The 1153433-nt window shown below is 40.2% G+C and overlaps 2 protein-coding genes, 10 long non-coding RNA genes and 4 pseudogenes across 49 annotated transcripts, besides 42 other annotated features; 6 read left to right on the plus strand and 10 right to left on the minus strand.

Annotated features, from left to right (window-relative positions):
- Positions 7261 to 74146, minus strand: TAPT1 (transmembrane anterior posterior transformation 1). 10 transcript variants are annotated; one of them, XM_047449754.1, is made up of 14 exons: positions 74065 to 74146; positions 60524 to 60654; positions 49218 to 49336; positions 38117 to 38279; positions 34976 to 35111; positions 33537 to 33634; positions 33291 to 33360; positions 26333 to 26413; positions 22875 to 22984; positions 21426 to 21485; positions 20960 to 21028; positions 17409 to 17485; positions 13389 to 13549; positions 7261 to 10293 (listed from the first exon to the last, which is right to left on the minus strand). In XM_047449754.1, the coding sequence occupies exons 3-14, from the start codon at positions 49331 to 49333 to the stop codon at positions 10064 to 10066; spliced, it is 1371 nt and encodes a 456-aa protein (XP_047305710.1). In that variant the 5' UTR covers positions 49334 to 49336; positions 60524 to 60654; positions 74065 to 74146; the 3' UTR covers positions 7261 to 10063. The 10 variants fall into 10 exon arrangements, with proteins under 10 accessions (XP_047305710.1, NP_699196.2, XP_011512118.1 ...); NM_153365.3 differs by lacking the exon at positions 74065 to 74146 and adding an exon at positions 73015 to 73227; XM_011513816.4 differs by lacking the exons at positions 60524 to 60654; positions 74065 to 74146 and adding an exon at positions 73015 to 73227.
- LOC107986187 (uncharacterized) lies at positions 23440 to 26325 on the minus strand. Its single transcript, XR_001741394.1, has 2 exons — positions 25736 to 26325; positions 23440 to 23710 (listed from the first exon to the last, which is right to left on the minus strand). It is a non-coding gene; the product is annotated as an uncharacterized LOC107986187 (long non-coding RNA).
- Positions 52562 to 52611: a silencer, noted in NCBI's record as "silent region_15303". NCBI's record gives its function as "represses an Ori minimal core promoter by ATAC-STARR-seq in GM12878 lymphoblastoid cells {active_cell/tissue: GM12878}" and the evidence as "EXISTENCE:reporter gene assay evidence [ECO:0000049][PMID:35858748]".
- Positions 72780 to 73159: a silencer, noted in NCBI's record as "silent region_15304". NCBI's record gives its function as "represses an Ori minimal core promoter by ATAC-STARR-seq in GM12878 lymphoblastoid cells {active_cell/tissue: GM12878}" and the evidence as "EXISTENCE:reporter gene assay evidence [ECO:0000049][PMID:35858748]".
- Positions 73270 to 73319: a silencer, noted in NCBI's record as "silent region_15305". NCBI's record gives its function as "represses an Ori minimal core promoter by ATAC-STARR-seq in GM12878 lymphoblastoid cells {active_cell/tissue: GM12878}" and the evidence as "EXISTENCE:reporter gene assay evidence [ECO:0000049][PMID:35858748]".
- Positions 73330 to 73429: a silencer, noted in NCBI's record as "silent region_15306". NCBI's record gives its function as "represses an Ori minimal core promoter by ATAC-STARR-seq in GM12878 lymphoblastoid cells {active_cell/tissue: GM12878}" and the evidence as "EXISTENCE:reporter gene assay evidence [ECO:0000049][PMID:35858748]".
- On the plus strand, positions 73419 to 104943 carry TAPT1-AS1 (TAPT1 antisense RNA 1). Of its 2 annotated transcripts, none has more exons than NR_027696.1 (3): positions 73419 to 73933; positions 85527 to 85627; positions 103013 to 104943. It is a non-coding gene; the product is annotated as a TAPT1 antisense RNA 1 (long non-coding RNA). The 2 variants fall into 2 exon arrangements; NR_027697.1 differs by having other exon boundaries at positions 103064 to 104943.
- Positions 73440 to 73509: a silencer, noted in NCBI's record as "silent region_15307". NCBI's record gives its function as "represses an Ori minimal core promoter by ATAC-STARR-seq in GM12878 lymphoblastoid cells {active_cell/tissue: GM12878}" and the evidence as "EXISTENCE:reporter gene assay evidence [ECO:0000049][PMID:35858748]".
- Positions 73570 to 73769: a silencer, noted in NCBI's record as "silent region_15308". NCBI's record gives its function as "represses an Ori minimal core promoter by ATAC-STARR-seq in GM12878 lymphoblastoid cells {active_cell/tissue: GM12878}" and the evidence as "EXISTENCE:reporter gene assay evidence [ECO:0000049][PMID:35858748]".
- Positions 74280 to 74339: an enhancer, noted in NCBI's record as "active region_21347". NCBI's record gives its function as "activates an Ori minimal core promoter by ATAC-STARR-seq in GM12878 lymphoblastoid cells {active_cell/tissue: GM12878}" and the evidence as "EXISTENCE:reporter gene assay evidence [ECO:0000049][PMID:35858748]".
- On the minus strand, positions 103010 to 103357 carry RPS21P4 (ribosomal protein S21 pseudogene 4; annotated as a pseudogene).
- Positions 104944 to 133827: 28884 nt separating the features above from the next.
- LOC124900674 (uncharacterized) lies at positions 133828 to 205044 on the plus strand. Of its 3 annotated transcripts, XR_007058065.1 has the most exons (6): positions 133828 to 134610; positions 135640 to 135801; positions 146186 to 146263; positions 166821 to 166902; positions 169619 to 169792; positions 172471 to 178271. It is a non-coding gene; the product is annotated as an uncharacterized LOC124900674 (long non-coding RNA). The 3 variants fall into 3 exon arrangements; XR_007058064.1 differs by lacking the exons at positions 146186 to 146263; positions 172471 to 178271 and adding an exon at positions 202376 to 205044 and having other exon boundaries at positions 133842 to 134610; XR_007058066.1 differs by lacking the exons at positions 133828 to 134610; positions 135640 to 135801 and adding an exon at positions 163186 to 163238 and having other exon boundaries at positions 146249 to 146263.
- On the plus strand, positions 154213 to 154819 carry LOC100421364 (fibroblast growth factor binding protein 1 pseudogene; annotated as a pseudogene).
- Positions 207167 to 208366: an enhancer, noted in NCBI's record as "MED14-independent group 3 enhancer chr4:16362034-16363233 (GRCh37/hg19 assembly coordinates)". NCBI's record gives its function as "activates an origin of replication core promoter dependent on BRD2, BRD4, P300/CBP and CDK7 cofactors, and independent of MED14, by STARR-seq in HCT116 cells {active_cell/tissue: HCT116}" and the evidence as "EXISTENCE:reporter gene assay evidence [ECO:0000049][PMID:35650434]".
- Positions 207247 to 208583, minus strand: ZEB2P1 (zinc finger E-box binding homeobox 2 pseudogene 1; annotated as a pseudogene).
- LOC105374505 (uncharacterized) lies at positions 207621 to 398002 on the plus strand. 3 transcript variants are annotated; one of them, XR_007058068.1, is made up of 5 exons: positions 207621 to 207752; positions 273121 to 273196; positions 383386 to 383446; positions 385640 to 385694; positions 388742 to 398002. It is a non-coding gene; the product is annotated as an uncharacterized LOC105374505 (long non-coding RNA). The 3 variants fall into 3 exon arrangements; XR_007058069.1 differs by lacking the exon at positions 383386 to 383446; XR_007058067.1 differs by lacking the exons at positions 207621 to 207752; positions 273121 to 273196 and having other exon boundaries at positions 366461 to 385694.
- Positions 239223 to 239941: an enhancer, noted in NCBI's record as "NANOG-H3K27ac hESC enhancer chr4:16394090-16394808 (GRCh37/hg19 assembly coordinates)". NCBI's record gives its function as "activates a minimal SCP1, AML or CMV promoter by ChIP-STARR-seq in primed H9 embryonic stem cells {active_cell/tissue: H9 hESC(primed)}" and the evidence as "EXISTENCE:reporter gene assay evidence [ECO:0000049][PMID:30033119]".
- Positions 296315 to 296822: an enhancer, noted in NCBI's record as "OCT4-NANOG hESC enhancer chr4:16451182-16451689 (GRCh37/hg19 assembly coordinates)". NCBI's record gives its function as "activates a minimal SCP1, AML or CMV promoter by ChIP-STARR-seq in naive H9 embryonic stem cells {active_cell/tissue: H9 hESC(naive)}" and the evidence as "EXISTENCE:reporter gene assay evidence [ECO:0000049][PMID:30033119]".
- Positions 296823 to 297329: an enhancer, noted in NCBI's record as "OCT4-NANOG hESC enhancer chr4:16451690-16452196 (GRCh37/hg19 assembly coordinates)". NCBI's record gives its function as "activates a minimal SCP1, AML or CMV promoter by ChIP-STARR-seq in naive H9 embryonic stem cells {active_cell/tissue: H9 hESC(naive)}" and the evidence as "EXISTENCE:reporter gene assay evidence [ECO:0000049][PMID:30033119]".
- LOC124900675 (uncharacterized) lies at positions 327987 to 334745 on the minus strand. Its single transcript, XR_007058071.1, has 2 exons — positions 334108 to 334745; positions 327987 to 328288 (listed from the first exon to the last, which is right to left on the minus strand). It is a non-coding gene; the product is annotated as an uncharacterized LOC124900675 (long non-coding RNA).
- Positions 348297 to 745401, minus strand: LDB2 (LIM domain binding 2). 23 transcript variants are annotated; one of them, XM_017008812.3, is made up of 10 exons: positions 745110 to 745401; positions 739827 to 739855; positions 735430 to 735514; positions 605914 to 606016; positions 442459 to 442631; positions 435466 to 435588; positions 432678 to 432761; positions 358737 to 358860; positions 355297 to 355439; positions 348297 to 349629 (listed from the first exon to the last, which is right to left on the minus strand). In XM_017008812.3, exons 1-10 carry the CDS (start codon positions 745239 to 745241, stop codon positions 349399 to 349401), a joined length of 1227 nt encoding a protein of 408 aa, XP_016864301.1. In that variant the 5' UTR covers positions 745242 to 745401; the 3' UTR covers positions 348297 to 349398. The 23 variants fall into 23 exon arrangements, 22 of the variants coding, with proteins under 22 accessions (XP_016864301.1, XP_016864305.1, XP_006714039.1 ...); XM_017008816.3 differs by having other exon boundaries at positions 348297 to 349887; XM_006713976.5 differs by having other exon boundaries at positions 355291 to 355439.
- Positions 376431 to 376600: an enhancer, noted in NCBI's record as "experimental_75724 CRE fragment used in MPRA reporter constructs". NCBI's record gives its function as "activates a minimal promoter by MPRAs in K562 erythroleukemia cells, with activity observed for the non-introgressed 4:16531383 variant allele {active_cell/tissue: K562}" and the evidence as "EXISTENCE:reporter gene assay evidence [ECO:0000049][PMID:34662402]".
- Positions 437385 to 438154: an enhancer, noted in NCBI's record as "OCT4-NANOG hESC enhancer chr4:16592252-16593021 (GRCh37/hg19 assembly coordinates)". NCBI's record gives its function as "activates a minimal SCP1, AML or CMV promoter by ChIP-STARR-seq in naive H9 embryonic stem cells {active_cell/tissue: H9 hESC(naive)}" and the evidence as "EXISTENCE:reporter gene assay evidence [ECO:0000049][PMID:30033119]".
- Positions 441845 to 445331, plus strand: LOC124900604 (uncharacterized). 2 transcript variants are annotated; one of them, XR_001741395.2, is made up of 3 exons: positions 441845 to 441939; positions 443137 to 443233; positions 445026 to 445331. It is a non-coding gene; the product is annotated as an uncharacterized LOC124900604 (long non-coding RNA). The 2 variants fall into 2 exon arrangements; XR_007058070.1 differs by having other exon boundaries at positions 443137 to 443229; positions 445026 to 445156.
- Positions 455974 to 456494: an enhancer, noted in NCBI's record as "H3K27ac-H3K4me1 hESC enhancer chr4:16610841-16611361 (GRCh37/hg19 assembly coordinates)". NCBI's record gives its function as "activates a minimal SCP1, AML or CMV promoter by ChIP-STARR-seq in naive H9 embryonic stem cells {active_cell/tissue: H9 hESC(naive)}" and the evidence as "EXISTENCE:reporter gene assay evidence [ECO:0000049][PMID:30033119]".
- Positions 539186 to 540385: an enhancer, noted in NCBI's record as "BRD4-independent group 4 enhancer chr4:16694053-16695252 (GRCh37/hg19 assembly coordinates)". NCBI's record gives its function as "activates an origin of replication core promoter dependent on BRD2, P300/CBP, MED14 and CDK7 cofactors, and independent of BRD4, by STARR-seq in HCT116 cells {active_cell/tissue: HCT116}" and the evidence as "EXISTENCE:reporter gene assay evidence [ECO:0000049][PMID:35650434]".
- Positions 603902 to 604196: a silencer, noted in NCBI's record as "tiled region #15531; HepG2 Repressive non-DNase unmatched - State 21:Repr, and K562 Repressive non-DNase unmatched - State 24:Quies". NCBI's record gives its function as "represses a minimal TATA promoter and a strong SV40 promoter by Sharpr-MPRA in HepG2 and K562 cells {active_cell/tissue: HepG2 | K562}" and the evidence as "EXISTENCE:reporter gene assay evidence [ECO:0000049][PMID:27701403]".
- Positions 622459 to 623026: an enhancer, noted in NCBI's record as "OCT4-NANOG hESC enhancer chr4:16777326-16777893 (GRCh37/hg19 assembly coordinates)". NCBI's record gives its function as "activates a minimal SCP1, AML or CMV promoter by ChIP-STARR-seq in primed H9 embryonic stem cells {active_cell/tissue: H9 hESC(primed)}" and the evidence as "EXISTENCE:reporter gene assay evidence [ECO:0000049][PMID:30033119]".
- Positions 664764 to 665315: an enhancer, noted in NCBI's record as "NANOG hESC enhancer chr4:16819631-16820182 (GRCh37/hg19 assembly coordinates)". NCBI's record gives its function as "activates a minimal SCP1, AML or CMV promoter by ChIP-STARR-seq in naive H9 embryonic stem cells {active_cell/tissue: H9 hESC(naive)}" and the evidence as "EXISTENCE:reporter gene assay evidence [ECO:0000049][PMID:30033119]".
- Positions 668026 to 668251: a silencer, noted in NCBI's record as "fragment chr4:16822893-16823118 (GRCh37/hg19 assembly coordinates)". NCBI's record gives its function as "represses an EF-1alpha promoter that drives an FKBP-Casp9 reporter gene in an ReSE screen in K562 erythroleukemia cells {active_cell/tissue: K562}" and the evidence as "EXISTENCE:reporter gene assay evidence [ECO:0000049][PMID:32094911]".
- Positions 715200 to 715759: an enhancer, noted in NCBI's record as "OCT4-NANOG hESC enhancer chr4:16870067-16870626 (GRCh37/hg19 assembly coordinates)". NCBI's record gives its function as "activates a minimal SCP1, AML or CMV promoter by ChIP-STARR-seq in naive H9 embryonic stem cells {active_cell/tissue: H9 hESC(naive)}" and the evidence as "EXISTENCE:reporter gene assay evidence [ECO:0000049][PMID:30033119]".
- Positions 740046 to 741876, minus strand: LOC107986188 (uncharacterized). The gene is made up of 2 exons (XR_001741396.2): positions 741702 to 741876; positions 740046 to 740490 (listed from the first exon to the last, which is right to left on the minus strand). It is a non-coding gene; the product is annotated as an uncharacterized LOC107986188 (long non-coding RNA).
- Positions 754958 to 755499: an enhancer, noted in NCBI's record as "OCT4-NANOG-H3K27ac hESC enhancer chr4:16909825-16910366 (GRCh37/hg19 assembly coordinates)". NCBI's record gives its function as "activates a minimal SCP1, AML or CMV promoter by ChIP-STARR-seq in primed H9 embryonic stem cells {active_cell/tissue: H9 hESC(primed)}" and the evidence as "EXISTENCE:reporter gene assay evidence [ECO:0000049][PMID:30033119]".
- Positions 755500 to 756041: an enhancer, noted in NCBI's record as "OCT4-NANOG-H3K27ac-H3K4me1 hESC enhancer chr4:16910367-16910908 (GRCh37/hg19 assembly coordinates)". NCBI's record gives its function as "activates a minimal SCP1, AML or CMV promoter by ChIP-STARR-seq in primed H9 embryonic stem cells {active_cell/tissue: H9 hESC(primed)}" and the evidence as "EXISTENCE:reporter gene assay evidence [ECO:0000049][PMID:30033119]".
- Positions 763534 to 763613: a silencer, noted in NCBI's record as "silent region_15309". NCBI's record gives its function as "represses an Ori minimal core promoter by ATAC-STARR-seq in GM12878 lymphoblastoid cells {active_cell/tissue: GM12878}" and the evidence as "EXISTENCE:reporter gene assay evidence [ECO:0000049][PMID:35858748]".
- Positions 765164 to 765981: an enhancer, noted in NCBI's record as "OCT4-NANOG-H3K27ac hESC enhancer chr4:16920031-16920848 (GRCh37/hg19 assembly coordinates)". NCBI's record gives its function as "activates a minimal SCP1, AML or CMV promoter by ChIP-STARR-seq in naive H9 embryonic stem cells {active_cell/tissue: H9 hESC(naive)}" and the evidence as "EXISTENCE:reporter gene assay evidence [ECO:0000049][PMID:30033119]".
- Positions 788143 to 788643: an enhancer, noted in NCBI's record as "H3K27ac hESC enhancer chr4:16943010-16943510 (GRCh37/hg19 assembly coordinates)". NCBI's record gives its function as "activates a minimal SCP1, AML or CMV promoter by ChIP-STARR-seq in primed H9 embryonic stem cells {active_cell/tissue: H9 hESC(primed)}" and the evidence as "EXISTENCE:reporter gene assay evidence [ECO:0000049][PMID:30033119]".
- Positions 788962 to 789256: a silencer, noted in NCBI's record as "tiled region #8789; HepG2 Repressive non-DNase unmatched - State 24:Quies". NCBI's record gives its function as "represses a minimal TATA promoter and a strong SV40 promoter by Sharpr-MPRA in HepG2 cells {active_cell/tissue: HepG2}" and the evidence as "EXISTENCE:reporter gene assay evidence [ECO:0000049][PMID:27701403]".
- Positions 824521 to 825022: an enhancer, noted in NCBI's record as "NANOG hESC enhancer chr4:16979388-16979889 (GRCh37/hg19 assembly coordinates)". NCBI's record gives its function as "activates a minimal SCP1, AML or CMV promoter by ChIP-STARR-seq in primed H9 embryonic stem cells {active_cell/tissue: H9 hESC(primed)}" and the evidence as "EXISTENCE:reporter gene assay evidence [ECO:0000049][PMID:30033119]".
- Positions 841186 to 841931: an enhancer, noted in NCBI's record as "OCT4-NANOG-H3K27ac-H3K4me1 hESC enhancer chr4:16996053-16996798 (GRCh37/hg19 assembly coordinates)". NCBI's record gives its function as "activates a minimal SCP1, AML or CMV promoter by ChIP-STARR-seq in naive and primed H9 embryonic stem cells {active_cell/tissue: H9 hESC(naive and primed)}" and the evidence as "EXISTENCE:reporter gene assay evidence [ECO:0000049][PMID:30033119]".
- Positions 841932 to 842677: an enhancer, noted in NCBI's record as "OCT4-NANOG-H3K27ac hESC enhancer chr4:16996799-16997544 (GRCh37/hg19 assembly coordinates)". NCBI's record gives its function as "activates a minimal SCP1, AML or CMV promoter by ChIP-STARR-seq in primed H9 embryonic stem cells {active_cell/tissue: H9 hESC(primed)}" and the evidence as "EXISTENCE:reporter gene assay evidence [ECO:0000049][PMID:30033119]".
- Positions 843728 to 844549: an enhancer, noted in NCBI's record as "OCT4-NANOG-H3K27ac hESC enhancer chr4:16998595-16999416 (GRCh37/hg19 assembly coordinates)". NCBI's record gives its function as "activates a minimal SCP1, AML or CMV promoter by ChIP-STARR-seq in primed H9 embryonic stem cells {active_cell/tissue: H9 hESC(primed)}" and the evidence as "EXISTENCE:reporter gene assay evidence [ECO:0000049][PMID:30033119]".
- Positions 844550 to 845369: an enhancer, noted in NCBI's record as "OCT4-NANOG-H3K27ac hESC enhancer chr4:16999417-17000236 (GRCh37/hg19 assembly coordinates)". NCBI's record gives its function as "activates a minimal SCP1, AML or CMV promoter by ChIP-STARR-seq in naive and primed H9 embryonic stem cells {active_cell/tissue: H9 hESC(naive and primed)}" and the evidence as "EXISTENCE:reporter gene assay evidence [ECO:0000049][PMID:30033119]".
- Positions 847213 to 848124: an enhancer, noted in NCBI's record as "H3K27ac hESC enhancer chr4:17002080-17002991 (GRCh37/hg19 assembly coordinates)". NCBI's record gives its function as "activates a minimal SCP1, AML or CMV promoter by ChIP-STARR-seq in naive and primed H9 embryonic stem cells {active_cell/tissue: H9 hESC(naive and primed)}" and the evidence as "EXISTENCE:reporter gene assay evidence [ECO:0000049][PMID:30033119]".
- Positions 849646 to 850167: an enhancer, noted in NCBI's record as "OCT4-NANOG-H3K27ac hESC enhancer chr4:17004513-17005034 (GRCh37/hg19 assembly coordinates)". NCBI's record gives its function as "activates a minimal SCP1, AML or CMV promoter by ChIP-STARR-seq in naive H9 embryonic stem cells {active_cell/tissue: H9 hESC(naive)}" and the evidence as "EXISTENCE:reporter gene assay evidence [ECO:0000049][PMID:30033119]".
- Positions 850168 to 850689: an enhancer, noted in NCBI's record as "OCT4-NANOG-H3K27ac hESC enhancer chr4:17005035-17005556 (GRCh37/hg19 assembly coordinates)". NCBI's record gives its function as "activates a minimal SCP1, AML or CMV promoter by ChIP-STARR-seq in naive and primed H9 embryonic stem cells {active_cell/tissue: H9 hESC(naive and primed)}" and the evidence as "EXISTENCE:reporter gene assay evidence [ECO:0000049][PMID:30033119]".
- Positions 853208 to 853748: an enhancer, noted in NCBI's record as "NANOG hESC enhancer chr4:17008075-17008615 (GRCh37/hg19 assembly coordinates)". NCBI's record gives its function as "activates a minimal SCP1, AML or CMV promoter by ChIP-STARR-seq in naive H9 embryonic stem cells {active_cell/tissue: H9 hESC(naive)}" and the evidence as "EXISTENCE:reporter gene assay evidence [ECO:0000049][PMID:30033119]".
- Positions 873829 to 875028: an enhancer, noted in NCBI's record as "P300/CBP strongly-dependent group 1 enhancer chr4:17028696-17029895 (GRCh37/hg19 assembly coordinates)". NCBI's record gives its function as "activates an origin of replication core promoter dependent on BRD2, BRD4, P300/CBP, MED14 and CDK7 cofactors, with strong dependence on P300/CBP, by STARR-seq in HCT116 cells {active_cell/tissue: HCT116}" and the evidence as "EXISTENCE:reporter gene assay evidence [ECO:0000049][PMID:35650434]".
- Positions 878079 to 878621: an enhancer, noted in NCBI's record as "H3K4me1 hESC enhancer chr4:17032946-17033488 (GRCh37/hg19 assembly coordinates)". NCBI's record gives its function as "activates a minimal SCP1, AML or CMV promoter by ChIP-STARR-seq in primed H9 embryonic stem cells {active_cell/tissue: H9 hESC(primed)}" and the evidence as "EXISTENCE:reporter gene assay evidence [ECO:0000049][PMID:30033119]".
- Positions 908634 to 908921, plus strand: MTND5P4 (MT-ND5 pseudogene 4; annotated as a pseudogene).
- Positions 920605 to 929385, minus strand: LOC105374507 (uncharacterized). The gene is made up of 4 exons (XR_925441.3): positions 929194 to 929385; positions 924435 to 924524; positions 924030 to 924244; positions 920605 to 920729 (listed from the first exon to the last, which is right to left on the minus strand). It is a non-coding gene; the product is annotated as an uncharacterized LOC105374507 (long non-coding RNA).
- Positions 934332 to 934518: a silencer, noted in NCBI's record as "fragment chr4:17089199-17089385 (GRCh37/hg19 assembly coordinates)". NCBI's record gives its function as "represses an EF-1alpha promoter that drives an FKBP-Casp9 reporter gene in an ReSE screen in HepG2 liver carcinoma cells {active_cell/tissue: HepG2}" and the evidence as "EXISTENCE:reporter gene assay evidence [ECO:0000049][PMID:32094911]".
- Positions 939930 to 940019: an enhancer, noted in NCBI's record as "active region_21348". NCBI's record gives its function as "activates an Ori minimal core promoter by ATAC-STARR-seq in GM12878 lymphoblastoid cells {active_cell/tissue: GM12878}" and the evidence as "EXISTENCE:reporter gene assay evidence [ECO:0000049][PMID:35858748]".
- Positions 1009866 to 1010367: an enhancer, noted in NCBI's record as "H3K27ac hESC enhancer chr4:17164733-17165234 (GRCh37/hg19 assembly coordinates)". NCBI's record gives its function as "activates a minimal SCP1, AML or CMV promoter by ChIP-STARR-seq in primed H9 embryonic stem cells {active_cell/tissue: H9 hESC(primed)}" and the evidence as "EXISTENCE:reporter gene assay evidence [ECO:0000049][PMID:30033119]".
- Positions 1018513 to 1032813, minus strand: LINC02493 (long intergenic non-protein coding RNA 2493). The gene is made up of 6 exons (NR_125919.1): positions 1032607 to 1032813; positions 1028608 to 1028652; positions 1022248 to 1023341; positions 1021672 to 1021844; positions 1018889 to 1019024; positions 1018513 to 1018559 (listed from the first exon to the last, which is right to left on the minus strand). It is a non-coding gene; the product is annotated as a long intergenic non-protein coding RNA 2493 (long non-coding RNA).
- An 87763-nt stretch (positions 1032814 to 1120576) lies between these two features.
- LOC107986219 (uncharacterized) lies at positions 1120577 to 1123737 on the minus strand. The gene is made up of 3 exons (XR_001741498.1): positions 1123077 to 1123737; positions 1122831 to 1122931; positions 1120577 to 1120619 (listed from the first exon to the last, which is right to left on the minus strand). It is a non-coding gene; the product is annotated as an uncharacterized LOC107986219 (long non-coding RNA).
- Positions 1131269 to 1131769: an enhancer, noted in NCBI's record as "H3K4me1 hESC enhancer chr4:17286136-17286636 (GRCh37/hg19 assembly coordinates)". NCBI's record gives its function as "activates a minimal SCP1, AML or CMV promoter by ChIP-STARR-seq in naive H9 embryonic stem cells {active_cell/tissue: H9 hESC(naive)}" and the evidence as "EXISTENCE:reporter gene assay evidence [ECO:0000049][PMID:30033119]".
- Positions 1131770 to 1132270: an enhancer, noted in NCBI's record as "H3K4me1 hESC enhancer chr4:17286637-17287137 (GRCh37/hg19 assembly coordinates)". NCBI's record gives its function as "activates a minimal SCP1, AML or CMV promoter by ChIP-STARR-seq in naive H9 embryonic stem cells {active_cell/tissue: H9 hESC(naive)}" and the evidence as "EXISTENCE:reporter gene assay evidence [ECO:0000049][PMID:30033119]".

The raw sequence follows: 1153433 nt of genomic DNA on the forward strand, positions 1-1153433 counted from the left end.
ATATTTCATTACATTCTTAAAACTGGGTACCTTTTTTAAAACATCTGTAAGCTTGGCAAGCCTTAGGAGGCCACTCATTCAACCCAGGGCTGGTGAAAGTGTGGAGACTTCAGGCACGCTTCTACACTTGGTGCCTCTGGAAAGCAATTTGGCAACAGACATCAAGACTTTGTCCAACTAATTCCGCTCTCAGAATGCATCCTAAGGAAATAATCAGAGAATTTGTCCAGCACAAAGGAAGCGATTAAACAAATGAGGACTTGGCCATACATGGGAAGTCTACATAGCCTTTGAAAACATTTTAAATTATTGACATGGAAAAATGCCCACTACATGTAAAGGGAATGAAGCATGTCACAAGCCAACATATATGGTAGAGTCTCACTGAGGTATACTTACATGTAGAAACCTATATCTATTATATATTATCAGAAGGAGTTGAAGAAGTATGCACCAAATTAGATGGTGAAATTATAGGTATGCTGGGGTACACGTGCAGGTTTGTTATATAGGTAAACTAGTGTCACGGGCGTTTTTCTTGTACGGATTATTTCATCACCCAGGTATTAAGCCTAGTGCCCAGCAGTTATTTGTTCTGCTCCTCTCCCTCCTCCCACCCTCCACCCTTAAGTAGGTCCCAATGTCTGTTGTTCCCCTCTTTGTGTTCGTGAGTTCTCATCATTTAGCTCCCATTTATAAGTGAGAACATGTGGTATTTGGTTTTCTGTTCCTGCATTAGTTTGCTAAGGACAGTGGCCACTTATTACTTACAGAATGAAACAATAAAAGCTCTAAAAATGTGTGTTAATCGCCATTGCTTAAGCCAGGAAGCAGGCTACTCTCCCCACTGTCCCCTCCTCAGGGCAGAACAGCAGTGCTGGAAGCCCTGTGCTGGCCTACGGTGTGAAGTCCCACTTCCCAGCCCAGGCACTGCATCTGGACTCTCGGAAAACCAGGGCCTTGGTTTCCTGGTTGGCACATGGATATCCCCATTCATACTATGCCCACCTTGCAGGGTGGAATCAGAAGTCAAGGAGAGAAAAGAATTATCTGTACATGGTGGCACATGCCTGTAGTCCCTGATACTTGGGAGGCTGAGGTGGGAGGATCCCTTGAGACCAGGAGTTCAAGGCTGCAGTGGAGCTATTGTTGAGCCACAGAACTCCAGCCTGGGTGACAGTGAGACCACATCTCTGAAAAACAAAAGAAAAAAAAGTGCCAGGCATCACATAAATACACCTCACGCTGTCACAATTCCTTAGTGAGAAAATAGGTGATTCAACAATATAAAATATAAACAGGATAACCAGAACAATCTATTCATAATCCAAATGCTAAAAATAACACTCAGCAAAGCCAATCTATGGAGAATTAGAATCACATGAAAGTCTGGAAAATGTGAACTAAAAGGAGGGCAGGAGGAATGGAAATTCTGTTAAGTATGCATGCTTTTGTTAGAAAATGATTTAAGAAAAAGAATTTTGCAAGAGCTCTTGTGGAAGGCTGTCCTGAGGCCTATAGGCTGCATGATGGTTACGGGCCGGCACTCTGGGATCAGAAGGACCAGGCTTGAAATCCTGGCCCTGTTCCTCCCTAGCTGGGTGACTTTGTTGAGAAAAGAGCCTCCCGAGCCTCAGTTTCCACATGTGTAAAATGAGGACTTTTCAGGGACATTGTGCAAATTAAATAAGGTAATGAATTAAAAGGGTCTTGTATGATGATTTGTAGTAGATATTTAATAAGTATTGGTTTTAGGCTGGGTGCAGTGGCTCACGCCTGTAATCCCAGCACGTTCGGATGCTGAGGAGGTGGATCACTTGAGGTCAGGCGTTCAAGACAAGCCTGGCCAACATGGTGAAATCCCGTCTCTACTAAAAACACAAAAATTAGCCAGGTGTGGTGGCATGTGCCTGTAGTCCCAGCTACTTGATAGGCTGAGGAAGGAGAATTGCTTGAACGCGGGAGGCAGAGGTTGCAGTGAGCCGAGATTGCGCCACTGTACTCCAGCCTGGGCGACAGAGTGAGACTTCTCCAAAAAAAAAAAAAAAAAAGGATTGGTTTTAAAATTATTATTAATACTACAGCACTTATTTCAAGACAAAATTATTTGATAACTTCTCAGGAGTACAGGACAACAGCAGCCCTGGAATAGGGGTCAGATGCTTTGTCAGAGCTGCTTTAATGCTGAGATCCCATCATCCTAGGACCTAAGTCATCTTCGAACTCATCTTTGAAAGAGAAATGAACAGTGCATTTATATCCATAATAATTGCAAGGGAAAGTCATCTTATTTTCTATTGTGTTTTGGATAGAATCTGAACTTCAAAAAAATTTCATCTTGTCAACTGGAAAAAACATTTCCAGTTCTCAGCACAATTCCCTCACTGGGAGAGTGGAACTGTTTCCTGCTGCTCGGTGGGGAGCTTACAGATGCTCGGTGGGGAGCTTACAGATGCTTCCCTCTTGTTTCCCCCGGGCATCATTTCAGAGAGTAGCAGAACTGGAGGCCATTCATCACCATGATCATCCAATGAGAAACACAATTAGATAGAAGTTGACTTTGCCTACTAGGTGGTGTCAGCATTGAAGAAACAAATGGGTAAAGCTAGGTTCAGAATCCTCTGTCCTGCGTCTGTGTTGCCAAAGGAAGTGTTAAGGTTCCTGCAAGAGGCTACTGCTGCTTTGCCCTTCTGAGGTGGAGACAGAGCCAGGCCAGGCTGGGGGTTCCTGGCCCTGCCCTGGCATGAGTCCAGGCCTGCCTGAGCCTGGTTTATATCACAGAAACAGCCCTTCGCTAGCCTCTCTGATTTTATGCTACTTGCCCTGCAACCCGTTTTTCGGAGAGCAGAAGACAGTAATATCCTAACTCTTTATCTCGTCCTTGGACCAGTAGTAACCTAACTCCTCCGGTCCTGGGGCTTGGATGACCTGGACTTCCACTCCCATACCAATTAAAGCTGCAACCCATTCCCACCCCCATGTCCTCATTTCCCAGCCCTAATGAACTTCTTTCTGCTCCTAGGATACACTCTGTTCCCTCTCAATTCAGTAGCTTTGAACTTGAGGGCCTCTGCCACATGACATTCCCTTAGTTCAGGTCTCTGCTTGTATGTCACCTTTAGAGGCTTTCCCTGACCATGTGGTTTCAAGAAAGCATCATGTCCCTATCACCTTACCTTGTTACCTCTGTAGCACAGGTCGCCTTCTGAAATGCCCCGTTCACATTTTTATGATGTTTTCTCTACTGGAATATAAGCTTCTAAAGAGAGGGGATGTGCCTGCCTTGCTGGCTGCACCAGCAACTCCTAGATGGGTGGAGATGCTCAGTGAAAACAGACTGAATCCCCTACAAGGTGCTTTGGTGCTGAATCACGCCACTTAGTGGATTGTATATCCTTTCTCCCTTCCCCAACTCTTGGTGATTAAAGCTTTGGTATCATGAGTGCTCTATGATTTCTGCAGGACTCGTCTGAAAGGTACTATTGCCAGAGGATGGGGTGGAGCCCTGAGGATGCGGTAGAAGCAGCGCGGGGGTTTCAGGAAGATCTAGAAACCCCTGGTCCTAGCCTGCTCTGCCTCTGTCTAGCTGCCTGGCCTTGAGTGAGTGACAGCAATCATGGATTTTAAACAGAATGTAGTCATATGCTAGAGAACTTCTGGCCCCCAAATCGTGTTTTAGTCTCTCCAATCTTTACTTTGGAAAAAGTAGAGGTGAGTTTTTGGACCCATCACCCTGAAATCTAGATCCTAGAGGATGATGACTTTCCACGGTTCTCACACTTTAGTGGGGAGACTCGCCCAGGGGCCTGTTAAAACAGATTGTCCTGGCCGGGCGCAGTGGCTCACACTTGTAAGCCCACCACTCTGAGAGGCCGAAGTGGGTGGATCACTTGAGGTCAGGAGTTCGAGACCAGCCTGGCCAACATGGTGAAACCCTATCTCTACTAAAAATACAAAAATTAGCCTGGCGTGGTGGCGCACGCCTGTAATCCCAGCTACTCAGGAGGCTGAGGCAGGAGAATTGCTTGAACCCGGGAGGCGGAGGTTGCAGTGAGCTGAGATCGCACCACTGCACTCTAGCCTGGGCGACAGAGCGAGACTCCGTCTCAAAAAACAAAGGCTCTGTCTAAACAAACAAACATTGTCCAGCTCCACCCCTGAAGTTTCTGATTCAGCACATCTGGGCAGGGCCCAGGGATCTGCATTTCTGGTCTGTTCCCAGGTGATGTGATGCCACTGGCCCAGGGACCACACTGTGGGGATCACTGATGTGGGCTGCGTCATCATAGCTTAGACATGTGTGTTGCCTTCACAAACAGTTTCAGATGCATTATCTGATTTGCTCTTCACAACCCTGAGAAGTGGATATTCTCAACCCTGATTTGCAGATGAGGAGACTGAGGTTTGCTGTGTTGCACAGAGCAAGGGTCTTGACTGCAACATCACACGGCAGGCTAGCCCTCCAGAGTATCTTAGAGGGGTAAATATCCCAGAGCTCAGTACACCCTACATCCCTGAAGTCCTCGCACTCTGCTGTGAGTGGCTGCAGGCACTTCCCTCAAGGGGTTTCCTTATCTGGCTTCTCCCTTCTCCGTAAATAGCAGAAGGCAGAGAGCTTGAGAGCTCCAGTTTTCCAGTTCAGGAAGGCGGTTTAACTTTCTGCTGTGCTCCTTGCTCCTTGTGTGACCCTGAACAAGTTACTTAACCTTTCTAAGCCACAGTTTTCTACTTATAAAATGGGGTAAGTGTCTGCTTTAGAGAGACATAAAGGTTCAATGAGAAGAATGTAGAAAATGAGCTTAGCCCTGCTTTCACACGAACACAAAAGCGATTACACAATAATCCTTTACAAGGACACCACCCTGACTTTTCTAAAACATTGATCTGTTCATAGCACTTCAGAGTTTACCAAGTAGTTTTTTTTTTCATTTCTCATTTGATAATTACAACAACTTAAAATTCCACTTAAGCTCCTCCACCCTTTGTCTATAGGATTAACCGTCTAAGATTCTTAGCAAGGCATTAAGAGCGCTCTTGAGATCTAGCCCCTGCCTCCATCCTCCATCTCGTTTCCCCAGGGATGGGACGGAAGCTTCCCTCCTCATCTTCCCAGCAAGACAGCTGGCACTTAATGGGGAGTGAAGGAAACCTGCGCTGCAGCTTCCGCTGTGCTCTTTCCTCTTTTGTTCATTCGTGCCTTGCCCTTCCTCTCCCTTCTTATCCATCTAATTCCTACTTGTTTCAAGGCGGCCCAAGTGCACACCTTCTGCAATGGCCCCTATGTTTTCTTCATCCAATAAATGTTTATTGCCTGCCTGTGTGTGCCAGGAACGAGGTGCAAGGGCTACAGCAGTGAATGTGGTTGAATGTTTTGCTGCAGCCAGAGGCGTGGTTTATGGTGGTACTCATCACACAGGGCTGTAATTGCCGGGTCAGCCCCCCAGTCTTTAGTGCCTTGCTAAGAATCTTGGACTTTTCACTGTCAGATTACAGTTAAGCCCCATGGGCAGAAAGCACAGCTCCTTCATTTCTGTGCTCTGCTCAGTGAGTGCAATTAATATCTGTGAAAGTAAGTCCAACAAGCTTTTTATGCCTTTTCCTTGTTATACATTTCACTTATCTGGTTAAACCTGACATTATGGCGATTTCTAATCTTCCCAGTATTTACATTCTTATGTTGACATATTAAAAATGGAATGAGAATGTGCTTATTGAAAATAATTGCAGTTTCAAAATTAACCATCCACTTCGAAGATTATTCACACTGCAAGAGCTCATTCATTCTGTAGTCCCTGAGCTAATACCTCTAAAAAGAGGCCAAAGGGGCCTTCAAGACCTCCCTTGGTTTCCTTATAAGCCAAAAACAAAAAACAAACAAGAAAACCCAAGAAACAAAACATATAAATAAGCAAAACATATTGTATTGATACCTACCTTGTCATTAAATATCAAAAACCTCAAATACAACTTTACTACACTATGCATAACTGTGCCTTTTGCCAACTTGCTGATACATTTACTCTCTTAATAAAATTTAGAACAGCAATGCCTTGTTTGCTCAGCACTGCTAAGCAATAGTTCCTCCCTATAAGCAAACTTTTCAGATAACTCAAGGTCCCTGAGAACGCCATTTTTTTCTGAACAACTTCCCCTCAATTGTACGAACCTTAATTTGTATCAAACACAATCCTTAATAGTATGTAATGAACACAATCTAAATCATCCTAGATCTCACTTACTGCATACCACACATCACATTGACCTGTAACACAGTTTATTGGCAATCACAGGCATGGCATCACTGACGTCAGGTATATTTTTACTGCTCTCTTGATTAACTCCTCTTGCTTCTACTTCTCCTTGCTGTTAAGCTCTACTTACACTTTACTCTTTTACTATACACACTTTTCTGAGATAAAGGGCAAGAAATGTCTATTTGATAGAGTATATGGACAAATAGAACTTTGCCACTTATGGGCAAGTTTAATGTTCAGTTCAAGACAGCCAAGGGTGCTGAGAGTCTGACCTCTGAAAAAGTGGGGTGGAGTAATCTTTATCTTTTTCCATATAAATAATAAATAATGAGTATCCAGAGAGAATTTTCAGAAGAATGTGTTTTAGCAAGATAGGTCTAACTCCTTGCTCCTTTTATGTAAAGATCTCTAAATAGTCCCTCTCAGATTTCCTAATGTACTAATGTGGGCTAAACTTCATGAACAGAACACAGAACCTCCAGGTTCAGTGGCTTAGAAACAATGGCATTTCAAAAGTTTCTCTCTTATGTATAGTCAAGCGGAATTTTCCAAGCTGACCAGCAACTCTGCTCCACAGCGGCATTCAGGGACCCAGGTTCCTTCTCTCTCATGGCTCTGCCATGATGGGCACCTACTGGGACAAGGTCACTACCTTCTCTGGGTTCCACCTGTGGGAAGGGGACAGAGGAGGTGAGGGGGACTCACCCATGGTCTTAAGGGTCCTGGCCCAATAGCGGAATACACCCTTCAACTTACATCCCCTGGGAGAATGAGTCAGCTGGCTACAGGTAACAGCAAGAGGGGCTGAGAAATGCAGTCCCCAGCAAGCAGCACATGCCCAGCTACAACTCTACACAATGGAACAGGAGAATGGATTCTGCTGGACAACTAGCAGTCTTCAGGGAGAAAGTCTTTTCTTATTTCTATTTTATAGAAGCACTGTAAAATTGCTATACAATTATCTTATTTCAAGCTAATCCAATAGGAAAAAAATCAGACTTACACAAACGTTTTAAAGAACTATATTTTAGAGCTGAAATAAGCCTGAGAGATCATTTGGTCAGTGGACACTCTGTGACCAGCAGACATTATTTCATCGACTTGTTCCTATCAGTCTTCCACAGACGAACAGGGACTTATCTTGCTCATTGCTGATCCCACCACTTAGAACAGTTTCTGACACATAGGAAGTGATTAACAAATCTTTGTTGATAAAAAATAGTTGAAAACATGTAACAATGTAGAGATATTACATTATTTTGTAAATTTATCTCCTCCTCTGCTGAGTTACCAGGAGTGGCAGGATATATTTTGATGGCCTAATTATAGCAAGTTTCTTTCACTTTATGTAACATGAATATAAACTCTAAATACTGGCCAAAGTCCACAAGAAAATCTGGACAAGCGTATCAGTGACACTTGGTCTTTACACTTATTCTAAAGGAAAACCTAATAAGGGTCTGGCCTATCCTGTGCCTTCATTAGATTTTTTTAAAACCAAAGCACTGTCTTGAACTTGACTCCCAGATGTGAAAAATATTTTGTGTGACATTCAAAACACTTGTAAAATGCAAATACCTTCATTTGCTGAGAAATATTAAATGGTCTATAATCAAGGCCGAGCCTATTTTTTCCAAAGACAAAATTAAACATTTTGCCACCATTAAGACCAAAGCAATAATTCAAATTAAGATAGCTCTATCACTTGTGAATTACAAATAAATACTTATTATACAGTGGGAAATTCACTCTACCAAATACAATAGTAAATATTAAAATAAATTCAGTGACCTTTTTAAAAAAGATTACAAAACTGAATTTATTGAGATTCACACAAGATGCACTTATAAAATTAGTACTGAATGCCATTAAAACAGAAGAAATGAACATAATCCCGAACTCCCAACAGCATCTGCAAAGGAATGGAAATCTTCTGAAAATGACAGCGCAGTAACAGAATAATTCAAGCGGAACTGAAGATCTATCCAAACCATGTTCCTGCTCTGAAATCAGGGTTGTGTTTGGCAAAGCTTTCCCCAAACTATTCCATTCACGGTGGCATTGTTCCTTTTGTTGGTAAAGGGAGATGGAAAAAATAATTCTAAAATGGGGCTCCATTAAAACACACACAAAGCAATTAAAACCTTTTTCATTTTTAACTTAAAATACTTCCTGGTTTCACAAAGGCATGTCCATACAATTTCCTCAACATTAATCTTCAGATTTCTTTAGTTAATGCAAAACATTAAAATTCACTTACTTTTTTGTATTTCAAATGAACAAGTCAGAACATTAAAGCTTGCTTTATATTTCATCCAAGAAACAGACAAATCACCTAAAAATTGCTTTCTGCCTATGTATGTACGCCTGAAACATTTGCATGAGAGCTAAACTTCAAAATCAAAACATCAAAGGAAATAACAGTTAACAGTACCATCTTCTGGACAGTTCTGACACCAGAAGTTGTAGAAGTTTTACAGAAATGCAAACACGGTTGTCAAGATAAAATGGGGTGGGAAATAACTTCTATGATATAGACCACAAACTAGTAATTAAGCGGAAACACAATCTTCATCTCAAATAAAACCAAAAAGCACCTTTTGGTTGCTGTTCCCAACAGCCATACACAGATGCCTCCCCACACCAACAGCCACCCATACGCCTCAAACACCCCATTTACTTTCACACAAAATCCTCTCCAGACCCAGGCCTGCCCCATCCCCAGCACAGGCCCACCCTGATAGTCACATCCCCACAGACACCCTCCCACAGAACACACACCCTGCCCCAGCACAGGCACACTCGCTGTCGACCCAAACACAAAGACTAATGCATTTGGTAAGCCCAAGCAAGATGATGCTGTCTAACACACTTGGAGCATTTACTTTACAGTTAAAGTTGACAGTTTTGAATTTTGTACATTGACAATTTTTCAGCCTGTTCAACATCGAATCCTTTTAGCTGTAATAATTTATGAAGTAATTAGTTTTAAAGCAAAATCAGTTAAGTATACCTTAAAGTTAACACTGCTCTGCTTCCTTGGTGTAAAAAGTGCCCTTTTGTAAGGAAATTTGTTTTATCCACCAATTAAATGACATACAGCTCACATTTTGCTTTAAAGAGTAAACTGAAAAATTATGAAGGATTTTTCCCAGTAATGCATAGCCTTCATTAATTATTTTTTTAATAAATAAACTAGTTTAGCATTTTTTTTTAACCCTACAAAATGCTACTATTCATCATGTCTTATTTAAGGTAGCCTTTTATTCTGATTAATTAAGATACATCTTTAAGGGTTATTCTGGTGGTAAGAACATTTATCTTGACTTATGTTTAATTTTTTTAATGCTTTGGCAGATGAAGTAACGTTTGAAAACTGTTTGTGAAAATAGTATGAGACTGGAAAGATTACGTCGTGGTAAAAGTTTCACAGTTTTCCAGGTATTTCCTTATACTGAAGAGGCCTTGAGGCAAATTCAACATTCTGGAAGCCCAGACTGACAAAGCAAAACAGATTTTGATGTTGCCTTTGTTGGGTCCTGGAAATGATGCTGCTGCTTGGCCAGGCAGGAGGAAGTTTTATAATCCATCAAGCTTCCCAGACAGTCAAGGCCGGAGGTCGCTCCTGTCCTGTGGTCTGACCCTCAGCCAGGCCATATTACTGGAAGAAAGATACTAAGATTTGCTTGCCAATAATAATTTAAGTTTTTAAATAAATATTTAAGTGCCATGTTTAGCATCTATTTGTCCTGGCAACACAGCACTTGTTGCCCCAGGACCCAGCTTCTTCAGCGCATGAAGCCACAGATTCAGTCAATTCGGTTTCCACAAATTGTGAACCTGTCTATCTCTAACAAATCTTTCTTTGAGGATCTGTGTTTTAATTCAGAATTGTCCTGCGTTATGTCCTTCTCGTCACCATCTGGAGTTGTCAAAAACTGATCAGAATTGCTTGTCACAAGTAATGGTATGATATTTTCCTTTTGATGAATAGGTTGTTTGGTGATGGAGGCAGACAGGTTTTCTTCTGTGGAAAGGCCTGTGATAAAATAGATCCATTAAATTAGAGAAAGACTTTTCTCCAATTATTAATAAATACAAACTTACCAATACAGTGGTGCTGAAAAAAGTGCCCATTATCCATGCTTTCCGATAAAGCAAATGATAACCAAATAGCATGTTGTATAAGCAGCCATCATTTATAATAAAACTTAGAGGCTAATCATCTGTTTGTTCAACTTTATGGAAGGGTACATTACATTGCTCGTATCACACAAACAATGCCATCACCCAACTGCAGAAAGATCACAACTCCTACATTACGGCTCCTCTCTATATAATCAAGACCTAACATGACTGTTGGCAGTCCTGAAACATTAACACTTGCTCCAATACAGAACATCAGGGAGTGGGCCAAGAAGACTTTACTACATTCCACCTGTCATCTGTAGTCACTTCAGCTACAGATGGTTTAGCATCATCATCTCTGGGAAGTCCAAACCAGAGGTTAAAAACAAACAAACAAATAAACAAAACCCCCAATGTTCATTTTAGGCCACAGAGATCCTGGAGCCTGGCTTTGGGGACAGCTGGGCTGGGGCCTGGAGAGACTCATCTGAATCATACATTCAATCCATGTAAGAACAGCTTCTTTGAGGCAAAAAAGACACACCATCAGCTGTACACATTTAAAATGTATAATCTGATGAGTTCTGACATGTGCATACACCTGGTCACACTACTGCCATGATGGAGGTAATGACACATCCAGCTCTCTTGTAGTAATCCCTCTCTCCTGCCCTCACCCCCAGAACCGCTGTCTTTTGTCTCTTTTACAACGTGATGAATCTGATGCAGCTTTGAGAGACAGCCCCCTCCCTCTCTTTAGCTTGACTTCAACACCCTCCTGCATGTTCTCCAGTCTGTGTTCTCCTGACCTCCAAGACATTCTGAGCAAACACTCAGGTCGTCATCCTGAATGTACTTCTCATAACATGACCCCTGAGTCAATGGCCCTGCCCTGCAGTACGTGCTTAAAGCTTTTATCCCCATTAGACTGGATCCTCCTTGAAAGCAAGAGTGACGCTTACTAACTTTTTGTTTTTATATTTTTTGTAGAGATGGGACTCACTAGGTTGCCCAGGCTGGTCTCGAACTCCTGGGCTCAAGCGCTGCTTCTGCCTTAGCCTCCCAAAGTGCTGGGATTATTAAAGGCATGTGCCACTATGCCTAGCCTAACTTCTTAACTAATATGCGTAACAAGAGAACACGTACAGGCCCCACTATGAATTACCTAGTTGGTTGAAAAAAATGCAATCCTTATTACTAATAGTGTTCTTATAATGAAAAAAATAATTTCCCAGTGATTATACACATTGTTATTTTACTTTATTTTCGCTTCCGGTTAAGTACAGATGATGAGCACAGACCCACTTTCAGGTAGGACTCCAGTCCAGCCCAACTCTCCTCTCCTCCCTCTTTCTGAAGCACACTCCACACTTGCCATATTGAGCTGCTAGTTCTCCAGACGCTTTTCCAGGTCTCCATGATCTAACTCATGCTGGCCCTTCTGGAGTGCCCTTTCCACCAGTCTGCCCTGGGCCAGTTTCATCCTTCAAGCTTTTAGTTTAGAAGAACCCCCCTCTCCTGTCCCTCCAAACCCTCTGCTCACCTATTTGGACCCCTGTAGTTACATGAGGCCTTGAAGGACATCCTTTATTTTTCTCTCTTCAGCATCTCCTCTATGACCTTGCACACAGTTATTCCACACATTTAAAAACACATCATTTAGGCCAGGCATGGTGGCTCATGCCTGTAATCCCAGCACTTTGGGAGGCCGAGGCAGGCGGATCACGAGGTCAGGAGATCGAGACCATCCTGGCTAACATGGTGAAACCCCGTCTCTACTAAAAATACAAAAAATTAGCTGGGCGTGGTGGTGGGCGCCTGTAGTCCCAGCTACTCGAGAGGCCGAGGCAGGAGAATGCCGTGAACCTGGGAGGCGAAGCTTGCAGTGAGCCGAGATCACGCCACTGCACTCCAGCCTGGGCGACGGAGCAAAACTCCGTCTCAAAAAAAAAAAAAAAAATACATCATTTAAACTAAAAGTTATATGAACAAATACCTCTGTGAACAGGGAACTGCCACCTAACAACAAAAATTAAGTCAACGTCCCAGTTCTTCCTCCAAATCTTCCAACCCAGAAACCCTGGAATCATCCTGAACTCACCTATTCTTCTCACACTGCATAACTTCCTCACCAGCAAATACTTCACGCAAACCTCCCAGGTCTATCCAGAACCTGGCCAGGTCTCCCTGCTCACACCACCTACCCTGCTCCTGGCCAGATAGCTGCCTCTCTGGTCCCTACCTCTGGGCCCACCCCTCTGGAGTTTATTTTCCACAAAGCTTGAGAATGATCCTTTTAAAATGTCAGCTGCACCATGCCACTGCTCCGCTCAAAGCCCCGCAACAGCCCCCTTCCACCTGGAAGGTTCTCATAACAGCCTGCAGCTCTCCATGGTCCCCAAGACCCCCTCTCCAGTCCTTTTCCCTGGGATGGGCCACTGCAGCCATCTGGCTTTTAATGTCCTTTGATGCGCCAAGCATCTTCCTGCCTTGGTGCCTTTGCTGGGCCTGCCGGGCCTCTGCCTGGGAGCTGCTCCTGGAAGGCTGGATGTGCTGTCTCGGGCTCCAGGACTCTGTGCAGTGCCATCTCCTCACACTTGGGGGAGGGCCCAACTCCCTGTTGTACTTCCCTTTCCCCGTCCTGCTTTTGTTTTCTCTGCAGTTCCCCGTCACTTGACATAGTGCATATTTATTTCTCTCTACCCCTCTTCCCGACAATCTAGAACAAGCTCCATGGGAGCAGAGAATTGCCTTTCCACCCCACTGCTGTATCCACTGGAGCTGATGTGTCGCAGATGCTCAATGTTGAACAGCGAATGAGTAAATGGAAAAACTCAGAACACTGGGCCAGGTATATATGGGATGAAATCTAAAACACAACCATTAAAAGACCCAAAAATCTATGCAAAGGGAAACCAATCTTTAAAGCGTTGCTTAACATTGATCAAACTGTGATTTAACTCTTTGAAAATGATCCAGGGAAGTGAAGAAAGGGACCAAACCTACCTTGAGAGGGTTTACATTTGTTCTGTGATTTACTGGACGGCTTGCCTGGAGTGCAGGTTGCGGGAGGATTCGACAGCTTCTCTTCCATTTTGGCTTCCTTCACATACTGGCACGATTTCCCCAACAGCACGATGCTATTAAGTACTTTCAGGGATATCAACCTAAAAACAGAAACAAAACAAACCACATCCGTTGGAATTCATCTAAATCCCTGTGAATGCCATCTACTACCATGGCTAAGGAGAAGGTGGGGGGGCATGGGACGGTGACAGATTAGGGATTTAGAGGAACTTACACAAATCTTGAGTTTTCTGAGGCCTCCTTGTCACAAAGAAAAACTTCGGAATTCCTTAGTTCTCTTTTTTTTTTTTTTTTTTTTTGAGACAGAGTCTCACTCTGTCACCCAGGCTGGAGTGCAGTGGCACAATCTTGGCTCACTGCAACCTCCGCCTCCTGGGTTCATGCAATTCTTGGCCTCAGCCTCCCAAGTAGCTGGGATTACAGGCATCCGCCACCACCCCCGGCTATTTTTGTATTTTTAGTAGAGACAGGGTTTCACCATGTTGGCCAGGATGGTCTCAAACTCCTGACCTTGTGATCCACCTGCCTCGGCCTCCCAAAGTGCTGGGATTACAGGTGTGAGCCACCATGCCTGGCCTCCTTAGTTCTCTTGTAAGAAATTATACCATTTAGAAATTTTTCCTGGTATTAAATATTATAACATTTATTCTTTTATTACACAACAAATACATTTAGCACATGCAGTTGAACAAAAAAGAACATAATAAAATTACATGATTCCACACCCTTATGATAATCACTGTGACATTTAGTATGTTATCTTTCCGTCGCTTTCTCTGAGTACACCTCTATTTGTACTTTCTTGCTGTATAGAAATGGTCTATTTTACAAGGCAGTAGGCGAGTGGAGTCAGGAGGCAGAGCATGGACTCTGGGGTGAAGTGTGTCTGTGTGGAGTCCTGAGTCCACTGCTTAGAACCTGTGTGCACCTGGGCAAGCTACTTAATCAGCTAATCTGGAAAGGAGAGCAACAGGTAAGGTGCTTAGAGCAGTGCTTGGCACACAGAAATGGCAAGCAATTTTGTTATTATTGTTGTTATTTATATAACACTGTATCATGAATTTGTTCCATATCAGTTAATGTTCCTCAGTGACATTATTTTAAATGGCCTTATAACATCACTATATGGGTTATCAAATAACAAAGCCCCAAACAACTCCTATTTCTGGATATTTAGATTATTTTCAATATTTTGCTTCTACTAAAAAGTTTCTGATTAAGAAAACACATTAAATCTGTATTTCCTTAGGATACCTAGATACCTATGACTACAGAAATAAAATTTCTGGGTCAAAGAATATGAATATTTTAAGGCATTCAATACAAATCTGGAAAAAAGTATGGGAAGAAAAAAGTCTCACATTAACCTCAATGCCAGTTTTATAACCAGTGAAGAAGTTGGTTTTCTTTTTTTTTTTAAGAAGCAGTCTTGCATTGTCGCCCAGGCTGTGGTGCAGTGGCATGATCATCGCTCACTGCAGCCTTGAACTCCTGGGCTTAAGCAATCTCCCACCTCAGCCTCCTGCACAGCTGGGACCACAGGCGTATGCCACCACGCCCAGCTAATTTTCTTTTTTGTAGAGATGGGGTCTTGCTATGTTGCCCAGGCTGGTCTCAAACTCTTGGGCTCAAGCAATCCTCCCACCCAGCCTGCCAAAGTCCTGGGGCTACAGGCATGAGCCACCATGCCATCTTCTGCTCAGCTCCTTTCGTAGTCTCCCGTCCCCGGGCCCTCCTCCCCCATGGCTGCTCATGGACTACTGCAGCTGCCTGGTGCCTGCTGTTCCTCCATCAGGCCTGTGTCCCCATGCCCTTCTGCTGAGCCTACGCTCTTCCCAGGTGGCTGCACAGCTCCCTTCCTTACTGAAACACCAGCTCACCAGAGAGGCCTGCCCTGGCCACCCTCTAAGGCAGCTGTATCTGCCTCTCCCATTCATCTCCTCATACTACTGTGCTTTTCTTCCTAATGATTCCTACCAACTGTCAATAGAGTGACTTGTTTTTCTAGTTGTTGTCTATTTGTTGTTGGGAATTTCTGTGACATCAAGGCAGGGCACTTGTCTGGCTTCTTTTTGGCCAAGCCCTAGACCAGCCCAGGCCCAGGCCCTGCTGCTAAGCAGCTATTCCCTGAGGGGCACTGGGCAGAGAGCAGTAACGGCAGAGGCTGGCAAGTCCTCCCACCTTAGCTGGCAAGAGTGAGTCTGGAGGGAAAGAGGAGAAACCGGGTGTGGTGGGGGAAAGTTCAGCATTGTATGTCAAAAAGCCCAACTGAATTCTGATTTTATTTTTTTAACTGAAGACACATTCCTGGGTTTGGTGTAGTTAATTGATAAAGAAGGCATGGACAAGGTAGTTTTGAGAAAGCTTCTGAAGGAGAAGAGGATAATTTAGGAATCATCCTGAGATGAGGATTAGAGTAGGTGAATAAAGTAGAAAGGTGAGTAAGCAGATCTGGCTGGCTGCACTATCCAGGTGGAGAAGTGAGGCGACATGGGAGGCTGGGGCACAGGTGCCCTGAATTCTAAGTAACTCAAGATTAAAGCACATACCCCTGGATGAACTATGCACAGGCAAGTGTAACTAAACAAAGGTTTTCAGATGTAGCATATACATGCTTCATTTCCTGATTATTATGTAAAAAACACTAGAATAATTAGATTGTCTAACAATTATTCCCATTGAGATTACAGCAACACCACTTCGTAAACACAGCACAATGTTAAAAACATTGAGGGGCGGTGTGAGAATCTACATTAGAAAAGGAAGGTCTTAATGTTTTTTAATGTCAAAAAATGAAAAGAGTTACATTAATGTAGTAAACCATTTACATACTCATTCAAACAAACAACAGGCAATGCTGTACAGTGTGATCAGAACCTCCTCCTCCTCTGTGAAACACTGAAATTAGCCACATGACCTACACACAGCTCTGCAGGACAAGGGCCTGAGCCCGCTACTGCAGGAGCTGGGAAGCAGGCTCACGACTCAGGATACTTGGTGGAGAGGTGGAAAGTGCAGACAGTAAGTGACTATTCTCATGCTACTTCAACAGAAGCTTCCTGAGCACGTGCTAGGTAGTGTGCTAAGCCCTGGGCAGGAAACAATGTGAAAAACACACTAAAAATACCATGAAACTGGAACTCTAAGCCAATCCACCGCTCAAGTTGTGACTGCTATGCTTACCCTCCAACCTTTTTCCTCTGGAGGGATTCAAGTTCGAACCCTCTCAGACCACCCCTCCCTGAGTGAAGCTCCTGATGCACACCACCTAGGCGAGGGTGGAACAGGTTTCCCGTTTCATTTTTCAGTAAGTTAATTGACTGCCAGGTCTGGGTACTTTATCATCGTTCACTTCTTGAGAAAAGTAACAATGGCAAAATCATCATTTTACATTGTTATTTTCTTCATACCATTTATTTCTATCTTAATTAGTTGTTAATTTACTGTATGTCTCCCCCAACCAAAATGTAAGATCATGAGACCAACAAACCTGCAGATGGATTCCACTGGTCACAGACAGAAAACCTAAGCTTGTGCATTACATTTGGGTTTACGTGATGCCTGCCTACAGTGTGCTGAACAATTCAATGTGGCAAACATATTGGAGGGTCAAAGATGTTTTTAAATATGAAAACATGTCTGCAATGGCAGTCTTTTATTCATCAAAAAAATGTGAGTGAAACCTAAATCTTAAGCAAAAAGGGCTTTAAGATTTTGCTAAAAATTAAAATAAAATCTAAAGTACTATTAATACTACTACCAAATAGCAGCGTAGTTAATCTAACTGAGTCACAAATAAATACACTTGGAGGTATAGCTGTTGAATGGAAACCCCTGGCATAGACTGGGAGTAGTATGATTGGGATGCTACTAACTTCCATTACATCTTGCATTTATGCTTTACTGTATAGCCAAAAACATATTCAAGAATAATCTTACCCAAAATAGAAGAGTATGACACAGGCATAAGACAGGATTCCTTGCACTTTAATTGAGCTTGTTACAACTCTGATGAGCTAGCCAGAAACAAACCAAAACAACAAAAACACACAAACAGAACACACAACCACAGAGTTATTAGTTAATACTTAAAAAGATTTCTCCATGCTGACTTTAACATTTTAGGCATATATCTATGGCCTTTGTCTAAAAATCCAAGAAGGCAGATTTGTTGATTTGTATCAAAATCTGCCTGCTTGTGAAACCTTCTGTGGTACATTTGGATTGGTTCAAGCAAATCTGGGATGCCTGTGGCTAGTGCAACAGTTTGACTCCTGTGGACTCTCTAAGTTCGGCCCTATACTTAGGTCATGAATGTCACACTTATACCTCACAGGGATGCAAAGCAGCTGATTTTTATAAAATATTATTCTGCAAAGTACAAATGATTTCATCTTGCTACACGTGTCCACACCAAAGCTAGAATTATTTGGTGGGTGTTTCCTTATTCCTGCTTTTTTTGCCCTCCGTCCTTTCTTCTTTGACTCTTTTATGAACCCCCAGTAACTCACAGGGAACACAGGAAAAATGGAACCTTAAAAGTTTTGTATTTAGAAAAACTAAACACTATTAAAAAATTAATTAAACATTGAAACAGTTCTCTCTTTTGGATACAGTTAACTATCCATTTTCTTACTTCTTTCACAGAAATAAAGGAATAAAAGCATTATCCTTGGAAGTCTGCTGAATAAATCTGGTGGAATCAGTTAAAGTAAAATGTCCACATGTTACAAGTGCTGCTATGCCCATATGTTAAAAGAGAAATAGAGAATTAGGGAGAAGTCGTCTTATCTAGTAATGTCAAGTTATCCAAAGTCTATTAGGGTATCTTAAATAAACATCATAATGGTACACATTTAAAAAGACATTTAAAAATGCTTTTAATAAAAGAACAATTGGGAAGAGCTGGGGCAATGGCTTGTCATATGTTCAATAAACTCTCACTATGAGAAAAGTGACAATGGAAGCCCTCAACCGTGTCACAGTCTCTACAGGGTAATGTCTACTGTATAGGCAATTGTGACTGAAGTTAACATGACTCCAGGATTTTATTCATTAATATGAAAGGCAAACCAATGATCACATTTAAGGCTTAAATAACTATACTTTCACCTAGCATATTATCAGTTAACTTTTACTCAGTCTAATTTCCATGAGACTTTAATACACATTTTTTCTTCCTTTTTTCGGATATAAAATCATTTTACGACCCAATGTAACGCTTAGAAGAAAAAATTGCCATCCTTGTGCCTTAATTAAAGAATTAACTTGTCACAGAGGCCTCGATGTATTTCTCAAGGCTCCTGGATGCCCGCCAAAGCTGTGGCACACGACGAAGCTCTGTGAGCAAAGTGCTATGGAAGGAAGCCCACTAGATCTCTGCCTAACTATATGACCCCCTTTCAGCACACTGCAGGTGTTCCAAAAGTGTTTTGTCAATTATTAATTATTCATAAATATTTTGGTATAACAGCCATAAAAACTCATTTAAAGAATAAAACAAGGATTGAAGAAAAATTTTTAAATACTATTTCAAAAAAAGTTCATACTATGAGTTTTCTGACAAGTTACTAGACAAATAAGTCAATTATTATTTGGCAAAGCAGGATCATATTTAAATCCAACCATCTGACCAATCCTTACAAAAAAAAAAAAATTCAGGCCTTGTAGGTTTATCCTTATATTTGTATGTTTCATATTTCTAGTTGTAGTAAACAAATGCGGAAATATTTAATATTCTATTTTATCAATCTCTTAAGCCTTTAACAAACAATTTTATTATTTAGAAGCCTCCATTTTTCCAAAATTCTAGGAGTTCCTTTTCCGAAGCAAAAGAAAGCTATATTATGATGTAATAAGCAAGCTATTAATATAATTAAAAATGTTTAGGGATGTGGTTGTCTGTAAAGGCACACTGAAATTTAAATAGCATTAAGCCTATTAATCATCTGTCATCTAAAAAAAAGTCAAGGAAGCTGGTCTAAAACATAGCTGGTATGACCTTCACTTTCTTTACACATTTCTTAGCTGATTTGCATGAGACTGCAGCTATAGAAGTCTAGATATCCTTTCGCAAAAAAGACAGTTGCATTTGTTTGTTTTGTTTTGTTTTTGTTGTTTTTTTTTTTGAGATGGAGTGTTGCTCTTGTTGCCTAGGCTGGAGGGCAGTGACGCGATCTCGGCTTACTGCAACCTTCCCTCCCAGGTTCAAGTGATTCTCCTGCCTCAGCCTCCTAAGTAGCTGAAATTACAGGCGCCTGCCACCACGCCTGACTAATTTTTGTATTTTTAGTAGAGATGGGGTTTCACCAAGTTAGCCAGGCTGGTTTCAAACTCCTGACCTCAGGTGATCCACCTGCCTTAGCTTCCCAAAGTGCTGGGATTACAGGTGTGAGCCACTGTGCCCAGCTGGTTGCATCTGTTTTGATGTTAGAATCGGTAGTCAAGAAAGAACATAATCAAATACAAGTGCAGCCAGCAAATTTTTTTTTCTTGCCTCAGCCTCCTGAGTAGCTAGGACTACAGGTGCATGCCACTAAGCCAGGCTAAACAAATCGTCTTAATTAACATTATTATAGCCTAACCTGGCTAGAAACTATTTGCAAGCCTGTTGTGGGCAATTCATTAAAATATTCAAAGTTGATGACTTGTTGAGGGTTGATTTAGTAAGTTTCAGTAGTGCTTTTGAAAAAAATACATATTTCTTTTTATTCTTTCTTTTTTGAGATGGAGTCTTGCTCTTTCGCCCAGGCTGGAGTGCAGTGGCACGATCTCGGCTCACTGCAAGCTCCACCTCCCAGGTTCACGCCATTCTCCTGCCTCAGCCTCCCGAGTAAAAAAAAAATACATACTTCTTGGGTATAAAAGCAGGAATTTTCATTGCAAAAAGTTTGGACAATTTTTAAAAAGTATTAATTACCACTGATAGAGAATATGTCTTCATTTGGGCATACCATAATTTTTTAACCTATTTCGTTTGTTTCTAACTTTTTATTATTACAAATGTCACTGAAATGCAAAGCCATGCCCATAAATCATTGTGTGTCTTTTATAACTATTTCCTTAGGATAATTCCTAGAAATGAAATGACTGAATTAAAGCATGATACTGTCACATTGCCTTGTAGAAACACTGGATTAATTTATACTTCCACCAATATGTGTTGCAGTGGCCACGTTAATGACCATGCTCAGATATTTCCATTAAAAAATGTTTTTTACTAAATGAATAAGCAAAAAAGAGTATTCTCATTGTTAGGAAAGCCATTTACATAAAACAGCTAAGCGTCACTCATCTATTGGATGGCTCAACCAATAGATATTTGGATATATAAGCTACTGCTATAATTTAAAACAAAATTTTCTTCCAAGTTATTTACCCTTAATTTTTATATCAAGTCCTTTTGAAACAATCATATTAATAATCCATTTATTAATATTCTATAATGATGGCTACTTTGTTACAAAAAACATTAAAAAGTATGCACTTACTAAAACAGCTAGTGGGAGAGGAATAAAGCCCATCCTCCGTGCTACAGAGTCACTGTAATCAGTGTATGCCTGAACAGAGAAAGAAGCAAAAGATTCAGATTTATGGGATTTAAACAGCATTTTAAAAGTACTATTCACTTATTACCAGCAAATGTTCTAAACAGGTGAGGCTATGGAGCAAGAACAGAACCTGGCACTTATAAAATGATGTGGAAATCCAAATGTTCACAAGTCTTAAATACAAAGTTGAATAACTTAAAATGCTGCAAAGAGCATATACTACTTAATGTTAAGTATTACTATTATTCTTAATTTGTAAATGTTTATTTAGTGTTGAGAATAGAGATCAGTAGGCAGTTTATGTAGCTTTCCTTTAGTTAATATTTCATGCTAAATTAATCATTATTCAGTTAATTTCAGACTATGCCTTTGTTAATTTCAGACTACGCCCTTGATAAATGCTCACATTTTTCTGTCGGCTGCTAACAAGGTCAAAAGCAAGACTGGCTCTATATTCACTGTAGACCTAAAAACAAACAAGAATGAAATATCAAGTAATACAGTAAAAATATATAATGTGGAAAGACTGCAACTTTATTAATAAAAACATTTAATAATTAACCAGGAACAAGTGCTAATAACCAAGCTGACATCTGGGCATAATTTCTTATTTGTTTTCCTACAGTAAAGGTAAAATGTAACCTCAATTCCACCGAACTGTTAACATTCATAGATCTTCTAAAGGTTTTTCTTTAAAGGGGAATAAATATCCAACGACTATGATCCTGAGAGTTTAGAATTTGGGGAAAAGTGACTATTTTAAGTAGTGTAATGTATATAAAATAATTTTGAAATTTTAAATTAAATGAATAGTTTAAAAAAATTACTGTTTGTCTAACCATAATAATGCCTTCTGAGAAAAATGAATGCTGAAAAAGACATAAAACTAAGTTAGGGAACATAGTAAATATGAAGGCACTTGTGAATGATCATTACCACTAAAAAGTGCACAAGTGTCTCAATCAAGCCTATTAATTTTGACTTCAGATGCTAAATAAATGATCCTATGAAAAGGGAATCATTCTGCATTAAGAAAGCTGAGAAAGTAAATGGTGAAATTACTTTATCAATGCTTTACAAAAAAGTACAAAACTGTATTTACTTTAAGTATATTAAAACATTCAGAAACTCATAATTGAATCACAGTTGTTGCAACTGCATTTTATTTTAAATAATTGCCTTTTGAAACAAAACAAATATTACTGTGAGACTGTTATTAAAAGTACTACCCAGTAAAATCTAGAAAACTGTGGAACTATTATTTATTTTGGGACTGAGACAGGAATGAGAACTACATTAGGAAACTTTCTTATGTTTTATATGCAATAAATCTATAGCCACATATCTATTTCTAGAAATTATCCAGAACATCTGGTTAGAACATAAAACAAATTTCTCAAAGTTTAAACACTTTCACCAGAAAAATGTAGGCTCTCGTCTTCTAAAACTTAGCAGGAACCTATTCATAATCGTGGAAAAAAATCAACTTTTAAATATAAAATATTTTAAAAACCTAGCCAGAGAGAAAAATTTTGATGGTCTAAGTTTTAAAATAGAAACAATGTGATTTTAAAGTCTTTAAACAGATTATGACAGTGTTAACTGATCAGAATGATTTTGAGTTAGTGACACTGTGACTTCGACTACTGGCTGGTCTATACTTCTACCCCAAGAATATGGAATTATCATTGCCTAATATTAAAACAGAATACTTTCAATAGTGTAATAATTTTTAGAAACTTAAAATTACAATTCTGACCTTAAAGTATTAACAAACTCCTATTATTCTACAACTTTTAAAAATTAAGCAACAGAAGTAAACTTTAAACATTGAAGTGCATATCAAAATACATACATCTGCAGTAATGTCATTGAATTTAGTAATAAAGGCATGTTTTACAATATCCACGGCAATTTCTGATGCAATTACCATACAGACATCTGGAAACAACACCCAGAGATGATCTGTAAATAGAAAAAAGAAAAACAACGAAATATCTTAATATGAACAGAATCCATATCACAGGCTACCAGAGAAATATGAAATCTCTAGAACAAAACTGTAGTATTTTCAGTAAATGATGAACTAGCATTCAATTATAACCTTTATCAAAAGAGCTATACTGTATCAAGTTAAAGGATACTTCATTCAACAAACGTTTACTCAGGCCCGGCGCAGTGGCTCACGCCTGTAATCCCAGCATTTTGGATCACCTGAGATCAGGAGTTTGAGACCAGCCTGGCCAAAATGGTGAAACCCTGTCTCTACTAAAAATACAAAAATTAGCCAGGCATAGTGGCGTGCACCTGTATTCCCGGCTACCTGGGAGGCTGAGGTAGGAGAATTGCTTGAATCCAGGAGGTGGAGGTTGCAGTGAGCTGAGATCGCGCCACTGCACTGCAGCCTGGGCGAAAGAGCAAGACTCCGTCTCAAACAACAACAACAAAAACCCAAATATTTATTCAGTACTTTCTAAGTGCCAAGAACTGCTTTACATGTGGGCTCCAGTGGTTTAGCAGAGAGCCTCTGCCTTCACGAAGCCTACGTGCTGACATGCTGATGGGATGACTAGATTAAGCAGGTTCCTTAGAAAATCCTTTAATTCCATAGCTGCCTCAATGTGACAGTAAATAGCTAGAAGAGATGTGCTGTAGTCTTTGTAGATGAGCAGTCTTCTCCTTCTTTGATCACTACAATGTAAAGATATTAATCAATCCTTTGTTTCACTGTCATACAGATGTTAGCCTGATATATTTGCTCACCATTATGACATTTAAATGTCTATTCAAATAAGACCTAGTGATAGATAGATAAGTAGGGTAACCATAGTTTACAATAATCTACTGTGTATTTCAAAATAGGTAGAAGAGAAGAATTTGACTGGTTCTAACAAAAAGACAAATATTTAAGGTAATGGATATCCCAAGTACACTGATTTGATCTTCACAAATTATATGAATACATTAAATTATCACTTGCACACCCAAACTATGCAAATTATGCATCAATAAAAAAATTTTTTTAATGCCAATTCAGTACCAGGTACCTGATGAAACACACCTACAGACAACCTCCTAAGAACTTGGAAAAGAATGTAAGAGTGGGACACAGCAAGAAAAAGATAGGGAGAAATGCTGACAAGGACCCACAGCAACTCAAGACTCAGGTAGCCGGAAGGTGGGATGGAGATGACACAGCTGGGCTATCCCGGCTGACAGTGTAGACAGCTTCTGTGAGTCTGGCATCACATCAGGTTTTGGAAATCAAGGGACCTCTTTCGCCGATAAGCTCTGCTACTAACTGCTATATGACCTTGGACAAGTTTTTTTTTTAATCCACATCACTAGCAAAGGGCAAGTTTCTTAATGAGCTAAATTCCAGCTTCCTCAACCACAAGGTTAAGGATAGTAAGTGTCTACACTTAATTATTATGAGAACTAAATGAGATAATGGTGCACAGCAATGTGCCTGGCATACAAAATGGCTAGTGCTGTTTTTATGTTCCTCATGACCCTGAGAACTTAGAGCAACCTTCCATAAATGGCACTTTGTTGGTTTTTTTTTTTAAGAAATTTTAATAAACCTAAAAAAAGAGTGAAAACCTAAAACAAGAGTGAAAATGGTGAATTCATCAATAAAAGCAAGTGCTCCATTTATCATATTATCTGCCATAGTACTAACAAAGGAGGCAAGATAATTTATTAAAAGTCACAGTATAAATGAGAATATGACTTCAAATATCCAGCTGTCTAGGAGGCATAAAGACTATTTGTCTTTTGGTTTAACCACTCAGCTTTGGGAATTGCTGATCTTACATGTACTCTACCGGAACCAGTGACACATACCCCCTCTGCCCTTCATGGACACCCTGTTAGGTGACTTAGTTATAAAGAAATATACCACCATTCACTAAAACAAATTTGGGTACACAAAGAATCTAGCTGTGTGTGTGGAGGAAGAGGCTTTTCCACCACAAGCCAGGTAGCCTGCTCGAGCTGCTGTGAGATGTCATTTAATCTTATGGTTTCTCTATGAAAAAAACTTCTGAAAATGTATCTCCAAGACCGTATCTCTCATTTTATATGTTTTTGATTTTTCACAGTTACTTGAAAATTACCAATGAATTAAAATAAATTAAGAAGTTAATAAATGCCTATAACATATATAATACTGGGAGTAATAAATGAAATCCAAAACATGGTTGCATCCTTTAAGAATGAGATTCCAACAAAAACGTCAGACATTCAAACAAAAACTCTAAATTACTTGAGATACCTGAGAAATTGATCATTTCCCACTTAGCTCACTTAGCATTATAATTACCCACTTCCCCTTAATTAGCCTGTTAAGTCCTACAAATGTCGTAGTATTTTTTACATTGCCACAGTGCCTGTCCTTGTGCCTAGAAACTAGCATATGCTCAGTGAATGTCTGCTAACTGAATGGATAATGAAAATTCATGGAGTCTTGACAATTTCCTGTCAGCCTGAATTCAGAGACGCACCTAAGTAGCAAAATTTCCACCTTACTTTATATTTAATTTATCCCTATTTAAAATGCTAATCAATGGGTAAAAGATAATGTTAGGGAAGAGCAAAGGTTCTCCTGGTTAACCCCTAAGATGAAAACAATCTTTCTGGATTTAGGTAACTAAAGTACACTACAGTTAAAAACCGAAAGGCTCAGAGCTGCCAGGCATAACAGGGCGCACTCACCTACTGAGTGTACAGCTCCAGAGACACTGAGGAGTTTATGGAAAATGACAGCATCCCACTACACCACAGAAAACATACCCAATCCATTCTACTGAAACAGGTACAGTCATGTGTCGCTCAGCAACAGGGATACATTCTGAGAAATGTGTTGCTAGCCAATTTTGTCACTGTGTTAACATCATAGAGGGTACTTACACAAACCTAGATGGTATAACCACACACCCAGACTATATGGTATAACCTATTGCTCCTAGGCTACAAAACCTGTACAGCACGTTACCATACTGAATACTGCAGGCAAACTGTGACACAATGGTAAGTGTATCTAAACATGTCTAAACACAGAAAAGGACACTAGGAGACCAGGTGACAGGAATTTTTCAGGTCCATTAGAATCTTATGGGACCACCATCGTATATGTGGTCTATTGTTGACTGAAGGTCATTAAGTGACAGATGATTGTTTCACCAATACCCAAACAGTAAAACAGCCAAAGTCTTTTGGAGTTTTCTGCAATATTCATTTTATTCCATGTAAAAGAATGATTTTGGCTTAGAAGTAAAATTATAAGACACTGTTTTGTTAAGAGTGAGTTACCTGGATTCCAAGAAAACTGTTCCATGTTTCTTAGACACACTATCAGTAAAAGCACATAATTTGTGAATCGTTCCTTAATATCTAAAAGAAAAAAAATCAACATAAGTACTGTAGTGTATATAAACAACATAATAAAGTACATATATAATTATTTTAGCCAGAACATGATGAAATTATTAGACGATGTATAAATGTCTATAAATATACAACTTTATATATATATATATGTGTGTGTGTGTGTGTGTGTGTGTATATATAGGCTGGTGCTACCATGGTAAGCCATTGACTTCTTTTGCCAACATAATTCTAGTATGGAAATTCCAGTTTTCTATAAACTTCAAAAAGTATTCAAACCATCAAACTGCTCAGATGAGGTCATTAGGTTCCTCCAATGGGCTTTGGGGACATATGACAACTGTTTCCATTTTACGGAAGAAAAAATAGAAGCAAAGAGTAAAATGAAAGACTTTGGGTAACAAAATCCTTGTATAAAATCCCAGACTATTTCCAATCTGGTAAATAGTACACAATTACTGAACTGATGAGTCCTTTAGCTGAGAGAATCCTGCTACTACAATAGCATTTCCGGGGGTGTATGTAGAACTTGAGGTAAAATAACCCCAAATTGGGCTTCATAATATTTACCATAAACTAATAACTGTGTGCTGAGATTAGGTGGAAGGAATTTAATAAAAGCAAATCACTGAATTCTTGCTAAAGGCCAGTGTACACATTTCACTTTTTAAGCTGTTAACTTTCTCATAGTCTAAGATACCGTGTAACCAAGAAATGGGACAAAATAAATTTGTCTGCAGTTAAGAGTGGCACACCCATGTATGTGTGCCGATGCAATAGTGGGGGCTGTGACTAGAAACAATCACTCATATAACAACCCATCTCAAAAGCTTTTTTACAGTCTGCTGTCATTTCCCTACTTTCCCACTGCCTCAGTAAATGCAAGCCTCACCCATATCATTCAGCCATGGCGCACCTCCTGTAAGCGCTCTGAATTTCAATTTCATCCTGATGTACTTCATGGGACTGTCTTTGCTTCTCTTTTTTTACTTCCACCTTTCCCCATTATTCTCTAGCAACATGATACAAACTTTTATTCCACAGCAAAACCTTATTCTCTGTAAGCGAGTTGGCCTTTATTCTCTGTACCTTCCCTACATCCTTAAGCTCTTCCAGTCAGTTGCTGGTACCTTCTTTTTCAGGGTAGCTCACCTCCTTATTAGTGATGGGTCTGAGCTGTGCCTTCACTCCCTCAAAGCCCAGTGGGCACTACTCACTTCCTATTTCCAAAGCTGAAGCACTATTTATTATGAGTGTGAGCTCAGGGCACAGTGAGTCTCAAGGTACCAAGCACTGAGATGCCTCTTTAGGAGGCAGGGCACCTCCGGAGCAAGGCCATGTGGATTTTCAGGTGCACCTGTTTTGATTTGTCTAGATCACATGTTTAATTTATTCTGTGACTTCAAAAGAGGATACAGGTTAAAGGAAACTAAGAAAAGTCTGCCCTAGAATAAGTTCCATCAAAGTCTGACACAAAATATATTCTTTGTTACTACAGCTAACTGTGGATCTTAATTCATGGGGTTAAATTTACCAATGTATCTTTAATTGGAATTCTGTAGAATTATTCACCAAGCTGTACCTATATGTGTGCTAAGTCCTTTCTAATTTCCATAAATGAATTTAACAATGAAATGTATTTATTTTTGATACTTCCCAAACATGTATAATATAGACTTGCTTCATTACAGAATTATCTGAAAATAAATGGCCTTGAGAAATTTAAAACACTATCTGAAATGAGCCAAAGTAACTTTTGTAAACTCTAACAAAGCAAAACTACCATCGAATTTAAATTAATTGTATTTGATTTTTGGACATATGGCAGCTGCAAGTATAGAGAAAATCTGCAATAATTTCATTTCTAAGGATACTGATGAAAGGGGGAAAAACTTATCTCATTAAAGGTGTATTTAAGGCAAAACAGATTTTATTTTTTAAGATTTTTTTATTTTTTTGAGACAAGAGTCTTGCTTTGTCTCCCAGGCTGGATGCAGCCTCCACCTCCCGGGTTCAAGCAATTCTCCTGTCTCAGCCTCCGGAGTAGCTGGGATTACAGGCATGTGCCACCATGCCCGGCTAATTTTTATATTTTTAGCAGAGACAGGGTTTCACCATGTTGGCCAAGCTGGTCTCCAACTCCTGATCTCAGGTGATCCGCCCATCTTGGCCTCCCAAAGTGTTGGGATTACAGGCGTGAGCCACTGTGCCTGGCCCAAAACAAATTTTAGAAAAGCAGACTATTTCAAAATATGATAGAGATTAATAAAAATGGATAAATTTGGTAAATGAATGCGATTTTATAAGATGAAGGATGTGAAGGATGGCAAGCTTAAAGATTAAAAAGTGACACCATAAAAATTAACTCTATCTTTATTTGATAAGATAAAGATACAAAACTATATCTAACTATAAAAATGAGGCTGTTATGTGAAGATTTTTTGGAAGTTTTATTCTTACACTTTCACAACTTTTACATTTAAATGTTTTACATAGACATTATAAAATCAAGATTTGACTTTTAAAATTTGAGTTAAAAAATACCCAAATTTTAAGTTTCTCCAAAGTAAGATATAAAAAGAAATAAAATTTTTATGAGAATAACAGAGTCTGATACTGATAATCAAACATATATTAGATAAATAATGCAATCAGCAACATATTTATACCATCTCATCTTCAGAATAGTCAGGGTTCGGATTAGAACTGAACTCTTACATTGATTAAAAATTAAAATTTCTAGGAATGTTTTCTCCTAACCTTTATTAAGAAGCTTAAAAACATTGGTATTAATGCTTTTAAAATATTTCTGACATTCAGGTTATTAAGCTTTTTCCTTGCTATATTACCACTAACAGGGATATACTTTAACATACTTGCAGTCACATTTTAAATATAAAATGAGTGACTATTTCCAACAAACATCCACATTTATTGCAGATATGCAGGCTTCTAAGAGTGCTAAGTGAGCTATAAGCTTACTCCAGACAACCTAACTCCTGAAGGACCTTTCTAAATGCACAGTTCACATTACCAATGCGTAAAAAACTACCTAAAATTCTTCATCTCAAGAATGCAAACCAGAAAGGCTGGGGTTCCACATTCAGCTAACGCTTATGTTAAAATGAAGTGAAGAAAAGGATAATTTGTTAAAAATCTGGTTTTGGTAACTAAACTACTTTTCACATGTCCTCAGGCAATTCCTCCAAAGAAAATATACAGTGAGCTACCACTGAAAGGGGTAAAGTTACTCTCAGATTTCTCCATGAAGTCTTCTATATTAAACCAGCATGAAGGACTGAACCTTACACTACGTATCTGGCAACTCAAATTCTGATGGAGAAAAAATTCATAGGAAAATTCATAAGAAAAAAATAGCCGATATGAGTATCCCTCCTGACTGGCTCTCATTAAGTAGCTACTACTGAAGCATATGAAGAAGGCAACATATTCATATAAAGAGTAAAAAGCACCTCTTGGTGACTCCTGATCTTTCCATTTTAATAGCTGAACGTTGCCTAGAATATTTTTTTTCTTACTTGAGAAGGGTCTTAAAATCTGCCTTAGGGTAAAGTTAATTTCTTATAAAACTCTTAAAGGGTACAATGCGGACCACCTTGCATTGTAACATGAGCTACTTTGCTTACAGCAAAAAGTAATTTTTTTTTTGGTGCTAAGTAGTAACCATTTTAAGCCAAAATAAAGTCCAAATTTCTTGTAGACTGATATGCATACCTGATCATTATATCATTTTTTTTCCCAGAGTTTTCTTAAAACTCAAATATTGAATACCTAATCTTTCTAAGCTAAGAGGTTGGAATTCTGGGGAACCCGTTTATAAAAATGAAAAGGGGTATTAATTACATCAACATGCTGGCCATAAGGTTAAAAACATTCACAATTTCCCCCTCATAATTTTGAAGCTTTTATACACAAGGATTGAAAACCTTTAAAACTTAAGATCTGCGTGTCTAGTTTAAGGCTCTATAAAGAGCACTTACCCAAAGGAGGTTACTAATATGAATTAATTTAAAAAAAACATGGTTTCCACAACAAACGAAATTCTTACAGTTGAATCAATTTACTCTATGGTTAACTACTGAAGCAAAGTATTCTATAATTTAGTACCTTCCCTCCTTCCTCTTTCATTTCTAATTCATGACACTTGGCAGTCTGCACTTGAAAGGTGAGCAACATTAATAAGCAGCAAGAATATGAACTGCTTCTCAGAGCCTTGAGAGTCAGGTCCAGCATGGCCTCATAGAATCATCTAGGCTTTATGTTCAAGTTTTCCATTTGTTCTTTTTGTTCCTTGCTTAGTTTTCAAATCTCCTATAACTTGTTTAACATATTCATATGCCATTATTTTCCTTGTCTAATATACAGGTAAAATTTACATACAGTGAAATGCACAGATCTTAAGTACATTATGTGATGAGTTCTGATCAATGCATAACTTGAGACACCAAGCCCTTAATACAGAAAGAAGTTCCATCATCCAGAAAGCTCCTTTGAGTCCCCTTAGTCAATCCAAATGCCCAACAAACAACCTCTTATTCCTATCATCATAAACGAATTTTGTCTGATCATAAACTTCATATAAATGAAATAATACATCATGTACACTTTTGTGTCTGGCTTTTCTGCTCAACATAATGCTTCTGAGACCTACATAGCTGACAATATTAGGAGTTCATTCTTTTATCTTTAATTGCTAAGTAGTATTCTATGGTATGGATATACAGTTTGTTTATTTTCCTACTGATAGCTATTTGGGTTGTTTCCAGTTTTTGGCTAGTATGAACAAAGCTGCCATAATAATTCTTGCAACAAGTCCTACTGAGGAAATATATTTCCTGAATTACAGGGCAGGTGAACATTTAACTGTAAAAGAAATGGCCAAAAACAGCAGTTGTAATACTTTACACTCACGCCATCGATGCCTGAGTGCCAGTTAATCCATATCCTAACTTGTGGCACTGTCAGGCTACAAGAGCAGTCACTCTGGAGGGTGTGCAGTGCTATCTCATTATGGCTTTGTCTTTCTCCAGTGACATTTTCCCTAATAATGCCGAGCAGCTTTTCATGACCTTATTGGACATTTATAGATTTTCTTTTGTGAAATGTCTGTTCAAGCCTTTTCCCCATTTTAAAACTAGATTGTCCTTTCATTATTGATTGGTATAGTTTGTTATATATTCAGAAAACAAACAAACAAAATCTATCGTCAGATATATGCATCTCAAATCTTTTCTCTTAGTACTGTGGCTGGCCTTTTCACTTTTTAAGTTTTATGATCACATATTTTAATTTTGAAGAAGTCCAGTTTCTCTCTTTTGTTTTACATTTAGTACTTTTTGTGTGGTCTCCAAAAATGTTTGCCTAGACCAAGGTTGTGAATGTTTTCTCCTATATTTTGTTCTAGAAGTTTTATAACTTTAGCATTTATGTTTAGGGTTATGAACCACTATGAATTAATTTTCTTGGGCAGGGAAGGGGCCAAAGTTCTTTTTTTTTTAACCTTTATCCAACTGTTCCAGCATTACTTGTTGAGAAACTCTTCTCACTAAATTTTGTTTTATAAAATATCTTTTTTATTGAAATGTTATTTTTGTAAGCATGTAATATTTTTATTAAAATTTCTCAGTTTTCATTTCGAATATGGTGAATAGGGAGAGACATAATCCATATAAATAAAAGTCCTTTGGAATCATCGTAATTTTTTTTTTTTTTTGAGACAGCGTTTCACTCTAGTCACCCAGGCTGGAGTGCTCTAGTACAATCTTGGCTCACTGCAACCTCCGCCTCCCAGGTTCAAGCAATTCTCCTGCCTCAGTCTCCCCAGTAGCTAGGATTACAGGTACCCGCCACCACACCCAGCTAATTTTGGTATTTTTAGTAGAGACGGGGTTTTACCATGTTGGCCGGGCTGGTCTTGAACTCCTGACCTCAGGTGATCCACCAGCCTCGGCCTCCCAACGTGCTGGGATTACAGGCGTTAGCCACTGCGCCTGGCTGATCATCATACTTTTTAAAGTGTGTAAAAGGGTTCTCAGGACCAAAAAGTCTGACAAGCGCTGCTTTGGATGAGCCATGTGTGCTCTTATCTACGACAGGACTGCAGGCCTCCCCATAACACACCCCTCCTTCCTCAAGGACATCATCAAGCCAGGTTCCTTTAGGGGTCCTCTCTATTGTACATCTGTCTGGATTCATGCTAAAACACCACCATTTCTTCATGACTTGTGCAAATGTCACCATGGCAGAAGAGATGAATAATGTCTTCATATTCTTGTGAAAACACTTTTGACTCTGAGCATACTCCCTGGCAGAGCCCCTGGGACTGTTCTTGGGGGCTCCATGATCCACCACGCAATGTGGCTCTGGCTTTCAAAAACTATGTAAGACAATGACTCCAGGCACAAAAATTTTGTGCCTTCACACTTTTTAGGATTAGAACGAAGGCAGTAAATAATAACTAAATAATAACTAAAAAAGCTAAGGACTTAGAGACAATCTGAGATTTATAGACATAGTTCTCCTAGAAGCTATGTGACTGTGGAGAAGTCAAATTATTTTCTGTGTTTCAGTTTTCACATCTATAAAATGGAAAAATACCACCCACTTCAGAGAAATTTCTAGACTATTAAGAAGCTTCTCAAAGTAGCGTATGGTGCTACACAAATGTTTCTAATTTTTTTATCTCAAACATCTTGTGATTACAGGAACCAAAAATAAGAAAACCTAGTAAAGATGTTGATAGCATAAGAGAAGGTACAGTTTAAGCTGAAGAGTGGCCCAGAGAAAATGTGCCATTAGGATTTCAGAATGAACTGCAAAATAATACTGCACAGAACTTCAAGTAGAATCTAATTGTACATACCGCTATTTGACATTTGAAAGAGATTGTTCTTTTCAAACTTCTTGAAAACACTTCCTTTAATTTCAACAAACTGAAATAGTAAACAGAAATACCATCTTTATGATTATAACAGTTTAAAAACTGGACTTGCTACTTATAAAACTTCCGGGAGAACAACATATAGAACAAAGAATTTTATCCCACCCAGAGTATTGCAGCTGAAATGCCTGTATAACTTCAAAAATGTAAGATAAATCTCATACTTACATTATTAGACATCATGATAGTAAGCAAAGACTTGTTGTGTGAGTTAAAAGCTACATTGAGAGTTGTTGCTTGAACCATTATAAGAATTGCATGCAAAACTAATAGAAGGTCAAGGAAAAAACTTAAATTTGCTTTCATATTATTACTGATAATACTATAAAATTTTGAAAGTGAATAATAAAGATGACTTTCTTTTCTAAATTGTCTTAATAAGTATTGTATTATCTTCATAATTTCCCTATTAGCTATAGTTGATATAAGTTTGACAGGATATGTGCAATCCACATGAAACGAACAAAAGTGGAAATGTACCTCTATGCATTCATTTATTTAGACCATGAATCCTTTGCAACAGGGTTGTTTTGTTCTTTCTGTATCTCTGGCACTTGGCACAGTGCTCAGGAAATAGGCCCTCAAAAAAGTTTGTTAAGTAAATGGAATAAATTATGGTAAATACTGAAAGAAGAGACTAAGAAATACACATTCTGAATTAAAATAATTTGCATTCTAAAAAAGAAAGCACAAAATATAATTCTGGAAGTGATTTTCTTCCCTGAGTCTTCAGGAAATGTGGAATGTAAGGCAGTAGGAAATATCTGATAATTAAGATTCTTCTTCATATGTCATTTTGAAGATATCCATAAACTGCAGAATTATATTTGTATTACATACAGAATAGTTAATTTATATCTAAGAGTGGTAACTGCTTTACTCCATTAAAACTGGAACAAGATTTTACCCTCACAGGTATCTTCCAACTTGGTTCTTTAACTTTCCAAGCATTAACCCAATTTCTTTCAAGTGTCACTGTTACAGAGATAGAAAAAAAAAAAAGTGACTCATTCTTGTGAATGAGTCCTGACTTCACATGGAACTTAAGAGCAGGAATGTGTGTATAAATATGTAGGGGTACACACAAACATGTACACTGCTTATACAGTAAAGCACTTACTCTCCAATAGAAAAGCTTAAAGCCAGGGAAGAATACACAAACACATAAAACCACCAAAACTCCTCCCAACCAATTTCACATTACACTTTTAGATAAATTCCATGCATTTTAAGCCCATAAAAAAGAATTCCTGGATTTAAAGATAACTTCAAGAAAAATTCTAACATAAGTACGAAAAATTATATAGATCTATATCAGGTATGTATAAAGATACACTGCCTTTTTATTATAAAAGTCTTCCTTATAATCAGTTACACTGCAAACAGAACTGTTTTCCAGCAGCTCAAAGAGTAATGCCTACATGAGGCTCTTAAATTAGTTAGTTATTATGACAATCAATTTCTCAACAGAACACAAATATTTCACATTAATCTTCAGGATACATACATTATCTATATATCTTTAAATCTATAAAATGGCTAACCAAATAAAATAAGGTAGACTATGCATTAACTGTCGGAAATTTCCAGTAGGTCTATAAGGATACAGACATAGAGAACAGCCATGAAAAAGTGAGGAATCACCCCAATGTGGGCTCTTTTTCTTTCTTTAGGCTCTGTTGCTGTCCAATAGAGAGCATCTAATATGTCTTGTCCAAAAGATGAAAACAGACGATCAGCTACCTAAAAAAAAAAATTATTTGTAAGATGTTTCTTAATATTCCATTTAAATATATAACTAAAATTGAGATATAGCTCAAATCCTGGAGATCTGTGTTTTAAATCCTAGTAGAAGGCAAGCTAAAGAGGAGTGAGGATCTTTGTTTACTTATTCACTCACATTTCTTTATTCTTTAACAAATAGTAACGGCTAAAATATGTATAGAATTTCAGTTAGACTAATTAGCTATGTTTGTAACAAAGAAAGTCTTAAATAGTGGCAAAAATAAAAGGGGTGGGCACATCTGGCCGGGCACGGTGGCTCATGCCTGTAATCCCAGCACTTTGGGAGGCCGAGGTGGGCGGATCACGAGGTCAGGAGATTGAGACCATCCTGGCTAACACAGTGAAACGCCGTCTCTACTAAAAATACAAAAAATTAGCCGGGCGTGGTGGCAGGCGCCTGTAGTCCCAGCTACTCGGGAGGCTGAGGCAGGAGAATGACGTGAACCCGAGAGGTGGAGCTTGCAGTGAGCCGAGATTGCGCCACTACACTCCAGCCTGGGTGACAGCGCGACTCTGACTCAACCAAAAAAAGAAAAAAAGGGGGTGGGCACATCAAAATCATGGTTCCTCTGGTTTTAGCACTTTAAATTCAAACTCAGGATTCAAATTTAGGACAAATATATCATTTGACCTACTCATATCTAATATTTGTAAATAATGGTAACTATTTTTTTGAGGTTTATTATATGGAATAAAATATGCAGATTTACTTCCTAACCACATTTTCAGGTATCAATCTCCTTGAATACAGTATAACAGGTAAAAATTGACACATAAAAGAGAGAAAAGGAGGGCATGATATTCAGGATTCAGTCTGAATGCCACATCCTAACAGAGGCCTTTTCCAGACCATCCAATCTCTTGTGGCTCCTATGGTCTCTACTGCCTTAGTCTGTTCTTTTTCATCATAAGATATATCATTTCCTAATGTCTCCTTGTTTATTGTCTATCTCTCACCTGTAGAATATAAGCTCCATGAGAATAGGCTGGTTCACCTGTGAGTCTTCAGGGTCTAAGATGCTTGGCATGCAGCAAGTGCCAACTAAAGATGTGCTGAATGAATAACAGCTACCATTTAGGGAGCTCCTACCATGGGCCTGATATTGTGCTAAACCCTTTCTATGTGAAGTCTATTTAATCCTCATAATCTCCCTAGTATCTCCACTTTACAGATGAGAAACTGAGGATTAGAGATATTCAGCAACAGTAACTATGTCCAGGATAACAGGTAATAAAGGAAGGACTAGGATTTGGTCAGAGGTGGTTTGCCTCTTCCAGAGCATGGACTCTCATCCACTGTGTTTAAGCCACCTCATCAATTATAGTCTGCAATGTGAATACGTATATAAATCATTTTAGTCAGCAATTCATGGATCCTTTTTCTCGGCCTATTTTCTAGTAACAATAATAATACTACCTTGAGAGGGCTTTGTAAGTCAGGGGACAGGGAGAAACCCTCGCACTTTCCAGTGTCCTAAGATGGAAAGCCTACGAAGGAGAGACTAGTAGGGCAGCAGTGAAAAGAGCAAGGCAGAGAGCAGAGGGGAACAGGGAATGAGGCCTAGGCTCTTTCTATGAGAAGGAAGGGAGAACAAGATGAGCTATTCTGTTTCACAAACTTTGTCCCCATCCACCCCTAGGCAACCTACTTGGTGGGGCAAAGTGTACGCGCAGCAAGCCTAGAATCAGGTAGCTGGGGTATGGTTTTAAAACATCTTGGTCTTGAATTTAGGAGGTACCAGGAAGGCTAGAGCTCCATGGCTTCTGTGAAGAGATGGAGAGTCCTTGTCTACCACAGCGATGCAGCTTCAGAGCAGAAAGGCCAGCAGCCCCCACCCCATCTGTCCTCTCACTAGGAAAAATCTCTTCATGGCTAATTAGAAAGATAAATAGACCTTATTGTATCCCCCCAAAAATAAAATATAAAAACGCAATTTGAATTTCTTTTTTTTTTTCCCCGAGATGGAGTCTCGCTGTGTTACCCAGGCTGGGGTGCAGTGGGACGATTTCAGCTCACTACAACCTCCACCTCTAGGGTTCATGTGATTCTCCTACCTCAGCCTCCCAAGTAGCTGGGATTACAGGCACGCGCCACCAGGCACGGCTAATTTTTGTATTTTTAGTAGAGACGGGGTTTCACCATGTTGGCCAGTCTGGTCTTGGACTCCTGACCTCAGGTCATCCGCCCCGCCTCAGCCTCCCCAAGTGCTGGGATTACAGGTGTGAGCCACCGTGCCGGCCTGCAATTTGAATTTCAAAGTTTATTATATAACTTAGGGTAGCTTACTATTTAAAAAACTTGTGAATATCTGGCTTATAAAGCGAAGCATTTTTTTGTAAAGTGAATGTATATCAGCTCAACTTATTTTTTATATAAATGCAGATTTTCATACGCTGAATGCTTTGAAGTGAGACATATTGTACTAAAAACATTACTTACAAAAATTGGGAACTTATATTTATTTACCCTATGTAAAGATCTGAATTTAAATGTGCAACTTAAAATGTGTATTTCTTACAGCAAACATATACATAATCATAACATTTACTTCATAATTTAAAGTTCTAGCATGGGTTTCTAATGAAGTTGTGAAACTAATTTCCCTAGCACTTGACAATTTGGATACTCAAGGGGGTACTGGTTCTAAAATGTCTGGGCAGCAAGAATCTTCCCAGCCTACATGAGGACATGCCATGCCTGCAGGCTTGCCACCAGAGGTGTGTCCCAGACCAGCAGCATGAGCCCCACCGCCCTGGAAATGCAGATTCTCCAGACCCAGCCTAGATCTCCTAAATCAGAATCCATGTTTAAGAAGAGCCCCCAAGTGATGACAGCACAGTAAAGGCCAGAAGCACCATAACTAGAGTCGGTAGAGCATTCTTGACTCTCAGGTACCTTCAGAACTGAAGACTTGAAGCTGAGTGCCCTGGCCAGGCCTGTGCGGGGTAAGCAAGGCCCTTACCTCCAGCATGTTGTAGATGATGTAGAGCTTGATGACGGACTGCCCCCTTATCAGGTGGTACATCATGGAGTAGTCAACATAGTGCATCATAAAATAGCAGATTACCAAAATGACACCCTTCAAAATGTCACACACCTGGGCAGGCTGAAGCAAACGTCTGTCCCTGAAACATACAAGAAGTAATAAAAATATAATTTTTACTCTGTATGTTCTCACAAAAACAATAATCTTTACTCGATATACACTGGCATACAAAGGTAAAAATAAGAATTATGTTGATCTTTTAAAAACTTCAAACAAGGGAGGTTAAACTAAATGACTACTCGACAGTGTAAAATTTTCTGTCCAAGTATAGAATATAAAGATTTTAAGTAAGAATTACTATTAGATGTTGGCAATCTTAACAAATGAACACAGAGGGCAGGTATCTACTGATAGGGTGCTTTCCAGCAACAGATTTCCACCATTATGGCATAAGCTTTTAACCTAATCATGAATCCCTGCACATAGCCTGCTGGATCAGCCCTTTTCACACAATGCTACATTCTATGCATACTGCTCTGCATTTTGTACTTTATTTAACGGCATGATATTCCATATAAGTTCATCAGGAGTTCATACTTTTTTGGCAGCATAGTGTTCCACTATGTGGATGAACCATAATTTATTTAACGTATAACTGACAGATTTCTAGTCTTTTGCAATTATGAGCCATGATGCAATCTACATGCCATGTCACATATATGAAAGTGTATCTGTAGGATAAATTCCTGAAATTGGAATTCCAAGGTTATATTCACTTGAAATTTTGATAGAAACAGCTGAACTGCCCACTGTACTGGGTACAGTTTATACCTCAACTAGCAATGTCATGAGAAAGCCTGTAGCCCAGGGCACTGATACAGTGTTTGATCAACTTTTGGATCTTTGCCAGTCTCACTGATGGAAAATCGTACACAGTGTAGTTTCACCGTTAATTTCTATCATTAGGAAACTAAACATCTTTCCACATATTTAACAGTTATTTATATTTCATATGAACACTCCCTATCTTTCTTGTACTGGTTTATAGGACAGCTTTTGTATTACAAATGTTAGACCTCTGTGACTTCAGTTGAAATATTTTTTTCATAATTAATATGAGCAGAAGAATCACTCCTTACTTCTGAGGTTAGAGTAAAAGGAGCTAAACCTAAATTGTGAAAGGAACCATCTTAACAAGACAGAGCAAAAAATACATTAGAAAAGAAGAAATTTAAGATTTCTTCCACTGGATTTAAAATTCTTGTGATAAGAATGGGAAAGATACGTTCTCTTTGCCTGTTGCAGGCTGATTCCTCAGGACAGAAAATGCTGTCTCTTGTTTTGTCAGCTTTTATGCATAGTGCAATCAATAAAACGGCCCGAGTACTTTTTTTTAGGAGCTGCAGAATCTCTTCATTTCCACCAATTGTGACAATGTTCTAAGCAACAATACAGGGGTGGGCTCATTTTCTAAATGGCCATTGGCCATCTGAGTCACCTATGTATTTGATATTCCTTGGCTACATATTCTCCAGAGCTCTTTCCTAATGCTTTTCCTCCAAAGATCTTTGTGGAGTTTAAGAAGGAATTTGTAAATCTTCCAAACTGTTACTTGAAACATTGCTTTATAAGGTCACAATGATGCTCTACCAATTCTGTGAGCAGTTGTTACAGAAACTCATTCTTGTTTTCTACAATGTGCACTGTATGATGTTTTCAGTTAGATATTAATTTGGCTGATCTATTTACAGACAGAATCTAAGATATTGCAGAAATTCTGAAAGCAGACAAATTCTGTGAAGACTGTTCACGAAGGGCTAAAGGTGGCTGGAAATACACTGGGCTGGACCAATGAGCCTAAATAAGAGAGAGGTCAGAATGTGTCTAAGTCAGATCACATGACTTAAGATGGGTATGAAAAGCCAAGTAAAACTACTCTTAGCAGTTGAAGTTAAGGCTTCAGGAAAGATTGCATCACGGCCAAAGTTGATCAATCTCTGTCATTATTTCTTTTTCACCATGACTTTCTTTTATCCAATGATGTTCCTCTTTCTCCCACAGAGAGAAAGAGAGACCTTTTTCTCCTCAGGGAACAAAGAATGTCCTTCATCTCCTGACTCCCAACCAACCAGCCCAGAGCACAGATCTCTGCCAAGGGCTACCTGAATATCAAGATAATTTCCTGCCCTTATCCCTACAAGACTGAAAATGGAAGACCTATTATATCTGCCAAGAATTGGATCTTGATCACTTAAACATATTTCTCATTCAAACACTGAGAAGAGGAGACGTTTTGAACACTTGTGAGCTCCTGGCCTTGGTGTGACTGTCTCCACTTGGGCAGCAGGGAACAAACGTGAGCCACCAGCCCCCACTCAGAAGAGTAGCACAGCTCAGCATATACTGAAAGTCACACATCATCAACAGTCATGGGCTTTTGTGTTTAAAGACTGTAAGTCATGTTTATAAATTAAAGAAAATGATACGAGCTAAAAGTAGGGTAGTATTAATTTGTGTTAATTATGAAAATAATTTTGATAACTAATTAAAGTAGAAAACTATACTTAGAGCTTTTCGTATTAGATGGCATCTACTTAGTTGAGTGATCTCAGTCAGAGCAATTTTATTTGAGACAAAGGGCTTTTAAGTATATATCCAATTGTGTTTCTTTATATACATATTTTGAATCAAAGAACAACGTGTTAGTATATCAATGAAGGAATAGTATATTTAATACAAGCCATAGTTAGAAATTAGATCTACCAAACATTGGAAACACATATCCCAAAATGATATAATACCACACTTTTTGAACCAAGCTGATAAATTAACAAAGAAAAGTTGTAGAAACACCTAATGCTACAATTCAGTTACTACGTGGCAAGCACTGTTCTAGACACTCCACATATATTCCTTTCAGTGTTCACAATAATCCTATTTATTTAATCATCTTGGTTTTACAAATGAGCCAAGGGACAGTCAGGAACATGCCTGTGGTTGTACAGTGATTAAGTTCCCACACGGTGCAGCAGGGATGGAAACTTGGCAACCTGGCTCCAGAAGGCATGCTCTTCAGAAACATCTGCACTCTAGACTTTTTAAAACAGAACTTCTAAACTTGCAGGAATCAACAACTCAGAACCTACTATCTTTCTGTAAAATTTTACACTGGATACTTTATCACTGTACCGCAATCTCATCTCAATAAATTGCTGTACAAAAAAACAAACCTATCTATCATTTGGTATTTCTAAAAATGAACGCAAAAAAAAACTGGACTATTATGATATATATACGATATACACATATTGAATTCACTGCTTTCTGTGCACCCCCTGCTCTGGTGGAAGCGTTCCATCCATTGCTAACATCATAATTGGTTGCTGCAGGAATGACTGTGATTTTCAGGAGGAATATTATTCATATAAAGAATACAAGAAGCAGAACCTTTAAAAAACAAGGGTCTTGATTTCTGTCTTCTTCTTCTTCTTCTTCTTCTTCTTCTTCTTCTTATTTTTTGTATTTTTAGTACAGACAGGGTTTCACCATGTTGGCCAGGATGGTCTTGAACTCCTGACCTCAGGTGATCCACCGGCCTCGGCCTCCCAAAGGGCTGGGATTACAGGCTTGAGCCACCGTGCCCGATAAGGGTCTTGTTTTCATATAAATGTCCTTGTTAATAAAAAAGAAAGGCTGCCAAAATAAAAAATTGTTTCTAAGGTGGCATCTTAAAAGACAGCTGTATGTACCACAGCCTCTTTCTAAGAAAAGACCTAACCTCACAAATAAGTTTACCTGGTTAAAACAACTTGAACCAATCAGTTTATTTGTTCCTTCTCTGCCAGGATATTTTTAGATGACTATCTGATAAGCACTTCAAACTCCCTAAGAAGCTTATCCAAGGCCCTGCCATTCAACCCCGAACTGGCTTTTGAAAAATACTTTCATGCTACAGTTCTTATAAATGGCTAAGTGGTGGTTACTGGCAATTCACCTTGCAAATGATGAAAACCCCATATGAAAGCATAAACAAGTGAAACATACTGTTGGGCAAAGTGAAAAACCCACTAATCTAATTTGCAGGTTTGGGTGTATGTCATCACACAAGTAATATTACATCAGGTATTTAACAAAACTTAAACATTTTTCAACATAAGACATTTAAACAGAATTCTTTTAAAAATTTCTAGTAAAACCACCCTTACAGAAACCAAATTAGCTAAATTTCCAAAATTTTACTTTTTATTCTTACAAACATTTCCATTTCCATTGTATTTCTGGTAACTGTACAATTTTACATTGTACAATTTACCAGTTAGAGCATCTCTAGTTGTTTCAAAGGGCTCATAGACTTACAGAAACTGAATTATACAGTAGAGAAAGACGATCAAGGGTAAGCTGTTTCCTTTTCCTCTTTAGGGGAAGATAATATGCTAACTATGATTAAAGTAACATCTAGTAGTGGACAGAAAGATCAAGAAGGAAGATGTGGCACCAAAAATGAGCGAGAAAAATGGGAGAATCCCTGCATAGTTATTTCAAATCAGTGTTGAAACATGCCAGAGTATTAGCATGAGTTATTTCATTACAAAATACATAGACTAGATCTCTCGCTCTCTCTCAATATTTTCAGCCATTTGTGGTATAATTGGAAGAGTGAAGAAACACAAGCACTACTGAAATAAAAATGCAAAATAATATGTTTTTATTTTTGAAAGTGAAATCCTTTTATAATTTAAGTAAACTGGAATAAAGTAGTGAAATCAAGATGTTTTCCTGAATTAGAAAATTAAGTATCTTAAATCTTCAGTTTGACTCATATGTAACAGAAAAATAAATACTTAAACGGAATGATTCAAACCATTTCTTAAACTTTAATTTCAAACTATACTGAAAAAAATAACTTATTTATAAAGCTATGTTCACAATTTTAGTAATGCAAAATAAAAACTGCTTATATGGAAGGAATTAAGCTCAGCCAATTTCTGTGGCTTTGGGGATGAAGTATTTGCTAAGTCTAAGCTAACATGTGTAAAGATGACTTTTGAGCGGATTTTCATGTTAGGTGAAATCACAGTCAAATCCTTCACAAAGAAATGTGGACAAAGCTTTAAGACCAAGTAAAGATGCTATTTTAAAAAGGACAGGGATCCACATTTTCTTCAGTATGTTTCTACCCCCTAATGGCTATGTCTGCCTATCCTGTTTACTTTTGCATTTAATGAATGTCAATTTGGCCAAGAGTATAGAAGGAAAAATCAGGGTTTACTCACCACAAGGAGTCCCTGTGCCACCACATTCCATTCTATAAAGGAAGTGAAAGTGCTCCTCCCTTCGGTCTGATTTACGAGAGAGAAAGAAAGAGAGAAGATTGTAATGTTGCTACGCTACTTAGAGCTCCATGGTGAGGAAACGGGACAATAAAACCTGGTGTTACGAAGACTTTCTAATAACAAATATATTGCTCTCAACAAATAAGCCACATAGATCAGCCCTGGTAAAAGGAAGTAAAAGGCATATTTGTTTCCCCAGAGAAAGTTACCAAGAGCTCTCCCTACTTGTGCTACAGTGGTGGCATCAATCACTTAGGCCAAAATCAAGGCTTAATTTTGTCTAAAAAGAGAAAAATCTATTATAACATATAGGTGAGGTTAATCTTGGGCAGAACTATTTCGAAAGAGGTAAGGCATACGAAGGAAACTCAAAAGGTTAGGAAACTCTCAAGCATCTGAAATTCATAATTCTGGGAGACAAGAGCTCTCCCATGGGATAAACTCTCAAAAGAAAATGATACTATTGCCTCTTCAACCAAGAAAAATAAAAGCCTGTGAAGCCTCATGTGAGAGTTATGCCTAAAGCCGGGCCAGGGGACAGAACATTTGCTCACACATATTTTAGTTGCTCTAATAGTAAAAAACAAAAACCAAAAAACACTCCGGCATTTATTACTTAAGCCTGTTCAACTCATGTATCACTTTCTAAAATGTTTCAGTAAAGTTTTTTCAACAATAACTCAATTCTTGGTACCAGGCTATATCATTTTTCTCTACAATCTTCTTTAACTTTTAACTTACGTGACTGAGAATTCTAAAGCACAAAACGAAGTCACAAATTTCAGGAGAATAGAGGGCTGACAAAAATGCCAGGTAAATCAAATGTACATAATTAGCTATTTTTCATTCAATTCTACAAGCAAATTTGGAAAAAGGATGTTTCGTACCTCTAACATAATATAGAGCAGTCTGCTTTTCTGAAAAACAAAAAATTCTATCATTCTTCCAAGGAATAGACACTTCATATAATAAATCAAAACTTAGTTCTGTTTTATATGTCATGAATCATTAAAAAGATTATCCTCGTTCAAGAAGTTTCTCAAATGATTTCTAAAATGACACTACTCTTATCTGGGAAAGAGGGAAGATATACATAAGTGAATCTGCTTTTAAAGAATTTAGATGCATTTTCTAATTTTTTTTTTAAGTCTACAACAAAATATTTGTGGGCAAAGATTTTTCAAGGTTGTTAATTCATCAGAAACTATTTCAGTGAAGTATTCTTGAGATCACTGAGGACAGACATTAACTTTTAGGGAGGGAGTGCATCCTTGGCAAACACCACACACAAATATGACTGCAGATAATTACCCTGCCAACATCTCATAATGAACAGTACTTAAACAACAGGGTCAAAGCCAGCAAAACACCCTGCTGGATGAGCCATCATGATGAAGGCTGGGTTTACTTAAGGCACTGTAGAACCACCCTTGTCCTCAGCCTTAGTGAAGGGACAGGGTCTTTATTTTACTTAAGTCAAAAACCATGGCAAGTTTGCAGAAGAACTAGAAATAGGTTCAAATATTAAGTTATGAAGCAGAGAACACGGGGGTCTATGTGCTTTAAAAAGCTTCTCACAAATGCTGTACAAGATGTAAATCTGCAAACAGATGAGGTGAGAACACTGATCTCAAATATAAAAAGAAGGCAATAATTTACATTATTGATGTGATACTGAACCAAACAGTTCTAGAGTCTGCAAAGAGTTACTGTTTTCACGTCAGCATTGTGATTAATTTGACAAATGGACTGTTTCCTCCCTTTTGTGAAAACAATTTCAAAGAACAAAGAGACTAGGAAGACAGTAAGTTTTTACAGAAAGAAGATTGAAATACAGGAGAGTGAAAAAAAAAAATTATTTAAAAAATTGCAATCAACTTCTTTGCCAGTCTATTTCACTTCTTCTTATTTCTTTGAAAAAAATAAAGTCAGACTGAAGGAAAGAGCACTTTTTGCTTGCTGAAAAGGATGGAACATGACATCACTACAGGCAAGACAAATCGAATAATCTTTAATGGAAGTAGAAAACACAGGAATAAAAGCTATCAGAAGGCAAAATCTGGCTATTTCTAAATAATCATTTGGTAAACCTAAAAAGTATTTTTATATTCCAAAATATTTGAAAGGTCTTAGACTTAATATTAACAATAGCTTTGTTTATGTAACTTTTACCTTATCAAATATTTCAAGTTTCGTGACTTTAAAAATAATGCTCAAAGAGATATTTTCTAAATTGCTCAAAGAAACAAAAATTGCAGCCTATATTACTGTAAGCACAAATTACTCAATTTTGATAAACCATACTTAAGGCACTAAGACATTAGGCAGGATTTTCATATTCTGTGTAACCTGGCCTATCCTCAAAGCATTTATAATTGCCTGAACTCCGTTTCATTTAAAATTTAAATGAAAATTTAAGTTTCATTTAAACTCCTATCATTTAAAATTGCTGAAACAGTTATATAATTTTAACTGCATTTCATGTTTTTATACATATAAGTATTTATTAGTGATAGCATGAAATTAATTTTTCAGTTAATCCAAAGCAGAAATAGTAAGAAGTGTTTGCAGGGGAAATCCTCAATGGAGTCTTAAATGTCATGTGTAACAGGCTGCCCTCTAGTGTCATTTTAGCTATAAAACTTTGAAAAAAGAAAACATCTTATTTTCAAATGATACTCAAATTAATTTAGATTCAAAGTATTTCAAACTAATGTAAGAAAGCAATCATCTTATGCACTACAAAAAATCTTAAAATATCTAAAAAAGGTTAGAGGTAGGGATCATTAACCACTAGTAAAAGTAAATACTGGCAGAGGATTTAAGATTTCCCAGTTCCCTGTAACATCTTTTAGTTTTTAGAACAAACACTTTAAGAATTTTTTTTTTTTAAAGAGACAGTCTTGCTCTGTCAACCAGGATGGAATGCAGTGGTGCAATCACAGCTTACTGCAGCCTCGAATTCCTGGGCTCAAGGAATCCTCCTACCTCAGCCTCCCAAGTAGCTGGGACTACATGTATGTGCCACCACAACTGGCTAATTTTTTATTTTTTGTAGAGACAGGGTCTCGCTATGTTGCCCAGGCTAGTCTTAACTCCTGGCCTCAAGCTACCCTCCCACCTTGGCCTCCCAAAGTTCTAAGATGACAGGTGTGTACCACCGTGCTGGTCTAGAAAAGACTCTTCTAATGCTATTTTATGTGCCCTGTACCCCCACGTAACAGGGGCTACACAGAAATGAACTTGAGTGCAACACAGTTTTAGATGCCTGTACAATATAACAAGGTGGAACTTCAAACAACTGTCCCCGAAGAGAGACCCTTGGGATCACTGGCAAATCACCACTGTTACTTAGTATACCTCATACGTGTGCTAACCAATGCCCAAGGAAGGGACCACTCCAGAAGGAATACAGTCATTAGCTTATCTATCATTTTAATGTTTTACCACATTGTGCCAACAGCCACTAAGAACATGACATGTCTTTAAAAGCCGTCCACATAAAGATGGCTAGAACATGAACTTGACGCACACTGTTGATCAAAGAATAACTAAAAAGTAATGTAGCTCATAATGTAGATGTGAAAAGCCCTACATAGTATTAGTTATTTTCTTTCTTTACTTGAGACAGGGTCTCACTCATCACCCAGGCTGGAGTGCAGTGGCATAATCATGGCTCACTGCAGCCTTGACTTCTCAGGGTCAAGTGATTTTCCAACCTCTCAGCCTCTGGTGTAGCTGGGACCACAGACATGTGCCACCATGTCTGGCTAATTTTTTAAATTTTTTGTAGAGACAAGTTCTTACTATGTTGCCCAGGCTGGTCTTGAACTCCTGGCCTCTAGCGATCCTCCTACCTTGGCCTCCCAAAGTGCTGAGATTACAGGCATGAGCCACCACATCCAGCAATATTAGTAATTTTATGTCATGTGTTTCACCTGACTTTATCTAAATTTCCATGTTTCTATTCGCTTTATCCCGTTCCAAATAAAGATGTATATTTGGTAATGTTCTATTAGATTGTATTTGGGTCTTCTGAAAATGAACTAAAATGCCATGATATCATGAAGCTCCCAGGAGTGATAAAAGAAAATAGTTTATTGTGGTTAGGTTTTGTTAGTATTAATGCACCACGCTACAAATGCCTTTAAAAAGGCTTGTTAATAATAAGGCCTTCTTAAAACTTCTCCCAAAAGAAAAAAGGATGTACTAGAAATGCCTTAAAGCAAATAACTAAATTTCTAAAACTACCTTCCCATTTGATTAACTTGTGATTAATAAAATATGTAACACTAATTCACTGTTATCCTGGAAGGCAAGTAAGTTACAGAATATAGCATATAACAATGACAGGAGCTGAATTTTTATAATTGTTTTACTCCATGTAATCTTGCAAAACAAGCATTTTAAATCCTTTTATAATGTGATCATCATAATAATTATTCCAATTTATACTGGGAGGAATTTCTATCAAAACTGATTGTCTTATTTTTAAAAAGACTGTATGTGTTACTAAATATCAAGTATACGCTCATTTACTACTTTAAAAAAGAACCTTTCATGGCTTCAGTCTTTTAAAAAAACAAACCATATAAATGTGTATATCGACCACTAATTTTTAACTCAACTGCTATGGTTAAATTATTTTATTAATTATATATTTTATACACCACGGAACAGTCACCATAGTTCAATGAAGTCTCACAAATTATTGTCCATTTTAGCATTTTAGAACTTTTCCAGCATGAAATGTATGTAGAAAAGTGATGCATGTCAGAAATGTAACCTCGACATCTATGCTAAGAACTCAATAAAAATGCTGTGAAGAGTGACTATATACAGAGTGGAGACACACCGGCATAATTGTACAAAGAAAGAAAACCGTAAAAGCCAAACTCGCTTTTAACCTCAAGACCAATAAAGCATTAAGCTTCATGTAAGCTTAACATCTTCACCTTACTATTCTGAGTTTTGGTAGAGAAGAAAAAGAAGAAAACAGATTATCTGTTCTGGTCTACTATGAGCCAGGTACTATGCTGGGTATTTTTTTTACATCTTCCAATCTTTGTGGTAAAAGATGCTGAGCTCTCAATACCCCCTTTTTGCTGATGGGGAAGCACACTTAGAGAAGTCAGGCTGTTGTGCACAGCTCACAAGCTAATCAATGTCGGGTCGGGCTCTCTGATCTTCCCCGTGGGGACAATGGTCTTCCAGAGTTTTTCCACTCTCACAAATCAGTCTCGTCCATAACCAGTAACTAAGGCTCCACAGATCATTACAATGATTCTCAAATGAAATGGAGGAGGAACACTTGCAGTAAGAGCTCCTGAGGAGATTCCTTTTCCACTCCAGCCTAGAACCCTGTCCTTTCCACAGATGATGCCTACGAGGCCCAAGGACTTTGGGGAAATAAAGGCCCAGGTGAGTTAAGAACGTGATAAGTAGGTCTTTGACTTTCAGACCCGGGTCCTTTCTACACTGCTACAAAGCCTCCAGCATTAACATTATTTTACCGGCTAAAGCAAAGTTTCGGTTCAAAACAATTCTGGAAAAAAATAAGCATATAAAAAGCTTAATATTATATAAACATATTATATAATATCCATTAAAAAGGTAAACAGTTTATGCATGAAGGGCCAAAGTGTGGATGAAACTGTATGAATTATCCTTACTCTGCAACCACTACAAGTATTAAAAATAATGAAATACTATACATTTACAATAGTTAACGATCTTAAACTTACCTTAAGCCATAGCAAGGCAAAGTGAGGAGCCTGAATAGTGCCAGGAAAACTCTTAAAGGAAGCAGGGTGAACACATACAAAAACGCATCCAGGCACAGAAAGATTCCAAAAACCATCAGCTGAATTTTAACAAGGAGAGAAGAAAAAAAAAAAGTATTTTAAAAATACTTGTAGATGAAAATTCCAAACAACCAGAATTTCTAAACATTATAAAAAATTAATTTCTTAAAACTTAGCCCTGGGAATAACAAATTAACAGTTCTTCTCTTCAAAGAGTGAGTCTGTGCTTCCTCAGAGCCTTTGGTTTACGACTCACAAAAGAAATTACTCAAAAACAAGTTGCCCTTGACCATAGTTAATGGCACATCATCTGATGCGGCTTTCTGAGTACTTCCTCAAGCTCTAGATATTATGGAAAATCTTTATTCCTCATAATTTTGCTATTCCTGTTTATTAGAATGCTTCATTGATGGGAAAGACTGGAATATATATTGAGTTACAATATTGTTTATGTTAAAAATATGCAAACTGATCACTAACTTTAACACAATTTCATGTGCACTGAAACTTGCTGCACTCAGAAGGCCTTATTCTTAATTCCAGGACCAGCCTCCTAGTGTTTATATTTCTCCTCCTTTCTTGAGTACTTGCCATACCCTTTCTTTTTGTGGTATCATTAGACACTCTTACTTGTTAAGTTTAGGACTATATTTCACAGAAAGAGGGTGAAGTCTTTCGAGGACTTGGCCAAGTAGCCACCACTAGGCTAACAAACTCAGCTACTCATTTTAAGAGTGGCAACTTTCTGTATGTCTGACACACAATTATGGTATGATACATATGCCCTCACCACAGCATCCATGTATCTTTAGTCAATAAATTGCCCTGCCTCCACAGATTAAAATTCATAGTTACAGGCTGAACTGTGTCCTCTCTATCAAGTTCCTATGTTGGAACCTCAGAATGTAACCGTGCTTGGACATAGGGTCTTTAAAGAGGTAATTTAAGTTCCTATGTTGGTACCTTAGAATGTAACCGTGCTTGGACATAGGGTCTTTAAAGAGGTAATTTAAGTTTAGGTCATTAGGGTGGGCCCTAATCCAGTGTGACTGGAGTCCTTATAAAAGAGGAAATTTGGACACAGGCACAGACAGAGGAGAGATAATATGAAGACCGAAGAGGAAGGCAGCCATCTGCAAGCCAAGAAGAGGCCTCAGAAGAAACTACCCCACTGACACTCGATTGCACACTTCCAGCTTCCAGAACTGCAAGATAATAAATGTCTGTTGTTTAAACCACCCAGTCTATGGTACTTTGTTATGGCAGCCCTAGCAAACAAATTCACATGTCTTTAAATGAAAGAATACACTTTATTAATTTTTGATAAAAATATCTCAAAAATATGCTACACATAATATTTGCCAGATTTCTTAATCTGAATATATAGGCCCTTTTTTTGTTTTTAACAATTTAGACTCATTATGAACAGCAGTGAAAATACGATGCTAGATTAGCATAGAGTCACGTGTGGTAGATTAGCGTAGAGTCCCAGTGTTGCATGTTTTCTTGTCTTACACACAAAGCAGTACAGCAGGAGGCTGAGCAAGGTCCATATAGATAGAGTTCATGGTCCTTTTCTATTACTCTCCTATCACTGAGAAGCCTTTCCGTCCTTGCGAGTGGACTGCTGGTTCAGTACTGAGGGCAGAAACTGCCAGAAACCTGATGTTCCCAGGAGCGTTTGTGATCCACTAAAAAGTTGCAACTCAGTCTGAAAATCAGGTCCCGGATAGGCAGCCAGGCTGAAATTTAGTTCCTTCCTAGGCAGCTTCCAAAGCACTGAAGACAGTTCAGCTCAAACTGACTACAGAAAGCTTTGCAGAAGAGTATACGAGTGGGAACACACTGGGAAGTTCTTTGTGCAAAACTGAATTAAAAGTACTGAGTTACAAACTGCAGACATATAATTTTAAAATATTTTCTAAAATTCATTCTCAGCAGCGATTTATCAAAATGTACATGTTTCAAAATAATCTTTTGCTTAATTAATATCTTCAGGTACTTCTTTAAAATAAAAAGAGTTATAAGTGAAAACAATAAAAGGACAGAAATGTTCACCAGGCTCTCTGTCTCTGAGAGATCTTTTCTGGAAGGACTTCAGAAGCCTTCTACAGGTTCTGGGCAACGCAACCGGGCACTGGCCAGGTGCTGGGCTTGGGCCCTGCCTGTGCATGGCCGCAGTCTAGTACCACCCACACTCTGCAGTGAGACAAGGAGTTGGCCTGGGTTCTTGAGTGGTGGAGGCAGAGCCAGGACTTCACTCAGTCTGCAGAAAACTGAAGCACTATTTCTACTAATGACACTTTCACTCATCCTTCTGGCCTCACTCACCACTGGATTTACCATTATACACATTTTAAAATAAAGTTTAACATAAGTTTTTAACATCTGAACTTTAATGCTAAGGAAATTACAAAATGAAAATTATCCTGTGACATTGTAAGTAAACAAAATATTCACTTGTGAAAATTTCTACAACCTGCTCTTATCATATTTATTTTGAACCTAATAGTACTGCACTTAGCATCTGAAAAATACCTGCCTCAAGAGAAATAAACAAGTAAAAACGCCAGCCTCTTTCTGTGGGGAATGAAGCAGGGTTTCTTCACCTTTTAAAAAATCTACGTGTCCCTTTATGACAAAAATCTCCTGCCCTTCTTTTAGCACCATTTGAAATTTCAAAATAAACAAAATGTTATGGCTAAAATGAAAGAAGCATAATGATTTTGCAATATATCTCCTTGAATTACACTAACCATCTTCTGGAAATTCTGAATACCATCTCCTCCACCACAACCACCAAATACCACCTGCTAGTCGAGGATCGCTGGTCTAGGGTGTTAGAAAGTAGGAGTAAAGAGGCTTAGTCTCACTTTTATAAAGCTTGTGCTAAAGCTCTGGGTCTACTCCTGTAAAAGCAGAGACCATATCTTGCTTAATACTGCACTGGGAGGAAAGACATCCTCTCCAGGGAATTCACAACCCAGTGAGCTTGACACAAACCGCATGCTAAGTGCCAGATGAATGATGTGCTCTGGAAACACAGGTGAAGAGCCTGGGTCTGTAAAGCGTGTGTATTTGGGGGCAGGTGAGAGTGGCATGCACACCACAGGGAAGGAGGTGCAAGAGATAGCAGAGATGTCCCACAGAGGAGAGAAGACAGGCACTAGATTTTGCCAGGCAGTAAAGAGGACCGAATTTCAAACCAAGGAAAGAGCATGCACAGGTACAATGTGAGTAGCCTCCTAGTGGTGAGGTTAGGATATAATCATTATGCAAGAGGCATAAAAATCACGTTCAGTTCATTGCTAAGGAGCTCAAATTTTCATTCTTAGGTTCCAAGGTATCCTTGTCTTTTGACTGTTTTCACTTATAGCTCTTTTATTTTAAAGAGGTACCTGAAGATGATTAGGTTATTTTGAAACATGTACATTTTGATAAATCTCTGCTGAGAATGAAGATGTTCTCAATAAACTCACATATAGGGATCAACAATCAGCAGAATGTTAAGGGGAACAGGATATCAATAAGAAAACTATAAATGACTGACTTTGAAAGCAATTACTGCAGATTCAAGGTCATCCCTACAATAAAATCATTTTAATCATCCGAATTAAAAAATTCATGCCCCAGAAAGTCTATACTCTAGGAGATGGCCAACAAAGGGATTATCATGAGCCAAGTTCTCTTACGATAGGCAAGCTATGTAAGCATATGCAGCCATGGAAAACAAGTCAATTGATTTTAATTTGTAGGACTATGCACATAGAATGATCCTGAGACTTTCTTGCTTCTCTTACTTCCAATCCATGTTGAATACTGTTATATTTTAAGCACGTGACCCACATTAACTTGATCCTCACAACAACCCACCAGGCAGGAACTATTACTTGGTATTTTGCTTGCTACAGACAGGGCTTAGACAGGGCTGTGGTGCTCCTGCTGAGAGGCTGGAATGATGCAGCAAGGCAGGAGTGCCCTCAGGGTCCCAGGGCAAGACTGAGTGTCACCTAAGGAACAGAGGTCTTAGCTGCGGCTCTAGGCTCTGATCCTACACCTTCTATCTAGGATGAGATCGACTTTCTAGGGAGTGGTCAGCACGAAGCACCACAGCAGGCTGCAGTGAGCAGAGAGGACAGTACGGAAGGAGAAGAGCCATCAGTGTGAATGATCACAGCAGCCTGACATAGGACAATGGAAAGACAGAGAAGAGAAATTTAAGACTGTTTCCAAAGCTGAAATGAGAGAAATAAGTGATTGATTCACAAAGATAAACATGGCCCCATGGTGCCAAGTTCAAAAATTATCTTTTAAATACATTAATAAATGTGCTAGAGGCCTAAAGGCTTTGCTGGCTTGTCTTAGAACTATCTGATGAGTCTCATATGCCCAACCTCCCCTGAGAAAATTAAGAATGGTAAGACAGTTGCAGAAAGAACGTGGAAGCTGTGGTCACTACCACCACAAGCAGGGTGTGACAAGCCTCGGAGAGAAGGGGAGAAGCACCAGCCAAGGCTGCTGAGATTCTGAGACATGTGGATCCCTACTGGCTTTCCTGCTTCTCAGCAGCCACACAGCAGGGGCTGGGGGACAAGGAGGGGGAACATCTGCACAAGGGTGTGTCACCAGCAAGAGCTGCATTATGAGAAGAATTTAGAGGGATGATTCTCTGAACATGTTTTTATGAAATCAGAAACTGACTAGGATGCCCAAGAAAACACTGCCATAAATATGGGTCTGAGTAAATACTCTCTATTAGTTTCACAATGAAATCCCAGGACTGTTTTACTGAAATAAAGGGGAAACAATAGTCATTACGTTTTCTTAACATATCCTCACACTGACATAAAACAAAAAGGCTTTATATGACATTTGAAGTCCGTTCGTTTGAAATGAACTTTTGGATTATTTTTTCCTAAATGTTAACCCCACCACGACCTTCAAAAAGGCAAAATTAAGTTACTCCACTAGACATTTAAATCTTTCCATCTACCCTCACCATTCCTCACAGGCAAACTCATTCAATGAATCATGCACTATTAGACCTCTTGAGATGACCTAGGTACAACCTTCTAATCATAGAAGAAAGTAAAACCCAAGAGAGATCTGATGCCTTGATCAGGCCTCAGCTATTACAAACAGACTCAAGAAGCTAAGGTTGTTGATGCTTGATTACAAATAATTCCCCTGTATGACAGTAACCCTTCCCCCTTTCAACAATAATAGTCTATGCCTAGTAATAACAATATATCAATACTTACACCTTCAATCTGACAAATTTAAGGCTTATAAAAATTTGCTACATTGGTAAGAAAACTAAGTCATTCTATTTAAGCAGTTGAATTTAATTTTTAGAAAAATGTATTAAATAGCTATAATGTACAAGGCATGGTAACAATGAAATAATGAATTGCCAAAAAGCACAGAATTACAAGGTAAAGAAAAGTCAACAGAATATTTTCATTTTAGTTTAACCAGATATGCAAGCTTACATGAACATATATAAACACGGAAAAGAATATTGCTAAAAGGCTTCATGATAATCCACAACATACATCTGACATATTTAACCCAAGAAATAAATACCATGAGAGGGGAATAAGTAAATCAAATGAAGATTTTAATTTGTAGAATTAAATTATGTAATTGTAGAATTAAATTAGAATTTTAATTGTAGAATTAAATTATATATTAACTATATTCATGGAAGGATCTTGAGCTCTCCCTGCTTGTCTCATTTCCAGTCCATGTTGAATATGACTATACTAATTTTCCAGAAAGAAAGCTCTGACGGATGGCTAACCCAATAACCATTCTCAGTTCTTTTCTGTTTGTTGGAAAAGCCTAACATTCACTGTCCTAGCCTCCTTTGCAGCTGGGAATGGCTATGTAGCTCAGTTTGGACAATAAGACAGAAGTGGAAGTATTCCAGGCCACGTCTGGGAAATCTTTCAATCTTTATAAAAGGCATAGTCAAAAAAGTGGCAATGCCCACCCCATTTCTTTGTTTATAATGCAGATGTAATGCCGAGGTTGCAGCCGTCATCTTTCTACTAGAAGACAACAAGCAAGAGGACCCAAAGCCAATTTGCCAAGGATGGCAAAATAGAAAGATGAAAAGGACTTGGGTCCGTGACAGCTTCATTAATCTGCTGCAACAACTGAGACCTCTTTTCTTCTAGATTTGTTGAAAAAAATAATTTCCTACTTGTTTAAATGACTGTTAGCCAGCTTTTCCATTCTATACAGCTAAAAGCATTCCTAAGAAATATATATTTAATAGTCTCCTTCCATAGACTCAACTCTAAACTCTCCAGCCTGACCATTCAACATAACTGGATCTAGCCTATCTCTTTTTTTGAGATAGGGTCTCACTCTGTTGCCCAGGCTGGAGTACAGTTGCATGATCTTAGCTCAGAGCAACCTCTGCCTCTGGGGCTCAAGCAATCCTTCTGCCTCAGTCTCTCGAGTAGCTAGGACTACAGGCGTGCACTACCACTCCTGGCTAATTTTTGTATTTTTTGTAGAGACAGCGTTTTGCCACATTGCCTAGGTTGGCCAGTCTATCTTTCTTTCCAGCATGTGTCGGTGGTTTCCTGTTCACACCTAACAATTTTCCACCTCTGGATCTTCCTAGCATAGCCACCCCATCCTACAAAGCATATACGACAAAATCTCTCTCTTTTTCCTTCCTGGATCCTCGTCCCAGGTCTGTTGTCTAGGCACACTTCCCCTTCTCTAAATTCTTCATATTTTATTTGTACTATTTAAAAGCACTTGTCACGTTGTATCCTGTATTATAATAACTTATGGATCTGATATCTCCTAAGCTAGGTGTGAGTCTTATCTCTGTATTTTGCACTGCAAAAGTGCCTTCTTGGAACATAGAAAGTACTCAAAATATAGATGGAGCAAATTAATAATTAAGTGTGTAAGTGATCTTTATCTTTCTAAATTTGAATTTAAACATAACAGGAAATTTTAGAAGATCCTATAATGTGTATTTCTTTACTATTTACTGTAGCTTTAGATTCACAAAGATGACAAAATTAGTCCTTAGACAAGGGACAATTTTGTACCTGATGCATGGTAAACTGTTCCTAGGGGACCTAAATGGAGAGCATATACTACTAGCACATACCTCCACCAAACAATGGTGGAAGGAGAGATCTGTCTGGAAGTCAATGAAGAACTGCCACCGTGGGGTGGACAAAGGAATTGGAGCTTTAATAGTATATATATCTTGTGAGGCTGTTGAATGGATTGAACGCAAACACATGTAAAATGCCTAGGACAGTATCTGACACCTAATCCTTACATAACAAACATTATTTATTATTCACACAGAAATGGATACAAGAGGTGGGATGTAAGTGTCCAAGTCAAGGTGGGGTATGGGACAGTGAGAACTCACTCACCAGGAATTTCCTCTTTAGGAAACTGGTGCTCCCTGCCCTTGATTTCACCAAGCCTCTGGTTAAAGCACCCTGTTTCTGTTATAACTGTAGGCTTCAGGCATGTGCCCATTGAGGCCAGACTCTATAGGGCTTGGCAGAAAATGTCAGGGTGTGTTATCATCTCTCATGGCCATTGGTTATGTTCTTCATGAAAGAGATCAGCTTTACCCCCAGACAGCCTAGGTAAAAGGAAAGAGGAAAGAAGACAGCTTTCCCTAGAGGTTTTTTCTGCCTATGGTCAGCAACCCAAGAGGGCCAAGAGCCAGAAAATCATGCCCCTTGCAGGGTTAGCAAAGTCGAATTTAGTGGCAAGCAAAGCAGGGAGATTAAAAGTATAATGTGAGATAAAACTGGGACACAGGGAAATCCTAAAAACCACACCTCTCCCAATCACCTCCTGCTGTGCACATCCCAAAGATGAAAGCTATCCCTACTGCAAAGAAAAATATTACATCCACCAGAATGTAATCGGGGACAAGCAACCTTTAAATTCCTCTCACTCTAGCAGAGTAGTGCATTCCCCCTGAGTTGCTGATGTGAAGGTTGTGAAAAATTTTACATGCTTACCATATAATTAATATATAGATGAGACAACTTAGGCAGAGAATGATTAAGTGAATTGCTCAAGGACTCACAGCCAATCAACTGTGAAGCCAAGACTCAGAGTTAGACAGTTCGGCTTTAGAGATGATCCCCTTAAACACTTTGCTATCTTGCCTCTCAATTTAGAAGGCAGAGAAAGTATAGTTTAATCTCCTTGGTTGTATAAAAAAGAAAAATAAAGTTCCCAAAGTGGACTACATAAACAGCAGAAGATCTGGTACATAGAACCCAAGGGGTTGTAGGGTCAGGGGAGGACATTTATGGTGGAAGAGAAGAAATGTCTCTCAAAAGCCAATAAAACACTCCAAAATTATATACCCTTAGCTTAAAATAAGAAGTTTAAGAGTGAAAATAATGTGCTAATAATTGGAAATACTATGTAAAATATATAAGCAATTCATTTTTACTAAATGTCAAGTATAAGGTATTTATCCAATGACAATACAACACAAAAATTGGGGTGTTTTTTTTTTCACATTAGTAAACAGGTTTGATAAGACATATTAAGTTGACCTTTATCTTAAAATATAAAAATTAATTACATGTTTTATGGTGTTTGCAACCTTTGTAGAAGCAAAGTGCGCTTTAATTTTCAAGTTTCTCTTCCTGAAAAGGTTAGGTGAAAATATCATAGCATTCATCGAAAAAAGAAAAAAAATGAGTAAGATATTATATATTAGAATAGACAATGTAAACAAAAAAAGCCAATAAAAAATTATTTAGGTTATCTTGCATGTCTAGATAGGCTCTCAACTCATAATAAAAACTTTAAGTGAAATCCTACTTATAAAAAATAAAGGCCTTAAAGATAGCAGAGTGAATTCATGCAGTTATGAGAGATATTTAAGCCTGGAATTAAACTGAAACCTAAATTGGCTTTCCTCTACATCCCACTTGGTTTTAGAAGTTAAGAAAAAATGCTCCAAACAGAAAATCATGATGTTCTTTTGTACATTTAGGCTACAAAGCTTCTTAAGTATTGTTCTAAGAGACTACATCAAATTTTCCCAAACAGGCCTAAAGCCTCTCTCAGGGAAAACAAAAATCATTAGAAAATTATTACAATTGTGTATGAGCAGTGTTGATGCAACTTTTCTGACATTATACATTTACATTCATACAAATGGAACCAAAGTTTCATGAAACAATACTTATTCTTAGTATAGGCAATGTTCTCTAATACTTCTTCTATTTTCTTAAAAAAAAAATTCTGATGGCAACTTATACTGATTACTTGACCCATTAGTGGTTCTATAGTGGACCACAATTTAGAATCACTGGTTTATACTTTAGTCTCATCAAGACATAAGTATAAGCTATTTTCTCCAGAAAACAATTTATACTCATAATTACAACCATGAAATGCTTATTAGTTTCTGTGAGAAATCTACCCCAAAACATTGCTTGCTATTTCAGTGTTGCCTTAAGAGAAAGAAAGAAGGAAGCGTGAAACCAGCCTGTCTCTGCTGAGGTAACAAAATCAGGAGTGGATGTTGCCACTGCTCATTAGTTTTGCCACAGGAGGGGTAATAAAAGGGGTGAGACAGATACCAACCCACTTTGAAGCAGTCCCCTGGTTGTGTTCATAAAGTTTGGTGGGAGTTGCAGGCAAATCCCTCTGTGTTCTCCCCAGAGAAAAATGGGAGTTCATAACTACTCAGAAAGACAGGAAACAAATTCCCCTGTAGAGGGCTGAGGCCAGGTGGGCAAAAGCTGATTGTGGCTGGCACTATCCTGTCCAAATACAGGCCCTGGCAGGCTGTCCTTCCCACTTCCCCTGCACTGTGTCCTCACACTTCCATCTCATGGCTTATTGCTGGAAGAAAGCTGCAAAGCAAGCTAACAGTCTTTTAAGACACAAGAACTGGTTTAATCTTTTATTTTTTTCCAAGTAAAAGAAACATCCGCCTACCCTACTCCTTTCCCCAAACAAAATCTTCGATAAATCTCAATGTATAAGACAGAGCTGTTGCTGCGCTGGAGAGGAGTGCTGTGGAGAGCCCTGCCCACTCCTCCTCCCTCCTTATCTGTAAGTCCCTCAGGCCCCCCCAGGGAACTCTAGTCCTCTAGAAATGCAGGAATACAGTAATAGTTGAGCATATTTAATGATCCTTGCCAAAGGCAATCAAACCACTGCCATATTTGTTCTCTAATCTTTGCTTGCTCACCAGCTCTCTAAATCCCACCCTAATACAGAACTCCCTAAAACTTCAGCAAGTGACGCTTCACCAAGAACCTACATAAAGCAACATTTCTGAAACTGTCACTCTACATTTCGCTCTTTTTCTTCTATTAAACTGATAGACTATCAGAAATAGAACATCAGCCAAACCAGCTGGGTCCTTACTCCTCATTGCCTGCAGTACCTCTTGTTACTACAATGTACCAATAAATCCAGCCAACCAAACTCTTCTGATAGCCACTCCAACAGAAAGTATGATTCTAAGAAGACGACTGGACTATTACAAGATTTACGTTACTACAGAAGTATGAAAACATGTTTCAATATAGCTGAAGCTGAATTATTTCTTCTTTTCTTTTAGCAAGAAATTTTGGAATTGCTTAGACTCACCAACTCTAGCATCGCCTAGGGGAGAAGGGGCTGCTTTCCCAGCCTATTTTATTGGTCTTGATAGGATAAGGCACAGCCAAGGAATAAGACACGTGAAGATGTAGTGCTGCTGTTACTACACTCACCCTGTAATGTGATGCTTCCTGTGATAAAGATTAAACAAACCATCTTTTTCTTTGAAGAGACTGTCCTGTATGTTTATAAACATGTGGGCTTTCTGAGAAACTGAAACCTTTAAAAAGGCTGAAATTAAATAATTTATCATGCTGAATGGGGGAAAAAAAACCTGTTTCTAGTAAAAGAGAACTGAAGGGAACTAAAAGGGTACAGAAGTAGAGATTAATTCCTTACAAAAGTTATTTTGATGTAGCACACAATGATAATGATAGGCAGAAAAGTTCAGATTTTGATAGATCTATTAATATCCTATCACTGGGTCTTACACTAAAAAATGTAACTTTAAAGCTTCTTCCTGTAAGGAAATTTCTACTCCCCCAATAACATTATTTCAATTATTTAAAAAACTCAACTCTAGCTGTTGACCATTTTTTTGCATAATTAATACTTTGACATAACTTTCAAAATGATGTCTGGTAATGAAGAAAAAATAGTACCTTTTCCAATTCTCTTGGTATTCGCAAACAAGTGTATACTCTTTCTCTTCTTTCTGTATACTTGGCCTCATTATGTTCAAGGAAGTACCCTCTTGTTAGTTCAGCACTGAGGAACCTCAACAATGAAAGCTCTACAGAAAAGAAAATGACAGAAAACAAAAAGAACAGTATTTATCAAGGAACTTCCACGCTAGCTGGGGCCACAGGTAATATACATATAAAACAAAGAGACCAAAATAAATGTTATCTATAATTCTATGCCTAGAACTGCACACAATGATCAGCAAGTATTTTTGAGAAAAGTATTCTTCTTTGTGGTATAACCTGAAAATGCCACAGGAATATGGAAAGGAATAATTATTAAGGGCTAGAATAGTCAGAAAAGTATTTTTCAAGAGCTCAGTCTTGGTTCTTACAGGTGATACAGTACCTGGACTGACAGACATGGAAGGAAAATCAGTAGGTGTCAAGAATATATAAAATAGAGCAATATATAGAGTCAAAAGGGAGCAAAGTCACACAACGGGCACCACTTTAGTCCAAGAACCATCCTGGATGAACTACATGGATACTGGTGCCCCAGCTCCCTTCTTAGTTTAGCCTCAGAGATCCTGCACAAACATCTAAATAATGCCATTTCCCTACATGAAGACTTACCAACATGATACTCACAATAGTTATTACGCGAAGTGCAACCTCAACCGGATCAGAAAAACCTCCCTTTCCTTGGATCTTTCCATTCACCCGTGTTTTTCCTCTGTTCCTCTAAAGCAAATTACTCCATAGTTATCTCATCTCAGGTGAGAAAAACAAGGTCAAAGGAAGTTATTTATATACTTTCCACTCACTACAACTGGAAGCTTGAGGTGAGAAGCGAAGGCTCTGGATGCTCGACCCCACCTCTTCCCAGTGCATTACACTTCCCTGATAGCCCATCCCCTCAATGACCCTCAGCACCCCTTACTTCATCTACAGCTTCCTACTTTTACTCTGCAGGAGGTAAACTCTCTTCCAGAACGCAGGTTACCAAAAGGTTTCCAACTGTCCACTGTTCTCTTTGCTCTGAGCTGGCCTTGTGGTCCTTTCTACCAAATGTGGTCTTAATGTTCCCTCCAAAAAATGACAAGGGAGGAAGGTTGATTTCATTTATGCAGATCTACTTAAGGAGTTGCACCTTCTAGGAGTACTATGATCTAAAGCCTACATGTGAGGGGGGAAGCGTTTATAGTAAAAAATATCCTTGGCCAGGCACGGTGGCTCACGCCTGTAATCCCAACACTTTGGGAGGCCGAGGTGGGCAGATCACGAGGTCAGGAGTTCAAGACCAGCCTGGCCAACATAGTGAAACCTATCTACTAAAAGTACAAAAAAAAATTAGCCGGGCGTGCCGGTGGGCGCCTGTAGTCCCAGCTGCTTGGGAGGCTGAGGCAAGAGAATCGCTTGAACCCAGGAGGCAGAGGTTGCAGTAAGCCGAGATCACGCCACTGCACTCCAGCGTAGGTGACACAGCAGGACTGTGTCTCAAAACAACAACAACAAAATATATATATATATCTCCTTAAAAGCCCTTGGAAAGACTTAGAAGCCAACTTGACTATGGTTTTAAACAATAGGTCTACAACAGCTTACTTCCTCCAGCATTAAAACGGATTCCTGGTTCTTTGAGTATTATGTCAAGTGGCTTGCTTATGTTAGGGTTTATTCCATATATATGTGTATGTACACACATACACATACACACTTCTTTAAATACCAGATTCATAATCTGTCTGGGGAGTCAGTGTTACCATGAGAGATACCTGGAGTTGAAACAGAAGAAGAAAGCAGACTTCTTTCCACCTTTGCCAGCCTCACGCAACAGGAGGCGGAATCTATCTACATGTGTCGTACTTTCTCTTTTCAATACATTTACAGTTGAAGTCACATGGGTTAAGTGCACGCAATATGTAAACTCTATTGTATAAATTAACAGATGTTTGGATTTAAAGGACTTAGTCTAACCAAATCCACATAGAGTAGAACTTCTGGTTAGGAACTTTCTAATATGTTCTACGCTGGCTAGAACCAGAACAAGATCTGCTCTTTCAAGGTGAGAAAAAGAAAACCTTTTGAGTTGCAAACAAAAACAGCCAAGACTAATGAAAGATAAACAAATCATACTCAGTTCAGTCAGTTTTCCAATCAGGAAAAAAAGTATGTTTTGATTAGTTAGTATCTACAAGTATCAGTTCTTTCATGTAAAAATCGAGAAGCAACAGGACTTTCAGAAAGCAGAGGAGATTCCACATATATAATTTTTCACTGACCTTAGTGAACTCTGAATTTTGAACCCCAGAGGCCACTTCACCACACTCTCCGGACAGCAGCTTCCCTGTCCCTCCATGTCACCTAAACCTGATTCAGTGGTGCTCTTCTGTCTTGAATGGCTGATTTTTCTCATCTGAGTCTCTTTGGTAGCCCTTCCTCCTGTACCCGATCCTTAAGTGTTTGCTGGTTCAGTGCTCTATTCACTACAGTAACATGTCAGCCATCCTTTAATGATGGTATTCTCCAATATGTCCTCATCATTCTTTCTTGTATTTATTCCCTATACCTACTCTGTTTCCTACACATGCTTTGTTTCCTATAGATTCCTAACTAAAATTAAAACCATCATCAAAATCCTAAAATCACATCTTCAGCTCTGGCTATTGAGTCATATTTCCAACAGCCTCCTCTACCTGGACATCCCATAGACACGGAAATTACCTAAAAAACGAAACCAGTATCTTGCCCACTGATTCAGCACCTCTCCTGGAGTCCTGACTTCAGTTCCTGGCATTACCAGTGACATACTTGCTGCCCTAGAAGCCCAGGGCCAATCTTGACAATCCCCTCTCTCTTCTTACCAAGGTCTACCAATTCTTCCTTTAAAACATTAACTTTTTTCCCCTTTTTCCTATACTCCACCCTGGTTTAGTCCTCTCCATCTCTCTCCAGGTTATTGCAAAAGCTTCTTGATTGAGTACCATTCTTCCCATCTTTCCTCCCTTCAATGCTAACTCCACCTGGCAGCCAGTCAGCAGCTCACACAGATCAGATATGGTTCTGCTGAAACCCTTCAGTGGTTCTTCATTACCTCCAGAATAAAGTCCTACCTTCTCAGTGCGGGCCATCCCAGAACCTCTACAACTGGACACAGGCCATCTCTTTAGTCATGCTTCACACCTGCCTCCCCTGAATCTCTAGGTCACAATTTTCTTTTTATACTACTTTTCATTTCTCCCAAACACGTCAATGGGTTCACACTGCTCCTTGGTCTGAGAATCCCCTACCAATTTTCCAGGAGTGAACATGCCCAGACGGTACCCTCTCTGTGAAGACTTCCCTAAGTTTCTCAGGCAGAGTCTGTCCTTTCCCCTACTCGGCTTCCACAGTACCTGCACCTGCCTATGATTTTCTGCAGTATACTACATTCATTTTCTTGTCTGGTTTTCTCATTCACCTTTGCATCACTGGGACCCAGCACATAACAGGTACTCAACAAATCTTTGCTAAAACAATATACAGGTCAGAGGAGAAGAAGAAAAATCATAGAGAACAAAAACAGAATCAGACAGTGAGAAGCTAAAAATGAAATGGAAAGGGAAGTGACTAAGAAAAGAAAGAATTAGACATAAAACGGAGTGGCCAAATTAGTCTCTTTAGGAGTCAGGCAGCAAAGAACAGAACCGACAAAGAATTGAGGAAGTGATGTGAACAGCAAACTGAGCTAAACTTTCATGTGGGTGATTTGTCCCTTCTGATATGATAATTTCTGGTATTTTCTCATTTTTCTTTACCGCTGAATTTCTCTATTGAAAGATGATCTATATGAAAACAAAACTGGAATTAATCAAAATGTTCAATAGTAATGGAATTGCTTAATAAATAACAACGTACCAATATAAAACAAAAATCAGACATGACAAAAGAAGAGCATTCCAGATACTTGAGAAAAGAACTTGTGATTGTGACAGAATTGTTCTGAGACTTGGGGAGTTAGCAGGGAAGGAGTGAAAAGCTTCACTCAAGGTAGCAGCTGCTGCTGATTCAGGAGCCTCTACTCTGTATGTGTAGCTAAGTGACTGTAAAGGTAACCCAACGGGTACCTGAACCTCAAACCCCCTGAGGGAACAGGGTACCATGATGCAGTCACAGCCAGTGAGTGCCCTGGGTTTGGGAATAAGGAGATCCTCATTGTCCACACTAAGTGCAAGGAAAGAAATTACGCAGCCCACAAGAATGCCATCTGGGTTAAAGAGATACAGAAACACATTACTGCACAATCATTTTCAATTTTAAAAAGCAAATTAAATAAAAAGGTTTATTTGGGGCCGGGCATAGTGGCTCACGCCCGTAATCCCATCAATTTTGGGAGGCCAAGGTGGGAGGATCACCTGAGGTCAGGAGTTTGAGACCAGCCTGTCCAAAATGGCGAAACCCCGTCTCTACTAAAAATACAAAAAATTAGCCAGGTGTGGTGGCAGGTGCCTGTAATCCCAGCTACTTGGGAGGCTGAGGCAGGAGAATCACTTGAAACCCAGAGGCAGAGGCTGCAGTGAGCCGAGATCGTGTACTGTACTCCAGCCTGGGTGACAAGAGTGAAACTCCATCTCAAGAAAAAGAGGTTTATTTGGAAAATTATTCTCCACAATGGTGTCTTCTCTGGTGACTGGAGATGACAGCTTTGACCATAATGAGAGTTGTGTTATGATCCACAGAAGAGCATGGGATTAGCAACCAGAGGAAGGCTGTCCTGGTACCAGCTGTCTTAAACATTAGTCCTGTGACCCTGCTCCAGTCACAGATGTCAATTTCACCGAAAAGAAAATGGAAGCTTAGAGCAGTTTTTTAATACCTGTCAGCTGTTTGCCTTATCCACAGAATCATCAAAGGACTAAGACAGTATTTGTATGAAAGTATATAAAAACTGCAAAGCATGACGCAGTGTCTTCAACTACTTCATATTAACTTCACAAGTACTGTAGTATTAATCAGTTCTGGTTTGGTGGTTATCTAATGTTTATTTCTGCAATCCTAGCTCTATCATTAAAAGGTAATATGACAAATAAGTATATTTAACAACATATATCATCTAAGTAATTTTCTGTAAACATGTTATCATACAACATAAATACTGAGTGTTTTAATTACAAGTACAAAACAATACAATGTCTGGATTCTACCTCTAGATATCCAAGAATTTTAATTATAAACACTAGTTTAGATTCTACAATGGAGAATATAAAAAGTCAAATAAAAACATAACCTATTTTGAGTGTACAGCTCTCACAACTATGAAACAGGTTCTACTGTTATGCCCATTTTGCAGATGAAGAAACCAAGGCCCAGAGAGGCTAAGGAGATCTCCAAGGTCACACAGGAAGCAAGCAGAAAAGCCAGAATTCAAAGTCAAGCAGTCTATGGCTAGAGAGTGTGCTTTTCACCATTAGATAGCTTTGCCTATTATTGCCTCAAGTGCCTTTGTAAACAGGCCACTGTGTTACTTCTGGAAAATTAGGAGCCCTCTGTCCCTCCCCTTTACCTGTGCTCCCACTGCAGCTTGGGCTGACTTCTGTGAAGCTACACTCTTTACTAGTTGCTCCCTTACAAGACCATGAACTTTCTAAGAGCAGGCCCCATGTATCCCTATATTCTCGAAGTCCAGCCCTGCCGGTGAGTTCTGAATGTAAGGGTAAACTTTGCGTACAATTAGCGCGATGCTAATAGGCTGGGGAATGGTTTTAAATGATACACTAAAGAAATACTAACCACAACAACAAAGTTTCATAAGGTAAATATCTTGAAAGCTTTGTCTTACCTCCTTCTCACCTACTCCTGCGTAAGTGGCTTTATTTTAGGGATTAGGATCCTTCTACTTTATAGTATAAGGCAGTTTACAAAGGTCTTGCACACATTACTTCATACAATTCTTGCAACAATCATGAGAGTTAAACAGAGCAATTAATGGTGTCCATATTTTGTCCATTTTCATATTATGAAAAAACTGAGGTTCACAGAAGTTGAGAGACTTGTCCAAAGTCATTGAAAAGCTAAGTGACAAATTGGGAATAGTACCTAGTCCAGCGTGCTCTCTCCCCTACATCAAAATGATCAACCATCTCTCTGACAATTATAATTTGGCTGTGATTCATGGTGAAGGAGGTAGGAGGGTACAGTGCCTCACTGCCAGAGCCATCGAGTTAGCCTCGCTGCTTCTGCTCTGCCAGGACCATTCCCACCTTTTCCTGGAGAAGGCTGCATTTCCCAGAGCGCCACTCAATCTCCAGTGCCGAGGTATACCTGCGTTTCAGTGTTTCGCTTGTTTTTATTTTGTTAAACATTGCTCTCTAGAATTCTATAGACCTATCTGAACTTATCTGTCCTATAATTTTGGCTACAGTTGACTGGTTAATTATTTAGCAAAGCCACTGTTCTTTACCTATGGGTATCACCAAGAACTCTGACAGCTAAGTACATCTTAACTTCTGTCAGACTTTTGCAGTATTTCATTCCTTCTAAGCAAAACAGTCACTCTCATTTGTTATGCCAAACATCTACCTCTACGTTTTAAAAATAAGTATTTTTCCAATAATCCAAATATTTACTTTCTGAACACTGATTTCAGTTTTTAAGATGTCAATTAATCTTAGTTCATTTATCCCAATCTTACCAGGAAGAAATATCATTCAGTAAAAGTTTTTTAAAAATAGACACTTTGGGAGGCCAAGGCGGGTGGATCCCAATGTCAAGAGATGGAGACCATCCTGGCCAACATGGTGAAACCCCGTCTCTACTAAAAATACCAAAATTTGCTGGGCATGGTGGTGCACGCCTGCAGTCCCAGCTACTTGGGAGGCTGAAGTAGGAGAATTGCTTGAACCCAGGAGGCGGAGGTTGCAGTGAGCCAAGATCGCACCACTGTACTCCAGCCTGGTGACAGAGCGAGACTCTATCTCAAAAAAAAAAAAAAAGAAACATTTTACTATTATAGCATAAACAAGTGCTTAACATTAGAAGAACTATGTTTTGACAACTGTGAATTTTCTTTTTTTTTTGAGACAGGGTCTCACTCTGTTGCCCAGGCTGCAGCCCAGTGGCACAATCTTGGCTCACTGTATTTTTTATAGAGACAGGGTTTCACTATGTTGCCTAGGCTGGTCTTGAACTCCTAGGCTCAAGCAATCCACCCGCCTTGGCCTCTCCAAGTGCTACGATTATAGGTGTGAGCTACCGTGCCCAGCCGTCAACTGTGAATATGTAATATGAGGAAAATAATACCAATCATAAATCCAAATCAATTCCTCCAGCACATACGTACATATATATATACTTTTTTTTTGGAGACACAGTCTTGCTCTGTCACCTGTTGCCCAGGCGTGAGTGCAGTGGCACGATCTCGTCTCACTGCAACCTCCACCTCCACCTCCTGGGTTCCAGCAATTCCCCTGGCTCAGCCTCCAAGTAGCTGGGATTACAGGCGCACACCTCCACGCCCAGCTAATTTTTTGTATTTTAGTAGAGACAGGGTTTCACCGTGTTGCCCATACTGGTCTCGAACTACTGAGCTCAGGCAATCCACCCGCCTCAGCCTCCCAAAGTGCTGGGATTACAGGAGTGAGCCACCGCGCCCAGCCCCTCCAGCATATTTTTACATGATATCATCTCCTACCACAGAATTGCTCTGTGATCCAGAACTTAAATTCAGAAAAAGCATAGTATAAATTGCTTTTTCTTCACCCCTAAAAGAAAAAACACAATGTTTAATTATCTTCTAAGAAAGCTTATTTTAGAAATAAGAACCAAAGATTAAAAAGTATTAATTAAAAGTAATGAGTAATCATAAATATATTTATATGTTCAGTAATATGTCTAAATATATCTTTCTTAAAATAGCATTGAGCATTTAAAAATTTGGAAAGTAATACTGGTTAACTGTTAGGAAAATATGAAACATGCATATCTCCATAGTCTTAAATAACATAAAACTTTAGTAAACTTTATTAAGGTTACACTAAAATATTAAATAAGCTTATTGAACAGAGACACACTCTTGTACCAGGCCAATTAGTAATCAGCTTTTCTGGGACTCAATCATACAACAGCAATTCTGCCTTCCTAAGTCAAACATTAAGTAAAGAACCATTTCACACAGTATATTCAAGTTTTTAAGATGTTTGAAAAAATGTTTATAGTCTCATTTAGAGGAGTAAAGAGTAGAATATTTACACATGTATAGATGGAAAACAGGTATAAACAAAGGAGTGACTTTTTCCAAGGTCATAAGGTTATAAAGCAAAGGATTACAAATGAGAATAGAATATCATTAATTTGACAGTCAATGCTATATAGGCTTTCCAGAGACTTCTTTTATGCAAGTAGTCCCCAAATTGGAGCACAAATGAGCTGCTAGGATTGAATTTCAGAGCGTAAACTAAGTTAAAGTTAAAAACTGTCAAAAGCCAAGACACTGAACTGATCAAAAACCAAAATAAGTAACTTTTCATTGTTCGTTTGGTCTATATATACTAATTAAGTAAAGCAAGTGAGAATTTTAAAAGCAAAGCAATAGTTTGTCAGAAGTAGCTAATTTTACTTTGTATCTGGTTTGTGGTTACTCCAAGTAATTTCCCGGTTTTATTATTTTTATTTTTCTTTGTGAACAAATTAATTGGCTCTAGATCATAATTTTAGAATCAGTCACCCTTTAATCATCCATTTGGTTAAGTTTGGGGCCACTGGGATAACTATGTGATATAGGTGAAGACTGGTTAAATGAAAACATATTTTAATAAAAATGTATTTGTAAGAAGAAACTGACAAATTTTCAGTTACACAAAGAATAAGACATAGGTAATATGAATAGTTAAAACCTTCGTCCCACTCGAAATCTTTTAAGGGTATTGCTAAAAATTCAGTTGACTTTTCTGGGTTTCATTCTTCCTGCCTCTGCTCAATCTCTAACAGAGGTGAAGCAAGAAGAGGTCTAACCATGGTTAAAGGGAGAGGAGAGAGGCAAAAGAGATGGATAATAAGTTGAAGTTTTAGAAGTCCAGAGTCACTGTTAAAGAAGAAAGAAATGGGTCCATGGCACTGTTACCAGTAGAAACAATATGTTCACCTATACCCGACTTCAGGCTTTCTTGTTTTACAAGCAATACCTATCCCCATGCATCTCCAACACCTGCATTACACAGGTACTGTTTCACCTGTGCTACCCTCACAGGTGCTACCCTTATTTACACCAAGCCTTCTGTTAAGTCTCCATGGTGACTAGAAGCAACCTAGATGCTTCAGATACTGAACTATCTAGTAGTGGCATTATGAAACAGAACCAAACTGATTAGGCAAGCAGTCTAAGCAAGCACAGAGTTTACAAAGCAATTCAACAACCCAACCAAGCCAAAAACACAGATTTCCTAATGCTTAGTCCAAAGTTGATTTGCTGTACTTAGATTCCTAAATAAAAATATGGCTATACAGAAACTCTCCTACCTAGGACTTCTGCAGATGAATCAAGTGGGGAACAAGCACAAAAACATAACATTGATTATTTGGTTTTATGTCAAAAGGAACAACAGAAGTTGGTAGTATTTTCAAGGACAGGAAGAAAATACAGAAGAGATCAATCTGCAGTTCTTGATAACCACTACATCCAGAGTTCAAGGCCAGTAACCACATATGCAACAAGGAAATACACAATGACCATTCTGAGAGAGCAAATAAAAACAGGAATGATGAGTGGGATTCCCAATTCTAACTATGTTAAAAGGTGTAAGTACTCGCATCTGAGACATGCGTCAGCCTATTGCCAGGCTAAATATAAGTCAGAACGGGAGTTCTGAGAACGAAGTGATGAGGAAAAGAAAGCTTAGACTTAATGGAGACACATGTTTAGTATAATACAATATAGAGCATATACAGCTATTCATACAGACAAATATACATATCTAGTTTCTAAACATATAAATCAACAAGGAGAGATATAAAACAAAAAATGAACCTCAGACACCACGTTTTATTTTATTCAGATGGAAAGAGTTTGGATAAGTACCTAATATGTACATTCATTTAGGGAATTCTAGGCTGTTGGGACTGATCAACAAATGTCTTACCTGTAGGAGCCCTAAATTCCTTGTGAGAAATGATAAAGGGAACTTTGGAACTGACTGATGGTTCAGCCACCAAGACACTAAGATTATGACTTTCAAAAAGAAAAGCCAAAGGTTGCCTTAACTTGCAGGGGGATCTAGATCTCAAGGGCAGTGGTGCTAGACTCTCAGAGGCACACAAGAATATAAAAAAATCAACAAGTAATACCTTAAGTCCGAGCATCTAGCCGTGGAGGACTAGTTTGATTCAGGGAGAAATGCTATCCAAATGACTCCAGGTGCTGCCACTCAAAGGCCCTCTGACCCAGGCCAGCTCCTAGGGAATCGTTTTTAAAAATTCTTAAAAGGAGGGGAAGGAAGGATTACAGAGCAGGGGAAGAGGGCAGCGCTAGACTTAGCAGCCTGGGCATTGAAGAAGGACTAAAATAATTGTTTCTAGTGGGGAAACCTCTAACAAATATGGTTATCGGAGCTACAGACTGGGTGCTAGCAGTGGCAGGAGCTATGTGACTAGCAGAGCAGGGACACCAGGGGAAAAGAAGGAGGGGCTTATGTGGAGGCTCAGAGAGAACACTGGCCAGTGGCTCCAGCTGAAATACTCCTGGAATTTGGAATTCTCACCTAAATCCTGATCGCCAAGGCTAGTGTGACTTGGTAAAGCAGGAGTGGCCACTGACATCTCCTCACACAAAATCAATGGAACTGGGGAAAGAACAAGGACTACCCCAACAGCTAAACCTGGAGGCATCTCCCTGATAATGACTTCCTGCAACTATGGGTTAAAAAAAATCCAGCCTTAAACATGGTGAACCATGTTGGTGAAGAATGGATACGTGGTATAATGAAGTCCATGGAAGTCCAGGTATCCAGTCCCAGAAAAAGCCAGGGAAGAAGTGTTAAGTGATACTGCAAGCTCAAGATCTGTGCTCATCAATAGGCTTCAAACAACTTCATTTCCTCTCCACGCAAACAACAAAAAAAGGCTTTTAAAATGGTGGCTTTCCTGCAACTGAGAAATGTTTTAAAGAAAGTATAGTGAAGCCTGGCTACATCTATCTCTATTTACAACAGAGTGCTTTTAATATTCAAGTCTAAGTAAGTAAACAGACAGTTGAGAGATTTGCTATTTTGTCTTACTGAGATCCTGCCAATGAAGAAAGTAAATACTCTTGAAAGCAAATGTTTAACTGAGAACTAAACCAAATAAAGTATGGTTGAGAATTTTTAAGTGGTTAATTGAAAAAGACCAAACAAGACCGTCTGTAATTTTCCAAAAATATAGACTGCTTCAAATAGAACCTACGTCCAGTTCTGGGAATCAGCAAATCAATTAGAATCGCATCTGATCAACTTTATGCCCCTTAAGTAGTTTTAAAATTTCAGTACTCAAGTACAATCAATGATGTAATCAGCCTCACAACTTAGTTATTTGCATGAACTTCAGGAAATAACGGCTAACACAGCCCCTTTTGGACAACAGAAGTAATTTTTTAGTTGGAAGAAATTTAATGGAGTTATGGTTCAGTTGCTGTTTACAGCTTGAGAATTAAAACGTTGGGTTCACTCTATATTCAAGAAGACATCCATCTCAAAACCTTTTTTCATTTAAAACTAATCTGTAACTGCAATATGAATACAAATGCAAGTTTTAAAAATTCTTTTAAAATGAGAATAAAAACCTACAGCTTATAGAAACTGTAACATTGTAACAATACGTTTAAAACTGGTCATTGAATGTAGGATTCATAAGTACACATTTTCTCATCTAGTAATTTTTTTGGCATAAGTTTCAGTTCAGGAAAAGTTCAGATGCAACATTTTATGGAGTGTTAAATATTTCTGTACTGGGCAAAACTACTGAACTTCATGGTCACTACCACACCGTCAGCTGTCTGTGAAAAATCTACTTGCAGGGCAAGTTAACAGGTTTCTATGGCTCAAGTTTGCTTAAAATACAGAACAAAAAAAGTCACCTTGGCATGAATATAATTAAGAAATCAGCCGTGTGCTTCTCACGTTTGGGCTCCGAGACGTGGGAGATGCCCGCTAACCTAAGACCTTCCGAGGGCGATGCAAGGACCCGGACAGAACTTTCCCGGCCGCAGACCCCTTCTAGGGCACACCTGGCCTGGCGCGGCCGCGGGGGCCTCGGGGCTGCGCGCGCAACCCGCCCGAGGAACTGTCAACGGCCGCGGAGCCTCGGCAGCCTCGGCGGCTCCGCGCGCCCACAGCCTGGGGAGCCCCGGGAGGCAACGGCAGCCGCGCGGCTCGGGGGCCGGGGTTCCAAGGCGCCCCCGCCGCCCTCGGTCCCCAGTCCGCCCCTCGGAGCCCGCCACGGCCTAGCGCCGCCCGCCTCACCTGTGCGGCCCCGGCGCCTCTCCCGCCGCCGGTCGCTCTCGTAGAAGCCCAGCGTCTCTGTGAGCTGAGGCGCCGGCGGGGGCCCCTGTCCGCCGCTGCCGCCCGGCTGCTCCGCCTCGCCGCGGCCGTCCCGCTGCGGGCCGTCCACGCCGCCACCGCCGCCTTCTCCCGGAGCGGCCGCGTCGCCGACGCCCGCCATGTTCCGAGCACAACAAACTGTCCCCGCCGCCTCCCTCCAGCCTCTGCCTCCGGCCGGCCCCCTCCCCGCCTCGCCCCGCCCCTCGCCGGAGCCCGAGCCGCCGCCGCCGCCGCCGCCATCCGCGGCCCGCCGACCGGCGCGAGCCATTGGCGTCAGCGACGCGTGTGAGGCCGCTGCCGCCGCCGCCGCCGCCACGGTAGCCGCCATCTTCTTCCTGCCCTCGCCGTGGCGGGCGACGGTTTCTCGCGCCGTGGCTGGCTCGGCCGGCCGGGGCACCGCGCCGGGCTCCATGCAGCCGGGCTGCGCGGTCCCGCAGAGCGGGCGCCTCCGGGGCTCGAGTCGGGGACCCGGCAGGAGCGGGCCGGGGATGGCGGCGGCGGGCGGCGGGTCGGCCGTGGAGCCCCGGAGAGGCGGCCGCCACCACCGCTGCCCGCAGTCTGCGAGGTGTCCGGCGGTCCGCTCAGGGCCTCTTTTGCAGACTCGGTGCCCGGAGTGCGCCGGCGCCGCCCGCCAGGTCTTGGCACTGCTGGCGCGGCCGCGGCGGCGGGGGCCCGGCTCCAGATCACCGACCCCCACGAGCGCCGGCCCTGCCTGCCCGCTATTTTGGTTCCATCTCTTCTGCATATTTATGCTTGCCTGTTACATTCCCTGGCCTCTGAGTGTCCTTTGGCAGTTTCCAAAGCATTTGGGCAAGAAGGAGCTTGGGCAGCTTCACAACAGGTGGGGACGCGCAGGGGAGGGGCCGCGGCCGGACCGGCAGAGTTTCAAGGGCTGGCGCGCCGGCGGACTTTCCACACTGTCTTTCGGGACTGGGGTTAGGAGACAGCCCTTGGCCACCACTGTGTCCTTACTTTGTCGCTTTACTTGGGGCTGGACCTCCCCTTTCCAGCTCTGGCGTGTGACCCCGCAACGAGCGTGGTGTCGAGACCACCACCAGCTGGGGCGGTGGGAGCGAAGGTGCCCCAGGCTCGGGGAAGGTGGAAACCTTTTCCCCGCTCCCCAAGTGATTGTTGCGCGCTCCGGTGAGGGGACAGTGGTACCTCGATTTCCCGTGTGCCAGCTTCGGGACTCAGCTGTGCTTTTGTGTCTCTTTGATTAGCAAAAGCAAAACGAATTCCTCCCCGAACACTAAGCTTCCTGGAAACTTCCCTAGACCTAAACTTGAGAACCGCATATAAATGGGCCTTGAGGGTTCTGTCGTCAGTAGCGGGTTACGTGATTGCAAACGAGCAAGTTTAAAACGGAGTGGGCTTTGGGCTGCAGAGCCGCCTGGCATTCTGACAGCTGAGCAGGAGGCAGAGGTGAGAGTCCAAGATGGACTAAAAATGTCCCAGCAGCTGGGAGCCCAACCTCGGCCCAACCTCGTTGAAAGGAGGAACATTCGGTGCAGCCGTCGGAACCTTATTATTTATGAAAGGGGACAGCTCACAGGATTACATTTTTCTAAGCCAATCCTGTGACCATCCTCCATGAAATTCTCTATTTTGGTTGCATGTGGTCAAAACTGAGCCTCACTGAAACAATTGAAAACAAATACTCCCGACAAATCTTAAGAATCGTTTTGAAAATCAAAAGGTGGGGAAAATGTTGTGGCTTCTGAGCTTTCTTCAGCCCATATTCTATTATTCTCTGATGTTTTATGGTGTAAAATCATACCCATTCCATTATGTATTGATTGTCAAGAAGGAAGTAGGCTTTTATTGCTATTTTTATGTCAGTTTCCATTTACTGTCTCACCACATTTATTGGGTTATTGCCTTTGCCTTTGACTCAACAGGAGCTGGAAGGGTAGGAATCCCAAATTCTGTTGCCTAAGGCAGCCAGTTGTCAGAATGGACTTTCCTCATTTTCTATTATGAGGCCTGAGGAAAGACATTCAGTTCCAAAGGCTGTGCCTATCCTTTTAAATAGAAGAGAGAGGGCCCGGCACGGTGGCTCACGCCTGTAATCCCAGCAGTTTGGGAGGCCGAAGGGGGCGAATCACGAGGTCAGGAGTTCCAGACCAGCCTGGCCAACATAGTGAAACCCCGTGTCTACTAAAGATACAAATATTAGCCGGGCGTAATGGCGGGCGCCTGTATTCCCAGCTACTCGGGAGGCTGAGGCAGGAGAATGGCTTGAATCCGGGAGGCGGAGGTTGCAGTGAACCGAACCGAGATCGCGTCGCTGGACTCCAGCCCGGGCGACAGAGTGAGACTCCGTCCCAAAAAAAAAAAAAAAAAAAAAAAAAAAAAAAAAAAAAAAAAAAAGAAAAGAAGAAGAGGAAGCAGCCGTGCCAAAAAAAAAAAAAAAAAGAAGAGGAAGCAGCCGTGCCGAGGCTAGGTACTGCCTAAAGAAGCGGGGGAACAAATTGGAAATGTGGGAATGCGAATGTGGGCAAGTTGAGGAACTTGTAGCTTCTCGTCGGTTGAATCTTTTCACTGAAGCTGCTTTATTATATCTGACATGTGAAACTACACAATTTCAAACAAACCCATATTGAAGTCAACATACAAAAAAGCATTTAAAAAACAACCATTAGTAAAAATAATTTTTTCAGTTAACGCTATTCTTCCCTTGTATAGGTGTTGATAATCATATAATCAAATAGCTTATTGCATATGGAGAGTTGTTTTCTTTGAGTTAATTCAACGTATTGCAACTTAGTTAGAATCCAGGAAAATAGTATTTTCAAATGTGTATTTGGAATCTTCAAAATACTAGGTTACAAATTACCTTAAGAGATATTTATGCAGCATAGAAGAACCAGCAGTTCTCAGAGGAAGATAAATAGTTAAAATATCATAATGCACTTTATATCAGTTGTAAAAAGAAAAATACAGGCTTAGATTTATGGTATTACCGTTAGAAAAACAATATGAGTATTTAAGAAACATAGCAACCCTAGCCATTAAATAGGCATCAAATAACATTCTGAATTAAGTTATAAGATAAAACCAAGATTTGGATGACAATGACAATATTGTCCATCATTGTTATCCAAATCCTGGTTTTATCTTATAACTGGTTTTAGGGGCAATTGTAGTGAATTGCCCCTAAAAGATGTTTGAAATTCGTTTCATACACTTTTCCTGAATCAACTTAAGTATTGATTTCACAAACAATAAGATGGTGTGCCGTAGCATGTCATCGCACTAGAAAGAAAAAAAGTACTCCACCAGTGGGAAATAATTTCAGCAGAGGAAAGTGATGAATATTGGATGTGTGTTTAGAAATCAGAGGTTGATAAAGTCTTAAGATTGCTATATGCACTATGAGGCTAATGTATTTTGAAAATTGCAAAACAATATTTTTTAAACAACAAAAATTTGGTGAGTAGCATACGCAGACTTCAAAAATAAATTGCGTAACTTCATATTTCAGTAATTAAAGATTTAACAATAGTGATTTTGTGGCTAAACAAAATATACTGAACCCATTATGTATAAACCATGGATTCAGAGCTCCAGAAAATTATCTTAATGAGGCATATAAACTCTTTTTGTTTAATGTCCACACCAAATCATTATGGTCTGCCATTTCATGAAATAACAAGTTTTAAAATAAGTGATGTTTTTTAGTTTGTATATCTATATTCTTTTCTACCAGGTATAGCACAGTGTAGTACAAGGGCCTACAGTTACAAGCCTTGGGAAAGATACTGTTTTGGCCACATATTTCAGCTATGTGACCCTGGAAAGAGGGTCTCAGAGGGCCACTGTGGCCCTCAGTGTCTTTTCATTGGTAAATTGGGGCAACATCTTTTGTATAATGAAAGCTGAAAAAAATAACGATTTTCCTTTTATTCTCCCTTCCTTTCATTTAGGCTGTAGTTTTCACTTTTTAACTACAAAGCAATTTATCTCTTGATAACACTTCTAGTGTATTGTCCCTAAAGTACTTTTGAAAGTAGTTCTGTACACTTTTCCTGAGTAATAAAAACATCACATATTTGCTAACTTGAAAGAATCCCGAGTCAGGAGATGGCCTGGATTCTCTCTGACCCTTCAACTAAAGTCTTTGACCAAAGGAGCACAGGTGACCCCTTTCTGCTTCATTTTCTGACCTGTAGAGTATTGGACTCAATGACCGATCCTCCCTTGTAGCTCCAAAATTCTGGGCTAAACTCCATGCACCTCCCTTCTGAGTTAAAAATAGTAGACAGGCCTGCATTATCAACATTTGTAGAAAAATATGAAATGCTTAGAGTCACTTTGTAATTGAGTCTAAGATTTGAATGCATAGAGTTCAAATGCAATACTTGTGTTGATAACACAACAAAGACATGTAAGTTTTTATGTACCTTTATGTTCTATGCATTAGTCCTTCATTCCTTGGCATGAGGAGAAGTGATGGTTTCTCAGTGACCTTCCAGAACTCTAAGGCTGTGTTTCTCACACCAGGCCTCAGGGTTTCTACATTTTGAACAAATTTCCAGTATTGTACCCATGCACACCTGAGTCTAAGAACTCTGCTGTAAGGTGACATTAAACAGCACCTGAAGTTATATTTGAGATGATTACTCAGTAATCAATGTACAGTTGATTTTCATAGTGTGGATTCAAGCACGGAATAGAGCACAGTTTTAATTAAATCTGTATTTCTCAGTTGAAACTTTATTTTAGCATTACATGACTTCTATTTCATGAATCATAAATGTCATGTTTCTTCACAAACTGTAGTTCTGAATTTAACTCATTCACCATTTTGTCGTCAAAAAGAAGAGTTGATGTTGTTGAAAGATCTAAACAGCTTTGCAGCTGATGTTCTAAAGAAATAAAATATACCACTGAACCCAGATCAAGCCTTTGCACTAAATTAATGTGAGTTTGAATTTCTGAGTTTCAGTAGTAATATTTTCTATCTTTGGCAATCATTTTTGGACTGACGCTCATTACGTTTTATTCTCTTTGGGCTTTATTCCATGGATTTGTAAAGGACACCAGTTCGCTTTATTTCTGGAAGATGTAACACAAATTAAGTAATGTGCCTTTGATTCCAATGTAACTGTTACACCTTAACTAAAACTGTCATGAGCAACATCATTTTTAAAAGCATTTCTTTGACGTGCAAATATATGACAGAAACCATTGTAAATAGGACTTTTTGAAAACAATACTTTGCTAAAAGGGGTGTTTTATGAAGGATATTATGTTCTGAAGACCTAAAGGTAGGTTCTGTTTATGTAATAAAAGTGTATGAACCTATATAATTTCATGGCTTATTGGCTTATAGGGCCTTTTATTCATGATCAGATATAAAATTTATTTTGTGCTGTACTTTAAATTTCTGGAAAATTTCAAAATACTGATGAAAGGGGCCCTGGTAATGACTCAGCAGACTTTCCATTCCAGATTTATCTCTAAGAAAAAAGAAGTGTTTCTCATTATCACGATGAAAATAAATAGAGGTTGTTTCAAACCGTATTAATCATTTAGTCGGTTAATTAACAAGAATCCTTTTGCAGAATAAATTCAGACCTTCTAGTAAATGTGTTGATAACTGTCAAAAATCCTTTTTTATAATTCTAGCTAGCAAAGGCTTTCATTTTGGAATTCAGGAAGCAGGGGAGATTTTATTTATCACCCAGTTCCTGTTGCTAGTCCTTTTGAATTTTGCCTTTCAGAGTTTTTTTTTTTTTTTCTTTTTGTTATTCCCCAGTGGCAAGTTATTTATTGCTTCGTTTGGCCACTCATCAAATAGTAGTTGGTAATCAGAAGATTTTACATGATATTCAGGATAATTTTTTGCTTTTTTCTAGTGTTTCTAGTTGAACTATGATGGATTAAGGTAACTGAGTAATTTTTCTCTTGACATCGATGCCCTTTAAGCTCTTTTGGGCTGTGATCCTGCTCTTGTAATTAGCTTTCATCCTGTTCATTAATCAGTGTTTCCATTCTGACAGTTTTTCCTTTTCTTTCTCCTCTTGTTTCTGAGATATTAAAAAGCGAAAGCAGTCTCTTACAAGGATCTATTGTTTGTTATCTTTTAGGCAAACCCAAGTATTTATCTCTCTCTTTTGCGTTCATACCAAAATTTATTGGAAATGCACGATAAATTTTCAGATTCTCAAAAATCTCAGGGTTTCTGCTTTCCAGGTTTTAGAAATTAGTTTATCTGATTTCAAGGCCTTAGATTTTCAAATTGCTCTTTTATATGCATCTATTCTATTCCGTTTTCTTTTCAGTTCTAAGCCTATGTTTATATGTAAAATGCTTCTCTTGTTTCTGACATTTTCCAATTTAGTATCAATTTCTAATAATGAACCACTGTTACCTGCTTGTCTTCCATGTGGATGCTTAATAAATACTATAACTTAGGTATACAGTTTCATGGAGGAGAATAGAAGAATGTGGTTAATTTTTTGAAATAGCAATAAAAAGAAAACATGTTGTGGCTTTAGCAAGCATTATTTTCTTGTGACAATTTTATCCTCCTAATTATACATTGCCTAAGCTGGTACTAACGTTAATTCATGTTCTCCTAAGCATATGCCCACTCTTGACAGATATACACTGGGGTTACAAATTTGGCGTGTATAATTTACACATAAATATTCAATTGCTAAGAAAACTGAGACTAAATCACATGCTGGTCATTATCATCTTTTAAATTACACTCTGACCTTTCATCCATCTACTTAGCAGTGTAATAACACAATTGTCTTAATATAAATAATTCATTTCTAGTGCTGCAACCCATTTTTAAATACTCAATTTTAATATTTATTATAGTTCTGATATTTATTATCTGACATGTTTGGCTAGATATTCTTTTTCTGAACAGTACTTAGTTTCATGTAATTTGATTTTATTTTTACTAGCTGGATAAACACACAGTTTTACACAGTAAAAATAAAATCAAATTACATGAAATTAAATTAATGTAATTAATTAATGTAATTAATGTAATGTAATTAATGCATCCAACAAAAATCAGTCTTGTATTAAGTAATTAAAGGTCCAAAAATCAGTTGGTTCCATTGACTTTGGGCAATGCAATGTCCACTCCAAATCTGTCGTTTGTTTCGCTCTGATATTTTAATAGTGTTGCACAGAGGATGCCTCATTGGTGGGATTAGCCTTCTTCACTGGTGTTTTATGGACAGTACAACTGGCTTCTCCCTTGAAAGCAAATAATTTTCTTTAATTAGGAGTATTTTTTAAAAATAGCTTATCAGCAAAGGTTTTTCTTCTGAGTGTGTGTTTTTTTAAGCTAAATCTTTTAGAAAGGCAGCAACCGTTAATCCTTCAGGGACATATATAAACACACAGGTGGATTCGCCCATGCGAGCATTTGTTTTTAACTAATGGATGGTTTTCTCAAAACAGTCTGTTCTTTTGCCTGTGTGCCAAAGTGGGTGAAATATTTGTTTGGGACTAGACCATAAAAACTAATCTTGAATGATGGCAGTAGGCTATAAAAGTTCATCACATAGAGAGTAGCAGAATGTAATGGAGAAAGCTATCAACTTGGAATCAGGAGGCTTGCCACTTACTAGTTGTGGAACGTGGATGTGCTCTGGGCCATCATTACCTAATTCATGTAGCAGAAGGTGGGTTAGATTGTCTCAAAGTCTCAGCTGTAGAGTTATGTGATTTTTTAGGTGCCTCTTGGGTTATTTAAGGCTAGCATTAAATGCTGACATTCATTTGTAATATTTTCCTTCTGGTGAGCTCAGGTACCCTGTTGTAAATGATAATGTTTATCTGAAATTGCTTACCTTCAATCAGCAGTCTTTAGTATTTCTTATTCAGCATACATTTGTTGACCAGATTTTATGTGTCCGGTACTGGTACAAAGCCTTAGAGTAACAAAGGTAAATAAGATGAATTTCCCACCCACGAGTAATTACATTGCTATACACTAAGTACCACAATGGAAGACCGAATGAAGTGCCATGGTAGTTCAGAGGAGAGATTAATTCTGCTTTGGGATGACCAGGTCAGCTTAGAAGGAAATGGCATTTGGATGGATCTGGAAAGATGTGTTTGCCAGATGGAAAACTGGGCTGAGGACGGCAACTGAAGGGCCTGACGGGTGGGTGCTGGGGCACGGGCAGAATGAGAGAGGTAGGAAGATGCGTGGTGTTTGAGTAGAACTTCAAGATAGAGTTTCTGTTTCCAAGGCTAAATAGTAGGCCATAAGTGGGGGTGGGATAGGGCATTTTGACTTGAGGAGAGTGGGGAAGAATGGCCTGGAAGTGAAATGAGGAATTAGGGCATTAATAGGTTGCCAACACTTCCGCTCGGCCATCTCCACATGTTGAAGAGTAATTCCGTTTTTTTTGTTTGTTTGTATTTTTAATCTGGTATATATTGTGATCTGCTTGCATTTCTACAAAATTTTCACAAGAACAGTTGGAATAATAATCTGTTTATTGAACATTTACTATGCATTAAGTCTTATTCTCAATGTCCAAGTCCAGTATCTAGTTAAGACATTTTACCATCTTTTTTTTTTCTGAAAAGTTGTTTCAACATAACATTTGTAGAACAAACTTTTTTTTTTAATTTGTTTTGTTTGGCTATAAGACAATAAATCATTAAGGATTAACATTTTTTGACAGCAACTCACAGAATTTTAATGATAGGCAATGTATTCTTCACATATAAAATATCATATTTAGCCTCAAAACCTCAAATCAAATTATTTCCATCTTTTGAAAGGATGAAATGGGATGTTGATGGCTTGGAAGCAGTCTTTTGTAAACTTTAAAGTTCTAGATTATTGTGAGTTAAGTATAAATATCAGGAAGAAGACATTATGTATTCAGTTTTGTGTCTGAGTCTCAGCCTAATCCCCCATAGTTATGGAGTAGGGTAAGAACTGTATGTCAATTTGGAATCAGACTCTCTGTTTTGAGCCATTTAATTTAGACACATTATTTTAATGTAAGCGCTTTTGCTTTTTCTTTGGCAGTCGGTGTGCAATTTTAATTAGCACTTGGAACCCAGTAGAATACATTGATGAGCACAAGACATGAAGAAATACGTTCATAATGGCCTGCCCGAGGTCTCTGGCAGCATCCAAGAAAGATGCTTTCAGTATAATGCTCAATGCTTCTGAGAAATCATCCTAGCTGATGATTTATACTCTTATACATTTAATCACTTTAGAGTTTCAAAATGTTGGCATTAGCAGCTTTGTCATCTATGCTACACTCAGAAGGAATATTAATTTCCTAAGCTTATTCTGATGCAGTAACTGATGTATAAGAAAACAACTTATTTTCTACATCTGCCCAGGACTCTCTTCCCAACTTTGCCAATCAAGCTCTTCCACCTCTTTTAAGCCCCAGCTCTAATATTCCACCTCACAGTCTTTTAACCTCCCATTCCCCCATGGCCATTCTTTTCAGTATACACCCATGGTTCATGCATCTACAACTGCACACCACACTGCGTTGTAACTGTTTTTTAATGCATTACTCCCCCTGTCAGCTCTCGATCCCATATTTGTAGGAACTGTGTCCCCATATCTGTATTTTGGTTGCATCCAGTTGAAAGACAGGGCATGGTAGAATAGAAATAACATGCACCTTATAAACTGATGCAGGTTAAATCCAAACTGCTCCTTACTTGCTGTGGGGACTGGGGCAAGTTACTTCTTTGAGCTTCTTTAAAACAACAATAGTAATACCTGCTATGCAGGATTGTTGTGAAGATTAAATAAGCTGCATTCATTAGTTCAACAAATATATGGAGACGTCCTATTACATGTCAGTAATTGCAAGTGTAACTGTACTTGCTATTAAGAATATAAAGGTGAATAAGTCATGACTTTATCCTAAGAACTTTATAATGTGGTAGTAGAGAAAGACTAGGAAATAGACAGTTGCAACATAATTCTTAAAGGATGAGTAAGGATTCACTAGCACAGGAGTTATCAGGTTTAGGTTGAAAGCAGCAGGATCTGAGGTAGAAGGAGAACTGTGTGCAATGCCTTTAAGCCAGGGAGAGGATGGGAAGTCTAAGGCACAGAGGGAGGTGTAATGTAGCTGTGATGTGATGGTGGGGTTAGGCTGCAAATACAAATATTACAAGGGGCCTTGCAAGCTAGGCACAGGGCAGAGGGAATGTGTGAAGAGTAGATGATTAGATTTGCACTTCAGGAAGATCTCTTTCCTTGCTGGCATGTGGAATAGTTTGGGGGAGTCAAGAGAATCACTATGACCAGTGAAGAGACTGTAGCCCAGAAGTGTTAATGGCCTTAACAGCAGGAGTTACAGTGGAAATGGGGTGGAGAGAATGCATTGAGAGATAATTAGGTGCCAGAAAAGGCAGCAAGTGATATGGTGTACAGGTGGGGGAAAAGTGCGTAAGGAAGAGAGAGGAGATTTCGGGGAAAATGTACAGAATTTTGACTTGAGGATGACGGTGCTATTCTCAGAGATAGGAAATGCAAGAGAAGCAGTTTAGGGTATAGGTAGGGAATGGAAAGTGAGTCCAGTGTGGAAATTGTGGAATTTGAAGTACCCAGAGGGAGCGCAGGACATTTTGACATCATTTTGAGCTCTTGTATGTTTTGACCCTGCTGTTTTTTTTGTTCTTGAATATAAACATTGCCGTCAAGATGATATCAACACTGATGAATTTTGTGGTAAAGATTTATTCCAGGGTTAACTTCGTTAAGCTAGTTTAATTTATTGACCTATTTCCTATATTGCAAATTTAATCTTTTCCAATTTGTTCCCTCCTGTATTGTTTTACTAGCACTGTTTCCATCAGGACAAAATCTTTCTTGTGTACATTTTACAATGAATACTTGATTTATCAACCTCTTTATCATCATCTTTTTCAAATTTTTACAGATACAACTTTTCCATGATAAATGTCGTTTTAGCTCTACTATTTTTACCATGTCAAATTTTGGACAACTACTCTTTTTGATTTTTCATTAATTTGTGAGCAATAATAACTTTTTACCATTTTCTGTTTTTGCTATTTTCAGTTGTATTTTACCTTTTTTTTTGTAACCAGCGAAATAGTTTCATGAGACAATTTTTTCAACTTTAAAAATTACCAATGATCTGTGATTCTCAAGTCAGCTTTTCATCTATAACAAATTTTGCTGTGTATCATTTTGGCCCTTGTCGGTTTCATTTTGGTCCTTAAAACCAAAACTGCCTCAGAATCTAAATGGCATTCTTCTGCCTATGGAAGAGCCAAGGATAGAAGTCCAGAACATAGGTACATGTATATAGGTATGGCGATTTGAAGAGAAGTCTAGGATGAAATGTAGATTTGTAAGCATTTGCATCTGGGTATGGGGGCAAGAGAGTGGATGACATCTCACCAGAGGGTGTATAGCGTAAGAGAAGAGCACCCCAAAAAACTAGGAGAAAGAATCCAGGAAGGAGCGGTAGAAGGTAGGGAGAAACTCACAAGACGGCATTCTTGTGGAAGTCAAGTCAAGAAAGAGGAAGTGGTCAACAATGTTGGATGCTGCAAAGAGGATGCATACTGAAATGTGTGGATTTTGCAACAATAACATCACCCTGTCGTCACTGAAGGCAACCTCATGAACGGAGAAAGATATGCAGCTGGGTATACAGAAGAGGAGCAAGAAGGAAGCGAAGATGTGGAGACAATTACAAGGACAACACTGGGCTGCAAGAAGAAAAATTTGCTTATTGATTGGCTGGTTTGTTTCCTTTTAGTACGGAGAGACTTAAGCATGGTTAGGTGCCGATGGGTTAGAGAGGAGAGGATGAATGTACAGGAGAGTTGGAACAGGATCCCCAAGAAGAAAATTAAGATCCCAGTCCTTTCCAGGGGTAGAATTTAGCATTGCTGCCTAAATCTCCATATCTAATGATTCCTCTGCAGCCGTGCCCAAGACAGAACCATCCTCAATCTGGCCCATCCATTTGGGCTTTTACTTTGGGTTCCCCATTAAACCCCTAATTCCTTCCTGGGCCCAGAACTTTCTCCAGAGCTGCTATCACTTGCTTTCATATCTCAGTCAAGGGGATCTTACTGCCCTTAACCCCACAGTACTATCACTTGCCATGACGCTTGAATATTACTGCTTTTGAGAAAGTCTTGCTACCACGTGTTGGCCACAACATCAGATAAGCTTTGATACTCTTGCTCTCCAGCTGTGAGCTGGGTCTTACCTCATCTACTAGATCTACCACTCACAGGTCAGATGAAACAAAACACTGTGTTGTGACCCTGACCATTCTCTGTTCCTCCCATTTGTCCTGAGACTGAACAAATTACAGCAAAACTTGGGTTGCCTTATGAATAATGGGGCGGTGGCCAATGCACACATCCTTATCTTCATCCACGGAGGGCTCATCTAACCACCCCTGGTGTCTTCACTGCAGGTTTATTGGGCACTTCCTAGCACCAGGCACTGCAATAAGAAATGGAGGTTAAACCATGAAGAAACATGGCTCTAGCCCTTAGGGAGCTCCCGGTCCTGCAGGTAAGTTAATCCTTGTTGCGATACTGTGTACTAGATGGGCAAAGTGAAGAACCAGTTTAGCCTAGGTAAGGAGAAACTGGTAGATTACCCTAATTTTTTTTTTGGTAGAATCTAAACAATCTCATGAGTTCAGTTGAACATGTGAAATACACTCTTCTTTTCCTCACATAATTGTTTCCCCTGCCAGTCTACACAGCTCGCAAGGGTAAGTCTGTTTTATGAGTTGGATAGGTTCCGGGACTGCGATTTATCTTAAAGAAAACTCATTTGCTTATGTAGCAGCCAAGATCAGCTACTAAATTTCCAGGACATTGAAAAAAGTGCATTCTCTTCAAATCCCTTTATATTTTTACCTAGCATCCCCTTGCACCCTGACCCCGTTCTGAACTTTTTGTTTGTTTGTTGATTGGTTGGTTGGTTTTGCCTTCAGGACAAAGTGCAGGACAATTTTGTGTCTGTTCTTGAGTCAAGTATATTTGTTTGATCTCTGTGGAACTTAGTTCTGAGCATATGAATGAAATAAAGGTGAACTGAGAGGTCATAATCTGTATCTTTCTCTGAGAAGTTCTCTAAGGCTCTGCCTTTGCTTGTTTTGCTGTTTCTTGATTCCTTGGCTGTGCCGCTGTCTCTGGGTTCCAGCACTGACACCCCATGTGGGTAGGGTCCTGTGGAGGACAGCACGGGTCTGAGAGAGAGAAAGCCTGGGGAAAGCTGGAGATGCCCTGTTCTTGCTTTCCTGCACCAGGCCTCTATACCCCTTGAGGTCAAAGCATGTCTAATTACGTTGAGAACAAGTCAGAGATATTGGACATAAGTGTCTTCCTAAAAAATAAAATGTGCAGTAAATACTACATTAAAATTATCCGTAAACCACTTTAATATTAACTTTGAACTCTGCATTATGGCAGGCTGTTGGGAAAATAAAATGTTCCCCAGCACTCTCTTTCTCTCTCTGACTTCGTGTCTACCAGTTCCTGATCTTGTCCTTTGCAAGGAATGGGTGGGACTCCACAGGTTCCTGACTGCATAGCTTTTTCAAATCCAGTGGGTCTTTCTCTGTTTCCCTCCAAGTTCCCTTGCTTGGATCACAGATGTGTGCAAGGCTGCCTATGATGCCCTCTGCATCGAGTGTTGCAGCCACTTGCCCATTCCTGGCACAAGTCTCCCCTCCCTGCAGGAATAGTGCTCAGGACCCCAGTGGCTGCTTTCTTCTTCTTTCTCCCCCACTTCCCTAGGGCAGGAAGTGAGAGGAGCAGTGAATGTTAGACAGAGGGGCTTTCATTTTGTATCCTCCACATCTGCTCCCTGAGGTAGTGAACACAGGTGCCTACTTGGTTAGACAGGAGACAGAGGAGCATGGAGCGAAAGGATGAACACGTGTGGAGACAAAATTGCACAGCTTTGTATCTTAAAATAGTGCCCTGCCACACAAACAAAAGATCCCCTAAATTACTAGGACTGTTAGAAAAAATATACTTTTAACTTATTAAAAAAGCCAATATTAGCTAATGACAAAGATCTCTGGCAAGATTGAGAGAGAAGGCTTTTCAGACAGAGGCAGTGGTCTGGAGAAGCAGTGTCTTGTCTGTGCTGCTTCTCACTTCCTGTTCTATTGTCATGTTCTCTTGGCCACACTCTTCTTGACATTGTCTCCCCTTCTCTATCCAATCCTTGTCTTTTCCCTGCTACTGTTCTCCATTCCCATTTTACACTCATCCTCAGCAGGCCATCTAGAGGACTGAGTGGGCACTAAGGTCCATAAACCATGGTTAGGCCTTGGTTTGACTTCTCCCTGTAGATTTGCTTTTGTAAAATATGTCCTCTGAATGTCTACATGAGATGGGTTTATTCCTTTTTAAAATTTCACTTTTTGAATATATATAACACATAATTCCAAAGTCAACATTATTTAGTTATAGGCAACGTTGTATAGTTATACCCAGGTGATGTGGTTTGGCTCCATGTCCCCACCCAAATCTCATCTTGTAGCTCCCATAATTCCCACATGTTGTGGAAGGGACCCAGTGGGAGATAATTGAATCATGGGTATGGGTCTTTCCTATGCTGTTCTCATGATAGCGAGTGGATCTCACGAGATCTGATGGTTTTATAAAACGGGAATTTCTCTGCACAAGCTCTTTTTTTTGCCTGCCACCATCCACGTAAGATGTGACTTGCTCCTCTTTGCCTTCTGCCATGATTGTGAGGCCTCCCCAGCCATGTGGAACTGTGAGTCCAATTAAATCTCTTTCTTTTGTAAAGAGCCCAGTCTCGGGTATGTTTTTATCAGCAGCATGAAAACGGACGAATACGCCAGGATACTCTTACTTCAAGCCACGAGCCCTGTACCCTGTTGCCTCAGTTGGCTACAGGTAACTAATTTTTGTTTCTGGTTTATTCTTCCAGTATTTCTTTTTGCAAATATAAGCATATATATATATTATATATATATATATATATATATAGTCTTGATTACATTATATTATATATATGCTTTGATATAGTAACTTTGGTTAATATTAAGTATAAGCATATATATGCTTATATTAACATATATTAACTTGGATTAATATATATGCTTATATTTGCAAAAATATGTATGCTTATATTTGCAAAAGTATGTTTGCTTATATTTGCAAAAATATGTATGCTTATATTCACAAAAAGAAATACTGGAAGAATTGCATATGCATATATATAAAAGTGGTATACTACTTACCTTGATTTGCACCTTGATTTTTGCACTAACAATTTCTCTTGGAGATCACTCCATATTAGTACATGAGGCTTTTTCTTATTTTTCTTCTTCAAAGCTGAATATACAGCATTTTGGGGACATATCATAGTTTATAGATCCCCTATCAGTAGATATTTGGATTGTTTTCAATCTTCTACTATTATAAATAATGACACAATGAATAGTCTTTTGCATCTATCAATGATACAAGTTTACTGGCACTATGATTAAAATGCTTTTGTTATCAATACCTTTATTAGGCTTTACTAACATTGATTGCAAACACTCCTTGGTGGATATTGTATAAAAAATAGCATCTATAACTAATCAGTCAGAATGCTGGATTTGTGCCCATACAATATATGAAGAACCTGATATATTTTCACAGTTGCATCCAGCCAATAAAACAGCCTGGTACCAACCTAACGGGATGTGGACACATCTCCAAAGCCTAGCTAGTCTTACCCAACTATATTCCCTATTTATCCTCAAATGAAAGAAAATTCCCTGTCTGTATTTTTAGTAATCAGACTTATTCCTCTCTAGAATATATTACTCCTCCATTTTGTGTTGAAACTGTTCAGATTAGCCTTTCCCAATGTAACCACACAAAATCCTCCTCTGCATATACCCATTCTTAATTCTATAATCCAGATAGATTTTCCTGAACTAGGTATTTCCCAATTCTATATCCAACAGCAAACTCTTCTTTTTATCTAAATTCAATAATTGGAAGTCTGCTTACCCCCTACTTCTTAAGGAAACTGGAGGGAACAGAACTGAGAGCCTCAAATTTTAGCATTACCCATGAAAGGAATGGGACTCTATTTCCAACGCACCACAATTTTGTGCAAGAATTGCCTGCAAATTGAATGACCATTTTGGATTAAAGTGGCTCCGAGTGTTCAGAGACAAAAAACCCTCTCTGCAATGAAACCATTAATCTTGGCTCATTTGTCCATAAAATATCTTCTCATAAGAGAAATTCATGCAGTGCTAAGCTTCTCACTACATGCAATTTTGGGTTTCACTCATTCGTCAGAGCATTGATTCCTTCCGTTGATACGTCTGAATTAGGAAAGGCTATTATAAATGTTCCCAGGACTTTAGAAAAAAGCTTTAATGACACTGCCACTTTTGTCTTGGCTTTACAAATGAGGTCTCTCCAACCTTGCTTCATTAGTTTTGCAAAATAGAGAAGTTCTGTATACCCTAACCACTCACTAGGGTGGTGCATGTGCTGTTAGTGTTGAAAACTGTAGCTTCTATGTTAATAAATCACGAATTGTTGCCCCAAATCTAAAAGATCTTAAAAGAAGAGATACAGGTTTTTCATCACAGAGGTGATGCTACACCTACTGATTTGTTTAGTTGACTAAATCGTGGCTCCTGGGAATCTCTGCTCTGGGAGATTTTTCAGTCCTTGGCGATTATTCTCTTTAAAGTCGTTGTATTTACCTTCCTAGTGCATGGTGTCCTATCAGGGGTTTTAAATGCTTTCCAGCAGCTACTCACATATCAAATGATTGCCATCAGGATCAGATAACTTGAGGAGCTCAACCACCTGACCAGTGATGGCTACAGAGGTGCTGATAACAGTGACACCACCACCCTTCCTTCCAGTGCAACTATGGACGATGAGAATGTCTCTATGACTCTGTCCCAGTGTCTACGTCAACTCCCTCAATGGCGATAACCAAGACGAATGCTATACCGTTTAATTACACTGTCAGTTTGCTGAGAGGATAAAGAGGATAACCAAAAAGGGGCAGTTGTAAAAACAAACTAAAATGGAGACTAGACCTGAAAAATCCCTCAGCAGACAAAGTGAGTTAGGCCTTGAAAATAACCTTAACGTTTTTTAAATTGCAAACATAAGCAAAACTTAACTTGGGCCATTACATGTAAATGCTTATATCAGAGGAAAACAAAACTTAAGCTCAATCAATCAGAAGCAGCCAACTAACTTAGGTAACTAGAGACTTTCTAGTGGGACAAACCAAATAAGGAAATTAAATATTCACTCAAACATTTTATTTTTAATTTTAAGAGACAAGGTCTCACTCTGTTGCTCAGGATGGAATGCAGTGGCGTGAGCATAGCTCAATGCAGCCTCAACTTCCTGGGCTCAGGTGATCCTTCTGCCTGAGCTCCCAAGTAGCTAGGATTAAAGTCGTGTGTTACCATACCTGGCTAATTTTTAATTTTTTTGTAGAAAAGGTGGCTGAAAGGGGGACAAAATAGGGGTCTTGCTATGTTGTGCAGGCTAGTCTCAAACTTTTGGCCTTAAGCGTTCCCCTTGTCTCGACATCTTCAGGTGCTGAGCAAATATTTTCTTTATTTCTGCATTCACTCTATAAAAGCCAGTTCCTTGTGCCTCTTTATGGAGCTCCAAACCTCTTCTGGTTTGGTGCTTCCCAACTCATGAATTGTTGTTTGCTCAGATAAACTCTAAGATTTGTATTGTGCCTCAGTTTTTCTTTTAACACTTTCTTTTAACAAAAACAAGTAGGGGTGAGGGCAGAAGGACAGAAGAGAGAGACAGAGAGAGAGGTGAGGGTGGTGGGGGGAGAAGGAAGATGACTGATTTTTAAAAAGATAATCTTTTGAACACGAACTTTCCTTTTGTTTTTTGAGACAGGGTCTCACTCTGTCACCAAGGCTGGAGTGCAGTGGCATGATCATGGCTCACTGCAGCCTTGATCTCCCATGCTTAAGTGATCCTCCCACCTCAGCCACCTGAGTAGCTGGGAACACAGACACACATCATGTCAGGCTAGTTTTTTATGTTTTGTAGAGATGGATCTCCCTACATTGCCCAGGCTGGCCTTAAACTCCTGTGTTCAAGTGATCTTTCTGCCTTGGCCTCCCAAATGAGATTACAGGTGTGAGCCACTGCACCCTGGCCAAGAACATTTTTGAAAGAAGACCTGGATACTTTAGGGAATTGGCTGACATTCCAAAGTGTTCTCTATTCCCTGTGGCTTTTGTGCCTTGTGAGAGGACTCTGAGAACTCACCAAATCCATTCCACAGCTATTGAATTAATGGGAGAACCTGATCAGGTTGAATGTCTGGTTTTGTCTTGGGAGGTGGGGCTGAGTGTCTTACACTTAGGCAGGATAGATTCTCCAGAAATGCCTCTCCATCATAGTCTGTTAATTTTTACTGATTTCGTTAACAAGAGGTAAAGCTCTCATTTAATATCAGGCCCACCTGGGAAGAGAGAATTTGCTGACATTAATGTGTGAATGGCATCTATACTGGACACTGCCTTAAGAACAGACTCTGATTGCACAAAGGAGAGAGCATATGTGATGATACCAAGTTATGGAAGATGGGCGTATCAGTCAGGGTTCTTTAGAGGGACAGAACTAATAGGAGGTATATATAGGAGCTTGTTAAGTAGTAACTAACACGATCACAAAGGTCCCACAGTAGGCTGTCTACAAGCTGAGGAGCAAGGAGAGCCAGTCCGAGTCCCAACACTGAAGAACTTGGAGTTTGATGTTCAAGGGCAGGAAGCATCCAGCAGAAAAGAAAGATGTAGGCCAGGAGGTTAAGCCAGTCTAGCCTTTTCACATTTTTTTCCTGCTTTATATTCTAGCCATGCTGGCAGCTGATTAGATGGAGCCCACCCAGGTTAAGGGTGGGTCTGCCTTTCCCAGCACATTGACTCAAATGTTAATCTCCTTTGGCAACACCCTCACAGACACAACCAGGATCAATAATTTGCATCCTTCAATCCAATCAAGTTGACAATCAGTATTAACCATCACAGTGGGAGAGGATATCTTAAGATAAGGCTGGGAGTAAGACAAACATTTCAGACACTTACCGGAATGTCTCCCAATCTCTGCAAACATAGCATGCCTCAAACCTTGGTATTCTTTTCACCCTGAAGCTGCTGCTCTATCTCTTATTAATTCTAATTCCCTTCTCCTGGGTCACTGAAACTGGAAACCTCAGTTCTTTTTATTTATCTCTTTGCCTTACCTATATTCACCCTCAAAATGTCATTTGTCCTCTGTTTTCTATTTTAGTCATTACTGCCCTAGAATAGTCCCTCAGCATTAGGGGGGCAGAAAAGTAGCCAGATCCCCCTTGGTTTAATTAATTGCCCTGTACTTACTAGCTTTGACTCTCTGGGTAACTTACTTAACCTTCTGTGCCTCAGTTTCCTCATGTCATTTGAGATGCCAAAGAGTATTTGTCACATGCAGTCAGAGTGAGGATAAAATGTGTAAAATGCTAGGGATAGTGCCTGGCTACGTAATAAATATATAATAAGCACTAGGTATCATTTCAAAAGACTACTAACTGGTTTTGCTGCCTTCTCATCTCACCAATCTATTCCCCAGAGAGTGTGCAGATTGGCCTTAACAATACATGTGAACAAAGCACTTCCTGCTGGAACAATTTCCATGATCCTCTGGACCTTCTCAAGCGGCTTTCAGGCTGTCTTCCCAGCCTTATATACTGCCACACCCTAGCAGGTAGTCTGTGCTTGCCTGGTCCCACCACTGCCATCTGCATCCACATCTCTGTGCTGTCCAGACTCTTTGCCTGGGACTTTTTTCTTCTTTTCTACATGGCCATCTACTTATCCTCTCAGGCACAGATCAGACATTCTGCACTCAGTGGAAACTTTGCTGACCTTCCCTGCCTCATCACCAAGTGGTATTGGTTGTTTCTTTTTCTGTAGTCCTGTGGCAATTTGTATATCCCTCAAATTTAGCCCACCCACCAGAATGAACCATGTAGCAGCCCGAATGGACATTAACCTTATGGCATCCACACCTCGTAGGTGGGGAAGCTATGCCCTTCCTGCCCATCTCGGGTCTCACGGACTTCCTTGTGATCACATTGCCTATACCCTCCCTCATGGCATCACAATACCCTCCTGGCAGCTCTTAGCACAATCTCTAAAGGAATTGAGGGAAACATTTTTCAGTTTGTAGATAAGAGTAGGTGAGATAGAAAGTGAGAGGAATGAGTTTGGGGAAGCATGCCTCTATGAGTTGAATTATCTGATTGTATGCCATGTGTCTCTTCCAACAGCTTTCAGAGACCATTTGTTTGTTTGTTTGTTTGTTTGTTTGTTTTTTTGGTTTTTTTGAGATGGAGTCTCGCTCTGTCACCCAGGCTGGAGTACAGTGGCGTGATCTCAGCTCACTGCAACCTCTGCTTCCCGGGTTCAAGTGATTCTCCTGCCTCAGCCTCTTGAGTAGCCGGGACTACAGGCATGCACCATCACACCCAGCTAATTTTTGTATTTTTAGTAGAGACTGGGTTTCACCATATTGGCCAGGCTGGTCTTGAACTCCTGACCTCAGGTGATCCATCCTTCTCAGCCTCCCAAAGAGCTGGGATTACAGATGTGAGCCACTGCGCCAGGCCAGCTTTCAGAAACTTTTTAATACAAGTGTCAAACTCTAGAATGTTTCTACACCAGGGATTTGCTTTCTTATTTTTGTGCTCACTTCCCTCCCTGGGAGGCAGTCAAGAGAGAGTACAGAATAAAAGCCTCTGATACATGAAAATAGAGATGATGTTCTCCACTTGGGTTACAAAACCCTGTATAGAGGAGAGAGCTGTGGACTCTGCAGTTGTTCACTCTGATGCTCCTTCTTTTAGCAATGTAGCATGGATACTCACATCTAAATTGTTACTGTTCTATGTTGAGTTATTATTGTCTTTCAGGAAAAAGCTACTGAATCCAACTGTGTCAGGAAGCGTTCCCAGGAAGTAGAGCCTGAGGCAGGGGTTGTTGTAAAAGTGACTTATTGAGGGAGTGCTCTCAGGACAAGGGGAGTGAGAGAAGAACAGGGTGGGAAAGAAGCCCAAGTGTGGATGTTGTTTTGGCTGGGGATCAAATTAGCCTAGATCCCATGGAGAGCCCTCTGGAGCATGAATTGCATGACAGAGTTGGACTCCTCTTAGGGTAAGGAGTATGGTCTTTAAACCCTTATGTCGGTCAGTCATTGGCCCCAGTCTTCTCTGAAGGAGTTGAGGTGGAAGTGTGATCTGAATGAAGCAGCTCCTTTTTGGTTGAGACAAATCTCTGATGAACGGAGCACCAGTGGCATCTACCGTACCGACCATCTTGGAGCCAAGAAGTGGGGAAAGAAGACAGATTTGAGGATATGCCGACTGCTCAAAACACAATCTTACTGAGGTACCTTCGAGATGCTGACATGGGGATGGGACAAGTGTATGTGCATGTGGTATCTGGATGTGGGAGTCTGTGATGGGAGAAGGAAGCCACAGAATTTTCCAAGATATATGGTATGAGACCCAGGCCCTCTTGGTAGAATGTTTAAGGGATGATGACTTCAGAAGACATGAGGGCCTGACAAAAGTAAGCCTTGGACATTTGATTTTTGATAATCTAGAGTCTATTTAATAAGCCGTAGCCATACTATGTCTGTACCTTGGTCTAGAAATAATTCACTGTGATGATATTATGCTTTCTATTTAATTTAATTTGTTTATTTGGAATTTGTATTTTGGCTTTTAAAATTTAACCCATCTAAACAAGGTAATTCCAAAAGGGAAGTGGATGTGTCCAACCCTTTAATTGGGGAGCTACTGCCAGGAGTTCTGAATTGAGCTCTGTGTTGCCTGAGAGTAAAGCAAAAAGGGACTAAGCATTGGGTTATAAGGTTCTTCTTCTTCTTGTTATTATTTTTAAAGGTGCTGTAATGTGAAGAAGGACCCAAAGCCTTCTTTATCTCTCCCAATAATCTCAAACCAAATAGGTGGAACTCCTCGCATAAGTTGATTTACAAGTACCTCTCTAGATAGCTTTCAACAGTGATTCTTGGGCTCTTCCAGAGGTTCTAGAGCTGCTAATGTCTTTAAAGTAGTTTCTTGTCTGCTTCAACCTGGACTTTTGAGAGTGGATGACCTCAGAAATCTGAAGGAGTTGAAAACATACGTGGAAACATATGTGGGACTGACTTTTATATTTTTACATATTTAAAGATCTTTTTAAAGATCTTTAAATCTGTAGCTTGCTAGTTGATTGTATGACTGTAGGGCCTGTAGATATTTTTATTGCTGTTAGACGGTCCAGCATTTTGCTCCTAAAGTTTTGTTCCATCTGTTCTTCAATGGAAATTCCCATCTCTGCGGTCACCATTTTCTACATGCCTGAGTAAGATCTTCCAGAGGTAGGGTTGCACATGGTGAAAGGGCTTGAATGGGCCAAGTTTGAAGACTTTGTCCTCCAGAATGTCAATAGATCCTAAGAACTGTAGGTATTTGTGTGTGTGTATTTATGAATGAAGTCTATAGATGAAGGCATTGTTTCAACAGCCTGAAAATGGTCTCTGACACATCTGTATTTATTAGCCTCTTTCTTTCTTTCTTTTAGAAGTCTGGTGTAGAAGAAATAATAATCAGTTAATTGAGAGGGTTCATTCATTTGAGTTCTGGTTAAAGTCACAGAAGGCTCTGATCTTAGTCCTATTGACCTCTATAAAACAGCAATAATATTATTAAAGGATGTTGTCAGAAAATTAATTTTCTAAGCTGAGATATAAAGCTTTAAGATATATGTATGTGTTTATAGAGAGTTGAATTTTATACACATCTAATTATATGTGTGTAACAGTGTACCTGGCGTGGTGGAATTTTTTATTTAGAGGTGAACATAGAAAGTCATGTTGGAACAGCATCCTTTAGGTGAAGAATTGGGGCATATTTTGACTTTGGAAAATGGTATACAATTAACTGTAAAAAAAAAAAAAAGTCCTGTGTCTTAGCAAAGGCTTCTCCTCAGTTTGCAGAGGTTTGGGGAGGGAGTGGATGTATTTGAATAAGGATCCTAAAACCCTTCTGAAAGAGAAGGAAGGGAGGCACCAATTCCTACTACCAAATGTTAAAATTAGGAAACCCTGCCACAGTGGATTGTGATGGTCTTGACCAAGGTGCATGAGAGAAGAGGACAGTAAGGTCCCAAAGGCCAACTCACCACAAGGGGAAGTAGAGTCTGGCAGTGATCTGAACTCCACACAACAGCATTAACTCCAGGTTAAAGAGCTCAGTCTGGTGCACTATGAGTCTGAGTGCAGAAGATTTACAGGTAGGAGTCAGGAAACTATCAAGTTTACATGTTGCAATAAGGAGGTTAGACATTCCATGATGCTTTCAGAGCCATTGATGGGTTTTAAGCAAGGCAGTGGCTTGGTTTTTGTATGAGAGAGCTCATTTTAGTGACCAATATGGAGGATATTTTTAAGAGAAACAAGAATAGAGGCTGGGAAGCTATTGCCATGATCCACGAAAGAGGAAAAGACAGCTTGAATGAGTCAGTGGTGAAGGAAAAGATTCAAGAAGTAGGAGGTAAAGTGATCATAGCTTGGTAATTGATTGGCTCAGGGGGAGCAGTCATTAATTTGTTTGCTATTTGTGCTGTTTATTATTATTACAAATGGCAGGGATTAGAATAAGTGGCCAATTATTCTCTTCCTGTCTACTTGTTTTTAGCTGCTGGTCTCTAAAATGAAAATTATGAAGATGGAACTTTGATTAGCTTCTCCTACTTTCATAATGACTGTGGTTATCATTCCCAGTTTATTGAGTGAAGTCATTGTTTAAATTTGCATAAGTGGCTTTTGGATATGCAAAGGTCCAATTACATTAAAAGCTAGATATCAATTGATATAGAAGAACAATTATCTAGATATGTCCATGACATTAAAAAGAACAAAGACTGACTGGAGAATTTGCCAACATTTCCATTGAGTTAATTCTGGCTGCCAAAGAACTATGGGAGGAGAACATGAAGAAAAGAAGAAGAAATATAGACAATCTTAGCCAAATGGTACCTCTGCAGATTAGAAGAATGGAGGGCATGCAAAAAAAAAATTAAATTTGAAAAGCAAAACATTTTTTGTTGTAAAACAACAATAATCACAACAACCTAAAACAATAAGCTTATTTATATGGTAAAAATAAAAAGGCATCCCCCACCACAACCTCCTACTGTCTAAAACCCCTGGGACAACTTCTGTTAACAGACAGGTGGGGATTCTTCCAGTCAGAAATGTCCTTAAAGAGATTCCATTCATTATACAGAATCTATCATGACACATGTTTCACCAAGGTAACCTTTGATCTGTTTTCTTATCTGTTAAAGTCTACTTGGTGATTCAGTTCATAGCTTGCTAGTTGGCTGAATGCTAGAATTGTTGCTGGCAAGGAATGCTGTTACAGGGGGCCAGTAGACAGTGGAAGTAAGAGAGACAGGACAAAATGCCAGGAGAAAAAGGTCAAGTCAAGGTGGAGTACAAAAGGCAAATGCCAGGCAGGAAAATGGGACGGGCTTGGAAAAGAATGCTTAGTAAAGTCCACCTTCCTTGTTTTCACTTTTTGTAACCTAATTACTCCAACATCTTTGCTGCTGACTTTTACCCCTGCTTTCTCCTAAATTACTCTCCCAAAGGTCACCAAAGGACCACGTGGTCATCACATTTGATGACCTTCTCTCCATTTTTACCCTCCTTAACCTCTCTGTGTTTGATATTGTCAACCACTGTCCCTTTCATGAGTCCCTGTTTCCATGGCGATGGTGACATTGTACTCTTCCAGCTCTTAAATCCTCCTGACTGTTCTTTCCCTGAGCTCCATAATGACTCCCCTTCCACTTCTCTAGTCTTCTTTTTTTTTTTTTTTTGTTTTGAGACGGAGTCTCACACTCTCACCCAGGCTGGAGTGCAGTGGCGCATTCTTGGCTCACTGCAAGCTCCGCCTCCTGGGTTCACGCCATTCTCCTGCCTCAGCTTCCCAAGTAGCTGGGACTACAGGCACCCGCCACCACACCTGGCTAATTTTTTGTATTTTTAGTAGAGACGGGGTTTCACCGTGTTAGCCAGGATGGTCTCGATCTCCTGACCTTGTGATCCGCCCGCCTCAGCCTCCCAAAGTGCTGGGATTACAGGCGTGAGGCACCGCGCCCGGCCTTCTCCAGTCTTCTAATTGTGGGGTCTGCCTACAGAACTGTTCTTTTCTTACTTCTCTTTTTTCTGCATTTTCTATTTCTTGGATATTTAATTCACTCCTATGGCTTCAATGATGATTTCTATGACAGAGGTTTTGAAATATGACAGATACAGACATAACTAGAAATATAAATCTGACCCTGACCTCCCCTGGAGTTCTAATCTCCCATTTTCTGTTACCTGCTAGGCAAGTCCCATTTGTATTTTATTTTATTTTTATAGAAAGAAATGAGATAATCATATGTATTGTAAAAATGTGAATCCATACACATATGTACTGTATATATATATGAATGCATATACATATGTAATACATATACATGTATATTGTGCATATACACACAAACACATCTTAATGAGACCAATGTCAGGTCTCTACCCCCGAACAATTATGTTGGAATATGTAGGATGGGGCTGCAGCACTTGTGCCTATTAAAAGCTCCCAGAGTGATTGGAAAAGAACAATTATTTCCATAGGTTTTGGGGAACAGGTGGTGCTTGGTTACATGAGTAAGATCTTTAGTTGTGATTTGTAAGATTTTGGTGCATCTACCACCTGAGCAGCATGCATTTGTATTTTAAACTTAGCATTTCTAAAACAAAACTTGTCTTCTTCACCTTCAGACTCCCCAGTATGGGCTAAAGAGACCTTTCTGGCCTATCCCCTGCTCACCTTTCCTGTTTCATCTCTTACCACTCTTCTACAAGCACTCTTTTTTCCAGTCATGTCAAATAACTGCAGTTTCACGAACATGTCACGTTTCAAATGCCTCTATGCTATTGAAAACTACGTTCTGTCCCCCGAAACATCCTTCTCCTTGGGCCTGAATTTTTTGTCCCAAAACATTCCTTCCTCAACCCTCCAAATTTTTCTTGTGTATCATTTTCCTTAGGAAGGCTTCCTGCATCTGATGCCCTTCTGCTGTCTCTTATAGCACCCCTTGGAAACTTCTGTTATAGATCGTATCATACTAAAGTGTAGCTGGTTGCTTACTTGTTTGTATTCCCAGGTGAACTGTGAGCCCTTGGAAGTGAAGAAGTATGTCTTTGATGTCTGTACACCCAGGCCCTAAAAAAGTGCTTAACACATAGTAAGTGGATTCACACACTTTTTCTGTGCTTAATACATACTGAATGTGAATACATACGGTATGTGAATCTGCTTCTCTCTCCTGGTTTCTCTATTTTTGATGGTGGTAAAGCCATCTCAAATTTATATCTCTAACCCTGACATTCCTCCTAACTCCATGATCACATCCTTCCTTCAAAACATCTCCACTTGAATGTCCAAGAGGTTTATTAAATCTAACAGGGGCTAAGCAAAGCCCCTGCTGTCTTTGCCCACCATACTGCATCTTGGTAAGGGCACCACCATTTACCCAGCTGTTCTAAGTACAAACTCTGGAATCATCCTTTTTCTTCTACTCTACATCAAATCTGATAAAAAAAAAATCCTACAAGCGTTGCCTGATCATAGATCTGGAATCTGGCCATTTTTCATCTCCTCCAGCAGTGCTACATCAGTTCAAGCCACCATTGTCCCTTCCCTGGGCTCCCATGGTGCCTTCTTACTGGTATCTGTTTACTCTTGCTCTCTATAAATGATTCCTCCAAACAAAAGCCAGAGGTACTTACCTTGGCTTACAAGACCATTGAGGATTAGGCCTTTGGCTATCTTTCTGGGCTCATGACCTATCACCTCCTCCTTGTTGACTCTGCTGCCTACACAGGCCCCCTTGTTACTTTCTGAACACACCAGATGGACACTCATTTCAGGGCTTTTTTCATGCTACTCTCTCTGCCCCAGATACTTCTCTCCTAGAACTTCACATGGCTCACTGCCTGGCTTTCTTCTGGTCTCTGCCCAATAGTCACTTCTGGAAAGAGGCCTTCTCTGACCATAATATCTAAAAAAGCACCCCCACAGACTCTATCCTCTTACCCTGATTTGTTTTTTCCTTTGCCATATGATGTTTTATATTTCTTTATATATCTATTGATACTCTCTTTCATTAGTACATTGGCTCCCTGAGAATAGGGTCTTCGTCTACCATGTTCTTTGCTGCAATCCTAGCATCTGGCACTTTTCCTGGCATATAGCAAAAGCTCAACAAATACTTGATGAATGAATAATTCCAGTTATTCAAGACTGTGAGTCATATTTGACTCCTCACTTGCATTCCCTCCTGTGTGCAGTCACCGAGCCCTTTAGAGTCTTATGTTTATTCATTTCACATTTATTGACTGTAAACTGTCTTATGGTCTGTTTTTCTTTGAGCTAACTTACTTTCCACAAGTGCCATATCAAATGAAGTAATTAATGCAACAAGAACTTTGTAAACTCTAAAGCACTATACAAATGTCATTTTCCTTCCAGTCCCACTGCGATGACATGAATTAATGTTACTTCCTCTTCCAATCTATACAGGAGCCTCTAACTGAACTATCTCCTTCCCAAATTCTCCTTAGATTATATATTTTGCACCCTGCTGCCCACTTAGTCTTCTTAAAGCCTTGCTATAATTATGCACCTCTCCTACTCAAAAACTTTGACTGCCTTCCAGTTCTTGACCAAATAGTATACAAAGTCCTTGACTTGTAACCAAGACCTTCCCTGATGTGGCTTCAGATTGCCCTTTCACTGTTTCTCACTCTTCTCCCACCCAAACCCTGGATTTTCAAGTAAGTTTAGCCCACTAACCTTTCCCTGAGCCCAACTGCCTTCCCCCACTTGTCTTTCACTCATGCTTCCCCTCTGAATGGAAAGCTTCCTGCATACCTTCTCCTTAAAAAAAAAACAAGCAAAAAAAATCACACCTTGCAGGCTCAGAACAAGTGAGCATCCATGGATTCTGCCATTCGTGGGTTTTTCTACTTCAAGGTGTTCTTTCTCTACTCTCTATTCTTATAGCATTTCATTCTTCCTGTTGAGGGGTACCCTTATCCTCCAACCTTCCCTTCTCTGGAACAGAAAGGAAGGAAATAGATGCAAGGATTACTTTTAGCATCTGCTTCCATTTTCATTATTCTGATTTAGAAGGCAAGGAAAGTCTTATCTGTTCTTGTCCAAGCTTCTCAGATTATTTGTCCCTCCTTTCTGTCTCTGAGATCTGCCTGCCGCAGTAAGCATGCTTTCATGACTCCCACCTCCATGTGGGAGGGTTTCAAGGACAGGCTTTCATCTTGACAAATATGGCAGCCTGCCTTTCTGAGCTGGTAGTAGAGGGAAGTAGTGGGAAACCTACGAGGTTTTTTGTTGTTGTTGTTGTTGTTGTTGTTTGAGATGGAGTTTCACTCTTGTTGCTCAGGCTGGAATGCAGTGGCACGATCTTGGCTCACTGCAACCACTGCCTCCTGGGTTCAAGCAATTCTCCTGCCTCAGCGTCCTGAGTAGCTGGGATTACAGGTATACACTACCATACCCAGCTAATTTTTTTTTTTTTTTTTTTTTAGAGACAGGGTTTTACCATGTTGGCCAGGCTGGTCTCGAACTCCTGACCTCAGGTGATCCATCCGCCTAGGCCTCCCAAAGTGCTGAGATTACGGGCATGAGCCACCGCACCTGGCCAAGCCTACGTTTTACTACAGGATAAGCTGCCTTCTCCATTCTAGCCATTCTATATTATACGGCCAATGATTTGGCTTCTCTGAATCTGACTCCATTTCTTAATTGGTTTTGAACTCTGGAGAAAAGCATCGATTAATTATCACCTTCCCTTAGACTCAAACATCACCCGGATGACTTTTTTGGCAAACTTCTGTATAATACAGATTTTTGTAAGGCCTTACTCATATTTGTAACCCAATACATAAGCATATAGAAAGGAGAGGCAGTATTATATACCATCATTTGTCTTAAATCTCTTTCGACTTCAGATTCATGTGACAGTATTTATTTGCATGGAGGCTATATGGGCTAATACATTTGATACTGAGAAAAAAATTAAAAATAAAATATATATGGTGGGAAATAGGATGTGTATTAGTCGGTTCTCACAGTGCTACAAAGAACGACCTGAGACTGGGTAACTTATGAAGAAAAGAGGTTTAATTGACTCACAGGTCCACAGGCTGTACAGGAGGCATGGCTGGGAGACCTTAGGAAACTTAAAATCATGGCAGAAGGTGAAGGGGAAGCAAGCATTCCTTACCATGGTGGAACAGGAGAGAGAGAGAACAAAGGAGAAAGTGCTACACACTTTCAAACAACCAGATCTCATGAGAACTCTATTATGAGAAGAGTAAGAGGGAAGTCTGTCCTGTAATTCAGTCACCTCCTACGAGGCCCCTCCTCCAACACTGGGAGTTACAATTTAACATGAGATTTGGGTGGGGACACAGAGCCAAACCACATCAAGATGTTTCTTGTTTCTTGGAATTGTGGCTGAAGCTCAAAGCTGATTATAATGTACAAGTTCTCTACATTATAAATAGTGACATTGGACACATTTTTAGGACTTACTGAGAAATTACAATACAGAACCTGTGGCTATCAACTCCGTCAACCCCCTTCAACTATGTAAGAGAGGGCTTGAGAAGGTGCCTTAAAGGGGATTTATAGGTGTACCAGCGTTTTGACATTTCTTGACTCCTCACTCTGTGGGATGAAAAGAGGGTTTGTCTTTTTTTTTTTTTTTTTTAGGTTTTCACTATTTATTTATGACAAATATTCCACATCCGTGATTCTCTCTAGTCAAAACTTCTTTGAGACGATGCTGTCGGCCTTGGCCAATCGGAGAATCGAATCATCTGACTCACCCATCCTATCGCCCCGCAGATAGCATAAGTTTTAAACTGGCCATTAAACCTGCCCGTGACCTTGTCAGCCTCGGCCACGTTCATCTGGATGGATGCGTGGTCCTTGGCACCGATGATGCGGTTGCTAGCGGAGCATTTCCGCGGAACTTACAGGTCCACGAACTCGCCGGCGTTGTTCTGCATTTCGAGGCTCCGCCTGCTGCCACCACACCGCGCACGCGAGAGAAAGCCGAGGGTTTGTCCTCTTATGCCAAGTTAGGGCAGCCCTCAAAGCAGATCTCGAAGGGAAGACGTCTACCGAGAGCGGATTTTGATGTATCACTCCATGAGACTGGTGCCTTTCTCTAGCCTGGAGAATTCCAAGGGTGCAAAGCTGGCTGAAGCTATTTGAGACGGCTGGTGAGGATTTGGGCCAGCAGAGGGGTAAGCGTTCAGGACTCGCAGAGTTTGAATGAGCAAGCATGTCTGAGTGGACCCCATGGAAAGCATTCAGGCTTTAGTTGTCTTAAAACGGCCATACCCAGAGCAAGTGTAAAGGCAGTTGTGGAAAATAATATAAACCAGTTACAATAGCATTCTTGGAGTGCTTACCCAGGTACTAGGGATTATTTTATTAATCCTCACAACCACCCTAAAAAAGCATTACTTTCATTCCCATTTTTCAGATGAGAAAACGGAGGAGTGAGGTCGTTATTTTCTCAAGATCATAGAATTAGCATGGTTCATAACTGGTATTTAAATAGCAGATCCTTGTATGTATTAGCTTGGTGTTGATCCCATCTATCTGTGGTTGGTTCCCAGATTTACTACCTCCAGCTTTGGTTTCATTCCCTCCTGAACTCAAGACCTGTATATCCAACTGCTTACTTGATATTTCCATTTGGGTATGTCATAGCCAGTGGAAAACACTGGGTAATTTATGAGGATAAGAGGTTTAGTTGACCCACAGGTCCACAGGCTGTACAGGAAGCATGGCTGGGAGACCTCAGGAAACTTAAAATCATGGCAGAAGGTGAAGGGGAAGCACTTGCTCTCCTCTCTGCCTAGAGGGCTAGAGGAAAGTTCCTGATTGCAACTTACCGCTACCTTGCTCTTCCCTATCTTGGTTGCTTGAGTCACGTCTCCTTTCCCTTACCTTCTCCCTTTGTCTGACATACCCAGTTGCTGTAGAACTTGAATCCATTGACTTCTCTCCATTTCCACTGTCATTTTATGAGTGCAACCCACATCACCCCACTGCTTTTATTCTTCCCTCTCAGCCCACTCTCCACAGTAGAGAGAGAATTATTTTCATCTCCCTTTACTGGCTTGTCATTTATCTGGGAATAAAATCCAAACTGCACCACGGAGCCTTGGAAGGCCTGGCTGCTCCTCCCCTCGCAGTTCTCCATGGCTCACTGGACTTTAGCAGCTCTGGCCTCCCTTCTGTTCCCTAGGAACCTTGGCCTTTGCACTTGTTCTCCTCTCTGCCTAGAGGGCTCTTTTTCTCATCTCTTTGCATAGCTGGGTCATCCTCATCCTTTAGGTCTCAACTGAAAGGTCACCTTCTCACTGCTACTCCCAGCTACTCATTCTCTTTCCCATGTTTATCTTTGTCATAGTCCTTCAAACAATTGGTAATTAATTTGCTTATTTTAAAAAACTTGTTTGTTAGATGTGTTTATCCTGTTTCCTCCTCCCAACTATGATCTAAGCTCTCTGAGAAGGGGCCTCACTTACCTTCATGTTCATCACTGTAGTGCCACAATCTAGCAAATTGCCTGGCATATGGAGGTGCTCAGCAAATACCTGTTAAATAAATGAATGAATTTTTTTGTAAGTGTTTGTTGTATAAAAGAATGAAGAGAGAACCAAGTGCCAGATGTCATACACCATATATAGTGGATTTTTAACCTGGTTGGAGTGGGCAGAATGTTGTGGGAGCTAAAACATACAGTTATCATACTTATGACAATCGTATCTCTTATAGACATTTAAAAAGCACCACCCATACTTATTCCAGCATTCAAAAAATATTTATTATTTTCTTATGTTCTAGGCACTAGGTTGGTGGCTGGAGATGCGGTGAAATAGACATAGTCCCTCTCCTCAAAGCTTATGGTCTAGCATTCCTCCCTGGACAAGAGTAGGGAAAAGTTGGGAGAGGAGACAGAATCAGGTCAAGCTTTCCCTTCTTCTCTATAATATCCCTAGCAAGATATATCAATGTAGAAATCTTAAATAAAATTTATAAGAAAAACACAGAAAGAGTCTCCAAAGGCTAGCAAAATGCCCATCCTTTAAACAGAATAATTAGCAAAGAGAAATTGGAGCAGAGCTTCGTTTAGAAAACAGTTGGTTTTTGGTATGAATTTGTCACTTTTCTAATGTGAAAAATATAAGATGCCAACGCCAAAACTGAAAGTCAGGACTCAAGATACTTGTATCCATTTAGAAATTACTATAGCCCTGTTATTCAGTACTTCTGCCAATATCAACTTCTAATGCAAGGGAACTTGGAACAATGGAGAAAACAGTGGAAAAGTTGGAATTGGATAACCTGGATCAGAGTCCTTGCCCTGTTCCTACAGCTCTTTAGCCTTAAGGATGTGTCCTAACCTTTTCCAGTCCCAGTTGACTTGTCCATCTAATGGGGATGAAAAGAGAATATATCTCAAGACATTTTTGTAGATCAAATTGGCAAATCCATGTTATGTGTTTAGCATAGTGCCTGTCATCTAGCATACAGAATAATATATAGTAATAATATAATTATAGTGATATAATTATTATATTAGTGATTATAATTATTATAACTAATAATATAGCACAGTAATAATATATGAATATAATATATAATATTGCTAATATTGTAATTTTTGGTGAAATTTATTATAGTACCACCCAAAGTTAGGGACTGTCATGAGGAATAAATGATGTGTGCATATACTTTTGTGTAAATACCTATCACAGTGATTGGAACATAGCAGGGCTAAATGAATAGTTGTTGAATAAGCTAATGTATTGGGGAAGCTACAAAGGGTAGATTGTTATACAAATGCTTGTACTTCTTATTTTTAACAAAAATAGATTGAGCAATCAGAATCTCTCTATGAGCAAACAAAGGAGGTCAAAAGATGCTCAAAAATGTCCCTATTGATCAAGTATGTTATTAGAATATTTAGCAATCAATAGGGCATGGATGCTGCCCGACTGGAATAAATGCTGGCAGTAGCTCCTGATGAGGGTCCTAAGGGCCCCAACTCTGCCATGCATTATCCCTTTAGTTAGAAATTGTGGAAAGGTCTTGGAGGGGTCCTAAGAGTGTACCAGAGAAGAGGAAGTGGTAGTATGGGGTGAAGGTGTTTGCATAGGATAGCAGCCATGTTCCAACAAGTACAAAGCAATTTCACTATCTTAATATCTGGTTTAGCTGTGCTGGTGCTTCTGATCTAAAGTAGCTCTGCCCCACAAACAAAATCCTACATAACTAGAGTTGAAAAGAGAGACAATATATCCTGTATATACTATGTTCCTCAATTCACTTCCCATCCTAAACACAGGGACAAGGATTTGTTTGCTTGAAAGTAATGATCTGTCAACAAACTGGGTCAAAGAAAAGACCCTGGCAGCTTAGCCTGAGGAGAAGGGTGCTAGTATCACATCACGCATCTATAAAATGTGGGCCGCTTTTGGAAATACGTGGGTGAGTTGCCAATTGCATCAGCCTAGCTGTTGCAGTTCTTGATAATTATTAGTCATCTTTGTTCCAGCAAAATCCTCATCATTCTCAATAGATTAGAGGCTAAATTTCAAATCCACTTTAGTAAAAATCTTTACAATTGGACTGTTAGAAACCTTGCATTATTTGAACAAAAGTGACGTATTTGAAGATCAGTGGGAAAGTTGGAAAATAAACCAATTCCTGCTCACTAATTATTTTTTTAAATGCCATGAATGGAGGCTTGGTTTCACTGAATATGCCTTTAAAGATTTTTAAATGTTTTATATCCAGTCAAGTTGAGATTTTTAAGAACATTTTTAATATGTAATAAAATTTTATAATGACTTTTTTCAAAAAAGTTAACAAACTGCAAGCACTTGTTAATAAATGTCTTAATTTAAAAAACGAACATACAACTGTGTAACTAACTCTTTTCTGATCTCTATTGATATACTAAATATCACACAAAATTTGGTGGTCTCTATGGGGTTTGGTATTTGGAAATTACTGTTAGTGAGAAGAAATGGAGGAAGGATCTTATATGTTATGTTTCCTTCTGAGTGAATGAAATCTGTATGAGCTGATTAGCAAAATGGCTTCCATGATCCACCTACTGGATAGCTTATGTGAAGGCATTTAAAAAAATAAGGTATATTAGCAAGGGTTCTCCAGAGAAATAGAAGCAACAGAATTACATATTGCTATCTTTATATGTCTATGTCTGTGTCTATGTCTATGTCTATGTCTATGTTTATATCTATCTTTGTTGCTATCTATCTATCTATCTATCTATCTATCTATCTATCTGGGTTTATTTTAAGGAATTGGCTCATGTGGTTGTGGAGGGTTAGTGAGTCCAAAACCTGTTTGTGCAGGCCAGCAGACTGGAGACCCACAGGAGAGTTGCACTTCAAGTCCAAGGTCAGTCCACCTGCAGAATTCTTTTTTCTCAGGGGGAAGATCAGTTTTTGTTCTAATAAAGCCTTCAATTGATTGAATGGGGCCCACCCACATTATGGAGGGCAGTCTGCTTTGCCCAAAGTCAGCCAATTTAAATACAAATCTCATTCAAAAACCATATTCACAGAAACATCTAGAATAAAGTTTGATGAAATATCTGGGCATTGTGGCCCAGCCAAGTTGACACATAAAGTTAACCATCACATAAAGTAATGTGAAGAATTATTAACTTTTTGTTGTAATTTATCTTTTTCCAAGAGAAAACTGCCAAGATGGCAAAATGATTGCTTTTTGAGGAATGATTGTAGGTTGAGATGTTAAGCTGGAAAGGAGAAGACTTAGGGACATTTATATTAGGTTGGTGCAAAAATAATTGCAGTTTTCGCCATTGAAAGTAACGATGAAAACCACAATTACTTTTGACCAACCTAATAGTAATACAAAGTAACACCTCCATAGTCTCACTACCCAGAGATGTGTAGTGATATATATATATATACTTCTGCATTTTCAAAATGCTCAAATGCCTGCTTGTGAAAAAAAGAACAGTCCCAAGACTCTCAGAAGAGACAATTTTGCCTGGAGACTGACTGGTGCCATCAGAAACTGAAGGCTTCTGATCAACCTGGCACTGGGCAGTGTCAGTACGGCTCTTTGGTGGTGAACTTAGTTTCCAGTTCTTCACAGTGGCTGTTGCAAACTTTTCTCATTTCCCTCAAGCCCCAACCCCACCCTATCCACTTTTTCTTCCACGATGCAGAGACAAAAGGCTGCCAATTCTGCAGCGTCCCCCTCACAACACCTCTATTTTCAGCCCTTCTTTCCTGTCTCAATGACAGGATTCCTGGATTTTTCCTAAGGCCAGTTCCCCTGCTTGTCTCTTGGCCCTGTCCTTTCCACCTCCCCTGGAGCCTTATTCATTTGGTGAAGTGTGACTCCTTAGAAATAAATATGTGATGGTCTCTGCACTTACTATTTTTTGGCAGGTAGGCTTTATTTTCCCAGTGTCTGTTATGCTGGGCTTAAGACTGGTGGGATTTTATGTAAGGCAGATGACATATATATATGTGTATATATATATATGTGTGTGTTTGTATATATATATGTGTGTGTATATATATATGTATATATATATACACACACACACACAATACTCTTCATTGCTATGTTTGGACTAGTGCAGCAGTCAGGATGACAGAAAGAAAAGCAGATGTACAAAAATGCAGAAAAATAAAGTGTGAAGTGTTTGTAGGTGGAGAGATAGAATTCTTTGCTATTTGTATTGAATCCTTAATATATTCTAGTGCAGAAAGCATGAAGCATGGCTACCGGAAGCACACGTGTCACACATCAAAGGGAAGCTGCAGAAAACAGCAGCGTTGGTGCAATTACTCTTTCTTATATTTCCCCTCCCCACACTGCTGGGCCCACTAATTTGATTATCTTTATTGTGGGATAATTTGTATACTTCCCCCCCTTCTTTTAGATGCACAGTTCGATAAGTTTCAAAATATATATATATATATTCACTTATGTAATTGCCAGCCCAATCAAGACATAAGTTTGATTCCATCACCCTAAAAAGTTACCTCATGCCCCTTTGCATTCAAAGTCCCCCATCTCCAATCTCAAGAAACCATAGATCTGCTTGCTCTTAATCTCTTAATATAGACTAGTTGTGCTTGTTCGAATGCAGAAAGCCACAATAGGGTTTTCTTTTTTTTTTTTTTTTTTTTTTTTTTTGAGACAGAGTCTCTCTCTGTCATCCAGGCTGGAGAGTGCAATGGTGCGATCTCAGCTCACTGCCACCTCTGCCTTCCGAGTTCAAGCGATTCCCCTGCCTCAGCCTCCTGAGTAATTGGGATTACAGGCGCCTGCCACCACGTCATGATGATTTTTGTATTTTCAGTAGAGATGGGTTTTCGCTATGTTGCCAGGCTGGTCTCGAACTCCTGACCTCAAGTGATCCACCCGCCTCAGCCTCCCAGAGTGCTGGGATTACAGGTGTGAGCTGCTGCGCCCAGGCGCCATATTAGTTTTGACTGTTTATATGAATAGTATCAGATAGTATACACTCTTTTGTGTCCGGACTCTTCAACAAAGCATTTTTGAGATTCATTCATGTTGTTATCAGTAATTTGTTCCTTTTTATTTCTGAGTGGTAGTCTATTTATAAATATACCACAATCTGTTTATCCAATCAAACCACACATTTGGGTTGTTTCCAATGGTTGGCTGTTATGAACAAAGCTACTATGGAGATTCATGTGCATATACATATGCTTTGATTTCTTCTGGGTATATACTGAATAGTGAGATGGTAAATATACATTTAACTTTATAAGAAATTGTCAGATGGTTTTTCACCAGCAATGTTGCTTCTTACCTTCATTAATACTAGATATTGCCAGTCTATTAAATTTTATCCATTCTAAACTATAAGTGCAGTTATATTTTATTTTGGTTTAAATTTGCATTGGTCTAAAGACTAAAGATGTTGCCTATCTTTTCATGAGTTTATTAGCCAATAAAGCATCCAAGTCTTTTGTCCATTTTTTACTGGATGTTTGTTTGTCTTCTTGTTATTGAGTTGGAAGAATTCTTTATATATTCTGAATACAAGTGTTTTCTCATATATATGGATTGTGAACATTTTCTCACAATCTGTGGCTTGTCTTTGCATTTTCTTAATAGTGCCTTTTAGAAAGGACAAGTTTTGATAAGGTCAAATCTATCAATTTTTCTTTTATGGTGTGTCCTTTCTATTCTATCTAAGAAATCTTTGCCTGTCCCCAAAGTTGTGAGGATTTTCTTTTGTGCTTTTTAATGTAAATTGTTTTCCGCCTTGTAGAAGCTTTGTAGTTATGGCTTTTTCACTTAGGTCTTACCCATTTTAAATGAATTTTAATGTGTGGTGTGAATTAAAAATTGAGTTTTTTTTTTTGCGTATGGATAGTTCGTTTTTTGCATATGGATAGTTAGTTTTTCAACACCATTTACTAAAAAGACTACTGTATTTCCATTTGTTTATTTTGGCATTTTCAGCAAAAATTAATGGGCCGTATATGTTTGCATATTTCTAAACTCTTCATTGTCTTGTCTTCCACTGATGTGTATGTCTCTCTTTGTATCTCTGTCATACTGTCTTAGTTACTGCAGCTTTCAAATAAGTTTCGAAATGAGGTAGTTTAAGTTCTTAAACTTTATTCTTTTTTTGTTTCAGAATAGTTTTGGCAATTCTATGTCATTTGGATTTGCAAATTATTGAATTAACTTGTCAATCTTTACCAAAAATACTTGCTGGAAATTTGATTGGGTAGAATTGACATCTTAATAATATTGAGTCTTCCAATCTATGAAAGTGACTCTCTATCAACTTAGCTCTTCCTTAATTTATCTCAGTTTTCTGTAAAAAAGTTCAAATTTGAATATGGACAATTCTGCATACACACACGCGCACACACACACACACACACACACACACACAGAGTTCAGGCCAGGCAAAACATGTTCATGCCCTGAATTTGTAGAATGCTACCTATGGCCTTAAATATTTCAGTTGCATTGGTATGTTTTTTTCTGCGTCAAAAATTTTGGCATTCTTTTCTAGATCACTAATTGCCAAATAAAATCCTGACCTTGAGAAAGACTTAATTGTAACTAATTGTTGGTATCTTTTAAAACTTCTTTTGGCTTAGAGGTGAGTTTTCATTTCCTTTATCTAAATATTAATGAAGAAAAGATGTCAAAGAGAATCCTAACCCCTCTAGCCATTAGTTCCATAATTTTTACTTAAAATAGAATGTGTGAATGTGTGGAGAAAAAAAGTCCTCTAAAGGACTTTAGAGTTATGCTGAAAAAGGACTAGAACTCTTTCTATTATTTTAGAATCTTTGTGAGGCTGACATTTGCTATTAAAGTAGCTTGTTACAGTTTCGTTATTTATAACCTTATAATGTCATTATTTGTTATTACATGCTGCCACCTAGTGAAATTCATAGGCTTGACGATAAAGAAGCAGGAGAGCTGTGCCTGGGATCTCAGATTTGTGCTTTTTGTTTCTGAATTTTGATAAGTATCGGGATTTTCCCAAATTATGTAGCACTTTAGGGTGAAAACACTGGTATAGGTAAGATTTCCTAGGAAAAGCTCTCTATAATATCTATATGTTTAGTCTTTTTTCCTTAGGAGAAAGTTACTTTGTTAGATTTTTGGAGGACCAAGATAAAATTCAAAGGGATATTATGTATTAAACATGTTTTAGCCGTACTTACACCTGCTTTGTTTTGAAAATTGTCATTTTCCCCAGATATGTGAAAGTTTAGGAAAAAGGGGAATTTTCTGGAAAAAAAAAGTCATCATTAGTTTGATTTTTTTTAAAGAAAGTTGCTCCTGCTCTACCAGGCTGCAATCTAATAAATATTTCCTATTATTCATGGCTTTTCCTGCCATTCCCCATCACCAAGCCTTCTTGTGCCTAATTCTGAGGATTTGTCTAATTTCTCAGTGAAGCACTTAGGATTTGAAATTCATAATATGTTAAAAACAAGATCACTTACTACAATTAGATAGATTCATAGCATTTCCCTTAGCTAGCCATGACCTCAAACATTAAAAACATGTACCTCCCTTACTTTATAGAAGAAACATACACCCAGACAGGCCAAGTAGATTTACCCGGTCTCCGAGCTTCTTCATGGCAGAGCTGAGCTTAGGCTGAAGTGTCTTGATAGCCATCGAATGTGCTAGATGCTGGGATGTGCTCCTTGTCCTCGGTGAGAGAGCGGGATAAGACTTACCTGGTGTGGAGAGGAGCTGCAGTATGGTAGGAGGAGCAGGATTAGCTGCTCAGAACAGGGCACTTCTGCTTAGCAGCATCTGCAGATGTCAGCAGCCCATGAAGAAGGGCTCATCAGCAAAGTCTTGGCTCCCCTGTCCCTGCCCAGCACATGCAGGGCAAGGAGAGACAAGACAGAGCTTACAGGGCATGCTTCTGCTTTCTCTCGCTGAGGGCTGGCCTAAGCAAAGGGGTCCTGAGCTTGCAGGCTGGCAGCCCAAGCCATGCTCACTGCCTCCAGGAAATGAGTTTTCTATGCAAGCCCTCCTCCCCAAAAAGTTGTGATAGCAATATTAAAAGTAGCATTATTATTGGCCTGGCGTGGTGGCTCACACCTGTAATCCTTTGGGAGGCCAAGGCGGGCAGATCACCTGAGGTCAGAGTTCAAGATGAGCCTGGCCAACATGGCCAAACCCCATTTCTACTAAAAATACAAAAAAAAAAAAAAAATTAGCCAGGGGTGGGGGCACACACCTGTAATCCCAGTTACTTGGGAGGCTGAGGCAGGAGACTTGTTTGAACTTGAGAGGTAAAGGTGGCAATGAGCAGAGATGGCACCACTGCACTCCAGCTTGGGTGACAGAGCCAGACTCCATGTCAAAAACCAAAAAAGTAGCATTATTATTAATATTAATTATCAATATTAGCTTGATACTACCTTTTTCATAGCAGCAAAAGCAATGTTAGGGATAAGAGAGTGACTATATAACAATAAAATAAAAACAGGAAGTTAAAATAGTCTGACCCCACCTGCGGCTAAGAACATCGTCTTTCAAAAAGCTGAAGTAAATACCTAAAGAATTTCATGGGTATATTCTTACTAAATATGGGAGAATTTATCATATGTTCTCAAAATTTGATAAAACAATTTGTTTAAGGATTTAGAAAATTTGAGCAATACAATAAGATGAACATAATAGAGCCCTGATCCCATTAGTTAGAAAATACACATATTACTGAATGACACACAAAAAAATCTGAGCCACAAAAAAGTTATATTACCTAAAAATTAATATGCTGTAGGCCCTGTTGTTTGACTGAAATGCAATTTAAACTAGCAATTGATACTAAAAACAATCCCCATAGTTTTGGAATTTAAAAAATTCATAGCTATCAATTAATAATGTATATCAAGAAGAAATTATAATAAAAATTACAAAATATTAAGAAGAGAATAACAACGAAACACTACATATAAAAGATAATGGGATTTAGCTATTGCAATACTTTAGATTTATGGCTTTAATACATTTATTAGACAAAAGAAGATATAAAATTACAAAAGAAATTATTTAGTCTGAGAAGTTAGGAAAAGAATGGCAGAGTAACCTTAAAGCAAGAGAAAAAGGGAATAATGAAAATAAAAGCAGAAATTAATTAAATGGGAGGCAAAAAAATAGACCATCAGTGAACATTAAAACACTTCTTTGAAGAGGCTAACAAAACAGACAAACTTACAGCAATGATAATTGATATTAAGCATTTATTACTGGCAAATGATTATTAACATTAGGAATGAAAAAGGAATCACAACCAGAGACAGAAGATATTACAGATATTTCCAACTTTATGCCAAAAAGTTTGCAAATAGTTCAGTAAGCTTGTAGAAAAACGTAGAGAACCAGAAATGATTTAAGAAAATATGGAAAATCTGAAAAGTCCTGTTAACACTAGAGAAATTGAATTTGTCTTCAAAAACAGACACACACACACACACACACACACACACACACGCTGTCACTCACCTGGATCAGACAACTTTCAACACTAAGCCCATCAAATTGTGAAGAAAGATTCTTCACTAGCTTATGCAGACTGTTCCAGTGACTAGAGAAAGACAAAGTTCTTAAGTTCATTTTATAAGGCTGATCTCCCCTTGAAAACAAAACAAGGACAATATGAGAAATGAAAACAGATGAATCTTCCTTAAGAATATTTATTTGTAGAATTCAAAATAAAGCATTAATACATACAGTCAGCAATTTATATATGTGAACAAGATTTGGTAGTTGAGAAAGGAGAAATTATAAAAAATTGGGTGTTAATTTGAACTAGCTTAAGTTTAGCAACATTGCTGAAGAAATGGTCACTGAGACTGCCAAGATGGTGTTAGGAGCTCGGTGTCAAAATTGTGGCAGGAGACCTATACCAACCTGTTGTCACTGAAACCCACTGGGCTCTGCCTTGTAAGTGCTGCAGGTGTCTCCATGGAGCCTCATGCTGTGGGTCACTAATCCAGAAGGGCCTTGAGAATGGGCCTCCTCTATTGTTTTCCGCCCTCATTTCAGGGACTGTTTCCCTGCACAGGTAGGGAATGACCTCCCTGGAGCCTGTGTCTTCGCAGGAGAGTCCCAACTGTAGCCGTGTTTCTGAACAGCCCTGGCTTTTATTGTAACAGGGAAACAGCAAACGAACTAACATAACTAACTCCATTTTTATTTAAGGAGCATTTACCCATTCCTGCACCTAGGCTAGGATAATTTTAGAGCACTGAGATAATATGCAAAAACAGCAGTCACGGAGTTTCTGTAACTAACTCTGGAATTAGAGGGAAAGTAGGTAAACAATTAACTGTACTTTGTTAAAGATATACGGGTACACTGTGACCTGACTGACGACAAAGAAGTTCCCAACCTCCTCCAACCCTCACTGGTGCTCAGATGTCTGCAGTCATTTGTCACCTCTTGATCACAACTCCCTCTTCTTCCCCCTGCCCTTAACATGAAAAGAACCTGAAATTTGTACCAAGTTAAGATGATACTTTAGGATGTTAGTCCACCATCTTCTTGGTTTGCTGATTCTCCAAATAAACCTGCTTTTCCTCCCACCAACCCTTGTCTCTGGAGTTTAGGCTTCCCAGCGGTGAGCAGCAGAACCACTCATCTATTCCCAAGCCTCTTCTCACTCATTGAGCTGCACTTTGTGTCCATACTGGCTTCAGAGACAATCATCTGTCTCTGTCTCTGAGGCTGTAGGAACTGAAGCAGCTTTCATCTAAGAGCCTGACTGGTTTGGCTCAGAGGCCTCCTAAGGCAGCATCACTGGTGAGCCAGTATCCCTAAAAAGTAGTTACTACTGGAGGACTGTACCACTACTTGTGTTCACCATAGGACTTGGTCACTTGGACCATCTTTTGGGATCATAACAGGATCATCAATGCCTGCTTCTACTCAAACACTGTTTCTTTGATTCACACATACATTGAAATACACCTGTGCCTTGATGATATCTACCACCACTACCCCTCAACCAAGACATCTGTCAGCACTGGGGAGTCCTGAATAAAAAGCACAGCATCAGTTGGCACTGGGATGGGAGCCCATGGGCTTTTTGATTTCCTGCTCTTATTGGCAGTTGGGAGCTAAATTTTCTCACTCTCAATTATCTTCAAATCCTGAACAGTGCAGAGGGTTAAACCTTACTTAATAAGGCATTGGTTGGACCTTCAGCTACCCCATAGATTCAGTTTGCTGGGAACTGATTCAAGTTAACATGTGTCAGGGGCTATGATGAATGGACTGACTCTGGATACCTTTGGAGAGCTTAAGAAAGCACTACAGACAGGACTGGGGAGCAACCCACCCAAGCCTTGGCAAAGGACCAAGAGGCGGTGGTGGTAGTAGCAGCACTCACTGATCAAGACCTTTAGGAGAAGTGAGATGGGACATAGAGCCAAGAAAATTTTCTGGGACTGAGGTTTCCTTGGAAGCCATCTGATACCTTGTCAAGGCAGCTAAGGAGACTTAGAGTCTTTCCAGGCAAGCACTTGGAGTTGTTCCACAGGACTTGGTTTCCCCAAGCCAGTGAGGCTCACAGGGGCAAAGATTCATAGTTCCTCACCTCTGTGGTTACCTGCAGCACAAGGCTTGGGTGACCAGAAGGAAGAATGGTCACACACTGAGCCTACATATTCTAATCATTATTTTCAATGGGATTTTGTAACTAAATCCCTTTTTTGCTGGAACAAGGGCAATCAAACCTATGTATGGCAGATTCTAAATAAAATTCTAAAGGAGAAATTCTGACAAAAAAAACAACCCTTGAATAATGGCAACATCATGAGAATATTTGTAGCCCCAGGGTGACTACTTTGGATGCTATACAATTACCTGTATACGGATGTCAGGTAAGTTTATTGAATCATTATTTTAAAAATCTTATTTGCTTACTCACAGAGCCTATTTTTTCAGAAGTCTTAATAATCACATTTTACATGCTTACAAATGCTTGCTGGTGTCAGGCTCTGCTCTATGAATTCCACATGTACAGCTCATTCATTCTTGTAGCAGTCCCAGGAGGAATGGCTTCTTGCTTTCTCCATTTCACTTTTAAGCAATTTGCCCAAGGTTATACAACTATTCAGTGGAGGAAGTGAGGTTTAAACCCGCAAGGCCTGGCTCCGGAGCTTGGTTCTTAACCACTACCTCCACTGCATCTGATTATGTCATCTACTCACAGGATATTTTCCAATTTAAAATGACCGCAAGCAATCCTTAGAAACAGCCCCAATTTGCCAGATAATCATGACTGTCTTCCCTCCTATCAGGGGAAGCCATGTGGATCTGGCTTAAATTTCTTAGGAGAGGTGTATCAGTTAGGGTTCCTCTTTGGAAAGCCACAAAAATGAACTCTGGCCAAGATCTTATAAAAGGGGAATTTGTTAGAGGGATGTATGGATTAGGTAATAAGAGGGAAACTGGAGAATCAAGCTTAAAAATAGGATGGGAGGAGCCACGAACATAAACTATGTCTACTGTGGAAGTATAAGCAACAGGAACTTCACAAAATTCAGGGCACTGCTGCTGGAGCAAAAAAACCCCAATTCTTCTGAGCCTTGGGAGCCTTGGGAGCCTTGGAAGAATGAATATAAATGGCCAAGTTGGACCATGCACTTCCTAGGGACTGTACAGAATGGTGAGAGGAAGCTTCTTGGGGAAGGAGCCTCTGGGTATTTCAGAACAGAAGTAGAAAGTATTGGGACTTTAGTAGTGGGAGGGAAGAACTTCATGTTTTTCTACTGATATTGCACAGAATGGGGAAGAGGTAAGTATGAATGGGGAAGAGGAGGGAGTGAGCAGGAAACTGACTTGAAAACTATTACAATAGACCAAGTAGGTGGTCATGTAAGATTAAAACTTGGATAATAGAAGAAAGAATGAGAGGAAAAGTAGGATTTAAGAGGATGACTTAACAGCAGTTTTCTTTTTTCTTGTTCTCCCCTATTTTCGGAGTTCTCAACCATCATCTCCTGCCCCCAGGAGGCGACTCTGGGAATTAGAGGTTGTCTATTCCCATGTCTGAATTCTTGCCTAAAGGCCTTCAATTGCTGACCTCTTTTCTCAAATTTTCAATCTCATCTCAGTATCATTTTGCTTCCCAGTATTTTCGATACAAATCATTTTACTTATGATAGAAACCGAAGCAAGTATGGTTTGTCTTTGTAATGTAAACGTAATTTCGGAAGTAGACCATTCCTCTTGATCATAAGCAAAGTCAAACCTAATATTAGTTTGGATTTATATTACTGTTAATATTATTTACTCTCTGAAAACAGACTGCCCCCAATTAACATTGTGAATTGTCTGCCCTGTAATGACCAGATATTCCATTCTATTACATTATTGAAATCATTTGCATGGTAATTATGGTTTAGCTCTATCGGTAATTGGAATTGTTTGCCTTCTGGTAATGTTGTACAATGGTGGCTCATTAATCACATAGAAAACCTTGCCACGTGGCAGAATTAAGGAAGTATAATAATACACTCCCACTAAACTCGTGGTTCTAAACCAGCGTTTCAGTTTGTTCCATTACCTTTCCTGTGATGTAGGTTTTTGTTTGTTTGTTTGTTTAGTTTCTAAGCCACTCATGACAGAAAAACAATATAAACTGCAAATGTGAAAATGTGATTGTTCTAGGAAAATTTTATTTAAAAATTCCACAGCACGAATTACCCATCTCATCTTCCTCTTCTCTTCAATATTTCTCCTTCCTCCAATCTGATAAATGAAGCAAATATCATAGGCTGCCAAGGGAATTGAGATATTTTTGTGTGTGAGTGTGTGTGTGTGTGTGTGTGTGTGTATAATTTAAGTAAACCAAATGTATAGGAAAAATCTGAGTTTGCATTAAAAACAAAACAAAGCAAACAACTGGGGACTTAACCTTTACTTTACAAAAGGATTCTTTTAAAAACGGTCTTTAAATCCCAAAGTGCCCCTGGTGCGGTGAAATTACTATTTAATCTCTAAAATTTATATTTTTTTCAGGAAGTTTAATAGAATCAAATGATCCAAAAATCCATATACACACACACATGTGCATGCAATTAAAATATGGTCATCTTCTTGTCTGATGTGCTGGATCAGTGCCTGACATGTCAAATGCACTCAGAGATGATTTCTTCAATGGTGGTGATGGGGCATTCTGGCAGGTGATCGCCCCTCAGAGCCACATGTGTAAGTGAGGCAAGTGCCGTCTTTCCTTGGCGTCCTATACCTTCTTGGATGCACCCTCCCCTTTCCCATTTTTAGGGATTTTTAGGGATGCACCCTTCCCTATTTCCCAGCCAGAGCCCAGAGAGGGGAAACAAGGACAGGCTGTCTCTTTGGCTGCTGGTCTACTCGCACTTCCACTATATCCCCTTGGGACCAGAAGTGAGGATGGGTTTCTCATTCTTGTCTTTTCCTCTCTCCCAGGACTCCTTCTGGTATCCACAGTCTAGAGGAGGCAGGGACCGGGCATCTGACACCCCTACATAACATTCTCTTTTTTCTTAATTCAGCTCCATCATTAAGTTTTAATAATGGGAAGAGTGGATTACATGTGTTTCAGTTTTTTGATATATGAAATTTGGGCTGACTAAGTACTTAATCTGAAATGACATTGTTTTAAACTGGAAGAGTGTTGCAAATTTAGATTTTTTTCTACTATCCATTGGGTGTAGACAGGTATTAGGTGGAATAGTTATTTTTTTCTGCACATCTGAGTCCAGAGAACAAATTTGCATCTGTCACTACACAGGTCTAAGGGTTCATCTTGGGCATCTGCAGAAAGACTGGGTGAGTGTTTGAATGTGGGATCAGAGATGACTGTGAACTTGGGGCCCCTTCAATGAGCCCAGCCTTTGGGGGTACAGTTTTGGGCCATACTATAGCCTAGTTACTCAAACTAGGGATGCATAATGGAAAGAGAAAAGCTTTTGGAGTCAAATACCTTCAGTTTTCTTTTTTTCTTGTTAGATAGGGACAATTATTCCTATCATAATAATTAAATGAGATAATATATGTAGGGCACACGGTATGGCACCTGGGACATGGTAAGTTCTCAATACGCATCAGCTGCTATCTTTCATGTTATTAATGGGCCTCGGGGCTTTTTGCAACATTGTCCGCATCAGAGCCATAGTCGTGTCGTCCTTGAGTAACACAACTTTTGCAGGAAGCCAACAGAAGGCTTTAGAGAGTTGCCAATTTTGGAAAGATGCATTAGTCAGCTAGGTCTGCCATAACAATATACCCCAGACTGGGTGGCTTAGACAATAGAAGTTTACTTTCTCATCGTTCTGGAGGCTGGAAGTTCAAGATTAAGGTACCAGAAGGGTTGGTTTCTGGTAAGGCCTCTCTTCCTGGCTTGCCATCTTTTCACTGTGTCTTCGCATGGTCTTTCTTCTGTGTGTGCTCATGGAGAGAGAGAGAGCACTCTGGTGTTTCTTCCTCTTCTTATGAGGACACTGGCCCTATCAGATTAGGGCAACATCCTTATGACCTCATTTAACTTTAATTACCCTATCTCGAAATACAGTCACATTGGAGGATGGGGCTTCAACATATAAATTTTGGGCAAAGGGAACACAGTTCGGTCTGGAACATAAGGCCTAATTGGACTTCCAGGTATATTTGCTTCTTGTTCAAAGCAGTGTGAGCTTGGATTTACAGTTATTTGCAGCTTAAATCCTTCTAGTAACCATAATTGTATCTAAGTGATACAACTATCACATCAAAGAGCTTTTACCTGAGGATTCATGGAACTCCCTAAAATTGTATGCAAATTTTTGTATTCACGCCCATTTTCGGAGCTACCAGCAGATTATAAAGTGGACCCCAAAAGGGTAAAAGTCCAATTATTTAAAAGCACTATTTGGGCAAACAAATGGTCATAGTGGTTAAATTTAACCTTTGAGCATCCAAATTTTAACCACTGATGTTAACATTTTTAGAAGTACTTTGGAACCAGGTAAAAACTCCTTAAATAAAAGTCACAGAATATGGCCTTATTAGTGAACCATTATAGAGTTTCTTTGTCTTAATCTTCTTATATCTTAATCTTGTATCCCACCATCTATCACAGTGTTTGACATATACTCTAGTATATGATCAATGAATAAATGAATGAAAGAGTAAATATATCAATACTCAAGAGCCAAGATATTTTGTTTATTCCCTATCCCCAGTGCTGGGTTTTTTTTGTTTTGTTTTGTTTTGTTTTTCTGAGACAGAGTCTTACTCTGTTGCCCAGGCTGGAGTGCAGTGGCACAATCTTGGCTCACTGCAACCTCCGCTTCCCAGGCTCAAGTGATTCTCATGCCTCAGCTTCCTGAGTAGCAGAATTATAAGCATGTGCTAATAATTATAGCAGAATTATAATAGTAGCAGAATTATAAGCACCTGGCTGATTTTTGTATTTTTAGTAGAGACATGGTTTTGCCATGTTTCCCAGGCTGGTCTTGAACTCCTGGCCTCAAGTGATCTGCCTGCCATGGCCTCCCAAAGTGTTGGGATTACAGGCATGAGCCACCATGGCCGGCCAGAATAAAGACTTTAAATCAACAACCCACTGCTGTTTTTTGTTTGTTTGTTAGGGATTTCACAAAATAACAACATAACAATGACAATATAACTCCTTATACTTACCTGCTACTTTACAGTTTACAAAGCACTTCTGGATAAAGTGTTTCTGTTAGGAGAGGTGGTTCCTGCAAGAAAAATTGGCAACATGATACCAGAAGAAAGGGAATAAACCATTAAGACTAAGATGTCACTGTAACCTGCAAAGTAGAGAGGTGGCAAGATTCCTGGTCTTTAATGACATCCCTGAGCCATCAAACTTTGCCTGCCCGTGGACTTCTGTGATTATTCTCTTCTTATTCAAAGCAGTTTGAAGCTGGGTCCTCAGTTTGGAGCTGCCCCTAAAGTCACCCTAAGTGATGCAACTGTGTCATAACGGAGACTTTGCCTGGGGGGAACTTTTACCTGGGGTGAGTTACTAGAATAAGCAGGGAATGGATAATGGGCAGGTGGAAAGCTAGACTATCTTCAGCACATAGTTGAGAAAGAAGTAGAAATGACACTAAAATTAATATCTTCTGACTCCAACCTGGAGTTCTTTCCACTATCACAGGAGGAGACAAATTTTTACATGAAGTTTAAGACAGTAAATATTTTTGGTTTTGTAGGTCATGGGCTTCTGTCATGACTATTCAACTCTGCTGTTTAGTGGAAGCACCCATGGTGGTATGCCAATGAATGGTGTGCTCTAATCCCCACTTATCTTAATGGTACTGGTGAGGGACATGGTACTGCTGAGGGACAGTGGTGGTGCTGGTGAGGAACAATGACCTCAAAACAAAATCAATCTCAGTCCAAATCTGACCGAAGTAGGGGCACCTCTCCACCACCAATATGTCACAAAATGTTAGTAGTTACATAAAAAGACATCCTCCATACACCACCTTCTCCAACGAGTCTCTCTCCTCTCCACTTTCCACTAACCTTAGGAGAACTAGACTCAAAAGAGGAAAGGGATGGATGTTCGTGTGTCGGGAATTACACACCTCTCCTTCTCCTTTAAGGGGTCTGAGACTGATTAGGAAAGAGTCCCCAACTTCTATCCTAATTCTTTATGCCACCAAAACAGCCTGAGGTTGGCAGTGTTGAGGAGGGAACAGAGAGAAGATGAGATTTAAATCATATTTAAGTCTCAAGTTTTAAACTGGTCTGGACTTTTAATTGCAGGATATGTCTGGAAAGTTATAGCACCTGCCCAAGATGTCCCTCAAACATGTTGATATGGTTTGGCTCTGTGTCCGCACCCAAATCTCATGTCAAATTGTAATTCCTAATGTTGAGGGAGGGACCTGATGGAAAATGATTGGATCATAGGGGCAAATTTCCCCCATGCTGTACTCATGATAGTAAGTTCTCATGAAATCTGATTGTTCGAAAATGTGTGGCATTTCTCCCCCACCTTCTGCCACCACGTGAAGAAGGTGCTTACTTCTCCTTCACCTTCTGCCATGATTTTAAGTTTCCCGAGGCCTTCTAGTCATGCTTCCTGTTAAGCCTGCAGAACTGTGAGCCAATTAAACTTCTTTTCTTCATAAATTACCCAGTCTCAGGTAGTATCTTTATGGCAGTATGAAAACAAATTAATACAGAAAATTGGTACCAGGAGTGGGGCACTGCTATAAAGATGCTTGAAAAAGTAGAAGTGACTTTGGAACTGGGTAATGGGCAGAGGTTGGGACAGTTTGGAGAGCTCAAAAGAAGACAGGAATATGTGGGAAAGTTTGTAACTTCCTAGAGACTTGTGAAATGGTTTTGACCAAAATGCTGATAGTGATATGGACAATGAAGTTGAGGCTGAGGTGGCCTCAGATGAATATGAGGAACTTTTTGGGAACTGGAGTAAAAGTCACTCTTGTTATGTTTTAGCAAAGAGACTGGCAGCATTTTGCCTCTGCCCTAGAAATCTGTGGAAATTTGAACTTGAGAGAGATGATTTAGGGTATTTGTTGGATGAAATTTCTAAGGAGCAAAGCATTCAAGAGTTGACTTGGTTTTTCTGAACATGTATGCTCATATGCATGAACAAAGAGATTATCTGAACTGGAACTTACATTTAAAAGGGGAGCAGAGCATAAAAGTTTGGAAAATTTGCGGCCCAGCCATGTGGTATAAAAGAAAAACTCATTTTCTGGGGAGAAATTCAACCTGCTGCAGACATTTGCATAAGTAAAGAGTAGCCAAATGTTAATAACCAAGACAATGGGGAAAATGTCTCCAGGGCATTTCAGAGACCTTTCTGGCAGCCCCTGCCATCACAGGCCTGGAAGCCTAGGAGAAGAAAAATGGTTTCATGGGCCAAGCCCAGGGACCTGCTGCTTTGTGGAGCCTCTGGATATGACATCCTGTGTTCCAGCCATTCCAGCCCCAGCCATGGCTAAAAAGGGCCAAGGTACAGCTCAGGCCATTGGTTCAGATGGTGCAAGCCCCAAGCCTTGTTGACTTCCACATGCTGTGGGGCCTTCAGGTGCCCAAAAGGCAAGAAGTGAAGGTTGGGAACCTCCACCTAGATTTCAGAGGATGCATGGAAAAGCCTGGATGTCCTGGCAGAAGTCTGCTGCAGGGGAAGAGCCCTCATGAAGAACCTCTACTAGGGCAGTGCAGAGGGGAAATCTGGGGTTGCCTAGTGGAACTGTGAGAAGAGGGTCACTATCCTTCAGACCCCAGAGTGGTAGATCCACTGAAAGCTTGCAGCATACACTTGGAAATGCTGCAGGCACTCAATGCCAGTCCATGAAAGCAGCCACAGAGGCCGTACTCTGCAGAACAACAGGGATGGAGCTGCTTAAGATCTTGGGAGCCCATCCTTTGTGTCAGTGGAGCTTGGATATGAGACATACAGTCAAAGGAGATTATTTTTGACCTTTAAGGTTTAATGACTGCTCTGCTGGATTTCAGGCCTGCATAGGGCCTGTAGCCCTTTGTTTTGGCCAATTTCTCCCTTTTGGAATGGGAGCATTTACCCAATGCCTGTACTCCTATTGTACCTTGGAAGTAACTAACTTGGTTTTGATTTTACAGGCACATAGGCAGCAGGGACTTAGCTTGTTTCTGATGAGACTTTGGCCTTGGATTTTTGAGTTAATGCTGGAATGAGTTAAGACTTTGGGGGACTGTTGGGAAGGCATGATTGGTTTTGAAATGTGAGGACATGCAATTTGGGAGGGTCCAGGGGAGGAATGATATGGTTTGGCTCTGTGTCCCCACCCAAATCTCATGTTGAATAATAATTCCCAATGCTGGTGGGAGGTGATTGGATCATGGGGGCAAATTTCCCAAACTTCTCATGATAGTGAGTGATTTCTCCTGAGATCTGATGGTTTAAAAGCGTATGGCACTTCCCCACAGCCGCCATCATGTAAAGAAGGTACTGGCTTCCCCTTCACCTTCTGCCATGATTGTGAGTTTCTTGAGGCTTCCCATTCATGCTTCCCATTAAGCCTGTGCAACTGTGAGTCAATTAAACCTCTTGCTTCACAAATTATCCAGTCTCAGGTAGTTCTTTATAGCAGTGTGAAAACAGCATAATACAGATATCAAAGAGTCTATATGAAGGGAATAATTGTAGAAAAGTTAATGTTTCAGGTCTTCATGTTTACATCCCACTGAAACTATATTCCTGGTGTATATTGAGTTGTTGCAAAACCATGTATCATCTGTAGGTGGAGCTGTAACCTTTTTCAGAACCATAACATTTTGAGTTGGGAGGAACCTTGGAGAAGCTGAGGGTAAATTGGGGTGCCCTCTGAGTCACCTGAAGAGACTTAAAAATTTGGATTCCTGGGCACCAGAATCTTGGAGATTCCAATTCAGGAGGCCTCCAATGAGTCCCAGTGATAGGGATGACGGGGGATGGAATCCTTCCAGCTCACCTTGGGACCACTCTGCACAACATAGACACCAACTCTGCCTGATGAATTTGCAGAGGAGCATTTATCATTTTCCTGGAGAGACAGCACTTGTTACTTGTTTCTCCTCATGAGACCAACGATCTTTCTAAAAAATTTCGTTTGCCCAATTTTACGGTCCTATAAATGGGAGTTATCTCATCTCTTTTGATAAAACCACAATATTGGTGTTTTGGATTATAACAGAAGACCCCAGAGACTGGAGACTGCTTAGGAGTTTTCTTCTCCATTTAGCTCTTTTTAAATAAAACTTCAAATTGTTGATCTGCATGATCCCTGCCTTCTACTAGGAGATGGTGTGGGAAAGTAGAGAAGATATTTTTGTATCTGTATGTATAGGGCTTTCTGAGTGAAGAAATCTGAGGCTTAGGATAAAGAACAAGCCTGAAAGTGAGATGGTGATTTAAATCCAGGAGACCTTAACAGGGATTTAAAGAGTTAGCTACGTATTTACATTTCAAATGGGGGAATAAGGCCCTTGGTTGTAAACTCCAGTTTGTCTTACTTACCCTTGGGGATGTGACATTTATTTACATTCAGAAGGGAAAGAAACCGGAAACTTCCTCTTTCCTTCCCAAAGGGCCTACATGTACAGTAAGACCAGATTTCCCTCCCTCTCTCTGGAGTGGAGAGGGCAACTTGTATATAGGCTTGCAGATTCGTGTTTTCTGGGGTTCCTCTCCCGTGATACAAGAAACTCCTTTGGGTGGGCATGTGTGGCTCTCATTGTGCCACTCCTGAAGGGAAAAGAATTGAGGCATGAGGAATGGATGCAGTTATTGCTATAAATAAGTAATAATTATTGATTTGATCCAGAAACCTCACGTTTGCATTTGGGATAATACAAAGCAACATAGATATTAAAAGCTTATCAGCTGGGAGTCTGAAGAATATTATGGCTCCAGAGATGGTATAGATGGTATGGTTCCATTGATGGGGTCAAACAGCTGAGAGCTTGCCTAGACTTATGGCTGAGCCTCTTCATTGACAATGGCGTAGTGTCTAATGTAGAAGTGAGGTGGCAGGGCACGGACATCTTCTGATTTCTTTTTCTGTTTCAATCAGGAAAGAAAGAAAGGGCCCATGGTGATATCTGTTCACTATCTTCCTTTGCTTTTTTGGCATTTAATATTTTGGTATGTTTATTTGGCATATGTACAATACAGGGGTGTGCTGATAACTTTTACAGCCAGCTCCCTAGGAAAAAAGTCCTAATTTGTAGTGTTTGCCAATATCTATGGTGTAAACACTCCCACCATAGTTGATTTTAGGCTACCAACATGATGTCAACCAGTATGCAAAGTTTCTGAAAATTTAACAATAGGCTCTTTCAAGCTATGAGCCAACTGTGCCACACCATTGATATATGGCTAAAACAAACAAAACAAAATAGAACAAGTGTATCAAAAGGTCAAGCAATATAGGAGAATTTCAAATGACATATGTAGTGGTCTCCCACTCCATTAAGAGTTGGAGTTTAATTCCCCCACTTCTTGTCATTGAGAGTGGACTACATTTAATGACTCCTTCCAAAGAATAACACAGGGACAGGGAAAAACAGTACCTTTGCAGTGGAGAAACCTGGAAAACACTGTCTTAGTCAGGTAATAAAAGTTAAGGTAGTATAGTGGTATCATGCAAATATCATGTATCACCTAATCTGATGTGATGTAATTCACATCAGTAAGGTTTTTGTAAAAAGCCAATAACCCCAGGATAATTGCAAGAAAAACATCAGACAAACTCAAATTACAGGACATTCTACAGGACATCTGGCCAGTATGCCTCAAGACTCCCAAGGTCATGACCATCAAGGATAGACTGAGAAGTAAATTCATTTTTTGAAGTACATTCTTTAAATCAAAGGAACGCTTGTCTGCTTTTGCATATTATATGGCTTTGTTTTGGGTATTTTTAGAAAGTGTTCATTTTCTATCCATTTAGAAATGTAGACATTAGGATCAAATTTTATATTTGTAAATCTCATTTTACCACCAGATTTATAAAATTACTTCAGAATTACTGCAGATAGGTTATATCATCCGTCTGTGAGATAAATCGATACAAAAGAAAATATGTACAAAATTTCTTGGAGGTTTAGCCCCTTCAAGTTCTCAAACTAACAAAAGTACAATGCACAGTGATCTTCACTCTGTGACAAGCAAATGCTATTTGATGGAATGTTAAATGTGGTGAGAACGTGGACAGAATGTGGGCTCTAGCCCCTGATTTGACAGAGGAAAATGGAAGCTCAGTGGACCTGCTCAGTGTCAAGTCAAGCCCCCAGGCATTTCGACTCTCACCCCATGATTTCTTCCATCACCTTCAGCTGGTAAAAGTGCATTAGAGCATGAGAAATGTGAACTAAAAGAAAATCCGAACTCCCCCAACTGACTGAATACACCACCTCCCCTTGGCCAAGGGTACCCCAGAGAAACTAAAAACTGAGTTCCTGGCCATGATGGGACAGTAGATCAGATACCCCTCATTATAACCTCTTCCTTTTGGGTTTAGACACGACTGATCAGCATTGATGTTAAAATAGAGATCATAAGACTGACAGAATGGACTCTGTGGCAATATGATCCCAACCTGTAAACCTAAGACCATGCCAGGCAAGACCTATGCCCCTACACTTAAAAGACTAAAATATGTTCTTTTTTTAAAAAACTGCTTAACATTTTTTGTTTCTTGTTTTTATCTATTTACTTATTTTTATTTTTAGTAGAGATGGGGTTTTGCCATGTTGTCCAGGCTTATCTTGAGCTCCTGGGCTCAAGCAATCCCCCTGCCTCGGCCTCCAAAAGTGCTGGGATTATAGGCATGAGCCATCACAGCTGGCAACAAATAAACTATGTTCTAACTGCCACAGGTTTTTATTTTTCTCTAGCAGTGAAACAAGCACTGGCTTCAAGATAAGCAATATTAAAATAATTTGCTGCTCATCTACCACAAGATACTGACTGGTTCTCCTGTTCCAAAAGCCACAGGTATAGCTTTCACTGGACAAGAGACTGATTTCAATCACTTTCTCCTGATAAGAGGCCACTGATCATGAACTGGTTTTGGTCAGTTTACAGAGACTGCACACTGGAATGCTTTTGTGTCCTGTAAAGACCTATATAATACACTTAAAGGTTAAGTCTCTATCCCATAGTGAACATAGGTTGTATGTTTATTCAGTACACTTGAGTTAGGACCACCTTCATGAATATTCATAGCTCCTCCTGTAATCTGTTGAATAAGTATACTTGGACAACCTGTTCAGCTTAAATTCCTGTCTCACGCTTCCCTCTCTCCAAGTGCCTGATTCTAGGCTTGGACTGGAGGCTACACTCTGAGCCTGTCAGAATGGTCACTTTACAAGCTGTAATCCTCTATAAGAAATAAAGTGTCCTTTCCAAACTTATAGATCTCATTAGTCTTAAGTTGACAGGAAGAACCATAACAAAGTATTAAGCAAACAATGCTGAAAAGAAAAATTAATATATCTACAGCACTTTAACAAGCATCCTCTTGTTTTCAACAATAATCCATGTCTGGAAAACAATCATTTATCAATGTACTAACTTTTCTACAGCTGCTTACTCTTTCTTGAGCAAAAATCTTTAACTTTAAAATATATTTTAAAACTTTGCTTTTAGCTTTAATTGCCTATCCATTTGCCTCCATTGTAGGAATTATAAAAACACTCATTTTTTTCTTCCCTAAATGAGAAATACCTGATAAACTAAGGGTTTTCCTGTGTACTGGTGTGCTATAAAACAACTTCAGGCAAAGGATGATTCCAACTAGATATCAAATTCACATGGACTAAGTCTCCTGCCTGTGAAAGAATTTTTTGAAATGCCACAGAAGCAAGAGAGAAGGTGGTGGATCTGAGACTGTGAATAAAAACTGTAAAAAACTCCCAGAGACAAAACAACGGTTGGGTCACAATATAGAGGAAAAATGGCAGCTTAGAATAGAAGAAGGCAGGAACTGCAGACGGTGGAAGCTCTGTCGTTGTGTTTGTTTCTCTCTCTAATGTTTTCTGCCAATATAAATCAGAAAAACAGTATCATAAGCTTAGCCCTCGCTATAGACCACAGAGAAATGATACATGCAACTGGGGTGGGAAGAAAATAAAAGCTGAGGACAAACCTCTCCATTCCTCTCTACAGAGCAAGGATTAGTTATTTAGATTATAAAATTGCAGCACCCAGGGCAGAGGTCCAGGGAGGTACTTTGAAGGCTGTTATGGATTGAATTGTGTCTTTCAAACTATATATTTTTTATAAAGGCATCAAAATTTATATGTTGAAGTCTTAAGCCCCAGTACCTGAGAATGTGACCTTATTTGGAAATAGGGTCGTCATAGATATAATTAGTTAAGATGAAATTATACTGGAATAGGGTGGGCCTTTAATCCAATATGCTGTTGTCTTTATAAAAAGGAGAAATTTGGACACAGACATACACACAGGGAGAATGCCATGTAAATATGAAGGCAGAGACTAGGGCGATATGGCTAGAAGTCTAGAAATGTCAAAGATTGCCAGGTGATATGGTTTGGCTGTGTCCCCACCCAAATCTCATCTTAAATTCCCATGTGTTATTGGAGGGAACTTGTGGGAGGTAATTGAATCATGGGGGCAGGTCCCTCCTGTGCTGTTCTCATGATAGTGAATAACTCTCAAGAGACCTGATGATTTTTGAAAAGGGGAGTTTCCCTACACAAGCTCTCTTCTCTTTTCTGCCAACATGTGAGACATGCCTTTCACCTTCCACCATGATTGTGAGGCCTCCACAGCCACTTGGAACTGTAAGTCCAATAAACCTCTTTCTTTTGTAAATTGCCCAGTCTTGGGTGTGTCTTTATCCACAGTGTGAAAACGGACTAATACGCTAAAATGGTATGAGTAGAGTGGGGTGCTGCTGAAAAGATTCCCAAAAATGTGGAAGCGACTTTGGAACTGCATAACAGGCAGAAGTTGGAACAGTTTGGAGGGCTCAGAAGAAGACAGGAAAATGTGGGAAAGTTTGGAACTTCCTAGAGATGTGTTGAATGGCTTTGATCAAAATGCTGATAGTGATATGAACTATAAGGATCAAGCTGAGGTGATCTCAGATGGAGATGATTGATATGAACTATAAGGTCCAAGCTGAGGTGATCTCAGATGGAGATATTGTTGGAAACTGGAGCAAACAACTTTGTTACAAAGAGCAAAACTCTTGTTATCTTTTAGCAAAGAAACTATTGGCATTTTGCCCCTGCCCTAGAGATTTGTGGTACTTTAAACTTGAGAGAGATGATTTAGGGTATCTTGCAGAAGAAATTTCTAAGCAGCAAAGCATTCAAAAGGAGTCTTGGGTGCTGTTAAAGGTATTCAGTATTATAAGGGAAGCAGAGCATAAAAGTTTGGAAAATTTGCAGCCTGACAACGTGATAGAGAAGAAAATCCCATTTCAAGAGAAATTCAAGCCTGCTACAAAATTTTGCATAAGTAACAAGAAGCCAAATGTTAATCCCAAAGACATTAGGGAAAATGTCTCCAGGACATGTCAGAGGTCTTCATGGCAGCCCCTCCCATCACAGGCCCGGAGGCCTAGGAGGAAAAAATGGTTTCGTGGGCTAGGCCCAGGGTCTTCGTGCTGTTTGCAGCCTAAGAACTTAGTGTCTTGCATCCCACCCACTCTAGCCATGACTAAAAGGGGGCAAGGTACAGCTCAGGCCATGGCTTCAGAGGGTGCAAGTCCCAAGATTTGTCAGATTCCATGTGGTGTGGGTACACAGAAGTGGAGAATTGAGGTTTGGGAACCTCTGCCTAGATTTCAGAGGATGTATGAAAACACCTGGATACACCAACAGCTTGCACTGTGCACCTGGAAAAGCCACAGACACTCAATGCCAGCCCGTGAAAGCAGTGAAGAGGGAGGCTGTACCCTGCAAAGCCACAGGGGTGGAACTGCCTGAGACCATGGGAACCCATCTTTTACATCAGCATGACCTGGATATCAGACATGGAGTCAAAGGAGACCATGTGGAGCTTTAAGATTTGACTGCTCTGCTGAATTTCTGACTTGCATGGGGTCTGTATCCCCTTTGTTTTGGCCAATTTCTCCCGTTTGGAACAGCTGTATTTACCCAATGCCTGTACCCCCATTGTATCTAGGAAGTAACTAACTTGATTTTGGTTTTACAGGCTCATAGGAGGAAGGGACTTGCCTTGTCTTGGATGAGATTTTGGACTACGGACTTTTGAGTTAATGCTGAAATGAGTTAAGACTTTGGAGGACTGTTGGGGAGGCATGATTGGTTTTGAAATGTGAGGACATGAAAAGGCCAGGGGAAGAATGATATGGTTTGGCTCTGTGTCCCCACACAAATCTCATCTTAAATTCCCATGTCTTATGGGAGGGACCCTGTGGGACGTAATTTAATCATGGGAGCAGGTCTTTCCTATGCTGTCTTGTGGTAGTGAATATGTCTTTTGGTAGTGAATAAGTCTCATGAGATTTGATGGTTTATAAAATAGGAGTTTTCCTGCACAAGCTCTTCTTCTCTTATCTGCTGCCATGTGAGACATGCTTTTCACCTTCTGCCATGATTGTGAGGCCTCCCCAGTCACTGTAAGTTCTTTCTTTTGTAAATTGCCTAGTCGTGGGTATGTCTTTATCAGCAGTGTGAAAATGAACTAATACACCAGCAAACCACCAGAAGCTAGGGGAGAACTGGAACCAGTTCTTCCTCACATCCCTCAGAATGAAACAAGTCTTCTGACACCTTGATCTCGGACTTCTTGCCTCCAGAACTATGGGACAATATACTGTTTAAACCATTCTGTTGGTGGTACCTTGTTAAAGCAGTGCTAGCAAAGGTCAATGTTGCTGGTAGAAGTGGCAAGTGGACAATACCAAGATAAATAAGTAATCCTAGAGGCCCAATGTCCTGAGGCAGGATCCATTCTCCTCAGACTTACAGGAGGGAAACCAGGAGCTGAACTTTTGCCTCTCCTGGTAGAGATGATATGGTGAAGCCATTCATATTTACTAGATGCAGTAGAATGAATGGAGCATATTAAAAATATCTAAATAGATATAGTAAATATCTCAAAGGAGTAGTCAAGGGAATTTGTAATAAAGGCCAGAACAAGCACTTGCAAAGAATAACCAACTTGAAAATTAGGATGTGAGAAGTCTATAATGGAAACAGTGGACTCTTATCAAACCAAAAAAAAAAAAAAAAAGGAGAAGGAATGAAGATAATTAGGGTCTTTGTACTGTTTGGAGAAACGTAGAGTTAATGCTAAGTTTTAGAGACCCATATAGAAAAATAAACACAAGTATAGGTCTTAATAGTTAAGGGTAAACACTTTGAAAGTAGAATGAATGACTTTCATGCAGAAGACAACTTGATAACAGATATATAAGCAAAAAAATCCTAACTGATGACATTTTCTTTTAGCACATGAGAAATATTAATGAAAATTAACTAGGTATCCAAATAAATGGTCTAAATAAGAATAATTGTATGATTAGTAGATTAAAATATCTGATAAAATTCAAAATATATTTATGTTAAAACCTCTTAGCAAATTCAGACTAGCAGGGAATTTCTTAAACTTGATAAAATATCCATACCTAAACCTTACTGTAGGATGATCTTTAATGGTAAAATCTTTGATCATTCTCATTAGATCAGGAAAATAGAATGCAACCTTTTATTACTGCTACTGTGAATGTGGTTTTGGCTTTGGAGGTCTTGGGTGCTACTGTCAGCCAAGAGAAATAAAATTTAAAGACTGGAAAGGATGAGAAGAGTAACATAATTGAAGATGATATGATAATCTACACAAAACTCAAACCGTCATGAACTAGAATTAATAAGACATATCAGTAATATTTGCAGAGACTGTATCAAATGATAATAGTGTTTCTCTATACCAGCAACATCAAACTAGAACATATAATGGAAAATAACATAACATTTACAACAGCAATAAATCTCTAGCATATTTAAGAATTTACTTAACAAAATATAAGAGCTTTACAGATCATAATTTAAAGCTTTATTAAAGGAAATAGACAAAGACTTGAATATATGAAAATGCCATTATGTTAATGGGTGGAATGACCTAAAATTGTAATAGAGTCAGTTCTTTAAAAATTAATTTGGCTGGGCACGGTGGCTCATGCCTGTAATCCCAGCACTTTGGGAGTCCGAGGTGGGTGGATCACGAGGTCAGGAATTCAAGACCAGCCTGGCCAACATAGTGAAACCCCGTCTCTAATAAAAATGCAAAAAAATTAGCCAGGCGTGGTGGCAGGCACCTGTAATTTCAGCTACTCAGGAGGCTGAGGCAGGAGAATCGCTTGAACCTGGGAGGTGGAGGCTGCAGTGAGCCGAAATCGCGCCAGTGCACTGCAGCCTGGGCGACGGTGCGAGACTCCGTCTCAAAAACAAAACAAAACAAAAACAAAAACCAATAATTTAGAAATTAATGCAGTTTATAAACATCAGCATTTTAAAAATAAACTTAAGACTTATCTCAAATTTGTGGTTAATACTAAAAGTCCATGAATAGCTAAGTTAATTTTTAAAAAGAAGAGAAAATGAAAGAGAATTTCTTAGCAGATATGAAGATATACTACAAAACCATGGAAACAAAAACAGTACTATCACAGGAACATTCAACTATCACAATGAAATGGAACAGGAAATTCAGAAGCAGATCCATATATATCTAGGAATTGATATATGATAGAGGTGGCAAGACAAGTCGGTGGCTCAAGGACAGATTGTTAAGAAGTTGATATTGGGAAATAGACTCATATTAAGGAGAAAAATAAAGTGAGATCTTCATCTTATTCCATAAGCAAGGAGAGGATCTTTCATTTATTTCTTTTATTTTTCAGACAGGGTTTCATTCTGTCACCCAGACTGGAGTGCAGTGGCACGATCACGGCTCACTGTAGTCTCCACCTTCAGGTTCAAGCGACCCTCTCACCTCAGCTTCCTGAGTAGCTGGGACCAAGGCATACGCCACCATGTCTGGCTAATTTTTGTATTTTTTAGTAGAGATGATGTCTCACTCTGTTTTCCAGGCTGGTCAAGGGAGGAACTTTTAGATAATTAGAGACTTCAATGTGAAACATACAGCTACAATCTAATGAAAAAAATAGGAGAATTTTTGAATGGGATTAATACCTAGAATATACAAAGTACTCCTGCAAACCAACAAGAAAAAGGTAAGAAAGCCAACTCTGTCATCAAAGGACATAAGTAGGGGAGTCATAGAATGGGAAATTTAAATAGCTTAGGAGAAAAGTTCAACATCTCTCATAACCATAGAAATTCCCAAGTTAAATGGCAACATGACCCCACAGTACATCTATCAGATTAATGAAAATCATATTGTTGGAGGATATTTAGTTCAACAAGGATGGCAGGGTTGGAGAGGGAGAAACAATAAGCTTCACCTCTCAGCCTGTGGGAGCTGTGGGAAATGTGATCTAGCCCGTTGTTAACTGGATCAACACTCTGGGGAGTGGGCTGGCAAGCAATATGGCAGAAACCGGGAAGATAATATTTTTTAAGTTGTAAACTAAACAGGTTTTAATTAAAAATATAAACTTACAAAAATAGTGTTTTTTTGCACAAAATATCATGCTGGAGGACATAAAATAATTTATATCAATAGTCATGCGCACCTCAATGAGCAGCAGAAGTCCATATTTATTCTCCAGGCTATGTGGTTTGGAGGAACAAGGGTATCCTTTGGGTCAGACCCTCTACCTCCAACTTCAGTGCTCTTTCTACTGCACCACAGACAACTTGCTGTTGCTGTGAAAACCACTAGTGCCAGGAGACCGAAACCAGCTGCAGATTGCTCTTGCTAATGGTCAGCCCAGACTGAAAAGCCAGCCACACAGGCCTAAATAAAATAATACTTAAAAAAATTACTTGGGTTGCCATCCCAATGCTGATTGAAAGGTTTCAAAGATTGGATCTATTAGAGCAAACTGCTGATTCATCTTGTTTCTCTGCTGTTAACTGAGTTTCTAACATTTAGGGACATCCTAATCACTCCTACAGAAATAAAGGACAAACTCCTTGATTTCAAAATCATGGGAATACATTTTTTGGAGAGAGTGACCTCAGCTTCTTTTCCTTTTCTGAGGGTCCTATTATTCAAGAAACATGTTTTGATCCCCAGCTGTGTGCCAGGAAACATGCAAAGTGCATTACATACCTTGACTCATTGAATCCTCCCACAGACCCCACATATAGGAACCATCGGATCCCTGTGTACAGATGAAGAACTGAGTCTTGGAAAGCTTAACTACCTTGCTCACAGTCACACGTTAAGGTCTAAAGTGAGAAATTAAACCAAGTCTTCCAATCTCAAAGACTTTAAAGGAAAAGCTACAAGCTACAAGGTAAGCCCCTCTCTTGTTATGATAGAAGCTGCAAAATGAAACCAGACATGTTTTCTTTCCTTAAGAACCTATCTACTCAGGCAATTATAAACAGTAGAAAGTCTGAAATATTTAATGTGAAAACTTAAAAAAATAGTCTAAGAGATCACAAAGGGAAAGTTTAATTCTCTCTGATTAGAGATTGACTTCCCAGAGATGGTAGTATATGAACCGGGGCTTGGAGAGTGAACAGAATTTGAACGTGCCCAGAAGTGTTTCTTGAGAGGAGATCAACATGGCTACAGCGTTAGCCATAGGGAAGGGCAGGATGTTTACATCAGAAATAGTGAGGGCGGTTGGAAACAAAGGACTGGATATAGAAAAGAACCTGGCATCTGAGATACCTCTTCATAGGTGTGATAGTTACAAGTCTAGGATTCCATAACATCACTGAAGGAAGTACTGTCAAGCAAAGGTTCTAAACATGGAACCAGGAACTTTGTGAACCCCCCTGAAATTGTTGGCTGAAATGTGTGAGCATGTATGTGAGTGTAGGTGTGTGCAAGTGTGTAAGAGTGTGTGTTCTGTTTCTATCAGAGTGTGTGTGCCAGGAGGGGCACAGTCATCTGAGTGTCTTTTTCTGGAAAGAATGTCCGTGGACCATGGGTGACCATTGGTTTTCTATGGGTTACAAAACCTGTGACAAGGTGCATAACCACTACATCTAGAAAGAGAAGGCAAAGAACATACCTTAGGAGTTACATAGATAAAGTAGATTTGGTGAAGGCTGGAAGAAAATGGCCAGAGAGAACCATGAACATCTACTATTACAGAGGGCAAAGAGAGAAGTTATTTAAAGCATGGAATGACAGGCCAACTGTGCCTAAGGAGGATGAGATATCAATAAACAGATGAGTTCCACCAGGTGTGTTCATCTATGTTCTCTTGGGTTACCTGGAAATCATTTGCAGACTTTAATGGATGCTTTACATGATTAGGAACAGTCAAACAAATGCAATCACAACTGAAAACAAAGCCCTATTTAAAAATGATCCACAAGATGGCACTGTGGGCCAATAAGAATATTCATCTGGTTTTCACAGTGAAATGTTTCTCGTTCATTCGTTTTTCTCTATCTTTTGCTAATATACTGCAGCCTGATCCCATACCTTATTTGTCTATTAAAAACCCTGGCATTTGAAAATAATATTCCTAATTTTTATGATTCCTGCTTACTCTTTATATAATCCTCAGTAGAGTTTGGAAAACCTTCATTTAAATTCTGGTTTCAATACAGGAAGTTGGATCTTATTTCTAATATACTGAAAACCCTTAGAAGGCTGTGTGTAGTCAATGCCGGAATTTATTGGTCCTTGGGGAGCTTCGAGATTGGGAAAGACAGGAGGGAAATAAAGGGAAAAGAGAGAGAAGGACTCTAAGTTTGATCAGAAAAGCAGAGAACACAAGTTTCAGCCATGATTAGCCTGGCAAGAACATAAAGCACCCAGGAAATCCACATAGGTGTAGTGTTGCTTCCAAGAAAAAGAATCTCATTCTGGGGAGTGTGTTAGCTAGGGCTTTCACTTTGAAACATGCATTATTTATTTGTTATTATTATTATTATGCAGAAAGAACAACAAATGGCTTAAATTAGGCACCAAGACACAGGAGTTAAAATGTGTCCTTTTGTCAAAGAGAATCATAATGCAATCTTACCCGTATATGGCATGTAACTATATAGTTTACAAAGAGCTTTTATACGTTCATCATCTTGCTTGATTCTCAAAACCACCCTGTGCGTGGGAAAGGTCACCAACCCCACTTCACATATCAGGACACTGAGACCTTGGATATGTTCAGAGACTTGCTCAAGGACACACAAGCAGGACAAGCTGGCAGAGGAATCTAAGTCTTCAATTTTCTTCTCTGCAAAATGGGGTTAATGGCGCTTACTGTCGCAGAAGTGTGTTAAACATAACCACATAGTAAAAGTCTAGACAGAGAATCAGTAAATGTTAGCTGGTTTCATTATTCATAAAAAGAACATTACAATGTCTATTTCCAATGATATATATTTTAAAGATATTTAGTTGCAACAATAGAAACCACTTATCTTGCTAACTTAACTTGCCAACAATCTGCTAAATTACCTTCCGTATTTCCTCCACGTGCCCATTGTTCATGGGCAATAAAAAAGGAATTTATTGGAAGGACACAGAAGAGCTTCAGAATCACAGGAAGAGCAGAATAATGTGGCTTTGGAAAATACAGGACACAGGAGAGAGGCTGGCTAACCTCAGGGTACATGTATACGCCATAGTGAGGGGAGGCAAGGATCCCTGGCTGATAGTCAGCCAGGGGGACAAGTTCCCTGAAAGGGAAATTGGGATGCTATTTTAGAAGAGAAGAAGAAATAAGTGCCTGGTAGGAAAAAAAAAAAAAAAAACATGAAATGCCACTGCACAAAGTATTTCTAGAATGAAGGAGACCTTAACGTCACTTTACGTAAAGCTAATGATAATGACCGATGTTTATTTAGCACTTATGTGTCAGGCACTGTTACATTTATTCACTCATTTAGTCCTCGTGATAACCCTATGAAGCAAGCAGTATTATTAGTCTCATTTTACATGGGAGAAAACGAAGGCACATTTGACCAGAGTAGCAGAGCTGAGTTAAAAACCCATCTAGAGCTCATAACAAAAGACAACAACAGTGTTTAGAAGATTGTTGTAAAAATCAAAAGAGTTAATCTTAGATAGAAATATGAAATTGCTGGTGTTTATCCATTTTTGGCCTAGAAAAACAGCCGCTGCATATGACTCTACCTAATACCTTTACAGCAATCAGAACAGTGCTAGAACTTAGTGCCTGATGATGTTTCTCATTGTTACTAGATTATCCTGCCTGTCTATAGGCAATGGGCTTTAAAAACTATTAAAGTGTGCAGGTCCATTGTCATTTAAACTGGACTGGGTTGGGGTAAAGCCCAGGAAGGTGTCTTTTGTCTAGTGCCACATTGCAGTTTTCTAAGGAGCTAAGGAGCAAGTTAGGCATTGTATTAGGTTTTATTATTATTATTATTATTTGTGATTTCTATGTGTCTATGCATCTCCTTCGGATCTTTCTTCTCATACATCAGCTTACAGCTTATTCTTTGGGACTGGGAGCACAGCGAGAGGTCATTGTTTCATGGCAATGCAACAAGAAGTGGAGAAGCCCTGCCTTACCATTCAAAGCTGGATCCCCTCTCCCTCCTCCGTTCACCCCATGCCCCATGCTTCTTGCCCTGATGTGTCTCTGAAAGCATCCTGAAGAAATCAATTGCATGACCAGAGCTGGAAGTGTCTCTGGGAGCTGTTTAGTTCAACCTATTTATCAAAGCTGTTTATCAATGAGGAAGTGGGCTCAGCTAGTCAAACAGCTGCAAAAAAGGTCGGGGGGCTGGTTTACATCTAGGAGGAATTGTGGAGGACCAGTACCAGCCCGGAGTCCTCTGAACCCCAGATTAGGTGGAAAAATCAGTGACTACACCGTTCACTGCAGGTCCAAGCACACAGCTCCACACGCCACCCTGAAGGAGAAAAATAAGTGCTGCAGGCACATTTCCATTCTTTTCTTTCAAACACAATCCTCTCTCCAATCTGCCTGAAGAAGAAAGGCCATGCACGAGCCACAGGTTACTTATTTTCTGGAAGGATAAATGTGGGCCTGTTTCCAGTAAAAGTGACTTCCAAGAAGCATGAGCCTTCTTGAATACTGACCCACTTCCGGATGTGATCCTGGCTGCGGCAGTTTCCAGAATATCATCAGGGTAACTTTCCCGCTGTGCGGTCTATGTTGGAACTTACATCGTCTTTAAAAGGCACAAATAGCTGAATAACATAATGTAACCTGATGTTCTGACAACCCCACTTATACTCAGGCTAAATTTAAAGGTCACCATTGCAGGGAAATAGTGGCATGAGAATAAAAGTGCCTTAAACATGGATTTCACTGATGTTTCCTCATTTCAAAATTCTTACGCTGTAAAATAGAGGCAAAATGGCCTGTGAGCTTGAAAATATATGAAGTGAAGAATCCATTTCTTGGGAACAAGGTGGTTTTAGGAAAAATTGTAAAATAGGTAGACACAAGTGTACAGTAGCCAAAGTTTATCTTAGATGTTCTCTGTAAAATCGTGCTTATTCATTCTTTTCCTTTGTATTTACCAAATGCCTACTATGTGTCAGGAATTGTGCTAAGCCCTGTGATCAAATGGCATGGGAGACAAACAATCCCTGCTTTCACAGAGCTCACAGTTTAGCAGGGAAGAAAGACATGGAAATAAATAATTATAACAAAGTGAGATGAAGGTGGCGAAAGAGGAAATGCATTTGGGAGCACACAGCAGGGGGGCCTGTAATAGTCTAAAGGTGTGGACAGCACTTTCTCCTGATGAGGTAATGCTTTACTGAAAGCTAACACATCAGTAGAAGAAAAGCATTTAAGGAAAGGGGAAAGTGTAATACAGATCAATGGGACAGCAGAGCTAGAAGCTAGGAGAGGCAGAAGAGCAGGCCACAGCTGGGACTAAAGATAACCTGGAGCAGAACTGGCAGACTACTGCCCACTGGCCACATCCTGCCTGCTGCCTATTTTTGTAAATAAAGTTTTATTGGAATACAGCCACATACATTTGTGTACTTATGGTTTATGGCAGCTGCTGCCATACAATGGCTGAGTTGATTAGCGTGTGGCAAGTATCATAGTAGGCCCTTGATAAATAGTTGTCTGTATTCTCCCCATTTTACAGGTAAGAACATTGAAGGGAAATGGCTTAAGGAAGAACAGAAAGTTCCTATCTTCTTAGGAAAGGGCTCATTGTTCTTTGGCCTTGAAACAATTGCCAGACATGGTTTTAAACTTTTCCTAATTGGTCATTAGCTATTTTGCATCAGCACAAACACTGCTGAAAGTCATCCAATCAGCAAGACTGTCACTCAGGCATACAGCTAAATATTACCCAATCTGTAAGTACCCCTACTTCTGAGAAATTCCATGAATCCCTGAACTCCATACATCCCAAATAAATATATATAGCCAGCTCTCAGCTGTGCTCAGAGAGACTGGGCTTTACAAGTTGTTTTTCTCACTGGTTATTATGGCCTCTTTTTTGGAATACCCAAAATGAGTGAAGGAACTGAACTGGGATTCAATTCCGGACTATCTTCTTTCAAATCCCATACTCTCTTGTCTACTCTTCTTCTCTTAGAGTTTTGAATGCATGCTGCTGGTGTTAGTGGAGACGATGGTAGCTGGGTAGCTGGTACACAATATTGGCATTAAATAACATCACATAGGAAGGAAGTCATTTCCTTCTCTACCTTCAATTCTGTTTTAATCCTTCTTCATATACCCAAGATAAACTCTCAGTTGAGAGATAGTACACATAGCAGTTAACAAAACAGGCTCTGGAGCCAGATTTTCTACTGCTATTTTAGTTATCTATTGTTGGATATGAAACTAGCCCCAAACTTAGAGATGGAAGACACCAATAAAAATTTATTATCTTGCACATATCATGTGGGTCAGGAATGAAGAAGTGTCTAAGCTTGGTGGTTCTGACTCAGCATCTCTCATGAGATCATAGTCATGATGTTAGCCAGAGCTGGAGTCATCTGAAGACTTGAGTGAGCAGGAGGATTCTCTTCCAAGAATGCCCCCTCCCATGGCTTGCAAGTTGGTGCTGGCTGCTGACAGAGGCCTCAGTTTCTTGCCTTTCCATAGTGCTGCATGAATGTTGTCATGACGTGGAAGCTGGCTTCCTTGAAGTAGCTGATGCCAGAGAGCAAGGCAAAAGGAACAATATCTGTTATGATCTATCCTTGAAAATCACACAATATCACTTGTGTGTGCTTTGGTCACAAATACACTATGGGAGCTGACTACACAAGGGAGTAAATACCAAGAGGCAAAGACCACTGGGGGTCAGTCACCTGGGAGGCTGCCACTACCACTTACTAGCTCTGTAATGTTGGGAAAATTATTAAACTTCACTGTGCGTCAGTCTCTCTACCTATAAAGTGAGAATAATAATATAACCTACCTCATATGCAAGGTTTTTTTTTGAGAATTAAATGAGGTAATATCAGTAGGGCCTATGAAAGAGTGCTTAGAACTGAGTGCATACTAAGAAATGTCCACCGTTAGTACTTTGATAACTGTCTAATCCTGTAATCCAGTGTTACTCAAAGAGACAGTACTTCTTGAGATCAGGAGTCTGACACAGCAATGTAAATCAATGCCTTGCTTTCTTCATTGAAGAAGTCATAAATTTGTTTTTAATGTCAGTTGTAATATTGTATATAGTGATTTAGTTAATTTACATTTGGAGCAAGCTTATTAAGTGTTTGTAAACTAAAAAAGCAGTTTGTAGGCCAATAATCTGTCCATAAACCACACTTTGAGTACTGCTTTCAACACTTGCTAATCTTTTGTTAACATAAGAGTATAAGGAATAGTCCTTAATGGCATCATTTTCTTTTCTTTTCTTATCTTCTAAATTTCTCAAAATATAGAGGGAGGTGGGTAAGAACAGATAATTTTATGCAACTGATAATGTGCTATCAAAATGCAGAAGGATGGGAAGAATGAGCTAAGAGGAATAGATATTTACAGGCAAAGAAGTTTTGGAAAGTCATGGAAGGGAAGAATTCATCTTTGTAATGGCAAATGGCTGTTTTTATCCATTTATAGACATGTTATAAATTTTTTCTTTTAAATAATCTTATATCTTAGCCTGGGTTCTCCAAAAGCAAAGCCCAAGACGAAGGTTCTCATATGGGCTAATCCTCTGGAAAATGATTTCAGGGAGCAGAAATTTGGGAGTAGATCAGGAAGCAGATACAAGAATGAGTTGTTGAACTGGCCTCTGCTGCGAGGGTGGGAGTTCGGTCTCACCAGGATGTTCTGAGGGCCTTTTGAAATCCTTATGTCCCTGGGAGATGAAAGAGAAAAACATTTATCCATCGGCTTCTTTCCTTCCATTAGTCAAAGATGGTCCCCTGGTCACCACTCTCTTTTACTTCCAGGATGCATGTTGCATGTAAGTGTTCTATGGGTTCCAAAAGGGAGTGGGCAGCAGTGTGGAATTCCAAGCTAGGCAACAAGAGGTATGTGGTCTAGCTAGAGGCCAAGAGCTCTTTGGTTATTTCTTTGCAGAGCTAGGAAAAGTCTGCTGCTTAGAACTTTCAGAGTTGGCCGGGTGTGGTGGCTCACCCCTGAATCCCAGCACTTTGGGAGGCCAAAGTGGGTGGATCACCTGAGGTCAGGAGTTCAAGACCAGCCTGACCAACAAGGTGAAACCCTGTCTCTACTAAAAATACAAAAATTAGCCAGGCATGGTGGCACATGCCTGTAATCCCAGCTACTTGGGAGGCTGAGGCAGGAGAATTGCTTGAACCCAGAAGACGGAGGTTGCAGTGAGCCAGGATTGCACCATTGCACTCCAGCCTGGGCAGCAAGAGTGAAACTCTGTCAAAAAAAAAAAGAAAAAAGTAGTTTCAGAGTCACGGCGATCACAAAATACAACAAAATAAGACTCAAGAAGATTTCTGTGGATAAGGAATGTTCAATAGAATCCATTAAAATAAAAAAGCACATTTTGAAAATATAAAACATTAAGTAGGGACTTTGAGTTTTAGCTCAAGCATGTAAACAGCTAGGAAGCCATCATTCCCGTCTTTAAAAGAAAAGCTGGACAAATTGAAAATCAGTGACTTTTCCTGGAATCATCAGGGAAGTGTGATTGCACAACAAGCTGCCAGCTTAACACGGTAGAGAGACAGGTGCATCCAGAGATTTGCTTACCTAGAGGGAAGCTACTAATGCCATACACTGGGGAATATCTAAGTGGTAATTTAAATGAATTACCAGAGATACAATGAGAGAATGGGAAACTGGTGGAGGTCTCCAAACTTTCAATGGGCCTTCCCTCTAGGAGCCACATCGAGTTCTCATGATGGGGAGACTGAGAAAAACCTCCTTGAGGCTCTGGCAGTGGAAAGGGAGAGTAACTATTGTGAAATAAGCTCAGAGCCTACTTGGTGAAGAAGGGCAGCTCTCCTAAAAATAACTTTAATGGAAACTTATTCTAGCTGGAATGAGGAAATTCCTCCCCACTCCAGATCCCATTGGCTTTCCTGTCCCTCCTGAGGAGAAGAAAACTCATAGTCATCAGAGGACAGGGCTTCAAGGAAATAGAGTTGGAATGCTGAGGCCAGAGAGGGATGCCAAGGGGCATGGCAGAAATTTATATCATGGAAGAAATACTTGTGAAGGTCATGATCCCAAGACCCAGGCACAAGAAAAGTCTGAGTTTTAATCAGAAGATGGTAAGATGCTCTCTCTCGCTGATATCTGGTGACCCCACCAACAAGGATGCAGTATCACGGTGGATTGCAGCTGAAAGAACTGCAAGGCACTCTCTCTGAGGAAGAGCATACAGGGAAGGCCAAAGTTAAGAGGGAAGACAAAAAGAATGACACTAGAGGAATCTGAATTGTCAGCAGCTACAGCTACAAGAGAATGTGGAGCAGTGACAATAGGTATAACTTCTGTGTGGTGGAAATGCAAGAAGGCAAAGAAAGGGAGAATAGAGCAGAAAATATATGTAAAGTAATCATGTCCAAGAACTTTCCAAAATTAATGACAGACATCAAACTACAGATCCAGAAAGCTCAGAAAATATCAAGCAGGATAAATATCAAAAAGTCTACACCTATGTATATCATATTCAAACTGCAGAAAAGCACAGATGTAGAGAAAATCTTGAAAGAAGTCAGGGGAAAAAAGCACCTCATCTATAGGAGAAGTGAGGATAAGATTTACATCAGACTTCTTATCAGAAAGCATGCAAGGAAGAAGAGAGTACAATGACATATTTATTTATTTATTTATTTATTTATTTATTTTTTATAGATTTTTTTTTCTTTCTTTTTTTTATTATTATACTTTAAGTTTTAGGGTACATGTGCACAATGTGCAGGTTAGTTACATATGTATACATGTGCCATGCTGGTGCGCTGCACCCACTAACTCGTCATCTAGCATTAGGTATATCTCCCAATGCTATCCCTCCCCCTCCCCCCACCCCACAACAGTCCCTAGAGTGTGATGTTCCCCTTCCTGTGTCCATGTGTTCTCATTGTTCAATTCCCACCTATGAGTGAGAATATGCGGTGTTTGGTTTTTTGTTCTTGCGATAGTTTACTGAGAATGATGATTTCCAATTTCATCCATGTCCCTACAAAGGACATGAACTCATCTTTTTTTTATGGTTGCATAGTATTCCATGGTGTATATGTGCCACATTTTCTTAATCCAGTCTATCATTGTTGGACATTTGGGTTGGTTCCAAGTCTTTGCTATTGTGAGTAGTGCCACAATAAACATACGTGTGCATGTGTCTTTATAGCAGCGTGATTTATAGTCCTTTGGGTATATACCCAGTAATGGGATGGCTGGGTCAAATGGTATTTCTAGTTCTAGATCCCTGAGGAATCGCCACACTGACTTCCACAATGGTTGAACTAGTTTACAGTCCCACCAACAGTGTAAAAGTGTTCCTATTTCTCCACATCCTCTCCAGCACCTGTTGTTTCCTGACTTTTTAATGATTGCCATTCTAACTGGTGTGAGATGATATCTCATTGTGGTTTTGATTTGCATTTCTCTGATGGCCAGTGATGGTGAGCATTTTTTCATGTGGTGTTTTTTGGCTGCATAAATGTCTTCTTTTGAGAAGTGTCTGTTCATGTCCTTTGCCCACTTTTTGATGGGGTTGTTTTTTTCTTGTAAATTTGTTTGAGTTCATTGTAGATTCTGGATATTAGCCCTTTGTCAGATGAGTAGGTTGTGAAAATTTTCTCCCATTTTGTGGGTTGTCTGTTTAAAGTGTTGAAAGAGGCCAGGCGCAGTGGCTCACGCCAGTAATCCCAGCAACTTGGGAGGCCAAGGTGGGCAGATCATGAGGTCAGGAGTTCGAGACCAGCCTGCCCAACATAGTGAAACCCCATCTCTACTAAAAATACAAAAAAATTAGCTGGGCCTGGTGGCAGTTGCCTGTAATCTCAGCTACTTGGTAGGCTGAGGCAGGAGAATCACTTGAACCCAGGAGGTGGAGGTTGCAGTGAGCCAAGATTGCACCACTGCACTCCAGCCTGGGTGACAGTGTGAATCTCCGTCTCAAGATAAATAAATAAATAAATAAAGTGTTGAAAGAAAAATCCACCAATCTAGGATTCTATATCCAATGAAATAATTCTGAAAAAAGAAAGGAGGAATAAAGAATTTCTTAAACAAAGACAGGAAATTCATTATTAGCAGAACTCTCTTGCAACAAATGTTAAAATATATTCTGCAGGGAGAAGAAAAATGATATAGTTCAGTGACTTGGATCTACATAAAGAAAGGAAGAGTGACAGAGAAGGAATAGATGAAGGTAAAATAAAATTTTTTCTATTTCCTATTCCTAATCCACCTAAAAGATAACTGTCAGTTTGAAGCAGCAATAGTATCAATGTATTGGGTGATACTAGCATATATGGATAAGTGAAATGAATGACAGCAATGTCACAAGAGACAGACAGGAAGGAATTGGTAATACTTTGTTATAAGATTATAAGATACTTGCATTACTTATGAAGTGATGTAGAGCTATAATTAATTATGAATGTGTATCACTTAACTCAGGGCAACCACTCAAAAAGAAGTTAAAATGGAATCATACTCAAAATGGATCATAGATTTAAATGTAAAATGCAAAACTATAAAATTCCTGGAAGATAACATAGGAAGAAATCAGGTTGACCTTGGGTTTGGTGATGAGATTTTCAATACAACAGCATGATCCATGAAATAAAAAATTGATAATTAGACTTCATTAAAATTAAAAACTTCTGCTCTGTGAAAGACACTAAGAGAATGAAAAGACAGATCACAGACAGAGTAAAATCCTTGTAAAAAACATATATATTAAACGGCTGGTAATAAAATTATGCAAATAACTCTTAAAACTCAACAATAAGAAAAGCAATGTAATAAAAAAAATCAGCAAAATATCTGAATAGACATCTCACCAAAGAAGATATGCAGATGGCAAATAAGCATAAACAAAGGTGCTCAACGTCACATGTCATTAGGGAATTGTTAATTAAAATGAAAATGAGACACCCCCATATGCCTCTTTGAATGGCCAAAACCCAAAACACCAACAACACTAAATGCTGACAAAGGTGTGGTACAGCAGGAACTCTCATTTATACCAAGTGGGAATGCAAAATTGTACAGTCACTTTGCAAGATGCTTTGGACGTTTCCTAAAAACTAAAGTTATTCTTATCACATGATCCTGCAATCATGCTTTGCTTTTTGGCATTTTTTGTACATGAATTGAAAACTTATGTCCATGTAAAATCTTGTACATACAGTTTTCTAGTAATTTGATTCATAATTGCCAAAATATGGAAGCAAAAAAACTGTGGTACATCCATATAATACTATTAATACTATCCAATAATAGTGGATAGTATTCATAATAGTATCTAATAATACGATCCAATAATATACTATGATTCAGTGATTTTTAAAAAATGAGCTATCGAGTCATGAAAAGATATGAAGAGTCCTTAAATGCTGAACTAGAGAAGCCAGTCCGAAAAGGCTACATATTGTATGATTCCAACTATCTCACATTCTGGAAAAGGCAAAACAGTAAAAAGAGAAATGATTGCCAGGAGTTAGGGGGAAGAAAGGAGTGAATAAGCGAACAGGGTTTTAGGGCAGTGACAGTATTCTGTTTGGTACTATCATGGTGGATACATGTCATTATACATTTCTCAAAACCCACAGAATGTTCAACACCAAGAGTTGAAACCAGGACTTTTGGTGGTCATAATGTGTTAGCGTAGGTTGATTGATGGTAACAAATATCCCATCTGGAATGGATGTTGACAGTAGGGGAGGCTGTGCCTGGGTGGGGGTATGGGACATAGGGAACAGTCTGTACTTTCTGCTCACTGTCGCTGTGAACATAAAACTGCTGCAAAAATTATAGTCCATTAATAATAAAAAGGACACTAGGTATAAACTAATACGGTGTGAATAAAGTATGGAGTTTAATAACGAGTTATCAACATTGCTTCATTAGTTGTTGTAAATGTACCACAGCAATGTAAGAGGTTAACATGGGGGACCCTGGGTGACTGTGGGGCAGGAATATTCTTTGCAATTTTTCTGAAAATGTAAAATGATTCTAAAGTTTTTTTTTTTTTTTCAAATGTAAAGAATGAAAGGGAAAGAAAGAAAAAGAGAGAGAAGTTTTTCAATGTATGGCACATTACTTCATTTTAATAAAAATAACAGAAGTGATATTTAATTCTCTAATTTCATTGTGTGTCAGACACGTGTGCTAAATACTTTGTACAGATCTCACTTAAGCATAACACAACCCTGTGAGTGGATACAGTTCTCCCCCATTTACAGGTGAGGAATCTGATTTTCAGGTCAAAGGAACTTGCCTAGCAAGCTCTTTTTACCCTCTCTGTGCTTTTGTTTCTGTATTCTCCTTTCTAAATGAAAGGAGACCATAGCTGGGTTGCTGTAAAAATGAAGTGAGACACGTTTTTACAGCAGTGCTTTGAATGGAGAAGTACCATGTTGCTGATAGTTATTATCAGTATCATCATTATCATCATTATTTAGATATATTGGAAGAAAATCACTTAATATCTTAAAGCTCAGTTTCCTTAGTGTAAAATAGGAATAACTGTCTCACCAGTCTGCTGGAAGGACAAAATGAGTTCTGTTAGGTGAATATTTCTCAGCTTCAAGCACCCTAAAAAGAGTCATAATGACATGAAGGTTCCTTCTACCCTGGATGTCCAGCCCTGTCTCTGCGCCATTGCTTCTCTTTCCATCTCCCCTGTAGGGTTGGTTGGTTGGAGACAAATCCTTTCTCAGACCAAGGGGAGACATCCAACCCTGGGACTTTAGATAGTACTGGCTCTACTTTTTCTCCAGGGTTATTAAACCTGAACAAAATGTGAAGGAAAGGAAAGCCTTCCATGGAAGTTCTACTCCTGATGCATGTTTACTTTCTTGCTTAAAGCTTGAGGATGCTGTACAGGATAAATTCGCTGACTCTTCTGTTTAAGAATGAGGATCAAAAGCTCTTCCCCCATCTACAGCAGAACCAGCAGACAGGTTGTTCTTTATGCTGGCATTCTGGAGGCTGGGGTTGAAATGGCCTCTGAGGCTGTATTCAGGCTCGTGGGAGTGCCAAGAAGCCTTCCGGGGGCACTGGAGGGGAAAGTGATCCAGGTGAATTGTCATCTTTGGCCAGTGGGACAAACTCTTCAGCTTTGCAGTTAAGACCTCTCTTCGACTTTGCAATCTTCCTTCTACTTCTCCCACCACAAACCTGCTCCTTCAGGCAACTAGATTACTTACTGATCCTCCAACAGAGTGTCTCATGAGTTTGAGATAGCTTCCTGAATTAGTTCAATGGTACCCAGCCCCAAGGAAGTCTTTCTCAATAATATAGCCAACTGGCTGATGGCTGTGAATTGTTTTTGTAGTTTATTATCTGGATTAGTTCCTATCTAATGAGTAACTCCTGAAGTGCAGGCATGCAAGTTGTATCCGTCTTTTTCTGTGGACAGTAGAAGCCCCTTTCCTGTTGAGAACTGCCCTCCTCTACTCTGTGGGTTTCTGGGCGGCTGTACACCATGTGGCCGCTGCTCCCTGTGACAGACTCAGTGATTGTACCAGGGGTGGGCAATGAGAGATCCCTTCAGAGTTCACATGAGTGCTAAGGAGATAAAGGTCAGGTTCTTTTATTTTGCAAATAGAAGGAACATGCTTGAGAATGAAACTAGATAATGGAAAGTGCCCAGCAGAGAAAGAGAGAGAGACAGGGAGAGACAAACAGAGAGATGTGGAGAGAGACAGAGCTACAGACACACACACACACACACACACACACACACACACACCCAGAGCCAGAGCTACAGACACACACACACATACACAGAGAGCTACACACACACACACACACACACACACACACAGAGCTACACACACACACACAGAGACACACACACACACAGAGCTACACACATACACAAAGAGAGAGACACACACACAGATGTGGAGAAAGATACAACTACTGACACACACACACAGAGCTACAGACACACACACACACAGATGTGGAGAAAGATAGAGCTACCGAGACACACACACACACGCACACAGAGACAGAGCTACAGACACACACACACAGAACTACACACACAGAGAGAGAGAGAGAGAGAGCTACACACACACACAGAGACACACACACACACAGAGACACACACACACAGATGTGGAGAAAGAGCTACCCACACACACACACACACACACACACACACAGAGAGACAGAGCTACAGACACATACACACACAGCTACACAGAGACAGAGAGAACTACAGAGAGAGACAGGGAGAGAGACAGAGCTACAGACACACACACACACACAGAGAGACAGAGACCAGACAGAGATTATGTAAACATTTGGATCCATGTCTATCTGAACCATCTTCACTTCTTATATACAGTGAGCCAGCACGTTTTTCTTTTCTTTTAAGCTCGTTAAAGTTGAGATTCTCAATCTATTACTGAAATAATTAGACTAAGACATCTAGTATATACCAGGAAGTGCTATGGAGAATGGAAGATGGAGGTATCTAAGACGGAGGGATTGTCTTTTCCCCAAAATCTATGGGAGGGAGAGGCTCAGATTTAAGAACCATATGACAATGCCCCAAACACTCTGCTGGGAGGTTCATTGCCCATAGACCCAGGCAAGTCCAGGCTCTGCTTTCTGAGCTCTGCAGCATTTGCCAAAGGATTCGGCCCCTGTAAGCCGCAGTTCCCATCTATCCTATGAGAACCTGGGCAGACTTTGCCCCTAGGTTAGGGTTCTTGTGGAATAAAAGCCAATGGGCCTTCACACATTCATCTCTAGGAGTTACATATCCCCTCAGTCCTGGGAGCATGGGGAGGTGGAGAGGCCTGTAGCTGCAGGAAACTTCTATGCACTGTATGGCTTCATGTCCTCTGCAGTCTCCCCAAGGGCACTGGAAAAGAACATTTCCTAAGCTCATCTAGATGTGAAGAAAACTTGGGGAAACAGCCTTTGCACATTGCCCAGCACGCCATAAGCTCTTTGGAGGAAGCATGCATTTCTCCCCGTGGACATCCATGAAGGTGTGGGGTGGTATGGTGAGCATCACGAGCCAATGGCACCAACAGAGAGGGGCTCGCATTGGAGCCTGGCCTTGAAGGATGAGGCGGTGTGTGCCAGGCAGAGAGGGAAGGGAAGGGGATCCCAAGTGCAGGGGACAGCAGAGGCAAAGGCAGGAAGTGGGTGTGGGCACAGAGCGTCTGCAAATGGTGGGACAGGGTTTCAGTGTGGCCAGATTGCAGTGTGTGTGTGTGTGTGTGTGTGTGTGTGTGTGTGTCTGTCGGTGTATGTCTCTGTCAATGTCTGTGTGTATCTGTGTATGTGTCTTTGTATGTCTGCATGTATCTTTGTGTGTGTGTGTGTCTGTCTGTGTATATGTGTGTCCCTCTGTGTGTACCTGGGGATGGATGACAGGATAGGCCAAGCAGGCAACTGCGCCACTGCAGGCTTTGATACTGTGCCACCCATTCTAGAAGGAAAAGACCAAGGCAGATGCTAGGATGGGAGTCACAGAAGGGGAAGGGTCCCAGAGAGCCAGTGGGGAGTGTGTGGTGTCACCTGGCAAATCTCAGAGAAGCACTTCCCAGAAAGACCCTGTAGTCTGTGTGTTTCCTTATAAATATGCTTTGTGTTCCCATTGCAATCTTCCTCCAGAAAGAATCTGCCTGCCTCCCGAGGATCAAGTAGAATTTCACATTTTGTAGGAGACCCACCGATTTATGTCTCCCTTGTTGAGCAAAACAGCTTTATCTCCTTATGTCCAAATAATCCTCCAAAAAAAAATACTGCAACAGAGCACCTGTTTGCAGAGGTCAGGGCCTCAGTGGAGTGTTTGCGAGGACAGTGAAGATGGACCCCTGGGTGAGCCAATTTTAGGAGAGGTACACACCTTCAGAAATGGCTGCTTCCGGTGGATTTATGCAGAGACTGAGCAGCTGAGTAAATCAGTCAACATCTGTAGCTGTGACCACAGAATTCTCAAACAGGTGGACTATACATGAAATCCAAATACAGTTACAAGTTTTAACCTGTACATCGTTAGATCAAGACACTGCTTTTCGGAAATTTGGATTACATGTCAACCAATTTCATATAAACACACCTTTATTTTGAAGCATCTCTTAAAACAATCAAAAAGTCTGACAATACTGAGCCCTATCCACACACACCGTCTTAGTCAATTGGAGCTGACTGTTGACCTTTAGAGAGGCAGAAGCTCTAGTTTGCTGCAGTCCCTACCATGATGCCTGCCCCAAAGCCAAAGGTCATTTACCATTCATCATCAAAGTTGTACTACTGCTTTTCTTATTCTTGAGTTAAGAAAGAAGTGAACAATTTTTTGTATGCCCAAATCTATGAAAAGTGAGGTGACAAGGTATACTGAAGTCCACATCTTTTTTTTTTAATGGATGTGAGTCTCTTACTATATGATGAATACATAAATATGTCTTTTTGTGAAGAACTAAGTTTCAGACCCCATTATGAACCAAATTTCTTTTGCTTCACTTTATGTTAATAACTCAGCACTGTGAGTATTGAGTATGCAACCATACATGAAGTGCTGCTTTTGTCAGGACAGGGAGGATGAGTAGATGGAAGATTAGAGAGGCTAAGTAGTTTGGCCCAGTCATCATTGAGTCATCAATCATTGAGTCAATGATTTCTTTCAAAAAACATTGATTATGGGTCTTCTTCTTCTTCTTTTTTTATTTTCTTGAGACCCAGTCTCCCTCTGTCGCCCAGGCTGGGGTGCAGTGGCACGATTTTAGCTCACTGCAACCTCTGCCTCCTGGGTTCAAGCAATTCTCATGCCTCAGTCTCCTGAGTAGCTGGGACTACAGGTGCCCACCACCACGCTGGGCTAATTTTTGTATTTTTAGTAGAGACGGGATTTCACCAAGTTGGCCAGGGTGGTCTCAAACTCCTGACCTCAAGTGATCCACCTGTGTCGGCCTCCCAAAGTACTGGGATTACAGGCATGAGCCACTGCACTTGGCCTGATTATGGGTCTTCTTTATGCCCTGGGTTCACTTTACCCAGTCAAATCAGATGACCTTCCTTCCTTCATGCCTTTCCTGAGGCTCTTACCTCTTCCCCAAATGCTCCTCCTACCCCCACAACCCCACCCACTTCAGTGTGTCAAAGCCCATGCATGTTCAACCCTCTGTCAATGTCAACATCATCTTTTTTGACACTTTCATGAGCTTTACCATGCCTTTTCTCATTTTGTGGTCATCTGTATCCATGTGAGATTGTGAGATAGAAATTTAGCACATTGGAGCTGGAAGAGAGCTTGGTTATCATTTCATCCAACACTGTGATTTCCAGATGATAAAGAAACTGAGGGCCAGGCACTGTGGCTCAAGCCTGTAATCCCAGCACTTTGGGAGGCCAAGGTGGGTGGGTCACCTGAATTCAGGAGTTCGAGACCAGCCTGGCCAATATGGTGAAACCATGTCTTTACTAAAAATACAAAAAAATTAGCCAGGTGTGTTGGTGGGTGCCTGTAATCCCAGCTACTCGGGAGGCTGATGCAGGATAATTGCTTGAACCTGGGAGGTGGAGGTTGCAGTGAGCTGAGAACATGCCATTGCACTCCAGCTTGGGTGACGGAGCAAGACTCTGTCTCAAAAAAAAGAAAAAAAGAAACTGAGACCCAGGGGAGAGTCACTTGTCTAAGATCAAGTTGAGACAGAGATGGGACAGACTCCCTTGTTAATGGTATTTAAATTTCCCAATGAGTAGCCTCTAAGGTCTTTAAAACCTGAGGCTTTCTCATTCACAGTAGTATCTTGAATACCTAGTCTAGTGCATGGCAAGTACTAATAGTAGGCACTTAATAAATGCTTGTTGAATGAGTGAATGAGAGTGAGGAGTGAGTAAATGCAGGAGTTCTTGAGTGAGTAGATGAGAAATAAGGGTTCATGAGGCTCCAAAGAATGGTAGTTTTGTGACACTCAGGACTCAAGCCAAGTGGAAATGTGAGTAGACAGGCTGCTTGTCTAGTGATTCCAGAAGGCAGAAGCGTTCTTGGTCTATTCCTAATTTAGGCAGGCACCTGTCAGGGTGGAGGAAGGCCAAGGTGCAATCCTGCACAGCGGAACTGCTGCCTGCCACTGACTCACCTGCCTTTTGTCAAACAGGTGCCACCCAGATGTAGCCATGAATACCCATAGCCTCACCCTGTTCTCCTTTCTCCTACTGGCTTCTCAGGTGCTCCTGGTGGAGGGGAAAAATGGAGTAAAGCAGACAATAGAGTAATGCCCGGGGATCAATGGGTCCCCCTGGGAAAGCCCTAGAGCTCCAGATTGTGACAAAAACCCTGCCATACAAGTTCCCAATCACAGCAGCCTTGTCACTAAAGACCAAGCCAACTGTAGATGGGCTGTGACTGAGTAGGCAGAGGGCATCACTCTCAAAGTTGAGGGTGTTTGAATGAACAGTGAGTTTTCCTGTGTCTCTGTGGGCAATCCAGACTGTGCCTACGGTTTTTGGACAACAATGTGGTCTACTGGAAATAAATTAGCTAGAACCTGTGCCACAAGAAACATGCCTATGAGAACTCCAAGGCCAACCTGGTGACCAGGGCATGTTGTCAGAAGTATCCAGAATCCAATGTCAAGCTGGTGAATTCCACTCTGATCACAAATAAGAGACCCAGCCACAATGACATGGAACTCATGCCCACGGTGTGGGATAAGGTCGAAGAGTCCACTTGTAGGGACCCAACCAAGGTCAAACCATGCTTCCCCAAGCAGAAGACCCAGATCCAAGAGTTATTCTCCACAGAGTCATTGAGGATAGAAGAGATCACCCCCACAGGGCCAATCAAGACCAAAAAGACCATCCCTACAGTGCCAATCAAGATCTCAAACACCACCCCCACAGAGCCAATCACCACCAAGATACCACCACCATAGAGCAAACTGAAGAGTCCACTCCCACTGAGACAATCAAGACAGAAAAGATCACTACCACAGAGCAGGTGGAAGTGGAAAAGACCATCCCTACAGAGCTAATGGAGGTCCCAGAGACCATTCTGAAATATCGGATAGAGATGAGAGAGTTCACAAAGCCAAACCAGGACTTAGAAAGCACCCTCACCAGCTCAACACAGACACAAATCTTGACCACTGCTAAACCAAGTTATGCAAATACACAAGGCAGCAAAACTCTGTTAAAGACAACCCAGCAGACAGATCAGCAAATGGACCAGCCAGTAGATCAGTAGTAATGTGGAAAGTCCTGGAGCTCCTTCTGCAATATCTTCCTCATGGTATTACAGACATGTAATGGTAATTAGGTTAAGAGAACAGGGCAGGTCATGTCATAAGCCCCTCTGTATGCTGTAAAGTTTCCCATAAGCTATGAACTTTTGTGGTATGAGAGTATAGTGGAATATTTAACAGATTTCATAATTTTTGTTCTTTGTGTTTTGCTTTATATTCACTTCCTTGGATATGATTTTCAGAGGCTATCTACCTCATTATATACTTCCATGGCCCACACGGCAATGTGCATATGAGCAGAGAAGACCTGTCCTTGAGCTGAATGAGGCAGAGTGATGAACTTACTGCTGAATTAGCAAAGATAATACAGCTCTGAATGATTTTCAGACATGTTTTCAACCACTGTTTGATTTCTTTGTGTCTAGTACCAAGTGAACTCATAATGTAGTCCCTATACATCAGTGGAAAAACTAAGGAACAACTTCCAGTTTTCTACCTATTTCCTAATGCAACCCATTTCAGAATCCCCCTTTATAGTTTTATCCATTGGTCTGTGGTGCTTGATGCTTATTGAAGTGTAATAATTAGGATCCCTGTTTTCAGGCAGGATACTCGGTACATGGTATGATTAAATCGCCTGTTGGGGTCTTATCGGTGGTAAGAGGGGAGGCAGGATTAGAACCCAGGAGTTCTGACAGCAGAGTTCACAGGATTGAGGAACCTCCTGTACTGACTCAGGTCAGAGCTGCCCATTCTCACCATCATCTACAGGACCCGTGTCCTTGCAGAGCTCATTTCTGGAGAAGAAAGATCTGGTTGCATAGAGTGCCCTGTGATGAGGGCTGTAATGGAAGGGGCAGAGAGTTCCATGGAAAACTGGAGAGAGGAGGCAGAAACTGCTGCAATATCTGGGCTTGAGCTTCACAGGGAAGGTAATATTGGCTCTGGATTTTGGAGAGATTATCTTTAGGAATAAAATGGCGCAAAGTAGAGGTACTTTAGGTGTTTGACAACATGAAAGAAAGATGGGAAATTCCAGATTCTGAGAGAGGTCAGGTGGCTGGGATGGGATGAGACGAGACTGCTGTTAGTCATTTACTACTATGAAGGATCTGAAAGTGTTTCACTTCGAGAGTTGGGGAAGAGGATGAACAGTCCCCAATGCCTAATCATAATTTCACAGACAGGGAAAAGTGAGGAGCAGAAGTTGGTGAAAGCACTGTTCTCTAGCATGTCTGATGGTGGCAGGGAGGAATGGAAGGTAGGGTGGAAGGATGGTCCTTTATACTCCCCAACCTACTGAGATATACACTGAGAATGTCAGAGGCCAATCCACAGTGCCACTGCCTCAGAGTGACATTTGGATGTCATTATCAACATCATCAAAACGAACACTTATCTCTCATCTGCTATGTGCCGGGCACTGTGCTAAGCTTTTCCTATGCATGATGCCTGCATTCATTTATTCACTCACTTACTCAATATATAACTTACAGAGCACTGACTCAAGCCAGGCTGTGTTCTAGGTGCCAGAGATATAGCAATGGATGTACAAGAGATGGGTGCTCTGCCCTCATGGAAATTGGCAGTGGGGAAATTGATGATGAACTCATGATTACACATGAGTTAAGAGGAAAAGCATAGCAAAGGAAGAGAATAAAAGCGGTAGAAGGTAACTATTTTTAGGTGGGGTGGTCAGGTGAGGCATCCCTGTGGAGGTGACTTTTGAGTCTAGACCCAAATGGAGGAATTTAGCCATTTAACCCTGGGCTAAAGATGTTCCAAATAGAGGAAATGGTCAGAGAAAATTCCCTGATGTTAATTAATTTATTTATTGCTTATTATGAACTCTAACTATATGCTGGGCAGTGTTCTGGGGACAAGAACTAGCAGTAAACAACAACAACAACAAAATGCTTGTCTTCACATCTTATATTCCAGTGACTAGGATCCACTCTGCCTGTTCAGGAAACATCAAAGAATGTGTATTATTGTAGGATGGGGCCAGGCCTGACTGTGAACCCTACCACGACACCAAGGGAGTTGAACAGACATTCCAGACCCTCCCCAAGCTCCTTTTAGCCACAACAAATGAGGGAATATTCCCTTGAGGTCTACACAGATTCTCACAGGTCCCCTACCTGACTTATACCACTCAACTGAGATTGGAAAAGACTGGTAAACTCTTCTACAGATTATTACATAATAACCCTGGTCTAATGTGGTTGGTGCTGTGGTTTCAATGTTTGTGTTTCCTAGAAATTTCATGTTAAAACTTAACCCCAATGCAACAGCATTAAGAGTTGGGACGTACAGGTGGTGATTAGGCCATGAAGGCAGATGAGATTAGTACCTTATAAAAGGGCTGGAGGAGGGAACTAGCTAGGCCCTTTTTGCCACTCGAGGACACGGTGTTTGACCTTTCCAAAGGACACAGCAAGGTCCCATCTTGGAAGCAGATACTGGGCCCTTGTCATACAGCTAACCTGCTGGTGTCATGATCTTTAACTTCCTAGCCTCCAAAACTGTGAGAAATAAATTTCTCTTCTTTAGAAATTACCAAGTCTCCTATATTTTATTACAGCAACAGGAATAGACAAAGACAGCTGACAATAACATTGCAGAACCCACCCAACTCAAAGCCACTGTAAGATCCTTTCCATTCCATGAGGTTGTGACTTCTTGTAGCTCACTCATGGCTTTTGGACACTGGCAGAACTGTGGGGAGTTTTGCTTTCCAACATGGTAGTGTCGCCTGGACCTGGGATAGAGGTTTGCCTCTGCTGATAGCTACCCTGTTTCTGGGCAAATTATTAACCCCATGACCACCAATCAGATCCTCTCCACATGGGGATAATAAATCTCACCTTAAGAGTTGCTGGAACACTGATGTTTGCCAATATTTCTAAAGCACCTGTAGTAACACCATTTACATAGTAGGAGTTTAACACAAATGATCATTAAAAGTATAGCACAAGACTGGATTTCTGAGGGAGGTCAAGAATTTTCTTAGTGAAAATTTTTTAAAAGTGGGAATTTTGTTTTATCCTCTAGGATGGCCAGTGGACAGGAAACATTATTATTGTTTACCTATGATGTGTCAATGGCTTTGCTCCTATTCTCTTATTTAATCCCTCCACAACCCCATCTGGTAGGAGTTCTCATCCTTACTTTCTATATGATGAAGCTGAGGAACTTGCCAAGGTTGCAAAGCCATTAAGCGACAGAGCCTGTAAAGAGAACTTCTGGTCTGCAGGTCCCCAAACCCTTTCTTCCCCTGAAGCTCATGATTTTCTTTACTTGATAAGAGAAGAGTGACATTTATGGCCTTCAGACATGGGCCAAACCTGACAGTGAACAGGATCTGTCAGTCCCTGTGTGCAACCCCAACCAAGTCCTTATGAAGAGAAAATTCTAGAAGCTAATACTTTCATTTATGCTCAACCTGGAGGGGACATTTAAAAAACACAGTAAAAAAGTCTCTACAGACTTTCCACCAGCTTCTACCCAACTTATTACTGTATATGTTCTCCATGAGGACTTTCTGGATATCAAGTAGAGGAGCGAGCTCATGTGTGTGTGTTTCTTAAGGAATGATTTGACTTGAAAGCAATAAGATGGGAAGGTTTTTCTAGGTGAGAGATACTAAAAGTTGGCTTGTCTGTATGACCCAAAGCTGTAAACAGTAGGAATGTCTCTTCTCTGTAAAATCATCGCAGCACCAGCTCTGTATAGCAACCCAAACCAGACCAATGCCAATTTGAATTGCTGGAATCCAGCACATCTCCCCTGGCCATCCATCTATCTACCTCCTTCCCCACCTTCCCTTCTAAGTTGTTATTGGCTGAACAAGCAAAGATGACCTCTCACCTAGCTTCTGGTGGCTCTAGCAATTTTTGGCCTTCCTTGGCTTACAGACGTATCTCTCCAATCCCAGCTTCTGACATTACATGGAGTTATCTTTTGCTAGTCTTTGTGCAAACCTCCATCTTTTTTTTTTTTTTTTTTTGAGACAGAGTCTTGATCTGTCCCCTAGTCTGGAGTGCAGTGCCACAATCTCGTCTCACTGCAACCTCTGCCTCCCTGGTTCAAGCGATTCTCCTGCCTCACCCTATTGAGTATATCTGGGATTACAGGCGCGTGCCACCATGCTTGGCTAATTTTTGTATTTTTAGTAGAGAAGGGGTTTCACCATGTTGGCCAGGCTGGTGTCGAACTCCTGACTTCAGGTGATCCACCTGCCTCTGCATCCCAAACTGTTGGGATTACAGGTGTGAGCCGCCTCACCCAGCCTCAAACCTTCCTCTTCTTAGAAAAACACCAGTCATCAGATTGGAGCCCATTCTCATTCATTATGAGCTAATTTTAACTTTGCTGTATCCATAAAGTCCCTATTTCCAAATTCACATTAACAAGTTCAAGGTAGACATGAATTCTGGGGGGGACACTGTTCAACCCAGCACAGCCACCCAACAGCAATAGCAAATAGCTGAAAAGAAAGAGAAGTGAACCTGAAAGTGAGCAACTCTACATAAGTCCTAATAAAGAACTTTATCCAAAATATACAAAGGTAATCAAAAACAAGAAAAGTCTGAAAAGCTGTCACAGCCAAGAGAAACCTAATGAGACAGGATGACCAAATGCCATATTCGGGATGGGATTCTGGAACAAAAAAGAGGACATTTGTTAAAATAAAAATTAAGAAAATCTGAATAAACTTACAGAGTTTAGGTGATAATAAAAATGTATCAATATTTGTTCATAAATTGTGGCAAATATACCATCCCAACATAAGATGTTAATAATATGGAAAACTTGTAGAGGCTATGTGGGAACTCTCTGTACTATCTTCACAAATTTTCCATGAATCTAAAACTCTCCTAAAATAAGCAAGTTATTATTTTATTCTATTTTATATTTCTATTTCTTATTGTATACCCTTTGCAATCCTATAGGCAAGTTATTTTTATTTTAAGTTCTGGGGTACATGTGCAGGAAGTGCAGGTTTGTTACATAGGTAAATCTGTGCCATGGTGGTTTACTGCACCTATTGGGTCATCCAAGTTATTTTAAAAATTAAGTGAAAAGTAATGCAGGCATGACTGTATAGCAAGACAGAATCACAAAACTGATGTTAAATAGCTAGAGTTTGGGGCTCCCCACTCATCACTGTGCTATGTCTTTACCTTTGAGGAGCTTAAAACATGGAGGAAGATGGGTGAGGGCCAGGAACTGTATGCCAACTAACAATGAGATATAGGGATGCAGAGGCAGGAGGTGAGGAGCAGTTAATAAGAGGCTTTGCAGAACAATCATGGAAGGGCATGGAAAGGCGTTGCAAACAAAGGGAAGAGCCTGAACAAAGACATAGAGGTGGAATCTTTGCAGTTTTGACAAGAAGACATGTTCGTTGGAAGCTTGGCAGCTGTCTTCGATGGTGTCTCTTTCTTTGCCTCCCATTTCCAGCTTTATTGCAATTTACTTATTTAGTGTGATGTCTCTTGAATTAATCCTTTTCTCTGAACCTCTTCCAAATTACTTTGGTTTAGGCCACCTTCCTCTGGCACTTGGCACACTAGTCTGGTTACTAGCTCAGGTACTGAAACCTAAACTTCAGTTCTTTGTATTTTGGTTCCCTCCTCTTTAAAATGGGGATTGTAATGCTGCCTAACATCTCAGCGTATTTGTGAGGACTAAATTAGTTAATAAGAGAAAAGAGCTTAGGATAGGGTCTGGCACATAACATGATATAAGTGTTAGCTATTATATTATTATTTTTTTGTTTTTAACACAGAGCCAAAATTACTTATAAAACTTAAATTTAAGAAGCAAAAGCACTACATATGTGTGATATTTGCTTTGGCCTCATTTCTTTCTGATTTGATAACATCCATGCAATTCAGTGGTGATAATTTGTGTGACTGCTGATGTGAAATCATTCATTCCATCAGCTTTGAGTGCCATTGGTGGCAGATGCTGGCTGTGTATCTAGAACTGTGTCTGAAAAATAAAATGAATTCAAGGTCTATCACTAACCAAAGAGGATAACCTTGGGGTTTTTCACAGTCTGTGTAGGGGATATTGCCTTTGCAAAATCGATGTCAGAAGAGACCCAGTCCATCAGCGGAACAGCTACTGGTAAGGAAGGAAGACAAAGCAGATAGTGATGGTCACACTACAGGACATCAGGGGGCCTGCAGAGAGCATTCTGAGACAGAGCAGTATAGAGGCTATGAGAGTGGACTGTGGTGTTTAGCCAGGGACTTCTCCTCTGCCACTTGCTTGCTCTGCGATCTGGGAGGGGTTAGGTAACCCCTGAGCCCTGGTTTCCTCATCTGTAAAGTAGGAAAAGATGAGAGCACCCACCTTTGATCTTAGGATTGGTGTGCAGCTTTAATGAGTTAATAACTATAAAACACTTGGAGCAGTCCTGACCCTTAAGGAGAACTTCCTAAGGAGTCAGAGACCCCAGAAAGGTGAATGATCTCATCTTGACCCCTTGATGTCTCTCCATTTTCCAGAGCTGCTCCTGTGAGGCCAGTCTGCGTCACTCTGTGATGCTGGGCCAAGACCATGCAAAGAATTAGTGTCAAGGGTTGTCAGTGGAGGCCCCCCTCTGGACATCTTCAGTGATAAGCCAATTGTGAGCTTGAGAGCTGGCTCATTCCAGCTTCAGACCATCCTAATGAGGAGAAAGAACCCCTGCTGGATGGGCTAGAAGCTTCCTCCCATTGCTTCCACCCACTGGCTATCATTTTGCCCACTGGTCATAATGGACCTTGTCCTTCTTCCTGACACTCCATCAGAGCACATGGAATTAGCCATCAAGCCACTCTGAGTCTTCCTTTTTCCAGCCTAACTGGAGATGGATAAGAGAATGTCTGGGTGTAGTAGGCTGACTTTAGATATCTAAAGTAGACACGGTCTGTTTTCTCGAAGCCATCGCATCAGAACCTGTGTGCCTCTGCAGGACTCAAGTACCAGCTCAACAAAGCGTGAAGCTGCCTGTGTTTTGGAAGAAGGGATGACTGTAAAGGCATTTTGTTCACAAGTATGCTTGCCCAAGGGCCTGCACAGTCTAATTTCCTTCAAGCCTCTCCAGAAGCTCCATTTCCTGATGATCAGTGGTAAACTCCCTGCAACAGGATAGGTGGCGTGAAATTTCAGATTTTATGCAAGTTCACGGCTAGAACCAATGCACAATTACTGCTAAGAGTTTGATTTTGTCACTGTGAAAGCCCCGCGGATTAGGCCTTTCAGAAGAAAGGGAAAAGCCGCTTCTGAATTTTTAGCCTCTGTTGGGTACTTCACCATAGAACAGTGCTCATACTGCCAGTGCATTTACAATGTAAATGTTTTCTTTCCAAGGTCAAGGTTTTAGAGCCCAAGGCCACTATTGAGACCGCAGGGGCAGAGCCATAACAATTCTGCTGGCATCCTAAAAATAAAAAGCTTTATTTTCAAATTGATGATGTGGTTTAAAAGACAGAGTCTCAATAATTTACTTTTCTGCCACTTGCATCCTTTTTCTGTTGATTGGGCCTGGGAGAAAGAGGTTGGCTTCATATCGAGGGAGTGCCAATTTCTGAGACTTGCGTAAGACTAACCCTCTTGGATTCTGGTACTAATGTCCCAATCTTCTCCTCCCTTCTCCATCCAGGTGTGAGCTGTTAGATTCACTGAATCCTTAGGCCGAATCCTAAGCATGGTCAGGCTTCTGGCAGACACACCAGCAGAGTGTGGTGACACAAATTCTGAAAAGACACCAAAGGGGCAGCAATTGACAGAACTGAAGTGCCAAAGGCTTTAGGGAAAAGCTTCCCATGGCCGCCTCAGAGGGTCAGACAAGCATAGGAGGCAGGCTAGGGTTCTCAGTTCCTCATCATCATCCCTTTCTTCTTTCCAGGTCTCATCCTCCACGGAACAGAGAATGGTTTTTAGAGTAACAATGCATCCAAGGTATTTACTAAAATGGACACAGTATTAGCACTCTTAAAATTTGTCTTGAAGTTGCTCTTCTCCAAAGGCCCTGGAAGATTCTAGTAGGAGTCATTATTGCTTTCTCTGGAGGGGTGGATCTTTGCCTTGACCATACTGGACTCAGGCAGTATGAAGTTGGGGCCCTGGGGAATAAATCTGCGGGGGGCAGAGGAGAAAGAGGAAGATCAGAGAGTATAGCAAAGAAGAGAATGCACAGGTGAAGGGCACTGACCTATGAACAAGTTCAGTCTTGAGTATGTGTGAATGGAAAACCAACCCACAGGCAACAGCAAGTTCCTGCCACTGTCTTCTCAGTTGGCCCACGGTCAGCTACCAGTTAAGAGCAGGTGTTTGCTGTTACTGGACTGCACCAGCAGGCCCATGCAGAATTTGATGTATATAATAGCAGTCTTTCACATAGTTTTCATTTATATATAAACATATATTCATTCATACATATATATATTTATACATGTGTTAATATATGAATATATCAAAATATATAAATATTATATTCATATATACTTTTATAAATTTATATATGAATATGCTATGAATACAGAATATACTTTATACATTTATATGTATATATTTTTTTCCAAGCACCATGTTATTCATAACATCTCCCTCGAAATCCAACCTGTTTTTCCCAAGATTGAAGCAACCATTTCACAGCCATCAAATGATAGCTGTTAATCTTTTTTCCATCAGTCTTTTGGGATTTTTGAAAGACACTTTTTAAAAATGAAGTATCATTTAGAATTGTTTTTATGGTGCTTGAGAATCTTGACTGACTGAGTACTTCTCTGAAGGGAAGGGTTTAATATGCGTTTGAGTGCTTTTCTCTACTCCCTCCAACCCCAGAGCTAAATCATTGTTTTCTACTTCCTTGCTAAAGTCATGTCATAGATTTCTAATACCTATGGAAGTTTAACATTTGTCTTGTAGGGGAATATAAAAGATGGTGTCAGAATAGCTGGCTAACTGGTGTTCAGGAAGGTCACCTTTAATCATGTTGCCCAAGCAAGGTAGCCTTGATAAAATTACTACCTTTTCTGAATCGCTGTTTTTATATCTGTATAACAGAAGAGTTAAGATGGCTCGATGATGATAATATTTTTTTAATATAAATTTGAAACTCCCTCTTCCATTCTTTGATTCTTTGAATCCATTTTATTATAGGATTTGCCCTTATTGGTCTTTGCTCCTAGATTATTATTTTCCTAGTTTTTCCAATATATGCTTCATTTTTATTCTTTAAAGTTCATGTATCAAAAGTTACCTCCTTAACAGGCCTTCCTGAACCACTCTGTCTAAGTCATCCTGACCTGCAAATGCCCTGTTTCTGTGTTGTCATGTATTTATTTTTCATGTCCCACAAGAGGGCTGGGATCTTGTGTTTCTTGCTCACTGGGAGCTCATAAGCTTGAAGAGTGCCTGGTTCATCATACATGTTAAGATAAATGAATAACTTGTACTTTTTTCAAAATTAATTTCATACTTTGCTATGATAGAGTTTAATTTCTTAATTGTACCAACTTTAGAGATGTGAGAGGTAGGGAGAGGATGATGGCTTTTGTTTCTTGCCAATCTGGCATGAGACCTCCTGCTGTAGGCCATGTGGGAAGCCCTGGAATTCAGAAACCAGGGTGTGAAGTGTGGGCAGCATATCCCGCTGCCTTCTAGCTGCAGTGAGTACTCGGCAGGGGGACCCAGTGACTGTTTCTGATGGAGAAGTCATTGGAAGAGTTTGATATGGTTCCTTATGCCAAATTATCATTTTAAGTGATTCAGTGTCCAGCACATCAGTGTTTGAGGGGGAAAAAGAAGCTGAGATTACCCATGTACACATCTCATGCTAATAACTTGATGACTGGGAGCAGCGGTTTTTATCGCTTTCTTTGAGACAGTTTTGTGTTCATAGAAACTACATATACATAGCAAAGCAGATCAGTCAATCAGCAAACATTTCTTGCATACTTATTTACCATGCAACATGCTGTGGAATATTTCTTGTCATAACCTCCTTCAACTTAAAAGCATCCAGGAATGCTCTTCATGAACAGGTTTTAAAATGATTAAGTATGATCCTTATCCAGGGGTTGCTGCAAGTGTTGGATTTATCTAAACCATCTACCATTCTTAGATGATATCACAAAGTTTTCGGTGTCTACTTCTCATTTTTCAAATCAACTATGTAAGGGGTTCATTCACCTCTTAAAAATTGGCTCCTAAAATGGAATCTTTTAGTGGCAGCCTTCTAAGGTCACGTGGTCGAAATAGTTTGGCAAAAATTAGAAGCAAGGCTTGTCTGAGGTAAGAATTTAGCATCTTTTGCTAAGCCTAAAAAAAAAATCCAAATGTACTGGTTTAGAAGGAGAGGGAAGCATGTGCCAACCTCAAAGAAATCTTCTACAGTTCAAATTTTATAGCAAATCCTTTCCTTTTTTTTTTTTTTGAGACAGAGTCTCGCTCTGTCGCCCAGGCTGGAGTGCAGTGGCGCCATCTCAGCTCACTGCAAGCTCTGCTTTCCGGGTTTTACATCATTCTCCTGCCTCAGCCTCCCGAGTAGCTGGGACTACAGGTGTGCACCACCTACGCCTGGCTAATTTTTTTGCATTTTTAGTAGATACGGGGTTTCACCATTTTAGCCAGGATGGTCTCGATCTCCTGAGGTCATGATCTGCCCACCTCGGCCTCCCAAAGTGCTGGGATTATAGGCATGAGCCACCGTGCTCAGCCACAAATCCTTTCTTAAAGCAAATTTTTATTTTTGAGGAAAAAGAAAATGAACACATCATTGGGTACCTTTTATTTCTGCTACATGGTATGTATTATTATTAGAAATTACAGTCATTTTCTAGCAAGATTATGAGCTTTAATCAGTGATGACCCAAACTTCTTCAGCTTTGGCAATCACTCACCCAACTTTGTGCCATTTCTACAGAGAAAAAGTGCAAAGAAAAACACTGAGCAACCTCAGAAGCACACAACAAATCGGGAGAAACACTTGCTCAATGTTTCTTGAATCCTAGACAAATGGCTCACTAGAAATGGTTAAGAGAAAGACCCATGGTCAGAAGACAAATGGCTAAAGGATGTAAACAGACAGAAAAAAATTATAAACAGAAGTATAAAACATACAAAAAGATGCTCAACTTATTCTTAAAAAGAGAAACACAAATTAAAGCTATGCAAGAATGTCATTATTGCAAATCATACCGTCAGAAACCATACTAGCAAAAATCCAAAATTTGGATGTTATTGGGGTCACAGGAAACCAGGTATTTTTATACATTTCTGGCAACAATGGAAATTTGCACAATTCTACAGAGAACAATTTGAAGGTAGCTATCAAGTTTGCTAATGTATGTATTCTTTGACCTCATACTCCTACTTCTAGAAATTTATCCAGCAGATATGCTCCCATGCATGAGAAATAATGTTTGTACAAGCAAGGTTAATTTTTGCATGATATGTAATTGTTTGTAATTGCAGAAGACTGGAAACAACCAAAATGTTAAACAGAAGGTGACTGTTAAATTTTTTTTTCATCTACAGAATAAAGAAGTTCTTCATGTATATTTATGGGAAAATTGCTAAGGTGTAGTCTCAAGTCCTAAAAAAGCAAAGTTCAGGAAGTGTAAGTATGCCATCATTGTGCAAAGAAAAATAATAAAAACTTGTATGTGTGTATTGTGTGTAGATAGATAGGTATTTGCTTGTTGTGTTGGTCAAGATTCTCCAGAGAAACAGAACTGATAGGTGTAGATAGATTAATATAGAAATGGATTTGTTACGAGAGATTGGCTCACATGTTTATGGAGTCTGAGAAGTCCCATGATCTGCTTGTCTGCAAACTGGAGGCCCCGGGAACAATAGTGGTGTAGTTCCAGTCCAAGCCTGAAGGCTTGAGAACCAGGAGAGCCAATGGTCTAAGTCCCAGTCTGAGTCCAAATACCAGAGAATCAGGAAAAGTAATGTCCAAGGGCAAGAACATTTGTATTTCCCAGTGTAAGAAGAGAGTAAATTTGCTCTACATTTGCCTTTTTGCTCTATTTGAGACCTCAACAGGGATAATGGCCACTCACATTGGTGAGGGTGATCATCTTTACTCAACCTACTGATTCAAATGCTAATGTCTTCTGGAAACACCCTCAGAGACACACCCAGAAATAATGTTTTGCCCAGCTATCTGGGCACTTCTTAGACAAGTCAAGTTGACACATAAAATTAACCATCACAGTTGTATATGCATGAAATATCTATGGAAGTAGGAACTTACTGCATAAGTAAGGAAAGAGACAGATGAGGAATGATTCTGTTACCGTGTAAAATGTGACATTACAAACAAAAGTACAAGGCCCCCACAAGGGCCTAGAGGAAAGAGTGACTCTTTGTAGGGCTTGGTAAACGAAGAGGTAAGTCTTTATCTGGAGGGGGATTCTTCAGACAAAGAGGAACGGAAGGGACACTCCAGGTCAAAAAAATGTGCAAAGGCTTGAAAGAGGCTGACGTGACATTTGATGCTCAGTAAGAAGTGCGATGTGTCCAGAATTTCAGGTGAACTGGAATGGAGTGGCAAGAGATGCGTCAGGTAAGGCTGAATTCCAAGCCAAGGGAGCAAGATGGGTGACAATGCTTGGGTGTCTCCCAAGGATATCAGGTGAATGACACCAGCCTCGCCATGGCAGAGCCATTGCTTTGAGCCATTGGGAATACAGCTGAAGTAGCCAGGGACAGCTTTGCACAAACTGAGTTAGCCTCACAACTCTAATCCTTCTCATGGATGCTCGGGTGATAACAACAGCCGGGTTTCTAGCACTGCCTCATCTAATCTACCCTCCATTTGGCTGACAATGTCATTTCTAAAGCAACATCCACCTACTGCTCTATTGTTCTCAGAATCAAGTCCAGTTTCCTTAGTGTGACACATAAGGCCTTTTGTAATCCGGTCCTGGCCTTGTCTCTCCCCAGCTTTATTTCTCTGAACTTAGTCCTCCAGCTATCCCATACTACTTGAGTCTGGCCAGAAAGTCTTATGCTATTCCATGCCTCCCTGCTTTTCTCCTGCCTAGGATGCCCCATCTCCACCTCCCCTTCCTTCTTGACTCATGGCTCAACATTTAAGACATAGCTCCCTCAGCGTTCCTCAAAGACCTATTCATTCCTACCTCTACCCTAGGCTGATTTCAGTGCCCCCTTCTCTCCTTCTAAACCATACTATATACATCTCTATTAGTCTTTTCTGATGCTGCTAATAAAGACATGCCCGAGACTGGGTAATTCATAAAGGAAAGAGGCTTCATTGACTTACAGTTCCACGTGGCTTGGGAGGCCTCAATCATGGCAGAAGGTGAATGAGGAGCAAAGTCACATCTTACATGGTGGCAGGCAAGAGAGAATGAGAGCCAAGCAAAAGGGAAAACCCCTTACAAAACCATCAGCTCTCATGAGACTTATTCACTACTACGAGAACAGTATGGGGGAAACTGCCCTCATGATTCAGTTATCTCCCACTGGGTCCCTCCCACAACATGTGAGAGTTATGGGAGCTACAATTCAAGATGAGATTTGGGTAGGGACACAGCAAAACCATATCAACATCCTTGGGAGAAGTGGGGAAAAAAATCAAGATTTTGGTGTCAGGGAGAGATTTTTCCCTCTCATTTGCTCTGCTTCTCTGTATCTTGGTGTCTTTCAGACAGCTACTTAACCTTGCTGTAGCTCCGTTTTCTTTTCTATGGAATAAGGATCATAATCTTGTTTTGCATGATTACCATGTGGATTAAATGGGGTTGTGTATCTAAAGCATGATTGACAATGTCTGCCTTGGCTGGAGTTGCCTACCACTGCAGGTATTATTGCAGGCATGTCTCTGCTGCTGTCATTATTATAGCATTTCTATTTTTTACATCAAAATTATCTGTTTATGTGCTCTGTATGTCTGCTTTTTCCCTTTGTCATGAAGGAACTACCTTCTGCAGTCTCTGCATGCCTATGCTCAGCACAGTGTGTATCTTGTACTAGGTGCCCAAATGATATTTATTGAAATCAACTATAAAATATTTAAAAATATTTCCTATGATATATATTACACATGGTTATAACAATGGTGGTGATGGCAATAAACATTTGCACAACTTTACAGTTTAACAAGGAAATTTGGCATATTTTAAAGCTATGTTCCTTGCTTCATTTTTCTTTACCAAAGAGCATCTTTATTTACCAATTCCTCCACTTAAAAAAAGAATGTGTTACTTACTGCATTCATTAATGTTCGTAAGGAATGTACCTGTGTGCTATTCTTTTGATGAATTTGACCTATAATTTGATTACATAAGAAAACATCTCTGCAGGGACTCCCTGAAGAAACAGGAAAGAGCACAGGAGATGAGGAACAAACACAGCCAATGGTGAGGCCCTCAGCAGGGAGCAAGGAGGGGGTGCTGTTGTTAATAAAAAAAGAAGAAAGAAGATTTTCATCTAAAATGAGAAAAGAGGAGAGAAAACAGCTGCATTTATGCAAGATGGTATGATTTGCTTCTATTCGTGGGCATAATGGGAAAAAATAACTTGAGCATTGGGGTTAAAATTGGGTTGAATTGAAAAGAAATCCAGCTGGATAAAACGGCAGATCTGAACGGAAATGTAAGGTATCCTTGAAATGGCATTAAAATGGTGAGGAAAACAGTCATATTTTAGGAGGGGTGATTGCTCTGTGACCCAGAGGAGCCTGGGCTATATTATTCATTTAAAGTTCTCCGGTTTCCAGCCTGTAAGAGTTCAGAGACTTGAGCTTCGCTGGGCTCAGTCTGCACTAGGTAAGTGTGGGGCTGAGCTGGCTCCACTGGCATTGTGGCAATCTATGGAAAGATACCTGTGCTTCTGATCCTAGTTGTGCAGTAGATCAGTATAAATTGAAGCCCCAGTCTACCTTCACCACCTCCTCTCTACCACTCAGCTTGTCATGACCTGCTCAGCAAATAGCTCCACAATTCCTATTTCTCCATCCTAGTTGTGCAGTAGATCAGTATAAATTGAAGCCCCAGTCTACCTTCACCACCTCCTCTCTACCACTCAGCTTGTCATGACCTGCTCAGCAAATAGCTCCACAATTCCTATTTCTCCATCCTAGTTGTGCAGTAGATCAGTATAAATTGAAGCCCCAGTCTACCTTCACCACCTCCTCTCTACCACTCAGCTTGTCATAACCTGCTCAGCAAATAGCTCCACAATTCCTAGGAGCTGTCCTTCAATGCTTTCCTCTCAACTCCCTTATCCAGTCTATCAACAAGTGCTCTCAATTCCACCTCCTAAATATGTCTCTAATCTGAATCCATTCCTCCTCTACTCTGAAGCCACTAGTCCAAGCCTTTGATATCTTTTACATTCTAATTAGTCTCTCTGCTTCTCCCCTATTGCCCTTTTCATACTCAGTCTCTTAATAGGAGCCAGAAGGTGTTCTTAAAATGGATCAGATTTTCAGTGGCTTGAAAAACCAACCCTCCCAAAATGGCTTAGCCAGCCCTGCATTATGTGGCCCATGCCTTCTGCTCCAGACCCTTTTCTTACCATTCTACAGTTCATCCACCACACTCTATACACTGGCCTTTGTTCAGGGTTTTCCCCTGGCCACGCATCTTCTATTATTCTGTGGGTAACAGGGCCCCCAAGGCTCACTTATGTCCCTCAAGCCTTATGGTTCATGTGCATACAACCCAGGTGTCTAACCTTGACCTCCAATGACCTGTCCCTTATCATATTCCCAACAGATGTGGTTACTTTGTCCAAAGCACTTGGCCTTCCCCCTTCATCTGGTCTGTGCTGGATTGGTGAAAAGAGACAAATCTAAACCATTTTTAAATCCCATTCCTTCCCCCTTTTAGAGGTTTAGCTGGCAGCTGGTACAGTGGGTCTGCTATCCTCTCTCCTGGAACAGATCCTGTATCAGGCACAGCCCAGCTTTGTCTAGGGGATAATGAGTGCTGGAAGATTGTGTATTCTGTGCTACTTCAAGACATATAACCTTCCCCCTCTGAAGCCCATTTCATATATATTGCAATGCATAGTTTCAGTGTCTTTCTGCCCCTTTTGCCAAATCACTAAGTTCATCTCATTCTCATCACTAGAAAATCAGCTCCAAGGGGGCAGGAACCCATCTGACACATTTACCTCCATATCCCCCTCCCCTCCTAACATGGTGTTCAAGAGCACCAATGCTGCACCCAATAGCCTGGGCAGAATCTTAGCCTAAAACTTTCTGCATGTTTTGAAAGAGATACATCAAATCTCTGTACCCCCTTCTTATTCTTTGTAAAATAGGAAAAGTAATAGAAATTACTTTCTACGTTTGGGTAGATTAAATGAGTTAACATACATCAAGCACTTAGAATAGTGCCAAACACTTGAAAGTTCTCACATAGGTTTGAATGATTCTTTTTATTGGTCTGTGATAGATGCTCATCAAATGTACTTTGAAAGAATGAATGAATGGACTCTGCAGGTATCAGCTTAAACATCATCTCTTTAGCGAGGTTTTCCAAGAAATCCAAGCTATAGTAGGTTCTTTTCTACAAGGGCACATTACTCCAGTTTGGCCTTCTCTTCTTTGTCTCGCTCTCAGGATCTCTCTCTCTCTCTGACTAGACATGATCACTCTGAAGGCAGCCTGTGTTTGCTTCATGGACACATTTTTCCAGCAAGTGCTTAGCACATGAAGTTGCCCAGGGTTAAGTACTGAATGAAAGAAACATAACTGGAAGACCGAAAGGTTTCTGGAGTGTCTTAGTAGTTGTGTGTGTCCAAGGAATGCAGGACATCAGAGGTCAAGGTTGGATATCCTCAGATCTTATGCACATGGACCAGAAGACTTTGGGGATCCAAGTGCAATTAGATAAGGGAGCTCTGGGGACCCAGATGCCAGTGACTAATGGGATCAAATTTGCAAATCCACACATACACACTTAAAATCAGAATGGTGCCAAATATAGCCAATATAGTCATGGTCTTTGGAGTCAAAACTGGTCATAAATTCATGGCCCTACTGGCCATGTGACCTAGGCAAATGCCTTAACATCTTTGAGTCTCAGTTTCCCTATCGATGTAATAGGGATAATTATCATTCAATTCATAGGATTATTGTGAGAATTAAATGACAGAATGTGTAAAACTTGCTTATGATTTATAGTATTGAATTATGTCTATTCAGCTCCCCACTAGATCATCACTAAAATGAAAGTAAAGGAATGAAAGAGGAGAGGTAGGAGAGGAAAAAACAATCTGTGAGAAATAACAACATATATCAGAAGCTGGAAAGTGCATGGAGTAGAGCTCAGTGACACAACAGAGCAGAAAAAGCAGAAGCAGAGAGGAATGAGCGTACAAAGCAAGTCTGAATTTACCCTGGAGAACCCCACAAAGGCTTGAAACTTGGAAACATCATGAACTGCTGGGCCAGAGGTGAGGATCCAGATGAAAATCAAAAGAATTAACTGAAAGTCTGAACTAGAACAGTAAGACTTCTGGATGTCTCCACCTCTCGCTGCCCAAAGACAGCTCCTTTCCTCTCCTCCACAGAGACCAGAGGTTTAGTCTCAAACACTGAGGGTACCAGTGAGAAGGGAGTGGAGGAGTGAGGCATCAGGTTGAAATCAGAGTGGTTAGGGGAGAGTCTAGACTGAATAGTCAGACACTGCCTACCTGCTTCAGTTCCTGACTTGTGTCTAGAACTTCATTAGCCAGGGGTATTCCATCCTTTGTCCACTAACACACACAGGAGATCAGAAAATTCTTCTATGGAGAAATGGAATTGCAGAAAACTGCTACAGATATTGGCATCCTGACCATGTACTGGCCTCCCCAATTAAAAACCCAATTTGGCTGGGCACAGTGGCTCACGCCTATAACCCCAACACTTTGGGAAGCCGAGGCAGGCGGATCACCTGAGGTCAGGAGTTTGAAACCAGCCTGGTCAACATGGTGAAACCCTGTCTCTACTAAAAATACAAAAATTAGCCAGGGGTGGTGGTGCACACCTGTAATCCTAGCTACTCGGGAGGCTGAGGCAGGAGAATCACTTGAAACTGGGAGACGGAGGTTGCAGTGAGCTGAGATCGGCCATTGCACTCCAGCCTGGGAAACAGAGTGAGACTCTTGTCTCAAAATAAATAAATAAATAAATAAATAAATAGAAAGGAAAAACCCAATTTGCCTCCAAACTACCCTGCAGTGAGGCTTTCTACTCTTATTTTAGTGACCCATTCTCAAATATGAAGTATCACTAGATACCTGAGAAATGAGTGAAAAACACCAGATAAAAAGGAACTCAGAAGAAACAAAGGCAATAGAGAAAGCAAAAAAAATTTAAACTTTTTCTGTTAATACCTTTAGATACATAAGGCAAGATCTTGAGTGTATGAAAAAGAATAAGATTACATAACAAGGAGTAATAAGGAAAAAAAACACTTTTCAATTTTAAAAATATAATAAATGAAATGAAAAATTAATGAGAAAGATTGGTAGAAATATCAAGAAAACCTTTCAGAAACTAGAGTAAAAATCAAATAGGTGAACATTAGGATAGAAAAATAAGAAAAATTAGAAAACTAATCTAGGGAGTCTAATATCTAGCTAACAGGGACTTTGGAAAGAATAAAGAGAATAATATTGAGAGAAAATTTTCAAAGAAATAATACAGAGAAATTCCTCAGAACAGTAACACATTACTTTTCAGGTTGAGAGGGCCTACCCAATCCCCAAAACAGTGAATAAAAATAGATTTACAGAAATTTTAGACTACCAGTGAAAATAAGAACCAAAGATTTCACATAAAAATACAAGTCAGTACAAGGAAACTAGATTAAGGATGGCATTAGAAAATAGAATAAATACGCTATATGCCAGAAAACAAAGAAAAATGTCTTTAAAATTTTGAGTGAAAATTATTTTCAACATATAATTCTCTAATAAGTCACCTTTCAATTAAGCCCGAGTGTAAAATAAAGCCATTTTCAGATAGAAAAGAACTTAGCATTTTTAATCTCCTACATATTCATTTTTAGGAAGCTTTTGGAAGATATATTTCAGCAAAACAAGGGAATAAGCTAAGACATAGAAGTAGAAAAATCCAGAATCCAGGGAACAGGAAAGCCAACAGAGAGGCAGTGAAGGAAAGTTCCAGATTGCGACCACAGAGCAGTCCTAGAGAGTCATCCAGTCTATGTTCGCATTTTCAGCCACAGCATGGGAAGTGGGAAGCCAGGCAGAGCTCAGTAGATTCTAGGAGCTGAAGAAACAGAGCTGGGAGGCTGGAGAAGCCAAGACAGATAATAAAATTCACAGGGTAGAGTACCAAAGAGAAACGTGTTGCAGAGAGAACTCCAGAGATTTACAGAGGATCTTTCTCAAGTATATAGATGAGTACTGATGCATCTCTGTAATACAATGCATGCCTATGAGGAAACTGTTCAAGATCAGAGGAAGAACCACCTCAAAGGATTAGAGGGAACAGTATTCAGAACTTATGCAGGGCTGGAAATAGTGTCTGTGCCCAACAGCCGAGGTGGAAAACCTTGTAATTCACAAGACATTCATGAATAATGGTCTTGCCTCAGTAGTGGAGAGCAACTAAACCTACCTAGCACCCAATCAAAAATTATCAAGCATACAAAAAAGCAAGAAAAGATTACCTTAATTAGGAAAAACATCTGTCAATTGAAACTGACCCAGAAATAACACAGATGATAGAATTAATAGACAAAACACTAAAAGTTATTACATCTGTATTCCATATATTTAATAAGTTAGCGGAAAGACTGAACACGTTAAGTAGAGACCTAGAAGAGATTTTAAAAAGACTCCAATAAAAATTCTAGAGATGAAAATTACATCTAAGATGAAAAGTACACCGAATAGGATTAACAGCACATTAAACATTGTACAAATCTTACTGAAACATTACTTTGATTATGGAGTAGCTACAAAGTATTTTTAAAGTTCTAAAGGAAGCAGTGCTCTTATCTTAATTCTCATTTATAATCAACGCTGGACTTTCCTATGGACAGTACCTGTGAGTTAATTAAGAAATCACCTGGCATTGATGTTGAGAAACCTGGCATGTCCTTCATCAAAATAGATTCTTTTCAAGCCATAGAGGGTAAGTGCTGCCTGTTTAATGATACTGAGTGGTTGACTCCTTAGCTTGTCATGACTACATCCCTTTCCCAAACACATACATGCCATGTTTTTAACCTCTTGTGCTATAAATAAGAGTCTAATGGGAAAAGCCCAGGATTTTGAGGCCTGGTTTACCATATTGTTCAATCAATCTTGAATGTGTTCTAGGCATGCTGTGAGGTGCCAGTGACTCAGTGATATATAAGACACAGCACCTGTCTTTATAATGCTCAAAATTTAATGGCAAGAGACAGATGAGGAAATGTGCAATTATGATACAGCATGATATGGTTATGATGGGAAGGAACTGGGTATTAATGAAAGCATACACAATGGTATTTAAATTTGGAAGCTAGAGAAGTTTTGGCGGAAATGAGGTCTTTTATGAACCTCAAAATATGAGCAGGAGTTTATCCAGTGAAGAGTTGGAACATAGGTCAAGCAAAGGCCCAGAGCCAAGAAAAGGTAAGGTATATTTCAGAAACTGCAAGCAACTCAGCATGGTTAGAAAGCTTGAGGACTGGTCTTGGTGAGAGAGAAGGCTGGGGAGGCTTGATTTGGATGTTGTCCCAAGGGAAAAAAAGGAATGGAAGGAATTTATAATGTTATCACATTTACTTTAAAGAATGTTGACTCAGAATAAGATGTCAGAGTTGAAGAGAAGGCAGATGCAATAATCCCAGTGAGATGAATGTTAAATGGCATGAGGCAAAGGCTGCCAGGATGGAGAGAAATGGATACTTTCAAGAGAAATGTAGGAGCTCAATTCAACAAAATGTCCTCAGTTAATGATAGGGCGCATGAAAGAACGAGAAGCCTTAGGTCATTTTTGGCTTGAGTAACTGTAAGCCCCCATCCCTGAGTCACTCTAACAAGCTTTCTTTCCTGAATGCCCACCTGACTGCTGGCTGCTACTTGTAAAGTCCCCTAGTCCCTGTGTGGGCTAGTGTCTGTTTGAATTCACATTCTTGGAGCTCACCTCAATCCCCAGTGTTACCTGGCAACAACTGTGCATTTTTTGAGTCAGCTCTCATTCTACTTCTCTGGAGTGCTTCAAACCTCCCACCCTCCTTAAAACTCCCATCCAATCACTCATCATTCCCTTTTCAGTCCACAGACTTGCCTTCTATTTCACTAAAAACAATCAAAGCCAACCAAACCAAATGATGCTTGTTACCCTCTCACCCCCTATATACTAACTTATCTTTACAGCTTTCCCTTGACATGCAGAGAAAAATGTGCCCTATGCACTGTCAGCATAATTTCTCTGCCTGTGCACTAGATCACCTCCCTTTTCATTTCTTCAGTCACCTGGCTTTGGGGCTGTATCAATTATCTCCTCCCTCTGTACTTCCCCTACTCTTCAGTTTCCTTCCCACCAACATCTAAATATTCCCAAACCTCTGCCATCTTGGAAAGTCCTCCCTTGAGTCTTTCAGGCTTGCGTGGCTCTTTCTTTTCTGTTCTAGTTTGCCTAAGACCTAGCCACCCTTTCTCTCACCATGTCTGACTTTCCCATTGATTCCTCAGCCTTCAGAGGCCACCTGTGGGCTAAACCTAGTGCATTTCTTTTTAGCTTTGATGTTACTTTTCTTATTTCAGCAGCACTTAACGTGATTGAAACCATCGGACACATTCTTCAAATTCTTTCTTCCCCTCACTGGTCCTTCCATTCCCTTTTGCCTATTCCTCTCCCTTTGCTGGAATGTAATAAATTCATATTACCTGCAGTTTTATATTCAGGTCATTTTATTTTCTACTTAAAGGATTTTAACCAATATTTGGCTTTCTATTTTTTACATAATAAATGTGTGAATATATCTCTTTATAAACCATTCATTGTTTTTGGATAAAGCCAAAGTTCCCCTAAAATACCACCCTTCATCCCTTTCTATATTGCAGAGGTAACTGTGTTTATCTTTTGGTGAAGTTCACTCCTGAGTTTGTTATCTCAGCCTTTACATACACACCTATGAGGGGTCTTCAAAATGTTCATAGAAAATGCATATTATGAACAAACTATGCATGGTTTTCACTTTTTTTTGCACCAAAATAAACTCATACTAATGTGTTATACTGTGTCTGAACAGAATCTAGTTTAAGGCACTAAGAAGGACAATATATCAGTTTGAAAAGAATCCTTATCAGAACAACATGAATTCTGCTAAAATTGAAGCAAGAACAAACATCAAATTTATGGTGAAACTAGGGTGGAAAATTGATAAAAATCATTGATGCTTTATGAAAATTTATGAGGATAATGCCCCATATTATTCAGCAGTTTACAAATGAATAATTTGTCTTAACAAGGAATAAATCCAGTGTTGAAGATGAAGCCCGCAGTAGCAGGCCATTCACATCAACTTGCAAGGAAAAAATTCACCTTGTTTGTGCTTTAATTGAAGAGGACTGATGATTAACAGCAGAAACAAGAGCCAACATCACAGACATCTCAAATGGTTCAGCTTACACAATTCTGAATGAAAAATTAAAGTTTAACAAACTTTCCACTTGTTGAGTTCCAAAACCATTGTGTCCACCAAATCATCTGCAGACAAAAAAAAGTTTTCAATGAAAATTTTAAACAAGTAGGATCAAGATCCTGAAGCATTTTTTAAGAAGAATTGTAACAGAAAATGAAACAATGCTTACCAATATTATCCTGAAGACAAGACATAATCAGAGCAATGGTTACTAAGACATAGAAGTGGCCCAGTCAAAGCAAAAGGGAACCAGCCAAGAGCAGAGGTCATGGTAACAATTTTGGGGGATTGTCAAGGCATTTTGCTTGCTGATTTTTCTGGAAGGCCAATAAATGATAACATCTGCTTATTATGAGAGTGTTGAGAAAGTTAACTAAAGCTTGAGCAGAAAAAAACAAAAAAGTCTGGGAAAGCATTACTAGAGAGTCCTATTCCACCATGACAATGCTCCTGCTCACTCCTTTCATCAAACAAGGGAAACTTTGGGAGCATTTCAGTGGGAAATTATTAGGCATTCACCTTACAGGTGTTATTTGGTGTCTTCTGACTTCTTTTTGCTGTCTAACCTTAAAAAAAATCTGTAAGGGGCACCCACTTTTCTTCAGTTACCTCATGTCAAGATCCTTAATTTAATCGACTGATCAGTCCCTTTTGCCACATGAGGTAACATATTCACATTCTCTTCCTTTCTGCAAATACTTACGGAATGCCACTATGTACTTGGCACTATACTAGACACTTGGGATATAGAAGTTAACAGTGACAATTGGTAAGAAAGACCCCTAGCACCTCTAAAGGAATATAAAACATGATATTTCATATAATTACACATAAAAATCACATAAAAACATAAATTTCACGTTCTGCTTCAGAATACTAATGTGATAGTTTATAATCTAAAAAAGGTTGCATAGACATGGCTAAATTTTCAGGACCCTCAGTTCTTTAGGGATGAACTAAATGGCTGAAATCATAGCTTACAAAATTGTCTTGACTTTGATGTGAAATAAAACTTACATATTTTATTTTTATCTTTTAGTTCCACTTTCCGTAAACTTTTTGAAGTCCTCTAGTATCTGCAATCTTTAGAGCCTTCCTCTACCCCAGAGGTCACCACTGTTTTGGTTTCATAGAAATGGTACCAGATCTTTTCCCATGCATTTATAGACCTGTATAAATCCATGGGTATTTAGTTTAGTTTTGTGGAGGTTTAAAAAAACTTACATAATTTATTTTTGCAAATTGTCTTAAAAACAATGACAATGTGTCTTGAAAAATGTTTCCCTGTTACTACTAATGGGCCAATCACATTCTTTTAACATACAACAAAGTGTTCTATGGGTACTGTATTAGCTTCCTATTGCTGTCATAACAAATTACCACAAACGTAGTGGTTTAAAGCAATACAGATTTATTTATTTATTTATTTTAAAACATTTATTTCTGGTTCAGGGGTACAAGTGAAGGTTTGTTACACAGGTAAACTCATGTCATGGGGGTTTAAAATTTATGGTTCAGAGGTCAGAAGCTGAAAATGGGTTTCACCGGGATAAAATTAAGGTATGTGCAGGGGTGCACTCCTTCTGGAGAGAGTGTTTCCCCTTTTCATGGATAAAGATCCTTGAGATTACATTCAACCCATCTGTATAATCCAGGATAATCTCTCATGTCAAGATCCTTAATTTAATCAACTGCTCAGTCCCTTTTGCCACGTGAGGTAACATAGTCACAGATTCCAGGAATTACAATGTGGACTTCTTCTGCATACCTCAGGCCCCATAGTCTGTAGCTGTTTTCCTTTTTTTTCTTTCTGCATGCTCCTTGGTGACCTTTCTCATTCTCCTGGATGATGCTACATTTCTACCTTCAACGCCAGTTACAGCTATTTATTGAGTCTATCTGCCCTCTGAGATCCCACAGGCTCTGGAACCGTGCCGTTTGTCTTCTTCAGGCCTTTGCACATTTGCTCTCTTGGTTTGAGGACTTTTCCCTCCTTTCAAGTCACATTATCTTCTTTGTCCTTCAAGACTCAAGGTGTTAGCATCCTTCCCCAGGATGTTTTCTTTCCAGATCAGTTCATACCTTCCAGAACTATGCCTATTGCAGTTTTCATCCTGTATTCTAAATGCCTGTGTTTTACCTGTCAACTTTCTGGGTTTATCTATTATTTCTTGTAACCCTAGTGCTTGGACCAAAAGTAGACATTTAATCAATGTTTGTTGAATATATGAGGTCAGAAAAAGCAGTCCTGAGGGCAACCGTTTGCTTTGAAATCTCTCTTAAAGTTGCAGCTACCTCTAGATTTCCAACCCACGAACTTCTAACATTCTCCAACTGGTACAGTTTAGGAAAAGGGGGCTGCAAGTGTGACTTCATGCCAACCCTCCAGGGGTTGTCTGAAGAGCTCAGTTTGTATCAGGTGTCTCTGCATGCAGCTACTTTAGGTCCTGGCAACCTTCCCTTCCTCTTGCCCATTCAGGAAGAAAGGTGAACTGCTCCTCTCTGTCATTAGTCCCAGGGTCCTATGCTTGTTCTCATTAGCTTTTCTATTCCTGCCCATTCCTTTGAGGTATTCCCTTTACTTTCTTCTCCGTAACTTATCCATCTTGAACATGCTCTCTGTTTCCTGCCAGATCCCTGACTAACAGGGGCAGTGGTCATATCTAATCTGTAACCAGATCCTCAATAGTTCAAACCAAGCCTGTATCTCAGCACTCAGTTGATGCTGATGGAATGAATATTGAATATTCTGTAATAAACTTACTAAATTTTGTAATGTCATAGTGTAATCGTGAAGTGTTATAACTGGACCTGACTTTTGATATTTTCCAGCCAAGACCCATCATTTTACCTAAGCGAATTTTAGTTTGGAAATTGTGATGGAAGAGAGAGTGTGCAATAATGGGTAGAGGAAAGATTTCAGAGTCATGTAGACTTGGGTTTGGATCAGAGGTGCCACTGGGCATACTCAGTTTTGTCAATTGCTAAATGAAGACAATATTACATCACTGGGTTGTTGAGAAGATTAAATGAGCTGATGCACCTGAGTTCCCTGGTATAGAACCCAGATGTCCTGGTTTCCATTCCAGGGTGCACGCCACCATTTGGCCAACCAAACTGAGCTGAATATGTGATAGTTTAGTATATAGGAAGGACTTCATGTGGCCCTACTCCTGGTGTGTACGTCCATGTTGCTAAACCAGTGATAAGAGATGAAGGAGTTCTTACAGCCGGCTCCCAGCTGACTCTTCCAGACCATATTTTGACATTTATGTTTTCTTCTCTTTCATTCTGTCGTTATACTTATTTTTGTAGCTACAAATTTTTATATTTAAATTCACAGTCTTAGAAGATAGAAAAGGTGAAAAAAAGTTGTTCAAGGGGATTCCACACTTGTTCTCCAGAACATTATTTTCTAACTCCACGTCTCTTCCTGCATAAGTTCTTCCAGGGTGGGTGCTCTATGAAACAAGCTTCCTATTTAGCTAAGCCTCAGGCAAGCTCATACTCTTTTTTTCTAAGGGATAGAATGTGTGGGTCTGCAGTCCTATTCCAGCAAGTCTCTTGATACAGCAAACATTTCCTGAAGTCCTATTTCCTTCCAAGTATTTTGAAGCTTGCAAACGCAGATATAATGAATGGAGCCTTTAGAGTGAACAATCACTCAACAGCATAAGTTATTTTAATGGGCCCATCACTTGAAACTAAACTTCCGCCATCTGTTCTACCCTTTAACTGCAAATGCAAAAAGAACACCATTCCCAGTGGCATCATAAAAAGTTAGATATAAGTGATTTAAATGCATGTTTTGGTTTTGTATTCATTGCAATATACATCTGAAGGAAGGCTCATATTGGATTTATTTTTTATGGCAAAATCAAAATTCAGAGTGGAGGAGCTTCTCTGTTAACAGTTGAGTACCTTTAGAGTTGGCATGGAATATGTTCTACCATGTTATTCATTCATTCATTCGTTCATTCATCTTTCTTTCTGCAAATACTTATGGAATGCCACCACGTACTTGGCACTGTATGGACACTTGGGATATAGAAGTTAACAGTGACAATTGGTAAGACCCCTAGCACCTCTAAACGTAAGTAAAACAGGACATTTCATATAAACACACACAAAAATCACATAAAAACATAAATTTCATGTTCTCCTTCAGAATACTAATGTGAAGGAATAAGAAAAAGTTTGCAATCAGTCAGATCTTGATTTAAAATTCCCAACTGCTCCACAACGTAACCTGAGACTGTTTCCTTATTTAACAATGATTTACATATCAAACTTTGTCTCCTCATCTGGAAAATGGGAGTAATAATATCTCCCTCTTGAGTCTGTTGCCATTGAATAGGTTGTATACACAAAGCTGTTAGCTCAGGGCTTGGCTCATAGTTGGTGCTATATGATAATTCTCCTTCTGTTTTCTAAATAGCATTTTTTATGGATTTGGGGAAATTACATCTTAGAGTAATATTTCCCCTTTACTACGTAAAATAATACACTCATAGAACAGCAGAGTAGAAAAGAATCTAAGAAATATTCAGCTTTCAGCCTGGGCAACATGGCGAGACCCTGTATCTACTAAAAATACAAAAAAAATAGCCAGGCATGGTGGTGTGCACCTGTGGTCCAAGCTACTAGGGAGGCGAGGTGGGAGGAGTGCTTGAGCCCGGGGGGCAGAGGTTGCAGTGAGCTGAGATCATGCCACTGCACTCCAGCTAATGTGACAAAGAGAGACCCTGTCTCAAAAAAAAAAAAAAAAAAAAAAGAAGGAAAATTCAGCTTTAACTTAATATTCCTTATTGTATAGATACATTTCATTCCAGAGAGAATTAGCAGCTAAAGTCTCGCAGTATGCAATGGTTTCTAAAGCATTTTGGTTGTGTACCTATAAATAAAAAAATTTTAAGCATGCACTTCATATATATATATATATATATATATATATATATATATATGTATTTAGAATCATGGATAGCTATATTAACATATTATAGGCCGGGTACAGTGGCTCACTCCTGTAATCCTAGCCCTTTGGGAGGCTGAGGCAGGCAGATCACCTGAGGTTGGGAGTTCGAGACCAGCCTGACCAACATGGAGAAACCCTGTCTCTACTAAAAATACAAAATTAGCCGGGCATGGTGGTGCATGCCTGTAATCCCAGCTATTCGGGAGGGTGAGGCAGGAGAATCGCATGAACCTGGGAGGCGGAGGTTGCGGTGAGCCGAGATCGTGCCCGGGCAGCAAGAGCAAAAGAAACTCCATCTCAAAAAAAAAAAAAAAACAAAAAACACAAAAACAAACAAACAAAAAATGACCAAAAAAACCATATTACGTACATTACTATATATAATATAAATAAAAAAGAATGAGATAATACAAACAATATTTATTGTCTCACTGGTCTTAGTGGCTTCATACTATGCTTAAGGCATGCGTATTGGTCTCTGGAGGCACACTGCATGCTTGGATGAAGTTTATTATTAACATTAATATATAATTTCACAGTCAAACACTTTTTGAAAATACATTGAAGAAATTTTTAACTGATTGCATTATTTCTATCTTGTGATGGGGCTGACCAAGAACTCATACCAGGAGGAGAAGCATCAACTCTGCCATTTTCTTGTTTTCTTCCTGTATTATGCTCAACCCACCATTTCTTTGCAGGGATATTTTCAGCCACTTCTCCATTTCGTGATGATTAGTATGATTAGAACTGGACAATAAAATGCATATCCACTTAACCAGGTGCATGTTAATATACTGACAGTGAACAGATGTGTGAGGGAGCTGCAGCTGTCCCTTCCCTTCATGGAACTTGTCCTTGAGAGCACTCTTTGCACATTATGTGGCATGTGACCCTCTCACATAACAACCAAAGGTGGGTGAGAGTATCAATATGTATGTAAAACATTAGTAAAGCTCTTATTATTTCTCAAGGATGAATAGTTAAATAGTTTTTCTTAATATTTTCTTTTCACTGTTCCCAAAATGGCCATGCTCACCTCATACTGAAGGACACTGAATTGCTGGAAATGGAAGGACTAGAGTCTATTGATTTCAGCTAATGTTTTTTCCTCAGAAAATATAATTGTAAGGAAATACAAAAAAATTTTATTTCTTTGTAGTCTAACTTGTTCAGAAAAGTGTGCATACCAAAGTGCACAACTTCATGAAGCTTCCTAAAGTGAATCCACCCCATGACCATCATGAAGATCAAAAAATAGAACCTTCCCAGCACCCACTGTGGTTGTGTGCTTCCATCTTCCCCCACATAACTCCCGTCCTGACTTCTAAATCCACAGATTAATTTGCTTGTTTTTCTAATTTTATACATAAGGAATCATACAATGGAAATTATTTTGAATCTGGATTTCTTTTGTGTAACATAGTATTTGTGAGATTTATCTGTGTTGGTAGGTGTAGTGTGGTTCTTTCATTTGTTTTGTTTTTGTTATATAGTATTTTATTGTTTGAGCATATAATTGTATATGTATCCATTCTAGGGTTGATGAATATTTGAGTTATTTTTATTGTATGGTATTATGAATAATGCTCCAGTAAGGCTCATACATTTGGGGTGTGCATGTGTGTGTATATACATATATACATGTATATATATGTATATATATACACATATATATACATATATATACATGTATATACACACACATTTTAATTGGATATATACATGTATGTCCATTTAAATATATACTTAAAATATGTTTTTATATAATTATACTTATATATAATTATAAATATGTATTATAAATATATATAAATATAATTATATATATAAACAGTGGATTTGCTGAGTCATAGATTGGATATATATTGAGGTTTACCAGGTAGAGTAGAGCACATATGAATCAACCATTGTCACAATAATGGCATGAAGTTAACCACATCAAAATGAGCAACATATAACAATGAGCATTTATTACTCACCCGTCTGTGGGCTGGCTGGGATGCTGCTGATTTAAGTTGGGCTTACTCTGGCTTTGTTTGGGTGTCTCTCATCTTTCTCGGACCAGTGGCTTCTCTGGTAGTACATTCTTTTCACAGCAAGAGGCTGGAACCAAGATGGCTTGCCTAACTGCAAAAGCATAGTTCAAGCCTCTGCTCACATGTTGTCCACCAATATCCTCAGTGCAATGCAAGTCACACCCAAGGGATGGGGAAAAATCATGCCACCCACCATGCGGTCTTTGTTAGTGTGTGAATATATAATTCTATTACAGAGAAATGAGGAAATTCGCATCAATAATTAAATTGGTCAAATAGTTATTTAAAGTGTGCCAATTTACACTGCCAGCAGTGGTTCTTAAAGTTCCCATTACTCTACATCTTCAACATTTGGCATTTTCAGTCTTTTTAAAGATAGTCATTCAATACCATGGTTTTAACTTATAGTTACCTAATGATTAATAAGGTTGAATACCTTTTCATATGTTTATTACCTTTTCTAAATGGCTTGCCCAAGATTTTTACCCATTTAAAAAATTAGGTTGCCAATCTTTTCCTTATTGATTCATGGAATATATTCTGAATAGGAATTCTTTGTCAGTTATATCTTTCCCCACTCTGTGTCTTGCGTTTTCACTGTTCTAATTGTGTTTTGGATGAATATACACTTTTTATTTTGAATGTAGCCCAATTATCAATCTTTCCCTTTATGATGAATGCCTTTTATGTCCTCTTTAAGAAGTCCTGGTCTACCCTGAAGCCATGAAGATATTTTCTCATGTTTTCCTTCAAGAGCTTTATTGTTCTTTACATATTTAGATATGCAATCTCTCTGGAATTGGTTTTTATGCATTTTATAAGGTAATGATTCAGATTCATATGGATGTCTAATTGACCCAGTATCATTTATTGAAAGATCATCTTTTCGCTACTGCAGTGCGGGGACACTCTCATATGAAATGACCATTATGTGTTACCCATCCCTGAACTCTTCTTTACATTCCATTGACCTATTTGTCTATTTTTATGTCAATATTACACTCTCTTGATTACTGTAGCTTCATGATACATCTTGACAATTGAGACCATGAACCTTCTAGCTTTGTTCTTCTTCAAGATTGTTTTCACTTTTCTTGACCCTGTATTTTCATTAAAAATGTTTAAACCCGCTTGTCAATTTTTACAGCAGTCCTTCTGGGATATTGATTAAAATTATAATGATTAACTTGTGGAGAATCGATAATTACAACTTCTTTCAGTCTATAAGCATGAAATATTCCTCCATTTTTTAAGGTATTTAAAATGTTTTACTCAATAGGTTTCTATCTCTCTCTCTCTCTCTCTCTCTCTCTATATATATATATATACACACACACATATATACTTTTTATTTTTATTTATTTTATTTATTATATATAGAGGTATATATAAATATATATTTTTATAGTTATATATATTTATAGTTATAAGTTTTTATGCTACAGTAAAAGATGTCTTTTTAAATTTCATTTTCTAGTAGTTTTTTTGTTAGTATATAGAAATAAAATTAATTTTATATTGTTTCTATCTGGTGGCTTTCCCAAATTTACTAACAAATTCTATCTTACCTGTATTTTTTCAGATTTTTCTATACATACAATAATGTTATCTGCAAATAATAACAACTTTGTTTTTTCCAATTCTTATACCTTTTAGTTCTTTATCTTGCATTATTACTTTGAATATATTAGTATATATTGAAATAAAATACTTTCTGAAGTTCTTTCTGTAGGTGCCCTTAATCAAATTTAACCCGGTCCTTTCTAGTCTTAGTTTACTCAAAGTTTTTAATAGGAAATTTTATCCATTTTTTTGCATTATTAACATGTTTGTGTAATTTTTTATGTTATTCTATTAATATGGTGGATTATAATCCATTGATGTTTGAACATTAAGTTAACCTCATGTTCCTGAAATAAGCACAATGTGGTCATAATAATTCTTTTCATGTGTTGCTTAATTTGTTTTGCAAATATTTTGTTTGGTGTTTTATTTATTTATGTTCATGTGAATTATTGGTCTCTAGTATTTTTCTTGCAATATCATTGTCAAGTTTTGATTTCAAAGATGTACTGGCCTTATGTGTAATATGACTTGAAAAGGGAACTGGCTTTGTCCATACTCTGAAAAAATTTGTGTAATATTGGTGTTATTTCTTCCTTAAAGTGTTTGGAAGAGTTCACCAGTGATGTATCTTGGTATGGAATTTTCTTTATGGAAAACTTTACTTAGTTCAGTATCTTTAATACTTATATACATATTCAAATTACTTTTTCTTGTTTAGCTTTGGTAAGTTGTTTTATAATAAATCACCTATTTAACCTACATTTCCAAATTTATGGGTATAAATTTATCATTTTATTAATTTGAGTGTCTATAGAATTTGTAGTTATGTCCTATTTTTCACTGATGGTATTACTTTTTTGCAGCTTATTTTTTTCTTGATGTGTTTTACAATGGATTTGTCAATTGTATTAACTTTTCAAGTATCAGCTTTTAGATTTATTGATTCTTTTTATTGTACATTTATGTTGTATTGCAGTAATTTAGAATTTCATCTTCATTATTTTCTTCTTGACATGTTTTTCCTGTCATCATCTTGTATCATGACTTCAAGCCTGTCTTCCTATCTGCTAGGTTTAATTGAGGCTATATGTTTAACTATGAGCGTGATTTTAACTACATCCCATATGTTTTGATATCTTGCATTTTTATTATCATTCAGTTCAAATTATTATTTAATTTCCATTTTGACTTTTTCTTTCACTTATGGGTTATTCGAGAGTGTAAAGCTTAAACTGAAGATATTTGGAGCTTTTCCAGTTAGCTTATGCCATTAATACTGTTCTTGCTTAATTTCATTGTAATCAAAGGATATATTCTCATTTAAGTCATTTAGAATTTGTTGAGACTTACTTTATGGTCCAACGTATGGCTGGTTTTGACAACTCCTATATGTCCTACGTACCCCAAAATAATATGCTTTCTGCAGGTTATGAATGCATTTTCCTATATAAGTTAATTAGATTCACTATTGCATACGTGTTCAAATCTTACATTTCCTTAGTTTTGTTTATGATGCCATATTCCACTGATTACTGATAGAAGTATCGCAAAATTTCCCACTATAATTGTGGCTTCATATGTTTCTCCTTTGAATTTGGGTCATTTTTTGCTTTATATATTGTGAAGCTGTGTTATTTTGTGCATAAAAATTTAGATTAAAAATATTTTCCTGTAGATTGACTCTCTTATAATTACAATATCCCTTTTATTAAAATTTGTTTTTATTTTTTATTTTTAGATATTGGGTCTCTTTATGTTGCCCAGGCTTGTCTCAAACTCCTGGACTCAAGCAATCCTTCTGCCATGGCCTCTCAAAGTGCTGTGATTATAGGTGTGAGCCACTGCACCCAGCCTTCCCTTTTTTTCTCTAATAATATTCCTTGCCTTAAATTCTATTTTGTTTCATATTAGTTGGATGTTATACATTTTCCATTGTTTTACTTTTCTATATTCTTCTATGTAAGGAATATCTCTTGAAAGTATCATAGAGTTGGTATTTCTATTTTTTCCCATCTGGCAATCTTTGGCTTTTAATTACTTACTTTGTTGACATTTTATGTAATTACAAATATATTTGGGTTTAAATCTATCATCTTACTACCTTTTAAAAACGTATTTCACTTTTTTCATGTTTGGTCACCCTAATTTCTTGCCTTCTTTTGGATTTTTTAAATTATTTCAATTTCTTCTACTATTTGTTTGTTACTTTTACTTTTTTCTAAGTCTGGATTCCCAAGAAATACAGCCAGAGATGAGGATCCGTGTTCAGGTTATTTACTGCAGGGATGCTCTCAGGAGAAGAAGAGTAAAGAAAGCAGAATAGGTCAGGGAAGAAACTCAAGCAAGAGTGGCTTTCTGCTACAGACTAGCTTCAATATAATCTTTTTTTAAAATTTTATTATTATTATACTTAAAGTTTTAGGGTACGTGTGCACAACGTGCAGGTTTGTTACATATGTATACATGTGCCATGCTGGTGTGCTGCACCCAGTAATTCGTCATTTAGCATTAAGTATATCTTTCAATATAATCTAAGGGGAATCTCTGGAGCACAAATTGCACCACAGAGTTAGTCCTCCTTGAAAGAAGGGGGCTTTTTGTACTCCTGTCAGTCAAACATTATTCAAGTTCTGTTGTGGTGGCTGGGGAAAGAATGAGGGTATATAGCCCGCATTTCCTTGCTTTTTTAATCAGGTTAATTTTTAAAATGTTTGCTCACCATTTGTGATTTTTCTCCTGTGAAAAGCTTGTTCATACATATTGTCCATTTATCTATTGGATTGCTGGTCTTTTTCTGTATTTCTTTATATATTCTGGATATTCATTCTTTGTCAGTATATGCTGCAAATATTTTCTCTTTCTTGTCTTTTCATCTTCTTTATTGTTTTTTGACAAATGGGAAGTCTTACAATTTTTCTTATTGTCTAAGACCCAGGGTACATGTGCAGGAAGTGCAGGTTTGTTACATAGATAAATGTGTGCCATGCTGGTTTGCTGCACCTATCATCACCTAGGTTTTAAGCCCGGCATGCATTCACTATTTTTCCTGTGCTCTCCCCACCCCGCTCATGCCCTCCCCTGACAGGCTTCACTGTGTGTTGTTCCTCAACCTGTGTCCATATGTTCTCATTGTTCAGCTCCCATTCATAAGTGAGAATAGGTGGTGTTTGGTTTTCTGTTCCCACATTAGTTTGCTGAGGATAATGGCTTCTAGCTCCATTCATGCCCCTGAAAAGGACATGAGCTCACTCCTTTTTATGGCTGTATAGTATTCCATGGTGTATATGTACCACCTTTTCCTTATCAGTCTATCATTGATGGGCATTTGGGTTGATTCCATGTCTTTGCTATTGTGAATATTGCTGCAATGAACATATGTGTGCCTGTATCTTTATAATAGAATCATTTATATTCCTTTGGGTATATACTTAGTAATGGGATTGCTGGGTCAAATGGTATTTCTGGTTCTAAATCTTTGAGGAATCGCCACATTGTCTTCCACAGTGGTTGAACTAATTTGCATTCCCACCAACAGTGTTGTTCCTTTTTCTCCACAACCTTGCCAGCATATGTTGTTTCTGGGCTTTTTATTTTTATTTTACTTTATTTTATTTTTTTGAGACAGAGTCTCGCTCTTGTCATCCAGGCTGGAGTGCAATGGCGTGATCTCGGCTCATTGCAACCTCCGCCTCCCAGGTTCAAGCGATTCTCCTGCCTCAGCTTCCTGAGTAGCTGGGATTACAGGCACCCACCACCAGGCCCGGCTAATTTTTTTGTATTTTTAGTAGAGACAGGGTTTCACCATGTTGGTCAGTCTGGCCTCAAACTTCTGAACTTAGGTGATCTGCCCACCTTCATCTCCCAAAGTGCTGGGTTTACAGGAGTGAGCCACTGTGCCTGGTTGGACTTTTGAATAATTGCCATTCTGACTGGCATGAGATGATATCTAATTGTGGTTTTGATTTGCATTTCTCTAATGATCAGTGATGTTGAGCTTTTTTCCAAGTTTGTTGGCCACATGTATGTCTTCTTTTGAGAAGTGTCTGTTCATGTCCTTTGCATAAATGGGAAGTCTTAATGAGTGTATTTGAATTTATTAGTTTCTTCTATTAGAATTTGTGCATTTCATTTCATTTTGTTCTCTTGTTTACAGAGTTAATTTCTACCTCAGTCTTATAAAATACTTTTTAGTGGTGTCTTCTAAAAGATTTTACAGTTATGCCTTTAACATTTAAGTCTTTGTTTAAGCTGGGATGGATTTATGTATGGTGTGAGGCAGGGCCTCAAATTTAATTAGGAATCTTAATTCCACTTGTAATCTTAATTCTCCCCTGCCATGTAACGTGGTATTTCACAGCTCCTACAAATTAGAACATACACATCTTTGGAGTGGAAGAAATTATTCTGCCTCCTACAATGTGCTGTTTGGCCTCAAAGTTTCATATCCAACTTACATGCAAAATATAAGTTGGATATGAAAGCATTCACAATGGTCTAATTCCTCCTAACAGCCATAAATGTGTGAACTAATTACAGCATACACAGTAAAAAAAAAAAGTCATCTAAATTTCATCAGCTTAAAAGTCTTAAGTCTCACCATCTAAATCATTTAAATCAGGTATGAATGTGGCTCTGTGTATAATCCATTCTAAGGCAAATTCTCCATCTGAAACCTACAAAACTCAAGAAATACCAAAATATATAGTGGTAGGACAGACATAAGATATCAGTTACAGAAATTCCCATTCAAAAAGGGAGAAAATTGAAGGAAACAAGCAAACAAACAAACAAAACCCAAGAGTCAGTGGTTCCAAGCAATTTTGAAATCCAGACAGGAAAACTCCATTTGATTCCAGGACCTGGGAATAATCCTCTATGACTTGAGGCACCTCCCTCTGGGCTGGAGGATTCAACCTTTAGGCTCATGGATTTATTCTCACAATCATAACTCCTTTTTCTTAAAAGATAGCATGCATTTACAGCTGAGTAGTTTTACCAGCCTGTTTTTTGCCTCTAGAATCTGGGGGAGGGGTTGACAGACTTTCATTTCATCCTCTCCCTGCACCTTTCAGTCCAAGATGGCAGTATTTCTGCTGATATGAGATTTCAAGAACTTTGTTGATCACTCGTGTATGTCATGGGGATTCATGCCATTAGACAAGAGGCTCCTCCACAGATATTTCCTGGATAAGCCCAACTCTGTTCTTGGCTTCTGCTTAGATAGCTGAAATGATCCATGAGTAACACTTCTAGTTTCTCTAGTTTCTTCAAAAACCCATCTGTGCAACTGAATACTCTGATCTTCTGATTCTTCCAAAGCACTAGCATAAGGCTGTCCACCACACCCTTGACTTTCTCTCCAGAGCATGCTTCCCTGAAACTGAGTATCCTAATTTTAATATCTTTTGTAATATGGATAAGCCAAGAATTTTCTGAATTATCAAATTCTAGTTTCTTTTTGGTTAACAGTTCTACAGTCTACCTATTTCCTCTTGCATTTTACTATAGCAGAGAGAAGAAACTAGACTTCACCTTTAATACTTTGGTTGAAATCTTTTCAGCTAAATATCCAAGCACATTGTTTACAAATTCGCTTTCCACATACCTGTACACAATTCAGCTAAACTTTCTCTCACTATGTAAAAAGGATCTCTTTTCCTCTGGTTTTCAATAATATATTCCTTATTTCCATCTGTGCCCTCACTGGCAGTGCCTTTAATGTCCATATTTCCACCAACAATCTGCTTATAATGATTTAAGCATTCTCTAAGATGTTGTAAGTTTTCCCTATCATGATCCTCACTTTCTTCTGTGTCCTCACTAACAGAGTCATTAACAGAAATATCTCTGCTAAGAGTGTTTGTGAGGCAATTTAGGTTTTCTTCTCTCATGCACTTCAAAATTCTTCCAGCCTCTTCCCATTGCACAATTCTAAAGTTAATTCTATATTTGTAGGTATTTATCTCAATAACACCACATTTACAGGTACCAAAATTTAAATTAGCTCCCTATTGCTATTATAACAAATTACCATAAACTTTATGATTTAAAACAACAAAAATTGATTATCTTACAATTATGAAGGTTAGAAGTCTAAAACAGGTCTTACTGGGCTGAAATAAAGACATTGGCAGGGCTGTGTTCCTTCTGGATCTTCTAGAGGAGAATTCATTTTCTTGACTTTTCCAGCTTTTAAAAGTCGCTCACATTTCTTGGCTCTTGTCCCCTTCTTCCATCTTCAAAGACAGTAATGGCCAGTCAAGTCCTGCTCATTTTGCCTCCTTCTTCCACAGTTAAGGACCCATGTAATTACACTGAGCCCAGATAATCTAGGATAACTCTATTATTTTAAGGTCAACTAATGAGCAACCTTAATTTCCCCTTGCCATGTAATAGAACATATTCCAGGGATGCATATCTTTTTTTTTTTATTGACACTGAGTCATAGGATGCATAATCTTTATAGGGACATCTATCTGCCTCATGACATGCTTATTATAGATTTCTGTGAATATCTTTTTTTTTTTTTTTTTTTTCTTTTGAGATGGAGTCTCGCTCTGTCACCCAGGCTGGAGTGCAGTGATGCAATCTCGGCTCACTGCATCCTGCACCTCCCAGGTTCAAGTGATTCTCCTGTCTCAGCTTCCCAGGTAGCTGGGGTTACAAGCCCATGTCACCACGCCCAGCTAATTTTTTGTATTTTAGTAGAGATGGGGTTTCACCGTGTTGCCAGGCTGGTCTCCAACTCCTGAGCTCAGGCAATCCACCCACCTTGGCCTCCCAAAGTGTTGGGATTACAGGCGTGAGCCACTGTGCCCAGCCGTGAATATCTTTTAATAAATAGTTTTAAATTAATATTTTTAAAACAAATTAAGGATGTTTCTTTTAAATTTCATGAGACACAATTACATATTCATTCACTAATTTTTTCATTTATTGTGAAAATGTTTGGAACACTAATCTTTGTTTTGGGTACTTTAATGGGAGTTGTCAAAATGGAACCATCTCTGAGAGGCAGTGGAGCATGTGGCTAAGCTCACAGATTCTAGAATTTAACTGCCTGGGGTTGAATTCATTGCCTCAGCAGCAACACTACTTATAAGCTTTCTGATCTTGGGATAGTTACTTATCCTTCCATGCCTCAGTTTCCTTATCTTAGCAAGAGGCTTAAACTAGTGCCTGACATATCAAACATCACATTAAGTGTTTGCCATTAACATCATCTTCATTTTCAGCCCTCAAGGAGCTCATGGTTTAGTTGTGGTTTCAGACAAGTAAACAAAATGTGATCATTTCCATGACTAAGGTAAATTTTAGACATAATGAAACTTAGTGCATTTTGGTTAGACTATAAAATCAGCTTATCTGAGAATAAATAAGATATTTTCTTCTCCCTGACTATCATCTCCCTTTCTCCTGTGTTCCCTCATGAAATGTTAGCATTCTGCTCAACTTATCCGTGTGAGTCTAGGTGCTCTCCTGCCCTTCCCTTCCCCATCCTTCACATCTACTCAGACAAGTCCTGTTAATTCGATCTCACTAAAATATAACTTTTCTCTTCCCTTCTTTTCATTTCTTTTCATGTCCCTTTTCCATTCTTTTATCATCATTAACTTTGAATATTTAGTAGTTTACTAATTGGGCTACCTACCTCTTTTATCTCACCCGTTTCTTCTATCCTTTACAAAGCTTCCAGGGTGATTTTTCTAGAAAACAAAGTTGATTCCTTTCTGTTAAAAACATTTTCACCCTCAGGATTAAATCCAAACCCTTTAACATGATATATGCATCAGTTAGTATGCTTTTGTCCACTGTAAATTAAATCTACCTAACTTGTGACATGAGTCCCTAGTAAATACATATTTTTCTCACATGATAAAATGTCTGCAAACAGGTGATGACTGGTATTTGTTCAGAGCCTCAGTAAAGGATGCAGGGTCTTTCTACCTTTCTACTTTGCCACTATTAACATGTTGGCAACTCTCATGCATGCTACCTCATGGTCACATGATGCTTGCTACTGCTCCAGGCACCATATTGATGTTGAAGGCAGGAAGAAGGGGAAGAGACAAAAGACTTCTCTTTACATCTTATTGGCCAGAACTGGATCACATGTCTGATTGTTGGCCAGTCATTGAGGAAGGGGAATGATATTACCTAATTGGTTTAGACCAGTCATAGTTTAATCCCTTGACTGAGAAGAGGATTGCCTTCTCAGAGATCAAGGGATCTCTATATGTGACCTGAATCAAGATTCTGATAGCAGGGAAGACATGGTGAGTGACATTGGGTAATCCACTGGCAGGGTTTGCCACAGCATCCATGCCTGATCTGGCTTTTGCTTACCTCTTCAAGCTCATTTCTCACTATTGTCCCTGTCAATCCACACACCACCCTCAACCCTAATCCATCCAATCTGGGTCTCTGTTACAGGTAATTTTCCAAGATGCTATTGTTGCCTTATGCATTTGTGCCTTTCTCTATGTTGTTGCATCTGTCTGGCAACCCTCTGTGCTGTGTCTTCCTAGCAAACATGTTCTCATCTTCCTGGATGAGAACATATCCTTATCCTGCAAGAAAACTAGAGTATCTGTCCCTCTATGAAGACTTTCCTGAGTCTGCCTGAGCTTCCACTCTAATCTGCACACAATTCCGTTCCAGTAGGTATTGTATTTGTTTGTTGTATGTTTGTTTTCCCTCCCTAAACAATAACCTCCTTGAGAGAGGACCAATGTTTTACTGTCTTTGTATTCTCAAAGTGCATTGTGGCTGGCATGAAGCTTTTCTTTGAACACTTTTGGCTGTAACATTGGAAGGGATGTATTATCTGGAGCTTGAAAGATGAGTAGGGTTGGCTAGAGAGGCCATGAAGAAGGTCATTCAAGCAAGAGAGAATGGCTTACGTTTCCTAAATGACCTTTAGGAATGTGTGAATGACCTAAGGTGTTACGTTAAAAGTCATTTCCTCCTCTGATACCCGTGCCAGCTTACATTACCCTGCTCTATTTCCACTTTCCTTATCACAACATTGATCCCCTCTTCCTTCCATCACTTCCCCACCTAGCCAATCTGAGCAAAGGGCACTACCATTCATCATTCATTCACCCAGTTGCTCAAGATAAAAACATAATGGTCATTCTTACTTCCTTTCTTTCCAACATGCCTTTTATTCATTCCAGCAGTATGCCTTGCCAGCTCCATCTCCAAGTTACCCTGTCACTACCTCTTTTCAAGTCAGTCTTGGCCATGATCATACAAGCCAGCAGCATTTCTCTCTTGCACTTCCTTAAAATTCTTCCTTCTGCTAACACTTTGGCTCTCTCTCTTTGCATTCCATTGTTCACCCAGCTGCCAAGGTAGTATTTTGCAAACTCCAAAGAGATCACACCTTTCCCCTGCTTAAAATCCCCCATCTATGGCCAGGTGCAGTGGCTCAAGCCTGTAATCCCAGCAGTTTGAGAGGCCAAGGCGGGTAGATCACGAGGTCAGAAGTTTGAGACCAGCCTGGCCAATATGGTGAAACCCTGTCTCTACTAAAAATACAAAAATTAGCCGGGTGTGATGGTGTGCACCTCCCAGCTACTCGGGAGGCTGAGGCAGAAGAATCACTTGAACCTGGGAGGTGGAGGTTGCAGTGAGCCAAGATCATGCTACTGCACTCCAGCCTGGGCAACAGAGCGAGACTCCGTCTCAAAAAACCAAACCAAACCAAACCAAAACAAAAAAAACCCCGTCTCCCTTAGAAGAAATGCTTCTTTTGGTTTCCAAGGCCCTATGTGTTCTGCCCTCTGTTTGTCTCTCAGACTTTGCTCCTGTTCCTCCCTCCCCTGATTCACTGTTCCAGACCTCTTTGCCTTCTTGCTGTTTCTTACTCCTCTGTCTGCCTGGACTACTCTTTCCCCAGTGACTCCCATGACTTGCTTCTCCTGATAATCCTCATCTCTTCTCATTCAGGCAATGTCACTTAGAATATACTGGTAAGCAATGAGGGATTTGGAGTCAGATTTCTTGGATTAAAATTCAACAATTTTCAGCAAGGGACATTAGATAAGTTTCTTAAATTACCTTTGCCTCAGTTTCCCTCAACAACTTTAAAGTTTGTAAGTACTTAGCAGGGGGCTTGTCCGTGGTAAATCATATGCAAATGTGGCTCATTATAATTTTCTTAACTTAACTCTTCAGAGAGACTTCCTCGATCACTCAGTGTAAAAAGGTAGCCCCAAGTCTCTCTATCACATCAGTCTGTTTTTAATTCTTTGTAAAACCTATAGCATTACCCTGTTTGTTCATTTATGTGTTGCTTCCTCCTCCTAGAATTGAGCTCGAGAGACCAGAAGGTGTGTTCCTGCTGTATCTTCAGCATCTGGAACAGGTCTAGCACCTGGTAGCATTTCAATTGGTAATACACACACAGGTGTGCCATTGACCTTGGAATAAAATCCAGACTCCCAGCTCCATCCTACAAGGCGGATATTGTCTCCTCTTTGTCTTTCTGACCCCATCTCTAACCTCCCTTCTCTTTCCTCGTGAGGCCTCTTCCTTAGCATGAGTTTCTTCCCACAGGATTCTTTTGAGCACCTTGCAAATAAAGTTCTCAGACTTTCCTCAAAAGACCTAATATTACTCCTAATTTTTCTGAATTTGCAGCCAGCACCCATCTTAGGTCTTTTGCTATGGATTCCACTCTTCTGGATGTTACCACTTCCTCTTTGAGTCCATGTCTGCACTTTTATTTAGTTCCCATGTTACATAGTTCCTGTCTGCTAGCCTCTCTCCTCCATTCTAGAATCCCACTTCAAGGGAGTTGAACAGCACCATGCTGTTTGGTTACAAATTGAATTTTAGGGACATTGTAAATAATGTTAACATACTGCCTGGATAGTCTTGTCTCTTTGTCCTTTATACACGGATTATGGTTGACAACTCACCATTGACACAGTCCATGATTCCAATTCTTCTTTTTAAAAACTAATTATCATTCTATTTCTGGGCAAGACCCCCAACCAGGGAGGTAAACAACTAAATCATTATGATTTTACATGTCTACAGAGAGAGATAAAATGATATAATAGGAGAATAATTAAAAAGCTATTGTGTTAGTTAATTATAACTTTAAAATAATTTATTCTTTAGAGGAAATAAAAAGAAATAAATGGAAATCCTAAAAATTATGGCACACTATGTAAACAGATCTCTTTGATGACACTTAAATGTAGATACTCCTTTTAAAAATTGGGTTCTGATTTTGAATACACTTGGAATTTCATGCCTGGTTCCAGATTAATAATGATAGAATAAAATTCTTTAGTATTTAACACGTTACTGTGACACAGCGCTTCCTTATAATTTTGGGAAGTTTAAGGCCAAACTGAAATAGTAAGAGCATTAACCCAATTCTTTGAGAAAAAAAAGAAAAAACTGGAATAAAAAATAATTAAGTCCCCTTTGCCTCCTAATGAACTGGCATGCAACTGTATCCAATTTCCCTCTGCTTTTCCTTTGATCTCTTTAAGCTCTCCCTTGGTCAAACCTCTTCTGTTTGAATTGCACTAATTTGTAACTCGGCTTCTTCCATCTGGGGATACAGATTTGTGCAGACCCATTCCACGCTGGGCTAAATGCGTTCAACACCTGGCTGAACATATTGGTTTCAGTGTATTTACCCAAATTGTTAGTAAAACATCAGAAACAGTCGGCTCCTGCTTATCAAATTGCAAACGGGGTCCCTATCACTTAACGCTAATACAATTTAGACTCGAAGTTCACAAACAGATGCACGGCATTTCCAATCATATCAGCTGCAGCCTCTGGAATCCCAGATTTGGTGTCTAAAACATCCACAGAGAGGGAGAGAAATAAGGGCAGTAATTCAGTTGGTCTCAGCCTTGTGTTTCATACATATTCTGCAGATAATCTTTTGACTCTTCCTTTTTGTCTCCTTTTAACGTCCGCAAATCCTTTGACTAGGGCTATGTCCCGAGTGCTATAGCCACTCTTATTTCCTGTGGTCTTTTCAAATCCATTCTTTTTAGCTCCCTCTGTTTGGTTGAAGGATTAGAGCTTCTTAGCCTTGAAGCCAATTTTGGAATGCAGATTGAGGGTCAATGGTGAAGAAACCGTTTCCTCCTTCCATTCTTGTCTTGAAGTATCCTTTTTGACTTACATGTCTAGAAACCAACAAAAGCCCTCTATTATTATGGTAGTTGGAAAATGGCCCAGTTCCAGCCCAATCCTTTGCAGCGAAGAGGTCCTTCCCCCCATTCTTGCCTTCTGCTTTAGCATTCATTATTGTGATGCCTTGTTTACTTACATTTCTATCTGGTGATAATAGGCTTTTCAGCCTTTGGGCTTCAAGGTCCCTGGCTGCAGAAGGAAGGCCAAGAAAAAGAGAGAAAATATGGGATGGCTGGGGAACTTGCCCTGCGACTGGCTTCTCTTTGTCGATTCTGAACACTGATGATCAACTCATTGTGTCCTACTCATCTCTCTTAAAAAATTAGAATCTGTGAATGAACCAGTTTGTTTTCGTAGTTCAGTGTCTGGGTGGGGTTTCAGAGCCATGAGCAAAGTTAGTCGCTTGTTATCCCTTCTAAGGAGTGGATGTGGTGGCCCCAGGATGGAAAGAACCTACTCTATGCTGCTGTAGGAATGGATCTATAGCTGGCCCTGCCATCTCTTATGACACAGAAGAGACCTCTCTCCTCCCACACACAGGTAGGAACAGAGTCCACCCCTTCTGCAGCCCCCCACTACCCAGTGGACACAGCAGCCTTAGGAAATCAACTCTCATGTTTCAACACAGCCAAGATTTTCCAAGGAATAGATTGCAATTGTGTCTGTGGTTATGGGTCAGGATTTGTGTGCTTTATATGTCATTTGTGTAGCCAGGGAGGTAATTTTTATAGTATCCATCAATTTATTTATCCATTTACTACTTAGCCATTCCTTCATGTGTTCATTTACCAGTCCTCACGCTGGAGCGCTCACCACCTTCTGGGTCCTGCACTGGGTCCTGACAGTAGATGCTTACTAAATAATGAGCAATAGATGAATAAGAAAGTGGAAACAAGGCTGGGGAATGTCCCACAACAATTCATAACCAGGAGACATCAGTCACAATCCTGACTAGGGTGGTGAAAGGGTAAGGGGGTGTAAAGGGTCAAATAATTCAACAATTAGCCAATAAAATATTTTGTTGAAAGCAGACTTCTGTGTACTCCATCAATGATGAGAATTGAAAGAGGTTGTCTTAGGAAAGGGGTGAGGTGATACTGGGATGGCAAAGTCAAATCCCAGATGAAAGGCTTGGCTATGGTGGCCCCTTAGATACAGTGGGCCCATTTTAGAGAGGTCCTCTGTGTATCTTAGATGTGTATCCTTTTTCTTATTTTTCCCCATCAAGGAATCCATTTCCTTTAGGAAGCCCATCCCTTAGGAGACTTGATGACAGTGGACAGAGACTTGATGACATTACAGACCCTGAAATTCAGATTCTGACTTTCCTAGCTTCCATGCAGCCAATGCTTTGGTATGTGCCTTGGACTCGGGTAATCAGATACAGGTGCCTTAGGCTGTGAATTGTGAGCTACCGATGCGAAGAAAAGCAGATAATTCATTCTGGTAGCACGTGGCAACAGCTACAACAGCAGCATCCAGCTTCTAGAGGAGCAGTGGCCATGGTGATGGTTTCACTGTCTGCATCTATCAGGCAGTACTGGTGGTGCACCCTGCCATGCCTCATCTCAGCAATGACACAGTGTTGTCCTCCCGCAAGGAAGTTGAATTTTGCCATTTTCCCTACAAGCACAGCCTCTGAAGCTGGTTTCCCAATATTCCTTCAGCTCTAAAGAATCCAGTATCCTAATGGTAGAGCAGTTTATGGTTTAAATTTGCCAGTGGTTTTCTGTTGCATAAAATAATCTATCGCCCAAGTTTATTCTCTTGAAGTGACATCCAAATTTGCATAATCCCATTCAAAATCTTACTTTTAATCTTTAATTTTGTTTTTAATTAACTTTTTATTTTGTAAAAACAACTGTAGCAAAGTTGCAAGAACCTACCCTTCATCTAGATTTACCTACTGTTAACATTTGTGCCACATGTTTGCTCTATCTTCCTCTCTACACACAAATGTGCTCACATTGTTATTCCTTTCACTATTCTTATTTTTATCTTTTGCTGAACCATTTGTGGAGATCTTACATTTCACTCCAAATATTTCAATGTCACTACCCTAAAGAAAGTGACATTTTCCAATATAATCACAATGCAATTATCAAACTCAGGAAGTTTACATTTATTAAAACTGATATCCAATATATAGTCTGCATTCAAATGTTGTTAATTGTCCCAATGCTGCCTTTTTGGCTATGATTTTTCTCCCTAATCCAGAATCCAATTCAGGATTATGCATTGCTTGTAGTCATTATGTCTATTTGGCCTTCTTTCTCTCTCTCTTTTTTTTAATGACATTGACATTTTTGTAGGGTACAGTCTGTTGTTTTGTAGAATGTCTGTTAATTTGTGTTTTTCTGGCTGTTTCCTCTCAGTTTGATTTAGGTTATGTGTTCCCAAGTCTTTCACAAATCCCTTGAATGTGCAACCTGTGTCTCAAATCTCTGACAACATTGAATCTGTAATTTCATTTGCTAAAGTAGGGCTGAGATGGTAATTCTATTCTGTTTGGTTGGATAAGTGACTTTGTAACTACAGGAAAGTACAAAATATAAGCATAGAGATGATAAAAAATAAATTTGGTGTTTAAAACTTCATGTAAATTGTGATTATACAAGTGTAATGAAAACTTTTGTATTCATTGTGTTGTTTGGATAAACTTGGTAGGATGTTTGAAACATTTAAGATATAATGACATTCTAGAGAATCTGGCTTAAGATTTTAATTTAAATTGTAAGATGGTTTTATTTAATTACATTTGCTTAAAGCTTAAGAGAACTGAAGTTACCAAATTTATATATTGCTTTTGAAGATATTGAAATGCTTACCTGTATCTGATCTACTAATTTGATAAATTCATATTTATTAAAGTTGGAAGAGTTAGCTTGAGAAAATAAAATATATTCAATTTATGATCATAGTTTGACATGTTTAAGGAAACTTAATTAAGTTTTAGATAGTATGAGAGATTTTAATTTGTTGTTTATAAGCTTTATGACTTTAATTTGATATGTCTGAAAAAATTTGTTGAAGTTTGAAAATAATGCTTAGGAAAAATTAATCTGTGAAATTTATGCTATAAATTAGCAGAAATTAAAGAATGAGAATGTTTTTAATTTTCACTCCCAATTGTTAAATTTATAAGCAAATATACTGGACTTGAAAGTTGAATTTAAAGGCTAAAGGAATGACAGATTTTAAAATTTAAAAAAGTAAGTAAATTACTATCAATAAAAACCCAAGTCATGGTAATTTTTTTTTTTCTATACACCAATCCTCCTTTGGATGTTAAAAAAACCAGTTGATAAGTTCTGGGTACACAGTTCCTGATATATTATTAAGTCATAGAAAAGATAGACAGATGGACACAAAATCGTGGTACAAAATTCTGAATGCAATGGAAGAGGCAGACCCAGCGGGTTGGAGAAGGCACCTATTGGATCTCAGGGTGGAATAGGATCAGAGAATGCTCCAGGGGTGAACAGGAGTTTATTAGCCAAAGAGGAATGGAATGGCTTTCCCAGCATGAGTTGGAGAATTGAAACAGTGCTAGGGAGAGGGAGGTATGGAAGGCGAGAGATGTTGTGCTTGACAAGATCTAATCAGGTCTCAGCATTGCATAAGGCTGTGAGAAATTTTTTCAAGTGATTTATTTATTTATTGAGTGCCCACTGTGTGCCAGCATCTGTGTTTCTCTTTCAGGGCAAAGACATGGAAGATACGGGCCCTCACTGTATAGTAGCTATATCAGTCTTCTTGGGCTGCCCCAAGTCTCTGGTCTTGGATGTTTCTGGTTGTCTGGCTGGACGGCTTAAACAACAGGAGTTAATTTTCTTACAGTTTTGGAGGCTGGAAACCCAAGATCAAGGTACCAACACGGTTGATTTTTAGATCAAGGTGCCAACAAAGGTTGGCCTCTCTCCTTGGGTTGCAGATGGCAACTGTCTCACTGTGTTCTCATATGGTCTTACCCCTGTGCACATGCAGAAAGAGAACGAGAGAGAGAGAGCACAAGCGAGCTCTGGTGCCTCCTCCTCTTCTGAAAAGTATACCAACTCTATTGATTTAAGGCCTTTCTCTAATAACCTAATTTAACATTAATTACCTCCCTAAAGGTCCTATCTCAAAATATAGAACCTATGAATTTTGAGGGCATACAGTTAAATCCATAACATTAGCATTCGTTATCTCGTACTCAAGTGAGTCAGTTTATCGATATGTCTACATGACAAGGCTGACAGTGCCGTCAGAACTGGAGCACAGACTTACGTTGTTTTTTGTATCTCCAACACTTGGCATGAAGCCTAAAACATAGGAAGCACTAGATAAAAGCCAATTATGTGAGTAAAAGAAATTACTAAATGAATAAATGATGGCAACTAAACCCAGCATGACAATTCAGTATGATATGGTTTAAACTTTTATTCAACAATATTATCTGGGGCCCATTGTGTCCCATGCTTTCTAGAACCTTTGAAATATCAGTAAACAAAACCATTAAAACTCTCTGTCATTTAGGTAAAATTCCTTAGGAGCTGCTGAAACAGGTATCTTTGTTCAAGTAATTTTTTCCAGGAAATGGTCGTAGAAGAGGGGAATGAAGGAAGCAGAATAGGGAGGGAATAAAAGCTAAGTAAGAATGGGGCCTCAACTGGAGGCTAGCCTTAGTTTGTTCCCATGGGGAAGCTCTGAAGCACAAATAACATAGCAGAGTTAGTCTTACCTTGAGTCAAGGGGTGCTTAGTCTTTTGTACACCCATGTCAGTCAGTCATTAGCTGAGGTCTTTCCTCCAGAGGATATAGGATATAGTTCCACAGGACGATGGTTGTTGTATTTGCCCATTTATAGGACGTAGAACTATCAAGATATTCTGAAAGATCACCTTCATGCCAGCAATTTTTTGGCCCCATGATTAAGGAGCAGTTCTATATCCTCATGAGGACAGTGGTCTATTATCCCCACTGTTATATAATGTCTGCTTTCTGTGACTGCTCGTCTATTTGCATTAAGATGCCCAATGACCACGTAGCACTCTCAACTGCATCCCTTGGTGGAAACACCTCCTTCTCTGGAGACTAGGACTTCTGTACCTATAGTGTATAAAGGTACAGACAAAGGACACACAAATTTCCTAAGCAGCTCATGCTACTCCCATCCCTATTTCTCTCACCATATGTTCTATCTATTGGGTACACATCACCATATAATGACCGTTGGTATACAGTATATACCCCATCATAAATTATAGCACCCCATCTTCAGAAGGATGTCATCTTCAATCTGACCCCTCAGCTGTACATTCCAAAGGTTGTTTCATCACTCTATCAGGCCAATAGCTTCTGGATGGTTTGTGTATGGCAGGACTGATGGATTCCACAGTTATATGCTCACTACCATTTTTAGGATGTCCAGACATTCACAGTCCTTTTGGATTTTAGCATGACAGAGAATGGAAAAATTAACAAAGTTCTGCAGCAACTCTGAATTTGTACCATTATTTGTGCCTCGAGAATGTAAACTGCTTCTGATCTTCCTCTCATGTAGATATGGAAAAGAACACATTCATTAGTTCGATAGCCACATATGATATATCTCAAGCTGTGTTAATCTCCTTTAGTAAAGACACCATATCTGGCACAGCAGCTACAAATGAGACTACACTTGGCTAAGTTTGTGATAGTCCATTAACATCTATCATAATGCATCCAGTTTTTGCCCTACTGAATAAATGGGATATGACAGAGTCTATTACTCCTGCATTACGTGAGTATTTGAAGGTGGCATTAATATCTGTCATATACTCCAGGATGGGATCTTGGTTTTGATTTACTATCTTGGAGCAGGGAGCAGTTTCAGGGACTTCCCCTTGGCCTTTCCTACTGCCATAGCTCTTACTCTGCATGCCAGTGTGGGAGTTCTGTCAACTCCTGAGTATGAAATTGTTGTTTATGCCTTTAGGAATCAGAGAAATAGCAATGGATGAGAATGAATCCATTGTGAGATGGACCTTGGCCAGGACTTCATTTATTATTTGACCCCCCATAGGCACTATCAGGGATAATATTGGTACTTTGGGTTCCTGGGTACTAGTGCCTACTCAATTCTATGTCCTATAGCCTTTGAAGGATTTGGGTATTCCCCTTTCTGCAGTGTACAATTATTTGAGTACATAGCCATAATTCTTTTCTTTTCGTTGTTGCTGTTATTTGCTTGTTGGGAAGAACTGGGAAAGCACTACTGTGCTCACTGGCTGTTGTGTTGTAGGATTTTTTTGTTTTCTGTGGGAATATGATCTTTCTTTAGTCGACGTGCTCTGGATCTGAGAACTCCTCAGGGCTGTAAACTGGGCAATCAAGACTTTCTAACATTTGAGACCAGCCTGGGCAACATAGCAAGACCTTGTCTCTACTAAAAATTAAAAAAAGAAATTAGGTGTTGTGTTGCTAGCCTGCAGTCCCAGCTACTTGGGAGGCTCAGACAAGAGGATCCCTTGAGCCTAGGAGTTCAAGGCTGCAGTGAGCTGTGATTAGGCCACTGCACTCCAGGTGGGAAACAGAGCAAAATCTTGTCTCAAAAAAAAAGTCTTTTTACAGAGGCAGCAGACCTTAAGTCTCTTGATCATCCATTCTCTGTGAACCCTTTTGTTTTTTGAGACAGTGTCTTGTTCTGTCGCCCAGGCTGGAGTACAATAGGGTGATCATGGCTCTCACTTCAGCCTCAAACTCCTGGGCTCAAGATCCTCCTGCTTCAGCCTCCTAGGTAGCTGGGACTACAGGCACATACCACTGCACCTGACTAATTTTTGTATTTTTTACAGAGACAGGGTTTTCACCATGTTGCCCAGGCTGGTCTGGAACTCCTGGACTCATGTGATCTGCCCGTCTCAGCCTCCCAAAGTGTTAGGATTACAGGCATGAGCCACCACACCCGACTGTCATTCTCTGAACTTTTTGGATCATGTATTTTAAGCAGTACACTTTCTGGTTGCCCATCTATTTTGCACCTAAGAATACTATGTTCTGTGAGCCATTGCCATGATCCCTATGGGACAGATGCCTCTGGCTGCCATTCCAGTCTTGCTGTCCATTACAGTAACTGGCTTTACTTTATTCTTTTTCTGACTGTTAAGGGCTGCCTCCTGGCCTCTTCTTTTCCAGAGTCTTATCCTCATTGCTGTTAGGGAGCCCACTTGTGTAACAACAACTTCTCCTATCATCACTCCTGACCTACAGAGGATAATTACTGCTCACTTTTGCACTGCCTGTGACTCTCTCACCAGAGCCCTCTATCATTTTTGTTAATAAAATGTCCTCTGAGCCATCTTTTTTTTTGTTTTTAATTTGGCTACATTTTTATTCGAGCATGGTCATTTTCAAAAGAAATTACAAATTAAAAATTCAATAATACTTTTACAAAGACAATTCAGAAAGATTTTTGCATGGTATCATACATTGTATTTAACAGTCCCTCTTTTTAGCTAAAAAACAAGATGAAGAAAGTGGAATTTTCAATAAAAAATACAGTGTTTTCACAAGATCGTATCAAAAGTTCCCAAATTTGGAATTTCCAGTAATTGGAAAAAACAAAAATAAAATAATAAAATCGAAAAATTCCATCTCACAATTAATGTTCCAAAACACAATAAATGCTCTTCTCTTTACATAAAATTTGCCCAAATGACCAATGTCATGTTCCTTTTTTACTAAAATATATCTATATATTGAAGAACTATAATACCGTACACTATAGTATGAAATAAATAAAATTAGTAAATATAAAATTAGGAAATATAAAAAATAAAAAAACATAAATAAAATGTTATTTGACCTAAAATTAAATGAATGCAAAAAAAAAATTGTTGTTGCAAAAACAGTTTGGTGTAATACTGACAAAATTAATGAACAAAAAAGTACATAAAATAATTGCACGAACATATGTAAACTAAGGAACTGCTGCCTATTCTTCTAATACTGACATGGTTGCTTCAGAGAACAGGGTGAGCTTAACACTGAAGCTGGTGCAAAGGTAACCCATGTTATCTTCTTAATACTGTACAAAGATGGCACTTGCAGAAACACAGAGTAAAAGGTTTGCATAAAAGGCTTTTAAAACCACCTTACAAAGGCTTTATTTCTCATCTTACTTTTTCTTTTACATCCAGGTCACTTTAAGACTTCGGTATCTTAAATTCACACGTGCAACACTTCAAGTTTCTTCATAGAAAAAAAAAAATTGAGGCCTAAAATTGTGTGGTTACTTAAGCTGGAAAAAAAAAGGGAAATTGATGAATAGCAAAAGGAAAGTACAGAGGAATCGTAATACTGATGCATTGTAGTGCGAGCAGATTAAATTAAAAAGGAATAACAATAATAATAATGATGTATGGTAGTGCTGGCACCTTTTAAAAATGTATTGATGTAAATTAGACATAGTTTTGTAAAGTTTGTAGTGATACGTAAGTAGAGTGCAATTTTTACAATTTTCTAGTTGTGCTTAAAGTATAAATGCTATTAAACACAGGAATTAGTCTCTGAACCACACAGTTTTTAGGCCTTAACACTGTACAAAATTTTTGCATAATGCAGTTTTTAACAATACCCAGCTCCAACTCTGTCTACATCTGTCTTGGCTGAACCACCCCTTCTGTCCCTCTCCACAGCTTTCTGGAAGCGTCAGGCATGTGCATGAACCGCTTAACACAGCAATGTTTTCAAGCAGGTAACAATACTACTGGAAAAAAAAAAAGGAAGCTTCAAATGCAGTAGTTTAGTCCATGCCACGTTCCATATTGTCTTCCTCGTGGTCTGATTTGGTTTCCATTTTCCCATCCTCCGAACTATCGTCCATGGAGTGATCTCCAGTTTCTTCTTTATCTCGTATCGTTTCGGGATCCGTATCCATACTTTTATTTTCACTTTCTTCCTCTTCCGCCTCGAACTCCTCGTCGCCATCTTGTCTGCCCAGCTTCCCGTAGCCATCCTCGCCTGCCTTCTCGCGCTGTTTCTAGCTCTCGCCATCCCTCGGCGTACTCTTCCTCTCCTCCGAGTCAGAGTACCCTGGAGGGATAATGCTCTGCAGGTAAGCCCGGTTCATCAGCAGGGTGGGTTCCAAGTGCCCTTTCTCGCGTGCCTTGCTCTCCGCGGCTTCCCGCTCCTCCGTCTCCCGCTTGCAGTAGGAATACCTGTGATTCCTGTGCTGCGAGTACGAGCCGGAGTGTGAGAAGCGCTTGCCACATTTATCACACTGATAGGGCTTCTTGCCCGAGTGAAGCCTTGAGTGCTCGTTAAGGTGATGCTCGTGTTTAAACGCTTTCTTACAAATCTGACACTGATGTGGTCTGTGTGTTCGTATTTATGTCGCAGAAGGGAACTGCTTTTCTGGAATTTCTTGTCACATAAGTCACATGCATACATACCACTCTCTGTCTTCCTGATCTTCTTGCGAGACAGACAGCAGTTGGAGTCTGTCATAACATCTAGACCTGACATGTAGTCTTGTGCTCCATAAAGCAATTCCCTGAAATCCTTGTTTCCGCAGGTACTTTCTCCTTCGCTGCGTATCAGCAAAGGTAGTTGCTCCAGTTGGGTAGGTGTAGGCTGTATGTGGCCAGCTGGGTAGGTGTAGGCTATATGTGGTAGGAAGCTTATCTGATCCAGTGTTGGGTATTGTCGTAGCCCAGGAATACTGGTCTAAACTGGTGGCATGAAAGTAGCAGGGGGAAATGCGCTTTGAGGTGGAAGAGCTGTGTATAAAGGTTTGGCACTAAAAGGGTTCGTGCCGAACACTGGGTTAGTGCTTTTGTTGTCCAGATTATTTGAATTTGAAAATTCCTTCTTGATAAAAGTCAGGTTCAGAGGTTTATCTGAGTTTTCAGATGAGGAAGAAGCACTGTTATGGTCAAAACTGATGAGCCATCTTAAGAACGCGTAGTTGGTACATTTTCTGGTCTCCTATGATAGACATATTCTAGTATCCCTACTTCTCTGAGGCTCAGGATTCCTTCCTCCAGAGTTTTCCATGGCTGCTCTGGCATCTCTCCTTTCTACAAGATGGGCCATAACGTTTCCCAAGTTCTCAAGAGTTACTCCAGGAATGTATTAGAACAATCACGTGAGGTCCTTGCCAGATGTCAAACATTGTGTTATGGAGGAATGCTTCATGTTGAAAACATGGTCCAGCGTGCTCAGGATCCACCAATCTGAGTTCCTGACAATACATGTTAGCACATGGTCCTACAGCTCCTTTGGTAAATCATTCCTTTCTTTACTTAGCAGGATTGCCACTTACCTTGTCATTTCTGGCTGAGATTTGTCTCTACTTATGGGTCTGGTGGCCAGTAGGAAAGGAGGAAAGAGATTCTGATGAAGGCAACTATTACATTGTAAAGCACCTGCTTCATTTTATTTATTTATTTATTTATTTATTTATTTATTTATTTATTATACTTTAAGTTCTAGGGTACATGTGCACAACGTGCAGGTTTGTTACATATGTATACATGTGCCATGTTGGTGTGCTGCACCCGTTAACTCGTCATTTACATTAGGTATATCTCCTAATGCTATCCCTCCCCGCTCCCCTCACCCCACAACAGGAGCCGGTGTGTGACGTTCCCCTCCCTGTGTCCAGGTGTTCTCATTATTCAATTCCCACCTATGAGTGAGAACATGCGCACCTGCTTCATTTTAGGTCTCTATATAGTTTTCAGGCAAGAGGTTCTCTACCTTCCAAAAAGAGAGTGGGACACTTCTGTAGGTTCAGAGGGTTCAAAGGAATCTGGATGTGATTCTTCAAATGTGTCTGCCTGGATATCCCTATCCCAAATCTTAGGGTTCTACACTTTGTATCAGGGCCCTGACTTTTTCACTGTATACATGCATAGGCTGATACTTCAAGATTCTCTTAAATTCCAGAATTCTTTAAAAATTCTACAATTCTTAAAATTAGGTCTGGTGCCTAATCTTAAGCAATGTCTGTCTGCTGGCTGTAGGAGATAAAAGTCTTTAAATGCTCCCAAGAATACCCTATGACTCTCTGCTTTAAGATGTTGAGTAATAGATCCAAGCCTGTCATTTTTTTTCTTTTTAATAAGACAGTGCTGCTTAGAAACAGCTACCAGTTGCAGTTCTTATCATTATTTATTCTACATCTCTCAAGTGTCAAAGATACTGCACCAGCTAGTACACCTCCTTCCAATTGTGTCTCATCTTAGTCCATCAAAAGTAGAAGTCTTAGCAATTACAATGCTTGAATATGCCAGGGACAATCTATAATCCAGCTAAGACTAGTAGTGGGATCCTTATTGCCATTCAGCCAGCAAGTGACACAACTTGAAAATCCCATACTTAGAGCCTCCTAGGACTACTCCACTTTTGGTACCAGTTGTCTTAGGCCAGGGTCCCTAAAAACAAAGTACCCATCCAGAGATGGGTATTGGTAATCAAATGGTTTATTGGGAAAATGCTTTTCAGAGCAGGTGAAGTGAGGAAAGAATGATAAAGCAGGAGAAAAGCTAAGCAGGGATGTAGCTTCAGAGGAAAACTAGTTTCAGTCTGTTCTCAAAGTGAGTTTTGGAAAACAATTTGTACTACAGAGTTAACCTGACCTCAAGACAGTGGGCTAGCTTTCGTTTGTCATTGGCTGTGGTCTGCCTCCTAAGAGAAGTGTAGTTAAGTTATTTTTATTTTTTAAGCTGAATTTAAAAGAAATAATGTTTGCTGTTGGGAATGACCTAGTAGAAAGACTACAATAAAGTTGAAAACTAAAACTAAGGGGAAAATAAAAATGAGAGACAGAGAGAATTGCTGCAGCTAAATGGGTAAGTGGATATTTAAACAATGTATGGGTTCACCTAAGACAGAAGCATGGAGTTTCATATGCAATAACAGCAAAGAAGGAGGAGCAAAGGCAGAGGCTACAGTGAAGTGTGTTCAGGTCCCAGGTAGGTGTCCCATGAGGTTACAAAGCAGAAATATCAACTATGAGCGGCGCTTGCCAGAATGGGAAGAAGTCTTCCTGACAGACATCAAATTGGATCTGCATCTTAAAGAAGAATAGGAAGCATTGTTTAGGTGGAAAAGGGGGAAGGGAAGAGTTTATACATTTGTGGTTTTTCCCTTCTGAGGAATTTATATTATTTTCCAAATTAAAGCAGCTTCTCTGAAAAATATTTCACAAATATATTTCTGAATTGAGGGAAACAGCATTTACTCAGGATCTGCTATATGCAGAATGTAGAGCTCATCCCTATTGGAAATAAAGACAAAAAAAAAAAAACCAGAAAAGCAAGAGATACAAGCTATCACCTTGCCTTTATGGCTTGAAAAGCCTTCATCAAGCTGCCTACTTGGGAACAAAATCCTCAGGATCCACTTCATGGCACTTCCTTACAATTTTACTAATTTAAATATCACAGTTCCTTCTTCTCAGCATACCCTCGCAAAGTACATTTGTCCTTGTAGACTTCATGTATTAATTGTGCATTTCTTCACTTTTGTTCAGATGACTGTATCTCCTTTACTCTGCCTTCTAGTGTCTGCCTGCCTTGGTGAGTGTGCGCCATATTGGTGATGAATACACTATCTGGGCCATGTTTTGTAGTCTTAGTCTTATGACACACCACCTAGCCACACATTACATGTACATAACCAAAGTAATTGGGATAAAATTGTTGTTGCTGTTGATGATGATTGGTGATGATGATGCTTGAGGGAGTTATCATGTGAATTCTCAGCACCTGTAACAACGCTCTGCAGAGAATAGACTTTTAATTTGCTGATTGGATGGATGGATGAAGGGTGAATATATGAGTTAATGGGTAACATAAAACTAGATTCCTCAGCTACTCTTACCCTCACCTGGATATGCTCTTTTAAATATGAAAAAACTAAACATCTATTTTTCAGTTATGAAAGTTTCTTTGTCTTTCTTTACGGATCATTATGCTGCCAAGGCTGAGTTTACTGTTTGCTGTTACAAGAAGGATTGTGCTTCAGTGAAAAGAAGATGGATTTTGAATGTGAGGACTGGTGTTAAAATCTAATTCAGTTACCGCCTAGCTGTGTTATCTTGGGCCAGTCACTTAACCTCTGTCAGTCTTTCTCCATATCTACAAAAGAATAATAATAGCACACTCCATTGTACAAGATTTTGTAAAGATCACATGAGATAATACATTAGAAAGTGGCTTGTGTGCCAAGAGCAGCACAGAAATGCGAGTTGCTATTCTTTTCTTTGATGCAGGCAATCCCAGCCATCCTTTCTTTTGAATTCACAGGAGCTTAGCTTTTCAGATATGCTATTTTTTTTATTTCTGCCTAGAAAACATAAAGATAATGTGAATGCTGCTAATCCACAGGAAAATAGTAGAATAATGACAGCCTTTCACCTCTGTAGAACTCAACAGCATACACAGTGTGTTCCCACGCACTCTCTCATTCGGTCCTTACACAGGCTCAGGCAGTGAATGTTGAAGTGTTTTTATTACTGCAGTAGGGCTGTGTTCCTGACAGCATTCCCCTCTGGAAGGAAGGCCGCCAACAGAGCAGAGTAGACCCTACAGCTGAGCTGCCTGTGCAAAACGTAGAAAAGGAGATGGGCTCCCAGTTGCCAGGGGTGGAGGCAAAGAGGGTGGAGGTCTGCTGTCTGGATTATTGTTGACTCCAACTATGATGTCTAATTTATGCTTCAACTTGACTGGGTCATGGAGTGCCCAGACATTCAGTCTGACATTATTTCTGGGTATGTCCATGAGGGTGTTTCTGGTGTATTAGTAAACTTTATTTTGTAGAAGAGGATACAGAATTTTACTAATAAACTGTATTGTTTAGAACAGTTTAAAATTTACAGAAAAATTGCAGAGACAGCACAGAGAGTTCCCATTTATGTCACACTTGGTTTTCCCTATTATTAACATTTTACATTAGTATAGCATATTTGTTACGATTGAAATGTTACAGCCAGTATTGATATACTATTATTAACTAAAGAATATAATTTATTCATCATTCATTAATTTTTGCCTAATCTCCTTCTTATGTTCCAGAATTCCTTTCAGGATCCCACATTCCACTTGGATGTTATGTTTTCTGAGGTTCTCTTGGCTATCATAATTTCTCAGACTTTCCTTATTTTTGTTGACTTTGATGCTTTTGAGAATTGCCAGTCAGGTGTTTTGTAGAATGTTCCTTAATTAGCATTTGTCTGTTGTTTTTCTCATGCTTAGATTGGGGTCAGGGCTTTTGAAAGAAAGACCACAAAGATAAAGTCGTACATTGGTATCAAGGTTAAACACTATTAACATGACTTATCATTGCTCATATTGACTTCATTACTTGGTGGGGGTAGTGTTTGTCACGTTTCTTCACTAAAGTTACTCCTTTCTTCTGTACCATATTTTTTGGAAGGAAGTCACTTTGTGTAGCTCACATTTAAGAAATAAGGAGTTATGTTTTGCCTCTTTGAAGGCAGAGTATCTTCATAGACAATTTAGAATTTTCTTTTTTTTTAATTTACATAGATTTTTTGGGGAAAGGGTGGTATTCGGTTACATGAGTAAGTTCTTTGAGGTGATTTGTGAGATTTTGGTGCTCCCATCACCTGAGCAGTATACACTGAACCCAAGTTGTAGCCTTTTATCCCTCACTCCCTTCCCACATTTTCTCCATGAGTCCCCAAAGTCCATTGTATTCTTCTTATGCCTTTGCATCCTCATAGCTTAGCTCCCACTTATGAGTGAGAATGTACAATGTTTGGTTTTCCATTCCTGAGTTACTTCACTTAGAATAATATTCTCCAATCCCATCCAAGTTGCTGTGAATGTCATTAATTCATTCCTTTTCATGGCTGAGTAGTATTTCATCATATACATATATATATCACAGTTTCTTTATCCAGTCATTGGATTGGGTATTTGGGCTGGCTCCACATTTTTGTGGGCAAAATGGGCATTTGGGCATTTGGGCAAGTAGGCATTTGGGCTGGTTCCACATTTTTCCAATTGCAAATTGTGCTGCTATAAACATGTATGTGCAAGTATCTTTTTCATATAATGATTTCTTTTTCTCTGAGTAGATACTCAGTAGTGGAATTCCTGGATCAAATGGTAGTTTTACTTTTAGTTTTTAAAGGAATCTCCACACTGGTTTTCATAGTGGTTGTACTAGTTTGCATTCCTACCAGCAGCGTAGAAGTGTTCGCTTTTCACCACATCCACCCCAACGTCTATTATGTTTTGGTTTTTTGCTTATGACCATACTTGCAGGAGTAAGGTGGTACCACATTGTGATTTTTATTTACTTTTCCCTGATCATTAGTATCTTTTTAAAATTATTTATTTATTTATTTATTGTGTGTGTGTGTGTGTGTGTGTGTGTGTGTGTGTTTTATTATTATACTTTAAGTTCTAGGGTACATGTGCACAACGTGCAGGTTTGATACATAGGTATACATGTGCCATGTTGGTTTGCTGCACCCATCAACTCGTCATTTACATTAGGTATTTCTACTAATGCTATACCTTCCCCAGCCCCCACCCCCTGACAGGCCCCAGTGTGTGATGTCTCCCACCCTGAGTCCAAGTGATCTCATTGTTCAGCTCTCACCTGTGAGTGAGAACATGTGGTGTTTGGTTTTCTGTCCTTGTGATAGTTTGCTGAGAATGATGGTTTCTAGCTTCATCCATGTCCCTGCAAAGGACATGAACTCATCCTTTTTTATGGCTGCATAGTATTCCATGGTGTATATGTGCCACATTTTCTTAGTCTAGTCTATCATTGATGGACATTTTGGTTAGTTCCAAGTCTTTGCTATTGTGAATAGTGCCACAATAAACATACGTATGCCTGTGTCTCTATAGTAGCATGATTTATAATCCCTTGGGTATATACCCAGTAATGGTATGGCTGGGTCAAATGGTATTTCTAGTTCTAGATCCTTGAGGGATTTCCACACTGTCTTCCACAATGGTTGAACTAACTTACACTCCCACCAACAGTGTAAAAGTGTTCCTATTTCTCCACATCCTGTCCAGCATCTGTTGTTTCCTGACTTTTTAATGATTGCCATTCTAACTGGAGTGAGATGGTATCTCATTGTGGTTTTGATTTGCATTTCTCTGATGACCAGTGATGATGAGCATTTTTTCATGTGTCTGTTGGCTGCATAGATGTCTTCTTTTGAGAAATGTCTGTTCATATCCTTTGCCCACTTTTTGATGGGGTTGTTTTTCTCTTGTAAATTTGTTTGAGTTCTTTGTAGATTCTGGATATTAGCCCTTTGTCAGATGGGTAGATTGCAAAAATTTTCTCCCATTCTGTAGGTTGCCTGTTCACTCTGAGGGTAGTTTCTTTTGCCATGCAGAAGTTCTTTAGTTTAATTAGATCCCATTTGCCAAGTTTGGCTTTTGTTGCCATTGCTTTTGGTGTTTTAGTCATGAAGTCCTTGCCCATGCCTATGTCCTGAATGGTATTCCCTAGGTTTTCTTCTAGGGTTTTTATGGTTTTAGGTCTAACATTTAAGTCTTTAGTCCATCTTGAATTAATTTTTGTATACGGTGTAAGGAAGGGATCCAGTTTCAGCTTTTTACATATGGTCAGCCAGTTTTCCCAGTACCATTTATTAAATAGGGAATCCTTTCCCCATTGCTTGTTTCTGTCAGGTTTGTCAAAGGTCAGATGGTTGTGGATGTGTGGTGTTACTTCTGAGGCCTCTGTTCTGTTCCATTGGTCTATATATCTGTTTTCGTATCAGTACCATGCTGTTTTGGTTACTGTAGCCTTGTAGTATAGTTTGAAGTCAGATAGTGTGATGCCTCCAGCTTTGTTCTATTTGCTTAGGATTGTCTTGGGCAATGCAGCCTCTTTTTTGGTTCCATAAGAACTTTAAAGTAGTTTTTTCCAATTCTGTGAAGAAAGTCATTGATAGCTTGATGGGGATGGCATTGAATCTATAAATTACCTCGGGCAGTGTGGCCATTTTCACAATATTGATTCTTCCTATCCATGAGCATGGAATGTTCTTCCATTTGTTTGTGTCCTCTTTTATTTCATTGAGCAGTGGTTTATGGTTCTCCTTGAAGAGGTCCTTCACATCCCTTGTAAGTTGGATTCCTAGATATTTTATTCTCTTTGTAGCAATTGTGAATGGGAGTTCACTCATGATTTGGCTCTCTGTTTGTCTGTTATTGGTGTATAGAAATGCTTGTGATTTTGTGTATCCTGAGACTTTGCTGAAATTGCTTATCAACTTAAGGAGATTTTGGGCTGAGATGATGGGGTTTTCTAAATATATAATCATGTCATCTGCAAACAGGGACAATTTGACTTCTTCTTTTCCTAATTGAATACCCTTTATTTCTTTCTCTTGCCTGATTGCCCTGGCCAGAACTTCCAACACTATGTTGAATAGGAGTGGTGAGAGAGGGCATCCCTGTCTTGTGCCAGTTTTCAAAGGGAATGCTTCCAGTTTTTGCCCATTCAGTATGATATTGGCTGTGGGTTTGTCATAAATAGCTCTTATTATTTTGAGATACATTCCATCAATACGTAGTTTGTTGAGAGTTTTTAGCATGAAGTCCTGTTGAATTTTGTCGAAGGCCTTTTCTGCATCTATTGAGATAATCATGTGGTGTTTGTCTTTGGTTCTGTTTATGTGATGGATTATGTTTATTGATTTCCGTATGTTGAACCAGGCTTGCATCCCAGGGATGAAGCTGACCTGCTTGTGGTGGATAAGCTTTTTGATGTGCTGCTGGATTCGGTTTGCCAGTATTTTATTGAGGATTTTTGCATCGATGTTCATCAGGGATATTGGTCTAAAATTCTCTTTTTTTGTTGTGTCTCTGCCAGGCTTTGGAATCAGGATGAAGTTGGCTTCATAAAATGAGTTAGGGAGGATTCCCTCTTTTTCTATGGATTGGAGTAGTTTCAGTAGGAATGGTACCAGCTCCCTTTTGTACCTCTGGTAGAATTTGGCTGTGAATCAGTCTGGTCCTGGACTTTTTTGGTTGGTAGGCTACTAATTATTGCCTCAATTTCCGAGCCTGTTATTGGTCTATTCAGAGATTCAACTTCTTCCTGGTTTAGTCTTGGGAGGGTGTATGTGTCGAGGAATTTATCCATTTCTTCTAGATTTTCTAGTTTATTTGCGTAGAGGTGTTTATAGTATTCTCTGATGGTAGTTTGTATTTCTGTGGGATCGGTGGTGATATCCCCTTTATCATTTTTTATTGTGTCTATTTGATTCTTCTCTCTTCTTTATTAGTCTTGCTAGAAGTCTATCAATTTTATCTTTTTGAAAAACCAGCTCCTGGATTCATTGATTTTTTGAGGGGTTTTTTTGTATGTCTATCTCCGACAGTTCTGCTCTGATCTTAGTTATTTCTTGCCTTCTGCTAGCTTTTGAATTTGTTTGCTCTTGCTTCTCTAGTTCTTTTAATTGTGATGTTAAGGTGTTGATTTTAGATTTTTCCTGCTTTCTCTTGTGGGTATTTAGTGCTATAAATTTCCCTCTACACAATGCTTTAAATGTGTCCCAGAGATTCTGGTGTGTTATGTCTTTTTTCTCATTGGTTTCAAAGAGCGTCTTTATTTCTGCCTTCATTTCGTTATGTACCCAGTAGTCATTCAGGAGAGGGCTGTTTGGTTTCCCTGTAGTTGTGCAGTTTTGAGTGAGTTTCTTAATCCTGAGTTCTAATTTGATTGCACTGTGATCTGAAAGACAGTCTGTTGTGATTTCTGTTCTTTTACATTTGCTGAGGAGTGTTACTTCCAATTATGTGGTCAATTTTAGAATAAGTGTGATATGGTGCTGAGAAGAATGTATATTCTGTTGATTTGGGGTGGAGAGTACTATAGATGTCTATTAGGTCTGCTTGGTGCAGAGCTGAATTCAAGTCCTGGATATCCTTGTTAACCTTCTGTCTTCTTGATCTGTCTAATATTGACAGTGGGGTGTTAAAACCTCACATTATTATTGTGTGGGAGTCTAAGTCTCTTTGTAGTTCTCTAAGGACTTGCTTTATGAATCTGGGTGCTTCTGTGTTGGGTGCATATATATTTAGGATAGTTAGCTCTTCTTGTTGAATTGATCCCTTTACCATTATGTAATGGCCTTCTTTGTCTCTTTTGATCTTTGTTGGTTTAACGTCCGTTTTATCAGAGACTAGGATTGCAAACCCTGCTTTTTTTTCTTTCCATTTGCTTGGTGGATCTTCCTCCATCCCTTTATTTTGAGCCTATGTGTGTCTTTGCACGTGAGATGTGTCACCTGAATAAAGCACACTGATGGGTCTTGAATCTTTATTCAATTTGACAGTCTGTATCTTTTAACTGGGGCATTTAGCCCATTTACATTTAAGGTTAATATTGTTACGTGTGAATTTGTTCCTGACATTATGATGTTAGCTGGTTATTTTGCCCGTTAATTGATGCAGTTTCTTCATAGCATTGATGGTCTTTACAATTTGGCATGTTTTTGAAGTACCTGGTACCGGTTGTTTCTTTCCATGTTTAGGGCTTCCTTCAGGAACTCTTGTAAGGCAGGCCTGGTGGTGACAAAATCTCTCAGCATTTGCTTATCTGTAAAGGATTTTATTTCTCCTTCACTTATGAAGCTTAGTTTGGCTGGATATGAAATTCTGGGTTGAAAATTCTTTTCTTTAAGAATGTTGAATATTGGCCCCAACTCTCTTCTGGCTTGTATGGTTTCTGCTGAGAGATCCACTGTAGTCTGATGGGCTTCCCGTAGTGGGTAACTCGACCTTTCTCTCTGGCTGCCCTTAACATTTTTTCCTTCATTTCAACCTTGGTGAATCTGACTATTATGTGTCTTGGGGTCGCTCTTCTCGAGGAGTATCTTTGTGGTGGTCTCCATATTTCCTGAATTTGAATGTTGGCCTGCCTTGCTAGGTTGGGGAATTTCTTCTGGATAATATCCTGCAGAGTGTTTTCCAACTTGGTTCCATTCTCCCCATCACTTTCAGGTGCACCAATCAAACGTAGATTTGGTCTTATCACATAGTCTCTTATTTCTTGAAGATTTGTTCATTTCTTTTTACTCTTTTTTCTCTAACCTTGTCTCCTCACTTTATTTCACTAATTTGATCTTCAATCACTGATAACCTTTCTTCCACTTGATCAAATCGGCTATTGAAACTTGTGCATATGTCATGAAGTTCTCGTGCCATGGTTTTCAGCTCCATCAGGTCGTTTATGGTCTTGTCTACACTGTTTATTCTAGTTAGCCATTCGTCTAATCTTTTTTCAAGGTTTTTAGCTTCCTTGCGATGGGTTCGAACATGCTCCTTTAGCTTGGAGAAGTTTGTTTTTACCGACCTTCTGAAGCCTACTTCTGTCAACTCATCAAAGTCATTCTGCATCCAGCTTTGTTCCGTTGCTGGCAAGAAGCTACGATCCTTTGAAGGAGAAGAGGCACTCTGATTTTTAGAATTGTCAGCTTTTCTGCTCTGGTTTCTCCCCATCTTTGTGGTTTTATCTACCTTTGGTCTTTGACGTTGGTGACCTACAGATGGGGTTTTGGTGTAGATGTCCTTTTTGTTGATGTTGATGCTATTCCTTTCTCTTTGTTAGTTTTCCTTCTAACAGTCAGGTCCCTCAGCTGCAGGTCTGTTGGAGTTTGCTGGAGGTCCACTCCAGACCCTGTTTGCCTGGGTATCACCAGCAGAGGCTGCAGAACAGCAAATATTGCTTCCTGATCCTTCCTCCGGAAGCTTTGTCCCAGAGGGGCACCTGCCTATATGAGGTGTCTGTCGGCCCCTACTGGGAGATGTCTCCCTGTTAGGCTACACGGGTGTCATGGACCCACTTGAGGAGGCAGTCTGTCCGTTCTCAGAGCTTGAATGCTGTGTTGGGAGAACCACTGCTCTTTTCAGAGATGTCAGACAGGGACGTTTAAGTCTGCAGAATAGCGGCAGCGTACATGATTTCCAAGCTAATAAAGAAGGAAGAATGGAAAGCATATGGGTAGGAGTGACAAGGGAGGAGGGTGTAGAGAGAGAGAAATTGAATCAATTCAGTAAGTGGGTAGGCAATAAAAAACAGAAAAAGACGATAAATAGTATGTATAAAACATAATAGCAGAAGGAATTTTAAAATCTTGGTAATCGAACACCACGGTGCAACTAATGCAAGTGTTGCCTAGTTATACTGCACAAGCTGGTTTCTGCAGCAATGTCTGGAGTAAAAGATAGAATTGAATAATAGGAGTCAGGGTACAATGGAGTCTAATATATCATTCACTATTAAAAAAAACCCTCAAAAACTAGCAATAGATTGGAACATTCCTAAACTAATAAAATAATCTGTAAAAACCCTACAGCAAACAATGTACTCAAAGGAAAAAAAAAGTAAGGAATTTTCTTAAGTTCAAGAACAAGACCAGGATGTCCCTTTTCCACTCCCCTAGTTGCAACTTCTATGTAACCTTCTATTGGAAGTCATAGCACATGTAATTAGATGAGAATTATAAGTTAGTTTCAAGGATTGGAAAGTAGGAAGGAAAGTTGCCATAATTCACAGATAATTCTGTTTACAAAGGATACCTAAGTGAAGGTAAAAGCAAAGCAAAAGCCTTAATAAAACTGTTTAGTAAGGCTCATGCATCTGGGATACAAAAGTTAAAGTATTTCTTTACATCAGCAACACAACACAACATAAGACAAACAAAAATCAAACAAAAAAATCAGCTTAAAAGCCAGAAAATAAAAATTTAATTATGCAGTTATAATCTTAACCAAAACCAAAGTACAACGGAACACATTTTTTGATAATGACATTACATATTTTTTTGTAATAAAAACTTTGTTGAAAGATGTCAAGAAGACTTAATACATAGACATAGCAGGTATATGTACAGAAATAATTAATACTGTAAAGAGGTTAATTCTCTCAAAATTGAACAATAGATTCAATGCTTTTTCAACCTATATCTCAACATATTTTCTTGTGGAACATGATTGAGAAGTTCAAAAGTTGTCCTTGGATTGTGCATTGGTTGTGTTCTGTAGAAACCAGATGCCATGATGGAGTTAGAGGTACAAGTGGTTTATTGGGTGAAATGCCTCAGAAAGAAAAAAGGAAGAGGGAGTAGAAGTAGACAGGGAAGGCCTTTAGACTGCCATGTTGATCTGATCCCTGTAAAAGGAAAGAGGGAGGACAGGAGGCGCGAAGAGCCTCAGTCTGCAATGCAAATGTGAGAAATTTCCGGTCGTCCACACTGGTGAGTGTTGTTAAAATAATCGCCTATATAGGTGTCTCAATCTCGCCCAACACAGCAAGCCCATCCTCAGCCACCATTGTGCTCAGTGCTGGGACTTGTCTGTGAGTGCACAGCCTCAGGTTTAAAGCTGAGGCCAATTCTGAAGACATCTCCAGCTTACTGCACTCCCCATTGGACGGTTCTCACTTTGAGGGAAGACCTAAGTAGTATACTTTATGGCTGCTACAAAGGACAAAGTGCCAAAATCAGCCAAGACACTTTTGATGATGACGTCCCTACCCAGGTGCAGTGGAGACTTGCCCTTCTGAATATCAAGGCTTATTATAATGAAGCTAAAGTAATCAAGATATTGTAATTTTGATACATACATAGATAGGCAGGGCAATGGGACAAAACAGGGAGCCAGCATCAGATCTACACATGTATGGAAACTTGCTACATAATTGAGCTGGGCCTGAAAATCAATGAAAAAGGATGGGAAATTCTATAAGTGATACTTGGACCATTATCAATCCAGATGGTAAGAAATGAAAATGAATCCTCTATCTCAGGCATAAAAATCAATTCCAGATGGATTAAGTAGCTATTGTGAATGATACAACTTTCAGACTTTTAGTAGAGAATATAAGAGATGGCTTTATGATTTTGAGATAGAATTTCTTAAAATACAAAAAGCACAAATCATAAAGAAAAATATTGACAAATTCAACTACATTAAAATTGACAACTTTTGATTATCAAGACCCATTATAAACATGGTGAAAAGGTAATCCACAAACCATGAAAAGTTGTTTTTATTTTATTTAAAAGAAGATATTTTTAATACATATAATTGACAAAATACTATTATGTATATCTTTTTTTAACTCTTGATAATCAGCAAGAAAAAAGCCAAATGATTCCCAATGGATAAATGGACTAAAGACACGAATAGGTATTTAGATTAACTTCCTTCTTTTATCTCTCCTGCATGAAAGTCTTCATGATTATCACATTGTCTAGGATGGATATTAAATACACTCTTTTAAAGTGTAAAGGAAAAGAAAACAAGCTACACAAAAAAGAAAACAAACTTAACCAATTAAATTGTTGTAACTCACAAATCATCCTTGTATAGAAAATTTTATAATCCTACTAATTTTTATTTTTGCTTTCTGCCTATAAAAACAAGACCTTAACATTTACTTTTGAAGTACTGACCCCAGTTCTCTGGAATCCAGCTTCCCAGGATGGCCATTCCCAGCTTTTAGCCTTAATAAACTATTTAAAACTGGATTTCTGATTGAACTCAGGAGGTGGAAGTTGCAGCGAGCCAAGATTATGTCACTGCGCTCCAGCCTAGGCGACAGAAATAGACTCAGTCTCAAAAAAACAGAAAAACAAACAAACAAAACAACAAAAAACCAAGTGGATTCCAATTCTTTTGATTATTTCAGGTTGGCAGATACTATACACAGATTGAATTAGCATTATCTTTATTTCTTAGGTTTGGATGAAAATATTTTAATGCATGATAAATACATGATATGATAAAAGCACTTTATCAAAAAATATATCAGCAAAATTTGATGAAAATAAATAATATTTTCTTGTCACAACTCTTTCCAAGTGCATCAGGTTAAGCAAGATGCCTCTAAGGAAAAAGTTATAGGTACAATGAATAGTTATTTGTTAAATCTTCCTGAAATTGATATATAATAAAATGTCTTTGCTATCTTTCCCATAAACTGAAAAAAATGAATAATTCAAATGACTGAAAAAGTTATTGCAAGTCAAATAGTTTCCAATTCTTTACTTTCAAACGAATTGACAAAAGACCTTATTAAATGGTTAGTTGATGGGCCCTTGAAAGTAATTTTTCAGATGCTAGTTTACTAAGTAAATTTTTGCATAAAACAGAGAATTCAAAGAATTGAGCAATTTTTATTTTTCAAAAAAATTTTTTTCACTTCCAGGTTTAATAGCAAAGGAAATGTTTCTGAGTCCTGCGACTTTCTGGAATGCCCAGAACAATGGTAGTATTGTTCCAGGCATCTCTGTTAGGTGAGGTCCATCTTCTCACCCTGATCTAGGGAGCCTGGGCTCTGTTGGCCAAAAAAGCGAAACTGTAAAATATTGGAAGAGATGTATTCTGAGCCAAATGTGAGGACTGTAACCTGTGACACAGCCTCAGGGGGTCCTGAGAACATGTGCCCAACGTGATTGGGTTGAAGTTTGGTTTTATATGTTTTAGGGCACAGAAGATATTAATCAATACATGTGAAATATACATCGGTTTGGTCCAGAAAGGCAGAACAAACTCAAAGTGGGGGCTTACAAGTCTTAGGTGTCTTCAAAGATTTTTTGATAGGCCGTTGGTTGAAAGAGTTACATTATTATCAAAAGACCTGGAATTAATATTCAGGAATGTCTAGATTAAGATAAGGGATTATGGAGACCAAGGTTGTTGTTATCTAGATGAAGTCTCATAGGTAGCTTCCCTTAGAGGCAATAGATGGCAGATGTTTCCTACTCAGACCATTAAAAGGTGCTACACTCTTAGCTAGTCTCTTTCAGGATCAGAAAAGGACCCGGAAAGAGAAGAAAATTATCTACAGAATGTAAATTTCCCTCACAATAGACAGCTTTGCAGCACCATTTCAGAATACGACAAAGAAATATATTTTGGGGTAAAATACTTTCAAGGCCTGCTATCTGTCATGTGATGCTATATTAGAGTCAGATTGGAATTTGGCATCTTATTGCTACAAAGAGTCTGTTTTGTCAGTCTTAAGATCTCTGTTTTAACGTTAATGCTGGTCAGTTTTGCCTGAGTTCCAAAGGGAGAAAGATACAATGAGTTCCAAAGGGAGAAAGGTACAATGAGTCATGGCTGACCCTCCTTTCCATAATGGCCTGAATTAATTTTTCAGGTTTCTTTGGAATCTTCTTGACTGAGAGGAGGGATCTTTTTAGTGGGTTGAGGGATTTAGAATTTTGTTTTTGGTTTACAGCCCAATGATTTCTGAAGATACAGGAACCCACTTTCCACCTTCTGTGTTGCCTGCTGTTTTCTCACCCAGCTCTATCCTCTCCTTTACCTCCACTCTCAGCCCCTGGTCCCATAGATTAAAGCTCATTTGAGAACAGAAACTGGTCGAAGAAATTTGGCAAATTACTAAAGATTTTATGTTGGAATTTGCCTTATCACCAAGTTTTACCATATTTACGGCATGACAAATATTATGGTCTTTGCAACAATGTAAACTTCTGTTGATTAATTTTAGATGTCCACTTAGAAATATTTAAAAATATTTGAGGGAATTTTCAAAAAGTTTGTAGCAGATACTCAGGGAAAACAAAAAAAAAAATTGAGAAGCTTCACCCTAGAAGTTTTTGTGCATATGCAATAGGGCCCATATACAAGAATAAAAATGCTGAAAACATTCGAATGTCACTTTACATTAGAGTTGAGAAAAAAGTTTGCTGCATTCAAACAGTGAAATACTGTACAGCAATGGAATTCAAGAAATTAGAGTTATATTTATCCTTATGGTTCTCAAAGTTGAGTTTGAAGAGCAAGTTATAAAAGAATATATTCAATATGATTTATTTTATCCAAAGTTCAAAAACTGGCAAAACTAAACATTATATTGTTTGGGAATAACCATGGCAAAATCCTCAGGACAGATAGAGAATGATTAACATAAAATTTATGATAGTAGTTTTTTTTTTTTAATGAGAGAGTTTAAGACGGTGATGTAATCCATTAGACATACACAGAGGGCTTCACCTGTGCTGACAATGTTCTATTTGTTAAACTGCACGGTGAATACTGGGCTTTTTATATTGTTTTTATTTTTAAATTATAAGTATGCATTCTATTGTTACAGTAGGTAGCTAGTCAGACGTGAGCAGGGCAGGAGAGGGCTCCCCACCACCAGGAATGTCAGGCGGAGTGTGAATCTTTTGTTTTGGAGAGAGGGGATGCCATTTGCCCTGATCACTTAACAGCCTTAGCTCCTGTCCTCCTTATTCCGCTCTCAGTTATAAAAGACTGAAGAGGCTAACCTGAGGACCTCCTGCACAGGGACACTGGGTTCCAAGGCTGATTTTTGTAATTTCCTCACAGTTCATTTTAAAGCCAAACAGTATTACAAAGGAAAACTAGTTTTTTGTTTTAAGGTTTAGGGGAATCAAACTTTTCTCAATTTTGGGGGATGCATCCATGGGGCATGTCCTGTGGTATGGAGACATGATTACCCATCTGTGAAGAGAGAATAAAGGAGAAAAAAAGAAAAAAGAAGGTGTTCCCTCTACTTTCCTGTTGTCCTGAATGAGGCGTCCCCCATCGTCCTCTGGGTCCTGGAATGAACCAGTCTTATGGTGTACCCTTGGTCCCATCTTGTCACGATTGCCCACTTGAAAGTAGAGGAGATATGCAGTGAACAGTGGGCCCCCTCTTCATCCTTGGGGTTCTGAAGTAACCAGTCGCGTCATGTGCCCCCTAACCTTTCATCTCTGTTCTAATGGTAATCTATTAGCCTGGGACCACCCTTCAATTCTGTCCTATGGATTCCTTGCACCCAAGGCCTTGGGCCAGCCTATATCCTTGTCTCCATGACCTAATAGTGTCGTTCAGAGCATTCCAGCAAAAAAAAAAAAAAAAAAAAGATTATCTCTTTTTACAGATTCCTATTTCCCATGGTCTTTTAAGTGACAAGAAGCCTGTTTTTTAGATAACTGCCACATGGGGCTGAACTTCCCTCTCCACTACCTTCAAATATAATCTTGAAGGTCTTGATGCATATTGAGAATGGTGTGGAAGTAATTGGAGAAGTGGAGGCTGTAGGAGGAAGTGGAAGGAAGTGAGAGGACTACTCATGCTCACAAAAATAGCAGCCCTTGGATTCAAGAGGGCTTTATGTGCCCTCTCGACATAAAGGAGGAACCTCTGGAGGACTTGGGACTTGGGGTGAGAACTCACAAATGGCAAATGAAGAATTTCTTTCCGCCCAAAGGGGTGCTAACTCAAAAAAAGCAAGTAGGTGGAATCCTTAAAGGGCCAGAGTGAGACCCTATGCGGGCGAAGAAACTGCTTCAAATGCCACTGGAAAACTCGGCCCTGCGGCATAACAGGAATGAAAAACATATGGTAAGTCATAAAGATCTGGCAGAGCTGGAATTCCAATTAGTGTCTGTCCCGGCAATGTGCCAGCAGACAGGGGAAGGGTTGAAGGTCATCTGAGACTTAGGGTAAAAAGAAGTACAAATCTCCCCAGAGATTTATACTTGTTACAAGGGAGCCTGTGTCTTTGCTCCCACACAAATGCAGCAAAAGCCGCAGGTGTACGAATAACAGGGAGTGTGTGTTTAAGAAGTTATGTGGCATGCTAAGTGAAAATAATGAAGAGGCAGGGTGCTTAAGGCCATTTCAGAACACACACAGAGAAAACAGGAGAATGGGCAGTGCAGGTTTTTGTGAAAGAGTCAACTGTAGTTGAAAAAGCAGAGGAAACCCCAGACATTGCATGGTTTTAGGCTTTAGCCCTACTGCTCTTGCAAGCCTCCTGTCCAGGAGGGCCATTAGTGCCTCAGTTATACTCAGTGCAGACCCTAAGGTCCTTCCTGCCCCGATGAGCCACCCATCAGGGTGAGCTGAGAAATCAACTGAGGGGAGCAGAGTCACTTATGGCCAAGAGAAATTGCTCTGGTGGTTGGTTAGTAAGCAGGAGAGAGAAAGGGGAGAAGAAAACTGCATACAGGGATTGAATGCCTCCAGCCAAAGAAGGCGAGGCATAGAGGTGTCTTAACACTAGGGGATGTATCAGAGTCACATAGCACCAAAGTATGTTATTGGTGGTGGATCCATATGGATCTGTGGCAACCTCAATTCTTGCCTCCTCAGAAGAAAGAATTAGACTGAGGGGCATAAGGCAGAAGGAGACACTGAGACAAATTTTAAGAGAAGTGAAAGCTTATTAAAAAGCTTTAGAGCACTTTATGCATGGTTACCTGCTAGTACTTGGGAGGGGAGCATGCAGTGTGTTTACTGTAGTTGTACGCATGCTCGCTTGAGGTGTTCTTCCCTTACTGGTGGAATGTTCCTGGAAGGTCATATATCAGTTAAACTCCACCATTTTGCCTCTTAGTTTGCATGCTCGAGCCCACTCACTCAACTCCTGAGATTGTACTGGGAAGCTGCTGATCACCAGTTTTAGGTTTTTTCTATCTATAGGGAGATTGCCTTTCCGTGGCGCTGGCTGTGACCAATTATTATTTTCGAGAGACAGTTGACAGCTGCCTGACCATCTTCTAATGGTTGCCTGACATTCCTGGTAGTGGGGAGCCCTCGCCTGCCTTGCTCATGTCTGACTAGTTACCTACGGTAACAATACCAATACATGTATCTATATAGATATATGCTATTCTTTAATATGACTATTTTATGACTGTTTTCAGAAGAAAAGGGGATGGAAACCCAGAGTGTCTCAATGCAGGATGAAATACTAGTGTTAAGGGATAAAATAAAAAGTGAGATAAGTGAAAGGCAGCTGAAAGCTCAACACAAGGACCCTGCCCATTGTGGTTCTGTGCTTTCTTGATGGGTGTTCTCTTCCTCTCCTCAAGAGTCCCCAAATCGTATGGAAGCAGAAGCCATGATGGTAGCAATATTCTTGCTCTGCATGGTCTTTCTGTTTTGATACCAGATTCTTTATGGCAGCTGGGGCTCAGAAGCAAATCATGGTTAGGGAAACAGTCTGGCAGGGAGAAGGCAGGTTGTCAGCCTACAATCTCAGTGAAAAACTAATGTGCTTATCAGGAGCCAAACTGGAAATGGAGGCAGATGCAATGGTGATTAGGTGTCTAGAGGTCTTGTAGGGACAAAAGGCTCACCCCAGACTTGTTGAATTGCATGACTATGATAGTGTTGAAGAAAAAGTGAGTCAGTGATTCTTGTTAAAGCGTGGTGATAAGAGTTTACTCAAGACCATCACGAGAGGTATAGAGACTGCGGTAATGGGATTTTTGCATTAAAGGAGAGAGATTGGGCTCAATGCTGAATATAGACAGCATGGGTAGATGGGAACGTATAGCCAGGGAGCAGTGTAGGGGTCAGTGGATGGAAAATGTCTAAAAGGAAACAGCAGGAGCAAGTGGGATTCTGTCTAAACTGACCTAATAGGATTCTTGCTGAAGACAGGCCAGGGTGATCAGATATCACCTGGGGATGGTGGAGGATGAAGAGCCTAACCACCTATCGATCAGTCATTGATGTCAGGAACTTCCTGACAGATTGACTCAGGAAAGTTACTTGTCAAAATTGGATTTTACAGGGAGGTACACAGATGGGCCTAGGAAGTTTTCAGGAGCATAACTAAAGTTTAGGCAAGCAAAAAATCTTTGTCAATAATAAAAGCAATTCCAGATGCCCACCAGCTTGTGAGCCTGGGCGTCCCAACAGACAGTCTGTCTTGCTTAGAACTTGTTTAGGACCTTGTCTGTCAGCATGCACCCTGGGCTTTTGAATCAGACCGACCCCCTCAGTCACTGCATCTCCCCAGTCTTATCCATGCCATGAACCCATCTTTTTTTTTGTTTCCAGAATTCCTTTTGTTCTTGTCCCTTGCTCATGTTTAATGGATATGTGGGCTTAGAACCTTTGCATTTTCTACTGTTTCTGCTCCTTGAACTCCACATCTGATGTCTGAGTAAGACACCCTAGTTTAAGCTTGGCCCTGCCTAAAGATGAGATTTAGGTAATGTCTCACTCCAGTTCTTCTTCTGCCTGGGAGTTCCACCTGGGAAAGGCTGGCATCAACCTACTGCAGTGCCTAAAGGGTCACTTCATGCTGGCTTTGAAGGTCACTGAGAAAGTCAAAGATTGGCGACACACCCACACAGTGTAACGTTCTTCTTACAATGCCTGAAGTAACTGCTGTGAGGATAGTTGCTATGGACTGAATGTTTGTGTCCACCTAAAGTTTATGTGTTGAAACCTAATCCCCAACGTGATGGCATTTGGAGATGAGGCCTTTGGAAGGTGATTAGGCCACAAGTGCAGAGCATCCTTATAACAGAGGCCCCAGAGAGCTGCCTTGCCCCATTTGCCATGTGAAGACACAGCGAAGAGATGGCATCTAAGAACAAGGAAACGGGCACTCACGAGACACTGAATCTGCTGGTACCTTGATCTTAGACTTACTGGTCTCCAGAACTGACAGAAATAAATTTATGTTGTTTATAAGCCATTCAGTTTATGGGACTTTTTTATAGCAGCCCAAACAGACTAAGACAACAATTGAAGGCTTTGCAGGAGCCTCAGCAAAGAACATTGACTTGAGTCATACTCAGAAAAAAGAAGAACCAGGGCTACAATATTTTTTCCAGTATCTTTCTGAGTGATTTTCATGGAGCCTAAGTCCTTTTAATACACCATGCGAGTAGAGCACTAAACACAGGCTTTCTAATCCTCCACTTAGAAAGTCATAATGCAGAGTTATTTGTAAAGGTTCTGAGAAGTCCTTTAATAAATATTGTTTAATTCTGTGTTTGCCTAACATAAAAGATGGTGGAATTTCTCTTTTCTCTCCCTCCCGACTTGTCCCTCTCTGCACTACCTACCTTCCTACCTTCCTTCCTTCCTTCCTTCCTTCCTTCCTTCCTTCCTTCCTTCCTTCTCCTTCCCTCCCTCCCTCCCTGCCTCTTAAGATCTCAAAGGACTAGACTTGTTTAGAATATACTTTGCATAATGTGACTTTAGTGACATGACTCAGCCCACAATAGAAAATGAGAGGTGGGTCTCACAGCCGTTGTGCACTGACCAGCCAGCTGACCTTCACCTCTTGGTGCCCTTAAGGGGACACAAATCAACAAGCTCTATGACATCACTGAAAAGAGCATGTTGGAAGGCCACCCTGCCAGATGTTCCACATTATTAGTTGAGTTGAATGAACTCATTATGCCTAATGAGAATGAATTTGTGTCATTTTATTGACATAAATTTACCAGTAAAATGTAGATCTAAGTAACAGAATGGTCCCTTTGCACATAGTTTTAGAAGCTTTCAACATGTTTCCATAATAAATTACTTAATTGGCACCTTCTGTCATTCTGGTGACATTTTGCGTACTGAACATGTAACTAGTTTTGATTGTTGATGCTTTATCATTGAATCATAAGGTAGACATTCCAAAACACTGTACCATGTTTAAGTCATTTTTATATGATCTTAGAGCATATTCATTCTTTCTACAAACATTAGGAGCATACTGTGTTAATTCAGAGAAACAGAGAATGGAACAAAACCAATTTCACTTCCCTAACAGAAATTTTAACAAGTGTGAGCCTCCTGCATGCAAAGTAGTACACTCGGCCTTCTTCCATTCTTTGGGCATCTATTCAGTAGGTATTATTATCTCCATTTTGCAAATGCAGAATCTGAGACTTAGAGACATTAAACTTTTCCAGGGTCATTCATGCTGTGAAATTAAATTTGAGAGAAAAATACAAGATACTTGACACAGGCTGCACGCTTAAGCAAGGAAATTGTATACTTCTTTAATCTGCAAACTTAAAAAATAATGGCAATGCCCAAATGGTGACTTTAAGCAAGAGCTACCAAACCTCCCTGCCAGCCAATTTATGAATCATTGACAGTTTTCTTTCTCAGTGGTGCTGTGATTTAAGAATTTTGTTATTCTGGCCAAATTCTCTTCATAGCCTAATTTGATCTTCTTTGGGCAGTCAAGTCGAGAGCAGAGGTTTTCTATCTTTTGAAAAAATAGGACTTGAACCTTGTCTTCAAATGAAGCAATGCACAGATGTCTAAGAGAGAAGTAGCTCTAGGAGGGTCCTTGGCTCCCCTTTTCTTCAGCCTCTCCTTGCCTTTGGCAGTGGTAGCTCCAGGGTGTCTTCACAGAAGGAGATTAGGGCCATTTATCTGGTTGTAAAGGGGCCAGGGGCCTGATCTTAAACTCTAATTAATTGCCAAAGTTTTATTAGATATAAATTATTTAGGCTTTTATTAGATACAGCTTATTCTTATTATAGGTTATATTACACGTAATTCATATTATACTATAGATTATAGATTATTGTTACTATAGGCTTTCATTAGATATAGGGTATTGTATAGGTTTTATTCAGTATAGGTCAGATACAGGTTTTTGTTAGATGATAGGTTATTTGGGGATCCTTGTGTCTGGGGTAACTGATGTAGAACTTAAGTGGATTAGGGCTCCCTCTACCAAGGCACTCACTTATTTGCCACTTTTGTCCCGGAGTCCCTCTGCAGAATCAGAGGTAGAGCGCAGCTGTCTGCATTTGGAGCACAAGCATCCTGTGACCTCCGCAAGCCTCTTCTCCCCACAGACAGTTTCTGCAGGCACACGAGGATGCAGCATCTTGCCCCAGGATTTCCTGAAGACTAATGAAATCAAGTCTACAAAGCCTTCTCTGCTCCTTGGGGAACGGGGGGATGAGGGGAAGAGAAGAGAAAAGATATCATTAAATTGAATTATCAGGCCTGGCCACACTGGGGCAATCCAGCCTGTTGCATTTGAGGCTTCGGTTCACTTATTTACAAAAGGGCCCAGAGCCTCCCCCTTCTTTCTCTAAATCCGGAAAGAGTTTGGAAGTGGCTGACAGCTGTGTCTTCCTTCTGGCAGCCCTTATATTTTCTCTTTACACGAAACTCAAAAGAAATCCTCTGTCAGAAGGAAAAAGTGGAGGCAGAGGAGGTGGGATAATGTGACCAACAGCTAAGCTCCCATCCTTGACACAGGCTTAGGCGGTGATCCGGGCTGAGACAAGGATTGGTGAGTTACCTTAGAGAAGCCTCTTCTAAATGCTCAGACTCACTGCCAACTGGAAGGATTTGACTTTGAATACTTCTGGAATCCTCCCCTCCTTGTTCTTGATTAACCATTGAGATGACAGTGTAGATTTGAGGGAGAGGTGGCTCTGATTCTGCTTAAACCAGAGACAACTGAAAGTGATATTGGTGTTCTCAAATATCAATCAGTTAATCGATTCGTTCATTGAGTCACTGATTCATTCATTCATGTGTCAGGCACTGTTCCAAGCAGTCGAGATGCAGAGACAAAATAGCAAAATCAGGACAGTGGATTCTTACTTGGGATTTAGTGGTCTGTGGATCCTCTGATAGGGTAAGTGAAATCCAAGTATGTGCTTTTCCAGAGAAAAGATGTGTCGCTCTGGTCAGATTCTCAGAAGTTTAGAAGCTGCTAGTTCTTGGGAAATAAAGTTCTTGCGGTTAAAATATACAATCTATTAATTCAATCAGAGTGCAGTGGGGAGGTAGTGGGATGCGCAGGTGAACATCTGAAATTCCAAAGGGGGCCAAAGATGACCAAACCTCACAGCAGCTGGACACAAGCAGCAGCAACAATTTCTCTGGGGTGTTTATGATGGCATTTTAAAAAAATGTTTGCCTGATGCCTGAGAATGGAAATGTGAATGCAAATCTTCTGGGAGACAAGAAGAGGACCAACCTATGGAGAGAGAAGTCTGAATGGAGAGGATATGCCTTAAGGCTCCTGAGGAGTCTGCAAGTATTTTGGGAAGACAATGTAAATATTCTTTTTTCCCCATCATCATCACACCTTCTTTAGCAGAGAGATTTATAGTATTCTTTGCAATCATTGTCTTGACTCCCAAGGCTGAAAATGTTACCCAACCTGTGGATGCCGGTGGCACCTAATTTAATGTTTAGTAATTATCTACTAATCCATTTCCTGTCTGGAGGACAGAAACTGTGTCTCATTCACCAATAAAAAGCGATCATAGCAATAGATACTGGGTATTTCCAGTACCCTAAACCCTGCCTGGATGTCTTAGGCCTTTCAGGATGGTCCCTACACCCCACCCCTTGGCACCTCCCTTCAGGAGATGGTACGGCATCTTATTTCTTCACTCCTTGAATATGGGCTGGCTTTGTGACTTGTTTTGACCAATAGAATGTGGCAGAAGTGACAGGGTGCATATTTTAGAGCTTAAGTCTCAAGAGGCCTTGCAATTTCTGCCTTTTTCCTCTGGAAAAAGGGAGATACCCTGCCCAGGCTATCCTGCTGTAGAGACCGCCTAGGGAGACAGAGCCTGGAGGGCGAGAGAGCATGACGGAAGAGATCCACAGCCACACAGAGGCCTTTCTGGTCACTGGAGCCGGGCCACTAGGCACATGTAGATGTGACGTGATCTTGTGTCCCCTAATTCGGGTTGGTCTGTCCCACCAACACCACGTGGAGCAGACACAAACTGTTCCCACTAAGATTTGCCAAAATTGCAGAATGGTGACCAAACAAAGGTTATGGATGCTTCAAGCCTCTAAGTTTTGAAGTCATTTGGCATAGAGCAACAGATAATTGATATGGTGGCAGGTAACTACCACTCAACAAATATGTATAGATGAATAAATGAGTGAATCAACCTGGCCTCAGCTCTGAAGAGATACAGATTATCTGCTGAGGATCTCTGGTCTATTACATGTACTTGGTAACCTCTCGTATGACCAAGAGGAGCTAATGTAAATACTTGGACCAATTTGCCCTGTGCTGATTGTCTTTATATTAGTGATCCCTGGTGGATATTTAGAAAATTCCTTTCTGCTTGACAGACAAGACAGCAAACACACAGTTTTAGGGCAGTGAAGTAAGTGCTATGGACAAAAGAGTGTGCATGGCTCCAGGGGATTGTAGTGGAGGAAGCTTATGGCTGCCTAGAGTGGTCAAGGAAGTCTTCCAAGGGGAGGAGTTGTGAGTTGAGAGGATTTTCTTCAACATCTGGAGCTGCAGAGGGAGCCTTCCAAGCAGTAGAATGAAATGTACAAAGACACATCAGCTGGGGAAGTTTTGCAGTGTACATGTACCAGGAGTGGCTTCTGGACTGTTTTTCACTAGACCTTACTGACTAGTCTGAGATATCCCATGTATGTGAGGGGTGGTGGATGGGGCAGCTGGATGGAGGTGATGCTGGGGTGGGGGTGGACAGGGACCTGAGCATAAGCATCCTTGTTGGCCCCTAAGAGTGGAACTTTTCCCTAAAGACTCAGGAAACCCTTGAAGGATTTTAAGAAGTTTGATGTGATCTTATAAGGGCAGCCCTCAGCTTTTGAGATTTCAAGGGACCAGAGCAGCTTTCCAAGTCTTGGACTTTGATCCCACATGGCTCTGCTTTCTGTTTGCTGCTGGCTGCCATGCAAAAAGGGCATTATCTTCAGGCAACAGCATGTCCTCAGTCTATCCTTTTTCCACTATGCTTAGAAATCTTCAGGGGGTAAGTGCTACGATGAGAACAACTGCTAATTCATTAAATCATTAACTTGTTCTTCAGTCATTGATATGGGTAACAGACTCCTGAAATAGCATTTTCCTTATGAAACTAGTGACAAAGATGTGTTTCTTGGCCAAACTTTAGTCAGGCTCCTGAACCTTCTCCTAGGCTCATCTATGCACTTTCTAGTAAAATCCATTTTTAGCAAATAACTGCTGAGTCACTTTGGCAAGAATTCCCCATCCTCGATACCTGATCAGCCTTGATATCTGATCAGATTCCTCACCCTCTACTGTGTCCTCTGTGATGTCTGATCACCCTGTACCATCTTCAGCAAGAATCCTCTTAGGTCAAAATTGAGCCAGAATCCTTCTTTCCCCTGATGTGTCCTCTTAGTAATTTTTCATCCACTGGCTCCCCTCCCACTTCTCCCCAGGGCTCCTTGGCTATAGATTCCCACTTGCCCATGCTGTATTTGGAGTTGAGTGCAACCTCTCTGTACTGCAAAATCCCATTGCCATAGTTGCTGTGCCTATTTGTGATGGTCTTGAATAAAGTCTTCCTCACCATGTTTCACAAGTATCATTGAAAATTTTTTTCTTTAACGCTAGACAGCCAATGTATAGTGCTTTGAGTCTCTCTGAATATCCCTTCACACTGATAATGAACATACAGAAAGTAGAGTCTCAAGTTAAAGGCGTGTTTTCAGAAATAATTGGAAAATGTTTCTGAGTTAGCAAATTGTGATTTTCTGCAGTCAGTTTCTGAGGTCACAGAACAAAATATTAGGGAACTTCTCTGAGTGCCATAGATACTATTCTGCTTCAGAAGGTATTAGACTTCAGAAGCCAGAGAAAGTTTGTGTATCCCTCCGATCCCTGGGATTTATGACATTCTTAATCAGGAAGAAGGATCTGTAAGATTTCTTCCAATTTCAAATGAAGGCAAAATTTATGAGTGGTCAGATGAATAGGCCATCTCTTTCTGGAGACAATTTCATTTCCAGCCTTCATTCAGAGTTAGGATTGATTTATCCCTTTGGTTAGGTGCCAAATGGTCAGCCCTGAGCAAAGGTAGATGTGAGATGTTTATTAGACTGGAGCATGAGCCTGATGGTGTTCTGCTCCCAGTGGGCGCCATGGTCCTGTCCACCCACCAAACCAAGGGCAGGCTGCACAGAGTTGCACTCAGAGCAATGGCAGTCCCAAACTAATAAAAAGTGTAAAGCAGTTTAATCTCAGTCTCACTCACAGCAGAAGTTTTGAATCTGCTTTTTTCATCTTTTGTACATAAATTTTACTGCCATGTGCCACCCCCAGCCTCTGCTTTCCTCTAAATTCCCCATAAAACTCTCTCTAAATGGGAGCACAACAGCCTCTCACTTTTTTCCCCCTTTCCCCATTTCTCTTTGAGTTTAGTTCTTCATTATATTAATCAAAATTATCCCCCTTCCCTCATTATCTGTACTGAGCCAAAAAAGAGGCAGGGATAAATTTGACCGGAATTCCTCCTCCTTCAACAAGAGGATATGGGGATGGTCAGGGGAATGCTGAGTTCTGAGCACTGGCCTCATGAAGCCTTGCTTCTCACATGCTCTCCGAAAATCCTGACATGGACACAAGAACTGGCCCAAACAAGCCTACAGGAGATGAAGATGGTGGGAAGCAGAAAGGAGCCATCCCGCCACGGCCATCCTTGACCAGCCAGACCAGCCTCCACGCTAGCTGGCTACCAACACAGGAGCAAGCCCAGGAAAACTTAGCCAAGCCTGGTCCAGATCAGCAGAGCCACCCAGGCTTCCTACAGAACTGTGAGAATTAATACATGTCTATTGTTTTAAGCTGCTGAGTTTGGGGCGGGTGGTTGCTACAGAGCAATATTGTGGTGATAGATAGCCAGTGCTATCTATCTACTCTCTTAAATCCATCATGATTCAGGCCAGTGTCTAACTTGAATCTCACCTCTTTCCAAGTGGATATCTTTGACTCCTCCAGGCTACCATGATTTTCCTCTCAGACAAATGTCTTCACCAAACAATCAGGTATCAATCTTAGTTTTTCTCTTATAACGTTTTCTGTTTTTTCTCTTGTGTGCCAAAGAGTCACTGTATTATCTCATCACTCTGCCCCCACCAAGATAATGTTCCACTCTAACGTCTCATTTAGCCCACAGGAAAAAATAAATTTTGAACGTCTACATAAAATTAATCATATCTATTTTGAAACCTAACTCAGACATTTTGTTCTGTCTCAGTGGAATCTGTCAAAACAAAAACCAATGAAATAATTGAGTGGTATTAAGGGGGAAAGTAGCTGGCAAGGTTAAATGGTACTAATCCACCCTCTATACATTTTAAGCCTTTTTGTCTGGGAAAATCTGCCTTTTCTACTGGACTGTAAGCTTCCTGAGGTCAGCATCCATATCCTGCATCCCTCCTAAGCCCTCACTGACCACCAACAATTGCTAGTTCTTGGTTATAGATGACTGTCAATTACATGCTTGATGGATCCTTTAAAAAAGGTAACCAGCTAACCATTTCTTCTAATTGATGGGTATTTTGCAATCCTTGCCTGCCTCGTCCTCTTCCCCTCATTTCTCCTTGATTACTGCCAGGGAAAATTCCTCCATCCCAACCCCAGGGAGTCTGTTTCATTTCCTAATTACTTTCCCTGCCGAGAACTTTCTTGTCTTGCTGTATCTAACCCAAATTCCCCCTTCTGTAGCTTCAGGCCATTGCACCTTAGTCTTAATCCTCTGGAAGGAAGAGTAATTCCCTTGATTAATTTATATTGTAATCTCAAAGCTGTTTATACATCACAATTTCTGCTTTCCCTGGAGTCTCTTGTTGCTAGATTAGAGGAATAAGATTTCTTTTTTCATTTTTCCTCTATACCTAATTTTTTTGGCTTACAGACCTCTCAGATCTTTCTAGGTGCTGCAGTTAGATATCTTTCTTTCCAGGCTGATGTATCAGAATTGCTTCTCGTTTATTGAATATTTACTCCATGTGTTAGGCACTGGGCTAAGCATTTTTACACACATTATGTTGTTTGACTCTCAGAATGAGACAAGTGTTGTTATTAACCCTATTTAATAGATGAAGAAATGGAAGCCTGGGAAGGTTGAGTCACATCCACACAGCACAATAAATTCATACAGCTGATTATTGGCAGAATTGGGGCTTGAGCATCTGTCTTTCCATTCTCAGTGTAAGTTCTTAACTATTGTTCTATACTTTCTTTAAATATATTATGTTGTCTTCTCAATGATTCTCACCAGGTTACCTAAATGACACCATGTTCTTCTCTTTGGATATCCCTTTGGTTACAGAAATAAGTGCCTTCAAACAGTTAAAGAATATGGGTTTGAGTATCAGTTTTGAGCACCTATTTTCTCTGTGACCTTGGACAGGTTATTTTCTAATCTGTGAAATGAGAGGGAAATCATGTATATTACGATTTCAAATGAGATAACTATGAAGCACTATACTATTAGAATGGATTTTATTTGTTGGAATTATTTATTTTTGTAACAATTAATTATTTATTTTTATCACTAATTTTGAGAGTGAGAAATAGGGGAGTGGGGAACTTGATAAATCCAGAAATATAAAAATAGCCAATAATTATATGGTGTGGCAGCCTAGTCTGGATTTGGAATTTGGAATTCTACCCTTGACTTTTATCTCTGGTACTTATATGAGTCTGGGTGTTATGGACTGAACTGTGTCTTTCAAAAATTCTTATGTTGAAGCCCTAGCAGTGAGTGTGATTGTATTTGGAGATAGGGCTTTTAGGAGGTAGTAAAGGATAAATGAAGCCATAAGGTAAAGTCCTAATCCTATAGGACTGGTGACTTTATAAGAAGAGGAAGAGAGAGTGATCTTCATGCGCACACACAGAGGGCCAGGCCACGTGAGGACACAGAGAGCAGGTGGCCATCTAAAACCCGAGGAGAGAGCCCTCACCAGATAGTGACCCTGCTGACACTTTGATGTGGTACTTCTGGCTTCCTGAACTGTGGGAAAATGGATTTATGTTGTTTAAGCCACACACTCCATGGTATTTGGTAATGGAAGTCTGATCAGCCTAATACACTGAGTCAGTCACTGATTGCATTATGGTCAATTCATGGTATCCCACTAGAATCTTCCCTTGTTGTCAGTGAAGGCATAAACTCCATTTGCAGAGGCGTTTTGTCTGCTTCCCGAGACTTCCTTTCCCATAAGGAATGGTGAAATGATCTTGAGTGAATCATCAAGGGAAGGACCATCTCTCAAGATGAGTCTTCGCATGTGGTGCAGCCCTGCAGGGAATCTTCAGCCTTCCTACCCCATGGGGAGATTCTCCCTTCCTTTTCAGTGTTGGGAAATCAGGGTATTTTTGTTGTTTATTTTTTTATTGATTTTAAAGGAGCCAGTGAGTTCTTTAAAAACACTTCAGTTCTCTCATCTTCAAGGTAACAATGAAGTCACTTACCTATTACTTAGGCAGGATAGTAGAAGTGAATGAGCATTGTACTAGCTGTGATTCTTTAGCCGAGATGCTTAACCCTTCTAAGCCTGTTTTCTTTTTCTGTAAGATGAGTTCTGTTAGACCAGATGACAGGTTGGAAAGAAAATGCCTATCTAGACAGGTATCAAGGGTGACTGCAGAAACTGGAGCTTACCTCCCCAAGGGGAGCCACTGCTCACCTCCTGTCAGTTGGTGACCTGTGGAATGCACACACTTGGGATTGCCAGATTTCAGATTTTTCAAAACAAAGTTAGGGATCAGATTTCTTTGTGACATTCCTTGTTTTTTAAATATGGGAAACAGAATTACATTTTATGAAGACTGTGAGCAAGATGAAGCTGGATAGTCCAAGCAGAAGACCTAGGATGTTACTGCTGGGTGAATGGGGTAAAGCAGGGCTTTAAGACGTGCACATGAATTCTCCCTTGTTGACAGGTGGGATTGTGAATGAGCTCTCAGGTGATGCAATGCTGCTACTTAGAGTAGCAAGGCAGCTAGATGATCTCTGGAGTAGGTTTCCTTCACCTCTAACAGCTGGCGATGATATTGGAATTCTTAAACTTCATAAGACTAACCTACATTGGACATGCATCTTTTTTTTTTATTTTTATTGATCATTCTTGGGTGTTTCTCACAGAGGGGGATTTGGCAGGGTCATAGGACAATAGTGGAGGGACGGTCAGCAGATAAACAAGTGAACAAAGGTCTCTGGTTTTCCTAGGCAGAGGACCCTGAGGCCTTCCGCAGTGTTTGTGTCCCTGGGTACTTGAGATTAGGGAGTGGTGATGACTCTTAACGAGCATGCTGCCTTCAAGCATCTGTTTAACAAAGCACATCTTGCACCGCCCTTAATCCATTTAACCCTGAGTGGACACAGCACATGTTTCAGAGAGCACAGGGTTGGGGGGTAAGGTCACAGATCAACAGGATCCCAAGGCAGAAGAATTTTTCTTAGTACAGAACAAAATGAAAAGTCTCCCATGTCTACTTCTTTCCACACAGACACGGCAACCATCCGATTTCTCAATCTTTTCCCTACCTTTCCCCCCTTTCTATTCCACAAAACCACCATTGTCATCATGGCCCGTTCTCAATGAGCTGTTGGGCACACCTCCCAGACGGGGTGGTGGCCGGGCAGAGGGGCTCCTTACTTCCCAGTAGGGGCGGCCGGGCAGAGGCGCCCCTCACCTCCCGGACGGGGCGGCTGGCCGAGCGGGGGGCTGACCCCCCCACCTCCCTCCCGGATGGGGCGGCTGGCCAGGCGGGGGGCTGACCCCCCCCACCTCCCTCCTGGACGGGGCGGCTGGCCGGGCGGGGGGCTGACCCCCCCACCTCCCTCCCGGACGGGGCGGCTGGCCGGGCAGAGGGGCTCCTCACTTCCCAGTAGGGGCGGCCGGGCAGAGGCGCCCCTCACCTCCCGGACGAGGCGGCTGGTGGGCTGACCCCCCCACCTCCCTCCCGGTCGGGGCGGCTGGCCGGTGGCGGGGGCTGACCCCCCCCACCTCCCTCCCGGACGGGGCGGCTGGCCGGGCGGGGGGCTGACCCCCCCACCTCCCTCCCGGATGGGGCGGCTGCCGGGCGGAGGGGCTCCTCACTTCTCAGACGGGGAGGTTGCCAGGCGGAGGGTCTCCTCCCTTCTCAGATGGGGCGGCTGGGCAGAGGCGCTCCTCACCTCCCAGACGGGGTCGTGGCCGGGCAGAGGCGCTCCTCACATCCCGGACGGGGCGGCGGGGCAAAGGCGCTCCCCACATCTCAGACGATGGGCGGCCGGGCAGAGACGCTCCTCACTTCCTAGATGGGATGGCGGCCGGGAAGAGGCGCTCCTCACTTCCTAGATGGGATGGCGGCTGGGCAGAGACGCTCCTCACTTTCCAGACTGGGCAGCCAGGCAGAGGGGCTCCTCACATCCCAGACGATGGGCGGCCAGGCAGAGACGCTCCTCACTTCCTAGATGGGGTGGCGGCCGGGCAGAGGCTGCACTCTAGGCACTTTGGGAGGCCAAGGCAGGCGGCTGGGAGGTGGAGGTTGTAGCGAGCCGAGATCACACCACTGCACTCCAGCCTGGGCACCATTGAGCACTGAGTGAACCAGACACCATCTGCAATCCCGGCACCTCCGGAGGCCAAGGCTGGCGGATCACTCGCGGTTAGGAGCTGGAGACCGGCCCGGCCAACACAACGAAACCCCATCTCCACCAAAAAAATACGAAAACCAGTCAGGCGTGGTGGCGCGCGCCTGCAATCGCAGGCACTCGGCAGGCTGAGGCAGGAGAATCAGGCAGGGAGGTTGCAGTGAGCCGAGATGGCAGCAGTACAGTCCAGCTTCGGCTCGGCATCAGAGGGAGACCGTGGAAAGAGAGGGAGAGGGAGACTGTGGGGAGAGGGAGACCATGGGGAGAGGGAGAGGGAGAGGGAGAGACATGCATCTTAAAGTCTGTTCTTCACCCACCTAGACCTGCATTCCTCTTGTCTCTGTCCCTCTGTGTCACACCTCTATCACACTAACATCCTGAATTCCATTTGACCTTAAAGTAATTATAGTCTCTTTGGGTCATTTTGGATGCTTGGCATTGCTGGATATTACAGATGACATATATGATATAGAGGCATCCCAGGTTTTTCCAGGATGATTGCATGGGAGCTATCATAGGATGATATGAGAAGAGCAGAGATTGCAAAATGGGAAAACTGAACATAGAATAAGAAATGATGGTCACAATTTCAGACTCAGGTTTTAGGTTTTTCCTGATAAGACCCTCATAAATTAGATTGTTCTGGTGATAGGGGCAGGAATTTATTCACTCAGCCACTTAATAAGAATTTATTCTTTGCGTGTGATGTGCCAGGTAGTGTTCTTCTGGGTAGGGATGTAACAGAAAGCAAGGCAAAATTCCCTTTTCTAATGGAGCTACATTCCAGTGAGAGAAACAGATAAGAAACCAGGAAACAAACAAATAAGTAATATAATGTCAGACAGTAATGAATGCTGTGAAGAAAAAAAAATATCAAGGTTAGGGGATAGAGTTTGCTGTTGGAGGAGTGGGAGCTTCTCTGAGTGGTCACGGAAGGTGTCACCAGGCAATGTGAAATTCCACTTCATGGTATCCAGATTTTTCATGGTCTGGCTCTAGCCTCACCTTCCACTATCTACCTTATAGTTCGTGACTCAGAAAAGCTGAGCCTCGATCTGTTTTTCCTTCCTGTGCTTCTTCTGTCTGGCTGTTCCTTCTATCTGAACTGTCTTCCTTCCCTCATCTGGTTAGCTCCTAATAATCCCTGTAGGCTCCACTTGGGTGTCTCTTCTGCTTAAAGCATGCCCTGAGCTGCCCATTACACCCCGTCCCTCACTGGGACTGCCAGTGGTTATCCTTTAACCTCAGCAATCCGCTAATGCCTTCTGCACTACTTTTCATTGCATTCTCAGTTTCTATTCAGTTGTCTCTATCAATTGGAACAGACCAGCTCAAAGGGGTTTAAATAATGGGCAAAAAATCTAGACTCTTGTTGCTGGGATTGCACAGGTTGATTGGGCTGCAGGGCTGACCTAATCTGGGTGCTTCTGCTGAGTTTCTCTGTGATTCTCTTGCCCTGCCATCCTCTAGGTGCTGGCTTCATCTCCAAGTTGGCTGTAATGATTTTACTACATCCAGTGGCCAGAGAAAGAGACAGCAGACTTTCCCTCTTTATCTCATTGAACTCTTAGAGGTCATGTGGCTGCTTCTGAGTCAGTCTTTTAATTGGGAAGGCTGGGTGCTGACCCTCTCAGGCCTGGGTTCCTGCACTAATCCCTGGCAAGGCTAAGGGGTTCCCCTTAGAACTGTCATGCACAATCTTCAAGCCAGGAATGGGGTCACCTTGTCCTTGGACCCATAAGTGGCAGAAGGCAGATAACTGAACAAGAGCAGGGGTCTGTTAAGAAGGAGGAAGGGGCTACAGATGCTGAGTAAGCTGTCAACGGTCTTTGCTATGTTTGAGTCCACCATTAGATGAATCTCCTTGAGGACAGTAATACTGCCTTTTTCATCTCTGTACTCCCAATACTTGGCACAGTGTCTAACATATAGCAGGCATTCAAGAAAAACCTGTTGAATGACTAAGTTATAAGGATATTAAAATATAAGTTAGTTAGAAGGAAGACAACCTTAAGAGAAAAGCCACATTTTGGCCAAATGAAGAAAATCCATGTATATTTCGCAGCACTTTATCCCTACCTCATGGCTAACCCTACCCTTTGTTATTCCAGATGATGCATGTGCTTCTAACTGTAGAAATGTCCTTGTCAATCACTAAAATTAAGTAAGTATCTAGTGGACAAAGGTTTGAAGGACAATAAGTCATTGAAAAATGTAGACTGATCGGCAAGTAGTGGACAGCATATGAAGCCGTGGCCTCCACCTCCTGGTGGGTGCTGTTGATGGCCATAGATCAAACTAAATGCTGCAGGCAGAGATTCACTGAGTTCAGATACTATCCAAATGTTCTGAAACCATTGGGTGAATGATCCCTGGAAATTTTAATCACCGTATTGAAAGTCCTTCAGGGAACAACAACATTTAGACTAAATATGACTTCTGGCACTCTGCCACATTACGCAGGTCTGCAGGATGATGGTGGGAATCTGCACTGACCTCTTCTAGTCAGTCACTTTCCTGTATGTGCAACTTTTGGTGACAAGATGCATGAACCCAACTGGAACCAGCTGAAGATTATGGAGTTGCTCTCAGCGTCCACTAAAAGCCAGAATCCAGGCTTTGGGAAGGAAAGGCAAATCCAGCACCTCGAAAACTAGACTGAGAGACCTGAACTCCACCAAGATTTACTCGCTGTCACTCTTGGCTTTTCTCTGTTTTTGGAGCGCTGATCTCTCCCAGTTTCTACAGATGATGTTGCAGCTCTTTGCTTTGCTTCTTCTGAACTTGGTCTCCAGAGGCAAACGCTCACAGGAAATATTGTGATTGGCACAAACTTGGGTGACACCCACACAATTTGGACCAATTAGTGGCCATGAGCTCAGGTCCAATTATTGGGCCAGCTTGGGTTAGAGATCTTCTCTCAGACCAGTGACACACCAGTGTTTAATATGCTAAGTTCATGCACCTCTCATTTGCAGCAAGTGTGCCCAGACCTTGGAATCTCTTAGCTGTGTGATCTTGGACAAGTTATTTAACTCTTTGTGACCAAGGTCGCTTATCTGCAAGTGAAAATAATAATATTATATGGACATTGTTGTGTATGTGTGTGTGTATATATATATATATATATATATATATATATATATATATATATATATATATAAAAAATATGTATGAATGGATAATGTTCATTAGCTCTCACAATGTCACAATGTCCATATCGTTATTATTCCCATTGTTTAGAACAGTGCCTGAGACATAGTAAGTGCTGTATAAGTTGTAGCTTACCAATTAGCTATTAACTGGGTCAGACCCGGAAAGAGTGTTTCACCAAAAGAAGCGTGGGCCTTAGGTTGCTGCTTGACCTTGCCTATTTCTCCTAATGATAATGTTGAAATTGTGGCCCAGATGAGTGGCCCTGTCTATTAGACTCAGCTGCTTGCTACTGGATTCCCCTGATGCTGGCCATATTTAAATACAGAAAGACCCAATCCTGGGTCATCTAAACCACTCTGAAAGGGCATTGCCAATCCTTCTGACCAAGGTCAAGGTTGGCATGTGGGGCCTGTGCCTGCATGGGGGGCCAAATGCCCTCTTGATTCTTCATGTCATTGCATTCATGGGCTCAAAAATGCAAGCCTTGGCTTCAGTGCAGTTCCTCATTCTCCAGAATGATGCATCAGTGTGTACTCTGAAAGGCCTTGTTGCCACCTGTCCCTGGCCTGAAGGGTCAAGATTAAGGACACCATGAAAAATATCTTGTTATGTTTAGTTTGTGTTTGACTTGGGAAATCTATAATTAGGATCACCTAGCATTATCCAGAAGAGTTATTCATGCCTTATAAACACTACCAACAGAATTAGAAGAACAAGTTTGGTCAGCAAGCACACATTAAAACATGATGTCTTTGGTTGATAGAAAAATCTGACAAATCCTATTTCTATTTTCCAAAAGAGTGAGCAGTCTTATGAGAGAGTCTTTTGGATCAGAAGCCTGTGTGTCTTTAAAAACATATATGGAACTGTGGCACCCCTGAGCTTACAAAATCTCCAGTGGTTCCCACAGCTCTTAGAATACAATTTGCAGTCCTTATCAGGGGTTATAAGACCCCTGATCTGCATTCTTTAATATGGTGGCCTCTGAACACAAGTCACTATTTAAATTAAATGCAGTTACAATTAAAAGTTTAGTTTGTTATTTTCATTGGCCTCATTTTAGGTGCTGAATAGATGCACCCATATTAGACAGCACAGATATAGAGCATCACTATAATTCCAGAAGTTTCACCATCTTTCATTTTCTCCAGCACACAAAACTTTTTCCCACCATTACACATTTCTCCCTTCTTCCCTCTTCGCCTCTGTAACTCATCCGGTTTCAGGTTAAGTGTTACCTTCTCAGAGAGGCTTTCCTTGATCTCTCCTTCTAAATTGGGTCCCCCAATTAGTCTTTCTCATAGCAGCCTGTCCTTTGCTTTCATGCTACTTAAGATTTATGGTTATGTAGGTATTTTTGTGGGGAATGCCTGACTTCCCCTCTAAGTTGTAAGCTCATGAGGACAGTCAGTGTCAGTACTTTAACCTCACTGTTCAACATATAGCAGGTGCTCAATCAATATTTGTTGAATGAATGCATGATTGCCTGGGTTCTCATATGTGCCACCCCCACATGACACATTCTTTTTGGTTTTCAGAGGAGACAGAAACCTTAATTTTCTCTTTCCACATATATTTTCTTCCTCCCCTTACTCTGCTATAGGTCACACTTAAAATTCCCTTGCAATCTGCTCTTCCAAGCTAGCCCATTAGAGCCTGTCTCTGTGCCATGTCTGTGCCATAACCATGTTAATGGGATGTACAGTTTCCCTGGAAAAAAGGAAGGTATGTTGGCAGAGGAAACTAAACTTTCTTGTTCAAAGTCTATGGTTTATTTTTCATAATACTAATTGACAGGGTAAGCTATTTTATTTTTCCTATATCTATGTAATTAATATGTCCACTTTAGAAATCAATTATCCTTGATAATTACCATTGGTGCTATGGCTATAAACTGAATGCCAGTCTTGCTAACAAACTGAATAAGACATAATTTCTTGTTGTTCAAAGAGATGATAAACTCTAATCAGCAGCAAATTCAATCAAAACTTACTGACATCAATTGAAATCACATTAGACTTTGTAAAAAATAGGATAATTATGCTCGTCTTGTAAGTTGCAGGTATTGTAACAACTCTAAAATGTGGGCCTGTTTGAATAAATGCTTATGTTTGCTGGCTCTACGCAAGCAGATGCAGAAATGTATAATCTGCATAAATAAATCAGGAGATTATTTTTCCCCCTTATAGCTCTTTAGTTCTATGAGATTCAATTAATTCAACTTTTTTTTTTTAATGGGCCCAGGGTAATGAGGTAAGCAGGTGTTAGTGTGTTGGCCACTGAAGCAGGATAGCCCCTGGTACAGATTTGTCACATGGGGTTACTTTTTAAATCTCCCTTGATTATTTAGAGATAAACTTAATAGTGATTAAGATAATGACTCCTGGAGCTATGCTGGCTGGGGTCAAGTCCCAGCTCCACTGCTCAGAACTGTGCGTCTTAGCCAAGTGTAGGGAGGATGTAGGTGCTCTGTCCCGATCCCTCTGAGTCCCTCTTAGTGGATTCACTGGGATGACCCTTACCCAATGACTGAAGAGCACAGGAATACAAAGGGCTCAGTTCTGTCATATTGTGATGTCATAAGAAATATATATTTGGTTTCTGTCCCTGGTTCCTGGCACAAAGCTCATAAAACCCTTGGAATCTCTAGAATGATGAGGGTCTTTTGTATGCTGATGAGATGACTGATGGCTGGGGGTCTCTAGGTAGCTTCAGGATGCGGGCTGGTCACACGAAAGACCCGGGCATGATTAGAGTGATGGGACTTTCAGCCCCATCCCTTTCCCAAACCTCCAGGGAAGGGAGGGGGTTTGAAGGTTCAGTTGATCACCTTTAATCGATCATGCCAATGTAATGAGGCCTCCATGAAAACCCCAAAGGCCCAGGTTCAGAGAGCTTCCTGGTTGCCGAACATGTAGACGTTCCGTGCTCCTTCCCACGTGCTTTGCCCTATCTCTTCATCCGGTTGTTCATCTGTATTGTGTGTGTGTGTGTGAGAAAGAGAAAGTGAGAGAGAGAGAGAGATGGAGGGAGACGGTCTCCCTGTGTTGTCCAGGCTAGAGTGCAGTGGTACGATCATAACTCACTGCGGCCTTGAACTCCTAGGATCAAGTGATCCTCCCACCTCAGCCTCCTGAGTAGCTGGAACTACAAGCATGCACCACCATGCCTGGAAAAGTTTTTTTTTCTCTTTTTTGTACAGATGAGGTTCTTGCTATGTTGCCTAGGCTGGTCTTGAACTTCTGGCCTCAAGAAATCCTCCTCCTGATCCTCCTACCTCAGCCTTCCAAAGTGTTGGGATTACAGGTATGAGCCACCACACCTGGCATCATCTGTATCATTTGTAATATACTTTACAATAAATAGGTAAACGTGTAAGCTATTTCTCTGAGTTCTGTGAGTCCCTCTAGGAAATTTGAGATGGATGCTCGCTCTGTTTCCCAGGCTGGAGTGCAATGGCACAATCTCAGCTCACTGCAACCTTCGCCTCCCAGGTTCAATCAATTCTGCTGCCTCAGCCTCCCGAGTAGCTGGGATCACAGGCACCCACCACCACACCTGGCTAATTTTTGTATTTTTAGCAGAGACGGGGGTTTCACCATATTGGTTAGGCTGGTCTTGAACTCCTGACCTCAGACAATCCACTCGCCTCGGCCTCCCAAAGTGTTGGAATTATAGGCGTGAGCCACCACACCCAGCCTGATATTTTTAGTACCTAGACAAATCTGAGGCAAAGGTTTCCTGAGGCAAGGCAGGGCATGAACAGAAGTGGGTATCAGAGAGCAGTGAGCCTCTGTGCATCTTATCCCTGGATCTGTTTCAACATCAAGCTTCTTGTTTTATGGATTAAAAAAATATGTATGTGACAAAGGACTTTAGGACCGATACAACAGGTATAAATTACTCTAAGTTTTGAGGGGGAGAAGGTGTCACATTTCTAGATTTGTCTAAATCACGTAAACCCTGGCTCCGGGTCTCTGCTCACCAAGGTCCCTGAGAAGCCCAATGACAGCCACATGACTGGCCTGCTTTGCAATCCCGGGGCTTCCACACACTATAATAATATAGGGAGAGAGGAGGCTGCGAGGCATCTGTCCCCACTGATCACACCACTCTGCTACAAATGCAGAGGTCAGGTCCTGTTCCTTCAATGTCCTTTCTGGCATCTCTGCTTCCAGTGACACCAGAGACATGCCTCACAACACATCTTTCCCTCACTTGGATCAGCACTGTGTCCCAAGGCCCCTCCCTTGGCCCCCTGAAGTCACTGAATTTAGTGTCCAGGCTCTCCGTAGTCGCCCCCACACAACCTCTCCAAGGTCCTGTGGTCCTGGAGTGATGTCTGAGAGTAGACTGCAGCCTCCATCCCTGCTGCAGCCTAAAGCCTTTGCCCTCGCCTTGCAGCATGGGATCCAGCCCCCTGGTAACAGGTCAGTCCTTCTCCTTTGCCCTCAGAGGACAAATGCCTCCATTCTCTTTCCCACTAAACGCGCTGTCCGATAGGGTGACCATGAGTGCCATGCGACTATTCCTGGAGCAGCTGACATGTATCTAGTTCAAATTGCAACATGCTGCAAGTGTGAGATTTACACCATATTCTGGGGACTTGGTACAAAGGAAACGTAAAATATTTCAATAATAGTTTTTATATCACAAACATGTTGAAATAATATTTTTAAACTATTGGGTTGAATAAATATATTATGAAAATTAATTTCACCTATTTCATTTTACTCTTTCAAGTGCTTACTAGAAAATTTAAAGTTCACACGTGGTTCACATTATATTTATTTTGGACAGCAGCACTCTCTGCCCAGTGCCTTTCTCCCCACCTCAGAATGAAAAGCTAGGGGAACAGGAGGGAGCATGTGCAGGGAAGCCCCCTCCCATCAGGCCTGAAGTGCAAGTAGGCCTGTCCCTGTTCCTGCCTCACTCTTCCTGGAAAGCCTGGATCTCTGCATCTGAGCACCTTGCTGCCCTGGTCTGTTGCGAGCATGTCAAGGAGGTAAACAGGGTTACTACATTGTGAGCCAATGTCTTGGTCTTATTTATTGTTAATGTTCTCTCTGGTTTTACAGATGAGGGGGCCAAAGCCCAGAGAGGACAAGCGACTTATTTCTTTTTTTTAATTTTTTTATTTTATTTTATTTTTTTATTTTATTATTATTATACTTTAAGTTTTAGGGTAATGTGCACAATGTGCAGGTTTGTTACATGTCTATACCTGTGCCATGTTGGTGTGCTGCACCCATTAACTCGTCATTTAGCATTAGGTATATCTCCTAATGCTATCCCTCCCCCCTCCCCCCTCCCCACACCCCACAACAGTCCCTGGAGTGTGATGTTCCCCTTCCTGCGTCCATGTGTTCTCATTGTTCAATTCCCACCTGTGAGTGAGAACATGCGGTGTTTGGTTTTTTCTCCTTGCGATAGTTTGCTGAGAATGATGGTTTCCAATTTCATCCATGTCCCTACAAAGGACATGAACTCTTCATTTTTTATGGCTGCATAGTATTCCATGGTGTATATGTGCCACATTTGCTTAATCCAGTCTATCATTGCTGGACATTTGGGTTGGTTCCAAGTCTTTGCTATTGTGAATAGTGCCCCAATAAACATACGTGTGCATGTGTCTTTATAGCAGCATGATTTATAATCCTTTGGGTATATACCCAGTAATGGGATGGCTGGGTCAAATGGTATTTCTAGTTCTAGATCCCTGAGTAATGGCCACACTGACTTCCACAATGGTTGAACTAGTTTACAGTCCCACCAACAGTGTAAAAGTGTTCCTATTTGTCCACATCCTCTCCAGCACCTGGTGGTTTCCTGACTTTTTAATGATTGCCATTCTAACTGATGTGAGATGGTATCTCATTGTGGTATTGATGTGCATTTCTCTGATGGCCAGTGATGATGAGCATTTTTTCATGTGTTTTTTGGCTGCATAAATGTCTTCTTTTGAGAAGTGTCTGTTCATATCCTTTGCCCACTTATTGATGGGGTTGTTTGTTTTTTTCTTGTAAATTTGTTTGAGTTCATTGTAGATTCTGGATATTAGCCCTTTGTCAGATGAGTAGGTTGCGAAAATTTTCTCCCATTCTGTAGCTTGCGTGTTAATGCTGATGGTAGTTTCTTTTGCTGTGCAGAAGCTCTTTAGTTTAATTAGATCCCATTTGTCAATATTGTCTTTTGTTGCCACTGCTTTTGGTGTTTTAGACATGAAGTCCTTGCCCATGCCTATGTCCTGAATGGTATTGCCTAGGTTTTCTTCTAGGGTTTTTATGGTTTTAGGTCTAACATGTACGTCTTTAATCCATCTTGAATTAATTTTTGTATAAGGTGTAAGGAAGGGATCCAGTTTCAGCTTTCTACATATGGCTAGCCAGTTTTCCTAGCACCATTTATTAAATAGGGAATCCTTTCCCCATTGCTTGTTTTTCTCAGGTTTGTCAAAGATCAAATGGTTGTAGATATGTGGCATTATTTCTGAGGGCTCTGTTCTGTTCCATTGATCTATATCTCTGTTTTGGTACTAGTACCATGCTGTTTTGGTTACTGTAGCCTTGCAGTATAGTTTGAAGTCAGGTAGCCTGATGCCTCCAGCTTTGTTCTTTTGGCTTAGGATTGACTTGGCGATGCAGGCTCTTTTTTGGTTCCATATGAAATTTAAAGTAGTTTTTTCCAATTCTGTGAAGAAAGTCATTGGTAGCTTGATGGGGATGGCATTGAATCTATAAATTACCTTGGGCAGTATGGCCATTTTCACGATATTGATTCTTCCTACCCATGAGCATGGAATGTTCTTCCATTTGTTTGTATCCTCTTTTATTTCATTGAGCAGTGGTTTCTGGTTCTCCTTGAAGAGGTCCTTCACATCCCTTATAAGTTGGATTCCTAGATATTTTATTCTCTTTGTAGCAATTGTGAATGGGAGTTCACTCATGATTTGGCTCTCTGTTTGTCTGTTATTGGTGTATAAGAATGCTTGTGATTTTTGTACATTGATTTTGTATCCTGAGACTTTGCTGAAGTTGCTTATCAGCTTAAGGAGATTTTAGGCTGAGACAATGGGGTTTTCTAGATATACAATCATGTCATCTGCAAACAGGGACAATTTGACTTCCTCTTTTCCTAATTGAATGCCCTTTATTTCCTTCTCCTGCCTAATTGCCCTGGCCAGAACTTCCAATACTATGTTGAATAGGAGTGGTGAGAGAGGGCATCCCTGTCTTGTGCCAGTTTTCAAAGGGAATGCTTCCAGTTTTTGCCCATTCAGTATGATATTGGCTGTGGGTTTGTCATAGATAGCTCTTATTATTTTGAGATACATCCCATCAATACCTAAGTTATTGAGAGTTTTTAGCATGAAGGGTTGTTGAATTTTGTCAAAGGCCTTTTCTGCATCTATTGAGATAATCATGTGGTTTTTGTCTTTGGTTCTGTTTATATGCTGGACTACATTTATTGATTTGCGTATATTGAACCAGCCTTGCATCCCAGGGATGAAGCCCACTTGATCATGGTGGATAAGCTTTTTGATGTGCTGCTGGATTCGGTTTGCCAGTATTTTATTGGGGATTTTTGCATCAATGTTCATCAAGGATATTGGTCTAAAATTCTCTTTTTTGGTTTTGTCTCTGCCAGGCTTTGGTATCGGGATGATGCTGGCCTCATAAAATGAGTTAGGGAGGATTCCCTCTTTTTCTATTGATTGGACTAGTTTCAGAAGGAATGGTACCAGCTCCTTTTTGTACCTCTGGTAGAATTCGGCTGTGAATCCATCTGGTCCTGGACTTTTTTTGGCTGGTAAGCTATTGATTATTGCCATAATTTCAGAGCCTGTTATAGGTCCATTCAGAGATTCAACTTCTTCCTGGTTTAGTCTTGGGAGGGTGTATGTGTCCAGGAATTTATCCATTTCTTCTAGATTTTCTAGTTTATTTGCGTAGAGGTGTTTGTAGTATTCTCTGATGGTAGTTTGTGTTTCTGTGGGATCGGTGGTGATATCCCCATTATCATTTTTTATTGCGTCTATTTGATTCTTCTCTCTTTTCTTCTTTATTAGTCTTGCTAGCAGTCTATCGATTTTCTTGATCTTTTCAAAAAACCAGCTCCTGGATTCATTAATTTTTTGAAGGGCTTTTTGTGTCTCTATCTCCTTCAGTTCTGCTCTGATTTTAGTTATTTCTTGCCTTCTGCTAGCTTTTGAATGTGTTTGTTCTTGCTTTTCTAGTTCTTTTAATTGTGACGTTAGGGTGTCAATTTTGGATCTTTCCTGCTTCCTCTTGTGGGCATTTAGTGCTATAAATTTCCCTCTACACACTGCTTTGAATGTGTCCCAGAGATTCTGGTATGTTGTGTCTTTGTTCTGGTTGGTTTCAAAGAACATCTTTATTTCTGCCTTCATTTCATTATGTACCCAGTAGTCACTCAGGAGCAGGTTGTTCAGTTTCCATGTTGTTGAGCGGTTTTGAGTGAGTTTCTTAGTCCTGAGTTCTAGTTTGATTGCACTGTGGTCTGAGAGACAGTTTGTTATAATTTCTGTTCTTTTACATTTGCTCAGGAGTGCTTTACTTCCAACTGTGTGGTCAATTTTGGAATAGGTGTGGTGTGGTGCTGAAAAAAATGTATATTCTGTTGATTTGGGGTGGAGAGTTCTGTAGATGTCTATTAGGTCCGCTTGGTGCAGAGGTGAGTTCAATTCCCGGGTATCCTTGTTAACTTTCTGTCTCGTTGATCTGTCTAATGTTGACAGTGGGGTGTTAAAATCTCCCATTATTATTGTGTGGGAGTCTAAGTCTCTTTGTAGGTCACTAAGGACTTGCTTTATGAATCTGGGTGCTCCTGTATTGGGTGCATATATATTTAGGATAGTTAGCTCTTCTTGTTGAATTGATCCCTTTACCATTATGTAATGGCCTTCTTTGTCTCTTTTGATCTTTGTTGGTTTAAAGTCTGTTTTATCTGAGACTAGGATTGCAACCCCTGCCTTTTTTTGTTTTCCATTTGCTTGGTAGATCTTCCTCCATCCCTTTATTTTGAGCCTATGTGTGTCTCTGCACATGAGATGGGTTTCCTGAATACAGCACACTGATGGGTCTTGACTCTTTATCCAATTTGCCAGTCTGTGTCTTTTAATTGGAGCATTTAGCCCATTTACATTCAAAGTTAATATTGTTATGTGTGTATTTGGTCCTGTCTTTATGATGTTAGCTGGTTATTTTGCTCGTTAGTTGATGCAGTTTCTTCCTAGCCTTGATGGTCTTTACATTTTGGCATGTTTTTGCAGTGGCTGGTACCGGTTGTTCCTTTCCATGTTTAGTGCTCCCTTCAGGAGCTCTTTTAGGGCAGGCCTGGTGGTGACAAAATCTCTCAGCGTTTGCTTGTCTGTAAAGTATTTTATTTCTCCTTCACTTATGAAGCTTAGTTTGGCTGGATATGAAATTCTGGGTTGAAAATTCTTTTCTTTAAGAATGTTGAATATTGGCCCTCACTCTCTTCTGGCTTGTAGAGTTTCTGCTGAGAGATCTGCTGTTAGTCTGATGGGCTTCCCTTTGTGGGTAACCCGACCTTTCTCTCTGGCTGCCCTTAACATTTTTTCCTTCATTTCAACTTTGGTGAATCTGACAATTATGTGTCTTGGAGTTGCTCTTGTTGAGGAGTATCTTTGTGGCGTTCTCTGTATTTCCTGAATCTGAATGTTGGCCTGCCTTGCTAGATTGGGGAAGTTCTCCTGGATAATATCCTGCAGAGTGTTTTCCAGCTTGTTTCCATTCTCCCCATCGTTTTCAGGTACACCAATCAGACGTAGATTTGGTCTTTCCACATAGTCCCATATTTCTTGGAGGCTTTGTTCATTTCTTTTTATTCTTTTTTTCTCTAAACTTCCCTTCTGACTTCATTTCATTCATTTTGTCTTCCATCACTGATACCCTTTCTTCCAGTTGATCACATCAGCTCCTGAGGCTTCTGCATTCTTCACGTAGTTCTCGAGCCTTGACTTTTGGCTCCATCAGCTCCTTTAAGGACTTCTCTGCGTTAGTTATTTTAGTTATCCATTCGTCTAATTTTTTTTCAAAGTTTAAAACTTCTTTGCCATTGGTTTGAATTTCCTCCTGTAGCTCGGAGTACTTTGATTGTCTGAAGCCTTCTTCTCTCAGCTCCTCAAAGTCATTTTCCGTCCAGCTTTGTTCTGTTGCTGGTGAGGAGCTACGTTCCTTTGGAGGAGGAGAGGCGTTCTGCTTTTTAGAGTTTCCAGTTTTTCTGCTCTGCTTTTTCCCCATCTTTGTGGTTTTATCTACTTTTGGTCTTTGATGATGGTGACGTACAGAAGGGTTTTTGGTGTGGATGTCCTTTCTCTTTGTTAGTTTTCCTTCTAACAGACAGGACCCTTAGCTGCAGGTCTGTTGGAGTTTGCTAGAGGTCCACTCCAGACCCTGTTTGCCTGGGTATCAGCAGCGGTGTCTGTAGAACAGTGGATCTTGGTGAACCACAAATGCTGCTGCCTGATCGTTCCTCTGGAAGTTTTGTCTCAGAGGAGTACCCAGCCGTGCGAGGTGTCAGTCTGCCCCTACTGGGGGATGCCTCCCAGTTAGGCTGCTTAGGTGTCAAGGATCCACTTGAGGAGGCAGTCTGCCCATTCTCAGATCTCCAGCTGCGTGCTGGGAGAACCACTGCTCTCTTCAAGGCTGTGAGACAGGGACATTTAAGTCTGCAGAGGTTACTGCTGTCTTTTTGTTTGTCTGTGCCCTGCCCCTAGAGGTGGAGCCTACAGAGGCAGGCAGGCCTCCTTGAGCTGTGGTGGGCTCCACTCAGTTCGAGCTTCCCAGCTGCTTTGTTTACCTAATCAAGCCTGGGCAATGGCAGGCGCCCCTCCTCCAGCCTCGCTGCCACCTTGCAGTGTGATCTCAGACTGCTGTGCTAGCAATCAGCGAGATTCCGCGAGCATAGGACCCTCCGAGCCAGGTGCGGGATATAATCTCCTGGCATGCTGTTTTTTTAAGCCCGTTGGAAAAGCACAGTATTAGGGTGGGAGTGACCCGATTTTCCAGGTGCCATCTGTCACCCCTTTCTTTGACTAGGAAAGGGAACTCCCTGACGCCTTGTGCTTCCCGAGTGAGGCAATGCCTCGCCCTGCTTCGGCTCGCGCACGTTGCGCTGCACCCACTGTCCTGCACCCACTGTCTGGCACTCCCTAGTGAGATAAACCCGGTACCTCAGATGGAAATGCAGAAATCACCTGTCTTCTGTGACTCTCACGCTGGGAGCTGTAGACCAGAGCTGTTCCTATTCGGCCATCTTGGCTCCACCGCGACTTACTTCAAGTCACACAGATTGAGTTACAAGAGGGTGGCACATCCATGGCTCTTGCCATCACACCACAGTATCCACTGCAGTCCCAATGGCAAGAGAAAGTGGCAGGCAGAGTCAGACAGGAAAGAAGTGCCGACGACAAGGGGCGACCACACAACCCTGATTTTTGAGAATGCTACTGGGATGACTGTAGGTATCTGTGGCCCGTGACGTGAGTACACCCCAGCTCCATCCTAATCTTGAATTCTTTGTCCTTCACTTACATTTTTCAGACCCTCAGTATTTAAGTCTTATTTCTATGAAAGATATTTTGGTGATGGTAGCATGGGTTTTTTTTGTTTATTAAATTTATTATATATATATATGTGTGTGTGAGTGTATATATGTATATACATATATTTCAAGTATATATATATACACATATATATATATCAAGTGTCTGATCCTCATGCACTTGCAAATGCTTTTTGTGAGCTGTTTTGCTGTCATTTTAACTATATATATATATAGTTGAAAACTGCTTCAAATCCCTTGTGAGACAAGGCAGAGTAAAACCAAACCAGTGCACACAAATTTCAATAATTTCTGTGCTGTCCCCTTTGGTGTTGTCTCATGAGGTGCCCCAGAAAGAAGGCTGAGGAAGGAGTGCAGTCTCTCACACAGCACACAGCAGCACACAGCCAGCGAATGGTTCTTCCCCAGGGGGTTGGATACCTGTCTTTTAATAAAATGCAGACCAGCCTCAGGGGGCAAGGTGGTGAGAGACTTTGGTGGGCCTGCAGAGATGTGGAAAGACACAGGATCAGTTCAAATCTCTGCAAGCTCCTGTTACCACTTAAGTTTCTTCCCACACTTTCTTCCTCCTTGGGGGATAACATTGCTTTTCTGCATCAGAAACTCTAGGAGAAGAGGATTGTATTTCTTGGTGGAATTTCACAAAGACTTGGGTCTACCTTTACCCTCTTTCTTATCTGCATCCAACAATAGAGATTTTGCAAACAGCCAAGGATGTCTTTTAAGACTGTAATGGAGATCCATGGAAGCTCCCGCTTGCTTCCTTCCTTCGTCACTACCACCACAGCACAGGACATGCAGGAGGCCATAGACCCCAGACCCCTCTCGTGTTCACTGGAGTAGAGAACCCCATCATGGAACAGTCCATGATGTTTGATTAGAGAGAGCTGGTTTTTGCTGTATTTGCCCTTCATTAAGAATTTTCCAGGACAATGGGTTGAATGGATGTTCATGGAAGGCAGATAAATGATCTAATGAAAACTTAGTTATCTCATCTTTTAAAAGGCCACAGAGTCATGCTCATGATGGCCATTTTTTTGAGCATCTACTTTGTGCCAGGAATTGGGCTAAGCCATTGTCTTGCATGGCAGCTTTCTTTGTTGGAGTGTGTCTTTCATGTGTGGCTTGCCTCGCTCTTCTGAGACCAGATGTCAGCCAGCCAGGGTAGACACCTCACTTGACAGGAATGAGCATCATGTTTTGTGGAACAGCTGCCCTCCAGGGAAGCCAGGTCTGCGTCTTACATAATGGGTTTGTGTGTGTGAAATTTGCCAGGTGTTGATTTTGGAAGTCAGGGATGAAAGTCAGGGATGGAGAGGGCAGGACTGCCACTCACAAGAGTGAAAGAATAATTCAAAAATCTAAATGTGGGAAGGAAGAGGGTGAGAAGGGAGAAAAAAATAGAGAAGTCAACAAGAGCCTTGGCAGGGGGTGAAGTCCGCAGTGAAAATCCCATGGTGCCAAAATGGCCAAAGGATGCTTTAAAGACAAAAATGTTCTAATGTTTAATTTCAAATGGTTTGTTTTTCCATGATGCAAACCCATTCTTCATCTCCCTCAGTCTCCCCTCCAAATATTCAATCAAGTGTCTGATCCTCATGTACTTGCAAAGGCTTTTTGTGAGCTGTTTTGCTGTCATTATCATCATGTGGGAATTGAAGAAGGGTTTGAATTCCACATCTGGATCTAGATGAGGCAGAACCCTGTTTCAGCAGAAGCAGCACCTTAGAAGTAGATTTGGCTGCAATGATGTAATTGTCCCCCAGTTTTGAAAATAATAATGGTGGAAAGCTCTGGATCTTTATAGATAGTGAAATACAGGTTCCAATCTTACCAAGATTTCAAGAGTCTGGAAGATTCCAGCAGACATTTCTGTCTACATGTTATTAATTTAGGCTTTCTTTTTCTCTCTTTCTCTTTCTCTCTCCCTTTCCCCCCCCCCTCTCATCTTAAGCTTGTATACAGGAATCCACATGTAAAGCTACAGGTAGGTTGAGAAAGATTTTATAAAAACTCTCTCCAGGGAATTTTGCCCACCAAGAGGCCAGGGAATGGGTGGCGTAAGACAGGAGTAGGTGGCGAACACACTGTCTGTTCCTTTAATAAGACAAAGGGCGAGGCTGGACACGGTGGCTCATGCCTGTAATCCCAGCACTTTGGGAGGCCAAGGTGGGCAGATCACCTGAGGTCAGGAGTTCGAGACCAGGCTGGCCAACATGGCGAAACCTTGTCTCTACAAAAATACAAAAATTAGCCGGGCGCAGTGGCGCATGTCTGTAGTCCCAGCTACTCCAGAGGCTGAGGCAGGAGAATCACTTGAACCCAGGAGGGAGAGGTTGCAGTGAGCCGAGATCGCACCACTGCATTCCAGTCTGGGCGACAGAGCAACACTCCATCTCAAAAAAACTAAAACAAAACAAATAGAACAAACAAGACAAACAGTGAGTTTTCTATTACATACTCAATTTCTGGTAGGAAGCCCCTACAGGAGATGTAGCAACAAATAAGTTAGTATGTATGCACAATGTGTATACATACTTTATCTCAAATTCACACAAAAAAAATTGTATTCAAACTTAAGTAGACCATACCAGCAAAGTAGTTGATATTAGACTTCAGCTCAGGATTAGTCATGTAAGTCTTTCAACAATTCCATCTATTACATCTCATGCCAAGGGTTATTCAGTGTCTTTTACTACTCATATAAATTGTCTTTACCAATATGTTCCTTTGCATTCAGCCCTGTTAACCCCTGGGTTCCCATCGCATTTTACTGTGTCCCAGCCTTAGAAATGCACCGTTATCTTTATGCCTGTGTTAGCATCTAATCTGGCCATATATATTTCAGGCTTTCCTGGCTATACTTGAGTGATTGGTGTGTCTACCAGAAGCTTCCTGATAAAATACTGCTTTCTCTGCTATAGCAGACTTATAGTTTACTTTTAAAATAACTCACTTGAAATTTAACAGGCAGTTTTAAAGCTACATCTGATTTAAGCCCCATAAGTTCTAGCTTTTAAGAACACGCTTGACTTGCCAACCTGGGGTTTTCTGAGCTGTTGAGTGGAAACACAGGCTTGCCATTGTATTGTGCATTGTGGCTGTGTTCACTGTGGATATAAAAACAAAACTAAAAAAGCAAACCTGGGCTGGCCTGTTAATAAACTTGGTGACGTTGGATAAACAACCAGAGAATGCCTGAAACTAGGGATGAAATCTTTCAGTTTATAGATGAGGTGTTTAAGTGGTGCTCTCAGTAAAGAAGGGGAAGAAAATGCAAATCCTTTAAGATATAAGCTTATTATAGCCAGTGATTTTTTTTTTTTTTTTTGAGACGGAGTCTTGCCCTGTTGCCTAGGCTTGTGTGCAATGGTGCAGTCTCGGCTCACTGCAACCTCTGCCTCCCAAGTTCAAGCAATTCTCCTGCCTCAGTCTCCTGAGTAGCTGGGATTACAGGCATGCGCCACCACGCCCAGCTAATTTTTTGTATCTTTAGCAGAGATGGGGTTTCACCACGTTGGCTAGGCTGGTCTTAAAGTCCTGACCCCGTGTTCTTCCCGTCTCGGCCTCCTAAAGTGCTGGGATTACAGATGTAAGCCACCATGCCTGACCTATAGTCAGTGATTTTTAAAAATCAAAGAAATAGGCTGGTGCGGTGGCTCATGCCTGTGATCCCAGTACTTTGGGAGGCCGAGGTGGGCAGGTCACAAGGTCAAGAGATCAAGACCATCCTGGCCAACACGGTGAAACCCCGTCTCTACTAAAGATACAAAAAATTAGCTGGGCGTGGTGGCGGGTGCCTGTAGTCCCAGCTACTTGGGAGACCGAGGCAGGAGAATTACTTGAACCTGGGAGGCGGAGGTTGCAGTGAGCCGCGATTGCACCATGGCATTCCAGCCTGGCGACACGGTGAGACTCTGTCTCAAAAAAAAAAAAAAATCGAAGAAATCACTGGATCAATAATATTTATTGTCTTGGCAAATCATAGCATCCTCATGGAGGGAAAGAAAAGGGGCTAGACAATCTTCAGCCTCACAAGCAAAGCCCTGAGCAAGAAACCTTCACGAATTCTTTCCCGTGTTTCATAACAAGTCTGTGCCGAAGGCATCAAGATCTCCATTTTACAGATGAGGAAACTGGGACTTAGGAGGCACAGGTGGAGTACGTTGCAATCCACCTAAATCCCTGGATCCCAAGCCCATCCTCCTGCTGTGTGGCCACTCCCCCACACTTGCCTGGTACTTACGGTTTAGTCTTTGTAGACTCCCGTGGACACCCCTTGCAAACTCAGGAAACCCCCAAGCAGTGCACACACATTCCTAAAAGTGTCTCATAATTTAGCCTTTTATCCTCATCAGGACTTGTCAAACTCCTGGTCTTAAGAAACAAAGCAAAACTGGCTTTCTGCTAGGTCATTTTTGCAGAGCAGCATTTGTTTTCTATATATCATTGGTTTTCTAGCACTTCCTGGCTGCTCACAGCATTCTTTCTGTCATTCCTCTTTAAGATTCCACTTTGATTTCTCCCATGGAGAAAAATGTTGCTTTTAAAAGTCACAGAAAAAAAAACCCTATTCTGATATGGCCTTGATTTAAAATTGAGGAATAATTTGCAAAGCTCCTGTTGGAAAGAGGTGGATGCTCTCATGCTCTCCTTGTGGTTCTGTTCCCTGATACAACTATTTTGCAGAGGAATCGTGAAAAACCTTTAAACTTTGTCATTAATTATACTTTCAGAAATCTTTCTTAAAAATGATAGTTTCAAAGGTAGAAAGAATTTCATGAGTGAAGAGACTCACTACTGTGTTGTTTTTGGTGGAGGTGAAAAAAGGGGAAGAATTTAACTGTCTAAAAGCTAGATATAATGTATCTACTAATGAATATTATGGAACTATTAAAAATGATTTTTATGGAAGTTCAACTTTCATGTGAAAAACCGAATATATATATTTACATGTTTCTTCTCCAAATCTCACTAAAATGATAGTAAAGGGATTTAAACAAGCATAAGACCATGCATTCCAAGAGAATAAAGGAAGAGACTAAAGGAGATGAGAGACGGCAGCACAGCTTAGAAAGCTGGACAGCAAGTTGACTGTTGGTAATGAGTTATGTGGCTGAGAAAGCTGAGCCCTAAGTGCCCACTGGGATGAAGATAAGAAGGAAACAGATCCAATTCAGAGAGCCCTGGAAGACCTCAGGGACTCAAGGCATCAGGCAGCATCGAGGGGAAAGAATGTGTGGAACTGAAAGGAAGGAGTGCGGGTGAGTTTTCATGGAAGCAGTAAGCCTGGATATTTTCCCCAAATAGGCAATTCTCCCGAATCACCTCTGCAGAAGATCAGAGGTTTACTCTCAGCAAAAATTAAACCAGACAAATTCCAGATTTAGGGACCTGAGACATAAAATAGGAACAGAGAGGAGCCTCGTCAGAAAGAAAAAAACAGAGACTGAGTGGGAGTTAACTAACATACTGTACTGTGAAAATCTCAGCCTCCTCTTCCCAACTGTGCGAAGAATGCTAGCAGGCCAGCTCATAGCGCCTGACAGTACGCTGAAGAATTCTCTAGGTAGCAACTAGGAAGTCCCTCTCTTCCCCCAAATCTGCAGATTTTGATGGGGGAATCGTACATAATGACCAGGTCCAAGTCCTGTCACTGTATGGTGAAGTTCACTACTTGGTAAGCCTGACCCATACGCAGAAGGCCCAAATGGTTTTTTAATGGCCCATTCTCAAATAAGAACAGATGGGTAAGGATCACCTGACATTTGCAGAAAGCATATAATATGAAAGTTAGGCGCCAAAACACGCTGTCAACAAAAAGAAATAGAAAACAAACAATGCGGCAAATGAAGAAATAAAAAACGCCCCCAAATTAATAATAGTTACTTAGGAAGGTAAAACAAGATATTATACTTATGAAAAAATTTAAAGGAATATTTATAAAATTTTACAAAGAACTTCTCAAAGTCAAAAATATGAGAGTAGAAATATTAAAAATTCAACAAAAGTGTTGGAAAGTAAAATTGAAGTAATCTCCCAGAAAGTAGAACAAAGAGAGAAAGATGTATGAGAAACACAGGCAGGTTCCAAAAAGAGGGGACAGAAAAAAAAGGAGGGATCTATGGAAATAGGGTAAGAAAATTTCCCAGGTTTTAAAGGGCACACTATGAAGGTTTTTTAAAATGACCTTTATCAAGTCATATTTGAATGAAATTTCAAAACACTGGAGATAAAGGATACTGAAATCTCCCAAAGACGAAAGCGTGCTCAGGCAGAGGATTAGGGATCAGAATGACATCAGACTTCTCAATAGCAACACTTGAAGCTAGGTGACAAAAGAGTAACTTCAAATTCAGAGTGGAAATGAATTTCATTCCAGAATTCCGTATCTAGAAAATACTTATTAAAACGTGGTGCTGGAATAAAGACATTTTCAGGTGTGCAAGTTCTCAATAATCTTACTTCTCCTACTCCCTTTCTGAGAAGAAAGTGATTCACAACAAAAAAGGAATACGACAAGAAGTTGGGGGATGTGAAATTCTGGAAAGGGTCAGTTACCCAGAGGAGCGATGATATAGTTTGGATATTTGTCCCTGCCCAAATTTCATGTTGAATGTCAACCCTGATAGGGGCCTGGTGGGAGGTGACTGGCTCATGGTGGTGGATTTCTCATGAATGGTTTAGCACCATCCTCTCAGTGCTGTCCTCTGGATAGTGAGCTCTTGTGAGATCTGGCCATCTAAAAGTACGTGGCACCTGTCCCCCTCTCTCTTGCTCCTGCTCTGGCCGTGTGACATGCCTGCTCCCCCTTCACCTTCTGCCATGGTTGTAAGCTTTCTGAGTCCTCCCTAGAAGCCGAGTAGATGCCAGCACCGTGCTTCCTGTAAAGCCTGCAGAACCATAAGCCAATTAAATCTCTTTTATTTGCATATTATCCACTCTCAGATATCTCAGATATCTCTTTATAGCAATGCAAGAATGGCCTAATACAAGCAGGGAGAGGATTCACAGGGTGATGGAGAAGAGACATTCAGGGAGGACAGTTTTGCAGCCACCTTGGCCAGCTCCCAGTCTAGACTGAGACAAAAGGTCAGAGAGCTGCAGAGGAGGGTCACCAACATAAATACAATTGACAGCTGTGTGGTATTCAGAGGGTTTGAAATAACATTTGTGTTGGGTGCATAGGGAATTAAGCAAATTAAATACAAGGTAACTATTAACTTGAAGGAGAATAAAAAGTTACAGAAAGGAGAACTAAGGAGTTACAAATAACATTTATACAGAATCAGTCAGATAAACACTAATACATAGTACAACAAGTATCTCTCTGTATCTACATTGGAGAGATGGAGGGAGGGGAGGGTGTGTGTGTGTGTGTGTGTGTGTGTTTGTGTGTGTAAAGAGAATGAGAGCTAAATTTCTAGAAGGAAGGTAAGGTCTAAACCTGCGAAATTAAGAAGTGGCAGATAAGCGTTATGAGAGGCTGCTGTTTGTCCTCCAATATCAGTTTCCCTCTGAAGATTTCTCAAATGTGCATCTGCAAAGGCCTGGAGCTCCAAACTGGTGCAGAAACTGCAGAATCTTACCTATTGTGGCCTCAGATGATGAACATATCACAAAAGATTGAAAGAAATTTTGTGAATGTCTGCATAGCTGAAGATCTCCTGTGGATTGAGGGAGAAGGTGTCCCATTGATGACTACAGTGTTGAGAAATCAACACTATGTACAGGGAATTCCAAGATATATTTTTATTTGATATGGCAAAATGAGATAATGTGATATTTCATGAATTTCAGTATTATGATGGAAATCAGACTCACTAAAAAAAGTAATCACAGCACTCCAACTGAGAGCTGTAATAGAATAAAACAAGGAGCATTGCAGAGGCAAAGAGGAAGAGCCCAGCCCATCCTTGGAGTCCAGTGATTTATACACAGTACTTTAAGCCCCAGCTTGGAAAATGCTAATCTTCACATTCCAGGGAATGCCATTGTTATGCTGTAAGGTAATGGGGTGAAAATAAATAGCCTCAAGAGAAGTTCAGATAAATGAATGGGTGGTCATGCTAGAGATGGGCATTTTGAGAGGATATTGAAGATGTTTAGAACACCTTTTGTTGGGATAGGTTCACAGAAGTTAAATTCCTAGGTATGTTCTCCTGTCTTTTAAGTTAGGCAGTCAAATGGAAACCGGTGCTTCCAACCTTCCGACAAATTAGCCCTTGTTGCTACTATGAGTTGAAAATACAGAATGTCACCCACTGTGTGCCCCAGAATTGTAGACTTAGGGTTACAAGAGGCCTTAGGTGTTCCTTCCAGACTGGCCAGGCTCCAATGAGTTGGTAGCTTCACTTTGGACTAATCTAATCATATTATTATGTGTGTGTGTGTATTAGTTTATTCTCATGCTGCTATGAAAAAATAAATGAGACTGGGTAATTTATAAAGGAAAGAGGTTTAATTGACTCACATTTCCACAGGGCTGGGGAGGCCACAGGAAACTTACAATCAGGGTGAAAGGGGAAGCAAACACTTCCTTCCTCACATGGTCGCAGGAAGGAGAAATGCAGAGCGAGGTGGGGAAAACCCCTTATAAAACAATCAGATCTCATAAGAACTCACTCACTATCATGAGAACAGCATGGGAGAACTGCCCCCATAACCTAGTCGTCTCCCACGAGGTTCATCCCACCATATGTGGGTATTATGGGAACTACAATTCAAGATGAGATTTGGGTGTGGTACAGCCAAACCATATCAGTGTGTATGTATGTATATATAATACATGATATTACACTACCTGTGTTATACTAAAATATGGCATTACATATTTACACTAGAAGTCTCTCCTGCTGGAACCCCTTGTGGGCAGGAACTTTCTTATCATCTGGTTTATTAGTTCCAGATTGTCAAGCAGAAACATGAACTGTACAAATGGGTCTTTGGTAACCTCACTCTGACATACTCTGCTGTCTCTCCTAGCCCAGACATGAGGAGTCTACGTGTTTAGAAATGCCCCTCTGGAGAATAGATGTATTGAAAGGAAAAGCTTCAGTAATGAAAATAAAGCTGAAGATGAGTAAACTATATCCTGTAAAATGGATTATCTAGATCCATATTACTTTTTGTGTGGATATCCCTTTGCCATACCCTGGCCAGTGGTGATGTCTCCTTAAGGTTTCTGTTTAGTATCAGCTGTGCTAGGGTCATCAAGAAAACTACTGAATGACTCTGATGAAACCTCTAACATTGCCAGTAAGAAAAGTAAGGCATAGAAGGATTAAGTGTTTTTCGTGGTCACCCAGAATTGACAGGAACAAAGTCTTTTTCCTGCCTGTTCAATCTTCAAATTATGAAGTTTCTTATAGTTTGAGATAAGTAGATATTTTACCATGAAGCTCTAGTGCCTCTGAAGCTATAGTCTGAGAACATTCTCCATCATAGCCAATTCATTCAGTCAGTGGTTGCCATGGTTAATACTGTAGCCTATTTGATTGTCATAATTTACATAAAATATCAAATCAACCAAAAAAACCCAGATCATTTATGTTGTGGTCTAGTCACATGCATGAACATAAAACTCAATCTCGTGACCATGAATATGAATAAAGACAATTTTCCTTTTGGAGTGGTATCCTAGCATCAGAGGATGTCCATTTGCCTGGAACACCTCCAAAAGCACCTGCTGTTAAAGTAGGGGTTAGCAAACTATGGCCCATGGACCAAATTCATCCCACTGCCTGGTTTTGTAAATAAAGTTTTATTGGAACACAACCACTCCCACCCATTCTTTTACGTATAGTTCCTTTCACAAATGACAGAGTTGAGTAGTTACGGCAGGGACTAAAATATTTATTACCTGGCCTTTAAAGAAGGTGTTTGTCAAACTCTGTATTAGAGCATGTTTTCTTGTTAGGAAGCCTGGGTGCCCCTCTAATGTTGACTGATTTTAAATTGGCTACAGTCTCTTTTCAATGTTACCTCTCTGACTACAGAAACATCAAGGGGAAAAAAACCATCATGAACAGAAGTTTTCAAGTATGACTGAGCAGAATTACCTGGGGAACATTTACAATAGAAATTTTTGGACCCATTCCCAGAGATCATGATTCAGTAGGTCTGGAGTAGGGCCTGGGAAACTTACTTTGATACAAATGATTCTGGTGCACAGCCAGGAGCAAGAAACTTGAGGAAAGCACATGGAAGCTGGAAATGAAACAAGCAGGAAGTGAATTCTGATTCAGTCTTGCTGTGTAAACTTGGGTGAATTGCTTCACTGAGCCTTAGTTACCTCATCTGTAAAGTGGAAATAACAAGTTTTCCTTCACAGGGCTGTTCTGAGGACCAAAGAAGACAATAGTTATAAAATGTCCAGCACTGTGTTTGCACAGAGTAGACACTTGGTTAATGGTCCCTTCTTTCCTCCACTGGAGAATCCAGTGCCTTGGAAAGCACACCAGTTTGATTTTCTTCATTTTGTCTTGTGTATTATGTTTCCACTTCTGTTTATGTTAATTTTGCTCTTGTCAAACTATTCCCCAATCCACAAGTCCTTCTCCATGTATATTAAAGCTAGAGGTGTTTGATTTTTTTTTTTTTTTTTTTTACAAATTTGTTTCTCTGGGAAGCACCCAGAGAGCTGAATGACCCTAAATGGCTTGTTAGCCATATGACTGCCAATGGTCTTGATTAATTCTTTAAAACATAATTAAGGCCAAGTTTTTAAGTACCTTTAGTGATTTTCTTAAAAACCTTGATATAAGATGATAGACTTTATACATTCAGAAGACAATCCATTGGACAAATTGAGATGAAGTTTTGTGAGAATCTCTTTCTTTAGAAATGGAAAGACTTGCTATTAGTTTTTCTTTCAATGTCTGGTAGAATTAAGCAGTGAATCCATCAAGTTCTGGGCTTTTCTTTGATGAGAGACTGTTTATTACACTTCAGTCTCATTGCTCATTATTAGTTTGTTGAAGTTTTCTGTTTCTTCATGTTCGATCTTGGAGTTTGTATGTGTCCAGGAATTTATCCATTTCTTCTAGGTTTTCCAACTTGTTGGTATATAGTTGTTCCTAATAGTTTCTAAGGATTCTTTGTGTTTCAGTAGTCTCAGTTGTTAGTCTCCTTATTTATTTCTAATTTCATTTAGGTCTGCGCTCTGTTTTTCTTAATCTACCTAATGGTTTGTCAATTTTATTTATCTTTTCAAAAAACCAACTTTTAATTTTGCTGATCTTCTGTATTTTTTGTCTCAATTTCATTTATTTCCGCTCTGATCCTTTTTATTTTCCTTTACTAATTTTGAGTCAGTTTGTTCTTGCTTTTCTAGTTCCTTGAGGTGCAAGATTATTCAGTTGAAGTCTTTCTACTTTTTTGGTATGAGTGTTTATTGCTATAAATTGCCCTCTTAGTGCTGCTTTTGCTGTATCCCACAGATTTTAGGATGTTACATTTAGTTGTTTCAGAAATTTAAAATTTTTCTTTTTTAATTTCTTTACTGACCCATTGATCATTCAGGAACATGTTGTTTGATTTCCATGTGTTTGTATGTTTTCTGGTGTTCCTCTTGTTATTGATTTCTAGTTTTATTCCACTGTGGTCAGAAAAGAAATTGATATGATTTTGGGATTTGTTGAGGCTCGCTTTGTGGCTTAAGATATGGTCTGTTCTGGAGAATGTTCCATGTGTGGATACAAATAATGTGTACTGTTCAGCAGTTGGGTGATTTGTTCTGTAAATGTCAGTTGGGCCTATTTAGTCTAGTGTATAGTTTAACTCCTATGTTTCTTTGTTGATTTTCTGTCTTGGTCTCTTTGTCTTAACATCCTGACTGATTGAGAGTAAGCCATCTATAAGTAACAGACACTGTCGACGTTTTGCTCACCTGTCCTCCTGCCCCCTCTGAATTAACTGGCAGTCCTAGTAGACTTCTCAGCATGCTAACATCCTCCCACTTCAAGCAGCAGATCGTTCATCTGCTTCACCTGAGACCTTTCTCAGCTCCTTAGGAGCTTTCTCTCCAGGAGCCAAACACAACCTGGCAGTATGGGGTAGTGGATAATAACCCCAAGTCACCTGTCTGCAGTGGGACAATGCTGTGGGGTGTTCTACTTGATGCCTCAGAGGGTCACCACAGGGGTTGAGTCTCAGTTGCCCAACATGTTTATCTGCTCTTTGACGTACTCTTTACTGGCTTTTCTTTCTTCCCTGTCTCAGATTTCTCACTTCCTCACAGGACGTGTGGGATCATCTCCCAGATGAACTACCAGTTCCTAAGTATTTGTCTGAAGGTACGCTCTTTTGAAAATCAAAACTAAGACCAGTTTGGACCCAGGACATAACAGAGACCATGGTCTGGCTTTAAACGGGCCGCTTTAAATGATTGTATATCTAGAAAACCCCATTGTTTCAGCCCAAAATCTCCTTAAGCTGATAAGCAACTTCAGCAAAGTCTCAGGTACAAAATCAATGTACAAAAATCACAAGCATTCTTAATACACCAATAACAGACAAACAGAGAGCCAAATCATGAGTGAATTCCCATTCACAATTGCTTCAAAGAGAATAAAATACCTAGGAATCCACCTTACAAGGGACGTGAAGGAACTCTTCAAGGAGAACTACAAACCACTGCTCAATGAAATAAAAGAGGATACAAACAAATGGAAGAACATTCCATGCTCATGTGTAGGAAGAATCAATATCGTGAAAATGGCCATACTGCCCAAGGTAATTTATAGATTCAATGCCATCCCTATCAAGCTACCAATGACTTTCTTCACAGAATTGGAAAAAACTACTTTAAAGTTCATATGGAACCAAAAAAGAGCCCGCATCACCAAGTCAATCCTAAGCCAAAAGAACAAAGCTGGAGGCATCAGGCTACCTGACTTCAAACTATACTGCAAGGCTACAGTAACCAAAACAGCATGGTACTGGTACCAAAACAGAGATATAGATCAATGGAACAGAACAGAGCCCTCAGAAATAATGCCACATATCTACAACCATCTGATCTTTGACAAACCTGAGAAAACAAGCAATGGGGAAAGGATTTCCTATTTAATAAATGGTGCTGGGAAAACTGGCTAGCCATATGTAGAAAGCTGAAACTGGATCCCTTCCTTACACCTTATACAAAAATCAATTCAACATGGATTAAAGACTTTAATGTTAGACCTAAAACCATAAAAACCCTAGAAGAAAACCTAGGCATTACCATTCAGGACATAGGCATGGGCAAGGACTTCATGTTTAAAACACCAAAAGCAATGGCAACAAAAGCCAAAATTGACAAGTGGGATCTAATTAAACTAAAGAGCTTCTGCACAGCAAAGGAAACCACCATCAGAGTGAACAGGCAACCCACAAAATGGGAGAAAATTTTCGCAAGCTACTCATCTGACAAAGGGCTAATATCCAGAATCTACAATGAACTCAAACAAATTTACAAGAAAAAAACAAACAACCCCATCAAAAAGTGGGCGAAGGACATGAACAGACACTTCTCAAAAGAAGACATTTATGCAGCCAAAAAACACATGAAAAAATGCTCACCATCACTGGCCATCAGAGAAATGCAAATCAAAACCACAATGAGATATCATCTCACACCAGTTAGAATGGCGATCATTAAAAAGTCAGGAAACAACAGGTGCTGGAGAGGATGTGGAGAAATAGGAACACTTTTACACTGTTGGTGGGACTGTAAACTAGTTCAACCATTGTGGAAGTCAGTGTGGCAATTCCTCAGGGATCTAGAACTAGAAACACCATTTGGCCCAGCCATCCCATTACTGGGTATATACCCAAAGGACTATAAATCATGCTGCTATAAAGACACATGCACACGTATGTTTATTGGGGCACTATTCACAATAGCAAAGACTTGGAACCAACCCAGATGTCCAACAATGATAGACTGGATTAAGAAAATGTGGCACATATACACCATGGAATACTATGCAGCCATCAAAAATGATGAGTTCATGTCCTTTGTAGGGACATGGATGAAATTGGAAATCATCATTCTCAGTAAACTATCACAAGAACAAAAAAACCAAACACCGCATATTCTCACTCATAGGTGGGAATTGAACAATGAGAACACATGGACACAGGAAGGGGAACATCACACTCCAGGGACTGTTGTGGGGTGGTGGGAGGGGGGAGGGATAGCATTGGGAGATATACCTAATGCTAGATGATGAGTTAGTGGGTGCAGCGCACCAGCATGTCACATGTATACATATGTAACTAACCTGCACATTGTGCACATGTACCCTAAAACTTAAAGTATAATAATAAAAATAAAAATAAAAATAAATAAATAAATTTGCTTGTGCATTTCTAGCTTTAGCTTCTTTTTTGCAAGGGGAGCTTAATTATTAGGATCACAGCTGAGGCCCAAGATATAGGAAAAATAGCCTCTGAGCTCCAAGTTATGTCTATTCTGAATCTCTTGCACTTTGTTCACAGGTGAGCATCTTTAGGCCTCTCTTAGGACCTGCTAATCTTTTTCTTTGCATTGATGTAACAAACTTGTCTAAATAATTCCCAAATTTATAAATGTTAAAAGCAGCAAATTATAGAAAATTCAGAGGTTGCTATTAGTACTGCTGCAAATATGGTTGTTACTAGCCTGCTGGTAAACAAGAAGACATAAATTGCTCACAGTAAAAAGCACAGTAGTTTATGACCATTAAGTGAAGGGGTGTGTAATCCTACATACATACAGACTCCAAGGGTTTTTTTCTATTTTAGCCTAGTACAATAACTGATTGTCATGGTTAATTTTATGTGTCAACCTGTCTGGGTCATGGTGCCCAGATACTTGGTCAAACATTATTCTAGATGTTTCTCTGATGTGTTTTTGAATTACATTTAAATCAGTAGATTTCAAGTAAAGCAGATTTCCCTCTATGATGTGAGTGGGCCTCATCCAATCAATTGAAGTCCTGAGTAGAAAAAAAAAACTGATTTCCTCTGAGCAAGAGAGAATTCTGCAGCACATGGCCTTTGGTCTTGAGCTATATTGGCTTTTTTTCTGGGTCTTCAGCCTGCTGCCCTCTCTGCAGATTTTGGACTTGCTAGCCTCTGTAATTGTGTGAGCAAATTCTTTAAAATAAGTATCTTTCTCTACATATACGTACACATTCTATTGATTCTGTTTCCCTGGAGAACCCTAATACACTGATATTTATAATAATTTACCTCTTTGTTCAACACTTATTTATTGAGCACTTATTATGTGCCAAGTACCATTCTAGGAACTTGGAATGGATTATTAAACAATACAGGGTCTTACAGATTAAGACCCGACCCTGGTGTGCTTTTATTCTAGTGGGGGAAGATAAGTGGTAAAAAGTAAACATGAAGCATTAAATTATGTTCTAACATGCTAGAAGTGATAAGTGCTATAGAAAACAAAAGTAAAAGGAAGACAGTGTGAGGAGACATTGGGTCATTAGAGAAGGTTAAAATACAATCAATATATTGGGAAAGTAGGTAACTATGAAAGACTCACAAATGTGCAAATTGCTTTAAATTAAGCTTTTAATTTTGAGGTAATTATAATAAATGTGCAGTTGTAAGAAATAATATAAAAAGATCCTATGTACCCTTTATCCAGTTCCCTACTGTGGTAACATCTTGCAAATCTATACTAAAGATCACAACTGGCTATTAACACAAATGCAGTCAAGATACACAACAGGTGCATCACTACAGGTATTTCTCCTCCTGCCTTTTTATGACCACAGAGCCCTTCATTTCTTTCTTAACCATTACTATAATTTTGTCATTTTGAGGATGTTTTATAAAAGGGCCTTATGGTGTGTAAGCTTTCAGAATTGGCTTTTTTCATTTGGCATAGATCCTTGACAATTCATTCATGTCATTGTGTATATCAATAATTCATTCCTTTTTATTGCTGAGTAGTATTCATGGTATTGATATACCACAGTTTGTCTCACCATTCACCCATTGAAGGGCATCTGAGTTGTTTCCTGTTTGGGACTATTATGAATCAATTTGCTATAATTTTCCATGTACACATTTTTATGTGAACATATGTTTTTATTACTTCATAATGAATGCCTAGCGGGTGCAGTTCCAGGGTCCTATGGTAGTTACATGTTTAGTTTTGTAAGAAACTGTCAAACTCTTCCAGAGTAGCTGTGCCATTTAAAATTCCCATCAGCAATGTATGAGTGATTCAGTTTTACTGCTTCCTCGCCAGCATTTGGTATTATAACTATTTTTAATTTCAATCATTCTGATAAGTGTGTAATGATATCTCATTGTGGTTTTCATCTGTACTTGACTAATGGCTAATGATCTTCCACATCTTTTCAGGTGCTTGTTTGCCACCTGTATATCTTCTGTAGTGAAATGTTTATTCATGTCCTTTGCCCATTTTCTAATTAGATTGTTTAGGTTTTTTTTTTTTAACTTCAGAGTTTGGAGAAATATCTACATATATATATGTGTATATATATATATATATATATATATATATATATATATATATATATATATATATATATATTAGTTCTTTACTAGCTATGTGGTTTACAAATATTCTCTCCCAGTCTGTAGCTTGTTTTTTCATCCTTTCAACAGGATCTTTTGCAGAACAAAAGCTTTTACTTTTGATGGAATTCAGTTTACCAATTTTTCCTTTTATGGTTCATGCTTTTGCTGTCAAGTGTAAGATCTCCTTGCCTAACCCTAAATCCTGAAGATTCTTATCCTCTGTTTTTTCTTATAAGTTTTGTAGCTTTATGTTTTACATTTAAGTTTATAATTTTGAATTAATATTTGTATTAGGTGTGAAGCTTAGGTCAAGTTTCATTGTTTTTCCTATGGATTCAATTGCTTCAACACCATTTGTGAAAAGTCTCCATTTCTTTTGTTGAATTGCTTTTGTATAACTTTGTCGAAGATCAGATGGGGATATATTTGTGGACCGATTTCTGGATTTTTATTCTCTTCTATTGATCTATGTGTCTATCCCTCCACCGAGACCACACAGTCTTAACTACTGTAGCTATATAATATGTCTTAAAATCAGGAGGACTGATTCCTTCCACTTTATTATTTTGCAAAATGGTTTTAGCTATTCTAGTTCCTTTGCTTTTCCATTTAAATTTTAGAATGAACCTATCTATGCCTACAAAAAATCTTGCTGGAGTTTTTATGGGAATCGCATTAAATGTGCATATCAATTTGAAGAGAATTGATGTATTTATTGTGTTGCTTTTTTCAAATCATGAACTCAGCATGTCTCTCCATTTATTTTGATCTGTAATTTATTTCATCAGTGTTTTGTAATTTTTAGCATACAAGCCCTGTGTATGTTTTGTTAGATTTAAAACTAAGCATTTTTATTTTTCAATTGCAAGTGGTATTTATTGCCTTTTAATTTTCAGTGTCTGTTGGGACAGTTTTAATTTCTTTATTTCCATTTTCACTTGCATGTCTTTTATTTCCATTGTTGTTGTTTGTTTTCACCTTACAGCACTGGCTAGAACTTCCATCCCTGTGGTGAATAAGAGTGATGAAAGTGGACACCATCGTATTATTGAATTGAAGGGGTGAGTGCCGCCTTATTACTGTCAGGTGTGGGAAGAAGTTCCACTTCCCCACTCGGCCTCCATTGACATCCAATGCTGGGAGGGTCCTCATTACTGGTGAGTAAGGTGAGAGCTCCAGATCTTTTCTGAGCTTCCACTGATACCTCCTTGGCTGGAAGAGGTAGGAATACCTTCTTACTTCTCCCCACATAACCCCCACCAACATCGTGGTGGAGAGGTGGAGGGCCAGCCCCACTACCACTGGGTTGTATTGAAAATCCTAACTTTCCACTAAGCCTCCTCGGACACCAACTTAGTGTGGAGTGGGAGGTGCACCCAGTTACTTCCATGTGGGGTGCTACTACTGCCCAGCAAAGATGAAGGTCCTATTTTTATATTCAGCCTCCTTTGATATCCTCTTTCTCCCAGTGGGGAACTGGGGAGCCTCATTACATCTCAGTTGGGATAGAAATCTAGGCTTTTTACTGGACTTTTGCAGACATGAGTGGAGCACAGAATTTTCTGCTGGGTTTGGCTGGAGATGAGCTGCTATTTTCTGGAAGTTTTCTGACTTGAAAGATGGAAGCTTGGTTCGCTTGTTGGGTTGCCCTGTTCCTGGTTCTTTGGTGGAGGAAGCAGGCTTCTGTTGGGCTTTATTTTGTCTGTGCTTGCTCACATCTACGGGCTGCTGGCTTCCTTAGGAACAGTTTGGGATATATGAGGGAAGGAGCTTGGGCCCTGAGTTCCCTAGCTGGCCTATCTTCTTCTCTCTACTTTTCATAGCCTTCTCATATTTATTTTACCTATAACATCCAAGGTTTTAAGTGTGCTTAACAGAAGGAATAGGAAAAAGCACATTCACTCCATCTTCTCCAAAGTTGAAGTCCTTCATAAGTTTTTTAAATTTTCTATAGCTAAAATGACTAAATTTTTAGTTATCTAGAAAACTTTCCTATCCAAAGTGACTCATCAAGGACAACTGTAAAATTTTGTTTTACCACCTATGTTATTAAACTAGAGATTTCCCCCAGAGAGTAACATTTACTTTGCTTGGTATTCGGTTATAACTATCAGATATTTAAGGCTGAGTCACCTATTTCTAATAACCATGGTGATTGCACCAAATAATTACATATACAACATATGAAAGGCAGTCCTCCAGCCGAGGGATCTATGGAACCACAGGTCTGTAGAACTAGAGAGAAGGAGAAAATCATTAAATCCTTCTGCACCGAGGGGTGGATATCTGAGTTGGCAGAGCAGGAGTTGAAGGTGCAGGTTTTGACATTTTGGCATGGAGTTGGCTGAGCTCAAATTTCTACCCTGTGTTTATAAGCTGGGTGACTTTAGGCAACTTATTTCATCTTATTTTTCCTCAGTTTCTATTATTTTAAAATGGAGATTATAATCATACATACTTCAGGGGACTGAGGTATGCATTCAATAAGTGAGTGTATATGAAACACTTATAACAATTATTGGCACATATGACCATTCAATGAATATTACCTACCATAATTACTCATATAGTATGATTTAGAGAGATTAGGAAGACTGCTTTCCACCTATTTTCCTGCCTATTTTTCATCAGTAGCTGGGTTTCAACCACTGAGTAATTACTTAGGTGAAGGTATGGGCCCTATTAAATGCAAATTTCACAAGGCCTAGTGTATTATTCTGAAGGCATCTATACCTTGTATTAGAGAGATCTAACTATTGCCTCAGCTGTTGATGGCAGAGGCCCAAAATGACAGTGGCTTAAAGAAAGATGGAAGCTTGGTTTGATCTCATCTAAAAGTTCAGGTGGTCTGGAAGTTCTGGTCTGCAAAATTGCCAGGGCCCAGGCAGCTTCTGTCTCGTTGCTCTGCCATCTCTAACACGTTGTCCTTGTCTACATGGTGCTAGATGGCTCATCCTGTATCCATCCACCAAGCATCAGGATGGAGCAGAGACTAAGCAGGAAAGGATCCGCCTTCCTTTTAAGCACATGTCTCCAAAGAAGCCAGCATCACTCCCACTCACATCCCATTGGCCAGATACACGTCACCTGGCCACATGTAGCTGCAAGTCAGGCTGGGCATGGATTTCTTCAATGCAGTTGACTATGAGACTATCTAAAAATGCAGTTAATATGGAAAGAGAGTTTGCCCCACACTGCAGGGTGGATTAGTGTATCTTCTACTGCCTACCTTAAAACCCGTGAAGAATCTTCCTGATTCAAGCCCTGTATCCTCACTCTGTCTTCTTATTTGCCTTGCATATAAACAGTACCTCCTTCTGCTCTCATCAAAAGCCAGCATTACCAGGGCAACAGGGAGAAAAGTCAGTTGTCTCTGTTTTAGGGCAAAAGATCACCTTCTCTGTCATTCTTGGCTAACAATACTCACGTAGGTTTTGAAAACCTAGGTTATGCTGGCTTTGTGATGTTGGAATAATAGCTAATCTCTCTAAACCAGTGGTTTTCAACGGGGGTAATTTTGCTCCCCAGGGGACATTTGGCAATGTCTATAGGCGTTTTCAGTTGTCCCAGTTGAGGGAGAGGGCTGTTTTAATGGGTAGAGGCCAGGAATGTGGCTAAATATCCTACAATGCACAGAACAGCACCAACTTATAAAACGTTATGTGGTCTGAAAATATTAATAGTGTAGTGGCAGATAAGTTCTGCTTTAAGCTTTAGTTTCTTTCCTGAAAACTGGGACGAAATAGCACCTGCTTCATAGGTTATACGTGAGGAGCCTCTGAACCAGCACTTGTAAAGGATTTAGCCGAGTGCCTGGCCCATGGTGGGTTCCAGACAACCTCTGTCCTCAGGGACTCTTAATCTTCTCCTTGTTTTATCTGACTTCTCTGCACTCATCTTCTTGCAATGTTTATTATTATTATTTTTAATTTTAGATTCAGAGGGTACATGTGCAAGTTTGCCACCTGGGTATATTGCATAATGCTGGTGTTTGGGCTTCTGATGATCTTGTCGCCCAGGTAGTGAACACAGTACTCCCAATTGGCAGTTTTTCAATCCTTTTCCACTCCCTGCCTCCCTCTCTTTGGAATCTCTAGTGCTTATTTTCCTATCTTTGTGTCTGTGTGTATCCAGAGTTTAGCTCCCACTTGTAAGTGAGAACACATGGTATTTGGTTTTGTTTCTGCATTACTTGGCTTAGTATAAATGGCCTCCCCTGCATACATGTTGCTGCAAAGGACATGATTTCATTCTTTTTATGGCTGCATAGTATTCCATGTTGTGTATGTACCACATTTTCTTTATCCAGTTGCCACTTACTAGCACCTAGATTATTCCATGTCTTTGCTATTGTGATAGTGCTGGGATGAACATGTGAGTGCATGTGTCTTTTTGGAAGAACAATTTATTTTACTTTGAGTAAATACCCAGTAGTGGAGTTGCTGGGTCAAATGGTAGTTGTATTTTTAGTTATTTGAAAAATGTCCAGACTGCTTTCCATGGTGGCCGAACTAATTTGCATTTTAACCAGCAGTGTGTAACGTCTACTTGCAATCTTTAATTAATAGTATGTATGTCTCTTGAGAAGGGGAAATGAGGGAAATTACATTTTACTGTGGAACTGGTGGATACCAGAATTTTAACATAAATTACTTTATGTAAACATCTCCAAACCATGTGAAGTTGGCATTACTCTCCCCAACTTGGAAATGGGCCAGTGAGGCTCAGGGAGATCTCCTAACACCCTGCGAAAACAGAGTTAATCAGTGGCTGAGCAGGGATTCGACGTCATGTATGTTTGACCCCAATATGTGTGTTTTGGTTGCAAATTGGCTTTTCCCAGTCCTGTAACTTGGAAATTCTACAAGGGTAAAGAGGGCCGGGTGTGGTGGCTCATGCCTATAATCCCAGCACTTTGGGAGGCTGAGGCAGGTGGATCACCTGAGGTCGGTGGATCAACTGAGGTCAGGAGTTCGAGACCAGCCTGACCAACATGGTGAAACCCCATCTCTACTAAAAATACAAAAATTAGCTAGGTGGGTGGTGGGTGCCTGTAATCTCAGCTACTCAGGAGGCTGAGTCAGGAGAATCGCTTGAACCCTGGAGGTGGAGGTTGCAGTGAGCCGAGGTCATGCCGTTGCACTCCAGCCTGGGCGACAAGAGCAAAACTCAGTCTCAAAAAATAATAAAATAAAACAAAATAAAATGGCAAAGAGAATCTGAAGCACCAGAATGCTCTGGAGGAAGTCAGAAGAGACTGTTGCAGGGAACAAGGATGCAGTCACACTTTTTCCTCAGGTTGGGCTTGTAAAAGCAGCACGTACTTCAACCTGTTTAGGAGCCTTGGCCATGTTATCTTGTTCCCACAAAATGGTAGGCAGTGTTATCTTCTTTTTTCCTTGTTGAATCCTAGGAATTGGGTTTATATTAGTATCCTAAGGATGTTGTAAGAAATTACCACAAACTGAGTGAACTAATGCAATAGAAATTTACTCTCTTACAGTTCTGGATGCCAAAATTCTGAAATCAAGGTGTCGGTGGGGCCATGTTCCCTCTAGCCGCTCTAGAGAAGAATCCTTCTTTGCCTCTTCCAGCAATTGATGATTGCTGGCAATTCTTGGCATCCCTTGGCTTGTGGCTGCATCACTCCCATCTCTGCCTTTGTCTTCACTGGCTTTCTTCCCTGTGCATCTGCATCTCTGCATCTCTGTATCTCTACGTGGACTTCTCATAAGGACAGCAGTCATTGGATTTTTGCTGATTGTAATCCAGCATGACTTCCTCTTAATTTGATTACATCTGCAAAGACTATTTGCAAATGAAGGCACATTCACTGGATTCACTGGTGCTGGGGGTTAGGACTTAATAATAGCTCTTGGAGGGACACAATTCAACCCATGATGGGTCTAAACAATGTTTTATAATTGATATAAAAGCTAAACCATGTTTTCTTAAAACAACTAGAAACTTCTAACCCAGTGGCAACTTTGGGTGTGCAAGAGAGCTCAAAGCAAACTCTCAGTTTCCTGGCAAGAGAGGAGGCCTCCACTCTGTCACCCCATGGAGACTCCTCCTTGATACTGACATTATTGCAATACATGCAAAACACACAAAAAAATCACCTTAGAGTTTGGGAAGGATGAGGATATTTAATGGCAGCAATATAAGTAATTTTTTTTGCCTCTGCATATACTCTTTTTTAATTAAAAAAATAAAAACGGAAAAACAGATTGGGGTTAAAGGTCTTTAGTTTTTAGAGGTGATATGAAAGGAGAAAACCTGTATGGCTTCTGGTCTTTATACAGTGCATTGGAACAGAAAGTCTTAATTATACCAATCAAGGTGACATCCTTTTCCACTGAACTATGTATTATATTTTCCCTTCAAGACAAAGATGAACATTTATGCAATTAAAATAGGCTGATTGAAAAAAATCCGTGTCAGGCATAAGCTCGGATTTATACTTTTGGGCTCAATTGACTGGGGAACATTAAAAAAACTGCACAACTGAGCAAAAATGGTCTCTTTTCAGCACATATTTTGAACAGGAAAGAGGAGTTTGCTTTCCCCTGCATTCAGCAACCCAGCTCCCCTCCTCATTAGTCCAGTGCAGAGTTGGGGCTGCTCCCTCAGGTCCTCATCAGCTTACTCAAACATGCTGTAAAATTGATCTGACAGCCCATGAAAGGGAGTTTAGAGGCAGGGAGGGAAGGACATGAGAGAGCTAAGATTTTGGTGACATGGAACTCTGTATTTTCAAGGCTATCATCATATTTGCCTAGTATTAAGGGCTGTGACATTAGCAAGGCCCTCTGATCTTTGGGCTACAAAATTGTTGTGACAAGGGCCCTATGTGTGTCTGTGTGTATATGTGTGTGTGTTGAGGGGTATCTTTTGAGTCCTGAGTTTGAAAATACTTATTTGTAATAATGGGAAAGAAAGTTCTCTGTGATTGAAGGCTGAATCCTTTTGACATGAAGAGCAAAGACAATTAGCATTTGTTGATCATTTGTTAAATTTCAGATGCTTTCATTTTTTTTCTTTTAATCACCATGATAATCCTTGAGGTTTGTATTATTATTACCCCATTATACAGATTAGGGCACAGAGACCAAGAAAGATATTTGACATATTTAGCAATTGGAAAAACACAGGCAGAGACGATTTGGAGGTACTCTGGCCATAGGTCCTGGAGTTCCCCAGGAGCAAGTTAGGATGGCTGGGGCCATGGGAAGGTACACCAAGGAATCTTGGGGCAACAACTATTTATAATCACAAAAATATTTCAACTGCCACCAGAGCAAACCAGGTAAATTGGCTCTGTTTGGAAGAAAAGTTTGCTTTCCCTAAGACAAGCAGTTAGTCACATGGTCTGACTTGGGGTTTGAACTCAGCTCGTTTTACTGCAAATATAATACTCTTTCCAATATGCCACACTCTCGTCTCCTCACTCTATCCTTCCTGTGAGGTCAGAGCCTGCAAATGTGTCTGGAGGAGGAACAGTGGCAGATATTATCGGGGGTGAATGAGGTCAGAGGCTTTCCTGTGAATATCTTTGTCAAGGTGATGGAAAAAGTTTCCAGGAACCTTTAGAATGTGTGTCGTGTATCATGAGGATTGGAGACTACAAAAGAGGAAAAGGTGTTCAAATTCAGAGTTGGATAATTAAAAACAAATATTGTCAACATCAATAATTTTCCCCAGAGTTGCTCCTCCTTTTATGGTATGGAAAGTTTCAAGACCTGTGACCTAGATGGTGTTCTGGGGAGACGGTAGATATACATGGAGAAAATGCCAACATATTTTATGGTTATGCTAAGCATATTTTGAAAACTTCCGTTAAGATTTTGGTTCAGCCTGGTGCAGTGGCTCATGCCTGTAATCCCAGCACTTTGGGAGGCTGAGGCGGGTGGATCATCTGAGGTCAGGAGTTTGAGACCAGCTTGGCCAACATGGTGAAATCCTGTCTCTAATAAAAATACAAAAAATTAGCCAGGCATGGTGGCGGGCGCCTGTAATCCCAGCTACTCGGGAGGCTGAAGCAGGAGAATCACTTGAACCTGGGAGGTGGAGGTTGCAGTGAGCCAAGATGGCGCCATTGCACTCCAGCCTGGGCAACAAGAGCAAAACTCCATCTCAAAAAAACAAAAACAAAAACAAAAAACAAAAGATTTTGGTTCCCCCACACACAAAAAATAGAGTTTGAAATTTAGTGAATTAATTGTATTCCATGGCTTTTTCTTTACAGATAGATTCAGGTCTCATAAAAAACTATGCCATCTGTACACATTCTGATATGTACAGCAAAATGCTGTCATTTTCTTTCAACTGGCAACCCCAAGCTACAAACAAAAACATGCTGGTGGAAATTAAAGGAAATGCCCTCTCTATCCAATTGAAACAGAGAGATGTGTAAAATCCTTTCTTTTCTTTTCAAGTAAGGGCACAAAACAACATTCCCTTCTCTAAACACAAATAGAAATTTACTCACTGGCTTGGAAAAAACAGGCCAAGAATGGACACTTTTTCCTCTCCAGAGATCAGTGCAGCTCTTATCTCTATTTAAAAACCTTTGAATCTGTGCTTCCTGCTGTTATCTTACATTTTTTAATTTCATCTATTTCACTGTGCTGTTTTCCTCAGTGAACTAGTACCACCTCTCCCTTCCTTCTTGCAGATTCAAACCTCTTCTGTGATAATCATAGAACTGTAGCATCAGAAGGCAATTCCCTAAGTGTGGTCTGCCCACATCCCTGGTGGTAAGCCAAATGATCGTAAGTGGTAGAGCGGCAATTACTTTTAAAAAATTTGACAGTCATATATCTATTTCAATGTATAGCAAATATAGAATTGGAACATCAAACTATGATTTTATAGATATTATTGCCTAGGACCATGCTAAGTTTCAGAAGTGAATCTATTTAGATCAATAAAAATATATTAAGAAAGTAGTGGCATAGGTGGTGTGTCACTCTAACAGAGCATAAACCAGTTGGGAGACAATCCTACCGAGGTCTGAAGTGGCATTCTCACACATGGACTATGTTCTCAGCAGCTGGGCAGCTAGCTTCTGCTCATGAGGAGCAGAGGTAACTGGAGTAGCATAGTCTGCATGAGGATTGAGCAGACCCAAACACAAGTTGAGAGAGGCTGGGCATTAGAAGAACAAATATCTCCTTTTAAGATTGTTCAACCTGACAGTCTGTTCTCAATGTGAACTCAAGAGGCTGCTTCCTCTACGTGCCCATGCAAAGCACAAATCTGAGATCTTACTATTCCAATTTGAGGAAGAGCCACCTGCACCTTGGAAAAACGGAAGCGCGTGCAAAAGCCTGAGAACCAGCTGGTTGCAGGCCTGTGCCAGGCCTTTGTGCACTAGGTGTGCCTGGGTCGGGGGAGAAGTCCATGGGGCTGAGCTCAGGCAGGCCAGTTCTCCGTGTATGTGGTAACAAGAAGGTAAAGGAACAAGAAAAGCTGTTGAACCAGCCATAAATTGGCTGTCTTCCGTGGTATTCAGTGTCCTGTTTATGACTGTAAATTGGGTATATCTTTATCACAACTGTGCTTTTGGGGAAAACAGGAAGTATTTCTCCTAAGGAATGGGTTTACACAGAATATTTGGTGTATTCGTTCTCACAGTGCTATAAAGAACTACCTGAGTCTGGGGAATTTATGAAGAAAAGAGGTTTAATTGACTCATAGCTCTGCAGGCTTAACAGGAAGCATGGCTGGGGAGGCCTCAGGAAACTTACAATCATGGTGGAAGGCTAAGGGGAAGCAAGCATGTCTTACCCTGACAGAATAGGAGAAGGGGTTGGGGAAGTGCCACACACTTTTAAACTATCAGATCTCATGAGAACTCACTCACTCTCACGAGAACAGCATGGAAGAAATCCACCCCCATGATCTAGTCACCTCCCACCAGGTCCCTTTCCCAAAATTGGGAATTACAATTCAACATGAGATTTGGGTGGGGACACAGAGCCAAACCATATCACTTGGTATGTTAGTGAGGGCTCTCAAGATAAACAGAACTAACAGGATATATCTATATATTTATCTAACGTAGGAGATTATAAGGTATTGGCTCACTCAATTATGAAGACTGAGAAATGTCACAATCTGCTTGTCTGCAAGCTGGAGATCCAGAAAAGCTGGTGGTGTAGTTTAATGGACTGAGAGCCAGTGCCATAGATTCAAGTCCAAGCCCGAAGGCCTGAGAACCAGGAGCTCCAAGGATAGGAAAAGATTTACTTACTAGCTCATGCAGTCAGACAACGAACAAACTCAACCTTCTTCCACCTTTTAGTTCTATTTAAGCCTTCAACAGATTGGATGATGCCCCCTCACATTGTGGAGGGCATCTGCTTTACTCAGTCTACCAATTCAAATCCTAATCTCTTCTGGAAATAACCTCACAGAAATATCCAGAACTAATGTGTAATCAGATATCTGGCCATCCTGTGGCCCAGTCAAACTGACACATAAAATTAACCATCACACTTGGTATCCTCAACATTGTGCTAATGAAGACTGAGTTATTTAGACTTTGGAAAAGATACAGTGGACTATTGTGCTCATTTGAGGATGTCCATCAAGTCAGCCTTTAGTACTAAACAAAAAACAGATAGATATGAAGAATGGATTGTTTAGGCAGATTCTGGCACAGAACATGGCTGATGTTAGAACCTCCCCTCCCCCAGGGTCATGACCTTGGGAAGAAGAGATGGATAAGTAAACCCTTAGACCCATCTCAATATTACCTCCTCAGTAAGTTCTTTCCTATAATAATTGTACCTTACCCTTCCTTGTTCTTCCATCTTCTATATCACTTTATCTGGACAACTGTTAGGGTAAGCACACTGCTAATTATATTTTTGTTTAATCCACTTTGATAACATGTTAAGTGCCCAGAGTGTACAGATCTCTTCATGATTATCTCTGCACTCTACTCAGAATCCAGTTCAGTGCTTTGTGGAGAATAATAACTCAGAACAATAAAGATGGAACTGAAGGAGGGGGTATAAGTGGGGAGATGTAGCCACGCTCAGCAAGACAGGGCCATGTGGTCACAGAACTACCCAGGAGACTTTGTGCCTGGCCAGCGCCTAGATGACATTTGCTGGACACTTGGCACTGATTGCTGCTAGCTGAGTGAGGAAGGGAAAAAAAAAAAAAAAAAAATCCCAAAACATATTCAGCTGTTCTAGATTTAAGGTTTGCCTGGCTGCTTCACGGTCACAATTGAACATGCTGGTTACTCTGGGTAAATTAAATTAGCTCTAAAGATATGCCCAATTGCACCCTAAGTTCCAGGTGTTGACAAGTCCTTGCCTCGAAACAGGATCATCGGTGACAATAAATTTCACATATTTGGCTTTTGTAAAATCTAAAAGGTTTGTTCATATGGTTATAAATGGCTAAAGAAAACAGGCAAAGCAGCAGGTGCTAAGATATGTGTTGTTCGGTGGCTTAGACAGGCAGATAAGACCCTTAAATGTTGTAGCCTTTGAACCTGGGATGGGGCAGAGTGATATCTGATGCCATGGTAAGCAGAGTAACAGGCTGGGGAAGCATTGTCGTTGCATCAACAGGTAGGGGTTTGAGTTCTACCTCTGCTGCTTAGTGCCTGTGTCACCTTGGACAAGGTTATGTAATTTCTCTGAGGTTCGGTGTTTTTCTTTGGAAAACGGATTTTAAAACACTTGGCTCAGTGCTCAATAAATAGTAACTTTTTTATTATTTTAATGTAGGACCTCATTTAATCCTTACAATAACTTCATGAGTGCTCTATCAATATCCCCATTTTATAGATGAGGAAACCAAGGCAATGGAGACTTGGAGAATGTATTACTCAGGGTTCTGTAGAGGGACAGAACTAATAGGATAGACATATATATAAAGGGGAGTTTATTAAGGAGTATTGACTCACACAATTACAAGGTAAGGTTCCACAATAGGCCATCTGCAAGCTGAGGGGCAAGAAAGCCAGTCCAAGTCCCAAAACCTCAAAAGTAGGGAAGCCTACAGTGCAGACTTCAGTCTGTGGTCGAAGGTCCAAGAGTCCCAAAGCTGAAGAACTTGGAGTCCAATGTTCGAGGGCAGGAAGTATCCAGCATGGGAGAAAGATGTAGGCCAGAATACTAAACCAGTCTAGTCTTTTGATGTTCTTCTGCCTGCTTTTATTCTGGCCTTGATGGCTGCTGATTAGATGGTGCCCACCCAGATTGAGGATGGGTCTGTCTTTCCCAGTCCACTGACTCAAATGTTAATCTCCTTTGGTAACACCCTCACAAACACACCCAGGAACAATACTTTGTATCCTTCAATCCAATCAAACTGACACTCAGTATTAACCATCACAGAGAGCATAAGCAAATTGCCCATGGCATTAGAAGTAGAGATGAATTTTGAATGTGTTACCAGACCAACAGATTTGTATGCCCACTGTGCAGTAACATACCAATACATCGAGACAGCAAGGTTTGCATCAGAGAAAGAGTTCAATTATCACAGGATGGCTGAATGAGATGAGAGGGATACTTAAATTCAGCTCCTTGAGAAGTTCTGGGCTGGAGTTTTTAAGGGGATTGTGGAGAGTGAGGGGCTGGGAAATTGAGGTCATTGGCTACTTGTATTAAGGGGGATGAAATCATTAGAATGTAGGAACAGCATTCTTCAGTGAGTCAGCCTCTTCTTAGTAGTTTCACTGGTATGCAGGATCTGAAAGAACATCTCCAAATAGAAAATTTAAGCTTCACAATGCCTAAGTTGTTATCTATAGAGCCGTTAAGGGGAATTTTAATCTTGTGACAGGGTCTGCAAGATTCTGGGGCAACAGGTACCAACAACTATGAGGAAGCAGGTCAGAGAGCCAGCTCCCCTCATAGTTAATGCTGAATGTGCTGCAAGCTGGATTTATTTTTGTTTCTTCCCCTCCTTTCTTCTTGACTTAAATTCAGTTTTCTTCTCCTTTACTTTTATAAAGTTTATAGGTATGGTTACAAATCCGTGTCTCCAGGCCAGCGACTGATCCCACTAACCCACACTGGTAACTTATAGCTATTAGTAATTTATATTCCACAACCAGCATAAACATGCTGGATGGATTCACTTGAAGTTGTCAACTCTCCTTTTCTTCCAAGATGACTCAGAGACTTGCAAACTGAATACTTGTATAAGATGCATCTCTGTCCTCTTTGGCACCTTGGCATACTGGGTCACAATGTAATAATTACTTTCATGGTCATCCAGGAACAGACAAATCCCTTCTTTCCTCATGCCTTCATTGTCTTGCCTGAGAAGCAAGAGGGCTGGAGTTTGAGAGATGATCTCCCAGCTCTCATATGCGTGGGAACGTGAAAGGCAGGCATGGTCCATTGGAAAAGAAAAAAAAAAACCTGTTTGGATCAATAAAAAGGGACAGGCACAGGAAAACAGTCAGAGCTTGATAGATGAGGGAACATGTCGTTATGTAGGTGGGGAATAAGAGGAAGACAAGGGTGTATAGAGGAAATGGGAGAGATCTGTGGTTCTTGGGGACTTTATTTAGAAAATTCTTCACAATTCTCAGAAAGCTTAAATAGTTTTTGAAGAAATAGGAGTGAAATTCTTTGGCTAGAAAGTGGACAGGAGACCACTGGGTCTGTGTGCCTGTGTTTGTGAGAGTGTGAAAGTAGATGGATAAAATTTGCAAGCAGGAATGAGTCAGACAGCCAGCTTCTGGTACCCTTGCTATAACTATCCAGAAGCATGAGTCCATTCTGGTTTTAGGAGTCAGGAATATAAATGGAATTTGTATTGCAATCCAAGGGTGGGTGTGAGAACTGGTGAGAATATAATAGATTACTTGTGTTTATGAGGTCTGATATGAGTAGTTCAAGCTGTAAAAGCAAGATATGAGTGAGTCTCATTTTCTTTGGTTCTTCCAGTTGCCCCTAGAGAGAAAAAGTGGTGACTGGGTATACTCAATCCAATAAATAAATAAACACATACACATTTTGCAATGATTGCTTTCTGCCGATGTTAAATATACCTCCCAAGTTGGGAAAATGGCTTATATGTTCTACTGTCCCTCCTGCTTTCTGTCTTCCCAGCCCCTCTCTTCCTTCAAGGCTGAAGGCTTCCATAGTCAGTTGAGACTCTGCTTCACACATTATAATGAAGGCGCTTGCTCTCTAAATGACTCTCTAGTCCTGATTGTGCTAAATAGGGTTTCTGTGGTTTCAGATGAGGACCATTTTTTGTTTAAATGCTGATGGCCTCCCAGACATTGTAGAATCAGTGGGGTGCTGAGGAGTGAGGGAGAGGAAGCTTCTTTGCCAGTCTACAAAGAATTGGGGTAGGAAGCAGTGAAAAGAACCCCCTGAGTTTCTAAAACCTCTCAACTGGAGTGGAAGAGGAGGGGTGTCCTTTGTAAATTATCCAAACACATTTCCATAAAAGTTGAGCATTTGTACTAAAATGGGATCTTGGCTTCATTTTCCCTGCAAATGGCCAGGGAGAAGGAAGCACTCTCTCATTGGGTGCAGAGAAGGAAAAATATGGCACCCTGCCTAGAATGGAGATTTTATGTTTTACAGAAATGACTTAGGGAGGACATCCTGCAAGAAGCTGTTGATCAGTGAAATGTGTATTTGCTCAAAACACACTTTCCCAGCTGAGCCCCACCCCTTCGTTCCAAGTCTTCCTGGCTGGGTCCTGCACATTTGGCTCCCCCATAACCTTGTTTAGGACTGTTTCTGTTGAGGATCACACTGTGCAGAGTTTCAAAGTCATTCTGCTAATGTGAGTGCTTCTCCTATTTTATGCATCAGAAGGCATTCAAAATCTGTCCACAGTTGAGAGCATCAGAAAAACAAAACAAAACAAAAAACAGGTGTTTATAAAAGCTAACTTACTATATGCCAGACCAATTCTAAGTGCTTTACAAATATTAACTCATTTAATACTCACAACAAACAGTTGTTGCACTTATTATTGCCCATTTAAAGAAGACTTAGGCATAAACATGTTAGTTTGCCCAAGGTCACAAAGCTCACGAGTGATGGAGCCCGTATTTCATTCCGAGCTGTCTCACAGCACAGCTCACACTTTAAAGCACAATACTGTAATAAAAATAATACCTGCTTCATGGGGTTGTTCTGAAGATCAAATGAGATTATCAATAAAGAAAAGCTGTAATTATCCAATGTGGGAGAAGCAGAAATATTTGGGCTGTGTTTCTGTTAGATGCTTCTGATAGAAAAATCACAATTGCCAGGATCCATCCTTCCTTCGTTCCTTCGTTCCTTCCTTCCTTCCTTCGTTCCTTCCTTCCTTCCTTCCTTCCTTCCTTCCCTTCCTTCCATTTCCATTTTCCATTGGCTGCCACAGGTGACTGGATACTTGATCTAACTGAGAAGAATTTTGAAATGTGGAAGGGAGGAAGGAAGGAACAAAGAAGGAAGGAAGTGAGGGAGGGAAGGAAATGGCTCTTTTCTTTCCTGTTTCACTTCCCATTCCCTCACTTCTGTGTCCTGAACTCACACTTCCAAATCACTTCCCGTCCATGAACCACTGTCACCATCTGCTTTCAGAAGGACCCAGCCTGAGATTCTCTCTCTCTTCCTCCTGCCCTTCCTTTCTTTCTTTTTTCCCTTAGCCTTTCCTTTTTTTTGAAGTGATATTAACTTTTTTCTTAGATTAGCGGATATTTTGATCTTATTTGAATCATCTGACTGGAAGACCTAGTTCAAATACAGCAGATTTGGGTAGGTAAAATGTCAGCACTTCTTACCACTCTATCCCAGTGTCCAACCCAGTTCTGGAACATGGCTAGTGTTCAGTAAATGTCTATCCAAAGATTTTGGAAAGTGTGGGTTAACCATTATTGCCCAATCTACCAAAAACACAAGTGTAAAATGTATTTTTACATTAGCAAAGTTGGAAAGTTATATTTTCTTTTTCCTTGTCTTTCCCAGAAAAATCATTAACTTAGGTCTGCTGTTTTCTGTATTTCACTTCACATGTGGAATTTCAATCGTTCAAGAAGACAGGAAGGGGTGGAGAAACACTAAATATATATGTACTTACACACACACATATATATATACACATGTATATGTGAGAGTGTGAAAGTAGATGGGTAATAGCACTGAAAAAAGGAAAAGGCTCAGGAAGGAAGGAAGGGTAGGAGGAAAAGAGAGAGAATCTTAACCTGGGTCCTTCTGAAAGGAGACTGTGACAATGGTTCATGGATGGGAAGTTTATTTGGAAGTGTGAGTTCAGGACACAGAAGTGAGGGAAGGGGAAGTGAAACAGGAAAGAAAATACACACACACACGCACACACATATGTATGTGTATATATGTATACATATATACATATGGGTGGGTCAGTCAGCTATTGCTGTGTAAAAAACCTTAAAAATATCAGTGGCATATAGCATACAAATTTATTTTTCATTTATGAGTCTTAAGTGATTGTCACACTAATGTGTATGTATATATATATATACACATATATGTGTGTATATATGTATACATACATATACTTATATACATACATATATGTACATATATACACACACACGTGTGTGTGTGTGTGTGTTTCTCCACCCTTTCCTGTCTCCTTGAACTATTGAGATGATAGGAAAAAGCTTTAGGCATGCCAAAATGGAGATATATTTGTGCCTTTCAAGTGACAGTTTTGAGGATCACTGGCCCACTGATGCTTCTATCTCTTTAAATTCTTGATTCAGACCAACTACCTAGAATGAACCTTTTCCAGGAGAGACTGTTACCCAGTGGACGAGGAGATGGTAAGGCATAAGTAGGTGCAGCTGGCATGGTCTGACAAGCGTGTACCGTAAAATGAAATCATCGCACCAGAAGATTCGAGGTGATAAAGTAAAATATGGAAATTTGAACAAAAAAGCAAAGCAACTCATTGGAGAATTAAAGGCAAGACTAAAAGTCTGGAATAAAGGGGTAATCGTGCTTCATTTTATGGCAGTGGTTTGTGGTTTTATTGATTGGTTGACTGATTTGTCATTTGTTGAATGCCTATGTGACAGATTCCCTAACAAGGGCATCTGTGTGTGTTATCTTGATGAACTGTAATTGAGAACTGTAGTCTTGATTCCTTAAGTGTATAGACTTGTCTTGTTTACTTTTAATTTTTTTCACCTCCAACATAACCAAGTAGTGATTATAAGGCATCCCTGTAAACCTTTTAAGCTGCTTTTCTATGTTTAAGGACATTCCTATCTTATGAGTTTGCTTCTTTCCAAGGTGAAAGCCAGAAACTCACCTTCCAACTTTCCTTGCTCTGGGTCAGACACAATGGTGTGAGATGTCCATGTGGAAACTAGTGTAATGGATATCCAGGTGCTAGGCAGTGACAGGCACGTGGTCCATTGCTGTGCAGAAGTAGCAGTGTTGGCAGAGGTTCTAGTGGTGCCCCCAGCATCAGAGGAACAATCCATGTTATCTCTGCCCAGAAGTGGCAGTGGTTGTGCCACTTCTGAAGCAGTCCTTTGTTGTAATTTGAAAGTTATTCCTGAATTTGTAGTCTTCAGTCTTACTTCAGTCTTTCCTTAAATTCCTAGAGCTTTTGTGATCAAACCAGTTGAAATAATCTCATAACTGATTCAATGTCATACTCACGTTTCAAATTTCAAAATGATAGCCTGAGAACTATTTGAAATATCTTCCTTCCACATCAAACACCTGAGAATGATAGAATTTTTTTAAAAAAATAATAAAATATTTATTTTAGAAACAATAAATAAATAAGAAAAAGTAGCTTTTAAAAATTAGAGAAAATGGGCTGGGCGCAGTGGCTCACACCTGTAATCTCAGCACTTTGGGAGGCTGGGGTGGGTGGATCACCTGAGGTCAGGAGTTCAAGACCAGCCTGGCCAACATGGCGAAACCCCGTCTCTACTAAAAATACAAAAATTAGCCAGTCATGGTGGCAAGTGCCTGTAATCCCAACTACTTGGGAGGCTGAGGCAGGAGAATCGCTTGAACCTAGGAGGCAGAGGTTGCAGTGAGCCAAGATTGAGCTATTGCTCTCCAGCCTGGGTGACAGAGTGAAACTCCGTCTCAAAAAAAGAGAGAGAGAGAAAACATTTCCTGGACCATAAGCTGCAAACAATTCCTAAAAGAAGGGAAGGCTGTGGGTCAGTCAGCTATTGCTGTGTAACAAACCTTAAAAATATCAGTGGCATATAGCATGCAAATTTATTTTTCATTCATGAGTCTTAAGTGATATGTGTCACACTAATGTTGAGTTTTATCAGTGAATTAATGGTCATCTCAGTAGTGACACCTGCTGGTCAGGAAGTAAACTCCATTAGTGGCTTTCCATTACACTCTGGATTAAGACCCAAATCTGTAACATTGTCTACAGGGCTCTGTGTGCACTCCCTCATCTCTCACTACTTCCGGCCTGGCTTATTCCATGGCAATTACGCTGCCTTCATTTAGCCCCTCAAATCAACTGGAATATTTCTAGACTTGAAAACTTTGCACAAGCTGTTCCTTCTATTCAGAGCACTAACATCACTCTACTTCTCCAATTTGCTTGGCAAATTCCTTTCTCTTCAGAAATCAGTTTAACCTCATCTTACCTATACCTTCCCTGTCTTTCCAAGCTAGAATAGTTTTCCTTATTATCTGCTCTTATGATGGCACCTGTTGCTTTCTGTTTGTGTCACTTAGTCACAATATAGTTTTCTATTATATGCCATACTTTGTTTAATGTCTGTTTCTCCAGTGTGGCTAGAAGATATTTGAGGGTTGGAATCATGATGTTTTTGTTCAGTGTTGTATTATGAATTATTGATCCAGTGTTGGGTTTTTGGTAGGTTTTCAAGAAATATGAATGAATGCCTGTTTAAATAAACTGATACGTCAGGGTATGCACAACTAAATTATGAATATATACCAGTGAATTTTGTGAATGTAACTTTTGTGGTTGACTGAGTAAAACATGCACCTCTGTGAAAGAAAGAACTGTAGGGAATTTGCTAGTGTTTGGTTTCACAAAAATACTGAAAGTTAGTTTGTCTATTATTCTAAGATTGGCTCTTAGGTAATCAACATGTGTCACATTAAGTTGAGCTTTACCAATGAACTAATGGTCACTCAGTAGTAACACCTGCTCTTCAGGAAGGACACTCTTCCTTCTCCCCATTAGCTATAATATTTTTATTGTCCTCCTCTTCACAGCTTCTATCAAAACTTGAAGTAGACAAGGACCTGATATGCAATGGACTGAATGTTTGTGTTACCCCAAAATTCATTCGTTAAAATCCTAACCTCTAAAGTGATGGTATTAGGAAGTGAAGACTTTGGGAGGAGAGTAGTTCCTGAAGGGAGAGCCCTCATAAATGGAATTAGTGCTCATAGAAAAGAGGCTCCTTCTACCATGTGAGGTTATAATGAGAAGACAGCTGGCTGTGAGGAAGAGAGCCCTCACCAGACACTGAATCTGCTGGAGCCTTGATCTTGGACTTCCCAGTCTCCAGAAGTATGAGAAATAAATTCCTGTTGTTTATAAGCCACCTAGTCTATAGTATTCTGTTACAGCAATCCTAATGGACCAAGATGTTTTTACAACTTGTACATATTGTTTTACAATCTTGTACATTGTACAACAATGTACAAGAAGTTTTTAGTTGCCTACCTAACCATCCTATGCTCTTTCTTGTTAATTAGAACCAATTTTGTTCAGACCTATCAACTTCAAGTCCAAGGATTTTATAAGAGATGAGTCCAGCCCTAGTCCTAGGTATGAGTCTTGATTAGTTTCAACCAACTATGATGATTATGAATAGATTTTCATTAAAGAAAATTGAGAACTCCAAAAAAGTAGAAAACATACTGATATTTCACTATGCAAATGCAACCACTTTCCATATTTTCTTGAAATTCCTTCCAGTCTTTTTTCTATGCACCAGTGAATTGTTTTAGCATATAGTATTCATAACCTCATATGCTATCATACCCTACCTATTTACATATAATACATTGTGCTCCTTTTTCTAAGTCTAATTCATTCTAATTTATTTTTATTGGCTGCATATTTCTTTAAGAAATTATTTCTCAACTAACATAAAGATGTTACTGTTTGTATTAGTTTCCTAGAGCTGTGGTAACCAATTACCACAAACTGAGTGGCTTAAAACAACAGAAATTTATTCTCTCACATTTCTGGAGGCTAAAAGTCCAAAGTCAAGATGCTAGCTGGCCATACTGTCTGTGAAGGCTCTAGGGGAGAAGCTTATCCAGGCCTCTCTCATGGCTTCTGGTGTTGCAGGCAGTCCCTTGCCATGTAGATGCGTTGCTTCAATCTGTGTCTCCATCCTCATATGGCCTATCCTTGTGTGACTCTGTATGTCTTCTCTTTTTCTTATAAGAACACTAGTCATATTGGATTAGGGTGGATCTTAACTTGAACACATCTGCAAAGACCCAATTTCCAAATAAGGTACTATTCAAAGGTGCTGGGAATTAGGACTTCAACATACCTTTTTGGAGGATATAATTCAATTCGTTATACCATTCGTCTGAAGTTGAAGAATTATTACAATTTTTTCTATTATATGTACCACAGCATTTAACATCTTCATTCAGTGTTTTCTACATCTAGAATTATTTACTTAGAATAGATTTCCCAGAGAGGAATTCCTGGGTAAAAGTATGAAAATGAGCATTTTAAAGTTCTTCTACAAATTGCTAGGCTCCTTTCCAAAATTACCAATTGCTAATTGCCATTAGCAATACACAAGGGTGTCTCTTTCACCTCATTCTTGTGAGTATTTGGATTTTTTAGTTTAAAAAATACACACACATAAAATGATCAGGAAAAAATAGTATCTCGTAATGTGCATTGAGATCAAACACTTTCCCATATTTGATTTGCTAATTGCATTTCCCTTTTTGGTGAATTTTCTGTTTCTTTCCTTTGTTGACTTACCTATAGGAGTCTTCATGCTTTTCTTTTCTTTTTTTTTGAAGCCTAGTTCATATAATGACCTACTTTTTTGATTGTCCCAGCCTAAAGAACTTGCCTTTTCTGCACTTTTTTTTATGTTTAATTTTTTTAAATTGTACTTTAAGTTCTAGGGTACGTGTGCACAATGTGCAGGTTTGCTACATATGTTTACATGTGCCATGTTGGTGTGCTGCACCCATTAACTCGTCATTTACATTAGGTGTATCTCCTAATGCTTTCCCTCCCACCTCCCCTCACCCCATGACAGGCCCCGGTGTGTGATATTCCCCTTTCTGTGTCCAAGTGTTCTCATTGTTCAATTCCCACCTATGAGTGAGAACATGCAGTGCTTGGTTTTTTGTTTTTGCGATAGTTTGCTGAAGATGATGGTTTCCAGCTTCCATGGATGAAGCTGGAAACCGTCTTCATGGTTTTCTTATCTGTTTTTCAAATGTGTTGCATTATTTTTCCTAGTCTGCTGGTTCTCATTTTTTTTTTGTTGTTTTCGTCCTGCAAAAATTCTAATTGGTATGTTCTTGCCTGCAAGAGTGATTTTGAAAATGTAAACAAGTATAGTGCAAACACAAATCCGTCAAAATGGGTGCTGTCTGTGCACTGTACTAGGATCTGTCTGCCCATCTTTCCTTTTATGAATTATTTTATTATTCTTAAAAACAGAAAGTCTTTCTCCCTTCAAAAAAGAGAATTAAATTGAATATTCTTTTAATTTTTGTTTATATACATTATATTTTTAATTAATCAGGATATCTTTTAGTATGTGGAATAAGGTAATTATTTAAATATATTGTGTTCCAAATTGTTAGCTGATTGATCCAACCTCATTTATTAAATAACTCGAGCTTTTCTGGGAATTGACTTGTGATGAATTCCTTATCATATATTAGAATATGATAGATAATAGGATCATTTTCTGGGCTGTTGTCCCTGGTGCTATTTTTGCACATATGTCACATTATTTAAATCTTTATAGCTTTATAAAATGCAGTGTACTTCCCCTTTAACATTTTCTTCAATATTCGGTTTCTTTTTATAGGTGAATCTTAGAATCATTTTGTCAAAGTCAGGTTGGGATTTTTGTTAAGATTGTAGCAAGCCACACATTAATTTAAGAAGAATTTATACTTTAGCAATATCCAGCCTCACCATATGGTATCTCTCTCTCCTTCTATGCAAGACTTCTTTTATATCTTTTCGTAAAGTCTTTCAGCTTTCTATGTAGGTCACGCAGTTTTCATTAGAATTGTCTCATGATATATTATCATTTTTGTTGTTGCTGGAAATAGGAATTTTTAAATTATTTTATACATTATTTTTGGTACTCTTTATTTGTTTATCTTGCATTCAAATTGCTAAGTTACATTAAATTTTGATACTTTATACCACATGCCTTTGGAGCTTTTAGACTGATAAGTACATGATCTATAAGGAATAATATTTTCTATTTAAAATATTTTTTGGTCAGAATTTCTCAAACAGTGTAAAATATGATGATAAAAAGAATTTGCTTTTTTGGCTCTTGATTTTGATATGAAGTGACTGCCAACTATCAGTGTGAAATACATTTTCTTTTTCTGGTAAGTAGCTCCTCTTATATTCCTACTTGAATTTTAAAAACAGACTGGTCATAAATTTTATAAAGTGCCTTTGCACCATTTTGATATAATTTTTGTTGGCTTTGACCTATTGCCGTGATATGTGATAATAATAGCTTTTTATTTGCAAACCATTATTAAAATCCTACATTATATCCTGTATGACCCTGGTCCTGGCAGACTTAAAAAATATATAGTTGAATTACACTTAATATTTCACTTTATTAATTATTAACAATGGGTTTTAAAATCATTAATTGCTAATAAAACAGCAACGATAATTTGTTTTTGTCACATAGACCTTACCTCATAAAAAGAAAAGAATTTTACAACCTAGAGACTTGGTCTAGTACCAGAACCTGGGGCTACTCCAAGATAAAGATATTGTTCATTTACTTATTCATCCATATGGGCATTGTTTGTCTTTCCACTGTAAATTCTCAAACATTTTCTGAGCAGCCCCTGTGCTGGGAAGAGGTAGAATTTCCAAGGTCAGTCCCTGCGGTCAAGAAGACTTAAGTTTATATCCTGACTCTTGTTATTTATTTACTGGCTATGTGAACTTGGGCAAGTTTTCTAACTCTGAAGTCTCAAATTTCCTCACTGGCAAAATAGGCATAGTATATAGCACCTGCTTGATAGTTTATATACAAATAGTGTCTATCAAGCTCTTAACGGCGTCTGCATGCCGATACTCAATCCATGTTATGATGTTATTACTACGTCCCGGGATATAAAGATGGATAGGTCTGTGCCCTGTGCTGGACAGCAGGGGTTATATAGTAACTGCATATCATCTGGTCCTTCTCAAGCGTCCACTAAAGGTTTGAGGGTTTTCCCGACTTGTATATTATTCAGGGTCCCTGGGATTCTAGCCCATTTCCCTTCATCGTTCTGAAATCCACACATACACTCCTCATCATCCAATCTTCATTTCTACCCCTATATAAGGGATAAGAACTGCTGGATAAGAACTAGAACAGTTCAACAATTACAGGAGAAACATAAGCCACATAACCAAGTCACCTGTGCCATAATAACTGATGAATTCTTGGTGGGGTAAGACGAGTTGAATATAGTAACGGCGGGTTTCTGTTAAAGCTAGCATCAGTCCATAACCTTGAGAACTCGGACTTCCAAGGGTGGCCTCTCTTTGCTTTGTCAGCATGAATCAGTAGCCTCAGCTGCAGAAAAGATTCAGAACATGCAGATGGCTTCACTACCCCAGTGCTGTCCTGATCTCTCCTGACACAAGCTAAGTGTCAGAGGTCTTGGCCTTGATTGCCTTTTAACAACTGGCCTCTGGATTGAACATGCTTCATCTGTATCATCAAGGTTGGCCGCCTGTTACTTTCCTGGTGATTGTGATGATTTATTTTATTTTGCAAAAATGATTTATTTTCTTGGTCTCCCCTCCTTTGAAGAAACTTAGCTAACTTGTCTTGTCTCTTTGCCCTCTGCCCCGGACTCTACAGTAAGTCTCATTTCAGAACACTGCCCCTCCTTCCCATGGGTAATGGGGTTTCTGCAAAGGAAGCCTCTTTGAACCTTTTGGGCTGCTGAATCGTGTCAGCCTGGAGACAAGAAGTTTGTTATGCTCATTGTGTCAGCTGCAGACATAATTCATGAAACCATCCCAGACACAGGATGTCACCAAGTGATGCTTCAATTTTACAGTCTCCCAGAGCTCCTGTTGGCAAACAGTGTTGGATGAAAGCTGGGAGGTTTTCAAAGGCCATGGGCCTTCTTTTCCTGCCCCTTGGTTCCCCTTTACTTTGCCTCCTCCATCTTTGCCTTTCTGTATGGGTCATGCTGTGTGCCCCTAAGATTTTTAAAGCCAATTAGCAGGTTAGAGACTGTCGAGGCATATTGACCTGTGAGATCACAGTATTTACTGTCACCGTAATTTCTCATAATATTGAAGCTTATACTGGCCCTCTCCATGGCTTTGTTCAAAGCCTGGTGGGGAGAAGGCTGTTTAGATACTGTAATCAGAATTCTTGAGCTGAACCGTTTTTTAATTACAGCTTTGATAGGGAGCTGTGCAGTTTGGGAAAGGAGTCCAGCTGGGAGTTAGCATCTCTTTGATCACAAGGCTGAACGATTCACTTTGATCACGGAGACAACAGTTCATAAAAGAGCCTGGTCTCTTTCTGAAATTTGCAGGTAAACAGAGGGATCACTTGAATGATCCCTCTGTGGAATGAGCAATTCAGATCCAAGACAATGGTCTTCTTTGAACTGGATTTAGAGGCCTATTGATTAGCATAGCAAAGGGGATTGATGGGTGAAAAAAGGTGGCTTTAGTCCCTAGACAGGTGCATCAAGAGGTCACTGGCTAGGTACTCTGTGGTTGGGCTCCCAGGTTTGGGATGAATCCCTCTTTCGGGACTGCATGTTGTTCAGGTAAATCTGTATACAAATAAACATTGCAGGTAACCTCAGAGGGAAAACCTTGATCTAAAGAAGGTGGTTCTAACAATAGGAAGCTAGCAGGCTTTGGAGTCAGGGAACCCCGAGATAAGATCCTTACCTCTCCATTTGTTTTTTTAATATGCAGGAAGAGGATCTAGATGCCTAAGCCCTTCTGTGCCTAAAGTCTTTTATCTGTACAAATTGGACATATTTAGGTTGGTGCAAAAGTCGTTGGGCTTCAAGGGTTATTTTAAAGGTTTAATGATGTGCATTTTGAGAAAGAAGGCCTGCTAGGTGCCAGACATGTTGGGAAAGAAAAAAATACCAAGGTGTCCTAAAACTACTGAAAAATTGTCCTGCCTAGGCTACTGAAAGGAAGCTATACTGGATTTTCCTGAGCAAATTGTTTTAAAGTGCTATTTGATTTATATTCTAATGGGATTTGTTTGAACATTTTGTATATAAGAAGTTCCATTTGGCTAAATTATAGTGCTTGAGTTTTGGGGGGTTATGGGGGTACTGCCACATGCCACATGGGGGAACCATATAACCACAGTTGCTGAGTTTTAGGAATATTAGTTGGGCAGGGATTATTTAGAATTTAGTTGTGAATGTGACGTGTGTGATTTGGTTGGTTCCTCTTGTATTACCCCATATCACTGATCACTTGCCATCTGGTTGGGACATACAGATAAATCACCAAGATCTGACAGTCACTGCAAAAAGACATTGGCCCTGAATAAATAAGCCAGTCGCTTTGAACAGAAAACAAAAGGCCCAGGGTTGTCGATGCCTAAGACTTGGCTCCTAGGAAGGAAACACACCATCTACAGAATGGCTCCATCAGACTTTCTTTCCCATTCCTCTCCTGTAGCTGCCTACAGCTCTGCTATTGGCTACTTGCATTTCTGTGTCATGGCCAGCACTCTTTTATGGGGAGCAAGTGGGGTTGGAGAAGGGAGGGAACGGTGGCTTTGTGTGGAGGGTCCACCTAAGAATTCCTGCTATGTCTTTTTTTTTTTTTTTTTTTTTTGAGACGGAGTCTCGCTCAGTTGCCCAGGCTGGAGTGCGGTGGTGTGTTCTTGGCTCACTGCAAGCTCCGCCTCCCAGATTCACGCCATTCTCCTGCCTCAGCCTCCCAAGTAGCTGGGACTACAGGCGCCCGCCACCACGCCCGGCTAATTTTTTTTGTATTTTTAGTAGAGACGGGGTTTCACCATGTTAGCCAGGATGGTCTCGATCTCCTGACCTCGTGATCCACCTGCCTCGGCCTCCCAAAGTGCTGGGATTACAGGCGTGAGCCACCGTGCCCGGCCAATTCCTGCTATGTCTTAATCAAGGGATGCCGGGAAAGTGAGGTATGGGACCTCCTAGTCATTAAAAAGACCAGGTCGGCAACACTACTTCATGCCATTTTAATGAGCCATTGTTGAACACCTACTGTGTTGTTTTGCTTTGGCTTCCATGACAAAGTGCCTTAAACAGGCTTAAACAACAGGGTGGCTTAAACAACAGAAATGTATTTGCTCACAGTTCTGGAGGCTAGAAATTCAAAATTTTAGGTGTCAACAGGCTTGGTTTCTTCTTCTTCTTTTTTTTTTTTTTTTGAGATGGAGTCTCACTCTGTCACCCAGGCTGAGTGCAGTGGCACGATCTCAGCCCACTGAAACCTCCATCTCCTGGGTTCAAGCGATTCTCCTACCTCAACCTCCCAACTACATGGGATTACAGGTGTGTGCCACTACACCTGGCTAATTTTTCCAGTTTTAATAGGGTTTCGCCACGTTGGCCAGGCTGGTCTCAAATTCCTGACCTCAAGTGATCCTCCCACCTCTGACTCTCAAAGTGCTGGGGTTACAGGTGTGAGCCACTGTTTTCTTCTAAGGCCTTTCTCCTTGATTTGATGATGGCCCCTTTCCTGCTGTGTCTTCATCTGGTTCTTCCTTTGTGTGTCCACAGGTCTGTGTACAAATTTCGCTTCTTATAAGGACACCAGTGATACTGAATTTGGGTCCATCCTAATGACCTCATTGTACTGTAATTATCTTTTTGAAGATTCTGTCTCCAAATACAGACACATTCTGAGGCACCAGAGGTTACGACTTCCAACATACGAACTTTGGATGAAAACGATTCAGCCCGAAGCACCTGGTCTCCATCCCCATCCCTAGGAATCCTTTTCTCTGTTTCCTAGTAACTCTGTGCCTCAGTGTCTTCATCTGTGAAATGGCATCGATAGAAATATTTTAAGGAATACATGAGTTGAGCTCACGAAGCAGTACCTGACACAGAGTAAACGTTCAGTAGGTATTAGCTATTATGGTGGCAATCATTTCAACTTTCTGACAAGTGCCCTTGAAATTTCCTTTTCGTCTCCCTACACCAGGATTGTTTTCTTTTTTCTGTCTTTTTCTTTTGAGACAGAGTCTTACTCTGTTACTCAGGCTGGAGTGCAGTACCACCTTTGCCTCCCAGGTTCAAGCGATTCTCCCGCCTCAGCCTCCCGAGTAGCTGGGATTACAGGCACCCGCCCCCATGCCCAGCTAATTTTTGTAGTTTTAGTAGAGACAGGGTTTTGCCATGTTGGCCAGGCTGGTCTCGAACTCCTGACCTCAGGTGATCTAGCTGACTTGGCCTCCCAAAGTGCTGGAATTACAGTTGTGAGCCTCTGTGCCCGGTCCCTACACCAGGATTGTTAAAGTGTGATCAGGTGACCACCAGCATGAAAATTCTCAATGGTGGGATGAATCTGAGATGGCCTCAGGTCTAAGAAGCCCAGCCCTGGGGTGGGTGCGGCAGTTTCTTAAGACAACAACCTCCTGAGAACAGGGACTATGTCTGAGACATCCGTGAATCCTGGACCTCTCCCACTTGGGGCTTGGAGCCCGTGTTCATCCAGTGCTTACTGCACCAGCTGACAGCTGGACGTTTTAGATGGGAGAGGAGGGAGACATCATCCAGGGTACGGTATGATGAAACAAAATACAAGGTACAAATGACGTTTTGGACATTTCCTAAATGAAGAAGCTGAGGAGGAGAGTGCTGTCAGCTTGACCAATTTATAGTTTTGAATTTGTGCCCAGAAGCTGTTTTCAGAGAGGATATTTTTAGAAATATGAAAATAAATACAATTAAATTAGAGAGATATGTCAAGTATTTTTTTTCTTGTTTTAAGACTGTCCTCTGACCATTACAGCTTAGGTAGTGACAACTCTTTGAATAACAGTGCCGTATTTTCTAATTAAACAATCAAGGCTCTCCAGTCATTACATTAACGAAGATAAGGGTCAAAAGGCTAGAACCTAGCAGGAAAGGAATTTTAAATGGACAGAAATGGCAATAAAAATGGAAAAATTTTTTCTGACTTTTTTCTGTATTTTATTAACACTTTGTGGCCTGAATATATTTAAATAGCTCCTTGCCACTTAATGTAAAAGTCAGCCTTTGGAGATGAGAATACACACACACACACACACACACACACACACACACACACACACACACACTTTAGAATCAGGCAGACCTAGGGTTGCACCCTGGCTTACTAGCTGTATGGCCTCAAGAAGGTTCCTTAACCTCTCAGAATCTCAGTTTGCTCTACTGCAGAATGGGGAGATTTAATACCAACACCATAGTTTGGCTGTGGGAATTAAATTAAATAATACATATAAAATGAATATGCATTTGACCCATCATAGTCAAGAGGTAGGGAATGTTGCTTAAATTATTTTTTTTCCTGTGTCCATGTGTTCTCATTGTTCAGTTCCCACCTATGAGTGAGAACATGCAGTGTTTGGTTTTTTGTCCTTGTGATAGTTTGCTGAGAATGATGGTTTCCAGCTTCATCCATGTCCGTACAAAGGACGTGAACTCATCATTTTTTATGGCTGCATAGTATTCCATGGTGTATATGTGCCACATTTTCTTAATCCAGTCTATCATTGTTGGACATGGGTGCAGCACACCAACGTGGCACATGTATACTTATGTAACAAACCTGCACGTTGTGCACATGTACCCTAAAACTTAAAGTATAATAATAATTTTAAAAAATTATTTTTTTCTCAACCAAATCAAATGTGGCTCAACTGGCAGATACTAGAGTTGGCTAAAAAAAACAAAAAAAAATTCTAACTTCTTAGTGACTCCTTCTTAGGGTTGTTACAAGAGTTGGAAGATATTTATAAGGGGTTTCCAAGGCTGAGGACACCATTCTGAGGTTTTGCCTTGCCTAGGACCACATGGTGCAGAGACCTGCTGGTAGCATCTGCTTCCCTCTTTTGGGTACACTTAGCCACACTGCTATTTGCCTCAGCTCCCAAAGATCTGGAAATAACAGCAAAATCTCAGGCAACTATGCAGGTCAGGTCAATCTGAGATTTAGATACTATTAATGACAACATCTGGAATTTGCAGGCATACTTTATAGATATTGCACGTTCAGTTTGTCTCAAACTACAATAACATGAATATCATAATAAAGTAAGTCATACAAATGTTTTATTTCCCAGTGCATATAAAAGTCATGTTTCCACTATACTGTAGTCTACTGAGTGTGAGACAGCAGTATGTTAACAGAAACAATGTACATACCTTAATTTTAAAATACTTAATAGCTAAAAAAAAATGCTGTCTTCTTCAGTGAGTCATAATCTTTTTGCTGATAGAGGATCTTGCCTCAGTGTTGGTGACTGCTGACTGATCTTAGTGGTGATTGTTAAAGGCTGGGGTAGCTGTGACAATTTCTTAAGACAACAATGATGTTTGCCACATCGATTGACTCTTCCTTTCACAAAAGATTTCTATGTAGCATATGAGACTGTTTGATAGCATTTTACCCACAATATAACTTCTTTCACAATTGGAGACAATCCTTTCAAATCTTGCTGCTGCTTTCTCAAGTAAGTTCATCTCATATTGTAAATCATTTGTTGTCATTTTAACAATGTTCACAGCGCCTTCACCAGTAGTACATTCCATTGTAGGGAACCACTGTCTTTGCTCATCCATAAGAAGCAACTCCTCATCTGTGAAAGTTTTATCACAAGATCACAGAAATTCAGCACACCTTCAGGCTCCGCTTCTCATTCTAGTTCTCGTGCTATTTTCACCACATCTGTAGTGATTTCCTCCAAGAAGTCTTGAACTCCTCAAAGTCATCCATGAGGATTGGAATAAACTTCTTCCAAATTCCTGTTAATGTTGTTATTTTGACTCTTCCCATGAATCAAAAATGTTCTTAATGATGTTTAAAATGATGAATCCTTTCCAGAAGGTTTTCAATTGACCTTGCCAAGATCCAGCAAAGGGATCACAATCTATGGCAGCTACAGCCTTACCAAAAGTATTTCCTAAGTAATAAGACTTGAAAGTTAAGATTACTCATTGATCCATGAGCTGCAGAATGGATGCTGTGTTAGCAGGCATGAAAACAACATTAATTTCCTTGTACATCTCCATCAGGGCTCTTGGGTAATGAGGCACATTGTCAATGAGTAGTAATATTTTGAAAGGAACCTATTTTTCTGAGCAGTAGGTCTCAGTAGTGGGCTTAAAATATTCAATTAACCATGATGTAAATGGATGTGCTGTCATCCAGGGTTTGTTGTTCCATTTCTGGAGCATAGGCAGAGTAGATTTAGCATCATTCTTAAGGTTGCTAGGATTTTCAGAATGGTAAATGAGCATTGGCTTCAACTTAAAGTCACCAGCTGTATCAGCCCCTAACAAGAGCGTCAACCTGTCCTTTGAAACTTTGAAGCCAGACATTGACTTCTTTCTTACTGTGAAAGACCTATATGGCATCTTCTTCCAATAGAAGGCTGTTTCACCTAGATTGAAAATATGTTGCTTAGTGTAGCTGACTTTATCAATGATCTTAGCTAGGATAACTTGCTACAACCTCTCCATCAGCACTTGCTGCTTCACCTTGCACTTTTATGTTATGAAGACGGCTTATTTTCTTAAACCTCATGATCCTCCTTCTGCAGGCTTCCAACTTTTCTTCAGCTTCCTCACTTCTCTCAGTCTTCATGGAATTGAAGAGAATTAGGGGTTCTGGATTACACTTTAACTTCAGGAAATGTTGTAGCTGGTTTGATCTTCTATCCAGACCCTTAATACTTTTTCCATATCAATATTAAGACTCTTTTGCTTTATTAGTCATGGGTTCACTGGAGTAACACTTTTAATTTCCTTCAAGAACTTTTGCTTTGCATTCACAACTTGGCTAATGGTTTGGCACAGGAGGTCTCGCTTTTGGTCTTTCTTAGCTTTTGACATGCCTTCCTCACTGAGCTAAATCATTTCCAGGTTTTGCTTTAAAGGGAGACATGTACGATTCTTCCTTTTACTTGAACACTTAAGAACCACTGAGATATTATTAATTGGCCTAACATCAATATTGTTGTGTATTAGAGAATAGGGAGGCCCCAGGAGAAGGAGAGAGACAAGGGAATGGCCAGTCCATGGATTAGTCAAAAAACACAAAATATTTATCAATTAAATTTGCTGTCTTATATGAGCACAGTTTCTGGTGACCTCAAACAATTACAATAGTAATATTAAAGGTCACTGATTACAGATCACCATACCAGAGATAATAATGAAGTTTGAAATATTGTGAAAATTAGCAAAATGTGATATAGAGACACTAACTGAGCACATGCTGTTGGAAAAATGATGTCAACAGATTTGTTCAATGCAGGGTTGTCCCAAACCTTCAATTAGTAAAAAAAAATACACTAAAGCTGCAAAGCACAATAAAGGTATGCCTGTATTAAACATACTTCAGTACAAAAGAGTGATGGTGTGTTTGTGTGTGTGTAGTTCAGCTATCATCCACATGCTACACACATTCTAATGAGGAGAGCACAATTCCAATGTGCTTCATTAACACCAAACAGGAAGCCCACATTCTGAAGGACACAGGACAAAGGTGAAGCAGACATTCATATTTGCTATCCATATTGGATCAATAACTCAGGCTTTCTTGAATAACCTAGTGAATGTCTGAAATAGTTTTTCAGTGATGAAATTGGCCTGTTAACTAGGATGATGCCAATTAGAAATGGACCCTCTGTGGATAGTGACATTAAAGGTATATGGCTGACTAGAATATTTTGGAGTCACTTTCCACAATGGCATGATTCCTGCAAGGCCTCAGGCCTGTGCTCCCAGCCATGATGCCCTAGGCTAGCATTTGCTTACTCTCTGACCTTGTTTGTGTCACCTTCTTTGCACCTCTCTTCCCTCCCTCCGTCCCTCCCTCCCTCCCTCCTTCCTTCCTCTCTCCCTCCCTCCCCTCCCCTTCTCTCCCTTCCCCTCTCCTCTCCTTCCCTCCCCTCCCCCTTCTTCCCTTCTTTGTCTTGCTCTGTCATCCAGGCTGGAGAGCAGTGGCACCATCTTTGCTCACTGCAGCCTCCACCTCCCAGGTTCAAGTGATTCTCCTGCTTAGCCTCCTGAGTATCTGGGACTACAGGTGTGTGCCACCACACCTGCCTAACTTTTTTTTTTTTTTAATGGAGATGGGGTTTCACCATGTCAGCCAAGCTGGTCTCAAACTCCTGACCTCATGTGATCCCCCAACCTTGGCTTCCCAAAGTGTCGGGATTATAGGTATGAGCCACTGCACCCAGCAAACACCTCTTTTTCTTAAGAGCTAGCTCAGATCTTCCTCAGGGAACAATCATGCTTCTGACTATTTCATTGTTCTGCCTTTGCATGCACAGCTCATGGGTATGGAATGTGTTAGACATGAGCATGTCAAGCATACAACTATTATTCTTGAAACGGGAGAGTTCCCTGAACCGCTCTCAGGACTTGTGACAGGAGTGTGGCTCATTTACTCAGCCACTGTGCACTCAAATCCCTTACGGGAAGGGGAGCATGCAGACAGGCAGGTGCAGGAGCCAAGGCAAGTGCTTTTGGGCTCTGGCCCCATGGTAGCATCTAGGAGTGTGTTACAATTAATGCCCTTTTAGCAGTTGCCATCTGTGGAGGGCTGAATGTTAAACCAGCTCAGTGGAAGGTCAGGGTGACAGCTTTTTACACTCTGCCCTCTTGGTACCTGGGTCCTTGTCCAGCATCCAGGAAGAACCAGGTCACATGGACTTGAAGGATGGTGAATTTGGGGATTTTATTGAGTGATGAAGGTGACTCTCAGTGGGATGGGGAGCTGGAGAGGAGATGGAGTGGGAAGATGATCTTCCCCTGGAGTTCAGCCATCCTGCAGCTGATCTCTCCAATTGCCCCCAACTAAACTCCTCTCCATGTTCAGATTCTTCTGTTCTCTCCTTCTTTGCCATGTTGCTCTGCCATTCTGCCACTCTGCTGCTCTTCTGCTCTTCTGTTCCTCTGCTCATCTATTCTTGAGCCTGGGATTTATATGGGTACAGGATAGTGGGGTGTGGCAGCCCAAAAGGAAACACTTGGGCACAAAAACAGGAAGGCCTGTTCCATTTAGGGCTTCAGGTCTCTAGGCTTGAGGGTGGTGCCTTTGCCAGGGAACCACCCTCTTCTATCCAGTGTTTCCCTGCCTCCTGTCCCTATCACTCTCACCTCCTTTGCCTCCTGTTGCTGGACTAACAGGTGGAGCGACTACTGGGTCTCTCTGTGTTCTTTCTCCATGGGTCTCCTTAGCTGCTGAGTAGTGTGGAGAGTTTGCTGTTCATCCCAACCGTAAGTTATGGCAGGACTGCCTCCTGTTGGCCCAGGCCATGGGGTATGGGCTCTGGTTCAACCTTTGATGTGCCCCTGTACTCTGTGAGTTCAGGGCTCATTTTTGACTCAGAATCTAGCTGGTCCATAACACTCCCTTCTTCCTCAGGATGAGATCTTTTTTCTTTGCTCATCCTACTCATTCTCTCACCTCCTCACACAGTCTGTAGGCAGGGGTTAGGAAGGATTTTTCATATGAGTTGAGTTCCTGGAAAAATACCCTTGGAGGCTCTACTTGTTTCTATTCTCTTTCTATTATCATCTATCCGTCTACCATCCACCTGTCCATAGTCATGGCAAACATTTACTGGACATCAATTGGATACCCCGTTTTTGCTAGTGAAAGGGAAGAATAATACTTTTTAAATTCAGCACTCATAGTTTCTCAGATTGAATGGACCCCTGCAACAAAAGACAGATGAACAAGAGAAAAACAGGCACAAATTAACATGGATATTTCATGTGTACATGAGAGACACCCAGGGAATGAGTAATTCTCCAAGAGGTAGCTTTGAATTCCAAGTCGTATAGCATCTTCAATTAAAAGAACAGTACATTTTTAGAGAAATGAGAAGACAAAGGAAAGGACTGTGAGTCTCTCAGGGCAGCAACTTGTAGGAAGGCAAATACATAGCAGAGAAAGGTGAGTTAGTAGAGCTTGTTCATATAGATTTCTTTGGTGCCATCTCCAGATGACAGGGTCTAAATTTATCTTCAGTGGCACTCTCTGATAGAAGGAGGGAAAGATACCTTTTGACTTTGTAAATCTGGGTCCTGCTTTTAGGTAAATAGAGGGAAGGTGGAGAGCTTTCCTGCATTTGCTTCTTCTTAATTGCCTTTACCTAAACAATGCTTCATCTTTGGGGATGGCATATTCTGATCCCCCATACTAGTAAGACAGGATTCCTGCCCTTGACGAGCACTTTTAGTGGCTTGGGTTGGAGGGAGATATCTGTGGCTGAATAAATAGTTAAAATATTTTGTTTAAGAAATAAAAACAATTAAAACACAAAAGTTTAAAATATTCATACACATGTATAAATGTGGTAAGTGTAATTGGTGGAAGAGATATGCACAAGATATTATGGGCTCTCAGAGGAGAGTCCCTAACCTACCTGTAAGTGACCTGACCTTACTGTCTTGGGTACTGCATTAAAATTCCTGGACCCCAATGTAGTCAGAATCCTGCCTGAACTTGCTATTCCTTTTGGGCACCCTTCTGAGGAGACTCACCCCCTACCCCAGCCTGCCTGTGGAGCTCAGGGACAGCTGGGGTCAGCAGTGGGGCTTCTGGAGGCAGATGGTCTGACTTTGAAACCCAACTCCACTAGCTCCCTAGCTGTAGCACATCCAAAAACCATGTAACCTACTTTATTCCTTTTTCAGTTCTTTATCTGTGGAAGGGTGGTAATAATGGCCCCTATCTTACAGACATTGCCTTTAAGGCACCTTTCACTGGGTTTATCACCTTAGAAACTTTTTATCACATTTAGTTTTTGTTGATTATTTGTATCACATCAATGCATCACCTCCTAGCCCAGCCTCCCAACCCCTCAGGCCATATTCCAGTTCCTGGGATTCCATCGAATTCTAGACCTCTTGCCCACACACTTACTTCATGTCCCAGTCACTAAATTTCTCTGTTGGCAGATCAGAAAGGGGAGGATTTTTTACCCATTTGAAACTACTTTACTAAAAAAAAGTAAGTTTATTCCCAAAGTGCTCAATTAATAGAGTTAAAATAGATTTTAATTTATAAATATTTAACTCACAAGCAATTCTTTGTCCCATTCATTCTTTGAACAAATTTTTTTTAATGAACACTTACTATGTAGTAGGTTCTGGGAAGATAGTGGTGACTCAGATACATGGTTCCAGACCTCAAAAAGCTGAGGATATTGCAGGGTATGCAGGTAAGTAAACCAACAGCACCGCTTACCAACAGCACCACTTAATTTCTTATGTGCCCCAAAGGGAAGTGGAAGGCATATGGGAATATGAGGAGGGGCTCCGGAGTCAAATAGGGGCACCTATAAATTGTACCACTAAAAAGCTCCTTCATAGTTATTTACTCAAATAGGATTGAGTCCTCCAGAGGTTCTGTAAACTTAAGTTAGGTTTAAATGTTCTGTTTCATTAACTTCAGGACAAGGTGTAGTTCTAGGTGATGTACACTGTAGGTGTTAAACAATTCATTGTTCTCAAAATGTGGCCACGTAAGTTTCATCCTATGGATAAGTATAACACAGTATTATTTTTAACCCTAAAGTTGAAATTAGCAGGAAAGAGTTTGAAATGGGACTGCCTAAAAATAATAAAAAAACCATTATTAAGACATCCTGACAACTGCAATTAAGGGTTCAAGGAAGAGTCTCCTTTCTATTGCCCTGGTTTGGAGAATCTGCAGAAGCCGCTAAAGCTTCAGAGAGGGGATGACTCAGAGGGACAAGTGCCCACAGGCATATGCCTGCTGCATTGGAACAGAAGGAGGAAATCCAAGTGTTCTAGCTGTGGTAATGGTTTTCCTGGATTTGAAAGCAGATATCAAGATATCTCAGGAGAGTGAGTGTGTTTTCTTTGAAGATAGATTAATCAATGTATCTAGTCCCTTGATTTCTTGAGGAAGGCTGTTTATGCTCCAAAGCCCCTTTCTCTGTGTTGGTGACTCAAATCTATGAGAGATTTACACTGATTTTTCTCCATGTACAAAAGAGTTCGATTTCCTCGAGTGCCTATGGGATCTTCCATGTTTCAATTTGGAAAGTGCAATGAGCAGAGCTTCAGAAGAGAGTGTTTGCTTTCTGTGAAGCTCTCTCTCATTCACTTGGCTTAGACACTGCAGGGAGGGCTCCATGATCACAGACAAATCTTATGTGGCTGGAAATGCCAGTCTTTCTAATTAATGAGTATCACCAATTTCACCCCCTAGTTGGAGTGGGTCTGCAAATGACAGACACTGGACTGGTGGGAAGCATATGAACTGCAGAGACCTGTGCACAGTGCTGCCCCTGCCTCCAGCCATCTGTGTGGTTCTTGTCAAGTTCCTTAACCTCTCTGACTTTCTGTTTCTTTATCTGTGAAATACAGATCATGTTCGCTTTCTATGGTTTATAGTAGGAATGAAATGTTAAGAAATGGAAGGCAGGCCGGGTGCAGTGGCTCACGCCTATTATCCCAGCACTTTGGGAGGTCGAGGCAGGCAGATTACCTGAGGTCAGGAGATCGAGACCAGCCTGACCAACATGGAGAAACCCCGTCTTTACTAAAAATAAAAAATTAGCCGGGCGTGGTGGTAGGCACCTGTAATCCCAGCTACTTGGGAGGCTAAGGCAGGAGAATCTCTTGGACCCGGGAGGCGGAGGTTGTGGTGAGCCAAGATCGCACCATTACACTCCAGCCTGGGCAACAAGAGCAAAACTCTGTCTAAAAAAAAAAAAAAAAAAGAAAAAAAAAGGAAAAGAAATGGAAGGCAAATGGTACATGTCAAGTACTGGAAAACTGCTAATTTCTTTCCCTCCCTCCCTTCCCCACTGAAAGTATCAATGAAAGCAGACAAGAGCTATATTTGCATGTGTATAATCAAGTTCACTAAATTGGAGAAAAATATATAGACTGAAATTAGTGAAATGGTTGAGATAGTTTTGTGAATTAACATGATACCAATATAGAAACTGGGCAGAATTTTCCACTTTCCAGACACTAGTTAGCCTACTTGGCGAACATAAATCTTAAATGAAGGATTAGGTCAATAAACCCTTCAGCAGACAGACAATGCTATTGCTCTCAGCCCTGCCTCTCACCCTACAGACTGGAGAACAATACCTTATCTTTGTCAGATCCCTACAAATTTCCACACATTATTTCATGCAGCCAGCAAAAAGGGTTTCTGAATTAGATCGGGGAGGAATTATTGTCTCCATTTTGCAGATGATGAAACCGAGACACAGACATTTGGGTACAAGAAGAGAGGCAGCAGAAAGTAGAATTCAGGTCTCAGTTTGCTGGCTTCTTGACTCTGCTGTTATCAGGCACTTTTGCTTGACTATATAATGTCCACACTCTCTGCTTTGTCCCTCTCGACATTCTACAAATTTTGTTCACTCACTCATCTTCCTATACTTATCCATGAGTCTGACAAGGTGGGTCCCACTCCCCCACATGTAAAGCCAGTTTTGGGAAACATTGAAGGAAAGGGGATGCTAAGTAAATCTGTCTAAGTAGTGGCTCTTGGAGGCATTCAGGTGTAGTGCTTCAGGCTTCCTGTGGCTGTGTCAGCAGTGGCCCTGACCAAGAACCTAGGGGGGCACATAGAAGACTTGTGTCTTGGTCTAGGGCAAGGGTTCTTAAATTTGAATGGGCATCAGAATCACCTGGAGGGTTTACTAAAACATGGATTTCTGGGCCCCACACCCAGAATTCCTGATTTCATAGGCCTGGTGCGGGCCTGAGAATTTGCATTTCTAACAAGTTTCTAGGTGATGCTGATGCTGGTGGTCTAGAAAACACACATTGAGAACCGTTGGTCCTAAGGAGGAGTGGGTCTTAACTTTGAGGATTAACTGAGGAGTTTTAAAAATTCCAAAGCATAGCCGAGTGTGGTGTGCACCTCTGTAGTCCCAGCTACTCAGGAGGCTGAGGCAGGAGGATTGCTTGATTGAGCCCAGGAGGTTGAGGCTGCAGTAAGCCATGCCAGTGTCACTGAACTCCAGCCTGGATGACAGAGTAAGACTCTGTTCCCCCGCTCAAAAAGCAAAAAAAATTCCAAAGCCAAGGCTGCACTCCAGATCAATTTCATCTGAATCTCAGAAGGGGACCCAGGCCTAGTAGTTTCTAAAGCTTCCTAGGTGATCATGGTGTATACAGAAATAACTCTAGGGAGTTTAGAAGGCCTGAGTTTAAGGCCCGCCTGTGACTGAGGGGTGGTGGTTGGTGCAGTAGATCAGTGATTCTGAAATATGTAAGGGGAAATGCTGTCACATTGTACAACTCTTTGTGAGCAGATATCAAACTTGCACTCAGTATAGTCCTACTATTTTATCCATTGTGAAATTTCAAAAACTCAATAAGCATGTGGGATATTTACATTTGTTCCAAGAAAGCATGAACGGTGGCATGCAGGAAAGAGTGTACATAGCAGGCTTGATGTGGCTGGTTCGATGGGCTTGCTTTGCAGTAGACCATTGGCTGGCCTCTGGGAACCTGGCTTTGGAGTATTCCCTATGTTATTAACTGATAAGACTGTTTTGTGTGCCTAGGGCACTGTACCAGCTTGCTAGACTTTGTATTCTGCTTTCTTTAGTGATCAGATGCCTGGGTGACCAGCCCCCCCGTGAAAACCTTGGACACTGGGTCTTAAGTGTGCTTTGTTAGGCAGAAACACTTCACATACATTGCTGCATTTCATTGCTGGAGGAAGGAGCACATTCTATATGATTGTCCCCTTGAGAGAGAGAACACATAAAGCACACTAAAGCAAGGATGCAGGTACAACTGCCTCCAAGTCCCATGAGTCCTTGCAGCCAAGTCACCAAATGGGTGGGTGTTTGTGAAATGTCCAAAATAGATGGGTGAAGTTTTTGTGTAAAATTAGAGATAACTTTTTGTATGGAATGTAGACAAAAATAAGATTTCAGGGGCCTCTAAATTTATTATGCTAAGGAAGAATTAAGCCCTGGAGATTGAGTCACAGAGCAGTTTTGCAATTCTGTGTCTTAGATGATAGATTAACTCACTTCTTCATTGTTCTTATTCTGTAACTGACTAGGGGAGACCAGAGACCAGGCCCTCCCCATTCCGGTCAGTGATCTTTGTTATAGATTAACTGCCTCCTTTATTGTCCCATTCCTAACTCCGACTAGACACTGCAAAAGACCCCATGACTGCTACACCTTCAGTGTGAAATGTTACATATACATTTCCTGAAAGAAAAAAGACTACTTAAACTAATTAGATCATTGTAACTATACATTAAGCCTTATATAGGAAGATGTTAAACTTTGTCTACATAAACAATCTCAAACTTCTACCCTTTGAAACACCGACTTCCATTTTTTGGAATTTGCCTTTCCTGGGTGGCTATCCTTAAACAATTGCGCTTGAATAAACTCTCTTTAAACTAGATTCTGACCCTTTTGATTATTTTAAGTTGATATAAACATATACTGAGGAGACTTTATATGTAGCCATGCATGTTTAAAGATCTTCTGTATGTGAAATAGAATCCAGTTAACAGAATTAGAAAGAGGATATTAAGCAAATTTGACAGTCCTAAAATCACAAGAAGAATGAAGATAGAACCTGAAAACGTTTGCGCAGACAGTGGAGAATAACATCATCTGCGGGGAGACTCAGTGATGGATAGATGGCTTTACTGAACCTGGGAACTCGTACCTCCTGCTGGCGTGGCCATGAACACAGTGGATCAACTAAAAGCTCCTGAATTCTTATTGCTATCCTATGCTGTTTCTCACCATTCCTGCATCTATATGTGATCGCAGAGCCTGCTTTATAACTCATCAGCTACCATAGCAGCTGACTTTTTCTGCCACACTCTCAAGAGTCAACAAAGAGAGGCCAAGCATTCTCCCCCACTCCCCACTGAGAGAGTAGGATTGAAGGAGAGAGTGTGAACAAAGGGTCTCAGAAGGTTGAGAACCACTGAACTAACATTCTCTAAGGATCATGATGACCCTGAGATTCTATGATTCTGAGTCCAAGCATTCTGAGTCTTGGTTCCACATCTGTAAGATGGACACACCCCTGTTGACTCACAGCATTGTTGGGAAGATTGGCAGAAAGTTCTAAAGAATAATGGTGGCCGGGCACGGTGGCTCACGCCTGTAATCCCTGCACTTTGGGAGGCTGAGGAGGGCAGATCACGAGGTCAGGAGATCGAGACCATCCTGGCTGACACGGTGAAACACCGTCTCTACTAAAAATACAAAAAATTACCTGTGCGTGGTGGCGGGCACCTGTAGTCCCAGCTACTCTGAAGGCTGAGGCAGGAGAATGGTGTGAACCTGGGAGGCAGAGCTTGCAGTGAGCTGAGATTGCACCACTGCACTCCAGCCTAGGCAACAGAGCAAGACTCCGTCTCAAAAAAAAAAAAAAAAAAAAAAAAAAAAAAGAATAACTTGTCAGAACAAGGAAGGAGGCATGGGCTCCAAATCATCCATTTTACAGAGGAGGAAAAGGAAACACAAGCCATAACTTGGCTCTTTTGTTCAGTTAAAGTCAGAGTCAGGACTAGAATGCAAGTCTCCGGACCCCTCTGTTTGGCCATTTGCATGCATGTTAAAGTTCTTTATTAACTTTTTGCTGCTAGGCAAATACAGTCAAGTGTGCTATGTTATATTGAGTGCCTACTGTGTGCTAGATGCTTTATGTATATCATCTCTTTTACTCCTTACAGAAATTAAAGATGGGAACACTCAGAGACATACAGGACTACTTAAGGTCTATATCAGTCCTGAGTTTAAAACTCAGATCTAAGTTCTCAATCATTTTCTCTCATGTAATCTTTGCTGCAGTAATAATAAAATAAATAGCATTTCCTGAGTGTTGACTATATTCCAGGCACCATAGCAAGCTCTTCATGAATTATCTTATTTAATCCCTGCAAGAATGTTAGCATGAATCGTGATCTCATCAGCTGATTTCATCCATTCCTAAGGCAGCAGAGTCTCTGTTAAATCAGTGCTGAGTGTGTGGTAAATTATTAAATCTCAGTGCCAGTCCTAGGATTCTGAGACCAAGCCAAATGCTAGTGATTAAGATTATAACTCTGATTTAGGACAGTGTTGAGGCTAAAGCCATTTGTAACTGGACAGTCAAGTCTACACTGATCAAAATCAGCCTCTGCCCCAAGTACTCTTGGAAATGATGGTTTTCATTTCATTCTCAAACTGCTAAGTTGTAAGAGTTTGGTAGTAACATTGATTTGAGTTTGAATCCTAGCATTGATTCTACCAGGATTCATGCAAGTTATTTAATCTTTCTGAGCCAGCTTCCTCATTTACGTAATGGGGATATATACAACAGAAACTGCCTTCTTAAATATTCAAAGTATTTAATAACTAGCCCAGCAAAGACACCAAGCTATTAGTGTGAAAACCCCATGGAAGTTCCCTGCTGAGCTGAATAACCAGAGCAGGGCAGTTCAGGGGGTCTCTGGGGAAGGTTCAGGGTAGTGCTGCTGGTCTAGCCTTTCCTCTCCGTTTGTCATGTTCTCCACAGATGGATGTGGCAGTGAACTTGGAGTGGGTGGGGAGGATTTTGGAGACTGAGACAAGAAAAAAAGAAAGCTAGGAAGTTGGTGAGAGGATCTGATATGGTTTGGCTCTGTCCCAACCCAAATCTCATCTTGAATTGTAGCTCCCATAATTCCCATGTGTTGTGGGAGGGACCTGGTGGGAGGTAATTGAATCCTGGGGGTGGTTGTTTCCCATGCCATTCTTGTAATAGTAAACAAATTTCATGAAATCTGATGGTTTTATAAAGAGGAGTTTTCCTGCACAAGCTCTCTTGCCTGATGCTATGTAAGACATGACTTTGCTCCTCCTTTGTCTTCCACCACGATTGTGAGGTCTCCTCAGCCATGTGGAACTGTGAGTCAATTAAACCTCTTTCCTTTATAAATTACCCAGTCTCAGGTATGTCTTTATTAGCAGTGTGAGAACAGACTAATACAGGAGCCCACGAGGCCCACAAATGTGGAAGTTCTTGCCTCAAATCACCAAGAGGAGGTTGCAGCTGAAACTAAGAAACTAGAGGTAGTGGAGGACAGTGACTCTGTTGAGTTACCACTATGTACTAAGCATGTTTTAGAGGGTAGTTCTAAAAGAGAGAGTGGTTTCTAGAGGTAGATGTCCTAAGTGTAATGTTTGTTCCATCACTTACTTGCTGTGTGGCGTAGAAAAGTTTCCTAGCCTCTATGTGACTCACTTTTTCCATCTGTAAAATGGGAATAATAATAGTACACGTCACATTTAGAAGTGAGAATTAAATGCTGAGTAAAATGCTAAGAACAGTATCTGGCAAAAACAGGGCACTTATATGTGCTGACTATTAATATTATAATTAATATTATATCTGAACATTTTATTTCTTTGATTATATCACAGATTTTATATTATGGTCTCCATTTCATAGATGAAAAACTCGAGGTTCAGAAAGATAAGGCAAGATAAGGCCTGATTCGGGGTTAGAATCCAAATCTTTCTGATTCCAAATTCAAACTCTCTCCCCAAGTCTTAGGAAAAAGTGGTAAATCATGCTACATAATATGAGATATTAATGAAAGTGTTCTGATGATGTATATGACAACCAGTTCATAGTATCTGACCACGTGCTATTAAGTAAAAACACAGAACAAAAACAAAGGCTCAGTGCAGCTTACTAATTCTTGTGTAAAGGGGGCATGGGAAGACAGGTAGACGTGTTCTGGAGGAAGTTTGTACCAGCTTGTAAGGACTGATTGTTAAATTTTCAGGATTTGTTCCGGCTAGTTGGCATACACATGGTATTTTGAAATTGACATGGTAAGGAATATTTACGCTACGGAAACAGGCAAACACTATGTTGGAAAGATAAAAACTACTACAGAATGGTAAACTACGAAAGAGGGCAGATGGGGTAGAATAAGGGGTAGAAACAAGATTTTTCTGGGTAGAACTTTCTATATAGTGCAAATGTATTACCATTAATAAAATCTAAAAATAAAAATACCTCAAGTCAAATACCAAAGTCAGATACCAAACTGTCATCAGAGTGAACAGACAATCTATAGAATGGGAGAAAATTTTTGCAATCTATCCATCTGACAAAGGTCTAATATTCAGAGTCTACCAGGAACTTAAACAAATTTACAAGAAAAAAAATAAACAACCTTATTAAACAATGGGCAAAGGACATGAACAGACACTTCTCAAAAGAAGACATTTATTCAGTCAACAAACATGAAAAAAAGCTCAACATCACTGATCATTAGAGAAATACAAATCAAAACCACAATGAGATTACATCTCATGTCAGTAAGAATGGTGATTATTAAAAAGTCCAGAAATAACAGATGCTGATGAGGTTGTGGAGAAAAAGGAACACTTTTACATTGTTGGTGGGAGTGTAAACTAGTTCAACCATTGTGAAAGACAATGTGGTGATTCCTGAAAGATCTAAAGGCAGAAATACCATTTGACCCAGCAATCCTGTTACTGGGTATATGCCCAGAGGAATATAAATCATCCTATTGCAAAGATACATGCACACATACGTTCACTGCAGCACTATTCACAATAGCAAAGAGATGGAATCAATCCAAATGCCCATCAAGGATAGACTGGATAGAGATAATGTGGTACATATACACCATGGAATACTATGCAACCATAAAAAGGAATGAGATCATGTCCTTTGCAGACACATGGATGGAGCTGGAGGCTATTATTAGCAAACTAATGCAGGAACAGAAAACTAAATATCACATATTCTTACTCATAAGTGGGAGCTGAATGATGAGAACACGTGGAATCATTGTGGGTGGGGAGGAAAAATACACACTGGAGCCTGTCAGAGGATTGGGGATGGGAGGAGGGAGAGCATCAGGAAGAACAGACAATGGATGCTAGGCTTAATACCTGGGTGATGGGATGGTCTGTGCAGCAAACCACCATTGCACACATTTACCTATGTAACAAACTGGCACATTCTGCACATGTACCCCTGAACTTAAAATAAAAGTTGGATATTTTAAAAAAGAATACATGATTAGAGAGAGAGAGAGAGACAGAGAGTTCATACACACATTCACACATGCATCCACACATGTACATGCATTGTTTATTGTAGCTCTTACCATGGAAATAGTAGCAATGAGCACCTCTAGAATCCATATTATGATCACTAATTCAATTCCACAGTGAAAGGAACTAGAGATTCCTAGAAAAATGGCAAATTTCAGGTCTGAGGCAATCACCCCCCTCCCCCCAAAAAAATGATAATACAAGATGAACTAAAGGCCTTTCATTGTGCTAAAAAGCAAAGAAACTTTCAAAGTTTACTACTGTAACATAAAAAAGACCCAGGAGCCAACTTACAAAGTGTCATGAAATGTTATGAGAATTTGAACATAAAAACAGTAATAATTGTAATAGATTTAAACATTCAGTCAATAAAAATCCACAAGTCTATAGTAATATTTAGAAAATGAAAAGAAAACCCCTATTTCTTATCATTTTAGGCAGTTTAAAACAATTGATTACAGTCTGCCCTTCATATTCATGGGTTCTGCATCTGCGGGTTCAACCAACTGCAGATTGAAACTACTTGGAAAAAAAATTCACAAAGTTTTAAAAAGCAACACATTGTTTGCTACATGATGAGTATTACATTGAATTCACGTAAATTAAGTGATGTGGCAGCATTATATCAGATATTATAATATTCTAGAGATGATTTGAAGTATATGGGAGGATGTGTGTAGGTTACATGCAAATACTATGTCGTTTTAACGGACTTGAACATCCAGTGATTTTGTTCTATCAGGGGTCTTGGAACCAGTCCCCCACAGAGAATGAGAGAGAACTGTACTTTGAAAATTGGTAATTACATGGATAGTGTTAAGCAAGTATCTTTCTTTTCCAGTAGAATCTATGCTTTGGTGTTACTAAATAGCCCTAGTTAAGATATAAATCTCCAGTGTATAAAAGAACATCAGATTAAGATATAAATATCCAATGTATAGGTAAATAGGAAAGGAGTGATTGAATTTTTAAAAACTTTAATTTATAAACCCTCTTGACAATATTGTTTGGAGCGAAAAGTTTCCATAGATGTTAAAGTCATTAGATGAACATTTGATGGACAACTGGATGTTTGAATAATGTCAATAAACACCACATAGGTTGCTTTCTGGATGCAGGTGAAAAATGACAACTAAAATTGAGTTCAGTAGTATTCAATCTTAGCTTCCATAGTGGTGTTTATTAGTTTGCTTGGGCTGCCTAACAAACTACAAACTACCACAAAATGGTTGGCTTAAACAACAGAAATTTATTTTCTCACAGTTCTGGAGGTTAGAAATCTGAGATCAAGGTGTCGGCAGTTGTTTCCTCCTGGGGCCTCTTTCCTTGGCTTCCAGATGTCCACCTTCTCATGTCCTCACATGGTCTTTACTCTATGTGTCCAGGTAACTGTGTTCGTATTTCCTCTTCTTTTAAAGACATCAGCTACATTGAATTAGGGCCTAATGACCTCATTTTAACTCAATTATTTCTGTAAAGACCTTATCTCCAAATATTCCAAGTATTCTGAAGTACTAAGGGTTAGGACTTTAACACACGAATTGTAGGGGTTCACACTTCAGCCCATAATGGTAGGTTAAACAAAGAATATGTATTTTTGAATATGATGTGATGCAACATGTAGTATACTACAATATCCATCATGTGTTCTAGTCAAAATTATCTAAATTAATTACATCAAGTTTACAGGAAATACAAAGAATAAAGGAACAAGCTAAATAATACCCCTAGGAGACAACCAAACAAATTCACCAGCTGGGACAATCTGCAGGACGACGTGTCCAGTCTTTTTAACAAGTAAGATTTTTTTAAGTAATAGGAAATGCTTACAAATAAAAGAGACTTAAAGGAATAAACAGCATGAACTGTGCTGTATTGGATTGGATATTGTTTTAAATGATTTAGATGTAAAGATTGGGGGTTAATTGAGGATATTTGAATATTGCCTGGATAGTGGAGAAAAAGGAACTTTACCAAATGGAAAGGTAATAATTATGGACCCAAAACATTAAGTACCGTATAATTTTACATTGATTTTAAAAAGGGCTCTTTGCTTCTGACCAAGACAGGAAAAAAGAGATCAAATTTACCCTGTAGCCTGAAACAACCAAAAAAACGTAACAAAATATATGAAACAATGATTTTTGGAACACTGGACATTAGAAAAATAGTGACAGTGATCTTCAAGAGACAGTAAACACAATAAAGTGAGCCCAGCTTCTCCAGCTTATTGAATTGAGGGGGTTTCCAGGCTGTAACATAGTGGGAGAGAACCCAGGTAGAGCCTGGCAAACTTCATGAGTTGAGGAGATGAATAAATGAGGTAATGAAGCTTAGAGTCTAAGAAGATCAAAGCAGGTAGAGTTCACAAGATAGCATACCAGAGAGGAGACAGCTGCACACAGAGAGAAAACCAGAGAACTGCAGAGGGACTCCCACTTAAGTATTCAACAGAATTCTGATCAATGCATATTTGTGAGGAAAGTACCTGAGGCCTCTAGGGGGGCGGGGGGGAACAAACACTGGAAAGGTTTAAGGCAGGGATGTCCAATCTTTTGGCTTCCCTAGGCCATATTGGAAGAAGAATTGTCTTGGGCCACACATAAAATATGCTAAAACAAATGAAAGCTGATGGGCTAAAAAAAAGTTGCAAAAAAAACTCATAATGTTTTAAGAAAGTTTACAAATTTATATTGGGCTGCATTAAAAGCCATCCTGGGCTGCATGTGGCCCATGGGCTGTGGGTTGAACAAGCTTGGTTTAGGGAAATCAGTGCCTGGAGCTCAGAGAGGATCAGAATACTGTATGTTCCCACAAGTCAAACTGGAAAAACCTCATGATTCATAGGCCACTGGGTGGAGTACATTGAAGGATTTTGCCTTAGTAATCGCTAATAAATAAGCCTAGACTGAGCATTGTTCTTGTCATATATTAGTAAACATTAAAAGCAATACTGGGGAAAAAAAGCAATACTGGAAAGGATCAAACTATTTTAAGTAAATTAACTGTGTCCTGCAACAAAGTTCACATATATTTATATAAATACAAAAACATCCACCACCACACAGGGTAAAATTAACAATGTCTGGCATCTAATCAAAACTTATGAGACATGCAAAGAAACAGAAAAATGTGATCCATAGTAAGGAGGAAAGACAATCAATAAAAACCAATAGAACTGACAGAGATGTCAAATTAGTAGAAAAGAACATCAAAACAGTTGTAACAGCATTCTATGGGTTCAAAAAAAATTAACTACAGACATAAAATATATAAAAAAGACCCAACATAATATTCTAGAAATAAAAACTACAATGTCTGAGATAAAAAATACACTTGACAGAATTAATGGCAAATTAGATGTTGCAGAATTAAAGATTAATGAACTTGAAGACACAGTGATAGAAACTATTTAAAAATAAAACATGGAGTAAAGGGTGAATGATAGTAATAAAAAAGATGAACAGAGCATCATTAAACCATGCTACAACTCCCCTGGCCTAATATATGTGTAATTAGTCCTGAAGAAAAGAAGAGAAAGATAAATAGATCAAATAGTTAAAGAAATAATGGCTGGAAAATGTACAAATTTGAGTGAAATCTGTAAATCCACAGATCCAAGAACCTCAATGAACCCAAAGCACAAAAATTATGAAGAAAACAGCATAAAGATGTACCATTGTCAAATTGCTCAAAGCCACAGGTAAAGGGAAAATCTTAAAAATATCCATACAAAAAAGATAATTTATATTTAGAGGAACAAAGTGAAGAGTGACAGAATTCTGAAGAAAGAATGCAAGTAAGAAGACAGTGAAGCAACAATTTGTCAATACTAACCCCTCAAAAAAAACTGTTAACCTAGAATTTTACATTCAGAAAAAATTGTAGAAAACAAAGGCAAAGTAAAGACTTTTTCAGATATTCAAATGCTAAAAGAAGTTACAACCAGCATACCTATACTATGGGAAATACTTAAAGGAAGTCCCTTAGGCAGTGGAAAAATGATAACAATTTACGAATGGGAAACTTGTTTTAAGAAAGGATGAGACAATGTTGAAGATAAAGTCCACAGCAGACAAGACAATGTTGAAGATGAACTCTACAGTGGCAGATCACCCACATCAATTTGCAAGAAAAAAATTCATCTTTTTTGTGTTCTAACTGAAGAGGACCAGAAATCAATAGCAGAAACAAGAGCCAACATCATAGACATCTCAATTGGTTCAGCTTACACTATTCTGACTGAAAAATTAAAGTTGAGTGATCTTTCCACCCAATGGGTACCAAAACCACTGTGTCCAAGTAAGCTGTAGACAACAGCAGAGCTTTCAATGGAAATTTTGGGAATTGTAAACAAGTGGGATTAAGATTCTGAAACCTTTCTTTGAAGAATTGTAAGAAGAGATGAAACAAAATTGTAACAAGAGATGAAACTTGGCTTTACCAGTACAATCCTGAAGACAAAGCACAATCAAAGCAATGGCTACCAAGAGGCAGAAGTAGCCCAGTCAATGCAAACGCTAACTGGGCAAGAGCAAAGGCCATGACAATAGTTTTTTGGAATGTTCAATGTGCTTTGCTTGTAGGCTTTCTGAAAGCCCAAAGAATGATAATATTTGCTTATTATGAGAGTGTTTTGAGAGTTAGTCAAAGCTTTAGCAGAAGCAGGGAACCTTCACCAAAGAGTTCTTCTCCACCACGACAATGTTCCTGCTCATTCCTTTCATCAAACTAGGGCAATTTTGTGAGAGTTTCAATGGAAAATCATTAGGCACTCACCTTACAGGTGAATGATTTGGGTTATTCTTTTATTTTTTCATTTCTTAATCTTAAAAAATTTTTAAAGGACACCCATTTTTCAGCTAATCATTTAAACAAAGATGGCATTGACATGGTTAAATTCCCAGGATGCTCAGTTCTTTAGGGCTATACTAAATGGCTGATATCACTGCTTACAAAAGTGTATTGAACTTGATGGATCTTATATTGAGAAATAAAGTTTATATTTTTTATTTTATCTTTTATTCAAGTTTTCCGTGAATTTTTTGAGATCCTCTCATATACATGTCTATATTACAGTGGTGATATTATACTATAGTTTTGCAAAATATTACCACTGGGGGGAACTGGGTAAAAGTATATGGAATCTCTGTATTATTTCTTGCAATCTACTATGATCTAAAAATAAAAACTTCAAGAAAACAAAATTTATTGTTCAAACAAACATAGTAACAAGTCAGTGTATAATTTCTGACACTGTGTAAAAGTAAAATGTAAAAAATCCACAGCATAAAGGTTGTCGGAAAGATAGAGGTATACTAGTGTAAGTTTCTCATGTTATAAATGAACTTTTATAATATTATTTAAAGTAGACTGTGGTAATTTAAAGATGCATACTGTAAACCCTAAGGCAATCACTATACTAACACAACAAAGAGCTATAGCTAATGAGCGAAGAAGGAGATACAATGGAATCATAAAAATGTTTAATCTAAAAGCAGGCAACAAGAAAGAAAAATGAGGCAAAGGAAAGATAGGACCAATAGACAAGGAGTAGGAGGTAGATTTAAACGTAGTCAGGTCAAGAATCATTTTAGCAGAGATTGTCAGTTTATACTGAAAAGGTAAGGTCCATCTATATTCTGAGTACAGTAAACTCACTTTAGATAAACTCACTTTAAAGACACATATAGGTTAAAAGCAAAAGCATGGAAAAATATAAAAGGCTAACACTAATTTCAAAAAAGCTGAGTGTCTACATTAACATCAGACAAAGTAGATTTTAGAGCAAAGAATCTTACCAGAGATGAAGAAGGACATTTTATACTAGCAAACAGGTAAATTCATCAAGACAAAACAATTTGGGACTTTTATGCCACTAATAGTGGAGTGTCAAAATATATAAAGAAGCACCTGACAGAATGGCTAAAGATAAAAACAATCCATAAATATAGTTGAAGATTTTAATACCCCTCTTTCTATAGTTGATAGAACAGGTAGGAAGAAAAACCGATAAGGATATAGAAGATTTTAAGAACACATAGAGGTGGCAGAGGCAGGACTCAAACCTAGGTCGTGTAGCTCCAGAACCCTTGCTCTTAACCTATAGGCATGCTGATCTGTATGTTGTAGCCATCAGGATATTTTGCTGTGTCAGTGATTACCCATTTACAATGGATGAATTCACTAAGTTCTAAGTATTAGCCTTCCCTGATTTTCAAAGATCCTTTTTATCTTTATTAGGTAGAAGACTTGAAGGAGATGCCATTTATGTGGGAGCTTGAAGGGATCCTGCAACAGGCACTGAAGTTGATTTGGTTTCAGATTTTTTCAGTGTCTGGATGAATTATTTTCTTGAATGAAACACTCTAACCTCAAAAGAGCAACTCACAGTAGTTCACAAAGCATATAGAGCCTAGGTAGTAGATCGTCTATGCCCTACCTGTAGGCCAACACGCTCAGAGGGGACCCCTTTGCATCTGATCCCACCTTTTACTTTATCTGTTTGTGCTTACAAGAATTTTCATCCTTCAGTTTCTAAGTGCAGATGTCTTTCAGTTGCATTGATATGTCTGGGCTCAGAACCACATGGTCTAATACAATGAACACTGCACTAGAAGTTCCAATCTCAAATCTGCTTTTCACTAGCCCTAGTCATTTAATGACTATGATCCTCAGCTTCATCCCCTTTCAATAGGGTCCATAATGGTCATTGTGAAAATTGAGATTATGTTTCCTACTCAATACTACTCAGTGTGGACACTCACTTGGCCCTTACCATTGTTAGCTTTCTTCCTTCCTAATGAACAAAAAATAGCAAGGAGCAAACTCAAAACCAGGGCACACAGAAGAGAAGAAGGGCCTGGCAGTCCATGGGAAAGAGTCAGTTTTCTTCATGTAAATGCCTTTTGGGGAGAAACAGCCTTGCACAGAAGTCTATCAATACAAATTATCCAGATTGTAAACTTGTTTGTATCTCACTTTCCGTTTTCTGCTGACATCTACCCTACATCAATAAAATCAGCTGAAATAATTTTAAAAGATGCAACAGAAAACTTTCTCTAAATTATAATCTTCCAGCATATTTCAGAATTCACTCCACCTGTATTCTGCGTATTTGATCTTGGAACAGAAGATTAGCAAAGTGGAATTGATAATACTTCCTATCTTTGAAAGGTGCTGAAGAGTTAATTCACTAAGCAACAATTTAAAAATAACACCTGAGTTATCTCAGAGCCATTTTCCTAAAGAGGCTGGTGGAACTACTGAAACAATGTTCTTAAAAGCTTTTTTAGTCCTTCAGTCCCCCAGAGATCATTCAAGGAGAATATAATTTTATGTGATGAAATGAGAACTGGAGGAGAATATAATAAGTGTTAAGTGATTGAATCAAATTGAGTGTTTGCTAAATGTTTCCTAAATGGGTTGACAAAAAAAAAGGCCATGAGATTCCATGTAGCCCTTCAGGACTGGTGGTCTTGACTAGGTCAGATGTCTGAGAAGTTGTGGGGACCACATTTTTTTATTCAAGCAGTGCTAAAGAAATAATATCTCTTAGAAGAACTATTGATCAGCATTTCATGATTTGATCATTATTCATTCTTAACCTCTCTATGCTGCAGTGTCTTGATCTGTACAGTGGGAACAAAAATAGCATCTACCTCAAAGGTTTGTGGTGAAGATTGAATAAAAAATTAATTAAGATATATTTTAGAATGGCATCTGGTGTACAGTAAGTGCTTGAATAAGTTAGTGATTTTCAATCATATTAATTACTTTCTTCCAGCAAACCTATAGCACCTACTCTGTACTGGGCATTGTGGTAAGACCTAGTGTATCAGTCAGGCTCATAGTTGCAAACAGCAGAATCTATTGTAGCTAATTTAGGCAGAAAATGAATTTTTCAAGAGATATTGCTAGCTGATAGAATCTCTGGTGGGACAGCTACTGGCCAATAGTGGTAGCCACAGTGCCAGTTTCTACTGCAGGATTGCTCTAATGAACCTTCTGCGGCAACCACTGATAAGAAGCTCCCTAGCCTGCGGCCATTGCTGAAAGTCAGACATCCATCTTGTTGGAAATGGATTCAGCATGGTTCCCTGCTTTGGGACACAATATCTGAACATAAGGCTCCCACGAGTTCATCTGACTGGGGGAGACCAGGTCACATGCCTAGCTATTCTAGCTGCAAGGGAACCTGGTAAAGTGAGTTTTAGGATTTTAACTTGGGATAAGACTCTTTGAAAGCCATGACAAATGTCCACTAGACCTAGCCTCTGCCATGGAAGAGCACAGTCTAGTGATGAGACAGGGGTATAAATAATTATAACATTGGGAGTAGGGAGGTTTGTATTATTATCCAGCACATACCTACTCTCACACCCCACAAAGAGGGAGCCTGCTTAACTTTAGACTTGGTGATGTGACCTGCTTTCATTTATGCAATTGTGGGTGAAAAAGATGGTTTGGTAGCTCCAAGCAAAGGTTTTAAGAGGTATTTCAAATTTTCTCTCAGATTTCTGCCCTCTACCATGAGAACTTCACATTTATGATTGCAGGTGGAAAGTAGACTCTCCTTCAGCCTTGACACTTAAATTGAGAAAAGTTGTGGGTCAGACCCCAAACTCAACCACAGTCTGGCAGGGCTATAGCATCAAATCCACAGGTATAACATGAGTGAGAAATAGTTATTTGTATTTGTACGCCTTTAAGCTCTGGAGATTGTATGTGATAAAGCATTATTATAGACAATGCTGACTTATACAAGGAGATAAAGGCAGATACAGGTATATATACCAAATGCTGGAGGAAACTTAGAGGAGGTGATAATTAACTGGAGACTTTTAGGAATGCATCACAAACGAAGTGACCTTTAGGAAGAGTTTTGCAGGCATTTAGGATTTGTCCAGGAAGAAAAGCCCAGGGAAGGAAATTTCAGGATGACATATGCATATGCAAAGGCACAGAGAATTAAAGTGGTCAGACATGTTTTCAGAAATACAATGGGTTAATCCCAGCATATCCCAAATTGTAGTGATTTAAGTATCTTGTGTTATCTTTTCAAACCAGCAGTACAATTTTACTTATTATCTTATTGAAATCAATTTACCTTCTTGCTCTGCTCCCAACCTTAATATCGTTCTAGACAAAAATATTTGTAAAATCTCAAGCCTGATATCTTAATCATTTTTTGAATACATACTAAAATACATGCTTAACTATTATAAGTATAAAAAATAGTTTTCTATGTGTCACCAATGTTATGTGCCCTGTGTTGTCTCTGACTCTGCTAGTAGACTATGAAATATGTCTTCTTCCCTGCTTTATAGTAATAGAAATACATTTTGTTTGAGGAAGCACTGTGCCCAGTTTAAAAATGCTCACCTCTCCAAACTCCTTTGCAGACATCCCTTGAGTTGCCTGTGTGACCAAATTCTGGCCAATAAAATCTAAGTTTACTGGATGGTACTGGATAAAATTTAGTTGGCAGGTGCCTTTTGCATTTTCATCATCCTATCCCTTTCTCCCTTTTCTTCTTTTCTGGAGCCTGGATTCAGTCCCTGGAAGTGTGGTAGCCACCTCTGTGAGGATGAAAGGAATATGCTGAGTGGCAGAGCAGAAAGCTAGACGAAGCCTGGTCCCTGTTGCCTTCATTTTGCAGGTACTGTAGCCCTGCCTGCAGTTGAGCCATTATAGACGAGTGTTCGTTACATGCAGCGTAATATAATCTTACCTGACACATACGTTCTGGCAAACCCTGGGCTAGAGTATAGCGTTCAAGTCTGCGAGGCCAGGAGGTAATTCTGGGAAGGCTGGCAAGGGCCACATCCCAAAGATGCTTGCAGAGCAGACAAACAAGTTTTATCTTTGTTTGTTTGTCTTTTGGCAGACAATGGAGTGAAACAATTTGGAAACCAGGGTGTCATAGATTTAGGGCCCCGTCCAATCACCCGGACTATTTTTAGTTCTTTTCCCATTATCGTGAAACTCATATGGGAGCCAGAAAATCTTATTATTTCTGGACCTAATTACATTAACTACAAGCTGGGAAAATCACAGAAGGTCTAGACTTCACTTTGTTCAACTGAAAAATGCCATAGATCCCTATATTAGTTTCCTAGAGCTCTCATAACAGAGTACCACCACCTGGGTGTCTTAAATAGAAGAAGTGTATTGTCCCACAGTTCCAGAGGCCAGAAGTCCAAAATCAAGATATTGGTTCCAAAGCAGGATTGGATCCTTCTGAGGGCTCTGAGGCGGGATCTGTTCCAGGCCTCTCCGAGCTTCTGGTAGCTGCAGGCATTCCTTGGCTCTGTCTTCACATCATTTTTCTTCTGTGTGTGCCTGGCTCTGTGCCCAAACTCCTTTTCCTAAGGATGCAGTCTTATTGTGAATGCTCTATTTTAAAATAAGGTCACATTCACAGGTAATGGGGATTAGAAGTGGAACAGCTTTATGGAGGACACCATTGAACCCATAGCAATGCCCATCTCTCAGAGTTGTGAATATCACATGGCATGCATTGGCATGGGTTGGAAAACAAGGCACTGTGGGAGGGTGGAGAATTGCGCATCATGTGTGCTGGTGCATTGATGGAACAGAACACAACAGCCTGAAGAAGTGGAATGTGAAAGAGGGACACTGGGTCCTGATTCTGTCATGGACATTGTCACCAGCTGGTGACTGGGAGCCACTTTCTCGCTTTCGTCTCAATCACTGTGAAACGATAATAACCTCAACTGGCCTCTCTCTGCCTAGTTTCTGATACTGTTGGATATTCTGGGCCAGCCATTCGAACTTTCACAGAAACTTTCCTTCCCCAAGGTTTTCTGACTTTAGGCCTTACCTTAGCCGAGTGGGCTGTTGCTGAGGTCTGAGTATCAAAATGTACAATGGTGGTAATGAAAGTAACAAGCTTATAACAATAAAGCCAATTGGACCACTTTTAGAAAGGTCTAAGATATTATTTGTCTAGCTGATGAGAGGATTAGCTTGAGCAGAGAAGGTTTCTGTGGAGCAAAGAAGTTGATTAACTTGGATGCTAGAGAATTCTCTGTAGTGTGAACTCTGTTTGTTGTGGGAAAAACCTTGAGTAAACAAGTAGTGAAAATGTAGGACAAGCAATTTTATCTTTTATTCCTAGAGAAGGGGTCCTAGTTCTTGTTCAGTTTCTTTAATTGCTTTATGAGGAAGATTGTTTCTTGAGAGTGAAATGTTTTAAATATTGCCTGGATTTAAAATTGGGTAAGGAGGTCAGCACTGCCTGACCCAGCTTAAATTTCCAAAGGGCCAATCACAAGTATATTGCACATAGACTCAGCTGGCTGCAAGGCAGAGATTTTATTTTCAAGATGACAGTTTCATTTCAGTTCATTTCACCCACACTTGGAAGGGGAGAGAGCTTCCTATGAAATTAACTGAGCACCATTTCTTATTTCATTTTTGCTTTTCTAATTAAGGATTCAGGTTTGTGGCTGCCTTTCCAGCCAGGTTCATGTTGAACTGGCAGACTCAGCTGTTTAGAAATAGAACTTGAGCTTTGAAGTTCAATATTTCTTGGTTCATTTCCAGGTTCTGCTGCTTACAAGTGCTGTGGCTTTGGGTACTTAATCTCTGGATTCAACTGTAAGATAGGAAAAATAATTACATAAAATAGCAAGTTCTAATTGACCTGTGGAGTAAGGTGCCCAGTAAATTTGTAATTTCTGTTTTTCCCATTACGGAACCTTCCTCCCAGGATTCTGTTCTTCCAGATGAAACTTGAACCTGCTAGGTTTAGCCATTTAGCTATGTATCTATCCATGTATTTATGTATCTATCTATCTATCTATCTATCTATCTATCTATCTATCTATCTATCTATCTGTCTATCTATATCATCTATGTATGTATGTATGTATGTATCTGTCTGTCTGTCTATCTATCTATCTATCTATCTATCTATCTATCTATCTATCTATCTATCTCTATTCTTCCATGCATCCATTCATATTTTGATCATTCCTTCTTCCTTTTTCCTATCACCCAAACTTATTCTTCCTGTATTGTGTCCCATTAGAGGCTCTTTGTATATCTGAAACTTACCTAATAAACTAATTCATGGGAATGTTTAAAGGCTTAGAGAATAAAACATTTTAAAGCTAGAAAGAGCTTTAGAATTTTAGTCCAAATATCTTAATTTACTTATGAAGACTGTGGAGTAATTTGGGCAATGGTTCATGGTTTAGTGGGAATATCATACTAATTTGCGTAGGTTTCCCAGACCTCAAATGCAGTGAAACTAAACAGATGAAACATTTTCCCATACTTGTATTTTACCATGAGGAAAGATGATGGTGATTATGATGATGGTGGTGATTATGTTGATAACAACAACACACATTCTTTTTAGCCTTTCTCCTGTACCTAATATTACACTCATGTAGTACCTCATTTTATCCTCCAAAAATCTTCTTTGATGCATATATTGTGATTTTATAGATGAGGAAACTGATATTTAGAGAGGTTAAGTAATTTGCCTAAGGTAATACAGCTGGGAAGTGGAGGAGCCAAGATTTGAACATTACTTTGAATTTAAAATTCAAATTTAAGCTCTTAATCTCTATCCTCTTCTGCTGGCATAATCAGGCCAGAAAGTGGTGGTGGTGATGATGATGATGATGACAATGATATCACTGAATGTTTATCGAGAATTTACTGTATACTAAGCACACAGTAAATTAACACATATGATCATGCATTAACACACTTAATCATCACACAACCCAATAAGGTCAATGCCTTTATTGTCCCATTTTTTGAATATGGATATGGAGGCAGAGAGAGGAAGTTAAGGATCTTGCCCCACAGCTAGAGATGGTAGATTTGAATTACAGCCCAGCTATTGTGTTCTCAGAGTCCTTACTCCAAACCACTGCTCAGGGCAGTTTGTTTTGCAAAGGCAGGGAGTGTGGCAGACTGGGGTATGAAGTGGGCAGCAAGGTTGTCTACATTTCAGGTTGCACACGGGAATGCACCATGAATATATCCAGCTAATGAAATTATGTACACAAAGGTATTTTGTAAAGTCTAAATCACAATCATGGTTACCATTACCTATTCTCAGCCTTGCCTAGGACATGGCCAACAACAGCTCTGTTTTACCAGTGAGGTCTGAGTCACAAGGACTTAGTGTTTGTCCCTGGGATGAGAATCCCATCCTCTGAGAGCTCATAACCAGAACAGTTTGGAACCAGGGCAATCTCTGTGGCCTGAGTGTCCATAGAGAGCCAGGGAGACAATGTGATTGGGTGAAGATTAAACTATGGGAATAATCTTGACTTCTTGCAAAAACAATATGGCCCACTTACATTATTTCTGATACACAATCAGTTCTTTTTTAACTTTTTCAATGTTTCAAAGTAAGGATAGTGGGATAATCACTTTCTTCATAATTCTACCAGAAGCCAAGGGGCAAATAACAACCCATTTGCTCTCTAGCCTCAGAACTGGGGAGTTGTGGGATCTGGCATTAAAGGGTGAGCTCTGGACACATCAGAGGAGCCAATTATTATTCAACAATTATTAGTACAAACTGTATTGATCAGGATCTATTGGGAAAACTGATACATCAATCATTTCAAAGTGGAGAATTATTACAAGGAATAATTAAACAAGTTAACGGACGGAAAGGCTTAAGGATCACACTAAGATAACACTCAGCTGGTAACTGCAGGATGCTGCTACACTGCTAGTGGCTGGAGCAACAAGAAAGAGAGAATGTGGTTCTTAGAGCCTAGTGCTGCCAATTCCAATACAGAGGCCACCAGCCCCACGTGGCCGTTGAGAACCTGAAAAGCAGCCAGCCTGAATAGGGAAGTGCTGCTATAAGTGCGAAATGCACACTGGATTTCAAAGTCCTAGTGTATAAAAAAGCAATGTAAAATATTTCATTAAAAGTTTTAAATATTAATTACATGTTGGAATAATAATATTTTGGGTGAGTTGAATTAAGTAGCATTTATGGTTGAAATTAATTTCCTCTGTTTCTTTGTGTCTTTTGAAAAGTGGCTACTAGAAAATTTAAAATTACATAGGTGATTTTAATTTGTAGCTCTCATTATACTTCTGTTGGACAGCACTAACTTAAAAGCTTGGAGCAGAGGCCCCATGTTTCAGAAACCCAGACCTCCAAGGAGGTGAGTGGGATGATGGCTGGTGCTTGAATCTCAGTGAAGGGGAGTGACCACGCTAATTTGGGGGCATGTTGAAAAACCACAAATGGGAATCACTACTCTATCAGGGTCAAGAACTTTTGCTTGGGTGACAATGATGAAGAGGAAAGACACAGGAAGGTATGTGTCCTTTCTTTCTCCTCTACATTTCAGACTGTCTCCGCAATGCTTCTTATTAGCAGAACCCAACAGGGAATCAGATGGCAAAAGAGAAATGTTTGCAGAGTTCCAGCATCTGCCTCACGACCGGTGTAAGAAAGGGTGGGCTTGGCATTAAGAGTCAGTGGTTTAATAACCAGCATGACTGGCATTGCAAAAACTACTTATTTCTCAAGAAAGCAGGAATTCTAGATTGCTTTTTAATGCGAAATTTTCCTAGTTCTAACTGATAACTAAATATTTTCTTAAAAATTATACAGTCTAAAGAAAGTACATCTGTAGGTTCCGTTTCTTGTTGGTAATGATCTGGGGACCATGGTCTGGATGTCTCAAGATCCCATGCAGCTCTGACTTCTATGTTTCTATGAGCATTTGATATGTGGGTAATAAAAAAATTGAAGTTCCCTGGGGAGAGACCACTGTGGGCTGTAGTCTAGGAAGACTTCCTGGAGGAGGAGAGGCCTGGAGTGAGTTCTTGGATATTCTTACCAGTAAGCATGCCCTTATACAATACCCTTAGTCCATCACTGGCAGCTTTTTCCTTTGCTTGCCCCCATGTGTCTGCAAATACTGGTCGGAGAGTGCCAGCATTGTTTATAATCAAGGGTGGGGTTTGCCTGGGCCAAAAGCTGAGTTTGTTTAGACCCAAATAAGGCATCCCATTGACAGCCTCTCCAGAGTAACTTGGAGGCAAGTCATGACTTTCAGATGCGGGTGGTGTTGGGGGGATCTTGAAACTGCTCAGGAAAAATGGCTCTTTGTTGAGTTATTTCTTGTTGTTCATATGAAACGGGGGTGAATCTCAAAAGTATACGTTTCCATTTCTAAATGTTGATGTTTGTTTAGTGATAAGGAAAGAATAAGATCATGTAATAAATCTTTCAGAAATTAAAATGCTAATGCCAGTCTTTAAAGTTTGATAAGGAAGAACCTTTAAGTATGCTTGTGAAAATCTAATATGGAATTATTACTGGCATTTTAAAACTCTTTAAAAAATTTCAGCCTGGATTGCAATGTATTCCAGGCCAAGCCCTTCTCTAGGGAAAAAACAATGGGTATGCAACTGTTTACAGGAGAAAGTTGGTGCAGATACACTGATGAATTCCCATCTGACTTTAGTTCTTGAGTCTTGCAGGAGCCCTTCTCTTGGCTGTTCACTCCATCCAGCCATCTCCACTGGAGCCCACTTAAGGAACTTTTCCAACTTCAGAACTTACGGTTTACAAAATCACTGCAGCCCCTAATGTCCTGGGACTTTCAAACTTCTGTTTGTGTTTTAGTTTGTGCCCTGTGGCTACATAGCTTGTTGGAGGCTACTTCTAGGAAGAGCTCACAATGGAGTCTTTACAGGCTTGACGTTCACTAGACCTTGCAGTGTTAGACACTTTGCTTTGGAATCAGGTGCTAAGACTAGTGATATGGAGATGCAGTCAGGCCTATTGCCTGAGCTCCAGCTGTGGACAGTGCATCAGCATAGGAGCCAAAGGTGACTGACCCTGAAGAGTGGCTGTGGGATGGCCAGCCACCTGCTGGGTGGCCTGGAGTGAACTCTAGCTAACAGAGGTGCTCCATGCTGAGTGGTGGCAATGTCAACCATCCAATTCCTATCTTAGCAGAAATATAAATTTATGATAAATGAAGAGAAGGTATCTCATTCCAGATTTCTTTCTGTAGCAATGATGAGTTATTTCTTTGATTTTTCTGTTGACCTACTGTGTACTCCAGTGTCAAAAGAGCTGAAACTCAATGGTATAGTTGGTTTGTTCTTTCATTCAAGTGTTTATTAAGATGCCTAATATGGGGCAATCACTTTACTGGAGTCTAGGGATACAGCTATCCACAAAACAGTCTTTGCTATCATGGAACATACTCACTAACATTGGGAAAGGAAGGTAGTAAAAACACAACTACAAGGTAGTATGTAAGTTCTGTGATGGAGATAAGTACATGGTAGGTAGTATGTAAGTTCTGTGATGGAGATAAGTACATGGTAATATGGAAGCACAGAGAAGGGGTCACTAGCTTGGTGTAAGGGTGTTAGGGAAGCTTCCAGAGGAAGTGTGGGGCAAAACAAGAATTGAGCGATGTATAGAAGTTAGCCACAGAAAGGGGGGGCTTTCTATGCTACCTAGACATCTTTGCAAGAAGCCTCCAATTCCAAAGGTCATCTATGCATGACTTTGGATCCCTGAGCAGTTTTACTCTAATTGACCAGCTCAGAGTTTGTAGCTTAGTGGCCTTAGGAGATCAGTCCTTGGTGTAAGGAAACTGATCCAGGCTTCTCACCGTATCTCCAGCCCACACGTTAGATGTGACTGAAACATGTAATGAAGCATCCAGGGGCAGTCACCATACAGAAGTCAGAAAAAAATGATGGATAACTTGGGCCCCTCACTGACCCCTGTGAATGGAAGTTCTGAGCAGAATTAGATAGTCCAATACAGAAAATAATGTGGCATGCTCTCTGAAATGTAACAGCTCTATTTCTATACTAACCCTCCCCTTAACTAGCCAACAATTTTGCTCTAAGGGACGAGATAAACCACAAACTTAATTCTATTCAATTCCTCATCTTATATCAAGAGTTAGTGTAAAACTCATCTCTTCTCCAGCCAGAAGAACTATCTCTTTCTCTCTGTGTTTCCATAGCACATGTTCTGTGTTCTTTAATATCATAGCCTTTAATCTGTGTTCTGCTTGGGAAGTGGGGAGGTGACTTATGGATGGCTTTGAAACTCTCAGTAGATTGAGTGCTTCTGGAAGGCAAGACCTATTTTTTGTCTTAAGGTCTTGCACTTAGTAGGAGTTCTAAAAATAATTTTTGAAATGAATTGCTGAGAGACTTGAAGTATAGTCACCATCTTCTGGACAGATAACTTGACTTAGGAGCACTTTTCATGCTTACTTGTTTTTGGTTGGGAATGTATCTGCAGGTGAAGAGAATACTGGAAAGAATAGAAACTTTTAAAGGGTTCAACACATATTTTTTCTCAAAACTTGTCTGGAAACCTGCATGACATCTATTGCAAAAAACATTAGGATTCTAGAGAGTTAAACTCTATGCTGTTACCTGTGTCTCGTGCTGTGATGCTGTCAAAGGGCTACTTTCCTGGGTCAGCTTCTTAGGTGACTCTTATAAGAAGAGGACAAGAGCTATTACAGTGGAGCCTGCAAAAGAGCATGCACTCAATACTCAATGTTAGTTAAGTCCTTATTCTCATATTCCAAGTCTGGAGAATTAGGCTTTTATCGGTGAACTCCCTTTACAAAATATGCACGCTTTCCAGGCTCTCTGGCTGCTGCTGTTCTCCCTTCGTCCCCAATACCACAGGCTCTGAAACTTCACCATTAATTACTGATTCCTTTGTAATTAACAGAGCCCTGTATTAAGAGACAGGTTCCCTCTCCTGCAGGGAGCAACAGTTCAGCTCCAATGAATGAATCTCAACAATCATTTTTGTTGTTGTTGTCAATATGAGGGCTTTGGCCTTAGAGGACACAGAAGGAGTATGCTGCCTTGAAATACATCATGGTATTGGAAATTCAAGTCTCAGTACAAAGAAAGTTGGCTTTCCTGGGAAGCTGATTTGTTTTTATTTTTGGGCCCTACTGTTGGTGGGCGGTGGGTAATAGAACCCACTAAGATAGTGCTTCTGACCTCACTCTACCCTCCTGGATTAGTCTGTTCTCATGCTGCTAATAAAGACATACCCAAGACTGGGTAATTTACAAAGGAAAGAGGTTTAATGGACTCACAGTTCCACATGGCTGGGGAGGCCTCACAATCATGGTGGAAGGCGAAGGAGAAGCAAAGTCATGTCTTACAAGGCAGCAGGCAAGAGAGAGCTAGTGCAGGGGCACTCTCATTTATAAAAGCATCAGATTTCTTGAGAGTTATTCATTATCATGAGAACAGCATGGGAAAAACCCTTATGATTCAATCACCTCCCACCAGGTCCCTTCCATGACAAGTGGGAATTATGGGAGCTACAATTCAAAATTTGGGTGGGGACACAGCCAAACCATGTCACTTCCTGTCTGGGCAGTGGAGTGACTTACTGGATCAATGAACTTGAGAAGGGAAAGTGAGTGCAGCCTCTTCCCAACTCATTGCTCTTATGAAGGCAGCACGGGTTCTGTTTGGTTTGCTGTCATATGGCAAAGTAGGCCTCTCTGACAAGTCTTCAGGGCTGCAGGGCCACCTCTGACTGGCTGGCTAAGTCTCTCCAATTCAGTTTAGGAAGGCTTCCTTCCTGCATACATCAGCCATATTTTCCACGTCAGCATTGTCAGTAGCACTATGATATTTGAATATTTACGTAACTCAACTCATATTCAACTTAAATTGATACAAAATTTTGTCAGGAAAGTGGCTCCTTTTATTGATTAGAATCCCTCTCACTCTAACATATAAAAATCACAATTCATGATTCACCCTTTGCCTTGATCTTCAGGAAATTTTCAACCCAAAACATAAGATGGTTAACAAGTGTAATGATACACAGCAAAATATAAACAAAATACAAAGGGACTGGTATAATTTTTCTTTTCCTTTTTTTTTTTTTTTTTTTTTTTTTTTAGATAGAGCCAGTGAAGTCCTTTGGCCAGGCATGAATAAAAGAACTGTCTTTATTTGTTCTTGTCCCAATTTCTCTTCATTTGTTGCTCAGGTTCTGCTGAGTCTCACAGGTCTGTCTCTTATTACTTTTATCCCGGGTTAGCCACCAGCATATGTGCTTTTCTTTGATGATAGACATAATATGAAATTACAGACAAAAATCTTGATTTCTGCATACTATTGTTTAAAAATGCAACTTTAAATACAGACACTCAATGAAAAGCATTTCTGAAAAGGTGTTGCTCTAGGCAAGGGTTCCCTCTGTTTTGTGATAGTACTGTTCCTCTCTGTCTCTGTGAAGGTTCTACCTCTGCCGTTCTTCCTTTTGAGTCTCGTTAACACTGTGTTTATTTTACACTCCTCCACAATAAGAGCTGAGGAGTGGGAAAGCAACCCTTCGACTGGGGTGTGATCTGAAAATGGATTCCTCCTTTGAACAGAAACTCAGAAGTGATTACAACAGCTGTAAAAATGATTAAACATGCTTTTCCCTCTCCCAAACACAGCAGCTGGAGTTTTATTGTTTAACCAATTCATGCCCATTGTTAGAGAGTTTACAGTTTCACCTCCCCAAGCCTCAGGTTTTTCCTCCATGAGGGACCAAATATAGATTCTCTGGCCTCTGAGTCCTTTATTTTTCATTGCTTCCTTTCTAAGTGAATCAGGTATCCATGGAAACAACCGAAGATTAATACTCAAAATAGACAATCATTCATTTCTCTCTGAACCATACAGCAAAAATAAAGATTGTTTTAGCCACAATTTGAATTCTTGCAACAAATTATGAAGTTCAGTTGCACAATATAGGTAGAAAGGAAGAGGCTATCCCTCTAAACATTTTTTTAAAAAAATATCTGAGTGTAAAAATCACAGAAGGCCAGAAACAGTATGTTTATCTTAGGTAGAAGCATCAGCTTTCATGAACACTGGATCTGGTCACTTAATGAAACCTTTTAAAATTAGGTGCTGTTTGACTTCAATGGAACTGAGGTGCCAACTGTATTTTTGTGCTAGTGGTGACCCAGCTTGCCAAAGCTCCCCTACTGTGACCTGGGCCCTGTACCTACAGCAGTTGTAGGTAGGTTCTAGCCTGCTATCTTGTTTGCACTCTTTGTGAACCACCTCATCATCTAATATCTCAGTTATTTATCTTCTTTTTCCCCCAACTACATTCCCTGGGACCAATATTCCGAATGGTCTATCTGGATCACAAGCTGTATTTTTGGCTACAGGAGAGCAGAACAACTGATCTCCCCAAAGGAAACAAGACTGTTGTCTAGTAGAAGAATAGGGAATGGATACTGCAAGGTTGGAAGACAATCCATGTCAGTGACCAGGTTCACATGAGATAGCATGTGCAGATGTGGAAAGACAGCACAGAGCCATGAGACAAGGAGGTACATGGTTGGCAGAAGTAGTGGGGACTGCATTAGAATTCCTCAGGCTGTAAAACTGGGAGTTTGAGCCTAGGTAGATGACTGCACCTGACATTTAAGAATTGGTAGATGACTGTTGTTAGACACTGTATTGTTTTGACTACTAGTGGGGCAGAACATTTGTTGTCTATTTATTCATGATTTACAGTTCTATAATTTTCTAATGTTCCTTGTCTACTTTCTCTTATAATTTTTTCCGATAAAGCAATGCTTTTTATTTTAATAACAATGATAACTATTTGCTTGGTAGATTTGTGATAATTCTCCCAGTTAATAATTTTCTTTTAGTTTGATGTTACAAACAAGCTTTGTATTTTTACAAAATAAAATTGTATTAGTCCGTTCTCACACTGCTAATAAAGACATACCCGAGACTGGGTAATTTATAAAGGAAAGAGGTTTAATTGACTCACAGTTTAGCATGGCTAGGGAGGCCTCAGGAAAGTTACAATCATGGCAGAAGGGGAAGCAAACACGTCCTTCTTCACATGGCAGCAAGATAGAGAAGTGCTGATTGAAGTGAGGGAAAGAACAGCATGAGGGTAACCACCTTCATGATTCAATTACCTCCCACAAGGTCCTTCCCATGACATGTGGGGATTATGGGAACTAAAATTCAAAATCAGATTTGGGTGGGGACACAGCCAAACCATATCAAAAATTAAATAATCTTTTTAATGAAATTTTAATCTATTGCTTTTATACTTGACAAGTCAGTCTACAATCACAGACAAGAAAGATAATACAACTATATTTTCTTCTTATTTTACACTTCTGTTTTACACATTTAGCTGCGTGTTCTAGCTGAAATTTATTTATTTTCTCTTCTGAGTGCTGAGAATTTACAATTATGTCCTCCTCCCATAGTTAGCTAATTGTGTAGATATCATTAATCAAATAATTCTTTCCTTTAGACTTGTGATGCCATTATATTATAAACAAAATCTTTACACATGCTAGAGTTTGTTTTTAAGCTATCTATTCTGATTCAACAATCTGTCAGTTGTCATAAGTACAATATTTTTTGAATTACTGATGCTTTATAATGCATTTAAAGAGAGAAAAACTGCTCTTCACCAATTGCTCTTATTTTTTAAAAGACTCCTTAGCAATTCTGCTTGATTGTATTTCTTAAAGAAATGTCAAATGATATTTGGGAACAAAATAATTTTGGGATTTTGATTGAATATTTATGTTAATTCAAGATAAATATACATCTTTGTAGAAACATAATCATAATAGTACTTGGTGTTTATTGAATACTTTTGATGTTTCAAAAGTGCAACATAAATAATATCTCATTTAATTTCCAAAACAACCTTATGGAATAGGTTCTTTTATGATATTCACTTAAAAAATCAGGCCAAGAGGAATAATTTCCAAAATCCACATCGCTGATTAGAGGCATAAACTCAGGTCTGACTCTACTGCTTATGTATGAGAGATCCTTCCAATTGTGTTCTTTTTCTCTATCATAGTAGATTTTTATCATTTTGCTTATATGGATTTTATACTTTTAAAATTAAAATTATTCCTGCATATTTTATATACGTTCTTGCTTTCATTCATTTTACTTCTCTGCAGTTATTTTTGACAAACATGAAAGGTGCTAATTTGTATATTGATAGTGTACCAGGCCAACTTGGGAACCTGTTGAAAATGCTCTCAGTTAACTGTCTTGGATGTTCACCAGCAAAAAAATGATGTGTTAATATTGCTAACGTGGCAAGTCTCCCCAATTTGATCTACAGATTCAATATAATCCTCATCAAAATTCTACTCTGAACACAGATGCATGAAGGAAATGAAATAATAGAAAATAAAATGTAACAGTATATCATGGAAATAATTTACCACGATCAAGTAGAGTTTAACCTAGTAAAGTTAGGAAATAAATCAACAAAATAATTCTTGTGAATAGTACAACAGGCAAAAGTATACTTGATCATCTCCTTAGTCGGAAAATGGCATTTGCTAAAATTTAACTTCTGTCAGTGATTAAATAAAAAACATTAATTAGAACATTTAATTAATTTATTTTTATTTACTTATTTAATTAGAGATGGAGGTCTTCCTTCCTTATGTTGCCCAGGCTGGTCTCAAACTCTTGCACTCAAGTGATCTCCCAGGCTAGGCCCAGCCCTGGCCTCCCAAAGTGTCGGGATTACAGGCGTGAGCCACCATGCCCAGCCAGAACTTTTTAGAAGATAGTTTTCTTTACATATGATAAGATTGACAACATCATATTAAATGAATAAACACACTAGAATCAATTTTACTAAAACCAAGAATAATACAAAGATGCCTGTTACCACTGTCAACTATTTAGCACAGTTTAACTTTTAGGCAGTGGATTAAATAAAGAAATAAAAACAAAAGATAAGTCCATTGAAAAGGGAGAGAGAAGATCCTCAGTATTTACAAATGAATTAATTATATTTTTTAAAAATTCTATAGAATGGAATGAGAATTACAGAGAAAATTAATTATTAGAATTAATAAGAAAATTCAGTAAAATTGTTCAATTAAGACATCAGTGTACAGAAATGTAGCAATTACTAGAGCATAGAATGGAAAAAAATTCCATTGGTTGGGCACCTGATTATGAGGAAACAATTGTAATGAATCTCATAGGCCCCTGCTTTTGGAATCCTTGTGATTTAATGTGGAGATGGCAAATGGAAGAAACCCCCGCTCACAAGCTCTGCTGCTTTGCCATGGCAGGCGCTGCTGAGTTCACACCTTTCTTCACTCTGAATAAGTTACTACCTCAGAAGCTTTCCCAATGCAAGTTCCCGAGAGACTACTCACCATCTTAGATGGTGAGGAAAACAAAACTTGTTTGATCCCTTATAGGGCCTACGTTTTCCCAAATTTCCTTTTTCTGCAAAATGAAAGTTTTCATTTTTGTGACAATGGATTTCAGCTATATCTCAGAAGCCCATGCTATTAAAACAATTTCATGCTCATTTGTGAATTTTTGAAGATCTCTTTTACGGCATTAATGCTTTCACTAGAACATGACAGAGGAGTTTGTAAACCCCAAAAGAGTAAACTACTTGTAACAAATAATTGAAAGAGAGAGAATGACTTTTTATTACTGGATTGACCTAAATTTGGAATCAGAGAACAGGGCTGAAGATAGAGCATGTCAGCTCTGGAAGGCATCAAAAGGAGAACCAGTTTGCTTATCTGAGGAATTTTTTTTTTTTTTTTTTTTTTTAGACAGTCTCTATCTGTCACCCATGCTGGAGTGCAGTGTCACAATCTCGGCTCACTGCAACCTCCACCTCCCGGGTTCAAGTGATTCTGCTGTCTTAGCCTCCTGAGTAGCTGGGATTACCGTACACACCACCACACCCGGCTAATTTTTGTATTTTTAGTAGAGACAGAGTTTCGCCATGTTAGCCAGGCTGGCCTCAAATTCCTGATTTCCAGTGATCTGCCTGCCTTGGCCTCCCAAAGTGTTGGGATTACAGGCGTGAGCCACTGCTCCTGGCCAGGAATGGATATTTTCAGGAGATTATTTGAAGGCTACTGGAAAGTGAGAAATGTTTCATTTGTCTAGAATGGTAAAGTTTTAGAGTGAATAGAAACTGAGAAAAAAGGTAGGGTTTGGTGGGGCTTTTGATGTTGCTTCACCAATTTCCTTAATGTATAGTTTTGTTTTTTTTTTTTCTCCCGATATGGCGTCTTCCTCTATCGCCCAGGCTAGAGTGCAGTGGCACGATCTGGGCTCACTGCAACCTTTGCCTCCTGGATTCAAGCAATTCTTCTGCCTCAGCCTCCCGAGTAGCTGGGACTACAGGCATGCACCACCACACCTGGCTAATTTTTGTACTTTTAGTAGAGATGGGGTTTCACCATATTGGCCAGGCTGGTCTCGAGCTCCTGACCTCATGATCCACCTGCCTTGGCCTCCCAAAGTGCTGGGATTGCAGCCGTGAGCCACTGTGCCTGGCCAATGTATAGTTTTAAAAACTTTTCAATGTCTTTTTCAGCTCAGTGGCTTCAAGCAAAAAACATCTTTATATAAACACCAACAGTTCAAATGCATTAGGTTTTGTTTAAAACCGAAACTTCCCAATACTCCCAATGATCAGAGACACCATCTTAACTCTTCTGATGAATAAAAGGAGGTGGCCAGAGAGGAACTTTGTGGAAACAACCAGACACCCAGCTATGTGTATGTGTATTAATGTGTTACCATCCACCATCTCTCTTAGTCTTTCCTGACAATACACAATCACAGCATTTGCCTTTTCCCCAGAAATCTGAGGCTTAACAGAGAAAAAACAGATTTTGGAGTCCTGCACTGATTCAAACTTGACCTTGCTATTTTCTGTCTGTGCTACCTTGGCAAATTATTCACCCTCTCTGAGTTTCATATACAAAACACTTGCATCCCCAGGTTGCAGTGAAGGATAAATTAAATGCAAAGTGCTACATGGTAAGTGCACAATACATTTGAGATCCATACCTCTAAACTCCTAGAGCTTTTATCTTCTGTGCTTTGTTGACACCTTGAGTTTATTCAGCCTTATGTATGTGGTTAGCATTTTATGCACTGTCCCTTATCCCAAGTCAATTGAGAGCACCTTGAAGGTGGAGGCTAGGTACAGGAATCTCTAGTAATGCTTCGCATGGTGTTAGGCATATGTCAGATACCCAATAAATGAAGTTTGATTTAACAAACTCTTTTGAACCTTCAACAAGCCTATCAATGATAAATAAATTCTAATAGGATGAAAAAAGGGAATGGACCAGTCATAAATAAGTGGGGTAATACATTACAGGATCTTCCATTAGTGGACCATTATATAGAAACTAAGATTATGTTTTTAAAGAATACTTAATGAGGTAGCTCATGATATATTATTTAATGAAAGGGGTAGAATCTGTAATTGTCTACTCTGAATATGATCAGTATTGTAATGTATGTGAGACAAGAAGACTTGCAGGATATGTATCAAAGTATTAGTATTGATCACATTAGAGCAATGAGATTACTTTCTTATTGTTCCTCTTTGTTCAAATGATGTACAATGAGCATGTATTACTGTACAATCAGAGGGAAAAAGCCTAGCAATTTTTTCTTATGGAGGATGGAGGGGATATTCCATTATAAAATGAATTTCCTAAGGTTGCTGCAAATCCTGCTTTAGGGAAATTGATCTTGATGGCCTTGTTCTCACAGCACCCCACCCCACATAGCACCAATGTGAGTTGTGTTATCCTATTGCATTAAATGTTCACCCCAAGGTTAAAGAGAAATAGAGAAAGAAAGGATTTCCTGCAGGACTGGGCCACTTATTTATAAGTCCCTTGTCAGATGCCCTTGAGATTTCAAGGTGTTAAAAAGGGGCCTCCCTGCTTGTGCCATTACCAGGTAAGCAGAGTCTTGACCTCTGATGTACTCTTTGACAACCCCACAAAATACATAGTGAATGGCAGCAGGGTGGATGTCAGGACCCCTCTCCCAGGCCAGAGGATGCTGACCTGCAGACTGTGTACCTGACATGACAGCAAGTCTAATAAAGTGGCTCAGAGTCAAGATGGCATGTTGTCATTTGTGAGTTCTGCAACTTTGAGAAAACTGTTTAATTGTTCTGTCTTATTTGCAAAATGGGGGATAATAACTTCACCTCACTGTTAAAGACTGAATGTTTATGTCCTCCCCAAATTCATATGGTAAAATCCTGATCCCCAATGTGATTATATTAAAAAGTGGGGCCTTTGGGAGGTGACTAGGTCATGAGGGTAGAGCCCTTATGAATGGGATTACTGCCCTTATAAAAGGGACCCCTGCTGCTCTCTCCTTTTGGCCATGTGAAGATACACTGAGAAGTTGACAGTTTGCAGGGAAAAGACCCTCACCAGAGCACGACTATACTGGCACCCTGATCTCAGACCTCAACCTCCAGAACTGTGAGAATAAATTTACGTTATTTATAAGCCACCCAGTCTATGGTATTTTGTTATAGTAACCCAAACTGACCAAGATACCCACCAGGACATTGCAGATTCAGTGTCATCATGCTTGTCAAGCTCCTAACTTAACCCATGGAGGATAACCATTACTGTGACTCTTATTAGACCAGTACGGTTTCATGAAAGGAGCACAGGCTTTGACCTTGAGGACCCATGTTCAAAGCTCACTTCACCACTTATTAGCTCTGTGACAAAGGGTGTCACTTAACCTGCGTAAGCATCAGTCTTCATATCTGCAAATGGGGCTTATGATACCTACTTCCAAATGTGGCTATAAGGAGTAATGACCATGCATAGAGTGAATGCAGTAGCCAACAGCAGCCAGGCGGGTAGCAAGAGTGAGTGAAACAGGCTGAATGTTACAAGCTGGAGAGCAGCCAACCAGGGCAACTGTGACTCAACACCAGGCAACTGTTACCATCCAGCAATTCAGAAGTGTGAGGCTGTTGTCTGATCCGATTTTTTAAGAAAAATAAGATACTTCAATTTTTATAGGAAATTCATCAGTTTTCAAGTGCTGGCAAATAATAAGAAACTGTTTAGGCAACATTATATAGGCCACCAGTGGTAGATTGGATTCCTAATTGTTTACTTATAGCCTTTGCCATTTGACTTTGCAAGAGGCAGAGTGTATTTCCCCGCCCTACAGATTCTGGGCTTGTCCTTTTGACTTGCTTTGGCCAATGGCAGTGTGAGCAGGTGTGTGCATGTGTGTGTGTGATTTGACATGGTCTCTATCACTTCTGCCCTGTGCCAAGAGAGGAGCATTCCATGGAGGGCCACTGTTTCTGAAAGAAACATGAGGGACAGACCCACAGCAGAGTTGCCCCAGCTGATGAACAGTTAGTTCCATGAGTGAAAAAAAAGAAAGTGTTGCTTGTCATCAGCCATTGAAATTTTGAAATTATTACAAAGCAAAATCCAAGTAATGCATTACACTTAAGTTCCCAGTTTAAGACCACCAAGGTAAAACATCTGGCAAGTGACTGGTAGATAAAATGTTCTTGACGAATGGTTATCATTACACTTATTCTGGTCCGGACAAATCTTATGGGGTTTCTATACTAAAAGGCAGGCTTGGTCCAATCCCTTGCAAAATGTTTGTTTTGTGCTGATTTGAGTTCTGAGAAACTTAAACACACTCATCTCTGTCTATCTCTTGCCACCTTATATACTTACAGGGATAAATATTACCACTAATCTTGGAATTAACCAACTTGCTTTTGATTTTACAGGCTCCTAGGCGGAAAAGACTTGTCTTGTGTCTCAGATGAGACTTTGGACTATGGACTTTTGAGTTAATGCTGAAATGAGTTAACACTTTGGGAAGTGTTGAGAAGGCATGATTGGTTTTGAACTGTGAAAAGACATGAAATTTGTATGGGGGTGGGAGGGGCAGAGTGATATGTTTTGGCTCTGTGTTGCCACACAAATCTCATCTTGAACTGTAGCTCCCATAATTACCACGTGTTGATGGCAGGACTTGGTGGGAAGTGATTGCATCATGGCGGTGGCTTCCTCCATGCTGTTCTTGTGATAGTGAGTGAGCTCTCACAAGATCTAATGGTTTTATAAGGAGCTGTTTCCCCTTTGCTCACTCACTATCTCTTGTCTGCTGCCATATAAGACATGCCTTTGTTTCTCTCTCACCTTCCGCCATGACTGTAAATTTCCTGAGGCCTCCACAGCCATGAGGAACTGTGAATCAATTAGACCTCTTTCCTTCATAAATTCCTCAGTCTTGAGTATGTCTTTATAGCAGTGTGACAATGGACTAATACAATGGCAAAAAGTGGTGTCATGATTTCTTACTTGGAATTTCTTCACTCATTCAATCCAACCATTATGTATGATAGAGGTTAGATATTAAGAATACAGATTACAATGATTAAACTTCTCAGAGCCAAAGAAGTCTAATGGGACAGTGAGGGGTATTCAGCAACAACAGAATTTGAAAGGAAATGCTGGAATGAAGCAAGAATCAGGTGCTTTTGGACCCCAGATGGGGCAGTCAAGCCTAACCAGAGGTGGGGAGATGTCTCAGAGGACAAGAGAATCAAACAGAGTTTTTAAAGACGAGTAGCTTTGGTTACATAAGAAGGTGGAGAATGGCATTTTAAGAGGATAAATATTTAAAGACACATGAGGCATAAACATTTGGTGTATTCAGAAAATAGTAATCTAGGGTAGTGAGTTAATCAGGTCTAAGTGGGGAGGGAGTGAAAATAAAACTGTAAGGTAAGCTGAGGCTGGGTTGTAAATTGCCTTGGTTGTTGTAGATGTTTTTTTCCCAAAGGTGACAGCTATCAATTTCTTCCCTCCTGGTATGCACGTGCCATTTACCCATCATAAGTGTAGTCTGTCCTTTAGTGCCTTGAACCTGGGCTGGCTTGTGGCTGCTTTGGTGGATAGCATACAGAAGAGGTGCTTCAGTGCCAGTTCTAGGCACTGGCAATTTCTATTCCCTACGTTTTGGGATGCTGTCTCTTGCAACACCCTCTCTTAGAACCCAACCATTATATTATGATAACCTCATAGAGAGGCTATCAAAATGCACTTCAGTGAACAGCACTGGTTAAGCTCCTACCCAATAGCTAGCATAGTGAGGGCACCATCTACAATGTCCAGCCTAGTCAAGGCTCTGATGACTTCTCCCCCAGCTGCCATCTGACACTCTAAGGTATAAATCACCTGGCAAAGAGCAGTGAACTCTCAGAAGGGTAACTAATAATAATCAAGTGTTCTCTTGAGTTAATAAGTTTTGGATTGTTATACTATGCAACAACAAATAACTGGAATAGGTGTTAGATAAATTGTTCTATGCATCATCTGTAATGATTGTGCAATAGTTTGAATATGTCCCCCAAATTTCATGTATTGAAAACTGAACTCCCAAGTTTATGTGTTGATGGCATCTTGAGGTGGGGACATTGGGAGGTAATTAGTGTTAAATAAGGTCATCAGGGTAGGGTCCCTATGTTGAAACTGATGGCTTTATAAGAAGAGAAAGAGTGATCTGAGCTGGCAAGCTTTTGCCCTATTGCCATGTGATGCCCTCCACCATGTCACAATGCAGCAAGAAGCCCCTCACCAAATGCTGATACCATTCAATTGGACTTCCCAGCCTCCAGAACTGTGAGCTAAATAAGCTGATTTTATTTATAAATCACTCAGTCTGTGGTATTCTGATATAACAGAAAACGGACTAAGATTGTATATATAAATGACTTTAAAGAATTGATAAAAGAAAACCTAAAATGGTGAGGTGAGGGTGAGGGATGCACTGGAAGTTATCTTAAAAGTACACAGTGGGAAAGCAATAAAGTATCTGTTTCTCTATATTTTCATTAGTTCTGTTGCTATTACAGTATACATGTGTAACAAACCCGCACATTGTGCACATGCACAATAGAACTTAAAGTATAATAAAAGAAAAAAGAAAATAAAACATTAAAACAGAAAAATAAAAATAAAAAGTAAGAATGTTCTAGGAAGGGAATGTAATATTCTAGGAACAAAACAAAACCAAACCAGGCTTTACAGTCAAGGAAGATCCAGGTTAAAATCCCAACTGTTGCATTCCTGATGTAGGAGACCAGGGACAACTTACTTAATGGAGTAAGCAAATTTGTGCCCACATAGATGTCCTTTATTAAGCCAGAACACTGGTCCCAAGATACTGTTACTGTTGCATCTAGTTGGTTTCTTCTCTGTAGAATGCCCCTCGGTTGATGAAGCCATCTTGCTGTGAAGGTCACAAATCCCTCATACATTCTGGGGATGGTTCCCAATCAATGAAGGGTTGATATTGATACAGGTGCCAAAAGGCTGGGCTGTAGCACAAGCGGGGATAACTCTTCAGTGAGGTCTACAAAGCCTTCACCTCATGGATTAGGCCCAGGAAGCTGACTGTGGAGGCCCATAGCTTTCCTTAGTTCTTTCTCCTTCCCTATCCTGCTTTTCCCACTCTCATATATATATATGATCTTATATATAATATATATATAATTTTTTTTTTCTGTAGAACATACCCTTAATAAACCTCATGTCCCTGAATCCCAGCTTTAGGCTCTGCTTCTAGAGATCCGAACCTAAGACACTTAACCTTTCTTTAGCTTCCCCTTTTCAAATCCCCTTCCCAGAATTCAGTGAGATGATAAATTGAAATTGCCTGGCACTTAATAAACAAACACCCAATAAATAATAACAGATTTCCTCTCTCATCTTTCTTTATCATTAGTGCAAAGTGAAAAATATGAGTAATGTTCTTTAAACATAAAAGATCCTCCAGTGAATTTTCCTTACTCTGTATAGAAAAATAGGCAGGTGAGACATTGATTTTTAAAATGGTAATAATCATGCTTATGCTATGGAGTTATCATGAGGATTAATTGAAATAATGAGCCTTAAGTAGAGTTCTTTAGTGCAGAGCAAGCACTCAGTGACTGGAAGCTACTGCCTTTCTACTTGACTACAACCTCCAAGAACACCATCCAGTCTGTCTTTTCATGTTGTATCCTCGGCTAGCACAGGACTCAGCACAGAGAAGGCATTTCTGTGTTTGCTCAAGAAGCTGCAGTGAACAAGGAAAGAAACAATACTTCATAAAAGATGGCACAGGTTGTAGGACAGTGCTTCTGTGGCCTCGAACTGACCCAATTCTCTCCTCTTTCTTGCTCTTAGTTCTCAAGAATAACTGTAGCATGAGCTGGGAATGAAACATCCTAAGATAAGGGGTGCCTGGCTGAAACAGCCTGAGCTCTGGTCCCAACCCATCCCCTCATAGAAACAGGATGCCCTTCAGTGCTTTAGTCCAGCGTGTCACATGACCCCAGGGTATAAAACCCAGGTCCGGCTGCTTTCCAGGTTCCCTCAGCTGTGGTGCAAATGGGGCTTGCACCATCTGCCCTGGGCAGCTTTTCTGAGTCTTGGGGACTAGGTCCCATGAATCCTAGGCTTCTGTTGTTTCTTGATGCCTGTCTGTAAGTAAGTAATAAACCTGCTCCATGTAATTTGTTGCACATAAGTAAGTAAGTGTCTTCTGGCTCACTGGACTCAGACAAGTTGGTAACCAGTGCACAGTGAACTTACTTCACACAGATTTTATGGTTCCACTTCATTTGGAGTCTGGGCCATGAATCTAAGCTCAATACTTCTGATAATTGTGAGCAGATTGCTACACACGTACTCACACAAATAGCCAGATTCACTTGCTTTGGTCATTAACACAGTTTATTATTGGCACACTTATCAGTAAAGCATACATAAAATACAGCTGTTTTTTAACACACGGAGCCACTGTGCCTTTACATGTGTGGAGGAACATATTAATATGCAAATGGAAAAATTAATTCTCTTATAAAGTTTCACATAAATACACTGGAGTTGCCCAAAAACGAAAAGTCCCCATAAAAGAACCAGGTGAGAGCTTTACAAAATATCATACAAGAAATATACTATAAAAAGAAAGGATGGTCAACTCAGGTACAATTAGAAAACACACAAAGGTTCAGGTTTATTAAACTGCCCACAAAACCAATGGATTACATGGCTTGAAAATATTTGGATCAACAGCAACTTTACAAATGCATAAATTCTTAAGGGTCCAATTGTCTTTCTTTACTTAAAAATCTGCCCTGGTGTCTTTGATGAAAAAAATGACATTTCTTGTTTCAGCACTTGGGCTAAATTGAGTCGACTCAAGACAAGAACCAATTGACATCAGCTCAACCATAAATTACCTTGCTGGGCCCTCTTAGCTGTTGCCCAATGAAAGAAAACATAAAGAAAAAAAAAATAAGGTACATTTAAATTACTTTCCAAAGCTGATTTTTTTGTCTTTTCTTTTTTTACTGAAACAAGAAACTCTCAGATGCAAGTCAAAAAGCAGAAAATATTTTACAATATTAAAAAGTCATCTGTAGTTAGGTTCGGCATATTAATGAGATCCTGAGCACTGAGCATTTATGGACAATATGGCCTTCGTTTGATGCATAAAAAGGAAATTCAACACAAACACGTTGTTAAAACCGTGCCAGAAGATGCGCTAGAGTTTTCTCTCATTTTAATTACAATCAGTGCCAGTATCTGTATTACCTGTGAAGGCCTCCAAGAAAGGGTCATGGAAGCTTACTGGGAATAATCCTCTCAATTAGAAAAAAAGAAAGAAGAAAGAAAATCAGATCATTGTGGTTTAGAAATAGATATTTGCATGGAAAAGTTTTTATCTCTTCTGTTTCCTCTCCTGTAAGTAAAGATTTGCAATTGTAATGATCACCCACGGGCCTATTGACAGTGGATTCTGGTGCCGATCATCTTATTGGGAAGCCTGGGGTGGGGGGTTTTCTGATTTGGTCTCTTGAGTGGCGGGAGGTTTACTGTTCCACGGGCTGTTGTTCCCCAGCGCGGGTGAATTGTTGAAGTCCTCCTCGTCGTCCATGCCGTTGGCCGCATCATATTGCGTGTTTTCTAATCTAGTGATTAGCCTTTCGTCCTCGTCCCCAAACTCACCTCCCATCAGAGTTGGCTCTCCTACCACCATCACATCCTGTGAACAGCAGCTGACATTATTACAGGGAAACCTTGGGAGAGAGAAGCTCAGCTTAAAATAACAGTGGGAGGAGTCGGGGAATCTAGGACAGACACACTCGTGTACTGTACAACGGGGTCAAGTCTCAATGTCGGGGGCCGAGACGCATATTTGATTTCTACAGGAAATAAACATCGCCTCCTGATGTGTAACAACCACGCGAGTTTATGTCCTTAGTGCGCAGCCTGACACTGGAGAACGAGCAATGCTAGCAATCTGCAGAAATAAAAAAATGTATTTTTCAAAATTAAAAAAATCCATGCTTTCAACTTGCCGACATTGGGGACTTTTGAGAGGGCTGTGGAACCTTCTGCTGGGTGCTTCTCAATACCTCCAAAAATCTGCCACTTTTATTTAGGGCCTGTGAGTGGCTTTGGAAACTAGCAGTGACCGGAGACACACGTAAGGTGCAATTCTGCAATATTCACACAACTCATTCCAAACGGTATTTTCTCTGTCCCAGGGATGATATACATTTTAATTGAAGACAGAATCTCTCTTTTCTCTACTCAGCCAGGCCCTTTTATGCAGCCAATATCCTTGACATTCTGCTACTTAATTATGGTAATTAATTTAGGTAAAGTTTTCGATAAAAACAATGTTCACACTGATTTGACAATTTGCATAGCTAATTAAGTCATTAGCAAAAACCTGCTGATTGCCAACAAGCCTTGAATTTACCATCTGTTATTTCATGGTGCCTGTCACCTATCACCACACAGGCAACCCTGCCACCCATCTGGGCAGTAAAGAGAACCGGTCTGTCCAGCTGGTGCCATAAAGGGAAGATGAAGAACGCTAATTATAATTACATTGATGAAGCTGGTAGTCATCAGAGATGGAAGCGTGCAAGAAGAATCCATCTAATCACTCTTTTAAGTACAAATTGTCCTTCCATGCAAATAAGTAAGCCACCTACTGTAGCTGGGAGCATGGGGAGGCCACAGCTGGAGAGGCCAGGGATGGGGAAGAAGAATGCATACACAGGGCAGAGCTCCAGCTTCTTTGTTCAAAGGGGACCATATGGGGTTGATGAGGGACCTTGGCATGGGACAGGACATCTGTCAGGTGGATTCTTCTGGGCAGGCTCTGAGCAATACTCCACTTAAAAGTGCAGTAACTTCAGGAAAGTGACCAACTGTGATCAGCCTCCACTGAGGCCAGAGAAGGTAGGGCTAGCCAGATGCTTTTGGAGATGAGAGGGTGGGGTTTCCAGTAGAAAGGCTAATTCAATAAAATATTTTGACAACTGGGCAGAAATTCATTTTACTAGAGCTTTGCCCAGAGAAGGCCTTCCTGGGACAGTAGAATGGAATACTGCCTACTGTCAGGAGAAGGACCAGTGGGATTTTGAAAGTGTCCATTGAACAAATCCCTTAGTTACCCCCTAGTCTTTTACAATGGAAAACCTTGTTTTATTTATTTCTGCTCCCCACCATTCTTGAGTTAGGGGAGATAATTAATAGGTTTCCAAACTATGTTTTCTGACTAATCATTCTTGTGAATAGATAAAAATGATTTTAAAAAGAAATGTCCCAAATGGAGTAAGTAAGTGCCTAAAATGTGAGCTTGGTAAACCCAGCAATAAAAATGCCAGGGGATATTCATCTCTGTGCTTCCAAGATTTATTTATTTATTATGCAATGAAGAACCAGAAATGACAGTGACATGGAACGAGACTCATGAAGACTGTTAAGGTGAGATGCAAAGTAGATACCGTCCTTCTGACTGGCAGAAAGGATGACAGGATTTTAGATGGAGTGTGGCCACCACAGAGGCATGAATGGTATTCAGTTAGCTGGGCAGCTGCAGTGTTACCTGTTTGGGGATGTTCAGGATAAAAGAGTGCCACTGAGTTATAGGCAATTAGGAGATGACACTTATGATCAAGAACAAAGGGAGATGGAAAGAATAGGGCTAGGTTGTACAGAGCATGACCTGAGGGTTAATCTCATTTCATGACTTGTGTCCAGCACACTTGAAGGGCTTGGAAAACACATGCGTAAGGCGTCACAGGGCAGGAGAAGGATGTTAACCAACCAAGTGGGTCTGCATTAGTATCGTGACTCCAAAGTCATTGAGAGAGGATGGGAGAGTATGAGGAAGCATAATTTGAAAGAGGAGGAGGAAAATAAAAAGCAGCCAACTTAAGCATGATATTAAAAGAAAAGCTCTCAACACTCCAAATGCATTCATTGAATTAGAAAACAACAATCATTGAAGAAAAGTACTATGAACATAGTGGTTTGAATCATTTCCAATGGAGCCAACAGGCTTGTAATCTGTTCGGTGAATCTTTGTTCTAGGAGCAGCTGGAAAAGATGTCTAGGCATAGGTGTTTTTAAATGTACTAAATTTCAAAGGGATGCCACATATGTTTTACTAATTATATAAAATATCCCTAGCTAGATACTTAGTTGTGTGTGTGTGTGAGAGAGAGAGAGCGTGTGTGTGTGTGTGTATGTGTTTGTGTGCGTGCATAATTGACAAATGGCAAGTTAAGGGCTTCATATGCACATAGACAGTTAAGGCCACTTAAAAATTTATGTGCATGTTTCTATTGGTTCTTCTAAGCCTCTAGACTAGGATAGTGATTATCTGCTCTGGCAGTCTTGATTTGTTATTCTCACACAAAATAAATAAAGCATGATGCACATTCTAGGCTGCCTCTGATTAGGGGTTGTTAGCAACATTTCCCCCCCATTTTGTTAAAAATCCCCCCAACATTGGCAGTGAGAGTACATTTCCTTCCCATCTCTATCCTGTGTGTCCACGAGAGACAACAGCGAGCCATCTGAGAGAGGTCCATATGCCCTCAGCTCCCCACAAGGCCAACTTCTGCTCCTTGCTGGAAGCCCGGAGGTGCCACCAGCTCTCACCCATTTCACATCTTCTCACTAATCCCCCGTGCAAAGACCACCAACCTCTGAGGAGGACTGGAAGTGACTCCTTTCAGGGCCCCTCAATGCTTCTCCTTAAATTGGCCAGAAGGGGTCACTGCTGTTGAATGACACAGGTCTCCATCCCTCCCAGGGTTGAGGCTGCAGTTCGGGATCGCTCCTAGCCCCTGCTCATGGAGTGAGAAGCAGAATCCAAGGATTAAACCCTAGCCCTCGCCAGACACACACATCGCTGCCGCAGCAGCTACACAGACCACAGCTGTGGTCATAGTGGCACATGCCTTTGGACCAGACAGTGGATGCCTGCAGGTAGCATCTCTAGTTAACCAGTAGAATAGTGTTGATAACTCAGTAGACAGGGTTAAAAGATATGGTCACCACAAGTCATCCAACGCTTATCATTTAATGTCCATTCAACTCCAGGACACATATGAATTTGTACATTTTCCTAATCTGGTTGTTCTTTCTGCCTCTCTGTAACATCTGACAATTTTACTTTATTAAAACATCTTTAACTGCATAGTGTGGAGATAGTGATGGAATCCAACTCTCATTTCCTAACGGTGCCTTGCTCTTAATCACACAAAATGCAAAGGGTCTCTACTTGTTACAAACCCTCTGGATACAGGTAACCTCCAGTAAAATACAGTTGTTGATTTGGAAGACAGGAGCATAACAGAGTACAGAAGCTATATCCTCTTTCAAATGAAATTGAAATGATTCTGACTAGACCATATGTGTCAAAACATATGACATGTAAGCTGCTACTCTCAACTTCTACAACCATGTCAGACATCACTAATGGATGGCCCACCAAACCCAGACTAGACCTTAGAATCCTCCTCAATACCATACTCTGAGGGCTGGCAGGAGAGAGAAAATGTCCTTGCCATCCCTAGATTAGACAGTGAGCTCTTCAATGACAGGGCTTTGTTGTTGTTGTTTTTCACCTTGGTATTGCTAGTACCTGGCACAGTGTGGGCACATAGTAGGAGCTCAGAAAACATCTGTTGAACTGATTGGGATTCTTGCAGCTACAGTGCCTTTAAGTAGCTATATCACCGTTTCAGAATCCTCTGAGATGCACTTTTTCTTATTTGCTAGAGGAAACTAACGAATGTTACTGCCTTTAACTCCAGGATTGGATAAAGAAATGGGCTCCTGTGTACACTTTTTCAGTTGATTTATCTAAATCAGGCCATTTTCTCTATTCAAAATTTCACCAGAAGTGGGCATAACTTGATACTTTTTTAATAAAGAGACTCTTTATTTCCCTCTTTTGGCTTTTTCCCCCTGATCTTCAGAGGTATTAGGTATAAAGCCTAGCTCAGAAAGTGGAGGACCACCTGGAGACTATTTTCATTATTTGAAGACTGCAATTTGTAACCTTGTAAAATGTAACATGGCACCTTCCATTTTAGGCTGGTCATTCTCCCCATGACCCCTTCTTTCTAATGCAGTGGGAATGAAAAGTATACCCCCTGTCTGTGGGAGACAGGAGAAGAGAAACAATGGCCCAAGGAATCCTCAGGGTACTGATGGGGTTGGTTTTGGCCAAAGAGAACTGACCAGTGGAAAGTAGATACAAGTAGGTGGGGGCAGATGTGAAAGACACACTTGGAAGTAAGTGGGGAATCCCTGTGCGAAGGTCCACTCGCACATGGAAGCGATGGAGCAGGATCAGAACAATAAGGGTAAGGATGAGAGCAAGAAGGGTGAGGGGGAAAAACGTGGGAAAGACGGAAAAGGTAAAATTGTACTGGTTGAGGGATGTAACAAGAAATAGGGCAACTTTGGAAAACAGAGTATCTAAAAGGTATCCATGAAGCACTAAGAAAATCTCAGGATTTGAATGATGGCCAAACACCTGGTGATAGGGTGGTATGACAGGGACAGCAGAGAAGGAACAGAAGCACTTTAAAGGAGCAAAGTACTTAAAGGAGATAGTCTAATAAGGGGCTGGGGAGTTAGGAGATGGGAGGGAATTAGGCAGAAGGGACAGAATTCAAGAAGAATGAATAAAAGATGAAGAAAGTTCCTGTGCAGTTTTCACTATATGGGATTACCCTCAGCTGTCAGCTTTGGAATTCAAAGAAGTCCCCTTCCTAATGGTCTTTGTCAAGATAAAGAAATGAAAGAAAGGGGCCAAGGGTTCGAGAGAGTTGAGACCAAACCAGAGGCTGATCCTCCCCCTTAGCTAATGCAATGGGCTAAGCGAGAGCTTCACTGAGCTACATGTTTAGTGGCTGCTGGTTAATTACCTGAGTCTTAAAATAAGAGGGGACGCCCATGTTGGGAAGGCCCAGTCAAATTACAATATGGGACTGAGCCGCTGGGAGCTAGTTTCCAGTGGAGCACAGGGTCTCCAATGATGGTGCTGAGAGGCCTTAATACGCCACCAGGCATGCTGCTAAGTGATATTTTAATTAAACCTTAAGTGACATATCTCCTGTCTGTGACTCTGATGGCTTTTTAATTCAGGTCCCATTGCAGCACGACTCTTAATATTCCTTTCTAATTCCCAGTTTGCAGGGGAAGGTTTCCATGGCAGAGTTCCTCCCTCCCATCCCAACCTCTGTCCCTGTCTTTTATCCCTCCCCCACCTCCAACCTGCCCAGGATTTTTTTTTTTTTTCTAATGAAAAGAGACTTTAATTTGGGCCCTTTGAGTAGGAAGCAGACAGTTAGGATTTCGGGCCTAAGAGGAAAGCGAGACTTACAGGTACCTGACTGGACAGACTCAGGTTTGCAGCTGTGGTCTTCTTCTTGCTGCCAGTGCTGTTTGCATTGTTCCCAGCGCTGCTGTTGGAAGTGCTGCTGGTGGAATTTTTCCTTTTTCTCCGTTTGGTTGTTGGTTGCCTTGTGGGTTCTGCTGCAATATGGAAAAGGGAAGAGGGATCAGTTCTAGGGCAAAAGCAACAAGGCAATCATCAGTATGGTTACTCTAAGGAAGCTGTCTTGGTAAACTGAAGAGTAGACTATTTAAACATTTTCCATTTCTTATAGCTTTAGAAAGAATAAAAGGAGAAAACTGTAGATGTGTTTTTAGCACAAAATATGTGACACTCTTTTCTTTGTGTGTAGATCAAATAATTTTTATTTAATCATTCTCTCTAATGGTATGTATTTAATTTTGTAAAAATATTTTTTAGGTATGTAACTACAAGTACCACTTTCATAATTGGATTTAAAATATTTTGCCATTAGAAAATTTGGGAAACTTTTTTCCTCTGGTGTATCTTCTCTTTAAAACAGAGAGAGGACTCCTGGGATCCCTAGGGTAACTAACTCCAAGGTACGAGTGAAGTATGAACTTTAAATAGCCAAATTCATGAGCCAGTGTGCAACAGCAGCATCTACTGGTGAAATGTCATATTGCAACCCACCTCTATTATACCTTTATAGAATTCTCAAGTAAAGTCAGTTCCATCAGCTGTGGATGTGGAGCTTAGGGATTCCCAAGTTCAGAAGGAATACCCATGGTTTGGGCCCTGCTGTTTAATAAATGCTACTAATTCCAAAATTGCTAGAAAAAAATATGTCTGAGTACATGGTATAGCCAGCATATTACTGAGGGGAAACTAGACCTCTTAAAGAAAGGCCTATTCAGAAACAGAGAAAAATATTTTGGACTTGAAGGATGGGGCAACCCTTTAATAGAAATATAGAGACCCAAGGTAAAGTGTGATAAGAGAAATATTCTTTATTTATTTGTTTGTTTACTTATAAGGTATAGAACATTATGTAATGCTTGTCACTATTCTTAATGTTTCCAATGCACTATTTTATATTCAAAAAATCCTATTAGTTAGGAACTATTATTGTAATCTTTGTTTCATAAATGAGAAAGTTTCAGAAGCCTTCTCCTGCCAGTTACTGAATAAGTTGGAAATGGCAAGTAAGAGCATCCTTTTTGCCAGCTCTATTTTAGACCTGACTGTGATGGAGAGAAGGCAACTCAGGGCTACACTGGAACCAAATAAGAGGGCCTTGTAGCATTTTCTTAAAACACCTATGCTGGACGGGTGCCATGGCTCATGGCAATAATCCTAGCATTTTGGGAGGACGAGGCAAGTGGATTGTTTGAGCCCAGGAATTCGAGACCAACTTGGGCAACATGGTGAACCCCATCTGTACAAAATATACACAGATTAGCCAGGTGTGGTGATACGCACCAGGGGTCCCAGATACTCTTGAGGCTGAGGTGTGAGAATCACCTGAGCCCGGAAGTCGAGGCTGCAGTAAGCTATGATTGTGCCACTGCAGTCCAGCCTGGGTGACAGAGCAAGACCATGTCTCAAAAACAAAGCAAAGCAAGACAAAATCACACCAAAAAAACACCTATGCCACTTCTGGTGGACAATGGGAAGGATCTTCCTCTAAGGCTCATTTCAAAGATCACTTAGTCCAATGAGTATCCCTGACTTCTTTTTGACTTTTCTACTCACCTACTATTTTTTTATCGTCCCTAAATATTTTGTCTCTTATGCTTAAAGATTTTCATCAAATGGTCTATCATTTCCTTCCATCGAGTTCAGGGTGCTTGCTCTGAAGGATGAGAGGAACAGGATATAGAACTGTTCCAGGTCATGGAGTTGAATAAAGGGTTGAGGAGGACATTCTAAAGTCCAGCAGATACTCAGGCCCACTCCTGACAAGTATCTTCTTTCTTTGACCTTAAGAGTATAAATTTGGTGCTCTTTTTATTTATACTTTGACCATGAAATTGGGGCAAGTGTACCTAAAATGCGTATTCTGGACTATTCCCATTACCAGTAGGTGGCTGTGGTAGTAAAATAATAGACTTTGGAGACATAAAAACCTTTTGGTGACACAGTCCTCCTTCATTTGTTAGCCATGAGACTGGCTGTGTCAAATTACTACCCTAAGTCTCAGAGTGCACTATATAAAATGGAGATAATACATTTAAAGTTATGGTAAGGATTCAATATTTTTGCATGCTTTATTCAGTTTTGTAACTCCCAGTGGCTAGAACCACGTCTGGAGCCTAATAAATCTCAATAAATAATTATTGAATGAATGAAGGAATTAATGAATAATATATCAATTATATATGCCTATGTTAGAAAATATAGCACTTGCTGAGTGGATTACGTTTTCTCCATAAAGTCTTATTAGCGTTAAAAGAAAAAATAAAGCCAATTTAAGCACATTTAATATATTTGAAAAATAATATTCCAAAAGTCTAAAATTCCCATAAGATGGGGATGTAACTATTCTACATAAAATAACACTTATTTTCTCAGCTTTCTAAATATGTACTTGATTAAATTTGCTATATTCATTTTACATAAAACCCCTGGCCACTTACCAGCCGAAGGTGACCATTATATTTTGTGATTCAGAAAGCTATGTGCCTCGTGTTAATAATTACTTTTTATAAAAATAATTTTTAGCAAATGGCTACATTTTGCTTTTATGATGAATGAGGCTCAACACACGCCTGGGAGTGAAAGTATATTAGATAGGAAGACAATTAATGATGACTTGAATCGGTGATTTCAGAACCCCAGCAGGAGACTATAGTATCTAAACTGCATTCTAGGGAAGTGAGGGAAATGGAATTGCTTATATATTCTCTTCATGATCAGAACTTTTGATACAATATATCTTTAAAAACAGAGCAAACTTCATTTTTCCTTCATCCTTTCCTCCTTCATTCATCTGTTCCTTTCTTCCTTCCTTCTTTCCATCCCTTCTTTTTTCTCCTTTCCTTCTTCCTTATCTTCCCTTTCTTCCTTCCTTTTCATAATGTCTGTCATTCTTAAAAAACAAAAACCTAAAACATTAGGCCGTGAGAAGCCAGCAGTCTGGCTCAGTGGAAGAACCACTAGATTAGAAGACAGGAACCCCTGGCTCTGATCTCAGCTTTGCCAATGACCTTCTTGATGACCTTGAACACGTTATTTTACCTCTCTGAGTTGCAGGTCCTAATCTGGTAAGTGAGGAGACTGTAGATAATTCTTAAGGATGTTTGCCTGTCACAAATTCATTGTCTTTATGTCCACAACCATGGTCAGAATATCCCTAATAAGCTACTTGTCCTGATAAATTAATGATCACTTTCTTCTTTTTCACATCACTTCATCCCTGGAAGACACCTCTGAAAACGTGTTTAGAGAGAGAGTGAAGAATGAGGGTGTACCTGGCGGAGCCACCATCCTCTGCCACTTCTGAAACAAGCAGGTCTTCAGGCAGTCTCGGGGACTGAGGTTGTAAGTTTTATGTCTCGACATCAGTTCCTGCATTGGCTCCAATATTACACACAACTGCAAGAAGTTCAAAGACATTGGCATTTCACTACTTCATAACACTAATTACAATAAATAATGCTAACAGCTGGAATCAAGTAGACAGCTTTGAGAATACTTTTATTTTCCTGGTTTTGATTTTCTTTATATAAATGTGAGGAAAAATAAATATTACAAAAACTTGATTATATCTACTTAATTATCATTTATAATATATTACAGCTGAATGTGATTCACACGGATACACACACAGACACACACAAACACACACATATACGTGTACACACACACCTGTACAGACAATGGGGTGGATATATGTAGCTCTATTCTGAATTCAAATAACTCTTTCTGGTTAAAAACAAACAAAACAAAACAAAAACAAACAAACAAAAAAAACCCCTCTTCTTTCAGCATGCTTCGATTTCTACTCTGGTTTCTGTTCTTGTTTGTATAACCACACGCTGTGAGTTACAATGCTAGTTTATGCAGATTGGTAGTGAAATCCATCTTTTAAACTGGAGAACAGAGTGGCAACTACAGGCACTTTTTGATCTTAACTCTTAGAAAGGTGGATGGTGAATACTATTTTATTTTTATTCATGTACTCATCTGTATTTTATGCATGATGATACTGTAAATAACATATGTCAACATTCATTCAATGTGGGAGGTTTTTTTGTGGTTCTGCATACAGCCACCTTGTTCCTTCCTTTGGTCAGAATTTTTTCAGCCTTACTTTGGTCTAAGACATCTGATGACAAAGATTAATGAGGAAAACAAGAAGATAAAACCATTTAGGATTGCCTTGGACTTTTCCGAATTCCTTCTCAATTGGAAGCTCATCAGAATACCACTGCATTGAGAATACTGTACTTATGAGGACAGAGACCACAATTTGGAATTGCACATTAATCACTATTGCAATTACAATGATATAAATATCGGCCATGCACCTTCTTCTGTGAAAAAGCATCACCTTTTATGAAAGACATGTGCAGTCTTCAGCGTCATCAGCCTATCTTCCTTATTAGCCCCTCCTCTTATGCAATCCCTCATCTTGAACATGTCCCTAGAGGCCACCCTGCTTTTGGTCCTCTGAGCTCTGAGCCTTGATATCTCTGAAGACTGCACATCTCTACCTGGAATTCTTCTCTCCCCTCCTCTTGGAAAATGCTCACTCATCCTTGAAGACATAGTTACTTCTTCTGTTAAGCCTTCCTCCCAGATGTGCACCTCTCCCCACACAGGCTGAGCTGCGTGCCTCTCTTCAGTTCTCCATAGCACCCAGCTCCTTCTGCTGTATGGACTCACTCATTCATGCTATGAAACCATCTGCTTCTAAGTCTGCCTTTACCACTAGGCCATGAATTCTTCCAAGGCTGAGACTACGCCTTTTATCTCTGTGTTCCTAGTTTAACTCAAACGAATAGATGCATTTAAAGAGTGATTCTTAGAAAGTCTGGAGGATCTTCCTATGCTGACGTTTCTCGAAGTGTGATCTAAGAAACACTTCCATCAGAATCAAATGGGCTGACTGTTAAAAATTCAGATTTCAGGGCTATGCCACTTCTGTTTCATTGGGTCTTGAGGTGGGGTTCCAAATCTGTATACCCCTGTTGGGGCTCAGAAAATGATACCCCCAAGTGAAGGCCTCTGTATAAAGCAAAGTTTGTCTTTTACTTTGTCCTGCCCTACTCTGCCATCCCTCATTCGCCCCCACAGCAAGCCATAGAAACTAGAATGCCTCTTCCCCAAGGAAGGTCATAGAAACCAGAACCTATCCCCGCCAAAGGTAGACATAAAATCTAAACATATTATTCTAACTTTTCCCTGCCTTTCTGTATAAGAGCTGACCATAAAGAAATTCTGTGACCTGCTTTGGAAGTAGGTCATAAGACCCACATTCCAGCAAGGATCCTGTCCCATATCCAGGAGGAAGGAATGCTGAACGGAGAGACAAAGAAGAATCTGAACAGACAGGCCTTGCTGCGTTTCCCTATTCAGTTATTCCCATTAGGTCATACTCTCTTTGTCCAATCACAGTCCAACACAGTTGTGCATTCCTCATTGAGCCTAAACATAAAAATGAATCATTTTTCCTGTATCTTTGGGTCTTCATTCTCAAGGCTCCTGTGTCATGTAAAACTTTGATTCAATAAATATGTTATACTTTTCTCTTGTTAACTTGTCTTTTGTTATAGGAGTGACCCTTATAATAGGTAAGAAAAGGAATCACACTTTTGTATCCCTATGCCCTCACATAATTCTGACAAACACGACTAGAATTTGAGGTCCACTTACCTATATATCCAGGGCTTTCGAACAGATAATAGAGACAGCAAGACTTGCACAAACCCCCAGTGGTGTCCAGTTCTAAATCCATCCTCTTCTCACTTCCACCAACTGTCTCATGTTCTCTTCCTTCCTTCTTAAGTCTAAGCATGATAATTATGTTTACCTAGAAAGGTTCTTCAGTTGTTTGTACCTATTACTGACCTAAGCTTGCTTAAACCACTCACCCCATTTAAGGGCCAGCTGCACTTTTCTTTCATTTGTAATTTCTCTGGAAGACAATAAGATTAAAGCCTGAACAACACAAGGAATATGCACATCACAGGGGCCAAGACACCAACCCTAATAAACCAGGCTGTAAAGTAATGAGACCTGGGTTAGTAATGCTGGATCTTCAATCTTGCTTACTTTGATGTCCTTTTTGAAATCTAAAGTGTTAATATGGAAAAACCTGTGAAAAAGGCAAGATTACTATAGAGTTAACTCCATATTCCAACATTATGAAGACTCTGTGTGCATTACTCTGTTAAGAATTCCTTGCTGATCCCACTACAGGGTATATCCCCAAATGAAGATAAATCCTTCTACCAAAAGGACACCTTTACTCATATGTTCATTGCAGTACCACTCACAATAGCGAAGACGTGGAATCAACCCAAGTGCCCATCAGTGGTGGATTGGATAAAGAAAATGTGGTACACATTCACCATAGAATACTACACAGCCATAAAAAAGTACAAAATCATGTTCTTTGTAGTAACATGGATGCAGCTGGAGTCCATTATCCTAAGTGACTGAACACAAAACCAGAAAACCAAATACTGCATATTCTCACTTACAAAAGAGAGCTGAACATTGGGTACATATGGGCACAAAGATGGGAACAATGACACTGGGCACTCCAAAAGCAGGAGGGAGGGTTGAAAAACTACCTATCAGGTACTATGTTCACTATTTGAGTGACGGTGTCAATAGAAGCCCAAACCTCAGCATCACATAACATGCATGTGTCACAAACCTGCACATGTACTTCCTGAATCTAAAATAAAAATTGTAAAAAAAGATGCTTTGCTACTACAAATCAAAGTGTAAGTTACAGACTACTTCATTGCCTTTCCAAGCCATCAGTGCTCACCAGACCAAAAGGAGTGAAAGATTCCACAGTCATCTGTGCAAGTAGATTTAAGAGTGGGTTATCCCTCAAAGAAGTACCACTGCATCTATTATTAAGCAAGAATGGTAAGAAAAGCTTCAGAGAAATCCTAAAGACTAGGAAACATTTTAGAGTATTTTTTTTAGTATTTAAAACAGTTAAAAATCTTTTCAACATTTTCAAATTATTTTCATTTGGTTCATTTACCACTTATTGTAAATGAGCTTATGCTGGAGATAAAATACATGGGTGGAGTGGAACAAACATGGATTTACAAGCTAAGAAGTCTAGGTATGGATTATTTATTTATTTATTTATTTTATTATTTATTTATTTATTTATTTATTTTTTTGAGACAGTCTCGCTCTGTCGCCCAGGCTGGAGTGCAGTGGTGTGATCTTGGCTCACCGCAAGCTCTGCCTCCTGGGTTCACACCATTCTCCTGCCTCAGCCTCCTGAGTAGCTGAGACTACAGGCGCCCGCCACCACGCCCAGCTAATTTTTTGTATTTTTTTTAGTAGAGACGGGATTTCACCGTGTGTCCAGGATGGTCTCAATCTCCTGACCTCATGATCTGCCCACCTCGACCTCCCAAAGTGCTGGGATTACAGGCGTGAGCCACCACGCCCAGCCTAGGTATGGATTTTGACTCTCACTAGATATGCATCCTTGGGTAAGTTATTTAAAAACACTGGGTTTCAGTTTCACCTGCAAAACAATACCCATCTTATATACTGTTGTGAGAATTTGAGTTAATATGTCTAATGCATGACTATTTAATAATCTGTAGATATTATTAATTATATATTAGCAAGCATGCATAGGTTGCAATACAAACTACATTTCTATTACTTTACATCAACAAACAAACATTTATTGAGCTTCCTCCTAAGTATCAAGCATTCTGCTCGGTGCTGGGGACACAAAAATGAGAATAACACAATCTCTGCCCTTAGAGGGAATCCTTAAAAATGCTTTAAGTATATTAACAAAACTATCCTGTCTTAGGAAATCACATTCTTCCAAAGCAAGTATTTTTCATTGTACGACAAGGTAGACGGTGGGGGTGACCTGTTTGGACCTAGAAAGGACTATCAGCATTGGGCATGCTATAAAATGGGAGAGTTACACTTATTGTGAGGACCCATGAGCTCATTGTCTTTTCCTTTTTTGCAGTGACTTTCCTCTCTGGGTTTTCAGCAACATTTCTTTTTCAGGTGCTAATCCTCAAAATTTATCCCTTTCCCTTTAATGTAAAAATATCTTCCCATCGCTGTAACCCACCCCAAAGGAGCTTGCATCTCTGAATGCTAATCGAGAATCCCCAAAGTCATTTTTCTTCCAGTGGAGAGTCCGGGGCTGGAGAGGCAGCCCTCCCCTTATTCATGTATGCAAATGAGGCTTCTTCTCTGCTGCAAAGATGCAATGGCTTTGCTGGGCTCTGTGCTGTAGGTGGCAGAACTAACTCAGATAAGAGCCTGTCTTCTTTGGCAGTAAGCCAGTGCATCTTGGCAACAGCAAAGGCCTAGGGCATTATGAAATGAAATCAGGAAGCAGGTTTGGGGAGTGGGTTCCCTTAGTTGCTAGTCAAATCCGTTGGGAGCTGCCATTCCTACCCTCCCTGAGGTCTGAGACCCTCAAGAGAATCTGGTGAAGGCTATACAGCCTGTCTTTCAAATTTTGTACAAAATTTCTGGTGGTTGTTGAATCCTCTATAGCCCCATCCATCGACTCTAGGAAGAGTCCCCTGTTTGTAATAAGTATGAGCCAGGTTACAAGATATATGCCTTTTCCTCATTACCCCACTCCACATACACATAAAAAAAACACCAGTCAAATGCACATTATAGAACTGAGCATAATAACACATGGTCCTTTGATGTTGAAAAAAACTAATCTGCACAGTCAGGACAGCTACAAAGTGCCCACTGGACTTTTTCCCTTTGCCTAAAAAGAAAGGCCAAAGACAACATGTCTGCAACATCTGCAGCAGCCTGCATGCAGGCTTGCACTTTTGTTTGGTCTCTTCCTGGGGTAGTACCGGAGTGAAGAATACCATGAGGAATCCCAGGACGCTGTGGAAAGGGAAGGGATCAGCAAGGCCCGAGATCCCTCTTTGAATATAAAACCCATAAACATGGTGTCCCTGTCAAGTCCAGATAGGATCCCTAAGAAAGCCATTGTTCATCCTGGCAAAGTTCCAAGGACACCTTTTTGCAGATTTAGTGAATGTTTTAGGTTGAGCTTGCTCTCCTATGCTTCTGACCTCTTTTTTCTGGAGATTCTGGCCCCAACACTGACCCTTTGGTATGAAATTTTGTAATCACAACAGGAACTTGATGAATGAGTGGATGGATGGATGGATGGATGGATGGATGGATGGATGGATGGATGGATAATAGATAGCTTGGCCAGATTTATAGCAAGGAGTCATTTGTTAATGACAGACAAATCAGGCATGGTCCTGTGTGCTCTGAAGTGATGAATTTGTTCATTTGATGAATAAATGATTGTCTCCTGCATGCAAAATGCTTTGCACAATGCATATGTATGTCCTGGCCAGGCAGGAAGCTCTTAGTTCAGTCCCAGGATTCCTGCCTTTTCATATTAACAGAGGACCTAACAAATGTAGACAGTGCAGTGTTTTGCTCTTGTTTTGCTTTTCATCTGACAGTTCTCCTGGAGAAATTTGATTCTTTTCACTACACACTCATACCCATTCTTCTGGGGCATCTCATTGCCCGAATCTCAGGAACAGGTGGTGCTTGTCAGAGTTGGCTGTGAACTACAAAGCAGTATTTGATTATCTCCCAATCTAGGCTCTGTCTACCATCAACATTTTAATTCCATGTTTTTTGTGTGACATCCTATGGCCTTGAACCCTCTACTCTTTGTATGTAGGTCTCTTCAGAGTTGCTAGGTCAACGCGTTGCTCAGACCTTTGCTTGTGTTGTTTTTTTTTTCGCTTTTAAAAGGCCTTCTCTCCTCTTTCTCAGTCATCTTAACTAGGATTTGGCAAACTATGACCTGTGGACTAAATATCCGTGCTTTCTTACTGTCTATAGCTGCTTTTGTGCTACAGCAAAGCTCAGTAGTTGGACAGCCCACAAATTAAAAAATACTCACTATCTTGTCCTTCACAGAAAGTTTGTTGACCCTTGAACTAAATCGGTACTATTCCAAGAAGGTGGCTGCAAATGACTTGTTACGTCTCCATAATAGGATAAAGAGCTTGAGGCAGAGCATGTTCAATTCACTGCTTACTTTATTGAGAAAGTTTTGCATTAAAAAGGTATCAGATCAACTAAACAATATGCCCAGTGAAATAGTTGAGTTATGTCCTGGAGAGAGCTCCTTTACTTGTTGCGAACCAGTCGCCCACACTAAGTCACACCATCTGAACCATTTAAGGTCCTCCAAGGTCCAGCTCAAATCCCACCTCTGTCTCCGACCATCCTATCCTGCAAGGGACTCTTTTGCTTCTATAGCACTTATCGTGAATCTTTGCACATCCCAGTGTTTATATTTGCATTAGAAATTTTCCTTTCTTGTGGCCTCGTTCACCTCTTATCTACGGCAAGCTATATTTTACTTTTCTTTTTATTTAACACGGTATTAGGTATACTCAAATATTTGTTGAGTCATAACTTAATTAATAATATCTACAGAATGCCTAGTCTATGTCTATCCCTGGAGTATGCACCTTAAATTATTATGTCATTAACCCTCACCCCCACCTTTTGGCCCACTTTTACAGGTGAGAAAACTCATACCCAAACCCATTAAATCATCCAGAACTAGTGATAAAGAATGTGGTTCCTACAGTGTATCCAAGGCAGTACAGCTATTTGAAGGGCAGAGAAGAGGTTCAGTCAAGTTTCTCTGACTTCAACCCTGTACTATTAACTCGTAACTGCTATGTTGTTTACCTCTCTGAATATCAGTGGCTTAAATGACTTCTAAGATACCAAGTTCAAAGCCTTTCACTGTTTTTGTGTTTCTCTTTGCAAATGGTATTGATCGACAGAGCTAATACATGGCAAACTTGGGGGTTTGAACCCAGATGAATCTGGTTCCAAAACCTACACAGAGAGGTAGGTGATGCAGAAGGGTGTAGGTTTTGGAACCAGATTCATCTGGGTTCAAGCCCTCCAAGTCAGCCATTATCTAGCTATGTGTTCTTGGCCAAGAATTTTAGCCTCTCTGAATCTCAGTTTCCTCATCTAGAAAATGGGGATAATACTACTTATCTCTGACAGTTTGAAACAAAGTAAGTAACCCTTAATACAAAAGCCTGGAACTAGGTCAGCACGCAAAAGATGAACACTGTTGTGATGAGAAATGCTATGGCCTTAAAGGCCAGCCCCACTGAGCCAGGCGCTCAATGTATTATGGGACTGAGAAGCTTCTTTGGGAAGTAAGTCACATGGTCTCTGGAAGTCTTAGGGTCACTAGATAACAATGAATGCCCCAAAGAGTAGTAATCAGGCCAATGGCACATGGCATTTTAGTAGCTAACGTCTCCGATAATAACCCATATTTAGAATTCAGTGATAAATACCAAATGTTCAACTCCACAGCCAGGTTTTTTCACCCTCCCCTCCCCGCCGCCCCACCGCCAGTAATTTACTCCTCTGGCTAAATCCGTACCAGAAAGACATCAGATGATGGGGGTGGGGGGAGATTAAAAAACAAACTCTTATCTAAGAGTGAAGGAGTCTCTCTAATTAAGAAACACATAATGAAAAAATATATGGAATCTAAAAGAAAAAAAAAACAAAAAAGCAAATAATCCCCACTAAGAAGCAGATAAGAATGAATAACAGGCATCCACATGACTAAACTCACTCTGCTCTGAAGAGGAAGAACAAGGGATAGAGGAAACACTTTCCCTTAGAAGCGATGCAAGTCCAAAACATCAGATTATGATTGAGGTTTATTTCCTGATAGGATTAAAGGTAGATTGGTTGTCAAATTCAAAACATACTCCTTTTTATCTGAAGATGCAACCGGGGGATGTGTTGCCTTTTCTCAGTCTGTTTGCAAATTGATTACTCATGAAAGTTATCGCGTCCAACCCTGGAGACAGGGTGTCCCTCCGTTCTCAGGCAGAGGAGAGTGGCGGCAGCTGTCACTCCAGTCTTGAAGGGACCATCCTTCTTCCAGAGTGATCTTTCCTGATTTCACTTTTGAGGCTGTTGGGAAGGAGGTCATTGACTGCTTTTCTGACCCACCCAGGGGAGAAGTGCTTGGACTGTTTTCCTACCCTGGGGCAGCCCTGTCAGACTAGCCAAGCTCACGATTTCTGCTGCATCCGTTAGGCCCATGAAGAGACCATTCAAGGCCCCTTCTGTTCTGTTCTTTACCTCTGATTCTACAGCCATAATTTCTCTGCCATATCTTCCTGCCTGGGCACCCCCTTCCACAATGCTTGGGTTATTTGCCTCTTTGCTCTTAGCCCTGTCTCTTCCTTCCAGCTCTGCATGGCAGGAGACAAGCCCCTGCACATTATTTCCCAGCTGTCTTTGCCAACTGGCTTCAGGCGAGGTTTGGCCAGTTGGAGGTACTCAGGGAGATTAGAGAGAAGCAGGTTGTGTTCATTTCTTAGGACTGCCATATCCTGGTACCACAGACTGGGTGGCTTAAAACAACAGGAATGTATGCTGTCTGTTCTGGAGGCTGGAAATCTGAAATCAAGGAGTAGGCAGGGCCGAGCTCCCTCTGAAGGCTCCCATGAAGAATCCTGCCATGTCTCATCCTAGCTGCTGGTGGCAGGCACCTGCAATCCTTGGGGCTCATTGGCTTGTAGCTGCATCACTCCAATCTCTGCCTCCATCTGCACATGGCCTTTACCCTATGTGTCTGTGTCCTCTCCTCTTCTTATAAGGACACCAGTAATTAGATTTAGGGTGCACCCTAAATCCAGAATGATTTCATGCTGAGATCTTTAACTGATAACATCTGCAAAGACTCTACTCCCAAATAAGGTCACATTCTAAGTTTCCAGGGGAATATGAATTTTGAGGGAGCCTATTCAACCTACTCTATGTTTAAGGAAATAAGGAGGGGTATTTCTTGCCTTCTCTGTAGTTCAGGTAGCCTTTTCAGCAGCTGTCATCAGACACATCCACTACAGTTCCAGCTGATACCAGGTGACCCTACACCTTCTGCCTTTGTTCTTCTAGCCCCAGGAGTGGCAATTGCTAATCTTAGTGCTTCCTCATCTTCCTGTGATTGTTTGTCCAGCTCCAACATCTTTATAAGCATATGCTATATTAAATTTCCTCTATTAAATTATGAGGTGTGGGTTTTGTTTTCCTGGGTGGACTCTGATTGACATACATAGTTTATAAGAAATTAGACAATATGTGCAAGATGAAGGACTTTGGGTGTCTGGGAGCCTCGTGTGTTGTGGCTAGGTATGCAAATTCAGCTGCGGTTCAAACTCCAGCTACTTAATAAGGGGGTGACCTTGGGCAAGTGACTTAATCTCTTGGTGTTTCAGTCTCCCCATCGGCAAGATTGGTATAACAATAGTAACTAACTAGTGGGGTAACTAGCAGAAACAAGCACATTTATTTGAGGTATTTACCTAGGTTCTGGCTTATGGAAAGTGCTCTATACATGTTTAATATGATTGGACTATTACCAAGAGGGGGGCAGGGGTTTCACAGAAGACACTTTAAAACTTGGCACGACCTACTTGTTAAAATTGTATAGATATTCCCCGCCGTGTGTGTGTGTTTGTGTGTGTGTGTGTGTGTGTATGTATGTACAGTTGGCCCTTCTTATCTGGGGGTTCCACGTCTGTGGATTCAACCAACCACAGGTCAAAAATATTGAAAAAATAATGGATGGTTGTGTCAATACTGAATATGTACAGACTTTTTTTCTTGTCATTAGTTCCTAAACAATGCAGTATAACAACTACTTATTTAGCATTTACATTGTATTAGGTATTATAAGTAATCTGGAGATGATTTAAAATATATGAGCAAAAGTACAAAGGCTATGTGCAAATACACGATTTTATATGGGGGATTATGGTGTCTGTGGGTCCTACAACCAATCCCCTATGGATGCTGAGGAACAACTCTATGTATCTCTGTATATATAGAGAGAAATGTAAATATACACACACACATAACCTGAAAATTAGATTTTGATGATACAATGGATGTCTAAAAAATATTGGTCACTCTGTCTATGGTATATATAACTTGTCCTGACCATTGGGCTATTGCCTCAAATATCCCATCTGTGGGTTCTAGCAGCATCTCTAAATTCTAAGGCACAGTAGTTAGAGGTTTACAAAAGAAAGAGGAATCATCTGCCTGGAAATACACCACAATCATTAACAAACATCTGCGGAGTGCTGTGTGTCACCTAGAGAGGTACAAGCAAATTTATGGTAAGTTTTAAAGATTCTTATTGACGAATTATTGTCCTTCAGTTCAGCCAAGGCACTAAAAATGAAGGCCAGTGGCCCAGAATTACTCTAAATGGCCTCAGACATTGACTGTCTATTGTCTGTCACTATATTAGTCAGGATTCTTTAGAGAAACAGTACCAATGGGGTATGTATATGTACGTATGCATGTATGTACATATTTATTTTAAGAAATTGGCTCATGTGATTTTATGGGTTACCAAGTCCCAAAATCCATAGTTTCCACAGGCTGGAAGCTGTCAATAGTACCAAATTCTATATATACCATTTTTTTTAACCTATATGTAGATACCTATAATAAAGTTTAAGGTACAACAGCAAAAATAGCAAGAATTTCTTTATCTTTCTTCACAATTTCACAGGTAGAAGATTCATTCTTACCGTAGATCTTAGTCACTTCAGGACTCTTTTTCTTCATTAAGTCGAGAACTTTTACCTTTCACTTACAAGAAATACTTTATGGCCTCTCTCTGACATATCTGAATGGCCAGCATCACTACTCTTACATTTTGGGACCATTATTAATTAAAGTAATGGTTACTTGAACACCTGGAATGCCATACTGCGACAGTCGATCTGATAACCAAGCAGGCTACTCAGGGACTAATGGGTGGATAGTGTAGATAGTGTGTATCCAGGCTACTCAGGGACTAATGGGTGGATAGTGTAGATAGTGTGTATCCAGGCTACTCAGGGACTAATGGGTGGATAGTGTAGATAGTGTGTATCCATTGAACAAAGGGATGATTCATGTTCCAGGCGGGACAAAGGACAGTGTGGGGTTTCATCACGCTACTCAGAATGGCAATTTGAAACTTATGAATAGTTTATTTCTAGAATTTTCTCTTTAATATTTTCTGACTGTAGTTGACCATAGGTAACCGAAACTGCAGGAAACAAAACCATAGGTAAGAAAGACCTGCAGCAACTAATATTACGCCCTAGCTAAGTTGACAATTAAAATTAACTATTAGTGTGCTCCCCACTAGACTATAAACAATTAGAGGGCTGGGCTGTATCCTGTGAGTTTATTTTATTTATCTTTCAAGTTACCAAGCAATAGGTCTGATGTTTGTGGAAGGAATGAATGCTTGAAAATAGGGATGCGGTAGGATGGAAAACAAATGGACCAGATCTTGCTTTATCCATTTCATAACTGTAGTAACCTGGGGCACATTATTCAAGCATGTATCACATAGTATTTATCAGGCACCTTCTATATGCTCAGGAAGGAGAGTGGCACTCGGGATGCAATGGTGAACACAGCAGTTGCAGCTCCCTCCCCTGAGGCTCCCTGTTGGAGGGAGAGACAGGTGATAAACAAGGATTCCAAACTGGATGCACATAATAAAGAAGGGCAAAGCGTGTCAGGAAGGGCTGCCTGAGGAATCGATATTTAAGTTGAGACATACAAAGATGAATTAGGAGTCAGCCAGGTGAAAGAGAAGATTCCTAAGATAGAGGTAGGGAGGGTATCTCAGGCAGAGGAAATATACGTGTGAATGCAAGAGAACAGGGCATTGGAAACCACCACATCGTGGAAAGAGAGTATGAGGGAGGGGCTGAGAGCCTGAGCTGCAGTGGACAGGCAGGCAGGGATCCGGTTAAATCAAAGCCTCACTTTCTGCCCCATAGAGGAGCTGAGAGGCACAGATGATGTAGGCAAAAACATTCTGTGTGTGATAAACCCTCTGCAAATGCCATTAGGGTTTACATTAAACTGAAATGTGTCAAACGCAATATTGCTCTTTCATCCGTGTTTCCTGAACATGAGAAAAGCATCAGCATTTTGATGTGTTTGGTGAAACAAAGCACCAAATATCCCAAAAGGCAAACAATGGCTGCTTGGAGACTGACCCCCAGCATAGGAACCCTTTGCAATTATCCATCCTTGCCTCACTGGAAATATACAGCTTTTATAGCATATTGGTTATTCTTCCCAGGGACCTGAGAGACTAGGTACTTACGGTAAGGTAATATTTAAACACTAACATTTATAAATGCAGCTTTATAATTGCAATACTGCAAATAAGGGAATTTGGATATGTTCCTTGAGAGCTGTCAGTGACAGTTTCCAAGGAACATGACTATCTTGTTCATGCAGTTATAATCCCTTCTGAACATTGACTGAATGGTTACACCTGCCTCCTGCCCTGGGATAAGTACCCGCAAGACTGTTAAAGACAGCTGTGTGCTGGGGTTTGGGGCTGTGTCCCTAAGGCTGCTGTTTGGGAGGATTTCGGGGCTGCTGATCAGTGTGGGGATGTGGTCTTCTCTCTCTTGGTTCTGGGCATGCCAAGTGTGGCTGCATTTAGAACAGCTGTCTTCTTGGCTGCTTTCTTGGGAGCTTCTACCAGGCAACAGCTCTCCAGCTCTGCTCTGACGCAAAGGAAAGGAAAGATTTCTCAATAATGCAGCACTCAGCTGCTCAATTGCTCCCCAGCCATTCCATCACTGTGCGCTTGTATCTGCAGCCCTCTCCCCTCCCAGGGATAGAAGGGAGTTTGGTGAAAAGTAAGATTCATGTTGATGATGCCAGCACTGTATGAAAATGGAGTTGGCAGAGGTTGTGGTTCAATTATTCATTCACTAATTCATTCATTCAACACCTACTTACTGAATGTGTACTACGTGCTCTTTATTTGTTCTAGGTGCTGGGGGTGCTATAAGCAGGAAAAAAGAAAATCACTGCTCTTAAGGGAACTGCATTTTAATGAAGGAGTCAGATAATAAATAAATTAAATAAACAAAAGATATATACTATGTCAGGTAGTGATAAGTACCAAAGAGAAAAGGTAACGTAGGGAAGAGGGATATGAAATGTTGGAGTTGGGAGGGTTGAAAATGTGGATACCTTGGCTAAAGCCACTGAGATAGAAAGAATAGTGGCTCTGCAGAGATATCCACATTCTAATGGTTCGAAATTGTGACTACAGCAGGTTCCATGGCATAGGGAATTACAGCCGCTAATCAACTGCCCTTGAGATCCAGAGAGGAGCCTGAATTGTCCAGGTGGTCCCAATATAATGACAAGGGTACTGTTATCGTTAATTTTTGGTGTCAACTTGACTGGATTAAGGGATACCTAAAATCCTGGTAAAGTGGTATTTCTGGGTATGTCCGAGAGGTTGTTTCCAGAGGAGAATGGTGTGTGAGTTAGTGGACTCAGTGGGGAAGATCTGCTGTCAATGTGAGCAGACACCACACAATCAGCTGGGGGCCCAGATAGAACAAAAAGGCAGAGAAAGGTGAATTCTCTCTCGCTTTTCTGGAGCTGGGACACCCTTCTTCTCCTGCCTTTGGACATCAGAACTTCAGGTTCTCTGGCCTTTGGATTCTAGCACTAGGCAGTGCTCCCCCGACCCCCACCTCTCAGGTTCTCAGACCTTCGGTCTGGGAGTGAGAATTACCCCCTTGGCTTCCCTGGCTCTGTAGCTTTGAGACTTGCCATGAGTCACATTACCAGCTTCCCTGGGGCTGAAGATTGCAGATATCTACTGCAGAACTCCTCAGCCTCTGTCATCACATGAGCCAATGCACCTAATGAATTCTCTCTCATCTATCTGTCTATCATCTATCATCTATATATCCATCCATCCTGTTGGTGAACCCTGACTAACATGGGTATTTATAAGTGGAAGAAGGATTCAGAAGGTAGAATCAGAAAGATGGCAGCATGAGAAGGACTTGGCCTGACATTGTGTCTTTGAAAATAAAAGGGTGCCAGGAGCCAAGGAATGTGTACACCTCTAGAAGCTGGGAAAGACAAGGAAACAGATTCTCCCTGAGAGCCTCCAGAGAGGAATATAATCCTGCCAACACCTTGACTTCAGTGCAATGAGATCTGTCTCAGACTTCTGATCTACCGCAAGATCAATTATGTTGTTCCCAGCCACTAAGTTTGTAGTAATGTGTCTTAGCAGCAATAGAAAACCAATATAAGCATCCAAACGGCAACTTCTAAGTGAAGAACTCTGATATAGTTGCCATATTTAGCAAATAAAACTACAAGATGTCCAGCTAAATCTGAATTTCAGATAATAAACAATAACTTATTAAAGTAATACATTATTAATAACTTATTTATTATTTATCTGTTCTCGAATGTAACTGGGCATCTTGTATTTTATCTGGCACCCCAAATCTCAGAGAAAGTTAGACAGCGAGATATTTGGGGAACACATTCCAGGCAGAGGGACAGCATTTCTGCTGGGGCAGAATTCTCAGGAGCAGAGGGAAGAGCAAGAGTGAAGACTTGAGTTCTTTGAGAAACTTCTAGGAGGGAAGTGCAGCTGGAGTGAAGAGAATGAGGGAAACAGCAGGAGAAGATGAGTTCAGAGAGATTGTGGGGAACTATTAGGTTAGTGCAAAAGTAATTGAGGTTTTTACAATGCGATGCCACCTTACTCCCGGAAGAATGGCCATAATCAAAAAAATAAAAAAAAAATAGATGTTGGCGTGGATGCGGTTGAAAAGGGAACACTTTTACACTGCTGGTGGGAATGTAAACTAGTAAAATCACTATGGAAGACAGTATGGAAATTCCTTAAAGAACTAAAAGTAGAACCACCATTTGATCTAGCAGTCCCATGTACCCAGAGGAAAGTAAGTCATTATATGAAAAAGACACTTGGACACGCATGTTTAGACCAGCACAATTTGCAATTGCGAAAATGTGGAACCAGCCCACATGCCCATCAATCAGAGTGGATAAAGAACTGTGGTATATAGTCAAACCCAAAAAGCAGAAATGGTGACTATATTTAATAATACTATATTGTATACTTTAAATTTACAAGAGGGTAGATCTTAAGTCTTCTTACCTCACACACACAAAATGATTAACTATGTGAGGTAATGAATATGTTAATTATCTTTATTTCAGTAATCATTTCACTATAAATATATCAAAGCATCAAGTTGTGTACTTAAACATATCCAATTTTTGTCATGTATACCTTAATAAAGCTGGGAGGAAAAGTGAAAAAAAAGAAACTGTGGTGTATATATATACATGTAATATATATATATATACACTACTTAGCCATAAAAAAGAATGAGTTAATGGCATTAGCAACAACCTGGATGGGACTGGAGGCTATTATCCTAAGTTAAGTAACTTGGGAATGGAAAACCAAATATTGTATGTTCTCACTCGTAAGTGGGAGCTAAGCTATGAGGATGCAAAGGCATAAGAATGATACAATGGACTTTGGGGACTCAGGGCGAAAGGGAGGGAAGCGGGTGAGAGGTTAAAGACTACAAACTGGGTTCAGTGTATACTGCTTAGGTGTAGGTACACCAAAATCTCACAAATCACCAGTAAAAATTTTACTCATGTAACCAAATACCACCCGTTCTTCAAAAACCTATGGAAATAAAAAATATTTTAAATAAGGTAATTGAGGTTTTTGTCATTAAAGGCAATGGCAAAAACCGCAATCATTTTTGCACCAACCTAATGGATTACAAACATCATAATGAGGATGTTGGCCTTTGGTCTGAGAGAGTTGGCTGACATTGGAGGATTTTGAATAGAGGTAGACCAGTATTTGGGGCCTCCTGAGAATGGAGAGAGGCTGACGGTAAGCAACCTGAGGGCAGGGCCTTCGGCCAGCCTTGCTGAAGAGGCGCACACAAGCTGGGAGGGCAGCAGGCCTTCAAATTGGTAGACTTGTGCAGTGCCACCTGCCACCAGAACCAGTAAGGTATAGAGAAGTGCCTGGTGGGAGAGCAGAAGATGTTAAGAGGAAAAAAGTGATTCATGAGAAGAAATCTGGTTTGTGAGCCAATCGTAAGGGACGTGGGCGAAGAACAGACGTATAGGGGCTTCATGAGGCTGAAGACATTATGTTCAAAGCCCAGTTTCATCATTCTGGAACTCAGCAAGAGAGACACGTGTCATGACACCTGTCTACTCAGTTAGTTCAGAGCAGCAGAGTCTACACCAAGATCCCAAGAAGCCACACACATTTCAATCTTCAACCGTACCTGGATTTTCTTGGAACAGTTGCCAGAAGAGAAAAAATGATGACTATAAAACTCTTTTAGAAGCTTAATAAATCACTACCTCTAATCATTACCAGTACTTGGTGTTTACAGGGTACCAGGCACTGGGCTCAGTGCCTTACCCCCGGCACCATTAACTATACAGATGAGGAAAGGGAAACCAGAGGGAATGAGTAACGGGCCCAAGGATGCAGCTTTTTGGGACTCAATAGATTTGTCCTCCTTGAACTTGGGCCCCAGACCGAATCAATTACCCCCATCTTAGTTTTTATGCCCATGCTTGGGAATGTATCTCTATCATCCTGTGGTATAATGAGCTGAATATGTGTCTGCCTCCCTAATGAGCCTGGGATCCTAGTAGGCAAGCAGAGAAACAAATTAATGTTGAATGAATGAATGAGGCAAACCACTGACAGGCCAGGTTGCAGGTGCAGCAGGGCCCATGTCCCTTCATCCTCAGCAGAAATGGGTCGGAGCTGAGGACCCTGCCTTCTGCCACCACTTCTCCAGTGTCATTTCAATGTGCATCACTTCTAATTTCATTGTGTGTTTTCCCACAGAGAGTATTCAAAACTTTGAGAGGGATCAGAGATTGAAGCTTGTTTTTATTTTTCCTCCACCTATCTGCATTTAATCACATAGGGAGCTTCTCTTCCTTGTCTTCTTCCTCGTGTCCTATCTCATTGTTTCCCTTTCATTCTTCCATGCTTTGAGAGCATCCTTGTCCCCTGGGTCCTTTACGGAAGATCTGTATATGGTGTTTGAAAATCTGTTTCTGTTCTAGCCCGTAAATTGATGCAATATATTGCGGCTTCAGCCTCCACTTTTTTTGGTTTCTGTGTGTGTATGTGTAAAGTTTCATGGTTGACATCTGTCTGATGCTGCCCATTCAGGCATTGAGTCTCTAGATGTGAGAAAGAATGTGTTCTTTATGCCCTCTGGAGCAGTGAGAAGCTTGGGGTGAGCATATTCATTGGAAATGGCTGGTCTAATTGACAGAAATAACCCAGGTGCCTTCCAGTAAGAAAGGCAAGAAAACACAATCACAAGTTCACTCTGGGCCACTACATTTGATGGAGTCTCGGTTTCCCAAATTATTTATAAACCAGCAAGCAGATATCATAAGACTCCTAATATTATAGAACTTTGAAAGTTAGCATACTCCTGGACAGTTTTACAGTAGGGACAGCTGAAGTTCATTGGGTTTAAGAGGGTCTGCCTGACCTCGCACTGCTGCCTTGGTGTCAGCCTTGAAATTGTGGCTGCTCTCCTTGTTCAAGGTCTTGTCCTTTTCACCATGCCATGACACATGGTAACACTTTCCCCTTTTCAAATAGGACATTTGCTTTCAGTTGGGTCTAGTCTCAAACTTCCTTGCTAGCTCTTGGAAAGTTCTTGAAACCCATAACTCTCCTATGACATTCAGGACTTTCTGTTTTCCAATGCTGTTATGTATGGGCAAATATCAGTTTGCCCAGCAGCAGAAAGTAAGCTGCCCAAGGGCACACTGAAAGCAAAGTCTGTCACTATGTCCCTCATGATCTGAGGCAGAACCTACTATCTGAAAAAGGATCTAGTTTATTTCTGATTCAAAATACATATTCCTTTCTTCTGAAAACATAAAATAAGGGTTAACATATACCTCCCTTCTTCTGGAATCTTTTGCACGATACAGGCTTTCTTTGAGGTACAGAACCTTCCCAAAGTGACAGTTTCCCATCTATCCTCACAGAGACTCTCCTGAAGTTTGTTCTTTCTGAAATAGATTCACCTGAGCCAACACACAGCCTCCTAAAATGCCATCTACTATTTTAGGGGGCTGGCACACAACTAGTTACTCTGTTACTCCATCTAGACAGCATCATAGCTCTACGACTTGGGTAATTTTATCCTCATTTTAGAGATAAGCAACCTAAGGCTTACAGAGATTTAAGTGACTCACCATTCATAAATGATCTCATTTTGTCCTCCCAACAAGATTAGGACTTAGAATCCTTATTTTCAGAGACCATCATTGGTGTTTTCTAGAGGGGTTAAGTGCTTTGCCCCAGACCCATAGCTAGAAAGTAGTGGAACCAGGTTTCAGTGTAACTTCTTTTGACCCATACCCAGGAAGGTGCTCAGCAAACAGCAGGTGCTCCATAAACACCTATTGAACAAATGGATGATTCTGCAGCCCAAGTTCTTCCCACTACGCTCTACTATTACAAAACTGTTATCCCTCTGTCTGGTACACAGTTCTGATACCAAGGCTGATTAAACAGCATGTTGCCAAGTCCTCTTTTCTCAGGCCACTTTGGGCTGTCCCAGTTCCTCTGGTACTTCCCTGTCACCCTTGCTCCCAGCAGTATCTTTCAGAAACAGGAAACAACAATTTCTCATTCTACCATCTCTCTTCACAATCATGTGTGAAGGTGAAGAATGACATTTCCTTCCTCTTAATTCCTCCAAAAGGCAAACAACATATTATTCAGGAGTTCTGCATCAAATCCCAACACCTGATACGCCTGATAGGCAAACCATTCACTTTCTCTATTTGTGCAGCCATAGGACCTTATCACTATTGCTGTTCTTCCTTTTGATGATGAAACACATCCTCTATCACTCTTCACCTGTGTCCCTGGCAACTCCCTCAGGTTCACATGGCTTCTCAAACCTTAATTGTCTTGTTCAAGTTCTTGTGGGTCCAAAATAAATCATGGATTTAGAGAAATTATCACTGTGTCATTCATGCTTGAGTGCTGGCATGGCTAAATAGATAGATAGACACCTTCAAACCAGGGATATGGTTTAGGAAAACCTTACAGTTAGAATAAATTTTGTCTAGGAATGTTCTGTCCAAAAGCACCCAAAGTAATATATTTTTTCCAGACATTGTGTAAGGAAATATGCCCACCCATAGTTTTTCCATGGATGCTTTGCAGTTCAAACAGATGGAGGAAGGTAGCAGAGGACCTGAGATGAGGGAACACAGTTTCATTTAAGGATAAAACCCTCTAATAAAAGGCTTTTTCTGAGGTTTCATTCTAGCTTAGCATGATCATTTTGTGTACTAAAAATAAACAGAGATTATGCATAGCTAGGATTTGGGCCGGGGGAGGGAATCAGCCTCTCTCTTCACCCTTCTCTTTCCACTTACTCCCTTTGAGTTTTTTTCTTTTAATTTTAGGTATGCCAAAAAAGTAAGGTTTTCAGGAGTGTAACAATTATGGATTTTAGGCACCACAATGTTTTCTTCGGGTCCACACAAACACACACACATATACCCTTCCATATTTCCTTACCATGGCTAAAGCACAAATGCAGTATTTTTCACAGAACTGATGCTATTTTTAGACTGAATTGTAGGAAGTCTGCAGCATTAATAAATAGACAAGAAGCACAGAGCCATTGCGCATGGTGATATGCCAATGCAAAAGCTAGCTTGGCCTTTAACCAATGAACTGTGGTTAGATGTTGCAACAACAAAAGTAAAAGCACCGCTTACAAAGGAATGATTAATAAGCTGACAAACTTCAGGCATTTATTTCCTATTCTTTCGTGCCAGCTATATTAACACTAGCATATTTTCAACTTTATTAGTAAAGTCTTAGAGTCTGGTACTCTTAGGTGTGGTCACGAAGAGCTTCTTAAATCAGCTGCAAATTATTTGGAGAGGTAAATACTTGATAAATGTTGCTTTTTTCCCCCATTACCCTAATAGACCATGTCTGTTTATTTGTCTCCATGACACCTTGCTCCGAATAATAACCATTATGGTTCCCCAAACCCAATGCTGCAGGAAATCATCTACTGTGGTATTAGCATCTTGTGGTAACTGATCCATGCCCCTTGTTGTGGGACTTCTTCGGTCATATTTGCTTCAAGGAATTTCTATCCCTCCCTGTGGCAAATGTTCTCTGTGTGCCAGTCTGACATTCCTAGCATAGGAACCACTTTCTAGAAAGGGAGCCAGTCAACAGACTCCAATATCCTGTCTATAATAAACTCAACATCTCAATCAGCTGAAAAGATGGAGTAAAATGAGGAGTTAGGGGATGGAATTAGTGTGACCAACTTGCTTCAGTTTGCTTGGGACTGTCCCAGATTTTAAAACTAGAAGTTCCAGATCCCAGGAAACCTCTCAGTCCCATTCAGTGGGTTGGCTTGTTACCCTAGATGGAAGAGTCACTGGCCTGAGCCTGAAGGAAACTAGGAAGGGACTTGGCTTTAGAGACAGACCCAGGTTCAAATCCCAGCCAGGTCCTACCAGCTGTGTGACTCTCCTCAAGCCTCGGTGCTATCAACATGTGATTAACCTCTAGTCTGAGGTTAAGGATCCCACTTCTAAAGTTAAAAAACCATTCATGTCTGCAAAAATGGAAATAATAATAGCTACCTCATGGATCTGAGGATACAAAGCAAAATCACATCTGCAAGTATCTACACATACAAGAAATCGCAAACTTCAGAGCCCTGGTTGCTGAGTTCCAAAGTGGATTAAGATGGACTTAAGTGGGTCCTAAAAAAGCAATGACAAATGACACAATGAAATTGTATCCTGGATGGTGTGTCCCTGCATTTGACTCTGAACATGGTTTTATTTTTGTCTATAAAGCTGAGACTTCTCTCAAGAAAGCAAGACTGTGACAGAGAAGGGCAGCTCCTTCACCATATCCCTAACGTTACCAGACACCTTGTCTGAGGGACGTCACCCTGGCTGAACAAATGGTTGCTTATGTAAAAGACCTGCCCTCCAGTAAAATTCCATTTTGGGGTTGCATAAAAACAACAATTCCTGGAAAGGTGAAATTTTTAATTAAATGTATTCAAAGGGAATACAGATTAATGCCTCTAAGCAAGAGAGTATTTAATGCTTCCAGGCCAGTTCATGCCTACCGAAGTAAAAATCTTCATGCCAGTGAGGCTTTTAAGTATTGATATTTCCTGCATTAATAATACTCTAAACCACATTCATAATAATATAATTAGCAATACAATTCATACCATACAGCATGTGAGGACTCTGCATTAATTACAGCAGCATAGCCTTTGTGTGGAATGCCACGATCTGATTTTAGCTCTCAAGGTAAATGATCATAAACTTGGGGGGCAGGGGTGTCCAGCAGAATGATGCACCATGCACAACTCACGTTCCTCTGATGATCACAAAATAACAACAAATATTCTGTGCACAGTGCCTGCAGGGAGGAAACCCATTTTAAAGTCCAAGCTTGAGTGAATTTGGCTGTGCTTCCAAATTTTGTATGTAGCAAAATGTGATTAATATCCTCGATGTTCTCATTTTATCTCAGCCTCCATCCTAAACCCATGGAGTATCATGATACTTTTATGTTGATGAACAAGATGGCTTAGTAGGGGTTTTAGAAACGAACTTTTACCCCAATGGGACTTGCCTCATAATTTCCATTCCCCTCCTAAACACCCCGAGCTGGCCTTGCAGGAATTCTCGTCTCCAGCACTGGGGTAAGGGAAGCGCGTGTTTTATCATTGATGATTTTGCTAAAGGCTTATGCTAGTTCTGAGTAATGAAAAAATGTATTGGAACACATAGCTGTGCTAATTTATATTTCTCAAGTAGCTTAAAAGGGCTTCTGCTTTTTCCGTATCTTTACAAACACTATGTATTATCATTTAAAAAAATAGCTTTGCCCATGTGGTAGACAAAAAGTGACATGAAATTGTTATTTTCACTTTCTAAGATGAATTAGAAGAGCAAAGCTCAGTTGAGATGCCAAGAAAGAAGAGGATATCCGACTCAGAAGTATTAGGACAGATTCAGATGAACTTCTGTAGGGTCTCCCTTGCTATCCATCTATCTGGACGCTACACTTTTTCCATCATAAAGACCTTCACAAAGCCCTCATGTACCCTGAGGTCTCTCAGCTCAGGACATCACATCAGCATGGCCACCCCATCCTAGTGTCCAGACCCAAACTACATACTAAGAAGTGTAATAAAGCCAGAAATGTAATTATGACACATCAGGGGATGAGTTTTGTGCCAGTCTCAACTCTCCCCAAAGTGATACACAGCTGTCATTTTTGACAGGTTGAAAGAAAGTAAGAAGTTCTCCAGCCTAGCAGGCTTTTCCATGCATCTGGAGCAAGGGGCTTCGGGTCAGCTGCTGTGATTGCGTGAGAGAAGGACTGAAGTAATTGCTAGTTCTCGAAAGAAAACCATTTGGATGACCGTGGAAGGGGAGCTAACCACTCTCACAGGCAGGAGAGACCCTCATCTAACATGATACAATATAAAAGGCACAGATGCGATTTAGGGGTAGGAAGACATGCGTAATGGTCCTGCCACCCCTTCTCATCACTGTGCTGCCACTGTACCCTCCGTTTCCTTTAATAGAGCCTTTGGTGCCTGATTGTTTCTTGGGTTCTTCAATATGGCGAGGACCTCAAGCTTTCCTTATAGTCATTCATTTATTCATCCAACAAATATGTTTTGAGTGTCCACATTCTGTGTGCCAGGTTCTATGTCAGATACAATAAACAAAGCAGACATAGTCCCTTCCTTCAAGCCTGGGTGATTTTCACTCTTATGGGGGAAGAACACGGGCTGCGGAATACACCAAGGAAGAATACTCAATCCAGACTAGGGTGGGAGGGCTGTGTTGGCAAAGCCTTCCTGGGAGAAAAACATATCAGAACTGGGACCAGATGGTTTAGTTAGTGACTCTAGTAAATGCTGGACAATAATAGTAAACAATAGTAGTAGCACTTACTGAATGCTTTCATTATGCTAAGCCCTATACTGGGCAATTCCACAGAGCATCTCCTCTATGAAGCAGGTTTTATTATTATCACCATATGTAAACAAAGATACCGATGTGTAGAAAGCTTAGATGCTTTTTCTATGGTCCCAAGTAAGAAGCAACAGAACTGGGAGTTGAACTTGTGTAAAAGGAATAATAAAAAACGTGCATTTCTAACCACTGCACTGTGCTGCTATCCTTTGTGACTTGGGAAAGATCCTTGCAAATAAGCCTCAAGGTGTTATTTGCCAAAGTAGATGAAGCTGCATAGCACAAAAACCCAATCCCAACTATGCTTACTTTGTAAGAAAGCTGGACGGAGCACTAGGCCACAAACGGTAAGGGGAATGCATTTGCCCCTACAGGATGGTCGGCCCTCTCCCCAGTCACTAACTTTGTTTTCTATACTGGACCAGGAGAAGAACAGCCCATATGAAGGATGCCCATGTAGCTCATTTGTGTAGGAGCAGATAGCAAGCGTCAGCCTTTTATCTCCCTGGCTGGGTGTGACTGTGGTGATAGAGCTGCCTTGGGAAGATGAGTAGCTAGGAAAGAGGTTCTCAAATCACTCCTGCTTTATCGTAAATGTCTGAGGGCTGTGGCTTTCCAAATTGATTGTGGTCCACCCCAGCCAAGTCACCTTCCTACACCTCGCTGAGTGCTCCAGCATGCTGTGCTGCTGGTCAGATGTCCAGAAGGCCTCTGCTACTGTCCAGAGAAGTTGGTGCCTCCATTGGAAGTTGATGATTTTCCTTCAGGGGAAACAGACAAAGGACCTGGCAGCTGGGTGAGAAAAGGAGCCAGCATGTGATGAACAGGCATTGTGTTAACTCAAATTGTACTATGGAATGAGCACATTTTTTTCTCACTCAACAGGAAGTCATCCCAGGGTAGAGGGAATCCCAGTTCTGCCACCGTTGGGAATCACATGACTCAGGTGGGTCAGGGGATGGAGAATGGCTCAAGCAGGGAGTGTCAGGGCTGCTGAACACCTTCCCAAAGATTGTGCAGGGCTGGGAGGAAGGCCTAGAAGGATGAGCACAGGTTAGGAGTCAAACAAGTGGGTGTTAATCCCATTTCTCTATTTTTGACTGTGTGGCCTTAGGCCAGTTACTCAGTCTCTGTGTTCAAAAATAAAGCCCATTTTAGGGCTGCTCTAAAAATGAAACAGGATGATGTAAATGAAGTGCTGGGCCCACTCCAGTGCTGGTGCTTTGTCAATCATAATGTTACTCATATTCCTAAACTCATATTTCGGTATTGCCTTTTTGAGGTTTTTACAGTTTACGTTTTTATGATTGGTATAAGCCTGTGTGTGTGGCTGAGTGTCTAGGTTTCTTTTGTGAAAGAGGGACTTCCTTTCTTTTTAGAGTTTTCCTTACTCATGTGGTGAGACTGTTGCAAGAACTAAGGCTCTTAGAAACACCAAGACTTCTAAAACCCTTTTATTCTTTGTGACAAAGCAAGCAAACTATGGGAGAGTTTGACAGGGAGAAGGAAAACACAATGTAGTTTTTACTAAGAAACCAATGATTTCCTTTATTCTCCCTTCTTCTAGAAGGAAATGTGAAGGTTTCCTTAGTTTCTTCCTTCTGGGTGAAAACCCAAGTACAGATCTACTGCTCTCTTGGAAAGAATAATTCAGGAAAAAACAAAGTATGTGTGAAACATATTTAAAACAAAAGCACTTGTAAAATCCTTAACAGTCTCATGAGTTCTCTCCATTCTTCTCTTCTTTACAGAGGAGACCTTTGTTTTGGAAAGAGAACCCAGTGGGGCATTGGGAACTAGGTACAGCACGATGTCTGAAGTCAATGCTTGCCTATCTTCTACAGTTATCTGTGGGCACAAATTACAACAGCTTACAAAGAACTTCATGGAGGGCAATTTAGTGCTCCTAATGTCCTGCTGACAATCCTGAGAGGAGGGTCAATGAGGGATCCTCTACTTCCTTTTAGAGGCATTGAAACTGAGGTGTAGAACTTATGTGCAATACCCCTGCTCCCCAGCTGGTCAATACTGGAGCAGCACTAGATCTGGTTCCTCTGCTGTCTGTCCTTAACTGCCACTGGTTTCTCAAGCTCCGGTTCCGCTTAGATGCCTAAGGTATCTAAGGTATAGGTATAAGACAGGGCACTGGCAAGAAGGTCTGCTTATTACTTACAGGAGTTGCCTCCCAGGGAAAGAAAGTGAGCCAAACTGTCAAGGGTGTTTTACATTTATATTGTACTGCTTTATCCCTTTTGGCATCAGAGCTTAAGCCAAGGTACTTGGGCATGGCTGATCTGGCATTCAGGTGCCTGAGGAGGCTGGCTTGTCAAAGTGGCTCTCAGAGTGCCCAGTGTTTGAGTCACACCCAACCCATGGACTGTTTGGCTCATGTCCTGGGACTTCTTGCCTCCCCTCTTAAAGCAGCAAAAGACAAAAGTGTAATCACTCTCCAGTGAGCCTGGACCAAAGGCCCAGAGCAGAACAACAAGCCCTGTTTTGCTTCCTCCTGGCATTAAGAATCAAGACTGACTTTGTGCGCTGTGCTGCTGAGTGTGGTGTGTGACCTGTGAAATGAAAAATCCCTGCTCTGTGCCCAGAGGCTTCCAATCCTGCTGCCCAGGCTGTTTTCTTTTTATACCTGCTGGAAAGGAATCAGAAAAGTCCAACAAGCAAAAAAACAAAAACAAAAACAAAACAAAACAAAACACAATGACCAAGATTCAGCAGAAGCTAGGAAGTGTTCTTAAGACGTTTCTACAGCTTTTCCCCTTCCCACCATGCTTGTCTTGGTTCATCAGTTCTGATGTTTATTTCACTTGCTTGCTGAGCACCTGCTAGAGGCCACCTACAGCAGCTAGAGGACAAGTTTTAGAGTCAGTCAGTATAAACTAGCTGTGTGAACTTGAGCAGATAATCTTCCCCCAAAGTCTTAGTTAGTTAGCTTATTTGTTAAGTAATACCATCATAAGACTGAGTCAATTGATCAGTCACTCATTCATTCATTTATTCCTTCATTCACCAAATATTTGTTGAGCCTCTACTATGTGTTTGGCACTATTATTAAGTAGTCTGCATGTATTTTTAATTTAATCATCATGACAACCCCAAGTAAGTACCTTTTGCTTTCCTCATGTTACAGATGAGGAAACCGTGGCAAAAACAGATGAAATAAGTCATCTGAAGCCATACAACCAGTAAGTGTTTGATTTGGGTTTGGAATTAATGCATCCTCAAGTCCTGATCCTGTACTACTGAACCAAAAGTAAGACTCAGTCCCCAATCTTAAGATGCTTGTAAGCTAATCAGGGAGACAGATGTGTGAATGGTTAAGTGATATGTAGGCAAAGTTTCACACAAGAGATATGTATGTAGGGAGGTACCCAAGCTGTCCTACAATTGGGGATCAAGGAAAACCTTTACAGATTGAGTAATCTTGGGTTAGACTTTGGGAGACACATAGGTACTTTCTGGGATTAAGCTTTGGGAGACAGGTGGGTATTATCTGGGTAAAGAGAGGAGAAAAGGAGAGAAAAGGCATTATAAGCAGAGGGAGAAGGATGTAAAAAGGTACAGGAAAGATCAGGCATGTTTGGGAAATCATCAAAAATTCAGCAAGTTTGGAGTTCATGGTACTTCAAGGAAAAAGGAGAGACATGGAACTAGAAGGATAAGCAGGGACTTTACTTCCCTCTGGTCACATACACAGACAAGGGCAGTTTCTGCCCCTTTCACTTAGGTGACCATGGTGATGATAGTGGTGATAATGATACTAGAATAGATTTTCACCACACCTAGCAGCTTATGAAACACATCCGCATACACCAGGGCAAATTGCTTGATCCCATGAAGCAGGCAAGGCACACAAAAATAGTTTAGCTTCCAAGTGATTACATAAACTTGTGCCAAATTTATTCAGTTACTCCCCCAAAAGAGGTCAAACAATGGTCTTTTCATCTAGAGTCCAAAACTCCACTGCTATTTCTCTTATCTAGTAAGACAAAATTAATCAAATTCACTGAAAGTCCACCACTACTGTGGCAGAAGTGGTGTTCACCAAATATCCATGTGTTCCCCTACATTTCCAAGCCATCCTTGCAATAAAGTTGGGGTCATGTGACTAATTCTGGACAAGGGGTGTATTAGTCCATTCTCACATTGCTATAAAGGACTACCTGAGACTGGGTAATTTATGAAGAAAAGAGGTTTAATTGATTAACAGTTCTTCAGGCTTAACAGGAAGCATGACTAGGAGGCCTCAGGAAACTTATAATCATGGCAGAAGGCGAAGGGGAAGCAAGCATATCTTATGATGGCAGAGCAGGAGTGGTGGGGGAGATGGTGCCATACACTTTTAAACAATCAGATCTCATGAGAACTCACTCACTGCCAGGAGAACAGCAAGGGGGAAATATGCCTCCATGATCCAGTCACCTTCCACCAGGCCCCTCCTCCAAATCAACATGAGATTTGGGTGGGGACACAAATCCAAACCATATCAGTGGGCTTGGGAGTGGACATGAAGTGCCAGGTTAGGGTGAAGCCTAACTGCTTTACCCTGATACTGCAACCTTGGACATCATTTTGCCATACGGTGTAGTTTCAAGATGAAAGAGGGTGGCCAACCTAAGCCTGACTTTACAAAGCAAAAATGTGTTTATTAAATTAAGCCAATGGAAATTTGCGGTCTTATCTTTACTCCAGCATCCTAACTACTATAGTTCTCAAAAGGTTGGCATTTTTTCTACCTGTCTTTGTATTTTATTTCCCAACAACTGTCCCTTTCCAATTCATTTGTAAGCCTCATTGGACCACTTAGAGTCGCTGGCTATGTCCTTTGAGAATCATTTATTGAACATCTCTTCCTCTCCTACTTGATTGCAAGTTCCTCTAGGGCAGAGCTGTGACAATCATTTTGAAAAATTATTTTCAGGAAGAGTCTGGCACAAAAGAAATATGCATAACTGGATTTTATTTTTTAAAAATCTATAAAAAATGACCATTTTGCTTGGGATACTTTGAGGACCCCAAGTCAGGTTTATTAATTTTAGAAATGATATCATTTCATGTCAGATGATTCTCTGACTTGGGCTTTCAGTCTTTGACAACTTTTTTATCTTTATCCCAAATTAAGAAAATGCAAAATTTACAGAGAAGCATCTTATCTGTGTTCAACAAGAGTTCTTCACTTTCTGTGAAATGCTGGATAAGCTATAGAATGAAAAATAGTGATGTCTACCAAATTAGTAGTATAAGGATTGATTACATAATGATTACCTGTTAAACTTTAACATTGTGCTTATTGTATAATAGAACTTGAGTGTTTTCAGAGTTATGTGGGGGCATGGAGCAGGTGAAATCCAGGTGATCACCATGTGAAATGGTTTGGATATATGTCCCCACCAAATCTCATGTTTAATTATAATCCCCAGTACTGGAGGTGGGGTGTGGTGGGAGGTGACTGAATCATGGGGGTGGGTTTCTTATGAATGGTTTAGTGCCATCCACTTGGTGCTGTCCATAGTGAGTTTTTATGAGATCTGGTTGTTGTAAAGTGTAAAGTGTGGCACCCTCCCTGCCTCCTTGCTCCTGCATTCTCCATGTGATGTTCCTGTTCTAGCTTCACCTTTTGCCACGAGTAAGAGCTCCCTGAGGCCTCCTCAGAAGCCAAGCAGATGCCAACACTATGTTTTCTCTACAGCCTGCAGAACCATGAGCTGATTGGACCTCTTTTCTTCGTAAATTACCCAGTGTCAGGTATTTCTTAATAGCGATGCAAGAATGGCCTAATAAACCATGATTGGGGTTCCTGAATCTGTGGATGACAGTCAAGTCTGTGTCTCCCTGCCTGGGGCATCCCAGGTAAGGGCTGAGCAGCATCAAGAAAATCTGTGCAACATTTGCAACTCATAACATACCACTTATCACTTCACCCCTCAGACTCACAAGAACACATAATAGAACCAATGCAAGAGAAGGATGCCACAAGGATGACCTTAAATCTCACCTCATCTATCACATAAAACATAAATGACAAAGTTTGGTAATTTGGCTACCATGCATGACAGCACTCACAACTGATGGGGTGATGCATAGGAGTTGAGAATTGCTGCTCTGGGGAATGTGTGGGGAGTCTCTATTGAAAAGGTTTTTTTTCTAGAGGAATGAAAATGCACCTAGTTAGGTTTGCTGTACATGGTTTTTTCCCAACTATTTTATGCCTCCTTCTTTTTTTACTTCCTAGAGAAATTTCTGGCAAGAACTTCTGGCAGTCTCCTGTTTCCCAGATGCCCGGCTCCTCACTGACGTGCACATAACAGCAAATCTATAACAATCCTCCTTCCAATTACATCAGGTGGTGGGGGGGGGGGCGCGAGCAGGAGGGCATAAGAAGGTCAGTACCCTAGAAGGCAGCCTCATTTACTCATCCACTAAGAAAATAATGACTGAACACCTACCAGGTTCCAGGCACTTGGGAAAAGGCAGTGAGCAAGACTGATGAAGGCCCCAGCCCGCAAAGCCTCATATTCAAAAGCTGGGACAGAGATGAGAGAAAAGTAAAGAAATAAACAAGACATCCTGGATGGCGATAAATGCCATGAAGATAATAAAACAGGGTTATGTGATAGAAAATGGCCAGAAATGAGGATAGCAGGTTTGATGGAGGTCTTTTCAAGAGGACATGCAATCAGGACCCAATCATGCAATGATGTGTGGGAAGAACCTTCCCATAGGCCGGAGGGAGGGATGGGCTTGGTTTATGTGACAAAGGCTAAGTGGCTGTAGCAGAGAGAACTAAGGGAAGAGAAGCAGAGGCTAGATGATGGTGAGCCTTATAATCGATTCAAAGACATTCCAAGTAAGTGCAAAAGGAGGCCATCAGAGGGGCCCTTGTGGACATTGCAATACAATGTTGAAGTCCAAAAACAATAGTCTATTCATTGACCTACCCTTATTTCCTAAACTCTAAATAATGCTCAATAATTTTTTTTTAACCAATTTACAAATGGTTTTTTTACTTGTGCCTTCGTTTTGTTTTTGTTTTTTGTTTTGTTTTGTTGTTATACTTCTAGCGTACAATGTGCAGGTTTGTTACATACGTATACATGTGCCATGTTGGTGTGCTGCACCCATTAACTCATGATTTATATTAGGTATATCTCCTAATGCTATCCCTCCCCCCTCCCCCCACCCCACCATAGGCCCCAGTATGTGATGTTCCCCACCCTGTGTCCAAGTGTTCTTATTTTCACTTCCCACCTGTGAGTGAGAACATGCGGTATTTGGTTTTCTGCCCTTGTGATAGTTTGCTCAGAATGATGGTTTCCAGCTTCATCCATGTCCCTACAAAGGACATGAATTCATCCTTTTTATGGCTGCATAGTATTCCATGGTGTATATGTGCCACATTTCCTTAATCCAGTCTATCATTGATGGACATTTGGGTTGGTTCCCAGTCTTTGCTATTGTGAATAGTGCCGCAATAAACATACTTGTGCATGTGTCTTTATAGCAGCATGATTTATAATCCTTTGGGTATATACCCAGTAATGGGATGGTTGGGTCAAATGGTATTTCTAGTTCTAGATCCTTGAGGAATTGCCACACTGTCTTCCACAATGGTTGAACTAGTTTACAGTCCCACCAACAGTGTAAAAGTGTTCCTATTTCTCCACATCCTCTCCAGCACCTGTTGTTTCCTGACTTTTTAACGATCGCCATTCTAACTGATGTGAGATGGTATCTCATTGTGGTTTTGATTTGCATTTCTCTGATGGCCAGTGATGATGAGCATTTTTTCATGTGTTTTTTGGCTGCATAAATGTCTTCTTTTGAGAAGTGTCTGTTCATATCCTTGTAGAAAAATTAATTCAAGATGGATTAAAGACTTAAATGTTAGACCTAAAACCATAAAAACCCTAGAAGAAAACCTAGGCAATACCATTCAGGACACAGGCATGGGCAAGGACTTCATGAGTAAAACACCAAAAGCAATGGCAACAAAAGCCAAAATTGACAAATGGATATAATTAAACTAAAGAGCTTCTGCACAGCAAAAGAAACTACCATCAGAGTGAACAGGCAACCTACAGAATGGGAGAAAATTTTTACAATCTACCCACCTGACAAAGGGCTAATATCCAGAATCTACAAAGAACTTAAACAAATTTACAAGAAAAAAATCAAATAATTGTTTTTTTCTCCCTCTCTCTTTTTTTCTTTCCTAATAATTACTCCATACCCAGTCTATTGCAGGTACTGTGCTAGACTTTGGAGACATGGCAACACACAAAAATTAAATTCCTGCTTTTATGTGGAGACAAACAATAAACAAACACATGTAGAATGTGTTTGGAAATGTTACACTTTATGAAGGAAAAACAGAGGATCATAAGCAGTGTCATGCATGTGTGTAGGCACAGTCTGGCTATTTTTGGTAGAAGGTCTTTGAGGAGCAATTGGAGAAAAGACGGGAGAGGAGAGAACCCTATGAACCCTGTGAACAACCAGGGGAAAAGCAGCCGAGGATGTGGGGACTGCAAGTCCGAAGCCAGCGGCAGGGAGCATGCTTGGTGTGTCTGAGAAAGAGCAGCTGGCTTGGGGGAGTGATGGAGACATGGGGGTGGCTGACGGTGACCAGGCCAAGTGGGCTTCATGGGTTTAGGGGAGGAGTTTGGATTTCACTGTGAGATGACAAAACCCTGGAGTTGTTGGCAGAGGTGCTAGAACATTATTCCATTTAAGCATAAAAGGCTCAATCTGCCTGCTTCACCCAGTGGTGGAGAACAACTGAGTGGAAACAGCTGGAGGAGCCATGTTCCTGGGAGAAGGGGAGAGGTTTTGGATCCGGAGCATGGTGTGAAGATGAACCAGCAGGATTTCCCAACAGGGTAGATGGGGCTGGGAGATAAGAGGGAGTGAGGGAAAACACCAGCGACATTGGCCTGAGAGTGTGCAGGAAAAGCCAGTTTGGGAAACCTTGGAGGAACCAGTTTAGTTCTGACCAAGATGAATTTGACATGTCTGTTAGACTTCCAAGTGAAAACATTGAAGAGGCAGTTGGTTGTATCAGGCTTGACTTTACAGGAGAAGTGGAGGCTGGGAATATATTAATAAATGAAGGAGTTGTCAGCTTAGAGATTGTATTAAAATGCATAGGACTCAATGAGATATTCTAGGAAACAGGTATGAAAAGAGATAAGAAGAAATGTGTGCGCCGAATCCTGAGGCAAGAGATGGAGAGAGAACAGCGAGTGAGGATAGGGAGGAGAACCAAGACAGCATGATGCCCATACACGAAGGGAAGAAGTATTTCATGGAGAAACACCAGCTGTAGCAAAGAAAAGGAAGTTTGGATCTGCCTGCTCTCCTTCCTCCCTCCCTCCCGCTCCTTTTCTCCCTCTCTCCCTCCCTGCTTCCTTCCTCCTTACTTCCCTCCCTCCCTCTTTTCTTCCCTCCCTTCCTTCTGTTTTTTCCCCCCTCCCTCCCTTCCTTCTGTCTTTCAGTTTCCCGTTAGTCTGAGATCCTGCAGGATAGATATTTCTGGTGCTCTTCACAGAATGAAGGGCCTTGGGTTTCCTCCTGATACCCCACGATGCATGCAAAGACATAGCAGATAAAGAGATAATCATAATCTAACCGCAAAATGCATCCCTTGCACTCTGTTATTATATTAACAGCGCTGCTGGTACTTTCCTTCTAACTTTTACCCGTGGAGAATTGAAAAGACACTTGGAGTGAAGGTTCAGAATCTTCAAAACGTGTACACCATCAGCATAAATGTCTCATTCTGGATAAATCCGCTTCAATTATATATTTAACTCAGCTGAGAGCTCCCCAAAGAAGGGTTATTCTGTATTCACCAGCAAAGTATTTTTGATACCCTCATGGGGACAATGATTTGCCAAAAATTCATGCAACTTTTTTTATATTAATGCAGGAAAACTTGAAGATTATTAAGTCCATGCTTCTGACAGCCCCTGCAGTTACAAATAAAATAGCTAATGAGAAGAAAAACTGCCCCTACCGGCTTATTCCCAAAGCCCCAGCCATCTTTACGCAAGAATGCTGTGACAAATGGTACTTTTCACATTTCTAACATGCCCCTTCTCCGATTATAGATGTAGATGGATAACATGACCACAAGAGTTAGGCCCCGAAGCAGATGATTGCCTCTGGCACCCGCCGTATGCAATTCGAGGTGAAATTTCCAAGAGCCAAATGAAATAATTGCAACAGGGTAAGTCTAACTCTGCCAGTGGATTTATAAAAATTAAAAGGTCTGAGAGGTAATGCTCATGAACCCATTTGTCTCATTTTTCCTCATTAAGATTTAATTGAAATGAACTCTGGTAACTGTAAGAAAAGTTACATTCTTATTTCAGGCTAGCATTTTTTAAGCACCATACTCTCCTTGGGATCAGTTTGATGCACTGCTATTTCACCATTGATATTAGTGCAAACATACTAGTGAAATAAAAAAGAAAGGCCATTTAATCCTATCAAAAGATAGCCATTTTGCATTTAAGAAGCACAGGTATCTACGTTTGAAGGCGCAATTAAAACAACTTCTGGACGAATTCTAAAATGTGAATTGGCCCCCTACCACGTAAAACTAATTTAAAGGAAATGGAAAGTCAAAATGTTGTCATTTAAAATAATTACCATATATAGATAGATATAGTCCCTCACTTACCTGCCACTTCAACATATTGTATGTAAGAAATTAATGTGAAGTGCACTTTTATGTAAGCATCAGAGAATCTGGAAACATAAAAGTATGACAGCGGTCTTCATTTGGGTTTTTCGAGGCTGCTATTGTGCATACTGCCACTTACAGCTTGCACATGGTATGACAGCACTGGCCACCAGGGTCTTCAGCTCCTTGCCACCCCCTTCCCATCCACACTGCCAAGGTGAAAAAATGGTTCTTGCCAAAGTCACTAAAAGCCCTCTCTTTGCCCACCACTGTGTATGTTCCACACTTCTCAGTGGTATTTAACCTTGCTGTCCATGTCATCCTTTTCATATATAAAACTCCTTCTTGGGTTTCTAGCTCTCTCTTCTCCTGGCGACCTCCTTCAGCTTCTGATAGCTGCTTATTGGCCTCCTCCCAGGGTTCTTTAGCTGTCTCTCCCCCAGTGTTGGTCTTGCCCCACTCTTCTGCTCTAGGTCGACTTGCCTCTTCACTCAAGACCTTCTCAGGACAAACTTGTCCATTGTGGTGGGTTGAATAATGTCCTCCCAAAAGATACACCCAAGTCCTAACTCTGGAAACTGTGAGTGAACACTATTTGAAAATAAGGCCTTTGCAGATATAATTAAGGTAGGGATCTCTAGATGATATAATACTGGATTTAGGATGGACCTTCAATCCAATGACAGATGCTCTTATAAGAAGGGGAGAGGACAAAGAGAGACACAGAGGAGAGACAGCCGTGTGAAGAGACCCGAGGCAGAAATTGGAGTTAGGCTCGCACAAGTTCAGGAGTGCCCTCAGTCATTCTGGAATGACTGGAAAACAGCAAGTTAAGAGGATTTCTTAGACCTTCAGAGGGAGCGCAGCCATTGTGACACCTTGACTTGGGACTTTTGGCCTCCAGAACTTTGCAAGGATACGTTTCTGTTGATTTAAACCATGAGGTGTGGTAATTTGTTACAGTGGCTGTAGGAAATGGATATATTCACCCAAATGAGACCTCCACTCCTACCTTTAAGCCCAAAGACTCCCAATTTTAGAGCTTCAGCCAGTATCTTGCTCCTGAGTTTCAGATGCTTGGTATCTTGACTGGGATGTCTTACAGACAGCTCCTTCTCAAGACACACATCCAGCCTAGGGCTCCTGCCTGCTCCTTATTGATTCAGCTGCCAATGCTGCAGACTGGGGATTCATACCACTACTCAAGAACTACTTACACAACCAACCTAGACCCTAATTATAGAGGCAGCAGTGGGAGGGAGGGGCCCAGCACCCAGACTCTGAAGCCTAGATGTTTGGACTTGAATCTTCATTTAGGCTTAACTTATTATTTGAACTTGGGCCAGTTTTCTGTCTTGTTACCTCAGTTTTCTCATCTGTAATACAGGCCAATAATAATACTCACAAAGGGCTGAGAATACTGCTTGGCACATAGAAAGTGTGTTTTCTTTATTTTTAAATAAATTTAAAAATTTACAAACATTCATTTGGAACTCTCCTGGTTCTTTTTTTTTGTTTGTTTTTTGTTTTTTTTTCCAGACAGAGTCTTGCTCTGTCACTCAGGCTGGAGTGCAGTGGCGTCATCTTGGCTCACTGCAACCTCTGCCTCCCAGGTTCAAGGGATTCTCCTGCCTCGGCCTCCCAAAGTGCTGGGATTACAGGTGTGAGCCACTGTGCCTGGCCTCAACTTTCCTGGTTCTTGACCCCCAACTCAAGGTTAGCGAGTCCTTGTCCTCATCTGGGGATAAAGACACAGGCATGGAGCAGGTGGCTCTGAAGAGTATCTCTGTGCCCATCTGTGCAGTACCTTAGGAGCCCATGTTCCATAGTTCACCCTTTGACTCTGATGAGGCTGCTTTCCTCCAGGTAGTCCCATAATAAGATTCGCCCAAGGCTTCTGATCCCAAATCTTTCCTTCATCTGCAATGCTCTTCCTCTTTCCACTCATTCTTTCTCCTCCTCCCACCTTTCTCCTCAAGTTGGACTTAGCTTTGATACAGCCTCTTCCAGACACTCTCCACTGCCCTGCAAGCTGAAGGGTAATGATCTGTTTATTATCTGCCTCTTCTATTAGATTGTCAGCTCTTCCAAAGCAGAAATTATGTTTTATTCCTATATGTACCTTGAAGACTTGGAATGCAGCCTGCATAAAGTAGGGGTGCAGGGAATCTTTGTGAAATAAATAACCATTTGTTTACCAGTTTCTGCATCCCTCTGGGTGATGAATGACAGGGTAAGCCGGAAAAAGAATCTGGCTACCAAATTATAGTCCTAAAGTTCTCCATTTTAACAATTAGCTGAAAGCCTTTTGGGAAATGTAATAGTCACTCACTATTTATATTCCAACAAAGCACAACACCCTACAGTCTGCTGACTGATTATATGCAGAACACATTTCACAAGGAAAACAGCAAAGTGTGCTAGTGGCAGAGATGTGATCTTAGGGAGGTAAAGGAGAAGGAATAGGATTTCTAGAAGATTAAGAGCATAGAACAAGACCCCAAGACCTATGCCTGGAAGCAAATGAAAATATAGAAGCATGGCGTCTTATATGATTAGGAGGTATTGGAGTACAAAGAAAGATTTTATGCGTTCTGAAACCTGTAGGTCAGTTATGACCTAGAATTATTGAAGGAATCTGGTGTAGGCCATTCTCCTGTTCAGAGCTTTTTCTAGATATCATAGAGCTAACAAGTACACAATTTCTAAGAGACTCTTGCAACCTTAGTGCTGTTTCAAAGTTTTTCCTGGTTTCATCTGAATGCCCAGCACACAGCTTTTAGGAGCACTCAGTGGTTTAGTGTTGATGACAGGTTGACAGAGAAAACCAAGTGTCTTCCATATAGGAGACAGTTAACATGGGAAGTTATAACTGCATTAGGGGTCTACTCTTAACAAGACCAACTTCACTGCTCTGGTTAGCAATTTTCTGAGGAATGAGTAGGAAAATAGGAAGAGACTCAATCTCTCCTTTCAAGCCCCACATTCAGTCTATCAGCAAATACTATTGATTCAATCTTTAAAATACATCCAGGAGAACCATCTCCACTGCAATTATGCTGGTCTAAGCCCTCATCATCTTCTGTCTGGATTTTTGCAATAGTCTCCTGACTGGCCTTCCTATTTCTCCCCTTATCCAGCTTCTGTCTATTCTCAACACAGCAGTGGGGCCTTCCTGCTCAAACTAGGACAGACCAAGGCGCACCTCTGTTGAAAGACCTGCAATGTTACCCAGATTAAAAACCCAAGTACTCTCAGTGTATACTATCTGCCCCTGGAAAGGATTAGAGAAGTTACTTCCTCATGAAATTGGTGCCATTAAGCTCAGATCAGAAGTACGAATATAATAGACTCCCATGAACATACCAGTTCTTCTCTGTAAGAGTTACAAAATATTTTGCTAAAGGGCAGCAAAAAATAAAGAATACAAAAATTAATAAAAATGTTAATGGCTCTAGTAGGAGGTCTGAAGGCAACCAAAAATTCAAGTGGTGTGCAAGTCACCTAGACACGTGGGTGATCACCAGTGTTAGATGTGTCCTTCTGAGCTTGCCCAATCTGTATTTACAGGACTTTGGTACCAATTGAGTCTTCAGGAATTCTTAAACAATGTGATGTCCTGGGGTGTATACTGGCTTTGGAATCAAAGATCTTACCTAAGTAAGTTAAATAAACATGTTAGGCCTCATTCTCCTTATCTGTAAGATGGGATAGTAATATCTACTTTGAAGGATTGTATTTATTCAACCCTCTTCATTCTGAATTCTGTTGGCATATCACTTTCTGTAGGAAGCCTTCTTAGGTCCTACTAGAATTAATCTCCCCATCTCTGCAGTTTCCTTCCCTATACCCAATAAATCATTGTGTTTTCTAGCCCATCTTATCTGTTTTGCATGTCTGCCTTCTCAAGACCCTGGGTTCCTGGGTAGCCAAGAGTAGGTCTTATTCATCTCTGTATTCCCAGTACCTAAAATGATGACATTTGTTAGATAAATGAAAGAATGAGCTCTCAGAAGCAAATGGAGAGTATATTTCCTGTGTGAAAGTCATAATTTTGTATTTCCAAGACATTTTCCCTTATTACATTGGTACGTTACATCAGTAAACTAGAAGAAAAAGAGTAAAGAAGGAAACCAATAATGAGAAACCATTTGATATTAAGATTGGTGAAAATTCCAATACCAAGTGTTGACAAGAATGGGCATGATGAGGACCCACATGTGCTTTTGGTGGGAGTGCAAATTGGCACAAGCCTTTTGGAAAACAAAGCTTCAGATGCACGTGGCATTTTGGCAAATAATTCTACTCCTGGATCTGTGCCTTTGAGGAATTTGGCACACATAAACAAGGAGACTTGTACAAGGGTGTTTATAGTAGCACAGTTTATAATAGCAATAAAATTGGAAACTACCTGTATGTCCACCAGTGGGAAAACAAATACATAAATGTTTGCATATTCCTATAATACAACTCCTTGCTGTACTTAAATGAATAAAAGCAACAGGGATTTATGTAAATACACCTTAAAATCATACTGCTGAAGAAAAGACGAAAGTTGGAAAAGACTTGAACTTTTTTGTACACCATTTACATTAAGTTAAAAATCAGATAATAAATAGAAATTCATATATTATTTCTGAATGTATACATGCATAATTATGCATCAAATGATGCAAGTAATGGTAATTATAAGATTCTGAATGGTGGTTACTCTGGGGAATGAGAAGAGTAAAATGGAATTTAGGAGGGTCGATTGAGGTTGTAATGTGGTTATTTCACAAATAAAAAGACTCAAGTATTCCAAAATGCTGAGATTTTTTAAAGTTGTATTATGGATACATTATTGTTCATTCTATTCATCTTAAAACATTTCATACAATTTTTTAAAAGTTAAGGAAAACTGTATCTTAACTGTGGAAACTGCATGTAAGCTAACTCTATTTTCAAGGCACCTGTGTGTTTGAGACAGATTTCATAAATTTCTTTAGTATGTAACCAAATGGACCAACTCCATGAAAAAGTCCTCTGTAAGTATTTGTTCCCTTACTTCAACTATCTATTTATTTTTATTTTTATTTTTTATTTATTTATTTTTGAGACGGAGTCTCACTCTGTTGCCCAGGCTTTAGTTCAATGGCGCGATCTCGGCTCACTGCAACCTCCACCTTCTGGGTTCAAACAATTCTCCTGCCTCAGCCTCCCAAGTAGCTGGGATTATAGGCGCCTGCCACCACGCCCAAATAATTTTTGTATTTTTAATAGAGAGGAGTTCCACCATGTTGGCCAGACTGGTCTCAAACTCCTGACCTCAGGTGATACGCCTGCCTTGGCCTCCCAAAGTGCTGGGATTACAGGTGTGAGCCGCCGCACCCGACCAACTATTTATTTTATTTTTTCATGTTTTTGCAATGGAAATATTTTGAGGGAACACAGTACATCTGAGTTTCTTAAAGATATTACAAAGTATGTGGTATGCAAATATCCTCTCTTCATTCTTTTTACATAATTTTTTTTCCTTCCGACTTTGTAAGTCTTAGGTGTATAATTCATTCATTCTTCCAACTATCCAACAAATATTTGCTGAGCCTCTACTATTTGTAGGCTGTCTTCTAGGTCCCGGGGGTAGATTGTGGAAAAATAAATCTTCCATTTGATTTGGCCTTTATCCTTGTTGGTTTGTATTATATTTTGTGTACCTGTTTTAGTTCCCTGAAGGCAAGGAAGAAGAACATTTTACTGTTGTTTGTGCCTGATACATCCTAAATGCTTACACACAAATATTAGTTGAACATATCAATGAATTAATGAATATATTTCAGATGGCGGTGACCCAGGAGTGTGTACAAAGCATTAAAAAATCCACTTTTTATTATTCCAATTTTTTTGAATTTTATCTTATTGAGAATGTTCCCATTTTTAAACTAATGCTCTGAATTATAATAAAAGTTTGCTCTTAAAAAACTAAAAATATCCAGGTTTTTCTCTTTCTAAGCATTCAACCATTGCAACTACCTAGGATTCCACCTTTTTTCTTGTTTGTAACGTGGCATACCTGTAAAACAAAGGCTACCATAGGACTGAACACAGACTCCCTCAGAGATAGTTCTAAAATGACGCTTATTACTCTTCTCTTTTTTAATCCCATCCCCTCTTGCCTAAATATCATAATTTTCTGTTTTTAAGATGATGATTTCTGAAGCACAAAGTTCCCGGAAGCTGACTGCTTTAATATCAAATCCAAGCAATAGCTCCTTTCTCAAGGAAAGCAAAGTTGTAGGCTACTGTCAACAAATACCTTTCTACCACAGATCCATAAAGATTTCTTCAAAGGTTTCTTTTTGACACTTTCTGACTTGGATGACTGAAAACAAACAAGCTAAAGTGAAAAAAATGAACAATCACAAGGACTGATGTTCGTCAGTCAGAGAAGGGACCTATCTAAGTAAACACAGCCTAGGACTCAGGATGGGCTTGGGCAGGTTGCAGCCAGAAGGTGGAAGTCAGTGACTCCACCACAGGGCAGGCCTGAAGTGTAGTCAGCCTCCAGATTACCAATCACTCTCACACATCCAGTGTAGACAACACAGCTCCAAATCTCCATGCATTCTGAGGAGCCATGTCAAAGAAAGAAATAGCCCTTCTCCATGCTAGGTAGGCAAAGAAGGATTTTCTTTGGCAGATTTAGTATCCTCAGTAACCTGGAAACAGGATTTTATTATTATTATTTTTTGAGACAGGGTACCTTGCTCTGTCGCCTAGGCTGGAGTGCAGTAGCAATCATAGCTCATTGCAGCCTTGAACTCCTAGGCCCAAGTGATCTTCCCACTTCAGCCTCCTTAGTAGCTGGAACTACAGGTACATGCCACCATGCCCAGTTAATTTTTTTTTTGAATTTTTTGTAGAGATAGATAGGATCTTGCTATGTTGCCCAGGCTTGTCTTGAACTCCTGGCCTCAAGCACTCCTCCCACCTCGGCCTTCCAAAGCACTGGGATTACAGGCATGGGCCACTGCACCTGGCCTGAAAATAGGATATTTTTATTGTCTCCATTTTACAGGTGAGAAAACTGAGGCATGGAGAGGTTTTTTTTGTTGTTGTTGTTTGTTGTTTGTTTGTTTGTTTTCTGTTTTTGTACCTCAACCAAGAATCCTTAACCCGTAGGTACTAATGGAATTGGTACTCTTGAACCTGACCAGGTAAGAAAGCTTCTTTTCCTATCAGTTACCTTAGGCTTAAGTTCTTTCTTAGGAAATGTCCTGCCCTGTCCCTGCCTCAGCAGTTCTTAACAGTGAAGAACAAACCTTTTATAAAGAGTTTTGTTCTAAGCCCTTTGTGTGAAGTAGCTTAAATATTCCTCATAACAAGATAGGTACCACTAGTATCCCCATTTTATACCTGAGCACACTGAGGCCTGTGGGATTAAGTGATTTGCCTAAGGTCACCCACATAGCTAGTGACTGGCCAAGTAGGAATTCATGCCCACACCCTCAAACTCTTAGCCACCACTCTGTCTGGATATGACACCACCACTAGAAACTAAGAATCCATCCTCTAGATCTCTCTCTCTTCCCCCTGACATCCCATTGGACGTATTCATTCAATGGCCTGAATTTTTTTTTTTTTTTTTGAGATGGAGTTTCGCTCTTCTGGCTCAGGCTGGAGTGCAATGGTGCAATCTCGGCTCACCACAACTTCCACCTCCCAGGTTCAAGCAATTCTCTTGCCTCAGCCTCACGAGTAGCTGGGATTACAGGCATGCGCCACCATGCCCGGCTAATTTTGTATTCTTAGTAGAGATGGGGTTTCTCCATGTTGGTCAGGCTGGTCTCGAACTCCCAGCCTCAGGTGATCCACCCGCCTCGGCCCCCCAAAGTGCTGGGATTACAGGTGTGAGCCACTGCGCCCGGCCAGCCGAAATGGTTTTTGAAACTCATCTTTTGTTTCCCATTGCCACTGGGTGCCGCCATTTTAAGACTTTTAATCTACTGTGGAGGTCAGGAAGACTCCTGATCTCCTTCCTGGTCCCTAAACTTTCCCATGAAGCCGGAGTGTTTTTTAAACCATTAGCTCTCAAGCTTGGCTACATGTTGGAATCACCTGGGAAGCTTTAAAATGCACTGATGCATTCAAAAAATAGAACACCATTCAGCACTGAAAAGAAATGAGTGATCAAGCCATGGAAAGACACGGAGGAACTGTAAATGCATATTGCTAAGTGAGAAAAAGCCTGAAAAGGCAACTGCATGATTACAACCATATAACATTCTAGAAAAGGCAAAACTATGGAGACAGTAAAAAGATCAGTGGTGGCCAGAGGTTAAATGGGGAGAGACGGATGAACAGGCAGAGCACACAAGATTTTTAGGGCAGTGAAATTGCTCTCTATGATACCACAATGATGGATTCATGTCATTATAAATTTGTCCAAACCTCTAGAATGTACAACACCAAGAGTGAGCCCTAATGGAAACTATGGACTTTGGGTGATTATGACATGTCAGTGTTGGTTCATTGATGTGACAAATGTGCCACATTGGTGGGGGATGCTGATAGGGAGAGAGGCCATGCATGTGATGCAGCCAGTGCTATATGAGAAATCTCTGTACCTGCACAATTTTGCTGTGAACCTAAAACTGCTCTGAAAATATGGAGTGGTTTTTTTTTTTTTTTTGAAGTTAATATGGGCAAGGCAACTAGAAAAAAAAATACTGATGTCTGGATTCCCTCACAGAGATTCTGATTCAATTGGTCTGGGATGTGGTCTGAGGACCAGGAGTTTTAAAAGCTCCCCAAGTGATTCTGATATTCAGTAGAGTTAAGACAAACGTTGTTCTAAACCAAAAATACAAGTTTATAAGAGGTGTCACATCTATTTAAAGAACTGCGTTACTATGGGAAATTCCTTAGCATGGCAGATGGTACCGCCCTGCGAATGCCTCAACCTGAATTTTCTAAATGTGTCTTTTAAGAATTTTTACCTCAACCTTCCTGCACATGTGTGTACACATACATACACATACACACACCAACAAACATGTGCTTGCATGCACATACTAAATACATGCTAATCACATGAAGTGTGTCATGCCTCCAGAATACACCATGTTCCTTGATCTTTCTAAGCCTTTGCACATTCTGTTCCCCTGGCCTGGAATACCCTTTCTCTCCTTTCTTGAATGCGAAACTTCTATTCACTGTCAAAAACCTCCTTAAATTGTTCCTTTCCTCTGCCTGGAAGCTTTCTCTGATCCTCTAAGGTGGAGGCTCTCCTCTCTGAGCACACATGACAGATGTATCTGCTCTCACTGCCTTAACTGATGCATAGGCAGGTGTTTAGATTATGTCTCCTCCTTTATTGTCAAATTGTTCTGAAGCATGGAATACATGCTCTGTGTCATCTGCCACCAACCACTCCGCCCTCACTCACCCCTGTCCAATTCAATCTCGCGTTACTCTCCCTATCACCCCATGCTCCAGCCATGGCCCTTCTTCTTCTTCTTTCTGCAATGGAACCTCTGTTGGGATTGATTCCTGAGTCAGGATTGATCCTCTAGCATGGCAGAGGAGTATTATGTTCTTCCCCTGTTTCTCCTCTAGCTAAAACCAACTCATCCTTAAAACAGTCCAACTATCACCTTCTCAGAGAAGCCTTCTGAGATTTCTCCCAGACTGGAGGCAAATTTCCTTTGTTGTATTCACTCATAGACTTATTATGTTCCTTTTCTCTAAATTTGAAATTATAAACATATTTTTGTGACATCACTTCACCCAACCATAAGCATATAAGAGCAGGAATGTATTTGTTTTTGCATATGTTTATATTTCTAGCACCTAGCACCAAGTCTGGCATCCAGTAGGCATCCTTTAAACAGTTGATATGAGAATGAATAAATGCCTGGCACATAGTAAGTACTCAATTATTTCAGTTATTATTGATAAGCTTGGTGAGAGCAAGCAATACATCTTCCTTTTTAGAACCCCCAGGCTTTGGAATATAGTGGGCACTCAGTAGGAGACTGCTTTGTGCATTATCAAAGCTAATGATATTCCTTGGACTTCATCTAATAATCAGCATGTTAAGTATGTCAAAGGTATTTTTCTCCATCTTAAAACCACAAACAATAAAGACTGTTTATTCACATAGTCATTGCTGCAGCTAGAAATTGCCTGAAGCCACTGGGAAATTAATAAGGAAGTAATGGTTTAAAGAGGGGTGAGAGACCTCTAATAAGAGAAAACCTAAGTGAACCTATGCCGTTAAAAGTTGAACTGACTCCATGTAAATAAATATAACAACAGAAAACATGGTTTTAACTACGTTTATTTAAATGAGTCAGTCTCGTTACCAGTTTGTAGTTGTACATAATGAAATCAGTCCATCATACATTTTTAAGAAGGGAAGAAATAACATAAGAACATTACTTTGGTTCAAATTTGGGGGAGGCAGATTCTAAAATTTTCCAGAAAACTCTATGGTCAGAAAACCTAAATTAATCTTTTTTCAAGTAGATTTTTAAATAGTAAATCTATGTGTTGATATTATCATATCCACAGATTATTCTAGAGAGTCATATTAAAACTGTGGCCATACTTTCCTTCCATGAAGAATTTGCAGAATTTTCATAAGAAGATAGATCTCGATATAGGAGGACAGCCAAGATGGCCGAATAGGAACAGCGCCGGTCTATAGCTCCCAGCGTGAGCGACGCAGAAGACGGGTGATTTCTGCATTTTCATCTGAGGTACCAGGTTCATCTCACTAGGGAGTGCTGGACAGTGGGTGCAGAGCACCGTGCGCAAGCCGAAGCAGGGTGAGGCATTGCCTTACTCGGGAAGCGCAAGGGGTCAGGGAGTTCCCTTTCTTAGTCAAAGTAAGGGGTGACAGATGGCACCTGGAAAATCGGGTCACTCCCACCCTAATACTGCACTTTTCCGACGGGCTTAAAAAGGCGCACCAGGAGATTATATCCCGCACCTGGCTCGGAGGGTCCTACGCCCACGGAATCTCGCTGATTGCTAGCACAGCAGTCTGAGATCAAACTGCAAGGCGGCGGCAGCGAGGCTGGGGGAGGGGCGCCTGCCATTGCCCAGGCTTGCTTAGGTAAACAAAGCAGCCGGGAAGCTCAAACTGGGTGGAGCCCACACCACAGCTCAAGGAGGGCTGCCTGCCTCTGTAGGCTCCACCTCTGGGGGCAGGGCACAGACAAACAAAAAGACAGCAGTAACCTCTGCAGACTTAAATGTCCCTGTCTCACAGCTTTGAAGAGAGCAGTGGTTCTCCCAGCACGCAGCTGGAGATCTGAGAATGGGCAGACTGCCTCCTCAAGTGGGTCCCTGACCCCTGACCCCTGAGCAGCCTAACTGGGAGGCACCCCCCAGTAGGGGCAGACTGACACCTCACACGGCCGGGTACTCCTCTGAGACAAAACTTCCAGAGGAACGATCAGACAGCAGCATTCGTGGCGCACGAAACTCCGCTGTTCTGCAGACACCGCTGCTGATACCCAGGCAAACAGGGTCTGGAGTGGACCTCTAGCAAATTCAACAGACCTGCAGCTGAGGGTCCTGTCTGTTAGAAGGAAAACTAACAAACAGAAAGGACATCCACACCAAAAACCCATCTGTACATCACCATCATCAAAGACCAAAAGTAGATAAAACCACAAAGATGGGGAAAAAACAGAGCAGAAAAACTGGAAACTCTAAAAAGCAGAGCGTCCCTCCAAAGGAACCCAGCTCCTCACCAGCAATGGAACAAAGCTGGATGGAGAATGACTTTGACGAGCTGAGAGAAGAAGGCTTCAGACCATCAAACTACTACGAGCTACAGGAGGAAATGCAAACCAAAGGCAAAGAAGTTAAAAACTTTGAAAAAAATTTAGACAAATGTGTAACTAGAATAACCAATACACAGAAGTGCCTAAAGGAGCTGATGGAGCCAAAAGCCAAGGCTCGGGAACTACGTGAAGAATGCAAAAGCTTCAGGAGCCGATGCGATCAACTGGAAGAAAGGGTATCAGTGATGGAAGACGAAATGAATGAAATGAAGCGAGAAGGGAAGTTTAGAGAAAAAAGAATAAAAAGAAATGAACAAAGCCTCCAAGAAATATGGCACTATGTGAAAAGACCAAATCTACGTCTGATTGGTGTACCTGAAAGTGACGGGGAGAATGGAACCAAGTTGGAAAACACTGTGCAGGATATTATCCAGGAGAACTTCCCCAATCTAGCAAGGCAGGCCAACATTCAGATTCAGGAAATACAGAGAACGCCACAAAGATACTCCTCGAGAAGAGCAACTCCAAGACACATAATTGTCAGATTCACCAAAGTTGAAATGAAGGAAAAAATGTTAAGGGCAGCCAGAGAGAAAGGTCGGGTTACCCACAGAGGGAAGCCCATCAGACTAACAGCAGATCTCTCGGCAGAAACTCTACAAGCCAGAAGAGAGTGGGGGCCAATATTCAACATTCTTAAAGAAAAGAATTTTCAACCCAGAATTTCATATCCAGCCAAACTAAGCTTCATAAGTAAGTGAAGGAGAACTAAAATACTTTACAGACAAGCAAATGCTGAGAGATTTTGTCACCACCAGGCCTGCCCTAAAAGAGCTCCTGAAGGAAGCACTAAACATGGAAAAGAACAACCGGTACCAGCCACTGCAAAATCATGCCAAATTGTAAAGACCATCAAGGCTAGGAAGAAACTGCATCAACTAACTAGCAAAATAACCAGCTAACATCATAATGACAGGATCAAATTCACACATAACAATATTAACTTTAAATGTAAATGGACTAAATGCTCCAATTAAAAGACACAGACTGGCAAATTGGATAAAGAGTCAAGATCCATCAGTGTGCTGTATTTAGGAAACCCATTTCACATGCAGAGACACACATGGGCTCAAAATAAAAGGATGGAGGAAGATCTACCAAGCCAATGGAAAACAAAAAAAAGGCAGGGGTTGCAATCCTAGTCTCTGACAAAACAGACTTTAAACCAACAAAGATCAAAAGAGACAAAGAAGGCCATTATATAATGGTAAAGGGATCAATTCAACAAGAAGAGCTAACTATCCTAAATATATATGCACCCAATACAGGAGCACCCAGATTCATAGAGCAAGTCCTTAGTGACCTACAAAGAGACTTCGACTCCCACACAATAATAATGGGAGACTTTAACACCCCACTGTCAACATTAGACAGATCAACGAGACAGAAAGTCAACAAGGATACCCAGGAATTGAACTCAGCTCTGCACCAAGCGGACCTAATAGACATCTACAGAACTCTCCACCCCAAATCAACAGAATATACATGTTTTTCAGCACCACACCACACCTATTCCAAAATTGACCACATAGTTGGAAGTAAAGCTCTCCTCAGCAAATGTAAAAGAACAGAAATTATAACAAACTGTCTCTCAGACCACAATGCAATCAAACTAGAACTCAGGATTAAGAAACTCACTCAAAACCGCTCAACTACATGGAAACTGAACAACCTGCTCCTGAATGACTACTGGGTACATAACAAAATGAAGGCAGAAATAAAGATGTTCTTTGAAACCAACCAGAACAAAGACACAACATACCAGAATCTCTGGGACACATTCAAAGCAGTGTGTAGAGGGAAATTTATAGCACTAAATGCCCACAAGAGAAAGCAGGAAAGATCCAAAATTGACACCCTAAAGTCACAATTAAAAGAACTAGAAAAGCAAGAGCAAACACATTCAAAAGCTAGCAGAAGGCAAGAAATAACTAAAATCAGAGCAGAACTGAAGGAAATAGTGACACCAAAAACCCTTAAAAAATTAATGAATCCCGGGGCTGGTTTTTTGAAAGGATCAACAAAATGGATAAGACTGCTAGCAAGACTAATAAAGAAAAAAAGACAGAAGAATCAAATAGACACAATAAAAAATGATAAAGGGGATATCACCACCAATCCCACAGAAATACAAACTACCATCAGAGAATAGTACAAACACCTCTACGCAAATAAACTAGAAAATCTAGAAGAAATGGATAAATTCCTGGACACATACACCCTCCCCAGACTAAACCAGAAAGAAGTTGAATCTCTGAATAGACCAATAACAGTCTCTGAAATTGTGGCAATAATCAATAGCTTACCAACCAAAAAGAGTCCAGGACCAGATGGATTCACAGCCGAATTCTACCAGAGGTACAAGGAGGAACTGGTAGCATTCCTTCTGAAACTATTCCAATCAATAGAAAAAGAGGGAATCCTCCCTGACTCATTTTATGAGGCCAGCATCATCCTGATACCAAAGCCCGGCAGAGACACAACCAAAAAAGAGAATTTTAGACCAATATCCTTGACGAACATTAATGCAAAAAGCCTCAATAAAATACTGGCAAACCGAATCCAGCAGCACATCAAAAAGCTTATCCACCATGATCAAGTGGGCTTCATCCCTGGGATGCAAGACTGGTTCAATATACACAAATCAATAAATGTAATCCAGCATATAAACAGAACCAAAGACAAAAACCACATGATTATCTCAAAAGATGCAGAAAAGACCTTTGACAAAATTCAACAACCCTTCATGCTAAAAACTCTCAATAACTTAGGTATTGATGGGACATATCTCAAAATAATAAGAGCTATCTATGACAAACCCACAGCCAATATCATACTGAATGGGCAAAAACTGGAAGCATTCCCTTTGAAAACTGGCACAAGACAGGGATGCCCTCTCTCACCACTCCTATTCAACATAGTGTTGGAAGTTCTGGCCAGGGCAATTAGGCAGGAGAAGGAAATAAAGGGCATTCAATTAGGAAAAGAGGAAGTCAAATTGTCCCTGTTTGCAGATGACGTGATTGTATATCTAGAAAACCCCATCGTCTCAGCTGAAAATCTCCTTAAGCTGATAAGCAACTTCAGCAAAGTCTCAGGATACAAAATCAATGTACAAAAATCACAAGCATTCTTATACACCCATAACACACAAACAGAGAGCCAAAACATGAGTGAACTCCCATTCACAATTGCCTCAAAGAGAATAAAATACCTAGGAATCCAACTTACAAGGGACGTGAAGGACCTCTTCAAGGAGAACTACAAACCACTGCTCAAGGCAATAAAAGAGGATACAAACAAATGGAAGAACATTCCATGCTCATGGGTAGGAAGAATCAATATCCTGAAAATGGCCATACTGCCCAAGGTAGTTTATAGATTCAATGCCATCCCCATCAAGCCACCAATGACTTTCTTCACAGAATTGGAAAAAAACTACTTTAAAGTTCACATGGAACCAAAAAAGAGCCCGCATCGCCAAGTCAATCCTAAGCCAAAAGAACAAAGCTGGAGGCATCACGCTACCTGACTTCAAACTATACTACAGGCTACAGTAACCAAAACAGCATGGTACTGGTACCAAAACAGAGATATAGACCAATGGAACAGAACAGAGCCCTCAGAAATAACGCCACATATCTACAACTATCTGACCTTTCACAAACCTGAGGAAAACAAGCAATGGGGAAAGGATTCCCTATTTAATAAATGGTGCTGGGAAAACTGGCTAGCCATATGTAGAAAGCTGAAACTGGATCCCTTCCTTACATCTTATACAAAAATTAATTCAAGATGGATTAAAGACTTAAACGTTAGATCTAAAACCATAAAAACCCTAGAAGAAAACCTAGGCATTACCATTCAGGACATAGGCATGGGCAAGGACTTCATGTCTAAAACACCAAAAGCAATGGCAACAAAAGACAAAATTGACAAATGGGATCTAATTAAACTAAAGGGCTTCTGCACAGCAAAAGAAACTACCATCAGAGTGAACAGGCAACCTACAGAATGGGAGAAAATTTTCACAACCTACTCATCTGACAAAGGGCTAATATCCAGAATCTACAATGTACTCAAACAAATTTACAAGAAAAAAACAACCCCATCAAAAAGTGGGCGAAGGACATGAACAGACACTTCTCAAAAGAAGACATTTATCCAGCCAACAGACACATGAAAAAATGCTCACCATCACTGGCCATCAGAGAAATGCAAATCAAAACCACAATGAGATACCATCTCACACCAGTTACAATGGCAGTCATTAAAAAGTCAGGAAACAACAGGTACTGGAGAGGATGTGGACAAATAGGAACACTTTTACACTGTTGGTGGGACTGTAAACTAGTTCAACCATTGTGGAAGTCAGTGTGGCCATTCCTCAGGGATCTAGAACTAGAAATACCATTTGACCCAGCCATCCCATTACTGGGTACATACCCAAAGGACTATAAATCATACTGTTATAAAGACACATGCACACGTATGTTTATTGCGGCACTATTCACAATAGCAAAGACTTGGAACCAACCCAAATGTCCAACAATGATAGACTGGATTAAGAAAATGTGGCACATATACACCATGGAACACTATGCAGCCATAAGAAATGATGAGTTCATGTCCTTTGTAGGGACATGGATGAAATTGGAAATCATCATTCTCAGTAAACTATCGCAAGGACAAAAAACCAAACACCGCATGTTCTCACTCATAGGTGGGAATTGAACAACGAGAACACATGGACACAGGAAGGGGAACATCACACTCTGGGGACTGTTGTGGGGTGGGGGGAGAGGGGAGGGATAGCATTAGGAGATATACCTAATGCTAAATGACGAGTTAATGGGTGCAGCACACCAGCATGGCACATGTATACATATGTAACTAACCTGCACATTGTGCACATGTACCCTAAAACTTAAAGTATAATAATAATAATAATAAAAAGACATTATTTAAAAAAAAGGAAGCTAGATCTCCCTCAGGATTCCAGGATCTCGTTTCTATCTGTGATTTTTTTATTTTTTATTTTTTGTATTAAAAACCTCCATGTCATGTTTGAAGAGTCTCTTTGGGTTCATGGACCAAATTACAAACCATAGTATTATCAAAAACATTCAAAACCATCTCATCAGTCATCAGATTTTTTTTTTTTTTTTTTTTTTTTTTTTTTTTTTTTTGAGATGGAGTCTCGCTCTGTCACCCAGGCTGGAGTGCAGTGGCACGATCTCGGCTCACTGCAAACTCCGCCTCCCGGGTTCACGCCATTCTCCTGCCTCAGCCTCCCGAGTAGCTGGGACTACAGGTGCCCACCACCACGCCTGGCTAATTTTTTTTTTTTTTTTGTATTTTTAGTAGAGACCGGGTTTCACCATGTTAGCCGGGATGGTCTTGATCTCCTGACCTCGTGATCTGCCCGCCTCGGCCTCCCAATGTGCTGGGATTACAGGCATGAGCCACCGTGCCCAGTCTCATCAGATATTCTAAACCAGCATAGCAGAAAGACTGGAAGGCAATCACACCATGGCGGACCTGATCATGGACACACATGGAGGCTCTGCAGTCCCCAGTTCATGGCTGTTCTTTTAGAGGATCCACAGATTATTCCACAGATCTCCAGATCAGACTCCACAGAAGCCCTGACATCAAAGATTCTCAATGGGTAGTAAAATAGAATAAATACTCAATTACAGTGATTGTCCAATGCTGAATGTTAGTTAACACCCTTGCAGGGTTACAGCTGGGTCCCAGGCTCTCTTCCCCTCCCTCATTCTCCTTTCTTTTTGAGCTTCCCCCTTCTTAATGGTCTTCAAGATTTTAATTACCAGATACTCAAAAGACTCACAGCTTATATCTAACTGCCTTTTTGACAACCCTCAGTGTCTCAAATGCCCTGAAATCCAACACATAAAAAAATAAACAGGCTGGGCGCTGTGGCTCATGCCTATAGTCCCAGCCTCAGTCCCCAGGAGGCTGAGACAGGAGAATCACTTGAACCTGGGAGGTGGAGGTTGCAGTGAGCTGAGATCTCGTCACCGCACTCCAGCCAGGGTGACAGACCGAGATTCTATCTCAGAAAAAAGAAAAAATAACAAACAATCAAAAAATACAGCTCAATGCCTCCTTCCATTTAACCACCCATGCAAAAGCCAACTGAAATATTCTTCCTGTCCGTATTCAGTGAAGGGGACCAGCATCCAGCCTGCTCTACAAGCTAAAATGCAGAAGGCATCATTGTCACCCCCATCTCTTGTGAGGTGTCCTTATTCAACTTAATCATCAAAGTGTGCTAATTTTTCTTTCCTAAAATCTTTCAAATGCATTCACTTTTCTAAGGGATCTTTCTTTCAACAGCTTCCATTGCTTTGGAATATTATGTTTTATTTATTCACTGTGTATGTTAAAATATATTAAAGGCAGCATCTTCAAATAAAAAAAATTACCAGAAAGAAACTCTCCACAAAAAAGCCCCAGGCCCAGATGGTTTCACAGGGGAATTAGGGCCATGTAAGTTCTCATAGGAGAATTCTACACAACTTTTAAAAGTGAAATAACTTCAGTGCCATCCAAATTGCTTTGGAGAAAGAAAAAAAAGAATATTACCCAAATGGTCATGAGGCTCGGATATTAGTAACACTCAACACTGACAATGACATCATATAAGAGGGAATATCAACTGAATTTCTCGTTTGAATCCAATTCTCCTTTACAATTACAAGAAATTGTAAATAAATATCAGCAGTAATTAATGTGGCCCAGTAAAAGGAGTGGATTTTTTTTTAGAAATGAAATAATGATTAATTAACAAGAAATCTATCATGACGAAATTAGTTTTACAGACAGGAAAATCAGCATGAAGTCAAATCTCAGACCTACCACTTACTGGCTATCTGGTCTTGCCCAAGTTACATAGCCTGTGAATGTGGGTTTTCTTAACTTTGGAGTGAGAACAGTAATGATACCTAGTTCTAAGCTGGGCAAAGATTAAATGAGTTGATGCATGTAAAGAAATTAAAATACTGCCTTGAGCATCAGTTGCACTGAATAAGCATCAATTATTCTTATTAATATATTTACTCATAATAATAAAAAGAGAAGAGTAAAACCGTCTCCTTGGACATCAGAGATACATTTGATAAAATTCGACATCCATTTTTTTTTTACTTTAAATAGCTCTTAATAGAATAAGAATAGATATTACCTTAACATGAGAAATATGTCTATCTCAAATCTCAGATAATCACCTTGCTTAATGAAAAAATCTAGAAGCATTCCTATTAAAGTCAGACACAAGAGAAGGATGTTAATTATCCTCACTATTATTCAACATTTTTTCTGATGGTACTAGCCAATATAATTAGACAAAAGAAAGAAATAAGATATAAAAATTTTAAAAGACTTAGTAAAATCATTGTTATTTGAAAATGATATAAAAATTTAGCTAGAACATCCAAGAGGGTAAACTAAAAAAATTATAAATATTAAGAATAGTTTAAAGGTGTCTGGGAATAAAATTAACATATAGAAGTCAATAACTTTCGTAAGTACAAACCAAATCAATTAAACTACAAAATGGAAGAAAAGGCCCAATTTGTGATCACGAAAGTTATTAAGAAATGGAAAATATGTACATATATATGTCTAAATATATGCATATGACCACACACACACATGTATCTATACATACACACATATACACACACACAAGAAACTCTCAAAATGTTACCAAGAGACACAAGAAAGATCTCAAAAAGGAGTTCATTGGAGAAGCTATCCAAGATTTTGAACAGAAAGACAAAACATCATCATAATAGCAATTTTCCCAACATAAATTTGTAAATTTAACCAGATTTCAATAAATACCAACTAATTTATGTTCAAATTAGATAATCTGATTCCAAAGTTCAAATGAAAAAAAAGTCACAAGGATTCACAAATCCTGAAAAGAAGAATGATGAGGTTATACAAATTCTAACAGATGCTAACATATATTATAAAGAAATAATAATTTAGCAAGTGTTATATTGGATTAAGAACACAAAGCCAAAAAATACAAAGAATAGAGAACAGGAATTGGAATACAGAAATGGGCTCGAATACTTAAGGTAATTTAGAAATATGCTAAAAATAATATTTCAAATCAGTGAGAAAAGGACGTATCAGTCAATGAATAGTGTTTGGGCAACTGAGTAACTAAACAGTTTCCTCTCATTTTGTAACCCCTAAAATTTCAGGTGGATCAATTATTTAAACATAAAGAAAAAAATCACCCCATTTTAAAGGTGGCATTAGAAAACATAGAAGAATATATCATTGTTAGCTCAGAGGCCTGTTACTAATTACAAAACATAAACCAGATGACATAGGGAAAATACCACATCATCTCACACAAACAAAAACAAAAATATTCAATGGAAAGCAAACTTAAAAAAAGAACTTATGAGCTTGTAATGCAATTTTAGTATATCACAGCAAAGTTGTTTCTTTAAAATATAACATCCTACATATCTGTAAGGAAAAACAACCCAGTTAAAAAATGGATTAAGTATACGAACAAACAATTCACAAGAAAGAAAATAAAGTGGCTCTTAAGTATATGAGAAGATAATAAATATCTCCTGTCATAAGAGACATACATATTAAAATGAAAATGAGATGCTATTTTTCACTGATAATAGTGAAGAAAATTTTAATAACTTCTAGTTCTTGAAAAGTGGGAAAATAGTCATTTTCATATGCTGCTGGTGTAACTGAAACTTGGTACAACCACTATGTTGAATAACTTGAAAATATCTATCAAAATTACAATGTATATATCTTTTCATCTGGCAATTCTACTTCTAGAAATTTCTCCTACATATTTAGTTTTTTAGTTGCTCCTGTGCAAAATCAAATCTGAAAAGATACTTGTACATCATTGTGAATAGTAGAAAAATATTAGAAACAACCTAAATGTCCATCAATAAAATACAGGCAAAATGAATTATGGTATATCTTTAGAGTGATAACCTTCTCTAGGATATATTTCTATTGCTTTTATAAAGAATGCCACTGCTCAACGGTTAGCACTGCAGACATAGAGTGTGTGTGTGTGTGTGCGCGTGTGTGCATGCGTGTGTGTGCATGCGTGTGTGTGTGTTTAAAGCAATATATGCTTGTATATTCATGGAATATCTCTGGAAGAAAATGCAAGAAACTGGCAATGTTAACTGCCTCTCTCTAGAGAGGGGAACTGAGTGTTTGGGAGGCCGAGGCGGGCGGATCACAAGGTCAGGAGATCGAAACCATCCTGGCTAATGTGGTGAAACCCTGTCTCTACTAGAAATACAAAAAATTAGCTGGGTGTGGTGGCGGGCGCCTGTAGTCCCAGCTACTCAGCAGGCTGAGGCAGGAGAATGGCGTGAACCCGGGAGGCGAAGCTTGCAGTGAGCCGAGATCGTGCCACTGCACTCCAGCCTGGGCGACAGAGCGAGACAACGTCTCAAGAACAAAACAAAAAAAAGTTTACATTTCAAGCATTTTTACACACTTTGGATTTTGTGCTATATGAATAAATTACAGTACAAATACTTTTTTTTAACAAAATGAGATAGTGAGGGTTAGTTAAATGGCTTGCAGTGTTTGGCACAGAGTCATCTGGCAATAAATGGCTGTTATATTCACTATTATAATACTGATTAGGAATTGGAAAGTGACGGTGAGAAATGGAAAATCATAGAACCAAGTGGTGGCCTGTTTTGGATAAAGGATCCCTGTCCCTTAAATATTAGAGTGAACCATATCAAATAGTGAATATTTAACAATCTTTGACCTGAAAAAAACAGCAATTCCATATAATTCAATCCAATATTATTTTTGTCTGTGTAAATTAGACTGTAAGGTGATGGTGACAATAATGGTGGCCGTTAGTTCAATTATTTCTCACCATCTGAACCTACTTCTAGATTTAGAGAGTAAGGAATCAGAGAATTAATTAAACTAATGGGTATACTGGGCTGTATAAATCAATTTTGTTCCTTAGTTTCAGATATCGAGTAGCTTAAACGGGAGTACAAAGGATTTATTTGAAATATTACTGAAAACTCATTGATTCCTGAAATAGGATAGAAAGAGAATGGACATTGAGGGTAAGTGAGGGATGTCTGTTTTTGCAAGAGAACCTTATGGCTTAAAAAGCATTTCAATATAAGTGGCGTCATTTATTCTTTAACCTGTGCAGGTAGGTATTAGCCCACTAACCCATCCCGAAACCCATTTTACAGAAGAGTAACTGTTCCTGTTCTTAATTGCAAGCCAGAGTTAGATGCAATGTACTCATCCCTCAGCATACTCAGGAGATTGGTTCCAGGACCCCCACGAACACCCAAATCTGTGCATACTCAGAGCCTTCCCTGCAGAACCTACAGATAAGAAAAATTGGCCCTTCATATACGTGGCTTTCACATCCTGTGATTACTGTATTTTTGAACAGTCTGTAGTTTTAAAAAATCCACATATAGGTGGACCCTCGCAGTTCAAACTGATGTTGTTCAAGGGTGAACTGTGCAATTAATGTTGAAGTAATTAATTGACAAAGGATAAGACCCACTGTCGAAGCCTGACCCCTCTTCAACAGTCAGAGGAATTTCGCAGGCAAGGTTTTATCTTTCCTGCCTTCTGTTAGTGAGATACCAAGAATTCCAAAACTTATGAAGTTACATGTAACAGGGTTCCTGCCATTTTGTGTATATGTGTAAATTCTGCTAATCAGTGTTAATCAACATCATGTAGACCTCTGTTTTTCTACTGAAGGTTTCTACTCATGGTAAAACTGTTCAAGAATTTGGTAGGTGGCCACATATTTTTTTCTTTAGGTAAAGCACAGACAGAATCCAAGGCGAAAGTTGGAAGAGGAAGGATAAAAAATAACTTCTTCAATTCCTAAGGCTACAAATACTTTCGAAAAATAAAATCCACATTGTCAGTTCTCCAGAGTTGACTTCTGCTCTTAAGTCAAAAGTTTCCATAATGATCCATGGCATGATTGAACGGAAAAGGGGTTGCTCCATCCCTACCTTCTTTCACAAAGTTTAGAAATTAGGCTTGAAGAGAAGAGAGAGGAATTAGCTGCTTCTTGAGTAGACTTTGAGTCTTATGCTATGATTGGCCAAGAACAAATTTTAAGGAGATCAGAGCAATATGTATGAGACTCTGAGGAGCATAGACATAAGTAGTATCAAATAGGGAGACCAGAGTAGACCCAGACATACAGCAGATGCTTAGTAAATGCGGGCTGAATGGAAGTGAATGAGTCCTTCAAATGGAATACCAAGAAAAGACCACCCCAAACCATCCTATACCAGTAGGCAGATAAACCTGGGTCAGCCTCCATCCCTCCATCCATCCATCCATCCGTCCATCCATCCATCCAGCTGCTTGGCGTCAGTTTCCTCATTTGCAGCATGGTATTTATTATTTTATATGTGGTAGTTGTTAATATTTCTATTCTGTATTCTTTCTTTTCATAATGCTTAAGTTGGAAAAGGGCTTAGAAGCCATGTTTAGCTGTCTTATTTTACAGATAAGGAAGGCTTATCAAATAAAGTTAATGACACCCCACACCTACCCTCACATACAGGGCTGTTTATGAATTGCAAATAAGAACATCAAGTCTCTGGAGGAAGAGTGCTGCAGGCATTCAGTCCATGATGTCAAGGACAGTTAACAGCCTTCGCAGAAGTGCTCTCAAGTATTCACCCAAAGTGTTTGCTTTTTAACACTCTGACTTTTCAAGGAGCACATCTCAAGTTGAGTAGAATTAAAATGATTGACCCTCTCTATTCACTGCATATCAGGTCCTTGTTTTAGGCATTGGGGAAAAAGAAACACAATGCCTGCTTTCAAAAAGTTTACATCGGCTGGACACAGTGACTCATGCCTGTAATCCCAGCACTTTGGGAGGCTGAGGTGGGCGGATCACGAGGTCAGGAGATCGAGACCACCCTGGCTAACACGGTGAAACCCCATCTCTACTAAAAATACAAAAAATTAGCTGGGTGTGGTGGCGGGCACCTGTAGTTCCAGCTACTGGGGAGGCTGAGGCAGGAGAATGGTGTGAACCTGGGAGGCGGAGCTTGCAGTGAGCCGAGATGGCGCCACCACACTCCAGCCTGGGAGACAGAGCAAGACTCTGTCTCAAAAAAAAAAAAAAAAAAAAAAAAAAAAAAAAAAAAAAAAAAGTTTACATCTCAGTGATAGCCACGGGAGGCAGAGAAACAACAGAAGGGTAAACTGATGATTATGTAAGATAATTCAACTGATGAAAAATACTACAAAAAACAAAACAAATGATGAGGTGTGAGAGAAAATAACTAAGGTAGAAAGGTTGCCTAAGATAAGCTAATCAGGAGAGACTTCTTGGAGGAAGTCACATTTGTCTTGCAATCTGAATAATAGGGAGCCAGTCATAAAAAAAATTTGGTTAGAGTATTCCAGGCAGTGGGATGATGATGATGACGATGATAATCATAAAATAGCAAATATTTATTGTATGCTTACTATGTGCCAGCTTTATCGTGAACACTTTTCTGGTACTATTTTATTTAATGCTCTCAATTACTCATTGAGATAAGAGGCTATTATTATCCCTGTTTTATTGGTGAGGAAATTGAGGCACAGAAATGGTAGGCAACTGCCCAAGGCTCTACAGCTAGTTAAGGATCCTGATGCAGCAAGTACAAAGTCCCTGGCATGATAAGAAACTTGGTATGTTGGAAAAGCAAAAATCAGGCCAGAAGTTGGGGGCAGGGAGCACTGGAGCTTCAAGGAGATGAAGTTGGAGAGGCTAGATCCCGTAAGGTCTTGCAGGCCAAGCTAAGTATTTTGGATTTCATTTGGAGTGCAGTGGGCTGTCACCAGATGATTTTCAGCAAATGAATGGTTTTAAGGTTCTCCTTCGAGGAGTGACACAGCTTGATCTACATTTTTTAAATATATGTGCTGACATTAGCATAGGGATAAGAGCCTGGGTGATAAAGGGTGGCCTTGAAACCTGGGATTTTGAAGTCTCAGATCAACAGGGATGGGAGTTATCGTGGAATGAGTCCAGGAGGGTTTTTGATCCCATTATGCTTAAGCCCTGAGTAGTTTTTGGTGTTCTCGATCCATTGCATCTGTGGGCAATTCGGCAAAAAAAAAAAAGCCTGGTCATCTCAGTAGAAATGACTTCAATCCAGGTCTTTGATCCAGATCTCTTAGGAGGTAACATTTTTGCAGCATGATAGTGAGGAAGGCACTAGGTCAACATGGGATGTAATCCCAGCCTGGCGGTTTACCTTCTGCATGAAGTTAGATGAGTCCCAGGACCTTTCTGAGCCTCAGTTTCTTTTTCTGTAAAACTAGGCCATTAACACCTCCCTCTCAAATGTCTATTTAGGATTAAATGAAGCCAACTTTGTGCCTTGCCCTGGTAGGACTCCAAGATACTAGTTCACTGCCCTTTCTTCTCCATTGAGAGGTATGTGGTGGACACTTTTTAAATTATATTTGTTTTCTCTTAATTATGGTAAACACTTATAGCTGTTCCCAAATTCATTATCTAGATCAAGACCAGGGACATTAGGTTCATATGCCTTCTTCTCTTTCACATATTTGTTTATTACCACCTATAGTGTGCCTTAAACTCTGCTAGGGACAGACGATGAGGCCATAGAATCTACAGTAATAGTTGCTGTCTTTAAAGAACTTGAGTTTTCTGTATTCAGCAAGATGGTACCTGGGCAAAGTGGAAGAGTGATCAGAGACCAGCCACAGAGAAGGGTGTTGACTGAGTTCACTAAGCAGTGAAGCCCGCCAGTTCCTTTTCTGATTTCAGGCTACTTCCCTGCCTATGCCTTAAATCAAAAATAAATTCAAACAACTCCCTTCATGCTTTGCCCTCCCCATTTTCCTGATATACTGTTTTTTTTGTTTTTGTTTTTTAACCATTCTAGACAATTGGGAAGACTGTTTCCTGGGAGCAACAGATCTGAGCTCCATCTGCACTTAACTTGCAATCCCTCGGCTTTCCCTTAGACTGACTGCCAATTTCCCACCTTACCGTCTGTCTTGACTTTCAGTGTCTTGTTAAACAATTTCTTTCTCTTTCTCTAGTGCCTGAGACTGGGAAATTACTTTCTTTAATCTAGGCCCTATTTGTACACTTAAGGCCAAAAATTTTGGCGGCATCTGTAGCTCTGAAATTGTTTTCAGTTAGAATTGCTCTGCTGAAATACTGTTTTTGTTTATTTTGTATATATATGTATTTGTTGTTTTGTATATATATGTGTGTGTGTGTATTTTTTTTAATGTGCTGATAGTCATTTTCTTTGGCCTGACTTCAGAAATCACTGATTTCTAGACACTGACCTGTCTGTAACTTATGGTTATTCACTTCTTTAAGAGTTAACTGCATTAATTCCCTTATCATGTAGTCATATGTACTACTTTTCTATCTCCAAATGCAATTAAAAGTGCCCTTCGGGTGTTCCAAGTTTTAATCATTCTCTGTGTGCCGCATTCCCATGGCTCCAAAGGGCTTTCTCTGCCTCCTCTCAGATGGGGCCTTTCTCCAAGAAAGAGGAGGCGGAGGGGAAAAGAAGGAGGAGGAGGAGAAGGTGAAGGAGGAGGAAGGGAAAAGTAAGACTGAGATCTGACAGCTTTGTTTCAGAGGCCGAATCCTCACCTTCTCTAAAGCACTGTCTCTCCTTTATGGGCCCATGCCAGGGTTCCAGTTCTCAACCCCACGGTGGAGTGGTGTAGCAGCTTCTAAGAACAAGCCAGGCCTGAGCCCAGGAAAACGTTGCTGCGGGATCGGCTTTGTGGCCTTAGGCATTGATGGATTTGTATGTGTAAAAATGGGGATAATGATACTTATCATTCCATTAGGTGCATATAGTTCCTAATATATATATAGAGGGAACTAATGGTATTATGATAATTGTTATTCTGGTGGGTCCTTGGGGACAACGGAGCTGGTTTCTGAATCAGACTCATGTTACAGAGCTCAATGCTGGTCCTTTCCAAACTGCCTGTGACACGTGCTCCTCCAGCCTTAGACTAGTGGCCACTTGCCATATGAGCTCGATAAACCTTGAATTGGTCTATATCCCAGTCAATGAGATGAGTCATGCACTCCCAGTCAATGAGATGAGTCCACTGGTCATGCACTATCAGTCTACCTGACAATGCCGAACAGTTATAGTAGTCTTAAAGTTCTTATTCTCATTTTCTGAACTCATGACAGATTGGTACCAGACAGTTTAAAAGCCAGCAGTGACCCATGGGCCACACTTTGAATAGCAGCTTTTATGCTTAAGTCTTTTGAGGATTTATAGTATCCTGGGCATTGAGTGAGGCATAGGAGATTTTCTGGTGTGGCTTCTGCCTCCTCAGAACGTCAGGGCTTAATGAGGGTTTCTTGCGGCTCTGTCAGAATGCATGAATGGTGAATGGTATACCTGGATTCCAGCCTACTGTGACTACCAGTAACTACGGGTCATCTCAGTCTCTGAGCAGGGATTCCTGTTTCATCCTCAGGCTTGGCTTGCCATTTAGGTGGAAAAGGGGGTTGAATTGTAATGCCTTCTCCTGTCATGTAACCAAGGGAAGTACCCTGGCTGGGAGTCAAAACCTCACAAAAATAAGAAACAAAAAACCTCGGCCGGATTCCAAATGCTGACTTCAGCCACACTCATTCTGCTGCAGGCCACTTTATGTCATTCTGATGGAGGTCATTTTCCAAAGCGAATTGCCCAATTCTTTTAGGCACTGGACTATACTCCTGTTGCTATCAGCGGAGGCTACATGCAGGGACCAATGTTCTTTAAAGTATAACAATAACAACAACGAAAATCTTCATTCACTTGGGAAATTAAAGGCACAGGATCAAAAACCACTACTGTGAAATCTAAATGCTCTCACACTCAGTTGATGATACAGCTTATTTGAAGATTTAGACTTACTTAACAATAACAACAACAAATAGCCTATAGATAGTATCAAAAATATCCCAATGATAATGATTATACATATGTGATAACACTTGTACTGGGGAGAGGTGCCAAATACAGGCACATGTTCCAGCTCCCTCAGGCCACACTTCTTGGCAGACATCATCAATCAGTCACTCCTTCTCTTCTTTCTGATCTTGCCTGCAGCATCAGAATCTCAGCATAGAATTCAAAGCCGCAACCAATGTATGGACTTGGCTTCCTGGAGTAGTAATTTACAGTTTAGGAAGTGCTTGTCACATGCATTATTATTTTCACCCTCAACCTGTAGTTACTGTGATTCAGAATGGACATAATTATTCACACATGAGAGAACTGGGGTGCTGAGAAATTAAGGCAACTTGATCAATATAATGTAAAAAATAAATGGCAGCAGTACAAGTTGAGTCCTGATCTGCTGCACTCAGAAAGTACAGGAGGAGACTGGCATTTATTATGCTTCTTCTGTTTGCCAGGCTCTTTCAAACTGTGGTCCATCTAATCTTCATGCCAAACTTTTGAGACATATTATTCTTTCCAAGTTTCAGATGAAAAAAATTGGATTCGGGGAGCTTAGGAAACTTGTTCAAGGTTATTGTCGGTAGTAAGGGGAAGCATTAGGATTTGAACCTACATTTTGCTGACTCCAAAACACATTTATTTGTCTTCTTCTTATTATTATTCCTATTATTAATGCCTCTGCCATTCAGCCTTCTACTTGCAGAAAACATTGTTAAGAGCAGGACATGACAAAGGTGTTTAGGGGAGTGGTATTAATGACACCAACAATTTGAACATGACTTCCTCGCTCAACATTAGAGAAATGATTAAACACATCATAGCACCACACAGGCATATTTGTAGCTATTTTATGGTTAATGATGACTATGCAGAAACATGCAAGTGTTTACTAAATAACATTAAGAAATTGTACGTAACCTGATTGCATTTGTGCAGAAATTATGCATCTGAATGGATAAAGAGGAAGAGAACACACAAAGAAAATATCTTTTGGCTGAGATACAGGATAAGATGTTTTAAAGTCATGTAAAACATAATGCTTAAAAAAAATAACACCCCACTTTCAGCATTGGACCACTCTTCCAGACAGAGAGTCAGTAAGGAAACATTGAACTTAATCTGCACTAGAGACCAAATGGACCTAATAGATATTTACAGACCATTCCATCCAAAGGCTGTAGAATGCACATTCTTTTCCTTGGCACATGGATGATTCTCAAGGATTGGCCATACGTTAGGTCACAAAACAAGTATTAAAACATTCAAAAAAATTGAAATAATATGAAGCACCTTTTCTGACCACAGTGGAATAAAACTGGAAATCAATCACAAGAGGAATTTTGGAAACTATACAAATACATGAAAATGAGACGATATGCTCCTGAATGACCAGTGGATCAATGAGGGAATTAAGAAGGAAATTGAAACTTTTTATTTTTTTGAGACGGAGTCTCGCTCTGTTGCCTAGGCTGGAATGCAGCGGCACAATCTCAGCTCACTGCAACCTCCGCCTCCTGGGTTCAAGCAATTCTCTGCCTCAGTCTCCCAAGTAGCTGGGATTACAGGCACCTGCCATCACGCCTGGCTATATTTTGTATTTTTTTAAATAGAGATGGGGTTTCACCATCTTGGACAGGCTGGTCTTGAACTCTTGACCTCGTGATTTCCACCTGCTTCGGCCTCCCAAAGTGCTGAGATTACAGGCGTGAGCCAGAAACATCTTTTAAAACAAATGATAATAGAAACATAACATACAAAACCTATGGATACAACAAAAGCAGTACTAAGAGGGAAGTTTATACCTGAAAGTGCCCACATCAACGAAGAACAACTTCAAATAAACAACCTAACAATGCATCTTAAAGTACTAGAAAAACGAGAGCAAACCAAATCCAAAATTTCTAGAAGAAATAACAAAGATCAGAGCAGGAATCAATGAAATTAAAATGAAGAAAACAATGCAAAAGATGAAGGAAATGAAGGTTGGTTTTTTTGAAAAGTTAAACAAATTAGAAAAACCTTGAGCCAGATTTTAAAAAAAAAAGACAGTAGAACCAAATAAATAAAATCATAGTTGAAAAAGGAGACATTACAACTAATACTACAGAAATTTAAAAGGTCCTTAATAGCTACTATGAGCAAGTATGCCAATAAATTGGAAAATCTAGAAGAAAGGGACAAATTCCCAGACACAGGCAACCTACCAAGATTGAAACATGAAGAAATCCAAAACCTGAACACCTCAACAATGAGTAACAAGATTGAAGCTATAATAAAAAGGCTTTCAGCAAAGAAAAGCCCAGGAGCTGGTGGCTTTACTGCTGAATTTTACCAAACATTTAAAGAATTAATACCAATCCTACTGAAACTATTCCAACAAATAGAGGAGGAGGGACTACTTTCAAACTCATTCTCAGAGGCCAGTATTACCCTGATCCCAAAACCAGACAAAGACACATCATAAAAAGAGAAAACTACAGGCCAATATCACTGATAAATATTGATGCAAAAATCCTCAATAAAATACTATCAAGCCAAACTCAACAGCACATTAAAAAGATCATTTGTCATGACCAAGTGGTAGTTATCTCAGGGATGCAAGAATAGTTCAACGTATGCAAATCAATCAATATGATACATCATATCAACAGAATGAAGGACGAAAGCCATACGATCATTTCAATTGATGCTGAAAAAGCATTTGATAAAACTCAACATCTCTTTATAACAAAAACCCTAAAATACTGGGTATGGAGGAACATGCTTCCACATAATAAAATCCATACATGACAGACCTACAGCTGGTATCATACTGAATGGGGAAAAGTTTTAGTCTTTTCTTTAAGATATGGAACATGACAAGGATGCCCACTATTATCACTGTTATTCAACATAGTACGGGAAGTCCTAGCTAGAGTAATCAAACAAGAGAAAGAAATAAAGGGCATCCAAACTGGAAAGAAAAAAGTCAAATTATCCTTGTTTGTCAATAACATCTTATATTTGGAAAAACTTAAAGACTCCACCAAAAAACTATTAGAACTGATAAACAAATTCAGTAAAGTTGCGCAATACAAAATCAATATAAAAGTCAGTCCCACTTTTCTATGCCAACAGTGAACAAACTGAAAAGGAAACCAAGAAAGTAATCCCAATTACAATAGCTACAAATTAAATAAAATACCTAGGAATTAACCAAGTAAGTGAAAGATCTCTAAAATGAAAACTACAATGTATTGACGAAAGAAATTGAAGAGGATATACAAAAATGGAAAGATATTCCATTTTCACTGATTGAAAGAATCAATATTGTTACAATGTCCATACTACCCAAAGCAATCTATAGATTTAATGCAATCCCTATCAAAATACCAATGACATTCTTCACAAAAACACAGAAAACAATCCTAAAATTTATATGGAACCACAAAACACCCAGAATAGCCAAAGTTATCCTGAACAAAAGGAGCAAAACAGGAGGAATCACATTATCTGACTTACACTACAGAGATATAGTAACTAAAACAGCATGGTACTGTCATAAAAACAGAGACATAAACCAGTGGAACAGAATAGAGAACATACAAATAAATCCATAGTCTACAGTAAACTCATTTTCAAAAAAAGTTCCAAGAACATACATTCAGGAAAGTACAGCCTATTCAATACATAGTACTGGGAAAACTGGATATCCATATGCAGAAGAATGAAATTAGACCCCTATTTCTCACCATATACAAAAATCAAATAAAAATGGATTATAAAATTAAATTTAAGCTCTCAAACTATGAAACTACTAAAAGAAAACAATGGGGAAACTCTCCACGACTTTGGACTGAGCAAAGACTTCTTGACCAATACCCCACAGGCACCCCAAAAATGGACAAAAGAGGTCACATCAAGTTAAAAACTTTCTGCACAGCAAAGGAAACAATCAACAAAGTGAAGAGACAATCCACAGAGTGGGAGAAAATAGTTGCAAGCTACCCATTTGACAAGGAATTAATAACCATAATACACGAGAAGATCAAAAAACTCTACAGGAAAAGATCTGATAATCTGATTAAAAATAGGCAAAAGATCTTAATAGACATTTCACAAAAAGAGACATACAAATGGCAAACAGGTATATGAAAAGGTGCTCAACATCACTGATCATCAGAGAAATGCAAATCAAAACTATAATGAAATATCATCTCATCCCAGTCAAAATGGTTTTTAGCCAAAAGACAGTCAATAACAAATGCTGGTGAGGATGTGGAGAAAGGGAACTTTTGCACACTATAGGTAGGAATGTAAATTAGTGCAACCACTATGGAGAATAGTTTGGAGGTTCTTCAAAAAACTAAATATAGTATAATCCAGCAATCCAACTCCATTCCTAAGTACCCAAAAGAAAGGAAATCAGTATGTCAAAGAGATAGCTGCACTCCTGTGTTTATTGCAGCACTATTAACAATAGCCAAGATTTTGGAGCAACTTAACTGTCAACAGACAAATGAATAAAGAAAATATGGCACATATACACAATGGAGTACTATTCAGTCATATAAAAGATGAGATTCTGTCATTTACAACAAAATGGATGGAACTGAAGGTCATTATATTAAGTGAAATAAGCCAGGCACAGAAAGACAGATATTGCATGTTCTCATTTATCTGTGGGAGCTAAAAATTAAAACAAATGAACTGGAGATAGAGAGTGGGGATGGTCACCACAGATTGGGAAGGGTCAGGGTGGCGGAAAAGGAGGATGGTTAATTGGTGCCCAAACAGAGTTAGAAAGAATTTTAAAAATCTAGCACAACAGGGTGACTACAGTAAAAAAATAATTTAATTGTTCTTTTTAAAATAATTAAAAGAATATGGATTGTTTGAAACACAAAAGATAAATGCTTGAGGTGATGGATACCGTATTTACCTTGATGTGATTATGATGCATTACATGCCTGTATCAAAATACCTCATGTAACTTATAAATATATACACCTACTATGTACCCTGAAAATTTTAAAATTTTAACAAAACACAAAAGAAGCATTTGTAACCTAGCATTAAGAAAATGTGGCCAAAGGAAATAGAAAAAGATAATCATTCATTAAAAAATCTGTTTTCAATATTTAGAAGAACGCATTTCCAGTATAATGAAAATACCATAATGACATTTAGAGTAAGGATTAAATACTGATTTAGAGCAAGTAGAAGAAATAATATTAGAATAAAAATTTAACATCGGGAGCTCTGAGTATTTAAGTGGGAATCTGCACCCTAGAGAGATGTGAGGGCCTCATACCATGTTGCCTTTTATTTTCTCAATGCATTCAACTCTTTTGTTCCTCAGATTTCATGGTGAAGTTCTAGGTAGTGATTTTAGAAATGAATCACATGTTTTTTTCTAGATGCTGTAGGGCAAATGAATTCAACTGAGTTTTATTTGTGTGGTTCTTATTGTTGTCATTTGAAATTTTGCCTTCCATTTACCAAACCATCCATCTGCCAAGCATACACTCAAGAGATATCTACTGGGTACTTACGTGTCTTCACATTGCTCAGAGTCTAGTTCAGGAGACAAACGAGTGGGGAGACAATTCTTATATGGGACCTGCCAAGAGTTAATCCTGAGACTGTGCACAGAACTCCCAGAGCACTGGGGAGAGGCTCCTACCCCAGCTGAGAGTCAGAGAGATATTCTCACAGGAGTTGATAGATGAAGGAATCCTGAAGGATGAGGAGGATTTAGCCTGGGAAAATTGGATGATGAGAGAAGGGTAGCAACAGCGTTCCAGGCAGTGGCAGTGAGTCATGCTGTGCAAAGGCATGGAGGCAAGAGAGCATGACCAATTTGGATTAACTGTAGGTGGTTCGTGTGGTCCAGGATGGAGTACTAGCTGGGGAAGGGGCATGGAATGAGGCTGGGAGGCAGCAGAGGCAGGATCACAGAGGGCTTTGTGTACAAATGAAAGAAGGTGTGGTGAAGCAGAGCAATTGATTAATACACTGAAAAATTCAGGTCAAATTTAAGTAAACAAGTAAACAAGTCAAATTTAAGCCCCCTGCTGAGACTGAGAGGATCATGATATCCTTAGGAAAATTAGGAGAGGATAAAAATTCTGGAATGACCTGAAGTCCCCAGATGAGACTGACAATATGAACTGGAAGCAGACTTACTTGTAACAGTATCTTAAATTCCTTTAAAAAAGAGAATGTGCCTTAGGCATTCTTGTAAACATCCCACTCCATCCTTTTTGTGACTAAAATATAGTAAGTAGATGCCACCAAATTCTTGGTTAGCTAATTGATGTGAAATTTATGAATGAAAGCAGACTACCCCAAATCATCAGAGATGTAGACAACTGTATAAAGCAATGCCATTCCTACTGTTTCTTGCATTCTGTTCAGTGAATGCAAGGAATGCCTACTCTATTGTTACAGGAGATAAATGAACATGAAAATGGCACATTTTACTCAATGCCAGCCTGGAAGTTTGTGGCAGCTTGCTTTAAATGTGTAAGGATATGATTTCTGCATTGTCCACCCCTCTTTTCTTTATATTGTTGGAGATAAAATAGACATCAATTACTTCTCCAATTTTAAAATCTTATTCTTTAAAGCTATTTAAAGAAAACATGGTTGTTGCATACAGTAAACATTCACATGCAAGAATTTCATATTAGAAATTTGAAATGATGGCAATTTCAAACTGAGTTAGAAGAAGCTTTCATTTTGATGAAATGAAAGCGAAGAATTAAGGGAGAAGGATCAACTCCCGTGTGTTTTGACCCATGGAGTCCTTCTCATGAGCTCTGCATACAGGGGAATTCAATGAAAGATTCTGATGTGCTCTACCCAGAAAAGAGGACCAGAAGCATTTACAAAGGTACTTTGGTGAATGAGTAATGAAAGCTCTGCGTGCATTTATCCTACTAGAACCTAGCGAGAGAGATGGCGTAGCCCATTTCACAGATGAGAAAATGAAGGCTCAGAGAGGTCAAGCAACTTGCCCAGGGTCACACAGCTAGTAAGAAGATGATGTTCTCAGATACATACTGTTTAACTTACTCCCAAGCCCATGTCACAGTGAGAGGATGCTTGTCTTGACCATGCTGTTACTGGAAAAAAAAAATCTTTTGAATTATATCACTCAGCCAGGGTGTATTGTTTTGGCTCAAAACACCTACTTTTGTTGGTACCTAAAACAAACTTGAAACTTATATTTTAACTATGTGAAACTTCCTAGAGCTCCCCAAGTCACTAACACTCTCCATCCTTCTCTGACCCCTCTCACAGTGACCCTCTCTTTGGACTGTCCTCTGCCTTGTCTGCCTGATGATCACCTACTCAACTTTTAGAATCAATCCAAGGGCCATCTTCTCTATGAAGACTTTGCAGCCTCCTTCTCCTGTCTTCTAACAACCTCTCTGTCTTTTGTGCCTGGAATCAGATCATGGGTCCAGATCCCTGAACTGCCACTTACCAGTTCTGTGACCTTGGGAAGTTACTTCTCTGTGCCTCAGTTTTCTCTCCTGCAAAATAGGACTAAAAATAGTTCTTACCCCATATGGATGCTGTGAGTATTTAAAGAAAAAAAAAAGAAAGACGAAGGAAAGAAGAAAGAAAGAAAGAAAGGAAGGGAGGGAGGGAAATAAAAGAAAGAAGGAAGGAAGGAAGGGAAGGAAGGGAAGGAAGGGAAGGAAGGAAGGAAGGAAGGAAGGAAGGAAGGAAGGAAGGAAGGAAGGAAAAGAAAGTAAGTCCCTGCAAAGCATATAGCAGCAATGCCTGGCACATAGTAAGTGCCCCAGAAATGTTAGCTAGTGCTATGTTTCTCACTGCACCTGGGAGCAATTTCTCTCCAAGAGTGTATTTGTTTTTCTTTCTTACATTCTAGGCAGTGATCACCTTGAGGGCATAAACCTGGCACAAAGAAAGTGTGTCAGAAATGCTTGTGAAATGAACAATGAATAAATGGGCAAACAGGATCTGGTGGGAACTGACAAGGCTCCACAGCCAGGTCTCATTGACCCGGATGGCCCAATGCGCACTAAACTGCACTGCCTTCTCATGGTTGCTGAATTGGATCCCTTCATAAAATGCCAGGCGGACAACAGGACTTCTGCTTCCCAACAAACAAGGCAAAGGACACATTTCCGAGTTCCTGGCTTGCTTCTCCCATTCTAGTGCTCAAGTTCCAGCACCAGAGAGTGCTGCTTACTGAAAGGTGCCATCTCCCCATGTCATGGAACAGTTTTCCCCAGAACACTGAGGACATGCTTCGTGAAACCCACCACCCGGTATCGGAATACCCAACAGCAACAAAATAATGACTTCCCCATCCTGCAGGTCCCTTCCCAGCTCTGGCTTGGATAACTGCTGCAGGGACACTCAGTCAGCAAGCCACAGCCCCCTCTAGAGGTCACAGAGGCAGCCTGTAGAGGAAGTGAGACCGCACTGTGACAGGGCGCCATCTCTGCAGGCTCAGCGGCTTCCAGCCACAGCTCCACTGGGACCACCAAGTCAGCCATCATCGTACCTCTTAGCTCGGGGCACCTCTAACCTTGTCATGCTGGGATGCGACAGGAGGGAACGACAAGAGGGAACAGCAGGTGATTTGATAACCCAAATCAAATGACAATAGTTGTTCTTGTTGTTGCTTCAAAAGCACCAGGTCACCAGAGCCCCCTCCAAAGTGCTGCTGGCCAGCGTCTGTGTTCAGCCCCATCATCTGCATTCACAATGTCCACAGCTCGGCCATCCTCAGGGTCTCGCCTGCTCCTCCCTCCAACGGTGAGAGCTGCCTTCGGTCAGCTCTGTGTATTTCCTGACTGCAGGTCTCCGTGAGAATGATTAGAATTTCATTGGAATAAATGAACTTGTTTTGACGAAGCTAGATGGCTGTAATTGCCTACTTTCTGCTCTGCTTAATTTTGTTACGTTAGACACTGCATATTGAAATTTCAATGGCTGGAGCCTTTAAAATCTCTATCCATCCTTTCCAAAACAGGACGCATCAGTTTTTAAAGTTCTTCAACTGCATAGAAGGCTTTGGATTCATATTTACCAAAGTATCCATCTGACCTCTTTTTCTGATACTGGGAGTGGCATTGAAGCTTCTTGTTACCTTATTTGCACAATACTTCAGTTGACCTTCTGGGGCTTGAGACAAAGGCCAGGCTCCTCAGATGGACGTGGAGGCTTCAGATCTTAAGGCAACTTTATACATGAATGTATTTTGTGACTGCTCCGCTGTCTTAAAAAAATTAGATGATAAGGCTACTAGAAGAATCTTAAATCCCAGTTCTAAATGGAAGAAATGACCTTTGTCTGTCATTCTCAGTGACCTACCCCATATGGATAACCACACGGAAGCCCATGTTCACTGCTTTTGGGCAATGAGTTTGAGATCCGCTCAGCCATGACCTGTCAAGCGGCCCACGTCAGCCCGAAGGATTTGTGACTAGGAGGCATGGCTTCTACACTGAGCTGCTCCTTAAGACCTGAGGATCATTCCCTGGGCTATCTCTGGCTTTGCATCTCCCTCTATTTCAGCACGCTTCGCTGGAACCACAGCTGACCACATCCCACCAGCCTGTGACTACCAACTGAGGACAGAGGCCATTGCTCCACCATGAAGCCCAGCAACTGGAAAACTGCCAGGAGTAATGAGTGAGTGAAAAAGAATGGAACGAAGGCAGGGAAGGTAAATAGCTACTGAATCACGACGCACAAGTCAGGAAATAAAGTAGCATTAGACACCCCCAGAGTGAGAGTAGAGAGTCGGCGCTGTGTTTCTCTACGTGGCTCCAGCACATCAAACAATGATGGGTACACAGAAGGTCTCAATACATGATGAGACTGAACACAAATGAGGCACTTTCTGTCCCCAGGCCCTGTGCTAAGCCCTTTACATGGATTTTCTGACCCAGTCCTGGAACTAAACCCTACAAGGAGCTGATATTATTTTTGGCAAAGTGAATGAAGGCTTACTGATAGATGCTGACTGTCTAGCAAAGGCAAGAAAGATATGACCCAATTCCTATCCATATCATCAGTCTCCCGTGCTCACTAGCAAGAGAGCAGCATTCTGCAGTGAAGCGCATGGATTCTTGGGTCAGGCTGCCTGAGTTCAAGTCCCAGTTCTGCCACTTGTGTGTAAAGCTGGGCAACTTACTCCACCTACTGAAACCCTCGGTGCCTCACTTTGCTACAGGGATGGTAATGGGGCACAGGGTCCATTATGAGACTACTTCAGTCACAAGATACATGGCAAAGAACCTGACATGCAGCAAGCACGGTGTTCGTGTGGTAACCTCGAAACACTACTCCCTACTGCCCAAACCCATACATGATTTCCTTGCTATCATTGTCAGGAGACGGGTAGTGCCTTCTTTCCCTTTTACAGGTCTGACCTCAGTCTTCATGGGCCACAGGATGTGGGGTACCTGGTGGGCCTTGACCACAAGGTGAAAGTCAACCATTTACAGATGACAATAAGAGGAGTGGGGAGAAGCAGGAAGGAAATTTGATGTTTATTAATCTGTGTTAAATGCAGCTAAAAGATGTAACTAAGAATCTGTCCAAGATCTTGCTATAGGGTGAGTGACCAAGTCTAGGATAGACTTCAAAGTCCCAGCTTCCTATGTGGGGTCAGCTGAGGACACACAGTGTGGGACTTCTTTATCTGCAGGAGGAAGAGCATCTTCCCTGTTTTAAGCGAAAACTCTCCTGTTCCCTGACAAGACGATATGCCCAGCAGTACAGAGCAGCCTTCTGGATTGTGGAGAGAACAACTTCATAGACCATCACGCCCCAGGCCACCCACCCGCACTATGTCAGTTGCTCCGCAAGAGAGCCATTCTGACTGCGGAGACCAGAGGTTTGTGAAGATGTAGCCCCAGCTACCCTGGCTGGGAGCACCCGCCGTCCACCCACACTCCTGGGCTGACTTTGGTTTCCCTCTGAGCAGAGACCAGTGGGCTCTTTAGTGGTTCAGGGCCACCACAATGGCAGGGGTGTTAGGATGGGCGGGTGGGGAGCACAGCTGATTCTGCCTCTTGTCAGGCCTGGATTTGGCTCTGGGGAATCTAAGCTGTAGAGAGGAAGAATCTCCTTCTTTTACCCACCACCAAATCTGTTACATGTTGTGCAGAGAGTGCTTATGAAGCCTTAGAAATATCTGTGTTTCAGCACGGGATTGGATTTCTTCAGGAGACTCTATGGGGCAGTATATTGATTCTCCTAAGGGGTGACCAGTGCCTGGGTGGAGGCACTGGGGTAATGAACTCACCAATAACCCATTTGAACTTGAGACAACCACAAGGGAAGCAGCCACAAAGCATTTTGCAACAATGGGACATTGCTAGCCTTTGAATAATTAATTCCAAGAGACATACAGATATAGGACTCAACCCTGACAAATTCCAGGTTTGATGCTTTGTTAATTAAACCCTGTCCTCCATTGAAAACACACACACACACACATACATCTGGTACAGAACATAGACACTGCTATATCACCAGTACCTCATTTTAACTTCTTGGTTCAGGATGCATATAAACCTCTGGAGTACTTTTCAAACTCACCAAAAAATAAAATCATTCGATTGATCTTACCCTGAGGTAGTTGAGGGTGAAGTTTGTTAGCCCCATCCTGGTGATGTTTTTGGACAGCTGATCCAGGACCTGAGGATCTTGTGCCTAAATGGAAAAAAAACCCCACATGTATTTTATCACTACAGGACGGTCCTGAGAAAATCTCAGACTGTGCTACAGCTGCTAAGAAATGCAATCTCGACATTGTTGATTTTATTTGGAGGGCAGGCTGCTGGAGGTAATTTAATTTACATTTTGAAGACACTTGCATATAACACTCAAGGACATTTTCAGATCAATTGTGCAAGACTGGGGAAAAACCAAACTGCTCAGATGTGCTTTCAGTCCTTGGGAGAAATGATGTTACTTCCTCTTGGAGAGGCCTTGGCACTCGGGTCTCCAGCCTGAGTCACAGAACTCTGCCAGGAGAGCTCCAGGTCTAACGCCCTCATTAGAGAAGCCAGTCCCCCTGGACTGGGCAGATCCATGCTTCAGGACTGGCCTTTGTTTCCTGCTGTGATAGCGGTGGTGTTTTTACAGCTTGGGGTTGAGGGCTGTATTGGAAAACTTTGCCACTGTCTTGAAATACACACACACACACACACACACACACACACACACACACAAAACACACACACACACACACACACATATATATGGAGAGACAGAATTCTCACTCTCCTCCCCATTAAGCTGAGTCTGGAAATAGATATCCCCAACAATTTTTATCCTGCAGGACTGTAAGAGTAAGTATCACATTTTCCAAAATGTCAGCCACATTTTAAGAAGGGATATAAAGTACCATGGGCCACACCAAATGTTCTGTTTGGCTAGAAGAAAATGGAAATTCTTTCTGGGATCCATTTTAAAATGACTCTCTTGGTTGATATTCTTTCTTTCTGTTTGCCTTTCCTTCTTCCTTAATTGATATAAGCAAATTGGCACTAAACAGAGGGAGATGGATGTAAACATCCCCTTGTCTCCACGTCTGCCTTCATGAGACTAGATTATACTAATGTGACTTATTCTTTTCTGTACATGCCTTTTCTCATAGTGATACTACCAATTGGATTTGTATATATAAATAAAAAATGCAGGAGAAAACAGAGCATGTCAGTTTCATGTCAATTTCCTAAAAGAGGTCTTCCCTGACATTGAGCCTATATTTATTAAACCACTCTTATGTGCTAGGAAGCGTTTGTTCTATCAAGTAGCCAGGGTCAACCTCAAGGAACTTACATTTCAGTCAAAAGACAGGAAAGATAATAATAAAGAAATGCAAAAATGTTGTTCCTGCTGCTGTGGCTACCGGTGATGATGATGAGAGCCAATCGCCAAAACCTGTAGAGGACACACTATGTGCCAGGCATTGTTCTAAGTGCTTTACAGTCATTAACTCTTAATTCGATGGTCTGAAACATGCTTTATTACTGTACCCATCTTATAGATGAGGGACTACAAGCACAGAGATGTCACATCATTTGCCCAAAGTCACACAAGAGCAAGGGTCCAACCCTATGTGGTCTCAATCCAGGGCCCAGGTTCCCAACTGTTATCCTTTGCTGCCTTTTAGTCTATTTTGAGAATAATAGAAGTGAATATTCCAGACTTCCTCAAAGAGAGTGGAGAATGTAAACTAAGCTTTAAAAACCAAGGGCTTGGAGCATAAACAGCCAGAAATCATGGAGCAGGAGAGTGGGGGTGCAACAAAAAGCATAAGGCTAATGGGAAGGGCAGAGCTTGTGTTAACTAGTCAGAAAGAGGTGGCTGACAACTAATGCGTGGAGAAATAGCCAGGAGTGGGACAGCTGGGAGACAAAGTCAGAACCACCTCGGGCAAAATCTTGATTTTGCTACTTTTGGGCTAAAAAACATGGGGCAACTTACTGATTCTCTGAACATCAGTTTCCTTGCTTTTAAAACAGGAACAATACTAACTCAACTCTCTGCCTGACTGTGAGGATTCAATATCATGAGATATACAAAATGTTTAGCTCAAGGCCTGGCAGAGTAAAAAAAAATCAGTAAATGGTAGTTACTGTTATGCTATTTTCTTTTGATTGTTCAGGGTCTTTAAAATTAGGCTTATGAAGTTTGATTTTGCTCCAAAGATTTTCATGGAAGCATCATGTATTATAGAGGAGAGACTTAAATTTAAGTTGATGCCTTTGACGACTTCTTAAGAGATTACAGCTGACTAGCTCCTACTTACATTTAAAATACATCTCTAGATCGGCATAGAACCCACCCTTGCACCTAATTTGTGCTCAATAAATTTGATGTGATTTATGGTCAAACAAAACCAAGAGAAGCCCAAATATTCCACTTCAGATTTAGCACTGTGATCAGGGAGGACCAACTTCTGACACAAATCTGAAGATAGAGGAGTCCCATGTCTCGTCAGATGGTTCTAATCAAAACTGGAAACTGTTTTTCTAACTTCTTGTTTTATTTCATTCCCCAGTTATACATAACAGGTTTATTAGCCCCAAGCAGAGCAGTACTTGATAATGACTGGATGGAATTTAAGAAAAGTACAAACTGTTTATTGAAGTAACCTCAATTTGGAGTTCAAAATAATAAAATATAAAAAATAGTCTCACAATGTACCAATCTTGGAAACAAAAAGGGGAGAAAAGGGCCTGTGGATTAAAACCGTTGAGAACAAAACTCAATATTTAGAGTTAATTACCTAAAGCGTGACAACTACTGGAATTCTTTCACAGAGAGAGGACTGGGTTTTTCCCCTTGAGTGAAATGAAGGAGGAAAAAAAAGAAAAGAAAGCAAAACAGAAATTAAATTACTTACATGCATGGCTAGGATGCTTCTCGGGACTAACTCTCGGTATTGTCTAATGGTAAAGTGCCATGTTTTGATTCTCATGAGATCATCAAAGGTGAACTCCAAGATCAGTCTGCCTTCTGTACATACCTGGAAGTGACAAACCACACAGTCATTCATTACGCACTTTGTGAAAGCCACATTTTGTAACTCACATAGCCACTCAGCGTGGTCTCCCTTTCTGTCCTTGGGCAGTGCTAGCTCTTGGTAAAGATGTGACACGAGTGATGTGTCCACTGCACACGGTACAAATGTCAGCTCTAAAATCAGTGGGTTCAAGTGACTGTACAGCTGCTTATTGGCCATGATGTGCTAGTAATTCTACTAGTTACTACTGAAACTCTATGACCCTCAGTTTCTTCATCTGTAAATATGGAGATAAAACCCATCTTATAGTGACATTGGGTCAAAAAGTTTTCCTCCACTTTCATCATCCTTCAACCATAGAGGCTTGAGCTCTTATTCTAATCTTGGTTATCCTGCTCTAGGACAAAGTACCCAATAAACTCATTCATGGTTAAGTGTGAGTTACTACAACTTGATCTGACTGGAGGAAGTTTTTATTTCCAAAACGAAATTCCGGAGGGCAATGTTTAACCCAAGGCAGTTATTATCAGTTACTGACATGTAGAAAATAGAAGCATGGTGGAGAGTATTTTCCTTGAATCTCAGCACATCAGCAATGATAAATTCTGCTTGCATAAAAGGCCAGTCTTAGGGGGATGGGACACTTTATCTTTCTAAGAATAATATATATTATTAATGAAACATAATAGAATTTTGAAGGTCTCTTCCTTGATAGAGTAATCAGTGACAGAGTAGCATTTTAATCTTTTTTTGATATTCATAGCATTTTTAGCATGTAGTTCCTATTTTATTTACCATTCCTTTCACTATTAACAACTTTGAAATGAAGGAAAGTGCTATGCAATCACGAACCGCTGAGCCTATTTCAACTATGAGCTAGGAAGTGGTGGTAGTGTATTGGTTCAATTTAAATAGTTACAACTCATTAATCAGACGATTTCTGCCTTAGGAAAGCAGTACAAAATAGCGGGCGGATACTTTGGCATCAGAGGGTACTGGATTTGAATCCCAATTCTACTTTTTACTCATTCTGGAAATTTGGGGAAAATCTAATAAATTCCCCAAATTCCAGTTTTTCTCACTGTAAAATGGAAATAGAAATATCCTTGGGTAAGAATGTTAGGAAAATTCATTAAATAAAGTTATGTACGTAGGCTACCTGGAATTGTGCCTGGCATGTAGTAGGATAGCAGTAAATGATAGCGCTACAGATAAAAAGAATGCTACCCAAGAAAACACAAAGCGCTAGACCAGTAATGGTCATCATGTGCCACCTGAGACCTAGGGCTTCACTAGCGGCGGCTTCTCAGGGGCTCTGCTGGGAGGAGCTGGGCCTCCATCTCGGCTTTGAGATCCTCATTGACTTTCTGGATTTCACTAAGCAGCTTTGATTTTTGTCTGTTTTTTACTGCATTGGGCTTCCGATCAAGCTTTTTGGAGAAAGATTTCCTAGGCTAAAAACAAACATACAACACTCCAGACACTTGAAAAAACACACTCAAAAACAAATAAATGAATAAGTAAAAATTAATTAACTGAAGAGAGAATGTAAGTATTTGTAAAACTATAGTCCACGAAGTTAGTGAACAATTTATATCAGCCTTTTACGAAATATTAATAATCACTTTCCTCTTTGGAAATGTAACACAAAACACCACCACTTACTGAATTGCAACTTGGTCCACAGCACTGGGTTGGGTGCATTCCATGCGCTCTAACTGAAGGTAACATGTTCTTTAAGCAAGTCAAATGCCAGTACAGGAGAATTACTAACAAGTGTTGATGGGACACTACTCGAGAAAGATGCTGTTAACGTGTGCCATCTTCGTCTTATCAAAGATTTCAGAAACACTGTGGGATAATTATTGATAATCTGGGTGAAGACCTTTGCCTCAGATCCAATTAGCAGGACCTGTGGGTAATTTCAGGCATGTGGGCACATTGCCTCAAAACCCCTTGGCTGTGTAGTCTTCAGTGCCTTGTTTCTGGTGTCTCAGCCATGAGAGTTGAGCGCATAGAAAAGGGAGAAGACTTCAGTTCCCCCAAACCTCTCCCCTTGAGCATCATCAACTTTGGAATTAATTTACGAAGACATTAAAAAGAGTTGCATGGAGATTAAGCCACACAATTCCCCCTGGGGTGTCGGCATGACAGAAGCCACCTGTGGTGACAGCTTTCACAAAAGAGAGGTAGCTATGGGGAGCCATCAACAGTGAAGTGTCTTGACAAAAACACGACAGGGATTTTGGATGCTATAATCCTTTTTAAAGGGGGAGATTATTGGATATTTAAACAAATATTAGCTTAGTTAAATGTCAGTGTTTAAAAAATTATCTAATATATTTGTTTTGCATTTATGAACCACAAACGCAGGGCAGGTGAAGGGTCTGGTTTACTTCTATTGGGAGAGAATTTCATAATGAGAAGGCATGTATGTAGTCCTCTGACAGATTACTCAGTTGGAGCATCTGTAAGGTCAACTTAAATTGTGTCCTTTGTTCACGGTAACAGAGCGAGCTAGTTGGGGACCTTTCTTGCAGTCAAATTGTCATGGGCCTACAAATGGAAAATTGCAGCAGGCCTTGGGCTCCTCCTAGTTTCAGTCAAAACCAAGGGTTTAACTGGGGTATACCATGTGCAAGGCAGGAATCCTTAGAATCAAATCTGAGTTGACTACGCTGGATGTTTTCTTTAAGGAAAAATAAATGACTTATTTGAATGAAAGGACAGAGGAGGATTTTGGTCACTGCTGGTCTTCCCCAAGTAATTACACCCACAGCTTCCAGGCCCTAGACAGCCACTCCACACCCTGTACCCAGCATAGAAATTAAAGGAAACCAAAGGCTTTGTGATTTGTTTTACATGCAACAGCCAGCAAATGGAATGGAGGCAAATAAGAAAAAATATATATGTATTTCCTATTCAGAAATGGTAAAAAAACAGGCATAGCCTATAAAAGGGAATTAACATCTTCTCTCTTCAGAAAAATTCTGTGCATTCCTCTTAATCAATACAATTAATGTAGCTTTTATCTGAAGTCGGCCTTTTTTTTTTTTAAAGCTGCCTTTCACTTGGAATCCAAAATCAAAAGGGTCCCCAATTAAGAAAACATTTTCTGTTGTGCTGAATTCATGTTACCGTACTGTGAGCTCTGACATTTTGTTTCTGTGGTAACCAAAATCAGCTGATTAGTTGGCATGGCAACAGAAAAGATGTAATCCCAGCAGACACACTCTAATCAATGCCCCCAGTACAGATGGTCTCCGGAGGATCAACAAGAAAGAGGCTGGCAGGCATTCAGCCGATCACGTGCTAGCTTGAGACTAGGCCAGGAACAAGAAAACTAAAAAAGAACATTTCTCAAACTAACCAGTAGCTTTTTAACCCTTTTCTTTCTTTGGCTAATTGTAACGCAATATTGACTGTGTATATAGCTGCATAATACAATGATTCTCATATAGCTTCGATGAAATCAAGTGTGCTTGTTAAGTGGGAGTGTTTATGTAATTTTCTGAGTTTGTATGCTTGGAACAGCATGCATGGAGTAGTGCTTTTAGATTAACACTTGTGCAAAGCTCATTGTATTTTCCTTAGTGGTACTGCATATGTAAACGCATTCATATGCATTATACATACATATATATATATATATATATATATATATATATATATATATACACACACACACACACAAACACACACATGATCTGATCATTGATATTATAATTTGGTTAGAGTCAGGAGAAGAGAAGAAATTCTGAAATATAATGTAGTATACAGGCTAAGGTAAGAAGGATGAACTGTCAAAGACATAAGTGAGTATTCATATAGGAAAACTGGTGGGTGCATTTCCATGGTACTTCTCTGTAGCAGTAAAAAAATTCATAGTAAACAATTGAGAACAGAGAAAACATAAACCAATCTTTATAGAGATGATAAGGGTGGCCAATAATGGCCATAACTTTGTTTCAGTGTGTAAAATCTAAAATTAACCCCAAGAATGTACCCTAGAAAGTGTTCCTCCCAGAATCCACCAGTGTTCACATCCTCAAATATAAATATTACTCAGAGTCTTTAATTCTGAAAACCTTGATGTCTGCTCTTCTGATTATTAAACCTTGTTTTCTATTTGATTAAAAAACTGAAAACATAAAAGAAAGGCTTTATAATGTGTGTTTTAAAATTCTAATTACACATTTATCCATAATCAATAATGTTCCTGGTATCAGGAAATTGCAATAATGCTCATGATACTCCTGAGGAATAGTTAATATTTCTGTTGATTAGGATTGCGACTGATTTTTGATTCACCAGTTGACCAAATTTTCATAAAAGCAACTCAGAACCACTGGGTCAAATGCTATTTGGGGAATGAGAGTTTATTGATAGCCTAAATTAGAACACTGCGATGCTGCCTGCACATAATATGCTAAGTACTAATAGCAGGCTTCCCTTTAAAAATAAGCATTGGCTTCTGGACCCTTTTTCTTTGTAAAAAGGTCTGAAAGGTCATTAGCCCACTGTTTTGTAGTAAACAGCCATGATATTTTATTACATGTAAATGAGTTATTTTTAATTAATATAAGAAAAACAACATTGGAAAGTTTTTTGAGTATTATAATAATCACCAAGGAGCAAAAAAACAAAAAACAAAAAATTGAGAGAGGAAAAAAAGAAAAAAAAAATGGATCCTTTCAAATTTCCTAAAAATAAATGTGCATAATTAGCATCTGGACTAAGTCCATGAAACTGAGCTCCATTTCCCAGAAAGTGATATTTTTCATCACGGTATGGAAATATTCATTTCAAGAGTCGGCAAATATACTTCCTTGGAGTCGCATCAGATGGGTGGTCCAAACAATTGCTGCTTGGGGCAAGGGAGCTCGGTTCAGGGGAGTGCTCAGGTGTTTCTGGTGACCACCTTAGATACCTGAACAAATCACTCAACCATCTGAGAGGAAAATTTCAGGATAAGAAAGAATGCAACACAGGAAAACCTTAGTTTCTGGATTTGAATGAAAATAACACTTTATCGATTCATCTGAAGAATGGGATTCTTTTCGATCTAAAACAAGTCCCAAATGTTCAGCACTAAACTTTCAGAGCAGCTATGTTCATTTATGAATCAGTTTTGGCCTGAGAAAGAAATTGAGTAAATATATAAAAGGACTACTACAAAATACATTTTTATTTTCAATGGCTACTGGCTTTGGAAGCAGCTCCTTAATTACAGCAAAGTTTTTAATTTAATTATCATGGATTTTTTTTTTCCCCTTACAGCATAAGGAGTTGGTATGTTTCTCTTGAATTACCTAAAAATAACATTAAGCCTAGAGGAAAAAAGAAAAAAAAAACCAATAATGAAGGAGCAGAGAAAGGCTTTCTCTGCAGTGCTAAGACTTTGTAACACTAGAAATGAATGGCTTGCAAAATGAATGGCTTACATGTCCGTCTGATCTACAAGATTATGTAAATGTTCTGCATCTCCAGAATGAAGTGAGACATGGGCAGATTAAACCATCATTCAGGTGATCATTACTTTCCATGTAGCAAAAGTCTCTTGTCAGCCAGGACTTCTGCATCCAGTGTGAAGCTTCTTTGTCTCTGACTGACAACTCTCCTCTCTGCCTGTTAGAACAGGAAGAAAGAAAAACCCTACCCTTTCCTACATTTAAAAAAGTCTACGGACAAAATTAAGATGCCGTAGAATTAATGGTATTTGATGATTTGTTTTTGCATTTTACAACCATTTCCTTTGCCTTTGGTTTCGTACACCAGCATGGGCACTGGAGAGATGAAAGTATACCAAAAAGATCAATGAATAAATAAGAAACATTATATTTTTATTCTTGCAGCAAAATTGCATAAGTAATAAACACATCTTCAGTTTTATACATTGGGCTTCTGCAATTAACCCTGATGATTCAACCTCTCCTAAGTATAAAGAGAGCGTTGTCATTTGTGTTTTGAACTAAAAGAGATAGCTATCATTAATATCACAAATTAGTTTCATGTTGAGTCTTAGTCAAAATGCAGTAAACTAGTGTTCATTAAAATAAACTTCTGTTTGTCAGATTCTGTGATTAAATATTTGTTCTTACTAATTTTCCTACCTGCAAAAGGACATAAAGAGATTATCTGTAGTGTTCCAGAAAGGTCTTTGGTGAGAGGGAATATTCCATATGTCAATTTCCTATGTAGGGCAAGGATCATAGATCTAAAATGTATAGAAGATGAGGTTAAATCTCCATCTCTTCTATTTTTCATTTCACAGCCTTCATGGGGCTTTGAATTCAGCCTCAAACATTGTGATAATCCGATCCTGACACTTGCCCTCCCCTCATTCACTCTTTTGTAAGTATACTTGTTCAGCTGCTTGTTGAATTCCCTAATTTCATTGACATTTTAAAGTTTTTATGTTCCTTACAGATTACAGTTGGGTCATGGTTAGAGGATTCTTCCCTTATTCAAATTTGAATCCAGCTCTAAAAAGTTATTTCAGTAACAAAGCTGAAATACAGTGCTGACCACGCGAAAATAGGATATTTCTTTCAGCTATAGTAGATCTTTTGTATAAAACAACAATTCTAATCTAGCAACTAAAATTTAAAAGGCACTAGAACCTCTCTTCCTCTTAGTTTTGGGCTCCCTCCTCTTTGATTTTCATGTGCTCAGAATCTCATGCACACATCTTAGAACCGTGTTCACCCCAAGAGTCAAGCCATGTCACAAACAAGAAAGATTCTCTCATGGTGTTGAAAGTGTCTGGGAGATGAGCAATCGGCCCCAGGTTCCATAGGAAAACCATAATTATTATTCTTTAATGCTCTCAGAGTAGGAAAAGCCGGGCATGTGACAGAGCCTGTCCTGTACCTTGGTAAACATGGGCTTCCCGTGCTGGGTGACCATGGTACACTGGTCGCAGTCCACCGTGATGGATGAGTTGTGGTATGACTCTTTCGAGTGTTTGAGAATGTAATACAGGTCGGTCACCCCTCCTTCAAACACAGTGCTAAAGTAACGGGGGATGAGGGTCCTGCCGATAGCTGGGAGAGAAACACAGAGAAACAAACCATTAACAAAAATATCCCACCAGCCCCACACACCCAACACCATTGCCAAACCTCCTAAAACCGGATACTGATCATCTCAAGAAACCATACCAGGAGGCAAATTTCTCTTTAAAAACAGCCATGACCCTTCTGGGTTGCAGTTAATAAAATATAATCCCCAACTATTCAGGAAAAATGCGTCCAGTCATCTCTCTAGATTTTGTGTCCACTGCAAGTCAATAAAATAAGGGTTAGTACTTTAAAAATAATAGGGGGGAAATGCATGAACTACTTTGGACCTTGTATACTTTTGGAGTGAACATGTTTATAAAAATAAGACACTTCCAATCTGCTTGGATTTTTTTAATGCATCATGTATGTATAGGCCAGTTACCCAGTCATGTTTTATTTTTATTGTTACTAGTGATAATATAAATTTTAATAACATAATGCTTTGTAGTGTGTAAAGTATTTTGGTATTCTCTCACTGTATCTTCAGAACAATCCCAAGAGAGTGCAGGACTGAGATCCGAAAATGTTATTATGGAGGGGAAATAAAGGTTATTTTGAATGCTTCAAGGTCACGTGACTTGTAAGTAAGTATTTGGGGTCTCTAACTGCATGTCTATAAACACCCAAATAACTGCTCTTCCCAACACTATGTCTCCAACTGCTTTAAACAATGGAAATCTTTACAAAATAATTCCCATCTCCATATACAAAGAGATCCATAACTATGTAAATACTGATTATTCTATCTGCTTTTGGAGCTGTGTAAGATCTCTCTCTAGAATAAAAGGCTAATTTTAAGAGAAGTTGATACCTTTCACTTGGTCTAAATTGGTCTCTTTCATTCCATGTGTCTGGTCCTGTCCCATTTTAGTTTCAGCGATTGTGTAAGTAGCTGGGCCTTTCTGATACAGGATGCTTAGAAATCTGTAACAAGCCCTTTTTTCAGCAGCGATTTGAAATCCTCTTACACTGGAAATCCCAACTCATAATATCAGGAATTTTGCCTATGTGCAGATTTTAAGGCAAAGTTCTAAAGCACTCTCAAGCAATCCAAGGTTTTTAATAAATCTCTTACATTCACTATATAATACCCTTTGAAAGACAAAAATAATATTTAAGATAAATAAACTACCAAAGAAAGCTTTAGCTAGGAAAGATCACCCAATCGTCACTTGAATGTTTTAAAATATTTAATTTCATTTTAAAAGAATCAGTGATAATCCACTTTGTGTGGATCTATATCTCTTTTGTACATGAACTTGGAAAAAATAAGTATAAAGAAAATACCCTGCCAAATTGTTTTCTGAAATGATTTTAAGGAATCCCCATATGGATGACTAGTCTCTAAATAATTTACACAGTTGTTATTGCCTCATATTTGCTGCAGGTAAAATCAGTCAACAAGTGTCTGCTAAATATTCCAGGATTTTCGGTGATTCCATCCTAGATAATCTTTCTACATACATTTTCTTAATACTGCCTAATCCCCAATACTGCATGCTCATTTTCTAAATATAAAATTCAAATGAGAGTAATTTGAGTCCACCATGTCCTTTAACAAATGCATAGCTAATATTATAAAGAAAACTTTGTAATGCTAAAATCCATATTGTACTTCACTAAACAGATAAAATTAATTGAATGCATTTCAAATATTCTAACTTAAAGCTAATTATCACAAATCAGCCTAAGTAATTTGACAATTTGGGATTCATACCGTTGAGAATAAATGCAAACCATAAAAATGCAGATGTAGGCCAAAGAATTGTCACATTAAAAAGGTTATGGCAAATAACCACCATTGGATTAGTAACATTATACTTTATTTATCATGAATCCTGCACAAGTTAATTCCTTTAGAGCACTGTTTGCTATGTATCACCATCGTTTTCATTCATAATATAAGAAAAGTTGAATGGGAAAAAGGTTTGAGAGTCTTTAAGTTTAAACCTAAGTTTTAAATTACTTCCCCAAATCCAGAAAATGTACAAATTATGTAGTAAATACACTTAAAGAGAAACACAGCTTTGCTTTATTGAATAATTTCTAGCACTCTAGGAAATGGTTGCCATGGATACTGGAGGTTTGTTTTCAGCCCTGTTTCCTTTGTGAGCCTGCCCTCCCATTTTCCCATGGTCCTGTTTAGACCATTAGTCACAAAGGTTCATTATCCACCATAGCAGACTAAACCCACAGTTCGGTGCCCCAAGTAAACCATGACAATGGTATTCACGCCCTTGTGTACGTAGTCCCCTCTTCATAAATCTGAGCTTGGCCCTGTGATCTGCTGTAATCAACTGAATGTGGCATGACTATCCTTGTATCAGTTTTGGGCTACGCCTTTAAAAGAACTCGAAGCTTTCACTTTGTTCTCAGGAAGAAGTCAGTTGCTATGTACAAAGTCCTACTACTCTAAGACTGCCATACCATGAGAAGCCCAACCTAGCCATGTGGAGAGGTCATGTGAAGGAGAACTGAGTCTTCCAGCCAGCAACCCCAGCTGAGCTTCCAGCCAACAAACAGCACTAACTTGCATGGGAGAAGCTGTCCAGGAAGTGAATCCTTGAGCTCCAATTGAGCTGCCTCAAGCTGGTGTCACGTGGAGCAGAGATGAGCTGTCCCTGACATACCTTGCACAAATTTCAGAAACATAAGTAAATAAAAGAAATATTTGTATTTTAAGTCAACATGTGTTGAGGTGTTTTTTTAATGTGTCAATAGATAACTGCAGCCCCTTTCAACCACGCTAGCCACAAGTTAGTCAAATAAGAATCCTTCCCTGAAAGAAAGAGGGAAGTTTTGCCAGGAAAAACTTGCAAGTCATGGAAATATAGGAGCCTGAATACAGAAGAAAAGCAAAGCAAATTGACAGAGAGTCTTCATGGGCTGATTTGGGCCCTAGTCTCAGCTGGGAATAAAGCCAATGCCATCCCTCAGAGGTCAGTCTCACTTATGCGAGGTGCGCGCCTCCTTTTCTTTCTTTCTTTTTTTTTTTTTTTTAAATTGGCTCAAGCTAGTTCGTGTTAGATTTCTGTCATTTGCAAATAGAGAAATCCTGACCACTGCAGTCCTGTTCCAGCATGGGCAGGGTGGTAAACACTGAGAGAATAAAGAGGAAGTGATGAGAGCGATCAGCTACAAGAGATATCTGACTCTGTGCAACACACTGTGTTAGAAGCTGCAGGAGATTAAAAAGGTGTCAGAGATTGTATTAGTTTCCTGTTGTTGCTGTAAAAAATTACCACCAACATAGTGGCCTACAACACCACAAACTTATTATTTCATAGTCCCGACAATCAGACATAGGGCTTGCTGGGCTGAAGTCAGGTTGTCAGCAGGGCTGAATTCCTTTCTGGAGGTTCTCAGGGAGAATCTATCTTCTTGTTTGTTTCATCATCTAGAGGATGTTCACACACCTTTCATGTGGCCCCTTCCTCCATCTTCAAAACTCATAGTGGGAAGTTGGGGCCTGGCGAGGCATCATTCTCACTCTGTCTTCTGCCTCCCTCTTGACTTTCAGGATCCTTGTGATTGCCCTGAATCCACCCAAAGAATTCAGGATAATCTGCCATCTCAAGATCCTTAACTTATCAGATCTGCAAAGCCCCTTTTGCCATGTAAGGTCACATTCACAGATACCAGGAATTCAAACACGGATACCTTGCAGGGGGCATTATTCTGCTTCCCACAGAGACTATACTTGCCAAGAGCTTCTGTTCTACAAGGGAGAGCAATAAAAAATACAAGAAACACACGCATACACCATGCACATACGCACGCAATGTGCAATATATAAATAATGCGCAGTGAATGGGACAGACAGCCAGAACAAAATCCCATGTGCCTGAAGAAATCATTCTATTGATCATTCATCAATTTCTTCTGTAAACATTCACTGAACCTGGAGTAGGTATAAAGCTCCATGGTTGACGGTCGATGCTGCAAACACAAACTTTTGTCCCTCTCTTTCAAATTGATTTTTGAATTTGAATTAGATTTTTGTCCCTGTCTTTCAAATTCATTTCTATCAGGAGAGGTAGCAAGTATTTAAGTATCTATAACATGATGTGATCGCTGATAAAGCATAAAAATGGGTTTATGATTTTGAACTCTTTATCAGTATCTCCTGTATCCTGAATTCAGTGTATGATTTTATTATTTCTGAAGCTCTGAGATGAGCATGTTCTTTTACTGCAGTCAACCATGCCACTGCATTGCACAGTCAGATATAAATGACTAAATCAGTGAACATTTCAGATTTAGGTTCAGCGGTCACCTAACTCGACAGCCACACCAGTTCCAAATCTATTTAGATTTTATACTGTTACAATCATATGTCAAAGTTACACTTTACATTTATACTTTAATCCCTGGAATTAAAATAATTTAAATATTGATATACATAAATCTACATTGTGCTCCTATGAAAAGGATTATGTCTTCTGAATTTTGTTGGAGTGAGATTAAGATTATAGTAGATTATAAAGGCGATGGTATTTTTCTGACACATTTAGATCAAAGGTCCAAAAGTTGGGAAGTGTGGAGAGCCAGAGAACACAGGAAGATTTTCTGTGATGTTAGGTGAGTAAAATATACCATACATTATTTATCTATGTATTCATGAAAGATAAAAGAAAATCACACATTAAATTATTCAGGTGTTGAAATGTGTATAAAGAATGTTACACTTTATAGGTAAATATGATTAGTCCAGAAATAGCTAAGATTTAATTCATAGCTAATTGAGCTGTGGATCCCTGCTTTCAAGCTCCTTAGGGAGATTTTCGTTGTTGTTCTATTTTGTTTACATCCATCCCTACTCCCCAGAAATTCTTGCTATGGAAGTTGATAGGGTGACGGTGTGGTGGAGGCAGGATCTAACTTCTATCTTTTCTTGTAGGTATTACTTGTAGATATTAGGATATCTACAGGATATTCATTGATGTTAATTAACTTTTTTCCTTGTTTAGAAACAAAATGGTGTAATACAAGCTGGGAGCTCATAAAGAAGACATAAACTACTGTGCCTCCTCCCCAAAGCAGAAGGTCTGCCTTTTAGAGCATTTTATCTCTTTTAGTAATTATGAAATGCATTAAAAAAAACTTAAGGATGTTTATAAGTAATTCACATGAAAGAAACTGCGTGTAGAAAATAACCACATATGAAAATATTCGAACTAGTTATTGAGGTACAAAGTTAAAATAATAACAAAAGGATTACAACATAAACCTGGTGAGGCTGTGGTAAAACAGATATACACAAATACTTTTAAGGAAATCAACGTAGTGATTATTTCTTATTTTGAGAATTTCTAACTCTCTGGAAGTCTGTTAGGTGGGACTCTAAGCTCTTGGTAAATACCCTTACCAAACTGCAATTCTCAAGTTTATGTTTAAGTGCTCTGAAGTTCTACAAGCCTTTTGAGAAACCATCATCTAATGTAAGACTTTTTAATTTCAGGGCATGAATTACAATTTTAGATGCCTGCAATTTCTATGTTTCAAAGACAATTCACTTCCAAGAAACAGAAGGGGTTGAGAGTCTGATTTTCATAAAATGTGGAGTAAGAGGAAAATTTGTAACTAACAATATATTAATGCCATTTAACATATTATCACTATTTAGCTGATGATTTTGCAACTCTGAAAAGAGAGAACTATATAACCAAGCACATGTTTTTAATTAGGTAAACTTAATTATATTAAAATTATTTACCATACTAGGATTTAAAAAATTTTTATCTAAACATGAAAATAGATAAATTCGTTGGCTAAATCTGGGTAGTTTTATGTGGTTCTGCTAGAGCTTCTGTAATTCTGCTATATCTCAAAAATCCAAATGGAAATTCTATTATTCAGATACATAATAAACACCAAGAGTCATTAAACTTTAAACTTATCTGTATTCAGAAATCAGTAAATGCATTATGCTGACATACAAATGAATATGCTCCTAGGAGTGAGATAAACAAGACTGATGATTTTATTTATGGTAAATAACCATTATATATAGCCAAAACAATGGAAGTAAAATATGCTTGACCTGTGATGGGGGTGATACTAGTTCAAGGTAGATCTTGTTGTTCTTGGTGAAGGGAATGCAAGTCGAATTAATTAATTAATTTTACTTTTATAAATTGGCATGACTTTCATTCTAATATGCCTTTTACTTATTTTCTCAAACTAATTTACTTGAATATTTTCTCTCTGATGACCTGTCTTGTGATTTCAAAGATTCATTTATTTCATATATACTTATTAGGTAACTACTACAGGCCAGATATTGTTCTAGGTGCTAGAAATAGACGAGTAAGGAGACAGAGAATAAACTTGATAGCTCGGGAAGGCCAACTAGTTTAGATTGGCCAGCCTGGAAGGCTGCCGTGAAAAAGTGATGATGGAGGTGAGTCCCAATTGAACAAAGCCGTGCGAAGATCTGGAATTAAAGAGGTCCAGGCCCAAGAACCACAGGGGCAAAAGCCCTAAGACAGGAATGAATTTTGATTGAACGAGTTTAGTGTGCTACGGTATCAGAAAGAAGGCTTTGTGGTAGGAGGGTGGTCAAAGAGAACAAGATGATAGAGATGAGGTCACAGAAAGAGGCAGGGTCAGATTATGTGGGACTTTCTAAACCACGGCAAATGGCTTCCGTTTTATCCTTAGTGCAATGTCAAGACATTGAAAGATTTTAGCCAATGATATAATTTACTCTGTTTTTCCTAAATGCATTTTCCAGCTGCCAACATGGTCTCAAAACACCATGAAAATTTTTGATCCTCTTATAAATAGGCATTTTTTCTTCCACTTCTACCTACCAAATTTTTAATAACTTGACCAAGACTTCAGTCACCCTACCTTGCAGTAGATGCTAAGTGCTAGAGAAACAAGGATGACCAAGACAGACCCCACTCCTGCTGTTACAGAGCTTTGGATCAAGCAATTCTTAGCATCATTAATTCACCAATTAAGGGCATGCAAGATGTGTGTCATGGCTCCATCTTGTCTCTCCTGTTTCCCCATTGTCTGACACACAATAATGAATAAGTCAATGCAATAAATATGTGAATTTATAGGTCTCAAGTCATAGAAGCTTACATGTAAACCTGATAGAATTCATCTCATTTAATTGAACCCATTATTTCGACATATTCAGGTTATTTTGGATCTTGATTCTGTCAGTGATACTATGGGCTATTTCTTCTAGATGTGTGTCTTTCATGGTGACAAAACTCTTTCGACTTTGATCTAAAGTACTGACAATAACATTGTATAGGAGAAGTCCAGAGCAATGGAGACCTCCTTCTAACTGGACTTCTTAACATGAATCAAACACCCTGTAAGTATGAAATTGAAATCCTTTAATGACTTCCATAATAAGTCCATGCTGTGTTACTAATGGCTTGTAAAGATAGTACAGAGTCCATGTGGAGAGAGTGAGGTGTCAGAGAAAGACCTGAGCTAAGGGATGCAGAGATGTTAATCAGGCACAGAGGGCGCAGCAAGAGAGTGGTCCCGGCAGAAGCAACAGCATTAGTTAGAGAAGGTGGTATATTCCCGTGATCTAGGCTGCTGCCTTGGTCAGATGTTATATATTTATACCTTGGAGGATCTCATCTGGATGAGCTACTCCATTACATAGAGCTCCTGCTCTCTCCTTATGACGATACAATAGTCTTTTAGTTATTAAAACTTTAAGATGTAGTTTACGTCTGACAGATTTATTTTTGCCCTCTGTATTACTCTTTTATGTCAGCATTTTCATAACTGTACTCTGTTTTTTATTCTTCATATGAACCTTAAAATAATTATGTTAAATTCAAAAAAGAAATAGGGAGAGAAATTGATTCAAATTAAATTAAATGTACTAAGAAAAAGTTGGCATCTTTAAAATATCCAATCTTCCTATAAAGGAATACGAAATGTATGTCCAGTTGTTTAAATCTTTATTTTTATCTTTAAGAAATTCCATAGTTTTTCTTTGTTCTTTCTTTTAGAAAAAGGGTCTCACTCTGTCACCTGGGCTAGAGCGCAGTAATGCAATCATAGCTCACTGTAACCTCAAACTCCTGGGCTCAAAGAATCCTCCTGCCTCAGACACCCAAGTGGGCTGAGAACACAGGTGCCACCATGACAGGCTAAATTTTTTACTTCTTTATAGAGACGGGGTCCAGCTGGTCTTGAACTCCTGGCCTCAGTAGATCCTCCTGCCTTGGCTTCCCAAAAGGCTGGGATTACAGGCATGAGCCATAGTGCCTGGCCAACAAATATGTTGCACCCTCTGAAGTTTGTAGTTTTCTATATTTGGATACTTAACATTTCTTAAGATCCTTGAATATTTTAGTTATGCTAAATGGTTAATGGAATTTTAAAACTTGTATTTCTATTTGTAACCCAGGCATTTAACTGAATATTCATTAATATTAATAGCTTTTGGGGAATGTTTTAAAAAGTTTTCTAGGCAAAATAATCCACTATTCCCAAATATTGATATTTTTGTTCCCTTTCTCCTTACCTATATATAGATTCTCCTTTCCTATATATAGTCCTGTTCTAACCATTGCAATAACATGAGAATATATATATTCTTATATATATATAGCAATAACTTTGCAATAACATGAGAAAATATATATATTTATATATATATATGTATAACAGAACTTTCAGAAAAATTTTAAATAATGAGGGAAGTAGCGAGCATTCTTTTTTCTCCTTGATAGTTTTAGGGAATGTATCTAGGACTAGGGGAAGTACTAAATGTTGATTTGAGATCTTGTTACTTGCTATGGAAAGAAAAACAAACTATTATCCTATTCCTTGGTTTTATGACTTTTTTCTTTTTAATCCTGATAAATGTCTAATTTGACTGTATGCCTTTTCAGCAATAAAGCAATTTTCCTTTAGAAAACGATTCATTAATATATTTTCAATTATCGAACACCTTTTGCACTCCTAGTATAAACCTTACTTTCTCTTATGCACACATATACCACATTTTTGGATAAATTTAACTTATGAATTAATTCATTCCTTTCACAAATGTCAGTGAAAGCAGCGCTCTATTTGAGCCACTTGCTGGATGCTAAGTTAGAAAGATAAGGCCAGCAAAAGGTTTAGTCCAGTAATTCCCAGCAGCATCTCCTAATCCCAATGGATTCCTGAAGGTCTTCAAATGCAACTTTAGCTAGTTCTATATTTTTTTAAAAAATCATTAAAAAGGAACATACTTAACATGTTTCTCTGATTCGAGTAGGATGATCCCGGTTATGGTAATACTGATTAGCTCTTGATTAGTGATCATGAATGGCACTTAACAGATGTGGGAAAAAATAAAATATAAAATGCTGACAGTTATTTAATAAAAGTAATGAGGTTATCCATGATTATATTCCACACCTTCCTTTTAATAGGAGAGAAATTCCACGATCAGAGAAGTAAAACTACATAGCTTACTTGGAGTTAGGGTGCAATAAAATGGAACACTTTTTGTTTTTGATCAACCAATGTTGGTTAATTTCTATGTCTTGATTTAATTATAATTAGTTTTTAAGTCACATTAGTAATACATGTGCAAAAAACAAAAAAACAAAAAAAACACCATATTACTCTCACAGGTACTCACTAGCTCGTCACAATAAATTTGATTCTTTTCTCCAGGTGTTGAGTTAGACCTTACAGAATTATCAAACTCCCTTTTAGCTCAGTGCTGTCTTATGACAGAGTTGTGGCCAGTGCCTAATGGACACTTCCATTGTTTTCATTTTGTTCAACAGAATAGATGTCAAGAAGGGAAATCCCACTTCCAGACAGGCCAGTAAAATCATTCTGTGTGTAGCTGGTGCACTATCTCCCTATCTCTGACATCCAGACACTGAAGACACAGTGGGCAGATTCCAGAGACCTCCCCGCCCTGCTCACTGCCCTAAGGATGGAGGAGTCAGGAAATGGAGGAGCCTCTGGTTTCCTAAGTTACCACCAGGAGGGGGAACTGCCACATTTGGGGAGAACTCATTTGGACTTTGGAGCAAAAAATACCTTTCTATGGTGTTAAGACATTGGAATATCAAACTTTATTTGTTTAAACTGCTAGGGTTAAGTAAAACAGTTACCAGTAAGTGTAGGTTCCCTGACCACCCTATACCCACCAATCTCAGTGCCTTCACCACTTCCTAGCTCACCTTTTTATCAATGTTCCCTAGCCTTTAGATTTTTAAATTATTTTGTTTCATTGTATTTTGTGTTTATTTACACAAAGTTATATTAAATGTATCTATATGGTAGGATTTTTCTTTTATTAGTCAATAATACGCTTTCAGCTTTAAATATGTTAGTGTACATAAGAAGACTCATTTGTTGATTTTAAATGCAGCATTGTATTCTAGAGTATGGCTCTATCAAAATTATCTAGATATTCCCATGTTGAGGGACATCAGAGATTGTTTTACATTCTTTTCTCAACAGGGTAGAAAGGGAAATATATATTTTATTTTACTAGGTACCAGAAATTGTCCTTCAAAATGCTGTTACCAATTTGCTTCCTTATCAGCCCTGATAGTACCTGTTTCACCCACAACTTTCACCAACACTTAATATTGTCAAGTTTTTAATTTTTTGCCATTTAGATCATAAAGCATGTCCCTCACAAAGTGACAGCCCTCAAGTACTCAAAAGTTTATCTGCATGTAAATGATAAAGGTAAATAATTAATGACAGGCATCCAGCTCATGTGGTTATTGCTCCAAGTGACTAATTTACATTTGACCTTTTCAGATGGTTTGCAGTTTTCTACTCAAAATCCATTCACTTGGCTGCATGGAAAAATTACTCCAGACTAGAGAAGTAGAAAAGAAAATCTACTCCTTTATTTTTCAAAGTTGCCAAACTCTAAGAGTTCTTATAAAATTATTTCAATATGTTTTATCAGGACTTCTCCAACTCAAACCAATGGGGACACCCTAAGTCATTGAATTTTGTGTTTTAATATCAACACGATTCATCTGGGTTAGAGAAATGTTGCCAGAGAAACAGACATATGTGTGTAATTTCCAGTTTAACCTAAACCAGGAATCATCAACCGTTAGCAATTCTAAGAGTGGTGAGAGAGGTGATTTCCTTTCTGTAGAGAGAAGGCAGACTTGGGTAAAACTGGTCCTTTCCTCAGGGTTGGATATTATACAAGACATTCCTTCTAAAGTGTTAAGCAGTTACTAAAATAGAAGCTAATAAAACATGACCCTTGAAAGGGGATTTTGAAGTCAAAAGAAAGGTTTGTAGAATTAAAATAATAAACTGGCTCTCCCCCACACCCTTTTCTCAATGCCATTTCAATCTCATCTACTTCCTCAGTGCTGCCATGCACTTGCATTCTTTGAAACCTTTGCTCATTCAGCATCCGCCACCCAGGGGGGCCTTGCTTCATCTCTTCTGTTTTATCCAAACTCATAGGCATCCTCAAGTCTCAAGCTCCAGAACCATCCTCCTTGCCCTTTTGTCTCTCATTCTCTCCTTTGTATTCTTAAAGTGTTCATAAACTTGAGCACTGCCTTGAAAGTTTCTGATTCACACACTGGCTGTGCTACTTACTCATACTGTGACCTTGAAGAAATGATTTATGCTCTCTAAACCCTAGTTTCTTCAGCTGCAAAATGGCAATACAACAATAACTGCTTCAGTGGGCAGTTGCAAATATTAATAACACTATGCACGTGAAGTGCTTAGCACAATGCCTGACACATGTTAGCTCTACTTAATCACTCCCATAATACCCTGTTTATGCACAGATTTGGGACTCATCACACTGCATTGTAATCATCAATTTTATTGTCTTTCCTTCAGTGACTGTAGTTCCCTGAAGGCAGAGAACGTTTCTTGATCATTTCAGTATCATGGCACATTTGTGATGTAAATAGCTACTTATGAGATGTTTGGCAAGTGGATAAATGTGGACTTGGCACGCCTATTTGGACAGTCTGCGAATCTCAAACCTGTTATGCATACGCACGGGTTTCTAACACAGAGGTAAGGCCACTTTCATTTCAGGTTCAAGAGAATCAAGACCACAAAAAAGGGGAAATAAGGTTTTAGGGCCCTGCATCTGGAATTTTCATATCTCAATGTTCTAGTCCAGAACATGGTTTCTGGTTTAGAGTAATCACTTTAAAAGATTCATTTTTAAAGTTAATTTTGAGTTCTGCTAGTAAAAAATAAAGTCTCCTATCTAAGACAACTTAGTTTTGATGGGGTTTCTACCTTACCATACTGTATGTGTGTGATTCACAAACATCCGACTCCATACAGAAAATCACACTTCTTCAAAAAAAAAAAAAAAAAAAAAAGACTATTTGCATGCCAGGTCAGCATTCCAGGGGCATTTTACAGGAAGTAAAAGTCCTTGGAAATGAGAAGCAGTAAAAAAAGGGTCAGATTCACATTCCTCGGGAGTCCACAGGGGGCTGTGCTTCTGACCCTTGGATTGTCTACAAGAAAAGGAACAACCGTTCCAACAGAGAATTAATGTTGCATAGGCTCTCAGGCAGCAGGACGGAACAGCCCAATTATACCCACCCATGTCTGAAACATTGCCTGGGCACCAGCTGTGGGGTATGACATTCTGTGTGCAGGTTTTCGGCAAGAGAAAGCGGCCTCTGCGCATTCTATGGGTTCTGAAATGGCCCTGGTCAACCTGATCCTTGGACCTAGGTGCCAATGCTTACAGCAGCACGTCACTAATGTCTCTCATAGGTTAAAACACACATAACAAGCGCACCGGACTTTCCGCCATTATCCCATCATTCTTCCTTGAAGCTGTCCCATCACCTTTCAGTGGGGGACTGGGGCTCCATTCCTAAAGATGAATGACATCTCTGAACGGTCTGCACTCCATCACCTCCAGGACGAGAGGAGGGCTTCTGACAGGGAGAGAGGAACACCAGACATCTGCTGGACCACACGAGTCAGGAGCAGGGCTGCTCCATTGCAGGTCACAGCTCAGGCTTCTCTCTCTGGCTTCATTCTCTCTCTTCTGTCATTATTAAAAACTAATAAGAAGGTCTGGGGGGCGGGGCCAAGACGGCCGACTGGAAACAGCGGAATTCGGAGGCTCCCATAGAAAAAACCGTAATAAGCGAGTGAATCCTTCACTAGCAATCAAGGTATCCATGTTCTCTCATCAAAATTGACTAGAAGACTGGTGTGACCCATGGAGAGAAGGAAGAACAGCGCGGGGCAGTGGCCTACCTGAGGGCCACACAGGGAAGGGGAACCACCTCCTCCCAGCCAAGGGAGATGGTAAATGAGCGTGCTACCCAGCCAAGGAAACTGTGCAACCTACAGATCAGAAGATCCCACTTGCGAACCCACGCCACCGGGGTCTAGTGTCCCAACCCCGGAACCAGCAGATTCTTAACAGCCTCTCAGCTGGAATCTGCTTAAGCCTACTGAACTCCCAGGGGAGGGGGCGGGGGGGGGAGGGGAAGGGCAACCAGCTGCCTGCTGTCTAAGCCATTTGAGCTCCTTGGGGGAGGGGCAGCAGCCAGCACTGGGACTCACAGCTGCCTAAGCTCCCTAGGTAGGGGAAGAGTGGCACCCATTTCTATAGCTCCAGGCTGTGCTTTTCCCCTGCTGGAGCCAGGGAGGCTGGACAGCTTGGTCCCAAGACGTGTCCCCACAACCCAACACATCGGCTGTGGCAGTCTGCGGCCAGAGTGCCTCTTCAGGCCCAACCCTGACCTATCCTCCCTCAGGCAGTGCTTCCCTGCAGGATCTCCAATAACTCCAGCCAGAGGCTCAGGGGCAGAATTCAGATCTCCCTGGGCCTGAGCCCCTAGGCGGAGGGGGAGAGGTGGCTGCAGTCTCTGCTGACCAGCAGACTTAGCCTCTCCTCCTAGTAGTTCTGAGGAATCTGGATAGCACAGATGAGAGGGTTTCCCCTCTCAGCGAAACACACTCTCCCCACCAAGGGACAAAGCACTTCGTTAAATGGGTCCTGCTACCTGTGCCACCCAACTGGGTGAGATCCTCCAACAGGGGTTGTCAGACACCCTACTGGCATCCTAATGGCATCAGGTTGGTGTCCCTTCGGGTCAGAGATCCTGGAAGAAGGAGCAGACACCCATCTTTGCTGCTCTCCAGCCTCCTTGAGTGACATCTCCAGGCATGGGAGCGAATCAGATGAATATGGCCTGAAGTGAACCTCCAGCAAACTGCAGCACCCCTACAGAAGAGGGAGTTGACTATTGAAAGAAAAACAAACAAGCAGAAAGTGGCAACAATAGCATCAACAACAAAAAGGCCCCCACAGAAACTCCATCCAAGGGTCAGCAGCCTCAAAGACCGAAACTAGACAAACTCACCAAGATGAGAAAGTATCAGTGAAAAAATGCTGAAAACCCAAAAGGCCAGAGTGCCTCGTCTCCTCCAAATGATCGCAACATCTCTCCATCAAGGGTGCAGAACGGGGCAGAGGATCAGATGGATGAATTGACAGAAGTAGGCTTCAGAAGATGGGTAATAAAAAACTATGATGAACTAAAGGAGCATCTTCTAACCCAAAGCAAAGAAGCTAAGAACTTTGATAAAAGGTTAGAGGAATTGCTAACTAGAATAACCAGTTTAGAGAGGAACATAAATGACCTGATAGAGCTGAAACACACAGCATGAGAACATTGTGAAGCAGACACAAGTATCAACAGCCAAATCGAACAAGTGGAAGAAAGAATATCAGCTTGGAGACCACCTTACTGAAATAAGACATGCAGACAAGAATAGCGAAAAAAAAAAAATGAAAGGAATGAACAAAGCCTCCAAGAAATACGGGACTTCATAAAAAGACCGAACCTACGATTGACTGGAGTACCAGAATGTGATGGGGAGAATGGAAACAAGCTGGAAAACACCCTTCACAATATTATCCAGGAGAATTTCCCCAACCTAGCAAGATAGGCCAACGTGCAAATTCAGGAAATACAGAGAACGCCATTAAGATACTCCACAAGAAGATCAACCCCAAGACACATAATCATCAGATTCGCCAAGGTTGAAATGAAGAAAAAACTGTTAAGGGCAGCCAGAGAGAAAGGCCAGGTCACCTACAAAGGGAAGCCCATCAGACTAACAGAGGACGTCTCAGCAGAAACTCTACAAGCCAGAAGAGATTGGAGGCCAATATTCAACACTATTAAAGTAAAGAATTTCCAACCCAGAATTTCATCTCCAGCCAAACTAAACTTCATAAGTGAAGGAGAACTAAAATCCTTTCCAGACAAGCAAATGCTGAGGGATTTCGTTACCACCAGGCCTGCCCTGCAAGAGCTCCTGAAAGAAGCACTAAATATGGAAAGGAAAAACCAGTACCAGCCACTGCGAAAACACACCAACATATAAAGACCAATGACACTACAAAGAAACTGCGTCAACTAGTGTGCAAAATAACCAAATGGCAGCATGATGACAGGATCAAATTCACATATAACAACACTAATTTTAAATGTAAACAGGCTAAATGCCTCAAGTAAAAGACAGACTGGCAAATTGGATATGGAGTCAAGACCAATTAGTGCGCTGTATTCAGGAGACCCATCTTACATGCAAAGAAACACGCAGGCTCAAAATGAAGGGAGGGAGGAAACTTTACCAAGCAAATGGAAAGAAAAAAAAAAAGCAGGGATTGCAATCCTAGTCTCTCACAAAACACTTTAAACCAACAAAGGTCAAAAAAGACAAAGAAGGGCATTACATAGTGGTAAACGGAGCAATTCAACAAGAAGAGCTAACTATCTTAAATATATATGCACCCAATACAGGAGCACCCAGATTCATAAAACAAGTTCTTAGAGACCTACAATGAGACTTAGGCTCCCACACAATAATAGTGGGAGACTTTAACACCCCACTGTCAGTATTAGACAGATCAACAAGACAGAAAATTAACAAGGATATCCAGGACTTTTACTCGGCTCTGTATCAAGCAGACCTAGTAGGCGTCTACAGAACTCTCTACCCTAAATCAATAGAATATACATTCTTCTCAATACCACATGGCACTTATCCTAAAATTGACCACATAATTGGAAGTAAAACACTCCTCAGCAAATGCAAAAGAACGGAAATAATAACAAACAGTCTCTCAGACCACAGTGCAATCAAATTTGAATTCAGGATTAAGAAACTCAGTAAAAACCACACAATTTCATGGAAATTGAACAACCTGCTTCTGAATGACTCCTGGGTAAATAATGAAATTAAGGCAGAAATCAAAAAGTTCTTTGAAACCAGTGAGAACAAACAGACAATGTACCAGAATCTCTGGGACACAGCTAAAGCAGTGTTAAGAGGGAAATTTATAACACTAAATGCCCACATCAGAAAACTAGAAAGATCTCAAATCGACACCCTAACATCACAATTAAAAGAGCTAGAGAGGCAAGAGCAAACTAATCCAACAGCTAGCAGAAGACAAGAAATAACTAAGATCAGAGAAGAATTGAAGGAGACAGAGACACGAAAAATCCTCCAAACAATCAACGAATCCAGGAGCAGGTTTTTTGAGAAAAATTAACAAAACAGATTGACCACTAACTAGACTAAGAAGAAGAGAAAAAAGAATCAAATAGACACGGTAAAAAAAGATAAAGGGGATATAAACACTGACACCACAGAAATACAAACTACCATCAGAGAATACTACAAACACCTCTAAACAAATAAACTAGAAGAAATTGATAAATTCCTGGATGCATACACCCTACCAAGACTAAACCAGGAAGAAGTTGAATCCCTGAATAGACCAATAACAAGCTCTGAAATTTAGGCAGTAATTAATAGCCTACCAAACAAAAAAGCCCAGGACCGGACGGATTCACAGCTGAATTGTACCGGAAATACAAAGAGGAGTTGTTACCATTCCTTCTGAAACTATTCCAAACAGCTGAAAAGGAGGGATCCCTCCCTAACTCATTTTATGAAGCTGGCATCATCCTGATACCCAAACCGGGAAGAGACAGAATAAAAAACGAAAACTTTAGGCCAATAACCCTGATGAACATTGATGCGAAAATCCTCAATAAAATACTGGTAAACTGAATCCAGCAGCACATTGAAAACCTTATCCACTACAATCAAGTCGGCTTCATCCCTGAGATGCAAGGCTGATTCAACATATGCAACATATGCAAATCAATAAGTGTAACCCATCACATAAACAGAACCAAAGACAAAAACCACATGATTATTTCAATAGATGCAGAAAAGGCCTTTGGTAAAATTCAACATCCCTTCATGTTAAAATCTCTCAATAAACTTAGGTATTGATGGAACACATCTCAAAATAATAAGAGCTATTTATAACAAACCTACAGCCAATATCATATTGAATGGCAAAAGCTGGAAGCATTCCCTTTGAAAACCGGTACAAGACAAGGATGCTGTCTCTCACCACTCTTATTCAACATAGTATTGGAAGTTCTGGCCAGGGCAATCAGGCAACAGAAAGAAATAAAGGGTATTCAAATAAGAAGAGATGCAGTCAAGTTGTCTCTCTTTGCAGATGACATGTGCCAATGCAAAATTCAGTCATCCAACATATGTTTATTTATGAAATGCCTACTATGCATTTATATTCAAAAAACCCCATCATCTCAGCCCCCAAATTTCTTGAACTGATAAGCAACTTCAGCAAAGTCTCAGGATACAAAATCAATGTGCAAACATCACAAGCATTCCTTTACACCAACAATAGGCATGCAGAGAGCCAAATCATGAATGAACTCCCAGTCATAATCACTACAAAGAGAAAAAAATACCTAGGAATACAGCTAACAAGTGATGTAAAGGACCTTTTCAAGGAGAACTACAAACCACTGCTCAAGGAAATAAGAGAGGACACAAACAAATGGAAAAACCTTCCATCCTCATGGATAGGAAGAATCGATATTGAGAAAATGACCATACTGCCCGAAGTAATTTATAGATTCAATGCTATTCCCATCAAGCTACATTGACATTCTTCACAGAATTAGAAAAAAACTATTTTAAATTTCATATGGAATCAAAGAAGACCTTGTATAGCCAAGACAATCTTAAGTGAAAAGAACAAACTGGAGGCAACACACTACCTGACTTCAAACTATACTACAAGGCTACAGTAACCAAAACAGCATGATACTTGTACCAAAACAGACATACAGACCAATGGAGCAGAACAGAGACCTCAGAAATAACACCACACATATACAATCATCTGATCTTTGAAAAGCCTGCCAAAAACAAGCAATGGGGAAAGGATATCCTATTCAGTAAATGGTGCTGGGAAAGCTGGCTAGCCCTATATAGAAAACTGAAACCAGACCCCTTCCTTAACACCTTATACAAAAATTAACTCAAGATTGATTAAAGACTTAAATGTAAAACCCAAAACCATAAACACTCTAGAAGAACACCTAGGCAATACCATTCAGGACATAAGCATGGGCAAAGACTTCATGACAAAAATGCCAAAAGCAATTGCAACAAAAGCCAAGATTGACAAATGGGAGCTAATTAAACTAAAGAGCTTCTGCACAGCAAAGGAAACTATCATCAAACTGAACAGGCAACCTACAAAATGGGAGAGAAGTTTTGCAATCTATCCCTCTGACAAAGGTCTAATATCCAGAATTTACAAGGAACTTAAACACATTTACAAGAAAAAACAAAAAAAAAAAAAAAAAAAAACAAGCAACCCCATCAAAAAAAGTGGGCAAAGGATATGAACAGATACTTCTTAAAAAAAGATATTTACGTACCAACAAACGTGATAAAAAGCTCAACATCACTGATCATCAGAGAAATGCAAATGAAAATCACAATGAGATACTATCTCATGCCAGTCAGAATGGTGATTAGTAAAAAGTCAAGAAACGGCCGGGCGCGGTGGCTCACGCCTGTAATCCCAGCACTTTGGGAGGCCGAGGCGGGCGGATCATGAGGTCAGGAGATCGAGACCATCCCGGCTAAAACGGTGAAACCCCGTCTCTACTAAAAATACAAAAAATTAGCCGGGCGTAGTGGCGGGCGCCTGTAGTCCCAGCTACTTGGGAGGCTGAGGCAGGAGAATGGCGTGAACCCGGGAGGTGGAGCTTGCAGTGAGCCGAGATCCCGCCACTGCACTCCAGCCTGGGCGACAGAGCGAGACTCCGTCTCAAAAAAAAAAAAAAAAAAAAAAAGTCAAGAAACAATAGATGCTGGTGAGGCTTTGGAGAAATAGGAACGATTTTACACTGTTAGTGGGAGCGTAAATTAGTTCAACCATTGTGGAAGACAGTTTAGCAATTCCTCAAGGATCTAGAACTAGAAATACCATTTGACCCAGCCATCTCATTACTGGATATATAACCTAATGGAATATAAATCATTCTACTATAAAGACACATGTACACATATGTTTATTGCAGCACTATTTACAATGGCAAAGACATGGAACCAACCCAAATGCTCATCGATGATAGACTGGATAAAGAAAATGCGGTACATATATACGATGGAATGCTATGCAGCCATAAAAAAGAATGAGATCATGTCCTTTGCAGGGACATGGATGAAGCTGGAAGCCATCAACCTCAGGAAACTAACACAGGAACAGAAAACCAAACACCACATGTTCTCGCTCATAAGTGAGAGTTGAACACTGAGAACACATGGACACAGAGAAGGGAACAACACACACCAGGGCCTGTTGGGGGGTGGGGGGTGAAGGAGGGAACTTAGAGGATGGATCAATAGGTGCAGCAAACCACCATGGCACACATATACCTATGTAACAAACCTGCACATTCTGCACATGTATCCCATTTTTTTGGAAGAAATTAAAAAAAGTGAATAAATAAAATTTTAAAAAAAGAAGGTCTAGGGAACCCTCCTGGGATTCGTCCTCCCAAGGCTCCTTAGGCCTGAGCCTCTGCCAGGAGTGGGCCATGGGGTCAAGAGTGGGGACCTGGAGCAGCCCTGCCTAGGACTTGACTCCGTGCTCTGCCTTATGGTAGCTGTGTAACCTTGGGCAAGTTCCTTAATCACTCTGGTCTCAGGTCTCTTGTTGGATAAATGGGAATTAGAACAGAAGCAACCTCATGGGGATGTTGTACAGATGGTATAAAACCATCCATGAAATGCTCTTGCCTCAGGCGAACTCTACCCCCTTACCCTAATTAACTTTTCTTCCTAACATTCATGGATACTCACATTATATACTAGTTACTGTATCAACCATTCCCCCACAAGAATACAAGCTCCAGAAAGGGAAGAACCATGTCTTTTTGTTACTGGTTATTCTCTCAGAATGCGTAGTAGGCGTTTCATAAATAAACATCTGTTGGATGACTGAATTTTGCACTGGCACATATCAAGATAATGTGTTGACTACTGTTAGTTATTTTATAATTTTATTATTATTAACTTGCCATAAAGATTAAATAACACAGAAAACACCTGATTCCCAGTGTGTGTTCAATACATAGGGAATAAATGCTAGCAAAAGAGAAAGGGAGAGATGGAGGATGAATGGAAAGAAGGAAAGAAGGGTCAATGCATTCCCAAGCAGAGGTGCTGAGAATAAAATCAACTTGATGTCCAGGTAGGCAGTGGGGCAAAGGGGTGGTTGGTGTCAGGAGAGTGAGGAGATGGAAACAGCCACCTGAGTCTCTGGCCAATAACCCATTTTGAGTGAATTGTAGGTTGGGGAGACAAGGCCACCAAGAGAAACTGTGTTTCCTAAGAGTGACTTGAGGCTGCCCTGGTGCTGTATGACTCTGCATTTGGGGTCTGGAGACATCTTTCTGTATCAGAACCTACTCCTTTTGCTATTTCCCAGAGCTAGGAGACCAGGGACATAGAGCTTGGCTGCCTCCTCGAGTAAAAGTCCCCTGACACCACCCCATGTCAATATAAATGTATTATGTACCTAGGCAGGTCAGGGTAATCTAGATCAAGTTCTCCTGTCTGTTATTATTTTCTCAAATCTTTGGAAACTCTTGGTATTATTTTTATAGTTTGCATTCAAATGATTGTTAGTATGTACCTTGCTACATAATAACATCTCTTCAATTATCCTACTCTTTATCCCTCTATCTTTCCCTCCTCCCCTTTCCTCTCCCCCAAGGATTTTGTTATTAGAATTTCACCCTCTCCTCAGAGGGAACATTTTAACAGCATGGGTTTATGGCAACCGTAAAGAAGGAAGTTGGAAAGGCAAAGCCGGACGTGATCCCCAGTTTTATAACAAACTCCTGTCAAAACATAACAAACCCCAGCCAGACATGAGCTGCAGTGACAGAATGCAAGACCATAAAGATGATGGAGATCAGATGGGACAGGCACTTTATAGAAACAAACACCTTCCTTGCAAACAGATAGGGCGAGTGGAATACTGAAAACCCTCCCCGGGAAAAAAAAAATGGTAGGAAGAAATAAGAACAAAAACATAAAATTCAAATGACAGCCCAGCCCAAGGAGATAAACTCGAGGCAGACAATCCAATTTTACTAAATCAAGTCGACATCTCCTCCTGACCTTAATTGACCACAGTAAGCTGGATCCTGAACAAATATAAAATTAAGAAGTGATTAACACCCAGTGGAGAAATGGACCATTCAAGTGTAGGTGTTGGAAGTTTCACTCTCGGGACACACTCGGTTTTGTATAGAAAACGTGAAATCATCCATTCCCTTGGGGATGGCTGCCAAGGAGCCATAGCACCGCAAGAGGTCAGAGATTCAGTGTTCCTAAGAGCTACACATGGAAGGTTTTGTAACTGTTTAGATCCTGCACTGTGTCCAAACACAAATTCAGGTTTCTATGGTATTGTCATTATCAGAAAGAAGTATGCAGAAGAAGAAGAAGTGAAACTAATATATGCAGCTTACTGGGATGCCAAGACGCATAGGAAGATTTTTTCTACTATTAAATTGGAAGCATGATAAATGGAGAGAAGGAGGAACACTAACCTGGCCTGTATTGATGGAGTCCTTTAGATGTTAGGGGTGGGTGCTTTGAGAAGTCTTCCTATAGTCTCTCTGGCTTTCCTCTGCTGAGCATTCTTTCTGACTGCTCTTCTGTCTTGTATTTTTCTGGATAATTCTTTCTTTTTTTGAGCTCCCAACTTGGGAACTACTTCCTCCAGGGTGCCTTCTCTGATTTCCACAGGCCAATTCTGTTAGGCGCACCTCCTGCAAATTCCATTAACTACGTACACTTGTCTATTACAGCATTTTTCACACTACAGTGATCCTCACACTTAGACTACACCTGGGGAGGAGCAGGTTAAGATAACGATTCCCAGGCCTCACCCCCAGCAGCTTCCATTTTCACTGGACCGGGATAAGCCTAGCGTCTGACACTTCTAACAAGTGTCCCAGGTGCTTTGGAGGCAGGTGATCCCCAGATCAGATTCAGAGACACTCTGCTTTATTTGAATTGTCTTCATGGCCTATTAGTGTGTGGGTTCCATGAGGACAGACACCCTATCTGCCTTGTTCGCATTCATGCTCATAGGACTTGTCAGGGCACCCAGCACCTAATAAGAGTGATGCCTTGTATATATGTATATATGTATGAATGTATATGTGTGTACATATGTGCATGTGTGTTTGTGTATGTGTGTATATACACATATGTGTACATACATACACATATCCACACGCACATATACAGTTATTGACTGAACGTGACATGGAGTTGTGTTTGGTAGGTGACAGAATCTGCTCTGCTCTGTTCAACAGAGAGGACAGTGCGGCCGATTCAGGTATGGAATACTGGAAGGAGGTGCAGTGTTCCATAGCCTCCAGTTGCCATCACAGATTTTCTCTGTGAGGGTTTCCAGGTGATATGGTGTGGCTCTGTGTCCCCACCCAAATCTCATGTTGAATTGTAATCTTCAGTGTTGGAAGAGGGGCCTGGTGGGAGGTAAAGGAATCACAGGGGTGGATTTCTCCCTGCTGTTCTCATGATAGTCAGTTCTCACGAGAGATCTGGTTAAGAGTGTGGTCAGTTCTCACGAGAGATCTGGTTAAGAGTGTGTAGCACCTCCCCCATCAGTCTCTTCCTCCTGCTCCAGCCGTGTAGGACATGCTGGCTTCCCCTTCGACTTTCGCCATGATTGTAAGTTTCCTGAGGCCTCCTCAGTCATGCTTCCTGTACAGCTTGCTGAACCATGAGCCAATTAAACCTCTTTTCTTTATAAATTACCCAGTCTCAGGTAGTTCTTTATAGCAATGTGAGAATGGACTAATAACCAGGAGAACCAATGGGATCCTTAGAAAACAAAAACAAAAGCAAAAATTTTTTGCTGTGATTGACAACTAGGTAACACGCTGGCTGCCTTTGTCCTGCCAGAAACTCCTCAAGGCTTACCCTACTGCAGACCACACCAGGCTACAGACCCTGATCAGGAGAACTCCATCCCACCAGGTGAGAACCTCCCCTAGTGGTCCTTCTGCTGAGAGGATAAATATTTCAGTTTTCAAACCACCAGGACTGCATTGATGCCATGTGGTAAGATAATTTTGGAAAATAAATTGGAAAGATGAAGTTTCTTTTCTAACATTCCCAAACTGTTATGTTTCTGAGATGGGCCACACTCCACTTAACATGTTAAAATACGTTGGAGCACTGAGCTTTACCCAAGGTTCATTATAGTGGAGACTTTGCATGATGAATTTGTTGAAGATGAGGGATTTGCAGCAATCCAAGGAGGTAATTCCCAGAGCCACCAGGCCATCGTAAGCATGGCCTTGATAACCAGGGTGATCATTCGTGCAATTTCAGGCTGTGGATTTATGAACAATATCTCACCAGTGGATAATATCGGTTGTCAAGTGTATGTTTTATTACCCCTAGAACTCCCTTTTGTCTTTGCAAGTTGCTAGTGGATATCTCTGTTTTTTTTTTTTTTTCTCCTGGCTTCACAGAAATTTGGAAGGGGTTTATTTTATTTTTCTTCTTTTACCAGAGAAGTTAATATTAATAGTAAGGAAAATTAAAAAGAATAAAATAAAGATAGCAGATAAAACATTATGAATAACCATTTCATCGGCACTTTAAATACTATGGAAAGGATTCTAAATGCATATTTTATTATCTGCAGCTAGTGTAGGAGGATCTTGTATAATATGTCAGAAGCATGCTTTCTCCGTCTGAGTTATTATCAGAGTTGGGATAAAATTTTCTGCTACATGTCTCTAGCCTCCTGTTGTCCAAAAGTTCCATGAAGGAAGAGACCATATCTATCTTGATCGCCTCCATATCTTTAATGTCCAAAACAGTGCCTGGCAGAGTTGCCAAATAATTAATGTGTTCATCCATCACAGTTAGTCTCTAATTGCTGGATGACTGAGCTCACTGGATAGGCTCATATCAAGTCAGGCAGATAGGATCCAGGAAAAAGGATGATCCTAAATGTAAGGTGCAGGCAAGAAAAACCAGACATAAGTAAGTTCTGAGTTGTTAGAATTATATGACTCCTTAGAGTCTTAGATGCTTAGATGTGGGAAACCAACAACAAGCTAAGACAAACATGAAGAACCCAGCCAGGAAATAGGTAAGGATCATCTTCCAAATCAATAGAGAAATGAGTGTTGCCAGGGAATGTTTTTCTTGATTCCTAAGTTTTCTTCTCTGTGGACGAATTCCCATTAAGGTGATACTTCTCGCCTCTCTCTGCCTTCTCATTCACTCCATCTGGGGAATGTGGGGAGGTGAGAAGGGTGATGAAATCTTATCAGAGAGCTTGAAATTTAGAAGGTGAAACTTGGGCATGTGTAGCCAGCCCCTTCCCTTCCTCTTCCTGTTCTTGAATACAAGCTCTACAGGGAATGTGTGTTCTACTCAGCTTCTCCAAGGGGAGCCTCTGTCCTATAGGCTGACCAAGTGCTGGTGACTGGGTGGGTAAGTCTACTTGTTCCTGTACTTGATAGTATAAAAGTTATTTGCCTGAAGACATAAGCCATGTTCTCCAGTAACTGTTTATACCAGAATTATAGATGGCATCTTTTACATCTACCTTTGTCTTATTTCTCAATTGGTTCAGAACTTAAACGCTTTATCACGGTGTCCTTTGTTGGAATCTAGATTCACTGACTAATAGTTGGCAGGTGGCAAATGAACATCAACCCAATTCAACTCCACAAACTCTTTTCACACATCTACTACGTGTACAGCACTGTGTTGTGTTTCAGAGAGATTACAGCAATAACCAAGAAAAATTTTCAAGCCAGGCCAGGGGTACCTATATAACATTCTAGACTCATAACGGGGGAGCATATCTCTGAGGTCATGGCAACTGATTCACAAACAAAAGCCAACTGCCCAGTTTCAGGTTTATATATCCAGACTCTTTAGTTGACCTGGGAACTTGGCAGCCCCAGATGCATCTTGTAACATGAGCTCTGTAAGGGCAAGAACTCTGCCTTAGACTCTGTCTTGGTCCCAGAGGGTAGAGCAAGGCATAGCCTATAGCATGATAATGGATGGTTGAAGAGAGGGATGGATGGCTGAATTCTGCAGGATAGAAGATGTGTGTCGAGAAGATAAAAATTGCCTCCACCTCACGTGATCATAAAGGCAAGTTAGAAAGAGTTTGGGGTCTCCCAAAAATTATGCTTCTAAATCAATTCTATAAACTTATTTATTTTAATTTAATTTTACTTTTTTTCAGAGACAGGGTCTTGCTCTGTTACCCTGACGAGAATGCAGAGGTGCAATCATAGTTCACTGCAACCCTGAACTCCTGGGCTCAAACAATCCTCCCATCTCAGCTTCCCAAGTAGCTAGGACAACAGACCTGCACCACCACCCCAGCTAATTTCTTTTATTTTTATTTTTTGTAGAGACAAGGTCTTGTTATTTTGCCCAGGCTAGTCAATAACTCTAGGCCTCAAGCAATCTTTCCACCTCAGCCTCCCAAAGTGCTAGGATTACAGGTGTAAACCACTGTGCCCTGACCAATTATGTAAATCAAGAAAGAGGTTGTCAAAAATAATATAGTGGGAATTTTTCTTAGATTAAAAACCATATTTCAACACTAGAAGTAAAGATGCTTTGAAATATTATGTTGGTGCAAAAGTAATTGTGATTTTTGCAATTAAAAAGTAACCGCAATTACTTCTGCACCAATCTAATAAAAGCAGATGTCTGCTAAGTAGGTGGAAAACAAATCTATACAAAGAGGCTACTGCCACTTCCTTCAATAAATCTTTTGTTTTGCCTTTGCGGCCAGTGAATAATCAGTGGAATAGTGAAGCTGTTTGATAGGGAAAGCTACTCTGATATTCTAGATAAGTGGGCCGGATACCAGTTGGAAAAGCAACACTGAGTGCTTAGTTAGAGAAACTACAGATTAGATGATATATTTCAAGGGGAACAAATAAAGAGAAAAACAAAAACTATAAATTTCTGGCACACAGAAGATCTTCAATAATTATTGGTTGAATGACATAAATGAACCAGATACTTGCTTACAAAAAGAAAGCCAGGATAGATACAAATCACAAAGATGAGGCAGTGTTTAGAGTTATGGGAAATAGCGATAGCAAAATTTTCCTTCTTCATCCAAGGTCTCTTGAGACTTCAGGATACCTTGGGGATTAAAGACAAGATATCAAGAAGAACAACAGCTATTGGCTGGTTTTGTATGGAGGTTCTGAATGAAAAGCTTTAAAGTTCAGCTTTTCCTCTGCAGATAGAAACTATTAAGGGGTTTGAGCAAGGCAGGAGCAGATCTGGATTTAAATATTTCACAGCTTTAAATGTCTATTTTTTAATAGTCCAGTAGTGCTTAATTTTCCCTGTTAATATTCATGTTGAATTGCTGAGAAACTAAGATGGGATTTTATCGCTCTAGCGTAGAGTGAAAGCATTTGCTTATGGGGGAAACACTCCAATCTCTATGTGCCAAAAATAGTTGCCTGTAATTTTAGATACTTTGTCTTCAAAAACAGTGTCTCCAAAAGCTATTGTCCCAAAGTTTGTGATCCTGTATAATGATCTCAACTCTGATTAACTTATCATTCTGTCAGTGTTCAATTTTACCACGTTTATTTTTCTATATATACCACTAGACACTTTGAGCCAACCCCCAAAAGATGATCACTATTCTATTCCAAAACCAAACCTATGACTAGAATGCATGCTTCAAGAGGGAGGCCCTTGTCTTTTTATTTATTCCTGTCTCAGTATCCAGCCAATTTCCTGGAATGCAGCAGGCATTCAATAAATATTCTTTGAATAAAAAAAGTAAATGATGACTGCTGCAAATTTAGTAAAATAACACACATTGAGAGTAAGTAGAGAAAGCTAGAGGAGAAAAAAGAACATATACAGTAAACAAAAAAGACAAAATGTTCTGCAAAGAAATGCCATTTAATTGCTTTTAAACATATTATTTAAAATAAATGACTATCGGCCGGACGCAGTGGCTCACGCCTGTAATCCCAGCACTTTGAGAGACCGAGGCGGGCGGATTACCTGAGGTCAGCAGTTCAAGGCCAGCCTGGCCAACATGGTGAAACCCCATCTCTACTGAAAATACAAAATTAGCCAGGCGTGGTGCCACACACCGGTAATCCCAGCTACTCAGGAGGCTGAGGCAGGAGAATTGCTTGAGCCCGGGAGGCGGACGTTGCAGTGAGCCAAGATCATGCCACTGCACTGTAGCGTGGCTGACAGAGCAAGACTCTGTCTCAAAAATAAATAAATAAATAAATAAAAATAAAATAAATGACTATCAATGTGCTGTCAATTAAGTGATACTTGAAGATACTTGAATAAGTCAATATGGTCACATTGATACTCAGCTTATTTCATGTAAAATGCATGGCTTGAAAGCTGCTTAAAGTGCTTGAAATATACATACACACACACACACACACACACGTTTTATTTATATATTTAAAGAGCTTAACAGTCCCTTAACTCTACTGCTACCATATTTTCCATTATTCATTTGTAAGCAAACTGTTTTCAGCCCCATAGAGAAAATAATTTCACACTAAATCAGATTCCTATAATTCTGAATTTGAGGTGTTCAAAAAGCAGAGATCCTACCACAACTACAATATGCTGTTCGCAACAGCCTCTCCTTGCCACCTCCCTCCAAACTCTTTTTTGCCAGTTCTAGCTTCACAAAGGTACCAGTACCATTATTGTTATTACAAATTATGTTAATAAAATTTTATTGCATTAGGGATTTTTGTTATCTATGTAGATTTTAGCTGCACTTGTCATACACAAGAAAGAAGTAACTATGTGAGACGAACATTAATCTGCTTCACTATAGTAATCATTGTTACACAGTGTAGCATCCCGTAACACCATCTTAAACCTCAAAACTGCACACTGAAATTTGTGTTTTGTTTTGGTTTTTATAGAGGCAGGGTCTCACTATGTTGCCCAGGCTAGTCTCGAACTCCTGGGCTCAAGCAATACACCTGCCTCAGTCTCCCAAAGTGCTAGGATTACAGGCATGAGCCACCATGCCAAGTTACACAGTAAAATTTTTAAAATAAATAAATAAACAAAAAATAAAAAATATATAAAATGTTGGTAACTACATTTTTTATTATGTGCTCGTCATTGGATTAAGTGTTTTGCCTACACTATCTTCAATAATCTCAATGACTTTACACAGAAGATAGTATTACTATCCCAATTTTATATAAAAAAGACTGAGGCTTAGACAGCTAAAGATCGCACATGTAGAATATCTGACTCCAAAATCAATCATTGCTCAATAATATATCTAATGCCATGTCTCTTACTGTGTAGGACCATTATGTGTCTCTTGAAATCTGATTTAACTTTATTCACAATTGAACCACCACCACACCTATCCAGCATGGTCTCTTCCACATTATAAATGAGCAATGAAAGTTTTGCTAGATTGACACCATTTTATGAATAAAGGCTAAAAAAGTACAATTTACTGTATTTAAAGTAGTAAAAGAATTTGTTTCTCTGGGTAGAATTTCAAAGAAAATACAATAGTATCTGTTTAGGATGGTTAAAATACTCAGAGCTTAAAGATCAATCACCTAGTCTAACCATCTACTAAAGGTATCTGGCCAAGTTCTCTCATCTTTGAAACCTTTCAATGGCTCCCCATTGTGCTCAAGATGAGGTCGGGACTCCTTAATGTGACTTGCAAGGATCTTTCATGACCTGATCCCCGCTTACCTCTTTTGCCCCATCACCTGCTAGTCCCCTGCATCCTCATGCTATTTTCTCTGCATCATCTCATACCTCTCTCTAAGTCCCTGCAGCCCACCCCACATCACAATCAGTCTTGCTCCAGCAGCACAGAACTTCTTATAGCCCCTTTGAATCAGATATCTCTCCCTTGCTTTTGAGTTTTAGTTCATAAAGTTCCATCTGCTTGAAGTGTTTTCTCTGATTAATTTATACTTTAATAACCTCTTCCAGGAAATTTGGAGAAAGGATCACTCAGCAGAGCTTCTGCTATTCCTTCTCCTCAGTAGTGACAGAGCACTTCTCCCACTGGATTGAACTATTGACATGATTGTTCTTCATGAGACTGTAAGCTCTTTGAAGACAAGGACTTCAAACTGTCTGACTCATTGCTGTATCTCCACAATACCAGGGATGGAGTAGCCTTGATACATATTTGGTGAATAAATGAGTTACACCTAAAAGCCCGGATGGCCAGTCAGTACTCTTCCTTGAATATATCAGCTTCTCAACTGCGAAAAACACAAATGCAATAAAGTCTTTGGGCAGTACAGTTTTCTGAATACTGGGAAGGGTTCTTGCACAGAAAGCAGTTTAAGACACCCTGAAAACTTACGGAAGTTTAAGCACACTCCCAAAGCCTGCTAATTTCCATGGCTTCTCTTAGTGATGGAAAAGCACTTCTTGATTCCAGCATGCTGTTTCATCATCATTGTAAAGAGTGTCTCCAATGTCTCCTACTCCTCACAGCCTCTGCATAAAACCACTGGTCCCCGCTGTTCTGTTCCAGAATTGCAGAATGCTCCAGTAAGAATGGTCTTCTTACTGGACCATCCTGTCCAACACTGGTTTGTGTTGGACACAACCTATATCACTGATTTGTGATATAGGTTGATACAGGACAGGGAACCAAAATCCTTAAAGGCCACTAGGTAGAGGGCAGCACACTGCATATTTGATTGAACCATGGCTTTGTGCATTATCTTATTCTATTGATAGCACAACCCTATGAGGTTGGCAGTCATTAACCCCTTTGTATAAATGAGGGAAATGAGAATTAAAGATGATAAGTTGTGCAGTGTCACACACTGGCTAGTACATCTAATGTTCTCTTTCCATCTGCCTCATTTTAATTAGACATCCAAACCACCTCATTTTAATCAGAATACACGTTAGTTACTAGACTACTTGGAGAACATGAGATTTTTACCTTTATCACCAATTGAAGTCCCTGGTTCTTGTTTGCACTTATCTTATTCTTTCTCTCGCTGTTTTGCAGTGGCAGAATGTCACATGTCAAAAAAGTACTGCCATGGGAGACACATCATCATAAAGCCTAAAGTTTGAAATTGGTCACGAATGACCAGCATATGTCAACAACTTTGAAAATACCTATTCCCAAATCACACTAGCTAGACACTTCACTTCAGTGCTTGAAATCTAGCCAGGTTCTCACAGAGAAATCAGGCAAATACAACTTGCACTTATTTCCAGTTCCCAGCTCTGGCTAAGCTTCATTTTATTGTAAATCATCACAGATTTTTTTTTTTCATTTACTAGCTCTGTGACCTTGGACAAGTTGCTTTACCTTGCTGTGTCCTGGTTTTCTCATCAATAAGTAGGAATAATAGTCCCTACCTCAAGTGGCTACTGATTAGATATGGTAACATGTAATGTCCTCATCAGAGTGACTCTCAATGAAGATCAGGTAGTCTTGTTTGTGACATATATGAGCCTCGGCAGCAAGCCTCTCCTACTGCTTACTGTGAAAGGATGCCAACACCTGGATGGAAACGCTGCAGAAGACAGATCCATTAGATAGCCATGAAAGGAGATCTGGACTATAGACAAAGGATTCTCCAGAAACTGCAAGGAGACAGAACACAGAGAACTGTACCTTAGCTATCTTAAAGGTTACTGCTGCTGTGTTAAAAAAAAATCCTTCTGGTGGGGCCATATGAAGTACCCACTCTCAACGCCTCCTTCCCCAACGGCTGCATATTCATAGTCAGGGCTTCTTGGCAGTGAGACACACACCATGAGTCACACTGGGAGGTCAGTGACGAAACCATTATTCCCTTCAGTGTCATCCCCACCCCACCACAATTCCACTTTTGATTTGACACGTTATATGCTTAAAACATCTGGAAGTAAATCATCATCGAAGATACTATAAATGTGTGTGGTAATTATTGATGTGGCCCATACTACTGGGAGCAGTGTGCTTCTGTTCTTTTCCAGTTCAGTGAAAAAGGGGTTATAAATGTTAAAAACATTAGACTCCCCCAGTCCACTCTTCTATACAAGTGACTATTCTCCCAGGTGCTTGTGGGGAGCTCACTCTACCTTCTGGAAAGAAGGAAGGGAAAACTAACATTTATCATTATCATCATCATCGTCATCATTATTTTTTGGCTGCTATCTCTTATGTGTCAGGTCTTTTACATCAACTATCTCCATTTTATGGGTAGAAAACCCAAGCCTCAGAAAGATTAGATTACTTTCCTAAGCGTACACAGACACTAAGTGACAAAGAGTCAGGATTCCTGGTGTGGTAGGCAGCCTCCAAGATGGCCCCAGAGACCCCTGCCTCCTGGTATTCACCACCCTTGTGAAATCGCTTCTCTTTGTGTGTTGGCTGAATTTAGTGACCTGCTTCTAGCAATAAAATAGAACATGAGAGAAGCGATGGGATATCATTTCCAAAATTAGGTTACAGAAAGACTGTGGCTTCCATCATGGGTGACTTAGCACATATTCCACTGAGGGGTGGGATAAACTGACTTGTGAGGACTGGCCTGAACACCTGGCCACTGCTAACACAGAGGGCCAAGCTGCTGGAGTCAAATCAACGTGCACATGGGGTTTATGAGTCAAATTCTGCCCCTTTTCACCATGCCTGCACGGTTAAAGAAATCCACTCTGATTCCATGTGGCCAATTCCAACCACTCATCAGTGAGCCAGGATGTCCCCAAGTTCAACATAAGGAAAGAGAAACGAGGCTGCATTTCAAACGGTTTGGGTGCAGTGAAACTGGATGGCACATCATGCCTAGTACCTCTTCTTTTAACTTCTAAACGCTTGTAAACTCTGTGTGAATCAGAAATATACGGGTTGCATTACTCTGACTCAATTCATCAGAATGTTGTTTTGCAAGGATTACGTGAATTCCAGGAAGGCCTTGAAAAATAGCATTCTTTCATCTCATGCCCCAAAAGCTCCCAACAGGATGGATTCCCAAAACCCAAGATGTTGCCATTTGACTTAGAACTTCTCCAGGAGAAGCTCACCATCTATTCAGCTCCTACAGAGGGCCCTGGACTGAAGGTACTGATTTTCCAAATTGATAGTGTATTTGCATCAGATCCATCTTCCTATGATTTGGGGATGAGAAAGGTAACTTTTGGGAAAGACCCTTCTCAACTTTTTTTGCCTGACAAAACACTACCCGTCCTCTGGTGAGTTAAATCTTTTTTTTTTTTGTCCTGTACCATTCGAGAAAGCCTCTCTTAAATTTGAGTCACCCGGGGTCACTTCCAAGATGGCCAAATAGCAACAGCTCTGGTCTACAGCTCCCAGCGAGATAGACGCAGAAGATGGGTGATTTCTGCATTTCCAACTGAGGTACCTGGTTCATCTCACTGGGACTGGTTGGACAGTGGGTGCAGCCCATGGAGGGTGAGCCGAAGAAGGGTGGGGTGTCACCTCACCCAGGAAGTGCAAGGGGTCAGGGGATCTCCCTTTCCTATCCAAGGGAAGCCGTGAGTGACTGTACCTGGAGAAGCAGTACACTTCTGCCCAAATACTGCACTTTTCCCATGGTCTCACAACCGGTAGACCAGGAGATCCCCCACCCTGTGCCTGGCTCAGTGGGTCCCATGCCCATGGAGCTTTGCTTGCTGCTAGTGCAGCAGTCCGTGATGGACCTGGGATGCTGAAGCTTGGTTGGGGGAGGGGCATCCGCCATTGCTGAGGCTTGAGTAGGTGGTTCTATGCTCACAGTGTAAACAAAGTGGCAGGGAAGCTCAAACTGGGTAGAGCCCACCACAGATCAGCAAGGCCTACTGCCTCTCTAGATTCCACCTCTGGGGGCAGGGCATATCAGAACAAAAGGCAGCAGACAGCTTCTTCAGACTTAAACGTCCCTGCCTGACAGCTATGAAGAGAGCAGTGTTTCTCCCAGCATGGAGTTCAAGCTCCAAAAATGGACAGACTGCCTCCTCAAGTGGGTCCCTGACCCCCGTGTAGCCTAATTGGGAGACACCTCCCAGTAGGGGCCAACAGACACCTAATACAGATGGGTACCTCTCTGGGATGAAGCTTCCAGAGGAAGGATCAGACAACAATATTTGCTGTTCTGCACCCTCTGCTGGTGATACCCACGCAAACAGGGCCTGGAGTGGACCTCCAGCAAACTCCAGCAGACCTGCAGCTGAGGGGCCTGTCTGTTAGAAGGAAAACTAACAAAGAGAAAGGAATAGCATCAACATCAACAAAAACAGAAGTAGGCTTCAGAAGATTGGTAATAACAAATTTCTCCAAGCTGAAGGAGCATGTTCTAATCCACTGCAAGGGAGCTAAAAACCTTGAAAAAAGGTTAGAAGAATAGCTAACTAGAATAACCAGTGTACAGAAGAGCTTCAATGACCTGGTGGAGCTGAAAACCACAGAACAACAACTTCGTGAAGCATACACAAGCTTCAATAGCCGATTCAATCAAGCGGAAGAAAGGATATCAGTGATTGAAGATCAAATTAATGAAATTGAGTGAGAAGACAAGATTAGAGAAAAAGGAGTGAAAAGAAACAAACAAAACCTCCAAGAAATATGGGACTATGTGAAAAGACCAAATCTACATTTGATTGGTGTACCTGAAAGTGACAGGGAGAATGGAACCAACTTGGAAAACACTCTGCAGGATATTATCCAGGAGAACTTCTCCAACCTAGCAAGGCAGGCCAACATTCAATTTCAGGAAATACAGAGAACACCACAAAGATACTCCCTGAGAAGAGAAACCCCAAAACACATAACTGTCAGATTCACCAAGGTGGAAATGAAGGAAAAAATGTTAAAGGCAGCCAGAGATAAAGGTCGAGTTACCCATAAAGAGAAGCCCAACAGACTAACAGTGATGTCTCTGCAGAAACCCTACAAGCCAGAAGAGAGTGGGGGCCAATATTCAACATTCTCAAAGAAAAGAATTTTCAACCCAGAATTTCATATCCAGCCAAACTAAGCTTCATAAGTGAAAGAGAAATAAAATCCTTTACAGACAAGCAAATGCTGAGAGATTTTGTCACCAGCAGGCCTACCTTATAAGAGCTCCTGAAGAAAGCACTAAACATGGAAAGAAACAACTGGTACCAGCCACTGCAAAACATGCCAAATTGTAAAGACCATCAACGCCGTATAAAGAAACGGCATAAATTAATAGGTGAAAACACCAGCTAGCATCATAAGGATAGGATAAAATTCACACATAACAATATTAACCTTAAATGTAAATGCGCTAAATGCCCCAATTAAAAGACACAGACTGGCAAATTGGATAAAGAGTCGAGACCCATCGGTGTGCTGTATCAGGAGATCCATCTCACATTCAAAGATGCACATAGGCTCAAAGTAAAGGGATGGAGGAAGATCTACCAAGCAAATGGAAAGCCGAAAAAAGCAGGGATTGCAATCCTGGTCTCTGATAAAACAGACTTTAAACCAACAAAGATCAAAAGAGACAAAGAAGGCCATTACATAATGGTAAAGGGATCAATTCAACAAAAAGAGCTAACTATCCTAAATATATATGCACCCAATACGGGAGCACCCAGATTCATAAAGCAAGTTCTTAGAGACCTGCAAAGACACTTAGACTCCCACACAATAATAATGGGAGACTTTAACACCCCACTGTCAATATTAGATCAACAAGACACAAAATGAACAAGGATATCCAGGACTTGAACTCAGCTCTGGACCAAGTGGACATGATAGACATCTACAGAATTCTCCACCCCAAATCAACAGAATACACATTATTCTCAGCACCACATCACACTTATTCTAAAATTGACCACATAATTGGAAATAAAACACTCCTCAGCAAAGGTAAAAGAACAGAAATCACAACAAACTGTCTCTCAGACCACAGTGCAATCAAAGTAGAACTCAGGATTAAGAAACTCACTCGAAACCACACAACTACATGGAAACTGAACAACCTGCTCCTGAATGACTACTGGGTAAATAATGAAATGAAGGCAGAAATAAAGATGTTCTTTGAAACCAGTGAGAACAAAGATACAACGCACCGGAATCTCTGGGACTCATTTAAAGCAGTGTGTAGAGGGAAATTTATAGCACTAAATGCCCACAAGAGAAAGCAGGAGAGATCTAAAATCGACACTCTAACATCACAATTAAAAGAACCAGAGAAGCAAGAGCAAACAAATTCAAAAGCTAGCAGAAGACAAGAAATAACTAAGATCAGAGTAGAACTGAAGGAGATAAAGACTTAAAAAACCCTTCAAAAAGAAACAATAAATCCAGGAGCCGGTTTTTTGAAAAGATAACAAAATAGATAGACTGCTAGCAAGACTGATAAAGAAGAAAAGAGAGAAGAATCAAATAGATGCAATAAAAAATGATAAAGGCGATGTCACTACCAATCCCACAGAAATACAAACTACCATCAGAGAATGCTACAAACACCTCTACGCAAATGAACCAGAAAATCTAGAAGAAATGGATAAATTCCTAGACACATACACCTTCCCAAGACTAAACCAGGAAGAAGTTGAATCTCTGAATAGACCAATAACAAGTTCTGAAATTGAGGCAATAATTAATAGCCTATCAACCATGCAAAGTCCAAGACCAGACTGATTCACAGCCAAATTCTACCAGAGGTACAAAGAGGAGCTGGTACCATTCCTTCCGAAACTATTCCAATCAATAGAAAAAGAGGGAATCCTCCCTAACTCATTTTATGAGGCCAGCATCATCCTGATACCAAAGCCTGTCAGAGACACAACAAAAAAACATTTTAGGCCAATATCCCTGATGAACATCAATGCAAAAATCCTCAATAAAATACTGGGAAACTGAATCCAGCAGCACATCAAAAAGCTTATCCACCATGATCAAGTTGACTTCATTCCTGGGATGCAAGGCTGGTTCAACATATGCAAATCAATAAATGTAATCCACCACATAAACAGAACCAATGACAAAAAACACGATTATCTCAATAGATGCAGAAAAGGCCTTCAACAACATTCAACAGCCTTTCATGCTAAAAACTCTCAATAAATTAGGTATTGATGGAACCTATCTCAAAATAATAAGAGCTATTTATGTCAAGCCCACAGCCAATATCATACTGAATGGGCCAAAACTGGAAGCATTCCTTTTGAAAACCAGCACAAGACGAGGATGTCGTCTCTCACCACTCCTATTCAGCATAGTATTGGAAATTCTGGCTAGGGCAATCCGGTAAGAGAAAGCAATAAAGGGTATTCAAATAGGAAGAGAGGAAGTCATTGTCTCTGTTTGCAGATAACATGATTGTATACTTAGAAAACCCCATCCTCTCAGCCCAAAATCTCCTTAAGCTGATAAGCAACTTCAACAAAGTCTCTGGATACAAAATCAATCTGCAAAAATCAAGCATTCAAAAAGTCAGGAAACAACAGGTGCTGGAGAGGATGTGGAGAAATAGGAACACTTTTACACTGTTGGTGGGAGTGTAAATTAGTTCGACCATTGTGGAAGACAGTGTGGCAATTCCTCAAGGATCTAGAACTAGAAATACCATTTGACCCAGCCATCCCATTACTGGGCATATACCCAAAGGATTATAAATCATGCTGCTATAAAGGCCCATGCACATGTATGTTTATTGCAGCACTATTCACAATAGCAAAGACTTGGAACCAACCCAAATGTCCATCAATGATAGACTGGATTAAGAAAATGTGGTACATATACACCATGGAATACTACGCAGCCATAAAAAAGGATGAGTTCATGTCCTTTGCAGGGACATGGATGAAGCTGGAAACCATCATTCTCAGCAAACTATCACAAGGACAGAAAACCAAACACTCCATGTTCTCACTCATAGGTGGGAATTGAACAATGAGAACACTTGCACACAGGAAGGGGAACATCACACACCAGGGCCTGTCATGGGGTGGAGGGATGGGGGAGGGATAGCATTAGGAGATATACCTAATGTAAATGACGAGTTAATGGGTGCAGCACACCAACATGGCACATGTATAGCTATGTAACAAACTTGCACATTGTGCACGTGTACCCTAGAACTTAAAGTATAATAAAAAAAATCACAAGCATTCCTATACACCAATAACAGACAAACAGAGCCAAATCATGAGTGAACTCCAATTCATAATTGCTACTAAGAGAAAAAAATACCTAGGAATACAACTTACAAGTGATGTGAAGGACCTCTTCAAGGAGAACTACAAACCACTGCTCAAGGAAATAAGAGAGGACACAAACAAATGGAAAAACATTCCATGCTCATGGCTAGGAAGAATCAGTATCATGAAAATGGCCTCACTGCCCAAAGTAAGTTATAGGTTCAATGCTATCCCCATCAAACTACCACTGACTTTCTTCACAGAACTGGAAAAAACTATTTTAAACTTCATATGGAACCAAAAAAGAGTCCACATAGCCAAGACAATCCTGGTCAAGAAGAACAAAGCCGGAGGCATCATGCTACCTGACTTCAAACTATACTAAAAGGCTACAGTAACCAAAACAGCATGGTGCTGGTACCAAAACAGATATATAGACCAATGGAACAGAACAGAGGCCCCAGAAATAACACCACACATCTACCACCATCTGATCTTTGACAAACTTGACACACACAAGCAATGGGGAAAACATGCTCTATTTAATAAATGGTGTTGGGAAAACTGGCTAGCCATATGTAGAAAACTGAAACTGGACCCCTTTCTTACACCTAATATAAAAACCAACTCAAGATGGATCAAAGACTTAAATGTAAGATCTAAGACCATGAAAATCCTACAAGAAAACCTGGGCAATACCATTCAGGACATAGGCATGGGCAAAGACTTCATGTCTAAAACACCAAAAGCAATGGCAACAAAAGCCAAAATTGACAAATGGGATCTAATTAAACTAAAGTCTTTTGCACGGCCAAAAAAAAAAAAAAAAAAAGCTATCATCAGAGTGAACAGGCAACCTGCAGAATGGGAGAAACTTTTTGCATTGGAGAAAATTTTTGCAATCTATCCATCTGACAGAGGGCTAATATCCAGAGTCTACAAAGAACTTAAATAAATTTACAAGAAAAAAGCAAACAACCCCATCAAAAAATAGGCAAAGGATATGAACAGACACTTTTCAAAAGAAGACATTTATGCAGCCAACAGACACATGAAAAAATGCTCATCATAACTGGTCATTAGAGAAATGCAAATCAAAACCACCATGAGATACCATCTCATGCCAGTTAGAATGGCGATCATTAAAAAGTCAGGTAACAACAGATGCTGGAGAGGTTGTGGAAAAATAACACTTTTACACTGTTGGCGGGAGTGTAAATTAGTTCAACCATCGTGGAAGACAGTGTGGCAATTCCTCAGGGATCTAGAACTAGAAATACCATTTGACCCAGCAGTCCCATTACGGGGCATATACCCAAAGGATTATAAATCATTCTATGATAAAGACACATGCACACGTATGTTTATTGCAGCATTATTCACAATAGCAAAGACTTGGAACTAACCCAGATGTCCATCAATGATAGACTGGATTAAGAAAATGTGGCATATGTACACCATGGAATACTATGCAGCCATAAAAAAGGATGAGTTCTTGTCCTTTGCAGGGACATGGATGAAGCTGGAAACCATCATTCTCAGCAAACTATCACAAGATCAGAAAACCAAACACCACATGTTCTCACTCATAAGTGGGAGTTGAACAATGAGAACACATGGACACAGGGAGGGGAACATCACACACCACGGCCTGTCAGGGGGTGGGGAGCAAGGGGAGGGATAACATCAGGAGAAATACCTAATGTAGGTGATGAGTTGATGGGTGTAGCAAACCACCATGGCACATGTATACCTATGTAACAAAACTGCATGTTCTGCACATGTAACCCAGAACTTAAAGTATAAAAAAAAAAAATTGAGTCACCCACATCCCTGTCCTTTCAATAGTTGTCACTTACACCAAGATAGTAAATGGATTCCAGCTCATGAATTAAATTCAAATGGTTGGGAGTCAGAGCTTGAGTCCCGTGTTGAGAAGGATTCTGGAGCCAAGACAAGGATACCTTGTATTATCATCAGTTAAAAGAGTTTAAAGATTGACTTTGGGCGTTTGCTTTAGACACAGGTGAAGGGAGTTATCCATGCAAACCCTATATTTGCTGTTCTTGGTTTGTGCTATAATGCAGTCATGCCCTTAAGGACTGTTGAAAGATGTGTGGGGATGTTTTGTCTATAGCAAACCATTACAGAGTTTATGCTTTTGAATTCTCATGCTGGGGGAGAAGGAAAAGAAAAAAAAATAATAAAAATAGATCCCATACCTCTCTTTTTGTTACACCATCACCTGACTCTTTTTGTGCAGGTTTGCCCTTGGTAGCTACTCCACCCTCCTATATGTGCTGTTTCTAATCTTCTATCAGTTAGCAAACCATGTAATCAAGCCCTTTGGAAAGAGTCAATATGATTCCAGGTCAGGGCTCACGGTCTATAGTATAGGTGAAATGTAAGAGCTTTGCCTCGCTGGATTTGTTGTTTCTGTTTTGGAGGCTCTGGTCTTCATTTTTAATGTCCTAGTTTCTCAGGTGTCTTCTAGACGAGTGGAGGCTCTCACTGAGAAGTGGCCAATAGAGATTGATTATATAAGTGATGGGCCATGTAGAACATTTGCAGAGTTAAGGATTGTTTTATATGAAGGCATATGCCATATAAAACACCACCACAAATTACTAAAGACCCAGTTGAGTTACACTGGGGCAAATCCTAAAAGTCATCGTCATGTTATCCCAGTTTTACAGAAGAAACTGCTAAGGCTCAGGGAGCTGCGGTGGCCTGCTTAGGACCACACCACAACGTCAGTGACAGAGCTGAGCTTCCAGTCCACTTGGGTGCATAAGGAAAACCACACAAATGTGTGGAAAAAAAGCCTTTATCATTCTCTGCTGCTCCAGCCACAGCCAGGATGTATTTTCTCCTCTTCTCCCAAATTACTAGACCAAAGAAACCAGAAATGGAGAGCTGCAAAGATGACACCTAACAGGCAGTAGGCCCACGGTATCATACCTCAATGCCAGTCTGTCGAGTAGATTAAATGCCTTATGGTTCTGATGGCACTCTAGTTACTTAGGAGATAAGTTGATCCCTAGACAATAAGATTGTCATTTACCTGCAGAGCCTTCAGGCTGTATGACAACTTATATTTATGTATTTTGTTTTCAACTCTGCATCTTTATTCTCTGAGGTTCATAATAGGAATAATTTCATTACAGCAAATCCTCTTACATTTGGACTAAGGGAATGTGGGGGTGGGGGACAAGAGGGGCAGTCTGAATTGGTGAGAAACCTAAACCAATTCAAGAGATAACATGTTTTTTAAATTTGTAATTTATCTGCCAGCAAAAACAAAAAGAACAAAAAGCTCTGAAGCAGCTGGGTGTCAAAGCAGTTCAAATAGGATTTGCAAAAAGAAGCACTGAGAAGCCATTGAGAAGGAAAAGCAATACAATTGCCCAAGATTTTAAGAAGCACTATCTGTGTTGTATTAAAGTTTACTCTGCAATTTGTACTCCCTGATAACAAAAATTTTCCAGATAGGACTCCAGTTGGATCTGCCTTCATTGAAATCAGAAATCCCCATCTGATCACAAACAATTTAGGTGCGGAAATTCCTCAAAGCCATTTTGCTCTAGGAAAAACAAAGGCTCCTACTGTCTTCTTGCTGTAAATCACTGGCTTTGGAAACACTTTCTTTAGTCTGGCCCAACCCAGGGAAAATATTCACAAATTCTACTTTTGTGGAGTCTAAAGGAAGGAGGTTTAAGTTACAAAACTGGATTGTTTTTCTCCACTTAACATAAGCAATCCCAATTCTTTGTGAGAAAGGCTTGAATGCTCTATGGAAGTTCTTGCCTAGGCTGATTTTTTTTTTTTTTTTTTTTTTTTTGCATTTCCTCTCCTCATAGAGCAGGTGTCTTTTTCTCTAAGTGGTTGAAAGAGAGCTGTTATTCATAAGCAATTATGTGGGTGCTTAAATGATATGATGTGGCCACATAGTAAAGTCAATGATGACTCATTCATTAATTCCACAAGTCTTTACGGAGTACCCACTCTGAGCCAAGTGCAGGGCTGGCTACGTGGTCAACCAGTGCTCCCCATCTGTCCTCTTGGGGTTTAAAACGGACTCAACAACAAGCAGATGTTGCACAAATTAATATATAGTAATTAATTGTAACAAAAGCTACCAAGAGAAGCCCTGGATGCTCAGAGAACATAATGGGGAGACTTAATTAAGATAGGGGTGTCAGGACAGACTACAGAAAGAAGAATGGAAATAATGTGGCAGGGACAACAGCAGGAGAATAAACCATTCTTTAATATCTTAATTATGAAGACTTCTTCTTCCATTCTTCTATTAGAGTCCACCAAGAGAGGGTCATAGCAGATGCATGGCAGATGCTTGAGATTAGAAGTTGAACAAAGCACATCCTCTGTCAAAAGAGAGGGGGCACAGGGTACTGCATTCTGGAGCCAGGTGCCAGGCTCCACATCCTGGCTCTGCCACTTGCCAGCAGGACAGCTTGAGCAAGTGGCTTCACCTCTCTGTGCTTCATTTATTTATTTTTAAAGCACGATATTAACTGCACTCACCTTGTAGAATTAAAGGGCCTTAAGGATTAAACGAATGAAAAACATAAAATGCTTACTAGAGTAGTCCCTGGCACATGAGAAGGGCTCCATGATTGCAAATGACTGAAGAGTCATGAGAATGCAAAGAAGGGAACTATGGATTTTGCTAGAAAATGTATTAGAAAGGGGTTCAGCATTGCAGGAAATAAAAAGCAGGATACTACGCAAAGACAGCCCCACACTTTCACTTGGTACTTCCTGGCTTCCTACTCTTTGTGGTGTTGAATGGGCACAGTGACATCCTCAAGTGCTGTAACTGATGCATGTTTCTTACAAATGAGCGTTCACCGTTCAGTAGCACAAGGGGGTCTGGAGAAAACGCTTTGGAAGTATTTGCTGAATGAACGTACGAATAGAGCTTAGAAGTCACCTTGTCCAACGCAGCCCGATCCAGCTCAGATTGCTTGGAGAGCAGGGAACCTCTGGGAAAGGAGGAATGAATATCTCAAGCAAAACCCAAAGAACTTCAAAAATGAAATGGAGATAGGCACACTTAAATGGGATCCAGTGTGTCAACACTTTATTTTCTAATTAATTTGTATTGCTTCTGTATTTTACAACCCTTTTTATACCGTAGATTTAAAGTCTGCATCTCCTTTCATTGATGTATTCATTCAGCAAAAACATATCCAGTGAATAACTTCTACCTGCCAAGCACTGTGCTGGGTACTAGGACATAAAGGTAGGCACCTCACTCTTCCTGCTTTCGAGGAGTTTATCATCTGGTACTTGGCACAAACAAGGGCACAGATTGATACACTAAGACAAGAGCAATGTGTCCTGTGATAGAAACCAACACGGGTTTTGTGGGAGCACAGAGATGCAATCTCCAATTTGGAATCGGTAAGATCCTTTTTTAATGCTCTGTTAAAATTAATTAAATATTAAGAGGGAAATTTAACATTTCCCTATTAAAAACAGAGAAACATTCCCTGATGTTGCAAAAAGAGTAGTTGCAAAAATAACTCAGGCTTGGATCTTTCAACTTTTGAATCAAGTTTCAGAGCAAAGTTTGAGAGCTTTTATAAAGTTTGCCAAAGGAGAAGAATAAACTAAGTATTATAATCCTTACTTGGTTTCACATTTTTCCCCCTGAATGATTATATGTAGAATTCACTCTAGGTAAAATGTTTCTGATGTTGTCTGGGAGAAAACAATGGTTGCCCAATTTCTGTTGCCATGTAAAATAATTTAAAGGTTAAAAAGCTAATTGTGCTAACAATTGGGTCTATAGAAATTTAGCATGGGCGTGACTTGGCTTCAGAGAGCACTATGAAACAAAACCCAAAGACAGGTGTAACATCTAAATACAAAACTGGCAAAAACAGATCTTTTAGTAAGAAAAGAATAGTAAGTTTGATGAAAGAAAACAGGGGAATCTGAAACCAAAAGAATTATTATTATTATTATTGAGACGGAGTTTTGATCTTGTTGCCCAGGCTGGAGTGCCATGGCACGATCTCGGCTCACTGCAACTTCCACCTACCAGGTTCAAGCAACTCTATTGCCTCAGCCTGCCAAGTAGCTGGGATTAAAGGCATGTGCCACCACACTTGGCTAATTTTGTATTTTTAGTAGAGACGGGATTTCATTGTTTGGTCAGGCTGGTCTCAAACTCCGGACCTCAGGTGATCCGCCCACCTCAGCCTCCCAAAGTGTTGGGATTACAGGCGTGAGCCACCGTACCCAGAGTTATTTTGTAATTATTGAAATGTAGCCCCTGTTTTGCATTAAATTCATTCCTTCAATAAATACATAACCAGGGACCTAGCACTGCCCTAAGGGCAGGAGACCCAGAGGCAATGGGCAGATGTGCTCTGCTTCACAGCGCTCACACTTGTGCAAAACACCTGCAGGAGATAAAGATGACAAATAGCATATGTTGTCCATCTGTTTCCAAACAACTTTACAATATTCTCACACCAGTGAAGTTAGCTAATTCCCAAATTTTCATCTATCCATCTGTCCATCCTTCTGTTAATTATTTGCTAAACATCTACTCTGTGCCACTTTACTTTCTACATGTTTGAAGCACCCTAGCTTTCTCCTTTGTAGTAGTTATGTCAGTTGGAATGCATTACCCAATCATCTGTTTAGTGACTTATAACCCTTCTATTCTACAAGGGATAAGAGGACAAGTATTCTACCTTGTGGGTGTACAAAAAAGATATATTTAATATTTGAAGATTGAACAAACAGATGAACTAATAGTTTTTTGGTGAAGGAGGTGGGTAATAGAGAACTGTAATATAAGCTAGTCAGTGCAATAATGGAAATTCCTTAGATAGTTAGTGGATTATAGATCGTTAACTGAAATATGAAGGACCTTCTAAGTTGCTGGGCTATTAGAGAGGCTTCAGGAACAATCCTGACTTTTTAGGAGGAGGAATATGCCACGAGGACAATATTAGGGATGAATGCTCAGTCTTCCTTCTTCATCATTATTTCTCAGATCCATGGGGTGAAGGGAAAGAATAGTAACAGCTAGCATTTTGTGACCATTTACTACCAGCCAGACACTATTAAAACTACTTGTTATATGTTAAGTAATATAATCCGCACAGCAAAATCTATGAAGTGGGCATTATTTTTATCTTCAATCTCTGTATAAGGAAACTTACTTACAAAGAGGTGAAGTGACTTGGCCCAGGTTTCACAGCTGGTAATTGACAGATACAGGATCAAACTCAGATAGTCTTGCTCTACCTTTTCCTCTGAAAAGAGTAGATTCTATGCCAGAAGGCTGTCAATGAACCATGTATTTGATATCTTAGATCTAAGATTTCTATTTGAAATAGGTCCTTATTAGGAAATATTGTCATTTTTAGTTCAAATTCAACAATTTCAAGACAATTTTGTTTTCATTAAATTGAGTCAAATTTCACTCTAGGCTTGGAGTCCTTGTCCCCATGATGATTACCCATTTAAGACAAACAGGACACCAGTTCCAAATGATGGTGGGAAGTTGAAAACTATAAGGAAAAAAAGAACAAAGCCAAGGAGATGGACATAGATGGAAACTGGAAGCATTTTGGATTTGACTAGGGAGTTTGGCAGTAGAGGAGAAGGAGAGGATATCTCTGTGATGTATGGACAATATTTTAAGAGAAAGAAATGAAAAGGCCATTTTAGGAGAAGCTGACTTTATTTCAGGAGACGGCAGGTAGGAAACTGGTATTTCACATAAAGGAGCTTACCTTTTATTATCTACAAGAGGAACAGGAAATGAACCTATGTGGAAAACAAGGCATGTTCAATGAGAAAGAAAGCAAAGGGGAAGTTTCTAGAGTGAGAGCTCAGGGGCACGGTAACTGTGTTAGTCTGTTTTGCTTTGCTATAAAGGGAGACTTGAGAGGTTTAATTGGCTCATGGCTCTGCAGGCTGTATAGGAAGCATGGCATGGGTATCTTCTCTGCTTCCAGTAAGGGCCTCGGGGGGCTTTTACTCATGGCAGAAGGTGAAGCAGAAACAGGTGCATCACATGGCAAGAGAAGGGGTGCAGGAGAGAGAAGTGAGAGGTCCCAGACTCTTTTTAACAACCAGATCTCCTGTGAACTCAGAGTAAGAAGTCGCTCATTACCACAAGGATGGCACTAAGCCATTCATGAGGGACCCGCCCCCAAGACCCAATCACCTCCCACAAAGCCCCATCTCCAACACTGGATGTCACATTTCAACTTGAGATTTGAGGGGGACACATATACAAACTATGTCAGTAACTGTGTTGGGAAAGCAAGTACTTGAGAAGCAAAAAGGACACACAGAGTCACATTGAAAACAAGGCAGAGAGCTGGGACCAGGGGCCAGGGCACCTGCCTTAATATGAAAGAACATTAACAAAGGAAAGAAAATAGTAGCAAGAAACAATTACTAAAAGTAACTAAAGTGGGGGAGGGGGCATGACTTAGTATAAAGAAAATTAAGTATCCATAAGTATGTAGAATTATTGCCTGTCAACTAAAAATAAAACAGAAAAAAATTAAGAACTGGTAGCCAAAAATAGAAATAAGACAATTCTGAAGTGGAAAGGAGAGTTGCAACACAGCACAACTTCAAAACTTGGTCTCATCTCCCAGAAACCAAATTGCCTCAGAAAGCCAAGTGCTTGGAGGGAAATTCATAGCAGTCCTAGATAATATGGGAGAGAGGAATGAGATCATGCCTACATTACTGAGCTAACTAGTAAGTCTGAACCTTCTAGCATGATTAATATGACAAAGAACTGTATAGTAACTATGAGAATATACTACAGGAAAAGGAAATGTTAAGAAAAGGAGAGAACATAGCAGGTAAACGCACAAAAACCCACTCCTAATGGAAAAAAATGTGAAAAAACAGGAAATACCCATAAAAACTTCATGATACAGAAGTTGATAGAAACATGAATTTAGTAAACTTAGAGCTCAGAGACAAGATGATCAAATACCAGAAGGAGATAAATTGAAAATGAAAAGAAAGAAAATCTCACAAAAAAGCATGAAGGAACAAGATAACATTATCGCTGAACTAATAATAATTCACTGGGCTTCCTTTCCATGGACCCAGCTTCAGGACCCTGTTCCTCCTCAATGACAGTGGCTCTCCAGGTGACCATGATCAATCATTTGGAGGTGGCTCTTGAAAGGAAGCCCATGGACCTTTCTCTTAAGGATATGTTTAATTATTGCCCCTCTTAGATTATGAGCTCCTGGAAAGCAGACATTATCTCTGCCTGCTTGATAGATGACCACGGGTAACTGCCACCCTCAGCAGTGAATAGACATTGGACAAATAAATCATTCACATCAAGATCAACATAGCATTTCATTCAGGCTCAAGTTTGAATAAAAAAGAAAATTGTAGAGGGGTGGCAAGAAGATAGTCTTTTTAATTTTTTTCTTTTTAGGGAATGAGTATGTTCTTCCACCTGAATAGCAGGATTGGTTAAACACCTTAACCTCCATGTATGATGCCTGGCAGAGCCACCTCTAAAGAACACCTTTCATATCATAGACTTGTATGTATATTTATTACAACAATTTCCCGGTAGATGGCAGTAAGCTGTCTTCGTCTACCACACAATCGGTTTATTACAACAATTCTCTAACAGATAGGGATAAAAGTATCTTTGTGGGGTGGGATGGGGTGGGGGGGGCACTTTTTCCTAATTCCAATGGAGGCTCCATATGTGCTAACTGCACCACCCAGAGCATGACATACCTACGTTCAAATCCTAATGCCACACTCCGTTACTAGCTGTATGTTCTTCAAAAAGCAATATAACTGCTCTGAGCTTCCTATTTTCAGATTCCTTATCCATATCAAAGGATTGATAATAGTTCTTTTCTCACAGACAGGTATCAAGAAGTCATTAAGACAATGCAAGTAACACATTTAGCATGGCTAATTGGCACAAAATAAGGCCTAAATGTTCTTTGCTATCATCATTATCATTATTATTTATTATTGTTAAATGGCACTAAAACTCTGATCCCTTTGCATTTTGCAAACCAAGAAGGCAAATTATTCTCAAAATAAATAGAGTATGCAGATCATGCCTAAAAATATAGTAATTATTTCAAGCTAATAAAATACATTTTGTATCTAAGCACTTCAAAATATTTTGTCTATTCCAAGTATTATTTGCCATAGAAACATCTTAAAACAACCTCTTCATTTTGGTCTTTGGTACAGCGTAATTAACGTTGTTTAAATAAAAAAAAAACCCTGCCCAGTAATTAAATGCATCTCACAAATAAAGTGTCACGAATAAACTTAGCATATTATAATACATCATTTTATTTGCTGGCTTTTTTCTTACAGAGTCTTGAGATGCATTCTGAGAAATAATTTTTGTGTGTGTGCAATGGCAAATATAGCACCTAACCATGCTTTTTCATTGTTTCTTTGGTCTCTCCTAAACAACAAACAGCCCTTCCAAGTGCTGCTTCTTGAGTAATTGTTTTTTGTCAATGTTTTGTCAACTTGTCAATTGCTCACACACAGTTTATGAACACTCTCACAGCACAGCTGTCTACGGTCTGACAGAGAAACCCATCCATTTGGAATGCCATTAAGTATGGTACTCCCGTTTGAAGAAGCTCTGTTTATACCTTGGAAGAGTGGGAGAGTGTGTGTGAGATTTATTGCTGCCACTTTGGTAAATTCTGGTTTTGACAGAATATTTTTGAATACAGAATGCCAACCAGTGTAGAGACACAAATGATGGGACTTGCACTTCAATATTTCATCCCAAGCTCCAGGTGTTTTCTTAAAAAAGGGCTGATCTAATGCCATTAGGCCCTAAATCCGGTAACATGTCCATTTCGTTTTTCATGACCAACTTAATCATTAGGTATTTCACATGAACCAATTTTTTTTTCTTTTTTTTTTTTTTTGAGATGGAGTCTCACTCTTATGGCCTAGGCTGGAGTGCAGTGGCATGATCTTGGCTCACTGCAACCTCTGCCTCCTGGGTTCAAGGGATTTTCCTGCCTCAGCCTCCCGAGTAGCTGGCATTACAGGCATGTGCCACCATGCCCAGCTAATTTTTTTGTGTTTTTAGTAGAGACGGGGTTTCACCATGTTGGCCAGGCTAGTCTTGAGCTTCTGACCTCAAGTCATCCACCTGCCTTGGCCTCCCAAAGTGCTGGGATTATAGGCATGAGTCACTGCACTTGGCCATGAACCAATTTTTTGTCTTACACTTTCTGATAAGGTTTCTCTTTCATAATTTCACATTTTAGCTTCCATTATCCTCTTCTATTAAACTAGTTCTTTTCCGATCATCTTCCATATCAGATATTCAGGTCAAGTAGCTTTCAGGCACCCTTATATTTTCCCTCTTCCACTCTCATCCTCATCCTGTTACTATTCTAGGTATCTTTAGGTAACCTCATTTGCTCTTAGTGGCCCAACTGATATATAGACATAAGCATAAACACTTAAGTTGGAAACAGAAAAACTCTTACTATTGTTGAAACAAAATAAAATCACCCCCTGCCCAACTCTCTACATTACCTGTGTTTAATTTAGGCTTTGGCAAAAAGGAGCACAGGCAAATAAGTGCATTGATAGCTATGACACCTTTTAGGCAAAAGATCAAGTCCCGAGGATTCTGACTCCACTAATTCAGAGTCTAAGCTAATTCACACAGTGGCTGAGGTTTCCTTTTACAATAGCTGTAGTAATTTTAAAAAAGGATTGGTGGCCGGGCGCGGTGGCTCACGCCTGTAATCCCAGCACTTTGGGAGGCCGAGGCGGGTGGATCATGAGGTCAGGAGATCGAGACCATCCTGGCTAACAAGGTGAAACCCCGTCTCTACTAAAAATGCAAAAAAATTAGCCGGGCGCGGTGGCGGGCGCCTGTAGTCCCAGCTACTCGGGAGGCTGAGGCAGGAGAATGGCGTGAACCCGGGAAGCGGAGCCTGCAGTGAGCCGAGATTGCGCCACTGCAGTCCGCAGTCCGGCCTGGGCGACAGAGCGAGACTCCGTCTCAAAAAAAAAAAAAAAAAAAAAGGATTGGTTAGGTAGATTCAAATATAAGCAAGACTGACAGAGTAATGTTTTACCTACTTACACTCAAAGAAAACCCGAGAGAAATAAGCAACAGGAGGTAAATTCAGGTTAAGATAGGTATATTCAGAATCAACAGAAGCAGGGATCTTTTTCTATTTGGCACATCCAGGATTGTAGCTGATCACATGAGCTTTGGGTCAGAGTTTAAATTTCAGACCTGTTGCTTGGTAGCTGTGTCTTTACCTTCATCTTTCTAAGTCTCAATGTTTTTGGTTGTATAATGGAATGATAACAGCATCTACTTCAAGAGCTGTCTTGAAAATCAGCAGAATGTAAGTAATTAGTCTGAGAGCCATTCCGGGTGGCTGGCAGACATCCGAGTGGCCTCAGAAAGTGGAGAGCACCCACTCTGGGGCTAGAATCTCTTTTAGCACTTTGCATTGATTCTTTAGATAGAATGAGACATCCTTTGACGCTCTTTATACCCCCAAATTTTGTTATTCTACGAAGTAACCAAGCATTTGAGGACTGTTTAAGCATTGAAATGAAATGTGTAAAATCAATAGACTATCTACAAATTCCTTCACCCTTTCATTAAAGCACATCTCCAAAGACTGGCTTCTAAGTTTCCATGACTTTTTCACAGTTCAGTTTTTTAAAATATGCTGTAATGTAGAAATCTCTCTTTCCGCTTTCTTTTTTTGTCTATTTCTCTGCTTGTTATCTTGATCTAGAACAAGTCAGTTTCAGAGTACTGTAAATTATATATTAACTGTGGAATATTAGATCCTTCTTCCCAACTCTTTACTCCACTCTTTTAATAGGCTTATATAAAAACACTTTGCCATGTGACATTGCAAACATTTTCAGAAAAACAGGTAGAGCAAACTTTCCCATGCGTTCAACTTTGAGCTTAGCTGTGTGACTTGCTTTGGCCAAAGGAATGTTACTGGTTCAACATGGCCTCTTGCACATCTGCCATAAGAAGAATATGGCCTGGGGAGCCACTGGCCCCTGAATGAATCTGATCTGCAGCTTGGAGTCAAGCCCTACCAATCCTAGCAGGGACCGGCGGAGTTACAGCTGACTTGCAGATTTAAGAGGAAGAAATCAATATTTGTCCTTGTAGGTACTGAGATTTGGTGCTTTTTATGCAGTATTATCACAACAAATGCTAACCCCTGTACGGGACCATCAAACAGCAAAAAGGAGCTGTAACTCCTTCCTCTGGTTCTCTTCCACAAAGTTCACATAGTTACAAACAATGGTCAATATATCAGATATTAATAGAAAAGGGGAAAAGCATGCAGCCACTTTGGAAAACAGTCTGATGGTCCCTCAAAATGTTGAACACACACTTACCATATGATTCAGCAATACCACTACTAGCAATACCACTACACAAGAGAAATGCAAACATATATCCATGTAAAAACTTGTACATGAGTGGTCATAGCAGCATTATTCATATAGCCAAAAAATGGAAACAACCCATGTATTCATCAATTGAGGAACAGTTAAACGAAATTTGTCACATCCATATAAAGGACTATTTGGTCAGAAAAAGGAATGAAGTACTGATATATAGTACAACTTGGAGGAAACCTGAAGAGATTAAGTTCAGTGAAAGAAGCCAGTCACAAAATACCCCATGCAGGATGATTTTGTTTATATGAAATGTCCAGAATAGGCAAATCTATAAAGCTTGGGGAAGAAAATAAGAAGGTGACTGCTAATGAGTATGGAGTTCCTTCTTAGAGTGATGAAAATGTTCTAAAATTGATTATGATGATGGTTGTACAGCTCAATGAATATAGCAAAAATTATTGAGTTGTATACTTTAAATAGGTGAATTGTATAGCACATGAATTATGTCTCAATAAAGCTGACATATAAGAATAAAAATGAAAAATTATTTCTGAATAGTGTGCATAAGAATATATCATCATAATATGCAGCCCCTAGTGAATGATCACTTTTGCAAGGCAGTGGGTCCCAAGTTCCATGCTGTGATGCCTCTGGTAACTGCATTCGATCTGACCCTACTTTGCCCCTCCTGAAGTTCTCAGGATGAAATCCAAGCTCCCGAGAAAGACGATCATGTTTCCCCTCAATCTTGCCTGGTGCTTCATTCAGCTCAGCAACACCAGTCATTTTATTCCCACTGACTCCATGTCTTTGCCATGTCACTCCCTCTTTCCGACACCATGTAGGTGAATTCCTATTCAAATACCAATACTTGTGTTATGAGGTTCTCTCTGTGAGACCTTACCTGACTCTCAGGTCCTCCTTGAAAGAGAAAGAATGCATTTCCCCAATTTTTAGAGTATTTATAACCAAAGTTAGTACACCTTACAGGCTTATTCAGCTTTCTCCTATGCTAACCTACACTCTGAATATAATGCATCTCTTTCCCACAATGCATCTCTAATCATTGCTCACTAGTCTGTCTTCCCCTAGTGGAAGAATTCCTTGAGAAGTGTAACTTTTCTTGTATCCCAAACACATCACATAGCATCATAGCACACAGTAGGTATTCAATACATGTCTGTAAATAAAGCAGCTGATTTCAATTGCTCTCCACAGCTCTCTTAAATGGCAGATGTTCTCTTCTCATTTTATACACAAGGAAGTTGAGTCTTGGAGAGGGTTAGGTAGCTTGCTGGGCTACCTACAACTTTAGCCCAGAGCTCCAAACTTAAATTCCAGCTCCTTTGCACTCCGTCATCATAAAGGAAGACGGTGTCAACCAGATCTGATAAGAAACACCATTGTAGATGAAAGTGTTTTCTAGCCACTTCTGCCACAGACTTTCTGGGGAAAGAACATAGTCTAAGGTGTGTGCCCTTGGTCAAGCAGGCATTGTGTATACATTTTCATCCCTACCTGTCTCATTTTCTCAACTCTCTAGCTTGATGAACCTTCTTGCCAACTGGCACCAGGCAGTAACTATATAACACATCATGTGGTCATTCCTCACATTGATTAATTTCTGCAGGTCAAGTGAGAAAGATACTCTGGAGTTTGGCAAACTCTGTTCTTTTCACCTTGACATAGAGCTTATAAGCTGATTTGCAGAGTCTTAGAAACTAAGTATATATACAACACAAGCCCAACATTTTAATGCAAAAAGACTCTATTTAATTGCTTCTCTCAACTTAACTTTTTTTTGCTCCCTTAAAATTTCTCTATTTTTTTTTTAACTGAAAACTCCAAGTCACTCTAGTTTTTTGAACCCAGCCATGGCTAGAGCAATTTCATTTATATTTATAGCTAAATTCCAACTGCACATACTCCACACATGATTAATTCACAGATGAAGGGCTCTGAAATTTGAATGTTCTAAGTAAGTACAAAGCAGGGCAGAGTTTAAAAATGGAAGCTGAAGCCAATAATTTGATTTTTTTTTAAAAGTCAGAAATTATAGACAGTCACTGGTTTAAAAATGTATGATCCCTTAGAAAACTACTTTCTTATGTAGTAAAGAAAAATATTAATTCTATTTTAACTAGACAGTGGCAAGAAGCCATGTCTCAGCTTACAACTTCACTTCTTTATATCTGCTCTTGGTAGAACCCTAGTGGGAATGTTACCCTGAATTCTTTTCTGTCAAGAGGTAACTACAATATTTGGCTTTCAGGGTAAGCTGAAGTAAGAACTGCAGGTCTTGCTAGGTTTATACTGGGAACGAAATGCTTCCATTTCTCATGATGATGTGCATATGTTTGCCCCAAGTGTTGCCTGTAAAATGTATGACCAAAGTCTAATTGCTCTACTATATTGTAAACATTTCACTTTCCTTAGGTTTCTGAACACATAGGCATATTGGCATATGAGAGAGAGAGAGATGAGAGAGAGAGAGAGAACTAAAGTGCTTAACAGATTTTTCTTACACAAAGCAGCATAGCCATTACATACCTTCTACATTTGAGTAGATTAAGTTAGTACACAGAGGGCATTATTTTACTCTTTCTCCATTACATATGCATTAAGACATACCAGAAATCTTGGGAGCTACCGCAGATCCAGACTGCTTAGATTCCAGCTCTACCACTCACTAGCCCTTAACTTCTGTACCTCAGTTCCCTCATTTGTAAAATGGGGATGCCAATGACTGTGCCTACTATATACATCTGTATAAAGGGCTTAGAATGGCCTGGCAAATAGAAAACACTGAATCCATTTGAACTCTTCTTATGATCCTTATTGACAGAACTTAGAGACTAGCACAAAACACTGAAAACTAAACTGATGATGCCATGCTATTAAAGTTCCTCTGAAGTCAGAGCTACTCGAAACAGGGTTTTAAGGAATTGATAGAGCTGGTGGCTGAAACTGGCTGAGAAAATATCCGCAAGTAATATTCATATTTTCCTCCTACCTGTCAATAACTGGTGAGTGGAGAGTGCCTCCCTTTGCTCCCAATTCTGCTCCCAAGGGCGGCTCCTGGATCTTTCTGACATTGTTCTTTAACAGAGGAGAAAACATTCTCCTTTTGAGATAAAACTTTTCTGCTGTTTAATCAAGCAAGGAGTGTTAGAAGAAGAATCTCTGGAATCAACATGCCTAATTTCCAATCCTGGCACCACCACTTCCAAGCTCTGTGACCTTGAGCAAATTTTCTAACCTCTCTGTGTTGGGCTTTCCCAACTGTAAAATGGAGATAATGATAAAACTTGTCTGATGGGACTGTGTGAAGGCTCCATGAGTTAATACATGCCAAATACTTAGCATTGGGTCAGTAGCACAGTAATTGCCAATAGCACGTTTTTGATTATTATTATTATCTACCTTCTTGAGGTCTTGTTGGTTTGCTTGGTGTAATTTTTTCATTCACCCAGTAAGTATTTTTGAGAGTTGACTATGTTTTGGGTTCCATGTTGTGTGCTGGGGTTACAAAGAATCTGAATTCAGGACAATTTTTATAAGATATACAGTCATTTATATAAGATTCCAGTCTTTTTCTGTAGTCATTTATACAACTTAAAAACAACTGTGTTCTGGAACTCTACTTATAACATTTAATAACTGTAAACACATTTGTGTTTATGTTTTCAAATACCAAACCTGCAGTGTATAGCAATAGTTGGTATCTTCCTTGTAGCACTGGACTACGACATGGCTCTGCAAGTGAACACATTGAGAGACACCCCCAAGACTACCAGAGCCATCTCAAATGAGGCTCCTGCTGCCATTTCAGTTCATATGTCAACTGTCACAAAGTAGCCCCATTCCCTTAAAAAGTGGGAGTCACTGAAGACTGTCATATCAATGGTCACTCTCCTTTCTCCTAAGACAGGTATCACTTCTCTCTCAAGTCAAGGGTCTACTTCCCAAACCCAAATGTGAAAACCCTTCTAGAATCTTGATTTCTCTATCCCTAATATCTATGGGTTATCATGTGTGGGGGAAATTCAGTATCAGCAACTTTCCTCCTTCTTTCACCCTATATTTCCCAAAATGTCACATATTCCTTTTGTCAGTGAAATTAAAACAAAATGAAATTTTGCCTAGGGACTATCTGTATTGTTAAGCAATTTTGAGAATGACTATGTAGTCTAGGTTTGAGGAGAACACACACTTTCTTTTTAACTTCTCACCTGGGATCACTCATCCATTCACTCCATAGAGTCCATTATGTCCAAGATACCTGTCTTTCAGTGGTTGCAGGGAGTAAAAGGAGGCTAGTGTTAGAAGCAGCAGCAACAGAGATCAGGTTCAGCAGGGCTTTGTTGCAACTCCAAAGTCCAGGATAATCAGATGCATATTTTAAGCATTATTATTTGGTTTTACTTAATTCATTAGTGCCCATGAATAAATTCAAATGACTTTGATTTTCCATAAATATTTTCATAAATATTTTCACATGGCCCTCCAGGAAACACATTCCAGTCAATGTTCCCCTTGCAAGTAAATATCTGGAGAAGAGCTGTGTCTATGTCTGGAGTTAACACAGGAACGGCTAGACTGAGATGCCTCACTCCCTCAGTTGATTTTCTTGGACCCTGGGGTGATTTTCATCTTTTTTTTTTAATGTCTACGCTTATAATAAAATTTGGAAGCTATAGAGTTTTACCCCAAATCATGGTATTTACAATAAATGTGCAGTCTTTCCTCGGCTAGACTTTCCTAGACTCCTGTGCGGTCTTTCCTTCCCATGACTAGGTCTAACTATGACCCTGTCTTCTTTGTTGGAAAAGGGATCAACATATTCCCTTCCAATAGACTTGGTCACTCAATCCTGATTAAAAAATATAAGCAAAATACATGCTTTTAACCAGGTGGGAGGTGGCGTGCCATAGCAAAACAGGTGTCATCAGAACATGTTACTATAGAGAGCTCTTACTTAGGTACTATATCCCAAGAATTCTATAAAACTAGGACTTTCCTTTCATTTCTTTATTTCAGACAGGATTTCACTCTGCTGTCCAGGCTGAGTGCAGTGGCATGATCATAGTGCACTGTAACCTGGAACCCTTGGACTCAGATGATTCTTCCCCCTCAACCTCCCAAGAAGCTGGGACTACAGAGATGCGCCACCACACCCAGATAATTTTTTATTTGTAGAGATGAGGTCTCTTTATGTTGCCCAGGCTGGTCTTGAAATCCTGGCCTCAAGTGATCCTCCCACCTTGCCCTCCCAAAGTGTTATGTTTACAGGTGTGAGCTACCATGCCAACCTGTACTTTACTTTTTAAAGTAAAAAAGAGTAATTTATTTTGCATGTTAAGGATACATACGCAAAGCACATGAAACTAAAAAATCTTGATGAAACAAAATACAATCCACTCTTCAGAACTGAAAAGCTACTTAAACAGATTGGTTTATTTTGGGACCAAGAAATGGAATGTGAAGTTTGAGTCCAAAGACAAAGCTTAGTTGCCGAGTGAGAAGCCCTGGACAATTCTGAATTTATGTTCACCACGCTGATAGATATTTAGCCCGTCCTGGTCCTAATGGACTTCTGCCACCCCATTTGTGGGGTAAAGGCGGGGCTGTCCTGCACAGAAACAGCTCTGGAAGGAGATGCAAAGATGCTGCCATCATCCCAGCTAGACATCGGGTACCACTTTAGGAGATCAAAAGCCGTCTGTCTGTGGGCTTTGGAAAAGAAGAGACCACTTTAATAAAGTCATCTCCAAAATACACCAGGTGTGAAGCCGCAAGCCTCAGTGACTTCCACTTTTTAAGGGAATGTGGCTACTTCACGGCAGTTGATTATATTCAGTCATTCACGCAGCTCCCCCGAGGACAGGATTTTTATTTTTAGAGAAGCCTCCATTTGCTGACTGTCGTGAAGGGAACACTCAGGAGGAGCTATTAGCAGTCACTTGTTTCAGTAAACACTGAATATAACATATGCCTCTCAAGTAATGTGTATCCAAACATACAATTTACAAATAATTAACATCATGTTAATTAGTCACATTAATTTATGCCACTTTGTGGAATTATTTCCTCAGAGTGTTTAGGAACGCTGCCAGGAGCTTGAGCCAAACAGTGTGAAAATGTGCTTGAAGTTAACTGTTGTGAGTGGCTGTGAAACACAGCTTGAGCAAGTTGTTGCAGGGGCCCTGCAGCTGATAGAGCCACCGGGTCTTCCAGCTGCCCTGACTGGAGAGAACTAAGTCGCATCAGCTGCTGTCTCACCTTTCCTGACTTGCACCCTCTTTTTCATTTTTTGGCTTCTGCTAATTGTTGCTGAGTGGCCATTCTCCCCACCGCCAGCCCTGCACAAGCAGGTATACACCAGGGTGGACAGCAGGTGAACTGGGATGAGTTTTACATGTGGCAATATCGAGCTGACAATTGGCATTTGGTGATTTAAAAACAACGATGACAACAACAACAAAGCAACAACTAGGGATCATTTCCTGTAAACGAAGTTCTGAAAAAGTAAAAATGGCAAAAGTAAGGTGTTAATATTGCCAAAGAAAGGGGAGTCCTCAGGAAGGCCTCCTCTGTCTTGAAAACATTGGCATCTGCACAAAGATCAAACCCCACTCTTCTCCAAAGTGTTTAAAGCAGGCAACACAGCCGAGTAGTTCAGGAACAGAAAAGAAAGATCTTCAGAGGAAACAGACTTCGTAGACAAGTGCAAATTCAGTGAGGAGAACAAATGAAAGCAAACTATAAAATTAAGTGGAAGTAAGAGTGCCTACCTCGAGGGACTTGGGCTCATTCCAGTGGACAAGAATGGGAGCCAGACAGCTTTGTTGCTTTGCTGGGTGCACCACGATTTAGGAAACAAATCTGAAATATGCCAGGATTGTTCCTTCCCAAATCCACTCACTGTCCTCGAGGAGCCCAGATGTGATTATATCTAAGGTTTCTTTGATTGGGGTAACAAATTTGGTAGGAAGAGATGAAATTCAGAGGCATTTTCTAAACCTCACATTAAAAAATCTGGAGAGCTCGGACAAGCTGTGGAACTTGGTCGCCACTCTGTTTTAGGCATTCCAAAGGTGTTCATGATTCCAAATTAATCACAGATATCAAGACTCAAACGTCTATAAACAAGTTATATTACCAAGGTCCAAATATCGGTGCAAAGGACTTGCATGAAAATTTAGTGCAGACAAATATTTGAGGGTGAGAACCTTGAACAATATAAGGAAATTATGAACACAGAGGAAACAGTCACCCAGGAACTTCCCTGACACTCTGTATGTTTGTGAAAATAAGGAGATTGGAGTTGATTTTTCCCTCCCTCCAAATCCCTGTTTTGTCTGTTGATTTTTGCAGAATAGGTCATTGCAAGCTGTGCTACCCCATCCGAATCATGGGAAATTTAGAGTAAGGCAGGGGAAAAATGATAAAGAGTGTGGAAGGGCACTGGAGAGGCAACTATGAGATAGTAACACCCAGCATCAGCCCCATCCTTATGGAGTTGAGTAATCCCATAGGAGAAGCAGGTCGGTGCATGAAGAAAAGCAAGTTAAAATTTGATATAAATGCCAACAAAGCATGCCAAAAAGGAGTTCTAGAAAATGTGTTGTGGGACTCAAAGGAAGCCCTGGTCCATTCAGGAAGTTAGGAAAATTTAGCCAACCAAAGTTTAAGTTTCTTTCCTGATATCTGTCCCTTGCTATCTTAAGAGATAAATGTAGAACTCTGTTTCCAAGTGGACACATTGATATGTGAAAGAATAGGGCATTTTTCCCTATAAGAAACCCTTGACTTATTAGTATGAGACTCATGTTAAGTCTATAACTTCCTCAAAAGTCTTGGTTAATAACAATACGTTTTTAAGGGTTACTTTTAAAATTTTATTTAGGCACTATTTGATTCACGTTAACTTCCCTTCAATTTGGTTCTCTTTAATATTTATCCAATAATGTTTCAGAATCCCAAAGATGTGAATACATGAAAGCTCTTCCCTAATGTCCACGAAACCATTGAGAATACAAAAGCAGAAAAAAAAAATTATCCTAGGGTTTAAGGACGTTTTGAAACTTCAAAGAGATTCGAACGAAATCTGCACCTATTTTGCCCGATCTGAAATTGCACTCGGCAGGAAGAAGCACTTCTCCCCATGCAGAAATCTGAAAATGCATTTGAAAAAATAGATCCATATTTTAATTAAAAGGGGCCATTCTGAGCCCAGCATGTGGAAGCACCGCATTAATATTTGTGACACTAGCCATGGGGGACAGAGAGGCCAAGAGGGTCTTCCATCAGCAGCAGGAGGTCAAGGTTGATCTTTCTTGAAATCCAGATTCTCACAGACATGAAGGGGTCTGTTTATGCTTCAAAGCACTACCCAAGGACAAGGCACGCTGATGGCAGGTCTGGAGACCTGCCAGGGGAGCTGTGGCAGGATCAGAGTTTAATCAGGGGAGTGTTTCTGATGAAGAGAAATGCTCATGGGTGTAGATGAGTGCAGCAGTGTGTGTGAGAGACAGCCAGGGACGACCCCACCCATCACAAACACATTAATAACCCACAATCGTCCGTTACACAAATTTTAAAATGAGTGTCATTTGCTCCACAGACTCCAGAAAGTCTTATGGACTACTGAATATCAATGACATTTATTGGCATTATCTGTTTGATGGAGTGCAACAGTCATCAAACAGCCCCATATTTGGCATTTAACAAAAATGAACACATGGAGCCAGCTTGTGGTAGCCCCTCCTCGATGCCACAAAGTGGACACCAGCTTATGGCCAGTAGCCAGTCTTGGCATGCTCAATACTGCCAGAGTGATAGACATGTGTATTTCAAACATAGCAGGTGAAAAAAGTCACATGTTTGTGCAAGTCAGTTTTTCTATGTCAAATAGATTATTTCCTTCTCATAAAGAAAACGTTGGTTGTTCTGCAAGAAAACTTTTTTTTTTTTTTTTTTTTTGAGATGGAGTCTCGCTCTGTCGCCCAGGCCGGAGTGCGGTGGCGCAATCTCAGCTCACTGCAAGCTCCACCTCCCGGGTTCACGCCATTCTCCTGCCTCAGCCTCCCAAGTAGCTGGGACTACAGGCGCCTGCCACCACGCCCGGCTAATTTTTTGTATTTTTTAGTAGAGACGGGGTTTTACTGTGTTAGCCAGGATGGTCCCGATCTCCGGACCTCGTGATCCACCCGCCTCGGCCTCCCAAAGTGCTGGGATTACAGGCGTGAGCCACCGCACCTGGCCCAAGAAAACGTCCTTTAAAAATGTAATCTTGTTCCTAAAGGTTGGGTTTCATATTGCCTTAATTTGTTTCTTAACTGAATGCCATAAGCAAGCCCTGATATTTGGGTTCTGAGTACCACAGAGTAGAAAAGCAGGGAGTCAGAAGGAGAGCACAGTATTTAGGAGTCCTGTAGCGCAGCCCCTTCTCTGGCAAGTGCAGGACAACTCAGTCTAAGTTGCACTGGAGCTGTGCTGTCCAATACGCCAGCCACCAGCCACACGTGGTCATGAACACTTGAAATGTGACTAGTGCCACTGAGGAACTGAATTTAAAATTTTAGTTCATTTTAACTCTTGTAAAGTTAAATTTAAAAACGGAAGCAGCTCAAAATACTTTTCCACCAAGCATGACTTTATGGTGTCGGCAAGATGACATTTCCATTTAACTATTTCATTACATAAGATGTTATTGTCATTTGCAGTGAGTGTGTTGAATACACACATGCTTTGTATTATTAGACATAAACACATCATGCCAATGTAAGTTTAGTCCCCGTAAACAGATTGATTCAGCGTGATTTTTTTTCTTTGTACTATATAACATTGTAATGTGCTTCCTTTAATATATGATGGAAACAGCATAATTTATGAGGATACCTATGTAAATCATAATTGATAATTAAATTAAAATTATTGTTTTAATTATAAATTATTAACTTAAGTTCTAACAAGTAAGTATAGACATGTTTTGAAATTTAGTGCTGTTGAAAAATTGAGGTGAGAATCACAAGCCTATTCTAGAACTGAGAAAATTAAGGTAAAACAGATTAGAGGAAGGAATATCACAAAACTCAGTAGGAATGTCAACTATAATTTCCTGCAGAAGAACACAACAAAGCTGTTTGTTGGGTTGAAACATTTAAAGGTAATGAAGCGGACAATATAAAGAGATATTTTCAGCAAAAACAGTACATTTGAAAAGACATTTCTTCTCAACACTCAACACAAAAAGGCTGTTACTGGGAAATGTGGTTCCTAGAATGTGGTTACTAAAAAATTTAAAATTATACATGTGGTTGGCATTATCTATCTGCTGGATAGTGCCATGATGCCAATCAATACTCAAGCTTCGAATATGTCCAGAATCAGTCCCATCATCATCATTATTACCCTGTGATCATTACCTATCACCTCTCATTTGCTGTCACCACCTAATTGGTCGTGATGAACTAAAATTTAAAATTCACCAGTCACCACCTAACTGGTCTCCTGGATTTGATCCTGCCTCCTTGTCATCCATTATCTATGCAGCAGCCAGCGTGATCTTTTAGAAATGGAAATCAGATCTTAGTTTCATCAAACTTGGAAAATACACAAGTCTGCCACAAAGCCTACAAGGCCCTACATTATCTGACCACTGTTGTCATATCTAATCACTTTTTTCACTCTCTCCCCACAACTGCCCTGGCTTTCCTTCTGTTTCTTGGACCATATCAAGCTTATTCCCACCTCAGGGCCTTCGGATTTGCTGTCCTCTGCGTCTGGAACACCTTTCCCCAGTTCCTTATATATTTGTTGATTAAACGAATGAATGGATGTAGATGAAGGGGTGAATTAGATTAGACATTTGAGTGTCATCCAACATTCATCCATTCATCCATTTATCTCAGTGAACACGCTTTACTTAGTCCCCACTATTTGGGAGTTGAGAAGCCACATATTTTAAAAACCTTCTCTCTACAGAAAATAAGAAAGACATGTTTCTGTGTGTGTTCTGTTCTCCAAAATTTTAAGAAGATGAAATTTATCTACAAATAAGTCACTGTCGCAATTTTATGTTACGAGTATATTGAAAACAAAACAAAACAAAAACTAGGGCTCAACTTGATGATGTTGTAAGCATAATATAAAAAGTTAATGATATTAGGAGTTTCAACCTGGATTGGAAACAGAAAGACAGAAATTCCAATTCAATCAGTAGGATGGAAGAGGTCAGTATGGCAGATTCCTCTTGGGCAGGGGCTGTATCTTATTAAGTTTTCTATTCTCAGTGCCAAGTCCACAGTAAGAATTCAATAAATTCCTGCTAAATTGAAATCATCGCTTACAATAAGCCCTTAATAAGACTGTGAATTCCTTGAAGGCAGGTCTACACTGGTAGGTCTCTGCATCCTTGAGGCCTCTCTTATACCAGTGTCTCCATAATAGTTTATGTGCATCGTGGCTAAAACCTTAAGCCTTAAACCTATCAGGAAAGTAACATAAGTAAGTGAAGTAGACCAGATGCAGACATCAGGGAGTGATGGAGTTTGGAGGACTCAGGAGAACACACTCCATCTACAGGGACACAATGTTTCTAGATCTGATTTTTTTTTTCCTAAAGCCTGAAATTTTAGATTTTTATTTGAAAGCTCCTGATTTTTAAACATTGGCAATTAATTTAGAATGTTCAAAAGCACATTTCAGGACAAACAAATATGCAGGCCACATTTGGCCCACAGGGTGGTCCGATTGTGACCTCAGTGTTAAAAAAAGAAAGCAGGAATAAACACTTTTTAAGCATCCACCCATGTAGCCCACACTGTCTAGGTGTTTTCCATGTTCCATGTCCTTGCATTGGCCTAACCTCCCTGAGGGGTGTATCTTTAGCTCCGTTTACAGAGGAGGACAGTAAGGCTCAGAAGGGTTAAGTAGTTTGCCCAAGGTCTCGAAACCTAAGGACTGAAAGTCAAAGCAGGAGATCTTTTTACTATATTGTGCTGTCTTTTAATTACAGATACTAGGCCAAGTCTTAAGCAAGAAATAAACAATCAAACAAATAAGCAAACAAACAAAATTTCTTTACTGAGAGACCCACCAAATGAGCCTGATTTTAAGGTTGGGGTTCTCTTTGAAACATGAATACGAGCACCACCTGGGGAATGTTCTCCAAAGACAGACACATTCTTACATATACGAAGGTTCTGCTCCACTTTCCTGGAGTGTATAAAGACCAAGACTGTCCTTAAATATGAAATTGCATGTGTGGAAAAGGCCTGAGATGTACTTGGCAGCTTGATCTTTCTGTATTTGGTTTGCAAAGGCTCATTTTCCAGACATGTGTTTTTGCTTAGAAACACACAGAGGTGGATAAATCCCTGGGTCGGCATCCCCGGAGCCGCTCCATTAACTTTCTTGGCATGGCCTCACCACTGAAGTCAACATGACTTAAGAGTTTATATAACATTTTATTAGGCTTTAATTCCATACTTTTCCTGAAGTTCAGTGTTCATGCGTTGGGTAGAAAATAAATGTTGCTCATAACTCAAAGACCAAAGTTTTCTAACTTTTAATTTGTTTTAAATTAACTTATTCAGCTAATTGTGATTTTAAGTAGGCAGGAGGGAGTTTTGAACACTCCTAAAGGAAAAAAAATCTAATATATATGAATTACACACACACACATACATAGTTTATATATATACACACACACATATGAGTATATCTATGTGTGTATATATATATATATATATATGTATGTATGTATATATGTAACAAGGTAATCGGCCTTCTGAGAAAAGTGAGTGAACAGATTTCCAAAGTTCAGGAAGACAAAGAAAACAGAATTATTTTACCACAATAGGAGTCATGTGACTCTGGAAATCACATTTGACTGGCTTTGTCTTCTGATAAATCTCTCGCTTTGTGATCCTTACAAAGGCTTTTGTAACTGTGGAGCTTTGTGTTCCCCTTAAAGAAAAAGAAGAGTGCTACCAAAACACAATTATTTGAAAATGTACTATTCATACAAAATCTTTAGACCAGTGGATGTCAGCAAGAGACTATTTTGCTCCGCAGGGTACAGTTAGCAATGTCTGGAGACATTTTTGGTTGTCATGACTGAGGGACTGCTACTGGCATCTCAGGGGTAGATGTATACCACAACACACAGAGAAAGAATGACATAGAGATACCCTAAAGATAAAGAGATAGTGCCTACATTTTTCATCTCAGAGGGAAAAGAGGGTACATATTTCTTCTGGTTCTCTGATGCAGAATCCTATTTTGCAGTTAGATATTGGCAATGTCTCTCACAATTGTAGAGAAGGCACAGAATTTGGGAAGGCTGAACACAAAACTCATATTTTGTACTGGCCATCAAGGGGCCTTAGGCAAGGTTCACAGGCTCACTGAAACTCAATGTCCATACTTAGAAATAAGGGTAAAGAGGATGGTGATACCTGCTCATCTGACCTCAGGAGATATTGAGAAAATCAAATCAGTTAATGACTAACAAGGTACATATAGATAACCACAACCACCACCGCCATCACCACCATCCAGGAGAACTGAAAATGTCCATATGGAAGTAGCATGGTTTCCTTTCTCATTTATTCATTTCTTCAGCATTTACTGTGCGCCTACTACATGCCAGGCACCTTGCTAGGTTCTGGGGTCATAAAGATGAGGTAGACATCAAGACTTTATCTCCTTACTGCATTAATTTCTACTTTTCATCATCTTACTGTTACTGCTGTACAGAACAAGAGAAACAGGTTTGGGGATAAATGACATCAACAATCCCTGGAATCCTTGTTTCAGAGTCTCTTTCATAGTCAGTGACCCCAGTGAAGAAGGACACTGTAAGATTAGGAGTATCTGAGTACATATATTGGTCAGTGTTAGGAAAAGGATTGCATAAATCAGTTGGAGTGTGGCCCAGTCTAATTCAGCCTCAGGCCCACCCACTCCTAGAAATACCAGGAATATAGGCATTGTCCTATGCGGACTAATAGGGAATACGTTCACATGAGAGCAAAACTACCAAAGATTTAAATTTAATTCCCTGAGGATTTGTCAATAGACTTTTGATTATAAAGCCAAATTATACCCTGTTCTTTCCAATCGTTTTTCTAATACCACAGAAATAATTACTTTCCCCCACCTCCCTACACTCACCCTGTCCCCTCATAGTACATTGTACAAGATTCATTACTGTGTGCATGGTGTATGTGTCTACAAAGGTAGGTATATTTAATATATCTGTCCCCACTGCTAGACAGTGAAATCAAGGAATGAAAAGAAAGAAGCAAACAGTTTTGGCACAAAAAGACAGTCAAGCACTATGTACCAACACATGCCAAGTACTATTACTTTGGCCCATGGCTTTCAACTTCAGAAATACAGCAGAACTTTCTGGGAAACTTTACAGAAGTACAGAGGGCATAGAACTGGTTGAGAAATGGACTGAGAGGGTTAAATCCCATCTCAGCCACTTACTAGATATGGACCTTGGGGAAGTTACTTAATCCCACCATGCTGCAGTTTCCTCATCTTCAGTGGGGATGATACAATTACCTACTTCCTAGGGCTGTTGTGAGAATTAAATGAGGTAATTTATGCAATACAGAACAGTGTTTGGTACCTACTAAGTGTTTGCTGTGGCTATTAGTATGGCTATAACCATTTTTTTTTAACGTTGTCCTCTTCATCAATATCATTACAGATGCCTTTGGCCCAAGTTCACATGTGTTCTACCAGTTTCAAGGACTTAGGGCCCAGGCATCAGTATTTTGAATGACTGAATGAATTGAAAATCACATGCAACTGAAGAGATCCAGAGGAAAAAGAGAGTAAAGAAGGAATGAGAGCCAGAAGCATTTAATTAAACCTGAGGAATTTCTTACCAGTAAGAGCAGTCAGACTTTCCAGGAATTAGTGAGAGAGCACATGGAATCTTGTTCCCTGGGAACTTTAATTACTGGGGCAGGTAGCACTCGCTCTTGGAAGATCTCAGCACAGATTCCAGTCTTGAACCAAAGGAAGTCTTTAATGACCACTTGGTCTCATTCTAGCATTCCAAGTATGTCTTTTCCCTTTCTATAGGGCACAGGTGAAGGAAAAGAGGGCAACTGATTGCCAGAAAACTCAGCATTAATTCTATGCAAATTCTCTTTGTAAATACCTTTCTGTTTAAATTTTGCCTTTGAATAGCTTGGTTTCTACCCGACTCATGCCATTCCTCACCACAGTGCCCATTCCTTCAGTCCCTACTCATCAGACCCTGGCCCTTGCTCACATCCTACCTTGCCCTGGGAATTGGTATCTTATTGACTTTTGCTCCAAACCCAACACAGAAGACACTCAGTAATCATTTGTTGAAAGATGAAAATAAACAAAGCTTAGTACAGAAAGTAGCTAAAAAATAAATATTGGACATCAGCTTCTGAAATCCCTGTTCTCCCATTCCTAATTTTTGTAAAGTCCACCCTCCCCTACACAGTGCCTTGCAAAATTAATATTTGGTAAAAATATATCATCCAATCATAACAAACAGTGAGGAAGATTTTAAAGTTAAACTCATATATTGATATGGTTTGGCTGTGTCCCCACCCAAATCTCACCTTGAATTGTAGCTCTCATAATCCTCATGTGTCATGGGAGGGACCCAGTGGGATGTAATTGAATCGTGAGGCAAGTTTTTTTTTTTGGGTGTGTGCTGTTCTCATGATAGTGAATAAGTCTCATGTGATCTGATGGTTTCATAAAGGGCAGTTCCCCTGAACATGCTCTCTTGCCTGTTGCCATGTAAGACGCGTCTTTGTTCCTCGTTTGACTTCCACCATGATTGTGAGGCCTCCCAAGCCATGTGGAAATGTGAGTCCATTATACTTCTTTTTCCTTACAAATTACCGTCTCGGGGGCTTCTTCATTGTAATATGAAAATGGACTAATACATATATGTTATATAGTTTTATTTTCCTTGAAAAATAGAATCATTTGGAACATTATAATAACAAATGAATGAGAACACTCCTTCCCCGAAAATCTGCTACTGACTCTTTCAGGATCCTGAAAGAATCATAGAACCACTCCAAGTATTTGTTTCCTGGGGTCAAAGAATAAAGAAAATAAAGCTTTTCTTCTAGGGAGCTCAAAGCACTTCCTCTTGAATACTTCCTTTGGTTCTCACAGCTTTCCTAAAAGCATATGGAATTTTTCTGGGCACCAAGATGCTAAATGGTTCACTCTAAAGTGAATTGGCAGTCAAAATGAAAGTCAGAAGAAGAAAGCCCTACCCTGACTTTTGTGGTGTGCTGGTAAATGTTTAACATTTGGTTCTCTAGAAACAAAAAGAAGCCCTGATTTACAGCACTTACCAATTTCTGTGGTGTAAATTCTCCCACCATGGCTAATTTCAAGCTATTAATTGGGACGTAACTGAGTACAGAGTTGGGAAGAGAGGCTCATAATTGGCAGTCATAAACAATCATGAAAGTTGGCTCCAGCACACCACTGCCTGACTTTTTCAACCCAAGAGTTCATCAGTTTCATAGATGTAAATGGTTGGTGACTCAGCCTCCTCTACATCACCTTGATGACATGTGCAAATATAATTTGGATGGTTTTGTTTCAAAGCACAATGCATGTTTCCGTGAAGCTCCTTGAAGGCAAGATGGTAGCCTGTTTACGTTTGTGTCCTTGGTGTTGAGCACAGGGTAGCTAGTAAATAAACAGCTGCTTCTAAAGAAAATATCTATTCGTAATCTAAGATCTTTTAGAATGAAACTTGCCTTGCTAGTTTCTCATTATCATAACTACATAGATAGATTCTAATTTATCCCATTTTGACCTGATACACAGTCTAACCTTCCAAGACTGTCAAGTTGAAGGGAATAAATTCTCAGGCAATTCCAATGAGTAGAATCTGTCTTTTAAGATTGCACAATTTCCTCTAGTGACAGCTATCACCCTGGAAAAGACAGTCCAAGTAATGACCACACATTAACACAGACATTCTCAATTTCCTCCCAGCATACTTGGCAGACAGCTAGAGGGTGGAGGGGCAAAGCAATGTTAAGTTTCAATAAAAGAGAGAGAGAAAAAAAGGGAATAGGAAGAGATGTCTTCTATAGTCTGAAGGTCTGTGTCCCCCAAAATTCATATCCTAACTCCCAAGATGATGGTATTAGGAGGCTGGGTCTTTGGGATGTGATTAAGTCATGAAGCTAGAGTCTTCAGGAATGAGACTAGAGCCCTTATTAAAGAAGCTTCACAAAGCTGCATTGCCTCTTCCACCATGTAGAGACACAGAGAGAAGATACTGTCTGAACCAGGAAGCTGGCCCTCACTAGACACCTAATCTGCAGGTGCCTCGATCTTGGACTTCGCAGCCTCCAGAACTATAAGCAATAAAGTTCTGTTGTTTATAAGCCACCCAGTTTATGGTATTTTGTTATAGTAGCCTGAAGGGACTAAGACAATATGGAACACAAAATTTGCTCAGGGCAGGATGGCAGGGGTAGTAGGACACTAGACAGAGTCAGGAACACTAAAATGAAGACGTTAGTGGGAACTAAGACCCCCGTGTTGATCTGAACTGTGAAAGGGTTCTTGATTCTCCATTTAATTAGTTATCATGAGTCTGCTTGTTTTTAAATCAAAAAAGACCGTCCAATAGCTTCATTACTTTTGTAAATGTGATTACTAAAAAAATCTCCCTATTTAAGTTTACATTCCTGGGGGACAAGCCTTCCCACAAGGCATAAAATAATGGATCAATCTGAATTACCTTCCATTCTTTCCCCACCTTTCAGGTGCCTGCATTGTAATGAATGTGGAATAGGTGCACATTTGTACTCTCTGCATGTTTCGGGTGTCGGCTGGATGCCAAGGCTTAGGAACCAGATGCATCAATGTTGGGTCAAGAGAACTGCAAGAGGGAGAGGGTAGATGAACAGAAAACACACAGGAACCTCCAAAGCTCCTATGGAAGGACAAATGTACTTTCTGCATTGGCTAGGCCTAACTAGGGTCTCCACTTTAAATATTTGCCAGGCCCAGATAATACAAAGCCACTCAGCCAAGTATGAACTACCCCATCATTTGCACCTCACCTACCTTAGACTCTGGCAAAGAGTGAAACAGCAGCTGTATGGGAGAGGGGGAAAAGAAGGTGAGCAGAAAAGAGTAAAAAGAACAGTGCTTTCCTTCCCCACTGCAGCCTCCAGTTTGGATCGGGTCTGAGCCACAGAGGAGGGAAGATCTAACTCCAAAAGATCAAGCTTCATCAGTTCCCCAGAAGTAGATATTCTCTTTTTTTTTCATTTCTTTTTTTTTTTTTTTGAGACAGAGTCTCACTCTGTCACCCAGGCTGGAGTGCAGTGGTGTGATCTTGGCTCATGGCAACCTCCGCCTCTCAGGTTCAAATGATTCTCCTGCCTCAGCCTCCTGAGTAATTGGGACTACAGGTGTGTCCCACCACACCCGACTAAGTTTTTGTATTTTTATTAGAGACGGGGTTTCACCATGTTGGCCAGGATGGCCTCGATCTCCTGACCTCATGATCTGCCCACCTCGGCCTCCCAAAGTGCTGGGATTACAGGCGTGAGCCACCGCGCCAAGCCCAGAATTAGATATTCTAGTTACTAAATTGAGACCTTGTTGGTAACTTAAAGTGGCTGAATCCTACCTGAGCATGAGCAGAAAAGTTATGGCTAGCATTCTCCAGGACAGGGGGAAGAAAAAGAGTTATAACAGGTTTCAATAGTAGCCCCTAAAAGATATGTCCATTTGGAACGTGTAAATGTGACCTTAAATGGAAAAAAAAAGGGGTGTCTGAAGATGTAATTTAGAATCAACATGAGATCATCCCGGACTGGGGCAGGCCCTAAATCTAATGACAAGTCCTTATAGGTGAAGAGAAGGGAAAACAGATAAAGACACAGGGAAGGAGGCCATGTGAAGAAGGAGGCAGAGATTGAAGTGATGGAGCTACAAGCCCCGGAATGTTGAAGATTGCCTACAATACAAGAAGCCAGGATGGGGGCCTGGAACAATCTCCCTCAGAGCCCTCAGAAAGAAACAACCAACGCTGCCGACACCTTGATTTTAGTCTTCTGGCCCTGCAGAATTGTGAGAGAGTACATTTCTGCGGTTTTAAGCAGCCTGGATTGTGGTACTTTGTTATAGCTGCGACATGAAACAGAAACTACCCCATAGAAACCTAAAGAGATGATGGAAAGCACAATAGGGCTGTGTTTTATCAAAATCCACAGGACAAGCTCGCACTGCTGTGCAGGTTACAGGTGTTTTTATTTTCCTTTCTCTGGCTCACACGGGAGCAATAATCAAGAGTTGAAGCCTCGCCAAGCTAGCTGTTGTCCCAGAGTGCTGCCCAAGGCAGAATCAGAAGGCAAAAAAAAAGGCTACGCTGAGAAGAAAGGGAGCCTCGTGAGCCTGCAGCTGTCCTCCAAACTGCAGCCTCACAACGGTAGTGACTCTTCCTTCATGCTCCATTTTCTGCCTCTGGAAGGAACCAGGCTGCTGCTGCATGTGGAATAAACATGAGCTTCCTGCCATCTAAACCAGTTACTTCTTTGCTGGTTCTTCGAGTGTTGCTTCATGTTAAAGAGAACCAGGGTTCCACCAGGCTTCTACTGCATGGATGTCCATAGAAGCTTGGGTTTTATGCTGTTTGTGGCTTCACACCAGTTACCTGCTGCGAGGTAACAGTTTTGTGGAGACATGCCCTTGGAAAGAAAATTCACAATATTTTGCAGAATCTAAAAAATGAAGAGAATCGTGGTATTTGAATGACAACAAATTGGACGTGTGCCAGTCCAAAAGTGACAGTGCAGTTTTTCCCCCTTGACTAGATTTGGACAGAACAGGCAACAGTTGTTTTCTGACAGCACTTCATTGTGTTTTTTTAAAATGGAGGAAAACAAAGAAAAAGACCTTATTCCCTCCACATTGGTCAGCTCAAGGAATTCCCTTTTGAACAGGGTGGGGGAATGGAAAGGTGAGGGTATGCAGAGGTTGATTAGTTAACCTCCTGAACACTGTGTCTATCTGCTGGATTAAGTGCATCACTGCAGAGCACCTGGGACTGTCAAGGGCCACCTGAACCTTATATATTTATTTAAGAGGATAAAGGAATGCACAGAGAGTGTGTGTGATTTGCCAAATGACACACAGAGACAGAGAGAATACTGCTCTTCCATCTCTAGGCCTGGCACTGCTGACGGTTCTCAAAAGATCTTGAACTAGTATCTTCCAGAACCAAGGAAAGGTATTTTCATCACACCATGGGGTCTCTCAATGTTTCCCAAGCTTCAGACAGTGAGAAGGGGAAGGAAGTGAGCGTGTGCAGAGTCCTTGCCGTGCACGGAGCCCTGGGTGACATTGTTTACCTGGAATGTTCTACACCATCCTCTTGACAAGCCCATGGGCAATGTGCCATTATCATTTTCATTTTAGGGCTGAGGAAACTGAGATCTAGAGGTGGGACAATTTGGCTAGTTTCTACCAGACCTGGGATCTCCTGATTCTCCATTTGATGCTCCTGCTACACCTGTTGTTTCCACCCACTGCAAAACAGGAGAAGGCAGGAGTCAAAGAAAAACGCAAAAAATTAGGCAGAGCTCCAAACTCCAAATGCATGCAACTCACAGAATCTCAATTTCGCTCATCTGCAAGGCTGACTCATGGATGGCAATAGGTTTACTCATGGGGAGCAACCGCATAGACAGACAGGTTGAGAAGGATTCAGAGGCATGCTCAGGCCTGGAGAAAAGGATTGCTGGGATCAATTAGCAACTTCTGCCTGAATAGGGTTGAGGGGCCAGATGTGCCTGCACCTCACACAGCTGTCCCTGGACTGGCCTCAGGCTTGGCATGCTCTGTGCACTTGTATGTTATGGAAGGCCATGGCATGGCATGTGTGGCCAATCACCTTCCCTCTCACTCTGGTCCTCTGCTCACCTTCCACGATCACCACAACCTCTCATCACAGACAAGAATATCCTATATAACAGAATTCTTTAAATACAGGCTGGGATCCAATAGAGTTCATGAATCCAAATTACTAGGTCAAGACCAACATCTTTAAAAAAATGAAATGCACAATTTAAAATAGAGTAGAATAGAAAGTTAAAATGCATTTCATATGATAAAAGGATAGTTTCATAAATTTTTAATCAGATATACGATAAATATATATATATATATACATGTACTGGGTCACTTGTAAAATATGTTTATTACTGTGGGTCATGGTCAAAATGGCTTGAAAAACACTTTGGCAAAGTGTTGGTTCCAGGAGAACCCAGACCCTGGATGGACACAATCACTGCTCTGAAATTGCCTGTTCCCCTCCTGGTTGAGGAGCCCAGCCTAAAGAAACTCCTGATTTGGCTGGAGTTCTGCCCTCTGGGGCGACATAGCACAAGGTGAATCCCTCTCCGTGATAGCTCTCAGTCTCTTCAAATCCTGCTGTCTCCCAAGCTAAGCCTCTTCCCTTCTTTTACATTTGTCTCCTCTGTGCAGGGACATTTCTAGACCACCAAGTTTCTGTTCACATGCCATGAAGGCCACTACACTTTGGTTTTCTAACATCCCTCCAGCATTTTTTTAATGAAATACTTTCACAAATAAGAAGAATAAAAGCTATATTATCCTAAGCCCTTACTACATGCCAGGCACTGTACTAATTACATTGCATGTTCTATGACTCCAGATTCTTTAGAGCAAGTGATAGCAGCATAAATCAAAACAACCTCAGCAGAGATGTATTTTCTCATGCAACTGAAAACGCAAGAGATTTAGGTGCAGTTAGATGCAAAGAGAGTCATTACAGCTCTGTCTTCTTTGTTCCCTGTCTCACCTCTGCCTTAGTTCATTTTGACCTCCTCTAAGGGTGACTCCCCCAGTGCTTAGGACCTACATTCTGGCTCCCTATTTGGAGTGGAAAAAGAGCTTCTCTTTTCCAATCGCTCCTGCTACAGTGTGGATATGGTTCCCACTCGTCTAACTTGGGTCACATGCTCATCTCTATACTAGGAAATGGGGTCAATCCCCCTGAGCTTCACAGACTGAGCATAAGCTTAGGTGGTGCTCAGAGGAAAACTAAGAGCAGGGAGCTGTTACCAGAAAGTGGAGAATGAATATTGAGCAACCAAAGCAAGAATCATCTACCAGGGACCTCACAATATTGTAAGCAAGATATTATTCTTAGATGTGGAACTGAAGGTCAGAATGATTATGTAATTTGACCATGACCTCATAGTCAAGAGGTGATAGAAGTGGGACTCCAGCCCAGAATTCCCAGTTCTTGTTCCTTGCCCTATACTGTGCTGTTCTGCCTGCACTAGCCTCCTGGCTGCTCATTGGTTTGGGCTATGAGCTATCAGTTCCCTTCATCTCAGCTCCACAGAGACAGGTACAGCTGCCTCTGGAGAAGCCAGGCCACATGGCTGATTCAGTCCACTAAAATCTGGACCCTCATTTTTAATCAAGTTCTTCCAGCCTATACCCTTGTTGATTATTTTCTAAAAGATAAATGGAGGGAGTCTACCTTTATCCTTTTATACTTAAAAAGCATCTCATATACGTTGACAAATATAGTAATATATTTTGACCTTTACATGGATCCACAGAGGAAGGTTAAGAATTGTCTCTATTTTATGGAAAACACATGTGAGTCAGAAAGGTGAAGTTACTTAAGTAATTTGTCTAAGATCACATACTAATTAGTGACAGAGCCAGAATTCTAATCCAGCTAGTCACACAATTTCTAATACTTAAAACCTGGGCTTGTCCTGTTCCATGGAGAGCTTAATGAACCTTCACTTTCCTCATTCACATTTCATCCAGCCCTCTTTCCCAAATTTTTGTCACTGCCAGTGTAATCCCTCTGCCTGTGTCTTGATCTAAATCAGAGATCAGCAAACTCGTTGGAGGTCCATCTCATTGGACTGGTCCCTTGCCTGGTTTTACAAATAAAGTTTTATTGGAACATAGCCATGCACATTTATTGAGAAATAATCCATGGCTGCTTTCGTGCTACAATGCTAGAGTTGGGTAATTTTAAGAGAAATCTAAGGGTCTCCAAACCTAAAATATTTTCTGTCTGGTCCTTCACAGAAAAGTTTGCCAACCTCTGATCTAAATCATTGATGAAGAGCTGAACCAAACGTAGAGATCTACTCTGCTGCCCAACACTCGAAACCTTTGTCAGGTGGCCAGTGATCAGCACTCCTTGTAGTCAGTCCTCATGTAGAACCAGTATGCAAGGACAGTCTACTGGTACAAGCCAATCTAAGTAGGTCGCTTAGATATTTGGTACCTACCTTTGGTAGATATAGGTACCAAATATCTATCACTTTCTTCTGCTTCTGAAGACGTCTCTTTCCTCCTTTCTATGAATGTCCTATTTCAGAGGCTGAGTGCTGTGTTTATTCACAAACAAATATTAAGTCCCCACCACTGGGGTCATTGCTGGGCACTAGGCAACACTTCTCAAGGATGATGCCCTAACACTTTGGCCACAAAGTGATCTGTGAAGCATCTACAGTCAACACACTAATAGCAATAGTTAAGTTCCAAAGTTTAGAACTAGTTATTAAATAAATAAAAACAGAGTCAATTCAAGTTCACAATAAAACATGACATAATGCATAGAAACAGTTAAGGACCACAGGGTTAAACCAAATCTGCCTCAGTTTATTCTGCCTGCATGGCCTTGGGCAAATTACTTAACTATCCTATGCTTTAATATCCTCATCTATAAAATGGGCATAATAATAGTACTTGCCTGAAAAAGGTTTTGTGGTGGTTGAATTAGTTAAAATATATGTCGCTCATAAGAGAAGGCTTGACATGTAATAAGGGGTATGTGAATTAGCTATTGTTATTTATTGAGTGTTTACAATATGCAGTTGTATGCTAAGAGCCTTGCATGGATTATCTTGAACCTGTAACCCTGCCACTGTCACCTGATTTATGATCTGCTTCTACATGAGAAAGAAGGAATTAGTTACAGCTGGTGTGTGGGGAACTGTAGAACCCACAGCCTGTCTTATCTGTGCCATATTCAGAAATAGATCTTTAACTGGATGATATTATTACTCAAGTGCTTGGAAGAAAATTCTTTTTAAAATAGCACATACAAAAAAAAAAAACAAAAAAAACAAGTGCTTAGAGCTTAAACCCAATTTGTTTAACTCCCTCTTAAAATTTGGAAGTGGGGGGATATTAAAATCTAGGTGTACCCTTGAGAGTACTTCAACCATGTGAGCATCGTTCGTCAAGTGTATCCTGGAAGAATAATCCTTGCAAATCTCTATTCTGGGGTACTTTGAATCACATTTCCCTTTCAGTCCGTTATGAGTTTCTTCATGTGTAAAAAGCTAGTCTCCCAGGTTTGTTGTGAGGGGGAAATAAGATACTCCGTGTAAAAAACTTTCATGCAGCCTCTAGCTCCTGATGTGCAGGCTACTGTCACCCCCCAGAAACCTCAGCTCACCTGCCTTTGTCCCTCCAGGTCCCTACTGTCTCAGCAGTCAGAGCCCAAGCCTGGTCCAGTCCAGCAGCTCAGCCAATTCCCCAGAGAGTGAAACAAACCAATAATTAGAATCCTGGGCTTAGAATGTGCAAATGAATGAGCCTCTGATGCCAACATTGATGGGAACTTGGACACAGAACTCAGACCATTCGGAGTCAGAAGGGGCCAGGTAGGTGGATCATGGAGTCCCTTACTCTGGGCTGGGTCCATGCCATTGCAAAGTCTGCAATAGCTTGGGGGTCCTGACAAAGCCAAACAATGCCACCACATCTCATTAACCATCCACCGAGAGCTCCTCCACAAGCAGCTGGGTGACTGGGACTGTAATGAAATTACACTGTCCAGGCAAAAGAAGTAATAGTTGCTTTCCACACAGAATGAAAGTGGGCTGCAGCTGAATTGGCTTCATTTTAATGATTCACCAATTTATTTATCTCAGCAGGAAAAATGCTGCCTGGAGTCCACTGGGACGCAATTTCCAGAGCTGCCTCCTGGCTCTCTGGAGAGGTGCATGGAGAAGATTTAGACTCCAGTGACAGAACACACCTGGTAATAACAACAGCAACCATGACCCTTTACTGAGCACTTACCAGGTGCCTTAAAGATGTTTCCTCATTCATTACTTGGAGCAACACCCTGTGAGGGAGGTATGACTGTCATCCCCATTTTCATTGCTGAGAAAACCAAGTCTCAGAGATACTAACCAACTCACTGAAGGTCACACAGCGTGTGAGTGGCAGAAATCTATTAGAAGCCAATTCAGCTTGGATTCAGAGCCTGCAAGTCTAACCCCTAACTCTACTGATTCCCAGAATGCAGATGTCTCCAATACCCACATTCTCTTATGCCTAGGTTGCAGGAAGGGAACAGATGGGAAAAAAGCTGGAGAGGAGCTGCTGAAAGTTCATTGGCACCATCTGAGCCAAGGATGGGTTCAGGAAACCAAGCCCTAGCTCAACCCTTGCCCAGAGAGGCAAGAGTTAAATGGGAACTGAGCCCTTACTTTCTTGTGTTCTAGTTTCTTTTTTAAACTATACTACTGGGAAAGACTACAAGACTTTCTTGCTCCTTATTAAAAACAGAAAATCTGTTTAGGCAGCAGCTACAGCACAAAGGCAGATAGATATATTATGGGCAAAAAAGAGCCAAACTACAGGCAGGCCAACATCAATGGAAACAGGGCCTGCGGATCTCTAATTAAACACAGTGCCTCTCTCAGGTCAGGAAAATCACAAACAATAGCAATCCTCTTTCCCTGCAGTAACACTGAGAGAATGTTTTCTTCAAGGGAAGAGAAGAACTGCTTGCGTGCCTGCCTGCCTGCCTTCTTTCCTTCCTTCCTTCCTTCCTTTCCTCCCTCCCTCTCTTTCTTCCTTCCTTCCTTTTTTTTCCTTCCCCCTCTCCTTATCTTTTTTCTCTTCCTTCTCGCTTCTCTCCCTCCTTCTCTCTTTTTCCTTTCTCCCTCCCTCCATCCTTTCCTTCTTTCCCTTCCTTTCTTTCTTCTTTCTCTCTCGTTCCTTCTCTCTTTCTTCCCCCCTTACTCCCTCCATCCTTCTTTTCTTTCACCAGCTCACTGAAGATTCTGGTTTGTGACCAATGGGATTGTAATTCTGAAAGAGAGTAGTAATTATTGTGCTTTTTCTTTTCAGGGAAAGGGGCATGAATCCACTTCACAAGAGATATCTCTGCTAAAAATCTGGGAATAGGAAGTTGTTTATATTGATCTGACTGCAACATCAGCCAGACATCTTACCTTCGAGGGTTTCCAGGTCTCCAGATTATCAGTATGCACACACTAAACTGAGACTATGTTCAAAACACTGTGGAACTGAATCCCTAATTGTTGACTAAATGAATAATTATTAGAAGTAGTAGAACTCCAAAGTCAAGGTTACTCCTGCTGCTTCCGTGTTTGATCTTGGAGGTGGGATTTTGTGTCGCTTTTGAAACGGGTCACAACGCGGAAAAGGCTTAGGTCTTCTCACAGTGCTTCATATAGGCCCTCTGTCTAAGAACACATTTTCGCTAGCTCTGAAAATTGTTCCATCAGATTTGAGGAACTGTCAAATTTTGGAACAGGGCTTAAAGTTAGGAGAGCACCCTTCTCCATGCTATTATAATAAGTGTCTTCTGGCATTTCTTTGGCCTCCCAGGGAACAATTGGCAATGTCTAGAGACATTTTTGGTTGCCACAATTGATGGGGTGCTACTGGCATATAGTACGTAGAGGCCAGGGATGCTGCCAAACATCCTACAAGGCACAGGACAGCACCTGCCCCAACAAAAAACTATCCAGTCCAGAATGCTACATGCCAGGGTTGGGAAAGCATGGGCTACCCTGCTCTGAGATGCTTGTTGAAAAGGTGGGGATATAAATATCAAAATGAGAACATTTCTCCCTCTTTTACATTTCTTCTCCACTATCAAAAGACCCATTAAATTCTGTGGGATATCTGTGCCCAGAGCACTGAGAGAGCCCATGGGGAAATTTAAGCAAAGATCAATAATAATCATAATGGGAACAACTCGCATTTGTATATCGCCTTAGTGTTTACCAAGTGCTCTCTTATACGTTAACGCAACTGAAGCTGTGCTGGGGAAGGAAGTTGGAAAGATTTCCCTGAGAATATTTCCCATTTTACGCATTTCCAGAATTCACGCCTTAAAACAAATTAGAAATAGATTAAATGAGGTACCTTTGGTCAAACAGAAAAGCAATTACATGATAGGAAATTGTAATAATCCATCACAGGCATCTGGTTCCGAATCCCCGAGCTGGTTGCAGTTTCCTCTGGCATCTGCCGCTGAATGCACAACTGCAGAAAGACAGTGCTCTTTGTCTCTGAGATGCAAAGATAAGAGCAGTTGCCCTGGAGGCGGTGTTAGAAGCAGGGACCCCAGCTCTCTCAGTGATAATTCAGGAGCACCCATCATTCATTGAGTGTCCACGTATTGGGCTCTATGTGGCCTATAGGGTGGATGCCTCCATGCTTATTATAAGTTCATTTCTGAGCATCATATTTTTGAAAGGTGAGGATTATTAATTACTTGTGTGTGATGGCTAAGGAAACTGAGAAGTTATACAGCTGCCTCAGAGAAGACAGCTAAGGACAACTGGTAAGCCAGGATTCAAACACTGGTCCGTCTGCTCCCCAATTTACGCATTTTCTATTACATCAGTTGGGATCTATGAATACATGGTGCCTGGCACCCAGAAGGCACTGAGTAAACTTGTTAATGTCATTTTTAGAGAAAAAATTAAAGAAAGAAAAATCTACCGAAAGCACACACACACACACACACATATACACAGACACACACACACACATCCCTCTCTTCTTCGGTGAATTTCCCACCAATGTTAAGGGAGTATACTTGGCTTCTGTTCTTATTCAAAACTATTATACCAAAATATCTGCTTTATTATCTAGGAACCTGAAAGCGAATTCCCTGTTTGCTCATGTTTACATACATGGAAGCTCTGTGAACACTGGGATATTCAAATTTTTACCTCATGTATGCAAATCTAAATATTTTCACTGTACCTTCGCAGTATCTTAAATGCAATCATTTATTTTTTAAAAACTTTTATTTTGAGATAATGGTAGGTTTAAATGTGGCTGCAAGAAATGGTGCAGAAGGGTCTCAAACACCTTCCACTCAGCTTTCCCCAATGGCAACATCTTTCATGACTATAGTACAAGATGACAACCAAGGAATTGCCATTGGCATCCATCACACCTGACTTAATTCAGATTTCACCAGTTTTCTGTCCACTCGTTTGAGTATGTGTTTAATTCTATGCAATTTTATCACATGCGCACTTATTTTATGGCATGATATGTCCTCATGTGACTTCAATATAAATCAAAATACAAAACAGTAATAAAATGCATCTCTAATGTAGACACAGTACTTCAATTGATTCATTGAGGGTCATCTCTATGCCAGCCACTTTTATTTAAAAAAAGAAAGAAAGAAACAGAAAGAATACACAGCCCCTGCTGTCACAGAACTTCTAATCTCATGGGAAAGGCAGGGATATAGATAATTATAGGACCAAAATGGGTACAAAATGAAAAAAAAAAACCCTTAATTGGTTGCAAAAATAATCTAGATAAATAAAATTATATATTTTGGTGCTTATTATGTTGGCCTTGATCCCAAAGTCACTCGTACCTTTAACACTATCTATGTCTTAATATATTAATAGCACTCATGTAACATATGTTTAACATTTTAAAATATTAGCTTTAATGATCTATCAATATGCTGTCTGTGTATCTTTTCCCATTGCAACAATTCAATTCAATGTGTTGAAACATAAAAATAAATCAACTTCAGTGTTGATTTATTCATGCATAGATTTCTCCATTTCTTTATTATAAGATCACATGGAATTCCATTAAATGACATATATCTGTTTGTGCCTGATTAAACAAAAGTACTTGTCAGAGGAAGAGGGAATATTTGGCATATTGGTAGGTGCCCTTTAAGCTTTTATAAGTAATAATAACAGTATTTTATACCCACATGAAGGCCTCTACTGGGAGAAGCCAGAGAAAAAATGTTTTGTAACTGGCTAATGTCATGTCTGAACACCTGACACACTTAATTTCCCACCGCAGGGCGTGGAGGAGAGGTTGTGTGTGTGTGTGCATTTGTGTGTTAAAGCACTTCACATATAGCTGAATCTAAATGAATTTCTTCTTTGTTGCTACATCTAGCCCACTTTGTCCTGGAGTATGTTTCTAACTTAGTGTTCAGGACCCATGTGAAAATTCTGGAAGATGTTGATGGAAAAAGAATAAGACAGCAAAGTATTCTGTCTCTGTGTCTATTCCAGCTCCATTATTGCTAGAAAGTGGAAAGCTAATCCAATGCAGCTGTGACTGTGAAGGCTCTGAGGTATCTTAAGGGGAAGCCCCTTCGCCAAGATCACGGAACACCCTGGGGATCTGGCCTGGATTAAGGCATCCATTATTGAGTTCCCACTCTGTGCAAGGCACAATGTCAAGTGCTGTGGGGAATTACACAGAAGAGGAAAAAAATCTATCAACCAGTAAGCAATATTCACCACTGACTACAAACAGGGCAATGTACTAACTTCTGACAATACAAACAGCTCTATGAAATCATCTCTACCTTTGAGAAAAGTATAGTCCAAATGAGAACTCAGGAATGAGACACGTTTCAAGGGTGATGTAAGAATGGGACACTTGCTTTCAGAAACAAAACAAACCAAAACATATGGTATAAGCTATAAATACTGTAGGAATACCAAAAAGAAAGGAGGAAAATGAGATCCAAGTCAAGGAAGAGTTCTGGACAAGGTGGAGTGTGAGTTTAGGCATTGAAGATGAGTAAGATTTGCAAGCATGGGAGAGTAGGGCAAAGGGCAGAGGTGGGAACAGTCAGGTGCCAGATGGTGAGGCCAGAACAGAGACCCTGCTTTTTGGTATTTGAGTCAAACAAGTTGAGATTGGATTCTTGGCCCCTCGCTTAAAAGCAGTGAATTTGAGAAAGTCCCTTAACCTCTTTGAACCTCAGTTCCCTTAAGTGGGGAGAGGACAGTTAAGTGGGGAGAGAATAGCGCCTATGTGTTGGAGTTATAGTGTGAATATCTGTGAAGTTCTTAACATGGCCAATCAGCACTGAAGGAAAATAGTCATGGGGCACTGGGGAGGAAGAAGATGAATGGATAACAGAAGGATGAACAGAGTTCAGGGTGGCCTGAAGCCAGCCAAAGGAGTTGAGCTTCTTTCCCAAGCTGCCAAGGGTCTTCTGAGCTTACCTAACAAAAGCAAAACAAATAAGCATATGTGCATAAAATACGTTAACAAATAAAAATGTATTCACAATCAACAAAACAGAAGGGAGAAAAGCTCTGAAGTATGTGGTTAAGAATTGCAAAGGATAAATGGCAAGAGGGATGACTGGATTGGGCGGGAAAGGTGACCAGAGGTAGGTAACACTCATCAGGCAGAAGAACTGGATTACAATCCACATCCCCCACATTCAGAGCTTCAACCTAGCAGCATTGGCTCTGCTGATCTCCTGTTAGACAAGACCCCTCCTTGGGAAAGGATCCAATAGCTTACTAATCTGAGATTCTAGTCAATTCCATTTAACTCCAGAACATATATTGTTTTTAGATCAAATATCTTGTTCCATGTAATTAAGGCACTCATGTAATTTATTGTCTTAACTGGGAGAGTTTTGTTCTGACAAATGCTAAGCCAGATGGGCTGCCAGGAAAATGGAGATAAACTGAAACTGTTCAGCCAAGCCAGGACATGTGTTTCCATTTCATACCACCCACACAAATAATATTCAATTTCTGCATGTTAGTCTATTAAGAAACACTGGGAAATGGCTAGGCCTATTTTTGCCAAATTTGGAACTGCCTGAATTAGAATGTCAGTTTCGGCAAAATTTACATTGAAGGGTCTGAGAGACACCTAAGTGTGTAGACCGTCTTTCTCTGCAGCATCTGAAACTTGATTATGAGCGGTATTGGTGACTTCCATTTGAAAGGAAGTTCCCATTGTCTTAGGACCAGCAGTAGATCAGTAGATAGAGAAAGCAAACAACGATTTCAAAGATCAACCCCAAATCAGAAGCACCAAGGACAGACTGGCCAACCCTAAAAAGGAATGGCAGTGGGAGGCATAGCAAGCTGTTTCTTGATTATGAAGCATTTAGGACAAATAGTTGTAGGACTTACCTTCTTCACAGTAACACAGTAAAGGTAAAGGTCAACTCAAGAGTTATTAGTTGTTAAACAATTATTTTGTACCAGGCCCACTGATAAATTCTTTTCTTTTTTATCAGCTATATTGAAGTACAATTGACATACATTAGACTGGACATACTGATTTTGGAGTATTCTTACTCCTAGTTGTTCATCAAGTGTCTGATTTATGTGTGTCCCAATCATGGGACAGGCAAAATGCAGTGTTGGGGACTAGTGTGGTTTCAGGGGTGAAGGGGGGACCTTGCCCAGAGCCTTGGGATTCTAAGTGGAGTGAGCTTTCCTAGTAACACTCTGGGCTACTCTTGGGCCCCCTCCACACTTTACCCCAAGAAATGTGGAATCAGCTATTTGATAAATTCTAGAGGAGTTACTAAGAAAATCCAGCTTGGTTTTATTCTCTCTTCTTTGGGAGAGAACTGTCTGCAGAAAGGATTCATTCTCTTCTCCATACATCTTGATATGTGGTATACAAGGGCAGGGCCTGGAGGCAGATGCAAGGTGTGTTACTCCAGCTCATGACAGGGTGAGAAAATGGTCTTCTCTGCAGCCCCATAAGGGAAATCTCACTTAATCCACTCATCTAACAACCTATTTTCCCACCTAGACTTCACCTCTATAAAGAAAATTTTCTATTTCTACCTGATTGAGTCCTTTTATCTTCAAACAAATATAGGGATGAAGGGTGATATTTATCATGCTTTCTCAAGTCTCAACAATAGAGAACCCAAGAAATACAAAACAAAGTCCCTGACCTCATTGTTAGGTTATAGAGACAAATCATATATACACAAATTTACTGAGACTATGTAAAATATGAAATTGTTTGTTATTAATGCCTTCTAGTAATATAAACGGTGCAAATGTAATCTTTTTAGTCTTCAGTTTTCATCCTTTTTATTCATATGTGCAAGAACTAAAGGATAGTGTATAAAAATAAAACAATTTTATCAGAGTGACTGTAATGAATGATTCTTTTAATTTTTGATGTGATGTCAGTGTATAAAGAAAGGGAATAACAAAAAGTGAGAGAAGAAAGGAGGAGGAGAGGGAGGAAGGAAGGAAGGAAGGCAGGAAGGCAGGAAGGAAGGGAGGAAATCTTTTCTGAGTTGACAGTAAAATAATAAATGACAATGATAGTGATGAGTGCTAACGTTTTTCTAGCATTTACTATGGGCCAGGCACTAATCCTTTACCTATATTAACTCATTGAATCCTCACAACAACCCTATGAAGTGGGTACTACTGTTGTTACTCTCATTTCAAAGGTCAGGAAAATGAGGCAAAGTTAAGTGACCTGATCACAATGGCATGATCTACAAGAAACAGGAGCAGATGTGGGATTTGAATGTCTGTGAGCCGCCTTCAGCACTTAACATTACACTCCATAGCTGCTGGTGATGGGCACTGAGAGTGGCCATCACCATGGCCTCAGGGAAGGCCATGAGGAGAAAATGGTGGGGGCAGGGGAAGAGAGTGTTCGTAAAGGAGGAGCTGATGTGAGTAAGGCCAGAGGTGAGGGTGGGCAAGGGGCCTTCATCAGGAATGCCAGGTGCCAGCCCGGCCAGAGCACAGGGTCAGTGCAGGGAGACTGGATGTAGCTCAGCCACTTATGTCTCTGCATTTCTGCAGGAATGATTGTCCCTTTCTGCTCAGAACATCTTTCTCTTGTCCCTTTTCCTAAATGAAACTAATTTCACCTCTCACTGTCTGCTATAGATGGAATCTTTATAAGCCCCCCAAATTCCTGTATTGAAGCCCTAATCCCCAGTGCAATGGTATTTGGAGATGGGACCTTTGGGAGGTGATTAGATCATGAAGGCAGAGCCCTCGTGAATAGGATTAGTGCCCACATAAGAAGACAGGCAAGAGAGATGATCTCTCTCTGTCATGCCGGGATACAGCAAGAAGGCATCCTTCTGAAAATCCTTGCCAGGAACCAAATGAGACAGCATCTTAATGCTGGACTTCCCTGCTTTCAGGACTTTGAAGAATATTTTTCAGTTGTTTAAATCACCCAGTTTATGGTGTTCTTGGCATGGCAGTGCAAACGAAGACACCTTTCTCCTGACTCAGTGAAATGGAAGCAGGGAAACACCATCTGCTTCAGCCTGCTCTTTGTTTTACCAACTGCATCTCAAGACCACCTCTGGCAAAGAGCATAAGTGCTTGCCTTCTCAAAACTCACTATGTGAGCTATTAATAGTAAAATAATCACCATTTACAGGGTCCTTATGGTATGCAGGGAACTGCACTGAGGACTTACTTATCTCATTTACTCCCCTTACAAAGATCCCCTGGAAAAACTTTCCGTCTAGTTTAAAGATGAGAATATTGAGGCTCAGAAAAGCTAAGTGGCATGCCCAGTGCCAAGCAGCAAGTAAGTATAGAAGCATGGGTTTCAGTCCTGGTCTGTCCAACTCCAAAGCCACGCTCATATTCATTGTTGTATTCAGAGCCTTTCTCTACTTTTTAAATAACCTGCACAGTATATAGAACTGGGGGAAAGAAAAAGGCAAATGAGAGCAAAACCAAACAACAAACAAGAACCCTCCTACAATGCAACATGTCTGAATTCTCTTAACTCTTCAGAATTAATTGTCTGTGATACTTACACAACCAAAGAAAGAAACACCCACCCACAAGTCAATTAAGTAGTAAATCTGGAAATTTACCATTAAGATGAAAAGTCACAAGAAAATAGGATTGTGGTAGGCAAAATTCAAAGATGCGCCTCAGGACTACTGGCCCTTGGTTATTCAATATAATACAAATCTAGGTACTGCTATAAAGAGATTTTACAGATGTAAATGAAATCCCAAATCAGCAGTCCTCAAAATATGGAAATTTTTGAAGTGGGAAATTTAAAGTGACCAATTACATGAACCCTTTAAAAACAGAGTTTTCTCTGGCTGGTTGTAGAAGAGGAAATCAGAGAGATTTTAATTGTTCAAGGGATTCAATTTGAAATAGGTTTTCCCTGACTGGATAAAGGGGATGTGGGTGACCCCCAAAAGCTGAGAGGTGTCCCTGGCCAACAACCAGCAAGAAATTGGGGATTTAGTTCTATAACCATAGGAAATTGAATTCTTCAAACAATCTGAATGAGCTTGCAAGTAAAATAGCCCCAAGACCCTACAGATAAGAGCCCAACCCAGCTGAAACCATGACTTGGGCCTTGTGAGAACCTAAACTGAGAACACAGTTGAGCCCATTTGGACTTCTGACCTACAAAACTGAAAGATAATACATAGGTGTTACATCAAACCATTAGGCTTGTTATAATTTGTTACATAGCAATAAGAATGAATTCAATCATTTTGTTGTAGGATAAGGCAAATAATTGAATTGTATTCTATTCTTTTTTTTTTTTTTTTTTTTTTTTTTGCGACAGAGTCTCGCTCTGTCACCCAGGCTGGAGTGCAGTGATGGGACTGCACTGGGCTGGGACTACAGACTCCCGCCACGAGGCCTGGCTCATTTTTTTGTATTTTTAGTAGAGACGGGGTTTCACCGTGTTAGCCAGGATGGTCTGGATCTTCTGACCTCGTGATCTGCCCGCCTTGGCCTCCCAAAGTGCTGGGATTACAGGCGTGAGCGACTGTGCCCGGCCTCTATTCTTCATTTTAACAACATACATTGATTCCAGTTCTGCAACTTGAGAGCTGGAGAAATCTCTTCTACTTTTAATGGCATTAAGTTAAACCATCAAGAGACAGAGGACGGGTGCCTATTTATAAATGAAGATTTACAGTAAAATGCAGAACTGACTGATTTTCCAGGTGACTACATACCTTTAAAAATTAATATCATTTGAACATTGCTCATCATCGTGTTTATTTTATATAGACAGAGAGAAGATAATTGTTTAAGATAGTTGATGGATTTGAGTCTTAAATAAGTAAAAAGCACATGTTCTCACACTGTAATAATTTTAATCTGTCAGGGAAAAAGCAAAGCCTTAGAAACAAGTCAAAAAGTAACTAGTTAAAATTTAAAAAATCCCAATTTAGATTCTGTCAGCCATAAAAAGCAGTTTATTTTATTTCTCTGAGGACAAGGATTATTAGAGATAGAAAAATAAGTACAATAATGCCTGTAGGAAATGGAGAGACCAGGCATCGTCAGCTGGCTCCTCCCTCATTTACCAACTGAACGCTCTGCCTCCTCACAGCCCACTGAGCCTCAACACAAGGTGGCTGTGACAATGACCAATGTTATTTCATAAAGCACTTAGAATAATGACAAATATTGTTAGATACCCAGTAAATGTTTATTCTCACCCTTCTGAACTATCCACCAGTTGGTTGGGAATGCTGCCTCCCCACGCCTGATGTTTCTTTCCTATGATGGCAGCTCAGTTAATTTCAGAGCCCTGGTATGCTCAGCTTAGCACCTCCCTTCTTCGTTCCCCAGAGGTCAACTTAGCTCCTGGAGGGAAAAGACTTACCCCAGTGCAGCTTTGCCTGCACCTGGTTCTGAGGCTCAGAATTCTGAGACAGACTTCATGTTGAGTCCTCCAACCAAAGGTAACATTTCAGACTAATCTTTAATGCTGTATTTTATGTCATTACTTGTTCACAACCAAGATGGGAAACAGCGTGCTAGCTATTGAGGCTTGTCTTCTGAGCCCCCAGTAATACCTCTCAAGAAACTCTGATTCATCCCACTTTCATTTTGACATACAGGATTTTTCTACCAAAGACATGTAACTCTGGGACATGTCCTTTAATGAATGCCTTTCCTATTTACAAATCTCTCTGGTAAATTGCACTAATGCAGTTTTTCAGCCTGACAAACTCAACCCACTTGGGAGCTTTCTATCTCAGAGATAAATGAGAGGTAAACTTAATTAAATGTTTATGGAGTACCGCACCTCCCCCCGCAAAAAGTGTAACTTTAAACAATCCATTACAAAACCAACAACTGTATTTATCTCTAAATACATTCATGTTTGGAAAATTCCCCTTGTAGATAACTGTACAGCTGGAAGATGTCACATAGGCGTACTTCCTGCCTTAATACTAATATTATGCTTTCTCAATCCCAAGAGCTAACATAATTTCAATTATAAATTCACATAGTCTAAAAATGTATACCATGGTGAAATTTTTAAAAAATGGAGCTTCAGGAGAATCAAAACACTTGCAACCTAGAGCTAGTGCTACCATTAATTACAAACAGGACCTTGACCACTTGATACCATTTATAAAACTTATCTGTAAAAGAAGTTGCTTGGACTGTAATCTCCAAAGTTTCTTTCAGCTCTAAAATTGTGTCATTTTTCAGGACCAATTAACAAAGAACACAGGAGTAAAACTGCTCAGAAATGTGGAGAAGTATTTTTCCAGAAGAGGGTAAACTTCTATCAGTGAAGACCATTGCCACTAGAAATTGTTCACCTTACGAAGGTGCCAGGATAGATAAAAGTAGAATGATGGATTAGCATATTCGTTAATGTTAGATTCCATAATAGATGAACCTTCAAGGCTCAGCAGCTTAGCACAACAGAAATTTGTTTCTTGTTCATCTACTTTCTGACGGGGAGGTTCAATAGGAAGCTTACCTTGCAGGGATGCAAAGACCCAGCTCTTCCTTCCTGTGGCCCCATCACCTGCAGAGCCTCTAATCCTTCTAATCTGGGAAAATAGAGAAGAAGGCTCACCTGCTTCTTAACCACCCAGCTGGAAAGCAACACACATCATTTATCTCACTTTCTATTAGCAGTAATGGATCAGAAGACCTGCCTAGATATAAGGGAACATAAAATAGGATGTTGGCATTATAGTTCCTGAATGGGCAGCCAGCTGGCAGCAACTACTTTCCTCCATGGAAAATGGGAACTGATCTATTAAGAGCAATGCCACGTCTATCACAGTTAATGTGATGGGCTCCTCAACAGATACAAACTTTCTCTTTTCTACAGCAACTTTTACATCAGCAACTAATTTCTGCTCTATCTGTTTTTAGTGACGTGATAAAAGTCTGCTAAATAAACAGCAACAGTCATGACTCGAAGCAAGCTAATCTCAGCGGAAATTTCGTGTGAGTTTTGCTCTGTGTGCCTTTTGTTTTTAATGTGTGCAAGCAGAAATACAAGCCAGATGACTCTAAGAGAAGAAAACATGACTGCAGTTATTTCTGTCCAATCATAATAAGAACTAACAAATGAAGAATGGCTGGATTTAGGTAGAATTCCAATCGTCAAGAATTTTCTACAAAATATGTATATATTCCCTGATTACTCATTCATCATATTTTGGCTTATTGAGCTGCTGACAGAGTATATTTCTTGTTTTGTGGGAGAAAAACACTTTGAAAAGGTGGTGTGTTATTATCTAGATAGCGAAACCTTGTTTTTAATTTGCTCTCTAAGATGAAGAAAAGTCTAGATCTAATATATTCAGGTTTTAGCCCAGTAGAAACATTTGGACCTTTGGATTTTGGATTTGATAACATCGCCACCACACATTATCATCTATGAGGGAAAGCAAAACTTATTAAAGAATATAAATTCAGAACTCTAGGCCAATAACAAGTATTAACTAAAGCAGGGGCTGGAAAACTTTCTCTGTGAGGGACCATATAGTAAATGTTTTAGGTTTTATGAGCCATATTGTCTCTTTTACAGATACTCTACTTTGTATTTATAGCTATGAAATGTAAATAAATGGGCATGGCTGTGTTCCAATAAAACTTTACTTACAAAAACAGGCGATGAGCTGCATTTGACCCACAAGCTGTAATTTACTGATTCCTAAATTAGAGATGAAATGGCAGAAAACCCAAAATGGAAAATCTTGTCATGTATAGCTTGGAAAGGGCCTCAGTTTTCCTCTTCTATTTTGGAGCTATGTCTTTCAGGTTTATTTAGAACTTTCTGTATAAAATAAATAACACTTCTATCATAAACAGTTGATGAAAGGAAAGGATATTTACCAGCTGCTAATGAGCAGAGCTTGAGTCCCAGGAGACCAGGTTCTAATTTTGGCTCTGCCAGTATGGAGGATGCGATCCTCACTCGCTCCATTTAACTTCAATAGGTCTTTGTTTCTGCCTCCCTAAAATCAGGGAGTTAGCTGAGGTTACCTCAGATACCTTTTACATCTCTCAAGTTTTTTTTGTTTTGTTTTGTTTTTTGTTTTTTTGTTTTGTTTTGTTTTGTTTTTGCTGGAAAGCTAACTGCTCTAGAAAAAACCTTTGACTTGACTCAGAGGACACGGTGAGATGAGTTACATAAACTCTATAAGGCTCCATCTCCTCACCTGTTGAATGGACCTAATATTCTCTACCTGAAAGGATTAAATAAAGTCATGTATGTGAAATTAAGTAGCAGGGGGAAGGAAGCAGATTCGATGTCCCAATGTGAATGGAATCCAAATAACGTGATTTCATGACTAGTTTAAAGGAATCTTCTTCACTATTATCCTAACATCACAAGCAAAGCTGCCCACCCTCAGAATCCGGAAGCATTCTCTACCAAGTGGTCACCAAAACACAGGCAAAAGAGGCCAGGCGCAGTGGTTCATGCCTGTAATCCCAGCACTTTTGGAGGCCGAGTCAGGTGAATCATTTGAGGTCAGGAGTTCGCAACCAGCCTAGCCAACACAGCGAAATCCCGTCTCTACTAAAAATCCAAAAAAAAGTAGTTGGGCATGGTGGTGTGTGCCTGTAGTCCTAGCTACTCTGGAGGCTGAGGCAAGAGAATCACTTGAACTTGGGAGGTGGAGGTTTCAGTGAGCTGAGATCGTGCCACTGCACTCCAGCATGGGTGACAGAGAGAGACTCTGTCTAAAAAAAAAGGCAAAAGTCAAAATATGTAAACATGGCAGATCAAAGCTAATCACAATATTAAGAATTCAGTTTCCCTGGCCAGAGAGCCACTCGAAGCAGAGAGTAACCATAAATGAGGATTTCTTGACCCCCTTAACTAGATCCTCACAAAGCAATAGCCCAAATTCTCCCTTCCGTGTGACTATTTATCCCATACTAAGCCAATAACCTACATCCTAAGAGATGGCTGCAGAATGCACAATTAGGAAGAAGTTTTATTATTTTTACTGTGCTAGTCATCACATTGGAATCTTGTATAATCATGATCCAAAGTGGGTGGTATTACTCTCATTCTTACTGATGCAGAGGCTGAGGTTCCAATGGCTTAAGCAACTTGCCCAAAGACAAAACATGCAAGGAAAGACTACGTGACCTCACAGATTGTGCTCTTGCTCTTGTGTGTGACTCTCAAGAAATGATAAGAATCTTTGGGCAGAAATGCTGACAACTGAGGCAGAGAATCTGAAAACAACCTTCCCTTCAAACCTAAAAATCAGAGACTGCTTCTTCCAAACCACTGAGCTGTCAGAAGATGAATAAGGCAGAGAGACTGTCAGAATCCAAGTCAGGAGTACTAGCTTGTTCTTGACATGGTTACAGAGCCTAGGATACTGCAGGTGAATTCCACCTGGTTCTGAATGAATGAATGAATCAATCAATCAATGAGGAATTGCTCAAACTCAGGTTGCCAGTAGCATATAGGTCCATGGGTACAAAAAACTGTCATTCTGATTTTTTCTTTGTTTTTAATGCATATCCTTGCTCTTGCTACAAATCATAATTTTGGTGGGGTTGGGGGGATCCTTATTCCTCCAGCTTTCACTCTTTCAAAGTCTGACTTCTTAGTCTCTTTGGTCTCTTATTCCTCTTCCCTACTTTCTGCTTTCCACCTCTCCTTTTTCTTCATCCTAATGTTTCAGAAAGAATGCTTGAGAATATATATTTTTCTTTTTACCAGTGAAATATGGGGTGAAAAAAATACTGTATATACATTTAGATTGCCTGACTTTCCTCTATAAACTTGAAAAAAAAAACCATTAACTTCAGTTCATTAATGTAATGCCATGAGTTTCTTGTTATGAATTGTTATGGTCGACATGTTTATGTTTTCTGCAAATTCCTATTTTGAAATCCTATCCTCCAATTTAATAGTATTAGGAAGTAAGGGCTTTGGAAGGTAATAAGGTTATGAGAGTGAAGCCCTCATGAATGGGATTAGTGCCCTTATAAAAAGAGACTTGAGAGCTTGCTCTCTCTCTCGCTCTCTACTCTCTGCCACTTGAGGACACAGCAGGTAAATTGCTGCCTATGAACCAGGAAGCAGGCTGTCACTAGACACCAGATCTTCTGGCACCTTGATCTTGGACTTCCTGCCTCCAAAATGGTAGAAAATAAATATCTGTCGTTTAAGCCACCCAGTCTGCACAGCAGCAGAAACTAAGATAAGGATCATATTTTTAATGATGGAAATAATAATAAAGAAGAGGAATAAGTAAACTAAGTCTGGACTTCTCTAGAAACCAAACACTATCAGACCCAACTGGGAGATGTACTTACCCATATCAACTAATGTGCTATACTCATCCAATGTAAGGAACTCTGCACCCTCCCACACCCACCCTGCCTTTTCTCTGTACAAGGTACCATGCTAGGCCTGGAGCAAAAAGGAGATCAGGAAAAAGGCTAACATGTAAGAATATGTGATTCTAGGAACTGTCTTGTAAATTCTCAGGAAGAGAAGTTAGCACGTTTTGGAACTGAAATTAACCTTATTCATCATAAGCAAAAATATGGGGGCAAAACTGGTAGAGAAGGAGCTCTTATCCAATTCAACACACATTGCCTACAGTGATTCAGAAAAGTAGTATCCCACTTGTTCAGCACCTAACAAATGGCAGGCATTGGGCTAAATTTTTTACATTGAACGTTAGCTTCTGAACCACATTATGAGTCAGATAAAGAAAATAAGATACAAAGACTTACGTGAATTATTCCAAGTTACAAGGTATAGAAATGCACAAATGGGAATTTGAACTTGAAAAACCTGTTGGACCTTAAAGTTCGCATTGTTTTTGCAACTACTCTGCATACATGAGTGGCCTCCCCACAGTAGGAATACAGAAGTTCAACAGCAAATGGATTCAGGAACTTGGAATAAGACAAAGGAAACCCTCATGAAATAAAAAATTTTTGAATAAAGTGGATATGGTTTTGGGGATCCTTCATCCCATCAAATTCAGGCAGGTGCTTAAGCAGCCTCCCAGGCCCTCATGTCAGAGGAGGCAGGGCTTGGGCATTGATGGCAGCTGCCTGAGTCTTGCAGCACTGAGAGGCCAGCTTCGGCCACTGTCCATGCACTGGACACATAAGAAATGATAGATTCTTCCTTTCTGTTTTATTCCATTTTCTTAAAAAAGCACAAAATGGCATTTTGTTTTATGGCAGTAATTACTGTTACAGCATTAGATTATAATATGGGATCTGATAATAATAAATTATAATAAAGTTTTGCTTCTCTCACAGAGTCTTGAATGACTTGTCCAGGAGACCTAGTTTGGAGCTTTTTCAATTCAGCTGTGTTCAAAACAGAGAATGGGCTGAATTTCAATGAGGTGCTGATACTATGTAATGTTCTCCACACCAAATACCAAATCTACAGGCTCAATGTCAAGAACATACAAAGTCTTGTAAACTAAATTCAAAATCTCTAGCTTCTATTCTTGCTCCTAGCAGTCCTTCATCTCTCCTAATATGTATGTTATTTTCAATGTGGTTTTTCAAAACAGAAAATGAATATTAGTTTTATAGTTGTGGATTCTGCATCAGGCAAAGTCTATCCAAATAAACAACAACAATAACAAACACTTTATTTATTTCAAACAGAGGGAATATAATACAGGGAATTAAACAGATGACAGAGGAGCTGAGACCATCGCTAGGGGACTGTGAACACTCTGGAAATTACTAACAGCAGGATGCTGCTACATGCCCTGGTGATGGAAGGGAAAGACAAGAATTTAGACCCAAGGTCACTCAGTGGTAGGTGGAACCTTTAATGAGCTGGGATATGGAAGGAAGAGCTGTCCTACCAGAGCTGGATCACCGAGGGTACAAAGCTGATGTTGGAGACAGCACCCAAATCCACAACACAGGGTGGGGGAATATGCTAGCTTTTCCCTTCCTCCGCTCCCCAATTTTCTGCCAGTTCCTACCCTTGCCTAGTAGCCAGAAGGAAACAAAGCTAAAAAATTCCTACCGATTCCTTAAGATCTGACTGGCACACTACTTCCTCCATGAACCCTCCCTTTAGACTTCCAAATCTCTTTATGTAAACGTTTCATGATGTTACATTTGGCTATCCAATACAGTTATGCATATTTAACAGCCTGTGAGCTTTTCAAAGATAAGCTCTATGGTGGAGTCTTTGTGGTATCTCCAGGCCTTACACAAAAGAGATAAAATTCTGGTAGGCCTGGGTTCAAATCCTAACTCTTCCACTTAGAAGCTGTCTGACTCCTGTTAAATTCTTCAATCTACTTCAGTTTCCTCATCTATAATTTGAGGGAAATAAATTCCTCCATGTAGAGCCAGTCTGAAGATTTAAAAATATGGGACCTAGGCCCCTGAGCATAGTAAATGAGTAGCTTCTTATTGGAATGTGGTCTTGCTTGGATTACAAGTGAATAATGATGCATTCTGGTGAGCTAATGGCTTCTATTTGCTCATTTCTGTAAATCACTTACTAAATATTATACAACCTAATGACATTGACCGTGTCTTAGAAACTTCTAAGAATAGTTAGGCCTTGAAGCCGTAAATGTGAAAATCTATTTGCAGAGCTCTGCCTTCCTTAACACTACCTCTAATGAGAAAATCCCAGTAGAAAGCAGCCTCAGAAGGAGGCTTCAGAAAGGGTCAACCCAAATTGGGTGATACCTATGTGTGCACTTAGTCAACTTCAGCTAGCCAATCAAATAAATAAAGATGGTTGGGCTAATTTTTAATGGCCATGATCTTAGAAAAGGAACACACTGTCCTCAGTTTCTAACTCATGGGGAAGTTTATCACAAGGGTGTGTGGTATAAACAATGCTACACCAGCTATTGCCAAGATTTTCCAATGAAGAACCATCAGGCACTTGAAAGGTCTATGGTTTTTTCAGGAGCTTAAGACTAGCCTGGGCAACATGAGAAAACACCATCTCTACTAAAAATACAAAAAAATTAGCTGGGAATGGTGGTGCACACTTATAATCCAGCTACTCAGGAGGTTGAGGTGGGAGAATCACCTGAGCCCAGGAGGTTGAGATTTCAGTAAGCTGAGATCACACCACTGCACTCCAGCCTGGGCAACCGGAGGAAGACCCTGCAGGAAGGAAGGAAGGAAGGAAGGGAGGGAGGGAGGGAGGGAGGGAGGGAGGGAGGGAGGGGGGAGGGAGGGAGGGAGGGAGGTTGGGGAAAGGAAGGAAGGAAGGAAGGAAAGGAAGACAGGAAACGAAGGAAAGGAAAGGGAAGAAAGATGTATGGTTTTTTATACCTGCTCTGATCATCTAGGAGCTGAGGTTGGTCTTTCTAAACCAATGGACAACCCTCAGGCTCAACAGAGCAAACAAAAATGTAAATCCTATCAGTTAAGTTTGATTAGAACTTCTACCTTGAGAGCTGAAGTATGAGGTGGGAAAGAGACAAAGTTATGCTTCAGTATTTAAGTCAAACTGTGGTAAACTTCTTAAACCTTAAACTCCATTGTTGACTGAATTCTAGAAGTATTTTTAATACAGTTAAAATGACTCTGCAATTATCTAGAAATAAGCTTGAGTCAGATAGACCGTTTCCCCTATGTCTCAAGGAAGCCATCTCTGATGTCCTGTTGTATCTCTTAAAAATGAGCACTCCACCAGCAGCATTTATTAATCATCTATTATAGTCCAGGCAATTTATGTTCTTTAATGATATCTAAGACTTGTTGCATAACTACAAGGTGTGCTTCATTATCCAAATCTTAGAGGTGAGGAAACCATGATGAGATACATTAGATAGGTCACCAACGTCAAATAGCTTCTTGGTGGCAGGGCTGTCATTCTAATCCAGGGCTGCTTGCCTCTAAGGCTCTAAGGTCTTTTCTCTTTCAGCTGGACTATGCTACCTCTTTTATGTGAAAAGGTAGTACTTACCCTTTCATTATTCATTCAACAAAGAGTTAATTAGAGCTTACCATGTTCATGGAACTGTACGAGCCACTGAAGTTACAGGAATAACCATGACATGGAACAGCTTTGCAAATATGAAAATTCACTGCAACGATAATATTCTTTGCCCGAAGAGAAATAGGCTATTCTGTAAATAAGGACTATGCACTATTAGAGGCATTTATATAATGCTACTCATTAAGTAGAGGTAAAGAACAGTGTAGACTAATTAACCACAGGGCAAGAACCCAGGACAGAGAGAAGGAGATGGAAGCAGGGATGGAAGAGCAAACACCATTGTTTCGTGCATGGAGGAACAGTTCAGTATCTAATTTCAAGAATGAGAACTCTGGCCAACACATGTGAGATCAATCTCAACTTGGACTATTAGCTTTGGCAGCTTTAGTTTCAGGCCTTCTTTGGGGGAATAGAGGCAGTTCCACATCTTCTAAATTCTGATTCTACCATTTTCTCACTCTAAAATAAAAGGGAGAAGTTAACTCATTTTCTTCTCATGATGACCATCATCAAAAGGAGTGTAGGTGTCTGACACATACAGGTTTTCATTCCTTCTGTTAAGGACTCCTTCTCTGCTTAAATTAATAATCCCTTGAGAAGCTGCTTCCTGTCCTGAATTTTATTTACATCTTTTCTCTGCAGGCTAATTACTGATGCTATTTGCGATTACACAAAGTTGAATGCCTGACCTTTCCTCTTTGATATTCCAGTGACTTTATTGTGCTGAATCTGTGGCATTGGTGACATCCTGAGAACCACAGTACAGTATTGAATTATCATAAACACAGATTGAAAGTAGCAGCCTTTGATTCATCACGAGGCAAAAAAAAAAGTGTTCTTAGAGGGACAAATTCTACATGGAAAGGAGAATCATGTGAGTATTAGGACATCAAAATGCAGATGCGTACATAAACTTATGAGTTATACATCAGAATTTGGATGAAGTACAAGTTGGATATACATACATTGACTCATGCCCAGAGGCTATAAAGCAGAAAATGATCTTTGATTAATTGCTGAGACCTTCAGAATAAGCATATCTGACGTCTTCTTAAGTCCCTCGGCAAAATACACAAACAAAAAGTTAGGTATGACCTTGCCCTTAGGGATGTATCTAGTCTAAAATCTGCCAGCAGCAGCAAAAGGGTTACTTCCAACTTCACCTTGGAAAGTAGCGATGTACAGGTACTGGTGCCCTGAACATGTAATATTTATATCAGTCATACAAGTTTAATTTTTTTCTTTTCTGTGGAAAGAAAAAATACTTTTTTTTTCCTCTTCTTTTTTGGTAAAGCTCTGCACTGCAGGGGGAAGAAATAAAAAGAACCTCTTCAAGTTTGGAATTTTCCACTCCCCACACCCCCTCAAGCTGGTCAGAGGAGCATAGCAGGAGAGACAGAGCCAGGAAGAAAAATGCAGATATGATGATTTGTCTTGGTGAGTCTCAGAAACCATTCGCAGTCCATGAGGCTGAGTTGACCTGTGCTAAGTTGGTGATTATGGCTTATTCGCTTTTGTGTTTCTCACAGATGCATATACTGGCCTATATGTACACATGAAAAGCATGAAGCTGATGTCTGCTATAGAAATCCAAGGCAATTTATTCCTCTGCTGTGAGTGTGTGCATTAACTCCTAGTTTCCTTGAGGTAGAGATTATTACAAAAGTGTTTTCTCCTAATATTTTCTTCCCTGCCCCCCAGAGCTAGCTATTTTTAGAGTGGGAATTAGGTAATTATCTGGACCAGGTCCCCTGTAATTCTCATAAAAGGCAAGCAAATAAAATGAGTTTCGAGGGCCTTGGCTTGGCTTCAGGCAGGATATTGGCAGTGGAGACACCATGTCCTGAGATACACAAGGAGTGAGTCTCTAAGAATACAGTGTGAATCAAAGGCCTTTATATTTATGAATCATGATTTTTATTTGAGCCTCAAGAATCTTGGTACCTAAGAATCCATAGGGAGAAGAGCCAGGCAACTGTCATAGTCTCAGAATCTTCTGACAGGGTTATGCCCTTGAACTATGGGCTACTTGTTCCCTAGAGCAATAGTTCTTTTTTTTTTTTTTTTTTTTTTGAGATGAATTCTTGCCCTGTTGCCCAGGCTGGAATGCAGTGACTGACGCCATCGCGGCTCACCGCAACCTCCGCCTCCTGGGTTCAAACGATTCTTCTGCCTCAGCCTCCCGAGTAGCTGGGACCACAGGCGTGTGCCACCACATCCGGCCAATTTTTGTAGTTTTTAGTAGAGACGGGTTTCACCATGTTGGGCCAGGCTGGTCTTGAACTCCTGACCTCGTGATCCCGGCCTTGTTTATTCTTTTCTTGCTGAATCTGATCACCTTCTGTGGTGTGTTTCTAGTTCTGTGACAAACCTGAAGCACAGCAGAGAGGTTAAAGAGGGACACAGTGATGCAGAGGCCAAGAAACTGTGCCATGAGGCATCCATGCCACTGTGCAATGCGAATGCAGCACTTCCCTGCAAATACACATCTTTTTCTTTCTGCTGAGGCACATGTTCCAATGCTGACACTAGCCAGAATGGGGAAGAATTCCAGGAATTCCAGGGGAGACCTGACACACCATCCTTTCTCTCCCTCTCAGCGAAGGAAAGTGAGATGCAAATTTATGGCAATAACCTTAAGTCCACTTCATTATATACAGAAATCATTCAAACTTTCAACAGTGTAGGTTACCTGTTGTCGCTCCTCCTGGTTGATCTCATGATAGCACTGAGACAAGTAGAAGCAGAAAAGTGGGGCTGCAACGGACCCCTTCTGGGGCTGCCAGTGTAATTTGTGGCTGGTTTTATTTCATTCTGCCTGAAAGCTGCAGAGCTTAGCTGAATGCCCACACTGTGAGAAAGCTTCTTCAGTTGGGATTTGGTCCGCACATTCGGGATAACTTACTGGAAGGATTTTAATGGATTCCTGACCCTGATGGTTGCTTGTGAAAACAGCACTTTACAAACACGTTGCCATATTTACTTGCGCATTCACACTTTCCACCAATTTGGAGAAGAAACTCAGAAGAGAGGCTTTCTCTGCATCCTCCTCCCCCTTCTCTCCACACTTCTCTCTCCTCTGTTTTAAGAACATTGACCGATCACAGCTGGTGCCAGAACATAAGGCTGAGGGAATAATCGCTGCATTAAATGGAAGTATCATTGTAGTTCATGTTTATTTTAATGGAGGATGTTTCTACAAAGCACAACAGACTAAATTAGGCATCTGAATTCTCCCTGTCTGGGGAATGTCTACCGAGGTGGCTCATGCCCACCTCCTGCAAGGCCTTCTTCCCTCCCAGCCCTTCCAAATCTTAGCTGGACACAGCCGGCTTGAAACTTATGATGGGGTGTGTGCGGGCTCTGGCAAGGAGATGAAATCCATTCGTTGTTATTCATCATGAAGGATCTAGCATCACATGGCCAAGAGTCATAGCTTTATTCTCTCTACCACCATGTACTCGTCGGCTACATGTGTAGCAAGCACCTACCTTCCAGAGTTGTGGAGAGGATTTAAAGTGCAGACGCAGGTAAACACAGGACAGTGCCAGGAGTGTAATCAACATCTAATGAATCCTAGAGTTATGATTATAATGCTGATGTTCTATCTATCAATGCAAGGAGTTCATGGCATCTTGGCCCCAGTTTGCCAGGGAAACAACAACTCTTTGTAGAGGAATTTGTGTACTTACCTTTCCTTCTTATCTGTCTTTCCTTTCTCATCCTGCCTATTGTTTCGTTAGTTAGTTTTGCAAGTTGCATTTCACAGATTCCCCTAGCATGGACTTGTAACTTGAGATCCAAGGAACCTCAAGAGGGGGCTTCAGCCATTACTCAGTGCCTTGAAATGCATGCAAATTTCTGAATATGTTTGTGTGTTTTTCTAGGTACGGTACCTACAGTTTTTTGTCAGAGCTCCAAATAGATGCAGGCCACAAAAAGTATAATTATTGCTCTAGGCGGGGCGCAGTGGCTCAGGCCTGTAATCCCAGCACTTTGGGCGGTGGGCGGATCACCTGAGGTCAGGAGTTCGAGACCAGCCTGGCCAACATGGTGAAACCCTGTCTCTACTAAAAATACAAAATTAGCCAGGTAAGAGGCTGCAGTGAGCTGAGATCACACCGCTGCACTCCAGCCTTGGCAAGACAGAGCAAGACTCTGTCAAAAAAAAAAAAAGAAGAAGAAAAAGAAAGCCTTATAAAACATTGTAAAAAGAAGTTATACAAAAACATAGTGCTTTAAAATATATCTCAACATTTTTTAGCAAAAGCACCATCTAATCAGAACGGATTGAACTAGGGATTGTCAATTTTTTTCTGTAAAGGATTAAATACTAAATATTTTAGAGTCTGTGGGCCATAAGACCTCTGCAAAGACTATTCAAATCTGTCCTTATAAAGCAAAAGCAGCCCTAGATGACACAACACATCCATGAATGGGTGTGGTTGTGTTTCCAATAAAACTTTATTTATAGACACTGAAACTGGAGTATCATAACTTTTACATGTCATAAAAAATTATTCTTCTTTTGATTTTTTTTGAAACATCTAAAATGTAAACATCATTCTTAGCCTGCAGACCATACACAAACAGAGGTTAAGCCTGATTTAGCTTCAGGCTATAGTTTCCCACTTCCAGGATTAAATCACCAAAATGGCAGTATCTGTGTCTTCTGTGTCTCATGGTTGCATATCATCATTGCATTGCTCTGAAGAAGCTGAAAATGCAGAGCAATGGGATCCCTGACTTGACTGTGGGCAGAGACAGAGTAGGCAATGAAAGTGCTGCAAAGGCCTTGGGGAGAGAGGAAAGTAGGCTAGGACAATGGGACTAGTCTTGGGGAAAAAGGACTTCTCTGTGCTTTTTAGCTCCAGAGAAGGAATGTAAAGCAATTTTCACACCATCATCTGGGCTGTAGCGGAACAGTGAGTATCTCTGATGAATGATGGGCTCTATATGTGGTGGGCTGCCCTTCCAGCTGGATCAGGTGCTGCAGAGCCTAGAGACAGGCTAACCCATCGTCCCTTAACCAGCACAGCTCAAACTGCGAGTAGACAATTTTTCAGTAATGCACTAATGACGATTATATTAGCCAAAATGAAGAAAAAATAATCCAAGTTGCCATTTACATTCAGAACATTTTTTTCAAAGGAGTTAGTATATATAAAAGAAAAGGTCAGCTCTAAGAATCAAAATTAGTTGTCTCTCCACAGCCTAATTTGGGTCTTTTAGGAAGCAGAGCTATGATTTCTGTGAGGAGTGGGATGGAGACATTTGAACCCACCATCATGACAACAGAACCCTGTCAGCAAAGGGCCTGTACTCTCTCTATTGTAAACTGGTCACAGCAGAAGATATATTTATTACCGGTTTCTGCACATTAGGGTGTTATTTTGTGCAAATTATGGTTGTGAGCAAGAGTTTTTCTTAGAGCAGTGGTCATACTCATTCCATGATGGGTCTAAATGCTGTCACTGTGCTGCCAATGGGCTGTTTCTGCAAGCCCAGAATCTGCATTAGACTCCCTTGCAGAGGTTTGTAAAATACAGATTTCCAGGCTCTACCCAGATTGCTTCAATTTAGTAGGTCTGGAGTGGTGCCGGAAGATATATATTTTGGGGAAAAAGTCACCCAGGTGATTCTAATATCAGCCAGATCCAATGCTCACTTCTCCAGTAAACAGGATAAGCTATTTGGGGAGGGGACAGAATATGGAAATGGTAACTTGGAGTCTCCACAGACATCAGAGTGGCCTTAAGCACAAAAGGAGCCTCAAGAACTGCCAAGCACTATATTTCCATCTTTAGTAAGAATAAATTACAAGTTCTTCAAAAATCCTGTCTTTGGCCTAGGAACGGTGGCTTACACCTGTAATCCCAGCACTTCAGGAGGCTGAGGCGGGCGGATCACGAGATCAGGAGATCGAGACCATCCTGGCTAACACGGTGAAACCCCGTCTCTACTAAAAATACACACACACACACACACACACACACACACACACACAAATTAGCCAGGCGTGGTGGTGGGCGCCTGTAGTCCCAGCTACTAGGGAGGCTGAGGCAGGAGAATGGCGTGAATCTGGGAGGCAGAGCTTGCAGTGAGCAGTGAGCTGAGATCGCACCACTGCACTCCAGCCTGGGCGACAGAGCAAGACTCCGTCCCAAAAAAAAAAACAACTCTCCTAAGGCTCCCTGTGAAATTCCCCACCACGGCTTCTTCCTACCTGTCTGCCACCTCTCTGTGTCTCCTTGGCCTTCTCTACTCCACCTTTCCTGGACCCCAGCTCTTCAGTTCACCCCTGTTTCCTGCAACTGCTTCCTGCCTTCCTTTGCTCTTGCCTTCTCTTTGCCTCAGCCCTCTTCTTCTAATCCAGATGGTGTTGCATTTCCATCACTGGTTCTCTCTGCTCTACAGGGAGGCTCCTCAATTCCCTTCCCTAGTGTTGGAGGAAAAGTGGTGGGCAAGACAGACAAAGTTCCTGCTCTGATCAAGTTGACACTCCAGTAGGGAAAGACTGATGGAAAACAAGAAATATATATATGTAAGTCAGATTGATTTACGTAGTAGTAAGTTAAAGCAAATTAGAACAAGATGAAGTGGTAGAAATTTGTTCACCATGGCAGTGCTAGCAACTATAAAAATGCTTGGAACGTTGTAGGCATTGGATAAGTTATATTTTTTAAAAAATGAATTCCATTTTGTGTGTGTATTCGTTATATAAACAAAATGATAATTTGTGCCCTGTTCAACGTTCTACTTTTTTCAGTTAATAATATGTCTTGGAAAGTTTTACACATAAGCATTTGCAGAACTACCCCATTACTGTTTTTGTCCCTTTGCCTTGTACAGTTTATTTTTATTTACCCAGTTTCTTGTTGACAAATCATTTTCCAGTTTTGTTTTTTATTTAATTACAAACACTTCACCGAACATTCTTGAACATGTGTCTTGATACACTCAATACTGCATTAGTAAAGAATATTCATGGGGGTAGAATTATTGTATCAAAAGAATATCAGCAATTATTGTATCAGAAGAATGATAGATATTGCCAAATTATCATCAAAAACGATGTCACCATTTGCACACCCAGCAGTAGTGTATGATAATACTCTTTCCACACACCTCACAGGTCCCCATTATGATCAAACTTCTGATTTGTCAGTTTGAAAGTTTTCTCCTTGCTGTATTTGATTTGTATTTCTTTCATTATGAATGAGGTTGAGCATCTTTTCATATGTTTATTATTTGCATTTCTTTCTGAATTTTTTTAATATCCTTTGCCCTTTATTCTACTGGATTTGTTAATTTTTTTATTTCTTTCTGTAGGTTCTTTGTAAATTAAGAAAATTTGTTTTATAATTCACATTACAGATATTTCTTCCTGATTTGTCATTCTTTTCATGTATTTATGACATACTTATTAGTGTATTTTATTTGCCATACAGAGAAGTTTGTAATTTAAGTAAATGCAAACTTATTATTTTTCTTCATGGTTCCTACGCAATGGTTTATTGTTTATGTATGTTTATGTAACAAGCATCTTAGTGATCTTCTCATGAGCAAAGTTATATAGAATACAAAATTCCTAAAGTCTCAGCAATCAAAGGTCTTTTGAAGAAAATAAGGAAAAGTTTTGAATTAATGACCAGATCTCTTCCATATTATCTCTGATGGTAGCTCAGCTAGCATTTTTCCTTCAGCCTGTCAGGAATTGGGCATCTTATTTTAAGAGGCAGCTCTTTATATTGTTACACAGCTTTTTTACCCATTTGTTCAAATAAGCGGTAGAGGAATTGTGGTTTAAGCAGAGAGCAAAATAAAGAGAGGTCAAGAGCAGGAGATGATGGCATCTTCAGGGGACTGCACATTCTTCATCTTTAATCGTAAGATAACTCCTTCTAATACAGAGCCAAAATTGTCTCCTAGTGTTTTCTCATGACGTTCTGATAAAGCAAACACATTGGAAATAAAAGATTCTGCCATTCCTTTTTGATCCATGTTGGAAAAATCCAACCAACGCTATGTGATAAGGATCATCACTAACTAATTGCGTAGTAAATCCTGCTACAGACTTCATTCCCTGATGATATTGTCAAGTAATAAGTATTTCTTTCCGGTTCATGGAGATAGGATGTTACTTCTGTGAGTTTGTCTATAAAACTAGTTCTGTATACCAATACCATTTTCCACTGACTTTTATTGTGTAATTAGGTATATGATGGCCTTGTATCCATATCCATTATGCAAATAGATATATATTCACATGGAGAATATGTGAGGTGGAGAAGTATATAGAGTATTTAGAAATATAAAGAAACTACACTGAGAATTGTGAGAGGAATAAGGCAATAATTGCAACTTTCAAAAATAAAAACTGTAGAGAAAAGGAAGAAGGAAGAAAATGCCAAAGATAGATTTATAGCTCTAAATGATCATTTATAGCTCAAAGAAAAACTTCAGATTTTCATTGCTCAGTTCTCTCCTCTCTGAGTAGGGAACACAGACATGTGCCTCAGAGGGACGAGAATTCCCATAATGCACTCCATTCCCAATATGGCGAACGCTGCATCCACTTAGAACGCATGTACAGTAGGGGGGCCAGATTTAGCAAATAAAAATCCAGAACACTCAGCTAAATTTGAATTTCAGATAAACAATGAATACAGGTCAAGTATCCCTTATCTGAAATGTTTGGGGCCAGATGTGTTTAGGATGTCAGATTTTTTTTCGGATTTTGGAAGGTTTGTGTTGTACACTGAACTGTAGTTCAGCATCCCTAATTAAAAAATCCAAAATCCAGAATGCTCCAATGAACATTTCCTTCGACCCTCACATCAGCACTCAAAACATTTCAAATTTTGAAGCATTTCACATTTCAGATTTTCAGATTAGGGCTACTCAACCTGTAATAATTAGTAGTGTAAATATGTTTCCAGCATTACTCAAGTGCCCTGTATTCTATTTGGCAATTCTAATAAATGGTCAACTTCTCATTTTTTCATTTGGAATTTCCAAACTCCATGAAACTGACTCTTGAAGCAACCCAAAAATATAAATGTTTTAAAATATTATATGTTAGATATATTTGGTTGCTATGTAAGAAGATATTCTTATCCTGAGAGGTTTCAAATATCTTAGTAAAAAACCCAGCCCCCCATTTCACTTACACGTAAACACATTCACAATTATCACTTGTTTTCTTGCTAAAAACATCCGGTGTGTTTATTTTATTTTATGTTATATTTATTCTGTTTTGCCTGGCACTTCATATTCAATCACATTACACCTGCAAAGCTGGGCTTGAATTGAATCAAGACAAGATACGCTGGGCAGAAGCCAGACCCTGTGGTGAGAAAGCCATGGGATTCTCTGACCAGTGTCCCCTTGTAAATATACAAAGTGGGAGGACTTGAGGTGAGAACAAAATCTCACTGAATTGTGAGTGAAAGTGATCACCGCTGACACCTCCTGGGCCAGTTTGAATACAAAAACAATTTAGGTAATGACTTCATAAAAAAGTTAAAGCCCCCTATTGAATAGATCAGAATAAATGTTCTCATCAGCTAAGGCAAGTAAATATACAAATGAGTGAGCAAATCACAGCTTATATTGAACAATACTAATATAAATAGCTCTCATTTTGCATTGAGTGTGTGTTTTACATATATGAACTCATTTGTTACTCAAAGCAGTCCTGTGAGAGAGGAACTTTACTTATCTCCATTTTACTGCTGAAGAACCCTGAAGCACAGAAGGGTTAAATAATGACCCAAGGCTACACTGCAAGGAAGTGATTGAAATAGAATTCAAACCTTCTTCTTAAGATGTCACCTGCCCTTCAGATTATCTGGCAAGCAAAGGGCAAAATAACTTTTTTCTCGATTGTGATTCTAATTCTACCTGATTCCTTAGAAGGCAGCCTCAGCCTTCATAACAAAGATATCAGTGCTCAATAGATAACCCTTGAGTAGACAATCATGTTCTTAGTCTACTGACCAACCTCAACACCCATTTTGCTCCCAGAAGTGAAGAAAGGTGGATCACAAAAGAGTAGAGTAGATTGAGTGTCCAAGACCTGCCTGGCACCACGCAACTTTGGATAGGTCATGGGCCTCAACATCATAGTTGTTTCCTTATCAGAACAAGTAATGATGAAATGATAATGGTAGCCATCCTAGAGTGAGCTTCTACTCTTCATTAGGCACAAGGCTAAGCATTTAGCATATATAGCACCAAGAACACTGTGATCGTAACCCGCATTCTTGCCTCCACTTTATAAATGAGGAAATTAAAATGCAGAGGAGTTAAGTAACCTTTGGAAAGTCACACAGGTAAAAAGAAGCAAAGCAAGGGGTTCTACCAGTTCTAGTTAACTTCTGGGGGCAGCTGCAGCCTGTGAGCTAGGTGCACGGCTTGTGGCGTTCAGGCTGGCTGGGATCTAGTCCTGTTCTAACACTGAGTAATATTGTTCACATTACTTAAACTTTCCATGTCATGTTTTCCTCTTCTGTAAGTTCGGGATATAGTACTAGTAGTGTCTACTTTAGAATTCAAGAAGACCAGATATATAATGACCAGAACATTGCCTGGCAGAGAGTAAACACCTACACAAGCTAGCTGTTATCATCACTATTACTATTGTTATTGCTATTACTTTACTGTGGCTACTACTATTGCTATCATTATTGCCACTGCTTTTTCTATTACTATGAATGCCTTTCCTATTTCAGCACAATGTTCTTGTCTTAAAAAAGAAAGAATTTATAGCTCAAGAGTTCCATAATTCTTGCAACTCTAGAAATCTATAAATGAGAGGAGGAGAAAAAAAGAAAATGAAACAAAGACCAAAGTTCCTTGAGGAGAAAAGAAGTCCTTGAAGGGCTGCTGGAAAGAGATCAGAAGGAAAAAACATCTGAAATATCCAATGCTTTGAGTTTCAGATACTTTATTTCCATTCGGTTTGCAATATTCAAGTTCCAACACTTCCCATGAACTTGGAAAGTTCTCTTATGGTTGTCAACGTATTTCCTAAGAAGGACCCATGAAATGAAAAGTCTGAACTGCATGCCCTGCATGCTCCCGTTCCCCTCCCACTCCCCTAACAGGGACACCAGCCTGAATCACCTGAACATGTATCATTTTAGGCCTCAGCCCTGAAGCATCTCCCCGTCCCTCTCACTCAATGTGCTCCTCCAAGGCCAGTTTCAAGAAGTAGGTAAGGAGAAATGAAGGTGAAAGAAGCTGCTTCTGTGTTTCAGGCTTTGATGGACTTTATTTTCCTTGTCCAAGTGCCTCTCCCTTGCAGACCCTGTGATGTGGGTCATCTTCCTCTTATTTACTTCATTCAGGGAAGGTGAACACAATGGCTGTCAAGGTCCATGCATCCTGTTGGTCTGCATGGGGATGCATGAGTGAAGCTCAGTCCCACCAGCCTTTGCAGACACAAGCCCAAGCAGGAAGACTGCCCACACGGCTGGGGCGTCATTCCTCACCATAACTTATGGGCCACTCATGACCTTCCCATGACGGACCTCCAGCCCTATCCTTCCCACTCTGCCATATTGAATTGCTTATAGCCCTTGAATGCCTATGTACTCTCTCTACCCTCATCCATGCCCCATGCACCCTCCTCACCTGTACTTACGCTGAATATCTAAGTTTAAATGTGGATCCTCTAGGAAGCTGTTTCTGACCACACAGACTGGGTTAATTGTCCTTCCTGTGTATGTCTATACACAACCAACCCTCATTTATCCAGCGTCTTCTGTGTGCCAATCCTCGCTCTAAGAAATGGAGAAAATAAATGTCGAACAAGTCAACATGGAGAGAGAAATGGCAACATAAACAATATTCCAGAAAGTGATATGGGCCATAATAGATGAAACAGGATGACCTGGTAAAAAGTAAGGGGAGGCAGCTATATGAAATTGGGAAACCAGGTATTTTTTCTGAAAAAGGAACTAATATTTAAGCAGAGTCATGAAGGCAGAGAAGAAGCCAGTCGTGGAAGGAGTTGGGGCAGAATGTTCCAGGTAGAAGAAATTATGCAAAGATGCGAAGGCAGGAATGGATGTAGTGTGTAAGGTAGACAGAGAGCTTCCTGGGGGAGAATGATGTGGTTTATGGACATGCCAATAAGGTCATTGTCATGGCCAGTTTTTATCCAAGGGTAATCTCATGGGTAGAGAGCAGTTGGACATATGACAAAGGCTTTAGAATAAGACAGCTGTGTCTACTGCCGATTGGCTGTACGGCCCTGAGCAAGATTTTTTAACCACTCTGATCATTATCTTTTTCAACATATGATAATGCTTAAAAGCAGACCTTAGAGTTATTCAGACAACTTCTCTTTTGCTAATTGGGTGGCAATATATTTACCTTTTCTGAAGCTAATTTTTCCTACATGCCAAGTGGGTCACATATAGAAAGCCTAGCATTTAGTGTATGGCCAATATTTTGGGTGCATTATCAATGTTATTGTTACTCATTTGTGTGCAAGTAATAATACCACCAATTGCAGACTGTTTGAAAATTAGATATAATTTATGTGCAGTATTCCAAATTTAGTAAGTTTACAACATTAGTATAGTGGATGTTTCTTGTTTTGCATTTACTTAGCAACCATTTCTCTATCTAACAGCAACTTATTTCCTTTAGGGAAAGATTTCTTTCAATTGTATATACCTGATGGGACTGTTATCGGGTGCCCCTCTTTTCCCCAACTGGGTGACCCATGCTAAGCCAAGCAGATACTTCCTCCCTGGAATCTGCATCTTGAGTAGAGTCAACAAGACTGAAAAAAAGGCACTCATTCATTCTAGCACTGATGCCTGAGAAAGTCTCTTCCTGTACAAGACCATTATTGTGATTTCTGTTTCCTTTGGCCTCCAGAACTACAAAAACCCCTGTCCCTTTCTAAGACCTGGTCTCCTTTTTCTACCAATTCTAGAAGTTCCTGATAGCCTTCCACTAGATTCCCTTTTGTTTAAATTAACCAGGGTTATTTTATTTCTCTTGCAACCAAAAATTGTAACCAATCCAGATAGCTATATTATTGTTACTTCTACTGTTATTAAGAAGGAAGGTTTAACTACTAACATTATTGTTAATTATTATTTTTTGATGGTATGGGGAGTATAAACTGCCCACAAATTTTCTGCCTTAATTGGGAGTAGATAATAAAATCAAAAGCAAGCCACATAAATCTCTCTTGTTTTCCCATTCACACCCACACCTGCTCTGTATATGTATCTATTCCCATAGCTTGTATGGTTTGTAGTTCAAGACTAAATCCTGGCTACAGCTCAAAGCAAGAAAAAATTTACAAATGATAGACTGGGCTGTTGGTTTAATGTCTGTTTTCAAGGCCTATGACGTAGTCACATAAAAAAGCCTCTGATAAATTATTAATAGACAATGATGCATGCTATGTGTGTTCTCTATGGTGAGGACAAGGACATAGATTCAAAACTCATAGATGATACTTAACTTCCCTCCACGTGGAAGCCACAGACTGCTTGCTCACTTACAATTGATTCTAATGCAGCAGTGAAGGAGGCAGGTAGAAAATAAAGATGAATAAGGTAACATACCTGAAAACCTAGTGAGGTCCTGTCTGCTTCCTCTAGGTCTATGATTACATGATTCTGTCTAAGAAGTTATTAATTTTTTTGATGCATGAGGATCTTTGGCTTAAGAGGAAATTTCACCTGCCTTCACTACAATCTTTAACTTGCTCAAGTTCCCCATGTCTCTAATAAGAATAAAATGATTTCTGTTATTAATTATGAAATAATAATTATACATAATCCTTTCATAGTTTACATAAATATGTCATATATAATTTACAAAGTTGTTGTAAAGACTGAAAACAGTCGTGTGCCCTTCCTACTTCACTTCATAGAAGAAGTGTGCTCACTCCAATCAGTGACCACACTTCTTCAGCCCCTCTTTGGAATAGAGTTCACATCCATGCCCTATGGCTTCTGACTTAGTTTAGCTCCTGTAAAAATAGGCAGGGTCTATTTTTTCACCTATTGAAGTTGGGTGTGACCATGTGACATTTTTTGGCTAAGGGAAAGTGGATAGAAGTGAGCAGGTGCCTGTTCTGAGCTGATGTCTCAGGAGGCATAGCGAGGTTCCACTCTCTCTGTCCCCTCTAGTAATTTGCTGTGAGAACAACATGACCTAAAGCTGCTATCCCAAGGAGAATGAGAGGCAGGAAATTCAATCTGTGGCCTGAGGGCAAGCCCAGCCTGCCTGCGCTTAGTACAGGGCTGCCCTAGCCTACCACAGTCCCATGAAGAAAAATATAGAGGCTTTTTGTTCTAAGCCACTCTGTTTTAATGTTATGCAGCAATATTGGGACAACAGCTGAGCAACGTGCTAGTCCTTTTTACAAATTTCATTGTCCTCTGCATGATTTTAAACTCTGTAAAGTTAGGGTCTGGGTCTGTTTGGTCCATTGTTATTTTCCCCACTTCCTAGGAGAGTTTATAGTGAGTAATATTTAATGGTCTATCATGAGTTCCTTTTGTTAGTCTAGTCCCCTCTCTCCAATCAGATATAAATTTAAGATAAAGAAACAATCCTACTTAAGAATGATATCCACAAAATACATATGAGATTACCTTTCACTTTTCTCAGTCACTATATAATCTTTTTTTTTAAGTGAACAAAATAAACAGGCAAATCTTGTGGATAATAGCCCAGAGGCTAGTTTTCAAACTATTAGAGACAATATTTACTATTTCTTTGTATAGTGAAGGGGCCAAAATTGCTAGTAAAAATAATTCTGAATTCTTGTGTTCCTTTATTTACTCAGCAGGCCTTTTGATGGCATTTCGTGCTAAGCCCCATGTTAAGTCCTTGAGATATGGTGCAATGGATTTAATGTTTATTTCACTACTTCCACCCCCAAATTCATATGAGGAAGTCCTAACCTTCAAGGTAATGGTATTAGGAGATGGGGCCCTTGATAGGTGATTAGGTCATGAAGGTGGAGCCCCCACGAATAAGATTAGTGCCATTATAAAAGAAGCCCGAGAGAGGTCCCTTGCCCCTTCTGCGACCTAAGGACACATCAAGAAAGTGGCCATTTGCAAGCCAGGAAGAGAGCCCTCCTCGGATATTTAATCTGCCAGTGACTCAGTCTGGGACTTCCCAATTCTAGAACTGCGAGAAATAAATGTCTGTTGTTTATAAGCCACCCAGTCTATGGTATTTTGTGATAGCAGCCCAAATGGACTAAGACATAAAGAGCAAGATCATGATTCTGGGTGTTAAGTTATTTATGCGATAGTAGCAAACACAATTCCATAGACATCAGAAGTTTAGTGTGTTAAGTGTTTGCATTGATAGAAACAGAGTTCTTCCTAGGGGGACATAAGAGAAGGAGTATTTAACTCAAACGTAGAAGAAATCTGGGGAGACTTTGAGCAGGTGATAGCTGGCTGTATTTTAAATTACGTGTAGGAGCCAGCTGTGTGAAGAAAACATTCAGAAAAATAAAATAGCAAGTACTGCAGCTCTCAGATACCTCAAGGCAGATAGGGTGACAGGGATCAGTCATTTAGGAAGTAGCTCATTATTGCTAAGTAGTGTACGAGCATAGCCTTTGTTCCATCTACCTTTACTGACCACAATTCTGTACCCTCAACATCCCGATCTCTCCAGGCAAATGATTAATTTCACTTTGGCAAACAATCCAGGGTGAGGCAAAGTCTGCAAAACTTTTAAACAAAATATTCATCATTTTAATTCCTTTGCCCTTCTCAGTAAAATTAATAATAATCCCATTTACTTAATTTGGGAACAGAAGCTACACATGAAAGCCTTAAAAAAAATTGATGAAATAAAATCTGCTAATTCATGTGATTATCTCAGAACCCAAAAGACAATGTTTTGGGTCATTTTATGCCACTGAGAACTTTACCTGAACACTTGTGACAAATAATAGGACTACTATCTTTCTATTATACACATTTTGGCAAATAACTGAGCATAATAATGAAATACAATTCTAATACTGTGCTCTAACCTTTAGAGCACAAAATTAAAGGAAGAAAAACCCCTATAATTAAAATACTACAGAAAATGGCCAAATGGACATGGGAGTAATGTAAAATAAATCCTGGAATTTAATCAGCTTTTTAATCATCACTAGTTAAGACAATTGGTTGGGACTGTTATTGTCAATAGCAAACTAAAATCATTTCACGTGATAATTTCGAGGGTTAATTGTTGCAGTTTATTCAATGCAATCTTCTCTACCGGCTTCATTTTTATTTGCCAGTACACCAATATACCATGATTAGCATAAATTAAACTAAGTCAATTCTGTGGGTTACTAAATTATTTTACACCTGTCTTTTTTTTTTTCTTTTCCTCCCCAAACATTTAAAGGTTAGAGATGGGTGAATGGTTTGATGGCAAATTCCAACATCCAGCTGCTCAGCCTCAGCTCAAAAAAGAAATGCTTAAAATCTGGGTGATTGATTTTCAGAAATCTTGGGTAGAAAAATACATCGTGAAAAAATGTCATCACGAAAGATGTTGTATCATTATACACTGACCTTTTACAGAGGCCCATGCGACTCACAGCTGGGAAGCAAGGAGCTCTACATGCAAACTTAGATAATACAGAATGGGAAAGACTTGCGTGTGTGCCTCAAATGAGCCATTTCCCGTGTTCAAACTGACACACAGTGACCTTGGATGGCTCCGGTAACATTTGTTCTTAACAAAGTGAGTTTTATCTAATTTGGAAACTCCATTCTTTTAACAGTGGCTCACTGGTGGTAATTCATCTTTCACTGAGAAGCTCACCACAGGAATCCTTGACTTACACCCAACTTTGGGGGAAAAAAAAGTCACTTATACAAAATGGTCAGCCCAGCAGGGTGTGGTGGCACACACACCTATAAACTCAGCTACTCAGGGAGATGAAGTGGGAGAATTGTTTGAGCCCAGCAGTTTGAGGCCAGTATGGGCAACAGAGCGAGACCCTGTCTTAAAAAAAATTAATAAATAAATTTTGAAAATTAAAACACACACACACACAGAGAACCCCCAATGGTCAGCCCATTCCAAGACCTGCTTCTCATCTACTTCATTACCATCCAGGACACTTAACTCCTCCTGTCTACCCATATTGCCCCTGGACATGTCCTCTTCCCCTCTCCTCCTCATTACTTCACTTTTGTGGGAATTTACCCACTACTTACCACCTACCACCTTCCTCTGCAAATACGGCCTGAGAGAAACTTCTTCTTCAGCCAACAACAATCATGGTGCATCTATTACAAACTAGACTGTTAATATGGAGCTGAGGATACATTCTTGGGACCAGGTAGACATGATTCCTTCATCACACAACTTAGAGTCAAAAGGAAAGACAATTATGATATAGTGGATAGACATAATTATATTAGGGAAGTACAAAGACCTATAAGAACAGAAGCCTCTCTTCTCCCTCTTCAAGCTTCCTGTGCTCTCTGTGGGAGCTATCTTTCCCCCAACACCTGCTTTTCTCCTCAGTGGGAGTTTGGAGTATGCAACACATTGGCTTTTATTGAAAGGGAAAATGACAATAATCTTCTCCTCACTCTGCAGGTCTCTACCCTGCAAGCCACCTCATCCTGCCCTGGGGCCTCTAACACTTTGGATGCAGAAGGTGTCCACTCCCTTCTTTACTCCCAAGCTGGGGTTTGAAATCAATGACAGCTCATCCTTGAACCATCTGCTCAGCATCAGGCTTGGGTAGAAGTCTCTCTATGCTAGAGAAGCTGTCTATTCTATCACCGAATTCTCATTTCTTTGCCCAGTGCCTAGCTCAGAATAGCTGCTCAATAAATATTTCTTGAATAAGTTAAATTTTAAAAATGTATTTAATTAATGAGCAGTTTTAAGATAATGATATATTCAAATATGGTAGATGATATTTGAGTAGAAATGGTGATAACACAAAAATTATTCTGCAGGTTATAGTATAATATGCAGAGAGAGGTTCAAAACTATTGTGAGTCTGCCTCAAGACCCAATGGGAAACTCCATCTTTTATTTATAAACCAAGTGACTATGACCTAAGGGCCTCACTTCCCAAAGACCTGACTTAGAATATCATTCACATGAACACATGGGGTCTGTCTTGTCTAGCACTGAGTCCATATGATTTGGCACACAGCACACAAAGGTACTCAATTAATATTCATTGAACACACTCAATGAATTAGCTAAGATAAACTTTTAACTCACAAGATATTTGTAGGGTAAGAACCTTCTGTACAAGAATTTATCAAAGGATGGCTTGCAAAAGTGTTTTGTTTGATTTGCACATTGTCTTTCTAAATATTGAATTTTTTGCCAACGTAAAACATTTTAAGATAATACCATTTTACATTAAAAGATTTCAACTTCTACTGAATTGGAGAATTCAGAAGAATTTTCAATTTCTTCTGAAATATCAGAGGATCTTGAAATACTATAAGTGAGAATAATCCCAGAGGGAATGTCACCTGCAGCTTTTTGGGAATGACTCATTTAAATGGGGCATGAACTCTCCAGTTCACCAGGTTCTCTACCTGGCCAATTTTACGCATCCATACACCCCTAGAGATATTTGGCCATGTGACCTTGATCTATACAAGCATATTAAGGAAGAAGTAAGAGAGGCCATTTGAGATTAGGAGCCCTAAGCCTCTTTTAAATTCTTAATAATTTATAGCTTAAATCCTTTGGCACATACACTACCAAGTTTGCCATAGATAATGTGTCATATATAGCTTAAATCCTTTGGGATATATTCATACATATAAACAGAGAGTTTAAAGTGGAGACTGATGGGATGGGAAGAAGAATAGTTTTTAAAAATATTTCTGCCTTCATAAATAAAACTCAAGACACTCCCACACTTGCCATATCAGCTGAAAACAGCAGGATGGGATTAGATATTTTGTTCTCCACATGTTCTCTCCTGGCCTGTGAGGAAAAGAAGGGATGGCCATGAATACATACAGTCTGAAAAATACTAGAAAAATGCCTTGTTTGACAGTCAAATCAACCGACAGCTTTAAAACGTGGAGTGTTTTCATTCAGATTCTGGCATCTGACAGTCAAATCATTCTTCCTGGAGTTGGCCTTGTCAGTAACATAATGATGTGAAAATTACTGAGAGTTTGTGGAGGATCCAGGCTTCCCGAGGAATCTGAAGCTATTTATTTGTGGGCAGGACCCCAGAAGGTGGAATAAAAGACAAATAATAGCTATTGAGATGGAATAAAATAGACTCCCAAAGTAGAAAGCAACTTGAGAAAGCCACCCCTGTGTAGTCAACAGGAAGGTTTTATTTAAGAAAATACAAAAAAAAGTGTGTCTCTAAGGATATGAATTTGATTTTCACAGGGGCATCCAACTCAGAAACATATCCCTAAACAATATTTAGACTGAGCTTTATTGTTAGGCCAAGGGTCATCCTTTTTTAACTTTTCCACTCTTCTCAATTCCAGCCCACTGTTTACTGCCCTGAACCATCTCCCAATAATACATTGAGTCAACAGGGAAAGATGCAAAGCTGTGGGTGGAGATGATGGGCTAAAGTACCGAAAGGCAATTGGCTCTGCCCTTATTGCCTGTGGCTGGGAAACAATTTTACTGCAATCAGCAATGATCTACACCCCACAAATCTAAGGTATTCTTAGCTTTTTATGAAATTTCAAAACATACATTAATCTGTCCATTCATTCAACAATGCTATTGAGTATCAGGCATCATAATGGCCAATGCTGACACTCTTACAATCTAGGGGGATGGATAATCATGTAAACCTATAACTCTGATGTAATACAGCAAAAGTACTTCTAGGGCACCTAAAGTGCATTACAACAGGGAAGGATTTGGTCAGAGAAAACAGAAGGAGTTAACCAGTTTAAAAAGAAGAGCAAAATGGTGTTTAGGGAAGAATCACGGCATTATGGTTTGTTCAGCCTTAGGTGGTGGAGATCTACTTTGTGCCAGGCACTGAGCTTGGCCCCAGGACACTGTGCTGGGCTCTCTCGCGTGCTCAAAGAAGGTAAAGCATGTGCACCATTGGGCAACTTGGGTAGCTCAGTCATGCTGGGATGAATGAAGAAAGAAGTGAAGATGGGAAAAAGTGAGGATGATTGTGTTGGCAGGGACAAGATTGCTAAGGTAAAATTAGACTTTTTATTAAGGCTGGGGCAAATGAAAGGCTTTACACAGGGGTGACAAGTCTGATCTGGGTTTTAACAAGGTCTCCCTGGATGCTGTGCATAGAATGAACTGCAAAGGGCAAAGAGTGGAGGCAGGGGACCAGTTAGGATGATGGGCTAGTAATCCAGGAGACCAGTTAAGGACCTGATTTCAAAAATTACTACAAAGCAACAGTAATAAAGACAGTATGGTTCCAACATAAGGATAGACATATAGATCAATGGAATAGAATTCAAAGTACAGAAACAAACCCTTTCATTTACAACCAACTGATTTTAGACAAAGGTGTCAAGACAAGTCAATAGGAAAAGAATAGTCTTTTTAACAAATGGTGCTGAGATAACTGGCTGTCCACATGCAAAAGAACAAATTTGAATCCCTATCTTACATCAAATGTAATAATAAATTTAAAGTGGATCAGAAACCTAAAATAATAGAACTTTTAGAAGATAACATAGGCCTTAGGTTATGCAAAGATTTCATAGATATGATCACAGAAGCACAGTCCATAAAAGAAAAAAATTAACAATTTGGACCTCATCAAAATTTTAAAAAATTGTGCTTCAAGAGAGATCCTGAAGGAAATGAAAAGACAGTACACACGCTTGGAGAAAATATTTTAGAATCATATATCCAGTAAGGGAATTGTATCCAGAATATATAAAGAACTCTAACTCAACAATAAAAGGCAACTCAATTTACAAATGGGCAAAGGATTCACTATACATTTCTCCAATGAAGAAAGCTATACAAGGCTCAAGCCTGTAATCCCAGCACTTTGAGAGGCTGAGGCGGGTGGATCACGAGGTCAGGAGTTCAAGACCTGCCTGGCCAACATGGTGAAACCCCGTCTCTACTAAAAATTTGAAAATTAGCTGGGCATGGTGGCAAGCGCCTGTAGTCCCGGCTACTTGGGAGGCTGAGGCAGGAGAATAGCTTGAGCCCAGGAGTCGGAGGTTGTAGTGAGCCAAGATTGCACCACTGCACTCCAGCCTGGGTGACACGGTGAGACTCTGTCTCAAAAAAAACAAAAAGAAAAGAAAAGAAATTTCTACAAACGGCCAAAAAGCACCTGAAAAAATGCTCAACATCATTAGTCACTAGGGAACTGCAAATCAAAACTTCAATGAGATACTACTTCATACACACTAGGATGGCTATAATCATACAATCACAACTACTGGAGTGAATGTGGAGAAAGTGGAACCCTCATACATTGCTAGTGGGAATGTAAAATGGTGCAGCTGCTTTGGAAAACATTTTGGAAGCTCCTCAAAATGTTATGCATCAAACTATCATATGATCCAATAATTCTACTCTTAGATATTTCTTCAAGAACAATAAAAACATACTTCTATAAAGACTTATACACTGATGTTTATAGCAATTGTTTATAATTGCCAAAAAGTGGACATAACTCAAATGTTCATAATTGCTGAACAAATAAATAAATTGTGGTATAACCATGCAATGGAATACTATTTGGCAATAGAAAGGAACGAAGTAATGATACATGCTACAACATGGACGAACCTCAAATATATTAGTCAAGTAAAAGAAGCCAGAAACACAATATGATTTCATTCATTGAAAATGTCCAAAATAAAGAAAATCTATAGACATAGAAATTACACTAATAGTTGACTTGGGCTAGAAGTAGAAAGTAGGAATGCAAATGTGCAGTCTGGGTCTTACTGGAGTGATGGAAGTATTCTAAAACCGAATTGTGGTGCTAGTTGCACAACTCTGTAAATATGCTAACAAAATTTATTTAATTGTACACTTAATGGCAATTGGTGAATTTTACAATATGCATAAAATAAATAGTAAAGCTTTTTTTTTTTTAAAGAACAGATCAGAAATGAAAGGAAGTGATGAGGGGAACTAACAATAGGAAGCAGCATCAGCAGAACTTGGGAACCTAAAGGATTTGAGGGTGGGTGGCCAAAAGGATTCTAGGCTTACAAGTAAGAACAATGGAGATTGCTAACCTCAACTGAGTAACAATTATGTGCCAGATGCTATTATGTGCCTACTGTGAATCATTGTGTAGTCTTCATTTTAAAAGCTTTATTAGGTTGGGATAATTATTTTCTATGTTTTATGTAGTAGAAAACCCTAATGGGGGCACAGAGAGGTTAAGAAATTTTCTGAAGGGCACACAGTAGAAGCCATTTCTAGAGCTAGTGGGACAAGAGGAGGGATGGATTTCATAGGCTGCCCTGGAAATTCTTTCTAATGTTAGACAATCCTCTACTCCCTGACATTCTCATAGCCCATCTTGATCTGCCTGAGAGAAAATGTTCACATTGCTTCTTTTCTAGCAATAGACTCTGGCTAGGGCGAGTTGATTCCAGCTTTGCCATTGCATTCTGTGTGGATGTCCATTGATAGATTATTTCTGTCTGAGATCATCAGAAATGACAAATGTTAGGTCAAGGACACTAGCCAGAGAGATATTAAGAGCAGGTAGAGCTCATTCACCGGCGAGAAGATATTTAAAAAGCATTAACAGCTTCCTTCTGACAAGTAGCCAGAAATAGCCACAAAAAAGTCATTGGGTGGAAACTGGCCTCCTCTGAGCAGGAACCAAAAAGGTGTCTAATAGCAGTTCCATGCTAAGAAGTTTATCCTAAGAAACTGGAGGGGTTTTTTAAATCTTCATTCGAATGAGGGTACTGTTTTGCTTGGAAGATGACATTGGAAAGTAGCATGTGTTTGCTGTGCTTCTTCAGCAAGAATTTTACTTGTTCAAGAAAAGCACAGGTGAGCAGTACATACATGCTCAACTCAGCTAGCTGGATGTGAGGAATCCCACTCCACTGGCTTCAGCTGGCCTGGGCAGCCACAGCTTTCTTGGGGACAGTGGCCTGGCATTGTTCCCTGGAGGACTTTTTTGCACTTGAGGTGCTTTTGCTGCCAGGACTACTCTCTGTGTAGCTTTGGGCAAGCTCTATCACCCCTCTGGGAAAAAAATGAGAACACTAGAACAGGTGGCTTCCAAGGTCTCTTCTATCTTTAAAGTCCTTCTCTTCTACTTGAGTCTATGAAACAGCCCAGCCTGGTAGTTTCCTGTCTGCTATCACATATTACAAATGGGGTGACTTAACAGAAATATATTCTCTTACAGTTGTAGAGGACAGAAATAAAAATTTTGGCTGGATTGATTTCATCTGGAAGTTCTGAGAGAGCATCTGTTCCATACCGTTCTCCTAACTTCTGGTGGCTGCTGGTAACCCTTGGAGTTCCTGGGCTTATAGACACATCACCCTAATCCCTGTCTCTGTCTTCACTTGGCTTTCTCGTGGTCTTCCCCTTCATGCCACACAATATCCTCTCCTTTCTCTTCTGGGGACATCGGTCATTGGATTTAGGACCGCCTTAAATCCAGGATGATCTCATCAAGAACTTTACACCTGCAAAGACCCTATTTTCAAATACTATGGGTTAGGACTGGGGTATATCTTTTTTTGGGGGCACAGTCAACTTATTAACAAATAGCTAATATTTAGTGAGATGTCATATGTGACCAGCTTGTTTCTAAGTGCTTCATGTGCCTTATCATGCTTAACCCACACAACAGCCCGATGTGATAGAAGCTTGTATTGTATGCATTTTACCAATGAGGAAAGTGAGAGGTTGACTAACTGGCCCACATTACCCAGGTATTAAACCAGGAGGCAGAAGGCCTCTAGTACACACTCAAACAAGGATTCCATGCTGCCTCCCATACAAATACAACCATACAAAGTGCCAACCTTATGCAGATTATAGGTACTATCATATTTCAATCATTAATTCATTAACAAACAGCACAGTAGGCACTCAACACAGCTTTTTGAATGAATAAATGCTTGAAATGTCTCAGGTTCCATACTGGTCACTGGACTATAGATGTCAACATGATTCTACTATGCTTTTCTTGCTAAAATTAGCAATGACTCTTCTCTATATTAGACCTAATTTGGGCTTTGATTAAAACTAGCAATAAGGCAGAGAAATTCAAGACACTAAGGATCAGAGATATGAAACAAGACTGAGAGTTATTCCTTATCCATTTTTCCTCTGTTAATAAAACAACATCAGAAACACAAATAAGTGAAAACATTACATGACTTTCACATATTGCCACATGGATTCCAGCCATCTGCTTGTGAAATCTCTCTTTCATTTTCATACACTCTCTTTTGCTCTCTCTTTCTCATACTAAGAGGATCTCCTCAACTTAATTTTTTTGGTGTATGGGGAAGTCACTAGTATTCAACCCACAAGAAGGAGTCAACCACAAGGAATACGTGTGCATGGAAGTGGTGGTGCTGCTGCTGTAGACCTTTTTTATAATCTCTTCGAGGCAGACTGAGTGGCAACTATGATATCCTTAGTTCACTTAAGGCAGAGTTTATAGCTGGGTCCCTCTTGTTCTTTAGTAGTAGCATTTAAAAGCAAGCTAACATAATTTCTAAACACAGATTTCTCCCAGTAACTTCTTAGGCTTATATGTCCCATTTACTGGAATATGCAAAGTTTATATTTCTAAGTAAGGCTCATGCAGATCTTGGTGTGACTTTCTTGAGAGTAACAATCATAAAGAAATGTTTCTATCTTTTTCTTAAAGGAAAGAAGGAACAAACCCTTCTGATGTACAGCAAATTTCTGGAGCTTTAAGCTTTCAAAGAGGAATATGGCTCAGGCTGTCCTGCAACAATGCTTCTTGCTTCTCAGTATAGTGGGCCTTCAGCAAACCCAGGAGTGGGAGCTTCAAAGAGCTGGAGGGAATTATACAGTGAGCAAAGGTCAGGCTCAAAGCCCGCATTCACGGAATAATACATAGAATATTTGGGATGAAGTGGAGAATTTGTTTAGGGAACTGTGTATTTTAAGCCTGGAGAAGGAGGTTTGTAGAAGGCTCTGAAAGCCAGGCTCTGATGTGGGAGCTATTTACAAAATGTGGGATTTGCGACACCTGAAGTAGCAATGCTTTAGTATATGAGGCCTTAGGGAATAAAATAAACTTTCGTCACCAATGATCAGTGGTTTTTAAATCTAGAATTTGGGGGTTAGCATTTGAACTCTTTTCCTCAAATGAAATTTTATCCATATAAACTCCAAATTACAAAATATGAAAACTGGCTTGAAGACTAACCAAAGCCCCTTGGCCTCTTCTTAAAGCATTTCTCCCTGTCCCATCCCATACCGTACCCTAGAATTTCTCAGAACATGGATTGAATCCTTTCACCTTTGCCCCATGGAACAGAGCTTTACAAACATGGCACTTGTCCCATTATAGTATATGCAGTAATTTAGTACAGGTACAGATAAATATTTATACTAAATTTTAATATTCATGTATTTATTTTAATGTGTACTAATCTATCAAGGCCATGATTTAGTGGATATGGTGGTTTAAAATGAAGTTAAACATAAAAGGGGATTTAATTTAAAATTAATTTGAAAAAATGCTAATAAGTAATGGTGCAGATAAAGTTTTTAAAAGACTTTAATATATTAGCTGTTTCTCAGTTATTCAAAGTAATAGATGGTTAGGTTAGCACAGAAAAAGGGGAGTCTGAAGATAAAATCCATCCATAGTAGCTTTAGTTTCTTCACTTTTTGCCAAAGCTAATAGCAAATAATAATAATAATAATAATAATAATAATGATGATGAGGAGGACTACATTTATTTCACTCTCTTTTCCTGTTTCCTTTTTAATGGAACTAGAAATAGTTGAACAGAAGATGACTCCGCAGGGGAAACAATAACTCTCGTTATTCTGCAGGTCAGAAAAAGCAGGCCTGGTTAATTGGGTAGTAGCTGGAGAAAACTGGATTGTTACTTTGAATACAAAACATATTCTGCCTCCAACCCCAATCATACCCCCTCCTGCATTTTAGATGCATTCCAGAAAAGTCGTGGGTAATGAAAATAGCTGCTATTGAGTCATTATTCACTGACTTGCTTCCACTAGCTGAGAAGTTTTCCCAGAGGAGAAAAAAATGATCTCAAACTATGATTAAAACTTATACTTTAAGAATCTTAATAATCATATAAAAAGTTTTCTGTATGTCTCAAAGCATCAGCATTTAGCTGCCACACAGACCAGCAAGTGAACAATGAATCCATATGATAACTTTATATGCAATTATTATGTTTCCTTATACACAAATCTGATAAACACCTCCCCTTGGCTGGACTGATTGTATCGCTTGGTATTTCGCCCAAATTTCTCCCACGCATTTATGCCCTTTAAGTCTTCCTGAAAGTGGTAATGGGGGCTTCCCAGGCTCAAATCTTCTTAAACACATCAGTTTTCCTCAAAATATGGCTGCCAATGTCAAGTGAAATAGCAAGTTTCTTTGCTTTAGGCAGGAATTTTAGAAACTCAGTATGACAGCAATACTTATCTCTTGTAATCAGAAGCTCTATTTTTCAATAGCAAATAATGGAAATACAAGTTAATTGCTATGTAATAAATACAGTATGATAGACAAAAATCTTTCAAAATGCGGATCCCAGGGTGAAATTAATAAAAGATATCCATGTACATTAAAAATGCATATAAAAGTGAATTTTATTGGTGGGGGGTAGAGTATTGATAGTGTTACATCTTTACTCACTCAACCCACCAAAGAATGGTCTATTCAGCTTCTAATGGGTGCTGGGTATTGTACAAGGTACTGGGGAAATAGAGACAAATAAGACTTGAGTTCTGTCCTAAAGGAATTGCCAGCCTAAAAGGGAAAATATTATAATATATAATTATATATGTAACCTACATAACTTCACAGATATGTATGTATGTGTATATATTTTTCAATCCATTGAATATGTCGAGTCTAATGCAATGAAAGAGAAAAATGAAAACAATTTAAAGAATTTTTCAAGATGAGACTGAGTTTGAGTTTTTCATGGCTTTAAAAATTTCTGATGACTTTTACTCTTGCTGCTATCTTTAACCCACATGGGCAAAAATGAGAGCTACAAATTGAGTCAGCCAACCTGTATATGTGTAGTCATTGACCTAAGGATTGCTCTGTCATTTCTCAAAGTTTGCCCTGAAGATCATCATTCCTTGAGATATTTCTCCAAAAATCAGAGGAGAGTGTCATGGTCAACAATTTGAGAATCACGGAGTACTTCCTACCCTAGAGATTCATGACAAACCCTCGCATAAGAGCTGTACGAAATATTGTATCAAATAACCCAGTTTAACTTAGAGAAATCAGTCTTTCCCAATCTTACTTGATCATGGATGGCATTTTTATCTATTGACATCCCATGGAAATAATACTCACAGAATGTTCTTTTGGAAATGCTGCAGTAATAAATGACAAACAGGTATCAATTGTTCTTAAAAGAATATCTGTAGACTACTTGTACTATTTTCCCCAGTGACATTTTACAGAGATTAAACTTTGTTGCCCTGTTCTACATATTTCCAGAATCTAATGTTTACACGTTGTAGCAAATTGTACAAATTGAAACTCAAAATAAATAGGCATATAAGAAGAAACAACCTGTAACATGAAAAGTCATGACCAAATGCAAAAGAAGAAAAAAAAAAACCTATTTTCTACTCAGTGGACAAACTGCTGTTAAACAACTTTTATAAATTGCTTGATTTTCCATATTTTTTCTTCTTGACATAAATATGATTCAAGTGTTTGAATCAACTCTTATGTGACCACTTTGTTAGCTTCAACTGGTAGATTACTCCTTCAGTAAAGGCTAAAATAATTTAGCAGAAAACATAACCAACTATAGAGAGATTTTTTTTGTTTTAAAGAAAGTGTGTACATAGAGCCATGATAAGCTCATTAGCTTGACAGAATATATTCATAAGATCAATGTAGTCAGTCAAAATAATTTTATTTTTACTATGTCCGTTCCACAGAGGATGACCATCCCTTTGACGCTTGTTCTTTGAGAAGGCCTTCTGTAGCATCAAAAATCACTTGAAAATATTCGTCATGGTCCATTGTTCTTCCCATTCATCCTTTTGAAGATGCTAAAGTGTCTTAGAATCCTATCTTTCTTGTTCCTGGACCACGGTAATTTTAGCTAAATTTTAGGAAGTAATATGGTTGAAATATGTCCCCGAAAGTTCATGTGTTGGAAATTTAACCAATCCCTAATGCAGCAGTGTTGAGAGGGTGCAGCTCTTAAACAAGGTAACCCAGGTAATGCATTTATAAGTGTCTGACCCAGAGTAAGTGTTCCTAAGTGTTGTTTTTTATCCCATAATTATGCATTATTTGTTATCATATATTATATGACTTGCCAGTAATTTTAAATTCAATCTCTCCTTCACTTCTCACAATAACACTATTGGCTAGATATTATTATTCTGCTCATTTTACAGATGAGGAAACTGAAATCTAATGACACTAAACAACTTGAAGCAAAAACCAACCAGATACAGATTCTAGAGATTATTTTAAGTAAAATCAAAGCTAATTTAAATATTTATCTTCCTTTAATTTATTAAACTTCAACTATTATAATCTCTCTTAAGCCAAGAGAGACTCAATAACTCATTCATGGTCATATAAAGTCCATGGTGGAGCCTGATGTGATGGTTGATTTTATGTGCGAATTGGCTAGTTTCTAATGTCTAGTAATTCAATCAAACCCTAATCCAGGTATATGTTCAAAAGTATTTTGTAGATGTGATTCAGTTCCTAATCAGTTGACTTTAAGAAAGATTATCCTAGATAATGAGAGGTGGAGGGGTGGTGGGGGCGGGTAGTATTAAATCAGTTGAAAGGCCTTAAGAGCAGAGCTGAGGCTTTCCTGAGGAACAGGAAATTCCACCTGTGGACTGCAATGTCAGCTCACACCTGAAAGTTCCAGCTCGCTCATCTCCATTGGCCTGCCAAATAATTTTCAGATTGCTAAGCCATCCCCAACAATCACATAAACCAATTCCTTGCAATAATTCTCCTAATATATGTCTCCTACCGGTTTTGTTTCTCTGGTTGAACCTTGACTGACACACCTGAGTTCAAACACAAATCTCCATGTCCAGAGACAGAGGCCAGCTCTGATCTTCTGGCATCATGGCAACCATCAATGTTCAACTCATCAAGGTCAATTGGTTCAATTGACTTTGTCAGGTCCCCATTAACTTAATTAGGAAGCTTTAACCATATGCACCATAAATAAGCAATATGGATGTTCGTATATTTATGTAACACTACTTCTACTATTTCTAAGACAATAATAGTAATATTAATAGTCATTAACATTTACTAAGGAATTACCATGTTGCAGCAAAGGACCAAGATCTTTAAAATCGTTATCTTATTTCATGGATAGAAGCTATAAAGCGGTAGGATCCTTCTCAATACAAGGAAGATTTTCTAAGCACAAGAGCAGTCTAAAGATAGACTAGGCTGATCCAAGAGATGGAAAGCTCTCCATCTGTCATGGAATGCAAGCCCAAGTTCAAGTCACTTGACAGGGAAGTTAGAGAAAAAATTCAGCATTGGATGTTAGCTGAAGTTGACAAACCATAAACTCCCTTATTCCAAAACTATGTCCTCTGGCAATTTACATATTTAATCTCCATCATATTTTTAAACTGTTGATAAAACTGTCCTTAAATGACTGAGTAAGTGTATGCTTGGACTGTTTGTAAAATTGGAAATAAATCAATGAACCTTATCTTTCCTTTTATAGCCTCCCATGAGGGTATAAAGATCTATAAACAGGCACACAATACATGCAAGTTAAATCAGGGTCAGTTCTTAATTATCCACATTGATAACTGAAGCAAACGGATAGATAATCCAAAATATAAGGGACAGCATGTTTTGCCTCTGGTCTTTAAATTCTGTGTCCCCACCTTTCTATGATCAGGAAGAAGTAGCTCTTGGCTTAAAAAGTATTCACTTCCTAGATAGAATTCCGGTTCTCCCTTTCACTTTTAATATCTATGTTAATTTTTTAGAATTATTAATTAAACTGAGTCCATTAAAATTAGCATCATTTTTTTAACAAAAATTTCCCCTGGGCTCTCTAAAATTCAGATCATCCAACAAAAAAACTGAGGGGGAAAATGGCAAACTTATTGCACACAAATGTATCCATAGGACATGGAGCAACAAACCTAAATTGTGAAGTGTCAGCAGATGAAAAGTACTTTGCTTCTTAAAGGAAACTCACACTGATCTGATCCTAACCACAGAGGAAGTCTCCTTGTCTCATCTTGACACTAAAACTACCCAGTTACTCTGTCGATAGGGTTGGGCACAGGCCAGTTAGTCTAGATAATCTAAAGCCGAAAGAGGGTGAAAGTACAGTGATGTTTGTCAAATGCTTCCAAGAATTTAAGAGAACTAGAGATAAGGTATGAATCATTCACTTTCTAAGCCACAGTCCATGGCTCGGCAAAGTAAATAAAAGTTTCAAATTCATTTTCATTTTGTTTAAATAAAAAATTAAAATACCATAAACTAATTTAAGACAGAATGAAATGCTGTGTCCATGAGAGGCTGCTGGATTAGAAAGTAGAACAATCTGGGTTCTAGATTCAGGTCTGTCAATAATTACCTAAGAGACGGCAGGCAAATTATGGAACTTCTCTGGGCCTCAGTGTTCTTAACATAGTAGCAGCTACTACTTCATGAAAGCTTTCTTCCATGTATTTTGGTTGTTTTTCTAAAAGCACTTTGCATTTTAGTTCAGAGAATCCTTCCAACAACCTTATAAACTAAGTACCATTAGTAAACCCACTTTACAGAGGACAAAAGTGAGGCACAGAAAGTAGCTTGCCCAGCAGGGGTCATGTTAATGGGATCAAATGGAATTCCAACCCACATTTAACCACCTGCTACACTGCCTCTCAGCTGGAAAACATGAGAGATGAACTGGGTGCCCTCTCAGGACACCTCTCAGGACCCTTTAGCTCCTTTTTTTCTGTGATTCTACAATATAGCAAAATATCTATTAAGCAGATATTTTTAAAGGGCTAGCCTCAGAAGGAAATTCCATTTGAATACATTCATCCTTTAAGATGTGTATCAACTGTCATCTCTTTTGTGCCCTAGGCAAAGATGCCATCGTATCCTAAATGAGGTGAGTATGGTTTAAATTCTTCTCTCGGCACTCACCATACTGTCTTTATCCAATCTTTCTTATCTAGTTGATTGCCAACTTTCCTACGTCAGGACCATGGTTTGTTCATCTCTGTGTGACCCAAGAAGCTGTAACATGATAGGTAATCAATAAATACTGTATTTGTTTATAAGAGGACAGAAAACTCAAGGTTCTGAGGGTAGGGTCTGTTTGGCATGATGAGAAACAGCAAGAAGGCCCAGACAGTCCTCACCTTATGATGGTTCCACTTATGATTTTTTGACTTTACAATGGTGTGAAAGCAATACATATTTAGCATGCTCCTCAATTTCTGATAGGGTTATATACAGATAAACTCTCATAAGTTGAAAATATTATAAATTGAAAGTGTATTTTTGGCTTACAGTGTACTCAACTTATGATGGGTTTTCCGGATGTAACTCCACAGTAAGTTAAGGAGCATCTGTACTGTGTTTAATATAGCATGTAAGCTGCACAGAAGGTAAGACACTTCCTAATGATGACAAAGTTTTTGAGAAAGAATGTTTAAGAATAAGGTATTAGGATAACCTAGCTCCCTGTCTGACTTTGGTTTTTGTTGCTGTAACAGAATCCACAGACTGGGTAATTAATAAAGAAAAGACTTTTATTCAGCTCACAATTCTGGAGGTTGGGAAGTCCAAGGACATGGTGCCAGCACCTGGTGAGAGTCATCCCATGGCGGAAGATGGAAGGGCAAGAGGGACAGGAGAGCAAGTGTGAGAGAGCTCGCTTTTAGAACAAAGCCACTCCCAGGATAAGAGACCCACTCTCATGATAACAGCATTAATCCATTGGTGAGGGTACAGCCCCTGTGACCTAATTACCTCTTAAAGGTCTCACCCTGTCAACATGGCTACACTGGGAATTGATTAAATTTCCAATACATGAACATTGGGGAATATATTTAAACCATATCACTTCCTTGCCCTGCCACACATGAACTCACCCCATCTTATACCTCCAAACTGTCTTCTCTTGATTTTAACCTTATTATCTCCTGCCACAGTCCCCTGGAGCCACGTGGACCTTCTGGATGTTTCTTGTCATGCCAAGCAGACCCCACTTTCAGAAACCTGAGTTTTCTGCCCTCTTGCCTGAAATGTCCTTCAGATCCACATGACTCATTTTCACACTTGCTTTAGATCCCTGCTAAAATGCCTGTGAATGAGAGAGCCCTTCACTGACCTACAGTAAGAATCAACACCCTCCACTCCCAGATTCCTCCTCCTGCTACCACCTCTTCTTGTCAATGACACTTGCTACCACCTGGAATAGGACAAATACGTTTGAATAGAGCCAATTTTTCATCCATTCAAACGACAGTGCCATAAAGTTAGAATCTTTCATCAATTCATCTCCTGCCATCTCCTCACTGCCTACAGCAGTGCCTAGTGCAGTGCAGCCAATCAAAAACTGTGTAGGCAAATGAATGAATAAAGGAAAAAACTTATTGTCATACAAATATAGAAAATGCTTTTTAAGGGGTTTGTTATGACAACAATAAATTTAAATGTGACACATTAGTTTAACAACCCAAAGTCCATCTCTGGTCAGCTTTCTGTCCCAAGGTCTGTTATATTTGAAACTACCAAGATAATGTGAAGTTCATGTCTTTGCTGTACTATCTGGGTATCTGTGTTCTATTACTAAGAGGGAGAATGGGTAACTGGAGTGTGTTGGATGCAGGGAGATTTGTGGGCACCTGGGTACAGGGAAAATCACCTTAGTTTGGCAACTAGATAGTTGTGTTATTAAACATTTGCTTCTCTCTGCACTTATCAAAGTCATGAATCCTGTCTCGTTCACCTGTGCCTCCAGGGCTGGGACCTGGAAGGCAGAAACATGCTTGTTGAGTGAATGAAGTCAGCACTAAACTCAGGCTTCTCTCTAGCCCCAGTTCAAGTTACCCTTAACTGGGCTATGGTAAATCTATAGTATCAAGTTCAGATGCCCTGTGAGATTCTCCTTCCAGAACCATGTTCACAGATTGTACCTTCTGAGCCATGTCAATACTTTTCAGGTACCCTCATCTCATTGATTAGCAAGCCCAAATTACAGTGAGCAGATATTGTATCCAAATCTGAATCCAAACCCTATGCAAACTTTGGCATTTACTCAAGACTCAATAAATGTTAAATAAATGAGTAATTAAACAATTCCGAAAGAAGTTTTCACAAGAGGAGGAAGAGTGCTTAGGAGGTACTCCCCAGTGCACATACACATTATTCTAGTCATTTAGTTAACTGATAGGCATTAGAATTTTTATTTTAGAAGCATAGGAAGGTTAAGTCCAGACATAAAAAATGATTTGCAGATGGAGATACCATGTCATTGGTAGAAACAGGAAAAGTCTGAGATCTATTTACTCTGTGTCCGAAACTAGTAACTCCAATTTTAATAAGGACTTATCCACTTCTCTCTTTTGCAACTGCTTGTCCACATATAGAAGCAGCAGAACAGTTCTCTTGGATAAATATATTAAAGCTAGCCCCACCTATTCACTGACATGAAACTGAGTTATTAATCATGCTAAGCCATTAGTATATAAAATATCTAAATAGCTGTCTACCTCTTGTGTGCATACACAAGTTCACACACACACACACACACGCACACACACGCACATATATACATCTGGAGAGAGAGAAAGACAGAGAGAGAGAGAGATTGAATATGCCAATAGACAATGGCCAGACCATACATAAAAGTAGAACTCTGACCTACAGCATGCAGCCACCTGTCCAGGAAACCAACCCCTTATCTGCAATAAACAACCCAGGAAGACAACCTGCCATAAATCAGACTTGCAGGAAGCCGGATCCCGCTATCTCTAGTAACAATCCAGGAAGCTAAACAATAGCTTCTGTAACAATCAGCCCAAATTGGCCAGACTTTAATTAATAACTGACAGCTTCCTCAATCTTTGTTCCCACTTTCTACTTAGAACCGACCAGAGGATGCCAAATACGTACCACTAACCAATCACATTGCATGCCTGCTCCTACTTAGCCCCTCTAAAGAGTCCCCAGATCAAAGACCTCTCTCAGGGACACACCTGAAGCCTTCCCTTTTTCCCACTATGAAGTTTTCCCACTCCTCTGCCTGCCTTTGAGTCTCTACCAAAAGCAAGTGACAGTGGCTGACTCCCTTGCTACAGCAAGCTCTAAATAAATAGCCATTGCTTGTTCTCATTTGGTTGGTCTTCATTTATGTGCATGTATATATATATTTATGTGTATATATATATATATTATGTATATATATGTATACATAATGTATAAATATACATTATATGTATATATCATATATTTATGATATTAGTACATAAAATATCCATTATATACTTATATATAATTTTTATGTGCATGTAACCACTGAATTGTTTAACGTTTTCTTTAAATATACATTTCATATAAAATTTTTATTTTAACATTAATTATAATACTTTTATCTTAAACAGAAAAATAGTAATTTCCTAATAAGTACTAAAGTAAGTACCTATTAAATCTATTTACTCAATTGCCACCTAAAAACATGTCACATGCTACTAACAATGCATGTAGCTTAGTTAAGGCAAATGCTCAGTTTACAGTAAAAACCTGTTCCTGAATTCAGCTTCATCCCCTCACCTGCTGTGTGGCATAAGACAAATGATCTAACGTTTCTGAGTCTTGGGTTCTTACCTCTGAATACCAATGATAAATCCAAACTTGTAGAATTACAGTGCAGATGAAATTCAATGGTATTTATGCATGCACCAGATCCAGGCAGGTGCTCTATCCTCAATAAATACATTTATATTTTAGTACATGCAAAATAACAGGAGGCAAGGAATATGAGAAGAAAACTGCAGCGCCAGAATCAGGTTCCTTGAATTTGTTCAAACCCAAATGAGTATGTGGAGTTCACCATTGGCCAACTACACAACAGCCAGAAAACGTTCATGTGCGTTAAGTAAAATGCTGACAACGAAAAGCTGTTTAAGCCACCTTAGCCGAATCACAATATATTATTTATAAGGAAGACTTTAAAGGGGAGGGAGGACCAGCCTGTGGCCATTTCCAATCAAACAGAATCATTACCAATAACATGTTTTCAATGGCTGCATAGGGGGTTTTTGAACGTTGGTTAGAATTAAAGCTCAGAAAGAGAAAAATATTCAGCAGATGACAAAACAGTCCCAAATCTATTTTCACACATTTTCCAGAAAAGACTGGGTCTCTTTCAAAAGCTTTAAATAGACACTAACAGTAAGAAATCTGAAACGCAAAAAATTACATATGTACATTATGTGTGTGTGTGTATAATTATTTCTTAACAATGTTCACATTAACATGGGTCGGTTTGCTTTAGAAAAATGGTATAATTAAGGTGGCTTGATGGTAAGTTAGTTCCTAAATAACTGCACGGATTAAGAAATTGATGAAATGCATTTAAAAGATGGGTGAGAGAGATCAGTTTCCTCTCAGGGTGGCTTAGAAGTAGAACTAGTAAGTTCGGTAGAGGCTGCCAGGGGCACGATTCCTGATTCATCAACTCAAAGAGCATGCAAAATCCCAGGACATTAGAAGATGGATCAGAAAGTGTAGTGTTCTTAGGTTTTTCTCCTAGGAGAAGAGCAGGGGAGGTTCTTTTCTGCAGAAAGGAAGAAACAACCTCAGCAATTTCCAAACGAAAAGGCTGGTGTCCCAGGGATGATAAAAAGCAGAGGTTGTGTGTCTGTCAAGCCCACATGCAGGTCTAGGTGCACTCTGCACCCTGCTCCAGGAACTGGGAAGACTCGAGCATGGGGAATGCAGTTGAAACGCATCTCTGAACCCCGCTCCAGGAACTGGGAAGACTCGAGCATGGGGAATGCAGTTGAAACGCATCTCTGAACCCCTTTTTGAGGTATTTCTTACCTGGCTTTTCCCCTTCTGTCTCCTGAATGATTCTTCAAGCACAAGAGATGACATTTTGCTTTGAAGAGAGGTACTTTATAGCTACTTCTGAAATATTCGTTTTGCCTTATCAATAGCCAGTGTTTATTTTCTTATATCTCCCGAAAGCTAATTTTTATCTAGCATCCCACTCTTTCTGTCCTACCATTAAAACCTCTAATTTCTGAAGTTTGATTAAGTCTTCATTTTTCATTTCTTTGTTTTGCTTTTTTAAGATGGAGGCAAGTTCTATTCAGTTAAATGAATTGACATATAATAATGAAATGTTAATGTGGGAAGGAGCATGGGTCATTATCTAGCCCAAGTTTTACAGATAAATAAACTGAAGGAAGCTCAGGAAGGTTTACAGTCTAACCATTCTCAAGGCTCCATGGGAGCAGCCATTTAAAAATGGAGCCAAGGTTTTCCGACTCATCTTACTACAATTTGCTGGAGATCTGAACAAAGATTTACTATGGGGGAACTGGAGGAATTTCTAGAAGTTGCATTTGTTACTTAATTTTGCATATAAAAGTGAGGATGCTTAAAGAAAAAGTAAGGAGGTGGCACAGGGCAGGGTGTGGAAAGAAGGATAAGAAGCATGGTATCAGACAGTTAAAAAAGGGATAAACAATAAAATTTATTTGAAAAGAAAAGCTGTAGAAAAGCTTGGGGAGGGAAGAGTAAATCCTTCATGCAACAAGAAGATCTCTTAAATGAGGAGCTGTCCCTCAAGAGGCTCAAAGATGTCAGCTTGCCCAGAAACTGTGCATTTTAATATATCAGAGTAAAGTGAAAGAAATAGAAATAGAGAGATGAGATAGCTAGATTAGCTAGCTAGATGGATGGATAGATAATTAAACAGTACAGTATAGTATCAAGTATCAGGCAGAGCATTAACATTAACTCCAAATTTTTTTAAGTACTTCAAACCTAGGGAGGCAAAAAGGATTATTTTTTGCTTATATAAACATATTAATTACAGAAATAGTGATTGTATTTACAATTTAAGCTTCATTATCACATGGCACAGAAACTCACACAGTAACTCACACAATGCATCTATTCTTTATATTGGTGTAATTTTTCTAGCCAACTGCAATATGAAAATATTCTGGTACATCAGGCTTGATAGATGATCTAGAGCATCCTCTTTCTGAGGGCAGGATCATATCACGTATATCTTTCTATCCTTCAAGGAGCACAGCAAAGGACTTGTGTGAGATGATGGCACAATAAATGTTGGTTAAAAGGCTAAATAACAGACAGTAATAATCTCACTAAAAATAAAATAGAGCAGTAAAAGTTTCTAAAATGAGGCTCCACAAGACTTTTTGCCCAGGCAGCTTGCATGCAAATAAAGTGCTAAACCCTGTCAAGAAATTAAAGCCACATTTAAAAATCAAATGAGATCCCTTTTTTATTGGAAGGACTTGGGTATAGATCTATGGTCTGCTAATGCATGAAAGACGGTTCATGTCATTACCAGCCAGATCCTGAAAATATGGATGACAAGCTCCTGAATTACACAGAAAAAGGCAAGTCTTTGCCTCGCAGAAAACTTGAGTGCTTCCCTCTTTCTTAATTGTATTGCAGATTATTTCAGACTTCAAAACAAACTTCATCATTTTTCACTTTAAGAACAAAAACACAAACCCTCCAGCCCTTTCTCCTCATGCTGTGAATGACGCTTGTCATTTTAAAAAAGCCTTTATAAGCTCAGCCTTTATTCATCCTATTATTTATCATAAGGCTACACTATTTAAGGGTAACGCACATTTGCTTACAGGGGATCGGCCACAGTAACAGCTGGGCCACGTGAAATTCAGTCGGAAATTCACATTTAAAACTTAGATTTTTCTCTTTGAATGGCAACTGAAAAGAAAAAAAAGTACAAAACACACCGGCTCAGCCAGAGAGCAGGAGAGGGAGGAGGGGAATTAACAAATCTTTGAAAAATAAAGCTGCATAATCTGCTATATTTCAGGCCGCTTTTATCCTCCAAATCCCCCATCTTTGTTTAAGCTACAAACAGACTCTATAAAAATCAGCTCACTGGCCTCTTCCTATTATACACCTCCCTGCACAAATCAAATGAAGCTTTGGCTGAAAAGCTGATAAAGAAAAAATACACCGACACATGAGCAAGCTGATGTATTTTAAAAGTGGTTATCATTTCTGATCCTTTCCTTTCTCTCCAGGGAATAGATCGTCTTTCTAAGGAGCACACAAAACTCTGGCACTGAGCACACTTCACCCCTTGCATTTGTTTTGATTAGGGGTTTTCTAAAATAACGACCGCATGAAGTGTTCCATCATTAGCATTGATTTTTAACACCTTGGGTATGAGTCGTTGTCGTGTAACTGTTTAATATTAGGGCATAACCAAGACCCCCTCCTATTATTTGCTCTCACCATACAGTTTTTCCCTAGGAAACACATTTTTCTCATGCTAAAAACAACAGGCTCTGCATTATCCAGATACTTCAGGTCTGTTCTATTCTATTCTGTTTTCATTTCTGTTGTTTGTAATAAATTCTAGATTCTGGCCTGCAACGTCAGAAAGTAATACATCCTTCTTAGCCCTTTTGTCTTAGCTTTTCTCGTGATTTCTGGCATAATAGGGGGATCTTGAGATTCCCAGAGTCCATCCCTTTTGTAGTTCTGTTCAGCCAGCTGCCAGCCCAAATATGAGTGTCACTTTTACACAATCCCATAGCACCAGGAATTTTGCTTCACGGTCATTATCATAGTTACGACTTTGTATTGTCTGGTCTTTGATTAATGCCTGTCTCACCTGTACACTCTAAATTCCACAGGGCAGATCTTGTTCTTAATCTCTGAATCTTCCATGTGCAGCTCAGTGAGTCAATTAGGCATGATAAAGACTCAAAAACTATATTGCTTACCAGATTACAGATTTTTAAAAAATAATATTACCTAAAATTTGCAGAGTATATGCTACAAACCAAGCACTTCCCATACATCATCTCATTTATTCCTCCCCCAATCTCTATAAGGTGGCAACTAGTGTCTCCATTCTATTTTATCCATGAGAAATGGAGGCTTAGAGAGCTAAAGTCACTTGCCCAGTTAGGAAAGCATGGGACGGAATCAGGTCATAAGCTCACAGACTTGTGCTGAGTTAGGAACACAAGGGCTGACCCAATAGTTTCATCTTCTCTCATAGCTGCTTCCCACACTGGGCCAAGACCATCAGAATAAGACCTATTCATTGTCATGACACCTGGTGCCATTTACCAAGCTCCTATACCCTACTTCTGAGACATTCTGCCTAACACATACAACAATCCTGTTCCATTAAATATTATTCTTATCCCCCTTGACTGTCAAGAATATTGCTACTTAGAGTTCAAGTTACTTCCCCCAGGCATTATGGCAAGGGAAAAACAGAGTTAGGACAAAGCTTTCCCACACTTTCCTCAAGGGACTTACCACTGGAGACAGAAAAAGCAGGAAGAAAACAAATAAACGAACTGCTCTTGACCACCAAAAAGAATCAGACCTAGGGAAAGGATGTACATAGGAGAAAGAAGGAGTCGATGACAATGGTGTGCTGGCTGCACAGGTAGAACTCAGGGAGGTAGTTGTTAGAACTGGAATGGAATGGAATGAAATGGGCTGGAATGGACTGGACTGGAATGAAATGGATTGGATTGGATTGAAATTAAAACAGACAGCCAACTTCCCACTTTGTACAAACTTATTCCGAAATATGGGTTCACTTATTGCTATGAACTGAATTGTGTCCTTCAGAATTCGTATGTTGAAGCTCCAACCCTTGATGTGATGGTATTTGGAAACGGGGCCTTTGGGATGTTAGAAGAGGCCATGTGATGTTAGATGAGTCCCACCTGATGGATCAGTACCCTTATAAGGGACCCAGACAGCATGCACGTGTGTGTGTGCTCTCTTGCGTTCTCCCTCTCTCTCCGCACACATGCACAAAGACACAAAAAAGTCAAGTGAGCAAGCCAAGATGGAAGTCAGAAAGAGAGCCCTCAACAGGAATTGAATTAGCCAGAATTTTGATCTTGACTTTCCAGCCTTCAACACTGAGAAAATAAATGTCTATTGTTTAAGCCACCTAGTATACGAAATTTTATTATGGCGGCCCAAGCTGTCTAAGACACTTGTAATTTCCTGAAAGGTCATAGAGACCTCCTCAGCCTGCTTTAGTCTCCACATCCCTTGGTCTGGCCAAGGCTGTCTTCAGCTGGTAACATTTGGTGAGAATTTTTTCGCTCATCTAGGTCTATGTGCTTCCCTTTTCAAGCAGTAACTACAAAAAAGCAAACGAATGTAAATCCAAAGATATCTGAGGCAAATCCACCACCTTTGAAAAAAACCCATCCAGTTCCTTGTCAGCTGTGGGTGAAATTCTAAGAATGTCCCAACAGGAATTCAGAGGCCTTGCCTTGAAAAGTAGATCCTTTCCCTCAAAGCAGCTTTGTGTAAACAATTTAACCTATCAATCTCAAGTTGCTTAGATTCTAATCTGTTTTATTATGGATTTGAACCTGCTGCACAGAGAAAAGGACAGTCCCCCTCCCTAATGAACTGTTGTTTCAAGACACCCGGCTTTATGATTTTCACACCCCACCCTCAGCCTTGCCTTTTCAAAGGGGCTTGGGACTTGGTTGGAGCTTTCTTTTATTAATGCAAATACAATTATTAGTTATGCATTTCAATACACCCTAAAATGGTAAAGGACAATGCTCCAGCACTCACAATAACAATGCATTCCTTTTCATCCCCTGCAGAGCTCCAAATGTTACTTCATTAGTGTGGATTTGATCACAATGCTCTTTGCCACCATAGCTTCACTTTCGGAGCCCAAGGAAGCTGCAAATGCTATATAATGTATGATTATTAACTTATATCGAACAAATCACAGTGGCTCAGTCTACTGTTTTTCTACTAATTCAATTCCTCATTAATAACCCTGATTATTATGCAAGGATAGAATAGGATTTTATAGTACAGATAGCCTGAAATTGCCATGGCAAACTCATTACCATCCACAGCTATAGTTCTATATAGAACTCAAATTGGAAAACGAGAGAAACTGCCTAATACAGAAAGTTTTATTTTGATGAGAGATAGCTGAGATGATTTCTCATCTGTTTGGACAAACAAACATGTACATCTGAAGGATCGGCTGTTAGGGACCAAGAAGAGGGAAAGAAAATTGTGGGAGGCATTCTTTTCTGAAAAGAGTTTTGGCAACAAAGTGAAGCCAATGTAAGTTAAAAATGAACACTCTACACTTAGAAAACCAAATTATGCAAATCCACCCACTTCCTACCTAGCTACTGTTTCTCTGCATCGGCTGACTCTTTAAGGTCGGGGGAAAGGCATAGGGATGTTCACAACCTGCTGGGCCAGCTGCTGAGGTTACACACTCAAATCACAATTGGGAGAACTAGCCTTGACTGGAACCAGATACACGTTTTTATAAACCACCAGAACAAAAAGAATAAAGCTGTGAAGTAGAACAAGCTCCGCACTCAGGCGCCTTCTTACTTAGGCTAAGTGTTCAGATCAAATAGCAACAAAATCAGGTGAGGCTGCCTACTACCTTGATGAAGCCTACTTTTCTACCTCTAATTATAATGCAAGATAGGAATAAATAAGATCCAACCTAGCCACTCATGATTATAAGGTGAATTGGAGTCATTTAAAATTTAACCCTGGAGAAGATGCTGTGAGCAGGATAATTGGAATAAATTTGAACAGATACCCAATGATTAAGAATTTGGAAAAAAAAAAAAAGTTGGGGGGCTCTTGAGGGCTAGTATCCAGCTGGAATGGTTGTCTTGACCTCTGATTCCTGATTTGGTCTGAAAGTTCTTGACCAAAAAGTGTGCACAAATACAGCCTAGAAACTGGCCTGTGAATCAGGATCTGGCTGCTGACATAGCAGGCAAGGGACTCTGGGTTACAAAACCAAACATCTACAACTTGGGGGTTCATGTCTGTGCCTCAAAGGGAAGCTACAGGGATATCACAAAATAAAGAGAAAGCCTTGGGGAAATAGCAGCCCTGGGTAAAAAGTCTTTGTGTGGCACCAGCGAATTCAGGTTTGCTCCCTTTCCAGCAATCCCCTGATAGGCTGAGCACAGCCTTGTGATACGGCAGGGATGTGGGAGTACCACTTTCTGATGTGACGCCTTTCCCTGTCTCAACGACTGTACACAAACCACCCTAGTCATCAAGGCAATAATTAACTTCATTTTGATGTTGCCTAATTACCATGTTTACTTTTCACACTATCATCACATATTGGCTTATTTTTAAAAATATTGTTATTAGTGGTAACAGATATAATAAATAAAATCTGAATACTTGGGAGAGACGGAGCTGCAGGAGACAATGCCTATTTTTAGAGAGGCAGCCTGACATAGGGAAAAGAGAACAGAGTTTGTATTCAACAATAAAATCTGAGTTCAAATTTTGACTTGGCCATCATTTTCTCATCTGATAAATAAGAATAATGATACTCACCTTTTAAAGTTGTTGGCTGGATTAAATAAGATGCTTTGTGTAATATTCTTAACCTAGTTTGCAGCACATAGCAGGTTCTCCTTAAATGGCAACTGTAGTGACAGTGATGATGGCTAATAAAAAAATGGCTAGTTAAGTCAGTTTTTGGAGCAAGGTGTTTGAAAACCCACTCACTGGGGTAATGCATCCAACAACTATGTATTTAATCCTGTTGATTAAGTAAATGAGCAAATGAGAGAACGAATAAATGAATGAATGAATGGAAATGATTTAAGGAACATGCCAACTTTACTAATCACTAGGAATTTCAGAAGTGGAATCTCTGTTCCCTGGAACGGTGCCTTGGACTCAGAATTTGTTGTCATGAATGAAATGAGACTTCATTAAAACAAAAAAAGGTTCTCCAACAAACATAGTTGCACTGCTGATCCCTATTTCCTGGCTTTCACCTTCCCCCATTTCCCTTCCATCCAGAGTCCTTCCAACCCTCTGAAGCACCCTCTTCCCTTCCTCTGCCCCAGCCCCCTGGCCGAGGCCCTGTCTTGCCCATGATTTCTCACCAAAGATGAGGAAGAGCTGCTGCTGCTTCCCAACTTCTTGTTTTCTTTTTTTTTTTTTTTTTTTTTTGAGATGGAGTTTTGCTCTCGTTGCCCAGGCTGGACTGCAGTGGCACAATCTCGGCTCACTGCAACCTCCGCCTCCTGGGTTCAAGCGATTCTCCTGCCTCAGCCTCCAGAGTAGCTGGGACAACAGGCGCCCACCACCATGCCTGGCTAATTTTTGTATCTTTAGTAAAGATGGGGTTTCACTATGTTGGCCAGGCTGGTCTCGAACTCCTGACCTCAGGTGATCCACCCGCCTCTGCCTCCCAAAGTGCTGGGATTACAGGCATGAGCAACCAGACCTGGCCAGCTGCTTCCCATCTTCTAAGGGCTCGGGTTGTGAAATGCCATCACATGGGTACAAAAGAAAGAAAACAGTCATCATTCCTCCATGACAGTGTTTGACGCTGAGGGTAATGATGAATGATGTACGTAGTGGGGACATCAAATTATGAGTGCCTGTCCACATTGGGGCCTCCTGCCCCTCGCATTTCACATCAGTCTCCCCAATGCTGCCCGCAGTCCCCTGATATGGTGGGAGACAGGAAGGGAGATGGAAGCATCCCAGAGAATCTGTAAGAAGAGAGGCTCAAACCACCTGTCCAAATGAAGAGTTGCTTTCTCCCTGGGGCAGGCTGCGTTCTCCTCCCTTCTGCTTGTCTGTTTTCAAATCAATGACTATATAAATAAATGAGTAAGAAAGAATAAATCTTTCTTAAAGAAAAAAATCCACATTTTAATGTGTAGTTAGTGCCCACTGTGGGAGATGGGGCTTAACTTCTGCCCTCCCATGCAGGTGGCTAGATTTAGTGACTGGCATCCAATGAATAGAGTCAATGAATATTCATTTCAATAAATGGAGAACGGACAGAAAAAAAAACAGCAATTTCTACAGGAGAGAAACCTGGCAAACACTACCTTAACCGAGAGATGAAAGTTAACATCACCAGCGATGGCATGTGGATATCATGTGACAAAAGGGTATCTCACCTCTGGTATATTGTTTCAAAACCTACGACCTCAGTGTAATCACAAGTCTAATCATAAGAAAAACTATGAAAGCTATACCTTCAGATTAGTAAGCACTACAGGATATTTGCCTGAACAGTACTTTTCAAGATGGATGAGATAGTGAAAAATAAAGACTGAGAAACTGTCATAGACCGGAAGTCGCTGTTGGAGATGTCATAGTCAATGCAATGTGGTACCCTGGATGGAAAAACTGGTGAAATCCAAGGAAAGTGTGGAGTTTAATTAATTAAAAAGAGAGAGAAAGACAGAAGAGCAATTATCCAGGGAGCTGGACCTATAGATGCCACAGTGTCTGGGCAGCAGCCTATGTGTACCCAGCAGCACCAGCCATCACTGGCCAGCCCCGCCTGGTGCTTTTCCTCCTACACTCCTTCCCACCTCCGGCTCTCTCATGCTCCTGAAGCTCAGCTCTGGGCAAGAAGGGTCCTCTCTCCACATTCTCTATCTGCCTCCTTTGGATCACAGGCACATGTACCCTGGACTTCAACTCACCTGCTACATTCACCTGCATGCCTTTACTTCTAAACCCTCCTTCACTCCCAGAGGATTACCAAAACAAAGTCAATGAAACGTCTTCCCAAATAGGGAAATTAGACTCAACACACAACACTCCTGAGTTTCTGTCCCCAAAAAGCAAGAATCCAATCTTTACATTGTCTATTTGCCTGTATTTTTAAAAAGGCTGTTTCCGCCTCCAACTTAGACTCTTTTGTCTAATACCTAATCTAATGTAACATTTCGGGAGCACTTTGAATTACGCAAATGTGACACTGAACAGGAGGGGATGTTAATGGCTTTACTAGAAAACAATGGAGAAACATATTAAATTTAGTACAGGAAATCCAGGGTTCAAACCCTGCCCTTGCCACACAAGTGGTTGTGTGGGCAAGTCGCAGAATCTTCTTGAACACAAGATATCAAACTGTGCAGGTTTGGAAATATAATCTATATCATACCTTCAAATTCTTGGGTGTTGACAGTCTATTTTTCAATTTATTTAAAAATAAATCTAGAATTTGACTTCTTTTGTTTATAGGAGGTAACATAAAATGTGACAGAAATTCATATCAACAGGGACCTCTTCATAAAAAGATTTAATACCAAACATTTAAATTAATAATGTTTTTAAAACCCGAACCAGAAACACAAAAATTGTTAAGTGTCTTCCCTGAGGTATTAGTTCTGATTAAATCCCCCAAAATCAAAATAACAAAAAAACTATTCATAAATTTATGCCTGGAGTTAGTTTTAAACATAAATGTTAAAAAGACATAGATATTTTGTATAAGTAAGTAAACAGTGAGTGAGACCAGAAAGTTAAAATGTATTTTTTTTGTAACAATAACTGCTGCTGCTAAGAGTAAAGTGGACTTTCTTATGTATTGCTGGTAGGAGTTTAAATTGATACCAATTTTAAGAATCAAAATTTGACCATGTCTATTAAAAATCTTTAAATGTAAAACCTATATTTTATTTATTTTTCTTCACTTATTTAATTTTATTTATTTATTTTTGAGACAGGATCTGGCTCTATCGCCCGGGCTGAAGTGCCGTGGTGTGATCATAGCTCACTGCAGCCTCAAGCTCCTGGGCTCAAGCAATCCTCCCACCTCAGCTTCCTGAGTAGCTGAGGCTATAGGCATCAGCCCCCACTCCTGTCTTAAAACAGTAATTTAAATTTTTATTTTAATTTAGCATTTTTTCTTTTGTGAATTTATTCTAATAAAGAAAATTCGATGTGTACACAAAAAATTAATGACAGGATGTTCATTAAGGCAAAATTAACTATAGTATAAAAAACTAAGGCAAATAATATTCAATGACAGGAAGTACGTTAATTAGATGAAGCTAATTCATAAAACAGAACATTTCAGAGGCATTAAAAGGGACATAAAAGAAAATTTTATGACAAAAAGGTGGTTGTTATATATTGAGCAAAGATAAAGACATGTTGCACAGTGCATACAGAATGTTTCTGATTCTGTAAAGAAAACATATAAACTTGGAAAACAAAGAAAAATCAGAAGGGTATAAACAAAAATGTTGAATGATTTGTCTCTGAACTATGCAATTATGGATAATTTTTACTATCCTTCTTTCTTTTGTTTTTCTGTGTTTTAAGAATTATCTTCAATGAACATATATATGTCCCTTGCATTTCTTCTCCAACAATTTCTATTTCTCAATGGAGGGACTTTAGAATAAGGACTTATCTGATTCCAAATGACTGGAACTAGTTGTCTACAGCTATTATTGAGTTAATATAATACCTGTCTATAGGTGTTATTGAATTTAATAGTCATTTATGTGAGTTTGCTCTAATCCCAAATCACATTCTGTTTAGTAAATAAAGTGACAGGTATAGAAGCATCTATGTAAAAGCACATGATTTAGGAGATCTATTTAGAATATCCAACCAAAGATATCAACACCTGATGTGGTCAGTAGTTTGGGAGGAACCTAAAAATGGGACGTCTCAAGTAGGATTTCAGTAAAACAAAGTTTAGAAACATCACAAGCCCTGTTATTGGATACACCGCTGCTCCTCACCCACCTCCCCAACACCAAAAGGGATTGCACAACTTTGTCACCCTGAGACTCAAATAATGAAGAGTATTTTCTTTTATAGGAAGAAGAAGGAAACAGAGAAACAGGAAGAGGAGGAGGAGGAAGGTGAGGAGAAAATCAATTAATGATAAAACATACAAGGAGCTTTGAACTCTGGAAATTATTTTTCTATAGCCTTCACATGAGGCCAACCACAGACTAAAAGCTACCGCTTAGCCTTTACAACTTTTGAAAGTTAACCCTTTGGTACATAAAATTAATTTTTACTTTGCTATACAAAATCCAGATTTATGTATGTCAAATGTGAAGAGACACTTTTGCTTTCACATTTTCTATGAAGACTCTTAAGGCTACCAGAGGCATCCACAGAGGGAAGTGAAAATCTGGTTCACATGTATTAAGTACAAGGAGACAGAGAACATTTGGCAAATTAATGAACAAATGTTAGCAGTGTTAAGTGTAGAATGAATGAATATGCGAATGGATGAAATAACATTTGCAGTCCCATATTGAATAAATTCTTATCAGGGATTGTTTACTCATACTTTATGCAAATCTTCTGAATTCAGGCTGGCTGATATTTCTAGTAATTTGGGGTCCTTTAATGAGAGGGGCAGTTTAAAACTCTGGGCCCAATTCTTCTAACTTGGGAAACTCCCTATCATTCTGGAATATGCCTCAAAATCTTTGTGATAGAAGAAGAAAATAATTAGGAAAGAAAGAGAGAGAGAAACTGAGAGAGATTGAAAGAGAAGGCTTTTTCCAATTCTTCCAGATGAAACTTTCAAGTGGGCTTCTCTTTAATTAAACCAATCTAAGGCGCCCCCCAAATCATCTTCCTTTAAAATCTTGAATTTTGACCACCCTGTCAGTTTCTGAAACTCCTTTTGATGATATAAGTATTTAAAATTTTTTGGAGACAATTTTTGGAGGTGTGGACAGCAAGTAAAAAGCAAAAAAAGAAAGAAGGTTAAGTCATTACGATTTCAAAATATATTAAAGTAGGCCAGGAATGGTGGCTCATGACTGTAATCCCACCGCTTTGGGAGGCCGAGGCAGGCAGATCACTTGAGGTCAGGAGTTCAAAACCAACCTGGCCAAATGGTGAAATCCCATCTCTACTAAAAATACAAAAATGAGCCAGATGTGCTGGTGCATGCCTGTAGTCCCAGCCACTTAAGCGGCTGAGGCACAAGAATCACTTGAACCCGGGAGGCAGAGGTTACAATGAGCCAAGATCATACCACTGCACTCCAGCCTCGGTGACAGAGGGAAAAAAAAAAAAAAAAATATATATATATATATATATGTATATATACATGTGTGTGTATATATGTATATATACATATGTGTGTATATATGTATATATACATATGTGTGTATATATGTATATATACATATATGTGTATATATGTATATATACATATATGTGTATATACATACATATACATATATATATAACTATTCTTAATGAAATAGATTGCATTTTATACCTGAATTTAGATGTTCATATTTTTAAAAATTATAATCGCAATATAAAAATATCAGTTCATTTGCTGGATTATATGAGGGTTTTTTTTAAACATAAAATAAAGGTACCAAGTATATTAAAGCAACTATTTTTAATGAAATACATTGCCTTTCACACTTGAATTCAGATGTTCATACTTTTAAAACTTATAATCACAACATAAAAGTATCTGTTCATTTGCTGAGTTACATGAGGGAGGTTTTTTGAACATAAAATAAAGGAATCATACAATCACATGGTACAATTAATATGATTAATGGAAGAAAAACAAAAATTAAACTTGGAATTGGAGATGGGAAACAGTCACCAGATATTTGACTGTGAGAGCTCCATAAATATTCCTTGGTTTTGTCTTTTTAGCACTAAACTGTGACATCTTCCATTTGAAAGAAATCAGCTTTGTTTTCAATGCTAAGACACAGTTTCCATCATTTTTTCTTCTGGCACACACTCGGCTATTTAAACTCTTCTTTTGTCTTTTTGCATTCAGTTATATTCCTGGCGCATACTGCCCTAAACAGGCCACATGCGAGCCTTGGAGGTTTATAGGTGTCTATCACGATGCATCCTCTGTAACAGTTGCTTAGCTACATCGCACATCTTTTGTTCTTTGCCCATGGATCTATCCCACCAGGCCTCCAATCGTGCGAGCTGTTCTTTTGATTGTCCCTCCATATCCTTTGCCCTTCCTGCTGCTAAAAGCAGCATGGCAGGTACTACCTCATGAACTTTCTGCATCGGTTTGATTTTTGTCTCATGCTAATGTGATACTTGTCTAATAGAACTCATGGACTTCTGGGACATAACCACTTATGCTTCTCTCTTCCATTGGAGAACTGTGTTCAGGATGAGATCTAATTCATGTATATGAATATACATTTTTCTTCTATACTAAGTGACAATTATTCTGTCTGCCTTGATGCCTTACTCTATTGCACAGGCATATTTTCATTCATAGTTTGACAGGCTTTTCAGCCCTAATAATTACTTGGAATATCTCTTTAATGCAATGCGTGTATTTTACTTATAATAGAAAAAATCTTATCCTCCTTTTAAATACAACTTTCAGTAAGGAGACCAAAATGCAAAGCACAACTCAGAAGTGTATGGCTAGGAAAGACTCTCTCAATCAGTAATGCAACTTGTGGACATAAATCTAGCCTGTGGAAAAAAATGCATTCACTTTCTCAAGTAATAGCATCAAAGATGTAATTTGATAATTGAGTGTAGTTATAATTGAGTTTTTCAAATTCTGCTTTGCTTCTGATTTGTATACACAGAATTCTGGGATGTTTGTCAGCTCCAGGGATGGTGAGCTCTGCCTGTCATTCTGGGGCAGATCGTCGCATTTTGGAAAACTGTTGTTTTGAAAGATCTTCCTTTTAAAGCACTACGGTTTGTCAACATGTGACTTCTATCATTTCCAACTAGTTGTGATATATTCATTCAACAAATATCATTCACTAGCAAGTATAGTGCCAGGTGAAATATCAGATATTGGAGATTAAGGGGTGAAAAGGCTGCGATTACTGTCCAAGGACATCTCCAGAGAGGTCCCAGCTGAGCACATATAAACAGATGACCACGCGCTATGAAAGCTGTAACATAACAGATATGTGTGCCACATGTCACTGGCACAGACAGAAGGGACAATTAATCCTCCAGAGGGAACTAGGGAATGAGGTGGGCTGTGATGCATAAGAACCTGTAGATCAGGAAAACACAAGACAGGAGTCCAGTCAGATCCAGTCTATCCCAAATCTACAGTCTCTTCACTCTGTCAGCTCAACAGATATATGCAAAAACTCCAAGATGTATTTCTTTACTTAGATTTTTTTCATCCTTTATTATAACTTCTCAGAGAGGTTTAGCTTGACTCCCCTCTACACACCCCATGCCAACTTTCACTGCTGCCCCCTGGAGAGATTGGTTAAAGCATCACATATAGTTTGCTCAAAGCACTTATCAAAACTAAAATTCATTAATAATTAGTGTAAGCTTTACTTTATAAACTCCTTATTCTGCAAGAATTTAAAGTCTAAATTATCTATGATCTAGAGTCTATATTTTAAACCTTATGAGGTCAGGGGCTCTTGCTATCTTGTTTAATGGATCCCCAGAGGAAAAGTAGATTGAGCAACACAGCAGGAACATGGTATGTATTAGCTGAATGAACACATGAATGAATCCATACACCATTTCTTTTTTTCTTTTTTCTTTCTTTCTTTTTTTCTTTTCTTTTCTTTTTTTTTTTTTTTTTTGAGAGTGTCTCACTCTGTTGCCAGGCTGGAGTTCAGTGGCACAATCTCGGCTCACTGCAATCTCCGCCTTTCGGGTTCAAGCGATTCTCCTGCCTCAGTCTCCCAAGTAGCTGGGACTACAGCCATGTGCCACCACACCCAATTAATTTTTGTGTTTTTATTAGAGACGGGGCTTCACCATGTTGGCCAGGATGGTCTTGAACTCCTGACCTTGTGATCCGCCCACCTTGGCCTCCCAAAGTGCTGGGATTACAGGCCTTAGCCACCGCGCCCAGCCAACACATTTCTTATACAACATGGTTTTGAGTTATTTTACCTACAACCAACTCCAGCTGGTTTAATGTGTAGCTTACAGAATTGAACCCACTTTTTTCAGACTTGTCTACCTTTTCTACAAGGGAGAAAGGCATTTTACAAGACACAGAAGCCCCTAAGTTTGGAATTCTCTGTCAGAAATGGTGGAGAAGAAAGACTTTTTCAAGGTCCTGAAGGGTGACTATGGTGATAGGATTCAACGCACCACATTCAACAGACATGTGGCCAAATTCTCCTCTTCTTCATTAGCCAGTATATGAAAAAAGCAGAGGACGCTCATGGAATCAGGTATACCCAAGAGTGTCCCCATCACCTTTTCTATAGATTTCAATAGGTTCAAAACACAAGTCTCTTAAAAACCACAGAGTAGCAAGTTCTAGCCAACCAAAAGCATTCACCATTTTCCCGAAATACCTTCTTTGCCTCCCTTGGGATGTGCTTCTTCCACTCCGTTTCTACCTCACTGCCCCTCGCCTCTATTTCTGCCTACTCAAATCATACTCATTGCCTCTGCCATGCCTCCCAACCCCTACAGCAGGAAATGACTTCTGTTTTCTGGCTTCACAGGGCAGTTTTCCCTTGTTTGAAGATGCTTGTCAGGGCCAGGTGTGGTGGCTCACACCTGTAATCCCAGCACTTTGGGAGCACAAGGTGGGTGGATCACTTGAGGTCAGGAGTTCGAGACCAGCCTGGCCAACATGGTGAAACCCCCATCTCTACTAAAATACAAAAATTAGCCAGGCATGGTGATGCAAGCCTGTAATCCCAGCTACTCAGGAGGCTGAGGCATGAGAATTGCTTGAACCCAGGAGGCGGAGTTTGCAGTGAGCCGGGATCGCACCACTGCACTCTAGCCTGGGTGATAGAGTGAGACTTCATCTCAAAAAATATGCTTGTCAGGATGTCTCATATTATAATATAATTATGTATCTGCCTCATGCCCTGGTGGTAGAAAGAATTCTGAGTGGCCTCCAAGATTCCCACCCCTGGTATATGCACCCTGCATAATCCCTCTCCTTGATCATGAGTGGCTCTTGTGACTATGATGGGATATTATCCCATGACTCATTTTACAGCTGCAATTAAAGTCCCTAATCAGATGACTTTGGGTTCATGAAAAGAGAGATTTTCCTGGGCAGGTCTGATATAATGAGGCAAGCACTTAACGTTGGAGAGTTGAAGGGAGAGGGATTCTCCTGCCTTAAAAAGACAAGCTGCTTGTTGTAGAGGGGACCCCCATGCCAGGGAGCAGTAGAAGACCTCCAGGGATGAAAGCAGCCCCCAGTTAATAGCCAGAAAAAAAAACCCAGAAACCTCCATCGTACCACTGCAAAAAAACAAATTCTGCCAACAAGCCTCAGCCCCAAATGACACCTCAGTTTCTGCCTTGTGAGACCCTAGGCAGAGCACCCAGCAACCTAGCCTGGACTCCTGATGCAGGTAAACTGTGAGATAATACATGTGTGTCATTTCGATTCACTAAGTTTTTGGTAATTTGATATTCTGCAATCGAAAACTAAAATACCTATCAAATAGATTGTCTCCAATTTTTTACACATCACTAAAATCAAGGCAGTTAATGACACTTCCCCCTATACTTGGCTCTAAAATATTTTGAAGATGATTCAAAGAACAAAATATGATATGTGGTCCTTGTAAACTAGGTTTCTTCTAGACTGTTTAAAATGAAAATGAGAGTATGGAAACTTTAGCAAGTTACTAATAAATAGACTCATGTGGTTTGTTTGTTTGTTTGTTTGTTTGTTTTAGACACAGTCTCACTCTGTCACCCAGGCTGGAGTGCAGTGGCTGGATCTCAGCTCACTGCAACCTCTGCCTCCTGGGTTCAAGTGATTCTCGTGCCTCAGCCTCCCGAGTAATTGGGATTACAGGCACCCGCCATCATGCCCAGCTAATTTTTGTATTTTTAGTGGAAACAGGGTTTCACCATGTTGACCAGGCTGGTCTTGAACTCCTGACCTCAAGTGATCCACTCATCTCTGCCTCCCAAAGTTCTGGGATTACAGGTGTGAGCCACTGCACCTGGCCAAGTCACGTGATTTTTTTTTGCTTGTTTTTTGTTTTGAGACGGAGTCTCACTCTGTTGCCCAGGCTGGAGTGCAGTGGCTTGATCTCAGCTGACTGCAAGCTCCGCCTCCTGGGTTCACACTATTCTCCTGCCTCAGCCTCCCAAGTAGCTGGGACTACAGGTGCCCGCCACCATGCCCAGCTAATTTTTTTTGTATTTTTAATAGAGACGGGGTTTCACCGTGTTAGCCAGGATGGTCTCGATCTCCTAACCTCGTGATCTGCCCGCCTCGGCCTCCCAAAGGGCTGGGATTACAGGCCTGAGACACCGCGCCCAGCCAAGTCACGTGTTTTATGAAGAATTAGGAAACATTAATTTGAATCCTGACTTTATTACCAGCTAGCTGGGTTGCCTTGAGCAAGTCAAAGCCAAGTCAATTTTTTGGTTTGTTAGCTGTACATATAAATACAGATTATAATAGCTATTACTTATTGAAAAACTCCTGTGTATCAGGGATTGTATGTATGTTACTCACAAATACTATAGTAACAGTGTCAGATAGACACTATTTTCATTATACAGATCAAAATGGTGAGACTCAGAGAAATTAGGTGTAACATCCGAGGTCATATGGTAACTGCAGGACAGGGTCGTGATTTGAAGCCAAGCTTGTCTGACTCACAAGCCTGGGCTATTTGCCTTTAAAGTGAGGGGTTATGTAAGGCATTCTCTAATTGGGTCATCCTGGAAATACAGACTGAGTATGTGATTTCCACAGAACAAGGCAGGCAGAAGGCCCTCCTCCTCTACACCTCAGAGGTAAGTCACATCTCAGTTCCTGTTGGTCCAAATGAATGCAGGCTGAGGCAATGGCAGAGACCCAGAGCCCAGGCGGGGAGACTGCGGGGATTTAAGAACTCGTTTACTTAGAACAGTGAAAAGGAAGTCAAGCGTGAACTTTCTGAGCTCCAAAGATATTCTCAGGGCCCATTTGCGAATAAGCATAAATCTTCAAATTTATCCAAAGTTTAGCAAATTCACAATGACAAATGTAACAGTTCCTCTAAATTGAAGTTCATCTCCTGGCAGTTTTGGAGGCTTGGAGAAAATGCCAGCAACAAGGACTTGGAAGGAAATAAATCTTTAGATTCCCTGAAAACACAGAGAGTTATTGTGGAAGACATATGGAGGACCCCATACTGCGTTAAGAAAGAAAATTTATAAATGTCAGCTTCATAGCAGCAATGTCGAAGGGATTTCAGCAATCCACACTTAACTACAATAAGAAAAACAGGCTGCAGGTACACATTTGCCACGAAGAACTAATTATGCTTAACCTGTGCTCTTTCTGGGAGGAGCAAATGAGGAGAGAAGGAGGTAAGTGTCCAGGATCCAGAGTAAGACATTAGAATTTTTTTTTAATCCAAACAGGTCACGTTTAAAGATTCTCTATTGTTGAAAAAAAAAAAAAAGTTCTGAATAGTGGGATGGTAAAGGGTACACAGTATGGGCCTATATGGCAGAAGAGTTGAATTCTGCATCTTTGAAGGCCTCGCTTTTGTCGTCTCTTCAACACTAATGATCAATCTGACACCTGCTCCCAGGTTTGTACTGATGATGGAATGACGCATGGTCACCAAGTACTACTCAGCAAATATTGACCATGGGCCTTTCTGTATCACAGAAACAGGCACAGTGACTACAAAGGTGAATGACACACAGTCCCCACCCTCAGTAAGCTTACAGATGGTCCTGATTTATGAAAGCATTTCATAAACTGTAAAGCATTATTAGAATGTTTATCATTTTAACTTATTAACTAATCCAGTAAGTCATTATTGAACATATTTGAAAAACACCAAGAACCAACTACGTGTCTGACTCCATTTTTTTGGCAAATTATAATATCACAGCAAGAAGTACTTACGTGGGACTAAAAATTCAAATCTGTATCTGTCTCTTTTTAGCCAAAGCCACGGCTAATATTGGACAGTCTTGATTTTTTTTTCTTTTCCAAAGGGAAAAAGGTAATAAATGAAACTGCAACTTTAAAAATGGGAAAATAGGTGGCTGGGTGCAGTGGATCATGCCTGTAATCCCAGCACTTTGGGAGGCCAAGGCGGCCCACTCACTGGATGTCAGGAGTTTGAGATCAGCCTGGCCAACATGGTGAAACCCCGTCTCTACTAAACATACAAAAATTAGCTGGGCATGGTGGCACGCGCCTGTAGTCCTGGCTACTCAGGAGGCTGAGGCAGGAGAATCACTTGAACCCAGGAGGCGGAGGTTGCAGTGAGTCTAGATTGTGCCACTGCATGCCAAGCTGGGCAACAGAGTGAGGCTCGGTCTCAATAAATAAATAACTAATTAAAAAAATGGGAAAATAGGAAGTGAAATGTAATCATATGCATTCCTAATTTCCGGGGAATGGGTCATCTTCTCCTCAGGGTTCTGAATGAAGATTGTGCCAATTAAAAGGTGCCCTGGTTGGCCACAAAGCCCAGAACTAGAAATAGAAGGAACACAATGGAAACACCAGCTGTCGGAAGCTGCAGCAGGACCTCAAGAATGATGCTGCAAACATCTAATGAGAAATAGAAAACTTCTTACAAGTCCCATAACTAATGTCGATGAGACAATGCTGAAGACGAGCCTGAATTTAATAAATCTTTTAATATTTCCACAGCTGGGCCTGCTTACTCGGGGCTGGTGGACCATTTTCTTAAATAAGGCATGGCGCTGGTCTGACATTAGTTTAACAAGGTAATTATCAAGTGAAAAATAGCTGCTGCACTGCTGTGAACCTGAATAATAACTCTCATAATTACTGATTTTGGGCCCATCTTTTAAAAAAATAATAGAGCTCCAAGTACTAAAGCATTTTATAAGAAATACATTCCAGTACAGTGTCTAGAAGTGTGGAGAACTATTAAGGATATAATTAGCGGTTTATTTACATAATCAGTGAAACACCGTTTATCATTTCTTTTATGGTCCTATTGAAGGAAAGCAAATAAGTATGAGAATTAAGTTATTTTATGCAGGCAAATTTGAAAAAGAGAATTATTATTAATTGTTTTAAAGCTTGAAAGTTGGACTTTCTAAATGCCTCAAGTGAACACTGAATAAGTATAGTTGAGTTTACCAGATGCTAGTACTTCTCATATATGACATGACAAACATTTCCAGAGGAAATTTTACACGGACAAATACATCTCTCAGCTAGCTAACTTTAATCTTTTTTTCAAAGCTTGAATTAATTCTGAAAACACAGACACAAATAATTATCCTTTACCTGAGAACCATCTCAGGTGGTTGATTTTTATCTGGAATATCGGAATATGAGAGTAACATGGAGACACCATGTGTGTCTATGAGGAAATACCCTCCCAAGCATTACTGACTGGGACAAGCTCATAATTAGATTTTGAAAGAACTCTTGTTTTTTCATTGTTTTCAGTGTAACAACCTCATCCTGACATAGCAAATGATGCATTTTTCAAAGTAAAAAAAGACAAACAATCAAACTGCAAATAAGATTATTCAAAGGCAGGAATAAGTCAGACATAATGTATTTTTTAAGGAAAGTTTGTAAAAATAATGTAATATTGCTTTCAATAAAATGGAGAACAAATTTTGATGTGTAAGGGAGTAATGGTGCTGTGCTTCATTAAATGGGAGGGGCTTTATCACCAGGCTCCCAGGTGACCTTATGTCCTCCTTTTTCAGATCTTCAGAATGATAATTAGTGTCATCATTGTCAAGTTCAAGTTCTCCTGACTTGTTGAAAAGCCAAAAATACATATTGTGACAGGGAAGTTCCCATCAAAGAGTAGTAAGGAGAATACCAATTGGGAAAGGACAACTTCATAAAAATAAACAAGTATGGCATAATGGTTTGTGAAGCTGATTCTTCTGGAATGAATAATAAAAGCAAAATACATGAAGGCACCCAGTTCTGTAAGCTCCTAAATTCAAATACTCCAATATGATTACCTTGATTAAACAATAAATAAAACATACCCTGATGGGTAATTTTGTCATGGAGCCTCTACATTCTTAATGAAATCCATCTGAACATTGCTTAATACAGTCGTAGAAGAGTGCTAATTTAACCTGACTTCAACAAATGCTTTATTTTACCTCATCTACATAAATAAGGTGTGTTCACAGTTCTAAAACATGACATGAATATGAAGATTAAGCTACACATTGGATTGTAGGGGAGGATACCTGGATTTGGCTCACTCCACTAAACCAAAATATCACCAGCCATTATTATCTAAAAGAAATACTGCACACATCTCAGCTGAACACTGATTTTTCCAAATGCTTTACGTTTAAAAAATAGTAATAATGTAGTGTTTGGAAATAATGTGTAAAAATAGAGTGTGAAGCATTATTAGGAACAGATTTATAAACAGAGGCAGAGGGTATCTACATGAAAAAACATGGCTAAGCTCTGCTAATAATCAAGTCTTTGAAACAAAAGCTCGCTGGATCTTTAGCTCCTCCAAAGCAAGAGATTTTGTTCATTCATCTTCTTATCCCCAGGGCACAGAAAGGTAACACATGGGAAGTCATTGAGGAAGGTTAAATAAATAAATAGGTGTTTCCACTGAAATTATACCCAGTAAGATGCATTCAATAAGATTCAAGTACCCAGTTAACCATTGCTGAGAATTACTTATTCTGTAAAATTTGATGCTATAATTGGATTTCCTAGGAAGTTTTGAGACTATGTGGTGAAATACTCTAGCAATCTCATGGTCCAAAGCACCAAAGACAAAAAATCAGTCTTAGCATTGTAGGTTGGGTAGGCATAATTTTAGTTTGAAGTTTAAAATATGAGTCTCGGCGGGGTGTGGTGGCTCATACTTTGGGAGGCCGAGGTGGGTGGACCACAAGGTCAGGAGTTCGAGACCAGTCTCGCCAATGTGGTGAAACCTCGTCTCTACTAAAAATACAAAAATTAGCCGGGTGTGGTTGTGAGCGCCTATAGTCCCAGCTACTCGGGAGGCTGAGGCAGGAGAATTGCTTGAACCTGGGAGGTGGAGGTTGCAGTGGAGCCGAGATCACACCACTGCATTCCAGCCTGAGCGACAGAGCAAGACTCCATCTCAAAAAAAAAAAAAATAAAAAAATAAAAAAAAATATATATATATATATATGAGTCTCAAGTCCTTGTTCTTTTGTGGACAAATTTCTAGATTGCTCTATAATACAAAACAGGCTGCAGTCACTTGAGATTGTGATGGTGGAAACTTATTAAAATATGGGAAAAACTGTAGGTTTAATAATGTGCCTGTGGGCTAGATATTCAGACATCATGGGTCACATTTGTGCTATTTACCAGCATTGCATCAACTGTTCAAGTTACAAATATCTATTGAAAGCTTTGTATTTGAAGGACATTGTGGTAGAGCGTTTTCTCTCATGAGTTTAAGAACTAAGGCTTTTAGAAGGTTAGAAAGAAGTCTTTCCCAGGCTCAATCTTTTTCCATTAAGAGCAGACTTCATCAACACCCGCTTCTCCATGCCTCGTTGTACTTTTTATATTTTTTAATTCTATTTTTGTCATAAAAATTCTATGTATTTAAGATATACAATATGTTTTGATATACATATACTTGGTGAAATTATTACCACAATTAAGCAAACTAATATAGCCATATCCTTCTACAATTTTTCATTGTTGTGAGAGCACCTGAAATCATCTCTTAGAAAATTCCTGGTATATAATACAGTATTATTGACTATAGTCATTATGCTGTACATTAGGTCTCTAGTGCACCACAGAACTTTGCTTGCACTACTCTTACAGGGTGGATGCTATTGCATTAGAGTTCATCGTGTATGGGTCTGTCTCCCTTGTTATACTGCAAGTTCCCTTGGGCAAGCCATATATATCACACTCCTATGCATGTGCTCAACACCTGCCCAGATGCCTGGCACAGTCAACGGTAGAAGGCCTGCAATGCAGACTTTGGACTTAAATTCAGGCAGACTTTGACCTGCATCCTCACTCCCAACCTCTGCTGGGGCATTTCTTTCTTTAACTGGGGCTCATGAGTACAGTGTCTGGAAATAAACAGAAGCAAGACTTATGAATAAGAAGTCCAGGTAGATCTCTTAGTCTTTTTTGTATCATGGGTCATGCTCACACCACATTGTAGCTGCTCTGGAATTGTCAAGATTTCACATTTGAACATGAACTGGGGTCCTTGAAGTAGGGATGCCATATTTAACAAAGAAAACACAGGATGCTCAGTTAAACTTGAGTTTCAGATAAATATCAAATAATGTTGTAGTAGAAGTATGATGTCTCAAGTATTGCATTTGTATACTTACATTTTATCTGGCAACCCTAACTTCAAAAAGATAATAAGTTGGAGGTAAGAAGAGTCAGATAATGTGTTTCTCAATAATTTTTTATTGTGTAGAACAGTTCTCTTCTCCAGTCCCCAAACAATAAATTCTGGCAGCAACACCTGTCATTGTGACAATGAAAAGATTTGACACACTTTGTTTTACCCACTATGGGGTAGTGTTGTTTCAGTTTGGAAACCATAGGCAATATACTCCCTAAAACCGAAAGTCAGGAAATGCACGTGCCAGGACTCCATAGATAACATAGTCACACAGAGTCAGGCAAAGAGCACATAATGTCCATTTTCTGGTTAGTACCTCATTCAGACCTCCAGAACAAGCTCGTGAGGGCAGTCATAGATATGACTTGCATTTAAGCCTGTACGTTTGACAATTGTAACCCCCTAAGAGAAGAGCTAACAACCACCTCAGATTTCATAACAGCTTGACTTATAACATATTAGGGGATAATAAAAACATACCATATCTGAAACGTTAATTATAAATATGATAATAATTATACCTTCAACTTGTACCGCACTTTAAATTCATTCAAAGCACTTTTCTGTCCATTATCTCATGCGATCATTAGTGTGGTATTTACCAGACATTAGAGAATGGAATGTCTGTTCAAGCCACTGTTATGGCCAATTTGCAACTTCTGATACTATCAATTTGAAACCACAAATGGGAAGAGATGGGTCTCCTTTTTCTCTTTCAGAAATCTGTCAGTTCATCTATCAATTGCGGGCTTTCTCTCAAGTATTTTTATGACTAGTCCTAGATTTTCCATTAATGTCACAAGAATATTCTCTTTCTGAGCAACTTAGGCAATTATGCTAATTTAAGGTAAGAGTTTTAAATAAAATCAAATCAAAAGTAAATTTAAAAATTTGTGATGAACTGTCTTTCTCCCAAGAACTGTCTGGCCTAGGAAGGCAATGTCTGACAAACAGCAAGAGTTCAGTGAGTTCTGAAAGAATGAATCCATGAATGAGTGCAGGAACAAATCAACTTCGAATGACAATCTGCTCTACTTCTAACTGAATTTGCTACAAATCTCACCAGCCTAATGAAGACTGCTACTGAAATGGACACTCATTAATCACAATATCAGTTCCCACTGCACTCCAGTTTGGATGACAGAGTGAGACCTCATCTTTAAAATAAAAATAAAATAAAATCACAACATCGGGTGCTAGAGCCATCTGGAAACCATTTAATGGAACCCCATGCGAATAAATGCATGGTCCAGGGTCATCTGAGACAACGACATTTATGTTTTTAAGCAACCAAGATGCCACAGTCAGAGGCAAGAATCCATTCCCATAATTAAACATGAAGGACTACTCTGAGGAAGTGTATTCTTTTCTTGAAAATAAATTTTTGAATGCAATCAAAATCAATTTCCTTTCCTCTGGTCCTCAGTGAACAAGATACAGAGCCCACTCTTTACATATAAGTTGCCCAAATAAATTACCAGCACTTGATAAATGTTTAGTAGTTCCTTGCTCTCTGAGCAAAATGGGGGATGAAAATCTCACCCTCTGTTGGACAGATGTGGTAATTGTAATTGTTTGGAACTTGTTTGTTTAACTCACCATTTTCCATTAATATTCATTTTTTCCCCAATTGGTCTTAAATTCTTGGTTCCTGTATAGAAAGAAGACAAGTCTGTTTTGGCTCTGCCCAAAACCAGAGTTCTTCCCACTATGTGCCAAATAAATAATGGGAACTCCATGGTAATTTGAAGTGGCTGTTGTCTCATAGGTTTAACTCACTCACTTATTCTGTCATTCGTCCATTCATTAATTCATGCAGTAAATATTTATTTACTCTGTGCTTTTCAAGAGTGGCACTAAGCTAAAGTTACAGGTGCATCTCATTTAACCCTAAAATGTTGGCATTATTGTTACCCAGATGTTACAGATGAAGAAACTGGGGTTAAGGTAGTTTAAGCAACATGTCTAATGTCATCTCACATGCCTAACATCTGGCAGTTATGGAGGAGCAAAGACTCAAAATGAATCTGCGTGGATCCAAAATCCGTGAATGTTATCTCTGTCTCAATGGATGGAAAAAAAAAAAAAGAAGGAGGAATGTTTAGGGAAGCAAAATTACTTTATGGAAGACCAAGTCTGCAGGGCCAGCTGGCCATGCCTTCTGAGAAGGCTCAAGAGCTTTAAGCAGTGGCCAGAGGAACCTGTGCCTTTCTAGGTTTCAGGTGGACACCACAAAGGCATTATTCCTAGAAAAAACACACACGGGTCTTAAATTCTTGCACTTGAAATCCCATTCCCCATGTGCTGCAGAGCACATTCTTTGCATGTAACTTTTTAAAGTGGCCACATTCCTGCCATAGTAGTTATTAAGTGTGGTGTCAAAATGCCTTATGCATATTACCAAGGAGTGATTTTCCCAGAAACATGTTTTAAATCATGTATATAGCAAGCACAGTACAAATATAGCTGGGTGAGTTCGAACCAATAAAAAGCAGTAGAGAAACAGAAACCGGAGATAGTGAACCTACTTGGGCCCCTTGCAGAATTTCTCTACCTTAGGGGAACATGTCCAAATACACAACACATAAAAACACATATTACAAGACAAAATTGAAGAACTTAGTCAATACTGCAAAGCTATTGGAGCTTTCAGGAAAAATAAAGGAGGTAAGGAACGACAATGTAAAAGAGAAACAGCAAGTGTAGAAATGGCTCCACAGAGGTGTGGATTTGTGGTTCTTCAGACTATCTAATGAGCCTTGGTGACTGAGGAAAAGAAAAGCACAGAGAGTGATGACATTTCTTAAAACAACTTTTCTCTTTTTGGAGAGCGAAATGTCCCTCCAGCAGCCATGGAATAGCTTTTGGCTAGTGTGGCCATGAATGTGTGTGGTCTCTCTGGAAATCCTCGTTCCAGACAGGGTACTAAGGTCAAGATGAAATAACAAATGTGTGATAGAGAATTACTGGGACCCCTAGCCCCAAACCACAAATAGTAGTTAAAGGTTAATGAAAATTTTATCTGCATTGTCCTAGATCTCAGTCTAGAGAAAACAATGTGCTTATTGGAATCCAATCTAATAAGAACGCCCATCAATGTGTTATGGAGCATTTTCAAAGGGATGAAAGCGCTGCCAAAAACTTTACATGCACCATCCCATCAAACCCTTACGTTTCAAGTAAGGCCACTTAGAAAAGAATTAGGTTTTTCTCTAAGAAACAGGCCAACAGAAAGTGCTCTGAAACAAGGTAGCGTTTTAGTAGTTACACTATTTCCCCACTAACCTGCAAAGCCATGCCCACTTACACATAGTTTAACCAAGTGTTCTGGAGTCTTCTGCCCCACACATTCTTAATCACTGTTCCCCTCTCTACTCCCTTCTCCTGCTCACCACTTACTAGAAGCGAGAGTGGGTTTCTGCACTTGAATGTTGGGAGCAGAGCCTAATCTCCTCAGTCCTGCATTTCAGCAGGAACTGCCCATTAAAAAGGTCATATGGACTCCCACCTGGCCAGGGAGCCTCGGCATCAGGCTGTCCACATTGTTCACTTGATAAGTCCTGCCCAGTGGGAAGCCTTTTCAATGCATAGAAGCTATGGTGAGGCCAAGGCCATGCATATCAATGATAATAAGTATTGATCATTCTATGCTTCAAATGGTCCTCAGCTCTTTGATTATAACATCTCATTTAATTTTCACAAGCCAGTGATGGCAGTATTTTTTTTTTTTTTTTTATTGAGACAGAGTCTCGCTCTGTCACCCAGGCTGGAGTGCAGTGGCATGATCTTGGTTCACTGCAACCTCCATCCGCCTCCTGGGTTCAAGTAATTCTCCTATCTCAGCCTCCCAAGTGGCTGGGACTACAGACGCATGCCACCACGCCCAGCCAATTTTTGTATTTTTAATAGAGACAGGGTTTCACCATATTGGTCAGGCTGGTCTTGGACTCCTGACCTCAGGTGATTCACCTGCCTTGGCCTCCTAAAGTGCTGGGATTACAGGCGTTAGCCACAGCACCCAGCCCAGTGATGGTAGTATTATACTCACTTGCACATAAGAAAATGAAGTCTCTGTTTATCAAGCAAAGCATGGATTAAAGCCCAAGAATGTTTGCATTGAACCCCTGTTCCCTTTCTCCTGCACCATCCAGCCTCTCAGCCCTGCATTGCCTGCTGAGATGGGCCTCAGGAGATCCTTCTCCACGTATCTCTCCTAGGAAGGAAGTATTTTCCGAATGAGATGTGAACCACGTATTTCCTAAGAATGTGGCCATTGTGGACCTGGACCTGGACACAGGCTAGGTCAGCTGAGAAGCATGTTACTCAAATGGTGGTTGTGACTGTCATAAGGCAGAAGAATAGTGTGGGGAACGGTTCTGCTACATTCCTAAAAGGAGCAAAGGGAAATTAATATTGTGCTTGAAACTAATAGCAAGTGATCAGCCTAACCCAAGACAGAGAAGGAAATAGCAACACTTTATGCTGGACTTAGAACTGCAGAGCAGGTGCACAGAGGGCTTTGAGGAACCTGATCCCTGGCTTTCTTTGTCTTCTGTTTCAGATAAAGGACAGTAATTATTTGGGACCCTTATTTCTGTTACCAGAAATGTGTGTGTTGATAAAAGCATTTATTTTCCTTTAGCTATGGCATGATGTAGGAATAGGGTGTGTGTGTGTGTGTGTGTGTGTGTGTGTGTGTGTGTGTGTGTGTGTGTGTATGTGAGAGAGAGAGAGACAGACAGACAGAGAGAGAGAGAGAGCAAGCTGGCTTTGGAATCAGCAAACCTGAGGCTCAGCCTCACCTGTGGGGCACCCACCTAACCTCTCTGGACCAAGTTTCCATTTTTAGAAAGGACCGTTTTTAGCCCTAATGTTCTTTATTCTACTGACCTGCTGCCAGGGAATTGTCTACCTCTGATACTCTTCTTTCCTAGAGTCCACCTTACCCAAAGGATAGAACTTCCTCCATGGAACTGCCCACTTCTCCAGCTGCCAGAGTAGTACCTTCCTGGTGTTGTCCAGGGCGGGGGCAGGCAAGTGGCCTTAGGGATGCACAGGCCAATTTCTCACATAGTCTAATAACCTGGCCCATCCTGAAGCTCTCCCCACCAATTACCACCTGTTCCCTAAGAAAACATCAGTAGCTTCCACCTGCCCAATCATATCTCACCTGGGCGGACACACCCCCATCAGGGGAGTGAAGGGCTTAAGAGATGGAGCACGTGGAGGAAGAGGGTCAATACTGAGGAGCTTTCTGCTTTCTGAATGAAAGGAACAATATATCACCCAGAACATCATCATCTCTTCAATTATTATACTGCCGGGACTTTTGTTCCTATTAAAATCTATCAGAACAGCCAGATGTGGTGGCTCATGCCTGTAATCCCAGCACTTTGGGAGGCCGAGGCTGGGCTGGTGGATCACTTCGGGCCAGGAGTTAGAGACCAGCCTGGCCAACATGGTGAAACCTTGTCTCTACTAAAAATGCAAAAATTAGCTGGGAGTGGTGGCGGACACCTGCAATCCCTGCTACTCGGTAGGGAGGCTAAGTCAGGAGGATCACTTGAACCCAGAAGTGGAGGTTGCAGTGAGCTGAGATCACACCACTGCACCCCAGCCTGGGTGACAGAGTGAGACTCTGTCTCAAAAAAAGAAAAAAAGATCAGATCGTAACCCAGAGTTTGTTTGAGTACGCCAGTGGACCACTGTGAGTTAATTTCTTCCTGTTCAAAAAAATCCAAAGATCTCAGTAAAGGATAGCTTTGCCAACATTTTACTTGATTATATAAACTTTTCTACAAATGTCTATGCATTTGTGTCCTCATTTATTCCTTCATTCAACAAATATTTATTGAGCTACCTATTATGTATGAGTTCCTGTATTAATCTGAGAACTCAGCAATTAACAAAACAGAGCCCTCATCCACATGGAAATAACATTCTAATAAGGAATGACATACAATAAATAAATAAGCAGACGCCTATTACAGGATTTATGGCAACTTAGAGATAAAGTATTATAGACCCAAAAGGACCCCCCTAGACACCAGCGATGGGGAGGAAGAATGAAAAGTTTTTTCTAGTAAAGGCTAAAAAAAAAACCCTCAGCTAAAATATCTCTTATTATTTCATATGTGTGTGATTGGGGATTTTTTTTTTTTAACAAATACTAATGCAACAGCCAAATCTTATTTTCCTCATCAGAAAAACAAAGCTTTCAGCTTCCCTGGAAGCATGAAGGAAGAGCTGCAGCTTCTAGCCCCAGGACAGCCAGGAGTCTGCCCAGCCTGGCACAGCATGCCTGGACCTCGAACGGGTTAAGGTACCAGCGCCTGAGCTCAGAGCGCTGCATAAACAGTGCACGTCAGGCGTTCTAAGCAAGCTTCATCTTCCTTGTCTCTCAGTCTTGGGCTGTCAATCAGCTGTCACCAGCCCACACATCAGCAGCGTGTGCACATCACCGGGCTGTCAGCAAGGCAGCTGATGAGACTCGGCTCAAGACCGTCAATCATCTTTGTTTCTCTTCTCCACTCGGGAAATATTTTGGCTCGGAGAAACAAAGAGGCCTGGGCAACAATGGCTGGTAGTCAGGCATTTACTCCTGTTCATGGAGATAAGATCTTAAACAGGCGATGATCGTGATTCACTCCCAAATGATGCTGGGGTGGGATGGACAGAGGGAAGAGCCAGAATCTGTTGTATTAGGACATATTTTAATACTGTAATTCTAGTTCCCTGAGCAGTCCCTGATGGATTCCCGAACCAACAAAGCACAAGAACATAAAACAATGATAACTTGAAGTTATCTGAGCTTATGCCTCAGAAAAAAATAAGGTGGCTCAGGATGGATGACTGCTTGGTTAGAAATTAAACGCCATTGATCAGGCAGCTTTTTGAGGAGGGAGTAATTGTCGGACTGCTGAGTTCATTTATCTCCCAGGGACTTCTGAAACACCTCTTTAGGGCATGAGGCTGCTTGGGGGCACCCACACACCGGAGAGCAAGTTAACTCAGCAGGACCCCTGTGAAGTAGGCTTATCAGTGTTTACACTAGGAGTCACTTTGTTGAATATAAAGGTGCTCTAAACAGCCCATTTTCTGATATACTACCTGCCCCTCCTCTCGCCCAAAATATTGATTAGAAATGTCCCACGTCCTTAAAAGTCCGTGAGACACAAACATGAGAGATGCGCCTGGCAACCAGTTTCAGTTGGGCAGCAAGTCCACTCCGGGCTGCTCCTCCCGTGTTTAACACTATTGCAGAATCACCATGTGCATATATTAGCATAATTAATCAGTTAATTATGCAATTGATTCTACTAGTATAGTTGCTAATAGTATGCAAATAGCACCAAGTTGCCTAAAGCCTCCCCCAATTTTTTGTTTAATTGTTGTTCTCTAGTGGCTTTGAAATAGATTAGCAACAATCAGAGCTTTCAATCATACATATCAAGAACCCTATTACCTATAAATTTTTCAAATGTTCTGGATTGACTCATTCATACCATGACTGGTTCATCATTCCATGGCTGGTTCCCTCATCATTTCAGTGTTTGTGACAGTGGGGATGTTTTTCCTCTGATGGATTCTTTCCTAGGTGCAACACTGATTTCTGAAAACACATCTCTCTCTGATCTAACTGGACATTAATTGCTTTTGTGCTGATGCATCTATGCCTCCTGGTCTGATAGCACAACTAGCAAATCTGATCTCTGACAAGTTGGCTGAACCTAATCAGGACAGATCAGCTGTTACCCAAGGTGCCACACGCTGTAATTTGAGGATCTTTACAGAGTTATCACTCGCCTGAAAGACAAGGAACTATAATTCTGTCAACACTAATCCCAAACTGTATGTTCAAAGCAACTGTGGCCTCCCCACACCCCAAAAAAAGATAGCACTTGTCAAATAAATACCTGAGATAATTGATAAGAGGGGATTAGAAGGATGTGGCTGATACAGTGACAGTAGGAATTATTATTTTTAAGAACCTCCAGAAGCAGAACATTGGATGTCAAGTGTGAACCGTCAAGGATAAAAGAGGGTGGCAGAAAGAGATGCATGGAAATTGTCCATCATTCCGCTCCCACTCATCACTGGGTGACTTGGTTCATATTTGCCTCACTCTCTAAACAGGCAAATACCCAAACATTCTAAGCCTCGAAGGAAACCTGTCAGAGCCAACTAGGGCTGCCACCCAGTGACAATGACTCGATGAGAAGCAAGAACATTCTCAGGAGTGGAGGTATTATTGTCAGGCTGTCAGCTCTGTGCTATTCTCTGAAGACCCCTGCGGTTTTCTTACAGGCACAAAACGAGGTAATATTAGAAAAATAAACTTCTTTCTTACTGTATCGCTTTGGTCCATCTTCCAAACAAAATGAAAGGGTTAATGTGGCGTCATCTTCAAAAAATTCAGTGGCAAAGGCGTCCCACCAGAGGTTGTCACTATCCTGCAAAGAGACAGATCATTTATTTAACAAGGGAAAGTGGGAAATATCTCAAAGAGGAAGAGAAAAGGGAAGAGAAAGAAAAACTCAGCTGCTCCTTGCTCATTACTTCGCGTATGTGTGTAGGTGTTCTAGGAAAGGGTAGGTGGGCGGTCACTCTTCAAATTAATTGCCTCAAATAGGAACCAAATTCCAATTCAATAAGTGAGCTCAAACCAATCGAATAAAAATTAATTCTCCAGGATATATTTGGGGAGATTTAATAAATGTGCTATAAAACACAATGTGATGTTTTTTGACAAAAGGGTTTGCATTTAATGTAAAATACACTTGACTTTTTTTTCTCTTTCTCTCTCTCTGCTCTTTTAAGAGTTCATTTTTATAAATAGAAACCACAATATTACAACCAGGTTAAACATAATTTTCATACATAATTTAATCAACAGAGATGTTCCTAGCTCTACTATACACAAATATCCCTATAAAAGATACAGGTACAGATACATGGATGGATAGATTGATAGAGAAGTTCACACACAAGCGATTGTCACATATATATGGACTGTTCTTGATTGTTTTAAGAGGACAGGCAACCACTAGCTTGTTGTTAAAAAGAGTATTAAAAATAGAGCAGTTCAGCAGAATGCAGGCCATCCATATGAATTCTGTTTGTTTGTTTTGGGTTGAATGTTTCTCCTGCTCATGCAGAAAACACTTTGGAAGCGGCCCAGTTTAAGGCAGTCAGAATCACTGTTAATCTCCAAGGGGAGAAGAAGGCCCCTCTCACAGTGAATTAAGAAGGTTATACAGAGTGTCATATTTACAGGAGGAATCACATCCCAGTCAAATTCTCAGTATAGGACCTGATTTATCCCAAAATTCTTAAGCACCATGTTTTTCCAGAGAATTAGAAGTTGAAGACAAGATGCATCCCAGCTGCCTGTCAGATGGAAGGGGAGATAGAAGGGGAATTGCCACTCCCCATGTAATAGTCCCACTACTGAGTCCTGGCAGAGATACCACAAGCCTCTCTTCTTCCCATTAAGTTGCTCTGCTTATGACAACATTAAGTTGTTGTCACTGGCAGGCCTTAGGAATGAACCCTCAGTCCCAGCAAGAATAATTAAGGAGCCACGGAAGATTGATGCCGTCCTCTCCTTCAGAAAAGAAGAAGCTCAGACAAATGAATTTTTGCATCTCTCTTTGGCTTCCTTCCAATCACCATAGCAAAAGCCAATCCCTTTCTCAGTAAAACAGGGTAGATAGGAAACCACCGAAGAGCAATGCATGGATCCACGTACAAAGTACTCTGCTTTTTCTCCTTTCAGAAACAAATATGTATTGGGCACTTAACTATGTGTAGGCCTTCAGAATGCACAGCTGAATAAGAGACTGGTCCCTACCCTCAAAGGGCTTAAAGCCCACTAGCAGAAGACAATCACATGAGCAACTAAACAGGCAGCTTCACTCCACATCTGAGACCGTGGCACACGTCCTCAATGCTCTGGAAGCTTGTGGAGCTTTTAAAAAACTCAGTGGGCTTGGAAGTGGAGGAATCTGCCAGGGAAAGAAACCCTATTCGGAAGACTGGATACATTGGTTTATTCGACTTTAAATCACTACACAGATGGAAAAAGAGTCACAGTTAACATTTATTGAGTGTTTACCACATGCCAAGCACTAGTCTAATGACTTTATGTGTATTTTCCTACTTAATCCACAGTACGAATCCACTTCTTCTGTGTGTGTGGTTTTTTTTTTTTCTCTTCAATACAAATATAAGCTTCTTGTACACAGGGGCTTTGTTTTGCTTGCTACTTTATCTCCCAACCCCCAGAACAGTGTCTAGCCTAGGATATTACTCATAAAAGCAGCTCAATGAATGAATGAAGCTGCTCATATTATCTCTACTTTGCAACTGCAGAAACCAAAGCTTAGGCAGTAAATGTCACTTGCTCCAGTACACTCAGCAAATAAATGTCAGAGATGGAATTTCAACTCAGACCACTGGACACCCCCGACCTACCCATCCTTTGCTCTGTACAGCAACCTGCTACATTTCCCTGACAGTCTTTGAGAGGCTGTGGTTAGGATTCAGCAAGAGGGGAGAAAGAGTTGAAAGGGAATATTTAGTCTGAGGTTGATTTCTTCTTTGAGCTCCTTGCCTTGTGCAGACCTGCAGCCAGGACTCACGCTCAGGAGACTGCCTGGCGTTTCACAGTAAAGCAGTTGGTAACACATCATGGCGGAATTCAGTCCTGCAGGTAACACTGCCCCCTCCCAGCTTTGTGAACTTAGCAACTTATTCTACCTTCCCCAGCCTGTCTACTTATTTAGAACCTGAGGATAACAATAACAACAACAATAGTTACTATCTGGCAGCACAGATCTGAGGACTAAATAAATTAGTAGGTATAAAGTGCTCCTCAAAGGGAGTGCAGATCAATAAAATCTTCAGGAGATAAAATCTGCAGGAGAGCACCCCAAAGACAGTGAAGATCAATAAAATGCCCTTTCCCTGCCTCTGTCTACCATCTTTAATATCATATCTAGGGCAGGAGGCATTCCACTTTATAAAGAACTGCACTGAAAATGAACTTTATGGCCAGATGTGGTGGTTCATGCCTGTAATCCCAGCACTTTGGGAGGCCTAGGTGGATAGATCACCTGAGGGTCAGGAGTTCGAGACCAGCCTGACCAACATGGTGAAACCCACACTCTGCTAAAAATAGAAAACTCAGTGGAATAGAAAATAGAAAACTAAATGGAATAGAAAATAGAAAAATTGGCCAGCCAGGCGTGGTGGTGGGCACATGTAATCCCAGTTACTCAGGAGACTGAGGCAGGAGAATAACTTGAACCTGTGAGGCAGAGGTAGCAGTGAGCCAAGATCACCCCACTGCACTCCAGTCTGGGTGACAGAGTGAGACCTGGTCTCAAAAAAAAAATGAACTTTATAAAATAGTCTGTTTATAAATCAGCACTTTTCCCTATCACTTCAACCATTAGCAACCCTTTTCCCTGGCAACAGCATCTGTCTATAACACTGTTAAAAATCTGAATGAAAATGTATTACTTCTCATTTGCTTTGCTCATTATTCAGAGGCCCAGTGACGGGATCCCCTCTGTATTAATTCATTCTCACACTGCTATGAAGATATACCCAAGACTGGGTAATTTATAAAGGAAAGAGGTTTAATTGACTCACAGTTCAGCATGGCTGGGGAGGCCTCAGGAAATTTACAATCATGGTGGAAGGGGAGGAGAGGAATGAATGCCCAGTGAAGGGGGAAACCCCTTATAAAACCATCAGATCTCGTGAGAACTAACGCACTATCACGAGAACAAGATAAGGGAAACCACCCCCATGATTCAATTATCTCCACCTTGTCCCTCCCATGACACATGGGGATTATGGGAACTATAACTCAAGATGAGATTTGGGTGGGGACACAGCCAAACCATATCATCCTCTATTTTCTGATAATCTAACTCTTGGTCTCTGACACTTCTGCTGGAAAATGAACCAGTGAAAGGCAAAAAAGTCAATAGAAATGCTGGCTGATCTGAGGTCACCGGGAGAAAAGAAAGTACTCAAGTTACAATGAGGTTCGAGGAATGTCTATGAGCAGTGTTACAGGTTCCACAGGGCCTACATACATACGTGAGTTTTGGCAGAAGTTGAAAGAGACATAATGATCCAAGAATGAGAAATGTCATATGATTCAAACTAGCTTCAGTGGAACATGGGATGAATCAACGTCTCAGGAAATTTCAGAAGAGGTCTGCTGGGAGAATGGGCACATTAGGTAACACCACACACACACACACACACACACACACACACACACACACACACACGTAATTGGTTTTGGTCACAAATCTTGAAAGAACATCCTCGAAATAAAAATGTAACCTTTAAGTTCATAGTGCCAGGCATATAATAGGTAGATAAGATAATATTTTTGTTTGGCTGATAGAACACATTAATAGATAGATGGATGGAATAAATTTCTTATCGTGGCATCACAAACTCAGCTCGGGAAATCACTTTACAAAGTTGTCCGGAGAACTTGATTGTGGACCCTACTTTGTCTGTTGGTCAATAATTTTAAACGCATAAAAATGACATTCTGTGTATTTAAATTGTAATTTTCAATCTCCCCCCATATGTAAACACGTACACACACACACACACACACACACACACACACACACAGAGTTTTTGAATTAGTCTTTAGTTATGACAGAACAAATGTTTATTTAGGAAAGGAATAAAAGTAATAGAGATTTAAGACAAAAATTACTAAGTGTTGGGTATAGGCCATTCTTGTGTTGGCTGTATATGAAGGAAGCTTATTATGGAAAGAGCACATGTTTGAGGGCCCAGGGTTAATGTTAGTATCGTAATCCAGAATTTTCTAAGTGCTGTACATGTATTGAACCATTTTATATTCACAACTACCCTAATTGCTACCAAGGGGCAGAGCAGGCAGCCTTATAGAGAACTTATGTCCTTAACTTCTATGTTATACTGACTTGCACATATGATTTCTGCCTCTTAATAGCTGGATGACCTCAGTCAACACATCTAATTTCTTTGCGTCTGTTTGCTTGTTGGGTAAGTGGGAATAATAATCTCGGTGTGCTGTGAGGACTAAACAGAAACTGCCCGGCATATAGTAGTTGTTCAATATGTGTCAACTATTATTATTTATCATTATCTCATTTAACCCTTAAGATATTCATAGAGAATCTAAAATTCAAAAAAGGTAAGCTACTCAATAAAGGTTAGAAAGCAAGAAAGTGATGAAGCTAAAGTTCACGTAGCAAGTCTGCCTAACTCCAATACATGCTTTTTTGTAAATAATTTTACTTAAAAAGTTATTTCCCACTTTGGGTTGAAGACCAAAAATGCTTTACAAGAGTTAGAGGAAGAGGTCAGCATTGACTAGAGGAAATTTCCCCCTCCAACCTTTCGGAGTTCATACCCTTTTTCCCACCTTCACATGGTTTTCCTGATAATAAATCTTTTGGAACACTTCTTGCTTCCATTCTGTTGTCTGGTGTAGTTCCTGGGATCAGTTAGGCAATTTTGTAGAAGTAATGTGGATAATAAAGAGATTAGGAGTTTAGGGAGTGGCTGAAATACAGCTAAGACCTCTGCTGAGCCAAATAGAAGTCTCTGGCAGAAGATCTAACAACTCTACTGGTAGACACTCAGTTCTTGGTGACACAGCTACCTTATGAGTTATGGACAATCACTACAAAAAAAAAAAAAAATCATTCCCTCCATTTTCCAAGGTTTAATTGTCAGTCATCTAGAATGGTATGGACCCTGCAACACAGACTCTAGCTTGGCCACATGTGAGGAAGAAAAAGAGACCATGGTCATTTGAAAGAAAAGATACTAATTAAAATTCTGCAGCTTTATGTACAGGCTAGCAGTTCCACCTGCTGACCGTAAACTTAGAGCCAACATCATTGGAGAAATGATGCGGAAGTACCACAAAAATGGCCCATTCTCCTTTTGGACCTGGCAATGTGGCCAAGTTCAGCAAGACGGCCAGCAGGAGGCTGTGTGAGTTAAGCTATAAGCCGTTTTGATGAAGGATCCCATAGAGCAGCTCACTAAATCCAGTTTCCGCTAAAGTTTAGAGGCAAAGCAGGGTGCAGCTGATCACTCTTACTCCACACACATAATCATCACACGTTAAACTAACTTGGAGATTAACCAGGAGGTGCATTGAGACTGACCAGTCTCATCTTTGCCCAAAAGATAAAGATCAACCTTTTGGGACTTCCAAGTAAATGGTATAGCACACGCTCTTAAAACACAACCACAAGTCTGACATCTTGTTCCCAGGTGTATTGGGTGGCACGCACATCTGGGACTGGCAGATATAAGAGATACAACATTTTGTGCATCTAAGCTAAAAGAGAGTCTATCCAGAGAAAAAACATTCTTACCACACCAGAAAGGAGCCAGCATATGCAGGACCCTGGAGTTGGCCTCCCAGCAATGTGTTGAGCCAAGGGACCTCCAGCAGCTCACGTGTCAGGGTTAAGGGCTCCTTCTCAACTCTTTGTGCCTCCCTGCCTTTGCATATGTCATTCTTTTGACCTACAATGTCCAGCAAATGCCAAGATGCAGTTTGTGGACCCCTCTTTCACTGTCTCCTGTACTAGGAAATCTTGACAACTATAATCCCAATAGAGCGTATATGAAATTATCATGGAATCATCACCTTGTAATACACATTTTCCTAAAGTATGCTCCAGCAGACTACGTTACTTAAGGATAGGGAATGGACATTATGTATCTATGCATCCTCAGCAGGATTCTCCTATAAATTAGTACCCAATAATGGAGTAGAAAAATGGACTAAACAGATGATAAGGCCCTACCCACACGGCGAGTAAGATTCTTTCTCTAAAAATGTAGGAATCTTAAAATCTAACCTCAGTGGCTAGGGGCCAAGACAGTGTTCGAGAGAAGTCTTCTCTCTGTCACATCACTGTTATCTCATCTCACAATAATGGAATGCCCCAGGCATGCATGTCAGGAGTTCATATGGAGGCAGAAATTTAAATAAATTATCTCACACCTACACTGCCACGCTTTTGAGCCACCTTTGGAGTATTATACATCTCAGTGAAATGTTGGTTAAGGTTGCTGGTAGTACATGAATGCACTTGACTGGCTGTCATTAATCAAGACAAATTTTACTTTATTAATTTTAAAAATAGAGAACAAAAGAGAATATGATGAAGACTCATGGGCCCATTACCCGGAATTAACAATTATTGCAATATTATTGCATTTTCCTTTTCTAAAGTAATTAAATGTTACAAATATAAATAAATGTTCTGGGTCACCATATCCTACTCTGTTTTTCTCTCTCCTCTCTCAGACCTCCATAAATAACTGTCTCATGAAAACCATATGGATCTTCCTAGCCCATCTTTTATATTAATATACATGCATGATTCCACTCATATACAGTCCTATTTTGTTTTTAATATTTTATTTACATGATAGGATACATTATGTTTTCTTCCTTAACTGTGATTTGTTTAAATTTAACATTGTGTTTGAAGACCTATCCAATTTATATATACACATATATATGTGTGCATTTATATATATACACATATATGTCTATATATAAATGTATGTATGTGTGTGTATATATATACACACACATATATGTGTGTGTGTGTGTGTGTGTGTGTGTGTGTGTGTGTATATATTTTTTTTTTTTTGAGACAGAATCTCGCTCTGTCACCGAGGCTGGAGTGCAATGGCGCAATCTTGGCTCACTGCAACCTCCACCTCCTGTGTTCAAGCGATTCTCCTGCCTCAGCCACGCGAGTAGCTGGGATTATAGGCGCCCACCACCACGCCCAGCTAATTTTTGTATTTTTAGTAGAGACAGGGTTTCACCATGTTGGTCAAGCTGGTCCTGAACTCCTGACTTCAGGTGATCCACCTGCCTCGGCCTCCCAAAGTGCTGGGATTACAGGCATGAGCGTGCTTGGCCCCAATTTATATATTGGGGTCTCTCTTTCCTTATATAAGCTACATACTAATGCACTGAATAGATATGCGGTAATACATTTTATTTAAACATTTTGCTACTAATAATCTCAGATAGTTCCTAATTTTTTGGTCATCCCAACAATGCTGCCATAAATGTCTCTGTAGTTTCCTTTTGTGTTTATATGTAAGAATTTCTCTCAGGCACATGCCTAAAGTGGATATGCCTAGACATAGGGTTTGTACCTGTCTATATTTTGGTCCTTTCATTAGGAGGTCCCTGTACTTTCATATTAAAAGCATCTGCATCTGGTCTGATTGATGCATGGGTAGAGATTCAAAGAGTACTGTTAAGCAGTATATTTCCAAGTGGGTTCTAGTAGCAAGAGCAGCTTAATGACAAAAACAGAGACTAGCTCTGCTGGGAGAAGGATGAATATCTAGAAGTCCAAAAAAGATGCAAAAATGGAGTAACACTACTAATAATACTCCAACTTTGCCGATCATTCTTTTAAAAGAGGAGTGTATATTAAGGCCTTCATTAACCAAAAGGAGGATTATTTCTTGACACAAGCATAGGAAAGAAAGCAAACGTAGGTTTTCCATGCCACTCCACAATGACTCATGGATCAGGAGGACTGAGTACCAAATGCCCGAACTCATGTGTAGATTGAGCTCTGTTGCACACTGCCACAGGGCTTCTGATCTGGGACACGTGTTTTCCCAACAGACAGCTACTTCCAATTCTTGCTGTTGTTTAGTATCTGAACTGTGTGTGGCGAGTGTTTAGTGAATATTAATAAGTAAAAAGTGAATTCTTTTCCCCAAAGCTAGAAAGTAACAATAGCATACAGCAGCCTCCAGGTAAATAAAGATGAAATTAACTCAGCCTGAACACAGACAGGGGAAGTGGTTGTTGACAATTCTTCCATATTTTAATTAGGAAAAAATATCATCAAAGCTTCTTTATTCTAAACAATCCCCTATATGCATTTGTGCTATTACAGTCCTTAGTCCTTTTGTCCCATCTCACAGGTGAACCCAAATTTCACCAGCAGCCTAATCATATATCAGGATGAGACACACAGTCATGTCAAATAGCAGAAGAGAGTCTTAATTATGTTTAAAAATCTACAGAAGCATTTTGCTTCCATCCTAGATTCTCTCCTGTTCCCAACCCTATCCCTCTTCACCAAAAACAGGATCCCGGTGCCAGGGCTGCCCCTCGGCATCTTTAACTTAAGCACTGACAGGTTACGTGGGATTTTTGCCAGAGTAATTATTTTTCAATTCAACAATAATGAGAAATTACCATGGCAACCACTTGTCATGTGGTACACATACACCCCCTCCAAAGAATGAACCATACTTAAAGCATCTATTCCTTGAAAATGTGTTTTTTTTTTATTAAAATAAACTTAAACAGGTCAAAGTGGAGAGCATTCTGAAGGGGTCTGAAAGATGGGAGATGGGAGGGCATTGACTTTCTTCAGTATCTTGTGGTTCTAGAAAAAAATGAGAATGTCTCATCTTATAACCCTACTCTCTTGTACACACACATTTAAATAACACTATTAATTTGTATCTTACTATTTTAGTCACTCCTGTTTTACATGCATCAGCTAACCTTTCTCAGAAGATACTGAAGAAAGGATAAATTTGCCTGAAATGACCGAGGCAGAAACACACTTGCTACACTTGCTCTGCCTACATTTCTTTTTCTGCCATATCCAGATATTAAGAAAGAAGACAAAAAAAAAATCCCAAATCTCATGCCTTCTGCCTTTCTGTTACCTAGAGTCCCTCTCACACTGTAGGAAGCTCAGGTCATTTGTTTTCCAAGACTGTAACTGTGTTTTTGATTCCTTAATCACAAGCCACCCTTTCTCCAAAACCAAGGGTCTATCTCGAACCATGTTTATTTTGAATCAGCCTCCCTTAATAATAATAGTCAACAGTTACAAGGCACTTATTGTATGCCAGTCACCCTTCTGAACTCATTGCACATTATAAACCCCTTAAAACCTCACCATGACCCTATAATATAAGTAGCATTATTAACCCCATCTTATAGATGAGAAAACTGAGGCACTGAGGAGTTAGATATTTGCTTAACATGACACAGCTATCAAATTGCCACGAAAGAGTTCAACCCCAAGGACTCTGGCTACTGGCTAGCAAGTTTAGACTCATGACTGCTCCATTATGATGTTCCTTTATTCAAAACAATATCTCTAAAATATCTGTCTTCTTAGTTGTTTCAACATCCAGTCAAGGCCAAGTGCACTGAACGTTTGGGTCTCTCTCTGGAACAGGCAGCCCAAAGCAAGGATTTCCATCACACCTATGGAATTCGGCTTGAAGACACACAAATAAAAGTAATAAGGTAAGACCATTTGCCCTTGCCAGCTGGTAGCTGCACAAGCATGAAAAGGATGCAGAGAGGGAATTTTAAATCTCCCCTTTTTTACTTATTTTTATGGGATTCTTTTTATTTTTTATTTTTATTTTTTTTTGAGATGGAGTTTCCCTCTTGTTGCCCAGGCTGGAGTGCAGTAGCACAGTCTCGGCTCACTGCAACCTCCGCCCCTTGGGTTCAAGCGATTCTCCTGCCTCAGGCTCCCGAGTAGCTGGGATTACAGGAGCCCACCACCATGCCCAGCTAATTTTTGTATTTTTAGTAGAAACGGGTTTCACCATGTTGACTAGGCTTCTCTCGAACTCCTGACCTCAGGTGATCCACCCGCCTCAGCCTCCCAAAGTGCTGGGATTACAGGTGTGAGCCACTGTGCCCAGCCCTATGGGATTTTTTTTTTTTTTTTCTTAAACAACTCATGTTCTAGAGACTGAATTTTTCTTCTCTAATTCTCAACTGTGATTTGCTCATTCTCAGCTAAATTGCATTTTATTTAACTGTAAGCATTAGTTATTATTTTAACTGAATTATAAAACGGCATACTACCAACATAGCAAATTGTGTGTTTTGAGAGAGCATCTCGGTGTTTCACTCACAAATCAAGCCCTCCCTTTTAGAAGGTGCTCACTATAGTTCCCTGTCTAGTGCCTGTGGATGCTGCCTTGAGAAAGTCGCATATTAAAATGTGCAGAAAGACAAGACTTGGTATCCAGTAGACACAGCTCTTCAGTAGAAGTTACATCAGTGGTTTTCCCCCCAAAGACCTGAGAAATTCATGTATTTGAATCTCCAGCTTTGATCCACAAAATCAGTAATTAATTCTGAGCAGTCCAAACAGAAATGTTAGTTAGAATAACTAAAAGCAATGACTCAAATGCCTCAGTGTGTATGTGCCAACAATTGAGCTTTTTTTGCTACCAGACTTATTACAAGTGTGATGAAATAATTTTTTTTTGAAGTTGGGATTCCTGTCAGCTTTTTGAGGGCAACATCTTACCCATGTCTGGTGTGTTTTACATGCACAGTATCTAACACATGGCAGGAAGACAACAAATAATTGCTCCATTATTTAATTATTTAAATCACTTAATTCAACAAATAAATATTTATTTAACTAAAACCCAGCATATTCTCAAAACCCAGAAGAAAACCAGCACTTTTAATTTTATGATAATTGAACACTGCCACTCTCTGCTCTATTTACATGTTTGTGAAACAGGGGCTTTGATTCTTTGATGACTGAATCAGTGAAAATGCACAGAGTTTCAAAATGTAGTATTTTCTAGTCCTCACAGGCTCTCTATCAAGTTGGTAATTTTCTTATCCCAATGTCAGTGGGGAAACTGAGGCCCCAAGCGGTTAAGAAATGTACCCAAGGTTACAAATCAAATAAGCGGCAACATTGGAATTTGCATCCTCTCTGACTCATAAATTTTTATTTCCATCCACAAAGCTTTACTCGCTGCCTGTTGCAATCTCTACTCTATACTATTCTAGTATGAAAGAGGATTGGTTGTTTTTTAATAACTAAATTTCCTATTTTATACTCAAACATGGAGACATGTACTCTCACAATCAAAAAGAATATACTGGGAACCCTATGCAAAGCCACTTTGAAAATGACGTGGAAAGGCATTACTCTAGAAGCACAGGTTTTGTTCATGACAGCTCTGTGGCAGTGAGCACCGCGCATCGTATTACATCACACCATCTAGGTGTGAGAGGTCCCGAGATGCAGGATAATGTCATGAGGCAGCAAGTCGTATATCTTGAGAAAAGTTCACTGTAAAATCAGGCACAAATTTTCCATTCCAACATAAACACAGCAGACAAGGGAATGTTTCTGGAAAAGCTTGCAAGATTCAAAATCTTGTTTCTGTGACCCACCCTATTGCATTTGAATAGTTGATCAAATGACAAGAATAATTCTTCAAGTCACCACTAAACATTGGAGGACTGTGCCAGGACCAAGGCCACAGGAAACCACTAGATAAGAAAACTCAAGATTTTCTCTCTTCCTACTTGGAAAAAATGAAAAAAAAATTTTTGTTCACAAAGACAAATATAAGAAACCCAGAATATTCTTGAAACCTAGAAAAAAATAATGTTTTTCTTGATGATGGTCAATCATTTCTATTCTCTTCTCTGTTTACAAATCTGTTTACCAGGGGACTTGAATTCTCTCTGTCAGTGACACCCAAGTACATATTACAGCTCCAAACTTCTCCCTGGGACTTCAGAATTGTGACTCTAACTGCCTCACTCACCTCTCCACTTCTTAACCAAAGAGGCATCTCAGGCTTAACATGGCCAAAGCCAGATATCTCCCCCAACTCCATCCCCTACAAGCCAATTCTTCTCATTCTCTTCCATCTCCATAATATAATTCCAGTTTCTCAGTCACTTAGGCCAGCATTTGAGAACATACTCTTGATTCCTGTCTTACCCTAACTCCACACCTCCAATCTGTCAGCAAATCCCATGAACTTACCTCCAACACATGAATGGAAATCCACCCATGTTTCTTTCCTTCCACTGCCACCCCTTCTCTGTGCCTCCAGTAACTTCAGCCTGGACAACAATGACTTTTTCCTAACTCATCTCTCAGCCCCCACTCCTGTTCCCCTGTAACCTGTGCTCTGCAAAGAAGCCTGGAGGATCTTTTAACAATACCCATTAGATTGTGACCCTCCCAGCTAAAACTTTTCTATGGTTCGTCATTGCTGTGTAGGGAGCTCACTCTCCTGTGTGGATGGGACTTTCTCTTCTTCTTTGCTGTTGGTTCACTGCACTCTCAGCACAGCCCGCAGATCTAGGTTCTTACCTTGGGGACCTTCCTTCGGGCCCAGGGCTGCACTCCACTACACCACAGGGCCCTTTGAACCAGCTGCGTCCACCACCAGTGGATGCCTTTCCTCTCTTTGGTGTGGTTTTCTCTTTCTCCTCATTCAAATCTCAGCATCCTTGTCATCTTTGGGTCATCCAATCTACAGAAGCCTACTTGCTATCACATCAGTCTATATTTTTCCTTGATCATTCAATTTTGTTTGTTTGTCTTCTTACATACAAAAAATTGTGTTCATTGGGAATATAAGATCCTATTGCCTGCTTTGCTCTGAAGCCTGGCATATAATAGGTGGTTAAAAATGACTGCCTGAATAAATGAATACAAAAAATGTGTTAGACAAACTACCAAAGACAAAAGATAAATCTATCAAGGAGACACATTAATCTCCCTCTTGAACTCCCACAGGGCAGCCATACCAAGGTTCAGAGCTGGCACAGCCCAGCTGATTACAACCACATCATAGAGTACCAGGAACTTTCCAGAATCTTTATTCACTTTAATGTTTTAAATAAATATATGCTGTGAATTAAAAGCATTAAGAAATATTCATGCCCTTTGACTCAGTAATTCTATTTCTGGGACTCCATCCAAAGGACATAATCCAAAAATATGTAAATGCTTTATACGAAAAATTGCTCACCATAGGAGCACTCATAATAGAAAAAAACACACACACAAAAAACTAGGAACAATGTGTTTGCCCTACAATAGAGAAATGATTCAAGAAACTGATATGTCCACCGGAAAGAAAACAGAAATCTTTAAAATATAATGTTCACACATGGTTTAAAATAACACAAGCACATTCTTACATGATAATATAAAGTGAAGGAAATAGGCAGACAAACAGAACAGTGGGACAGAATGGAGAACCAAGACACAGACAGAAGCCTGTGTGGAAAATAAGTATCTGGTAGATACGGCATTGCCGGGTAGTGAGGTTGAGAAGAATTATTTGATGAGGAGTGTGGAGACAATTGGCTTTTCACCCGCAAATAATAAATAAATTAGGTTATAGCTCACATAACCAAACGTAAGTTCTGGAGGAAGTAAACATGTAAATAAAGAAAGCCAAAACCTACCAGAAGAAAAGGTAGGAGGATATCTGTCTTTATGACGTCTGAAGAGGAGAAAATGCTATAAGCCGTCAGTCCCCAACCTTTTTGGCACCAGGGACTGGTTTCGTGGAAGACAGGTTTTTCACGGACACTCTGGGGGACGGTTTCAGGATGATTCAAGTGCATTACATTCACTGTGCACTTTATTTCTACTATTATTACATTCTAATATATAATTAAATAATTATACAACTCACCATAATGTAGAATCAGTGGGAGCCCTGAGCTTGTTTTCCTGCAATTAGACAATCCCATTGGCATATGATGGGAGACAGCGACGGATCATCAGGCATTAGATTCTCATGAGAAGCGTGCAACCTCGATCCCTCGCATGCACAGTTCACAATAGGGTTTGTGCTCCTATGGGAATCTAATGCCACCAGTGATCTGACAGGAGGTGCAGCTCAGGCAGTAATGTGAGTGATGGGGGAGCGGCTGTAAATACAGATGAAGCTTCATTCACTGACCTGTCACACCTCCTGATGCACAGACCAGTTCCTGTTAGGAACCCGTACTCCCCTCCATTTCTACAGTTGCAATATTTCTTTTTTCATATTCCTTTCTTTTTTTAGAGAGACAGGGTCTTACTCTGTCACCCAGGCTAGAGTGCAGTGGTGTGGTCATAGCTCTCTACAGCCTCGAACTCCTGGACGCGAGGGATTCTCCCATCTCAGCCTCAAGAGTAACTAGTCAGGCCAGGCACGGTGGATCATGCCTGTAATCCCAGCACTTTGGGAGGCCAAGAAAGGTGGATCACGAGGTCAGGAGTTCAAGACCATCCTGGCCAACACGGTGAAACCCCATCTCTACTAAAAATACAAAAAAAATAGCTGGGCGTGCTGGCGCATGCCTATAATCCCAGCTACTCGGGGGGCTGAGGCAGGAGAATTGCTTGAACCAGGGAGGCAGAGGTTGCAGTGAGCCAAGATCACGCCATTGCACTCCAGCCTGGCAACAGAGTGAGACTCCGTCTCAAAAAAAAAAAAAAAAAAAAAAAAGGGTAACTAGTCCGATGCAATGCCCTCATTCCACGCATTCTCCCACACTTTCTCAACCATCCCTTGTTCATTCCTCAAGGCTTCCATCCTGTCCTGCCTTGATCCTAACGCCTCTCACACCTTCCAACCTGCAGAAAAGTCTTTATTTTCTAGACTGAGATATGCGTTTTTTTAAAAAATTAATGGGAACCTCATGGTGACTATTCCTGTAATATTATGTTTTTATTTTATTTTACATTATGCCCAGTTCTTATCCTTTTATGTCCCAGCAATTAGACTGTGCACTGCATGGATGGAGTCACCATCTTCTTTGGGTTGTTTTCTGTATTCTTGTTGCTTACCTGGCACTTACTGATTGTGTAATTATGAGCCAAACAACGTGCATTATCTAAGTCAAGCCTTTGAAAGACACTATCAGAGAGGTGAATTATTATCCTTATTTTACAGGTGAAGAAAACCAAAGCTCAGAAAGGTTACTTAATTTTCTCAGAGTCACACAGCTGGTACAGTTTGGAGTCAGTGATCAAAGTCATATAATCTGGCCTCAGAACTCTTCCCTTTGAACTCCTCTTTGTGTTTGTGTGTGCATGTGTGTGTGTGAGCAAGAGACAGGGGACTGTGGGAAAATACCTAGTAATAAAAGGTTACATACATGCATGCATAAATGCTCATAGCTTCATTGTTCACTACAGCCAAGAAATGGAAACACTCCAAATGTCTATCAACTAATGAACAGATAAACAAAATGTGGTATCTTCAGACAATGGTACACTAGAAGTAATAAACGAAAGAAAATTCAGATGCATGCTGTGTATAACATGTGCCTCAAAACACTATGGCAATGAGAGAAGCCAGACACAAAAGGCCATATATTGGGTGATTTCATTTACACAAAATGTCCAGAATCCTGGCTTTTATTACCTGTGTGATCTCAGACAAATTACCAAAGCTCTTTGTCCCTCTGTTTCATTATTTATAAAATGGATATCATTATACCTCACTCTTAATTGTGAGGATTAAGCTATATAATACATGGACCAGTGACTGGAACAGAGTAAATGCCCAACAAAGGACACAGTTATTAAGTGGCAGAGACGGTCCCAAAGCCAGAGTTGCTGTGGATATTAAATAATATATATCCATAATGCATCTTACAAATACAGCCTACACACCTTGCTGCCAGAGGACCTGGGTCTAGACATCAATGACATTATTCTTTGCTCTGTTGCTTTGGAAAAGTTACTCAGTCTCATCTGCCTTCACTGTAAAAAATGGTAATAATAAGTGTAGCTACCTCATAGTGCTACTATGAGAATTAAATTAACTGATAAATTAAAGTGCTTAGAACAGTGCCTGGAATGCAGTAAGCATCAACAATTGTTATCCATCATTATTACTATGGTTGTCAGTGACATTCAAGATGGGTTTCCCTATTCTCAGGAAATGCATGATCCAATTAGCCGGGTCCTGACACACAGTTGACAAAGCACGGACACTCACAGTATCAGTGCCTCTTTGTTGGATTAAAAACAGCATGCCCTCCACTGTCTGTCTCCCTCATGAGAAATGAGACTGCAAACTCCTCAAGGGCAGGATCGGTGTTTAATTTTTCCTGTACCCCTAGTGCCTGGCATAGTGTCTGGCTGCAAAAGAGCAAGGACCTATCAGAGTGAGTTTTTCAAGCAGACTGACTGAAGCGAAGCCTCTATTTTGCACACCAACCTCAAATCCACAGTTGCACATTGTTCAGGCTAATTTGCATCTCAGCATCTCAGAAAGCTCTCCATTTAGCTATTCAATTTGCTTCCTTGTCAACTAGAGATCACAACTTGCAAGAGAAAAGAGAGCTTTAGAAAATTGTGGCTTGCCTGCCAGCATCCATATTTAGATCAGCAGAACTTTTCGCTTTCCCCCTTCCATCTCCCTGGGAGTCAGGAAACTGGGTTCTGATTCTGTTCCTGATACTTCTTTGATGGGTGACCTTAAGTAAGTCCAAATCAAAAAATCGTCAGTGTTCAAAATGTCCTTACAGGGTGTGCTTGGACCTTGGTTTCCCCATCTGTCAAATATAAGGACAATTCCAAGGGTCCTTCCAAAGAGGTCCTACCAGAACACTCACTGCTTTAGGAATTTGTTGTTTACTGAGAGAACCTGCCCACTTTCCCCACTCTTGCCTTCAGTGAAAACATTTTTGGGGGATCTTAGTGATGGCTAAAGTGGAGACAACATCACAACCAAAGGATATAAAAGAAGAAATCTCTAAATTCCATCTCTTCCAAAGTCCAAGGACAGTCTCCATAGGGATGGCAAATGGATTTCAACCCCAAGGGGCCTCTTTGATGGAATGGGGGTAGTTACCTAGGACTCTGAATTCATTCGTGCATTCAGAAATATGCAGTGAGCGCCTACTTTGCGCGAGACACTCTTCTAGGATTTAGTGATGATGTAGTGAACAAAAAAGACACAAATCCACGTCCTTGAAGACCCTGTATACTAGCGGATGACAAATAATGAAAAAGATGAATGAAATATGTCATTTATTAGATAGCATTAAGTGTACAGCAGAAAAGCAGTAAAGCAGAAAATGAGGACATGAAATACGGGAGTGGGGAAGGAGAAGTAAAATTTACATGGGATAACCACAGAAGGCCCTGCAGGGAACGTCTCTTTAGAGCTGGGCTTCTCAACCTCAGCATCGCAAACATTTAGAGCTATCCAGGTCTTCACTGCGGGGTGTCCTGTGCCTTCTAGGGTGTTCAGCAGCATCTCTGCCCTCTGCCCACTAGAGGCCAATAACACCCCCTTCAGTTGTGACAACCAAAAATGTCTCCAGACATTGCCAGATGTCCTTGGGTCAGGCGGACAAAATTGTCCCAGTTTGAGCACCACTCATTTAGAATAAAATCCTGAAGAATGGGAGGGAGGGAGCCAGACAGGGATTTAGAAGGATTCTGTGCAGGCACTGGAAGTAGAGGGTGAACAGGAATAGCCTAGCCCCCTCCCACAGGCAACTGACATCAAATATCCTCTCGACGATGATCAAATTACACCTGGGATGAATGACGTGAGGGTGGAGCATACGGTGTTAGGGGAGAGGATGGGCACCCTCATGGTCTGGGAGGTGAGAAATGGTTTCCTGTTAGTGCAACATTTCAACCGAGAGCCGAGGCATGAGAGGATTTGGTCAGCCGACATGAGGAAACAGCAAGTACAACAGCCCTGAGATTGAAGAACTGTGATGCCTTTAAGGGACTGAAAGGAAGATGCTCATCCAGGCATTGGAAGCTGGCGGTGGGAGGCTGAAGATGAAGCTGGGGAAGCGCCAGGGCTTGAACCCCCATGCAGGACCTTGCAAAGCCAAACAAGATGTGGGTTCTTTTCCTACAAGCAATGGGATATCATAGAAAGGCTTTAAGCAGGCATGTGTCATGATCAATTTAGAGTTCTAGGTCCCTCCTGTGATGAGACCAAGTAATCTCCACTCCTTAATACCTGTGTGACTTTGAGTAAATTCCTTCTCTCTTCTGGCCTCGGTTTCCCCATCTGTAAAATGGGGACAGCAATCACATCTGCCTGGGTTTATTGTCAAGATCAAATGAGATCATATGTGCAGAGTGCTTAGAACAGGGCTGTGACACAGAGCATGATCAGTAACTCTGTTAGTCTTGATTCATAGCACTCTTAATAAACAAATATTAGCTATCACTTTCTTTTCTTTCTCTTGGAAGCTTACCAACGCCTGACTGGGATTTATTGCTGGTGTAGCTTTCCTTTTCAATCTTGTCCCTGCCCTGCCTTCCTCCCCCATCCCTCTCCACCTCAGGACAGTTCACACCGCTGCTCCCAGAGCCCTGCGTTTCTACTTCTATGACACTACCTGGTTGCCAGCTCTCAGCATACCTCAACTTTATATTCTCCATCAGTAGTCCTTATTGGGCACACATATTTGATCTGAAAACTGACGGCAAAGAGGCCTTCTCCATGCATGAATGCTTTAAGGTCTGACATCTGAATGTTAGCTCTCAGACTTGTCTTGGGAATGTCTCCAAGAACAATCAACTGTTCCCTTTGAGGACCATCAAACCACTCCTCATGCAACACACACACACAATCATACGCACACACGCATGCAAGACAAATATGCTGCTTCCTCATGAGCTATATCATGTCTACGAAACTCCTCTCTATATAAAACTTTCTGCATAATTCCCAGTCTGGTTCATTTCTACTAGTCAACACCTGCAGAGGCTCCCTGCCCGCCCTACCTTGTCCTCACCTTACCTCCCCACTACCACTGCCACCATCTCTCCGCTTATCACAACCACCATCAAGAGTGTTTGTGAGTTTGTGTTTTTATGTCTGTCTTCCCCCTCAGCCTTCAAGAAGACAAGGTCAGTGTTCATTTCTTGTTGTATCCTCATTATTTGGAGCAGAGTTTGATACACAGCAGAAGCCCAATTACTACCTGTTGATAGAAAAACAATATTAGCTCGCCATTTTGAAGTGTTTTCTCTCTCTCAGGCACATGACATGCATTATCCCATATGGTTTAATCATCACAATTATTTAAGGGTAGATAATGTTGTCATCATCTCCATTTTACAGATTGGGAACTGAGGCTAGAAAAGCTTAGCAACTTGCTCAAGATCACATAGACAAATATATAACAAAGTTAACCTAAGTTTCAATATCCTTGGATGTAAAGTTAGAGAACTGAACTAGCTCTGGTTTAAGGGCCCTTCCAGTTCTAATATTAGACCAAGAACATCTGATTCCCAGGCCAATGTTCTTTCATTCCTATCTCATTGTCTCCCTATAACTTAGAAAAGGACAATTTCGAGACAAATGCATTGTTTTCACAAACCTCACTTTACTTCTCTCTTGTGTTCTTTTGTTCTAGGAAACATGGGGGAATGAATGACTTAGCCTGGCCATAAAGCTGTTGGGGGCACTGAGCTGGAGGGGAGCCTCCGCAGAACTTGGCTTTGGGAGCCTGGGATTTGAACTTGTGCCACCACCACTGGCAGGACGCCTCACCGCTGCTCAGATGAGCAATGTTTATGCAATTTGCTTTCCCCCGCTAAGTGCACCACAGGATGTCTGATCTCCTTGAAATTGCCCTCATTTAAGAATCTGTCTTTTTTGAAGCAAAATGTCATCTAAAACCTTTTATGGCTTTATGAGAAACTAAGTGCGCTTTCGAAGCATGCATGGCCTGGGTCTGCCTGCAGATCTTTTCCATTCACACTTGGTATTCACTTCAGAACGAGACTAGGTGGCAAGTTAAGTGGCTCTGCTGTTAGCCCCACCTGCCACCTTGGCCAATGAGAAGACCTGAAACATACAACTCTGCCTCTTGGGAAGGAGTGGGAAGACACGAGGTGAGTAACCTGGAGAAAATGAAGGGCCATAGGAGACATGGCTGCGTCCTCATATATTTGAAGGACATTTTTTAAAAGAGACTAACGTTTAGGGCTGTCAAGTGGTAAACCAGCCCTAATGCTGAGTAGTCAAAGGAAATGGATGAATAGGGCAAGTTAGTTTTCCCCTTCCCCATGGTCAGTTCAGTTGACTGAATGCAGTGCTGCTGTCCAAGTGTTCCAGGCATCAGCTGGGTGCCCACTGGAGATGACATGCAAGGTCTCATCATTCTTAACTTGCTATTATAATTGCAAGTAGAAATATAATTTGAAATTATTTTTGACTTTTTTCATTTTCTTCTCCAAAATGCAAGATCTTCTTTCTTTTCTGTATTTGTTTTTTTGAAACTGTTAAAATGTGAAAATATGGCAGCATCTCTATTTGCTCTAACTGGGTTTATTTACTTACTTGTTCACTCATTTAACAACTTTCATCAAGTAGACTTCCCTGTCACACATGCTGGGAATAGAGTTTAGAAAAAAACCTTATGCAGCTCAAAATTTAGAGCAGGTGACAAACAATAAACACACAAGTGAATAAAACCAAAAAAATTATTACTAGTAAGAATTGGTATGAGGAAAATGGACTGAGACTACACAGAAGTGAGATGATTTCTAATTTTTTTTATTTTATTATTTTTTTGAGATGGAGTCTCACTCTGTCGCCCAGGCTGGAATGCAGTGGTGTGATCTCAGCTCACTGCAACCTCCGCCTCCCAGGTTCAAGCAATTCTCTGGCCTTAGCCTCCCCAGTAGCTGAGATTATAGGCGCCTGCCACCACACCCAGCTAATTTTTGTATTTTTGGTACTGATGGAGTTTCACCATGTTGGCCAGACTGGTCTTGAACTCCTGACCTCAAGTGATCCGGCTGCCTCAGCCTCCCAAAGTGATGGGATTTCAGGTGTGATCCACCGCACCTGGCCAAGATGATTCCTGTTAGATATAGGTGGCTCCACAAGGCCACCAGAGGAGGTAACATTAAGGTTACTTGAAGAATGCAAGCCAAGGAGACGCTGTATTTGTGTATCAGTGGAAATGACAGCCTTTCTCTCCAGATCCCAATCCAGTATTTTCTCTCAATTTTACAAGTTTATTCGCTCTGTGTTGGGTATTTCAATTTTTTTTTTTTTTGTACAACTCAAAAAACATTTCATGAACACACATTCCACGTGTCTCAAATTGGGCTAAATGCTTTATTACTTTTTAAAATTTAATGAGTACATTAACTAAATGGTAAGAATTGATGTCAGTGAGGCAATAGCTTCTTGGAAGGTTAAGCAATTTATCCACAGTGAGATGTCTAATAAAGTTTAGGGCTTAGACTTGGACTCCGGGCTGTTGGATTCTCATGTTTGTCATCTTTCCACTGAACCCCATGTTTTGAATCCTTCTGGGCATCTCTGGGGTTTAGGGTTGCCTGGAGGTGGCTAAGCACCTCTCTTTTAAATAGATTAATTGACTCTTTCCATGGTTCTGGTCCTCTATTTTGACTTCAGGGACTTTGGTTCCCATTACTAAGAAGAGCTAAGACTGTGGCCCAACTGTGATTTGGAGGGAAGCCTCAGAAGAATGAAACAGAATAGGGATGCCACAGATCAGAAGCCAGGCTGAGGCATAAGAGTGGGCAGCAAAGGATGTGGGGCTAGGATCTTAAGGGCCACACAGAAGTGAAGGCAGCTGTCATGCGCGGCAGTTTCTTTAGCTGCTCTGTTGTACTTGAGAATGAGTCTTCACAGAGTAACTCCAAGGAGGAGCACTTAACTGGGCATATGCTTTGGTGGGACACAGATCAGACTTTGAGTTAGAAAATAAAGTCAGAGCAGATGAGTACGAGCCCTCAGCTGAGGGAGTCTGGAGGACAGAAGGCACGAACAGTGAGGAGGATTACCAGCCAGCCACTAACCTACTTTGCTCCTCTTCCCCAAGTAGATGGAGTAGATCATGGGGAGAATTATGTGGGTCACTCCTCATACTCTGATGCACCCAAATGCTCAGTGGAGAGTCATACTAAATCCCTCAGAACACTGATGCTCATCAAAGTTAAGTATCTTTTTCAGAATAAGAGTAAGGTGTAGCCAACTGTGCTCGATTGAATGGTGTCACCTGCCCCCTCCCCTATAATTCATGTCTGCCTGGAATCTCGGAATGTGACCTAATTTGAAAATAGGGTCCTTGCAGATTAATAGGTTAAGATAAGGGTGGTTCCTAATTCAATGACTGGTGTCCTTAAAATAAGAAGCAGAGAGAGACCCCCAAGCCCACCATGTAAAGATGGAGGTAAAGGTTGGAGTGTCACATCTACAAGCCAAGGGGTGCCACCAAAATCCATGAGAAACACATGGGACAGATTCTTCCTCAAAGTTCTCAGAAGGAACCAAGGCTGCTGATTTCTAGACTCCAGAACTGCGAGAGAGTGAATTTCTGTTATTTTCAAGCCACCAGTGTGTGGTGACTTGTTAGGGCAGCCTAGGAAACAATTTGCCCACTTACTTAACTGTGAGGACCACTGAATTCCATACTATTCCAAACCGCAGGCCAGGTATCATTACCATGTCAAGCGCTGGCTAAGCCTTCGTACCATGACGTGCTCATCTCACATCAGGCCGCAATGCTGCTTCCTTCTCTTTCTCTCCATCTCCACTCTGAATTCCTTGTGGGCAGAAATCAGATCTAATTCACTGCTCTTTCTCCAGCTCCTGGAATATACTTGGCGCTCAACAAATGTTGAAAGAAGGAATGAATAAAATAAATACTTTTTTTTTTTTTTTTGAGACGGAGTCTTGCTCTGTCTCCCAGGCTGGAGTGCAGTGGCACGATCTTGGTTCACTAAAACCTCCACCTCCCAGGTTCAGGTGATTCTCCTGCCTCAGCCTCCCAGGTAGCTGGTATTACAGGTGTGTGCCACCACACCCAGCTAAGTTTTTGTATTTTTAGTAGAGACGGGGTTTCACCATATTAGCCACGATTGTCTCAATCTCCTGACCTTGTGATCCTCCTGCCTCGGCCTCCCAAAGTGTTGGCATTACAGGCGTGAGCCACCACGCCCAGCAAAATAAATACTTCTTGACCAACACAGTCTTTCCAAAGACTCACAAACCCCAAGCAAGTTAGCATTTTATTTATTCATTCTACTGATATTATTAAGTGCCTACTCTATGCTAGGAACTGTGCTAGGAGATGGGAACACAGTGATAAATAAGAAGACAAAATTCTGTTTTCTTGAACCTTGTTATCTAGAGGGGGAGTAGAGGAAGGGGGCAGATAAGTCCAGTAGACAAACATGTGGGTGTATTATTGGTGTAGATAACTTTAGACAATGAGAAGTACTTGAAAAAAAATAAAATAGAATAATACTTAGAGTAACTGGATTTACTTTAGTTAAATGGTGCTGGGAAAGACCTCTCTCTCTCCAGGAGATGACATTTGAGCTGAGACCCAAATAATAAGACTCATGTCTTCAAAGATGTGAAGAATTTGAGGCGTACAGGCAGCAGGACAGCTAGTGCCAAGACCCGAAGCATAAGTTAGTACAAAGTGCTTAGAAAACAGAAAGAAGGCTTATGAACGAGAAGCAGGGGCCTAGGGGTATGGGATGATGTCAGCAGGACAGATTGACCCTGCTTCATTGTCTGAGGCCGGAAGAGCTCCAAGTCATAGAAGAGTGATTTATACTTTACTGTTGCAAGGAACGTTGTTTACAATTAAAATTACAGTAGATGTTTATGGTCAGGAAGGGGGAGCCCCATGGATGGCCAAATCCTGCATAAGGAAGGATGCATGTTCTCACCAAGGCCCAAGAGAGCAAAGCCAGACCTTGCATTTTCTCCTCATTAAATCACAGAAGGCCTGAATGGCCACCCACGGAGGTTGTCCTCACTTGGTGCCATTCATGCCTGGCTCTTGCTTTGTTTAAAGCATCATTTTCTTTGCATTCTAGCAAAAAGACAAGGCAGAGCTGGCTTATGGAGATCATGTCTCTGGCTGATATTAGCCATCAGTGGTATAAGCCTTGCAGCTGTACTGTGTCCTGCAGTTTGGTGGCAGGGATATGAGAAGTAGACTCTTGTTACATGGTTGTTTTCTTTGCCCTTGGTTTTTTACATTTTCATTAAATCATAGATGTTCCTAATTGCTTCCTCATGGCCAAAGTGCCCCTTGATTGGAATTCTATGGAAAAGAGAGTTTGCATTATTAAATAGTGTTTCTAAAGGGATTTGAGTGGTTTTTGGTTTCCTTTTCCCCCCTTTTGCCTTTTTAAAAAAGTTTTTATTTTGTTGCAATGTATAATTGCTTGCTTTGTGCTAGAATTGCTCTCCAAGCTTCTACAATCATGTAGGAATTGTAATTCCCTTTATTACTGAAGAATCACTTTTAGCCTTCATTTAAGATGACTGGACAAGAATCAGATTATACAGAATTAGTATCTGTTTTGCATAGTGCATTGACCCTGCTGCCAGTGGTTCCCTTTGCTTGCTAACTTTTTGTGTGATTTTAAAAAGAATTTTTAAAGAATTTTTAAAATAATCAGCGTTTCATCTCATGTAAGCCTCATGGCACCCTGGGGCACATAGGCAAAAGTGATCCACATAGGAAACAAATTCTCCTCTTCAGAGAGGTGAACTGACTTGTCCAAGGACATCCATGCGGAGCTTGTCAGAGCTACAAGGCCAACCAAGCTCCTGGAAGTCCAAAGCCACTCTCTGCACCTCATTCTGCTTCTGTAGTAGGAACCTCTACACCTCTGTTTCCTCATCTGTAGACTGGGGCTGGTAATTCCACCTTGAAAATTTAGTATAAAAATTAAATAAGAATGTGCACATTTCCTTAGCAGGCAATAGGAAACACCATCTCTTCCCAGGGGCTCAGAGGCTGGTCCCAAGCATGAGAGTCTCTTGTGAAGAACCTCAGATATTTTTCCTCTTCCCCTCCATAAAGAGCAATGGTTCAGGACCTAGAAATAGCTTCAGAGGCAGAGGTGGCCAAAGCTGTGTGAACCAAGAATGCTGTGAATTTCCTTAAGTCTACCTCTGCTCACTTTATCAAGTCATCAAAGTCTAGAGTGGAATCCTTTATCTGGAGAAGAAAGTTCAAATTCCTCAGCATTCCATTCAGGCCTTTCTGGGGTCTAATCCTAGCCTGCCATGGTAGCCCACCACTCTCTCCTTCTTCCGCCTCCCAACAACTCTATCCTCTCTCCATTATATACCCTATGCACTCTGCATCTGGTTTTATTCTCCCTAAAAATAACCATAATGTCAGAAAACAATCGTTTCCTAGCTCACTGGTGCTCTGCTCCCTGGGTGTAGACTGTCGACACCCCTTTGCTCTGCCACCCTTAAATACCCTCCATTCTCCCACAGCACCTAGATTATTACAATGAGTGGGTGTTGCTCTATAATTGAAGAACAGTTTTTTTTTCATTGTTATTAATGGCATGCTTATAATAGTAAACGAAAGAAAAATAATATCAAGTTATTTATATAGGTATGTGTGTATGTACGTATATTTAATAATCCCAATTTTGTAAAAATAAATCCTTTTTCTTAAAAGCCTGGAAGAAATCCTCTGGGAAATTCTCTCGGTGACCCAAAGAACTAAACGTGACACAAAGAAAATGTCTGTCAGCATGATAAACATGCCTCCATCCAACAGTTTGGAACACCCCAGGCCACAATTGCATCCTAGCAGAGACTGAAGCAGGCACCAACCAATGCCAGCCTTTTCTCAATCACTTCCTGGGTCCAAGTTCAACTTCAGGCCAGTCTAGAACAAAGGAGGAAAGGGCCATATTCCCTGGGAGACGTGGTCATGCTCTGCTGAGAAACACAAGGCTTCATGGTGAGGACGGATGCATCACTGTAATGAGCAGTTGCAAGTGCCCATTCCGACTCCGTAAACAGGCCAAAATGTAATGTGGCAGCATCGCCTACCGTGGCTGCAATGGCCGGGCAGCAGCCGCATCGGGTGAAAGCAGAGAAAACAATGTTCTGTAATGTTTCTGTGATAATAAGCTCTAGTCAAGCATGAGAAGTGGTTCCTGAGAAATGCATGGCAGATAGACAGGGTGGCATGGACAACATATTTGCTGGCTGGCTGGCAGGCTCACACTCCTAAGTCTGCCTGCTCCCCTCGACCCACATCCACACCAATCAGAGAATCACCTAGCCTTCCTACTTAGAAGGCTTATCTTCTCTACCACTTCTCAAGAAATTCACATTTCAGGGTCCGTTCCTGGAATCACATTAGGTATTTTTGCTTATCCAGAAAGGTTAAAAACTCTTATGACCCTCAAACCAGCTTCATTTTCCTCCTTAAGTTTTGAAAGCAAAACTCAAGAGACTCTCCCCAAAATGAATTATGCAGAAGATACGATGAGATGAGACTCTGCCTGCTGCTAAGGGACTCGCCTTAGAAAAATGTAATCAGATATTCATTTCCTGATATTAACAACCACTAAAAGGGAGCTCTGATTTCTGGAACAAATACCTTAAGAAGAAAGTTTAAACATATATATTTTAATTGAATTTCTTCTCAGCCAGAATGTAACTGACAGAATCCTATATCCACCATGATCCACAGGCTCTGTAACTCATAAGTCAGCCGATCTACCAGTAAGACTTTTCTAGGTTCTTAATCCTCTTATCAACCACTCAAGTTTCCAGGGAGACTCATTAGCAGAGCTGGCAAATGCTGTAGTCGGCATCGTTATCAACCACAAAACTTTTGAGCATCTGCTGTCTGTTTATTTGTTTATTGTCTGTCTCATTTCAACTAGAATGTGAACTCAAGGAAGCAGAAGATTTCAGCTGTTGTGCTCACTGCTGCAGCCCTGTGCCTAGAACTCTGCCTGGCACTTTGGGATCTCCCAGTACATCTTTACTAACTGTGACTCTCTTGTGTACTGAGAAACTGGAGCCTGGGAATGCAAACTGGTCCTACCCTGCATAGTTTTTCAGTTTTCCTGTATCTGAATGGATACACACACATAAACACATATTCAAACAGAGAAACTAGCAAGAGTATATTCTAAGAGTCACATAGTTGGCACAGACATTAGGGGCTAGGAAAGGGAGTGGGATTGGGCTACCAGGGTCCCCTTATTGTTTTCTCTTTTGCCAACCTCTCAGTGTCAATATAAGAGACTTAGAACAACTGAGAGCTCTTCAAATGCCTAAACATTATTGTTTGGGGAAAAATACATATGCCTTGTCAGAAACCAGAGGCACCTGTCTCTCTTCCCTCACCAAACCAGGCCCTAAGCCCTGCACACTCTATTCCCGAATCTTTTGTGAACCCTACCACCGGTGGAGTTAGACACAGTACACCTTTCTTCTGGCCTCCTCAGGGTCCCTATCCCATCTGTGAGATGATTTCCATCTCCCCTGAAGTTTTAGGGTGCTGGAAGGGGGAACCTATTGTTGATATCTAAATAAAGTCAGTCACAAAATGGAAATAAAAAGCTTCCCTCTAAAATAGTTTGAGAGGTTTTTTTGTTTTGTTTTGTTTTTTTGGCTGCAAAAGAGGGAAAAAGTAGCAGGTGCTGAAGAGGCATTTATTTAGGTGTTCCCTTTTCCACTCAATAAACACGTATTGAACAGCTATGCTGTGTCAAAGATTATGCTACCAGTTGAGGATCTATAGAGAACCATCAAGATGCAATCCTGCCTCAAAAAGTCTACAGCCTATGGAGGAATGCCAATAATAAATAGGTAACAAAAATAGGGTGCAATTCACTGGGCACGGTGGCTCACTCCTGTAATCCCAGCATTTTGGGAGGCCAAGGTGGGCATATCACCCGAGGTCAGGAGTTCGAGACCAGCCTGGTCAACATGGTGAAACTTCATCTCTACTAAAAATACAAAAAATTCGCCAGGCGTGGTGGCATGCGCCTGTAATCCCAGCTACTCGGGAGGCTGAGGCAAGAGAATCACTTGAACCCAGGAGGCTACGGTTGCAGTGAGCTGTGATCACGCCACTGCACTCCAGTCTGGGTGACTGAGTGAAACTCCATCTCAGAAAAAAAAGAGTGGGGGTGCAACAAGATGAACTATAAGCAAAACATAGGGTGTTACAACAGCATATTAGGGGGCAAAACTTCCTTCAAACCCCAGTTCTACCACTTAGAAGGCATATGGTGCACTTCCTATTGATTTTGTTACTCAGAAAGTGGGAACACTTTTTAGTGTCTTGTAGGACTGCCCTAAGGATTTGGCAGGATTTCATAGCTAGTGAGTTTAACAAAGCACATGGACACTGCAGACACTCAAAATATTGTAAATATTGTTACTAGAAAGGGAAGTCAGGACCCAAATTCAGATTTGCTTCCCACTACTTAAGAATAAATGAAACCAAGTTTGGGGTACATGTGCCTGACCACTCTCTTTCTTCCTATAGGAATAAATGAAACCAAGCTTGGGGTGCATGTGCCTGGCCACTCTCTTTCTTCCTGGCTGCAGAAGTCGATCCTCCCCCCCCTCTCTGCCAGATGGGCATTCCCTGTATAGTGCTGAGGGCTGGGCATTGGGCTGCGAGTTGGCGATCAAGATATCTGGCTTTAAGAAAATCCCAAGAGCTTTCTCAATAGCCTTTCACCTACGGCAAGAGTAGCTAAGAAGCTCCAGACCATTCTATTAACAGGAGCCTCCGCTCTCCACAGGGCAAGGTATGCTTTGCTCACTGCCAGTGCCGGATGCCAAGGGGTGGCTCAAGAGGGACTTTGGGGGTGGTGATGGGAAGGGGATGCCCTGTGTCATCTGCATCAAGCTTCCCCACCTCAAGCAACCCTTGGCAACATAAAATTGAAGTGAAAAGAAAATACTTGCTATGCTGATTCTTCAAATGCTAATCCCTCCTGTTCCTGGGAGAGTAATGGGGTAGAATCCATTCAAGTGTCTGAGCGAAACCAAGAGAAACTGAGAGACACTTTAGATCCCAGACTGGTCTTCTAAAAGGTGTGGGCCCCAAGCCATCCCAACCCCTATGGGGATGCCCTGGACCAGCTTCTGCCCTCTGCAGTGATTCTAATACTCAGCACAGTACCCAGCATGATAGCAGAAGGGTGAGCACTGGTAGATGAAAAAACAAACTAACCAATGAATGAATGAAGACAAGAAGGAAGGTAGGAAAGAAGTGAGTTTGGTTTTGGAACTGCCTTGCGTCGAATGACATTAATAGTGAGCCCCAAGAACAGGCAACTTTATAAGATGGGTGTTACCCTGCCTCCTTATACTCCTGGAAGCAAAAGGGTACTACTGTGCAATTAACTCCTTCCTGTCCAGCCTACTGGGGAAGCCAGCAGCCCACTGCAGCAGGGCCATTACACTTACAGTAGGGGCTCCCCAAAGCCCCCAGACCGGATTTCATTTTGGAATGCATGCTATGGGGTTTTTTTTTCTGCTGCTCTAGCAGCAGCAGTAGCAGCAGATTTACTCTCCTAATTATGTTTGGCTTTGGTTAAATTAGTTTGCATTCCCTGAGCACACACTGGTTGGGGGAGGGGGAGCAGGCAGCGGAAAGAGGTGGCCTGAGAAGATGCCAGGAGGTGGAGAGAATCTACTGGAAGGATGATGCATATGGCAGAGCCATCAGACACCAGGCAGATGCTGGAGAGCTACTCCACAGTGATCCACGGACCCAAGTGGGAGAGAGAAAATGGGGTTCTGCCTAAAGTGTCTACTCATTCATTCATTTCCATGACAAATATTTATCAAAGGCCTACGATGAGTCAGATGTTGAACTAGGAGATGGAGGAAAATGCAGTGAACCAGACAAACAAGGTTCCCTGACCTCATGAACCTACATTCTAGAAGGAGAGTGAGAGAAGAAACAAAGAAAGAAGCTCAAACTTTGGATGCTCTGAAACCAATGTAACGAGTAAAGTGAACGGGACCATCTAGAGGAAGTTTGTGATTTAGTTTTTCATTGGCAGTTGTAGCTGCAAACAACAATAATGAAAATAACACAACTACCATTTGTCCATTTACTCACTGCTTACTATGTTCCAGACACTCACCGAATATTTCATTTAATCTTTCTTAAAACCCTATATGGCCAGGTGCAGTGGCTCATGCCTGTAATCCCAGCACTTTCGGAGGCCAAGGCGAGCAGATCACTTAAGGTCAGGAGTTTGAGACCATCCTGGCCAATATGGTGAAACCCCATCTGTACTAAAAAATACAAAAAATTAGCTGGGTGTGATGGCATACGCCTGTAGTCCCAGCTACTCGAGAGGCTGAGGCAGGAGAATCACTTGAACCTGGGAGGTGGAGGTTGCACGTAGCAGAGATAGCGCCACTGCACTCTAGCCTGGGTGACACAGCAAGACTCCACCTCAAAACAAAAACAAACAAACAAAAACCCTATGAGATGGGTGTGGTTATCCCCATTCTATAGACAAGAAAGTCAAGGCTCAGAGAGTTTTAGTTATCTGCTCAAGGACACACAGTAGGTGACTTTTAATGCCATGTTGTCCCTGTATACCCTTTTGAAAGGTCTACAATGAATAACAGTAGCCAGTGATTAAAGCACCCACTAAATACCAGACACTGAGTGCTTATAGGAAGGAAGTCTTTCCTGACAGCATTTACTAGTTGCATTTTACAAATCGAGACTCCAAGAGGCTGATGAGTTTAGCCAGCATGGCAAAACTCTTAAGGCAGGAAGGCAGGATTCAAACTCAGGTCTGCATGCCCTCAAAGTTTTGTTTCTACCCCAGAACATAATACGGTCATGCACCATATAAGGACATTTCAGTCAACAACAGACTGCCTATGTGACAGTGGTCCTATAAGGTTCTATTGAAGCAAATATAGAAACCTGATACATGGCACTAGATATCAGCAATGCAGCATGAGTAGAGGAAATGATTGATATTCAGTAATAGTGCTGGAACATTTGGTTTTCCATAGGAAAAAAATATATAAATAAAAATGTACATACCACCTAGGTTTGTGTACGTACACTCCATGACGTTTGCATAACAACAAGATCACCTAAGGATGCGTTTTTCAGAACGTATCCTTGTCGTTAAGCAATGCATGACCATTCAAAGCAGTCTGACGGAGCTAACATATTATTTCCTCGATAACCGGGATGAAAGTGTCAGATGTTTGAAAATCCTGGAGTTACAGCACAGGAAATGTGAGTCATCTGAGATTTCCAGTTCTTCTTCCAGGTAACCCAGAGTTAAGTTTAATGCTCTTGCAAAAAGTTACTTTCAGGTATGAACCAGAAAGAAAAAAAAATTGCCTAAAACCCAAAGCAATGTGTGAAACTGTTAAATTGTGGTATCCTGAGTAGAGACTTCAGTAGGCAATCCAGGACTTAGGCTGTGTGGATGAGAGCTATACATACAGGCACACCAGGCCCTTTCTTCACACCCTTTTTGCTCAGCAACTTCTATTTTCTAGAAAAGCCCAACTGCCTGGCTCAGAAAATCTACTTACATAACTACTTGTCATTATCAACTACCAGGTTAGCTTTCTCTACTGATGCCCAAGCCAACATCTCACACTCCTGCAACAGCTAAGAGCATTTTAGGATTTCCATGACAAAGCCTGTTCTTTGTGCTTTAATGCTTTGCTTAGTTTTCATATTTGTTGTGAACTCAAACCTAAAAGGGGATTGTCAAATCAGGCTTACAAAACCAAAACAACAACAACAACAACAACAAAAACGGCTGGGCGGGGTGACTCACACCTGTAATCCCAGCACTTTGAGAGGCCAAGGTGGGTGGATCATGAGGTCAGGAGTTCGAGACCAGCCTGGCCAACATGGTGAAACCCCGACTCTACTAAAAATACAAATATTAGCTGGGCATGGTCGTGAGCACCTGTAATCCCAGCTACTCGGGAGGCTGAGGCAGGAGAATTGCTTGAACGGGGGAGGCGGAGGTTGCAGTGAGCTGAGGTCATGCCTCAGCACTCCAGCCCGGGCAACAGAGCGAGACTCTGGCTCAGAAAAAAAAAAAAAAAAGAAAGACAGCCATTACAAATAGAAGCAGCTGCTTTTGATTTACAAACACTGTAATCTTCCCCAGGCTTTAGATATTTTTTTTGACAACATCCAGATCAGAACCAATTTAATTTTGAAAGATAGCTAATCAGGTAATTTGCTGTAGTACCTCTCTTGTTTTTGATTTTGTAAAGGAGGCTGGGAGGCTTGCACGAAGAAACCAGCACTTTATTGAAGATTACGAATTGACCCTTCAGGTATCATAAAATGTTTACCTATAATCTCCAGAAACAAGATAACTTCTGTACATTCATTTCAGCAACTTGAGCACTTCAGAGAGCTGTGTGAAATGGTGGTACCTATTTACATGGGGAAAGCTTGAAGCTCCAAACATTTTTTTATTATGTGATACTTCCTGATCCCCTTAATGTTTTTAGTGACTTACGTAGATAAACTCTCAATTTTGAAGGAGAGGAGTTGAACAGTCTCATAATCTTGATTTTGCAGTGTTTTATACTTCCAATACCCTAACATGTACACACTTGATGAGAAACAAAATGGGTGTGGATTTGAGGATTTCACATATTGTGAGATCATTAGTGTTAACCTAAGTTTTTTATCCACTAAACTTTGTTGAGCACTTACTGTGTAATAGGAATATGAGCTCTCTATCCTTAGATTCATATTTTAGTCTGGACAACAGGGCGACCCATGAAATGTTACTTTCTGAATACTTATATTCTTACTGTGTGCCAGACTGTGTTTAAAGTGTTTTACAAATATTCAATCCTCATGACAAGCCTATAAGATAGATACTGATTTGTCTCTTTAATTACCTGTGCTTTAAATTTGATCTGACTTCAGTCTCAGCCATGAGATTTTATTTCTCTCACCATGTAATTGTATCACACAGGATAGTTTTTTAAGACCTATTTCACCTTCTAATGTAGATGAAAGTGTCACAGAGTTGATACCTGTTGCTGTCTGCTAAGTCCTCCTCTCCACAACCAATTATCTAACTGCTCCTTCTGAGCAACTTCTCTTCCTTTTCGAAAGATGCATCATGGTTATGGGGAGAGCAAAGAGCCCATAGACATTACCCTGCCAATCTGGACAGATAAATGTGAAAAGCTGCCATTCCTCCCAGTTATCCATGTCCCTGGCCTCTCCTCGGCTCCTGTCTGCAGTTAAACAGTCCTTTTTGCTCAGTGACTTACAGGCAGGAATTATGAAAATTCTTACAGGAAGCTTTAACAAGAGGAAGGAGGAAGGAACATCATGATACATTTTATAAAGGCACTTTTCAAAATGTTTTCAGCATACTGTTGTAGAAATAAACATCAATTTGGGGGTTCAAATCCCAGCTCTGCTCCATTCTTGCTGTGTGATGTTGAGCAAGTTCAACAATCCCAAGCCCTCTTCAAACCCAAAAGAAAAGGAGCAGGGCCCCAAAGAAATGGACCCCCTTGGTTGGAGTATATTGTACAGGATTTCAGGTTATATAAGTAGAGGTTGAAGGTGGCTATTTTCTTTGTACAGCTTAAACGTTTGATTTTCCAAATCAGGAAACTTCATTTCTAAGTGTGCTAAATAGAATCTATAGGCTTCCTTCAGCTGACAAAAGGGAAGCAGCTGAAAATTGGTATACGCGTTGCCTTTAATTCAAGCTTTTGTGCCCTTTTTTTGGTCCTTATCGTTTAGGAGATTATATGCAGCTCCTGACCCCCAGGGAGAGAACAGCATCAAAGCACCCTCTAACCAGGGCAGAATGAGGCTGGTGACCTGAATTTTCTGGCTTCTGTGGGTTTATGTCTAATCTCCAGTGTTCCTTCAGGTGGTATTTTGTGCTTAATTATACTTAAAGGTTTGGAGGGTTCCATAGGTGGAATTCCATCTGAAGCCCAAACCGTCAAACCATCAGCTCCCAGGTTGCCATTTGAAGCTTCTTATTTTTAATCGTGCAGGTCTTTACCCAAGATGTGTTTTTTCTCATGTTAAAGGGTTTTTGTCTTTTAAGCAGCCATTTATACATACAAAAAGCAGTGTTTTGTTCAGGAATAAAATCACCTGAATAAATCTAAATCTGTCATGTAAATATTTCACCAATTATTACTAAGGGCTTTTTAATGATTCCTCTTTGTAACCTCTCCCTGCAGTCTAAGTCACTCCACTGGGGTAGGAAATATAAAACCCAAAATGTATTTGGAGCACAGCTGTATAGAACATCAATCTGAACCATGATGTGGTAAGAACCATAAGTGAACATGAAAGTTAAGAGGGACCAGAATGTAATGAGACAGGCAGGCTCTATCCCCATTTTACAGATATTGAAACTGAGGCCTTGGAAAACTACATGGGGTTATTGGTGCAATTAAAGCACTTATCTGGGACCTGCAGCTCCTTTCCTACCCCTCTCGGTAATGTCTTAGATTTACCAGCTAAAGGTCATTAAGCCATACTGCCTCTTTCAGTTAGTATTACATATTCAAAATCTGTTTGCATCCTTCCAGGGGAAGGGCCGTGCCCAAAGGGGACAGCACTGCTCTCTCTTATCAAAACAGGGCCTTCTTGGAGCTTACTAACGACCTTAAAGCCCACAACAAGCAGCTCAAATATATGGGTTAGGCAGCATGGGGCTGACACCCTGGGGCAGAGCTGAGATGATTTGGTTTACACCCCCTAAAATGCCAGGCTATATTCTATATCCTGAAGGTGCCTTAGTTGACAGGAGGTGGAAGTCAGGGGGTATCTTGGCTAAGGGAACAGGTGGCTAAAAGAAACCATGTAATGATATTAGGATGACCACCTCAAGATGACTGCAGCTCCTCCTCAGCTATCACTGTACCTTCAATCTGTGCAACAGATCTCTATGAAAAATGCACGTCTCATCTTCTTATACCTTCCCTGTCCTTGCTTTCATGATGCAGGCCAAGGGTTCTGAGTTCCAGAGTGGATGACCTAGGCTGGAGCTCTGGCTTTGTTATTGAGCTGTGTGACTTTGGGTCTGTTACTCACCTTCTCTGTACCTCAATCTCTTCATTTTTCAAATGTAAATAATAGAAGTATTTATCCCATGGGGTTAATAGCATCAATAATAAATTGATACATTTAAAGAGCATAACACACTAAATATTCAATGATGTTACCTATTATTAGGTTGATGCTTATGAACACTCAACCATTTGTTGTTTACATAAATGACAATTTTGGATGGGGTTCAACCTATTATTAAAGTTCTCAGCCTTACTGAAGCTTCATCTTTCCTTTTTGATTTAACTTAAGCATCACCTGCTCCTGGAAGCCTTTCCTGATGTTCAGTCTGAGTTCATTCCCACATACAATCATGTGTTCATTTACTCAACCTGACAGTATTGAGCACTCATGGCCACGTGCCAGGCAGTGGAAATTAAACAGTGAGCGAAAATCCAGGCAGGAAAGACACAACCTAGTAGACAATCAATAGAATCAGTGCCTCTCTAGGCCAGTAGAGGGCGCTAGGAGCGGGGAAGACATGCTTGAAAATAGGATCTCGATGGAGAGCCTGAGTTGAGGACAGGGAAATCTTCCCGGAGCACATAACCTTTACCCAAGACTGGCAGAAAGAGTAGGAATTGGTCAGATGAAGAGGAGAAGATTCTTCCAGAAACACCTGGACCTTGCTGTGAAGAGAGAGCCTGGGGAAGAGAAGCATGTCAGATGTGGCTGCAGAAAGAGAGCCTGTGGTGGAGACGGCAGTTAAAGAGTCCATATTACAGAGACCCAATCATAAAAGGCCTTGTAAGTCACCAAAAGAAATCTGGGCACAATCTAAGGATGCGCTCACTGCCAGGAACGTGCAAGTGCAAGGTTGCATCTGAGCAAGCCCTTCCTAACATTTGTCCTGAGGTGTCTTGCTGGTCTCCCTCTAGTCCTAGTCCTGCTGGGCTTTATCTTGAGGTCAACAGGAAACCCTTGAAGGGTTTCCAAAGGAGAGAGATACTTCCTTAACAGCATTTGAGGTGGTTCACTCTAGCTCACCTTGGGTAATGCACCAGAGAGAGGAAAGAGGAAGGCAGAAAGACAGGCAGTTATTCAGGCATGAACAATACCATGAATGGAGGCCTTTATCTCCAGCAAATCACTTATGACACTGATCTGTAATTTGTTTGTCTTTCACTAGACTCCGAATCCCTTGAGAATGAGGACTCAGGAGTCTCCCCCACCACCTTAACCTGTAGGACCAGTACATAATAGATAGTCGCTAAACGGTACCTATTATAATTGTAGCTACTGTTACTAATACTTTCTATTGTTAAAATTGAGATAGACAAATGCTATTGCTATAGTCCCACTTAGCAAATTGGATCCCATGGAATATTAACCTTCTGAGGTGTGTTAACCAATGTTTGGGGTACTGAGAGGGAAGGAGGTCCCCGAAGTCAAAGAAATTTGGGAAACATTTGCTTATAAACATTAAATGAGCCGGCGCGGTGGTTCACGCCTATAATCCCAGCACTTTGGGAGGCTGAGGTGGGCAGATCTCTTGAGTCCAGGAGTGTGAGACCAGTCTGGGCAACATGGTGAAATCCCATCTCTACAAAAAAAAAATTAGCCCGTCATGGTGGTGTCGTGTGGTCCTAGCTACTGGGGAGGTTAAGGTGGGAGGATTCCTTGGGCCAAGAAGACGAAGGTTGCAGTGAGCCAAGATCGTGCCCCTGCACTCCAGCCTGGGCAACAAAGTGAGCACTCTGTCTCAAACAAAACAAAACAAAACATTAAATGGCATTAGTATACACACATATGTTTCTAAACTCTCACTGCTGAGAGAGTCTGAAAGCAACAACACCTCAGTAGCAATGAGTGACCAAAAGTGGAAAAATTTGAATAACAAGATAAATAACATAGTACTGGATTATAACTCAATGTACAATACTGACATCCATGAATCCATGCTGATATACATACATGGTTGAATAAATAAATGGAAGAGATGAGACACATTTCCCATGCAGAAGAATCACAAGTGATTTATGTAGACACCCCCCTTGCAAGGAGATGGAGCCTCCCTACCCCTTAAGCTTGGGCTTGGGCTTAGTGACTTCCTTCCAAAGAGTATGGTAAGGAAACATGAAAAAAGAGTAATCATGTGGTGGAGAAACCTGACAAATACTAAGTCAGCCAGGTGATCAAGCTTAACATCGTCACTAATAAGCCATGTTGGTAACATGTGCCTTTCATAGGATGTGATGAGAATGGCACTGTACTTTGGTAGTCTTTGTCCCCAAAACCCATCACCCCTGTCTAATCATGAGAAGAACAGCAGACACGCCCAAAGGGAGGGACATTCTGCCAAATACCTAACCAGCACTTCTTAAAACATTCATGGTTAACAAACATAAGAAAAGTCTGAGAAATTGTTCCAAGCAAAAAGACCCTATAGAGACATGATGACCAAATGCAACGTGGTATTGTGCAGGGAAGCCTGAAAATATTATGAAAAAACTGAAGAAATCTGAATAAAGTGTGGAGTTTAGCTAATAATACAGTGGTTCCTTGGTATATGCAGAGAATTGGTTTCAGGACCCCTGCATTGACCAAAATCCTCAAGTCCTGCAGTCAACCCTGAGGAACCACATAGACGAAAAGGTCAGCCCGCCCTGTATGAGGGCTTTTCATCTCACACATGCGTATTTTTGATCCGCCTTTGGCTGAAAAAAATGCAGGTGTAAGTAAACCCATGCAGTTCAAACCCATTGTTCAAGGGTCAACTGTAATGTATTAATATTGGTTCATTAGTTTTGACAAACTAAGGATCATACTAAGATCAGACTAAGATCATACTAACGTAAGATCTTGACAGCTGGGGAAAATGGGCACAGCATACATGAGAATTCTCTCTACCGTCATTGCAATTCTTATGTAAATCTAAAAGCATTCTAAAGTAAAAAGTCTACTTAAAAAAAATAAATGATGTCTTTACTATCTGACTTCTCAAATGCTTTAATATGCTGAGACATTTTGAGTATTCCCAAATTAATATGACTAAAGAACTGAATAGCTGTTACATTCTCGGGTCCTAGGGTTCTCTAGAATAGTTAGGAATGATAATAATAATAGCTAACATTTATTAGAGAGGCTCTGAGCTTCGTGGTTAATAACTTTATCCCGTGAGCCAGACTCCCTGCTCACCTATGACCATCACTACTTAAGAGCTGTATAATCAAGGCTGGGCATGGTGGCTCTCCCCTGTAATCCCAGCATTTTAGGAGGCCGAGGTGAGCGGATCACAAGGTCAGGAGTTTGAGACCAGCCTGGCCAACATGGTGAAACCCTGTCTCTACTAAAAATACAAAAATTAGCCAGGCATGGTGACATCCACCTGTAGCCCCAGCTACTTGGGAGGCTGAGGCAGGAGAATTGCTTGAATCCAGAAGGCAGAGGTTGCAGTGAGCCAAGATCATGCCACTGCACTCCAGCCTGGGCGACAGAGCAAGACTCTGTCTCGAAAAAAAAAAAAAAAAAAGCTGTATAATCTTAGGCAAATTATTTTATTTAATTGTGCTTTGGTTTCCTTAGCTGAAAAATGGGATTAATGATGCCACTTAGTTCACAGGGTTATTGTGAGAATTCAATGTGTTTATATAAATGAATATTCCTCAATCTATATGACCCTCAAAATGACTTTTTGAGGGCTTTCCATGTGTCCTTTCTCTGCATTGTGAATATTATTATATGAAGTAGTTCCCAGCTATCATGTTATAGGGAAAGAAGTGAGTTCAAGTAACTTGCTCCAGGTCACACAACTGGATAACTATGGGATCAAGTCCATCTTGGAGGAAGCCTAAAGCTGAGGACATGACTTAGGATCTTGGAAAGCAGCAATAGGACCCTGAGAATCCAGGAGAGAGAAGACTTTCCAAGAAATAAGAGAAAAAATAAATGCATGGAAACACACCAACAAAATCAATTGTTATCTACTTTGTAATTTGAGAAGCACCTTCCTGGCTAGTGACTGCCACCTCCCAGAAAGTCTTGGTAGACAGGCCACCTGTGCTAAAGCTGAAAATGCCCCCCACCTCCCTCTTCCCTCACACATCTCCTAAAGGCCAGTAACCAGTGGAACATTCTCTACTTGGCCTTCTCTGTAAGAACAGAATCTGCCCCTGAAATGTTCAGCTCACCTCCCTACAACGTGGAAGACTTCCTACAACTTTTCTTTCTTTGGCTCTAGCCTCGAAAGCTGGACTCTGTAATTTTCAGTCACCTCAAGTGACAGAGATTCAGCAGTGCTTATTCAGCATGACTGGGGTTTTCTTTTTATTTATTTATTTATTTTTTGAGATGGAGACTTGCTTTGTTGCCCAGGCTGGAGTGCAGTGGCGCGATCTTGGCTCACTGCAAACTCCGCCTCCCGGGTTCACGCCATTCTCCTGCCTCAGCCTCCTGAGTAGCTGGGACTACAGGCGCCCGCCACCACACCCGGCTAATTTTTTTTTGTATTTTTAGTAGAGACCGGGTTTCACCGTGTTAGCCAGGATGGTCTTGATCTCCTGACCTCGTGATCCGCCCTCCTCGGCCTCCCGAAGTGTTGGGATTACAGGCATGAGCCACCGCGCCCGGCTCGTGACTGGGGTTTTCATCTGTCAGCCATCTACGCAGTTAAGAAAAAAAAGAACATGCAAAGCTCTCCAACATGAATGATGCAATCCTGTAAAAGTCTGGAGGATCTAGAAAGAAGTCTCCCCAACTCACAATGTGCTGTGAACTCCCAAACACTGAACATGGTGCCTGAGGCACCTGCTGGCCTCAAACAGACACATAGTAGGTAACCCACTTAGAGATGGAACTATTTTCTAGGGCCAGAGGAGTCACTCACGGGATATAAGCCCCATGCCCAGTTTCCTCTGCCAGTGACAAATACTTGTCAGAGCCTATCACCTGCAAACATTGAATAGGAAGAAGGAAAGGATTCTCTCCACGGGCTCTTGCCCCATCCTTTCCTTTCCTTCAGGAACTTAGGTTCCTGCCAACCTGTAATCTGTGCCCCAGTTTTGTATTGAATTTGATTTCTCCCCTCACATGTATAGAGGATTTATGATTGAACAAGAACAAAGGCAAAAGCATGGGAAATGCAGTCTCAGGGTTCCTGAGTCTTCTCGAATTGACCTTTCTGGATTCTTGTAATACACAGCTACACCTTTTGCTTAACACTTGGCATATAGTTAGGGTTTACCAGATGAAATACAGGATGCTCAGTTAAATTGGAATTTCAGAAAAAAACTTATAATACTTTTCCAGTATAAGTATGTCCGATGCAATATTTTTGACATACTTATACTAAAAAAAGTATTTGATATTTATCTGAAATTCCAATTTCCCCAGGCATCTCATGTTTTTATTTGGGAAACCTGGCAACCCTACATATAGTGTAAGTTATTTTTTCAATAGTTATTTTTTGCTTTGTTCAAATGGTATTATATACCGAGGCCCAGTATATGAGTAGATAAAAAGGAAAAGACTGAGGTCCGGGACGGGAAAGCTCAAACGAGAGTGGCGGAGCTGGGAAACAAATATAGATTTCCAGAACCCTAGACACATATTTCTTTACCTTACTGTCAGGAAAAAAAAAAATGTGAAAAGCTTTCAAATGGGCAAAAAAGATTCAAGGGTGTCCTGTCCATCTGGGTTATCTCCACCATATGTTGTCTTTGAGCTATTCAGCAACTCCATAAAACTGATAATAATGTAAATAATTCTTGTGTGTAGACATGCATTATTTGTATCGAGTTGATTATTGCCCTGTGAACAGACCAGTCTCTGCATCTGTTTATAAACCTATTTCACCATTCTTTTAGTGCATATAAACTTAGGGTCCTTGGAATTCTCCTTTCAATTGCTTGTAACATCTTACCAGTTCTTTCATTAGTTACTGGGTTAAAAAATATTTGACATGTGTTCATTTTAGAAGATTTGTTAATTTACCTTTTATAAACAATCATCCGTTGACAGTTTGTCATTTTTCTCTGCACAGTGACCCTGAAAGGAAGTCAAAGATGAAGACTGTGCCTAAGTGGTTGTGGGGTGATAGGGAGTCATATAAAATGAACTGGATAGAGAGGAATAGAAGACGTTTCTTTGTTTTTGTTTTTGTTTTGTTTTTTTGAGACGGAGTCTCGCTCTGTCGCCCAGGCTGGAGTGCAGTGGCGCAATCTCGGCTCACTGCCAGCTCCGCCTCCCAGGTTCACGCCATTCTCCTGCCTCAGCCTCCCAAGTAGCTGGGACTACAGGCGCCCGCCACCAACGCCCGGCTAACTTTTTGTATTTTTACTAGAGACAGGGTTTCACCGTGTTAGCCAGGATGGTCTCGATCTCCTCACCTCATGATCCACCCGCCTCGGCCTCCCAGCGTGGTGGGATTACAGGCGTGAGCCACCGCGCCCGGCCGGAAGACATTTCTAAAACATAAATCTGATCTTCTCACTCCCCATGGGACACTGTCCCCATACTTCGGATGCATGACCCTGAGGATGAAGTCAAAGCTCCCCATCTTGGTTGGCAAGCTTGCCTTGGGCAGTGCTGTTTTACCACCAGGTCTTTGGCATTTCAGGAACTTTCCCACCCCCTCAGAATGGGGCTCCCTCCAACCCGTCTTCAGTTCTGTTTGGTTTAGATGGAAGCCCATCCTGTAAGCTCTTAAGCCCCTGGGCTTCATGAACCACAGCACTTTTCTCATTGTGTTGCAATTATTGTTTAATTGTCTGTAGACATTAGACTGCACGTCGTTAGGATAGGGATCGAAATTTGCTTTAGTTTATTTACTTATGCATTTCCACCTCCATCAGAGGGTGTGGTACACAGTGAGACTCAAAAAAAACTTGCTGAATGAATAAATGAAACTGGAAGTATAATAGGACCACTTATACCCAGAGGAGAAGGAAATTGAAGGGATAAGAAATACGGGAAAGAGGGCAAGCAGACTCATACTGTAGACATTTTCTTAGGAAAACACTTTGGGGAACAAGTCACTGAGTCACCCATCTCCCCCAAGTACTGATTCACTATCATCCAATGATTTCCTTTCGTTTAACCACACAGACTTAATGATTACATTATTCAATAGTGCAACATAATAATGTTCATCACTCTTCCTATGAAATCGAATTATAAAATTGAACAGATCTACCAAAAATTTCAGTGTTTTATAGTCTTTCCAAAAATAATAGACAATCTTTATTTAAAAGGAAGAAAGAATAAATATATGCTTGACCCCCACCCACCCATACCTGGAGAAAAGCCAATGAGTTTGGAAAAGGTGCTTTCAGGAAAGAGGCAAACTAGTGAATCATTTTTGAATGGACTGTCCCATCTCTACCTTTAGTTATCATTTGAAAACACCCATGGAATTCCAGAATCCTCTAACTCCTGAGGATTCCCCAAAGGACAACCTGAGTTTTAGCTCTCTCTTTCCAAAGTGTGCTTACTCTGGAGGCTGTGGTTTCCATTTGTCAAAGTTATTCACTTGATAGCCTTGCACAGGTGAATTAGCGAAATAATGTGTAGGGAAGGGCTCCAAGTGTCAGTAAGCATTAGCCCCACCCATCCCCATCACCAACTGCCCCATCTCCACAGTGAGTGGACGCCCATCCTCTTTGTGGTGAAAGTGAACTGAGACAAATGTCTGCAGGCTCCATCCCTCCTAGACTCTTCTAACAAGACCCACCCCGCCTCAGGGGCAGCAGTCACTGCTGATTGTCTATTGCTTCTTTGTTGTTCACCAGCTATTATTTCCTTTCCCTGTTCCTCATATGAATGAACAAAATCTGCCAGCAAAAGCAATCCCAGAAAAAGAGGCCAAACAAGCAGCCTGGAGTGAGGATGTGGGTGTGTTCCTTCCTGGGGAAGAACTCCTATGGATGGCGCTGGGGTGTATGTCCCATCAGAACTTCTTGCTAGAGAGCTGCATCTCATTGCTGACTCTCATGTTCACCTTTCAGGAAACAAGTTAGGTCTGTTTGAAGAGACACAAAAGGGATTAAAAGAAACACTAGAAGAGAACCAGAGCTAAATGCTAAGTGCTTGATGTGGATTCTCTTATTTACTCCTCCACAGGCCTATGTGACTGATATGGTTTGACTGTGTCCCCACCCAAATCTTATCTTGAATTTTAGCTCCCATAATTCCCACGTGTTGTGGGAGGGACCCAGTGGGAGATAATTGAATCATGGGGGCCAATGGAACTGAGGCAGGCTTGGGACACCAACTGTGGAGTTTATGTGAGAGGCTCTAAGGGCTCGTATTAGCTCCTGACGACCAGGATCATTAATTTCAGACCAAGTTTTAAGAGAAAAATCCTCTAGGCTGGAAGAGTGTGAAATAGGACCCACCCTTGTGTCCTTCCCTGAGATTCAAGCTGAACCTCAGGACATTCAGGGGGCTGTCACTGGAGCCAGAGACCCCTCGACCGCTGTCTCCTGAGAGCATTTTTTAAACTCATGGCTTAGAAGAAAGGCTACAGAGTTGGCATAATAGGGAGATTGTTTGATGCAGTAATATTCTACTGTAAAGACCCTCCCTGTTGGACTACATTAAGGATGGCATAGCTTATTTGTGCATTGGGCGAATATCACTAAATTTAGATTTAGAACTCACTGACCCTAGTTTGTTGGTTTCTTTTACCGCTAACCCATCTCCTACCATTTTTTTTCAGTTTAAAAGTCTTTAAGCCTATATCAAGTCATTGACTCAAATCACTGAAGTCATCAGTTTTTGGGGAATCAGATAGAAAACATTGCTGCTGTTAAGAAATTAGAAGGATGCTGACTTCCTACGTGAATTGCAACTTCATAAAAACTTTGTAGGAGTATTTGCTTGGGAATTGGAGAAAAACAAGTATAAATTTATATCATTTAAGAAAAATGGTCCAGAGTTCAATTTATAAAGGAAGACTTGACCACAGGGCAAAGTTTGTTCTTATTTTAAAATTAAATCAAAGCAGCACAAATTTTATTAAGCCTGTGCACTCACCAAATTGCTAACAATTGATGAGAAAAAAATGCATTTATTACAGCTTCACATATGACCAACAATTTTTCAACCATATATCATGAGAAATATAACAAAAATGGAATAAGAATTGGGCTAGTGGAAAAAAATCTGAGTTACAATTCTGTGCTTTATTTTCATTGTTGCTGAATCTCAGTGTGTCTTGGTTTTCTCATCTGTAAAATGGAAATAGTCGTACTTATTTTAGGTTTGTTCATAAGATGAAGAGAACAACTTAGCACAATGTCAAGCACAGAGGAATTGCTTAAGTAATGCTTATTGTTGTTATTTTACTTTTTAAAAAATATATAACTAATATGGAACTGAAATAGCTTTCAAATCAGCCAGGTTTTGAGAATAATGGGCCTACAGGTTTTTACCTTTAAGTATTGTTGATGTTACTGCAGGAATCAGATTTCTGAAGACTGTAATTTTATTTCATCACTTGATTGAGTACTCTTAGAATATAATTGTTGATTGCATGCTGAAGAAAGTTTAGAGAAAGTTTTTTTAATTGATCCATGTAAATGTGTAAATTGAAAAAACAGATACTTTTTTTCTTTAAGAGAGAGTCTCACTCTATGTCCCAGGCTGGAGTGCAGTGGCACAATCATGGCTCACTGCAACCTCAAACTCATGGGCTCAGCCTCCCAGGTAGCTGGGACTCCTGGCTAGGTACATATTTTTATACAATTAGATTTTGTGTTTATATTACATATACACATATATATTAATACATAGAAAGGGGGTAAAACAGAGAGAAAAAGACAGAAACAAACAAAATTTGGAAGGGCCTCTGCCTAGGGGTAAATGAGATGCAAAATGACAATTAAGGGGAAATTAACTCTTCTAAATTGTCCCCTGTATCTTGACATAATTTTTTTAATTATAAATACATATATGCTACTTTATTGTGTTTGATTTGTGCAACACAGCAATGGTTGGTCTTCAATGAAGTTTTGTTCCCAAGGAAGAAAGGGCGACTCTAAAGCAGAATATAAAGCTCATATGACTATACTTGTCTTTCAGGCAATGCACAGACACAGCTTACCAAATATAGCAGAGAGAGGTAACAGGAATTGGTGAGGACTGTGGCAAACTGGAGCTTTCAATGGAAAAAGGGCAGCTTCTACTCAGCTTGAGGCAACTGTTGCCATTTGGGAGGAGAGCTAGATATTTGCTAGGTTTAATTATTTATTTTTTGCTGATTTCTCATTTTTTTTCTTCTTGTTTTTGGCTAAAAGCTATAAAGTTGAATATATGTCTGCCTTGGCCACCATAACAAAGTGCAATAGACTGGGTAGTATTTTGGCTTAAGCAAAAGAAATTTATTTATCATATTCTGGATGCTGGAAATCCAAAATTGGGGTGCCAGTGTGGTTAGGTTCCAGTGAGGGCTCTCTTCCTTGCTTGTAGACATCCACCTTCTCTCTGTGTATTCATACAGCAAAGAGGAGGGAGGAGAGATGGAGAGAGAGGGGAAAAGAGAGAGAGAGGAAGAGAAAGGAGAGAGAGGGAGATGGAGAGAGAGAGAAGGGTAGAGAGACCTCTGGCATCTCTTCTTCTAAAGACACTAATTCTATCATGAAGGCCTCGCTCCCATGTTATCTGACCCTAATTACCTCCCAGAGTCCCCAACTTCAAGTACCATTCACATTAGGGATTGGGACATCAACCTATGAATTTGGAAGGGATGAAAGCATTCGGTCCATAATGTGGACTTCAAATATTTTTAAATGCTGGGTAAGTCAACAAACTCATTTCTATATCAGCAAGTGTTTATCTGGGCCAAAGTCATTGGTTTATGAACAGATAAATTCTACCTAATAGGCTTCAACACATTTATCACTTTAAAATCACAGCACACACATCCACTTTAGAAATGTTGTCAAATGCTTATTCAGGGTGTCCAGTGTCTCCTGGGGAGGAAGAGGTGGAGAACAATGCACAGGCTCATGGTCCACTTTCTTGATTGGAGTAGAGAGAAAATCCAGGGTATGGAGAGAGATGAGAGATGAGGTGAAGCTGATGGGTATGAGGGAAGGCTTGAAGCCTGTGATCAATTTGATTCCAGCTGATTCAAGAGGCAATTGGGAACCACTACCTTGTTCTCAGGAGAGAAAATGCCAGGATAGCAATTACAGGGACGAAAGATGATTCCTCTGACTGCATGTAGAATCAACTAGAGTAGGAAAAACCTGCAGAGAGAAAAGGCAGGTGGAGCCTATTGCCTGACAGTATTCTCAGGACTGTGCCATGGGGAGAAATTATCCTGTGGCTTGCACATGCTGATTTCTGGCATGAGAATTTTCTTCTCTCTGCTCTCAGGCACCCTCTCTTCTCTGACTGAAAACCATAGGCTGTCCTGAAGTGTCACAGCCTCCATGAAGCTGTCAGGATGGTTATCACTGCTATCATTACCTTTACCAAACACTTACTATGTGATTGGTTTCATATGGAGATCTCTCATATAATTCTCACCATATTTCCTCCCAGGGAAACAGAATTAGCATCTTCATGTGCTTGGATAGGAAACTGAGTAACAGTGAAGGAAAGTAAGTTTCCTAACATCTTCCAGGTACCAACTGATGGCCATGACTTGAACCCAAATCTGTTTGATTTCAGTTCCTGAGCAGCCAATTAACATTCTACCTTCTTTGACTCCGCACAGCCAGAACTGCATATTCCTCTGTTCTAGCACTTACTGTGGATCTTGTAATTACCTGATTACACCTCTTTCTTTCCCCATGAAACTCTGATTTTCTTAAGAATGAAGAGTGGGGTGTATCTTTCTTTGTGTTCTCCAGAGATCCAGCTCAGTGACTGGCCCATGGTGGGCACTCAGCCCACAGCAGATGAAAGTTACCAATAAATGCCCATGGGGCTGGTCTGAATCCAGTGCACTGAAAGGGACAAGTGGACACTGGCAATCAATGAAGCTGGAGGTAGAAGGAGCCCTGCCATTAAGTGAGCAGGCAGTTGCAGAGGAGCTGCTTTGTGGGCAATTTTTTTCCACATATCTGAAAAACTACTTTTGCAGGAGTTCATTCAGGACTCAGAAAGGCTAACATGTTTCTGATCTGAATCCCAGATCTTCAAGGCCATGGGACACCTTCAAGAATCTTCCCCAAATATTGGGATGTATGGCTGTTTAGGGTTGAGTGGAAATGTTGCATGCAACTTAGGAGTAAGCTCTGTGGACAGACTGCCTGGGTTGTATTCCCAGCTCCTCGTCTTCCCAGCTGTGTCACTGAGGGCAAGCTACTTCACCTCTTCTTGTTCTCATTTTCTCATCTACACAATAGTGCTAATAACACAGCCTATCTCATAGCATTGTTTGGAAAATCAAGTGAGATAATACACAAAAAGGACTTAGAAAAATGCTATATACACATTATTAGTAGTATTTTTGCGTTTCAAATCTCCTTGATAGAAAAAGCCACGGTTTGGGAACCAAGAAAACTGGTTTTTGGAGCTGATCAGTCCCATCCTGGGACACATTGACAAGTCCCTCTTACATGTGTTTGTGGCCCTGTTTCAAGTTATTGCCTCTGAAAGCCAATCCTAAGATATATGTATAATTTCATCGCCATCTCATCTGGAGAATGGGTTGTAAATTCCTGCCTTGTGTACTTCACAGGGTTAGAACTGAATGTGATCATGACTTGAAAGATGTTAACAGTAATGATCTTATTGCAATTATTATTATATTCATAAGTAGAATATTTCAAGAGCCATATGGCCTTAATTAATTATGGATAATAACCAAAGTCATTCTTCTAACCAGGAATAATGCTGGATGCTAAAAATAGCCTATAAACAAGGATGGAATACAATGAAAAACCTGTGTGTGTGAGAAACAGAACTGTGTTTTCTGTAAGGCTGTGAAGCATGTTTTCACTCATTCTTCCCTTGTTTTACATGTCCCCTTTCTTCTTGCTCTCTTACTGTTCCAGCCTTGCCTGGCATAAATTTCCCTGAGGAATAGCAGCTGTTGGTGAATCACAAAAGATCATTGGCTGCTTACAGCTAATGAGCTATTTCATTTGCTATACTGCAGAAAACCCACCAGATCTTTCATGGCCAAGTCAGTTGTGGAGAAACACAAGCCCTTCCTGCCCTGGTGTACCCTTTAAACATTGTATATGGAGAAGCTGTGATGGCTAAAAGCTAAGACACAAAAGATCAACTTTCTCTAGCCCTAAACCCAGTCTTGATTTGCATCTATCCTTCCAAATATTCATTCCTCTTCCAGCCTTGGCACATGAGAAATTGTCAAAGATTTCTAAACAGGGCAAAAAACTAAAGAGTACTTAGGAAGTGTATCTCTTACCAACGGGGAATTTTCTGTTAGAATTTAAATATTTAAATAAGGAGAAGGTACAACAGGTGAAGGTAGGCTTTCCCCAAAGAATTTCTTTCTTTTCCCAATTTCATATGTCAAAGGAGCTTCTATGCTAGGAAAAAAAAGTATGAGAGAATGTACACCTTTACACACTCAATATAGTGTGTTGAATCATTAAAAAGGAAAAAAAGAAGGAAAAAAAGGAAAGGAAAGCAGAAAATTCAATAATCTTACAGTGGACGTCTCTCTTCCGATACGCCCCTCTGGAAAACTCTGGAATCTTTAATTATAGCAACATGCCAGGAGGAGCTTCTCATTGTCTTTGGATCTCAAATGCAACTCTAGACAGAGCTCCCCAAGAGAGTGATAGATATGATTTTATTAGTTTCAGCAAGACACAGACATGGCTGTTCAGCAGAGACTTTCTTATAAGTCAGAAAGAAGGAAGATAGCAAAAATGCCCTCAGACAAATGGAGCTTCAGGCAGATTTTAGTAATGACCAGTGGAGGCTGGGGAGCCTGAAAGTTTAGTGCAGTTGACTCCTTTGAGGTTTTTGTTGTGTTTTGAGGGATTTTTTAAAGAGAAAACATGAGATGATTATGAACCCTTTATCTTTCAATATACCTTAAAACTGCTTAACTGCTGCTGCTAATGGAAGATTCAAAGGAGAGACTTGAGACAGTTTTGATTTAGCAGCTTACTTTTCTACCAAAAGCCGAGGTCCATGGATGCCTAGAGAAATAAAGGTTATTGTTTTGTAGTGTGCTTACCAGAAACACTAGTGACAGAAAGAAAACCTGTCCAAGTTCTGCTAGTTTGGGACAGATGGACTGTTTTCCACATTTGCTAGAAAACTTGGTGAAGTATCAGAACAGTGTTTTGCATATCTGTATTACACGCATTAGTACAGCAGTAAATAGCGGGTCCTGGTGTACATTTATGGCTAGCTCTCCACCGAAAATCTGTGGTCCCCTTGCATGAATGGGATTGTCACTGACAGGTAGCTGCCCTTCTAAAGGAACTACTCTGAAAGTCCCTTTTGCATTTTGTGGCCCTGTTTTAAGTTCTTACCAAAGGAATATAAGCCTAAGAATTATATGTCATTTCTAGATCTGAATTTTTAAACATGGGCATGTATCTCTACTCTCTTTTTCTACTTCCTCAGGCTGAAAGTCTAAGATCCCCTAAATCTTAGGAGATGGCAGAGCTACAATTGAAAAGAGCCTGGGCCCCTGAATCATTATGTAGAGGAAAATCACTCACTGTCCAGAAACAGCTACATTGACCAGATGCTACATAACAGATATTGACATTGTGAGGTTTGTTTGTTACAGCAGCTATCACTATCCTAATACATTACTTTTGTATATAAGCTCAATTATGGTATTTTTGCTTAACACAAATATTCAATTAAGCTCATATGGTAAAAAAATGTAAAGCAAATCAGTTCAACAAACAGGTGTCAATGCTAAAGGCTGTCCAGGACTGAGGGTGAGAATCTGCCGGTATGGTCTCGAGCTTTCTTGAGATAGAGAAGAGTTAAAGACTGGGCAGATGCAGGCACAATTACTATACACTAAGACCTTTGACTCCACACTTCACTCTTAAAGGTGGCTGCAGTTACCACTATGTATCAGGGAGTGGATTTCTGTCCCTTATAGGATTTACGAAGATTCTTTGAGCAAAGGACTTTAATCAATGTCAGTGCTTCTAGGCATACAGTGACTACAAGTTTTGTACCTAAACCATGTTGGTTCCCTTCCTTTGGGAAAATGATCTTAAACTTCTGCTGGCCTGTACAAAACAAAACAAAACAAACAAACAAAAAAAAAACGGAACTACATGGGACTCGCTGATAAACTGGTATTGATTTTCACAGATCATCCTTGTCAAAAGGATTTATTGATGTGTCAATGCATGTTGTCGAGTGGATCATAGCAGGATGGCTTTGAAGGATTTATAAGAAATCTACAGGCTTTAATACACTCGGCGGTAAATAACTAACAAGTACTGCACATATTGATTCTTTTCATGTGGTCAATGCAATCTTTAGCCCACTAATTGTCAGTATTGACAAACAGTTCATGATCTAAATGAGCAGCTGGACATCCGTTCTGAGTGGAATGCTTCCAAATGGCATTTTCCTTGCTGTTCTCAGCCTAATGTTCATGGAGCAGCCTTGCAGGTAATCAGCTCTAGGCAGAGGGAAATGTGTGGTAATTAATTCTTCCTTGCTGTCAAATGCTACTATAAAGGGAGAGGGGAGGGAGGAAGAGTCCAGTCACGGTGCACAAGTCTGGCACCCAGTTCCATGACACATGTACAGCAATATCCTTCAACATGACCCATCTCAAATGCATCTTCCTAAAAGAAACCCTCCAAAATCATCCTACCCACGGGGGTCCCTACAATCTCAAACTCTACCTCATTCCAGACACCTAATCACACATTATCTATGTTGAACTTTATTAATTTATCTGTTTATGTTTTCTATTTTGTTATGGCTAAATCTCAGTTTTTCAATTGTATATGAGCTTCTTAAATTTGAGGGAAGATAAGGGTAGTTGTGATGGATCTATTTGAAAAGATGATGAAAAAGCTATTAATACTGTCCTTAGAAAGATGAACAGCTATCAAATCAGTAAAAGGTTTTCAGAGAGGTTCATGGAAGATCCAGGGGGTCTATGAACACCCCAAACAGGAATTGAACTGGGGTTCAAATTCATGGTTATGGATCTTATTTGAAAAGTTGATGAAAACTATTAATACCGCCCTTAGAAAGACGAACAGTTATCAAATCAGAAAAAGGTTTTCAGGGGGGTTCACGGAAGATCCAGGGGGTCTATGAACACCCCAAACAGGAATTGAGCTGGGGTTCAAATTCCAATATTATTACCTTCCATTAAGAGTGTAACCTCTCAGTCTTAAACTTTTCAGTCTACTCATTCTTAGTGTAAGAATAATCAGTTATAGCAACAGTCCCCAACATTTTTGGCACCAGGGACAGGTTTTGTGGAAGACAATTTTTCCACAGACTGGTGGGGGGTGGTGGGTGGATTCAGGGTGAAACTGTTCCACCTCAGATCATCAGACATTAGGTTCTCATAAGGAGCACACAATCTAGATTCCTTGCATGTGCAGTCCATAATAGCGTTTGCACTCCTTTGACAATCTAACGCCGGTATCAGTCTATGGCCCGGGGGTTAAGGACCCCTGAGTTACAGCACAGGTTTGTTAAAAGGATTAAGTGAACTGATTCATGGGATGTGCTTTGCACACTGTACCTTCAGGGTATCTGGGTTTATATTTCCTTTCATTTTGCAAACACTTATTGAGCACTAATCAGGAGTCACATGTGGTCTCATTGCTATGTCCCATGGTTAATTCACCCAAAATACCAAGCAGATACCTCACTTAGTATATTTACTCAGTTGATGCTTTCTGTCAGATTGATTAGGATTCTTACACTGGATAGAACCACCTTTGAATTATTCTACTATATTGGTTTTAATCAAGTATTCACATATTGCTATGACTAAACTTGGACTAAACTTCAATTCTCTGTGGTATACTCATTCAACTTGAAATAAACCTTTTAGGGAAAGGGCATTTACTAGACCCGATTTTCTACAATGATCATTTAATCTGTCATTTCTGTGGAATTGTGTTACACTGTAAATGTAGTTTATCTAACCCCAAATGTATATCTGCTCCCCCTTAAACATATTAATTGAATTTAGTAGAATAACTATTTTGTTCCTATTACAATACAGACACACGTGTCAACTTATCTCTATCTCTGCTGTAAAACATTACGTTCTCCATTGGGGAAGACTACTATAAAAATGCGGTTAGTAAATGCTGGTAAAAAGAGTGAAGCCAGGATATGCACATGTATATTTGATACTAGAAAGCACTTTCTTAGACTTGGAAGACTGACTATACAGACAGAAGGACTATTATATTGTTCTGGTTAACAAAATTATCAGAGCTCATTTATAGGATTGTGGACATTTTTCCAAATATTTTTTTCCATTATTTGTCTTCTAAGCCTTCAATCCTGCCCCATCAAATCTTTATCTCTATTTGGCTACAGGGAAATTTACATTTATCACAAATAAGATATCTTGCACTCTATTACCTGGATGAAGTCTTCTATCCCGTCCTTTATAATTTCTCACTGTATTTTCTGATAATTGAGGTTTAGCACATTGATATTAGCAAAGCATAGAGCTTCGGCATCTGGAGACAATGACTGACACTCCATTGTCAGAGATGCAGCTTCTTAAGGAAGTGACAGCCTGTCTGATCTTACCACTGTCTCCAATGTCCAATTATCACCAGCCATTTGGGTGAGTGACAAGATATCAAGGGGAAATTCTTTCTAGATTACTTTCTCCCTCCTTTCCTTTTTCTCTTAACACAGGAAGGGCTCATTATGATCTAAGAGGCACAGATATTAATTCTGTAGTAGTAGTTAAAGTTTTAACATACGGTTGCTTGTTTTGTTCCCCTAAATTCAAATCTGATAAGGTCATCTGTCCACCGGGGGAGATACCACTCTTCTCTGACGCAGGGTTTAATATCTTTCAGCCCTACAGCTCTGACCCTCAGGGAAAACAAAAGCAAAAGTGATAAATACTTGAGGCTGGAATCAATGAAATTATATATATATATATATATATATATATATATATCTGTGTATTAAATATATGTGTGTGTGTGTGTGTGTGTGTGTGTGTGTGTATTTAAACTTAGGAGAAAACAGAAAGGTTAACTACTCCAAAGTCTTTGGCTTTAGAAAATAAGTTGATTGTGATGGGACTGGAAAGATTAATTAAAGAGAACAAGAATATAAAAATAGTGTGATATTTCATTATTATGAAAATGCACAACGATAATTGTATTCACCAGAAGCTTTCTTCCAAGAAACGCTAAATATTATGCCAACATTTCCTCATTAATCTTCTAAGATGGCGAAAAAACAAAAATTAACATTTAAATATTACCAATGGGACACAGAGCTAGAGAAAGATGTTGATGACAGACACTTTTGAAGCAGGCGTGCCTCAGTTTACTCTTTTTTTTTTCTTTTTTGAGACAGGGTCTTGCTCTGTCACCCAGGCTGGAGTGCAGTGGCACGATCTCAGCTCACTGCAACCTTCCCCTTGCCAGGTTTAAGCAATTCTCGTGCCTCAACCTCCCTAGTAGCTGGGACTACCATGCCTGGCTAATTTTTGTAATTTCAGTAGAGATGGGGTTTCGCCATGTTGGTCAGTCTGGTCTAGAACTCCTGGCATCAGGAGATTCACCTGCCTCAGCCTCCCAAAGTGCTGGAATTACAGGTGTGAGCCACTGTGCCCAGCCTCAGTTTACTCATTTGTATGATAAGACTATTCATAGCATTTAACTAACAATAGGGTTTTTGTGGGGATTAAGTGAGTAGGACATAGAAGAAGTCTTCAATGAGAGCCCAATGCATAGTGAATACTCAGTAAATACGAGACAATATTATTATTATCTTTAGAATACTTGATGCAAATGAGAGAAAGTCACCTTTATATGTTTTCTGGAGCTTCAACACTCAAGAGAGGAGTCAACCTCTCAATTCCATTCATCAAACACCTCCTGCACAAAAATCTGTAAGAGTATTCTGCATTTATATGATATTTTTCATTTACAAAACACTCTTAGATACATTATCTTCTACAGTCCCCCCAACTGTCTGGTGAGGTAGAGAACTCAAAGTTACCAAGTTTAATAAGCAAGACAGTGAGGGGACCAGAGAGGATGACACACCCAAGCTCACCAGCAAGTTAGAGGCCAAAACAAACTCAATTTCATTAATTATGGAGTTATTTCCATCTGCAATAGACATATCTGTTTGTTTTGTTCGTTTGGGCTTTGGCGGGTAAAGGGGCTACCCACAGGGATACTGATTTTCTTTTCTTTTCTTTTCTTTTTTTTTTTTTGAGAGGAGTCTGGCTCTGTCGCCCAGGCTGGAGTGCAGTGGCGCGATCTCGGCTCACTGCAAGCTCTGCCTCCCAGGTTCAGGCCATTCTCCTGCCTCAGCCTCCCGAGTAGCTGGGACTACAGGCGCCCACCACCACGCCTGGCTAATTTTTTGTATTTTTACTAGAGACGGGGTTTCACTTGTTAGCCAGGATGGTCTCGATCTCCTGACCTCGTGATCCGCCCGCCTCGGCCTTCCAAAGTGTTGGGATTACAGGCGTGAGCCACCGCACCCGGCCAGGGATACTGTTTTTCTAACAGCCCTGTGATTTTGCTTCTGGAAAATTACCTTTGCTTAGTGTGCACAGGCCAGGTTGGGAAATGAACCAAGCTACCCGCGGAAGCTGAGGGAGTCCTGTGGCTACTCGTCTGTTCCAGGGCAACCATGTGTCAATAGCAGAACCTAGATTCAGACAGTTGGATTCTCTCTCCTGTGACTTTGAATCTTGAATAGCAGGACACAAGTTCAGAAGAAAAAAATGGTTTCCATCTAGAGACTGCAATTGAATAAAACCATGAAATCATTTTTGCTGCTAAATCCTATCTGCTCGTTCCCAACTCCCCCAAGCCTGATTCTTCAGCCTCCCTGCCCATTATATGAGCAACCCCTGTAATCCTCCAATAATTTATGTTCTGGCTCAAGTTAACAGGAGTCACATTCTGTTTTCTGCAACTTAAGAGCCCTAGCTGATGCAACAATATAGACAATGTGTCCATCAACAGAGATATTGAGAGCTTTTCAATTGCCAGCTGCTATGCTAGAAATTATGGTTTGGAATATGACCAGGATGAAAAGATTATAAGCACCTAAGAGAGTTTTTAAAAAAGGGGATATGACAAAGTGCTAGAATCAGGGGGTACAAAGTGATAGGCATCAGAAAACAGGCAAATCAGAGTTATTTGGAGAAACAACAAAACTTCCTGGGTCCTGAAAATAGAGTGAGATTTGCAACCTTTCTTTTTCGAACTTGCAGAAGTTGGAAGAAAAAAACATTAGTGCTCCATTCAAAAGCAAAAGTATCTTCCTTTTAATAAACAATGCCCGATTTATGGAGAAGAGCATTTGGGGAAACACAATTCTATGTATTCACATCATTCAAATGCAGTAATTTACTTATTTGTTCACATCAACTCTGAAAATAATCACAAAGCAGGAGAGCATGAACTTTAATAAACATTTTTAATTGCAAGTCCAAGGCAAAGTATTGTGTTTTTCATTGCATTAATCAGGTTTGCCATTGGGAAGACAGTGTAAAATCCCACTGGATTTAGAACCAGGTTTTCCAGCTGAAAGCTATAATAATACTGTGTTGATCACAATTTTAACCAGGCCAAATACTTCAGATTAAAAGTCTACCTCTAAACTATCCCTGAAACTAGTGACATTGTCAGGGTATGGGGAGGTGTGTGTGGAGGACATAGAAGAGCCTCTTTTAATTGTTTCTCCTAGATCCAAGGTTTACACAATCCAAATTTCACTGGAGTCTTAATTACCCCTGAGTTTCTGTTGAAGCTAGAGTAAATCCAAGACACTTCCATCTAAGGTTATGTGGTGTTTATTGAAATCTAGTACCCTTTCCAGTGAATCCTCTATTTTTCACAAGCACTGATTTGTAAGATCCTCTGACTACAGGACCTTTGAATAGGCTGTAGTCTGTCTTACAGCCTTTTCCACCTCTCCTCTTCCTACCTACAGAACCCACTCTTCAAGTCTCAAGACAAAGTCTCTGAATTAGGGAAGAATCCCTTTAAGAAGCTCTCAGTACTAGATTCCAGTTCCCCCTCTCACAGCTCCCCTAGGTTTCTGCTCGTAAGATGACAAAGTTGTGACTGTATGCTGACATGATTATTTTATTAATGATTGTTGCTCAGCTGAACTGTCAGCTCTGAAAGAACAGTGACATGTGGTCTTTCCATTGTATCATCTTCACTGAAAGGAAATAAATAAACAAATGAAGAGTTCTAATATATTTGGCTTAAAATCATATTACTTCAGGCCAGGCACGGTGGCTCATGCCTATAATCCCAGCACTTTGGGAGGCCGAGGCGGGTGGATCGTCTGAGGTCAGAAGTTCGAGACCAGCCTGGCCAACATGGTGAAACCCTGTCTCTATTAAAAATACAAAAATTAGCCAGGTGTGGTGGTGGGCACCTGTAATCCTAGCTACTTGAGAGGCTGAGGCAGCAGAATTACTTGAACCCTGGAAGCGGAGGTTGCAGTGAGCGATCACGCCATGGCACTCCAGCCTGGGTGACAGAGCAAGACTCTGTCTCCAAAAGATAAAAAATTAAAAAATCCTATTACTTCCAAAGGCTATGCAAATGCTGTATGTGTGGATATCCATGGTATTAATACATATTACTTATCAATATATAAACACATAGCAATGCATTTCCCAAGTTCAAAAACGCCTTTGTCATGAATCACTTTTCTTCAATTATATCTTCATTTTTAGTTCTTATTTTCTTTTTCTTTCTTTTTTTTTTTTTTTTTTTGAGATGGAGTTTTACTCTGTTGCCCAGGCTAGAGGGCAATTACACGATCTCAGCTCACTGCAACCTCCGCCTCCAGGGTTCAAGCGATTCTCCCACCTCAGCCTCCCAAGTAGCTGAGACTACAGGCGCCTGCCACCACATCCAACTAATTTTTTTGTATTTTTAGTAGAGACAGGGTTTCACCATGTTTGCCAGGATGGTCTCAAACTCCTGACCTCAAGCGATCCGCCCGCCTTGGCTTCCCAAAGTGCTGGGATTACAGGTGTGAGCCACTACACTTGACTTTAGTTCTTATTTTCTCTGACAACAGCTTCTAACTCATCCTGTTTTCTTTTTTGTCCTTCACAACAAGAAGGGCACAGCCAAATCTCATTCTCTTGCAGTCTTTTATTTCTTTGTCTTTATATATATAGTCTCAATTTCCCATTTCTCTCTCTAGTTTTTCAAACTTTTTGTCTACATATCCTTTGTGGTGCATACCACCTTAAGTAGAAACATTCAGTCCCTCATCTGTATGTCATCTGCGCCCTGTACTTATATCTGTTCTTGCACCCCCCACCCTGTATTATTTTTATTGGCTTCAGTATTGCATCGCCAACAAGACCATGAGCTCTTTGTGGGGGGAACAGGCCCTGTGAAGGAGTTGCTAGAAGTTGCCATTTTTGAGCACAATACCAGGCATGTAACGCACTCTTAGTAAATATTTGTTCAACTAAAATGCTTCAAAACATATTTTTGTAAAGGATCGATGTATCAATGGCTCTAATTCTAAATCTTGAACTTTACGACACTTAATCTTACTGTTTCATTTTCCCAGCTCGACTTCCTACTCTCTCCTGATAGAGAGATATAATTCCTATTCTCCCCAGTCTTCCGCATGATTTGATGTCACAAATATGATTAATGTGCTACTCAACCTCTTGTCCACCTCACTAATGTTAAAGAACAGTGGCCCTGCTACTAAATGCCATTCTGACAAATGTCCTGTCTCTTTGCCCTTTGTTTACAATTTTTTATCTCTTTTAAGCCCCATGGGGATATTCATTCCTAAGGCCAGTTTGAATTAATTTTGCAAGTCAGATTTCAAGAGACCTGGAATGTAGAGCAAAGCCCTGCTCACAATCCAACAGCAGTAAAACCCAATCCTCTGAGCTGTAATCTAAGTCAGTGTTCAAATATATATTTCTTTGCTGTAGAATAATAATAATTGCATAGTGCTTTCTATGTGGAAGGTCCTGTTCTAAGTACTTTCTGTGTACCAGTATTGACTTTCTTTAATCCTCAAAGTAATCATATAAGGTGGGTATAATAATTATCTCCACTTTAAAGATGAGGAAGCTGAGGTATAAATCAATTAAGTATCGAGCGCAAGGAGTCAATCAAGTGAGTCTTGCTCCAGAATTTGTATCATGCTGCCTCTAGGAAACTGCTTACTTGAACTATTTGTAACAACTTGAGTGTTTCTGGTTATCTATTCTTGCATAAAAAAATTAAAAAAAAATTACCCCAAAATTTTGGTAGCCTAAAACAACAATTATATTCCTAAATTTTATAATTAGGTGGGTCAATGGGTTGGCTAAGTGATTCTCTGCTCCATGTAGCATCATATGGGTTTAAACTAGGTGACGCTCAGCCTGATGGGAGGAGGGTGGCTGGGCTGACCTAGACAGTCCTTGAGACTCTCCACATGCCTGGCCCCTCAAAGGGGATAACTGGAAGGCCGGGCCTCTGCTGAACCTCTCTCTTTCTCTGTGTAGTACCACAATCTCCCCACATGGTTCCTTAGCAGGGTGGTTACACTTCTCACAAGGCTCAGTACTCCAATGGATCAAGGTGAAAGCTATCAGTCTACTTAAAGACTAGAGATAGAGCTGGCAGTGTGTCACTTTCACAGCCTGCAGCACATTCTTACCCAACACAGCCCCACTCCAGGCAGAACGCAAAGAGAGGGGAAATGGACCACATTCTCAATGGGAGAACTGTCAATGAATCTGTGATCATCCTACTCTGCCACACCAGGTATTATAGAGAAAGTTAACATTCTGGCAATTGAGTCAAAATACAATATTTTGAATTTGTTGATCATTTGTTGTTCTTTATTTTCCTTCATTGACTTCTTTTATAAGTAAAATAGAAGAACGTGAGCCAGGAATTATGTTAGGCATTTCATTCCTGTTGTCTCAATGACCACCTACCAGGGCTATGGTGAGGCTTGTTACGATGAGGGTTTAAATCCCTCTATAAAAAATAAGTACAGTAAGGCTTAAAGAGGTTAGAGAATCTACCCAATGAAGCACCTGGATTCAGCTCCAAGAAGGAAGTTGTATATATTTTTTCTCTTTGACTAAACTGTAGTTTCTTCTTATTGTATAGGACCATTGATGGGGATAAAGACAGTATGTTAACTATCACACTCAATTTCAAGACAGGGTTACTTGAATTTAGTATGAGCTAGGCAGTGTTGCTGCTCTCTCTGGATTTTGGTCTTCCAATCTATAGAGTAAATGGTTTGGGCCAGATTATTGTTTTCTGAATGTGACTTGAAATCAGTGTATTGTATAAAGGCAAAGCCAACATTTTTTAAACAAAGTAATAGAAAGTAAAGTACATCTCATGCAGAAAGAATGAGTACTGCTTGTGAATCTTTCGTTTCAGTTGTGGTTGCTTGTGTGTGTGTGTGTGTGTGTGTGTGTGTGTGTGTACAGGTCTATGTCATACAAGTGCATTTCTTGCTATAGGTTACAGATAGAAAAGTGTGAAGGCCACTGGGCTAGGTGACCTTTTATGATTCTTTCTAAATTAAAAGAAATAATTCTGGGAACATTCATAATTTCTATCATAATTTTGTATAAAACAGAGGCTATATCTAATTCATTTCGAACAAGACCCTGAATAAAATGGCCATTTGTTAGGTTATATCTGACATATTTATCAGTTCATATTTTATTATTCAAACCCCAAAAACATTCAGTACTTTAGGTCAGATTTTGGTCAAAGAAGAACCCTCCCTGAACCTCACTTTCCTGCACTCAGGAAAAAAAAAAAAAAAAAAAAGAAATTTCTGCACAGAAAATATTCCCAAGACCCAGGTCATGTATTTTGTATTCATTTCAAGCAGTATTTTTTTTTTAATGAAATTGTACTCTCTAAAAAGCATTAGAACCATCCTTCCAATTTGAGATGTAACACAATTCAATTTTTATTAAATATAATGATGTCTAGAAATTAAACCTCAAGGGAATATTTTAAAACACAAGTGTGAGCAATATCATACATTGCTAAATTAACTCAGAGGATACCATCTGCAAAATTAAAGCAGCGATCTAGGGATTCAAGTGTTGGAATTGGGGACTGAAGGAGGTGAATGAATCAGTTTCCTTTTGCACTGAAATTCCATGATTCAGCAGTTCTACAAATGTTGACAAGCACCTATTTGGAAGTATTAAGAGTCAACATAAATTGCGGATGACCTTGTTTCTCTGATCCTCTGGATTCTGTTGGTCAGAATGTGGGACCAAGTAATTTTTCTCCTCTCAAATCTAAAATAATGCAGACTCTTTCCTGTGTAGTCAGCCAACAAGCATGATATATTTTTTGCTCTACGTGCAGAAGTACTTTATGCTGCAAAATATTAATTTCTAAAATTGTGAGAAATTGGCACTCAAGTAAATAGTACATGAGGAATAAAGTTCAAATGGACTTTTGGGGAAAATGTAAGATATTGTTTACTCAAAAAATTTAGAAATGATGTGACCAAATATCGTCTTAGACTTTTAAATTTCTTTTCTGATTTCAATTTTTGCATGATAATACATTCATGGGGGGGTAGTTTAGTATTTTTAAAGCACTTTTTATTATTCATTTATTCAAAAATATTTATTGGGGATCTACTTTCTGTTGGGCACTGCTCACTGCTCTTGTTATTGGTGAACAAGAGCAGGTTCCCTGGAGTTTACAGCTTAGCTGAGGGGGAAGACAAGGGAGGAACAAGAAAACAAAGGAACACGATCACTGCAGATTGTGATAAGTGTTATAGAGGGGGAAAAACCGTCAGTGATGACTTCAGCAGTGCAGGTCAAGGGAACATCGAAGGAAGTGACATTTGGGCTGAGATCTGAATGGCAGGAAGGAGTCAGCCCCATACCGGGCAGAGCTTTCCTGGCAGTGAACTTGTTAGGGCAGAGGCTCCAGAGGAAATACGCCTGGCATGTTCTCTGTAAAGAAGCTCATGTGTACCACGCTTTCTCTTCATGTGAATATGCAGCATTTAAAGAGCTTGTTCTTCATGCTTTTAACTCTAATCCCTTTTGTTCCAAATTTTGAGAGAAAAAAAAACAGAGAACAGAAGGAAAATAGAGTAAAATTTTTCTGCACAGTACATACTCAAAATGGTCCGACAATATTTCAATCTTATTTTTAAAGTCACTTTAGGACAAAGATCAGAATGATAATGTTTAATGGTATAAGGGATGTTTCCCCCACCGCTCCCCAAAAGCCTAATTTCTCTAAATGGCAAATTTCCATTGGCAATGGTCTTATCACATACTAAATGTTTACAGTTTTTTTTAACTTTTTATTATGAGTTGATAATTTTTAAATGGATTGACCACTCATCAATTGCTTTACAGCTATAAAAGAAAAATACTCATTATTTTTTGACAGTAGAGAATGTGCAAAGTTGGAGCTAATTTTCTGCAAAATATTTTACCCATTTGGCACCTTCTTCCGTGTTAAATTGTCTCGCTTTCTCGCTCCGTCATCATTCCCACTCAATCTAAAGACAGGGAAGGTTTGGAAGCAATTAACATAAAGGAAGCATTGATCTAGCTATCCTGAGAGTTTCAGTGCAAGTTTTGGTATCAAGAGTGTTATTTTTATTTTGTTTTTCAAAAAGGTAGAAAAGAGCTCATAGCCTCTTAAACCACTAGCCGTCTACATGGAATATTTGAATTTTTTTTTTATTTTTTTTTTTTTGGAGACGGAGTCTCGCTCTGTCGCCCAGGCTGGAGTGCAGTGGCGCCATCTCGGCTCACTGCAAGCTCCACCTCCCGGGTTCACGCCATTCTCCTGCCTCAGCCTCCCGAGTAGCTGGGACTACAGGCGCCCGCCACCACGCCCAGCTAATTTTTTTTTTTTGTATTTTTAGTAGAGACGAGGATTCACCGTGTTAGCCAGGATGGTCTCAATCTCCTAATCTCGTGATCTGCCCACCTCGGCCTCCCAAAGTGCTGGGATTACAGGCGTGAGCCACCGCGCCCGGCCGGAATATTTGAATTTTATCCTTGGTACCTGAAAATGGAAACCATTCCAACATTAAAGCAAAAAAAAAAAAAAAAAAAAAAAATCAGGAATTTATAAGGTAAAGCCACTGGGCAAATCGCCCAGGTTCTCTAAGCCTCATTTTCTACAGTGAAACTAGTGGCCTCTATGATTAAATAATGAACGTGAGAGCTGGAAGGAAGGACTCCTGGAACCCATCTCAGTTTAGAGGTTTTGAACAGTTTTCTTTTTCTGGAATGTTCACACTCACTTTTTCCACCTAACAAATTTCCCAAGAGCTTTCAGCTGAGCAGGCTTAGCCCCAGAGAGACCTAGACTCATATCTTAGCTCTGCTACTTAGTAGCTTATCACCTCAAGGTCTCATTTGTAAAATGGACATCAAAAGAAGGCTTACTAGGATTGTTAAAAAAAAAAAAAAGTTGACTGAGATAATTCATATATACTTGCCTATGTACAGCTCAGCTGCTATCTGTGTCTAGGGTCTGCCACCATGAATATTAACTATTATTTTTACAGTAGATATTCTTTTATCTGATATAAAATGGCCTGGTAGTAGGTAGGCTAATAGACCATTGGTTAAAGCAGAGATAGCATGACTAATGGCCATAAGCTTAGGGCACAAACAATGTTTTACAGAGGAAAGAAAGCATGTCAGCTAACCTAGAGAGTATGTCAAGTGGAGGATGTCTTTAAGAGTGTCCACGGAATTTTTTTTAGGTCTGAGTTTAAATATTTCCTCTCAGGGGTCTGGTCTTCCCATACTCTCTACATAATCTTAGTTTTCTCTGTCATGTGCTGTTGTATTATTATTATTATTTTTCTTTTTGAGACAGAGTCTTGCTCTTTCGCCCTGGCTGGAGTGCTACAGTGGCACGATCTCGGCTCACTGCAACCTCTGCCTCCTGGTGTGATTCTCGTGCCTCAGCCTCCCAAGTAGCTGGAAATTACAGGCACGTGCCACCACGCCCGGCTAATTTTTTGTATTTTTAGTAGACACAGGGTTTCACCATGTTGGCCAGGCTGGTCTTGAACTCCTGACCTCAAGTGATCCACCCGCCTCAGCCTCCCAAAGTGCTGAGATTACAGGCATGCACCACCGTGCCCGACCACGTGCTCTTATATTAACAACCAGTATTTACTAAGCACATACTATGTGCCAGGAGATAGTCTACATATTCCATGTCTATTAGTATTCTTAATACTTGCAGGACCCCAATTAAGCAGGTGTTGGTGTTTTCCTCAAGTTCACACAGCTGATCAAATCAGTGAGGGCTGTGACCCTAGATAGCCTAGCTGCAGAGTCAGTGAAGAGAATAACTACATAGCCCTGCTAACTCATCATGTCCGGCACTCCTCCTGCCAGGATTCACAGCACACTTGATATAAGCACAATTTGTCTGTCTTCCTGGGCAGCTGAGCTCCACGAGGTAAGAATCACATCAGTACTGTCACCATAGAATTTGATTCACAACAGGCAGTCAATACATCTGGGGATGATTTACAAAGCCTCATTTTACAGATCAGAGTATGAAGTCAAGTGAGGAGGTTTAGTGACCTGCCCAATGGCCAAAGCCAACGTTTGAATGTTGGTCTTCTTATCCCGAGATAAGAAGTCACTTTCTTTTGACTTCATCAAGTTTGTTTTGTTGGTTTTCTTGCTCAACATCTTCTTACCCATTTAACAACATCTTGTCTCTGAAGTCACAGCATCCAATCCCATCCCTGGCCAGGTCTTAAATTCAATTTCCCTGAACCTGATTTAAGTCTTCAATGAGAGTTTTAAGTACATTTTTTTTTAAAAGGAGAAAGCACTAAATGCGAAAACATCCAGATAGAAAATAAAACACAAAGCTTAACCACAGCCAAGCTGCTTTCTGTGCCAGTGATGATGCCTGCACCCATAGTACCAGGCTTCGTAATTACCTCTCTGCCTGAGGTTCCACAAAGCCATACCTTTGAACTGAAACAGAAAAAGAAATAAATAAATAACTAGCTCTGATGATTAGCAAGGTACTGCAGCTGCAGGAAAAATCTCCCACATCTAACTTACCATCATATCATCACCCCTGATGTTTGTTTCTTCTTCCAGCCAAGATGAAGAGAAAACTGAATTGTGCTTCTAGTGTACAATCTTACCTAATTATGCCAGCTGATCACTTAAAAGTAATGTTTGCACACAGACCGGGAAGATGCTTACAAGAACCAGCTGGTTGATAAAGGCTATAAGTGAGGATTTGATTCGTTTTCAAAGAAGTGTTAACTATTTACATCTATTTATAAACACCACATCACAACACAAGTTACTGTGCGGCACTGCAAAGTGATACTATACTCAAATTCCACAGAGGCAGGCAAATTTAGGAATAAAAGTACTGCTCAACACGTAGAATGTAAGACACTACCATTCGCCACTTTGGGATGTCCATTTGAGGGAGGGCAGACCACCGTCCTTTGGTTTTTAGACACAAATGAAAAATTAATAAGAGTTATTAGGGGAGAGATTGTGTGTGTGTATGTGTGTGTGTGTGTGTATGCACACAAATGTGCTTTCATACAAAGCAGAATAGTACAAGTTAAATATCACTAGCTTTTAGACTTAGAAGTCTTGAGTTAGAAAATTAATCATACCACATGCCACCCACACGCCTTGGCCAAGTTGCTTGACGAGCTGTTGGGATGAGTACATGAGATACTGCAAATGAAAGTCAGGGCACGAATGCTTGTACAACCCAGTAAAGCTGTAAATAATGAATGCCACATATTCAGTAGTACTATGTGCTGAGACCTGTCCAAACATTGTCTCATCTAATCCACATAACAATCTTATGTAGTAGGTTTTATCATCCTCATTTTGCTTTTCACTTAAGTGTCTTTGTCCAAGAGGCAAAGTGGAATTTGAACCTACACCTATGTGGTCAAAACTTTGTTTGAGTTCCAAAGTCCATGTTCATAACTGTTAAACTCCCTGGTTCTACACACTCTCCTCACTGGCAAAGTTTAGGCATCTTTAATCCATCCAATTTCTGAAGAATTTACCCACAACACGGGTGTTCACCCATGCTTTTAAGACTGAACAGGGATTTCCTTAACTCAACACATGGTTATTGAGTGCCAGCCATGTCCTGGCATGAGCCTGGTTGCTGGGGATAGGAAAGTGAATAAGACAGTGAGCATCTCAGCCTGCTTAGAGCCACATGAGGGAGAGATAAAACAAGGAAAGCATTACACTGTGATGTCATACATGTTAATGGTACCTAAATAGTACCTGGTATATGGTAGATGCAGAGTAAATACATGTGGGATAACAGGGAAGTATTTGCAATGCAGTGGTAGCTGAGATACTGCCTAGGAAATCTGAGGGAGGCAGCCTTCCTGGAGGGGGTGGCTGGAAAGAGAGACCCTGAATGATGAGTAGCTCACCTAGCAGATATAATGTGGGAAGGACACCACAGGCAAAAGGAAGCGACCTGTTTCATAGTATAATGAGACCTGTTAACAACTTGGAATAAACAGCTCCAATTATTCCTAATATGAATCCTCAGTGTGTCTAAATCTATAGGCCATTTACTGAGTGAAGAGATTAACCAGAAATAACAAATTATAGCCAAAATGGCAATTCTAAGACAGAAGCTAGGGTTTTCCAGGTTAATGACCCAGAGAATGAGGAATACTTGAAGACCCTAACCTTTCTGAGTGCATTGAATCCCCAAGGCAAGCAGGGTACCTTGAATATCTATTGGCCACATCCAGTCTGTAATTCATGTGGGTCTTTGCAAGGCCACATAATGCGGGTAAAGAAGAAAAGTGCTCCTTTTCTTCTAATTCTAGACTCTAATTCTATTCATATAGGGAGATGGAGGGAACCACAATCATTGCATGTAAGTGAGGCCACTCTTTTTTTTTTAAACTGAGCCCAGGTTTACAATGTTTCCAATAGCCAAACCAGTCAATAGGTGGGACTTCATGAAATGACATCATTTGGCCTCTCTAGTGAAACAGAAAAACATCCAGAGCACGGCCTGGGAATTCTGGGCAATGGGCTTCACTCTCTGCTTCATGAGGTTGTTACTGAACATAGGAATTAAATGATATATGAGATACAATACACAGGCAAATTCTTTCCCATAATGGTTAATAAACAGCAATTTTCATTTTCTCTAGGAAGCCTTAATACAATTAAAGCACCAAAATATAGTTTATTTATAAATCACCTATGAAACTAATTTTATATATATGTGCCTATGTATGTATAATACGTCATGTATATTCATTATATATTATCATTATATATTCTATTATTTATGTATAAATTAATATCACTAATATTGATTTAGTTTAGCCCTAATGTTATATATATCTATCTAATCTACTAATGGATTATAGACTAGATAGAGAAATATTAATCTATCTAATATGTAGATAGGAGATAAAGATGATAGATATAGATAGATACATAGATCCAGAGATAGATAGATTAGATAGATGAGATAGCTATAACACTGAGACTAAAACAATATTCGAATCATAATTGGACAGGTTGATTTTAAATCACATAATTGTCACAGAATGAAAGTCTTCAGAGAACTTCTAGTCCCAATAGTTCAGCATCTATAACCTTCCAAGTCATATTTATTTCAGTGTAAACAAAAGCAAAAGGACAAAAATGAAATTCAGTTGAAGAGATTCTGGCCATTTAAAACAAAAACATAAATATTACCTTACCTGGGGCTCATCTACATTTCCTATTTCCACCAATGTGTAAATCCTGAAATTTCTACCTCCAGAATATGAATATTCACCAGTAAATGAATGGATGGATTAAATTGTTATGCAAAAGACATTGTCTTTCTAGTGCATTGAAATTCTTTCTGCCTCACTCTGGTGAGCCAGGCTCCTCCCGCAAAAGGTTTTATAAGATAGACAGAGTTCTTCAACAAGCGTTTCCAACAACTGCTAAACCTTAGCTCTAATGTACACCGTGAAAAGGGAAAATCCTCTTTCTAAGCCCATTTATGATTTATTAGCTTATTCATTTGACTGCAAATGCTTGAGAAAATCTGCTCTTTTCAACAAGCTTAAACATTTGGGAAAGGGCAGAACAAAAAAAAAAGGAAAATAAAGGAGAAAAAGAATTGAAAAGGTATATTAAATGCAAATGGAAGGAGCTTAGTGAGGCATCAAGACTGACATTTGAACTGCAACAACTCGGCGGGTAATTTGAGATTGATTAAATACTAAACTAGGCTTGATTGGTGTAGAAGCTCAATCATAATCATGATTCAGAGACAGGAACGTAAAGGAAGATTCCCTCGTGAGAACCTGAAGTCTGAAGAAAGTGCAAACCAGTTGCACAGAAAATTCTTATTTGCTATTCATCATTACATCCTGCCACACTTAAAGGAGTGCTGGTAAAATACAAAAACAACCCCATCACCAAGAAACAAGAATCCAGATCACAAGTTGCGCTTCATGGATATCTCCTTGAAGGCACTACCCGTCTCTCTCATCAGCAGAGAAGGCAGCTCCACTCGGGGCAGCATTGCAGAGACAGCAGGAGGACAGTGTCAGAATAAGAGGCAATTCAGAAGGGCTGGATACAGGTTGAGATTTTAAAAAGGAGTGTAGAGCTATGCAAGATGAAAGAAATAAGTGCTAAGATGCATCTGAAAAGATGCTACTCTTTTTTTGCTCTTAAACGTATTCAGAATTTTCCTACCATACTTGGAAAAGCTAAAAAACCAAACCAAAACAAAACAGGATGAGAACAAGGATAACTGGTTAAGCAAAGACTACAATTCTGAGATGCTTGGCAATAGGCTTTGCAAGGCTTTCAATTTAGTTCATAAGATTTGCTAGGCAAATTAGTGTCAAAAAGGCCTTATTTTGGAAAAACAGAAATATACATACGTGTGTGTGTAATGTGGAATGTGAATAGATCAAGAAAATTCTCTTGTCTACACGCAGTTCAATATTCACATTTTGCCAGAACTGCAAGATCAACATGATCTTGCTTTTCTTATTTCAAAATTTTGCACATATGTCTATGCTTTGACAACTGGAGGGTTGAAAAGAAACAAGGAGGATCACAAAGATTCACGGAAAAGCCTCAGAGTGGCCAGTACCTGGGCCCTGGCCAGATGACACACTGGTTGGGCCAGACCTCCCGACCCTTTCAGGATTTCGTATCCTCTTATCTCCTAACGGCCATCAGGCAGAAAGGAGCAGCTGGTTTTCTCCTCTTTGACTCTTGGTTGTTGCCACTTTTGTACTTCCTGTCTCTTTCTGGAATCTTTCTCTCATTCCACCTCCCACTTCCACCAAACCATTTCCTTCCCTTCCAGTCCCAAAGCTGCATTTCCTCCCTTTCCCCAGGATGCTTCCATCTGCTCTCCTCGCTCTCCAATCCTCTCGTTCTAGAAGCTCCACCTCAGTTCTTACAGACGCTCTTTATGCCATCTGTTAGCAGGATGTAAGTGGCAAACCATCGTCTTAGGATAAAATAATACTCAAACTTCTAATCAAACTTTCAAGGCTCGCCTCCACCTGGTGCCCAGCCAGATTCATGTATCAATACATTCCTGCATTCCTTTACTCAAGTCAAGCGGATGGACTCTGTTTTTTCTCTGGCCCCTACACTTCTCTGCCTTTAGGATTTTGCTTACGCTGTTTCCCTAGTCTTAAATACATTTCCTTCCACCTCCTCCAGTGTGCTTTTCTGGATACCTCTAGTTAGGAGAGTTACCTCCTTTTAGCCCATAATCTGTAACCCCTCCTCTTGGATGTGTGATTGTGTGTCTGTGTTGGAGGTACACAGTCCATGAGCACAGTTTCATCAGTGCTAGATTACAAAATATTTAACAGCAGAATCCCCTGTAAGTTTTTGTTGTATCTCTCTCAGAGTTTGGACACCTATCATGTGATAGATATTGGGAGATAGTATAGTGATAAAGGAAAGAGCAAGCCTAGAAACTTCCATTTTAGAATTACAGCAAGACCACGTGCACTTAAAAAAATCCTATCTGAAATGATAGAGAAGTAACAGAAAAAGTGTGACTTAAGGAGCCAAAGGGAATGGAAGAGGTAAGATGAGTGAGATCATTCAATGAATTCTTGGAAGATGGTAATTGAATAGAGAAATACTCCTATCTTTATTAAAAGTGGAGACACCTGCAACACGGCACCCTGCAGCAAAGAATACCAAAGAAAAGTGAGCCAGTGTATACTACAGAACCCCCAAAAGGCTCAGAACTTGAATGCGTGGCTGAAGAAGATGGGTGAAGCACGGGATTGGTAATTGGGGTTCTGCTAAGAACACTTACATTCTCAGGTGAGAGCACTTACATGCCCTACCCACTCCCCTCCTCCCTCACTGGAACTCCTCATTGCTTCCTTACTCATGCTAAGCAGAGTGTTAGTAAGTTCTTCTCTGGAGAAATGAAAAGGATCCAGGAAAAAAGAACTCTAGGAACTGTCACAGGGGTGATTCCAGTGAACATGCTCACTGGCTACCCAGTCAATCGGTGGTGAGAACCACTAAGCAAAAGCTTCATCACACTCAGAGCTTGTAAGTAGCTGTTAGCACCATATGTTTAAGGGGACCACCAGGAATCCCCAGAATTAGGCAAAGTTCCCAATACAAAACAGAGAAACTGACACAAATAAACAGGGAGAAAATAACGAACAAAAGAAAGAGACAATGCAGAAAGCAGAAGAAAACTTTTATTTGAAAACACAATTTATTTTTTAAAACCGTGTGTCTATATGCTGCTTTGATAAAATATATATTAATATAAAAAGAGGGCACATTTTTAAGAGTATAATAGATCTGGGTTTGAAGCATGATTCCCCTGGTTAAATCCTGTGTGTGTTATATAAAAGTAATTGAATCTCCCTGACCTCAGATTTCACATCTATGAAATTACCGTAGTAATATACTAACTCATGGGGTTGTTTTCATAAGTAAAAGGAGGTGATGTCACTTAGTCTGTATGTTCTGTGCTAAATAAATGACTTAGGAATTTTTTATGACCAGTACTTCTCATCATTTTTTTGGAGTGGCAGATGCCTAGGAGAACTAGATGAAGGCTGTGTATCCTCTCACTCGAAAAACACACACAGGCCGGGTGCGGTGGCTCACGCCTGTAATCCCAGCACTTTGGGAGGCCAAGGCAAGCAGATCACGAGGTCAAGAGATTGAGACCATCCTGGCCGACATGGTGAAACCCTGTCTCTACTAAAAATGCAAAAATTAGCTGGGCGTGGTGCCGTGTGCCTGTAATCTCAGCTACTCGGGAGGCTGAGGCAGCAGAATCCCTTGAACCTGGGAGGTGGAGGTTGCAATGGGCTGAGATCGAGATCTCACCACTGCACTTCAGCCTGGTGACAGAGCAAGACTCCATCTCAAAAAGAAAAAAAAGAAGAAAAAGAGAAGAAAAACACATACACATATTGATATGGTTTGGCTCTGTCTCCCCATCCAAACCTCATCTCCAATTGTAATCCCCAGGTGTTGAGGGAGAGACCTGGTGGGAGGTGATTGGATCATGCGGGTGGTTTCCCCCACGCTGTTCTCATGACAGTGAGTGAGTTCTCAGGAAATCGGATGGTTTTTGTAAAGGGCTCTTCCCCCTTCACTCACCCACACCCTCTCCTTCTGCCTTGTGAAGAAGGTGCCTATTATTCCTTCTGTGGTGATTGTAAGTCCCCCAAGGCCTCCCCAGCCATGCAGAACTGTGAGTCAATTAAACCTCCTTTGTTTATAAATTACCCAGTCTCAGGTAGTATCTTTATAGCAGTGTAAGAACAGACTAATCCACATATGTGTGGAGGAGAGATCTCACATAATTCCCAAGGCATGTCAGACTCTCTGAAGCCAAGTGAAACTTGTCCAGGTAAAATAATTGATCTACATGAAGGAGTCATTAAGAGCAAGCATATTCCTTTTTGTTTCTTTTAAATCAACTGCAATGATCAGCAAAAAAGGCAACTCAGTGAATGGAGTAAGAACTCTATCTAATTCTGCCTGTGCCAAATGGAGGTGATTCTGCATGAATAACAGCAGAAGTTATTGGACCCGAGGAGGTCCAAGGAGTGTCATTTCATTTGGTTCATGAAAGGAAGATGGCTGATCCAATTAGCCTGTGCCGACCTCAGACCTGATGATGCTTTTAATTTTCTAAGGCTGCAGGGTTGAGAATAAGGGCTCCTGATGGTTCCAGCAGAGAGAGAACCTAGAAGACATTGTTTTCTTCTGCAAAAGGATGTGCGGATCTCATGGAAATGCTGAGCTGCCTTTTCTCAGAAAGAGCTGACTGTGTCCATGGAATCTATTATTGAGCAATCAAGCACCTCTAGGCAATGGGGTTGAATAGAACGGTGCAGAACTCATAGTCAGACTGACATGGATTTAGATCCCAGCTCCATGACTTCTAACCTGCATGACCTTGGACAACTCAGCCTCTCTGAGCTTTTTTTTTTTTTTTTTTCTATTTTAAGTGCAAATATCATAAGGGAAGACTGAACTTCTTTTAGGAGTATAGGACAAGCAGCAAGGAGGTGGGATGGCTGGAGTAGAGTGAGGAAGAGCAATACAGAGATAAAGTAAGAGGAAGAATAAGCCGGGTCACATAGATCTCACAGCAAAGTTTTAGGTTTTCTTTTGAGTAATATGAAAAGCCATCGGAGGGTTTTGAAGAGAAGAGAGAGACATGATCTGACCTACATTTTCAAAAGCTTACTCTGGCTATTGTGTGGAAGTAGAAGCAAAAAGTCCCTATGGTGGTTGTTGCAACCATCCTGGGACAGAACGTGGTGGCTTTGAAGAAGGCAGTGGTAGTGATGGTGCTGATGACAAAAGAAGTCAGATTCAGGATGTCCAAGGAGCATTTCTAAATGAAAGGACAACTGAGGCATCCAAGTAACTGAGGACAACTTCATAAAAAGAATGTGGCTTATGCTAAGAAGAATGCAACCAAGCAAAGGTGCTAGTTTCTTTTTTTCTCAGTAATTGGACACTTGGATATTAATTGAGCACATGACTGTCCAGACATGTCTCTCTGGAAACTAAGTGTGACCATGTAAGCAAGCATTAGCTAATGGAGTATCAGCAGAAGTAGTGGGTGCATCTAGTGGGAGCTATGATTAAAGTGAAGAGGCACATCCCTTTCTCTTTCTTTCTGTGTGCTAATATGGGCGTAACCAGGGCTGGAACTGCCATCCTGGACTCTGGATTGCAACCCATGCATTGAGACTGGCAGAAATCAGGAAAGATGCCTTTGTACCTGCTGATCCTGGTGCATCTATAAAAGCCCTGGATTGTCTGAATTCGTAACAAAACTTCACAACAAAACTTTAATTTGTTTAAAACTGTTATTTTGGGTATTCTGTTACAGCTGAACATAGTCCCAACTGAATCAAAAGAAAATAAAATAATTACTATTACTACATTCATTACATGTTTGCTATGTTCTGGGTATTGTGGAAGGCACTTTACACATATCATGTTCTCTCATCTTCAGTACCCCAAGAAGAAGGTGTTGGTATTATCATCATTTTACAGATAACAAAGCTGGTGCAGTGAGAGGTCAAATAACTTGTCCAAGATTACTTGCCTAGCTTATAATTAGCAGAGTTAGGGTTGCTAAAATTTGACAAATAGGAGAAAAGGGAGAGGACATACTGATGAAATTATAGAGAAAGAAAAATACCTTTGATATTGTTATCTGGCAGCATTACATTTTGACTTCTTATGTTGAGATTCAAATATAAAATAATTTGGTTTATATTCCTTAAACTGAATTAACTTTTTAAGCTTAATACTTTTTTAGAGAAAATGTTTATGAATTTGGTATATTCTAAGCACATTGACACTAACTCTACTTCGACAGTGTAACTTCAAATTTCATAATGAAACAAAATTGCACAGCCCAAGTCTTGAAGTTGATTAGAAGAGAGATAAGTAACTGGCTTAGAATTTTTTGAGCTGCGTGTTAACAATCTACCCACAAGGCTCTGAGAAAGACTACTGCCCAGATTAGGATCATCAGACTTAAGGGACCTCTGTAAGTACTAAGTACCACCAGTACTACTGATACCTGGGGAAATAGGACACTGGACACAGGAGTTAGCTGGGGTTGAAATTAGAAACCTCTCACATTCCTAGAAAGCAAAACTGCAAGACCATCTGAACAATTTTGAAAAATCCTATAAATTGAGGGACTCAGAATAACTTAATATTTACTGAGTGCTTAACACACAGTCACACAAGTTCATTTGAATATTCCTATTTTACTCATAAGGAAACAAACAGCGATGAAATCCTTGCTCCTTCCAATGCTCCACTGTTGGACAAAAATAAATATTTATTCACTTAAAAAACACACTTTTATCTTAATCTTGGGGCATAATAAAATCTGAAAGAAAAGAAATCAAATATGCTTACTCAATTATAACTAGAAAAGCTAGGTCTGTCTAATGTTCAGGCCAATAAGATATTCTAGAAAATTCACTGAAATTCATAAAAGGGAATATGTCTGATTAGTCAATAAAGGACTTTAAGATGAGATATATGTCTAATTAATCAATAAAGGACTTTAAGATGAGACCTTTCTTATAACTTATTTTCAATAGACATTTCTTAATATTGGTGTCCTTGAGAAGTATGTACAAATGTGATATTATGGCACAAAACAGAAGAAACAATTAATTTTCCTTTGCCTTTTATTCCTTCATTCTTTGTATACTTATTGAGTGTCAGTTGTCTTTTCTTGCGGTATCTCCTTTCACACTAACAATATGATCCGGTCCCAACAGCTTCACTTTCCACCAATCTTTTCCTCTTTTTTTTTTTTTTTTTGAGACGGAGTCTCTCTCTGTCACCAGTCTGGAGTGCAGTGGCGCGATCTCTGCTCACTGCAACCTCTGCCTCCTGGGTCCAAATGATTCTCCTGCCTCAGCCTCCCGAGTAGCTGGGACTACCGGCGCATGCCACCACGCCCAGCTAATTTTTGTATTTTTAGTAGAGATGGGGTTTCAGCATGTTGTCCAGGATGGTCTCGATCTCTTGACCTTGTGATCCACCCGCTTTAGCTCCCCAAAGTGCTGGGATTACAGGCATGAGCCACCACACCCCGCCCTCCTCATTTTCTATTACTCAGTCTATTCCAGCTCCGCAGCCCTTTGCTGCTCCCCTGGGCACACCTCCACCCCTAGATCTTTGTACTTGCTCTCTTAACAGCCTGTAAGTCTCTTACCCAATGTCCATGGTTCACTCTCTTACTTCATTCAAGTCTCTGCTCAAATGCCATCTTTCCAGAGAAATCATTTCTGGCCATTCTCTCTACAGTAGTAGCCCCTTAACTTAATATATTTTTCACCATGGCACTTAGTTCTTCTTGATACTCTATTATGTGTTGCTTGTTTATTTACTAATGTTCTGCCTCCTCTACAAGGGAGGGCTTATTGTCTGTTTTGTTCACTAATGTCCAGGGCTTGCCTCAATGCTTGATCCACCTTAGGGACTTATTAATGAATTGTGTATAAATGAATAAACTTTGCAAGGGGTCACAAGCTTAAGCATTTGGTCTGCAATATGCTTTGGGAAAAATGAATGAACTGCCAAACTTTCACAATCAGTATTTCCAGATTCTCTTGAAAAATCAGATCTGACATCACTGTGCCATCACACCTATGTGGCGTGATTGAGTGAAAGTAGAATAGGGGTTGTCCCCTTTACATAGGGCATATGTTCTGCAGTTTGGGACAGAATTCCATCAGTGATAGTCTTCACCCCTACGAGCACGTGACTCCTATAGGTGCAAGCTTTAGAAGGTAGGAGTCAAGGCCAGGCACGGTGGCTCAAGCCTGTAATCCCAGCACTTTGGGAGGTCGAGGCGGGCGGATCACGAGTTCAGGAGTTCGAGACCAGCCTGGCCAACATGCTGAAACCCTGTCTCTACTAAAAAGACAAAAATTAGCTGGGCATGGTGGTGTGTGCGTGTAATCCCCTCTACTGGGGAGGCTGAGGCAGAAGAATGGCTTGAACCCCGGAGTCGGAGTTTGCAGTAAGCCGAGATTGTGCCACTGCACTCCAGCCTGGGTGACAGAGCAAGATTCCATCTCAAAAAAAAAAAAAGGCAGGAGTCAAGAAGGAAAGGAAGGCTCTGTCGTGTTCACTATTGTACTCCCAGCATCCATTTACATAGTAATTGGCACATGGAATTATTGGTTGAACAACAGATGAATATATTATTCCTACATTCCAGATGAGGAAACTGAAATTCATAGAGGAAATACCTTGTCCCAAATCACAGAGCTGTACATGGTGCAGACTGCTTGATCCCAGTGGCTTGGTTATTATGCCGCATAGACAATGAAGGAATTGCTAATTACAGACATATCTTACATTCAAGAATAGAGGCCTTAATTTCATAAATCAAGGTAATATTTATGTGGCATAAAATGCATAAATCTCAAGTTTACAATTTGAGTTTTGAAGTATGTGTTTGCCCGTATAACCACTAATCTTACAGAAATGTGAATATTTCCTAGAACATTCTCTCAGGCTCCTTGCCAGTCAATGCCATCCCCACACCCCAGACAGAGGTAGCCCAATGTTGCGGTCAATTACCATTAGATGGACTTGCCTGTTCTTGAAATCATGTAAATGGAACCATCACTATTTACTTTTTGAGCCTCTTTTGTGTAACAATATTTTTGCAAGTCTTCTATGGTGTTTCATGCATCAGTCATTCATTCCTTTTTATTGCTGAGTGGTGTGTCATTGTATGTACAGATCCAAATTGTTCATCCATTTCCCTGCCATGGTTTCTGACTATTTTTTAAGGCTGTTATAAATATTTTTGTATAAGTGTCCCTGTAGATATAAGTTTTAATTTCCCCTAGGTAATTAAATTCGAATTGCTAGGTCATTGGGATAGGTGTAAGTTTTACTTTACAAGGAACAGGCAAAGAGTTTTAAAAGTGGTTTTACTATTTTATCTTCTCATCACCAATTAATGAGAGTCCTAATTGCTCTATAGCCTCAGCAATATTTGCTGTTGTCAGTCTCTACAATTTTAGCCATTTGATAGGTGTGATGTTTTGTTTTGAGGTAACTCAAAAGAAACACTCATTTTTCCGAGGTGGGAACTCTCCTTCCTGCTCTACCAGATAGAGCTCAACTTCACATTTATATTATCTGAGCTCTAGTGATGTGCTGGTAAATGTTTAACAGAACATTCAGGAATGGTGGGGTACAAGGTCCTGACTTGTAGTATTTGCTAATTTCTTTGGTGTAAATACTGCCAGTAAGGATGATTTTAAGCTAGCAACACAATAGAAATGCACAAACTGGTTGGCTTTAACACATCACTGTCTGTCCATTACTTCACTGTAAGATTCAATCAATAGAAAAGAACATTCATTTTCCAAAGATAATGACTGTATGTATAAGTGTATCCATGGTGTGAACCAAAGGTTGGTCATTCACAAAGAAGAGAGAGGTGGCTTTCCATTCCACTATTGGCCTCATCCTCAACATTTGAAGAATCTCAAATTATTGAGCTTGTGGGACTAAAATCTAGAACTTCATCTGCACTGATTAAAAGTTTGGCTGGGAGGATAAACATGGATAATGGGAGAACAAACTGGGTTCTGAGGATGGCTGGATTTGAAATCATATGAACATCTTAGTTACTCCCAGGTGCTCAGGAAGTCCATAGGTTTCCATTTTCCAGCTGGGCAAATTTACCTCCTCTACCTAGATGCCCAGATGTCAAAGCTCTCCAAATTTGGGCTTTATCTTGCCTAACTGTTGCTATTTTCTATTGATCTCTGCTGCAAACTGGCAGCTCTCACTGCTCAGACAGAGGCCAACGTCTTCTCTACTATCAGAGCCTTCCCTCCTTCCAGCATTGCTCCCCTTGTCTAAGATACCCTCCCTTTTACCTCTGCTATTTTTTCCTTCCAAATCATTCATGCCCACCATTTATTGATTTCGTCTAGTTACCAATGCTGTGCACAGAGTTTTACACACATGGAATTATTGAATCCTTAAAAAAGTATTTCTGCTTTAAAAATGAGGTCACTGAGGCTCATAAAATTTAAATAATCACACACTAAAAGTGGCATTGCCAGATTTTGAACTTTAGCACTTTTTATAACCAAAGCCCAGATGCTTTCCACTTTGTAGGAAGGTCTAATTAAAATCTCTAGAATTTAATTCTGGAGATTTTAAATGGTCATTCATATTACACACACTGAACTGCTACATAACCATTATCTGCCTGACACAATTTCATACTTCATCTTCTGTTCCCAAAATGGTTGCTAGTCCAGGTCTGTGTAGACCCTGAATGCAAAGTAGAGAGAAAAACAGTTCATGGAATTATTCAGTTCAGTGTTAATATGAGCAGCTAAGATATTTAGACATTTTGATCTTGAGCCATGAGTTTTCTCACAACACAGAATTTTTCTGACATGGACATATTCTGACATGACTGTTTACTCTCTGTATGACCTTAGGCAACTTAACTAACTTCAGAATATCTGGAATAATAACATCTACCTTGGAGAACTACCATATATATTTAATGAAATAGCATATGTGAAGCATCAACTTCCATACCAGACACATATTAGAGACTAAATAAATAAAATAATAACTTATTATTTAGGTCAGGGTCAGTGGTTGTTACAGTGATGGTCACCAAAGAATCCTGCCTCCTATATTCATACCTTGGCATAGTCTCTTCCCACGTTGACTCTGGACCTAGCTACATAACTTGCTCTATTGAATGTTCAGAGTCTATTGAATGTTAGAAAACAGGATGAAAATAGAGACTTAGAAGTCACTTGCACACTAGGATTGCTTTCTGGCTCTGCATGAAAAAGCCTGGGCTAACCTGTCAGAGACACATAGCCCAACCAACACCCAACACTAACTGCCAAACATGTGCATAAGGCCACGTTCAATCACCCAGCCCACGTTGCCAAGTTGTATGAGTGATCCCAGGTGAGACTGAGACTGAGACTGACAGAAGGGCTACTCACCTCAGTGCAGTCAAATTTACTAACGCACAGTACTACAAACAAATAAAATGGTGGTTGTTTCAAGCACTAAACTTTGGTATGATATGTTAGGCAGGAAAGTATCATTTAGGTTTGAACTTTACAGCACTTAGCATGCTAGCTCACACAGGGAAGGCGCTTGGTGCACATGCACTGAATTCTGTAAAAAGTATAAAACTTGTACATGAGACTGTGGTATTGCTGAAGGCAGGGACTAGGGTTTATATTTTCATGGCATCTCACACAGTTTGAATACAGAGAAGGTGCAAAATAAGGCTTTTGGCAGTCGTGAAAGCTTGACTTGATTTGCATTTAAAGAAAATCAGAGCCCTGTTTGTATGAACAGCAAAGCTATTTAGGCATCTTCTTGAGCCATGAGTTTTTCCACAACATGGAGTTTTTCTGACATGGAAATATATGAGCTAAACTTTTCATCGAAAGGCACATTCCAGGTCCTACGCTAGGAGAGGGTGACCTTCTCCCTAATTAGGAGAAATTAAAAACGGAGATCAGCAAGCAACAGATGCAGAGACTCAAACTAATCTGCCTTTCATTCTTCCAGGCTTGCTACCTCAAATCCCTCGGCATGTGACTATGAGGGCACCTTTCACCATAGTTGTGTTGACATTTCTGTGGCTCCACATCTGGAAAGGCGACTTTTAAACTTTATTCACAAGCTCACTTGTGGCTCCCTCTTGGCCTTTAAAGACACAAATACATGTCTGTGAAACCTACAGCTGAGAGTTTTGGGCCAAGATTTAGGAAGTGCTATTGGGATGTTAGCATGCTTCTTCTTGTCATGTACTTAAAAAAGGACACCCAGAGTGTACTGTCACTCTCTGGAGAACACAGTGGAAGAAGTGTCTTGCTTTGGAGCTCCCAACACACACTGAGGTCACCAAACTTGGCTCAACCATTTCTCTGCCTGGCAGAGTAGGCAACTTCCAGTGTGAGGAAAAGGACATTAATCTGTTATCCATTAATACTAATAAATGATTCAGCCTTCCATGCACTGAGCAAAGAATAAAAAGCAAAAAGCTTAGTTCCATGCATTTTGGAAGAACTTACTCTAAAATGCACAATAGGCATAGTCATATCAGTGACTTAACTTCAAGAGACTTCATTTGCCTTTGTTTTTTAAGCTTCCTTCCCTAGGATGAATGAGAAATTAAAATGTTGCTCTATGTTAGTGAGAAAGCCTCACAAAAGAGCAGACCAGCTTCCCCAAGCATATTCTGCAGAAGCAGGACTGTGATAATGCTGCACCAACAATGAAAGACAAAGAAAGGAGAGGGGAATGAAACTATTTTTTATTCTTTGTATTCTAGACACTTAATATACAAGCTTATATTTAAGCAAAACCATGAGCAAGCATAGTAGTTCATTTAGTGCTGCTATAAAAGAATACCTGAGACTGAGTTATTTATAAAGAAGGTTTACTTGGCTCATAATTCTGCTGGCTAGAAGATTGGACATCTGGCGAAAACCTCAGGCTGCTTCCATTCATGGCAGAAGGCAAGGGGAGCCGATGTGTGCAGAGATCACTTGGTAAGAGAGGAAGCAAGAGCAAGGAGTAGGACATGCCAGGCTTTTTCAACAACCAGCTCTTGTGGGAACTAACAGATTGACAATTCACAAACTCCCCATTAATCTGTTCATGAGGGATCCACCTCCATGGCTCAAACACCTTCCATTAGGCCTCACCTCCAACACTGGGGAGCAAATTTCAACTTGAGATTTGGAGGATACAAACCCAGACTATAACACCCAGTTTGGTGGTGATGATCCTCATTCTACGTGAGCAAACTGAGGCTCAAAAAGTTAAGTAATTTTCCCAAGTTAAGTAATCTGTCAAGAGTTAAGGAATTTGCCCAAGAGGATGGGCAGCTAATTAATGGTAGAACAGTGATATGAAGCTACCCCAGCCTGTGTTCCATGTAGGAAGTCTTAAACTAAAAAAGATACTATTATTTAGAGATACCAACATGTCAGGCACTGTGCCATGAGCTTCAATATATCCATTTTCTTATATAAGCTATGAGGAAATTATAGCCTTTGATTTGTAGATGAGGAAACTGCTCTGAGTCTGAATCCAAGTCTTTATAAACAGGTCTATGAATAATATGTACACACACACATACACACACATGCACATTTTGGGCCTACCTAAAGTGGCCAACATTTTCATGAAGTGCACTAAGTCTTTTTGGCTGAAAACAGCCTAAAGGTCTTCTAAATCCTTTGCATGCTAGTAGTAAATACATACTATGTCTATAGCCCTCCTCACTTTATAATCACCTGTTTTAACTTTCCCAACAATCCTATCAGGAAGGAAATATAATCACTTCACAGACAAAGAGCTAAGGACCTAAGAAGTTGAGTAACTTGCTCAACTATCAACTCTGATAGATTTATCAGACAAAAATGGCAAACTCAGGCACTGAGCCCAGCAGTCAGCACCAGTGATATACTTGACACTCATGTTTAGAGAAGTTCAGATGAAAATGACTTTGAGTGACAAATAGTAATATAAATGTATGCATGTGCTACTATCACAACTATGTAAAAAGATACATATATATATCTTACAATCTTTTATCAATGAACCTAATCACAAATACACATCAATAATTTCCATGTCCTCTTTTCCAGCCACTGGCCATTTATTCAAGAAGCCATGATAGAGGAAAACTCACAGAAAGTCAGCAGTGGGAAGAGGAAAAGGTGAAAGAGGGAAGGCCATATCCACTGTGCGGCTTTAATAGCTTATCTACAGTACAGAAGTCGTTTGGGATCACTTGAGTGACAGGACAGCTCAGTGGTTAGCTGTGAACTCTAAGGTCCAATAGACTTGGGTTTAAATTCTGGCTCAGTCCCTTGTCAACAAGTTGTGACCTTGGACGACTTATTTTGCATCTCTCAGTCTCAAGCAAAGATGCTCAACTCACAAAGACTGTCAAATGTATTATAGCACTTGATGCAGTATGCATAACACACCAAGTGTCCAGAAAACTATAGCTCTCAATATGATATATTGCTCAGTCTTTTGTCCAAGAATGATCAGAGACATCTCTTTCTCTGCCTGCAGTAACAGGGGTGATGCCTCATTCCTGGCTCATGGCTGCCTGGTCCAACCTAGAGGAGACCCTGCAAGGAAAGAATTGCCGCCAGTAACATAGACTTGATTAGGAACATCAAAGAGGATTTGCTTGGTTGCAGCAGTGTTTCCCCCGTCTCTGCATGCACATTCAAACCGCATCTCATGCAAACTCATAACCTGTGAAATTGTGTTTTGATTGGGTACACCACATATGCCCGGACTTATCTAACCAAGTCCCTAAGGAAAATTATAGAATACCATTTTTTTTTCTTACCCCTGTAAAAAAAGATTCAGTTATTACATTTTTTAAAATTCAGGGCAGGCATAACCATAGCTAGCTTTGACATTTCTGAACAGACCTGAATTTCCAGGAAAAGCATAGGTAACATAGCCAGTATACTAAGGTCTATTTTAGCACATAGAAAATGTGAGTGGATTCACAATATCCCAGAACAATCAATATTTTCTCTTGCATATCTGAAACAGATGAACCAAATATTTAAATTAGATTATGATGACATGGTTTATTCAACATTTCCCACCTGGTAAAACTACTTTTTGAATGGCATTATATATTATATGTGCACTTAGTAAACAGGTGTTTGATAATCCTTTAGAAGACATCACATGTGAATAAGATTCTAATTCTCACAGTTGCCTTCAAATGAGAACATTACTTTTCATCTCGAAGGCAACCAACACATAGAAAAATAGCAGACACGTTGTGCATTTTTTTCTAATCTAGATTTATCAAGGGCTTCTTCCCCCTTTTCTCCTTCTTTGAGATAGGATGCAGTATGTGCAAAATGTTTTGTAAACTATAAGCCGTACACAAATATCAGTTGTTGTGCTGGAAAATAAATTTTACATTTACCTTGGAACTGAACAACTACAATACTTTAGAGTTGGGAGGAAACCAGGAGGTCATAGGGTCCAACCTACCATTTTCAAGTAGGCCCCTACAAATGAAAAACAGATGACATTTTAAACAGACCACTTTCAAATTAAATGTCAAATGCATATGATGCAACCTAACACACCGTAAACTCTTAGAACACAAAGATCCTCCCCAGTTTCTTCAAGAGGCCATCAAGACCCTCATGGAATTTATACATTCATTCTAGAAGTCTATAAAGGTGTATTGCTGGGTACCTCTTGGGGAACTCATCTATTTTCATGGCTTTGGTGAGCACATTTTAAAGTTATCATCCTTAAACATGCTTTTAAGAGTCACCTTTGTAATTCTACTCCACACATTATTTTTTACTCAGAGTCAACAGATATAAAGCATAATAAAGCAACCCAAGCCCGGACTCCCAATTGCTGGCTGGGAATTTAAACCTTTGGCTGCTAAATACCTCCGAAGTGCAAATTACAGTGGTTTCCTGACCTTGAAGAGGCTTGTTCAATGAAAGGAGAAAGTCAAGAAAAATCATACAATGGTGGGACTGAGAATGTCAGAGAGAGAAACGGAGAAAGAGCAAAAGGAAGTCAACCTAGCAGAAGAAACTAATTTACAAAATAAACCTTATTCAGTACATTTTCTGTAAATTAAAAAAAAAATCCATGCTCTAAACAGTTATTTAAAATATATAAACTAGCTAATTTACCTGTGAATACTTCAACAAAAATGTGCTTTAAATTATTTAATATACACATTTATTAAGGCACTCAGATATTTTGAATACACCCCATGAGTGATCTTTGAATGGAAATTTAAAATTTACAAAACACTTTCACAAGCATCATCATATGTGCTTCATTCCATAGCAGCCTTTGAGTAGTGGATATTGTTAAGATCTCTATCTTACCAACAAGGCATAAGAGCTTGAGCTCTGGAGACCAGCGTTTGGATTCACATTTTTAAACCTGGAACAATTTTTCTCTCTAAAGGAGCGATTTGCGTAGTAGTTAAGAGGTCAGGTTCTGGAACTGGTATTTCTGGGTTTGAATCCAATTCTACAACCCTCATTGCCCCATTTTCCTGACTTGTGATATAGGGCTACTGTGAGGATTAAATGAGTAAATGTATATTAAGCTCATAAAGCCTAACACAAAGTAAGTTTATGAAAGAGGACACTGTTATTATTTTACTTAAACAAAAAGAAAATATTGCAAAGAGCAATATTGCCAACAGAAAAAAGACAGTCTTACCACGCAGCCATTTTTTTTGTACTTTTTCCTTTCCTTATTGTCAGCCTAATTGCAATCATTCAGTATATACAAATCTGTACTCTGTGGTGTTTACTTAATACAGCATAAACACTTTTCTTACAAACACCTTGTTCAATGTCTATATCCAGTGAATTTATTATAAGTAATCATTTCCTTAGTTTTTAAACAGTAAGATTATTTTCAATTTTAGTGTTAAAAATAACGTTATAATACATGTCTTTGGAAAGTTAGCGTTTTCCGCATACTGGATTATTTCCTAAGAAGGCATTTTCTCTGTGTATGCTTCTTAAGGGGAAGAAGCATGTCGTTTTCTTCACTGTTCAGTCTCCAAAGACTAGAGCCAGGTCTGACAACAAACAGTTGTAAATGAGTGAATGAGTGAATGAATGAATGAACCACTTCAACAGATTCTTAAATGTTAAATATTGAATGCAAGTGTATACATAGTTCATCACCAAGTTCTAAAATATGAGATATTTTAAACCTATACATTATTAATGGCATTATCAAACAGCATAAAAACAGGGTGCCATTTTAAAAAAAATGCTATTTTATAAATTTGTATTTCTTTTTTTTGTTTTTGTTTTCTGAGACAGAGTCTCGCTCTGTTCCCCAGGCTGGGGTGCAATGGCACGACCTTGGCTCACTGCAACCTCCACCTCCCAGGTTCAAGCTATTCTCCTGCCTCAGCCTCCCAAGTAGCTGGGATTACAGACATGTGCCACCACGCCCAGCTAATTTTTTGTATGTTTAGTAGAGACAGGGTTTCACCATGTTGGCCAGCCTCGAACTCCTGACCTCAGGTAATCCACCTGCCTCAGCCTCCCAAAGTGCTGGGATTACAGGTGTGAGCTGCCACGCCCAGCAAATTTGTATTTCTTTAAAAACTAAGGAGTTTGCTTTCCCTATTAAGATCAATCAGCCAAGTGTGGTAGCTGACACTGGTAATCCCAACAGTTTGGGAGCCTAAAATGGGAGGACGGGTTGAGCCCAGCAGTTTGAGACCAGTCTGGGCAACATAGCAAGACCCCATCTCTAAAAAAAAAAAAAAAAAAAATTAGCTGGGCGTGGTGGCACACTCCTATAGTCTCAGCTACTTGGGAGTCTAAGGTGAGAGAATCGCGTAAGCCTAGAAGGTGAAGGCCTGAGGCCCAGCCACTGCACTCTAGCCTGGGAGACAGAGACACACCCTGTCTCCAAAAAAAAAAAAAAAAAAAAAAAAAAGGATCTATCAATGGTGAGTCACCAAGCAACAGCTGTAGAAGTAAAAACTAAATACCTCACTTCTCCTCCCACTTCCCTGGGTGCCTCATTTCAAATTCCTTGGCCAATGACCTCCCTTTACTAAAGCTTTATTTACATTTCTGCAGTTGCACATCTGGAAAAGGAACTTCTAAACTTTATTTCACAAGAACACTTGGGGCTCTCTCATATCCCTTTTTATGGTAAAGATATTAAGGATTTGTCTGTTATTTTTCTCTTAAGACTTTTTTTTCTAATTCTGCTTTTTGATGGGGTAACTGGGATACATCCTTAAAGCACAAAGTGTTTTAATGTTAAGAAATCAAATTGATTGACTCTGCATTTACAAGAACAATCCCCATGTCTTCTCTCATCTTGTTTCGTTTGTTTTGTTTTTGTTTTTTTGTCCATGACTTTTTAAGACATTGGTTTCGAGTGCTACTTCCCTGATCTTATTGTTGATTTTCCTCACAACATTAGCACATTTTGCAGAAGCCCTGAAAACATTGCTTTTCCCTGACCTAACCCACCTAATGTTTTCTTCCACCTGCACTCATTTGATTTCAGGCTTGATACTGTATTAAACATTCAGAGCAAATGGATTGTGGTCTGTGGTTAAAAGGTACAAGAGGGAAAACTACATCATGTCACGTCTCTGCTAATGGTAGGTCAAGAGTAAACATCCATAAGCAGATGCAGCGGAATCTACTGCCCACTGGGGGAAAGTTCACTCTGGCTCTTTAAGAGTCAACAGCTTAGACTCATGCAGTGCATGTTTCAGCCCAGTCCCAGATTAGAGATGTGGGGTCTCAATTTCACTGTATTAAAGCTAGCAGGTGGAGGCTGCACAAGGTCAGTGGCCTTTGTTCTGTGGTCCCTGAAGCTCTAGAGGGCTTTCCAGGGGAGAAGTGGAATGCAAGAGTGTAAGCAGATCCCCTGCTCCCAAATTTATACATTAAGCCTCCTTATTAAAGAGCCGTTTTGGTAACTGCAATCACAACTGCAATGCATGTCATCGAGATCTCCTCTCAGCTCTTTCTGTGACTATCCCATGGCCGCCCCTGTTTCCTTTGAGCACTGGTGGGTGTTTTAGCTCTCTCAGTAACAGCTTTTTCTATCAAAGAAACCCAGATGGCAATAGGCAAAGCTTACTTTTCTCTCTTGCCTTCCTACGGCAGGCACAAAGACCTGACACATGTTAAGTGTTCCATAAATGTTTGTTATGGTTGCTAATACTATTTATCATATGGGCTACTACAAAATACATGATTCCCTATTATCCCAACATCTACTGTTTCTTGCAGCAACATCCTATGACAGCAACAGTGACAGGAATAAGACCAGAAGCAATACTAATCGCATAGGACTTATGAAATACCTACCATGGGTAGGTCCTCTACTAGCTGGTTTATGTGTACTATCTCATTCAACCCCTTAATTTTCAAGTACTACTAGTCCTAATTTATGGGGATATTAATTAGGAAATGGTGCAAGAGAAGTCAAATAGTTTGCCCAAAAGAAATGAGCTAATAAGCCTGGGCGCGGTGGCTCCTGCCTGTAATCCCAGCAGTTTGGGAGGCCGAGGTGGGTGGATCACCTGAGGTCAGGAGTTCAAGACCAGCCTGGCCAACATGGAGAAACCCCATCTCTACCAAAAATACAAAAAATTAGCCAGGCGTGGCAGCATGCGCCTGTAGTCCCAGCTACTCAGGAGGCTGAGGCAGGAGGATGGGATGGGGTGAACCCGGGAGGCAGAGCTTGCAGTGAGCTGAGATCACGCCACTGCACTCCAGCCTGGGCGACAGAGCAAGACTCTGTCTCAAAAAAAAAAAAAAAAAGTTAATAAGTAGCAAGGCTGGATTATAAGGTCTGGTTCATCTGATCTCAACTCTCAGACTTTTTCTATGCAATGCACTCCCTAAGACCTCCGCCCATTCTTAACATGTTTTTACATTGTCTAATACACTTGGTTTAACAGATAAGAAGCCTCAGCTGTAACATGTAAACCTATCAAGATGGCTAACAAAGCTTTAATAATTTCAAATACCAAATAGCCCAGTGAATCCAGGTTTTAAAAATAGAAAGCAAAGTACATTCTATCTTGTCTACCCCTGGTGCTGTTGGTAAGCAAAAGATCAAACTCTTTAGCAGAACAAGTTGCATTTTAACTTATTGGAAGTGAGTCTAAAAATTCTATCTATATATTTTTTATGGCCTGAATGCATGGAAATCAGACTTTTGAAGGATGTTTTGTTACCTTCTGTAGTAGTTTGAGAGAGTATTTCTAGAGCTATAAAAACACTGAATATGTAAATTTTGGAAACATTTATATGTTAAAAATACTGAAAAGCAACTACGGGTAAGCATTGCTAAAAGCAGGTAGGGGAGATGCCACATTTGCAGTCTGTAGACTCCCTAGAGCTCTCCATTAATTCTGTCATGTCATTTACATGAAAATGGGGCTCTCCTTTGTATTAAGATGCCAAAGCCAAATCACATGGACAATGCAAAAGAGCAGGCAAAGAGTGCTTTGTCACAAAAATATATAATTTATTTCAACAATTTCTGTGGATTTTTGATATCAAAGTCTCTTTATGACACTGACAGTCATCAAGCGGATGTTTGTCAAAGTACATTTCCCAGATGTCTAAATAAAACAGTTTTGCCTTGATGAGTTTTATACTGAGAGCTGGAGAAGACTCCACTCTATTTTAATTTCTCTCCTTTTTCAGTATGTGTCATTTCATTCTCTTTTCAATTTGACTCTCACCCCAAAATTTGAATAGTTGAGGTTCTAGTTAGTTGGACCCCAATTAATGAAAAATCCCCCGTAATTGTTTTTATGGCAAGATAAAAACATTTCTATATGTTGTAATAACATGTAGAAAAATATTTATGCTCACTAGTAAGCCACAAAATACAAATGAGACTATCAACACCAAATAATTTTTGACTCTCAAATCAGCATAATATTTTTTTTCATGATACCATTTAACAGGGACCAGAATGTGGTCAGAGGGTCACTTATATCCATACTAATGGAAAGGTCAATTACTCAATACTGTTGGAAACTCAGTGTTAACATTCTAGAGGAAGATTTTAGGAAATGTCCAAACTCTTATTTTGTGACACCTCCTCCTTAAGGATGTTACCCAAATTTTGAAAAAATTCTTACATCAAAGATGTTTACCATAGTGGTAAAAAATAACAATCGTTAGAAACACCTAAACCTCTTGCAATAACTTATCATCTTATTAAATGAAAGAAATACTTGGCAATCATTGGTAAAGGTTCTTTAACACATGTTTGTTTGTTTGTTTGTTTGTTTGTTTGTTTGTTTTTTGAGACGGAGTCTCGCTCTGTCGCCCAGGCTGGACTGCAGTGGCGGATCTCGGCTCATTGCAAGCTCCGCCTCCAGGGTTCACACCATTCTCCTGCCTCAGCCTCCCGAGTAGCTGGGGCTACAGGCGCCCGCCACAGTGCCCAGCTAATTTTTTGTATTTTTTGTAGAGACGGGGTTTTACCATGTTAACCAGGATGGTCTCAATTTCCTGACCTCGTGATCCACCCGCCTTGGCCTCCCAGAGTGCTGGGATTACAGGCGTGAGCCACCGCGCCCAGCCTAACACATTTTTTAAAGTAATATTTTTAAATCTCTGCTATAATGCAAATGAAAAAGCCAAATATAAATGTAAAATACATAGAGTCTTGTGAAAAAAATAAAATAAAAATAAGTACTGAGAAAAATAAGCCAAATACTTAACTGTCAGGGTCTTTGATGAATGCTGAAAGGTATTTATTTTTGAAATCCAGCTACTTGTCTCTGTTTTTCTTACACTCTACAGTAAGTATATATTATATTGAAAGTAGGGACAAAGTGAATTTTAAAAAGCAAAAAAGAACTATGTAAAGGGTCTTGGCAACAAGTCATTAATAAAGGCTTACTGTTCATTCTAAATTAAGGCTATGTAACATGGTTCTGTACACAGATGAAAAGCTCAATTTGGAGAAGTCCATGTATATACACTATAATCTAATTAATGGCATTTGTACCCAAACTAATTTGAAATTTTAATGTTTTAAAACAATGTCAAAAATCTTGAGTATTCACATATTTGGCACACATTTCTAAGAAGACAGCAGATGTATTCCATGGGTTTCCAGAGAAACATGAATGTACACATGAATAGAAGCTGCAGGAAGGCAGAGTCTAGTTAGCATGTGGAAGAATATTTGGCCTTCAGAGACATCCAACAATGGAGTGGGCAGCCTAAGGACATATTAACCCTCCTCAGCTTGAACAGGATTTTAGCAGAAGCTGCAGCGTCATACACTAAAACAAAAGAAATAACCTTCTCCCCATACTTTCTTTTAACTCCATCTAGGTAACCCCCATCTCAGTAAATAATAGCAATATCCACATACTTGCTGAAGACAAATATTTTAATCTTCTGTTTCCTTTGTCAGCCATATCTGATATATCAGCAAACAACATCGCAAATCCATCCACTTTTCCCCATCCCCACGGCCACCATCCTGGCCCAAGTCAGAATCATGTCTCCTGTTGACCACTGAAAGAGCCTCCTCAATCATCCACACTCTTTCCAGTAATGCACTCTCTGCATGGCCGCCTGAAAGCTACATCTACTGATATATCTGATTAAAGCCTAAATCAAATCACACCACTCCCTTACTGGTAGTTCTTCAAAGATTTCTCAAAGCACTAAAATGAAATCCCAAATTGAAAATTGAAATTCCTTTCCCCGATCTACAAAGACCAAAAAATCTGGCCCCCACTATGCCTTCAATTTAATCCCAGGCCATTTGCTTCATCCATATTCATTTTTTTCCCTCTGTCTTTCTTTTGCTGTACTTGCCATTGGCTCCTGCCTGTTAGTTCTCTCCCAAGATGCTCACAGGGCTGGCTTCTTCTCAAAAATGTCTTTGTTTAAATATCACTTCCCCTGGGAGGACTTCTGTGACCACCCCAACTAAAGTAGCCCCAAACGTACTGTCTTTCATCTTCCTCTTTTGCTTCTTGCTATCATATTTCTTTTTCTTTTAAAAATTGATTTCTTCTAATGCAAGATCAAGGAGAAAAGGATCTTATTCATCGTGTCCATTGTTTCATTCAAAATGCCTGGCATCAAGCAATTGTTTAATTAATACCGATAGAATGAATGTCAGTTACACTTTATCATGACCACATTCCATGCAGCAAGAACCCAAAGGCAATGTCTAAAGGGCCTGGTGGCTCACTGAGGAGCCTTCTTAGAGAGTTGTGCTGCCTCCTTCAAATCCCTCTGGTCCAATTGATGTATTAACTCTTTGGGAGCCATTTAATACAGTGACACTTCATGGCATGACTGTTTCCTGTTTGTCAAAAAATAACACATTCTTTTAAGTGTAGCCATTGAAAAAATAGCTATCAAGAACACATGGGCATTTGCTCTTAATTCCCTCTTATCACTCTCTGGCCATTCCCTGGGTGGAGGGTTCTGCCCACTTCTGGAGGGTCAGCACCTTGAAGGCAGACACCAGCTCTTAGCCTTACACCTGGTCCCTCTTACATTTCATCTCTTCCAGCACACATGCTAGTCATCTGGTAGCCTTTTGCATACTGGTGAGTGATTTAAAAACAAAACTGTGAAAAGTAGGCATACTTTTAACAATCCCCAGGAAGGTGAAGCGCTTTCATCTTCAAAACTCCAACATATATTAATAAACTTTGCATCTATGCATTCAGGTATGTCAAAGAGGTGATATGCTATAAACATCTTTGGAGGGGAGGTGAATGCTGGCTTTGGGAGACTATGAAGGTAGCATTAGAAAGAGGGCCTCTGGAGCTCTTGTGTAAGGAGAAAGTCGGCGGCGCTTTCTGTGAGTCTGTTATGGGAGCCGCCAAAGAACTGCCAGTTTCCCTCCACATGGACACATCTAGCCAGAGAAAGCCTGGAATAAGGGAAATATCCCAGGCTTTGGATAGGGCCTGGACAAATTCTAGCCCCACCACCTATTAGCTGAACCTCCTTGAACAAGCCATTGAGCTTAGCTGAGGTTCAATTTCCCTTGCATGCAAAAAAAAAATTTGATGGTTATATCTACATTATAGAAATATTGAGAAGATTAAGTAAATTTATGCATGGAAAAGCTCCTGAAAGCCTTGGCACCCAGTAGATAGATATTTAATTTACATAAGCTTATTTCCTCCCTTTCCTGAGAACAGAGGAGAACACAAGGATGTCAGGTTTCCCACATTGTAGAAATTTGAACAGTCTAAGAATTAAAAAGTAACCATACGGTGATCCAAAGTAACCGTTTCCCTCATATCATTACCCCAAGAACTAACCCCTAGAATGATAATCCCTTTTAACAATATCTTCTTGATCCTAGCATAGCTAAGGAGAGAGAGGGCAGATCAAATTCTGGATTGGGTAGAAAGTGGATGGTGGGGTCATTCACTGAAACATGAGACATAGGAAAAGAACAAGATGGTGAGTTTGGTTTGGGAGTTGATGAATCTATAGTACCTGCTCAACATCCAAATGGGAATTTCCAGGAAGTGTTTGGACATACAGGTCTGAAACTCTGAAATGAGTTCAAGATGGAGATAGATACTTAGGAGAAATGATATAGGTAATAGTTAAAACCATAAGTGTGTGTGTGTGTGTGTGTGTGTGTGTGTATTGGGGAGTGGGAGATGACACCCAGGGAGAATGTGTTAAGTGAGGGGAAAACTTGTTCAGAAGGGCTATCTAGAAAATATCCACAATTATGAGGGTCAGTGGAAGCAGTGGGGTGCTAGTGAATAGTAAACAGCCTGCTCTTGGAGTGAGGAGAAGCTGATTTTAAACCACTGCCAATTTCTATGGTGTAAATACTCCACCATAACCAACTTCAAGCTACCAACAGGATATCAACAGGCTTACAAAAGTTGTGAAAAATTAACATATGCTCTCACAAGCAGGTACGAGTCAGGAGGGTGGCAGGAAGGAGAGAATGCAAAGGATTAGGCAAAACCAACCAAATAGTATGGGGAGTAAATGGAAAAAAGGAACCAAGGACAATAGTGTTATGAAAACCAAGGCACTTGAGTTTCTTAGTAGGGATTGTGGCAATCACAATAGAAAGTCTCTACTAAAAGTATAAAAATTAGCCGGGCATGGTGGTGGGCACCTGTAATCCCAGCTACTTGGGAGGCTGAGGTGAGAGAATCACTTGAAACCAGGAGGTGGAGGTTGCAGTGAGCCAAGCTCGCACCACTGCACTCCAGTCTGGGTGAAACAGCGAGACTCTTGTCTCCAAAAAAAAAAAATAATAAGAAAAAAAAGAAAATTCCAGTAGGTGAACAGGTAAACACAAAAGATGTCATTAGGATTTGCCAATGTGTAGATGAGTGAGGCCTCAGAGACAGATTCAGAGAAAGGGTAAGAAGCTAGTCAAACTGTCTTAAGAGCAAACAAATGAGAAGGAAGCGAAGACATACAGAGACAGTCTTTTCCAAACAATGGTTTAGGAAGGCAGGAGAGAAATCAAGCAATGTCTCCAGTGAGAGAGAGGATCAAAGTAAGGTAGAGTTTGAGCACAATCTGAGAAACATGAGCCACAAGGTGGACAAGTGCGTAGCAGCCAAAACATGGTGGAGATTAATGGCTGCCCAGTGTTCTTCTGCCTACTCTGTTAGTATTACTTTTACCATAAAAGAAACAGTAGTGACCCAGCTTGATTTCTGAAATCACAGGCAGTTGGGAGAAATCCTGATCCTCTCATGTTCCAGCTTTGTGATCTCAGACAAGACTCATTTCCTCAACTGTAAAATGGAGACAATAATAACCACATCTTTTGGGGTTTTTATGAAGATGCAATTATCTAAAACATGCAAAGCACCTCTCAGAGTACCTGGCATATAGTAGGTCCTAGATACATTTTAGTCTCCATCTCTTACCCAGAACATTAGAGCATTAAAACTAAAATTACCAAGGTATCCTGTGTCCTACCCATGACTAGGGAGGAAGGAAATGTTCCTTCTGCTGTGTAAATCACACAGCGTCAGATACACGAAAAGACAAACAGGATGGATCTTTCTTTTCCCTTCATACACATCTGCAATGCAATGAAGTGGTGAACTTCCACACACATGGGATGAACTAGGAGCTGCCACATGAAGGAAAATCCATTCATAAAGTACTTGGAGGATCATCTGGACAAAAGATGTTATATGAATACCTGTGATCATTACCAATTACATATTCCATTGGTATGAATCATCAGAATATATAGCATGAATAAGTTCAGAAGATAATATCTAGGAAATTAACTTGCTTCAGCTTTTCCTAATTTGACCTTAGCTATTTTTAGGATTTTATCAGTTTGTTTTTTGTATGAATTAAATACAAGAGTAACATTTGTTTTAAATCCCTTAAATTATTCTTTTGGGACTAAAAACTTTATTTTCCTATGGTAAATATAAGAAAGGCAGTTACAGGCATGTAAAAGTCAGTCACTAATATGTAAATTAAACAAACTGATCCACATATTTTAAGTAATAGTGGTTACTGTACCCTGGATCTCATATAAATATTGAAGTAAGTTTATTTATATTAGTTGGCCAGAATTTGAAGATAAAAAAAGAAAGATCACTTTAAGTTTAGAAAAATCTTTGGCCCAAATCTCTGTAACAGTTTAGGTAGGCATCACTTCTCATTAGAAAGCAACCAAAAGAAAGCCCTCTCTTCCAGAAAATACCATCACGTTTTCAAATATGCATGTACTATAATTCTTCCTATTGAATAAGCAATACAAATGTCTCTTCATGTGCTATTATGCTACAAGAATTAAGAAGGCATGTTTTTTAATTTTTAAATTTTCTATTTTAATTACTAAATCAACAAAATGAAACAGCAGCCTATGGATTGAGAAAAAATATTTGCAAAGCATGTATCTCATAAAGGGTTAATATCCCAAATTTGCAAATAGCTCATACAACTCAATAGTGAAAAAACAAATAATCCAGTTAGAAAATGGGCAGAAGACCTGAATAGACATTTTTCTAAAAGAGACACAAAAATGGTCAATATGTGTATGGAAAGGTGTTCAACATTATTAATAGCAGAGAAATGCAGATCCAAACCATTATGAGATACCACCTCACATCTGTTAGGGTGGCTGTTACCAAAAAGTCAAAAGATAAATGGTGAGGATGTGGAGAAAAATGAATTCTTGTACACTGTTAGTGGAAATATAGATTGGTACAGCCATTACGGAAAACAGGATGGAGGTTTCCAAAGACATTAAACATAGAACTAACATGTGGCTTAGTAATCCCTCTTCTGGACATATACCCAAAGGAAATAAAATCACTACCTAATAAAAATATTTGCACTCCCATGTTCATTGCAGCATTTTCCACAATAGTCAAGATGTGGGCACAACAAGCATCCGTCAGTGGATGACAGGGAAAAGAAACTGTGGTACATATATGCAATGGAATATTATTTGGCACCACCAAAAGAATGAGATCTTGCCATCTGCTACAGCATGGATGAGCCTGGAGAACACTATGCAATGTGAAATAAGCCAGATACAGAAATAAAGATATTACACAATCTCACCTAGATGTGAAATCTTTTTTAAAAAATTTAAATATACAGAGATACATAATAAAACAGTAGTTACCAGGGATAGCAGGGGGTGAGCGGGGAGGAAATGGGAAGAGGTAGATTGAAGAATGTAAAATAACAGATGTAGGATGAATCAGTCTAGAGATTAAATGTTTGTACATGAGGACTATAGGTAATATAACTGTATGGTATAGTTGATTCTTACTAAATGAGTAGATTTTAGCTGCTCTTGCCAGAAAAAAACAAAACAAAACAAATTGATAAGTATGTGAGATTATGGACTGTTATTTGCTTTACTATAGTAGCCTTTATACTATCTATATGTATTCAATAATATCATATTGTATACCTTAAATATACACAATAAAGTTTACTTTTAAAAATTATTTCATAAATATATTCTATTTGTAAACAATAAAAATACCAAATAAACTTGAAGTCACAGTTATATAATTCTGTTGTGGGTTCTTCCCCTCAATCCAAAATAACAGTGGTTATTTTGCTTTCTTCCCCTCAATCCAAAATAACAGTGGTTATTTTGCTATGTGTCCTTCCAGATATTTTTTATTTTCCTGTGCATTTAAATATAAATACACACACACACACACACACACACACACACACAGGTGAAATATATACTATGTATTGTTTATTGTTAAAAAAAGCAATAATGTAGAGTATATTACTTACCAATTCCCTTTCCCTAGGGGAGGAACTATGGAGAAGAATTTATAAGTAATATACTTTACGTCTATATATATGTTATATATAACTATTACATATAACATTATAATATATATGTGTATATTATGTGTGTATATATATATATAACTATTTCATGTAGAGGAGGAGAATTAAAGAGTGATATACGCTATATTAATGAACAACACATTTTAAGCCTTTCTATGTTAGCACATTTCATACACTGTGGCATTTTACTACGTATGGATGCACACGATTATTTAAGCTTTGCCCTATTGGTGGAGATACAGTTGCAAGATTCAGAAAAAGGGTAGGAAGCAAGATTTATCAAAGATCATTTATATATAAATATAATTTCACTTCTAAAAATCAGTAAGAAAAAGACAAACAACCCAATAGAAAAAATGGGCAAAAAATATGGACAGCCAGTATACAGAAGGAAATGCCTACAAAATAATGCTCAACCTCAGTATTATCTAAAGTAACTGTTCTCAAGTACTCTCCGAGATCATTTCCAGGGATACGCATGATTAAAACTATTTTCATCAAATTTCTACACTCACTATTTGCCTTTTGCTTTGTGTTGACACTGCACTGAGAGTGCACAGCAATAGTGAGAAAAACTGGGGTTCCTTAGCACAAATCACAAATCCTTAACAATGGTACCAAGCTATAAAGAAGCAATCATATTTGTCACCACCATGCACTCAGAGTTTTACAAAATTCCCTGATGAAGAAGTACAAATTATAAATTATATCTCTACCATCGAGTACGTGAGTTTTTAATTTTCTGAGGGACAGACAGAATGAGAAGAATAAAGACCATACTAGGAAAAACACTTGTATGATTGTTGCAAGCTCAACTAATGGCTTATTTTGTGCAATACCATTTTAGTTGAAAAGCAACTCACAAATTATAGTTATTCAGATGTATATTTGGCAGATATTTTCTCAAAAATGAACAAAGTGAGCCAATCACATCGAGGAAGACAATTCACAGTATTTATTGTCAATGACAAACTTTGAGCTTTCTTGAAAAAAATAAAGGTTAGGAAAGTTATATCTGCCTATGTGAGTGTGACAGCTTCTTAACACTTAAAGCCTTTTCTGATGAGACTGATGATGATATTAATGAGTGTGATTTTTTTATTGTTGTTGCATAATGAAATGTGTCAAATTTGGAAGATACGCAAAACTAAGTGAACTAATATTTTCCAAATAACCAATGCATGTTATTATAAATTCATGAGTGGGTAAAATATCCATTCAAAGTGCAAGATGGACTAATGGATTTTAATATTACAGAGCATGAAAAGTCCACTGCTATGGTTTCAGATTCCACACTAAAGCTAACACTTAAGAAAATACCACTTACAGAGTTTGGATGTAGCAACAAAGAATATTTATATTTATCTCAAGAGATTTCCAGAGTATTCCTTTCTTTTCCAATCCCAAATCTATGTGAGGCCAATTTTCTTCAAACGAAACAAATCAGCGGAGTGAATGCAGAAACTAATATGAAAATCCATCCACCCTTTATTAAACAAATATTAAAGAGACTTGCAAACCTTTGAAACAATGCCGAAACAAAACTTTGGAGTGCTCAAAATTTTTAAAGAGTGTCAGATGAGCTTGAGATCAAAATCTTTGATATTCCTGGTCAGGGAAATGGAAGTTAAATTTAGATAACATTTTATATTCATCAGCTTGACTAAAATTTTCAAAATTAATAATATCAAGTGTTAGCAAGAGTAGACAGAAGTGGATATTCTCATACTCTGAATCCTAAAGGGAATGTAAATCGGTAAAGTCACTTTTAAGTACAATCAAGCTGTGTCCATTACAGAGGTTAGCCAACTTTTTCAACAAAAACCACGCGGTAAATATCAATATCTTTGATTTTGCAGGTCAAAGTTTTAACTACTCAACTCTGCCACTGCAACACAATAGCATCCATAGAGGGTATGTAAATGGATGGGCATAGCTGTGTTACAATAAAACTTTATTTATATTTAAAATGTGTATGTTCTGTAACTCTGTAATTCTACCCTTAAGTACTTACTCTAAAGAAATGCTCACACCTATATAATGTTTAATAGACTTTGGGCACCGTTCTAATCATTACTACCAATTTAATCCTCACAACAGCCCTATGAGATAAATACTATTGGTTTCTTTATTTTATAGAGGAAGAAATTGAGTCCAGCGTGGTTAAGTCACTTGTCCAAAGTTATACAGCTAATGCATGTCATTGTAGCATTATTTTGTACAGCAAAATTATAGAAGTAACCTAAATGTTCAGAGACATTAAATATTATATTTGATCTGGTTTGTGTCTTTCCTTATACAGATTCCTCAAAATTAAGTAGTTTCCTGCCTTTATTTCTTGCTATTCAAATTTTCTGAAGTAGACTTGAAGTCCCACTTTCTTCTTAGAGCTTTTGTTGACCATGCAAGCCCATCATGACCCCGTTACTAATTCTCATAGAACATTCTCTCTGGAGCTTATGGAATACCCATGGAGTTTATGTCCTCAATGATAATATGTTGTCAGGTGGCAGCAGGGGCAGGTCGAGGGAAGCCCTTTGTTTCTTTGACATGTCTCTGTCCCTTGGTAGACCAATAGTTCCTCAAGGATTGGGAATGAATGGAATCTTACGTGCCCTTTTTATTCCTCACTGTCTGTGGCCATCTCTACCACCTCCACTTCTACTACTCACATCCAAGCCACCATCCTTGCTAGTCTGAACTGAAAAAGTCTCCAGACGGATAGCCCTGCTTCCATTCTTGCCTACCTACCATACATGATCTTCATAGCATCCAGGGTGAGCATTACACAAAGTTTAATTCAGATCAAAAGCTCAACTCAGAAGCCTCCTGTGGCTTCCCACTGGACAAAATCACAAGTGTTCACCACAGCCTTCAAAGCCTGGCTTCCTTTAATCCAACCTCCTGTCCCCGGACTGCCCTGGCTCACTCTGCTCCGAGCACAAAGAGGTCTTTGCCATTTCCCATGACACGCTGAGACCCTCCTGCTGCATGGCCTTGGCAGTGGCTCTTCCCTTTGCCTGGATGCTCTTCCTCGAAATGTTGGCAAGCCTCATTCTCTCACTTTATGAAGGTCTCTGCTCAAAGGTACCCTCAGCAGTGAGGCTTTCTCTGACTACCCTGTCTAAACAAGCAAACCTCCCGACCCAACTTCTTTACTCTCTTTTCCCTTACTCAGTGTTAGGCTCTTCATATCACATACCAGAACGCAGTACATCTTGTGTTCATGTTTATTTGTTTACCGTCCCTCCCTCCCTCCCCTCAGCCCAACCTAAAATAATGCCTGGGACTTGGTTGTTCAATAAATATATTGACTGAATGAGCCTCAGTTTCCTCACTTCTAAAATGGCAATAATACTGTCCCTCACAAGATTGATATTAATAATAATTACTGATTATTTGATTATTAAAATACAGCAAGTAATGCCTGCTATATTGCTAAATTCTTTGCCTGCGTTATCTCACACAATTCTAGTAACAACCCAGTGAGATAGATAAGATCATTATTCCCCACTTTACAGATGAGGAAACTGAGGCATAGAAAGGATGAGTCACTTCCCAGGTTCACAGCTGTGCCAATAATACTCAAAGCAAGGAGTTGCTCCTAGAGCTAAGTAGAATAAAGAATGGGCAGGCATGGTGAAAGCATAGAGCGCTTTATAAATGCAAGGAATTCCTGTTTACATTATTGCTCCAAGGAGGGCTTCATGCATGATGCAAGAATTCCCCCTGCAACTAGACGAGCCAGTGGTTGGGCTTCCAGAGAACTGGGTCTCAGTGAGTCACTGTGACTAAGAGGGACCGTTCAGGTGAAAAGAAGACTTTTCCCCCACAACAAACTTTTCTTAAACGCTGCTTGGGAAGGGTGTTTGCTAAGTCCATTTTCTGATCAGATAACAGTTTGACACTAATTCTTCTATTTTCAGCTGGCACCAGACCCGGTCCTCGACTTTATCACCCATCGGTTATCTGTGTCGCCTGAAGGAACTCCGGGTAAGGTACAGGAAAAAGGTGGGGGTATTGTTGGAGCTTCCTGCTGGCCAGTACACTGGCCTATTGTTGGATTTATTTTTTTAAACTATCACATCACAATTATTTCGGCAACATCCTTTTTCCATCCTGGACCTGATACAATATTTATTGAACTATACAAACTGCGTCAATACACAATTCTTTCCGTATCGTTGCCCAAGTTCTTTACGATATCTTTTAAAAAATTAATATCCATTAAAATATTTTGCTAATTGACACATGATCAGCCAACTCTCCATGCTTCAAATTAAGACTTTTTTAAAATAAAGAGTCTTCAGATAGAACTTTGCTCAACTGCTACATTTTTAAAAAACAAATGACAACAAAATGACATTTCTTGAGATTACTAAGTGCCAGGCACTATACTATGCTTCATTTTGTTAAAGCACTACCACCACTCCACAACAGTTAATATTCCCATTTTACAGATAAGGAAACTGAGCTAAGAAACGTGGTATAATCACACTACCAATAAGTCATGAATGCTTACTCTGATCCCTGGGAGTCCTACTCCAGATCTCTGACTACGTTCCAAAAAAAGAAAAAGAAAAATGACTTGTCCTTGAATCATTTTGCTGCTTTAACTTGTGTTCAGCTGAATTCTGTAAGTAGTGAATATACAGAGCTAGGCCCCCATCACCATCAAGGCTGGTGGTATGCCCTGGTGTTTCAATCACGTGCACCTTAATAAGAGCCATTTGACTAGCTATTAAACCGCATTTTGAAAGCCATAACAGTATGGCAATACTGAAGCTGCTACAATACCCCATTTCTGTTTTCCCCTCCTAATTACATCTATTGGATTATAGGAGCAAACCTTCACAACCAAATCAGCATCTTGAGACCTGCTCTTTGCATCCTCATTAGGTGTGCATTACTTTTCCCTACAACTATGCTTTCGGATTCTTTAACTGTGGTGTGACCAGAATCATTGACTCAGAGACTCAGTACAGAGAACTTGTAAAGCTGGGAGGGGCCATCTTTGTTTTATTGTAAATAGGATGCCCAAAGAGGAAGATGACTTTTCAAGGGCCACACAATCACAGTACCAGAGGGGTTACTGAAAAGAAAAAGAAGCAATGTTCATTGACAATCTGCTATGTGCCAGACACATTTCGTAATGAAATAACAGCAGTGATACAGATAATTATAAAAAGTGACATATATTGAACGTTTAAAATTTGTCAGGCACTATGCAAAACGCTTAATGTGAATTTTTTCAAGTCGTTAATCTTCTCCAATTTAGAGACAAGTACTATTATTACTCCTGTTGGACAGATGAGAAAACCTCTCAGAAAACCATGCCAGTCATGGAGATAGAATTCAAAGACCCAAAACTACCCAGCAACATGGCCCTGGCTTTATTTCAAACATGGGAAAATGCACTCAAAGTGCAGCCCTAACCTGGCCAAAAGAGTATCTTCCTAACTATGGATTTCTGCTGAGACAAACATGGAAGAAGACGGATGGATTTGGGTAGCCAGGGAAATAATGTTACCTGCCAGTCCCACTGGCTCTTTTCATAATGCGCAATTTATCTGCACTTTCCTGTACCATTTAAATACTAATGAGACCTTTAAGAAATGCACCATAAATGCATTTTCAGCCTAATAATTCAGAAACTTTGATCTTTCAGGTAAAAGGAGCACCACTGTCACACAGACACACACACATACACACACACCCACAAAGTGGTCCTGTATCAGAGCAGATGTGCAATCTTCTCAGGTTATCTCTGTGTTAAACCCACAGGTCTCTATCTCGCTGATTCACCTCTGATCAAACTTGAAGAAAATGACACCAGCCATCTGCCTATACTTTTATAAATGAGTGCCACCTAAGGCTACCACCCATCATCTCTGTGACCTCACGTAAGTCATTCAATATCTCTGGTCCAGGTTTGTTCATCTGTCAGAATAGAGGTGGACTGAACAAAATAGGTGGTTTCTCACAGCCAAATGCTCTAGGATTTCTTGACAAAGCATTCTAAGATGATCTCATTCAATGAACACTTGCTTCATGACCAGACTATTCAATGAGAGACTCTATAATGCTGAAGCAATATTGGCAGTGATCCACATTTGTGGACTAAGTCATGGCTGGTGAATGTATTTTATATCCAGCAATACTGTGACCTTGGCTACACTGTAATTCTTTACCACATGGGTCCAAATCTGCTTAGTGAAAAAACTGAATACCCCAGGGGCATTCCTACAGCTATAAAAAAAAAATCAATCTAAAATAATTTGCCAAAAAAGCAGCATTCGTCTTGACACAAGGATTCTGTAGCTTAAATATACTAGGCATGATAACTCAAAAGACCTCCCCAAAAGCAGCAGGCTTCATTAGGGTATGGAGGACTTCTCTGCTGGACTCTGAGTCTATGAAGAACATATATATCAAATATGATCATTGGAACGTTCATAAAAATGCTTATCCTACCACTGGATTCTTGTCTTCTTATATATGCTGTACAGATGAGGAAAGTCAAGCACAGGCTTACCAAACTGATCAAAAGAGATGAAAAAGAATGTGATTTTCAGTCAGAACCAGCCAGTTATAGCCCTGAATCACTGCAGGTCAGGGTTTCCCCACCTTGGCAACATTGACCTTGGTGCTGGATGGTTCATGCTGTAGGGGACTGTCCCATGAATTGTCTGCTGCTTGGCAGTATCTCTGTCTTCTACCTATTAGATGCCAATAGTGTCCCCCACCCCAAGTTGTGACAGCCAAAAATGTCTCCAGACTTTGACAAGTGTTCCCTACGGGACCATCACTATACTGCTATAGTTGCTCAAAGAACACAGCAGAAGTAACAATTCTTCAGCTTCCCTGAAGACCAAAGCCTGGCTTAGACTTTCTCCCTTCCCCACAGCTGACTCCATTCCATCTAACCTTCTCGCCAGTCCCAGGCCTCCTTCTAATCACAGGGATTATCACGCCAGTCCGTGCTTTCAAACTCTCAAGGCTTGCCCTCATGGGCTGCAGAATCTCAAATATGGCTTTTTGTGGCCTCCAGCCACGAGTCAGCTAGGTCCTGCTGCCCTAGCCATATGGTAGCAACAGACAGCCGCAGACAAACTACGCCTTGCCAGTCCTCCCTTGCACATGCTGTTCCCCCTGCCTGCAATGCCATTCCTGTCTTCTCAAATAGAAACTGGGCAGATTCATCCTCCCGAACCTATACACCTGCGGGGATACTCCCTAGGTGCTCAAGAGCTATTAGTGGAACTAAATTGACTCTTTGCTCAGATGCCCCAGCCCTTGACCTCAGTCAAGTTACCCAACCCCCTCAGACCTCAGTTTCTTCCTCAGGAAGATGGGTGCAATGATTCCTCCCATACAAGGTTGTGAGAAATAAAGGACATCGAGGCTGCCACACAGTGAATTCTCATCCAAAAGTTATTTTATCTTCCTGTTCCAAGGAGATTATTTTACAAGAATGGGCACAATCTCTGGGCTATATCTTCACATGCTTAGTATACAGAAATAGAACTAAAATCCTTTAAGTCTCTTTCTTTTGAATCCTGAGTAATACATCATTTTTTTCAATTTTTTTTTTTTATTTTTCTCCTAAATATTTGGAAGGAGAAGCCCAAGTTTGATACCAGTGTAAGGATGGAAGCCGTTCTAATCTTACATGAATCAAAGAGCCCTGGCCGGGCGTGCTGGCTTACACCTGTAATCCCAGCACTTTGGGAGGCCAAGGCAGGTGGATCACCTGTGGTCGGGAGTTCAAGACCAGCCTGACCAACATGGAGAAACCCTGTCTCTACTAAAAATACAATATTAGCTAGGCGTGATAGTGGATACCTGTAATCCTAGCTACTTGGGAGGCTGAGACAGGAGAATTGCTTGAACCCCGGAAGTGGAGGTTGCAGTGAGCCGAGATCATGCCATTGCACTCCAGCCTGGGCAACAAGAGTGAAATTCCATCTCAAAAAAAAAAAAAAAAAAAAAAAAAAAAAAAGGAGCCCTCTGGCTCTGGCCCTTGGTGAATTCTCTCTAAATAGCTCTATCTGTGACCACAATGTTTGCAACCATCAGTAGTTTTTAGAAGGTGTCCAGTTTCCCACGGGAATATAAGGAAATTGGAATTATTAAACCAAACGATAAGAGAGATGGGAAGAAAGCCACAGTCCTCCGCCCCCGAAGTCCAGCAAATTTGAACTTCTTTGTGCAACTGTTATAAAGATGCCAAGCCCCTCAGAGATTGGCAATCAGGAAAAGGAAGAGGACGAGGAAAGGAAAGAGCGTCCAGCGAGTCAGAGTCAGCTGAGTAAGGGCGCCATCCATCACCAGTGCTTCCTGGGCAGCCCGCATCGTTGGAGTCACAGAGGGCACGGGCTCCAGCCAGCCAAGGTCAGAGGAAAAAAACAACCTGGGCTTTGCTTTATTAGTTAAGTGAACGAGTCCTTAAGAGTATTGATGTATTGACTAATGATTCCAACATCCAGCCTGCTGAGTGCTCGCATGTTTAAAGGGCAAGAGTTACAAATCAACAACTTATTAATTTAATTCCTCTTTGAAAAGGTGCCAAAGATAGAGAAAGCAGAAAGAGAGGAGAGTTTACCATGTTTTCTGCAATATCACCTCCCCCTTCTCCTCTCTTAGCTAGTGAATAATCATAAACACCAGCTTATTTAAGTGCAGATTCCTGGGCCCCACATTCAGGTATTTGTATTAGGTGATGGTTTGAGCCAGGGAATTTGTATTTCTTTACTTATCACCTCCAGCACCAAGGGATTGTGGTGCAAGTGGGGAGCAAACCATTTTGAGAAACACTATTTGTAAGAGCTGATATCTGTTTTCTCCCACTTGACAGTTACACCCTGCTACATTTCCCAACCCCTCTGCAAGGAGCTGGAGCCAGGTGACTGAGTTTTATACAACAGAGGTGGGTCGGATGTGCAACACTTCCAGGCCTGACTCTAAGACCTCCTCCACCAGACTCACATTCTCTTTTTTTTTTTTTTTTTTTTTTGAGATGGAGTCTCACTCTGTTACCCAGGCTAGAGCGCAGTGGCGCGATCTCGGCTCACTGCAAGCTCTGCCTCCCGGGTTCACGCCATTCTCCTGCCTCAGCCTTCCGAGTAGCTGCGATTACAGGCACCCGCCACCACGCCCGGCTAATTTTTTGTATTTTTAGTAGAGACGGGGTTTTTCCGTGTTAGCCAGGATGGTCTCAATCTCCTAACCTCGTGATCCGCCCGCCTCGGCTTCCCGAAGTGCTGGGATTACAGGCGTGAGCCACCGCGCCTGGCACATTCTCTTCTTGCTTGTTGCCTGGTTGGATGAAGAGGCTTCAAAGGAAGCCCAGCTGCTGATGAGGAGGTCCCTGAATGATTCAGTGATGCAGAATCTCATCCTACTCCCACCTACCTGTACTCTACTGTCATTCACATGAGAGAGAGGGAGAGAGAGAAAAACCACCACCGCCACACCTGCAGCAAAAACCCTTTATTTTATTAAGGCACTGAGATTCAACAGATTTTTTTTCAGTTGCTAGTCTAACCTGGCAAATATACATTACTCTTTTCTATTCTACAATTTTATTAGATCTTCATTCTAAAGATCCAGGGTAAATGTTTTAAGGGCAAAACTAGGAAACAAACACAGGGAAAAATCAAAGAGTGATTCATCACATCAAAATCCAACCCTGCTTTCAGATATGGTAATAAAAACACCTTAAAATAGAATAGGTCTCTTGGACTTTCTTCGCACAGAAAGATGACACCATAGATCTCTGCATGCCTTGGTGCCAAACTAATACAATACAGTAAGTGTAAGACTCGGGTAAAATGTAAAGTAAACACTAAAGATGGGTAGGTCAATTACCCCCAGAGTATTAATTAAAGGCCCTTCTCAGGCCACTAGAAATACAAAGGAATCTGTCACAGAGACAAGAAAAGGGAACTGCAACCAACTCTTAAGAAATAGCCCATACCGGTTGGGCGCAGTAGCTCACCCCTGTAATCTTAGCACTTTGGGAGGCCGAGGTGGATGGATCACCTGAGGTCAGGAGTTCGAGACCAGCCTGGCCAATATGGTGAAACCCTGTCTCTACTAAAAATACAAAAATTAGCTGGGCGTGGTGGCGGGCGCCTGTAATCCCAGCTACTTGGGAGGCTGAGGCAGGAGAATCACTTGAACCCAGGGGGCAGAGGTTGCAGTGAGCAGAGATCATGCCACTTCACTCCAGCCTGGGCAAAAGAGAGAAAAATCCATCTAAAAAGAAAAGAACAAAAATAGTCCATACCATATACCGGCCAGGCGCGGTGTGGCTCACACCTATAATCCCAGCACTTCGGGAGGCCGAAGTGGGCAGATCACTTGAGGTCAGGAGTTAAGAGACCTACCCACCTGGCCAACATGGTGAAACCCCGTCTCGTCTAAAAATACAAAAAATTAACTGGGCTTGGTGGTGTGAGCCTGTAGTCCCAGCTCCTAGGGAGGCTGAGGCAAGAGAATCACTTGAAGCTTGGGGGTGGAGGTTGCAGTAAGCAGAGACAGCGCCACTGCACTCTACCCTGGGTGACAGAGCTAGGCTCTATCTCAAAAAAAGAAAGAAACAAAGAGCCCATACCTAGAGTTTACATGGTCATCTTCACACCTCCCTGGGCTCCAGTGACCAGTATTCAGAAATCACTGCCCTCAGCCCTATTGCAGGAAGCCTCTGCATTCTTCACAGGAAGGAAAAATAAGCATGGGAACGTTCCCTGCGACCAGCTTGATGCACAGGGGCTCGGGCTGCGCTGGCAGCAGTCTCAGCTCCACAAGCCCTGCTGGAGATGGCACTAAGGGCACCTCCTCACACCAGCTCCTGTGATCATGAGGATGCCCCAGCCTCCAAGAGAAGGGCCATTTTCCGTCTGGTAAATGTGTCCATGTCCCTTTCTGTGGAGAAAAAAGCATCTCCAACTCTCTTCTTTCTCTGTAAGCTAAATCAGCTTCACACCAGCAGAGAGCAGTTGACAACCGACTCTAGGGTTCAGCTCTTTGCACGTGGCTGTCTACAGTCACTCTGGGGATAATCCAATTTGACTTTGGAGAAACAAAGAGAAGGGGCATTCATCTGAGAGAGCTCAGGAATAGAATCTCTCATTCACCTTTCCAGCCACACTGGCCTTGCTGCCCCATGGACACTCCAAACACATTCCCACCTTTGTGCTTGCCACTTTCTCCATCTAGAATATTCTTCCCCAAACCTTCACAGGGTTCCTGCCTCAGCTTCCTGCACGCCCCTGCTCCAGTGTTCCCCTGGAGAAACTTCCTCTCTAAATCAGCTACCCCCATTCAGGCACTCTCTAACCCCTTGTCCCATTTTATTTTTCTTCAAAGGCCTTATCTCCGCATGGAAGTCTAATAATTGTTGTTCCTGCCTAACAGGATATCTACAGAGGACTTTGTGATAAGAGCTGGGACCTGGAGAATAGGAATGTGATTGTGCAGATTTTCTTTCCGCGAAGTGCCATTTAAAAACAATCAGTACACAAAAAGGCATCAATATGGAAAATACACATGATACTAAGTTAATAAAGATGTGAGTTACAAAGTAGCACACCTCACTTATAAACTACATTGGAAAGGACTGGGAAGAAGTAGAGGAATATCGAATTTAAATAATGGAAAAATAAGTAATAGTTTTTACTTTTCAAAATATAAAATGCTACTTTATGTTACTTTATTAATTTTAAGAATGCATTTAAGAAAATAAATACATAATTTATAAGCCAACCAAATCAAATAAATAAATCAAAGAATTTTGTAACAATCTGGAAAGAAAAGAGAATGTGTGGTCTAATACCCTCAATTGCCAGATGAAGAAATTGAGCCTCAAAGGGAAGTGAGTGGCCCAACATTATACTCTAGGTTAGTCAATGAAAAGACAGGGTGAAAAGAAGTTGGACTCCAGGCCGGTGCTTTTCCCAATGCATTATGTTCCATATTCAGTCAAAGAAAGGAGTCATAAAGGGAGCTGGACATAGGGAAAAAAATCTGACATATTCCACTGACATGTTAACTGATAAAACATACAAAAACGTCCTGTCTTGGTAACAGCACCAAGACTATTATCTCATTCCCTGTATTAATCAGATCTTAAAATCTTGAACCAAAAATGGGCCTGTGTTGTTTGCAGAGTATGGCAAATTGTATTTTCCAAACATGGCCACATTAATACACATAATATCCCACACGCTTTTCTTACAAGGTGGTGTAGATATTCCCATATCAATGGGTATAGGAGGCTCTGTTTCTTCCCCCTAAACCTGGCTGGACTTTTGTGACAACCTTGCCAAACAGAACCTGAAAGAAGTGATACCTTCAGGGACTAGGTGCTGAAAGATAATATGACTGCTGTCTGGCACAGCGTCTCTCAGAGGCTTAGCCCTTGGAACCCAGCCTCCATGCTGTGGGGAAGTCCAAGGCACAGTCAGGAGCCAACATCAACTGCCAGACATGGGAATGAGCAAGCCCTCATTGCATTCCAATGCTCAGCCTTGGAAACACCCGCAGGTAACACTGAGGGAAGAAGAGATGAGCTAACCTGCGGAGCCCTGCCCAGATCACAGATTAATACTCATCACAGATTAATACACAATCTAATACAATACAGTAAGTGTAAGACTCAGGTAAAATTTAAAGTAAACACTAAAGATGGGTAGGTCAATTACCCCCAGAGTATTAATTAAAGGCCCTGCTCAGGGCACTAGAAATACAAAGGAATCTGTCACAGAGACAAGAAAAGGGAACTGCAATCAACTCTTAAGAAATAGCCCATACCGGTTATAGAACATTATAAATGTTCTTTCATGCCAATAGAAAACAGGAACAACTAGAGAACCACTAAGGTACAGGATAGCAGTGCCCAGGTTTGTAGTGTTTTCTAGGTAAAGAAGGATTCCAGGAGATATAGCTACTTAAAGAATCATTAACTTGAGATGGTAAAGAGGGCTCTTTAAAATGTAGAAATAAGAACCAGTAATTCATCGGCAAAAGATGATAATAGCACCAAGATTTCAAGGTGGTAGTTGGGAGCAATGGTGAAGAAGTGATCTATAATCAAATAGCTGCACTCCAAGACACTTCAAGACAATGAAGTCCAAGGGTGAAAAATGTCGGGCATTCATATCCAAGTGGATATGAATATCCTCCTATGCACATAGAAGATATCAACAATCCATGACAACATTCTATCCCTAACCTAACCTGACCACTTCAAAAACAATCCACTAGCATCTGTTGGAGCTGTCACATAAAATGAAATCCATTTGCTATCCCTGATAAAGTCCAGACCTCTCAAATTACCAAAGCCCAGAAAGATTGTCATTATAAAGCCCTACAGTAGTTACATATGCATTTTCCACACCTTTCTTTTAATCACATTAGACTCGTTTATCTTAGTGATTTAAGTGGACCTTAATAGATTATCTATTCTAGTTTTATCTTCAAGAGAGTAGGTATCACCCATTTTATTTTACTTTTGCGTCAGTTGAGCCTGAGTAATGATAACAGGCTTACCCATAGTTTCTGTGCTTTAATATCTCAGGCAAGAACAGGGACCAGACCTCTAAATTTGGGGACTCCTGATAGGACAAAGGTATTATTACTCAAAAACTTTTTTATTGTTCCAACATCACATTCTCAGGTTCCAGGGGCAGCATTGTCAGAATGCAAATTAACATCTGCTGACGGGGGTGTATTTTGCTGATTAAAATGCACAGCAAATACTATTCTCTGTATAAACTCTTAATATCAGAGAGGTCAGAGTCATCACCCCCACCCAACCCCTTCTGCCACCCCAGACAGTCACTCAGCACTGGAATCAAAGTCTGGTGGCAGAATCTTAAGGCAAAGCAAAACGAATATTCACTCAGGCAGATGGGAAAAGTTGCAGATTGTGTGAATGGATTTGTCTCTCCTCCTCTTTCACCCACACTTCTCCTTTCAAAGGATGAAGACTGAAGTGATTGCAACCATGCAGAGTATAACACAGAAGCACTTGTTATTCACATAGGACACCAATTGCCAAAGACCTTTATCTCAGTGCCTTTCGTTAGCCCAGTCTTTTAACTGTTTTTAGGATCTGTTTCTTCTCATAGGATGATGATGACGATAATGGTGGTCATGGTGTTGGTAATGATGTTGGTGATAACGATGATGATGCTGTTGACAATGATTTTGGTGATGATGATGATGTTGATGAAGATGATAATGAAGAGGAAGACGTTACTGGTGATGATGATGCCGGTGATGAGAATGATTTTAATGAAGATTATGATGAAGATGATGACATTATTGGTGATGATGATGCTGGTAGATGATGTTGATGATGATGAATGGTGCTACCATTTGCCAGACACCATGCTAAGTGCCTCAGTGGTTCATAAAGTTTCCTTCAGTTAATTCTCAACAATGCTATGAGGTGGGCATCATTATTGTTATTATTATTATTTTAATTATCCCCATTCATCAGGTGAGGAAGCTGGGGCCTAGAGAAGTTAAGTAACTGCCCAAAGACACACAGTAGTAAAATGTTTTAAATTAGAAATTAAGCTCAGGCAGGCCAGTTCTAAGGGCAGAATTCTAGTACACAAATGCAAAAGTCATAAAAAAAAAAAAAACTCAGAAATGCTCGAAGTTTTGGGAAAGGTGCTATGCTGACCCGTCAGACATGGAGGTGATAATATCAGACAACTTTCTTCAGAAATGAGGGTTGTTTGGAAGAGAAAATTAAATCATGGGTGTGAAGGTGCTTCTAAAACAACTATGTTATATGAACACTATGGAACAGTATTAATTCATCTAATTCCAGTAACACCAATACAAGGCAGTTACTGCTACTATCAACGTGCATTTACAAATGAGGCAACAGACTCATCTTCAGTTAGATGACTTGGCTGAGGCATGGTCGACCTGAAATCCAAGCGCAGAGAGTTCAGTACTTGGGCCTGAAATCAAAACCACTGCACCATGGGTGTTTCTAAAATTATGACTATTATTGAGTTACGAGCTTCTTACGTCACAAAAGTACAGTTCACGTGCTTCATTTTTTGAGTTTGGAGCTGGTCATACCAATACGTAGATGTTCACTTTACCCAGTGATATTTTTGGTCGCCTTCCATCTTAAGTATTTGAGGAACATCCTGCTGTTTTAGGTTGCAAATTTGGAAGTGATCTAGAAAGTCAATGTGGTGATCCAAAAACAACACTCAGGATGTTCCTTGAGCCTGTTTTCCTACTTGCAGTATTTTCTTAGCCATGTATCTCAGTCTTTGGGGACTTGTTCTTTCAGCGTGATGGTGACATGAGCCTATGTGAGTGGGTGGCCATGGTGGGATGCCAGCCAGCAGCAACCCCAAATGCTTTATTGGAAGAAGCAGCCATTGTGTTTTGTACAAGGCAGCTGCAGAGGCGATCCACGACATTCAGAGGTGAAGGAAGGAGATGCAGAAGATGCCGTGGATTCAGTGTTTGGAAGACTAACCATAACCATATCAATAGGAGGGAATAGTGAGAAAGCCCAGGAGCCTGCCACATGGACGAATTCAGTAGGCAACAGGACTCGCTGCATTCATTACACAAAAAGGAGCGAAGGCTTATCCAGATCCAGAGATGGTTAGAATTGGAAGGAAGTTTAAATGTCATATTAGTCCAACTTCCGTATCTTACAGATAAGAAAAGTGGTGGCCAGAAGGGGAAGTGGCTCTTAAAAATCACAAAGCTAATTAGGGGCTCTGCAATCCTGCTGAAGGGGTGTGTATGTGTGGCCTTACCCAGAGCATATGGGGACCTGCGGTCACCCCCACTCCCCTTAACATCCCTCTTTACCAGGTATAAAAGCCCTCTCTGATCTGGCCTCACCATCTCTGCAGCCTCCCTCCCTTCTTGTGTCCACTCCATACCCACAACACTCACTTCCTTGCATTCTCTTTATTTATTTATTTATTTATTTTAGATGGAGTCTCGCTCTTGTCACCCAGGCTGGAGTGCAGCGGTGCAATCTCTGCTCACTACAACCTCCACCTCCCAGTTCAAGCGATTCTCCTGCCTCAGCCTCCCAAGTAGCTGGGATTACAGGTGTCCGCCACCACACCTGGCTAGTTTTTGTAGTTTTTAGTAGAGACAGGGTTTCACAATGTTGGCCAGGCTGGTCTCGAACTCCTGACCTCAGGTGATCCGCCCACCTCGGCCTCCCAAAGTGCTAGGATTACAGGCATGAGCCACCATGCCCTGCCTCCTTGCGTTCTTTAAACCCAAAAAGCCTATCTCTGATTTAGACCTGCATACACTGCTTCCTCTGGCAAATGAGTGAGACCCATATGTTGCACTCAGCAGTGTGTTGCAGCTCTCCTATTGCTAAATTTTCAGAAATTTTGTGAGACAGCCTCTAACTTCCAATTAAACAAATCATACTGAAAGCAAAGGTAATAACTAGTCCAAAATTCCTAATTATTTTGCTACATGTTACTATTATTGGTGCCCTTGGGGTTATTTATGTCTGTTGCATGATGGAAATACTGTATAATGGTGTGTGTCTTTTCTCAACCCCACACTTTGAATATATGTAGCTTCAAATGAGCCATAGTGGGAGTATTTACTACAGAAATTGGCAAATGCTAAAATGCAGGGCTTGAGTTTTTATTTTGTTGACTGTGTAGATTTAAGAAAGTGATGCAAAAATGTTAATAATATGAATTAAGTATGAAAGTTTGCATGCCTGAAGCTGTAACATAATGAGTGGCAGAAAATTTGAGGAAATATTCTTCCAGTATTCGAGAAGTATTATCCAATTCAGGAGAGCAGTGACTCATGTCACTGATGAATGAATGAAGTTCAAATATTCATCTCTGTTGTTTCATTGTCTTCTTAATCATTAATGTAAAAGAAAATATCAGCCAACATTCATGTCAAAACCACTCTTTCTTTTTTTTTTTTTTTTGAGACAGACTCTCGCTCTGTCACCCAGGCTGGAGTGCAGTGGCACGATCTCAGCTCACTGCAACCTCCGCCTCCCAGGTTCAAGCAATTTCCCCTGCCTCAGCCTCCCAAGTACCTGGGATCACAGGCGCCCACCACCACGCCCAGCTAATTTTTGTATTTTTTAGTAGAGAAGGGGTTTTGCCATGTTGGCTAGGCTGGTCTTGAATTCCTGACCGCAGATGATCCGCCCACCTCGGCCTCCCAAAGTGCTGGGATTACAGGTGTGAGCTACCGCGCCCAGCCCACATCAGAACTACTCTTATTCATCAATGAAAATTACATTTGGGCTATGACTATAAGAGTTCAGCAGAAATCAATGAAAGCATTTTGGGAGAATTAATTGGCTATACAGAATTTATAATAAAAAATATTGTATATTTTATTATTATCCATAAACTGTAAACTATATATCTTTCTATTAGTAAAACTTATAATAAGCGTATGTATGTATATACACGCTCTTTTTTTTTAAAGACCCAATTGTTAAACATTTATCCATAGAGCTCTCATTTCTGTATTTTGCATGGGTCTCTACTCAGGGACATCTTCTTTGACCACGTTATCTAAAGTAGTGTCCATCATATGTCTCTATCCTGTGACTGTATTTTTCTTCATATTATTTTTATTCTTTTATCTTTATTTTTTATTTTTTATCTTTATTTTTCTTCACCACAAATGAATACCTGAACTTCAATCATTCATCCATAACATGAGTTACTGCTCCTCAGAATTGAATAAAACTTTTCAAATACTACTTAATGCTATGGCATATATATATTTGTTTACTTGTTTATTGTATGGTTCCTTCAACTGAATTGTAAGTTCTATTCTGGTTAAAAGAATCTTTGTTGTTATCACTGCTTCTTTTTCTCTTGTGCTGAGAATGGATGACTGGCATAAAGCAGATACTTAACAACAAAAAAAAAGTTTTTAAAGAATGAGAGCAATAGACCTTCTCAGATTCTCAGGTAAATTCATGGCATCTTTTATTATAAGTCAGTGTAGGCAGGACTCTCAATCCCTTTCATACTGTTACAATCAAAAATAATATTTGCAAATAGTTTAGAAATCAGTATAAGGCAGAAACAAACCAGAGAAAAGATTTCACAGCCATGACTATTAATTAACTTTCAGTATGTTTTAGCAAAAGATGACAAGATCAGAAAATATGTTTCCTTGAGCTCTGCAAGCAAAGCAAGAAAAGCAAAAGATCCACTATATTCAAAGCAAGGCTGTCCAGATCATTGTCGGGGAGCCCACGTGCTTCTAAGTCCAATTCTAAGAGTCCCATTGACAGCCCAGTGACAGGGGAAAGCAATCAGATAAGGAAAATGCTCACCATCTAATGGGGGTTCAAAAAGGCCAAGTGGCAGGGTGGTAAAGATGCTGTGAAGGAGAATGGTGTATCGGGCATTTCCTCTGCATTTGAGAAACAGCTGAGCACCCTGGGAATATTTAGCCCAGGGTGCTATATTTAGCAATGAGAAGACCTGGAGCCTTGGGATGATAAGCTCCTCATATTTGGATAGTGGAGGTCTCTCCTGTAGAAGAGAGAATGAACTTATTTTGTACAAGTTCAGAAAAGGGCTGGTGAATGATAGTGACTAAGAGACAAACTTGACTTTAATTTTTTTACATTTCTTTTAACTAGAACCCTAAGTCAATAAGATGGATTGCCTCAAAATGGAGTGGGCTGCCTATCACTGAAAGTGCTGGAGCACAGGACAGGGTTGAGCTAGAACCTGGAAAAGAGAACCTGGCATTCGGCCTGGGGTTAACCTTGACGGTGTTAATGGTCTCTATTCACCAGTTGATCTTATGACAAAAAAAAAAATGTTCTTTGTCCTTAGGCTTTCTATTCTTCTACTTTATTCCTTAAAAAATTCAACAAAGAAAAACCAAATTATTCCAATTCCTAAAGAGTTTTCTAAAACAAGGAGTATTTTGGCATTTCTTAATATTGTTTTTATATTTTATATTATTCTGCATATTTTTAGTCTTAAAACTTAGTATTTGAGAAAACAGCATTGGTGGCAAAGTTTTTTTTCATGATCCTATTGACGTATAATGTGTAAATCACAAAATTCATGTGTTTTAATTTTTAGTAAATTGCCCAAGTCATAACAATCATCACCACAACCAGTTTCAGTGTTTCAGCAGGTTTTCATGATCCCAACATGGTCTCTCATGTCAATTGCAGGAATTACTGTTTCCATCCACGTAATCTACAATATGTGGTGTTTTGTGAAAGGCTTCTTCTATTTAGCATAATGTTTTTGAGGCTCGTCCACGCTGTAGCAATGGATCCAAATTTCATCCTTTTATGGTCCCTATTGTACTGATATATCACATTTTGTTTATCCAGTCATCGCTTAACAGACATTTGGGGTTACTTCTGCTTTTTGACTGTTACGAACAATGATAGCATCATTTAAAAATATCTCCAACTCCCTACACAAACTCCAAACCAAAAACTCGTGGAAAACATTTATAACAAAATTAGATGATAAGATCATCATGGCAATGCATAGGCTGGAAAATAGGCAGATCTTAAGATTCAGTTTTATATTATATTTAATAAATAAATAGAATATATTTTAAAGTGAGAAAGAAGGTTACAAGACAAGAAGTACAGAAAAATCCCGTGTCTATATTTATCTATAAGTTCATTAATTCTAAGATGCACATTTTTTCCAATATCAATCTGATGTCTCAATGCATGTTTTACAATTAGACTATGATTTACCCTCTCTGTCAAGCCATCATTGTCATTGTACATGTACAAATATTCAAAGCAGAAGCATCATAATTTGCAGAATGGGTGCGAATGGTTTGGAAGAAAAGGAGGGACAGATAGATCACTCTTTCTCCTCTCAATCAAATAGTTGAGGGTAAGAGTCAGGGAGAGTGCGCATCCAACAAGATTCGCTACATTCCTGAAAATCAAATTCAAAATTAGGCAAGCTCTACCTAATGCAAAGCCTGCTCAGAGACCTGCATCATGTCTGTTTTCTAAAAGTATTATTTTGAAGAATGCCATCTCACCAACATCCTTGGTGGCACAAAGGTTATACTACGTGGAAAATCGTGGACAACCATGAGTTGAAGAACAATTCTAAACCATTAGACCCTGAGTGTAAGTCTTAGTAATACCTAACCAATGTATTTCATTTATAGCCTTGTTTATGTATGCACAAGAGTGGCACTTGACAAAAATTGGTCCAATTATGTTTTTAAAAAGCTCTTTCAATTTTTTCAATAAAACAAAAATTATATTTGAAAAGAAAAGGGGACCTGACATCCCAAAATACAAGCCAGTGGAACAAACCACTACAGCCATAGACATGTATGTTATCAGGGTCTAGGCAGGAAGGAAGCTAGAGAACATCTGATAGACCAGAAAATCAGGGAATCAAAAACAGCCAACAAGTATTCACTGGACAGCAAGGCAGGCCAGTCTGAGAATCAATAGCAGCTGGGGAAACATAGTGTCTGGGGAAACATAAGAGAATTAATACCAAAAAAGTCAATTAAGACTATACAAGGAAAGGGGTTATCATCAGGGTAGGGTTTCTGGGGCTGGCAAAATCTGATCTGGGTGGTAATCAGATAACCTCATTTGATGTCTTAAGCTATACAAAATTAATTTATCAATTGAAAAATAAATTTTTAAAGATTACCATGCTACTGGATAAAAAGCAGATCCTGTGGCCTACTCCGGACCAACTGAATCAAAGAGTTCAGAGTGAAGCCAAGGAATACTAAAGAACATTAAAGCTCATGGAGAAGAAAAAAGAAAAAGAAAACTTATGATCAATTTTACTTAAAATTATTTTTAAAAATCAACTGCATTTTAGAGTGAATCATCTGTCTAGTCACTAGAAAAATTTCTTCCAATTTTATAAAAGAAAGTTTTGACCAATAGAAGAGTCTCTATCTAGAGTTATCTGATGTAGACTGAGCTGGAGGAGGCATGACGGTTATTCTCAGCAATGACTCAGAGCCCTCCACCAGAAGAGCTGCTGCAGAGCGAAGAGACATTCCTTTATGTAAGCAGACGGCCAAGGATAGGCCGTCTCCAGGGACCACCAGCCAAAGGCATGGTATAACTGCTGGGGATGATATTTGCCTTATGAAAGTCACATTCACAATAGCGACATCATTGTCCATATAGAGAGCTTTAGCTTCCACAAAATACCCTCTATCCTTCTCCTTCCACTCCTATTTGATTCTTAGAACCCTGGATAGCAGGCATTATAGGAAGTAGGAATGCATTATAGGAAGTAGGAATGCATTATAGGAAGAAACTGAAATTCAACAAGGGAGGCCATATGTGCAGAGTGATGGGCTGGGGCCATGTCCCATGTCCCTGGCTCCAATCCTGCCACCCTCCTATTGGGCCATTCCGCAACCAACTCAAAGTCACAAAATCATCTTGCATTAGCATGTTTCAGAAGCGCTCAAGGTTTGGATAAACCGACTATGCTAGACAGAAATTCTTCTTAAGTACCCTACGTGCAACAATTTCATAAACATTTACTATTCTGGGTCTATTTCTTTCTCTGAAACACCTACTGAGTTGATTGATAATTTATGCAATGGTAATATTCCACTGCATTTAAATCTAGGGGTACACACCTCTGCTCTAACGCTGCCTCTAATTTTCCTACCTCACTTTCCCTAAAGGAGTCAAAACTTGGTAGATATAAAAGAGTTACGGCAGCTAGAGCCTGGAGTTTAAAAGATAAAGAGTTGCTAGGGTCACCCTAATGTATTCATATTGCACCTGTTATACATAGGACTTTTCTCCACTAATAGGCGATTAAATGTAAATCCTAATGTACATTTCATTTTATGTGCAATATGGGTGAGTTACTGTTGCTATAGAAACCTTCACTTTTGCATTTACTGATTTTAATTCTGTGACATTTGCTGACTTTAGTACAATGTAAAGTTTATAAATATAACATACAGGTTTGTGGAGGGTTTTTTTTTTAAGGATTCAATTTGCATAGCTAATTCTACCACAAATCTCTAGGTACATTAGGGGAAAAAGCATTAAACTGATCCCTACCAACAGTAATCAGCAAAAACAAGGCTATTTCTAGAAATAAGTATTGCCATCGATCCTCAAAAATCTCTCCTCACTAACCAAATACTCCATCCATTGTATAAACCTTTAACCATTGATTCAGTGAAAATTTCCCAATGTGGAATTTGTATAGTGCTTTTTTTTTTTTTCCTTAGAGACAAGGTCTTCGCTCTGTCACACAGACTGGAGTGCAGTGGTGCCATCATAGCTCACTACAACCTCCAACTCTTGGGCTGAAACAATCATCGAGTCTCAGACTCTCCAGTAGCTGGGATGGCAGGTGTGTGCCACCACACCTAACTAGAGCTTTTATTCCAAACATTTTCAAATCTGTTACCTTTAATATGCAACTGGCAAGAGAGACAGGCCAGATATGGTTCGAAAAAGAAAATGATGTCAGTTTGGAGACTACTTCCAATCCAGGGCAATACTCTGACTTTCAACTGGAGCTTCAAGGGGATCATTGCAACGAATCATTCTCTTTTCCTTCTTATTCTAAGTTGTCTTAGTTGTCTTTGTGTCTTTGGAATCTAGCATAGTTCCCACTATGTGGAATAAACACATGCTTTCTAGGGATCTTTCAAGCTTTCCAGGTGTCCTTAAATTTTTTAAAATTCTCTGATTATTGCCATTTAACAGATATGGAAACTGAGACCCATTATGCAAATCATCCGAAGTCATCTAGCAACTAACTGGGAAAGTCAATGCATCCATAAGAGTTTGTTAAACTGATGTGTGTTTATGATGAGCACCCAATACTTTTGAAGGTATTCTCACAGGCATAGGTGAAAATTCTTGTCACTGTTAGAGATCCACAGAGAAATCAATTACTTTCTGTATATTCCTAGAAGAAACCTGGATTCAGGTAGCCATACACATACATATATCAGTAGAAAACAGGGTGTGTACAAGAAACATTTTAAGTGATGTCATCAAAGCCTGAACAATCAATAGAAGAAATAAATTTAACCAATATTTGTTGAGCTTCTACATTGTGTCAGACACTGCTTAGTAACCTTGGAAGAGCAAAGTGTCTGCAGTTGTACCTAAAGAAGAGGAAAGGGGATAAAACTATAATGCCATATTTAAAGCTTATAGGGAAAAGGAAGACAAACCAATCAAATGGCAAATGGCCCTAAAAGAATCACAAGAGCTTCTCAAAGACAAGAGGCAATTGAAGGAAAACAGAGCCACTAATAACCAAGGAGAAACAGAAATAATGAGATTCAAAAATGGCAAAGAGAATAAACTAAATCAATCTATGATTTAAAAAAATAAAAAGGATGTTGAACAAACTTGGAGTAATGAAGATATTGTAAAAGTTAAAGCCAATCAAAAGCAGGTAGGGGAAGGGGCTTGGGAAGTTCACAGATCAGCAGAGGCAGAGGAGGCCATGGAGAAGTTGGACGTGGAGAATTGATGGGCATTGAGGATATGCTGTTACAGCAATTTCCAATGGATTCTGGGAACTGTATAGAGTGAACATCATTAAACTGTACAGTTATTTGGGGCTGGGGGACACATGTACATACTGTTGACAAGAATAGATAAAGATAAAGCCTGAGAAGGGTTCCTACTCTCTTATTCCAGTAACCATAGAGTTTGGCTGGAGACCACTTATACTCAACACCTTCCACGGCTAATCCATCGCCCATACAATTCACTGTCATCTTTTACCAGAAAACTATACAATCCTTCTCTAATATGTCCTTCTGCTTCTGCTTTTAAATCCTTTGAAGCCATTCTCTACTGAGCAGCCTGAGTGTTGTTTTCAAAATGTCATTCTAATGATGTACCTTCTCTCAGACCACCACCAAAAGGAGTACATTTTCCATTACTTTTAGAATTAAAACAAAAACCTAAAAAGCCAAAACCCTTAACATCCTATCTGTAGTCAAACACGGTCTGACCCCAACCTGCATCATCAGCTTCTTTGCTGTCTGAACTATGGACAATCAGCTCCCTCCTGCTACAGGGCCTTTGTGCTTACTATTATTCTTTTAAAATGCCATCTTGGCATCGCATGTCCAATTTTTCTAGCTAAATCTCATTTGTTCTTTAAGTCTCAGCTAAAAATTCACTTCCTCAAAGGAGCCTTCCCTAACCACTATTGCCACCAATATAGGTCAGCTTTCCTTATTTATTTTACGCTTTCACAGAAACATGCTTGATTCCTCTAGTGCACTGATTACATTGTGATAAATACTGCACATTTTATCCATTACAACTATACTTTAGTTAGTATGAGTTTTTAATTGCTGTACAGCCCCCTTACTTGATTGTAAATTTCCTGCAAGAAATGCCAATGTCTGTTTTTATGCGGTATTGTATGCTAAACACCTGGCTCTGCTTGATATAGATGTACCAAATGAGGGAATGAATAAGATGTTAATGGATCTGCTGAAGAACATATAATATTCCCTATTGCAATAAAGTCAGATCCAAAGTCCTCAGACAAACATTCAAAGACCTCTGACACCAGCCTCTATTATATCTGAGAAGGCAGCATTTTGGCAGGAGAGGATGTGATGGTTAATTTTATGTGTCAACTTGACTGAGCCAAAGGATGCCCAGATACCTGGTTAAGCATTATCTCTGGGTATGTCTGTGAAGGTGTTTACTCTGAGATTAGGGTAGAACTCGCTGTTAGAATTGTTGTCTGGGTAAAGCACACAGCCCTCCCCAGTGGGGGTGGGCACCATTCAATCTATAGAAGGCTTGAATAGAACAAAATGGCAGAGGAAAGTTGGCTTAACTCTGCCTGGCTGTTTAAGAGCTGGAATATTGATCTTTTCCTACTTTCAGTGCTTCTAGTTTCAGAGCTTCAGACTTGAACTGGAATTTATATCATCAGCTCTCTGGCCCTCAGGACTTTAAACTATACCACCAGCTTTCTTGGGTCTCCAGCTTGCAAACAGCAGATCATGGGACTTCTCAGCTTCCATAACAATGTGAGTCTAGAGCTTACAATGAATCTCTTCCTGGATATATACCCTATATCTGCTTTTCTGGAGAATTCTAACTAACACAGAGGGAGTAGAGAAGTAAGGGTGTCTACCCTAGAAACAGGAAGCCAATTTAACATCTCCATGAAGCCTCATTCACACTGCATTCTATGGACATGGTACCCAAGCACGGAACACAGAGACAATGATGTCTCCTCTTGGTGTCCAACTCTCTTTACACCTGCAGAAACTTTCCTGTGCAGAAGTCAGCCAACCACATCCTATTCCTATGCCAGACGTGTTTGCTTGATGGCATCTCAGACCTTTATTTCCCCAAACCAGATGCCCTTCTTCTTTCCCAACAAATCCAAATCCTACAATCCCTTATCAAACCGATCCCAGCCTCCTCCATGACACATGGCCTAAACATTCTTCTTTATGCACTGTATCTTAATGACAGAAGAGAATTTAGCACCATCTTAAAAATTCTTCATGGGTCCAGTCAAGATTTAGTGAAGATCAATTAGAATTCAGGTTCTGGGTGACTAAATTAAATCAAAACAGGCCTCCATTTCCTGTTGGGCAGTTTCCACACTGCAAAAAGGCAGCTGACCAAGGGGAGAAGGAACGGCTGAAATCCAGAGCACTTTGCTAAGCCCCATGGAGCTAATGTCTGCCAGGAAGACCAGGAAGCTTTTCATTTTCACAAAAGGGCCATAGGCTCACTCAGAAGGAGCACGTTTTTCTAGTTTGCATAGACATGTCCCATAGCCTTCTGTGCCTGAAAAGAGAGGAACAGCGCTTGTCTGCATGGTGCTTATAGTTAGTTGCCTCTCCTACTCTGTGTAAACCTCGGAGCCTACTACTTCTTTCATATCCCTCATTCATTCAAGCACTATTTAGATTATCATTTCTGCCCTTGGCCCTGTGTCCTCTGCTGCTGATACAAAGATAAGCCAGGCGTCGGATCACGAGGTCAGGAGATCGAGACCATCCTGGCTAACACAGTGAAATCCGTCTCTACTAAAAATACAAAAAATTAGCCGAGTGTGGTGGCGGGTGCCTGTAGTCCCAGCTACTTGGGAGGCTGAGGCAGGAGAATAGTGTGAACCCGGGAGGCGGAGCTTGCAGTGAGTCAAGATCACACCACTGCACTCCAGCGTGGGTGAGACAGCAAGACTCCATCTCAAAAAAAAAAAAAAAAAAAGCACACACACAAAGAGGAGCCAGGTGAGGTTCCCAACCTCAAGAAATCCTTGGTGCTATGACTCTCACAGTGGTGTGACCCTCACAGTGGATTCTCAGTAAACAGATACTGGTCCCACAGTTGAATGTGGGGATCACTGAGGAACCAAAATCGAAGTCATCAGCCAATGAGAAGGCTTTGAATGCGTCTCACAGTGAGACTCAAGACCTTCTGTAACCTACCTGGGCCTCAGTGTCTTCATCTGTAAAGTGGGCGCTGTCTGGAGAGGCAGCGGAGCTGACAAGTGAAGTTCAGCTCTGAACTTGGGAACACCCAGGCTTAAGTCACAGAGATAGCTCTTGCTACCTCTGAAGCCCTGGGCTAATTACTAAGCCTCTCTCGGCCTCACTTATCTTATCTGAAAAATGGAGTGGATACCACTACGTATCACAGTAGTGTGTGGCTTAATTGAGGCCATGATGTAAAGCACTTAGCTGTGGGACTAGCGATTGGTAAGTACTCAGCAGATATTCACCCTGATTAGCATGGCTCCTGCTCCTGGATTTTTGAGATTTTCTTTCTTTTTTCATCCAGGCTCCTGCCTTCATCTTTATGGATTTCTAACCATTCAAGGCTTTGAATGATTTGCTTTCTTCCTAAAGTTCTCTCGATACTGTCATTCGGGGAGGGGAATTTGGGCCTTTTTTTTTTTTTTTTTAAGATTGACTAAGTAACCACCTGGAAGTTCCACATAAATTACTATGATTAACTTCCTGATAAGGATGAAATTTTCCACCCTCTACTCAGACAATTTCTCATGGCCAGAAAAAAAATGATTATTTTTGCCACATCTGAAGTCTTCAGTGGACTTTAAAAAGCTGCTCTTTTTTTCTTTCTCCCTCACCCAAGGTTTAGATTACAATAAGTTAAGAGACCTAGTTGCAGCCATCACTGGGGCATTTATGCTTCCTAGCTTCACCTCCCTGTTTTGAGATGTTTACGCAGTCTAATTCCTCCTAAAATCATCAGAGATGTAGCATTGTTAAGAAGTTAACAGTGCCTTCAATTAAACATAGGAATATGTGGGTCAAAATTTCCCACATAGCACAAGCAATTTAGGGTGTGAGTGTACATGTCTGTGCATGTGTATGCACGTGTGTGCATGTCTCAGTACCGCAATCCTGGCTGGGAAAACCTCTGTCCTCGCTGCTCTCAACAGCTCACTCTTGGCACCCTCAGTTATAACTGGAGGTTCAGCTGGCTACCTTCCCCACTAGGCTGTGAGCATCCTGAGGGCAGGGTTTATATATGGTCCTCCCTCACTGAGCACATAATAAAAAAAAGCTCAATAAGGTATTAAGGAATGAATGAGTCAATGCAATTCCATCCTAGACAACACAGGGTGCCACCATGAATGCTACTTCTTAAATGGTTTTAAAATCAAAGCTGTAATAAAGCTAACAGCAGAGTTCTTTCTTCTCTCCTTTTCAGCAGAGTTCTTTCTTCTCTCCTTTTCCCCTGCCTCCATAAAAAAAAGTCACAGGAAATATAGAATTAGGACTGGAAACCATTCCCCCTCCATTCTCTCCCCACCTCCCCCATTCTTTAGTTATCCTAAGGGTATCTGGTATCCCTTCAAGGAGGTCTCCAGAGACCAGGTAATATTATATAGGGTTAAGCTCCTTGGAAATACAATGGAGTGAATTAAGGCTGAGATTTCAGCTTCTAACGAAAAATGTCTTGACGTATCCTTTCAGACAAACACCTGGAAATATAATAAACTATATTTTAATGTTTATTTGTTTCAAATACAGTATTTTTTTTTCAACAGACAAATGTGAAGTTTTGAGTCCAGAAAAAAATAGGTTTAAATCACCATCCCAGCAAGCAGTTTTTAAAATAGTACACACAAGTGATCATTTCCATGCAGTTTAATGCACTTAGCCAACAGGCATTAACAGTCTTTTCAGAATAACCTAACACCTGAAGCTTATTTTCTAGTCTTAGTTCAGATGAATTTTAACCTTTCTAAAAAAAACTGGTGATGCAGGGCACCCACTGAACTCATAAATTTTAGTAGATTCTGCATTTGCATTTCGAGCTTATTTTATGAGGACGGAAAAAAAACAACCATCGAGCCTTCCTTTATGTGCGGGTTTTAAGACAATGGTTCCCAGAGCATTTTGAGGCAAAACATGGTCCTCTCCAGCCAGTTTGTGCCGAAAGGCAAGACACTGTGACCAGCAAGATCCCTCACCAAAGAAGGTGGGAGAAAAAGAGCTGAAGGAGGCTCAGAAGAGGGCCAAAAATACGTTATTTACCTTGACTTTGTGTTGGATGTGACAGGTTAAAAACAGAAATCAGCAGTCCATCTAACTGGGATCGTAGACTGCGGCTGAAGAGAGAACCTTGGTGTTCATAGCTCATCTAATCCAAGAAAGTCGAAAGAGGAAACAGACTCAGGGAAAGAAAATATTTCTCCGAGGCTTAAGTTTACAGAGGGAAGAAGGTACGAGAAAGATTCAAGAAAAACACACATTCAATGCACAAAGCATATGGGCCTGCAATGGGGCATGAACTACCATGCAGTAGAGGGAAGAGCCACACCAGATACCCGCCCACTTAGGGCTTGGGACGTTCCTCTGATGTTGACAGATGATTTTTCCCATTCTATCAGTGTGGAAACTGAGTGTCAGAGACTCATGTCCCATGTGCTGGGTGAGGTCAGGTTTCACCGCTTCTTGCCTTTTTCTCTTCCCCATGCAGCCTTCTCCCTTGCCTCCCTGCCACATCACCGTGGGGTCCTCCTGCCAGGCTGACGGCCAGCACATCTCTTCTGGTTTCCCACACAGGTCCCAATTGTATCAAGGCAGGAAGAAAACTCAAGACTAGAGGCCCCAGGCCGCTAAACGATTCATGGCCCACATTGTAGACCTCAAGGATGGGCAAATAAAATGTCACAAGGCAAGTTACATCACCTTGGCTTACGGGAACTTTGCATCTTTAAAAAAAAAAATACCATGAAAATCCATCCTTTGCTTCAGACACACTAGGCTAAAAATAGCTCAGTCAGCCAGTAAGTGTGTGTAATTTTTCCTTTGTGCATCTCCCTATCCACTGATTTCTTCCTCTCAGCAGACAGATGTGCTCCAAGACAGACCACCAGTCCACCCTCCACAAAGGGATCAGAGTGTTCTTGCTCAAAGGCATAGCAGATTGCTTCACTCCCCAGCCAACACAAAACAAAATAAAACAAAACACTTTATTAGCTCCCTCGGCCCAATAGTAGACGCTAATACTGACTGAATCCGTACTATGTACCAGGTGTTGGTCTGAGGGCTTTCATGCCTTACCTCATTAAATTCCCTAAAACAACTCTGTGAGGCGGGGACTACTGTTGTCTCATTTTGCAGATGAGAAAACCAAGGCACGGAGAAGTTAAATAATCATGCTATCGTCCAAAGTATAGTCTCTAAAAGGTAAAGAACCCTGGCTTGGTATTTAAATACCTCCACAATTCGGCCCCTACTTCTTCTCCAGGCCTACACACACAATCATATACACACTAACACATACACCCCAGACCTTAAGCCTCAGCAGTGTCAAAATCTTCACCCTTCCTAAAATATAATATCACTTTATTTGCATTTGCGTTCTTGCTACCTTAAACACCCTTTCCACCACCCTTCTCTAATTGGCAAATTCCCATTTATCCATCAAGACCTTCCTTCCCTGTAAATCCTTACTGTGTCCTCAGTAAGCTCTTTTAAGAGAAGGACTCTGCCCTCTTCGTCTCTAGACTAGTAATATCATGTGTAGTAGATGTTCAATATCCATTAAACAAATAAGCCACAATAATAATTGTTAACCCTTATAGGGTGCAGGCATTATGCTAAGCACTTTACAAGAATTAACTCACTCTATCTTATGAGAACCCAAACACATAGATTCTGTTATTCCCTACATTACCCATAGGGGCATCCCAGGTACAGATGGATAAATTATCCAAGGTCACACAGCCACTAAGTAAAGAAAAAAATTTGCATGACTCCAGAAGTTAAGCGCTTAATGCCAATGCTATGGGAGAGGACATAATCTTATTGTACAACCTATGTTGTACTAGAAGCATACGTGTATGAGGCTTATTTTTAAAAAGCATATTACTCATGTAAAAACAGTGATCTGAGGCGGGAGGATCACTCAAGCTCAGGAGTTTGAGACCAGCCTGGGCAACATAGGGAGATACCACTTCTAAAAAAAAAAAAAAAAAAAAAAACTTTTTTAATTAGTCAAATGTCGTGGTGCATGCCTGTGGTCCCAGCTACACAGGAAGCTAAGGTGTGAGAAATTCGAGTCTTGGAGGTCGAGGCTGCAGTGAGCCTGTGATCACACCACTGCACTCCAGCCTGGGGAGCAAGACGCTGTCTCAAAAAAATAAAAAAAGAAAGTGATAACAAAATGGCTGCTTCAGTGAAATGTGCCTTTAGAAGAAGATTGATATTGGTCACAGAGAATATCAGTTGTTATGACTGATACAAATATGAGCAAGATAGTGCCCAATCCCAAAGACCTCTTTGATCCAGTAAGGAAAACAGGATAACATTACATACAAGTCATGACACAACCCACTTTTTGAGGTATCCCTTTTCTTTTTGAATTAAAGACGTGTCCTTCAGAGGTGTCATAAATTAACTTGCTATATCCCAACTCTCTGGTTCTAGATCAACACTAACCCTTAACATTAATTCAAGCTTCCTCTTCCCAGTATGAATTGTGCTAAAATATTTTGATTTATGGACCTTGTGAAAGATTACGTGCTCGCTGCCTTTTGACTCAGAAATAATACAAGAGAAAGAAAAGCAGAAATAAAAAAGGATCCACCCTCAAGTTGGGGATAGGGAGTGAGAGAGAGGTCTGGATTCAAGACTTCTGACTAGTACTAAATGCTAACGGTCATTATAATAGTCATCATAGTTAACTCCTTCATACCAGTAATCTTCTACCGCAATGGGAGATAAAATTGATTGTTAAGAATACTTAACTCTGGCCTAAACTTGTAATCCCAGCACTTTGGGAGGCCGAAGCAAGAGGATCACCATGAGCCAGGAGTTTGAGACCAGCCTGGGTAACAAAGAGAAATTCTATCTCTACAATTTTTTTTTTTTAAATTAGTCTAGTGCAGTGTCATGTGCCTGTAGTCCCAGATACTCAGGAGGCTGAGGCTCAAGGATCACTTGAGCTCAGGAGGTCAAGTCTGCAGTGAGTTCTGATGGAGCCACCGCACTCCAGCCTGGGCAACAGAGCAAGACCTTGTCTCAAAAACAAAACAAACCAACAAACAAAAGCTGATCTCAAATCATGGTACAATGGAGCCAAATAATTTTTAAAATATCTATATGTTGTTAATTTTTGAAACATAAACAGATGTAAGAATAATTCAGGCAACTCAAAATTATATTTTAAGAAGATTTAAGGACACGGTAAAATACTCATAATTTTACTTAAAAGAGCTGGATTCAAAAGGATGCTCAATATGCTTGTAAGCAAGTAAAGATTTATGTATATGTATGTGTGCATTAAATTTATATACTAACATGTTCACAGCAATTTTGTTGCACAGTAAAATTAAAGACGATTTTCTTTACCTCCTTGAACATTTTTGTATTTCACAAATACTCTACATTAATAATGTACTGTTTTTAAAACCAAAAAAGGAGACATGTATTTTAAAGCACATGCAGCTTTATTCTAAATAAACTGGCAAAGGAAATCATAAATTCAAAAGCAATGAAGGTTAGTGATGTGTTTTTCAACATCAATAGCATGACACTAAAGATCAACACTGTTTTGGCTGGGCACGGTGGCTCACACCTGTAATCCCAGCACTTTGGGAGGCCGAGGCAGGCAGATCACAAGGTCAGGAGATCAAGACCATCCTGGCTAACACGGTGAAATCCCGTCTCTACTAAAAATACAAAAAAATAAGCCGGGTGTGGTGGCGGGCACCTGTAGTCCCAGCTACTCGTGAGGCTGAGGCAGGAGAATGGCGTGAACCCAGGAGGCAGAGCTTGCAGTGAGCTGAGATCGCGCCACTGCACTCCAGCCTGGGCGACAGAGCGAAACTCCGTCTCAAAAAAAAAAAAAAAAAAAAAAAAAAAATCAACACTGTTTTAAGACAATTGGAAAACTGAAAAAGGAGATATGGGCTTGGAATACAAAAGTTTTTGTAGTGTTGAGGTGCAGATTAATGCTTGGTAAGTGTGTTTGGATTTAGCCAGTTCCTGGTAATTACATAGTGACAGGAGAGTGCTAAGACTTGAAAAAAAAAAAAAAGAAAAAGAATAAAAAGAAACCTGAGATGGCTTATGAATTGACAGCACTGCTTAGTCCAAGTTAGCCCCGCTTGGGTTTGACTTCTGCACTTCCATAATCAGGAGCTTGGGCTAGATGATCTCATAACCATTCCAGCCCTGAAATTCTAGGATTCATCTAATTTGGGACTAGTAGGTTCCATCAAATTAGAACCTTTCAAAGGGCAGGTAATATGCACTGACTGTTTAAGTTTAATTTCAAGTAATAAATTTCAGCCAACTACATGGTAATCATGTTAAACTTGTAAGGTCTAAAAAAGGTTGTTTTTTTGTGTGTATTTCCAATTGGTCAGTTTTATGTATTGGTTTAGCTTTTGCTTCTCTACACAGATTTTCAATATTGAGATCAAATCTTCACGAGTCCTAAGAAATGACCTACGTTGGGAAGAGAAGTTTAACACACCCTAACTCCTACCAAAAGGAAAAGAAAAAAAAAGGGCTACAAATAATTTAACGTTTGAGCTACACAAGATCTTACTTTATAAAAGTTGATAAAAATTATTATTAATATAAGACTATAAAAATCATAGGTGCCCTGGTCAGAGAAATGAAGTATAGGACAATGTATGTAATCCGAAGAATTCCTATTGAATTCTTCAATAGGAATTCTTCAAATCAGCATAGTGTAGTGCCCACTTGCATCTGTAAAAAAAAAAGAGACAGGTAGCGTTACTACCCATCCACCTGATCCCTGTGGCCAGAAAGATACCGTATGGTACTCTTCAGCACTTCACTACTTCCACCAGTGTGTGCATTAAGCCACAAGGTGTCACAGTGAATCAATTGGAAGGGCTGTTATCAGTCCAGACACGCAGGTGGTGCTTCAGGCTTCTGACCAGTGCTGACCCAGCTCCCTTGGAGAAGTCTGTGCTGGGCTGCATATTGAGAAGCATGCGTCCTTAGAAGAAATGGCCAGTCAAGGCCAGTGGGTGTGTGCTCTCCAGCCCTCTCCTGGGGCCCCCATTCAGACAGCCCTGCAAAGACACTGGTGAAAGGGAACCTTTTAATGTTTTGTTGTCTCCACTGAGTTCTTAAATGGAGAAAACACCAATCACAGCTTTTTCCCAACAAAACGGAGTACACATGGTCTCATACATTGGTCAACCCTTACTACTTAACCATAGGTATGCCTAAGAAATAATTCTAGCCTTGAATTTGCAGGAGATTGTGACTACTCTGCCATTCCTCTCACATAACAAGGTATATGATTATTATGTCATCCCTGCCATATAACAGTGAAAAGCCCCTTTGGCATTATCACACGAGAACAACCAAACTCAAGAGTCCTAGATCATGTTATTGCAAGTTTTGTTTATTAAATTGAAATATGCTAGTGCAGGCATGTAAAAAGTATTTTTAAAGATACTTTTAAGAAATGAAGCAATGTTTGGCATTACTTACATTATTTAATTTGCTGATAGAATCCAGAATAAGTGTATCGTCGTCATCGTCGTCATCATCATCATAGTTCCCAATGATGTGGCACCTATCATATACCAGGCATTATACATGCATTTATTCTTTACTTTGCAATGTAACTTTCAGGCTAAGGAAATTGAGGCTCAGAAAATTTAAGAAACTTCCTTAATATTACACAGCAAGTAGAAGACAAACTCAGAGTTTGGACCCAAATCTGTCTTACTATAAGTCATACTGAGGTTGAAGCCTTTATGTTCAAGGCTGGTCACTGTTTTCATTCCAGAAGAAAAAACTATTGGTGAAAAAAAATGTTCATATTCCCTAACCAAAAGCTGCACACATACACAAACACAATCTGATTAGGACAAATGTCTCTCTCTCTCTCTCTCTCACACACATAAACACACACACACACACACACATACATACACCAGTTAGCAAACACAAAGTTATTACAGACCACAGCATCATATACTGATAGAACTTCCCATATTTTCTGTTGTGCAAATCACTTCAAATAAGCTGATTAATGGCCCCGAAAGCACTTACCTAAAATGCAAAGTGCTCCAGGAAATGTAACATATTATCATGATTCATACCGTAATTCACGGCTGTGGGCTCCCAGGTAGATATAGAGAGACAGAAGTAGCAGAAATATCAAATGAGAAAAGAAACACTAGGATAAGTATAAATATTTTTAATCAGAAGTCAGGAGATTCCCAACAGATTTGCACTATCCAGAGGGCAAAATAGTCAGGTCAACACTCCCTTCATAGAAGAAATTTTGTTCTCTCAGGGCTTCTTTTTCCTTTGGGCTTGACGTGCGTTCTAGCAGTGAATGCTCACTGGGCTATTAGGCTCACAGATTCTTCTCCTACTGGAACTGTAGGCAATTGTTGGTAAGACTTGGGGAAAATTTTAGCGTCAGGATGGCCAGTGCTGGAACAACTTAATTTTCTTTATTCAATAGGTAATATTTTGCACATCAGCCATGTGCTATATAGGGCACTGGGGATGCAATGATGTGTAAGACAATCAGGTCCCTGCCCTCATGGGGCTTATATTCTATCAAGGACAAGCAAATACTTAAGAAATAAACAAGAAGCAAGAAAATACAGGCTTCCAATAATTCCTATGAAGAAGGCATGTGATAGAAAGTGATTGGGGGTTAATTTTAATTGTTTGAGGAAGGGCTCTCTAGGAAGAGAACATTTAAGTTGCTCAGTACAGGACCTCCTAATTGCTGGGACTCTTTTCCTTTATTGTCCTTCTTTTCTTTTTCTAATTGATTACCTGCAAATAAAGCCAGCACTATGCCAAATCCCAACTCAACTGAGGTCTCCTAATACTTAGCTGAGTTATTACAAAGAAAGCCATATATTCGGTGTTCCCTGACCGAGGGCAAAGGTCCTGCAGTGTGAATCAGCTTGGCAAGCTAATGGATCCCAAAGAAGCCCTCCGTGGCTCCAGTCCAGTGAACACTTGGTAGCAGATAAGAATGGACCATCAGGAAGGAAGAGATCAATAGATTCTTAAAACCAGAGCAAGGAGTTTAGAGCTTGTTCTAGGTTTGAGAGGAAGCAGGAGAGTCACAGGATCTGATTTATGCTTTAAAAATATCACCTTGGCTGTTTGTGGGGATCAGATTATAAGATGGAAAGGGGGGGCACGGAGTGCTGTTAAGAGGCCGTCCTGATTCCAAAAAGAGAGGCTGGGGGCTCGCAATGTCACCAGAACAGGACAGATTCCTCTTCTTCAGAGAGGTCTGCCAAATCCTTAACGCTAAGCCTCCTATTTTGAACTGGAAGACTAAAACTTCAAATTAGGCTGGTCCAACGTGGTACTAATGTGAGAGAAGGGTGTGGCTACCAGGGCATCCAAGAGGAAGTGGGCAGCTGGGAGGCAACATCCCTTTACCAATATGCTCCAGGACAGACCATACAGTGAAAAGTCAGATGATCCAGCCCCTGGGCTCTCAAATCTCAGGATGGCCATGCATGAACTGAGGCCTCGGTTGCTTGTCTGGTAAAGGAGAACCAGAATGCGTGCATCTCAGGCTTTGGGGGTGGATCAAATGAGGAGATCTATCTTATCTTCAACAACTGGCAGGCATTTACTCTCATGACAATGGCTTTGCAGGTAGCTAAAGTGGTCTGCAAGGGTAGGAAGGAAATATCACCTCCCACAAAGAACTTCTGCAGACAGACAGGATGTGGGGAGACTGACTTCCTCTCAGGAGTAGATTAAACTAAGATCCTGAGAAGCCAAACCTGTTGGAAGTTCTTTCCCCTTTATGTCTTTATTTTCCCTAAGATTCCTAATTGATTACCTGAAAAGGGAGCCAATACTATACCCAATTTGAATTGTAATTTAATTTCCTAACATTTATTTTGGTTATTGTTTCCACCAAAAAATGAGATAGCTTTTATACTCATTCACTACTGTTTAAAACAATAAAAACACTATCTTTCCCAGGGCACAACTAAGAAGAAGCACTGAATGGAAATTTAAATATTTTTAAGTAAAAAAAAAAAAAACCTTTTAGATGACTATGCATTATATTCTATAACAGTTTCAATCACTCTTCAGATAAAGTGGGAATCTTAAGTATTCTTTTTTTTTTTTTTTTTTTTTTTTTTGAGATGGAGTCTCACTCTGTCGCCCAGGGTGGAGTGCAGTGGGACAATCTCGGCTCACTGCAGCCTCCGTCTCCCAGGTTCAAACAATTCTCCTGCCTCAGCCTCCCGTGTAGCTGAGACTACAGGCGTGTGCCACCATGCCTGGTTAATTTTTGTATTTTTAGTAGAGGCAGGGTTTCACCATGTTGATCAGGCTGGTCTTGAACTTCTGACCTCATGATCTGCCCACCCCAGCTTCCCAAAGTGCTGGGATTACAGGCTTGAGCCACCGTGCCCGAACTTAAGTATTCTTTAATAAGGAGTGTAATTTGGGTTTTTTTGTTCAGTACCCAGGGTATATTTTCCATCCCTGGATCCATCCCTTGGAATTTCACTTGGTCCCTTTGAAAATTAAGTTAGGCAGTTGAGACACATCTAGCAGAATCAAGTTAGTGAATGGGATCAATTTCCAAGCCACCTCCAAAGTCAATTTGTCTTAGAAAACAAAAATGAATATATTCACATTAAAAATTTCTATAGGTAAAACTAGATTCCTAGCTCATGTTTCCTATTTCAAGAGAGGTGCTATGGCAGAGTAGTTACAACCTCTGAAGCTAAACTACCGTCTATTTGACCTTGGACAATTTATGTAACCTGTCAGTTTCCAGTTTCCTCATTAGTAAAAGTGCAGATGTTAGTAGATATTAGTATCATACGATGTGATCATGAGGGTTACTTGAGCCGACATACAAAAAGCACCTAGTATTCATACTTGCCCAACAGACACTGAAAACTCCATATATGCTATTCTATGACTGCCTTTCAGAAAGGTGTATATACCTTTCACTACAGGAATATGCCCACGATACACCGTGTATTAACCTATCATGGCTCTCTATTGTAAGTGTGGTTTGTATGTCTCCCCTCTTTATCAAATTGTAAGCTTCTAGAAGACAGAAAGTATCTTAATCATGTTTATATTTCCAGGCCCTGAGACTGTCATTGCCTGAAGTATGGAAATTCTTGAAGGAATGCCTGAATTTTGTTTTAAGCATTAATAGTTGCCTAGGTTCAAATGCATGCTGCCAGAATTTAAATTTTAAAAAAAATCTAGGCTCATATTGATTTTTAAAAATTTAAAAAGAAGGAAAACGCCTTGTCAGAAAATGACGAAGGTATTTGTAGTATCTACATCCTTTGGACATTTTTTTAAATGCTATGTTCTGACACTTCAAAAAGACATTGTTTTCCCAGGTCAGTTATATTTTGAGGCCCACCAACCAAATCCAAATAAGTAAGTTTATGAATTTTGTTCTTGATCATTTATAAAGTTGGATGTTTGGGGTTGTTTTACGTTTCGTTTGCTTGTTCAGAAAGCGGGTGCTCTGTGTTCCTCATGAAAAATGAGTTAATGTGGACAATTGTAATAAAAAGAGATTTATGGCCCTGTTCTCCATATACTTTAAATTAATTTCTTTCTGGACCCCAAACAAAAAGCTAAATGTTTAAAAAATGCATAGCGTTTAAATCCTACATCATAATTTACACACCAAAAAGAGAGAAATTTAAATGTGCATTGATTTTAGGCTGATAAGAATCTGTGTTGAATGTGAGTTGAAAGTTCTTTTTTTTTTCTTTTTTCTTCTTGGCCTCCTATGAATAGTTAGTTTGCAGCAATTTTTAATTAAAAACAGTTCCCATAGTAAGAAAATGGGGGAAAAAAAAGACTTCAAGAAAATAAAATCAGTATAAGAGTCTTACAATTGGTTTTCTGAGGCCATGTAGAGATCCTGAAAAATAAGAGAGTTTGGAAGTTCTCATTTTTAAAACTGCACTTTTGGTTTCATTTAACATTTTCAAAATAGCTTTCCTTTCCACCACCCAGCCCCCTCCCCCACCTCACCAACCCTCTTCAAACAACTTGCAAAGTTCTGTTTTTAACACTGAAAATCATTCATATATCTCAGAGTAGCAGCAACATTTTTCTTTCTAAATTTCTAGGGGGGAGAAACCTCCAAGTTACCACAAAGCATTTTTTCTTTTTCTCCACCTATCCAAAATAACTAATCTCATTTTAACTAGATTCCATCTGAACATCAATGATACCAAGCTATTCCATGAATAAACATGATGTTACAACGTGAAACCCTGTGACTAAAGTATATAAAAATGTAGCTGAAAGAAAAGAGGACTAAGAATCCCCCTCCTCCCCACCCCCTCCCCAGGGAGTTTTAGAGTTGAGCTGAGAAGGGGTGAAAACCAGCAGATTTAAATTTCTAGGTCTTCGAACATTTGTAACCTTCATATTAAATCCTGTGAAACTAAAAACTGTAATTCTATAAAATCCTTGTGCGTACAGCTTCCGATTGTAATCACAGTTTTCTCTTTTGGAAGAGGATGTGTAATATTGATAAAAGAAAAAAACCTCAAAACAGGAAAAATACATAACGGAACTCACACTTTTCTGGTGTTTATGGTATTTTTTTTTTTAAATTAGCATGGTGCCAACATGAAGAACTATGTATACTTAAAAATATCTTCACTTAAATGCAGACATTTTTGGTCATTTGAATGAGAAAACAAGGTATAGAAAAGTTATCTCCTCTAACAAAGATTTGTGAACTTTACTTGATAAACTTTCTTAAATTTTATAATAATCGAACATTAGTTAAATCCCTTCACTTACAATGATGTCCACTGTAATGTTTCTCATATATTTTACCTATATTTTCATCTCAGGGCTGAGACCTAAAAATGAAAAAATACATTGTTTTTGCTTTTATTGAAGCTTTTCACAGAACAAATTCTGAAGTCTTCAGAACATATTTTTATATCCTATCTGACTGTATTGTGTGTACAGTGTTAAAACTATATAATTGTGCGGTTGTATTCTTCCAAAATACATTTGGCACTGCCAAACCATTCAAATACATGAATTTTGGAAGACATTGGGTCAATTTTTGACAGCATACACAACAGAAAATGTAAACTCCTTTCTGCTGCCTGGGAATTACAGTGAACAACAGTGATGCTAACCTCAGAATTTTTCTTAATTTCATTTTAAAGGGTGGGAAGAGCACCCACACATTTCTTTATTAAATTCCACTGAGATTCTAATGTTGAAAAAAAAATTTATTTCCCAGAACAGCTAGCAGCATTTAAAATATACTTTTGTTGTTGTTGCTGTTTGCTTTTTAATGCATGCCTATTCCTTTACAGAGAGGTGAGGTCCTGTTAGTACTTAGTCACTTGCTTTCCTCTGCCACAAAGATTATGGATCTAAATGACCTCACATAAAATAAATGTGGGGGATGTGAGATGAACACTTTAGGGAGAGTGAGAAGCAGAGGCGCAAAGCTGCTTCAGCTCAATAGGAGATACCAGGCCCCAAAAAACTTCAGAATTGTATTTCTCAGGGAAGGTGCTAATTTAAATGCATTGGTTTTCAAATTCTCTCCTTTTGTCTACTGATTCACTGATTGGCTAGTCAGCAAATGTTTAATGAGTACCTACTTGGTCCAGGAACTACTTGCTTTAAGTGCTAGCTTTAAAACCAAACTGGACCTTCAAGTTTTCTTCACCATTACCCAATTATTTTATTATTGGATGTGTAATATTGATAAAAGAAAAAAAAACCTCAAAACAGGAAAAATACATAACGGAACTCACACTTTTCTGGTGTTTATGGTATTTTTTTTAATTAGCGTAGTGCCAACATGAAGAACTCTTTGTGATTTTGTGATTTTGAACTAAATACCATGAGCAAAGAAATAATGTCTGCACTCTTTACTTCATAATACTTTTTCATGCTAAAAAAAAAAAAAAAAAGAAAATCTGAATTTTCAATTAAAGGGACACTGTTGGTAATTTGCAAATGAGGAACCAAGACCCATGCTAACTAGTTTGTAAGAGTTAGAAATAATATTAACTCCCAATGCCATCCTCTTTAAACTCAAACTTCCCGGCTTCTGAAGAACTTTGATTTAATTTAATTGGAAGAAATGCATGGATCCCCATGAGAAAATGCCCTGGGATCAGCCATGGAAGGAGAGTAGGTAAACATCATGGTTCTTTACTAATTTCTTTCCATATAAAAAAGGAGGTTTCTAGGAAATTTCCAGAAACTTGATTACAATTTCTTCATCACATACTGATTTGCTATATATTGTTTTTCTAGCCAGGTCCATGTTCAAAAAGGGGTGAAGACTTGAGAGTATTACCCAGTGGGGTGTGTTTGTGTGTGTGTGTGTGTGAGAGAGATATTAGGACTTAATGAAATAATACTATATACTATAGGAGTGGGACCAGAAGAGAGAGAGGAAGAGAGAGATGGAAGAGGGATGGGTGAGTCAGTCTTGCCCAAAATGGTTGTATGCTTTGGCTAAATTCTCAAAGTAGTCACTCAAAGGCATATTTGATTTTGCATGTGAATAAACTAATAACTCTTGCTGAGTATCATTGTATTTTATCCCAACCAATCCCTCTCCAGAACTCAGAGCAGCTTTATCATAAATAACAATTATTGGTAAAGGTATAGTGTAACTTTACATGAAAATTGTTTTTTTCAAGGTACATACATCATGATCAAAATTTAATATTTGATGTAAATATTTAAATATCTTAGGAGCAATTATTTGATTCTCTCCCCTTTTCATATGAAATAAAAACAAATGTATGGCATTGCGTTCATGACAGTATTTACTGCTTAGCAAAGAAAAAAAGAAGTATTGAGGCAATTATTTGAATAATTATTTGAAAAATTATCTAATTAAGGAGGGAAAAATGTAAACGGTTAGCTCTAGGACACACCAGAAAACAGTTCATAGCACTTTACTGTTACAGGCAGGGAGGTTTAAAAAAATCTTTAAGATTTGTCATAGCAAGCTTTCTTCTCTTGGTTCTTGAGCTATGAAGTAGTCTTTTTCTACTCAGAGCTAAATCTTTAAAAGTAATACCCCATAATCCAAAAGTTAGGAATTCCTGAGTTTAGCTCTCACAAAAAATAATGTACCATCTTTGCAAAGCATACTGCGAAAGGAGGTCTTTTCAAATGTCTTGTCTCAAATGGGAAACAAACCTGGGACCATATTGAATCCTGCAGTTTTTTTTAATGAGGGCAAGAGTAGGGAAATCTTGCAGATAAGTCTCCTAGCTCAGACCTGGCCAAGTGCTCAGTAATGGGCAGGAGGGCAGGCAGATATCAGAGAAAGCTGCCTGTGTTCCTAACTGCAGGAGGATGGAGAAGAATCTCTGCAATTCCTCAAAAACTTTCTAAAATGTAAGGTGGACAGGTCATTTTTAAATATTGTTGCTGTTCAAGAATTGAGCCATAATGGTCCCTGGCCTCTTTTTTTATAACTAATCATACTTTTAAAAGACTATTTTTTCCAAATTTGTATTGCAATTAATGTGTGCCTGAACTATAAGACATTTTCTATCCTCCTAATTATGAAAGCAGCCTGTGTCAACCAATGGTTTATGCAGAGATTTAAGATTCCAACACACAGTTGCAAAGATCTGAAGGAAATATACAAACTGTTACACACACAAAGCAACATACACAAAACAGCAAGCACAAATATCAGTCACTGCCAACAGTTCACTATCCTAAGCAAAACATAGTTTGCACTTCTATAGAAGCTACTGGCTTCTAGAAAGAGCAAGAGTACCAGCAGTCATATTTAGCGTCTATGGTGTATTAACATATAAAGAAAACAGCAGTCATTAAAGACAACCCAGCTTTTAAAATACATATAAGTCCTTGTCCAGCAGTTAGCCAATCAGAAAGCAGGTCACATCTTGTTAGCTGTATTAAATACACGAAACGTCATGAATTCTCTATGGCTCTGTTGACAATTCAAGCCAACTGTGTTTTATCCCATAGCACAAACTTAATGGAGTCCCTTCCTAGAGTTAAAAGTCAATCTTCAATCTAAAATTCCACCAGAGCTATTCCCTAAAAGCTCTTTGGCATAAATCTTGTGGTATTTATACTCTGCAGAGAAGACTAAATTCCTAGCAATTTCCACTTCCTAAAGTGACTTTGGTGCACCTATAACAAACTCCTTTTCCGAACACTTCCACACAAAGCCCCAACTTACAGGCAGATGGACAATCCAGCAGCAAGACCTGCCAGCTGAGCTAGCACAGAGAAAAAGTCAACTGACATAAAATATTTAAATTGCAGGAGGCGAGTCTGGAGTTTTGCATTTAAAAAGTTCTGAAAGTCCTGTTCTCTCTGCTCCCAGAGTTGCTGGCTGCCTAGGAGGCTGAGTCTCCCTCTCTCAGGCACAAGATCTCAAATATGCAAAAACTAGAGCTGACTTGAAAGCTGAACCAGCTCCTGTCCTAAGGTAGAGTGATAGGGGGGCACGGCCGACAGCAATAGGAGAAAGTCTAGAGTCCCCTTGCCCCAAGCAACTGGTTTCTGATTTTAACACTGAAATATACAAACATGTGTCCCTCCAGGGCTAGTTCTGAGAAGTAGGCAGGTTTACTCTTCTGCCCCTTTTTACCTCGATTTTGGTGACTCTGAAAAGTAAATACAGGTCAAAGCAGACTTCCTCTAGGATTTGTAAAAAAGAAAATATATATATATATATATATATATATATATATATATATATATACACATATGTATATATATATATATATATATATATATACACATATGTATATATATATATAGCCAGATGCAAACAATCACAAAATTCCTTGGAATTATATCTCAAGAAACACCAACAGGACTGACTCAGAGCCTGTAAAACACCAGAGTTCTGGAAGAGCAACATTTCTGGAAACCCGGCATGTGAATCAAGTGCTGGGTTGTCTCAAGATTCCGGCAGAAACTGTCCTCTGCTACAAGAGTTGCTGTGCCTGGAAACCCAGCGTCCAAACTCGTGGATTCATCCTGGCGCTCATTTCCACGTACGTGGTAGTATCAAGTGGGACACTTCCCATAGAATTCAGCCAGAAACCCTAGGAAAAGCTCATGCATAGCTTAACAAAAATACACAAACACATCCCCAAGGTTGAAGTACTTACCTCTGTGCGAGACTGCAGTCTCTTGTTCATCTCATAGATTCGGTACTCTGGCTGTACCATGTATGGTGTATGCCTCCTATAAAATGGGCCGAAAGGAGAAGAATAGAAGGGGTCATGTGGTGTGCTGGACATCTTGCCTGCTTTTCGAAAATCAAGCTAAACAGAGTATCAGTAACGTCCATGCAGAGCACATGGGCTGTGTTCTTCCCAGTACAAAGTAGACGCACGCACACACGCTCACACACACACAGAGGCAGGCAGGCAGGCAGGCTGAACACGCTGGCTGGGAACTGCTGTCGGAGCCCTCTATAGCAGGAGAGGAGAGGGAGAGGAGAGGAGGGAGGGAAAGAGGGAGGGAGGGAGGGAGCACGGGAGAGGAGGGAGAGGGAGAGAGCAGGAGCTCCAGAGAGGGAGGGAGGTTGGTATGGAGGAAGGGAGGGAAGAAGGGAGGGAGGGAGGGAGGGAGGAGGGAGGGAGGGAGGGGGAGAGAGAGAGAGAGAGAGAGAGAGAGAGAGAGAGAGAGAGAGAGAGAGAGAGAGAGAGAGAGAGGAGCTGGATAGCTTTAGGCACCACTGCTTGTTTTTAAAGAAGCAGTTTGTGGAGAGGTCATTTCCTGTCCACATTGTAGACTAGTTCACAAATATAATTCTCCTCACAGTCTGACAAGAGGTCTAAGGTTTGGTTTTAATTTTTTTCCTCCAGCCAGGACCCTTCACAACCTGATTGCTAAGCTTGTTAGCATAGAGGTGGTCTAACCGCTACATGAGCCGCTCACCCCTGACAACCACACTGTTGTAATGTATCAGAAATGTTGATTACTACAAAATACAGAAACACGGGCACTGTGGTGCCCCGAATTGGGACCGGTGATTCACTCACATGCAGAGATTTATTTCAGCACTAATCTCCCTATGTAGTTTTGCTTTACTTGCTGTTGTTCCAAGGGCTGTTATATTCTTTGCCCTCCACTCCATCTCACTCCCATCTCTCCCCACTCACCCCTCTTCCCAGCCACCTCCCTCTTCTCCAAAGACTTCATTCAGGCCCTTAAGGTGCCTGGGCATTTTCAGGTAAAAACAGTCGTTCTGAATGTGGAAGGTATAAAATACACTTAAGGAGAGCAATGGTCTTTTTTCCCAGGAAGGAAAAACAAACAAACAAACAAACAAAAAACCCAAACAGACCTCCCAATAAGACAGGAAAAGCAAAGAAGGAGAAAACTGCCACAAAAATGACCACGGAAAATTTGGTTGAGAAGGAAATTGCAAATAATTGAATGGATCATCCCCAGATAACATGTCCAACTCTTATGGAGACAAAGTCTGTATTTTCCAAGATTGGTCAAGTAAACAAATATTTTCCCAACTGTGGTATATGATAACCATAAGAAATCCCAACAGCCCATGGAAGGGGAAAATCTCTATAGAGAATTAAACAATCTATAAAATAATCAAATTCTGCTAGAACCCACTATAACCAGAGATACGACACTTAAACAAAGCCCAGCCACACAAAATTTAAATGTATTGAGCTAACACCTAGGTAGGTCAGTGGTATTAAGGAAATAAAGCAAAGGACCACCAAAAAGCATAATGAATTCAAGACCTGAATGCAAATGCATGCAAATGAGACATTTCTTCTTTTTAATAAGCAGATTAATTAACTTTCTGCCCCAATCATGGCTTGGGTATCTCCAAGTCACTAGCCAACAGGGGATAGAGTATTGCTAATTCTGCAATTTACACTCTTAAAAATACTCAGACACAGAAAAGTGTATTGCTGTCTTGATCAGTCCTTCTTCATAATTGCATGAAATATTTGCTGAGTCCACCCCAAACTTCCAGCAGCGCAGCCTAACACACTAATGTCGCTTCCCAGGATGAGATTAGGGTAGGTATTACACTAAGGCTGCTTGGAACTTGCGCTAGGAGACCCCAAGGCAGGCGAGAATGCTTGGTTTCAGGTTTCATTACAAATCCGAAAGCTGGACCAAATTTGCTGCAAGGTTTGTCAAAACACACAACCTTCTAAAGACAGGATTTCAAACAATTTTGGCATGATTTACGTTTTGGTATGGCAGCCACTGCAAAACCTAATGGTTCCTTATGTTTAAACTCTCAAACTAAAGACATTCTGAAAGTTTAGTGTCTGCCTGAGTTTGTGTTAATGTGACCATTTCAGTGCAAGAATGAAAGTAACACCTAGGCAGGCCTGTGCAGGCCAATAGTAACAAAAAAAAATGAAACAGTTCAAAAATCCATTTAGGAAGGGAATCCCTCTCTGAATAAGGTTCTGGTTTGCTCTCATTTGTTTCTGCAGACCATTGCCAATTATAATTGGAAATATTTCTTGCCATTAATAGTGAAAGACTCTCATTTCAGAACTATCTGAAACTTGATAATGCTGATCCATATCCCTGATTCTCATCCCCGTTATTTCAGGAGTCTCCGAACTGGTCCCCCTGCCCACAGATTCACAGTCCTCTTCTAACTTGTGGTCTGTCCTTATTCAAATGAGAATGTGGATTTCAGATAAGTGAAAGCGATCATGTCCCATGTTTTCCCCCTCAGTGTTTCCCTGCTGCCAGAAGGAAAACGTGCAAGTTCCTTAGGAACATGGCATACAGGGCTCGGTAAGACCCGCACTTCTGTGCTGTCTCTTTCTCCCTCTGTCACATACACACACACACTCACACACACTCATTCATTTACTCATTTGTGTGTTCATTCATTTATTTATTTGCTATACTTGATCTTCCTAAACTTGCAATCTTTCTTATGCATGGCCACATTTGTACTTCTGGCCCTAGTTTACCTACAAACTGCTACTTATCCTTCTATTAAATTAAATTGTCTCCTCCATAAATCTTTTTAAATTACACATTCATTTGTTTATTTATTCAACAAATATTCCATTCACAGTGGATAGAGGCAGAGCCAACAGCAGGGCCAGAGCACGTTTCAACCCTAGCTCCACCATCTAGTTGTCGCGTGAACCTGAGCAAAGGACTCAGTCTCTCTGCACCTCAGTTATCTCATTGCAAGATGAGGACAATGATAGAAACTAGTCTATAAGATTGTTGCTAAGGATTAGCAAATACATCCAAATGCATTAGAACCCTGTCATCTAAACGCTCAAATAATAACATGATAGGCCGGGTGCAGTGGCTCACGCCTGTAATCCCAGCACTTTGGGAGGCCGAGGCGGGCGGATCACGAGGTTAGGAGTTTGAGACCAGCCTGACCAACATGGTGAAACCCTGTCTCTACTAAAAATACAAAAATTAGCCGGGTGTGGTGGCACGTGCCTGACCAGCTACTCAGGTGGCTGAGGCAGGAGAACTCCTTGAACCTGGGAGATGGAGGTTGCATTGAGCCGAGATCGTGCAATTGCACTCCAGCCTGGGTGACAGACCGAGACTCCGTCTCCAAAAAAAAAAAAAAAAAAAAAAAAGGAAAAGAAAAACTAGCTGGACATGGTAGTGGGTGCGTGTAATCCCAGCTACTCAGGAGGCTGAGGCAGGAGAATCGCTTGAACCTGGGAAGTGGAGGTTGCAGTGAGCCGAGATCTCACCACTGCACACCATCCCGGGCAACAGAGCAAGACCCTGTCTCAAATAATAATAAAAATAATAATAATAACATGATTATTAGGTACCTGATATCTGCTTAGGTTCTAGGGATCATTGGGAGGCCAAGGTGACATAGCACACAGGCTACCTGCCTTCCTGCCCCTTGCCATCTAGTGAGGGCAAGGGAAAGACAGTGTAGAAGAGCTAGTAAATATTTGGGAACATAATTTTAAACTATAGTGCAAGCTCTGTGCGGTGGCTCACGCCTGTAATCCCAGCACTTTGGGAGGCCGAGGCAGGTGAATCAGGAGGTCAGGAGTTTGAGACCAGCCTGGCCAACATAGTGAAACCCCATCTCTACTAAAAATACAAAATATTAACCACGTGTAGTGGCAGATGCCTGTAATCCCAGCTACTCAGGAGGCTGAGGCAGAAGAATCATGTGAACCCGGGAGGTGGAGGTTGCAGTGAGCTGAGATCGCACCACTGTGCTCCAGCCTGGGCAACAGAGTGAGACTCCATCTCAAAAAAAAAAAAAAAAATTCATCCTCCCCCTTGGTGTCGTCAGTGTAGTGTAGTTTCTATATTCTTCTATTAGAGGACTTATATTAATACATAAAAGGAACAAATACTGTCACTTGTTCAGTACTTGCTATGTGCCAGCCACTGTACTGAGTGGTCTACACAATCACTCTTAGTTTATCTTGCAATAAATCTATGGAATTGATTTGATTACTATTCCCATTTTACCCAATGGGAAACTGAGGCTATGAGAGGCTAAGAAAGTTCTTTGAAGTCATGCAATGAATAAGTGACAGAGACAAAATTCACAGCCAGTTTGCCTGACTGCTTGACTTAAGCATTTTGCTGCTCAGAGGTCAGGTCCATCCTCATCTCAAGGGCATTTCTGTTCTTTGTCCCCGGTGGCCAGCGTGGTGCTGAGCCCATAGTAGATGCTCAAGACACATGGACCTGACTAAATGGAAGAAGAAGCAAAGGATAAAGTGGCTCCCCTCACTTGGATTTTATTCTTCGTTGTCTTGCTTAGTTTCAGACACTCAATGCCCCCTGCCTCGCTCCGACCCCTGTCCCTGAAGCCCTGCCCTGCAAATCACCACTCCCATCTTTGTTATTGTCCCAGATCTCCCAGCATAGATTCCTAAATCCACAAGCTAGGAGTTGAATCCTTTGCACCGCCAGGTTACCGGGTTGTCTTTGTCGTTCATCTGTTTGTCTTCTTTCTTGCTTCTTGAAGGATCAGCTATGACTGGTCTTCTGGGTCAAGGATGAGCTAAGAAGTGAAGAAAACAAAGTGCTTATTTTAAGATTGTAAATCAACTCCTTCAGAAAACCATAGAGAATTGCAAGTATGCAGTATTTGTACCCTAGCAAAGAATAAACAAGTCTAACCCCCAACACAACAGTTCTATTACCCCCAAAGATTAAGCCATGCTCGTTTACGCATCATTTTGTGTATTGAGTATGAATGAGTTCCCAAAGTCCTCATGCAGACGTTCAGGGTGCTCTAAAAGCTGGCCTGCCCTTTACACTCGGGACCTAATTTAGCTGCATTCACCTTAGGTTTAACCCAGAGAATGATTATTGTTCCTTTAAGTGGAAATACTTACCCACAGTTTAAAAAGTGAAGAATTTCACATACAATCCAGATTTTCATCTTCTCTGAAAAATTATAAGCTCTGACCACCCTTGGCCCCATCCCTGCTGCATGGCAGTGTGCAGTGGGGCCAGCCTCTTTGTGCTTGCCCGTTCACCATGGTCTCTGTCACTCTACAGCCGTCCCCTCCAATGTCCCTAATTTCCATTTACCTGCCTGGTTCTTCCAAGTATTTGAAACATTGTCCTTTTTCTTAATCTATCAATTGCATCCTTTCCAAATCCTTCAACCAAGCACTGTTTGCTTCAGACAGCCAGCTTTCTTACCACTCTTCAATTCCCTTTCTCTACCATTCCTTACCTCTTTCTTTCTTTTTTTTTTTTTTTTTTTATGGAGTTTTTGCTCTGTTGCCCAGGCTGGAGTACAGTGGTGCAATCTTGGCTCACTGCAACCTCCACCTCCTGGGTTCAAGCGATTCTCCTGCCTCAGCCTCCCAGGTAGCTGGGATTATAGGCGCCCACGACCATGCCTGGCTAATTTTTGTATTTTTAGTAGAGACAGGGTTTCACCATGTTGGCCAGGCTGGTCTTGAACTCCTGACCTCAGGTGATCTACCCACCTTGGCCTCCCAAAAAGCTAGGATTACAGGCGTGAGCCACCTCGCCCAACCCTTCCTTACCTATTACTGTGCCCTATACAACCTGCTTCTTCAGTCAATAAGCATTTCACTAATAGGTAAAGGCAAGGTAGAGCTGAGATGTGGTGAGGAATACAGATAAATGAAAACATAGAAGGCGTGGCAGATTTCAACCCTGGTGCCACCACTTAGTTGTCACGTGAACCTGAGCAAATGACTCAGTCTCTCTGCACCTCAGTCATCTCATTGCAAGATGGGGACAATGATAAAAACTAGTCTATAAGATTGTTGCTAAGGATTAGCAAATACATCTGACAGCATTAGAACCCTCACATCTAAATGCTCAAATAATAACATGATTATTAGGTACCCAGCATCTGCTTAGGTGCTAGGGATCATTGGGAGGCCAAGGTGATGTGGCACACAGGCTACCTGCCTTCCTGCCCCTTGCCATCTAGTGTCTGCCTTCAGGCAACTTAGCAGACATGCAAAACTATGCTTCTTTCATTCAACAAGGTATATATTGAGCCCCTACTATGTACTAAGCACCATGCCAAGTGCTGGTAATATTGCTCCAACAACCAAACCGAAGGAAACACAGAACTAATCCCTTACTCCAGGAGAGAGGTGGTCTAGAATAATGTTGTCAGCGATGGGCTTTGGAGCCTCACCGCCTTGGCTTGAATCGTGACTCCTGCATTTAGCTGTATGACGTTGGCATTTCATCTGTCTCTGCCTCAGTTTTCTCATCTCATCTGTAAAGTGGAGTTAATAGCAACCCTATGATTCCTATGAGGATAAAACAAGCTAATGCATATATGTTGATTAGAACAGTGCCTGGCATTTAGTAAGTCCTCATAATTATTAGTTATTATTAGAAGAGGCAACGGGCATTAACCAATATCAGAAGCACATGTAAAGTGACACTGTGAAGTATAGAAGGCAGGCTGGGATAAGGAGGAGGCATGAGCAGTAGAGAAGCGGCCAAAAAAAAAAAAGGTCTAAGGCATAATATGATAGGCATCTCCATATTAATAAACAAAATGCTAATTTACAAAGAGCCTTGAAATAAGGAGGGATTCATTCAAACTAGTGAAATCAAGGAAGGCTTCACAGAGGAGTTGGCATTTGTATTTAGCCTCATAGGATCAGTCCCAAGACTAAGATGAAAGTTTGAGAAAGTTCACGCCAAGCAAAGCGGACACCATGGAAATGAACATATTTGACATCAAGCAAAGTCAAACAACTTGGTGAAGGCAGAGATAGTAAAAAGATGATGAAGTTCAATTCCAGGAGACCTGAAAGTGCCATCTGAAGGAATTTGCAGTTTATCGCCTGGGCACTGGGAAGCCAATAAGTGGTTTGCTCAAGCAAGATGACTTGCTAATACAAGGAGGATAAATTAGATTCAGAGCGACTCAAGAACTTAACTATGCTTTGGGAAGTTGATTTTGGTCAACAAAGTCCCCAGCATACATCTGTTCAGAAAATTCTCTCAGAGCACATGAAACAGAAGACCCAGAACAGATATTGAAAAAGCTCTCATTGTTCTTGGCTACCACCTAGAATTAAGATCTTTTATGACTTTGTGGAACTTCAAGGTCATCTTCTAAACAGCACCAGTAGTCATTGTCCAGGCTTTCAAAGTTTATAAATTGAATTCAGAGTTGAGAAGGGCATTGCTGAGTACATCAAAGAGCTTGGAAATCTGTCTCTACCCTGCAGTCTTAGAATTGTCTTGGATTTCCTTTATTGAGGTGTTTGCTGTCATTCTCTAATGTCCTTTTTCTTTTCTTTTTTTTTTTTTTTTTTTTTTGAGGTGGGGTCTCACTCTGTTGCCCAGGCTGGAGTGCAATGGTGCGCTCTTGGCTCACTGCAACCTCTGCCTCCTAGGTTCAAGCGATTCTCCTGCCTCAGCCTCCCAAGTAGCTGGGATTACAGGTGTGCACCACCATGCCCCGCTAATTTTTGTATTTTTAGTGGAGACGGGGTTTCACCATGTTGGCCAGGCTGGTCTCGAACTCCTGACCTCAGGCGATCCGCCTGCCTTGGCCTCACAAAATGCTGGGATTACTGGCATGAGCCACCACGCCCAGCTCTAATGTCTTCTTGACTAAGCCAAATGTAATTAGAAATTATAATGACTAAGAAAGGCCATAGCCATTGAGAACAGCTTATTTCAAGAGTATCAACAGTGAAATCCAACCTCATAGCATGGACCACTTAATGTTCATTTAATTATTAAACAGGTCATCCCTGAGTACCTGCAATGTGCTGGGCCCTCCTCTTTTGGACTCTGTGGGATCAGATCCTCTCTGACCTCCTGCCTTTCCAACCACATCTGTGCCTGTATTCACCCAGCCAACACCACCTGCCATGACACTTCTACTTCATTCCCAATATATGTCAGATTCTTTCTTCTAGATTGTAGGACACTCCTCTCTTGGCCTTAGCATGGCTAGCTCCTTCTCAGCTCAAGATGTTACCTGTTCAAAGAGGCCATCCATGACCAAGTTATATAAATAATTTATCCATGCTCCATTACTTTCTCTCACTGAATTCTGTTTGTTAGGTCTCTGACACTGATCACCATCTGTAATTACATCTGTATTTGTTATTTACTTGTATATTGCCTGTGCCTGTGTTTCCTCTGAGATTATAAATTCCACAAGGGCTGACAATGTGCTGGTTTTATACACCAATGTATAAAAAATTCTGTACACTCAGAATTTCACATAAGGTTTGGCACATGCAGGAACTCAGTATATTTTTTGAAAATAAATAGGTGAAATATCTGAATGCATCCCTGGAGCTGTCCTGGCAAATTATATCTCTTAATTCCAGGCTGAGCTATTCATATAATAGTGATGTATAAAGGCTATTTTTGTTCATTTATTAATGCAATTGGGTACTTACTACAAGTCAGGTACTGGGAAAACCAAACTGGGCAAATTTGATAACTTGAGAGGCTCCCTTTCCAGGAACCAATTCCCTAGAAAGCCCTTTGTCATCATTAATTATTTCATATCCAGAAGACCTCAGAGCTGCTATTGAGACTTCTGTGATCCACTTCTGACCTATGGAAGACCATGCAGCCAAGTGTCAAGGACGCTGTATTCTCTATCCAGCTTTGAACCTTTCTCAGTGTGACAATTGGGTTAAGTCATATCACTGCAGTTAGCTTGAGTTTCCGTACTTGCAAGATGCAGATAATAGCACTAACTTCATAGGGCTGTTATGCGAATTGAGGAATATTTTCTGCCCCTAATAGCCAATAGCTGTTACGAAGTGTCAAGCATTGTTCCAAGCATTTTATAAATATTGATTCATTGAATCCTTAACACAATCCCATAAGAAAAAGACTATTTTGTTCCCACTCTCTAGGTGAGGAAACAGATGCTCAGAGAGTCTGAGCAACTTGCTGTGGGTCTCACAGATAGTAGCTGGTGGAATGGGAGTGGAATGAGGGGCGTCTGGCTCCCCTTGTTGATGCTCTCGGAGGGTCCACAGTCTCTGTTCATCTCCACACTCAATTGTGAGCTGCTTGAGGGCAGGTGACACATGTTTTTCATGAAATAAGAAAAATATAAATGAGAGAATGAAGACAGAGTATCATTCAAGATTCTTCTGCTTGTAGAAAAAAAAAACACTCCAAATGTCTTAAGTAAAAAAGAAAAAAAAGTGAATTTATTTGCTTATCTAATTGGAAAAGTCAGAAGCATTTGAGTTCAGGTTCAGTAGGATCCAGGGGCCCAAACTACATCTCCAGGACTTGGAACCTGTGGCCGCCCCTGTAGGCAGGCTTTCCTCACTTGCTGGTAGACTCTGCCCATGTGGTGACCGTGGGTAAGGCTGGGTTCATATTCTCCCACTTTAGCCCAGCAGAAAGAGAGGTTTCTTTTCCAAGAGTTCCAACAAAAATCCCAGTTTTGTGTCTCATTGCCTGATTCGGACATAAAAACCAATCTCTGCAGCCAAGAGAGTGGCCAGTCCTGGGTCACATGCCCACTCCCCCAGCCCGGGGCAGGTTGGCCCCCCTAAATCCAGGGACCCAACAAAATGGCAGGGTTCTGTTACCAGAAGGTGAGTGCATTTATAGGTATAGCCACCCACAAAATATACATTCAAGTCCTAACCTTTAGTACCTGTGAATGTGAGATTATTTGTAAATAGGGTCTTTGTGGATGTAATCAAATTAAGATGAAGTCATACTGGATTAGGGCGAGCCATAAATCTGATGACTAACGTTCTTACAAGGAGAGACACAGACACACAGATACACACATGAAGAGGGAAGCAGAAGCTAGAGCGATGCAGCTACAAGCCAAGGAACACCAAGGACAGCCAGAAACCACCCGAAGCTGGGAAGAGGCAGGAATGAAGTCTTCCTTAGAGCCTTCAGAGGGGGCATGGGCTGCCGAGACCTTGATCTTGGACCTCTAGCCTCTAGAACTGTAAGCGAATACATTTCTGATTATTGAAGCCACTCAGTTTGTGGTACTTTGTTACAGCAACCTTAGCAAACTAATAGAGAATGGATATGGGTTCTGCATGCAAAGCCTCTGCTACCCAACCACAAAGAGGCTGACTTGGCTCAAAACAGAAGAGACTGCAAGGAGACCCACCTGTTTTCTTTTCCTTTACTAACAAGGGTAATAACAATAACAATACTAATGTCATTTACTGATTGCCTACTAATTGTCATGCAAATGTAAGGTCTGGTAACTCACAAAAAATTATATCATTGGATCCTCACACCACCCCTGCTGAGTTAGCTAAGTTTTCCTCCAAGCACAGGGAGCTATCAAACAGGAATAGAGTCCTCCTTCTTCTATTTAGGTACATATTAATCTTTATATGAACCCTCCCTCCAAATCTCTCTCTCTCTCTCTCTCTCTCTTTCTCTCTCTCCCCGCCCCCCCCACACACACACACGCACACACACACACTGCCGTACCACTAAACTGTGCTTGTCCCAGAATGGGTGGCAAATATTTACAAATGAATAAATGGCAGCCTTTTAAAAATTGTGTTCTAACTTACTAAAAATTATTATCTGTGGTATGATTTTCTCTTCGTGCTCTGTTTTATCAGAACTAACTTTGAGCCATTTTCCTGCCCGATCTGCCAGAACTGCTGTCACTCATCCTGATTTCAGCCATGTGCCTCCTGCCTCTCTTTCCCTCCCCTGGAGCTTTGAGAGACAACTTTTGGATTGGCGGCTGACACCAGGATGCCTCCGGACACCCTGGAGGCTGGAGAAAGACAGTGTGCTGCACAGCCTCACACAGCCTGCCAAGGACAAACTTCCTCTGCGCGACTTGGACCTAGACAATCGTTCTCTGACAAAGGAATCCCCAAGCCTGCGCCTTCGTGGAATTGACTTTTGAGTCCCTTTATTACTGAGACTGACATCTGAAGCACATGTATGTTTTTCTTTCATAAAAGCTCTACCCTAATCCAAGATCAAACAATTTATTTTGAAAATAACTGTACAGAATGGTACATTTTCCAGAACCAAACAGGTTTCCCCTGTCATTTGCCATCGCCTTTGAAGTATTTAATAGCTGAGGTAACTTGGAGAAACGACTGTGTTCCTGAAAACTGCACTTACTGTCGCTCCTGTTTGCAAGGGACTTAGCATTTACTCACTGCTTTTATCAGTCCACTTTTTGCTTTTATCTGCTTTGTTTCCCAAGTGAATTCTCATTCATAGTTTTCTACACATCATTTCTGAGAGCCACGGAGGATTTCCTTCTGGGAATGGACCTTAACTGATCTCAATGTCCCCTGCTGTTGATATTTGCATTATTTCCAATTTTTCTCTAATACAGCAATCCTTGATAAATATCCTTATATCTCTTTGTATATCCATATGTGTCCACATCAAAACTCTAAAAGTAAAACCATTTTAAGGCAAGGGGCATGTACTTTGTAAACCTTTTGTTACATATTGCCAAATTGCCCTATAAATGAGTTCTGTGGATATAGTCCCACCAGTAATTTTTAATTTTGATTTCATTTTTATGTTGATGAGCATGATACACATTCATGAAGAAAACTCATGCAATACTTCAAAGTGTGAAGAAAAATGTGAAATGCACCTGATTTTCTGCTCTGATTTTCTCCACTGTAGAGGCTGTACAGAAGGATCTAGCAGCTCATCTCTTTGTGCATGGGCTGAGTTCTCCAGCCACCATGCCTCCACTGGGAGCTAGTGGAAGGAAACCCACCGTATGGATGCAAAGCACTGTAGCTGACAAATCTTTGAGTGTTTTTTAATTTTTCACAATCATAAACAACAGGGCAAAGAATTCCCTGGAATTCATCCTTCAGCACTGGACATAAATGCCACTTCTTCTTTTTTTTTTTTTTTTTTTTTTTTTTGAGACAATCTCACTCTGTCACCCAGGCTGGAGTGCAATGGCGCTATTTCAGCTCACTGCAACCTCCGCCTCCCGGGTTCAAGCGATTCCCAAGTAGCTTGGACTATAGGCCAACCATGCCTAGCTAATTTTTGTATTTTTAGTAGAGACCGGGTTTCACTGTGTTGGCCTGGGCTGGTCTCGAACTCCTGACCTCAGGTGATATGCTCACCTCGGCCTCTCAAAGTGCTGGGATTACAGGCATGAGCCATCCCACCCGGCCCATAAATGCCACTTCTTGAGCATGCTTTCCTTGACTCCCTAACCTATAATTCAACCTTTTCTTTGATTCATTAACTGGAGTAAGAGGTTCTGAGCCCTATGCCTGGAAACTTGCACCCACAGAGTATCGTGTACTTAGCACATCTTGACAAACTAGGTCTGGATGCACTTACTAATATGTAGCAAACTTTTCAAAACATGCAACATGCTGCGAAATATGTCATCAGTGACAAATTAATATCAAAACCAATCAATATTCTATGGACACAATGGCCCATATGTTCACTTGAAATGGGTAAACATTTGTTGTCACCACAATGCATCACATCTGCTAGGCAAGTGTTGGAAATGGTGATGGTTAATATTATGTGTCAACTTGACTGGGCCACTGGGTGCCCAGACGGTTGATCAAACATTATTCTGAATGTGTCTGTGCAGTGCAGGTGTTTCTGGATGACACTACCATTTGAATTGGTAGACTGGGTCAGCAGGTTGAAGGGCCTCACCCCGCATTCCCAAGGAAACTGGATGGCCTCTCTGAGGCAGTTGCTGTGCAGGACAATGCTGAGTCTCCTTAGGAGCCATCCCATAGTTCCTGTTTGCTTCTAGACCTGTAACCAGAAGTAAGTCCCAGCAGCTCTACAGTTGAGGGACACAGTGTGACCCCTGAGGAGGTGCACTGCACTCCAAAAGAAAGACTTGAGTTTTCTAATGACAAGGACAGAAATCCAGAACATGTGTGGGAACGCATAGTAAGGGATGGAATAATGGTGGAAGAAACTTAAAGTTGGATTGGGCTGAATTTATTGGTATGGACTCACCGAGAGATTCTGCATTTAATGCTGCAGCTCAAGGAGTTAGAAAGGGCTCTAGCAGTTTGGCCGTTTGGTTGGTTGGTTGGAACATGGACCAAAGGGTGGGCCATGGTAACTGAGCTGGAAATGTCAAAGCCATTTTGATTTAAAGTAGAAAAAGGGGCTGGGTGCGGTGGCACACGCCTGTAATCCCAGCACTTTGGGAGGCTGAGGCGGGCAGATCAAGATGTCAGGAGATCGAGACCATCCTGGCTAACACAGTGAAACCCTGTCTCTACTAAAAATATAAAAAAAATTAGCCGGGCGTGGTGGCGGGCGCCTGTAGTCCCAGCTACTCGGGAGGCTGAGGCAGGAGAATGGCGTGAACCCGGGAGGCAGAGCTTGCAGTGAACCGAGATTGCACCACTGCACTCCAGCGTGGGTGACAGAGTGAGACTCTGTCTCAAAAAATAAATAAATAAATAAATAAATAAATAAATAAATAAATAAAGTAGAAAAAGGGATTCAAAGCTTAGGGAGATGGAATGTTAGGGTGGATTCACCATTTAAAACCGACTCACTCACACTGGAAGGGTCCTAAGACCCTACCACCACAACTGTGAGAAATAAACTTATGTGAGGAGCCCCAGCATCCTTGGAAAATCATCCCACAGTTGTTTTTCTATACAGCGCAGGCCTTACAGCGGAACTTCAGTTACTGAATTGGGAAACCTAAATGCAATGGGTGTAATTGGATCCTGGGGTGGCAGGGTCCACACGGCAGCATCAACCACCCGAGGCCAGGTGAACGTGGTCACTGTCTGGCACAGCAGAGTCAAAGCAGCCCTCAGAGCAGTCTGACTCACACTGACCTGTGGGGCTGACTAATTGATCATGCTGTTCCTAGAAGTGAAATAGACAGGAAACCCACTGAATTCTTACTTAATGTATATAAGCAAATTCTAGGTTGAGCGAACAAAAGTCTAACTTGAATCATAGAATCAGAGAGTCATGGCTCTTCAATTCACTCAAGGGGAGGCTGGTGTTGTGGGGCTACATGGAGATTTCCCTTCTAAGGCAGAGAACGCTTTGATGCATCTGGCCCCACACCTGCAAGTGAAAAGGAGACACAATGCCTGATAGGCCTCTATGGAGTTTGGAGGCAGTATATTTCTCATTTGGGTGCATTAGTCCAACTCATTTACTGGGTGAACCAAAAAGCTGCTAATTTGAGGGGCACAGAACAAGAGAAGTCTCTGCAGCAGGTCTTGGCTGCTGTGCAACCTGCTCTGCCACTTGGACCATACGATCCAGCAGATTCAATAGTGCTTGGTGTCTCCGTGGCAGATGGGCAAGGAATGCTGTCTGGAGCTTTAGCAGGCCCATTAGGTGGATCACAGCACAGGCCCTCGGGATTTTGAAGCAAGACCTGCCATCCACTGTGGTTAACTACACTTGTTTTGAGAAATAGCCCTTGGCCTGCTACCAGGCCTTAGTAGAGACTGAACCATGAGCCAGCAAGTCACCATGGGACCTGAGTTGACCACAAGGAATTGAGTGTTAGCTGGCCTATCAAGCTATAAATGGAGGCGTGCACAGCAACACTCCATTATCCAATGGAAATGGTGTATACATGATGGGGTCTGAGCAGGTCGTGAAGGCACAAGTAATTTACATGAAGTGTCCCAAATGCCATGGTCGCCAGTTCTGCTACACTGCTTTCTCTTTTCCATTTTGGACTTATGACCTCATGGGGGGTCCCCTACAATCAGTTGACAGAGAAAGAGAAGGCTTGGAACAGGTTTACCGATGGTTCTGCATCATGTGCAGGCACCACTGAATGTGGACAGCTGCAGCACCACAGCTCTTTCCTGGGGCATCCTGAAGGACAGTGGTAGATGGAAATCCTTCCAGTGGGCAGAATTTTAAGCAATGCATCTGGGTTTTTTTTTTTTGCCAGGAAGAAGTAACAGCCAGATATGCGATTATATACACTTCATGGGCTGCATCTATTGGTTTGGCTGGATGATCGGGGACTTAAAGAGATCGTGGTTGGAAAACTGGTGACAAGGAAATCTGGGAAAGAGATATGTGGATAGACCTCTTTGAGTGGGCATAAAACATGCAGATATGTTAGTTCCACGTGAATGCTCATCAAAGGGTGACCCCAGCAGATGAGGGTTTTAATAATCAAGTAGATAGGGTGATCCAGTCTGTGAGTACCAGTCAGCCTCTCTTCCCAGGCAACCCTATCTTCACCCAATAGGCTCATGTACAAAGTGACCATGGTGTCAGGGATGGAGGCTATGCATGGACTCAGCAACATGGACTTCCACTCACCAAGGCCAATCTGATTATGGCCTCTGCTGGGAGCCCAATCTGCCAGCAGTAGAGACCAACACTGAGTCCTCAATATGGCACCATTCCTTGAGGTGATCAGCTTATCACCTTGTGGCAGGTTGATTACATTGGACAATTTCCACCATGGAAGGGGCAGTGTTTCATTCTTAATGGAATAGATGCTTACTCTGGAGATGAATATGTCTTTTCTGCTGCAATGCTGCTGCCAAAATTACCATCCATGGACTTACAGAATGCCTTATCCATCGTCATGGCATTCTATAGAGTATTTCTTCTGATCAAGGAACTCACTTCAGAAGAAAGTGTGGTACTGGGTGCATGTTCATGGAATTCACTGGTCTTACCATGTTCCCCACCATCCTCTAGCAGCTGCACTGATAGATCAGTGAAATGGCCTGTTGAAAACTCAGTAACAATGTCAGCTAGGTGGCAGTACCAGGCAGGGCTGGGGCAAGGCTTTCTAAAAGACTATGTAAGTCTCTCAGTCAGCATCCAGTATATAGTACTGTTCCTCCTATAGCCAGGATTCATGGGTCCAGGAATCAAAGGGTAGAAATGAGAGTGTCACCATTCACTATTACCTTTAGGGACCCACTAGCAAAATTTTTGCTTCCTGTTCCTGCAACCTCTTCTCTGCTGGCCTAGAGGTCTTAGTTCCAAAGGGAGAAGTTCTTCCATCAGGAGACACAAAAATGATTCTTTTGAACTGGAAGTTAAGACTTCCAGCCATTTAGGGCTCCTCAGGACTCCAAATCAATCAACAGGCAAAGAAAGGAGTTTTTGTACTGCCTGGAGTGAGTGATCCTGACTTCCAAGGGGAAACTGAACTGCTACTCCACTATGGATGTATGGAATGTAGGAGATTCCTTAGCATGTCTCTTAGTGTCACCATGCCCTGTGATTAATGTCCATGAAGAGTGACCCAATCCAGGAAGGACTACAAATAGCTCAGGACCTTCATAAATGAAAGTTTGGGCCACCCCAACAGGTAAAGAACCACAGCCAGCTGAGGTGTTTGCTGAAGGCAAGAGGAATACAGAATGGGTAGTGGAAAAAGGTCATTATAAACACTGGCTACAGCCATGTGACCAGTTACAGAAATGAAGGCTGTCATTGTCATGAGTATTTCTTCCTTATTTTGTTACGAGTATGTCTGTGTGTGTGTATGTGTGCATTAAGCAAACGTTGTTTTCTTCCCTTTCTTATTTTCTTATCACATATTATAAGATGTGTTGACTTTATAATATAGTATTTAATATTATTAACTACATCATAATTTATAAGTCATAAAATATCAAGCAGAAGAGTTAACATCACTCAAGGACTTTATTTCCTCCTCTGTGGAAGGGGTTAGTGCATTTCTGGTTTTACACATGATAGTTGTATAACATTTGGTGGAATTTTGACCTTTTAATTCTGTTTATTTGGAGAATAAGTATGATTTAAGAGGATGTGTGTGGGTGCCAAGTTGACAAGGGGTGGACTTGCGATTGTTAATTCTATGTCAACTTGACGGCCATGGAATGCCCATGTATCTGATTAAGCATTATTTCTGGGTGTGTTGGTGAGAGTGTTTCTGGAAGAGATTAGCATTCGAGTTAGTGGACTGAGTAGCGCAGATGGCCTTTCCCAATGTGGGTGGGCATTATCCAGTCACTGAAGGCTTGTATAGAATAAATGGTGAGCATTAACTAAATCACGTATCATGACTGTGTAAGATGTTAACATTAGGTGAAGCTTGGTGAAGAGCATACAGCAACTCTCTGTACTATTTTTGCAACTTTTCTTTAAGTCCAAAATTTACGCAAATGTAAATTCTAAGTCACACAACATGGTGCCATAAAAGATAAGTGTGTGTATAAATCCTATACACACACTTATTTTTTATGTTTGGCACAAACATTTCGAGTGATGTTTAACAGAAAAATACTCATTTATATTTGCTTTATTTAAAGATAAAACTTGCGGTTGTCATTTACTTTTCTAGTTCAGGGAGTAAGTGGGTTACCACCGCTCTCTCAGTCGCTGAATGACATTAATTTTGCCTTTGGAGTATTTATTACAGCAGTGTGTTTCCTCAAACAAGTTAAAAATTTTGGAATCCCTTTTATTCACCATGTAAATGGCAACACGGTTGTCTTAGAATTCCACAATGTGTCAAGCTTCAGTAGTCAACATGGTCAGTGACCCAGATCTTACACCACATTCCCTTGTGAGGAAGATATTCTTCTGAGCCTAAAATGTTGAAGACGTTTCTCTTTTGCTGCTGAGGTCTTCATACCAGCTTGTTTCCTTCAACCCCTGCTATGCTAAACTCTAAGGCACAATCCCAATTATTTTGCTTTATGTGAATTTCAATGTGTTAGTTTCCCTAGTTTAAAAAATAAGCTCCTCATCTACTGGAACTTGGTTTGACTGCACATTTTTCTTTCCAGTGTGTTTACTGCAGAAGAATTTGAGCCATACATTTTAGTTATTTATAGGACTCTGCTTAAGGTTATGGTGAAATTGAACAATTTCCCAAGATTCAGGCTGTGGGTTTTGGGGAGGGGGCTGTGAGATTGGTCCGGAGAATCCTGCTTTGGGAACTAGATCATCACTCAATGGGGAGGGGACAATGGCCCTACAGATTGGTGTGGTCAGTATATGGACAACAGAAAGTGGCACGCCGACCCTCATATCTGGAGTATGATTGCTTATTTAGAATCAAACAATGAAAACAAACAAAATCAAAGAGATGACATGAGCAGATCCATTGATAACCCGCCTTTTTAAAAACGACACAAAGTTCCGGCCCTCTTTCCCCAGTCAGAACAGCCGGTTTCCCTCCTGTACATTCCCTGCCCTTATAGCAGGTAATGGCCTGAATGCACGGTGATTTCCCTTGAGCAGGGGCGGTACCTGGGGAGCTTGCGTTGTGACTGCCTCAGCGCCTCCTGTCTCCCTCTAGTGGCAGCCTCAGGGAGGGCAAGCATACGAATGTAAATTCTAAATCACACCACAGGGTGTCCTTGTTTAAAGTTCTCCAATGTCTCCTTATCACTTAGAATAAACCCTAGCTATCTACCAGTCTCTGTGAGGCCACTCACTATTGGACCCTGTGTACATCTCTGAGCACGTCCATGTCTTTCCTCTTCCCAGTTCTACCGCCTTCCTTCTGACTTCAAATACGCCAAACTAGAATTCCCTTTAAGGTCTTTGTACTTGCTTTTTACTCTCTGGGATTCTCTTTTGCCCAGACTCTAAGCCTACCTTCTGATCATTATTCAGGTTTCAGCTTAAACACCACCTCTTCATCGGAGTCTTCCCTAATGACCCAATCTACAGAAACCCACTTTCTTCATTGCACAGCCATATTTTATTAGTTCTTCATGGAATTCACCAACGTGGTGAAACTCTGTCTCTACTAAAAATACAAAATTAGCCGAGGGTGGTAGTGCACGCCTGAAATCCCATCTTCCTGGGAGGCTGAGGCAGGAGAATCGCTTGAATCTGGGAGGCAGAGGTTGCAGTGAGCCAAGATCACACCATTGCACTCCAGCCTGGACAATAAGAAGGAAACTCTGTCAAAAAAAAAAAAAAAAAAAAAAAAAGGCGGGGAGGATATTTAAAGAAGGATATTCTTTTTTTTTTTTTTTTTTTGAGACAGAGTCTCGCTCTGTCACCCAGGCTGGAGTGCTGGAGTGCAGTGGCGCGATCTCAGCTCACTGCAAGCTCCGCCTCCCGGGTTCACGCCATTCTCCTGCCTCAGCCTCTCCGAGTAGCTGGGATTACAGGCGCCAGCCACCTCGCCCGGCTAATTTTTTATATTGTTAGTAGAGATGGGGTTTCACCGTGGTCTCGATCTCCTGACCTCGTGATCCACCCGCCTCGGCCTCCCAAAGTGCTGGGATTACAAGCGGGAGCCACCGCGCCCAGCCAAAGAAGGATATTCTGATAATATTGCAATGGGAAAAAAATCTCTATGGGAAATATATTCCAAAGTCAAGCATAAGACCTGGAAGTCAATGGAGAAAGAATTGATAATTATGGCAATGAAATTATCGTTTGTATAACACAGTGAGCCAAGTTAAGAGATAAATAAAACATTTGGTGGCAATATTTGCAAAATAAATGAATAAAGATTAATAGCCTTAATTTTTTTAAAATGTATATCTCAATAGGAAAATGAAAACAATCCTATAGAAAATGAACATTAGATATAAACCAACAATTCACACAGTACAAATCACCACTGAGAATATGGAAAGACATTCAACCTCACTTATAATCAAGAAAATGAAAATCAACATAAAATGCTGGTTTCTGTTAGATTAATAACAGAAAAAATTCACGTCTGTCAGAGAAGTAGAGGAATGGCCATAGTAATCACTGGGGAAGAGTGTGAATGGGTCCTGTCCTTTTGGAAGACAATTTGTCAGTGTCCACCAAAATGTATAATGCACATATACAATAATTTCACAGTTATGTATTTTGTAATAACTGACATTTCTTTGACTATAAGTGAGATTAAGTATTTTCATGACAATCATTCATCTGTATATTTTTCTATTCTGAACTTGCCTGCTTATGGCCTTTGCCTGCTTTCCTACCATTAGATCATTAGCTGAGTAAGAGGTGGGGAGGAAAGGAAGCACAAAAAGGCCCCTAAAATATACTTCCTCATACGTGAGCTGTTGAACTCCTTCATCATTTCACTTTCAATAGTGGAGCCAGTGGAGGCAATAATATAATTACAATCATTTCTTAGTAGTGGCTGTCAGGCCTCTGAGCCCAAGCTAAGCCATCACATCCCCTGTGACCTGCAAGTACACATCCAGATGGCCTGAAGTAACTGAAGAATGACAAAAGAAGTGAAAATGGCCTGTTCCTGCCTTAACTGATGACATTACCTTGTGAAATTCCTTCTCCTGGCTCATCCTGGCTTAAAAGCTCCCCCGCTGAGCAACTTGTGACACCCCCTCCCCACCTTGCCCCTGCCCGCCAGAGAACCCCCTTTGACTGTAATTTTCCTTTACCTACCCAAATCCTATAATATGGCCCCACCTCATCTCCCTTTGCTGACTCTCTTTTCGGACTCAGCCCGCCTGCACCCAGATGAAATAAACAGCCTTGTTGCTCATACAAAGCCTGTTAGGTGGTCTCTTCACGGGGACAGGAGTGAAAGTGGCCCCACCCCCAGAAACTTGCAATCCTTTATTACTTGCTACAAAGATGAAATAATTGCATTTAAATATAAGAAGATCGAACTTAGCATGCATTCTTTAATTCAGTTAGCAAACATTTATTGACTACCTACATTTGCCAGGGACTGTTTCCTTTATCCTTCCGCAACCCTTTTTTCGCCCACTCTTACGTATAAAATATATACAACCTCTTTTTTTTTTTTTTCTTTTTTTGAGATGAGTCTTGCCCTGTAGCCCAGGCTGGAGGGCAATGGTGCAATCTCGGCTCACTGCAACCTCTGCCTCCCAGGTTCAAGCGGTTCTCGGTTCTCCGGCCTCAGCTTCCCGTATTTCTGGGATTACAGGCGCACTCCACCACACCTGGCTAATTTTTTTTTTCTGTCTTTAGTAGAGACGGGGTTTCACCATGTTGGCCAGGCTGTCTCGAACTCCTGACCTCGTGATCCTCCCGCCTCAGTCTCCCAAAGTACTGGGATTACAGGCGTGAGCCACTGCGCCTGGGGTGTACAACCTCTTAAGAAGCAGTGGCATGGCAGAGGAATCAAAGCCAGCCATCAGAGTCCACAAAAAAGGTGATCAAGTTTTCCTTCTGAGCAAGAAGGGAAATTGTGTTATTAAAATTTAAAAAGCAGAATCTTGAAAACTTGAAAATTCTACAATTTTTTTAAAAAGTTAACAAAATTCTACGTGTATTTATAGCTTTTTTGCCCATCTTTGCTAAAATATATATGTGTGTGTGTATATATATATATATATATATATACACACACACACATAAACATTTATATGTGCATATTTATATGAATGAATTTAGACAAGAAATGTCCTGGAAGAAGGCATTTGAAACATTTTCTCAAAAGGTGAAATTTCATACTATTTTCATTTCTTTTTGTCTTATTTTTATTTTTTTAACTTTTTGCTACTAAGGTATACTACCCCTAATAAACTCAGAAAAGAAAAGATTCCTTGTGTAGTAGTTAAAAGTAGGTTCTGTAACCAACAGTCCCAGTTTCTTTTTGGTTTCCTTTCTGTCACTTTCTTATCTCATGAATTTGACAATTACTTTTAAAAAGTTACTTGAACTATGCTAAGCTTTAGTTTCTTCACCTGAATCTAGTGATAATAACTAATAACTACTCTTAAGGGTTCTTAGTTTGGATTAAATAAGATCAAGGGAGAAAAGCCCTTAGGATATAGCTTCACACATAGTAAATACTCTCAGGGTTAGTTCATTTCTTTCCTCCTCTCTTTTCATGTGGACAAATGGTTAACTTCAATTAAACATTAGGGAGTCTATAGGAGCCATAACTGTACATCTGGGGGTTTCTGGGATAGTCCCAGTTTCAAATATCGTATCCTGTTGCCAGACCACATGTACTGATTTTAATTTAGGATTCATGATTTTCATCAGGCTTATGTTCCTTTTGTCATCTTATCATAATATCGAACATCTTTGAGCATATGCTATGTGCCATCCAATCTTCTGTAATGAGGAAAAATAGCTCTGAGAGTCTGACCAGTTGTCTGCAGCATTAAGCCTCATTCATAGACAAAGTCTTTATTTTTATTTATTTATTTATTTGAAATGGAGTCTCTCTGTTGACGAGGCTGGAGTGCAATGGCGTGACCTCCGCTCACTGCAAGCTCCGCCTTCCGGGTTCACGCCATTCTCCTGCCTCAGCCTCCCAAGTAGCTGGGACTACAGACGCCTGCCACCACGCCCGGCTAATTTTTTGTATTTTTAGTAAAAACGGGGTTTCACTCTGTTAGCCAGGATGGTCTCGATTTCCTGACCTCTTGATCCGTCCGCCTTGGCCTCCCAAAGTGTTGAGATTACAGGCATGAGCCACCGCACCCGGCGACAGTCTCTTTTATACAGTTAACTGAGATGTTACCTGCCTTCCTTAGTAGATAGGCAACCTCAGTTCATTGGAATGCTAAAAGGGCTTCTCAATGAATATGCATTTTTCATATGATATTAAAGAATAAATGATAAAAATAAGGAGAAATTCTAAATGGATTTATAAAGTGAATATAACATTGGTATAAGTTGACAAAATTGTGTCAAAAAAGAAAACTACATACAGACCATTCACACTACTGAATATTTATGCAAAAATCTTTAATAAAATATTAGCAAACATAACCCAATAGCGCATTAAAGAAATAAACAATCCTAACCTTAAAAGAAAAGTATTAAAAAAATTAAAATAGGCCGGGCATGGTGGCTCACGCCTGTAATCCCAGCACTTTGGGAGGCGGAGGTGGGCGGATCATGAGGTCAGAAGATCGAGACCATCCTGGCTAACACGGTGAAACCCTGTCTCTACTAAAAATACAAAAAAAAATTAGCCGGGTGTGGTGGCTGGCACCTGTGGTCCCAGCTACTCGGGAGGCTGAGGCAGGAGAATGGTGTGAACCCGGGAGGCAGAGCTTGCAGTGAGCTGAGATAGCGCCATTGCACTCCAGCCTGAGCAACAGAGTGAGACTCCATCTCAGGAAAAAAAAAAAAAAAAAAAAAAAAAAAAACTAAAATAAACATTGTAACCATGGATACTTTTGTTTTTGAGGAATGCAAAGGTGGTTCAATATCAGAGGTTGTATTTGTATAAGGCACCATATTAATAAACCAAAAGAGAAAAATTATATGATTACTTTTGTAGACATGCTCAATTTATAATTAAAGAAATCTACTTCAGATTAGGATACCATTTCTCATTCATTAAGTAGCAAAATCCAAGCTTTCTTATTAATTTGGCAAAAATTCTATAGGTTTGACTTTAGGCGAGTAGACACTTTCATATATTGCTGCTAGAAATGCAAAGTTGTAAAACTCTTACAGAAGAGAATTTGTCAATATCTATATATATAAATATAGATAGATAGGTAGATATGTGCATTTAAATTTCGATTCGATCCAATTTCTAGGAATATATTTTACAAATACCCTAGCTAAAAGCAAGGAAGGAAGGAAGGGAGGGAGGGAGGGAGGGAAGGAGGGAGGGAGGGAGGGAAAAGAATAGTATCAAAGCTATTTATTGCAGGATTACTTATAAAGGAAGGAAGGAAGGAAGGGAGGGAGGGAGGGAGGGAGGGAGGAAAAGGAATAGCATCAAGGCTGTTTATTGCAGCATTACTTATAATAGCAAAAACATGGAAATGACCGAAGTGTCCATCAGAAGAAGATTGGTCAAATAAACCCTGGCACATTCACACAATGTAATCACATGCAGATTTATATAAAAAATAAGGAATAGCTCTATCAATATATACTATAGAGTAATAGGATCAATTGTTATATTTAAAAAGCAAGGTAAGAAAAGTGTGAATACTGTGTTTTCTTAAATAAAGGGAGTCTGATATATGCATATACTTGCTTATATTAATAAAAAGCAAATAATTAAAGAATAAGCCCTAAAATAAAAAGAAAATAGTCACCTATTTGGGGTCTATTTTTTAAGATTTGGCTTTGTTTTTTGATTGTCTTGGGAACTATGCCAAAAATTTACATATGTTTAAAACAAATTAAATTTAAAAATCTATTATTACTAATAAAAAGTAAAATGAAACAGATGAATTTCACTGTATATATAGTTTGTGTCAAATCCACAAAAAGAAAAATAATTCCGAATGACTGTAAGTCACAATAATTTGACTATTTATCCCTGGTGGGTAGGATACACACTAAGGACAAAAAGAACTGTCCCTCAAATATGTAAACTTTCAAAAATCTTCCTATTGTTTATGGCAAAGTTGATGCTGTCATTCAGAGACTATTGTGTGTGTATTGTGAAATAATGCAATTAAATAATTATGCAAAATATAAATTTTATTATTCCTGTAAAGAAAGGACTGTGGACAAATAACCCATTTTCTTCAATAAACAAATTGTAGCAAAGAGAGATAGAGAGAGAGAAGAAACAACCTATAGATTAAAATAAATTTAAAATACCTATTAAACAATCACAATATATGGATCTTATTTGAATTCTCATGCAAACAAATAAAATGTTTTTACAAGAGTGACATTTACGAAACAATTGAAAAATTGAGTAACACTGTAAACTTGATATTGAAAATTGACTGCTATTTTATGTAAAGTAATAAAATAGGGGCTATGTTTTTATGAGTTCTTGTCTTTCTTACATACATATTAAAGTATTTATGTGTGAAATGATAGGATAATGCCAATTAGCTTTCTAATAATAAGAGAAAGGGAAGTGAGTAGAAGTATGGATGGAAGAAACTGTCCATTAGTTGACTGATAATCATTGAAACTGAATGATGGATACATGTGGGTTTATTATGTTATTCATTCTGTGTATGTCTGACATTTTTCAAAATAAAATAATAAAAAATGTCAACTGATCAACAAAAAGATTGCTAACAAAAATAAACAAAAAATTGCTAACATTTGCTAGATTTATAAGTAAAGCAAAAACTTCAAAATGAAGCTAAAATCCTAGGAAAGAGCTAGGTTTCATGAATCTGTAACTTTGATGCATTGAATACTAGTTGTTTAGACCCAAATACAACTTCTAAATAGTGTTTTCTATGCATAAAAACCAATCTCAGGGACACTAAAATACAACTTTAACAATAAAGAGTCTTGACTCTGAAGAGAGACAGGCTGGATTCAAATTCCTTCTCCCCACAAACTTGAAATATAAGGTGTTTGGAACTGGCTGCTACAAAGACAACACTCAGAAAATTCCAGCCGTCCTGATGATTATCCTCCTGGACAGTGGAAAGGGAATGAACTTGGTTTCAAATCTTGACCCTTCTATTTATAAACTGGGGGCAAGTTATGAGGTTTGTCTTGACAACTGTATATGGAAGTGCCCTCTGTGTGGTAGGCCTACCAAAAATGGGTCTCTGCTGTTTAGGAGGTTACAGTCTTGATGGGATTTAGGATGCTACCCCAAAATATGGCACCTTGGCATTTGAGAAAACAGCAGAAGCAGGAAGGTCTCTCTGGCCTTCCCCTGCCCGTGTCTTCTGCTACAGATTATAAAAGAATTCTCTGACCTTCCTCCAAAGCAGGTCATAGGACCCTCATCTCAGAGGTACCCTCCCTATACCCAGAGGAAAGAAATGTCCTTATCTCTAAGACACAAGGACACAGAGAAGAGTCTGTATAAACAAGCTTTGTTAAGTTTCCCCTGGTTTATTACCATTAGATTATACCCCTATTGTCCAATCACACTTCTCTACAACTATCCACTTCATCAAACTTAGCATAAAAACATACAGATTTCCTGTTCCTTGGGTCTTTATTTCTGAAGGCTTCCATGTCATGTAAAACTTACATTAAATAAATGTATATGATTTTCTCTTGCTAATCTGTCTTTTGTTATAGGGACCCCAGCCATGAACCCTGTGATAGTAAAGAAAGATATTTCTTCTGCCTCCCCCGAGTTTGTTCCTCACACCCCAGGTAGAACAGCTGAGACTTTTCTGGTCACTTTTAATCCTGCAGATGAGATCCCGGGACAATGAACAAAATGCCAAAAAAAAAGGGAAGAATTCTTCCCAAGGTCAGCACTCCTGGATACTACAGACACTCCCTACTGTCTGTAGTTCCCAGTGGGGTGAGGAACGTTAAAAACTCCTGGATACTACAGACACTCCCCACTGTCTGTAGTTTCCAGTGGGGAAAGGAAGGTAAAAGCTTCTTGTCCTTTTCTTTCCAGATTCAGAGTAGCAAAGGAAAACTATTTGTTTGCATTGTGAAATAAATTTATATGTTTTTCTCTTGTTAATCTGTCTTTTGTTACAGGTGCCTCAGCCATGAACCTACAGAGGGGTGAGGAAAGAAATCTTTCCTCCCTACAATCTACAGTCTAAAGTCAATCTCTGCATCTCTGATTCTAAAATTGTTATCCTAATGGTCACACATCACAATACCTTCACTCAGTTGTTTGCAAATGAAGTAAAATGATTCCAATGATCTAAACAGAAAAATCCCAAAGTGGAAAAAAAAAAAGTTTGCAGCATCCCAACATCTCTACTAGATGAAAATAGCCTTCAAGAGCATCGGACTAGTTTGCTTTCTTTTCTAACCATGCTGACTGCTGATGTTCATTTGCTCCCTGACAGGACCTACCAACCACCCAATGTTCAGCTAACTTCTGGTGTTTCCTATTAATACAAAAGGGGTTGCATTAAGCCAGAAATTATAATTTGGATTTATAAATCAAGGCTTAGCTCATTTTGTTCATGGAAATCCAGAACCTGAAATCCAGAACCTGTTTAACTTTTATTCATGAATTCATCCAATAAGTAGTTCTGAGTGACTACACACAGGGCACTGAGCTAGGACTTGGGACAATCTTCAACACGCAAACAAGCCTACGTCCTAGCGCAAGAGGAGAAAGACAAACAATATGCTTAATAAATGAGTGAATTATTAGTAAGTTAGATAGTGAAATTTGCCATGGGGGAAAAAGTAGAAAAATATACACTAGGTGTTTAATATTTGCTGATTGATTGTTTTACATTTGAATTTTACTGGCCTTTATAATTGTTATCTACAACTCTTGATATTTCACAAACAATTGCTTTTGCAGACACTCAGTTTATCGATAAACTTAGAAGCTTGGACTCAAATGTGTACCAAGAGCTCCATAAGAAGGAATTAAGGCTATGGGTGCATGTGATTTGGAGCAGAAGAAGCTAAATTCTGTTTATGTCTTCATTTCCACAAGTCAATTATTTGAAGCTTCAGGTGCTGAGTGATAGAGTTGGTAAGAGTTTACAGGAAAAAAAAAAAGTTGGAGTTCATAATATTAGGACATGGTGTCGTCCGTCTTTAAGGAAAGCAACACACCTATTGCTTCAGTAGGGTCCAACAGAACTCCCATGTTACACTGAGTGCCCTAGAAACCTGGTAGATTGCAGCTTGGATTGTTTTTTTGTTATTTAATAATTTGCTTTCACCCACAGTACATGGTCTTTGTTGCCTGCTAAAATTCCCAAGCAACTTCTGAATGTATACTCACAGCTCTCCCCTAAAGACTACAGGAGAATAGGTAGCAGAGGGCTTACAGGTGTGGATGCCTCCCTCTCCAGCAAGGTGCAGCTGGGTGCTGCCCTTTCCATCTGTTCTACACACCAGTGCTGGGCAACACTGAATTTAATTTGTTCTTTCTCAGCAGCTTTGCTGTGTAGGATCTCTTTACCGTTGAAGCAGTGGTATCTCTCTAATTATGTATTAGACACATCAAAGGGATTCTTCAAAGTAGGGAGGTTTCCTCTGTGCACCCTTGCTAGGCTGCTGAGAAGTTTAGTGCCTGGTCTTAGATTTAGCTCATCCCCTTCCTGCCCATCTGGATTGACTTGGTTGACTTTTCCTTTGCTTGGGTTAGCTCAGTTGTTTGCAAACCCAATTGTGTTTGAATCACCTGGGGGTTTTGAAAAATAGTGCTAAAGTCCCCCACTCCACCTGACAGGATTGGACATGAGAAGGGCTGGAAATCAGTGTTTTGTGATGATCTCACACCTGGCCTCCAGCCTCTGAGTGCAGCCAGGAAGAGTAAATCGGGGGGCCTTTGGCTTTGCAGTGACAATTTTCTTGTCCCTGCTCTAGCACTTCCACCTACTTAGTTTCTCTTTCTTTTCTTTCTTTTTCTTTCTTTCTTTCTTTCTCTCTCTCTTTCTTTCTTTCTTTCTTTCTTTCTTTCTTTCTTTCTTTCTTTCTCTCTCCCTCCCTCTCTCCCTCCCTCCCTCTCTCTCTCTCCCTCCCTCCCTTCCTCCTTTCCTTCCTTCCTTCCTTCCTGCTTGCTTTCTCTTTCTTCTTTCTTTCTGAGTAAAGTGGAAGCAAGTTTATTAGAGAAGTAGAGAAACAAAAGAATTGCTAGTCCATAGGCAGAGCAGCCCAACTAGTTTCTTTATTTGAGTCATTTTTACAGTTTTCCAGAACTGGGAGCCTGCCATTTATTCACTGATTCCTCTGAGCAGGTGCCATGATGCCTCCTCCAATCATTAACATAATATACAGGCTGCAGAAGTCAGCTACTGGGTGGACATCAGGTGGCAGGACTATCCCTTGGCTGCTGCCACTACAACTTGCTTAGCATCATCGAGCAGTCTAGGAAAAGGGAGTTAATGTTGTCTGCATAGTCCGCTCAACACTATATGCCCGTTCTTTATCTTCTGCTAGATTGAAAACCTGAACTGTTTCCATGGTTACAAAGGCCACTTGATGGGGCAAGGGGCACAATAAACATGGCATGGGGCATTTAACATGCTAAATGTCAGCTTTTGTCTGGGGCCACATCGTAAGAAATTAAAACAGGACTTGTGGAGTCTGCCTCGAGATGAGAGGGCAATTCTTGGTAAATCTATTCACACTCAGGTGCTGAACACTGCACTCCAGGCTGACAATCCCACCCAGCGCCCACCCTCAGATAAAATTCTTTCCATACTTGCCAGTGCTCAAAAGATAAAGTCCAAATTCTTCCACTTTTCTGTAAGACCTCAACAACCTGTTCTGGTGAAATTATGCATCTCCTGTAGACACACAGGTCCTTGGCTTAGCAAATTCCCCACTCTCTCTCCTTTGACTGGCAAACCTTACTGTTTTCTCTAGAGCCGGTTCATTTATCACTTTCTCATGTAGCCTTGGTGCCCCTATCAGAATTTATATCCCCCACCCAAATCCTCCATGGCATTTATATTATGATATTGATTGGCTTACATGCCTTTCTCACCAACTGGGATAACATCTTTAACAACAAGGCTTTGATATATGGAATTTACCTTTGTAACTCTCAGCACTGAAAACATGGTAGACACTCAAAAAATACCCATCAAAATAAATGAAACCGCCTATGAAGTATTCTTGCTCTAAAAACGAGAACCTGAATCTTTTAGATCTATCTTCTTGTTTAAATAAAAGATGACATCAGCACATAGAGGGAAACAACACACACTGGGGCTTCTCAGAGGGTGGAGGTTGGGAGGAGGGGGAGGATCGGGAGAAATAACTAATGGGTACTAGGCTTAATACCTGGGTGATGAAATAATCTGTACAACAAACCCCCATGACACAAGTTTACCTATGTAACAAGCCTGCACATGTACGCCTAAATTTAAAATAAAAGTTAAAAATTTTTTTTTAAAAAAAGAAAAGACATTGATGAAGGCACCAGAGAAATTGTACTATTAGGAGACAATCACAGCGTGGATTTTACAGACAGTTGATGTGGTTTCTGTAATAATTCAATGGCATGGGAAAAAAGGAAGGGGATAAGCTAGGGGCTCTTCTAGATAAAAGAGAAAACCATATGTTACAACCAAATGCAATGTGTCAATCAATTATAAAGACATTTTTGAGATGATTTGGGAAATCTAAGTATGGAGAGGGTATTAGATGATATTATTGTTCATTAAGTACAAAATAGTGTTTTGCTTATATATGAAATGTCCTTACTTAAGCATAAAACAACCTGATATAGAAGTTTTTCTTTAAAACACACTATAGCAGGCCAGGGATGGTAACTCACATCTGTAATCCCAGAGCTTGGGAGGCCGAGGTGGGAGGATCACTTGAGGCCTGAAGTTTCAGATTACAGTGATCTACGATCGGCCACTGCACTCCAGCTTGGTCAACAGAATGAGACCCTAATTCTAAATTAATTAATTAAGTTAAATTAAGTACTACTGCAAAATTTTAAAAACTAATAAATATGCAAATAAGACATAACTGGGATATGTGGCATAACAAAAAAATAAATATTTGGTCTTTGTTCCTCCCACCTCTGTTTCTGGCACAGAGCTCCTAAATTTGCTTGGAATTTCCTGAGTGATAGGGGACTATCTTTTGTTATTCATAACAAGTCCCTTTCAACCTCACCTAAGTTTATCTGATGAAGTGACTTATGGGGTGCCCTAGGTAGCGTCTGGATGGGGGTTAGCCACCAGCAGGGACACCAACCTTGTGATTCGAGGGTTAGAACTTTCAGCCCCATGTCAGGACCTCTGAGGAGGGGAGAGGAGGTGGAAGTTGAGGTCAGTCACTAATGGCCAATGATTAAATCAATCACACCATGTAATGAAACCTCCGCACAAAACCTCTAAGTTGTGGGGTTCAGGGAGCTTCCAGGTTGAGAAGCCCCCCACCAACCATGACCCCCATATTTTGCTCCATGCATCTCTTCCATTTGGCTGTTCCTGAGCTGTATTTGTTATAATAAAATGGTAATTATAAGTAAGGCACTTTTGCTGAACTCTGTGAGTCATCCTAGATAATTACCAAATTTGATAGGGAGAGTAGCCTCACAATTCCCAATTTTGTAGTTGGCCAGGCAGAAATGCAGAGGTCCTGAGGACCCCCTTTCAGGCTGGCATCTGAAGTGGGGGCAGGCTTATGGGACTGAGCCCTTGATTTGTGGGGTCTGTACTAATGCCAGTTAATTAGTGACAGAATTGAATTGAACTGTAGGACATCCACCCAGTTCGTGTCAGAGAATGGGATAATTGATTATTGTTGAAAAATGACACAAGGTAATTATGGCAAAATGTTGGTAATTGTTGCATCTATGAAATGAATATATGAGGGTTCATTAAACTATTCTTCTATTTTTGTGTGTTTGTTTCCTAATAAAAACATTAAAAACTTAAAAGAATATTATTTCCAGATTCATTTGCCTGTTCAAAGAGAATATTTGTAAACTTTAGCCATCCTAGTAGGATGCAGTGGTATCTCACAGTGGTTTAAATGTACATCTCTTACATGATTAATGGTGGTGAACATTCTTACAGGTGTTTGTTGGGCATTTGTATACCTTCTTTTATAGAGCATTATTCCAAGATATTTTGCTGAAGGAAATGAAACCTTTGCCCACAAAAGGACTTTTACAAGAAGATTCATGTCAATTTTATTCGTAATAGCATAAAATAGAATAAAATAAAGAAAATAATCCAAATGTTCATCACCAGGAAAACAGATAAACAAATGGTGGTATACTATGCAATGGAATATCACCCAGCAATAACAAAGGAGAAACTACTGTTATACAAAACAACATAAATGAATCTTAAAATTATTGTGTTGAGCAAAAGATGCAAAACACAAAAGAATGCATATTTTGTTATTTTTAATAAGAATTTTGAGATCAGGCAAAATTGATCTGTGGGGATAAAACTAAAAAGAATGGCTATCAGGGGAAGTTGAATGATAAAAGGCAGCAGAGACCTTTCTGGGGTGACAGAAATGTTCTGTTATCTTGGTAAAGCTATTGGTTACACAGGTGTATACATTTTTCAAAACTCACCAGATTCTATGCTTAAGATCTGTGCATTTCACCGTATATAATTATAGTTCAATTTAGAGAGAGAGAGAGAGACAGCAATACCTAACACACAAAACATGGGTTGCTAGAAGTGGGATTTCAGACACTGGCAAGGGAGGTATTTTAAGATGGAAACGCATGCCTTCCTGGTCTTTCCTCCAGGTATGAACCTGTAATTCAGGACTCTCTGTGTTCACCCTGAAAAATCTCAATTCCCCTTTGCTTAGGTATCAATGCAGAGCAGCTGGCCACCCCTGAGATCTGAACTTCTCTTGCTGCAGACACAATCCAGAATTCTTAGTATGACACCATGGAAAACAGCGCTAGCTTTCTCTATGGGCCACACAAGTGACCCCACTACTGACATCCTCCTTGCATGAAGAAGCAGAAATATTATTAGCAATAAGTGGGCTGTATTTGACTGAAAGGAACACCGTAGAGAGGCATATGTTACTTTTCAATTCTAAGAGCTTATCTCGTGGAGTTCAAGGTTATCGGTTTGCACGACTTACCTATTGGACTTCTCTGGGAGTAGAAATGAAGGCTCAGTAAGGAGAAGGTCTAGAAGAAAAGAAAAGTTGTTTTGTAAATGTTGAGACTGCTATCTGTTTTGGTGTTAATGCACTAGAAATATATTACCTTAGTAGTATATTAACAATAAAGTGTGTTAATCCTCCCCAGGTGAAGGTATTGTGGTCCCCATTTTGGTAGTACAAAAATGAGCCTCAAAGGCATTAAGGAACTAAGTCAAGGCCATTTAGCTGGCAAGTCATAGAGATGGGTGTGGGGGATCATATCCCTCAGGCCTCATCATTGTATTGCACCCCGGCAGACTTCTAACAGGAGTATGTAAACCCAGTTAACAGGGAGTGGAAGGACTTTCTCTGGAGCTCTGAAGGCCACTATGCCTGTCCTTAGCAGCAGCTCTTAACCAGTTACTAATGGAAGTTACTATGCAAATATCCCAGCCCCCTCCCCTTGGGTGGGCTGCCTCTGAGATGCACGTCTACACTGAATTCCACATCTGCCCAGTGAGAGTAAGTTTCCACTGCCTTTGGCTTCTGTTGTGGCTGGCTGGATAGCACGCCCTTTGTGGGCTGCATTTTCTTCTCTGTGTCTCTTCCTCAACTGGCACGTCCCACCAGAAACTCCTTCACCGTGAGTCCTTGTGTCAGTCTGATTCTGTGGAACTCAAGCTAAAATGTGAAATTCACACCTAGGGTTTTTGATTTCACAATCTATTCTTCTACCATACTATAAATTACAGGTCAGACTGTTGGAAATAGTGATATTTGACCATTTTTTAACCAATAGAAATGGCAGTATCATACAGTTCAACTGACTCACAGTAGGAGTATGTGTACATCAATATAAACACTCAAAAATGCATGTATACACAAAATGCACATATGTGCATGTAATAGAAACATAATATGCTTTTTATAATGTAAGGAGGCCAGCCACGTGGACTTTCTAAAGCAAAAGTCTTTGTATCTCTTCCTTTACTAAATCCTTCAGTAATTATATCATCCCCTTGGCAAAATCCAGGCTCTCTAGCATGATATAGATATCCCATTATCTTCTGGCTCCAGCCCTTTTCTTTGGCTTGTACTCTGCCCTCTTTGTTTTGTTTGACATTACTAAACTGCTTAGAATTAAATAATAAAAGAAAAAAGAAAAACACTGGACTATTTCATCATCTTTTCCTGCTCAACAGCCAGTTTTTCTTGTGGCTCCCTTTTCCCAAAGCAAATGAGTCCAGCCCTCCCAGGACCAGCTCTTTACCTTGGAAATAAATCCATGAGTGTATCAATTACATTGAACTATAATATTTTCATTTGCTTGACTCGTTCCCTTATCAGAATGTGAGCTCCTAAGTCCAAGACCTGGTTTGATCTTCTCTGCATGCCTACTGTCTACCATAGAACCTGATGCATAAAAGGTGCTCACTAAATGATGTTGAATGAAGATGAAGTCAGATTTGAACTTTGTCATCTAGGCTCCAGTAAAGCATTGTGCAGAAGGTATGTGAGCAATGCCAATTTCTTTACAGTGCATAGGGACTTTATACTCAGAAACAAAAATAAAGATGCATGACTTTCTGATACCTGGCCCCCAAACCAGGTCTGAATATTTGACACAAACTATCCAGGGAAAATGGAGCTATGCTGAAACTGTGACATCTGAAGTCAGGCTGCGTGGGCTCAATCTCCAGCTCTACCACTAACGAGGAGTATGACCTCAGGCAAGTCTCTCCCACTTTGTGCCTAAGTTGCTTCTTCTGGAAAGGAGGATACTAAAAGATCCCACGTCAAAGAGTTGTTGCAAAGATAGTTCGGTTTTGGCAATAAATACAGGCTATGGATAGCAATAATGCTAGCAAGTCCACAGCCTTTATCTGCATTTCATGTAAACTCTGAGCCTCAGTCTCTGTATCTATACTCAAGGGATAACTTATGAATTACTGAAACCAATGTTCATATATCTGACATGCTCAGCACAGTACCATGTCTAAGGAAATCACAGAGATGAAGATAAGACACAGGACTTTTCCTCATGGAGTTTCTTGTCTGATGAAGGAATACAGGGAAGTGGAAATGTCATGAAAGCTGAGAACTGAGGGTAAGCTAAGTTAGAAGAAAGGGGGCCCAGCGTGGTGGCTTATGCCTGTAACCCTAGTACTTTGGGAGGCCGAGGGGGGTGGATCATGAGGTCAGGAGATTGAGACCATCCTGGCTAACACGGCGAAACCCCATCTCTACTAAAAAAACAAAAAATTAGCCAGGCGTAGTGGCGGGCGCCTGTGGTCCCAGCTACTCGGGAGGCTGAAGCAGGAGAATTGCTTGAACCTGGGAGGCGGAGATTACGGTGAGCCGAGATAGCGCCACTGCACTCCAGCCTGGGTGAAAGAGCGAGACTCCGTCTCAAAAAAAAAAAAAAAAAAAAAAAAAAAAAGAAGAAGAAAGGGATAGTTAGAAAGAGAAGATGAGAAGCTATGTTAAGAAAAATGGAGACTTTATCCTAAGAGCAATGAATCAGGAAAGTAACTCGATCTGAGTGAATTTTAGTTGAGATCACTCAGTCTGCCACGTGCAAAATGGAATTTAACGGGGAAGGCGGGAGCAGAATGATCTCACAGGCAGCATTTACAGCCAGTCATCCCTGCAAGAACCAGGAAAATGACAGTGAGTATGTGTATTAGATTCCTAGGGCTGCCATAACTAGGTATTCAAAGTTGGTGGCTTCAAACAACAGAAATAGATTCTCTTATAGCTTTGGAGTCTAGGATTCCAAGTCAAGGTTTTGCCGGGTTTGAGCTCTCTCTGAATGCTTTAGGGAAGGATCCTTCCTCACTTCTTGCTAGTTTTTCATGATTGCAGCAATCTCCACCTTCTTCCTGTATGTCTTTTTCTCTGTGTCCAAATTCCCGCCACCCCCCCTTTTTTTTTTTTAAATAAGAATACCAGTCATTGAATTAGGGTCAACCCTACTCCAGTCTGATTTTAACTTGATTGCGTACGTAAAGACCCTTTTTCCAAATAAGGTCACATTCATAGGTACTGGGGTTTAGGACCTAAACTTATCTTTTTAGTGGGGCAAAATTCAACCTACAAAAGGCTGGCATTAAATAAGTAAACTCAGGAGATTATTACTAATTTACTGATTCACTGGGAATGGTGAAGGATATGGAAGAATAAAAGATATTATCCAAAAAGCAGACATGGGAAAATAGTAGGTGAAATATGAATAGTAGGTGAATAATGGTTCAATTCACTTTTAAGTGGGAGAAGTAACGTGGGAGAAGTCCAGATTTCATGGAACAGATGACATGGAGTTTTAAACCTGCTGCTGGAGACACCATCTTTTGAAGCTTTGAAAGCCTTGAGGAACAGCTGTCGGGGTAGAATTTGAGAACTGGGGATTGGATTTCTAGATGGTAGAGCTTCCACAGTAAACACTAAGAAGCAAAACTTGAGATGAGGCGGAGGTGAATGTTTCAGTAGGTTTGAAAAAGCATGAAATTTGGAATCATAAGCCTTACGTTCTGAATGTTTAGAAATTACATGTGAGGCCTGGCACAGAGGGCTCATGCCTGTAATCCTAGCACTTTGGGAGGCCAAGGCGGGTGGATCACAAGGTCAAGAGATTGAGACCATCCTGGCCAACATGGTGAAACCCCATCTCTACTAAAAATACGAAAAATTAGCCAAGTATGGTGGTGGGCCCCTGTAATTCCAGCTACTCGAGAGGCTGAGGCAGGAGAATCGCTTGAACCTGGGAGGCGGAGGTTGCAGTGAGCCGAGATCGTGCCACTACACCCCAGCCTGGTGACAGAGAGACTCCATCTCAAAAAAAAAAAAAGAAAAGAAAAAGAAATTACACATGAAAGAGCCTCATCTTCTATATGTCCCTCTAGATCAAACTTGCCCAACTTGCAGCCATGAGGCCCAGGACAGCTTTCAATGTGGTCCAACACAAATTTATAGACTTTCTTAAAACATTATGAGATTTTTTTGCAATTTTTTTAGCTCGTGAGCGATCATTAGTGTTAGTGTAATTTATGTGTGGCCCAAAACAATTCTTCTTCCAATGTGGCCCAGGTAAGCCAAAAGATTGGACGTCCCTGTTCTAGATGAATGTAATGATGCTCATTATAATATTTAGGTAATATTTTAGTTTATAGAATATTACTACATGCATTAAATGATTTGGACCTTACAATAACCCTAAGATGAGATGAAGTAACTTGTCCTAAGTCCCATAGCGAACAAGGGGCAAACATAGCAGGGAAGCCCAGGTCTCTGGTTCCAAGGCTACTGCTCATTTCATGGCACCTCACTGCCTCTAAGAGGTTCCTTGATTGGAACTCCTCATTACTATGCTTGCTTTCTTGGCAACAGCCAGTCACACAGTGCCTTTTAGATTTCTCATACATATCAGCGTGGAGGAACCCATTTTCCTCAGCTCAAAAGACCACCCTCCTTAAAAAGTAGACACTCCCCAAAATATATGGATTTAAATCCTCTTCAACATGGTGTAATATTATTTTTCCAGAGAAAAAGAGCAATGTATCTTTGAAAGCAACTAAAGGTCCCCTAGATTATAAAGAGCCAGATGAAAAGCAGAAAATGACTGCAAAAAAGCACTAAACAAATTTTTGAACCTAAAAATAAAATTCCAAATATTGCTTTTAAAATTCTGATCAAAATAAAATAAATTAGAATCACAGATTTTTCTACAAGTATTTAAGAGGCCAAGGGCAGTCTCACATTTATATCATAACATATAAATATTATTATAACAATAAACAGGACCTTTGGGAGTTATTTAATACATTTTCCTTTCTCAAGAATAGTTGTATCTAATTCAGTGCTTCTCGAAGTTTACTCCATAGATGTTAATAAACATTATTTGTTTTAAAAGAATGGGCGATGGTGGGAAACCTTAGATGAAGTTAAATAGATTTACTTTTTGCAGGACTTTTCAGGGCCTTTGATATGCTAACATGTTTATTGAATCCCTAAGGAGAGGGATGGCATGAATGGATATTTGCTAAACTTATTTGATCGTAAAACCCTTTTATCGCATAAGAGCATGAAGACTAGCATATCATAAAATATACTTTAGGAAACAATCATTTAAGTAATCAAAAGGATAAATTTTTACCTAATTTTAAAAATCAGAATCCGAGATTTCTGTGTTTCTTTCCATGTCTTATTTCTATATTTAACTTTAATATCAACCACATTCTCCTTTAATATGGGACTCAAGTTTTAGCTCCTGCAATGCAAATCATATGCAGCCAGTAAGTATTTATTGAGAGCTTACTATGTGTTGGACTGCTCTAGGTACCAGCCTCTGAAGATAGATAAGACAGCAAATATATTCTCAAAGTAATATGTCTTTTCTAAAAGTGAAGTCTTTCGCTCCCTCATTCTTCTGAAGTCTACATTCAAGAACTGCAATTCTTCTTGCTTCTTGCATAATTGATCTGAACCCCCTTTTTAATGCACTTTCCAAGGGGCAGAGATCAGAGGGTCTGTCAGATCAAAGTTCTCATTTTGTAAATGGAAGAGTGAAACACGAAGGGAGAAATAACTGGTTCAAAATTACAGAAGAGTTAAAGATGGAGGTGAGATCAAACTCAAGATCAGTGGATCAGTGTGAGCAGAAGCTCATGCCTGTAATCTTAGCTGCTAGGGAGGCTGAGGAGGGAGGATCATTTGAGACCAGGAGTTCGAGACCAGCCTGGGCAACATAACGAGACCGCCATATCAAAATAACTAACTACCTCAATGTTTTTTGTTTTGATTTGCTTTGTTTTGTTTTTTGAGACAGAGTCTTGCTCTGTTGCCCAGGCTGGGGTACCGTAGCATGATCTCGGCTCACTGCAACCTCTGCCTCCCGGGTTCAAGGGATTCTCATGCCTCAGCCTCCCAAGTAGCTGGGATTACAGGTGTGTAACACCATGCCTGGCTAAGTTTTGCATTATTAGTAGAGATGGGTTTTCACCATGTTGGCCAGTCTAGTCTTGAACTCCTGGCCTCAAGTGATCCTCCTGCCTCAGCCTCCCAAAGTGCTGGGATTCCAGGCATAAGCCATTGTGCCTGGCTAACTAAATACTTTTTTTAAAGCAATCAGTCACCTTCTTTTGGCTATACCAACCAGTCTTTTTTCCTTTTGCTCAGTTCTCAAGTCCATAGGTTATAGCGTCTGCATACTTAGAACAATAGTGTGACCGATTCTTGATGAAATGCAAGGAACTGCTTGCAGTTCCAACATCCAAAACTTTTATCCACGGAAAGTGACTGAAATGGAGACAAGCATGGACTCAAATTCTATCTCTGTTATTAACCAGCAGTGAGAATAGGAAAAAGTTTTTAAAATGCTCCAGGCCTCAGTTTACCCATCTCTTTAAGAAGGGCAACAGTAACAACTACTACTACAACTACAATAAAATTACAGAATTGAAATGCCCAACTTGAAGGTTATCCTCAATAAATATTATTAAAACTGAAAATATATATCCGTAAGTTCATTTAACAAGTTCACTAGGCTTAATCTCATTCTCTATGACACCCATAATCTAAGGCAGTGTTGGCCATTACATACCCTGCATGCTGCTTCACTACCTTGCTCTCTTCAACAGAACCTTTCCCCAGGGCAAGAAAGAATGGGAGGTTCAAGCAACTCTCTGAGACAGGTGGTAAAAAGAGTGAAGACAAGACACAAATGAACATCTCAGTCAGGCACGTTCATCTGTAATCCCAGCACTTTGGGAGGCCAAGGCAGGTGATCGCTTGAGTCCAGGAGTTCAAGACCAGCCTGGACAACATGGCAAAACCCCCATCTCTACCAAAAATACAGAAAAATTAGCCAGGCATGCATGGTGGTGCATGCCTGTAGTCCCAGCTACTTGGGAGGCTTAGGTGGGAGAATCACTTGAGCCCATAAGGTCAAGACTGCAGACAGCAGTGATCTCACCACTGCACTCCAGCCTGGGGGACAGTGAGACCCTGTCTCAAGAAAAACAAAAACAAAATTAAACAAAACCAAAAATGTCCCAACAAGCTGTTGCATTACACATGCATCATATTGTTTCATTTTATAGCTGTATGTACATCTTATACATAAGCCTCTGAGAACAAGGAATTTGTTTTATTCTTTTTTGTATCATTCAGGCACATTACATGAAGCAGTTCTTAACACGGAGCCTCACACACATACACTAAGCACCTACTACCTGCAGGCTAGAAGGAATCAACGAGGAATGAATGGGTCCCCTGTCATTTGCACTCCTGAGGTTCTGGTCCATTTCTCCTTGTGTTCTCCTTAAGCTCATTTCTGAACCAGAGCTGCCCCCTGCCTTTGCATACCCATCTGCTTCCTTTATCTATTGGGGTAGTTTTGCTTTTCTCCCTGAATCAAACCACCAGTATTCAATCAAGACTTGTTACAACACAGTCCAGCCAAGGGATGCTCAGGCAAAGAATTACCTACAGCATCTTAGCAGATCCCAGCTAAATAAAGCACATCATACATTTGACATAAAAGCAAGATTGTGACTATATCTCACCTTAGAGCAAACAGCAGGGCTTTGAGACATGAAGAAGGGTGGGAAAAATTACTTACTCACTGCAGACCATTAGGCCAGAAACTAGAAAACGAGAGCGATCTGTTAGTGTGGGATTTGACACACCAGAAGTGCCTGCTGTCAATGAAACATCCATCTTCAGATCAAACTGGCAGTCTATGAGGAAGGCTGCCAAGCCCTGCCATCTGAGTTGAGTCTCATCACCGACACTTGGGTGCTGCTTTCTCTATGACAAAGTTTCCAATAAAAAAGCCTCAGGGACTTGGGCTCTGCAGACACGTGTCTGTAATTTCTCTTGACATCTTACAGAAAGTGGAGATAAGGCGTGGCCACTGTCAGTTGAACTGAAGCAGGTCAGTCCTTTAGAGAGATAGTTCAGGGGCAGTCTTCGGTGCTTACAGGCTGGCTGGCAGCACAGAAAGTCTCCTCTTCCTGGAATCTTGCCCTACCTCACTCCATCCTGCTGGGATCATTCACTTGCCCCATTTACACTTGGTCTGCACCAGACCATTACACATTTGTTTTAGATCCTTGGGTAGTTTCTATAGTTGTTCTATATCCATAGTTAAGACTCAGTAAATCCCACCTTAGCCATCAAGGCTTTTCCCATAGCTGCCTGAAGCCCTGGCCAAGGTAACCTCTCATTCACCTTGGAGGGATGGGATATTGAGCTTTAGAGTCGGGAGAACTTGAATTCAAAGTGTATGTCCAACACTAACCACATGATCCCAGACAACACTGAGCATCCCTTTTGTACCTATGGGGGACAATAATCACATCCAGATAAAATAATGTGTGATATAATGGAATGATTGGAAACAAGCCAAATGTCTCATAAGGGCTGGTTGTATAAATTACGGCATATGCATACCTTGTGGGGAGCTTCTGTATTTCTGATGTTTCCTTTGATATGGAGGGAGCTCCACTAGAGTAACCTCTATTCCTCTCTATCCCTTTTCTTACTCTTCCACAGAAAATCAGGGGTGACTTTTCTCATTGATGAGTTTGGGAACAATCAACTGGATGTGCTTAGCCAGTCTCTCCCTCCCATGTCTTAGGAATGAGATGCTTGCAGAGGTTCTTGTTCTCTACGGGAACCACACTTGCCTGTTCAGTGCTGCCTGGGGCTGGGGAGGGAATTCTCTCTAATTCTGGGGTTCAGTATCAGTCAGTCTACCAGTCTTCAGCTAATAGCTGCTGCACCTTCATCATCAGGAATGAAGGTGATATTCATTTCTCAAATAATTCAGAACTCAGGTAAGAAAAATGGTTGCTATTTGGAGGGTCCTCCCAAAGTCCCAACATAATACCATGAAATAATTTAAGTTTAAAATAATGTAATATATGTATGTTTATTGACATAGAAAGATAAAATGATGTTCATTATAAATTGATGGCATAAAGATAATAAAACAGAAAGAATGGTATAATTCTTTTAGTTTAAAATATATATACTTATGTATACGCAACATGTAACAACAGGAAAAAATCTGAAATGACAGCGTGAACTTTTAATAGCAAATATCTTGAGGCAGTAGAATGATGGGTGTTTTTTAATATTCTTCTTTTAGATCATGAGCATTTTAAAAGAATCTACAATAAAAGTATATTCCTGAAAATACCACAGTTATTTATTTGCTAAAAAATAAAAGACATTTTCAAAATTGTCAAAAACACAAATGTCTCCCAATTACCTCTTCAGGAGTTCATTGCTTGGATTGTTAGCTCAAGTAAGAAGTAATTATATATTTGTTGGGGACCATCTGGTGTCACTGGTTTTAAATGGACAAGTTTCTACAGGCTATAAATCCCTTTGAGTTTTAGAATACTAAGGATGAAAAAAAAAAGCTCCTTCAAAATTTGAATAATGCTGTATGCTCAGTATGTGTCAAATAAAAGGGAAAGGATACAGTGATTAATAAGCAAAGCACATAAAAATGTAGAATTGTCTCTCTAGACAGCACCTTAGAGTTGCCCTGGCCCTTCCCTCTGCTTTCACCGTGGCAGCTACTGATGGGTGGTAATGGCCTTTTTCTTTCCCAGTCCATAGCTCAGTTGCATCCTCTACTCCAAGAAGCCACTACATATTCATCAGCTTTGGCAGAACAAATGACACCTTTTGCCCATCTCTCCTCTATCTGAACCATCTGTTTCAGAGATGAGGAAACTGAGACATGTGACAGTGAAGTGGCTTTCAAAAAATCACATGGCTGATGACAGACTCTGATACCAAATCTTTAGTTCCATCCAAAACACTTTTACTGAGCCCCTAACATGAGTAGATCACTGACCTAGGCTTTGTGGAGCTGGTTAGGATAGGATAGGAGAATGTATTCACATGCCTTCAAGAAGTTTACGATCTACTCAGAGTTACTCTGATGCATAAAGGAAGATCATAAAACCACATATAATGCAAGAAATTGAGGTACAAGGAGAGATCAGAGAAAAAAGGACTAATCGTGATTGGAAAGATTGAGAAACCCAGTGGTCAATCTACTACGCTGGAAAAACTGTATACTACAAATATAAACCTAGCACATAATAGGTGCTCAATAAAGGCTGACTGAAAAAATTAGTAGATAAATATTAAAATATATATATAGTCTTCAAATAATTTATATATAAATCACTTATATACAATCAAACCATTTCATTCAAATTATATTGAGATTTTAATAATTTATATATGAGTATACATACATTTATATGTAATTTATATATAAAAATAAACTTAAAAAGATATACAGTCTTCAAATCATTTTACATAATGATGACAGTTACCATAATGTGTATCAGACCCTGCACTGTTTTACATATATGATCTTACTTGATTTCTTCCAATCTTATGAAGTAGTTTATGGGTAATAGAAAATAAAAAAACAATAACAGCTAAAATTTTATTTCATGGGCTAGGTAATCGTCTGAGTGGTTTGCACATATTATCTGACTTAATTCTTAGAACAGTCTCATGAATTAGGTCCTATTATCTTTTACAAATGAGAAAATGGAGGCAGAAAGGGACTGATTAGTGGACGCAGAGTCGCCCAGCTCCTAGGCAGAGCAGCTGAGAAAGAAACTGAGGCAAACACAGGCTGTCTGACCCCATAAATCACTGGGCGCATTATACTATACAGTCTGGGGGTGGACGTACACCCTGCACGGATGTAGAGGGGGCTCTAAGACTCAGGCACAGAGAAGCACAAGCAGGCCCACAGAGGTCAGCAGTAGGGAGACCACTCAGAGACCACTCATACCTAGGGAATGGTGGGTCCTCTGGATTGTGGTGTTTGACTTCAGACCAGCAAAAAACCTTTTGTGGCTGCCTCAAAGAATAGAGGAGAGGGTATAATTCAGATCATTTCTAGAAACTGTTTATGTAAAATGTCCTTATGATTCAGTGAACCTATGATATTTCCTTTAAAATTATCCATGAAGGGCAGAAGCAAATGTGCACCCCCTTTTCCAGCTGTACAGTGGGTCTGCTGGGGCTGAGGGCCCACTTGCTTAAGCTGAGCAGCTATGCCCCAAAGTGCCACTCAAGTCAGCTGTGGAAAGAATTGATTTGGAAGTCACCTATGGCAGCTGGAATCTCCTTCTGTCACGTCCAACCTGGCAGACTCCTACATGCTTTTCCAGGGCCAGTGGACAGTGTGAGCCTGGGACAGATAGCGGCACGATGGGCTTATTCCTGAAAGGGCCACAAGTGTGCTTTGGTGTTGGCCTCAGACGACTTCTGCAACTGCCAAACTACTAATCACATGTCTTTCCAATCAATGACCACATTGTCATTAAAAGCAAGACTACCAGGCATCACTGCTATTGCATTTACTTTGAAAATACAAGGCTGGCTGTGGAATGTTAAGGCAGGTAGACCATTGGGGGATGGGAAGCATTTCCTTAGATGGGGAACTGAAGGAAGGGAAGGTGTTCTGAGGAGAGGGGAAAGCAGAAATAAAAACTAGAAAAAGGAAAGGTACAAGATGTAATGAGGAGTTTCTGAGTAACCTGGTATATTAGTTTGATAGGACTCCCATAGCAAAGTACCGCAAAGTGGGTGGCTTAGAAATTTATTGTCTTGGCCATTTTCCTCCGGAAGTGCGGATCCCAGCGGCGGTCCTGTAGCTGAGCAGGCCTGTGGCTTGGTTCTATGTCCCTGTGGCTATGTTTCCAGTGTCCTCTGGGTGTTTCCAAGAGCGGCAAGAAACGAATAAATCTCTGTTTTAGGGAGGAGCCAAGATGGCCGAATAGGAACAGCTCCGGTCTACAGCTCCCAGCGTGAGCGACGCAGAAGACGGTGATTTCTGCATTTCCATCTGAGGTACCGGGTTCATCTCACTAGGGAGTGCCAGACAGTGGGCGCAGGCCAGTGTGTGTGCGCACCGTGCGCGAGCCGAAGCAGGGCGAGGCATTGCCTCACCTGGGAAGCGCAAGGGGTCAGGGAGTTCCCTTTCCGAGTCAAAGAAAGGGGTGACGGACGCACCTGGAAAATCGGGTCACTCCCACCCGAATATTGCGCTTTTCAGACCGGCTTAAGAAATGGCGCACCACGAGACTATATCCCACACCTGGCTCGGAGGGTCCTACGCCCACGGAATCTCGCTGATTGCTAGCACAGCAGTCTGAGATCAAACTGCAAGGCGGCAACGAGGCTGGGGGAGGGGCGCCCGCCATTGCCCAGGCTTGCTTAGGTAAACAAAGCAGCCCGGAAGCTCGAACTGGGTGGAGCCCACCACAGCTCAAGGAGGCCTGCCTGCCTCTGTAGGCTCCACCTCTGGGGGCAGGGCACAGACAAACAAAAAGACAGCAGTAACCTCTGCAGACTTAACTGTCCCTGTCTGACAGCTTTGAAGAGAGCAGTGGTTCTCCCAGCACGCAGCTGGAGATCTGAGAACGGGCAGACTGCCTCCTCAAGTGGGTCCCTGACTCCTGACCCCCGAGCAGCCTAACTGGGAGGCACCCCCCAGCAGGGGCACACTGACACCTCACACGGCAGGATATTCCAACAGACCTGCAGCTGAGGGTCCTGTCTGTTAGAAGGAAAACTAACAACCAGAAAGGACATCTACACCGAAAACCCATCTGTACATCACCATCATCAAAGACCAAAAGTAGATAAAACCACAAAGATGGGGAAAAAACAGAACAGAAAAATTGGAAACTCTAAAACGCAGAGCGCCTCTCCTCCTCCAAAGGAACGCAGTTCCTCACCAGCAACAGAACAAAGCTGGATGGAGAATGATTTTGACGAGCTGAGAGAAGAAGGCTTCAGACGATCAAATTACTCTGAGCTACGGGAGGACATTCAAACCAAAGGCAAAGAAGTTGAAAACTTTGAAAAAAAATTAGAAGAATGTATAACTAGAATAACCAATACAGAGAAGTGCTTAAAGGAGCTGATGGAGCTGAAAACCAAGGCTCGAGAACTACGTGAAGAATGCAGAAGCCTCAGGAGCCGATGCGATCAACTGGAAGAAAGGGTATCAGCAATGGAAGATGAAATGAATGAAATGAAGTGAGAAGGGAAGTTTAGAGAAAAAAGAATAAAAAGAAATGAGCAAAGCCTCCAAGAAATATGGGACTATGTGAAAAGACCAAATCTACGTCTGATTGGTGTACCTGAAAGTGATGTGGAGAATGGAACCAAGTTGGAAAACACTCTGCAGGATATTATCCAGGAGAACTTCCCCAATCTAGCAAGGCAGGCCAACGTTCAGATTCAGGAAATACAGAGAACGCCACAAAGATATTCCTCGAGAAGAGCAACTCCAAGACACATAATTGTCAGATTCACCAAAGTTGAAATGAAGGAAAAAATGTTAAGGGCAGCCAGAGAGAAAGGACGGGTTACCCTCAAAGGAAAGCCCATCAGACTAACAGCGGATCTCTCGGCAGAAACCCTACAAGCCAGAAGAGAGTGGGGGCCAATATTCAACATTCTTAAAGAAAAGAATTTTCAACCCAGAATTTCATATCCAGCCAAACTAAGCTTCATAAGTGAAGGAGAAATAAAATACTTTATAGACAAGCAAATGTTGAGAGATTTTGTCACCACCAGGCCTGCCCTAAAAGAGCTCCTGCTGTAATCCCAGCACTTTGGGAGGCCGAGGCGGGTGGATCATGAGGTCAGGAGATCGAGACCATCCTGGCTAACAAGGTGAAACCCCGTCTCTACTAAAAATACAAAAAATTAGCCGGGCGCGGTGGCGGGCGCCTGTAGTCCCAGCTACTCGGGAGGCTGAGGCAGGAGAATGGCGTGAACCCGGGAAGCGGAGCTTGCAGTGAGCCGAGATTGCGCCACTGCAGTCCGCAATCCGGCCTGGGCGACAGAGCGAGACTCCGTCTCAAAAAAAAAAAAAAAAAAAAAAAAAAAAAAAAAAGAGCTCCTGAAGGAAGCGCTAAACATGGAAAGGAACAACCGGTACCAGCCGCTGCAAAATCATGCCAAAATGTAAAGACCATCGAGACTAGGAAGAAACTGCATCAACTAATGAGCAAAATCACCAGCTAACATCATAATGACAGGATCAAATTCACACATAACAATATTAACTTTAAATATAAATGGACTAAATTCTGCAATTAAAAGACACAGACTGGCAAGTTGGATAAAGAGTCAAGACCCATCAGTGCGCTGTATTCAGGAAACCCATCTCACGTGCAGAGACACACATAGGCTCAAAATAAAAGGATGGAGGAAGATCTACCAAGCAAATGGAAAACAAAAAAAGGCAGGGGTTGCAATCCTAGTCTCTGATAAAACAGACTTTAAACCAACAAAGATCAAAAGAGACAAAGAAGGCCATTACATAATGGTAAAGGGATCAATTCAACAAGAGGAGCTAACTATCCTAAATATTTATGCACCCAATACAGGAGCACCCAGATTCATAAAGCAAGTTCTCAGTGACCTACAAAGAGACTTAGACTCCCACACATTAATAATGGGAGACTTTAACACCCCACTGTCAACATTAGACAGATCAACGAGACAGAAAGTCAACAAGGATACCCAGGAATTGAACTCAGCTCTGCACCAAGCAGACCTAATAGACATCTACAGAACTCTCCACCCCAAATCAACAGAATATACATTTTTTTCAGCACCACACCACACCTATTCCAAAATTGACCACATAGTTGGAAGTAAAGCTCTCCTCAGCAAATGTAAAAGAACAGAAATTATAACAAACTATCTCTCAGACCACAGTGCAATCAAACTAGAACTCAGGATTAAGAATCTCACTCAAAGCCGCTCAACTACATGGAAACTGAACAACCTGCTCCTGAATGACTACTGGGTACATAACGAAATGAAGGCAGAAATAAAGATGTTCTTTGAAACCAACGAGAACAAAGACACCACATACCAGAATCTCTGGGATGCATTCAAAGCAGTGTGTAGAGGGAAATTTATAGCACTAAATGCCTACAAGAGAAAGCAGGAAAGATCCACAATTGACACCCTAACATCACAATTAAAAGAACTAGAAAAGCAAGAGCAAACACATTCAAAAGCTAGCAGAAGGCAAGAAATAACTAAAATCAGAGCAGAACTGAAGGAAATAGAGACACAAAAAACCCTTCAAAAAATCAATGAATCCAGGAGCTGGTTTTTTGAAAGGATCAACAAAATTGATAGACCGCTAGCAAGACTAATAAAGAAAAAAAGAGAGAAGAATCAAATAGACACAATAAAAAATGATAAAGGGGATATCACCACCGATCCCACAGAAATACAAACTACCATCAGAGAATACTACAAACACCTCTACGCAAATAAACTAGAAAATCTAGAAGAAATGGATAAATTCCTCGACACATACACTCTCCCAAGACTAAACCAGGAAGAAGTTGAATCTCTGAATCGACCAATAACAGGCTCTGAAATTGTGGCAATAATCAATAGTTTACCAACCAAAAAGAGTCCAGGACCAGATGGATTCACAGCCGAATTCTACCAGAGGTACAAGGAGGAACTGGTACCATTCCTTCTGAAACTATTCCAATCAATAGAAAAAGAGGGAATCCTCCCTAACTCATTTAATGAGGCCAGCATCATTCTGATACCAAAGCCGGGCAGAGACACAACCAAAAAAGAGAATTTTAGACCAATATCCTTGATGAACATTGATGCAAAAATCCTCAATAAAATACTGGCAAACCGAATCCAGCAGCACATCAAAAAGCTTATCCACCATGATCAAGTGGGCTTCATCCCTGGGATGCAAGGCTGGTTCAATATACGCAAATCAATAAATGTAATCCAGCATATAAACAGAGCCAAAGACAAAAACCACATGATTATCTCAATAGATGCAGAAAAAGCCTTTGACAAAATTCAACAACCCTTCATGCTAAAAACTCTCAATAAATTAGGTATTGATGGGATGTATTTCAAAATAATAAGAGCTATCTATGACAAACCCACAGCCAATATCATACTGAATGGGCAAAAACTGGAAGCATTCCCTTTGAAAACCGGCACAAGACAGGGATGCCCTCTCTCACCGCTCCTATTCAACATAGTGTTGGAAGTTCTGGCCAGGGCAATCAGGCAGGAGAAGGAAATAAAGGGTATTCAATTAGGAAAAGAGGAAGTCAAATTGTCCCTGTTTGCAGACGACATGATTGTTTATCTAGAAAACCCCATCGTCTCAGCCCAAAATCTCCTTAAGCTGATAAGCAACTTCAGCAAAGTCTCAGGATACAAAATCAATGTACAAAAATCACAAGCATTCTTATACACCAACAACAGACAAACAGAGAGCCAAATCATGGGTGAACTCCCATTCACAATTGCTTCAAAGAGAATAAAATACCTAGGAATCCAACTTACAAGGGATGTGAAGGACCTCTTCAAGGAGAACTACAAACCACTGCTCAAGGAAATAAAAGAGGAGACAAATAAATGGAAGAACATTCCATGCTCATGGGTAGGAAGAATCAATATCGTGAAAATGGCCATACTGCCCAAGGTAATTTACAGATTCAATGCCATCCCCATCAAGCTACCAATGACTTTCTTCACAGAATTGGAAAAAACTACTTTAAAGTTCATATGGAACCAAAAAAGAGCCCGCATTGCCAAGTCAATCCTAAGCCAAAAGAACAAACCTGGAGGCATCACACTACCTGACTTCAAACTATACTACAAGGCTACAGTAACCAAAACAGCATGGTACTGGTACAAAAACAGAGATATAGATCAATGGAACAGAACAGAGCCCTCAGAAATAATGCCGCATATCTACAACTATCTGATCTTTGACAAACCTGAGAAAAACAAGCAATGGGGAAAGGATTCCCTATTTAATAAATGGTGCTGGGAAAACTGGCTAGCCATATGTAGAAAGCTGAAACTGGATCCCTTCCTTACACCTTATACAAAAATCAATTCAAGATGGATTAAAGATTTAAACGTTAAACCTAAAACCATAAAAACCCTAGAAGAAAACCTAGGCATTACCATTCAGGACATAGGCGTGGGCAAGGACTTCATGTCCAAAACACCAAAAGCAATGGCAACAAAAGACAAAATTGACAAATGGGATCTAATTAAACTAAAGAGCTTCTGCACAGCAAAAGAAACTACCATCAGAGTGAACAGGCAACCTACAACATGGGAGAAAATTTTTGCAACCTACTCATCTGACAAAGGGCTAATATCCAGAATCTACAATGAACTCAAACAAATTTACAAGAAAAAAACAAACAACCCCATCAAAAAGTGGGCGAAGGACATGAACAGACAGTTCTCAAAAGAAGACATTTATGCAGCCAAAAAACACATGAAGAAATGCTCATCATCACTGGCCATCAGAGAAATGCAAATCAAAACCACTATGAGATATCATCTCACACCAGTTAGAATGGCAATCATTAAAAAGTCAGGAAACAACAGGTGCTGGAGAGGATGCGGAGAAATAGGAACACTTTTACACTGTTGGTGGGACTGTAAACTAGTTCAACCATTGTGGAAGTCAGTGTGGCGATTCCTCAGGGATCTAGAACTAGAAATACCATTTGACCCAGCCATCCCATTACTGGGTATATACCCAAATGAGTATAAATCATGCTGCTATAAAGACACATGCACACGTATGTTTATTGCGGCACTATTCACAATAGCAAAGACTTGGAACCAACCCAAATGTCCAACAATGATAGACTGGATTAAGAAAATGTGGCACATATACACCATGGAATACTATGCAGCCATAAAAAATGATGAGTTCATATCCTTTGTAGGGACATGGATGAAATTGGAAACCATCATTCTCAGTAAACTATCGCAAGAACAAAAAACCAAACACCGCATATTCTCACTCATAGGTGGGAATTGAACAATGAGATCACATGGACACAGGAAGGGGAATATCACACTCTGGGGACTGTGGTGGGGTCGGGGGAGGGGGGAGGGATAGCATTGGGAGATATACCTAATGCTAGATGACACATTAGTGGGTGCAGCGCACCAGCATGGCACATGTATACATATGTAACTAACCTGCACAATGTGCACATGTACCCTAAAACTTAGAGTATAATAAAAAAAAAAAAAAAAAAAAGAAATTTATTGTCTTATAGTTGTGGAGGCTAGAAGTTCAAGATCAAGGTGTGGGCAAGATTGGTTCTTTCTGAGAGCTATGAAGAAGAATCTCGTTGATGCCTCCCCCTAGCTTCTTGTGGTTTGCTGGCAATTTTGGGCATTCATTGGCTTGCAGATGCATCACGTAATTTCTGCCTTCATCTTCACATGGCATTCTCGCTGTCTGCATGTCTGACTCCAAATTTCCCTTTTCTATGAGGACACCAGTAATACTGGATTAGAGGTTCACTCCTCTGGTATGACCTCATCTTAATTATGTCTGCAATGACCCTATTTCCAAATAAGATCACATTCTGAGGTATTGGGGCTTAGGAATTCAGCATATGTATTTTGGGGAGCACAGTTCAGCATGTGACATTTGGCGTGGCTGGAGAATTGAAAATAAGAGTTTTTGTTTGTTTGTTTTGTTGAGACAGAGTCTCACTCTGTCACCCAGGCTGGAGTGCAGAGGCACGATCTCAGCTCACTGCAAGCTCCACCTCCCAGGTTCATGCCATTCTCCTGCCTCAGCCTCCTGAGCAGCTGGGACTACAGGCGCCCACCACCACGCCCAGCTAATTTTTTGTATTTTTAATAGAGACAGGGTTTCACCATGTTAGCCAGGATGGTCTCGATCTCCTGACCTCGTGATCCACCCGCCTCCGCCTCCCAAAGTGCTGGGATTACAGGCGTGAGCCACCACACCTGGCGAAAATAAGACTTAAAAGAACAGAGTAGGCTGGGCACTGTGGCTCATATCTATAATCCCAGCACTTTGGGAGGCTGACACAGGCAGATCACGAGGTCAGGAGATCGAGGCAAACAGATCACCTGAGGCCAGGAGTTCAAGACCAGCCTGGCCAACATGGCAAAACCCCATCTCTACTAAAAATACAAAAATTAGCTGGGTGTGGTGGCACATGCCTGTAATCCCAGCTATTCGGGAGGCTGAGGCACAAAAATCACTTGAACCTGGGAGGCGGAGGTTGCAGTGAGCCAAGACCGTGCCACTGCACTCCAGCCTGGGTGACAGAGCAAGACTCAGCCTCAAAATAATAATAATGATAATATAATAATAGAGTAGTAAAAACACCATGGTAAAAACATGTGGTGTTTGGTCTTCTGTTCCTGTGTTAGTTTGCTGATGTTAATGACTTCCAACTCCATGTCCCTGCAAAGGACATGATCTCATTCCTTTTCATGGCTGCATAGTATTCCATGGTGTATATGCACCACATTTTCTTTATCTGATTTATCATTGATGAACATTTAGGTTGATTCCATGTCTTTGCTATTGTGAATAGCGCTGCAATGAACATAGGCATGCATGTATCTTTATAACACAACGATTTATATTCCTTTGGGTATATACCCAGTAATGAGATTCACAGTAGTTAACTTTAAAGGGAAAGATTATGAGGTCTACTTTATAAAATATCTGTTATTTTAATTTTACTAATAAGCATGTAGTACTATTGGAGATCTCCTGAAAAAGTGCCCCTCTTCTTTACCTGAGACCTAAACCAATGGTGAAATATGACAAAATAGTAATGCAAACAGAGCTCTAAATGACAAAATGAAGTCCTATTAGAGAACATTCACAGGCAAGTGGCTTCCAGCTTCCCCCACCCTGCAACCTGGGACACAGCCTTGAAGGTGTGGGAGGGACTGAGACAAGGATGCATCTTTCTTCTTTGACACGCCTCACTCAAACTGAGTCATTTCTCCACCTTAAAAGCACAGACAGAAAAAATGAGATAATGGGCAGAGTAAGATCAGAGTAATATTAGACATGAGGTCAGATGGGAATGAAGTGTTTTCCCTGCCCACAGTTACTTATTTATGCTCTGAGCTATCAAAGATGTCCATGTCCTAATCCCTGGACCCTGTGAATATTTTCTTATATGGCAGAGCCACTTTGCAGATGTAATGAAATTAAGGCTCTTGAGATGAGGAGGTTGTCCTGGATTATCTGGGTGGGCCATAAATGTTATCACAAGTGTCCTCATAAGAGAGACTCAGAGAGGTTGACTACAGAACAGGAAAAGATGATGGGACAATGGAAGTCATGGGAGAGATGGAGAGAGATTTGAAGATGCTATGCTGCTGGCTTTGAAGATGCAGGAAGGGGCCATGAGCCAAGGAATGCAGGCAGCCTCTAGAAGCTGAAAAAGGCAAGGAAACAAATTCTTCCCTCAAAGGCTCCAGAAGGAACAAGCCCTGCCAGCATCTTGACTTTTGTCCAGTGAAACTGATTTCAGACTTCTGACTTCCAGCACTGGAAGGCGATACATTTGTGCTGTGTTAAGCCACCCAAGTTTGTGTTAATGTGTTACAGCAGTAACAGGAAACTAATATATAATCCTAAATATTCAATAATATGTTTGCATCTTTACTCAAAATATGTAGAGGGTTCTGCTAACTATAATTAGTACAAAATATAATCCACATCTTTTTTCTTCTTTACAATTATACAATATACTAAACTCTGCTTAAGACAATGATCTACTTTTCTCTCAAATGCGGTGAAATCTAATTTACCTGGTAATGTGGCTAATGGGAAAAGCATATCCATAAATTGTCCAAATATTGAAATATCCTTTTAAAGTGCCAACACTTGAACATTTGATCATTTTTAAATTTTTCTTAAAAGAATCAAATATTTCCTTATTCTTTTATTAAATAGGCCATTCTGAACACATTTGAGCTTTGTTTTTTTTTTTTTTTGCAATTAAGAGTCATAAATGTGACTATATAAAATAGGACCTGTGTATTCAAATGTCCTTAACATATTTAGATGTGATATACCGCTGTAGACTTCTATTTCAAAGTACTCCAAAACTTCTATGGTATCTGAATTCTTTGGTTAGATTATTCTAATTTTTCTGCCTCCTTCTTTACTCTCTGGTATAAGAGAGCAAAGCTTCTTACCCTCACAGAGTGGTATACCTCTGTGTCCCTGCTTTTACGACTGCTTTTAGCAAGCTCTAGCTTTTCTTAATTGCTGCTTCTAATGTATAACTAAATAGGAAATTAGAAAAGAAAGCTTGTAACAATAGTTTCTGAAATAAATAAGAGCTAAGCTTTCTAAGAGGCTTTCTTGAGAGTAAACTATATATCTGGCCGTACAAAGCCCCCATCAGTGAATTACCAGTATCTGAAGTGATCTGTTTTTCTGTCTGTCAGGCAATGAGCTTTCTGAAGGCAAGCACTGTATTTACTATGAAAATTTAGAAGACCAATAATTTACTGTTCACCTACTATGTGCCAGGCGTCACCACTCCTTCCCTCTGCAGGGCTATGGCACGTAGCATACATTCAGCAGAGTACATGGCAATATTTCACAATTCCAATGTTTGTAAAATGCAGAACTTAAATCATGCTTGTCACTGCATGCATCTCCCTCAAACGATACAATAAAAGGGCAGGGCATTCACCGCTGATTCCCAGGAACAGAAACCACTAACAAATGTATCTCGTTAGTCTGCTGTCAGGAGCAAGATTTTTATCAGGAATGTTATATTTCTGAAGACACCAGAATAATTTCCTCCTAATAAATTTCCATCTTATTCAGAAAAGCTGAGATTCTGCCAGGAGCTCAGAGCCTCCTGGGGGTAGGGCTCCGGCAGCTTTGTACTGCCGGATTAGATGTGTGTGCACGTCTGCGAAAGGCTGGGATGAACCCAGCACACGAAAACACATTGGGGCATTTAAAGCAAGAGCACAGTGGCACTCGTAGCCTGGGTATAGGTTCCAAGTACCCTTTTAAAAGGACCTAAAATATGATTTAATGGACTTGCTTCCCCTCCCAGTAGAGGAGGAAGTGGGTTTGCCTGCCTATTCATTCTTGCAAAGAGGAAAGTAAATATATTCCTATATTCATTTTAGACTTGATTCATGGAAGTTTGAAACACTGTTAATGCTGCATGGTTTGTATTTTTGGTTTTGTTATCTCCAGTTTGAGGTTTTCTTATACATGCTCCATTTGCACGAGCACTCATTCCAAATATGTCAAGAAAACACACCCAAGAAGAGAATTTCTGAAGGCCCTAATGGATTAATTCCTGCAAAGGATATAAGATACATTTAACTGTTTAAACATGGATGGCATTTTTAAAAACCAGATAAGAAAAAACTCAGTCTTTCTCTTCTTTCCTTTGCTTACAGCTTCTCCTCAATTCTTTAATAAACAGAAGAAGAGTCTTGGGATCCTTTTCCTCCTTTTATTGAGTAATGTTCTACTTTTTACTGATCCCAAACTATATTTAAACTCCAAATTCTTTTCTCCTCCCCCAAGAGATTACCAAGCATGCTATTCCAAACAATAGCTAATGAAATGAAGAGGAATAGCATGGCTTAAAAAAAAAAAAAAAAAAAAAAGAAATGTCATTCTAGCCTGCAAACTAATTTCATTTGTGATTTAGCCTGGCACCTTTCCCCCTAGAACTTCCCTGGGGAAAGGATGAATGGCCATCTCAACATTGCATAAAAATTAGTATCAGGCTACAAATTATTGGACCTTATTAGAGATTTCTTTTAAGTAAATTAAGGTTATAGATCACAATCTTCCAAGAGGCTTGAATGTTTTGAATTCTCCAAACTCAGAGAATATTTAAAATTTCCTGAAATCTAATAGTAAATATAATTAGAAGACAGGACCTGGTTGTTACAAACCCAGCTCCTTTTTTGTGGCACTCACATTAAAAAAAAAATAAAAATGAGATGATGGATCTTATAATTAAAAGATATTTGGCAAATAAAATTGATCACATGGTTAGCAAATCGTACATTAGGAGTGTACCACCAATTCTCTAATCTGTCAGATCACCAGGAAATTTAAAAGATGCTATTGCTTGTGTGCATGTGTGTACACATACTCACATTTGTGTGTGTGTATACTTGGATTTGTGTTTGTGCCTGTGTATTTCAAGCCACACAAGGGCTGTTCATATTTCCTCCACCCAGACACATCTATGTTTATGTTCTATGTCTTTGTTTCTTCAGTCATCAGTTTTAAGCTAAATTTTATTGCGTTTTCTGCATCTTTCAAGTAGCAAGCTGATATTAAACTCCAATGTTCACATAATATTGAGGAAATCTACACATTACTGCCAAGCACAGTGACTACACATTTCACATTTCATGTTAATTTTACAAAAATGTTAGCCATGTCTAGGTGGAAATGCTATTCTTTCAGGGGAAGTGCCTACCTTACAGATAGGTTCCCATACATTCGCAATGACTTCCTTCCAAAATCATCTTTATCTCATTCCCCTACATCCTAGATGTCTTAGTCCATTTGTACTACTATAAAGAAATACCAGAGGCTGGGTAATTTATAAAGAAAAAAAGGTTTATTTGGCTCATGATTCTGCTGGTGGGAAGATTGGGCATCTGGTGAAAGCTTCAGGCTGCCTCCACTTGTGGCAGAAGGTGAAAGGGAGTCGGTGTATGCAGAGATCACATGACAGGAAAGGAGGCAACAGAGGGTGAGAGGAAAGGTGCCAGGCTCTTTTTAAGCACCAGTTCTTGTGGAAACTAATAGTGAGTGAGCAAAAATAATGAGTGAGCAAGAACTCATTCACTGCTATGAGGAGCACCATGTCATTCATAAGGGATCTTCCCTACGATCCAAACACTTCCCATTAGGCCCCACCTCCAACACTGGGGGGTCAAACTTCAACATGGGGTGTGGGGAGATGAACATCCAAACTATAGCATTCCAGTCCTGGTCCTCCAAAACTCATGTTCTTCTGAGAGTAGAAAATACAATCATCTCTCTCAGTCATTTTCAAAAGTCTTAACTTTTCCAGCATCAACTCAAAAGTCCGAAGTTGAAAGTTTCATCTAAGACTCAAGGCAAGTTTCTTGCAGCTATGAATCCGTAAAAAACTTACAAACAAGTAAAAAAAACCAAGTTATTTACTTCCAAGATACAATGGTGGTACGGGTGTTAGGTAAACATTTCCATTCCAAAAGGGAGAAGACTTCTAGAATGACTTCACAGTCTTTTTCACATTGTTTTCACTATTAGCACCTGACTCCCTTTTGGTCACACTAATCTCTCTAGCAAGTGGTTGCTCCATATCACACATGGATTTCTCTTTTGAAAATGCTCTTTCCTTTCCTATCATATGGCAATGCTACAAATTTTCCAAATTTTTACACTCTGCTTTTTTAAAACTATAACTTAGGTAATTTCTTCACTGCCATTATCTTATTGTAAGCTATCAAAAGTAGGCATGCCACTTCTTGAGTGCCTTGCTACTTAGAAATTACTCCCACCAGATATCCTAGGTCATCACTCTTAAGTTTGGGTTTCCACAAATTTTTATGGCGTGGACATAATGCACCCAAGTTCTTTGCTTAAATGTAACAAGTGTGACTTTTGTTTCATTTCCGAATAAGTTCTTCATTTCCATCAGACTTCATCAGCATGGCCTTTACTGTCTATATATCTACTTGCGTTTGGGTCACAACTACTTAACCAATCTCTAAGTAGTTCCAAACTTTTCCTAATCTACCTGTCTTTTTCCTGAGCCCTCTAAACTCTTCCAACTTCTGCCCATTAGCCAGTTCCAAAGCCACTTCCACATTTTCGTGTATCTCTATAGTAACACCCTAACCCTTGGTACTAATTTTCTTAGCCAATGACCCAAACACCTCCCATTAGGCCCCACATTCAAAATTGGTAGTTGAATTTCAGCATTAAGTTTGGGGGAATAAACATCAAACTGTAGAACTAGGGGATGGCCCACCCCCATTGTTCTCGAAGACTTATCATTGAGGAACCTCACCTTCTATATATAGTTCAAGTTTCGTGTAATAAGAGAAAGATGGTCTGCACAGCTGCTCACTCTTTGCAGTGATAGTTTTAAAGAAAGAAAAGGAAGAGGTGTATTAGGCCATTTGCATTGCTATAAAGGAATACCTGAAAGTGGGTAATTTACAAGGAAAAAAGGTTTGTTTGGCTCAGGATTCTGCAGGCTGTGTAGGAAGTATGGTGCCAGCATCTGCTTCTGGTGAGGCTCCAGGAAGATTTCCATCATGGTGGAAGGTGAAGGGGGAGCAGGGGAATCACATGATGAGAGATGAAGCAAGAGAGAAGAGGAGGTGCTGTATTCTTTCAAGCAACCAGATCTAGCATAAACTCAGAGTGAGAACTCACTCACTATCATGAGGACAGTACCAAGACATTCATGAAGGATCTACCCCTATGACTCAACCACCTCCTCACAGGCCCCACCTGCAACATTGAGGATCACATTTCAGCATGACATTTGGTGGGGACGCACATCCAAACTATACCAGGGGGTGAGTATGTTCAAGTTGCTCTAGCCCCGTCTCTGCTCCTTTCCTGCCACCACACCATTCTGAAGACTATACCTCACATACTGCTGCCCCAATCCTCCCTGACTAATGTTGGGGAAGAGCCCTGGCTGAGAGTATAAAGGCCTGAGTCCCACTCCCAGGTCTGACACTAACAGGCAAAAGTAAACTTCCTGGGATCTCTCTAATGGCTATGCATAATGCTTCGCTCTCTAAGTGTGCTACCTCATTTCATCCTCATGATGCCCTATGAAGTAGGCACTGGTATTAACTCTACTCCAGTTTATGAAACTGAAGCTCAGAAAAGTTAAGTGATTTGCCCAATAAGGGAAACAGGATTTTAACTTAAGCATTAGTACCCAGTGTTGCCGAGTTGAATGGGCCACCCACGACTCCCAGTTTCTTTGTCTGTTACACAAGTGGGCCAAATGGATTTCCACATTTCCTTCCAGCTCTTATATTTTAAAATATTTGCTCTTTCTCTAGTTTGTATGTCAAGTTTTAAAGAAGCCAAAAGTCTTGCCATCATGTTGGGGATATAACCTCATCCTGAGGCTCTGCAGTGGGATTCTCAGGGGTCATATATATATTCTCAAGAAGATTAACAAGAAGTTAACACAAATCCTAAATAAAAGGTAGTATAAAAAAGTATGCCCCATTTCCAACTGCAAAATATTTACAATGAGATTCAAATTTTTTAATTCTTAATTTATGACTGCCTGCTGAAAATACATACCATTTCTGTAAAGTGTTAATTTTCTAAAAGTTCTCCATTACAGAATTTTGTGCAGTATTAATTCATTTGGCTAAAAGAATGCCTTTTCTACATGCTTAGAAAAATAAAAATCTGGAAAGATATATATATATATATATATATATATATACACACACACACACACACACACACACACATATATGTATATATATTATATATATACATAGAAAGATAGAAAGAGCATATATATATATATAGCAAGCTCATGACATTATTGTTGGGTGGTTGGTGACTTAAAACCCTTTTTGTTGTTGGTGGTGCATCTGATTTTTCCATAAATGTACATGACTTTTGTAAAAAGAAGAATAAAGAACAATAAATTAAAAAATAAAAACGCCAAATTCCATTTTCCCCTGTCTAAAATTCCTACCATTTTAAATTGAGGAAGAAAACACAGGACAGAGGGTAAAGGATGGGGAAGAGATTTCCCTGAGACTGAATCCAAATTGCACAGACTTCCACTGTGCTTAATTGAGGAGGGTGGTGATGGACAGAGAGAGTCTTACGTCTCTCTGCAAGGAGTTTTCTCCAGAGGACTTTTTTTTTTTCTTTTTTTTTTTTTTTTTTTCCAGGGCAGCTGATGGCCTGAAAATGAGATTAGAGAGCCTGTACCTTCTTCTAATTATACACTACAGATCCACAATTCCTTCTTTGGAATTCCAAAATCCAAAATACTCAGAAAATTAAAAATTGGAAGCTTTCTTCAAGACTCATTTGGCTCCAAAACCTAACCTTTTACTGACAGCTTTTAGCCCACGTTGTGTGATAATTAATATAATTTTTGAAGAAGTAGTATGGCCGGATTACTGTATACAATGAGTTGCTTTCCTAAAATTTAAATAATCCTAAATTCCAAACTGCATCTGACCCTAGAATCTTGGCTGAGGGCCCAGGGACCTGAACCAAACTGAAGGTTTGGTTCCATTTAAACCTTACAAGGGGTCATGGCTTAATAGTGTACACAAGCGATATCTCTCTCAATTTTCCAGCTAAGGTTATTCCTCATGAAATATATCATGTTGGATTTTTCAAAGGAATGCAGAGTACAATCTTGGAAGGACAAGACTAAGAAGAGAACCTCATGGGGAAATGAAAATATTAAAACAAATAAAAAATAATTGCGAAATAAATAAATCACTTTTTCCTCTCTTTGCCTAGAAAATAGCCCTGTATTTCAAATTACAACTGCCCTTGAATGTTCTTTTTTTCTTTTCAACCCTATACATTTTAAAGCATGTTCTTATTTGATATATACGATCCTCTTATTGGCAATAGTTTTATGAATAGGATACACATATAAGATGACAGAGTTGAGCATATTTTTATAGATAGGTGCGCTAACCTTCATACACATTCCAGGTGATTACATTCCATAGGATGCCAGAAAGCATATCAAGAAGAGAAACTACTTTAGGCATCCTAACTTGGGCAAATGCATCTCTTCTATCAAAACATTTTTTTTTACCTTGCAACACAAAGATGGTAGATGAAGAAAGATGTTGGTGAGATTATTAATATAGGACAGGCTAGTTCAAGGAGAGGTAGGCACCTTGTAGTCAAAACTTTTAAAGAACCTGAGCTACCAAATTCTGGGGCATTTTGTCCTATCAGGTCACAAACTCATCAAAGCAATTTTCAGTCTCAGTTACAGACTCAGATAGGACTGGCCTTTTCTTCACCCTGATGGCTCGCACTGTTCACAGATCAGGACAGATCTCTGTGCAGTAAGTTAGATCCAGCTTCAGTTAACTTAAGTCAACCAAGGGGGCCATATCTTCAAAAAAAGATTCATGCATTGACTATTTCACAGAGCAAAATTTGGCAACGTAATTTCTTGAAAGTTAATTGCCTTGGTTTTTGTCTTCTATGTGAGTACCAAGCTCAGCAAAGAAAAAACAAGACAAAAATGACTTTTTAACTCAACCATGTGTCTACAGGTTTGTTAATGTCATCTCTTGATTCAGAATCTGTGAGCCGGAGCTTAGCTAAGATGCAAAGTACCAGTGCACAGCTCAAGGTTGTGCAAGGGAGAAACTGTGGAAGGAAATAACACGAGGGACAAGAAGAGACGACTGAGGCATCTTTGGAGAAAGGGAATCTAAGGAGAGAGGGCAACAGTAGGTACAATGCAGTCAGAAGGGCCCAGACAAATCCTGGCTCTGAGATGGGAAAGCTGTGTGTCCTGGAGCTGGTTATTCAAACAGTCTGAGCAGTTTCCTGGTATTCAAAATGAAGGCATTCAGAACTGTCCTGCTGACATGAGGATTAAATGAAATCACATATGTAAAGAGTTGAACAAAGTGCCAGGCATGTAAGAACTCACTAAATTGTACTTGTGCTAATATCCCAACTTACCCTCTCCACTCCCCCTACTTTCCTTGCACTGTAAATGAAATCAGAGTTTCAGGCTTACCTTTGTGAGTAAACAGAACTGTCTCTCCCCCATTCTTGCAGAAAGCCTCACAATTAAAAACTACAATAAAATGTTTACTCTTCATGTTTTATTTTAAACAGCCAACAAAAGTTTTTATCCACCTTTGCATTGCAGAAACCCTGCCGCTGATGGCAGGGAAGCAGACAAGAAGCTTTTAGCTGTCCCAGATTCTTGAGTTTTCTGCTGCTTGTTATAATTCTGCCTCACCCATAGCCTAAGTCCACATACTCTTGACTGCAAAGCCTACAGGGCAGAGACTGTTCCGGTTTTATTCATTTATTCATCAAAGATTTATTGAGTATCTTCTACATGCCAGGCACTGAACCATATTGCAGAGCAGCTCAGGCACACGCACACACACACACACACACACACACACACACACACACACACGACACAATGAGGAAAATATGCTAGAGGCTTATCAGGAAGCAGAAAGGAGAGGACATGTCCCCCTCAAGTGGACATGGGAGGGGCAGCAAGAAAGAAAGTTGCAGAATGGAGCTTCTTTATCACATGGCTTGGAGGGGCAAGACTTTCCCAAAGCACTTCCTCTCATTCAAGGAAACTTCCAACTATGCAACCTGTCATTTGCTGTCTTCCTATAATTTATCATTATTAGTACTCACCTCCCCTCTCCCCTGTTTTCATTCATTGCTGTATCTCTAGCATCTTTGAATACTGTCTGGAGCAGGTAACGGGCATACCCCATTTTATGGCACTTCACTTTATTGTACCTCCCAGATAGCATGCTGTTTAAACATTGAAGGTTGTGGCAACCCTACTTTAAGCAAGTCTATCAGTGCTATTTTTCTAACAGCATGGGCTCACTTTGTGTCTCTACATCACATTTTGATAATTCTCCCAATATTTCAAACTTTATTATTATTATTATTATATCTGCTACAGTGATCTGTGATCAGTGATCTTTGATGTCACTACTGTAATTAGTGAAGGCCATGAACTGCACCCATATAAGGCAGTGAACTTAACCAATAAATGTTGTGTGTTCTGACTGCTCCATTATTCAACCATTCTCCCTTTTCTCTCCTTCTCCTTAGGCCTCCATATTCCCTGAGACACAACAATATTGAAATTAGGCCAATTAATAACCTTACAATGGCCTGTAAGTGTTCAAGTGAAAGGAAGAGTCACACATCTCTCACTTTAAATCAAAAGCTAAAAATGATCAAGCTTAGTGAGGAAGGCAGATCAAAAGCTGAGATAAGCCAAAAGCTATGCCTTTTGTGCCAGTTATCCAAATCGTGAATGCAAAGGAATAGTTCTTGAAGGAAATTAAAAGTGCTACTCCAGTGAATAAGTAAATGATAAGACAGTGAAATAACCTTATTTCTGATACGGACGAAGTTTTAGTGATCTGGATAGAAGACCAAACCAGCCACATTTCCTTAAGCTAAAGCCTAGTCCAGAGAAAGGCTCTAAGAGTCTCTTTAATTCTATGAAGGCTGAGAGAGGTAAGGAAGCTACAGACAAAAAATTTGAAGCTAGCAGAATTTAGTTCATGAGGTTTAAGGAAAGAAGCTGTCTCTGTAACATAAAAGTGCAAGATGAAGAAGCAAGTGCTGATGGAAAACCTGAAGCAAGTTATCCAGAAAATTTAGTTAAAATCATTGATGAAGGTGGTTACACTAAACAACAGATTTTCAATATAAATAAAACAGCCTTCTACTGGCAGAAGATGTCATCTAGGACTTTCATAGCAAAAGAGAAGCCAATGCCTGGCTTCAAAGCTTCAAAGAATAGGCTGACTCTCTTCTTAGGGGCAAATGTAGCTAGTGACTTTAAATTGAAGCCAACACTCACTTATCATTCAAAAAATCTTAAGACCCTTAAGAATTATGCTAAATCTACTATGCTTGTGCTCTACAAATGGAAAAACAAAGCCTGGAAGACAGAACATCTGTTTACAGCATTATTGGCTGAATATTTCAAGCCTATATTTGAGACCTACTACTCAGAGAAAAAGATTTGTTTCCAAACATTACTACTCATTGACAATGCACCTGGTCACCCAAGAGCTTTGATGGAAACATACTAGGTTAATGCTGCTTTCACACCTGCTAACACAATATTAATTCTACAGCCCATGGATCAATAAGTAATCTCAACTTTCAAGTCTTATTATTTAAGAAATACATTTCATAAGGCTTTAGCTTCATAGATAGTGATTCCTCTGATGGATCTGGGCAAAGTAAATTGAAAGCCTTCTGAAAAGGATTCACCATTCTAGATACCATTAAGAAGATTTGTAATTCACGGACGAAGGTCAAAATATCAACATTGTATTAGTCCATTCTCATACTGCTATAAAGAACTACCTGAGACTGGATAGTTTATGAATAAAAGAGGTTTAATTGGCTCACAGTTCCACAGGCTGTAAGGAAGCATGACTGGGAGGCCTCAGGACATTTACAGTCATGGCAGAAGGCGAAGGGAAAACAATATGTCTTACCATGATGGCAGGAGACAGAGGGCAAGGAAGGAAGTGTAACCATTTAATGAGTTCGCCTTGCCTGCTGCATAGACAGAATTGATTTATCAAGATGGGGGAATTGCAATGGAGAAAGAGTAATTCACGCAGAGCCGGCTGTGTGGGAGACCAAAGTTTTACAATTACTCAAATCAGTCTCCTGGAGCATTCAGGGATCAGAGTTTTTAAAGATAATTTCGTGGGTAGGGGCTTGGAAAGTGGGGAGTGATGATTGATCAGGTTGGAGATGGAATCATGGAGGGGGCTCAAAGTTGGGTTTTCTTTTCTTTTTTTTTTTTGAGACAGAGTCCCGCTCTGTCGCCCAGGCTGGAGTGCAGTGGCACAATCTTGACTCACTGCAATCTCCACCTCCCAGGTTCAAGCAATTCTCCTGTCTCAGCCTCCCAAGTAGCTGGGATTACAGGTGCGCGCCATCATGCCAGGCTAATTTTTTGTATTGTTAGTAGAGATGAGGTTTCACCATGTTGGCCAGGCTGGTCTTGAGCTCCTGACCTCAAATGATTCATTCAACTCAGCCTCCCAAAGTGCTGGAATTACAGGCATGAGCCACAGCGCCCAGCCATAGAAATCTGGTTTTCTTAATGTCTTCTGTTTCTGGGTGCAATGGCAGAACTGATTGGGCCAGATTACCAGTCTGAGTGATGTCAGCTGATCCATCAAGTACAGGGTCTACAAAATATCTTAAGCACTGATCTTAGGTTTTACAACAGTGATGTTACACCCATGAGCAATTTGGGGAGGTTCAGACTCTTGGAGTCAGAGGCTGCATGACCCCTAAATTGTAATTTCTAATCTTGTAGCTAATTTGTTAGTCCTGCAAAGGCAGACTGGACCCCAGGGAAGAAGGGGGTCTTTTCGGGAAAGGGCTGTCATCAATTTTGTTTCAGAGTCAAACCATGAACAGAATTCCTTCCCAAAGTTAGTTCGGCCTATGCCCAGGAATAAACAAGGACAGCTTAAGGGTTAGAAGCAAGATAGAGTCAGTTAGTTCTGATTTCTCTTACTGTCATAATTTCCTCAGTTATTATTTTGCAAAATCAGTTTCAGAGGTGCTACACACTTTCAAACAATCAGATCTCATGAGAACTTTATCTATCAGGAGAACAACAAAGAAGTCTGCCCCCATGATCCAGTCACCTTCCGCCAGGCCCCTTCCCCGACATGTGGGGATTACAATTCAACATGAGATTTGGGTAGGCACACAGAGCCAAATCATATCAAACGTTAACAGAAGTTCAAAAGAAGTTGATTTCAACCCTCATGACTGACTTTGAGGGGTTCAAAACTTCAGTGCAGGAAGTACCTGCTGGTGTGGTTGAAACAGCAAGAGAATAGGAATTAGAAGTGGAGCCTGAAGATGTGCAATCTCATGATAAAACTTTAAAGAATGAGGAGTTGTTTCTTATGAATGAACAAAAACCATGGTTTCTTGAAATGGAATCTACTCCTGGTGAAGATGCTATGAACATTATTGAAATAAAAACAAAGGATTTAGAATATTATATAAACTGAGTTGATAAAGCAGTGGTAGGATTTGACAGGTTGACTCCAACTTTGAAAATCTTCTTCTGTGGGTAAAATGCTATCAAACAGCATTTCATGCTCCAGAGAAATTTTCCATGCAAGAAAAAGTTAACTGATGGGGGAAATTTTATTGTTATCTTATTTTAAGAAATTGCCACAAGCACCCCCAACTTTCAGCAGCCACCACCCTGATCAGTCAGCAGCCATCAACATGGAGGCAAGGCTCTCTACCAGCAAAACGATTATGATTTGCTGAAGGCTCAGGTGATATTGGCATTTTTAGCAATAAATTATTTTTAAATTAAGGTATGTACTTTTTTTAAGACATACTGCACATTAAATACAGTGCAAACATAACTTTTATAGGCGCCAAGAAACAAAAACTTTTGTGTGACTCACCTGTTGCAATGTTTGTTTTATTGCAGTGGTCTGGAAGTGAACCTGCAATATCTCTAAGGTATTCCCACAGATGCTTGTTATGGGCTGCCTTGCACCCCCCAAAATTCATGATGATATCCTAACCCCTAGTGTCTCAAAAGGTGATTATGTTTGGAGACAGGGTATCTAAAGTTAGTAAGTTAAGTTACTAAGTTAATATGAGGTCATAAAAGTGGGTCCTAATCCAATATAACTGGTGTTCTTATAAAAAGAGGAGATTAGGACACAGACACAGAATGAAGACGATATAAAGACACAGGGAGAAGACAACAACCATCTGCAAGCCAGGGAGAGACGCCTCAGAAGAAACTATCCCCGTGGATACCTTGATCTTGGCCTTCTAACCTCTAGAACTGTGGTATTGAACTTGAGGTCATGGTTGCATCAAGGCAATTTCCCTATATGACATCTACCATGGTGTATCTGTCCAACTCTAAATCCCTTGTCATCATTATCCTGGGCTCTATCTTCATGGGTGCCTAGTAGAAAAATGTACCTTCCTGAAAGAAGGGACTCCGCCCTGCCAAAAATCACCCTTGATGGAATTTTTGGTCCCACACAAAGTCTAATTTTGGATCTGCATTTACCTGAAAGATATACAAACTGGAATCAATACTTAAGTCACAAGTATAAAGTATATTGAAAATTTTTCAGAATAATATGGGTCCTTTCTAATCTTTTTCCTGAGACTGGCTTTCTACTGCAAGGTGGTAGAATGAGAGCAATATAGAAGATAGCAGAGGGGTAATCGCAGAGCCTAAGGGAAGTTTTTTTTTAATGAACAAATGGATGAATGAGCAAGCAGCACACTGGGCAACCCAAAGTCTAGGGGAAAGCAATTGTAATTGCTGGGATGAGCCATGGAGGACTTCACGGAGAAGATGACAACAGAGCATGGTCTTCAAGAATGAACCAAATGAAGGGAGAAAGAATTCTTTTTCTGCAAGGCATAAGATTCCACCACTAACAAGCTCTCCCAGTAAGTGAGCTTCCCTGTCCAACCCACCATGGTTGTGTCCTGTTTCACGGCTCCCTTCCAGATGCCCCACGCCACAAAGAGAAGACTTGGCATCCAGCTTTATAGGAAAAGTGGGGTCCTCAGGTAAGCCATCCCTCAGCTCCTGCTGTAGTTTCCAACTTACCTGGTGCTATACTCAACTGTTCTTGACTCCACCACAGTGGGAAAAGTGTCTTTCTGCCCACAGTGAATTTCTTTCCTTATGTGCTGAAGTCAATCTCCTTGTCTTCTCCTCAAGGACCCCAAGGTGATGATAGCTAAGAGAAAGACCTCTTTCTCTTCTGTCTACAAGCTCTCCTGGCAAGTGCTTTAAGTTCCAGCCTTTGACTTCCAGTTAAGTGAAGACTACCTAAAAACCTATGTCTCCATGAACTCCTACCCCTGACACCCAGATCCATTGAACATCTATCTAGGTGTGTCATTGTTCTCCCTTTAAATCTGACTTTCCATGATCTTAGGGAATTATACCAACTTTGTTTTATTGCTATAGAGAAGAGTCTGACACTCATCTTTGACTCTTTCCTTAAACATCTAGTAGTCTTGAAATTTAGAGTCCTGACATCTGTTGGATCTGTCCCTTCTTCTATCTCAGGGATCTGCAAACTACAGCCCATGGGCCAAACCCAACTCACTACCTATTTTGGTAAATAAATGTTTGTTGGAACACAGCAAGCTCATTCACTGACATATCATCTTTGGCAGCTTTGGTGCCACTTGGGCAGAGTTTAATCATTGTGACTGAGATGGTAGGGCCCAGCAAGCTTAAAATATTTACTAACTGCCTGTATTTACTATTTTTTAATATATCTTTTACATTTACTTTAATGTTTCCTTTAATATTTACTCTAAATATATCTTTTATATTTACTACCCTTTTCCAGACAGTTTGCCAATTCCTTCTATCCATTTTCCCTGAGATATCCCTTATTTAAGTCCTTGACATTCTTACTCACCTCAGTCATTCATCCAAAGAATATTTATTAAACACCTATTATGTGCCCAGACACTGTTCTACAAGTGGAGTTTACACAGCAACGAACAAATATAAACAAGAAGCATGCACACCAGCACGTTCCTGCTTCAGCGAATGTGCACTTGAGGGGCCTCCTGCCTGAAACTCCCTTCTCCCACATGGCTCCATTTTCAGATCTCTGCTCTGTCATCTCACCAAGCAGCCTTCTCAGCCTAAGCTATCCAGCATGGCAGCCTCCAGCCTTACGGTTTCCTTACTTTTCTTATTAGTATTTCCACCACCTGCTGTATTGCACGTATGTGTTTCCTTCTCTTTGTTGCCATTAGAACAAAGCCACTGTTCGTTTTGCTGAATTTTTACCTCACCTCTGCCCACTCAGTCCAGCTTGCTGCCCACACTGCTTCCGGCCAGAATAAAGTGCAGTGGAGTAGGTATTAGCAGGGCTGAGAGGCCATCCTAGGACACAGTATAAAGGTCGTTATATGCTTAGCTAAGGAGTTTGCTTTTATAACTCTGGGAGGTGTCCACAAACAAAGCATACCTAAATTCACAGCTTTACCAAACAGCAAGAGCTCTGGGGACCAAGAGTAGGAAAATTTGAAGTCTAGTCCTAGTCTTGACTTCAACAATTTGAGCCTGCATCATGTAGGCCCAGGTTTCTACGTCTCATCTGTCAAGACTAGCCAGTGTTGTTGAACGAAGATTTATAAGTCCTTCTAGATCTAGTAGATCCTTGAACAGCCCTCCCTGGGAGCAGAATCCATTTACTGAACTCTTGGGAAGACAGAGGGTGTTATAACATACACACAAGGCAAGTTGATACTGGACCTTTTACAAAATCTGTTCCTCTCACTAGCTTTGAAATGTTGGGCAAGTTGCTTGACCCCTTTGCCAAGTTTCTACATCTGTACAACAGGGATAAACATTACCCCTAAACATAGGACGGTGATACGAGACAGTCTACCTGAAGCCTGAAGCATCATGTGGCACATAGTAAGTCCTCAGGAGATGTTAGCTGGCACAATCACCACTGTTAATTGTTAAAAGTGCACCTCAACAGGCAGGGCGTGGTGGCTCACGCCTGTAATCCCAGCACTTTGGGAGGCCGAGGTGGGCAGATCACGAGGTCAGGAGATCGAGACCATCCTGGCTAACACGGTGAAACCCCGTCTCTACTGAAAAATACAAAAAATTAGCCGGGCGTGGTGGTGGGTGCCTGTAGTCCCAGCTACTCGGGAGGCTGAGACAGGAGAATGGCGTGAACCCAGGAGGCGAACCTTGCAGTGAGCTGAGTTTGCACCACTGCACTCCAGCCTGGGTGACAAGGCCAGACTCTGTCTCAGAAAAAAAAAAAAAAAAATGTACCTCAACTCGGCCCTGATATCCCACCATATTCATCTTCCTTTTTCTATTTACCACCTCCCTTTCTCCTTCCATTTTAACACTTTCATTATTTTCCCCACACCCCTCGCCCGCACCCTCCACTAATGCCCTCAGGGTTCCGCCCCCAAGAGGCTAATCAAAGGAATTTCCTGGAGAAATCAAGTCCCCCTCCAGACAAAATTCTAGTGCCAGCTGTTAATGCTTTTGTCCTCGGGGCTACATAAGCACTTTTATAACCGCTCTTGTTTTTGTAGACACATATCTGCTTTGTTACATAACGTTTGGCTTCAGCTTAACTCTCAGAAGAGAGATACAACCTCTTAATCTTGGGGATCTGATCTGAATCACTCCCTCCATTTCTGGAAATGCAGAAAGAAGCCTGGGCTCTTGCTGAATCTAGAAGCCCAGCCAGCACTTCTCAGAGGAGCCAAATTGCCGCCTGCCATGTGTGGAAACCCGGGAAAGAAGTGGGGACTCAGAGGCAGCTGCAGTGTCAAGGGTGGAGGCTTAAAAATAGCAAAAGCTGCCCTTGGAGAACATTCCCACTGGATGTTTGCATTTTTAAAAGTGCCTCCAAGGAAGACTCTGTTCCCACAAAATAACGAACAGTAAACAGGAGGTGGTGTCTTCAGAGAAGGGTTCACCTGGACTCTTAAAATCACATCACCAAGCCCTTGATTTCAGGCCAGTTTCTTACAATGGAGCACAATCAAAATTGGAAAAGATGGGAAATATCAAGAATAGACAAGAAAAAAAATCCTCTTTACCACATAGTGTGATAAATCCAGATATAATCTCAGACTGAGAGGTTCCTAGTCTTTTTCATTCTTTTCTCTGCATTTATATAATTGTAGATATATATTTTTCTTGCAGAGTTCGAAAGAACCTTAGAAATCTAAGCCAACCATCATATTTTCAGAAGGAAATAAAGCAAGAGAGGTAATGTGAGTTACTAAGGGCCCCACAGCCCAGCAAGGACCAGGGCCAGGAACACTGCTGTCCTGACCCAGTCTAGGTCTCCCATGGATTGGGAACCTCCAGACCCAGGGTCCTAAAAAGAGCTGCCTCCCCCACCCCATCCACCACCACATGGGGTTACTATAAACACCCTCTTCCCCAAGATGACAAGATTTATTTTCCTTTGATGCCCACACTAACTTTAAAGCAAATTCTTGCCTTTGCTGACAGAAGAAGAGACCCAGCGGCTCAGAGTTCAGGAGATCTGCGCCAGGTCCCTGGGATGGTAAGTGAAGGATCCAGAAGTCAAATGTAGATAAATTTATTTCCACCCCCAGGCTGAATTCATGTGACCTAAGGCCAGGAAGACCCCCATTTCTGATATTATTTCCGGTCCTGTCCAGCCTGACATCTTATAATCTGCTGTCATTTTTATTTAGCTGGTTTAAATCTTTTGTTTGGGGCACTTGCATAACAGCCCTGAGAGTGGGCGTCTCCTCCAGTGTTGCTTGCTGGGCACTTGACTTGCCTCCCACTAGTCCTGAATGTGTTGTCATAGCCTCTCGCCTTTAAAAGTCAGGATGATCTTTCCAAAATTGAAGTTGAAATCACTGCCTCTGCTTAAACCCTATCGCTTCTTTCCCTTGCCCCAGGATAGAGTCCAATTTCCTTCATTCAGCATATGAGTCTGTACGGGATGCAGTGCAAAGATCTCAAACTGCAAGGTGTACAGCATCCAACTCAGACACTAATTTTAATCAGCCTACCAATTTGAATATTTTGATTGAAAGGTGCACATTTCTACTTCTCTTGAGGAAAGAGAAGTTACTTTTCATGCCTTAATTCTTTCCTCAGTAAAATGGGGGCAATAATATAGAAAATAAATACAACAGTGCTTGACCAGTGAATGCCATCTTTAGCATTACGTCAACTGATGTCCACGGGCCTGGCCCAAATCAGCTGGAGCTGAGGAGTGGTTCCCTGCCTCACAGGAGCAAGAGGTCATAGCTCTGCCCAGTCTTCAGCCCGCCCTTGCTTTGTGTCATTCAAGCTTCCTTTCTAGCCCCTGAAAATGGAGGCCCCACTTCCTGTGTCCCGTTTTTGAGCAACACGAAGCAGCTTGGGTTCCCTCCATGTTTTTTGGCCTGAACCTGAGTTTTGTTCATTCACAGCACTTAGAACACGTGCATTCCCTGCTACTGACCCTATTGGAGAATCACACTATGCCTCAGCTGGGCCAGGGACCTGTCTTAGTCGTTTCTGTAGCTAACACCAGCATGTGGCCCAGAGCCGAGCACTTAGTACAGCTCAACAAGTGTATTGAGAAATAAACGAAATCGGGAGGCTAACGCAGCAACATGCCAACAGGGATTTAGAGCCTCTCTTGGCTTCTAAAGAGCCTGCACTCTCAACCAGTAACACCAGACTGTGCTCAGTTTCAGAAACTGAGTTTGAAGTTGAATTGAATTGAGTTCAAGGCCTTGCCCTGTCAGTTATTTGCAACCTTGGCCTAGTTCCATTATCTCCGAGCCATTCGTTTTCCCACCTCTTCAAAAGGACATGAGTCAGCCTAAGTATTATGAAAGCACACATCCACACAACGACTTGTATATACATAGTCAAAGTAGCTTCATTCACAACAGCCAAAAACTGGGTGAAACAAAAGTGTCCACTAGCAGGTGAACGGTCAAGCCAGCTCTAGTGTAACCCATGCCATGGAATATGGCTCAGTGATTTTAAAAAGTGTGTACCACTGACACCCAACAACATAGATGAAACGCAAAGGCATCACACTGCGTGAAAGATGCCAGACACATGTATAATTCCATTTATATAAATGTAAACCAATCCATGGTGACAAAAAGCAGTTCAGTGTTTGCCTGAGGCCCGAGGAGGGAGAGAGTGGGGCAGAATCAACTGAAAAGGGGCTTGAGGATTTCTGAGGGATGATAAACATGTTCTGAATCCTGATTGTGGTGGCACTTTTGTGGGTGTATGCCACTGCCAAAACTCATGAATTGCACACACTTTTTAAGATTTACCATAATTATATTTATTTATTTTATTTACATATAAGATATACATATTTTTGGTGTATATGGGGTAATCTGATACATTTTAATAATGAAATCAAAGTAATTAGGATATCCAGCACCTTAAATATTTAAATTTTGGAGCCAGGCATGGTGGCTTATGCCTGTAATCCCAGCACTTTGGGAGGCCTAGGCGGGCAGATCACCTGAGGTCAGGAGTTCGAGACCAGCCTGGCCAACACGGTGAAACCCCATCTCTACTAAAAATACAAAAATTAGCCAGGTATGGTGGCATGCGCCTGTAATCCCAGCTACTTGGGAGGCTGAGGCAGGAGAATCGCTTGAACCTGGGAGGTGGAGGTTGCAGTGAGCCAAGATTGTGCCACTGCACTCCAGGCTAGGTGACAGAGTGAGACCTTGTCTCAAAAAAAAAAAAAAAAAAAAAAAAAAAATTAAGTTTTGGAAAAACTCTCAAACCAGGTTTTTCCTCTGCTCTCATACCACAAGCAATCAACACAGAAGACTCCTGTAGCCCAGTGTGTGGAGGTTTTTCTCCACCAACCAGCAGTGGACACCAGCTGAGTATCCTCCAATTAAATTCTGACACTATGTACTTGGAGACAGTGTCAGATACCATAGGTCGAGAGCTCAGTCCCCAAGACTATGCCCCCTTAGACACCAGTTGCAAGTCTAGGCCTCAGGAACTTCTGACCCACTGGCTTCAAGTTGGGATTCCCATGACCTCCTCTTTGAATTGCACACTTTAAATGCATGTAGTTATTGCACAAGAATAATTATTTAATACATTGCAAAAGAAAAAAATATTAAAATTATAACCCATATGATGTTCACCAGCATTAACAGTAATGGATGAGATACTTCTGTGGGTTTTTTTTGTTGTTGTAGTAATTCTTATTTTAAACATATAAGAGAACCAACATTAAGATCTATTATATTAAGGAAGAACTATATATTATTTTCCATAGCAGTTATTTGACATTTCTCCATGCACTCTTGACAAAGTTCATTGTAATTTTAAATTTAATTCAGCAGTGTTTACACGTACACCACATATGCACTGAAACCACACATGTGAGGGCCTGTCGTAAAAGTATTTAATAAATGCCTTAGTTAATGACCAAAAAGAAAAAGAAAGGAAAGAAAAAAGTGTTAAGCGAATGCTTGCCTTGTTTGGTGGCTGTGTGGGAGAAACGACCCGACATCCAGAGAGGAGGTCTTTACAAAAGCAGCCCGTTTTTACTGACCTACAGCCCCTGGATCCCAGGGATCCTCACCCAGCCCATCTCTCATTTTCTGTTCCTCACATTTGCGTGGACCTGGAGTGGTCTCTTCTTTTCTGTGTGCCTGGAAACACTAGCATTATTGCTTCCCTCCCAGGCTTTAATTTTTCTCCGAGTGCCTAGTAGACAGGGTTTCCCTAAAAAGGACAATTAGAAAAGACTTCATAGTTGGCGATAAATGGGGAAAGTGGGGGGAAGGTGAGAGTGAGGGCCATCCTTTATCTTAACAGCAAATACCAAATACCTATCTCCCACAGTCCACTCTTGACCTCGCTCAGCAATTTCATTCAGCATTTTCATCATTATCTTCATAGGCATCTACTCACCATTTACCAAAATGCAGCAAGTGAGGTGATTATTTTTCTAAAGATAAAAATGACATATCTATACTCTTTGTCTCTCCCTCTTAAATCCGACGCTCGACTGTTATTTTAACTCTAGCTCTTTTTGGCTCTCTGGGATGGCTCAGTGCTATGGGTTTGTCTGTAAAGGTTGGGGAGACAAGGAGTTAAACCATCACCTAGAGACTTTGATCACCGCAGACCTAGACTCCTGGCAGTTCCGTGCAAATGAAAACAGCAAGTTTCTTTTTAGCCTTAATTATCTGCATAATTACTTAGCCAAGATAGATACAGGCTCAGAATCTCAAGAAAGGTGAATTTTTTTCTTCTCAATCCCTCAGTGTCATTGTCAGTAACATTTATTGTGTGCCAACTGCATGGAACAACTCTGTCTTAAATATTGAGAGGTACATAAAAGACTTATTATGGATGCTACTCATGAACCTTTTAATAACCTAACTGCAGAAACAAGATCACTGGAATACCTGACGGGTACCAGGCAGTACACCAACAGCAAAGACACAAGGACATATAATCTGTGGATTTAATGAATGTATAGTCTAGTAGGTAAGAATAAGCAAAATAAAAAAGGTTAATCTGTATACACTATTACTTTTGTGACACTTACAAGTGTGGTAGGACTTCAGGGAGGAAACAATCAAGGTATAGGAACTGTCATCCAACAAACATTTAATGGACAATTACTCTATACTAGGCATTACCTGTTAGACTTTTGCCCACCAGTCATCACAGACTTGAAGTGAGAATCTTTAAGTGTCCAAAATGATGCTGCATTCTGAGCTGAGAGCTAACCATTTAATGATTTGAGGACACATAAGAAAAGGAGTTATCCATGCATTGTAGCCAAGTTGCTGCAGGCCAGGTGGGCAGTTTTTCTCCATGTTTTTGAGTCTTTTTATTGACCTCTTTTAAAGGAGAAACTAATGATGGGTCTGTGCCGATGTTCAGCCATAAGTCTCCTCTGTCATGTTCTACAGGACACAGAAGGAGAAGTTTCTTGCATTTCTGTAATAGAAGCATCGAAATCAAGCCAGCAGAGACTGTAAACAAAGAGAGTTTGGGCAAAAGTTTTTGCTGGGGTTACCTTTTTTTTTCCGTCTTTGATGTAGTATACCTTCGGGAAAGAAGAATATCAGCTTTCTTTTGCCAATATCACAGTCTGCTAATCCCATTTGCTGCCCATAAGCAGTAATAATCATCACATGGTGTTGTTAAAGGTCTCAGATCTGTAGAATTTTTCCACCAAGATTCTTCTACAACACAGACACTGATATGTTAATTCATGCAGAAAAATGTTGTCCATTGGGCCACAGCGACTTCTTTGGCATGATCAAGGCTTTCCCTTGCTCCAGCCCAACTTGATCAAGGATCCATAACCTAATTAGAAGGTGCTGAGTGAGGACGAATCAGAACAAAATGAGTTTGTCAAAATAGCAGAGTATTTAATTGATTTATTCCAATGCAGACATTTTACAATAAGAATCATTTTCCCACCGAGACCTGAAGATACAAATGTGGGCTTTCTTGAACTGTTTTGAGAAGAGCACTGCTGTATTTTCCTTGGGATTCCTCCATGCTGCACCATGGGTCTTTTCATTTGGCTGTCCAGTCAATGAAGCCATAGACGTGTAATGACTTAGACATCATCCTTTTTCCTTAAGACCTTGAACATCTCTGTTATGATTTTATAACTGGTAAATTTTATATTTTAGAGGGCAACTCTATTTTCCTCCTTCCAAATTTGTGAAATATCACATTGAGACCTCAAACTCCAAAAAAATAAGGAATCATTCAGTGTGAAAATATGTTATTGGAGCCGGAATTTCAACACAGTGATTGCCATGCACAGAGCTGGAGTGGAAGGACATTCCAATAGACAATAGGGAAATGTGAACAATGGGATATGAACTTGAAAACTTTCCGCCATCCCTGGACTATTGTCTGAACATAATATTACGCCTCTAGGCCTTTGGTCCATATCGGCTTTTTTCGGGGCCAGGGGTGGTGGTAGATGGGAACTGAGATGCTCTTTGCCAGCTTTTCCAGTTCCAAACACCTATTTTTCCTTCAATTTTCTAATATCTAGTACCAAATGGCAGAAAGGACACCAGAAGGAAAAAACAGGTAAGAAGCAAAGAATAAAGGAGGGAGGAAAAAAGAAACAAAGGCTGCACTTGCCATCAAAACCCTGCATTCAAATCCTGCTCTGCCGCTCACTGCCTACTTGGACAAAATGTTTTACTTACTTTTTCAAACATCGGGTTACTCTTTCAGGAGAATGAGGAGAATGTTACCTACATCCTGAGGTATTACGTTATATGATTGACCAAGAGAATGTGTATACAAAAGCCTGGAACAGAGCAGTAACCAATAAGATGTCAATCAAATCAGATCTGAAAACCTCGCTTCAATATTACCCCCAGAAAAAAGGCTGACATGACTTCTTCAGCAACAAGTGTCCCTCCACCTCCATCATCCCATACACATGGCATGTGCCACCATCACAACACTCACCATGTCCTGCTTTCTGTTTTAGGTCCCTGTCCCTTACTAAAATAGAAGCTCCTCAATGGCAGGTACCAGTCCATGTCCATTGGTGAACCCCAGACCTGGCACTATCCCTTACACAAATGGGGCTTTTATGAACACTTATTGTCAGGCTTCTGAGCCCAAGCCAAGCCATCCATCCCCTGTGACCTGCACGTATACGCCCAGATGGCCTGAAGTAACTAAAGAATCACAAAAGAAGTGAATATGCCCTGACCCACCTTAACTGATGACATTCCACCACAAAAGAAGTGTAAATGGCCGGTCCGGTCCTTGCCTTAACTGATGACATTACCTTGTGAAAGTCCTTTTCCTGGCTCATCCTGGCTCAAAAAGCACCCCCACTGAGCACCTTGCGACCCCCACTCCTGCCCACTGAGCACCTTGCGACCCCCACTCCTGCCCGCCAGAGAACAAACCCCCTTTGACTGTAATTTTCCTTTACCTACCCAAATCCTATAAAACGGCCCCACCCTTATCTCCCTTCCCTGACTCTCTTTTCGGACTCAGCCCGCCTGCACCCAGGTGAAATAAACAGCTTTATTGCTCACACAAAGCCTGTTTGGTGGTCTCTTCACACGGACGCACATGAAACTTATAAGATGAATGAATACATGCCATCAAAATTGCCAGACCTAACTCAGAAAACAGAGGTGTCATTATCATTTCTGTTATGAGAAAGCTTTTCCACATTACGTGATCTTTTTACTTTCTGAAGTTCTAGCAGATATGGCATTTTGCATTTGCTCTCTTTGGTTTCCAGATGCATTTACAATGTACCTCACCAGGTCAGGTCTCACTGATGTAAAATCACACAAGAAGAGTCTTGTTTATACAGGAACAGCATTATCTATTAGTTCCTTTATGTCTTCCTTTTACAGGTTACTCCTTATTGATGTCAAAAACCAGATTTTCCCCAAACAGTTTTAGTCTTTTATTACTTTCTGCCATCAGTTATAATTTTACAGCAGAAATTGTTTCATTTTCCTTGTGTTCATGAAGATTTTAAAAGTTCTAAGCTGGCTTCTCTTTCACGTGCACAGGAAAAAAAAAGTAAACAGCATTTGGGGAGGATAATGTAAGGAAAGAATAATAAAGGTTTCTAAAAAGAATCCAGAGCTCTGACTGGCTATAAATGCTTCTTTACCCTGCAGGCTGGAGCAGAATCAGGATTTAATATTAATGGATAATTTGTCGACAGCCCTTTTCTTTATTTTAGTGTGAAAAAAATACAATGAAACAAGCTCAATGGAGTTTTCCATTAATATTATTAAATAGAATTTTAAATTAATAAAATGTACAGATTTTAAATGTGGTTTGATAGGTTTACAAATGCATATACCCATCAACTACCATCCCTATCAAGATATAGAATAATTTATCAGAATTTTCCTTTTATGTCTCTTTTTTTTTTTAATCTGCTCTCACGCCCTATCCTGCAATCCATGAGTTTTCATATTTTGAGCTCCATAAATTGTTTCTTAGAATCTGATAAAAGCTAGAGAATTCTCCCCACTCGGGGAGAGAACTTGGGGCAGGGTAGATGGATCCTAGGTTAGGAACTCAAAACAAGTTTTATTAATTCTTTTATTTATGCATTTAAAAATCTTTATTGAGCACTGGCTGGGTGCTTTGGGATCGGTATTAGGCAGACAGTGGTAAAGAAAAAATGATATACTTCTCTCCTTGATCTTACATCAAGGAGAAAGGCCATAATAAGCAAAGAAGCAAACCACTCAGTATTCTGCTTGAATAAATGGAATGGCAGAAAGTATTAAGTGCTTTGCTATGAAATCTATAACTTTTATATGTTGTATGTAAAGACTTATATGACCTACAGCAGTACAAACCTAGAGAAAAGGTTTGTCTGCTACTTTTCTAGTTCAGGTGTTTTCTCTAAGCTCTTGGTCATACATCCTTACTGAACATGCATTCTCAATGTATATCTATGTATATGCTACTATGTTAGTATGTTGTTTTATGATAAAACATGTACTAAATGGCCAGGTGCAGTGGCTCACCCCTGTAATCCCAGCACTTTGGGAGGCCAAGGCGGGTGGATCACCAGGTAAGGAGGTCGAGACCATCCTGGCCAACATGGTGAAAACCTGTCTCTACTAAAAATACAAAAAATTAGCCAGGCGTGGTGGTGCATGCCTGCAGTCCCAGCTACTTTGGAGGCTAAGGCAGGGGAATCACTTGAACCCAGGAGGCAGAAATTTCAATATACTAAACTAGAAATAAAAAATGAAACAGATAAGTCACATGAGCAGCCATGATACAGAAAGTCAAAAGAGACTATTTTTGAAATCAGTGAATCTACATGTATAGTTGGAGACTTCAACATTAAGCTCTCAACAATTGATAGAATAACATAGAAAGTCAGTAAAGATATAGAAGAATTCAACAACACTATCAAACAAGACAATCTAATCAACATCTATGAAACACTCCACCCAACAATAGCAGAATACTCATTTTATTCAAGTTCTCAGAGAACATATGCCAAGATAGATCACATCTTGGGCCATAAAAGAAACCTCAACAAACTTAAAATATGTGAAATCATACAGTATGTGTCCTCCAACCACAATAGAATCAGATTAGAAGTCAATAACTAAAAAGAAAAGAGAAAAAAAACTACAAACACTTGAAAAATGTACAACACATTTCTCAATAATCCATGAGTCAAAGAGAAAGTCTCAGTAGAATTTTAAAAAAAGATATAAAGTTAGTGAAAATGAAAATACAACACATCAAAATTTGTGGGATGCAGCTGAAGCAACACTGAAAGGGAAACTTATAGCACTAAATGTAGATACTAGAAAAGACAAACAGTCCCAAATCAATAATCTAAACTCTGATCTCAAAAAAAAAAAAAAAAAAAATAGAAGAGCAAAATAAACCCAAACCAAGTAGAAAGAAGGAAATAATAACTGTAAGAGCAGAAACTATTAAAATTAAAAACAGAAACAATAAAGAAAATAAATTAAACAAATAATTATCTGAAAAGACCACTAGAATAAGCAAAACTGCAGCAAGATTGACAAAGAAAAAGAGAAAAGACATAAATGACCAAAATTAATAATGAAACAGGAGGTACTGCAGACTCTGCAAGCATCAAAAGGATCATAATGAAAAATTACAAACAATTGTACACATATACTTTAGATGTGGTTTGAGTGTCACCGGCAAAACTCATGTTGAAATGGAATTGCCAGTGTAATGGTGTTGGGAGGTAGTGACTTTAAGAGGAGTTTAGGTCGTTCAGACTGATTAATGTCTTTCTTATGCACCTGGGTTAGTTCTTGCAGGGAATGAATCAGTTCCCAAGAGTGTAAGTGGTTATAATGCCAGATGGCCTCTCATGCTCTGCCCCTCTGGCACGCCTGCTTCCCCATCCACTTCTCTGCCATGCTATGATGTAGCACAAGGCCCTCATCAGCAGCTGAGCAGATACTAGTGTCATGCTTCTTGGACCTTCCATCCTCTGGAATTGTGACCCAAGTAAACCCATATATATATAATATATTATATATATAACCTGTCTCAGGTATTCTTCTATAACAACACAAGATAGACCAAGAGAACATTTGACGACTTAGTTAAAATGAACTGATTCCTTGAAAAAAACAAACTATCACAACTTACCCAATGTTAAATTGATAATTTGAATATTCCTATAACTATATTAAAAGTTGAATTTGTAATTTAAAACCTATAAAAAAAAATCTTCAGGCCTAGATGATTTCATTCTAGAATTCTTCCAGATCTTTTAGGAAGCAGGAATATCAATTCTACACCATCTCCTTCCGACACAGAAAAGGAAGAAATATTACTCATTTTATCTTACAAAGTTAACATTACCAGAATCAGACAAAGAGATTACAAAAATGAAAACTACAGACTCACTAAGAAATAAAAACTACATTCCTCACTAAGATAGACACAAAAATTCTTAACAAAATATTAGCAAATAGAATTCAGCAATATATATTAAGAATTTTACACTATCATCAGGCCAGGTGTGGTGGCTCACACCTGTAATCCCAGCACTCTGGGAGGCCGAGGCGGGCAGATCACGAGGTCAGGAGATCGAGACCATCCTGGCTAACATGGTGAAACCCCAACTCTACTGAAAATACAAAAAATTAGCCAGGCGTGGTGGCCAGCACCTGTAGTCCCAGCTACTTGGGAGGCTGAGGGAGGAGAATGGAGTGAACCCGGGAGGCGGAGCTTACAGTGAGCCGAGATCGCGCCACTGCACTCCAGCCTGGGTAACAGAGCAAGACTCCGTCCCCCCGAAAGAAAAAAGAAAAAAAGAATTTTACGCTATCATCAAGAGGGGGCATGCTTCAATAATATAAGGGTGGCTCAATATTTGGAAATTAATAATGTAATGCACCAAATTAATAAGTAGAAAAGTCACATAATCCTATTTATTAGTGCAGTGTTAGATAAAGTTCAATACCCATTCATGACAACACTTTCAGAGAAACAGAAATAGAGAGGAACTTCCTCAATTCAATAAAAGGCATTTTTAAAAATGCCAACATTATATTAATGTGAAAGACCGAATGCTTTCCTGGTACGATCAGAAACAAGGCAAAGATATTCTTACTATTCTTATTCAGCATAAGTTAGAAGTTCTAGTCAATGGCATGAGAAAAAAATGACATAAAAGGCATACAAATTAGAAAGGAAGAAATATAAATTTTCATGTTTGCAAATGACATTATTTCCTACACAGAAAATCCCCAAAAAATCTATTTTTAAAAATCCTAGAATAAGTGAGGTCAACCATGTCACAAGATCAAAGATAAACATGCGAAAACCAATTATATATCCATGTACTGTCAATGAACACATGAACAACAAAATTTAAAAATGCAATGCCATTTATAATAGATTTTAAAAAGAGGAAATTCTTGGGTCTAAATCAAACGAAGCATGGGTGAGACTTGTATGATCAAAATTACACAATGCTGATGAAAGAAATCAAATAACTAAATAAAGATACTATGTTCATGAATTGAAGACTCAACATAATAAAAATGTCACTGTCAATTCTTTCCAAACTAATACAAAGATTTAACACAATTCCTATAAAAACTCTAGCAGGAGGCCAGGCGCAGAGGCTCACGCCTGTAATCCCAGCACTTTGGGAGGCCGAGGCGGGCAGATCAGAGACCATCCTGGTCACGAGGTCAGGAGATCGAGACCATCCTGGCTAACATGGTGAAACCCCGTCTCTACTAAAAATACAAAAAATTAGCCGGGCGTGGTAGCAGGTGCCTGTAGTCCCAGCTACTCGGGAGGCTGAGGCAGGAGAATGGCATGAACCCAGGAGGTGGAGGTTGCCGTGAGCCAAGATCACGCCACTGCACTCCAGCCTGGGTGACAGAGACCTCCGTCTCAAAAAACAAAACAAAACAAAACTCTAGCAGGATATTTGTAGATACAGATTAAAAATTAAATTTTAGGCAAGAATATTCTAAAATTTATATGGAAAAACAAATAAATTAGAATAGCTAATGCAATTTTGAAAAAAGAATAAAATGGGAGGAATCAGTCCACCAGATTTCAAGACTTACTAGATAGCTACAGTAATCAAGGCTATGTAATAATAGCATAAGGATAGACACATATATCAATGGAACAGACTGGAAAATCCAGAAACAGACTTACACAAACATGTTCAACTCACTTTTGACAAAGGTACAAAAGCAAATCAATGGAGAAAAGATGGCTTTTTCAACAAATGGTGGTGGCACAATTGGACATGCATTGCTATAAAAATTAACTTCAACTTAAGACTCATATCTTATACAAGAATTAACTAAAATTGAATATGAAATTAAACTTGAAACCTTCCAACTCAGAAAAAAAAAAGCATAGAAGAAAATCTTTGGGATCTAGGCGTAGGAAAGAGTTTTTAGACATGATACCAAAAACACACCCATAAAAGAAAAATTGATGAATTTGACTTCATCAGAATTTAAAACTTTTGCTCCATGAAAAACTCTGATTAGAGAATGAAAATGTCAGCTAATGATGGGAGAATATATTCGCAAACCACATATTCAAGAGTATAGAATATATAAGGAACTCAAAACTCAATAGTAAGAAAGCATACAATCCAATTAGAACGTGGATGAAATACACGAAGAGATACTTCATTGAAGAAGATAAACAAATTGCACATGAAAATATGCTTAACATCATTAGCCATTAGGGCAATGCAAATTAAAGTCATAGTGAGATGCATCAAATTAAAATAAAAAAATAGCAACTCCAAATGCTGGTGAGGATGCAGAGGAACAGGATCATTGACATATTCCTGATGCATATGGAAAAGTATGTAATTACTTATGAAAACTGTTAAGAAACTAAATATGGAGCTGCCATACCCAGCCATTTTCTCCTGAGCATTTTCCCCAGAGAAATGATACTTTCATTCACACAGAAACTTGCTCATGAATGTTTATAGGAGCTTTATTTGTAATACTCCAAAACTGGAAAAAACCCAGCTACCTTCAATTGGTGAATGGTTAAAGAGAGTGATGCATTCATATGGTGATAAACTATTACTCAGCAATAAAAAGGCACAAACTACAAATAGACAAAGAATTATGATGGGTGAAAAAAGCCAATCCCCAAATATTACATACTTTATGATTCCATATACGCAATATCCTTGAAATGATGAAATTACACAAGTGGAGAACAGACTAGTGGTTATCAGGAATTAAGGAGAAGATAGGGTGGGAGGAAAATGAATATGGTTATAAAAGTGAAACATGAAAAATCTTTGTGGTAATGAAACAATATGTAGCTTGACTTTATTGATGTCAAGGTCCTAGTTGTAACATTGTACTATAGTTTTACACAAATGCTACCATTGCAGGCAAATGCATAAAGAGTACACAGGATCTCTCTGTGCTATTTCTTACAACTGCATGTCAATCTACAATTATCTCAAAATAAAAAGTTTAAGTTAAAAAGTTAGCATACTTCAATCTCCAGATCTAAAAACTGAGTGAACTCAAAGCAGGATAAATACAAAGAAAACCAAGCCACAAATCATAGTCAGCTATTTGATTGAAAACCAGAGATTAAGAATGAAAATTAAAAGCAGCCAGAGGAAAAAAAAATCCACTGAAAACATATTACCACAAATTGAATCACAACTAACTTCTCACCAGAAATATGTAAGCTTAAAGACAATGAAATGATATCTTTTATGTGTTAAAAAAAATGGGCCAACAGAATTCTGTATCTAGCAAAAACATCTTTTAAAAGGAAAGCAGAATTCTGCCCTTCGAGTGAAGGTGGTGTGATAGGCAGAATTCTATCATGAACCCAATAATCTCGGTCCCACGGTGTTATTGTCCATATTGTCTCCTTCCTTTGGGTGCCCAGAGGTGATGCTAGTGGCTAAGGAGTCAGGTGCTTGTGTGTAGATGAGTTCATGGGGCGCTTTCCGAAGGCAGGTTTCTACATTTATAAACAGTGAGCTACACCCTTGCCTAATCCTCTTGCCTTGAATATGACTGAAGTCTGTGACTTTTTACTAGCTAATAGATATGGCAAAGGTGATGGGATGCCCCTACTGAGATTAGATTACTGTGTGTGTATGTGCTTATAAACATACATATATATGTTTGCATACATGCATACACATATATCTCTCAATGGTCTCTCTCTCTTTCTCTCTCTACTCTCTCTCTCTCTCCTAGTGTGCATGAGAGAGACTCTTCTTTTTGGCCTTAAAGAAGCAAACTGCCACATTGAGAACTGCCTATGGAGAGACCTACATGGCAGCAAACTGCCTATGGCCTCTAGAAAATGGAAACTTCAGTCCTACAAACTCAGGCATCTGAATTCTGCCAACAGTTACCTAAGCTTGGAAGAGGATCCTGAGCTCCATTAGAAGACATGAACCAGGCAATACCTCAATTACGGCTTTGTGGGACCCAACTAAGACATGCCCAAACTCCTGATGCACAGAAACTTTGAGATAATAAATGTGTAGGGTTTCTTTCAAGATGGCTGAATAGGAGATAATAAATGTGTGTTGTTTTAGTTGGCCAAATTGTGGTATTTGTTATAGAACAATAGGTAACTAACACAGGTGGAGAGATTTGATTGGAATAGCCTTCCTTCATATAACAATTATATTGGGAGGCCGAGGCAGGTGGATCACCTGAGGTCAGGAGTTTGGGACCAACCTGGCCAACATGGTGAAACCCTGTCTCTACTAAAAATATAAAAATCAGCCCAGTGTGGTGGTGTGTGCCTGTAATCCCAGCTACTTGGGAGTCTGAGGCAGGGAGAATCGCTTGAACCCAGGAGGCAGAGGTTGCAGTGAGCCAAGATTTTACCATTTGCACTCTAGCCTAGGCAACAGAGTGAGACTCCATCTCAAAAAAAAAAAAAAAAAATTATAAAACCTAGACAAAATATTTTTTTAATCACCATAAAACAAGCTAACTATACCTCAAAGCATTGATATCTACAAAGTATGTTTTCTGACCACAATGATATTTAGTTAGAAATAATACCAATAAGACAATGAGAAAAAATGCCTTATATTTGGAAATTAAACAGTGTATTTCTAAATGATCCATGAGTCAAAAATAAATCAAAAATGAAATCAGAAACTATTTTAAACTGAATGAGGTTAGAATATAACATATCAAAAATTATAGGAGGCAGTTTGCAATGAAATTATATCTGATACTCTTGTAGAAGAAGAAAATTTAAAATCAATTATCTAATTTTTAAACTTAAAAAGCTAGAAAAAGAGGACCAAAGCACACCCCAAGAAAGAAGAATGGAAAGATCACTGTAGAAATCAGTAAAGTGAAAAACAAACATGCTAGGGAGAACAACTTTAAAAATTTAAAAATCAAAATATATTTCCTTAAAAAGGTTAATAAAATTGATAAACCCCTAAGAGCAAATCAATAATAAGAAGAAAAATATATTATAGAGGAGAAGAGATCCCTAAAGATCCTACACACATGGAAAGGATAATAAGGAACTATTTTGAACAGCATAATGTCAATAAATGCAGCAACATAGACGAAATAGATGAATCCCTTAAAAATACAACTTAACAAAACTGACAAAAGCTAAACTACAAAAAGACTCATATTTATTAAAGTAATTGAATTAGTTATGAAAAACCTTTTCACACAGAAATATCCAGGTGCATGTGAATTCTATCAAAAAAAATAAAGCTACTACTCCTTAAAGAAGAAATAATAAAAATTCTATGGAAACTCTTTCAAGTGAAAGAAGAGAATGGGACATGTAATCTACTTATTTTATGATAATAGCATTATGCTGATACCAAACCTGACAAAGGCTTTACAAGAAAATAATATATACACCAATATCCCTTATAAAATTGACTCAAACATACTTAGAAAATATTAGAAAACTGAATGTAGCAATATACTAAAAGAATAATACATCATGACTAAGTAGGATTTAACATTTGAAAATTAATCAAAATAACTCATATTTCTACAGAATAAAGAAAAACCAACTCAACTCAATGGTCAGCTCAATAAATGCATAACATTCTATTCCCATTCATAATAATAACTCTTGGAAAACTAGGATCAGAAGGAAGATTCTTCAATCTTATAAAAGGCAACTATGAAAAACCTACAGCTGGCATCACACTTAGTAGTGAAATATTAAATTATTTTACCATAAGATTAGGAGCAAAGCAAGATGACTCACTCTTACCACTTATGTTCAGCATTACACTGGAGGCCCTAACCAGCTTAATAAGGCAAGAAAAAGAAATAAAATGCATGAAGATTTGAAATTAAAAAGTCAAACTTTTCTATGTATAAGCAATATAGAAAATCATAAGGCGCCAACTCCTCTCTCCCTCAAAAAATCTATGGGAACTATTAAGAGAGTTTAGCAGTATCTCAGGATACATCAAGGCCAACATCCAACTATTAATTACAATTTTATGTACTATCAGCCAACAATTAGAAAACAAAACAAAAGAATATATAAAATTCCATTTACAATAGTGTCATAAAGCGTTAAAAAAATTGGGAACAAATTTAACCAAAGATAGACAAGATTTCTCTTCTCAAAGCTACAAATCTCCAGAGAGAAATTTGAAAAGGCCTAAATATATGAGGAAATATGCTGTCTTTATAGGTAAAAAGACTTAACATTATTAAGATATCAATTCCGCAGAATTTAATTCAATACCATCGAAATAATAATCCCACCAGGATTTTTAAATAGAAATTTGCATGCTGTGTCTATAATTCTTATGAAAATGTAAAGAACCTGGAATAATCAAATGAATCTTCAAAAAGAATAAAATTGGAGGGCTTACACTATGTGACTTTAAGATTAGTGTAGTGCTAAATCACGAAGAGAGTGTGGTATTTGCATAGGTATAGACAAATCAATCAACAGGACAAAATGCAGTCCAGAAATAAATCCTTTTGTATGATCAATTGTTTGTTTCTTTTTGTTTTTTTGGTTTTTGTCTGTTCATTTGTTTCTGAGACAGGGTCTTACTCCAGCACCCAGGCTGGAGTTCAGTGGCATGATCACGGCTCACTAAAGCCTTGACTTCATGGGCTCAGTGACCCTTCCACCTCAGCAGCTGAGACTACAGGTGCACACCACCACGCCCAGCTGATTCTTGTTTTTTTTTTTTTTTTTTTTCGTAAAGATGGGGTTTCGCCATGTTGTCCAGGCTGTTCTCTCACTCCTGAGCTCAAGCAATCAGCCCACCTCAGCCTCCCAAAGTGCTGGGTTTACAGGCGTGAGCCACTGCACCCAGACTTTATGTGATCAATTGATTTTCATTGAAAGTACAAAGCAGTTCAATAGGGAAAGGAAAGTCCATTCAACAAATGAGGCTGGAACTAATAGATATCCATAGAAGCCTAGATTCTTACCTCATGCTATATACAAAATTAATGTGAGATAGATTATAGATCCAAACATATTAATAAAAGCCAAAAAGATAAATCTTCTAATAGAAAACATAGAAGAAAATCTTCACAACCTTGTGATAAGCAAAGATTTTCTGGAAAAAGGCAGAAGTCACAAACCATTAAAGAAAAAATAATAATAAATTATACGTCATCAGAATAAAAATCTTCTATTCATCAGAAGATACTATTTCAAAAAGTTAAGTCATAGAGAAAAATAATTGGGTGAGTATATATGTATATATGAGATATATACATACACACATATATACACATATGTATACATATATACATACATATATCTATATACACATATATAGATATATATGTATACATATATACATACATACAGATATATATACACACATATATACACACATATATATGTGTGTGCGTGTATATATATATATATACACTCACAGTCATCCTTTGGTATTCATGGGGGACTGGTTCCAGGACCCGCTTATGACGCCAAAATTTAAGGATGGTCAAGTCCCTGATATAAAATGGTATAATATATGTATATAATCTGTGTACGTTCTCCTGTATACTTTAAATCATCTCTAGATTACTTGTAATATTTAGCACAATGTAAATTCTCTGTAAATAGTTGTTATATTGTATTATTTCAGCAATAATGACGAGAAAAAGTCTGTACATGTTCAGTACAGATGCATTTTTTTAATATTTTTGATCCATGAATGGTTGAATTTATGAATGTAGAATTATATGTCTATAAAATACAGATTTGATATAGGAGTCCCATTTAGAATATACAAACTCAATAATGGAAAAAAATTAATGGGCAAAAGACATGAACAAACATTTCACCAAAAAGGATATAGAAATGTCCTATAAGCATGTGAAAAAATGCTCAACTGATATTAGGAAACACATAAATGAAAATTAAAATTATAATGAGATACCACTGCACAAGAATGGCTAAAGTTAAATCAACTGATAACATGACAGGATGAGGATGAAGGTGAAGATGAAAAGCAACTAAAACACTCAAACACTCCTGGTGTCAATGTTAAAAGTAACCACTTATAAAACTTAAAAATTCACTTATTTATTGATCTAGCAATTCCACTCCCTGGTTTTTGTACAAGAGAAATAAAGTCAACTGTCCACCAAAACTTACAAAAAAAAAAGTCCATAGCAGCCTTATTCTTAATTGCTAAAAACTTGAAACAACCCAAATATTCATCAATGAAAGAATGAATGTAAATTTTGTGCTAAATTTCTACAGTGGCACATGAGTACACAGTAAAAAGGAACAAACTACTGATAGAAACAACACAGATAAATTTTACACACATTATGTTGAGAAAAAAAAAGCCAAGTACACACACACACACACACACACACACACACACACACGATGTACTGTATAATTACATTTATATAAAATACAAGAAAATGATAAAAGGAATCTTTGTGATAGAAGTTTAAAAGTGGTTGATTGAACCAGACATTTAAAATCTGTGTAATTTATCGTCTGTAAATGATACCTCAATTAAAAAGAAGCCAAAATAAGATAAAATTTTCGATGGACTATATTTTATATTTTCTCCAACATAATGTTTTATGTCATTGTGTTGCTAATAGCTTAAGCATAATCTATTTGAAATCGCTAACAATAATTGATGAAAATTTATTTTTCAAATTGTCTTGGTGGTTGCAATTTTATCTCCACCACCCTCCCTTCTTGTCTGATGGGAATAGATTGTCACTGTTTTGAGGAGGAGGTGAAATGCTGCCTCTGCCTCCTTGGGGTTTTTTGTGTGTGTGCTTGCTTTCATAGTATTGTCTTCAGTACAAGTTAGTTTCTTTACAGGAATTTTTTCAAGGGGCTTGCTCATTTTTGTGAAGTTTAATATAGTTAAAAGCAATTTAAATGACTATAATATTAATACAACTGAGCACAGGAAACCCCCAGTGAGTCAGAATGTGGCAAAAACAACAAATAAGTGAGGGTCTTGTCAAACTGTTTTGTTGTGAACCCCTGCATCTCCCCATGGGGACACCTCTCCAAGTATTAGTGACAGTGAGAGACCTCTACCTGTCTCACACAGGTACCTACTGAGGACTCTAGTACTAAAGAGTATATTAAAAATGAGCAAAGTTTATTTCATTCTTAGAAAAATAAATATACATCAAGGGTCTTCCTATACCCAGTGAGCCACCTATGTGTCCACTTCGGTACCCCGCTGTGTCTTCTCACCTGTTCCCCTCTTTATGACTATTTAGCTTTCAGGTCTCAGATGCCACTTCTCTGGCAAATTTCTCTGACCTTTTAGAACTGAGTTAGGTGCCTAAGAGCCTTTGTACATGAAAGCAGGCCATTCTGTGATTCAGACAACAAGGGAAGTATCTCCTTAAAATATTCTTTCCTTACTCAAGAAATTGATATTGCTAATTATGTGCTAGGGACTGCTATAGGCACTGGAGATTCACTAGTGAACCAAAACATCAATAGTCCCCTGCCCTCATAGAGTTGAAGTTCTGGTGGAGCAGACAATTAAAGAATAGGTGACTTGGTGATAAGTATAAAGGAGAAAAAATAAACAAGAAAAGCAGGTATGAAATACCAGATTGTATGGGGTTGACAGTGAACATTTAGTGGCCAAGGAGCACCCCACTCAGAATGTGACCTTGAGCCAAGAACCAAAGGAGCCCATGTGAATATCTTCAGGAAAATTCCAAGAAGAGGAAGGCTCGGTCTTGCTGAGGGAGAAAGGACAAAAGCAGGAAGAGAAGTGGACAGGTACAAGATCTTTTCTGGAGTCAGTATCCATGAATCTTTCTTGCTTGGGTTAGCTGTGAGGAATACCAGGATAAGGAAAAGGAGGGCTCAAGGAAGACTTCCAAGTGTCTGCTTTCAGCTAGTAGGTAAATAATGGTGCCACTTACGAAAATAGGAGACAGTGGAGGAAGAGCAGGTGAAGTGGGGTGGCACACTGGGTCAAGAGGTCATATTTGATACGATAAATTTGAATTATTAGGTATATAGTGCTCACCTATTTTAAATTTGAGGGTACGCAGGCTCAGAGAGCATAATTTACTTGTGATAGCAGGCTGTGCTTGCTGCCTCTTTGTAATGTGATTTTTCAAAACATCCAATCAAGACCAGTTTATTTTTGTGCCCCTTGAATGTGAGCTTAGATGTGTGACCTGCTTTGGCCACAGAGGACATGAGCAAATGTGACATGAGCTGAGGCATAAAATGGCTGGACAATCCCATGACCACCACCATGGAGAACAAGCTGGGGCTAACTGGCTGGGTGATGAGAGTCACGTGGCCAAGGTCCTCCAGGTGACATCATTCCAACAGCCAGACACATGAGCGAGGCTACCCTGAATAATCCAGCTCCATTAGAGCCATCCCAGAATGTGAGAAATAAAAAAAAAAAAAAAACAATTCATTTGTATTATTAAATCTCATAAGCAAAACCTAACTGATACACTTGCATGAGACTCAGAAAGGATGAGTGGCCATGTCAGGAACTGGCCTTCCTTCTTCTAAGTTAACTGCTTTTCCAATACTCCAAGGTAAGACCATTTATATATTAGTTAGCAGAATCAGAACCAGGAGCACCCTAAGGCTGTGTCCCCTAAGCTGCTGTCTTAAAGCAACTGTGCTTTAAAACCTACTCTATTTGTTAATGTTCAACATGCCTCTCTCATTCTCTCTCTCTCCCTGCCACCCCCCCGCCCCTCCCCAACCCCCTTGATCAGACAATGTTGCTGTAAAAGCAACCAACAGAAATCCAATTCAGTCTCTGGGGAAATTTATAGAAAAAAAAAAATCTTGCTATGCCAGTGCTTTTTCCATGGCAATATGAAGCATATGGGATCTCAGAAGAAGCATCTATCACAATATGTTGCATTGCAGTGCAGGAATTGGCATTTTCTCCAATTCCTCAAAGCATAGTTAAGAGCAAAATAAATGTAAAGATATGAGGTTCAGGCTATTGCTGACATGCTCTCCCTTTCAAAGCATTGTAGTGGTATAGGAGAAGAAAAAGAAAAATCATAAACTAAAGCCCCCCAATGTAGCTAACTTTCAGTCCCAGAAGTCTCTGAACTAAAACTGAAACCCAAAGCATATTCAAAGTTGTAAATAGGATCAAGGAGTTCAGCCACTGCAGCCCAAATTACACACAAGGATGACAGGATAACATTCTGGGGCCCTAGATAGAATGGAAAAGAGGATACAACTACCCAGCCTGGCCTGAAAAATGCAGAGTCCAGAGCTCTACTCCTGCCTTCCTACCATGTTCCTGCATGACTCTGGATAAGTCATGTCATAACCAGAGAGGTATGACCCTAAGAGTCATCATTCACCAGGAACACTTTAGCACAGGAATCACTGTTTAAACCTAAGGGTGAGCAGGTTCAGGACTAGGGATGGCGCTCCAGACACAATCCCCCAAGACATGGCACCTTGACATCGGAGAGAACAGCAGAAGCAGGGAGGTCACTCTGACCCTTTCCTGCCTTTCTTCCCTGAAGCGTGCCATAAAAGGATTCTCTGACCTTCCTCTGAAATAGATCACAAGACCCTCATGTGAGAGGTGCCCTCCCTATACCTGGAGGACGGGAACATCCTTCCCTCTGAAGTCACAGGGACGCAGAGAAAAATCTGAACCAACAGACCTTTCTAAGTTCTCCCCAGTTTGTTACTGTTAAACCATACTCCTTTTGTCCAATTATATTTCTCCACAACTTGTCCACTCTCCATCAAATCAAAGCATAAAAATACACAGGTTTCGTTGTTTCTTTGATCTTCATTTCTGAAGGCTCCTGTGACATGTAAGACTTATTAAATACATTTGTGTGATTTTTCTCGTGTTAATCTGTTTTTATTTTTTAATAGGGGCCTCGGCCACAAACCTAGTGATGGGTGAGGAAAGAAATGTTTCCTGCCCTACACTAGGAAGGGTCTCCTGGACTACTGAGAACAGAAGGAACTGGGGCATCCTGAGTTAGCCAGGGAACAAAAGGAGCATGATGTTGGGTGCTTGGAGTTTAGATGCCGAGAAGGAGTAGGGCTGTGGAATACGGAGGGGAGCTTTACTGCAGGTTGCACCACTTAGCAGTGGGTGCCTCTCATTATATCCACATCCCCAGTGCCAGGTCCTTTTAACTCATGCCATTTGATTAAACCTGGCCATAACAGTGGGGTTAAGGGTGACTACTGGAGCCCTTGTAGTATCAGTGAGGAAACTGAGATGAAAGGAGTTACATGACTTATCCCAGTCCCATGGCCAGTAAGTGATGCAGCTTAGACGTAAACCCAGGTCTTTTGGTCTCTGAATCCCGTGCTTTTATCATTTTAATCTTCCTGGAATATAAAACTTCAAAATAATGCTTATGCACGAGAATTGCTTGAACCAGGGAGGCAGAGGTTGCAGTGAGCTGAGATTCTGCCACTGTACTCCAGCCTGGGGAGCAGAGCAAGACTCTGTCTCAATAATAACAATAAAAAAAATAATAATAATGCCTATGAACATATTCCAGAATATTATAGAACAGATAACTTCGTGCTCACTGGCAGAAAAATAAACTATAGTTCATTATAATACATAATTTTAAGTGATGAAATGAATTATTTCTGTTTTTGCTCCTGTAAATGGATTTAATGTAAGTTTTACATGACACAGGAGCCTATATAAGTGACTGAAGACTCACACAAACAGGAAAACCTGTGTATTTTTATGTTAAGTTTGATGAAAAGAAGAAAGTCATGGAGAAATTTAACTGGAAACAGAGGATTCCATCTAGTGGTAATAAACTGGGGCAAGGGAGAGGGCTTAGCACGGCCTGTTTGTTCAGATTCTTCTGTGTCCTGTGTCTTCAGAGATAAGGATGTTTCTTGTTTCCAAGTATAGAGGAGGCCCCTCTGGAATGAGGATTTTACGACCTATAGCAGGGCAGGAGAACATCAGGGTTTATGACCTGCTTCGTGGGAGAAAAGTGAGGGGAAGGGGAGAGTGACTGATATGGTTTGGCTGTGACCTCACCAAAATTTCATCTTGAATTGTAGTTTCCATAATCCCCACATGTCATGGGAGGGACCCAATGGGAGGTAATGGAATCAAGGGGGTTGGTTTTTCCCGTGTTCTCGTGATAGCAAATGAGTCTCATGAGATCTGATAGTTTTACAAAGGGCAGTTCCCCTGCACACACTCTCTTGCCTGTCATCATCTAAGACATGACTTTGCTCCTCCTTTACCTTCTGCCATGATTGTGCGGCCTCCCCAGCCATGTGGAACTGTGAGTCCATTAAACCTCTTTTTCTTTATAAATTGCCTGGTCTTGGGTATGTCTTTATTAGCAGTGTGAGAACAGACTAATACAGTGATCTTCCTGCTTCTGCTGTTTCCTGCAATGCCAAGGTGCTATATTTTGGGGTAATGTGTCCTGAATCTCATTACTTCCTTCAAATGAGTCTCACACGGTTTGCCTTTCCTCTCCTAATCCTGTTATTAAGAGTGGGAGAAGCAAAATAGTAGTGCTTGGGAGTGCAAGGGCCAAGAATATTAGATTCTGCTTGGTCATCACAGTATTAAACATCTTCACAATGCATGGAACACACCGCCTTACTGCATCCCAGTAATCTCCAAGATTCTATACACTGGGAGAGAGGAAGAACCCAGAAATGGCTCTGGGATTGGAAATAATTTTACAGAGAAGCCCGTCCCTGCCTTTAAATCACTTAATCAAAGTTATTTTCCTAAAATTGTAATTAATATTTGAAATTAGATTATTTAATTCCACTTGTGTGTGTGTTTTATGTGCCTCAAATTAAATTAAAATCAACAGAAACATTTCTTGAAATGGAAAGGCTAGAAAGCCAAGAATTTTTCCAAGCTAAAATAGTTATTTAATTTGTATCCTCTAGGTGGGACCCATATACAAGACGACCAATGAGATAAAAGCACTGATGGTTATTAAAGCCCAATCCAGATATAAAGAGCATTCCCTACTATGTGTCAGGCATCCTGCTGGATGCTGGCAAGGTAGGCAGGATGGAGGGTTGTTAAACGAGGAAGTGGCTGCCAGGAGTTTCTGGAACAGATAAGCATATAAATATCACATGAGTTTAGTGGCAGGTCCTAAGAAATGTTTTACTAGGGAGTTTTTAAAAGGAAAAACATAGCGAACCCCACCTTCACCACTTAACAGACCTGCAACTTCAAGCAACTTACCCTCCCTCGGGCTCAGTTTCCTCCTCTGAACATTGGGGATAATGTTTCTCACTTGGCAGGGGAATTTGAGGAAATGAGATCATGCTGTTTCCCAAACTCACCTCTTCTTAAGGATCATTTGGAGGAGCCTGTCCAAATATAAATTCTCAGAACACTTTCTGGAACTTTCTGGGGCCAGGATTCTGCTTTCAACAAGCATCCCAGCAGGGACATAACCAAGGAAAGGGGTTAAGGCTTTGTCCCAATTCCCTTCACCCAGTTCCACCCCGATCACTCCAAATCCACATGCACTATTTTACTTCTTTTTATTTATTCTTATTTTTAACTCTTCACTATGAAATTATTTTAGACTTGCAAATATTTGTAAAAATAGTATAATGAATTGCCTTATACTCCTCACTCAGCTTCCTCAAATACTAAAAGCTTACATATCCACAATTCAATGATCAAAATCAGGATGTTAACATTAATACAATATCATTAATTAACAAACCTTATTTAAATATCACCCAATGTTCCACTAATGTCTTTTTCTGGTCAAGGATCCAAGCCAGGCAAATGCAAATAACCTAACTAAGGCATGTTTGCTAGGCAAATGCCTTATCTAGACAAGTCTCCAACTGCTCCCAGCCCCTTCCACCTGGATGCTCCAGAGCTGACACTGCACCCACCGGATCTTATGATCCGGATATTGAAATTAATATTGAAGTCATGATTTTTTATGCTTTTGGCACATGTTAGTCTAATCAGTAGAAGCTAATGCAAACCAAAAATTTACATTTATACGTAAGGAATCAAGAAAAGAGTAAAGAAACGTAGACAGAAGCTTTAGTTGAGAAGCCTTGCACAGAAGCTGCTGGCTCTTGTCCTTGCTCTTTCCATTGAGCGATGCTGTCCCCAGGCATAACCACCTGCCACCACCCTACCTGTCAGTCAAGGTCCATTAAATGAGATGATGCATGGAAAGGATTTAGTTCAATGAGCACATACGGAGGACACAATGAGTGTTGGTTATAATTTGATGTCACTCATTCCAAAGCCACTGGCTTCTTGAAACTTCTGATTCAACACATAAAGCATGATAGGCCCATTTCTAATGCCCATCCTGTTCTTTGAGTCTTTCTTATAGCCCCAGTGGAACACATCCTGATTTATACCGTAGTTATCTCTGTGCTTATCTTACACCCCTACTAGATTGTAAATTCTGATCCTTTTATCCCCCGTGGAGGCTTCTCAGGCATCATACAGATCCCACTGCCAGCAGCTTGCCTCCCAAATGCACTGGGGCATCCAGCCTGCATATCCTCTGATTTAATTTATCACCAAACACTCTAGGCTTTAACTTGTTGTAAGCATCTTCAAATAAAAGCTGCCAGTGTGGTCAAAAAGGGAAGCTCCTGTTCAAAACTAGGCCTCTTATGAGAGTCAAGTTTTTAACCCCCTCTTCAGGAAAGAAGAAAATGCCTCTATTCAGGTGGGCCACTTACTGATTATGAGGACTTCAGAGCAAGGTCTGTATTTTGGGTACCTCATCATGGTACTGACAAGTTGCCTTTAGGTAAAAGAGAGACAAAGAAAGTTTAAGGAGGTCGAGGATGCTTCTAGCACTCTGGGTCTTTGGATCTTCAAAGCACTTTACACAAATCAACTAATGAATACTTCATCACACAGCATGTAGGCTCCCCCAGGAATTGGAAGGCTCTAGGCTTCCATCCTGCAGCCAGAGACTTGAAAGGGGCTGAGTAATTTGCAGTTAACAATTGCATTCACGATTGTGACTCCTAAAAGAGAGACAATCAAGTCTCTTGCCTTTTACCGCCTTTCACTGAGTCCTTGCTAGATGTTTGTTGAAAGACAGAATCACACTGAAGGCAGATGTGACTCTACTTCTGCTGCCCACTTTCCCCAGGTCTAATTAATAGGGGCCAGGCCAACTTCTCCCTAGGAAGTTTTTTTCAGTGCCACACTAGGTCATTCAATGTAAAACATTGAGGGTTATGGGTCTCTTATAGAAATCTGATGAAAACTATGACCCCAGACCCTAGAAAAATCCTAAGTGCACACACATACACACTGGAAACATTTTTATGACTTTTCAGAGTCCCTCTGAAATCCAAATTAAGACTCTCTGCTGTAGGTATTATTGGGAGACAGCAAGCATAAAAGGGATCACCCATGTCCAAGTTTGGGAGCAACAATTTATTCTTCCAAGAATACTTTGTTTCACTGGTTTGAAAGCAACATTTAGAAGTGCAGTTGCCCTTTTTCAGATTAGGCATCAAGAACATATGAATATGTTTCTTTGAAAAATATTAAACAAAATAGGTGCTTTCTGGTTGCGGCCCCTTGCAGTGACTATGGGAACTTGTTTTTCTTCTTAGGTTCATTTAATGACATATTCTCATATTTGAGAAAGTAGAAAAAGAACTGCCTGTCTCCTCAGCAAGTAGATGTGTGACTAGGGAAAACTTTTTTGAAAACTTGCTTGCCAGTGTTGACAGCAATGTTAACTAAATCATCCATAAATACCCCCCACAATCAGAGCTAAACAAATCACGATAGGAAGCCCTATCACCCAGAAACTAATTTCCACCCTACTGAAAGTCAGCAAGGGAAAGTAGTTTGTGCACAACCAGATGGAAAAGAGCCACTTTCTAGGAAAAGTGAGCATTCCAGAATGATGCTGGGGAAGGGCCTGGAAGAGATCAAAAGGGAGTTTGAAGTCCATCTGGAAGTGACTCTTTAAAAACAAGAGCTTGCATTTCAATGGCCAGCCTTGAAGTGCAGGAATCTCAGGTTCCTTCTGCAAAGACCTGTGGTATTCACAAGTGCCCAAATCTTAAAGAAGCTTAGATATATGGGCCAATCACTTTCTGGTAATGTTTCTTGATAGAAAAGAAGAGATTAGAAAGTTTGGAGCTAAGGGAGAAGATTCCATAAATAAAAGCCAAGGACAAAATGTTTTCCACACTTCTCACCAATTGCGTGTAAATTTGCACTTCCACCCCGGTGTCCTTAAATGACTGTGTGATTCAACATCTACACCAGAAACCTTGAAGTTCCAGTCCATGATTCTTAGTTAAGATAACCAGCCAGGAGGGCTAATATGCTTCCTGGGTTTCTTGTCAAGTATCCTGGATTTTTTCTCTTGAACCATTCTTTCTTTCCTGGTTGAAAGTTACCTGAATCCCATCCCTACATCCAGTTCTATCTGCTCTTTGCACAACTAAAATGGTCAAGTGTAAATGTCAGCTCATTCACATTTAAGTGTTCAGCTCATCTGTTTGCCCAGGTCAGCCTTGGGAACCCCTCATCTCTGCAGCACAGTGAGGTTGTAGGTCAAGGTCCTCCCACACCCTGAATTTGGGAGTCCTGGCATCAGATTTGTGTTTAGATCCTGGCTCTGCCACCTCCTGGCTTTGTGAGGTAGACAGCTTACTTGAACTCCTTGATTCTTCATTACTTCATCTGTAAAATGGGCCACATGCCCATTTCATCAATTTGTGGTGAGGATTAAATAAAATGTTAAAGTTCATGTAAGTTCATCTGCCTCATTCCATGAAGGGTTTTCAGTGGTACACCCACACAAACACACATTGAAATGAAAGAAAGGAGGGAGGGAAGGAAGGAAGGAAGGAAGGAAGGAGAGAAATAAACCAATTAAAATAAAGAATACTAGAGGTTTAATAAAATATTTATTCTTATTAATAAAAGTTATGTTTGCCATGTGCGGTGGCTCACGCCTGTAATCCCAGCACTTTGGGAGGCCGAGGCAGGCGGATGACGAGGTCAGGAGTTCAAGACTAGCCTGACCAATATGGTGAAACCCCATCTCTACTAAAAATACAAATATTAGCCAGGGGTGGTAGTGCAAGCCTGTAATCCTGTCTACTCGGGAGGCTGAGGCAGAACAATCCCTTGAACCTGGGAGGCGGAGGTTGCAGTGAGCCACAATCATGCCACTGAACTCCAGAGTGAGACTCCATCTCAAAAAAAAAAAAAAAAAAGTGGCATGTTCAGTGATATATAGTCATTTTTAAACTTGAGGTTTCTGGAGTGTGTTTTATTTTAAGAACTTTTTTTTAACCTCAGAACAAATGTACAAAACTTAAAGAAAACACAAGATATGAATTTTTCAACCTACTTTTCAATTTCAATTAGTTTCTGTCCCTGGACAGGAATGGCTTTCCTATAACTAGATGGTGATGTTGCTAGCACTCTATCCCAGGTCCCTTTCCTGGACAGGAAGTTGAGGCATCACCGGCCTGGTTTTACCTCCAGGATGACAACACTCACATCAAGGTGTTAGAGGCATTTGAATCAGAACAACTCCATCTTGAATAGGAGCTGGGTACTAGGTTTTCCCAGAAGGTGAAGCATTCTAAGTAACAGGATGAGAGGAGGTAAGCACAAGATACAGGTCATAAAGACCTTGCTGATAAGACAGATTGCAGTAAACAAGCCGGTCAAAACCCAACAAAAGCAAGATGGCAATGAGAGTGACCTCTGGTCGTCCTCACTGCTACACTCCCACCCATGACAGTTTACAAATGCCATAGCAACATCAGGAAGATACCCTATATGGCCTAAAAAGGAGGGGCATGAATAATCCATTCCTTGTTTAGCATATCATCAGAAAATAACCATAAAAATGGGCAACCAGCAGCCCTCGGGGATGCTCTGTCTATGGAGTAGCCATTCTTTTATTTCTTTACTTTCTTAATATACTTGCTTTCACTTTAGTTTATGGACTGCCCTGAATTCTTTCCTGTGCAAGATCCATGAGCTTTCTTTTGGAGTCTGGATCTGGGCCCTGTCAGGCCTCTGAGCCCAAGCCAAGCCATCGCATCCCGTGACTTGCACGTATATACGCCCAGATGGCCTGAAGTAACTGAAGAATCACAAAAGAAGTGAATATGCCCTGCCTCACCTTAACTGATGACATTCCACCACAAAAGAAGTGTAAATGGCCGGTCCTTGCCTTAACTGATGACATTACCTTGTGAAAGTCCTTTTCCTGGCTCATCCTGGCTCAAAAAGCACCCCCACTGAGCACCTTGCGACCCCGCACTCCTGCCCGCCAGAGAACAAACCCCCTTTGACTGTAATTTTCCTTTACCTACCCAAATCCTATAAAACGGCCCCACCCTTATCTCCTTTCACTGACTCTCTTTTCAGACTCAGCCCGCCTGCACCCAGGTTAAATAAACAGCCATGTTGCTCACGCAAAGCCTGTTTGGTGGTCTCTTCACACGGACGCGCATGAAATTTGGTGCCATGACTCGGATCAGGGGACCTCCCTTGGGAGATCAATCCCCTGTCCTCCTGTTCTTTGGTCTATGAAAAAGATCCACCTACGACCTCAGGTCCTCAGACCCACCAGCCCAAGGAACATCTCACCAATTTTAAATCGGGTAAGTGGCCTCTTCTTACTCTCTTCTCCAACCTCTCTCACTATTCCTCAACCACTTTCTCCTTTCCACTCTTTAATCTCTCCCTTCTCTTAATTTCAATTCCTTTCATTTTCTGGTAGAGACAAAGGAGACACATTTTATCTGTGGACCCAAAACTCCGGCGCCAGTCACGGACTGGGAAGGCAGCCTTCCTTTGGTGTTTAATCATTGCAGGGATACCTCTCTGATTATTCACCCACATTTCAGAGGTGTCAGACCCCGCAGGGATGCCTGCCTTGGTCCTTCACCCTTAGAGGCAAGTCCCGCTTTTCTTGGGGATGGGCAAGTACCCCAACCTCGTATCTCTGCGCCCCGATCCCTTATTTCCGTGCCCCGACCTCTTATATCTCTGCGCCCTGATCCCTTATTTCCGTGCCCCAACCTCTTACATCTCTGCGCCCCAATACCTTACTTCCATGCCCCAACTTCGTATCTCTGTGCCCCGACCCCTTTCCTGCTTTTCTGGAGGGTAAGAACCCCTGAACCACTTCCCTCCATGTCTCTACTCTCCCTTTTCTTTAAACTTGCCTCCTTCACTATAGGCAATCTTCCACCCTCCATTCCTCCTTCTTCTCCCTTAGCCAGTGTTCTCAAAAACTTAAAACCTCTTCAACTCACACCTGACCTAAAACCTAAATGTCTTATTTTCTTCTGCAATGCTGCTTGACCCCAATACAAACTCGACAGTAGTTCCAAATAGCCAGAAAACCACACTTTCAATGTTTCCATCCTGCAAGATCTAAATAATTCTTGTCGTAAAATAGGCAAACGGTCTGAGGTGCCTGACGTCCAGGCATTCTTTTACACATCAGTCCCTTCCTAGTCTCTGTGCCCAATGCAACTCATACCAAATCTTCCTCCTTTCCCTCCTGCCTGTCCCCTCAGTCCCAACCCCAAGCGTCACTGAGTCTTTCTAATCTTCCTTTTCTACAGACCCATCTGACATCTCCCCTCCTAGCCTGGCCAAGCTAGGTCCCAATTCTTCCTCAGCCTCCCCTCCTCCACCCTATAACCCTTTTATCACCTCCCCTCCTCACACCTGGTCCCGCTTACAGTTTCGTTCCGCCACTAGCCCTCCCCCACCTGCCCAGCAATTTCCTCTTAAAAAGGTGGCTGGAGCTAAAGGCATAGTCAAGGTTGATGCTCCTTTTTCTTTATCCTACCTCTCCCAAATCAGTAGCGTTTAGGCTCTTTTTCATCAAATATGAAAAACCCAGCCCAGTTCATGGCCCCTTTGGCAGCAACCCTGAGACGCTTTACAGCCCTAGACCCTATAAGGTCAAAAGGTCGTCTTATTCTTAGTATACATTTTATTACCCAATCCGCTCCCAACTTTAAATAAAACTCCAAAAATTAAATTCCAGCCCTCAAACTCCACAACAGGACCTAATTAACCTTGCCTTCCAGGTGTACAATAATAGAAAAAAGGCAATTCCTTGTCTCCACTGGGAGACAAACCCCAGCCATATCTCCAGCACACAAGAACTTCCAAATGCCTGAACCGCAGCAGCCAGGCGTTCCTCCAGAGCCGCCTCCCCCAGGAGCTTGCTACAAGTGCCAGAAATCTGGCCACCAGGCCAAGGAATGCCCGCAGCCCGGGATTCCTCCTAAGCCATGTCCCATCTGTGTGGGACCCCACTGAAAATCGGACTGTTCAACTTACCTGGCAGCCACTCCCAGAGCCCCTGGGACTCTGGCCCAAGGCTCTCTGACTGACTCCTTCCCAGATCTTCTCGGCTTAGCAGCTGAAGACTGACACTGCCCAATTGCCTCGGAAGCCTACAGGACCATCACAGACAGTCTGGGTAATTCTCACAGTGGAGGGTAAGTCCGTCCCCTTCTTAATCAATACGGAGGCTACCGACTCCACATTACCTTCTTTTCAAGGGCCTGTTTCCCTTGCCTCCATAACTGTTGTGGGTATTGACGGCCAGGCTTCTAAACCTCTTAAAACTCCCCAACTCTGGTGCCAACTTAGACAATACTCTTTTAAGCACTCCTTTTTAGTTATCCCCACCTGCCCAGTTCCCTTATTAGGCTGAGACACTTTAACTAAATTATCTGCTTCCCTGACTATTCCTGGGCTACAGCCACACCTCACTGCCACCTTTTCCCCCAGTTCAAAGCCTCCTTCACATCCTCCCTCTCGTATCCCCCCCACCTTAACCCACAAGCATAGGATACCTCTACTCCCTCCTTGGCGACCGATCATGCACCCCTTACCATCTCATTAAAACCTAATCACTCTTACCCCACTCAACGCCAATATCCCATCCCGCAGCATGCTTTAAAAACATTAAAGCCTGTTATCACTCGCCTGCTACAGCATGGCCTTTTAAAGCCTATAAACTCTCCTTACAATTCCCATATTTTACCTGTCCTAAAACCAGACAAGCCTTACAAGTTAGTTCAGGATCTGCGCCTTATCAACCAAACTGTTTCACCTATCCACCCCGTGGTGCCAAACCCATATACTCTCCTATCCTCAATGCCTTCCTCTACAACCTATTATTCTGTTCTAGATCTCAAACATGCTTTCTTTACTATTCCTTTGCACCTTTCCTCCCAGCCTCTCTTCGCTTTCACTTGGACTGACCCTGACACCCATCAAGCTCAGCAAATTACCTAGGCTGTACTGCTGCAAAGCTTCACAGACAGCCCCCATTACTTCAGTCAAGCCCAAATTTCTTCCTCATCTGTTACCTATCTCGGCATAATTCTCATAAAAACACACGTGCTCTCCCTGCCAATCGTGTCCAACTGATCTCTCAAACCCCAGCACCTTCTACAAAACAACAACTCCTTTCCTTCCTAGGCATGGTTAGCGTGGTCAGAATTCTTACACAAGAGCCAGGACCGCACCCTGTAGCCTTTCTGTCCAAACAACTTGACCTTACTGTTTTAGCCTAGCCCTCATGTCTGCGTGCAGCAGCTGCCGCTGCTTTAATACTTTTAGAGGCCCTCAAAATCACAAACGATGCTCAACTCACTCTCTACAGTTCTCATAACTTCCAAAATCTATTTTCTTCCTCATACCTGACGCATATACTTTCTGCTTCCCGGCTCCTTCAGCTGTACTCACTCTTTGTTGAGTCTCCCACAGTTACTGTTGTTCCTGGCCCAGACTTCAATCCGGCTTCTCACATTATTCTGGATACCACACCTGACCCTCATGACTGCATCTCTCTGATCCACCTGACGTTCACCCCATTTCCCCACATTTCCTTCTTCCCTGTTTCTCACCGTGATCACACTTGGTTTATTGATGGCAGTTCCACCAGGCTTAATCGCCACTCACCAGCAAAGGCAGGCTATGCTGTAGTATCTTCCACATCTATCATTGAGGCTACCGCTCTGCCCCCCTCCACTACCGCTCAGCAAGCCGAACTAGTTGCCTTAACTCAAGCCCTCACTCTTGCAAAAGGACTACGCATCGATATCTATACTGATTCTAAATATGCCTTTCATATTCTGCACCACCATGCAGTCATATGGGCTGAAAGAGGTTTTCTCACTACACAAGGGTCCTCCATCATTAATCCCTCTTTAATAAAAACTACTCAAGCCCACTTTACTTCCAAAGGAAGCTGGGGTCATTCACTGCAAGGGGCGTCAAAAGGCGTCAGATCCCATTGCTCTAGGCAACACTTATGCTGATAAGGTGGCTAGACAAGCAGCTAGCTCTCCAACTTCTGTCCCTCACGGCCAGTTTTTCTCCTTCACATCGGTCACTCCCACCTACTCCCCTGCTGAAACTTCCACCTATCAATCTCTTCCCACACAAGGCAAATGGTTCTTAGACCAAGGAAAATATCTCCTTCCAGCCTCACAGGCCCATTCTATTCTGTCGTCATTTCATAACCTCTTCCATGTAGGTTACAAGCCACTAGCCCGTCTCTTAGAACCTCTCATTTCCTTTCCATCGTGGAAATCTATCCTCAAGGAGATCACTTCTCAGTGTTCCATCTGCTATTCTACTACCCCTCATGGATTGTTCAGGCCTCCTCCCTTTCCTACACATCAAGCTCGGGGATTTGCCCCTGCCCAGGACTGGCAAATTGACTTTACTCACATGCCTCGAGTTAGAAAACTAAAATATCTCTTAGTCTGGGTAGACACTTTCACTGGATGGGTAGAGGCCTTTCCTACAGGGTCTGAGAAGGCCACCACAGTCATTTCTTCCCTTCTGTCAGACATAATTCCTCAGTTTAGTCTTCCCACCTCTATACAGTCTGATAACAGACCAGCCTTTATTAGTCAAATCAGCCAAGCAGTTTTTCAGGCTCTTAGTATTCAGTGACAGACTAATGGTCTACTAAAAACACACCTCACCCAGCTCAGCCACCAACTTAAAAAGGACTGGACCATACTTTTACCACTTTCACTTCTCTGAATTCAGGTCTGTCCTTGGAATGCTACAAGGTACAGCCCATTTAAGCTCCTGTATAGACGCTCCTTTTCATTAGGCCCCAGTCTCATTCCAGACACCAGACCAACTTAGACTGTGCCCCAAAAAACTTGTCATCCCTACTATCTTCTGTTTAGTCATACTCCTATTCACCGTTCTCAACTACTCATAAATGACTTGCTCTTGTTTACACTGCCAGTTTAGACTGTTTCTCCAAGCCATCACAGCTGATATCTCCTGGTGCTATCCCCAAACCGCCACTCTAAACTCTTGAAGTAAATAAATAATCTTTGCTGGCAGGACTATGCTGAATCTCCTTAGGCATCTCTAATCAGATGTCCTGGGTCCTCCCAATTCTTAGACCTTTTATACCTGTTTTTCTCCTTCTCTTATTCCATTTAGTTTTTCAATTCATACAAAACTGTATCCAGGCCATCACCAATAATTCTACACGACAAAGTTTCTTCTAACAACCACACAATATCACCCCTTACCACAAAATCTTCCTTCAGCTTAATCTCTCCCACTCTAGGTTCCCACACCGCCCCTAACCCCGCTCGAAGCAGCCCTGAGAAACATTGCCCATTCTCTCTCTCCATACCACCCCCCAAAATTTTTCGCCGCCCCCACACTTCAACACTATTTTGTTTTATTTTTCTTATTAATATAAGAAGGCAGGAATGTCAGGCCTCTGAGCCCAAGCCAAGCCATCACATCCCCTGTGACTTGCACCTATACACCCAGATGGCCTGAAGTAACTGAAGAATCACAAAAGAAGTGAATATGCCCTGCGCCGCCTTAACTGATGACATTCCACCACAAAAGAAGTGTAAATGGCCGGTCCTTGCCTTAACTGATGACATTACCTTGTGAAAGTCCTTTTCCTGGCTCATCCTGGCTCAAAAAGCACCCCCACTGAGCACCTTGCGACCCCCACTCCGGCCCACCAGAGAACAAACCCCCTTTGACTGTAATTTTCCTTTACGTACCCAAATCCTATAAAACGGCCCCACCCCTATCTCCCTTAGCTGACTCTCTTTTCGGACTCAGCCCGCCTGCACCCAGGTGAAATAAACAGCCATGTTGCTCACACAAAGACTGTTTGGTGGTCTCTTCACACGGACGCGCATGAAAGGCCCCTTTCCGGTAACAAAGGTGCTATCAAGAAACAGAGGGGTTGGTTGATGCTTCTTAACCTTGTTAATGTCAAATTTTCTGCATCTGAGTAGTGCTTTGAAAACCCCGGTAAGGTGTAAGACATGGGAACTTTTGTGCCTATTGGAAACCAGAATATGCCACACCAAAGTATATAGGATTATTGAGCCAAAGGCAATGAAGGAGGAGATGCAGGAAAGCACTCTGCCCTCCATGTGCCTAAAAGCAGGATATAAATATGCAAAGGCAAAGGGTTTCCATGCCCTCACCTACCAGAGAGAAGAAATGTTAACCCTTTAAGACAACGTTAGCCGGTGGAGATGGCAGCAGTGGAATCTACATTAACCAGCTTTCCTAACTTGCCGTTAAGTGCCCTTAGTTTACCTTTCCAAAAGTTGCTATTCTGCACATTCAAAGTTCCTTTCCTTTGTTTTGTCGCTTCTCTAAAATTTTACTGTACTTTGTTAAAGATGCTATATAAGCTGTAATTCAAATTCACCTCTATGAGAATTACTCATTCCCTGGTATCACCCATGTATATATAAAATATACATGTTAATAAATGTGGTTTTTTTAATTAATCTGTCTATTGTTACAGGGGTCCATTCCAACTACGAACCTATGAGAATTGGAGAAAAAATTATTGTTCTTCCCCTACATGCCCGTGAGAAAAATGGGCTTGGACGGAAAACAAAATGGCTTTCCCATAATTAATTAGTGGTGTTGCCAGCACTCTATCCCAGGTCCCTATCGCAGAGCTTACATGGTACCATGAAACTTTTAAATTTCTACTTTGCAAATTTTCCTCCCTTGCTCCATGCTCAGCTGTGGTTCCATTTGTGCTTCTGTTTCTTATGAGTTATATCTTTGTTTTACCCAAGGATCAAGATATTAACCTCCTGGAATGATTGTACCTAGCAACAAGCTGCAGTGGAGATGAGAAAAAACATCCTCATCCATTTCTTGCGGCTTAGCTCTCCTTCATATGGATGGATGGTGGTTGGTGCCTCTTGGAAAGGTTATTTCTAATGATTGCTCCAAATATATGAGCAATATATTTCACCCATTAAGCAAAATTCTTGAATTCTGGCATTTTAACAAAAATGAAAATCTGAAAGCAATATTCTAATGCTTTCTTCTTCTGGGACAGAAGTGTGAAAATGGCATATTTGAAACTTCTCTTCATCAATTTCTGCTAGTGTCCCTACTAGATGACACTGTCAGGCACTGCTCTAGGTGCTTTATGCACATTAAGCCTCACACTAGGCTATGGAATAAGCGCTCCTATCATCCCCATTTTACCAGTGCAGTCACTAAAGTTGAAGGAGGTTGTCATTCAAAGTCATGAACATAGCAAGTAGCAGAGCTGAGATTCAAATCCAGGAGTTTCTCACTCCAAAGCCTGTTCTCTATCCCATTGCAATTTACTGCTTTCTCTGCTCTATATAAAGAAACTACTTAAGATTCTAGAATAGTTGACAATATATTGGCTTTCAAAGTACAAGTTTTCAGTTACAGTAGAAGAAATGGATAACACAGACAACCTTACCATCTTAGCCTTCCACTTGGAAAAACAGGCAGCCACACCCGCCCCCCCGCCTCCCTCCCCCGCTTCTAAATTTATGCATTATATGACAGGCACCAAGGAATGCCAAAAATGATTAAGATATAATTTTTAAGAAATCACAGCTTGATGGCGGGGGGAAGAAAAGGCAGAAGATTCTACCTTTAGTCAGGAGTATGAAAGAGATACAATTACAAGGTGAGAGGAAATAAGAACTCTTTCTGGCCAGGTGCGGTGGCTCATGCCTGTAATCCCAGCACTTTGGGAGGCCAAAGCAGGTGGATCACGAGGTCAGGAGTTCGAACCAGCCTGGCTAACATGGTGAAATCCTGTCTCTACTAAAAACACAAAAAAATTAGCCCGGTGTGGTAGCATGCATCTGTAATCCCAGCTACTCGGGAGCCTGAGGCAGGAGAATTGCTTGAACTCGGGAGGTGGAGGTTGCAGTGAGCTGAGATTGTGTCATTGCACTCCAGCCTGGGCGACAAGAGCAAGACTCCATTTCAAAAAACAAAACAAAACAAAACAAAAAACAAAACTCTTTCTGAGGATGTCAGTAAAGGTTCCCCTGAAGAGGTATCTTCTTGAGCTGGCTTTGAAGCATGGCATCCTTTAGGAAAAGGGCACTTCACCCCTAAGTCCAGGCAAGGGTAAGGACGTGGTACAGTGAGTATGTGGCATCTAGGGCCCTGGGGCTGGAGGGGCAGAGATGAGGCTGTGGAGAGGTTGGTTTGGGTCATATTATATAACAGGGTCTTACCCTGTAGTTTTGTGACAGTTCCTCAGTGAGCTCTGCTGGACGATCTGTCATAAAATGGTGTCTCAATATTTGTGCCCAGAAAATATATTCACTAACACTAAGAGCTGTGTCTTAATGTGTTTTAAAAGCAGAGCCTTTATTAAACTACACCATACTATGTAAGCATTTTTGTATTAATGTTTGATTCAGCAGAAAGGCAGTGGGTGTGGTAGAAAAACAACCTTTGGAGCCATACACCACTGGGCTCAAATTCTCGTTACTTTCCACCCCTCTGATCTTGGGGAAATGCCCAAGCAATTAAAAGAGAAGCCAGTCCTTCGGGGCTCTACCTATGAGCACTGTCTGCATATCCAGCCTGCAGATGATGAAACCTACTTTGTAGGGAAGAAGTGAGAATTAACTGGTACAGAATCAGGCCTATAGAAATGATCAACAATGGCTAACGAGTCAGAAGCTCATCTCTTTGCTGCAGTTGAAAGGAAGCTCATCCTTTTTAATCAATACAGGCTGTGAAGGATTGCTTTTGATCTATAGAGTCACAATGAAGTTGGAATGGGGGCCATTTTGGCTATAGAGATCTTAGTTCTACAAAGGCAGCAAAGAAATGTGTGTGTGTGTGTATATGTGTGTGTGTGTGTGTGTATATATATATATATATACATTAAGAATATTGGCAGGATCTAGCACAATTAAAAATGCACACTCCCTGACATGTGAGAGACTGGAATGCATATCTTTCTCCTCCCAGGGTGCCTCCTTGACAGTGGAAGCCAGGAAGCCACGCATTTCCCAGATTCCCTTGCAGATAAGGTTTCAAGTGTGAATGAGATTCCATCAATCAGAAGTACCATATGAGATTTGGAAGGCAAAAAATGAAGCTGACATTTGCTCCTGCTGTATTTGTGGTCACTAGCTTTGTCAGTATCAAAGCTCACAGCATATAACATCCATTTTACTGGCACAGGATAATTCTGGAGCAGCAGTGGCTTCCTGATCATCACTGATTCCTGATCTTGGTGCTTCTTGATCATGGCTCTGTGGTGGTGGGATTCTGGGAGCTGACATCTGCAAGGCAACTTCCCAGTTAGGCAGCAGCTCCTTTGGTGGATCAGTCCAATAGTGTAACTTTGACAATCATTCCTGAAAGTTCAAACTTGAGTCTTTACCCCCTGGAAAACATTTGATTCTCTGTAACTAAATGTATGCTGATTAAATTCTCCAACCCATCTTCTGGGAATTTGGCCAACAGATATACCTATAATCCATATGTATGCAAAAATGCATGTATAAAATTCACTAAAGCATGGCTTTATATCAGGAAAGATTTGGAAATCACCTAAATGTTCATTAGTAAGGAATTGGTTAAATAATATTGTATCTACATACTTTAGCCCTATGCTGACAATTTTATTTTTTAAAAGAAAATATCTCTAGCTATACAGCTACAGAGAGATATTCCCAACACGATGTTAAGTACTGGTGCTAAATATTTTATTTTTTGCCTGGATAGCCACACCTACCACTCACAGCCCATATGCTTGGAAAATGATAACTCCACCCCTGGCTCTAAGGTGAGTCCTTCCTCGGCTCACATCTAATGAATTCATGTAACCCCATCCTTTTCTAAGGAGATTGGTTCCAATGGAGGCACATGACCCAATTCATGCCAATAAGATGTGAAAATTGTTGACTTGAGCCTCCAAGTGAAAAAACATTAAAATTAATGTTTTCTGGCTCTTCTGAGAGAACTTCAAGAAATAACTCTCTCTCTTTCTGCCTACATATGGACATGCAGGTATGTAGCCCTGGGGATGTTAACAAGTCATATGACAGCCAGGATGGGAAGCCAGCCTTAACAATAATAGCATGAAAGGCAAAGCAGACAGAGAGAAACCATATCTCTGATAACATAGTTAAGCCACTGAGTCAAATCCACCTTGAATCAAGCTCTTTCTCTGAACTTCTAATTATGTAGGTCAACAAATTCAGTTTATTATGCAGGGTAGTTTGGTTTTGGATTATGTGCAATGGAACTTATTCTATAAATTAAGTGCAAAAAAAATGCAAGGAGCCTAAACAGGTATGTAATGCATTATCCCACGTATGTTAAAAATGAAAAATTTTTCTTTTTTCTTTTTTTTTTGAGACAGAGTCTCACTCTATTGGCAGGCTGGAGTACAGTGGTGCGATCTCAGCTCACTGCAACCTCTGCCTCCCGGATTCAAGTAATTCTCCTGTCTCAGCCTCTCGAGTAGCTGGGACTACAGGTGCATGCCACCACCCCGGCTAATTTTTGTATTTTCAGTAGAGACGGGGTTTCACCATGTTGGCCAGGATGGTCTCAATTTCTTGACCTCGTGATCCACCCGCCTCGGCCTCCCAAAGTGCTAGGATTACAGGGGTGAGCCACCGCACCTGCCCTAAAAATGAAAAAATTTTAAATACATATATACAAATGTACTTTATCATGTATAGAAAATTTTTAAGAAGATACACAAAACTGTTCATTGTAGTGATTTCTGAGGAGTTAGGGAGACTTTTCATTATTTATCTTTTTATATTTGAACTTGTTTAATCAATTACATATATGACTTTAATAATTCTACTTTTAAAATAGAATCATCTATTTTGCTCATAAAGAAATATCAACACACACACACACAAAAATAGCTTGGATCTATTTAATCATTGTCTGTGCAGGCAGAGGAAAGGAAAAGCTCCTCTTTAGGTGACATCATCTCTGCACTGGGAAGCAGGGGCCAGAGGCAAGTCAGGGTCTGTATCCCCCATAGCCAGGTGTCATTCAGGACATAGCAGCTGGCTTCAGGCTTCAGATGTAGAGTATACTCTCTCTATCATGTTTATCTGCATGATCTTATTTACATATGGAATTTTAAGAAGTCTATGTCATAGAAACAGAGAGCAGAAGAGTAGTTACCAGGAGCCAGAGGGGTGGAGAAATGGGGTTGGCCCAAGGGCTCGAACTTTCTGTTATAAGAGGAATACGTTCTGAAGAACTAATATACAGCATGGTGATTATAGCTAATAATAATGTATTACCTACTTGAAATTTGTTAGGAGAGTACATCTTAAGTATCATCACCACAAAAAAAGGTAACTATGTTAATCAGCTTGATTGATTGTGGTAATTTCACAACATGTAAGTATATCAAAACATCATGTTGTACACTTTAAATGTATGCAATTTTTATTTGTCAGTTATACCTCAATAAAGCTGGGGAAGATGTAGAGGATGCTGACTATCTATTGATAACATGCCGTGAGGTTTCATGGACCTCATGCAATTAAGCTGTCCCTGCAAGAAATCTGGGGGCAATCTAAGAAGACCTGCCCTTGAGTTTTCCTTTCCCTATGCAGTTGAAGAACCTTTGCCTTTGGTCTTAGAGGCTTCTGGAGAAAGGCCAGTTGAGAAGCCACCATCACTCATTTTGTTGTTGTTGTTGTTTGTTTTGTTTTGTTTTTGTTGCCCAAGCTGGAGTGCAATGGTGCCATCTTGGCTCACTGCAGTCTCCACCTCCCAGGTTCAAGCAATTCTCCTGCCTCAGCCACCAGAGTAGCTGGGACTACAGGCACCCGCCACCATGCCTCGCTAATTTTTGTATTTTTTAGTAGAGACAGGATTTCTCCATGTTGGCCAGGCCGGTCTTGAACTCCTGACCTCAGGTGATCCACCCCGATCGTCCTCACAAAGTGCTGGGATTACAGGCATGAGCCACCTTGCTCGGCTCCATCACTTGTTTTTTACAGCATCCTCTTCATCTGCAGCAACTTCAGAGTAGACAGGAAGAGGCACCTCTGGGCTCTTTATAAGGCTCTCCCTCCCTCTAAACGCCACGCAATCTTCACAGGAAAGCTTGCCTGGCTTTTTCCTCCCTCCCCGCCTGCATTCTGACTGCTCCCTTTACCTTGAATGTCATCACAGGTCGGCTTTCCTGGGAAGCAGGCTAAGGGACTATTTTTAAAATTATTACAATTTTTAAAAATCAGATGAGCCTATTTGTAAAACTAAAATGTAGAGAACAGACACACACACACGTCCCCATTCTGTCCCAGTTATAGAGTTCAAGGGACTAAGATGGTGGGACCCACAATTTCTAGTCACTGCACTTATTTTTAAAAGGAAGAAAAGAAAAAGAAGCCTAAATGATGCTATTATGGCGGCTAATTAAATTTCTTCTTGCTGTTACAATGCATTCATTTTTGAGGATCATTACTTTTCGTGTAGCTTCTCTCAAGAGCTTGGTTTAAGGTTTAAGTTAAGGAAACCGCAAGACAAGCCTTAAAGCCGCAGGCTGTGCATACATCCGCCCGTGGCAGTGTGCGCCCTGCGCAGGAGAACTCCTGCAAGAGAAAATGATGACCAAGCTGCCATTTCTTTTGAAGTACATGAAATGAAAAGGAAGGGGGGAACAGCTCTTCTTTTTATAGAAGGAGATCCACCGAGTTGATAGACAGGAGTGTGTTTGCATATAGCCTTTAGCTAATGTTCAAAATTCAGGGTGTTCATTTCCTATTTAATATTCATTTATTCCACCAAAAGACACGAGTTGCCCTAGATGTGCCAGGAGCTCTGACATATGTAAGGGAAAGAGGGTAGAGAGTAGGTGAGGCTCAGAGACAGCTTTGGGGAAAAGGTAGCACTGCGCTGGCCCCAGGGGTGTGTGCTGGAGACAGGTCAGACTGGAGCAAGGCAATCGTGCACACCTCTTCTCAATGCCACGTTCACTCCCATTTGGTTCATAATTTGAAATAAGCCATTGTGGGATTATTTCCACCACAGAAGTTGGCAAACACTACAATCACAGCTTCTTTTTCTCCCCTTCTGGAGAGCCAGTCTACCAGCTGCACACTGGCTGCACCTCATTTTCCAGATGAGAAACTGAGGCAGAGACAGGAAGGATGTCTTATTCTTTGTCTTCCTTAGTCTACCAGCGCAGTGTTTACCACACCACAGATGCCCCATAAATATGTGTGACTAACTAAAATGGGGGTATTCAAATTGCTTTCCTCCTTTTATCTAAGTTATTGATAAATACAACTAAAAGTGTAAAAGATAATGCAATTGTATTAAACCAAAATGTAGCGGCAGAAACAAATAACCTAAACCTAAGAAAACATATCAAGTGTTACAGAAAAAATAAGTTGCTAGCATTTTCTGCTAGAGGGAGCTTTGATAACTTTTTGTTGTTATTTTCCTAACCAAATTAGACCCTTTTAAGATCTCGAGGCCGGGTGCGGTGGCTCACACCTGTAATAGCAGCACTTTGGAAGGCCGAGGCGGGTGGATCACGAGGTCGGGAGATCCAGACCATCCTGGCTAACACGGTGAAACCCCGTCTCTACTAAAAACAGAAAAAATTAGCCGGGCGTGGTGGTGGGCGCCTGTAGTCCCTGCTACTCGGGAGGCTGAGGCAGGAGAATGGCGTGAACCCGGGAGGCGGAGCTTGCAGTGAGCCGAGATTGTGCCACTGCACTCCAGCCTGGGCGACAGAGCGAGACTCCGTCTCAAAAAAAAAAAAAAAAAAAAAAGAACTCGAATATCCCAGATATCCCAGAGCCTGCAAAGTCCGTTCGGACCGAGGCTCCGCATTTTGAACAGCAAAAGTCTTCATTCACTACATAGACTTTTCAGGCACTGAACAAAGCATTACCCCAAAGTGAAATGGGTGCTCTGTGTAGCCAAATATTTAGGTAAAGGCCAAGTAACATCTCAGCAGATGATACCTGCAAGTTAAAACAGAAAACAAACCTGCCAACATTTGGAAATGTGTGTGGGCAAAAGCAAATAATAACAAATGTATGTTTTTCATTGGAAAATGATAGAAGTTGGATGTGAGCTTTGAATAATAAGGGAAATCCATCCTTAAATAGTCATTTTTATTCTTATCTTTTTCAAAGTATCTAGAAAAAAATAAAGAATTAAAGAAAGCATATGTGATAAAGAGAGATAACACTCAATAACTACCACCAACACTGTATGCAAATGCCCAATTGGAATCAAGTTACAAACAAAACTCTGTTCTGAACCCTCAGTGTACCCCTTACATTCTTCTGTCCACCACCCCCACGCCTCGTTCCTCCCACCCTCCACTCTGGTAGTGATGTGAATGCTGAAAAGTCAAGACTGGGTTAAGAAGGGACCAAAAAGAATGTTTTAGATGAAATCAGATGTGACCCCTGAAATCAAGAGCATTTGCAGAGCATGGTTTTAATTATGGGGGCTCAGTCAGCTTCCCAGTACCTGCCCTTGGCTGCAGCTTGGTGCACCTCTAAAAATCTGCATGGCCTGCCAGTCTGCCAGCAGGAAGGGTTTATGGCCTCTCACTCCATTAAAAAATAAATAAATAAATCAGAAGCCCCTGAGGCAGTCACGTGTTTAGAAGCAATGAAATTGCAACCTGTTTACCTCCTCTTAGACATTTAAATTCCCAGCCAAGGTACACCCTTATAAGCTACCATTAAACGTTATTGTGAAGGAATTAGAATTTTTTGGCTCTGATGCAGTCTGACTTGCAGCATATGGCCCATCACCGAAACCCAGAGGCTCATCCTGTGTTTTTCAAGATCTCATAAAATTGTCCAGTTCTAATGGAAGGAAAGAGTTCTGCATCTTAAAAATCTATAGGTACCTCATTACAAGCTCAAGTTCTTTAAATGATACAGTCAGCGGAACTCTAAGGGCGAGGCCACTTCACAATGCAAAGGAAATGAAGTCCATAAATGTGGGAGTCTGGGTCTAATATCACTGGGGAAAAAAAAAAAAATTGTAAGTCACTGGAAGGAAAGACATAAGTAAGCTGAGGACTGAAAGCCAAAAAAATATATAAATAAATAAATTTAAAAAAAAATCCAGTCCATGGGGTGGGAAGGAGAATCTGAAAACATTTAGCTTTGAGAGAGAAGAGTGCTAACCATCAAAATTTTCCTCTTCAAATAGTTGAAGTGTTGGGGTAATGATTGATTTTAGGTGTCAACTGGTCTAGGTTATTGCTGTTTGCTCAAATGCCAGTCTAAATGCTGCTGCAAAGTATTTTCAAACAGTTATTAACATATAAATTAGTGGACTTTGAGTAAAGCAGATTACCCTTCATCATGAAGATGAGCCTCATCCAATCAGATGAAGGCCTTAAGAGAAATGACTGAGATTCTCCAAGGAAAAAGGAATTCTACCTTTAGATTGCCTCAGGCTCAAGACTGCAAAATCAGCTTTTTCCTGGATCTACAGCCTGTTGGCCTGCCCTGAAGATTTCAGACTTGCCAGCTCCCATAACTGCAGGGAGGAAATTCCTTAAATTAACTCTCTCTAAATGCACATCCTGTTGGTTTCTCTGCAGAACCTTGACTAATATAGTTGATATGTAAAGAAGAAAGAGAAAAGAGAACTAATGTTTGGTAGCATTTTATGATTTCCCATTCATCTCTTTTGTCCTGACAACAACCTTGTAAAGTAAGCAATTGTCCCATTTTCCAGATTAGAAAACTGAGGCTTTGATCTTGCTGAGGATCATGAAACAAGTAAGCAGCGAATCTTACTTTCACTCAGGTTTATCTGTCTCCTATGCCCATCCTTTCCAGGACATCACTCGGCCTCCCTACAAGGCTTGTTCTGAGTTATTCCAGAAGGCAGAGCAAGGCCTCATGCCTCCTATGTAGACAGGCTATCCTCAGAGAGAGAAGCCGGTCTGTAGAGAGAGGTCGAGATGGAAGAAAGAAAAGTCTTAACGACATTCAATGCCTTGACTTCGGTGCCTTCTGAAGCCAGCTCCATGCTGCCCCTTCACTGCAGGTTTATGTTTTGATTTGGTTTGGTTTTTATCAGCTTTATTGAGGTATAGTTGACATACCATAAACTGAACATATTCAAAGTAAACAATTTGATAAGCCTTGCATATATACATTTACGAGACCAATATCTGCAATCAAGATGATGAGCTTATCCACCTCTCTCAGAAGTCACTTTTGTGACATCTTTCTCCTGCCTGCTTCCAGCCCTTCTGCCAGCGACCACTGATCTGCTTCCAGCCCCTATAGATTAGTTTTCATTTTCTGGCATCTTATATAAATTGCATCATACAGTAGGTACTCTTTTTTAAAAATCGGTTTCTTTCATACAGCATAATTATTTGAAGATGCATGTAGTGTATGTATCAGTAAATGATTATTTTTTGTTTCTGAGTTTTATTTCATGGTATGGATATGTCACAGTCTGTGGATCTGTTCTTCTGCTAGTGAAAATTTGGGTTGTTTCCAGTTTTTGGCTATTGTAAATCAAACTGCTTATGACCATTTATGTACGGGCCTTTATATGGATGTCTGCATGGGTTGGCAGACTGTGGCTTCTTGGGTGCTGCCTACAGACACAGCCACACGCACTCATTTACGCCTTCATTTAAGATCTGTGGCTGCTTTTGTGCAACAATGGCAGAGTATGTAGCATTTTGGCTGGAAAGGCTGAAACATTTACTTTACAGTTTCCAAACCCCTGCTTTTCTATATATTCCTAAAAGTAGAGTGACTAGACATGAGATAGGTGTTTGTTTAGCTTTTCAGAGAATGGCTAAACTGTTTTCCAAAGTTGTTACAATTTTACATTGCCACCAGCTTCATATGAGAGTTCCAGTTGCTCCATATCCTCGCCCAAACTTAATATGCTCATTCTTTTTAATTACATCCATTCTAATAGGTGTGTAGTAGTATCTCATTGTGATTTTAATGTGCATTTCTGATAACTAATGATATTCAACCTCTTTTCCTGTGTTTATTTTCTGTCTCTATATCTTTTTGGGTGAAGTCTGTTTAAATATTTTTTCTATTTGAGAGAGGGAGTATTTATTTTATTATTATTGAGTTTTGAGCATTCTTTATATATTCTGAATGCAAGTGCTTTATTAGATATGTAATTTAGTAATATTTCCTCCCAGTTTGGGACTTGTCTTTTCATCTTCTTGTCAGGGTCTTTCACAGAGCAAAAGTTTTTAATATTAATGAAAGCCAATTTATAATTTTTATTTTGTGTATTATGCTTTAGATGTTATGTTTAAGAAGTCTTTACCTTACCCAAGATCATAACACTTTCCTTATGACTTTTATAGTTTGGGATTTTACCCAAAACTATTTTAAGAACTATTGAGAAATGATTAATTTTTAAAATGTGCACACGGATACCCAATTATTTCAGAATCATTTGTTAAAAAGACTATCCTTCCTCTACTAAGCTGTTTCTGCACTTTTATTGAAAATACATGCGTAGGTCAATTTCTGGATTTCCTCTTTTATATCATTAATCTATTTGTCTAAACTATCTTGATGCCAATACCACACTGTTGTTTACTAATGATTTATAATAAGTTTTGAAGCCAGGTAGTACAAGACTTCCAATTTTGTTCTTCTTTTTCAGAATTATTTTAGCTATTCTAGGTCTTCTGCATTTCTATTTGAATTTTAGAATCAACTTATCAATTTCCACCGAAAATAAAAAAACATGCTGGGGTTTTTATGGGAATTGTTGAATCTACAGATCAATATGGGAAAAATTTACATCTAAATAATACAAAATACTCAGATTCATGAACATGATATATCTTTCCATTTTTTATTTAGGTATTCTTTAATTTCTCTCCATGATGATTTGTAATTGTCAGTATATAGATCTTACAACCACAGGCTGATTGGGAACAACTGTTCCCTTGCACTATAATGCAGGGTCACAAAATAAACAACACAACTTGTCATTATTTAAAATTTTGATATTTTACTCATCATAAATTTTTTGCATTAATTTGAATATTTTAAAATAGTGCACTATAATATTATTTATCTTGATTACTGAGTTTTCAGTGCCTTAAATTTTGGGCCTGAAGTGAATGTTTCTTGTAACTCACTCTCATCCCAGGACTACCTAAGTATTTCATAATTTTTGCACTAATGTTTTTAAATTTGAATTTTCAATTATTCATTGCTAGCACATGGAAATACAATTGATTTTTAAAATATTGATCTTGTATACTGCAGCCTACTTATTAGTTCTGGTACATTTGCTATAGATTTCTTTGGATTTTCTACATATTTGATCACATCATCAATTTTCTGGAAGAGATTGAGTACAATTGGTATTATTTCACTCTTAAATATTTGGTAGACCGGGTGTGGTGGCTCGTGCCTGTAATCCCAGCACTTTGGGAGGCCGACACGGGCAGATCACCTCAGGTCATGAGTTCGAGACCACCCTGATGAACATGGAGAAACCCCATCTCTACTAAAAATACAAAATTAGCCGGGCGTGGTGATGCATGCCTGTAATCCCAGCTACTCGGATGGCTGAGGCAGGAGAATTGCTTGAACCTGGGAGGCGGAGGTTGCAGTGAGCCAAGATCGCGCCATTGCACTCCAGCCTGGGCAACAACAGCAAAACTACATCTCAAAAAAAAAAAAAATTCGGTAGAATGTGCCCTTGAGCCACATGGGCCTGGCATTTTCTTTGTGGGAAAGTTTTTAACTACAAATTCAATTTTATTAACAAATATCAAGGTATTTGGGTAACTGATACTTCCTTAGCCTGCTTTGGTAGTTTGTCTTTTAAGGAATGTGTCTATTTTATTTATGTTGTTGAATTAATTGGCATAAAGTTATAATATTCCTTTATTATCACTTTAATATGTGTAAAATCTGTTTTTATGTCACCTTTCTCAGTTCTAATATTGGCAATTTTTAGTTTGTTTTTATCTCTTTTTGTTCCTGAACAGTCACCTTTCTTCTAGAACAAGAAACCCCAGTTTTTGAATGCATTTTTCTAAATTGTTTTTCTGGTTTCTGTTTCATTCATTTTCACTCCAATCTTTAAATTATTTCCTTTTTTTCCCAACTTACACTGAGTTTCATTTGCTCTTTTTATTTTCTTAAGGTGAAAGAATATGAGACTTTCTTCTTTTCTACTATGCATAGGTGTTTAGTATTGTAAATTTCCATCTAAATACTGCTTAAGCTGCATCCCACAAATTTTAATATGGTGTGGTTTCATTTTCATTCAATTCAAAATAATATATAATTTCCCTTTTGATTTTTTTCTCTGACCCAGGAGTGTGTTATTTAATATATAATTATTTGGGAAATTTTTAGGTTTATATTTCTATTATTTATTTCTAATCTAATATCATGTCCAGGGATAATAGTTTGTATACATTTAATCCAATTTATTGATACCTTTTTATGGCCCAGAGTATAGTCTATTTTGGTAACTATTCCATGTACACTTGAAAACAGTGTTAGTTCTATCATTATTGGGTGGAATGTTCTATAAAGTCAGTTAGGTCCAATTGGCTGCTAGTGTTGTTTAAGACTTCTATATTTTTATTAATTTTCTGTCTAGTTGTTCTATCAATTACAGAGAGAAGATTGTTGAAAAATCTAATTTTGGATTCTTCCAATTCATCCTTCATTTCTAACAGTTTTTGCCTCGTGTATTCAAAGCTTTGTTGTTATGTGCACACACTCAAGATACTTCACTATGTTGGTAACTTTAAAAAGCCAGTTAGATAATCTTGTGCCCTCACCTTACACCTTCAAACATTGACAATCCTGAGATTTTATCCTATTCCTATAGAAGTAGGAATAAACAGTATTTCTCCCAAATCAAATTGCTTCAGAAAACAATAACCAAGCACATTTTTAAAGCAGCATGTTTTCTTCCCCTTAAGGTACTTGAAATCTCATTGGAGAACCAAAACCATGGCACTATAGCAAACAATGAAAGGCCGTTTGTTACTAATAGCTGGGTCTGGCCCTGAAAAATTCTGCAGAATTCCAAAGAGGCTGGAGTTCAATCAGCACTGGGGCCTGTTGTCATGCGTTCATTCTTTTGTTTTCACACCCTCCCTTCTGTCCTCTCTTCCTCTCTCTGTCTCCCTTCCTTCCTTCCTTTCCTTCATTTTGCATTTACTTTGTACCTAATCCAAGTCCATTTCTTTGTCAGGAAGAGGATACAGAGCTGATTCAAACAAAGTCCCTGACCTCAGAATATGTAAGAAGGGAAATTGGCTTGGAAGAAGTGAGACTTGAGTTGGCCTTGAAAGACAATAGCTGAAGGACATATTATGTATGATGAATAGAGCTGGTACGTTCATTATGAAATAAATTGTATAGTTGCCTGTAAAACTTGAAGTTTTAAAATCTTGTATTTTATTCTTGTTGATTAAAAACTAAAGGTGCTTTTTTGTTTGTTTTTTTTTCTGTCATCATCACATAAGGGGACACTAAATAGCAGGGAAATACATTCCTAATCACAGAACCTATGAATAACCATTTAGAGATATTTTGGTAGTTTTCTAATTGTATTTCTTGTGTATTATAATCATTAAGTTTTGTGTGTATCCAGAAAATTTTTTTTTCTCTTTCTTTCTCTTTCCTTCTTTCTTCTTTTTTTTTTTTTTTTTTTTTGACAGGGTCTTGCTCTGTTGCCCAGGCTGGAGTGTAACAGCACAGCTGTCTCACTTTTGGGCTTAAGGGATCCTCCTGCCTCAGCCTCTTGAGTGGCTGGGACTACAGGCATGTCCCATGACACCCAGCTAATTTTTAAATTTTGTGTAGAGACAGGGGCCTCACTATGTTGCCCAGGCTGGTCTCTAACTCCTGAGCTCAAGTGATGCTCCCGCCTTGGCCTCCCAAAGTGCTGAGATTACAGGCATGAGCTACCATACCTGGCCAGAATTTTCTATTTTCTATAATTTTTATCAGCATAATTGTTAAAATATTCTAACTGAATGTCTAAACAATAGTGTACTTTAAGTTCTCCCTGTTTTTTTATATCTGAATTGTTCACTTGCCAATATAAGCTGCCAATAGATTTTTATAAACTCTATATTTATGACTTTAGTGTTTTATAGGTGAAACAAACTTTTAAAGCTTATCAAGTACAACTGTCTCAATTTTCAGACAAGAAACTGAAGACACAGGTAATTGACTAAGTTCTCTCAAGCTACACTTCTCAAACTTTAATAAGTATGGAGATCATCTGAGGATTTTATTAGAATGCAGTAGGTCTGGGGTGAAGCCCAATATTCTGCATTTCTGATAAGCTTCCAGGTGGTGCAGATGATGCTCAAAATATGCTTTCTGCCCCAGGCAAAGGTCTGGAATCCAAATGTGTCTATTTGCAAAGCCCCAGCATACTGAATACTGCCTCTCTGTTCCAGGTTAATGCTACAGTGGCTAACTAGGACCAATGGGTAGAAGCTTTCAAATGGAATTGAAATTTAACTTGATTTCTTAGTTTAGGGTGGCTTTTCTACCAGCCACTGGAGATATGTAAGCTCTGGCTGAACATCCAATAGGTGGAGACGTTTAATGGAAATTCAGCAATGGAGGGGAGCAGCCAGCATCTGCTGACCTTGAAGGTCTTCCCAACTCCAAGGTTAGGGTTTTAGAAGTTATTATTGTCTATTCTGAATGTTGACCTTAACAGCTAGTTCCTCATCCGTTTAAGATTCAAGGAGCCCTTTTCTGACAGAATGTGATGGTTAATACTGTGGGTCAATTTGACTGGATTGAAGGATACAAAGTCTTAATCCTGGGTGTGTCTGTGTGGGTGTTGCCAAAAGGGATCAGTATTTGAGTCAATGGGCTGGGGAAGGCAGACCCACCCTTAATTTGGTGGGTACAATCTCATCAGCTTCCACCGAATATAAAGCAGGCAGAAAAACTGACATGAGAGAGACGAGACAGGCTTAGCCTCCAAGCCTGCATCTTTCTCTTGTGCTGGATGCTTCCTGCCCTTGAGCATGGGACTCCAAAGTCTTCAGTTTTGGGACTCAGACTGGCTTTCCTTGCTCCTCAGCCTGCAGACAGCCCATTGTGGGACCTTGTGATCATGTAAGTTAATCTTAATAAACTCCCCTTTATAGGTATATAGGTAGGTAGATGATAGATAGTTAGATAGATAGATAGATAGATAGATAGATAGATAGATAGATAGAGATAGAGATAGAGATATCCTATTAGTTCTGTCCCTCTAAGAGAACCCTGACTAATACACAGAAGTGGCATTGTCAGGCAGAAAAACCAGATGAAATTAGTCCTTTTTTTTTTTTTAACCAGAGCAGTGGGGGTTAGAGACCCAGGCAGGAGACGGCCAGAGTTGTCACATGAAAGAAAATCCTCTCTCTCTTTTGGAAAAATAAAACCTCACATGTGAGAAATTTTCAGTAATATAATTTGCATTTGAAGAAAATGTCAGAATTATTTAACACAAGATGGGAAGCAAAAGTGAAAATGTAAATGATTGGGGTGTCTTTACAAAAGGGAGATAGTGTCACTTAGTACAGACACATTTCTCTCTGCAAGGGTTTCAAATGATAATGTTCTCCTTGAAACATGTTAAAAGTCTGAGTCGCAAATTTCAAATTGTCACTGCATGATGAGCTCTAGCATTAAAGAGAAGGAAAGATCTGCTTGTTTTTCATGCATGCTACATTAAAACTCCTGAAAATTCCCATTTGAGTTGTTGATTTTACTTCAGTTTTCCAAAAACTGGAGACCCTGCCTGGTGATAAGTAGGTGCATGGACAAGAGACAATGCCTTAGAGATCACCTTGGGCAGCCCATGACTCTGATCTGCTTCAGTGTCCTGGGGTCCCGTTTCCAGGTACCTGTCAGACTTTTCTCCCCGGGTTGGACACTTGCAGCACAATCTGTCTAAAACCAAGCTCATTGTCCACCTTCTGCTGCCAAACCAGGTCCTCTTCCTGATTCTGAATACATTTGTGTCATCACCTTCTTCTCAAAGGCACAAATCAGACCCCAAACAGATTCTCCAACACCCAGTTCTCCACCCTCACGGCAAGTGCTGTTGATTCTCTTGTTCCAAATGATTTAAAAATTAAATCCTCAGCTAAGGCTCAGTTCAAATTCTTGCAAACTTGGCTTTTCTGATGCATCCTCTACACTGATGCCACAAATCTTCCTCTTAAGTGCCAGGTCACCCATTGATCAGGAGTCTTTGACGGACTACAGCCTTCCTCACCTAGAAATCATCATCTTTCATGAACTGCCCTCTCCTGTTCTGTTCAGCCTCATCCCCATTGAAGCTGCAGTCTAGCCACTCAGAAGAATGCTATTCCCAAAGACACACTTAGAAAGATCATTTTGTAGCCAAGCACGGTGGCTCACACCTGTAATTCCAGCACTTTGGGAGGCTGAGGTGGATGGATCACCTGAGGTCAGGAGTTCGAGAGCAACCTGGCCAATATGGTGAAACGCTGTCTCTACTAAAAATACAAAAATTAGCCAGGTGTGGTGGTGTGTGCCTGTAGTCCCAGCTACTCGGGAGGCTGAGACAGGAGAATTGCTTGAACCCAGGAGGCAGAGTGCAGTGAGCTGAGATAGCACCACTGCACTCCAGCCTGGGCAACAGAGCGAGATTCAGTCTCAAAAAACAAAACAAAATAAAACAAATAATCATTTTGCAAAGTGGTTACTGGGCTTTGGATTCAAGTCTCAGCTCCACTCTTTTCAAATTGTGTGGGAATTTGAACTCAACTCTGAGCCAGTCTCCTCATTTTTAAAGAGGATACAAATAGTGCCTACCTTCCATAGTCAGTGCGAGGTTTCAAGTAACAACCCAGAGCAGATATTCTAGTTTCTGCTCAGGATATAAAGAGTTGGGAAAAGCATTGCTCCTGACCTTTTAACAAAAAGAAGTCAAACGAATGGCAAGCTGGTGAACTTTCTCTAATAAGTCAAAGATCTGAGGTCACAGGCCACTGGACTAGCCCAGAATCCCAGGAGAGACAGTCACTTGCAAAGAGAGAAAGGACACAAGCAATTGCTCACTTGGAGCAGAGGCTGCAGGATACCAGGAAGAATTCAGCTAGAATATTTCATGAGTGGAGGCTGGTGAGGGCATAGAGCCCTTAAGGGGTACAGGTGTAAGAGAAATTTACACCCTTTTGTGGGTTTCTTCTCCATGGACCACACTTGACGAGAGCCCTATGAAAGCATTCTTCATGGTGCTGGCATGTGGTTGGTGGACAGCAGTCACTGAAAGATAAACGTTAAGTACCACCAGGACCCATCCTACAAATGAAGACTTCATTGATCCATGGCCTCATCTACCTCACACTTGCACAGGGCTTTATTCTTTACATTTAAATTACGTATTTGAAGGCAGGAATTGCTAGTTTGTTTTTTTTTTTTTTTTTTTTTTTTTTTGAGACGGAGTCTCGCTTTGTCGCCCAGGCTGGAGTGCAGTGGTACGATCTTGGCTCACTGCAACCTTCGCATCCCGGGTTCAAGCGATTCTCCTCCCTCAGCCTCCCCGGTAGCTGGAACTACAAGTGCGCAGCACTATGCCTGGCTAATTTTTGTATTTTTAGTAGAGATGGGGTTTCACCATATTGGCCAGGCTGGTCTCGAATTCCTGACCTCAGGTGATCCACCTGCTTTAGCCTCCCAAAGTGCCGGGATTACAGGTGTGAGCCACCGTGCCCGGCCACAGCATTTTTGATAGAGCGGGACAACGGGTGTCAGATAATTAGGCTCTGTTCTCAAGGGCACACAGTGAGCTTTTCTAAAGGCAGTCTGAAAATCATAGTCAAGTGCTCTAAGTCTGTGTCCTAGAGTTGGTGGGAAATGTCTAGTCAAACACGAGATGTGAAAGGTTTTACCAGACATGCGGTCATTTTGTATGATGTACGGCTATTCTGTCAGTTAGATTAAAGTAAGGATTGGTAAGCCCATTTTACAGATGATAAACATGTTCAGGGAGATTAAAGTTTGTTCAAGGTCAAAGGGAAACATCATTAAGGAGAGGATGAGGGAAAAAAGCTGGAGAGGGGAGAGAGGAGGAGGGGGACAACCATTCAGGAATCTGGAGCTCTTCTTGAAGATGGTATCCCATGCAAAATTTGAAACTGTAGATGTTTTAAGAACACATAAATATGATCTGATGTGGGTTTGGGTGTTAGCCTTTTTTGTTTTTTTTGAGGCGGAATCTCACTCTGTCACCCAGGCTGGAGTGTAGTGGCACGATCTCAGCTCACTGCAACCTCTGCCCCCCAGGTTCAAGCAATTCTCCTGTCTCAGCCTCCCGAGGAGCTGGGATTACAGGCACGCACCACCATACCCGGCTAATTTTTTGTATTTTTAGTAGACATGGGGTTTCACCATGTTGGCCAGGCTGTTCTTGAATTCCTGACCTCAAATGATCCTCCCACCTCGGCCTCCCAAAGTGCTGGGATTACATGCATAAGCCACCATGCCCGGCCTAAGGGTGTTAGCTTTTCAAAGGATGCATTTTCTTTATAATATATTAGTGGAAAAAAAAAAAAAACTGTTTCTCCTACTATCCTCTCACCACACAGAACACTTCTGTGACTCTAGATGTGTAGGGCTTTTTTCCACCAACAACTAACTCTGCAGATGATTCTGCAGCGGACAGCAACTGGCTGTCCTCTAATTCAATTCAACTATGACACCATCTACCTGAAGATAGCATTAGATCCCACAGGTCAAAGGCTCAGTCCCCAAGATCACCCCCATTTTTGATGCCAGTCACAAACACAAGATTGTCACTTGTACTTCTGACCAATCGGCTATAAATCCGGAGCTCCCACAACTTTCTCCTCAGGTTTGATTAATTTGCTAGAGTGGTTCACAGAACTCGGGGAACACTCAGACTCACTGATTTATTATAAAGGATATTACAAAGGATACAGATGAAGAGATGCATAGGGCACCATTATGGAGGAATGGGAGTGAAGTTTCTATGCCTTCTCTGGGCATGCCCCACCCTCTAGAAACCTCCATGTGTTCAGCTATCCAGAAGCTCTCTAAACCCAGCCCTTTTGAGGTTTTTATGAAAACTTCATTATAAATATGATTGATTAAATCATTGGCCATTGGTGATTAACTCAAACTTCAGCTGCTGTCTCATTCCTGGAAGTCTTGGGTGGAGCTGAAAGTTCCAACCTCTAATCCTGCCTTGGTCTTTCCTGTGACCTGCCCCAATCCTGAAGCTATCTAAGGGCCCCCAACCAGTGGTAATCTTGTTAACATACAGAATACATTCACTGTTTTCTTTTTTTTTTAAACATTTTAACTTTTATTTTAGACATGAGGGATACATATGCAGGTTTGTTACATGGGTATATTGCACCCAGGTAGCCAGCACAGTACCCAGTAGGTAGTTTTTAATCCACACCCTCTTGCCACCCTCTCCTCCAGCAGTCCACAGTATTGTCTCATGTTCATGTCCATGTAACACTCACTCTTATCCCTGCTGAGTTCCAATAATTTCAGAAGCTGTATGTCAGAAAATGGGGATGAAGACCAAATATGTATTTCACAACATCACAGTATACTTTTACATTTAGTCATCCAACATCCTCTCCCTTTTCTTGCTGATAGCCATCCCTGCTTTGGCTTTGAGGAAGCTGCCCTCTCCTCACCATAGCCTATAGATCCACGGCACCCTCACTGTGCCCCTGCACCTCAGAGGAGAAGTCTATACCAGGGCCTACTCCACTACCTGGTACACTGTTTGGCCACGTGTCCTGTGTAGGTCCAGCCTGGGCCAAAAGACTCAATTCTCAGGTTTTTATTAGACTCCCCCTTCTCAGGCCTAGACATTGAGATAATGGAGGAGAAACCCAACTCAGAAGATGCCCAGTCTCGAAATGGGTTCCAGCAATGTTTCATATCTTACTTAAAGTGAGATCTACCCCAGAGACTTGGTGGTTCAGTGGGCAATCAATCTCTCCCTTCCTCCAACCCCTGACCTCTTTTGCTTAAGCTATTTGAGTCAGGTCTTTAAAAACTGCATGGAAAGATATCTAAATAGCATACACTTTCACGGCTATTAAATAAGCCAAAGTGTAAAAATGATAATGACTGATCTGTTGGCAAGAGCATGGAAAAATAGACTCTTTCCTACACAACTTACAGAAATATAAATTGACTATATATATGGAATACATTAAATATATATAAATAAACTTAAAAATGTGCGTGTCCTAACACTCAAAAATCCCACTTTAAAATTTTATCTTAAATAATCAAGAATGTATGAGACAAATTTGTTAGCAAGAGTATCTACAATTTTCATTTGTAACATCCAAATGTTGGACATAATCTAAACCTACAATGGAAGATAAACCAGATAGTGATGCATTCATACAACACAAACTAAGCAGAATTTACAGTAAGATTGTGGTAGAATATTAGCATGTTAAAACATTCATAAAATATCACTAAGTAAAATCTAGACTATAAATTATAGATAGAGTATGATTTCATTCTCGTTTATGAAAATGGAGGGTTGTGTGCATGTAGAGAGAATGGGAAGCTATACGCTACTGTGTTACCAGTGGTGGAAATACCAGTACATTTTAACTTTTTCCTTTTTGATTACATTTACTTTTGAAAGCATGCTTAATTATCATGAGTTACAAAAGCAACATTTAAACAATGTCTTTTAAAAAATTACTTAAATGTTGCATAACAGAAAAATTAGAAAAACAGAGGGAAACACCGCACCCATAATCCCAGCACCATAATATAGTCATTCTCATATAACTGGATATTTTTCTCTGTAGTCTTTCTTTAGCTGCTGTTTTCTATTATGTTATAGCTATTAGAGTACACCTGCAATTTTGCATCCTGCCTTTGTCACTTAACATTTTGTTGATGTTTAGAGTTTTCCCAGATCATTATTAGATATTTCTATTCAACGTTTGTAATGGTAACATTCCATGGGTTGATCACTCTTCATTTTTTAACCATTCCCATATTGTTGGACATTTAGGCTGTATCCAATTATTCAAAACCAAACTGCATTGCTCTGTGTTTTGGATGATTTTATTAAGAGAAATCTCCAGAAGAGGATCATTTCATCTTCTAAGGAAGAACTCTTCCAAAAGCACTGCGTGAGTGACAGCTAATGGATGAAAGCTGTTGCCCATGCCCCCTGTCTACCTCTCACCAGAACTCCTAATTCCTGCAGAAACTGGAAGCAGCAACCTCTACGGAAGCCACTGTCAGGTGTAGTGGAATTGGAATCAGAGAGCTTCTGAAACCAAAAAGAGGGCTGGGACCAGTCTCAAGGTCTGCTGGGGAAAAGCTAAGAGGCAGGAGCAGAGCAAGATTGTTCCAGTTACTCCTAAGTGCAACTTAAGGCTTAGCGGCCATTATTTGAATCAATATCCGACCTGGAGCCCAGTGTGCCAAGAAGTTGAGCCATCTCCTTATGTCCAAGACTACAAAGTGGAGACTCTGTAATGGACAGGGAGGGCCCTTTTGCAGTGAGGGAGGGAGGGTAATGGAGGGAGGCTGGCCTTGGGTCAGGAGGCCTCAGTTCCACCTGCCAGATATGTGAAAAGCTTCCCGACAAAACACGGCTGATAATACATGGCCTGCCTGGAAGGCTGAGAGTCTTCAATGAGAAAATGGATGAGAGAGCCCTATAAATGTTAAGAGCACGGTGTCTTTGTGAGGGATTAACAAAGACCATGTTTGATAAGGGCAAGAAAATCACAGAGTGCTCTGCTCATTACGCTCCTGGCATCTGACAGCAAAGGGGGCTGTTTCTTCTTTCATTCCACACTGGCTGGGTGCCCGCTGGGTGCCAGGTTGTCTTTTAGGTACTTGGGACACAAAAGTGAACAAAACAGATAAGGCCGTTCATGGAACTTGACAGTCTACTGGGTAGGGACAAAGAAAATAAGTAAACAAATAAGTAAACAAGATAATTTCAGAGAATGGTATTAAGAAAAAGATAAAATGGGGCGATATGACAGAGAGTACAGGAATGAGGGATGTTGTTTCGTGCTAGCATGTAAGCAGAGAGTTGGGAAAAGGTGATAGTTGTGCTGAGGCCTGGGAGTTGTAAAGGTACAAGCCACCTGAAGACCTCAGGGAAGATGTTCCAGGCAGAAAGAACCAAAAGGGCAAGAGCTTGGAGCAGGAACACACTCTCAAGGTTTAAAGATCAGAGAGATGATGGAGGCAGAGGGGCTAGAACTTCCTCACTGCTCTAGGTAGATGTGTGGGTTCCCCACACAGCACAGGTAGGTGGGTATTCAACCTGCCTTCCCCAGGAATTCCCATGCCCTACTTGTTTAACAGCAAACTCTTTCATACACGTCCTGAGCACTGTGGTTTGCTCCTCCTCTCCCTGTGAAGTCTTCCCCAGCCACCCTAGGCTGGGTTCGCCTCATAATCTTATGGCCTCACGCTGTGCTTTTTCTCCACTAAGACTACGTCCAACGCACAGTGACATATATCTGCTCTCTTTCTGGTCTTCAGCGATTTTAATAGTAAATGGCTTACAGTAGTCACTCAACAAACACGTGGAGAGCCCAAAGGGAGTAGATCCCAAAATAGATTTTGGCAGAGTGTGCCAAGTGCTATAACGGAAGTATGAGCAATATGCTGATGAAACACAAGGTGGGTGGGAAAAGAGGAATGCATCATAGAATTTGAGTCATCATGTTGGAAGCATTGGAAATGGGAAAGAGGCATTCAAGGCAGAGCAGAAGCCTCCAGGAGTGAATGTGGGAAACCCAGTTTGAAAAATACTGGATAGTTATAAGTGCAGGTTGTAAGAAGCTGTGGTTGGTGCAGGTGGAGCACGGAGGAGGAAAATACATTGGAGATGGACTTCTTTATGGGGAAGTGGGAGCAGACAAGATTCCAGTCACTCACGTCTAAATGTTCTTTGTGATGCCAAAGGTTTTGGTCAGCAAGAAACAAAGAGCCTGGACTTAGAGGAGATGGATAGGGACTGAGCCTGGAGAGATCTGGAGTCAACCCCTCTAATCTGGGAAAGAACAAATACAAGAGCTATAGGACACAGGCTGAAGGACTCACTTCAAAAGCACCACTAAAACCCCAACTGTGCTGGGTTGAATATTGTTCCCCACCAAATCCATGTCCACCTGGAACTTCAGAACATGAACTTTGGAAGTAGGATCTTTATAAATGTAATTAGATCTGTTCAGATGGGTCATACTGAATTAGGATGTGCCCTTTCTAAGAAAAAGAAAAGATGCACAGAGACACACAGGGAAGAAGGCCATATGAGGATGAAGGCAGGGACTGGAGTGACACATCCACACACCAAGGAATGCAAAGGACAGCCAGCAACCAGCAGAAGCTACCAGACGCAAGGAAGGATTCTTCCCTCGAGTCTTCAGAGGGAGTGTGGCTCTGCTGACACCTCTATCTTAGGCTTCTGGCCTTCAGAACTATGAAAGAACATAGTTGTGTTGCTTGAGCCACTCAGCCCTAGGAAACTAGTACCCCAGCCCTGGGAGGCTTGGCTCTATGTGTGTCCCCACAGTTCACCAGTGTATCAGCAAAGGAAAGAAGCCTTTGCAGATCTCCCGGTCCTCAGTGCAGAAACTTGAGTGTGACAGGTGAACAACTTGACCAAACAAAGAGGGAGAATGTGAAGAGGAAAGAACCCAACTTGCGAATTGTAGGATACACCTCCAACTTCCGAATGAGTGCTCCAGCAACTCAGAAACAAAGGAAAGCATGTCACATGCTCACTTCTGTTGCTATGGCAAATCCATTCTCCCCTCCCTCATAACGCCTCCCCAGACCCTGCCACCCTTGACTAAAACTGTAAATATTTCCATAAATGTTTAGCACATAAAAATCAGGACTGCCCCTAGTCATCCTTATTTACCACTCCTATTTTAGAAACAAAATTAATTTGTACAATGTATCGAAGTGAATATGCCCTGAAGTCTAGAAAGTCAGTGAGCCAGAGAGCAAATGTTACCCAGCGAGCTCCATGGCTGGTTCTGTTGGCTGAGACAAAACTAGGGGGAAAAAGTTCATGGGCTCAGGAATTTGGAATTGCAGTTCTTGAACTTTAGTGTCAAGTAGACCTGTACCTGAAGGTTCTCACCTGCAGAATGAAGCGTCAAATTGCCTAAGCTAAGATTCTTTCCAGTTTGAAAATTCTCTGCCAGGAGGGCTGGGCTGGGAAAAAAAATAAAAATAAAAATAAAAAAAGCCATTTTTCAAGGTGTCGCTGGGCTAGTCAGTTGAAAATTCATGCTCCTGCAGTACAATTGCCACTCATTCAACATCGCACAGCTTGTCAGTAAATGTGGTAAAACTGCTACTTCCTCCTCCTGCCTCCTCTCTCATTCCTGGCTAAAATTCATTTCCCCGAGCCATGCGAACTCTGGACTTCTGGTCATGTATCCATGCTGCTTTAGTCAACCAGGAGGGTCTGGAAGAGGGGCTGTGGTCTGCCTCGGTGCTCCCGTCATGCAGAGCAGGAACTGAGGCGTAGGGAGATGATGTCATTGACCCAACGTCTTGAAGCTCTGGCAGAACCAGGATCTGAAACAGCAAAATAAATCACAACTGGAACCCAAGACTGTCTTAGCTGCACCTGATGCCACAGGGCCTCTCCTCTGTATTGCTCTGACTTCTCAATTCCAAAGCACCTTCCTCAGTCCATGTCAAAAATACGGATCACAAGAAGCTTGTCTTGTGTGTGCTCTTCTTTTCCTCCCTTCCCAGGGACTTGCTCCTAGATCTCTGCTCCTCTAGAACAGCTCTGCCCAGCCTGACATCTGCACTGCCCTAAACACCATGCTCATATTGAAAAGTCCCTACTATATTTACACCCTGTGTATTAGTCCATTTTCATGCTGCTATGAAGAAATACCCAAAAAGACTGGGTAATTTAAAATGAAAAGGAGGTTTAATGGACTCCCAGTTCCACATGGCTGGGGAGACCTCACAATCATGGCAGAAGGCAAGGAGGAGCAAAGGCATGTCCTACATGGAGCAGGCAACAGAACATGTGCAGGGGAACTCCCATTTGTAAAACCATCAGATCTTGTGAGATTGATTCACTACTAGGAGAACAGTATGAAGGGAACCACCCCCATGATTCAATTATCTCCACTTGGCCCTGCTCTTGACACGTGGGGATTATTACAATTCAAGGTGAGATTTGGCAGGGGACACAGCCAAACTATATCACCGTGCATGGCCACTCCTACTTGATCTGATCAATTTACCTATCCAAACACTTGAGAACCAGCTGTATTAAAGAGGCACGATTTGGCATTTTCCAAAGAAGAGCTAAAACAGTCTCTTGCTCCTACGGGCTGCTGGATAATCAGAGATTTCTGTCTCTAAGGAAGTGTAAACATCTTGGGGTACTTGTTAAAATAAACAGCTTTCTGAATCCCTTGGGGAGAGTGGATTCTGTAGGTCTGAGGTGGAAACTAGTTTTAATGCACTCCCAGGGGTTGTGGAGTGGGCCCCTCTGCTCTGGATCTACTTGGATCAACAGGCTCAAGTGGTCTCTTTGGACAACTGATTCACGCAAAGTCATGCCCAGGCTTTTTGATAACTTACTCTTGTCCAGGCAAGGAGTTTTCCTCCTCAGCAGTCTTTGAATTCCCTTCTCTTCCCTTCCACCTTGGCAAACATGAGCTTTATTTCATAAGAACAGTGACTCAACACTGACTCATGCTGACTTTGCAGCCCACCTTTCCTATCCTGAACTAATCAGGGCTTTTTTAAATTTCTTCAACCTCCTCTGAAATAGAAAAAGAAAGGAAGAACAGAGAATTTCTGACTGGTGCTCCTACTCTTTAATTTTACATACACACAACAAAATGCTTCTTCTCATCCTTTTTGCCCCTTCATGTACCTAAGTATAAAACTCAGCCCCATATCCAAGCTTAATACCAATACCATATCCAGTATTAATATACAAAGTATGCTTCTACAAACTAGTGGGGTCTTTGCCACAGAGGACCATATTGGTTCCCCCAAATAACCACAATATGATGGATAAATCATGATGGGAATAAAAGATCTCTGAGTTCTAGGGTTAAATGTTTTTGACTTCCCTTACTATCAAAGTTTTCCAGGGAAAAGAGCAGGATTGCTTCCCTGTTATTGTGGACTCCCTTCCCATGATCTTAAAAGAACAACTGGCCAGGCGCGGTGGCTCACGCCTGTAATCCCAGCACTGTGGGAGGCCGAGGCGGGCGGATCATGAGGTCAGGAGATCGAGACCATCCTGGCTAACACGGTGAAACTGTCTCTACTAAATATACAAAAATTAATTAGCTGGGTGTGTTGGCGGGCGCCTGTAGTCCCAGCCACTCGGGAGGCTGAGGCAGGAGAATGGCATGAGCCTGGGAGGCGGAGCTTGCAGTGAGTCGAGATGGCGCCACTGCACTACAGCCTGGGTGACAGAGTGAGACTCCATCAAAAAAAACAAAACAAAACAAAACAAAAAAAACTTCCACTCACTTCTCAACTTTCTGTCTCTCACTTGCATTCCTGCCCTTCATTTGTAATCCAGAGCTGCTGTTGCTTTGATTCCGGGCTTCTGGCTATCTTGGTGAACATTTCAGACTCCAGTGGAATAGACTAAAGGCTCAGTGGAATGCTACCTACAATGCTTCTTTCGCTCCAGCAAAAAACATTCAGAGAGGGGACGCCAGAGCCCAGCAGATTCACACAACAAGTGCTTCTGGAACACATTCTGCATTTCTCTCTCAGAAGAACCCACATTTCCACACTACCCAAGACCGCCTCACATTCAGAAAATTGTTATTTCTCTTTGGGGAAGCCACCTCCTCATCTATCTGGTTGGATATCTCTGCCTCAGCTCTAATACCAATCATTACCCGTGTCCTGAGCCCTTCCTTTCAAAGAAGATCCTGGCACCTCCCATTCTCCATGTCCCAAATGGAAACGATCAACTTCTCCCAGAAACCTGCTCCTCTTTCTAATCTACTTGCTTCCATCTAATGTCCAAAGTCCCCTTTTGAACCATGCTGCATTCATTCCCAAATACAAATGAACTAAGATAAGTTATTATGCACTTTTCTTTTAACCCGCACAAGGTACGAAGCAGGGCATACCAAGCACTCAATAAATACTGAATTAGAAGGAAAGCACTTAAGCAAAAAGTTGATGGAAAGTGTGAAAAAGGCAAGGGATTATACTCTTTTAACCTCCACTACAATGATTACTTTATAGAAAATGCTTTACTGATGGCAATACCCGATCTTTATACACAACTTTCTAACACACTTTCAAATACAGTCTCATTTAGTTCTCATCCCAGCAGTAGTTTAGGAAAAGTTCTGCAGTCGAAGGATCTGAATCCAAGCGTCAGTTTTAGCTCTTAACTTTAGTTTACCGAACAGGAACACACGGCATCAAGATGATGATGATTATAACTCACAGGGTATTTAAGATTCTAAGAATTATACCCTGAGTGTGAAAGTGCATTGTAAACCAATGACCTCCTCTAAAACTCTACCTTTGTGAAGTCACCTGTTAGAGGCAACATCTTTCTCTTTGTAGTCCTACTATGGGGTCCTACTATGCATAATCTTACTTAGGTAGCAATGAAATGACCCTACTAACCTTATTAATTTCTGTGGTCTCTGACTCTCACACAGTGAGGTTCTTTGATAATCATTTGTTGAATGAAAGCGTAAACTTTTAGCAAATGTGATCATTAGGACCATGTTTGCAATCTTATTTTCAGTTGAAATCCTTCATTTAAATTCAGGTCTCCATCCCTAATTGTGTTCTGAACTCTGATGGAAATGGAAGAGTGTGTTTAATTTTGTAAGAACACTAAAAAAAATTCCCATGTATCTGTTTAGACTTTTGCCCTTAAAAACAACAACAACAAAAATATATACAGTCATATGCTACTTAAAGACAAGGATAGGTTCTGAGAAATGGTATTGTTAGGCAGTTTTGTCATGCAAACATTATAGAGCATACTTACAAAAATGTAGATGGTATATGTATTTTTATGTATGTATATTTATTTCATATGGAAAACCAAATGTCCCAGCACCATTGTTAAATATGAATCATTTCCCCTACTTGATTTGCAATGCTAATATCAAGCGCCACGTATCAGGTTTCTCTATGTGCTCTAATATACTCTTATAGGACCACTATCATATATGCAGTCCATCATTGACCCAAATGTCATTTTGCAGTGCATGACTGTGTATAAATATCTGTCCATATATAAAATCATTATCCTGAGAAAAGCTTAGAGGGAGGAACTGAATCAGAGTATGAAAAAATGACCCCTAATTCCTGAACTAACAAAGAGTAAGTAATTAATCAATTTTTCAGAAGTTACTCATTGTTGGAAGTTAACCTGAAACTTGATCTCCAGTTATAACACTTGAGTGGTAAGATGATGTATGAAGTTTTACTTTTTATTTTTAGGGATCACTGCTGCTGTACTCCTCCTTCCAAGAAGTCCCTTAATTCAGGTCCAGCTTCTTTCACTCATTGAAATTTAGTAGTTGAGGTCTGCCTTCAACCCATAAAACCAACCTGTCACTGTGGAATAACTCACACAGGGCTGGGGAACAGGAAGACAACAATTGAGAAGCCAGATAAAAAATGCAACTGGGGTTCAACTTGAGCATCATTTGCAAAGTCCACGGCACACCTTCCTTATCCATGGCGTGTGTGCCCAACTGGAAATCAGGATGCCAGGACCATGCAGCTCCTTCTAGCTCCACAGAGCTGAAAGCTTCACTCACAGCTTACTCACTCCAGTTGCCTGCTGACCTTTTATGGGTTGCAACCTGCATGCCTGACGAACTGATTTTTTCCAGCTGTAGCTATATTTTCTACCTTCCTTGTTACTTAATTGATCCTAGCTGTGGTCCTGCAAAGAAGCCCTCCCAGACCTTGCAACATATGCTATATATCCTGTATGTACTCCCGTGTCCTGACAAGGAACATAAAAATCAGAGATGGCAGGAGACAAGGGGAGGGAAAAGTCAGCCAGAACACTATGAATGCAAATAACTTGGCTTGCCTCATTGAGTCTCTCAACCGCCTTCCGCTGCTTTCTGGACAAACTGACTTTCTACAAACAGCACATCTCTAGAGACTCAGATTTTCTTTTCAAATTTTAAAAACTGTAATCACCTACAGACCTTAAAAGGCAAAAGAAAAAAACAGAATAATAAATGCTTTCCTTCATTCATTCTTTGTTCTTTTGGCCATGTGGATTAAATTTCTGCTAAGTACTTGGCACAGTGCTAGCCTCCAGGGAAAAAGGTGAATTAGACAAAGTTTCTGCCCTGCTGTAGCTCACCGTCTTACAGGAGTGGAGACACAAAAATCAATAGCTCGATACTATGGGACTCGCCTTAACCTAGATCAGCAATTCTCAATATATGGTGAGGAAGCCCTGGGTATTTCTGAAACACTTCCAGGGGATCTGCGAGGCCCAACCTCTTTGCATAATAAAACTAACATGTTATTTGCCTTTTTCACCCTCTTTCTCCCATGAGTGTACAGTAGAGTTTTCCATAGGTGACATATAAAGTCACAACAGATAGAATGCAGAAGCAGATAGGGCAATGCAGCTGTATTCCATTCAGCCAGACATGAAAGAGATTTGCAACGTGGAAAATAATGCCATTCTCCTCACCATTGCTTTGTCTTGGAAAATATAGTCATTTTTTATAAAATGTATTATTTATGTCATTGTATAATTGGTTCACTGTTATTTTAAAATAAATTAATAAATAAATATATAAAGCTGTCTCAGAATTTATGTCTAACATAGTAAATACTGATAAATATAGCACATATGAACAGAAGCTCTTTAATAATACTTAATAATTTTGAAAGAGAAGACTGTCAAGAAGTTGCAAAATTAGTACTGAGAGATCCTATGTATCCTTTGCCCAGCTTCCCCCAATAACAGCATCTTATGTAACTATAGTGCATTGTCAAAACCAGAACGTTGACCTTGATTCAGTACCATTAACTAGAGATCTTACTTGTATTTCACCAGTTTTTACATGTATTCGTGTGTGTGTGTGTGTGTGTGTGTGTGAGAGAGAGAGAGAGAGAGAGAGTGGGGAGAGAGAGAGAGGAAGTTCTATGAAATTTTATCACACTTATAGATACATGTCACTATTAATTTGGATGAACATACAGAACTATTCCATCACCACTAAGCTATTTCCTCATCACCTTTTTTATGGTCAGATTCTCCTCCCAACCCTAATTCCTGTGTTCTCTGATCTTCTATCACTATGATGTTGTCACTTTTTAAGAATATTATACCAGTGGGAGCATACAGTATGAAACCCTCTGAAATGAGTGTTTTTTGCTTAACATAAAGCTTTTACAATCCATCCCAGCAGTTGTATCAGTAGTCCGTTCTTTTTTATTGCTAAGTAGTGTTCCATTGAATCAATAGATACCATTCAATGGAATGGTATCCATTGTGGATACAACAGTTTATTTATTCATTCACTCATTAAGAACATTTGCACAGTTTTCAGTGTTACAAATAAAATTACTGTGAACATTTGTGTACAGGTTTTGTACATATATGTGTTTTTATTTCTCTAGTCTAAATACTTAGGACTGTGCTTGCTGGGTCATATGGGGAATGTGTTTAACCATATAAGAAACTGCCTTATGTTTCCACCATGAGTATACTATTTTTTCTTCCCATTTGCAATGTACGAGAGACCCAGGTGCTTCACATCTTCACCAGTACTTTTTTTAAAATTTTTTTATTTTTTTATTTTTTATTTTTATTTTATTTTATTTTATCTTTTATTTTATTTTTTCTTTTTTGAGACGGAGTCTCGCTCTGTCGCCCAGGCCGGACTGCGGACTGCAGTGGCGCAATCTCGGCTCACTGCAAGCTCCGCTTCCCGGGTTCACGCCATTCTCCTGCCTCAGCCTCCCGAGTAGCTGGGACTACAGGCGCCCGCCACCGCGCCCGGCTAATTTTTTGTATTTTTAGTAGAGACGGGGTTTCACCTTGTTAGCCAGGATGGTCTCGATCTCCTGACCTCATGATCCACCCGCCTCGGCCTCCCAAAGTGCTGGGATTACAGGCGTGAGCCACCGCGCCCGGCCTATTTTTTTTTTTGAGACAGAGTCTTGCTCTGTCACCCAGGCTGGAGTGCAGTGGCGCAATCTCCGCTCACTGCAGGCTCCGCCCCCCGGGTTTACGCCATTCTCCTGCCTCAGCCTCCCGAATAGCTGGGACCACAGGCGCCTGCCACCTCGCCCGGCTAATTTTTTGTATTTTTAGTAGAAACGTGGTTTCACCGTGTTAGCCAGGATGGTCTCGATCTCCTGACCTCGTGATCCGCCCGCCTCGGACTCCCAAAGTGCTGGGATTACAGGCGTGAGCCACCGCACCCGGTCCTAATTTTTAAGACAGGGTTTCACTCTGTCACTAAGACTGGAGCGCACTAGTGTGACCATGGTTCACTACAGCCTCGATCTCCCAGGCTCAAGCGATCCTCCCCCCTCAGCCTCCTAAGTAGCTGAGACTACAGGCATGCACCACCACACTCGGCTAATTTTTAAAAATTTTGTAGAAATGAGGACCCACTATGTGCTCAGGCTGGTCTGGAACTCTTGGGCTCAAGTGATCCTCCCACCTCAGCCTCCCAGTGTGCTGTGCTGGCATTCCAGGTGTGAGCAAATGTGCCTGGCCACCAATACTTTTTATTGTCAGTATTTTTTATTTTGGCCAGGCTAATAGGCATGTAGTAGTAATTCATTTTAGCTTGTATTTGAATTTCTCTAAGAGTTAATGATGTTGAACATCTCTTTATGTACTTATCCTATGTTTTTGGTTAAATGTCCCTTCAAGTTTTGTCCATAGATTGGGTAGTCATTAGATTGTATGTTGTCTTACTGTTGAGTTCAAAGGGTTCTTTTATATTCTGCATACAAGTCTTCTGTAAATATATGATTTGCAACTATTTTCTTCTAGTCTCTGATTTTTTTAAATCCTCTTAACAAAAGTTTTAAATTTTGACAAAGTCTAACTTGTTGATATTTTTCTTTTACAGATTATGCTTTTTGGTGTCAAGTCTAAGAACTCTTTGCCTGGCCCTTGGTCAATAAAGATTTTCTCATAAATAATTTTTAAGCATGCGAAGTGTCCTGAGACCAAAAAGGTTGAGAACTGCAGGCCTAGGTGCATGTACAGTGTTTTCAGAGTATAGAAAAAGAATCTTTTATTGGCACTTGTTTGTAAAGAAGACAGAGAAGGTGGTAGGAAGAAGATACAGAACCAGACTCTACAGAGAAGGTGAATGCCCAGTCAGAATGTGGGGTCATGGGGGCAGGAGCTGGGTCTTAGGTCTGTATTTTTCCTTCTTCCTTTCTTGCTTTCTTTTTTTACATCCTTAGCACCTGGTATTGAGACTGGCACATAGAAGGATGGGACAACGGCATCTCATAGAATACAAGCAATGAAGCAAAGCTGAGCGGCTGTGGAAATTCACAGCATGTTTGGAAACAGCAAGCCTTCCAGTGTGGTTGAGACATAGGCACATGCAGAGACTGGGGAGTAGAGGTGAGAGATGAAGGAGGAGAGGTGGGGAAGGGGTAGGCTGTGAACAGGCCTCATGTGCCCTGCTGAAGGGTGTTTCTGTATCCTTCTTGTACTGCTTTTCCATTCTAGACTATAGCTTATTGCAATAAGTTAATTACAAAACTCTTTGTCAGATAACAAAAACTTTCCAACACTAGCTACAGAGGCAAGATCTCCTGCATTTTATTGAGGTGAAAAAGGAATAGGAAGTGGGGCAAGGAATAAGCTTATTTTTTTCCTTCCTATGTGCTAGGCATTATAATACGTACTTCATAGCTCCCCCTGAGGATCAGAGACTGGTTAGTTTTTCATCAAAACCCTGTTGCTTTTGGGAGCATACAGGTAGGCTCCATTGCCAGCCTCCCTTGCAAGTAGGTATGGTCAGTGGAATCCGAGCAAAAGTGAAATCAGGTCTTGCACACAGAAATTGTCAACACAATCTGCCATGCTCATTCTCTTTCCTCAGATTGTCACAAGATGGGTGCAAAGGTGAGCCTGAGCCTCCGCATTGGAGGAGAGTTGCCCATATCAGGAGCCCCTGTTTGGGAATTTATATGAGCAAGATATAAACCTCTACTAGGGAAAGCCATTCACGTTAGAAATTTTGTTATAGCAGCAAACATGACTTTAAGTAACACATGCCTCGAGGAGTGTGGTCACTTTTCTGTGCCTCTTCTGCTTCTCACACTCACTAGGGCTTTCTACTCAGCTCTTTGGCCTTAGAGGGGAACAAACATCTTTCAGGTTGGCTCTTAAGGCCCCATCCTCTGATTCTATCCAAAATGAGAGGACAAGAGCTTCCTGAACTGCCTGGCAGGTGCCTTCTGGGAGTCCAACTGACTTTAACATCTCAAATTTTCTTCCTATGCTTCCTAATCAGGGTCAATAGCTGGGAGTGGGAGGAATGCCTCAACTCCTTAGAAAAGCACGTAGGCCCTTTGTAATCTGATCCTTCCCCGCCGTTCCCCCTTCACTTCTTGCCTAACCTCCTTGCACAGCCTGGACTTCCTCCTCTGAATTCTCACCACACTCTGTTCATACCTCGACTCGGATCTTTTCCTGCACTGCGCAGCTCTTTTGTGTTCTGTGTCTTTGAGGAAGCTGAGCTCCTTGAGGAAGAAGACCTTATTCTACTAACACTGCAGAATCCATGACTACACCTGGAACATCTGTGACTGTCAGACATTTTGAAAGTCACTGAAATATAAGAAACCCATAGACAGAGCATTGCCCCTGCCTGTCCTTTATCTCTCTGATATCAGCTCTTAGAGCTCCTTGGCTCCCTCCTTCCCCTTCTGCCACACTCATTTCCTGTTCCCTCTGCCAGGAATGAGGGTCAGGGTTAGGGCTACAGCTATGGTCTTCCCCAGATAGCTCCCTGGCCTGCTCCTTCTGCTCCTGCAGGCTGCATTGACCTGCACTTTTTCCGGGGTCTTCATGTAATATACACATTATAATTGCCATGGCTTCCTTCCTTAAAGCGCCCTCCCTCTCCTCTTTACCTGCTTCATTTTCCTTCAATGCACTTCTTACTGTCTGACATAATTTATGTCAGTGGCTCACGCCTGTAATCTCAGCACTTTGAGAGGCCGAGGTGGGTGGATCAGCTGAGGTCAGGAGTTCGAGATCAGCCTGGCCAACATAGTGAAACCCTATCTCTACTAAAAATACAAAAATTAGCTGGGCATGGTGGTGTGCGCCTGTAATCCCAGGCACTAGGGAGGCTGAGGCAGGAGAATTGCTTGAACCCGGGAGGCGGAGGTTGCAGTGAGCCAAGATCACGCCACTGCACTCCAGCCTGGGCGACAAGAGTGAGACTCCATTTCAAAACATAAAAGTAAAAAATAAACTCTATAACACCTAACACTAGAGTATCTAGGGCACTGGGATGACATTGATTTTGTTTTTCACAAATCAAATTAAAAAGTGAAAACTGTGATGGAATATAACACTGTTCTCCCTAAGACCAAATCACACTTATTTTTTTTACTTAACTATTTAGCATTTACTGAGCATCCGTTATGTACCTGTTCTTGTGATACACTCTGAGAATAAGAATACGAAATATAATGCCTACTCTCAAGGAGTTTCTGTTCGGGGAGAGATAAAAGTAACAGTGACATGGTGTCCTGCATTCAGAGATGACGTGTAAATATTTTCAGTGCTGTTTGATGAGTGTTATAGTTACAAGGCCAGATCCATTTAAAACTTCTTTTGCATTAGTACCATATCTATTGTAATTTTTGTTTTAGTAAATATGGTCCTAGGGTGAAGATTGTGAAACCAAAATACACTGAGGTCATAAAGGAGAGAGCAGCCTCGCCTGTATGGATCAGAAGATAGTGAACAATCAAAAGAAGAGGTGATAGTCAGGATGGGTTTTGAAGGATGAGTTGAAGTTCACAGAAAGAGGAGAGGAGAGGATTTCAGTAAAAGTAACACCATGCTGTGAGACATAAAGCCAAGGAATAGCCATAAAAATGAAATGATAACCTGGATCTAAACAGCAATTCATGCCATTGTTACAGGGCACTGAATGGCTAATTAGTGACCAAATAAATGCTACGTGGAAGAACAGGAAGGGACGTGGAAAAGGGAAGGATTGCTTTAAGCTCAGAGAAAGCTTCACGGAGAAGGTCAGGTTTGAAGCAAAGACAGAAATAGTTACAAAGGCTGAAGATGTTTGAGGCTTTTCTTTTTAATCCATTGGGATAGAATTCTTTAAACTTGAGTATTAAGAAACTCGTCTTGGAGATAATTTCTTAGCCTGGGAAATGGGCTTCCTCTTCTTCTTGGAGAAATAGAAGACAGCTAAAGTATTTTTCTGTATATGCATTGCATCATCTGTATAAAAGCCCTTAGGACAAAGACTTGACAATTTCTTATGGCCTCAGTATCCCTGAGAAGGTGTTTCAGACTAATGCTTCCTGTTATGCTGAAAGAGGGTATAGAGAGCAGTCCCTTCGGTTGAATTCATCACAGACCACATCAGGCCAGGTATAGATCAAGGCTAACTGTCTCCTGCTCCTTCTCGTCATAACATGGAGAGAGGAAAAAGATTGAAATTCAAATAAAGCATGATTAGAAAAATCTGTATTTCATATAAGCACATAGGTAAATGCCACTTTTTATTTTTTGGTTCTTTTTGGCAGCAGAAACTAAAAGAACAAAGAATACTAATGTATATTTGAACAGAATTAATTTTAAAGTAGATTTGAAAAACCAAATTCTTACCACCCCTTTAGTTTTCTCTTAGCGGTGTTCGGGGCTCCCGGGGGGTAGGTACAGTAAGCACCCTAAAATACTTTAAAACTCAACAAACCAGTCACAGCATTAGGTTCCATGTCAAAAATATTTCATGGGCAGAACATTTTCACTGGAAAATACATAGGAGAATGGGTGAGGGAAAGAAATGATTTTAAAAATAAAAATATTTTATTGTATTTTTTCTAATTAAGATGTTTTAAAGAAAGACCAGAGCTGAGGTTTGTCATTTGGCAGTCAGCAGACGTTGGCACTTGCCTCATTTCAGGTTAAAGCCCAGACTGCCTCCTAACTCCTTGTTCTTTATGGTCAGAAAATGGGATTTTAGACAGTAAATTATGTGTCTGCTTATTTATTGAAGCTTTCTAATCGGCTTCTCTTTCTGTCTTTCCTGGTGTGCCCAAGAAGGAGCTATCTACTGAAAAGTTGGCCAACATGATTTTGTTTCAGTAGGGATATATTACGCCCCTAGGATATATGAGCCACCGTAGTGGACGCTGCAGTTGCACACACATAAGATATTCTCATTTTTGCCTAAAGGGTGCCATAATTGCAGGGTGAGATAGGAGTGTGAAATGTTGTGGAAATGAGATGAAGGGCACTGGGCCTAACCTGGGGGTACCAGGGAAGATGTCCTGGATGTGGGGCAGCCTGAACTGAGACAAGAGAGCCAGAAAAATCACCAGGGGCCTGACAGGGGCACTTCCAGAGAGAAGGAAGTTCCATTTTCAGAAAGCAAGGGACAACGTGGTGACTCTAGGCAGCCACAGATAGGTTCCAAAGCCCAGAGCAAAGAGCACCCTGGGGAGGCAGGAGACAGCATCATGGGGAACTGGAGGCCAGCGTACAGGCCTCAGCGCACGATGACCAGGAGGGTTCTGGCAAGAACAGGCTGAAGGGACCACTCACAGAGCAGAGTCCCAGGAACTAACAAGGGATGTCAAGGCATCCAAGCACCAGGTGAAGCTTGTACTACCTCTGGGCCTGGGGGAGCAAGGGAAGGATAGTGAGCCCTGGAGCTGTGGGGAAGTCACCCACTGGGAGATGTTGTTGAGAAAAGACACAGCCATGGCTGGGATCCTGGCGCTGCAGCAGGGATGGGAAGGGAAGCCATCTGTTATTCGTCCATTTTCACACTGCTATAAAGAACAACCTAAGACTGGGTCATTTATAAAGGAAGGAGATTTAACTGACACAGCTTCGCATGGCTGGGGAAGCCTTAGGAAACTTACAATCATGGTGGAAGGCGAAGGAGAAGCAAGCACCTTCTTCTCAGTGCATCGGGGGGAGGTGGGTTAGTGTCACACCCTTTTAAACCATCAGATCTCATGAGAACTCACTATCACAAGAACAGCATGGGAGAAACTACCCTTATGATCCAATCACCTTCCACCAGATCCCTCCCCTGACACATGGAGATTACAATTTGAAATGAGATTTGGGTGGGGACAGAGAGCCAAACTATATCACCCTACCTTCCACTCTCTCTCCTCCTGCCCTCAGTCTCTTCCCAGCACCTCTCGCCATCCAAAGCCAACCAGGAGCCTGGGGGCAAAAGAGCCTTTGGGAGGTGGGGGTCAGCCCCAAGCACCAGGCTTCCCCCTTACAGGTTCTGCATCCAAACTGCAGCCAGCATCAGTGTGGACCCCCCACAGGTACAAGGAACCTTAGTGAAACATTTTAAAAGGACACAAATACCAAGTGACACATGGTGTTTAGGTAACTATAACAAACATGAGTAAATTTCTCTATGTAACTTTACGTAACTTTTCTATATTTTGTTAAAAGCATACACCCAAAATATCATCCTAGTGTTTCAGGCCTAGATCTATTATTCCTATAAACCCCTGAATATTGGATCCTGTTACTGGTTTATGGGAATATAGCTGAGCTTTTCTTAGTGGTTTATATGTTTAGGTGAAGGAAGTTAAGGGGACAATGTTGGTGGAAGAATAGAAAATGAAGAAGGGAAGCATTTGCTGAACACTTACTAGGAGCCTATATATGGACTTAATCCTCCCAACCACCACCCAATTTTTTTTCACACAATGTACGTAGGGTTCCATCAGAAACTCATTAAGTAACTCATGGAGCCAGGATTCAAGCCTGCCTCGCTAACACCAAAGCCCATATTCTTTTCACAAAACCATGATGTCTTTGTGCTAACATTTCATGTTGGTCTTACAAGCCAAAGGCACCAAAATGGGCAAAAATATCTTTTCTTTTTAATTTTTTTTTTTTTTTTTTTTGAGACGGAGTCTTGCTCTATCACCCAGGCCGGAGTGCAGTGGCGCAATCTCAGCTCACTGCAAGCTCCACCTCCCGGGTTCACACCATTCTTCTGCCTCAGCCTCCTGAGTAGCTGGGACTACAGGCGCCCGCCACCACGCCCGGCTAATTTTTTTGTATTTTTAGTAGAGACGGCGTTTCACCGTGTTAGCCAGGATGGTCTTGATCTCCTGACCTTGTGATCTGCCCGCCTTGGCCTCCCAAAGTGCTGGGATTACAGGTGTGAGCCAAAGCGCCCAGCCTTCTTTTTAATTTTTTTATTTCCATAGGTTTTGGGGGAACAGATTGTATTTGGTTACGTGAGTAAGCTCTTTAGTGGTGATTTGTATACCCTGAGCAGTATACCCTGAACGCAATTTGTAGTCTTTTATCCTTCATCCCCTTCCCACCTTTTTCCTCTGAGTACCCAAATTTCACTGTGTCATTCTTATGTTTTTCTTTTGTTTTTTCAATTTTTTTTTTTTTTTGCCATTGGTCCCTAAACTTCATGTATTACAGGTAACATCTCATTCATCCTCAATCCCTGATGCTTTCTTTAGAAAACGAATGCTAGGTCATAAACATATTTTTAAACAGTCTTTCAATAACTGTTAAATGATTGCCACTTGGGGTGGGGGGACATCTTTCTACAGGGACCATCTGTGTGAAGAACTCCTATAACAAGACAACAAAAGCCTGCTTTTATAGGCTTCTATTTTATTATGAAGAGTTATTTCTTCTCAGGGATTATACCCATAAAACATGATCTAAAAAGAATACAAAAAGGAGGTATATGAGTTCTATTTTACCTGTTCTGGTTCAAGGGCTATATGAGTTTCCCACTTCTGGAAAAGATAACATTTTCTAGAAGTGTAAAACTCATATAGCCCTTGATTCATGCTTTTCTGTGGAATCCAATTTGTCCTCACATGTGTCACCTGAAAAATCATCCGCATAACTATTATGGGGGAGAGGAATAATCCTTGTGACTTGACAATTCACACATGCTGAGGGAACTCAGTTTCAAACAGCCAACTTCACGTTAAACAAGTCAGATGGGAAAGACCAGATGTTTCCACAGGCTTTCTCTATTTATTCATTCATTAAAGTTGGTACTTTAAAACCATCTGAACTTCCAGGTACTCCATGAAGCATGTTTTATTATGCAGACTCCTATTAAACTTCAAAACAGACCTAAGTCAAGGCCTTGGTCCAATGTTTAATACACATGATAGTACACTTAACAAATCTGAGCCCTTCATACCACTACTGTTCTTAAGCCATTTCTAACAGTCTTGAGTGTCTTCCACTTAACTGGACTCTTAATTTCAAGTCTCTGCATGCTTCATACATTTCTTCTCCCAGCTGGTACACTCGTTCATTCAGTCACCAAACACTCACTCGGTACCTCACAGTCTGTTCCTTCTCTACACTCATCTCATGCAATTCTCATATCAAACTCCAGCCATCCTAAACCACTGTGGTCCCCAAGAGGTCAGTGGCACTAAGTAAAAACTTTCAGTCTTTAAACCATGCATCAAAATACAGTTTTTGTAGCCTTTGGTTGGATGAATGGAAATAATCACTTTGATGAAGTTGACATGGAATTAATGGTGCACGCTGGCATGGCTAGGTCTAATGAGGGAACCATAAAATGCTGTTTAGTTAGTGCCCCATCAAGTGTATGAGCTCCTACAAAGTTCTAAGGTAACTTTCAGGGCCTTGTAAATGCTGGTCCCTCAGGTTGTGATGCCTTCACCTAAACTCTTGCTCCTGGGGAACTCAAAGTCAAGTTCAGCTAGGACCCAGCTACCTCCAGAAAGTATTTTTCTTTTTCTTTTCTTTTTTTTTTAATTTGGAAAAATTTGAACATATACAAAAGTAGAAAGAATAGTAATGAATCCCCATGTCTTACCCATCTACCAGATTCAACAATATCATCTCATGTTCAATGTTGTTTTCTCTATGGACGTGAGGATGAGAAGCAGATGGAGACTACAGCAAGCAAGGAGATCAGACCTTATGCAAAAGACAATGGAGAGACCTTGACAGGTTTTAAACAGGGAAATGGCATGGCCAAATCTGCTTTTTAGCACAAAACCTTCTGATCTTAGAGTGAAAGATAAGTTAAAAAGATGCAAGACTAGGCTGGGTGCAATGGTTCACATCCATAATCCTAGCATTTTGGGAGGCTGAAGTGGGAGGATTACTTGAGCCCAGGAGTTCAAGACCAGCCTTGGCAACATAATGAGACCTCATCTCTATAAATAATAAGAATAAAAAATTAGCCAGATGTGGTGGCACATGCCTGTGGTTCCAGTTACTTGAGAGGCTGAGGTGGGAGGATCACTTGAGCCTGGGTGGTCGAGGCTTCAGTAAGCCGTGATCACATCACTGCACTCTGCAACAAAGCAAGACCTCATTTCAACAAAAGAGGGTGGAAGCAAGACTAAACTCAAGGATACAAGGGAGGAAGGTATTACTGGAAAGTAGATGGAAACTTAAAATGTATAAATTGATGGGATAGGCTATGGTAGTGCTATGGAAGGCCTGCTTTAACACCCGCAGAATATGGGGAGGAAAAGTTCTGACCCTGAGGGTCTAAGAAGGCTTCTTGCAGAATAGTAAGGTTTGAATTCATTCTTGAAGCAAAGTTAAGACAAGCAGCTCTAACCATTTTCCAGTGAAAAGAGAGTTTACCCAGCAAAGAACGTTGTTTATGGTGCATTGATAATTAAACCTGACCCTCCATTCGCCATGCTCCACCGATCTTCACTTGGAAGAATCCAGCATATGTGTGTTGTTATTTTAATGAACAGCATTTCCACCTCACCCACCCAACCATACAAATCCCAGCAAGTCGATATGGTCCTTTAAGAGTCGTTATCGTGGGAGTTCACACTTCCAACATAAAACCTCAAATGAATGTTTCTTGCAACCACTTTGCTTTCTCATTGAGGCTGTTCAAATGTCAGTGGTTTTAGCACTGAGCTTAACCTTTACGCATTTTCACCAGAGTTTCAGAAACACAGCCTGTGCTGGATTTCCCGTCCGGTGGTGAGTGGGAATGTTTTAGACACATAGCTACAAGCCAAGAATTCTGGCAGTGCCATCAAACTGCCTTTGAGATATCATACAAGTTTGAATGCTTGCAATGATGCTCAATCACAACTAAATGCCAAGCGCATATAGTCATTCATTTCTTCACTCATTCATCAAAATACTTACCAAGGGCATACTATGGGGCAAGCACTCTCAGAGGCAATGGGGTAATAAGATTGAACAAAATGAAATGCCTGTCTTCATGAAGCTTATATTCTAGTGGAAAAGACAGACCACTAAAAAAAACAATGGATCAAGTGGTGATAAGAGCTATTTAGAACAATGAATCATGAGAAGAAGGGTGGAGAACACTGGAATGAATGGAAGCCATATTGCAGTGGATTCTAATGAATGGGGAGATCATATTTTATGTGAGTGATCAGAAAATAGTTATCTGCTTACTTCAGAAATACTGGAGGATAATTGACCTAAATCTTAACAATACACAGTTGCTATTCATTATTTGTGGATTCCATATTTGTGAATTTGTCTACTTGCTGAAATGTATTTGTAACCCCCTGATCAATACTCATGGCTCTTTCACAGTTATTTCAGGACATGTGCAGTGCAGTGAAAAATTTGAGTCACCTGGTGTGCACTTTGCCAGCTGAGGTCCAATGAGGCGATGCTCTGTCTTCTCGTTTCAACCCTCACATTGTAAACAAATGTCTTTTTCGCGGTCTATTTAGTAGCACGTTTTTTGAATCTTTGTGCTTTTTTGGTGATCTGCTATTTAAAATGGCCCCAAGCATGGTGCTGAATTGCTGCCTAGTGTTCCTAAGCTCCAAGGTCTGTAATGTACCTTACGGAGAAAATGCGTGTGTTAGATAAGCTTCCTTCACTTGCTGTTGGCTGAGTTCCACGTTAAAGAATCAACAACATGTATTAAAAAGGTATCTTTAAACAAAAGCACACATCAAACAGAGTTATGTCTTGATTGGTTGACCAAAACGTCATGACCAAAGCCTCACAGGAAACTAACCCTGTATTTTCTCTAGGAGCAATGGTTCAGTATTCCCAGTTAAGTGTTAGCAGTGACTTTATAGAACAAAACTATGGCAAATAATGAGAATCAACTGTATATCTCCCATTTCTTTTATTTCTTCTACTGCATACTAACAGGCACCCTAGTATTGTTAAAAAAATAAATAAATAAATAAATAAATAAAAACCAATGGGCTTTAGAGTTAAATAGATCTAGATGTGGTTTTGTTGTTGTTGTTGTTTTTTGACAGACTCTTGCTCTGTCACCCAGGCTGGAGTGCAGTGGCGCAATCTCAGCTCACTGCAATTTCTGCCTCCCAGGTTCAAGTGATTATCCTGCCTTAGCCTCCTGAGTAGCTGGGACTACAGGTGCGCCACCACACCCAGCTAATTTTTGTATTTTTAGTAGAGATGGGGTTTCACCATGTTGGCCAGGACGGTCTCAATCTCCTGACCTTGTGGTCTACCCGCCTTGGCTCCCCAAAGTGCTGGGATTACAGGCATGAGCCACCATGCCTGGTCTAGATCTAGATGTTAATCCCATGTCTGCTACTTATATCTGTGTCATTTGGGGTAAGATAGCTAAACTCACTGAATCTCAATTTTATCACCTGTAAGATAGATATATTAGCACTTACCTTGCAGGGTGGTTGTGAAGATTAAATGAAATAACCAATGCAGACCAATTATTTGGCACATCATAGATACTAATGAAATTGAAACCACTTTAAAAATATTATCTAAATTTTCTATGTTGGTTATATGCTATGCATGGAAATTTTATAGTGGAAAATAATCACTTGAATCTATTTTTTTTAACCAAACCAATTTTTCAATTGAAAAAATATTGTGTACATATGCTAAAAACCCAAATGATACCAAAAGCCATGCATGAACAGTGAGCCTCTATCTTAACCCCAGAATGCCAGCTTTTTTAGTATAACTTTATTTTAACTACACTCTAACTAAAATTTAGATTTTCCTTCAATTTATTAAGGTAGCTAACGAATGTAGTAGTTTTACAGTTGTTGCAGAGATCTTGAAATGGTCCTTACATTCCTTTCATTAAGACTTTGAAATTATAGGCATATTTTGGAGATATTATGGGTTCAGTTCCAGACCATGACAATAAAGTGAACAACACAACTGAGTCACACAGATTTTTCGTTTTCCCAGTGCAAATAAAAAGTTATTTTTATACTATACTATAGTCTATTAAGTGTGCATTGTGTCTAAACAATAATGTTGTACCTTAATTTAAAAATACTTTATTGGCTGGGCAAGGTAGCTTATGTCTGTAATCCTAGGATTTTGGGAGGCCAAGGTAGGAGGATCACTTGGGGCCAGTAGTTTGAGACCGGCCTGGGTAACATAGCAAGGACCCTTCTCTACAAAAAATAAAAAAATTAGCCACGCATGGTGGTGCGTGCCTGTAGTCCTAGTTGATTGGGAAGCTGAGGCAGGAGGCTCTTCTGAGCCCAGGAGTTTGAGGTGTCAATGAGCTGTGATCACACCACTGTACTCCAGCCTGGGTGATGAAGTGAGACCCCATCTCAAAAGAAAAAAACTACTTTATTTCCAAAAAAATGCTATTACCTGAACTTTTCAAAGAGTCATCTTTTTGCTGGTAGAGGGTTTTGCCTCAATGTTGATGGCTGCTGACTGTTCAGGGTGGGGTGGCTGCAGCAATTTCTTAAAATAAAACAACAATGAAGTTTACACCATCAATTGACTATTTCTTTTACAAAAGATGTCTCTGCAGCATGCAATGCTGTTTGACAGCATTTTACCCACAGTAGAACTTCTCTCAAAATTAGAGTTAATCCTCTCATACCCTGTTGCTGCTGTATCAACTAAATTTATGTAATATTCTAAATCCTTTGTTGTCATTTCAACAATATTCACAGCATTTTCACCAGGAGTAGACGCTATCTCAATAAACCACTTTCTTTGCACGTTTGTAAGAAGCAACTCCTCATCTGTGAAAATTTTATCATGAGATTACAGCAGTCACATCTTCCAACTCCACTTCTCATTCTAATTATCTAGCTGTTTCCACTACATCTGCAGTTACTTCCTCCACTGAAGTCTTGAATCCCTCAAAGTCATCCATAGGGCCTGGAACCAACTTCTTCCAAACTCCTGCTAATGTTGATATTTTGACTGCCTTCCATGAACTACAAATCTTCTTAATGGCATCTAGACTGGTGAATCCTTTGCAGATGGCTTTCAATTTACCCAGATGCATCACAAGAATTACTATTTATGGCAGCCTTATGAAATCCATTTCTTTTTTTGGGGGGGGGGGGGGAATGGAGCTTTGCTCTTGTTCCCCAGGCTGGAGTGTAATGGCACAATCTCAGCTCACTGCAACCTCCACCTCCGAGTTTCAAGCGATTCTCCTGCCTCAGCCTCCTGAGTAGCTGGGATTACAGGCATGCACCACCATGCCTGGCTAATTTTGTATTTTTAGTAGAGACAGGGTTTCCATGTTGGTCAGGTTGGTCTTGAACTCCCGACCTCAGGTGATCTGCCCACCTTGGCCTCCCAAAGTGCTGGGATTACAGGTGCGAGCCACTGCACCCAGCCAAAATGTATTTCTTAAATAATAAGACTTGAAAGTTGAAATTACTTCTTTATCCATGGCTATAGAATGGATGTTGTGTTAGCAGGCATGAAAACATTAATCTCCTTGCACATCTCTATCAGAGCTCTTGGGTGAGTAGGTATATTGTCAGTGAGCAGCAATATTTTGAAAGGAGCCTTTTTTTCCCTGAACAATAGATCTTAACTGTGGGCTTAAAATATTCAGTTAACTATGCTATAAGCAGATGCGCTGTCATCCAGGATTTGTTCTTCCACTTATAGAGCTCAGGGTAGATTTAGCATGATTTAAGGACCCTAGGATTTTAAGAGTGGTAGATGAGCCTTGGCTTCAACCTAAAGTCACCAGGTGCATTAGCCCCTGACAAGAGAGTCAACCTGTCCTTTGAAGCTCTGAAGCCAGGCATTGACTTCTCCTCTCTAGCTATGAAAGTCCTAGAGGCATCTTTGGCATCTTCTTCTAATACAAGGTTATTTTGTCTATGTGGCAAATCTGTTGTTTAGTGTAGACACCCTCATCAGTTGTCTTGGCTAGATCTTCTGGGTAACAGTGTAGCTTCTTCATCAGCATTTGCTGTGTGTCACCTTGTACTGCTTCACCTTCTTTCATAAACTAAAAGTAGATAGAAGTGGTTTCTTTTCTTAAACCTCATGAACCCACCTCTGCTAGCTTCAGACTTTTCTTCTGCAGCTTTCTCACTTCTCTCAGCCTTCATAGATCTAAAGAGAGTTAGGGTCTTGCTTTGGACTAGGGTTTGGCTTAAGGGAATGTTAACAGCCGGTTTGATCTTTCATCTGGATCATTCAAGCTTTCTCCATATCAGCAATAAGGCTGTTTTGCTTTTTTTTTTTAATCATTTGTGGGTTCACTGGAGTAGCACTTTTAATTTCCTTCATAAACTTTTCCTTTGCATTGACAACTTGGCCTAACAGTTTGGCACAAGAGGTTTTGTTTTCAGCCTGCCTGGACTTTCAACATGACCTTTCTCACTAAGCTTAATTATTTCTAGTTTTTTACTTAAGTGTGAGATGTGTGACTCTTCCTTTCACTTGAATACTTAGAGGCCATTGTACGGTTATTAATTGCCCTAATTTCAATATATAGATATATAGATTTATATATATATTTATATTTATATCTATGTTACATACATATGTTACATATATATATGTGTGTGTGTATATATATATATATATATATATCTCAGGGAATAGGGACCCATGAGGGGAGAGAGAAGAGGAGGGGGAGGGAGGTGGGGGAAGAGTCAGTGAGTAGAACAGTCAGAACACACACGACATTTATCAATTAAGTTCACCATCTTATATGAGTGAGATTTGTGGTGCCCCAAAACAATTATAATAATGACATCAAAGATCACTGATCACAAATGAAAAATTTTGAAATACTGTAATAATTATCAAAATGTGACACAAAGACATAAAATGAGCACATTATTTCTTTTTTTTTTTTTTTTTTTTTTTTTTTTTTTTTTTTTGACAGAGTCTCACTCTGTCGCATGGGCTGGAGTACAGTGGTGCGATCTCAGCTCACTGCAACTTCTGCCTCCCAGGCTCAAGCAATTCTCCTGCCTCAGCCTACTGAGTAGCTGGGATTACAGGTGCATGCCACCATGACCATCTAATTTTTGTATTTTAGTAGAGACGGCATTTCACCATGTTAGCCAGGCTGGTCTTGAACTCCTGACCTCAGGCAATCCACCCACCTCCACCGCCCAAAGTGCTGGGATTACAGGTGTTAGCCACCACACCTGGCAAAATGAGCACATTCTATTGGAAAAATGGCGCAATGGACTTGCTCGGCACAGGGTTACTACAAATCTTCAATTTGTAAAAAACGCAATAAAATAAAGCTTAGTAAAACAAAATATGCCTGTGTTAATTATTAAACCTACCATGAGATCCTGATATTTAATGACTTCAAGAGGCCCATATATGAGACACTACACATTTTAAGCATGTTTGAGAACTTACTTTAATTGAATTGCAATCCTGCATCTTTTATGGATTTAAACATTATCCTGGGAAGGGGATCCATGGGCTTTGTCAAATTGCCAAAGGCATCTTTGGCATAAAAATGGTTAAGAATCGTTTTTTCTTTTTAAGTGATGTAACTGGGTGAGTTATTAAGAAAAACTGGTGTCAGCATCTCCTTCCTCTTCTATAATATTATATCCAGGTATTCCCTGTATTTCCAAATGAGTCACTCTGGAGGAGCTGGAGCCCAAAGGAAGGGCTTGGAGAAGTAGAAACAGAAACAGCTCACTGGGAGAGGGAAGCACAGTATTAGGAAAAGATGGAGTTTGCGTGGTTGTTGGCAGTAAAAGATAGCTGCACTCCTTCTTTGCAGTCCCATAGGGAGGTATGACAACCTAATATTCATGGGTAAACAGCAAGCCAGTGGGCCCAGGGGCTGGCAGAGACATGAAGGCTCCCACCTTCAGCACTGACTCCCTTGCAAAGCACAGCACAGAGCAGTGAACCTTCTGAGTTAGGACAGTTCACATTGCAGCAAGGACCTTGGTGTTCTAAAGACCAGAGACCCTGGACACTCCCTAACCCCTGTTCACACACATGTACAAAGAAAAAACAATAGAAATGAAATTTTTTGCCTCCTGGTGAACCAGGACTTAAAGTCCAATTTTCTTAAATAAATATTGTGCCATTTCTTATTTCCAAGTGTTGTAGCTGAAGAAAATTCACGTCTGCTTTCCTAAGACCTGAAAGTTGAGTAAGAGTTAACTAAGGAAGGTTGGTGGGATCAGGGCTGTACTTGACAGGAAGCAGCATGTGCAAAGGCCCAGGGGTGAGAGACAGGATGACACTGGTGGAAGGGAAGGCCAGTGAGCCTCAGGGTAAGACAGGAGAGGGAGATGGAAGCCTGCACCACAGAATCTTCCTTGAGATGGGCCATGCTCAGGAATGTGGCCTTTCTCATCCCAACACTGGGATGGCTTCAAGTGTGTGTATAGGTTTTAAGGATGTGGTTAGGGTGGAGTGAGCAGAAAAGAAGGGTGTGAAATGATGAAATTTGCATTTTACATAAATCTCTTTGGCTAAAGTGTGGAGAAAACATTGGAGAAGGAAATAAATAGGTGAGCAGAGGCACTTTCAAAATCTACTGCAACTGTCCCATGAGAGGTAATGGTAGCTTGGACCAGTGAGGAGGCAGTGAAGGCAGAGAGGAGTGAGGGCATTCAAGAAAGAGGAAATCAACCCAAGCAGGTGTGGGGATGGAGCAGGCCTCTAGGGTGAGAGACGCTGGGGTACTTGGCACATATGCGTGGGGATATGGCACTCCTTAAGGTGGTATCATTCCCTGGCATAGAGCTCCCTGAGGAAGAAACAGGGAAGAAGGGAGAAATCAGGAGTCTGCTTATGACAATATTGTAAATGAGGTGCTGGTGAGATATAAATAGTTGGATGTGTGGGTGTAGAGAGTAGTATCCATTAGCTGTACAGGTTCAAGTAGAGATCTTCACATCTTCAAATTTTATGCTACTCTCCATTATCCTTGGCCTTTGCACATGGCAATGATAAAGATGATTACAATGATGATGATGATGACGATGATGATGATGACGAATAACGTTCATTGACAATTACCTTGTTCTAGGCACTTTGGTGCATTTTAAATTTAATTATTATGACTACACTGTATGTTTGATTACTATCCCATTTCATGCTTGAGAAACTGAGGCGTAAGATCACATAGCCAATCAGTAGCAGAGGCATGATCTAGACCCAGACAATTTGTTCCATAAAATGGAGATACCAATCATATTCACTTTATAGGATTGTTATGAAGATTAAATTTCAAATGATAATAACTGACATTTATGAAGCACCAGACATTCTTTTAAGGGCTTTTAAATTTAATCAGTAAAACAACATTATGAAGTAAATAGTACTTATTATTATCTCCATTTTTGACATGAGAAAACACAATTACAGGGAGCTTGAATAACTTGCTTGTGGTTAGTAAGTCAAAGCAAAGATTGAGACTCAAGTTTTCTAGCTCCAGAGTCTATGGTCTTGACCACTACAGATTCATAAAGTGATGAAGACAGTTCCTGCTACAGGGCAAGCATTCAATGGCACAGTCCAGGAAATTAAAACAAATTTGTCTCAGGACCTACCCAATGACACTGATCCTTTGCAAAAGATAAGGATCTAAGCCTACATTTGCATTAAGGGCTAAGAGCTGAAATGTAAGAACACCTGCCAAGGGAGCACAAAGTAGATGCTCAATAAGTATTTGTTAAACGATAAATAAATGGATAAGCCCTGGATGAGATTAGTAAATGGATCAGAATATAGGACCTGCTCTGCCACTGTCCCTTGGCTATGTCTCTTAGAAATATCACTTCTTTTCTTAGGTCACAGTTCACTCGTTTGTAAATATGTTGGTGGAACCATCTGACAGGGCAAATGATATACATGCTACATGTTATCATTCCTTACTCCTGCCCCCTTTGACAGACATTGGTAATCCATCACAGGCCTATTTCCCAGTAAGCCCAAGCCCACTTTCAACACCATGCTCTCAGAAATCGCCAGGGATGCCACTGAAGGTGCAATCTGTTACCTGATCCTGAATTCCATGGTCTCTGATGTCACTTCCAGCCCTGACATCTCATCACTCCCTGAAATAAAGTCCTGCTTTCTTGAGACCCTCTTCTGCATGAATCTGCTGCCTTTCATTGTCTTTGCTCAACCCCAAACCTAGATCCTTGAACAGACTGCATTCTGTTCAGGCCATGGGGGGAGAATATGAACCACATGCTGAAAGAACTCCAGTTATTGACATATCTGACTGGCAATGCTGAAGCTGCCCTGGTGACTGGAGGCCACGTGCTGCTGTCAGCAGCATCCTTCATGAGAGGCCTTCCCATGTTTCCTAGGCATTCCCAGTGTTCTCAGGAGTAATTGGCTTTTGTTTTCTTTTTGCAAGAATTCTGCTCTTCCAAAATTTGTTTCTTGTCTGCCTGTTCACAGCTGCAATCTACTAGGACCAAGCAAACCAAAATGAAAGCACTATTGCTGATGCCCTCAACCTCTCCCATCATGCCCAGAAAAATGGGCCTCTGTGATGCTCCCAGGATTGTCCAACCTCCTCTTGCTTCCCTGTGTCTTCTCTCTGAGGCTGTGCACTGGGACTTTAGGAAGCACTTTGACCAGACACACATTTTAAACAGCTTTAGAGCTGTTTTTCACCATCTGCTTTTAAGTACTGAAACCAACAAAAAATGTCTTTGAGCATCATTCTGTATTTCCCCCAGCCCTCTCTCAACACTGAATCAAGACCCATCACCAACTCTAATTTAAACTAGGGAATAACAACATTTATAGTATGATTCTATATGTGCAAACATGTAACACTGCAAATGAGCATAGCTGGATGGCCGCCAGCCACCAGTCCCCACCATACTGTGTGGGTTGGCCATGGGTGGAGCCTTGGTAGGATGAGGCTGGACTGGACGTCTGAGTTTCCACTTGGCTGCCTACTCACCGTATATGACCACAGGCAAGTCACTTTGCTACTGTGAGCCTCAGTTTCCTTCTCTGTGAAATGAAGCCATGGAGCCATTTCCTCCACAACCATGGGGGTGAGACCCACCTTGCTCTGGAGATGGGGAATGACTGTCAAAGAGAAAGAGGAAGAGAACAGAGTTCTGGGGGCCCCCTATCTCAGGTGTAGATGAGAAAAGAAGGCTGGAGAAAGGATGGCAGCAAGACACCAAGTTTTCAGTGTTTGACTTTTCCTATAGCTACGTTGGGTAGTGAGTGGGGATAGGGTGCTTCCTGTACCTGAGCAGCACACAAACGCTGAGAATAGGTCCTTCCAAATGGGCCCAAAAAAACAATTCGCAAACAGAGAATGGTGCAGTGGGCCCCTGCAGTTCCCTGCCTGATGCCCTCCCACAGGCCCTCTGACAACATGGCAGTTTGCCTCTCCAAAGCCAGCAGGAGAATCCCTTGCTGCAGTCTTATGTGATGCAATGCACAAGAGTGAAATCTCATCAGCTTTGCCATTGGCTAGAAGCAAGTCAGATTTCACTCCTACTCAAGGAGAGGAAATTATATAAGGGGGTGACTCATTGGGTGTCAGCTTAGAATCCTGCCTACCATAAGCACCCCATGCTGTCTTCTGCATATAAACACCCTGACTCCTCAGCAGCCAGCATCAACCCCAGTGCAGGGAGCCTAAGGGCACTGTCTGACCTCAGTAGTCCCGATCTTACCCTGCCTTTACATAGCACATTTGCCAGTGAAGACGATCTCAATCAATAAATCTGCAAATATTTATTGCCAATATATTATATACAGATGGTATGAAAACATTTTTATTATAACGATTATCATAATAGAAACATTTATGGTGAGTTTTACAATTTGTAAAGGACTTTGATCTGCCCTCTTAATTGATCCTTACAGAAACAGACAGGGGAAATATCCTTGTTCTTTTATTTCATAAGGAAGCTGGACCTCAGGAAGGTTAGATGACATCGTTAAGATTGCACAGCTAGTAAGTACAGGATCAATGTGAGAACCAAACATCCTAGGTTCTTGTTTCCAGGGATATATATCCAGTAGTGTAAGTATAATAAATGTGCACTTTTATGAAAAGATTAGCAACAGTAAGTGGGATATCACTTAGAACCATATGAGCAGTATGATGTTAAAGGATTTTGCAAAAAAAGTCTGGTCTGGCCCGGGGGGATCTTATAGAAAAGGTAGGACATGAATTGAATCCTACAAAACAAGATTCACCTACCTGGTAGGGTGGATGAAAAGATGGGCATTCAAGTGAGAGGAACAGAATGAATAAAATCAGAAAATCATGAGAGTTTCCAGGGGGCCAAAGGAAGACCACTCAGCTAGAAAGACTTCTGTAAGAGACAAGTGGAAAAGACTGGAAAGCCATCTGGAATCCCAGGAGTCTCTTTGCGGATCTAGAAACTGTGGTGCCAATGGGCCCCTAAGCCCTACCAGCTTTCCTTGAATCTCATGCATAAGCAGCAGCCTGCAGACCTGATCATGCCTGGCTACCTGGGGCAGGATGCTAGGGCAATGCTGATGCCAGTGCCTCCTCTGCCGCTGAAACTTAGACACTTGGCTCACCTGGAGAACCAGCAGTGTGAAAACAGCTGGGCAGATCTGGTTCGCTTTTCACTTTCCAGGTAGGTAGCTTTCATCTCTTCGAGCCTCAGTTTCTACCTCTACAAAATCGGGATTAAAAATACCTATCTTGCAGATTTTTTGAGCAGGAAAAAAATGAGATCATACTTGCCAAGTGTCTAGCTCAGCACATTCAATAAAGAGGAGCTATTATAATGAAGTTAATTAATCAAACTGTTGGTATGCTATGAATTTGTCTCCCAGGCTTGCACCCATGAGAACTCCCCGGCATATATTCCCCATACTCTACGTGCCTCTTCCTTTGTCATAAGCCCCAAGAATCTCTTCCTTGTTTGTCTTCAGTTAAAAGATAATTGATATTTTAAAAAGTTGCTTCTTTTACAATTGTGTCATTGGTGATAAAAGTGAAAATGCATTCACAAGTAACTTAGCATAGAAGTTCCTTTAGACCAGAGCAGTGGTTCTGAACCAGGAGACAAGCATTTGGTGATGCTTGGAGACACGTTTGGTTGCCACAACTGGAGAGAGCTACTGGCATCTAGTGAGTCGAGGCCAAGGATACTGCCAAACACTCTACAATGCACAAGATAACTCCCCTATCCTCTACAGCAAAGATTTATCCAGCCCCCAATGTCAATAGTGCCACGGTTGAGAAACCTTAGGCTAAAGACAAGAAGAACTGGGTTCTGGTCTTAGCGCTGCCTAGAATAAACTCTGTGATAGTTACCTACTTTATGTGGGCTTCAGTTTCCTTATGTGTAAAATGAAGACTGCAGCTTAGATCTGCCTGCCATAGAATGGAAAAAAAAAAAAAAAAAAAGCAAGTTGTAGCAAACTTTGCATAAAGCTAAATGTGTTCACTCTAAAATAATATCCTTTATACCGATGTTATAGTCTGCTTTGTTGAAGCACGATGTTAAATGCCTTTTCTTCTAAAAATGATTGTGATAGTTTACTTGAAAAACACGTAAAAATATTCTCAGCAAAATAATCATTGTGAATCCCAACTCAGTCACATACAATTTAAAAAATTACATTTGTCAATGAAATCCAAGTTTTGAGGAACTATCAGCCTACATGATCTCAAAGATCTCCTTCGGCGTCAGCAAACTGTGATTCTGTAAGAAATAACTGAGGGAAATGGCTGGTGAGTTCCTGCTCTGTGAAGTGTTATGCTTTTCTGAAAAATATCCTGCATTAACCAGGTTCCTTCAGTGAACTGGGAGCCAGTCTATCCATTCCACTATTGGAATTAGAGGGCTGTATAACTGAGGGAAGAGTTGGAAAGTGGAGGCCAGAGAAGCCACCGCTGAAGTCGTCAGCCTGAAGCACTGAAGCAGGTCGTTCTCAAGCAGTTGTCAGGAGGCCTCTGTGAATTTCACCTCTGTGCACATCCCTGCTACAACTGCCTCCAGAGAATCACAGCTTCTCCTGCTCTTCAACCTTCCAAATCTTGTGCAAGTATGTCTCCCTGGCCGGCAAATCTGGGGAAGGAGATTTGGGAATATGTAGTCCCCACTTCTCCTCTGTAACATGGTAGAGACCTTAGAAGGGACAGGGTGGAGGGGGTGAACAGGCTGCCAGATTGACCAAAATCCAACCCACTTAGTAAACAGGGCCAAGATGTCATCCAGTGCCTCCACCCACACCCTTCTGCCCCATCGCTACACAGATGCCTGGAGTAAAGCCAGCCAAGACACAGACAGCTTGCCCTTGAATGCGTGCTGCTCTGTTGCAGAGGAGAGGAGTCTGAAGAAAGGGACTACAATCAGTTAAATAAAGGAACATTGCTTACAAAAAGGTCTGATTGTTGAACTAATTCCCGAACTGATTTGTAAAGATCGTTGGGATGCTTTTTGGAGCTTTCAATTCCCCACTAACGTTTTGTAAGCCAACAAGTCTCTGAGACTCAGATCCTGTGACCATCACATTAAGCTATAAAACATTGTTCTGCTGATGCAGTAATTGCCTGACATGGCTACCTGGTTCGAACTCATGCTTAGTATGCAAATCTGCTCCAAGAATGCATTTGACAATCACTTTTCTGTCCACAGAAACTGCCCCTTGACAGAAAATATATTCCAAAAACAACTTTCAATTTTTTGCCTTTAAAACGAAAGCTTGCAAGTCCAGTGGTAGCTGAGAGCAACAACATATGCTTATAATTAGGATTACCATCAGGGAATTCAACCTTACTGAGGGAAGGGGAAGAGGTCCGCCAAGGGGGAGCACAAAAGCTCTCCAAAAAATAGCAGATGAAACAGCCCAGTCGGTTTGGCTATTCCTGGGTAATGGGAGAAACTTGATTGTGAAAAACAGTGCTGGTTTTACTCCAGATTCTAAAGAAATGTTGCGTGGGCAGAACAAGAAATGCTGACAAACAAAATCAAGCTTTGGGGAATCTGCCTTCCAGGGCAGCCTGAAGGAGCCTCACTAAGGGCAGGCAGCCCTATCCCTAGCAGCTGCCCCAGGGTTGGGCCTGGAAACCAGGCAGGCCACTTGCTTTAGCCCCATGTGACCCATGCACTGCTTTGCTCCCCAGCACGGGAGGGTGTGGGAACTCTCGCTTCTCTCCTGCTCTGATTCCCTATTGGATTTCTGGATTCCAAGCACGAGTTTGCAATCAAAGAAGCAAGTCTTTGAATCTCAGCCTCTGATAGTGCATGAGTTGGACAGTTCATATAACATCTCTGACCTTCAGCCTTTCAAAGGGGAAGGAGAATGCCTGCTTCGCAGAACCATTAGGGATTTAAATAACATGATGGAAAGGAATGCCTGGTGTCCACCGGCCACTCGGAAAGCAGGCACTGCTGTTGTTGTTCCTTCATTTGGTTGGCTCCTAAACGTCTTGGGATTGGTTACTGTTTGTGGCTCCACGGCTCTTTATTAATTAATTTGTTCCACAATTATCTGTTCCATGCCTACTATGTACCAGGCATGCTGGAGCAGCAGTGGCATACAGGACAAATGTCATCTTTGTTGGCTGCCTGGTAAAGGAAACGGGAACTAATAAGGTATTACAATAAATGAGATGGGGGAGGCACGGGATGCTAGAGAAGCATCTAAGAGGGAAATTTTACCCAGATTTGGGGACCAGGGGACGTGGAGGAGGCAGCTTCTCAGTTACACTTGAATGGTGAGTCTGATAAAGCCAGATACAGGATGGTGTGAAGGAGTAGAGAGAGGGAAGGAGACCTGTAACTTCAGACCACAGTGAGTGCCAAGGCGCGTAGTGAATGACTCCATTTTGTGCCTGTTACTGAAACAAGTTCCATATAGGTGAAAGGGGCGAAAGAGGCCTAAAGGAAGACAGCAAGCAGCCTGTGAGTCACACAGCCAGCCAATGGGCAACCGGGCTTAGATGTTCCTATGCTATCCCAAGTCTGTGTGCCAGTTAAGCCCTTTGCTCTTCTGGGAACCTCCTTCTACCTTCCCCTTCATTTCCTGGTATTCTTGCCATGAATCTGGCAGAAGCTCACTGTGTGGCTTTGGGCAAGTTGTTTCATTTTCTGAGCCTATACTTTTTAGCCAATCAACTGTCACTCTTGTATTAGTTTGTTTTCATTCTGCTATAAAGAACTGTCCAAGACTGGGTAATTTAAAAAGAAAAGAGGTTTGATTCACTCACTGTTCCACATGGCTGGAGATGCCTCAGGAAGCTTACAGTCATGGTGGAAGGTGAAGGGGAAGCGAAGTCCTTCTTCACATGGTAGCAGGAAAGAGAGAGCTAGCAAGAGAAGGGAAAACTGCCTTATAAAACCATCAGATCTCATGAGAACTCATTCACAATCACGAGAATAGCATGGGGGAAACTGCCCCCATGACCCAATCACCTCCCACTGGGTTCCTCCCTCGACATGTGGGGATTATGGGGGTTACAATTCAAGAAGAGATTTGGGGGGGACACAGCCAAACCATATCAGCTCTATTTGTGAAAGTATCCTGAAAATTTTAAAGAAAGTAACTGCACGACAATTGGGCCCAGGGTCAGTAATGTATTAAAGAGACAGAGAAGGCTGAAAGCAAAATGTCCTGTCAGTGAGCAGATGGACCATGGACTCTGCTATCCACTATATGTGTCCCAAGTTCCAAAAGGATATTTCAATCATTGCCACAGACCCCTGTCAGTGTCCAGAGTCACTCAATTCCCATATGCAATAAGAAGCATCAGGGTCTAATGTCTTTGCATCGATACCAACTAGAATTGAAATTCCTTTTATGGAGAGCCAAGGTCAAGTCGTTCAACCTCTGTGAAGCTTTTTTGTATGGAAGAGACAATCAATGTACCTCATAATCTTGTTAACAAGACTAAATTAAATGCAATAAACTATGTGAAGTGCCCAACACACACTAGACACTAAATACATTCTTATACCCTTGTTCTCATTGAGCCAAAAAAACTCACTCAATACTCCACTTACCCTGATGTGATTATTACATATTGCATGTCTTTATCAAAAAATCTCATGTCCCCCATAATTATATACACCTACTATGTCTTCCCCAAAATAAAAACCAAAGAAACTCACTCAAAGACAGAATGCCATATGTGGTGTCAACTTTAAATTCACTTTCTCCATTATTTCCTCTAATTACTCTTTTCTCCCCCTATCCCAAATCACCATAACTTCCAGTGTAGATGTTCTGCTTAGCCTTTTGTTTTAGAACAGAGTTTGCTCAGTTTCACTTGAGAAATGAAAGGCTTATGAAAAGGGAGCTTGGGGAGATAAAAAAGCAAGAGTCGCAACTGTTTAGCCCGGCACCATGAAAAGACAGTGAGCTTCGTGGACACAGGAACAGCTGGAGTCTTCCTACTCATCCGCTTTCACCCCTTGGCAGAAAACAACCCAACAATCCAAATCTTCACACTATGCCTAGGCGCCACCACTACCCTGTTTGCAGCAGTCTGTGCTCTTACACAAAACGACATCAAAAAAATTGTAGCCTTCTCCACTTCGAGCCAACTAGGACTTATAGTAGTCACAATTGGCATCAACCAGCCATATCTAGCATTTCTACCCATCTGTACCCACGCTTTCTTTAAAGCCATATTATTTATATGCTCCGGATCCATCATTCATAACCTCAAAACAGGCCTTTCAGAATCCAAAGATGTTTTGGCTCCACCATGTCTCGCCATCAGAGGAGTTCATGGATCACCCCCTGGATCTCCATTATTGTGACTTGGTTTACCTCTTGGTGTCTTCCCTCTGTGTGTCTTTTGTTGTCTTTCATCTTGCCAGCAGTTGGCCAACTCTCTCCAAATTAAGTTCTAATTCCCTCAGAGAGAAGATGTAATTGGCCTCATTAGCCATGGTTTTCCCAGTCAGATGCAGTTTTCAAGCCAAACCATCTCAAAGGCAACTCTCAGCCCAGAAACTGGCTACTCTTAGGAGCTTTGCCTACACTAAATTACCGGGGTCAGAAGGTGGGGGTCCCATGGTCCTAGGCTAACCAACTCATCACGGTTTGCCTGGGACTTTCCCAGTTTTAGCACGGAAAGCCCTGCATCCCAGGAAAGCCTTAAGTGACAGTTTTAAAACTAAAAGTATCTCACCCTATAAAGAAATCAACTTAAGATGGATTAAAGACTTAAATCTAAGACCTGAAACCATAAAGATTCTAGAAGATAGCATCAGAAAAACCCTTCTATACATCGGCCTAAGCAAAAACTTCATGACCAAAAACCCAAAAGCAAATGCAACGAAAACAAAGATAAATAGATGGGACTTAAATTAAACAAAAAAGCTTCTGCACAGCAAAAGAAATAAGCAGCAGAGTTAACAGACAATCCACAGAGTGGGAAAAAATCTTCATAATCTATACATCCGACAAAGGACTAATATCCAGAATCTACAAGCAACTACAACAAATCAGCAAGAAAAAATCAAACAATCTCATCAAAAAGTGAGCAAAGGATATGAGTAGACAATTCTCAGAAGATATACAAATGGCCAACAGGCTTATGGAAAAATGCCCAATATCACTAAGTATCAGGGAAATACAAATCAAAACCACAGTGTGATATCATCTCACTCCTGCAAGAATGGCCATAATTAAAAAATCAAGAAATAATAGATGTTGGTGTGGATGCAGTGAAAAGGGAACACTTTTATACTGTTGGTGGGAATGTAAAATAGTACAACCACTATGGAAAACAGTGTAGAGATTCCTTAAAGAACTAAAAGTAGAACTACCATTTGATCTAGCAGTCCCACTACTGGGTATCTACTCAGAGGAAAGTAAGTCATTATCAAAAAAAAAAAAAAAAAAAAAAAAAGAACTTACACATGCATGTTTATAGCAGCACAATTTGCAATTGCAAAAATATGGAACCAGCTCAAATTCCCATCAATCAACAAGTGGATAAAGAACATGTGGCATATATATATATAACATGGAATACTATTCAGCCATAAAAAAGAATGAAATGATGGCATTCACAGCAACCTGGATAGACTTGGAGACTATTATTCTAAGTGAAGTAACTCAGGAATGGAAAATCAAATGTCCTATGTTCTCACTCATATGTAGGAGCTAAGCTATGAGGACACAAAGGCATAAGAATGACACATTGGACTTTGGGGATTTGTGAGAAAGGGTGGGGGCTGGGGAGGGATAAAAGACTACACATTAGGTAGAGTGTACACTGCTTGGGTGATGGGTGCACCAAAATCTCAGAAATTATGACTAAAGAACTAATTCATGTAACCAAGCACCCCCTGTTCCCCAAAAACCTATTGAAATAAAAAAAATTTAAAAAGAAAACAAAAGATAAAACTAAAAGTCCCATATCCCGGAAACTTCTTCAGTCCCAGGCAAACCAGGACACTTGGTCACCCTTTGTGCCCCCAGAATGAGAATTTCTACAGTGGAGGTGTGACCGAGGCATGGCCTCTCACACAGTAAGAATTAAGAACTCTGTAGCCTGCCAAAATCATTCTGACATGGTAGAGTCAATCTGTCTCAGAGGATCATCTTATTGGTATGTGGGATTCAACTGATTTCTATTAAAACAATGTTTAAAATAAACATTCTGGGATAAAAAAATCTCTCTTAACTTGCAATTTGGAAGTTTTAACCTTTTTTATTTTTACTGCATTTCAGCTTTCTAAGCTTGTAACCGAAACAGTGCCACTTGGACCCAAATCAAATATGATAGTCTGGCTCAAAAGGAAACGTTGATAAAGTCAGTAAAACTTGAAAGCAGATTTATGGTATAGGGGACCCACAGACACAACCAGGGATCCCCGGACTGTGAAAGTGGTATGTGTGCTGACTGCCCACTATCATTCTTTTATTCTCTTCTTAAATCAACATTCAGTAGGAAAATTTATTGGGCGATCACCACATACCATGCTACCCAGAGTTAGCCAATGTATAAGATTTGCGGACATAGTCCTCAGACTGCCAGGTCTGCTCAAGGTGTCTAACACCAACTGCAAGTTTGGGGATATCCCCAAATTACCCTCAGCTTGGAGAGTTTGCTGGAAGGACTCCCTGAACTCACTGAAAGCTATGTGTTCTGTTATAGTTTATTACAAGGAAAGGATACATTAAAATCACACAAGGGAAGAGATGCATGGGACAGAATCTGGAAGCGTTCTGAATGTTCATCAAAGTCTTTGATGAACCTGGAAAGTTCACCTGAGCCATGGGGTCTAGAGCTTTTATTGGCACTGTACTACTTGGGCATGATTAGTTGATTACCCATGTGGTTGAACTCAGGCTCCAGCCACCCCCTCCATGGGTCAAGCTGGTTTTCTGTGGCTTGAGGGGCCTACCACGAGTCATTTTCTAGAATAATGAATTATCAAGTGTGAGCCAAGGGCAAGCTATGAATTTCAAAGACCTTCGTACCAGAAATTTTAAGAGTTTAGAGGTTACCTCCCACGAGCTGTGGAGAAGGTCCAGAGCTCTTTTTGGGCAAGGTCAAATTCTTTACTACATCCAGCCCAATGATAAACAATCTGTCTTTATCTTCCCATTTAATCCTCAGAAATTTGTGAATAAGCATTATTATTATTATTATTATTTCGATTGTATCTTGAAGAAACAGAGACTTAGAGTAACTAACCCACGATTGCATAATAGTGAAGCTGGGATAAGAACAAGTTTTGTCTGACTCCAAAGCCTGAGCTCTTAACCACTGTGCAGTGCAGTTGCCAGGTGTTCAGGATTTGTGATACCACTCAAGATATACCAAGATAAAAATGGCATGGTCCATGTATCTATCAGGGGCCTGGCAGGAAACATATGGCCTATATACTCTTCCGAATTCAAAAGACTTTGATGAAACGACCATTTTCAAAAGTGCAAACAATAGCACAGGTTGGTGCTCTATCCTGGTGCTAGCAATAATGAGGCACTGTTAGCAACCCTAGTCCTGAACATGAATGGAGTCAGTGATTCCTGGATCTCAGAGACAGTAGGCCCAACTACTGGGTAGAAGCTGTGGCCTCTGGTAGGGAAACACAAATACAGCCAATACACAATCCAGTTAGGAGAGAGGAATTGAGAGCTCTGGTAAAAACACTCCAACCTAAACTTCTTTCCTTCTTCAGATTTCCCCCCAGTGTCTCCCATTGGCTGAAATCTCCAGGGAGCCTGGAGCAAAAGAGCTTATGGATATAGTCTATACATAGTCCTGGACACAAATCAGGGTTGAAACATGTGGAGAGTTGATCTGGAGGGATAAATAAAAAAATATTCTGCACTCCTCTGCTCACCACAAACTCAAGTATAATAGGGTAAAAAATAAATACATACATAATGGCAACTCACAGAATAAACATCATCTTTAACAAAGATAGTAAGAATGGGATTAGGTGCAGTAGAAGGGCTGAAAAAAATCATCAACCAGCAGAAACACTTGCATCTTTTCTTGAAGGACAAATAGATTACTATCTGAGCAGGAGAAGGATGGTCATGCTCGAAGAATTTTTTTTTAAATAGGCAAGACAGGGAGGCTTGAAACAATGAAAAGAACTGTACAATGTTCATCAGGCTTGGTATGGACTGTTGGGGGAAGCAGCTAGTGATGAGGTTGTGAAGTTAGAGCCAGACAGGGAGGGACTTCAAGTACCTTATTAAGTAAAGAGTGTCTTAATCCCCTTAACGCCATGAGAAACAGTCCATAATTTTATGATAATATTTTAATTTAAGAAACTCCTTCTGGCAGTTTGGAAGATAAATTAGAGACATATGATTTGGTGGCAAAAGATCTGTTAGGAGACTATTGCAATAGTTTGGGTAAGAACCACAGAAGATGTAGTATAGGGAAAGGGTCTGATGAGCTTCCTGGATGCAGAGGAAGACAGCATGGAGCACATGCAAATCACTGCATGACGTGGAACCAGGATCACTTAGGAGGCTGATGACACAATGAAAAGGAAGGTCACTGCTAACAGCATGTGACAACAGTACTCAGATATTTAAGTATTAAGCATTTGAAAAGATGAGCATTTGTTCATCAACATCACACCATAAGACACTCTTTCCTTATCTCCTTATCTCCTGATAAAGAAGTCTTAAAGAGAGACTTTTAGTAGATGATGTTGGATATGGGCATCTGAAGTCTAAATGGCCATGGATTTATAAAATTGTAAGATCAGTAGAAAAAGGAAAAGTGATTAGATGATGGACCAATAAATGATGAAAAAAACTTAACAGCAGTGGAAGAACTTTTGAGTTGTATAGAAAACCTTTGTACTCTAAAGAATGAACCCTCAGTAGTCATGAACGTGAAAATGGAAAACTATTTTTAGTGGTTCTATAAGCACTATTCAGAAGGAAGCTGCAAAACTGACCCACTTTGGGATTTATTTATCTAACAAACTTTGATCCAGCACCTGTTACGTACCAGGCATTATTATACTGTATTTTAGGTTAGAGCGGATTAGATTCTCTCTCTGATCCTTATAAAGACTTAAACTTTACTACAATTATTATATTATTATCTCATAATATAAAAAGATTCTGATTCTATTCCCTATTCCTATCCAGGCAGAGTTACCAGCTACAGTGATGCAGTTTATTCACTGCCAAAATATGCCTGCCTTAGGGAGTGAGTCAGGGCCAAAATCCCTCACTGCATGCGAGTCATGACTCAGGCTGACATTTACCTAGAGGAGAGAAGGATCACATTTCACTGTTATTCGTCCAGAAAAGTTCCTTTTTCCTAATTTACAAAAAGGCTGATGCCTGGCCCAAATTTAAGGTCCCACTGAGAACGGAGACTTGGCCAAGATGCCATCCAGTTTACTGTGCTCCCCACAGCCTGTCTAGCTCTCTCTTGCCAACCAGGATCCTCTTCCCCAAAGTTCCACGGATGGAGCTCTAGTTCCTTGACTTCTAGTTGATCTTCTGCTCGGAATAGACTGATTATCCCAAAGCTATCCAGGTACCTGTAGTCTCTGCTACACTCTCAGAGCATTTACACCAAAAATAGGCAGTTCCAACGTGTCTTTGGTATAGGATTTGCTAAGTCGTGAGTGATGTACATTTGAAGTAGTCCCTGGCTCAGAGTGCCTAGATATGGAACTTTCTGTCAGATATTGACAACCTGAGATGATTTGAGGGCAAGGGATGGGTGGGGAACTGGTTGCTACAGGTGTGAAAGCATTAACTCTGGTCTCACTTTGTCCACCACTTCCTGAGTTTGGAAACTGAAAGCATGGCCATTTAGAACCTCTGTTCCCTGGAAGCTAAGAGCCAGATCATAATTCTTCATAGAAGGCTGATGAGGCTTCCCAGTACCCTCTTCATTAAGCTCCTCTGTCTCCCTACCTCCCTCATTCCCTACCCTTAGTCCCAACACCAAACCATATTTCCACAGCCCCACTCAGGCAATCTGAACCCTTTCTGGCTAATTCCAAAATTGCCAGGAGATTTGTTTCTGATAAAAGAAACTCACTCTCTGATGTTGCTTCTAGGTGCCTTTTCTTAATAAATAGGCAAGATCATGACATGCATCTTAGCCACATAAGAAATTAGTAGAAAATGAACAAAATCAAAACAGCACGGGCTTCAGGGTCAGACAGAACTGAGTTCAGTGCTAGAATAGCTAATTATTAGCTGTGTGTCCTTGAACAAGTTACTTCACATCTCTGAGTCTCAATTTCAAAACATGTAATATTGAGGGTACCAATAATTATCTCCAAGTGTTGTCATGAAGATGAAAGTAGGGTCCCCTACAAAAAGTGCCCCATGTAGTTGCTGGCAAAGAAGAAGTACTGGATGAAGCACTTGGAGGAATTGGAAAGACTACCTCTGCCTGGCTTGTTTCCTTATCCAAAAGGAGCCCACAGAGCAGCTGATTCCAGAGAGAATTCACTGATGAATTTGTACGCTGACTTCCCCCATCTGATAGTATGCAACAAAGGAATAATACTTATGTAGATATGTGTTTGAAGCACCATTTGCCATCAACATGAACATAAAGAACCTATTAGACTCTAAATACCTCATGTAAGCTAAATTACTCATCTGCACACTGTGGCAAAGACTTGCCTTGGAATTAGGCACTCAACTTCTAAGTCTGGCTCTGCCTGTCATCAATCATGTGTCCTCGGATCAGTCACACCCTTGCAAAATCACAACTTTGCAAACAAATGTTTGCAAGAAACAGATAAAATCATTGATGTGGGATACAACATAGAGAAGAGGCTCAATATATTAGAATTCTCTACAGTTTTTTTGTAGATCAATAGTGCCAAATTTACAAACTGTGAGATGACACCAACTGTACCCTGAACTGTTATTTCAAATCCTTTATTCTTCAGTATGTTTTGGGAAAAGGACTTGTTGATATTTGGACATGTTTACAACATGGTTTTGTTTTATGGGCTGCCAGTACTAAATGTTGTCTGTATGCACGTTCATCTTGTTTTTATTTGAGCTTTTGCATAAACTTCTCTTCTATGTGGATTTGACCTTTTCAAAGCCCCATTCTCCAAGTGTTTGAGACAAGATGAGGATATGTAGAGTGATGAAGCTGAACTCACGCCTTTTAGACTGAGAGGGGAGTGAGCCCAGGCAATTGGGTTCCATGCCAGGAAAGCCTATTAAAATATCAAATGAGGAGTTCATGACAGGTTTAACTAGGTTCTTGTGGCATACCTCCAAATCTTAACTTAGTTAGGCTGGGTTTTGGCTGAAACAAACCAGCTGTCACAAGCTGTGCGAGACCATTAATTATGTACGTGAGCATTGATAAATTAATGCCTGATGGCTAAAAAAATTAGGGGTTCTTGTTTTGTTTAATGCACCCTCTTCCCACCTTTAATGGAGTTCCATGAGAAAATTACATTGTACAACAAGTTGATGGAGCTACAGTGAATAAAATGAACAGTAACAAATGCATGGCATAGATCTCACTGCTAAAGAATGAATGTTGGACTCATGTTCCTAATAGGTTACTCTTACAGTGGAGCACCTATCCTGGCATTTTAGAAGGTTGTCCTGGGAGATCGTTCTTAATGGGTCAGGCGGGCTTATAATGAGGCCATTTTTTATATTTTACTAACCAAGAAACTTTGGACCTGTTCCAAAAATACAACAACTTATTCTGAATATCTGCACTATAATGATAATAGCCTATATTTACCGAGCAGTTATGGAGTACCAGGCAATTGCAAAGCCTGGAGATTATCCTAGTAATTATAATATGATATTAATAACATGTAAGTAACGAGAGAATACACTGAGGCAGGACATCCTATGACCTAAAACGAGAGGAGAGGAGAGGAGGGGAGGGGAGGGGAGGGGAGGGGAGGGGAGGGGAGAGGAGAGGAGAGGAGAGAGGAGAGAAGGGAAGGGAAGGGAGGAGAGGGGAGGGGAGGGGAGGCCTTTGTGTATTTCAGTCTTATGCTTGATATTGCAGGGGGTCAGCTGAGTTTGGGCCAACACTAGCTGGTACAGTTCCCCTTGAAATGTCAGAGTTCTCCAGACAAAGAAAAATCATTCCTGATATTTCATTTCTGACATATTACTAGGGATGACAGCCAGCCGACGTGAGTAGACAGTGAGATATGGTTACTAGAATTTGATTTCATGCTAATAATTTAGAATCCATGGTAGACTGATTGTAATAATGGCTCCTTTTCTCATCCCTCAATGTAAATCATTCCCTTTGCCACATAATTTTGCAGTCCTACTCATTACAGAGAGATAAAGTCTATTTCGCCCAAAATTGAATATGGTTGGCATTGTGACTTGCTAAGGCCAATAGAAGGCAGCAGAAGTGACCATACCCAGTTTTGAGCTTAAGCCTTAGGAAATCTTCTTGAACTTATGCAACTGCCATGAGAACATGCTTGAGCTAGCCCACTAGAGGAGGAGACACATGGAGCAGAACTGAGTTGCCTCACTTATCTCAGATGGGGCCAACCAAGATCAGCCAACAGCCATCCAACTCTGGAACTCAGAGTGAGCCCAGCCAAGATCAGTAGAGGCATCTAGCTGACCCGTAACTGTCTGTAGACACATAAGCAAACCCAGCCAAAATCAGCTAAGCCCAGTTCAGATCAGCTGAACTCTGAAAACTCAAAAACCAGAAATTTGTTTACTGTTATTTGCCACAGAGAATCTCTGGTTGTCATACAGCATTATTGTGGCCATTGATAAACTATATAGAGTCTTACAGAAGCTACTGTTTGACTCGAGATTTCTAAGAACAAATTCACTAATGAGAACACCATTTGTAATTCACTTCACAGGGCTTGTGTTACTGAGTCAACAAAAGGAATCTTAAAGCTTATCTTGCCTGCCTGTCCAATCTTAAACAGAAGTTCTACCAGATTCAATTCTACTCAAAACACATATATGGAACTTGCAAAGCACAATTTTGTTACTGGGAAGGATGATTCTCAATGGCAGTATACACTGAAGAAACAGAGCAGAACCATGCTGTGTAACTCCCTTTTTCCCTCTACACTGAGATTCAAGTGGGTGATATTTCCATCATCACCTCTGTAAAGCACCTCTGTTGCTAATGGGGGGAAGTTATATCCTTCAACCGTGTTGGGTGAAAAAAATGAGACCCATCAACCTAAAGTCAGAGCTTACTTTCTATTGTCAACTATAGCTATCATTTGTGTGTTATTCATCATAACAATGCCTGACAGGCAGTAAGGAAAAGAAGACAATGTTCACAAGTCCCCATGATTTGCAGGTTCTGTTCCCCAGCAGCCTCCCTCTCAGTCAATGTTTTCACATAATGACAATTTACAGATGGGCACAAGGTCTTCCTGGAACCAAGAGATGATTATTCATTCCAAAAGAACTCTAAACAGGGTTCTCATTAATGAATTTGTTCTTTACTCCACAACTTAAACATAACATCAAGTGGTTCATTTAGTAAATGTCATGCTTGAAGCCAAGCTTTGTGATGAGATTCGTAACCCAAGTGTGGGTTAGCAGATGAGTACGTTAGGATCCTCGTCCACACAAGAATATGAGTAGTTGGGAACCAGAAAACTTGGCTGAAAGACATTCCCTGATTCTAGCATGTATTGCTCAGATCCACAAAATTTATTTTACTTTTAGAAAGACCCTCAGTGGTATGCAGAATATTCTATTTGATGGTTAATATTCTGTGTCATCTTGGCCAGGCTATAGTATCCAGTGGTTTAACCAAACACTAATCTAGATGTTTGCCTTGAAGGTACATGGTAGATGTGGTTAACATCTACAATCATTGACCTTAAGTAAAGATAATGTAGCTGAGTCTAATCCAATCAGTTGAAGGCTTTAAGAGCAAAAACTAAGGTTTTCCAGAAAAGAAATTCTGCCTCAAGACTGCAACATCAATTCCTTCCTGTGTTTTCAGCTGCCAGCTTCATCTACAAATTTGGGATTTGCCAGCCCCCACAATCACATGAGCCAAGTCCTTAAAATAAATCTCTTTCTCTCTCTCCACATATACAATATATTAAAAGATATATATTACATGTATAATATACATATGTAATATATGTATATATGTATGTACATATTACATAATACATACTCATGTAATATGTGTATGTTATATATATATATTTAATATGTACATATCTTACTGGTTCTGTTTCTCTGCAGAATCCTGGCTAATACACTACATCAATTTAAACTTCCATCGCTCTCTCAAAATTAACTTCTGCAACCCTGAAGGAACTACTTGCACCTATTTTACACTCAGTATCTGAACTTGCTTTTGTTACGTTTGTTTCTAACCATTTTTATGGTCTTAGGATTTGGACGTGAAGTTGCTTTGTGTATTATTTGCGACTTTTGAGGGGGACACTGTTAGCATTCTGCTCAAGTCCACCTTGGATCCCTTTTAACTTTACTGTGAGTCTTTCCCCAGAATGTTGTGTGTTTTTGCTTCTGCAGCTCTCTTTGTTGGGTCTTCTCTTATGTTACTGAAGCCTTCTTCCCCATGAGCACAGAAAGCCTACGTGTTAATATCTTAGTCAATGACTGACTGGTGTGGGAATATGGAAGCCCAGTATCCTCGGCTTAAGTTGGGGTAAACACTGAAATGTAGTTTACACTCCAGAGGTCCCTGTGGGATCAGATTGAGTCTGGGACTCTGGCTTGGCTTCTGCCAATTTCCTGTCCTGCTTCCTGCCTCTCTTACTACTATCTCCTAGGAATGCTTCCTTATCTCAGGCCTTGCTTCTGGCAAGCTCAGTCTAAGACACTCTGTTATATTCTCCTTTCTCTGGAATCCAGATTCTTATTCTAGCTATGCTAGCTTGGAAGAGCCTGGAGAGATAACCTGCCTGTAATTCCGCAGACCATCCCATCAAGAATGAAATTTTTAGTTAGTTCTGTCTCCCTGAGTAAGATCCAGACAGATCTGAGAAAATACTAAATACAGAAATGCAAAAGCAAAGGTAGAATTATAGAATGACACAGTCATAGCAGCTCAGAGTTGGAAGAAACCTAAAAGTATTTCATCCAAAATCCTACCTACTCATGAATTCCTTCTTTAACATCTCTGGAAAGTGGTCGTTGCATTCTTTTTGAATAGTCTCTACTTTTCAAAGCATCATGTCCCATTGTTGAAGTGTTATGTCAGAAAGTTTAATCTTACACTGAGTCAATTTATTCTCCTATAAACTTCACCCATTTGAAAAAAGAAGTCTTTGCTGTTTATAAGAATTGCATTGAAAAAGAGTGATCCCAAGGGCTCATGCACACCACAGTGCAATTCCTTAATGAAAAATTTTAGAAGTTTCCTTTTACACCTGAGTTTAATCCAATATCCCTCCAATAGTTGCCTTGTTTTCCACAGGAGTGAAAGAGCCTCAAGACACATATGTAGGGAAGATAAGACATTTCATTGTTCAGCACAGGAGAGACCCATGGCTACAAGTTAGCAAACTTCAGAAAGACTTCTCATAAGACTGCTGATAATATATTTGAAAAGGTCCCAGTCCTTATCCAATAAACACTTAGGATCTATAAAAGGGTTTACAATATGTGTTCAGCTGAGTGAGACTCTCAAAATCAATAAAGAGCCCCAGTGCTTATCTGGAGGAGGTAAGCATCAATGATCTCTTTGTTAGTTAAAAATGTTTACTTCTAGAAAAGATGATGTAAAAGCCAACTGATTATGTAGGGGCTGATTTCAGTGTGAATATACATAGTAGGTCTAATTCCATGTTCATTTAGCTGCCATTTAAACATTTGAGTCCTGGCCTAAGGCTCTCTTTGACCATCTTCAAGTGCTCCGGTCAGTTTTCAAAAGATACAGCGAAGCTCACTGCTCTCAACCCTTACCTCTCAGCGCCGTGCCCTCTTCTCTTCCCAGGGATTCCCCCTCTATATTCCTTTCTGGGCTCTGGGTCCTCCTGATCTTTGCATTTTGTTCACCATCAAACTTTGTTTCTTTTTGAGAGCTGAAACTGGAGTGGAAATGACTATTAATTTAATATCCTTACTCTGGCCTAGAGGCCAACATGATTTCCTCCCATCAACATTCTGCTCTGAGCTCCTATCACCCCCATTAGCCTCTCCAGCCCCACTGGTCTCTGCTGTTTCTCAAACACTCCTGGGACTCATGCTTCAGGGCTTTAGCATTTGCTTTCTCTCTGTCTGGAAGGACCTTCCCCACATGGATTCTGATGGCACCGGGGTTAATCCATTCTCACAGTGCTATAAAGACATGCCTGAGACTGGGTCATTTATAAAGAAAAGAAGTTTAATTGACTCACTGCTCTGCATGGCTGGGGAGGCCTCAGGAAACATAATCATGCCAGAAGGTGAAGGAGAAGCAAGTACCTTCTTCACAAGGTGGCAGGAGAGAGAGAGTGAAGGAAGCCACACACTTTTAAACCTTTAGATCTTATGAGAACTCACTCACTATCACAAGAACAGCACAGGGGAAACCGTCCCCATGATCCAATCACCTCCCACCAGTTCCTTCCCTCGACACATGGAGATTACAATTTGAGATGAGATTTGGATGGGGACACAGAGCCAAACCATACCAGAACCCTAACCTCCTTGAGGCTTTTGCTCCACCTTCTTACTAGAGCGACCTTGTCTGACCACCCTGTATATTTCCTTTCTATTTCCATTCATGGCATTTATTACCTCTTGGTGTTTATAAGCTTCTTCATGTACTGTCTTTCTACCCCTATTAGAATATCATCACTAGAGGGCAGGGAATGTGTCCATTTTGTTTTCTGCTGCCACCTGACACTCAGAACTACGTTTAGCATCCAGTGTAACTACTCTATGTCTATATAACCAAAAGTCAAATTTTCATATTACCAAGGTTCATGTCTTAGCATATTTCTTTATTTGCAATACTTTTTGCAAAAGTTAGAAGAGTATCTCTGCATCTCTGCTCCCAACTACCTAGATTTTCTTCCTAAAGGCAACCAATATAATAATTTCTTTATGTATCATGCACGGGAAACTTTTTGCATATACAGGAAAATATACATGAAGGTATTCTTTTTTATATTTTACTCAAATGAAACCATACTATGCATACCATTTTGCTAACTAAGTAATATAACATGGAATCATTTCATACCAGTATAAATGAAAATACTTTATTTAAAAAGACGTATCCACACGGTCTTCCACTGAAAGGATGTACCATAACATATTTATCTAATCCCCTAATGATGGACACTTTGCTTATTTCTATTGTATGATTTCTTTGTACACTCATTACTTTGATCATTTTCAAGTGTTACATTGGACCATACACAAATGTAGATATTTAACCATTTTGCATTAAGAGGATAAATTTCTAGAAGTAGAATTGCAGATTAAAGGAGACAGACATTTGTGAAGTCAATCAATATTGTCAAATTGCCCTCCAAGGAAGATGTACAGGTGACTTTCCCATTACAGGAGAGTTTCTATTTCCCCACACCATGCTGGCACACAATGTTATTAAATGTTCTTAACTTTACCAATTTGATAGGCAAAAAGTGATACCTCATTGTACTTCTAGTATGCATTTATTTTATTATTAGGCTGAGCATCTTTCTGTATGTGTAAAACCCATTTGTATTTCCTATTTTATAAACTGTTTTGCCTATTTTTCTATTAGGTGTTTTTATCTTTTTTTATGTTGATTTGTAGATTCTCTCTATTAGATAGATGATTTCTATATTTGCAGTCTGAGTTGCAAATATTTGCTCCTACTTTGTGTTTTGTCTTTGAATTTATGCTTATTTTTTTCTTTGCGGAATTCTATTTCTACATTTATGTGGTTAAATTTATGTTTCATGTTGGTTTTGTGTTCTAGGAAATGACTTCCTTTCTCCAAGATTAATATTAAAAAATTCTTCTATATTTTCTTCTAGTATTTTATGGTTTCCATTTATATTGAATCTTTTAAAAATACGGAGCTTATTTTCAAGTGTGGGTGAGGTCAGGAGCCAGCAAGATATGTATTTTTTTCAGATGGCTACCCCATTTTCCCAACTCCATTTTTTGAAGTTGGCTTTATCCCTTTTTCATATATTAAGTTCTCATATGTATTTGCATTTATATTCTGCACTTTCTGGTATATTTCACTGACCCATCTGTGCATGCATATAGCAATACTACACTGCTTTAATTAGTGTAGATGTATAACATGTTTTAATAAATGGAAAACCTAGATTCCCTTAATCGTTCTTCTTTTCTAGCATTTTTCAACTCTCTCTGCTTGCCTTATTTCCATATTAATTTTACACTCAACTTACCTAGATCCCCCCAAAAAATTCTGTTGAAATTGAATTTAATGAGTCTATTGTTTCTTCATTAGGCATAATGTTGATTTTCAGGTTAAGGTACATTTAAAATACATATTCATATAGTTGTATGTCATATAAATAAGCATTTCTCTTTTTATTAATTAAAGTTTTATTAAGGTGAACTATTGAATTTTATCCAATATCTTTTCAGTAGCTTTAGAAATAATTATATAATTTTTTCTTTTGATCAGTTTCTCTGATGAATTACATGGATGGATTCCCTAACATTTCAATACCCTGGGATTAAGACCCCCTTGATTATAGTATTACTTATTTAATGCATTCTGGATTCGGTTTGTTATCAATACAGGTAAATTAGTTTGTTCTGCAATTTACTTTTTTTTTCTCTTTATATATGGTTTAGGTTCAATATTATGCTAAGTTCAAAAAGGAGAATTTCAAAAACTGCTTTATACTTCCATGTTCTGGAACTGTTTAAGTCACATTGGATTAGCCTCGTCCTTAAAGGTTTGGTGGAATTAATCTGTGAAACCATCTGGGGTGGTTGCTCTGGGGGATGTAATACTTTGACTATACTCCCAGGTTTAGTGGATGCTAGTGAACTTAAGCTTCAGGGCCCCTTGCATGGGACCCTAATAAGTCCCTGAAAGGGCCCTAGCAATTTGTCCACATGATCATATGCTTTTGTGAAATCTGTAAAGTGAGATGTTTTAGTCACAATTGGCTTAGGCCACTATCTCCATGCTAATTTCTAAGTTAGCCTTCTGTTTCTGTCAGGTGGTGCTGGAGGGACTGCAGACATTTTTGGGGGTCTGGCTAAAGGGAACGTGGTAGACTTGCAACTAGGCCGCTCAAATCCCCCTTTAAGAAAGGACTTGCATCTCACCTGCAGAAAGTGTGCTCGGCAGTCTGCAGCTGCCGGCTCCTTTGGGGATAGCCTCCCTGCTGACCATGTTACCCTTGTCAGGGCAGCCCTCTTACCTGGTGATTGAGTGAGAAGAACATGAATGCCCAGGTGTTTCAGCCCAATGGAGAACACTCTGACAAATGCTACCCTCTGGAGGGCTCTCTACAGCACTGTTGATGTCTTCCTTTGTGCGATCCTGTGTCCTCTCCTTCCCAACACAGCTGTTGATTCCTAAGGAACACCTTGTACCCCAAATAGCCTCCCAGCATCTGCTTCTAGAGAATCCAGCCTGCAATAGGAAAGTTGAGTTCGACGTACATTTAGTTTGATTTTAACAGGATACAACACACACGCACACACACTATGGTTTTCAATCAACCACAGTCAACCAGCTTCTGTGTTTTGTTATTTATTGTTGCCAGATTTGGTGTGTAGTCTTGGCTTCCAGAGTACTCCTACTCCCCAGGGTATTTCCTCACCTGGCATTATCACATGAGTGGTGCCCGGCTCTGCAAGTATCCAGGGTGAAGAAGAAACCAAGTTTGAAGTATAGGGAATCAGAACGTAGTCTGTAAAAAAAAAAAAAAAATTCCAATTGCCATACGTGTAAATGTGTAAGCAAAGAACTTGTTTTCAGTCAATACCAGTCAAAATGGAAGATTACTCCTGAAAGAAAAATCCTCAATAATGTAGCATATTCACTTTAAAAAGCATCACACTTTAAAAAAATCAAGCTGCACAAAATAGAACTTGAAATTCTCCTATGTACGGCACAAATCTGCAGCAATACTCAAAACAGCAAATACATCTGTATGTGAAGTAGAATGTTGTTTGTCTGCTTTTGTGTCCCTATCTATTGAATTGCACCTTAGCAAAGTTGAGAGATTCCAGACAAATGGCATGCCAAATTACTACCCAAAACTGAAAGAGCCTGAATAAACAAGTATTCCAGTGACAAAATCACACATATTTATCAATATGTCAATGCATGCTACTTATGAGTAATTTGGTCACACAGTTATGTAGTTCAATGCAACACAGAAGAAATTTTAAAATGTTTTAAATTGCTCTAGGTAATGAGCGATATAAATTCAAACAGTAATTAAGATTAGTCATTGCATAAGAAAATTTAAAATACCTGAAAATACGTATCTCATATAGGAAAAAATACCATGGTTTTCCCAAACTTGCCAATAATCCTAAAATACTTTTATATTATCAGTAATGAGTTGTGAAGCTAAAAAAAAAAACTGTAAGAGGCAATAATTAAAAATTTTTAATTAATATCACTAGAGGAAGACCAAATTGCCTTTCTCATCTTTCTATAGAAAATGATGCTCAAAAGGCATTATTATATGAAGAGATAACAAAGTATGCTGCCAAAAACTGTTGCAAAAGTATAGTATGGATGTATTGTTTAATAAAAATACTATGTTATTTACCTGAGCTTTGCAATATTTGCATTTGGGTTTACCATTTTGTTTGTAATTTATCCTTTTTTATATCTTCTTTCCAAACAAACATTAACTTTGCTTTTTTTTTTTTTTTGAGACAGAGTCTTGCTCTGTCACCCAAGCTGGAGTGTAGTGGTGTGATCTTGGCTCACTGCAACCTCCGCCTCCCAGGTTCAAGCAGTTCTCCTGCCTCAGCCTCCTGACTAGCTGGGATTACAGGCACAGGCACACACCACCATGCCAGGCTAATTTTCTGTCTTTCTAGTAGAGACGGGGTTTCATCATGTTGACCAGGCTGGTTTTGAACTCCTGACCTCAGGTGATCTGCCCGCCTCGGCCTCCCAAAGTGCTGGGATTACAAGCGTGAGCCACCGCACCCAGCCTCACTTTGCTATTTTTATTTCAATATTTTTATATTTATTTATGAAGAGAATAACAAAATTTTTTAAGTATTGAGACCCTAAAAACTGGAATCCAGTTCTGCTCTCAATGTTTATGGGTCTGTGTGTGTGAATGCAAACATGAGCAACTTAGGGAATTTTATCTTTTCGGATGTTTTATTTCTTATAGGGTCAGTTTTAGTAATCTATGTATTCCTAGATAATCATTCATTATCATTACTCATTTTATTCTGCTTTCCAATCTATTTGCAAAAAGCAAAGTAGTCTCATATTTTCAATTTCCTTTGTCAGTAGTGGTCTGGCTCTTATGATGTAATCTGTATGTTCTCTCTGTTTTTCCTGAGTTGATTATCCAACAGAGTTTATCTATTTATTGTTCCTCCCTTAAAAACAGTTTATTTTGGCTGGCCGTGGTGGCTCATGCCTGTAATCCCAGCACTTTGGGAGGCTGAGGTGGGTGGATCACTTGAGGTCAGGAGTTTGAGACCAGCCTGGCCAACATGGTGAAACCCTGTCTCTACTAAAAATACAAAAATTAGCCAGGCATGGTGGTGCACACCTGTAATCCTAGCTACTCAGGAGGCTGAGGCAGAATTGCTTGAACTTGGGAGGTGGAGGTTGCAGTGAGCTGAGATGGCGCCACTGCACTCCAGCCTGAGGGACAGAGTGAGACTCTGTCTGAGAAAAATAAAAGAAAAAAAAAAAAACAACAGTTTTTTTTAGTTCAACAATTGTTTACATGCATTACTTTCTGCTCTTATTTTTACTTAACCATTTTTTTCCTGGTGTGTCTTTCCTAATTCTTATATTTTCAACCACTCTTTGCTTTAAATGAGTCTTTTTTCTCAGCATATAATAGGATTTTGCTTTGTAAAATCCAGATTTTTTTTTTTTTTTGAGATGGAGTCTCGCCCTGTTGCCCACGCTGGAGTGCAATGGCACAGTCTCAGCTCACTGGGACCTCCGCCTCCTGGGTTTAAGCGATTCTCCTGCCTCAGCCTCCCAATTAGCTGGGATTACAGGCACGCGCCACCACGTCCAGCTAATTTTTTTGTATCTTTAGTAGAGACGAGGTTTCACCATGTTGACCAGGCTGGTCTCGAACTCCTGACTTTGTGATCCACCTGCCTTGGCCTCCCAAAGTGCTGGGATTACAGGCGTGAGCCACTGTGCCTGGCCAAATCCAGATGTATTTTTAAAATGTAGTAGTTAAGCCATTTATAGTTATTGACACGTCAGATACATTTAATATTGGCATCATGTTTTGCTTTCTGTTCGTATATATTTTCTTGACTTTAAAAAAAATTTTCACTATACAGAGTGTATTGTGTTTCTTCTCATCATTTGGAAGATTTGTGTATATCTTCTGGATAAGTTCTTTATAATTATAATAACATAATTCACTTAATGATGTCTTTCTTTAGACAGTATCAATTGAATTTCTATAACAGTGATAAAATTGATACATGTCCACATCTTCCCTTGCCCTACTCACCAATTTTAGTTGAATGACTTTCCATAAATTATCATGTTTAAATGATATCTTTTTACTCCTGGTTATAAAGGATAAGAACATAAGAACACACTTATACTGCCTTCATTTTTTTCTCATCCTTCTCTCTCAACTATTATAATTTATATAGTTTCTACATTGGTCATATATGTAGCATTTGTGTTATGTTTTGTAGCTAAAATACTCTTATTCATTCAGTCTTTATTCTACTTCTCAGTATAATCCTAACAGGGTGTTTTTTTTTTTTTCTTTTTTTTTGCTACGGATTCTCCAGTCATCTCTTTGTTAACTAAACATTATATTTCAGTGGTTTCTTCAAGAAAAATTCATAAGATCTACACATTCAAAAATGTTTTTCTGATTTTTTTTTTTTTGGTGTCTGAGCAAGGTGTAAAATTAATGGGTCTTACTTTATTTTCTTGAAGACATTGTCACTTTTGTGTTTTTATATTGGGGTTTCTGATGTTATTTAGAAGAAATATAGTTGGGTCAATGGAATTCCTAGAGCCCCAGAAATTAAAGCCACTAAATTGGTCACTCACTCTCTAGATTGGGTGAAACCTGAAGCTTTTTGGGTTCTTTCTCTCTGATATTTTGTAATCTGGGTTTAAGCCAAATATGCCCCTTTCCGATGATACCAATTGATTTGGGGTGATATAATTGCTTATTCATTAGCAGCTTGTTGCCTTTAAAAAAATTGTTCATTTTTAACTCTGCATTTCCTAATCAAAAGCCTGTGTGGATTTGGGGTCCACAAGAAGCTAGTGCTCACCCTTTCTGACAATGAGGATGATGCAACTTTGTCACACTCCTCTTTCTTCTGTGGCTGACAAGAAGCTTGCAGCAAATCTGATCCCTATTCACAGGCACTTTCCTAACTCCAGTGATTTGTGTGTTTGCCTCTTCATCCCCTCGTGGTGCTGACTTTTTGCTTGGCAGCCTTGCTCATATGCAGGGTCTTTTGGTTGCTATTCCCTTTCCAGGAGAGCATCCTTTCCACTCTCTTCCCATTGATAACTCCTAGACACCCTTCAAGGCTCAGCTCACACATCAGCTCTTTCGGCAAGCCTTCGTGGGTGCTTCCACAACCTTCTATTATTGCACTCATCCCAGTGCATTATAATGTTTTTGTTTATGTGGTTCCTCAACTACACATAAAGTGGGAACTCTCTCAGGATCACATAAGTGTTTTTTGTTTTGTTTTGTTTTTGTATTTGTGTTTTTGTTTCTTTTTGTTTGTTTGTTTGAGACAGAGTCTCACTCTGTCACCCAGGCTGGCGTACAGTGGCGCATTCTCAGCTCACTGCAACCTCTGCTTCCCGGGTTCAAGCCATTCTCCTGCCTCGGCCTCCTGAGTAGCTGGGATTACCAGACACCTGCCACCATGCCCTGCTAACTTTTGTATTTTTAGTAGAGACAGGGTTTCACCATGTTAGCCAGGCTGGTCTCAAACTCCTGACCTCAAGTTATCTGCCCGTCTCAGCCTCCCAAATTGCTGTAGGTGTGAGCCACCACGCCTGGCCGACATAAGTGTTTTTTATCTCTGATTTCCCAACATCGAACAGTGGATTTATGTTTATTCAATGAATAACTAAATGAAGGAATGATGCTTGTTCTTCTATTTTTTAAGCTGTAAACCACATAAAATATATTTTATCAAGGGCCCTCCTGCTATCTTTCAAGGCCTTTGCTTTCTGTATTTAGTTGTATCATTCATCACTTCCTTACATAGACCATCTGACCCAACCAACCGTAAGTCTTTACTCATGCAGCTTGCATTTCCTCCCTCACCCCATCCCCAGCTGGCTCCGCAAAACCAGACATCCCACATTTAATCTGGTGACATTGCCTTTCCCCTGACTCCACTTACCTTGCAGCCAAAAGATAATTGGATGCTTAGTTAAGATAGATCCCTGGCAGGAGGCTGGCATTGTTTTCTCCTGATGTGTCTGTATTTCGACACCTGGGTTACTCTTCGGGCTTCTCCAACTGACTCTCTGGTTTTAATTTGCCTCAACATACCATTTGGTTTCTTCAAGTAGCTGAACTGCTCCCTTCTTTTTGTCCCTGGAAGAGGGGAGCTCATTTAATAATTTCATAATGGAATGCATTTCTCTTATAAAACTGATTAATGTCCCAACTACATCTAGGAAATGAAAAAACAGATATCCCTGGAAGTTTAGTCAATTACTGATCGGCCAAATTCCTAGGTTCCATTATCGGATAGAAAAAACGAACACTGAATTTGGAGAAAAATGATCTGGAGTTGATCCTAGCTTTATCACTTGCCCATTACGTTTCTTCGGGAATGTACACCTCCTGAGATTTGATTGCCTCCTTGGAACTAATGATTCTTCTGTGCTTCATAAGATTATCACGGGTATGAAGTGATTTTACGAAGTCAAGAGTCATTTTAAAACTTTGATGGATTACACAAGCAATAGTTGTTACTATATAAGAAATTTCCACTCAAATCTGTAACTCCTACCTGACCTTTTCTTTTCAACAATGGTTATACATTTTTTAAACATGCAATATAGTTATTATCCTTCTAGCAACAAAATCAGTGAGGGCCAGCATGTGAAGTTCTAATAAATCCTGAACTCAGTGTGTTCTAATATGCACTGAATTAGTTTTTGACACACCCTCTCCCAATACCGTGTGATGTAAGGGTTGTGATCAGTCTTATAAATTTTCATATCATACGCCTAAGTGGTGACAGAAATTCTAAGCCTACCAATTCATTTGTTCAAAAATTCATTTGTTTCTCCAAATATGAATTTAGAAGTGTGCTTCCTAACTGGCCTTTAAGAAGCTGTGTATCGGCTGGGTGCAGTGGCTCACGCCTGTAATCCCAGCACTTTGGGAGGTTGAGGCGGGTGGATCACGAGGTCAGGAGATCGAGACCATCCTGGCCAACACGGTGAAACCCTGTCTCTACTACAAAAATACAAAAAATTAGCTGGGCGAGGTGGCGAGCACCTGTAGTCTCAGCTACTCAGGAGGCTGCACCAGGGGAATGGCGTGAACCTGGCAGGCGGAGCTTGCAGTGACCTGAGATCGCACCACTGCACTCCAGCCTGGGCGACAGAGCAACACTCCGTCTCAAAAAAAAAAAAAAAAAAAAAAAAAAAGAGCTGTGTATCTGGCTCTGGAAAAAGTTCTACTCAGTCTCATCACAGTGGGGCTCAAGTAGTGGATGTGATTTATTTTGTGTTGGTTTTCATCATAAAGCCCTGGTGTTGAACTTTAGCTTCTTTGATTCAATAATGATAATACTAACGAATGACAATGATTATGTTATTTTTAAGGCTTCTCTGGAGCTATGTATTTTAAGAAATTAAGGCAATTTACATGTTTTATACTTGAAATGATGGTTCGTGACCTCACTATATAAGGCATTAGATATAGCTAATTATTTGCCTGTGTTAGAATCACCTTATTTTGATATAGAAAGCAGTCTTTTTTTTACTTTGCCAGATTTTAATTTTTTTCTAAAATTTCAGTAATCTCATTATTAATTTCCAGACAGTAAATATTAATTGCATAACATTAAATACACAAAAAGTATGAAGATATTTAATAATATTTACAACCTTATTTTTGATACTACATGTCAAAATTGTTGTATATGTCCTTGCAAATAAACACACACACGCATACACATTTTTAAAGTGAAATGTATATTAAATATTTCACCTGGGACATTTTACAAATTTTTCCCTGTTTTAAAACAAATGCCTATTTATTATAAAAAATTTGAGAGGACGTTTAAGATGTTTTTACTCATTAAAGACATCTTAAAGAAAGTAAAACAACAAATTACCAACTGCAAGAATTAATTTGTAACACAATTAATTGATAAGTGACTAGAATCAAGAATATATAAAGAGTACATAAAAAGTTCCTTTAGGCCAGGCGCAGTGGCTCACGCCTGTAATCCTAGCACTTTGGGAGGCTGAGGCAGGCGGATCACAAGGTCAGGAGATCGAGACCATCCTGGCCAACATGGTGAAACCCCGTCTTTAAAAAAATAAGTAAATAGCTCCTTTAGATACAAAACAAAAAGACAAAATACCCTAATGAAAAATGGATTTTAAAAGTATGAACAGGAACAAAATAGGAGCAGAAATACAACAGGCTAAAAAAGAAAAATACAAACAGATGTTCAATCCCCATAGTAATTAGGAAAATGTAAATCAAGATTAAAATGTAACTTTACAGCCAATTGATTGAAAAATAATGTTTTGGACAAATTTGTGATGGACAATAATTTAAAAAGTTGGAAGAATATCAAATTTTGAAAAAAATTTGGGAAGAAGTTTAAGATGTTTTTACTCATTAAAGACATTTTAAAGACAGTAATAACAAATTCCCAACTGGGAGAATTCATTTGTAACACAATTATTGATAAGTGACTAAAATCAAGAATATGTTGATATTCTTGATATCAATGGCACAAATTTTGGAGACAGAGAGGGAGAGGAGAGAGATTTCTGTCCATTATTAATTACCTAGTCTCAGGTATCCTATTATAGCAGCACAAAATAAATTGATATACCTTCTATGGAAAATTGCCTCAATCACATCCCTTGCGAAGGGACACAGCCAGTGTTTTTGCCTTTATAGCAGGGGCCATATTCAGTACCAAACAATCACTCCTCAGCCACGATAATTTAACTAGAAATGATCACCTGACTCACAGTAAAATAACAGGTTGATAATTCAGACACTCTGATTTTAAAAATACGGCAGCAAATTCTTTGGCACCCTCCTATAAAGAAGACAGAGGTCATCTATGCCTCCTCTCCTTGAATCTGTGCTTGCCTAGCCGAAAGAATATAGCAGAAATGATACAATGTCAGTTTCCAAAGGGAGGCCTTCTGAGGTTGTAACCTCTACTTCCTCTCTTTTGAAATGCTAGTCACCATGCTGCAGAGAAGCACAAGTAGCCATGTAAAGAGGCTCATGTGGGAAGGAACCTAGGCCCCTGGCCAGCAGCCTCCACTGAGCTCCCAGCCAACAGCCAGTACCAACTTCCAGGTATGTGAGCGAGTCATCTGGGCTATGGATCCTTCAGCCCCATTTGAATCATTTCGGTTGATACCTCATGAAGCAGAGATAAGCTGGACTCACTGAACCCTTCCCAATTGCAGAGTCACGAACGAGTTTTGGGATGGCTTGTTACACCGCAACAGATAACCAGAATTCCTAATTTCTCAGGCCCCACTTCTCAGATTTTTTAATGTGGCCTGGCCCAAAAACGTTTCAGGAACAGGGAGCGACCAGTCCCATTAGATTCCTATGATTAGGAATTTAAATTAGAAAAGATGGAGAAATAAGTGTTGGCAAAAAAGAGAAGTTAGAAGTCCACCAGGATGGAAGAGAGGCCATGAAGGGAAGAGGAAGTAAGGCAAGAGAAGCCAAGAGAGAACTGAGGGAGTCCAGGTTAAACCCTGGCCTATGCTGTCATGTGACTATTTACATTAAACTTCCTCTGCATAGACAAAAACATGGGTTTTGCTGGTAGTCAGCATATTAGAACTCTCAAAATAAAACTAATCCTGAGCATCACCTAGTTAAGAGAGAAAATGACTTATCATTTCCCTCATCTGGGATTTATGAGTACCTCTGGAATTACCAAAAAGTGACCAAAAATTTTTTAAATGAAGACAAAGTGGCTCACACCTGTAATCCCAGCAATTTGGGAGGTAAGGTGGGTGGATCACCTGAGGTCAGGAGTTCAAGACCAATCTGGCCAAGATGGTGAAACCCCGTCCCTACCAAAAACACAAAAATTAGCCAGGTGTGGTGGCAGCACCTGTAATCCCAGCTACTTGGAAGGCTGAGGCAGGAGAATCACTTGAACCCAAGAGATGGAGGTTGCAATGAGCCAAGATCATGCCACCGCACTCCAGCCTGGTCAACAGAGCAAGACTCCATCTCAAAAAAAAAAAAAAAAAAAGAAGACAAAGAAATTTGTCTTGATTTACAAAAGGACAAAGAAAAAGACAGAGTTTGATGTGGATGTGTGTATTAGTTTTCCATTGCTGTTTAGTAAGTTACCACAAACTCAGAGGCTCAAAACACCACCAACTTATTATCTCAGAGTTTCCAGGGGCATGAGTCAACTGGGCTCTCTTCTGAGGGTCTTACAAGGCTGAAATCAACGTGTTGGTCAGCCTGCATAACTGGAACTACCATTTCTTCCTAGTTGTACCTGGGGACTGCTCTCAGGTGGTAGTCACATGTGCTCCTCCATTGGCTCTCTCTCTCCACATGGCTGTCTACTTCTTCAGGACTAGCAGAGGAACCGCTTATACTCTATACCTTTTCCTTCAAGAAGAGAACAATGTCTTTGAAAGGCTCACCCAATTAAGCCACACTCAACCAGAATAATCTTCTTTTTGATTAACTCAAAGTCAACCCATCAGGGACCTGAATTACATTTGCAAAATGTCTTCATTTTTGTCACATAACCTAATTATAGCCACAGTCTTGCCCCACTCAAGGGGAGGGCATCATATAGAGCATATACATAAGGGGTGTGGACAGTTTAGGGGCCACCTTAGAATTCTGCTTACCACAGTAGGGTTATCAGGTATAATTATAGGATGCCAAGTTAGATTTCAATTTCAGATAAACAACAAATAATTTTTTAGTATGCTTGCTTCCTGAACTTAGCCTTCAGAATGTTCTAGTGCCTACAATAGGGTCATGAGCTCAAATGTTCCTAGGGGGCAAGAAGGTGATGTGAGTAGAGAGGCCAGGTAGGAACTGTGGCCGACTTAGAGGCTCATGCCTCAGGTAACGGAGGCCACAGCTCTGCAACTGCAGCTGGCTGTTGCCATGAGGACTCACAGGCCAAGTGGCAGGAACTTCTGATGCTTTTTCAAGAGATAGTACTTCAACTTGAATTTCTACATGAAGTGTTCCAGGGATGACCGTTAATCCAACATTTAAAAACAAAAACATTTTATGAGTTACATAAAACACATTTATGGAATATATTTTGGCCCATGGAAGCCAGTTTGCAACCCATAATCTAAGATCTGCAATCCTTGAGACTTTGGTTCCTCCAGGATGCGGGGAGGGCTTCCCTTGGTCCTGCTCATGACACTCTCCTGTCTGAAGCCCACAAAATTTATATCTCTTTGTACTCCCATCTCACTTAGCCACTGAGCTTCATCTCTAAAACAAAATTGATTTGCCACATCAGAAAACTGATTTACAAGTCCTCTACGGCAGCCCTAATGCCAACAAATCAAATGCCAGATTTACAAATCCTCCGAAATGCACAATAAATGCCAAATAAAAACTTTCAATTTACCAATCTTTATTTGTAGGAAGCATAAATCAGAAATGGGATGGAATGGCTCCTGGCATTATTACGATTAAGTTTTGAAGTCCAGATTTTTTTTTACTTTACATTTCCTTTCAAATTTGATCTTCTCTTTATGAGTGGACTTCTGGTTTTAATGACTGTGTAAAAATAATAGCCTTAGTTGCAGCTTAGAAAAGATGTTAGGCCAATGGAGGCTTCAGTTGGATATTAAAGCCCACAGTATTTTTAATTTGGGGAATCAGCAAGGCCTTTGGGGGTCATTTCTGGCCAGTGTTTTATTCGCCAAGAGGGTTTGCTGGACACAGGCCTTGTGTAGCCAGGAAAGGCCCTAAACATCCCAACCCAAAGTCTTTTACCTTATTTGGTTTGTTTTTTAGTGGCATTTAATACTCTCTCCAATTTATCATGAGGCTTGACTTTAAGATGCTTTTTTTCAGAGAAGTCTCAATCTTTGGCTCAGAAGCCTTTGAAGACCTGACTTCTGCCCAAGACAAACAGAAAACATTAGAAGTGATGGGTGCTCTTTGGCAATTGTCAGCTCTAGGTAGTGATGAGGAAGGTATTGTGTCTGGGGATCATGGTGCTGGAGCTTTGAACATTTCTGCCTTTGTTCTTTTCATCATTAACAATGGCTAACACCACCGCATATCGGTTGATACGGTTTGGCTGTGTCCCCACCCAAATCTCATCTTGAATTGTACCTCCCATAATTCCCATGTGTTGTGGGAAGGACGCGGTGGGAGATAATTGAATCATGGGCATGGTTTCCCTCATATTGTTCTCCTGGTAGTGAATAAGTCTCATGAGATCTGATGGTTTTATAAGGGGAAACCCCTTTCATTTGGCTCCCCTTATCTCTTGTCTGCTGCCATGTAATATGTGCCTTTCATCTTCTGCGATGATTGTGAGGCCTCCCCAGCCATATGAAACTGAGTCAATTAAACCTCTTTTTCTTTATAAAGTACCCAGTCTTGGGTATATCTTTATCAGCAGCATGAAAACGGACTAATACATTGGTAATCACCATGATACATGGCAACCTATGATATCAATAAATACTGTTAAAAGGAAAGAAAGTGCCAGACAAAAGAGAAATGACGAGCTCAAAGCAGGCCTTCTCTAAGCTGTCATCTTAGGTAGCTCACAGTTAAAAGCACATAATCTCATGGCAGAGGGATCACGAAGAGCACCTAACCCGGCTTCTTTGCCTGTATGTCTATGTCCCCATCAACTACGCAGTGGTGGGGGAAAGGAGCAGCTTCGGGTGAGACTGAGAGACATGAAGGGGCAATTGAAGCATTGGGATTCTTGGGGTGAGGGAGGAGCCATACAGGGGTGCAGAGAAGGGAAGGTGTCAACAGGCAAGGCAGGAGGTGTGTTCGGAGCAGTGGGCACCATCCTCTCTAGGATGAAGATCCCTCCCTTTGGTAAGGGGGTCAGGGGACACTTCTATCTAAAAAAAAAAAAAAAAAAGAATCAGAAGAAAGAAAAGAAAAAAAAAGAAACTTAGAGCGATGTCTCTTTATTCAGAAATCTTAATAAAAATTTTAAAAGCCTATAAAATATACATATAATCTGTTCCATCTAAAGTTAATCCTTGTATGAACTCCCTATTAAAGGACCTTTTGGTAAGGGGGTGAGAGGACCCTTCTATCTAAGAAAAAAAAAAAAAAAGAAACCTACAGCAATTTCTCTACAATGCAGAAATCGAAATAAAAATTTTAAAAGCCTATAAAATATACAGATAACCTGTTCCATCCAAAGATAATCCTCGTACGAACCCCCTATTAACAGACTATACATAGTAATGGAATATAACATTATATATGATATTATCATATCATACGCCACCACAAAAGAAAAGTTGTTTTGTTAGTGTTTATTGATTGTGAAAATTCAAAGTGACAAACAGTGAGGAGTTTGAGACCAGCCTGGCCTACATGGTGAAAACCCATCTCTACTAAAAACAAAAAAATTAGCTGGGTGTGGTGGCACACGCCTGTGTGGGAGGCTGAGGCAGGAGAATTGCTTGAACCCGGGAGGTGAAGGTTACGGTGAGCTGAGATCACGCCACCACATTCTAGCCTGGGTGATAGAGTGAGACTCCATTTCAAATAAAAAAAAAAAACAAAACTACAATGACAAGCAGCCATGAATTGAGCATCAGTGCACATTTGGAGTGTAGTTATGCACGGCTCTAAGGAGTTTAGGCTATAGATCAAGTTTTGTGCACATCTTCTTACCTTGTAATATCTCCCCTCCCTTAACCCATCCTACAAGCACTCAGTTATTCCACTCACACAATCCAGTGCTGTGCCAGCAATACATGAGTGAAATCATTTAATACAAATATTTCCCATGCATCTACTATGTTTAAGGCATTTTGCCCAGATGCTGGGAATGTACTTGTAGGGAAAAAAAATCCGAGCAAAATACCTGTGTTCCTGGAGCTTGTATTATAGTGGGGAAAACGTCACTCAGTTGTGAGATGTTTCACATGTGATTTTTGCTAAAAATAATTATTACAAGTAATGGCAAAACCACAGTGACTTTTGAACCAATCTAACAATTTAAAATATTTGCAATTTATTTATTTATTTATTTATTTATTTATTTATTTTTGAGACAGAGTTTTGCTCTTCTTACCCAGGCTGGAGTGTTGTGGTGCAATCACGGCTCACTGCAACCTCTACCTCCCACTTTATTTCTTTGGTAACACAACTCTCACTGCCATTTTGAGTTTGCTACCTTGGGTGAGAAAGGAGGAGATGGAGTTATGGTTACCATTTAGGAAAATGTAGATAATAACCCTGTGCTTTTCCAAGGTAGAGTATCACATATAGGAACATTCTGTATATAACTCTCTGTTATAACTGACCAGAAAAGAAGCAAGGATCACTGCTTTGTGGAATTAATCATAATGGGTTGTTCTGTGGGCAGACATGGTACCCACAGAATGAGCCATGGACCTTCTGCAAATACCTACTGTTGCAGTTTCTGAAAGTAAAATGATCTTTACTGGTATTGAGGAAGGAGAAAATGAACAGATATGACCAAGCAGGACTCTAGAAAGCACAGCAAACCTTCATGAGGGTGTCTCTGTGCTTGGCTCCAGAATACATATACATATCACCTCTCCCCATACCTGATGGGAGCTTCTGACTGAGGGAAAAAAAGAAAGTTGGCTGAGTAATCCACAGACACAGTACAATATGTCCAGCTCACAGTTGAATCAACTGTTAGTAGAAGGGACAATAATCACTTTGCAGAGTCTCACGAAGGGGGTGACTACTGTAGAGTAAAAATGGTCTGTCCAGCAAAGAAGGAAGTGAAAGAGCATAATTCCAGTAGAAGGAACTGTATATGCAAAGGCACAGAGCCTAAGGGATCACGATATGTGAAGGGTGCAAAATCCCTGGAGCCCGGAGAACCAACTGGAGTAAGATACAAGGCCAGAAAGGTGATCTGGGGCCAGATCAAGAAGACCTAAGGCTATCTCATCTTGGGATTTAATCCTGAGGGCTAGTGCTCCCAAAAAAGAGCATGTTACCCTTGTTGGCATAGCAGATCATTTTAGAAACATTTAAAAATCATTGTTTACTTATTTTAATTTTCCTTCATGTTCAATGAAGAAAAAGCAACACATCAAAACTGAAATGTAATGAAAATTATTGCTTAGGACAAGGGCAAGTTTAAAATAAGAGTACATTTAAAGAAAATATTAAAGAAAGCATTGTAAAGATGGTACATGATACAGCTAAAAATATTGTAAAATGTGGAGGCAAATAGTGAATGTTTGAGAAATAATCCTGCTAGAGTTAGACAGGTGAGCAACCGGAATGACATGACTAGGTCTGCAGGGTGTTGTTGTGCACTGTGATTTGCCTTCCAAAGATCACCCAAGCACCAGAGCGGAGGTTGCACTAAGGTAAGTAGAGGACAGTCTGGAACTCTGATTTGGGAGACCAAAGAGTAATCCCAGAAAAAGACCTTGAAGACTGGAACTACAGCAGTGACAGTGTTGATAGTGACGGAAGGACACATTCAAATATGCTCCCCCTGCTTCCTTTCAAAGTAGAGCACAGCCTGGCACACAGGCAGGAAATGAGAAGGAGAGATGGCTTTTCCCCAGATTATTATCATTTATGCTTCCTTTCCCAATGACTGGTATTAGAATTATAACGTCGCGTGATAGTGATGTTTTCTCCTGGTGTCCGGAAGCTGCAATCTAAGTGCTCATAAACATCTTTGGGAATGGATGAACAGAGAGTATGAAAATGGACTTTCTGATTTAGTCATTACAGCATCTGTGCTGAACTGTCAGCCACCTGCAACTGGCCACATGCAAGGAAATGCCACTTTGAAGTTCACAGTCACCATCAAATATAAAAAAGAAGACAATTTATACCAGGTGGGTTGATGATTGTTTCAATCCCCAAATTTTCCTCCTTGGTGTTCATCTTTATTCTCTCTCCTATCAGCACCCCAACTTTCCTCCAAAAGCCACCCTTTCTCCACTTTAATCCCTGAGTTTAGGTGGTCTTAACACCCTCCCTTGCCTTTGAGGTGGACACAAATCTCAGGTTTGGCCTGGTTCACAAATAGGCACTTGGTACAATCTCAGTAAAGAAGATTCAATCAGCACTATGTGCTGGGACTATTTGATAAGGAAGCACTTTGTCCATTCCTGATATTCAGACCTGAAGTTCAGGAGGGCCACTACAGGGAAGGAGAATGACCCTCATCCAGAAAGAAATGGACCTTTGGGAGGTAAAGACTCTATATCCTCATGGCAATTTTTAGCCTTTTGGATATGGTTTTTCTCCCTAGACTTTTCAGTTTTGTGAGAAAATATTCCCCTCTTTTTTCCCCTCAGGGCAATTTGAGTTGGGTGTCTATCACCTACAAACTAAATGTCAGTGCACAGTCAAGCCCAGCTTAGTAAATCAGCATGTAACTGGGATGGGATGGGGGAACAACAGTGAAAAGGAGGCAAGCACTGCCAGGAAGAGGCCAAGGGGCTCATTCTGATTCATCTCTAAAAATTTAATGAGGACTTGCTATGTGAAAGGAAGTGTATTGGACAAGGTCGGGTAGGGAGTAGGAATGTAAAGACTTAAGAAAATGGTCTGTGTCCTTAAAATTATTATCCTCCCTTCAGGTTGGAGTGTTACCAGTGTAAAGCTTACAGGGCATAGGTGAGTTTCTACCCTGCCCTAACTCTACTGACCTTTAGGAAACAGGATGCCTGTGGTCAGAAGTTCCCCTTCGTGGCCAAACCAGTCAAGACTTGTGAGATCTAAGACAGCAGCTCTCTTGACCTAAGAAGAACCTCTAACTTTGTTATAACCTAATTTCCATGCTAAATGACACTCCCATAGTACCATGACAGCTGACAATCACCATGACACTGACCAGAAGAAACTATAAAAAGACAAAAAGGAAAGCAGTACTCTGGTTCCCAGAAGTTGTCTGCCCATTACCAGAAAAGATATGAATATCCCTCCCCTTGTTTTTAATGCCCAGCCCTTTCACTAAATATGTCCTATATTTCTGGCTTCCCAGCTCTCATGAGCTGAAAGGTTGATTTGGGAGCTGAGCTCCTGCCTCTCAATTCCATGGCTGTGGAATAAAATCTCTATCACTCAATGCTCACTTTCAGTTTTGCATATTGGCTTCACAGCACTGAAAAGGGAAATATCCCATTTTGGGGAGGACTGGCTTCGTTGGTAACAAGAGAAAGGTCGTGTTACCTCTGGACCTTGCCTCTACCAAAGCACGCTCCACTGCCACCTTCTCTCTTACTCTCTACATGAGATGCTATCTCCAGTCTCATTGAGGAAGTCCACACCGTCAACCAAAAGCTCCCCTAACATCCTTCACGTTGTATGAAGGATGCATTGTATCCTGCATTGTATGGAAGGTTTTAGAGCAGGGAGTGCTGCAATCAGATCTCTGCTTTTTGAAAAGTCACTTTTGAGACTTAATTTTGGCATAAAGCATTGTATGAATTTCCTGATGACTATTTTTTTTCCATTTCTGGGCAAAATTAGCACTCAGGAAATTATTTTTCTATGTATATGTATAAAATTATTTTTGTGTGACATGTTAAAAACCCTAAAACTGAAAGGGCAACATGCAGTTTGAATGAACTATGATGACCATTCTCACAGCCTTTCCTCTCCTTGTAGCCTCTTTCCTACTGTGCTTGTCCTTCTGACAATTGCACTTTGAGTGTGACATGAAACATTTGGAAGGAAAGAAAAAACAAAAAGGAGGTAAAAGGAAGGAAAAGGTGGGAGAGAGAGAAGGAGCAAGGGAAGAAAGGAGGGAGGCAGGGAGGAAGGGAGAGAAGGAGGGAGGGAGGGAGGAAAGGAAGGAAGGAAGGAAGGAAGGAAGGAAGGAAGGAAGGAAGGAAGGAAGGAAAGAAAGAAGGAAGGAAGGAAGGAAGATTGGCAGCCTCTTGGAGTTTGTTGGCATGGAAACACAATGTTTCTCTGAACAAAGCCTCCTGCACAATTGCAATGCTACTATGTATCAATCCCACAAAATAACCACTGGCCAGCAATCACAAAGTATTACCAAAGAAATGCAGGCTGAAGGGGAGCCTGGATACAAAGGGCAAATATGCCCTGAAAAGTCACAGAGAAGTATCTAGGGCTGGAAGTTGAAGTCAGGAAGCTGAGTCCCAGCTCTGCAGAGCTGGAGGAGGCTGCTGTTATGTTTCTCTCCTCCTGCTTAGCCAGCAGAAATCAGATCATTTGCAGATCTTGCCTGCCCTTCTCTTTTGGAGTAAGAGATGTATGGCCATTTGTTATTTCTGCATGTGCTGAGGACTCTTCTCCCTCCCACCTCCTAAATGGAACGACGGAGTCTGTAAGTGCAGCAAGAATCCAGCATGCAAAGCATCAACACTATGGATCCCTTCTTGCTTTTTTGCTGCGCGCCCCCTTCTTCCTGCCTTAGGAAACCTTATCTTTATCCTCCTTTGCCCAGCTGCCGGATTCTTAGTGTGGCTTTTCAAACTGAAGGACACATATTTATGGCTCTTCCTCTGAAATTAAAATCCAGGATAGGTTACGCATATGGGGAAAGGAGGGGTCCTTCAATCTTGAACATGCTGCCAAGCGAGTCAGCACACAGGCTGGCTTGAGGGAGACAGAAATATCTGTAACAAACAAAAGCCAGGAAATAAAATCATGATGCTTGCAATACTTATCAAAATGATGACCACCACAGGAATCTAACATGGGCAACCCCACACTTTGGGCAGGGCAAAGGAGATGTGTTTCCATAAACAACAATATACAGTTGCCACCTTGAATGCTTTCTTTTGGAAGTAGGAATGTATAAGTTGTAAATTAGGATTAAACTCAAATTCACATCCGCCTTTATAAAGACCCTATAGCAAAACTGATATGTGAGCCTAGACAAAAGAAGGTACTGGATCCCTATAGACTCTGGCAACCCCTGGGAATGGAGTGCATTGTCCTCTAAGGATGTGTCAAAGGACAGTTGTGAAGTCCACAGGGACCCACAGCATGATCATTTTGGGATGGAGATAAAAGCACGTGGCTGAAAAAACACAGAGTCTGTTTGGGAAATGGTGACTGGCCCAGGAACCAGATCGGGAGTATGAGATATGAAGAATGGCATTGAAAACCAAAGAGGTAGTATCGGAGTCAAGGAGCACTATTTTAGGGAATTTGAACTTTATTCATAGGCAGGGAGGTGCCATGGAAAGTTTTGGAGCAGGGAGTGATGCAATCAGATCTATGCTTTTTGAAAAGTCACTTTTGAGACTTAATCTTAGCATGAAACCTACAGCAAGCACTTCAGGAAATTAATCTTTCTATGGTCACGTATTCTAAACTTTTATGATAAACTGGTGATTCCGGGTATGGCAGAAGCAGAGGGGAAGGGTATGACAGAGAGTATAGGGGTCCTCTGTTTTAGACCCATCTTTGGAAGCAACCACAACCTGGCCCTGCAGCCCATCCAGGCTCCCCCTGTGGAGTAAGTTGTTAGCTCATCACACCAGAAGCCATTTAGAGATATAGCCATTTAAGGGGAATTCCTTCCTCCTCTCTTCTCCTCCCCTCCCCTCTCCTCCCCTCCTCTCCCCTCTTGTCCCCTCCTCTCCCCTCCTCTCCCCTCCTTTCCCCTTCCCTCCCCTCCCCTTTTCTTCCTTCCTTCCTTCCTTCCTCCTTCCTTCCTTCCTTCCTCACACAGCCTAGACAAGAGATAGGTCAATCTATAATATCATGAAAATTTTTTAATTAAAGGAAAAATGAAAAATCGGCTGCCTTTGGGTGCTTGTCACATAACAACATGATACAGCATTACTTAGGAACAGATTCCAGTTTTTTTAGCCTCCCTCACTGTCAGGCTCAGATGCCAATCAATCCCTGAGCCCTTAATGTCTTAGCATCCTCAGCAACAATGAACTCCACCTTTAATTCACTAAGGGGGCCTATTAAAATGGCCTGGCTGCAGTCCCCAAACATGGTTCTTCTGCTTCCTTCCTTCTCCAGCAGATGCTCCCTGCTGACAGTTCAGAAGCCCCCTTGCTAACCCTCTTTACCCTTGCCTAATGTCGACTATCCTTATCCACCCTTGACCACTCCTCTCAACCTCATGTATCTTCAGTAACCCTCATCTACCCTCGATCACCCTAATCCGTTCTCCATTCTCCTCATCTAATCTTATCTCTATCCCCAACTATCCCCATCCACCTTTGACTACCCTTGCCTCCTTTTATGAATCATTAGCTTGCATTACCACCTTCATACCTACCCCCAGAATATAGTAACAAGGATTACAATCATGCCTTCTCTGACACGCAGCATGTTTTCCACTCGAGAAATATCTTTGGAATGAAGGATTTGTGTAGCAATCATAATCATTTGTGTTTACTGGCAACTGATATCTTCGACGTCATTTTACATCATTGTTATTTAATCGTCATAAGAATCCTGTAAAGAATGTGAGATTTTCCCCAGATGAAGAAATTTCACAGCTTTATGAAGGTGAGGTTACACCTAAGTACAGGACAAAGACTCAGGGACCTCCTGCTATTCCTGCTCACAATAACAGATATTGTTTAGTGTCACACTGCAGTATGTTCAACCCAACCATGCATGAGGAACTTTATGGATATGGTGTATCATCCTCAGAGTCTCACAAGGAAGGCAAGCATATTACAAGTGAAGAATCTAGAGCTCAGGAAACTTCAGTGACTGACCCAAAGCTACCAAGCCAGAAAACGGCAGAATAGGGACTGAGAAACAAGGTCCTCTAACTCTGGGTGTTTCTTTTGTATCAGAAATAAACTTATTCACACTCTGATGTTATCGAAGTCATGCGCATTTCTTTTTCATGAACATGTGCATTTTAAAAGGAAGAAAAAATTCACCTTCATGGTACAGAAAATATTTTTTTAGTTGGAAGAATTGTCTGAAAAATTATACCAGAATGATTAAAGTTTCCATAGTCCCTCAAGTTATACTTTGTACTTCTAAAGTCATTCCTGTGTCAAACACCAAAGAAGAAAATAGGTCAGATATTGAAGTTATCTTCCTTCTACTACATTCCCCTCTCTTTCATGCCTGTTTCTACTGCAGAGCACATTTGACTCTCTTGAGCTAAGGCTCAAGAAATGTGAGATACTCTGTTATGCAAATCACAGGAGGAAAGAGCAAGCAGGAAAAAAGGGGACAATCTGCTACGGTGGAGGTTTTTGAATTATGAAGCTTTAAGGTAAATAGACAGATTAAGCAGTGACCTAGTTTGACCTCACAAGCAGATGGAAGACTCTTAAGAAATTGTGTTATGAAGAAAAACTGGGAAGAAAAAGGGAATTGGTACCGACTGAGGGCAGAATAGCACATTGGCTTGGGTGAGTGTTCTGACCCCAGACTGCCTGCATTTGATTCCTGCTCCACTTCTTAACTGTCTCAGTTTCGTGATCTCTAAAAAGGGAATAATAATAAAAATAGTACCCAACTTAAATAGTCAGAGAGAAGCCAAGAAGCTGTTGTGTATAGCCTATTTCTTTTCTTTTTCTTTCTTTTTTTTTTTTTTTTTTTTTTTTTTTTTTTTTTTGAGACGGAGTCTCACTTTGTCACCCAGGCTGGAGTGCAGTGGCATGATCTCGGCTCACTGCAACCTCTGCCTCCCGGGTTCAAGTAATTCTCCTGCCTTGGCCTCCTGAGTAGCTGGGACTACAGGTACGCGCCACCATACCTGGCTAATTTTTGTATTTCTAGTAGAGACGGGGCTTCACCATATTGGCCAGGCTGGTCTTGAACTCCTGACCTCAAATGATCCACCTGCCTCAGCCTCCCAAAGTGTTGGGATTACAGGCGTGAGCTGCCATGCCTGGCTGTGTGTAGCGTATTTCAAACAGGCACTGGTGTGTTTATTGAATGCAGCATGAATGATAGAGAGACATCACTAGCAAGCACCCTTCCTGGATGCTCTTGGGCCACTTCCTGTGCTGGGTGAATTAGGCTGCTTCACTTGTACGGTGCAGAACCTCATTCAAGGTGCAGCAAGGAGGAGGAGTTTCCCATAAAATGTACAGGAAATGAAGAAGAGCAGGAAACAAGTGCTCAGACAGACTACACGGAGACTGGAATGTGCTCAGCACATGGGAAACTCTGTTCTGAGCCATCGGGTGCCAGCTCGTGACTGAATGGATAGTGTACTCTTCCCCAATCTCTTGCACCACTGTTAGGGCAATGAATTCATTCTCTCTGTAGCAGGCTGCCTTCAAAGGCCACTAGAAATAGGATCTCATTGGTTCAGTGGGGCAACATAGGTCTTGGCAGTTAAAGCCAAGTAACCCATAGGTATTTAGCCAAGTAACCACATAGGTTCTCACCAACCTATAAATTAGCCTCCAATGGGCCAAGAGCCAACCATGATCAATAAACTGAAGTCTAGGGAGAGAGACCCCAGAGCCAGCCTTCCTGAGTGAGGAACAGGGTAGGACAGGTGTAGAGAGTACAGTAGGTTCCCATCTAATACAGTTATTTCATATGATCTTATACAGCCTGGTGAAATGGGCGTTATTAAGTCCTGTGTTTCAAAATGCATTCTTCTAGGCTTTTTTTTTTTTTTTTTTTTTTAAGAATGATGTTCAGCCGTAGACTTCAGAAGTAACTAGGGCTTCAAATCAAACCTTTAAAAAAAATTTTAACTTGAGAAAAGTTAGAGTTCCCTAAGGAATTCTAACTCGAATGTGTTTTTATTTCACCAATCCTCAAATATGCAAAGTTACAAATACTTTATAGAACTGTTATGGCATTTGGATTTTTATCATGTGTTCTTGATTTTTATTATCATCTTTCCTAATGAAGGATACACACTTATTCATTTAAGAAAGGAAGATGGGATTTAGAAAAAAGGGAAGGAATGAAAAAAGCATTTTAGAGCCAGTGTTCCCCAAATTAGATACACATTAAAATCATCTGGGAAGTCTGTTTGAGAAAGAGCTTTATTAAAGTATTATTTACAGCCCATAAAATTCACTCATTTAAGTATAAAATGTAATACTTTTAGTAAATGTATACAGTTGTGCAACTACACTACAATTCAGTTGTGACATTTCTGTCATCCCCCAAATACTCCCTCATACCTCAAAGCTTTTAATTTTGATTTCAAATCAATTCATTCTCGAATTACATAGAAAATCAATGTTAAGAGGCTGGTGTTTTTTCCATACTTTTATCAATACATTTAGGCATTTATATACTGTCTTAGTAACTCAGGCTATCATAACAAAAAATATAAACTAGGTGGCTTGTCAACAACAAGCGTTTGTTTCTCACAGTTCTGGAAGATGGGAAGTCCAAGATCAAGACATTGGTGGATTAGGTGTCTGGTGAGAGCCCATTCCTCATAGACAGTGCCTTCTCATTACATCCTCATGTGGTAAAAAGGGACAAGGCAGCTCTCTAGAGCTTCTTTTATAAAGGCATTAATCCCAATCAGAAAGCTCTGCCCTCATTACCTAATTACCTCTCAAATACCCGACATCCTAGTACCTTGGGGGTTAGGATTTCAACATACACATTTGAGGGGGACACAAACATTTAGAACATAGCACGTACGTAAGGAGATAACAGCCATACATGTGTTGAGGCTTTTTTGTTTCATTAATAAAATTAATGGGGCCAGGCATGTGGCTCATGCCTGTAATCCCAGCACTTTGGGAGGCCAAGGCAGGTAAATCACTTGAGGTTAGGAGTTTGAGACCAGCCTGGCCAACACGGCAAAACGCTGTCTCCACCAGAAAATACAAAAATTTGCTGGGTGTAGTGGCACATACCTGTAGTCCCAGCTACTCAGGAATCTGAGGTGGGAGAACCGCATGAACCCAGGAAGTGGAGGTTGCTGTGAGCCAAGATTGCACCACTGCACTCCAGCCTGGGTGACAAAGTGAGAACCTGTCTCAAAAAAAAAAAAATTTTTTTAATATAAATAAATAAATGGAACCATAGCATATATTATCTTTCATGACCTGCCTTTTTCAGTGAAAAAGATGTCTCAGAGATCTTTTCATGTTGGTTCTCTTTTCTCATTCTCTTGTAATGTCTTCCTGGCATTCCAGAGAATAAATATAGTATAATTCACGTGGCCACCATTTCCCCTTTTGATGAAAATATAAGCTGTTTTTTTTTTTTTACTTTTTATCTTAAATAATGTGGCAGTAACATTTGTGTACTATATCCATATGCATCTGTGTGTTATTCCTGGAGGACAGACTCCTAGAAATGCAACCACAGGTCTGAATTTTTTTAAAACCAGGTATCCTAACAACCTTCTTCTCCATTCTCAGTCCTCCAAGAGTTTATTAGATCTGGGTGGAGCTGTATTTTTACCAAGAACCTGCTCTAGAGATTCAGATATAGCCAGCCTGGCACCAGCTGCAACTGTCATTGTGGAGTCTTTGTTCTAAAGCAAACATCAGTGACTTTGTAGTCAGAAAAGTATAGATTCACATCCCAGCTCTGTCCTTGCAAGTGGTATAACCCTGGATGCCATTCATTCTTGTCTATGCCCATGCACTCATTCATTCATTCACCATCTAGTAAACAAGCATTGAGCACTTATGTGTTCAATTCTCAGTCAGCAGGTGACACAGATACAAAAACAAATGAATAAATACAGTAAAGTATCACAGATATTATGAAGAGGAGGCTAGTCCATTGCATGTAGAGAAGGATGACTGGGGAAACCTGAAAAGATGATAGAGGGAACGCTAAGGGTGAGCCTTAAATTAGGGTTTCTTCCAAGCCACCACACATAACCCACTCAGAGGAAACAATGAATGTGATGGCCTGGAGGTAGCATGCATCGTGATTTTGCAAAATACAAGGTGCAAGGGGCAGCAAGGAGGCTGGGAAGGCAGACAGGATTATGGTAGGCTTTGTAGGGTGTACTAGGGTCCTTTTAAAGGGCTGTGCCATGGGACATACCATGGTAGAGTTGCATTTAGCACAACTTTAATGCTACGGTATGAAGGAAGAAATAAAAGGGCTTTAGCAGGGAGACCCAGGTCATAGAGTGAGTTGGCATGGAACCTTGTCCCAGGCCAGCACTCTTTGTACAACCCACACCAAACACTAGTGTTAGAGCCCATTAGAAAGCCAAGTAGTGCTCCCTAATTATTGTTGACTTGCCTAGTTGATAAGCTTATTGTTCTTGGCCTTGATGCAACCCAGCACTAAGCCTAGTATTGAATGTTCAGCCAGGTACGACTGTTAATTTTATGTGTCAGCTTGGTTAAGCCACTGTGTCCAGATATTTGGTCAAACATTATTTTGGATGTTCCTGTGAGGGTGTTTTTGAATAAGACTGACATTTAAATCCATGAACTTCAAGTAAAGCAGATTGCCCTTCTTAATGTGGGTGGGCCTCATCCAATCAGCCGAAGGCTGACTAGAACAAATGCACGACTTCCCCCGAGTAAGAGGGAATTCTGCCAGCAGATGGCCTTTGGACTTGGACTGCAACATCAGCTTTTTTCTGGGTCTCCAGCCTTCTGGCTCACCATGCAGATTTTGAACTTACCAGCTTCCTTAACCGCATGAGCCAATTCCTTGAAATGAATCTCTCCAGATATATGCATACTCCGTTGTTTCTTTTTCTCCAGAGAACCCTGGCTAACACACCAGGGAAGACAGTATAAGTCTTTAGCAGTTCTCTCTAGGGCTAGAAGCAGCCCTAATACTATGGTGGGAATGCTTCTCATCACAGGAAGAATATCTAGAAAGGTTGTGGGGGATAGACAATCTGGTGGCATCATCTCTTTCTCTACAAATGTCTCCATTACAGCAGTTATTTATAGATATCTTTTCTGAACTTCTTTTCATTCTCTATCTTAGTTCCGGATCTGGACTGGACCAGGACCAGGATACCTGCCTGAACCTGCACAGAATGCTGCTTTGCCTGTTTTTGTTGTGGTTTGTTGTTTTGTTTTGTTTTCTTACATTTTCTTCGGTTATTGGCACAAGTTGCTCAACTCTCAGAAGGTGGGATCCATATATTGAAAATTTTTCATATTTTCCTTATAAAGTGAAGGTAGTAGTCAGACTGGCACTTTCTGTTTAATATTACTTTACAATTTATAGAATAGTGCTTGGTTTAATTAAGCTCTGAGCCTCAGTTATGAAATCTGTAAATTGAGGATAATATAATAATTGGGACTGGTACTACAGTACCTCATAGATTGTTCTAAGGATTAAATGAGAACATGCATGTCAAGTGCTCAGCAATGTACCTGGCATTTAATAAATGCTAGGTCTTTCCCTTATGAGATCATAAGTCTTACATGATTATTTCAATAAGCCTCTAAAGTAGACAAGAAATGATCAGTTAACCTTGTTTCATGAATGAAGATGAAGCTTAGAGGAAAAGTATCTTCCTTGGGGCCACACAGCCAAAAAGTAGAAAAGCTAGAACCTGAATTCAGAACTTCTGACTTCAATGCTCTTACTACTGTGCACACTCAGTTTCTGGGGCACACCATAGACCCCGAAAAGATACATACACACAAAAGAGTTTATGCAGATCTTTATGAGTATGTACAGCCAACAATAAAACAAATATGCTGTCTATGTACTTACATGCATTATTAGAAACATACATGCACATTTTCCCAAATCTGTTTTAATTTCCTCTTAAAATCTTTATGAATGGACTGCTAAAAGTGTATACTAAGGCCATTCATTTTTTGGCAGGTCAGGTTTCTCACAGCTCTTTTAATGTACCAAAGTGGTGGTAGAATGTGAAACTTTTAATACAGCCACTTGAATTGTCTACATATTCTTTTTAAGGGATATGAACCTTAGTTACACATTTTTTCTTCTGTATGTTTACATAGACTCCATCAGAAAGGTTTCAGCCAAGTAGCCTCTTTCCAGCTTCCAATGCCACATATTTGCAGAATGAAGAAAACTCAACTGGAGAAGAAATGGAATGTATGTGGCCGACTGGAACAGTGCTTTACTACAGCATCACCATAATATTGCACATCAGTAGAAAACCACATCCAGCATAAACTTCAGAGAAGGCAAATGTGTCATGGTGGAGACACAGGCTGTGGAGCCAAGTAGGGGTGGGTTTACATCCCTATTTGTCAGTGGAGCAAACTTGTGCCCATCTTGAGTTCAAGGCCATACATTTTAATAAAATATTTTTGTCTGAGTAGATGTAGAAATATTATATTGGTCAACATCTGCACAATTGGTATTAATTAATTGGTTGATAACTAATTATTCAAAACTCAGTGGCTTATAACACTAAGCATGGATTTTCATGTTCATGGATTTTCATGTTAATAATTTTGGCTGATCCAGGCAGGACTCAGCTGGGCATTTCTACTGCAGGGCGCTGAACCTACCTCCAGTGTATGAACTGTGTTACATTTGGGCTCAAGCCTGCAGGGCAGTGACAACTCAGTACACAGAATAACCATGTTAAGTTATGGGACTGAGCAAAACCTCAAACCAACATGTACAGTCAAATATTTGATAATGACATTGATAAATAATTATGCTTTTTATCCTTTATAATTTTTCAAATGCCTTCAATTTTAACTTTTCCTTAATTAGGAAGTAAAGATAGGTATATATTTTCATGTGGCTTTAAATAGAAATTTCCTTAAATGGCCTCATTTGGGGGGAAAATATCTGAAGTAAATATTCCTTAAAGTATAGCTTCTTAAGCTTTGCATGGATCACTTGTTAGCTTCCTAAAATGTAGATTGTCATTCAGTTCATCTAAGGTGATTCCGCAATGTTGGATTTCTGACATGTTCTCAGGGATGCTGATGATGCTTTTGAATTCCGGACAAATTTTAAGTAGGAAGGAAAATAATGCTACATCCACTTTTTTATTATTTTTGTAGAGAAAGATTTTGTTTCTCAAATGATAGTTATATGGTTTATGTAATAAAATGAAAAAAGTTTATGCAGATCAATAAAAATGTGTATTTCAACAGTTTCTAGATCATGCCAGATGAATAATAAACACTGAATGATATTCAACAAAAGAAAAACCTCAATCAACAGTTCTTAGCCTTGATACATTTCTCTGTAAAATATTGAGCAGATCATTAATACCTCAAATGCCTCAGCAAACAACCTGAAGTTCTAGCATGCACTCCCTTCAGCTCCCAGGGTCACTTCTGTTCCAGAAAGCACAGGCCTATAGCCTCTTCTGTTCTGAAACTCTTAGCTACTTTTGTGTAGCTGCTGCTTCCAACTTCCATTGCCAGGATTCCATTCTCTATCCTTCATCATTTCTTCTAGCATCAGAGATATCTTTCTGAAACTCAAATCTTACCATAATCTTCAACCACTTATCTGCAAATTAAGTTCCCTCCCAGCACCTCTGGGTTAAAGTTCAACTCCCCTCACAAGGCCTACCGGCCATTCTACATGCATTCAATCAACAAATATTTACTGTGCCATACTATGTGCCAGACGGAGTTCTACATGCTGGGGAAATCAAAGTCTCGACCTTCATGGAGTTTGCATTCCAGTAGGAAAGATGGATTCACAAGCAAATAAATGTAAATAAATCAGATATTGTCCTAGTACAGTCGTACCCCCTTCTCCTCCTGCCACTGTGCCCTATACAGTGCATACCTGCTCCCCATTTCTCTACACCCCCAGGTACATCATGTTCTTTCCTACCTTTGAGCCTATATGATTGTTGTTTCCTCTATCTAGAATGTCCTTGACTCTTCTCTACTTGGAACAGCATAATTATCTTTGAAGATACAGTTCACATGACCTGCAATGTGAAGCTTTTACATATATAGTTATTATTATTACTATTATTTTTTGAGATGTTGTCTCACTCTGTCGCCAGGCTGGAGTCCAGTGGCGCAATCTCAGCTCACTGCAACCTTTGCCTCCTGAGTTCAGGCAATTCTCCTGCCTCAGCCTCCCAAGTAGCTGGAACTACAGGTGCGTGCCACCATGCCCAGCTAATTTTTGTATTTTTAGTAGAGATGGGGTTTCACCATGTTGGCCAGGATGGTCTCGATCTCTTGACCTCGTGATCCACCCACCTCGGCCTCCCAGAGCTTTTCCATCTTAACTCCATGTAGTTATGTCCTGGTATGTGCCTAATTAAATCTGAAATGTCTGTTATGGCCACGTTTTTATTCATCCTTTTTTAATAGATAATCCACCCTCACCCAATATGGGCTTGCACCATCCAATTGGCTGATAGAACCAAAAGGCAGGGAAAAGGCAAATTCTCTCTCTCCATTATGGGGCTGGGACTTTTTTTTTTTTTTTTGAGACAGAGTCTCACTCTGTCGCCCAGGCTGGAATGCAGTGGCACAATCTTGGCTCACTGCAACCTCTGTCTCCCGGGTTCAAGTGATTCTCTTGCCTCAGCCTCCAGGTAGCTGGGATTATAGGCATGCACCACCACACCCTGCTAATTTTTGTATTTTTAGTAGAGATGGGGTTTCACCATGTTGGCCAGGCTGGTCTTGAATTCCTGAGCTCAGGTGATCTCTGCCTACCTTGGCCTCCCTAAGTGCTGGGATTATAGGTATGAGCCTTCACGCCCAAACTGGGACATTCTTCTTATCCTGCCCTTGGACATCAGAACTCCAGGTCCTTTGTTTGGCCTTCGACTGAAAGTGACACCATTGGCTTCTCCAGTTCTCCAGCTTGCAGACAGCCTATCGGACTTCTAAGCTTCCATAATCACATGAGCCAATTCCCCTAATAAATACCCTTTATATGTCAAATTATCTACATGTGCTATTGGTTCTGGAGAACCCAAATACAACCCCTCCCCTCATTCCAAGCTTTGCAAATATGACTTAACAGCCCCTTTTCATCAAGAAGTACAGTCTATTTCTTTACACCTTGAATCTGGGCTAGACTTAAACTTGCTTTGGTCAGTCGAATGTGTCAGAGATTTGGGGTTCTTGCTGACTTCTGCTCTCTTGGACTCCTGTGTCTGCCATGAGAACAAACATGGGCTAGCTGGCTGACGGATGAGAGATTTAATGGAACAGAGTCAAGATAAACCAGTAGTCCCCACAAGATCACAAGGCAGAATCAACAAATCCCTCCAGATAACCCACAGATACATGAAACGAATTCAATATTTATTGCTCTGTGTCCCTAAGGTTTGTGACTGTCTGTTACACAGCATCATTGTGGCCCTTGAACACTGATACAAATGCTTTAGGGCATCATCAAATCTTATGATTTTTTATATCTGACACATCATTTACATTGTTTTAGTCATTTATTCACTTATTCATGTATCTGTATTGCAAGGAGGTTTGTCTACTATATGCCAGACACTATTATAGGGCTTAAAGATTAATATGGTATATTTTGTGCCCTAATCAATAAATGTCAATGAGACAATTGACATGTGTCTTTTCCCCTTGAGCAACTCTAGAAACAGAACTTCCCTGACTGCTCCATAAAGCCAATTCCTCTGTTTAATCTCTCCAGCAGTTAAGAAGTTCTTCCTTATGTCCAGCCCCAAACTCTCCAGCTTTAGTCTGAGCTTCTGTCTTTTTGTTCAGTTGCCCATGAACCTGGGGAATAAACCTCAGCATCTGCCTCATACAAACCCTTTATGAATTTAAATTCAGTCATTAAGTCAGGGAAATAGTTAAGCCACTTTATATGTGCTGAAGATTTTATTTTGGGATATCTCTGTGGGAAGGGATGTTTGGGATTAATTGAGCTTTCTGGATATCTGCACATGAGCACCGGAATTTTATATATAGAACCAGAACACCTGATCACAGCACCTGCAAAGGGAAATTACTCATTTAACCTCTTGAACTCCAATCAGAGAGAGGAAGGTGTTGAGGATCTGAAGGGAAACCCTGTGGCAAGGGGTCAGATCCCATGGATGGGGCGCAGGAGGGACATTCCAAAGATACCATCTTGGTACTCACCTTTGTCTGCATCCCCTCTCCCATTCCTCATGGTCATTCCAAGTCATATTCTGCTTAAAACCCTTTCTCAGGCCAGGTTCTTAATCATTCACTAATGTATATGTCTCTGTCTGATTGCTCCAGATACCATCTTCTATAATATTTTAAGAGGGTGGTTTCACAGACTTTTGTAAATACTGGAAAGGAAAATCTATTTATCTTTTTCATTCTTTCTTCCACCATAGAGTTTAGAAAATCATCATTCTTGCAGAAGGTTTGATAAATATTCACTTTTCTCTTTCCACCATCTTTAAAATACAATGAACTTTATCCAAACTCATGTTCTAAACTCATATGATCAGAGAGAACTTCCCTGACCATTCTATGTAAACTTACATGCCCTCTCATTATTTTTTTCTGGCTTATTTGTCTATTTATTTTATCGCTGTAGTTTATTCCATTGTGTGACTCTATTACATTTATTTATTTATAATGTGTGGGCTTCTTTTTTTTTTTTTTAAAGTAAAACAGGTTCAGGGGTACACGTGTAGGCTTGCTATATAGGTAAACTCCTGTCATGGGGGTTTGTTGTACAGATTATTTCATCATCCAGGTACTAAACCTAGTGCCCAAAAGTTATTTTATGCCCCTCTTCCTCTTCCTCCTCCTACCTTCCACCCTGAGGTGGGCCCCAGTGCTTGTTGTTCTCCCGCTCTGTGTCCATGTGTTCTCATCCTTTAGCTGTCACTTATAAGTGAGAACATGGAGTATGCGGTTTTCTGTTCCTGCATTAGTTTGTTAAGAATGATGGCTTCCAAGGGCTGGGTGGAGTGGCTCATGCCTGTAATTCCAGCACTTTGGGAGGTTGAGGTGGGTGGATCATGAGGTCAGGAGATCGAGACCATCCTGGCTAACACGGTGAAACCCCGTCTCTACTAAAAATACAAAAAGTTAGCCGGGCGTGGTGGTGGGCGCCTGTAGTCCCAGCTGCTTGGGAAGCTGAGGCAGGAGAATGGTGTGAACCTGGGATGCAGAGTTTGCAGTGAGCCGAGATTGCACCACTGCACTCCAGCCTGGGTGACAGAGCGAGACTCCATCTCAAAAAAAAAAAAAAAAAAAAAAGAATGATGGCTTCCAGCTCCATCCATGTTCCTACAAAGGACAGGGCATCATTCTTTTTTATGGCTGTATAGTATTCCATGGTATATATATATACCATATTTTATTTATCCAGTCTACCATTGATGACATGCACTCTCATTCTTGATCTCCTTTTGTTCCTCTATTCTTTCTAGTTCCTAGCATCAGCTGTCCTCCATGTATTTATGTGCATATGTTTTTTAATGTGTTTTTCTCCACAAGAAGTGGGAATTTGTTTTGGTGTTTTGTTTCGTTTGCCTATTTTTTTTCCATTTTTTATTGAATGTGATTTATATGGTATAAAATTTACCTTTTTCAGTGTAGAGTTCTATGAGTTTTGACAGGATATCTGTTTAAATTCTTTGCCAATATACAATCATATAACCACCACTACAATCAAGATGTAGGACAATTCCATCACCCCCAGAAATTTCCAAATGCCCCTTTGTAACCAGCCCTTCCCCTCATCATTCACTAGCAACTATTAATTTGTTTTCTGTATCTCTAGTTTTACCTTCTCCAGAATGCCATAAAAATTGAATCATGTATTATGTAGCCATTATGGCTTCTTTTACTCATCATAATACATTTGAGATTCATCCTCGTTGCATTATCAGTAATTTTTCTTCCTTTTTAAAAAAAATTAATATATTTTATCCATTTTTCAACAACACATTTTGAAAATGGAATAAACAAATTATAACATAAAACAGGGTCTGCTAGATTCCAAGTATTTTTTTGTCACAGTTTCCAGAAAAGGTCATGTAGTCGTGCCTAATGAGAAGCAGCTGTCCCTCTAACAGAGATTTCTGGACCAACTGGGTGGATCTTTTGGCATTCCTGGGGAGGCTCTTTCACCATCTTTATACCATGCACTTCAGCATTTGATTGCAAATAGATGTCTGTGATTCTAGCCATCCACTTTGTGACAAAACATCTTGCATATATATTGAGATCCACTGCTGTTTTCTCTACACAAGGCATATCAATTCAATGACACATCTCTAATCAGCGATCTCATGAGCCTCTACTTTTTTGTACCTCATTCATGCTCACTTAGACTGATGTTGGTCTATCCCTTTGAGATGTTCCTAAGTCCCAGAGTTACTGCAAAGATTTGTTAGTGCAGCAGAAAATCCCTCTCAAGTAGCCACAAGAAAGCTCTCTACCTGTTTTATCTCAGATTAATTTCCTGGTATTCTACCAGCCTATCTTTTAAACCAGGCCATCCTAAACAAATTCAGATTGGTAAAAATTCATTTAGCCATTTTCTTGTATACTTTAAGTTCTGGGATACATGTGCAGAACGTGCAGGTCTCTTTCCTTTTTTAATGCTAAGAAGTGTGCCATTGCATGAATTGTACCACAGTCATTTATAAGTTTAAGGACATTTGAGTTATTGCCAGGTTTTGGCTGTTACACACAAAGCCGTTATAAATATTTACATTCACACTGTTTTGTAAATATAAGCTTTCGTGTCTCTTGGGTAAATACCTAGGAGTGGGATTGGCAATTCGTAGATTAAGTGTATGTCTAATCTTACAAGAAAGTGTCAAACTGTTTACCAAAATTACTGCACTATTTTGCATTCTCACCAGCAGTGTGTGCGAGTTCTAGTTGCTCCACATTATTTCCAGAACTTGGTATTGTTAGTTGTCAGTTGTCCACTTTTGCTCTGTTTTGTTTTGTTTGGGATTCCAGCAGGCAAGTGGAGGTATTGTGTTGTGTGATTTTGATTTTTCATTTCCTTAGTGATAAATGATGCTCATCTTTTTTTTTGAGACTGAGTCTCACTCTGTCACCCAGGCTGGAGTGCAATGGCACGATCTCAGCTCACTGCAACCTCTGCCTCCTGGGTTCAAGCGATTCTCCTGCGTTCAAGCGATTCTCCTGCCTCAGCCTCCTGGGTACTGGGATTACAGGCACCCACCACCAGACCTGGCTAATTTTTGTATTTTTAGTAGAGACGAGGTTTCACCATGTTGTGCAGGCTTGTCTCGAACTCCTGACCTCAGGTGATCCAACTGCCTCGGCCTCCCAAAGCGCTGGGATTACAGGCATGAGCCACCATGCCCGGCCACTGAGCATCTTTTTATGTGCTTATTTGCCATCCATTCATGTTTGCTGGTGAGGTGTCTATTTAAATTCTTTGCCAATTTTTAATCAAGGCATTTATTTACTTATGAGTTTTGAGAGTTCTTTATGTATTCTGGATACAAGTCTTTTATCAGATTTATGATTACAAATATTTTATTCCAGTTTGTGTTTTGTCTTCTATCCTCTTAAAACGGTCTGTTGAGGAGCAGAAGTTCTTAATTTCAATGAAGTCCAATTTCTTACTTTTTTTATGGTTTATGTTTTGGTGTTGATTCTTTCCCTAAACCAAAGTTACAAAGATTCTCTACCTTGATTTCTTCTAAAAGTCTTATAGATTGAGGATTTAATTTCATAAGTATGATTCATTTTGGATTAATTTTTGCATACGGTACAAGACAGGAATTTATTTGTTAGTTTGGTGAAGGCTATAGATTCCTTTCTCAGAATAATGTATGTAAATACACAAAACAAAAGCATAGGATTACAAAGGAAACCAATTATATTGAAATACAGTTTTCAAAATACTTTTATAAAATTGTGACATGGTAATATATGTGTTTCTTTATTTAAATATCATAACACAATCTAGCAGCAAGTCTAATGACTACCATCGTGTCAGAGCAGTGATAAGCTTTAGATACTTTAAGAGGTCTGCAACAACCTGTAATGTGATATAGAAACATCTGGGATTTCTATTGTTGCAAAGTTACAGGCACTGCTCATTCTACTGTGGCTTGTTGCCTATATCATGATTGAAGGACATGTTAAATTTCTGTTAGAGGTTAGTGAAAATAAAGATGTATTCTCTTCCTATTCAAATTCCCAGCCCCAAGAATTGTAACTCCATTGAAGAACTCCTGAGCTGGAGGGATGCACAGATGAATAAAATAATAAAATGTGGCCCCTATTCCTAAAGAAATTACATTCCAGTGAAAGGAAAAAGACATATGAGCAAGAGAGTCTACAAGATGCCAGATTGTGTTGAATGTGCTAAGACAGCATGGCAAAGGATTTACAAAGATGGAAATAATTTAAGTCATCCCTAGAGGAACATATTAAGCACTGTGGTCACATGAGAGGAAAAGATGACCTCAGTGATCAGTATAATCTCTTTCTCCATCCCACCACTGAATAATCAGACATAGCCGTGTTTTTAAGAGCTTGGCCATTATTTAAAACTTTTTGAAAATGGAAAAAGAAGGTACTGCTGTGTGGGGCAGATGGTGGACATGACAAATAAGTTATCTTCCAGTGGAAGGGGAGAGCTGCAGTTGTTTGCTTTCCCTGGTACGTGTGCATGTTATGTGTGTGTGTGTGTGTGTGTGAGAGAGAGAGAGAGAGAGAGAAAGAGAGAGAGAGTGCATTCAGGGGACAGAAATCACACCAGTTACTTGAAGAGAGTATTTAATATAAAGAATTGTTAACTAGATATAAAGTTGTTACCAAGGTAACTGAAAGAATAAAAGAGAGCTCAAGGGTATGGCAGAGGTAGTAACTGCAAGCAGCAGCTACCACCCATAGGGCTGGGGGAACACAGGGAGGAAGCTGGTGTCATTACAACCTAGAACTTGGAGAACAGCCCATGGAGCTGGGACTGAGACCTCTGAGGAAGGGGCACTGCCAGCCTAGGAGTGCCGCTGTGGTGCAGGCAGGGGGAGTATAATGAGTTATATTTTACGAGTGTTTTTTTAAAGCTGCAAACTGGATTTAGCCACTTCTATATGAAGGAAACACCACTGCCAGGGTGAAGGGAAGAGGCTGGGTGATGCTCAAATGAACTCGAAGTAGCCAGGAAGCCAACAGACAGTTTCCTCCTTTCCCCTCTGGCCTCCCATACTCTCTCTCTAGTGCCCCCTATTGGCAGATCCTAGCAGGGAGTAGCCGATAAAGCCCAAATGCAGTCCCAGTCCTGGCATTGCAGAGATGAGTATTAAAGGGTGGATTTGGAGCCAAAAAACAATAGTGTAACAATTAGCATAAGGGATGTATGTGTATGTGTGTGTATGTATCAGTATGGTGGGGCGTACGTGTGTGAAATAGGAGTGGGAGGAAGTAAGTTCACCTCCACTTCTAGTCTAGTTTTATGACTATTAAGGCATTTGATTCTTATGTGACTATTATGTTTATCTTTTAATTGGTTAAAAATGCAAAAGGAAGAACAGTGTGATTCATTACCGCCTCTCACAAACCCTGAGACATTTCTTACCCAGGAACTCTGCTGTGAGAATATAATTCTAAAACATAAGTGAAATGGCTAAAACAGTTCCTTGCACAAAGTAGAAAATCAACAAATGCAAATGTTCTCTTTTTTTCTCACTCTTCCTCCCATGTACAACTGAAACACTGGATATAGAAATAAATTTTTCCTAACATAATTACTTATATTTATAAAAAGTAGAGTTGATAGTGAATTTATGTTTATAAAAGGTTTTCACATGTATTTTATTCAATTCTCACAATAATCTTACAGGCAAAATATTTATTCCCATTTTGCAGAGAAGAAATCTACAGCTCAGAAAAGTTGGTAAACTGGCCCAAGGTCAAACAGCTGGACTATATACGTAACTGCTCCAGTGTTTCTGCAGTGTGGCCCTTTTACCATTTGACTCAGAAATACTTCTGGTATTTGTTCATATGCATATTTATAAACCTCACCCCAAATCTATGGATTCAGAATCTCTGGACTTCTCAGATTGTGAACTTCACCAGGACTTTGTATTTTTCACAAACTCCCCAGATAATTGGGATGAACAACCAAGTTTGAGACTCATTGTGCTACAGTGTATGTCTCCCTAATTGGTAATAAAAATGTATTCTGGCAAAAGCCCTTTAATTGATTCCCTGATGGTTAAGATACTACTCCTGACATGATTCTTAAAGATTTCACTATCTTTGTAGCTATTAATTGAAGTAATTCTCAAAGTATGGTCTTGAAACAGGAGCATCAGGAGCCCATGGGAACATGTTGGGAGTGCAAATTCTTGGACTGCAACAGACATGGGGGAGAGGGGCCTCCAGACGATACTGGAGCATATGAAGTTTAAGAGCTACCTTTGCAGATGACACTTCTGCTAACTATCTTTTCAATTCCTTGGCCTACTTTCTTTGGAGGATCAACCGTCCCACCTGCACATACTGTCATCTGTATCTAGCATTGGTTATACTTTCATAAACTCTGTTCTTACCAATAACTGCACCCTCTCCATAATCACTATTTCCCTCTCCTATTCTCTAACCAGCACTTTCTACCTTTGCAGATCATTCTCTTTAGTACTGTAAGTCCAACAACTCTTCAATCCTATGGGAACTTCCAATCCATTGACTCTATCTCCTTTTCATTCTCTTTATCCACATACGTAGTTCTCCCTAACTAGATAGTACGGTCCACCATTACATTCATCTCCTTGCATATACCCTCAATTTCCTTACTTCTGTCCCTTTATTGTGTTATACCTGGCAAATTCCCAATGCTGGCTACATCCAATGCTCTGCCTATTTTGAGCTTTCACATACATAGTGGAACACATCAAGAGAAAAATATAATCATGCTGACACGTCTCGCATTGAATTCAGTCCTTGGACCACATCTCATCTGTATCTACATACATTCCTTAGGTAATCTCATTTGATCCTCTAGCTTTCAATACTTTCTACATGCAACCATTCTAAAAATTATATCTCTACCCAGATTCATCCCTCAAACTCCTGAATCATATAAAATCCAAACTCTTCACTTGTATACCTACCTGGAATCTCCAACTTCATATCTCTGAAACCCCTGATTCCACCTCCTTCCCTGACCTGCTTCTACTACCAGTCTTCTCCTCCAAGGAAAGTGGCAGGTCTGGCCTTACAACTTTGAGATTATTCTCCATTCTTTTGTTTTCTAAATTCCACATCAAAAAGTCTTATCAGCATCACCTTCAAAGTATATTTTGAACCTGACAACTTTGTCTCATTTCCATCACTATGATATTAGACCGTGACAACATCATCTCCCACCTGGATTATTTTACAAGAGCTTTCTAAACACTTACCTTGTTCCTACCATTGCCCTGCCCCCAAACCCAACATCAGCCTAAGGGATCATTTTCAAAACAGGAAGTCCAATCATGTCAATTATCTGCTCAGAACTTTCCATCGGCTTCTCATCTCAGTACAGAAGACAGATCTCCTACAGTTGCCTGCAAGGCTCCGTATCATCTGCCTCCTCTTCCTCTCAGACTCTACCTCACACCACTTTCCTTCTCCCTCCCTCCCTTCCAGCCACTCTGGGCCTTGCATCTCCACATACCAGACAGGATCTCATCCTAGTGTTTTTGACTTCACTCTTCCTCCTTCATGTCTGTGTTCATGTGTCCATATCAGTAAGACCTTCCCTGACCATCTGCATACCCAGCAGCCACCTTGGATCAAGTCTTTATTGTTGTCCCTATTTCCCTGCTTTATAGCACATATCACCATTGGGATATTATATTTATGGCCTACTGTTTATTTGTGTATTGACTATCTTTTGACACTAAAAGATAAACTCCTTGAGAACAGATACTTTCTCCCTCCATTGTTATACTCAGCACACATCGAACAGTGCCCAGCACACACCACATATTGTATTTACCTCATTAACCTTGTTGAATAAATAAACTAGTTTTTGAAATTGGGAGATTTTTGCACAAAAACTGATATATCTCCTTTTTGAAAAAAAAAATATGTGATGTCTATGAACCCATAGCTCCTCTGCATCCCCTCTGCATTGGGCCTAGCAGCTGAGGGTGAAAGGGAGCAGATCCACTTTGGAGGGTGTGAGCCCTCCAGTTTACAAGGTCCTCCCTCACTCACTTGCCAGCCTAGACTCCATAGGCACTTGAGTGTGTTTTAAAATCTTGTTTTGTTTTTGTGGGGTTGTTTGTTTTATGGGTTTTTTTTTTTTTTTTTGCTTAAACAACAGAAATGTATTATCTCACAGGCACTTGAGTTTTCGAGAATCAACTGTAAACTTTTAGCCTTTAAAGTCACTAGAACAAGAAGCAAAACTCGATTGCTTCCTCTCCTCCCCTGCCTGTGTTGCACTGGGTGGAAAGAGCTGAGATGGATTAACCACCCTTCAGCCAGATGACAGGAACACACATAGCAATCCACCCAGTGGCAATATAAAGGCTCTGCTCCGTGAAGCCACGGCTGCCTGCAGTAACTTAGTTAGAAAATAAATAAATAAACCACCCCTATACATTGACCAGCATGCCCGCCCCAAAGCACTTCAGTGTTGTGAAATAAAGGGAGGGGCTCTGAAGTTGTACAGCTGTCATTCAAATCCTGCCTCTGCCATTTATAACTGGTTGACTTTAGGCAAATGTTTTCATCTCTCCGTTTCTCAATTTTCTCATCTGTAATATGAAGAAGATAATAATATTGACCTCACACAACCCTCTTGAAAGGCCTCACTAATGATCACTCAGTAAGAGTAGCTATTGTATCTATTCAGATTTGTATTCCTTTCTCTCTCCACCATTAGACTGCAAGCTCCTTTCAAAGTCAAGGATGATGTTATCTGTTCTTGAATCCTCATGCCCCACAGCTGTGATTCTCAGGGTAATGGGTTGGGAGTGATCCTAAGTTACAGAGAATGGAAGCGGGTGTTTCAAGTTATAAAGGGGGCTTTCTTCCCTGGTTTTCTGAAATCTAGCTAGGCCCAGGGGAGTCTGTTGCATATTTTCCAACAACCACATGTTCAATGATTTAGGACTCTGGAGTCAGACTGCTGAGGCCTGAATCCTGACTCTTTCAGCTGTGTGACTTTAGACAATTGTTCTGCCTCCCTTTGCCTCAATTTCCAAAGTGATCATATCAGAAGGTGGAGTCTTTGATATGTGATTAATGTTAGGTCATGAGCGTGAGCCCTCACGAACAGGTTTAGTGCCCTTATAAGGGGATAAAGAGACGTTTCCAGAACTGTAAGAAATTTCTGTTGTTTGTAAGCTGTCTAGGCTATGGCATTTTGTTATAGCAGCCAAAAATGAACTTATATATTATATGTACATATGTTTAAGATTATATATATGTTAAGATATGTATATATCACATATATACACATTTAAGATTATATACATTTTAAGCTATACATACCTTAACATAAGATATACATATCTTTACATATATAGTTTATGTTTAAGATATATATATATATATATACACATCTATGTTATGCTTATGTATAAGTAAAATGAATGACAACAATGATATGAGGGATAAACTAGGATTATTTTGTTATTATAAGATAGTCACACTACCTGTAAGGTGGTATAGTGTTATTTAAGAAGCTACTTGGATTACTTGTAAGTGTATGTTGCAAACTCTAGGGCAATCACTAAAAAAGGTTAAAAAAAGGTATAACTGATATGCTAAGAAAGAAGAAAAAATGAAATCATATAAAATGCTCAATCAAAACAACAGAAGGCAGAAAAAAGAAGACAAAAATAGAACAAGGGCAACAAATAGAAAATAGAAACAAATATGGTATATAATAATCTAACTATATCACTAATCACTTTGAACATCAATGAAATAAATGCTTCAATTAAAATACATGTATTGTCAGAGGGGATCAGAAAACAAAACCTAACTTTATGTTTTCTACAAGGAACCTACTTTATTTTTTGAGACAGCATCTAGTTCTGTCACCCAGTCTGAAGTGTAGTGGCACAATCACAGCTCACTGAAACCTCAAACTCTTACGCTCAAGTAATCCTCCCACCTCAGCCTCCCAAAGTGCTGAGATTACAGGTATGAGCCACTGCACCAGGCCAAGAAACCCACTTTAAATATAAAGACACATGTAGGTTAGAAGTAAATAGATGGATAAAGATATACCATGTAACAGTAATCAAAAGAAAGTAGGTGGGGCTGGGCGCAGTGGGTCATGCCTGTAATCCTAGCAATCTGGGAGGTCAAGGTGGGCAGACTGCTGGGGCTCAAGAGTTCAAGATCAGCCTGGGCAACACGGTGAAACCCTGTCTTTACTAAAATACAAAAAATTAGCTGGGAGTGGTGGCGTACTCCTGTAATCCCAGCTACTGGGGAGGCTGAGGCACGAGAATTGCTTGAAAACGGGAGGTGGAGGTTGCAGTGAGCTGAGATGGCGCCACTGCACTCCAGCCTGGGTGACAAAGCAAGACTCTGTCTAAAAAAAGAAAGAAAGAAAGAAAGAAAGAAAGTGGGAGTAGCTATATTTATTTCAGAAAAAGCAAACTTCAGAGCAAGAAAAATTATTGAGGATATAGAGGGTCATTACACACTGAGAAAAGGTTCAATTCTCCAAGAAGACATAATAATCATGAATGTGATTCACCTAACCACAAATCAGCAAATCGTGTGACGCAAAAACTTAGAGAACTTCGAAGGGAAATAGATGAATCCACTATTATGGTTAAAGACTTCAACATTCCTTTATCAGAAATAGATCTTGCGGGGGAAAATCAGAAAATAACATAGTTGAATTCAGCAACACCATCAATCCACTGAATATAATGGACATCTATAGACTATATCATCCAGCAACAGTAGAATACACATTCTTTCCAAGCTCACATGGAAAATTCACCAAAATAGACCACATTCTGGGCCACAAAACACATCTTAACAAACTTAAAGGAACATAAATTATACAACGTCTGCTCTCAGACTACAAAAAATTAAACTAAAAATTTGTCACAAGAAGATAGTTGAAAAATTCTAAAATATTTGAAGAGTAAACAACACATTCCAAATAACACATAGGCTGAGGGTGAAATCTCAAGAGAAATTTAAAAATATTTTGAACTGAATGAAAATGAAAATAGAACTTATCAAAATTTGAGAAATGCATCAAAAGCAGTGCCTACAAATAAATGTATAGCACTGAATGTACATATTAGAAAAGAAAAAAATCTAAAAATAATTATCTAAGCTGCCACCTTAGGAAACTAGGAAGAGCAAATTAAATTTAAAGTAAGCAGAGGAAAAAAACAAATAATAAAAATTGAGCAAAAAAATCAGTGAAATTGAAAACAGTAAATCAATAGGAAAATCAACAAAACTAAAAGCTGGTTATTTGAAAAGATGAGTAAAATTTAAAAAAAAAAATATGTAGCCAGGATAACTAGAATAAAGGAGAGAGAACAGAAATTACTAATATCAGAATGAAAGAGAGGATATCACTACAGACTTTATGGACATTAAAAGAATAATAAAGAAATGATTTCATGCCCACAAATTTGAGAATGTAGGCAAAGTGGAACAATACCTTAAAGCACAATCTGCCAAAACTGTCATAAGAAGAAATAAACAACCTGAATTAGTCTTTACCAATTAAAGAAATTGAATCAATAATTAATAACCTTTCATAATAGAAATCAACAGGCCCAGATAGGTTCACAAGCGATTTCTACCAAAATTTAAAAAAAAATTATACCAATTATCTACAACCTTTTCAGAGGATAAAGGTAGAGGGAATACTTTCTAACTCATTCTGTGAGGTCAGAATTATTTTAATATGAAAACCAGACAAAGTCATTACAAGAAAGGAAAACTACAAACCAATATCTTTCATAAATGCACATGCAAAAGTCCTCAACAAAATATTAGCAAATTAAATTAAAAAAAAAAACATGTAAAAATTACACACTATGACCAAGTGGGATTTATCCCAAGTGTGTGAGTTGGGTTCAACATCTGAGAATTGATTAATGTAATCCATCACATCAACAGGCTAAATAAGAAAAACCACATGGTCATATCAATACATTCAGAAAAATCATTTGACAAAATCTAGCACTGATTCATAACAAAAACCCTTAGGAAACAAGGAATAGAAAATAACTTCCTCAACTTTATAAAGTGTGGACTACAACAAACCTGCAGCTAATGTCATATGTAATGATGAGAAATCTGAAGGTTTTCCACTAAGATCAGGAATAAGGCAAAGATGTTCCCTCTCACCATTCCTTTTTGATATTGTACCAGGAGTCCTAGCTAATGCAAAAAGAAAAAAAAAGATATATGGATTGAAAAGGAAGAAATAACATTTCTTTGCAGATAACATAATTGTCTACGTAGAAAACTGAAATGACAAAAAAAAAAAAACCCTTCTGGGACTAAAAAGCAATGATAGCAAGGTTGTAAAATACAAGATTAATATACAAAAGTTCATTGCTTTCCTATATACCAGCAACTTAAAAAGTGGAATTCAAACTTAAAAACACATTACCATTTACATTAGCACCCCTAAACATCTATACTTAGGTATAAATCTAACAAAACATATACAACAAGATCTATATGAGGAAAACTACAAAACTCTGATGAACAAAATCAAAGAATAACTAAATAATACAGATATATTCCATGTTCATGGATAGGAAGACTCAATATTGTCAAGATGTTGAGTCTTCCCACTTGATCTATAGATTCAATGCCATGCCAGTCAACATCTTAGCAGTTATTTTGTGGATATCCAGAAACTTAATTTTACAGTTTATATGGAGAAGCAAAAGACCCAGAATAACCAACACGATATTAAAGGACAAGAACAAAGTTGAAGTACTGACATTAGCTGACCTCAAGACTTACTAAAATGTGACAATAATCAAGAGAGTACAGTATTGGTGAAAAAAAAATAGACAAACCAGTGGAAAAGAATAGAAAGCCCAGAAATTGACCCAAATAAATTAAATCAACTGATATTTGACAAAGAAGTAAAGGCAATACAATGGCACAAAGATAGTCTTTTTAGCAAATGGTGCTGAAATAACTAGACATCCACATGCAAAAATAAATACACAAATCTAGACACAGGTCTTACATTATTCAAAAAAATGAACTCGAAATGGATCACAGACCTAAATTTAAAATGCAAAACCATAAAACTCCTAGAAGATAATATAGGAGAAAATCTAGATGACTTTGAGTTTGGAGGTGACTTTTTGTACAACACCAAAGACATGACCTATAAAATAAAGAATTGATAAACTCAGTTTCATTAAAATTAAATTTTTCTCTTCTGTGAAAGACACTGTCAGGAGAATGAAAAGACAAGCCACAGGCTGGGAGAAAACACTTGCAAAAAAACATATCTGATAAATAACCGTTATTCAGAATAAACAAAGAACACTTAGAACTTAAAAATAAGAAAAGAAAAAACCCAACTGAAAAATGGGCAAAAGACTGTAAAGACACCTCAGCAAAGATGATGTACAGATGGCAAATAAACATAAGAGAAGATGCTCTATGATGTATGTCATCAGGGAAATGTAAATTAAAAGAATAAGGAGCTACCACTACTTACCTACTACAATGGCCAAAATCCAGAAAACTGACAACACCAAATGCTGTTGAGGATGTGGAGCAATAGGAACGCTGATTCATTGCTGGCAGAAATGGAAAATTGTAGAATCACTTTGGATGACAATTTGGCAGTTTTACAAAAAAACTAAACATACTCTTACCATACAATCCAGCAGTCACACTCTCTGGTGTTTACTCACAGGAACTGTAAACTTGTATTCACACAAAAACATACACACAGGTGTTTATGGCAGCTTTAGTCATAATTATTAAAACTTGAAAGCAACCAGTATGTCCTTCAGTAGGTGAATCAGTCAGTAATCTGTAGTACATCTAGACATGGAATATTATTCAGGGCTAAAAAGAAATAAACCATAAGCTGTGAAAGGACATGGGGAAACATCACTGCATATTACTAAGTGAGAGAAGCCAATCTAACTATGCTACATACTGTGTGATTCCAACTATATGACATTCTGGAAAAGGCAAAACTATGGAGACAGTAAAAGGATCAGTGGTTGCCAAGAGTTACAGGGGAAGAGAGGAATGAATAAGCAGAGCACAGCAGATTTTCAGGATAGTGATTCTGTATGCTACTGTAATTGTGGATACATATGATTGCATGTTTGTCCAAACTCATAGCATGTACAACACCAAGAGTGAACCCCAATGTAAATGCTGGACTTCAGATGATAATAATGTGTCATTGTAAATTTGTCAACCATAACAAATGTACACTCTGGTGGGGGGTGTTAATAGTGGGAGAAGCTGTGCATGTGTGGAGGAGCAGGGTTATTGGAAATCTCTGTACCTTCCCTCAATTTTACTGTGAACCTAAAACTGCTATTTTTAAAAGTCTATTAAAAGGAAAACTAAACAAAAATATGCCTATGAGCATCACCCTAGATCAACTGAAATGAAATATGTGGGAGACAGGGCCCTGGCACTGCTATTTTTTGAAGTTCCCCTGATGATTCTAATTTGCTGCCAGGATGAGAGCTGCTGTGGTAGACCAGAGGTTCTCAAAGTGTGGTTCCCTGGCAAGCAGCATCAGCATTGCCCAGGGAATTATTAGAGATGCAAAATGTCAAACCCCAACCCCAGCCTTCTGAAGGAGAAACTCTGGAATTGGGGTCCAGCAATCTGTGTTTCAACAAGCCTTCCAAGGGATTCTGATGCACACTCAAGTCTGAGAACTGCTTGGTACACCCATGATGTAAAGAGAGGAAGCATGTAGGAGTCTGTGCGGAAAGAGGTACATAGAGGCTCCAAACTTTCGTGTCCCCTCGAGTCACTACATCCTATCATGTCTGGGCCTTTATGTACTCCTGCTGCTTATTTCAGTCACTTAGAATGCTTTATGCATATGTAGAAACACAGGTACTCACTCTCTAGAGAGGGAAGACAAGGAATGCACTCTCTACCCTCCAGTGCCCCTCAGATGGAGCCTGTCACTCCCTTTGTGCACCTGAACACAGCATCGGGCCTGTATTAGTGTAACAGCCTGCTAATGAGTCTTTCTCAGACCACAAGACCCTGAGCCTCTCAAGGGTAGAGATAGCATCTTACATATCTTTGTTTTCTCAGCACTTGGCAAGGATCTGGCATAAAACAAAAAGGGGATCAGTAAGTGAATAATGAGTAAAGCTGTCTAATATAAACAATTATAATCATTATTTTCTTGTATTGACTACCTTTTCAGAGAGGAACACTTTAATCACAATAACCTTACATATACAGTCATTCTGTATATGTGCATGTCAGAAACCCCCTCAGATACCAAGCTCTGCAGTTGCCGAGGTTGCTTATATAAAATGCCATAGTATTTGCATATAACCTGTGCACATCCTTTTGTATACCTTAAAGCATCTCTTCTCTAGATTACTGATAATACCTAATACAATGCTGACACATCACTTCATTCACCCGGATTCAATGCAGTACTCAGCGCACAGCAAATTCAAGTTTTCTTTTTGAAACTGTGTGAATTTTTTTCTGAATATTTTTAAGCCACAGTTGGTTGAATCCACAGATGCAGAACCCACAGATAGGAAGGCTGACTATTACCTATTTAAACTTCCCAGGGACACCGAGGTACTATTGTCCCCTTTTCACAAAGAGGGAAAGACAGAGATTTAGACAAGTTACTAAAGGCCACATGACAAGTAAGCGGCAGAGCTGGGAGTTTGGAGTCAAGTATCTACACTGCCTGTTTTAACCACTGCACTGTACTGTTGTAGGTATTAGAAGAATTAGAATCCAGTCATGGCTAAGTAATCACTCTCTTGGTGATCTTGGACAAGTCAATTATCTCTGGGTCTCAATTTTGCAATTTGCTAAGTAAGTTTGTCTAACCACACCAATGCCTTTAATCCACAGGCCCCAAATTCTTGGAAGTCATGGAATTACTATAGGAAATCAACAAGTCCATCTGTATACCAAGCACTGTCTAGGACTTATACCTATATGCAGTACTTTTTTAATGTATGTAGAGGATGTTGTAAATCATTCAGTCCTCAACAAATGTTTACTGAGTACATATATATATAATGCATATATATACACATTATATATACATATACACATATATGTATATACGTATACATACATATACATGTATATATATATACATTATATATATAATATATATTTTATATATATATATTTTTATACAGAGTCTCGCTCTGTCTCCCAGGCTGGCACCATCTCGGCTCACTGCAACCTCCACCTCCTGGGTTCAAGCAATTCTCCTGCCTCAGCCTCCAAGTAGCTGGGACTACAAGCGCCTGCCACCATGCATGGCTAATTTTTTTTGTATTTTTAGTAGAGATGGGGTTTCACTATGTTGGCCAGGCTGGTCTTGAACTCCTGACTTTGTGATTCACCCACCTTGGCCTCCCAAAGTGCTGGGATTACAGACGTGAGCCACTGCGCCTGGCCGCCTATCCATATATTTTTCAGGGTAAGTAATATTAGTTCCTGTAATAAACAAGCCCAAATCTCAGTGGCTCAACACTGAGTTTATTTCTTGCTTCTATCATAGTTCATCGTAAATGGATACAAGGGCTTCGGCTCCATGTAGTAACTCAGGAACCCAGGGTCTTTCCAGCATGCGGCTCCTCTGTATTTCAGGACACATCCTTAACCATCTCAACCGGGAAGTGATACATATTTCCTCTGCTCTCATTCAATTGATAAGCAACAGCCACTTGACCCCACTTAGAAGCAAAAGACCTAGAAAATGCAGTCAAGCACACTATTAGAAATGCATAATCCAGGTATTAGGGAGCACGAGCAGAATCTGCTTCAACATGTAGCTGGCAATTTGCACACAAAATACAAATGGTCAATGAGTATATGAGAAATGTTTAGCCAAATTAGAAATCATGGAAATGTGTATTAAGATAGAAATAACATTATTTTCTCATTTATCAAATGGACCAATTTTTTAAAAATATTAGAAATTGTGAATATATAGGAGCTAAATGTCCATTAATAAGGAGTAGTTTTAAAAGATTGTGACACATTTTTTCTTTAAATACTATGTGATCGTTCAAAAGAATCAAGATGAATCATGTCTACACTGACATAAGTAGACTCATCTTGATTCTTTTGAACAAGAGTGGTACTTATTGTCATGGAAAGATGTTTGTGATATATTGTGAGGTGAAAAAAGAAAAGTGAGCAATATAGTGTGTGTGTGTGTGTATGTGTGTGTGTGTGCACATGTGTGTATACATAGTCTGATTCCATTTATGACCAAGTACATGCAATCTAAATGCATAGAGTTGTTCTAGAAGGATGCTCACCAAATTTTAACAGAGGTCCCTCTTGGTAGAGAAACTGGATGGGAAGATCAGGGAAAGAGATACACAGAAAGAAGGAGATTTTATCCTCTTTTTTTTCTATATAATTCTTCATTATTGGTTTGTTTTTTGATTTTCTTTTTTAGTATGAGCATTATTGTTTTTGGAATTAAAGGAAAAAGAAAGAAAGAAAGGATAGCCCCGAGTTGAGATCAGTGAAAGGAAATAGGCGTTATCACATCCCCCTGGTGGACATATAAATTGGCACAATGTTTCTGGGGGGAAATTTAGAAATGTATGTAGCGAAAGCTTTAAAAGCTTGCATACAACCTCTAGGAATTTAATCTGAGGAAATACTACATATGCACGCACAAGTTGAGCCCCAAAGACTATGGAGCAGTTTTGAAAGATTATGGCACATCCATTTTGTAAAAAACTATGTAACTGTCCAGAAGAATCATCTATACATACTGTCATGAAAGATGTTTGAGATACATTGCTAGGAACAAAAAGGAAAGTAAGCCATGAAGCATGCTGTTTGTAATAGAGAAACATTGGGAATAACTGCAACATCCAACAATAACCTATCAATGGAATCAAATACTATCTAGGTATTTAATGTTGTAGAATTTCTAGTGATATATTGTTTCCATTAATTGAGTAGGTTTTAAATTAAAATCTCATTTTTGTTTAAATATCACTGTATAGGATATACATATAAGGCATATTTAATATACTGTATCTAATGAAACATACATATATGTGTACTTCGCATGTACATACATACATATATGTTTTATATGTATATATACATAGATGTATATATGTGAGTGTGTTTCTGTGTGTGTATATGTGTGTGTATATATATTAGTGTATATGTGTGCATGTGTAGATAATCCCCTTTGTCTATACTGACATGAGTAGACTCATGTCAAAAAGACTAGACAGAGACCAAATATGGAGATTGGTCAAAGATAGGTAATGGGTATAGTAACAGCCACTTCACCTAAAACCAGTTTTCCTAAAGATCACTTCTCCAAATATCTACTAATAATTTGCTAAGATCATCCGCCTTTCAAATGTGTCTTATTATTTATAAAACATTGCAATTTTGACAAATCCTAATTTGATAGACAAAAATAAGTTAGAATTGCTTTTAAGTTAGAAGTGCCTTTTTTGTTAGGAATACTTACATGCCAAAAAGATGCAAGGACAAAGAGTAAGCTCCAAAAAGATGCACAAGAGGATTTAATTTTAGAAAAATGTAAATTGGCAAATGATTCATAGACAAACTTGTTTTAGCCAAACCAGATTTAGGTAAATTGATCTAGATACAGTAAGCCTATAAATGGCTTTTTCCCCCTTTTAAAAATTCTTCTTTCTACTCTTCTCTTCATTACTTTTTTCTTCCCTTTCATTCTTTCTCTCTTTTGTTCTTTTTGCTAATCTATGACTTTTAATTTTTCTGCAGATCTATAACTCTTATAATAAAAGTTAAAAAAGGAAAGTTATTTTTTAAATAATACTGGGAGATTTTGACACTAATTAAAAGTGGGCAAACCTGCACTGTAAGATCTATTCCAAGTGTGACATCCTTTGATGAATTCGACACGCAAGCTCCATCTAGTACCTACTATGTGCTAATGTCCAAGGTGGATGTCATCTAAGCATGCCCTCATTGCCAACAGCCAACAGTGAATACCAACAAGTATGGAAAATCCCTGTCCCAATTCTGCCCAAGTCCAGGCTTGGTGACCAGCCCTGGGGAGTACTAACTCTGCCCAGAGAATCCATTTGGTTGACAGCAGCTGACTTCTACAGCTTCTATTAGGAATCTGGGAGTCATTATACACCCCTCATTAGCATTGAAAAACCATCTGGTGGCCATTAGGAAGCAAACATTACCTATTATGCATTAGGCCCTAAAAACAATTTAATTACCATCAAGGTCTAGTCAAAATCCTTCAAATAAGGGGGATTCCCAGATAAGGGACAACCTTGCTTCCCCCTTTATAACTTGAGTAGATGAAGAATTATGTCAGGCTACAGTCCTGCTGGCTCCAGGCAATGCCTAGTGCAGATTCAATCAGCTCAATTCAGAGGTCACTGGCCAAACCACCATTTCTTTTAGGAGTCTGCAAAGTTGAATTTTTTCAATCTTTGACAGTTCTGTTTGTGAGGGGAACAATGCTATTTCCCAGATACTCTGAAAATGCTGCAATAGGGGACAAAAACCACATTCCCCCTGCCTGGCACACAATAGTTTTTTGTTTTGTTTTGTTTTTTACTCTGGGATTTGGTGTGTTGTAGCTGAAAGAGCTCTAATTAGGAATCATACAATTGTATTCAGCCCTGTCCAGCTTACTCTCTGTGTGATCTTGGACAAGTTGCTTAACTTCTCAGAGTGTTTCCCCACTTCTGTTGAATAGGCCATCTCACGGAGGCATTGTTGATTCTACCTAACACAAATCAAGTCAATACTGAATTTATCAATAGGCCAGTTTGGAATTACAGAATCTAAATAGCCCACGATCCCTTTGGCTTCCACAAAGCAGCATCTTGGAGTGTGAGGACCAGTCCTGAGAAAATAGTTTTCACTCTAGTGTTTTTAAATGACAAAATCCAGGGTGCATTTCCCAACATCCATTTTTCCAGAAGATTTGAATGAGGTTAATGCATTCCATTTCAGACCCACGCGCTCCCTCTGGTCACACGTGCCAGTGATCTCTTTAGGGGCATAACATCAAACTCGACTCAAAAATCCTTACCCCAATTCCTTACTCATTCCACACAAAAATCTTTAGTCAACTGGTCTTTAGTTACTGGTCCTGGCTGGTCCTCAAGCACAAATCTGGGCCCCTCTTAACGAATTCTACTCTCTTTTCTTCTCGCCCAAAGGGAATCTTTTGAACACCTAATTTGTGCTGGGCGTCCTATTAATATTGGGAATACAGGTGCTTCGGATACAGTTCCATTCTTTGGGGAATTCACGGGTTAGTGGGGGAAATCAACACACAGGAAATTACAATCAAGTGCAATGATCACCGACACAGAGAAAGCAAAGCGTGCCCCAATCCTTTGCCACTCAAACTGTGGTCCTGACACCAGCAGGACCATAGCAGCAACAGCACCTGGGAGCTGGTTAAAAATGCAAAATCTCAGGCCTCACTGTCCCTACCGAAGCAAAGTCTGCATTTTCAGATCCTTCGTGACTCGAATTCACATTCGAATTTGAGGGACACTACTACAGAAGACTAAAGTAGGGTTAAAAAAAAACATCCTGTTTATGTGAGAGTGAGGTGTTTCCTGGAATATGGGGCTTGCAGTGGTAAAACTGGGGCAGCCTCAGGCAAACCGGAACAGTTCATCATCCTAAACAGAGGGTTCACTGAGCTATGACTTGAGGGGTCAGGAGCAACTTCCAGGATCACATGAAGCCCGAGATGGCCATGGAGGAGTTAGACAGTGAAAAAAGGCTGATGAGGGAGGATGGTCTAAAGGTAGCAAATGTGACTGGAGTGGGTTTCCAGCCTTGTTTCCAAAGATCTAGCTTGGCATGATGAAGCTTCAGAGGCTGTCAAGTCAATATTGGATTTATCAATAGACCAATTTGGAATTACAGAATCCAAATAGCCCAGGCTCCATTTAGCTTCCACAAAACAGCATCTTGGAGTGTGAGGACCGGTCCTGAGAAAATAGTTTCACTCTAGTGTTTTTCAATGACACAATCCAGGGTGCATTTCCCAACATCCGTTTTTCCAGAGGATTCTAATGAGGTTAATGCATTCCATTTCAGGGATAGGAGGTGGGCCAAATGACATGTGGCCACCATCCACCCACACTTCAACAAAAATACTGTATTGTTCTACTTCTTAATTTGCATATTGGGAATCTTGTTACCTTTTTTTGTATACCCAACCCAAAACATTATGCTGCTAAAAAGAAAAAATTAGTTTGAAAACCTCTGTTGCAGAGATAAAAGTGAGGCTGTATAGCCAGGAAGACGTAGGTTTCAACCCTGGTTCTTTTGTTTACTGGTTGTGTGATCATAAGCTAGTCACATAGATCCTCTGAGCTTTAGTTCATATGTAAAGTGGAGTTCTGTGGGAGGTCTTTAAGACCACCTTCAGATTCAATGATTCACTAGAAGGACTAAAAAAATTCAGGAAAAAAACCTTTTATACTCACAGTTATGGTTTGTTACAGTGAAAGGATACAGATCAAAATCACCAAAGGAAAAGGTACATAGGGAAGAGTCCCAGAGAGACAAGTACAAGGTTCCTATTGTCCTCTCCCAGTGGAATCATACTGACAGCACTTAATTCTCCCAGAAATGATGTGTGACAACACATACAAAGCTTTGCCAAAACCAGAGATGCTCAGCCAAGCCTTGGTGTCCAGGGTTTTTATTTGGGGTCAGTTATGTCAGCATGGAGTACCCATGTGACTGATCTTAACTACTCAGTGTTCAGCATCCCCAGAGGTCAAACTTGATGCAAGCTAGGCCTCAGGTGAACAAAAACAGGTGTTCACTTTAAATCACATTGTCAGCGTAAGCAACCTAAACTATCTGGTATGGGGCTAAAGCTTCAGTCATACGAAGACACTTTTACTAGGCAGGATATTCCAATGGTGCAGAGATTACCCCTCCGGAGCTGGTCAAGGGCCAGTCCTTTCTTTGGAACGTACAGGGTTCGAACACACCAAGTCTGCTGAATTAACCCTTTACTACATATGGGGATAATAGCCTTTACCTTGCGAGAGACAGATACTTGTAGTCTGGCACATAATGGGTGATGAATATAAGGAGGCTTTCTTTACTCCTTGAATAAGAAGTATCTTTGCCCTGGCTTTCCCTATGTGGTTCTACATCTTCACATATTTTTTCTTTCCTTAGGCCCATCCAGGTATTTCCCAATGGGAAATGCTCTCCTTAAAGCCCCTCTTCCAAGAAGTCTTCCTCAGTAATATTTTTTCTCACTCCTTCTGGGAGCCACTCACAAGCAATGTCTCATGATTACTTTTAAATATATATATAATATTATTTTTGTAAATAAAATATACACTTATTGTGAACTCAAGCAATGCAGAAAAGCATAAACAAAAAAATTCCCAACAAATTAAAAATCATTTCAAATGATCTCACCCAAAACTAACCATCAATATTCCAGATAAACATTGTTCCACATATTTTTCTATCTATATATACAGATAGATAATAGATTGATACATACATTTCTAAAAATAGAATCATGCTATAAGCAGTATTTTTATTGAATGTTTACTTGAATTTACCAAAACAAAAAAAAATTAAAATGAAATGGAAGGAATTGCTAATCTTAAAATGTTTCTTTACTATAATAGATATTTAAAAACACTTCTGATGTTAGGTAATAAAATTATGATGATCATCATTAGAGACATTAGATGTTTTTAAACTAATAAGTTTCAATTTTATGCAGCATTGATTGACTCCCGTGAGCAAAGAAGCCATTAGCACTCTCACACTTCTTCCCTCCAAACCTCCCGCCACCTCCCAGTTTTCGTTAGCTAGAGCATCATTTTACTCTGTCAGGACTGTAGTATTTGCATTCTGCTTTGTAGCAATAATTCTCAACAATTTTTTAGTATTAAGTCTATATTTAAATGGATTCAATGTTCACTCTTACCACATCCTCCATTCCTCACTGCTACGCTTTGATTCATCTCTTAAGTGGCCTGATTTCATTTTTAAGTGATTTTTTCCCAGTAAGAGCTCGAGGGTGCAATATTTCCTGAGTTCTATGAGTTATTTAAGAATATCTGCCTGTCGTCCTATTCTTGAACAACATCTTGGTTATAACTGATATTACTGAATCACAATTTCCTCCAAAAAATGTAGACATTGGGCTGGGTATGGTGGCTCACACCTGTAATTCCAGCACTTTGGGAGGCTGAGATGGGGATATCACAAGGTCAGGAGATGGAGGCCATCCTGGCTAACTCGGTGAAACCCATCTCTACTAAAAATACAAAAAATTAGCCAGGCGTGGTGGCACTTGCCTGTAGTCCCAGCTACTTGGGAGGCTGAGGCAAGAGAATTGCTTGAACCCAGGAGGCAGAGGTTGCAGTGAGCCAAGATTGTGCCACTGCACTCTAGCCTGGGCAACAGAGCAAGACTCTATCTCAAAAAAAAAAAAAAAAATGTAGACATTGGTCTATTACCTTCAACTACTGAATAATGCTGTGATCAGTCTTCTTGTCTCCTGCTTCTGTGACTTACTTATTCTTCCGGGATGCCTGAAGAGCTCATTATTTTTCTTGGAAGTTCAGCAACGAAACCAGGATATGTCTCCACATTGCATGCCCTCTCTGCTTAGGGGCTCTCCATTAAATTGTTTTGAAGCAGAGCTAGTTCTGTTAATCTGCAGAGTCATGAATTTTTTATTTCATTATATCTTTGAATATTTTTTCTGTTCTATTTGCTGAGTTCTCCACTTCAAAGACTTCAGTTATGCACTGATAACACACACATTTATATCTTTAAGCCAGAGCATTTCTCAAAATTCCAGAATTGTACATCTAACCACCTCCCGTATCTTCACTTGAATTATGTGCAAATTTAACACACCCAAATCCAGACTTTGGCTCCCATCGCAAACCTGCTACTACCAGAATCTCCCCAGTTTCATAAATGGGGGCTTTAACCTTCCAAATTCTAAGGCCAAAACCTTTGCAGTTACCCTTGGTTCCTCTCCTTCTTTCAGACTCCATATCTGATCCTACAAATCTTCTGATCTCTCCCTTCAATAGATCCAGAATCTGACTGCTTCTCACCAACCTCCCCTTGGCCCTGCTCTATCCCACCATCATCTCTTGCTTCATTTACTGCAACAATCTCCAAACTGCTCTCTCCGCACACCCCCTCACTTCACAACAGTCTCATCTCAACAATTCATCCACAGTGACCCTGTCCTTTTCCATTCAAAGCATTCTATGGAATTCATACCCAATCCCTGCCACGGCCTACAAGGCAATGCTCATCTGGCCCCTTCCACTTCTCTGGCCTCATCTCCTAGCACCTTCCCCATTCTCTGTTCCCTTCGCAATGGCCCCCATGAAGCTCCCAAATGTATCAGGCATGTTCTCACCCAGGCCTTTGCATTTGCGTTCCTTTTTCCTGGAACTCACTTTCCCTAAATAACCTCGGGCTGGTTCCCTCACTTCATTCAGGTCTCACCTCCAGAGTTGCCCCATGAAGCCTTCTCTGAACATCCTGTATAAAATAGCTACAGCCCCACCACTGCCCTCTCCAATTTTCCTTTGCTTTCTGTTTCTCCTTGTTGCTTATCACCATGTGACATGTTGGCCTGTTTATGTTTATTGTCTGTAAACTCATTGGTGTCACAGATGGACTCTATAATACTTGCTAAATGAATTGAATAATGGTTAGATTTATCTTTTTCTGCCCTATCAGCAGTTACTTTTCTTGGTCTTTTTAATCCACCTTCATTGGTACTGTTTTCAAGCCTTTTTGTATTTTCAATAATTAAATTTTCAGCAATGTCTCTTCCCTTCTTTAGTTTTTTAATTTTATTTTTTAGTTCTGTACTGAAAGCATGTTATTCTACCATTTTTCTTCCATAGGGCGGCAATGTCCCTCTGCATCGTGTTCTATTGCTTTAGTAGCTCATCTTTGAGCATTTGTTTTTATTGAATTCACACTCTCACCCAGTTGCTCAATAACTAGAAACACATGGGGAATTGCCTTTGGTTCCTTGGGTTATGTTTTCTTCTAGACTGAATTCTCTATGTTTTGGATGAAATTTTCTTTTTCTTTACTTTTTCTTGTGGTTTATTTCTATAGTTGTCACACTCTTTTTTTAAATTCTTTTCTTTTTTTCATCTTGCTCTTACTGACTAGTTCTTAAAAGTGCTTCTCTTTGTTCCAGTGTGACTTTTAAGACTAATAATTTCTTCCTCAACATGCATTTTTGAGGATAGCTACTATGTGTTCCTTTTGGTGTATCTTTTCAGGATGGTGATGGTTGGAGGAGAGGGTCAGGGAAGCTCAGCTGACCAAAGTGCAAGATTCTATTAGATGTGACACCCTTGGGATCCCTGGCGGCTCCTCTCTCTTCTGACACTGTGTTAAATGCCCTCTTCCAGTGTTTACTTACTTGGGGGGCCTGGGGGAATTAAGCTATTCCCAGCAGGGAGAGGACTGCCTCTGGCTTCATTGCTTTGATTCAGCATGGAGCCTCAGAGTCCTCACTGCATCAGAGCATATCACTCTTTGGGACCTCTTTGCCTTCCATTTGTCATTAGACTTGTCCTTGCAGCTTTTCTCACTGTTCCAATTATAAGAAGAAAAATACATTAAGTTTGCTTCTCTCCAGGTTTGGATGGTCTGTGTGAATATTCTTATAGAAGTTGCTAGGGCTGCCATAACAAAATACCACAGACTGGCTGGCTAAAATAACAGAAATGTATTGGTTAACATTTCTGGAGCCTGGAAGTTCAAGATCTCAAGGCCAGCAGGTTGGTTTCTCCTGAAGCCTCTCTTCTTAGCTTGCAGATGGCCGACTTCTTGCCATGTCCTCAGATGGCCTTTCTTCTGTGCTTATATCCCTGGAGTCTATTCATCCTCCTCTAAGGATACGAGTCTTAGTATATTAGGGATCTCACCCTAATAGCCTCATCTTAACCTAATCATCTCTTTAAATACCTTCTCTCCAAAAATAGTCACATTCTGAGGCACTGAGAGTTGGAGGGGGCTTCAACATATGAATGTGAAGGAAGAGGTTACAATTCAGCCTGTAACAATTCTCAACATGTAGTTGACTTCCTGGTTACCATGCCTGGGGTGAGAGCTCCTTTAGGGGCCTCCCCAAGGTCCTCCCTGCACCCAGCTGTGCTCCTGTGCTTCTCTTTTTATTCTCCTGGATTCACGTCATTGGGCCATGATTGAATTGCTTTGACTATCTGTTCATTTTGTTAGGAACCTATGGTGAGTGCAGAAGAAGACCGGGCATGGAGAGTTCTGATTCAACAGATTTGTTTTCTGTTATGAATCCACTTTGAGCACACTCTAAGGACCAGGCATAAGGTTGTTGTGCTAGGCTCTGGGCCACCACTTTAAGAGGGTAGCACATCCTGAGCCCTATTGCCCATACTTCCTGCCTGTCTTCTTCTCTCCCCAGCCTGATTATGACCTCCTGGGGGGAAATGGTCTCATCTTTCTTCCTCTGATCTGCCGCTGTCTAGCCCAGCTCTTTGCCTGAAGTTGGGGATATTCAATAAAAATCAATTAGAAAAAAGAAATGGACATGAGAACTCTAAAAGATACTGTCACTGTGTTATTTGTTCTTAGCCCCAAAGAAAGAAAGAAAAAAACCTGCCCAGTTTTCTTCTGATTTCAAAGAAGGGGTCAAGAAAAGAAAGACTCACATCTGGCCAAGTATTAACTATGAACATTTTGCATAATCAGTTAGAAACCCTTTGTTAGCAGGCCAGATGGTTGCTACACCCCAAAAGGAAATTAAGTACGTAGGCAGTGGCAGTTGACGGGAGAAATTAGAAATTCCTTTCTAAAGAGAAAGGACTTCATCTGGAGCGGGCTGGTAGGTGTGGTTAATAGTGGCCATTGGTTTCCAAGCAACCAAGCCCTTTCCCTTTCAGAAATATTTCAGCACCCAATCTTTAAAGGATTGCCATAGACACTGGAGGATGCACCCACCACCCATAATGCCTTTCAGAAGAACTGGAAAAGCCCAGACCAATAAAGATAGGCCAACCCAGCCTACCTGCTGCCACCGATATCCCCATCAATGGGATTACCCCTTGCACATTTGATCATGAGTCCTTTGCCTAGACAGGCTACAGTGTCCAAGATTCAGAACTCTGAAATTATTCTTGACACATAAAGGGTTTCTAAGGCAAATCCAGCATACTTTTCTGCCCATAATTCAGAGTGTACACTCATCACACTTTTTCAACCTTCAACATCCTGGATTATTGCAGCCACTCCCTGACTGATCTCCTGCTGCTAAGCCATTCTCCCTCCAGTCTATCCTGCTCATGCAGCTGGAGTCATCTTTGCAAAAGGAAATTCTATTCATTTCTGTCTCACAAGACCTTTTGTGATATGGCTTTTGCTTAAATCCCCAGCCCTTTCATTCTTCCATATGCAACCTTTGCTTAGGACAGATTATACTATTCATAGTCCCTTGGATACTAGGTGGTTTCCCATCTCTGTGACACAGGACATGCTTTTCCTTCTGCAAGTTACACCCTAACCTAAACTTCTAAAATTGCTCAATTCCTCTGGGAAATGTCTCCTCACTCTCTTTCTATGCCTACTCTACTTCATGTTTCCCCTCTTTGCTCCTACAGAACTCTGGGTTTACATCTGTCTTAACACTAAGAAAGATGTACTCTTATTTATCTGTGTTCCCAACTTGATGTCACTTTTCCCCACATTCTCCTTACCGAGCACAGGGTCTAGTACAAATTAGATGCTGAGTAACTCCATTGAATGAATGAGTAAATAATGAAGTAGTCAGTATGACTTGGCTCCTTCCTAAAGTTTCTCATATATGTTTCTGGGTTTTCTCTAGACTAGAATTCTGCTTTTATGAGAAGTCAGCTGAATGCTATGGAAAGGAGTATAGAGAGTGGCTTAAAAGTTTCAGGCAAGTTCACACCAAAACTTGCATTCTAACCTCCCTGAACCTGTGGTCTAGAAGGGACCTATCAGCAAGATGATAACCAAAAATGTCTAGAATCTGAGATTGTTCTAAAAAACCTAAGATATTACCTGAAATAATCTCTTATCTAATAGAAGAGTGGCCTCTTTATAAATGATTCCAGAGATGTGTTTTAACCGCCTTCCATATCCTTGAGCCCAGGACCCACTCAGGGGACCCATTCTGTTCTTCAGCATGTCTAATTAAAGTCTTAACAAAACAGTTTCTATCTTATTATAAAATCCAGTCAGTTTCTCTGCATTAGTCACAGTTCTTTGCAGGTGAGGTGCATATCTCCTTCCCAGTTGGCTGAAATCTGCTTCCATATGTCTTCCACATATTGGCTTGAACTTTGGCTTTTGTAGCAGCCCAAAGAGCATTCATTTCTTCCATGTTACTCTTAAAAGACTAGAAGGCTGAATTCATGTTCTCTCTTGGGCTGTTGTTCTTTAGGATGAATTCTTTGGGTTCCTTCAACTGCTCCTCATGAGATATAGCTTTCAGATATTTCCTCATTTTATCACCAGACTTTATATTTTTATCACAGGTATCCTGCCCAATCAACAAGAAATTACCAAACTCCAATTGTCAAGACTGTAAAGGTCTGAGATTTTACACTCATTGCAAGTTAACAACTTAACCTGCCAAAGTTTTATGGATGCTGGCAGAAGATACAAGACTCCTGGGTCACAAACAAGGACAAAACAGCCACAGCAATAGCTGAAATATCACCAATGTTTGTGCCAGCTCCCCAAGCCTCAATTCCCACAGAGAGATGTGAAGAGGACCAGGTAACACCTGCACAGTGGATTGCATTATAGACGAAGGGCACTGAGTTTAAGGAATTCCATCTATTATGAAGATTGGGCAACCCTGCCCAACCTTTCTCCTAAAGGGAGACATTATCTTTATCTTCCAAGGCTCTTTGCTGTGCAAACTTAAGCAAAAAGATAATTCAGAAAAGGTTTCCAATACCCCTACTCACAGGATGTGCAGAAGTGTGAGAGCTCCATGGAGAACACCAGCATTCAGGAGATGAAACAGTTCTTTGGCTATTAAGTGGACCATACAACAGAGACAAATTGGAAACAGCTCTGGTCTCTGGAAACAGTAGCATGAGCATCATCTTCAGGTTCATGGAGCAAAAAGACCACCTCAGAAAAGCTGTGGTCTTGAGTTATGGAGGCAGCAGACAGTGGGCTTATATCCACTCATTTATTATTTATGTGCGCTTCTCCTTCCTCTATTTAAGTGTCTATTTAGTAAAACAGGGGTCAGAAACCATGGGATGCCCTTGGGAGTGAATTCTGCGTCCCATGTGGCTAGTGGCACTTTTATTTATTGCTTTAATTATGCTTATTGTATCCAGCCCACAAGACCAAGCAAAGGGCATGTGTCCATGAAAAGTGAGTTTATTATGGAAATTGTTAGTGACTTTTTATGAACATAACAGTCTAGAGCTAGCTTAATCCTAGGCAGAACAGTCATGAAATATGACAACAGTTTTGTCAGAATTTTCAGGTCCATTCAGTTTTTTATACATCTGTGGATTTGAGAATAACTTGGGTTTTATTCATTGATTCATTCAACAAATGGATATTGAACTGTATCAGGTACTACGTGAAGTGCTAAAGATAGAGCAATGAAAAAGACAAAGCCCTTAACCACTCACATGGAGATTACATCCTAGTGTGGGAGACATAAAACTAACAGGTAATTACATAGAGAAATAATCTCAGGTAGAACGGGTCTGGAGAGTGATGCCAGCAAGATGGCAGGATAGGAGTTTCTAGTGCTTATCCAATTGCAGAAACATTAATTTGAATAACTATGCATGCATAAAAGCAACTTCATAAGAGTTAAGAAATCCAGGTGAGAGATTATATCATCCAAATGTAGCACAGAAATAAGAAAAACATTGAAGATGATAGGAAGGACAATTTCACATTACCCACTTCACCTCTTCCCTTCCCCAAGCTCACACAGCACAGTGTGGTGAGAGATGCCTTCCAAGTGGGGGAAGGAGAACAAAGTGAGCACCCAACTTCACTGTGGACCCAGCACCAGCCCTGCCAGTGACTCATGGTACCAAACTGACCACTGTGAACCAGGCTTCAGGCCCACCCCAGGGCCAAGCTGGCCCCTAAGGCCCCAAGCTCCAAGGCAATCCCTGCAGACCCGGGCACCAGTCTAGCCCCACCAACCCAGACTATAGGCCCACTCTAGCACCAGGCTGGCCACCATAGTGTGAGGTTCCTGGCCCACCCTATTGCCAGGCCATCCCCTACTGACCCAGACCCCCAAGCCAACCCCATGGACCCAGACAACAGACTGACCCTCAGATACCTAGCTTCCAGACCAGCCTCTGCAGACCTAAACTCTAGAACTATTCCAGTACCAGACCAGGCTTGGAATCCCCACATGCCAGAATGGCACCCACAGACCAATGCTCCAGGCCCACTCCAGTGGACCTCATCACTAGGTTGACCCCTGAGTACCCAGGGCTCTATGCCCACCCTCATGGACTCAGGCACTAAACCAGCTCACCTTAAGAAACATAACTGCAAGCCCACCCACAGACCCTGCCATCCAGCCCACCCAGAGTCTCTGGATGGGCTGGCTGGTGAAGGACTTTCGTTGCCAAAACTAGTCTGTAAAGATTGGAAGAGGTGCCTACTCCTTCTAACACAGAGATAACAATACAAGGCCATAAGGATCACAAATAATCAAGGAAACATGCCCCCACCAAAACTAACAAACAAACAAAAAATAAATAAATAAAGCACTGGTAACCAAACCTGAAGAAATGGAGATTACCTAACAAAGAATTAAATATGATCAACCTGAAGCTCAGTGAGCTATAGAGAACGCAGATATGCACCTATATGAAGTCAGAGAAACTATATATAAATAAAATGAGAAGTTTAACAAAGAGATAGAAACCATAAAAAAGAACCAAACGGAAATTCTGGAGTTGAAGAACACAATCACTGACCTGAAAATTTCCACAGAGAACTTCAACAGCCTAATAATATATTTGGCAGGGTGAATTAATGAATGAATGCATGAATATCCTAAGTTTACATATATTCTTTATCAGCAATAAGCATTTGAATACATTCCTCTGGCCCACTATAGCAGCTGCTATAATCATACTGAAAACATTTACTTCTAGTACTCTCAGAATATAATACAATAAATTGTTTTAAAGCTACAATGCATTAATCAACCAGATTTCAAAATTTCACACTGCTACTATCCTCTAATAATTTCAGAATCATTGGAAACAATCTTATTGTCTCCCCTTTTCTTCCTGGGCTCACAAATAGTGATACCAAGAATGATTTTGCATTTTATGGTCTGAAAACCCCACTTAACAGGAGTTAGCAGACCTTGAAATCCCTAAAGAAATATAACCCTTCCTTAGGTATAATTGGTCTTTACAGAGAACTCAAATCTTTGGTGTCTTTATAAGTGTTTAAAATAAAACTCAAAGTCCTTAGCCAATGTAGCTCACAGTAGAGTATGTTAAATAGTTGAATGGAATACTCCTGAGTTACTGCTGCTGGAACAATGTGTAATGTTTATTTTAATTTGGGTCTTCTCAGAAACAGAACTAGAGACAAGAATTTGAGTAAGACATTTATTTGGAATGTGCTGGGAACCCCAGTAGGGGACCAGGGGAAATCATACAAGGAAGAGAAGGCAGTTGATAAAGGGTGTGCTATTAAGCCAATTACCCTGGTGGGTGGCTAGAACTTCATCCCAGGGAAAACTCTGGGAAGTGATGCAAAACACACTCTTCACAAATATCCCCCTCAAAAAGTGAGGCACCTGGGGTATGTATACAGCCATACAAGTGTCATTGATTCAAGGTGGCTTAGGAATTGTTAATCTCCAAATACTTCATACTTGCCTCTTGCTCCTATAGGTACACTTAGAAGGAGAATGGTAAAGGTCCTAGACACAGAGATGCATACACTGGCAGGCAGGATGTATAGATAAGACACTGACAGTGTCTGCTGTAGGCACTTACTCAGCAAGTCTCTTTCTTGCCTCTGAACAATATGGAGGTCCATGTTAAGCTCACATCTCAATGAGCTCTCCTGCCTAACAAATAAGAACAAATGTTCACCCTCCTCAGCCTTACTTGATAGTGGACTCAGATAAGATCCAGCACTCAGGTTACTGTTGCAGGAAGTCAGGGACCCCAAATGGAGGGACCGGCTGGAGCCGTGGCAGAGGAACATAAATTGCCAAGATTTCATGGACATTTATCAGTTCCCAAATAAAACTTTTATAATTTCTTATGCTCGTCTTTACTTTAATGTCTTAATCCTGTTATCTTCATAAGCTGAGGATGTACATCACCTCAGGACCACTGTGATGATTGTGTTAACTGTACAAATTGATTGTAAAACATGTGTGTTTGAACCATATGAAATCAGTGCACCTTGAAAAAAAACAGAATAACAGCAATTTTTAGGGAACAAGGGAAGACAACCATAAGGTGTGACTCCCTGTGGGGTCAGGCAAAAAAAGCCATATTTTTCTTCTTGTAGAGAGCCTATAAACAGACGTGCAAGTGGGGAAGGTATCACTAAATTCTTTTCCTAGCAAGGAATATTGATATTAATACCCTGGGGAAGGAATGCTTTCCTGGGGGGAGGTCTATAAATGGCTGCTCTGGGAATGTCTGTCTTGTGCAGTTGAGATAAGGACTGAGATATGCCCTGGTCTCCTGCAGTACCCTCAGGCTTACTAGGGTGGGGAAAAACTCCACCCTGGTAAATTTGTGGTCAGAATGGTTCTCTGCTCTCGAATCCTGTTTTCTGTTGTTTAAGATGTTTATCAAGACAATATGTGCACCACTGAACATAGACCCTTATCAGTGGTTCTGCTTTTGCCCTTTGCCCTGTGATCTTTGTTAGACCCTTATTAGTAGTTCTGCTTTTTGTCCTTTAAGCATGTGATCTTTGTACCTACTCCCTGTTCTTACACCCCCTTCCCTTTTGAAACCCTTAATAAAAACTTGCTGGGCTGAGACTCAGGTGGGCATCACAGTACTACTGATATGTGATGTCACCCCCAGTGGCCCAGCTGTAAAATTTCTCTCCTTGTACTGTCTCTTTTTATTTCTCAGCCGGCCAACACTTATGGAAAATAGAAAGAACCTATGTTGAAATATTGGGGGTGGGTTCCCCTAATAGGTTACAAAGAGGGCAACAGCATGAAGCAAAAAAACAAAAGCCTTCTTCAGAGTTGGAAAAATAAGCAAACAAACAAAGAGTAGGCACTTATAATTTTACAGAGCATATCAAAGACAAGCAAAACTGAAATAAATAAATAAATAAACTGATGAAGACTGCTTAGCTAAGTGCAGTGGCTCATGCCTGTAATCTCAGCACTTTGAGAGGCCAAGGTGGGAGGACTGCTTCAGGTCAGGAGTTAGAGACCAGACTGAGTAACATAGTGAGACCCTATTTCTATCAAAAAAATAAATAAATAAATTAGCCAGGCATGGTGGCCCTTGCCTATAGTCCCAGCTACCCAGGAGGCTGAGGCTGGAGGGTCACTTGAGCCCAGGAATTCACATTTACAGTGAGTTATGATCATGCCACTGCACTTCAGCCTGGGTGACAGAGCAAAACCCTGTCTCAAAAAAAAAAAAAAAAAAAAGACACTGATTACAGTGAACAGTGATTAATCACTAGAAGTAATGACTGAGAAAAAAAAAATAAGTGGGACGAGGCAATATAGGGCATTCACCTGGAAATCAAATGGAAGGAGAAAAAGGCTGAGAATCCAGGCCTGGATAAGAGATGCTTTATTTGTCCAGCTGGATTTGGGTTATCTTTAGTTCCTTGCAGAAAAGGACCTGGATATTGATATTAGAACATCACTGTGTTCATGGCTGTTATAAGCATTTCTGTCTAATCACCTGTATAGTATCTCTTTCCAGAGTAAAGGATTAGTCTTGCTCAACTAATCCTTTTATCATCTTTAAAAAATCCTGGAGTAAAGAACCTATCAAGATATTGCTGTATTAAGATATCAAGCCTGGGAGGGCACTATTTGATTTTTGCTAGGTCAAAACTCTAGCACCCAGAAGGTACAAACCACGAAAGCACCTTTTAAATACACACACACACACACACACACACACACACACACACACACACACACGGATTTCTGCTGGGCATGCTGGCTGCATGTCACAAAATGTCTCCTGAACAGCAGGAATTTTAATTAAATCAGGGGAGATCTAATTTGGCCTAAATTGGCTTGCTACAAAAGGTGCTAAGGAGAACAAAAATTGTTCTGCAATATGGATGTTTGTGAAAGGGTTGGGCTGTATCCATTGACAATGGTAATGCAAAGTGATGTGGAAAATATGAAGCCCACTGAAGATGCTAGAAAGCCTGAGAATGCTAATCTGTGATAAGCTGATTACAGAAGAAAATATATTACATGCATGAACTCCTGGAACTAAATTCATCTGAAGGTACAACCAACATTGAAGGCTGATCTCTGGTAGCCCTCAAAGAAAATAAGGGAGAAAGATGAGGGAAAGAGAAGTATAAACCACTATTATTGTGTAGACTGGAATAGGAAGTGGAAGAGTATCACTGCTTGGACAGAGATAATGATAAGTATCATATTCCTTCATGCTTTCAAGAGAAGAAGACCTTTGATAGCAGGAATGAAAGAATGACCAAGCAGAACTGGACAGGTCTAACAAAAGAATAAGAGGGTGAGAAATGTGAGGACACCAGCAATAAAGTTGTTGAAGTTGCATGCCATGGGATTTAGACTGAATGAAGAAAGAAAAGTATTGGAAAGGGCATGGTGGGCCATGTGGCAGAGGAAGTTTGAAAGTACAGCAGTCTTGATGTGGTTAAAAATCAGAAGCATTGTAAGGAAGTGAGTAAGCTGAAAGGAGGGAAATTTAGGTCATTGTGGGGTATGGAAATTTACATTCTTTAGGTTTAGGATTCCTGGCAATAACCATGGGTGTAGGTGGTTGAAGGGGAGTAAGTGTAAGAATCATGGGAGTCACAGAGAAAAAGGAGCTTGGAGGTCTGGCTGTTGGGTGACTCATCTACATAGATGCTGCCCATGATAATTGAAGGAACTGGGGTGGAGACAAAAATAGCTATGCAATTGCCAAAGGCTTCAGTGTGCAAGAGGAAGAAGCCAAGAGTTAAGCAATTAAAGGCAATGAGAAGTAGTAAAGAGTGGTATAGATGAGTGTCATTAGCCTCAAAGGAAGAGGGCTTTTATGCCCACAAAGATGAAAGGGTAATGGTCCGGAAGCAGCTGGGAGAACTTCTCCCATGCTTAGGTCTCCATGAGATGTGAAGTCTGGGACAAAACCCAGGTCCAGCTGCTATTTAGGTAAAGTGATGTTCCCCAGTTGTGTTCTGTACAACGGTAGCTTGCCCAGATGTTACAGATGAACAACCAAATAATGTAAAATAAAGGTTTCATGATTATATGCATTTAAGAAATATTGCACAGTAAACCTTCTTCTGGAAGCATCATAATACAAACTAAAATATTAGAGCAATACTGTGCAGTAGAATCATATTTTACCATAATCTTTTCATCTATACTTGACTACTAAAGCATTGCTCTGGGGGGATACCTAGTAACACCACAACATAGGTATCCTGTAGAGAATGGGGAAAGCTAAGTTAACATAAGAAAAAAAAAAAGAGGCTTCCATAAAAGGTAAAGAGGTTGAAGATAGAGAGGTATAGTGTGGGGTCTAGAGGAGCCTGGCTGGTTTTAAATCCCTGATCAGGTACTTCCCAGCTCTATAACCTTGTGAAAACTGCCTCAGTTTACTTATCTGTAGAAGAAGGAGGAGGAGGAGGATAAGAACACATGTCATAGGGTGGTGATAAGGATGAAGTTAATTGACACAGGAATGCCTAGAAAAACACCAGGTACATGATATGTGCCCCACAAATGAAAGCTGTTATTATTGCAGAATTTATTTGCAATGGAAAGAGAGTTCTAGATGACAAACTGTTTTCCAAGCACTCAGAGTTGCTAGAAAGAGCAATCCCGGCTCCAAAGGAAGGGAGTAGGTGAGGTAACTCTCAGATGAACCTGAATCGGGAAGAAATGTGGATACCAGGGGCAGTTTTTTGAGAAACATGATTAAACATCCCAATTGTGTTTGTACAGTCTAGGAGCTTGCAGTTTAACCATTTCATACCCACCATTGTATGGGCTACCTAAGACAAGATGAACACTTTCTAGTGTGTTTATTATTTAACTTTCCTCTGGTGTAAACTTTCATTCATTTCCTTTGCCCATGTACATATCAAGGTCTTAAATGACTTTTCATCCAAATGTAAATGTAGGTAGTTCTTTCCACCCTCTCTTTCTGCCCCTTTCTCTTTACATGACTGTAAGAGCTGCTTCCATTCACACCAGTTGTGTTAATGATCTTCTCATTTCAAATATTAATCACTTCATTTTTTAAGGATAGTGTGTGAGAAATACAGAGATCTTTCTGATCACAGAATCTGTCTTTAGGTCTTGCAACTATTTTCTTCCTTTCACTTAATATCTTTTCAAATTACTAACCCAAGACTTCAGTCCCCTCTTTTTAGCTGACAGTTTTGAATCAGGAATATTGTACCGTGTCTACGTCTCCGAAATCTAATAAGACAGAACATGCTTTTCCTGCTCTGTGGAAACGAAGGAAAGCAACTGGAGAATGCTCTAGGCCACCGTCAATGAGCCCTAACCCTTTTCAGACATCTACCATACCCCACCCCTCTCCAGGAGATGCCAGAGATATTAGCTGATTATTCAGGGCCCAGCCTGAAAAAGCGTGGTGAACCAGATGGGATAGAAAAAGCAAATCCAAATCCTCAAAAAAATTCCTTGCTGGTACCTTATACCCATGCAAAACTTTACTAGTCACAAAACCCTGTCATGTTCATCATCTTCCCCTTGGATAATCAAATAATTCTGCCCCAATGGGCAATTCTAGGCTGGCCAGGCAACACTTATTTTTGGTATTTCTGTAAATATCAAAATATCTGAAATGGAATTATTCATACCTCAAAAAATACACAGGGAATTATACACTGTGTGAAGATAGCTCATCAAAAAGGTGTTCTTGTTTATTTGGCAATCTGACCTTTAACAACTTCCAAGGCAACTTATTATAGCATTAATTGCCTTTTATTTAACTATATTGAAGTAGAGCATCATTCCTTATGTTTATTAGCCATCTATACTTCCTCTGAGGTACTCAATATGGGCCTTTTTAGAATGGGCCCATTCTAGAGGAAAACCACAATGAGAAGAGAAGGAGGGTGAGATAGAGGATCAGGGAAGGAGAGAGGAAGAAAAGGAAGGTTTACAGGCTGTAGAACAGAAAAGATAAATTTCCTCAACCATCATAAGATTCATGGCTGACACCCCTGTAAAAAAAGGCAGAGCAACAAGAGAAAAGCACAACACATGTATTTAATATAAGTTTTACATGACATGGGAACCTTCACAATGAAGACCCAAAGACTCAGGAAAAACTGGATTATTTTTATAAACTGTCATACAGAAGTATGATGGGAGGACAAAGGTATAATGTAATGTTAATAACCTGGGGGGAACTTAGCAAGGCCCATTTGTTCAGATTCTGCTTGGCCTCTCTATGTGACATTCACTCCCTGCTGGTGTAGGGCAGGACACCTGTCAGATGAGTCTCCAGAAAAGAAAGGACAGTAAAAGTCCGAGAGCAACTGTGATCGTTAATATTGAGTGTCAACTTGACTGGATTGACGGAAGCAAAGTATTGCTGTTCCTGGGTGTACCTGTGAGGGTGTTGTCAAAGGAGATTAACATTTCAGTCCATAGACTGGGAGAGGCAGACCCATTCTCAATCTGGCAGGCACCATCTAATCAGCTGCCAGCACGGCTAGGATAAAAGCAGGCAGAGAAACGTGGAAGGACCAGACTGGCTGAGTCTTCTGGCCTATATCTTTCTCCCATACTGGATGCTTCCTGCCCTCAAACATCTGACTCCAACTTCTTCAGCTTTTGGACTCTCGGACATTTGACCACAGACCGAAGGCTGCACTGTTGGCTTCCCTGCCTTTGAAGTTTTGGGACTCAGACTGGCTTCCGTGCTCCTCAGCTTGCAGGCGGCCTACTGTGGGACTTCACCTTGTGATCATGTGCGTCAATACTCCTTAATAAACTCCCCTTCATATATACATCTAGCCTATTAGTTCTGTCCCTCTAGAGAACCCTGACTAATACGGCAACCTTCCTGCTTCTGTGGTTTCCTCAGTTTCCTTCAGATTAAAATCCTTAGCAGACCAAGGTGCCAAATTTGGGGTTATCATGTTTTGAGCTCCAACAAGGTCAGATCCCACACTTCTAGTGAAGACTTCCCCAATCTACTTCTCTCCCCTTTATTACATCTAAGGTCAAATTAGCTCTTTGGGGCCTATACCTCCTCTCAAGGATAATGTGCTTAAAAATCTAAATCCCCTTTGTCAGTTTTTCTTAGAAGACCCTTGGTCCTAGATCCTGGATCTCTCTGATATCTCATGATATTTGAGGACAAAAAGTACAAAACAGTGGAGACGTTGTTTCCCTTTAAAACATAAAACAGCAGTATTAATGCCAGTTTTTCCGTATTGTCTGTTTACCTCCACTTTGTAAACAAGTGTATTTTGAGAATGAGCTGGTTGAAGGTCACCAGGTTGAAAGTGACACAACCAAGATCTTTGCTAAGGTTTTCAGAAGGACTCAAAGCCAGTTCTTTTGACTCCTAGACTCCTGTAGCAATGTGGGCATGGGACACAGAGACTAGAAGTGAGGCATTCTGGGTTCCCCTCCCAATTTTAGCCACAGCAGCACAGTTCTGATGTTGAATATCTATTGGGGTTCTATAATATCTTATTGCCAAAAGGGTACCATTGCTGAAATAGAACTTTGGAAACCATAGCACTACACTAGGCTAGGAAGATGAGAGTAACAAATTCTACCTCTCCAGAAAGTTATGATCAAGAGAAAGCAATTGTCATTATCATCATCAAAATCGGAATATATTTGAGCTCTTCCTCTTTTAGGGCATTATATTTTTCCAGCTGCTAGAGACAAAACGGCTTTAAGACATGGCCTCATTACTTAGGAGCTAATAACTTAGTTGATAATGAGGACATTTCTAAAATGTTAAGATGTGCACTAAAAACTGGTATTTCCCAAAACAGTAATGTCCACCCAGAGTTCACTGGAAGAAGAGATCCTCCTAAAAGTTACAGTTCAAAGATGGGCTCTCTAGGATTTCAAAAATGGAAATAGTCTACAAGTATTATCCAGGGCAAATTAGAGACTGTCAATCATATGCAAAAGCACACTGGGGATCTCTGACTAATGACCCAGGAAGAGGAAGGATGTTTTAATAATATCCATCTTTATTATGCTAAGTGTTGTATATGAACTGCCTTATTTGATCCTTACCTAAACTCAGTGGTACAGGTATTATTTTTCTCATTTGGAATAAAAGGAAACTGATGTTTAGAGGGTAAAGTGCACAAATCAAACATCAGCACTTCTCAAACCTAAATGTGCTTCAGAATTAAATACCTATGGATCTTGCTAAATGATAGATTCAATTCAATAGGTCTGGAGTGAGGCCAATATTCCCTATTTCTAACAAGCTCCCAAGGGGATGCCAAAGCTTCTGTGGCCCAGATTATTCTTTGAGTAGCCAGGTTCTACACTATCATGCTTCTTACTGTGCCATTCCAGAATGAACTGGAGCTCCTGGCATATGGGCATTGAGGAGGGGAAGGGTAGGCAGGGGATACTGGGGGCAAGGGTGATAAAGAATAATGCAGAACTGAAGGGATCTTTGGAAGATGATTTTTAGATACAGAGATAGAGTAGATAATGAAAATTTAAGATGAATATGAAAATTCTGAGTAGAAGACATTCATTTGTTTTGTCAAGAAATATTTATTGAGCATCTGTGATGTGCCAGGTCCTATGTGATGCGCTGGGGCTACAACTCTTCAGGTGGCTTAAACTTTAATGAGAAACGAGTAGACAGCCAATTAGGATAAACATGGGAGTGGGAGAAAGAAATGAGATGCTATGGGGTTCACAGTAGAAGCAACCCCCTAGGACTGCAGAGTCAGAAAAGACTTCCCAGAAAAGTGATGTCTATGTGAAAACCTAACTTTGAATTAGAGGTAGCAAAATGAAGGTGGCAGGGTGGGAGGGAGGATTTTTCTGACCAAGGGAAGAAAACTCATGAATGCCAGGAGGTAAGCAAACCATGGCCCTGGAGGAACGGAGGAACATTTAGGATGGCTGGAGTCCAGAGGTCAATGGAGAATCCCCAAGAAGGAAGTAGAGCAGAAAATAGAGAGGATTCATTCTTAGAAGCATGACCCACACACAGCAGCCAAACCAGTAAGCAAAGATGGGGCAAGAAGGAGGGATGTTGCTTATTCTTTCCCTCTCAGCTGTTTGGCCAACAGAAGATTGCTTGGGGACACACATGCTGAAACATGGAACTATGTCCCCAGCACTTTGTCCTTTTGGTAAGCCTTCATTTTAGAAGATAAAATTCCTACCCTCTAAACCTCAAGGAAAAGATTATTAGATGAAGATTTTCGGGCATATTGTCAGGTCATCCCACATCTGCCAGACTTTGTGATAATGGCTAAACTGTGACTTATAAAGAAAGAACTTGGGAAATAGGAAACTGACCCTGATCTGGGGAAGAAATGGGAAGACTACTAACAACCAGCTTTTATTGAGCATGTACCATGTGACAGCACATCTTCCCAGGCATATTACTCACTTTTCTCATTTTACCTTCTCAGCAGTCCCGTACGTAAGTGCTATTACCATTTCCATTCCGTAAGTAAGGAAATCAAGGTTTTAGAGAGATTAAGCCACTTTCTCATTTTTTTCCATTTTCTTGGCTAGAAATAACTGAGACTAGATTTGCGCCTAAGCTCATCTGAATCTGAAGCCCATTTTCTTAACTACTTTAGATAATAAAGGTTAGGTTGGAGGGAAGAAAGGACCCATCTGAAAAGTGTGGCATGGCAACTGCTTCCTCAGAGCAGTTTATCGGGTCAAGGATCTTAAAGATAGGATCTTGTCCTGTGGTGGATAAGATGGCTTGGAAGACCCAGTGCTAAATAAACAGCTATAGCGTGGTCAGCACTCAGCAATGGCCCAAGTTGAGACCAGATCAGAGAGGACATAAAGCCAGACTGGGGTCCAGCCTGAAAATGGATTAGAACCAGTGTACAGAGTAAATTAGTCAGAATAGACTAATTTTTGCCATGGTAACAAATAGCCCCCAAATATGAGTAGGTTACCACCACAAAGATGCATTTCTCAGTCATGTAATGTCAGCTACTGGTCCAGGTATCTCTCCAGGGCAACCATCCTGATATGGTTTGGTTTTGTCCCCACCCAAATCTCATCTTGAATTCCCACGTGTTGTGGGAGAGACCCAGTGGGAGGTAATTGAATCATGGGGCAGGTCTTTCCCATGCTATTCTCATGATAGGGAGTAATTCTCACAAGATCTGATAGTTTTAAAAAGGGGAGGTTCCCTCCCCTGCACAAGCTCTCTCTTTGCCTGAGGCCATCCATGTAAGATGTGACTTGGTCTTCCTTGCCTTCCACCATGATTGTGAGGCCTCCCCAGCCATGCGGAACTGTTAAGTCTATTAAACCTCTTTTTCTTCCTAGTCTCAGGTATGTCTGTATCAGTAGAGTGAAAATGGACTAATACACCTTCACTGTGGGGTAACCTCAAATTCTAAACTGTTGGAGACACCACTGCCATTCTATGCCTCCTCCTTGGCTGATTCGGCAGGAATGAGCAAGACTGGAAAGACATATGCTCCTTTTACTATCTCAGCTCAGAGGTGATATCTTTCACTTCCATTCATCCTTCATTGGCCAGAATAAGTCACACGGCACCCACTTAACTGCAAGGGAGCTAAAGAAGGTAAGTATATTCCTTGCACCATGAATGGGGAAGAAATTGGACATTGATGGACACTGGTATGCCCAACCACGAGAGACTCTTAAGAGTTCCCAACATACCTCTCTTTATAGCGAATTACTAGAAATCCACAATCACCCTTCACCGACCACTGCCTCACACCATCCATTGGGAAGTCATCAGTTAATACAATTTAATTCCTTACATTGTCACAAGGCTGTAACTTATTTGACTTGGGAGTCTTAAATCCCCTAATCCAAGATACACCATTCTGATTATCTTTCCCAGAATTGGAACACAGGTTTTGGGTGTTTCTGCATATGTCCTTAAATTTAAGGATACTACTTTTCCGCTTAAGTGAGCTCAAGTTTATTTCTATTCCTTCATGGCCTTCATATTTACATTTACAAATGTAAATAGCCAGCTCAGAATGAAGGACTGACAGGCATAGACATTCCTCAGGTAAATTAAATAGGGTTTGTTTATTTTAAAGATTCAGAAGAAAGTTAATAAAGTCAGAATTCATAGCAAACAGATTAGCAACATTCTCCGGGAGACACTGGGATGCAAACTTCTAGATCCTAAAGTCCTCCTTCTGGAGCCTCACATCTGAAGGAGAGTGAGGATCTCATCAGAACTTGTAGAAGTCCAAATACATCTCTCTAAAGACTCTGCTTTATCACAAAAGCTGTCCTGTGTGCAGCCTGGTTTGGATGCTTTCTGGAGATCCCCTCATCTAAGGCAGATTCATCTAATTAATCTCAATACCATATAATAGACACCATGCTTACCCAGAGTGCAGTGCAATTCTTTAAGCTCAGGGAAATGTTTAAGCAGCTTCTGAAGGGACACTGCTCAGATGGAGTCACAGGCTACGGAGGCCTCAGTCAAGCAGGACTTTCGCCTTCACCATTACAGACACTTGAATTCTAAGGGGCAAGAATGAAATAGAAAACAAGGTTAAAATTCAACCTTCAAAGTTTTTTGCTAAGCCAAATGGGGTCGAGTGCTGATATTCAAAATGCACAAGGCTTTCTTTTTTTTTTCTAAGAACACTTGTGGTCGAGAATAAAAGGTCATATCTTAAATCTCTTTAGTGACAATTGCTCGCATGCCATCAGAATACACTTAACTCCAACTGTCCTTTCATTGTATCTTCCTTAAGAGGAGTAATGCTATTTTAATCACAATTCAGTCACAGGAGTTGAGCACCATCTTACTGAAATGGGATGGAAATTAACGACAATCATCTCAAACAGAAGTTTAACAACAATTTATTCTGCTTAGGGACCTGAGCGAAGTAGTAGACAGAAGAGATAGAAATAATCAAAAATGGCAAAGGGTAAAATTTAAAGGACTTTACTTTCTTAAAAGACTCATAAAATTTGAATTTCAAACAGTTATAAACATATTATGTACCTTTTTTCTTAATATTATAACTTGATTTCTTATTATAGTAACATTTGCTTATTGCAAAAATACTTTAAAAATACAGATAAGAGGCCAGGCGTGGTGGCTCACACCTGTAATCCCAGCACTTTGGGAGACCCAGACGGGAGGATCACCTGAGGTCAGGAGTTCAAGACCAGCCTGGCCAATATGGCAAAACCCCATCTCTACTAAATATCCAAAAAAAAAAAATTAGCTGGGCATGGCGGCGGGCACCTGTAATTCTAGCTATTCAGGAGGCTGAGGCAGGAGAATCGCTTGAACCCAGGAGGCGGAGGTTGCAGTGAGCCAAGATTGCGCCATTGCACTCCAGCCTAGGTGATAAGAGCGAAACTCCGTCTCAAAAAAAAAAAATATGGATAAGAAAAAGGAGAAAATAAAAATCATCTATCGTCCTGCTAACCAGAGAGATTCTGTTGACCCTATATGTGCGTATGTATCTGTCCACATCCACATCTATCTTATCTATATCTCTATGCAAACAGATATACACAGAGACACACATACAAACACATATTTACACGCAATTTTTACAAGCTGTATTGTCATTTTAAACTCTTAACAGAACATGTTAATTGTAAGAATACTACTATTCATTGATATCTTGTTCTCTTCTCCTTGCAAGACTTACTTCCCTGTCCTTTGAGGTGCGATGTAGCCATTGACTTTGTCAAATTAAAATTTAAGTTGAAGTGACATATGTCACTTTGAAGTAGAAGCATTTTAGTAGTAGTGACTATCTGATTTGCCTTTTTCCTGCTGTGACATGGAGATGGAAATATAAGAGATTTTCCCATAAGAAGGAGATATCTTGAAATGCTAAACCAACATGTGGAGGGATGAGAACTGCCCTTAAGGGTCACCCAGTTTCGGGCCATTGTGTAAGGCACTGAGAACTTTGGAATTCTTCTCACACTAGATTATGCCTATCTCCATTTATCTAGTTTATTCTAACCAGTAAAATTTTTAGCATTGTTCTGATATTAAATATTCTACAAAATCACTCAAATGGCTAAATTATACATCATAATGTGCAAGTGGCATAATTTATTCAGCCAATTTTTTAGTGTTGCATATTTATTTCCATTTTATAAGTTTTTATAAACAATATGGTAAGAAATATATTTTAGTTAAATTTTTGCTCATATTTATGTTATTTTCTTAAGCTGCAATCATAAATTGAGGAAAGTCGTTGTTCAAAAGATACACAAAACCATCAGTTTTCTTATGTATAGCGTCAAATCACCCTCAAAAAGACTGTTGACAGCATCATCAATGGCATAAAGAATACATGATTTCTCTGTTTGGTATAAATATTCTATTTACCTACCTACCCTACTTTTGCCAAATTTAAAGGTGAAAATGGTGCCTTATTTTTTTAATTGTAATTCCATGAGTCAAATATTTTTTCATAGTTGTATAAGTTATTTGTATTTCTTCTCTTGTGAATTGTGTTTTCATTATTTTCTCATTGATTTCCTAATATCATTTATTGAATAATACTTTTCTTAAATGCTTATTCATGCCTCGAGTTTGCAAAAAGGCCTGACAGTGGGCTTTAATTCTGCCCTACTGATCAGTCCATCCATTCCCATATCATCACCAGGCTGTTTTAATTATTGCATCTTTAGACTTGTCAATATCTTATATAATATCTTGCTATTGTTTTTGACATTTTTTTGCCTATTTTTAAATATTTATTTTTCAATTTAAACTTTTAAAAATTCTACTGGGATTTTCATCTTTTCCAGGAACATTATTCAAGTCTTATTTAATAACATGTCCTTCATTAATTCATTCAACAAATGTTTATTGAGCACTTAATATGAGCCAGGAATTATTTTAGGTACTGAATATAAAGAACAAATAGAATTCCTTGCCCTTATGGAGCTTATATTCTAGTGAGATAGAGATTAAGACAATGAATAAGATAAGTAAGTGCAACAGAGAATGTTAAATAGTAGACAGAGCTAAATAAAAAAAATAAAGTTGGAAGGGGGCTTTTGAAATAGCATTGTTGGTGGGTTTCAATTCAAGTTCTCCAGGAAGCCAAAGTTAGAACAGAATCAGACATGTAAGAGATGCGTTGTGGGGTGTGAAAGTTGTAGATAACAAGATGAAATCACTTTTATCAGACCCAGACAAAATAAGGCTGGGAAGGCATGAAGGAGAGGAAGCGCATGCTTACATGCCTGAGATAAAAACCTTTCACAGGACTTTCTAAAAACCCCCGTAGAAACCCTTTCACCTTCACGTATCTCCTGCTTTGATAAGATTTATTACCAGACATTCTTTAGGACTGCAGTAAATCAGGTAAGATTCTCTCAGAACACGTGCCCAGTAAATGGGAAATCCACCAATGAACTGACAGCAATCCTGGCTTTGAATCTCTGGAAACAATAAACTTTGTTTCTAAGCATCTTATTTAAATTCCTTTTTGCTAATGCAAGCTTCCTTTACCCTTCCCTGGTGGTTTGCCATTCCATGCATTCCAGATTATAATCCTGATTTCTTATTCCTGAGTAAACCCAACACATTTAAAGATAATTTTCTCTAGTGTCTTTTTTAGGTTGTGGGGTAGGTGGCGGGGGAGCCTGAGAAAAATATAGGAGAGAACACAGGAAAAGGCAGGAACACCGTCAGCCACTGATGAAATCTGACATTCATAAAGAAGGAAAGGAATAAACCTCAAATGTCTTATTGAGAAAAAGAGGGGAGAGGGAAAGGACAAGAAATGGGTTGGGGGAGGAAATGGGTAAAAATAGCCTCACACTGCTGTGCAGCCGAGAAAATCTCACCCAGCTGATGGGGAGCCTAGGCCAAAGATTTCGCAATGGAGGATTTCCACCTCTGGTAGAAATAGCCATGTGCTGGTACCCAGTCGCTCTTGCTCATTGACTGGGAGCATCCCGGGGAGGGCGTGGCCTTTACATGGTAGGCGGTATTGGAGCCAAGCAGGTTCTCTTTCCATGGCCACCACAATGGGATAAAGTTTTGAAATTTTAAATAGGTTGATTTTGAAATGTAGTACACATACTTGCCCATTTATTATTTAATTATAATTATTCCATAATATTGACTGATGTTATAAAGAGGGTGGGACTTTTCCATGTCATTTGAAAATTAATTATTGCTAGTAGGCAGGAAACCTACATTTTGGATATTTATTTTTTCTAAACTGCCACCTTCCTGAACTCTTATTAATTTATTTGCTTCTTTGGTTGAGATTTTCATATTTTTAAGAACATCATCACACATAGTTTTGTCTCCCGTTTTGAATTATTCTGCTTTATTTCTTATCTTTTTGCCAAATCAGGGTTGATGACTGTGGATATGTTCATGTTCATGGGAATCCCTTTCAGTTTTATCATTAAAGGATATTACGCTGGATGTCCTATGCCAACACATGAGAAAAAAATATACATATATATTCTTTGGTCAATTTCCTAAGAAATTCTAAATTACCAAAATTAACTTAGGAAATTGATCTGGGAACATTTTTTCACATCTTGCTATAGAACTGTAGATAATGTATTCACACATTTTCCACCTCCTCTCTAATACATGATATATCTTATCATTTCTAGTGTTTGTGGTTGTGCTTTTACTTGTTTTTTTTTTTTTTTCATTAGACTTCAAGAAGTTTCTTTCTTTTACGGGATGTTTTTTTCAAAGAATCAGCTCTTGAAAGTGTCTATCATTTCTGCATCTTTCTCTTTTATAATTTATTAATTTCTGCTTTTATCTTCAACAATCCTTGATTCATTCTCTGCATAATTGAATTTTATTTTTCACAGGCTTTTAAAAGAGAAAAAGTGAGAACTGTTGTGCCTTTTCTAGCCACATCTCTAATCATAGTTATAATCATCACATATTGCAGGTAACATGGGGTTACAGTCGAGGATGTAGATTGTCTGCTATGTATTTCCTGGGTTCATATCCCAGATATACTTTTGTCAACTGTGGGACATGGACCAGCAGTTTCCGCATGTGTAAAATAAGGATTATTATTGTAATAAAATTTAGCTCATAGGGTTACTGTGAAGATTACTTGAGCTAATATTTGTAAAGCTTTCAAAACAGGGGTTGGCACACAGTAACTGCTATGTAATACATGCATAAATTACATTTATGCAGTACTTTATTCTTTACAAAACATCTTCACATTAATTTTCTCCCTTAGTTATAACAATCCCATGAGACAAACAATACTCATCATTACTTTTCCTATGATAAAACTGGAATGCCAATGAGTCAACTTAAATTAGTGGATGGAAGAGACAGCTCTTATGATTCTGGGATCAGCATGTGGCTTGAAGCCCAAATGACCTCTTTAGTTTAGGGTTTGTTGGGACACAGACAGAAAAGTCCGTGTTTAGCTCAGCTTTAGGCACTGGCAACAGTCACAGATTTTGAGACCCTCAGCTGGATGGTCAACAGCTCAAGACTGGGACCAGCAGCTGGAACAACTGTCAAGAAGAGCTTTAAGGTGCCAGGCTCCTGGACAAGTGAAGCCACCCTCGGCAGGAAGGTGGGACAGGACCTGGTTGAAGTGCAGGAGATGTGGGTTCTTATCCTGGTCTTGCCTCTGTCTTACTGAGTAAGTGTAAACAAGGCACTTTGCCCTGCCACATCTCCATTTTCTCAAATACAAAACAGGGAAAATAATTTCTGCCCAGCCTCCTCCACATGGCCCCTACAGGATTCAGAGGATGCTGCTGGCAGTGCAGCACTTTGAAAGTTTATGAAGTTTTCCACATAGGCAAGATGCTGTACATGTCTAAGATCTCTCCCCTCCCACTTTCTTTGCTTACACAACCAGGAAGTGAAAAGCAGATGTGGAAACCACTCTCAAACTTTGTGCCAGACCCTCAAATCTTGTGCCTAGGAAATGTCCTCCAACTTTCCCTCACACCAACAGCATCATTATCTTGGCATAGAAGAAAAAAAATCTATACATCTCTTCAAATAGACATCTAATTTCCAATTGGCTTCACCTGGAATGTGAACCATAGGAAACAGACCACAACCAAATTTTCCACAAGCACTGTTTTCCATGCACACCCAAAACCAAGCAGGAAAGAGAGGAAATGGAAAATTCCCCTGGGCACTTAGCTCTTCATTACATTGTAAGAGTGTGAACTACCTGGGGAAAATAATCAAATTTAGGGGAGAAGGAGATTAATCCAATTCTGGTTCACATTACCAGAACTGTTTCTATAACTATATATTTCTCCAGATTCTAGGAACTGTCCACTGAAATCATTTTACATTTTAAATCCATTGTATTTAGGTTTTGTCTTTCCCCTACAAGAACTGAATCTATCTATAAACTAACTACCTAGTATTTTCTTGGTGAGTAGCCACTTTTATTTTCCTAAAGTGTACAGGATGGAAATTTGAAGAAGATGTGCAAATCACAACTACAAGGCAGGCAAGTGAGTAGGGGAGGCTTCTACCCTTTCTTCTGTTCCTAATAGAACCCCCTTAAAGCTCAAGAAAGAGATGTAAGCAGCTAGACATTAGAGTTCTTCCTTCTTTTGCAAGGAAAAAAGGGGGAGGGGAAGAGAGAGAGAGACTGATTTTCTGAGCACTGACAGGCTTTGTCCTTGATGAATTTCATTCTTCCTTTGTTCTATGTGTGTAAGAAGGAGGGAGAGAATTAGAAGAAAGAGTGACAAAGAAATTGACATCCAATGGGTATGCAAAAGAGACCCTGGCTGAACTTACCATTTGAGGGCAGGGCGCCAATGATCTGTGGCCACCCGTAGATGCCAGTTATACCCTACTCAGGCTAGGAAAGGACCCACAGAGCAAAAGAACTATCTCCCAAGAGTTCCTGTGAATTAAGGTTGCTCTTAGCCAAATTTAGTACATGTCCCTAACAAAGGAAGGTTATTATCAGGCCCAGCTGCTCTGCCCTCATCAGACATAGAGAAGTATGTAGAGTTCAGGGCCAGCAAGCGATGAAAGGGAACCAGTGATTAGTGGGTAGCCACCAAGTGTCAGATACTTGTTAATAGACACACACAGACACACATAAAATCTCATTTAACCCAGTAGAAAGTTAGTTTCGGGATGGTAAAGGATTTTGCCTATTTTGTTCACTGTTATAGCCCTAGTGCATTGACACATAGCAAGTGCACAAGAAATATTTGTGAAATGAATAAATGGATTGTCACAACCCTATAGATATAAAATAATTACCAATCTTGTTTTAAGATGAGGCAGCTAAGTTTCAGAAATGTTGGGGAGTAGATGAGCTAGGATTCAAACCTAGCTATGTCTGGAATCCACAGCCAATGCCTCTCAGGACCCCTTGCTGTTCTCACATAACAAACTGAAATGTATACAGAACAAAGTGTGGCCAGGGTCTTAAAATCACATTCCATAAAGAATCATTGGAGAACTGAAGCATTTATCTGTGAAAAGGAACATCATAAACTAACAAGTCATGGAGAGGCTCCTCCCCTTTCTGGAGTTTTGTTCCTCATTCGTGAGATGAAGGTTTTGGACTAGATCAGAGAACAAATAATTGACATATGTACCATGACTCTGCCCTCCTATGACAGACATTACTCGTTGATTACAGTACTCTTTCCCACCGAATTTGGATGCAATTTCATAAATATTCTCAACAGCACTCCATGCAACCCCACCCATGATTAAAATTGGCATGCATAATAAAGGCTGTTTGATTTCTCTAGACTAGATCATCTCTAATGTCCCTCGAATTTATTTATTTTTTAGGAGTTTTTTATTACTTTATTTTTCAAATGGTTTCTAATGTTAGCCTCATGAGTTATTCCATATACAGTCACTCTCTACATAACAACATTAATGTCAATGAAGACCACATATACAGCAGGGGTCCCATAAGATTATAATACCATATTTTTACTGCACCTTTTCCGTGTTTATTTTTTATCTCCATTTATAATTTTTTTTAATTTCCATAGGTTATTGGGGAACAGGTGGTGTTTGGTTACATAAGTTCTTTAGTGGTGATTTGTGAGATTTTGGTGCACCCATCACCTGAGCAGTACACATTGCACCCTATTTGTAGGTTTTTATCCCACACCCCCCTTCCACCCTTTTCTCCCAAGTCTCCAAAGTCCATTGTATCATTCTTATGCCTTTGCGTCCTCATAGCTTAGTTCCCACATATCAGTGAGAACATACAATGTTTGGCTTTCCATTCCTGAGTTACTCTACTTAGAATAATAATCTCCAATTTCATCCAGGTCACTGTGCATGCCATTAATTCATTCCTTTTTATGGCTGAGCACTAGTCCGTCATATATATATACATATACATACACGCACACACAGAGTATATATATGTGTATATATACACCATAAGTGTAATACATACAGAAATCGTATATATACTGTTTCTTTATCCACTTGATGGGCATTTGAGTTTATTCCACGTTTTTGCAATTGCAAATTGTGCTGCTATAAACATGCATATGCAAGTGTCTTTTTCATATAATGACTTCTTTTCCTCTGTGTAGATACCCAGTAGTGAGATTGCTGGATCAAATGGTAGTTCTACTTTTAGTTCTTTAAGGAATCTCCACACTGTTTTCCATAGCGGTTGCACTAGTTTACATTCCCACCAGCAGTATAGAAGCGTTCCCTGATCACCGCATCCATGCCAACATCTACTGTTTTTTGATTTTTTTAAATTATGGCCATTCTTGTAGGAGTTATGTGGTATTACATTGTGGCTTTGATTTGCATTTCCCTGATCATTAGTGATGTTGAGCATTTTTTCATATGTTTGTTGGCCATTTGGATATCTTCTTTTGAGAATTGTCTATTCATGTCCTTAGCCCACTTTTTGATGTAATTGTTTGTTTTTTTCTTGCTGATTTGTTTGAGTTCATTGTAGATTCTGGATGTTAGTCCTTTGTCCCATGTATAGATTATGAAGATTTTCTCCCACTCTGTGTGTTGTCTGTTTACTCTGCTGACTGTTCCTTTTGCTGCGCAAAAGCTCTTTAGTTTAATTAAGTCCCAGCTATTTATATTTGTTTTATTGTATTTGCTTTTGGGTTCTCAGTCAAGAAATCCTTACCTAAGCCAATTTCTAGAAGGGTTTTTCCAATGTTATCTTCTAGAGTTTTTATAGTTTCAGGTCTTAGATTTAAGTCCGTAATCTATCTCGAGTTGATTTTTACATAAGGTGAGAAATGAGGATCCAGTTTTATTCTCCTACATGCAGCTAGCCAATTATCCCAGCACTATTTGTTGAAAAGAGTGCCCTTTCCCCACTTACGTTTTTGTTTGCTTTGTCAAAGATCAGTTGGCTGTAAGTATTTGGGTTTATTTCTGGGTTCTCTACTCTGCTCCATTGGTCAATGTGCATATTTTTATTCCAGTACCATGCTATTTTGTTGACTATGGCCTTATAGTATAGTTTGAAATCAGGTAATATGATGCCTCCAGATTTGTTCTTTTAGCTTAGTCTTGCTTTGGCTATGCAGGCTCTTTTTAGATTCCATATGAATTTTAGAATTGTTTTTTCTAATTCTGTGAAGAATGATAGTGGTATTTTGATGGGAATTGTGTTGAATTTGTAGATTTCTTTTGGCAGTATGGTCATTTTCACAATATTGATTCTACCCTTCCATGAGCATGGGATGTGTTTCCGTTTGTTTGTTCATCTAGGATTTCTCTCAGCAGTGTTTTGTAGTTTTCCTTGTAGAGGTCTTCCACCCCCTTGGTTAGGTATATTTCTAAGTATTGTATTTTATTTTATTTTTTGCAGCTATTTTACGAGGGATTGAATTCTTGATTTGATTCTCTGCTTGGTTGTTCTTGGTGCATAGAAGAGGTACTGATTTGTGTACATTAATTTTGTATCCAGAAATTTTGCTGAATTCTTTTATCAGTTCTAGGGGCTTTCTGGAGGAGTCTTTAGGGTTTTTGAGGTAGAGGATCATATCATCAGCAAACAATGACAATTTGACTTCCTCTACCAATTTGGATGCCCTTTATTTCTTTCTCTTGTCTGATTGCTCTGGATAGGACTTCTAGTACTATGTTGAAGAGGAGTGGTGAGAGTGAGCATCCTTGTCTTTTTCCAGTTCTTAGAGGGAACACTTTCAACTTTTCCCCATTCAGTATTATGCTGGCTGTGGGTTTGTCATAGATGGCTTTTATTACATTGAAGTGTGTCCCTTGTATGCCAATTTTGCTGAGAGTTTTAATCATAAAGGGATGCTGAATTTTGTTGAATGCTTTTTCTCCATCTATTGAGGTGATCATGTGATTTTTGTTTTTAATTCTGTTTATGTGGTGTATCACACTTATTGACTTGCATATGTTTAACCATCCCTGGTATGAAACCCATTTGAACATGGTTGATTATCTTTTTGATATGTTGTTGGATTCAGTCAGCTAGTATTTGTTTAAGGAGTTTAGCATCTATGTTCATTGGGAATATTGGTCTGTAGTTTTCTTTTTTTGGTTATGTCCTTTCTTAGTTTTGGTATAGGGGTGATACTGGCTTCATAGAATGATTTAGGGACGGTTCCCTCTTTCTCTATCTCATGAAATAGTGTCAATAGCATTGGCACCAATACTTCTTTGAATGTCTAGTAGAATTCTGCTATGAATCCATCTGGTCCTGGATTTTTTTTTTTTTGGTTGGTAGTTTTTAAATTACCATTACAATCTCACTGCTTGTTATTGGTCTGTTCAGGGTATCTAATTCTTTCTGATTTAAGCTAGGAGGGTTGGGTTGTATTTTTCCAGGAATTTATCCATCTCTTCTAGGTTTTTCTAGTTTATGCATGTAAAGGTGTTCATAGTAATCTTGCATGATCTTTCATATTTTTGTGGTATCAGTTGTAATATCTCCTGTTTTGTTTCTTATTGAGCTTATCTGGATTTTCTCTCTTGTTTTCTTGGTTAATCTTGCTAACGGTCTATCAGTTTTATTTATCTTTTCAAAGAACCAGCTTTTTGTTTCATTTATCTTTTGTATTTTTTTGTTTCAATTTCATTTAGTTCTGCTTTGATCTTGGTTATTTCCTTTCTTCTGCTGGGTTTGGGTTTGGTTTGTTCATGTTTCTCTAGTTCCTTGAGGTGTGACCTTAGATTGTCTGTTTGTGCTCTTTCAGTCTTTTTGATGTAGGCGTTTAGGGCTATGCACTCTCCATTAGCATCACTTTTGCTGTGTCCCAGGGGTTTTGATAGGTTTTATCACTATTGCTATTCAGTTCAAATAATTTTTTTATTTCCATCTTGACTTCATTTTTGACCCAATGCTCATTCAGGAGCAGGTTGTTTAATTTTCATGTATTTGCATGGTTTTGAAGGTTTTTTTTGGAGTTGATTTCCTTTTTTATTCCACTGTGGTCTGAGAGAGTACTTGATACAATTCCAACTATCTTACATTTATTGAGGCTCATTTTGTGGTCTATTACATGGTCTATCTTGGGGAAAATTCCATGTGCCATTGAATAGAATGTATATTCTGCAGTTGTTTGATGGAATGTTCTGTATATATCTGTTAAGTCCATTTGTCCCAGGGTATAGTTTAAATCTATTGTTTCTTTGTTGACTTTCTGTCTTGATGACCTGTCCAGTGCTGTCAGTGGAGTATTTAAGTCCCCATTATTACTATGTTGCTGTCTATCTCATTTCTCAAGTCTATTAGCAATTGTTTTATAAATTTGAGAGCTTCAGTGTAGATGCAAATATGTTTAGGATTGTGATATTTTCCTGTTGGACAAGGCCTTTTACCAATAATGTCCCTCTTTGTCTTTTTAAACTGGTGTTGCTTTACAGTTTGTTTTGTCTGATATAAAAATAGCTATTCCTGCTCACTTTTGGTGTTCACTTGCATGAAATGTCTTTTTCCACCCCTTTACCTTAGGTTTATGTGAGTCATTATGTGTTAGGTGAGTCTCTTGAAGGCAGCAGATAGTTGGTTGGTTAATTCTTATCCATTCTGCAGTTCTGTATCTTTTAAGCGGAGCATTTAGGCCATTTATATTCAATGTTAGTATTGAGATATGAGATACCATTCCACTCATAGTGCTATCTGTTGCCTGTCATTTTTTGTTTTTGTTTTTTAAATTGTATTTTTGTTGTAAAAGTCCTGTGAGATTTATGCTTTAAAGAGGTTCTGTTGTGATATGCTTCCAGGATTTGTTTCAAGATATAGAGCCCCTTTTAGCAGTCCTTGCAGTGGCGGCTTTGTAGTGGCGAATTCTCTCAGCATTTGTTTGTCTGAAAACGACTGTATGTTTCCTTCATATATGAAGCTTAGTTTTGCTGGATACAAAATTCTTGGCTGATAATTGTTTTGTTTGAGGAAGCAGAAGGTAGGGTCACAATCTCTTCTAGTTTATAGGGCATCTGCTGAGAAATCTGTGATAATCTGAAAGGTTTTCCTTTATAGGTTACCTGGTGCCTTTGCCTCTTAAGATTCTTTCCTTCATCTTAACTTTAGATAACCTGATGACAATGTGCCTAGGTGATGATCTTTTTGCAACGAATTTCCCAGGTGTTCTTTGTGCTTCTTTATTTGCATGCCTAGGTGTCTAGCAAGGCCAAGGAAGTTTTCCTCAATTATTCCCCTAAATATGTTTTCCAAACTTTTAGATTTCTCTTCTTCCTCAGGAACACCAATTATTCCTAGGTTTGGTCATTTAACATAATCCCAGATTTCTTGGAGGATTTGTTCACATTTTCTTTTTCTTTTTTCCTTGTTTTTGTTAGATTGGGTTAATTCAAAGACCTTGTCTTTAAGCTATGAATTTCTTTCTTCTACTTGTTCAGTTCTATTGCTGAGACTTTCCAGAGCATTTTCCATTTCTGTGTGTCCATTATTTCCTGAAGTTTTGATTGTTTTTTATTTATGTTATCTATTTCATTGAATATTTCTCCCTTCACCTCGTATCATTTTCTTGATTTCTTTACATTGGGCTTCACCTTTCTCTGGTGCCTCCCTGATTATCTTAATAACTAACCTCCTGAATTCTTTTTCAGGTAAATCAGGGATTTTTTCTTGGTTAGGATCCACTGCTGGTGAGCTAGTGTGATTTTTTTGGGGTGGGGGGAGGGGTTAAAAGCCCTGTTTTGTCACATTACCAGAGTTGGTTTTCTGGTTCCTTCTCATTTGGGTAGGCTCTGTCAGAGGGAAGGTCTAGGGCTGAAGGCTGTTGTTCAGATTCTTTTGTCCCATGGGGTGTTCCTTGATGTAGTACTCTCCCCCTTTTCCTATGAATGTGCTTCCTGGGAGCTGAGCTGTAGTGATTGTTATCTTTCTTCTGGATCTAGCCACCCAGGGAGTCTACCAGGCTCTGGGCTACTACTGGGGGCTGTCTGCACAGAGTCCTGTGATGTGAACCATCTGTGGGTCTCTCAGCCATGGATACCAGCACCTGTTCCAGTGTGGGTGGCAGGGTGGTCAAATGGACTCTGTGTGGGTTCTTAGCTTTGGTGGTTTAATGCACTATTTTTGTGCTGATTGGCTTCCTGCCGGGAGGTGGCGTTTTCCAGAGAGCATCAGCTGTGGTAGTATGGAGAAAAACATGGTGGGTGGGGCCCTAGAACTTCCAAGAGTATATGCCCTTTGTCTTAGTTACCAGGATGAGTACGAAAGGACCATTGGGTGGGGGCAGGCCTAGGCATGTCTGAGCTCACACTCTCCTTGGGTGGGTCTTGCTGCAGCTGCTGTAGGGGATGGGGGTGAGGTTCCCAGATCAACAGAGTTATGTTCCTAGGAGGACTGTGGCTATCTCTACTGTGTCATGCAGGTTGTCAGGGAAGTGGGGGATAGCCAGCAGTTACAGACCTCACCCAGCTCCTGTACAACCCAGAGTGCCAGTCTTACTCCCAACAGCACCAATCCTGTTTCCAGGCAGTGGGTGAGCAGGGCTAAGAACTTGCCCCAGGCTACCTGCCTCCCAGCTGCGAAAGCAAGTATGGATTTCCTTCTTCCCCAGTCAGTGGAATCTGCACACTGGATTCACACCCTTCCCCAAGTTCTGACCAGGAGGCTTCTTGATCAGTTCAAATTGTTACAATGTTCAGCTGGAAATTTCCTTCTCCCTGTGGCCTTTTCCCAGTGCCTCTGGCAGCCCTCCCAAAGGATTCCTGTGAAGCCAGGTAGGAATGACCAGCTTGGGGACCCAGCGAGCTCACAGGGCCTTTTCCACTGCTTCCTCTACTTCTGTACCTCGCTTGGCTCTCTAAATTGGCTGAGCTCCAGATAAAGCCAAAATCTTCTCCCGTAATCTAGACCTTCAGTTTCCCCAGTGGGGATGTGTGTTTAGAGGTAAACAATCTCCCTTCCCCACTCCTGCAGTTTGGGCACTCAGCATATTTGGGGTATCTCCTGGGTCCTGCAGGAGCAATCTGCTTCCTTCGGAGGGTCTGTGGCCCCCTCGGGTTTCCTAGTTTATTCCTGCAGTCGTTCTGTAGCTAAAATTCATGATGCGAGCCTCCATACACTGCTCTGTCCATCTGAGTCAGAGCTGCAATCTAGTCCTGCCCCTTGTCTGCCATGATTCCCCTTTTTCTCGTCTCAAATTTGTTTAATTTGTTTTTGTCCATGAATTCATCACTGTTTCTATCTTGCTCTGTATATTGTTTATCACAGAAGAGATGATGAGCAATGGAAGCCTCCAATCTTCCCTGAGAGCAGTAGCATAAAAACCATGTAGCCTCTGGACTCTGGGTTTATTCAAATAGAATCTTCTATTAAAATCACATTCCAGATAGGAAAAAAAAAAGTTTTAACTACAACTGATCTAAATATTGTTGACAGAAGACCCCCTCCTCTAAAACTGAGACAATGCCTATTACAAAGACTACATTTCAAAAGTTAAAAGTAAGCTAAAGTAAAAAGTTGGGACAGAGTTTAGATTTAAGGCTTTGGCCCATGGATTGGCTTGTAGTCAATATTTTCTTGAGTTACACATACAGTGAAGATTGCCACGAATAAGATGACACATTGAAAATAACATTATCTGAGCAGCGTCATGTCTGGATTTTAGCCAAGCTCAAGAAATATAAAATAAGGTTATTTCTATATGGTAGCCTCACTGCTGGGTATCTGGCTTTTAATGGTTTAGTGAGAAGATTTCATATTGATTTTTTTTCAAGTTTACTTTTTAATAACACAAATAACCTTCAGTAACTCATGAGGTATTCCATTAATGCCATAAAAGTACAAAATTTGAATTTCTGGTTTAGAAGTTCTCACATTTCATAGAATGCAAATGTTAGATGCATTTATGCAATCACAAATGCAACTAAGGTCATTGGTGGCAAACAACAGAAAGCAACTCTGGTTGATTTACACAGGAAGGGAATGAATAAATGGTGTTGGGATGTTCAAGGAATGGATCTGAAGGCAGAGGAACTAGGCTCAAGAGTCTGTGAGCAGAGCCAGGATCCTGCCCCATCACTACCGGCCATGTGCTCCCTCCCAACCCATTCCATGCTGCTAGACTCATTTGCCCTGGACATTCACTCTACACCAGTGATCTCCTGAGTCCAGCACAGATGCCATGGATAATGTCTCTTCACATCATTCTCTCATTATTCAAAGTCCTAGACAGAAGCTTCTTCTTACTCACACTCAAGTTTTGGCCCTGGATCTAGCTGTTAGCCAGTAGAGACAGGAAATACTTGCCCCCTCCTTGGGCTTCTGCTCAAATAGGAAAGTATCCAGAAGCTGGGGAATCAAAATGACTAAAGTTTGTTAAAATAAAATACCCAAATGAATACAAAGTGAATATTTCATGTCAGTGAAATACCCAAATAACAAAGAACTGTAATTTATTGAGGTGACTTTCTTCCAGGCAATGCACTATGTGCAATATATAATATATTGCGTACTTCTAGGCAATACACTATGTATAGTATATAATATATATAATTTCCATCTCATTTAATCCCTCATAGCACCCCTAATGAGACAGGTATTATCATATTAAGGACAAGGAAAGAGTAACATGCTCAGGGTCACAGAGCTATTGAGCATCAGAGCCAGAATTTAAAGGAAAGCCTTTCTGAAACAAACACCAGTTCCTCTAACCACTGAACTACACAGTCTCTCCATGAGTATTGCCACTGTGGGTTGGCTCAGGGTTTGCACTTACAAGGCATATGATGCATGTTTATTTTGGCATTTCCTTTCAGTAGACATTCAGTGAGTTTCCACCACCTATAAGCCACCATCTTAAGCACCATGGGTGGATATAAACATGAGTAAAGTACACATCGGTCACTAACTGCAATATGGAGAATGACAAAATCCCTGCAAGTGACAAATAAAAGATAAGTCATACCCTGAGGGCAAGGATTGTGTCTTTCTTGCTTACTGTCTATCCTTAGTACTTAGCATGGTGCCTGGACATAGCAGACTCTCAGTAAGTATTTAATAAATGAATAAAAATAATTAACATTTATTATGCACTTACTATGAGCCACGCACCCTGCCAAACCTCCTGTGAGGTACTTACAATGATTAATCTCCACTGTGTATCCTACCTAGGATCACATGTGAGTAAGGGGCATACAAAACCATGCAGACTGTACTTTACTGGGGGTGAGAGCTTCAGCTTGAGGTCGGCAACCAGACAGCATGCTGGCTATAGCAATCTGGGCTCCACATCTGTACCCCTTGGCTTTCATAAGAAGAAAAGGCATCTTGTTCAATGGCTCTGTTAAGAGAAAAGAAATTGCTTTCCCAGAATTTTCCCACAGATCCCCCCTTTGCATCTAACTGCCAGGAATTGGTCATATACTTATTCCTAAATTGGGTCCTGTAGCCAAAGTGAAGTCATGAGCTGATTGGCCTCGGCCAAAATGGCCAGTCCAATCAGGTCCAGAGAAGTATTAAGAGGGCTATTAAATAGTATTAAGAGGGTTCTGATGATTCTTAATAGGGTCAAGCCCTGCAGCTGGAGGTTGGTTCAACTTCCCCTGGAGCATATGGGCTATTGGGAGATGGGTAGCTACCTGAAAATAAGTGGAACTACTCTCAGGAAGGGGAAATGGACAGATGGATGCTCTATCGGTAACTGAATATGTCCACTATGACCTCCCTCTTTAAATTCCTACAGGCCCCCGCAGCTCTCAGAATGAAGTCTGAATGCGTCAGCAAAGCACACAACGTTCTTCACCACTTGCCTTCAGCCTGATTTTCCAGGCTTACTTCCAAACCTTGCAGGTCTCCTCCCCTGGTTTCCTAGAACTATTCACTCTCCTCTGAAAGCATGCCCTGCCCTTCCCCTTGCCTTTGCCCATGTGGTCTTGTGCCCGGAAAACTTTTCAGCTCTCAGATAACATGGCAGCTCCTCCTCTCAGCACCACGTCCTGCCTACTCCTTTGGGTGAACTGCTACCCAGTGTCTCAGGGGCCCCCAGGAGACAGTCTGCAAGGGCAAGCCTCCCTCACCAGGCTGCAGTGGTGCCTTCCTTGTCTTTGAATAAAGCAAGAAAATGAAAAGTCATCTGAATGAGTGAATGAATCCTAATGCAATATACTGTCTCAATTTCTTGAGCTTTTCCTTCCCAACCCTTATCACAATTGAAATTACATATTCATTGACATAATCATTTGTTTGGTATCTGTTTCCCCCCATAAAAATATAAGCTGTCTGGGGGCAGGAACCATGTCTCTTGTTCACTCCTGTACCTACCACAGTGTCTGACACATCTCAAGGGTTTAATAAATATCTGTTGAATGAATATAACATCCAGAATATAAAGCTGCCTAAAAACTGCACACACTATTTTTTCCATTGTATCTTTTCTTCAACAAGGAAATAATATGGCTCATAGGAATGAAGAAGAAACCTAAGCTTTATTCCAGACAGCTTTTCACGGCTTTGATTGCTGGAAAGAGGCAAAACCCCAAGTCACATGATTTTGTATTTAGAATATTAATTTTCCCTAGGTCATGCAGAAACAGCGATACTTTCCTTAATGAAATGCTCTTGTACTAGTTTCTATTTGTATGCAAAACACATCATTGGTTTAACATATTGAGACAATCTCCCCTACCCATGCACACCCATATCTGCCTAGCCGAAGAAGGGGAAAGGCTTCTGATTTATTACACATAAACAAAATGAATAAGATAACATTTTATTAGTTAGAAACCATTATAAAAACAGCAATAAAATGGGGCAGTACAAGTGGAAGACGCCCTTATCAATAAATCCTCAGAAGTTTAGGACCCTGGTGCATGTTGTAATAATAAAAAAGATAATTAAAAGGATCGAATTGCACAGCTGTATCATTTTATCAAGAAGCAGCCCTCTAACAATAGAAAACATCAGGGCAGTAACAGTTGGTGAGTCTCTAACCTTTTTAAAAAGGAAAGGTATTTGAGATTCAAGTTGTTTTAGCTATTGTGAGAAGAATCCATGTTTACGTTGTGTCGCATTGAAACATGCAAATCCAGGCAAGAAATGGCTTTCCTTTAAAATCAGTATCTTTATGAGTCTTGTTTCTTGTGCTGAGCAGTAACTGGCTTTATTAAATTAGCCATATCCATCCTATCAATTATAGCTGATATTATAACTAACAACTGTAGGTGAGAAAGACAGTTTCCTTACTTTTTGTCTAAGAAAGTCTTGGGTTTTCTTCCCTTGACTGAGAATCTTCATTTTGTCTTAGAAAATCCTTATGACACATTGCAAATACTTTTTATACAAAGACATCACAAGGAAACACAGAAACCTCAGAGCTTTTTCATTTCCCAGAGAGCTGTAGTCAGTTTTTAGAAAGTAAATTGTGTCCTCTACCCTCCCCTCAACTCCCTCCAGGTCAATGTTTCCCCTCCCCCATCCTGGTCAGTTTAATATGAGTCACTGCCTGGGCTTTGTTGTATGGAATAAAATAACATATTCTCCTGGGAGTCAGTTCATGCAAAACACTCCCTGCTGAGAGTGGAAATTTACCCATAAGACATTCTTCCAGCAGCAAGCCCCTGGAGGAAACCTGACCAGAATGTTTAAAGACTTGAGGAGCTCGGTCTCCTTAACTCCCTCAAAATTTCTCAGAGAAAAAAAAAAACACACACACACACATATTTAAGGTTTATAACACCTGGTGACAAAAGACACAGTGAGATATGATGTTATTTAGAAAGAAAACTGAAAATGAGTAGATTATTTCCAATATTTCGTCTGCCACTCTGTCTTCTACCACGATTTCTATTCTTTCTATTCTCCCTTCCCATTTTGGTTTATGGTCACTCTGCAGTCGTTCCATTGATCAATGCATGAACTCTTTCTTTTAACAACTGCCACATACTCAATAAGTTACTTTAAGCCAAGTAGCTATTATTTTGCAACATATTTATAAACTCTGATATATTTTCTGTAGTGTAAATGACATCGATTTACCACTAAAATAATACATGTGTTCATAAATGCATAAATCACAAGAAAGCTTAGTTGGGACTTATAAAAAGTCTTGAAACAAGCCCATCTTTGTAAAACATACACATATACATAATATAATTAATAATGTAATATACACACATACTATAGATACAGATACTTTTTTTTTTAATAGTAAAGCTAAGGATCATGAAAGAACATGGAAATGGAAGCCCAGCCCAAGAACTTTGCCTCTCCTTCATCAACATTTACCAAATGGTGATGCAAACAAATCAGAAGAAATATAAATTTCACCGAAGGCAGCTCCCATCTTACAGAGGGCCTAGACAAAGCTGGTAAGAACCGGCTGTCTTGAAAAGGCATCAGAAGAGATTTACTTGATGGCCCCTGGGCTAGACATTGTGTCATCTTTTCTTTTTATTAAGAACTTGTTATCTAGGTTTTCAAAAGTGTACTTATAATACACTTTACTAAATAGTTTGTAGAGTTGCACAATGTATGCCTGTATAAAAACCCTGTTAAAAATTTCAAAGTTTGCAAACTGGAAGAATAAGTGAGTGGCTCATTTAATTTATTTTAATCAGTTATATCAGGAAAATGCAATTATATTGAAGGGAACCCTTTGCAGAAGCAGAGAGCAATTAGGTTTTGCGTGCAGAGTACTTTTTTTTTTAAAGCCCATGTCTGCAGCATTAAAGAAAAGCATAATGTCAATCATCTTGATTTCAAATTCCTTTAGTGCAGTCCTTAAACAGTGCAAAAATTATAGAAAGCTAAAGCTATTTTTGTCAAGATTGTGTGCAGCTGTTTTCTGCAATTCTTGAACATTCTTGATATAAATGTGTTTCCAAAGGTACCCGTTTTTAAAAGTAAAAATTACTGCAGTAATGCTCTTAACCTTATTTTAAATAGACATTTTCACATCATCTCTTAAAGAGAAAAACTTACCAAAGAGGCCCCTTGAGTGAGCTAAAGTTTCACTAAATTTAAGTAATGGGATTTCCCTGCTCATTAACATCATCTTATGCAAAAGAGTAGCTTAAAACTTGACAAGTAGATGGCAACAGTGCAAAATGGCAGCCTATTTAAAGGGAATTTGTTAAATTGTCGAAGATGTGGGTGGGAGACAGGTTAAGAAAATTTTATAACAAGTACTGCACTTCCAAAGACAAGTCTAAAATTCTAACCTCAGGAAGGGCAGGGATCTCTCTCTCTCTTTCTCTCTCTGCTTTCAGGGCTTTGGGCAGCTTTAAAGTGAAGCCAATGCATTTCACAAGTAAAAACAATCATGTTTCCTTTCTGCCTAATGTAAATAAATCAACTTTGAGCTCAATATTGAGTTGAAATCTCTTAAGATATAGTGACTTATAACCTGTCCAGATATGATTAACAAAGACCTTTGATTAAAAATGGGAATATAGGTGGCAAGTGACAGGTAGATCCCTGGAGCTCACTGTGCAACTTCTCATTGTTTCATGTATTCTTAGATTTGGGTCATTTTCCGTTCTGTAACATGGGAACTTGTGTAAATTTCATTATTATTAGAAATTCAACCAGTGGCTTGAAACTTTGAGCAAATACTTCAAGTCTCATGGAAGAAATGAATCACCTAAAAGTACAGTGTCAGCTTCATAACACATGCAACCCCTAGCTTAGAAAGGTACTGCATTTTCCAGAAGTTCATTGGTAAGCTGATAGTTTAGTATTCAGAATGCATTTTTTTGATAGAAACAATTTCATACGTTATGACTGGTTTTCTAAATTAACAAACAAGCCTATTTAACTCATAATGAACCAGAAGTAGGTGTTAACACTAATGTGGCAGTATTATAAATACATCGTTTGACCACTTATGATACTGTAACTGGGGAGAAATATATTTTAATTTTTAAGTCAGGCTACTGAGAGCAGATATCCTACTCTGCTTCAGAAAGACACTGCAAATACACCTGGACATGAATTTTTAACTCTCGACAGCTCTATGATTGCAGAAAGAAAGGCATTGTTTCCCATTCTTTGATTCATATAATAAAACAACTGTATATCTGACCATGCATTGGCTGTATGACCTTGGGCAATTTACCTATTCTCTCTGTGCCTCACTTATTGTGAAATTAAGTGAGGTCACTTTTCTGCAAGTAGACATTTGCTGTTTGCCTCACCCACCTTCTACCCCTCTCACAGCTGTTCCCCTGGTTTTCACTGGGTGATAGTCTCTCTCTACCCAGCTCTCATCCACATGGTATGACTGGTGCTCCATTCCCATCCCTAGAGTGGAACACATGGCTTGGGCCTGCCAATCTCAGCTGGCTTCAGGGGTGATTTTAGGGCAACTGCTTTGAGGGTGGTCCACCTTCCTGAGTAGCTCCAGTAGGAGTGAATCTCATAATGTTTTTCCCTGAGAATTCTGGGACAGAAGTCTTTCTCTGCTTGGTCTGCATCAGGAAAGATACAGCTTCAAGAGCACCTGGCGCCATGTTAATTTATTCCAGTGGTTCTGGTGGCTGTCAATGACCTGCAGGGGACATTTGGCAATATGTGGGAACATTTTTGGTTGTCATAACTCTGGGAAAGCTGCTCTTCTCATCTAATGGATAGAGGCTGGGGTGCTGCTAAACATTCTACAACGCATAGGATGGCCCCCCACAACAAAGAATTTTCTGTCCCAAAATGTCAATAGTGCCGAGGTTAAGAAACACTGCTCTGACTGCAGGATTACATCTAACAACCCAAAGAAACAGCTGAGAAGTGGAGGAACGTCAACTCCAGGTGATATTGTTTGAATCCTGGATAGAGTCAATACCTATTTGATTTTTCTGTCACTTACACCCAAAAAAATCTTACCTGACCAAATTGGTAAATATGCAACATACAGTAGACACCCCGTAAGTGGTGGCCTTTTTCATTAAAGGTTATCATCCACGTGATATCCAGGATCAGGGGACTTCGGAATCACAAATGTTAAGGGATCAGATGCTGTCTACATAAGAATTGCATGTTTTAGCTCCCTGCAGCACACATCTGTGCCCTCTACTGTGTCCTCAACACATTCTGCATTTCTGATTTGTACTCAGAAAAAACAAAGATTCCAAAGATAACGCCATTTTTGTATGGAATTTGCAATTTTTCTCTAGTTTATAGCTATCATCAAAAATTTAATGCATCTGATAGGAGATTAAAAAGTTAAAGAAAAGGTTGCAAGATTTCCACAAAATTACTAAATATTTTTCTTAAGTAACTGCCAGGCACTAGTCTCTGGAGAGCTTGATTTACCATAAATGTTTAAAATGAAAATAAAGGAGTTCTGAAAAAAAAAGAGAAACGGCTATTTAAAAATTGCTTCATAAATTAACACATAGGAGTGAAAGAATCTCATTGATATTTATATTCCATATTTTCCTTTCAGCTCTTGCGTGTTTGATTATGTCATGGAAGGGGACTGGATGGTATTGTATTCTAAATTGATTGACAAGAAATTTTAAGATCTTTTTATTTGTTTTTAAGGTTGCCCATTCCCCTAAAGGTGGTTAAAACACATATACAGTATATGCCATTTCACCAACACAAACTAATTATCACATTTTTTGATTTCATAATTCTATAGTCTTAAGGTCATAATTTTCACAGTATTCTCACTCTTTTAACAGTTTGTACATTTTCATTCCTTGGTAAGATATGATATAAATAAGACCATTATTCAGAATGAGAATTTTCTCTACTAACATCATCACCATTTGCAGCATAGAAGACTAAATAAATATCTCCCATGAGTGACTAAATGCAAAATAAAAAGTAACCACTCAACTTTAATAGTTTAAAAAATGTTATTAAACATAATGGCTCCTTGACATTTAAGTAGCACTGTGTTTTAGGTGATCTTCATTTTTGAAGAACTACTTTATTTTCATCTTAAATATTGATGGCAAATCAAGTTCTCCAGAGTGAGAAACCACAGGAGAAAGCTCTTCGGAGAAAATAAATTACCGTGGACTCTGGAGTTCCAAGGTGCTATTTTTTAATTTTGTTTTTGTTTGGTTTTATTTTTGTTTTCTCCTGAGGCTGTGTAATAAAATCATATAAATTAACAACTTGAAAAACTGACAAAACAATCTCATTTCTCAAGATCTTCAATCCTTGCTGGATGCAGTTTTGACCACATTGCCCTGTTCCTCGCTTTAACCTTCAGGGGGAGCCCTGATGTCTGTCAGGGACACCAGAGGAACAAAATGGCCCAGTGGGACCATCACAGAATGAAACTCCCTGAAAGGGAGGAGACAGGCAGGGTAGGGAGGAAGTGGGCAAGTGAAGCCTTCAAAGGAAGCAGTGATCCCGTCGCTTTCTTATCCCTCCGCAGGAGATTAGCACTAGAGTCGAGCTCTGAGGGAAAAGAAAGCATTAGGGAGGCACCAAGTTGCCCAGTCCTAATTCCAGCCCAGAAGTATATGAAGGGCACTTTCAAGGTCTGTCTCTTATCGCACTCCAATTCATCAGGTTAAAAGGGAAACTCCCTGGCTATTACCTATGTGTAGCTGACATCCCAGGTGCTGTATCACAAGAACATGGTGATACATACATGACCAGCAAGGACTCAGGGTGAGTGAAGACATGAGCATAGCTTTAAAATGAGTAACATGGGCAGGGCTCCGTGGCCCACGCCTGTAATCCCAGCACTTTGGGAGGCCGAGGTGGGCGGATCACAAGGTCAGGAGATCAAGACCATCCTGGCTAACATGGTGAAACCCTATCTCTACTAAAAATACAAAAACTGAGCCGAGCGTGGTGGCGGGTGCCTGTAGTCCCAGCTACTCGGGAGGCTGAGGCAGGATAATCACTTGAACCCGGGAGGCAGAGGTTGCAGTGAGCCGAGATGGCACCACTGCTCTCCAGCCTGGGCAACAGTGTGAGATTTCGTCTCAAAAATAATAATAATAATAATAACATGTTTAGTTGATTATTGAATGATGCTAAAAGAAAGATTCTAACCTCTGACTTCACATATTAAGCTCTTCGAGCGCAGGGCCTGGGTCTATCTCATTCTCTACAGTACAAATATAATTCCCAGAGCAGCTACAAAACTCAGCAATCACTTATCTCCAGGAAACAAAATGAAACCACTACTTGCTTAAAGGCTTTGAGCAAAGTAATCCAGCCTTCCTAGGTTTTAGTCTCCTTACTACAAAGAATGTAAGGGATGTAGTAAAGGATTTATCTAGTTCCTAGTAGCCCAATGGGTCTTTAAACTATGCCCTGCTAAGGTTTAAGCCTGGTAATCACAAAACCTGCAGATGTCTGTCCCATGATACGACAACCAACCACCTGGTATATATATCACTTGAGATATATATCTCTCGATATATATATATATATATATATCACTTGATGTCACAATTAGGAAAAATTTAAAAAATGAAGACATTTGTCAAATTAACTATTCCTGTCATAATCAAGAGGAATGCCAAAGCCCACCCCATACCACCTTTAAAGAGAGCTCCATTCTGGCTACCATTCAGGTGGGCTATTTTCATCTTCTTGTAGTCAACAGTATTATTGGTCCTGAGCTCTCAAAGGTTTCATTCTTGACTCACTGAACAGCCATATTTGATATTAAGCAACAGAAATAAACTTACCAAACCATCAAATTCCCACAGAGGATAGTCTCTGTTGAGTAACATGACAGCACAGCCAAAAGATTATGGATTTTGGAGGCTCATCTACAGAGCCTGAGTCCACTAGAATGTTTGACCTTGTTGAACCACAGTCTTCTCTCCTGTAATATGGTGATAGTTCCTGCCTCACTGAACTGTGAAGATAGAATGAAATAATATATGTGAAATGTGTGTCCATAGTTAACAATAAACAGTAGCAACTGTTATTGTTTAAGGCCCGTCACTTACTCTCACATAGAAAAAAAAGAAATTACTTAAGGGATTTTAAAAAGTGTATGATGAGCTCTCTTTGGAAGACAGGAAATAGGAAGATCTGAGAAAAGACTGAATTTAGAATCAGAAAATGTGGAATACCTCCTCTACTTATGGAATATATGATCTTGGGCAAGTCACTTTATCTCTCAGAACAGTTTCCTCATCTGGAAAACAAGATTGATCATGTGTCCCTAGAAAGCATTCTGTAAGTTCTAAAGCACTATTCAAATGTTTGGTGCTAATATCATTATTATAGTGGACAAAACTCAAGGCCATACTTACAACACAGGCTGACAACACTGTGACATTGCTGTTGACAAATGGGAAGGAGTAGCTAAAGATTTGCTACGTTGACATTCTGGAACTGGAGAGAGCGTGTTCATGTTTTAAATTAAGTCTCTCTTTTGGCAATTAAGAAGCAAAGAATCACAATTAAAATTGCAACCAGTTGTAGATTTTCCAGCAGTCTTAGCCTCACCGAGATGGGGTGAAGGAAACTTAACTTGCTTGTATTGTGCTATACGTATTCAGAACCATTTCCTTACATGCAGCCATCAACATCTTTGACTTCAAAAGAGGCTTTTTTTCTGTGATTTCAAAGCATTTTATGTCCATACATGGGTTTAAGAAAATCACATAGCAGAAGACAAAAGAACAAAGCTTCGACAGCAGAAAAATTCATTGTAAGCCCCTTTAAACCATCACACTGAAATGTTCAGTGGAGGAAAGCGAGCTCTTGTGTATACACTGAGTGTATCAAAGGCCACCTCTGAGGTTAGTCAGGAACCTGTCTTCTTCGCAGATGTCAATATTGCCAGAGAGTTTCCAAGAATCCACAAATCACTATTCACAAACCAATCCCCACCAGCTTTGACAAATACTGACATTCCTTAACAAACCAGAGGGAGCTGTGTGGTGCTTTTCAGTGGATGAACGACAAGTGGGGAGGAGTTGATTGTCCACAGGAGAAGCAGTCCGGGCCATAAAGCCTAACCAGTCATTAATCTCCAGGAAATGCCCACAGCCAACGTTGTTATTGCTATTATAAACCAAAAATTAAAAGAAAAAGAGAAAGCATGTCGCTGTTTTTTATGGGTGATACAGTTTCAATTGGCACATATTGAGCATTTCTAGACATTTAATTAAGCAATCAGATTGCTTGAGTGGTCTCAACATTCAGTGCCTTTTATAGAGTTCTTTAATGGCTATGCATAGAATTATTCTGGATACTTCATGGAGCATAGCAAGTGAAGTTTTATGTCTTCCCAAGAATAGAGTGAACTTTTCCACTGCTACTCTAGCTTAAACAAAGACTGTTGTTGTTGTTGTTGTTGTTGTTATTGTTGTTTTGGGGTAGAGTGATTTCAGATTCATGTCTAGAAAAGTATATCCAGAGAATTAGAATAAAGATAATTTACTTAAACCAAAAAGCATTTCACTTTACCTCTTTATAACTTCTTTCACTGAAATGCAATACCAACATCTCTTAAAATAAGGAGAGGCAGCATATTCAGTACTGTTTTCATTTATTCACTCATGCATTTCCTGGATCATAAGGATATAAACAATATCCTTTTAGAACCAAAATATGGTAGCGAACAGAATCCATAAGATCCACATCCACACATCGAGCAGCACAGCACAGTGATTAAGAGGACTGAGACCTTGGACAAATTACTCAACCCCTCTCTACTTCAGATCTTTCCTCATGGGCTCTTGTAAAGACTAAGTGGGCAATACACATGAAAGCACTTAGAACAATGGCCGGCATGTAATGGGAGCTATGTGTTAGCCATCATTACATTCTTATACACAGAAATAAGACAGTATACAAGGGAATAAATCAATAAACATCTTGTTTATAAATAGTGATAAGTGGCACCAAAAATCATTGGAGTAGGGGTGAATTTATCAGGAATTTCTCCTCTGAGAAGTGGCATTTTTGCTTAGCCCTGAATTATCAGAATGTCTCATGATGCAAACTGAGCAGAGGGAGGCAGGGAGCATCCCAGAGAAAGGGAACACCCAGTGCAAAAGGCCTGACAGGGGGATTGAGTTTGGTGTGTTTGAGATAAAAGAAGAAGAGGGTGCTGGAATGTGGTGAGGAAGTGGGGAGTGGCCCAGATAAAGTAACAGAAGTCAGGAACCAAGTCATGTAGGACTTTGTAGATCAAACTAAGGAGGTAAATTTGGTCATGTACAAATTATCACCTGTATTTTCTATAATGCCTTGATAAATATGTCTAGCCATGTACATACAGCTATGAGACTGGCAAAAGTTTAGATATGAACATTCCTAACTAATAAGGAGTTAGATTTTATTTGAAATATAATAAAACCATTGTTAATAGAGGAAGAGAGAGATGTCTGAAAATCAGGTTTTTTTTTTAAAACTGGCTTCAGGGGGTAGGAAGGGAATAAACTGAGTGTGAGGAGAAGCAGAGAAGGAGGAAGAATGAGAACTGGTCTGACCTGTCAAAACTTGTGGATTGTGTGATAATGGCCAGTCCAATTCATGTCACCTTAACTAATTGAACATGCATTTACTGTGTGCCTACAATGTGTGAGGGCCTTGTGCTGGGAAGGTGTCTTAGTCCATTTGAGCTGCTATAACAAAATACCATAGACTTAGTGGCTTGTAAACAGCAGACATTCATTTCTCATTTCTGGAGGCTGGGAAGTCCAAGATCAAGGTGTCAGCCAATCTGATGTCTGGTAAGAGCTCATTCTCCATAGATAGTGCCTTCTCACTGTGTCCTCACATGGAGGAAGGGGCAAGGCAGCTGTCTGGAGTCTCTTCTAAAAGGGGACTAATCCGAATCATGGGGACTCTACCCTCATGACTGAATCACATCTCAAAAGGCTCCACCTCCTAAAACCATCACCTTGGGGGTTAGGATTTTATCTTATGCACTTTAAGGGAGACACATTTACACCATAGGAATGGGAAAAATACAGAGATAAATAAAATAGACATCTGAACTAATAGGGCCTAGATCCAGTGTGGACACTGACAAGGAAGAGTAATAAATGGTTTTACAAGTCCTGTCAATAGAGTCCCCCATAGTAGTCACTACAGAAAATGGTCAAATCTGCTTGAGGGAGAAGAGGACAAGAGGCTTTAGAAAGGATGTGACACTATAGGTGAGCCTTGAAATGCAAACAAGTGGCAATGGAAATTCTCTTCAGAAGTTACAGAGTGAACAGGGAAATGGAGGTGTGAACCCACCTGTTGAGTCGGGAACTGCAGGTTGATGAGTGTAGTCGAGACATAGGCAACTTGATCAGGGTGATAAGAGGTCCCAAAGGAGAGGAGAGCATGGGTTAAATCTGGAAGGGTCTTGAATAACCCATGAAAGCGTGTGTTCTCCACCCTGTCTGTCTTACCATGTGCATTGGGAGCTAGTGAAAGGAATCATGTTTAGAAAGATTGTCCTTGGCCAGCTCCATGATGGATTAGAATAAGGAAGACTGGCAGAGGGATAAAGAAGAGAAGAGTTACTGAAAGCCAGATGAAGGCAGTAGCTGTGGAGACAGAGAGATGGAAATAGAGCACAGAGATGTTAAGGGAAGAGAACCAGTGGACTTAATCTGTAACTGGATTTGCAAGAAATCTCATTGGCTCCTATGTAAACTTATTTCTGAATGAATGAATATCTCCAATTGAATGATTGAGTAGGTGATTCTGCCACTTATCAAGCATTATGCAAGCCATGGAAAAGTGGACAATAATATATAGAGGAGACAGCTACAGATAGATGTGTGTGAGAGACAGAAAGTCTATATAGGAGATATAATCCTTCCCTCAACTGCCACCTATCATCTTTTGAGGTTCTGGAGGGATCCATATGTATAACAGAGGTATTGATGTCAAAGTTTTAGTTAGATTGGCAGACTTTGGAAGGTGAGACAGATGGTGCAGAATCAGGAAGATTTCTTCAGCCTAGACGAGGCAGAACAACAGCCTCTCTCTGATTTCCTTGCATAGGAAGGAAGGGCTCCTCTCCCCATGCAGGAAGATGCATCTAGCCACCACCATATGACCTCCTCAGATATTTGGAAAGGACCAGTCAGAAAGCAGAAAAGGGTGTGGAGGTCACAGCCAAAAAAGAGAGATGGCCAGGTCTTCCCCTAAGCAGGAACAGTCCCAGTCCCCCAGCACTGTCTTGGCCGCTGGTAGGAAGAGGATCTAAAATAAAGGGAATCCAAATATGGACACCAAAACAATAACCTCACCCCTTGGAACTATAGAGCATTGAAAAGAACTTTGAGCCAGATATAGCTATAATAATATTACTAATATTACCTAATGATACTATTCTAGGGCATTCCCTGGAGTTAGAAGGGGTGGGACAAAGGACTGGGTAAAATGGCCAAGAGAGATATGTGAGTTTCCTTTAGGTAACAACAAATAACTTGGGCATATTTTGAAGGGAAAATAACCTTTCATCTTCACCTTTTTAACAATAAACATGTTTGTAAATAGTGATAAATAGTATCAAAAAATAAAACAGTGTAATGTGATTGGAGTAGTAATTATATTTTAATGTAATCATCTGTGAAATGAATGGGTTTTCCTGCATGACTTCTAAGTTTCTGGGTCTCTACATTTCCATGATTCCAAGGGGCTTTATATTTTACTGGACACAAAATTCACAACAGAGAACTCAAAACCAGAGAAATCTGGTCACATGCAAAGTTGCAACTGTGATTTCTACTTTGCCTCAGCCTTTATGAATATGTCTGACCATGTATGTACAACTACGTAACTATGAAGCTTAGATTTCAACATTCTCAATGTCTAAAGATGACTATTTGTATTTTAAAAAGAAGATAACTATGTTTCCAGACTCAACAAAAATTATTAAGTGCTCTAGTCTTCTAGGCAATCAAGCCAAGAAATCGGGAGTGAAAAATTCTTTGCTACTTCCTGTGTGAAAACACTTAGTTCAATGCCCTGCATGAGTAGACGCTCCACACATGTGTTAGTAGTGAAAGAATGAACCACTCTTTCTTCTTTGTTCCTGCAGAGATTTGCTTGATTCTGTTTTAAATGCTTATTCCATTCTTCCTGGTAATAAAATGGGTTGTCTCCATGTATCTAATAGACTGTAAGATTCTTGAGGAACAAGGGGTATGCATAAGTAATCTTTGCTCTTTCACAGCACCTTGTAGCAAAATTGACTTTTGAAAAAATTCTCCTTCTTCAATAAAATAAAAGTGGGTCCTCCTGTGTTGTCCCTGGAATGAGGGGGGGCAGCTGCACACTGAGAGAGACTGTGGTCTGCATTGATCACTGAGTCCCTCCAGGAGCCACTTCTCTGTGGCTAAGAGCACTTGGTGTAAGCTCTGAGGTCTCAGAAGGAACTAGAGCTTGGGGTCGCTGTTGATCAAAACTCCATATTTGCTAATCTTGGGGAGAAGAGGGTAGAGGAGGAGGAAGGCTGTTGCCATTATCACTGTGGACCTTTGGTCAAATCAGAGGCAGCCATAGTTTTACTCCCGTGTCCCTCATAACAACATTTTGGTCAATGATGGACCGCATATAAGACGGTGGTTCCATAAGATTATAATGGAGAAATGGAGATAAAAAATTCTTATTGCCTAGTGACACTGCAGCCACTGTATATCATTACTCATGTGTTTGTGGTGATGTTGATGTAAACAAACCAGTCATATGAAAGGCTAACACGTACAGTTTTGTACAGTACATATTACTTGATAATGATAAAAAATAACTATGTTACTGGTTTATGTATTTACTACGTTATACTTTTTTTTTTTTTTTTGAGACAGAGTCTTGTTCTGTTGCCCAGGCTGGAGTGCTGTGGTGCGATCTCAGCTCACTGCAAGCTCCGCCTCCCGGGTTCACGCCATTCTCCTGCCTCAGCCTCCCGAGTAGCTGGGACTACAGGCGCCCGCCACCACGCCCAGTTAATTTTTTGTATTTTTAGTAGAGACGGGGTTTCACTGTGTTAGCCAGGATGGCCTCGATCTCCTGAGCTCGTGATTCACCCACCTCGGCCTCCCAAAGTGCTGGGATTACAGGCGTGAGCCACCACACCCGGCCTGTTATACTTTTTATTATTATTTTAGAGTGTACTCCTTCTACTTATTAAAAAAAAGGGGGGGGACTGTAAAATAGCCTCTGGCGGTCCATCAGGAAGTCTTCCAGAAGAAGGCATTGTTATCATAGGAGATGACAGCTCCATGTGTGTTACTGCTCCGGAGAACTGTCCAGTAGGACAAGATATGGAGGTGGGAGACCTTGATATTGATGATCCTGACCCTGTGGAGGTCTAGGCTAATGTGTGTGTTTGTGTCTTCGTTTTTAAAAACTTTTTAGTAATAAAAAATTAAAAAATAGAAAAAAGCTTATAGAATAAGAATATAAAGAAAGAAAATGTATTTGTACATCTATACGATGTGTGTTTTAAGTTATTTTGTGTATTACCAATGAGTCAAAATGTTTTTAAAAATTAAAAGTTTCTAAGGTAAAAAAAGGTAAGGTTAATTTATTATTAAAGAAAATGCTTCTATAAATTTAGTGTAGCTTAGGTGTACAGTGTTTATAAAGTCTATAGTACTGTCTAGAAATGTCCTAAACTTTACCCTTCACTCAGCACTCATTTACTGACTCACCCAGAGCAACTTCCAGTCCTTCAAGCTCCATTCATGGTAAGCACCCTATAAAGGCATACCATTTTTTATTAATATCTTTTATACCATTTTTTTACTGTACTTTTATGTTTATGTTTAGATACACACATACTTATCATTGCATTGCAGTTCCCTGCAGCATTCAGTACAGTGACATACTGAACATGTTTGTAGCCTATAAGCAACAGGTTATGCCTAGATGAATAGTAGGCTATACCACTTAGGTTTGTGAAAGTACTCTATGATGTCTGCACAATGATGAACTTGCCTAACTATACATTTCTCAGAACATATCCCTATTGTCAAGAAGTGCATAACTATACATGAGAGGTTCTAGAGTTCTGTTTTTTTTTGTTGTTGTTGTTGTTTTGTTTTTTTTTTTTGGTTTTTTTTTTTGAGATAGAGTCTCACTCTGTTGCCCAGGCTGGAGTGCTGTGGCGCGATCTCAGCTCACTGCAAGCTCCGCCTCCCGGGTTCACGCCATTCTCCTGCCTCAGCCTCCCGAGTAGCTGGGACTACAGGCACCCGCCACAACGCCCAGCTAATTTTTTGTATTTTTAGTAGAGACGGGGTTTCACCGTGTTAGCCAGGATGGTCTCGATCTCCTTACCTTGTGATCTGCCCGCCTCGGCCTCCCAAAGTGCTGGGATTACAGGTGTGAGCCACCGTGCCCAGCCTAGAGTTCTGTTTTAACATGAGGACACCAATAAAGTCCAGAGACAAGATGGCTTAGTATTAGAGATCCAAAGACTCATTTAAATCCAGCTATGCCAGTGAGTGACCTTGGGAAAGTCACCGCCACCCATTCTGGCCCTGGGCTTCGGTTTGTGCTTCTGTAAAATGAGGGGATTGAATCAGTCAGAGGTTTTCAAATTTCTTCCTGAGCAGCAGAATCCTTGATATACACCATTGACTCAAGTGGAGTCTCTCAGGTTGAGTTGGTGGGCCCTTAATTCTTCCCCCCAATTAGGCTGCTTTCTCACCTCCAAGGCAATCTGGGGCTCCAAGGAAGGGAGTTTTGGTGCCCCTCCAACCATGGCATTTCCAACATGCCTTCGGGGACACTGATACAATAAGCCCCTTGCTTGCACAGCTGCACACCATTTACAAAGAGCTTTCCCCCAACCCCCTTTCGCTTAATCTGACATCCGATCATTTAAAGTAGATCAAAAGTGAGAAGCAGTTACATTTCCAGCTTTTAATGCCACAGAGTGTGGACAGCACAGAAGGTTCAGCAGCCAGCATGTTCTAAAACATTAAGATGAATTTTGGAATCCTCAAGCCAGCCAGGCTGCTGGCACTTTACAAATGTTTAAACAAATTCACTTGTCTGTTCTTGTTTCCTACTAACGTAAGAATAAATGCCTTTTTTTTAACATTACTATGCAAATTAGATCAGAGATCATTGTGGCTAGATAACTATAATAGTAGCAGCTAATACACATAGTCTAGAAAAAGTTTATTCAATGAGACCACATTTTTCATATTCTAAAATAACTTGCATTTTCATATAAGTAATACATGTTAATGATAGACCAAAGACAAAAATTAGCAAAAAAAAAAAAAATTATTCATAATTGCACAAACCAGAGATAACTGCTCTTCACATGTGAGTGCACACATCCTTATCTTCATGTAAAATGTAAATGTTTTCACTAAAATAGTGAAATACACAATATTGTGTATATACTTTTTAATCTGCTTTTTTCACTCAGCAGAATATTTATGATCATCACATCAGGTCAAAGAGTACATTGCAGCAACACCAATTGTTTGCTTGTTTTTTAATAGGAATATGGTTTTCCACCTATTGAATTCATGATAACTGTCATGTAGTCAAATAATCACCTATTGTTGAAAATACTGGTGATTTCCAGTTTTTTCCTGTTGCTATATGCTTGCAGCCAAATCTTTGCCTTACTTGAGGAAATGCTGGATCACAGTGTATGCAAATTTCTTTTAAAAATTTCAATACATTGAGTATTAAAGTGTTGTACCAATTTTATCCTCACCATCAATATGAAAGTAACCATTTCCCTTCACTCTCTTAAAAATTGGATAGTGTCACTCTCTGTATTTTTTTAAACCAGGCTTTAATGTCAAAGGAAAAAAAAAAACTTCTAGGAGATATACCTAATGCTAAATGACGAATTAATGGGTGCAGCACACCAACATGGCACATGTATACATATGTAACAAACCTGCACATTGTGCACACGTACACTAAAACTTAAAGTATAATATAAATAAAAAGAAAAAAAAAACTTCAGCTTTTGCATTCTTCCAAACTCAAAACCAAGGCTGCTTAGTCTTCACGTCTTTTCTTTGGGTTCTATGCTCCTTTACTAGTCTGTAGCAATGTAAGGGACACTAGGCCAATGGCTCAAGGATTTAACACCAAATCCAGTTGTGCTGATGATCTTATTTGCCTCCTACCACTCTCTGCAATTGAGCTATGAGCTTAAGCATTCATCTGAGATCCAACTTTGACCAATGGCTCCCTTAGCTTATTTCCTGGTGGCAAATCCTCTGAGGATCTATGTGGGTTGAATAGTGGTCCCTCAAAACATACGTTTATGCAAAACCATGAATGTGACATTATTTGGAAAACAGTCTTTGCAGATATAATAAAGCTAAGAATCTTGAGATGAGATCATCCTGGATTAGGATGGACCCTAAGTCCAATGACAAGTATAGAGAAAAGAAGGAGAGAAGACACAGAACGAAGAGGAGAACACACAGAGCTGAAATCCAGGGAAGACAGGCAGAGATTAGATTTTTGCAGCCAGAAGCCAAGGAACACCTGGAACCACAGAATCTGGAAGAGGTAAGGAAGGACTTACGAGAAAAAAATTACTGTTGTTTTTAGCCACCAAGTTTCTGGTGATACTGCAGCCCTATGAAAGTAATGTAAGACCCTACAAAAAAGTTCTATTCTGAGTGTTTCTCAGTCACTTAAAAATCCTGGTGACCAGCTCTATGACACTTGCCTATAAAGAGGATTTTTAAGTGACTAAGAAACACTCAGAATAGAACCTACTTAGACTTTATCCTATTCATTAGGCAAACATTTATTGAGCACCTACAATATAGCAGGCCTTCTTGTGGGTACTGGGTAAAAACAAAACTGAAGAAGACATAATCCTGTAACAGACAAACAAATACCTACTGTGCAACCTACAGGGCGACTGTAGGCAGAGAGAGTGGGTTGTGGCCATGTCATAGAGTACCATATTGACAGAGTTAAAATCTTCGCCTTTATCCTGTATATAATGGAGTACTTTAGAGGGTTTTAGGCAATTATTACCCACATCCCCAGGCTCCTCTGATACTAAACTTCTCTGACATCTACTCCAGGGCCAGCCTGGACATCTGCCTGTGACCTGCAGTGGGACTCTCCTGGTTTTACATCTGCCTGCCCTGACTTGCTCTATGACCACACTAAGTTCCTGCTACTGTTCATTCTCCAGGCCTCCATAGTCACAGTCACTGCCCCAGAGTAAACAGCTAGTCCGGTTCTGGCCTCACCTGATTCACCAACTGAGCCCAGGTGCACTACATTATTATTTATTTATTTTTTGAGATGGAGTCTCGCCCTGTTGCCCAGGCTAGAGTGCAATGCCGCAATCTCGGCTCACTGCAACCTCTGCCTCCTGGGTTCAAGCGATTCTCCTGCCTCAGCCTCCTGAGTAGCTGGGATTACAGGCGCCTGCCGCCACACCCAGCTAAGTTTTGTATTTTTAGTAGAGACAGGGTTTCACCACATTGGCCAGGCTGCTCTCGAACTCCTGACCTCGCGATCCACCCACCTCGGCCTCCCCAAGTGCTAGGATTATAGGCATGAGCCACCATGCCTGACCAGTGTGCTACATTATTAATTTATTCATTCATTCGAGAATTATATGCTTACTATCTACTATTTTCCAGTCCCTGCTTGTACAAAAATGGGTAATATTCAGTCTTTGCCCTTAAGATGCTTACCATCAAAATGTCTACCTAATAGTCTCCTCAGGCTGCCATCACAAAATGCCACAAACTTGGTAACCTAAACGACAGAAATTTATCTTTTCACACTTCTGAAAGTCAGAAGTCTAAGATAACAGTGCCAGAAGAGTTAGTGTCTGATGAGGTCTTGAGTTGTAGATGGCTGCCTTCTCCCTGGGCCCCTATATGGCCTTTTTTGTGCACTCAAACTCCAGTTCTCTTCCCCTCCTTATAAGGACATTAGTTCTATTGGATTAGGGTTCTACCCTTATGACCTCATTTAACCTTAATTACCACCTTAAAGGCTGTGTCTCCAAACATAATTCCATTGAGGATTAGGGCTTCAACGTATGAATTTAGGGGTTTGGGAGCATGGTGGGGACACAATTCATTCCATAACACCATCTAAGTGGAAAAGGCAAATATGTACACATAATTGCCATGTGATGAAACAAATAACATAAAGGTATTGGGTATTTCTGTGGTGAAGCATCTAACCTATCTAGATGGATCTTTAAAGAAGACATAGTTACTTAGGTGGACCAGATGGAGCAGGGAAACCCAGGCAGAGAGAACAGTTTTTGTAAAATGCAAACATGAAACAACATGATCTGTTGAGTAGATGGCAAGTAATTCAGGATGGCTGAGATAGACAGAGAGTGGCTTAGGGTATCATGAAGACAAGACTCAAAAAGCATGCCATGTCCTCATGGAAGCCCACCCCACTCTTCTCATCTTCTGCCACAACCTTTTTTCCCATGCTGTAGTCACTGTGTGTTCCTTCCTCACCCCAATCAAAATATTATATCCTCTGCCTCAGTCCTAGACACATTTAAAATAATAGCCTCTTATATTTTGCATAGTACTTTACAGTTTACAAAACACCTTTACTATATCATTTGACCCTCATAGCTGCCCAGTAGAGAACAAATATTATATCAATATATACAGTGAAACCAATATTCAAATAGTAATCATAATAATAGACTTGCCCAAGATCAGAGGACTGTGCTATGGTTATTTTATGGGTAGAACCCAGACCTCTGCCTGGCGATCTAGTGTTCTCTCTTTGACACTACCTGCATTTTTCTCTGCTGTTTGCTTCTTGTGCTGTAATTCTCCGGTAACGCTTCTACATTTTGACAGAGCTTTCTGGAAATAATGTGTTAACCAACAGAAAAAGCTCAGAGTGGGAATGTTGGGCCTGGCAAGATATTTTTTTGGCCTGGCAGGCCTGTCAAAGCCCATCGAATCACACATTTGCCTCACAAAGGGCCAACCCAGAGCAAAGCCCATGGGGACACTTCGCCGAGAGGAGCAAATTAAAGCACTTCCAAGTCAGGAAATGCCAAGCTAGACTTTTCTATGGTGTTAACTTGCTGGCCCAAAGTACACCAAACAGTAATTTACCTACAGCCTAGCTGCAGAAAATTCCTACCCAGCCTAGCTGGAGGTAAATCCTTCTCTGACTGTACTTTTGTCAGCGTTGCCAAGGCAACAACTCTCACCACTCTCTGGTCATTTTTAGTTTCAATGACAAAGTTTGCGTTGACTTAGCTGTAAGTCTGATGCAGAAAACTTTTACTCACTGGAATGCATGAGGAATGGGTTCCCTAAGTTTTCAACAAATCTGAGACTACATTGTCCCTTAAAAATATTTGTCCACCATTTTGGATAGTAACTTCTCTAAGATTCTTCTCTCATATCTATGTCTTCCTCATACAATCTATAGAGCATAATTTAATTGATTTTTGAGAAGATCCTTTTGAAGAGTGGCCTTTTGAAAACACAAATTTTATTCCAACGTGAAGTTTAAATTCTTATAAGTTTGGGAAAGTGCCTTTCACCATTCACCCGTCTACCTTTCCAATCTCATATGTTGTTGGTCTCTTCCCATTCACTAGAGGAACACCGAATTAACCATTATTTTTGGAAGATTCACAGAACACACCACACTCTTTCTTATGTCTGAGTATTTATACACAAGGTAGCCCTTCATTCTTTTCTCTGCTAAGAAAATTCTTATGCAGCCTTGACTATCCAGCTCGACAACCACATACACAAAATCTTTCAAATGCTCCTCCTAGCCACAGTCCCAGAGCATTTTGTACATAGGCCTTTATTGCAAGAATTTATGTGCCTGACTCCCTTACCTCATCTTTGTACCCTAATGTCTAGTTAGCACAGCCCTGGCCTCATATAGGTGCTAAATACATAGTTAACATTATTACCAAATAAACAAGTACTAAACTCCATCAAAAATACCATTGACTTGGTGTTTACTATGTGTCAGACACTATGATAGGAACTTTCCATGTGTTTCTCACTAGTTCTCCTAACAGCCCAGTAAGTGCAGAGCCTGAAATCAGACTCAGCTCTCCTATTCCCCAAAGGCAGGCTTTTCCTCTATCCTACGTGGCACAGCACATTCTGAACAAATCAATGTACTAAACTAAAAGCACGGGGGTTGTTAATCAATTGAAGAGTGACTTGTGGCATCCATGCCATGCAGCAGTTAAACAGCCAAGGGTCAGAGCAGGCTGCAGGAGGTCAGGACCCAGGGTTTGAATAGGCAGAGGGTTTGAGCAGGAATCAGATGCAATATGCAGAGTCAAAGGAGAAGCTGTCGCTGGAAAAGTCAAACAAATCTAAAACACACTTGGAGTCACATATGCAAATGTTTACAGGGCTAGGAAAACAAGGGAGAGGATTAAAGCAAGCCACATCACTTCCGCTCAGAAATCTTTTTCCTTTTCACTGAATCCCATGGCCCTCTGGGTCTTTCATTTGACCACTTTGGATAGTAATCTACGTACAAGACGTAATTTACATTCACCTTCCTTCCACTCCAGGAAAAACAATAATGCCTGCATATGGAAAATGGCAGCTGACACTGGATCACCATGCGGAGATTATCACTGGGAGATATTGACAGGCTTGATTCCAGGAGGGAGGTGAAGTCTGGAAAATTATTTCCAGATGGTGGAATTTTTAAAAAGAAGCTGGAAAGTTGCATTATTATGAAAGACCTAATTTTTAAAAATCAGAGCCATATGCAAAAATGTTTAAAATATTATGTGGGATCCAGCCAAATCTTCAACTTTATTGGACCTAAACATCAACTGGGGAGCTTGTTAAAACACAGATTATGGGGCCCTATGCCAAGAGATTCTGGTTCAGTTAAGTCTTGGTGGGGCCTGAAAATGTGCATTTTTAACAGGCTCCCAGGTGAACTGATGCTGCCAGCCCAGAGATCACACCTGGAATAGCACAGGGCTAGACACAAGTAGTACCAGCTCCAGTATTCTGGCAGCCCATTTGGCATCTCTGGTCTAGAGATTTAGAGAAGGAAACTAGGAGCAGGAGACAGCCAAGTAAACCCTGGTCCTGGGATAGAAGTTGTGTTATATACACTTTGATGCTTCTCTTAGAAAAGGTGTCTTTAAGTAATATGGGTAAGATAGCAGACCTCCAAAAAACTTCTACACCTTGGCCTTGGACTAGGAAGAATTCAAGGATCCACAAGGTGCATGTAGAAATTTGTTGGGAATCAGACAGTCACAAACATAATTGGTAAATGGGATGGAAGAGGAGAGAGCTAAGGACCCAACATAATTTGGCTTAGAAAAACAAAGACCAAGTGGTGACTCACTAACAATCTTCAAGCACGAGTGGGGAATTTAGGGGAAGACGGTGAACAGCTGTTTCTGCTTCTGCTGGGGCTTGGCTAATATAACCGGAGTTTCCAGAACAGCAGGAAGGGCTGAAGTAGAAAAAGAACTCCAGTACCTGACAGCTGTGAAAGATAGTCATTGATTGCCATGGGGGTTCCATCTTTCAGGTCTTTAAAATCGGATAAATGATAGCTTCTTAAAACATTCAAAGACCCCCCTCTCCCTGTCAGTGTTTCTCAAAGTGCAGGACGCAGGCCACAGCTGGTAGAGAAGACATTTGGGTGCTGCACAGATAATGAATTAAGTGACTTTGGCTCATAAAAGGAAAGAGGTATTCCCTTTTCAATTGCCTTTCATTACTAGAGTGTGTCAAGGAGAAAGTCTACATGAAGTGCTGTCTTTCCCAACTCTCTAACACTTGCTGGTCTCCCTTTTAACAGACAGGAGGAGGTCTTAGCTGCATCATGTTACACAGGCAACAGCATGTGTGAGGACTGACTGTCATTGTTTTGTTTCACGGTATTTAACGGTTTTCTCCCTGCAAAGTAATGCTGGTTTTCCATTTAAGGTAGCAGTAGAAAGTTTCCTCTTTCCAAATCTGTGCACCCTTGCAATGAGACTTTGCAAACTTGCCTACCAAGAGGAGACTCTGAGAGCAATCAATAAATTAGAAAATCAATAAATTTAGGAAGGCAAAGTCCACGAAATTATAGAGAGATATCAAGCCAAGGATACTGTATTAGTTTGTTTTCATGCTGCTGATAAAGATATACCTGAGACTGGGCAATTTACGAAAGAAAGAGGTTTAATTGGACTTATGGTTCCACATGGCTGAGAAAGCTTCATAATTATAGAAGAAAGTGAGAAGGAGCAAGTCATGTCTTACATGGATGGCAACAGGCAAAGAGAGAGCTTGTGCAGGAAAACTCCCCCTTATAATAACCATCGGCTCTCATGAGACTGTCACAAGAGTGGCACTGGAAAGATCTGCCCCCATGACTCAGTTACCTCCCACCAGGTGTTTCCTACAACACGTTGAGCATTCAAGATGAGATTTGGGTGGGGACAAGCCAAACCATATCATATACTGATGGATGATGGCCATGGCAAAAATTGGCATATGGTAGGTGGAAGAATGATGTTTTAGAAACACGAATCAAATCGAAGCCTCCCTTTTATGAACAAGAAAACTGAAGTTCAGAAAGTCAAAGGACATTCTCAGTTCCATGCAGCATTTGCAGGTGAAGCTGAGACTAGAGACAAGCTTGGTCAGGAGAGAGGAAGCGGGGAGGTGGAGGCTTCCATCAGCAGCACCTGCAGCATCCTTCTCTATAGCACAGCTCCTCATCCACTCCACCTGTGGTACATGAAGCCCTGAATGAAACGGACCAGTTTTCACTCCAGTGCTGTGGCCATCTCTCTGTGTGACTTCACCTGTGTGAGCATCTCTGTCAACAAAGTGAGACTCTAATTCAGGTATCACTTGGGCAAAAAGTGAAGTACCACACACTAACATCCCTAAGTAAACTCTAAAAGGTCTCAAAATGGAAAGTGCAAGAAATAGAAAAGCATATTCTACTGCTACTTCTCAAAATCTGATATTAATATGTCCTGATAATGGTAATATGTTAGTGGCTGAATATCAATTTTCTCATTAACTTTATCCTGCTTTGAACAGAAAGAAAAAAATAAACATAGCTTGCAAACATTTTATTTCTTCCTGAATTGACTCTCATGCATAAACTATTATTCAGCAGTGGCCTAAATTATATAATATTTTCACAGAACTGTAGGTTTATTTCTTTCAAGCATATCTCGAGGCTTTCCTCATTCAGAAGGCAAGAACGTTTCATAATTAGCACACAAACATGCGTTTCAACAGAAATAACCTTTCATTATGTTGTCTGGAGTGAAATAGGTGTTTCTAAGGACTTAAGAGCAGACTTTATTGTTTAAAAGATATATATTCTCCTTGAAATTGGGTTCAAACTATTTTTTTGTTTATTAATCCATCTTTTAGATATTGCTAATAGATGAACTTTACCCCAGGCCTTCTCCAAATAATCACAGATTCCTAACGAACATGACCAAATTAGCAAGTTTTTACTATAAATATATTTAATGAGATTTGGTTGATTTGAATACAGTATTTTTTAAAATTAAGATTAATAAACTCTCAATTTCAGTTTAATAAAGAAAAAAATGCATTTAATATCAGCTTGCCAGAGATATTGCAGAAATGAGTGATTTCTATCCTCTGATAATGCAAATCTGTAACATCCATCCTATTGCACAAATACATCATTCAGAAAGGTAAAGGTTGCTTCCAGAAATAATAGTTGTATAAAGGTGTTCCAACCCTCAGTAAATTAAAGATGCTGCCTCACTCCTACTCTCCATGCTGAACAGAACACTGGAGGAACCTATTAATAGCATCGTTAGTTTCAAGGAGGCAGTTTACATGGAATTTGGATCTTAATGTACAGAAATAGATACTCATCTACTCTCCCAGCAATGCAACAATCTTAATGGAATAATATTTTCAAAATGAAAACTCTGCCCTAATGAAAGTCCCCTTTTTCATGAAAATAAGGAAGAGATATAACAATGTCAAGGCTCTTCATTTACTTGAATGATCTCATAGCCTCACCAAAAATGTATACTTAAGCCCAAGGATTATTTTTTAGAAATAATAATGCTAAACTAACTGCAGAATATATTTAGCTGTAGATAATACAAACCAATAGACACTCAAACATTTTTTCTAAAAATGAAACTTATAAATATTTATTTTAAAGGGTCAACAGTGTAAGTTTTTGTAGCTTAAGCAAGTTTAATGCCACCATGTAAAATAGCTGAAGTAAAGAGATTCTGTATATTTAAACCTGTAATATGTTAACATCATTAGCTGAATTTTAGAATAGCAGACTTTGTTTTCATGTCCCAGAAACCAATTTGGTAGTAAACTAAGTTGCCCTTGGGAAGGGTGTGTGTGTGTGTGTGTGTGTGTGTGTGTGTGTGTGCGCGCGCGCATGTGTGTGTGTGTATGTAGTGAGTGAATAGCTCTCTTCAAGTATCTGAAGAGCATCTTAAGAAAGACTGATGGGATTTATTCCTTGTGGAACAGAATTAGAATGTGACTCACACTCCCTGGAACTGTGTAATATGAAGCCTGTACAACTAAATGTGGTGACCCTGGTCCAAGAAATGAAAGGGATGAAAGCTTGATGGTTCCAAATATGGAAATTGACCTCTCCTCCCAGAATCTGTGCACCTTTGCAATGAGACTTTGCAAACTTTCCCACCAACTGGAGGGACCTTTTTCCTCAGTCTTTGAACCTGGAATGACCCTGTGACTCACAGAGTCTCAGAGTGATATTGTGCCAGGTCCAAGCCTAAGCCTCAAAAGCCTTTGCACACCTTTCCTCTTGTTCCTAGAACGCTGCTGCTGTGACATGAATGAGTTCAAACCACCCTGGTAGAGAATAAGGGACCACAGCAAGGACAGACCAGCCATTCCAACTGATGCCATCCCAGACCAGCCAGACCCCAGCTGATCTTCCAGCTGCCCACAGATACATGACAGAGCCCAGCCACAATCAGCCTATCCTGGCCTGGTTCAGCAGAACCCACCCAGCCCATTGACTCAAGAGCAGTAACTAATGGTTGTTATCTTAAGCTAGTAAGAGTTGGGGTGGTTGTTTATGCAGCAAAATCTGTTATCTTCCATGATGAATTCAAAGCTAGAACAAGTGTTGCACTTTGAGTTTTACAACAGGTAGATGGATGGATTTGGGGCATTGAACCTTAGAAGAAACAGGGCTAACTGTGAAAGAACAGAGTGCATCCCTGAGGAAGTAGAGATGCTTTCCTTCAAATGGTCATCTGGCTTGTGCTGGTAGCTGGGCTAGTGAGATACAGTAGCAGCCAGCATGAAAGAGACTTTCCTCCGTGTGGTCCAGCTATGTCGGCAGGACAGAGAAAGGCCTGTGCTTGCTGCACAACAGTGAGAAGTCACTGTAGAGAGGAGGTACAGGAAGTGGGCTCTCCTTGCTTTGGGGTTGGAGTTGGATGGACATCCTCTGTAGGCTGCTTAGGCTCTCAATGATCTCAGGAAGGGTCACGAGGGCCCCAATTCCCCAAGAGAGCCCACTGTTCTTCTTGTCAATCAGATAGATGAAATTAAAGAAAGTTCCAAAGTAATTTGGATTCATAGAAATGCTCACATCTCAAATATTAAAGACCTATCCATATATGCTACATCAAAATTAAACATCACTTTGTGTGTCATTTAATACACACACTGTATCTTGAATCTGTCTTGAGTAATATTCATATTATTATTCTGCCTTTCTTTTGTTTTGATTTGCCTGATATAAATTCATTAATCTTGTTTAAAAAGTCTGTAATGTAATATGCATTTTAAAAAACATGATAACCAGGCACCACTGCCAGAGTTTAGGTCCAAGGTGGGGCCTGAATGTCAGCACTTAATGTACCACGTAATGTTAACGTACAGCCAGGGCTGAGAACTGCTGATCTAGAACTTTCCCGTTTATCCTACCCAATGCACAAAATCTTTAGCACAGATTTACTTCTCCGCTGCACCACCATATCCCCCAGGTTTTCTTGAAAACACCTGGAATTTTATTTCTTCAAGATTTGTTCTTTTTTTTTTTTTTTTAACATTGTGCTTCTCACCTTCTGGGAATACTTTCCCTTTCATTTCAGCCTCAATAATAACAATTATTTAGGCCTAATTATGAGTTCAGCTGGCTCCTTTGCTCATCAGTGTGTCTTCTATTCAACCTCCCCTTCCATGGAGTTTATGAGTCAATCAAGATACTTTCAGCCGCCAGGAACAGACCTCACTGTCCTCCCTCCCCATCTCACCCTACAGCAGTGGTTTGTAGAGTGGGGGCATTTGGTATTTCACAACTAGAAGCCTGGCCATAGTCCCTGTTGGTTAATCTAGCAGCTCTACCATGTCATCAAGGCACCAGGTGTTCATCTTTCTGTTCTGCCAGGCTCAGCATACCAATGAGCCCTCTTATGGTTTTAAAATGGTGACAGTGTTTCCCAGTGTTATTTGCAGACAAATAGCATCTGAGACAGAAAAAGATATTTCCTCCCATAGGGCTTAAGGAAAACTTTTTCCAGAAGCACGCAGTGTTTTCTAGAACCTAGAGATAGATTCTCCTCTCCCATCACTGGCAAGGAGAATAAGATCACCATGCCTGGCTTAGTCTAACCATGATTCATTCCTTGTGGCTGAAGAGGGGCCAGCCTCTCCTGTACACGTCTATCTGGTACTTAGACAAAATTCTGAATTCTATTAGCAAGAAAGAAGGGGCTGTTAAAATAATGATGTTTCTTATAATACATGTAAAAAATTTTAAATTTATTTTGTTGTGTTTTCTCAAAAGAGATGCATAGATGGTAAACTTTTTTTTTTTTTTCCTGAGACGGAGTTTCGCTCTGTTGCCCAGGCTGGAGTGCAGTGGCACGATCTCGGCTCACTGCAACTTCTGCCTCCCTGATTCAAGCAATTCTCCTGCCTCAGCCCCCCAAGTAGCTGGCATTACAGGTGCCTGCCATCACACCTGGCTAATTTTTTAATATTTTTAGTAGAGACAGGGTTTCATCATGTTGGCCAGGCTGGTCTCAAACTCTTGACCTCATGATCCACCCACCTCAGCCGCTCAAAGTGCTGGGATTACAGGGTGAGCCACCGTGCCCGGCCTCATAGATGGTAAACTTATAGGGTTTATTTATTCAAAAAAATGTCTTAACCCTCAAACTTGAATAATACTTTGGATAGAATGTTAGTCTAGGTTACAAATACTTGCTCATGATATACTTTTAATCATTTATCAAATTTAGCCAGAATCTTAAAATTAGTTTTAAATGATTTTAAAAGTCTACACGAACGCAAAAATAAGTACGGAATAAAAACATTATAAGCAACATAAAAGACAAATAATAAAGCAAGGAAGAAAGTTGCAACTTAGAGACTAAAGGCTAATTTTCTGAATATATAGTTTAAAAAAAAATAGGAGGGGAAAAACAGTGCATATTGTGGTTTCTAACCACCATTTCCCACTACCAGGAAACCAAAGATGCCTGGAGAAATAGCTCACTGTTAGTCTGGGACAGAAATGTAAAGAACTGGCCTTAAGAATAACTTGAAGAGGTTCCTACTAGCCAAATATGAAATAATGTGAACATGAAGAAGAGTATTTAATGCATTGGCTTAAAACATCAATATATTAAAATCTGTCAGTTCACAATGATGCTTCAAAACAAAAAGAAATAAGTGAACACAAACACTTTGGTTAATCCTTGGAAGTAGCTAAGGCACAGATCATTTAGTCTAAAAATTAATTTTAAAAAAAAGCATTTATTTTGTCTTTTTGGCACAAACTGTACCTCAGGGTAACCAAAAGGCTGATGAGGGGAAGTTTCTATTTACAGAAATATTTTAGCTAGTAAATGAAGAAAGAATGATCAAGCGGGTGCATCATCATTTTACAACCCCGAGGAAGTAATGCATCTTGACATTGACTGTCAACGGCTGCCTCACATCATGGAATGAGAACCAGACCTAATGTCTCATCACAGAAAGACTTAATGACAGATCACAAGAAGGGTGAAGACAGTAAAATGAAATATTGAGAAAGAGAGAGAGAGATCACATTCACATAACTTTTATTACAGTATATTGTTATAATTTATTATTGTTATTAATCTATTACTGTGCTTAATTTATAAATTAAACTTTATCATAGCCTGTTTATCTAGGAAAAAACATAGTGTATTCAGTACTTAGTATAGCGGATTCTATACAGTCCACAATTTCAGGCATCCACTGGGGGTCTTGGAATGTATCCCTATGGATAAGGGGGACTACTGTATGTGGAAAAGACTTTAAATGAAATGCTCAATTATGATTAGCTTTCAGAGAATCCATTTTATTTTTTATATTTGAAATGCTCTCAAGCCTCTGAACATACTAACTCAAATTTTCAAAACTTTATATCTTTTCCATCTCATTAACTCTGCTTCCTTGGATTTTTTTCCTCAATTTTTTTCAGACTGATTTGCTATTTCATGTTGTTTTCTTACAAAGTTTAGTGATTCCTGGCTGCCTGTTTACACTTACAAAGAAGACATAGAATTATTAATATTCATAGTAAGCATGGCACCATTATAACTTTCATGGGCCCCTTTCTCCATACAAAAATATTAAAAATTATATTTGGTAGCTGCATTGGTATAAAGATGAATGTATTTCATGCTAAAGTGTATTCATTTTTTAAAATTCTGATTTCAAAAGAAATTAGAACATTTTATTGGGCCCCTAACAGTGTCATGGGCCCCAGGCACAGGCACTGTGCCCATTATGCCTAGTGGAGAGGCCTGGCAGTGGAAGGAGGTTGTTCTCAGTGCATGGGATTGTGGATTATAATTACAGGGAGCCATGCAAAAGAGGCATAGGCCTCTTTTCAGGGTTTACAAAGAGTCTGTGTGCCTTTAGGGTACAGGGACTCCAGCCACCTGGCAGCAGCTAGACCTTCCCTCGGGCACGATCGTATACTTGTTTTCACCTCTAAGGCACAAGTTCAGAAAACTCAGAGGCAAATCAACCATTCTACCAGGAATGTGTTCTCTTGAATTCATGCTAAGGGCAAACCCTAAGCCCATCCACACTGAAGGTGCTGGGCAGGCTCAGTGATTTGGCAGCCTTTTAACTAGCAACCCTGCCAACTCTGGCGAGGCTTCTTCCCATTTGCCAGCCATTGCCACATATTGTAATTGTTCACCCAGAGTCCTTTTGGGAAACTTCACTTTTTCAGGGGCCTCCTTCTTTGTATTGTGTTGTGGATTCCCCCACAACTGCTGTTACTGATTTGATCCCCTTTTCTGTTTATGCCCTAGAAATACCTCAGTGTTGCTGATCTACTGAAGTCTTTGTTCCTGACTTGCCAGGACTGCCTTGGAATCTGTCTTGTTTTTATATTACTTCTGTTATTTCAGTACAATTTGGAGATGAACAAAAATTGTCATATGTGCTTTAATAACCATTTTAGACTGATGTGTAAAATATTAAATTTGTTGTAGATAATGTTGTAAGTATAAATAAAGAAATGTAATAGTAACTTATGTCAGCCACCTGGGTATCTCCCAGTCCTCTGGCTTGCACTAGCAAAACATATTTTTGTTGTTCAAAATATGAATGGGAAATTTATCTTTCAGCTCATCATCTCTTTAAGTTAGCTTTCCTGTTTCTTCAGAATATTTAACCTATTTTGCATCTCACTTCCTAGTGATGCTGATTTCTCTCCACCCCATTACATCCAATGATTGTTATAGCTTTCTATTACATCTCAAAATCAGGAAGTATGATTCATCTAACTTTATTCTTCTTTTTCAAAATTATTTTGGCTATTACAGGTCATTTGTCTTTTTATATAAATTTTTAAATCAGTGTGTATATATGTTTAAAAGGCTGTTTGGATTTTAATTGGAATTGTATTAAATCTATAGATCACTTTGGAGAGAATTTACATCTTTGCTAAATTAAGTCTTCCAACTCATTAATATATGTCTGTCCATTTATTTAGGTTTTCTTTTATTGCTTTCAGCAGTATTTTGTTGTCAGCACACACATTTTGTAAATGTTATATTAAATATTTTCCTAAGTATTCAGTTTTCTTTGAAGCAATTATAAATGGCATTGCCTTTTAAATTTTGGTTTCCATGTGCTCATTGTTAGTTTATAGAAATGAGATTGATTTTTAAATCTTATATTTATGACCTTGCTGAACTCATTAATTCTAAAAGTATTTTTGTATATTCCTTGATATTTTCTATGTAGACAGTCATGTCATCTACAAATAAGAATAGTCGGCCAGGCACTGTGGCTCACACCTGTAATTCCAGCACTTTGGGAGGCCGAGGCAGGTGGATCATGAGGTCAGGAGATCGAGACCATCCTGGCCAACATGGTGAAACCCCATCTCTACTAAAAATACAAAAATTAGCCAGGTGTGGTGGTGGGTGCCTGTAATCCCAGCTACTCGGGAGGCTGAGGCAGGAGAATCGCTTGAACCCAGGAGGCAGAGGTTGCAGTGAGCTGAGATCGCTCCACTGCACTTCAGCCTGGCAACAGAGTGAGACTGTCTCAAAAAAAAAAAAAAAAGAATAGTCTTATTTCTTTTTTCCTAGCCTACATGAATTTTATGTCTTTTTGCTTGCTTTATTGCTCTGGCTAAGATTTTGAATCTGATGTTGAATAAAAGGGTTTAGTGTGAACAATTATGCCTGTTCCCCATTTTAGAGAGAAAGCATTCAGTCTTTCACCACTAATAATAATGTTACCTGTAGGTTTCCTGTAGATGTTTATGATTAGGTTGAAGAAGTTCTATCTGTATTAGTCTGTTCTCACACTGTTAATAAAGACATACCTGGGACTGGGTAACTTACAAAGGAAAGAGATTTAATGGACTCACAGTTACAAATGCTTGGGGAGGCTTCACAATCATGGCAAAAGGCAAAGGAGGAGCAAAGTCACATCTTATATGGCAGCAGGCAAAAGAGAGCATGTGCAGGGGAACTCCCCTTTATAAAAACCATTAGCTCTTGTGAGACTTATTTACTATCATGAGAATAGCATGGGACAAACCTGCCCCCCATGATTCAGTTACTTCCCACCAGGCCCCTCCCTCAACATGTGGGAATTATGGGAGCTACAATTCAAGGTGAGATTTGGGTGGTAACACAGCAAAACCATATCAATCTTCAGTGAGAGATTTTATCTTGGATGGATGTAAACTTTGTCAAATTATTTTTCTGCACCAATAGATAGAGTCCTGTGTTTTTTCTTCTATAGACTGTTAATATGGTGGGCTACTGGATGACTCAAAGTTCTTTGGAGAAACAGAATGAATAAAATGTATATGCATATATACATTTTATACATATACATACATATGTGTGTGATATTTATTATAAGGAATTGGTTTGTGTGATTATGGAGGCTGGCAAATCCAAAATCTGCAGAGCTCATGTCCCAGTTTGAATCCAAAGGCTGGCAGGCTACTGTACAAGGAAGATCCTATGCCCCAGTGTGAAAGCCATCAGGCAGGAAGAGCCTGTGTTCTAGCCTGAAGGCTATCAGGCAGGAGAATTCTCTCTCTCTCCTGCTAAAGGGTCATTTTGTTCCATTTGAGCTTTCAACTGATTGGATGAGATCCACCCAAGTTAGAGAGGGCAATGTGCTTTACTCATTCTACTGATTTACATGTTAATCTCATCCAAAAACACCCTCATAGAAACAGATGGGATAAATATCTGGGCACCCCATGGCTCAGTCAAGTTGTCACATAAAATTACTTATCACAACTACAGTGGTCGATTTTCAAATATCAAAGCAGCTTTACATTCTCAGGATAAACCCACTTGGTAATGGATTCCATTGTATAAAATTTTTGTTGAGGTTTTTGTGTTATGTTCATGAGGGATATTGGTCTGTAGTTTTCTTTTTGTACTGTGTTTCTCTGGTGTTGATTTAGGGTAATGCTGGCCTTGTAAAATGAATTGGGGAGTACTCTCTCCACTTTTATTTTCCAAAGAGATTGTATAGCATTGTTATTTCTTCCTTAAATGTTTGTAGAATTAGACAGTGAAACCATCAAAGCAAGTGGATTTTATTTCAGAAGATGTTTAACAATAAATTCAATTTATTTGGTCAACTTCAGGAAATTTTCAGTCATTATTCCTTTACCTATTTTACTAGCACTAGACCCTTTATCTTCTCCTTCTTTAACTTTAGAGACACAAATATCAGGCTTCTTGCTATTGTCCTCCTCTACTGTTCAGGCTGGATAATTTCTATTGTTCAATCTTTAAGTTCATTTACTTTCTCCTCTGTCATATCCATTCTGTTATTTAGTCCATCTAGTTAATTTTTTAATTTTTATTATATACCTCACAGTTCCAAATTTCCATTTGCTTCTTATCTTACACTTTTCACTGTGACTTTCTATTCTTCCATCCACTTTAGCGGTGTTTGCAAACTTTCTTGAAGCATTTTTACAATTGCTGCATTCAAATCTTTGTCTGATAATACAAACATTTGTGTTGCCATGGTTATAGGGGTCTTTTCATTGTTCTTTTCTACGCAAGTTAAGATTTCACTGGTCCTCTGAATGCTAACGAAGTTTGCATTGGATAGGTACCCAGGAATGAAATGTATATTAAAAACACAATTTTGAAGGAAAGAAAAAAAACTTTTCTGCTTCAAAATTAATACCTATTTATTATAGAAGAAATGTTTTTGAAACTAATAAACAAAAAAGAAAATAAAATTACCTATAACTTAACTATATACAGATGATTTTTTTTCCTCCACTTATATATAATCTCTCTCTGTCTCAGAATGCATCTGAAGTTTAATTTCCACATAATTAATTTGATTTACTAAGGTCTACTCTTTACTTCCTCAAATACAGATTTTAATTCTCTGATTGCAATATTAGCTTTCTTTTAATCATCCCTTTCCTCATCCTGATCCCTCCTTATTTCATTTTGTTGCCTTTATGTCTTATCCTTTTTTTTTTTTTTTTTTTTGAGACGGAGTCCCGCTGTTTTAGCCCAGGCCGGATTGCAGTGGCGCAATCTCGGCTCACTGCAAGCTCCGCCTCCCAGGTTCACGCCATTCTCCTGCCTCAGCCTCCCGAGTAGCTGGGACTACAGGCGCCCGCCACCGCGCCCGGCTAATTTTTTTTTGTATTTTTAGTAGAGACGGGGTTTCACCGTGTTAGCCAAGATGGTCTCGATCTCCTGACCTTGTGATCCGCCCGCCTCGGCCTCCCAAAGTGCTGGGATTACAGGCGTGAGCCACCGCGCCCAGCCTATCCTTTTGCCTTTTGAATTTATAATGTCATATTATTTCCCATCCTATTACCTCTCTAATCAGTTCCTGATCTCCTGTGAAGGCCATGTTCTCCTGACATTATTGAGGATTCCAAAACATTTCTAGTGTTCTTTTGGGTCCAGTGGAAGTCATTTTCCAACAACTGTGCTTCTGCTGAATTTTGAGGTGTTATTAAGTTTGCAACAATATTCATAGGTTGTTGTCACTTTACACCTTTTTCCCACTCAAGTGATAATGACGTTTGTAGAATTAATATTCCTGATTTTCCCAATATAGAAAGAATAAGCGGTATGAGATAGCCTCTAAACGTCTCACTAATGATAATGAACTTTGTAGAATTAATATTCCTGAATTTCCCAATATAGAAAGAATAGGTGATATGAAGTGCCTCTAAACTATTCCCAGCATCCATTAGACCTTTATATATTTAGATACATAAATCTATTGGACTTATGGAGTGAGGATTATGCCAGCTAGGGTGCTTTGGGTACAAGTAACATAATAACAAAGACAGGGTCGGGTTTCAGGTTTAGTAGGACCACATCTCTAAACACCTCTGTTTCCACTTTGTTTTCAGTTGGATTTTGTTTGCAGCTGTGGAAGTTCTATGCACTTCACTATCCAGAAAAATCTCTGAGATTTTATTCTATTCTCAAAATAATCAAGAGTCTCAGGTTGCATGCATTTTGGATCAACTTAAATTATGTGCTCATGCTCTAAGCTACTAGGGGCTGTCATAAGAACCTCCCAGATTTCATTTTTCATATGGTAGTAAGCAGTCTGCATCCCACCAAATCTATACACATCGTGTGAGCTATCCCTAAAGAGGAAGAGGTTGGATATTAAATATCATTCCCCCAACGTACACACACACAATGCCTACTACAAGGAAGATGTCCACACCTAGACCACTGGCACTATGAGTCAATGGAATAAATGTTCTCCCAGCCACAGCTCCTACATTCAGCACTTATTTATGGAGATGAATCTCTAAGAATGTGACAGCGAATTATAATTTATCAGCCAGGCAGAGCCCGTTGGTTTTATTTAATGATTCATGGGTATATCTCTAATTTTTTTAATCCAACATAATCAATCTTATAGCTGGCAGAAATTTCATCCCAAATTCTAACAGTAAGATATCTGTTAGGATCAATTTCAATTTTGTTCTGCATTTTTTATAAGATGGGCCAGGTGCTAGCCATTTCCACCATAGATACTTAAATTTCTCAAAATGTTATTTTATATTCAGCTATCTTAAGTATCAAGTTAATTTTTTTGTTCCACAAGTAATTTGAGAAACATTCAATGAAACAATTTAAAAATATCTCCCATGAATGTGAAATTCCATAGTAGATAAAAGCATAGTTTAAAAAATAAATCAAGACGATGTAATACAAAAGCACAAATACTGCAAACCAAAAAGAATAATCAGATCAATTATCCTTATTGTTTTTGGTGGAAAATTGTATTTTCTCTAATTGAGCCTCAAATTTGATTCTGAGCTTACCAGCAGCCAAAGGAAAAATGGAGACATAGTTAGATCATTCCCAAATATCAAACTGTAATAGTTCTTTAAAAATTTAATTTTTTCATGACACTAGATATATAATGAGTATATAGGGAGTTCTGAGCATCATAGTAGAATATCTTCCTTGTCAACATTCCTTTAAGTAATACATTTGCAAGATCCTTTTAACTGTTTTTATAGTATATTTCAATATACACCAAAATAACTGAAAAGTTATAATTAACAATAGTTTCATTAAAGACATTCTGTGAGAGGCTGAGTAATATGTTGCAAGTACATGGCCTTTCTATGATTCAATTTGATCCTAGGACAAAGTTTTAAATATCTTGATAAATTCTTAGACTATGAATTCTTCAGATAATCTGTTTATTTCTTCTCTCAGGCTTTTGACAGTGTTTCATGGTCTTTCATTCAATTCTTTCAACAACCTGAGGTAATACTCTTATTTTCACTAAGTTACATGTAAGGAAGTAGAAGCTCAGGGAATGAAATGTTTCACTGATGGTCAAACAGCAAGTAAATGTCTTGGAAGAGACTTAAACACAGGTGCTCTGATTCCAGATTTTAAAACTGCATTTATTAAGCACCTATTGTGATTAGGCAGTGCTCTAGGGGATGGGGGTAGTTGACTAAAATATAATTCCTGCTCTCAAAGAACTAGTAGAAAAAACAGATACACAAAAATATCATTTTATACAATTCAGCCAATGCTCTTTGCTTTCATTATACCAAGGATGCAAAACCAGTACTCATGGAGTAGTAATTTTGGCCATATAAGATTGTTGGATAGGAACAAACATTTCCGAACAACTCTCTCAGATCATGGTCTAAATTGTGTGATACACTATTGCTAAAAACTCCATAAATATTGAAAGAAACACAGATGAAAAGGACGGGAGGAGTGATTGCTTCATGCAGTTACTGAGCCTCTTTTGGAAAAATCAGAAGGAAGAGGGAAAAACATTCCATTTATTCCCAGGATGATCATAACTAATTTGTATGGTTATTCTTGGCCATACTAAGAAAATAGCATTTGGTGACAAAATGTGGTTCTGAGGATGAAAAGCTTTCAAAGTCAGATGAGACTATCTTGGTTCAAATATTTCAAATTCTGAGAAGTAAACCATTTGGTTGGTGGTGGTGCTAGTGGTGACTTTACTTAAAATGACAAATTCCTGAATGCCCTACCCTAGAAGTGGCTCAGTAGGACCTGGATGACCATCTGTGAGGAAAGTCAGAAAGGTTGACTTGGCATTAATCATGTTTCACTCATAGATAATGAAATTATCTTGGAAATCAAATCTCACATAAACTCAACATATAAAATAGATGAAAGGGGAGTTACTCTAGTTGACTGAATCCAGGGTAAGGGGAGGAGGTCCACCCACACCGTGCCTTGTCACTTTCTCACTGACCACACCTCCAGGTGATCAGTGGAAGCACTATTCGAAAAAAAAAAAAAAATGGTGGGACTGGTCCTCCCAGTTCAAAGGGTCACAGATCCTAGGATGTTACAAAATAATAGACAATGGTGACTTTCCCTCAAATGGCTGCTGCAGATGTTAGCAGCCTTTAGGGAAGTAATAATAATTTACATTTCTGGGTCTTTTCTAGCTGGCCACTTCAGTGGTTCAAACTCAGACAAAGTAGACAGACTCTGGGAGCAATGATTAAAAAGAAAATAAAAAAACAGCTCACAGTAATGACTCCTCCCAAGAAAATACCTAGCAATCTTTCAGCTACAGTAACAGTAATCCCAAACCCACTACAGCATCTAATTGAAATATTGATTCTTCAGTTAGATCTCTAACTTAAAATTCCAGAGCAGAGAGCTCCCCACCACATACACCCCTTCACAGAATCACCGCACAGAGCACATAGTGTTTCCTTCACATTAAGCTTCCCCAGGCTTTCATTTCAATTAGTCATAAAAAAAAATCAAGAAGTAAAGTATTGTCGGAAAGATTCCAGTCAGTATTTTATTGCCTGAAACAGTTCTCAAGATTAACCATTTCATAGCAGAACGGGAGTTCTGCAAAAAGAGCAATGCCTTTGTTTACAGGTAGGACACTAAGGATAAAGTAAACAAAGTCTACTTTCCTGTCAGTGACTTATCCAACATGTTTGCATTACACAATCTCATCTGTGACATTAAAATTTAAACAAGCACTCAATTTGTGCCAAGAAATTACCACAAATCCAGCTTTTGCTATCCTTGTATTTTCATTTAGATTCTAAGAGCAACAAAACCCCTTGATGTTATTATCTCCTATGAATACTAATTATCTCACTACAACTGTGTGTCTGCTAATCTTCCAGAAATAATGTGAGAATTACTGGGATGCGATAGGAGCAGAATGGAATTAGAAACCTATTTTGTGAATTTGTCAAAACTACCAGCTTTCTAAGAGTGGTAAAAGCACACATCCAGAAATTCTTTCATAAAAGGACAAATTACCGCAATGAAGATAAATGATGATTCTTAATGGCTCACTTTGAGTACAGATGAGTTGCTAGGTCAGGGCCAGCATTCTGTGAGTTCTTTTATCCTTACAATAAGTTTATTTCACAGAACCTAGTATTTTCATCTCAGAGCACCAGCTTCAACTCCAGATAAGACCTGGTTTTAATCATGCCTAATGGTTCTGGTTCCTAGGAGAATAAGCATGAAGGTGAAAATCTCCTCTCCAGCAGGGAGGGGAATAAGCTTGTTCTGGGGACGAGGACCTAATCTGCCCCTCTAAAAGCAGGAAAATATTTATCACAGCACAGTGTCTGACACGTTGTTGGTCTCAAATATTTGTAATTAGAAATTCTGAATGAAGGTGTTACTGTGCTTTGCTTATCCAGAGCTGAAAACAATATACTCATGAACTGTTGTGCTTGAAGGAACCTTTGCTGTCTTCTCCTTAGGTTGCCCCATTTTGCAGTGGTAACTGAGACTGCAAGCAAGTAAGAAACTGAGGCATAGTAGGTGAATGGGTCTGCCACAGGAATACATGTGGTCACATCGGGCAAACCAGAATGATACTGTGTTTATTTCCTGAAACTCTGATCAATGCTCTTTCCTCTACTGCAAAATCCAAAATCCTACAGCATCTCTGTATTAGTCCATTCTCAGGCTACTATGAAGAAATACCCAAGACTGGGAAATTTCTAACGAAAAGAGGTTTAATTGATTCATAGTTCCTCATGGCTGGGAAGGCCTCAGGAAACTTGCAGTCATGGCAGAAAGGGAAGCAAACATGTCCTTCTTCACAAAGCAGCAGGAGAGAGCAGTGCCAATCAAAGGGAGAAAAGCCTCTTATAAAACCATCAGATCTCGTGAGGACTCACTCACTATCATGAGAACAGCATGGAGGTAACTGCCCCATGATGTAATTACCTCCCACCACTTCCCTCCCATGACACGTGGGGATTATGGGAACTACAATTCAAGATGAGATTTGGGTGTGGACACAGCTGAATCATATCACCTTCAAAACCAAGTGTCAGGCATTTCTCTAAGTCATTTTCTTTCCCTACCCTTGGTTCACTGCAGTGGTCTGGGTACTGTCACCTTTTTCTGGACCCTGACCACAGGCAGGGTTTCTCTAATCCCAGTCTTGCCCACTCTGATCTCTTCAAATGACTCTCAACTTCAACTAGGCTCTAAAGACCATTTTATCTATTTCATCACTGAAACCTTTCCTCATATTTTTGATCTACAGAACTGCTGAACTGCTCACGGTGTAAAGGTGTATACATACACACGCGTTCACACACACACGCGTTCACACACACACACACACATTCTATGTCAGTTCACCCATGACTTTATCTTTGTGGTCTCCCTTTCCTGGACCCTCCCTCCCATCCATCTGACTGGTTCCATTCCGTGCCTTTGCAGGCACCTCTCAAGCCTGCTCCTCTTCCTCCACACTCCACAGCAGGCTTGGATTAGGAACCTCTACTCTCTGATCTCATGTTCCCAGGTATCTGTTGGTATCTGCACTAAATTTAGATATATTACATAAAACCCTCACGTGATTTTCCAGATTCAGTTGGGCTTTGTTTCTCCCAATTACTTTAACCAATGAACATGCAGGCATTGCGTGAAAACCATGTCTGTTGACTTATAAATATTGACACGAATAGATGACAGGTAGTTAGGAAGTGTTTACACAGCCTTCGTGTAATTTCTAGGCATCTATTACTCCATCTCTTTTTCAGTTCAGTGAATTATTTTGAATATAGCACCTGTGCTCCTTCTGATTCTCACAGAATTAGAACAGAAACTTCTGAAATAATTTTACTTCTGCCTTTCAAAACCTGATATTAGTGGTGAGCAACCATGTGTTTTTCTTTAAAGAGTTCTATCATTGGGCCCATAAAATGCTGTATCTGAGAAGAATGAAATTCTTAATTGTGTTTGTGGTGAGATATATGAATAAATAAATAGAATGCATTAATATTTTATTAATAGTTATGGCTATCTTCTAGAATGGTGTGTGCTATGCCAAGTGCAGCTGGTTGTATTTTAAGTATCTTTTTATATGTCTGTTTCCCACACTTAGTTCCAGGCTAATTGCCTGATTCAGATTGTGTGGCCAGAACCCAGCACAGTATCTGGCACATGATAAAAACTCAATACTTTTTGAATGAAACATTTATGTAGTCCTAAATTCTCTGTGGAACCTTGGCTAGCTTTCACCACTTTCCCTAATATTCCTTAAAAAAAAAGTCAGTTCACGCTTAAATTCTAGTCATACTATATCACGAAAAGAGGTTTGCCCCCTATAACTTCTACTCATTGCCTATATCTGCCCTCTAATATTAAAACAGACCAACCGTGACCTCTACTTTAGATCTTTTAAAACCATGATTGCATCTCTGCCAAATTTGCATTCCTCCAAGCTAACATTTACTTGTTCTTCAATCATTTTCAGACACTATCATCAGGGCTTAACTCCTCTAAGTAAACCCTCCAGGTGGTCAATCTCCCACTGAAGATGTGCCATCCAAACTGCACACAGCATTGCCCAGAACATCTGGCCAGATCACAGTTTAGTGAGGTTGTCACCTCCTTTGACGTTGATGGCATACCTTTGTTAATGAGGCCCAAGTGTGTTACTATTACTAATAGCTAAAACTATAATCATGATGACTCCACACCAACTCTTTCTCTGTTCCCTGTTTAAGAAGATGCATCCCTCCTATTCTTGAAAATTTAGGGTTAATTCCTCCCACTTGGACTCCTAATCCTGTCTCACTGTGCCTTTTTGAGGATCTTACACCATCACCTATAACCCCTCTTACTTTCAATGTAATCTCTCTCTTAACTACAGTTGCTTCCTGGTAGCTTCAAACATGCTTGATATGGTTTGGCTGTGTCCCCACCCAAATCTTATCTTGAACTGTAGCTCCCATAATCCCAACCTGTCATGGGAGGGACCCTGTGGGAGGTAATTGAATAATGGGGGTGGGTGTTTCCCATGTTGTTCTCATGACAGTGAATAAGTCTCATGAGATCTGATGGTTTTATAAAGGGCAGTTCTCCTGCACATGCTCTCTTGCCTGCTGTCATGTAAGATGTGCCTTTGCTCCTCCTTCACCTTCTGCCATGATTGTGAGGCCTCCCCAGCCATGTGGAACTGTGAGTCCATTAAACCTCTTTTTCTTTATAAATTACCCAGTCTTGGATATGTCCTCATAGCAGTGTGAGAATGAACTAACACAGTGCTCAAGTTCCTCTCATCTTAAAAACTACATATCAACCCTCAATATTGTGTTTCCACCCTCTCCACTTCTCTCACAGTCTCATACCAAGGTCATGAATAACTTTACTTTTACCAAATCCAAAGCCTTCAGTTTTTACTTATTTGCTCCATTCGACACTATTCACAACTCCTCCTCTTTAAAACATTTTCTTTTCCCAGGTCCTGTGACATTTCTCCTTCTGGTTTTTCTTCTATCTCTGGCCACACATTCCCATCTTCCAGTATGGGTTGCTCTTCATTCACCCTTCAAATGTCTCCATCTCTCAGGCCTGTATCTTCAGCCTCTTCTCTTCTCACCTACGTATTCTCTCTGAAATTTGCCATCACCTTTCATGATTTCAATTACCATGGAAAACAGAATGTCTCTTTCAAATTCTACTTCCATTGCAAACTTTTCTCCTAAGCTTTAGAGTTAAAGGAGAAAGTGAAAGTGTACTCCCTACTCATCATTTGCGAGTAGGACTATCCCTACTGGTGGATATTCCACACATCTCTCAAACTCAACATTGGCAAACTGAACTCCACATTCTCTGCTTCTCCCTCCTCCACGTGTCCTTCTTACCTCTCTGAATGCCAAGATCAACCACCTGGTGTGCTGCAGGATGCACACAGGTGAGATGAGTTGTAGACAAATGAACTGATTTGTTGAGTGTGTGGAACTCATGGCCATTAGGCAAGAGTTTTCTTTTTCCTACATCACTGCCGTCAACCGCTCCTGGTTAGGCCTCCCGTGCTTGCCCTTGGACCACATTTCATGGCATACTGCATGTATTCCGAAAGACTTTTTAGTTAGAAGAGCAATCTCCTGGAGTTCTCTGTGATTCACTTTCACATATTTAAAAGTCTAGTCTTTTTAAAATCAAAACTTTACCATTATCTGTAGCAAACTAACACAGGAACAGAAAACCAAATACCGCATGTTCTCACATTCAAGTGGGAGCTGAATGAAGAGAATGCATGGATAAAGAGGGGAACAACACACATAGGACCCTTCAAAGGGTTGGGGGTGGGAGGAGGGAGAGGATCTGAAAAAACAACCTATGAGTAGTAGGCTTAATATCTGGGTGATAAAATAATTGGTACAACAAACCTCCATGACACAAGTTTATCTATGTAATAAACCTGTACTTGTACCCCTGAACTTAATATAAAAGTTAACAATTAAAATTTAAAAAATTAAATGAAAACTCCAACTTCTCACTCAGTGTAAATCTTCTCCCTGCCCTGAATCATGCCTCACATCAAGCCTGACCTGTGGACCAGAGACCTATCCCCAGGGAGAGAGACAAGGCATGGTCTTCTCTTTTTTTATTTTGTCGGTCTCTTGCTCTGTGGCTTCTGTGTTTCACTCTCTTCATCTGGAAGAAGTGCCTTTAAGTCACAGAGTGACTCCAAGCCAGTAACTACCATGATTTGGCCTCCCTTTTTTTTAAAAAAATGAAGCAGTTGCAGGAAATTAAATCTAAGGGCCCTTCCAAATCTAATACTGCAAGATTCTAAGATTCTCTTTCTCTGGTGAATAACAATTCATTTGTCCACATTGCCTTGATTATTTTTGAATTCCTAGATTTCCTGCTCATCTAAAAGCTGAGTTTAAAAAACTGGGGCTGTATTAGGCATGTTTTTAAGTAAAAGCAATATATGAAGAGGCTGTGTTTCCAAAGAGTAACATCAGCAAAATGTCTTATTAACATTCTCATCTCTTCCAACGTGGCTGAGGCTAATGCAACATTTTTCATTTCATGTCACAAGTGGGCCATATATATATTTTAAATCATGATCACACTTCAGGCAAGTAGGTCTACAGCCTTACAATGCCCAGTAAGTGCTTCATTTACCCCTGAAGTGATAATCCACAGTTGCATCAAAACACTTTTTTTCAAATTTCTTGACTGTCATGTAATAGTCTAGTTGTTTTGAAACCATCCTCTAGTCTATAATATATGTATGCTTTTGGCTTACAAACATGAGAGTGATGTCGTTGATCAAACTTTTGTCAGCAGCTGTATGGTTTCAGATGAAACTCTTGCTATCTTGGTGTTTTCTCTAATACCTTAAATCACAATTTTCTATGTTGGAACATAATTCACTCAAGGTGACAGCAATCACAAATTATAAAATTGTGTATTAATCTGTGTGGGAAATATTTTTAATGTAATTTTCATGGGAATAATGTATGTACATAGTTTAAAAGCACAAATAACTGGTTCCCTATTCTATCTCTCCCTACAAATTTAAGACTTCCCTGTGGCAACATTTTTTTAAGTCTTCTAAGTATTTCTTCTGGTATTTAATGAAATATTTCTAAATAATATCTTATACCACTCATTCTTGATTGTTCGACTTCATACGTTACTTTTTCGCTTCTGACTTAGGATATAGGTTTGGATACTGTAACAGACAATAAAATGACAGTGCCTTAAAATAAAGAATGGTTTTTCTTCGTAACAGATGGCAGAGCATCAAGTTAGAAGGACCCTTAATCACCTGATCTAAGGCAGGCTATCACCATGACCACAATTCATCCAATGGGATGGGGAGACGAGAATGGGAGCTTGTTGCTTCCCTTTAAGAATATAACCCAGGTACTTGGGAGGCTGAGGCAGGAGAATGGTGTGAGCTCGGGAGGCGGAGCTTGCAGTGAGCCGAGATCGCGCCACTGCACTCCAGCCTGGGCGACAGACCGAGACTCCATCTCAAAAAAAAAAAAAGAATATAACTCAGGAAATGTATGGATTATTTCCACTTATATCTTATTGTTTAGAACTTAGTGTAATGGCCCCATCTCACTGCAGGTGAGGTTGGGAACTCTGGTCCTTACAGTGAGAAGCCATACTATTAGCTAAGATTCTCTTACTATGAAAGAAAAAAACATATATTACTGAGAAACTATTTTTCTTCACAATTTTCTATTTTGAAAAAAGAGTATTTTACCCTTGTAAATAATCCCCACTAGCGTGTGCATGCACACACACACACACATCAACTCACTTTGCATCCCTGTCCTCCTAACATAACTATTGTATCTCAATTTTGGTTAAATCAGTATTTGATGTTTACATTACAAAATACTATTTACAAGTGGATCACATAATGTATTTCCTCCTTGCACATCAGGAGATGTATAGTATCTCCATCATATCTCTACTCGTATTGGTTAGCTATTTCTTCAGTAAAGCTCAATTGCCTTAAAAGGTTACCATTAATTTCATGGATCTGCAGGCTTGACTCTGCACCATGTGTATCTCATTTTCCTCCCAGGACCAGCCAGCTAGTGGGCTTTACATGGTGATTATAGAAGCAAGAGAAAGAAATAAGAAACACAAATCCCTTGAGACCTAGAATGAGAGCTGGCAACTCCTACTTCAACCCGCATGCCATATGCCCAAGGAAGTCGCATGGGCAAGCTCAAAGCCAAGCTCCCCCACCATAAGAGTGTGCCAATGATGTGTCTGCAAAAAGGGGAGGAGAATTCGAGACAAATAATTTAATCTATCACACCGAGAAGGTTCGATTCTGCTGCTCAATCCAATGGCTGCTCTTCAGGTCTGCTATGTACTGCTCATGATGAATTTTCCGATACTTACTAAGGAAATGTCTTCACATTCAACCTGTTTCCAGAATCCCATGTCTTCCTTTTCCAAAGATTACTCCCTTTTTTATGGGTGCCTATATATCCTTGGCTGTCTTTCATATTTAAAACTGAAGTGAGAAATGCTATTGTCAGCTCTGTGGGTATTGAAGGTTTCACATGAGGGCACAGGGCAAAAGACTCAGCCCTTTGACAGGGGCACTCCCAAATGTCATTATTCATAAGTACTTTTCTCTTAAGTTATCAATTTACCTCAAAGAATAATTTTTCAAACTTTAATCTGGGGGAAGGTGATAGCTGGCAACATTTTCAAAGCTGAGATGGGAAACTGTGATGTCTTCATTAAGTAACTTATTATTTTTGAGACCAATTCTCACTCTGTCACCCAGGCTGGAGTGCAATGGTGCCATCTCAGCTCACTGAAACCTCCACCTCCCAGGTTCAAGTGATTATCATGCCTCAGCCTCCCAAGTAGCTGGGATTATAGGTGCGTGCCACCACACTTGGCTAATTTATGTATTTTTTAGTAGAGATGGGGTTTCACCATGGTGGCTAGGCTGGTCTCGAATTCCTGGCCTCAAATGGTCCACCTGCCTCGGTCTCCCAAAGTGCTGGGATTACAAGTGTGAGCCACTGTGTATGGCCTCACTTAGTAACTTCTAAAGGATGATTTAGGGAAAGGAAAATGATTCCAGAAGGGAGGTCTAAGATGCAAAAAAAGAATAGTAGGTAGGCATATCTAAAATGTAAAGATGAAATACAATGGTAAATAGTTTTCGGCAATGCCCCAGTTCTTCTATTCTTAAGTATACAACCTAGATGACATGAATCGATATGGTTTGGCTGTGTGCCCCCCGATATCTCATCTTGAATTGTAATCCCCATAATATCCACATGTCGAGGGAGAAACTGGGTGGGAGGTGATTAGATCATGGGGCTGTTCCCCCATGTTGTACTCATGATAGTGAGTGAGCTCTCACAAGATCTGATGCTTTTATAAGTGTTTGACAGTTCCTCCTTCACATGTTCACACTCTCTTGCCACCTTGTGAAGAAGGTGCCTGCTTCCCCTTTTGCCATGATTATAACTTTCCTGAGTCCTCCCTAGCCATGTGGAACTGTAAGTCAATTAAGCCTCTTTCTTTCATAAATTACCCAGTCTCTGGCAGTTCTTCATAGCAGTGTGAAAACTAATACATGAATCCTCCCAAAAGCATTGTTCATAATAGAAAAACTGGAGAAACTACCTATTGGCAAGAAAATAGATAACAAATCATGATCTCACTCAATGGAATATTATATAGCCATGGATAGGAATAAAATGCAGCTACAAAAAGCAATGTGTTTTCTGGAAAATATAATGTTGAGTTTTTTTAAAAAGCAAGTCCTAAAGCAGTATAACATTATTAAATATATCCACAAAGTTAGTTAACCTTTGTTAAAAATTTTTAAATTTAAAATGTTTCTATTGTTGCTGCAATCCAACAAATTTTTCTATTTTTCTATTGTTGCTGCAATTCAACAAATTTTTCTGTTTTTCTATTGTTGCTGCAATTCAACAAAGTTTTCAGATAAAAACAAGTAACAAACAAAAAACATCAGAAGTGGTTCCCTCTGAGGAGGAAATAGAGGAGAAGAGGATAGAGAAAAAGTACGTAACAATTTACAGGTAATGCAAAAGCCATACACTTGATGATGGGTATATGGATGTTCATCAATTGTCATGTTTTATAACATGGTGTATTATTCTGTTTTCATGATGCCAAAAAAGACATATCTGAGACTGGGCAATTTACAAAAGAGGTTTAATGCACTTACAGTTTCACATGGCTGCGAAGGCCTCAGAATCATGGTGGAAGGCAATGAGGAGCAATTAACATCTTATGTGCATGGCAGCAGGCAAAGAGAGAGCTTGTGCAGGGAACCCCCCATTTTTAAAACCCTCAGATCTTGTGAGACCCATTCACCATCACAAGAATAGCACAGGAAAGACCTGTCCCCATAATTCAGTCATCTCCCACCAGGTTCCTCCCACAACATGTGGGAATTATGGGAGCCACCAGGTGAGATTTGGGTTAGGACACAGAGCCAAACCATATAATTCCACCCTTGGCCCCTCCCAAATCTCATATCTTTACATTTTAAAACCAATTATGCCTTCCCAACAGTCCCCAAAGTCTCAACTCATTTCAGCATTAACTCAAAAGTCCAGAGTTCAAAGTCTCATCTAAGACAAGGCAAGTCCCTTCTGCCTATAAACCTGTAAAATCAAAAACAAGTTAGTTACTTCCTAGATACAATAGGGGTACAGGAATTGGGTAAATACAGCAATTCCAAATGGGAGAAACTGACGAAAACAAAGGAGCTACAGGCCCCCAAGAAGGGACAGGCCCTGCAAGTCCAAACTCCAGCAGGGCAGTCAAATCTTAAAGCTCCAAAATGATCTCCTTGAATCCACGTCTCACATCCAGATCACCCTGATGCAAGAGGAGGGTTCCCATGGTCCTGGGCAGCTCTATCCCTATGGCTTTGCAGGGTACAGCCTCCCTTCTGGCTGTCTTCAAGCCCTGGCATTGAGTGTCTGTGGCTTTTCCAGGCACACGGTGCAAACTGTTGGTGGATCTACCATTCTGGGATCTGAAGGATGGTGGCCATCTTCTCACAGCTCTACTAGGCAGTGCTGCAGCAGGGACTCTGTGTGGGGGCTCTGACTCCACATTTCCCTTCTGTACTGCCCTATCAAAGGTTCTCCATGAGGGCCCCACCCCTGCAGCAAACTTCTGCCTGGGCATTCACGTGTTTCCATACATCTTCTGAAATCTAGGTGGAGGTTCCCAAACCTCAATTCTTGACTTTTGTGCACTCACAGGCTCAACACTACAAGCTGACAAGGGTTGAGGCTTGCACCCTCCAAAGCCACAGCCTGAGCTCTGCATTGGCCCCTTTCAGCCACGGCTGGAGAGGCTAAGATGCAGGGCACCAAGTCCCTAGGCTGCACCCAACATGGGTACCCTGGGCCCGGCCCATGAAACCACTTTTTCCTCCTAGGCCTCCAGGCCTGTGATGGGAGGGGCTGCTGTGAAGACCTCTGACATGCCCTGGAGATATTTTCTCCATTGTCTTGGGGAAGAACATTTGGCTTCTCGTTACTTATGCATATGTCTGCAACGGGCTTGAATTTCTCCTCAGAAAATGGGATTTTTTTTTTCTATCACATTGTCAGGCTGCAAATCTTCTGAACTTTTATGCTCTGCTTCCCTTATAAAACTGAATGCCTTTAACAGCACCAAAGTCTTGAATGCTTTGCTGCTTAGAAATTTCTTCCATCAGATACCCTAAATCATCTCTCTCAAGTTCAAACTTCCACAAATCTCTGAGACAGGGGCAAAATGCCACCACTCTCTTTGTTAAGAGATAACAAGAGTCACCTTTGCTGCAGTTCCCAACAAGTTCCACATTTCCATCTGAGACCACCTCAGCCTGGACTTTGTTGTTCATATCACTATCAGCATTTTGGGCAAAGCCATTCAACAAGTTTCTAGAAAGTTTCAAAATTTCCCACATTTTTCTGTCTTTTTTTTTTTTGAGACAGAGTCTCGCTCTGTTGCCCAGGCTGGAGTGCAGTGGTGGTGTGATCTTGGCTCGTGGCAAGCTCCACCTCCCAAGTTCATGCCATTCTCCTGCCTCAGCCTCCCAAGTAGCTGGGACTACAGGCGCCCACCACCATGCCCGGCTAATTTTGTTGTATTTTTAGTAGAGACGGGGTTTCACCGTGTTAGCCAGGATGGTCTCAATCTCCTGACCTCATGATCCGCCTGCCTTGGCCTTCCAAAGTGCTGGGAGCCACCGCACCCGGCCTTTTCTGTCTTCTTCTAAGCCCTACAAATTGTTCCAACATCTGCCTGTTACCCATTTCTACTCCACTCTACCGGTATCAATTTTCTATATTAGTCCACTTTCATGCTACTGATAAAGACATACCTGAGACTGGGCAATTTACAAAAGAAAGAGGTTTAATGCACTTATGGTTCCACATGGCTGGGGAGGCCTCACAATCATGGCAGAAGGCAAGGAGGAGCAAGTCACATCTTATGTGGATGGCAGGAGGCAAAGAGAGAGCTTGTGCAGGGCAATTCCCATTTTTAAAACTATTGGATCTCATGAGACCCATTCACTATCACAACAACAGCACAGGATGCCTCCAATATTCAGTCATCTCCCACCAGGCCCCTCCCACAACATGTGGGAATTATGGGAGCTACAAGATGAGATTTTGGTGGGGACACACAGCCAAACCATATCACTTGGAAAAATTATTTTATATGTATCAAATATGTTGAATAGATTATAGAAAAGAAAAAGCAAGATAGGAATAAAATACTAGAAAATAATAGCATGTTAAGCCAGAGGCAGGTTATCAGAACTGAGGTGTTTTTAGGTTCCTTGCAATGTTCTGAATGAGTGTGGAAATATTGATAATTTGGGGCTTTAAGCTAGATAGGCATGTTAAAATTTTAAGGGTAACAAGGAGAGGAAAAAAACAGTAAAGAACTTTCAAATCAGAAGAAAATTAGGGGAAAGAAGCATAAAAAGAGAGAAAAAATTAAAAACACCAAGTAAAAGGTAAAAATAAAACTAAATACATCAGCAACCACAATGAATATAAATGGATTTTTCACCAATTAAAAAACAGAGATGTTTAGATAAGACTTTAAAAAAATCTAGCCAAATGCTTATATGCAACACACTTAAAAGAACACAGAAAGGTAACAAGTACAGAAAACTATATATCAGGAAAATACCAAATGAAGGAAAGTTGGTTTTATGATATCAGAAAAATACTTCAAGTCCAAAAGCATTATTAGACTTGAAAAGGATCACTATATAGTGGCAATTTTTTAAAGTTTACTTCAAAAATGTAACAATTATAAACTACTTCAATATAATAACATAGTTTCAAAATATACCAGGGTAAAAATCTATGATAGACAACTAAGCTGCCTCCCATCTAACCTCCAGAGAAATGTGATTTCAATCCTAGACCCATTTACTTGGAATCTGTCTCCCTCCCCAACTTCACCCCACCACTCCCCACCCTGTGCTGTGCAGGCTGTGTTTCTGAGGTTCCCATGTCAGCCAGATTTTCACTGTGTTTGCCCAATGGGAAGCCATTTTTCTCTTTCCATACCTAATGTTGCATCTCTAGCAACAGCAGCATCTCCACACTGGTTCCAAATTTTGCCTATTAATCCTCCCCTTGGTTCCAGTCATCCAAACTCCCCCTTTTGTTCCTAGAGCCTAGGAGCAGTCATCATTCCCTGTTAGTACCAATCTCTAGGTTTTCTCTGTTTTGTCTTTGACTTTTCAGCTCATCCACCACCAGGATAACAGAGTGGATGAATTACGTTTCCCTTTTTTCAGTAACTAAGATTTACTCCTGTTTCTACTTGAAACCTGTATTAGTTTTCCACAGTTTCAATAACAAATTACCACACATTTAGTGGCTTAAGACAATAAAAATCTATTACCTTACAGATGTGTAGGCCAAAAGTCTGGTGGATCTTTCTGGTTTCTGTGCTTCGAGTCTCATAAGGCCAAAATCAAGGTGTTGGCTAGGCTGCATTCCTTTCTGGAGACAAGAATTTGTGTACAGTGACATTCAGGTTACTAGCAGAATTTAGTTCCATGTGGTTGTAGGGCTAAGGTTCCTGATCCCTTGCTGGCCATCATCTGGGAACTGCTTTCAACTCCTAGATGCTGCCTGCCTTATGGCCTCCATCCTTCATCTTTAAAGCCAGGAAGTGTGTCAAGTCCTCATGATTCTGCATCTTTTCTATCTCTTCTGCCTCCTCCTCTTTTGCCATCTCTCTCTCATTGACTCTTTCGCCTTCCTCTTCTGACTTTACATGCCCATGCAATAATATTGGGCCTATTTGAATAATCCAGAATAATGTCCTGACTTCATGCCAGCTGATTAGCAACCTTAATTCCAACTGCAAAGTGTATTTTCCCATGCAACATCACATATTCACAAGCCTAATACCAGTGAGCAAAAATTACGGGAGACAAAAATATTGTCTCCAATAATTTTGGAGACACTATATTGTTCCTAAGAATTTTTGGTTTCCTCCAGCTTGAGACTGACTTGACCTATAAGGGATGACTCCCAACAAGACCTGGTGTGAAAAGGAAAATTATTCTGAAGGTGTAGGCTTAGGCCTTGCATTGTTCTCCCAGTCCTCTGTGCTTACCCTCAGCACAGAGGGTAAGCTAAGTGATTAGGACTACATGCCTCCTTCCTTTTCTCATCAGCATTTTACATGTAGGAAGCAAAGGCTTAGAGAGACCAAGCCATTGCCTAAGGTCATTAAATTAGTTAATGGCAAAGCAATGAAAATATTTTATATTCATTCATTCATTTATCTATCAAGTAACACTTGATAAGCTGCAGCATGCTGAATGCACTGGGGAAACAAACATGAAATAAACCTCGTCCATCCACCTCGCAGAGATTCTTGTTTATCTAGGACACAAATGCAATAAACATGTTTGCATGCTTGATGCTGGTTCCTTGAAATTTCCCACACATTTTTACATAGAAATTTGATTTGCTCTAGGAACATCTGCTTTAGCTCAAATGCAGCTGTCAGAGTGGTGGGACCTGATTCAAATCTAGGCTGTGTGTTCTCAGGCAATTTGCTCAGTAATAGTGCTTACCTAACAGGGTTTTTTTGTGTGCAGGATTGAGTTGCTGCATGTAAATCATTTAAAACTGGCGTGTAACAAGCATTTAACACATGATAGCTGTCATCATTATCATTATTATTTAACCTCCTTGAGCCTTCATTTTATTGTTTCTAAAGTGAGAATAATAATCATCTCAAAGGGTGATTTAAGAATTAAATGACATAGTATATGTATATATAACATCCAGTTTGCACACGCCCTCACTCCCTCCTCAGCAACCTCACTAACAAACTTATTAATTGTGTAGCTTATACCATTAAAAAGCACTTCAGGGAGGGTCTTTGGTGAAGAAGGTAAGCATCAGGCTGAGGATTTTAGGATTCTTTAATGGATCTCAAATTAGGCAAGGGGCTTGGCCTTCCAATCCTGTTTCCTCATTCATGAAGAACAGGTTGCTAAGATGTCAGATCTCAGAACCCAGAATTCTTCTGTTGCATTAGAAATGAAACCAGAATATAGTCTTCTTCTCCTGTTGAGTTTTCAGATTAACCAGAGAATTAAACCATTCTCTGGAAACGTAAACTTCCAAAATGCATTAGATTTGCACATCTCATTCAACACAAAGTTTTGGGAGTCAGTCTCCCTGCTCATCTAGTTCTCCTTTTGTTGATGTGGCTGGTCTTCCTGGGGAGCTCTTGGATAATCCAATAGATGAGACAAAGGGAGAAATCTTGCTGGTTAGGCTCATTCCCTTGTCCCCCATCACTTTTCAGGCTGGGCTTGGCTTCCCTATAGCTCAGTAGCCAGCATAGGAATCAGCTGCCCTCAAGTCCAATATTCACTACTAATTCAGGAATAACAAATAGCAACTCTTCATTCAAGAAAATATCTAGGGTCACTTTTTGTCAATGGGGCTGTTACCCTTTGAAGGGGGTGGTGAACTGGCCGTCTCTGTGATGTGCATGTCTAGTGAATATCCATCTTTGTCCATATAACAAACATTAACTAAGAGTCTAGTTAACGGACCTGTGCCTACCAAGCCCTGGGTACTCAGGATGGGTCCATTCCTGGCCCACAAGATCCAATCAGTGGCAGTACCTGGAAGGAAGAAGTTCCAACCTAGGAATGCATATCTCAGGGACTGGATATCCTGGCCTTATGTGTGACAGGAGGAGAAGCCAAGGAGGAAGAAGATGGCAGGTCTTGAGAGGGTGCAGTTCCAGCAGTTGTCCTGGGTGGATTTTTGCCACAGCCTTATGGGTTGTCCTTGACATAGTCACTGGTATCACAGCCCCTCCACCCAGGTGCATTACTTCTTGTCTGTGTTCCAGATTGTAATGCTAAAAATAATGCTCATACCTATAGGTTCATTTTTTTGGGAATCAGACAGACTTGGGGTCTATCTCTGGCACTTCTCTGTGTTCTTGATAAACTCACTTAATGTCTCCAGGCTTCAGTGTCCTCATCTACAAAACTATGCTAAGAAAATCTTCCTCGTATATTCCTTATACATGACCACTGTATTTGGGACACTATTTTTATAATTATTGATATGTGATTTGAAGAAAGTTTGACTCTTAAAAGCAGTGTCATTCATTCTGCAATGGGGAACAGATGAGGACTTGGAACAGAGAGAAGGAAGGACTTCCAGGGTAGCAATGTGAAGATGGAAGGGGGATGGTTTGAGGGTTCCTGAGGTCATGGGCTCCAGAGCCTGTTTCTTACATAGCACTCCCAGGGGCTTGTTGTTGCCCTGGTATGAAGGAATCAAGAGTTATAATGTCAGAGTCTAGGCCATTGTTGACTCAGGGAATCCTTGGCTGATGTGACTCTGAGAGGGGCAGGAAGGGCCTTCCCCAAAACACCACTGGAAGGCCCTATCCAGTCTCCTGTTAAATTGCTGGGATTTGAGAAGCCCAGAGAACACTGCAGGGAGAGGTCTCTCCTTTCTCCCTCCACTTGCCCTGTCAGCAGATGAAATGGTTGAATGCCCAGAGCAGCACCCAGGCATCCAGAAAGAAACATGTGATCCATGGAGGGCAAACAACTAGGCATATCTTCTGTTTTTAAGACCTGGGCCATGTGACAGTTACAGAAGCAACAATAGAAGAAAATAGAGACTAAAAATGGGTTTACCACATTGCCAAGTTTTTCCTCCAAGAACTATTTTGAGCCAAGACTGGATCTTTTGGACTAAGAAAACCTGGGGGTTCTTGGATAATTCAGAATAGGAGAGGAGGAGATATGGGCTAGTCTGCTAATATGTGTATGTGGGTGCTGCAGATAGCTTTAATCTGGAAAATCAAAGTGACACAAATCTTATACATGTCCACAGTAGGAAAAGGGGTCATACAGGCTATTGTGTTATTATTCTGGGAGTGCTACAAGGATGTAGGCCTGGAAGAGATGATCTTTCATGCTTTGTCTATAGCTCTCCAATGATTGGAGGTCTGTCCAAAGATTCATAGAGGTTCAGGTGTGTTTGGCACACTTAGAGAGAGAGTGACCAATTAACCTGCTGCACTTCAGCTATGATTACTCTGAAGTAGACTGGCCCAGGTGTCTCAGTACTGTCAGAATCTAGAGTAGAGACTGCAGAGCCAGGTCCATGACCGCCTCTGGAAGCTTGAAGTTAACATGCAGCTTTTGTCTACAACAAAACACAACAGAGCATGCTCAGAGCAGTAGGGCTGAGTGAGCTGTAAACAAAAGATGGTTTCCATTCAGTCTGGAAGCTAGCAACTTGTCCCACTTGTTATAATCTTACCCTAATACCTAATTCATCATTTACTCTACATCTAAAGGTTCATCCTCCTCAAATCCTTTGCCCAAACTTAAGATACAATATTCAGTCTCCAAAAAGCAAAGTCATAACGGAGTTAAAGCTCAAATTCTGCTCTCTGCACAACTGTGCTATTAATTTTGGCATTTAAGCTTTACTCATGAACCACTTAACACACCACATACCGGGATGTTTTGGGTAACTATAATGAAATTTATATAAAGAAAATAATTTAAGTATCAGTCTAATTCACATAGATTAATTTAGCTCAAATATAATTTAGTTTTTTCTGAATTTGCAATGCTCAATGAGTTATTATTTTTTAGTAAAATGCAAAAAGGGTCTTTTCTCACCCTTCCCTAGCTGTACATGGAGATGAACAAGATATGGTCATCTAGAACTTCCATTTCCATCAATGAAAATTCTAGAAGCTGTTAATGAAATAGTTCCAAGTGAATGAGTTATTGAATAAAGAAGGAATTGCCTTTTGGGGATGTATTTTGGAAGGTAAAGAGTTTAAATCTGAACTGGGAACCTGAGTGACAAAAATCATGACCCTAGAATATTACCTGTGTTAGTGTTTGGTTGAATGCATCATGTTGTTTGTGATTCTACTGAACAATATGTAAAGATACAAGAAAAAAAGAACAAACATACATTTGTACTTAACTATATGCCGGACACTGTGCTTGGTACTATGAATACATTATTTTATTGAAGATTGTCCTTAAAGTTAACCTCTGTGTTTCCTCATTTATACACTTCAGCATAATAACAGTACTTGTACTACAGAGTGGTGAGATAATGTGTGTAAAAGCTCAATAAATATTGCCTGTTGTTTCTGTGGCTACTGCAAGTAATGATAGAGTTAATCCTGCAAGGTAGGTACTGCATGTTTTGCACCCAATTAAACAGGCAGAAAGCAATAAATCCTGCCCGTAGACCAGATTTCCTGACTCCAGACCCTCTGCTGTTTCTACGCTGCTTGGTAAGAACGTATAATCACATTTTCACTCTAAATCAACTAGCAAAACATTTTTCTAATACATAGATATGAAAGGAAGGAAAACTAGATAGTGATTCTGATACATGCTTTTGAGTAAGAGAATTCTGGTTTTAAAAATGCAGGCATCACCACCTATTAGCTGTGTCACCTTGGACACATTCTTTAACTTATCTGACCCTTACTTATTTTGTCTGTAAAATTTAAAACTCCTCTGAGCTTTAATATTGCATTAGTTAAGGTAATACTGATTTTATAACAAATAAATCCTAAAATTTCATTAGCATGGGGAAAAGAAGTTTATCTCTTATTCATGTGAAGTAGAAGCTGCAGCAAGGCAAATGGAGGAGAGTGTTGGGGAACTGTTCCATGCAGTGATTCAGGGATTTAGGCTGATGGACTCTTCACCATTTTCAACAAAAAGATTGTAAGCTTGTTTTGTTTTGTTTTTATTTATCTCTATCTCTAATAGAGTTTTTCACTGCCACCCAGGCTAGAGTACAGTGGTGTGATCATAGCTCATTGCAGCCTCCACCTTCTGTGCTGAAGGCATCCTCTCACCTCAGCCTCCCAAGTAGCTGGGACTACAGGCACGCACCACCACATTCAGTTTTTTTTTTTTTTTAATTTTTTAAAAGTACTTTTAGTAGAGACAGGGTCTTGCTATGTTGCCCAGGCTGGTCTCAAATTCCTGGCCTCAAATGATTGTCCTGCCTCAGCCTCCTAAAGTGCTGGGATTACAAGCATACACACTCAGTTGGCAGAGAAGAGAGAGGATGGAGAATTCCTTAGAGGATTTCTATTAGCCAAGCCCAGTGGTGGTATATATCATTTCCACCCATATTCTATTGGCCAGAACTCAGACACATAGGTACACCCAAATGCAAGGGAGGCTGAGAAAGGTAGTCTAGCTGGATGTTGTGAAGGAAGAAAAAACTAACACCCTTAGATTATCTGTGCAATGAAGATATTACATAATTTCAACTTAAATCAAACATACCTCATAAAGTTTGTTGGAATCATTAAATGAAACAACATATATAAAGCATTTAACATGATGCCTACACATGGTAGGTATTCATAATTGGTAGTTATTTTATTAGTATAATTGTTAAATAAAGAGCTAAATAAATTAACTGAGCTTCAGAGACCTATGGGACAATATCAAACAGTCTAACATAAACATCACATAAGTCCTAGAAGAACAGAAAAGTGAGAACAGGGCAAAATAATTCAAGAAATAATGGTCAAAATTTTCCCAGATTTGATTTTTAAAAAGATTAGCTTATAGATCCAGAAGGCTAGAGAACCTCAGGCTAAATAAATACAAAAAACACCATGCCTAGGACATCATAATGAAGCTATCAAAAGTCAAAGATAAAGAGAAAATTTGAAAGCAGCCAGAATAAAAAGACACATTACATTCAGGGGAACAATAATACAATTATTACTTATCATCATAAACATAAAAGACCAACAGATAATGGAACTCCTTCCTAAAGGTGTTGGAAGGGTAAATATGTCAACCTAGAATATCAATAGCTAGTATAACTATTATTCAAAAGCAAGGATGAAATATAGATAATTTCAGATAAGGAACAGCTGAGAGCATCTGTTGCCAGCCAATATGCATTGTAAGAAAAGAAAAAGCATACTTTTCAGGTTGAAGGAAAATGACACCGGATTGAAACTCTGAAGAAAGTGTTAAAGAGCATGAGAAGTGATAAGTGTTAAATATAACGAATATACTTTATATATTTTTTAACTTTTATTTTAGGTTCAGGGTACATGTGCAGGTTTGTCCTATAGGTAACCTCATGTCATGGGGGTTTGTTGTACAGATTATTTCATCAGGCAGGTACTAGGCCTAATACCCAATAGTTACTTTTTATGCTTCTCTTCCTCCTCCCATCCTCCACCCTCAAAGAGGTCCCAGTGTCTGTTGTTCGCTTCTTTGTGTCCATGTGTTACCATTTAGCTCCCACTTGTAAGTGATAACATGCGGTATTTGGTTTTGTGTTCCTGTGTGAGTTTCCTAAGGATAATGGCCTCCAGCTTCATCCATTTTCCCGCAAAAGACATGACCTCGTCCTTTATAATGTCTGCATAGTATTCCATGTTGTATATGCACTACATTTTCTTTATCCAATCTGTCACTGACAGGCATTTACGTTGATTCCACGTCTTTGCTATTGTGAATAGTGTTATAGTGAACATTCATGTGCATGTGTCTCTGTGGTAGAATGATTTCTATTCCTCTGGGTATATACCCAGTAATGGGACTGCTGAGTTGAATCGTAGTTCTGTTTTTAGCTCTTTGAGGAATCGCCGCACTGCTTCCCACAATGGTTGAACTAATTTACACTCCCACCAACAGTGTATAAATGTTCTCTTTTCTCCGGAACCTCACCAGCATCTGTTATTTTTTGACTTTTTAATAACAGCAATTCTGACTGGAGTGAGATGGTATCTCACTGGAGATCCCAGTTGAGAGATTCCACACAGTGAAGAGAAACAGGATTCAGGATCCAGGTGAATAAGCAGTCTGACTGGTTCTCTGTAGAGCTACTGGGCTGTGCTGGGGGGCTGCTCCAGTCCCTAGTTCCCTCTGACTCCTAGAGCCCTAAGGCAACAATGACTAGGGCTGTGAAACAGCAAAGATGGTGGCCCACCCCTCCTCCTGGGAACCATGTCTCAAGGAGGTGTAATGCTGCTACCTTTGGCTGGTTGGAGTTCCACGCCAGTGGGTCTTACCCTGCAAGGTGCGGTGGAAGCGGGACCTACAGGCCGTCACTGCTCAGCCCCCTGGAGTCAGCCCCTTTCCTAGGTGTATGTACAGGAATCTAACCTCCCACTTTGCTGGAGTTTCAGCTGGTTTTTCCAGGAAGCCTGAGAATCTAAGTCTCCCAGGACTACCTGGGCAGCGGCTCTGCTGAGACTCCATGTAGGTCTGCATGTCAGACTGAAGGCCCTGGTGGAATGGGTTCACGAGATGATCTCCTGACCTTAGGGCTGCAAAGATCCACGGGAGAAGCATGGGTTCCCAGGGTCACTCACTCACTTGCCACTTCCCTGAGCAGGGGAGGTTCCCCTGGCTTCATGTCACTCCTGGGTGGGTGGTCATCCTGCCTTACTTGTCTCCATTCTCTGTGGGTCGAGTTTTCTCCATGATTAGTCCTGATGTGTATACCCGAATGTTTCAATTAGAGGTGCTGTATTCACTTACCCCTGCTGTTCCTCTTCCTGAGAATAGTGCATACTACCTGTTTCTAGGTGGCCATCTTGGCCAACCCCCATATTTCATATTTTTATTATCCTTAAAAGACAACTTTTAAAACAAATGATTAAAGTAAAAAATTATTTTAAATGTATTTAATTAATATTATATATTAGTATTAAGAATATTATTCAAAACATATATATATATATTTATGCATGGTAGAAGCAAAAATATGGCAACAATAGCACAAAGGGATGCGGAGTAAGTGTTTTAAAGTAATTACAGTTTTGAAGTGGGGAATGGAAAGTGCCAAGTGAAAAGTTTTAAGGGGAATTTTAAGGGTACACTATGGACTCTAAACAGACTTTGATAAATTAAGGATACATAATGTTAGCCCTAGATCAAACACTAAAGCATAATCTTTTTATTATACTTTAAGTTCTGGGATACACGTGCAGAACGTGCAGGTTTGTTCCATAGGTATATACGTGCCATGGTGGTTTGCTGCACCCATCAACCCATCATCTACATTAGGTATTTCTCATAATGTAATGCTATCCCTCCCCTAGCCCCCAACCCCCTGACAGGCCCTGGTGTAATGTTCCCCCACCGTGTCCATGTGTTCTCATTGTTCAACTCCCACTTATGAGTGAGAACATGTGGTGTTTGGTTTTCTGTTCCTTTGTTAGTTTCCTGAGAATGATGGTTTCCAGCTTCATCCATGTCCCTGCAAAGGATATGAACTCAGCCTTTTTTAATGGCTGCATAATATTCCATGGTGTATATGTGCCACATTTTCTTAATCCAATCTATCATTGATGGACATTTGGGTTGGTTCCAAGTCTTTGCTATTGTGAATAGTGCCACAACAAACATATGTGTGCATGTGTCTTTATAGTACAATGATTTGTAATCCTTTCACTATATACCCAGTAATGAGATGTCTGGGTCAAATGGTATTTCTGGTTCTAGATTCTTGAGGAATTGCCACACTGTCTTCCACAATAGTTGAACTAATTTACACTCCCAACAACAGTGTAAAAGCTTTCCTATTTCTCCACATCCTCTCCAGCATCTGTTGTTTCCTGACCTTGTAATGATTGCCATTCTAACTGGCGTGAGATGCTATCTCACTGTGGTTTTGACTTGCATTTCTCTAATGACCAGTGATGATGGGCTTTTTTTTCATATGCTTGTTGGCTGCATAAATGTCTTCTTTTGAGAAGTGTCTGTTCATATCCTTTGCCCACTTTTTGATGAGGTTGTTTGTTTTTTTTCTTGCAAATTTAAGTTCTTTGTAGATTCTGGATATTAGCCCTTTGTCAGATGGATAGATTGCAAAAATTTTCTCCCATTCTGTAGGTTGCCTGCTCACTCTGATGATAGTTTCTTTTGCTGTGCAGAGGTTCTTTAGCTTAATTAGATCCCATTTGTCAATTTTGGCTTTTGTTGCCATTACTTCTGGTGTTTTACTCGTGAACTCTTTGCCCATGCCTATGTCCTGAATGGTATTGCCTAGGTTTTATTCTAGGGTTTTTATGGTTTTAGGTCTTACATTTAATTCTTCAATCCATCTTGAGTTAATTTTTGTATAAGGTGTAAGGAAGGGGTCCAGTTTCAAGTCTTCTGCATATGGCTAGCCAGTTTTCCTAACACCATTTATTAAATAGGGAAACTTTTCCCCATTGCTTGTTTTTGTCAGGTTTGTCAAAGAGCAGATGGTTGTAGATGTGTGGCATTATTTCTGAGGCCTCTGTTCAGTTCCATTGATCTATGTATCTGTTTTGATACCAGTACCATGCTGTTTTGGTTACTATAGCCTTGTAGTATAGTTTGAAGTCAGGTAGTGTGATGCCTCCAGTTTTGTTCTTTTTGCTTAGGATTGTCTTGGCTCTACAGGCTCTTTTTTGGTTCCATTTGAAATTTAAAGTAGTTTTTTCTAATTCTGTAAAGAAAGTCAATGGTAGCTTGATGGGGATAGCATGGAATCTATAAATTACTTTGGGCAGTATGGCCATATTCACGATATTGAATCTTCCTATCCATGAGCATGGAATGTTTTTCCATTTGTTTGTGTCTTCTCTTATTTTCTTGAGCAGTGGTTTGTAGTTCTCCTTGAAGAAGTCCTTCGCATCCCTTGTAAGTTGTATTCCTAGGCATTTTATTCTCTTTGTAGAAACTGTGAATGGGAGCTCACTCATGATTTGGCTCTCTATTTGTGTCTATTATTGGTGTGTAGGAATGCTTGTGATTTTTGCACATTGATTTTGTATCCTGAGACTTTGCTGAAGTTGGTTATCAGCTTACGGAGATTTTCGGCTGAGACAATGGGGTTTTCTAAATATACAATCATATAATCTGCAAACAGAGACAATTTGACTTCCTCTCTTACTATCTGAATACCCTTTATTTCTCTCTCTTTCCTGATTGCCCTGGCGAGAACTTCCAATACTATGTTGAATAGGAGTGGTGAGGGAGGGCATCCTGTCTTGTGTCAGTTTTCAGAGGGAATGCCTTCAGCTTTTGCCCATTCAGTATGATATTGGCTGTGTGTTTGTCATAAATAGTGCTTATTAAAGCATAATTTTAAAAGATATTAATAAGAAGCCAATACAAAAAACAAAATAGAATTTTTGTTCTAAAAAAATAACTGATTAATCCAAAAGAAGGCAGGAAATTAGCATGAGAAAAAAACAGAAGGAACAAATGAATGATAAGGAGCAAAATAATAAGTTTAAACTCTAAGATGTTAGTAGTACATTAAATATAAATTAACTATCTAATTGAAAGGCAGAAGGTGTATAACTGGACTTTAAAAAGCAAAAAATATATATGCTACACAAGATATAATTTAAATAGTAAGGTAAAAATAAGTTGAAAACTAAAATTACTCTCTGTCCTGAGTTGTCCCCATAAAATATTAAAATATTAATATGTTTTTCAAAGAAAATTAAAGTAGGACAAGAACAGAAGTCAATAAAATAGTAAAACAACAGACAATAGGAAAATTAACAGTTAAAAGTTGGGTCTTTGAAAATTAATAAAATTGATAAACTGCAGTAAGACTAACCATGAACTAAAAAATACACAAATGACTAATATCAACAAAAAGGGGAACAGGGGAGGAATATCACTACAAACCTTTCAAACATTAAAAGGGTAATAAAGAAATAAAAACAAGTGTATTTCCAAAAATCCTGAAACAGATGAAATGGACAAATTGCTTGAGAACACAACTTACAAAAACTAAAGCAGACTCAAAAAGAAATGGAAAATCTAAATGGTCCTATAGCTGTCTAAAAAATTGAATTCAAACACAAATAGCCACATAGAAAACCACAGGTACAGATGATTTTACTAGTCAATTCTATTAAATATTTACAAAGGAACAAATACCAATATTACCCAAAATCTTTCAGAAAATAGAGAAAAGAACACTTCTCAGCTCACTTTTTGAGGTTAATGTAATCCTGCTATCAAAACCAGACAAAGACATTACAAGGGAAAAAAATAACAGCCAATATCTCTCACGTGCATAGACACAAATGTCATTTTAAAAGCAGCAAACCACAATATATAAAAAGAATAAAAGTTATGACCAAATGAGCTTTTACCCAGGAATGCAAGGTTCATTCAATATTTGAAAATCAGTCCATATAATTCGCCACATTAACCAAATAAAGGAAAAAAAAATGTGATCTGAATAGATGCAGGAAAAACATTTAACAAAGTGCAGCACACATTCCTGATAAAACCCTTAAAAAACCAGGAATAGAAGAAAATTTTCACAATTTGATAAAGAACACCTACAAAAAAACTACACTGATCATAAATCAAGTACCCAGTAAGCCCCAATAGCTAGATCCTGTATGAGAGATCACCAAGACTAAGCAGATCAAACTTCCATACCTGAAATATTCTGACAGCATTGTCAATCTCAGGATTTTGTCTTGCTTCCCTGTCTTCCAGCAGCAGTGCTATACTGTGCTGATGAGGTGTTCATAGATCACCTGAAATATGTTTAAAGACAGCTCACATGTGCCTGCTGCAAAGCGTTGTAGGAGTAATCCTTTTCCAATGGCTGGGGAAAATTCAGGGGGCAAAGAAAAAAAAATAGCTGAAAAAAAAAATATGATTCTTAGGCTGGGCACGGTGGCTCAGGCCTGTAATCCCAGCACTTTGGGAGGTCAAGGCGAGCAGGTTGCTTGAAGTCAAGAGTTCAAGAGCAGCCTGGCCAACATGGGAAAACCCCATCTCTACAAAAATTACAAAAATTAGCCAGGTGTACTGGCACACACCTGTAATTCCAGCTACTCGGGAGGCCAAGGCACGAGAATTGCTTGAACCTGGGAAGCAGAGGTTTCAGTGAGCTGAGATCGTGCCACTGCACTCTAGCCTGGGCGACGGAGTGAGACTCTGTCTCAAACATATATATATATATGATTCTTAGGGTCCTTCGAGTCTGTTTATAGATTAGCATTCTCCTCTTTCCTCTTCTCTTCTTAACATTAATATATATTAACCGAATGTGCATTAAAAACACTCAGCAAAAGACAATATCTTATTTAAATAATGGTATTTAAGTAAAGTGCTGTTTTATAAATTATTATACGTTTCCGCCCAGCCCTCTCATTTCATGGTTTAAAAAAAAAAAAGGAAGATTCACCATCACAGTTTGAAAAATAATAAAGAGCTTGGCAGCATTTCTTCAACAGTTACTTCCTATTATGCCAAACACTCTCCTTTTAAGCTAGCAAGATGCAACTGAAAGTTGTAAAATAATTGCCCAAAATAAACATAACTATACTATTGTATATCAAAGGACCTCATAGGTTAAGAATAAAATGGTGACTCAAGCTCATAAACGCTAGAAAAGACTAAGTATAAAAGTCTGACCTAGAGTCTGAACATCATTCATTTGGCATCTTGCCAAGCATCATAATAAAATTTTTAAAATCATCAAACATTGCCTTCAAATCATCCTTCCAAAGAAAAGTCAGCTCAGGCTCAAATCAAACTCTTGGAATGCTGTAATTCACCAGTATTGCTGAGCAGAGGGGACTCTAAATCATGGTCAAGGGGAGCTGGGTCTAGAACCATCTCTGATGCCAACTTGCTCTGTTGTGCCTCTCTCTGGGCCCATTTCTTCACCTGCAGATGAACTTGTACAACTCTTGGGCAATGCTAAAATTCTCAACACTAAGGGAAGATGATTGGCAGTATGAAAGAGAGTGGAAGCTGAGGAGGACAGAATCAAGCTTCTTGATACAAGCAGGGGAGCTCTCTGGGGAGATGGGATTTAAGATGAAAGGAAACTCACTCCCCCCAGGGAGGGAGGCCAGGCATGTGTGGAGTGGACCTACGAAGAGCATGAAATATAAAGCCTTATCTGAAGAGGAGGATCTGGAAGGAAGTAAAGAGAGGAAATGTCTGAAGAATTTTAAAAGAGAGCAGCAGATTCAGGAGCAGAGTGTAGGACAAAGTCAGAGAATCCCTTGACCCTCTCTTCCAATTCACTCTCTACAAAGGCTACAGATACATTTTTCTGCCACCCAATTAAAATTATATCCTTTTCCTGTGCAGAATCTTTTAATAACCACCTATTACCCTCAGGACTAAAATAAAAGCGAAATCCTACTATGCTCCCGTAACTCCTTACCCTTACATTCAAAATTCAACAAGCTCTGAAATCTAAAGTTTCTTTATACGTAGTTGAGGAAAATTGACCTAAACGGACTCGAGGATCATTATGTTCTTTCTTTCTTTCTCGGGTGTGACTATTTGGTGTCAGAAATATTAACAGAATATTTACAGGATGCTGCCCCAAGCCCCACTGGGATAGGATGTATACAATACAATGAAAATAATTATGTTTCTAAAATCTGAAAAATTCTAATTCTAAAACTACATCTGGCACGAAGGTTTCTGGATCAGGGATTGTGATTTGTACTTTCTTTCTTTCTCTTTTTTTTTTTTTTTTTTGAGACAGAATCTTGCTCTGTCACCCAGGCTGGAGTGCAATGGTGCAATCTCAGCTCACTGCAATCTCTGCCTCCTGGGTTCAAGTGATTCTCGTGCCTCAGCCTTCTGAGTAGCTGGGATTACAGGAGCCTGGCACCATGCCCGGCTAATTTTTTGTATTTTTAGTAGAGACGAGGTTTTGCCATGTTGGCCAGCCTGGTCTGGAACTCCTGACCTCAGGTAACCCACCCGCCTCAGCCTCCCAAAGTGCTGGCATTACAGGCAGGAGCCACCGTGCCCGGCCCGTGATTTGTGCTTTCTTATCATAACAAGGATGGTCCCCAGTGGCCAAGCCCTTGCCAACCTCACTCTCTCCTACCTCATACTCATTTATCTCCACCATGCTGTGTTCCAGATATAGAGTCCTTATCACGGCCTTATGCTACAGTTTTGTCCCCAACTATGGCTTTATACAAGCTTTCCCCACTGCATGAAATAGCTCTACTCCATCTTTTCACTTGGAAAAATACCTTGCACATTTCAAAGCCCATTTCAAAGTCTGCTTTTTCTATAAGGCCATCCTTTCCCTGTGCAGAACATTTTAATGCCCCTGTCCCCAGCCCTCTCTGTGGTCTGCACAGGGCTGGCTACTCACTTTTCTGTGCACTTAATCATCTACACACAATAGCATGGGCTGTTTATTATAACCACCTCTTTACAGGACAGTGTTCCTCCTCTGGTCTGTAGGCTCCTGACAGGCAGCGCCTGCCCTACTTATCTCTGACCTCAGCATCTGGCAGAGTTCCTAGTACTAGAGAATGCCTGCTGGATTATGGGAGGCATTCAGCAAAGAGCAGTCCACCAATTCATTACTCCAGGAAGAAATGAACTAAACAGCCACCACCACAGTCATTACTGACCCAAAACAAATAAGGAGACTTAGGAGCAAAGGCAGAGAGCTCTCCAACCTCCTTCTCCCAACAGATCCTCTGGTCCTGCACTATCTCTGTCTCTACTCACACCAACAGGAACAGAGTGTCCTACCAAGGTCTCCTAAAAGCTGCAGAGCTAAAACATTCTCCTTCCCAGGCCCTCCCGAATAAGGACAAAGGCTAAGTTGTCTCCTACCAATGGTGGCTGAGTATGCAAACGAGACAGTCATCAGGAGGCCTGGACAGAGAACACTCAGCTACCTTTAGCACCATAATTCTGATTCCAATATAGATGGAATAAATAATAGTAATCAGAACAACAATGATACTGGCAAAGAGCTTCAAGCTTCAAGGCTTACAAAGCACTTTTACTTACCTTTTCTCACTTAATCAAATTCGCACACTCTGTATAGCAGATATTGTTATGGTGCCCAATTAATAGATGAGAAAACTGAAGCTCAGAGAGAATCAGCATTAGTAATAAAGGCTCAAAAGCTAATAAAAAGGAGCTGGGGTTACAAGCAGATTGATGTGGGCTGGGCACGGTGGCTCACACCTCTAATCCCAGCACTCTGGGAGGCCAAGGCGGGTGGATCACTTGAGGTCAGGAGTTAGAGACCAGCCTGTATAACATGGTGAAACCCCATCTCAATTGAAAACACAAAAATTATCTGGGCATATGGGCAGGTGCCTGGATCCAAGCTACTAGGGAGGCTGGAGCATGAGAATCACTTGAACCCGGGAGGCAGAGGTAGCAGTGAGCTGAGATCAGGCCACTGCACTCCAGCCTGGGCGACAGAGCAAGACTCTGTCTCAAAAATAAAAAATAAAAAAGTAGATTGATATGGAAGCTCAGATTTGAAGGACAGCATATTGGTCAAAGCCACAGGAAAAAGAGAGGACATAAATTTGGTGGAATAGGCTGACATAGTACTGCTGGGAAAGGCAGAAAAGGAGGTTATGGTTCTATGTGTAGAAAAGTGCAGAGCTTTAATACCAGGGAAGAGAAAATGTTGTGACTACAATAAGAACTGGAATTAGAAGAAAAATCTGCTGGCTAAGGGATCAAGGGTACCACAAAACTGAGATGAGTGGGGCCAAGGATCTACTTCTGATTAAAAGCAATATATAATTATTACAGAGAATTTAGAAAAACTAGAAAAAAGAAAGAAAAAAATTTATTTAAGAACATTTTAAAAACATGCTAAGATTCCATTATATAAAGTAAAGCTCCCAATTGTTTGCTATACCCTATTTTAATTTAATGGAGTATTTTTATTAACATGGATAGTCTCTTGCTTTTACCTTCCTTACCTTACCACTGGATGAGAGTAAATATTTTACTTACCCTCATCAACTTTCAATATTATTATTTCATTTTAAATATCAGATAATTGTGGGGAAATTTTGGAAGAAGGGCTGTAACATCCTATTATTGTTTTAATTTACATTTAATTGGTTAATAAGGCAAATTAAATTTTTTTTCAGTTTTTACCAATATATTTCATATTTGTCTTTTGCCTATTTTTGTTCTTTTTCCATTTGTTTACTGAGGTCCTGGTATTACTGAATGTATATGAGTTTTATATTTATTTAAAAGAGTTACCCTTTGTTGAATTCTCTACAACATTATTCCAAGTTTTATTGATTGCTTTTTAATCTTGGTGATTTTTTTGATGTATGAAAGTTTTAAATTTTTATGTAGTCAGATCTGTCATTCACATCTTTAGTGATTTATTCTGTCAACTTTAAGCTGAGAAACCCTCCCCCTGAGGAGGTTTCATAAATATTCACATCTATTTTCTTCTAGAATTTCTAACAGTTTAGGTTTTTAAATATTTAACTCTTTAAACCATCTGGAATTTATTTTGATGTTCTGAGTGAGGTTAAAAGATGTTCAAAATGCTTTTAAAAAATAATAAAACACTTAGCACCTCATATTTTTAGCTGATTTGGCATAAACCTTAAAGTCCAAGTGGAACCCCCATTAAACGCTACAAATTTCTTAATAGTGTTTATTATTTTCTTTCTAATAGCACAGGATACAAAATACACCTACTTGCCAGTCACTGCTCCAAGTGAGTTTATCAGCAAGCCACACACCCAACACATGGTCTCTCTTTTATTATTAAGAAAAGTAGGTAATACATAAGAAGCGGGGCTCCCACCAATCATTAGCAAATCCTCCAAAGAAAATCCAGCATATATCGGATGAAGTCTTTTCCCTAGTGGACTTGTGAAATTTCTCTGACTGAATCATTTAAGCAAAGAAAACTTTCCTCCCTTCCAATCATGGTCTCTCCTTCATAGTATGTGGTGCTCATTCAAAAGAGTACATGCAGAAGAAACCAGAATATATATGTTTGCTCTCTCTCCATGCGGGGTAAACAGTCCTGCCTTTCTCTGCCTTCCAACCCAAAGGTGGCCACGCTAGGTGCTGCACTGAAAAAGATTTGTGGCTTATTGTCCTGATGGATGCCAGAGTAATGGAATAGCTCTGTAGTATGTCCTGGAAAGGCAGGCCAACAAAGCATTGTGCTATTGATGGCTCACATTATAATGGAGAAATATTAGGGGGATATTTCAATAGCCACCCAGAGGAGAAACAGCAGCTATAAGAATGCCACAGACTGTTTCCAAGGAGAATAAAAGTGACATAAAAAAGGGGGAGGGGGCTGAAAAGGGGGTAAAAATGCTTCAGGGGGAAAAAAGTCCACTCCAAGAATATACGCGAATGCACAAGCTGTTTGCTAGCTTGGTTCTCTAGAGAAGGGGAGTAACAATCCCCAATATGTGAACTCCACAATTACAGCATTATTAATTTATACAGCACCAGAGACCACACATGAGACCTCATGGTAATTAAGTTACAGATAAAGCCAGGTTACTTTTCCTCTGAATATAAACAACTGTGTTCTGTTTAACATACACTCAAAAGAAAAACTGGTGGATTTTAAACTAAAGAACAGTGTCTGGTAAACCTATACTCAATGAAGATCTGTCAGTAATATAATGTTTAAAAAAAAAAAAAAAAAAAGAACTGCCCAGCAATAGATTCAGGAGAGAAGTAGAATGATGAAGATTTAGTCAGTAAGCTACTCTCTTAGAGAGTAGGCAAATTGGAGGCAGGAGGTTTAATGAGTCTCTCCTATAAGGCCTGAATTAGAAATGTGCAAATGTTCAAGCAAATGCTGGACACGGGGATAAAATCTATTGCCATAGTCCCCTGGAATGGCAAGAATTAGGCTACAACATAACCTTTACAAGTGGGGTAGACTTTGATCCAGCAATTTTACTTCTAAAAACCCATTCTAAGCAAATAATCCTGGACATGTGCAACGATTTTGCTCCAAAGATGTTCATCATAGCATCACCTATAATAGCAAAACTCTGCAGTCGATTTACCCTTTTCATCTCACATTTTACTGTAAGCAAATCTCCATGTCTATAGGTATATTTGTGGACTCTCATCTTAAATAACTACATAGTCTTCCACTTATGAATACATCATAGTTTAATCGATATATATAGGAATTTAAGAATGATATTACATTAACCCTTTATCATGTTCACAACATTGAAAAGAGTGCACTGAATAGACATTATACATTTTAATTTCCTGTTTGCAGAACCTCTCAGGAGTACCCTCACCAGCAATTTCAACAAGATTCTAATAAATTTATTTGTTTTATTTCCAATAAAATTCCTACTTACAAGACATTTTTATTGTATCTAGTTTGCCATTTAAATGACCTAATTTTATGTCAGACTCTCTAATTCATGTCTCTGAGCAATGCACATATCAGATACATGCTCAAGTTACCATTTATTTTCAAGATTGCAAAAACTGTACACAGAAGTAAAGCCATTAGAGGATAGTGGAATTGCATCCAAAGAAAATGTTAAGACAGTGTGTTACTCATCTATTGCTGCATAGTAAATTACCCCAAAATTTAGTGACTTAAAGTGTCAAACATTTATTATCTCATAGTTTCTGAGAGTCAGAAATGCAGGCATGACTCAGCTGGGGCCTCTGGCTCTGATCTTCTATGAGGCCACCATCAAGGTGTGGGCCAGATCTGCAGTAATCTTAAAACTCAACTGGGAGTCGAACCACTTTTAAGTCCATTCAAGTGGTTGTTGACAGGAGTCAGTTCCTCATGGATTGTTAGACTGAGACCTCCTTTGGTACTTGTTCAACATCTACAGGGCATCTCACAGCATGGCAGCTGGTTTGGCCAGAGTGAGAAAGGAAGAAGGCAACAGAGGGAGTACAAACAAAACAGAAATCACCATCTTTTAGAGCTAGGGTTGCCATATTTAGCAAATAAAAATACAGGACACTCAAAGCAATGTAAAGAGGGAAATTTACAGCTGCAAATGCATATGGTAAAAAAGAAGAAATAAATAAAATGAATACGAACTAGAAAAATGAGAACTAACTAAAGCCAAAACTAGCAGAAGGAAGGAAATTAGAGAGAGATAAATGGATTGGAGAACGAAAAATAGTAGAGAAAATCAACAAAACCTAGAGTTTGTTCTTCGAAAAGCTTAACAAAATTAACAAACCTTTAACTAAATTAACGAAGAAAAGGCGACAGGACTCAAATGTAATGAAACAGGGGACATTTCAACCAATTTTACAGAAATAAGAAGGATAAGAGAATATTACAAGTAATTATATGCCAACAAATTCAATAACCTAAATGAAATTGATAAGTCCTAGGAACACAAACCCTATCAAGACTGAATCATAAAGAAATACAAAATGGGAACAGACCAATAGCTAGTAAGGAGATATTTGCACACCACTCTTCATAGCAGAACTATTCACAATAGCCAAGAGATGGAAGCAACCCAAGTGTCCATCAACAGATCAATGGATAAACAAAATATGGCATATAGATACAACAGAATATTCAGCCTTGAAAAGAAAGGAAATTCTGACACAGGCTACAAGATGAACCCTGAGGATATTATTCTAAGTGAAAAAACCCGTCACACACAGACACAAAAAAACGAAAATGCTGTGTGACTCCACTTTTATAAAGTATCTAGAGGAGTCAAATTCATAGAAACAAAAAGTAGAATGGTGGTTGATGGAGCTAGACAAAGGGGAAAATGGTGAGCGGGTTTTTAATAAGTTTGGGGTTTCAACTTTTCGAGATGAGAAAATGTGGCAATTGCACAACAATGTGAATACACTTAACACCACTGAACTGAACACTTTAAAATAGTTAAGATGGTAAATTTTATGTTATGTGTTTTGGTGTTTTCTACTTTTATTAAAAATAAAAGTAAAAAAAAATGTAGACCACCTAATTAAATTTGAATTTCAAATAAACAGTGAATACTTTTTTAGTATAAATATCTCCCAAATATTGCATGGGACATTCTACACCAAAAAATTATTCAATGTTTATCTGAAGTTTACATTCAAGTTGGCATTCTATATTTTTGCTGGCAGTTTTATTTACAGCCTAATCTCAGAAGTGAAATATCATAAGTTTTACTAAATTTCATTAATTAGAAGCAAGTCACTAGGTTCAACCCCACTCTAAGGGAAGCGATTACACAAAGACATGAATACAAGGAGACAGAGATCACTGGGAGCCATTACAGGAGCTGCCTACCAAAGACAGAAAGAGATTAGTGAATATTTCTAAATATTTATATTTTTTCTCTCACCAGTGAGTTTGCAAGCCTCTTGAAGGTCTACCACAGGTAAGGTGACCGTATAATTTATCATCCAAACCAGAACTCTTTTGAGATCATGAAAAGGGTGGCGGCGGGGGTACTACAATTAACTACAGCAGGGCAACAAAGATAAACAGAACTGTCCTAGGCAAACCCAGAAGTATGGTCACCTGAGCCAAAGATCATATTGCTGGGTGTCTTCCTCAACCATTGGCACAATGCCAACATATAAGGAGTAATTAATATATCTTGCTTATGGAATGGCAAAATGATTCCAAGACACACAAAGGTACTCGGGCCACTCGTTGGCTGAGTACAGTCGTTCTCAATAATTTTTCATCAGAGTCTAATTAGGGAGGGCAAAAACCCCTCTTAATCCATTGAATCCTACTTTTCAATCAAAAAGCAAATCCCTAACAACATGGAGACATCACTCTAGGAAGTCTCTTAAATCCCAACAGAGGGATGAGTTTATTATATAGCCATTGGCTTTAGCATTTGATCTCAACAATCCCAGTGTTATGGTGAAGAGCTCGCGGGGTCTCTGGCATTGGAGACTCCTGGACTCCAACCCAGCTCTGAGACTAAGTAAGCACAAAACCATGGGCAAATAACCTGACCCCTTTAAACCTCAGCATGCTCATTTAAAAATGTTTTTTGATTGAATGTGACAATATGCAGAAAGCACTTAGCACATTTATTCAACACATCAACAAATATTTGAGCATTTACTATGTGCCAATACATAATTCCTGGAAAGCTATAGTCCAAGAATATTCTTGATAGAAATGTATATCACTACACAATCTGGGATTTACCAAAGAGTCCTCAACAAACTAAATTAGAATCCCTAAACTTACAGTAATTTATTATTTTAACAGTCAATCATACCAGCACCTATAAACTATAACCAGTTTAGCACAATGCTGATCCCCATGGATGAAGAAATTTGCTCCTTCCAAATCACAAACATTTCAATTATTGACATAAACTCTTTCACTGAAAAAACTTTAAATTTTGTACCCAGACGGTGTGGTGGAATAATGAGTTCAAGTTTTCAGTAAACTAAAAATGTTGCCATTTCTAGTTTATGAAAAACAAATTTTTGTAACCCTTCATAACTCACAGTTACTAATTAGTCCTTCTTTATACATAAAAATGAAATTTTATGTGATTTTGCCTCTTATGCCTGTAAAAATGAAATAAGATATGGTTTTTAGGGATCAGGTTACAGCCAACCAGGAAAACCATTCCACCTCACCATAAAGACATGAATATAAATAATTATGAATATGAATTATTCCCAGGCTTGAGTGGGAGCACAGTAGATGTGCAGCTTGTGACATTAGGACTGTTGTATTAATTTTCTATTGCTGCTATAACAAATTACCACAAACCTAGCGGCTTGAAACAACACAAATTTATTAGCCTCTCATTTTAGAGATCAGAAGTGTGACACAGTTTTCACTGGGTTAAAATCAAAGTGTTGGCAGAGCTCCATTCCTTTCTCAAGGCTCTGGGGGAGAATTTACTTCTTAGCCTTTTCCAGCTTCTAAAGGTCACGTGCACACTTTGGCTTATGGCCTCTCCTCCATCTTCAAAGCCAACAGCAGCAGGTTGAGTCTTTCCACGTTGTATCACTCTGACCTCCTCTCCTGCTTCCCCCTTCTACTTTTAAGGGCCTGACCACAGTTGGCCACCCAGATAGTTCACAATCAACTATTCATTTAAAGGTCAACTCATTGCCAACCTTAATTCTACCTACAACCTAATTCCCCTGTGCTATGTAATAGAACATAATCACAGATTCTGGAGATGAGGTCTTGGACATCTTTGTGTGGCAAGGATGTGGGGGAATTCTTCTGCGTAGCACAACTGTGTTTTCCAAAACCTATTTTGGTGAATATCAGTTCTGTAAGATGGCATACAAGGGAAGGGTTCCATGAAGAAATGTTTGGGAAATGCTGCAGCCTCTATCTCATTCTTAGAACTTCACAAGACAGTTATACATTAAAGAGATGTGCCCAACTAATTTGAAGATGTAATGTATTTTTTTCTTAAAGTAACTGTTAATATCCAAGCAACTAGTGTTCTGTAGAATGTTACGTCCTTGAACTGGTCCAGGACTTATGAATTCTGGCCTCTGCTTACCAATAGCTCACAGTATGACCCCGAGCAAGCCTCATAACCCTGTCTACTAACTGAGGGGAGCATATGGCTTGGATGTAATCTGTGCCACTATTCTACATTTCCTAAAGTGACCAAAAAGTTTCCTTTTAAACCTGAGATTCTATGAATCACTTCGGCAAACATTTATGGAACAATACTGTACAGGCAGGAAATGAGCTAAACTCTGGGCATAAATTGATAGAAAGACCAGGCCCTTTTCTTAAGGACCTAACTCTCCAGTTAGGGACACAAGCATGAAAACAAAAATCTGTAACATGTCTGGTAAATTCCCTAACAGAAGTAAATGTAGAGTGCAGAGGCAGCATGGAGAATAGGTAGTTGACTCCATCAAATACGGTGGGAGGGGGCAAAGTTTGCATTTAAAGGACAGCTGGAGTCTACCTGGTCAAGTGAGAGGGGGAGAAGGGTGTTTAAGTATTCATTTTGAAATATGGGTCAAAGATGGGAGGATCTAAATAAAGGAATTTTTACTGTATTCATAAACTGTTTGTAACATGCCAGTGGAATCTATTGAATCATTGAAGCATTGCTAGAGAATAACTCCAATGTTTCCATCATAGAAGACAAATATTTAAGGCGATAGATATCCCAGTTACACTGATTTGATCTTTACAAACTACATGAATGCATTAAATGATCACATGTAACCCCAAACTATGTGCATCTATTATGTATCAATAAAAATAAAAACAGAAAAAACAAGTGACTAGACTGAGATCCGTAAAAAATTATCCTTTCCCATAGTTCATATCTACTGGACAATTTCTGCCTGGCTGTATCACCAAGATACTACCTTCTAACATCATCAAGGCCCTTTGGGGGACAAGATAAAAGACTTGTCCCCATTCCAGAAACAGTCTTGCCTTTCTTTGGCACTAAGGACATAACAGATGTGATTTATTCAGGCTAAAAAATTTACACCAAATTATAGACCTTGCTTTGCATGTCTTAAGGGCTTTTTCATGTTTATTTTCAACAGAGGTGTATTATATTTTTTCTGCAAGCCTTTTGTCAACAGCATGACAAAGAGAGCATGAGTGTTTCTAAATTACCCTTGCCTCTTGCATGACTAGAAGAGAAAGTCATGCAGGTTGGATATCTGTTCATTAACAAGAACACAGGAATATATTTATCGTCTTTATCTGGACACATTTTTTTTTCCAGTTCCACTTGTGGGATGTTATTGGAAGGCCACCCATGTTCAGTTGTTATTGCCACTGTTGCTAAGAACAGGGGAAAGGAATCAAAAGGGCAATAGAGGAATGTTTTCCTGTATAGAAAAGTCAGCAAAATAAATAAACCAATATACATAACAATGTACTACTTACCCAAAGAGTTAGACCTCAGAAGAAGACCTTATATATCTCCATAGAAATGAGGATAAAAATAAAACACAAGGGAGCTAAGGATGGTTAAACTGCTGCATCGTGCCAAGTATTGTGTTCAATGTTTTCTTTATTTAATCTTCAGGAAAACTCTTTGCAGTAGGCCAAACTCCTACAAATCAATCTCCAGAAAGACCACAACAAAAAGTCTATAAATGCAAATAAACCAATACCAGCCTTTGTACCTTAAATCCTGTGGGGCCTGTGTCCTCTTTCTACAGGATCTCTAGGGTGCTGGAGGTATTTTATCTGAGCTCACAACCACCTTTTTCAAGCTCTGGGCTATCCAGGAGGAGTTGCTCATGAAAACCTTTGAAGTTGGCATCTTACTTTAGCCCCCGTCTACAAATCTCTGGGAGAAAATTGGTATTTTGCCAAGTGTTCACCAGTGGTGCTCTCAAAGTTATCAGCTTTTAAATTGCCAAAATAGGTCTTGTTTTCTGCCATCCTTGCCACACCACACCATGCTGAGATCCATGCAGAAGTGGAGGGAAAGTCTACCTACTTTGTGTCTCACTTTAACCCCTGGGCACCAAAGGTAAACCTTCAGGACCATTATGAAAACATCTCATTTAGCTTCTAGTCAGCACCCCCTCCAGATTAGACACTGCCTTAAGGCTGATCTTAAAGACCACTGTCTGACACGGATTCCATGTAAGCCTCCCCTTTTCCTCCCCACACTCAGGCATCTGCAAAGACCTCTGATCTCATTTTCCCTGGGCCAAAATTCCTCATGCCAACTGATTTCTAGCAGGACAGACCTATGATTTTATCAGATACACAAAGACATCTCTGGATTCCAACTTTTGCTCAAACAAGACTCCAGCTATAAACAAGTGAAAAAACAGAGCTTTAGAAAAGTTAATAAATTGACCCAGTTGTTAAAGGTCAGAGCCAGAATGGGAACCCCAGATCTGCCTAACTCCAAGTTACACCATCTTGAGAACTCACTACAAAGCTTAAGTGGCATTGCTACAAAGAACCTTGATTTTACTTCTTATTTTACTTTGATGTTTAGGGTGCATCAGTTCCATCACAGGGTTTAATTTAGGCTATCCATTTAAGATTTAGAGGTCTAGGTGGGCAAGGTGGCTCACGCCTGTAATCCCAGCACTTTGGGAGGCCGAGGCGGGTGGATTGCCTGAGGTCGAGTTTGAGACCAGCCTGGCCAACATGGTGAAACTCCGTCTCTACTAAAAATACAAAAAAAATTAGCCGGGTGTGGTGGCATGCGCCTGTAATCCCAGCTACACAGGAGGCTGAGGAAGGGGAATTGCTTGAACCAGGGAGATGGAGGTTGCAGTGAGCCAAGATTGCACCACTGCACTTCAGCCTGGGTGACAGAGCGAGACTCTGTCTCAAAAAAAAAAAAAAAAGATTTAGGGGTCTAAAGTCAAAATATTCCAGAAATAAATGTATTCACTGATTTCTTGCTTGCATATTGTCCATTCAGTGGAATCATCTGCTAAACCAATATCCTGCATGCCCACTATCTCAGAGAGAGCTTTTTACCTTCTCTCTTAGTTGTTCTATGCAAGCTCTGAAACATTGGAATTCACATCATCATGGACCAGAGCCCTGATTGTCTATAAATTTTCACATCTTTTGGAGCTTGTCTTCAGAGTGTGGCAAGATACCTGTAACTCATAGGGGGGATACAAGAAGACATCTCCCAGTTAACAGCAAAGGCTACAGCATCTCCTGAGAATGATTTAACCCGTATCTCCTGAAAATGTTGCTAACACACCCGCAGTGATATATCAAAGTTAAGAGTTCAATTTGGAGAAGGAAGTTGTTCTAAAGGGAGATAATTTTTTATCATATACGTTAGCCTTGTTGAAAAGAATGTATACTTTCAAGATATTCTGGAGGCAGTGCACTGCCTGTTTTCCTTTGAGATTCTTTGCCTCTCAAGAGAAAAAGGAAATCTTTCAAATTTCATGAGCTAGCTTAACTTTGTTTTCCTCAGAAGCTGTGGCTTATTGAAAAGAAAAGCCTGATCTAACAATGCTGAGAAACACTTTTCTCTAGCCCAAATTAAGGCTGATGTAAGGAAAACCCAGTAAGACACTGAAAGCAAGAAGCCAGGGTGCCAAACCTTTGGGACTTAGACCACGCCTTTGTCAAGATCAGCCCTCAGAAAATTCTTCTATCTAGAATAATATCAGCTAGTAAATGGAGAAAGATGTATAGAATTAGGAAATTACCATTTTATAGCTACTAATGAAAAAGTGATTAAGGCAGGGATTATCAACACCACCAAGACCCTTAGATGAAAATTTGATAGGGAACTGGATATTTACATGATGTCTCCTACAGCCAAAGGCCAATCACAGGAGAAATATAAGATCACAGGGCTAGAGCCAAGCTGCCAGAGCATTACTTGCCTACTGAAGTAATTAAATATGAAGGACACAGCATCATGCATGAAGAGTTTTACCAAAATGTTTACCCTGGATCTAATCAAATGTTTAGATCGAACGTTTAGTTCATGTGGGAATTAAAGAGGAACCAAAACACTAGCAGCAGGAGGAGGCAATCTGGCAATTCAGAAAGAAGGAATTTCTCTAGGACAATTAGCCCAGTTCCTTCAAAATCTTCAACAAGTCAATGTCATGAAGAAAAGTATAGTATTAGATGAAAAGAGACTTAATAGACGTAACAACCAAGAGTGATGTTGACTGGATCCTCATTTAAACAACTCAGCTGTAACATTTTGGGGGCAATTGGGGAAATTTGAGCATGAACTGGTCATTGAGGATTTAAAAAAATTATTATTAATTATATTAGGCATGGAAATTGTATGGCTTTTCTGTTAAAAAAAAATGGCCTTTGCTTTTTAGAGATGTACACTGAAGCTAATTCACAACTGCAAAGATATGGAACCAACCTACGTGTCCATTGACCAATGAAGTGGATAAAGAAAATGTGGTATATATACACCATGGAATACTACTCAGCCATAAAAAGGAATGAAATAATATCTTTTGCAGCAACTTGGATGGAGCTGGAGACCATTATTCTAAGTGAAGTAACTCAGGAATGGAAAACCAAATACTGCATGTTCTCACTTACAAGTGGGAGCTAAGCTATGTGTACACAAAGGCAAACAGACTGAGACAATGAACTTTGGAGACTCAGAAGCAGGAAGATGAGGTGGGTGTGAAAAAAAACGTATATATTGGATACAGTGTTCACTACTTAGGTGACAGGTGCACTAAAAGTCTCAGATTTCACCACTACATATAATAATTCATCCACATAACCAAAACCATTTGTACCACAAAAGCTATTGAAATAAAAATAGTTTTAAAAAGATGCACGCTGAAGGATTCATTCGTGAAATGCCATTAGATAAATAATATGCTTTAAATTTCAGCACAAAAATAGATACAACCAATATGGAAAAATGCAAACAACTGTTATATCTACATGATGTGTATATGAGAGTCCCTTATACTGTATACTAGTCTCCCTACTATTTGGCATTTGTCAGAATTATTTTTTTAAATATGAGTGGTCAGCATGGCTTTGGGCAATGGCGGGGAGGAAGCATGAGTGTTCCGAGACGACCCTCCCTGCTTCCACAGTTGCTTTGAAAGTCTGATGACACCATCAGGAAATACTGGAATATTGCTGCTGTAAGAGCCTCCAATGTTAAATCTACCTCCCCTTTATTTAACAGAGAATAAATGGAACTCCAGCGAGACACAGTGAATTTCTCCAAATCACATAATTAATAGGAATGTGGTCTAGGGGCAGAAATCAGATTTGTTGACTGCACGTCTACCCCGTTCCACTGTACCCAGGCCCTCAGCAGCCCTACAGCCTCTACGCTTTTGATGAAAGGAAGAAGTGGAGTCAGATCTGGAGAAGCTGTAATTGCCATCAGGATTCAAGGAATGCAGTCAGGCCCGGAATGTGTTCCCCTCGGTCTCACTTAGACTTGCTGGTTCAAGGCAGAACTAGGGGCAAGCATTTGCCAAGAAGGTGTATAACAGCACAAAGTGACACACACAACTTAGAGCATATACACGAAAGAGGAAAAGCAATTCCAAAAGCCTCTCCACCCTCGCCTTGGATTTCTCCTCCAAATGGCAGAGTGAAAGAAGTAGGCATTGGGGTCAGAGAGCATTTCGTCCTCATTCTACCACTTATAATCCGAGAGTCACTTAACTCACCTGATCCCCAGCTTCTTCACCTATAAAATGGAAACGGAAATACGAGAAGGGATCTAGGAGAAACTGCCTGTCACAAAAGATGGCACACAGACATAACAGTTTAAAAACTTCCATTTCTGTCCCTTTCCCTTTCCCTTAACCAAATGATAATGATTGACTTACAATGAAAAACCACACAGACCACTGCATTATCTATCAGGAGACCATTTAATAACTCCTGCTCTCCTGCTATCAGAGTTTGTTCAGATTTTCTCACATTTTCTTTGCCTAAAGAAACATTTGGTTATCAAAATATGTACTTCATATTAGCTCAGGAAACCAAAAAGGGGGGAAAAAGACCTTCATTCTGTTGCTGCAATAAAGGTTTCCTTCTCTAGCAATAATCAACGATAATTAAAATCGTTCAGACTGCTGAACTAATTTTCAGACTGGAGGTTTCTTCCTGTAGCAACACTTACAAGCAAAGTTTCTACTGTGAATGAATTTAATCATAGTCTAATTACAATTTTAATGAATATCCCTGGCCCTGCATGTAAACTTGCACTCAAAGGCTTTGCTATCTGTTAGGGTATTTTAAGGTCTTTTCATTTTTAATATAAAGGAATGTGTTGGCAAAATGACAGTGTAGAAAAGAAATCTTCCTTCTGGTTTAGTTTGGTTTGGTTTTGATAATCACGTGAGAAAATGTAAACGGTCTGATATTTTAAAGAGCTTTTTCAGTTTGGGCATTTCACCTTCAGATTTTGTTAAGTGCTGTTTCCTTAGGGATTGAGAGCAGCTTTCCTTAGGGATTGAGAGCACACTTGCATTCCATTTGCAATTTGGTGTGTGTTATCTGGTTTCATGAATGTCCAAAAAATCAGAGTTCCAGTTTACCTTAGAGCTCCATCTATTCTGGAAATTCAAGAACATTTTATAAAAGAAGTACAAAAGTGGGCCAGGCACAGTGGCTCATGCCTGTAATCCCAGCATTTTGGGAGGCCAAGGCAGATGGATCAACTGAGGTCAGGAGTTCGAGACCAGCATGGCCAACATGGTGAAACCCCATCTCTACAAAGATTAGCCAGGCGTGACGGCACATGCCTGTAATCCCAGCTGCTAGGGAGGCTGAGGCAGGAGAATTGCTTGAACCCAGGAGGTGGAGGTTGCAGTGAGCCAAGATCCCGCCACTGCACCCCAGCCTGGGAGACAGAGCAGGACTCCGTCTCAAAAAAAAAGTACAGAAGAGGAAATGTCAAAAATTTCTTCTTTAAAAATATATTTAAAAGGCAAACACAAAAATAGCCACACTAAGCCACTCAAGTAATTAAAGATGACTTTCTAACAGAAAACAAATAAAACCTTATTTGATTAATGCCAGCATTTTTATAATAGGGAATATAATATAATAAAACTGGAAACCACCTACTAGCTAACAATAGACAATAGGTGAAATAAAATTGTCATATGTTTGAAGGCTATTTAGTGACACAATGTTTTTCTCTTTTTTAATATTATTTTTATTACGCAAATAATACACGCTCGGTTAAGAAAAATATATAGGTAAACAATTTAAGTAATTTTAAGATTTAAAAAAAAACTCACTTGTGATCTCACAACCTAAAATTTAGTACTGTTAAGATTGATGTATGTTCTTACAGATTTTCATGTGTGTATGGATAGACACATAATCCACACATGCATATATACAACATGCATACACGTCTACAACAAAATGGCATCATATTGCATTTACTGCTCTGTATCCTGCTATTATCACTTAATAATATATTGTAAACAACTTTCCATGTCAATAATTATGTTTATGCCACTTCAAAACAGAGTGCAAATGCAGAAAGGCAAGCGTGCTCCAAGCTCTCTAGCAAGACCGACTGCATTCCCATTTCTCTCATTTCTCATAGCCAAACAGTTTAGAGCCCTATCTTTTGCTCCCGTAGCTCCCTCTACCTAGAAGTCGCTTCCCTGCCCTTTTCTCCTCACTTCTTAGGCTGGAGGAAACTCTTCGTGTCACCATAGAATTGGGGAGTCACATTTGGTAGAGTCTTGTCTGCTCAGTTCAGAGCCCTCAAATTCCTAAGACAACTAGCACATGACCCCGGAGGGAGAAATGAAACACAGGGAAAGGAAGGAAGGAAATGGACATTCATTGTAATTGGAGGAACCAAGTGTCTTCACATACATTATCATTTCATCTTCACAGAGATTCTGTGAGGCTGGTGTTAGTAACACTCTTTTCACAGATGTGAAAACCAAGAGTAAAGGCAACGCAGCCAGGAAAGATCTCAAATCACTTTGTAAAACTGCTGCAGCCAAGATGCTGTTGCTGCCCAGGTGAACGAGCATTGCAGTTTGCAGCACAGACCTCTAGCCCCAGACACCACTTGAAGGCCCTCTCTCCCACAGCCTCTGGATCCTGGGTATATCTGGCCATCCTTGCAGCGTGGATTCTCTGTGATCCCACCTTTCTGACATCACTAGCTTCAAACTGAGAGTCAGGCTATCAACAGATCTTGCTCACATACCTGTACCAAAGCTGTTAAGGAGACTAGGAAAGGGACTTCTGATTTCTACCTTAGGAGTAGTGAACTCTAGAGTGGAATTTTCCAAATGGGTGTTCAAAGGCACTGTATGTCTACACAGAGTATAAGCAGACTGGGTGTAGTGGCTCACATCTGTAATCCCAGCTACTCAGAAGGCTAGGCTAAAGAGGGAGGTTCTCTTGAGGACAGGAGTTCCAGACCACCCTGGGCAACATAGTGAGACCCTGCCTCTACAATAAAAAAAAAAAAAATTAAATTAGCTGGGCATGGTTACACATGCCTGTAGTTCTACCTACTCAGGAGACTGAGGAGGGGGGGATCATTTAAGCCAAGGAGTTCAAGGTCACAGTGAGTTATGATAGCGCCACTGCACTCCAGCCTGGGCAACAGAGTGAGACCCTGTCTCTAAAATAAATAAATAAATAAATAAGCTAATGTCTACCATCACGCACTTAGATAGTTCATTTTACAGAAAAGACTTCTCTGGGTTTCTGAGACACAGCTGAGCGAACCCCAAATGGTTTAGGCTCTCTAAACTGCCTATGTACTTAAATTCAGGGGAATTTGATTATAGAAAAATCAAGACTTTTAACTTTAAACTTTATCTACCTCTCTTCTGGACTTCAGGCATACCAAAATCCTGCTCATTGCCTTCTTTGTATAACATGACTATGGGCTGTTGAGACAAATCTTTTCCAAATCTCCCACTTCTTCCTCCTAATGTTTATCTTGACCCCAACTTCCCCTCACCACTCCCCATCATAGCCATATGTGAGAGATTATTCTAAAACATAAGAAGAAATGCAGACCACCCTAAACCCATGGAAAGCGCATGAGAAATTCTTTCCTAGAAAGATCTGTTTTTTTAGGACCCTAAAAATGCACAACATGAAAAAGGAGATGGGGATTCAAACCGAGGTCTGCTGGCTTCATGCTATAGTTTGAGAGAGAAAAAAACCCAATTCCATCTTGGACAATGGAAAATGGAAACAGAAATTGGCAATAGGGAGGAAAATCCCACTTTCAAAAAGAACTCATATTTCATTGAATCAGTTTGCTGCTCTCCTAAAATCATAAATTCTATGAAGATACTAGCAAGTTGTTTCTGCATGAAATTTTGATTGTTTTAAGGGTGAAAATCAGTGTACTAAAATGGGGAAAGGAATAAAGTTAAGCTTTTTAAATTTAGGAAGGCTGAGGAAAGCAAATAATGCAACAAAAATGCAGAATAATTTGACCCCAGCCAACAATGTAGAAACCTAGATGGGATATATATATACACACACACACACACACACATATATATATCTCAAGACAAAAGTACCAAACATTACTAAAGGTACAAATTTTCCACTAATTTTAACTAGTCCAAGCTACTGAAATCCTTTTGTATGTATATATTAAAAGGCTGGAATTGTAATATATAGGACAATAAGAGTTGCCTAGTAATTTATTTCAGCTGTGGCTTAAAAGAGGCAAGAGGCTTCACGGAGAAACTGAACAGAGACCAATCAGGAAGTCCAGCTGGCATAAATCTTTGGGTCTTGAGGAGTTAGGTAATAAACTTACTAAATCATTGCCCTTATTTTTATAAGTCAAATAGCAGGAGAGTTGCTAAATGCCTTTTATTTGAAGGGGTTTATTTTTTTCCTTTCCTCTTGTCTTTTAATACAGGTTGAATCAGGTTATGAGGAAAATTTCACCCGAATGAAATACAGTACTTGCCAATAACCAACATCAATCTAAGAGTCAGATCCAGAAAAATTATACAACTTAAAATGCAGTCAGGGTAATGCTTCAAAAAGTGATAATAAGATTCCTCCAAGTTGGACCCGTTTCTAAGTTCTTACAGACAGCTGCTTTACCATGCGGTGTGATGCTGGATCGCACAGAGGTCCATGAAGACTATGCACATAAAAACAGTGGTTGGAAAGAACCAGGCTTGGTGTCAGGAGAATGGAGTCAGTCCCCTCTCCCCATCATGAGCTAGGTGACCATGGGTGAGTAAATTAACCTCTCTGAGCCTTGTAATCCTGAAATATCTATAAAACTGGGAAAATAAGGCCTGTTATGCCACTCTCGACGAATTTAAAAGCTAAAAATGCATGAAAATATAAGCTAGTGTTATTATTTTGAACTGCTGCTATGCTGAGAAAATTCCTAAAAATTCTGGGAGCATCGACAATGATTTTTAGCCCATGCCAAGCAATCTGAAACTTAGGCTGGAAAAATATTTTGAAATTATAAAAGACTGTGCCAATTACATTTATGATAAATTTAAGGCATCTCAGTGGGGAAAACTGTCATTTATTGAGTGTTTATTATGGGTCTGACCCTGTGCTCAGGGCTTTACATACATTACTCGAATTTTAATCCAGTGAAGTTGGGTGATATTCCAGCCCCATTCTTCTCAAGGGAGAAGTCAGGCTCAGAGAGGCTGGATTGCACATCCATGATCTTCTTGGTGGGAGACAGAAGAGCTAGGATCTAACCCAGGAAGTCAGGATCCAGAAACTGCTCACTTCACTGACACTAGGCTCTTACATGAAAGACGAAGATAAACAATAGCAACAGAAGACAATGGCTGCAGAAGCCTTATGCAAACCCTCACGACCAGTGTTGATCACATAAATAAAAAAATCACTTGAGGCAGTGAATCATAAAAACGATACACATAAACTTTAACTGTTTTATTTAAAATATATAAATATCCACTCGTTTCATAGAACCATTATTTGAAAGTTAAGAAAAAGAACATGGTTTTTGAAGTGTACTTTTGAAGCATGTACATTTGTTATGCTGTAATATAGTTGGCTGCTGATTCAATAAAACAAAACTCTACCCAGGGCAGCTTTGGCTTCTAAATGTGAAGATTTGGGCTCTGGACTTGGTATATCACACTTCCTTTCCCCTCTTTTCTTTATTTTTTGATTTATGTATTTCTATCATGGCCTTAATGAATCTTCCCTGGCCCTTAGTATATATTGCATAAATAGGAATCATTAGTTCATTGTCATATATTATCTTTTTTTAAATCACTGGAAACTCCAATTTTGTCTGGGTTCAGTTACCAAACTGATTTAACTCTTAATCAATCTCTTGTAGTCCAAAATGTTTCTAATGTTGTCAACTTCAGGCAATATTTTTTTTTTCTCTAAGACTTAGTAAATGTCAAACTGGGAATTTCACTCCCCACTAAACGCTACATGAAAAGAAAATAACCTTTTAATGTTAATTATTTTTAATGTATGGTGCCTATATATTCTTATCTTCTATTTTTTCCTAAAATGAAACTCCAAAATTATTTTTAAAACATTTTATAGCTCATTGATCCATAACTTGGAACAAGGACGTTGCATTCTGTTATAAAAACCTGGCATTTATTTAAATCACTTTCTTTACATTATTCATAACCAAAACATGGAGCATTATTTTAGACCAAAGGCCTTCAAAGTTTTTGCCAGAAATACAAGACAAATTTTACATGACAGCTAGGAATTTTATATCATGTATACGTACATACATACATGCTCACACACATACACACAAAAATGTATAATAAAACAATTTTCATAAAATACCTTTACAGCATATAATGCACACTGACATTTTCTATTCTGTTTTATTCAATTTCATTTCATTTTTGAAAATCCTTTATCCCAACTCAGTAGATTTATTTCATGACCCACCAAAGAATCAAAATCTACAATTTGAAAAACATTGATAAAGAAAGCACAGGCTTTTCAGACGGCTATTTTCTTCAAGTGCTTCTTCACAACATGTATACATTCATGGGAAAGAAATCAACTTATAGAATAACTCAGTGTCTGTCCATGCTGATTTTTACGAAGAATACTTATCTTGTAAAAACAAAAAATTCATATCTCTTAAATCTTGAAGACATTTTTGTTGGCCAATAATAAAAGTCAAAATTTGAAATTCCGCTTGTATTGCTACAGGCAGCTGCTGCACATCTTTGCCTGGATTTTGTGTAAACTGGTAGCACTTGCTTTACCTTTGCACCATGCTTTTCTAGAAAATATCTTGTAATTTAGAACTGCTTTCATTCTATTGGAGAGTTATTCCCTAATCAATTTTTTCCTTTTGATAAGTGACTTTAACTCCTCTGTAAATTTTTAAGCAGCAGATTGATTTGAGGGCAGAGGCAACTTCTGCCCTCCAAGACCCAATACCTGGACACCCTGGCTTTTCCTATATTCAAGCCATCCATCGGTTGCTACAGAGCTGTCAGTGCTTCCCATCTTTTGATGCAGGGCCAAGGCCTTTTTTGTAACTATCCAACTACTGATTGGCATTCTGTGTATTCTTTCTTGCATAAGCCACATCAATAATATATCAGTCCTAGTCATTAGTTTCAGTTTCTTTAAAGTAGAGCAAGAATTTAAAGACACTTGGAAAGCCATGAAATTATAGAAACTTTCTAGATGACTATATGTTCCCCCAAAACTTTTACAATTAACTCACCGTAGTTCTTCTCTTTTTTTAGCAACATTCCTTTAAATCCAAATTATTCAATGTAGTTTTTTTCTCAACTTTTATTTTAAGTTCCAGGGTACATGTGCAGGATGTGCAGGTGTGTTACATAGATGATCTGCACAGCAAACCACCATGGCACATGTTTGCCTCTCCCCATCTCTACTAAAAATACAAGGAATTAGCCGGGTGCACTGGCACATGCCTATAATCCCAGCTACTTGGGAGGCTGAGGCAGAATTGCTTGAACCGAGGAGGCGGAGGTTGCAGTGAACCTAGATCACACCATTGCACTCCAGCCTCAGCAACAGGAGCGAAACTCCATCTCAAAAAAAAAAAAAAGTCGGGGGAGATGGGTTAAGAGAGCTTCCACTGTCCCATAGCAGAGGTCAAAGTCCAGCGGGAAGCTGTCAGGAAAGTATCACGGTCTGGGGCCTCCTGAAAGTAGACCCCAAGGCAAGAATTACAGTGCTGTCACTTCAATTATTACGTACAAGCCCGGGGTGCTGAGGGCTAAGGGGAAAGGTGAAATGAGGTAAGGAAAGAGACTGAGCAACACAGTTCAATGCAACAGCTACCACATCACAATTAGCAACAAAGAGATACGGCTGGCAATTCAAGAGACATGTTTACTCACCACACAAGATCTCTCTGGGATGTTTGGAAACAGGAACTGCACAATCTCACCACAACCCAAAAGGGGCAAAAAGAGTTGGAATTTATGGACCTAGCTTCCCCTTCCATCTCCTGATTCCTGTTGTGAAAAGATCACCCTACAGCGAGTTGATTGCCCCACACTTCAGATTACACCTTCCAGTCTCTTGGCATCCAATCAAGGACTCAGATACCATATCCCATGGTGGGACTTTTAAGTTCTAATCTTAAAAGTCTGGAAGCAGAGGGGCTTGCTTGTAGGGCATGGAGACAATGCAGTTCAGAGCTCTAACTGTGAGTGCCAGCCAGCTCAGGGAGTTCATAAGGATGCCAGAAAATGAGGTGACAGCATTCTCCAGAAGGTGTGCAGAAGCATTAGAATAAGAGTGGTTGAGATAATCTGAGAAGGTGAACAAGGTTTGTGTTCAACATAGCTTAAAACCGAAAACACTGGGAAAGTAAGGACATTCCAGGAAGAATAATGATGCATTTCAACACTCAGTAGGTAATATCTGCACCCCCAGTTGCAGCATTGTGCACATCAGCCAACATAGGGAAACTGCCCAAATGCCCACTGGCAAATGAATGGATAAAGAAAATGTAATATATACATGCAATGGAATATTAATCAGCCTTTAAAATAAAGAAGGAAATTCTACCATTTCTGACAACATGAATGAACCTGGAGGAAGTTATGCAAAGTGAAATAAGCCAGACACAGAAGGACAAATACTGCATGATTCCACTTATATGTAGTATCTAAAATTGTCAGGCTCATAGAAGCAGGAAATAGAATGGTAGTTGCCAGGGGCTGGAAAGAAGGGGAAATGGCGAATTGTTGCTCAGTGGGTATAAAGTTTCAGTTATCCAAGATGAATAAGTCCTAGAGATCTGCTGTACAATATAATTTAGCCTATAGTTCATCGTACGGTATTTTGCACTTTAAAGGATGTTAAGAGGATAGAGCTCATGTTAAATGTTCTTATCACAAAAAAATGAAATAACAGTAACAACAAAATTTATAAAAGAACACAAGGAAATGTTTGTAGGTAATGGATATGTTTAGTACCTTGATGATGGCAATGGTATCACAGGTGTATGAATATGTCCAAATCCATCAAAATGTATACATTAACTATGTAAAATTTTTGTATATCAATTGTACCTCAATAAAGCTTTAATAAAATACTCGATGAAAGGAAATAGTGTGGTTTTTTCTGCAGTGTAAAGAGTAACTTGTGGACGGTGTGCGGAGGCATTCTAGAGTAGGATGGGAGCAAGCTCATCTCATTTCACTATGGCAGCCCTGTTACACTACTGACTTACAAAAAACTTAGAGTCAACTAAAACCCCCTACATTGTCTTTTTCACACATTCAGACCAGATTAGCACTCAGGTGTCCTGATTCCTGATTCTCAGCCACCACACTGCATGCCCACTAGAAAATATCCTTCTCATGAGAGCGGGGTCTTAGGGAAAATATGGAGTACAGACAAGGCTTGAAGAAAGTAAAACTGCTTATTTCTTTCAAATAATGCAGTCTACATATTTCACAGAACTAATATTGACAGAATTCACAGAGTTTAGGGAAAAGCAAGAGCCAGCGCACACGTGATTTCTTCCAGCCATTTCAAAGCTCACAATTTCTCTGCCATTGGTAACCTACCATGGAGAATTCATTTCATGCCTGTCTACTCTGGTAAAACCTTGGAATGAATTGAATTGTTACAAAAAGGTGAAAATTAAGAATGCCAAGAGTCATTTGCTGCAGCTAATTAAGAGTCGTCATCTCTGCAGTTTTGCACGTGTTCCTGACTTGCTTTACTCGTACTTTCTGAAGTTTTATCTGATAAAAGAATTGTGAGAAACCCCTTCGTCTGTTGCCAGAGAGAAGGTCTTATCTCTTTACGCTGAGGCATTGGAGAAAAATATTCACTTTCAAGCGATCTTTCTACTATTGGAATTATTTTGATCAAACTAAAAACCTCTGAGCCAAAATGTAGTTCAATTATGTGCTGGGTGTAGGAGATGGGGAAATGAAAGAAATGAAACTGTCCCCTCCAATGACTTGTACTGCATTTAGATGAAAATCCGAGCCCCTTTACCTGGGTTGGCAATGCCGTAACCCTCTGACCTCACCTTCATTTATGTTCCCATCACTGCCAGCACCACCACAGCAACCTCTTCTCTTCCTCAAACACATCATGCTTGTTCCCATCTCAGGCCTCTGGACTTGCTGCCCCTACTGCCTATGGTACTCTTCCTCCAATCCCTTGGCATACCTTGCCTCCCTCTTGACTTTTTTTTTTTCTTTTTTCTTTTTTTTTTTTTTTGAGATGGAGTCTCTCCTTGTTGCCCAGGCTGGAGTGCAGTGGAGCGATCTCGGTTCACTGCAACCTCTGCCTCCCGGGTTCAAGTGATTGTCCTGCCTCGGCCTCCTGAGTAGCTGGGACTACAGGTGCGTGCCACCATGCTCGGCTAATTTTTTTGTATTTTTAGTAGAGACGGGGTTTCACCATGTTAGCCAGGATGGTCTTGATCTCCTGACCTCGTGATCCGCCCGCCTCGGCCTCCCAAAGTGTTGGGATTACAGGCGTGAGCCACTGTGCCCGGCCTCCCCCTTGACTTTCACATATCAGCTTGAAAGCCCCACATGTATCAGTTAGGATGCTTTCAGCAAAAGGTAACAAAGAAGACCCAACCAGAAATAGCAAAAAAATAAATAAATAAATAAAAAGGCTTCAGCAATGCACACATATAACATAGAGAGGCAGGGTAGTTCTGAGGGTTGGATGATTCAGCAGTAGGACTCCATCAAAGCCTCAGGTCCTTCCCAGCTTTCCACTCTGCCATCTTCAGCAGATCAGCAATGCTCCCTTCATGGTCACAACGTGACCACAACTGCTCCTGACTTCACATGAGGACACAATGGTGATCAGTGAAAAAAACAGGCACCTCCTTTCACGCAGCTCTTTCTGTTAGCAGGAAAAGCATTTACCAGAGGTCCTCCAATCAGTAACCCTCTGATTCCATTGACCAGTAACTGATGTACCTAAACTGATCACTGGCAAGAAGACCACCATGATTGATGTTGGTGAGGGATCTGGGCAAGGGTCACATTCCCTAAGGTGACCAGAGGGTAAGAAATTTGAGGCCATGCCAAGCCAGTACAAGGAGTGAGGCCAGGGTTGGGGCAGGAATGGCTACTAAAAACAAGCAGAAGCAACAACTACAATATCCAATTCAAAATTGCCCCAGTCACTCTCTTCCATAATGTATGTTTACATCTCTGCAAAGAACTGAGTTTAGCCTCCTATTTCCCTTGCTTATTTATTTGTTCATTGTCTGATACCCCAATGCAAATGTAAACTCCATAAGGGCAAGGACCCTATCCATTGCTTCACCAGGGCATTCCCCAGCACCAGAATAGTACCTGGCACATAGTAGCACATAGTGAATATTTTTGGGTAAATGCATGCAGGACTCTGCCTACATATATGCCCATTCTGACACTGAACCCTTTGTGGTAGCCTGTTATTGAACTTAAAAAGCAGGAAAATTCACCAAACTAAGCCATGACTTCAATGACCATAGCCTTGGGAGAAGGCCACTGAGTTCATGAACACTCATGATTTCAGAAAACGTTTTATGTAACGTTTATGTAATGCATAAACGCTTATGCATTATGTAACACAAAACATAATGCAATACTTTTCCCCAGGTTGTTCTCCTTCTCCAGTGTTTCTGATTCCATGATTACACCATTACCCACCCAGTTGACCAAGACAGAACCTCAGATATTTTCTTCACTCCTCTCTCTTCCTTACCCACCCCACATCCAACAGTCAAGTTTTGAAGAATTCAAAAATCTGTCTTCTCCTCTTGATTTTGACATTAGTATTTAGTTAGGTTGTGTTCAATAAACTATTATCTTTGTCAACTCCAATATTCTATGATACTTTGACGTATATGTCCTTATTTTCCAGGACCCCACATTAAAACACAGCTATCAGAAAAGGTTCAAATTCACTATTATTTTGTGTTACCAACATACATATCAAGAATATTTCTCCTTTTTCCTTCCTCAGCAAAGTTACATTTGAGAGGAAAGGGAGGGAGAAAAGGCACTTTAAGTTGTTACTTTAAATGGTCATTTCTTAACAGTGGAAGAAACACTAGAGCACTCAGGATTTTTAGTTTGGTACTCAGCCAGTTGTGCAGAGTCCAATCTTGTAAAAAACCATCAATATATAAAATAAATGAAATAAAGATAGTCCAACATCTTTTATAATTCTGGGATGTTAGCCATGGAGAACTTTTTGCTTTCGAACACATATCATAATTGTTGAGATGACATTAAAGAAAATTTATAGACAACATGTGACGCTTCCTTCCTCCCCCAATCAGAAAAGTCCATCTCTCCTCTGAATTCCCAGAGTCCTTTATATGATACATTTATTCTCATCCTTTCTAACATGTGTTATTTCTGATCTTATTATATCTCCACTACTCACCTATGAGCTCACTGAAGGCAAAACCTAAGTGTATTAGGAAGTCTTAACGCATTGGGGTCGTATACGTGAAACGATCATTGTCTTTTCCAATGACTGCTTTCAACCATTCTCTGTTGAATCCCTCTCTTCAATCTCTTGATGACACTTAGGCATAATACATAACTTCATGGCTACCTTGAGGTATTAAAAGTCCCTTTTATTTTAAAACTTCAATTTTATCTGTGATACGAACTTAACCACTTCTGCCTTGTGGGCTGGACACATAGTTTGGGAAAATCTGAATGGGAGGGTGTTAGGTCTAATTTTTCACTTCCTCCTCCCCCTTCAGGATAGGCTCTTTGCCTGTCGATAGTTGGGCATGGAGAGGATGGATCAGGGAGAAGGGAATTCTCCTTACATTTGCTGCCATGAACCGCTGAGGCCCTCCCTGTGTGGTGGGCATCTGAACACTGCCTCTCCTGTGTGGCTTCCTCCAGGGCCCTGTGCAGTCTTCCCAAAGCACAGATGCCTTCCTTGGGAAATCTTTTTCTTTTTTTTTTTTTTATTTTATTATTATTATACTTTAAGTTTTAGGGTACATGGGCACAATGTGCAGGTTTGTTACATATGTATACATGTGCCATGTTGGTGTGCTGCACCCACTAACTCGTCATTTAGCATTAGGTATATCTCCCAATGCCATCCCCCCTCCCCCCACCCCCACAACAGTCTCCGGAGTGTGATGTTCCCCTTCCTGTGTCCATGTGTTCTCACTGTTCAATTCCCACCTATGAGTGAGAACAAGCAGTGTTTGGTTTTTTGTCCTTGCGATAGTTTGCTGCGAATGATGGTTTCCAGTTTCATCCATGTCCCTACAAAGGACATGAACTCATCATTTTTTATGGCTGCATAGTATTCCATGGTGTATATGTGCCACATTTTCTTAATCCAGTCTATCATTGTTGACTGTAAACTAGTTCAACCATTGTGGAAGTCAGTGTGGCGATTCCTCAGGGATCTAGAACTAGAAATACCATTTGACCCAGCCATCCCATTACTGGGTATATACCCAAAGGGAAATCTTAATTGACCTCTGCAGTCTCTCATTTGGCTCCCATGGGTGTTGCAGTTTCCCCAGCTAGTAAACAGCCTGAATTGACCCTGTGACATACTCTTAACCTCTAGAAAAATCATGGTTTCTGACATGCCAAGTGATGAGAGTGCTGACTGCCTGATTGCCAGCCTTTTCTAGGCTTTGCCAACTCACTGTCATTCACTTTTTCTACTCAAGAGGCAGATCTTCTACCTAAATACAGATGTAACTAATGGCTAAGATGATCATCACTCTTCCTGTGACTGGCTCCAATCTTCCAGGGGTTCTCTGATCATCCCTATCACTTGACTTTGAGGGGAGAAGGGATAAGGTAATCACTTTTCACCTGAACATTTCCCATCAGCACACCAACCCCAAAGGATCTCTCTTGTCTTCCTCCTTGGTCCTCTCCTTTATAGAATGAGTGAGGGGGCAAGGAATGATGATGGCAAGGCTCTCTCTTGCTCCCTTTGGGGAATGTTGACTGCTCATGTTAGATGGCAGCTCACAGATTAAGAGGCTTCTCTGCCTCCCACTCTGGACTTCAGTATCTTATTCTGCAGCCACAGAAAAAATTACTATGAACATAGAGCTTAAAACATCATCCACTCATCATCTCAGTTTCCAGGGATCAGGAGTCCAGGCCTGACTCAGCATGGTCCTACTCAGGGTCTCCCAAGACTGTAATCAAGGGGTCATCTGAGCCAATTTCCTATCTGGAGGCTTGACTGAGAAGAATTCACTTCCAAGCCCACTCATGGTTGTTGGCAGAATTCATTTCCTTGCAGATGCATGGCTGAGGCCCATGTTTTTTTGTTTGCTGTCAGCCAGCGATCACTCTTAGTTCTAAAGCCACCCTCAGTTCCTTGCCATGTGGCCCCGTCCATAGGCCCTCCTACAAATTGGCAGATCACTTCTTCAAAGCCAGCAGGTTTATCTCTCACTCCTGTCTGCTAGGGCAGAGTCCAGTGTAATGTAGCACAACAATGGGAGTGACTGTCATATCTCCTTTGTCATATTCTATGGTCTAGAAGCTAGTCACAGGCTCCAACCACACTCAAGGGGAGGTATGACTCATTGGGGGCAACCTTAGAGTGTGTCCACCACACACGGTTTCTTTCCTTTCTCCCTCCCTCCCTTCTTTCTTTACTTCCTTTCTTCCACATGTAGATGGTCTGCTATGTGCAAATCATATTACCTTAAGTCAAACAAAAATGATTAAAGCAAGCCCCTTGTCTTGGCGCAGGCTGCTACAACAGACTATCATACCCTGGGTGGCTTAAACAACAGACATTTATTTCTCACAGTTCTGGAGGCCAGAAATTGAGGTCAGGATGCCTACATGGTCAGGTTCAGGTGAGGACTCTCTCTAGTGTTCAGACAGCCGTCTTCTCAGTGTATCCTCACATGATAGAGAACAAAGCAGAGAGAATCATTAACCTCTCCTGTTTTTCTTCTAAGGGCACTAATCCCATTCACGAAGTCTCCACTCTTGTGACCTAATTATTTCCCAAAGGCCCCACCTCCTGGTACCATTGCATTCGGTGTTGGGATTTCAACATATGAATTTGGGGGAGACACAAAAATTCAGTCCATAGCACCCCTATGTTTCAAAAGCTCATACACTAGTGGAAGAGACAGTCCTGTAAACAGCTACAGTATAGCTTGTAATCAACAATGGCCTATAGTCATGTACAAGCCCCAGCCCAGGACCAGGAGCCCTAATTTTCCACGACAAAGGCAGGAAAATTCATGGAGGAGGTGCCATTTGATAGGCTTTTGAAAGAGGAGTGGAAGCCCCACATGTTTCCACAGTGCTTTACCTGTGTCAGGCATTCAGCAAATGTGTGTGTAATAAAAAGCTCAAGAATGTGATCGAAGAACTAATTTTACAAATGAGCAGAGTAAAGCCTTGGGGAAAACACCTGACATCACAGCAATTTCAACATAATAATTAGTGCATGGTCACATGTTGAGTGGCCAAGAACTTGAAATTCTTCAAAAATCAATCACTTCATTCCGTACCTAAGAAGCAGCTGAGATGACCAAAAAGGACAGGACAGGAGAATGCAGTCTCAGAGCCAAGAAAAGGTGAGTGGAAGGACCAGAGTTCACTGCAACAGATTGGAGAAGAAAGAAGACAGAGCTGTCTGATGGCTGCACTCAGACAGGTGGTTCTGGACCAGTGAAATGCAGACAGTCATCCACTTCCAAAGTTTCTCCTTTTTTTTTTTTTTTTTTGATATGGAGTCTTGCTCCATCACCCAGGCTGGAATGCGTGGTGCAATCTCGGCTCACTGCAACCTCTGCCTCCCAAGTTCAAGTGATTCTCACACCTCAGCCTCCCTAGAGAAGCTGAATTACAGGTGCATGCCACCATGCCTAATTATTTTTTATTTTTAGTAGATGTGGGGTTTTACCATGTTGGCCAGGCTGGTCTCAAACTCCTGATCACTTCAAGTGATCCATCTGTTCAGCCTCCCAAAGTGCTGGGATTACAGGCATGAGCCATCGTGCCAGCCCACTTCTAAAGTTTCTACTTTCAGACAACCTGCCTTTTCACACATCACATACCAACACCATAAAGTGACTTTCGTATACCCAGGAAAGACTTTCTTCTATGAGCTGACAAATGAACATTTTGAACTATTTAATAGTAGTACCCATCAAGTTCCTTTCTGACAGTGTTATCACCTTGGGCTGTATAATAGTGTTCAATGCAGAATATGAATATATTACTGGAAGGGTCTTTAAACAGGGTTCTGGGGGTCCCAGAGAGATGCCTCTAAGACCTTCGTATTCCTGTCTCAATTTTAATCCAAGTTGGTCTACTTATTTTATTATTTGTATAAATTTAAGGGGTACAGGTGCAATTTTGTTATGTGAATATATTGCATAATGGTGAAATCTGGACTTTCAGTGTAACCATCACCTGAATCATGTACACTGTGCCCATTAAATTTCTCATCCTTCACCTATCCCACCCTTCTACACTTCTGAGTCTCTAATGTCTATTATTCCACACTTTATGTCCATGTATACACATTATTTAGCTCTCACTTATAAGTGAGAACATGTGGCATTTGGTTTTCTGTTCCTGCATTAATTTATTTAGAATAATGGCCTCTAGCTGCATCCATGTTGCTGCAAAGAAAATAATTTCATTCTTTTTATGGCTGAGTAATATTCCATGGTGTGTGAGTATCTATACACCATATTTTCTTTATCTAATCCTCCATCGATGGACACTTGTATTCCATATCTTTGCTATTGTGAATAGCTCTGCAAGAAACATACAAATGCAGGTATCTTTTTGATATAATGATTTCCTTTGGGTAGATGCCCAGTATTGGGATTGTTGAATTGAATCAGCTTGCCCTATTTCCATGTTTTACGTATCAGCATCCCGGTAAGATTCTATTTGGGAAGAACATCACTGTTTAATTTTTTAACCCACTGTTTTATTATATTTTACCTTTTATTTTATAAAAATGAGAAATTTTTAAAAATAGTCTGGACACATGTGATAGGAAGCTAGGTATAAACATGTTACAATCAAAATTAAGATACAAATCTTTAAGCACACTTGGCCGGGCGTGGTGGCTCACGTCTGTAATCCCAGCACTTTGGGAAGCTGAGATGGGCGGATCACGAGGTCAGGAGATTGAGACCATCCTGGCTAACACGATGAAACCCTGCCTCTACTAAAAATACAAAAAAATTAGCCGGGCGTGGTGGTGGGCGCCTGTAGTCCCAGCTACTCAGGAGGCTGAGGCAGGAGAATGGCATGAACCTGGGAGGCAGAGCTTGCAGTGAGCCGAGATTGTGCCACTGCACTCCAGCCTGGGCGACAGAGCGAGACCCTGTCTCAAAAAAAAAAAAAAAAAAAAATCTTTAAGCACACTCAAAGCAGCAAAGCTTTGTTTCAATTCAATGTTTAATGAACTTAGCATGGGTCAACCACACATGTGATTAACTGTCAAGGACAAAAAACAGAAGATAAACATGTACAAAATATCACTAATTATATATGATTGAAAATTGTGACCAAAAATGAAGAAGTAATTGTAGGGATTTTCTAGTATTTTAAGCTTTCTGGAATGAAGCCCCCATCATCCCATGAATATCTGCATCTTTCACACATTTGAGGTTAGCACATACATATTTTTTGGAATGTGTATGTATAAAAACAGGAGAACGCCTTCAAAAATGTTTTCATTAAATAAGGTCATGAGCTAATGACTTCCCCCAGGTAGTGCATCTTTAATATCTTATTCTCAGTGTACACAGTATACAACATACCCTTTATTTGAGTTTCATTTTCACGATCTCTGTCCATCTCACCTAGATTTAACTCTACTCTAATTTTGCTTTCTTTTGTTCCTAATTCTAGCCTTTGCTTTCACTAGGGCTTCTAATCAGTTTGCTCTCATAACAAACCAACAGAAGAAGCTTAAGAAAATCACAGCAAACATTTCTTAGCCTGATCCTGCTCTCTTTCCTGCCCCCTTCATTTTAGAAAATTTGAAGCTTAGAGAGCTTCTGATAACCACAATAACAAGCCAGAACAAGGCACAGCAGGGCCTTGTTATTAGGACATAAATATAATGGAGATCCACTTTGCCTTGGCAGTGACAAAAACGAATATTAAAGCAAATAAAATCGCCATGCAAAAGACCAATTTACCCTTTAGAACATCACTAGAATGAGAAATTTAAGAAGCCCTAATGGGCAAATATTTTGATGGACAGTGTCTTAAACCTACTCTTGTAGATTTTTACTGTCTTGCTAGCTACTATCTTGTTGCATTTTTTGTTTGTTTTCTGAATCAATAGATAGCCTTTGTCTAATACCTATCATGAGCAATACACTGTCTTAAGTTCCATGGAAGATAAACAATTGAGCTTACCTATGAATTTTTAGCTTACCAGGGAAACTAATTCATGTATTCCAACAAAAAAGAAAAACATACAAGTGCTTGAAGAGAGAAAATCTTGCAAAAAGGTTTTGCATGACTGGTCAATGCCATGCAAAACCTTTTTGCAAGGTTTTCTCTTGCAAAATGACTGGTCAATGCCACGCCAACCAGTTACTAAATACTTGTAAAATCACTTGTGGAATTCATACTATAATGCTGTCTGGCTAAGAGATGAGGAAACTGAAGCTAAGAGAGGTGAGGTGACATATCCAAGGTCACAGGGCTGAAGCAGCACCAGCAAGATTCTAGCCCATCCCCTCAATTCACCCCAAACTTCTCTGAGGCTCGGGTCTACTGCAAAGGTTTTCAAGGTTTTTAGGAAAAGGTAGCATTTGAGCTGCTTTTGAAGGCTGGGTATGATTTAGACATGCAAAGATGAAGACAATTGTCTTAGTCTGTTTGGGCTGCTCTAACAAGATACCATAGATTGAGTGGCTTAAACAACAAAAAAATTATTTCTCAAAGCTCTGGCGGCTGAGAATTCCAAGATCAAAGTGCTGGCACATTTGATCTGGTGAGGGCCCACTTCCTGGTTCATCTTTTCACTGCATCCTCACAAGGTGGAAGGGGCAAGGAAGTTCTCTGGAGTCTCTTTTATGAGGACGTGAATCTTATTCAAGAGGGTGGAATTCAGTCCAACTCCCAAAGGCTTCTCCTCCAAATATTATCACATTGCAGATTTAGGTTGCAACATATGAATTTGGGGCAGGGAGACAAACATTTAGTCTATTTCAGCATTCCTGGTAAGGGAACTCATGAATAACCATACCAAAATGATAAAGCATAAAATTGTTCAGAAACTAAAACCTGTATCTTGAGCTGTAGATACCCAAAAACTCAGTTTCAAATCCTAACTGAATATGCCAGTTCAAACTTCGTGGAAGACACAAAGACACTCTTTTCTCTGGGAGGATGCTGAAACATGATATGGAGATATAGACATTACTTTGGTACATTGAGGCAGCACCTTTTCCCCTGCACTGCCCCATTCTTTTCTCCCTTCCACCACCCATTTCATATTATGTCTATGCTCAGTTACTCAGATGTATTACAGATACTCAGTTATTCAGTATGCTCAGTTACTCAGATATATTCAGCCACCTGCTCCAGGGCACATACGTTTCAGAGCCTGGATTTAAACTGCAATCTCGCTCATTTCAGTGTCCCCACTCAGCCAAGATCAGCTGCCTACACCCCTTTGCCTCCTCCACTAGAATCTGTCTCCTCTAGTTTTAACCATCCTGGGAGCCCAGCACACACGCAGCCCACCCACACCTTGCTAGGCAACCAGCAACATTGGAAAAAAGAAGCACAAGCTTAATTCCACCAAATTGACCTCTGTTCTTGTCACTTCTCAGCGCCATTTTAAGTAACAAACAAATTCATAGCCACCATAGGCATTGTCTGGGTCTATGCCTGTCACCGGTGTCAATTTATAATAATGCATAGAAGATGCCAACTGAATGCCCAATGTCTTAGGCGCAATAAACTAAAGAGAGAAAGAAAGACATTTAATATCACAATGATTTATTTTACTATGACACATCAAGGTATTTTCAAGCTCCATTTGGGAAATATCTTCCCAGCCATGGTGAGGAGGAGAAAATGAAGACCCCAGTCAGATCAGAGCCCCTTGCAAATGAGCAGCAAGCTACTCCAGAGTGAGGAAAGTCACCTATGAATACATGTGGCCCCATGAAGACTGGGCCCTTCCTGGGCATCCTTAACCTGCTCTTTACAACAGCTCTGCAGGAAGGTTGTATTTATCTTGTTTACAAGTGAGGACTTACAGCTCAAAGAGGTTGAGTAAGTGTCTGAAGTCACATCACAAATTAGTAGCCAAGCAGTAAGCCAACATTCAAACCCGGACCTATCAGACTGTAAGTCTTAACTTTTGTGCCTATGTGGGGCTTCCCCCAAGTACCAGTCTCCCCTGGGGGGGTTCAGAGGTAGAATTCTCACTTGCTGAGTGCTAACCTATCCCACATTATCTCTCCCTTCTGACTCCTACTTTTTAAAGTTTGCCCTTGTTCCATCCTAAACTCTCCCACATCTCCAATCACTATTGACTGCAATGACCACACTGTGGTGTCACTGCCTGCCTCCTCCATCAAACTCTAAACCTCTCTAGAAGTACCGTGCACTGAGTCTCATTAGCAACTGCCTCCTTTGAAATGCTTACAATGGGCTAGGCACTGTTCTCAGTGATTTACAAACACACTCTCACTTAATTTTCTCAACAACCTGATGAAGTGGGCAGAGCTGCTCCTCACAGTGACCAACCTGGTTGTTTACAGATTGTCCCCATCATAACTGGTCAATGCCATGCCAACCAGTTACTAAATGCTTGTAATATCACTTGTGGAATACACACTATAATGGCATCTGGCTAAGAGATGAGGAAGCTAAAGCTTAGAGAAGTAAGGTGACACATACAAGGTTACAGGGCAGCACCAGCAATATTCTAGCCCATCCCCTCACTTCACTCCAAACTTCTCTGAGGCTTGTGTCTACTGCAAAGGGGGTGGATTTCAAATAGTTTGTCTGCCCGTCAATTACCAACTATGTGCACTTGGATGAGTAATTAACCTCTATGTCCCTAGTTTTCCTCATCTATAAAATGGGGCCATAACATCTAACTCAAATATTTGTCATGAGGTCTAAACTAAACAACTGTGGTCACCAGAACTCCTGGCTTGTGGCAGGCACTGAATTATTATTCTTACTAATTTGTTATTGCTATTAAAGAAAAGCCCCTCCAAAAGGTACTTAAAACCCTCTATGACCTACTCCCCTCATTGTTCCTCATATCTAACGTGTCTCTGCCTGCCTGTCCCCTACCCACAATAATCACATAAATATGAAATGCGTTTTTATTCTTTAAGCTTTTGTTTACACTGGTCTTGGATTGCCTTTCCCATTTCTTCACCTATTAAAAAAAAGTTTCTAAAACAAGTATCTAGGCTTAGCTCCAGTACCACCTTCCAGAAAAGTCTTCTGCAATCTCTCCACCAGATTCAACCATTTTAAACTACCCACGCACGTTTTTTTTACCTCTAGTGAGCAATTTATTCTTTACATTTTTTTCATTATTTATTTATCCATCCATCTCCCTTAAGGGCTAGAACCTCTTTGACTCATGTCTGCACTCCCCACAGTATCTAATCAAATGTATGGAAGGGAGGAAAGAGAAGAGAGGTGGTGAGAAGAAAAAGGGACAGTCCAGAGCTAGTTCAGTAGAGGGTAAGATGGGAGAGCATCTGGGAGAGGTCAGGGAGGAGTTCTGGTTGACCAGGGCTGTTGAATCATCAGTACCCTGGGCATCATGCAACAGGATGAAATGTTCAGGTCCTGATTTCCCATGTGGGCCCCAATTAGCCAAGTGACTTTTATCAAGCTGATTTACCTCTCTGGGCCTCAGTATTCTTCTTTGTAAAATGAAGGTAGTGCACTATGTCTCAAGGAACTCTTCCAACACTGAATTCCATGCTTCTCTCTGCCCCACCTCCAGACACCTTGCCATTACCCCTAAGACTGCAATGACCACGCTGTGGTGTCACTGCCTGCCTCCTCCATCAAACTCTGAACCCCTCTAGAAGTACCATGCACTGAGTCTCATTAGCAACTGCCTCCTTTGCCCTTAGCACGAGACCTGGAACTGTTTTCCCCAAATGAATGAATAAATACATGGCCCGAAAGAATGGAGAGTTCTGAAAACTCCAGAGCAGAAGTGTGGGTTCAGGTAGAGCTGGGAATTTTAGTGGCTTCTGAGGTCAGAGTGAGATGTGATCAGGCCCCTCCATACGTCCTAGTCTGCCTGCGACAGTTCCAGTTATTGCTTGTTGTCCCAGTGTAATTATTACAGTCTCCCCTTTGACTCCCATGTGTCCTCTTTGGACAATAAATTAAATGATCACCATGGAAATGAGGGTGCCTTGTGCTTTAAGTACTGACCATGTACCAGATGCTTCAATCAGCTCTTTCCTTACATGATCTTTACTAATTCACCCCAAACCCTTAATATAGGTATTATTATCCCCACTTTACAGACAAAAAAAACTGAGTCTCAGAAAGTTCATATGAATGACCAAAGACCTCAGAGCCATTAATAAATAGAGGACTGACTGAATTCAAAGTCCCACTCTTTCTACTGGACCATGTGGTTGGATCACGGGGGTAGTGGGAACCAGGAAAGGTCATGGTTCTCTGGGCTCAGGGTCAGATTTCTCTCACTCTTACCTCCCTTGTTACATTCTCTCAATTCCTCATTTTTCTTTGCTGGGTCCTGTCTCCTCTCCAAACCCCAGAATGGCCACAGTGGGCATTTCTCTCCTCTTTCCATCACCTTTCCTTTGCTACTTCCAGAAGTAAGTCTGTAAGAGAGGACTGTGCTTTGTAACTCAAACTCTTTGAGCAGAGTGCATAGCAGGAGTTGACCTTCACAGTGCCAGGGAGGGTCATGCCCAGCGGACTCAGAGGCATACACTGTGGCTTCATGAGACTGCTGTCATGGAGAAGGATGTAGGCTTTTTGAGTCTGCCTGTCTGGGTTTGAGTCTACATCAGCCACCTTCAACTATTTGATGTTGGGATAATTGTTTCATCCCTCACAACCTCTGTTTCTTCATCTGTAGCTGTCCATTGCCTCTGATTGTCACAAGAAGACTTGTTCTCACCAGTTCCTGGTTGAGAGGAACAGTGAAGACTAGGGCTTGGGATTTTACATGTCCTGATGGAAACTCTGCCTCTCCGTAACCTAGATACTGTGGGCAAATCCCTATTTCATCCCCCTAAGCCTCCAAGGCATCACCTAGATAGAACCTAAAATTCCTCCCACCTATGTCCCTCCTCACTCCACACCTACTACCCACTGCAGTCCTCTCAGTCCTGAATTTAAAGCAATAGCCTCCCATTCTGCCCCTTTCCCTTCCTTCCACCAATTTATTCTCCACTCTGATTCCAGATGGATTTCTTTTAAAGTGAAAATCTATTCATATCACTTGCCTACTTAAAATTCTTCAATCGTTTCCTCTTGCCCTCAGAATCAAGTTCAACCTCCTCCTCAGAGAGAATTACATGGCCAGGGCACCATCCTGCCCTCTCCCCCTCGTTTCTTACTCTCTAGCCACAGTGAACTTCTCTTGGTTCTGTTAAGAGGCCATATTCCCTCCCACTGCCAGGCTCTCATGATGCTTTTCTCTGTTTCTAGAATGTTCTTCTCCCCTGCCCATTCCCCACTCCACTCACTCACCCACACCTCATCTAGTTAACTCTTCCTTGTCATGTGAATCTCAGTCTGAACCTTGCTTTAAAGGAAATAAGCCTTTCCTTTCCCCACCTGCCAACCTAGTTCACTCATTTACAGGTGTCAGAGCCCCTTGTACTTCTTCCCTTTTAAAATTCAGTCCACTCAAAGTGACTTAGTCAGTGGCTGTCTTCACTACTAGTCTGTAAGCCCCACAGGAGCCCAGAGCACATCTGACTTGCATCCCACTATATCCCTACACGCTGGTGAATCAGAAGCAAGCCAGAAATGTCACATATTCATTCACTCACTCATTCATTTGTGCATTAATTCTTTCCATTGTAGTGGGTGGGCATTTCTTTTTTTCATCACCTTTTCTCTGCGACTTCCAGAGATTAATCTGTAGAAGAGGACTGTGTTTTGTAATTCACAGAGGAGAAAGACTCACAAAATCTTTGAGCATAATACATTGCAGGCGTCTTTGCAGTATAAGAGGTTAAGTGTCTTTTAGATCGTCTGCCCTGATGCCTGACCCCGGTATGGACCCCTTCCCTTTCCTCTCCTCTAATCTCAAGTTGTGAAGCTCCTCGCTCTGTCTGAAAACCCATCCCAGCAGTGGGATCAGGTAGAGCAGCGAATGACTGACAAATGAAATTTAAGATAAGACACTGAGAGAAGAAGAAGTTTGAAGAAAGAAGCAACAGGATCAAAAATGGCCAAGAGGTGGGTGTGGCATAAGAGAAAAAAAGGGAGCCGGGCACGGTGGCTCACTCCTGTAATCCCAGCACTTTGAGAGGCTGAGGTGGGTGGATCACTTGAGGTCAGGAGTTTGAGACCAGCCTGGCCAACACGGTAAAATCCCATCTCTACTAAAAATATAAAATTAGCTGGGTGTGGTGTCACATGCCTGTAATCCCAGCTACTGGAGAGACTGAGGCAGGAGAATTGCTCAAAACTGGGAGGCAAAAGTTGCAGTGAGCCAAGATCATGCCACTGCACTTCAGCCTAGGTGACAAAGCTAGACTCTATCTCAAAAAAAGAAAAAAAGAGAGAGAGAGAGAGGGAGAAAGGGAGAAATTATGAATGCATCCTGAGAGACTAAGACTAAACTGTCCCACCTAAAATTGGACTAGATAAGCCATCTGAACTTCTAACACCCTGTGGATTCTGGATGATGGAAGCATTTCTTGCTGAAGCCTAAAATAAAGAACTGATCAAATGCTTGCTAAAGTTCCCTGTAAATGCTTATAAATTGTTTATCTTTTTGTGTGAATCCTTTTTCAGCAAACACTGATGGCTATCCACTGGAAGCCATTTCTTCCTTCTTCATTAGGAATAGAATCAAAGCTGGGGTACAGTCAGCTTCAATTATGCCTACATTTCCCCGGCTCCCTTACAACTAGCCATGCATACTAAGTGTATGGTTAGGTTAGATCAACAGGAAGTGAGTGGCAATGAAATGTGCAACTTCTGTGCCATCTCCAGGTTGCTTGCCCAGGAGATCCTCTATATCCCTTCACATGAGGTGCATCTCAGAGGGACCATATAGACAGGACAATGCTCTAAGGAATGGTAGAGTCATAAGACGAAAAGACGGGAACTTGGCCCACGAATGGCCATATGAATCTGAGCCAGCACATCAGCCTCAATTGCTCACTTTGGGAATGTTACATGAGGATGAATAAGCTTCTATCTCCCTTAAGTCAAGGTATTTTGGGGTATCTTCATTATAGCGGGTTAGCCTCTACCCAGATTCATAGAGGGTGTTTCTTTCCAGGTCAGAAGGTATAGAGCTGGGTTTTCAATGATTGGATTTGTGAAACAACAAAGAGCTTCCAGAATGTATGTTGTTTCTTAACAGCATATAGCAATTCTAATGGTACTCCCTTGGGACTTATTTGGCCAAGCAAAGCAAAGCACATTAAATATCATGCACGTTGAATTGAGATGCATTTTGAGGTTCCTATGAAAATATATGCAAATCTTTTATCTATTTTCTATATAGCTCAGTTGGTATGCAAATGCTATTTAAGGTTCAGCTCAATACTGCCTCCCTGAAGAAGGCTTCCCTGAACTCTTCCTGCAGATCCAGTCAGTCTACCCTTTCTTAGGTGTCCCATGTCATTGTACCAGTAAATCTTCTCTACCCAGAGGAGGATCTGTGTGCAATTTCTCTCTTCAATCAAGTTGTAAGCTGCATCACTGCTTTGCATCATCACTTATTTACTTAATAAACATCTATTATGTACCAAGTACCGTGCTGGGTGCTGGGGACAGAGAGTTGAATGAGACACAGTAATGGTCCGCAGAGTCTGATGGATGGAAAGAGACATGTAGATGAAAAATGACCATTTTTTTTTTATTGCCACGTGTAGTGTGGCATGTGCTACTGCAGTATCATGAATCTGGGTAGGCAGCTCCAGAGCTTGGTCTCTCAACTACCATGCTCTCTGATGATCCCCAAATGCTTATCTCTAGGACAGGCTTATCTCCTGACGGTCAGCCGACTGCAACCCCGCTGGGATGATGACACACTCTGACACTTGGGTTTTATCTTTGGGCTTCCCCACAGTCACCACGAACTGCCCTAGGTCCAAACTCACCAGATTGTTCACATTAAATATGTGCAGTTCATTGTATGTCAATTATACCCAAAAAAGATTTTAAAAAAAACTCCCCAGAAATGAAACTGAACAGAGGGCCACTAAAGAGTGCATGGACTTGTCTCTGTCCCAGAGAACTCTAACTGTGCATCAGGAAGTTTTACACGTGGCTGGTTTATAGTGGGCTTGATTTGAGCCTCTGTGGGTATACCTAGAATCTCTGCTATTTGGGCCTCTTCCTTTAGTCTGATTAAGATTTTTAAATAAGAGACTTTCTTGTGAAATGTCTTTGATCTAAAAGCAAATTTTTAAATTGCAGGGTCAGAGAAAACCGAAGTCCCAAGAAAGGAAATCAAACCTACAAATTTAATTAAAATGTAACAAAGAAAGCAACTGATTATGAAGGTCGTGAAGACAATGGGGCCTAGTTATATAATTGTTTTATCTATTTTCTTATTTACAAAGCCATTTTGCCAAATACAGGTTTTAAGGCAGGATCTGGGTATCTGTAAGTGAATCTAGCACAGGCAATAGCATATGGTAGGGGCTCAGCAAATGTTTGCTGAATCCAGATTGATTTCTCATAAGACCCCACTCCTCTCCCTCTTATCCAACTGTAATACATCCTGTATAGTTTGAGCTAAAGGCTCAGGCTTAGCCTGAGGCTGCAGAGAGAACAAGGTCAAGGTTAATTAGGAACAGCCAAAATTCCTCTAATGACAGGATTTGGGACTTTTAAGGACAAGCTCTTAGAGTTCATATGCTCCAAAGTTTTACTCAGTGGAAGAAGGAACAGGAGCCTGTAAGGAAACCCAAACTCTTGCACAATGTTTTGGGCAGAGCTGGGTGGGGAGGGAGATAAATCTAATCAGTAAGAAAATCCAAGGTTTTTTTCAGAACTTGAGTTACATTCCAAAGGGTAGAATATTTACTTGGATTTTAAGATAAGAGCAAATCAGGGAGTAACACTACAAGTGAAGTTTTAATCAGATGCATTGTATTAGACTGAATAAAGAAAATGTAGTACGATACACCACGGAATCCTATGCAGCCATAAAAAGAATGAAATAATGTCCTTTGCAGCAACATGGATGCAGCTAGAGGCCATTATTCTAAGCAAATCAACACAAGAACAAAGAACTAAATGTTGCATGTTTTCCCTTATAAGTGGGAGTTAAACATGGGATACTCATGGACATAAAGATGGGAACAATAAACACCGGGTATTAATAGAGGGGGAAGAGAGGAAGAGAGACAAGGGCTGAAAAACTACCTGTTGGGTAGTATGCTCACTACTTGGGTGACAGGTTCATTCATACCTCAAACCTCAGCATCTCACAGCGTACCCAGGTAAAAAAGCTGCACATGTACTCCATGAATCTAAAATAAAAGTTGAAATTATAAAAATAAAATTTTAAAAATTTAAAATGCAACATGCATCCTGCCTCCTAGTTCTGCATTCCCTTCTCCCACTGGTTTGGCTGCAAAGGAACACAGGACATTGACAATAATCACTCGGACAACTAGCAGGGAGATTTGTCCTGGAAGCAGCTAGGACATGGGCTGCAGAGAAACTGATCCTATCCAGCTAAGATGACTCATTGGATCAATAGCATCATTAACAGGAGTCCCCTGAAGGAAAGTGCCCACCACAAAGCTGACTCCTACTCTATCTCAGATGGTCCTATGTGCACATGTAAAAGAGTCAGATCCAAGGCCAGGTGTGGTGGCTCACGCCTGTAATGCCAGCACTTTGAGAGGCCAAGGCAGGCAGATCACTTGAGCCCAGGAGTTTGAGACCAGCCTAGGCAACATGGTGAGACCTCATCTCTACAAAAAATACAAAAATTAGTGGGGTATGGTGGCATGTGCATATAGTCCCAGCTACTCAGGAGGCTGAGGTGGGAGGATCTCTTGAGCCCAGGAGCACTGAGGCTGCAGTGAGCCGTGATCATGCCACTGCACTCCAGCCTGGGTGACACAGAGCAAAACCCTGTCTCAAAACAAAAAAAAAAAAAGGGCCAGGAAAGGAGAAGAGGGGATAGCCCAGACTGGGTGAGAGGAAGGGTAAGGCCAAGAAGCAACCAGCAAACTGCATGTGGGAGCTAGTACCTAAGCCTTGAAAAAGGACTCTCAGGGCTGTAAGCTAAAGGGAGAGTCCAGACTCTGCCTGCAATAGTGCCCCTGTGATCATCAGCTCTAACCCTATGATAACAACGGCTACCATGTATTGTGTCCCCAGCACTGAGGAGAAGGTGAGAGCCAGCGTAGTCTTGGGGGTGTGAGGGTGGCACTAGGAACAGCTGTGTCCTGGAGAAGTGTAACTTATGAGATAGGACGAGGCGGCAGAGGTAAGCTGTTTTGCACTCTAAGTAGTTTGGACTTTCTCCTAGGACAGTGGGGAGCCATGGCCAGATTCAAAGCATGGTAGTTCCCAGGGTTTAGGTGACTTATCTGGAGGCTGTGTAGAGAACAGGTTAGCACAGCGGCTCTCCAAGCACTGTCCCCAATCAGCAGCATCAGCGACACCGGAAGACTTGTTAGAAATGCACATTCTCAGGCCTCATCTCAGACCAAATGAATCAGAATCTGGGTGGGAGCTTAGAATCTGTGTTTTAATGAGTTTGAGAAGCATCGAGTTAGACACCAGCATAACTGAGAGCACACCAGTTAGGACGCTGCTACTGGTGGCTCTAGAGAATGCTGAGAGAACATGCATGGGGGCAGTGGCAGTCCCTGCGAGGGGAGGATGTGAGTAGCATAAAGAGGCCAGAGGAGCAAGCCTTGGTGACACTCATGAGACAGAAGAAGAGGCCCAAGGAAATTTTACAGATTCCTGGTTAGAAAGAAGTACCATTTGCCAAGAAAGGACACACAGGAAGTGGGGGAGAAGGAGAAACGAGTTAGTGGGGGACAACTGTGCAGGGGTCCTCCCCATCTTTTCCTTCCCTCCCTCCAGCTCACCAGGCCCTCAATCAGCTTCATCCCTGGGCAGTTCTAGAGGACCAGAGGGGAGCATGAAGATGGGATCCAATTCAGGATTATGGTCATCCCAGGAGGTCTGCTGTCAACTACTCTCTAGACAAGCCAGTCCTAGAGATAAACATCTGCGAATCGCCAGTTACTGGTTAGAGCACGGTGGTGAAGAGACCAAGCTCTGGAGCTGCCTGCATGGTGTTAAATAAAATTTATAGGTGGCCATTGATTGGGACTGAGCTCCTCCTGCAGTAGGCCCCCAAAGACCAAATCAAAATGGAGTCATTCATGCTAAAGTTCCACATCACCAAGCCATAATTAAGTTGTTTATATGACCTTCTGAAGAATTAGAAGAGGGAGAAATAGATAACAGCATATCCCCAAACAGGCCAGTTTAAACCTGATTAATAAGGAGGTCCCCTCCACTTTAACCTTTACAAGGAAAGGACTTTGAAACGACCAATTCACTTTCTGTTCCTTGTGTCTACTTTCTTCAGCCTTTTCCTGTCTATAAATACTCACTCCCCACGTTGCAGATCAGAGATCTCCTCTTCTGCTTCTGTGGGTTGCCTGATTCATGAATCATTCTTCACTCACATAAACTCTTAAACTTACCTTGTCTAAAGTTTTTCTTGTATCACTGGTCTCATGCTTTCTGTGCTATGATTTACTTGCTGTGTGACCTTGTGCAAGTTGCTCAGCCTCCATTTCCTCGTCTGTAAAATGGGAAGGGTAATAATAGGATACACATTTTAGGATGATTGTGAGAACAAAATGAGTTAGTACCTGCAAAGCATTTAGAACAGTTCCGGCAATGCTGTATTCATGCCAATGTTTTGCTATTATTATTGTCATTATTACCATTTTTATAACCCATGGAAGTGAAGAGATTTGAGAAATCAACCAGGTCCTCTGAGATGGGAGGTCTAAAGGGCTCCTTTGCTCTGCTTCTATTGTAGTGGCTTGAATTCCAGTCCTGACTGCTGGGACGCATGCTTCTCTCTTCCTTCCAGGCCACTGTTCTTCCTTCCAACCTCCTCTCTGCTTATGCCTCCTCCTCATCATTGCTCTTCTCAGCTTTAATCAGTCGATACCACATTAGCTCTCAGGACATATTCAGTGCCTGGCCAGGCTGGAAAACAAATTTTCAAGAGGGGTAAGAGATCTTTAATCCATACATTTGTTGAACATCTAATGGGCACTGAGGCCTGGGAGATGGAGTCCCTGGCCTCCAGGAGCACTCTGGCTGAAGGGCAGCAAGGAGGGTGCAGAGCCACAGCAAGAGGCCCGAAGTAATAAGCTTTTCTCCCTCACTAGAACCTCCCACCCCCAATCCACTTAACAATTTGTGTTCTCACTCTGGAATCATCAAAGCATAAGAAATCTGCTATTGGAACAGGAAATGCCAAGATAGCACAAGCTCTTTTTTTTTTTTTTTTTTTTTTTCCCCAAATGTCCCATCTTTTCTAATCTGGGCTTTTGAAGCAGAGCCCCTTGGCAGGGGGAGAGAAAGCACAATCCAAGCTCGGAACAGGCAGCGCTCCTGGAGAATGATGGGAAACAGCAGATACCAGCCCACACCCGGAGCAACTCGGGGCAGAGCCGAAGCCTGGGCCTCGGCAGCTGGGACTGATTCAACTTCCTGGTTTTAGCTGTGGTCAGCTGGATAGATGGATAGACTCAAATAGAATCCCAGAATGGGTTTTGAGAATGAAATAGAAAGAGAAAGGCCCTGGGGAACAGAAAGAAATCCCCAGAAATACAAAAGTTGGGGAGAGAGAAGGAGAAACATTGAGAGGAGGAGAAAAAGAGACCAAAACTGGAAAAGCTTCAAAGGAAGAAGGACCTAGGAGAGCGGCAAATGATGGAGAGATCTCATAACTTCTTTTCCAGCCGGTCCAAAGGAGCAGAGAAATTTGATCATGAAAACTGGAAGAAGCAGCTCAGAGAAGGGTCAGCAGAAGATAGCGTATCTGGTGACCCCGCCTTAGGCTTGGAATTACATGATGATTCCCCCAAACATAGCGCAGAGGTGAAGTGACCCACTGATTAGGAAAAATGTGTTCTGTCATCTCTGCAGGGCAAATGGCTTTATATTTTTTTCTTTTTCCAGTCTCTGAAAAAGGATCTCTTCTCCCCCACCATTCCCATCATCCTCACAAGTCTCGTTCACTGCACAGAAAGGCTGTTTTTACTGAGTCACATCTGGGCAAGCCAGAGTCTTTAACGGTATCTCATAATGGCACCAGCTTTTTATGTGTGAGAAATAATGAAACACCTTATTGGTGAAACAAATATCAAAGTGCAAAAGCATTGCTCATGCAGAAAAAAACAGAGGAAAATTGCTTCCTTCTGCATCCAACCCATAAGCACAAGTCCCTTCCAAATTGAGGTGTTTGTGTGTGTGTGTGTGTGTGTCTTTTTTGTTAGTGTGTCTTTTTTGTTTCTGTTTAGAGTTTAATAAAATCCTAAGACAGTTGTTGCATTTCAAGAGGAACATACGGTCCTGTTATTAATGCAGAGTCACTAGTGATTATATCCTCAGACCTTCAAAAGGGACCCTCAGCCTTCATTCCACTCATCTGGAAAGATAAAGTGTTCTATCAAAAAAGTAATAAGTGCACAATATAGGAAAAAAAAAACGAAGAAAAAAGGAACCAATCCTAGTTCTACAACTCAAACAAAATTATTTATATCTTATTATAATTCTTCCCAGTCTTTTTTGTTCCTATATAGCGACTCTTCCATATTAAATTTCCTTTCTTAAAAAATCGGTAATCATAGTAGAGCTCCTTGGAATTTTTTAAAAGGGAGACATGATGGACATATGGAATTCTTGGCTTCCCAGCATCTATGTCACCTTCCTTTGGTAATTGTGGCCATATTCTCCTTTGGGTATTACTTTTCCAGTGATGTACCTGATGGGAATGTCACCTGGAATGTCCTGTGTTCCCCTAACCCTGGGGAGGGCATCTGACTCACATGAGGCCACTCAGATACTTCTATGCTTGGATGTGCACCTTGAATAAAGTGACAGAAAGAGATGAAAATAAAAAGATTTTAAGCTTATAAACCCAGTGCAATTGCCATGTAAGACTATTGCATTGTTCTTGCCACCTTTATACCCCTCCCCCTCCAGAAATGCCTTGGTTCCTAAGCCTGGTTCTCCAAACTTTAGTTAATTCTGTGAACTCTCTCATGCTCTTTCAGGAAGCTTTATTTTTGCTTAAGGCAAAAAGGGTCCATTTCTGTCACTTGCAACCAAAGAATCCCAATGAAAATGTGGCTAAAATGAGGATACGGATCATAAGAGATGCTGTATTATCTGAACAAAATAATAAGAGAATACATTCTGGAAAACATTGTTTAATTACTTGTAGGACAACATATAATCAGTTGAGACTCCCAGAAATGTCGTAAAACACAAGATAGTACTAACGTCTCATTAGATTTGGCACTGTTGATGAGAACATGAGTCCTAGAACCAGAAGGCCTGACTTAAATCCTTATTTTAACACGTACTAGCCTAGCCAGGTGACCTCAAGCAGGTTGCTGAACCTCCCTGTGCCACAGTGTCCTCATCTAAAGAAGATGAAATAAGAGAGCAAATTTCAGGGGTTACATGATAAATACATGCAATGGCTTAAAACAGAAATCATTCAGTGTAATGCTAGTTCTTATAAGAATTTGCTTTTCAGTGTCAGAATGATTGAAACCAATCACAATCTTCTAGTTGGATTCTGTTTCTTTCACTTAATTTGGCAATCTTTCCCTTCTAATGGGAATAGTAGGTTTCATTTAATGTACTATTGAGATAGTTGTGGTTAATTTTACCATCTTCTTGTTTAATATTTCTTTTGGATTCCTGACTTCTTTGGGAGATATTAAATGTCCCATCTCCTTCTCCTTATAGAGAGGTAGATAGATAGATAGATAGATAGATAGATAGATAGATAGATAGAAAGAAAGAAAATAATAGGTCAATAGATAGTAAATTATAGGTAGATAGGTAGGTAGGGAAGCAAGCAGGTAGATAGATGATACATAGGTAGATAAATAGGTAGAAAATAATAGATAGATAGACAGACAGACAGACAGACACAATGTGAGCCCATTCTCATGCTGCTGATAAAGATATGCCCAAGACTAGGTAATTTATAAAGAAAAAGAGGTTTAATTGACTCAGTTTCACATGGCTGGGGAGGACTGACAATCATGGTGGAAGGCAAAAGGCATGTCTCACATGGTGATGGACAGAGAGAGAGCTTGTGCAGGGAAAGTCCCCTTATAAAACCATCAGAGCTTGTGAGATTTATCCACTATCATGAGAACAGCACAGGAAAGACCCATGATTCAATTACCTCCCACCAGGTCCCTCCCATGACAGGTGGCAATTGTGGGAGCTACAGTTCAAGATGAAATTTGGGTGGGGACACAGCCAAACTATATTACTATATGATGCATACGTAGATATATAAGTAGGTAGGTAGGTAGATGATAGATAGATAGATAGATAGATAGATAGATAGATAGATAGATAGATAGATAGATAAAATTGCCATTCTTTCAGTGATTACTCTAAAGACTACAATATACATCCTTAACTTTAATTAAGGTCTAACATAAATTAGCATTTTGCCAGTGAGCCATGTGAGGAACTTAGAATCTTCTGATGCTTGACTCCTTTTATTCCCATCCCACCTTATATGTGATTATTAGTGTACATGTGAGGCTCCCTTAACATTTTCCTGCTCCAGGGAGAATTCGGTTTTGCTTCTGTCAGGTAGCTAGGCTGAAAAACCAATCAGAGATTTTCAGAGATTTAGATGATTTGAAGCCAGGCTTTGGTCTTTGTGAGGGCTGGTTTATTTCCAGGCTTTTACTCCTAGGAAGGGTTTCTTACTAGAGTTTCTCAGCCTCAGCACTATTGACATTTTAGACCAGAAATTCCTTGTTATGGGGGAGCTGCCCTGCACACTGCAGGCCATTTAGCAGAATGCCCTACTTCTCCCCACTAGATGCCAGTAGCATACCCTCAATTGTGGCAGCCAAAAATGTTCCCAGACATTATCAAGTGTCCCTTGAAGGGGCAAAGGTGCCCCATTGAGAACCAGTGTCCCAGGGTGTAGCCCTACAGGATCCCAACCAAAAGTCCTCAGTCCCTGAGACTGTCAAAGCTGCACTTACCTCTCAGCCTCTTTGTTGCCACTTTGGAATGAGGGAAAAAGCTGTTCCCAATAGGGAGCTCACTTCTCTTGACTCCCTCCTCCCAGAGGCCTTAAACTTACACATTTTCCCTGCCTTGTGAACCTGGCCAGCACATTTACACAGGGGTGTGTGTGTCTGTGTGTGCGCATGTGTGTGTATGTGCGCGCGAGTGCGTGCATGCATGCGCATGTGTGTGTGTTTGCTTTTCTAGTTCTCAACAGAAACATTGATCTGAAATGACCTGGCTCATCATCTGAAATGACTAGCTCATCACTGCAGAACTCAAGAGTGACAGTCACTTGGAAGCAAAATCTTAAATAATTTCTTTTGAGTATAGATACAGCAGACTGAATGTTCTCTGCAAAGTTCTTGGGTGCAGGGTACAAAGAGGGAACATGTTAGAACTAATAATAGAACTGTTATTACAGGAGTTTTAGACTGAGTTATTCTTTGTTGTGGGCCATAGCCCTGTGCATTATAGGATGTTTAGTAGCATCCCTGGCCTCTGCTACACACAACAAAAATATCCATCCTTAGAGGAATTTACACTCTAGTTAGTGTACGAGTATATGCACATTTTAAAAGCCAAATTAAAAAGACTTCAGTTGAGCTACAAAGTATATATGCATCTCAAAAAAAAAAAGGCGTACAGTAGAAAACTATGGAAGGAGATGTTTATTACAAGCTAAATTCAACCCCCTACTTTTTATAAGCTGTGTGACCTTGACCAAGTCCAGGCTCAGGGTCTTCCGCAAAACAAGACTGTGGGATGAGAAGATCCACCACCACCGTCGCTTCCAGACCTGACAGACGAGAAGTCTATCAGAAAATAGGTTTGTGATCATTTAGAACACTAAATCCAGCCGAAGAGAAGCCACATGTTTATGAAAAATCAGTCATATCTGATTGACCTATTCCCATTTTGACTGATGTTTCTAATTGAGAAAGTAAAGGAAACTCATCAGATATGGGATAACTGGTTTCCAGACACATCTGATGAGATGCATCAAAATGTTCTGAGGAAATGGAGAAGTATGGGCTGGGCGAACAGACATCTTGGATGGTTTGTAACTAGTTGATTCCAGAAAGCAAAGAATTCTGATTGGCAGGTGGATATGGACGGATAAAGGCCATCTCTGATGTTACGGTCCCATAAAACAGCAGCCTCTTCAGGCCTGTTGCTCTGGATCAATGATTTGGATCCCAATCAAGAAAGCATTTCATCAAATGCATGGGTTTTTTCAAAGGTGAGATAACATAAAGGGAACTCTAGACCAGGCGCGGTGGCTCACACCTGTAATCCTAGCACTTTGGGAGACCAAGACAGATGGATCACTTGAGGTCAGAAGTTCAAGATCAGCCTGGCCAACATGGTGAAACCCCATCTCTACTAAAAATACAAAAAAAAAAGCCAGGCTTGGTGGCAGGCCCCTGTAATCCCAGCTACTTGGGAGGCTGAGGCAGGAGAATCGCTTGAACCCAGAAGGTGGAGGTTGTGATGAACTGAGATCACACCATTGCACTCCAGCCTGGGCAACAAGAGCAAAACTCCATCTCAAAAAAAAAAAAAAAAAAAAAGATAAAGGGAACTCTAAATCATGTTCCTGCCCACTGTCCTTCAAGCGTCGCCTCTCTCTGGTGCAGGAAGTACTACACAGGCTTTCTTCATTCTTGTCCACCTGAGTCAGTACACCCTAATGCCTGCTTCATCACTGCTGCCCGGTGGACCCTCTGGCTCCTGAGGCTCGTGCCCTCTCCCGGTCACTTCCCCATGCACAACACCCCTCTGCATTTATTCCCCAGAGTACCACCAACACAAGACAATCGTGTGCTGCAGATTTCTACTAAAGTTTTGCAGACAGCAGAAGGTATTTAGAGCATAAAGCAGAGAACAGCTTCAAACTAAAAATCAGATATCAAATCCCTAGAAATATATTCTCCACTCCCTGCCACAGAGAGTGCCCGATTGGCTTTGTTATTTCTCCTCTTGTCTAGCAGCATGCAAATTTCCTTGTGTTCTTTCATCTCTTCCTACCCTTGACTCCTGGGTTCTGACAACATTTTGTCTTGCCTGCCATAGATATTCAAACTTTGACCTTATTTTGCTGCACAAGTACATTCCAGACACTTATTGACCTCAACTTTGCCATCCAATGTACACCCAGGGTGGAGCAAGGAAGGGGAAGATAGGGGCTTGTCTTCTTCACCTAAAAGACCTACCAGGGAATGTTCCTACAAATTCATCCACCCAAAAGAAAAATATTGCCTTTTACATACAGGGGAATTTGAAGGTTCTTCTCTAAGCTGAGATTCTATGATTTTGTGGTTTTACTTTTTGTCTTTAAATGGCTAAGTGCTTAAGAAACAATGAGCACTAGTCCCCCACGGTCAAGGATGGGAGGACTAAGGCTCACAAGTTTTGAGGATCAAAGATTCCTAGAATACAGCGAGGATTGCCATGCATTTACAAAGCCCCTTCTTCCTTTGTGCATTCGAACAAACCTGAAAATACTCTCATCCCCATTCAATAAACAGAAGCTTAAAATTCAGTAGAAGCAGGAAGTAGTGACAGAAGATGAAAGAGAGTAAAAATGATTCGGAGGAGAAAAAAAAAATACAAGGGAATGAAATGTCCACACCCAAAAAGTTGTGGACTAAATGAGATGAAGGATTTGGGTCCCCGAAATACCACCCTCTCCTTTTGCCTCCCGGTTTGATGCTGGTGTGGAGCTGCGAGCACTTGGGCAGATATTTGCATGCTCTAAGTGTTCCGCTGGGAAAGTGGCAGATATCGAGACAGATGGCTCTAGGAAGTGTGGGTGAGCCTGACGTCAAGTTTATGAGCCAAATGGTGTTTTCTGAGTTCCACCTCTTCAGATCCCATCCATAACAGACCCACTACCTCAAACCATGCCCCTCCCTGAAGCCTCTCCTGCCCCCTTGATCATAACAATCTTTCTTTCCTCTAATAATAATAAATGCTGGTTAAACATGTACTGTTCTGTCAAATATTGTCATTTAGGCCTCATCCGTCAAGGACCCCCTTGAAGGCCACAACAGGGTCTTCCCTCTGTACCGCACTGGCCTGGAATTCCTCCATTTACTCGACACATCCTTATCAAATACCTACTATGTGCCAAGCGCTGTGCTTCGCATGAGGGAAATCAACAGGGGACCAATGAGAAGGTCCTTATCTTCATAAGGATCTCATTCGAGAAAAAAAGAAACAATAAATACATAAATAAAATGAAGAGTCCAGCTCCTGGTTTAAAAAACCTACGTGTGATTTTTCAGGCCCGACCATAGGCAAGTACAAAGGCTTCACCTGGCTGGCTCCATGGGCAACATCTGCCCTTCCCACAGCAGACTTGGCTCACAGCCACTGCATGGCAGGCTCTGAAGGGAATTGGAAAGGACTCAGGCCCCTCTAGCTGGTCCTGCTCTTCACATATTTGTAACCCTAGGCCCAGAGCCTTCATTCCTGGGTTTCTTTGTCCAAGACCTTGGGCAGAGGTCCTCTGCAGACATCTCTGCCAAGTCCTACTTATGGTGAAAAGAACGGAAAAACCTGGAAGACCATTTTTCCCACTCCGACTCAGTACTCAGTACTTTTCCACTCCTGGCTCTCAGCCCTGATCCTCCCCAACCCCAGAGTCCATAAACTGCTCCCTCTACCCCACACCTGCTCTGACCCACCTGACCTCAGCCTGTGCACTGTGCCATGGGCAGCAGGGGAAATCTTACTGCGTGGGTTTAGCCCCTTGCTTGTACCATAGCAGTTAGTGAATAAAGGCTGTGCTGGTACTTCCATGTCAACCCCCTGATGCTTCATCAGCTACTCCTACACCTGATAGCTCAGCCCTCTCTCCAGCTCAGCTGAGCTCCTGAGAAAAAATAACAAATCGTCACATAGAATAAGATCTTAAATGGAATTTCTGGTGTTGTCTTAGAATTTTGGCTGAAGCCCAAAGCTGAGAACAATAGATGATAAATAAAACCCTCTCATTCCTCCTCCAGCAAACTGTAACTAAATATGGAAAGGTGTAGACTACCCATTCAGGAAGTCCTGTGACCCACAGCCCACCTCCAATACCCTAGTCTGTATGTATGAAGGAAGCCCAGAGATGAAGGAAGAGAGAATCTCAGGCAAGTGGTGAGGGGGGTTCTCTCCCTGGTGCTGCCAGGGGACCAGAACGGAGGGTGACTTTTGAGGGAGTTTTTCAGTCTCCCAGTGCACAGAGACCAGAGAAAGAGTCCGCATGCCAGAGGCTGGCTGCAGCAGCCAGTGAAGGGAGCCAAGGGACAGGGCTGCCTTGGGAGTGGCCAGTTCCCCCAGGAGTACACAGCAAAATACCAAATGTTTCCAGTGAGCAGAGTGGATGCTGTGCAAAGCTGCCCGGCCTGAATTGTCTTGAAAGAGCTGCCCAGGAGAGTGAGGCCACCCTCACAGACAGAGAGGTTGTGAGGTACAGTGCCTGAGATGGAACTGCAGGGCCAAGATTCATGGAAGCGAGTCAGACAGTCCCCCCATTGAGGCTGGGTGGGCAGGATGGAGGCCTCCTGTGTGGGGTCTTCTTCCCAAAGAAGAGCCAGTAATTGTGAATCCACCTTGACAGAGGACATCTGACAGTCACGAGTGAACTGCAAACAGCACCAGCTACCTGGAAAAGATCTTCTTGCCCATTAACCTCTCATTTCTCCCTCATCCCTCCTCTTTCAGCCTGACTCTGAAAATGCCAGGAGGAGTCCAGCGGGGAAGCAGGGAAGGAAAGAAGTGAAGAAGGTGAAAAAAAATGAAAGATAGAACCACAATGCACTTGCGACTGTTGTCAATAGGACCTAAGTCCAGCTTGAGTCTACAAGGCAGGAAAACAAACTGAATGAGGAACTGAAATTATGGCATTGAGTTGGATTAAAACTATTTAATATCTAAAAAACAAGATGATTTTAATACTCAATAATTATCATAAAAGCCATGGGATTTGCTTGCAATATTATTTTTGGCAAATCCTTCCCAAACAGGTTTGAAGCTGCGGTGGGTGAAAAATAGAGTTATTTCCTTATCTTATCTTACCAAATATAGCTTGTTCAAATGCCAGCCATAAAGGCAAAAAAGAAGCTGAGAAAGAGACAAGCAGAGATGAAATCTACTTTTGAAACTGCCACCTGGGAAGGCTGAGGCGGCAAACAGTAGTGAGACAGGCACCATCTCTGTGGAGAGAGGAAGATTGTTCCAGGCCAAGGGAAGATATGTGCAAAGGCCCTGAGGCAGGAAAGAGGAAGCCATGAAACTACAAGGTCCAGAGCAGGGCAGAGCATGAGACATGACGTCAGAGGCAGATTGCACGAGGCAATGTGATCACAGTGAAAGGTCTGGATTGATTCTGAGGGCGTTCCAGAGTTTAAGCAGCAAATTGACATCCAATTTATATGTTTAAGATCACTTTTACTGTTGTTTCAAGAAAGGATTGGGAGAAGGAATAAGAGTGGAGGCCCAGTAGAAGGACACAATGTACTTCTTAGAAATGGTGCAATAAATCCTGAGTGGTTGCCTTTCTCAAATTTAGACTCCAAAAAACCAGAAAGACGGATGGTGATGGGTACTTCAGGCTCCCTATGACTGACAGAACCTACTGGAATTTAACAAAAAAACAAATAAATTTAAAAAACAAACAAACAAAAAAAACAGAAGAAATGGTCTTGCTTGAAAAACAGGCATTCTTCATGAAAGCTACATAGCATATTATACACAGACATATATATATTTCCTCAAGCCACCAAAAAGCTCAGAGCTAAATTTTATGTTCTAGTAATTTTCTCATCTCTTCTTCCTCGCTATAAATATGGTTTCTAATCTCTCCTTTAACAGAATTTCAACATGAAAATGTACTTGTTCATTGTTCATGAGCCACTGCAAATCCATTTTAAAGACTGTTTTGCACAACCTGCCACAAAGGGAAGAATGAGATTTTTTTAACCCGTTTTGAAGACAAGACCAAAAAAAAAAAATACTGCCAATTATCAAAAAATGTTTTGATTTTTTTTTTCTCACCAACAGCTACACTGAGCACTCCCGCTCAGTCCTGACCCTTTCGGACAGTGAACCCCCAACAAACCTACTGCCAGCCCAAGGAGATAAGCTGTGAACACCTCCTAATGTTTGAGACAATTTCTCGGGAAGCCCCACCCCATTCTTATGCATTCTAGCCTTATTTGAATAGCTACTATACATTGAGTACTTGTTCTGTGCCAGGCACCATGCTGAGCACTTTACATATATTATAATAATCCAGCATCACAAAAACTCTTTAAGGCAAGAACTGTAGCCACACCAGACCAATCTGCTTCAACTTTTATGTAATAAAGTTGTAAGTTGTTTTTCAGTTGCTATGGACCCTCAGGTCATACAGCCTGAACGTACCCAGATGAACCAAGCATGCAACCACAGAGGAACCTAAATGCTTGGACCAAGAAGGAGGGGAATGAATCAAGAAGTGGACACCACATGGCAGGATCCAGAATCCAGTGAGTCTGAGCCCCGGCATCGCCCCACGGCAGAAACCAGTCAGATCATGCCTCCCAACATCACCTTGTCACAAAATCCAATTAGATCATGCCTCATTACCCTATGCTTATAAAATCTGACCCAACCCCCAACTCAAAGAGATAGATTCGAGCATTTCCTCCTGTCTCCTTGCCAGTAGACTTGCAATAAACCTTTCTTGCTGAAAAAAAAAAAAAAAAAAAAAAAAAACCTGGTCCTTTGGTGTTTGGCTTCCTTATGCACAGGCAAATGGATCCAGTTCAGTTCAATGACAGAACTATCATTATCTCATTGTATAGCGAAAGCAACTGAAGCATGGAGAGTTTCAGTCACATATCCAAGGTCCCAGATAGTCAGTGGGACCACTAATGTTTCCACTATAAATCTGTCTGCCTCTGGTGATAAACTTTCATGTTTGAGGTCAGCACTTTAATCCCCCTACACCTCCACCTCCAGCTCACTGGACAACGGGATATTTGTTTACATCCTCTCTAGCTCAGGTGCCTTGTCAGCTTGATATGCACTGGCTTGGCCCCTTGCTTCTCACCACCTACCGTGGTGTCCCATGAGAAATATCAGGCCTAACTCGGGCCCCAACTCAGCCACACTATTACCCTGTAGGAGGTAATGGGATCCAAACAGACGGCAGTGTGCTGGTTCTGCTTACACTAATTTATGAGAGTCAGTCATATGCATTACCTCTCTACAATGTATTCAGTGACATCATGTTGCTCACTTGAAATCAGTCACGATGGAAGTATTTACACCATAGAAATTGGCAAACACTGCCAATCAGGGCTTTTTAGGGGGAAAGCCACATTTACCGGCACACCACTTGGGGCAGACAATAGGATAATAACAAAATCATCTCTTAGTCTTTTCTTTATAGTCTTTAATAAACAAACCATTCTTAATTCCCAGAACTCCACCAAGAAAAATCCAGCTGAAATTGTACATGTAGGGACCCGTTCTCCTTGCCCAGAGTGCAAATGTCCTTCCTCAACCTGTACTGCTTTCCTTGGGGCATTAAGGGAAACAAGCTAGAAATTTTTCATGCTTTCCTACATTCTGTTGAGCTTGCAGTCTTGCTGGAAGGAGGAAGCCAATCTCAGGTGCTGAACAACAAATTGCTTATTGGAACAGCTGCTGCTTTTGGCTGAGTAGGCAGGACACTCAAGGGTGGCATTTTCTTGCCATGATGCTGCAGCCAGTTAAAAATTAGTGTTAGGGACAGAAAATAAGAAGCAAAAGGGAAATCATCAGATGATTTGATATGAGCCACAGCCAGAAACCTCCTTTTAAACACAGCATAGGGTAGAGGAAAGAATGTGAACACAGAAATAAGGCCTGCATCTGAGCCTTTGCTCTATAACTTGCTACATGTTCTCATGGGACAAAAAGGTAGGAGAAGAGAAGGAGATGTAATGAAAGGTGTGATGAGGGAGAGCCATCAGGGCTGAAGAAAAGACTTTTCACCACAACAGCAACTCAGTGATGATTTGGCACATTCCTTGTATATTCAGTATCCACTGGGCACCTACTGTGTGCCATGAGAAATACTAGATATAGCTGTGAACAACAGAGACATAGCTCCTGCCCTCATGAAGCTTACAGTCTAGTGGAGAATAGAAACATTAAATGTGTAGTACTAATGAAGTTTTATTGTTTGTTATGGTAAAGAAAATAAAGGAACCATAGAAACATAACAGGGAGGAGTTGTGGCTGACCTAGTCCAGGGGCCAGAGAGTAAAGTCTCCCCATAAGGCCCTGCTCACAGAGTGAAAGGACAAAGTGACTAGAGAGTAATAGGATGACAGCATGGCTGGACTTTTCTCTCTTGTAAGAGCACTAGAGTGAGCCAGACACTATAGATTTGGAAGCCAGAGACCTGGGTTCGAATCCTGGCTCTACCACTGAGAAGCTGAGCAAGTACCTAACCTCAGTTAGCTCAGTACCTTCATCATATACAGGGACAGTAATAATACTTATCATCTTCCAGTTTTATTCTTTGAATTAAATTAGTGTGGAGAATAGGTCTCAGCATAGCGCATGACTTACAGCAGGTGCTCATTAAATGATAGCTATATATAAAGATTAACAATTTTATTTTAAAAATTAAAGATCTCCTAAACTGGACATGTTGATCACTTTACTTACTTATCAGCAGAAACATTTAATGAGGCTTAGTGGTCCTGTCCTGTAAGATAACTTGAGAGTTTACACAGCAAGAGGCTTTGAACGTGCTTGCATTAAACACATCCGGAATAGTCAGCATTTGTTTCTAGCAGCAGTGAGAACACATGCTGTCCCTTCCAACCTAACTTGTCTTGCTTTACCCAAAGTATGATTCCCACCTGCAGTGACTCTATCTATTCCCAGATTGTCCAAGGTGAATTCCTATTTCTTTTTTTTCTTCCAATAGCAAGAAGATAAATGTGACTTAATTTGTTCACCTTTACAAAACCTTTATTTAAAAAAAAATCATTGTCCATGACATGTGCCAATTTGACATTAGAGAACATATGGTCATTATAAAGACTGTAGCATTCTGAAAGTTTGAGCTGGAATACATTGATTCAATTGCTACCAATAGCTTCCCTGAAATGAACCACCTTGTTTTCCATCCCTCTAGTGATATATGTAAATTTTAACAATCTGCAATACTTCTTTCTATACACTGCATTTGCAGCAGGGGTGATAGGCTGTGACGCTTGTCTCCTTTGCACTTTTGCTCAACTTTAGCATAAATTTATCAAAGAAGGTAGCAAATTGCAAGTTGATCAGTTTCCCCACTTTAACACGACAGGTCATAATGGCTTTGTTCCTTGGCCATACAGGCCACGGAGCTGTTTTTACATATTAATGTGACAGGACATGGAGAATCATTAATAACTATAACAAGATAAAGGGAATTAGTTAAAACTTAATTAAAACCACATGGATAACAAGTAGAACACTGTACGTTTAGTATCTTGAAATCTTTGTTCCTGGTTTGACCAAACAAAAAGATGCTTTGTGGAAAGCACAAGGTCCCCAATTAATCCCTGGTCTAAAATAATCAGATCTAAATCAGAATCAAGAGGAAATGAAATTGGTGATTCTGATACATGTCAGCACCCACCCTGTCCCACCTTGGGTCATGGTAAAATGACAAAAGTGGAGTTCTCATCAGCTCAAAGACTGGAGGCATGAAGTCAGTAGTTACCACATTTTAACATGCTTAAGAATCATCTTGGGACATTTATTAAAAAGCTGATTCTTGGGATCCAATCTCAGACATTCTGATTTGATGAGTCCAGCCTGGCAGGCCTGAAATCTTTATTTTTAGCCAGTGTATTTCAGCTTTAAAGTGACTTCTAGTCAAAATATATTTGGTTACTATAGACAATGAGGGAAGATACTTTGAGATTATGTAAATAACTTGCTCTTCATTAAACTTTTAGTCTCTAGTTTTATTACCCATAGATGAGACTTACCTGAGCCAATTATAACTATCACAGCTGCAAAATGGTGATTTTTCTAACTCCTCCATTTATTAGTTGGCATTTATTATTTGTTTGTTTTCTTGAGACAGAGTCTCACTCAGTCACCCAGGCTGGAGTGCAGTGGCACGATCTTGGCTCACTGCAGCCTCTGCGTCTCAAGTTCAAGCAATTCTGGTGCCTCAGCCTCCAAAGTAGCTGGGATTATGGGCATGCACCATGCCCAGCTAATTTTTGTATTTTTAATAGACTTGGGGTTTCACTATGATGTTGACCAGGCTGGTCTCGAACTCCTAACCCCAGGCGATCCACCCACCTTGGCCTCCCAAAGTGCTGGGATAACAGGCGTGAGCCACCACACTCGCCTGGCATTTATTATTTCTTTCTTCTATGTTTATTAGTTAGGATATATTCTTTCTTCCTATTCTTTTCTACATTTATTAGCCAGAATTCTATTATAACAAGGAAGTGTTCTCTCATTGATTATGAGTATTATGTTATTCAATGGGTAATTGATCCATTACTGTCATTCATTTTTAATACTTGTATTATCCTATATTTGACCACAGATAGCCCCTTCAAGCTGGCTTCCACAACATTCTAAGTAAATCCTCAGTTTCTGGGCAACAAGATGTTCTGGGCTTATCTTATATTTTCACTGCCCTGCCCTGGTCCTTTTAGCAGAGACTGAGGTTTAAAAGTAAATTTCTGAACTAAGAAAGACCCAATATCATTTCTATGATAGTCCTGCCAAAAAATGCATGTCCTAAATCTAACTATGAGCAAACATCAGACAAACTAAAATCTAAGGGTATTCTACCAAACAAGAAACCTGTACTCTTCAAAAATGTCAATGTCCTGAAAGGCAAAGAAAAGCTAAAAAAGTGTTCCAGATGAAAAGAGAGCCAAGAGACATGAAAACCAATGGTAGTGCCTGAAACTCGTTTGGATCTTAATCAGAATTTGGCAGAATTGGTGAGAATTAGCAGATAAAATGCTATATGAAGAACATGTTTGGAACAACAGGCAAAATTGGAATAAGGACTGTAGATTAGATGATAGTATTGTACTATCACTAACTTTTCTGATTTCCAAGGGGAATATGATACAGCAAACACAGTGACATGATGAAAGGTGTATAGAATTATTTGTGCTCTTCTTGAAACTCTTCTGTCCATTTAAATTTATTTCCAAATATAAAGTTTTAAAAGATTGACAATGTGGCATTAAGGCAAATGGTCAATGTATGAATGAATGGCAATTTACTTAAGCAGGTAAATTTTCAGATAATTATAAATCCATTTTAATATGTTTTTAAATATATATAACAAGCACATGTAACCCATAATTTCACAAATATTAGTACTTAGTAGAGGGTAAATTTAAAGGAATCAATGTAAAGAAAAATATTCAGTAAATAACAGCAGAGGTGTTGTGCAGATGCAGGACAAATTTTAAGTACTGAACAAGTATGACTTAGGTTAAGGACCAGGGATATATTGAAGAAAGCACTTACATCAGGGGCCCTGTGCTTCTCTAGATATGGCTTCATACTTAATATCTTAAGTCTCTTACTCTTTGTCCATAAAACGGAGATAAGAATATTTGTCCATACCATTTTCTATAATGATTACCAAAGGTATTACTAGGAAAAGGGTTGTTATTCTATAAAGAATATCACCAGGCCTGGTGCGGTAGCTCACGCCTGTAATCCTAGCACTTTGGGAGGCTGAGGCAGGTGGATCAACTGAGGTCAGGAGTTCAAGACCAGCCTGACCAATATGGTGAAATCCTGTCTCTACTAAAAACACAAAAAATTAGCCAGGCATGGTCGTGTGTGCCTGTAGTCCCAGATACTGGGGAGGCTGAAACAGGAGAATTGCCTAAACCCAGGAGGTGGAGGTTGCAGTGACTTGAGATCATGCCACTGCACTCCAGCCTGGGTGACAGAACGAGACTCTGTCTCAAAAATAAATAAATAAATAAATAACACCAAATCCATGGCCAGGGATGGTGGCTCACACCTGTAATCCTAGCACTTTGGGACGCCAAGGCGGGTGGATCACATGAACCCAGTGAGACCAGCATGGACAATATAATGAGTCCTTACAAAAAATAAATAATTAACTGGGTGCGGTGGTGTATGCCTGTCACCCCAACTACTCAGGAGGCTGAGGTGGATGTATCTCTTGAGCCTGGGAATTCAAGACCACCCTGGGCAACATGACAAAAAGCCATCTCTACAAAAAAATACAAAAAGTAGCTGGGTGTGGTGGCACGCACCTGAGTTACTCAGGAGGTCGAGGCAGGAGGATTGCTTGAGCCTGCGAGGTTGAGGCTGCAGTGAGGCATGATTGTACCACCGCACTTCAGCCTGGGAGAGAGAGCAAGACCCTTCCTCTCTAAAACAACAACAACAACAACAAAAAGAACAGCACTGAATCCAAATGAAGCCATTTGATACCATTTTGTATCCAAGAATGCCCTTCATTTCTCTTTATTTATCACAACACTTGGCAATATTTCATCAGCTGGTGGCCAGCCAGCATCCCTCTTCTTGCCTCCTCCTCCTCCTTCTTCCTAAGTAGAGGCCTTTCCATTCCTTCTTATCACTTCCTGCAATTGGAAGAGTAGGATGTGAAATTTCAACCTCTGAACATGGCTGTTCTGACAACCATGGCCATAATTTGGTTTTATCCATTTGGCTTCATCCCACTCATTCTTCCCCATCCTTACAATAATCCTGAGCTCTCTGGACCTTTGAGCACATGGAGTGTAATGTTTTGAGGAGATCATCATGATGTAAACATTTATTTTTACTGTTTGATTTTAATAAGCTCTTTATTGTGTCTAGGGTTGTAAGAAAAATATAAATAGGTAAAGATATTATTTCACTTTCAGTGCACTGGCATTTTAGAACACAGAAGAATCAGTGTGGAAGAGTATAACTTACATCAGTAAAAAACTAGATTTGAATCCTCACTCCTCCACTTTTCAGCTTTGTGATGTTAAACTGTAATTTTCAAACTTTCACGTGGACGCAAACAACTTTGGGCAGATTCTGTTCGTAGATCTGGGGTGGGGCCTGAGATTCAGCATTTTTTAAAAAGTTTCCAAGTGATAGTCTATGGACCATACTCAGAGTACCATGAACTGAAGACTGAAGGCACAGACAAAAATGGCTAAACCAGAGCAGATTCCATGTAAGTTTGCTTCACTCTCTACTATTTTCCACCACTTCATTTTCTAAAGGGGTCTGTTAGCTGAAAGAACTCACTAAGGAAAGTCAATTAAAAAATGACAAAGAAAAAAGCATAAGAAATTCACAGCTCTACAGTAGGGGTTGATTAGGGTCAAACAAAGATATATTTAAACCTAATTAAGATAAAGGATCCCTCGTTAAGTTGAGAGGAAGGCTAAGAGTAAAAACTCTGAGGACTGGTTGATTTCTGTCAGATTTCTGTCAGAAAAATATTGCATCAAGGGAATATAATGACAGCCTTGAAGAATGATGGTCCCAACTGTAATTCTGAAGGCAGTTTTAGTATCATAGAACTCAGGACATAATAATAACAATGTATACTTAGAAATTGTTTTAAACATTGCAAATCCCTTTGCATGCATTAATACATCCCAGTCCTCACTTCTTAAACTTTTTATCACTCTTATTAAATAGGAGATTGTGAGCTCCTTGAGGTTAGGGATCTACCCTGTTCATATCTGTATTTCTAACATTTGGCAAACATTTAGTATCTAGCAGGCATTTGACAAACATTGACTCGAAAAGAGATTTTTTCCCCCAGGTCCTCAAATACATATCATCCCATTTCATTGAATCTAAGTAATCATCAATAATGTGATACACTATTTTATGTATCTCTAAGAAAGAAAAAATGCCCCCATTTAAATCTTGTGTACCATTGACTGTAAGATATATCCCAATTTCAGAGATGTTAAAATGTGGGCAGAAATGTGACTCTTAAAATTGAGAAACTGCAGCTTGGGCTCCACTATGGAGTCACTCACTGAGAGCAGACGTGAAATAACAAAACAGCCATACATTAGGGTTGCTGAAGATACCATAGGTAAGCAAGGAGACAAATAGGGACAGGGAGATATTTCTTTTTTAATTTTTTTTATTTCAATACTTCTTGGCATACGGGTGATTTTTGGTTACATGGATAAGTTCTTTAGTGGTGATTTCTGAGATTTAGTGCACCCATCACCTGAGCAGTATACTCTGTACCCAATGTGTAGTGTAGTCTTTTATCCCTCACTCCCCTCCCAACCTTCCCTGCCCCCGTGAGTCCCCAGAGTCCATTATATCATACTTATGCCTTTGCATCCTCATAGCTTAGCTCCCACTTATAAGTGAGAACATAAAATATTTGGTTTTCCATTCCTGAGTTACTTCACTTAGATTAATGGCCCCCAGTTCCATCCAAGTTGCTGCAAAATACATTATTTCATTCCTTTTTATGGCTGAATAGTATTCCATGGTGTATATATACCACATTTTCTTTATCTACTCATTGGTTGATGGGCACTTCGGTTGGTTCCATACCTTGGCAATTATGAATTGTGCTGCTATAAACATGTACGTGCATGTATCTTTTTCATATAATCACTCCTTTTCCTTTGGGTAGATACTCAGTAGTGGGATTGCTGGATTGAACAGTAGTTCTAATTTTAGTTCTTAAAGAAAAGGAGATGTTTCTTTATTTCTTTATAACATAGAATGTGTCACAGATTCAGTGACTTGGAGGAAAGTGGGGATCTTTCTCAGATTGTGGTCAAAATGGCAGACAGATTTTCTCAGGAAAAGCATCAGTGGACTCCTGCCTTTAAAGACCAGGTGAACAGCAGAATCCATGAGACATTATTCCAAGGCTAATGGTCCTTTAACAGAAAGCATACAGAAGAAAAAGGCAGGGTGAAGCAGCAGTGTCGTTATTATCTCAAGTTATACAAATCTGTATAGTAGCTATTACAGGAACCCAGAGCTACAGAAATTCAGTGAGTGAGGATGCTTGGAGTAGTTGTCTAGAAAAACACTAATTCTCTGCCTATATTAGTCCATTGTCATGTTGCTAATGAAGACATACCCAAGACTGGATAATTTATAAAGAAAAGAGGTTTAATTGACTCACAGTTCCTCAGTGCTGGGAAGGGCTCAGGAAACTTACAATCACAGCAGAAGGGGAAGCAAACATATCCTTCTTCACATGGTGGCAGCAAGGAGAAGCGCTGAGCAAAAGCGGGGAAAGCCCCTTATAAAACCATCAGATCTCGTGAGAACTTACTCTCATGAGAACAGCATGGAGGTAACTGCCCCCATGATTCAATTACTGCCCATCGGGTCCCTCCCATGACACATGTGGATTATGGGAACTACAATTCAAGATGAGATTTGGGTGGGGACACAGCCAAACCATATCACTGTCTCTGGTATTAAAGTCTTGGATCAAGGGAGACATCTTTCTGCTAAGGATGAATGTGAGCCGAGGAACCATTTTTATGCTCTCTCAAGAGGAGATCAAACTCAACGCCAGACTGTAGACCCATTGAGAAAAATAAACAAATTAGAATTACCTCCAAGTGAAGTTTTTTCCTACCCATGGGAGCTACTGTCACCACAGCTCGGAGTGCAGCTCTGCAGCTGCCTTTACTTGGGTTGAAAAGACACTTGCGGAGATTCTCTCCTCAAGTTAATGACCTTGGGCAGTTATTTAATGACTTTGAGCCTCAGTTTTATTATCTACAAAATGGATGAGTAGTATCCACGTCATCTTGAAATGAGAATTAAATAATACATGAGAATATTTTGAACAGTGTCTTGCATACACCACTCAATAAGCATTACATATTTTTACTATTGTCTGACTTTTTTTTATAGATTGACACAATGACTTCACTCAAGGCTGCATTCATGACAATGCAACAAGTTGCCTATGCCTGCAGCATTCCCAAATTCCTATCCCAAACTTTTTTTTTAAAGGTGGCTTACATAGGCAATGGCAAAATTAAAATCAAAAATCCACAACTGCAGGAAAGGGTCCAATTCTAGAAACCCAGAAACATGGTCTTCCAAGAACTGGGTCCACAGTACTTCCCCTAAAGCAGGCTGACAGCAACAGCAGCTCCAAGGAACCAAGTCCCCAACCCACCTCACTGCACCTCTGAGTCTCCTTTCAGGATGCAGACTGTGTGCTGTGTAATCTGTCTTGTGCACAAAAGCATTAACCTCTGGAATCAAATGTGTCTGTTAATAAACCAACACGCCGCTCACACTATCAGCCCCCTTGTGGCGTCCCCCCTTCAGAGCCACAGCACAGGCACATCACATTTGTCAGCTGGTTCAACTCCTTAGGCACAACATAATTTGGAAATGTGAAAGATCCCAAATTATCTTATCCAGAAGTGACAAATCAAGTACAGTGCCCACAAGCCCAGACAGTTTACACAAATAAACAAAACACAACAGTAGCGGGGGTATCAATCTCATAACAGTTTAGGAAAAACAAGTTTATTTCTTATCTGTAAGATTAATGAAGTAGGCTGTAACCTCACCTCTCATTGTGGCTGAACAGAAATTAGGTGCTGTTTTTCATCTATTCTGCAGTAACATAATAATGTCATGTCACAAAAGTTCATAAAGAAGGGTTCTATACTTATTTGCAGAATTATTTAAAATACCCAGTGACTAGCCATTGAGGCAGAATTATTAATTTTTTCTCAGATAATACTGTTTTCAAAAAGCCACAAATATTAGGCATAGCCCAACTGCTAAAAATATCTTCCAACTGAGTAAGACTTTGTGTTTTTTTTTCACTACAGACACAACTATAAAGAATATTTATTTATTTATATAGCACATAATTGGTATATTTAAAAAGCTATTGATATTTCTATATCTTTGTGGCCTTCTGCTGAACTTAGTTGTTCCAATAGCTGTCCGGTTTATTTCTTCCACCTGATTTTAAATGAATGTTTATGTTATCTGGATTTAGTCAGGGCCCATTCTCCCTGCTTCCCCCTCTGAGCTGAGACACAAACGCTTGAAAAGCTTAGGCGAGGAAGAAGGGAAAGCTGGCAGACTGCAATGAGGAAAGAGAACTTGGTTTCCTTTAGGTCAGATAACTGCTGAAGCCAACCGAATGCTTTCAGAGACTCAGGTACAAAGTACAGCACCTTCCTGTCTCCAGGCTCTGTTGAAAATGTTTGTACATCTAATGAAAATTCACATGGAACTTCACATGGTTAAAAATAATCATACCCAGTGAGGTTTCTCCCACATGGAATATAAAATGTGCTTTTTCCTCAGAACTTTATTCCATCAACGACACTGTGAGTAATCATAGGAAGGGATTCATCCTGAGCAAAAATCAATTTTATTGGAAAAGCAAAGAAAGGTAATGCATACAAAAAGGGAAAAGCAACATTTCCCAATAAATTCCCAGGTGGGGAGATAGGCTGACCATAGGCCATGTCTACACTACTGATTTGAGCAATGGAATTTGGATGCAAGTTAAACTGGATCATCTGTATTATATTCATGCATACACTGATTTGACAGGAAAATCGTAATGAACCAACACTGAAGTCTAGTCATTAGTCTTGGTAGCAAATTGTGCTCACCTAACAGCCCAGAAAGTTCTAGAGCAGACACATCTAGGAGAAGTATTTTCATGGCCTATGTGTGTGTGCATGTGTCTGTCTGTCTGCATTCTTTTTCAGTTGAAGAATTGTTCCATGTCTTCATTATCCAAGCTATGCCTAGTCCACACATAGTAAACGCTCAAGAAATGTTATACTAAAATAGACCTTTTTGCTAAGGGGTGAAATGGCCAAATGACTACCGGACACCCTTATTTAAGAAAGAACTCCACCAGGCATGGTGGCTCATGCTTATAATCCCAGCACTTTGGGAGGCTGAGGCAGACAGATCACCTGAGGTCAGGAGTTAGAGACCAGCCTGACCAACATGGAGAAACCCCATCTCTACTAAAAATACAAAATTAGCCAGGCATGGTGGCACATGCCTGTAATCCCAGCTACTCAGGAGGCTGAGGCAGGAGAATCGCTTGAACCCAGGAGGAAGAGGTTGCGGGGAAAAAAAAAAAACCAACAAAAAACAAAAAACTCAAAAACAAGGGGGAAACAAAATTCCAGAATTCATTATTTCCTTTGTGTGACCACCTCATTTTTGTACTAAAGAAGTCTTCAATAAGTGGAAAGTAACTACAAGCCAGAGATTTCTGACTGTCTCTCTACAGCCTTTGCCCGGGTGCCCCTGGAATTCTAGGGGGGTTGCTGGCTGGGACACTCTGCTCAACCCTTGATTGGTCTCATGCTTATTGAGGAAGCACACGAGGTCTGATTCTTTACTAAGAGCACAGCAAACATTTCAGTACTGAATTACCTTTGTCCATGGCCCTGAAATAGTCCCCAGTAACCAGAAAGACCTAAGAGAAATCTATGGAGCCAGTGTCTTCCTTTCTTCTAACCAATAAGATCAAACCAAACTAATAGCTTAATTCCTCACCAGTAATGACAATGAGGAATTACATTTAGGACCTACATAAGGTCATTGGAATAAGTGCCTTCTTAAAAGAATAAGAATACTTGCACAGCTTAATGGGGAAAGACAATCTGGAAGCAAGTAATTAAATATACTAGGTTAAGTGTTGAACTCAGATGAACAAAAAATACTATGTAACATGAAGAAGAGATTTAAACCCCTGTACAGAAGTCATGGAAACCTTAATGGAAAGGTGTCGTTTGACCTGGTTTATCAAGGATATGCAGAAACTGGTATATTAGAGAAGGAGAGGAAGGGCATCGTGAAATAAGGAAACAGCAGTGCAGAGACATTGAGCTATCCGAGTTCAGGGTCTGCTCTCCATGCCTCTGAATGGTTTGTACTGTGGAAGTGCAAACAGAAGACGAAACCAGGGAAAAAGAAGGACAGATTGTCAAGGGCTTATTTAGCAAGTGCTAAGGTCTGAATGTCCCCCAAAATTCACTTATTGAAACTTAATTCCCATTGTGGTGGTATTAAGAGATGAAGTTTTTTTTTTTTTTTTTTTTTTTTGAGACTCAGTCTCACTCTGTCACCCAGGCTGGAGTGCAGTGGCGCAATCTTGGCTCACTGCCAGCTCTGCCTCCTGGGTTCACATCATTCTCCTGCCTCAGCCTCCCGAGTAGCTAGGACTACAGGTGCCCGCCACCACGCCCAGCTAATTTTTTTATATTTTTAGTAGAGACGGGGTTTCACTGTGTTAGCCAGGACGGTCTTGATCTCCTGCCCTCATCATCTGCCCACCTCGGCCTCCCAAAGTGCTGGGATTACAGGCATGAGCCACCGTGCCCGGGGAAGAGATGAAGTCTTTTAGGAAACAATTAAGTCATAAGAGTTTCACCCTCATGAATGAACTAGTGCCTTATAAAAGGGCTGGAGGGAAGTAGCTTAGGCTTTTCTTGCCCTTCCGTCTTCCACCATGTAAGGATACAGTGTTCAAGGCACCATCTCAGAAGCAGAGACTGTGCCCTCACCAGACGCCAAATCTGCCTGCACCTTGATCTTGGACTTCCCACCTCCAGAACTGTTCTTTTTAAATCACCTAGTCTGTAGTATTTTATTACAGCACACAGACTGAGATACTAGGGGAAGGCATATGGATTTATCCTAGGGATAAAGTGGAAAGCCAGCGGAAATATTAAATCAGGAGAGCCGTAAAGTAAGACTGGATCTTTAGGAATTATGTGAAGATGAGGGAAAGGAGAGAAAAACATTTATGGGAGCTTTCGTAGTTGTCTAGGTAAGACACAATGCTGGCCTGAACTAAAAGAGTAGCATCACGAACAAGTCAAAAGGACTAATTCAGAAAAATGACCCTGATTTAGAATTGTAGAAGATATTGGCCGGGCGTGGTGGCTCGCACCTGTAATCCCAACACTTTGGGAGGCCAGGGCAGGTGGATCACCTGAGGTCAGCAGTTTAAGACCAGCCTGGCCAACATGGTGAAACCCCGTCTCTACTAAAAATACAAAAATTAGCTGGGCGTGGTGGTGAGCACCTGTAATCCCACCTACTTGGGAGGCTGAGGCAGGAGAATCACTTGAACCCAGAAGGTAGAGGTTGCAGTGAGCCGAGATTGCACTACTGTACTCCAGCCTAGGCGACAAGAGTGAAACTCCATCTCAAAAAAAAAAAAAAAAAAAAAAAAACTGCATGATCAAATAGGGAAAATAAAGGAGGAAAGGAGAAATAAATAATGTCAAGATTTTTTGTCTTGTATAGTTGGGTGGAAATTAACATCATTAATAAAGAAAAATCAGGTTTGGAAAGAATGATTTTGAAATGCCAAAGGGAAGTCAAGCACTGATGCTCAACAGACAGTGGGAAATATTAACCTGCTTAGAAAATTTAATTTGTAGGGGATTCTTATGACTTATTTAATTCCTGCAATGTTCAGAAATGTTGACAAGTATGCAGAGAGAGTAGAAAGCATACTCCATGTCCTCTTAGAACTTATATTTCTTAAGACTTTCAACTAAAATTTCTGCTCACTTAAATTCTCTCCAATGCTCAGTTCCCACATGCAGGAAGCTTTCTTCTATTCCCAAAACTTTAAGTCATCTCTCCTTCTGAATTCTGCTGTCAACATACATGCTGACAATGTCTTTCCTTTGGCATTTATACGATGCCTTGTGCCTAATTGTCAGTTAAGTCTTTATAAATATGTATCTTGTTTTTCCAAGATGAACTGAGAATACTCTCAAAGGCAGAGCCATAGTTCATTCTTTTTTTTTTTTTTCAGCCTTAAATATTTTGCACAATGTCCCATAGAAAGGGGTGGCTTAGTTGAGCCAGATTGCCTGGGCTTGAATCCCAGCTTTGACACTAACTTGTTACATTGGCAAGTTATTTATTCTGTGTCTAGTTTCCTTATCTAAAAATGAAAACAATAATAATACCTACTTCACAGAGGTGCTATGAAAACAAAGTGAGAGAATAAATGCAAAGCACTTTCTAAGTTCCTAGGGCATAGCAAGAGTCCAGTAGATATTTGTAGTAGTCAGGATAAGTCAGGATGTGCTATGTTAACAAACAACCTCAGTGTTTCAGTGGCTTAAAACAATTGAAATGTATTTTTTCTTCATACGACAGACTGAATAGATCAACAAGGGATTTCTGCTAATCAGGTCACTCAAGGACCCAGGGTCACAGCAGCCACTATCTTGAATGCCGTTGGTTGTCATGTCAGAGGGAAAGAGAGCCTGGAAGGTCTTGCACCAGCAATTAAATATCCAGAATGAAAGTGTCTCATTCACTCAAAACTCATTGGCCACAGTAGTGACATGACCTCATCTAACCACTGGGGCTAAGAAAGTACAATCCGACCGTGTGCCCAGAGGGGAAGAAGAAGCAGATCTCAGTGGAATATCTCTAATGATTATCAAAGTATTAGTTGTACTATGGTCATTTTGCTGTTGCCACAAAAAATTATTCCATATAAAGTACTTAGCATAAGGTTGGGCTCATACTAAAGACTCAGTGTTAGCTATTAACAGTATTAGCACCAGTAATAGTTTCACATAAGCAAAATTCTTTTAAGTTTACTCAGACCTAAACATTAAAACACATGTACACATGTATGCACACGCACACGTGGAAACACACACACACACAGAGGTGAGATTGTATTAACCTAATCTGTATACTGCAAGTCAAGTTGGGATATATAATACCAAATACATACTTGATATTAAAAAATAAAAGTCAGGCTTTTAAAAAGTTGGCCAGGCACAGTGGCTCATGTCTGTAGTCCCAGCACTTTGGGAGGCCAAGGCAGGGGGAGCACTTGAGGTCAGGAGTTCAAGACCCGCCTGGCCAACATGGTGAAACCCCGTCTCTACTAAAATTACAAAAATTAGCCAGGTGTGATGGTGGGCACCTATAATCCCAGCTACTCAGGAGGCTGATGCAGGAGAATCACTTGAATCTGGGAGGCAGAGTTTGCAGTGAGTGGAGAACATGCCACTGCACTCCAGTCTGGGCAACAGAGTGAGACTCCATCTCAAAAAAAAAAAAAATTATCAGTTCCACTGCTCAAAAACAAACACATTTAATATTGTTGAGTCCCTTCAGTATTAGTATTAGTACCAGTAATAGTTTCACATAAATAAAATTATTTTAAGTTTACTCAGACCTAAACATTAAAACACATGTACATGTGTGCACACACACACACGTGGACATACACACACACACACACACAGAGAGTATTTTAACCTAACCAGTCTCTTCTCTATTCATGAGACTTTGTTTTCTTTATGTTTAACATAATAATACATAGAAAACTTTTACCCAAATGTTTTCATTTAGACCTTTCCGTGTGTTATTGGAAAGCTTACTTGTACTTCCCCACTCCAAACATGCTCTTCCTCTAGCATTCCTTTCTTGATAATGGTATCTGCCAGCAAGTTAAGCCAGACACCAGGGAGTCATCTTTGTCATTCATTCCCCCTCCTCCAACATTCGGTGTATCAGTAAGTCTTAATCAATTCTACCTTCTAAATATATCTCAAACACATTTGCTTTTCTCCTGTTCTATTTTCGTCACCCTAGACAAGCATTTCTCAACATTGGCACCATTGATATTTGAGGCCAGAAAATTCTTCCTTGGAGGGGGCTGTCCTAGATATTATAATCATTTTGAAATATATGCAGTGCATTCTACATAACAAAAACCTTCTCTCCCAAGTAAAAAACTTTTTCAGAGCCTTATCTTATCCAGGGGGACAAAATTACCTAACCCCAGCCCCTTCTAACCTTCCTGTCTCACCTAAGGGAGGTGGGCAGCAGGGGGAGATAAGAAACACTTATGAAGGTCACAGCCCAGAGACACAAGCCCAGAAAAATATTGAGATTTGATTTGAATTATAGAATGCCTCCCCTCCCTCACTTCTTACTAGCCCATCAACAGGACTTCAGTATAATAAGAGTGGATTAAAACTCATACAGGTACAAGATTAAAGCGGACACAGGTACAAACTCTATTTAAGAATAACATTTAGAGAACGCCAAAGACAAGAGGAAAGATTAAAACAAGGACACTAGAGGAATTTGAAGCCCTTTTGCCTTCAGCTACAGCAAACATTACATAGAGCCAAGATCCCAGCCAGATAAATATAAAACCTAATACTAAAGGCCTGTTTGCCTCAGTGCCTATTACCTGATATATTACATCCAGCTTCCAATAAAAAATTGCAAAGCATGACAAAACACAAGAAAAAACACCATCTGAAGAGACAAAGCAAGCATGAGAAACAGACTCAGATATGACACAGATTTTGGCATTGTCAGACAGGAAATTTAAAATAACTGTAATTAATATGTTAAGGAATCTAATGGAAAACGTAGGCAGCATACAAGAACAAATGGGTAATATAAACACAATGATAGAATCTCTAAGAAATTATCAAACAGAAAGGCCAGAAATCAAAAACATTGGAACAGAAATGAAGAATGGCTTTTTGATGGCTCATCAATAGACTAGACACAGCCAAGGAACAAATCAGTGACTTTCAAGATATGTCAATAGAAACTTCTTCCCAAACTGAAATACAAAAAAAAAAAAAGAATTTGAAAACAGAACAGAATATCCAGGAATTGTTGGCAATTTCTAAAGGTGTAACATGCACACAATTGTATACCAGAAAGAAAAGAGAGAAATAGTTAAAATAATAATGGCCAAGAACATTCCAAAATTAACGACAGACAGTAAACCACAGATCCAGGAAGCACAGAGAACACAAAGTAGGATAAATACTAAAATGTCTACACTTGGGCATATGATAGGAACATTGAAGAAAACCAAAGACAAACAGAACATTTTGAAAGAATACAGAGAGTAAAAAAAAGGACAAGAATTACAACATGTTTCTTGTCAGAAACCATGCAAGCAAAAGCAGAGTGGATTGAAATACTTAAAATGTTAAAAAAAAAAAAAAAAAACCCTAGAATACTACACCCAGCAAAATTATCCTTCCAAAGTGAAGAAGAAATAAATATTTTCTCAGGCAAGCAAAAACTTGGGAAATTCATTGCCAGCAAACTGGTCCTCCATGAAATATGAAAAGAAGTTCTTAGGGAGAAGGAAAATTATAATAATCAAAACCTCAGCTCTACATAAAGAAAGGAAAGGAGCCAGAAAAGGAATAAATTAAGGTAATGTAAAATCTTTGATTATTTTCTTATTCTTTTTTTAAATAGAATCAGGGCATGCACATGGTGGTTTGTTATATGGATATATTGCCTACTGGTGGAGTTTGGGCTTCTAGTGTACCCATCACCTGAATAGTAAACATTGTACCCAATAGGTAATTTCTCAACCCTCAACCACCCCCACCTCTCCCCTTTTGGAGTCTCCAGTGTCTATTATTTCCTTTTGTATGTCCATGTGTACCCACTGTTTAGCTCCCACTTATGAATGAGAACATGCAGTAGTTGATTTTCTGTTTCCGAGTTATTTCACCTAGAATAATGAACTCCGGCTTCCTCCACGTTGCTGCAAAAGACATGATTTCATTCTTTTTTGTGACTGCATAGCATTCCATTGTCTATATATATTAAAGTTTCTTTATCTAATCCACCATTGGTGGACACTTAGGTGGATTCTATGACTTTGTTATTGTGAATAGTGCTGCAATAAACATATATATATATAATATTTTTCCTTTAGGTAGATATTCAATACTAGAGTCGCTGGATCAAATGTTAACTCTATTTTTAGTTCATTGAAAAATCTTCATACTGCTTTCCATAGAGGTTGTACTAATTTACATTCCCACCAACAGGGTATAAGCATTCCCTCTCCTCTGCATCTTCGCCAGCATCTGCTGTTTTTTGACTCTGTGGCCATTATTAAAGAGTCAAGAAACAACAGATGCTGGCGAGGCTGTGGAGAAAAGCAATGCTTTTACAGTCTTAGTGGGAATGTAAATTAGTTCAATCATTGTGGAAGACAGTGTGGCAATTCCTCAAAGACCTAAAGCCAGAAATACCATTTGGCCTAGCAATTCCATTACTGAACATATACCCAAAGGAATATAAATCATTCTATTATAAAGATACATGCATGCGTATGTTCATTGCAGCACTATTCACAATAGCAAAGACATGGAGTCAACCCAAATTCCCATCAATGATAGACTGGATAAAGAAAATGTGCTACATATACACCATGGAATACTATGCAGCCACAAAAAGGAATGAGACTATGTCTTTTGCGGGGACATGGAGGGAGCCAGAAGCCATTATCCTCAGCAACTAATGCAGGAACAGAAAACCAAACACTGCATGTTCTCACTTTTAAGTGGGAGCTGAACAATGAGAAGACATGGGCACAGAGAGGGAAACACATACTGGGGCCTGTAGGCGGTAAGGTGCAGGAGGATGGAGAGCATCAGGATAAACAGCTAACACATGGAGGGCTTAATACCTAGCTGATGGGTTGATAGGTGCAGCAAACCACCATGGCCCACAATTAACTATGTAGCAAACCTGCACATCCTGCATATGTATCCAGGGACTTAAAATAAAATAAATTATAATAACAGCCAATTCTGGCTGGTATGAGATGGCATCTCATTGTGGTTTTGATTTGCATTTATCTGATAATTGGTGATGTTGTTTTTATATATTTTTGAGAACTTGTATGCCTTCTTCTGATAAATGTTTGTCATGTCCTTTGCCCACTTTTTAATGGAGTTATTTGTTTTTTTCTCATTGAGTTGAGTTTCTTGTATATTCTGGATGTTTGTCCTTTATCAGATACATAGTTTGGAAGTATTTTCTCCCATTCTGTAGCTTGTGTGTTTACTCTGTTGATTATTTCCTTTGCTGTGCAGTAGCTTTTTAGTTTAATGAAGTCTCATTTGTCTATTTTTGTTTTCGTTGCATTCGCTTTTGAGGTC

Source organism: Homo sapiens, chromosome 4 (assembly GCF_000001405.40).
Source record: "Homo sapiens chromosome 4, GRCh38.p14 Primary Assembly".
NCBI classification, from domain to species: Eukaryota; Metazoa; Chordata; class Mammalia; order Primates; family Hominidae; genus Homo; species Homo sapiens.

Coding starts and splice junctions, on each gene's coding strand:
- TAPT1 (NM_153365.3), bottom strand. CDS start 73,213: ATGGCGGGCGTCGGCGACGCGGCCGCTCCGGGAGAAGGCGGCGGTGGC. Junction 33,361..33,536: donor CTATCATGATGTCTAATAAT/GTAAGTATGAGA, acceptor TTACTATTTCAG/TTTGTTGAAATTAAAGGAAG. Junction 26,414..33,290: donor CTTTCAAATGTCAAATAGCG/GTATGTACAATT, acceptor TTTTTCTTTTAG/ATATTAAGGAACGATTCACA.
- LDB2 (XM_006713975.5), bottom strand. CDS start 745,241: ATGTCCAGCACACCACATGACCCCTTCTATTCTTCTCCTTTCGGCCCA. Junction 606,017..735,429: donor CTATCAGCAAATTAAATAAT/GTAAGTAATGCC, acceptor GTCTCTTTGCAG/GATAGTGACAACCTCTGGTG. Junction 355,443..358,736: donor GAGGATGGTGGCTCCGCCAG/GTACACCCTCAT, acceptor TCCATATTGCAG/CAGAACCCACAAGGCAACCA.